The 1,102,512-nt window shown below is 46.5% G+C and overlaps 3 protein-coding genes and 2 long non-coding RNA genes across 5 annotated transcripts; 2 read left to right on the top strand and 3 right to left on the bottom strand.

Annotated features, from left to right (window-relative positions):
• Window positions 1-233,077: 233,077 nt before the first annotated feature.
• On the bottom strand, window positions 233,078-258,432 carry LOC144799047 (uncharacterized). Its single transcript, XR_013603738.1, has 2 exons — window positions 258,240-258,432; window positions 233,078-233,300 (listed from the first exon to the last, which is right to left on the bottom strand). It is a non-coding gene; the product is annotated as an uncharacterized LOC144799047 (long non-coding RNA).
• Window positions 258,433-299,822: 41,390 nt separating this feature from the next.
• On the top strand, window positions 299,823-302,074 carry LOC144798344 (leukotriene B4 receptor 1-like). The gene has a single exon (XM_078669180.1). It carries the CDS (start codon window positions 300,107-300,109, stop codon window positions 301,205-301,207), a length of 1,101 nt encoding a protein of 366 aa, XP_078525306.1. The 5' UTR covers window positions 299,823-300,106; the 3' UTR covers window positions 301,208-302,074.
• A 115,318-nt stretch (window positions 302,075-417,392) lies between these two features.
• LOC144799823 (uncharacterized) lies at window positions 417,393-881,204 on the top strand. Its single transcript, XR_013603881.1, has 4 exons — window positions 417,393-417,502; window positions 709,856-709,891; window positions 875,904-876,001; window positions 880,886-881,204. It is a non-coding gene; the product is annotated as an uncharacterized LOC144799823 (long non-coding RNA).
• Window positions 520,771-975,965, bottom strand: LCAT (lecithin-cholesterol acyltransferase). The gene is made up of 6 exons (XM_078671393.1): window positions 975,784-975,965; window positions 776,480-776,636; window positions 750,115-750,230; window positions 701,871-701,966; window positions 560,810-561,034; window positions 520,771-521,834 (listed from the first exon to the last, which is right to left on the bottom strand). The coding sequence occupies exons 1-6, from the start codon at window positions 975,935-975,937 to the stop codon at window positions 521,293-521,295; spliced, it is 1,290 nt and encodes a 429-aa protein (XP_078527519.1). The 5' UTR covers window positions 975,938-975,965; the 3' UTR covers window positions 520,771-521,292.
• On the bottom strand, window positions 616,781-629,354 carry LOC144799269 (uncharacterized). The gene is made up of 3 exons (XM_078670515.1): window positions 629,142-629,354; window positions 628,051-629,078; window positions 616,781-616,790 (listed from the first exon to the last, which is right to left on the bottom strand). Exons 1-3 carry the CDS (start codon window positions 629,352-629,354, stop codon window positions 616,781-616,783), a joined length of 1,251 nt encoding a protein of 416 aa, XP_078526641.1.
• Window positions 975,966-1,102,512: the final 126,547 nt, after the last annotated feature.

The following is a 1,102,512-nucleotide window of genomic DNA, read 5'->3' as shown; positions in this document are numbered from 1 at the left end:
TCAGTCTGGATCCGGAAACTTTTGCGTAGCAGTACCCCTGCGCGTCGGTAGGCGTCGTCTGCAGGCGTCCCCTGCGGCTCCGCGTCGTCGGCGTCGTGCGCCGTGATGACGTCGCTGGAGTATATAGACGCCGCCTCCGCGCGCTGACGTCAGTTCTTCTTTTTTCCGCGCCAGTTAGCGCAGATCCGAAGAGCAGTACTCCGGTCTTTTGACCAAGTTTTTTGTTACCTAACTCTTTCTTCAGGTGCCGGTAGGATGCCCGGTTTTAAGAGTTGCGACGGGTGCGACCGCATGATGTCGGTCACCGACCACCATCGACTCTGCCTCCGGTGTCTGGGCGCGGACCACGACGTGGAGTCCTGCGTCGACTGCCGGGCCTTGACAAGTAAAGCTAGGCGGGAGCGGTCCCGCAAGCTGCTCGAGCTCCGAGTGTCGGCACCGCGTCGAGAGCGGTCCCGGTCCGGTCGGAGGTCGAGGGAGCGGTCGACAGAATGATCGCGGAGCCGCCATGGGCGCTCCGGGAGTCGCCACCATTCCTCCGGTTCATCAGGTAAGCGACATAAGAAGTCGGGGCGTCGTCATCGTACCCCCGACTCCCCCCGACGCCCGCGTGATGCGGCCGGGGGTTCGGGTGGCCCCACCCCCGCGGCCCCGCGTGGGTCGCTGACGCCGTCTGCCCCATACCCGTCGGTCCCTGGGGAAGGCGCGTCGCGCGAGGAGATTGAGGAGTTCCTCATGGCTATGAGGGCGATGTCTCCTCCGGCGGGGCCTACGGCGCCTGCGGGCCCGTCGGTCCCGTCTGGGGGCCCGAGCGGTTCGGGGGCACCTGCCCCGACGCCGCCGGGTGCTCCGGCCCCGACGCCGCCGGCGGCTCCGGCCCCGGCGCCGCTGGGCCCTTCAGGGTCGTCGCCGGCTGGTCCACCGGCCTCTCCGGCGCCGATTCCATTGGGGCAACCCGTCGTGCCGCCTCCGCGCGGCGCCGTGACTCCGCCGTCGGTTCCGGCCGGCGTCGGGGCTCCGGCGCCGGCGCCGCGCGGCGCCACCCCCGTTCCCTCTCTGACTCCTGACGCGGAGTCGGACCGGCATCGTCCGACGCCGAGTCCGGCGCCGTTGGGGCCCATTGGCTCCGAGGAGCCGGTCTATATCGTCGACTCGAACTATGGCGATGAGGACGATTATGGAGAGGGTTGGGAGGGGTCTGAGGACCCTTTGTCACGTGCATGCCAGTACGACGTGGACTGGGTAGGTGACTTAGGTGATGCCAGTGGTCTGGATGATTTACAACAAGGGGTGGTGATGGACAGAGTCTCTGAATTAAGCAGAGTACTCTCACCCAGTCAAGAGATCAGGGCTAGATCCAACACCGTTTTTTGGCTCATTGCACCATCCCAGTTTCAGAACCTGGCTGTATGCAAATTAGTCTGTCCCTGGCCCAGTGCATCATGGGAACAGGGCAGACCAGACTACAAAAGCCAATTCTTACACTGGGAAGGAAACAAGCTTCCGGGGACCGGTTTCTGCCATTTCAGGCGTCTTCGGCCCGGCTTGCTTGAATCCTGATGGTGCAATGAGCAAGGGACTCACATCTGAGTATACCCTTCCACGCTTAGGGTGGACAAAATAATTTACAACAAGGGGTGGTGATGGACAGAGTCTCTGAATTAAGCAGAGTACTCTCACCCAGTGAAGAGATCAGGGCTAGATCCAACACCGTTTTTTGGCTCATTGCACCATCCCAGTTTCAGAACCTGGCTGTATGCAAATTAGTCTGTCCCTGGCCCAGTGCATCATGGGAACAGGGCAGACCAGACTGTTTAATTCAGACACTCTGTTCATCACCACCCCCTTTTCTGTATCGTTTTTGGCCACTATAGGTGTGGCAGGGTATACTCAGACATGAGTCCCTTTCTCATTGCTCCATCAGGATTCAAGCAAGCCGGGCCGAAGAGGCTGAAATGCCAGAAACCGGTCCCCGGTAGCTTGTCTCCTTTCTGGTGAAGAATTGGCTTGGTAGTTTGGTCTGCCCTGTTCCCATGATGCACTGGGCCAGGGACAGACTAATTTGCATATAGCCAGGTTCTGAGCTGGGATGGGGCAGTGAGATAAATAACGGTGATGGATCAAGCCCTGATCTTTGGACTGGGTAAGAGTGGTCTGCTTAATTCAGACACTCTGTTCATCACCACCCCCTTTTCTGTATCGTTTTTGGCCACTATAGGTGTGGCAGGGTATACTCAGACATGAGTCCCTTTCTCATTGCTCCATCAGGATTCAAGCAAGCCGGGCCGAAGAGGCTGAAATGCCAGAAACCGGTCCCCGGTAGCTTGTCTCCTTTCTGGTGAAGAATTGGCTTGGTAGTTTGGTCTGCCCTGTTCCCATGATGCACTGGGCCAGGGACAGACTAATTTGCATATAGCCAGGTTCTGAGCTGGGATGGGGCAGTGAGATAAATAACGGTGATGGATCAAGCCCTGATCTTTGGACTGGGTAAGAGTGGTCTGCTTAATTCAGACACTCTGTTCATCACCACCCCCTTTTCTGTATCGTTTTTGGCCACTATAGGTGTGGCAGGGTATACTCAGACATGAGTCCCTTTCTCATTGCTCCATCAGGATTCAAGCAAGCCGGGCCGAAGAGGCTGAAATGCCAGAAACCGGTCCCCGGTAGCTTGTCTCCTTTCTGGTGAAGAATTGGCTTGGTAGTTTGGTCTGCCCTGTTCCCATGATGCACTGGGCCAGGGACAGACTAATTTGCATATAGCCAGGTTCTGAGCTGGGATGGGGCAGTGAGATAAATAACGGTGATGGATCAAGCCCTGATCTTTGGACTGGGTAAGAGTGGTCTGCTTAATTCAGACACTCTGTTCATCACCACCCCCTTTTCTGTATCGTTTTTGGCCACTATAGGTGTGGCAGGGTATACTCAGACATGAGTCCCTTTCTCATTGCTCCATCAGGATTCAAGCAAGCCGGGCCGAAGAGGCTGAAATGCCAGAAACCGGTTCCCGGTAGCTTGTCTCCTTTCTGGTGAAGAATTGGCTTGGTAGTTTGGTCTGCCCTGTTCCCATGATGCACTGGGCCAGGGACAGACTAATTTGCATATAGCCAGGTTCTGAGCTGGGATGGGGCAGTGAGATAAATAACGGTGATGGATCAAGCCCTGATCTTTGGACTGGGTAAGAGTGGTCTGCTTAATTCAGACACTCTGTTCATCACCACCCCCTTTTCTGTATCGTTTTTGGCCACTATAGGTGTGGCAGGGTATACTCAGACATGAGTCCCTTTCTCATTGCTCCATCAGGATTCAAGCAAGCCGGGCCGAAGAGGCTGAAATGCCAGAAACCGGTCCCCGGTAGCTTGTCTCCTTTCTGGTGAAGAATTGGCTTGGTAGTTTGGTCTGCCCTGTTCCCATGATGCACTGGGCCAGGGACAGACTAATTTGCATATAGCCAGGTTCTGAGCTGGGATGGGGCAGTGAGATAAATAACGGTGATGGATCAAGCCCTGATCTTTGGACTGGGTAAGAGTGGTCTGCTTAATTCAGACACTCTGTTCATCACCACCCCCTTTTCTGTATCGTTTTTGGCCACTATAGGTGTGGCAGGGTATACTCAGACATGAGTCCCTTTCTCATTGCTCCATCAGGATTCAAGCAAGCCGGGCCGAAGAGGCTGAAATGCCAGAAACCGGTCCCCGGTAGCTTGTCTCCTTTCTGGTGAAGAATTGGCTTGGTAGTTTGGTCTGCCCTGTTCCCATGATGCACTGGGCCAGGGACAGACTAATTTGCATATAGCCAGGTTCTGAGCTGGGATGGGGCAGTGAGATAAATAACGGTGATGGATCAAGCCCTGATCTTTGGACTGGGTAAGAGTGGTCTGCTTAATTCAGACACTCTGTTCATCACCACCCCCTTTTCTGTATCGTTTTTGGCCACTATAGGTGTGGCAGGGTATACTCAGACATGAGTCCCTTTCTCATTGCTCCATCAGGATTCAAGCAAGCCGGGCCGAAGAGGCTGAAATGCCAGAAACCGGTCCCCGGTAGCTTGTCTCCTTTCTGGTGAAGAATTGGCTTGGTAGTTTGGTCTGCCCTGTTCCCATGATGCACTGGGCCAGGGACAGACTAATTTGCATATAGCCAGGTTCTGAGCTGGGATGGGGCAGTGAGATAAATAACGGTGATGGATCAAGCCCTGATCTTTGGACTGGGTAAGAGTGGTCTGCTTAATTCAGACACTCTGTTCATCACCACCCCCTTTTCTGTATCGTTTTTGGCCACTATAGGTGTGGCAGGGTATACTCAGACATGAGTCCCTTTCTCATTGCTCCATCAGGATTCAAGCAAGCCGGGCCGAAGAGGCTGAAATGCCAGAAACCGGTCCCCGGTAGCTTGTCTCCTTTCTGGTGAAGAATTGGCTTGGTAGTTTGGTCTGCCCTGTTCCCATGATGCACTGGGCCAGGGACAGACTAATTTGCATATAGCCAGGTTCTGAGCTGGGATGGGGCAGTGAGATAAATAACGGTGATGGATCAAGCCCTGATCTTTGGACTGGGTAAGAGTGGTCTGCTTAATTCAGACACTCTGTTCATCACCACCCCCTTTTCTGTATCGTTTTTGGCCACTATAGGTGTGGCAGGGTATACTCAGACATGAGTCCCTTTCTCATTGCTCCATCAGGATTCAAGCAAGCCGGGCCGAAGAGGCTGAAATGCCAGAAACCGGTCCCCGGTAGCTTGTCTCCTTTCTGGTGAAGAATTGGCTTGGTAGTTTGGTCTGCCCTGTTCCCATGATGCACTGGGCCAGGGACAGACTAATTTGCATATAGCCAGGTTCTGAGCTGGGATGGGGCAGTGAGATAAATAACGGTGATGGATCAAGCCCTGATCTTTGGACTGGGTAAGAGTGGTCTGCTTAATTCAGACACTCTGTTCATCACCACCCCCTTTTCTGTATCGTTTTTGGCCACTATAGGTGTGGCAGGGTATACTCAGACATGAGTCCCTTTCTCATTGCTCCATCAGGATTCAAGCAAGCCGGGCCGAAGAGGCTGAAATGCCAGAAACCGGTCCCCGGTAGCTTGTCTCCTTTCTGGTGAAGAATTGGCTTGGTAGTTTGGTCTGCCCTGTTCCCATGATGCACTGGGCCAGGGACAGACTAATTTGCATATAGCCAGGTTCTGAGCTGGGATGGGGCAGTGAGATAAATAACGGTGATGGATCAAGCCCTGATCTTTGGACTGGGTAAGAGTGGTCTGCTTAATTCAGACACTCTGTTCATCACCACCCCCTTTTCTGTATAGTGGTCTGGATGAGTCGCCCAACCCTGGGTTTGTCTCGCCTTCCCCTGTGGCGTCGGAGGCTGGGGCTGCCTATTCGGTGGTACTGATGAGGGCTGCCAAGGCCTTGAGCCTTGAGCTCCCCGTCGCTAAGGTGAAGCCTAACATCCTCACCGAAGTATTTAAACCGCAGTCATGCCCACAGGAGCCTCTGCTGCCGTTTAATGAGGCCCTGACGGATGTCCTCTTGGGCACCTGGTCCAGGCCCGCTTCTGGTTCACCGGTTGACCGAAACGTTGCCAGGCGTCACCGTCCGTGTTCGGACGACCCTGCCTTCCTCTCCACCCATCCCTCCCCGGAGAGTCTGGTGATCCAAGCCTCCACTTCCCAGTCCGCATTCCCGTCGGCCCCGCCCGATCGGGAATCTAAGCGATATGACCAATTTGGCAAGAATGTCTTTTCGTCTTTGAGTGCAGGACTGCGGTCTTGCAATACCGCATGCCTCTTGGGCCGCTACACCCACTCTCTGTGGGATACGGTCGCGGAGTGCCTGCCGCAATGCCCGCAGGAGGTGCGGGACAAGCTCAACCAGGCCTTGGTTGAAGGCCGGGACGCGGCGAGGTACTCCATACGGTGTGGTCTTGACACGACCGACTCGCTGGGACGGGCTATGTCCACGACAGTGGCGATTCGTCGCCATGCTTGGCTGAGATCCGCCAACTACTCGCCGGATGTCCAGAATGCCCTCATGGACATGCCTTTCGATGGCAGTCGCCTGTTCGGTGACAAGGCGGACAACGCGCTTGAGCGCTGCAAGGACTCCAGGGTCACGGCCAAGTCCTTGGGTCTTTCGACCCAGCGCCAGCAGACGGGTTCGTTTCGCCCCTTTCGTGGCCACGGAAGGGGCGGTCCCACACGTGCTGCCAGCTACGCGCCGCAGAACGCTCCTCAGCGCGGTGGCGGCCGTGGATTCCGCCGGGGTGGCGGTAGGGGACAGCGGCGAGGTCAGTCCACACCTCCCCCCGCAGCAGCCTCCAAATCTTCCTAGTCCGAGCTTTCGGGCCCATGTGACGCCAGTGGGTGGCAGGGTTCGCCATCACCACTCCCGCTGGCGCACGATTACGTCGGACAGGTGGGTGCTGCAGCTCGTCCGAAGGGGCTACTCCCTCCCCTTCGAGTCCACTCCTCCAGCCATGCCACCGCAGAACCACCGTGTGTCCGGGGACCACTTGACACTTCTGCAGGAGGAAGTTACGGCCCTCTTGGCCAAGGGGGCCATCGAGCGCGTTCCTGGGCCAGAAGTAGGGTGTGGTTGCTACTCCCACTACTTTCTGGTACCCAAGAAGGACAAAGGGGGCCTGCGTCCTATCTTGGACCTACGGAACGTCAACGGCTTCCTCCGGAAGGAGAAGTTCAAGATGTTGACTTTGGCTCAGGTCTTGGCTGCTCTAGACCCACAAGACCGGATGGTGGCGTTGGACTTGCAGGATGCGTATTTTCACATCCCCGTCCTGCCGGCCCACCGGCGTTACCTGCGGTTCACGGTAGGCCACGAGCACTTTCAGTTTATCGTGCTCCCATTCGGCCTTACCAGCGCCCCACGGGTGTTCACGAAAGTGATGGCGGTGGTCGCAGCTCATCTGCGCCGGTTAGGGGTTTCAGTCTTCCCCTACCTCGACGACTGGTTGTTGAAGGCGGGCTCGCCCCAGACAGTCGTCCACCAGCTTCAGATGACGGCAGACCTCCTGCACGAGCTGGGGTTTTCCATCAATGTGCCGAAATCACACCTGTGTCCCTCTCAAAAGCTCCTTTTCATCGGAGCGGTTCTCGATTCGGCGCAGTTTCGGGTTTATCCTCCGGAACGGCGGGTCCGGGATATTCAGGCTCTGATTCCCATCTTTCAGCCGTTATCCCGGGTGTCGGTCAGGTTGACGCTGCAGCTTCTGGGGCTGATGGCCTCCTGCATCCTTCTGATGCATCACGCCAGGTGGCGGATGCGGGCTCTGCAGTGGGACCTGAAGTTTCAGTGGGCCCAGCATCAAGGCAACCTATCCGACCATGTCCTGATCTCGGAGGGCACTGCGAGACAGTTGCAGTGGTGGCTTACGGACCGCGATTGGGTCAGAGGCAGATCCCTCTCCCTTCCCCAACCGGAGCACGTAGTTGTGACGGACGCGTCCCTCCAGGGCTGGGGAGGCCACTTGGGAGAGGCGGAGATCAGAGGCATCTGGTCTCCGGCGGAGTCCCGGCTCCATATCAACATGTTGGAGCTGCGGGCGATTCGCCTAGCACTGAAGGCATTCCTCCCCTTTGTCAACGGGAGTGTAGAGAATTTCTCAGTATTGCTGCCACCCAAAACAAACACTCCTCAGCACTCTGCCCAAGTTCTAATAGACTAACAGTAGACATTTCCATCTGCAGAATGATCCGAATGACCAGAGGTGCCAGGTGCCAGTGTTGCTGAAGAGAATTTCTCCGCGTTGCTGAGACCCAAAAAAAGAACCCATTCCTCAGCACTCAGCCCAAGTTCTAATGGACTAACAGTGGCCTTTTCCATCTGCAGAAAATACAGAATGACCAGAGGTGGAAGTGTTTCAGAAGAGAATTTCTCTGCGTTGCTGAGACCAAAAAAAGGAACCCATTCCTCACCACTACGCCAAAGTTCTAATGGACTAACAGTGGACGTTTCCATCTGCAGAATGTCCCGAATGACCAGAGGTGCCAGTGTTGCAGAAGAGAATTTCTCTGCCTTGCAGAGACCCAAAAAAAAGAAAGAACCCATTCCTCAGCACTCGGACCAAGTTCTAATTGACTAACAGTGGATGTTTCCATCTGCAGAATATACCTAATTACCAGAGGTGCCAGTGTTGCAGAAGAGAACTTCTCTGCGTTGCTGCGCCCCAAAAAAATGAACCCATTCCTCAGCACTCTGCCCAAGTTCTAATGGACTAACAGTGGACGTTTCCATCTGCAGAATACCCCTATTGACCAGAGGTGCCAGTGTTGCAGAAGAGAATTTCTCTGGATTGCTGAGACCAAAAAAAAGAAAAGAGCCCATTCCTCAGCACTCGGCCTTCCTTTTTCCATTTACATGGTAAGTCACATTCACATTGAATACTTTTCCTTGTTATTAAATAAGTTCATAGCATCTGAGGGCCCTCAGTACCTTTTTAGTGGGGGCTTTGGCATATTTATAATTTGTCGAGACTGTAGCAATATTGATGCTATTACAGTGATCATGGTTTTTTATCAAAGACTTTGTCTCCAAGTCTGTCAAAGCCTGCTTTAGACGCATGTGCTAACAATATGTCATCAGAGGACATTACTGTCTTTAAGGCGGGACTGAGTTGCCTTAAGTGAGGGCGATTGAGTTACTTTCTCATGAAGGGAAACTCAATTAACCTGTTTCCCTGCACTCTATGGGGGTCATTAGGATGGCGGACGGAAGTGCCTCCGCAGCACCGGAGTATGCGGAACATGCCTATTCTCCGTCCGCCCGTCGCGGACACTCCGTCCGCCAGATCAGGATAGCAAATAGAGGTCAAAATCCGTCCGCTGCGGTAGATGACGGTCCGCCGCACAACCTCACCCAACCACGCAGCGGACGTAACCAATCCAGATACGCCGCCGTACGGACTGACGACTACGCCCGTCCACCAAATCAAGATAGCGGAAAATACACATAAAAGCGCCGCGGAAAAACAACCTGCCTGAACACAGCGGATTCACCACAGCGACCATACCCACCACGAGCCGCTCGCCGACATGGACCCTGCACTACACGCATACCCGATACTCTACGCGATCCACCACGTCCTAGTCTTGGCCCACCATCGAGGACGACGCAGGTAGGCTACAAACATTTCGCTGCCTGGTGAGGAGTACCTGCAAGGGACGTGCCGTAGAGAGGGGGGAGTGGCATGTAGCGGAAACGACTGATTCATGTGGAGGGCACCACCTGCAAGGCTCGTCACCCAGGTAGGGGGGAGTGGCATGTAGCAGAAACGACTGATTCTTGTGGAGGGCACCACCTGCAAGGGTCGTCACCCAGGTAGGGGGGAGTCACATGTACCGGAAACCACTCAGTCGTGTGGACGGCAGCACCTGCAAGAGTCGTGCCCTAGGTAGGGGGGAGAGACATATATCCGAACACACTGCCTTGAAGGAAAAACAAATACACACCAGCATCACACACGCAAGAATGACTCCGACAACCCACGACACATGAATGACAACTTTATTTACACATAATCGGGGTAACATCACAGTGTAGGCTCGAGCATGGGCAGTGTGGACACCAGAGCAGGTCCATCAGAGGCAGTACATCACAGGGCATAGAGCAGCATGAGAACAGCAACAGGGCAGTGTGGACACCAGAGCAGGTACATCACAGGGCATACAGCAGTATGAGAACAGCAACAGGGCAGTGTGGACACCAGAGCAGGTCCATCAGAGGCAGCACATGAGAGGGGCTAAGTGCACCAACAGTCCTTGGCAAGGCACAGGTCCATCAGAGGCAGCACATGAGAGGGGCTAAGTGCACCAACAGTCCTTGGCAAGGCACAGGTCCATCAGAGGCAGCACATGAAAAGGGCTAAGTGCACCAACAGTCCTTGGCAAGGCACCGGTCCATGAGAGGCAGCACATGAGAGGGGCTAAGTGCACCAACAGTCCTTGGCAAGGCACAGGTCCATCAGAGGCAGCACATGAGAGGGGCTAAGTGCACCAACAGTCCTTGGCAAGGCACAGGTCCATCAGAGGCAGTACATCAGAGGGCATAGAGCAGCATGAGAACAGCAACAGGGCAGTGTGGACACCAGAGCAGGTACATCAGAGGCAGTACATCACAGGGCATAGAGCAGCATGAGAACAGCAACAGGGCAGTGTGGACACCAGAGCAGGTACATCAGAGGCAGTACATCACAGGGCATAGAGCAGCATGAGAACAGCAACAGGGCAGTGTGGACATCAGAGCAGGTACATCAGAGGCAGTACATCACAGGGCATAGAGCAGCATGAGAACAGCAACAGGGCATTGTGGACACCAGAGCAGGTACATCAGAGGCAGTACATCACAGGGCATAGAGCAGCATGAGAACAGCAACAGGGCAGTGTGGACACCAGAGCAGGTACATCAGAGGCAGTACATCACAGGGCATACAGCAGCATGAGAACAGCAACAGGGCAGTGTGGACACCAGAGCAGGTACATCACAGGGCATACAGCAGTATGAGAACAGCAACAGTGCAATGTGGACACCAGAGCAGGTACATCACAGGGCATACAGCAGCATGAGAACAGCAACAGGGCAGTGTGGACACCAGAGCAGGTACATCAGAGGCAGCACATCACAGGGCATACAGCAGTATCTGAGGCACCACAAGTACGAATCACCAACAACCCGTAACAAGGTCCACAGCAGTGGAAGACTATGTACAATGGACAATTCACACACCATGTCCAATTACATGTGAGTGAAGACAACAGCACCTTACATCACACTATCAGGTGGATTGCGTGAAGTTCCCGCATCGGACAGACTGGCAGCACCAGAAACCGTAGTGTGACACACAGCCACAAATGTAGTGACTGACACGTGAGCCACAGACCCAGACAGAACTGCCAGCACCTGAAACAGGAGTGTGAGACACAGCCACAGCCCGAGTGACCGACACATGGGCCACAGACCCAGACAGACTGCCAGCACCTGAAACAGGAGTGTGGGACACAGCCACAGCCCGAGTGACCGACACATGGGCCACAGACCCAGACACACTGCCAGCACCTGAAACAGGAGTGTGAGACACAGCCACAGCCCGAGTGACCGACACATGGGCCACAGACCCAGACAGACTGCCAGCACCTGAAACAGGAGTGTGAGACACAGCCACAGCCCGAGTGACCGACACATGGGCCACAGACCCAGACACACTGCCAGCACCTGATACAGGATGAGGCACAACTGATACAGTGCCACTACATGATGCATGACAGCAAACAACAGACACAGTGCCACTACCTGACACATGCGAGTCAACTGCAGCGGCGCCACTGGGACCACAGAAATGATGAGCCACAGGGCTGTATGGGCCAGGAGGCAGGGTGGCTCTGGGAGCGGGGGATAGTTGCAATTGGCCGACATCGGGTTGGGCATGTGTCAATGGTGTGTGTTTCCGTTTCTTGGTGACATGTGACTGCACCCTGGACAGGACAGGACTGGCAAGTGGGCCTGACTGGGTAGAAATATCACCCACCATGGGAGGTGCATCTGCTGGCGGGGGAATGCTCTCTGGGGACGTGCTTGAGCCAGCTTGTCGTTTGCTGTGTGGCTGCCTTCTGGCCTCTGCAACATGTGGCATGGGGGATGCTACTACAGGGTCAACCTCCATGCGCTCCTGACGGGCCCTGATGGGAGTGGAGGTAAGGGGTGACTCCACTGCGGAGACATCTGTATTCCGTTTCCCAGAAAACAGCAACCGTAGTGCATCAAGGGGTGATGTATGCCTGTCCTTGACAGCACCACTGTCCATGGGAGATGCCTTTGCCCTTGGATGTCCTATTTCCGTAGGAGGAATGATGTCTGTGGATCTTCCCTGTTCCCTGGATGGTGCCCTGTCCCAGGCAGCAGACTTGTCTTTGGTGTACACATCCCCAGGACACACCTTCTCCCTGTGTGTGTCCCTGCCCCTGGGAGTGTCCGTGCTCTTCTTAGGTGCGTATGTCTTGTGACTGTCCTTGTCTCTGCCCTTGGGAGTGTCTCCTTCCTTCCTAGTCTCCCTGCCCATGGGAGTGGCTCCTTCCTTCCCAGTCTCCCTGCCCTTGGGAGTGTCTCCTTCCTTCCTAGTCTCCCTGCCCTTGGGAGTGTCTCCTTCCTTCCCAGTCTCCCTGCCCTTGGGAGTGTCTCCTTCCTTCCCAGTCTCCCTGCCCTTGGGAGTGGCTCCTTCCTTCCTAGTCTCCCTGCCCTTGGGAGTGTCTCCTTCCTTCCCAGTCTCCCTGCCCTTGGGAGTGGCTCCTTCCTTCCCAGTCTCCCTGCCCTTGGGAGTGTCTCCTTCCTTCCCAGTCTCCCTGCCCTTGGGAGTGTCTCCTTCCTTCCTAGTCTCCCTGCCCTTGGGAGTGGCTCCTTCCTTCCTAGTCTCCCTGCCCTTGGGAGTGGCTCCTTCCTTCCTAGTCTCCCTGCCCTTGGGAGTGGCTCCTTCCTTCCTAGTCTCCCTGCCCTTGGGAGTGGCTCCTTCCTTTCTAGTCTCCCTGCCCTTGGGAGTGGCTCCTTCCTTCCCAGTCTCCCTGCCCTTGGGAGTGTCTCCTTCCTTCCTAGTCTCCCTGCCCTTGGGAGTGGCTCCTTCCTTCCTAGTCTCCCTGCCCCTGGGAGTGTCCCTGCTCTCATGAGGTGCCTTCCTCTTCTCACTGTCCATGTCCAAGGTAGTGTCAATGGAACTGGGAGTAAGGTTTGCCTTGGGAGTACCTTGTGTGTGGGATGCCTGTGCAGCATGTGTTGCCATTGAACCCAAACCCTCTATTGGATCACGTGTCTGGACTCCACTGTCTCTGACGGTGTCTCTGTGAACAGATTTAGCTGACCTAGGGGATGGTGTCTGAGCCCTCCGAGACTTGACGTGCTGGCTGACGCTGCTTCTAGTGCAATGACCTGTGTTCGAGTCCTGGTCAGACAATTGACTCCCCCCTGAGACATCCAGTGTTGTAGATGGTGGAACAGAAGTTGCACCCAGTCCCTGCGACTGTACAATGGCAGACGACACACTGTTCCCCAATGACTGCACTGTCCTGTGTAGAGCAGCCAGATCGCCATGCATACCTTCCATGAAAGCTACCACCTGCCCCAACTTCCTATCGTGGTCTTGGAAAGCATTAATCATATTGGTCTGCCCCACACACAGCTGTCGCAGCAGATCAACAGCCTCAGCACAAAGAGCATTTTGGCTCACGGAGGCCGGGGCAGCGGTTCCGGCACCGAACGCTACTCTGCTCCCCCTACTCCTGCGTGCACGAACAGTACATGGTGCAGTTGGCGGCAGGGTGGGCCCTGTGTGCTGTGTCCCGACCAAAGGTGTTGATTGCCCACTCCCAGTCTGTGACAACAGTGCTGACTCACCAACACTGTCGGAAGATGTTGACGATGTTGTCTCCACATGCGAGTCCTCCGGGACGGTCCTGTCCCCCTCTCCGGCGCTGCCCCCTTCTGTGTCAGTCTGCGTGTGCCCGACGTCTGATTCGGATGCATTGTCTTCAAACATCTCCTCGGTCTGTGGCTGAGTGTCCTCTGCCAAAGCTGAAATTCACAGAAAAGAGGTGTAAGTCACGGCCACACTCACGTACAGTACTGGTACGGAATCCCTATTGCCATTGCTGACGATGTACTTCGATCCCCCAACCTGCACACGGGCCACCCCTACCAGTCATCCTCACACGAAATAAGTGGCGTTGTCCGTGCGACATGTACAGCATGCGGACAGGGCATGAGCAACTACATCTGCACACCAGTCTTGCCATGGGGTGACGGAGCACTACAGCATGTGCATCAACACTCAACTGCTTAGCGAGTGCCGTCTCAACATGCCGCACCGGAAAGTGACTTTTAACTGCGCCAATGTCACCAACATGGCATTGCAACGAGACGCACGATTCATGGAAGTCACTAATGTGTCTGGCCAACATAACATGCATTGCACTCACAAGCAACATTCACTGACAGTATGCTTACCGCCACGTTGCTGGTCATCCACACGCAACCGCTCGGACAGGGCAGGATGCGTCACAGCTATGATACGGTGCATGAGAGGGGTCATTGAGCGTCGGGCCAGTCGTGCCGTTCTTGGAATCATCCCTAGTGTCACTTCCACTACGTTCCTGCTCAGCCTGGAAATGTCGTCTCAGCGTTTGTGGCAGTGTGTATGTCGTCTATTGGACACCCCCACTGCTCGTACATCACGTGCAATGCTCCTCCACACGTTCTTGCGAAGGTGCAGCTTGACCTACCATGATGGGAGACAAAAGGGTGCAAGTTAGTGGACAGTTGGCCAGTCACACAGATTGGGGCAACACGTTACTCTCAGCAGCCATGCACATTGCGAATCATGTGTTGGTCCCACATCACACCGCCAAGATCCCAGAGCCCAGGTGTCATGGTACACCTCATGCACACCAACTTGTCCCCCACTGCACTTACCACCTGTCCGGGTGCGCCGTACAGGCGTCCGTAGTTGCGGAGCACACCGTCCACGAGGACATCCAGCTCCGCGGCGGTGAAGGGACGAGACCGGATCTCTTTGCCTCTCGACATGGCAAGGTCACGGAGTAGGGCACTAGAGCGGCAGTCGGTGGTCAGCTCCGCAGCAGCAGTTGGAGGTGATGGTCACAGGCAGCAGTCGGTGGTCAGCTCCGCAGCAGCAGTTGGAGGTGATGGTCACAGGCAGCAGTCGGTGGTCATCGTGGAATGTGTGGTATTGCACATGACACATTTATAGGGCCCTGTGGCCATGTCAGTGGCATACGGCGACAGCCATTGGTCAGCCCTAGAAGCGTGTTTGGAAATGGGCCAATGACTGGCCCTGGTGTTGCGCTGCACAGCATACGGTACATTCTATTGGGCACACGCCGCCCTTGTTCGCACCTCCCATTCCTGCACGTGCACAGACCGTCACGCTCACACACCGGCAAGTGCATGTGCAAGGTTCCGGGACGGATGGTCGATTTGCAACAATGTTGTATCACTGGCCCCAACATGGCGGGGCACGTGTTCGGCGGGGGACGTGCAGGCCAACACATCCATTAGCTGATGTCAATGCACATGGCAGGTCATGCACCCCCTTACAGTGACATTGCATCATCCAGCCTTCACCGGCCGGCCGGCCGGCCGGCCCTGCCCTGCCCAGGACCGCCGTGCCGGCCATGCCAACCACCGCCGTTGCACGGCCCTTCCACTACCGGCGTTCCCTGGCGGTCCGTGCAATGGCGGTGGTTGGCATGGCCGGCACGGCGGTCCTGGGCAGGGCCTGGCACGGCGGTAGTGGAAGGGCCGTGCAACGGCGGTGGTTGGCATGGCCGGCACGGCGGTCCTGGGCAGGGCCTGGCACGGCGGTATAGGGCATTATTTGAGACTTGTCCATTTGTTTGAAGGTGTGTTTAATCACAATGTTCTCGACTTCTCTATAGCTTAACTGATAGGGATGTACTAAGATGAGGATTGTCTGTTATTCATGGTTTTTATTATACCCACTAACTGTAGCGTAAACCGTCCTCCCTCAACTCATCAGATAATCTAATTGCTATTGGTGTATCATACCCTAAAAGAATTGCACTGAGAAGAGGACACTGTCACTTGGCTGGCAATCGCATTATTTTATCTGCGTCCTGATATAGCTGCTAGAGTTGTGTAGAGAGTGGTAGCAATTGAGGCATAGGATTAACAGTTGTATGCTAGGTTGAATATTAAAACGGAGATTTACATTTTGAGTAAGCTCTGGATTTTCAAAATATTACTATCTCCACAGTACTGATTACTAACTCGTATAAAACCTGTTTTTTATTGCATTGCATTAGTTTAAAAATATTCAAGTTATAATGGACTAACAGGGGACTTCTCCATCTGCAGAAAATACCGACTGACCAGAGGTGGCAGTTTTGCAGGAGATAATTTCTCTGCGTTGCTGAGACCAAAAAAACAAGGACCCATCTTCAGCACTCGGCCCTAGTTCTAATGGACTAACAGTGGTCTTTTCCATCTGCAGAAAATGTGGAATGACCAGAGGTGGAAGTGTTGCAGAAGAGAATGTCTCTGCGTTGCTGAGACCAAAAAGAAAGGAACCCATTACTCAGCACTGCTCCAAAGTTCTAATGGACTAACAGTGGACGTTTCCATCTGCAGAATATATCGAAAGACCAGAGGTGGCAGTATTGCAAAAGAGAATTTCTCAGTATTGCTGCCACCCAAAACAAACACTCCTCAGCACTCTGCCCAAGTTCTAATAGACTAACAGTAGACACTTCCATCTGCAGAATGATCCAAATGACCAGAGGTGCCAGTGTTGCTGAAGAGAATTTCTCTGCGTTGCTGAGACCCAAAAAAAGAACCCATTCCTCAGCACTCAGCCCAAGTTCTAATGGACTAACAGTGGCCTTTTCCATCTGCAGAAAATACAGAATGACCAGAGGTGGAAGTGTTGCAGAAGAGAATTTCTCTGCGTTGCTGAGACCAAAAAAAGGAACCCATTCCTCACCACTACGCCAAAGTTCTAATGGACTAACAGTGGACGTTTCCATCTGCAGAATGTCCCGAATGACCAGAGGTGCCAGTGTTGCAGAAGAGAATTTCTCTGCCTTGCAGAGACCCAAAAAAAAGAAAGAACCCATTCCTCAGCACTCGGACCAAGTTCTAATTGACTAACAGTGGATGTTTCCATCTGCAGAATATACCTAATTACCAGAGGTGCCAGTGTTGCAGAAGAGAACTTCTCTGCGTTGCTGCGCCCCAAAAAAATGAACCCATTCCTCAGCACTCTGCCCAAGTTCTAATGGACTAACAGTGGACGTTTCCATCTGCAGAATACCCCTATTGACCAGAGGTGCCAGTGTTGCAGAAGAGAATTTCTCTGGATTGCTGAGACCAAAAAAAAGAAAAGAGCCCATTCCTCAGCACTCGGCCTTCCTTTTTCCATTTACATGGTAAGTCACATTCACAATGAATACTTTTCCTTGTTATTAAATAAGTTCATAGCATCTGAGGGCCCTCAGTACCTTTTTAGTGGGGGCTTTGGCATATTTATAATTTGTCGAGACTGTGGCAATATGGATGCTATTACAGTGATCATGGTTTTTTATCAAAGACTTTGTCTCCAAGTCTGTCAAAGCCTGCTTTAGACGCATGTGCTAACAATATGTCATCAGAGGACATTACTGTCTTTAAGGCGGGACTGAGTTGCCTTAAGTGAGGGCGATTGAGTTACTTTCTCATGAAGGGAAACTCAATTAACCTGTTTCCCTGCACTCTATATGTGCAACTCTGATACTCCAGATGGATTGCTGTTTAAGATACTCTGCCGTCCTGTAGCTCCATCCCACTTCCAAAAGGAGGACAATGCTTTCAGTGGTTCAGAATACTTTCCCATTACACCTCCTACTTGCCTTACTGCCATTATTACAGATAGTTACCGTTTTCATAATAGTGCATATTTGCTGTGCTGATGTGTCCTCGTCCTGTGTGTCCTCGTCACCCCGGGCGATTGGTCAAGTGGTGTCCTGACATGATAAAGCTACAGCAGGATGTCATCTGATATGAGGGACAATCCATTACCTAGAAAGCGCTAGGATACATTTATCATGGGATTGAAATGGGTAGCGGGGTAAACAGTTTGCCCACCTGCAGACATAGATGGTTAGATGAAAGAAGCTAGGGCATTATTTGAGACGTGTCCATTTGTTTGACGGTGTGTTTAATCACAATGTTCTCAACTTCTCTATAGCTTAACTGATAGGGATGTACTGAGATGAGGATTGTCTGTTATTCATGGTTATTTTTATTCCCACTAACTGTAGCGTAAGCCTTCCTCCCTCACCTCATCAGATAATCTAATTGCTATTGATGTATCATATGTTAAAAGAATTGCACTGACAAAGGGACACCGTCACTTAGCTGGCAATCACATCCTTTTATCTGCGTCCTGATACAGCTGCTAGAGTTGTGTAGAGAGTGGTAGCAATTGAGGCATAGGATTAAGAGTTGTATGCTAGGTTGTTCATTAAAACTGAGATTTTCATTTTGAGTAAGCTGTGGATTTTCAAAATATTACTATATCCACAGTACTTATTACTAACTCTTAGAAAACCTTTTTTTATTGCATTGCATTAGTTTGAAAATATTCAAGTTCTAATTTACCGACTGACCAGAGGTGGCAGTGTTGCAGAAGAGAATTTCACCGAGTTGTTGAGACCCCCCCCCCCCAAAAAAGAACCCATTCCTCAGCACTCAGCCCAAGTTCTAATGAACTAACAGTGGCCTTTTCCATCTGTTGAAAATACGGAATGACCAGAGGTGGAAGTGTTGCAGAAAAGAATTTCTATGCGTTGCTGAGACCAAAAAAAAAGGAACCCATTCCTCAGCACTACGCCCAAGTTCTAATGGACTAACAGTGGACGTTTCCATCTGCAGAATATACTGAATGACCTGAGGTGGCAGTGTTACAAAAGAGAAATTCTCTGTGTTGCTGAGACCCCCCAAAAAAATTCATTCCTCAGCAGTCTGCCAAAGTTCTAATGGACTAACAGTGGACGCTTCCATCTGCAGAATGTCCCGAATTACCAGAGGTGCCATTGTTGCAAGAGAGAATTTTTCTGCGTTACTGAGACCAAAAGAAAAAAAAGGAACCCATTCCTCAGCACTCGCCCAAGTTCTAATGGACTAACAGTGGACGTTTCCATCTGCAAAATATACCTAATGACCAGAGGTGCCATTGTTGCAAAAGAGAATTTCTCTGCATTGCTGAGACCAAAAAAAAATGAACCCATTCCTCAGCACTCTGCCTTCCTTTATCCATTTACATGGTAAGTCAAACTCACATTGAATACTTTTGCTTGTCATTAAATAAGTTCATAGGATCTGAGGGCCCTCTGTACCTTTTTAGTGGGGTCTTTGGCATAATTATAATTGGTCGTGCTGTAGCAATATGGATGTTATTATAGTGATCATGGTATTTGATCAAAGACTTTGTCTCCAAGGCTGACAAAGCCTGCTTTGGACGCATGTGCTAACAATATGTCATCAAAGGACATTACTGTCTTTAAGGCTGCACTGAGTTGCCTTAAGTGAGGGCGATTGAGTTACTTTCTCATGGAGCGAAACTCATTTAACACCTTAAGTGCTCATATCTGAAAGAGACACGTTAGTGATAGATTCCTTACCTTAGAATATCCCCAGGCGTCAGACTGGATCTGGAAATTTTTTGCGTAGCAGTACCCTTGCGCATCGGTAGGCGTGATCTGCGGCTCCGCGTCCGTCGTCTGCGCCGTGATGACGTCGTCGGAGTACTTAGACGCCGCCTCCGTGTGCTGACGTCAGTTCTTCTTTTTTCCGCGCCAGCAGCGCAGATCCGGAAAAAGTGGTAGCTTAATCACTTTTTGACTAAACTTTTTTGATCTTTTGATCATCCTTTTTCGAAGTCTTCGACTCGGAACGGTGCCGGTAGGGATGCCAGGTTTGAAGCCCTGTGAAGATTGCGACCGGCTGATGTCAGTCACCGACCCTCACCGTCGGTGTCTCCACTGCCTCTGCGTCGATCACGACGACAAGACCTGTTCCGACTGTCGGGCCTTGACTTCGAAGGCTAGGCGGGAGCGGTCCCGTAAGCGGCTCGAACTCCCACAGTCGGCCCCGCGCCGTGAGAGGTCCCAGTCCGGACGGAGGTCGAGGGACCGGTCGCGCTCAAGGGACAGGTCGCGGGAGTGGAGCCATCATAGTCAACATCACTCCTCTGTGTCGAAATCGTCAGGTAAGCACAAGAAGTTGAAGAGACGTCATCGATCTTCCGACGCCCCCGACGCTCGCTCGACACGGCCGGGGGTTCGGGTGACACCACCCACGCGGCTCCGTCGGAGTCGCAGGCGCCGCGTCCGGCCCCATACCCTTCGGTCCCTGGGCCTAACGCGACGCCGGAGGAGATCGAGCGGTTCCTCATGGCCATGAGGTCCCTCTCTTCTCCGACGGGCTCCGCGGCGCCTTCGGGCCCAGCAGTCCCGTCTGGGGGTCCTAGCGGGTCGGGGGCTTCGGCCCCGATGCCGTCGGGTGCTTCGGCTCCGACGCCGCCGGCGCCTTCGGGCCCGGTGCCGCAGGGGCCCACCGGATCTGGTTCCGGATCCGGGTCGTCGCCGGTGGACTTGACAACCTCCCCGGCGCCGACCCCTCAGGTGTCACCCCCGGCGCCGTCCTCGGGTGGCGCCGTCCCCGATGCCTCCCTCGACCCGGTTCCGGCACCGGAGCGGTGCCGCTGGGCGCTGCTTCAGACGCCGTTCGGAGAGTTCACTTTCCATGAACCGGCCCCATCATTTGCTGACCCTGAGTACCAGGAGATGGGTGATGAGGAGGATTGGGTGGGGTCTGAGGACCCTCTGACATGTGAATGTCAGTCCCAGGAGGACTGGACAGCTGAACTTGGGGATGCCAGTGGTCTGGACACTTCGCTGGACACTGGCTTTGTCTCACCTCCTACCGTGGCTACGGAGGAGGGGGCAACCTACAGTGTGGTGTTGATGAGGGCGGCCAAGGCCTTGGGCCTTGAGCTCCCCGTCTCGGCCGTGAGGACTAACCTCCTCACTGAGGTCCTTAAACTGCAGACATGCTCGGCCGAGCCTCTGCTGCCGTTTAACAAGGCCTTGACCGACGTTCTTTTGGGCACTTGGTCCAAGCCCGCTACAGGTTCGCCTGTAGATAGGAATATGGCCAGACGCCACCGCCTGGCACCAGGCGACCCTTGTTTCCTGTCCACCCACCCCACCCCTGAGAGCCTGGTGATCCAGGCCTCTAACTCCCAGACCGCATTCCCGTCTGCGCCGCCTGACAGGGAATCCAAGAGGTACGAGCAATACGGCAAGAAGGTATTCTCTTCCCTGAGTCTGGGACTGCGGTCTTCCAACACCGCGTTCCTCTTGGGCCGTTACACCCACTCTCTGTGGGATATGGTCGCGCACGTGCTGCCAGAATGCCCGTTGGAGGTACAGGCTAAACTCGGCCAAGCCCTTGTGGAAGGCCGAGATGCGGCACGTTATTCGATCCGGTGTGGACTGGATACCACTGACTCTCTGGGCAGAGCGATGGCCACGACGGTGGCGATTCGTGGCCATGCCTGGTTGAGGTCCGCCAACTTCTCGGCTGATGTCCAGAATACACTCATGGACATGCCGTTAGATGGCCGTCGCCTTTTTGGCGACAAGGCAGACCATGCGCTTGAGCGCTTTAAGGACTCCAGGGCTACGGCCAAGTCCTTGGGCCTCTCGGCCTCGCGCCAGCAATCGGCTGCCTTTCACTCCTTTCGTGGCCACGGAAGGGGTGTACCCACACGTGCTGCCAGCCATGCTCCGCAGGGTAATATCCAATGCGGGGGCGGCCGTGGAAACCGCCGTGGCGGCGGTCGGGGACAACGGCGAGGTCAGTCCACACCTTCCCCCGCAGCATCCGCCTCGAAACCCTCCTAGTCCGTGCTTTCAGGCCCATGTGACGCCAGTGGGGGGCAGGGTTCGCCATCACCTCCTCCACTGGCGCACTGTCACGTCGGACAGGTGGGTGCTGCAAATCGTCCGAAGGGGCTACTCCCTCCCCTTCGAGGCGACCCCTCCAGCCATGCCACCGCAGTACCACCGAGTCTCGGGGGATCATTTGCGGCTTCTGCAGGAGGAAGTTACGGCCCTCTTGGCCAAGGGGGCCATCGAGCGCGTTCCTGGGCCAGAAGTAGGGTGTGGTTGCTACTCCCACTACTTTCTGGTACCCAAGAAGGGCAAAGGGGGCCTACGCCCTATATTGGACCTAAGGAACGTCAACGGCTTCCTCCGGAAGGAGAAGTTTAAAAATGCTGACACTGGCTCAGGTCTTAGCTGCCCTGGACCCGGGAGACTGGATGGTAGCGTTGGACTTGCAGGATGCTTATTTCCACATCCCCGTCCTGCCGGCCCACCAGAGCTACCTGCGGTTCACGGTTGGCCACGAGCACTTTCAGTTTACCGTGCTCCCCTTCGGCCTTACCAGCGCCCCACGGATGTTCACAAAGGTGATGGTGGTGGTCGCAGCTCATCTGCGCAGGTTAGGGGTTTCAGTCTTCCCCTACCTCGACGACTGGTTGTTGAAGGCGGGCTCGCCCCAAACAGTCGTCAGCCACCTCCAGACAACGGCAGACCTCCTGCACCAGCTGGGGTTCTCCCTCAATGTGCCGAAGTCACACCTGTGTGAAGCTCCTTTTCATCGGAGCGGTTCTGGACTCAGCGCAGTTTCGGGTTTATCCTCCCGAACAGCGGGTCCGGGATATTCAGGCTCTAATCCCACTCTTTCAGCCTTTATCCCGGGTCTCGGTCAGGTTGACGCTGCAGCTTCTGGGGCAGATGGCCTCCTGCATCCTACTGGTGCATCACGCCAGGTGGCGGATGCGGGCTCTGCAGTGGGACCTGAAGTTTCAGTGGGCCCAGCATCAGGGCAACCTGTCCGACCACGTCCTGATCTCGGAGGGCACTGCGAGACAACTGCAGTGGTGGCTCACGGACCGCGATTGGGTCAGCGGAAGATCCCTCTTCCTTCCCCAACCGGAGCACGTAGTCGTGACGGATGCATCCCTCCAGGGCTGGGGAGGCCACATGGGAGAGGCGGAGATCAGAGGCCTCTGGTCTCTGGCGGAGACCCGGCTCCACATCAACCTTTTGGAGTTGCGGGCAATTCGTCTAGCACTGAAAGCGTTCCTCCCCTCTGTCCGGGGGAGTGTAGTGCAGGTGTTCACGGACAACACCACCGCCATGTGGTACTGCAACAAACAGGGCGGGGTGGGTGGGGTCGTAGACCCTTTGCCAGGAGGCTCTGCACCTCTGGCAGTGGCTGGAACGCCAGGGCGTGACCCTGGTGGCTCAACACCTGGCAGGTTCTCTGAACGCCAGGGCGGATGAGCTCAGCTGTCGGTGCATGATGGATCACGAATGGCGTCTGAACTCGGACGTGGCGCAAGGCCTCTTTCAGCGATGGGGAGAGCCTTGGTTAGATCTATTCGCCACCGACGAGAACGCGCAATGTCATCGGTTCTGCGCGTTGGAATTTCCAAGGCGGCACTCGCTTGGAGACGCTTTTCGTCGCGAGTGGAGTTGCGGTCTATTGTACGCCTTTCCGCCTATACCACTTCTGCCCAGAGTGCTGAAGAAGATCAAGCGCGACCGAGCACAAGTCATCCTTGTGGCTCCGGACTGGGCACGAAGGTACTGGTATCCAGACCTACTCAGTATGTCAGTCGATCCCTCGGTTCGTCTGCCTCTTCAGGAGGACCTTCTGTCGCAGCAGCAGGGGACGGTCCTCCACCTGAACCTGTCCAGTCTCCACCTCCATGCTTGGAGATTGAGCGGCGACAGTTGAGGCCATTTGAATTGCCTCCTGAAGTCTGTAACGTCATTCTGGCAGCCAGGCTTCCTTCCACAAAGTCGGTATACGCCTGCAGGTGGAACAGATTTGTGGCATGGTGCACAGCAAAGGCTGTGGATCCTCTTGCTGCCCCTCTCTCTGAGGTTCTTCTCTTCCTTCTTTCTCTTGCACCCAGCAGGGCTCTGCTCTGGGCACTATCAAGGGCTACCTTTCTGCCCTTTCAGCCTTTCTAAGGCTGCCTGATCAACCTTCTTTGTTCAAGTCCCCTATTGTTAATCGTTTTCTAAAGGGCATCACACACACGTTTCCTCCTGTTCCGTTTGTGATGCCTCAGTGGGACTTGAACCTTGTTCTTACGTTTCTGATGTGCGCTCTCTTTGAGCCACTTCACAACTGTCCTCTCCGCCTTCTTACTTTGAAGACTGCTTTCCTGGTTGCAATCACCTCTGCCAGGAGAGTGAGTGAGCTCCAGGCCCTTTCTTGTACTCCTCCTTTCCTTTCTGTCCATCCGGACAAGGTAGTGTTGCGTACTAAGCCATCTTTCCTGCCCAAGGTTGTCACGGCCTTCCACATCGGGCAGTCTATCACCTTGCCAACCTTCTTCCCGCCACCGCACCCCTCTAAAGAGGAAGAGCGGCTCCACCGTCTGGACCCAAAACGTGCGCTCTCATTCTATTTGGATCGCACACGCCATTTTCGGGTGGATGACCAACTCTTTGTTGGTTACGTGGGCGCTAAGAAGGGGAAAGCGGTGCACAAGAGGACCATCTCCCGGTGGATCATCTTGTGTATCCAGGCATGTTACTCCTTGGCTAAGAAGGAGCCCCCTGTTGGATTGCGGGCTCATTCCACCCGAGCCACGGCGACTACAACTGCCCTGGGCCGGGGAGTGCCCTTACAAGACATCTGTCAGGCAGTTACGTGGGCCTCGCTGCACACGTTTGCAAGACACTGCTGCCTGGACAGCCAAGTCCGGAGGGATGGCTTCTTTGCCCGTTCTGTACTCCAGGACTTTCTGGTGTGATTTTTGGTTCGCAGACCCACCACCGGGGTTGGTATTGCTGGGGTATCTATTCTAAGGTAAGGAATCTATCACTAACGTGTCTCTTTCAGATGCACAAGTTACTACTTGTGTAACGATATATCTGTAAGAGACATTAGTTAGTGATAGATTCCTTACCGACCCACCCATCCTCCCCGTTCTGCGAACCGATATCTAGGGTTAAGGTCTTCCCCTTTCAGGGCCCTAGTTTCAATGGCACCAGTGTTGGTTTTTAGCATGGCTCAGCGCTTCTGGCGCGGAAAAGCTGTGTCTAAGAACTGACGTCAGCACGCAGAGGCGGCGTCTAAGTACTCCGACGACGTCATCACGGCACCCACTACGCCGCCGACGGATGCGGAGCCGCAGATGACGCCTACCGACGCACAAGGGTACTGTTACGCAAAAAATTTCCGGATCCAGTCTGACGCCTGGGGATATTCTAAGGTAAGGAATCTATCACTAACTAATGTCTCTTACAGATATATCGTTACACAAGTAGTAACTTGTGCGACGAGCTCAGCTCTTCTTGAGGCATGGTTCTTAGGTGCTCATGACGAGTTCAGCTCGTCATGAGCTGTGGAATGCTCACACGCTGGGATAATTCCCCTGCTGTGCTGAACGTTCAATGGAAACGGGTGTGGTCATGATGAGCTCAGCTCGTCATGAGCACACAAGTACCGTGCCTCATGACGAGCTGAGCTTGTCATGAGCATGGAGGCGCTGTGCGCGCCCCACCGCCCCCAGCACAGCGGAGGAATTACCCCTGCTGCGAAGGGGTTAACCTGTTTCCCTGCACTCTGTATGTGCGACTCTGTTACTCCAGATGGATTGCTGTTTGGGATACTCTGCCGTCCTGTAGCTCCATCCCACTCACAAAAGGAGGAAAAGGCTTTCAGTGGTTCAGAGTACTTTCCCATTACACCTCCTACTTGCCTTTGATGGAGCGCTACTCCGGAAATAATTTCTAAACCCTCGTCACCTCTCCGTAAAGTATTAAATCACACTTTACTCATCAGTGGGGCCCATAACACTGTGAGTCACTTTCACACTTTCTCACTACTTCATGGATTGGTGAGACTCAAAGGAGAGCTGCTGGATCATAGCGGACTGACAATGCACATCCTTTTCGCTCACTGCAATACAGCTCAAACTCTGTTTCATAGTCTGGCATCCCTAAAGCTGGAGCTTCACAAAAGCTTGTTTTCAGCTGTTCAAATTCTTCCATTTTAGTTTTATTCAGTACAATAGAGTCTGTCATGTCTGCTTTTGTTAATTTCTGCAAGGGTTTTGCTATTAGTGAGAATCCACTAATCCACTGTCTACAGTAACCCACCATTCCTACAAACATTCTAACTTGCCTTTGTGTTTTTGGTGGTTGCATTCCCTGTATTATTTTGATTCTCTCTGCGGTGACTTGTCTAGTTCCTTTAGCTATCTTATGACCTAAGTATTGCACTTCTTTCTGACAGAATTGTAATTTTGATGGAGACACTTTATGTCCCTCCTCTGCTAAATGGTTCAACAATGCAACAGTATCTGAAATGCACTCATCCTTTGTCTTTGATGCCACTAGCAGGTCATCAATATATTGAACCAATACAGATTCTCCAGGCATGCTCAAACCTTCTAATGTTTTCTTCAACAGCTGATTGAAAATGGATGGATTTTCAGTATACCCTGAGGAATTCGGCACCATGCCAAAATGCGATCTCTGAACCGGAACGTAAATATGGGCTGGCTTTCTCGGTGTAATGGAATCTTAAAGAATGCATTGCACATGTCAATCACGGTATACAATTCTGATTCATGTGGAATCTGATATAGAATCACAATCAAAAAGAGATTCCTTTCTGTGTGTTACAAATCATATATTAACATTTACTTCCCAAAACACCATTTGTTTAGACCAATTTCAAAACTACATGTATAGCCCCATGTAAGATATTATAATTACAACAACATTTTTTTGCATGTATTTAAGTGCTTTTTATAAAAAAAAAATATGAAATCGATGTATTAACAATTCATTAAAAACAATCATACATATTCCTCATAACAACATTATGCTCAGTTTTGGTGAATTTTACAGTAAATCAATACATATTTCACAATACATCATTTCAGTAAAACAATATTTATACATAAAAAAAATCTGTATGTCAACGCGTTTCGGTGCTTCGTTTGTATAGAACACCTTCCTCAGGACGGTATAGTTTAAAAACATCAAATCTCCTTTATTATTGGTAAATTCAATCTTTCGGGTACCGGATATATCCCTGGGGTCACAATGAATGCTGAACCTCCACTTCAACTCTGTATTTCATCAGAGAATTTAGTTATTGCCTGGCAGCGACATGCTTCGTTAAGAATATTGTATGTCTTTTGATTTTTAAGTTTAATATATTCTTGTCCTTGCTTGCACGAGGGTATTTCTTTCTTTATCTCCTCTTGGCGTGTCTCAAGGTTCCTTCCTCTTTATGCTTTGAGGGGATAGTCAGCGTTTCTTGTGAACATAGTAGCGGTCCGCCTTCCCGGTCTCCCTGGTATCCCGAGTCTGAATCTAATATAGAATCACAGCTGGATTTGGTACCACCGGACAACAAGGGACAACAATTTTATTAATTTTTTTAAGGTCTTGTGCAATTCTAAATGTTCCGTTTGGCTTTTTCAATCCAATTATCAGTGAATTACAAGGATTGCTTTCTATTTCTCTCAAAATGCCTTGTTCAATAATTTTGTCAATCACTGGTGTTATTCCTTCAATTACTTCTGCTGTCATTTTATATTGGGGAATGTTTGGGTAACTGACTCCTTCTTTTACGGAAACTTTCACAGGATCTACATCTTTTATCTATTCAATATCTTCTCCTGTAAAATCCCACACTTGCTCTCTTACTGTTTCTTTTAGTTCTGCAGGTATCTTTTCTCGATCAAACACTGGAAATAATTCACTCTTTTCTGATTCTATCATTGACATAGTCATTTTATACAGGCTATCTTCATCTGGGGTTTGGAGCTTGATGCCATCTGGTGATTAATGTATGGCACAGTTCATCTTACATAAAATGTCTCTGCCTAACAAATTTACAGGACTACTATCACACACCACAAACCGATGCATGTCTTTGAAATTTTCAATTTCTACTTCAACTGGTTTTGTTAAGGAGGTTTTAATCTGTCTATTAGCTACGCCTACAACTTGGATCTGCTCTCCCGAGAGAGGAAGATTTTGAACTTCCACTGATCTAACAGTAGAACCAGTAGCACCAGTGTCCACTAGGAAAGTTACTTTTACATCATTCACTTTTCAATTCACAAACGGACCAGACTGATCTACCTCAAGAGTGGCTCCAAGCACACACTCTTCTTCCTGTCTCAGTCACCATCAGAAGCTGTCCTCCGACTCACTCCCGCCTTCCTCTTGTAACCAATACTGAGCACTCACATTCACTCTGGGCGATCGGTTTACATGCTCACCTCCGCTGAATCCTGTCTCTGCACTGTATCTATTCAGATTTACACTGTGTGGAAGTGGCGGTTTTGGCACCTGACTCTGTTGAGTAACTACCTGCTGCTGTTGCAGTGGTTGCTGAATTATCTCATTCTTCACCTGTGGATTTAAGGATGTATTTTCGGGATTAACTCTTGGTGGACATTTACACTCTTTCTTACAATGCCCTATCCTGCAGCAATTATGACAAGGGTACTTTTTCTTAATCTCCTCTATGTTCCCTGCTAATTTAGTTCCTTTCGATTTTCCTTGACTCACATCTGTATTTTTATTTTGCAATTGTGCCTCTTGATGTTCTGCTACTTTCTCATGTGCCCACATTGCTTTCTCTGTTAGCTTTCTTTGTTTGACTTCAATTTCATCACTGCAATATTTGGCATGTCTCAGTACTTCGTCGAATGAGCATGACTGCCATCCTATTAAATTAAGCTTAATCATGTCCCCTATTTCGAGTCTTAATCCGAACACAAATCGATACACAAAATGACTCATATCTTTTTCGCTCAACTCTTCATAACCACTGTATTGTTTAAACACTAACAACAGTCTCTCATAAAATGCATGTACAGATTCTTTCGGTTCTTGTAGAGTTCTATCTATTTTAACCCAATCTGTCTCTTTTGGTGGAATTTTATTCTTCAAAAACACTATTACTTGTTCATATTTGTGCATCACTTCATGCGAAGGAGCACCTGTCACTTTGTCTCGAGGATATTCAGTTTTCGGCCAATTCACTGTTACTTTACATTCAGTCCACAAATCTGCTGGTACTACTATGTCAAATAATCCATCTAAATCCTCCCATAGTAGCTTTGAAACCTTTACGAATCGATCCACCTGTCGATACCATTCTACTGGTTTTTCTTTCAATCTGGGGAAATCATTAGTAACTGATATGTCCTGCCTAGACCAAGGTACATGTACATATCCTCCTCCCTGTATTTCTCTCATAGGAAATGCATTTACTACTGCCTCTTTTTCTCTCATTGGTAACTCTAATGTAGATTTATCACTGGTTTCTTCTTTTTTCTTTGCCCATTTTACTCTCCATTTAGTAACATCGCCCCATTTCCTTAATAAAACAATTAGTTATTTTATTTGGGTTAATCTTCCTACAGTGTGCATATTTTCAATGTCCTTTTTCTGAAAAATCTACTCTGTGGGTTTCTGTAATGTTTTATTCTTTGTAAAATCTACATCTAATTCACTAGCTAATCATTCCAGCTGGTCATGTACAGATTTGACTTTCCAAGTAATACTTTTGCACATGAATATTAATTCATCGTCCTGATATGTTTTTAGTCAATCAGTTCCAATTGTTCCAATAATTAATTCTTCCATGTCAACTTTTAGTCTAGCCACATCTAATACTTTAGGTTCATGATCTTTTACTTTCAGAGTTTTAAGCCAATCACTTAATTCTTGCTCCGATGGTCCTACTGGGGTTTGTGTTGAATCTATTTTCTCTACACTTCTTTCAGGTGTCGCAGAATCAGATTCTGCTCCGGTCGGGAACTTATATGGTAAGCTCTGATTAAAATTCAAATCGGGTGGTATTATGTTGCTTGTTCGCCTAATTTCAGACAAATCTGGATAAATCTTTTCTCTTACTTTTTGCAAACTCTGGTTTAAAGGAATCGTCAAAGTTGGTTCTTTTATTTTCTGATTTTCAAACACTAGGATTACAGGACCTTTTGTTACTGGAACTGTTACAGCTTCTATATTTTTAGTAAGTTGCTGTATCTTCTCAGTTAATTCATTTGTGGAATGTATATATTCAGAAGTATTCGGTTGGTCTTCAATTTGCCTATCTATTCCTGCTGTACTTTTTCGAATTTCATTATTTTGTTTAGGAGTAACAGTAAGTCTAGTTTCTATCACGGGTGTGTTTGAATCATATTTCATTTCTACTCTTTCTGGAAAGTCTCTAAAATTTGAAAATTGCTTTGGGGTTTCATTAAATCTGTCCTCTACTGGTGGAGCATTTGGAGTGGTCCATATAGAAACCGGTTGATATGGTGGTGGTCTCCTATTTAATATCTCTTCTAGCATCGTATCCTCTGATTCACTTTCTCCATAATTTTTTCTTCCTGTCTAAACATTATTCCTTTTCTCAGTGCATTTACGCCCTTCTATTTCACCCGCTAATCTAACCGGATACATTCCAGAACACATATCAGCGTTTCTCCATCTTCGTAATCTACTCTCATGTGTTTCTCCCCACAACCCACATAATCTACCTCTTGTTCCTCTAGAATTGCCAAACCTTTCTCATTCTAATTCATGCATGTCGTCTTCCCACTCAACTAGTGCTTCAAATTGAGTTGGTCTGGGTATCGGTTCAAGTTTCATAATTTTTTCTCTCAAATTTCATAAAACTGCCGAATTAAAAGATCCAACTTCTAGAAATGCTGGTGCACCATCATTTCTGGTATATCTAGCCCAATTCTCCAGCCAAATACTTGTGTGATAGCCATATTTCGTCATCAAATTAGAAGCAGGCGTCTTTGGCGGAGGAAGCAATTTTCCCTCTCTTGTTACTATCGCCTTGTCTTTTGCGAATACATATTTCAATCTCTTAAACCATGAAGGTTTCTCCTTTTCTTCTCCGTAATAAAACTCCATATTTCTGATAATTTCCTGTCTTTCAAAAGATTGAGCACTCTTCCGTATACTCCTTCGTAACACCAGCCTATCACAGCGCGGTTTACACTATCGTACCAATTAGAACAAGATACGTTTCACTAGTGCTTAACCAATTACTTCGCTTCCTCTGTCTTGGTCACGTGGACCAATCCCTACGCGATACTTTTGACGTCAGCAGTGCTCCGGCTTCTGCAGCGCCGACTGACCCCTCCTTTACAAGGCTTATCGAGAAGCGGTATTTACACTTTTATACAATTAAATCAGTTAGTAACTCCATAAAACAACTCCATTCGTCTGTTTCGCTAAACCAAAGTGATAGTTTTCTCAATCGCACAAGTATTCTGTATTTCCAGTAGACAGCACTTACCTCTTCTCTACCACAGAATTTTAGACTCGCCCATAAAGTAGCACATCCCTCTACCTTACCCTTCTCTCAATCTCAGGTTAAGCTCTATTACTCTCTCAGCAGTAAGTTTTAAACCAGGATACACAATGATCCCTGTACTTGAAGGCTAAGGTTTTATAGACTGTCCTCGCTATGCATTTTTCCTTCCACATGTAAAGTCCCTAAATTTGTGATGTGCGACGATACAACTGTGATATATTACAATACCACTACCTTTTGAAACAGACTATGAGATGGGCAACTTCACTTCCTCTGCCTGCAGACAGAGTAACTAGCTTCCCACACTTTCCGGTAGCCTTTTCAGGACTACATATAACATAATACGAACTCAACAGATGTTAGTCATAATTCTGTACATCAAATCCTGTATACATCGCTCTATACATCATCCTAGCTAATTGTATAGCAACCGATGCTCTGCTACCAAGCTAATTACTGATGCAGCGCTACTCCGGAAATAATTTCTAAACCCTCGTCACCTCTCCTTAAAGCACTCCAGTGTTCCACCTTCCTTGTCTGACCGGTGTCCAGCAGAGAGCTGCAGAGAGCCACGGAGAATTGCAGAGTCGCAGAGCGACGGAAGGAACCTGAGCAGCAGCCACTGCGGCTGCAGTGTTGTGCCGCAAGGGGTTACCGAAAGAGTCCGCGACGCGCCGGTAACCCGCCGGTAACTTTAAACAAGCCCTTGAGAGCGGTTGGAGTGGCTCTGGCAAGGTGACCTGCAGAGCGGAGCGGCAGGGGGGCTAGCAGTGAGACTCGCCCCGCCCCGCCTGTGTGTTCGCCTGAGTACGCCTGAGTCTGCGAACCCACCTGGCCCTTGGGGGGTGCTCATCTAGCTTGGTCGCCTCCACCAGCGGGCCAGAGTGAGGCTGGCTTGTGCTCAGAGAACGCCCGCAAGGGATAACAAGCGTTGCCGTCAGCCGTTAAACCTCAGGGGTTGCTGAGACTCGTGGCTCGTGTCTCGCCCCCTCTTGTTCTTGCTCTTGCTCTTCATCTCTTCGCCTGAGGACTGCCTATGGACAGCCGAGCACCGGAAACATGCACTGAGTGCCAGCATACATCAGACGGAACGGGAGGCAAGAGGTAAAAGAGGCAGGGGAGTGCAACAATAAGGACAGGCCGGCCGAGAACGGTTGCACACTTGCCCTTTAGCCCTAGCCTTCTGCCCTTGCCCTCTCAAACAATTCTGTTATCATTCTGTTACCATTAGCTGCCACACTGTTGCTGTTTTCCTTCTAGTGCCCCCCTACTCCCCTCCATTGCTCACAGAGCCTTCTAAGCTTGCCAAGGGCATCCTTGCGCCTTCTAGTGCCCCGGATTGGGATTGGGGATGTGACTGCGTCTTAGGCTAGCCAGACTGATCAGTTAAGATTCCTACCTCGGTCTGTTAACCTCTTCAATCATTTCCTCACGCCTCAGTAACCTTAGTAATCTCTCGGGGAGAGCCGAGGAGGATGTGGTCAGGATAAGCCAAGGACCTTAACATATTCAAAACTTTAACCCTAATTGTAACCAAAGTACCGTGTTAAAGCTCAAGGCTCCAACGACAACTACACCCCAGCATCGAAATCAGTTACATTATTGACATTTCAGGCCCAATACTAAAGACCGAGGATTTGGTTTAAGTGAGAACCCCCGTGGTAGATTTTGCCAAAGGGGAGGCACCACGCGCCACAACCAACAAACTCAACATAACTAATTAAACAGTACATAGGAGCAATGAGATCCAGCAGAGTTAGGCAACCTCTACTCAAACCAAAATCAAACTCTAAGCCTAAGTCGAGGAAAAGGAAACTGGAGCCAATAATGTCATCACACCCAGTCAATCCTCAGGAAGCAAACCCCAATGTTCATAATATAGACAAAGAAGCACCAATTATGGCAACTTCAATGCCAACTGCAACCTTAACATTAACCTCAATTGTAACCTCAAAGGAAAATGTAAACTAAAGGGATATTGCACCACCGATGGCCAACGCCTCTACCACTTGTTCAATTATGACTCATCAGCAACCATTGAGATCATCGACCCCGCCAAAGATATTACAGCAACTCCCACAACTCTCATCGCTCCCAGTATCAAAGTCATCATCAAAGGACCTAAACAACCTCATAACTATGGAAGGAATGCCAGTGAGGAAAAAGATATGCACTCATCAACCAAAGAAATATACTAAGTTTTCCTTTCTAAAAGATCCTGGAACAGTCATTTACTCCAAGATTCGGAACATAAAAGGACTGCATACACCGCTCCCATCAAGCAAACCTGACTGCAGTCCTACCCACAGCAACCTAGCTGATTCACCCTGGCTCGCCGGGGGTCTCAACCACCCCATCACTGAGGTAACATCAGTAGCATTAACATCGCCCGCAACCAGAAGAGAGGCTGTACCCACCTGCTCAGCAGGCCAAGGAGCCAACAACTATATCAACCATAACAGCCAAAGCAGTGATAACTTGGACACGGCATGCTCTAGGAAAAAGACCGCTAAGGACTGCTCATGGAGTCCATTGAAGACAGCCGAGCTTGCCGAGACAGCGATCCATTCATATCCAGCCAGTCAAGCTGAGACACACTCTAGACAAGTAAGTACATCGCATTTAGAAAATCAAAACTCATTAATCAAAATCAAGGCTCAGATCCATAATGGCGAAAAAGGACAAGATTCACTTCCTTCCCAACTGTTTAGTAGCTCACCAAACTTAATGAAGACAACCCGAGAAATACAGACAGAACAACCAACAACGACTAAAGAGCAGGAATGCAGGGAAGAAAAAATGCAATTCTTCCAATCTACTAACAGTCTACCTATTCAAACTAAGACATCTCAAACATTCTCAAATGGCACCTGGGAACAAACAGTGACAAATAGTAGACCAGCAGCACAAATGTCATCTGCACGCCGTACTTTATTACCATATAATGACTCCCAATCCATGAACAACTCCTTAAACAATGACATGACTTTCATAGCAACGCAGGAATGGGAAGAACTAGTTGCTTCTTACAATTTTAAACCAGCCCACGTTAACTCACCCAACGAAGCAAATAATTTCCCAAGATCGGATAAAAGCAACAATATTGGAAATTCGTTTCCCGAATCCGTATGGACAACAATTTTAAACATCTTGCAAAACTCAGCTACAGCCCTAGAATTTCAATCACATAAAATGGACTTGCAGCTCTCAGTCTTACAGACAATGGCCGGCTCTATTTCTTGAATTGACTGGAAAATATCAGAATTAAATGGTCTCATAAAGAAGGGCCAAGACGCGGTTTACACGGCTCAAACGATACCACCACCATGTCCCTGCAATCCGATCTTAGACAAACTATCATCTCTACCATCTATGCTAGGGGACCTGGTATGTGATCTAAAATCAGCAGTCCCACAAATTTCAGTGCCACAAATTTCAGATCTTAGCTCAGAACACCCTGCAACACAAGCAGCGTTAGCGAATGAGCCGCCATCCGAACAGACAGCAGCAATCAATCCGTCCTGAGGTGGTAGAATAGCTTTACTATCATTGTAAGGAGTCACGGAAATTGAACCCATGAACTACACCGCAACTCTAGTTGAATCGGCACCAGTCAATGCTCAGGCTCTCAACAAGAAAGATAAAAAGGAAAGGAAGTAACCGGTTCATAAATGACGCAGGATCCAGCACAGAAATACAACTAAACTCATCTCATGTAGTAACGACTTGTGATCGGAAATCCAAAGACATGGAACAACTTCTACTCTTATCCTTGCACAAGAACCCAGAGAGTCTTCCTCCATCGCCTCCAGCAGTTTTGATAAAATCAACAGGCAGTGCCATTCTGGAATCTCGACCGAGTAAAAGCAAGCAGAAGCTTCTTCAACCAAAAACAACCCAACCAGCACACAATATTGACCTAACAACGCTTGAACACATTCCAACAACTGAAACTCAAGACAACATTAGGACTAACAACACAGAGCTAACCCAGCAACCAATACGAAGATCGAAGAGCAACACAAGAGCACAGAGGACAGATAACCATCAAAGTGAGCAACCAAATTACCCATATACTGGCAGCCCAAGCCGTCCCCCCCCAGTCCGCTCAACATGGCCATGAGGGACCATCAATAAACCTAACAACTGACCACCATCAGGACAGTCCGACAATCATCCTTTTCACTCCTGAATATATATCCCGAGGTAGGGACGACATATTGAACAGGGGAAACATATTAAGACTTCTACACTCGGTTACAAGCCTAGAAAACATCAGCTCCTCTGACCTCATTCAAATAGAGTTTCTGTCAAGCAACGACTCACAACGCTCAGAAACAACAAAAGCAACCTTGAACTCCTTTGAGACAGCTAAGAAAATCTTGGAAGAAGAAGCAACATTCCAACAGCAACCTCGCTATCCGACGCCCTTTTACCCCTCAGTAGGCCACCGGCACGAAAAAATACCAACTCAGTACTAAAGGGAGCTAGGAGTAATTCTCCAAGGGCGTACTCCCAAGATACAAAAACATTTTTATCTGAACAAGAACAAAGGCACTGTGGTCACATTTCGCCAGTCACTCTCCTTAATTGGAAGTCAATCCAACGAACAATCAATATAACGAATGATACAAATTGACAAAGGGGAAAAAGACTTTGATAATACCTCAGCAAAGAGCAGGGAAATCAGCGTGTGCACCTGGAACATCAATGGCCTAGCCAGTAAAAGCAACGATCCAGAGTTCTTACAATATCTGAACTCATTTGACCTGCTACTGCTCCAAGAAACCTGGGAGGAAAAGGCACCCAAGCTTCAAGGGTTTACATCCTGTTGCCTTCCAGCAAACAAAAACTCCACCTTCGGTCGCAGATCGGGAGGCCCGATGATTTTTGCCTCAATAGCAACAATAGGCGACAATATAGCAACAGCAACAATTATGACAATAGAATCTCATATACCTCCTCCTAGTGCAATACAGGTGGTAAAGATTTCGCTTTGGTTACATAAACAGCCTCAAGAAGTAATGATAATCAATACGTATATCCACCCCAAACAGAAACAAAAAGCGGCCAATGATCTGATGAAAGCGTTGGAAAAAATAATGGAAGAAGAGGACTCCGATATAATCATCTTGGCAGGAGACTTCAACATGTTCCTCGTTAGCTCAGACCCAAAAAACGACCTTATCCAAGAATTGAATGCTGCATGGGGCGTGCCAAGACAAGGCTCCGTAAAAATTAACAAATCAACGAAGCACTCAAAAAACTTACTTCGACAACTAGAACACCTTAATCTAAGAGCCCTGAACAGGCGTTATGTCGAAGCTGACCCACCAGTCGTTACTTTTCATTCCAACAAACAATCCTCCCACCATGACTATACGTTTACATCCTTAAATATGCTTGGCTGGGTAACAGCGTTCAAAATAGGGACGAGCGACCTTAGTGACCACCTGCCCCAAGAAGTCACAATAAAAGTCAACTTACTACCGGAAACTGATCCACATGTAGGCATTGACATTGATGTTACCTCAAATCTAAGGCGGCTATGGTGTAACGCCGATAACATCGACTCCATAATCCTTGCAGCGAAAACTCTTTTCACTCAAACTGCCAACTTTCCAACTAAGTTGTCAGAAGTTTGGCAAAACTTTATTCAAAACATCAGTGAAAAATTGCTAAAAACTCCGCCAAATTGCTTACGTCAAGGGAAGGGAACTTCAAACAAACTACAATTTACCTAAGAAATGAAAATGCAAAAACGGTTAATAAACCAAACATTGAGGCAGATGCGAAAGGACCCAACAAATCGCGACTTGCAAACAGTTAAGGAAAGCAAAAAAACTGTTAAAACGGAAGAAATGGGAAAAACAGAAACAAAGAAATGCGGACCTGTGGGCGAAACTTCTTTATGAAGGAAAACAGAAAAATAGCTCAAGGTTCTGGCAAATGATTAAAAGAATAAAGAACCAAGAACATCGCGGCCTGAATTCAAACATATCGGAGAAGGTATGGACAAAGTGTCTACTTAAGCACTTTAACAATTAGGATAGCCTTGAAGAGGTGGCGACAAAAACCCCAGTAAAGAAGTTCTGAGGGAGAAAACAGAAAAAACACACAATTGCTACACGGCGACAAGGACCCAAGAAACATTTGAGAATGGGGTCATGCTTATACCTAGATCTGACAAACTAGTGCCGGAAGCAAGTTCTTCTCACTACATCGAGTCTGGACGACTGATGACTGTGCCAGCCGACCTCAAAAGGCAAATAGCAAGGGGTAGATCTACAGGAGCCCCCGGGCCAAATGGCATTCCACCAATGTTGTATAAATCAGACGCGGAATTCTGGAGCGCAGCACTAACACCAATATTTAATAGCATAAAGAACACCCAGACTCTTCCTGAGTCCTAGCATGGGTCAGTTATCAGCCCAATTTTCAAGCATGGCAGCAAGAAACACCCAAACAGTTATCGGCTTATTGTCCTCATAGATGTGGAGGGCAAGTATTTTGCAGGAACCATTCTGGAGGAGTTAACGTTATGAGCATCTGAAAATTAAGTAATCCCGATCAACCAAACGGGGTTTTGCAGGGGCCAAGGGACCACAACTAACATCATGGCACTGACCCTGCTGATGGAAGCAGCAAAAGAGATAAAAAACCCTATATCTTTCCTTCATTGACTATACCGCTGTATTCGACCATGTGGATCGCAACAAAATTGGATAACTGGGGAATACCTAAACACCTCCTAGACGTGCTGATACTACTCCAGTCAAACACTTGGATTAAAGTCAAACTAGGAGCGGGCACACACCTCTCTAAGCCCATCCGGAGAACAAAAGGGTTAAAGCAGGGGTGTGTGCTAGCGCCAATTTTGTTCAATATTTTCCTTGCTGATCTACCAGGGGAACTCGATAAATGCATTAGTCATGCACCAAAACTAGGGAAAATTACCCTGTCCAATCTGCTATATGCGGACGACTTGGTGCTGATAAGCCGGACACCTATGGGCCTCCAGCATCTCTTGGATGTAGCCCACACCTTTTCAGTAAAGAATGCCCTGCAAATAAATTTCAACAAATCAAAGGTCATGGCTGTGAATTACAAGAAAAAAAGGAAAATTAATTGGCACTTAAACGGAGAAAAACTGGACCTGATTACTACTTGCAAGTACTTGGGTGTAATCCTGGACTCCAAAAATACATTTAAACCACAATTAGACTCCTTACGAGGAAAGGGAACCATGACCTACCTGGCTATAAAATCCTGAAAGGGCAAACTCCCTGACCTAACGCTCAACCCTCTCCTCCAGATCCTGCGTGCAAAGTTACAGCCGACTCTCACATACGGGAGTGAATCCCTTCACGGGAAGGACGCCGCACTACTGGACATAGTCATAGCCAACTCATACAGGGCCATCTTTAACCTGCCAAGATACCTCTCACCTGCACAGATCCGGCTAGAATTCGGTATTCTTAAACAAACACTTGAAAGACGGAGTGCGTATGTAACCAGCTGGCATAAGATTCACACTGCTGAGGTTGGCTCTTTAAGTTCCAACGTTTGGGAAGAGCTGCTTCGACATCATAAATCTTCAGCCAGAGACTACTTACTTGATTCACTTCAAGTCCTAGGTCTGTCTGACGTCTGGGATACCCCAATAGACCTCTTGTCCTTCAAAAAAGATGTGAAAAAATCAGCACGCATTATTTCAGCTATTGAGGACAAGGAGGCACTAGCAAACAGAGCGCATGGCTGGATCACGCTCAGTAACTACGGAATAACGCAACAACAAGCATACCTCAACATTGGTATGAAGCTAAAAACCAAAGAAAAGTTTTTAAAACTACGCCTTTGCGTAATTCCAGGAATCCCACATCTACCACCCTCGGTGAGAAAAAACGTTTCACAGCAGTGCCGCCTGTGCAAAGCTGGCAAGGAAGACATTGTCCACGCGAATTGTATTTGTCCCAAGCTAAAGGATTTGAGGTACAATTTATTATGGTCCTCTTTCAAATTATACGACGTTCGGACATGCAAGCAGGCTGTTAAACTGTGTTTAAACCCCACCAACAAGAAATTGCACTGCAAGTCACTTTCACACTTTCTCACTACTTCATGGATTGGTGAGACTCAAAGGAGGCCTGCTGGATCATAGCGTAGTGTCTAAATCTAACTAACTATTTATAATATATACATCTGCAGATTAAAGTTTTATTTACCATGGTTTTATCAACGAGACAAATTTATTCAGCCACACCACCATTGTTTGTCGACGGATCTGCTAGTAAAAAATTAGGATAAGGATGAACAAGACCAGCTTAATTCTTCATTTATCTAATTTTTATTTAAAGAAATTCTCCTAGCATGATCTCTATTTCTTCACTCATTTATTTTATTAAAGGCAGACTGATTTATTAATACAGATTGTTACCTAGTGCATAATTGCTGATGACTCCTCCTCCTGTGTGTCCTCGTCACCCCGGGTGATTACTCAAGTGGTGTCCTGACATCATAAAGCTAGAGCAGGATGCCATATGACATGAGGGACAATCCATTCCCTCGAAAGCGCTAGGATACATTTGTCATGGGATTGAAATGGGTAGCGGGGTAAACAGGTCGCCCAGCTGAAGACATAGATGGTTAGATGAAAGAAGCTAGGGCATTATTTGAGACTTGTCCATTTGTTTGATGGTGTGTTTAATCACAATGTTCTCAACTTCTCTATAGCTTAACTGATAGGGATGTATTAAGATGAGAATTGTCTGTTATTTATGGTTATTATTATTCCCACTAACTGTAGCGTAAACCTTCCTCCCTCAGCTCATCAGATAATCTAATTGGTATTGGTGTAGCATACCTTAAAAGAATTGCACTGAGAAGGGGACACCGTCACTTGGCTGGCAATCCCATCCTTTTACCTGCGTCCTGATATAGCTGCTAGAGTTGTGTAGAGAGTGGTAGCAATTGAGGAATATGATTAAGAGTTGTATGCTAGGATGAACATTAAAACTGAGATTTACATTTTGAATAACCTGTGGATTTTCAAAATATTACTATATCCACAGTACTGATTACTAACTCTTAGAAAACCTGTTTTTGATTGCATTACATTAGTTTGAAATTATTCTAGTTCTAATGGACTAACAGTGGACTTTTCCATCTGCAGATTTAGCGACTGACCAGAGGTGGCAGTGTTGCAGAAGAGAATTTCTCTGCGTTGCTGAGACACAAAAAAGAAAAAGAACCCATTCCTCAGCACTCTGCCCAAGTTCTAATGGACTAAGAGTCGCCTTTTCCATCTGCAGAAAATACGGAATGACCAGAGGTGGAAGTGTTGCAAAAGAGAATTTCTCTGAGTTGCTGAGACCAAAAAAAAAGGAACCCATTCCTCAGCACTACGCCAAAGTTCTAATGGACTAACAGTGGACGTTTCCATCTGCAGAATATACCAAATGACCTGAGGTGGCAGTGTTGCAAAAGAGAATTTCTCTGCATTGCTGAAACCCCCCCCCAAAAAATAACCCGTTCCTGAGCACTCGGCCCAAGTTCTAATGGACTAACAGTGGACGTTTCCATCTGCAGAATATACCTAATGACCAGAGGTGCCAGTGTTGCAGAAGAGAATTTCTCTGCGTTGCTGTGACCAAAAACAAAAAGAACCCATTCCTAAGTTCTCTGCCTTCCTTTATCCATTTACATGGTAAGTGAAACTCACATTGAATACTTTTGCTTGTCATTAAATAAGTTCATAGCATCTGAGGGCCCTCTGTACCTTTTTAGTGGGTTCTTTAGCATAATTATAGTTTGTCAAGACTATAGCAATATGGATGTTATTACAGTGATCATGGTATTTCATCAAAATCTTTGTCTCCAAGGCTGTCAAAGCCTGCTTTAGACGAATGTGCTAACAATATGTCATCAGAGGACATTACTGTCTTTAAGGTTGGACTGAGTTACCTTAAGTGAGGGCGATTGAGTTACTTTCTCATGGAGTGAAACTCATTTAACCTGTTTTACTTTCTCATGGAGTGAAACTTATTTAACCTGTTTCCCTGCACTCTGTATGTGCGGCTCTGATACTCCAGATGGATTGCTGTTTAGGATACTATGCCGTCCTGTAGCTCCATCCCACTTCCAAAAGGAGGACAAGGCTTTCAGTGTTTCAGAGTACTTTCCCATTACACCTCCTACTTGCCTTGATTTCATTATGACAGATAGTTACCTAGTGTATAATAGTGCATAATTGCTGATGTCTCCTCGTCCTGTGTGTCCTGGTCAGCCCGGGCGATTGGTCAAGTGGTGTCCTGACATCGTAAAGCTAGAGCAGGATGTCATCTGACAAGAGGGACAATCCATTCCCTAGAAAGCGCTAGGATACAATTATCATGGGATTGACATTGGTAGCGGGGTAAACAGATCGCCCAGCTGAAGACATACATGGTTAGATGAAAGAAGCTAGGGCATTATGTGAGACTTGTTCATATGTTTGAAGGTGAGTTTAATCACAATGTTCTCGACTTCTCTATAGCTTAACTGATAGTGATGTACTAGGATGAGGATTATCTGTTATTCATGATTTTTATTATTCCCACTAACTGTAGCGTAAACCTTCCTCCCTCAACTCATCAGATAATCTAATTGCTATTGCTGTATCATACCCTAAAAGAATTGCACTGAGAAGGGGACACCATCACTTGCCTGGCAATTGCATCCTTTTATCTACGTCCTGATATAGCTGCTAGAGTTGTGTAGAGAGTGGTGGTGGTGAGTGGGCAGTGGTAGTGCCCTTGAGCTGCAGCATACGGCGCCTTCATTTTAACTACGCTATTGACTTTTAAATAATTGTTTGTCGCGTGTTGCTGCAATCTTGTGCGACAGCGGTATTTTAAGATTTTAATTATGCTAATAAACTTCTGGAACTTACCTGAGTGGGGGCTGCACACTTGGACCTGAAGGCTGATCTCGATTTCCTCCTTCCCGCCCCGGCCCGACGCAGTGATTAGCACCGTTGCGCGGAGGGCGAGGAAGGATAGAGTCAGTCACTTCCGGTGGGCTGGGGGGCCGGTTAGCGGTCTGGTGCTCTCGAGCTGTAGAGGCTTTGAGGGATAAAAGGCACTTGCAGATCGGCCGCGCTGTGGTGAGTGGGCAGTGGCAGTGCCCTTGAGCTGCTGCGTACGGCGCCTTCATTTTAACTACGCTAATGACTTTTAAATAATTGTTTGTCGCGTGTTGCTGCAATCTTGTGGGACAGCGGTATTTTAAGATATTAATTCTGCTAATAAACTTCTGGAACTTACCTGAGTGGGGGCTGCACACTTGGACCTGAAGGCTGATCTCGATTTCCTTCTTCCCGCCCCGGTCCGACGCTGTGATTAGCACCGTTGCGCGGAGGGCAAGTAAGGGTAGAGACAGTCACTTCCTGTGGGCTGGGGGGCCGGTTAGCGGTCTAGTGCTCTCGAGCTGTTGAGGCTTTGAGGGATAAAAGGCGGATGCTTAAACGACCGTGCAGCGGACGCGCGCAGCAGGTGCGCCGGCGGCGCGCCAAAGGCAAGCCCTCTGCTCCCGTCTGCTCCCGTCTGCTCCCGTCCGCGGTCGGACGGGGGCAGGGGCCAGTACCCCTGGTCGGTTAATAGTAGCTAGACTGAAATATAATACGGCAGAACTGAGAGGTCTATGCCCGCCCAAAGTCAGTGACTGCAGGCACAGTGTGGTGGTTATCAAAGATAGAGCCTGCAGACATTGTGCGTTTAGGTGGAACGTGGAACACTTAAAGCAGCCAGAGAGTAGGGAACTCTGTGGGGGGCTACTAAACTGTAGATCCCTTAGCAAACACAGAACTGAAATCTTTGACATGCTCCTGGATAGAAAGTTGGATCTACTGCTTCTTACGGAGACCTGGCTTGATGCTGATTCTGAGCCCGATATCCTGGAAGCACTCCCCCCAGGCTATATGATAGCCAGAATAGATAGAGTCACAGGGGGAGGAGGAGGGATAGCGGTTATTTCTAAAACCCCCCTTGAATGTTCACTTGAAACCATTGCGGTATGTGAAAGTGAGGCAGGCCTTTTTTTTGATTAAAGTTAACCCTACTTTCACCGTAAAAGGGTTCTTGGTATGTAGACCCCCGGGGCCCCCTACATGTTTTTTACCCAGTCTGGTTGAGGGTATTGCCCCTCTAGCTTTAAGACATGACAAGCTACTAGTACTGGGTGATCTTAATCTCCATTTGGAGGATCCCATGGAAATAAAGGCCTCGGAGCTATGCCAGGATCTTAAGGCGTTTCAATTGAGCCTTAAATCTAATGCCCCTACTCACCAACATGGGCATTTACTCGACCCTGTGTTTGCCAGCTGGGAGAGCATAGAAGTAACTACTCCCATCCCTATCTCTTGGTCTGATCACTTTTTGGTCCCTTTTGTAGTAAGAGTACCTGAGATGGGAATGCAGGAAAAAGTTACCTGCAAACACCAACACAGGAAATGGAAACAGTTTGTGCGAGCGGACTTTAACAAGGCACTGACTCTGGGAGGGCCCCCAGGTGGCGCAGATAGCGAAACCGCCTGCCTTAATTTAGAAAGGCGGATAGCGAATGCTCTTGATAAGGTCGCCCCGCAACTCCCTAATAAATCGATGGAGAGGGCGCATAAATCGGCACCCTGGTTTACCTCCGCTTTACATGATGCAAGAGCTGAATGTAAGCGGTTGGAAAGGCAGTGGAGAAAGGAACTCCTATGTCAATATAGATCAAAGTATAAGGTGGCACAGAAAAAATACTATGGTCTGATTAGACGGGCTAAAGCCATTTATTACCAGGCAAGAATTGGGACAGCAGAGAACTCGACTAAAGAGCTCTTTCAAGTCTATAAGGAGATTTCCTCCATTTCAACTAGGGCCACCTCAACAGAAGGCTCGGTGGAGTCTTGTAACCGGGTTGCGAGCTATTTTTCGGGAAAAGTGGAGAAAATGTACTCCTCTTTTTCAGGGACGGTAAGGAGGGGTCTGGAATTCGAGGAGATAGTGGATGTAGCCGTAACGGGTCAGACACTGAGCAATTGTACCATCCCTCCCGCGGAGATGCTTATCAAAATATGTCTCAGCATTAAGTCTGGCTCTCCGAGAGACCCTGCCTCACCTAAATTGTTGAGTGAGAGTATGGAGATACTTGAACCACACATTAGGCATGTTCTGGAAGTCTCGCTTACATCATATACAGTCGCAGCAAGCTGGAAAAGAGCTGTTGTTTTGCCACTCCAGATAAAGCCTAACATCAGCCAGGACATACTGGAGAACCTCAGGCCTATCTCGCTTTTGCCATATCTAGCTAAGGTAGCTGAGAAAGTGGTAAACCAACAGCTCATGACTTATATCGAAGACTCTAACCTCCTTCATCCATCTCAATCGGGCCGGTTACTCCACGGAGACCGCACTACTACTTGCCACGGAGTCCATCAGGAAGGGGGTTGACGCAGGACATACTATTGCCCTGATTATGCTAGATCTGAGTGCCGCCTTCGACACTGTAGCTCATTACACCTTGCTACAGTGCCTGAATAAGGGCGGTGTCTCAGGCCTGGCTCTGAAGTGGCTGAAGTCCTTCCTGACTGAACGCAGCTTTCAGGTTAGACAGGGAGCACACTACTCCAAGGATTTCAAACTAGAGCAGGGCGTGCCTCAGGGCTCTGCTTTGAGCCCTACCCTGTTCAACCTGTACGTAACACCGCTGGCGGAAATAGCGCAGGGTTTTGGTGTGGAGGTAGTCTCTTACGCCGACAACACCCAGCTGGTGATCTCCCTGTCGTGGGCACCTGATGTGGATGCCTCTAACTTCAGTGCATGCATGCAGGAGCTTGCCTCCTGGATGGCTAAGAACTGCCTGAAGTTGAATGGTGACAAGACGGAGGTGCTTGTGGTAGGGGGTGATCCGGCGGGTTGGACGTCGGCGTGGTGGCTTTGTAGTCTGGGCCCGACACCTATACCATGTACCCAGGCAAAAAACCTAGGGGTGCGGCTCGATCCCACTCTTTCCTATGAAGTGCACACCAGGCGCGTAGTAGGGAAATGTTTTGGAGTCCTCAAAAGCCTCCGCAAAACAATGGATCTCCTGCTGATAGAGGCACGAAAGACGCTGGTACATGCCCTTATTACATCTCGTATGGATTATGGCAATATACTCTATTTGGGTGCCACTGCTAAATGTTTTAGTAGACTGCAGGTCATGCAGAATGCTGCTGCACGACTTGTTCTCAGGCAGCCAAGGAGGGCTGCCTCTAAAAGAGCCCTCAATATCCTACACCGGCTCCCAATAAGTCAAAGAGTATTGTTTAAAGCACTCTGCACCTGCCACCGCATCACCAAGGGATCTGGTCCCGCCTACTTGAGGGATCTTGTTACTAGCTATGTACCAGGGAGATCCCTGAGATCAAGTGGGACCGGTCTGTTAACAGTTACGAGGGTAAAGAAAGTCAGAATGGGGGGCAGATCCTTCCAGGTTCTGGCAGCCCAGAATTGGAATAAACTCCCGCTAAAACTCCAGATGAAGACCTCTGAAGATAAGTGCAGAAAGGGACTTAAAACCCACTTATTCGCTATCTAATCACGCAGCCGCCGTGCAATGCAGGCTGGGTTGCGTCCTCCTCTCTCACTTCAGCGCGGGGATACGCCGAGATGGCGTAACCAGGGGCTTTACAAAATTCATTATTATTATTATTATAGAGTGGTAGCAATTGAGGCATAGGATTAAGAGTTGTATGCTAGGTTGAACATTAAAACGGAGATTTACATTTTGAGTAAGCTGTGGATTTTCAAAATATGACTAGCTCCACAATACTGATTACTAACTCTTAGAAAACCTGTTTTTATTGCATTGCATTAGTTTGAAAATATTAAATTTCTAATGGACTAAAAGTGGACTATTCCATGTGATAAAAATACCGACTGACCAGAGGTGGTAGTGTGGCAGAACAGAATTTCTCTGTGTTGCTTAGACCAAAAAAAAAGAAAAAAAACCCATTCCTCAGCACTCGGCCCAAGTTCTAATGGACTAACAGTGGCCTTTTCCATCTGCAGAAAATACGGAATGACCAGTGGTGGAAGTGTTGCAGAAGAGAATTTCTCTGCGTTGCTGAGACCAAAAAAAAAAGGAACCCATTCCTCAGCACTCGGCCCAAGTTCTAATGGGCTAACAGTGATCTTGCCCATCTGCAGAAAATATGGAATGACCAGAGGTGGAAGTGTTGCAGAAGAAAATTTCTCTGGGTGCCTGAGACCAAAAAAAAAGGAACCCATTCCTCAGCACTACGCCCAAGTTCTAATGGACTAACATTGGACGTTTCCATCTGCAGAATATACTGAATGACCAGAGGTGGCAGTGTTGCAAAAGAGAATTTCTCTGTGTTGCTGCGACCCAAAAAAAACCTATTCCTCAGCAGTCTGCCGAAGTTCTAATGGACTAACAGTGGACGCTTCCATCTGCAGAATGTCCCGAATTACCAGAGGTGCCATTGTTGCAAAAGAGAATTTCTCTGCGTTGCTGAGACCAAAAGAAAAAAAAGAACCCATTCCTCAGCACTCGCCCAAGTTCTAATGGACTAACAGTGAACGTTTTCATCTGCAGAATATACCTAATGACCAGAGGTACCATTGTTGCAAAAGAGAATTTCTCTGTGTTGCTGAGACCAAAAAAAAAGAACCCATTCTTAGGCACTCAGCCTTCCTTTATCCATTTACATGGTAAGTCAAACTCTCATTGAATACTTTTGCTTGTCATTAAATAGGTTCATAGGATCCTTTTTAGTGGGGTCTTTGGCATAATTATAATTTGTTGAGACTGTAGCAATATGGATGTTATTACAGTGATCATGGTATTTGATCAAAGACTTTATCTCCAAGGCTGTCAAAGCTTGCTTTAGACAAATGTGCGAACAATATGTCAACAGAGGACATTACTGTCTTTAAGGCTGGACTGAGTTTCCTTAAGTGAGGGCGATTGAGTTACTTTCTCATGGAGTGAAACTCATTTAACCTATTTCCCTGCACTCTGTATGTGCGACTCTGTTACTCCAGATGGATTGCTGTTTCGGATGCTCTGCCGTCCTGTAGCTCCATCCCACTTCCAAAAGGAGGACAAGGCTTTCAGTGGTTCAGAGTACTTACCCATTACACCTCATACTTGCCTTTGATGCAGCGCTACTCCGGAAATAATTTCTAAACCCTTGTCACCTCTCCGTAAAGTATTAAATCACACATTTACTCATCAGTGGGGCCCATAACACTGCGAGTCACTTTCACACTTTCTCACTACTTCATGGATCTGAAAGAGATACGTTAGTGATAGATTCCTCACCTTAGAATAACCCCCAGGCGTCAGACTGGATCCGGAAACTTTTGCGTAGCAGTACCCTTGCGCCTCGGTAGGCGTTGTCTGCAGCTCCGCGTCCGTCGTCGGCGTCGTGGGCGCCGTGATGACGTCGTCGGAGTACTTAGACGCCGCCTCCGCGTGCTGACGTCAGTTTTTTCCGCTTTAGCAAGCGCAGATCTGGAAAAAGCAGTAACCCTTAGTCATTTTTTCACTAACTTTTTTGGATCTTTTTGATCATTTCTCGAAGTCTTAGCTACTCCGATCGGTGCCGTAGGGATGCCTGGCTTTAAGCACTGCGAGGATTGCGACCGCACGATTTCGGTCACGGATCCTCACTGTGAGAAGTTGGCCTGATATATAGTGCTCACTATTCTAGTGATCACTTTGTATCATACCAAACAACCCTTATTGATTATTGGTTGTAAGTCAACCTGATAGACCAGCTATCCTAGTAGCATGGACAAGAGCAGTCTTTAGGCTAAACTCTAGAGGGCACGTTAAGCAAGCTGTTTTACCATCACATATACCTCTTGAACACCAAGTGAAAGGACACCACACAAGTTGTTATGAAAATAAAGTATATTTATTTATAACAAGACTACCCTGAACTCTTTATGAGTCAGGGAGCTAAGCACAACACAAAACTCTTACGAAAATACTGCAAGTCGCACAATTTACACAAATGCCCGAGGGGCACGAAAAACCATATATTCTAAAAGTGGAATGCGAAATACTAGCAGGTAAGTAACACGATCCAGAGGCTTCAGGACCGCTAGGACTACCTTACTGAACCCTTAGGTTAGAAGCAGGAGGCCTAGGGAACCCGGGTGCAGAGTGGGAACTCTTACGCGGGATGCGGGCCAAAGTCTATGGATGCTAGCAATTCTAAAGTTACTGTTTCCGGACGAATCCGACTAGGTAGACTTAAAACGAAAAAGGATCTGGACACTAGGATAGTGAACCTGTGCTGGAGCACCGAAATGCTCAAGTTACCTAGCCCAGGGGCTGTGGCTGCATAGGGTTCAAATGACGTCGGGAATCCTCGTTGTAGTCTATGGAGCCTGAAAGAAGAAGTTGCGGGCAGGCGACCAGTGAAGAAGTTCGGTGTGATCCAAGGCTGGATCGGTGAAGAGGACGACCTGAAAGCAGAGGGGACTCAGTTCTTAATCACTAGCCAGTGATTGTGTGGGCACCAGGATGGCACCGGATGAAGTCGCCGCGATCAGGTGAGTGGGTGACGCTGGACTCTGCAGGCACACGGGCCAGGAAGCGTTGTCGGCGACCAGGCTGGATGTGCGAGCTGTCCCACGATGGTGTCTGCTGTCGGTGATGCTGGATCCAGGATAGGAGCAACAAACCTTGGCAAAGGCAAGCCCACGCGGTGGAATCAAGATGGCATCTGGAGTGGACCAGGAGGATCCAGGGCACTCCTCGTTGAACAAGGAGCAAGGGCCAGTCTAGGGGACCTAGACCAGCGTTGAAATTGTCGTGGTACGTTGTCAGGAGGGCCACTAGCCAACGGGCAAGTGACTGGACAACGTGGTAAGCAGCGAGGAAGCAGAAGGGCCCCACGCAGATCTGGTGGATGCTTGGGGGCTGGACTTCGGTGCTGGAGCTGCTCAGGGTTGGGGCTTCTCAAACCCCAGTGCACTCACTCGAGGGTCCCTCGGTGGTCGTGCTGGTGAAGCGTCGTGCAGGTCTTGAAGATGGCCGGTCCCTCGGGTCTCGTCACACCCACGAATCTCAGCTGGGCTGATGATGCAGGTAGAGGTCAGAGATGGCAGGGAATCCGGGTCTCGTCGAGCTGGTCAGTCTTGATCCGGAGGATGGACGTTCATCAAACCGCAAGCGCTTCGATGGTGCCTGCTGGTGCAGGGTGGCTACTCCTTAGCCACAAGGGAGAGTCTTCAGAGAATGTCAAGAGTTCCTTTCGTGGAAAGTAGTTCAAGTTTCAAGATTATCCAATTTGGGAAGGGGGCCTGCTCCTACCTTTATTCTAAAAAAAGGGGCTGGCACGCGACTAGGTCCTGCCCATGGGTGGGACCAGGAGGGGGGTGGTTACACCCCTCTCCTTTGTCCGGTCTCTCCCCAGCTCAGGGGCTGGTGTGCCTCTGGAACTGGTTTGAGCCGGCATATGCACAGTGAGCACCGGGGTGCCACTTGCAGTCACCTTCCTTTCAGCCCTGCCTACCTGGGATACACAAAATCCTGTCTGGGATGGTGCTGGCACCGCCCCTGACAGGAAACCCTTTGTCCAGGCCTCCCTCGCTGGAAGGACTCCCAGCAGCAGGAGGGCAGACTTGTGTCTCGGTGGCAGCATCCATTTTGTGGAGCTGAGGCTGTGTTCAACTTTAACCGGGGTTACAGCTACCAACATGTCTTCTCCCTCTAGAGGGGTGGAATGCTACCCCCGTCACCAGAACTGGCGAGGGGGTAGTATTCCAAAGCGTATGACACCTTACACGACATGTTTAGATAATGTCAGACCAAAGTTACCATAACCGCGAGGATTATAAGGCACTTAAAAGTATATGGTCTGACGCTATCATGGAAACGGCTAAGGGATAGATCCCGAAGGCCGCAGACAGGCTCAGCTCATGCCAGAGCACTATCTCACACGATTCCAAGCACTCTGCCTCCAGGATTGTTAAGGCCTGCCATAGGAGTGACTGATAGGAGATCTGTGTGCCCATTTTAGGTTTAGATATAGGTATACTATCTCTAAAGCAAAGGGTGATTACACCACCTTGCTCCGAGCTGTCAAGCAGCCAGTTGTGTCTGTTTAGTTAGTCAGTCCAGGGGTGGCACAATACATGCTGCAGCCCCTGGGAGACCTCTGGGTGCACCTCTGCCCTTGGTACAGGGACTCAAGAGAGGGCCCAGTGCCAATTCAGTACCTGGGTACAATTTGGAATAGAGAGAACAGCTAGGCTGTGGGTCTGATTAGCAGGCCCACAGCCAGGGAAAGTCGTAAACCAGTGAATCAAAAAGCAAAAATCTGGGTGATCATAGGATTGCAGACCCTACTCTCCTACATGACCCCCCCACAAACTTTGGGACAATAAGCTAACCTTGACCAGGTGAGTCTTCTTGCTCTAAGTGGAAATACCTGGAGAGCCCATCTGCATTGCCATGATCAGTGCCAGGTCTATGTTTCCACTGTAAAATCCATCCCCTGTAGGGAAATGGACCACCTAAGTAGTTTGGGGTTTTCACCCTTCATCTGATTTAGCCACAAGAGGGGCTTATGGTCGGTCTGAATCTTGAAGTGAGTGCCAAACAAGTATGACCTCAACTTCTTCAGGGCCCAAACCAGAGCAAAGGCCTCCCTCTCAATAGCTGACCAATTCTTCTCTCTGGGGGTCAGCCTTCTGCTAATAAAATCAATGGGCTGGTCATGACCATCAAAATTCAGCTGAGATAGAACAGCTCCTACACCCAACTCAGAAGCATCTGTCTGGACAATGAATGTTTTGGAGTCGTCTGGACTCTTTAGGATAGGTGCTGTGCACATGGCCTGCTTTAGGTCATCGAATGCTTTTTGACAGCTTGCTGTCCACTGAACTTTCTTTGGCATCTTTTTACTTGTCAGGTCATTAAGTGGAGTCACAATGGATCCATAATTTCTGACAAATGTCCTGTAATATCCAGTCAGGCCCAAGAAAGCTCGAACCTGAGTCTGGGTGGTTGGAGGAGCCCAGTCCTTGATGGCCTGTATCTTGCTCTCCAATGGCTGAACCTGGCCTCCACCTACAAGGTGGCCCAGGTATACAACCTGTCTCTGCCCTATCTGGCACTTAGTGGCCTTGATAGTGAGACCTGCCTTCTGCAGTGCCTCTAACACTTTCCTCAGGTGGACCAGGTGATCCTCCCAGGTGGAGCTAAAGACAGCTATATCATCAAGATATGCTGCACAGAAGTCATCCAACCCAGTGAGAACTTGATTCACCAGCCTTTGGAAGGTGGCAGGTGCATTTTTCAAACCAAAGGGCATTACCACAAACTGATAATGCCCACCAGGGGTAGAAAATGCTGTTTTGGGCTTGGCCTCCTCAGCTAACCTGATTTGCCAATACCCAGCTGTCAGGTCAAATGTACTTAAGTAGTTGGCAGAAGCCAATCTATCTATAAGTTCATCTGCTCTTGGTATTGGTTGGGCATCAGTCTTAGTGACTGCATTGAGACCCATGTAGTCTACGGAAAACCTCATCTCTTTCTTACCACCCTGGGTGTGAGGCTTTGGCACTAGAACCACTGGGCTAGCCCAAGGGCTATCTGAGGGCTCAATGACTCCCAGCTCCAACATTTTCTGCACTTCTGTCTTGATGCAGTCTCTGACATGATCAGGCTGTCTGTAGATTTTACTCTTGACAGGCAGACTGTCTCCAGTGTCAACCTCATGGGCACACCAATTGGTTTGACTGGGTGTCAGAGAGAACATATGTCTAAAGGATTGAAGAACCTGTTTACAATCCTTTTGTTGATGTTCAGAGAGGCTGCCACAAAAGACAACACCATCTACTGACCCATCATCAGGGTTCTGAGTGAGCAGGTCTGGGAGAGGGTCACTCTCCTCCTCCTGTCCCTCATCTGTGGCCATGAGCAAGCCCATGTCCTCCCTGTTGACATATGCTTTGAGCCTGTTTACATGGAGCACCCTGAGGGGGCTCCTGGGAGTTCCAAGGTCCACCGGGTAGGTGACCTCTCCCTTTTGCTCAATGATTGTGTGGGGCCCAGACCATTTGTCTTTGAGTGCTGCTGGGGCCACTGGCTCCAGCACCCACACCTTCTGTCCAGGCTGGTAAACAGTCAGGACAGCCGTTTGGTCATGCCAAGCTTTTTGTAACTCTTGGCTTGCCTCAAGGTATTTAGATGCCTTTTCCATGTACTCAGCCATCCTGGAGCGGAGACCAAGTACATAGTCCACAATGTTTGTTGCAGGCTTTTTGAGAGGTCTCTCCCATCCTTCCTTTACCAAACAAAGGGGTCCCCTTACAGGATGCCCATACAGAAGTTCAAAAGGGCTGTAGCCAACCCCCTTCTGTGGGACTTCTCTGTAAGCAAACAAGAGGCAGGGTATCAGGACATCCCATCTACGCCTGAGCTTTTCAGGTAGTCCATGAATCATCCCTTTGAGGGTCCTGTTGAATCTCTCAACAAGCCCATTGCACTGTGGGTGATAGGGTGTGGTGAACTTGTAGTTGACACCACACTCCTTCCACATTGCAATCAGATATCCTGACATGAAGTTTGCACCTCTGTCAGAGACGACCTCCTTAGGGAAGCCCACTCTGGAGAACACTCCAAGTAGGGCCCTTGCCACAACAGGTGCTGTAGTGGTCCTAAGGGGAATAGCTTCAGGATACCTGGTGGCATGGTCCACCACCACCAGTATAAACTTGTGCCCTGATGCTGTCTGGGGTTCCATTGGACCAACAATGTCAATCCCCACTCTCTCAAAGGGTACCCCCACCACAGGTAGTGGTATGAGGGGGGCCTTTGTTGTGCCACCTGACTTACCACTGGCTTGGCAAGTGACACAGGAGCGACAAAACTCCTTGGTATCTTCATTCATGTGAGGCCAGTGAAAGTGTGTGACAAGCCTGCCCCACGTCTTGTTCTGGCCTAAGTGTCCTGCAAGGGGAATCTCATGGGACAAGGTAAGAAGGAAACCTCTCTGAGACAAAGGGATGACCAGCCTCCTGGTTGTACCAGGCTTGGGGTCTCTTGACTCAGAGTACAGGAGTCCATCATCCCAGTATACCTTGTGGGTACCTGTGGTGTTCCCTGCAGCCTCAGCAGCAGCCTGCTGTCTGAGGGGTTCAAGTGAGGGGCAGTCTAACTGTGCCTTCCCCAGGTCTTCCCTGGAGGGTCCCCCTGAGCCCAGAAACTCAACCTGATCAGGTTCAAGCTCTTTAGGCTCAGTTTCCCTCATCTCTCTCAGATCAGCCTCCTCAGAGACTTGATCCACCACCGGGGGCAAGGGGGAAGGCGATGCCTTAACCCTACTGCTCCTTCGCTTGGGTGGTGTCTGGTCCATTGTTCCAGGATCCAGCACCTGTTCAGTGGGGCATCTTTTGGCCTGTGACCTAGTCACAGCAAGGACATGTGCTGGCAAGCCTAACATTTCCATGTGAGTCCTCTGCTCCACTTCTGACCATAGGGATGTTTCCAAATCATTGCCCAACAGACATTCTACTGGGAGGTCTGAACTAACCACAACTTTCTTTGGGCCACTTACCCCTCCCCAGGAGAAATCAACAACTGCCATAATATGATGGGTAGTGACATTGCTGGCATTGCTAACCAGGTAATCTGTACCTGGCATGATCTGTCCAGGGATCACAAAGTTAGGTGTCACCATTGTGACACTGGCACAAGTGTCCCTGTAGGCCTGAGCCATCTTTCCATTAATTAAAGGTGTCTGCCTGTATTTGCCCAAAGTATTGGGACTGGTACCAGGGGATATATCCACATCCCCTGTACAGACAAGGACAGCCTGAGTGAGTGTGCCAACTAAGTTGTCATACCCCTCAGTTCCCAAGGTTAACCCAACTATTCCCTTGGGAGGTGCACTACCACTACTGGCTGTACTAGGGGGTGCAGGTGCCTTAGGGGCTGTAGTGGTAGGAGTTTGCCCTCCTTTCTTGGTGCACTCACTAAACCAGTGAGTCTTACTTTTACAGTATTGGCACCACCTTTTTGACTGGCCTTCTTGAGTCTTCTTTTTCTGCTGTAGAGCCTGACCCCCACCCTCTTTGGATTGTTGGGGACCTGTTGAAGACTTCTGGTCATTTTGTTCACTCTTGTTACTACCCTTTTGGTCTGCTTTCTTCTGACCACCCTGGTTCTGAGTCTGGTTCTGCTTGACCCTTGTTCTGACCCATCTGTCTGCCTTCTTTGCCAATTATTGGGGAGAGGTCAGATCTGAATCAACAAGGTGCTGGTGCAACAACTGGTTCTGACAGTTATTTAAAATCTGTTCTCTCATGATAAGATTATACAACCCTGTGTAATCAGTAACCTTGCTACCCAGTAACCAGCCTTCCAAAGCCTTAGTGGCACAATCAACAAAGTCAGCCCAATCCTGAGACTGAATTTTCTGGGTGTCTCTGAACAGCAACCTGTACTGCCCAGTTGTTAAGCCAAACCCATCAATCAGTGTATTCTTCAGGACTTGGTAATTGTTAGCATCCTCAACTCTAGTAGTGAGCAGCTTATCTCTACCCTTGCCTTCAAAGGAGAGCCACAATATAGCTGCCCACTGACTCTGGGGGGTGCACTGGACAGTGCAGGCCCTCTCCAGAGCAGTCATCCATTTGTGGATGTCATCCCCTTGTCTAAAGGGGGGCACTATTTTACTCAGGTGCTTAGTGTCTAAACTCCTGTCTTTATCTCTAGGGATAATGCTGCCACCAGTGGGGACTACCCCACTCAACTGTTGCTCTCTAGCAAAGGCAAGCTTTTCTTTGGCAAGGGCAAGTTCTTCCCTCTGGATCCTCAGATTAGCCTGTTTCATCCTTGCTTCATGTTCTCTTCTCTGAGGGGAAGTCATTCTCATCTGGGGAGAAGTCATTCTCCTCTGGGAAGAGGCATGAGAGTGCACAGATCTATTGGAGTCCCTAGAATGAGATCTATCTCTTCTAACTCCAAAAGTTAGGCCTGCTTAGGGTCAGTACTGGGGGTCCCCCAGATCCTTCCCTATGTAGGTCTAAGTTGGCCCTAGTAAGTCTGCTGACTAGCTCAGGCCTGTTGTCTGCCTCATCCCCAGAAGGATCCTCTTCATCCTCCTCCTCAGGTAAATTTTCAGTGTCAAGGAGGTCTGGATCACCATGGGTACCCTCTAAGACTGGCATGTTCCCATCTGTATGAGAAGCTTTCCTAGCATCATATGTCTCTAAGAGACCTAACAGAAAGGGAGTGGTAGGGTTAGAACCCTGTTTCAATTTCCTGGAGGTACACAATTGTCTCATCTCCTGGAAACTGAGAGCTGCATATCTGGAAAGGACCTGTGGAGGGTCACTAACCACTAGGGGAGTCTCTGAAGACTCTCCATGGGTAGACATGCTTCTAGTGTGGTGTAAGTGATGCACCTACCTACACTATGGGTTTACCTACTGATCCCTTGCTAGAGTTGTAGTTAGGGTGTGCTAAGCCCTGTTACACTACAACAGCTGGTTCAGTAGAACTCAGAGTATTCTAAGCTAAGTTATATGTACCTAGGTACTTATGTGATCTTTCAAATGATATTCTTAGGATACGTGTGTGGTAAAACAACAGCAAGCTCAAATCCCAACCCGCTGCTCACCAATGTGAGAAGTTGGCCTGATATATAGTGCTCACTATTCTAGTGATCACTTTGTATCATACCAAACAACCCTTATTGATGATTGGTTGTAAGTCAACCTGATAGACCAGCTATCCTAGTAGCATGGACAAGAGCAGTCTTTAGGCTAAACTCTAGAGGGCGCGTTAAGCAAGCTGTTTTACCATCACATATACCCCTTGAACACCAAGTGAAAGGACACCCTACAAGTTGTTATGAAAATAAAGTATATTTATTTATAACAAGACTACCCTGAACTCTTTATGAGTCAGGGAGCTAAGCACAACACAAAACTCTTACGAAAATACTGCAAGTCGAACAATTTACACAAATGCCCGAGGGGCACGAAAAACCATATACTCTAAAAGTGGAATGCGAAATACTAGCAGGTAAGTAACACGATCCAGAGACTTCAGGACCGCTAGGACTACCTTACTGAACCCTTAGGTTAGGAGCAGGAGGCCTAGGGAACCCGGGTGCAGAGTGGGAACTCTTACGCGGGATGCGGGACAAAGTCTATGGATGCTAGCAATTCTAAAGTTACTGTTTCCGGACGAATCCGACTAGGTAGACTTAAAACGAAAAAGGATCTGGACACTAGGATAGTGAACCTGTGCTGGAGCACCGAAATGCTCGAGTTACCTCGCCCAGGGGCTGCGGCTGCATAGGGTTCAAATGACGTCGGGAATCCTCGTTGTAGTCTATGGAGCCTGAAAGAAGAAGTTGCTGGCAGGCGACCAGTGAAGAAGTTCGGTGTGATCCAAGGCTGGATCGGTGAAGAGGACGACCTGAAAGCAGAGGGGACTCAGTTCTTAATCACTAGCCAGTGATTGTGTGGGCACCAGGATGGCACCGGATGAAGTCGCCGCGATCAGGTGAGTGGGTGACGCTGGACTCTGCAGGCACACGGGCCAGGAAGCGTTGTCGGCGACCAGGCAGGAGGTGCGAGCTGTCCCACGATGGTGTCTGCTGTCGGCGATGCTGGATCCAGGATAGGAGCAACAAACCTTGGCAAAGGCAAGCCCACTTGGTGGAATCAAGATGGCGTCTGGAGTGGACCAGGAGGGTCCAGGGCACTCCTCGTTGAACAAGGAGCAAGGGCCAGTCTAGGGGACCTAGACCAGCGGTGAAATCGTCGTGGTACGTCGTCAGGAGGGCCACTAGCCAACGGGCAAGTGACCGGACAACGTGGTAAGCAGCGAGGAAGCAGAAGGGCCCCACGCAGATCTCGTGGATGCTGGGGGGCTGGACTTCGGTGCTGGAGCTGCTCAGGGTTGGGGCTTCTCAAACCCCAGTGCACTCACTCGAGGGTCCCTCAGTGGTCGTGCTGGTGAAGCGTCGTGCAGGTCTTGAAGATGGCCGGTCCCTCGGGTCTCGTCACACCCACGAATCTCAGCTGGGCTGATGATGCAGGTAGAGGTCAGAGATGGCAGGGAATCCGGGTCTCGTCGAGCTGGTCAGTCTTGATCCGGAGGATAGACGTTCAGCAAACCGCAAGCGCTTCGATGGTGCCTGCTGGTGCAGGGTGGCTACTCCTTAGCCACAAGGGAGAGTCTTCAGAGAATGTCAAGAGTTCCTTTCGTGGAAAATAGTTCAAGTTTCAAGATTATACAATTTGGGAAGGGGGCCTGCTCCTACCTTTATTCTAAAAAAAGGGGCTGGCACGCGACTAGGTCCTGCCCATGGGTGGGACCAGGAGGGGGGTGGTTACACCCCTCTCCTTTGTCCGGTCTCTCCCCAGCTCAGGGGCTGGTGTGCCTCTGGAACTGGTTTGAGCCGGCATATGCACAGTGAGCACCGGGGTGCCACTTGCAGTCACCTTCCTTTCAGCCCTGCCTACCTGGGATACACAAAATCCTGTCTGGGATGGTGCTGGCACCGCCCCTGACAGGAAACCCTTTGTCCAGGCCTCCCTCGCTGGAAGGACTACCAGCAGCAGGAGGGCAGACTTGTGTCTCGGTGGCAGCATCCATTTTGTGGAGCTGAGGCTGTGTTCAACTTTAACCGGGGTTACAGCTACCAACATGTCTTCCCCCTCTAGAGGGGTGGAATGTTACCCCCATCGCCAGAACTGGCGAGGGGGTAGTATTCCAAAGCGTATGACACCTTACACGACATGTTTAGATAATGTCAGACCAAAGTTACCATAACCGCAAGGATTATAAGGCACTTAAAAGTATATGGTCTGACGCTATCATGGAAACGGCTAAGGGATAGATCCCGAAGGCCGCAGACAGGCTCAGCTCATGCCAGAGCACTATCTCACACGATTCCAAGCACTCTGCCTCCAGGATTGTTAAGGCCTGCCATAGGAGTGACTGATAGGAGATCTGTGTGCCCATTTTAGGTTTAGATATAGGTATACTATCTCTAAAGCAAAGGGTGATTACACCACCTTGCTCCCAGCTGTCAAGCAGCCAGTTGTGTCTGTTTTTAGTTAGTCAGTCCAGGGGTGGCACAATACATGCTGCAGCCCCTGGGAGACCTCTGGGTGCACCTCTGCCCTGGGTACAGGGACTCAAGAGAGGGCCCAGTGCCAATTCAGTACCTGGGTACAATTTGGAATAGAGAGAACAGCTAGGCTGTGGGTCTGATTAGCAGGCCCACAGCCAGGGAAAGTCGTAAACCAGTGAAGCAAAAAGCAAAAATCTGGGTGATCATAGGATTGCAGACCCTACTCTCCTACACTCACCACCTGTGCCTAACTTGTCTAGGCGTCGACCACGACGACAAGGCCTGCTCCGACTGCCGGGCCCTCTCTTCGAAAGCCAGGCGGGAGCGGTCCCGCAGGTGACTCGAACTCCGGCAGTCGGTCCCGCGCCACGAGAGGTCTCGGTCCCACGGGAGGTCGAGGGACAGGTCATGGGCTCGGAGCCACCACAGTTCCGAGAGTAGGCCGCACTCCTCCAGGTCGAAGTCGTCGTCAGGTAAGTAACACAAGAAGTCCAAGAGGCGTCATCGTTCTTCGGACTCCCCCCCGACGCTCCTTCGATGCGGCCGGGGGTTCGGGTGTGTCGTGTATTTCTATAGGTTCTGAATCGATCCCCCTATTCCTGACCCTATTCTGGTTAAACTACCTAGCTAGTTAACTAACAGTCAGCCCATGAGGCAAGAAATTCCCCATGATGCAGATACCGTTATCTGACGCAGTCACACTACGGCACAGGAACGTGTTATCTGATTAGGTCATAACGCTTGAGATCTAATTAGACAAGCGATATTCCTCCAGCCCCTGATAAGGCATACGACGTTCTCATAACAAATCAAACCTATGACAACCTGGATAATCCGTGCGGCCATTGTTTTGATTTCACAGAGAACTTTAGTAAAGAATGTGCTAACGAGCAAGTCGTATGACATCTTTATTGACGTACCTATGTCCATCCTTACGTCAATCCCGGCACCTTTAAGGTATAAATATTGCCGATCTTGCCCTATGCAAAACACACGCGTGGTGACAAGACGGAGCAGCCACACTTGCCGAAGCCGAGAGCAGAAGCAGACCCCGCAGGCAGCAGCCCCGCCTTCCTGACGCGCTGAGAGACGCGCTGCTATCTCAAGCCGAGAGACCCAGCACCGGCGCTTCCGGGTAGCCCTCGCAGGCAGCCTGGAATATCGAGAGCAGAGAAAGAGATACCATTCCTCATTCATCCTAAATTCCAGGTACAGAACTGAATAACCCCTCCTAGAGAATTCTTTAGTTATTCACTTGGCAAAAACAAACTTAACTTAAACTGTAACTTTCTATTCCCGCCCACGCATTAGACTTAGGTCAGGTACACGGGGTAGGCGTATTTAGAAACACCAGTTGAGTACGTTTAGTCAAATGTATATGTGTATGTAAATATATTTTAATCATTTTAAACATCATATGGCTCAGAAACCATATCAATGTTTTTACAGTATTATTTTATACTATTGCTTCTAATGTATGCACTTTACTTAACTATAAGTATCGCAATAATATCGATCCATTTCTCTTGTACGAGAAAAGAGACTGATCAATAAATAACACCTTTTATTGAACACGCCCGTCTCTTCCTTTTCTCTACATTCTGATGAGACTAAGAATGCACGTACTGACTGAGTAAAATAATTGCCTTGTGCTCACACGACTCTTGAGATTGACTCTTGATTAGGGGAGAGCAAAGTTGTCATGTTCTATGGTTGTCAGAAACTAAATCCCTTCTTGTCTAATCAGGGAAGTTAATCCTTCCTTGAACATTCGAGAAAGTTTCTAGCGAACTCTGAGCTTAGCTGGCAAACCCAAAAACTAAGTCTAGTATCGACAGTAGTAGACCTAGTTAACGTCTGGCCTAGGCCTTTACTGCTGTAGGTACTATTCCAATGCGCAGAGCCTATTGGGAAAATAGGAACCCAAGTGTCACAGTCCTCAATGTGTGGTGCGATTCCCATTGGGAGACATATAGTCAGAATCCTGTGTTTTTCTAGCGGGGTGGTGTCAGGAAACACCGCCTCTATTTGGGTGATTTTCTGTGCCAACCAGAATGGTATCTGTTCCCTTTTAGCTGGAACCTTACCTAGGCAGGATTGGATGTTCTGTGGTGTAATTTTATTTGTGTTCCCCTGGTGAGAGGTCAGCTGTGGTAGTTTAATCGCTGGCTGAATTGTAGAAGTCCGCATTACATACTGAACTAATTGTCTGTGAATTTTTAGTAGTTGTTTTAGCTGTATTAATAGCTCTGGTGCAGTCATCTCGTCGATGTCTGGATGTGGTGTGTATCCGGCTAAGACCGGCCACGTTGCTCCTGGTCTTCCTAAAGGACCGAGCCTTGTAATGTGATTATTATGTTTTAGGGCGCCATCAAATAAGAGCAAATGCTCTTGGAATTTGAGTGGTACTTCCACCTCCTCGAAAGGAGTGTACGTTTCAGGAGGTTCCTCTACTTTGTAATAGTGGAAGTACTTTGTTACAGCATTTGCTGCTGGAAAATGTATCCATGTATAGTATACCTCTGTCTGCCGATATTCGTGTGCCTCAATTACGAATATGACTGTGCCACCTCTAGGTGTCAGTCCATTTTCTATAAGTTTTAAGGTTATATATCTCCTTTTGGCGACCTGGATGAGTATTATATCCGGGTCTGCTGTTTGCATGGTAGCATCAGCATCTGCTATTTCAGTAGCTAATCTAATTGCCTCTCTTTCTCCATCACTGTCTCCCATTTTACTGACAGGATGGTATTATTTTTATTTGCAGATCAGGTTTCTTTATGGAAACAGAGATTAGATGCACAATATTCTGGAACTGTTTTATCCTTCAACGTTGACTAGACCAAGAACCATACATAGGAGTTCCCTCCTGCGAGGTTTTGGAGGATATAATAACCTTTCACCCACTCCAGACGTCTTTGGAGTATTTTGGAAAAAGGGGTCTGAGTGAGAAAGCACGACTGAGTTACTCTAAATGTCTTACGTTAGTTTTATCGCCCTTTCCAAACACGTTGGGCGCCATGTAGTGTAGTTCCTATTTTCCCAATAGGCTCTGCGCATTGGAATAGTACCTACAGCAGTAAAGGCCTAGGCTAGACGTTAACTAGGTCTACTACTGTCGATACTAGACCTAATTTTTGGGTTTGCCAGCTAAGCTCAGAGTTCGCTAGAAACTTTCTCGAATGTTCAAGGAAGGATTAACTTCCCTGATTAGACAAGAAGGGATTTAGTTTCTGACAACCATAGAACATGACAACTTTGCTCTCCCCTAATCAAGAGTCAATCTCAAGAGTCGTGTGAGCACAAGGCAATTATTTTACTCAGTCAGTACGTGCATTCTTAGTCTCATCAGAATGTAGAGAAAAGGAAGAGACGGGCGTGTTCAATAAAAGGTGTTATTTATTGATCAGTCTCTTTTCTCGTACAAGAGAAATGGATCGATATTATTGCGATACTTATAGTTAAGTAAAGTGCATACATTAGAAGCAATAGTATAAAATAATACTGTAAAAACATTGATATGGTTTCTGAGCCATATGATGTTTAAAATGATTAAAATATATTTACATACACATATACATTTGACTAAACGTACTCAACTGGTGTTTCTAAATACGCCTACCCCGTGTACCTGACCTAAGTCTAATGCGTGGGCGGGAATAGAAAGTTACAGTTTAAGTTAAGTTTGTTTTTGCCAAGTGAATAACTAAAGAATTCTCTAGGAGGGGTTATTCAGTTCTGTACCTGGAATTTAGGATGAATGAGGAATGGTATCTCTTTCTCTGCTCTCGATATTCCAGGCTGCCTGCGAGGGCTACCCGGAAGCGCCGGTGCTGGGTCTCTCGGCTTGAGATAGCAGCGCGTCTCTCAGCGCGTCAGGAAGGCGGGGCTGCTGCCTGCGGGGTCTGCTTCTGCTCTCGGCTTCGGCAAGTGTGGCTGCTCCGTCTTGTCACCACGCGTGTGTTTTGCATAGGGCAAGATCGGCAATATTTATACCTTAAAGGTGCCGGGATTGACGTAAGGATGGACATAGGTACGTCAATAAAGATGTCATACGACTTGCTCGTTAGCACATTCTTTACTAAAGTTCTCTGTGAAATCAAAACAATGGCCGCACGGATTATCCAGGTTGTCATAGGTTTGATTTGTTATGAGAACGTCGTATGCCTTATCAGGGGCTGGAGGAATATCGCTTGTCTAATTAGATCTCAAGCGTTATGACCTAATCAGATAACACGTTCCTGTGCCGTAGTGTGACTGCGTCAGATAACGGTATCTGCATCATGGGGAATTTCTTGCCTCATGGGCTGACTGTTAGTTAACTAGCTAGGTAGTTTAACCAGAATAGGGTCAGGAATAGGGGGATCGATTCAGAACCTATAGAAATACACGACAGGTGACACCGCCCACGCGGCTCCGTCGGAGTCGCGGGTGCCGTGTCAAGCTCCACACCCTCCGGTCCCTGGGCAAGACGCGACGCCGGAGGAGATCGAGCGCTTCCTCATGGCCATGAGGAAACTCTCTCCTCCGACGGGCTCCGCGGCGCCTTCAGGCCCAGCGGACCCGTCTGGGGCCTCTAGCGGGTCGGGGGCTTCGGCCCCGATGCTGCCGACACCTTCGGGCCCGGCGCCGCAGGGCCCCGCAGTCCCGATGCTGCCGACACCTTCGGGCCCGGCGCCGCAGGGTCCAGCGGTCCCGGCGCCGCCGGCGCCTTCGGGCCCGGCGCCGCGGGACCCCTCTAGACCTTCTTCGGGATCTGGGTCGTCGCCGGTGGACCTTACGACCTCCCCGGCGTCAGGCCCTCAGGTGTCGCCTCCGGCGCCGTCCTCGGGCAGCGCCGTCCCCGATGCCTCCTTCCTTCCTGTTCCGACGTCAGAACGGCCCCGCTGGGCGCCGCTCCAGACATCGCTTGGGGAGTTTCACTTCTATGAACAGGCCCCATTGATTGAGAACCCTGAATATCAGGAGATGGGTGATGAGGAGCGTTGGGAGGGGTCCGAGGACCCTCTGACCCGAGAGTGTCAGTCTCAAGAGGACTGGACAGGGGACCTTGGGGAGGCTAGTGGCCTGGACACCTCTCCAGACACTGGTTTTGTCTCCCCTCCTACCGTGGCTTCGGAGGAGGGGACAACCTATAGTGTGGTGTTGATGAGGGCTGCCAAGGCCTTGGGCCTTGAGCTCCCCGTCGCGGCCGTGAGGACGAATCTTCTCACTGAGGTCCTTAAACCGCAGTCAAGCTCGGCCGAGCCTCTGCTGCCCTTTAATGAGGCCTTGACCGATGTTCTTTTGGGCACTTGGTCCAAGCCCGCTACGGGTTCGCCCGTAGATAGGAACGTGGCCAGACGCCAACGCCCAGCCCCGGGCAACCCATGTTTCCTGTCCACCCACCCCACCCCCGAGAGTCTGGTCTTCCAGGCCTCTAATTCCCAGACCGCATTCCCGTCCGCCCCGCCGGACAGGGAATCCAAGAGGTATGAGAAGTATGGAAAGAAGATATTCTCATCCCTTAGTCTGGGTCTGCGGTCTTCCAACACCGCATCCCTCTTGGGCCGCTACACCCACTCTTTGTGGGATACGGTCGTGGATGTGCTGCCAGAGTGCCCGTTGGAGGTACGGGCCAAACTCGGCCAAGCCCTTGTGGAGGGCCGGGACGCAGCCAAGTATTCCATTAGGTGTGGGCTGGATACCACCGACTCACTAGGCAGAGCGATGGCAACGACGGTGGCGGTCAGACGCCACGCCTGGCTGAGGTCCGCCAACTTTTCGGCAGATGTCCAGAACACACTCATGGACATGCCGTTCGATGGCCGTCGCCTCTTTGGCGACAAAGCAGACCATGCGCTCGAGCGCTTTAAGGACTCCAGGGCTACGGCCAAGTCCTTGGGCCTCTCGGCCCCGCGCCAGCAATCGGCTGCTTATCACTCCTTTCGTGGCCAAGGAAGGGGTGCACCCACACGTGCCGCTAGCCACGCTCCGCAGGGCAATACCCAACGCGGTGGCGGCCGTGGTAACCGCCGTCCGGGCGGTAGGGGTCAAAGGCGAGGTCAGTCCACACCTTCCCCCGCAGCATCCGCCTCAAAACCCTCCTAGTCCGTGCTTTCAGGCCCATGTGACACCAGTGGGGGGCAGAGTTCGCCATCACCACCTCCACTGGCGCACTATCACTTCGGACAGGTGGGTGCTGCAGATCGTCCGAAGGGGCTACTCCCTCCCCTTCGAGGCGACTCCTCCAGCCATGCCACTGCAGAACCACCGTGTATCGGGGGATCAAATGCGACTTCTGCAGGAGGAAGTTACGGCCCTCTTGGCCAAGGGGGCCATGGAGCGCATTCCTGGGCCAGAAGTAGGGTGTGGTTGCTACTCCCACTACTTTCTGGTACCCAAGAAGGGCAAGGGGGGCCTACGCCCTATCTTGGATCTACGGAACGTCAACGGCTTCCTCCGGAAGGAGAAGTTCAAAATGCTGACACTGGCTCAGGTCTTGGCTGCCCTGGACCCAGGAGACTGGATGGTAGCGTTGGACTTGCAGGACGCTTATTTCCACATCCCCGTCCTGCTGGCCCACCGGCGCTACCTGCGGTTCATGGTTGGCCACGAGCACTTTCAGTTTACCGTGCTCCCCTTCGGCCTTACCAGCGCCCCACGGGTGTTCACAAAGGTGATGGCGGTGGTCGCAGCTCACCTGCGCAGGTTAGGGGTTTCAGTCTTCCACTACCTCGACGACTGGCTGTTGAAGGCGGGCTCGCCCCAGACAGTCGTCAGCCACCTCCAGACTACGGCAGATCTCCTGCACCAGCTGGGGTTCTCCATCAATGTGCCAAAGTCACACCTGTGCCCCTCTCAGAAGCTCCTCTTCATCGGAGCAGTTCTAGACTCGGCGCAGTTTCGGGTTTATCCACCCGAACAGCGGGTCCGGGATATTCAGGCTCTGATTCCCATCTTTCAGCCGTAATCCCGGGTCTCGGTCAGGTTGATGCTGCGGCTTCTGGGGCTGATGGCCTCCTGCATCCTACTGGTGCATCACGCCAGGTGGCGGATGCGGGCTCTGCAGTGGGACCTGAAGTTTCAGTGGGCCCAGCATCAGGGCAACCTGTCCGACCACGTCCTGATCTCGGAGGGCACTGCAAGACAGCTGCAGTGGTGGCTCACGGACCGCGATTGGGTCAGCGGCAGATCCCTCTCCCTTCCCCAACCGGAGCACGTAGTTGTGACGGACGCGTCCCTCCAGGGCTGGGGAGGCCACATGGGAGAGGCGGAGATCAGAGGCCTCTGGTCTCCGGCGGAGGCCCGGCTCCACATCAACCTGTTGGAGTTACGGGCGATTCGTCTAGCACTGAAGGCATTCCTCCCCTCTGTCCGGGGGAGTGTAGTGCAGGTGTTCACGGACAACACCACCGCCATGTGGTACTGCAACAAACAGGGCGGGTGGGGTCGTGGACCCTTTGCCAGGAGGCTCTGCGCCTCTGGCAATGGCTGGAACGCCAGGGCGTGACCCTGGTGGCTCAACACCTGGCAGGTTCTCTGAACGCCAGGGCGGACGAGCTCAGCCGTCGGTGCATGATGGATCACGAATGGCGTCTGAACTCGGACGTGGCGCAAGGCCTCTTTCAGCAATGGGGAGAGCCTTGGTTAGATCTATTCGCCACCGAAGAGAACGCGCAATGTCATCTGTTCTGCGCGTTGGAATTTCCAAGGCGGCACTCGCTCGGAGACGCTTTTCGTCGCGAGTGGAGTTGCGGTCTGTTGTACGCCTTTCCGCCTATACCACTTCTGCCCAGAGTGCTGAAGAAGATCAAGCGCGACCGGGCCCAAGTCATCCTTGTGGCTCCGGACTGGGCGAGAAGGTACTGGTATCCAGAGCTACTCAGTTTGTCAGTCGATCCCCCGGTTCGTCTGCCTCTTCGGGAGGACCTTCTGTCGCAGCAGCAGGGGACGGTCCTCCACCCAAACCTGTCCAGTCTCCACCTCCATGCTTGGAGATTGAGCGGCGACAGTTGAGGCCATTTGACTTGCCTCCTGAAGTCTGTAACGTCATTCTGGCAGCCAGGCGTCCCTCCACAAAGTCGGTATACGCCTGCAGGTGGAACAGATTTGTGGCATGGTGCACAGCAAAGCCTGTGGATCCTCTTGCTGCCCCTCTTTCTGAGGTTCTTCTCTTCCTCCTTTCTCTTGCCCAGCAGGGCTCTGCTCTGGGCACTATCAAAGGCTACCTTTCTGCCCTTTCAGCCTTTCTCAGGCTACCTGATCAGCCTTCTTTGTTCAAGTCCCCTATTGTGAATAGATTTCTTAAGGGCATCACACACACGTTTCCTCCTGTTCCGTTTGTGATGCCTCAGTGGGACTTGAACCTGGTTCTTACATTTCTGATGTGCGCTCCCTTTGAGCCACTTCACAACTGTCCTCTTCGCCTTCTAACTTTGAAGACTGCTTTCCTGGTTGCCATCACCTCTGCCAGGAGAGTGAGTGAGCTCCAGGCCCTTTCTTGTACTCCACCTTTCCTTTCTGTCCATCCGGACAAAGTGGTGCTACGTACCAAACCTTCTTTCCTGCCCAAGGTTGTCACGGCCTTCCACATCAGGCAGTCTATCACCTTGCCAACCTTCTTTCCGCCGCCGCATCCCTCTAAAGAGGAAGAGCGGCTCCACCGTCTGGACCCAAAACGTGCGCACTCGTTTTATTTGGATCGCACACGCCAGTTCCGGGTGGATGACCAACTCTTTGTTGGTTACGTGGGCGCTAAGAAGGGGAAAGCGGTACACAAGAGGACCATCTCCCGGTGGATCATCTTGTGTATCCAGGCATGCTACTCCTTGGCTAGGAAGGAGCCCCCTGCTGGATTGCGGGCTCATTCTATCCGAGCCACGGCGACTACCACTGCTCTGGGCAGGGGTGTGCCCTTACAAGACATCTGTCAGGCAGCTACATGGGCATCGCTGCACACGTTTGCAAGACACTACTGCCTGGACAGCCAAGTCCGGAGGGATGGCTTCTATGGCCGTTCCGTCCTCCAGGATTTTCTGGTGTGATTATTGGTTCGCAGACCCACCACCGGGGTTGGTATTGCTTGGGTATCTATTCTAAGGTAAGGAATCTAATACTAACGTGTCTCTTTCAGATGCACAAGTTACTACTTGTGTAACGATATATCTGTAAGAGACATTAGTTAGTATTAGATTCCTTACCGACCCACCCATCCTCCCCGTTCTGCGAACCAATATCTAGGGTTAGGGTTATCCCCTTTCAGGGCCCTAGTTTCAATGGCACCAGTGTTGGTTTTTTAACATGGCTCTGCGTTTCTGGCGCGGAAAAGCTGTGTCTAAGAACTGACGTCAGCACGCGGAGGCGGCGTCTAAGTACTCCGACGACGTCATCACGGCGCCCACCACGCCGACGACGGACGCGGAGCCGCAGACGACGCCTACCGACGCGCAAGGGTACTGCTACGCAAAAATTTCCGGATCCAGTCTGACGCCTGGGGATATTCTAAGGTAAGGAATCTAATACTAACTAATGTCTCCTACAGATATATCGTTACACAAGTAGTAACTTGTGCTTCCGGCACTGTTCTTGATTTAAGTTGTTCTTGTAGGTTGCGGCTTCTGGTATAGGCAAAAATGGGTTTAGTCTGAAAAATATTGTTAAAATCTTCATCATTTTGCAATAATTCCCATCTTTTTAAAATAATTTTTCTGATGTTAATGGCTCTGGTGGAAAACTTAGATACAAATACATTGCGTGTAGTTGTTGTCAGTTTCTTTTTGCTTTTCAATAGAGTTTCACGATTGATGGTTTTGACACGGGCCTCTGCTTTATCAATGCAACTAGGGGGATATCCCCTTTCTTAAAATTTTTTTTTTAGCCTGCATAGATCTTCCTCATGGGCCTCTGGTGTAGAACAAATTCTTTTGCTTCTCAGCATCTGTGAAAAAGGTACATTTTCAATCAATTTAGGGGAGTGAAAACTCTGGTATAGTAATGTGTTGTTACGATCTGTGGTTTTCACAAACGTTTGGGTTTGAATCTCTGATTCCCTTTTGGTTATCTTCACATCCAGAAACGATATTTCCTTGTTGCTGATCAGGTGCTTGAATTTTATTCGAGAATTTTTTTCATTCAACTCATTGATGTTCTGTTCTAAAGTGGTTCTCAAACCCTTCCAGATTAGGAAGATATCATCCTTAAATCTTCGGTACAATATGAGATCCGCTTGCCATTTGATGTCAGAAAGTATGTGTAGTTCGTCGAACTGCGCCATAAAGATGTTGGCGTAGGTTGGCGCTCCCCCAAATCCCATACTGGTTCCACTGATTTGCAAGAAAAAATCTTCTTCGAATCTAAAATAACTATGTTGAAGACAAAATGTGAGAAGTTTAATTATCAGGATTTTGTTGGCACCCAGGTTTTCTAATTGTAGTAAGGCCCATTCTGTGGCTTCAATGCCTTCCTTTAAGGGAATATACGTGTATAAGGCGGTGACGTCGATGGTACACATCATCCACTGTTGACTCTGGGTCATGTCGAGCTTGTTCATGTGATTCAAGAAATCTGTAGTGTCTTTAATGTTGGTTTTCCACTGATTGACAAATTTTTGTAAAAATAGATCAATATATTTTCCCAAAGGTTCGAATAACGATCCTACCCCCGAGACTATGGGTCTGAAGGGTGGATCATACAAGTTTTTATGTACCTTAGGTAACATATATATGTGTGGCTTTTTGGGATTCTGTTTGATTAGAAATTGCTCAGTTTTGCTAGATATCCAGTCCATTGTTCGTGCATGATGTAGAATTTTTTCAAGAGTGTCGAGTATTTCTTGTGTGGGATCCTTTTCCAATAGTAAGTAGGTGGTTTCATCAGCTAAATGTTCTTTGACTTTTTTGCTATAGTAATCCGTATCCATTATGATAAGGGCTGCCCCTTTGTCTGCTTGTTGAAATGTTAATTCCTTTTTGTTGGCCAATTGTTGTAGTGTTTTTCTCTCCAGTTTAGAAAAATTAGGTTTCTTTTTAGTTGAAAAATCCAATTTCTGTATGTCTAGTAAAACAAGTTTTTCAAATAGATCAATGGTTTTGTGAGATGTTGGAACGATGAAGGTGCTCTTGGGTTTAAATTCAATATATTCTTTTGGTTCTGGTTGATCAGAGTCAATAATCACGTTGGTAAAAAAATATTTCAATCTGATGGTTCTCACGAATTTGTAAAACGCAATTTCTGTTTCTGCCAAACTAGAATAGTATGTGGGTACAAATGACGATCCTTTGTTAAGCACTTTCATTTGTTGATTGGTAAGTTGTGTAGATGAGATGTTAATAACTATGTTCTCGTGCTCCGTAAGTTGGGTTTGGTCTTTTCTTTTTGTTTTTCCTCTCCTGGTTTTTGTTGGTTTCCGCTTGGTTTTGTTGTTGGATCTGGTGGTTGTGTGGGTTGTTGGCCCTGTACTAAAAAAGACTCTGCTGATGTTGTGGCTTGTTGTGTTGTGGTTGTCGTTGTCGAATCACTGGATGCTCCAGTCGCTTCCTTACTTTGGATGGGTACTCTTGAGGTTGATATGTCTCCGTCCGAGACTATGCTTTCTTCTGATGAAGTGAATTGTTTTTTAGGTGTTGAGTAACTACCTGCTGATGTTGCGGTGGTTGCTGAATTATCTCATTCTTCACCTGTGGATTTAATGATGTATTTTCGGGATTAACTCTTGGTGGACATTTACACTCTTTCTTCCAATGCCCTATCCTGCAGCAATTATGACAAAGGTACTTTTTCTTAAGCTCCTCTATGTTCCCTACTAATTTAGTTTTATTGGGACTTCCTTTCGATTTTCCTTGACTCGCATCTGTATTTTTATTTTCCAATTGTGCCACTTGATGTTCTGCTACTTTCACTTGGGCCCACAGTGCTTTCTCTTTTAGCTTTCTTTGTTTGACTTCAATTTCATTACTGCAATATTTGGCATGGCTCAGTACTTCGTCGAATGAGCATGAGGGCCATCCCATTAAATTAAGCTTAATCATGTCCCCTATTTCGAGTCTTAATCCGAACACAAATCGATACACAAAATGACTCATATCTTTTTCGCTCAACTCTTCATATCCACTGTATTGTTTAAACACTAACAACAGTCTTTCATAAAATGCATGTACAGATTGTTTCGGTTCTTGTAGAGTTCTATCTATTTTAACCCAATCTGTCTCTTTTGGTGGAATTTTATTCTTCAAAAACACTATTACTGGTTCATATTTGCGCATCACTTCAGGCGAAGGAGCACCTGTCACTTTGTCTCTAGGATATTCAGTTTTCGGCCAATTCACTGTTACTTTACATTCAGTCCACAAATCTGCTGGTACTACTATGTCAAATAATCCATCTAAATCCTCCCATAGTACCTTTGAAACCTTTACGAATCGATCCACCTGTCGATACATTCTACTGGTTTTTCTCTCAATCTGGGGAAATCATTAGTAAATGATATGTCCTGCCTAGACCAAGCAACATGTACATATCATCCTCTCGGTATTTCTCTCATAGGAGTTCATTTACTACTGCCTCTTTTTCTCTCATTGGGAACGCTAATGTAGATTTATCACTGGCTTCTTATTTTTTCTTTGCCCATTTTACTCTCCATTTGTTTACATCTCCCCATATCCTTAATAAAACAATTAGTTATTTTATTTGGGTTAATCTTCCTGCAGTATTCATATTTTCAATGTCCTTTTCTGAAAAATCTACTCTGTAGGACTTCTGTAATATTTTATTCTTTGTAAAATCTACATCTAATTCACTAGCTAATCCTTCCAGCTGGTCATGTACAGATTTGGCTTTCCAAGTAATACTTTTGCACATGAACATTAATTCATCGTCCTGATATGTTTTTAGTCTATCAGTTCCAATTGTTCCAATAATTAATTCTTCCATGTCAACTTTTAGTCTAGCCACATCTAATACTTTAGGTTCATGATCTTTTGCTTTCAGAGTTTTAAGCCAATCACTTAATTCTTGCTCCAATGGTCCTACTGGGGTTTGTGTTAAATCTATTTTCTCTACACTTCTTTCAGGTGTCGCAGAATCAGATTCTGCTCCGGTCGGGAAATTATATGGTACGCTCCAATTAAAAGTCAAATCGGGTGGTATTATGTTGCTTGTTCGCCTAATTTCAGACAAATCTGGATAAATCTTTTCTCTTACTTTTTGCAAACTCTGGTTTAAAGGAATCGTCAAAGTTGATTCTTTTATTTTTTGATTTTCGAACACTGGGATTACAGGACCTATTGTTAATGGAACAGTTACAGAATCTATATTTTTAGTACCGTATTTTCCGGCGTATAAGACGACCCGGCGTATAAGACGACCCCCTACTTTTCTTGATAAAATGTAGGTTTCGTGCTGTACTCGCCGTATAAGACTACCCCCACTTCCAGCGCAGTCCAACGCAGTCCTGCATAGTCATTTTGAGAGTTTATTTTGGGCTTATTAGTGATTCTAGTCCTCCGTGTGGGTGAGCAGTAAGGCTTTATCAGAGGACAGTGTTAAGCGTTTATTGTACACACTGAAAGACTGAACTCAAACAAATTGGTTGTATAAACATATTGCTTTAGTCACGATATTTTTATTTAGAACCATATGAAAAACAGTCACTTGTAAACATAAGGCTGTTTGTCATCAAAAATGTACGGTAAACATAAAACAGTGCAAGTGGATTAAACTTTTCATAACTCCAAGCGATTTTTACAGGATTTGCCAACGTTCCCTTTAGAAGCCTTCAAAATCCTCCTCTTCATCATCTGATCTCATAAGTAAATCAATGAGATCTTGTGGTACATCTGTAAAGCAGTCATCGTATGGATCTGGTAATTCCGTATCAGATGGTGTGGTCTCGGCTTCGCCTTCCTCTTCATCTTGCCACAAGTAGTCGTCCTCCATACCATCTAATGAATTTGATATGCCACACTTCTTGAAAGACTTTATGACTGTTTCTACATCGATATCATTCCAGGCTTTTATGACAAACTTGCACAAAACATTCAACTGTGGAGCACGCATATTTCCTCCTTTTGTGAATGTTTTTTCACCGCTAACCATCCACTCATTCCACTGTTCTCGGATGCGATCTTTAAATGGCTTGTTTAGGCACACATCCAGTGGCTGTACCAACGATGTCAATCCTCCAGGAATAACTGCAGCATCTGTTTTTATTCTTGCCAGCCTTTGCTTGGTGCTTGGAGTTAAATGAGCCCTGAACATATCCCACACCAGTAGACTACGTTTTTGAAGAAGTCCACCTGGTCGCCTGCTCCATACATTATCAAGCCATAGCTTTACCCCTTCTTCATCCATCCAGCCTTTTTCATTCACATGTACAAAACAACCAACAGGAAACTTGAGTTTCGGCATTGTTTTTCTTTTAAAAATAACCATTGGTCTCAGTTTGGCGCCATCAGCTGTGCATGCTAGTACCACTGTAAAACTGGACTTCTCATGTCCTGTTGTTTTTATTAAAATTGTTTTTTCACCTTTTGGATGGACAGTTTTGTTTGCAACCATATCAAAATTCATTGGAGTTTCATCCATATTTCCAATACTACTTAGCGCATAGCCATGTTCATTGCGCAGCTTAATAACGTAGCGATGGAAACTATGTATTTTGGCATCAAGATCTGCAGGTAATTTTTGTGCAATTTTCGTCTTTTGCCTCAATACCAGATTATGCCTTCCCAAGAATCTAGTACACCAGGATACCGTGGCCTTAAATCTGTTGCTGAGATCTGGGTTAGATTTGGCCCACTGAAGTGCAAACAAACGTATTTTATTTCGTGTCACTATATAACCGCTTTGGCGATGCTCATTCACCATGTCTGCTACATGTTTTTCGAGTTCTGGCCAATGTGGGGTGCCTCTTCTTAATGCACACTTACCCCTTGGCATACTCCTTAATGCTTTCTCATTTGCTTTCCAGGCCCGAACCATCTTTTCTGTGACTCCATATTGTCTTGCAGCAGCACAGTTATTATGTTCCATGGCAAAATTTACAACTTTAAGTTTGTAACTGGCTTCATATTTCTTTCTTCTTGCTGCTGCTGGAGCCATGATGGGTTCTTGACTGTCAGCCATTTGCATACTGTACTGTATGTACTGGTGCTGTACAGTATGAACAGGTACAGAGGCTGGTGCTGTACTGTCTTCACCACCACATGTAAATATCTGCTCACCAGACTGCCTTTCCTGTTTGCAACAACCAACCAATCACAGCAAGTGCTCTACTGGTACTGGTACCGGTACTTCCTGTGCACACTGCATACAAACTCACACTACAGGCCCTCTCCAAGCATCTCCTTTCTTTATTCAAAAGAAGGTGGGTACCTACATTATGTAAGAATTAAACATAATAATGAAGGTTGTATAGTCATATAGTCATATAAAAACCTTTAAAAGAAATGTAGTAGTGTGTTTTTGTAATTCATTACATGTACCATGCTGAAAGAACTGCTGCAAAAACTGCCATCGGGAACATTCTACAGTCCCCTTTCTATGCCCATGGACTGAGGAGATCATGTGGTTCCGATGAGCGTGGAAGGAGAGCACATGTGGAGGAGCGCCATCTTAGGTGCTTCAGCGCTGGCTGCCCGTCCTGCTGTCTCGTGCTGCTGCCTCGTCTGCCTGGGGATGTGAAAGCGGTTGGAGCGGCAGTCTAGGTAGGACTCACGGCGCCATTTGGCCTCTGGCTGATGAGAGGCTGTTATCGTGTTGTTGTTTATTGTGTTCGGGGCCTGGGTGTGGACGGACAGTGCTGGGGTCGCGCTCTTCATTTTCTCGCATTCTGTCTGATTTAGAATGCGACTACAGCGCATTACATTACGTCAGATCGTGCTGCCGAGGCCTAATTGTGTGTGTCCTGGCTCTCGGGCTGTGGTTGCCCTCCGATACCTGGGCTGTGGTGCTACCGTTGTAGGAGCTGGGGGTCGCGCCCCAGAACATAAAATGACCGTGCGGTGCGGATTCTGCAGCCTAGGACGGGCTTTGTGGTGGGTGGCGCCCGGCAAAGCACGGCAGAGACGATCGAGGACATTTGAGGCTGTCCGGTGCGCTTCCTGGCTTGCAGGGCTGCAATTGTTCCCCAAGGCTTTCCGCAACACGGACGGTGGCGCTCCTGCCTTCGGTGAAGTCTCGCTAAAACGCATGGAAAAAATAGCATCAAATTTGGCACCCGGCGTATAAGACGACCCCCGACTTTGCAGAACATTTTAAGGGGTTAAAAAGTCGTCTTACACGCCGGAAAATACGGTAAGTGCCTGTATCTTCTCGGTTAATTCATTTGTGGAATATATATATTCAGAAGAATTTGGTTGGTCTTCCATTTGCCTATCTATTCATGCTGTACATTTTCGAATTTCATTATTTTGTTTAGGTGTACCAGTAAGTCTAGTTTCTTTCACGGGTGTGTTAGAATCATATTTCTCCTCTTTCTGGAAGGTCTCTAAAATTTGAAAATTGCTTTGGGGTTTCATTAAATCTGTCCTCTACTGGTGGAGCATTTGGAGTGGTCCATCCAGAAACCGGTTGATATGGTGGTGGTCTCCTATTTAATATCTCTTTTAGCATCGTATCCTCTGATTCACTTTCTCCATAATTTTTTCTTCCTGTCTCCACATTATTCCTTTTCTCAGTGCATTTCCGCCATTCTATTTCACCCGCTAATCTAACCGGATACATTCCATCACACATATCAGCGTTTCTCCATCTTCGTAATATACTGTCATGTGTTTCTCCCCACAATCCACATAATCTACCTCTTGTTCCTTTAGAATTGTCCACCCTTTCTCGTTCTAATTCATGCATCTCATCTTCCCACTCAACTAGTGCTTCAAATTGAGTTGGTCTGGGTCTCGGTTCAAGCTTCATAATTTTTTCTCTCAAATTTCGTAAAACTGACGAATTAAAAGATCCTACTTCTGGAAATGCTAGTGCACCATCATTTCTGGTATATCTAGCCCAATTCTCCAGCCAAATGCATGTGTGATAGCCATATTTCGTCATCATATAAGAAGCAGGCCTCTTTGGCGGAGGAAGCAATTTTCCCTCTCTTGTTACTATCGCCTTGTCTTTAGTGAATACATTTTTCAATCTCTTAAACCATGAAGGTTTCTCCGTTTCTTCTCCGTAATAAAACTCCATATTTCTGATAATTTCCTGTCTTTCAAAAGATTGCGCACTCTTCCGTATACTGCTTCGTAACACCAGCCTATCACAGCGCGGTTTACACTATCGTACCAATTAGAACAAGATACGTTTCACTAGTTCTTAACCAATTACTTCGCTGATTTTGCTGATGCACCAATCAGCTCTTACTCTGTCTTAATCACGAGGACCAATCCCTGCAGGATACTTTTGACATCAGCAGTGCTCCGGCTTCTGCAGCGCCGACTGACCCCTTGTAGGAAGGTGGATACCTGACTATGGTTACCCCAGATTTTTTGCCTTGTGTTTAGCTGGTTTTCGACTTAGCCTGGGGCCCTGATTAGCAGGATCCCAGGCCAACTATTTGCTCTCTCTCTAAAATTGACTCAATGTACCCTAGGTGCATAACTAATTGGTTTGGGTCACCTTATGAGCCCCTGTACAGTGTACTATAGGTACCCAGGGCATAGGTGCATCCAAGGCCTACCAGGGGCTGCAGCATATCTTTTGCCAACCCTGGCTGGCCATCCAAACTGACACAACTGGCTGATCACTCAGCTGGGGCAAGGTCGTGTAATCACCCCTTGCTTAGGTATAGTATACCTATATCTAAACCTATATCTGGACTTTACTTAAGCACGGTTAAATCTAACCAGAGCCTCAGCATCACAAAATGGATGCTGCTGCCACAGACACAAGTCTGGCCTCCTGCTGCTGACTGACACTTGGCAGGGGAGGCTTGGACAAAGGGTTTCCTGTCACAGGGAGGTGCTACACCACCCCAGACAGGAGATAGTGGATTGGGACAGGGAGGGCTGAAAGAAACTAGACACTGCCTGGGGCACACAAGGTGTCCCATGCAAAATCCAGTCAAACTAGTTCTGGGGCACTCCAGCCCCAGCTCTGGCGCAAAACTGGACAAAGGGAAAGGGGTGTAACCACCCCCATCCTGGGTCCCACCCATAGGAGGGACCAAGCAGGTAATCCAGCCCCTTGATTTGGAATAAAGGCAGGAGCTGTGCCAGTGCACATCAGATTATCCTGACTGAAACGTTGATACAGAACTCTGGACCCTTCGACATCCCACTCGACGTGGAAGACTGAAGAATCTCCCTTGTGGTCAAGGAGTGACCACCCTGTGCAAACAGGCACCATCCAGCGCCCAATGGTTTGTTTTGTTGCAGTTCCCCCCGGAACTCGAGCAACAGAGATCAACGAGACCCAGCTTCCCTGACTTCGAGCAGCCCGATTCACAGTCCCAGCAAATCTGAGACCCATGGATGCGACTTGAAGCGTGGAGCTGGCCATCTTGGAAAAACTATGAAGTGCTGACCGTGCAGCTACCGAGGCTCCCTCAAAGCTGTGCATTGGGGTTTGAGAAGCCCCAGCCCCAAGCACATTTTGCACTGAAGATCTCCCCTCCACACTCACCGAGTGCTGCGTGGGGCCCTTTTGCATTTTCCTGCGTGATGCATTGGTCTGGTCACTTGCTTATTGGCTAGTGGCCCCAGTACTGACGAATCTTTGAATTTACTCTGCTAGAGTGGTTGTTCCAGACTGGCCCTCACTCCCCTGAAAAGGAGCAATCTATCTGACCTTGCTGGTCCGAGTAGGAAGCGATCTTCAAATCCTGCGTTGGTTGCCTTTGCCAAGGCTTGTTGACTCCAATCTGAAAGCTGACACCGCCTACAGCGAGAGGCTTAGTGGGACAGCTCGTGATCCACTTCTGGACACCCTCGATGCCCCAGAGTCTACGTGGCTGCGGAGACAAGCTTCTCAACAACCACCTGATTGCGCCCTACATTGCTTGGTTCCTTCCTGGTTCCATCCTGGTCACTGGCTAGTGACCCAGACTCTGTCCCCTCTGCTTTCAGGTACTCTACATCTTCGATCCACCCTTGGATCCAACCGGACTCTTCTCTCCTGGCCGCCTGCAGCATCGTCATCTCCTAGGCTCCATAGATCTCCACAACGAAACCCGACACACTTTGGCACCTTGCACCCGCTTCCTGTGGGTGAGGTAACGATCAAACACCGGTGCTCCTGTAGTGGTTTAAACCTCTAGTGTCCTAGTTTAAAGTGGGGTAATTCTATTCCAGCCCTACCATTGTTCGAGAGGTGGTACTTATACCACTATTTTAGTATATGGTTAGAGTGACCACCGGGTTTATCCAAAATTGTGCAACTTGTGTATGTTTAACTGTGCTTTTGTTTAAACGCTTGTGCCTCTGCACTCATAAAGAGTACAGAGGATTATTCTAGTAATAAATACATATATTTTTATAATATATAACTTGTGTGGTGTCCTTTCATTTGATATTACAGGACTGCATATGGTAAAACAGCTGGCTTCACATGCCCTCTTGAGTTTAGCCTAAGACTGCTTAGTCCATGCTACCATTAGGATAGCTTGTCTACAAGGTTGACTTACAACCACCACCATAAGGGTTTGTTTGGACTGATACAAGGTGCCCCCAGAATTGGAGACATCATACATCAGGCCAACTTCTCACATTGGTGTGCAGCGGTTGGGATTTGAGCTTGCTGTTGTTTTACCATTGCAATCTTTATATCATTTGAAAGATCACATTAAGTACTATAGGTACATATAAAACAAAGCTAACATACTTAAGTTCTACTGAACTTAGTAGTTGTAGACAAAAGAGAGTAGCACACCCTGACTACAACTCACTAGCAAGGTTCCACTAGGAAAACACTTAGTGTAGGTAAGTGCACCACTTACACCTGACTAGCCATGTCTGGCACAGGTGAACCTTCCAGTTCTCTACCTGTGACAGGTGACCTGCCCAAGGCACCTTCCAGATATGGAAAACTCAGCTTCAAGGACTTGAGTGGCTTATGCGCCTCAAGGGGGCTGAAAAAGGGTCACAACCCTACTATCTCAATCCTGATAGGTGTCCTAGAGGCAGATGATCTTGTTAAGGGTACAGCAGTCCCCACAGGTAATCCAGGAGATGAGGTAAACCCCCCAGAAACTGACCCCATCACTCCAGAGGTGGAAGATGAGGAGGTGGAGCAAGAGTCAGATGTAAATGAGTCAGATACTCAGGGGGATATACAGGTCCAAGTTAGGAGGCTTATCCATGCTAACTTGAGCCTACATGGAGATGGGGAGACACATCACCTCCCCAGACCAAATAGCAGAATACTCCCAGGCAATAGAAGAGAGAGATCCCTTTCCAGGGAATCTAAACTTTCTAATGTCTCAAGGGGTTCTCAAAGGGGAGTGACTTCCCCCCAGAGAAAAGAGCATAAGGCCAGGATGAGAGCTGTCAAACTCCAGAAAGAGAGGGAAGAGATACCCTGGCCCAAGCTAAACTTGCTTTAGCAAGGGAACAAAAATTGTGTGGGGAAATACCCACTGGTGGCAGCATTATTCCCAAAGAGAAAGACAGGTCCTATGATACTAGAAACCTGACAAAGATTGTGCCCCCCTATAGGGAAGGGGATGACATCCACAAATGGATAACTGCTCTGGAGAGGGCCTGCATGGTACAGCAGGTTCCCCAAGATCAGTGGGCAGCAATCTTATGGTACTCCTTTTCTGAGAAAGGGAGAGATAAGCTCCTCACTGTTAGACCTGAGGATGCTAAAAACTACACTGTCCTGAAGAGTGCTCTTATTGATGGGTTTGGCCTAACCACTGAGCAATACAGGTTGTTGTTCAGAGATACCCAAAAAGCTCAGACTCAGGGCTGGACTGATTTTGTAGATTGTGCTACTAAGGCTCTAGAAGGTTGTTTACTTGGCAGCAAAGTATATGACTATACAGGATTGTATAATTTGATTATGAGGGAGCAGATCCTTAGTAATTGTCAAACCCAGCTTTTGCACCAGCACCTGGTGGACTCAGATCTGGCCTCTCCACAAGAATTGGGTAAGAGGGCAGACAAATGGGTCAGAACCAGGATTAGGCCTAAGAATCAGGGTAATGACCAAAAGAAGGATACTTCCAAGGCTCAAGAGAAAGGTGGGGATAAATCAAAAGAAAAGTCTCCCATAGGGCACCAAAACTCCAAGGATGGGGGTGGGTCCCAAAACACTTCCTCTATCCCAAAGAAACCTTATTTCCATGCCTGTAAACAGACTGGCCACTGGAAAACAGATAGCTGTTGTCCAAAGAATAGCAATAAAGAAAATATTCCTCCAAGTAAAGCTCCAACACCTCCTGTTACTATTAGTAGTAATCCCCCAGGTGGTGGGAGCACCCCCAAGAATTTGGCTGGGTTTACTTTTGGAACTCACGTGGACTCTGGCCCAACCAGGTCCCCAACTACAGCTACTCTTGTCTGTGAAAATGGCATGGGGTTCGCCAACTTCACTGATTGCCTAAACACTTTGAGCAAGTACAGACAGGAGCCCCTCATCAATGGTCAAAAAGTTGAGGCCTATAGAGACACCGGGGCTAGTATCACTATGGTGACTGAAAATCTAGTACCCTCAAGGCAACTTTTACCTGGTGCCACATATCAGGTGACTAATATTGATGGAGTGCAAAAAAATCATCCCATGGCAGTAGTAAATCTCAGCTGGGGAGGTGTCACTGGCCCCAAGAGAGTGGCAGTGTCAACAAACTTGCTTGTAGATTGTCTACTTGGGAATGCTTTAGAAATCTCAGCATGGGCTGAGGTGGAACAAGAAACCTATTCTAAAATGGTAAATCTCCATGGAAAGGTTAGTGGGGCTGTGATGGCCACAGCCCCAATCCAAGATGCCCTTCCTGAAAAGATTGGTAGGACTGTGCTAGACTCAGCCCCATCTAAAGCAGATTCCTTCCCCGAACAAGTTAGCAGGGTTGTGATGGTAACAGCCCATACCCAAACTGAGTCCCTTCCTGAAAAGGTTGGTGGGGCTGTGATGGCCACAGCCCAAACTCAAACTGATTCCTGTGTTGTGAAGCCTGAAACTATGGATCACTCCACACAAACAGAGAGCATTGAGGAGGAATAGAAATCTCCCTCCCACCAGACTTTAGGAAAGGATCAGCCTCCTCAGGAAACTGATCTTACCCCTTGTGAAGAAACTGCCCTAGAGGTAGTCAGGCCTAGCCTGGCAGAGCCCCTGATGTCAGTGAACCCTTCCAAGGTGGGACCCAGTCTGGAGCAGGTAACCTGCCCCTCTCTACCTTGCCTCAGTCAGCCCAGGGCTACAGAGGTCAAGGAGGTCAGTGAGCCCCAAAGGGCCCCCTGTCCAATAAAACACCCCCATCAGCAGATTAGGGGCACCAAAGCTAGCAGCCCTAGCAAGGTAAAAACTTTAAAAATTCCTGAGGGATCCCCCTCACAACTAGTTAGGGACGTCCCCCAGATGAACACTGTTGGGCACAGCCAAACCTGGGGCCCCAAGGCCCCAAACCTGACCTGTCCCTCCAGTAAGCCAACCAAAGGGACCCTGCCTCTAGCTGTAGGCAGCCAGAGCTTGACCCTGAGAGCACAGTGCAACTCAGTCATGGAAAGAAAGGCATCCATGGTGGACAGTGATTGGAGGAAGTTGAGCCCTACATTAGTGGAGCCTCACTTCAGTACTCCATCTCAACACCAGCCTTTTGCTTTGCCAAAACACACCACAGGTAGTGATTCCCTATGGTGGAGACCCTCTGATACCCTTAGGGTGAGGGATTGCTTAGTGGACCATGAGACAGGGGGTAACCATGCTAGTGCAGGTACTTCCTTATATGGCCACTTAGGCAATATAGGCTTACCTGGTCAAGGATAGCCTTATCTCCTTTCGTTTGGGGGGTTATGTAGGAAGGTGGATACCTGACTATGGTTACCCCAGATTTTTTGCCTTGTGTTTAGCTGGTTTTCGACTTAGTTGGCCTGGGATCCTGCTTATCAGGGCCCCAGGCTATCTGCTCTCTCTTTAAAATGGACTCCATGTACCCTAGGTGCATAACTAATTGGATTGGGTCACCTTATGAGCCCCTGTACAGTGTACTATAGGTACCCAGGGCATAGGTGCATCCAAGGCCTGCCAGGGGCTGCAGCATATATTTTGCCACCCCTGGCTGGCCATCCAAACTGACACAACTGGCTGATCACTCAGCTGGGGCAAGGTCGTGTAATCACCCCTTGCTTAGGTATAGTATACCTATATCTAAACCTATATCTGGACACATATATACCTATAAGTCACTCCTATGGCAGGCCTTAACAATCCTGGAGGCAGAGTGCTTGGTTTTATGTGAGAGGGTGCTCTAGCATGAGCTGAGCCTGTCTGCAGCTTTCGGAACCATATCCTTATAGCTGATCCAGGATATTGCCATACCATATACTCTTAAGTGCATTATAATCCTCGCGGTTATTGCTAACTTTGGTTTGGCTTTATCAAAACATGTTGTGTAAGGTGTCATACACTTTGGAATACTACCCCCTCACCAGTTCTGGCGACGGGGGTAGCATTCCACCCTTCTAGAGGGAAAACACATGTTACTTTACTTAAACGCGGTTAAATCTAACCAGAGCCTCAGCATCACAAAATGGATGCTGCTGCCACAGACACAAGTCTGGCCTCCTGCTGCTGACCGAAACTTGGCAGGGGAGGCTTGGACAAAGGGTTTCCTATCACAGGGAGGTGCTTCACCACCCCAGACAGGAGATAGTGGATTGGGGCAGGGAGGGCTGAAAGAAACTAGACACTGCCTGGGGCACACAAGGTGTTCCATGCAAAATCCAGTCAAACCGGTTCTGGGGCGCTCCAGCCTCAGCTCTGGCATGAAACTGGACAAAGGAAAAGGGGTGTAACCACCCCCATCCTGGGTCCCACCCATAGGAGGGACCAAGCAGGTAATCTAGCCCCTTGATTTGGAATAAAGGCAGGAGCTGTGCCAGTGCACATCAGATTATCCTGACTGAAACTTTGATACAGAACTCTGGACCCTTCGACATCCCACTCGACGTGGAAGACTGAAGAATCTCCCTTGTGGTCAAGGAGTGACCACCCAGTGCAAACAGGCACCATCCAGCACCCAATGGTTTGCTTTGTTGCAGTTCCCGCCAAGACTCGAGCAACAGAGATCGACGAGACCCAGCTTCCCTGACTTCTAGCAGCCCGATCCACAGTCCCAGCGAATCTGAGACCCGTGGACGTGACGTGAAGTGTGGAGCCGGCCATCTTGGAAAAACTACGAAGTGCTGACCGTGCAGCTCCCGAGGATCCCTCGAAGCTGTGCATTGGGGTTTTAGAAGCCTCAGCCCGAGCAGCTTTTGCACCGAAGATCTCCCCTCCACACTCACCGAGTGCTGTTTGGAGCCTTTTTGCATTTTCCTGTTCAACTCGTTGGTCCGGTCACTTGCCCGTTGGCTAGTGGCCCCAGTACCAACAAATCTTTGAATTTACTCTGCTAGTCTGGTTGCTCCAGACTGGCCCTCACTCCCCTGAAAAGGAGCAATCTATCTGACCTTGTTGGTCCGGGTAAAACGCGATCTTCAAATCCTGCATGGGTTGCCTTTGCCAAGGCTTGTTGACTCCGATCCGGAAGCCAACACCGCCGACAGCGAGAGCCTTTGTGGGACAGCTCGTGATCCACCCCTGGACGCCCTCGATAACCCAGAGTCCACGTGGCAGTGGAGACAAGCTTCTTGACAACCACCTGATTGCGCCCAACATTGCTTGGTTCCTTCCTGGTTCCATCCTAGTCACTGGCTAGTGACCCAGACTCTGTCCCCTCTGCTTTCAGGTACTCTACATCTCCGATCCACCCTTGGATCCAACCTGACTCTTCTCTCCTGGCCGCCTGCAGCATCTTCATCTCCAGGCTCCATAGATCTCCATGACGAAACCCGACACACTTTGGCACCTATGCACCTGCTTCCTGTGGGTGAGGTAACGATCAAACACCAGTGTTCCTGTAGTGGTTTACACCTCTAGTGTTCTAGTTTAAAGTGGGGTAATTCTATTCCAGTCGGAAGACTTCCAAAACAGTAACTTTCTAACTTTTACGCACCATTGACTTTGCATTGGTGCATGCGTGTGCTGTTAGCGCTGCACCCGAACCCCGCGGGCCTCTCCCGACTTCATCACTGTTAGTCCGGAGTAGTCCCAGCGATTCACAAGGCCCTAGGCCCTACCATTGTTCGAGAGGTGGTACTTATACCACTATTTTAGTATATGGTTAGAGTGGCCACCGGGCTTATCCAAAATTGTGCAACTTGTGTATGTTTAACTGTGCTTTTGTTTAAACGCTTGTGCCTCTGCACTCATAAAGAGTACAGAGGATTATTCTAGTAATAAATACATATATTTTTATAATATATAACTTGTGTGGTGTCCTTTCATTTGATATTACAGGACTGCATATGGTAAAACAGCTGGCTTCACATGCCCTCTTGAGTTTAGCCTAAGACTGCTTAGTCCATGCTACCATTAGGATAGCTTGTCTACAAGGTTGACTTACAACCACCACCATAAGGGATTGTTTGGACTGATACAAGGTGCCCCCAGAATTGGAGACATCATACATCAGGCCAACTTCTCACACCACTCCTTTACAAGGATTATCGAGAAGCCATATTTACACTTTTATACAAATAAAACAGTTAGTAACTCCATAAAACAACTCCATTCATCTGTTTTCGCTAAACCAAAGCGATAGTTTTCTTAATCGCACTAGTATTCTGTATTTCCAGTAGACAGCACTTACCTCTTCTCTACCACAGAATTTTAGACTCGCTGATAAAGTAGCACATCCCTCTACCTTACCCTTCTCTCAATCTCGGGTTAAGCTCTATTATTCTCTCAGCAGTAAGTTTTAAACCAGGATACACAATGATCCCTGTACTTGAAGGCTAAGATTTTATAGACTGTCCTCGCTATGCATTTTTCCTTTCACGCGTAAAGTCCCTAAATTTGTGATATGCGACAATACAACTGTGATATATGACAATACCACTACCTTTTGAAACAGACTATGCGATATGCGACTTCACTTGCCACACTTCCTCTGCCTGCAGACAGAGTAACTAGCTTCCCACACGTTCCGGAAACCTTTTCAGGACTACATATAACATAATACCAGCTCAACAGATGTTAGTCATAATTCTGTACATCAAATCCTGTATACATCGCTCTATACATCATCCTAGCTAATTCTATAGCAACCAATGCTCTGCTACCAAGCTAATTACTGATGCAGCGCTACTTCGGAAATAATTTCTAAACCCTCGTCACCTCTCCGTAAAGTATTAAATCACACATTTACTCATCAGTGGGGCCCATAACACTGCAAGTCACTTTCACACTTTCTCACTACTTCATGGATTGGTGAGAGGCAAAGGAGAGCTGCTGGATCATAGCGCAGTGTCTAAATTTAACTAACTATTTATAATATATACATCTGCAGATTAAAGTTTTATTTACCATGGTTTTATCAACAAGACAAATTTATTCAGACACACCACCATTGTTTGTTGACGGATCTGCTAGTAAAAAATTAGGATAAGGAGGAACAAGACCAGCTTAATTCTTCATTTATCTAATTTTTATTTAAAGAAATTCTCCTAGCCTGATCTATATTTCTTCACTCATTTATTTTATTAAAGGCAGACTGATTTAAGGAAAATAAGAATTTTAACTCATACCTTTAGATTTTTCATTTAATTCAAAGCTCAGAAAGTAAGCACATTATCATTGAGATTATAGGACACAAATATTAGCAAAAGACTTAATAGATTCCAAAGTTCATCTCTCTGTTCTCTCAAACTATTAAGCTCATCTAAGGACTCTGTTCTCATTCAGATAGAGTAAAGGTTCAGGAAAAATCTTAATGTTCTTATGCCTCAGGATTCAATCAGCATTCCGGCAGCATGTCAAGATAGAAAATGGAAATCAGAAAAGAGAGTTTTTTTATTAAGTCGGAACGTCCTCTTTTATACCCTTTTTCACTAACTAAACTATCTAAATTCTGGAACATTTGGGGTCTTCAACAATTCTGATTGGTCAGTCCAAGGGGTGGATGAGCATAACCTCATCATCTTATTGTCCAACTTCCGCAAAGTCAGCTCAATGAAGTTTATCATTGTCCTTATTATTTATGTTTCATTTGTGTCCTTTAACCGGCAATATCAGGCTTATTTCTCACAGTTTACAATACAGATGTCCATTTTGGTTGGCAGTCAGTCAGGTCTTCAGAGCACGCTGTCCTTGACCCATTCTGTTCAGCTAGAGGTTTTGCGAGCTCGCCTACAGCTTCTTTCAGTCTCATGCATGCGTACTGCACTTTAGACTCAAAGCCACATAAATGTCCATTTTGACATAGGCCATAGTGGCCTAATTGGGAACTATTATAGAAACAAACACAATCAAATGTTAATTATTTAATTATAGCCTTTCTGTTTACCTCCCCCCTTACTAAGGTAACCCTGTTAGTTATTACCTAGCAAATAAAGCACACATTTATGCTTGATTTGCTCACCTGTCTTCATGGTTTTGCAACAAATAGACAAACAGTAAGCACATTCATGCCGCTTTTGGTTAATTTATAGCTTCTGCACTAATTTCAGATGTCACATTATCACTCAGTTAGTTGATTATGATTGCAACACGAGCAAATTAGTATCCCACGTGTATTTGTGTGTGTACATTCTATTCTACGTTGATTAGTTTTTCCAAACCACACGATTAGTTCATGTTACTGTTATGAGAAAATGACTTCACGAGGGGTATACAAAATGTTGCTTTTCACCTCGCTCCATCAACTCGCTTTCATTATTACAGATTATTACCTAGTGCATAATAGTGCATATTAGTTGATGTCTCCTCGTCCTGTGTGTCCTCGTCACCCCGGGCGATTGGTCAACTGGTGTCCTGACATCGTAAAGCTAGAGCAGGATGTCATCTGACAAGAGGGACAATCTATTCCCTAGAAAGCGCTGGGATACATTTTTCATGGGATTGAAGTGGGTAGCGGGGTAAACAGGTCACCAAGCTTATGACATAGATGATTAGATGAACGAAGCTAGGGCATTATTTGAGACTTGTCCATTTGGTTGAAGGTGTGTTTAATCACAATGTTCTCGACTTCTCTATAGCTTAACTGATAGTTAGGTACTAAGATGAGGATTGTGTAATGGTTGCAAGTAGGTTCCGCAGGAGCGTCAGGAATCCGAAGAATATTCCACAGCCTTCCCCTGCGGTCTTCCGACTCTATCAAACACTAGAGTACGAGAGACTCGCCAGGGGAAAACAGGGAGACAAAACAAGGAAAGGTTGGGGGGGGGAAAGTGCTTGAAGGTGGTCTTCAGAATGGATGCGTGGCAACTCCAATCGGGTACTGGACAACAGGTGGGCTGCAACAAAAGGTAAGTAACATCCTTATCTAAAGGAAACACTATACCTATAAACTCTCTGATATCTTTATATACAGAAACATTACATACCAAAGGGTTTTCTGATATGTCGCAGAACTGTTATGTAGGCTAATCTTAGGAAACTCCTCTTGAGCTGTGGCAAAGATGACATAACACAACAGTAAGCACTTCTTCTTCTCCGATACAAGTGAGAGTAGTACAATCTACTTGTTAAACTCCTCACTCTGACTGTTGTAGAAGACTCGAGGAAAAACATCCAATAGTCTGGTGGACATGTAGGAAAACTGTTGCCAACACCATTGACCGAAGCAGGAAAATCTATGAAAACAAGACATACATTCAAGTTTCTGTCATAGACATAAACCTACTCAATATAACGTGTAGCGCAAAGAGCGCTGTTACCGTGATTCTATGTCGAGATGATGAATTCTGCACCCCACTCAGGTCCACGCAAGAACTCCAAAATAGATGATTGAAAGGATTTCCAAAAAGGGGATCAGCAGCAACAAAGAATGGGAAGCTAGAATTAGGAGGCTAGGGAAACCCAGTGGAAGGGAAAAGCAACAGGAGAGAGATATGGGGGAAGGAAAATACCTAACTTACTAAGGGGATTGGAGAGAAAACCCAGCCGGACAGCGGAGACAAAGCCCGGCCACCGGGCGGAGCAACTCAAAAAGAGGGAATACGAAGAATATGCCCGGCCGAGCAGCGGAGACCAAGCCCGGCTGCCAGGCGGAGCAAAACAATGGAGGTGGAAGTAGTAAGGCAGAGCCCAGCCGGATGGCGGGGAAGAACCCGGCCGCCGGGCGGAACTCCAGGTAGGGGAGAAATGCTCACTGAGATATCCGCTAACTGATGACACCAGAAAGCAGACGACAAAAAATGGAAACGCCCGCTAAATGCTGGCCGCTGGAAGGAGAGAGTGAATACCGGGGCCCGCACAGCAACGCGGGGGGCCGGGAACACTCCCACAGAGATGACAAACAGGAAGTAAACAGGATCGGAAGTCAGGCAAACAGGACCTGGACGGAACTGCACCAGGTGGAGCTAAACACAAGAACGTGAAGCGTCGCTCCATAGGTCTTGGTGTCCTAAATAGCGAGAAATTTAAAGGGACAGTGTTGCAGGAGGCTCGAGGCATGACAGATTGTCTGTTATTCATGGTTTTTATTATTCCCACTAACTGTAGCGTAAAACTTCCTCCCTAAACTCATCAGATAATCTAATTGCTATTGCTGTATCATACCCTAAAAGAATTGCACTGAGAAGGGGACACCGTCACTTGGCTGGCAATCGCATCCTTTTATCTGCGTCCTGATATAGCTGCTAGAGTTGTGTAGAGTGGTAGCAATTGAGGCATAGGATTAAGAGTTGTATGGTAGGTTGAACATTAAAACGGAGATTTACATTTTGAGTAAGCTGTGGATTTTCAAAATATTACTATCTCAACAGTACTGATTACTAACTCTTAGAAAACACTGTTTTTAATTGCATTGCATTAGTTTAAAAAATTCTAGTTCTAATGGACTAACAGCGGACTTTTCCATCTGCAGAAAATACCGACTGATCAAAGGTGGCAGTGTTGCAGAAGATAATTTCTCTGCGTTGCTGAGACCAAAAAAAAAAAAAACATTCCTCAGCACTCATCCCAAGTTCTAATGGACTCATTCGCCTTTTCCATCTGCAAAAAATACGGAATGACCAGAGGTGGCAGTGATGCAAAAGAGAATTTCTCTGTATTGCTGCGACCCCCCCCCCCAAAAAAAAACATTCCTCAGCACTCTGCCCAAGTTCTAATGGACTAACAGTAGCCTTTTCCATCTGCAGAAAATACGGAATGACCAGAGATGGACGTGTTGCAGAAGACAATTTCTCTGCGTTGCTGAGACAAAAGAAAAGGAACCCATTCCTCAGCACTCGGCCCATGTTCCAATGGACTAACAGTGGACGTTTCCATCTGCAGAATTTACCTAATGACCAGTAGTGCCAGTGTTGCAGAAGAGAATTTCTCTGCGTTGCTGAGACCCAAAAAAAAAGAACCCATTCCTGAGCACTCGGCCTTCCTTTATCCATTTAAGTGGTAAGTCAAACTCACATTAAATACTTTTTTTTATAACTCTTTTTATTGAAAGAATCATCAGTAAAATCACATTACAGAGGGTCAAATAAAGCAGCCGAGCATACATCAGGGGGCAACAGATTAAACAACGCTCATAATTGGATGGGACCCTCACAGAGAGGGGGGATCATCCAGAGCAGCATTCAGGGGTGGTGTACAGATTTCCCCTCTGTAACTATTCCAAGGCCCTCATACCAATGACCACTTTCGAGGGCATCCCCTGGCCACATGTGCAGTTTTCTCCCTAAACATGCACCAATCTAAATTGTTTTCCCACACTTCTAGAGTGGGAGGTTGCTCAGCTCCCCACAATTGGGCTATATTTCGTTTGGCAATCATGAATCCCAAAGTAGCCCATTGCGTCTGTGAGGTATTCAAATCAGTAGGCTCCCAGATGTTAAGTAAGCACCTCCTCGCCTCCAGTGAAAGGGAGACCCGAGGACTTTATGTATGGTGTCATGTATGTTGCGCCAGTATGTAGTGATGTGTTCACACTCCCAGAGGATATGTATAAAGGTGCCCACATGACCACATTGTTGTTTGCATAGCCCCCTGTTTGAGAGTCCAATATGCACCAATCGGGGTCCCGTGAGGTAACTCCTGTGGATAATTTTAAGCTGAACTAGTCGCAGGCAGGCCGGAATTGTGACTTCCCTTGGGGGGGACACTGCTGTCTGCCAATATTCCTCATCCAGCTTTATTCCGTCCTACATCCATTTGTCTCTTAGCACCTCAAGGGGGTCAGGTCTGTGATTGATCAGTTTTTTATATATCAAGGAGATCGTTTTGTCAGGAAGGTGTCCGTCCAGTATCCAATCTTCCAGAGGGGAAGCCTCTGGGGGCTCTGTCCCTTCAGGTAGTGCAGAGAGAAGGGAGTGATGAATCTGCCCATAATGAAAGTATTCAGACTTCGCCAGATTATATTCCACCTGCATGTCCTCAAATTATTTAATTCTCCCCTTCCCCCAAATATCCTTGATCGTGGAGATTCCTATGAGATCCCATTTATCGAAACCTTTCATCTTCCAGAGCATGCCCAACTGCTTCGAGTCCCACAGCGGGGTAGCCATGATCAGCTTATTTTTCCAGCCCAGTGAACCCGTGGCCACATGCCAGACCTTGACCGAGTGTTTAGTCGGCCCCGTCAATGCCAGTCTATTAGGTCGAGAATATAGGGCTATACCTACCCCCTGGAAGAATCCATTTATCCATACCATATCCAGGGTCATCAACCCGGCCATACGTGCCATGGTTAATCACTGCCAGCTGGGACGCCCAGTAATATCTCTTGATATCTGGGAGGTAAATGCCTTTGTCATACCAGGAAAGTGTTAACTTGTGTAGAGCAATGCGGGGCCTACCTTCACACAACAGACTCCACTGTAGGCTCTCGATCTCACGGAAGTATCTAGATGGTACCACATCCAAGGTGTTTTGCAGGGCATAGAGAAAACGGGGGAGGGCCATCATTTTAAAGAGGGCTGCCCTACCCAACAATGAAAGAGGAAGCTTCTTCCAGTTGGAAACATCACTCTCGAGTCTTTGGAGAGGGGGAAGAAGGTTTCGGGTATACCTAATCGAGGGGTCTAGTGAAACAAAGACTCCCAAATATTTGAATCCTTCTGTGCTAAACTGTATAGGACAGTTTCGCAAAGGGACAGGGGGGTCTCCCTTCACTACAAACAACAAGGATTTCTCCCAGTTGATGGAAAGCGCAGAGTTTCTTCCGAAGGAGGCCAGGACTTCATAGATCACGATAAGGGACTCCCGAGGAGAGGTCAGATAAAGTAGTATATCATCTGCATACAAAGATATGCGGTCCTCCTATTCAGGGGACCACCACAGACCTCTGATCGAAGGCTCCCAACGTATCCAAGCAGCCAGAGGCTCCAAATCCAAAGAAAATAGAAGGGGGGACAATGGGCAACCCTGGCGGGCACCCCGTCCCAGCAAGAAGGGAGCTGAAGCTCTATTATTTACTACTACTTGAGCAAGCGGCTCCGAGTACAGCAGACGTACCCATCCGATAATCCCGGGGCGGAACGCAAACTTTGCCAAAACTGCCCACAAATAAGGCCATTCAATTGTGTCAAATGCCATTGTTGCTTCGAGTGATGTAAATATAGCTGGCTACTGTGAGCTCTGGCTAATACCCCATGCATTCTACGCAGATTTAAGGCAGTGTTCCTATGGGGCATAAAGCCTGACTGATCGGGGTGCACCAGATCGCTGATGACTTTTACCAGTGTATTTGCCAGGAGCTTGGCCAAAATCTTTGGCTCGGCGTTTAGGAGAGAAATAGGCCTGTAGGAGGCATAGTTTGTTTTGATCTTGCCCTCCTTATGGATCACGACTATCGAAGAAATTCTCTGACCTCTAGGGAGAATCCCTGCATCCCTGGTTTCCAAAAACATTTCCTCAAATAAGGCGCAAGTTTATCCGGTTTAAAGTTTATAAAGTTCAATGGGGAGCCCGTTGGGGCCCAGTGCCTTACCGGAATTTAATGAGCGGATGGCCAGGGCAATCTCTTCTGCGGTCAGCGCGCTATCCATAAACTGTCGGTCATCGAGGGAAAGACACGGGAGTTGCATGTCACGGAGCAACAGAAGGGAGTCAGCTTCCGAGCAGGAAGAGACCGATGATTAAACGGCCTGGAAGTGGTCGGCAAATTTATCTACTATATCCTGTGGTTCAGTGAGTCGTGTCCCATCCTACGTTAGGAGCTCAGGGACCAGCCAGCAAGCCCAGTCTCTCTTATCCAGCCATGCAATAAGCTTCCCTGATGCTTCAGGCTCAGCTGGTGAAGTTTAGCCCGCGTCACTCCCTTCTCCAATTCCCCTTCCAGTCTACAGATTTCAGTCTCCAACTCCACCACTTCCCTCTGCTTCTCCTTCTTAGAACCCGCTATCACAGACAGGGCGTGGCCCCTGATAACTGCCTTAAAGGCCTCCCATAAGGACCCAGATGAAGACACGGATCCCACATTATTGGCAAAGTAGTCATCTAGTTTAGCAATGAGGTCTTTGCGGGTCTTGGGATTACGCAAATACCACATATTTATTGGAGCCACCCTTCCCGCCGTGCCCCGGGTTATGACTATGTGAATCCAAAGTGGAGAATGGTCTGAAATGCCTCTAGCTAAGTGCGTAACTTCTGTTATATTTGAAGCTTGTGCAGCAGGGACCAAACAGTAGTCCAGTCGTGAGAGACTATCATGTACCCCAGAGTGAAAAGTGTATTGTTTTTGATCTGGGTGGAGTAACCTCCAACTATCAACTAGGCCCATTGCGTCTATAAAGTCTGGCAGCTGCCACATTGCCCTCGCCGTTTCCCATCGGGGATACCAGTCTACCAGGTGGAAGTGTTGCAGAAGAGAATTTCTCTGTGTTGCTGCGACCCCAAAAATATAACACTCCTCAGCACTCTGCCCAAGTTCTAATAGACTAACAGTAGACACTTCCATCTGCAGAATGATCCGAATGACCAGAGGTGCCAGTGTTGCTGAAGAGAATTTCTCTGCGTTGCTGAGACCCAAAAAAAGAACTCATTCCTCAGCACTCAGCCCAAGTTCTAATGGACTAACAGTGGCCTTTTCCATCTGCAGAAAATACAGAATGACCAGAGGTGGAAGTGTTGCAGAAGACAATTTCTCTGCATTGCTGAGACCAAAAAAAAGGAACCCATTCCTCAGCACTACGCCCAAGTTCTAATAGACTAACAGTGGACGTTTCCTTCTGCAGAATATACCGAATGACCAGAGGTGGCAGTATTGCAAAAGAGAATTTCTCAGTATTGCTGCGACCCAAAAAAAAAAACCATTCCTCAGCACTCTGCCCAAGTTCCAATGGACTAACAGTGAACGCTTCCATCTGCAGAAACTACAGAATGACCAGAGGTGGAAGTGTGGCAGAAGACAATTTCTCTGCGTTACTTAGACCACAAAAAAAAGGAACCTATTCCTCAGCACTAGGCCCAAGTTCTAATGGACTAACAGTGGTCTTTTCCATCTGCAGAAAATATGGAATGACCAGAGGTGGAAGTTGCAGAAGAGAATTTGTCTGCGTTGCTGAGACCAAAAAAAAGGAACCCATTCCTCAGAACTCATTCCAAGTTCTAATGGACTAATAGTGGACATTTCCTTCTGCAGAATATACTGAATGACCAGATGTGACAGTGTTGCAGCAGAGAATTTCTCTGCGTTGCAGAGACCAAGAAAAAAAAGAACCCGTTCCTAAGCACTCAGTCCAAGTTCTAATGGACTAACAGTGGTCTTTTCCATCTGCAGAAAATATGGAATGACCATAGGTGGAAGTTGCAGAAGAGAATTTGTCTGCATTGCTGAGACCGAAAAAAAGGAACCCATTCCTCAGCACTACGCCCAAGTTCTAATAGACTAACAGTGGACGTTTCCATCTGCAGAATATACCTAATGACCGGAGGTGCCAGTGTTGCAGAAGAGCATTTTTCTGCGTTGCTGAGACAAAAAAAAAGAACCCATTCCTCAGCACTCAGCCTTCTTTTATCCATTTACATGGTAAGTCAAACTCACATTGAATACTTTTGCTTGTCATTAAATAAGTTCATAGGGTCTGAGGGCCCTCTGTACCTTTTTAGTGGGGTCTTTGGCATAATTATAATTTGTCGAGACTGTAGCAATATGGATGTTATTACAGTGATCATGGTATTTTATCAAAGACTTTGTCTCCAAGGCTGTCAAAGCCTGCTTTAGACAAATGTGCTAACAATATGTCATCAGAGGACATTACTGTCTTTAAGGCTGGACTGAGTTGCCTTAAGTGACGGCAATTGAGTTACTTTCTCATCGAGTGAAACTCATTTAACCTGTTTCCCTGCACTCTGTATGTGCGCCTCTGATACTCCAGATGGATTGCTGTTTAGGATACTCTGCCGTCCTGTAGCTCCATCCCACTTCTAAAAGGAGGACAAGGCTTTCAGTGGTTCAGGGTACGTTCCCATTACACCTCCTACTTGCCTTGCTTTCCTTATTACAGATAGTTACCTAGTGCATAGTAGTGCATAATTGCTGATGTCTCCTCCTCCTGTGTGTCCTCGTCACCCTTGGTGATTGGTAAAGTGGTGTCCTGACATCATAAAGCTAGAGCAGGATGTCATCTGACATGAGGGACAATCCATTCCCTAGAAAGCACTAGGATACATTTTTCATGGGATTGAAGTTGGTAGCGGGGTAAACAGGTCACCCAGCTGAAGACATAGATGGTTAGATGAAAGAAGCTAGGGCATTATTCGAGACTTGTCCATTTATTTGAAGGTGTGTTTAATAACAGTGTTCTCGACTTCTCTATAGCTTAACTGATAGGGATGTACTAAGATGAGGGTTGTCTGTTATTCATGGCTTTTATTATACCCACTAACTGTAGCGTAAACCTTCCTCCCTTAACTCATCAGATAACCTAATTGCAATTGGTGTATCATACCCTAAAAGAATTGCACTGAGAAGGGGACACCGTCACTTGGCTGGCAATCGCATTCTTTTATCTGCGTCCTGATATAGCTGCTAGAGTTGTGTAGAGATGGGTAGCAATTAAGGCATAGGATTAACAGTGGTATGCTAGGTTGAACATTAAAACGGAGATTTACATTTTGAGTAAGCTGTAAATTTTCAAAATATTACTATCTCCACAGTACTGATTACTAACTCTTAGAAAACCGTTTTTTTGATTGCATTGCATTAGTTTGAAAATATTCTAGTTCTAATGGACTAACATTGGACTTTTCCAACTTCAGAAAATACTGACTGACCAGAGGTGGCTGTTTTGCTGAAGAGAATTTCTCTGTGTTGCTGAGACCAAAAAAACAAGGACCCATTCCACAGCACTCGGCCCTACTTCTGATGGACTAACAGTGGTCTTTTCCATCTGCAGACAATATGGAATGACCAGAGGTGGAAGTGCTGCAGAAGTGAATTTCTCTGCGTTGCTGAAACCAAAAAAAAAGGAGCCCATTCCTCAGCACTGTGCCAAAGTTCTAATGGACTAACAGTGGATGCTTCCATCTGCAGAATGTCCCGAATGACCAGAGGTGCCAGTGTTGCAGCAGAGAATTTCTCTGCATTGCTGAGACCAAAAAAAAGAACCCATTCCTTAGCACTCAGTCCAAGTTCTAATGGACTAACAGTGGACGTTTCCATCTGCAGAATATACCTAATGACCGGAGGTGCCAGTGTTGCAGAAGAGCATTTCTCTGCGTTGCTGAGACCAAAAAAAAGAACCCATTACTCAGCACTCAGCCTGCCTTTATCCATTTACATGGTAAGTCAAACTCACATTGAATACTTTTCCTTGTAATTAAATAGCTTCATAGGATCTGAGGGCCCTCTGTACCTTTTTAGTTGGGTCTTTGGCCCAATTATAATTTGTCGAGACTGTAGCAATATGGATGTTATTACAGTGATCATGGTATTTTATCAAAGACTTTGTCTCCAAGGCTGTCAAAGCCTGCTTTAGACGAATGTGCTAACAATTTGTCATCAGAGGACATTGCTGTCTTTAAGGCTGGACTGAGTTGCCTTAAGTGAGGGCGATTGAGTTACTTTCTCATGGAGTGAAACTCATTTAACCTGTTTCCCTGCACTCTGTATGTGCGCCTCTGATACTCCAGATGGATTGCTGTTTAGGATACTCTGCCGTCCTGTAGCTCCATCCCACTTCCAAAAGGAGGACAAGGCTTTCAGTAGTTCAGAGTACTTTCCCATTACACCTCCTACTTGCCTTACTTTCATTATTACAGATAGTTACCTAGTGCATAGTAGTGCATAATTGCTGATGTCCCCTCCTCCTGTGTGCCCTCGTCACCCCTGGTGATTGGTCAAGTGATGTTCTGACATCATAAAGCTAGAGCAGGATGTCATCTGACATGAGGGACAATCCATTCCCTAGAAAGCGCTAGGATACATTTTTCATGGGATTGAAGTGGGTAGCGGGGTAAACAGGTCACCCAGCTGAAGACATAGATGGTTACATGAAAGAAGCTAGGGCATTATTTGAGACTTGTCCATTTATTTGAAGGTGTGTTTAATCACAGTGTTCTCGACTTCTCTATAGCTTAACTGATAGGGATGTACTATGTTGAGGAATGTCTGTTATTTATGGTTTTTATTATTCCCACTAACTGTAGCGTAAACCTTCCTCTCTTAATTCATCAGATAATGTAATTGCTATTGGTGTATCATACCCTAAAAGAATTGCACTGATAGGGGGACACCGTCACTTGGCTGGCAATCGAATCCTTTTATCTGTGTACTGATATAGCTGCTTGAGTTGTGTAGAGAGTGTTAGCAAATGAGGCATAGGATTAAGAGTTGTATGCTAGGTTGAACATTAAAACGGAGATTTATATTTTGAGTAAGCTCTAGATTTTCAAAATATTACTATCTCCACAGTACTGATTACTAACTCTTAGCAAACCTATTTTTGATTGCATTGCATTAGTTTGAAAATATTCTAGTTCTAATGGACTAACATTGGACTTTTCCAACTGCAGAAAATACCGACTGACCAGAGGTGCAGTGTTGCAGAAGAGAATTTCTCTGCGTTGCTGAGACCAAAAAAAAAGTACCATTCCTCAGCACTCTGCCCTAGTCTAATCGACTAACAGTGGACTTTTCAATCTGCAGAATATACCGAATGATCAAAGGTGGCATTGTTGCCGAAGAGCATTTCTCTGTGTTGCTGAGACCAAAAAAAAAAAGAACCCATTCCTCAGCACTCTGCCCCAGTTTTAATGGACAAAGAGTGGACTTTTCAATCTGCAGAATATACCGAATGACCAGAGATAGCAGTGTTGCCGAAGAGAATGTCTCTGCATTGCTGAGACAAAAAAAAAGAACCCATTCCTCAGCACTCGGCCCAAATTCTCATGGACTAACAGTGGACGTTTCTATCTGCAGAATATACCGTATGACCAGAGGTGCCAGTGTTGCAGAAGAGGATTTCTCTGCGTTGCTGAGACCAAAAATATAAAAGAAAAGAACCCATTCTTCAGTACTCGCCCCAAATTCTAATGGACTAACAGTGGACTTTTTAATCTGCAGAATATACCGAATTACCAGAGATAGCAGTGTTGCAGAAGAGAATTTCTCTGCTTTGCTGAGACCAAAAAAAAAAAAAAATCTCATTCCTCAGCTCTTGGACTTTCTTTATCCATTTACATGGTAAGTCAAACTCATATTGAATACTTTTGCTTGTCATTAAATAGGTTCATAGAATCTGAGGGCCCTCAGTACCTTTTTAGTGCGGTCCTTGGCATAATTATAGTTTCTGTCGAGACTATAGTAATATGGATGAAGTTACAGTGATCATGATCTTTTATCAAAGACGTTGTCTCCAAGGCTGACAAAGCCTGCTTTAGACGCATGTGCTAACAATATGTCATCAGAGGACATTACTGTCTTTAAGGCGGGACTGAGTTTCCTTAATTGAGGGCGATTGAGTTACTTTCTCATGGAGTGAAACTCATTTAACCTGTTTCCCTGCACTCTGTATGTAGGACTCTGATACTCCAGCTAGGTTGCTGTTTAGGATACTCTGCTGTCCTGTAGCTCCATCCCACTTCCAAAAGGAGGACATTGCTTTCAGTGGTTAAGATTACTTTCCCGTTACACCTCCTACATGCCTTGCTGACATTATTACAGAGAGTTACCTAGGCCATAATTGCGGGTGTCTCCTCCTCCTATGTGTGCTTGTCACACAGGGTGATTGGTCAAGTGGTGTCCTGACATCATAAACCTAGAGCAGAATGTCATCTGACATGAGGGACAATCAGTTGCCTAGTAAGCGCTAGGAAACATTTATCATGCTATTGAAATGGGTAGCAGGGTAAACAGGGCGCCCAGCTGAAGACATAGATGGTCAGTTGAAAGATGCTAGTGCATTATTTGAGACTTGTCCTTTTGTTTGAAGGTGTGGTTAGTCACGATGTTCTTGACTGGTCTATAGCTTAAATGATAGTGGGAATAATAAAAGCCATGAACAACAGATTAACATCCTCATCTTAGTACATCACTAACTGTAGCATAAACCTTCCTCCCTCAACTCATCATATCATTTAATTGATATTGGTGTATCATACCCTAAAAGAATTACACTGAGAATAGGAAGCCATCACTTGGCTGGCAATAGCATCTTTTTTATCTGTGTCCTGATATAGCTGCTAGAGTTGTGTAGCGAGTGGTAGCAAATGAGGCATAGGATTGAGAAATGTATGCTAGGTTGGATATTAAAACTGAGATTTACATTTTGAGTAAGCTGTGGATTTTCACAATATTACGGTCTCCATGGTACTGATTACTAACACTTATAAAACCTGGTTTTTATTGCATTGCATTTGTTTGAAAATATTCAAGTTCTGATGGACTAACAGTGGACTTTTCCATCTGCAGAATATACCGAATGACCAGAGGTGGCAGTGTTGCTGAAAAGAATTTCTCTGCGTTGCTGAGACCAAAAAAAAAAAGAACGCATTCCTCAGCACTCTGCCCAAGTTCTAATGACTAACAGTGGACTTTTAATCTGCAGAATATACTGAATGATGAGGTGCAAGTGTTGCAGAAGAGATTTTCTCTGCGTTGCTGAGACCCAAAAAAAATAACCCACTCCTCAGCACTCGGCCCAAGTTATAATGGACTAACAGTGGACGTTTCTATCTGCAGAATATACCGTATGACCACAGGTGCCAGTGTTGCTTAGGAGGATTTCTCTGCGTTGCTGAGACCAAAAAAAAAAAAAACCCATTCCTCGGCCCAAGTTCTAATGGACTAACAGTGGACTTTTTAATCTACAGAATATACTGAATGATAAGAGGTGCAAGTGTTGTAGAAGGGAATTTCTCTGCGTTGCTGAGACCAATAAAAAACAACTCATTCCTCAGCACGGGGCCTTTCTTTATCTATTTACATGATAAGTCAACCTCACATTGAATACTTTTGCTTGTCATTAAATAAGTTCATAGAATCTGAGGGCCCTCAGTTCATTTTTAGTGGCATAATTATAATTTCTCCAGTATTAGGGTTGTCTTTCATAGATTCACATGCCTGAATCATTCCCCGTCATGGTACATAAAAAATCAATAAAATGCCATAATAACATAGGAAAAAACCAGTTATTCCCAACCAGGAAGTAAAGTAGCCCAAGCTACAGGATAAAAAAACTTCCACACTCATGACTATCTTAGTCATTTTGTATAGCCCAAACTACAGCCAATCAGGCGACAGCACCCACCAGAACGTTCCCCCCAGAGGCTCAGGCTCTCAGATTTTTTACCGCACGTCATGTGAAGGGAGTCTCCCTGAGCTCTGTTCAGTACTTCTCTATTTTCCTTCTGGAATCTGGTTTTGAAGATGTCTTCTTCCAAGAAATCTTTATTCAGGCCTTGTGACTCTTGTGGTAAGCTCCGGCTGTTTAAAGAAGATCCCCACAAGAAGTGCATTTACTGCCTGTATCCTGAACATCAAGTGAAGGACTGCAAGATCTGTAGGACCTTCCCTCAGGAGACCCTCAGGGACAGAGAGGGCCGCCTGCTTTTGTGGCTACAAAAGCTCAAGGATACTGATTATCCTGCTTCTGAGGTGGGCTGTATTGCCTCTGGGTCTACTTCAGCCTCTAGGAAGAGAGCTGCTGAGGAGGCATTATCTTCTCCTGGGGCAAAGGTTGTAAGGAAGGAACAACCTACTAAGGGGTCTGAGAGGCCTTCCACATCTAAGGCTACTCCCCCTGTTAAGGAGAAAAGTGATTCATCTACGCCCCCGACAAGATCTACCAAGAAATTGCCTCAAACATCTTCTGAGAAGACTTTACCTCAGAAACAGACCCTGTCGTCGACGATGCCGTCGTCGACGAAGATCTCCGTCGACGCTACGTCCACGTCTACGGTACCCTTTTCTTCTCCTAAGCCTGAGATGATTATGTCAACAGCGTCTTCATCGCCGACGATGGTCTATGTTATTGTTGGACCTATCTCGTCGACGGCAGAGTCTTCTTCTTCTGTCTTCGTCGGAGCCTCATCGACGGCAAAGCTAAAGAAGATTCCGTGGACGATACCTTTGTCGACGTCATCGTCGACGCTTGCTCTTCCATCGACGAAGACAAAATCTTCAACGAAGACACCATCGTTGACGAAGACGCTGTCGTCGACGGAGACTCCACCGTCGACAATCATAACTCTACCGTCAACGAAGACTGCGTCGGCGTCTGCCACCAAACCCAGGTTGACGAGCCCTTTGGTGGGGCCCCCATGGACACCACAACTATCTTCTTGTACCACTCTGCAAGTTTGGTCGCCGTCTACGGATTTTTTGTCGACACCAAAGCCGTCTTTACTTCAAAGGCGTGGTTCTAGTTTAGAACCTTTGTCTCCTCTACACATCTCACCACAAAGGGTACCTCTACAGGTTCCAGACAAGTTACTGGATTCTGAGGACAGCGAGGAGGATTCTGTTATTGAGGAAACTTTTGGAACGGCGACAAGTCCTTCCGAATTAAACATTAAATATCAGGAGGACGATCAAGAAGATCAGCATTCATCTGAGCAACTGCATTCGCCTGTGACCAATGTCCCCTCAGCTCAGGTACCAATGGCAATGCTTACCAACCTTCAATGCATGCTGGATGACTATTACAAAATAAACAACAAAAATGGCCAGATTAATTAATTCAATCTGTTTCCACCACCCCTAGCCAAAAATCCTAGGCGGGTAAAATTTTCATTTTGATCATTTTTTACTTATTTACAAGTATTTTTGCAATTCAATATGTGCGAAAACAAGACACTTTTGTCAAAAAGACATTATACACCACTAATACAAATACATGTTACAAATAAATGCAAAAATGAAAAACATTCATATAGACACCATATAAACATAGTGGGTGGGGGGATGCCTCCAAATATAACATACATGGGGCACGAGTCCTACTATTGATATACATAAACAAGCGGCCAATAAATAGTTTCAAAAAGGCCTGTCTGTTGACTACACTGGAAACTATTTTTAAGGGGTCTAATGGCAGGGAAAAATTGATTTAGACTGTGTTCCTGCAACACCCATTATAATTCTAGTTCCAACGTAGAGTCAACGCGTTTCGAACCCTTAGCTGTTCAGGGGTTCTCCTCAGGACCTGGACTGGAGATAGCATACAACAATAAAGATTGGTGTAAATTGGGATTCTTTTAATTATACTCAGATGTACTCAGACTCAACCTGCAATACCTAGAAATACCTGTGTATTTTCTTTGTAAGTACTGCTTGTCTACCATTCGTGGTAGGGCGGAGGATATCTAAAACTAAATGTAGAATAAAGACACACATCAGTTCATGTAATTGTGGGCATTCCCTCGTATAATTCTTTATCAAGATAAAAGCGGGCATGTACCTTGGACCCTCGTTTCTTTATTGTGTGCCTGGACCCTTATTTTTGTTAATAAGTCGCAATGTGGTGAACAGGGAGCCGAGCAGCGCTGTAAACGAAAATGACAGACTTGTGGGTTCAGGTTCGCTCTGTATTGACAATACTGAGTAAATAACGTGCAGAGAAAGATACCTCTGAACTTCTTATAAGTGCCAGTTCAGATGCGACGTGGCTGCCTCAATTCCTGATGGACGTATCTTGTCATTACTTGATTCTGCAGAAACAATGCGGACGCTAAGTTTCTGAAAAGATTTTCAATGTTGTTGGGGAGATTTTTAAACACTTAAAAGGAAAGGGAGGTACCTCTACACGTCTCAAGGCCACATGTTTCTATCCGACGTGGCTGCCGTCATGTTTAATGCGCGAATCCTTTTCTTCAATTGATTCTGTGGAGTCAAGCGGGACAGGCTGTCATTTTATTTTCCAACAAAAGTGTTGCCACACTGAATGCTACGGCCGGGACGTGCACGCGAACTTACTTCAAATCGGCGGTCTCGGCTCCACACTTCCGGGTCTGCTGGTGCTCATTACCGACGTTAGAGCAAGTAACGTAATTAACGTGAGCGTGGCGGCTTGGATTTAAAGATACAATTATCATTCGCATGCACCGTTGTTGCTAGGGCTCTCGGTACTTGAAGTCCGATCTAAAAAGGGCCATTTGTTCAAAAAGTGCATATCACGGGCAATGTCATGTAGTTGCAGCACACCCTTTTTCCGATTCTTGCACATAGTATATTGCAGGGGTCCACCTCTTGTCGGCTTTGGTGTGGTCCACATAATTGATAGGATGACTGCTGTAATTGCTGTCCATGAATCACTATCGTAAATTGCTCAGTTTTGATAGTTCATTCAATCTATTCAATCTGGGTCTCCAGCCGCGCCTGCATTTACTTCGATAATTGCAAGGATCGTCCTCTTGAAATCCTTTGGACCATGATTCATCTGTATGAAGTGGGAAACTAATGGAGCTGTTAGAACTTTGTTCTTAATCCTTTAGCGGTGCTGGATAATTTGTGGTTCAGATTACTTTCCCGTTACACCTCCTACATGCCTGGCTGTCATTATTACAGAGTTCTCTTCCAGGGGATCCTCATCAAAGTCATAAGCACTAAAATATTCCCGCCACGCGCGGGACCCCGGAACACAATCATATATGTGCCCCACATATTTGTGTGTATATATATATGTATATATATATATATATATATATATATATATATATATATATTACCTACTGGCGATAGCCAGTAGGTATATATAGTTAGGATTGATTTCCATAGGGAAATCGCAACATTCTATTGGGAATAACTTTGGCGCCGGTTGAGGAATCTGCCTGAATTTTTCAGCAACTTTGCCTCGCGGCGTTCCGGTCCTTCCCTAAGAGTTTGGGGGGGATCCGTCAAGCGGGGGCAGAGATAAAAGGGGGGTCCCAAAACGTGTTTTCCCCATGTTCATTTCCATAGGGCGGTCGGTCGCACTTTTAGCTCGAACGGCTGAATGGATTTTCACCAAACTTTGCAAAATTGTAGGGACTGGTAGCCCAATGTGCCTTTGCTATGTCTCAAGATATGTGCTCCAGTGGATTTTGAGTAATTTAGGTTAAAAAAAATGTATATATCTATAGCAGCTTACGTGTAAGCTTACTGTAAGCTTACTGTAAGCTTACCTTTTGAGCTCGAGATGCATTCTGATTGGCTGCCAATGTCTGTCAACACTCCAAAACAGAAACTGTTGGCAGCCATCTTGTGCCTCGGTAGACTGAGGCACAGGAAAGCAGAAAAACAAACGTGTAGAACTAAAAAAAGGGGCAGGGTAGAAGCACCCCGACCCCCTAGACCTGCTCAGGGGGTCCCACAAGGACCCCCAAGGCAAAAAAATATATATATTTTTTAAAAAATCGCGGGGTACGCGCACGGTACGCGTACCCCGACATTTACTACAATTTTTTTATTTTTATTTTTTTATTTTTTTTGCCTTTGGGGTCTTTGTGGGACCACCCGAGCAGGCCTAGGGGGTCGGGGTGATTCTACTCTGGCCCCTTTGCGAGTTTCACACCTTTGTTTCACTGCTAATAGAATTAGCATTTAAAAAACCTTTGAAATTCACTGAAAAAACCATAGGTTTCAGGCCATATATAGTTAGGAATTAGCATTTAAAAAACCTTTGAAATTCACTGAAAAAACCATAGGTTTCAGGCCTTATATAGTTAGGAATTAGCATTTAAAAAACCTTGCAAATTCACTGAAAAAACGATAGGTTTCAGGCCTTATATAGTTAGGAATTAGGCACAAGAAAGCAGAAAAACAAACGTGTAGAACACAAAAAGGGGGCAGGGTAGAAACACCCTGACCCCTTAGGGCTGCTCAGGTGGTCCCACTAGGATATTAATATATTTAAACGTTATCCGCTAATAGAATTAGCATTTAAAAAACCTTTGAAATTCACTGAAAAAACCATAGGTTTCAGGTCATATATAGTTAGGTATTAGCATTTAAAAAAACATTGAAATTCACTCAAAAAACTATACGTTTTAGTGGTGTTATAGTTAGCTGGACATTTTACTCATACAAAACCATTGAAATTGCTCCTATATAGTTAGTTGGACTAACTATATTTCGCGCACCCGCAATCCACTGCTGATGATGTCACATATTACATCATTCATGACATGGTCAGTGACATCACTGATGACATCACTTTTGACATCTCAAATTACATCACTGATGACATCACTGATGACATCATCCAGTGACTGTGTGTTTCTGTAAAGTTTAAATATGTTTTACATATTGAAGAATGAGTAGATGTATAAGTGTCTGGATGAAGGATTTATTAGGTGCGTGACTGACTGTATGAGTGAGTGAGTGATTAAATGTGTCTTACTGAATGCATGGGTTAGTGACTAAACTGTCTGAATGTGTGCATCAGTATGTCTGCTGTTGTGTAAGATGCTGTATGTGTTGATCAGTAGCTATATGAGTGGCTATATGGGTCATTGATTGGTTGCCCAAGTATTTGTATATGAGACTGTGTCTGTGTGTGGGTGACTGGAAGGTGTGGAAACAGCTGTATGGGCGGTTTACTGTGTGCATTGGTGTGTTGGTGAGTGAATGTATATCTCAGTGCTACATGTCCAAGTAAGTACATATGTAAAACACAGTGCATGTGAGAGTTGGTATATATAAATGCCTATACATGAGAGCCAGTGATTATGCAAGTGGCTGTATGGATCAATGTGTACTTGTATCAGTGATTGTTTAAGAGAGTAAGTATGTGTTAGTATATGTTTGAATAAGTAAGGTGTTGTGTGTATAACTGTATAGATGAGGAAATGGGAGTGTGATTGATTCTTTGCATGACTGACTAGGTGTGTGAGAAACTCCATGGATGAGTGAAAGTGTCTGAGTGTCTCTATAGGTGTATAAGTGCATATGATAGTATTGTATTGATGAGTGACTGTATGTATGAGTGACTGTATGGGTGAATGAGTGGATGTGTGTGTAGACCTAGGTTATATTAAGGTTATATTAGAGTGTGAGGAGGTGCATCGTATCATCACATGAATGATATCATCAGTGATATGATCAGTGATGTCAAATGAGATGTCATCAGTGATGTCATCAGTGATGTCATTTGAGATGTCATCAGTGATGTAATCAGTGATGTCACTGACCATGTCATGAACGATGTAATATGTGACATCATCAGCAGTGGATTGCGGGTACGCGAAATATAGTTAGTCCAACTAACTATATAGGAGCAATTTCAATGGTTTTGTATGAGTAAAATGTCCAGCTAACTATAACACCACTAAAACTTATAGTTTTTTGAGTGAATTTCAATGGTTTTTTAAATGCTAATACCTAACTATATATGACCTGAAACCTATAGTTTTTTCAGTGAATATATATATAAATAAATATATATATCCATACTAATATAATAAAGAGAGAGCCCAAACCTTTGAGGTGGGTAATCTCTGGAACCACAGCACCAATCACAACACCCAATACAGCTTTGGGAAGGGCAGTTGCAGCAGAAGGACATAGGCTATGCAGACGCCCACCATATACATTTAAAAGGTAAAAGAACCGTGCCAGCAAAGTAGTCCCTTGTGGGCGTGTCTGCGTTGTGCTGTGGGCGTATGCTGGGGGCGTGACAAACACTGGGGGCGTGTGGTACATTCCGCCCTTCATGCCATGTCTCATATCGTGTGCTGTGGGCATGTGCTGGGGGCGTGGGCGTGTGCGGGGGGCAAGATTACGGGAAAAAAAGCGAGCGTTGTGCCCAATATTTCATTGTTTTTTCTTCCCAGGTTCTGTACATTCCAGCTCCGGGTGTCCACCCTGCTCACTTTAAATACCCCTGCACCCCATAATCATAACCCACCCTTACTCCTTAAAATACCCCAACACCCTTAAACACTAACCCATCTTAACCCTATAGATATACCCTGTACCCCAAAACCCAAACCTATCCCTAAACCCTAAAAATACCCCTGTACCTCAAAACCCAAACCTAGCCCTGAACCCTAAAAATACCCCTGTACCCCAAAACCCAAACCTAGCCATGAACCCTAAAAATACCCCTGTACCCCAAAACCCAAACCTACTCCTGAACCCTAAAATACCCCTGTACCCCAAAACCCAAACCTAGCCCTGAACCCTTAAAATACCCCTGTACCCCAACTATATCTGAACCCTTAAACTACCCAAACACCCCAAAACATATACCTCAGTACCCCAAAACATATACCCCTATACCCATACTTACCTTATCCAAACATTTTTAAAAAACATGCTTTTACCATTCATGCATTTACAACGAATTTCGTTGTAAATGTGTGCGTGGTAAAAGCATTTAAAATGTAATGCCATGCGTTATAATGGCACTGCGGAGTCATGGTACTTTCGTAATGAAAGTATGCGGAGTGATTGTATGCGGAAAGAAAGTTGCGGAATAATGGGTGTTTACCCTCCCCGGTAAGTACATTGGTGGCACGGCGGCCCACATCTCCAGCAACATACTCATATTTTTTCACCACCGATTTGAAAAATGCACAGGTCTCTCTCATTGATGGCCAGCACCAACATACACTTTTAGACACACCTCCCGCCACAAGTTCTAGAATTGCGAACTTTAGAGCTGGGGAGCTACGTTCGAATCTCTGCATCAGCTCAACATCCTGTGATTCCAGGCAAATCGCTTTGTCTCCCTGTGCCTACCACAAATGAATGTGTTCTTCTGTAATGGAAATTGTGCTCATGCCATGTTGTCGAGTTCGCGCTATATAATATTGCAAGGAAAAATAAAGTAGGGAAACTCGAGTTCACACACTACTGAACGCGTATATATATATATATATATATATATATATATATATATATATATTCACTGAAAAAACCATAGGTTATAGACCATATATAGTTAGGAATTAGCATTTAAAAAACCTTATTTTACTCACACAAAACCATTGAAATTCCATATATAGTTAGTTGCACTAACTATATATCGCGCACCCGCAATCCACTGCTGATCATGTCACATATTACATCATTCATGACATGGTCAGTGACATCACTGATGACATCACTGATGACATCTCAAATGACATCACTGATGACATCACTGATGACATCTCAAATGACATCACTGATGACATCACTGATGACATCTCAAATGACATCACTGATGACTACATCCAGTGACTGTATAATTCTGTAAAGTTAAAATATGTCTTACATATTGAAGAATGAGTGGATGTATAAGTGTCTTGATGAAGGATTTAGTAGGGGCATGGCTGACTGTATGAGTGACTGATTAAATGTGTCTCACTGAGTGCATGGGTTAGTGACTAAACTGTCTTAATTTGTGCATCATTATGTCTGTTGTTCTGTAAACTGCTGCATGTGTTGATCATTAGCTATATGATTAACTGTATGGGTTATTGATTGGTTGCCCAAGCATTTGTATGGGAGACTGAGTGTGTGTGTGGGTGGCTGGGAGGTGTATGACTCTCTGCATAGATGTGTGAGCAGTTGATTGACTAGATGTATGGGTTCAAAAGTGCATGTGGAAACAGCTGTATGGGCGGTTGACTGTGTGCATGAGTGTATTGGTGAGTGAATGGATATCTCAGTGCTACATGTCAAAGTAAGTACATATGTAAAACACAGTACATGTGAGAGTTGACATATATAAATAACTGTGCATAAGAGCCAGTGAATGTGTGAGTGGCTGTATGGATCATTGTGAACTTGTATCCAGGATTGTATAAGTGAGTAAATATGTTTTAGTATATGTTTGAATAAGTAAGGTGTGTATAACTGTATAGTTGAGGAAATGGAGGTGTGATTGATTCTTTGCATGACTGACTAAGTGTCTGAGTAACTCCATGGATGAGTGACAGTCTATGAGTGTCTGTTTACACTGAGTGTATCTAAGGTTATATTAGAGTCTGAAGAGGTTCATCGTATTATCACATGAATGATGTCATCAGTGATGTGATCAGTAATGTCAAATGAGATGTCATCAGTGATGTCATCAGTGATGTCATTTGAGATGTCATCAGTGATGTCATCAGTGATGTCATTTGAGATGTCATCAGTGATGTCATCAGTGATGTCATTTGAGATGTCATCAGTGATGTCATCAGTGATGTCACTGACCATGTCATGAATGATGTAATATGTGACATGATCAGCAGTGGATTGCGGGTGCGCGATATATAGTTAGTGCAACTAACTATATATGGAATTTCAATGGTTTTGTGTGAGTAAAATAAGGTTTTTTAAATGCTAATTCCTAACTATATATGGTCTATAACCTATGGTTTTTTCAGTGAATTTTCAAGGTTTTGTAAATGCTAATTCCTAACTATATATGGTCTATAACCTATGGTTTTTTCAGTGAATTTCAATGGTTTTTTAATAGCAAATATCATAAGCTGTCGAATGTCAAGTACGTGGTAAGTGAAAACATTTTCGTGTTTATGCACACTGATCTGCTTTGAATGGTGCCCCCCCCCTCATTTCTATTAGGAGTACTCTCTCTTTGCAGATAGTGAAAGGTAGTTAACGCAGGCCTTTGCCCCCGTTGTAATCCGTCGTGCCTGCTTCTCTCTCCATTTGATTGATTGTTATCCAAGTATTTACTGTTTTAGAATTAGTTCTCTTTGGTTCATTCTCTATTTACAAACAAACACAGAGTCGCAATACTCTGTTTAGTCTTTGCAGATAACGAAAAATCGTGTAAAAAAAAAGAAAAGGAATCGAGCAAAATCAGTAGGCCACTAATGGGATCTCTTTTTGACCTCGCTAAAATAGAAACATTAGGAACAACCCCTCATGACAAATACAAAACTAGTGAGATGAACTGAACTCCACACAATGATGGCTGCAAAACAGCTCGGCTCCGCCACCCACCCCGCCCAAAATAACGATAAAGAGCGGCTGCCATGATTGGTTGCGGAATGGCCACGACGGAGCTACGAAATGATGCTGCTCTCATGCTAACCCCAGCTTCAGTCTGAAACATCCAGAAACACTGTAGACTACCAATTCGATCAGTTCCGGTAGCGCCCCAATGTAACCCGGTAGAGAAGAACTAGCCCTCCCCTCTTTGACTGATGGTTCTTGTTGCCTGTCCCTTCTGTTGTCATTTAACAGAACTATTTAGCCTGCTGAAAGGGGTTGTGTTCCGACCGCTGGTTGGTGGAGACATTTTGACTATATTCTGGACCTGCGTTGTCGCGTAATGCGTCATATGACGCGCCGCGTTAGCGCATCCGGAAGTCATCCGGGGCGCGCAGCGCGTAACGTAAGCATAACAAGTCATGTGACTTGTTAATAAAACTTTTCATTGGTTCATTTTACTTTTCTTATTGTAATGATGAAAGGCTTGGTCATATGACCTAAAAATTACGCTTTTCATTACTTCCGAACATTATTTTTTCTTAAATATATGTTATAATGTTCCAGGCTAATGTACTTTCCCGGAAATTTTACAACTGTCCTGCAAGTAAAATATATTCTTTTTTCGAGAAAAAGAGCGTTTCTTCGTCCCATGACGGAGCCGTTGAGCAAAAGAGGGTCGACCTGCTGTCTTAGTCGCCGATACGCCTGAATATGAGATTCTTATCGATCACTTTATGTTGCAGGAATAGAAAACACAACAGCCCTTGACCATTTATCTTTACTGCGTTCCTTCGTATTATACCTTTTACCCTTCATGTAATTGGTCTGCTTTATTTCACTTGCCTTTTAATGATTCTAAAACAGTGACTATTATTAAAAACTTTACCAATGTATATACTACTACCATGTTTTCTTTTAAAAACCTTTATTGTGAAAATTTCATTATACAAATACGAGCCTATAACCACGTGGGCCTGCCACGGAGCAAACTGTAATCGTATATGATGAATAGACATTTACACTGTAGAGGAACGTAACGGGCGGGCCATTAGGTTGCAAGAACTAAGGTGTCTAACAGTTACGGAATCGGTGGACGTACATTTTATAATTAAAATACGACAGGGCCAGTTACAATAAAATTATCTAGATATACATTTGCGGGCAAGTACCATGGGTGACGTTAATTCGAACTTTCAACAGTACAGTAATCAATAACACATCAGAACTTAATATCAATAGGGATGTCGAAATATTCAATCAATTCTCGTCCCCGCCCGCCATGTGCTTCAAAACTGCATACGTATCTCGTGATTTCAAGGTTCTGCAACCAGTACACAACAAGGAGTTACGAGTCCCATTTATTCCGGCGCCATTTTGGGCGAGGACGGGCAGGTCCAGGATATAGTCAAAATGTCTCTACCAACCATCGACTATGATGATGTTCATATGCTGTATTTATTAGAGTAACACTCATCTGTCCACATGAAATTAATTTGCCACAATCTAAACATGTCATTTTAATCTTTCCAAAGTTCTTCTAAATATTTGGGACCGTTTCCCTTGCCTCTGAAGCTCTCAGTGCCACTTCTTTGATGAATGTACTAGCAGGTCAGGGGTTCTCCTCCAAATCTCTCTTTTATGCAGCACTATAATTAATTGGTGCCACCTCTCCATATGACGATGCATGGTATAGTTACCACAACTATATTTTTTTTCGGTTCCTCTGGAGAGTTCATCGTGGCAGATGAAGCGTGTAACGTACCGGGCATTTACCTTTTTTTGCATGTACAGGAAAGGAAAAAAAAATTGAGCGTCCGAGTTCTAAGGTGTCCCAGGGCCATTTTAGTGGACCAGGCCCAAATCCAAAGAACAGGCCGCCATTTTGAGAGTCCTCTTGCAGCCGCCTGTCGCTGTAGCATCAAGAGCAGCCGAAACTCAGCTGAATGGCAACTGAAACGGTAAAGGGGCGCCCCACTACAGCAAACGAGCCTCCACCTAGGAAGGCCCATTCACGCCGCCTCCCCCCCCCCTTCGGGCACCCCACGCCGTTATTCGGAGCAGTATTGTAGGATGGCCACACCAGTGCGGCAACTTGCTAGACATCACCTCGGTGGTAACCGAATCTCAACGCCTTGTGGTGTCTTCTATTCAGAAAACATTGTTATGCTGCCTTCGACCTATTCGCCGCAAGTGCGCACACAACTCAACTGCATAGCTTGCTAGACACCACCTCGGTGCCATCCGGATCTTGGAATGTCAGCGCCTTTTGGTGTCTTCTCTTCAGAAAATATTGTTGCGCTGCCTTTGGCCCCATTCGCACATCAGTCCGCTACTGACGCCATCTCACAGGCTAATGGGGCGCCCCACGCCGACTTTCAGCATTGTAGGATGACCACACCAGTACAGCAACTTGCTAGACATCACCTCGGTGCCATCCGGATCTCGGCGCCCCACTGCAGATGAAGTGCCTCTCAACTATGAAACCACCACGGTGACATCCGGATCTTGGCGCGTTGTGCTGCCTTCGGCCTATTCGCACATCGGTCCGCTACTGACGCCATCTCACAGGCTAATGGGGCGACCCACGCCGAGTTTCAGCATTGTAGGATGACCACACCAGTACAGCAACTTGCTAGACATCACCTCGGTGCCATCCGAATCTTGGCATCTCAACGCCTAGTGGTATCTTCCATACAGAAAATATTGTTACGCTGCCTTTGGCCCCATTCGCACATCAGTCCGCAACTTAGACATCACCTCGGTGCCATCCGGATCTTGGCATCTCAGCGCCTTGTGGTGTCAGTCAGAAAATATTGTTGCGCTGCCTTTGGCCCCATTCGCACATCAGTCCGCTACTGACACCATCTCACAGGCCAACAGGGCGCCCCACGCCGACTTTTACCATTGTACGATGGCCACACCAGTGCCACAACTTGCTAGACACCACCTCGGTGCCATCCGGATCTTGGCATCTCAGCGCCTTGTGGTGTCTTCAAATCAGAAAATATTGTTGCGCTGCCTTTGGCCCCATTCGCACATCGGTCCGCTACTGACGCCATCTCACAGGCCAACGGGGCGCCCCACGCCGACTTTCAACATTGTAGGATGGCCACAGAAGTGCGACAACTTACTAGACACCACCTCGGTGCCATCCGGATCTTGGCGCGTTGTGCTGCCTTCGGCCTATTCGCACATCGGTCCGCTACTGACGCAAACTCACAGGCCAACGGGGCGCCCCACGCCGACTTTCAGCATTGTAGGATGGCCACACCAGTGCGGCAACTTGCTACACACCACCTCGGTGCCATCCGGATCTTGACATCTCAGCGCCTAGTGGTGTCTTCTATTCCGAAAATATTGTTGCGCTGCCTTCGGCCCCATTCACACATCGGTACGCTACTGACGCCATCTCACAGGCCAACGGGGCGCCCCACGCCGACTTTCAGCATTGTAGGATGGCCACACCAGTGCGGCAACTTACTAGACACCACCTCTGTGCCATCCGGATCTTGGCGCGTTGTGCTGCCTTCGGCCTATTCGCACATCGGTCCGCTACTGACGCAAACTCACAGGCCAACGGGGCGCCCCACGCCGACTTTCAGCATTGTAGGATGGCCACACCAGTGCTGCAACTTGCTGGACACCACCTCGGTGCCATCCGGATCTTGGCGCGTTGTGTTGCCTTCGGCCTATTCGCACATCGGTCCGCTACTGACGCCGCCTCACGTGCCAACGTATTTTCTCCGCATTTTATACCCTATGCCGCATAACAGGTCATGTGACTTGTTTATAAAACTTTTCATTGGTTCATTTTACTTTTGGTTTCCTAATGATGGAAGGCTTGATCATATGACCTAAAAACAACACTTTTCATTGGATGAAAACTTTTTTTTTTCCCAAACGATGAAAGCCCCACCTTGTTTCTGGATGTTTCAGACTGAAGCTGGCGTCAGCATGAGAGCACCACCATCTCGTAGCTCCGTCGTGGTCATTCCGCGAGCAATCATGGCAGCCGCTCCCCACCAGAAGCCTGCAGGAGTCGGGGCCCCCAAAACTTTTGATGAATTCTCAAGGCGGAGGGGACGCTTTCGAGAATGGGGTCCAAGACCTAGCAGACAAGCGTCCGATTTCCAAGGTGTCCCAGGGCCATTTCAGTGGACCAGGCCCAAAAAGGAAAGAGCCTGCCGCCATTTTGAGAGTCCTGTGACAGCCGCCTATCGCTGCACCACAAGAGTGGGCGCAACTCAGCTGAATTGCGGCTTTTGACACAGTGGACCAAAAACGGACGGAATGGCAACTGAAACGGTAAAGGGGCGCCCCACTACAACAGATGACACTCCACCTGGAGAGGCCCGTTCACGCCGCCTCCCCCGGGGCGCCCCACGCCGTTATTCGGAGCAGCATTGTAGGATACCAAAACCAGTGCGGCAACTTACTGGACATCACCTTGGTGCCTTGGAACTATTCGCACAACAGTTTGCTACTGATGACCCACCCCCCGCGACGCCCCACGCCGTTATTTGCTGGGTGGCAACTTACTAGACATCACTTTCGTGTCATCTAGATTTCAGCGCGTTCTGCTGCCTTGGAACTATTCGCACAACAGTTTGCTATTGATGATCCACCCCCCGCGACACCCCACGCCGGAAATCTGGACGTTGTGCTGCGTTGGGACTATTCGCACAGCCGACCGCTACTTCGTTGTTTTTCCCTAAAAATGTTTATATGTTATTACTATTTTTGTTTTCTTGTATATATTTATAAATTATTAAAGTTTTATAATCTTACTACTTTGTCGGAGTGCTATATATTTTTAATGTGCCACATAATTGTAAAAACTTTGATGTACAAAGAGTCATCCCTGGAATCTTCCGCTTCAGGCTCGGTCCCCTCCCCAATCACAATACAGGATGGTTTTCAGATAATAGCAACGCTTCTGCTGTGACGGATCTCATCGAGTGTGAGCCTTGATCTACTATAACTCCTTTGAAGAGGGGTGATTCTTTACAGCTGTGGCCATAAACTACATCTGCAGGGCTAGCTGATACCCTAGGACCAGCCTGGACAATCGGACACAGAGGAAAAGGAGTGTCAGAGGGTGCGGTAATGAATAGGGCGAAAGGGAGGTGTCGGGCAGGCACAGGGTGTGATTCTCAGGGAAGAGCAGCGCAGATGGGGGAGGTTTATTACCCATGCATAAGACAGAGAGCGGGGGTGACCACTGCCTGGGGGAGATGCTTGCGAGGGTGGGGAGCCATGCTAAGGATCGACAGCGTGCACAGAGTGGGTCTGGTCAAGGCATCTAAAATGGCTGCCGTGCACGACAAAAGTGTGGCATTTGAAAAAAGACAAGATGGCGCAGACAATGTTTTTCAACACTTCCTGATTTCCTTCGAATCGAACGTTAACAGACGTTGGGGCATATTACCAAAGTTAAGCGATATTTATCCCTAACGATGCTTAGCAACGATTTTTTTACCGTCAGAAATTATCGCAGATAAACCTTGCTATTATCAAGGTTTATCGCAAATACGATAAAAAACGACCGCAATGCATTAATATCGCTGAAAACTCAGCGATATTCATGCATTACCGAGCTAATGCTCTTAGCCATGTTATCCACCTCCCATTGGATAACATGGCTAAGAACTGCTCAGGGCAGCTGTTACTTTTTGGAGATATTCGCGCTTATCTCGAATATTTCCAAAAGTTGATAATAGGAGATAGCGATGTTAGCGACTGTTTCCAGTCGCTAACATCTTGGCATGCCCACTTTGCATGTCATTAGTGATAAATATCACTCACATGCAAAGTGGGGCCCAAGATGGTCGCTATCTCCTACTAGCCGTCGCTAACTGGTGTTAGCAACAGCTAGGTAATACAGATATAATTTTATCTCGGCGAAGCGGAGCGCTGTTACAGATATATATCTTGTTTTTGAATGTTAATTTCTCAAAATGCACTGAAGCACATATATTGAGACCTAGCAAAGGCACATCGGGCTACCAGTCCCTAATATTTTACCAAGTTTCGTGCAAATCCATTCAGCCGTTCGATTATTATTATTATTATTTTTTTTTGCCCCGCGGGGCCCTTTTAAAACCTCCACATCAAACCTAGGGGGTCAGCGAGGATCTACTATGCCCCCTTATGGTCATTTGCCCCTTCGCTTTGGCCTCCTCTTGTCTCTCGATCCTACCGAGAGACAAGATGGCGGCCGCTACGGACTGTTTGGAATGTTTACAGACACCGGAGAGCCAATCAGCTTCGCTTCGCAAAGCTCCGTAACGCGAAAAGTACGCGAAGCGGTGCGCTGTTACAGATATATATCTTTTTTTGAACGTTAATTTCTCAAAACCCACTGGAGCACATATATTGAGATCTAGCAAAGGCACATCGGGCTACCAGTCCCTACAATTTTGCCAAGTTTCGTGCAAATCCATTCAGCTGTTCGATTATTATTATTTTTTATTTTTTTTGCCCCGCGGGGCCCTTTTAAAACCTCCACATCAAACCTAAACGGTCAGGGAGGATCTACTATGCCCCCTTATGGTCATTTGCCCCTTCGGTTTGGCCTCCGCTTGTCTCTCGATCCTACCGAAAGACAAGATGGCGGCCGCTACGGACTGTTTGGAATGTTTACAGACGCCGGAGAACCAATCAGCTTCGCTTCACAAAGCTCCGTTGCGCGAAAAGTACGCGAACTGGAGCGCTGCCCGGTCCGCTGTTACAGATATATATCTTTTTTTAAACGTTAATTTCTCAAAATCCACTGGAGCACATATATTGAGACCTACAAAAGGCACATCGGGCTACCAGTCTCTACAATTTTGCCAAGTTTCGTGCAAATCCATTCAGCCGTTCGGGCTAAAAGTGAGGCCAACCGCCCTATGGAAAATCAATGTTAAAAACACGTTTTGGGACCCCCCTTTTTTCTCGACCCCCCCTGGACGAACCCCCCCCCAATTTTCAGGGGCTGCTCAGAAACAAAATGTGCCATTTTCCTGAAAATTTCAGCCAATTCCGTCCACAAACGCCAAAGTTATTAGACATAGAATTTTCAAAAAACCCATAGAGAAAAAATCCTAACTATATATACCTACTGGCGACCGCCAGTAGGTAATATATATATAGATATATATAGATATATATATATATATATATATACATACACATTTCAATGGCCCAAGAGCTTTCAAGGAAGCACACAACAGCAAGTGAAAACCGAAGGTTTATTTCAACAAGGAACCAGCATCTGCTTTCCAGAGAATTCATAGCGCCTTATGCATTTCAAGGCTCCTGCCTTTTCTTCAGAGGCGACTTACAGACTATGGGTGTTGCCAGAGTTACTTTTAAGCCCAGCTGCATATTATTAGTCAATTGCATTGCTCAGTGCGTTTTTAGTGCATGCTGGAACCAGTAGTCAAGTACAATCCCAATTAATCCCTTTAGTAGGTTTCTGTTTGAACATCCACGTTTTTTAAAAGTCAATTATTTTCCTTAGTAGGACAGAGTGCAGGGCTGATTAAATTACCTCACTTGCTGTGCTGAATCCGGCATGGACATAGTTCCCACCAGCAGCCTCTCTCTTTCGTGATGGTGCATTCCTTCACGACATATACACAATACACATATACACAAGCAACTGCAGCCTTATACACACCAGAACTGAATAATGCTGTAAGGACTCCCCATTATATCATAAAATCATACATTAGAAACAGGGAAAAAACAACAGCCAAACATGTTTTGAATCTGTTTTAATTCTTAGCAGTCAGAAGGAAACTCTTACATAGGACTGAAAGCATATACAGCTCCCAGGCTGCATTGCAAAAAAAAACAGTCCAAAAAGACTGAAAAGCTAACTCATAGCAACATAGAGATAAACTGGCACCGTACCTTCAAGGCAGTCATGACCCCCAGTTTCCCATCATGCCTTAGGGGTGTCAGTTAGGTCAGTTGTTCTTTCCGGCTCCTTCAGGAAGGATCCTGGTTACACAGCTCCACTTCTTTCTGATTTTAGTCAGAAATATTCTTCTTTTTTTTCCAAACTTTGGACTTAATTCGACGTCTTTCACCTTCTGTATTAAGGTTCTGTCTTTTTTGACAGTTTTGAGCATTTTTTTCTACTCAGAATGCCTTCACTTTTTGACCCCTGCCCTTCTTGCGGTAAAAAGAAGGCCAGGTCAGACTCTCATGCAGTCTGTATCCTTTGTTTCCCTAAGGACCATGACCCTAAGGCTTGTCCTCATTGTCAGACCCTGTCCAAAAGGACTTTAAAGGACAGAGAAAGAATTTGTCTACATGAGCTGGCAGAAAAGTCTTCAAGAGGCAGGTCACCGGTGAAGAAGGGTTCCAAGAGGTCTAGATCTCCATCCAGAAGCAAGATCCCTCACCCTTCTACCTCAGCGTCTGGCTCGGCTCTGAAAAATCTACCACCGGTAGGTCATTTGTCCAAGAAAAGACGAGATGACATCAACATTCAGGTATGTCGTCGACGTCGAAGACTCGTGATCCTCTGCCGTTGTCAACCCGGCGATGATCAGCGTCAGCATCAAGGAACAGAAGCCCTCCGCTATCGTCAACTTTTCGACGATCGGCTTCGAGGAGTATCAGCCCTCCGCCGCCGTCAACCTGGCGACGATCGGCGTCGAGCAGTTTATTTATTTATTTATTTTATTTATGCATTTTTATATAGCGCGGACTTTACCCGAAGGCGTCAGAGCGCTTCACAATAGGAACAGGACTGATACATGAGGAGAACATTACACGTGAACAGATTACAAAAGCAGACGTTAAGTTACATAAGGTAAAGTGACAATTGTGAGCAAACAAAATACATGAGGTAGCAAAAAGTGCACAGGAGGACAAAGTGACAAGTGTGCAGGTTACAAGAGAAAACAAAGTACAATTAGAGGTATAATACTGCAATATATGCTAGACACTCAGGCACAAGAACAAACGTTACGTAGGCAATGGTGGCACTTGTGCAAGTATCAAAGGCAAACAAAATGTGAGAGGTAGCAAACCGTGTGTTACAGGGGAAAAGTGGTGTGTGCATGTTACAAAAGAGTACCAAACACAAGTACACGGATAATACTGCAATAAATGGCAAACACTCCAACCACAAGAACACACTGGGAAGGCACTTCCATAGTCATGGAGAGTAGAATTTTCAGTAATGGGAGGTCTTCCTTCAGATAATAGAGAGGACGTGAATTACTTTTGGAGGTGTCTTTGGAGGAGGAGAACTTTGAGGTCCCTTTTGAAGGCCTGGGAGGAGGCGGTGGTCCGGAGCTGAGGCGGAAAGGAGTTCCAGATTCTCACTGCGTTGCCTGAAAAGGATTGGGCCATCGTTCTTTCCTTCTTGAAAGTGGGAGGTTCAAGCAGTAGATTTTCCGCATTACGTGATGTTCTAGAGCCTCCAGAGAGTTTCAGTTTATTCGCCAGGTAGGGAAGAGAGGAGGAGTGCAAGGCTTTGTGGGTGATACAAGCAATCTTGTAGATAGCTCTAGCCTCTATTGGAATCCAGCGGAGGGTGGATAACATCGGTGTGATGTGGTCGCTTCTTTTAGCCCCATAAATGAAATGAGCTGCTGAATGGAGAATAGATTTAAGGGGGGACAAGTGGGATTTGGGGAGGCCAGTAAGAAGAGAATTGCAGTAGTCTAGTCTGGAGAGGACCAGCGATTGCACCAGGGTTATAAGGTCCTGCTCCGGGAAAAAGCGACGGATTCCCCAAAGAAGGCGCAGTTGGTATCGAGCAGACTTTGCAATGGAATTGATGTGGGAGATTAGATTGAGTTTTTTGTCGAGTATGACACCAAGGGATTTTGCGCTGTCGACAATGATGGGTTTATTGTTAAGTAGATTCATCTGATCCATCCATGATTGCACCGGAGGAGGAGAGAGTGAGGAGGAATTCAGTTTTGGAGGGATTCTTTGGAGTTTTGCAGTTTTGGAGTAGTCCCCTGCCGTCGTCAGTACGACGTTCGGCATCGAGGGCAGGCTCCCCTCCGTTGTCCCCAGTCCATCGGCGATCGATGTCGAGGGGCAGGAGTCCTCTGCCGTTGTCAACCCGGCAACGATCGGCATCGAGGATGGCAACTCCTCCGCCGTCTTCTCGACGACGATCGGCGTCGAGGAAAAAGAGCCCTCCACCGTCATCAACAAGGTGACGTTTGGCGTCGAGGAGCAGAGCCCCTTCATCTGGATCCGCACAGCGCCGTTCGCCGTTGAGTCAACGTTCGACGTCGAGAGGAAGGCATGTCCAGACGTCATTTGCAAGGGATCCAACATCGAGGAGTAGAGAAGCATCGAGACCGGTTCCAACATCAGACCGGAGATCGAAGTCGAGGAGGAGGTCCGGTTCGACGTCGAGAGGCACACGCCTGACGTCAAGGCCTACCTCAGTGAGGTCTAGAGAAGGATTGGTGGTTCTGGTGACAGCATCCGCATCACTCTATTTTTCCACTTATTCCTCCAGACATCCTTCCACGAGATCAGCCTCTCCAGAAGGACGTTCCAGCAGAACTGCTCATAAGTCTCCATCACAGCACAGGGAGGCTTCCCCTGCCGGGCACTTGTCTCCAAGATGGCTTCTCCCCCTGCATCACTGGAATAAGGATACAGGGGCGACACAGCGGATGCAAGAATATGCCAGTCCCATCCATAGGTCACCTTTACAAAGGTTGGTGCAGGAGGTGGACAGATCGCGTTCCCCCAGACATTAGGAACACATGGGCAGGTCTAGGGAATGAAGGCATAGTTCCCATCGCAGAAGGAGAAGGACACCGTTGTGGTCTTCTTCTTCCACCCAATCATCAAAGAGGGATTATTCCCCTACCCTATCGAGAGTGTCTCCGATAGATGACATCAACATCTATCATGATGTGCTTCAGAGAGGGGCTCAGAAGCTGAACATTGAGATGTCTGCCCCTCAGGTGGCAGCAACAGTGACCTTTCAGACACTGTATCAGAGGGCAGCGCCTCGTCCATTACTTCCCTTGGTTCCTGGGCTTCTGAAACCCGTGATGGACATCTTTCTGATGCCAGCTACGATCAAGGCCGCACCGGCTCGAATTCAGAAAAAATACAAGCCGGCTTCCTCAGACCCTGTCTTGTTGAAGACGGATCCGCCTGCAGACTCCGTGATCATTGCGGCAGCGAGGAAAACTCATGCTGTGGCTGCGTCTTCATCGGTTCCCTCCGATGAGGAAAGTAGGTCCCAGAACTCTTGGGGATGTAAGGTTTGCAGCTCGGCAGCTTCATCATTAGAGGTCTCCATTGCAGCAGCCTTGTTAGGTCGCTATTATAGGGCCTTGTGGACTCCTTGGACTGCTTCAAAGAGAAGCTGCCAAAAGAGGATCAGAAGGACTTTGAAGAGATCATCACCGAGGGGTCACTTGTTGCCAAACAAGTGATCAGCACAGCAGCGGACGGCGCTACTCTATTGGCGCATTCATATGCCCATGGAGTTTGCGCCAGGAGATTCTCCTGGTTTAGGCTGACAGCACTCAAGCCGGATGCACAGCAGAGAATCCTAAATCTCCAGTTTTATGGCTCATCTCTATTTGGCACCCATACAGATGAGGAAATGGGCAGGATGAAGGCAGAACTCGACACCCTCAAAGCCGTGGGCTTGGAGAAGAAGAAGGAGTACAAACGTCGATACAGGCCCAACCAGCGCAAGGGACACCAGCAGAGGGTTCAAACCCCTCAATGGTCCCAAGGAAAAAACCAAGGCAAGTGGCAGTATCAGGGCCGTAAATCAAACAGAGGTAGAGGTGGTCACCAGCAGCAGTCCTCTACCAAGGCCAGATCGGCAGGGAAACCATGAGCAGTGGCTTCCTCTGGTGCCGTTGCCCACTCCAGTGGGAGGAAGGGCTTCACATCATCTGGCAGAGTTGTGCCGCATGACAAAAGATCGTTGGGTGCTCAATATACTGTGCAATGGATACGCACTACGTTTTTGTGTGCTTCCACAGGACATTCCTCCAAAAAGATCTCATCCTCACCAACTAAAGCTGCTCCGGCAGGAAGTCGCAATCCTTCTACAAAAAAAGGCCATCGAAGAGGTTCCTTCCGCGCAGCCGCGAGAGTCCGCGAGACTCCTGAGGCAGAAAGCCGTGAGTTTAGGAATCTTAACTGCACAGAAATTGTTTTAAATTGTATCGCTTGTTGGGCACTTGATCTGGTGTATTTTTAAATTGCATTTACCAATCCCGAACAGGACTCCAGGTGCTCCGCCGAATAGGCGCGGAGAACCGCACTTTACCCCGAGCTGCTGACACACTCCACGCCCAGCTGGTAGGTGGGGCGGTGGGGGCGGTGTACAGTCAGCTGACGCGATCGGCGTCTTTACAAAAGCAGCCTCTAACAACAGGTCGGCTACTTAGAGACTCCTGAGGCGGAAAGCCGGGAGTTTAGGAATCTTAACTGCACAGAAATTGTTTTAAATTGTATCGCTTGTTGGGCACTTGACCTGGTGTATTTTTAAATTGCATTTACCAATCCCGAACAGGACTCCAGGTGCTCCGCCGAATAGGCACGGAGAACTGCACTTTACCCCGAGCTGCTGACACACTCCATGCCCAGCTGGTAGGTGGGGCGGTGGGGGCGGTCTACAGTCACCTGACGCGATCGGCGTCTTTACAAAAGCAGCCTCTAACAACAGCTCAGCTAATTAGAGACTCCTGAGGTGGAAAGCCGGGAGTTTAGGAATCTTAACTGCACAGAAATTGTTATAAATTGTATCGCTTGTTGGGCACTTGATCTGGTGTATTTTTAAATTCATTTACCAATCCCGAACAGGACTCCAGGTGCTCCGCCGAATAGGCGTGGAGAACCGCACTTTACCCCGAGCTGCTGACACACTCCACGCCCAGCTGGTAGGTGGGGCGGTGGGGGCGGTGTACAGTCAGCTGACACGATCGGCGTCTTTACAAAAGCAGCCTCTACCAACAGCTCGGCTACTTAGAGACTCCTGAGGCGGAAAGCCGGGAGTTTAGGAATCGTAACTGCACAGAAATTGTTTTACATTGTATCGCTTGTTGGGCACTTGATCTGGTGTATTTTTAAATTGCATTTGCCAATCCCGAACAGGACTCCAGGTGCTCCGCCGAATAGGCGCGGAGAACCACACTTTACCCCGAGCTGCTGACACACTCCACGCCCAGCTGGTAGGTGGGGCGGTGGGGGCGGTGTACAGTCAGCTGACGCGATCGGCGTCTTTACAAAAGCAAACGGCAATGCCTTCGCGCAGCGGACGCGGGCAGCGGGCGCACCTAGGGTGCGCCAAGGGTAAGCCCGTCTGCGGCAGGCCGGGGCTGGGGGCTGGGACCCTTATGCCACCCTTGATAGTCCCGAGCCCTGAGAGCAGATGAGTTTACTCTGCAGCGGAATTCCACGATATTGGGAGAACAACTGCTAGCTCACATGGGGCGATATTTAATTGTCCTAACAAGCTACCGATACGATTGGAAGGCCCGTTGGCTTGTAGAACATGTACTTTTCAGAGTGATATTTCTGCTAGACATGTTTTACCAGGCCAACCCTTGAGGGCCAGCACAGGGGAAGAAGATCTTACCTACCTTCTTTGCAATGTTAGGTCCCTAGCAAAACATCAGTTAGAAATTTGGGATATGTTAAATTCCCACTCTCCTGAAATTTGTTTTATGACTGAAACTTGGCTGACCCCCACCAACTACCCAACAATAAATATTGCTATCCCGGAAAATTATAAACTCATTCATCTGGATAGGATAGGAAAAATGGGCGGTGGGATTGCAATCGCCTGTAAACAGCATATCAAAATCTCCTGGCCGAACTCTATTTTAGAGGAGGACTTGGAAATCGGTATTTTCAAAGTGTTATTTTCAGCTTCTGAGAGCTGGTCAGGAGCCTTAGTTTATCGGCCGCCTGGCCCAAAAACCGATTTCACAGACAGACTAGTAGATCTGATAGCCACCCATGCTCTGGCAGCAAATAAGCTCCTGGTTCTAGGGGACTTTAACTTTCACGGGGAGATGGGCTCCATACCAGAGGTGAACAAACTGCTTACGGATATGGAGCAGCTTGGGCTTCGACAAAGAATACAAGGCCCCACCCATAATGGGGGCCACACACTAGACTTAATTTTTACTAACATTAATGCACTGGAGTATGACCCACCCTGGCCCCTTACATGGACTGATCACTCTTTGATTAAGTTCACATCCATGCGGCCCTGGCAAGGGCTGAACTGCCGGGCGATTGGTAGTCGTACAACGGTCCAGAGACCATAGAATAAACTTACCCACCAAGCCTTTGAGGTAGTTTTTCAGTCAGCTCCTCAGTCAGACGAACAGGGTGTAGATAAAATGTTGGCAGGGCTCAATGAAGGGATAAAGAAGGCTCTGGATGCTATCATTCCATGTAAATCTAAAGCCTGCTCCAATCGAAATCGGCCGTCAGCTAAGTGGTTTACCTCCGAATTAAGCCAGGAAAAGTCTTCCTGTAAGAGACTGGAAAGACAGTGGAGACTTCATAAGACGGCTCAGTCCAAACTATTTTTTAAAGCAGCCTTGATAACCTATCACCATAATTTAAAGGCTGCACGATGCCTATTCATTGCAAGTCAAATCAAGAACTCAAACAACTCTGCCAAAGCACTATTTGACATTGTCAAAGGCTTTGTTGAACCAGAGGTGTGTAAGCAACCCGCCATCGAATCCAAAGACCTGTGTGACTCGCTGGCACGTTTCTTTTAGGAGAAAATCGAGAAAATCTATGCTAATTTTCCTACAGAGGACCTGGCAGCTCCACTAGGCACTTCAAACCTACCCTTTGCTACGGCAAGGACTAACTGCTCGTTGGAAAGTTTCGGACCCATCTCCGTAGAAGAGACCCAAAAGGCCTTAGAGTCCGCTAAATCGGGCTCACCAACAGATCTTTGCCCTCCTAAGATCATGGCACTTCTTTCTCAAAGTCTGGCCCTTATGGTGCAAAACATTTTCAACTGCTCCATTATGGAAGGGGCTATCCCCTTGCCCTGGAAGGAAGCATTAGTCCGTCCCATCTTGAAAAAACCTACGGCAAACCCCTCAGAACTGGGCAACTACCGCCCTATATCCTTGCTTCCTCTCTTAGGAAAAATACTTGAAGGGTGGATCAATAAGCAGCTAAACTGCTACCTGGAGGCAAATGGTATTCTGGACCCCTCACAGTCCGGGTTTCGGCGGGGGTATAGTACGGAAACTGCCCTTCTTGCAGTGACAGATTCTTTGAGAACAACTGTGGATGCGGGCGGATCAGCCGTTCTGATTTTGCTTGACCACTCCGCGGCCTTTGACACCATCTCTCATACAAGGCTTGCGGAGAGGCTAAGCTCCATTGGCATTGGTGGTCTAGCCCTTAAATGGTTGAGACACTTTCTGACTGACCGTTCACAAACGGTCATCATGGGCCTTCATCAAGCAGTAAAAACATCATTAGATAAAGGCGTTCCCCAGGGCTCCTGCCTTAGCCCCACTTTGTTTAATATCTATATGGCCCCTTTGGCTAAGGCAGGGAAAGCTCTGGGGTTCGAAGTCATTTCGTACACGGATGACACCCAGCTGCTATTTAACATCGGCCAGAACCTGGAAGTAGATAGACTCCATTTTGTCTCAGGGATTACCGCTATATCAAACTGGATGACCGACAATCGTCTCCAGTTAAATCCGGGAAAAACGGAAGTCATGCTTCTAGGGAAAGCCACAGCAGTTTGGTCGGAAGACTGGTGGCCATCCCATCTAGGCCCGCCACCAAGGCCCAAACAGTGTGTTAACAACTTGGGCATTAAATTAAACCACACCCTATCTATGCAAGACCATGTAGCGTCAGTCTCTGGGTCCTGTTACTACAGGCTTAGGCTATTACGGAAAATTCTACCTTTTGTTCCTACGGAGCATCGCACGGAGCATCGCAAAACCTTGACCCAAGCCTTAGTCCTTAGCCGCATGGATTACGGGAACGCCCTACTGGCAGAGGTCGGAAGCAGCTCTTTGAAGAAATTACAGGTTGTCCAGAATATGCCGGCTGGCTCCTCATCATGCCCTATCCTGAGAAAACTACACTGGTTGCCGATAAAACAGAGAGCTTTCTTTAAAGTTTGCTGCCTGACGTTCTGTGCTCTCCAAGGACAGGGCCCCCTATATCTTCAAAGGAAATTAAAAAAGTACACCCCTAGTCGCCCTCTAAGATCAAGCGCGCTCCAGCTGCTTCAGGTGCCCCGTATTAGGCTCCAGAGATCTGGAGGTATGGCTTTTTCCTATCTTGCCCCTAAGTACTGGAATAGCCTCCCAGCTCATTTACGAGAATTACCCTCATATTTGAAATTCATGAAACAGTTAAAGGCATTCTTTTTCTAGATTTCCTTCTCCCTCCCTGCGCTGTTCACCCTACTGGAGTACTCTGAGTTAAGCGCCGAGAATCCCCCCGGTGATTCGAGCGCTATATAAAAGAGTATAACATAACATAACAGCAGCGAGGGAAGGGAGTCTACTCCAGGTACATTCTTGTGCCCAAAAGAGACCAGGAGCGCAAGTTCAGACCTATCCTGGACCTTCGTCTTCTGAACAGAGTCATCGTGAAGGAGAAGTTTTGCATGTTGGCCCTTCATCAAATATGTCCACTTCTACAAGCAGGAGATTGGATGTGTTCGGTGGACCTCCAAGATGCATACTTCCATATATCCATTGCTCCACGTCATCGCAAGTATCTGCGGTTTGTGGTCGGAGACAAGCACTATCAGTGCAAGGTTTTACCCTTCGGGCTGAAATCTGCCTCACGAGTCTTTACCAAGTTCATGGCAGTGGTGGCGGCCGCCCTACACAGAAAAGGTCTGTTTGTCTCTCCTTACTTGGACGATTGGCTCCTCAAAGGGTTATCTCCTCAACAAGACAGGAGCGATTTCCAAGTCTGTCTACTGCATCTACACAAACTGGGTCTTCATGTCAACATGGAGAAGTCTGTACAACAGCCCACCCAGACGATCCACTATCTGGGATCGATTCTGGATACAAACAGAGGAAAAGCGTTTCCTTCGGAGGAGAGACTTTCTTCAATGCAGCAGAAGTGCAAGGCTCTGCATCAGACAGAGCGCCCAGCAGTCCGACAAGTGGCATCTCTGCTTGGGTCGATGGCCTCCTGCATATTTCTCATCCACAGCGCCAGGCTGAGAATGCGACCGTTGCAGCAAGATCTAGAAGACAAGTGGTACCAAGCAACGGGTCGCTGGGAAGATCGGATCGTGCTCTCCCAAGCAGCAAAATCCTCCATCAAGTGGTGGACTCAGCCACAGAATCTGTTGGTGGGAGTCCCTTTCCATCAACCAGTTCCAGTGCAATCATTGATAACGGATGCATCTCTGCAAGGATGGGGGGCACCCATGGGGTGCCTTCAAATGCAGGGCCGGTGGTCCACAAAAGAGCAGTCGTACCACATAAACATGTTGGAGCTACGAGCTGTCCATCTTGCTCTGAAAGCTTTCTTGCCTTTGATCACGTCCAACTCGGTCCTGATACAGACAGACAAAATGACCACCATGTATTATCTAAACAAACAGGGTGGTACACGCTCTCGCCCTCTCTCCCTGGAGGCTCAAGCGATTTGGCACTGTGTAGCGGGTTGCATAGAAAAGGGCAAAATACGGGTTTTTGGGATCACCGGGTTTATTATGGCAAACAGGTAGTCAGTGCAAGATTTTCGTAAGGGGGTCCGTCGCGGAGACCGACTCCGATCCCGTCGACTTCTCCTTCGGGTGCTGTCTTCCTTCCTCGGGAGGCGTCCGGGACTTCTCCGGGGGATGGGCTCGTCCGGTTCCGTGGTGATGTCTGGTAGCCTCGAGCCGTGTAGGAGAAAGGCAAGAGAGGAAATAGGTCAGTCCTTGCGAGTCTCTTTCCAAACATGCAAGGGGAGGGAGTGAGGGATTACACGCGTGCACAAGTTATCACGTCGGGTGAGGGGGGGCCTGTGAGGGAATTAGGGAGTACTGGGGATAACCAGGGGTAGGAGGTCACGTCACGGACCCACCCTTTTTCCCAACCCAGCCCGCTATATGGCTCCGTACCTCGGTGAGCCACACACCTCCTGGCGTGCGGCTGGGCGGCTCGTGTTGCCGATGGCCTCCTGGCTCCCGCGCCGCCAACGGGTCTTCTCTCGTCCTCGTCTCCTCCATCGATGGTGTTCCGGGTCTTCCTCGCTCCTCTGCCACTCCGTCCTCTGTTCTCTCCGTCAACTCTTCACTCGCCTCTGTTCCGCTCTCTCCTACCACGCCTCCGGTGAACAAGCACACCTGTTCGGTTTCTCTCTCATGAGTGATGTAATATGTGACGTCATCAGCAGTGCATTGCGGTCGCGGGAGTTATAGTTAGCTGAACTAACTATAATGGGGGAATTTCAAAGGTTTTGTATGAGTGAAATGTCCATCTAACTATAACATGTGTGAAACCTATGGTTTTTTCAGTGAATTTCTAAGGTTTTTTAAATGCTAATTCCTAACTATAACGTGTGTGAAACCTATGGTTTTTTCAGTGAATTTCAAAGTTTTTTTCAAAGCTAATTCCTAACTATAACGTGTGTCAAACCTATGGTTTTTACTGTGAATTTCAAAGGTTTTTTCAAAGCTAATTCCTAACTATAACGTGTGTTAAACCTATGGTGAATTTCAAAGGTTTTTGAAATGCTAATTTCTAACTATGATGTGTGTGAAACCTATGGTTTTTTCAGTGAATCTCCATGGTTTTTTAAATGTTAATTCTTAACTATAACGTGTGCGAAACCTATGGTTTTTTCAGTGAATTTCCAAGGTTTTTAAAATGCTAATTTCTGTTTCAATTTTTATATTTTTTATATATTTATTTTTCCCAAAACTGCCTTTGTATATTGTAATACATTGACTGTATCCTGTAATATGCTACGGCACAGCTAGTTTTACGATTTGGATAAAGTTGAACAGTATAGTCTACATCTTCAATCAAAATATAAACAGTCAAATTTGTCAATTATTTATTAAAAAAAAAATTACAACGTGCGCACAACTTGCGCGCACCTCATGATTTTTTCCCTTTTCACATTCTCCACTATTGTTTTTGACTCACTTCTGCCTCGAGGGTGCGTGCAAGGTGCGTGCACCTCGCAGTTTTTCTTTTAAAAAAAAGTGTTTTTTTGCTCTTTGGGGTCCTTCAGGGACCCCATGAGAAGGCCTAGGGGGTCAGGGAGTCTCTACCCTGCCCCCTTTTCACATTCTCCATTTTTGATTTTGACTCTCTTCTGCCTCGAGGGTGCGTGCAACATGCGCGCACCCCGTGATTTTTTCAACAAAAAAAAATATTTTTTGTTTGGCCTTCGGGGTCCATCAGGGACCCCCTGAGAAGACCTAGGGGGTCAGGGAGTCTCTACCCTGCCCCCTTTTCATTTTCTCCACTTTTGTTTTTCACTCACTTTTGCCTAAGTTTGCGTGCAACGTGCGCGCACCCCGCGATTTAAAAAAAATATTAATAATTTTTGGGGCCTTCGGGTTCCCTCAGGGACCCCCTGAGAAGGCCTAGGGGGTCAGGGAGTCTCTACCGTGCCCCCTTTTCACGTTTTCCACTTTTGTTTTCCGCTCTCTTCTATCTCGGACACAAAAGGGCTGCCAACACTTCCTGATTTCGACCGATTGGAATGTTGACAGACGTCTAACAGCAAATCAGAATTCCGCTCGCGCACACCCGATTCGTGCACCGTGATCGCACGGTGCGCGCTTATAGATATATATTTTTTTCTTTTAATTTTCTCCAAAACTACTGGAGGGATTTACACCATTTCAGCAAAAGCGTGATCTGCGAATCAGACTCCACCATTTTGCCAAATTTCTTGTAATTCCGTTCAGCCGTTCGGGCTGTAGCCGTGTCTAATCGTCCTATGGAAAATAACATGGGGAAAACACGTTTTGGGACCCCCCTTTTTTCTCAGCCCCCACTTGACGAATCCCCCCAAAACTTTCAGGGAAGGAGCGAAGCGGGCCATCTTCTTTAAAAAATTCGCGAAGATTCATCAACCGGCGCCAAAGTTATTACCAATAGAATGTTGCGGATTTCCTATGGAAACTAGGTCCTAACTATAACTACCTACTGGGGACCGCCAGTAGGATATATATATATATATATATATATATATATATAAATATATATATATATATATATATTTCTTTCACCAACTTTGCCTCGCGGCTCTCCGCTCCATCCCTGAAAGTTTGGGGGGGATTCGTCAAGCGGGGGCTGAGATAAAAGGGGGGTCCCAAAACGTGTTTTCCCCATGTTAATTTCCATAGGGCGGTCTGTCACAGTTTTAGCTCGAACGGCTGAATGGATTTGCACCAAACTTGGCAAAATTGTAGGGACTGGTAGCACGATGTGCCTTTGCTATGTCTCAAGATATGTGCTCCAGTGGATTTTGAGTAATTTAGGTTTAAAAAAATGTATATATCTGTAAGCGCGCCCCGGTACGCGTACCGGGGAGCGCTCCGGGCGCGCCACGCGACTTGCGCACGGCAAGCTGATTGGTTCTCGGGTGTCTGTAAACATTCTAAACAGTCAGCAGCGGCCGCCATCTTGTGTCTCGGTAGGATTGAGATACAAGAGGTGGCAAAAATCAAAGGGGGAAATGAGCAAAAGGGGGCAGGGTACACCCCCCCTGACCCCCTAGGTTTGATGTGGGGGCCATAAAAGGGTCCCGTGGGACAAAAAAAATGTAATTTTTTTTCGATTTTCGCGGGGGGGAGCGCCCAGTACGCGCACCGGGGAGCGTACCAGGGAGCGTACTTAGGTGAAAAATAGTGAAAATAATAGTGTAAAATAATCATTTTGAGTAATTACAGGTAGGGTAGCACTGAAAAGAGCTTTTGGGTTCTGTGGTTGTTTTAGGTACCTACAAGTGTGTCCCACACACACCCACACACCCACACACTCCCCACACACACTTCACACATGCACACTTCCACCCACAGTCAAACACCCCACACCCCCACATCGACACCTTACATATCCACACCCACACCCACATCCCACACACCCACACTCAAACACACACCTCACCCCCCTTCCACCACACACACACACACACATGCACATACACACAAATATCTCACAGACACACCCCACACATCCCACACACACATCTCCCCCCCCAAACTCACAGAGACAAATCACAGACACATCTACACAGCTCACACATACATACACATCCTACACATATACCTCCCACACACACCCCGCACACACCTCACACACCCACACTCCCACTTACACTCAAACACCCCACACAGTCACACCCACACACACCTTACATACCCATATCCCCACCCACATCCATATACCCCACACACCTATACACCTCATCCCGCCTAGACACACACACACACACATACACACCTCACAGACACCCCCCGTACATCCCCCACACACACCTCCCCCATGTCTACACATGGGGAAAACTAAGTGAAACACTAAAATAATAATTTAAAGTTCTTAGAGGTAGGGTATCTCTGAATAGATTTGTTGTGTTGTTTGCGTGTTTTAAGTACCAACATGTAGGTACCAATGCTGAGTCTTAAAGTCAATGTACACCGTCTCCTCTGTAGATAATTTGCATGTTGTTACAGAAGTTATTGTGGTATATGGAATCTATACCATAGTCTGTCAGGGAAGCAGAAACAACATGGAGGCAGGAGATGAAAAAGAGATGTCAAATACACATTGGAGATAATATAGTGGGAGAAAGGAAGTAACTATGAGCAAAATTATTATGTAACAGAAATACGTTTCACAGTATACTATAAGTCTGAGTTTATATTATAATCAATTTGGTACTAGTTTATGAATTACATATAATAATGAATAATGTCTCGAACAATTTTTGATTATTAAATATACATTTATTTTTCTGATTCTTTTTCAAAATTTAATAGAACGTCTAACATTTGACTGTCCGAAATGTCTTCTTTTTGACTGAACATAACTTCCAACATTTGACTGTCAGAAACGTCCTCATATTGAATTAACAAATCCACAGATTGTACACATTGTGGAAGTTCATGGTCCCGTGATTCATCCATGAATTCCAAGTCAATGGGTTCAATGATTTCCTCATTTTGTTCATCTCTAGGACAATTTCAAAGGAAATGTTCTGTTCTCCTTCCATTTTTGTGCTGAAATTTGCATTAAAAAAAATCTGTAGAAATATGGCACTGTTGGGTTTAAGTTCAGACAGGTAGTTTTGATTTTTTAATAGTGAAATTAACTTTGGGCAATGTATGGTAACAGGCAGGAAGTAGAAATATTAAAAAGTGCCTGTGAAGAAGCGTAAGTAAATTCATAATTATAGCAGAGAAGCCTAAGTCAATCTAGAAATATAACAGAGGAGCCTATCTCTATCTATAACTATAGCAGAGGGACAGTAAATACCTATCAGAAAATGTTTTAAAAAAATAACTTAAAGTGCCCCTTACAAATTATCAACTTACTTTACCGAGAGGTGAAGAAGACAAAATGCGAAAATCCTTTCAAGATGTACCTCAGGTAGTTGTAGTCAAAATGGCAGTGTTTCCCTCTCATTTTTCATTTATATTCATGTACATAACCAATCAAATGTCAGGAAAAAAAAATAGAAAATGAAAGTAACATTTTAATTGGTTGTCAATTCTAACACTTCAGATGTGTTTTTGTTATGTAATTTACCTCAGGATATTTAGACAGGGCTACAGGCCAAATGGCTCAATGGAATTCCACTTTATTTGGGAAAATGGTAGGGACTGGTATGTAGTATGAGCTATTCTATATTTGGTGAAAGTGTCTCCAGTGGTTTTTATGTAAATTAACTTTTAAAATTTTTAGGGAGCGCTTCTTAGTGCGTGCCCCGGTACGCGTACCGGCAGCACTACGGGAGTCCTCCATTTTGTGTTTCGGTAGATTTAAGACAGAAAATGGCGGACAAACAACGTTGGGAATGGGTATAAGGGGGCATTGTAGGCACTCCTTGACCCTCTAGGTTTTCTGAGGGGGTCTTAGGAGGCCCAAATAGGCAAACAAAAAAAAAATGTTTTTATTTTTCGCGGGGGAGCGCCCGGTACGCGCACCGGGAAGCGTACTATAGTGAAAAATAGTGAAAAAAGTTAGAAAAAGATAATCATTGGAGTGATCAGAGATAGGGTAGCCCTGAAAAGGGCTTTTGGGTTCTGTGGCTGATTTAGGTACCTACAAGTAGGTACCAATGCACAGTCTTAAATTCAGGAGGAATATTCTATTCCCTTCATCTGAGAAGTGCACACCATCTTCTCTGTAAATAGCTTGCATGTTGTAACGCAAGTTGTTGTTGTATATTGAACCCATTCCATAGTCTCTCATGTAAGCAGAAACAGATTTATTCACATGTTTCCGTGCTTTCTCAAATTGTGGACAAAATTGATTGGACCACTTCCATTTCTGTCTTTGGCATATATTGGAATATACCAAGGCAGTTTGTGGAAAAAGTGCCATCAAATGATCAAAGGTGTCCTTTAAAAGCATTTCCAGACCTACCCCAGTCAAAGTGCCCAAGTCAAACCATTGAAATTCGCATATATAGTTAGTTGCACTAACTATATATTTCGCGCACCCGCAATCCACTGCTGATGATGTCACATATTACATCATTCATGACATGGTCAGTGACATCACTGATGACATCACTGATGACATCTCAAATGACGAAATGAAACAACATTAACTACTACATTAGCATAGCAGTTGACACCAGAACTGTTTTCAAACTGCAATCCAACAACATCTTCAACAGAATCCTTTTTGTTTCTCTTTACAATTACACTTTTATCTACTTTATGCCTTTTTGCTGATACCTCACTGCAATTACTCTCATTTCTTCTTTTTCGGCCTACCACACGTTTTTCAATCAGAGGATATTGAGGCAAATGTGGAGCATACTCTCTTCTTAACCTATTGTATTCTTTTACACAATCTAAATCTGCACAAATCTTTGTTTCATCACACTCAATCAAGTACAATCCTGCTAAAGTTCTGACTCGTGATAATGCCACATATGCCATACCCTCTTTAAACACAGAACTTCCAATGTTCACCAAAGCGCTATCTACACTTAAACCTTGAGACTTATGAATTGTCACCGCATATGCCAAACAAATAGGAAACTGTTTTCGGCGAACATATAAGTCTTTCACAAGCAAAAATCTAGCTGAACAACGACAAATTTGTTCTATTTCATCAATGTCATCAAATTTAATTTTTAAAATTTCAATTACATCTCTATTTTTGTAATTCACAAAACCAACAACATAACCCATTGCTCCATTTACCAGACCTATTTCAACATTTAAATTCCTTCTTAAAATGACACGACAATTCAAACACACATTCAGAGTCTTTTCAAAACCAGCAGTTTTAGATATAGTCTTCTCTAATGAATCCAATTTTGATTTCAAATTTTCAGACAAAATAAGTGTTGCTCCCATGTGCTCTATTTTATCAATAGCTTCCAGTTTCACTATCTCTTCATTTTCTAACTGTAACATTTTGTTGTTGAACATGGAACATTCTTTCAGAGTTGGCAACAAACATATGCCAGATTTCTTCTCGTTAATTTTCTTAAATATGTTCTCTGGAAGAATGTTTTCATTTGGGTACAAATTTGAAATTAATCGTGCATGTAAAGCTTCTTTCCCTTGCTGACTTACTTTTCCGATCCTTACATCTTGTAGAATATTTTTATAATCTTCATCCTTTGCCTGCCGCATATTTTGAAGCAGTTCTGCATATTTAAAGTTTAACCATATATTAACGTTTCCGATGCTCCCTAAGCACTTCCTGGTATCTTCATGAGTGAGTATTTTGAACACAGGTTGTCCTTTTACTGGAGTCAACTGCAGAAGATCTCCAAAAACAATAATATGTTTTCCTACAAATAAGACATCATAGTCTGTTCTAAGAATTTCTTGCATCCTCAAATGCACAAAAGCAAGCATTATATTTGACACCATGCTTACTTCATCAATGATAAGAAGTTTCATTTTCTTCAGGACTCTTGAAACTTCGGAACACGCATCTCCAGATAGCTTGTGATACTCCAATTTGTTATCATGCTCCACTGGCAGCACCAGTAAACGATGTAAAGTAATCCCTTTAATGTTATGTGCTGCCAGCCCAGTTGGAGCGGTAACAACACAAGACAGCGGTGATTCAGTCCTTTTCTGCAGATAAGTTGCAATGGCTTTAATCAGAAAACTTTTTCCAGTTCCCGCTTCTCCACTCACGTACAGTTGGACAGGCTTAAATGATGTACATGAGCACTCTTTTTTCTCATGACTGAATCCATGTTCAATCTGTTCTGTTACTTCGTCATATATCTGTTTCTGCTCAAGGTTTAGTTGTTTCACCAAATCTTCTAAGTTAACTTCATCATCTTGAGCTTGTTCCATAGCTCTTTCCACCTCATCCATGGCAGTAGCAGCTTCATTTTGGATAATTGGTCCTCCTAGTGGATCCTGACTCAATGAAGCAGAACTCTGACTGCCTTGAGAACTGTCTCTCGCAATCTCTGCAGCAATTGTGGCTTCTTGCTCTATTTCTTCATTCAACATTTGCAGATAATTTGGAAAAACAGGACATTTGAGATGTCATCAGTGATGTCATCAGTGATGTCACTGACCATGTCATGAATGATGTAATATGTGACATGATCAGCAGTGGATTGCGGGTGCGCGATATATAGTTAGTGCAACTAACTATATATGCGAATTTCAATGGTTTTGTGTGAGTAAAATAAGGTTTTGTAAATGCTAATTCCTAACTATATATGGTGTATAACCTATGGTTTTTTCAGTGAATTTTCAAGGTTTTGTAAATGCTAATTCCTAACTATATATGGTCTATAACCTATGGTTTTTTCAGTGAATATATATATATATATATATATATATCCAACAAAAACAGGATACCCATTTGATTAAGGCCACTGGAAAAATATTTCTTCTCACGTAATTTTTAATGGCAGCCTGCAGACAAGTCATTCAACAGGAACCACATCACAAAGTTCTTAATGCCAGACGCGTTTCGGGATTCAAACTTCCCTTCCTCTGTGGCAAGTTGTTGTGGAGAAATGAAAGCGCTACTGCATGACGCACACTTCATTTTAAACACCTGCCGTGTTGGGCGTCGCCCCCCACAGCCTTCTGGATGTCGTAGTTTGCTGCTTTCTCTTCCCAAGTCTGGCATTAAGAACTTTGTGATGTGGTTCCTGTTGAATGGCTTGTCTGCAGGCTGCCATTAAAAATTACGTGAGAAGAAATATTTTTCCAGTGGCCTTAATCAAATGGGTATCCTGTTTTTGTTGGATTGATAACGGCCGTCCCGGTCGTGATTAAGGCTCACCGCTGCTGTGCGGGTCCGGACAGACACCACACTCGGTGTTTGCGCATGAGGATGGATGGAGGGTTGGCGCCATTGCAGGGTGGTGCCCGCCTGCTCGTAGTGACAGCCGGAAAGCAGGGCAAGTAATCTACAGTACCCACACCCACCCCACTTGGGAAAGAACTTTGTTTTATTTTGAAATGAATAGCGCGCCCACTTGGGAAGAGAAAGCAGCAAACTACGACATCCAGAAGGCTGTGGGGGGCGACGCCCAACACGGCAGGTGTTTAAAATGAAGTGTGCGTCATGCAGTAGCGCTTTCATTTCTCCACAACAACTTGCCACAGAGGAAGGGAAGTTTGAATCCCGAAACGCGTCTGGCATTAAGAACTTTGTGATGTGGTTCCTGTTGAATGACTTGTCTGCAGGCTGCAATTAAAAATTACGTGAGAAGAAATATTTTTCCTGTGGCCTTAATCAAATGGGTATCCTGTTTTTGTTGGATTGATAACGGCCGTCCCGGTCGTGATTAAGGCTCACCGCTGCTGTGCGGGTCCGGACAGACACCACACTCGGTGTTTGCGCATGAGGATGGATGGAGGGTTGGCGCCATTGCAGGGTGGTGCCCGCCTGCTCGTAGTGACAGCCGGAAAGCAGGGCAAGTAATCTACAGTACCCACACCCACCCCACTTGGGAAAGAACTTTGTTTTATTTTGAAATGAATAGCGCGCCCACTTGGGAAGAGAAAGCAGCAAACTACGACATCCAGAAGGCTGTGGGGGGCGACGCCCAACACGGCAGGTGTTTAAAATGAAGTGTGCGTCATGCAGTAGCGCTTTCATTTCTCCACAACAACTTGCCACAGAGGAAGGGAAGTTTGAATCCCGAAACGTGCCTGGCATTAAGAACTTTGTGATGTGGTTCCTGTTGAATGACTTGTCTGCAGGCTGCCATTAAAAATTACGTGAGAAGAAATATTTTTCCAGTGGCCTTAATCAAATGGGTATCCTGTTTTTGTTGAATATATATATATATGTATATATATGTGTATATATATATGTGTATATATATATGTATATATATATATATGTATATATATATATATATATATATATATATTACGAACGCCCAGTTCCTCATTCCTTGGAAATGGATATAAAAGAGCACTCAGAGCCGCTCCAGCGTGGTTCTAGCCAAGTTATTTATTTCAGACTTCGCATTGCAGATTACAAACGCGTTTCGGCGTTACCGCCTTCGTCAGTGTAAACTGGCATTTTTTTGGGTGACAAATTAAATAAAGTTTGTGGTGACATCCTGCCACGTGATTTTAAAAAACAGTAAACATAAAAAACGGCACAATTCATTTCATTTGAACATTTTCTGTGGCGGCCATCTTATCCTGGTTATATTACCTAGCTGTGTAATTTCACTATGCAGCTCTTTAAACATTATATTTCAATCCATATCGTTTGACAATCAATCATATATTCAAATCATATATTTAATCATGATCAAACTGAAAGTGATATTAACGTTTATACGGGGTATTGTCAAATATATCCCTGATCGCCATTTGTTGTTTGTGCCGTTCATTGACAAAGCTCTCAACATTCTTGTTTAGTGCCTTAGTGAATGGTTCACGGATCTGTGAAATAGCGGTATCTAGGCTCAATTTATTTAGCAAATCAAATTATTCTTTGAATTGTAATTATTAACATTTTTTACATTTTCTACATTTTTTGCAGTCAATCCCTGAATGGGCATGTTTCTCCTCCTATATACATCATTGCATGGTATTGCTTTTCTTTGGAGATAAGGGCAGACACCATATTCATCTCATCAGTTTCTTATCTACACATACCTTTGAGGAATAAACTTATTTCAGTTTCTTTCAGTTAAATTATTCCTTCCTTTTTAACCAGGGTATTGCATAGAACAACATTTAGATATGTGTCCACATCTCTTCCTCGTTGTTCATCCCTTCTGGAATTTTCGTGCGCAGCTGGATGATAAATCTAGACTCCAGAGTTCGCAAAAAAAAAAAAAAAAAAATAATATATATATATATATATGTCCAAGCTTCAACAATTTCCTTTTTCTCCTTCAGGAAATAAATAGCACTCACGAGTATTCTGTAGCTCAGCAGCAGTTTATTCAGGACAAACGCGTTTCGGATTTACATCCTTCGTCAGTGTCTTAATCTCTAAACAACATACTGGCGGCCATATTTTATTATATCGCGGGACACCACCGCGTTTTTTGCACCCGACCACGAAGTGCCCCGACTATGGCGTTTGGAGGAGCTGGATATATATATATGTATATATATATATATATTACCTACTGGCGGTCGCCAGTAGGTAGTTATAGTTAGGATCGTTTTCCATAGGAAATCCGCAACATTCTATTGAGAATAACTTTGGCGCCGAATGAGGGATCTGCCTGTAATTTTCCTTAACTTTGCCTCGCTGCGCTCCGCTCCTTCCCTGAAAGTTTGGGGGGGATTCGTCAAGCAGGGGCCGAGATAAAAGGGGGGTCCCAAAACGTGTTTTCCCCATGTTAATTTCCATAGGGCGGTTGGACTCACTTTTAGCCCGAACGGCTGAATGAATTTCCACCAAACTTGGCAAAATTGTAGGGACTGGTACCCCGATGTGCCTTTGCTATGTCTCAAGATATATGCTCCAGTGGTTTTTACGAAAATTAACTTTGAAAAAATATATATTGGGCTACATTGGGCTATATATATGTTAGAGCCCAAATGTAGCCCAATGTAGCCCAAGGTAGCCCAATGTAGCCCAAAGATGGCCACCAGAGACAAAAAAACACAAATGTAGCCCAAATATCAGCCAGATGTAGCCCAACTATAGCCCAATGACAGAATGTCCCAGAGTGTTCTAAAGAACAACTAGAGCGCTAACAGTCTTACTTATGACAAAAGTATGGCACACCTGAAGTCATCTTGATTGGAATAAAGTGTTAACACTTAAAACATTTAATTTGCAAAGGAACAAAATGAGGGGGTTCATTTTGCCATAGAAATTATGATTAGTGCTGAAGAAAGAAAAATTAGGGCACATTTTGAGCGACTTCTCAAATCCTCTTATATTTCATTAAAAAAAATTCTGATATGCAGTCTCCCAAGATGGCCACCAGAGACAAAAGAGCCCAAATGTAGCCCAAATATCAGCCAGATGATTGGTCATTCTGTCACTGGGCTATAGTTGGGCTACATCTGACTGATATTTGGGCTACATTTGTTTTTTTGTGTGTCTGGCGGCCATCTTTGGGCTACATTGGGCTACATTGGGCTTCATTGGGCTACATTCGGCTATTTAGCAAATAGCTCATCGCAAACTAGGAATGGTAAAGAATCGCTATTTATTCCTTAAAGTTCGCTATTTAGGAAATGCAAAAAACTTTGATGATACATATGGCGGTTCATCTCTAACAAGATAAGAAGCATAGGGATACATTTATGATGACTGGCGCATCACCAGGGATGTGTTAGTCATTCTGTGCCGCTGCTCCGTCACCTATGGTGTGCTGCATTTACAATGCGGCGCATCATGGGGCAAAAACAGCACAGATGCGTGATGTATCTGTGCCGTAAAGGTGGCGCATTGCTGGAGTTGTATCGCAAGTGTGATGAAGCTCCAGCAAGGGTCGGGGGTGCCCCTGTCGCAGGGTTTCTGTTCTCACACAGAACTGTGGACAGAGGATTGGAACCTCGGCGAATTAGGGTGTCCCAAAACTCACGTTAGTAATCAAAAACTCCTTAGCAAGCTAGGTACAGTGTCACATTGGATATAACAAACTCTCAATGTTTAGACAATCCAGAATATGAACTTATAGTACCTCAGGATACGTGGAACTCATGAACAGTCGGTCGTTATAGATTTCTTAGAAACCAGAACATGGAGTTAAGAAGAACAGATGTGTATTTGAAATGTTTATTTACTAATGCCGTCTTCTCAGGCGTAGTACCTTAGATAATAAAAGTACACATATTATCAGTAGCAAAATTACCAGCATAGTTACTAGTACATAAAAAGTGAATGGTGATAGTATGTTAACATGCTGTAAATGAATAAGAGTTAGCAACACTTATAAGCAGCCGCGGGCCGTGGAGGGAGTTACGGTGAGGCAGGGAGGCGGGGAGGGGGAGAAGCAGGGTGGAGAATACAAGTACACATATTATCAGTAGCAAAATTACCAGCATAGTTACTAGTACATAAAAAGCGAATGGTGACAGTATGTTAACATGCTGTAAATGAATAAGAGTTAGCAACACTTATAAGCAGCCGCGGGCCGTGGAGGGAGTTACGGTGGGGCAGGGAGGCGGGGAGGGGGAGGGGCAAGGTAGAGAGGGCTCCACCCTGCTTCTCCCCCTCCCCGCCTCCCTGCCCCATCGTAACTCCCTCCACGGCCCGCGGCTGCTTATATCTCACCCTCCCTAATACACATATTATATTATTTGCTAAGAAGGTCTCCTTGTGTTGGTTTAGGGCGTGCCCATACTTTAGTGTCTTAGATTTGAAGGAATCACATCAGCATACACCAGCTCTCTCTTCATGTGAACCGCATCAACTGTTGTGTATGTGTGTTCGGCAAAGCAATATAAAACCCGCCTCATGCCCAGAATTGGCAGAAGTTGCACTTATGTTATGAGTATGAAGTCGTGGAGATCAGACCTCATAACAATTCTGTATCGTGTTGTTCTTGAAACTTTAGCACTCGCTGTACAGATATAGTTTAACAAGTAAAGCAGATAGTAGACCAATAACATATTATTCTCATGTAAACCACGATGAACTACTAGGTGGAAAGCTAAAGCAACAACTAAGTGTCGTGTGCAGAAGTTGCAAAAAAGGAAAAATGGCGTTTAAACCGGTAATGAGCCCATGCTAACTTAACACGGTGTAAAGATATCCAGGACCTAGATGACACCTCCTCATGATCCGGAAACGAACTGAATAAGATAATAGAAGTGCCATCTCATGAGAGCAGATTGCAAGTTTATATGTGGACGGTCCGCAAGGTAAAGCATTAAAAACTAGGAAAATTTAATGCTAAAGAAAAATAAAACAGCCAAGTACTTTATCGAGTCTTAAGCCAATAGGCAAGGTAAATAATAAAAACTTGACAAATAAGTCAATGAATTGTCAATGAAATGCTAGTACTCAGCATATCAAACATGAAAAAGGTCTATGACATAACTGTGTATGCAAAATAAGCTGCAACAGCCTCCAATAGGAAGTCACCGTCTTCATCCGAAAACAGTTCAGCCATCCAATTTAAAAGCGGAAAAGAACATACGTGCTCTCCCAGCACCGGATCCTCTATCACCATCAGAAGACAGCTCGGTGGGTTTTCAAGAAAGCTCTGTTCCAAGAAAGACTGTGCTGCCGCCAGTAAATTCCAGGGACCAAGTAGTCCATGCATCAATGCCACAGCCATAATCCTTTCGCCAGGACAAACCAACTCGTGAGTAATGATAGGAGTCATCAGCTGATTAAAGTCGACGTCAGGAGAAACCGGTCCGCAGAGACACAAATCAATGGCCCAATCGAAATCACAGGTCAGGCAGTGAAATACAGGCTGGACACAGGTGAAGTAGGAGAATCGAAAAGATAATCCATATGCCGTGCTTAATATCGCCAACGGCATTGTGCCATAATATTCTAGCATGCGATTGCGGAACAGTGTCAGCAGCTGCAGGGTGGGAGGTTGCATAGGAGGGACATCCATATTTAAAAATGTAAAAAAGCACAAGAGCGTCCGCTGGTAATGCAAGTAAAAATGCCAATCCACGAACCAGAGTGCAGAAAATAGAATGAAAGGAAGCAGGGATGACTCCAAAGATTTTCTCAAATGAAGTCACGAGACCACTGGTAACAACTTTAAAAAAGTGCGCCAGGGACTTTGTGGAGGATGCGTTAAAGATAGTCGGAAACATGTTGCTGAAATTGAAAGGCAAATCTTAATTAAAAAGGGTGTGCACCTCTGTACGGGTGTTCGCTATGTGAAGTACGAAAGTTTCACGGGCCGAACTCAAGGCCACCTCTCTCTGAGACAAAAGAGCTCTTATTCTTGCCATGCCGTTGAAACGTGTCCCAAGGTTGGTATTTGTGGCCAGATTGAAAACTCCCTATGTTCATGTGTGGGAGGAAATAGAACATTTCTGCAGCAAATAACCCGTTCACTTACTGTTACGATAAAAGGAATACTTTTAATTAACTCAGAACAATCTTCATTATTGAGCATCAAATAACTACCATTTTCCAACAACTTGAACGTGGGGATGATAGCAGGAACTGGCGTGCCTTGCAACACGCAAGCCATATTTGGTCGGTGTTTGTTGCATGAACCGTGTAACTGTATGTGCCTACACATTAGTGAATGATCTGGCGTCTCAGTGCATTCCTCTCCATTCAGATAAACTTCTTGATCATCTTTGAAACATCTGTATGTGTATGGAAGCGACCAGACCTCATGAAGAAAAGCACTACCTAAAGGTTCATAACGACCTATTGGTATATATTTCATACAATTTGAAAACTTATATAAAGCAAAAGGCAGCGTTATTAAACCGTGGATAAGGCATGTTGCCAAAAAACCCGCAATCCTCTGCGGATGATGTCACTGAGCTTGTCATGAATGATGTAATATGTGACATCATCAGCAGTGGATTACGGGTAATGGTATCTCTAGTTTACTCCCTTATAGCTGTCTTTCTTTTAACATAAGTGTCTGTTTCCTTCCCTTATACTTACTGTTTTTGGTTCGCTTCCGGTTCGCGTACCGGCGAGCGAACTGGGAAGCGAACTAAGAGAAATAGAGGTTGGCACAGTTCCAAATATTGTACCAATTTTTTAATAACGGGGAGGTAGTTCTGAAAAGAACTTTTTTTTTTATTTTTCTGAACATTTTTTTACTGTTTTTGAATTTTTCGGAACAGTTTTATATTTTTTTGGGTTTTTCTTGGAGGGGGCAATGAAAACGATTCATTGTAAAGGGCTCAACAGGAGCAACAAAACAAAAAAAAGAAGTATTTATTATTTTGGGCGTTTCGGACAAACTTGCATATGATAGTCAATAGCTCTGTTGATCAGAGTGATGCTTTTTTCTCCGTAGGAAATGAATCCATCGCAAAATGCGCAGATGTGTTTTACATCACCAAATCTCATTTGTATATTTGGCACCATCTCCCTGCCCTCTGGTCCCGTTACTTCCGGTACAACAGATCTTCTGGCCATAATAGGGAGATTATCTAGGTCGTTCCGAAACTGTGCAGCACTGTAGTTGTTAGGATGCCACCTAGTCATATGGCGATGCATTGTGTAGTTTCCGAAACTGTATTTTTTGTCGGTCCCTCTGGACAGTCTATCTTGACATATAAGGCAAGTTACGTATCTTGCATTTACTTTTTTCTGACCTTTGGGAATTTAAAAAAATTGCCAAATGAAGTTTTCTTTCCGGTGAGACGTCCTGGGCTGCTCAGGCAAAAACTGCCTCTCTTCGTGCTCGTCCTCCTGTTCCTCTTCTTCTTCTTCTTGTTGAATTATAACTTGAGCAGGTGGTCCACTCTTCCTTGGATGTGGTGGAGGTGGTGGGGAAGCACCAGCTGAAGCTACTAAAGAAGCCATTGCTCAGTGATCACAAAGGGTCTTTCTCTCACAATGATGAAAGTCAGAGTGAGGAAAGAAGGAGGGATTTTCATCATTTGGGAAAAACAAGAGTTCTCAACCAATCAAAAGTGTTCATTTTAGATTATATGACCTAGTCTTACATCATTAGGAAACCAAAAGTGAAATGAACCAATGAAAAGTGTTATTACCAAGTCACATGACTTGCTGTGTTTACGTTAAGCGCTTTGCAGGGCCTCCCGGTTTGCTTCCAGAAACCTGCGCTTTGCGACTCGCTTCGCGTACCAGTTCGCTAACGTAGCACGTCATATGACGTATCACGCGACAACGTGAAACGTCATGCGGACGGGAGGCGTCACGATGTTGTTTTCAAACGCGCCACTTGCGGTAAAGAAACGTTTACCGGCTCGCGGTCTATTTCGCGGCATCAAGGTCAGCTAACGGGAAGCTTCCCGATTTGCGAAGCGGGAACGAAGAAAAAAAAATATTAAAAAAAAAAATTATTCATAAACATATAAAATATATTTTTGGATTTAAAGAAGAATACATTTTACAGCTACAGATATTAGCTGTTAAAAAACCAATGAAATTCACAGAAAAAACCATAGGTTATGGACCATATATAGTTAGGAATTAGCATTTACAAAACCTTGAAAATTCACTGAAAAAACCATAGGTTATAGACCATATATAGTTAGGAATTAGCATTTACAAAACCTTGAAAATTCACTGAAAAAACCATAGGTTATAGACCATATATAGTTAGGAATTAGCATTTAAAAAACCTTATTTTACTCACACAAAACCATTGAAATTCCATATATAGTTAGTTGCACTAACTATATATCGCGCACCCGCAATCCACTGCTGATCATGTCACATATTACATCATTCATGACATGGTCAGTGACATCACTGATGACATCACTGATGACATCTCAAATGACATCACTGATGACATCACTGATGACATCTCATTTGACATCATTCTTGTGCTAATACGATAAACCTCTTCAGACTCTAATATAACCTTAGATACACTCAGTGTATACAGACACTCACACACTGCCACTCATCCATGGAGTTACTCACACACCCAGTCAGTCATGCAAAGAAACAATCTCACCTCCATTTCTTCAACTATACAGTTAAACACACCTTACTTATTGAAACATATACTAACACATATTTACTCTCTTATACAATCCCTGATACAAGTTCACAATGATCGATACAACCACTCACTCATTCAGTGGCTCTCATGCACAGTTATTTATATATGCCAACTCTCACATGTACTGTGTTTTACATATGTACTTACTATGACATGTAGCATTGAGATATCCATTCACTCATCAATACACTCATGCACACAGTCAACTGCCCATGTAGCTGTTTCCACATGCACTCTTGAACTCATACACCTAGTGAATAAACTGCTCACACATCTATGCATAGAGTCACACACCTTCCAGCCACCCCCACACAAACTCAATCTCCCATAGAAATACTTGGGCAACCAATTAATAACACATATAGCCTCTCGTATAGCTAATGATCAACACATGCAGCAGTTTACAGAACAACAGACATAATGATGCACAAATTAAGACAGTTTAGTCACTAACCCATGCATTCAGTGAGACACATTTAATCACTCACTCATACAGTCAGTCATGCACCTACTAAATCCTTCATCCAGACACTTATACATCCACTCAAGACATATTTTAACTTTACAGAAAAATACAGTCACTGGATGTTGTCATCAGTGATGTCATTTGAGATGTCATCAGTGATGTCATCAGTGATGTCACTGACCATGTCATGAATGATGTAATATGTGACATGATCAGCAGTGGATTGCGGGTGCGCGATATATAGTTAGTGCAACTAACTATATATGGAATTTCAATGGTTTTGTGTGAGTAAAATAAGGTTTTTTAAATGCTAATTCCTAACTATATATGGTCTATAACCTATGGTTTTTTCAGTGAATATATATATATATATACATATATATATATATATGGGGCACATATATGATTGTGTTTCTGGGATCCCACGCATGAGCGGGAATGTTCTAGTGCTTATGACTTTGATGAGGATACCCCTGGAGGGGAACTAGGATTACAGGTAAGTAACTAATCCTTACCTAGTCCATAATTGCTGATGTCTCCTCCTCCTGTGTGTCCTCGTCACCTAGGGTGATGGGTCAAGTGGTGTCCTGACATCATAAAGCTAGAGCAGAATGTCATCTGACATAAGGGACTATCAGTTGCCTAGCAAGCGCTAGTAGACATTTATCATGCAGGGTAAACAGGGCACCCAGCTGAAGACATAGATGGTCAGATGAAAGAAGCTAGGGCATTATTTGAGACTTGTCCATTTGTTTGAAGGTGTGGTTAGTCACAATGTTCTCGACTTCTCTATAGATTAACTGATAGTGATGTACTAAGATGAGGATGTTAATCTGTTGTTCATGGCTTTTATTATTTCCACTAACTGTAGCGTAAACCTTCCTCCCTCAACTCATCAGATAATTTAATTGATATTGGTTTATCATACTCTAAAAGAATTGCACTGAGAAGGGGGGGGCATCACTTGTCTGGCAATCGCATCTTTTTATCTGTGTCCTGATATATCTGCTAGAGTTGTGTAGCGAGTGGTAGCAAATGAGGCACAGGAATGACAGATGTATGCTAGGTTAGACATAAAAACTGAGATTTACATTTTGAGTAAGCTGTGGATTTTCACAATATTACAGTCTCCATGATACTAATTACTAACGCTTATAAAACCTGTTTTTTATTGCATTGCATTAGTTTGAAAATATTCAAGTTCTAATGGACTAACGTGGACTTTTCAATCTGCAGAATATACCGAATGACCAGAGATAGCAGTGTTGCCGAAGAGAATTTCTCTGCGTTGCTGAGACCAAAAAAGAAAAAAAAGAACCCATTCCTCACCACTCTGTCCAAGTTCTAATGGACTAACAATGGACTTTTCCATCTTCAGAATATACCGAATGACTAGAGTTGGCAGTGTTGCCGAATAGAATTTCTCTGTGTTGCCGAGACCAAAAAAAAAGAACCAATTCCTCAGCACTCTGCCCTAGTTCTAATGGACTAACAGTGGACGTTTCAATCTGCAAACTATACTGAATGACCAGACGTGGCAATGTTGCTGAACAGAATTTCTCTGCATTGCTGAGACCAAAAAAGAACCTATTCCTCAGCACTCTGCCCAAGTTCTAATGGATTAACAGTGGACTTTTCAATCTGCAGAATATACCGAATGACCAGACATAGCAGTTTTGCAGAAGATAATTTCTCTGCTTTGCTGAGACCAAAAAAAAAAGAACCCATTCCTCGGCACTCGGCCCTAGTTCTAATGGACTAACAGTGGACTTTTTAATCTGCAGAATATACCGAATGATAAGAGGTGCAAGTGTTGCAGAAGAGAATTTCACTGTGTTGCTGAGACCAAAAAAAAAGAAACGATTCTTCGGCACGCGGCCCAAGTTCTAATGGACTAACAGTGGACTTTTTGATCTGCAGAATATACCGAATGATAAGAGGTGCAAGTGTTGCAGAAAATAACTTTACTGCGTTGCTGAGACCCCAAAAAAATGAACTCATTCCTCAGCACTGGGCCTTTCTTTATCCATTCACATGGTAAGTCAACCTCACATTGAATACTTTTGCTTGTCATTAAATAAGAATCTGAGGGCCCTCAGTACCTTTTTAGTGGGGTCCTTGGCATAATAATAATTTCTGTCGAGACTGTAGCAATATGAATGAAGTTACAGTGATCATGATATTTTATCAAAGACTTTGTCTCCAAGGATGACAAAGCCTGCTTTAGATTCCTGTGCTAACAATATGTCATCAGAGGACATTACTGTCTTTAAGGCTGGACTGAGTTGCCTTAAGTGAGGGCGATTAAATGAGTTTTACTCCATGAGAAAATCAATCAATCTGTTTCCCTGCACTCTGTATGAAGGGCTCTGATACTCCAGATGGGTTGCTGTTTAGGATACTCTGCCTTCCTGTAGCTCCATCCCACTTCCAAAAGGAGGATAATGCTTTCAGTGGTTCAGATTGCTTTCCCGTTACACCTCCTATAGGCCTTGCTGTCATTATTACAGAGAGTTACCTAGTCCATAATTGCTGATGTCTCCTCTTCCTTTGTGTCCTCGTCACCCAGTGTGATTGGTCAAGTGGTGTCCTGGCATTATAAAGCTGGAGCAGAATGTCATTTGACATGAGGGACAATCAGTTGCCTAGCAAGCGCTAGAAGACATGTATCATGCTATTGAAATGGGTAGCAGGGTAAACCGGGCACCCAGCTATAGACATAGATGGTCAGATGAAAGAAGCTAGGGCATTATTTGAGACTTGTACATTTGTTTGAAGGTGTGGTTAGTCACAATGTTCTCGACTTCTCTATAGCTTAACTGATAGGGATATACTAAGATGAAGATGTATGTTATTTATGGTTTTTATTATTCCCACTAACAGTAGTGTAAAACTTCCTCCCTCAACTCATCAGATTATTAAATTGCTATTGGTGTATCATACCCTAAAAGAATTGCACTGAGAAGGGGATGCCATCACTGGGCTGGCAAACGCATCTTTTTATCTGCGTCCTGATATTGCTGCTAGAGTTGTGTAGAGAGTGGTAGCAAATTTATGCTAGATTGAACATTAAAACTGAGATTAACATTTTGAATAAGCTGTGGATTTTCTAAATATTACGGTCTCCACAGTACTGATTGCTAACGCTTAGAAAAACGGTTTTTTATAGCATTGCATTTGTTTGAAAATATTCAAGGACTAACAGAACAGTGGAGTTTTCCATCTGCAGAATATACCGAATGATCAGAAGTGCCACTGATCACATCATGTTGCCCTGTGTATCGTTGATTTTATCGGGGTTTTTCATTAAAATCCATGTCTGGTATTAATATAACATTTGATGTTTATTCTTTATTAATGTTTCAAAGATGTTTGGTTGTAGAAACAGTGTGCCAAAAAAAGATCAGTTTCTGTAGTGGTTCCGTGTTCTGGCGCAGAAGGTTTCACAGAAGAAACTGACATCCGTGCGCCAAAGAGGACTTGTAAGACTCCACTGATGTCATATCCATTGACTACATCACCGCGGAGCTGTACGACGACAACGCCAGCGTGCGGAGGTACTGCTGAAACTTTTCTGGATCCAGGCTGGTACCAGCGGAGAATTCAAAGTTAAGGTATCTGCGGCTAGACTGTGTCTCTGCCAGATATAGCATTGCAGAAGGCAGATAACTTCTACAATTATCTTACATCTGATTGCCACATTTAATTTACTTGTAAGTTCCTAATAAAGTGGTACTCCGTATACCCAAGACCTGTAAATTAAATGCCTCCAGCACTGATTTTGCCACTCACGTAAATAGTTGCAACGGCAGGTCTGAGACATGTTTAAAAAGGCTGTAATTTCAACCTAGAAAAATAAAGCTTTTTCCCGGTTTAGACCTTCCTTTATAAGATATGTATGTTAATCCTAAGGTAGGCCCTAAAGACTCATCATATACCCACACAATAGTTAATAAGTGGGACAAGTGTTTTTAAGTTTTACATGTCCTGGTAATGAAACTTAAGAATTTTTTTTTTACTTCTCTGAGGCCTAATTCTACAATGTTTTACCTTATTACATTTAATAAGTGCTAACTTTTGATTAGGAATTGGTGGAAAGGTTGTGTTTGGACTCGAATGAATTGTAATTTAAAGTACGCTTTAATGGGACAGTTGGATTTTTTATTCTGATTTTTAAAAAGGCACTTTTAGAAAGATACCATTTTCCTGCCCAGATGTTTCTAAGGGCTATAGGAGTTTCTAGCTGCCTGTGCCTATGACTGGGCCAAATATTGTTATTGGTAGAGCCAGACAGTGAACAGTAGGGAAGAAGGTGTTGGCAGAATGGCTGTAGGTGAGGATGTAAGAGCTGTTTCCTGCCCTAATTCATTTTTAAGGCGTGCCACCAACACGCACAAATGAACTAAACACTAGTCTTTTGTCACCACATACTTCTTGAAGAATTGATAAGGGAATGGAAGAGCATTCCTGAACCAGATGTAAGGGTTATAGGGGATCCCTCCAATTTAAAGGCTGGCATGAGGTTTAAACATTGCAGTCCTTCTGTAATGTCCGCAGGTGCAGGAATGTACTGAAGAGTGGCTCAGGAGGTTCATTGTTCTCCAGAGGACTGCCTGTAGCTTCAGGCCTGCTTTGCTCTCTGAGAAGGAAGACTGGGTCTGCTCTCTTCACCTCAAGCAGGGTAACTCCAAGGATCAGTTGGCTGACCTCCTGTTCCGAGCTACAGGCACACAACAAGCTCCAGAGGCCTCCCTGCAACTGCCCAGCTGACTTGCTCTAGCTGGGCCTGCCTGAACCCTGCTCTCCTTATCTAAAGTTATTCCCTGCTCTCCAAGAGATGCCTCCCCAGATCCTGGACCCTTGGCAGACATTAGAGGACACTCCTCTACAAGAAAAGGAGAAACCTTGAAGTTATGGACTCTTTTTCGCCAGACTTTGAGAAGAAAGCTTTTTCAGTGGGACTAACCTGGCTCCTATATCTGGAACGTGGTTCCCCATGGTCTGCCTGAACTTGCAGTCATTTGATGCGAAAGTCATAAGTGGTACTTTGTTCTTTTAGGGACTAAACATGCCTAAAACTTTAAAGTTACATATCCCCGGTTCTATTGATTGGGTTTTTGTCGTCTTAGAGTACATTTTAATAAATAAAATTAGACCATTTTCAAAATTGGTTTGGGATTTTTCTTGTGTTGTGCTTTTACTTTATTACTGTTTGTGCAAAGTATTCCTGCAGCACACAGTGCTTCGAAGTTAAGCTGGACTGCTTTTGTGCCAAGCTACCAGAGAGTTGAGCACAGGGTAATTTTAGTGACTTTCATGGTTCACCCTGACAAGGACGGTGGTTTGTGCTTGAGAAGGACTTACTCATTAACCCAGTTTCTTGCAAGTCAAGTCAAGTCAGAAAATTTATATAGCGCGCTACATACCCAGAGGGTCTCAAGGCGCTTGAAGAAGGAAGGGGAATTATTTGTCAAATATCCACGTTTTAAGTTGCTTTCTGAATGCTAGGTGGTTCTGAGTAAGGCGAAGGTGAGTGGGAAGTGAGTTCCAGGTTTTAGCTGCTAGGTAGGAGAAGGATCTACCTCCCATGGTGGTTTTGTTGATGCGAGGTACAGTGGCAAGGGCTTGGTTGGAGGATCGTAGCTGGCGGGAGGGGGTGTAGAAGGACAGTCGTGTGTTGAGGCATTCGGGTCCGGTTTCGTAGAGTGCTTTGTGTGCGTGGGTAAGGAGCCGGAAGGTAATCCTCTTATTGACGGGGAGCCAGTGGAGGTTTTTCAGGTGATCAGAGATGTGTTCATTGCGCGGGATGTCTAATATGAGCCTGGCTGAAGCGTTCTGGATGCGTTGGAGTTTTTTCTGGAGTTTAGTGGTGGTGCCGGCGTAGAGGGTGTTTCCGTAGTCCAGTCGGCTCGTGACCAGAGCGTGGGTGACTGTTTTTCTAGTTTCGGTGGGGATCCAGCGAAATGTTTTTTTGAGCATGCGAAGAATGTTGAAGCAAGATGAGGAAACGGCGTTGACTTGTCTGTTCATCGAGAGTGAAGAGTCCAGGATGACGCCCAGGTTCCGTGCGTGGTCCGTCGGGATGGGTGCTTTTCCAAGGGCCTCTGGCCACCAAGAGTCGTCCCAGGCGGAGGGGGAGGTGCCTAGGATGAGGACTTCAGTTTTGTCTGAGTTCAGTTTCAGACGGCTGTGCTTCATCCATTCTGCTACTTCTTTCATTCCTTCATGCAGGTTGGTTTTGGCAGTGTTAGGGTCTCTGGTGAGTGATAGGATCAGTTGAGTGTCGTCGGCGTAGGAGATGATGTTGAAGTTGTGTTGGCGAGCGATGACCGCGAGGGGGCTCATGTATACGTTGAAGAGGGTGGGGCTGAGTGAAGATCCTTGAGGTACACCGCAGATGACTTCAGTGACCTCTGACTTGAATGGTGGAAGGCGGACTCTCTGGGTTCTTCCGGTGAGGAACGAGGTGATCCATTCCAGTGCTTTTCCTTGGATTCCGACGTTTCTGAGGCGTTGTAAAAGGGTGCTGTGACAGACCGTGTCGAAGGCTGCTTAGAGGTCGAGGAGGATGAGGGCGACTGTGTCTCCATTGTCCAGTAGAGTTCGAATATTGTCTGTTGCTGCGATGAGGGCGGTTTCAGTGCTGTGTTTGGCTCGGAAGCCGGACTGTGAGGAGTCGAGGGCTTTGTTGGTTTCGAGGAATGCGGCGAGCTGGATGTTGACCGCTTTCTCGATGATTTTGGCCGGGAAAGGAAGGAGTGAGATAGGGCGGTAGTTTTTGAGTTCGGTGGGGTCAGCTGTGGTTTTTTTTAGGAGGGCGCTGAGTTCGGCATGCTTCCAGCTTTCCGGGAAGGTTGCGGAGTTGAAGGAGCAGTTGATGACGTCTCGGAGGTGCGGTGCTATGATGGAGTTTGCTTTGTTAAAGATGTGGTGAGGGCATGGGTCTGTGGGGGATCCTGAGTGGATGGAGTTCATCAGACGGATGGTGTCCTCAGTGAAGATTGGCTTCCAGTCATTGAGGATGTTCAGGGGGGGTGGGGGTCCTGCAGGGGGTAGGGTGGGTTGGTCTTTGGGTTGGTTGTCGAAGCTGTTGTGGATGTCTGCAATTTTGTTGTGGAAGAATAGGGCTAGGGAGTCGCAGAGGGCTTGGGAGGGGGTGATGTCATTGGAGTTGGCTGAGGGGTTGGTAAATTCCTTGACGATGTTGAATAATTCTTTGCTGTTGTGGGCGTTGGTATCTAGTCGGTCCTTGAAAGCGGCTTTTTTGGCATTCCGGATCAGTTGGTGGTGTATGCGGGTGGCGTTTTTGAAGGCGTCCTTGGTGCTGGTGGTTGGGTCTTTTTTCCAGGCTTTCTCAAGGGATCGACAGAGTTTCTTGGATTTCTTAAGATCCTCATTGAACCAGGGAGCCTTCTTGCTGCCTAGTTTGATTTGTCGTTTTTTCAGTGGTGCTAGGATGTTTGCGCTGTTGGATAGCCATTGGGTGAGGTTGGTGGCTGCTTGGTCTGGGTTTGAGGAGTGGACTGGGGGGTTTTGAAGAAGAGAAGAGGAGATCTGGTCGATGGTGATTTTATTCCAGTTTCTTTGCAGAGTGGGTTGGGGGTGGTTGTTGGATGTGGGCTTGTTGTAGGTAAAGTGAACGCAGCTGTGGTCAGTCCAGAGGAGAGCTGTGGTGTGGCTGAAGGAGACATGTTTGCTGGAGGTGAAGATAGGGTCGAGTGTGTGACCTGCGATGTGGGTGGGGGTAGTGACGAGTTGTTTAAGTCCGAGGTTGGCGAGGTTGTCTAAAAGGGTGATGGTGTTGCGGTCGTTGTTCTTTTCAAGGTGAAAGTTGAGGTCTCCCAAAAGGATGTAATCTTCGGAGGGGAGCGCGTGTGGAGTGATGAAGTCCATGATGTCTTCACTGAATTGTGCGCGGGGTCCTGGTGGCCTGTAAAGGAGGGTGCCTCTGAGTGTGGTCTTGGGGTCGATGTGGATCTGGAAGTGAAGGTGTTCAGTGTTGGCGAGATTGATGTCTGAGCTGGTTGAGATGCGGATGGATTTCTTATGGACGATAGCGATGCCTCCTCCTGTGTGGCCGGTACGGTCCTTGCGAATGATCTTATAGCCTTCCGGGATGGCGATGGTGATGTCTGGGGCTGAAGAGGCATTCATCCATGTTTCTGTTAGGAAGGCGACGTCCGGAGAAATGCTGTCTAGTAGATTCCAGAGGTCAATGGCGTGCCTGTGGACCGAGCGGGTGTTGAGCAGGATGCATTTTAGGTGGTTGGGGTCGGATGTCTGTTGTGTGTTCGTGGATGAGGTGTTGTTCTTGGTGCTGTCGAACTTGCAGGAGTTGCAGGAGAAGGGTCCATGGGTGTGTCCAGGAGCGGCTTGGACGCAGTTGGGGGAACGGCAGGGGTTGAGGGCAAGGAGGGTGGTGGCATCGTAAGTAATGCGGGAGGGGTGGGCATTACGAGGACCAGGGGGTCTGGCGCTGGGCGCGGTCCAGGCGCGGACGGGCATAGACGGGCTTACTTTTGGCGCACCTTCGGCGCGACCGTAGCGCGTGGACGCTGCGCGTGGGGGCATTGGCCATAAATGGAAGATGGAGGGGGCGGAGTGTGGGAGGGTGAGCTGGGAGGCGTTAGCGAAGGGGGAGGGACGGGCTGCAGGCACAACAAAATGGAGGGCTCCCAAACAACAACACGACGCTATGCGAGGGCAAAGTAAATGCACCAAAACAAATGCGATCAGTCAAAACAGCGGCGCTATGCACACAGGTAGCAAATAATATTAAAATTCCTGAGATGGACAACAGCAGTAACAGCACAATACGCCTGAGACAATATCTGCACTAAACTGCTATCAACTACGCTAATGCGGAGCGCTACGCTGGGGAATGGGCGCTTAATCACGAGAGAGTAAAATGCCAAATGAAAGATATTGCCAGTGAATGAATAGTCAGCGCTACGATACCGCAGTGGCGCTTGTAGGTCGGGAGGTGAGCAAGGAGCAACCGCTTCGCAGGGAGTTCAGCTGGTCACAGGGGCTTCTCAGCCGAGTGCTTCCAGATGCTTCGTGGGTGGGAGGGTGAGCTGGGAGGCGTTAGCGAAGGGGGAGGGACGGGCTGCAGGCACAACAAAATGGAGGGCTCCCAAACAACAACACGACGCTATGTGAGGGCAAAGTAAATGCACCAAAACAAATGCGATCAGTCAAAACAGCGGCGCTATGCACACAGGTAGCAAATAATATTAAAATTCCTGAGATGGACAACAGCAGTAACAGCACAATACGCCTGAGACAATATCTGCACTAAACTGCTATCAACTACGCTAATGCGGAGCGCTACGCTGGGGAATGGGCGCTTAATCACGAGAGAGTAAAATGCCAAATGAAAGATATTGCCAGTGAATGAATAGTCAGCGCTACGATACCGCAGTGGCGCTTGTAGGTCGGGAGGTGAGCAAGGAGCAACCGCTTCGCAGGGAGTTCAGCTGGTCACAGGGGCTTCTCAGCCGAGTGCTTCCAGATGCTTCGTGGGTGGGAGGGTGAGCTGGGAGGCGTTAGCGAAGGGGGAGGGACGGGCTGCAGGCACAACAAAATGGAGGGCTCCCAAACAACAACACGACGCTATGCGAGGGCAAAGTAAATGCACCAAAACAAATGCGATCAGTCAAAACAGCGGCGCTATGCACACAGGTAGCAAATAATATTAAAATTCCTGAGATGGACAACAGCAGTAACAGCACAATACGCCTGAGACAATATCTGCACTAAACTGCTATCAACTACGCTAATGCGGAGCGCTACGCTGGGGAATGGGCGCTTAATCACGAGAGAGTAAAATGCCAAATGAAAGATATTGCCAGTGAATGAATAGTCAGCGCTACGATACCGCAGTGGCGCTTGTAGGTCGGGAGGTAAGCAAGGAGCAACCGCTTCGCAGGGAGTTCAGCTGGTCACAGGGGCTTCTCAGCCGAGTGCTTCCAGATGCTTCGTGGGTGGGAGGGTGAGCTGGGAGGCGTTAGCGAAGGGGGAGGGACGGGCTGCAGGCACAACAAAATGGAGGGCTCCCAAACAACAACACGACGCTATGCGAGGGCAAAGTAAATGCACCAAAACAAATGCGATCAGTCAAAACAGCGGCGCTATGCACACAGGTAGCAAATAATATTAAAATTCCTGAGATGGACAACAGCAGTAACAGCACAATACGCCTGAGACAATATCTGCACTAAACTGCTATCAACTACGCTAATGCGGAGCGCTACGCTGGGGAATGGGCGCTTAATCACGAGAGAGTAAAATGCCAAATGAAAGATATTGCCAGGACTGACTATGCTGATGTTTTACATTGATGGACTGGTAATACACCTAGAGGTTGCTCAACTCGATGCAACACTGCAATCTCCCCTTTGCATGCTGAAAATGTACATGCACAGGCGTAACAAAAGTTAAAGGGGCCCCCCTTCAAGGTACATGAAGGGGCCCCCACTCTGTCTTTAATATGGAGCTCTACAGCCTGAGTACTGTGCTGAGGGGACCCCCTGCAGCTCGGGGGCCTGTGTTACGCCAGTGTGTACATGTACGAGGTCCATCGGAGGTAGGGGCTGCTCTGTGGCAGTCCGGTACTAATCGCTACATAAAAGTAATGATAGCACACATTCAAATGGAATTGTAGTTTTTGGCACGTGGTGGGTGTTCTGGGAAAACAAAGCTTCAGAAGAACCCCCTGCTGCTGTCCTTCTCTACTCCACACCTCCCTGTGACCTTTCTTTTAACCAAGCAATGGAGTCCTGCATAGGAGCCGGTATCTGTTTTCCTTTCTTTCGCACACATGGCATACCATGGGCTGAGAGGAATGATCCAGCAATTGAGTTCCAACTTGAACTCCCTGAATCACTTTAATCTTTGGGAAACAGAGGAGATATGGGCTTTGGCCCTGGGGAGCCAGTTTCGAGTCCCGGCGTTGGCTCATCTTCCTGTGATACTCGGGGATCACTTAATCAAAACACTGTAATAATCTGACTCTTGAACCAAGGGTATTAGAACGCTTTACAGAGCACCAGTTAACATTGCACACATTTCCTTTGAATACAATTGGTAAATGCCGGCTGCTTGACTGTATTTTGTGCAGTCTCCATAAGCAATTCCCAGGTAGGGTGCACTAGCTCTGACTGCGCACTGCAGGCGGGTCTGAAATGCCAGGAATGGTAGAGCACAGAGCAGTGCAAGTGTAGGGAGCTGGGCCCAAGGAGCTGGAATGAGAGGTCTTTCCCCACGCAGTACCTTCCCTCCAGGATCTTACAGACCGTTACGTACGCAGATGTCTTGTCCTTTCTTTACTGCGACTTTATTCGGTTATCTGGGGCTCTCTAGGAACAGTGTGTGAGTTGTCCTTGGGGAAAGATAAACGGGGAGTTCACTGCCTCCAGCAGCTAATATTCTCATAGTGCCCTACCAGAGAGGAATGTTTTATTTGGAGGTGACCACAAAACTCCCCCTTCCCTTCTCCCTCCAAAATCAAAAACAGTCTTGGCCCCAGTTGTGGACTTCTAGCCCATAAGACCATTCAAAAATCCATGTTGAGATGATTGCTTTCAAATTTTGCAGCTCACAGCCAATATACCGTGCTGCTACTAAATAAAAAGTCGACAGATAAACACGTAGGCACTTTTGTTTGTACTCTTCATACATTAATAGGGAGCTGGAAAAACAGCAGTATTTTCACATTAAAACAAGCCATCTTACAAAAGCTAAGCGCAGTAAAACGAACATATGTATACATACATTTTTGATTGCTTTGTGGCAATGAAATTGTGTCCTAAGCATGATTTAGAAAAAATCTAAATCATGCTTAGGACACAATTTCATTGCCACATAGCAGTCTGTTCACAGCTTGATTTTTAACATTTGTTTTTATAAATTCTTTTTAAACTGTATTTATTATTGCGTCGAAATGTTATATACCTTTTATACTGAATGTGCTTTTATGGTTTTTGAACATGAAAAAAAAACGAATAAAGAAACTTTTGATTTGATTTGATTGCTTTAAGAAAAAGAAATAAAATAAGTATAAGTTTTCATTTAGAAATGCCAGTCTTGTTATTACATGTAACAATACCATTTATTTTTAAAGTAGGCAGATTAACAATTTGTTTTTCACGTTAGCTTGTGAAGACCTATTATGATTTAGGACTTACTAAGCAGTTTCCATTAGCAAATAGAAAAAACACATCTGGGTCTTTCTCTCACCAAAGCTTTGATGTCAAATTACACAGTATGTGTTTGTTTTGGGTAACATCCAAACCAAAGTCTACAAAGCACCCCACATACAAACATACTTCTCATATTAAGCTGCCACTTTGATGTTACAGCTTTAGGGTACAGCTAGAACTGTTGGCTCAATAGATTGAAATCTAATATCTGTTACATTTTTCAAGCTCCTATAAACACTAGGCAAACATGATTTTTGCCAGATACTTACCCTTTAAAAAGAAGTGTTAAGATGATGACCACAGAGTTTATATTTTTGTTTCCTTACAAGTGATGACTTTTTGCATCAAGATTTACCTGCCAAATATTTTTAGTTTCAGTATGTATTTAAACTAAACATTACTATTTCTAATTTCACAAAAAAATCTATAAAGAATTGCTACTTCTGGTTGACAAAACCAGTTTGGTTTTTGCACACAGACAAGACTGATTGGCTTTGCCAGTACCAATGCTTGTGTTTTTTTTAATCATATGTCTGTAACAATTCAGGAATGTGGCCATGTGGTCAGGAGCTGTAGCAAAACATGCAAAGAAACAATGGCAGCTTGAGGAGTTGTTAATGGTCTTCACAGAAGGCATCAGACAGAGGGATACATAAATGTAACATTGCATGCTGGCTCTCAAGGTCAGCCTGTACAATGGAACAATATGGTGTTGGGGCTAAAGCTCTCTCAGCCAAATAATCATTGAAATGCTCCATTCAGGGGCGCAAAGGTAACATTGACTAATGGAGAAAGACAACAGAGGCCTTGTTAAAAAAAAAATATAGATTGAAGGACAGTGCCCATCTTTGTTGCATCCCCTTTGACGCTGTGGAAAGGTATGCTAGACAAAATGCTTGTCTTACACAGGTTCATCCACTTACCAATAAAAACAAACATGGTAAAAGTTGAATTTGTTGATTCACAGTTACTATGCCAAGCGACGCGCTTCACGAGGCGCGCCCTTAGGGCACGTCCCCTCCGGCCCCCGCCTCCAGTGGTAGCAGGGGGGGCGGCCGGGCGGCCAATGACAGTCGGCCGCCTCCCCCTCTCTCAAGGATGGATCCCTTCCGGGTCGCGGGTGACGCACATCCGGTTTGGGCGAGGGGCAGAGACCCCGGCCCTATGTAAGGTCAAGATCCCTTGACCGGGGTCTCTTTTCCCTTCGCCCCTGCTGGACTGTGTGGACCCCGCTGCTGACTCGTGGACTCCAGGCCTAGTCTTCTTTTAACTTTTCCCGCGTCTCCCGTTGGATTGTCGAGGGAGAGCGGCAACGAGAGAGGAGCTTGGTCGGAGGACTTCGGCTATCGAGGGAGTGCAGCGGTCGTTGGATCCGGCGTCGGGCGCGGAGCAGAGAGAGAAGGGTGCCGTGCACGTGGCCAGGTAAGGAGTCGGGTGCCTCTGGGGACCTCGCGGGCAGCCGTGGTTCACGGGCGGGGGGTGTGTGGAGGGTCGCTAACTTGAATTTTCGGCTCCGCTCTCGGGGTTGCGGCTGCACGTGGGGTTCCACACGGGGTGCGGGCTCCTGCCGGGCGGTGTGGACGGCGACTCAGGGGCACGGGGAGCGCAGGCGTTGGGGCTCCAGGCGCGCAGGTCGCTCAGCGGCATAAGTTAGGAGGGGTGAGAGTCAGGGAACGCCTGCAGCACAGACGACGCGGCCAGATTAGTTAAGCGAGATGGCCCCCAAGAAAGGAGGGCATAAGAGGAAGGGCACCGATCCGGAGCTGGCCCAGATTATGAAATTACTGTTGCGCAAACTGAGCAAAGACACCCCGGATAGCGGGTCGGGGAGCGAGGACGAACAGCCTGAGCCTGTGGTGGAGAGGCCACGCAGGGAAGGGGTAGCGCCGAGAGCGGCATTCCCCCCGCTGCGGAAGAAGGGGGGAACACCTAAGAGTAACAGGGCAGAGAAGGCCAGGAAGCGGGGGCAGACCCGCGTAGTGGAGGAGCAGGACGTGGGATCAGCAGGTCCCGTCCTCTGCCCCACCCCTATGAGCCCTGAAGTAGTCGTGGTCCCCACCTCAGTAACAGGGGCACCACAGTCCATTGTCCCCCCAGATCCGGTTGGGGCGCTGTTGACTGAAATCAGGTCGACACTGCAGACACTAGCCCCGGGTGGGGGCGCGCCGGTTCCGCCCCCGCCGCAGCCGATGGCCGCAGGGGCAGGAGTGCAAGACCCCGTTGAAAGTCTGCTAGCATCAGTGGCTACCCTGGTAGGGCAATTGTCGTCCGCTAGTAAAGGGGTGGATCCAGCAAGTGCAGGGGCGACAGCGCCATGGGCCCCGCAACAGGCAATAGATCAGGGGGCGCTGCAGACCATTCAGAAGCAGCTGGCGCAGGTAGCAGAATTGCGCAAGGCGACTCCAAGTGGAGCGAGTGGACCCTTATCCCAGGCAGCCACTCAGACGGCTGGATCCGTAGGAGGTAAGCTAGGTAACGGGGTTGGGGGGGCCAGCGAGGTTGGGGGATCCCTGGGAGGAATACAAGGGAACGTACTGTACCAATCGGGAATGCTGGCCACTCATGTGTCCCCAGAAATGCGGGAAAAAATCTGGAAGGGCGCTTACATTGATATCTTCTCCCTGATCAGGCCCAATAGGAGGGATATAGACCTCAGGGAGAGAGAAGGCAAGGAGGGGTCCTTTAAAGAGAGGAGGCCCCGGGTGGAAGAGACTCTGACCAACTGGCTTTTTGGGTTCCATGTTTTCGTTTCAGTACTGTTGGAAAAGAGACAGGAGTTAGCTATCCCACTGGTATTTTATATGAATAAGATTGTGAAAGTGCATGCTACTCAAGGTAACTTAGTTTGGTTGAACTATGACAGGGATTTCCGCTGGGCCAAGGAGCAAAACCCAGGTATTGGATGGGACCAGGTGGAGGTGAATGCCTGGTTGGAAAGTACTAGCTGCAGGGAGCAGCCTGCCAGGCAGCCCTTTCGGACATCCCAGGGGGGCCCAGGGGAGAAAAGAGGAGTTTGTTGGACCTTTAATAGTAAAGCGTGCACCTACCCCCCCGGACAATGCAAGTTTAAACATGCCTGTTCCTTCTGCGGCCATCCTTCCCATCCTGAGTTCAAGTGCAACAAAAAAGCGAGAGAGCGGGGAGGCGGGGCAGCGACAAGAGATGTTAAACCCCCACAGGCCTGAGCTGCCTACCCCCGTAGACATTGTACGTTTGACTTATTGGCTCGACCGGTACCCCGATAGGGGGGCGGCCTTGGTTCTGTTTCAGGGTTTTTCAGCTGGGTTCCGGATTCCTGCGGTGAATGTCCCCCCCGTTAGTCGGTGCAACAATCTGTTGTCAGCCAGGACTCTCCCGTCAGTAGTGATTACTAAAGTAGAGAAAGAGTGTGCGCTGGGCCGGGGAGCTGGACCTTTCCCTTCCCCCCCCCTTGAAAATTATGTGTGTTCACCTCTGGGAGTAGTGCCAAAAAAGGAGCCTGGGCAGTTCAGGATGATCCACAACTTGTCGGCGCCTAGGGGCTCCTCAGTGAACGACTCTATTGACCCGGCACTGTGTACAGTGACATACTCCTCATTTGATTCCGCTATTCAGAAGGTCAGGGAGCTAGGGCGAGGTGCCTTGTTGGCTAAAACGGACATAGAATCGGCCTTCCGCCTGCTGCCGGTGCACCCGGACGATTACCACTTGCTAGGCTTTCAGGTTCAACACCAGTTTTACTATGACAAATGCATGCCTATGGGATGCGCGGTATCTTGTAAATATTTCGAGACCTTCAGCTCCATGCTGCAGTGGGTTTTTTCGTACAGGTCGGGGTGCACTGATGTGGTGCACTACTTGGATGATTTCATGGTGATGGGCCCAGCTGGGTCTGGTAAGTGCGCGCAGGCGCTGGAGGAATTGGTGAACATGTTCCAGGAATTCGGGGTCCCCTTGGCTCCCAACAAGACGGTGGGCCCTGAGACTTGTATGTCCCTCTTGGGGATTGAAATTGATACTGTAGCTGGGGAGTGCAGACTACCCCGGGACAAGGTGGTGTCATTTTCCCGGGCAATTGAAGCTGCTTTAGCGGGCCCAAAGGTGTCACTACATCAGCATGTTAATAGCTAAAACGTCAGTCTAGTTACTCTGAGACAGTGTCCTAGAAGCAAATCACATAAAAAACTCCGTTGAGTACCAGAAAATTAAAATCATCAATTTATTTTTTTAAAAGATATATGCATGATACAGTCTACACAATACATGAAATTAATACAAAATACAGTTAAAAAACCAAAAAGTCGACGCGGCGTTTCGGTGTCTTGAGTGGATATGTACACCTTCTTCAGGACGGTTTTTTTTATAACATAAAATTCACTAAAAAGAAAAAATCACAATTAAAATTCACTTCTGGCAGAGTCCTATAAGTACTGACGTTTACATTTGTAGTTAAACTTTATTACACCTATATCATTACTTTTGCTAGGCTATCAATTATATCACCCTCCTAGGGTAATAGTCATTATTTTCAAGGAATGTCTCCAGTGGGCCCTATCTAAGGGCCTCTGGTTCTTAACATCACTTGGACCGTGATTGTTTCACCACATCTATCAAATCAGGATTTATCCACTTTATTATATTTATACAAATCGTAATATCACACCATACCTCGTGATTTGAGGAATTTTAGGTAACAAGTTTTCCCTTTGAGGATATGGCTTCTTATTCCTTTAGCAGCATATCTTGCATAGTTTGGCAAAGAATGTATAACAATTTTTTCTTTACCTAAAGAGTAAATTTCATTCCATGATTAACTCCACTTTATTATTTATACACAATCTCTTCAGAATATTCTATAAATTATAAGCTCATACCTGAGTTCAAATATTGCAACACTCGTAAATAAACGTTGTATCAGGGGTGACCACCGTATGGAATATGTAGAAATTTTTTAAAAACAGGTACAAGTTTCCTGAAAATAGACAGAAATGCACAATGTTTTGTCTAGAATATTCTCTTAAATCACGAATAAACCTGAGTCTTGTTGTTAAATCCAAAATCTCTGTACCTTATTAAATAAAGTGCTTACTGCGGTTCCCTCTTATATATGGGAAAAAGTGTAAAGTGTAAAGGAGGACCTGAGGGTTTGGCGTGGTTTCCTGGCGGATTTCAATGGGCGGGTGGTGTGGCCCGCCCCTCCGGTGACCAGCGCGGAGCTGGGCCTTTTTACAGACTCGGCAGGTAGCATTGGCTTTGGCGCGTTCTTGGGCACCGCTTGGTGCGGGGCGGTCTGGCCTCCCGCCTGGCACAAAAGTGGCCTGACAAGGAACATTGCCTTCCTGGAGCTCTTCCCCATTTGGGTGGCGGTGACTATCTGGGCTGAGCACTTCAGGGATAGGGCGGTGACCTTCTGGTCAGACAACATGGCTGTGGTAGAGGTCATCAACAGGCAGGGAGCTACCTGCCCCCATGTGCTACGCTTGTTGAAATTGTTGGTCCTGGCGTGCTTGAAATTAAACTTAACCTTCAAGGCGGCACATATACCAGGTATTGATAACCATGCAGCTGATGCTTTGTCTCGTTCCAAGTTGCAGGATTTCCGGAGGTTCCACCCACAGGCAGAGGAGCGAATGACGATATTCCCTACGTCACTGTGGACAATTGGAGCCCCGCTTTAGCGGGGCTGGTAGGTGCCTCCCTGAGTGATCGCACAAAACAGTCGTACCAACAGCAATTTAATGTGTAATTGGGTTTCGCCAAACAGTCAGGCTTTCCAAATGTTTTTTCTACAGAAGCAGTACATGGTTTCCTTCAAAGGCTAAGGGATCAGGGGAAGGCGGTGGCCTACGCAAGGGCAAATTTGTCGGCCATCGCCTTCTTTGCCAAGGTAGCAGGGGTGCGGGACCCTGGGTCTTCCTTCCTCATCAGAAAAGCACTGACCGGGTGGGCCAGACTGGAGGGACCAAGGCGGGACTGTCGTAGGCCACTGGATCTCCCTACCTTGTCGGAAATATTAAGGGTCTTACCTGCTGTGTGCGATTCTCCGTTCGAGGAGGTCTTACTGGGAACAGCCTTCTGCTTAGCCTTCTATGGGGCCTTCCGCCTGAGCGAATTGGTAGGGTCCTCTAGATCTGACCATGGGGGGGGGCTTGCAGTTCCGGGACCTGGCCCTTTCCCCGGGGGGGTTAGTAGTGCTGCTCAGGCGTTCAAAAACGGACCAAGGGGGGAAGGGTGCCCCCATACATCTCCGGCCCGCCCCGGGTGTGGCAGCATGCCCGGTAGCCCGGATGCTGGCTTACCTACCTCTGCGTCCCGAGGGTGGGGGCTCGGCCCTGTTCATACATGAGAATGGCCACTGTTTGTCACAGTTCCAATTTAAAGCGGCTTGCCCTGGGGGTACTGGGTCTGGGGTCTGCGGGGTTTTCTTCTCATTCCTTCAGGATAGGCGCCGCTACCTTAGCGGCAGGGCCGGGCCTTTCTCCCAGCGCTGTCAAGGGTGTTGGGCGCTGGGCATCGGGATGCTACAAAAGATACGTGAGGCCGGACTTGTTATGACCAGCCTTAGTCATCCCTTGTTTGTTGATGTCTAACGGTGTCCTCTTTCTCCTTCTGATTAGTATGCCCGAGTCGGTGGTCTGGGTCTTGGGGCACTCGTTCGTGCGCCGGGCGGCAGTACGTGTGCAGCAACGAAGGGTGGTGAAGCCGGCAAGCTTGGGCGAGGTCGAATTCGTGTGGCATGGCATCGGGGGGATGCGGATCCGACACTTAAGGCGGACGGTGGATGAACTCAGAGCACAGAGGGGGAACAAGCCCCCAACTTGGATTGTGATACATGTAGGGGGCAACGACATGGTGGACAGGGGACGCTTGGCGGTCAAGGAGGCCCTCCTGGCCGAATTCGCCTGGCTGGGACACGTGTTCCCGGCAGCCACAATTGTTTGGTCGGGCATGCTCTCACGCAGGACATGGGGACCAGGAGTCCGCGTCAGGTCTTTGAATGTTTCAGTGAGAAAGCTGAATGGCGAACTGGCGAGGTTGTGCTCAGCCAAGGGCCGCTTGCGCTACATTCAGCACCGGTTGATCTCAGGAGAAGCAATGTACCACCAGGATGGGGTACACCTGTCGGACTTAGGCACGGACACATTCATAAGTGAACTTTGGGCATTTATTGCGAACGCAGGTGGGGAGGGTGTCAGACCTGAGGGCCTTGGCCACCCTTGTGGCGGAGTACAGACCTGCGAGCAATAAACAGTGATTCAGGGGAGGCCGCCTGGCGGACTCCATAGGCCAGCTCTGAGGGGGGATATGGGGAGCTCTCCGCGGGGAGGAAGTCACCACCGGCTGGGGAGGCTAGGGCGACAGATTTCGAGCCTCCCGGGCGTCCCAGGGCAGCCGGGTGGTAGAGAGGTGGGCCCTGGTAAGGACGGACAAGGAACGGCGGGCCTACCACTCCAAGGGGCAGGTGCACGGCACCTGGCGTAGGATACCCCAGCGCGAGATGTGAACCAGATGGTGCTCCTCCCTTAAGGCTGGGGGGAACAGGAAAAGTACAGGTGTTGTTGGAAAATGATTTTATGAATATCAATATGCATTGTGTATGCTTGTCATGTTTATTCAAATGTGGAGAATTAAACATGGCCTTTTTTACCCCACTCCAATCTCTTGGTTATTAAATTAAAAGATGTGGGGTTCTGCATGTTGGTTCAGGTTGAGGGTGGCGGGGGCAGAGCTGGAGGGTACGGGTCCTATGCCAAGCGACGCGCTTCACGAGGCGCGCCCTTAGGGCACGTCCCCTCCGGCCCCCGCCCCCAGTGGTAGCAGGGGGGGCGGCCGGGCGGCCAATGACAGTCGGCCATCTCCCCCTCTCTCAAGGATGGATCCCTTCCGGGTCGCGGGTGACGCACATCCGGTTTGGGCGAGGGGCGGAGACCCCGGCCCTATGTAAGGTCAAGATCCCTTGACCGGGGTCTCTTTTCCCTTCGCCCCTGCTGGACTGTGTGGACCCCGCTGCTGACTCGTGGACTCCAGGCCTAGTCTTCTTTTAACTCCCACCCACCCGTCCCTGATTTTAGTGGTGTAGGGGAATGTTGTTGCGGAGTACAGACCTGCGAGCAATAAACAGTGATTCAGGGGAGGCCGCCTGGCGGACTCCATAGGCCAGCTCTGAGGGGGGATATGGGGAGCTCTCCGCGGGGAGGAAGTCACCACCGGCTGGGGAGGCTAGGGCGACAGATTTCGAGCCTCCCGGGCGTCCCAGGGCAGCCGGGTGGTAGAGAGGTGGGCCCTGGTAAGGACGGACAAGGAACGGCGGGCCTACCACTCCAAGGGGCAGGTGCACGGCACCTGGCGTAGGATACCCCAGCGCGAGATGCGAACCAGATGGTGCTCCTCCCTTAAGGCTGGGGGGAACAGGAAAAGTACAGGTGTTGTTGGAAAATGATTTTATGAATATCAATATGCATTGTGTATGCTTGTCATGTTTATTCAAATGTGGAGAATTAAACATGGCCTTTTTTACCCCACTCCAATCTCTTGGTTATTAAATTAAAAGATGTGGGGTTCTGCATGTTGGTTCAGGTTGAGGGTGGCGGGGGCAAAGCTGGAGGGTACGGGTCCTATGCCAAGCGACGCGCTTCACGAGGTGCGCCCTTAGGGCACGTCCCCTCCGGCCCCCGCCCCCAGTGGTAGCAGGGGGGGCGGCCGGGCGGCCAATGACAGTCGGCCGCCTCCCCCTCTCTCAAGGATGGATCCCTTCCGGGTCGCGGGTGACGCACATCCGGTTTGGGCGAGGGGCGGAGACCCCGGCCCTATGTAAGGTCAAGATCCCTTGACCGGGGTCTCTTTTCCCTTCGCCCCTGCTGGACTGTGTGGACCCCGCTGCTGACTCGTGGACTCCAGGCCTAGTCTTCTTTTAACTCCCACCCACCCGTCCCTGATTTTAGTGGTGTTGGGGAATGTTGTTGCGGAGTACAGACCTGCGAGCAATAAACAGTGATTCAGGGGAGGCCGCCTGGCGGACTCCATAGGCCAGCTCTGAGGGGGGATATGGGGAGCTCTCCGCGGGGAGGAAGTCACCACCGGCTGGGGAGGCTAGGGCGACAGATTTCGAGCCTCCCGGGCGTCCCAGGGCAGCCGGGTGGTAGAGAGGTGGGCCCTGGTAAGGACGGACAAGGAACGGCGGGCCTACCACTCCAAGGGGCAGGTGCACGGCACCTGGCGTAGGATACCCCAGCGCGAGATGCGAACCAGATGGTGCTCCTCCCTTAAGGCTGGGGGGAACAGGAAAAGTACAGGTGTTGTTGGAAAATGATTTTATGAATATCAATATGCATTGTGTATGCTTGTCATGTTTATTCAAATGTGGAGAATTAAACATGGCCTTTTTTACCCCACTCCAATCTCTTGGTTATTAAATTAAAAGATGTGGGGTTCTGCATGTTGGTTCAGGTTGAGGGTGGCGGGGGCAGAGCTGGAGGGTACGGATCCTATAGAACAGGAAACTTTCCAGCAAACATTTGATAATAAAATAAAGTCAGAACTGAAAGCTACATCACTACGTACATAAACATGTACAAAATGCACATATAATAACGCTGGTCAATATACTTCCTAATATCATCTTTATTTTAACACACCTAGGCATCCTTAATAGTTGGTTATATCAACAAGGTGTTAATCTCCTTATTTTTTTAATTTACTAACATTGTGTCTCCAACAAACTATACATCACTAACAAACTATACTGACTTTAAGAGTCAGTTGGTAAACAAGTTAGTAAGTGGGTTAAAAAGCACTAAGGGGCAGATTTATGAAGCCCTTGCGCCACGTTTACGCCGCTGTTGCGTCACGCAAGGCGGCGTAAATGTGGCGCATCCCTACGAACGATTTACAACGTGACGCATCTAGGCAGATGCGTCACGTTGTAAAGCCCTGCGCCGCTTGTGGGCGTTCCGGCGCAGGGGGGGGCGTTCCGGGGCAGGTGCGCCTTGCAAAAGTGGCTGAGTGAAATCTATGAGATTTCACTCAGTCACTTTCAGGCCAATGCTGCGTCAAAAGCCTGCGCCTGCTTGAAGCAGGCGTAAGGCTTGACGCAGCATTGTTAAGATGGGCACCCCCGAGCCTTGCTGGAGCTGCGTCGCGCTTGCGACGCAACTCCAGCATTGCGCCACCTTTACGGCACAGATGCGTCACGCATCTGTGCCGTTTTTGCCCCATGGTGCGCCGCATCATAAATGCGGCGCACCATGGGTGGCGAAGCAGTGGCGCACTGTGGCGCATGTTAACTGGCGCATCCCTGGGGATGCGCCAGTTAACATAAATCTGCCCCTAAGAACTTATCAGAACACTGCACATTTTTCAGGCTTTCCCGTATAGATGTAGTCGGTGAAAAACGTTTATAGCAATCAATTCTGGTGAATAGTTTAAATCGTCCTTTAACTTTTTTTGTAACTTCTTATTTAAATATTGAGAATTGTCTTCTTTGAGGACAGATTGTTGGCAGTGGGAATTGTATGTTTTACATTTCATAATTGTGTTTATAATGTGAATAAAATGCTGTTGAAGAATTGCCATCATTTTGTGTAATATGCAGTTTAAGTCCAAAATGCCATTTGAAAAGTGACAAAACCAAAAAGAATAGCTGATGGATAGAATGCGAAACAAATCAAACATCCACCTCCAGTCACAGATCTGGGTTTAACCCATTGTTTTTTTGCTGACCACATCACCCCAGAAGTGGACCCAGCCATATGCAAATCAGTCTTGACCCTGCTCCCAATGGGAGCAGGCCAGCCTGAACTGCCAGGCTGTCCTTGGACCAGAAACAGGCATCCAGGGAACGGTTTTGGGGTATTGTGCTGATCTGTAGTACAGCGGACCGACAACTGGCAGTACAACAGATAGGAGTTGCTCGAGTGGACCAAACAGGTGAAGGAAATCACCAAAGAAGTGGGCTCAAATTTGCTAGACAATTATGCATAAATCAAGGACTGAGGTGCAGGGTTAGGCTCCTGTAAATTAAAAATATGGAAGCTATTTGGGTTTGAAACTCCTTGATAGCTGTGCATCCGCTCACCATTAATCACAGTGCAGACGCACAACTATCGAGGATTTGTATTTTTCAAATGTCTTACTTTGAAAGGAAAACAGTGGCGCAGACTTGCCAGGGCGAGCATCAAGCGAGCGAGTGGTTCAGCCATACACGGAAAGACAGATGGAGGCTGTGCGGGAAGGAACCGGTGTTTGAAATGCCCTGGAAGTGATCATACGGGTGAAGGCGCGGATGCATTCGGTTCACCGAGGAGTGTATAAAGAAACAAACAATTTTTTTTGAATATTAACACCAGTGATAAACAATTGCATGCAAGAAGGTGCATTTTCTTCAAGTCTTACAAGTTGCTTTCTATGACTTATATCACCAGCTGGTGAATAAGGAGATTGAAGTCCGTTTAACAGAAAATTGAGCTTGAAGTTCTACGTCCTGAGGAGAACCCGACATTAATGTCCTAAGGGTTCAAAACGTGTTGACAGTCTGTTTTTCACAGTGCTCACTAGGCGTGTATATATATATTACCTACTGGCGATAGCCAGTAGGTATATATAGTTAGGATTTTTTTCCTATGGGATTTTTGAAAATTCTATGTCGAATAACTTTGGCGTTTGAAGACAGAATTGGCTGAAATTTTCAGGAAAATGGAACATTTTGTTTCTGAGCAGCCCCTGAAAATTTGGGGGGGTTTCGTTAAGGGGGGGGCCGAGAAAATAGGGGGGTCCCAAAACGTGTTTTTCCCATGCAATTTTCCATAGGGCGGTTGGCCTCACTTTTAGCCTGAACGGCTGAATGGATTTACACCAAACTTGGCAAAATTGTAGGGACTCGTAGCCCGATGTGCCTTTGCTATGTCTCAAGATATAGGCTCCAGTGGTTTTTACGAAAATTAACTTTGAAAAATATATATTGGGCTACATTGGGCTATATATATGTTGGAGCCCAATGTAGCCCAAAGATGGCCACCAGAGACAAAAAAAAACAAATGTAGCCCAAATATCAGCCAGATGTAGCCCAACTATAGCCCAATGACAGAATGTCCCAGAGTGTTCTAAAGAACAACTAGAGTGCTAACAGTCCTACTTATTACAAAGGTATGGCACACCTGAAGCCATCTTGATTGGAATAAAGTGGTAACTCTTAAAACATTTAATTTAAAAAGGAACAAAATGAGGGGGTTCATTTTGCCATAGAAAGTATGATTAGCGAATATATGACGAAATCCCGCATACCATCAGTCCGCAAAAAAAATCCCGCATGTACTATTAGGCCGCAAATTAAAATAACGAAAACTTTTAGAACGAATATGCCTTTAGCATACACTAAACAACTAAACTACCCTAAACCCTAAAACACTACCCCCAGCATGACCCTACACTACACAAACAGTACAACACTACCCTAAACCCTAAAACACTACCCCCAGCATGACCCTACACTACACAAACACTACAACACTACCCTAAACCCTAAAACACTACCCCCAGCATGACCCTACACTACGCAAACACTACAATACTACCCAAAACCCTAAAACACTACACCCCAGCATGACCCTACACTACGCAAACACTAAAACACTACCCTAAACCCTAAAACACTACCCCCAGCATGACCCTACACTACACAAACACTACAACACAACCCTAAACCCTAAAACACTACCCCCAGCATGACCCTACACTACACAAACACGACAACACTACCCTAAACCCTAAAACACTACCCCCAGCATGACCCTACACTACGCAAACACTACAACACTACCCTAAACCCTAAAACACTACCCCCAGCATGACCCTACACTACGCAAACACTACAACACTACCCTAAACCCTAAAACACTACCCCCAGCATGACCCTACACTACGCAAACACTACAACACTACCGAAAACCCTAAAACACTACACCCCAGCATGACCCTACGCAAACACTACAACACTACCCTAAACCCTAAAACACTACCCCCAGCATGACCCTACACTACGCAAACACTACAACACTACCCTAAACCCTAAAACACTACCCCCAGCATGACCCTACACTACACAAACACTACAACACTACCCTAAACCCTAAAACACTACCCCCAGCATGACCCTACACTACGCAAACACTACAACACTACTCTAAACCCTAAAACACTACCCCCAGCATGACCCTACACTACGCAAACACTACAACACTACCCAAAACCCTAAAACACTACACCCCAGCATGACCCTACACTACGCAAACACTACAACACTACCCTAAACCCTAAAACACTACCCCCAGCATGACCCTACACTACGCAAACACTACAACACTACCCAAAACCCTAAAACACTACACCCCAGCATGACCCTACACTACGCAAACACTATAACACTACCCTAAACCCTAAAACACTACCCCCAGCATGACCCTACACTACGCAAACACTACAACACTACCCTAAACCCTAAAACACTACCCCCAGCATGACCCTACACTACGCAAACACTACAACACTACCCTAAACCCTAAAACACTACCCCCAGCATGACCCTACACTACGCAAACACTACAACACTACCCTAAACCCTAAAACACTACCCCCAGCATGACCCTACACTACGCAAACACTACAACACTACCCAAAACCCTAAAACACTACCCCCAGCATGACCCTACACTACGCAAACACTACAACACTACCCAAAACCCTAAAACACTACCCCCCAGCATGACCCTACACTACGCAAACACTACAACACTACCCAAAACCCTAAAACACTACCCCCAGCATGACCCTACACTACGCAAACACTACAACACTACCCAAAACCCTAAAACACTACACCCCAGCATGACCCTACACTACGCAAACACTACAACACTACCCAAAACCCTAAAACACTACACCCCAGCATGACCCTACACTACGCAAACACTACAACACTACCCAAAACCCTAAAACACTACCCCCAGCATGACCCTACACTACGCAAACACTACAACACTACCCTAAACCCTAAAATACTACACCCCAGCATGACTCTACACTACGCAAACACTACAACACTACCCAAAACCCTAAAACACTACCCCCAGCATGACCCTACACTACGCAAACACTACAACACTACCCTAAACCCTAAAACACTAGCCCCAGCATGACCCTACACTACGCAAACACTACAACACAACCCTAAACCCTAAAACACTACCCCCAGCATGACCCTACACTACGCAAACACTACAACACTACCCTAAACCCTAAAACACTACCCCCAGCATGACCCTACACTACGCAAACACTACAACACAACCCTAAACCCTAAAACACTACCCCCAGCATGACCCTACACTAAACAACCACCACAACTCTACACTACACTAACACTACACTACACTACACAACACTACACTACACTACACAATCACTAACCCACGAAAAAATTAACACAAACCCACTTACCTCTCTCGTCATCGTGGTTTTCACAACGCAAATGCATTTACCATACATGCCTTTAAAACGTAATTCTTTGTAAAGGCATGCGCGATAAATGCACATGCGTTTTGAAAAAATGCGGGATAATGGTATGCGAGGTCAATGACCTTGCGGGATAATGGTATGCGGACTGAAAGTCTGCGGGATAAAAAATGCGGGAAAATGGCTGCAAACCATGATTAGCAGCAGACTGCCCTGGTGAGCACTAGCTTTACTACAGTGATCTAATGAGCAACTAGAGTGCTAACATTCAGAATTTATGGCAAATGTGTGACACATCTGAATGCCTTCTTGAGAGAACCAAAGTAAACAAGCATTGAAAATGCAATAGATCTCGCCCTCGTTTAAGTTAAAGCCATTCTGTTTGTAATGAGGTGGCTTTTTAGCTTTGCTTTTATTAGTGTTTTTAAAACTTTCATGTAAATAACATGCATATGTATGCATATATGTATATGTATGCATGCATTTATATTTATATAGATATGCAGATTATATATGTTTATATATGTATATTACCTACTGGCGATAGCCAGTGGGTATATATAGTTTGGATTTTTTCTCTATGGGATTTCTGAAAATTCTATGTCTAATAACTTTGGCGTTTGTGGACGGAATTAGCTGACATTTTCAGGAAAATGGCACATGTTGTTTCTGAGCAGCCCCTGAAAATTTGGGGGGGTTTTATCAAGGGGGGGCCGAGAAAAAAGGGGGGTCCCAAAACGCGTTTTTCCCATTCATTTTTCCATAGGGCGGTTGGACTCACTTTTAGCTCGAACGGCTGAATAGATTTACATGAAACTTGGCAAAATTGTAGATATGGTTTGCCCGACGTGCCTTTGCTATGTCTCAATATATGTGCTCCAGTGGATTTTGAGAAATTAACGTTTAAAAAAATATATATATCTGTGACAGCGCTCCGGTTAGCGCCCCGGTTCGCGTACCTGACGCGTAACGGAACTTCGCGAAGCGAAGCTGATTGGCTCTCCGGTGTCTGTCAACATTCTAAACAGTCCGGAGCGGCCGCCATCTTGTCTCTCGGTACGATCGAGAGACAAGATGTGGTGAAAAACGAAGGGGGAAATGAAGGAAAGGGGGCAAGGTAGACCACTCCTGACCCCCTAGGATTGATGAGTGGGATATTAAAGTGCCCCGCGGGGCAAAAAATAAAAAAACATTTTTTTTTGCGATTTTACGCCGTAGAGGCGCGTCCCAGTACGCGAACCGGGCAGCTCACCGGGCAGCTCACCGGGCAGCTAACCGGGCAGCTAACCAGCAGCGTAGCTGTCAACATTGTAAACAGTCCGGAGCGGCCACCATCTTGTCTCTCGGTAGGTTCGAGAGACAAGATGTGGTGAAAAAAGAAGGGGGAAATGAAGGAAAGGGGGCAAGGTAAAACCCTCCTGACCCCCTAGGATTGATGAGGGGGATATTAAAGTCCCCCGCGGGGCAAAAAATAAAAAAACATTTTTTTTGCGATTTTACGCCGTAGAGGCGCGTCCCAGTACGCGAACCGGGCAGCTCACCGGGCAGCTAACCGGGCAGCTAACCAGCAGCGTAGCTGTCAACATTGTAAACAGTCCGGAGCGGCCACCATCTTGTCTCTCGGTAGGATCGAGAGACAAGATGTGGTGAAAAACGAAGGGGGAAATGAAGGAAAGGGGGCAAGGTAGACCACTCCTGACCCCCTAGGATTGATGAGTGGGATATTAAAGTGCCCCGCGGGGCAAAAAATAAAAAAACATTTTTTTTTGCGAATTTACGCCGTAGAGGCGCGTCCCAGTACGCGAACCGGGCAGCTCACCGGGCAGCTCACCGGGCAGCTAACCGGGCAGCTAACCAGCAGCGTAGCTGTCAACATTGTAAACAGTCCGGAGCAGCCACCATCTTGTCTCTCGGTAGGTTCGAGAGACAAGATGTGGTGAAAAAAGAAGGGGGAAATGAAGGAAAGGGGGCAAGGTAAACCCCTCCTGACCCCCTAGGATTGATGAGGGGGATATTAAAGTCCCCCGCGATTTTTCGCGGTAGAGGCGCTTCCCGGTACGCGAACCGGGCAGCTAACCGGCAGCGTAACGGGAGTCCGCCATCTTGTGTTTTTGGAGCGTCCGGTTCGCGTACCGGGTAGCGTCCTGGTAAGCGTAACAAGGGGAAAACCAAGAGAAACAGTAAAAAAAAATTAAGGGAATAGATTTCCAGCAAACTTGGCAAAATTGTAGGGACTGTTTGTTTGATGTGCCTTTGCAAGGCCTCAAGATATGTGCACGTGTGGATTTTGTCTAATTAAGGTTAAAAAAAATATATATATCTGTAAGCGTGCTCCGGCACGCTTACGTTATGGGTTTTGTTTGCGCTGCAGAGCCGATACGTCACGGTTATGCGACGCGTCATGAGGCGTCTCACATGGCTACGTGATGCGTCACGTAATAAAGAATATATTTTACAGCTATAGATATTAGCTTTTAAAAAACCAATGAAATTCACTGAAAAAACCATAGGTTATAGACCATATATAGTTAGGAATTTGCATTTACAAAACCTTGAAAATTCACTAAAAAAACCATAGGTTAGAGACCATATATAGTTAGCTGGACATTTTATTGACATAAAACCAATGAAATTCCATATATAGTTAGTTGCACTAACTATATATCGCGCACCCGCAATCCACTGCTGATGATGTCACATATTACATCATTCATGACATGGTCAGTGACATCACTGATGACATCACTGATGACATCTCAAATTACATCACTGATGACATCACTGATGACATCTCAAATGACATCACTGATGACATCATGACACACCAATACCAGTTACTACATACGCACTCACTGATTCCTACGTCTACACACACATTCACTCATTCACCCATACAATCACTCATACATACTGTCACTCATTAGTACAACACTATCATATGCACTCATACACCTATACAGACACTCACACAATGCCACTCATCCATGGAGTTACTCACACACCTAGTCAGTCCTGTAAAGAATCAATCACACTTCCATTTCCTCATCTATACAGTTAAACACAGAACACCATACTTCAGTGCCATCACTGATGACATCACTGATGACATCTCAAATGACATCACTGATGACATCTCAAATGACATCACTGATGACATCATGACACACCAATACCAGTTACTACATACGCACTCACTGATTCCTACGTCTACACACACATTCACTCATTCACCCATACAATCACTCATACATACAGTCACTCATTATTACAACACTATCATATGCACTCATACACCTAGTCAGTCCTGTGAAGAATCAATCACACTTCGATTTCCTCATCTATACAGTTAAACACAGAACACCATACTTTTCACACATATACTAACACATACTTACTCTCTTATACAATCACTGATACAAGTACACATTGATATGCACAGAGTCACACACCTCCCAGCCAGCCACACACACACTCAGTCTTCCATACATCCACTCATTCTTCAATATGTAAAACATATTTAAACTTTACAAAAACACACAGACACTAGATGATGTCATCAGTGATGTCATTTGAGATGTCATCAGTGATGTCATCAGTGATGTCATTTGAGATGTCATCAGTGATGTCATCAGTGATGTCACTGACCATGTCATGAATGATGTAATATGTGACATCATCAGCAGTGGATTGCGGGTGCGCGATATATAGTTAGTGCAACTAACTATATATGGAATTTCATTGGTTTTATGTCAATAAAATGTCCAGCTAACTATATATGGTCTCTAACCTATGGTTTTTTCAGTGAATTTTCAAGGTTTTGTAAATGCAAATTCCTAACTATATATGGTCTATAACCTATGGTTTTTTCAGTGAATATATATATATATATATATATATATATAACCTACTGGCGGTCGCCAGTAGGTATATATAGTTAGGATTGATTTCCATAGGGAAATCGCAACATTCTATTGGGAATAACTTTGGCGCCGGTTGAGGAATCTGCCTGAATCTTTCAGCAACTCTGCCTCGCGGCGCTCCGGTCCTTCCCTGAAAGTTTGGGGGGGATTCGTCAAGCGGGGGCCGAGATAAAAGGGGAGTCCCAAAACGTGTTTTCCCCATGTTAATTTCCATAGGGCGGTCTGTCGCACTTTTAGCTCGAACGGCTGAATGGATTTTCACCAAACTTGGCAAAATTGTAGGGACTGGTACCCCGATGTGCCTTTGCTATGTCTCAAGATATATGCTCCAGTGGTTTTTACGAAAATTAACTTTGAAAAAAATATATATTGGGCTACATTGGGCTATATATATGTTAGAGCCCAAATGTAGCCCAATGTAGCCCAATGTAGCCCAAAGATGGCCACCAGAGACAAAAAAAAACAAATGTAGCCCAAATATCAGCCAGATGTAGCCCAACTATAGCCCAATGACAGAATGTCCCAGAGTGTTCTAAAGAACAACTAGAGCGCTAACAGTCTTACTTATGACAAAAGTATGGCACACCTGAAGTCATCTTGATTGGAATAAAGTGTTAACACTTAAAACATTTAATTTGCAAAGGAACAAAATGAGGGAGTTAATTTTGCCATAGAAATTATGATTAGTGCTGAAGAAAGAAAAATTAGGGCACATTTTGAGTAACTTCTCAAATCCTCTTATATTTCATTAAAAAAATTCTGATATGCAGTCTCCCAAGATGGCCACCAGAGACAAAAGAGGCCAAATGTAGCCCAAATATCAGCCAGATGTAGCCCAACTATAGCCCAATGTCAGAATGTCCCAGAGTGTTCTAAAGAACAACTAGAACGCTAACAGTCTTACTTATGACAAAAGTATGGCACACCTGAAGTCATCTTGATTGGAATAAAGTGGTAACACTTAATACATTTAATTTGAAAAGGAACAAAATGAGGGGTTTCATTTTGCCATAGAAATTTTATATATATATATATATATATATATATATATATCCTACTGGCGGTCGCCAGTAGGTATATATAGTTAGGATTTATTTCCATAGGGAAATCGCAACTAAGCATGGGCGTAAAATCCGCTCCGATCGCGGATTTTTCGGATTTTCGGCAAATTCGCAATCCGCGAACTCTCGCGAATTTGTCGAAAATCCGTGAATCCGCTCGCGGCGGATTTTTTGCTTGGTTGCGGCGCGCGGCGTGGTGCACGGCGTTCACTTTCCGTCATTTTAGCGTTTGCCGAGTTGTTTTTCTTTGCGAGTGACGCGCCATTTTAGATCTTGCTGCGTGTTCCCGCGGGAGTTTGTCGCCCGCGAATACGTACTCGCGGCTTGCCACCTTGCACAGCACACCTCGCGAGAGTTCGCAATTGCGAACACGTAGTTGCGGCGGAAAGGAACAATCTCGCACTTGCGAAATAGAGATTTTGCAATTTCGCACAAGAAAATCACCAGCAAACAGGATAAACCTTCAGAAAATTATGATTTTTATCAGAATCACTCCTCAGGTTGACATTTGCATGGCCTTTTTTTTTGCAAGGAGTCCATTTTGGGGGGGGGGAGGAAGGAAGTGCCCCACAGTCTCCAACTTCCTGTTCCTGTCCAGCAGGCTCCTCCCAGTGCTTTGTCCATCTCCTGGTCACTTTCATTTGGATCTGGAGCTGGAAGGATTACTTTTTGTGGGTGCTGCTGGATATTTGGATTTGAGGCCTTTTTGACTGTCTTTGGATCACTTTTGGATTAGAAATCAACTTTCACAAGTAAGTTTGTTTGGGGCATTACAGTTGCTGCAAGTACAATTTTGGAACTTTTTCAGAAAATTAAATAAATTATATTGTGGGTAGCCACAGTATCCAGTAGGACCAGGGTTGGTTATGGGTGCATGATACAACTGTTTTGTTGAATTTAAACACCATTGAGGCCATGGATGGGCTGGGATTGTGCAGATTTTATTGTTTTTTGTCGTTTTTTTGGGCCTGCTGGTGTGGCCCTTTGCCCAGGGGTGGTGAGTGTTGCATGGGCCTAGTCTTTCTGTGGGGTGTCTTCTTGAATTTAAACATAATTGAGGCCATGGATGGGCTGGGATTGTGCTTATTTTATTGTTTTTTGTCGTTTTTGGGGGGCTGCTGTTGTGGCCTTTTGCTTGCCCAGGGGTGGTGGTGGTGCATGGACTGAGTGTGCCTGTGGTGTGGTCTCACTCTCTTTGATGTAAACATCATGGATGGCATTGGATTGTGGTGATTTCTGGCTGTTTTTCTGTTTTTTGGGGGTGTACTGTTGATGTGGTCTGGCCATGTGGGTGGTGGTGGTGGCCATCTTGAGTGCTGGCTGGTACAGGCAACATGTGCTTGGGGTGTAAGGGGGCCATTTTGAGGAGAGGCAGTGTCTGAGGCCTGCACTTATTTTGCCTACTTTTCATCCCTTATGCCCAGGGGTAGTGAGTGTTGCATGGGCCTAGTGTTTCTGAGGGGTGTCTTCTTGAATTTAAACACCATTGAGGCCATGGATGGGCTGGGATTGTGCAGATTTTATTGTTTTTTGTCGTTTTTTTGGGCCTGCTGGTGTGGCCCTTTGCCCAGGGGTGGTGAGTGTTGCATGGGCCTAGTCTTTCTGTGGGGTGTCTTCTTGAATTTAAACACCATTGAGGCCATGGATGGGCTGGGATTGTGCAGATTTTATTGGTTTTTGTCGTTTTTTTGGGCCTGCTGGTGTGGCCCTTTGCCCAGGGGTGGTGAGTGTTGCATGGGCCTAGTCTTTCTGTGGGGTGTCTTCTTGAATTTAAACATAATTGAGGCCATGGATGGGCTGGGATTGTGCTTATTTTATTGTTTTTTGTCGTTTTTGGGGGGCTGCTGGTGTGGCCTTTTGCTTGCCCAGGGGTGGTGGTGGTGCATGGACTGAGTGTGCCTGTGGTGTGGTCTCACTCTCTTTGATGTAAACATCATGGATGGCATTGGATTGTGGTGATTTCTGGCTGTTTTTCTGTTTTTTGGGGGTGTACTGTTGATGTGGACTGGCCATGTGGGTGGTGGTGGTGGCCATCTTGAGTGCTGGCTGGTACAGGCAACATGTGCTTGGGGTGTAAGGGGGCCATTTTGAGGAGAGGCAGTGTCTGAGGCCTGCACTTATTTTGCCTACTTTTCATCCCTTATGCCCAGGGGTAGTGAGTGTTGCATGGGCCTAGTGTTTCTGAGGGGTGTCTTCTTGAATTTAAACACCATTGAGGCCATGGATGGGCTGGGATTGTGCAGATTTTATTGTTTTTAGTCGTTTTTCTGGGCCTGTTGGTGTGGCCCTTTGCCCAGGGGTGGTGAGTGTTGCATGGGCCTAGTCTTTCTGTGGGGTGTCTTCTTGAATTTAAACATAATTGAGGCCATGGATGGGTTGGGATTGTGCTTATTTTATTGTTTTTTGTCGTTTTTGGGGGGCTGCTGGTGTGGCCTTTTGCTTGCCCAGGGGTGGGGTGCATGGACTGAGTGTGCCTGTGGTGTGGTCTCACTCTCTTTGATGTAAACATCATGGATGGCATTGGATTGTGGTGATTTCTGGCTGTTTTTCTGTTTTTTGGGGGTGTACTGTTGATGTGGACTGGCCATGTGGGTGGTGGTGGTGGCCATCTTGAGTGCTGGCTGGTACAGGCAACATGTGCTTGGGGTGTAAGGGGGCCATTTTGAGGAGAGGCAGTGTCTGAGGCCTGCACTTATTTTGCCTACTTTTCATCCCTTATGCCCAGGGGTAGTGAGTGTTGCATGGGCCTAGTGTTTCTGAGGGGTGTCTTCTTGAATTTAAACACCATTGAGGCCATGGATGGGCTGGGATTGTGCAGATTTTATTGTTTTTTGTCGTTTTTTTGGGCCTGCTGGTGTGGCCCTTTGCCCAGGGGTGGTGAGTGTTGCATGGGCCTAGTCTTTCTGTGGGGTGTCTTCTTGAATTTAAACACCATTGAGGCCATGGATGGGCTGGGATTGTGCAGATTTTATTGGTTTTTGTCGTTTTTTTGGGCCTGCTGGTGTGGCCCTTTGCCCAGGGGTGGTGAGTGTTGCATGGGCCTAGTCTTTCTGTGGGGTGTCTTCTTGAATTTAAACATAATTGAGGCCATGGATGGGCTGGGATTGTGCTTATTTTATTGTTTTTTGTCGTTTTTGGGGGGCTGCTGGTGTGGCCTTTTGCTTGCCCAGGGGTGGTGGTGGTGCATGGACTGAGTGTGCCTGTGGTGTTGTCTCACTCTCTTTGATGTAAACATCATGGATGGCATTGGATTGTGGTGATTTCTAGCTGTTTTTCTGTTTTTTGGGGGTGTACTGTTGATGTGGACTGGCCATGTGGGTGGTGGTGGTGGCCATCTTGAGTGCTGGCTGGTACAGGCAACATGTGCTTGGGGTGTAAGGGGGCCATTTTGAGGAGAGGCAGTGTCTGAGGCCTGCACTTATTTTGCCTACTTTTCATCCCTTATGCCCAGGGGTAGTGAGTGTTGCATACTTGCATGTCCCTAGTCTTTCTGTGGGGTGTCTTCAATGTAAACATCATGGATGGCATGGGATTGTGCTCATTTTTCTGTGTTTTGTCGATTTTTTGGGGTGTATAACTGAACTGATGTTCCTCTGTCTTCCATTGCTTTTAGGTGCACAAGAAGACTCAATAGAACCACCAGTGCCAGGAAGAAGTCCTGCAGCGGTGTGTGCAGCATAACGTCACGCGACGTCACGTCTGGACACAGAACCCTCTGCAACTCGTGCAACTGCTGCCTGCTGACCTGCTCTGAAGAAGATGGCCCCAAAAAAAGTAACCCGTAGCTCCTCTAGCAAGAAAGGTGCCAGTAAGGAGCAGAAGAAGCAAGTTACCAAGGACACTGGTGTGCCGCCCGCCCCTTTTTTTGGGAGTAAAAAAAAAAGTATGCCTGCAGCAGCTGCAGCGGGATCTGCTGGGGACCAAGCTGGCAGCAGCACCCCCGCTCCATTGGGCTCAGTGCCACCACCACCACCACGCCAACTTAAGTCCAAGCCCTTGAGTGCTGCAGAGGCAGCCAGTATACTTCTTCAATCACCATCGACCAGTGATGTTGGCTCATCGCAAGAAAGCAGCAGCAATGTCCCTCAATCAACACAGGTTGTTGTAGCTCATCTGACGAGTGTTGAACAACCACAGCGGCAACAACAATCACATGTGCAAGTACAAGCCCAAGTACATGTGGAAGGAGAGGCAGCGCAAGGAGATGCGCAAGCAGAGGTGCATGGAGGGTCACAACAAGTGCCCACAATAGTTGTTCCTCCCGAAGTAGGGGCACATCAGGAAATCGACAATCAAGGCGAGGTATCATTTGAGGAAGCCACTCCTCCTGATGATCCTTCATTGTCTTCCACACCCCTAGCAAGGAAGAGATCAAGGGTGGTGTCTACATCCTCTTCAAGCACACCTCCTTCTGATGATACGGATCAAACTTGGGAACAAACAAAGGTAGTTAAGCGTAAAAGGAAGCTCGTCCAAAGTCTCAGAGTTATGGAGTGTGATGAGTCTCAACAAGAAGTGGCGGATACTGCTGCTGATGAAGACTCTGCCAACGACGACCCAGTCATCATAAAGGTCACTGCAGCCCCAGCGGGCATGCAGCAAACAGACATTTTGACCCTAGCCCGAAGAGCTGCTGAGCGTGATGATGATGTTGTCGATGAGGAGGCAGTGGAAACACCACAATCATTGGAGTTAAGTAGTACACCAACTCGTCCCGCTTCCATATTTCTTTCTGGCAAGAAGAGACCTCCGTCAATCTCGACCTTAATTAGTGGCGGTGAAAGTGCAAAACGTACAAAAGTTGGGCAATCCACATCCTCCACTTCATCTGGCATTAGCTTCATGACCACCACCACCAGTATCGCCGCCTCCTCCATGTCCCACAGACACTTCAAGTCCCCAGTTTGGGACTTCTTTACTGTTTGTCCAAAAAATCCAAAGTTTGCCATTTGTACCATTTGTAAGCAAGCAGTTAGTCGTGGTAAGCCAGGTACCAACTATGGTACCGGAGGCCAGAGAGGTCATCTTAGGAGACAGCACACTGTCAAATGGTTTGCGCACCTAGATGCGATCAAGAAAGGCCAAATTCAAGGAAACGTTGATGTTTCATCTGATGATGACGAGCAGGAAGAAGACGTGTCAAACACTTCCCTTACACCCAGTACCCCTGTCAGCAGCACACCCAATGTGAGGCACACTAAGAGTGTTGGAGCGAGTGAGACACCAACGCACAAAAGTTCACCAGCGAGCAAAATTGGGTCAACGAAGTCATTATCAGCCCGTAAATGCTTGGTCCAGGGCAACATTAGAACAATGCTTACTTCAGACGTGCCATATGAACGCAACCACCCACTGACGCGTCTGTATAACACTAAGCTGGCTAAAATGCTAGCTGTGGACCTTCTACCTTTTTCTTTTGTAGAAGCGGTAGGTTTTCTTGAATTAGTGGCAACGCTCTGCCCTAAATGGAAGGTTCCGAGCCGGTTCTATTTTGCCAGAGTTGCGGTTCCAGCACTACATGAAGATGTGCTGCAGGTGATTGGGGCAGCTTTGCAGAAGAGTGCTGTTCACACAATACATCTGACAACAGACATGTGGACCAGTGGCCCAGGCGATGATTACATGTGCATCACTGCACACTGGGTCTCTTTTTCAGGTGTTATAGCAAAGCTAAACGCAGGTGTTGACCCGGACCAAGTTTTCAAAGCTGCTCGGAAACATGCAACACTAGCCATGTTTGGCTTGGAGAAAAGTCACACAGCAGAAAACCTTTTGGAAGAGTTTGACAAAAAGGTCTTGACAATGCTATCCCCCCTAAAACGCAAGATTGGTTATGTTTCCACGGATAATGGCGCCAATGTAGTTAAGGCCATGTTGAAGGGTGACCATGTTAGAGTGCCGTGTTTGGCGCACTGTATCAACCTGGTAGTTCAAAAATTCTTGAGTGATAAAGAGAGTCCAGCGTTCGAGGTAATGGCCACCTGCCGCAAAATGTGCAACCATTTCAGCCATTCTTTTAAGGCCCGGAAGCATCTGCGGAGACTGCTACTTGAACGTGGAATGCCAGTGAAAGCACTCATCCAGGAGGTGGCAACACGTTGGAACTCAACCTTCTACATGCTTGAGCGTCTGTATGAGCAGTATACGGTACTCGATCACTATTTCTTGACAGAGGCTACATCTCAGAAGGAGGACCTGCGGATGAGTAAGGCGCAATGGGCCATAGTTAAAAGCCTGACAGACATGCTTCGTCCTTTTGAGTTCTTCACGCGTGCAGTCAGCCAGGAGGACTGTAATTTGGGAAAAGCTATCCCATTGTTGTGCATACTGGAGCACCAACTGATGGCGGTTTCTTCTGAGTTTCAAAAAGATGAAAAAAAAAAAACCCATTTCATTTTGTCTGAGAAATTATTACATCGCCTACGTGGTGATGAACGTCTTAAAAACATCAACTCAGATCAGCATTACATTTGTGCTACTATTCTGGATCCACGCTACAAAAAGGCGCTGGCAGACAACGCATTCTTTCCTTTCGCTGATGCAGATGTTCAAAAGTACAAACATTGGTTAGCCTGGTCAGCCAAGAGGTTTGAAAAAGAACGGCAGGTTATTGAAGGAGAAGCCAGTACATCAGCATCAGCATCAGCAGGCCATCCGCAGTCACAAGAATCCACTTCTGCACCTGTGGCTGGGGCACAAGTGACCTCTCAGCCGTTAAAGACACCGGCAACTGGATCATCTGCACCACACACAATGACAACACTAACAGTGGCTGGGGAGGAGGATTGGCTAAGTTTGATGGGGTATGGTTCTCGAAAAAATGTCACAGCCAGCACAGCAAAAAGTAAGCAAAGTGGAGGAACAGTTGATGACCTTGAGTCGATGGTGCAGGACTATCTGAATGACTCAACAGTGGTCTTTCTTAATGAGGAGCCATTGCAGTATTGGCATGGCAAAAAACAATTGTGGCCACAGCTCTACAACCTGGCTATAAACTATTTGTCTTGCCCACTCGCAAGTGTGTCTTCTGAACGTGTTTTCAGTGCTGCTGGTGGCATTGTAACTCCCAAACGGAGCCGCCTCTCGCCCAAAAATGTGGAGCGGCTGACAATGATCAAGATGAATCAGCACCTCATACCACCAGATTACAAAGTACGAGAAAGCACGCCGCATGAAGACGAGGAGGACAGCAACGTAGATGAGGGGATTTTTTCTCTGTTCGGTGCCACTGACCTCATCCAGCCTGAATTCGCAGAGTATGATGACGAAATCTTGTTCTTATTCCCTGACACCGAGCCCTGAAAATGAGACAATCAATCAAGAACTTTCTTTTTCGTCCTTATTCACTTTTATTCCTGTGTGCTTTGTGTCTCTCTTTCTTTGTTTTGCACAGTTAATTTAATTCAAACTTTAATCACCTAATCCCAAAAACAAGACCATCATCAGAGCTGTCTTCACTTGTTTGCTTATTGATTTGAAGGTGCCGCAGTCTACATTCCTCAGGTTCACAAGTTCTGAAGAACATGCTCCTCTATCCTCCTCCTCCAGACTGCGATTTCCCTCCAAGCAGAGTGCTGGATTACGCACAATGAAGAAAGACTCAGCACTTGTGGGGGTGTTGTACTTCTTTGCGGGTGAGTTGACGGTTTTGGGCCCATTGCTGTGAAGCTCTAATAATGGACAAAAGTGTTTTGGACCAAATATGAGGTGGAAATTTCTTGCCGTTTTTGCTGACTTGCTTGCCTTTGAGGTGCTCTTTGGCGGGGTTCCGGGGGTTTGTGTGTAATTTTTGGTGTCTGTCGAAGCACTGCTGCGACAGTCTAATCTTGATTGCATTTGCTTTTCAGGAAATCCGTGGTGGAAAACAGGAGTTATGATGATTGATGATGATGACGACCTAGCTGCACAGCGCCGCGTTTGGACCGAAGGCCGAGAGACATTGTAAGTATGAGATTTAGCTTTTCCGCTGTTTGGGGGTGTTGTGTCGGGTGTTTTTTTGCGGGTGGGTTGGCGGGTCTTGGCTGGGGCATTCCTGGGAAGGTCTAATACCGGATACAAGTGTTTTGGACAAAATCCATAAGGAACAGCCTTTTTTTTGCCATTTCTTCAGACATCTTGCTCAATGTAGCGTTTTGGGGGGCTTCCTGCTGTTCGTGGGTGGGTTGCGGCCGGGGTCTCTGTCGAAGCACTGCTGCGACAGTCTAATCTTGATTGCATTTGCTTTTCAAGAAATCCGTGGTGGAAAACAGGAGTTATGATGATTGATGATGACCTAGCTGCACAGCGCGTTACTTTGGACCGAAGGCCGAGAGATATTGTAAGTATGAGATTTAGCTTTTTCGCTGTTTGGGGGTGTTGTCGCGTGTTTTTTTGCGGGTGGGTTGGCGGGTCTTGGCTGGGGCATTCCTGGGAAGGTCTAATGCCGGATAGAAGTGTTTTGGACAAAATCCTTAAGGAAAAGCCTTTTTTTTGCCATTTCTTCAGACATCTTGCTCAATGTAGCGTTTTGGGGGGCTTCCTGCTGTTCGTGGGTGGGTTGCGGCCGGGGTCTCTGTCGAAGCACTGCTGCGACAGTCTAATCTTGATTGCATTTGCTTTTCAGGAAATCCGTGGTGGAAAACAGGAGTTATGATGATTGATGATGACCTAGCTGCACAGCGCGTTACTTTGGACCGAAGGCCGAGAGATATTGTAAGTATGAGATTTAGCTTTTTCGCTGTTTGGGGGTGTTGTCGTGTGTTTTTTTGCGGGTGGGTTGGCGGGTCTTGGCTGGGGCATTCCTGGGAAGGTCTAATGCCGGATAGAAGTGTTTTGGACAAAATCCTTAAGGAAAAGCATTTTTTTTGCCATTTCTTCAGACATCTTGCTCAATGTAGCGTTTTGGGGGGCTTCCTGCTGTTCGTGGGTGGGTTGCGGCCGGGGTCTCTGTCGAAGCACTGCTGCGACAGTCTAATCTTGATTGCATTTGCTTTTCAGGAACTCTGTGGTGGAAAACAGGAGTTATGATGATTGATGATGATGACGACCTAGCTGCACAGCGCCGCGTTTGGACCGAAGGCCGAGAGACATTGTAAGTATGAGATTTAGCTTTTTCGCTGTTTGGTGGTGTTGTGTCGGGTGTTTTTTTGCGGGTGGGTTGGCGGGTCTTGCCTGGGGCATTCCTGGGAAGGTCTAATACCGGCTAGAAGTTTGTTGGACAAAATCCATAAGGAAACACCAGTTTTGGCACTTTTTGTAAGTTAGGGTTCGTTAGGGTTAGCCCTAGCAGCAGGATTGCATGTGTTTAGGGGGGTTCTATTGCAACGCGGTTCTGTTGTTGTAGAGCACTGTTGGAGCGATGCTGGCTATGGATACTTTTGCTTGCAGGCAAGTGGTTTGAATACAATCCACGGTCTGTATTTGGGTCTACTGTTACTTTCAAAGTACGTTTTGTAACCATTTTTCTGCTAGGCATCGTTTTTGGAGATATGATTGGGTTCTTCTACATTTTTGCGACTGGCTTTAGTAAGGGTCTTGGTGGGAGCATTGCTGGGAAGGTCAAATTTTGTTCTAAAACACAGTAGTACACCCACCTTGAGGGGAAAGATCCGCTATAATATTTTGGCCATACTTATTGATCCTTAAAAAGGTGACTCAGACAGAGCACGCAATTTCAAAAATATTGTACTGTCTATTAGGGAAATCAAAGTGTCACTTTTTGAACCACACAGCGTACATACCTTTTATTTATTTATCAGTGGTATTGTAATAGCACTTCCTGTTTTCCGTGCAATAATTACAGGCCGGGTTTCAGTCAACATCCGCCAGGCAGGCAGTGGACAGGGTGTCTCTTCTGTCAGTGGTCACCACCACATTGATGGACGAAGCGTCAGCTGGAATGGAGGAGTGCCGCCAATAAGAGGAATTGTTTGCTGCATGCAACTTACTTACCAATTTCAACAGGACAACTCCAACAACATACGCAATACAGATACAGTATCCATTGTTGTCTTTTATTCTATGAGTGTGACTGCATGTGCTTACCTTTAGTTTGTAACCAAAGATTGTCTGTAAACTCTGTATCTTCAATTATTGTTTGTCCATGCTCTGCTTTTTTTTTCTTCTCTCAACAAAACCTACCCAAAAAGAAACCCCCATTCCCATCCATTTTACAAACCCTAACCCTCTTCCCCCGGGCTGTGTTGTTTTGCTTGATGTCTGACTAAAATGACATCAATAATTCCACACACTTGCTGGGGAGGATAAGGTGATAGCAGCAACAGGCTGGTGAAGGAATACGAGGATATCTTCTAGACTTACTCAGCTTCAGTACTATATCTTCTAGTAGTAGTAGCCAATGTCAAATAAATTCAACGCAAGTACTAGTTATACTTGCAATACTTTACCATTTGTTAGGCTACATTATGGCACTGTTCTAGTGTACTGTCACCTGCTATTTTCTCGATCGTACCGTAACCGTTGTAATGCTACAGTAAGGAGTACAAACAAGGTTTCGTTTTCTTTTTTTCCATAGGCATGCAACTGCCACTGTGTCACACCACTAGTACCACCGCAATGAGGAAATGTCACCCGCCCAGGAATGACAACGTTAATCCCCATTTCCCCTGGAGCCAGCCCTGGGCCTAGCCCTAATTTCTAACACAAATTACAGGTAAGATAAGCGTTTGGTGGGAGGTAGTATAATGGAGTATTATTTCGGAGTAGACAAGAGATTGACGGTTGTACTACTAAAGTCCTACGACTGTTCAGGAAAACAAAGTTACTGTTACACCCCCGCCCCCCACCCACCAGACTGAAAAGCAGTAAAAAACAGGTATGGTCAGATAAAGTTGAAAAATATATTTATTTATCCCTAACAAAATAATCTCCCTCACCCACCCTAACCCCAACGATTGTCTCTGAAACGTCCCAAAACAATCCCAACTCCCAAATCCCACCCCCCAAAAGTCTATAAAAAAAGGGCAAGGGACACTCCACTACTGGAGGGTGCTGGTGCTGGTGCATGATGCGGCATGGGCATCATACTCCTTGCGGAGGGTGGCAAGCTCGGAGCGGAGGCCCTTAACCAAGGTCTTATACCTCAGGACCTCCTGCTCCAGGTTGGACATGCGGACTCGTAGGCGGCGTTGGCGTTCCTTGCAGCTCCTGTGGGGGGCAGCTGGTATTTCGGTTGCTTGGCGGTGGCGGTCGGCTTTCTTAGCCCGGCTCGGTCCCGCTGGCTTAGTCACAGAGGAGGATGCAGTGGTCACAGTCGAAGATGTTGCCCCGCTCGACTGCGTGTCCTCCTCCTCCTCCAGGGCCACCAGCCGCCGATACTCGGCGACTGTGGCCTCCAGCCTCCGTTGCCGGGCCAATCTAGCCTGCTCCCTCCTTGTTGTTGATTTGGAAGGAGCAACTATATGAAGAAAGAAAGACATAGTCTGTAACCAATGCTCCTTATTAATAACACAAAGTGATTGAGCCGAAAGTTGGGTCACAGAGTACAAGTAGCAAATTGAAAGCACAGTACATAACTATTGAGGACAGTATCTATGTAACCTCCCACTTCTGCATCCTTGCTCTAACAGTAGTGGTAGTTTAATGAACTAATTCTACGACCACTATGGACTTCCATTACAGTCGACTATGACAGTACACCAGTCTTATTCTTCTTCTTCTCTCTTGTTTAGGGAAATGGGTACGTTATCTTATGCAAGCCGGCAGAATGACATGGACACAGCACAGTGAAGTTGCACCCGAGAAAAAAAGTTGCACACCATGATGATGGAGACAGACTTGCGTTACTGTACCGGTCCAGTACATGCAGGTGGTGAAGCTATTACTTTTCTATTACGGGTGGCACTGAGAATACTCTGTTACAAGGGCTACTGCTTAATTAATTTACCTTTCACCCTACAGTGCAAATGAGTACTAGAAAAGGAAACTGAAGAAGCTAACTAATTTGATTATCTATCACTTCACATGGGACGTATTTAATGACAGATGAGATGACTTTAGGTGCTTTGCTTAATATTGAGTGAACAGTGATACACCCACACATGAATGACGTACTACAAGTAAACTAAAGTTATTAAGAGAGGTACGGAGTGTCCACCGTAATAACCAGATATATGCTGTGAATGCAAACGCAATACAAAGTACTGCTACTATTCATGGTAGTATTGGACACATTTACAATTTCTTTTCCTTGCCTTCCCTGCACTGGGACGGACGTGCGGGTGCGGTGGTACATGCTCTTCAAGGTAACACTTACTTCACCTGGCGACCATCTACTCTCTCTAGATACACATGTGCTATGTAAGAGTCAGAGAATACCATGCTCCAGGCATCCATTCAGTCAAAGTATACGCACACATACAGTTTCTGTTTCACCCACCCAGGCTGCTGTCCTTCCACCCATCCTTGCTTCATCATTGACCCAGCCATGCACCATACCATATTCTTTCCTTCCCAGCCACCTCTGGGTCCAAGCAAACACATATCGTTCTTCTTTGCCAGCCATCATACAAGTTCGCGTCCCACTTACTTACACCCTTCTTTCGCTTTTCGTTCATCCCATCCATCACGTTCGTCTAAGAACTTATTGGGATTCTTCTCACCAAAAACTTCACAGCTAAGTCGAAGTACATTTCGAGGAGGCTACTACCTGGTTGATTTGTAATTGTAATACACCCGTGCAGAAAGCACACTATGCAGTCTTCAATCTCAATAAGTAAGGAATATATAGCTTACCTGTTTCCGCCACCACCGTTTGATCCCCCACAGGAACGGCCACCAGCTCTTCTACCGCCGCCTCCTCCCCAGAGGCCTCCGAGTCCAAGTCCAACACAGCCACCTCCGCGCTGGCCCCGTCACCAGATGTTACACCTACAAAGTACATTTAAGAATGTTAGAATACACCACTCACTACTATATAATATTTGGTCTAGGAGAAATGTTAAAAAAACAGAATACAATGTAATAATTTGTGACTGTCTACTCCATAGTAAAAATGTCCCATTTTCCAGGGAAGGCTGTTGTCTTGCTGCACTTTTATGCACAACTGATGAATGCTTGCTTTTGATTTTTAACACGCACCACTTTTTCTCCTAACAGACAGAAGCTTGACTCCTGAGTCCTAAGAACACGACCAGGATCAAGTTCAAACTAGGTGAGAGTTCGGCTCGACCACAAGAAATGTGTCCAATTAATCGTCAGCACTAACCACTTTTCCGTTTACAGTTAAATAGTTTTATGGCAAAGTAGATTTTAATAAATGTGTTTACTTTTAATAAAGCTTTTACACTTAAATAGACTCTGTGGTTTTTGTTCCTCTAGACTAGAGTGGATGAGCTAAAGGTTTTGGAATTTTTGCAAGCATGAGTGCCTCTGACACTTCTTGACTGTGCTGTGACTCCGTACTACTCTCTTGTCCTGCGTACGATAATCTAGAGATCATTGGGGATCTATAATCGGTGACTTCGGGAGCTGAATGACTCTGCCACACTATCTAGTCAGTAAGGAGACAGTGCATAGAGGTATTGCTGAATATAATGGGAGTCCAATGGAATTGCCAAATGTCCAATCTTAGTTAGCTACACAGACAGACTAATAAGAATAGTCTAGTAATACCACAGGGAGTCATATTCGAGGCAGGATAAGAATTTATATCCAGTCTACAAGAAGATCAAAGACGATTTAGAAAAAATCGAATGAGGAACGCTAGGAAAAAATATGTACTGTTTATTAAAATGTAAACTTACTGGGGCCAGCAAAGGAGCCCTCGCCTGCCCGATCCTGGCCTGCATCCTCAGCACCCTCCTCCTGTGTCCTCTTGCCCTTGGGGGGAGCTGATGTACAACATGAAAGAAAGAAAAACCAGAAAACATGGATGAGATTTTTCAACCAAATCAAACATTTCAAAAGAACAATAACAACATATTTTGGAAAAATAGCAAATAGATAGACAACTATTCCACGGGATCTATCTCATGTGGTATACTACGTTATTCGTATTGCCTGATTTGCAGAACGTTGACTTAGAAAGTTCCTATGTAACTCAATAAACAGACTACTAAAGAGGTTTGCCTAGGCCTGGCACTGCAGGCAGCAGTGCGCAACACGTGACAGACAAAGTCCATCCTGCTTGCAGATCAGTGAATACTCAAACTATCAATCCACCCGCCACCACCGCCACTATTTCTTCTGATAGCCATGTGACTGTCTAAAGGAAGGACTGGACTTCAGTCTGTTGGGGCTGATTTATAAGTCCCTTGCGGAAGTTGCGGCTGATTTTCCTCCATTGTTGCGTGCCTTTTCTGACGCAGCGGCAGAACAAAAGACTCGCCATGGTGTTGGTGCGGCGTATATATTAAAAAAAAAAACACATATGGGCATATGGGCGATGCATCACGTTGTAAAGCCCTGCGCCATCAGGGGGCGTTCCGGCGCAAGGGAGGGCGTACCTGCGCAGGAACGAATCCTAAAAGTGGCTGAGGGAAATCTACAAGATGTCAATCAGTCATTTTTAGGACAATGATGCATGACTCAAACCCTGCGCGCTTGAAGCCGACGTACGGCTTGATGCAGCATTGGGGAGATAGGGTACCCCAGAGCATTGCTGGAGCTGCGCCATCGTTGGCACGCAACTCCAGCAATGCGCTGCCTTTACGGCACAGATGCGTAAGGCTTCTGTGACGTTTTGGGCCAATGGGTGGTGGTGGCATGGCACACAATTACTGCCGCATCCCTGCTACTTTGCAGGGATGCGCCGGTAATTGAAAATATGACCCTTACTGTCTAGCATTACGCAGTTCTTTTCTTTACAGTACACTCATACATAATTTCTCAGGCCAATGAAATGCTTCTGAACACAACATACAAAACAAAGAAGCATAGTAGCAAGCAAGGCTACTGAGAAGGAGAGCAGTGCACCTGAAAATGAAATGCATAGAAGATTTTGAAATATAATTTACCTCAATGTAATCGGCAGCATTATTGCTCTTGGTAAAGAACAAAGATTTGCAAATAACAGAGCAGGATAAAACAGAGTAGTAAATGTACTACTACTACTACTCACCAAGCCCGGGGACCTCTACGCCGAGCGCGTCCAGCAAGTCCCGCTCCCGGTCCATGACATCGGTCCAGCGGTGGGTGGCCTGGTTATATGTGCGCGGGACCCCAGAGATCTTGTACATGGCCCGGCACACCTTCTCCCACCGCTGGCGGCGCTCCCGGATGCCATAGCCGGTCGCGATCTTGCCGCCTCCCAGGATCGTCTTGGGGAGGCGGCGCTGGACGTGGAAGATCAGTGCCGCCACTTCCTCCGCGCTGAAGATCTCCCTCGGGACCACTTGCTCCCCCCTTAAACGCCCGCACGGGAGCCGGGCACGGGGTGCGGGACCCTTCCCCTTCTCAGGGTGCTTCCCGGCTCCCTTTACCATGGTCTGGGCAGAAATAAACTTAAATGATAAAGAAGAAATAGAATAGTGAAGAAGAAAAGAAAAGAGTTTAAAAAAGTAGTTTAAAAGTAAATAAAAGCTGCAGAAAACACAAAAATATAGAGCTAGAAAAATAGAGGGTTAGATAAGTAAAATTAGATCAAAAAAACTTCAAACAAGCAAAGGATGGCAGAGATTGAGAGAGGATACAGAAAGCATGCCCAGAACCATAGCAATGAATGAGAAACAAGATGGCCGCGCCCGTTCACGACCGCGTGGGTAAGTTCGCGCGAGATTTTCCTTGCGAGTACGCGCGAAATTGTACTAGCGAGCAGCACACTTTGCGAGATTACACATAGCGGGCGGAAACGGAATTACGTCACGCCAACAAGATGGCCGCGCCCGTGTACGACCGATAGGGTAACTTGGCAAACGAATAGCTAGAAGCGCCTCGCGAACACGCGCAAGATCACGCGAACATACACGTCGCAACAAAAACAATTTTGTATTCGCACGTATTCGCGGCTTCCGAAATCGATCTCGCACGGATTCGCGCCCCAAAAAACGCGCGAAATTGCAAAAAAAACGATTTTAGCTAAAATGAAAGCAATGAGCAGGTGCAAAAGTTCAAACTTAACATTAGTAACATTCAAGGTAGTGCTTCCTGATGGGCCCCTCCAGAGTTTGCAACAATTCTATGACCCTGCTATGACCCAAACAGCAGGCTCATAGAATAGCACCATAAAGGTCCTGTAAAAAAAAAATTTCACTGCAACAAAAAGCAAATTACAGATAAGGAAGGAAGCAGGTGCCAGCCAGACTGGAACTTTCAAAATTACTGACACATTAATGAAACACAAATTAATTGATGGCAGTTGAAGAAGGGCAGGTGTGCTTGCTTTTTTCAACCACCATAATCTACAGTGATAAATAAACCTAATAGGTGCCAGTGAGGATGTACTAGAGGGTGGCATGGGTGTCCCAGAGGGTGGCAGTGGTGAAACAGAGGGTGCTGTGAACCTGTGATGATAAACCAGACGTAGAAACAACATAGTCGCGGCCGTTGCAAGCCGAAAAGTAAGTTCGCAATTGCGAACTTGTCCCAAAATCGGCGCGAACACGCGCCAACACAAAAAACGGAAAAATCCGCAAATCCGCGGATCTTCGCGGATTGCGAATCCGTAAATCCGCAATTTCGCGTACGCGAGATCCGCTAGATCCGCCCATGCTTAATCGCAACATTCTATTGGGAATAACTTTGGCGCCGGTTGAGGAATCTGCCTGAATTTTTCAGCAACTTTGCCTCGCGGCGCTCCGGTCCTTCCCTGAAAGTTTGGGGGGGGATACATCAAGCGGGGGCCGAGATAAAAGGGGGGTCCCAAAACGTGTTTTCCCCATGTTAATTTCCATAGGGCGGTCTGTCGCACTTTTAGCTCGAACGGCTGAATGGATTTTCACCAAACTTGGCAAAATTGTAGGGACTGGTAGCCCGATGTGCCTTTGCTATGTCTCAAGATATGTGCTCCAGAGGATTTTGAGTAATTTAGGTTAAAGAAAATGTATATATCTATGGCCGCGCCCCGGTACGCGCACCGGGGAGCGCTCCGGGCGCGCCACGCGACTTGCGCACGGGAAGCTGATTGGTTCTCGGGTGTCTGTAAACATTCGAAACAGTCCGCAGCGGCCGCCATCTTGTGTCTCGGTAGGATTGAGACACAAGAGGTGGCAAAAATCAAAGGGGGAAATGACCAAAAGGGGGCAGGGTAGACCCCCCCTGACCTCCTAGGTTTGATGTGGGGGCCATTAAAGGGTTTTTCATTTTTCGCGGGGGGAGCGCCCGGTACGCACACCGGGGAGCGTACCATGGGGAAAAATAGTGAAAAAAATTATATAATCATAATAATAAATAATAAAATAATCATTTTGAGTGATTACAGGTAGGGTAGCTCTGAAAAGAGCTTTTGGTTCTGTGGCTGTTTTAGGTACCTACAAGTACGTCCCACACACACCCACACACACATAACCCCACACCTCCACACCCACACACTCCCCACACACACCTCACACACGCACACCTCCACCCACACCCAAATACCCCACACCGACACCTTACACATCCACACCTCCCACACACACACACTCACTCACACACACACCTCACCCCCCCAACACACACACACGCACACACAGATACCTCACAGACACACCTCACACATCCCACACACACCTCCCCCCCCCCACACACACACACACACGCACACCTCACAGACACACCCACACATCCCATACATACACACACATCCTACACACATACCCCCCACACACCCACACCCCCACCTACACCCAAACACCCCACACACCCACACCTTACACATCCACATCCCCACCCACACCCGCATACCCCACACACCTACACACACCTATACACCTCATCCCCCCTCAGACACACACACACACCTCACAGACACACCCCACACATCCCCCACACACACCACACCCCTTCCCCACACACACACACCTCTGACACACACCTCACACACACACACACACACACACACACACACACCCACACACACACCTCACACACACACACACACACACACACACACTCCTCTCACACACCCACCACACACACACACCACACACACACCCCACACACACCCACACATCCTACACACACACCCCACACACAAACCCCCCCCCACACACATAACAACACCCACCCCCCACACACACACACCACACACACACACTCATTATTTTTTTATTTTTTTGAGGGGGTGCCCCACACACATACCCCGACACACACACCCCCCCCACACACACCCCCCACCATACCTCATACACCCACACCTCCACCCACACCCCCCCCACACACACACCATACACCCCCACACCCCCACCTACACCCACACACCCCACACACCCCCACCTACACCCACACACCCCACACACCCCCACCCACACACTCCTCACTCCCCCCCACACACACACCTCACAGACACACCCCACACATCCCCCCCCACACCTCACCCCCCCACACACACACCTCTGACACCCCCCCCCACACATACACACACACCCCACACCCACACCTCACACACACACCTCACACACACACCCACACCCACACACACACACACACACACACACACACCCCACACACACACACACACCCCACACACCTACCCCCCCCACACACACACCCCACACCCACCCCCCCCACACACACACACACCACTCACACACACACACTCATTCTTTTTTTTTCTTTTTTTGAGGGGGTGCGCGCCCCGGTACACGTACCGGTACGCGTACCCTGGAGAAAAAAAGGACAGAGTTTTTTTAAAATGTAGCATTTTTATATAAATTGAAGGTAGTTCTGAAAAGAACTGTTTTTTTATTCTTATTGTTGTTTTATTTTTTTTTTATTTTTTTTTGTACCCCGCGGCTTTAAAAAAAAAATTTTGCCTTGGGGGTCCTTGTGGGACCCCCTGAGCAGGCCTAGGGGGTCAGGGTGTTTCTACTCTGGCCCCTTTGCGAGTTTCACACCTTTGTTTCACTGCTTTCTTGTACCTTGGTTCGAACAAGGCACAAGATGGCTGCCAGGGACACCCAGTATGCAAGGGGAATTAGTTCCCCCTCTTCAAACATGCATGGGGGCTGCGTTGCAGAGAGGTGTAAAAAAGGGTGTGGCCTCATTACACCTCTATGCAATGCAGCCATCTGGTGCATACTGGAGGCTCCTGGTGGGCTAGTTGGCCCCCAGGGTCCCCCATTATGCAAGGGGAATTAGTTCCCCCTCTGCAAATGCGCCAGGCGGCTGCGTTGCAGAGAGGTGTAACAAGGGGCATAGCCTCATTACACCTCTGCAATGCAGCCCCCTGGCGCATACTGGAGGTTCCAGGTGGGCTAGTTGGCCCCCAGGGGCCCCCAGTATGCAGGGGGAATGAGTTCCCCCTCTTCAAACGGGGGCTGCGTTGCAGAGAGGTGTAAAAAGGGCCGTGGCTTAATTACACCTCTCTGCAATGCAGTCCCCTGGTGATTCCTGGTGGGCTTTCAGGTCTTATATAGTTAGGAATTAGCATTAAAAAAAACTTTGAAATTCACTGAAAAAAACATAGGTTTCAGGCCTTATATAGTTAGGAATTAGCATTTAAAAAACCTTTGAAATTCACTGAAAAAAACCATAGGTTTCAGGCCTTATATAGTTAGGAATTAGCATTTAAAAAACCTTTGAAATTCACTGAAAAAACCATAGGTTTCAGGCCTTATATAGTTAGGAATTAGAATTTAAAAAACCTTGCAAATTCAATGAAAAAACCATAGGTTTCAGGTCTTATATAGTTAGGAACTAGCATTTAAAAAACCTTGCAAATTCACTGAAAAAAACATAGGTTTCAGGCCTTATATAGTTAGGAATTAGGCACAAGAAAGCAAAAAAACAAACATGTAGAACACAAAAAGGGGGCAGGGTAGGAACACCCTGACCCCCTAGGGCTGCTCAGGTGGTCCCACTAGGATATTAATATATTTAAATGTTATCCGCTAATAGAATTAGCATTTAAAAAAACGTTTGAAATTCACTGAAAAAACCATAGGTTTCAGGCCTTATATAGTTAGGAATTAGCATTTAAAAAACCTTTGAAATTCACTGAAAAAAACATAGGTTTCAGACCTTATATAGTTAGGAATTATCATTTAAAAAAACCTTTGAAATTCACTGAAAAAACCATAGGTTTCAGGCCTTATATAGTTAGGAATTAGCATTTAAAAAAAACTTTGAAATTCACTGAAAAAATCATAGGTTTCAGGAGTTATATAGTTAGGAATTAGCTTTTACAAAACCTTTGAAATTCACTCAGAAAACTATAAGTTTTAGTGGTGTTATAGTTAGCTGGACATTTTACTCATACAAAACCATTGAAATTGCTCCTATATAGTTAGTTGTACTAAGTATATATCGCGCACCCGCAATCCACTGCTGATGATGTCACATATTACATCATTCATGACATGGTCAGTGACATCACTGATGACATCTCAAATGACATCACTGATGACATCATCCACGTGACAATCACATACACCTTTTCATACACTTTTACAATTTTTCATCACTCTTTGTAAAATACAGAGTATCATATTTTAATCCATTGTCACAGCAATACAAGTATCTAAAAATCCACTCAGTGATTCATACATGTATACACACATCTAATCCCTTACCTATGGATTCACTCATACATGCTGTCAATGAACAATAGAACACTATCAAAAATACTTATACATCTATATCGACATTAAACAACATCACGCATCCTATTCACATATGAAGTCATCCTACTCACTTATGCAAACAATGGATCATACTTACATATTTACTTAGCAAAACACTTATACAAACACCACTTCTTCTATTCATTTAGATAGTAAGTCATACTTAGTGAATTATAAAATCATTATTGCAAGTATACAGTTATCCATACAGTCACTCACACAATCATTGTGTCTTATGTATACTTATTTATATACAACAACTGACACATACACTGCCTTTTATTTTTCTAGTTTGTTGGACCTGTACCTTAGAGAAATATATTTGCTCATCACCACACCCATAAAGAGATTCCCTCACCCAAACTGTTAGAACATGTAGTTTTAACTTCATATATCTACTGACTAAACTATTCACACATCTTTGGACAGTCACACACCCTCCACCGAACCACACACACTTTCACACTCCCATACAAATACTCAGTTAACTAATCAATAACGAATATAGACTTTCACATAGCTAGTAACCAACTGTAGAATCAGTTTACACAACAACTGACAAAGTGATACAGATATTCACACAGTTTAGTCACTATCCACTATATTTAGTGAGACATTATAAATTGGTCAAGTAAACAGTCAATTACACTGCTACTAAATCCTCCATCCAAATATTTATTTATATATCCACTCATTCTTCAATGCAAATTGCTATATATATAATGCATATTTAAATAACGAAGCAAACCACATTCACTGGATGATGTCATCAGTGATGTCATCAGTGATGTCATTTGGATGTCATCAGTGATGTCACTGACCATGTCATGAATGATGTAATATGTGACATCATCAGCAGTGGATTGCGGGTGCGCGATATATACTTAGTACAACTAACTATATAGGAGCAATTTCAATGGTTTTGTATGAGTAAAATGTCCAGCTAACTATAACACCACTAAAACTTATAGTTTTTTTAGTGAATTTCAAAGGTTTTGTAAAAGCTAATTCCTAACTATATAACTCCTGAAACCTATGGTTTTTTCAGTGAATTTCAAAGTTTTTTTTAAATGCTAATTCCTAACTATATAAGGCCTGAAACCTATGGTTTTTTCAGTGAATATATATATATATATATATATATATATATATATCATATGAAAATTAAGAGAGTCAAGTTGGTCCACCTTTTGGATCTGGCCTCTGAAATTATAAAACAAAAAATGCTAAGTTTGTAATCAAAAAGAATCAGAGGTATTGCTTATTCAAGAATGTGAAGGTCAAAATTTGTATAGAACAAGAGCTGTATATAATATTATTGTATTGTATTAAGATTCGTAATGTATTTGAATTTCATTTATGTGTAAAGTGTTGTTGTGTCTTCAGTGTATGTCTATAAATGTATTGGATTTGTATTGTAAAATTGTTTAAACAAATTATTGGTTTTCAAAACAAAGATAACAAATGAGAAAAAATATTTGATAAAGAAAAATAAAATTCAACTTTTTTCCAACTAGAGTGTTTAGGTCGTTTGGTTGTTGGTGTAATTGGGAAGTATGAATGGCTATCAGTATTGGCAGTTTTTTGTTAGTTATTGGTGTTTTAAATGTGGCATATAGGGGCTGGTGGGCCACGGCATTGCTGACTGCCGTCTCCAGAAGCACAATGACCCGGAAGGGCCCTACGACTGTCGGTGGGCATCCAACCCATCTCCGCCCTCAGCCGGACGAGAGCCTGCTGCTCTAACCTGCCATTCCCCCTGCATCAATTCCACCGAAACAACAGTGGCTGCTACCCCCCCTCCCACAGCCATTGGACGAGAGATGGTGGGATAGGCGTGTGGGCAACAGGCAGCAAGCTGAGTGAGGTACGGCCTATGGCCACATCCCACAGTAAGCAGGCGCAAAGGCGGCCAACATTAGGCCGTGCAACTTGTGCCTTGCAGATTTTGGGCCGCACACCCGCTCTTTCCTGCTCTGCCTACATTTGCACTACATTCGTAATTGCTGCACAAGCTTTGAAACCACACTCCATCTTGCCTTACAGAAGCTCAAAAAAGCAACACAAGCACTTTTTTCTGCCCCATAGTTGATCTGCATTGACTCAAACCTACTAATACCGCAGTGGGTGCTTGGTAGAGTCCAGTTATGTAGATGCGCTCCTGCCAGGTCTGGTGCGGCTTGCATGACCGGTGTATGCTCCCCCACCTACCCTCACATCCACATCTGTGTTTTCTGATTGCTGGTGCTAATGTTTGAGAACCGGGTGGCAAGCATGCAGTTTGGCTTGTGTCCTGAAATCTGCTGCCTGTAACTCATCTAATTCTACCTGAGATCTGCAGCCTGCACTTTGTTTAAAATTTCTTGCCACTTCCATCCCTGTGTGTTCTAGCGCCCCTTCTCTGGCCACGTAGGAGCGTCAACAAACTGCTGAGGACCAGAGTGGATGAGGCAGCACAGTCGCAGTTCCCGGGAGATTCCGGGAGTTTTAATTATCAATATGTGTGAAACAAGGGCCAAAGCATGGGCTGCAGCCAATTTAAGGATGTGCGCAGGAGAGGAGCACAAAGCGGATACTATAGCCTAAACAATTGTGTCGGACCATCTGGGGGGGGTGTATGAGATAGTATTTAGACTAGGGTTAGTGACTAATATAGACCAGGCACCCATTGCTGTGGGTGTTGCTACACTAGATAAACATGATAGCATTACCCTAAAACACAGGGCCTTTAGTACCAGCAAAGGCAAGAAATTGACTGCTGAGGGAATTGCGGTATCATCATCCATCTCAACCAAAAAAATTCTACACAAGTTTCCAGCGGCCAACTCCAATACTATTACAAACTATTTTGGAGGAAAAGTAGAAAAACCGTCTATGGATGTCTCCCCCGCAATTGCTATGCCCTCGATGGTACAATATGAGCCAACAGAATCAATTCAGTTTCTATCTGATCCTGTACGGATTAAACAAGTGTCACAGCCCACAAACAGCCCAATCTGTTTAATTTAAATGGTTCTCTGAATCCTAACAATCTGATAAATCTAATTGCAGATTCCTCCCCTTTAAACTTCCAGGCGTCAGGTTGGATCCAGGAGATTTTTCAAAGCAGAACCCCTGCGCACCGGTAGGTAGCTTCGGTTGACTCTGCGTGATGTCGCCGTGTTTGTTGTTGTGATATGCGGCAGGCTGACGTCAGTTCTTTTCTTTCTGCAACAGCCAGCGCAGATCCTTTGAAGAGAGCTTACCCCTTGTCATTTGTGACAGACTTTTTTTTATTTTTACTTTTTGTTGATTCCTTTTGGTGTGCTAGGGATGTCTAGCGAGAAGACCTCTGGTTTCAAGCCGTGTGGTGCCCGTCACCGCGCCATGTCAAACACAGACCTCCACTTAGTGTGTCTCAGCTACCTGGAGCACAATCCCGACATGAAATCATGCTCCAATTGCCCGAGCCATGGCGCTGAAAGCTTTGAGGGAGCGGTCCCTAAAGCTAATCACGGCCTGGCATCCGGCACCTTGGAGGTCGCCCCATCGATCTCGATTTTGTCAAGAGGAAGGCCTGAGCATCGCTTTGGAGAATTGAAGTCCTCTTCTTCAAAGTCATCCAGTAAGCGGCATCACAAGAAACACAAGAGGTTAATGCATGTCTGGACTTCACCACACCGGTTGCCTGACAACACGGAGGAACCTCGGTGATCAAGGCTCTGATCCGTGGCGCAGGTGCCTGGGTCGGCTCAGCAATTCACTCCCTTCCTGAGTGCGGACGTGAGCCCTACGCCCAACTGAAGGAGTTCTATGATGCAATATTCACCATAGTTGGACTGCTTGACCCTGCCGGTGCGCCTTTGGGCTACACAGGCTTGGATTATGGTGTTCCTGTGGGTTCCACGCCTTCAGCTCCAGCATCACGGCCTCCTACTGGACCTGTTCCTGGGTCCAGACCAGCCTTGGTTGCACCTCCACAGCGACCTTCCCCGGCACCACATCTGCAGCCAAGGTCCTCTGCATTGCCGCAGTGCTTCCCAAATCCTCATTCCCGATGACATGGAGCCGGTTGGGCATCCACTGACACTGCGACTGGCCCCGATGGAGCCATCCGGCTCCATGCCGTTAAACATATACTATTCTGAAGGGTTAGGGTTGGATGAGGAGGATTGGGAGGTTGAACAGGACCACTTAGAAATTCCACAACCCCAGGGCATTGACTGGTATGAGGAACTGGGTGGTGCTATAATCTGGGGAAGTTTCCAGGCCACTGGCATGCTGCCTCCCCCTAACCTGGTTACAGAGGAGGGGGCATCATTTGCTATGGGGGTGCATAGGGCTGCTGAGGTCTTTGTCAAGACGTTGGACCTGCAGCTCGATACGGTGGCAGTCAAGACTGAGGTCCTGTAGCCTGGTGTCTCCAGCTCAGAACCATTGCTGCCTTTCAATGAGACCTTGACAGATGTTCTTCTGGGCACCTGGTGCAGCCGAGTACAGTGGCTCCTGTGAATAGAACGATTCCATATGGGACACGTTTGCACAACTGCTGCCCAGGGTCTCATGGGGGACCGGATTCTACTATCACAGGCCATTTCAGACAGGAGAGATGCAGAAAAGTTTGCCATCCTATGTGGCATGGACGCAACAGACTCGCTGGGCAGAGCAATTTGCACAAAGGTGGCCATACGTCGCTATGCCTGGCTGAGGACATCTGGCTTTTTGGGGGATGTCCAACCTAGCCTGAGGGACATGCCCTTTGATGGCTCCTGTCTCTTTGGAGACAAAGCAGATGCCGCCCTTGAGAGTTTCAAGGACTCGCGGGCTACGGCCAAGTCCTTGGGCCTCAGCACCACATCACGGCCTGTGTCTGCTTTTTGCTCCCTTCATGGCTACGGAAGGGCCAACCAACCATGCCAACCCTATTCCGGCCGAGGGCTCCGCAAGTTCAGGAACCTCTGTGTGGCCGTGGCGTGGTTCACCCAGACCCTGTGTTCCTGGAAGCTGGAATAGAGCCAAGATCTCTCCTCCACCGCAAAAACCCTCCTAGTCCGATCCCTCAGGATCATTCACTGCTAGTTGGTGGCAGAATATGCCATCATCTCCACCACTGGCAAAACATCACCTTGGAAAGGTGGGTGTTGCAAATAGTCTGAAGGGGTTACTCACTCCCCTTAGAGACTACCCATCCATCTATGCCCCCAGTGTATGATCGGTTGATGGAGGATCACCTTGCCTTACACTATGAGGACTCAAGACTCTCTTGGCCAAGGGAGCTATAGGGAGGGTTCCCGGGCCAGAAATAGGACAAAGGACTTCATCCTTCTTTGGGACCAGAAAATAGAGGGATTAACAACCACAGCCTATCTTTTTGAGGAATTAGTTAAGATGCTCACCCTAGCTCAGGTCCTGCCTGCCCTGGACCATGGAGACTGGATAGTAACGCTGGACTTGCAGGATGCATATTTTCATATCCCCGTCCTGCCTGGCTATTGTTGCTACCTGCGATTCACAGTGGGCCATGAGCACTTTGTTTGCAGTGCTCCCCTTCGGCCTCACCAATGTCCCTTGGGTGTTCACGAAGGTGATGGCGGTGGTCGCTGCCCATCTGCAGAGATTAGGGGTTCCAGTCTTCTCCTATCACAACGACTGGTTGTTGAAGGAGGGCTTGTTCCAAGCAGTCGACTCCCACCTCCAAACTATGGTGAACCTCCGGCACGTTGATAGTGAACCCCGGGGAATGCAGAAGTCACAACTGACTCCCTCTCAGACGCTCCTTTACACTTTGTCCAGAACCACTCCAATGAAGTTTCGGGCCTATCCTCTGGAACGGTGAGTACATGATATTCAGGCTCTTATACTGATGTTTCTGCCTCTTAACCTGGATTTTCGGTGAGAATGACTCTGAGGCTTTGTGGCCTCCTGCATCCTGCTGGTGGACCAAGCAAGCTGGTGCATGCAGACTGTGCAGTGGGACCCCAAGTTCCAATGGGCGCAATATCGAGAAAATCTCACTGACCTGATTCATATATCTGAGGGCACTGCGAAAGACTTGCAGTGCTGGCTGACAAATCGTGATTGGGTCAGAAGTAGACCCCTCTCCCTTCCCCACCCAGATCTCACAGTATGGATGAGTGGCCATTTGGGGGGAGGTGGACATTAGAGGACTGTGGTCTCTGGCAGAAGCCAAGCTCCATATCAAACTTTTGAAGCTTTGTGCAATCCGATTGGCACTGAAAGCCTTCAAAGGTAGGCTAGTTCAGGTGTTCATGTTCAACACTACTGCCTTGTTGTACTGCAACAAATAGTGTCCATGAGCTCATTCAGCCCTGTCAGGAGCTCCTGCGGCTCTGGACTTGACTCGAACAACAGTGCATTTCCTTGGTAGTTTATCATCTGGTTGGTTCTCTGAATGCCAGAGCAGACAAACTCAGCTGAAAGTGCCTTGCAGATCATGAGTGGTGTCTCCATCCAGAGGAGGTACAAGGTCTCTTTCAGTGGTTGGGAGAGCCTTGCTTAGGTCTGTTCGCCTCGTAAGAGAACGCGCAATGTCAGCAGTTTTGCGCGTTGGAGTGTCCAAGGCAACGCTTCCCGAGTGAAGCTCAGGCATCCTGTCTGGGCAGGAGTGGTGTGGGCTGAAAGGCAGAGTGCTCAAGAAGAACAGGAGCGACCGGGCACATGTTATTCTTGTGACTCTGGATTGGGCATGGAGAGTTTGGTATCCCGAGCTTCTGGATAGGAGCATCGATCCTCCATTCAGGCTGCCTCTTCAGGAGGATCTTCTGTCGCAGTTTGTAGGGGAGGGTCCTCCACCTGAACCTGTCCACACACTGCTTCCTTGCATGGAGATTGAATGGCAACAGTTGGCAACTTTTGACCTTTCCCCTGAAATCTTAATCTGCGAAGTTATTTTGGCTGCCAGGTGTCCCTCCACGACATTGGTATAGTCTGTTGATGGAACGAAGTTTGTAAACATTGTACAGAATGGTCTATTGACCCCTTATCTGCATCTCTGGTAGATATTCTCTTGTTTATCTTTTCCATGGCCCAGCTGTCAGACCCTGCTCAAAGACGATATCCTTGGTTTGTAAGAGTTTGGGTCAACAAGCTGCTCCCACTGTTTTGGCCCTTTGGAGCTGGCGGCAGCGTCTGGCTAAATCCTGGTCATTCTAGGATGGTTGGTTCCTGGTTGTCCCATCAGCACTGTCAGTTAGCGTTCTAGCGGTAATCTGTAGACCGCCATTTCGGGTGCACGAGAATTCTTCTCTGCGCACTTCAACTGTTTTTTCCCGGCGGCAGGACGTGCTTCTTTTGCGCGCCTTTAAGCCCGCAGTCTGACAGGGTTTCTGTAAGCCCTTTTTGTTTCCTTGTATTCAGAAACAATTTGGGAGTTCAACTTCTGAATTAGAGCATATTCAGGTGATTTAAGAGCTCCGCTCAATTCCGAAAATTCCGCTTAGTGTTCGTAAGCGGCTCCCGGGTTGAGTCTCATCAGCAGCTCCCTCGTAGTTTCCAGCTTCGTTTCTAAGGAGTTGGAAGAAGATTAATTCTACAGTTGCCAGTATCCAGAGTTCTAAGAGGCATGCGGTAGGAGAAATTTCCGTTCTGACTGAGTTCCAGTATTCTGAAGACAGCTGGGAGGAGAGTCTAGTTGTTATTCAGTGTGAAATATCGTCAACCAATTTCTGGTACCAACCTGCCAGATACAGTTTTATCTGAGCTAGTATTTACTCAGGAACTGTGATAGACATTTTGGAACATGACTGTGTCCTGAATAGACAGCCTACAGACAGAACTTTCAATGAACTTACTGAATGTTCCATACACCATTTGGATAGTGAAATCTCCAAGTTAAGTTGCAATCCAGAGAGAGTCAATGCTGCAGAATCCACATCCAGATTTCTAGTCTGCAAGTATACAAGGGTATCTAATGATATGCATATAATTGTTACCAATGTATACCATCTTTAATTAATCATCTGGAGGCGACATAGACTGATTCCCTTTGGCTTGTCGAGTTTGGGTCATACAGCACACTCTTTCTCATTGGATCATTTCACAGAGAGCAGCTAAGTCCACACAGTTTACAGGTAGGACTCTAGTTAGGAGGAAATGAGTTCAGTTCCATAGTATTATAAGAACTGTATTAATGATGTGCTAAATCTTGCAGGTGAGACCAGACCAGAAATACTGAAGAGTCTTGGTGACACCCGTGTGGCAGTCTCTCTTTTCACTCCACTTCCCCTTTCCCTTACTCTTCTGGACTTAGAGAAATCTGGGTCTAGGGGAGTGGGGGAGTTGGGAAATATTCGGCTGGGAGCCTCACCTTCACGCCATCAGCTTCCACGGAAATTCATGGAATTCAGGTACACTTTGTGACAGATTGAAGTGCCCTGTATTTCTTCCGTCTGAGCAAGATGGCTGAAGGCTTAGATGTGAAGGCGTTAGCGTCCGTTCTAGAGGGATTACAGAAGCAATTGAGTGAAACCAGGGAAGAGGTTAGGAAATCCAATTTAGAGGCAGGTTACCTTCGTCAGAGATTAGATCAACTGTCTGTGAGTCCCAGTCCCAACTTCGGGGGGTTAAGAGCTCCAACGTTTGATCCTTCCCCTACCTCATCCTCAAGTTTAACTACGCAGGTAGTACATGCCATGTCTCCGACCATTCCTTTGGCGGCCCCAGAGAGGTTTCAGGGAGATCCACATAAAGCTCAGATATTTATGACCCAGTGCTCTTTGCATTTCCTTTGCAAGCCAATTCTATTTAAGGAGGACCAGTCCAAGGTGGCTTTCGTGCTTTCTTACCTGAGTGGTGACGCAGCTGCGTGGTCCATGCCCTTGGTAACTTCGAATAATCCAGTCTTGTATAAATTCTAAGACTTTAAAGCGGAATTTTTACGAATCTTTGATAGAAGAACCATTTCTCAGACCACCGACAATGAACTCTTAGATTTGAAACAGGGGAATAAAGAATTGGTGGCTTATCTGGCGCAGTTTAATAAACTAATTGTAGAGACTAATTGGCCAGCAGAAAAAAGGGCAGCAATTTTCTACAGAGGACTCAAGGATGAGTTGAAGGATGGTCTCGCTCAGATTCCCAAGAGACCTACTGATGTTTCTGAACTCATTGATTTAGTGCTCCAAATCGACCAAAGGCAATCTGAGCGGCGGAGTGAGAAGCGTAAGGATTTTAAACCGTTTCCTCCTCGTCTGGATCGTGTGCGGTCGGAACCTGTCAAGAATGTGGAAGGCAGCATTGGAGAAGAGCCCATGCAAATTGGTACAGTGAGAGGCCCTCTCACTTTGGAAGAAAGGGAGAAACGTCGGATAGGAAAACTTTGCATGTACTGTGGCCAGCCTGGTCATTTTGTCAGAGAATGTCCCAAGAGATCGAAGTCTAAGCAATAGGTAAAATACAAATCCCACCAGTAGATGGAGTTGCTCTGGTGGGAGTTTCGCAAGAGACAACTCCCAAATCTCAATCATTAGCAAACACACTACAGTCGGCGGCACCTCATTTGATTTTGTCCTGCAAGATTCAATTTGGGAAATCCAGTGAGGAAGAGGTTGCAATTATGTTGGACTCTGGGGCAACCGGAAACTTTTGCGATATCCAGTTTGCGAGATCACTGGGAATCCAATTTGAGAAAAAATCTCGCCCAGAGCCGGTGCGGGCAGTCGATGGAACCAACCTATCATCCGGACCCATCGTTTTTGACACCGAGATGATCACCGTTTTGGGACCCGGAGAGCATCGAAGTTATACTCATTTCAATCTGATTGACGCTCCACAATTTCAGATCATTTTGGGATTACCGTGGCTTACTGAACACAATCCTCACATTGATTGGGCAAGTCGTACTGTGGAAATGAATTCCCTCTTTTGTTTGGAGCATTGTTTTCATACACCATCTGAAAAGATACAGGCCTCCATGCCACAGGGATTGGCTGATCATGCTCAGATGATTTGTGCGGTGGAGATGCCCGAGATTCCCACTGAATATCAAGACTTAAGAGAGGTGTTTAACGAAAAGGAGGCGAATAAATTGCCACCCCATAGAGAGTACGACTGTCGGATCGAGTTGGAGCCGGGAGCCTCATTACCTTGTAGTCGGATTTATGCTTTATCTGAACCTGAAAATCTCCATTTGAAAGAGTACATTGAGCAGAATTTGGCATGTGGCTTCATTAGACCGTCCCAGTCACCAGTGTCTTCCCCTCTCTTCTTCATTCCAAAGAAGGATGGCTCTCTGAGGACTTGCATTGATTATAGAGCCTTGAATCAGGTAACCAAGAAGAACCTCTATCCGCTGTCCCTCATCTCAGAACTTCTAGATCAAGTGAAGGATGCTCGCATCTACACCAAGCTGGATTTGAGGGGGGCTTATCACCTGGTTCGAATGGCGGAAGGAGAGGAGTGGAAGACGGCCTTCCGAACTCGGCTGGGGTTATTCGAATACCAAGTAATGCCATTTGGTTTATGCAATGCCCCCGCAGCCTTTCAACATTTTGTAAATGATATTCTGCGAGAGTTTTGGACCGTTTTGCTGTGGTATACATTGACGATATACTCATATTTTCCGACAATCAAGAAGATCATGTAGGCCATGTTCGAGCAATTTTGGAACGGCTACTGGAACACCATCTGTTCGTGAAACTGGAGAAATGTGTTTTTCATTCAACCAAGGTGGAATTTCTGGGGTTTATTCTTTCTCCGGAAGGAGTATTCATGGATGACTCTAAGCTACAAGCAATTCGTTCCTGGCCAGCTCCTAAGTCAGTGAAAGAAATTCAAAGCTTTTTGGGATTTGCAAATTTTTATCGCAGGTTCATCCAAAATTTTTCTGAAAAGGTTAGTCCCATTACCAGGTTGTTAAAGAAGAATGTCCGTTTTGACTGGAAGGAGGATTCGGAAGAAGCTTTTCAATCTTTGAAAGCAGCCTTTGTTTCGGCCCCCATTTTGCAACATCCAGACATTAAGGAACCCTTTTTCATCGAGGCAGATGCTTCAAATCTGGCCATTGGGGGGATTTTATCTCAACGCCATAGACAGACGGGTCAGCTGCATCCAGTGGCATATCACTCAAGAAAATTATCTCCCGCAGAAATTAATTATTCAATAGCTGACAAGGAGCTGTTGGCAGTAAAGGATGCATTTCAGGTTTGGAGACATTATCTATTGGGAGCGAGGCATGTGGTGACAGTTTTCACGGATCATCGAAATCTGCAATTTTCGAAATCAGCACGAACCCTTACCCCTCGTCAGTTACGTTGGTCGCTTTTCTTTGCAGATTTCAATTTTGTCTTGACTTATAAACCTGGATCTGCCAATGGAAAGGCTGACGCCCTTTCTCGTCTCAGTACTGAAGGAGAAGCGGAGAAGATCACTGAGGGTTATATCATTCCTCAAGAAAGAGTGGTGGCCACGTTGGAAATTGGAGATTTAATCAGAGAAGAATTTTGCAAAGATGAATTTTCCAATTGGATCACGGAAGGTCAGGATCGGGAAGTAAGGGATGGAAAGCCATATGTACAAGGAAAAATGTTTGTTCCTAGTGAGACCTTGCGAAAGAAAGTAATTCAACAGCTCCATGATCATCCTCTGGCTGGACATAAAGGAGCAGACAAGACTTTGGAACTTGTAAAGAGGATTTTTTTTTGGCCAGGGATGGACGCTCAGGTGAGACAGCACGTAGCCACTTGTGAGCAGTGTGTTAAGGGAAAAAGTTCTAGACAGTCTCCTCAGGGTTTGCTTCTACCTTTACCTACGGCCCTTTCTCCTTGGCATACCATTCTAATGGATTTTATTGTGGAATTGCCTTCCAGCCAGGGTTACTCAGTCATTTGGGTAGTTGTAGACCAATTCACCAAGATGAGTCACTTTATTCCCTTGAAAGCCTTACCCACTGCCCCGCAATTGGCCTTGTTGTTTGTCCAACATATAGTGAGGCTACACGGTGTCCCAAGGGTAGTGATTTCCGACAGGGGCCCACAATTTGTTTCCCGATTCTGGAGATCATTTTTGAAAGGGTTGGGGGTGGATTCCCGTCAGTTTCCACCCAGAGACTAATGGCCAGACTGAAAGAGTGAATCAAGATTTGGAGCAGTATCTTCGCTTGTACTTAATGGATCAGGAGGGAGAGTGGCCTGATTTGTTGAGCACTGCGGAGTTTGCGTATAACAATTCAGTTCATTCAGCTACAGGTTTCTCCCCATTCTTTTTAAACTCTGGTCGACATCCAAATATGTTCCTGGGTAGGGTGGAGGCAGAGGTCCCAGCAGCTGAGGAAGTGATTCAGAACCTACAGAAGACATTTCAGTTGGCTTCTCAGAATCTCTCCAAGGCAAAACTCGGATATAAGAAGCAGGAAGACAAACGAAGAAGAGAGAGTCCAATTTTTAATGCTGGGGATTTGGTTTGGATCTCTACTCGGCATATGAGACTAGTTGGAAATAGGAAGTTTCAAACTAGGTTTGTAGGTCCATTCCCAGTTGAGCGCATGATCAATCCAGTTTGTGTTAAGGTCACTTTACCTAAGTCCATGAAAATTCACCCCACATTCCATGTCTCCTTAATCAAACAGAGCCCCCCAATGCTGAGACAAACTCGCCCACCCACTCCTGTGCAAGTTCATTCAGCTGAAGAATTTGAGGTGAAGAGAATTTTGGACTCTAAGAAGAAAAGAGGCAGTCTTTTCTATTTAGTGGATTGGAAAGGATTTGGCCCAGAAGAGCGATCTTGGGAGCCCAGTTCTAATGTCCATGCTTCAAAGTTGGTTGCGGAATTTCACAAGACTTATCCACAGAAACCCAGGGAGGGGTCTTCAGGGGGGGGTACTGTCAGACCCTGCTCAAAGACGATATCCTTGGTTTGTAAGAGTTTGGGTCAACAAGCTGCTCCCACTGTTTTGGCCCTTTGGAGCTGGTGGCAGCGTCTGGCTAAATCCTGGTCATTCTAGGATGGTTGGTTCCTGGTTGTCCCATCAGCACTGTCAGTTAGCGTTCTAGCGGTAATCTGTAGACCGCCATTTCGGGTGAGCGAGAATTCTTCTCTGCGCACTTCAACTGTTTTTTCCCGGCGGCAGGACGTGCTTCTTTTGCGCGCCTTTAAGCCCGCAGTCTGACAGGGTTTCTGTAAGCCCTTTTTGTTTCCTTGTATTCAGAAACAATTTGGGAGTTCAACTTCTGAATTAGAGCATATTCAGGTGATTTAAGAGCTCCGCTCAATTCCGAAAATTCCGCTTAGTGTTCGTAAGCGGCTCCCGGGTTGAGTCTCATCAGCAGCTCCCTCGTAGTTTCCAGCTTCGTTTCTAAGGAGTTGGAAGAAGATTAATTCTACAGTTGCCAGTATCCAGAGTTCTAAGAGGCATGCGGTAGGAGAAATTTCCGTTCTGACTGAGTTCCAGTATTCTGAAGACAGCTGGGAGGAGAGTCTAGTTGTTATTCAGTGTGAAATATCGTCAACCAATTTCTGGTACCAACCTGCCAGATACAGTTTTTTCTCAGCTAGTATTTACTCAGGAACTGTGATAGACATTTTGGAACATGACTGTGTCCTGAATAGACAGCCTACAGATAGAACTTTCAATGAACTTACTGAATGTTCCATACACCATTTGGATAGTGAAATCTCCAAGTTAAGTTGCAATCCAGAGAGAGTCAATGCTGCAGAATCCACATCCAGATTTCTAGTCTGCAAGTATATAAGGGTATCTAATGATATGCATATAATTGTTACCAATGTATACCATCTTTAATTAATCATCTGGAGGCGACATAGACTGATTCCCTTTGGCTTGTCGAGTTTGGGTCATACAGCACACTCTTTCTCATTGGATCATTTCACAGAGAGCAGCTAAGTCCACACAGTTTACAGGTAGGACTCTAGTTAGGAGGAAATGAGTTCCGTTCCATAGTATTATAAGAACTGTATTAATGATGTGCTAAATCTTGCAGGTGAGACCAGACCAGAAATACTGAAGAGTCTTGGTGACACCCGTGTGGCAGTCTCTCTTTTCACTCCACTTCCCCTTTCCCGTACTCTTCTGGGCTTAGAGAAATCTGGGTCTAGGGGAGTGGGGGAGTTGGGAAATATTCGGCTGGGAGCCTCACCTTCACGCCATCAGCTTCCACGGAAATTCATGGAATTCAGGTACACTTTGTGACACCAGCAGGGCTCTGCTTTGGGCACTTTGAAGGGCTACCATTTGGCCCTCTTGGCTTTTCTCCGGCTGCCAGATCACCCTTCACTTTTTAAGTCCCCTCTGGTGCAGGGGTGAAGGGGTTAACCCTCTTGTTTCCCCTTGCTCCCTTTCTTATGCCACAATGGGACCTTAATTTGGTCCTTACTTTCTTGATGTGCACACCGTTTGTGCCACTGTACAACTGCCCTCGACGGTTGCCACCAAAAAAGCTGTTTTGAAAGTGAGCAATTACCTCAGCCAGGAGGATAAGCAAACTGCTTGCACTGTCATCCCAGCCTCCTTACCTGACAGTCTTTGTGGACAAAGTGGTACTAAGAACTAAGGCATCCTTTTTGCCCAAGGTTGTAACTCCCTTCCATCTGAGACAGTCATTTACTCTACCCACTTAATATGCACCTCCACACCTTTATAAAGAAGAGATCATTCCCCCTACTGAAGAAACCCTCCGCCGACCTGAAGGACCTCAAGAAGTTCAGCCCCATCTCTCTGCTCCCCTTCCCTTCGAGAAGATCATCAATACCCAACTTTCCGTATTCATTGAGCAAACCGCATCGTGGACCTCTCCCAATCTGCCTTCCGAAGCAACCACAGTATTGAGACTGCCCTCTTCACTGGCTGAACACAGTCAACCTACCACCGTTCCATTCTGAACCCACAGAGATCAGCTGCAGGGTGCCTCTGGGCTCTCCCTGAGCCCCATTCTCTTCCATTATCTACATGACCCCAATCGCAGCCATTGTCAGGAACCACAGACTCGGCATCATCTATGTCGATAACACCCAGCTAATCCTCTCTCACCAACAAACCCACTGTTGCAAGAACATTTTCCACGACTGGATGATGGCTGTCGCCACCTGGATGAAGGACAGATGCCTCAAGCTAAACTAGGAGAAGACCAAAGTGCTCATCCTGGGTTCCACCCCTTCTACCTGGGATGACTCTTGGTAGGCCGCAGATCTTTGATTCCCCCCACAGACCACGCACAAAATCTCGGCAGCCTCTTGGACTCCTCGATCATCATGAACCACCAGATCAACACTATCTCATCATCCTGCTTCCACAATGCCTGCTTAGAAAGATCTCCAAGTGGATTCCACTGAGTCCAGAAAGACGGTCAACCATGCACTTGTGAGCAGCAGACTCGACTAAGGCGACGCATTCTCTGCTTGCATCACCTAGAAACTCCTCAAGAAACTGCAGAGCATCCAGAACGCCTCCACAAGACTTGTCCTCAAAATCCCAGCTGCAGCCACATTACCAGCCACCTAAGAGACCTCCACTGGCTCCCAGTCAAATGAAGAATCACCTTCAAGTTCCTCAGACGCCTACAAAGCCCTAGATGACGCAGGACCTACATACCTCAACCACCACCTCGCATTCCACACACCCACCAGAGACCATTGCTCCTCCCAACTGACCTTGGCCGCCATCCCACATATCCGCAAGGCTACAGCCGGGGGAAGATCCTTCTACCTCGCAACAAAAATCTGGAACACCCTGTCTCTCCACCCAAGCCAATTACTGTCACTGGCCAAATTCAGTAAGGACCTAAAGACTAGGCTCTTCGACTGAACCACAATGCCTGCAACAGATCAGCAGTCTCCCACTCCCCACGCCCTTACGGATGAGTAGTCACGCTTTACAAGTCACTTGAATGATGTATTGATAGAGGATCCTGTAGGTTGCCCTGTCCAGCTGGCTTACGACTGACACATAAGGAGAAGGGACACAGCTTGATGCCTGTCCTCAGAATGGGCTTTGCACCAATTTTAGCAGTCTGGAAAGCAAGATGGCATAGGAAAGCAGCAGACACATCTAGTAGAACCAAGGCGCTGGACTAGCCTTATCAGCTAGCATCCTTAGATTATCTAAAAACGAATACAGTTTCAATGCTATGTCCTGAGCACAAACCAGACTGAAAGGGGTCCAAAAGCTGGTTCTGTTCTAGAAAATTGGACATCTAACATATTTCTCTATGATTTTAACTGCAAAAGGCAATAGAGAAATAGGCAGAGGTATCTTTGGCATTGGCCAAACTGCTGCCAAATAAGGCACCAGGGCTGGACAGGATCCTTGGAGACCTGTTTAGAAATTACCTTGTTGTATGGGCACCCTACTTATGGACCATATTCAACGCCATCTTTCAAGGCATGGTGCTTCCTCCGACTTGGGCTGGTGCAGAAATTATTCCTATTTATAAAAAAGGTTCCCCGCATAACCCAGCAAACTATCGGCCAAAAAGTCTAATTGATGTTTTCCAAAAGATATTTGCCTGTGTACTCCTGGGTCGATTGCAATCATGGATGGATGAGACGTATGTATTAACCCCCCTACAAGCTGGCTTTAGGTCTAAAACCTCAACCATCGATCAGTTATTCAGATTGCAACTGATCCATTGGAAAACTGTAATCTTGGAGAGTGGCAGTCTTTATCTAACCTTTGTGGATCTCAAATCTGCCTTCGACATGATGCGACGCGATCAGCTATGGGGCTTACTCTACGATATGGGAGCACCAGCATACCTTTGCCATCAGCTGAAGTGTCTTCACAAAGGCACCTACGCAAGGATAAGACATGGCAAGAATGGGGAACTGACAGCTCCATTTCCCGTTGAGAAAGGGGTGAGGCAGGGTTGCGTGTTAGCACCGACTCTGTTCTCCCTCTTTCTAAACGGCTTAATCGACACTTCGCTTGCAGTCAAGGATATAGATTCCCCAAGATTAGCAAACCGTAAAATGCCAGCTTTAATGTTTGCTGACGACGCCCTCCTCCTATCTAAGTCACCCTTGGGTATGCAGCGGGTACTGGAAGAATTTAGTTTATTTTGTAAGAAAAGGGATTTGGAGATAAATCTCCAGAAAACTAAATATATGGTCTTCCATGCCAATACTCCCAATTGTCCACACCCCCGAATGGAAGGCAGGCCTCTAGCGAGGGTGTCCACTTTCGATTACTTGAACCTTACCCGAACTAACAAGATGGATTGGGGGACTCAAGTAAAGAAAGCTAACCTAAGATTAACACAGTCCATAGGGGGAATCTTAAAAGTTCATAAAAATTGTACCCAAAATCTTTAAGACCCAAGCGAGGGTAGCCTCACTATATGGCGCTGAACTCTGGGGCTACTGCCCGTCTAACACCCTAACAGTGAAAGAGAACACCTTTATTAGGCAGCTGTGGGGGCTCCCAAAAAGTACCCCTCTAACCCCATTAAGGATGGACGTGGGAATTGGCCCTATCGCTGACCTAATTGCTGCCTGCCCACTCTTATACTGGCGTCGCCTATGGAGCACGCCGGAAATAGCTCCCTACAGTGAGGAACTAAAGGATGTCCTCAGTACTACTCTGGGTCCTTGATGTAGAACTTAATGGAAATACAAATTGGGACAATTTGGAGAGGATTAGAGGTACACCTCTGTACACTAAACAGATCCTAAATGTGTTTTTGTTGAAACTGCTAAGAAAGACATACATCGGAATCTAACACTACTATTCCTTTTGTTTTCTAACTGTAACTCATGTAACTGTGAAGCGCTCTGATACCCTTGGGTCACGTTCACGCTATACAAAACTCTATAAATAAATAAATAAATGTCATGTCCACTCTGGGCGCAAGGAACTTACCTTGGTTATCTTATATTAGGAATATATGCCATGCATTGGGGAGGGGAAATATGTGGCTAACAACATAGGAGACTTGCCCCTCAATTTTTAAAAAGCCTCTAACCATCGCTTTTAAACAATATAAATTGGCCCATATCTCTCAGAGCATAGAGTCATCTTGCTTGACCTCCAGGTTTTTGGACATCAAACACCAATATAAGTTAGAGCCGGCCCTGGATAGCATCCAACATTTCATGGCAAAGAAACTATTCTTACAATTTAGGCACGGGACGCTCCCGTTGCTTGCATTCACAAATAAATGGAAGGGAGCTACTAAGCAAGACTGTCCCGGGTGTACCTTAACAGAAGAAACAGAACTTCATGTCATACTCTTTTTCCTGCCTATAAAAGGTCCAAGTCTAAGTGGGTCCTTCAGCTCTGTAGGAACTTGGGGATTAGAAATTACACAGAGGTCTTTAGGTTACTCAAATATGAGACGTAACCATTATTTGTAGCTGCCACCTCTAGATTTGTATTTGCGATGTGGTGTATTCGCAGAGGTATCATAAAGGAAAAAGAGTTGGGTAACAATGTAACTCTGTCCTCTCATTAGATATACTACAGACTCAAAACTGCATGTATATCCCCTATGGGGGAAATTCCTCTGAAATGTTAGTTTAGTTAATTGATCTTAATGTTTTCACTTTTAAATTATTTTTTTAACTGTACAGATCTCAATTGTGCTTTTATGGCTGCAAAGCCAAAATAAAGTTTTTTGACTCACTGACTGAATAGAGACATAGGGTGAAAGTTAGAGAGAAAGAATTGGTCAACAGTGACAATAAGAGCCTTTTTCCACTAGCTGGGAACAAAAGCATCAATAAGTGAGCTTTTGCTACCTCAAGCAAAGGTTGTAGGAGTGCAGATTTTGTAAGTTTCCAGCATTTAGGAGGTACCGGATCAAGAGAAGAACCAGTTTTGATGGACCCACAGATTTTTATCTCTGTTGGAGTTTGCCAGGCTATATTGGGCTGTCAAGAAATTTATCTTGCCTACTTAAAGTTCCCACAGTAATATATCAATGGTTTACATCTCAGAGCTGAAAGCCTAAAGCAACTGAGGGGCATATTATCAAGGGGGTTTATCTCCGCTTTTTTTGCTTTAAAAGCCAAGAAAGCGGAGATAAAATTATCTCCCTATTACCTAGCTGTCGCTAACACCAGTTAGCGACAGTTAGTAGGAGATAGCGACCATCTTGGGCCCCACTTTGCATGTCAGAGAAATTTATCACTAATGACATGCAAAGTGGGCGTGCCAGGATGTTAGCGACTGGAAACAGTCGCTAACATCGCTATCTCCTATTACCAACTTTTGGAGATATTAGCGCTAAGCACGAATATCTCCAAAAGCTAACACCTGCCCTGAGCAGTTCTTAGCCATGTTATCCAATGGGAGGTGGATAACATGGCTAAGAGCATTAGCTCGGTAATGCCTGAATATCGCTGACTTTTCAGCGATATTCATGCATTGCGGCCGATTTTTATCGCATTTGCGATAAACCTTGGTAATACCAAGGTCTATCTGCGATAAAAATCGCCGCAGGTCGGTGATACATTTTTGTCTCTAACCAAGCAATAGCGATAATTATCGCTATTGCTTGGTAATATGCCCCTCAGTGCGTCCAAACACGCAACAAACTGATTTTCACATTTTTAACAAACATGCTCGCTGAGATTTTGTCCCTTTACATCTAATCTCACAAGATTATCGGCCATATTGAATTTGGGTTATATGTAAAAACTATACACAATGATGGGGAGTAGGTCATTTGCAACCCATTCTTAAATTGTAAAGAGTTCAGAAACTTAACTTGTTTTGGTCTTCCGCTTTAATGCTTTTGCTTACTGTCCATTGTATTTGCTTTTGTGCATGCAAAGGCTATGTGTGATGGTAAATTTAAATCCGAGGACGCAGTCCTGCTGCTTCTTTGACTACTGACAGCTTAGTTCCCACAGAAACGGCATCGAAATTACAGCCATAGAACCACACTTACAGCAGAACACTGCTCAGTTTCATCGCCCCCAAGATAACATCCAAAACCCGCAGCCACGAATAACTGACCCGACAAACTAGCTATCTCATCCGGTAAACTAGAGCCTGCCTTTGAACCCGATTTACAGAGTACAAGGCGAGTGTGACCAACGCAGTACAGAGCATCAGCTTGCAAATTAGCGAGTCTATACTGCATAAAACCCTGATTGACACAACACTCGCTCTGCCTTGCAGGAATCAAATTCACTCTACTTTGGTTTATTTTTAGTTTTTCACTTATGCAATGCGCAAGCTCCATTGCAACTTAGTTCTTCACAAATTTTGGTAGTGCACAGATAAAAGTCACCTGAAGTGGACACAGCCAGGTCCACAATTTACAGGTGAAGCCTGAGTCTCATGTCCAACAAGCATTGGAAATGCAATAGGTCTCGCATTCGAAAATTTGGAGCTTTGGTTTTGTAAATTACAACTTTTTTTATGTGTTGGTCTTGAAAATAGCAAAATTAATTGCTTTGTCATTTACAATGCCAATACTTTTAACTTTTTCAAATGTGACACCTATAGCATTTGTAATGCCACATGTTTTGTATGTACGTGACTTACATGTATTCATATAACAAATACAAATGGCTTTAAATTTTTTTAAATAATTAATAGTTAAATAAAAGTTCTTGTAATTTACACATGATATTGGCATTGTAAATGACAATGCCTTTTATTTATGTTTTAAAAACCAATACATAAATAAAAGGCACTGGCATTTAGCTCAAACTCTCACAACTGCGAGACCTATTGCATTGCAAATGCTTGTTTATTTTTAAAGCCGACATACAGGTTTCCTCGAAAGTCAGCTCAGGTCTAAAGGAGTTGGTGATGATCAGGGGGCCAGGCCTGCCCAGGCTCGCAGCAGGGTTTGCCACACACAAGTGGAGGAGAAGACATCCCATGCATGCTGCAAGGACTAAGTGAACGAGGCCTTTGGATGAGACTAACAGGCCAAAGCAACAACTTATCTTGAGATTCTGGTACTGAGCAAACATCCGAAACTACAAAACAAATCATTAAAATGTGTCTGAGAATGAAAGCATAACCACTGTTACCTGGAAAAAGGCATGCATGTAAGATGACAACGTAGACAAAATGTAGAAGGCAAAGAGCACGACTGGGCATAGTGAAGAGAATAAGAAAGTGCAGAAAGGAGGTAGAGAGAGAGAAGTGAGGAAAAAGAGAGAATAAAAAAGTCAAATGAGGATAGATGAGAAGTGCAGTGCAGAAATATAGAAGTGAGAGCGCAAAGGCAGAGAGAATGTAAGTGGGATGAGAGTGTAGAGTTCAATGGAGGGAGATGGAAGGGCAGAGAGAAGAGCGATGGGCAGAGAATAGAGGCAGAAGGTCAGGGGTTGCAAACAGAAGGATGGGAGATTGAAAGTAATGTCAGAGGTGAACTGCTGAACAGAGGTGCCTGCGCAGTGAATGTTTGCCAGGAAGCCACCCGCTGGCGTTTCCTTCCACCCAGAAGGGTGTGAAGCACTTGTGTGCTTCCGAGCACAAAAACACACGAACGTTACATGAGACAAGGAATGGGAGGGTTGCAAAGGGCATAGGTCATAGGCTCCTGCATTAAACTAGAAAGAGAGTGACAAACGCGTGTGACACGGAAAGATATTTAAATTAAAGAGCATGAAGTTGTAGCTAAGACATGCATGTTAGGGGCAGAAACCCTACATGTAACAAACAGCTCTTTTTATTTTATTTTAGTTTTTTAGTTTTATATAGCGCGAGCTGGACCGGAGACGTCGGGTATCAGAGCGCTTTACATGAGCACCAGTTTCGTCACAGAAGATAAGCTTTCGAGTGATTCAGGAACTTTGAAACATCTAACACAGTGAGTGCGGTCAGTGAAGGGTATATTCAACGTCCGTGTGAACGGTAGATTAAACAATTGCGCACGTAGTGCGATACCCAAAGTTAAGTGGGTATGGAGCGCTTACCGTAAGCGTGATACGGTGACCGAGCTCATTTCCAACAATATCATCGCAAAGTGATGTTGAATAACCCGGGTAGGCGTGACAGACCGTAATAAAGTGATCATAGAAGAAAGACTATGGGTGCTTTGTGTCCAAAGAAAAACACATGCATAAAGTTACGTTAAAGTCAATCCTAAAAACTGAAAAACGGGGCTGATCATGTAAAGGTACCAGATAGAAAGTGTCCGATAAGCAAACAACTATGAAGTGTACCAAAATAAATGGAGTGTTATAGCAAACAAGGCAGCGCTGGAAGGAAGGAGAAATGCGAGTCACGGCCGGAGGACGGCCGTGAAAACAATGCAGCGCTCCTGAAACTGAAAGCACGGCCGGCCGGCCGTGAAAGCCTTTGATGCCGCAGGGGGTGGAGCGGCACCAAGCTGGGCAACAGATGGCTGACGATTTGATGCTGTGCACGCGCATTTTAGGTCAATGCGCTTGCGCATTGACCTAAAAGCGCACGGGCACAGCACCAAATCGCCAGCTAGTTAAACCTCTGTTTAAGCCCCTTTATATCTCGCTCCCGCTCAATGCGCATGCGCATTGAGATAGGTCGCTCGACCTAAAAAACAAGTTAGGAGAGCAGCAAGTAAAAAGAGGCACAGGCTCAAAAGAAACGATGTTGGTGTAGTTTTTCTTTCCTAACAGCCGGTGCCTATTTTTATAAAAGCACTGCAGCCGCCGTTTAAAAAAAAAAAAAAGCACCGGCTCTGAGAAAATAAATCTGCCACCGCCATTGTTGCTAATCAGGGGCTGCATGCCCGTGGTGCTTTATAAAAGCGGGCCCCTGCTGTGAAAAAAAAAGCTGTTCATATGGAAGAGGATGCGGTGCTGAAATATTAAGCGAGGCACCAGGGCGATGTGGAGAAAGTCATTTAAAAAAAAAAGCAAATCTCCCTGATGCAGCAAGCAGTAATGGGCAGAGAGGGGGCAGGGGGAAAGGGGGAGTGGGAGGCGGGGTGAAGAAAATGTTCCAGAATCGCAGCGGATGGCGATTAATCAAGGGAAATTAATGCATGGTTGAGCAGTGCTGCATAGCAAGATAATGGAAGTGACGTATCGGGTCAGGAGCCAATTAGAAGGCAGTAAAGTAGAGAAACTGTGGAATCAACCTATGAGAAGCAGCAGCTTGGACTTCACTCCTTTTAGTAAATACTTTAGTCTTGCAGACAGCGCATGCGCTCTACCAGGCGCGACCTAAAAAGAAAGTCCCTCAGCAGAAAGCAATTCTGGTATCTTACTGACCTCTGCTGGTCGTTTTCTATCCGGTAAATGGAGGCAGTTGCACAGAAAAAAATTCCATGAACGGAAACAGACAAGTCCTAGGGCTGATCTCCAGAGCCCACAAAGTACATACACATATAAGTATATAATAAGGCCTCTAATACTCAACCTAAAAACAACAAGGAACAATAATAAAACAACTTCTTTAGTTCAAAACTGTACTGTCAAGGATAATCCCATAAGAAAAATCAGTTCTTTAATCATATATGTAATCATTCAATCTGGAAGGTTTCATCACCATTCTTCCCAACTTTTCAGTTTTAACCTCGTAATTCTTATCACATACGGAGGGAGAAGCTGCATTTCCGTCATCATACACTTTAGGTGAATTTGCAACCCCACCACTGTGAGCAAATGGCGTACACAAATTCTCTTTCCTTCCTCTTCTTCACACAACAAATCGAAGTTTTCCCCACCTTCCAAGACTTTCCCCTTATTACACACTGATGAAGAATTTGTGTGTCTTACTTTTCCACTGCTTAAAAGTGCAGCATTACAAAATACTTTCTCCACTCTGTGTTCTTCAATATCTGCTCTGTCCACTTCTTAAAAGTCGCGTTTTTTTTACTTTCTCCACATCACCCACATTTAGTTCCACCTGCTTACACTCATGTTTCCTGTCATAATACCTTATATACACTTGTTTCACCTTGTTCGCTTTGTCCCTCACAACCTCAGGAACCCATGCTACCCTTTGGATCGTAGGTATCCAATCAATGTTGTCCTCTGAAAACGCGGTCCTACCCCTCATCAACTTGAAAGGTGAATGTCCTGTGGTGATGCACGGTGCTATCCTGAATGCCAAATATTGCAAAACAGTTCTACCTCCCAATTCAGGTGTTCTTACTTTCTAACACACCATTCCCTGCAGGATGATATAATGAAGTGGTACAGTGTTTAAATACATTTTGCTTCAAGAATTTTCTAAAAGCTTCTGTAATGAACTGTGCTCCATTGTGAGTAACAATTGACTTTGGCAGACCCTTTTTTAGAAATATTGTATCTAACATTCTGATAACAGAAGAGGTGAATAGTATTGACACTGGGACTACATCTGTCCATTTGGGAAAATGATCAACAATTACAATAATGTATTTCTGCACCTCACCATCATAAATCAGTCCCATTATGTCCACTCCTGCTTCCTCCCAAGGCATTCCAGGGACACCAATGGGACTCAATTGAGGTCTCGGGGTGACTTGACTCTTGTTAGAATTTATACAGACTATACAATCTCTTACATTTTTTTCTATCGCCAATCCCATTCATGTCCACCAATACAACTCTTTAATACGGTTTTTAGTTTTAGCAATACCTAAATGCCCATTGTGGCACAAATCCACAACTCTGGTTCGCAATTTTTAGTGGGATAGTTCTGCCGTTCTTCAGTAAAAATTATCCTCCATAGATAGTGTGACAAACAATTTTAAAGCATTTTGGGACTTAAGGAATTAGCTATTTTTCGTTGGCCACCCATCTGAAATTCTGATCCTCGCCTCTCTCAAAACAGGATCCTCCTCATATGCTTCTCGCCACTCCTCAGGTGGAATAACATTGACACCTTCTCCTACAGCTGCTACACTATACTGCTCAATGTTATCCCCGGGTATGTTGGTCACAGGAAGAGAGAACCTACTTTAAAAAACAGCAACTTTGTTCCTGGCTCCCAGTAAATACTTTATACTGAGCTTGTTATCCAGAGATTTTACTGATAGCCTTGCCAACCTCGGAGAAGCATCATACAACCCTTTCGTGGAAAGAACCTTTGTAAGTTGCTTGTGATCTCTTCTCAACACCGAATAGATTGCCAATGGTCTATAGTATTCCAACCCCCACGCACAAGTTAAAGCTTCCTGTTCAATCACCAACTACCTTTCCTCACTGGGTGTTAACGATTGTGATCCAAGCGCCAATACACATTCTTCCCCTTGATCATTTAATTGCGTGAGGACAGCAATTATACCTTTACAACTAGCTTCATGGTTTTGACCCCACATTGAACTCTGTGATTAAAACTGATAAGGCATAGATGAACTCATTTCTTGCTTACTGGAATCAAACTCTTGTTGACTTTCAGTACCCCATATAAACGTATTCTTGTTCTTAAGAAGTTGTCTGATATTATAGGTTTTACTTGAGAAACTTGGTATAAACTTTGAGTAAAACTCAACTAAACCTAAAACTCCATGACTTCATCTTTACTATATGGTATAGGTGACTTTTCTATTGCTTCTAACAACTCTTTCTTCAGTTTAATGCCATCTACTGTCACTTCTTGCCCCAGATATGTTACACTTTACCTAGCGAATTTGCATTAAGTCCGTAGTCAATCCCCTGGAGCTCAAAATGCCCATCACCTCCCTGACTGTTCTATCATGGTCATCTTTGGTCCTCCCCATAATGAGGTTGTTGTCCTGAAAGAAGGTTACATTCTTAATGCTCTTAAACAGTTTGTACATTAAACTCTGAAACATTGTCACTGCTGTAGCCAAACCAAAAGGTACCCTCACATACCTAAAACAACCAAACGGGGTAATGAAGGTTGTTAAACAATGACTTTCCTTGTGCAATGGAACTTGGTGGTAGGCTGTGGTGAGGTCAATGGTCGTGAACCATTCCATACCCTTGGTGACAGAAAGCATTTGTCTTATTTTTGTCAATGGAAATTGGTTGACAATAATGTTCTTGTTCAGGTCTCTCATAGCTACACATGGACTGAGTATTCCATTCGCCCTCCGAGCCACCATCAATGGAGACACTCATTCTAATACACCCTCAGTGCATAGTTTTTGCAATTCTTGTTTGACTTCCTCTTTCAAAGCTAGAGGTATACTCCTCACTTTATGTACCTGGGGTACAGCGTTTGTTTTAGAATAATAATATGCTGGAACACTTTCAACTTTCTTATGGAACCTGAAAATACCCCAGGGTATTCCTTCAAGATTTCCTGTTCCAGCGTATCATATTGTTGCACCCCCAACACTGGACCTGGACTATTGGGTTCAAGAATGATCTTCAACTCTCTTTGATCACCCCGACCCAAGGCTAAAGGCCCTGTAACAATGACATACAACTTACATATTGCACCCCTGTGTCTAAACTCAAATAATAAAATACTCATTCTCACCATTTGTATCTCCTCACCAGTAAATGTTTCTGGACAAGTATCAGCAGGTTCAATCACATTTCCTAAAACAGGAACACATTTTTCTTGTCAAACGTTTTCATTTATAATGGTGACAGCTGATTCCAACTCACCCTACACTGTTATGATCACAACTTAATATGATCACAACTTAATACTAACGTCACATTTAGGTTTTTCTTGTGGTGTCCCCCTACCTCTAAGACTCTGTCATCATCTATGTGTTGGTGATGACTTAAACATGGGCATTCTGAGTCTTCCGAGTCTATATTTAAATCTTACATGAGAAGGTTCACCCCTCTATCTTTCTGCCTCCTACACACCTTCTGGTAATGCCCTATCATACCACAGCCTGAACAGTTTTGATTCATTGCAGTACATCTGTTATCATTTGCTAAATGCCCCTTGTGCCCACATAACAAAACAACTGACACTTCTCTCCCTATACTTGGATTGGCTAGTGCAAACTCCACCACTTTCATCCTTTGTATTGCTCTTGAAACTCTGCTAAGTTGCACTCTTATGCACATTCTTAGTACGTATTTTCACAACCACATTTTTATCACTCCCATCCTCACCTGGAATGACAGCCCTTGCATACCTCCCTGTCAACTCTGCCTATTTACTACTTCAATCACATCCTGCAGTGTGGATTCAACCATGGTCCACAACTTGTTTTTAATATTTGAATTTGCAGCGTGCATGACTATCTAGTCCCGTATAAACTCGGCATGTATATTAGCGAACCTACAAGTTAACGCTGAAGTCTTTAAGGCTGTCACATTATCCTCCACAGGTTCATTCGCCTCCTGCTTCCTGTGGATAAACTTGTATCTATCCACTGACACACAAAAGGGTTGAAATATGTATCTAAATCCTCTTACACCTTATTATACACGTCATTTTGCTCGGTAGGTCTGACTGTCTTTTGTATTTGGTTGTAGATGTTTATCCCCTTGCATGCTCGTGAAGGCTGGGAGCCGGCAGGCGTCATGGTGGGCGTGTGCGGAGGACAACCCCCGGCCGTCCGAATCCCGCCCACTAGTTAAAATGCCCGCACAGCACAAAAATTTGCGCCGCATGCAAGGGGTTAAACCCCCAGCACCTAAGCAGTGCAGCAATATTTTCTTTTTTTTATCTGATGTTAAATTGTCATCATCCTCGAAGGTTGAAACATGCTCCTTCCATTCTTTACACTTTAATATTGGCTCCTCTTTTGCAGATACAAAAGGTTGAGGAGGCGAGGGTTTCCACATTACCAGAAGCCATGCTTACCACAATTAATTTATGTACTCCAATTTAAACGTTACCTGGGAAAAGTATAAACACTGAGAAATTATATTAAATGTGGTCAGTGGAGGACCTCGTTGTCAATTGTCTTGCAAGCTTGAAGGATAAATTATAATCTCCATATAGATTGAAGCGTGCCAGTCACTGTGATGTTAAAAAAAACTTAACTTCCAGCGTGTCTTTTGCTGCAGACGTAAAAGAAATTCGATCTCCGTAATCCAACAGGCTGGCCAGTTGATCTCAAGTGTGCCTGTCACTGAAGATGCATAATTGAAACGGATACCCTTTGTGAGATCTCCTAGCCCCAAAGTATGGCCAACTGACATCATTGTACGTTATTTTCCAATGGCGGTGGGGCACAAACTGCAGTCTAATCCAGCAAGCACGCCTGCGCCTCCCTTGACGTGAGCTGCTCCTTGCCCCCACTGTAACAGCTTGTGAGGTGCGCAAGCGTGGCACGAGCTTCATCTTGAAGCGGTCACCATAGGATCCGCGTGCTAACCGCCAATTAATTAATGAGCCCAAAAAAGCACCTTAAGTACTATTTTGTGAAGAATCTGTTTCCGATGAACACGGAAGTTGGCTTAACAGTTGCTGGTGTTTACCCACGGCCATTCTTGAAATGCGTCATGATGCAGTAGTTCCACTGTATAAAGCCTTCTATGCACGGATTCCTTGTACCATGATCGTGTGACCTCTCGTCGCCAATCCCATAAAGACGAACACTCAGTATTGATTTAATTAAAAGCTTTAATGTAAGGATCCTAGTACAGCATATGGAGATACCTGCGACAATGCCTATCTCGGTGCACCGCTTCTCCTAACCATCTCCCAGCTGACCTCCTGCATCATTCCAAATGACATCCTGATCATTCTATGTGACTTGGCTAATAAATTCTCTTCACAACATACCCAAATAAAAGCTTTTCAGGCAATATTCTTGTGAATGTTTTCTACCATTCCGCCGGGAGGCCCTATTGCCCAGGTGTTGCGGGGTTAGAAGACTCACGGACACAGGGGGGGAAGGTAATGCCGGTTTTATTGGTTTTAACAACTGTTGCCGCCGTATCACACTCCGGTAATACGGGAGGGTAGGCTCAGCGTCTATTCCAGAGGGAGAGAGTCTCTCTTTCCTGTGTTCCAGTCCAATTCTTCTCCACACCCGAGGGCTTCTGGGAGATGAGTGTTGCTGGCTCGTCCGTCGTTGCTGTCACCGTAGTACCAAAAGGAAAGAAAAAAGGCAGACTTGTCTCAATCGGGTGCGTTTTATATACAGTGCTTCGGGAAAAGGGGGTGAGGTTCACACGCGTGCACAAGGTTCTCAAAAAGCAGTGCTCTACGAAGTACCGGTGGTGTAAGGAACAGGGTAGTGCACGGGACTTTCGTGTGAAGTTTAAGGGAGGTTTAAATCCCTTGATACCCGTCCAGCCCGCGAGTCGGGAACGTACATGGGAGAGCCACACTTCTCTTGAAGTGTGGCTGGGCTAAGCGCTTTTTCCTTGGCCTCCTGGCTTGTCTGTGTCTCGATCCGCCTCCGTTCTCCTCCAATCTTCTCATTTTCCACGCTGCCTTCGAACCTTCCTCCTTCGCTCTGGTCCTCGCCTCTTCTCACGCCTTCTCTTCCTCCAGGTGATGAACACACCGGTATGGGGTTGCTTCCAGTATTCACTTCCTCGACTACGTCACTACTGGGGGCGTGTTCTTGCTCGAGCTCCGCCCAATTAAAGAAACAGTGTTCCTCCTTCTGTTCAAGCTCGGGTAAGGTTGCGTCCGTATCTGTCAGTTTCCAGTTCTCCATTTGCTGCATAGAAAGAGGGGAGAATGTTTTGTTCATATGTCCGTGGGGTGTATCATGACATAAGGGGTCGTCCCGTTCCCCCCTGTCACACCAGGGGTTTTAGATGTATTCAGATCAGCTATTGCTGCTTTAATTGCTGCCTGTGTGATGGGTATTTCCAATGACCCATGCTGTTCACGTGATGATTTATGTATCGACTGTGTGTACGCAGCACGAGGTAACATCCTTCTCCCTGATCAATAAGGCCTTTTGCAAGTATTACAAAATACTTTACAGCCAGCTGACTGTTTATTTGTAGCTGTCTATTTACTGTGTCTCCCTATTTGTTTCAAAGTGCAGTCACCGGGTCCCTTTCACAATGAAGGGACCATGCTAATAACTTCCCAGGGCTATCCCCCTTGCTGTGTAACAAATGATGATATAGAACATTATGCAGCACCTCTTTTTCTGCTTGTTTTTGCAAAATGTTGGCTGTCCGTTCTTGCTCTTCGTTGGCCACTGCATCCCCTGGTGTTGGTCGGAGTTGTAGAGTTTCGAGCCTCTGTTCTAGTGTTTAACCTCATTTTACAGCAACCGGGGCTTTGTTACACACACTGTCCATTAAGCATGGGTAGAGCTCCGGGACAGACTGATCACACAAGACACATGTAAAATTGCCATCTGAAAGAAACAGGTTAGTATTAGATTCCTTACCTTAGAATATCCCCAGGCGTCAGTCTGGATCCGGAAACTTTTGCGTAGCAGTACCCCTGCGCGTCGGTAGGCGTCGTCTGCAGGCGTCCCCTGCGGCTCCGCGTCGTCGGCGTCGTGCGCCGTGATGACGTCGCTGGAGTATATAGACCCCGCCTCCGCGCGCTGACGTCAGTTCTTCTTTTTTCCGCGCCAGTTTGCGCAGATCCGAAGAGCAGTACTCCGGTCTTTTGACCAAGTTTTTGTTACATCTAACTCTTTCAGGTGCCGGTAGGATGCCCGGTTTTAAAAGTTGCGACGGGTGCGACCGCATGATGTCGGTCACCGACCACCATCGACTCTGCCTCCGGTGTCTGGGCGCGGACCACGACGTGGAGTCCTGCGTCGACTGCCGGGCCTTGACGAGTAAGGCTAGGCGGGAGCGGTCCCGCAAGCTGCTCGAGCTCCGGGTGTCGGCCCCGCGTCGAGAGCGGTCCCGGTCCGGCCGGAGGTCGAGGGAGCGGTCGAGAAGGCGATCGCGGAGCCGCCATGAGCGCTCCCGGAGTCGTCACCATTCCTCCGGTTCCTCAGGTAAGCGACACAAGAAGTCGGGGCGTCGTCACCGTACCCCCGACTCCCCCCGACGCCCGCGTGATGCGGCCGGGGGTTCGGGTGGCTCCACCCCCGCGTGGGTCGCCGACGCCGTCTGCCCCATACCCGTCGGTCCCAGGGGAAGGCGCGTCGCGCGAGGAGATTGAGGAGTTCCTCATGGCTATGAGGGCGATGTCTCCTCCGGCGGGGCCTACGGCGCCTGCGGGCCCGTCGGTCCCGTCTGGGGGCCCGGGCGGTTCGGGTGCACCTGCCCCGACGCCGCCGGGTGCTCCGGCCCGACGGCACCGGCGGCTCCGGCCCCGGCACCGCTGGGCCCTTCAGGGTCGTCGCCGGCTGGTCAACCGGCCTCTCCGGCGCCGATTCCATCGGGGCAGCCCGTGGTACCGCCTCCGCGAGGCGCCGTGTCTCCGCCGTCGGTTCCGGCCGGCGTCGGGGCTCCGGCGCCGGCGCCGCACGGTGCCACCCCCATTCCCTCTTTGACTCCTGACGCGGAGTCGGACCGGCGTCGTCCGACGCCGAGTCCGGCGCTGTTGGGGCCCCTCGGCTCCGAGGAGCCGGTCTATATCGTTGACTCTAACTATGGCGATGAGGACGATTATGGAGAGGGTTGGGAGGGGTCTGAGGACCCTTTGTCACGAGCATGCCAGTACGATGTGGACTGGGTCGGTGATTTAGGTGATGCCAGTGGTCTGGACGAATCGCCTAACCCTGGGTTTGTCTCGCCTCCCACTGTGGCGTCGGAGGCTGGGGCTGCCTATTCGGTGGTACTGATGAGGGCTGCCAAGGCCTTGAGCCTTGAGCTCCCCGTCGCTAAGGTGAAGCCTAACATCCTCACCGAGGTATTCAAACCGCAGTCATGCCCACAGGAGCCTCTGCTGCCGTTTAATGACGCCTTGACGGATGTCCTTTTGGGCACCTGGTCTAGGCCCGCTTCCGGTCCACCTGTTGACCGAAACGTTGCCAGGCGTCACCGTCCGTGTTCGGACGACCCTGCCTTCCTCTCCACCCATCCCTCCCCTGAGAGTCTGGTGATCCAGGCCTCCACTTCCCAGTCCGCATTCCCGACGGCTCCGCCCGATCGGGAATCTAAGCGATATGACCAGTTTGGCAAAAAGGTCTTCTCGTCTCTGAGTGCAGGACTGCGGTCTTGCAATACCGCATGCCTCTTAGGCCGCTACACCCACTCTTTGTGGGATACGGTCGCGGAGTGTCTGCCGCAATGCCCGCAGGAGGTGCGGGACAAGCTCAACCAGGCCTTGGTTGAAGGCCGGGACGCGGCGAGGTACTCCATACGGTGTGGTCTTGACACGACCGACTCGCTGGGAAGGGCGATGTCCACGACGGTGGCGATTCGTTGCCATGCTTGGCTGCGATCCGCCAACTTCTCGCCGGATGTCCAGAATGCCCTGATGGACATGCCATTCGATGGCAGTCGCCTGTTCGGCGACAAAGCGGACAACGCGCTTGAGCGCTTCAAGGACTCCAGGGTCACGGCCAAGTCCTTGGGTCTCTCGACCCAGCGCCAGCAGACGGGTTCGTTTCGCTCCTTTCGTGGCCACGGAAGGGGCGGTCCCACACGTGCTGCCAGCCACGCACCACAGAACGCTCTTCAGCGCGGTGGCGGCCGTGGATTCCGCCGTGGTGGCGGTCGGGGACAGCGGCGAGGTCAGTCCACACCTCCCCCCGCAGCAGCCTCCAAATCCTCCTAGTCCGAGTTTTCAGGCCCATGTGACGCCAGTGGGTGGCAGGGTTCGCCATCACCACTCCCGCTGGCGCACTATCACATCGGACAGGTGGGTGCTGCAGCTCGTCCGAAGGGGCTACTCCCTCCCCTTCGAGACCTCTCCTCCAGCCATGCCACCGCAGAACCACCGTGTGTCGGGGGACCACTTGACACTTCTGCAGGAGGAAGTTACGGCCCTCTTGGCCAAGGGGGCCATCGAGCGCGTTTCTGGGCCAGAAGTAAGGTGTGGTTGCTACTCCCACTACTTTCTGGTGCCCAAGAAGGACAAAGGGGGCCTACGTCCTATCTTGGACCTACGGAACGTCAACGGCTTCCTCCGGAAGGAGAAGTTCAAGATGTTGACTTTGGCTCAGGTCTTGGCTGCTCTAGACCCGCAAGACTGGATGGTAGCGTTGGACTTGCAGGATGCGTATTTTCACATCCCCGTCCTGCCGGCCCACCGGCGTTACCTGCGGTTCACGGTAGGCCACGAGCACTTTCAGTTTATCGTGCTCCCATTCGGCCTTACCAGCGCCCCACGGGTGTTCACGAAGGTGATGGCGGTGGTCGCAGCTCATCTGCGCCGGTTAGGGGTTTCAGTCTTCCCCTACCTCGACGACTGGTTGTTGAAGGCGGGCTCGCCCCACACAGTCGTCCACCACCTCCAGATGACGGCAGACCTCCTGCACGAGCTGGGGTTTTCCATCAATGTGCCGAAATCACACCTGTGTCCCTCTCAAAAGCTCCTTTTCATCGGAGCGGTTCTCGACTCGGCGCAGTTTCGGGTTTATCCTCTGGAACGGCGGGTCCGGGATATCCAGGCCTTGATTCCCATCTTTCAGCCGTTATCCCGGGTTTCGGTCAGGTTGACGCTGCGGCTTCTGGGGCTGATGGCCTCCTGCATCCTTCTGGTGCATCACGCCAGATGGCGGATGCGGGCTCTGCAGTGGGACCTGAAGTTTCAGTGGGCCCAGCATCAGGGCAACCTTTCCGACCATGTCCTGATCTCGGAGGGCACTGCGAGACAGTTGCAGTGGTGGCTTACGGACCGCGATTGGGTCAGAAGCAGATCCCTCTCCCTTCCCCAACCGGAGCACGTGGTTGTGACGGACGCGTCCCTCCAGGGCTGGGGTGGCCATTTGGGAGAGGCGGAGATCAGAGGCATCTGGTCTCCGGCGGAGTCCCGGCTCCATATAAACATGTTGAAGCTGCGGGCGATTCGCCTAGCACTGAAGGCATTCCTCCCCTTTGTCAACGGGAGTGTAGTGCAGGTGTTCACGGACAACACCACCGCCATGTGGTACTGCAACAAACAGGGCGGTGTGGGGTCGTGGACCCTTTGCCAGGAGGCCCTGCGTCTCTGGCAATGGCTGGAACGTCAGGGCGTGACTCTGACGGTTCAACACCTGGCGGGTTCTCTGAACGCCAGGGCGGACGAACTCAGCCGTCGGTGCTCGGTGGATCACGAATGGCGTCTGAACTCGGACGTGGCGAGAGGCCTCTTTCTGCAATGGGGAGAGCCTTGGTTAGATCTATTCGCCACAGAAGAGAACGCGCAATGTCATCAGTTCTGCGCGTTGGAGTTTCCAAGACGGCACTCGCTCGGCGACGCCTTTCGGCGCGAGTGGAGTTGCGGTCTGTTGTACGCCTTTCCGCCTATACTACTTCTGCCCAGAGTGCTGAAGAAGATCAGGCGCGACCGGGCCCAAGTTATCCTTGTGGCTCCGGACTGGGCTCGAAGGTACTGGTATCCCGAGCTACTCAGCATGTCAGTCGGTCCCTCGATCCGCTTGCCCCTTCAGGAGGACCTTCTGTCGCAGCAGCAGGGGACGGTCCTCCACCCGAACCTGTCCAATCTCCACCTCCATGCGTGGAGATTGAGCGGCGACAGTTGAGGCCATTTGACTTGCCTCCTGAAGTCTGTGATGTGATTCTGGCAGCCAGGCGTCCCTCCACAAAGTCGGTATACGCCTGCCGGTGGAACAGATTTGTGGCATGGTGCACAGCAAAGGCTGTGGATCCCCTTTCTGCCCCTCTTTCCGAGGTTCTCCTCTTCCTTCTTTCCCTTGCCCAGCAGGGCTCTGCTCTGGGCACTATCAAGGGCTATCTTTCTGCCCTTTCCGCCTTCTTAAGGCTACCTGATCAGCCATCTTTATTCAATTCCCCTATTGTACTGAGATTCTTGAAAGGCATCACGCACATGTATCCACCTGCTCCGTTCGTGATGCCTCAGTGGGACTTGAACCTGGTTCTGACATTCTTGATGTGTGCTCCCTTTGAGCCGCTTCATTCCTGTCCTCTCCGTCTTCTCACTTTAAAGACGGCCTTCCTGGTTGCCATCACCTCTGCCAGTAGAGTGAGTGAGCTCCAGGCTCTTTCTGTTAAACCTCCTTTCTTGTCCGTTCATCCTGACAAGGTGGTTCTTAGGACTAGACCTTCTTTCCTGCCCAAAGTGGTTTCTGCTTTTCACATTGGGCAGTCCATCACCTTACCCTCCTTCTTCCCGCCTCCGCATCCTTCGAAAGATGAAGAGCGGCTCCATCGTCTGGACCCAAAATGTGCGCTTTCATTTTATATGGATCGCACACGCCAGTTCCGGGTGGATGACCAACTGTTTGTTGGCTACGTGGGTGAGAAGAAGGGAAGGGCGGTACAGAAACGAACCATCTCTCGGTGGGTCGTCCTGTGCATCAAAGCATGCTACTCTTTGGCTCGGAAGGAGCCTCCTGTTGGGCTGAGGGCCCATTCCACTCGGGCCACGGCGGCTACTACTGCCCTGGGCCGGGGAGTCCCTTTGCAGGACATTTGCCAGGCGGCTACGTGGGCCTCGCTGCACACCTTTGCGAGGCATTACTGCCTGGACAGTCAAGTCCGGAGGGACGGCTTCTTTGGCCGTTCGGTCCTCCAGGATTTTCTGGTGTAGGATTGTATTGGTTCGCAGACCCACCACCGGGGTTGGTATTGCTGGGGTATCTATTCTAAGGTAAGGAATCTAATACTAACCTGTTTCTTTCAGATGAACAAGTTACTTACCTTCGGTAACGATATATCTGTAAGAAACAGTAGTTAGTATTAGATTCCTTACCGCCCCGCCCATCCTCCCCGTTCTGCGAACTGATACCTAGGGTTAAGGACATCCCTTTCAGGGCCCTAGTTTCACATGGCACCAGTGTTGGTTCTCACATGGCTCTGCATGTTCTGGCGCGGAAAAGCTGTGTGCAAAGAACTGACGTCAGCGCGCGGAGGCGGCGTCTATATACTCCAGCGACGTCATCACGGCGCACGACGCCGACGACGCGGAGCCGCAGGGGACGCCTGCAGACGACGCCTACCGACGCGCAGGGGTACTGCTAAGCAAAAGTTTCCGGATCCAGACTGACGCCTGGGGATATTCTAAGGTAAGGAATCTAATACTAACTACTGTTTCTTACAGATATATCGTTACCGAAGGTAAGTAACTTGTTCGATGGGCTGAGACCAGCTAGCTGCCTTCGAAACTAATGAACTATCCTTCGCTTCCCTAACCTGGAAAGCAGCCCTGAAGACGTATCACACAGTTTCTTCTCAGCAATGACAAGATTCACTACTGCAATCTTGAAATATATTGCAAGAGCTCCTGCTGTGAGCTGCCCTCAAAATTCTATGGATCTTAGGTCATTTCAAGGCCCTTGATATCTGCAGTTTTAGGACCTATACAAATGGGTTTATTTAGGAAATTAATCTGTAAAATAGGAAATGTGGTACAATGTGCATAAGCAAATGGCCAAACATTGGGGACTTACCCTGGGGGGGGCCCTACATGCTTATTTAATACACTAATTAGGAATCTCAAATCTGTCTTTAGCAATATTTTAATGACAGCTAAGTCTTCCATCAAGGCATGGTTAACCCTAGAACTGGCGCATGCCCGCAATACTGCAAGTTTGTTTGCATTCAAACTTAACTGTGACCCTTTTCAATGTTGGTGGTAGAATGAAAATTTGCCTAGCTCTAGTATAGGTAAGTTTCAATTCCATGAAGGACACGGAGGCGAGGATTATGCCTTCTCCCTTCGCTTTATTTTCTTCAGCAGCCATTTTTAAAACATAAAGAAACTACTACTCCCATGAACACTAGGGAGTAGGAGACACATTTCTAAAGGAGTCCTTCATCACTCTTCACAGTCCCGCCTCCACTTGGTCCCTCCTCAGTGTTTCCTCTTCCTTCGCGCAAACAGCCTCTTTACGAACTTCACGCATCCTGTTCGGACCCAACATTTCCTGCAACAACAGAGAACGTCAGACCCAAGTCCAAAAACATCAGTTATCAGAGCAAACACAAAAGAGACATTGTTGAGCCATAGAATGTCATAAGCAATAAATAAACATGACCCAAACGTTTACATTGATCAACATTCCAATGGACCCAAAAAAAGCAAGTACTTACTCCAGAATGGGGAGGGTCCGCGTGTTCATCAATCGCCAGGTGGGATACTCCTTGCCTCCGGTCCTTATTAGAATTGAAACTTACCTGTACTAGAGCTAGGCTCATTTTCATTCTATGTCAGGACCGGCGGCTCAGATTATGCCCGTTCAAAGCTTGTCCACCACCAGTTAAGCGACCTTCAACACTGGCTTGAAGTAGAACCTCTTATAGGTTGAGTCTGAGGACCAGTCGGCCGCGCACATAAGATCTTCCAAATGGGCCCTAAGCGTAAATGCTTCAGAGGCCATAGCACCTCTCGTTGAGTGGGCACCAAACTTCCTGGTGTCAATCCCCAACTTCTGCATTACCCACCACACCCATCTGGTTATGGTTGGTGAAGAAACCAATTTGTATGGTTTCCGTAGAGCGATAAGCAGCTGTCTTTCACCGGGAGCGTAGACCTCTTCTGTCAATTCTTCATATGCTCAGGGGCACTGCACCACGCACAATTTAGGGGATTCTTGAAATGCTGTGTAAGAGATTACCCTGGTATGACATTTTGTCCTACTACTGACTGTAAAAGAGACCCCATCCAGGGAAAACATTCTGTCCGAGATGTCTTTGGTTCACGCAAGTCAGACACACGCCTGCAAGAAACCAGGTACAAGAGAGTCACCAATTTTGCAGAGAATTCTTTGTGTGACAGAAATCTGATCGGTTGCCAGCATAGGAAAAGGTTCAAAACTATATTCACGTCCCACAAGGCAGAATAGTGTGGTTCCGGTGGGAGGGATAGGCGGATGCCCCTCAGGAGTCTACACACAAACAGGTGTTCCCCCACCGGGTATCCTTGGATAGGGGTATGACCCGCTGAGATCGCAGAGTGGAAGGTATTGATAGACCAGTAGGACAACCCTTCCTCCGCGAGGCACGCCAGAAAATTGACAATATGGACTACATCTGCAATTCTGCACCCACGGGATCAACACCCCATCGCAAACACCAACAGCGCCAACTGTTCCAGGCGGAACGGTATTTTTTGGTTGGGCTATCCACCCATGCTTTGAATAATAAGGACTCAGCCTGTCCCAAAAGGCATAGGAGTTACCAACAACGCCTGAGATCCACCAGGCCATCAACTGCAGCGACCCTTGCAACACCAGGCGGCGGAGATTGAGAGCAGAATGTGACAAAAGTGAACGAGTCGGATTGGAAAATCCAAGGAAAGTTCCAAAAGAGCTGGAAACCACACTTGAGACCTCAAAAGAGGGTGATCCACACCACCTCTGCCTGTTGGCGGTGAGCGTGAGCTGACACTTGCGTGTTCATGGAGAAAGGGTGAAACGCGTAACCCTGTTCCCTCTACCAGTCCTGAAGGAACGCATCTGTCGCCTCTGCCAGAGGATCTGGTCTCCAACTGAAGAACCTTGGTAACTGATGATCCAGAGGCAATGCAAATAGGTTGACTGAACAAGGCCCCCACCTCTCCATCAGCTGGGAGAAAAACTGGGGGTCCAGCTTCCGTACACTCGCATCCAGAAGATGACAAGCGTGCCAATCCGCTACCTCATTCACTTGTCCCAGGAGATATTCCGCCGTGACTTACACCTGATTGTCCAGGCAGAATTCCAAACTCCTTGGCGAGATTCGTCAGTGCACAGGACCTGGTGCCGCCCAGGTGGTTGATATACCTGACTGCAGAAATGTTGTCCATTTTGAGAACACAGGACTGCACTCTGTCCTTTGTCCAACACTGTACCGCCAACAAGCCCACCAGTAACACCAGACAATTGATGTGCAGTGAGTGTTCTTGTACTGACCAGGTTCTACCAGTGGAAAATTCTCCACATTTGGCCCCCCAGATGGTTCGACTGGCATTTGATTCTATTACAATGTCGGGGCGTACCTGAAGATCGCTTGCTCATTCCACGCCTCCATGTGGGGAAGCCATCAAACCATCTCCTCCTTCATCTCTGCATAAGAGGGACGGATTGCGAGTAAGTCAGCCCCTTCCTGAGGTGATGTGTCTTGAGCTGCTGCAATGCACAGTAGTACAGACGGCCGGGAACGATGGCCTGGATCGAGGAGGAGAGAAGGCCTACAAGGCAAGCCAGTTGATGCAGGCAGTTGAGCAACTTGGCCAACATTTGGCAGAGTTCTTGCCTGATCTTTCCATCTTTCTGGCCGGCACGCTCAGTAAAGGAGGTTGAATCTATTATGAACCCCAGAAAGGTTGTATCTTGTACAGGGGAAAGGAGAGATTTCCTACCGTGGATGACAAACCCTAACCCCTGCAGCAAGTTGACTGCTATTTGCAGGTGACTAGTCAGAGTCCTGGGGCATTCGTCCATAAGCAGCATGTCATCAAGATACCCAATCATCCCAATGCCCTGAGCCCTGAGGAACTCCACAGCCAGTCGGGTGACCTAGGTGAAGCACCAGGGCGCTGAGGATAGCCCAAAAGGCAGAGTGGTAAACTCAAAAACCTGACCATACCACATGAACTGCAGAAACCGGCGGTGAGGGAGAAACACTGGGACGGTGAGGTGCGTGTCCTTCAGATCCAGTTGGACCATCTAGTCGAGAGGCTTCAACACATCCCTGAGAAGGTAAATACCCTCCATTTTGAAATGACGATAAACCACCCTCCCGTAGAACTCTTAAGTTGATCACCGGTCAGCGCCCCCAGCTGCCTTGTTGACCAGGAAGACATTGCTGACAAACCCATGGGGGATGCTCTGTCAAACAACAAATTGCCCCCTTCTGGAGAAGGGCAGAGATCTCCTCGCTTATCGACTGAGAGAAAGAAATGGGTTGGGAAACTTGGTAAGGACGGCCATGAAACTCTACCTGGAAGCCCTGAACCATCTGCAGTACCCAAGTGTCACTCGTGAGAGAGGCCCAAGCCGGGAGGAAATGTGGCCAGCCACTGCCCCCCCTCGCAGGCACGTTGAAGGCAGCACACTCACCTTTGCCAGAGGTTTTGGCTTGTCCTTTGAAGCCTCCGTGACCTCGGAACCTCTGTCCTCTGGTGGGGTAGAATATGTTGAAACGTGAGCTGTCCTGGTATGGGCCACACCCGAAGCCTTGCCCCTGTCAGGTTTAAAGTAGTTGGGGCAGCCGGTTTAGCAGCCCCTACCACGACAGGCTCCTTGGAAAACCTTGTGGGGAAAACTCTGCGAATATTGGACTAGGCCTTATCCAATGACGTAAAGGTGGCACGAACTTACTCAGTTCCTTCACAAATGAATATCCAAAGAGCCCTCCCTGGGCATCAGCGTCAGCCTTTGAAGAAGCGAGGTCTCTCAACTTAGGGTCCAACTTTACACAGTTGGTGTTCCCCAGGAATACAATGGCACGCTGAGCCCAATCTGACAGGACCTCAGGTGAGAACAGGGAACCTGTTGCTTTAATTATCTCGGCCATGTCTAGGACTTTAGTAACTGGCTCTATGGCATCGAGGAGCTTGTCCTGGCAAGAAGGCCAATACCCTTTTTAGGGTCCTTGACGAACTTGGCCGGGAATGTCGCCATTTTGGGGTCAATGTCTGGGATGACAGCAACTTTGTCCTCTAGACAGGGGTGGGGGCACTCTGCCCATAGGTAGTTACAAGCGTCTTTCTCCATGGGTTTCCGAAGACGGCTCGCTACGTATTTAGCCACCTTGTCTGCTGGGACCCAGTCTGTAGACCGAGGGTGGACAATATCGTCCGGGTCCAGCATATCCAAGATGGGGCGGAAGGGGGAGGGGAGCCATGGCCTCAAGGGGCCTGCATCGTCGTCTGTGTCTCCCGGTGAGTCTAGGGTAACAGTGTGGGTGGAGGGGCCTGGGGACCATCCAGGGGGCAGCTGGCACCAGGGTGGGGACCGATGCTAGGAAGGCCTGCTTTAGTCATGCAAAAGCATTGGCGTCCACCCCTGGGTTGCACTGCTTATTTGCGGGAGGGGGCCCCTGTTCCTGCGGTGTCTTGTGGACCTCTGAAGGGTTTGGTGAGGGTTTTAACCATTTGGCGCAATCTGCGATGAGAGGCGCTGTTCCAAGGGCTCCATGGCCTGATTCACAGCTCTTTAGATGGAGTCGTCAACTGCCTGGTAAAAATCATCCCATAGCAGGAAGGACAGATCGTCCGCTTACTGGTCCGGGTCTTGCATGACGGCTAAATAACCCCTGTGACCAGCAGGCAGGGTGGGCCTGATACACACAAATTTGCGGGCAGAGCCCTGGGGGGACATGCGCCCTGAAGGATAGCAAGGGCTTCTGCCTCCCGAGAAAGTGCCCCACGCGTACTGCAGCCACCACTGCTACCCTGTAGGATGTCAAATCCAGAACAGTACAGACCCCAGCGGGGCATAGAATCAAAAGGCGGGTGTTACAGACTCTTAAACGGGTGTCACTCAGGAGGCTCGGGACAGGCTATGCTCTCTACCAGGCCACCCTCGTCAGCACTCTAACGTTAGTGCTGACTCGCGTTGTCAGGAGACAGGACACAGCTCCCCCAAGTGGCAGGAGGACACCCCAGCAGTTTTGGAGTATGGTCACGTAAGGCACACAAACCCGTCCCACGACCCCAGAGAATCTGTTAAAACAGAAATATGCCAAAAACAGAACACCAATAGCCCGCAAATCATGCACAAAAACCTCCCCTCAAGGAGAGATAATGGGAAAACGACTTAACTTGCTGCTGAGTGAAGGGCGTGGCTTGAGAGCCGACAATGGCGGACGCGTGATATCAGAGCTCCATGCTAGCCTCGCCAGTTTTCCATTCAAAAGTGGGAATCCAGCCCAAGCCCTGGGACCCGTGAGAGGGGGCTGGTCCCTGTGAGCGCTGGGGACTTTTGATTCCCCTCTGGTTGCCTATGAATGATCGCTGCTCGGCGGCTCCAGAAGACGAAGCAGGACGGCCGCGATGGCCTCGAGATGGCCGCATGTGCTGGAGCGTAGCTCCGTGGGGTGACTGAAGGCAGTGTTGCAGCACAGTAGCTGCTCCCTGTAAGGCAATCGCGGTGTCGCGTGTGTGTGGACACCTCCTGGGGACCCCCGTGCGGCTGACTTGGGGGCCGGACAGAGACAGCGCTGACCCGGGTGAGTGAGAGTGAAGGGTGTGTGATGTCAGCCCCGGACCAGCGGAGCCTGCCACGCTGTGAGACCAGCGAAGTCTGTGAGGGGCTGTGTGGAGGGTGGATCGTAAACGGCCTGGCGGAAGGGCAGTGACAGCACCTGGCAAGTTGCAGCGAGCATGACGACCCCAGGCAGCGCTTGAGCTTGCTGTCCTGACTGGAGATTTCGCACCCTGTTGCCTTGTGATGCCATGGACTCACTATGAGCTGGACGGAGTGGCCCACACGACGACCGCGTGATTGGGGAGTACACATCGAAGGGCAGTTTAGAAAAGGAGCCTGAGACCTGCTGGTTCCCTCCTTGCATCAGTTGGCGCTGGTACCGGACAGTATTGTAATAGCGTTGGGGTGCAACTTGTAGTGCTCCCGCCATGCCTGGGGTGGTCGGGACGGCCTGGTCCATCGCAGATGCCGGAGAGTAAGCAGGAGATACCTGCAGGAGGGGGCTTGTCGGGGCCTACCAGACTCTGGAGTGGTGGGTACCGGAGAAACTGGCTGAAGCACCGTGCCTGCCCATGGAGAGATGGACCTGGTCGAGGGTGGCTGATCCGGAGTTCTCCGTCACGGGAAAGCCGAAGGGGAGGCAAGCCAGACCCCCACCGGTCCAACAACAACTAGCCAAAATGCTGGAAGTCATAGTCGACACTAAGGCGATGCTGCACCAGGACATTAGCATTGTGGGCCTGCTGCAAGCCGAACATGCCAAGCTTGCAGACAGAGTGAAAAAGTCGGAGGCAGACCTAGCGGTACTGGCCCCAGCCCATCACAAGTTATCAGCTCAAGTTGGCAAACTAGCAAGTAAGGTCTCTACTCTAGAAAAGAGGGCTGAAGATGCGATAGGTCGTAATAGATGGAACAATGTGTGGGTAATAGGCTTTCCGGAAGGAGTGGAGGGGCAGGATATGGTCACCTACCTAGAGTCATGGCTGAGAGATGTTGCGGCACCCCAGGGCCTTTCTCCATTTTACACCTTGGAGAGGGCCCACCCCGTGCCTTCCCGCCTGCCGGTGCACGGGCGTCCTCCATGTGTGGTGGTGGCTAGGCTGCTTTATTTTTGAGATCTGGACATGTTATTAAGGAAAGCCCGCTCCGATGGTTCCTTTACAGTAGAAAACAGTAAAGTCTCCCTCTTTTCCGACTATACAATGGAGGCGCAACGTCGACGCTCTTTATTTTTGGAGGTAAAATAGGCATTGCACGAGGAAGGGATCCAGTACTCTTCGATGATTTCTGCCTGGCTCAAGATCATGCTGGACGGGAAAATGTTCTTCTGTGAGGACTCGCAACATGCCTGGGACTGGATTGAATTGTATAAAATGGAAGGTGCCCCCAAGCCGCATACGGTGTGACAGGTGTCCGGATCAGAACGTCCGGGAAAGAGACTGAGATGCTGGAAGAATCGAAGGGAGTCCAAAAGACTGAGCCCGTCTCAGATGGCGACGGAGAGGGTAGAAACACTGACAGCCGTGGCACACCTGATGCGGAACAGGGGCTCATCCTCGGAGAAGGACTCGGAGGCCAAATATGGGGAGGAAGAAACTGACTCTGATGCGTCACAGGCCACGAATGATGCTATGCCGACAGTGACTCCACAGATGGCGGACGAGCTTGTGGACTAAGTGACAGGTGGGGGATCTCTGTCTCGCTTTTTCTATCCTTCTTCCTCTCCCCTACCTAACTTGATACTTTGCTCAGTCTTCTCAGGTTCTATGGGTTGGATTGTCTGATGTTGTTTTCCTTATTGTGGGTGGTTGAAGGGGGGAAGAGGGGGGGGTCCTGGGTTGGTACGCCAGGGGGAGGGCTGGAGCGGCCATTCAAGGCTGCAATGGTGCGAAAACTGACCTCTTGTATACCTGTTTTTTCATGCACGCTGCGCCCCTCTGCAGGTCCTAGAGTCGTTTGCGTTGGACATTTCCGATTTGGTGTAGGGTACCGCCAGGCACGTGGCTATTGACATGGTGCGTAAGTTTGGGCAGCTGACCGGTGTCAGGCCGCTCTCGGGATGGGGAGTTCATTTGGTGGGATTGTTAGTATATGCCGGGGGGACCAGGGCAGTTCCGAGTTTGGTGTTGGAATTGGGGGTTTGGGGGGGACGCGCTTTGACTTCTCATGGCAGGGTCTGATGGTCACCTTGGGGAGTATAAATTCATGACTTGGAACATCAGGGGGATGGGATTGCCCTCTAAGAGATACAATATATTGAATTACATTAAACGACGGGGGTACATGTAGTTTTGTTCCAAGAAACCCACCTTGCTGAGGTTGCTCGCTTGAGGCTTAGATGGAGGGGTCAACTCTTTGCAACCGAATGCTCGGCCTTCTCCCGGGGAGCCTTGGTGTGGGTTAGACCGGGGTTACCCTTCCAGCTCATCCAAAAGATGATTGACACAGAGAGGAGGTGTGTGGTCAATAATGGCGTTTTGAAGGGCAAGGAGGTTACAATAGGTAGCATATATGCCCCGAATCGGGACCAGGTATCATTTCTAGACCGGCTTTCTGGAGTATTGACGAGCTTCCTCCATGAAAATCTAATCTTGGGAGGTGACTTCAATTGTATGTATGATGTACAGTGGGAGATGTCAACACTTCCGCTGCGGGGAACCACGGCTGCCTCCATGGCTAGGGGGCTTCGGGGATGGGCCTCTGGTTGGGATATTCATGATGTATGGTCCCTCCACTATGCCGACAGTAAAGATGAGAGTAATCAGAGTACTCTCTACTATCTACACACACGCATTGACATGTTCTTCTGTTCGCCTACACTGTTCCCCCTGTTATCCAGAGCTGAATACCTCAACAGAGCTATTTCAGACCACGGTCCCCTGCTCCTGGGTTTTACCCCGGTCCCTGAGAAGGCCCCGATACCGTGGTGGTGACTGGACCCTTCTCTGTTAGAAGATGATGGGCTCTGTCAAGTGCTCTCTGCAGCTTCAAGTGACCACTTCTTAAATAATCAGGGCACCGCCACTTCACCTCTGGTGGAACGGGAGGCATTTAAGGTGGTGGCTAGGGGACACTGCCTGGGTCAGACTGTGGGCACTTGGCGTTTGGTGACCTGAGTGTTGGAGGATTTGGAATCACAAATTTTGGCCTTAGACGGGGAGATTGCTGAGGGGTTTGGAGACGATGGGCAGTTAGCTGAGGTGAAAAGCTTATACAACACCACTTGGGACAGACTGAGAGTACTAGATCTTAAAACGTACCAGGCCACACAACACAAAGAGGGAGGTAGGGCTAGGAGACTTTTGGCTTGGTTAATTAAATCCGATAGCAGAGGCGCGTCAATTATGAGCGTTAAGGATTTTCATGGTCACACGCTTTTCTCCCCGAAGGCTATCAATGGCACATTTAGGGAATATTACGAAATGCGTTATGATTCCCCGTGCTGCCCCAAGAGGAAGCATTGAGGGTATATTTGGCTGACCAACCCTTGACACAACTAGATCGGGACTCCAGGGACCCGCTAGGCCTTCCAATTCGCACAGGTGAAATTAGAGCAGCGTTCCGGGAAATGGCCCGTGGGAAGATGCCAGGGCCCGACGGTCTACCAGCCTAGTTTTATAGCACCTATATAGATATATTAGCTCCACAGCTTGAACGAGTCTATGCCTCTGCGTTTCAGGCTAAGCAGTTACCGCCCATGCTGCGTGAGGCATTGGTTATTCCTTTACCAAAGATTAAGACTGTCCACGCCCCTTTAACTGAATTCCAACCTCTCTCCATGTTAAACATGGATTTCAAAATATTGAGTAAGGCACTGGCCCTGAGACTCCTCCCCACATGAGTCGGCTGGTCCACGTTGATCAAAGAGGTTTTATTCCCTTGTGCTCAATGTCCAATAACCTCAGGAGGCTGTACCATGTCATGTTTCACCCGGACTTGCGGGGTTATCCTGAGGCAGTGGTGGCGATTGATTTTGAAAAAGCATTTAACACCCTACGCTGTGACTTTTTATTGGCTGTTATGGGTGCGATGCAACTGGGGAGGACTGGTTGCAGTGGGTCCGTCTCCTTTATGGGAAGCCCACCGCCAGAGTGCTCACAGGAATAGTGGTTTCGGCTTCCTACCCCATTTATAGAGGGACCAGGCAGGGGTGTCCCCTGTCACCATTGCTCTTTGCTCTTGCAATGAAGCCTCTGGCTGCGCAGGTCCGGAGAGAGGGAGCAGATTTGGCAGTATCCCTAGACGGGGCCCACCACATTATCTCTCTATATGTGGATGATGTATTGATCTATCTCTGAGGTGGAACGCAGGGGGTTTGCCCTATCTTAGCTATACTCGACGAGTTTGCCACCTATTCGGGCCTGCGAGTAAATGGGAACGAAACCTTTGTGTTCCCGCTATACCCCGCTATGGACAGACCCTTGTCCTTGCCGACCACCATAGAATGTGCGCGGGTGTCGGTTAAATATCTGGGGGTACAGGTCTACCATACACAGGCCGATTTGTTCAAGGGGAATCTCGGAGGTACCTTGCGGGCGATTCGGGCGCAAGTGGCCCTTTGGCGCACCCCTAAATTGCCAATTATGGTGAGAGTGGCATTATCCAAAATGGTGGTCCTGCCCCGCCTATTGTATTATTTCATCAACATCCCAGTGCTGATACCGCAATTGTGGTTTTAAACACTGGACGGACTCTTGAGAGACTTGGTATGATATGGCGGCCGCAATAGGGTGTCATTGCAGACATTGCAGCTTCCGCTTGTGGGTGGAGGACTGGGGGCTCCCGACTTTGAAGCCTACTACCTAGCGGTGCAGCTACAGTGGTTAGCCAAATGGCTTGATGGCAGGGACCTGGTTACGTTACCACTTCCTGTGGGTGCTATACAGACTAAGCTCTTTCCCAGGCTTATAAACAGGCACCAGAAACTTCAATAAATAGGTGCGCTGCTCTTGGTGGCAGTGAAGTGCTGGGATAGGTGCACAGTGCACTCCAGAAATTGATTGCTCTATGCCCCTAGCCTCCCGCTCATATGTATCCCCAAGGCAGGGATGGGCCCACCGCAATTGGTAGGTTGGGAGGGGGCTGGTGTACTGATGATTGGTGATTGTTACAGGGATAAGGAACTGCTCCCCCTGGACGACATTTCTAGAATATCATGAGCTCCCAGCGGTGCAATTCTTAAATTACCACAAACTAAGAGGGACAGTGCGGGAACTGTGGGGGGATGGCACAGAGGAACCTGAGACCCACCCAGCTTTGGAGGCGGTAGTGACATTGGGTTCAGCGGCACCTGGTGCGATGGCTTTATCTCGCAATACTGGAGTTAAGCTTGGGTTCATTATCGAGCCTGCGGGTGCGATGGGAGGAGACATTACATAGGATCCTGGCAGACAAGGAGTGGCAGAAAGTCCTGAAAGGTCCCAAGACGTTCTTGAGCAATACGGCCTTTAAAGTCATTCAATTTAATGTACTCCATCAAACATATCTTACCCCGCATCGGCTGAATGTGGTCTATAATAGAGTGGATTTGTCTTGCGCTAGGTGCCTCCTAGAGGATGTGGACTTCGACCATGTGGTTTGGTTCTGGCCTCGGCTCTCTGATTTTTGGGTTAGGATAGTGGATATGGTCAATAAGCTGTTGTGTACTCCCAGGGTCTTTCTATTGGGCCTCTTTCCGAGACCTAAAGCCCGTAAGCTGGGATATAGGTTTACTGACCTGGCCTTCCTCTTGTAAGTAAGAGTTCAGAGTACTCTTGGGATAACCAAAAGGTTCTCAACATTCATTTAATTCATATGAATATCTAGCTTAAATGGGACAAATATACACCAACTTCACATACACACTCATCAAACGGACCCTTCTAGGCAATTATAGTACAAATATTGGTAACTACCAAGGTGTATACAAAATATATATGGATTTCTTAAAAGCAGTATTGTTTTTTTCATAAACACAAGACAAAAAAAGTCATAGCTTCATAAAAATCATAACAATACAGAAGAAAACACAATACCATTCATATATAGTTTATTAGAGACCAAAAAAGAGAAGTGCAATACAATAGTCACATCATGTTTGGATTGTTCCACATGGAATTAATTTCATTTGTCTGTTCACATGTCCATCAATACAATCATCTATTGGACATGAACATGTTCCTTGGATACAATCTGACGAATACACAAATGCGTTGACGCGTTTCAGTGGTATTCCTCTGATAGTTGCCACCTTCTTCAAGACAAAGCTAATAATAGTCTCCATTATTTATTAAAAACACATTAAAAACCTCATCAAATCAAGAGGTGGGTGAGGTAATCTTATCCTTAATTGTCTGTGCGCGGGGCTCCTTATGGCTCCACACGATGATCAAGAAACTATATTTCTAGTAAGTGATCAAAAACTGCATCTCAAATGTCTAAGTTCCAATAGCCCTTCCAGTCCTTCTATTGTATATGGTTCCCGGAAGTTAATGCCTATAAGCCATTTATCCTTCCATACCAACAGGAAACGTAGCGCAAATCTGCCTGTTAAATCCTGAGTATGCCCCTATAGAAGTGGAGGACCTCTTGTTTCGCCAAGGTATGAATACACCTTCGAGTTCAAATAACGAAGCCTCAGTCCTGGACGACGCTTGTACTTTGCATAAAATCAAGTGGCCTTCCTCTTGGCCAAAAGAAGAATAGCGCTTGGTTGGAAGTCCAAAAATCCCACCACTGGTAACGTCATGGGAGGCGGATATCTCATGTTGGGCTAGAGCGGAGGAAAGGGCCCTGATTGCTGGATTACCAAACGGCGCCAGCCATATGCAGAAATGTGGGGAGACATTCTTTGGGCTTAGGAGACTCGACATGTGGCGGATCACGCCGTTGAGGATGATTCAGTGGAGTCTGAGGATTAGAGCGTCATGAATGTTTGGGAATGAGAGACCTGCCCCCCCACCTGATGAGTAGTGTTCCCCTTCCCTCGTTGCTCCCCCCGTCCCCTACCCACCCCCCTGTTCCTACCTAGAGAAAATACACATCAATTCTCATTATTGTAGGAGCTCGAGAACCCCTGGCAGTTACATTTTAGTTGTTTAAGTAAGTTTCCTTTAAATGGCACTTTTGGCATGAGTCGTTTCAGAGCTTTGTCTGCTTTTCCTTTCTTTCATCTTTTTCTGTTTTTAATTATGTGTATATTATGGCTTTTTACATGTAGATCGTAGTGAGTAAAGGATTGTGCCATGTGTAGACATGTAGACTCAGTGGAGAATAATCCTGAACGTATAGCATAGGTCATATGCATGCTCTGTTTTCCTATTCACAGGAACAACATACCATATTGTTTAAGTTAGTGTGAATTGCCTGCGAAACTGGTGGTTTTCCTATATTACAGAGAATGTAATGATGTAAATTCTATGGCAAACTATATGTTTATAGCAAAAAGTCAACAAAAATATATATTTTGTTTAACTTGCTGCTGAGCAGCGAAGAAAGAGGAAACACTGAGGAGGGACCAAGTGGAGGCTGGACTGTGTACAGTGATGGACTCCTGTTGAACTATTTCTCCTACTTCCTAGTGTTCATGGGAGTAGTAGTTTGTTAATGTTTTAAAAATGGCTGCTGAAGAAAATAAAGCGAAGAAAGAAGGCATAATCTGAGCCTCTGGTCCGACATAGAATTGCGCCTTTCAGGGTGAAAGGTGGAGCGGAACACCCTCATACTTCGTGGGGGGTTTCAGGGAAGGGCCTTCCCGCTGGGGTTTATCAGAGAATGGCTGTCCGAGGTAGGGTGGAATTGAGAAGATGCTGGGAGTTTTCCTCTGGAGTAAAAATCTACCACTGCAATTTGGGGCTCCATCCCTCATATACTGAATTGTGCAATTCCTCATTGGACAAACAGCAAGACTACATAATGTTACAAGACCTTCCCTGTAGGATGCCTGAAAAGTTGCAACTGAGGATTTCCAGGAGATCTACTAGAAATGTTTGTGAATATAGGGGCAAATTGTAAATCTACATGCGCGTGCAGGGATTATTTTTAAATCTACCATCACAATGATGAGGCTGGCTATGTCACCAGTTAATTTAAGCACCGGGTTCAAGCATATTTAGTGATGTGGTGACAAATCAGAATCCCAAGTCACACACATGCAGTATACACTGCCTTCAGCATACAGGAGTTGCCCATCATTGCCCCTCTGTCGCACCGAACATTGCATGCACCACCTCTGTGGCTCAAACTATAAGTCTTGCCGCACTGTCCTGGCCATGCTAGTGTCGGATAGACCCGTCCCTGGCAAACAGGTGGCAGATGCCTGACCAGCGACAGCTGCTGGAGACTGCAGAGAAGCATGCCTGGTAAATACATGACGCACATCAAAGCAGACTTTTCTGCAAGAGCGAGTATTTTTCTTTCTTATTCAAATAATCCTTTGTCCTTCTGGGCTTTAAAGTGCTGTGTACAGAGAGCTGGCAAAAGTCTCTGGTGTTAGTTTAGGACTTCAAAGCCTGACAGATAATTATCCTGTTTGTTTTCACAATCCTCCTTTTTGTAAGGACACCTGTGCAGGACGAGGGTGCTGATTCAGAAACTGGGGCGAGGGACAGTCGCAAGAGACAGGGATGTGCAGTGACTGCTGATAATGAGTGACTAGGCTACAAGTCAGTGTGAAATTAAGAAAAAAAACACTACAGTAACATGTTACCCCTGCGGTTCTCGGCTTCGGTCTCGTTCCTTGTTTGAAGGTGTTCCCAGACCCTGCCATGGGACTTGGCCACTATCCGCGAGTGTTTCTTGCAATGGTCGTTAAATGTAGAGTGGTAGAGGGGGATGTTCACCTACTCGCAGAAGACACTTTAATACGAAAGAAGATACTTTAATATGAAAGAAATGAAGGACAGACTTGCAACTCTACAGCTGCACTTGCGCTGTGTAAGAGAACAGCTACCCCTGATGGTGGTGTATGTACCAGCTCTATGCTCACCTCTGAAGCTGCTGTGGACAAAATGTAAATTATGGTGGTGTAATTTGCGTAATTCTAGGAAAGATGGCATAATTCCGGGAATTTCATGCAATGCAATCACCTAGTTATAAAATATATAGGGGCATATTTACAATAAGTGGCGCATCTCTGCATATCAGCAGGGATGCGCCACTTATTGTGTGTCACGGCTCCGCCAGCATGGATGCGCCGCATTTACAATGGGGCAAAAACGGCACCGATGCGTCACGCATCTGTGCCGTGAAAGTGACGCATTGCTGGAGTTTCATCGCAAGCGTGACGCAGCTCCAGCAATGCTCTGGGGGGGCCCTATCTTGTTAATGCTGCGTCAATCCTTAAGCCTGCTTCAAGCAGGCGCAGGGTTTTGACGCAGCATTGGCCTAAAAGTGACTGAGTGAAATCTTGTAGATTTCACTCAGCCACTTTTAGGAGGCGTTCCCGCGCAGGAACGCTCCCCCTGCGCAGGAACGCCTCCTTATGGCGCAGGGCTTTACAACGTGACGCATCTCCCAGATGCGTCACGTTGTTAATACCCTGCACCATGGCACATCTTTTGCGTCGCCGCTGCGTCACAAAAGTGACGCAACGACGGCGCAAAAGAGGCTCAAGGGGCTTGTAAATCTGCCCCATAGAGCAGGAAAGTGGGGCCAAAGTTAACAGCCAGCACATGAGCGACTGTTCGTAGCACTTGGACCCTTGCATAAACAATTGATGCTTGGACACAATTATAGCACTAAATGACGCCTTTGCATATTGCATAATTATGTGTAAAGAAATGTTGTGTATTTAGCAAATTTCACACAACCCTAGTTTGAAACCCTTCTCATTCGTTCCGATTTCATATTTAACTAGCAACAAATTGTCAAGTGTTCAAATACTGACATTTTCTCAACACACGTTTGAGGCTTAATCTTGCTATCAAGCAGTGTCATTGTTTTTACACTACAAATAGTGATAGAAAAGTGAAATGATAAAATCATAAGGCATGAGCAGTGCTGAAATATAGAGTCAAAAACAATGTAGCCACCCTAACATTCACAGGCTCCAGGCTTCACTTATCTTAATCAATCAATCATAGCATTTATATAGCGCGCTACTCACCCGGAGGGGTCTCAAGGCGCTGGGGGGGTGGGGGGGGGGGAGTCCGCTACTGCTGGAGAGTAGAGAAAGAACATTCTATAAAACATCACCCATTTTTCACAAGTATCTTTACTCAAGCCTCATAGGCTAACAAGATGACTTTTGTGCTTAAATAAATAAATATGCCTCAGCCTTACGAAGGCCAGATAGTAAGGACTACAGTCTGCATCTAAAATAAATTGATGCAGCAGACCATTTACTTATTGCTGCACATTCATTCACTTTTTAGAACATGAAACTGTTGGGAGCTCCATTGAGAACAATAGAGTGCTCCGGACTTCCAATGGCTGTAAAAAGACCCGAGCTCCAACATTGCAATGTGTCTCGTTCACAGCTTTTGCTGTTAACAAAGGCCTCAGGGAGCCCAAGTGAAGTAAATCCCCTCAGACTCCCTAAGGCCTTTCTTTATATATTAGAGAATTCTGCCACTAGAGGGCAGAATGTTCTTTTAGATGTATAGCACGCCATAGCTGGCTATACCGGCTATTAAAGGCCCGCTCCCTTGTTGAAGGCCTGCGCCTTCAGATCAGGCCTTTAACATTTGAGCGGGCCTTTAATGGCTGGTATAGCCCACTATGGCGGGAGTTATAAGGCTATATTAATGCCCGAAACAAATAAATCTGTCTCTTCTGAAATTATTCATAACATTTCTGAAGTGAAGCATCAATAAAGTTTGAATGTATCATAAAGGGGGAAGCAAGATGGCACCAATTTGGGAGCCCTTCACGTTTTGTCAATCCTCAGCAATACTAAGTTGCAAGATCTTTTTATTAGTTTGAGCCTTGCTCTTTCTCTTTCCCTGATTTACAGAGTAGCCAGCCCAAATCTCGCAGGTTAAAGCTGTTTAAAAATAAATGTCAGGTTTTGTACCTATTTCCACTAGTTGTCCTTTAAAGTTTCATTTCGGGGAGAGAGCAAATGAAGAACCCCACTAATCAGGCTAAGGAAATTCTACTTAGTAGGAATCGGATGACGGAATGAGAAGTGCAACTTTTAAATTACTTTTGCATTTCATTACTTACTAGTAATTCAGATTTTTGTCAGTGATTTTTCACAAAATGTTTGTCAAACACATGTACAGGAAACGGTGCCCAGGCAGCCTTAAATTTACTAATCTCATATCCTGATCTTGAATAATGATTGCTCCTGAAACTGCCAAGTGAATTTTAGTAAATTTTCCTAAACAATCATAGTCATTTACCTTACCATTGCTGGTGCCATTTAAAGACCAAAAAAAACGTACATCAGCCCTTCGGGAATACCATAATCTTGATTTTGCTTATTTCCTCAGTTAACCAACGTAGCTCCTTGTATGTGGGAAGGATAGCTGAAAGCTTCAGAAAACAACAGGGATTGTATCTAATTCGACCAAATCATCCGGATACAGAGTCCTCAGTTAACCAACGTAGCTCCTTGTATTTGGGAAGGATAGCTGAAAGCTTCAGAAAACAACAGGGATTGTATCTAATTCGACCAAATCATCCGGATACAGAGACAAACGTGCACTCCTTGTTTGCGAAGAAAACAATTTGCAGTCCTGAGGAAGCCTGTTAGGTCGGCTGTGTTTAAGTACTACAGACAGTGTTAACTGTCTTCCAGAACTATTGTTTTTATTTATGTAGAAAAGGGGCTTGGGAGGATTGCTTTTCTCTCAACATGTGGTATTAGTGTTGGGTGTATGGCTCTACCTGAATGCTTCCATTGAAATGCAAGAGGCCTAAGCAAGGATTGCATCCTAAACCTGCAATGAATCATCCCACTTCTTGCCACATTCAATCCACCACACTATTGCTGCATGCCAAAGAGTTACCAAACCCACATTGTCACTGCCACACCCTCACTACCTTCCTATCATCATATTACCACCTGAGCACTAGTGCCTTCATCCTCCCAGAGTGCCACATCACTATCCCACCAAAGCATGGCGATCATGCTTCATTACAAAATACAAGATGTATCAATGAACTACGAATGCACAGATAACACTATGAAATGCATCATGTCAGTTTCACCTCACCACTAGACAACATGCCAACAAAGCAACACTTGCCCTCCCACCACTGCGCCTCACACCAAACTCATAGCAGCACACTACCAAACACACTGTGCTTTAACCCCCGCCATAAACCCACCACACAAGTTAAGTTCACCCATCACAACCACACATCACTTAACTCTGATCCCACCACTGTACTACTGCTGGAGTTAGCAGTGTGCTGCTGGGGGGTGGTAGTGTGCTACCACCCTCTAGCAGCACACTGCTAACTCCTGCTAGTATTCTACCACCCACTACGGGGCAATATGTTTTTACAATTCCTACTTTTCTATGATGCACTCCTTGTTGTTGCATATCAAAATCTTTGAATAGACCACAGTGAAGATTTAAACAATATCAAATACAAATAATGGTGGGTAACTTAGCTCTGATTTTCACAATTCCCACTGAGCATTACCGGGTTACAGCTGCAAGTAGGACTAATTCTACACTAGATACTTGTATACCCATTAACTTGCACAAACGAAGATGGCCGCCAGCTAGAGAGGCTCGTAACATCAGCCTGGCCCAGCGGCGATTTTCCCCCGACCCAGCGACGTAATCGGCACCGAAACCACTGCTGCTGACAGCGGAGGCAGCGCTGGCACTGTGGTCCTGATTATGGCGCTCCAGCCCCAGCCTACCCAGAATAACTTCGAGGGACGTGTGGACCGGGCCTGCCGGCGCGGCAGCATCGGCACCTGGGCGGGCCCGCACTGCGCAGCAGCCCGAGGGCGATTGGCGGGCCTGAGGCCGACACCAGTGAGACGCCAGGTGAGTCGAGCGGCGCTCCTGCGTCCGGTCCGGCTGCCCCGTCCGCGACTAAAGAGATCTGAATTCCAGCGCTGTGGGGGGCAGGGCCCACGCGCTGGTGACATCGTGGGCTGGGGCGCTGGTGTGGTGCTTCGGGCAGGCCCGGTGTGGGGGGGGGTGGAGTGTCTGCCTGCTGCCTAGGGCGACACCGTTTCCGCGGACCTGCCAGGGCCCTGCTGGGGTTTACATCGACGCCTTGTCCAGCGAGCTGGGCGGGAGCCGCGTTTCAGGGGACTTCAAGACTACCCATGCCATAGGCTGGAGACCGGCGCCGCCTGGGCCACGAGGCATATCCGCACCTCAATCCGGACATGGGTTTGGGAGCAGCTTCCGGCCTTGTAGCCTAGAAATCTGCATTGTCTGACCATTGAACCTCCTTCACTGCTGGGAACATTGCTCACGCTGCTTCTGCTGTACTGTACAAGAGCAAACTATCGTCCCGATGGGTCCATGCAATTCATAGGAGCGCAAACTGGTCTCCCTGGCTCACGCAACGCTTAGAGCCCACTGCAGCATCAGATCCCTCTTCACTCCAGGCACTACCTCGGAGGCATGGGTCATAAGGACCCGAAACAGAGCACTCTGCCATTTGGGAAAACGACCGAGGGAACTGCGTCACTCCCTCCTGCGATGGCGGAGAAGGCGGCCACCGGGGAGGCGCCGTAACCTCCTGATGCCTCGGCCGCGTCACTATTAATGGAAATGCAGGTGGGCTTTAAGGCGCTGGACTCCCGTTTCGACACCCTGGATCAAACCATCGCGTCCCTGGGTGCCAAAGTCCAGGCACATGACCCTCAGCTGGACGTGGTGGAAGCACGAGTATAGGATTTGGAGGATGGAACGGCCCAATCTCTGAAAAGGTTAGAACGGACTGAACGTCTGCTAAAGGAGGTAGCCATTAAGAACGAGGATTTGGAGGCTCTTGGACGACGCAACAACGATTGCATAATGGGAATCCCGGAGACAACTTCTACAGGCCGCATGGACCTCTTTGTGGAGAAACTACTCACGACCTGTTTGGCATTGAATCTTTCACTCCTGGCTTTGTGGTAGAGAGACTGCACCGGTCATTTGGCCCCAGACCAAACCCTGGCCTCCCTCTGAGACTTATCATAGCGAGGCTATTGAACTTCCGAGATCGTGACACACCACTGAGGATGGCTAGAGAACGTGGCGTGATTGAGTGGCAGGGTTCCAAGCTGTCCTTCTATCCTGATTTCACTCCAATGGTTCAGGAGGCGAGACGGAAATTCCAGGGGGTGAAGGCCACACTGCGCAATCTTGGGCTTAAATATGGGATGCTGTATCCAGCGAGACTGAAAGTTGAATTTGGTGGTAGGTCCAGAATCTTTGACACTCCTGCAGAAGCCCAGGAATTTTGCCACACACATAAGGCGCAGAATACGCAGAACACTGCGGGGGGGCACGCTCGCCTCCCCGCCACACAGCAGATCGGATGCTAGTGCGGACCTTTTTTCAAATTCCGGCCATGGTTGATGGTCTGAATATGTTGGATTGCATTAATAGTTTGTGCTGGGGGTTTCGTACTGTTTAATATCTTTATCTGATACAACAGTTGGCCTGGCTGATTGCGAGCTGCCCCCCCCTGGGTATATCCCTTGTATTTGGGTTGACTGCATTTTTGGGGTCCACTCCTTGGTCCTCGATGGTTGGCCTGACGCTCCCTAGGACGTTCGGGCAGGGAAACTTAGTAGGTGTTGAGCACCTTTGGGATGTTCTTTTGGGTATTGTTCACACTTTATGCTCACATTGCTTATCTCATCGACATGGCGCATACGTCCTGATAGACGGCGTACTATACATTGGTTGAATGGCAGTTAGGTAACATACAGATGCCCTCGTCTGTCACCTTCATGTCCTGGAATGTCAGAGGTATTAATAACACTCGAAAGAGGAGACAGGTGAGCCACTACCTTATCAGGCGTACGGTCGATATAGCGTACCTGCAGGAAACCCACCTCCCCACCACAGACTCAGCTCATTTTTGCACTAGCTGGGGCGTGCACAGATTCTTTGCTAATTACAGTAATTACGCTAGGGGCACAGCCATTTTGATCCACAAGAGAATCCATTTTACGCTCAGAGACACAGCCCAGGATCCTGCGGGCAGATATTTAATAGTCACGGGGAATCTCTAAGGCCGCAGAGTTACCTTGGTATATGTTTATGCCCCAATGTAGATGACCCGGAATTCTTCTGCAGCTTGAATACATGAATCATGACCCACGACCCCCATGCCCTTCTCCTGGGAGGGGACCTTAATTTGTTAATACACCCTGTCCTGGTCAGCGCGCCTTGAGGGACCTCTGTGAGCAACACACATTAATCGATATTGGGCGCCGGCAGGTCCCCACCCTCACCAAATACACCCATCACTCTGGCCCACACGGAACCTGGTCCAGGATAGATTACTGGCTGATCTCTCCCATGGTTGCGGACTGGTTTCACTCCCACAGCATGCTCCCGTGCACATACTCTGACCCCTCGCCAATAGTTCTGCATTTACTATTTCCACGACCGAAGGGGTACGAGAGGCAGTGGCGTTTCTCCGGTAGAGCTCTCCAAGACGAACTGTTTAAGGCTGAAATTCGGGAAGCGATAGAAGAATATTTTGAACTCAACACTGGCTCAGTGGATACCGTGGCAGTATTGTGGGAGGGATTCAAGGCAGTCATAAGGGGAATGTGCATTTCCAAACAAGGTGGGTACTGAGAGATCTCAGACAAACGTAGAGCCGCATCGAGCGTGAAATAGCTGCATTAGACTCCCAACTGGCAAGACTTCATGACAAACGGCGCAAACTTTGCACCTTGCACTGCTAACGGAATATAGGGATACAGCCGACTGGAAGGTTCTGCTCATGGGGAAATACCACACGGCAAGGAGGTATGGCGAGGGTGAGCGCCCAGTCAGAGTATTGGCGCACATGCTTAGACCACCTTACAGTAAGAATTACATTACCGAATTGCAATCGGCCTCCGGCACCCTCTCACTTCCACAGCGGCCATTCGGGACAAATTCTTAGAGTATTACACTACACTTTACACATCTAGGGCAGACCCCGACGGTACGGCACAGACCGCATATCTGTACGAGATCGCGTTGGTATTTTTGGCGAAATATATGTTAGACTTCATGGCAGAGCCAATATCCGTCGACGACGTCATACTGGCAATAGACACTCTGCGGGAATCCACTTCCCCGGGATTGGATGGTTTTACCGGGGACTTCTACAAAGAGTTCAAGGACATTTTGGCCCCCCAGTTAATTGAAGTATAAGTGGAGGCGCTGGAAAAGCAGAGTCTCCCCCCCACAATGCAGGAAGCGGTGATCATCCTGCTTCCAAAGCCGGGCAAGGACCCCAAACAGTGTGGCTCTTACCGGTCGCTGTCCTTCCTGAATTTAGACTACAACATTTTGGCGAAAGTGCTCACCAACAAGCTTTCACAACTGACGGAGTACATCATCTCTCCAGTAAGGTCTGGCTTTCTCCCCAAACGCTCGACATCCTTGAACCTCCGGACGCTGTTTACGGTGCTGCATAGGATACAACCTGAAGTACCGGCTGCGGCAATGCTACTCGACGCAGAAAAAGCATTTTATTCCCTAGAATGACCATTTTTAGTGGAGGTAAAGCAGCGGATGGGTTTGCCCCATGGCTTCATTGCAATGGTCTCCTTACTATACAGCGGCCCATCGGCACGGCTCCGCCTAAACTGCATACTGTTCACGCCGTTTTGCTTATACCGAGGGACTAGACAGGGTTGCCATCTGTCTCCCCTACTGTTTATTCTGGCAATGGACCCACTAATCAGACACTTCCAAGAGCGTCATCTGCATAGAGGCTTGCAGTTCAACACAGGCCCACTGTTGGCCTCCCTGTATGTGGACGGTGCCATCCTATATATCCGGGAGCCCCACTTAAATCTGGCTCCCCTGATTTGGGAAATTATCAGTTTTGGCAGGTTTTCGGGTTTGGGCATCAAATGGCACAAATCGATCATATTCCCGCTAACGGAGAGCACAGTTCAATGGGAGTGCAAATTCCCGCTTGAATGGTGCCACGACTCGGTGAAATATCTGGGGGGTTCACATCCACTTGGACACTGCTCAGATGATACGCTTAAATTATGGTCAACCCTTTCCAAAGTTGCAGGCACAAGTGGACAGCTCGCTGAAATTACCATTGTCAATGGCGGGCAGGGTGGCAATTCTAAAAATGGTGGTTCTCCCCAAATTTTTATATCTTTTTAATAACATCCATGTGCCCCTGTCAGACGCTTTTTTCGGACTCTCCATTCACTCATGATCCGACTGTTGTGGGGTGGAAAACGGCCGCGCGTTCGCTGGTCCATTCTGACCCTGCCATACGATGGGGGGGCTTTAATGTTCCAGAATTTCAATTGTACTACTTGGTGGCGCAGTGGCGCTATGCGCACGCTTGGTTTCACCCTGACGCCTGTATCCTTTTTCTGAGACCAGAAGCTGACCTTGTTCTCCCGGACAAACTGTGTGAGGTGCTGCCGGGTGGTTTTCCACAGGATAGGCATGACATTCAGACGGTATCCACGACTACTTGGGCGTGGGACAAACTGAGGAAGCGTACTGGGGCTCCTATTTTATATTCCTCTGCATTACCTTTACCGAACGCTAGATGGTTCCCGATAATGGGAGAGCACACAGTACAGCGTACGCTGACAGCATTAGACATAGAGAAGGTGGGCGACCTATTCCCTCGGGGTCACGTTCTCTCCATAGATGAGGACGACAGATTCTCAGACTGCAATTTTATGTCCCGTTTCAATATGTGCAGGGTGAAGTCCGCGTTTCGCGTGACATTTTCCAGGTACCCTGTAGAACCAGATTCATTCCCCCCACTTACTTTGGAAATCAGGCGTGCCCCACCCATGCTTTCCAGGACCAAACTGTACAAGGCCTGTGCTCAGATGCTCCCTGTAGATGACTCCAAGCTTAGACGGGAATGGGAGACAGACACTGGAGGGGAAATTTTGGACGAACAATGGGCGAAGTGTTGCGAGGCCACCAGAGACATCTCACTTAACAGTCGACATGTTATTACCTTTCAAATTCCGCCTATTTCACACCTGCCATGGCCCACAAGATTGACGCTACCAAACCACACAATTGTTTCAAATGCGCTTCCCCACATGCTGACTTTTTACATCTGGCTTGGTCATGTCCCCGGTTGCAGACCTACTGGACTGCAGTGCATAAGACACTGGGGAAAATAATTGAGATCCCTCTTGTCCCCCTACCCGAAATTGCCCTCTTGGGTTATACAGTCCAGATTTCCAAGAAAGTAAGGAAGTTGGCGTCCCTAGGGCTGCTACTGGCGAAGAGGGAAGTGGCTATTCACTGGGGCAGGAAGACGGCCCCCAAACTACAGGTTTGGCTGACTAGCCTGACATACTGCAACACTAATGCAGAGGTATATGCCAGCCTCATGCCATCGACATCACGCCCCAAAGACATTTGGGGACCGCTGAGGGCACATCTAGACACAACCAAGCAGTTTTCCAGCTCACAGGCAGGTAGTGGCATTGTGCCTGAGGGAGTGGGCTGAGGAGGGGTGCAAAGCCACACGGCTGCGTGACGAGGTGCGATGAGAACACAGTAGCAGGCAGATCCTCAGAACGATTGCCATACATGAACAGCTTACAGCGAGACAACTTGGATGGGGGTCACGGGAGAGGGTGGCGGGTAGGGGCAGGGGTCCTGTGTTTGCTGAAATGTTACCATTCTACTGATTGATATTCTATCCACGATTGTGCTACAACTGTCATGAACAATATGTTTTGAGTGGGACGAAGCTATATACAATGCAATGTGAATTCTCTACTTTATTTGAAAACTAGCAGCCCGTCTCGACTTTGTCCGGGGGTCCCCCTTTGCGCACCCGCCACCTTCAGGGCCCCTAATTAGCTGCACACAGTTCACCGCTCCTCCCCACGCTGGATGGGGTATTTGTTTAGAATCAAGTGTCCACTTTTTAACATACACGCTAGATGCCAACCTTTCACCTCAGCCTAAGTATTCCCATGTTGGCACACATGACGATACTGCAACTGAGTTATGAATTAATTTGCCCAGGATTACTTATGTATGAAGCTAGAATACTGTGATTTGGACTCTTGTCTTCTCTGCCTCTGAAATCGAAACTGCCATTTGAGTGGGGAGGTATAAGCTTTGGCAAAAAAGGGGCACAACTTCACTGGTGTCACCAACGGGCCTTTGCCCACCCAGTTTCTTCTCATGTGCCTGTTTGCTGGCCCATTCTTTTGCTAAAGATGTGAGGAGAAAGACGGTCTTTAGAACCATTGGGGCAGACATTCTTTATCAGGAATGCAAGGGGCTGGTAGTGATTGACAGGGACCAGTTGCTGGTAGCCTGCCTGCACATGGACAGGGGAGCAGCTGTCTCCGGGGTCTCTTTCTGCTTCAAGAACACACACTTTGCTCTTCGGTAAGGTAAAATTAAACATTTAGCAAAGCTTCATGTCTGTTGTTAGGCCTCATTGTTGTTAAAACAGCAGCGGGTTTTTATGCATGCGGTACTTGAGTGTAAGCTTGTGTTTTTTTGTTTTTGGGCATATCGGTTTTCTCCGGGAGAGCAAGATACTTTAAAAAAAAAACTCGACGTTTTTTGTATTTCTTATTTTGCTGTAAGCACTCGCTTGTCTGCAGGATTTTAGGACGGACGATGCTCCCTTCGCTTCACCTACCTCAGCCTGAGTTCCTCGCGCCTGTCCGCTGCTCCTCGACCTCCTCGCGCTCCTGTCCACGTTTTTTGTATTTCTTATTTAGCTGTAAGCCCTCTCTTGTCTGCAGGTTTTTAAGACGGACGATCCTCCCCTCGCTTCACCTACCTCAGCCTGAGTTCCTCGCTCCTGTCTGCTGCTCCTCGACCTCCTCGCGCTCCTGTCCGCCGCTCCTCCCCCCCCCCCCCCCATGATGTCAGCACGCACGTTCACGTCGTTAGCACACACGGCCGGCGCTACTTCCAAGGGACTACTTTTTTATGAATGTATATTTTTTATAGAACGTATATTTTTTGGGTATATATAGCCTATGTCACTCTGCAGACCCTGACAATTCTAATGATGTATCGTGTGTTTGGATTGGCGCTGTGGTTCCCGAGTTTACCCGCCTCAAAGGTTCAAAGTTCTTACTTTATAATAGTAGTATAGATAAAGTGTTTAAAAAAAACTTGCACATTCACAAATGTATTCTAAGTAAACTATGATTTACCCAAGAATTATCAGTTGCCAAGTGAAAATTAATAAAACGCAGAACATGCCTGAAGAGAAACCTATGCTTCTACAAAGAAAGCAACATGTACAACAGTCATCAGAGAGTGCAATCAATTCATTAGATGCATACGAATTATTGCTCAATTAGGATCAATGACTCGCCCAGCCCTACTCAGACTGACACTGCCTGTGCGAGTAATCGTCATGAGGAATCCGCTTTTGGCAACTGTTGCTAATGTTTTCCAGGATAAAATGTCCAATCTTAGGGGCCGATTATGATGGAGGATTTTCCGCATCCTCCGGGCCGGGGGAAGCCACCGCCGGCCCGGAGGATGCGGAAAATCCTCTGCGGACCCACCGCCACATTAGGATGGCTGGTGGGTCCTGGTTTCCGTCCGCAGCTTTTCCGCCGCGGTTGGCTTACAACCGCGGTGGAAAAGCTCTAATATGGTGACGGTGTCTCTCAGATGGGCTGTGCAAAATGCTTTTCCGCGGCGGGTTTTCCGCCGTGGAAAAGCATGTGTAACTTCACTGCGGGGGCCCGTTGCGGGCCCCCTGGGTGAAGGGGGGGTGGGGGTGCACATGGGGGGTACCTATGGTACCCCCCTGCATTTGTATGCAGAAATCGGCCGGCACCGCACGGTGCCTGCCGCTTTATGCATACAAATGCAATGTATGCATTTTTACCATTGCAGCGGATGCAGCTTGAAGCTGCACCCGCCGCAATGGTAAAAATAGAGGATGTGACCGCCAGGGTGGCAGTCACATCCTAATTGCACAGGAGGGAACTCCGCAGGCCAAGCGGAGGTTCCCTCCTACTCTATAGTGGCAGACGGACTCAGGTCCGTCCGCCATCATAATCGGCCCCTTAGTTCTGCTCTACAGGCAAAATTAAATGAGTTGCAATTTTGTCAGACCGCCATGAAAACGAGGCATAACATTACTTCTCGACCCTTGGTACTCGTTAAGTATGGGCGAAATTTGCGAATTCCCGGTACGCAAATTCGTGCGAAAGCAAATTTGCAGTCTGCAAAATCCGCGAATTTGTGCGAACTTGCGGATTTTTAAATTTTTGCGTGTTCACGGGTTTTTTTTCAGCGCCGCTACTGTGAACTTACCCATGCGGTCGTTTTTGGGCGCGGCCATCTTGTTCGCAGGAGGAAAACAACTCGGCAAACTCAGAATCAAGGTAAGGTAAGTCAACACAGCGCGCGAGATTGTATTTTTGAAGCGCGAACAAGCAAAAAAAATTCGCGAACTTGCGAATTGCGGATTGTTTGGCAATTTTGCGCGATTTCCGGACTGCGAAATTGCTAAAAATCCGCAAATTCCGCGAGCCCGCAGAGGGACGAATTTTCAGCCCATGCTTAGTACTCGTATTAAGAGATTCCCATCTCTTAATATTGTCACAGTGGACCCTCTTTACGAAAAATGCATATGATCTCTCATGGATTCATCTCCGGACTTCTGTCCACCTCTTTAGCTCCACAGTTCACTGTTTTGTGCAAACCTTCTTTGAGCCAGCACTAGTTCTGTCCCCCTGGAAGTGGACAGGTCTCACTGCCCTGCTGAAAAAGCCCAACCTAAACCCAGATATTCCTGCCAAGTATCACCAAATTTTTGTATTGCCCTTTCTTCCTAAAATCGCAGAAAGCCTTATTAGCTGTCACAGTTCATCATAGTTAATAACACCCTTTCCGGCGATCAGTCTGGATTTTGGAAATCATAGGAGCTTCAGGATCTGTCGGCGGCCTTTGACACAGTATCCTACCCAACTCTTAGCCCTTGATAGAGGTCCCTCTAGCCTCGGGGGTCTGTTAGCTGGCTGCCTCCTTTCTAGCATACGTTCTCAAGTTGTATTCATGAAGCATTCTCACTCAGACTTCAAAAACGTAGTGCTTTGACCCCTATTTTATTTAATGTTTATGTACCCCAACTGGCACGACTGATTGTCTTTTGGATTTTATTTCTTCTGGTATGCTGTTGATCACAGCTTATAGTGAGCTTGAATTGCTCAGCTGTCCTGGAATGTAACATGCTGTGACCACTAACTTTCTGTGTCTAAACAAAGGAATCTGCAGAATGCCTCAACTTCGTATTTATCTAATATTGGGCAAACAACTGGTGGACAAATGCACTTGGCCTGTGCCCCCTGATTCTGCTAAGAACCTGGGGATTATTTTTAATTCCACGCTATCATTTAAAATGCACATCACAAAACTTACTGGTTCTTTATTTTTATTTTGCAAACACTGGGAAAGATAACACACTGATTACCACGGAATGATAAAAACAATAGTTGCAGTGATCATTATGTGATAGTAGAAGATCTTCAATTCTCTTTTCTTGCAAAGTTATGCTTATTTGCTGGTGAAACTAAAACACATCCAAAATGCTGCTGCATGTTGCTTACTAGGACTCAGTTAAAAAACCCACAAATTTCAGTGCATTTTAGTTCACTACAATGCCTGCCAATAAGGGAGAAGTTTCTTTTAAAGGACTTGATCTTGTGCTACAAGGCTATTTACTAACCACGTTCCGAAATACATTATAAACTTGTACTTTATCCCCATGTTATGTTATGTTATGTTATGTTAGCAGTTTGTGTGAGCGTGACAGCTGCCCCAGCAAAGAGGCGTCCCGGTGCTAAAGATCAACAGGTGCAGTACCGATAGAGGTGGAGGAAACTGGGACAGGCAGTCCTAAGGAGGGGGAAACAGATGGGTCTTGACGGCTTTCCGGAAAGCAGACAATTTTTCATAGAGCGAATGTTCATTGGCAAGGAGTTCCAAAGCTTAGCTACCAGCACCCGGAAGGAGCGACCTCCAATGCAGCAGAGTTTCGTGCGAGGTACGATCACTAGGTGTTGACCTAATGAGCGCAAACTGCGTTGGGGCACATAAGGCGTCAGAAGCGGGCACAGGAGATCTGGGCACCTGATCGAAGCTCATAATCTACCAACCTTGCAGCCATCCAACATTTTTCTAAAGCAGTTGTGGCAGGCATGCTTTGTCTACCTGCACCAAAAAAGGCTGGAATTTCCTACCTCAAGGACTGAGATCAATTACTTATTTTTTACAACATACGAAACCCTAGTTTAGTAACCCTTAATCTGTTCTTTTCTTAATTTTGATGAGTTGCAAATATATAGCACCAGGATAACCTCTGGGCAATTGCCACACTCTACAAATATAAATTATCTTCATCACGCCAGTTGCTGTTATCCAGGAACCTCCAGTCACTTCCAAAAGGTTAATTTACACCTAAACGACTGCTTGAAGTGATATAATATTGGGAAGGATAGATGGTCAACATTACTCACTACAATAGAATTTCAAAGAACAAGAGATGCAACATGATTTTGGTAACAAAAATGAGAAGTGAAAGAGACCTTTAGATGTGAGTGGCAAGGCTGAATTTTACAACGCAGCCCTGTCTGAACTTGGCAAGCAGCTAAACGACTGGAAAGTTTACATTACTGAGTTGCTAAATATTTTGACACTTGATGTGGTCCAGTTGAAACCCACTTGATGTTTGGGATTTACAAGCTGTACAATTAAAACTAACCCTGTGACAAGTTTCCAGATAAAGTCCTCTGGCTTCCTAGCCCAAATTGCCTTGCAATCTAAAAAATCATCTTTTTTTTGCTTTGTTTGAAGGGTTTTCCCTATATTTAATGATATATTATAGGGAGGGCGCATGTTGGGGTCATGACAAGGGATTACACTACTACTGGTAGTCAAGGAAAGGCAAATCCAATGGGTTTTCCTCTTTTGAAAGTGGAATTTTTTCTTCATCAATATAACACATTTGTGTGAGTTTAATGGGTTATATGAAAGTTACTGGATGAGCCTACATGTATTGCTAATCCAATGTACATCTCTGTTTGTCTAGAATTTTTCGAGGGCATTTTCATGGAACCAGTATCCAAGATGGTTAGAAATTGGATCACTGGATCTGGGTCACTGGGAGCCCTGGTGAAACAGAAACCACAATCCTAGTCATGATCAGGCACAAGCAGCCTCCAAATGAACCTGTACTCAACATCCCCCATAACCCCACCCACCGGTAATTGGCAGAGAGCAGTCAGGCCTAATTTCAAGGCAATGTGTAAAGTATTTATGTAACACTTCAAACAATAAAACTGTGAAAACACTGCATTAAAAGATCACATACCAGGTAAGAAAAATATAGCGAACTTCACAAATAAAACAAGACCAGAATGACAAAAATCTAATCAGTAGAACAGGAGTTATTAATTTTTGAAGAATAAACTGCAATAGAGCCCCTAAAAGCATACAGCGCCAACTGCGGCTATCTGGTCTGGACTAAGTCAAAGTTAAAAGTTCAGGCAAACTACAATGGAGCGTGGGGTGGATACAGTCCTAGATTAGTCATGCCTAAGGTTTGCCGTCTCAAGTTTTGTGCCAAGAGTCCCGTTTGCATTGGAGAGGGTTACCAGGAGCAAGGAGTGTGTTGCGGGCAGCAGTCACTGTGGTGTAAGAGCTGGCATGGCAACACAGATGGGTGGACTGAAGCTTTCTGTTAGCAACATCATCAACCCAAGGGGGAACTGCCGTGTGAAGAGACGGTCTTACGACGGTTGCTGATTTTCAGTGTGAGCGGTATGTTTTCAATACAAACAGGCCTGTTCACGGTCGTTAAGAGCCCAAAAGCTTGAATTTAAGTGCTCAAGAGTCACACACATGGTCCAGGACCCTTGGGTCACCTCTTGGAAGTCAGGTACTCGCTGAAGACAGGTCCAGGAGCTGTTGGGGAATCTGTTATGTCCCTGAGGCTCCTATCCGGAGGCCAGCCCTTTACATTGCCTGGGGGAAATGATCTTGGCCTACAACTCCATGTTGAACACAGGACCCCAGAGCTAAGGGCAGTAGGTCAAGATCCTTTTCCCCAGGCAAAGGGCAGTAGGTCAACACAGTAGGGGCACCAGGTCCTTGTGGAGTAGCAGTCCAATAGAGTGGCTACCCCTGTAGCATCACAGCAGTCCGTCTTCCTGGCAGAGTATCCACATCCAGAAGTATACTCAAGAGTTGGTGTCTGAGGTCCTTCTTTTATACACTGATGCCCTTGTTCTGGAAGGTGGGAGAAACTTCTACGCAATGGCTTTGACGTTCATGGAATTCTCTGATTCCCCTGCCATGGCTCCAAGCTGGCTGAAGTGGCAATGCCGGGTCATTATGCCCTTTGTGGGGTGACAGGGCACAGCCTATACAGGTGTAAGTGAGGCTGGGCCCAGCTCTTCCCTCCCATCCTTCCAGTGATGGCCTGTCCAGTCAGACCTAAGCTCACATTGTGTGTGGCTGTCTAGGAGGATTACACAAAGCCCAACTACCAACTACACCCAGTCATGTGACCAGAGGGAGAGATAGTCATTGCAGTAGTGAAAAACATATTTAAGAGTTATTCAATGCTAGGACATGTCAAACTTAAAAGGACATGTCCAGCCTTTTAAGTATATTCCATCCTTCCCTGTGAGCTGTCCAGGGCCTATCTTGGTGGTGACTTATATGTATTCAAAAGGAAGGTTTGGGCTTAGAAAAAGGTTTATTTTGTCAGGTCGAAATGGCAGGTTAAACATGTCTCAGGCCTGCCATTGCAATGCCCGTTTTAAAGGGCTGCTTAAGTGGGTGGCACAACTAGCACTGCAGAACCACTAGAAGCATTTAATTTACAGGCCTGTGTACTTATAGCATCACTTTACTAGGGATAAGCCAACATTACCAAGTTTTAAAGAGTGACCCCATGTATTTTAGCACTTGTTAGCAGTGGTAAAGTGTACAGAGGCCTAATGTCAGCAAAGCAAGATCAGAAAAAATGGAGGAGGAAGGCAATAGTTGGAAGGAATCTGACCAATCCAACAAACACTTTTCCAGTACTTTCTCAAAGGCTCGTCCAGTACATCTTGGGATCTAGCCTATACCAAATCTAAATCAAGTTTACCGCACCGCTCTGTCAATGCTGTTTGATTTTCTCTTGTTTTCTTTAGACAGTTCATTTTTGGATCAATTGGAGCTTGTTAATTAGAGACAGAACAGAGTTGTACAAGTTAGGAGTGGTAAACATACATAATTGTGGAAAATGACCAATAGATAAATTATTAAGTTGGAAAGACCCTAACTAAAGGTGCCATTGCAGCCTTCCAATGACAGTTGAGTAATAAGGGTGGAATGAACAAACACAAAGTGAGGCACTAGCAGCTGATCACCCAGTCATGTACTTCTCCTATTAGCCCTAGTAACATGGTTCTGTGCAGTTGTAATAAAGTATTCTTAATGCCACCCCAAAACCTGCACAACCCTTTCACTGCCCATATTGCTCAACTTCCCCCTGCCCCCATCTCCACCCGGATGCACCATCTTATTATCTATCTGAGTGCAGAGCAGGCTTGTCAGGAGATGCTCAGCCTATTCAAAGCATTCACGTGTATGCTCAAAAGAGACAGATCATAAACTGTAATCGGGGCTGAATCAGCTAATCTAGAGATTGGGATAATCCCCGGGGTGGCTGAAGACCTCGTAATGAGGTACTGGGTTTTTAAGAACCGGCACAGAACCGGTAACCCAGCGGTGCCAGGGAATCAACACCCAGAGACCTCGGGTTCTTCCTGATCCAGACCTACAGAAACTTCAGAGTCTTCTAGGTGAAGTCAAAGATTAGTTTATTGGCTGCAACCAAGGTAACAGGTGTCCTAGAAGTACAATACGGGTATGTTCTCAGGAGACTGCACACCTTTACAAAGTCAGGCTTCTCTTCTTATACACAATTTTGGGCCTCGGGCAAAACATTCTTGGTTGTAAAGTAAATCGTTAACATATTTTGGTACAAAGAAAAAAAGCAGAGTCATGATGACATGTCCATATTTCACTTCGCGCTGCCTTCAACAAATCATTTGGCAAGGCCCAACATTTCATCAGATATCACTGGACCCCTAATAAAAACGGGCACCTCCCCACCATAAAGTAAGTGAAGCAAAGGAGCGGAGATAGATGTGAGCGAGATATGGCAGGTGTGCGCGCTGAAATGGTTTTATGGTTTGTTGAGCCTAGATGCTATCTTGCTCGGCCACTGGGAGGGAACTGACCTAACGAGTTCGGCCTGGGGCAATGGTTCCAACTTATACTGAGGTCAGGCAAAAGTCGATTAAGGAGTACGTGTCCTTGTGGAATCAAATTCAACTGGATTAAGGCCTATGTAAAGGGCAACACATAAATGGGAATGAAGGGGTCAGAATGTAAGTGACGATTTCGAGGTGAAATCGTCACTCGAATAGGCTGAAAATACATGTACATGATGTACTCGTCATTCTCGGTCTTTTGATACCAAATTCGTCATGTTTCGACGAAGTTTTAATTCTCGAGTCCAGAACTATTATATGAATCCAGATTTTCAGAACCACAAACCCTCCTTTTGCCCTTACATAGGCAATTAATCTATCCTCATGTTAGTCTGAGTCCAGATCGATATTCGTAAAGTCATTGAGATGTTGCTGTAACATCATTCTAGTGCTTAGTTCATCTCTTGACACAGGCTTCCTTACACATGATGTAACACAGAGGCCACATATTGCAGGAGCACACTGTATGCATAGACAGAACAGGAAAAGAATGGCTAAGACCATCCCAATGACCATCAGAATTTTCCATCCCCAGGCAGATATCAGTTCCCAGAACCATCCCATTAACAACCAATCTCCTTTATCCACATGAATGGATTCAGAATTCTTATGTAGTTTGGAGATGGCCCTGTACACGGTTGGAGCATTATCTGGGATGAAAATGCAACAACTAGACTGGATCAATTTGCATACTCCACCTCGGTCCGCAAGTATTACATCCAAAGCGACCCGGTTCTGAAGGGTCATAAGTCGATCCGACTGGAGCTCAGCAGTCAGGTTACTAAGGGCACCAGCAGTTTCAATCACGGTGGATTCAACTACCCTTGTTAATTGCCTTATGTTTCTACTGTTAGCCATGGATCCCCAGAACGGCAGAAAACCCTTTGCAAAGTCCCCAAATTCTTGACCTGCAGTGTCTTCTTTAATCAAAACACCTCTAACTACCCTTGTCCGATGGTAATCCGCCGCTGCTGTGTAGGTGGGAGGCAACAGGAATGAAACAAAACATGAGCCCGAGAAGTCAGGGGGCAACCATGTATAGGCTCTATCATGGCATATGAAATAAGTACCCTTAGCGGCTAAAAGCGCAGGGGAAGTCTGAGATCCAAAAACATACGTTTCTGTACAGATACTCTTCCCTAGCTGAGCTCTGGGATTCTTGCCAATACCTTGCAGACACAGGTGACCTTGATGGGGTACGATCCAGATAGGGGACGATCTTTTGGCTTGCTGTTTCCCACTTAAAGTAGTGCCATATCCGGTCACGTTCCAACCTACATATGCAAGTATCTCATCATCCGGAGTATCTTCATAAGAAGTTACTTCCTTGATCATGTCAACTATACCTTTGACTAGGGTGCTAGTCTTGAGGTTGTCCTTCACAGAACGTAGGGGTTGGATTTCTCGTGCATATATGAACATTGTCCTATATGCCCATACTGAACCATTGTGACTAAATGGCAGGACCAAATAGGGGATACCTTTATCCGTTGTGTGAGGCATGAGACCACACACCCAACAGTTAGTTGTGTTCATTACAAGTTGGTGTTGGTGTAATAACTGAACGAAGGAGTTATTAATGAATTCTAACCTTCTATTGGATTTGTGGTCAGGCAGAGGGTGGAAAGAATGAGAGGAAACAGTAGGAGGAGGTATGGGTGATGCAGTGGGCGCAAATGTTACATGGAAAGAGAACAAAACATAACTTATCAAAAAGATCATTACGCTGGATAGCATAAAAATACACAATATTATAAAACTTTTCTTTGTCATCGTGTTACATAGTCTCTGCTTAAAGTTCATTTGTTTGGCAGGTCTCTCCACATGAGGAAACTCCATCCTCTCTAAGGTGCTGCCCGCGACGAGGAGGTTGATTCTGCTAAGGAGTGCTTCTGTCAGTCTAGGGCAACTCCCTTGGACCGACCAGAACCACCGACCTAACGTCGTTGGCTGCACTTCCGAAGACTTTAACCAATCGCGGCCCTAGCAGTGGAACCCGGATGGCGGTTCGAAAAACAAAAAATAAGCAAGTTACCTAGATGGGAGATCTGCACTTTCAAAAATAGGATTTGGGGAAAAAAAGATAAGTTTATTAGTCCATAGGTCTTTGGTCTCAGATCATAAGAAGGAATCACTTGTGATTGTTCGTTTTTCTAGGCCGCAAATTGTAGCGTCTTTTTCCTGGTGTTGTCTGGTCCTGAAACAGCAGTTCAGGCTCCAAAGAGTTCAATAGTTCTGGTGGTGGCACAGTTTCTTGAAAAAGGTTCTTGCTTTCACAATCAGGGTTAGTTTCTTTTACACGGTCATCGCTGACAGGTATGACACGTGGCACAGTTGTAAGCTCTGAGTCAGTGCCACCTTTCTGGACCCACTGGTCATGTGGCGGAGGTGAAGGGATTCTCTTGCAATGGACCCCGTGGATCCAGTTGGCCTTCCCCTCCACTCAAACTGCTGACCTCGTGGAAAGAAGGACGAGGTGCGGCCCGGTCCACCTGGGCTGGTCGTTCTTTGTCCTCTGAAAGTTTTTTATGAGAATCCAGGATCCAGGGACAATGGAGTGACCTGGAGTCTCAGAGACCGGAGGCAGGGTGTTGTGGACCTGTTGATGCAAAACACGCAATTTAGCCGTCAATTCATACAAGTAATCAAGCAAAATAGGTTGCAGCTCGCTGAACTTCGTGGGCCTAGGCACTCCCCATATGTTGGCTGGCCGGCCAAAGACAATTTCGTAAGGGCTGAGTTTCACTCGCGAATGCACAGTCATTCTGGTGGATAGGAGTGCTAAGGGTAGAGCGTCAGGCCATTTAAGACCTGTGCTCGCTTGGATTTTGGCCAATTTAAGTTTTAGCGTGCCATTGTAACATTCTACTAATCCAGCTGATTGGGGGTGATTTGCAGCGTGGAACTTCTGCCTAATGCCTAGCCCTTCACACACTCTCTTCATCACACGACCCACAAATTCACTTCTGTTGTCAGACCAGACCATTCTAGGCATTCCGAACCTGGGGAAGTACTCTTTTACAAGGGCTTTTGCTGTGGACAAGGCAATATTGTCTTTTAGGGGATAGGCTTCTACCCATCTTGAGAAGGCACAAACAACAACGAGCACGTATTTTAAGTTGTTGCACCTCTCCATATGTATGAAGTCTAGCTGCAAAACCTCGAACGGATACGTAGGAGGTGCAAAATGACCAGCTGGAGTTGGGGTTCCCCTACCAGGATTGTGCTTCAGACATACCATGCAATTCTTGACAACATTCTCTGCACACTTGGGAATCCCTGAATTCTTCCACACTGGGGCCAACAACTCGCAAATCCCTTTCACGCTGATATGAGCCATTCCATGAGCCATTGTAACCACTGCAAGCACATATGCATCGGGTAACAACCATCTCTGATGCTCTGTCAATTCAACCCAACAACCATTTGAATCCATTCTCCCTGTACTTTCTCTCCACGTGCTCAACTCTTTCTCTGTGGCCTCAGCTTGGATGGACTTCACACTCTCTATCGTGTCCTCACATATTCCAACCTCACCAGTCCATCTTTCAGGGCCTGCAACATACATTCGGCTTATCACATTCTTTGCAGTTTCCCTAGCGGTCTCATCAGCAAATGCATTTCCACGACCAACATCATCAGTCACCTTCTTGTGAGCACTACATTTCACAATCGCCATTTGCAGGGGCAAGGTCAGTGATTCAAGAAGCTCATTCACCAACTGACCATGCTGAATCTTAGCTCCATGCGAAGTCAGGAATCCACGTTCTCTCCACAATCGTCCAAAACTGTGAGCCACTCCAAACGCATACTGACTATCAGTGTAGACAGTCACTCTCATTCCTCTAGACAATACACATGCTCTCGTAAGTGCGACTAATTCTGCGGCCTGAGCTGAACCATGTGGTATTCGCGCAGTTTCAAAGACTGTGTGCAAAGTTGTGACAGCATATGCTGCAGTCACATTCCCATTTGGGAGCTTAAAGCATGAACCATCTACCCATAATGTACCATCACATTCAGCAAGAGGAGTGTCAAATAAATCCACTCTCCCTTTTGTCTCTTCCTCTGTTGTGAGGAAACAATCGTGCTGTTCTAAAGCATCCGATTCCTCTGCAATTGGTAACAACGTGGCTAGATTCAAGGTACTGTACCTTTTTATATGCACATGGCTCGCTAGCAGCGTCAATTCATAACTGGACAGTCGAGCACTAGTTAAGTGCTGTGTCTTGGTCCTATTTAACAATGTGTCTACTGCATGCGGGACCATCACGATTAGTGTATTATTCATTACTAGACCTGCAGACTGTCGAATAGAAACAGCTGCTGCTGCTGTGACCCTTAAACAACTCGGCAATGCTTGTGCTACCAGATCCAAAGTGGATGAAAAATAGGCGCATGGCCGCTGTCTATCTCCGAATAACTGAGTCAACACAGATAATGCACAACCCTCCTTCTCGTGGACATACAATGTGAAAGGCTTACTGTAGTTGGGGGTACCTAACACAGGAGCCGAACATAATGCTGTGCGTAATTCGAGAAAACTTTTCTGACACTCTTCAGACCAAGGAATGGGATTGGGTGTATTTTTACACGTTAATGCCACCAAGGGTTTGGCCAATAACGAAAAATTTGGAATCCACTGTCTACAGTACGATGTAATGCCCAAGAAAGCACGCACTTCTCTCTGTGTTCTTGGCACACTTAATTTCGCTATTGCCTGAATTCTTTCTGGGGTCAGTTTCCTTCCCTCCTTCGATAAGAGGTGACCTAAGTAGGTCGCTTCTTGTCGGCAATATTGAAGCTTGGAAAGTGACACCTTGTGATGCAGATCACACAGATGACGCAATAATGTCAACGTGGCCTTTTTACAAATTTTCTCAGTATCCGCAGCAATGAGCAAATCGTCCAAATACTGTACAAGAGTGGCACCTTTAGGCAAAACAATCGTGTCCAGCTGTGTTTTCAGAGCTTGACTGTATATTGAGGGGCTTTCACAGTAGCCTTGAGGAGCGCGTTTAAAGCGGAAGCTTCGACCTCCTAAACTGAAGGAAAAAATATCCCTGCTCTCCTCAGCAATTGGGATGCTGAAGAAAGCATTCTTTAGGTCAATCACTGAAAACCATGAAGCAGAAGCTGGAATCATAGTCAATAATGTGGTAATGTCGGGCACAACTGGGAATTGTGGCACGACTATTTTATTTACTTCTCGAAGATCAATCACGAATCTGTACACAGGTGGCTGAGAAGGGTCGGTTCGTTTTAAAACAGGCAGAACAGGACTATTGCAAACATTGCCTCGTGTTTCTTCAATCACATCCTTTTCAATCAATTCGTAAACAATCGCTAGCAAAGCTTTTTCACCCTCATTAGATATTCTGTATTGGGGAATTCGTGGCATTTTGACATTCGACTTCAATGTTACAACATATGGTGGAATTTCTAAAAGACCTACATCATTAGGACCAGTAGCCCAAAGAATATCTGGGAGAAATGACAATTCTGCTGGAAGTGCATCTCTCGACAAATACATGGGAGAAACCACTTTCTTACCTAAAGTAAGTTGCACTCCTGAAGGAGAACAGTACAAAGTTGCATACAATCTTTTTAACAAATCCAATCCTAGCAAATTTTCACCACAACCTGTTGTCAGAATAAGGGGTGCTTCGAATTCACAAGGACCAACAGAAAGAGATAAAGGGTCAGAAATCGGATTTCTAACTGGGGCGCCAGAAAAACCTACAGAAACGTTTACTTCGCCAGACAAAGGTGCGCCAGGGAGTTTGGAGTGCATAATAGAACTCTTTGTAGCACCAGTATCCAACAGAAAAGGTTCTGACACACCTGATGTAATCACCTCAACGTAAGGTCCACTCTGATCTACTGGAACTGAAACAACTCCCTCTCTTTGTCTATGGCTGTCCTAGCAATCATCATTCTCCCACTGTTCATTTTCTGTGTAATAATCATCAACATAGTATTGAGCTGTCCTGTCAGATACGTTATTTTGCTGATCAAACCTGTTCATAGAGTTTTGTGGTGGAAGGGGACGTGCGTCCTGTGGGGCGTTTCCACGCCCTCTACCTCTAGGTGCTTGCTGACTGCCACGACCTCTTACACCAGAAACTCCATTTGTACGTTGTGATAGGGCAGGACAATTATACTTGTAATGACCCTCTTGTTTGCAATATAAACACTGGTTGGGGCCTACAAATACACGGGGTTGAGTATACTCGAATTTTTGTGAGTTTCTCTGATACTGTTGAGGCTGCTGAAAAGTATTTTGGTAGTGATTCTGACCATTATTATTTTGATTACCACCACCACGTGGCGGATAGGCTTTCTGTAGCAAAACCTTAGTTTTTAGTTCTCTAGTTTTCTTTTCTACTTTATCTTTCTCATCTTTGTCTCTATTTTCGTAATATTGTGCAGTAGCCAATATCTGGGCTGAAGATGAGACTGCCCAAGAACTTTCTGAATCTTTTAATTTTTTACACAATTCTGGAAGCAGATTGTGCACGAATTTATCGACAAATAATCTCTGACCAACTTTTGTGGTCATATCTTGACCGCTGTGGTCAATGAAGGTTTCTTCAAATCTGGTGAAGAAATCTGAAACAGTTTCTTCTTTCTTTTGCTTGCATGCAGACAACTTATCCCAATGTACGCGTATTGCAGGCATTATCGGTTTCATGTAATCTACTATTTTACCAGGGAGTTCTGCTATCAGAGGCTCAGGCTTGGCACCACCAACTTGTCGGGCATCTTCAGCAGTAATATTAGCCCATGTGTCACCTAATTCCTGGTCATGATCTACATGACGAATTTTACCCCATAAAGGCTGTGGAACGACATTTCCAAATAACATATCGATATCGGCTAGATTCATTATACATGACCCAGCAGTTTGTGACAACTCTTTATAGTACCCTGCAGGATTTTTACGCGGATCTGGTAATGTTTGTTTGAGTGCTAAAACTTCAGCTCGCTTCCATGGGACATGTACCCATACACGCTGAAAATGTGGCAAAATAGGTGGGTTAGCGGTTGTGTCACCCTCTCTCCATTGTGGGGGAACTTCTCTCATAAGGTATTGTCGCGCCTTTTTCCTACTGGATGTATTAGATTCAGATGGCGACCCTGAACTGCTTCCCTTACTCCGATATGATAACAACATTTCAACTGCTTTTTCCACGTCTGGACCTACAATCATACCCTCTCCAAACTTAAACCGCACACGACACATCTCTTGTGGGATGCAGTCTTGATCATTGTCTTCTAAATCCTCGCCAAGAAAAACACACATCTGTTCGAAAACATATCTCTGTGTCGCTGCTTCCCATTGATGGAAGACTTCCATGACTGACTGTACATCATATTTTGCAGTGTCCATGACCCATTTCCGAGCTAAACTATTCAGTGAATCTCTCTCTTGATAATCAGGCAGTTGACTTCGCAACTGTCTTCTTCCTATGTTAGGGGTCGCAGCAGGCGACCCGAAAAGAGGTAAAAGAAGATTAGTAACAGTGCTGGCCATTTTCTGCCGAATGGAAGGTGAAACTGAAGGACAAACAGATGGAAAAACGGGGTGAGATAAGGCGGGGGTAGAGATAGCAGAAGCGGTATCAGGGGAAATAGAGGGGGCACTAGGCAAAATCGTAGAGGGAGCATTAGGAGACGTAAAAAGTACAGTAGGCAAAATCGTAGAAAACACAGGTGAAACAGAAGTGGTCGGTGGGCCTGGAGGAGGCTGCACCGAAGAAGTAGGAGCCAGCTGAAGAACAGCTGGTGGGTGCTGTTGAGGAGCAGGAGGCGTAGTTTGCGCAACTAAAGGTTGCGGGGGTGCTGTGGCATTGTGCGCATAGGGGGGTGGTGAATTTAGCAAATGTGACATTAATGGGTCTTTGTCACGCTCTTTTGCTGCCTCTTGCTGAAGAGACGGCAAAACTGGATAACACTTATCTATTGCCATTTTACGTTGCCTGTGCAACTGCTCTTTCATCTGCTCTTCTTCATTATCTTTAAACTGCACAGCAGCTTGCATTACTGAAAGTCCCCCTTCTCTCTTATTTTTCTTAGCTAATTTAATTTCTTTTTGTTTGGCTTCTTTACGCCATAAGCGGAAAGAGTCAAACATCGCCGGCCGGGCTTTCTTTTTAAAGAGTTTAACTTCAAGGTTGTCTAAGATTTCAGAATCAAAACTACCATATTGGGGCCATTTTAGAACACCATCTTTCCTAGTGTATTTAATCCATACTTCGTTGTAGGTGATGGGGCCTGCCCCATGTTTTACATACAGTTCGTAAGTCGGAGTTCCAACTGGAGGAACCGGACATGAGTCCTCCAATCGGGAGTCCCTATTATTACCACCAAGACAAAACAAATTCCCAAGTCTAAGACTAGGCATCTTCGCTCTCTAGTCTAGTTCCAAACTTCAAAGGATTATCGATTACGATATTTCTCGTGAATACACGAGTCCTTCGGTTATGGTGCTTGCAAGTACCAATACAAAACTTTGTATCCCAAAGATACCACAAAGTAAGTCCAACTAAGGACTGGGAGACGCTCCACTTATACTTAACTGAAATATCGATGACGTCACCAGAAGACTCGTCTCAGTGTTTCGCTCTACCAAAAACTTCAAGGGTCCAAATCAGGGCGATAGCCAGGGCAGCAGTCCTTGTAGCCGTCGGGAAGCGGGGAACCTCGCAGCAAAGACCTTCGGACCACGTCGACATGCAGGGGTCGATGAGGTGGTTGGCCATCCTCCGGAATTTCCACACGAAGCTCCTCACGATCTTCAGGCTGACTGGTACCACTGGAATCGCCCCAAACGTTGGGCGCCAACTGAGGTACTGGGTTTTTAAGAACCGGCACAGAACCGGTAACCCAGCGGTGCCAGGGAATCAACACCCAGAGACCTCGGGTTCTTCCTGATCCAGACCTACAGAAACTTCAGAGTCTTCTAGGTGAAGTCAAAGATTAGTTTATTGGCTGCAACCAAGGTAACAGGTGTCCTAGAAGTACAATACGGGTATGTTCTCAGGAGAATGCACACCTTTACAAAGTCAGGCTTCTCTTCTTATACACAATTTTGGGCCTCGGGCAAAACATTCTTGGTTGTAAAGTAAATCGTTAACATATTTTGGTACAAAGAAAAAAAAGCAGAGTCATGATGACATGTCCATATTTCACTTCGCGCTGCCTTCAACAAATCATTTGGCAAGGCCCAACATTTCATCAGATATCACTGGACCCCTAATAAAAACGGGCACCTCCCCACCATAAAGTAAGTGAAGCAAAGGAGCGGAGATAGATGTGAGCGAGGTATGGCAGGTGTGCGCGCTGAAATGGTTTTATGGTTTGTTGAGCCTAGATGCTATCTTGCTCGGCCACTGGGAGGGAACTGACCTAACGAGTTTGGCCTGGGGCAATGGTTCCAACTTATGCTGAGGTCAGGGAAAAGTCGATTAAGGAGTACGTGTCCTTGTGGAATTAAATTCAACTGGATTAAGGCCTATGTAAAGGGCAACACATAAATGGGAATGAAGGGGTCAGAATGTAAGTGACGATTTCGAGGTGAAATCGTCACTCGAATAGGCTGAAAATACATGTACATGATGTACTCGTCATTCTCGGTCTTTTGATACCAAATTCGTCATGTTTCGACGAAGTTTTAATTCTCGAGTCCAGAACTATTATATGAATCCAGATTTTCAGAACCACAGTAACCGATTTACTAGCAATTAAAACGGCCTCGGCCTGGGAGGATGTGTACTTAAGGGTGGTGGGCATCCTAGCTTCCTGAATTCCCCATCTCAGCTGAATTTACAGGCAAATGTGGGGTTTAGTAGATCACTGGCCACTTGACCATGCATGGGGGGGTTGTGCGTTCAGCAGCTTCATGCTGTCTTTATATGTGATGGTTAGTTAAACGCAGCACGTTGTGGGGAGCAAGTACTTTGGTATCAACATTGGTCCAATTTGGAGAGTGACCATTAGTGGAGAAGCAATTAGAACCAGTAGTGTAAGCCTGGGTATCAGAAAGTGAATTTTGCTTGCATGCATTTCTTCACTCCGCTTGATTATTCAGACAGCATGGACCCTCCACTCTACTGAATTGCAAGGGTTTCTCTCTACTGAAGTCACTTGGCCACCACTGACATAGTCAGTCACAGTGATCATCCAGTGACTTTCAAAAGGAGGATTGGGATCAATCTAACTAAAATAGAAATCAAAATAAAGAGACAATCTGGTGTGAGTTTATAGACTGTGGATAGAATGAACCAGGAGTTTTCCAGTCTTCTCATGAAACAACTTTTCAAGCAAAATTACAGAAATCTACAATACCACATACCTGCAGGTGCTCCCTGAAGTCTTTACTGTCTTGTCTTTGGAGAGTGAGTTTTGGTACATTCCTCACGGTGCTATTGGAGCTAAGGAATCTGTTGTATAGCAAAACAGACATACTCAGGGATTTCCAATATAAATGGTGCTTTAATCATGCAATGTTGCCTGACCATTAATAACACGCCCGCTAGCCTGCTTGGCCTTTTTTCTATATTGACCGACACCTCAGGGCTGCGATGAGATAACAAGTACTTCTGTTTCCCCTCTAAAAATGTTCCCAGACACAACAAAGCATATCATTTTCATTAAGAGCGCCTTTTAGGAAGCACTTGTACTATTATATTACTTTTGTTTCAAGAATGTATCCTCCGCATTTGGGGAATGGTATAGTTTTTTCAAATTCTTTTATTTTTGTGCCTTATGCTTGTAATAAATACATTTAAAAAAAGCACCAATGTGCTAGCTTGGGAAGACCAATCCTATTGGATTTGTTATTGCTTGTTTATTTATCTTGTTCAGTATAAAATCGTATCGTGAATGGTTTATGTAGCCAAAAGTAGTGTTGACTTAATTTAAAGTGCTGTGGAGCAAGACTCTATAAGTGGCTCGGCAGTTATTAAGAGCAGTGAATATACAATTCCTCTAGTGCTCCTCCCAGGCAGCTCCCTCTGCAAGCTGTATTGCAGCTTCAGTGCATACTGTAGATTGTGCCTGGTTTGTGGTAGACGGCAGGTCCAGATACATGGCAGTATATAGTATTTGTTCTAGCTTTTGAATCGTGCCAAGCCTCCTCTCTGAGTGTACTTCGCATTGCGGTGGATGGCAGACCAGTAAGGAAATGGGATACATTAGGTAAGCTACCACACCTCCCTCCATGGAAGAACTTGCTGCTGTAAGGGTCCGGCACAAGCTGATATCTGCCAGCCCCCCACAAGTCGACACACAGCTAATTAGAGTGAAAAACAAGAACGGCCATAGATGAAGAAATGTGACTATGGACAGGTGCGTAACGCCCATAGGGCTAAAAGGGTTTTAGCCACTTGCAGCCATTCCATTGCACCCCCCCCCCCAACTCCCCATCATGTGCCAGAACACATTTCTTTTCTTAAGAGAGACTCGTTCAGCTTCTCATGCTGCTGGAAAGTGTCTTCAAAGGAGGGGTCAATATTTCACTGTGCCTTGCCAATGGCTGCTGGGTGCTGACCTGCCTCAGTCCACTTCACAGAACTCTTTGTGTGCCTGTTGCCCTGGGTGAACATTTAGTAGACTGGCAGAGTGGATCAGCATGGCACCCTGCATGAGCTGCACCTGGCAATGGGCCCACTAAAGCTTTCTGCCGCAGTAGCATGGTCTACCCCAGACCGCTCTGCCCTTTTGCAGTTTACCTTTTGCGCCTTCTTACCATCTCTGCGAGTGGCAGTAGGTGGTTGGAAAACATGGAGAAAAGGGTACTCTGTTCCAACTCAAAGACACAGACAAGACAGACACATTTCAAAGGCTCCTTTGAAATGCATCTTGGCTGTGCAAACTCTGCAACATTGGGTCAGGTTGGGGGACAGCAAGGTCCAATCAGTTGGAGCCCACCCTGTCTTCTACTGCCATATGCCAACCTCAAACTGGCAACTGCAGTCCTGTGCGGTAATGCACCTTCTACTGAGACACAGCCCCGATGCCCCACTTCTTTTTAATGTCTTCCTAAAGAGTGAATTTTAAAACTCAAGCTTGATGCCGGATACAAGAGTTCACATTTTACATAGTTGAGGGACCCACTGAGGTTAAGTGTTGATGACATCTGTGTAAATACTGTAACCCAGACCTATTCCCCACCCCAGCATCAAAGCAATGAAGTCACTTGAGACTACCAAACTTGGTTTTGAGAATTAATCATTTTCAGGCTGTATTTATTTTTCAAAAGACACAGGAAGTGCAATTTCTTGATATTAATGCACCTAAAATAGTTATATCATGGACCTTGAACATCCATATCAATACAATGCTAGATATAAACATTTCTGTATGACATTTTTCAAAATCATGGTCACTCATCGGGCTGGCCCGTTAAGGACGATCACCATGAAAATGTGATTTGGTCTCTCAAGATTTCCACTAGGGCTTCTATTTAGTACTTGGCAAGGTGAACTCAGCCACTCCCTCATACCACGGGAGCCTTCTTTGGCACACCAGTAGGTTATGCCATAAACAATACCAGGACAACCCAAAATATGTTCTGCTTAATTGGTTGAAAAGTCTGCATTTTAAAATTTCCTATGTGGTTGAGTCACCTGATGCAGAGATTTTTGTGTTAGAGGTGGGTGAGCCACTAAAACCCGAGCCAGGCTCGAGCCTGAAGCGTGGCTCTGGCTCAGCCCAAAGTCCTACTGGAAGTGCGGCTTGTTTTGAGATCGAGATTCCATGTGGCTTCTGCTTGCCACCCTCCCTCCACCCAAGATGTGGCATTCTGGCCAGGGCTGCCGACTTAAGAGCTAAGAAACCAGGTTCGAGTCTCGGCATCGCTCTACATCCCTTGATTCTCGGCAAATCACTTATTCTCCTCCTGCCTATAAATAATGAATAGGACCTTGTGTGATGTAAATGGTGCTCATGTAAAGCAATTCAATACCGCAGAGTCAAGTTCAAGCTATATAAAAACTACAGAAAGATGCGCACAGAGGAAAATACGAAGTGTGAACATAAGGAAAGACCAATATGTACCCATCTACTAGCGGATTCCTTCAAAGCCTGGATAAATTGTGGCTTCCCCGCTTAAATTGTGTGATCTTAGGCAATTTTTTTATTCTATCAAAGCTCCATTTTCTGCATTATTTGGTATGAAATCCCTTTCAAATATGTGATTTCAGATTACCAGTTGTACAAAAAAACTTGTGTGTGATTTATTAGACTATAATGTTGCTCTATAATAATCAGGGCCATGTACAGGGTCTACATTAATTTTAGTAAGTGCTTCTTGTGCAGTGCCATAATAATCCCAAAGCTACCACTATATAAAGAAATATGCGTTTTTATTTTATTTTGAAGAGATGGTCTCATAGTCTCATATTTTAAGTGATGTTTGTTGTTTGATTTACATAGTGTACATTTTCAGGGCTCGGCTCATGCACTGGCTCATAGAGCCGAGCGAGACCCTTGTCTTACCTCTGGCTCAGCTCTCCCTGTTAGTTTCTGGCCTTGCCCACCTCTACTTTATGTGCCCACTAAATCTCAAGGATTAATAATAACGGTAAGATAACTCTGGAGGTTGGAGGCTAAACCAGAGCACTGCCTCTTGGGGCTGATCCCAAAGCCTAAGTGTTGCGGTTCAGAAGGAGGGACACGGAGACCAGAGCGAGGTAACTGGGGTTTTATTTTAATGAAAGGCTTTTTCTTTCTTTGTGACCGTCTCTCTCGTGCTAGGGTGGCCGGGTCCAAAGTAGCAGCTAGCTCTCGGGATCTGCATGGACTCGTCCGTCCTTCTTCCTCTGGAGAGTCTCTTTCTCTGGTCGGATTCCAACCCCACATGCGGAAGAGAAAGAGACAGCCTCTTAGGGGGTTTGTCCAAGTTTTACGTTTTCCCTAGGAAACCCTGGGCAGTGAGGACACCAGTGAGTGTGCACAGCTATATACAGTGTAGCACGAGTGAGGGTTATGTGGGAGGTAGAGCAGGTCAGGGAAGGAAGGGTAAACACAAAGGGGTTTTGATAGGCTTGAGACGCTACATACACGTTTACATTGCGGCTCCCCGCCTTTCCCACCAGCCTGACACACGGTCACGCACCTGTGATAGCCACACTCCTCCTCCTCCTGGGGTGTGGCTGGGCGCAGCGCGGTATCGCGGGCCTCCAGGTGCCGCTCCTCTCCTCCGCTCCTACGTCCGTTCTCGATCCTCTTCCGTCCTCCTCGCTCTTTCCTCGCTCTCCACTCTTCTCCGCGTTCGAGGTGCCGGGACACGCCGTTCTCTCTTCTACCGGATTTTTGTCTACTCCCCTCGGCCACACGTCACAGGGGGGCGTTGATACCTGTTCCATAGTGATTCCGCTGAGGCAAACCAGCGAGTCACAGGGGGGCGTGTCTTCTCTGGCTTCTTCTTCCGAATTAAAGGAATAGTCCTCCTTTCTGCTGTCCTGCCGGTTCCACCATTCTTCGGACTCCGCTTCCCAGGAGTTCTGAAGCAGAGAAGGGGCGGAATGAATATCAGGGGTCCACCAGTCTGTACCGTACGTGATCCCCTCCACCCTGCTACACTAAGAAATGGCAAATGGCCTAAAAATTGCTACCATTAACTTTGGTACTGGCCAAACGGAGGGTAGCTATATGCTAGGTGACCGCATGAGCCCCATCATTGGAGAACTGGATAAGGGATGTAAGTGAATCTGGGCAGATTTATGAAAGGAGATTCTAAACCCAATCGGAAATGGAAATGGTCAGAATAATACATCTGATAGCAACAGCGAAACGTATGGTTGAGATTAGGGTGATGCAATTATTATGTATGATGTTACTCTCACATTATGTTGTAGATAAACATGCATTATTGATGTGTCTATGGATTCCGCCACTAAATGTAAACAAATGGTTGGGGATATGTTTAAGATTGAGTACAACCGCATTGTATTTGTTGGAAGAACTGAATAAAGTTATTTTTTTTTTAAGTTAACTCTGGAGGTTATCGTGTTTGCTGGAGACATCTGTGTTTTGTTTAGTCTCAGTTTTGAATCAAAGTAGCATAGAGGGTTAATGTGTCTCCTGTAAATCACATCATGTAACATGCAGATTGCAGAATTTTATTTTAGTTAGATAGGTATGTAGGTTTCTGCTTTTAACACAAAGATCCGTTTGTTACTTGCAGGTCATAAATTGTATTCCTTCTGCTATAGCACAGTGAGCTATGAAGGACATGCAACTCTGACACCTTGCAACCATCATGGTCTTATGTACTGTACATTGATTTACACATTTGCATGATTTATTGTCAATGTATTGTGTACATGTTATGTTAAGCGCTCTGGCACACTGCATTAAAATGAGTAGCGCAATAAAAGAAATTAAACAAAATAGTGATATTTATGGAACAATTCTGTTTATTACAGCCAGATACAGAAAGTACACAGCTCGTTGCCTACAACCCAGAGGGCTGGCCTTATTTGGAAAAACCTATAAGTTACTGAGCATGGCTTTGCACCTACAATCCTAGGGCCGACTGCGTTGTTTAGGCAAATTTAATTATAAACCAGAAATAAACATTCAAAACAACCCCCAAATCCAAATTTTCCTTCAGTACAGTAGCTAAACGGTCAGTAATGTTGGTGTTGTGAAACATCGTGATATGGGTAGTGGAAGATGTAAGAACCTCAACAAAAAAATGGTGGCAATGAAATTATTTGTGTAAATACTGGGACAGACCAACACACTTGACATTCCTACAGGGCATGCATATCGCTTATATACAGGGACTGAACAAAGTCAAAACCTTTCCTCTCTTAAGTACCCATGAAGTGACAAGCTATGTGGCTTTGTTTCCCCTCCGTTGCATTTGCATCTAGGTGTGAGGCTCCAGATAGCTCTCAGCCAGGATACTCAAATGAAAGGAGGCCTCATAGCCCCTTAAATTCAAAGTTTGTTATCTTAAATTCCAGTGGGGCCAAAAACAATATTCCCTCGCCGCAGACAACATGCAGGCGCCGCTGAATATGTCCCAGTGTCTGAAACTTAGACTGGGACCAGTTCAGTATGTATTAGTGGGGCCCAGCTTCTTGGCAGGGTGGATGTTGCCCACCCTGTGAAAATAGTGGATAGACTCTGTCTACCCACATATACCGCTGACTTTTACCCTGCCCTCTGTGGAATAATAATTAGAGCTAAATCTAGATTTCACCTGACTTTATAGGGTTGCGTTTTTGCAGGCTTCGACGCCTGGTCTCCGGCTCTTGCTGAAAGTTTAAATATTCACACATAATGTCAAGAATTGTCATTGGGCACCGCCTTCCTCCCCCACTGACCCCTATCTAATAAAGGGGGATCCATGTTCGGGCCCCAGCATTCAATCTTAGTTCTTTGGCTTTTGCTTTTTTGCTCATTGGTATATTGGTGAAAGTGGGAGGGCTGCTGCCACTCATTTCGTTTTTTGATAAAGGGTTTCCTGGCCACCAATTTCTGTACTGCTAATTAATTACGCAGACTCCAAATACAATGCCATGAGTCATTGTACTATGCTTTCATGATTGTATTGATTTAACTTAATTTGAAATAACAGTTCATCATTCTAAGAGCATCAGAGGAATACACATTTCATTCAATGTAATATGCATTTCAAAACATTTTGAAGAATATTATAAAAAAACATATTTTCATGAATTCATTATACCAAGAACATTATCGAAAAACATTATAATCACATCATGTAATTACACCAGTCGAAAATTCAATGGATGCCTGGCAGCGACAAGACTATTCTCTCATTACAATTTTGTGTGACGCTATGACAAGCAGACTGCGGGGAAAATAGTTTTTTGAAATAAAGTTTGCTCTCGGGGTATATTTTGTGCATCAACACCCTCACTAGAGTCCCATTCGATGTTGATCCCTCGCAGACAATTATGTACGTGCCGACGCGTTTCCAATCCCCCTGTATTTTAAGGGATTATCATCAGGGCTTTGGACCACAGTGTAATCCCAATAATTAACAAAATAATAATACATAATGAGTTGCACACGTTTTACCTCCTTCTCTCTCTAATTTTCAATGGGCAAACTCAACAAAGTTTATGGGTACCTTATATATTTTGTAGTGTGGTTCTCTTGTTAGTCCGTCTTCTGTACCTGGACACAATCAAATTGATTGTATGAGTGTGAGTATTATAAGTCTGACAATACAGACTGATATTAGCTCAGTCATGTTTATTATTTGAAAAAACTTACTGGAGTCTTCGCAGTTGTATTCAGATGACTCCCCACTTGTATTGGTGTTTTCAAACACAGTCGGCAAACAATAATTTTAGGCGCTTTCAATTCACCCAAAAAACAGATTATTTTAATTGTTTTTGCCAAACGAACTCACTCACTGTTTGTAACATAGGACGTGTTCTCTGTGACATTTCTCTTAGTTTTTGGAAATATTCCTCTTCAGCCAAGAAAATTACGTCCTCATTGACGTTTGGAGCATCATAATTTCCTAGTGAAACCAAACGGGGACATTTTTTAGTTGCCGCTCTGCATTTCCATCCTTTAATACTTAATTGTTCATGTTTGTTGAATATAGTCTTTTTCTCATATTTGCGACTGCAGCCTATTTATTGTGCCATTGCGCATATTTATAAAGTTCGGTTTGTCAACGCGGGTCGAGCATTTCAGCTGCTCCGCATTCCTGTGTTTCTATAAAGTTAAACAGTCCGCGCGTATCTGGCCATCCCCCTTCATCATAATATTACTGTTTAGCCCGAACAAATCGTGTTAAATAAGCGTAGGACCTCACTTACTTTTCAGCAATGTTCCTGTAGTCTTGATACAAACGTGACGTCTCTCAGCAAGCACCCAACATGCGGTGCTTGTGCTGTCCCTGCTTATGTTAGTATCTACTTCCTGTTTCATGCTCCTTTGGATTATGGGACATGTAGTTGCAAGGCTTCATCGCCATAACTTTGTTTGATAACCTATGGCATTTTGGAACTTGTGTGAATTTTAATAGCCAATCTGTGTGCGATTAATTTCACGGTCCCATACGCCAATACTCAAGTTAGTGCTTGATTTAACTCGGTTAGGTCATTCAGACCTTTTGTTGTGCAGTGAAACTTTAAAATTAAATATGCTTCTTTTTGACCAACATATTTTCCATATTTCCTCCACGAGGGGGGCGGTTTAATGCTGGATAAAAGGGTCCATAGAAAGTCTCTTTCTGAATGGTTGTGGCTGACAAAATGTACCATCGGGGAGGTCAGAACGCGATTCTTTATGCGCGATCTATGTTGTACAATTCGCTGATTCACCTGTTGTGTTGTTTTCCCGATATATATTTGGGAACAGGGGCATTTAATTGCGTAAATGATGTTTTTCGTTTTGCAGTTGGTAAACTCATTGTGAATCCATTTAATGCCATCATGTGTAAACTTGTGGCCTTCAATCGTCATACTGCAGACTGAACTGTTCCCACACTTTCTGTGTCCTTGAATGGGTGGTAAATTCCACTGTGTATGCAGATCACTCACTTGAATTGGTGTTCGTCCCAAATCGGCTCTAATTATCTTTTGGACAATATTTTAGTTTTTGCGCATGTTAGGAGGTGCCAGTTTGTTAAAATGATTTTCTTGTATTTGTTTGTATGAGGGACAAACGTGGATACACATACAAGTTTTTCCATTGGAGGTTTCACTCTTTTGGTTAGCAACGTGTCTCCCTGAGTGTACCAAGCTCTTTTGACAGCGTGTTCCAGCAACTTGCGGGCATAACCTGGATCCCTAAGTTGGTTACTAAAGATGGATGCATTAGCCATGAAGTCTTCTTTGCGTGCACAGTTGCGCCTTATTCTTAATAGCTGTCCATATGGTAGATTATTTTTTAGATTTTTATGGTGAGAACTCTGATAGTGTGAAATGGTATTCCTATCAGTAGATTTCCGATGTAATGTTGTTGTTAGTTTCTGGTTTTCTTCAAACACTTCTACATCGAGAAATGTCAATGCTGAGCGGCTTTTTGTCATGGTGAACTTGATATCTGGGTGTCTTGTATTTAGCCATTCATGGAATTGTATTAGTCTTTTCTCGAGACCACTCCACACACACCAGATGTCATTGATATACCTATACCACTGTGTGATACATTCACTGAAAGGATTGTTATTATTAATAAATCTTTTTTCAAACAAGGCCATAAACAATATAGCCATTTCAGGTGCGAATGGACACCCCATTGCTGAGCCCTTCACCTGCATATAGAATGTGTTCTCAAATCTGAAGTAGTTCCGTTTCAGTGCAATGCGGGCCAGATCTAAGATGAGCGCTGTAGGGACTCTGTGTGGTCTTGTACGTATTTCAAGGTAGACCTCCATTGCTTCAAGGGCCTCATCCTGAGGAATTTGTGTGTAAAGCGATGTTACGTCAAACGACACTAGCCACTGCGATTTGCTGTTGAATGATTGACCTTCGATTTTGTTCAAGAAGTCAGTCGTATCCCGTAGATAAGAAGGTACTTGGTTAATGAACTGCTTCAAGAAGATGTCAACGTATTTGGCAAATGGCTCTAGTACTGATTCGCACCCAGAGACGATCGGTCTCCCGGGAGGATCCATCCTATTTTTATGGATTTTTGGTAAAAAATATATTACCGGAGTGCGCGTATTTGTTTTATTCAAGTACTCATACTCCTTTGGTCCCAATATTCCTGCATCCAATCCCCATTTAAGTTTTTATTTTTATTTCCCCGATACTGCGGATGGGATCATCACTTAATGATCTGTACCATTCTTTTTTTTTTTAAACATTTTTATTGGCATTTTTCATCAACAAATCAAACATAAAGCATGTCATTGTCGAGCAACACACCCATCCCCCCGCCCCCCAATCCGCTCTTGTTGGTTCCTGTTCCAGTCTAATTGTCACATTGTCCAATAGTTCAGTGAAACATTCCATTCTAGGCCCTCCATGAAACGACCCCATCCCCTCTATTTCATTTTGTTCCATGGCGGTAGAGAGTCCATCCTCAGCATGCGACTCACAACCCTCAATCCAGCCCATGATAGCTCCTCCACTTACCCCACACCCTGCTAAATTTCTTAGGGCATCCCCTCACCTTATACGTAGTTCTCTCAGCAGCCATATAGAGGTCCATCCCCCTTCTCCATTCATCAAGTTGTGGCGTGTCTGGCGCCCCCCACTTCCTGGCAACATCCCTCTTAGCCACCACCAAGGCCAATACAAGAAAGATCAACAATGGTCTTGCCAGATCCACATCGTTCGTCATTCCTAGTAGCACTAGTTTGGGATCTAAGGGTATGATGATCCCTAACACTTCCCCTAAGCTCTGCCAGAACCGCCCCCCAAAAGAGTTGTATATGTGGACATGCCCATAGGGTATGATAGAAGTCACCTATCCCCGTGTTACATCTCAAACAACTCGGGTCCGGTATTCTCCCAATCCTATATAGTCGTGCCCTTTCAAAGTAGGTCCTATGGAGGACTTTAAATTGAATCAACTGCAGTCGAGATTTAACCGCTACCTCCCTGGGATGCATCAAGACCATCCCCCAGTCCACTTCATCCATATCCCCCAGTTCTCGCTCCCACGTGGCACGTAGGTTCCCTAGTTTGTCTGGCCCATTATTCATTATTGTTTTATAGGTAAGGGACACTGCCTTGCTAGGAATGCTTTCTTGTAGTAGGCGGCCCTATAGAGGGGCATATTCTGGAAGCGCCTCCACCAAAGCTCCCTCCGCCATCCAAGCGTTTCTGAATTGCATATATTTGAAGTATTGGGTGCGGTGGAGCCCATATTCTTTGCGTAATGCAGGGAAGGCTTGCAACACCCCATTTTTCATCACGTCTCCCAGGGTCGACATGCCAATAGCATCCCAACTCCGGAACCCTTTCAATTTGCTAATCTCCTTGAGCCAGGCACACTTCCATAGTGGAGTCTGCTTGGTTAACCTACGATCCCACCCTATTGCTCGTGTCGCCCTTGTCCATATCCCAAGTGTAAGTCTCGTGGCTGGCAACAGTCTGGCCCTCCCTTTACCCCCATATAAGTAATGCAGGCAAGTATGTGCTTCCATGGTGTGTCTCTCTAATGCATATGTGGGGTGGGTGGCCGGTGCATGCATCCATCCATTCATTGATGGCGACCAGATGTTCCGCCCAGTAGTAGGCCTCCAGGTCTGGCAAGGAGATACCCCCATTATATTGGTGTCGTTGCAGGGTCGAGAGTGCCACTCTAGATTGTGTCCCTAACCATAGAAAGGTCCTGAGCTCCCCCTGGATAACCTTGAACACCCTGCCCTGTAGTGGAAAAAAATATATTTTTGGAAGGCATATAGAAACCGGGGGAGCGTGATCATCTTAAACATTGCCGCCCGGCCCAAGAGCGTCAGGGGCAGCAGCTTCCATCGTGCTGCATCCTCAACAAAGTTGTGTAGCACGCGTCGAATATTCCTCTCATAGGAGAGCTCCCTATTGGTCGTGATGAACACCCCAAGATATTTGAACCCCTCCGAAGCCTTTTCCAACCTCTCCGGGAGTATGTATCTTCCCTCGCGTCCCTGGGGGTCGTAGAGAATGGATTTATGCCAGTTGATCTGATACCCGGAATGTGACCCGTAACGATCAAGCTCGAGGAACAGTTCCAGTATAGTGACCTCTGGTTCTGTGATATACAACAGAACATCATCCGCATATAGCGAGAGTTTTTCGGTTGTGATGTCTGTCTTTTGTATGCTAAAGCCCCTGATATCCATGTTCTGTCGAACCGCACAGGCCATTACCTCTATGGAGAGTGCGAACAACAATGGGGACAGGGGACAGCCTTGTCATGTGCCCCGTCATATGGGGAAGTCCTCCGAGAGTGTGCCATTTACCCGGACTCTCTCCCTAGGGTCGGTGTAGAGCAGTCCTATCTTTTTTCTGAATTTTGGGCCAAAGCCAAATCTATCTAGCACCCCTTCCAGGAATGGCCAGTGGACCGCGTCAAATGCCTTTTCGGCATCGAGGGAAAGGAACCAGTTGGGGTCGTCTCTATTACACACTTCCATGAGCCAATTATGTGTTCTTCTCAAGTTGTACCTAGTCACCCTCTCAGGGAGGAACCCCGTTTGGTCAAGATGCACGAGGCCAGAGATCACCCTCCGGATGCGAAGGGCTAGGATCGTAGCGAAAAGTTTCGCCTCCACATTAAGGAAGGAAATCGGGCGATAAGAGGAGCAATCATCAGGTGGCGTGCCTTCTTTAAAGATTGGAATAATCGTCGCCTGACGAAGGTCCAATGGGAATATCCCATCCGATTCCGCGTCCACAAACAGTCCTAATAAATGGCGGGTCAGGAGATCCGCCCTTTTCTTAAAGAATTCCGCTGGGAAGCCATTTGGACCCGACGCCTTCCCCGCCCTGATTTTAGCCATTGCCACTCTAATCTCCTCTACTGTAATGTCAGCTTCCAGGTCCTGTTGATCCGCATCATCCAGGGCCGGTAAATCTATACCCGCCATATAATGCAGGGCCTCTTCCGTTGTCCCCAACGCCCTTGCCTCATAGAAGGTCTCATAGTAACCCGCAAAGCCAGCGGCTATCTGGTCATCCGTTCTAACCCAGTTCCCTAGTCCGTCTCTCACCTTCTCCACCCACCTCGCATCCTTCTCCTTCCTGCTCAGCCACGCAAGGAGCCGACCGTACTTATCGCCTACATCGTAAAGTCGGTGCAGGGTCGCCAGGGCCTGCATCCTTGCCTCTCCTGTTAGGAGATGTTTATAGTGGACTCGTATGTCCGCCAGTCGTCTGAGTGTTCCTGGGTCTTTGGTGGATAAATGTTCCTGCTCTAGAGCAAGCATCTGCGTTTCCATGGCTACCACTTCTGCTTGGGTCTTTCTTTTACCTTCGGCTAGGCGCGCATGAGCCCTGTCTCGCATTACCACTTTCAGTGCTTCCCACAGCGTCACCCTGGAGGCCACCGACCCTTCGTTTTCGGCTATACAGACCTTCAGATCTGCCCGTAGGCCTTTCAGTACATCTGCATTTTGGAGGACCCAAGCCGTCAGTCGTAGCACCGTGGGTCGGCGATCTTTTCGGCCTCCCACCCTGAGCAACAAAGGCGAGTGGTCTGAGATACCCCGCGCCTGGTACTCCGCGACATCTACGTGACACAATTCGTGTCTAGCCATGAATATATAGTCAAGGCGGGAGTACACCTTGTGTGCCCCAGAGTAAAAGGAGTATTCTCTGCGGACTGGATGAAGCCATCTCCAGGCATCGACCAATCCCACCGTTTCCATAGTGGTATACAACGGGGTTGGGGCATTAGGCCTATCCCTCTCTCCCGTTCTGTCCGCCCTGGGGTCCATCACATCATAGTCCCCTCCCAGGACCTGGATCGTATCAGACGTGTTGAGAAGTATGTCTAGAATCCCCCTAAGCGTGGCTGTCTGGAGTTTGGGTGGGGCATATGCAGATATGAACGTGTATTCCTTCCTCTTGCAGTGGCCCCGCACCCCAACGTAAGTCCCTTGTGGATCAATCCAGGTTTGTGTTATGTGCATGAGTGGGTACTGTTTAATCAGGATTGCTACCCCCCGTGAGCCAGACATGAAGCCTGCATGGGCCAATACTTTGTATCGGCCTCTCGCCAAGAAGGCGCAATTCGTGCCTTTCAGATGCGTTTCCTGAAGGAGCAAGACCTCTGCCCCAGACCTCTTCACATAGCTGCTCACTAACCCTCGCTTGACTTTACATCCCAGGCCATTACCATTCCAAGTGAGGACCCGTAGTCCGTCTAAGGACCCTTCCATCCTCTTAGGGTTATCGGGGCACATGTTGTGTAGTAATGGTGTTGTGTAGCCAGTGTCCTGCAGACTGGGTTATCAGGTCTCGTGAGCATGCGTTTGACATGACAAGCTTAAACAAACTCCCTCCCCACCATCCCCCCCAACCCCATCCCATTCCTGCCACTCCCCTCCCCAAACCAACAATGAAATAACTGCAAACATTCCCCGCTTCCCCCAACCACCCCACCTCCCCCTCCCATCTGCCCCATCTCTGCTGCCATCATTGTTAGGGACTTCCGGGTAGAGAAGGTCTGTCGCCCACACTCAAGAAACCTCTAACCCCTATCTCCCGGACAGTAGTCCAAGAGCTAACAAAACTCCCTTCCACCTTAAAATCAGGGAAAGCAACAAAATACATCCAACAATTGTGAAAAGAAAGTTTGTAGGGGGTGTATCAACTTGCATGCACTCCAGCCGAGCCAATGTGTTCTTGTCCATAGTACCCCGCAATCATGGTTAACATCCCGGGAGGCCCCACTCTCTCGAGCTGCATCTCGCTCCATCTCTCGGATCTCAGCCACCAGCGGATGCACTGACTGCGTTTCAGTGTCCTCTTCTCCAGAAGCATTTCCGGTCGCATCTTCTTCTCCCTCCGATCTAGCACTCCGTTCTAGGTAGCGGTATCTGGACCCTGCCGCGCCTCCAGGTTCAGGGGAGGTCGAGTGTCACCTTATGCGGGCGTTCTGCGTCAATTTTGGATATGGGGTCGCCGTCAGCCTCCCTCGGCCTCCGCAGTTCCCACGAGGTCTCCATGTTCCGGGGCCTGTCGGGCGCCTCTCGCCTCTCCCTCAGCCGTCCTTTCCGCGGAGCCCGCTCCTCCAGCCACTGCCATGCATCATCAGGGTGCGTGAAGAAATACGTTTTCTCCTGATAAATGACTTTTAACTTTGCTGGGAAGAGCAACATGTACTGTAGTTTTAAATCCTGCAACCTCGCCTTCACCGAGTCAAAGGAGCGTCGTTGCTTCTGGACTTCCTGGCTGTAATCCGGGAAGATCATGATCACTGCATTCTCAAACCGTATGTCACCTTGTTTCTGGGCCTCCCTCAGAATAAGATCACAGTCTGCAAAGTTCAGGAAGCGAGCAATAATCGGTCGGGGCCTAGACCCCTCCGGAGGTTTTGCAAGTAGAGCCCTATGCGCCCTCTCTATGATGAAACAGGTGGAAAAGTGCGCCGCCGGGAGGGTCTTCCGCAGCCACGCGTGAAGGAAGGCCGCCGTATTGTTCCCCTCAATCCCTTCTCTAAATCCCACAAAGCAAAGGTTGTTGCGGCGTGCCCTGTTTTCGGCATCATCCACCTTCCATTGGAGTTGTTTATGCGACGCCTGAAGGTCCGCCATGCCTCTCTTCAGTGTGGTGAGCACGTCCTCCGCTTCACCCAGCCGGGTCTCTGCCATGGTCACCCTCTCCGTTAGTTTGCGGAAATCTTGTCGTAGCAGGGTAACTTCTGATCCCACTTCGCCTATCTTGACCTCGAGGGCGGCCCTTGACGCCTGTATATCATCTTGTGACGCCTGGATGACATCCATCAGGAGCGCCGTGTCCGAGCGCGGCCCCTGGGCATCTGACCCCGGAGGCGGTGGCTCCGACGCATAGCGATCCAAGGTACCTTGTCTCGGAGTTCGGGCGGTAACCTCCTTCTTCCCCATGTCGGATCCGCCTATCCCCTGCTGGGCGCGAGTCTTCCACTGGGCACTGGTATGTTTCCCACCTTCGGGCATCTGTCGTCAGAAGAGCAGGCCGCTATTGCGTGGCAAAGTAGTTCTCACCGGCCACCCACCATCCTGGCATGGGGCCTCGGCCCTGGGACACTCACATCGAGAAGAGGGGAAATGTAGGGGGGGGGTGGGTCTCTCAGATCATAGTCACCCTCACTGTGAGGCAGGCTTGTCGCCGGCGATGGGACCAGGAGAGGTCTGAGGTGTGTCAACAGCGTCCCAGGAGTCCGCAGCTGGTTCTCTTTAGCCAAACCAGTGTCTGCATGTGATGGGGGCCACTGAGGCCACCAGGGTGATTCGTTTGACCACCGGCCCCTGCTGTGATGGATCACCGTCCTGCCCACCCGTTGACTGGGTCCTCGGGTTAGTTGTTGGCGGATTCCGCCGGTAGGCAGGTCGCCCCCCGGTGCCAAAGTGACAGAGGCAGTATAATGGGGGTCCTCCTGTCGTGCAGCCAAGGTCCCACTGCAGTGATTGCACTCCGGGTACGTGTCCACCCCAGTGTTTCTCTGTAGTTTGTGCCGTCTTGCCACCCAGCTGGGCCTTTGTGAGGGGAGAACACCGAGTCCCCTAGCCTCCTGTGGTGCCCCGTGATACCCAGAGGGCGGGGGCAGCACACCCAGGCTCCAAAGGCTCCACGGCCAGATTGTACAGCCGAGCCGCGCCCCCACCAGCCTCACCTCTGGGAACCCTCCTTGCCACGGCTAGGAATCTTCAGCTCGGCTCGGCGGGGCTGGCAGGTCCTCAGGGCCAGGCACTCCTGAAGGCGGGTTATTCCTCATCACAGGTCGCGTGTCTCCCCCTCCGGTTGCGGCGCGCCGCGCCATCTGCCACTTCAGCCCCCAGGTCCCGTCGCCAGAGCCCACGGCGTTGGGGATCACTGTGCAGTCAGGCGGATGTCGGGGAGGGGCAAATACAGCGCTCCAGGCACCCACGGTGTCCCGCCGGTCCTTACCCCCGGCTATCTTTCCGTGCCGATCAGAGCCCCAGGAACTCCGTCTCAGGGCGCCGCCATTTTGCGAGCCCGGCCTCCAAGGCACAGCGTGGCGCTCCAGGCGAGAAAAACAGCTCCTGATCCCGGCCCAATTTCTCGCTCAGGAGGCGCTCTCTGCCTCCTCAGACCCAGGAGACCTCCCGGTGTAATAAATCAGGGTTCATAGACAGTATATATCGGCGGATCAGGGTTGGCTCGGTGGAGCTCACCGGAGGCTCAACCTAGTCGGCCATGTTGCTGGCCACGCCCCCTGATCTGTACAATTCTTTGTTCAAGATTTGTTTATTTGCTTCTGCTACATACAGATTTGCTTCTCAAGGTGATTGATGGAGGACATGACTGCTTGTTCAAATGCAATCACTTGTTTGGGCATCAGGTGTGGTGGAGAGGTGAAAGTCGATCTGTTGGCTAAACCAGAGGCTTCTTTATTTCCTTGGTATTCCTTTCCTGCGAAGAACACCTTCAATCGAATCTTTCGGAAAAGATCAAGCGTCTCTATTTTTAAGTTTGCAAAGTCGGTCCGTGTGGAAGGGACAAATTTTATACCCAGCTCAAGAACAGATTTCTCAGCTTGAGTAAGTACTCTCGGTGATAAATTGACTATGGAAGTGGTATTCAACTCTTGTAATAGTTCTTGCGAGTAGTCATCTCCCATTGCGGTTGTGGTGGCTTGAAGCGTACTCTGTTTCTCGGGTCGCCTTGCTCTAAAAAAGCACCCTGTCTTTTTGATGGCCCTTCTCATGGATTGGTGTCACCTGAAGAGTCCAAAGAAGATGACTCAGAGAAGGTTGTGAACCGATTCTTAGATCTTCCTTGATATTGTGTTAGCGCTCTGCGTGCTTCCACCTGGGAGTAATAATCTTCCTTAAGATAGGGGTATACACTTTCAATGTTGAAGTTTTTAGTGGCTTTTTCTAATTTATTGGTCTTAAAGTTAATTGTATTATCTTTGAATGTCTGTACCTCCTTTTCAATTTTTTCCAGCAATGCTTTAGCTTCGGAATCAGTATGATTATTCCTAATGGCTGTAGTTATGATGTTGAGTTCTTCAAGTTCTTTCTGACAGATGCGGGCTGCAGTCTCAATGGTATGAACCATTAGGTCACGGCTGCACTTTGCGCTGATGAAGCTGAATCCCTTTTTGTATTCGGGATCTTCAGTAAAAACCACCGGAATATTTTTAACTTGTAATCCCCACGGGATAGTCCCTGCTCTTAGATGGGAAAGGAGGAAATGTCCGTGTAGTTCAGTCCTGATGTGTTTTTTACTCAACCGTATTAGTTTCTCAGACTTGTTTTGTTGTTTCGCTGCGAACTGTTTTCTAGGGTTCAGGTAATCCCTTTCAGGGCCCTAGTTTCAATGAACCAGTGGTCAGTATCTTGCATGGCTCTGCGTTACTGGCGCGGAAAGTCGTGTACAGAACTGACGTCAGCGCCCGCGGGCGCGTCTAAGTAGCTCCAGCGATGTAATCTCGGCGACTACGACGCAGCGACGAACGTGGAGCTGTACGACGACGCCTACCCACGCGCAGGGGAACTGCTGACGAAAACTTTACGGATCCAGTCAGATTCCTTAGCTTGGAATATCCCCAGGCATCAATCACTAACTGTCTCTTACAGATATATCGTTACACAAGTAAGTACCTTGTGCCTCATGTTGCATTCCATAGCAGGATACCACATATCACATGTGTCTAACCTTGCAGGGCTGCAGGAGCATTCATATTGTTATAACTTCGAGCATCCTGCTGGAGTACCTGCTCCCGTCGTCTTGTTCTCTCCCACCCCCCAGTGTACGGCCAAGCACTGTTGTGGAAAATGAATTTGTCCTGTATTACCTTGAAGCCTGACTAACGGAAGGAATGTTCATTTTTTACTCTTTTGTCTCTGGCTGCTATTATATTATGAATGTAACTTGACACATCTTTATTGTCCCATTTCATGCTAGGTTGTGACTACATCTTCAGTCTAAACCCCTTATCGCATTGTAGCCAAGCCTCACCTGGGATAAGCACTGTGCCATATCCTAGCCTTGTAAAACCATATGTCCGCAGCACATTTCAGACCTTATCTACAGTAATGCATGTCACAATCCTAAATGCATCGAATCCGTTGTCGATGTCCTTCTCCTTCCTATCTCTATTCTTTCTTTTTTCTTCCTCTTTCTTGTCACTAGTCTTTAGGTCCTTGCCCTCTGATTGTATTTCCAACAGTGAGTACATATCTATGAATTCTTTCCCCAAAACATGTTCTTTTACTGTCAAAAAGATGAGGTTCTCTGGGTCTGTTGATTTTGCCTCCATGGGCGGCTGTCCTGGGGAATGACTAAAGTACCAGCTAGCCTGGACATTCAGTGACTGACTTCCCTCCATTTCACTCATCTTTACATTGGCTCCCCACATCCCCAATGGGTCACTTTCATTACCTTGTGATGTGGATTCCGTGGCTGTGTATGCGCGTCTGTGTTATGTGGGGCTGTTGTACACGCACCGCCTGCATGCCACCCGTTTGTTTTAACATAATGCTGGGATGAATGGCTGTGTTTGGAGTCTGCCCCATATCCTGTCCTGTTGACCCTGTATTCGTTTTATAAAATGAATGTGAAAGGGTGGATGGTTGGCCCTGTTCCCATAATCCCCCGTCCCCCCCACCCATCTAGGAGTACCCTTCCGTGTTAGCTCTTGACTTTGACTGCAGTATAATTACTGACAGCCCAGTCTGTCTGTGCCTGCATTATGTCTGAACTGGGGTGGCGGAATGAGATAAAGAACGGTGATGGATTAAACCCAGATCAGTTGACTGGGGGTGAGTGTTTGTATTGTCAACGCTCCGTCCATCATCCCCTTTGGTTTTTCTTTGTGCCTGCTCTACTCCCGCTGATAGCACCGCGCTAACTCCTGCAGGATTGAATTTGTACTTTACAAGTATATTCCACACAAACATCACCTTGACAATTTTGGGAATGACCGAATGGTAAAATATCTTGGAGGACACACTCGATTCCTTTTCCATTTAGGTCCAATAAGAGGCACAAGTGGCCCTACTCTCACGAGTGATCCTAGGCCCTCAACAGCAAAAAGCAAATACACAAACACGGGCATTGGCTAGAGGGCCCGAGTGTGTCGGGTCTTTAACAATTGTCTGTAATTATAAAGAACCTCAAATCATAAAATGTCTCTAATTGGGGTCAAGCAAAGCAGAGTTTGTCACTCACGGAGTGATGCGTTTTGGGTTCATGTAAGCGCAGTTGTTCAGATCTTAAGTAGTTTGTTGCCTTAAAGGTGAATGCTGTTATTCGCAACAACTGTAGGTTCACTGTGTTATCCTTTGCCCAGAGTTTGCTTTCGGCTCCCAAAATGTGTTTACTGTTTGTTCTTTTGACGCTGCCTCCTCTGTCTTCCTCTTTCGAGTAATGCTAGGTCCTGTACCCTGCACTGTTTATGTTCTCGGTTGGGAAGGGGGATTGGTGGGCATGCCCTGCCAGTCTCTGGGCCCGACTGCTGATCTCTGCTCCTAGCGCATCTCAACAGCCTACCTGCTGGCTTCAATGGCATTGCTGGCGGCTTCCCTTGTACCTCAGCAGCTCTCCCCACCCAGCATTGCAGCAGACAGCTGGCATGGTTCCTTCAACATGGCCCAACAGCTGCTGATGGTCCCTACCTTTGTCGCTGCTTCTTCTGGTCTCCTACGCTGGTGTCGAAGCCTTAGCTGACACAGCATCTTGCGCCTCGGATGGTTTATGTGGTGGTCTTTCATGAGACCCAGATACAGCAAGAAGCAGCATCATCTGCTCCAAGGCTGGCCCACAGCAGGTTGCCCTCTGGGCCCTCAACGCTGTCTATTCTTGCCTGATACAGTGCCAGGGTCCTGTAACCAGCAGAGCCACCTACTTTCCCTGGTGCCTTTCTCCTGTCCTCTCTTCTCATATTGACTGCAGTGGATTCAGGTCGGGTTGTGTCACCAGCAGGAACCAGCCAGATGTTCCCTGGACTTCTGAGTCTTCAAAAGCTCCACCACTGTTTCCTATTCCACCGCAATTCTGCTCCTCGCCTTCCATGATCCTTCTCCGCCATCGATGACAGCACCTGGCTGCCTACTTTCAGATGCCCCAGATCCTCTGAAATGCACCTTCCCTGAGGCCCATTCATTAGGCACTATTATTCGCCATTGTCTGGCATTGCACGTTACTTATTCAAAATCCACGCTTCCACTTTGTGCCCATTCAGCCTCATTGGCCCTGGTTGATGGAAGGAGGGATGGCATGCTCTCACCATTTTCTCCATTATCGCCCACCATTTTTGTGAGTACCCACATCTGTGGCTTGGCCGAGTCATACCTCCAGCCTCGCTTTGCCAAATTTGCAGACCTGTGTGGTCTGCTTCTGGTCGGAGCAGCAATCTAGAGGCGGTTAGGGCGGTTTCTTGTTTTCACTTCCATCCAGGCTCCACACAAGAGCTCCAGATACCTCCAAGCCAAGATGACTGCAAAAAGGGAGGTCTGGTGGCCCTTTAATTGAGGTCTAACACCTTTATGAAAGTGCAATGGAGGGAAAGAAATGGCCCAAAGCTTGTTATTGCTTCACAAATTCTTAAGTGAAACTATTGGTTTGGCAACAGGTTTTTGACAGTTGAACCTGCCACTGTATGTACCTGATATGCATGTACTGAAGAATGCCAGATGTATCTGCTTGTATGAATGTATGGATGATTAGAGTAATACCCATTTACATAGCACTTAATTTAAATGCTTTTGTAGTGCAGCTCATGCCAGTGTAAGGTATCAGACTGTTTTACGTCACACACACATTGTACAGTGACAATGCATCATATTAACGCGTAAATCAATTTACAGGAAATGTTACATGAGACAATGCACATTACCAGATGTAGAATCACATATCATTCATGTTAGGCATTGTGTTTCTCCTGACCAAGCACTCTACATACAATGTCAGGATTTAAAACGTAAAACAGTGTTTGCTGCTATCTCTACCAAGAACACTTCATGGGTACCAAATAAAAAACCCTTTTTTAGCAACCATGCAATGATGAGAAGTTGAGAAAAAGAAACAATAAGGTTATAAACCTATGCCTTTCAGTTTACATGTAGCTTCTTGATGATGGTTCAGAGTTCACTGTTCTACATCAGGGTTATGAATTATGAACTGCAAGTAAAGAAGGGATGGCTGACAAAATTAGTAACCTACTGGGCTATCTACTTAAAATCTGTGATCCGTATTTTACTTGTAGTGCTTTGCTGCAAGCACATTAACCCTCTATGCCTCTTTATGATGAGAGAAACCTGGGATTAGAGAAAACGCAAATCTCTCAAGCAAGTGCATTAACCACCAGAGTTATCCTACTGTTATTATTATTATTCCCTGAAAGTTGCTGAGCATATTAAGATCTCTGCAGCAGGTACCTTAACCCTATAAGATATTTTGAAAGACTACCTCTTAGTTAATCGGTTCTGGCGTGTTGGTTACAATCACATTTGGATTTGCTGCCAATTCCTTTGCAGCAGATTTTTTAAATAAATGTTTCCTTACATGTAAGATTCTCCATTTCAAGACTCGGTCCCTGGTGCCTCTACACTCTTACCGGTGCCACTTGTTGAGCCCCAATTTATAGTAGGCTCTGGGTGTATCTTTTTCACATTACCAGCACTGGTAGAATGCTTACTTAAGAGCTTTTGGTTGCATAGGTAAAACAAGCAATGTGTCTAGTACATTCAGAGTTAGGTGAGGCACTTGAACAAAGCTGCTCTTTATTTCCCCTCCTGACTACAGCAGAGTCCTTGCCTCAGAAGTGTTGAATTATAGAACCAGAAACATGACTACAGCAGAGTCCTTGCCTCAGAAGTGTTGAATTATAGAACCAGAAACATGACTACAGCAGAGTCCTTGCCTCAGAAGTGTTGAATTATAGAACCAGAAACATGACTACAGCAGAGTCCTTGCCTCAGAAGTGTTGAATTATAGAACCAGAAACATGACTACAGCAGAGTCCTTGCCTCAGAAGTGTTGAATTATAGAACCAGAAACATGAGTTGCTTCACCTCCCATCTGGAGTGAGGTGAGGCGAATGAAGGACAACACCTCAATACCCGATTCCAGCACACCGGAATTAATAACAGTGAGCTTTGGGGGCTCTGGTGATGTCATTTCAAAGATAGATAGAGCCCTTTCTGCAAATGATTGGGGCGAAGGTGGGCCTCTCAACATTGGGACACACATTCATACGCGCGCACGGTTCAAGATGGCGGTGCTTCTAAGAGCCCCTCAGAAGTCCCAGTTCCAAGAACCGCGAGAATCCCTAGATGTCGGTCTGTAAATGTCCGTGACCGGGGCGTGCTAATGCAGGATGCAGGGTGGGATGGGGGTGCACGGTGCGCAGCCGGAATAGGATCTCTGTGCGGTGCATTGTGGGAACCCTCTTCCAAGCTGCGCATATTGCATCGGATGCGACACTGCTTTTGGTGTAATACTCATACAATTGCCCGCTGTGCGCCCTGTATTTCTCATAGGCACCTGCATCGCTTACTGCTGTTGAAAAGTAAAGCTCTGAGTAATGTCAGATCACGTATGATTGGAGGAGTTTATATACATCTAAAGAGTAGTTTAAAACAAATAAACATTTTTAATCTCTATTTCTGAAAGCATGTGGTGTAAAATCCTCGGTTTGGCTTTAATTTACCAGAGGTTTTTTTTTATTTAAGGCCATCAAGAGTGACATGCATGTTATGTTCCCTTGGTGAATTCTGGACCGTAAAGATTGTTTTCTTCCGAAAACAACTTTTGATTTCAAATGTGGCCCTGGCCATAAAGGCATGGGCGCACCTGCAGCTCATCCCGTGTCCCGGCAGAGGGAAGGATTGGATATGTGCCGCGCCTTTCACTCTGTTTGCTTTTCCATTGGTAGAAAGCTGGCTCTCGCAGCAGGTGCATTCGGGAATCTATTCCTCCAGCATCAGCCGTATACAGGGCTTGGCGAAAGCTCCGTAGCCCCTTCAGGCTGAGAAAGGGGGTTTGTCCATCGGGGTATCCAGGCTGGGGGTCGGGAAGCACTGAATCTTCCCGCCACCTCCCTCTGCGGTCAGACCACAGCTCCAGGCACATTCCATTCCAGCGTTCCGGAGCTTCCCCACGCCGTGTGTCACCGCCCTCAGGTGCCGCTCTGCCAGAGGTAACTGCTCGACTCAAAGCCTCTCATTGTGCCCCTTTGTTGTTTCTGCTGTGGCATCTCAGCTCCTCCCAAGTTCGGTTCATCTATGTGATGGTCGGAGAAACCCTTTGTGTATTGCAGTCTCGCCTTTGGATTCTTCTGATTAAGCATTTTATAGACATTAGACATCGAAAGGGTTAATTCCTCTGACTCCACAACACGGAAGCCGTGCCTGTGAGCATCCTTTAAAGTGGGAGGAATGTTTGGAGCACCTCTCCTCAGTCACCCACCATGCAAAGATGAGACATGTCCACCCATCGCCTAGACTTTACCAGCTCGAAAAGTTGGTTATTTCTGGAAGCTGGTTGGGAGTCAGACCATCTGTCCCTCCTTCAACAGAGGGAGTAAGGGCAAACAGCAGCAGAGTCTTTCGTGTTTGCCTCTGAGAAGCACGGATTCCAACACTATTCCAATGGGGCTTGAGCCGAACACCATGCTTGGATATGACACCACTGCTACGACGGGCTACAGTCTGACTGCTACCACTGGGTCCAATCTGTATACCACCGTTTGGAATGACTCCGCCAAGGCTACCTCTGCCACCCCCAGCCCTGTGGCTGTGCCGCTGCTGTATGTCCTGGTCCCCAGCCTGTTCCTCGGAGCCTGCTTTCTTCTGGGCATCCTTGGGAATGGGTTGGTCATCCACACAATCCTGTTCCAGATTGGACAGCGCTCCTTCACAGTGGTGCTCCTGCTGAACATGGCCGCCGCAGACTTCATCGCCCTGGTCACGCTGCCCATGTGGATCCACTCGCTGTGTGACCAGTGGGTCTACGGGCTGCTCTTCTGTAAGTTCTTGACCTACGTCATCTACCTCTCCATGTACGCTAGTGTGTTCTTCATCACGCTGGTCAGCGTCCACCGCTTCCTAGCTGTGCTTTTCCCATTTTTCCTCCTCCGCTGGCAGAGGAGGACTATCATCCACGGGGTCATACTGGCGACATGGGCGATGGCGCTGGCGTTTGCGTCTCCTGTTTTTGTGTTCCGTTCAACAGTGGAGAGGAACGGCACCGTTCAGTGCTCAGGCCGGATCTACAGCTCCACCCAGCAGAAACTTGCAATCCTGCTGCTGGAGACCCTGGTGGGGTTTGTCCTCCCCTTCTGCGTGCTCTCAGTGTGCTATATCAGCATCCTGAGGAGGATCCAGCATCTGAGATCCCGAAAGAAGATCAAGACCGAGAAACTCATTGGGAGCGTGGTCATCTCCTTCTTCCTCTGCTGGTTTCCATACCATATCTTTAATCTGATGCAGGTCTCCTCATTGCTGATGGAAACGTCCAACCCACAGGCAGCTGCTGCTGTGGATAAAGTGGTCAAAGCAGGGAATAATATTCCTGGAACCTTTGCGTTTATCAGCAGCTGCCTCAATCCCATCCTATATGCCTTCGCTGCACAGAGTTTCCGCGGGGGTCTAAAGGCAACCAACTTTGCAAAGCTTTTTGGCCAAATAACCGATGACATGTTGGAAAAGAAATCCACTAAACACTGCCGCATCTCTGATGGCTCTCAGTGACTGCAGTTCCCCTAGTCTACATGTCTTACTGGTTGTGTTTTTTGGGGAGGTGAAATGTGGCTTGCCTTTGCTCTTTTGTTGATGTGTATGTCCCTTTGTAGCTGGTGTGCAGGTTTTGATTATAAGAGGAGAGATGCAGCTTCGAGTTGGGTCCTGTTTTCAAGATAAGACTTGGGAACATATCGTAGCCTAATAGTAGTGAACACTATTTTCACTAATATTTTAGGATGTCCTTATTTAGTTAGAGGTTACAGAGCTAAATGTTACATTATTAAAACAGTGTTTCTTAACTGTTGGTCAGAAGTCAATTTGTGGTGGATCGGAAAGTCCAAGCAATAAATAAAGATGCCTTCAAATTCTGTATTTATATTGTCACATTTGCTGCTATGCTCTCTATCAAATTGCTGCTTTTTAACATGGGGATTGGTGTTTACTTTTCTTTCTATTCACTGCACAGTGAGAGGAGGTTGCAAAGTGAATTAAGTGACAATCTTGCTGGAGTAAAGTGAGTGCAAAAGGAGAGGCTGTAGGATGTCATTTGTTTTGTTACAAAGCAAAATGTAAAATACTTGTAGTTGAACCATACACTTTCAGCAGTTAAAGCAAACATGAATTACTTTGTTGTAAATCCTAAAGTGCTGGAAACAAAGATTTTAATAGGATCAAAACAAATCGAGACACTTTACTTAGAGTTTTACTGATAGTGATGTGCAAATGATAAATATTCACTGTCTGTGCAAATTTAGTGCCCATTTGAATGGAAAATGTGCTATTTGTAAATGACATTTCACTACTGCTCAATGCTTTATTACATTACAGGATCGCCTGGCTCATGTCCTTTACGTGGGTTGCGAAATGTATTTGTAATAAAAATAGGGTAATTGTTCCAAAAGGTTTGGGAAGCACTGTATTAGAATGTTGTCCTTAGAATGTCCATCTGCAAATCGAATTAGACCTAAACATGGTCTTCTCGTTTGCATCTATGTCTTCCAATAATGAAACAGTTACATTTTGTTGGGAGCTGAGGCTCTGGTAGGAGCCTAGGCTGTGTGGTGAATGGTCATGTTGAGGTCGGCGGGGAGGACAACTTTAAAAAGGTTTGGGAGAAGAGATGGTTACAAAGATATGCTGCACTATTATGCAAAATGCAATAGGGCAGAGGTGACAGTGTGGCATACCTGTTCGGAATTGGGGAGAGGATGCGACAGCGTCAAAATGAAAACCCAGGATGTTCCTGCCTTCTGTAAATCTGGCTAGTGGTAGGTGAGAGGTTACAGGGCTGTTAGTGACACGTACGGGTACTTCCTATCGGGGCACGGGTGCCTGGTGCACTGTGGGCCTCTGGAGCCTGTTATATCTGGGGCATCAACTGGTTGCTTTTCACAACCCCCTTTCCATCATGCTGTCTGGGTTGCAAATACAACGATGCTAAGTCGAAGCTTGATTTCATTCAGATAACTAGTCTTGGTGTGTTTAACTGGACAGTGGTGTAGAGTGTTCAGATGGGCACTGGGTGACTGCTCATTCCTGACTGGACTGAGTGTTTAAAGGCTGATCCTTCAAATTACAGAACGGTAAGAGACTGGTGGGATAGATGGCTGTGCTTTGCCTTGGTGGGATTGATGACTGTGCTTTGCCTTGTTGGGATTGATGGCTGTGCTTTGCCTTGGTGGGATTGATGGCTGTGCCTTGCCTTGTTGGGATTGATGGCTGTGCTTTGCCTTGGTGGGATTGATGGCTGTGCTTTGCCTTGTTGGGATTGATGGCTGTGCTTTGCCTTGTTGGGATTGATGGCTGTGCTTTGCCTTGGTGGGATTGATGGCTGTGCTTTGCCTTTAATTGTCTTATTCCACAGCTTGTAAAATGTCACTTTTGGGGATTTCATGGAACTAAGTTGCTCTTGTGATGTATCAAGACCCATGTGCCCTTCTGTAGGCTAGCATAGCTAGAAGTGTTTTCTTGCATTCAGTTGGCTCAAATTCATATTATTCTTTGTGTGTCTGTGTTAGGCTTATTAAGTGCTGTATTGCACCTTTAAAGCCTGCGTACATACAACCTCAGCATATCATTTGTTAGTTCAATAAAGTATCAAATCCTGTAGTTTGTGTATGAAAGAACAATTACTTATGAAACATACTTAGAACGATTTAATGCAGTTTCATCACTTTTTGTGGCTTTATACTTGCTTTTCTCCGGTATCTTTACAGATTTCCCAAATGAGTCTTGTTTGTGTTTTTAGGACGCCAGATGACATCGGTTCTGGATTTAGGTGTGTTTCTATAGGGGTGCCCTTTTCATTATTGGTGTTTAGGAAGCCAGGTGGAATCGAATCATAGTTTTAGGCACATTGCCAAAGGCATGCAGAAGTCTTAGCTGTTTTTGGGGGAGCCCTGCGATATTCGTTTGGGATGCTAGGCTGTTTCTTCAGTGGTGTATAATTCATATCTGGTGTTTGGGGATCCAAGCCACATCGATTTAGGACATTAGGCATATAATCTAGAAGGACCATGATTCTTGAAACGTTTTTAGGGAGCTAGGCAACATTGGATTGGTTTTAGCACTGTTTCTATAAGTGTACACAATTTGTATTTGTTTTTGGGGGAGCCATGCGACAACGTTAGGCATTTAAGCACGTTTCTATGGATGGAATGGGGGTACTTGATAGGTTAAGTAGAGGTTTATGTGGAACATTTAAGTTTCTTGTATCCGTCCATTAAGTGACTATTCTTGACAAATCGAACACTATGAAGAGTGCCCCTTTATCCTGGGACAGTTTGTGTTTGGTGGCCATATGGAATTAATCTCGACGATGGTTTACAGTATTTGTGGGAATTTCACTGGAGTAATAATTTACCGAATTGGCAAAAACTCTGAATCAATTCAGTGGAAATATTTAATGTCAACAAAGTAAAAGAAAAATCATCTTTTTCTGACCAGTATCTATGAAAAATATGTGATTTAAACTTAAAACATGATTATTTTCTGTTGAAAGACCAACACATTAACGAGAATTTTTTCTACACAGATAATGTTTCCATACTCTAATATTGCCAAAAAAGGATCTAGAGTAGGTGTCTGCAACCTTTTGTGTTATAAGAGCGACTTATGTTCAATCATAATCATCTAGAGCTACTAATATTATTAGTGTTGTAATAATGACCACATCAGACAAGATTACATTACTAGCAATCCTACGCATGTGTACAAGCAGTGATCACCTCTGTGCATCCGGCAGGGTTGCCAGTGGTAATGTAAAAAAAGGTTTTGTAGATAGTAAACCACAGTTTCAATGTCATGGCACCAAGGTAATTGTAATAATATTAACACATCCCACACATTCCACATCATTTATCAGTGAAATATCAGGTTTAAAACATATTTTGTAAATTCAGCTATTTTTCTCTAAACCTCAGTTAATGAGTTCTGAAAATACACACACTTTTCTCTCAAATAAACACTTTCCAATTTTAGTTAATGCAGCTAAGCAAGAACTTCTAATTTAGTGGGCTGGGCTGTACATAAAAGAGCAACTTACATGTAGTGGGAGAGCCACCAGTAGCCGTATTGAAAGTGGACAATACTTTACATATTACATGCCTTGACATTTTTTGTCTGTCTACACTTGACATAAGTTACAGATCAAAAGAGTTGATCTATGGCTGAACCTGCGCGTTTATAAGGTTTTCAATTATGCACTTGTCCTTGGGGACCTGATATGTTGTCCATTTGCCAGAGTTTCTGACCTTGGAACCTGGAGACCGATGTTTTGATGTTGCTCATGACCTTGACAAAAAAATTTCAATTAGTCTTATTTAGCGCTTTGTGTCCTTGTGCCACAAATTGGAAATGTGTTTAACGTGTTGTCTAGTACTGTCACAAATCCATGCTCCAACTTCCCCTCCCCATTTCACCCTAGTCCCAGTAAACTGATTTCAACATGAGCCCCACTACATTGTTTTCTAACAGCGTTTCTCATTTGAGATGTTTTTGTCACAATAACATTGTTTGCCAGTGCCCTACTCCTCCCTCAAACTACATATGTGCTACATGAAAGAATGGCAGTAATATAGAAGTCGTTTCCAGACACTGGAGTCCTTTAAGGAAGTGTTTTGAGGAATTGAATTTGAAGCCCTTTAACTCGAACAATAGCAATAACCATTATGAAGTACCTAAGGTGTGAGTGTTTGCTCAAGTGGCGCGCCACCGCTGCCAGGCACGCAGTGAGGCAAGGGCGGCAGCTTTGTGATTTGTGAATCGGTAAATGGTTTTGAAGTTGATCCAAGCAGCTGCAGATTGCCATTGTAAGGAATTTACTGCTGAGGTGGTAAAATAAGCTCATTATCAGGCAAGTGGTTGAGTTATCACTTTCTGGACGGATTATAATGAGGTCTTATGTAAATTCCATGTACTTTGGCATTCCTGAAAACCGAGTGGGAGATCAGAAGTGTTCAGACTCCTGTGTTGCACAAATGTAGGCATTTTAGGTTTAAAGCATTTTATTGCATTTTTATGAACAAGGAAAACAATACATACAATGTATACAGTCGTCAGAAGGTTGCTATGCAAAGTCTCTGCTCCATGAGCGCCGTCAGTATTCCAGACAGTACAATTAGAACATGTTGTAGAGCCACAGGCTAGGTGTGAGGGCAGTGACGACAAATTCCAAAACCAACAACCCCCCCCCAACTCCCCTCTCCCCGCCCTCTCTCCAAACCCCCCTCCCCCTCCCCCTGTGCTGAGCGAATGTCTCACACCTTCTTCACCCCTGCGGTGGAACCGCACCTCTCATCACGTTCTCCATTTAAGCTAACTAGGCAAGCGGGCTAGTCAGGGATGTCAGTCGCATTAGCCTGAGATATCGGGGACATGTAATTTCTTTGAATTCCGACTGTAGTAAGGTAAGGAAAGGCTGCCACATTTTCTCAAACTTATCCACCTCGCCCGCCACTGTGAGGGACAGTTTCTCCATACCCAGAACGTGCCATAACATGTGCAACCAGCCTATAGTGGTGGGAAGGGTGGTGGTGCGCCAATATATGAGTATGTTCTGTATCGCTGAGCCTAATGCAATCGCTATCTGTCTACCCCTTCTGGACCTTAGAGGATACATCAACCCGTTAGGTAACCCTAGCAGGACATAGGCTGGAAAGCGAGGCAATTCAATGTCAAAGCACTGGTCTATCTCATCTAAGACCTCCTTCCAGTAGAGACCCAACAACGGACAATCCCACAAGACGTGCGTAAGCGTGCCAGTCTGTCCGCATTTGCGCCAACAAGTGCCTGGGATGTTATGGTTCATTTCATGCAGTCGTTGGGGTGTGTAGTACCAGTATGTGGTTATCTTAGTGAAGGTTTCGGTGAGCCCAGTATGATAAGCCGAATGACGCGCACAGTAGGAGATGTCGTCCCAGTCTTTGTGGCTCAGTTCCCTCCCCAATTCCCGCTCCCAGCGATCTCGTCCGGGGTTGTGGATGTGGAAAGGGGGGGCTGTAAGAGTCGGTACAGGTCTGAGATGAGCTTGGCGTCTGAAGAGCGCGTCGCCAACCACATCTCGTAAGGAGTAAGTTTCCGGTCGGCCAGGTCCCGCACTTGCGGCTGAAGCGCCCAATGGCGTACCTGTAGATACCGCATACGTTCAGTCTCGGGCAGGTGGTAATCTCGTCTGAGGTCTTGGAATGACACGATCCCTTCCAGACCGTATATGTGAAACAAAGCGCAGCATCTGGCAGCCCGCCAGAGCGAGAATGCGCCAGGTTCCATCCCGGGTTGAAAGTCGGGGTTCCCAATCAATGGTGTAAGTGGCGACGGGAAGGTGGTAAGCTCATGCGCAGCCTTCACGGCGTCCCACACTCTGAGCGGAACTTGCGTGATAAAGGACGCGTAAAGATTGGGGGGGGCGGTGAGTTCTGCGCATGAAGGGTATCTCCTGTAGGGTCCTGCCCGCCACCGCCTGGTCCTGAAACAGCCAGCGGTGTGAGGTCAAGGCAAAAACAGCAGTAAAACATGATAGCACAGCACAGACCCCGAATCCCCCCCCCAAACGTCCCTCAACCAGCCCAACTCTCGGCCTCCCCTCACCCAAACTTGAGGCTCACCCTCCCCCAATCCTTCCCTCCCAGGCCCAACCGCCCTCCTCCCGCATCCCACCCGTTTCCCCAACGTCCCCACCCCCCCAACATCCCTTGAAAGAAGATCATTGTCCCAGTCTGGCCCATATCGGACAAGTCTGTGGTAAGTTATTCGAGTGGACGTCCAGCCACCTCCTGCACTCCCCCGCCGCCCCCTCCCCCCCCGGAACCCTCGCACCTGCTGTGAAGATGAGGCCATCAAGATCTCCCCCCGGAGTATGCTCAGGCCGTCAAGGCCACATCACTAGACGACGTGTCTCTGGATACCTCCCGTATCGCGCTGTCCATTTCTGCTCTGACCGTGGGCGAGTCGGGTCGCGAAGGCAGGTTAGTGGGTCGGCGCCTTCGGATAGTCTGCCACCCTTCCCTGGTGGAGCGTCGGCGGGAAGGCGTGTGGGTGTCGTCATCCGTTGCTGTGATCCCCAGCACCCCGCAAATGTCCTGAAGGGACCGAAGCTGATGTAAAGTCCCATTCCAACGGAAAATGAGCCGGAAGGGGTGGCCCCAGGAATACTGCGTGCCATGTTCTCTCAAAAAGTCTGTGGCGATTTTGAAGGATTTGCATTTTTGTAGGGTAATCGTAGACAAGTCCTGAAACAGCGCCACCTGATGTCCCCGGAAACTCACCGGTTTCCGTCGCCGAGCCTCGCGTAGAATCCGCTCCTTCAAAGGGAAGTCCGGCAGGAAAGCTAAGATGTCCGGGGGCGGCGCTGAAGCCCGTCGTGGCAAGCCAACTCTGTGAGCTCTGTCAATCCTCACCGGGAAATCTCCGGGTTCACCCAAAATGTCACGAAACATATCTCCCAGGTAAGCGGCCGCGTCTTCCCCTTCTTCTCCAGATGGGAAGCCCCGGACTCTGATGTTGTTGCGCCTGGACCTGTTCTCGAGATCTTCGGCGTGGGCCTGGAGGTCAATCTGTTGGTCTCTGAGCCGCAGAACCTCCTGCTGCAGGTGCGCGATCTCCTCGTCTCGGGTGTGGCCAGTTTCCTCCATAGTGGACACCCTCTCTCCAAGGGAGTCGACCTCTCTTCTCACCTCATGGACCTCCCCAGCCACTTCCTGCTTCAGCGTTTGGAAGTCCTCCCTGAGGGTGCTGAACAGCGACTCTAGAAACGATCGGGTCACCGGAGGTTCCCCTCCCTCTGCCCCTCGAGAGCTGGTCGGGGGGCTCGGGGCTGGCTGGCTCCTGTCCTGTCTTGGGGCATTCCTGCTCAGCATCTCTGGTAAGGTGCGTTCACCCTTCTTACCCCCTCGGTTGCTTGACATCGTAGGGGCGGAAGCGTGCCGCGATAGGGAGGGCACCGATAAGGTTCCAAGCAGCGGGGGGGCCGAGATTCGCATACAAGCACCCCCCGGAGTGCCACTCCGCGGTGCAATCCCAGCCGGAGGGTGTCCCAGGCCTCTGTAGCGTCACCCCAGGGGTGGGCGCAGCAGTCCGCTTCCGGCAGCAGGGCACCCCCTCTGCACCACCACGTGGAGGAAAATGACCAGAGGCAATGGTAGTAGAGTCCACCCCGTCGCACCCAGGCCAAAGCGCAGCGTTGTCAGGGCTTCCTCTGTACCCCCGGGCCAGCTTCAGCGTTATAGTCCAGCTGTAGGAGTCGGGGTCGCCCCCCTCCGCGTCCCAGTAAAGATGGCGCAGGCCGATCCCCCTTGTGGCCGGTGCACACCACCGCAGTTCACGCGCCACTCAATGCGTGGACCAGGCAAGTCTCGTGTCACCAGTAAGGCTCCCGTCGGAGGGTCCCCGCGCAGCGGCCGGGCTCCGAAGCTGTGGGTGGATAAGGAGGTAGGCCCCTGTTGAAGTCGGTGGCTGAAGTTCGAATGTGGGTTTGGCGTCGCTGGATCGTCCTGGGAAGATTGCTGTTGGTGTATGACGTGTCAGACAGGGCCACTATTAGGAGGGTACAGGCTCTCGGGCATGGAGTTGTGGGCAACTTGGGTCGTGGAGCCAAGAGGAACCCTCGAGGATGTCCAGTTGTGGTGCTTTCTTCGGGCAGGGTAGAGTTGCTTCAATACAATTACCACCTCTATATCACTGCAGTCTTTCAGAGTTCTTTTGTAGCAGGGCGTCCTGTAGACAAGTGTCAGTCCTCCCTGTGACGGTTCTTGGAGTCTGTTTCTTCATGGACAGGTCCACTGTCCACAGTAGTTTGGAGTCTTTGTCGAAGGCTGTAGTCCTTTCAGCATTTTACAGATCACTGCGAGGTTGCAGTGATCTGGTTGCAGGTTGCAGGTTTGCAGAAGCTGGAGACAGGCCGCTAGGGCTGGGGCCAAGGCAGTCCTCATCTTCAGTCTTCTCAGCAGGGTTGTCTTCTTGCTTCTTAGATCCTTGCGGATCTGAGGACCAAGTCTAGGGGAGCCACCTAAATACTAAATTTAGAAGGCCTATTAGGGGGTAGTAGGTAGGGCCAATGGGCACCTTACCTGGGGTTACTACACCCTCTAGTATGCCACCCTCCTGTTGGAGGGGCATAGACCTAGCCCTGATTCAAGGGGTCCCTCCATCCTCAAGATGGCGGGGAGTGAAAGTAGTGCTTCACCTCGCTTTCCTTGACATTGGGTGTGGGGGTAGCAGAGGTGGGTACACCCCTTATCCTTTTTAATTTTCCTGCTGGTTTTCCCACCCAAGTTGGGGTGTAAACCAGGGGCTGCCATGTGCTTCTAGCAGCAGAGGCTGGGGGTCGCATTACAAAGGTGGCAGGCCTTTGGAGCATCTCTCTTTGAGAACTGGCCCATATTGGGGGAGAAGGCATAACACCTCTGCCCAGGATGTGCATTGTTTCCAGTCCCAGAGAGCAGGGGCTCTCTACGCAGGAGTCCAGAAACATGTCTGTTGGTGGCTGGCTGCCTACAGCCGGTCAGAGACCACACCAGGGTAAGTAGGGATTCAGAGGGCACCTCTGAGGGGCCCTCTGGGAAAAATGTACAATGAACCCCACACTGGCATCTGTGTGGGTTCATTGCAAGTAGTTGTTTGGTACCAAACACTTCTGCATGCATTCAGTGGAGACCTCATGCTGCCTTGGAACTCAAGTTGTCGAGTTCCCAGCCCAAGAAGTCTTTGTGGCTATACCTGCACTTACAATATTAGGAAATGGGTCCAATATTGTAGGGGCACATCTGCTTATGCAGATAAGTACTAAACTGGAGAATAGTGCACCCTGCATTAGGGCTGTGAGGCCTGCTACAGAGGTGACTTACCTGTACTGTCAGGCAGTGTTAGCTGGCATGTCACCAAGGCAGAGTGCCATGTCGACTTTGTTGTTTTCTCCCTCCCAGGGGCATGCAGGCTGCAAGGGCCCAGGGAGGGAGTGAAGTGATGTCCCAAGGGAACCTCTTGCGCTTCAAGGCCCTAGGTACCTAGGGTACCATTTAATAGGGGCTTACAGGAGGCAGAAATACTGATTGGGGGTTTATTTTAGGTACCTGGTTGGTAGAGACCCTGTGCACTAGGTTTGAAACAACATCAAAACCAGGCAAAAAAGTGGGGGGGCTAATCATGCAAAATATGCACTTTCTCACAGTCCCTGAGTCCTGCAACATGAAATAAAAAAATATATAAGAGGGTAGGTGGTTATCCTGAACCCCTGGGCCATGTGGGGGGCGGTCACTAAGGAACCCCCCCAGGCAAATTTAATATAAATTACTACAAATGGGAAAGGAGCGCTCTCAAAATTGCAACAACTAGTTCAGTCAAAAATTTGACTATTAATCCACAAAAAGGGTTGGCAGGTCAAGTCTTCGTTGTGATGATCTATTCAGTTTTCATTCCACAAATATAAATGACAGCACCATCTGTTCAATATCAAATCATTCTTATCAGCCTACTCGTTTCGTCCTTTGGTTGATGTCATCAGGGCTGCAAAGAAAATGTATATACACACCAGTCAGTGTTGTAAATTGATAATCATCACACAAAGAACATTGCATTTCAAACTCAAACCCCCCCCAAATTTATTTTTTCAATAGTCACGATCGAGTGATCTCCTGTCTATCTCCATTCTAAATACAATATCTCAGAACACACTAATTCTGGAAAGTGTCTATACATTAGTTTCCTGCGTTCAATGCGCTTATAAAATAAATAAATTACAAGTTCACTCCCAATACACTATTCAAAGAGAAGAAAAGAAAGATTAAAGGGACATACCTATATTTATCAATCCGTCAATCATTCATTTATTAGCCATTGCTTTGCTATCAACGATTATCAGTCTGAAGAATCAATTTCTTAACAGAAAAATATTATCGGTGTTCACATTATGTTCTGAATATGAATTCCCCAGTCACCCTATCACCAACTCCGTAGTCAGCAAGACATACCTTTTAAAATCAGTAAGAAACTCTTGTGTTGTCAATTATTATGCTGGATTCACAGAAGGCTATTCTTAATTCTCTCCCCACTGCGTTATATGTCTAAAAAGATTAATGGAAGAAAACCTCGCATTAGTAAACCTGTGTGTCACTCTATTTGCTACTACAAAAACTCAAATGCCTATGGTGCGTACCTTGAATGTTGAGCTAATTCGGATAATTCGTTCCTCCTCAATCTAGTTAACTTTTCGCATTACTCATAACTGTTATCCATATCTGCAAAAAGACAACAACTCGGTATTCTAATACCTATTTATTAAATACACACAATCATATTGGTCTCTCCTATTAATTACTCAGTCTTCCATTGTCGAAGTTCCTAATCTCCATGCTTTGTCTAGCATTTTACACAATTAATGTATACCATTTCAGCGCTTTCTTCTAAGTCTACTGCAGTTCCAAATTCCATGTTGACTAATATTACAAATCTCCTATATCGCCAAGTCAACCAAAAAAGCTTAATTTTCAAATACAATTGTTGTCTCAGCATTTACAATACACTATGATTCTATCTCCACCTGAGGGAAACTCAATAGTTCTACAAGTCTTCTAACCACGAATCCACATTCATCCGTCTCTTACCAGCATTTTCCTCCACGAACCCGTAACCTTGTCAGCCAGTCCGATAAATCCCGCTGACCCCATACCTTTCGCTTACTCCCCATTTTAAAACACCATTGCTCCAATCAAATTACGGTGATCATTAGCATCAATCACCTCTCATGGTTTGTACGCTCCTAGTTCGCATGTTTTGATTATGTTTCCTTCGTGGTCCGCAAATATTTTACCAATCCAAATGTGTTTCATCTAATTGAAAATCAACCCATCCGCGCCAATCGTTTGGTACGTGGAAGCAAGCTACTAATTCAGCGTCTATGTCTTATCCAAATTCGAAACATCCTGCCAAAGCCCATAGTAGTGAGTGTAAGCAGGTTTACTATTCGGCGTCTTATTCGACCTATCAGATCTTCCCACTTCTATTCACCTATAAGGAATATGCCTGTCCTGCTTGCTCACTGGTCCGAGAGTATAAATCGTCAATCGGCTGAGTTGTGTAAATATCGTGAAAGTTAAGTATACCATCACACTTGCACCGTAATTTTGATAGAGTCAACCAGCACAGGGCTATTTTCCCTTCCCATTCTTAACTTATTACCTTCTAACTTCTAATTCTACGTCTGTTCATCCAAATTGGGGAAATTCTACCAGAGCCTGTCTAGTATTACGCGGAAACTAAATTCCTATTCGACATCTGTTAGGTGAATAGAAATGGGAAGACCTGATTGGCCTATTTGGAACACTCATGTCCTGCTCTCTCTCTCTAGTCCGAGAGCATACATAGCCAATCGGCTTGGTTATGTCAATATCGTTAAAAAAAAGTGTGGTATCGCACTTGTATCGTAATTGTAATGAAATCAAGCAACGCTGGGCTTATTTCCCTTCCTATTTTTAACTTATAACTTATCGTTACTCCCTAAAGCCAAAAATTGGCAATCACCATGTTTTTAGTTCCATATGAAGGAAACAGTGATCATTTTCAACTCAACTCATAAACACTATATTCGCGCCAGCATTTACCAAGAATCTTGATCTATATATCCTATGCACCAGTCTGATCTTGAAAATGTAAATAATTAAAATATAATTAGTATTTAATTCTCCAGTGATATTCGTTTTACAGCAATACTCTATGTATCAGTGTGTATACAGGCCATATACACAAAAATATCAAATGGTGGCATCAAGGCGTACTCTGCAATTCATAATCAGAGATGAAAGCCACTCTGGTACAGAAAGAGAAAAGAAAAGGAAAAGACAGAGTTGCCTCCCTACTGCCCTTACTAATTCTTGTTTTGGCATAATTTAGACCTGTCTTTGAATATCCTCTATTTGATAATCTGTTTTGTAACTGATTTACTTCTATTACAAAATCCAAATCTAGACTACAGTTGCGTCTTATGCGTGTCATTTCGCCATATGGAATACCTTTTATGACCGCTGGGGGGTGGTCACTATATGCTCAGAGAATGGAATTTGTGGCTGTTTTCTTTCTAAACAACTTACTTTGAACTCTGGTCCCTCCTATAAATAGTTCCACATCTAAAAATTCAATGTTGGTCCTATGGATGCACATAGTAAAGGTGACATTGAAGTCATTAGTATTTAAAAATTCAAAATACTCTATTAGGTTACTCCCTGATCCTCTCCATATAACAAGAAAATCGTCTATGACTCGTCCCCAAAATAAAATTGAATCCATCCAAACAATCCCATGAAAAGGTTGACATAAGAGGGAGCAAACTTGGAGCCCATTGCTGTGCCTCTTACTTGATGGTACCATTCACCTTTAAACATAAAAAAGTTATTATTTAATATCAGCATGCTCATTTCTGCTATCATATTGGAGTGTTCCCATAGACTTGCACTTCTTTTTCCCAAAAAGTAATGCAGGGTCTCTGCACCTTTATCATTACCTATGCAAGTATATAAACCTACTACGTCTAAAGTGACAAAACGCATCTCAACCCCCCCAGACAAAGTCCTGTAATTGATTCAACACATCCATAGTGTCTCTAATATAAGACAGCAAGTTAATGACCAAAGGTTTTAAAAATAAATCTGCAAATTCAGAAAGGTGTTCGGTCAAACTCCCAATACTAGACACTATTGGCCTGCCTGGCGGTTTTGACACAGATTTATGTATCTTGGGCAATATATAAATAAAAGGAAAAGTAGGATTCATGACATTTAAGTACTTATACTCTTTTTCATCCAATAAACCTAGTTCTTTCCAGTTAAACAATATCTCTATTACTCTTCCTGCTTCACTAGTGGGATTATTACTTAGTTACCTGTAACAGCGTATATCACCCAAATGTCTCTGAATCTCATTGCAATAATAGTCTCTGCCCATAACCACAATGTTTCTGCCATTATCGGCTTCGCGTAACACTATTGATGAATCATTTTTAAGAGTAACTATTGCTTTGCGTTCCTCCTTAGACAAATTATCATGAAGACACAGGTTTTTTTTTTGCCACTTTTGACCAAATCCTCAAGTTTGTGTGTATCCTCTACAGTCTTTTTTTACAAATAAATCAATTGCTTCAAATTGGGGGCCTTGCGGAATGAACTTTGAGGCCGGTCTTAAACCACTTGTACAATCATAATCCGTTGGAATCCAAATCCAACATTGTTGCCACATCTCTTATTGTAAAATTATCCCCCTCAGTCAAAGAAACCAAAGTATGTACATTTCTAAGATGTTCAATAGAACATTCTGAAGCACCCAACCTCACATTAGACTCCACAGATTTATAGATTGTTGAAAAAAACCTTTTTTATTTCAATGTTCTTGCAAATCTGAATAAATCAGTCTCTACATCAGTGAAATTATAATATTTCATCATACAAAATGATAAACCTCTTTGTGGAACTGCAAGCTCGTATTCATTCAATACCCTGTCAGATAAATTGATCACTTACAAATCCCCAACCGAAGCAGCTGATTCATTATCAACAGGAACTGTGCTTATTTCCTGAATTTGTCCTGGCTGCGAGTGCCTATCCTTATATTTTCTGTGCTTCCGCTTGCCCCACCTAAAAATGTAATATAAAGTGTTTTTGGGGGATTTCCCAAAGCCACAGTCCAGCCTCCTGGAGGATCGCTTTTGATCCACAGATCTATTGCGCAGCAAAATAAAAAGGGGGTTGGGTGCAGAGCCTGGCCAAGGACAATTCCTTAGGCCCAAGCAAATGCTACACATGGCCAAAGGCCAGCACGGCAGGGGTTGTGCGTCAATGGGTGCTTGGGAGCAGGGTATGGCCACAGGGCAGGCCCTGTGGCCATCCTCATGCCACACAGGGCGATGGACATCGTACTTTACATTTTTTTTTAAACATAGAAATCCTCTGAAAAAAACAAAGGTTAACGTTATGTTATAGTTTGGAATTGTAATACACACATTTTGCAGGGCTATTAATTATAGTTAAGTGAAACTATTAGTAAAAACATAATGTTTTAAACTAACAAAACCACTGAAAATCCCCAGTTATAGTTCTTTAAAGTAACTATAACTCATGCCCTTGCCATGCACTGTTAGTACACTCATATATTATATCACTCATGACATGTTCAATGACTTCTAAAGTGACATCATTGACATCAACAATCTGCATGTTGAAGGCCCTAGTAATTGTTACTTTAGGGCATGTGTTATAGTTATTCGAGACCGCTATTCTTAGTGTTTATGCATGTGTATATATATATATATATATATATATATATATATATATATATATATATATATATATATATATACACATATATATATATGCATTATCTGTGGACCAATGTGTACTCTTCTCAGCATACACTTTTAGCAATGCTACTAGGTAGAAGAGAGAGAGAGATTGTTACAGTGGAAAAAGAGCTGATTGAAAGAGGTCAAATGAATGATGCAGTGAAATGTATGTAATGAAAGGGATCTGTGAGTTTAACATGTGGAAAGCTGAAGAGAAATTATCACATGCAAATTTTACACCTACCTTTCAAATAATCTTATACAATTTTTAGATACATTCCCTCTACTCACTGATACTATAGACCCTTCATTGAGGCCTCACAGTCTTGTTTCCCCGCCTGAGTCAACCACAAAATGTGAGAGATGTAGCAGGTATGCTGCTAGAGCAAAAGTACAGCCGGATGCCTCAGTCGAGGTAAAGGAGCAAATATTGTTGAGCGTGGGACATACTGATATTGAGACGATATTCCAGGTGTTAGTGAGAATTGTAGATGCCCAATTTAGCCCAATTGTAGTGCGTCTGTGTAGGAGAGTAGGGTCTGCTTTCCTATGGTCACCCCATTTTTTGCTTTTTGCTTCACTGGTTTTCGACTTAATGTGGCTGTGGGCCTGCTAATCAGACCCACAGCCCTGCTGTTCTCTCTCTAAATTTCACACCATGTACTTTAGGTACATCACCATTTGAGATTTGGGTCACTCTTATGAGTCCCTGTACAGTGTACTGTAGGTACCCAGGGCATAGGTGCATTCAAGGCCTACCAGGGGCTGCAGCATATCTTTTGCCACCCCTGGCTGGCCACCCAAACTGACACAACTGGCTGATCACTCAGCTGGGGCAAGGTCGTGTAATCACCCCTTGCTTAGATATAGTATTCCTATGTCTAACCTTATATCTGGACACATATACACCTATAAGTCACTCCTATGGCAGGCCTTAACAATCCTGAAGGCAGAGTGCTTGGTTTTATGTGAGATGGTGCTCTAGCATGAGCTGAGCCTGTCCGCAGCTTTCGGAACCATGTCCTTATAGCTGTTCTAGGATATTGCCATACCATATACTCTTAAGTGCATTATGTACCTCGCGGTCAGATGCTAACTTTGGTTTAGCTTTATCAAAACATGTCGTGTAAGGTGTCATACGCTTTGGAATACTACCCCCTCGCCTGTCCTCACGACGGGGGTAGTATTCCATTAATCCCAGTTAAAGTTAACCAGAACCTCAGCATCACAAAATGGATGCTGCTGCCACAGACACAAGTCTGACCTTGTGTTTCTGGGAGTCCTTCCAGCAAGGGAGGCTTGGTCAATAGGTTTCCTGTCACATGGAGGTGCTAGCACCACCCCAGACAGGCTATAGTGTATTGGGGCAGGGAGGGCTGAATGAAATGAGACACTGCTTGGGGCACTCAAGGTGTCCCATGCATAGTCCAGTTCAACCCGGTGCCGGGGCACTCCAGCCCCAACTCTGGCGCGAAACTGGACAAAGGGAAAGGGGGGTAACCACCCCCTTCCTGGGTCCCACCCATAGGAGGGACCTAGCAGGTAATCCTGCCCCTAGATTTGGTATATAGGTAAGAGCTGCATCCTTAGACTTTAGATATATCCTGATTGAAACTCTGATACGAAATTCTGGACCTTCGACATCCTACTCGACGTAGAAGACTGAAGAATCTCCCTTGTGGTCAAGGAGTGACCACCCTGTGCAAGCAGGCACCATCAAGCGCTCATTGGTTTGCGTTGTTGTTGCTCCCGCCGGAGCTTGAACACAGAGCCTGACAAGACCCGGACTTCCAGACATCCAACAGCCCGATCCACAGCCACAGCAAAGCTGAGACCCGTGGAGGCGACGAGAGACGTGGGACCGGCCATCTTGGAAAGCCAGCGAATTGCTTTCCGTGCTACTTCGTAGGCACCCTCGAAGTTGTGCATTGGGGATTGAGTAGACCCAGCCCTGAGCACCAACTGAACCGAAGATCACCTCTCCACACTCACCGAGTGCTGCGTGGGGCCCTTTTGCATTTTCCTGCTCGGTGCGTCTGTCTGGTCACTTGCCCGTTGGCTAGTGGCCAATGTGACGATGAAACCCGAAATCTACACTGCTGGTCTGGTTGCTCCAGACTGGCCCTTGCTTCTGTGCGAAGGAGAAGCCCCTCAGTCCTTGCTGGCCTGAGTAAGAATACTACTGCCGTGTGCATGTCACACGTTTGTGTTCCTTACGAGCCTTAACCTCTGTCTGTCTACGAGTCCACTAAGGAGTACAATATATATCACATATCGTCGTGCACATGTTGCACGTTCCTCCTTTACAATATTAGATGTCCATATGTTTAAGATTTTACAAAGCACTTCTATATATACGTGCATTATCAAGACTCTAGAACGTGACCTGGCTGTGTTTATTATAAACACCCCTCTGCCTCCTAAGGAGGTCTTTTGTGTAAGAAATGCCTAAACTTTCCTTCCTTTGATTATAGAACTAATACGATCCAGTATCATCATTTTTTCTAAGGCCAAAGACAACCATTCAGTCAGTCAGTCAAATACTTTATTGCGATAACTTAATATCATACAAAGACAATGACAAATGTATAAAACAATAACACATACATTAAAAACATTTAAGAAGCAGTTTAAAAATGACAAGTTTAAAAAGAACCAGCAACGAATTAATGAGACCAACATACACAATATTACATATTAAGATCAGCCTCGCTGGTAGAAAGTGCATGGTGCAAAAGTGCAAAAGTGCAAAAATACTAAGAAATATTAAAAAATATGCTAAGGGTGTCCCAAGAAAAATAGTTAAAACAGGCAACTACTAACCATGTTACATCGGTTCTAAGAATGCTGACCCAAAAGGTCAACATACTAGCTAAAATGTTAATCTGTACTACAAGGGCAAGTAGGCACATTTTTAAGTCTAATATTCCTGCTTCTAATAGCTCTCACCAGGAAACTAGCCACATAAAACATGATCCTGGGAGTTTGTAGCATTTGTAAGTAAATAAGAGCAGGTCTAACCAAAATAAATCCTGCCTCCTTGAGTATAGGTACAAGAAACATTTTCCGAGCTTCATTATAGTGGCTACAAAACATTATAAAATGCATGGTACTTTGCTCGGAAAAATGATCACAAGAACATGGTGGTGCCTTTTCAGGGCTGCTCCAAACAGGATAAAACCCCAAGCTAAAATGAATCAAATTAAATCGAAAACGAGTTAAGATAAACCTGTGGTAAGGATGGGTCACCACATTAAGATAATTGTCAGGACCATTGGGTATAGCCAACAATATACTGGCCCTGACACAGTGTTTCCTCAACTCAATTTCTTCCCTCTCCAAGGATAGGAGCTCCTTCATTCCAGTTTTAATGTAAACTATATCTTTTAGCGTTAGAGAATCAGTGGCAGTATAAAATTCAGGCCTCCCTAGCTTCAAAGAGTTTTCCTTGATGTACATCAACCACCTAATCCTATGTGCGTTATCTAGTTTCATACAGTCCCTCAGTATGGTATGATTAAGAGGAATTTCTGGGTTCAGCCACAACCTCATCCAGGCAACTAAAGGAGCTGTTCTGATGAGATCTGAAATGTAGCCTTCCCCCAATTCCATGTGAACTGAATAGGTCGGGGTTGACTGGGGGACGCCCAAAACAGATCGGAAAAATTTATTTTCCATTGTCTGTATGGGTTCCGTACCCCTATACCCCCACACTGAGCCACCATATGATGCAACTGAAATGCATTTAGCTTTATATATTTTGCTGATAGCTGCAAATGGCCTACCCCCCAGTTTTTTAGAAAACCCTTGGAGGGCAGCAGATGTCCTAGCCAACATTGATGCTCTATTTATAACTTGAGGGCCCCAGCTACCATTGACATCAAAGGTGAGACCCAGGTAGGGAAAGGAGGAAACACGTACTAGCTTTTCCTGCCCACAAAGGAAAATTTTATGGAAGGGTCTCCTGGAGGCCCTCCCCATAAGCATAACCTGTGATTTTTTTGCGTTTATTTTCAGGTCAAGTGAGGCCATAAAAGATTCAAAGGCATCCAGGAGTCGTTGAAGCCCCACCCCAGTACGAGCAAGAAGAACGGCGTCATCCGCATAAAGGAGGACTGGTATCCCCTGCTCTCCTGCTCGTGGGATGTCGTTAGTGACGCCCCTAAGGGCTGGCTCCAGCGAGTTCACGTAAAGCGAAAATAACAGTGGTGCCAGGATACATCCCTGTCTTACTCCTTTTTCAGACGCAAAGACGTCTGTACACCTTCCGTTCATTGTGACTCTAACTTTAGCAGTAAGGCCAGTGTGTAAATCAGCTAGTAAATTAACTATGGATCTATCCAGACCCATATCGAGTAACTTCAACCAGAGCTTGGATCTGTTGACCATATCGAACGCCGAGGAAAGGTCCATGAACCCAAGGTACATGGACCCGTCCATAGCCCTGGTGTATTTCTCGATCAAAAGGTGAAGATTAAGACACTGATCCAGGGTACTTCTTTTAGATCTGAACCCATATTGCACGTTGCTCAAGATGTCATTCTCAGTAGCCCATTCATTCAATTTCACCAATATGACTCTCCCAAGAATTTTAACTGAAGAATCAATCAGCGAAATCGGTCTGTAACATGCAGGATCCTGCCTGTTTCCTTTTTTAAAAACAGGAATAATTATTGATGTTTTCCATGACTTGGGAATATTATCACGGTTTAAGGCATTAAAGACCCTGCAGAGCAATCTTGACCAGAAGTTAGGGAAGCATTTAAAGGCATCAGCAGGAACGCCATCTGGTCCTGGTGCCTTTTTCTTTAAGGTACGTTCTATTGCAGATAATACTTCACAGACTTCGAAGTGCAAATAGTTCCCTAGTGAAATAGTATTATCTTCCTGTTCCCTAGTAACAGCGATATTATGAGCTGAATAGATGTCTCTAAAATGCTTAATCCAACCCTCATCAGGAATATTGGTTTCTAAGGGGGAGTTATCCTCCCCTGTGAATAAAGGTTGGTTGACAATCCTCCAGAATTCTCCACTATTTTTTAAAATGGCTTGGTCAGTGAGTTGAGTCCAAGCTTCATCTTTAAGCTGTTTTTTCCTTAATGCAATGGCCTTTTTATAAAGTGCTCTACTGTTGCTAATGAGGTCGCGATCTTTTGGAATAGTTTTCAATGCTTTAAGCAATGCAGAATGTGCTTTCGAGCAACTATGGTCAAACCATCTTTTAGGAGGTTTCGGCTTGGGATTGCTAGTCACAGAAAGCCTGCCATTTATCTTATTACATATGCTACTAAATGCAAAGATCACTTCCCCATCGTTAGAGTCGCTAGATAGACACACTCCTACCTCCTCCTCAGCTTCTAAAAGAATTTCTTGAATGAAGGGTTCTGGGATTATACTATCCCATTTCAATTTCCTTCCCTGATCCTTAACTTTAAGCTTTTTTATCCCATAGCAAGAACCATGGTTGCGCCCCAAAAGATCAGACACTACGAGGTCCAAGGAGACTGGGTTATGGTCGCTAAAAATAGAAATCACAGTTCTATACATTAAAACCTTAGATAAAAAGCATGCAGAAATAAAAATATAATCAATAACAGAGTCATTGTCTGAGCCCTTAAAGGTAGGGGCCCTATTCCCACCCTCCCCACAGCTTGATTCATAAAGGTTCCATCTAGCGAGAAAGTTTTCTAAACAGCCCCCCTGTCTGTTATGTTCAAGATGGACCAATACGCCATATGGAGGGGATTCTGAGTCATCGCAAACACACATGAGTGAGCAGGGGTGTATATTAAAATCCCCCCAAAAAATGATTTCAAATGCTGTAACATCCTCACTATAGACTGACAACCATTCACCATTTAGCGCTTGTGATGATGTCGATCGTTTGAGCACCTCTATCAGTTACCGGAATTTGTACAATCCGGCCCCTAATCATAATACGAATCGTTTTTTTATAAACAGAAACAGAAGCCAATCATCTATACCTCTGAAATACAACCGAATAACTATTGATCCCTACTAGTCTAACATTCTGTCTATTGTTTTTTCTGTCCAGTCTGTTGTGCGAATGACGGTCACCTGATGAAGGCAACCTGCCGAAACGCGCGTAGTCAAAACCAACCGCTTTGCCGACTACTATAAAATATTGACCGGTCCAGTGTGATTTGTTGTAATTATGTTTTGGATTTTATGTTTTGTGTTGTGAACTGTTTATGATAAATGTATTTTCACCCAAATTGTTACTAAAAGTGTAAAGATATGTATCCAATGAAATAAGAATATTTGATGTAACTATTTAACTCAACAAATGAATAAATAATATAAAATAAGAATTTGTGGTACATTAATACTAAAATGTGTTGTCACATCCAAAATAGTACATTCAAGGTCGCAGGAGATTTTTAGTCAACATGATTTACATTTGTTTTCTTGAGAGAGATGGCATCTATTAATTGATTGTTTGCTATATTGATTTTTCAAAAGTGGCCTGAGTAAGAAGCCATTCCTGCATGGGTTGCCTTTGCCAAGGCGTCTTGACTCTGAATCAAGATCTGACACCGCCAACAGCGAGAACCTTCGTGGGACAGTCCGTATCCAGCTCCTGGTTGTCGTCGACACCTCCTGGTCCACGTGGCTGCAGAGACAAGCTTCACAACATCACCTGATTGCTTCCCGACATCGCCTGGTTACTTCCTGGTTCCTTCCTGGTCACTGGCTAGTGACCCAGACTCTGTCCCCTCTGCTTTCAGGTACTCTTCATCCTTGATCCACCCTTGGATCCAACGGACTCTTCTCTCCTGGTCGCCTGCAGCATCTTTTCTCCAAGGCTCCATAGAACTCCACGACGAAACCCGACACACTTTGACACATATGCACCCGCTTCCTGTGGGTGAGGTAAAGCAAGTACTGCGGTGCTCCTGTAAAGATTAACTCTCCTAGTGTCCTAGTTTCAAGTGGTTAGCTTCAAGTCCAGTCGGAAGACTCCCAATTCTTTAACTTTCTAACTTTACGCACCCATTGATTTCTATGTGTGCACGCGTGTGAATTTAGACACTGCACCCGCATCCCGTGGGCCTCCTGCTCCCTACCTACTGTTAGTCCAGTGTAGCCCCAGCGATTCCCAAGGCCCTAGGCCTTACCATTGTTCGTGACGTGGTTCTTATACCACTATTTTAGTATATGGTTTAGCGGGCCACCAGGGCATATCCATATTTGTGCAACTTTTGCATGTTATATTAAGTAACTTGTTATGCGCTTGTGCTTCTGTTCTCATAAAGAGTACAGAGGATTGTTTTAGAAATAAATACATATATATTTTGAACATATAACCTGTGTAGTGTCCTTTCATTTGGTATTAAAGGGATTGCATATGGTAAAGCAGCTGGCTTCTTGAGTTTAGCCTAAGACTGCTTTTGTCCATGCTACCACTAGGATAGCTGGTCTATAAGTTTGACTTTACAACCATCACCATAAGGGTTGTTTGGACTGGTGCAAGGTGCTCACTAGAATAGTGAACATCATATACCAGGCCAACTTCTCACATTGGTGTGCAGCGGTTGGGATTTGAGCTTGCTGTTGTTTTTACCAATTGTAATCTTTGAGATATCATTTGAAAGATCACATTAGGTACCATAGGTAAATATAACAAGACTTAGAATACATAAGTTCTACTGAACTTAGTTGTTGTAGACCAAAGGGCTTAGCACACCCTGACTACAACTCCTAGAGAGGTTCTAGTAGGAAAACACATAGTGTAGGTAGGTGCACACACCACACCTCACTAAAGTAAAGTCCACATTTGTAAAGCGCACAATCACCCGTAAGGGTCTCTAGGCGCTGGGGGCCGTCGGGAAGATTAAGCGAGCTATTGCCCAGAGTCACATGGTGCTGGGCTAACCTGCCGTCGGAGCCGGGGATCGAACCGTGGTCCCCAGATTCCAGCGTCAGTCGCCCTGGCCGCGGCACCACACCTCTTCCACTAGAATCATGTCTACCACAGGTGAGCCAAGTATGACTCTCCCTGTGGGAGGTGACCCTCCCAGGGCACCATCTAGATATGAAATGCTCAATTTCCAAGAGATGAGACACTTGTGTACCTCAAGGAGATTGAAACAAGGTTCCAACCCTACCATTTCCCATCTGATAGAAGTCCTAGAGAGGGCTGATGCTGAGAAGGCCTGTAGACAAGGTCCCTCAGTTCATGCAGAAGAGGTCTTGCCATCTACAGATGATGCATCAGACCCCACTACCATAGGTGAGAATGAGGATGAACCAGAGGAAGAATCTGAAGAAGAGGTTTTCCAAGATAGCCAGGTCCAAGTGGGAGACTTAGCCAGGCTACCCTAAGCCTACATGGGACTGAACATGGGCAAGCCCCATACAGACCTATTAGTAGATTTAACCAGGGGTATGAGAGGAGGAGGTCTCACTCAGGTGACTCCCACCACTCTAATGCCTCTAGGGGATCCAATACCCTTGCTCAGAGAAGGATGTCCTCTCCTGAAAGGAGAGAGCATCAGACTAGGATGAGGGAAGCTAATCTGAGGATTGAGAGGCAAGAACTAGAAGTTGCCCTTGCCAAAGAGAAGCTTGCCCTAGCTAGAGAGCAGAAATTGAGTGGGTCATAACCCACTGGTGGCAGCAATATCCCTAAGGATAAAGCCAGGTCCCATGAGAATTCTAGGCACCTGAGTAAGATAGTGCCCCCCTACAACGTTGGGGGTGACATCCACAAGTGGATAACTGCTTTGGAAAGGGCCTGCAAAGTCCAGCAGGTCCCCCAGAGTCAGTGGGCAGCTATCTTGTGGCTCTCCTTTGAAGAAAAAGGCAGAGATAAGCTCCTCACAGTTAGTGATGCCGATGCTAATAACTACCCTGTCCTGGAGAGTGCTCTAATTGATGGGTTTGGCCTAACCACTGAACAGTACAGGTTGATGTTCAAAGATACCCAGAAGACACAGACTCAGGACTGGACTGATTTTGTTGATTGTGCCAGTAAGGCTCTGGAAGGTTGGTTACTGGGAAGTAAAGTTAAGGACTATACAGGATTGTATAATTTGATCATGAGACAGCAAATCCTTAATAATTGTCAGAACCAGTTGTTGCACCAACACCTGATTGACTCAGATCTGACTTCTCCCCAAGAATTGGGAAAGAAGGCAGACAAATGGGTCAGAACCAGGGTTAAGCAGAAGCCCCAGAACCAAGGTGGTGATCAGAAGAAGGCAGACCAAAAGGATGGGGATCAGAAACAAAAAGACCAGAAGTCTTCTTCAGGCCCCCTAAATACTTCTAATGAGGGGTGGTCCCAAAATTCCAAGAAAAAGAAGGTCCAAAGAAACCTTGGTGTAACTATTGTAAAACTGCCTCCCACTTTTTTAGTGAGTGCACCAAGAAAGGTACAGCCCCTACCACTGCAGCCCCTAAGGCAACTGCACCCCCTAGTACAGTCAGCAGTGGTAGTGGCCAACCCAAGGCTATAGTGGGGTTAACCATGGGTACTGAGGTGGATCCTGGCCTAGTCAGGATTCCAACTCAGGCTGTCCTGATCTGTGATGTGGACATGGCTATGTCCACTACTGTGAGTCCCAATATGTTGGGCAAGTACAGACAGACACCTTTGATTAATGATAAAGTGGCTCAAGCCTACAGGGACACATGTGCCAGTGTCACTATGGAGAGACCTAACTTTGTCGACCCTGGACAGATTGTACTGGGTGATAATTACCTGGTGACCAATGCTAGCAATGTCACTACTACACATAGTGTGGCAGTTGTTAATTTCTCCTGGGGAGGGGTAACTGGCCTCAAAAGAGTCATGGTAAGTGGAGACCTCCCAGTTGAATGTCTTTTGGGCAATGATCTAGAAAACTCAGTATGGTCAGAAGTAGAGTATAGGACTCATGCAGAGATGTTAGGTATTTCAGCACATGTCCTTGCTGTGACCAGGTCACAGGCCAAAAAGTGTTTACCTGAACCAGTGCTGGATCTTGAAGCTATAGACCAGACACTAACCAAGAGAAAGAGCAAGAGGGTTAAGGCAGTGCCTTCCCCCCTGCCTCAGGTTGAGGATCAGCCCTCCCAGGAGGATGATTCTGTGATCCAAGAGGGAACTGTCCTAGAAGAGCTTGAGCCTGAACAGGTTGAGTTTCTTGGGACAGGGGGACCCTCAAGGGCAGATCTCAGGCAAGCTCAATTAGATTGTTCCTCTCTTGAACCCCTCAGACAGCAGGCTGCTGCTGAGGCTGTTGGGAATGCTCAAGGTACCCATAAAGTGTATTGGGATGATGGGCTCCTTTATTCAGAGGCTAGAGACCCCACGCCTGGTGCTTCCAGGAGGTTGGTTGTACCTCTGCAATTTAGGGGCTTCCTTCTTACCTTGGCCCATGATATTCCCTTAGCAGGACATCTAGGCCAGAACAAGACTTGGGACAGGCTTGTCCCTCACTTTCACTGGCCCCATATGTCAGAAGATACCAAGGAGTTTTGTCGCTCCTGTGTTACCTGCCAAGCCAGTGGCAAATCAGGTGGCACAACAAAAGCCCCCCTCATACCACTACCTGTGGTGGGGGTACCCTTTGAGAGAGTGGGGATAGACATTGTAGGACCAATGGACCCCCAAACAGCATCTGTGCACAGATTTATACTGGTGGTAGTGGATCATGCCACCAAGTATCCAGAAGCTATTCCCCTGAGGACCACAACAGCTTCTGTTGTGGCAAGGGCCCTACTGGGAGTTTTCTCCAGAGTGGGGTTTCCAAAGGAGGTTGTCTCTGACAGAGATGCAAACTTCATGTGATATTTGACTGCAATGTGGAAGGAGTGGGGTGTCAACTATGAGTTCACCACCCCCTATCGCCCACAGTGCAATGGGCTTGTAGAGAGATTGAACAAGACCCTCAAAGGGATGATAAAAGGGTTACCTGAAAAGCTGAGGCGAAGATGGGACATCCTTTTACCCTGCCTTCTGTTTGCTTACAGAGAGGTCCCACAAAAGGGGCTTGGCTACAGCCCTTTTGAGCTTTTGTTTGGGCATCCTGTAAGGGGACCCCTATGTCTTGTGAATGAAGGATGGGAGTTACCTCTCAAAAAGCCTAAGCAAGACATAGTGGACTATGTACTTGGTCTCTGCTCCAGGATGGCTGAGTATATGGAGAAGGCTTCTAAAAACCTTAAGGCTAGCCAAGAACCTCAAAAATCTTGGCATGACCAAAAGGCTGTGCTGACTGAGTACCAGCCAGGACAGAAGGTGTGGGTGTTGGAGCCAGTGGCCCCAGCAGCACTCCAGGACAAATGGTCTGGACCCCACACCATTGTTAAGAAAAAGGGAGAGGTCACCTACTTGGTGGACCTTGGCAACCCTAGGAGCCCCCACAGGGTGCTCCATGTCAACAGACTCAAAGCATATGTTGACAGGGCAGACATGGGCTTGCTCATGGCTACAGACGAGGGACAGGAGGAAGAGAGTGACCCTCTCCCAGACCTGTTGACTCAGAACCCTGATGATGGTTCAGTTGATGGTGTGACCTTAGCTGGCAGCCTCACTGACCAGCAGCAATGGCACTGCAGACAAGTTCTACAGGCCTATAGACATATGTTTTCATTGACACCTAATCAGACTAACTGGTGCACCCATGAGGTGGGCACTGGTGACAGTCTGCCTGTGAAGAGTACGATCTACAGGCAACCTGACCATGTCAGGGACTGTATAAAGACTGAGGTACAGAAAATGCTTGAGTTGGGAGTAATTGAGCCATCAGAGAGCTCCTGGGCCAGCCCAGTAGTCCTTGTACCAAAACCTCACACCCAAGATGGTAAGAGAGAGATGAGGTTCCTTGTGGACTATAGAGGTCTCAATGCTGTCACTAGGACAGATGCTCACCCAATTCCAAGAGCAGATGAGCTCATTGATAGATTGGCTTCTGCCAAGTTTCTGAGCACATTTGATTTGACAGCTGGCTATTGGCAAATCAGGTTAGGTGAGGATGCCAAGGCCAAAACTGCTTTCTCAACCCCAGGAGTGCATTATCAATTTTCGGTAATGCCCTTTGGCTTGAAGAATGCACCTGCCACTTTCCAAAGGTTGGTGAACCAAGTCCTCACTGGGTTGGATGACTTTTGTGCAGCTTATCTTGATGATATTGCTGTCTTCAGCTCCACCTGGGAGGATCACCTGATCCACCTGAAGAAGGTTTTAGAGGCCCTGCAAAAGGCAGGCCTAACTATCAAGGCCACAAAGTGCCAGATAGGGCAGAGTAAGGTTGTGCACCTTGGCCACCTTGTAGGTGGGGGTCAGGTTCAACCAGTGGAGAGTAAGATCCAGACCATCAAGGACTGGGCTCCTCCAACCACCCAGACACAGGTGAGAGCTTTCTTGGGCCTGTCTGGTTACTACAGAAAGTTTGTTAGGAACTATGGGTCCATTGTGATACCACTTAATGACTTGGCTTCTAAGAAGATGCCAAAAAAGGTTCAGTGGACAGTTAGCTGTCAAAAGGCATTTGATGACCCGAATAAGGCCATGTGCTCTGCACCTATCTTAAAGAGTCCTGACTACTCCAAAGAGTTTATTGTCCAAACAGATGCTTTTGAGTTGGTGGTGGGAGCTGTGCTTTCACAACTTAATGTAGATGGTCAAGACCCGCCCATTGCTTTCATTAGCAGAAGGCTGACCCCTAGAGAGAAACGTTGGTCAACTATTGAGAGGGAGGCCTTTGCTGTGGTTTGGGCCCTGCAGAAGTTGAGACCATACTTGTTTAGCACTCACTTCAAAATTCAGACAGACCATAAGCCCCTCTTGTGGCTAAATCAGACGAAGGGTGAACATCCCAAACTGCTCAGGTGGTCCATTTCCCTACAGGGGATGGACTTTACAGTGGAGCACAGACCAGGGACTGACCATGGCAATGCAGATGGTCTCTCCAGGTACTTCCACTTAGAACATGAAGACACAACTGGGCAAGACAAGGTTAGTCTAATGTCTCTGTGTTTGGGGGGGGGGGGGGGTTATGTAGGAGAGTAGGGTCTGCTTTCCTATGGTCGCCCCATTTTTTGCTTTTTTGCTTCACTGGTTTTCGACTTAATGTGGCTGTGGGCCTGCTAATTAGACCCACAGCCATGCTGTTCTCTCTCTAAATTTCACACCATGTACTTTAGGTACATCACCAATTGGGATTTGGGTCACTCTTATGAGTCCCTATACAGTGTACTATAGGTACCCAGGGCATAGGTGCATTCAAGGCCTACCAGGGGCTGCAGCATATCTTTTGCCACCCCTGGCTGGCCATCCAAACTGACACAACTGGATGATCACTCAGCTGGGGCAAGGTCGTGTAATCACCCCTTGCTTGGATATAGTATTCCTATGTCTAACCTTATATCTGGACACATATACACCTATAAGTCACTCCTATGGCAGGCCTTAACAATCCTGAAGGCAGAGTGCTTGGTTTTATGTGAGATGGTGCTCTAGCATGAGCTGAGCCTGTCTGCAGCTTTCGAACCATGTCCTTATAGCTGTTCTAGGATATTGCCATACCATATACTCTTAAGTGCATTATGTACCTCGCGGTCAGATGCTAACTTTGGTTTGGCTTTATCAAAACATGTCGTGTAAGGTGTCATACACTTTGGAATACTACCCCCTTTCCAGTCCTGGTGACGGGGGTAGCATTCCACCCTTCTAGAGGGAGAAGACATGTTACTTCCATTAATCCCGGTTAAAGTTAACCAGAGCCTCAGCATCACAAAATGGATGCTGCTGCCACAGACACAAGTTTCACTTCCTGCTGCTGGGATTCCTTCCAGCGAGGGAGGCTTGGACAATAGGTTTCCTGTCACAGGGAGGTGCTAGCACCACCTCAGACAGGCTATAGTGTATTGGGGCAGGGAGGGCTGAATGAAATGAGACACTGCCTGGGGCACACAAGGTGTCCCATGCATAGTTCAGTTCAAACCGGAGCCGGGGCACTCCAGCCCCAGCTCTGGCGCGAAACTGGACAAAGGGAAAGGGGTGTGACCACCCCCTTCCTGGGTCCCACCCGTAGGAGGGACCTAGCAGGTAATCCAGCCCCTAGATTTGGTATATAGGTAGGAGCTGTGTCCTTAGAATTTAGATATATCCTGACTGAAACTCTGATACGAAACTCTGGACCTTCGACGTCCTACTCGACGTAGAAGACTGAAGAATCTCCCATGCGGTCAAGGAGTGACTACCCTGTGCAAGCAGGCACCATCAAGCGCTCAACAGTTTGCTTTGTCGTTGCTCCCGCCGGAGCTTGAACACAGAGCCTGACAAGACCCGTACTTCCAGACATCCAACAGCCCGATCCACAGCCACAGCAAAGCTGAGACCCGTGGAGGCCCCGAGAGACGTGGGACCTGCCATCTTGGAAAGCCAGTGAATTGCTTTCCGTGCAACTTCTGAGGCACCCTCAGAGTTGTGCATTGGGGATTGAGAAGCCCCAGACCCGAGTACCAACTGCAACGAAGATCACCTCTCCACACTCACCGAGTGCTGCGTGGGGCCCTTTTGCATTTTCCTGCTCGACGTGTCTGTCCGGTCACTTGCCCGTTGGCTAGTGGCCTCTGTGACGATGAAACCCGAAATCTAAACTGCTGGTCAGGTTGCTCCCGACTGGCCCTTGCTTCCCTGCGAAGGAGAAGCCCCTCAGTCCTTGCTGGCCTGAGCAAGAAGCCATTCTTTGATTCCTGCATGGGTTGCCTTTGCCAAGGCCTGTTGAATCGAGATCCGACACCGCCAACAGTGAGAACCTTTGTGGCACAGTCCTTATCCAGCTCCTGGTCGTCATCGACACCTCTTGGTCCACGTGGCTGCAGAGACAAGCTTCACGACATCACCTGATTACTTCCCGACATCGCCTGGTTCCTTCCTGGTTCCTTCCTGGTCACTGGCTAGTGACCCAGACTCTGTCCCCTCTGCTTTCAGGTACTCTTCATCCTCGATCCACCCTTGGATCCAACCAAACTCTTCTCTTCTGATCGCCTGCAGCATCTTTTCTCCAAGGCTCCATAGAACTCCACGACGAAACCCGACACACTTTGACACCTATGCACCCGCTTCCTGTGGGTGAGGTAACGCGAGTACTGCGGTGCTCCTGTAAAGATTAACTCTCCTAGTGTCCTAGTTTCAAATGGTTAGCTTCTAGTCCAGTCGGAAGACTCCCAATTCTTTAACTTTCTAACTTTACGCACCCATTGACTTCTATGTGTGCACACGTGTGCATTTAGAGACTGCACCCACATCCCGTAGGCCTCCTGCTCCCTAACTACTGTTAATCCAGTGTAGCCCCAGCGATTCCCAAGGCCCTAGGCCTTACCATTGTTCGTGACGTGGTTCTTATACCACTATTTTAGTATATGGTTTAGCGGGCCACCTGTGCCTATCCATATTTGTGCAACTTTTGTATGTTATATTAAGTAACTTGTTATGCGCTTGTGCTTCTGTTCTCATAAAGAGTACAGAGGATTTTTTTTAGAAATAAATACATATATATTTTGAATATATAACCTGTGTGGTGTCCTTTCATTTGGTATTAAAGGGATTGCACATGGTAAAACAGCTGGCTTCACATACCCTCTTGAGTTTAGCCTAAGACTGCTTTGTCCATGCTACCACTAGGATAGCTGGTCTATAAGGTTGACTTTACAACCATCACCATAAGGGTTGTTTGGACTGGTGCAAGGTGCTCACTAGAATAGTGAACATCATATACCAGGCCAACTTCTCACAGTCTGTAGTCAGTTGAGTCACATTTAGCCTTCTTATTTAATACAATGTCATTCACCCAATGGGAGATCAATTACCTGACTTCCCCAATACTGGGAAGAGCCATTGTATGGGTGCAGGATCTAGTAGCGTAGAAAACCAAGCGCAGTTGCTGCCTTTAGTAAAACATTCTGTCCGGGTGCAAGGAGCCAATGTCAATTTAAGATATTTATAAAGCGCACTGTTACCGTTTGGTGTCCTGGCGCTGGCTTAACTGATCTGCGCAGAAGGCAGATATCTTAACACAGATCTGAGTTGCTGAAAAGCCATGTTTTCAACAACCCTCTAAATTTAAGCAACGAAGTGGCCGATCGGATCGATAACAGAACCTTGTTTCAAATGGCTGCAGTTCCTAGATAAAAACTTCTAGCAGCTCAGTTTTTTCTCTCAAATTTTGGTACCACCATGGTCCTGGGATTGCTGGATCTGAATGGTCTGTTAGGAGAGTACCATCTACATTTCTGGCCAAGATATTGTGGTCCTTCATTGTGCAAGGCTTTATACACAAAGCACAGAGCCTTAAATTGTATCCTTTCCTTTCTGGCAGCCAATCCAGCTGCTTGATGATTTTCCTCACTGAGACATGTTTGGGAGTGCGTGAGAGAACTCTAGCTGCTGTGTTTTATAGTACCTGAAGTGTTTTTAGGTGTTGTATCTGAAGATTCGGGTAAAAACCTTTACAATAGTTTAATCTGGCCAACATCAAGGCCCAATTAACCAACTTTTGGGAATTTGCTGGAATGAATGCTAAGATCTTTTTGATTTTTCTGCGAATGAAAAATGTAGAGGATGTCAGGGCGTTGATCTGATAGGCAAAGGAGAGCTTACTATCTTTAATGATTACCAGACTTTTTTCTTTTTCAACCGGCTTTGGCAAGGCACCCAAGTTAGCTGGCCACCAACGCGGGGACCAAAATGAAGGATCGTTGCCAAACAGCACCACCTCTGTCTTATTAGAGTTCATCTTTAAGCCGGGGGCTTACAAGTGTAAAATGGATAGTGTCAGCCAAAAACTGAACGCACCTGCCCAGCAACTACCCGCTGTGGCATCCCTCCTCCCCACAGGTTATTGCAAACAAAGGCATTCGGACCGCCCGAACCAAACTTACATGCAGTCTCGTCCTTGAACCCAAAGACTGCATCTTCCACCCATATCTACCCCTTTAATGGCTATTTTGAGAAGGCTTCCATCTTTACCCAGGGAGAAGTTGAATCAACAAACACTCTCATCTGGAAAACAAGGCACAGGTGTTACTCTAAATGGGGAGCAAGTAACTTCGACTGTGATAGTATAATCATGGCTAGACAAGTAGACTGGCTGGGTTTTAGTAAAAAAACTATTGATGGGGACTGCTTTGTGCTAACCTTTACGCGACCAGAAATGGCAAGGCTATTGATTTAGTGCTATTCCCATAGGGCAGATCAAGACATAGGCATGCAGGTGTATCCATTAGGTTTTTTCTATCCAAACCCTTTAAAGCATGGGATAGGGAACCTCAGAAATATGTGTACAAATTATAATGACCAGGTAGATCCACTCAACAGATGCATTGTTTCACCAGTGGAGTTGAGAAACAGATTCCTGTCATTAGGGTGAAAATGATTGACTTGTGTCTGTACCTGTGTTCCCTGCTCAGAACATGGTTTAGCTCCCAGTTGGTGGTGTGATTATGAGGACAGATGAACCTGAAAAACAACATGCCCTTTTAAAAGTTTGTGGCTGGAATATCACTGGTTTGGGTAACAATAGAGAGAATGTGCTCTGATTTAACCCTTTGGGTGCTGGTGACGGAACCACTCCGTCACCAGCCATGGACGGTCTGTGCAAATGACGGAGTGGTTCCGTCACGGCCCTGCCACCACGCCTGCGCGGCAGCGATTTCGCGCCTGCGCTGAGCGTTCTATTGAGTGGGCAGGGCCGTGACGGAACCACTCCGTCATGATGGCGGCGCCGCGCGGCCCCCCTAGCGCTGCGGCGGAATTACCGCCGCAGCCAAGGGGTTAATGTTATTCAAAAATACCAGATTGTGGGATTACAAGAAACCTGGGGCCTAGAAATTTGTTTTACTTAGATGGGTACACCTCCTTTTTCTCGCTGGAGTAACTGTCATCTGCGGGCAGGTTGAAGGGTGCTCTCCTCACATTGACATCCCTGAGTTTAATGTGTACCCCTCCTCAAATTGCTACAGGTCATAGTAATCTATTGGCAGTTCATTTAGATTTTCAGGGCTTAACAATCATATTGCTGATCTATTTTTATAATGCTTTCATCAGGTATTCACTAAAGAGCATCTATGCACCTTGAAGTCGTTTTTAAAAGCTATTGAGGAAAAGCACACATCATCCTATTTGGTTATTGTAACTGGTGATTTCAACTTACATTTCTGTTTGCTAGTTTGTTATGAATATGAAAGCCACCCAGATTTAGTCCCCATTTGGGGTGATCACTTCGAACACTCGACCGAAGGAAGTACCCTCGATGAGGTTTTAGCTGATTTTAATCTGGTTTCAACAAGAGAGGGTCTAGAAGGCTGCATTATTCCTACATTAAAGTGAGTGGGGCAAATACAGTTATGGATTATATGTTTGTGTCAGCCTATTTAGCTGAGTTTATACATAGTTTAATTGTACAGTGGTCCGAGTTTAGTGACCACAATCCCCCAACCCTCTCTTTGGAATATGGGAGGCCACTTACTCCATTTAAAAATCTTGATCTAAGCAACAGTGATAACGCACCACAGGATCATGGGCGGCAGTTAAGATGGAACAAGGTTTTGCATGACTCCTTTTTGAATACCCTTCATTCCACTTTGGACGTTGAGTTTCAATGTTGTCTGAGCATCACTGGGAACTACAAGCCTTTTTTAAATGCTGTCCCGGTTCAGGGGAACTCTCTAGGTCTACTTCGGATCCTGTGGGACTACCCTGGGAGGTAGAATGAACGATAGAGCCAGAGTCTTTGATTAGAGCTCTTAAAGATGGTTTTATTTTTATATAGCAACGTCTCTGTCTACTTGTTATTCTCTCCCGGGCAAAGGCTGCAGTGTCAAAGGGTGGCTTTCGCGGAGGCTCCAGTTTGCTTCACCGGGTCCACAGGGCTCTCTTCGCCACGTCTTCTTCCAGCACTCCCGGGGAGCCCAAAAACAAAAGAGAAACGGGTGTCAGGCAGCCACACGCTGTCTTGCAGTTCATAGGGCCGGGGGTGAGGAGGCAAAACAACCAGTGCTAGTGCTCAGATTCTACACGCTGTGTGGGAGTGCTCGTGTAGGGAAGGGTCTTGGAGGGGCTATAATACAGGGGGCTGTACAACTATACAGGCGGAGGTACGTGCTGAGACACCCAGACACCCAACCCGCTACCCGGCCCCGTACCTGTTGCAGCCACGCCCCTCCCTTGGGTGCGTGGCGGGGCGACCCGAGGGTACGTTGGCCTCCGGGCTTGTTCTCCGCTTCTCCGCTCCGCTGTTCTCGTCTCGGGGGGTATTCACAGGATTCTCCTCTGCTCTCTGCTCTCCGCTCTCGATCCGCCTAACTCCTCCAGGGATACGCCGTCCGTCTTCTCCGGGGCCGGGCTCCTTTTTCCTGTTTCCGGCTTGTTGATGGGCGGGGCCTCGTCCGTCCATGCCGAGGAATTAAAGGGACCGCCGACCTCCGTCTCCTCCGGCCAACCTGTTTCTAGCTCTTCCCTCCATGTCGGGACAGGCCGCTGTTGGGAACGAAAGGCAGTGGGTGAAAGGGGGGTGGCTTCCCACCAATTGCGGTTCAGTTCAGTGTCTGGAGGAGGGACCCCGTCACATACCTCCCCCCCTGGCATCTCCCGATCGGGGAGAGGAAAGACACGGGAAAAAAAGTCAGCGTTTCCATTCTCGCTACCCTTGCGATGAACCACTGTGAAGGTGTAGGGTTGCAACAACAGGATCCACCTTAGCACCCTCTCATTCCTGCTACTGTTTTGGTACATCCACCTTAGAGGGGCGTGATCGGTATGCAGGATGAATGGTTTCCCCTCTAGGTAATACCGTAACTTGTCTATCGCCCACTTAATGGCCAGGCCCTCCCTCTCAATGGTGGAATACCGACATTCCCTGGGGAACAACTTCCTGCTTATGTATAGGAGGGGATGTTCCTGTCCATCAACACCTGTTTGTGACAGCACTGCCCCGATGCCGATTTTAGAGGCATCCGTAGCCAGAGTAAAGGTCTTATTGAAGTCGGGGGACATAATCACCGGGGCTGAGGTCATACTTTCCTTTAGCTGATGGAATGCCCCTAGCGCGGCTGCTGATGGATGTGTCAGGTCTCGGGGTTTGGTCTCTTTACCTAGGAGATCCGTTAAAGGGGCAGCCCTCTCTGCAAAGTTGTTAATGAAGCGACGATAATAACCTATTAGGCCTAGAAAGGCACGTAGATCCCGTTTGCTGCTAGGGAAGGGGACGTTGGCTATAGGGGGGCTATGGTACCCTTCCCCAGTACGTACCCCAGATAACGGACGCTAGTAAAGGCTAATCTGGATTTTTTTGAATTGATGTGCAGTCCGGCTTGACGTAAGGCCTCAAAAATGAGGGACAGATGTTCCAGGTGTGTTGTCCAGTCTTTGCTGTAGACCACTATGTCATCCAAATAGGCTGAGCTGAAGGCCGCGTAGGGCTGTAGGATTGAGTTCATGAGCCTTTGGAATGTCGCAGGAGCTCCATGAAGGCCAAAGGGTAGCACAGTAAACTCATATAATCCGCTGTCCGTGACAAAGGCCGTTTTCTTGCGGTCCTCCTCACGAAGAGGCACCTGCCAATACCCCTTCGTGAGGTCGATGGTCGTGATGTACTGCGCCTCTCCAATCTGTTCGATCATCTCATCCACCCTTGGAATGGGATATGTGTCGAAATTAGAGATGGCGTTCAAGGCCCTGAAATCCATACAAAACCGTTTGGATCCATCCGGTTTGGGTATCATTACTATCGGGGATGACCAGGGACTGGTAGAGGGGCGTATCACTCCTAAACTGAGCATTTCCTGAACCTCTTTTTGCACCGCTTCCCTGCAGGCGGCCGGGATTCGGTACGGACGTTGTCTTACCGTTTTCCCCGCGGGTGTATCTATGCAGTGTTCTATTCTATCGGTCCTTCCGGGAAGGTCTGAGAAGATGTCGTTGTACGACTGGAGAACAGCCTGCAGATCCGACGTCATCGAAGGGGTTAGCTCTGGATTCAGGACCAGCTGGTCTACAGTGGATACTGCCCGAGGGGGGGCAGCTTCCGTCCAATGTGCTTCCTACGGCACAGGCCCGATCCACTCCTTCAGTAAGTTGATATGGTACGTCTGCGTTCTATTGGCGGAGAGTCGTAACCGGTAGGTGGTATTCCCTATGGTCTCTATGACCTGAAATGGACCCTTCCACTCGTTCTTTGCACTGCTGCTGATGGAGGGAAGAAGTACCAGTGCCCATTTCCCAATGGCAATGGTTCTTAATTTTTTTCCTTTGTCGTAGTTCTTCCTGTAACGGTTTTGTTGGTGTTCCAAGCTGGTGTGGGCCAGGTTCTGTAGCTTCCCCAATCTGGACCGGAGTTGAGTGGTAAACTCCAACATGGATTTCTGTGCTTGGAGTTCCTCGTTTTCCCACAAATCTCGGGTCATTTCTAGGAGGGATCTTGGCATCCGTCCGTATAACAGTTCGAATGAGGAACACCCCAGACTGCTTTGTTTCTGTGCTCTTAGCACATAAAGAGCCAAAGGAAGCAAACGGTCCCAGTTCGTGCCTTCTGAATTTAACATTTTCTTCAAAGTTGCTTTCAAAGACTGATTATACCGCTCCACGAGACCATCGGTCTGCGGATGGTACACCGACGTTTTCAGGTGTTTAATATCTAATGATTTACAAACTTCCCTCATCAGTTTGGAGGTGAACGGGGTGCCTTGATCCGTCAAGACTTCTTTCGGGAAGCCGACGCGGGCGAACAGTTCCACAAACCGTTCGGCTATAGCTGCCGTGGTAGTGGTTTTCAATGGGAACGCCTCTACGAATCTAGTGGCGTAATCCACTATAACGAGGGCATACACGTTTCCTTTTGTTGACCGGGGTAAGGGTCCAATAAGGTCCATGCCTACGCGTTCAAACGGAACCCCTATAATAGGCATGGGTTGCAAGGGAGCTGCTATGGGACGATGTGTGTTTTTTCTTTGACACACCTCACATTTAGCACAATACTCCTGCACCTCCTTATAGACTCCAGGCCAGAAGAAATGTCGGATTATGCTATCTGTAGTTTTCTCCTTCCCCGCATGTCCTGCTGTGAGATGGGAGTGTGCGAAAAACAGCACTTGGTCTCTGAAGGAAGTGGGTACCAACAGTTGGCAACAGCTGGTTTCGGTGGCCTGTCTGTACAGTAGGTCATTTTTAATCAGGAATCGGGGGTACGCCGGGGATGGGGTATCTTGAGTCTGGTGAGCACTGTCCCATGCATTAACCAGAGTTCTATCTTCGCTCTGGGCGAACCGGAAACTCCTATCGATTTCCCTGGGATCTGGCGTTAGGTATGCGGGGTAGGGGTTGTCCTTCCTAGAGGGACTCGGGTTTAACTTCTCTTTGAAGAGGAATAAGAACTCCGGGTTATCTGTGCCCACAATCATCTCTTCCGGTAGGCTGTCCACCACTCCCACCCGGACTCTACAGGTACTCCTATTTGGTAGTTCCACTGAGATGGAAGCCAAAGGGTAAGGCTTCACGTCTCCGTGGACACATCTTATGAACACTTGGGTCTCTTGTAGGTACTGTTCGGGCCTGACAAAGCGCACCTGTACTACGGATTGTTTGCACCCTGAATCAAGAAGGGCTTTTACTATGAAACCATTCATCCGCATACTCACGTGGAAGGAACTTCCCAACTCTGCAGAATACATCACTGTCTTTGGGAGGTATCCCACCTCCATAGGTTCCTCCGGCTGTCTTTTGCGGGGGCACATCCTTGCTATGTGTCCCCACTCCCCACACTCATAGCACTGAGGTCCTTTGAACATCGGGGATAGCATTCCGCTAGGCCGGGGCCTCGGGGCTTCTATCGGGGATCTGGGTTTCTTCTCACTCTTTGGGGGAGGGAGGTTTTTGCCAAATTTATCAGAGTCCCCGATACCCAGTCGGGGCTGTGCCCGGGCATACTGGGCAGCCATCTCAATGGCTTGCTCTACTTCCAGCCCAACGTGTTGTCGAAGCCACCTTTGAGTAGCATACGGCAAAGCGTCCATAAATTGTTCCAGATAAATTTTGTTGAGGATTTCCTCCTTGCTACAGGTCTCCGGTTTAAGCCACTTATTGGCGGACATCCTCAAACGGAAGAACAGTGTCTTGGGATTTTCTCCTGGTAGGCCTCGTTCTTTCCGGAACTTCACTCGGTATGCTTCCGGGTCTAAACCCAGATGGTCAAGGATAACCTCCTTCACTACCCCATACGGGGTGTTGCCTAAGGCATTCGCAGCTTGGTACGCTGATTGCGCTTCCCCGGTTAGGAGGGGGGCCAGAAAGAACGGCCATTTGTCCTCGGGCCATCCCAAGGCCCTAGCTGCTCGCTCAAAGTTAAGCAGGAAAGCATCCGGGTCTTCTCCTGGAATGTACTTTTGCAGAGAAATACCGGTTGGATGCGGGGAATGCTGCTGTGCCTCGCCGGTAAGTAGAGGCACTGGATGGGGGGCGCTCTTCAACCCTTCTATCTGGGCCGTTAAGGAGGACTTGAACAACTCCCTGTCCGCTTGAGCGGCTGACAACTGGCGTTCCACCGCCCACTCCAGTTTCTGCTGTCTCTTGATGAGATGCTCAATTAGGGTGTCCATCTTGTTTTCGCAGATGGGGGATGACACAGATCCCACTTCTGACACCACTTGTCCCGGTTCAGGGGAACTCTCTAGGTCTACTTCGGATCCGGTGGGACTACCCTGGGAGGTAGAATGAACGATAGAGCCAGAGTCTTTGATTAGAGCTCTTAAAGATGGTTTTATTTTTATATAGCAACGTCTCTGTCTACTTGTTATTCTCTCCCGGGCAAAGGCTGCAGTGTCAAAGGGTGGCTTTCGCGGAGGCTCCAGTTTGCTTCACCGGGTCCACAGGGCTCTCTTCGCTACGTCTTCTTCCAGCACTCCCGGGGAGCCCAAAAACAAAAGAGAAACGGGTGTCAGGCAGCCACACGCTGTCTTGCAGTTCATAGGGCCGGGGGTGAGGAGGCAAAACAACCAGTGCTAGTGCTCAGATTCTACACGCCGTGTGGGAGTGCTCGTGTAGGGAAGGGTCTTGGAGGGGCTATAATACAGGGGGCTGTACAACTATACAGGCGGAGGTACGTGCTGAGACACCCAACCCGCTACCCGGCCCCGTACCTGTTGCAGCCACGCCCCTCCCTTGGGTGCGTGGCGGGGCGACCCGAGGGTACGTTGGCCTCCGGGCTTGTTCTCCGCTTCTCCGCTCCGCTGTTCTCGTCTCGGGGGGTATTCACAGGATTCTCCTCTGCTCTCCGCTCTCGATCCGCCTAACTCCTCCAGGGATACGCCGTCCGTCTTCTCCGGGGCCGGGCTCCTTTTTCCTGTTTCCGGCTTGTTGTTGGGCGGGGCCTCGTCCGTCCATGCCGAGGAATTAAAGGGACCGCCGACCTCCGTCTCCTCCGGCCAACCTGTTTCTAGCTCTTCCCTCCATGTCGGGACAGGCAGCTGTTGGGAACGAAAGGCAGTGGGTGAAAGGGGGGTGGCTTCCCACCAATTGCGGTTCAGTTCAGTGTCTGGAGGAGGGACCCCGTCACAAATGCATACAGAAGGATTAAAGAACATATAGGGTTTAATCTTATGGCCACTAGCAGACAGAAGGCAAATACTTGGAATAGGTGGTTTAACTCAAACTACTCAAAGGCCCATCAGAACCTGATTACGGCTCTAAAGAAAGTGCCTAGAGATAGGGTGGAGATAGCTAAGTGCTGGAAATATTGTAGACATACTATTGCGTCCCATAAGAGGAAGATCAAGGAAAAAGTTGGGAGGATCTTTTGAACCCTGATACCCTTAGTAACCGCGTCATTTTGGGAAATCCTTAACCGCCCCTTTTTTTCAGGAGTAGCAAACAGTGTAGTACATTGCATATTCCCCTCAAACACTTAGGTAAAACACTTTTCTGAGATCTATGGAAGCTCAGCAGAGGATCTCCCAACGTACCACTGGATCCACAGAGGGAGGTTTCTAACCCTTGTTTTAGTGTGGAGGAGGTAGGGAGCTCCATAAAAGCTAAGACTGAGAACAAGTCCCCTGGGCCGGACAGGGTCCCTGTCAACATTTTTAAACATTGCCCACTGGTTTTGGTAAAAATATTAACACATGTCTTTAACATGGCATGGAGAAGGGGTCCTCACTCTTCTTGGGGATCAGCTATCATTATCCCAGTGTTTAAAAAGGGGGATAGGTAGGATCCCAGGTGATATAGGCCGATTTACCTCATTGAATCATCACTTAAGGTCCTGGATAGGGAGATCTTGTCTAGATTATCAAATTGGCTGGGGCTAAAAAAGTTGATTTCCTATTTGTAATACGGGTTTAGGAAGGGTAAAGGCACTCTTGATCAGTGCCTTAATGTACATCTATTTATCAGTACATATACAGTAGCTCAAAGAGGACAGATGCATCTGGCGTTTATGGACCTGGCGTCGGCCTTCGAATGGGTCAACAGAACGAAGCTATAGTCATTATTAATTAACCTAGGGCAGGATCATAACCTTATAAACTTTTTACATGATCTGCATCATGACCTTACAGCTTCAGTTGGGTATAATCACAATGGGTCCTTAACAGCACAAATAAAAATAAATAAAGGGGTGATACAAGGATGTATTTTGGCCCTGTTATTAATCACACCGTATATTAACAACCTAGGCCCAATCTTATGCTCGACCACAAGGATATTCCCCAGGTAGGGCCCCAGTTTATTCCAGCACTTATATAAGCTGATGACACAGTTTTGTTAGCGAGAACAGCAGTAGGCCTTCAGCATTTCCTTAATTCCTTCATCAAGTTTATGGCTTCCCTTGACATGGACGTAAACCACTCTAAATCTCATAAGATTGTTATTGGCCGGAAGAAGAAAGCTGAGAGGAAAATTATGGGAGGCAATAAGGAAGTAACCAGAGTTTCTTTGTTCCCGTATTTGGGGGTCTTTTTTGACGAGAGGAGGTCATGGGTCCTACAAAGAAAGGTTAAGAGAAAACAGCTGATGAGACCAGCAGCCTCAGCATTTGAATTTGTAAAAAGGTTGGGGGCTAGACCCATACAAGCCATGGTTGAAGTTTACTGAGCTAAATGTTTATGCATGGGTAGTTCTGGTAGTGATGTATGGGGATATAAGGATTGTGGTGATTTACTGAAAGCTAACAAAGATTTTATTACAAAATTACTATTAATCCCACAATCAGTTGCCGCTTTTATAGCGCATGAGGAACTGGGGTTTGAGTATTTTGCAGACAGATTGGCTCTTTCACTGTAACTTTTTGTCCACATAAGGTATCCACACCAAATTTGCATCCTTTTCTGCTAACATCCTGAGAATTCTAAAGGTACCCAGGGATTGTGGATTCTCTTGGAGGAGACCAAGGCATTTGACAATATACAGCAAAAGTTTGTTTTTTGGGAGGAATAATTGCTGCAGAAGAAAGCATCTGTTTTTTTCCAACTGCAAATGGTATCAACGAAGGGTTTGTGATGCTAAACTCACCATGTTCCCAGCTTTCAGGAGCTGGCAGACCTTTGCCAGAAAACCAACATTTTCCACACAGTTTTGGCATTTAGTGGGACATAGCCTATTTCTTGTGCTCTCAACCTCCTTACAGTTAGTGATGGAAATGGGTGTGAAACCAATAATGGATTCTGGACAGCTGTGCATTTCTGAAAGTAGACAAAATTCGGAATTAAGCAAGGGGTCATTTGTGTAGATTATTTAAGGTTTTCCTATAGAAACTAACAGTTGAAATAACAAAAAATTGATCTGAAAAAACAGCAATTTGTAGCTACGATTTCACCTGTATTTTTTTCTAAGTATTGCAAATCGTTTCAAGCAATATATATGGTTACGTCCATTGGACCCCTCTGGTTGCGGGGATATATAGAACTTGTAGGTTCACCAAGAAACCAAGGTACCCAGAGCCAATAACAGCTGCGCCTTGCAATTTAGTTCTCATTGTGTACCGGGTATACAGCAATTCATTTGGTAAAATATAGAGAGTGAAAAATAAGTATCAAGGAAGCCTATGTATTTCCAAAATGGGAACAAGATATGGAGTTTAGAACCAGTGGGTATTTACACATCTCCGAATTTGTGAGTTCCCATACTAGCATGTAAATTAGAGGGCATTTTTCAAAATGACTTATTTTTTACACATTGTATTACATTTGAAGGGTCGAAATGCATAGAAGTCAATTGGTATTAACACTTGCTCTACTATTCTGTGTTCCCCTAAGTCTCCCAATAAAATTGGTACCTCACTTGTGTGGATAATACTAGTGCCTGCGACACGAAACGGTCCAAAACGCAACGTGGACACATCACATTTTTCCAGTGAAAACTGACCCTTTTTTCAATGTGCCTAGCTGTGGATTTTGGACCTAGCTCAACCGGCACCTAGGGAAACCTAGTAAATAAGTAACATTTTGAAAATTGAATTCCCTGGGGAACCCGAGATTGGGTACATTTTGTGGCTCTCACCAGGTTCTGTTAACCAGAATCCCTTGGCAACTACAAACTTTGTGAAAACAAAAACACATTTTCCTCGTATTTCTGTGATGGAAGGATCTGGAATCTGCAGCGAGCCACAAACTTTCACCCACCCAGCATTCCACCATGTCTCCTGATAAAAATGGTACCTCACTTGTGTGGGTAGGCCTAATGCCCGTGACAGGAAACGGCCCAAAAAGCAGCATGGACACATCACATTTATCCAGTGAGAATGGACCCTTTTTTTGTTGCAAAATGTCTAGCTGTAATTTTGGGACCCAAGCTCAGCCGACACCTAGGGAAATGTTAGATTTGGGGGTCTCTAGTTGGCACAGGTGGGTACCTGTGACAAATAGGGACCCTTGCCTCTAGTCAGGGTAAGGGGGTACCCTCCTAAAATACCCCCTGCTCACCCCCTTGTTAGCTTGGCATGAACAGATAGGCTTATCTCAGAGGCAGTGTGTAAAGCATTTGTGAACCCATACAGTAATCAAGTGACAACACTACAGATGGACGCCACACCAGTTTTATATCAAAAATAACGATTCTTTATATAGATGTAACACAAGACCACAAACGCCAAAAATCCACAATGCTGTGCTTCAAATGGTAGAATTAGCTTAGTTCTCTTTAGATCTTAAAATACGACACTTTGAGTCAATGTACCTTACGATGCGTCACGGTTCTACAACGAAAGTGTTGCCGAGATGGAGATGCGGCAAAGATCCGGTGCAAAGAAATAAAGACGTCAAGTTCTTCCTGATGCGGCACGCTTCTCCGGTGTTGCGAGAAGTCTTGACTCGATGCGTCAGCTACTGCGGTGACACCCTTGTTCCGTGATGCAACGACAGTGGCTTTGGCGGCAACACTCTTCTCCGACGATGTGAGACGCTTTTACTCGATGCAACAACTTCAGCGGTGACACGTTGTTCCGTGATGCTCTGACAGCAGCTCCGACGGCGGCACGCTTCTCCGAGGATGCGAGGCGCTTCTCTTGATGCGGTGCAATGCGACAGCTACAGCGGCGTCATCCACGATGCGACGGCAGTGGCTGCGATGGTGACCCACTTCTTCGGGGTTGCGGGACTTTTCTTGAGATGCGGTGCAATGCGACAGCTACAGCGGCAACATCTCCGTGATGCGACTGCAGCGGCAGCAACACGCTTCTCCCTCTTGAGTTGCACTTCCAGCTCCTTGCAACACACAGTCCCTCAGAAGGCCCAAAACAGCAGCAGGCACATCCAAAGAACTCTTGGGGAGCTCGTGGTTGAAGTTTGTTGTCCCTGAGACTTCAGCAGGAGGCAACCTCTTCTCTCAAGCCCTGACAAAATACAGGAGGAAGGCAAAAAGTTCAGGGATGACCCTGTAAAAAGGGCCAAGTCTCCAACAGGAAACCTAGCAAACATGTACATTTTTAAAAACTTGACACCCAGGGAATTCCAGGATGGGGTGACTTGTGAGGCTCTTACCAGGTTCTGTTACCCACAATCCATTGCAACACTCAAACTTTGTAACAAAAAACTTCCACTCACCCAGCATTTCACCAAGTTTCCCGATAAAAATGGTACCTCACTTGTATGGGTAGACCTGGTTCCACTACAGGAAATGGTATAAAATGTATCATTTCATGATCACAAAAAGAGACTTGGTTTTGCGAGAGAGTCAGCTGTGTTTTTGGTCCCGCACTCAACAGGTATTTAGGGAATCCTACCAAACCCAGACATTTTTTAAAACTAGACACCCTAGGAGTCCAAGGAGGTGCGGCTTGCGTGGATCCCCCAATGTTTTCCTACCCATAATCCCCTGCAAATGTCAAATTTATCTAACAAATATCACATTTTCCATACATTTCTGTCTAGGATCACTGAGCCGGCACAAATTTCCTACCATCCTGCGCTCCCCTTGGTCTCCCAATAAGAATGATATCTCACTTGTGTGGGTGTCCCATGCAGAGTCAGCCTAAAAATGTATATAAAAATGATTTCAATCATGGAGCTTGTTGTGCTATCCCTCAACCTCTACGTTTTGGCCATTCCCAGTCGCAGACCCTTGGTCTCCAGAGTAAAATGATATCTCACTTGTGTGTGTGGGCCGAGGGGCACGCTTGGTGGTAGGAAATTCGGGCCAGTGCAATGATCCCACACAGAAATGTGAGTAAGGTGTCATTTTTGGGGGCAAAAGTTGAGGTTTCCAGGGGATTCTGGGTAAAAACACATTGGGGGATCCACGCTAGCCACACATCCTTGGACTCCCCCGGGAGTCTATTTTTTCAGATTGTCTGGGTTGATAGGTTTTCCTAGGAGGCTGCCAAGCCCGGGACTAAAATGCAGGAGCATCCTTTACAAAAACAGGTTGTTTTGTGATAGATAGAGGGGGCATCTGTTTGTTTCACCAGACTTGACGGCCATCTAGGGAATTGAAAAATGGATGTGGTACACTTCTTGGTCCCATTGATGTGGTTTCCTTTGCAAGTAGTTTCTGGGCTACTATTTCCAGAAACCAGAGGTGGTCTTTGCTGAAGCCATAGTGGTGGGGCAAAATTTTGAAGGGTGAGCTTTGGAGCTTGAGGCAGCAGCCCTGTACTATCACCACAAGCACCCCATGATCAGATGTTACAGTCTCCACCCAACAGGTGTTAGGTTATCGAGGCGGCCGATGTCTAGTCCTTGTTTAGAGGTGATGGCACCCCTGTTGGGGCTTCCTTTACCTTTGCCCCATTTGTGGCTCCACTATCCACCTCTAATATAACTCCTGTGTGTCTGGGAGTACTGAAATGAGTGCTCTCACGACTCCTGTACAGCACCAAAGATAGCCAAGTTACCTCTGCACCCGGACTCCCTGGGCAAGGAAAAATTGTTCTGACTGTTGAGGCTTGGTATGTGGACCAGCAAGACCTTGACTCCAAGTGGGTTCCATTGAACTCACCTGGTAAGTGACCGAGTGTAGGAATAAGTAGGACCTGCTTTCCTGGTCATCCCCACTTTTTGCTGGTGTCCTTATGTTTTTCTGACTAGTCTGACTGGGATCCTGCTAACCCAGGAAACCAGTCTCTGTGCTTCCTCCCTGTATTGGACATGATGACTACTTGGGTACACTCCAGATTGGCTACTAGTGTACCCTTGTAAATCCATAGAATATGGTACTAAGTTACCCAGGGTATAGGTACACAGGGGTTCCTCATGGGCTGCAGCATGTATCATGCCACCCATTGGAGACCACCCAAATGTCATGGCAGTATCTCCCCTATTGCCCAGACCCTCCTCTGGGAGGGACTCCTGTATCATCCCAACCCTTTCCTAAGGGTACTTTAGGGCTTACCTGAGGGTGGGTCCCTAGATTGGTTGTGGGATTCGATTCATAACCAAGTCTGTGTCATCTTCCACCGTCTGGAAATTCTGACCGTGTCAGACTGACCATGTCAAACTTCACTTTGGGACCCGAGACTGGAACCAGGAAGACTCCGTCTGCCCCAGACCTCATCATCCTGCAAGTCCGCCACACTGTCAGAGCCTCTGTGGTCCATACAGGTACCACACAAGGCCTGTGGACATCCAAGACACCCGAAGAAATCTCCCTTGGAGTGAAGGAGTCACTCCCCTGCATCCGCAGACACCCAAACATAGCCGACCGGTTTGCTGATCCTGGGCTCTTACAGACTCCGACAGGCTCAGTAACACAGGTGGCAGTTCAGCAACTTCCTCGAGGCCTGATCTGTCTCCAGACTGAGTCTGTGGCCAGTATCCCTCGCCAGTACTGCCAGAACGGAGACCTTGTGCACCACGTCGGCTGGCCTTTACTAAGGCTGGGCGACTCTTGTCTCCCGAGATCTTCGGGTCCTTTTGAGGGTCTTCTTCTTTTATTCCAATGGGCTCCCCTGCTTGTTGGGGCCTGCTCTGACTTACCTGGTCGTGGTGAGTCACTTGGATCTTACTGGTCCTGAATCTGCACCGTCTTCGATTTCTATGCCTGTTGCTGTTGCCAAGTAGTGTTGGTGCCCCTGTGGGACATTGACCCTCGGGCTCTCAACCTCCGATGTGGGACAGTTCAAGGGCTCCGTCAACCATCCTGCATCTATCGACATCGGTGGACACTCGTCTTGCGTGCCAGCTGGTCACTCCTGAGTGGCATAGAATCTGTCCCCTCTGCTTTCAGGCTTTATACACCTTGAATCCACCTTTGAGTTCCACCGGACTTCTTCGTCTTTTTCTCCAGTGACATCTTTCCTGAAGTCCCCCATTGTGGTCTACGGCTGTTTCCGACGTTTCTTGACACCTATGCACCCAGCTTCCCTGGCGTAGGTATCCTGGCTGCTGGGGAATCCACGGGTGGGGTGGCTTCCAACCTTCCATCTTCTATGGGGCTTCTTCAGGGTCCGCTGGGAAGGGTTATTTTTCCTAAAAACTGCAACCACAACTTACCTATTGACTTGTGTTGATAATGTGGTCGTGTTCACGCCCTGCACAGGGCCTCCACGGGGTTCCTGGGTACTTACATCAGGTGGTTCCTTTGGTCTCCAGCACTTCTACGTCTTCTGGGTCCAGTCTCAACTTGAGTTTTGGTTCGCATCCCGCTATTTTAGTATATGGTAGTCTCCCACTGGAGACCACTGTGCATTCGAGCTAATTACCGCTCTATTTCCTAAGTATTGTGTGTATTGTGTTTTTATCTCCAGGTAGGAAATAGTACAAATGTGTTAGTGAGTGTTAGTAATATAATGCATATTTTTTATTAACAAACTGTGGGATTTCTTTTTTTTCACTTAACCGATGCCATAAGATTAAGTACTGGTTAAACAAGCTGCTTTACACTCCTTCTGGACTAAGCCTGCTGCTCTCCACAGCTACCACTTAGAGAGCTTTCGAAGTCTAAAACCACTGAAATCACCATAAGGGTTGCCTGTATTAGGGCAGGGTGCTATACTTACATAAGTGAGCACCATATACTAAGCCAGCCTCTCACACAGAGTGTCACCTGAGATTTTCTCAATTTACCGCAACAGTAAAGTTTGACAGCTCTGTAAAGTATTTATTTCTTGAACACTCTAAAATTGATAACACAAGTTATCCACCTTGTATTGACTTCGTTTTGGTGTCTAAACTTATATAAACATAAGCTCAATTTGTATAAGTTTGTGTTAGATCTCTTTCGAGTCGTATCAATTACTGTAAAATACTTTACTAATCACAATTTATATACGAAAGGTTTTATTTATTGGTTAGTTTGTGTGTCTTGAGATAGATTCATGAATAAATTCATTCAATCTTACATTAAAGTATGGATGAGTGAGTGCAAGGATGGCTGGAAGGATAACTCAGTTAATCAACCACAAAATAGTAAATTGACCCACATTGAATAATTAAAGGCTATATATTTTGCTAATATTTATGAAATCAAGACGTGAATGGTTGCAGACTCCATCATTGCTCGTCATATGGATGTGCATTCATCATAATAATGTGTTCAATATTTGCCTCTTGTCACCAAGCCCATGTCGATGTGTCACTGTATAGTGTGCAACTTTAGCTTGGTGCATAAATGCAGGCACTATGCAGTCCTCAAACTATTGGAATTGCCTACGCATGTTTAATTTTGTGAAGTCCCAGCAGACATTGCTCCATCAAGAAAAAGCCTGCACTCGAATCTCTGGAATAATCCATTTAAAACAGTTTTAAGTATACATTTCTACAGGTGTTTGCCAAATGACATTATTGAGAGATTTTTTAAACACGAAAGATATTAGTAATTCGTTTATGTTTATGTAATCATCAACACCTGTGGGGAGGATTTAAATGAAACTAACGCATCAATGCACAAGGCTGACAAAGGCTGAGTTAACAGCTGAAACGCGTTCCAAGTTAAAATGGATTATTCCAGAGATTCAAGTGCAGGCCTTTTCCTGACGGAGCGACAGCCGGCTTTGTATTGAAAGAGGCGTTTGTGGTGCCGCCTCCATCCTGCATCACCGGCTATTTGGCTACACTCCAGCAATCCCACAAAACCCAGAATGCAGTTGTATGCACCGGAGAGCCCCCGAGCAGTCCATGGGAAAAACCAAGGATGGATGAGTTGTTGTAATAGCACATGTTCGGCGCTAGGAGTCTCCCTTGGCAGGGACTCGTGCTTTACGGGAAGCACTTTGCATTTCATTTATGGCAATGTTCGGAGCCGGGACAAGCTACAGGCACGTGCCTAGCAGTGAATCTCTGGGACCTCTTTATTATTTGACAGCCCATGTATTAGAAATGCAAGTTCCAGTAGTGGAAACAGCGAATAAAAGGTGAGTGCTGATGTATAACTTCGTGGACTAAGGAACTGAAAAATGTGTATACATCCTAAAGTCAAATGAAAGTGGCAGAACATGAAGTATGAACTCTATTTAAATACTTACCCGCACGCTGGAAAATAGATTTGTGGAAGGATGCCAGCACGTTTGAAATGGACATGTTGATTAAGGACATTGATGTTTTCACAGATTCCATGAAGAATACGCAGCAAGCACGATGCCAACATGAAATTCAGGCAAATGTTTTTTTATATCCTGCTGGAACCGAAAGGAAAATGTTGTAAGTATATATTTCTACAAATGTTTGCCAAATGACATTATTTTGAGATTTTTTAAACACGAAAGATATTAGTATCTCTTTTATGTTTATGTAATCATCAACACCTGTGGAAAGGATTTAAATGAAACTAACACAATGATGCACTTTATGGTTGACAAAGGCTGAGTTAACAGCCGAAAAGCGTTCCACGTTTTTACAAGTGCTGCCTTTGAAATAACATGGATTATTCCAGAGATTCGAATGCAGGCCTTTTCTTGATGGAGAGATGCCAGTCTTTGTATTGGAAGAGGCGTGTTTGGTGGTGTCGCCTCTATCCTGCACCATCAGCAATTTGCCTGCACTCCAGTAATTCCACAAAACCCAGAATGTATATATATATACATATATATTCACTGAAGAAACCAAAGGTTAAAGGGACATTATAGTTGGGCTCAGTTATAGTTACATGAGCTAACTATAACTTACGCCCCGCAGTGCACTGCTTACGTCCTCCATATTACATTGCTCTTGATGTGGTCAGTGACATCACGATGACATCACTAATGACATCTCGAATTACATCACTGATGAGATCTCAAATGAGATCACTGATGACATCATCCAGTGTTTGTGAGTGTTTTCTAAAAGTTTGACTATTAACCATATATACTAAAGTACCACAAACGTAAAATTAGTTTTCTGTACAACTAATGAATGATTCAATACTTTATACAAAATAAGGGTACGGAGTTCCTAGGTGATATAATAATCACTCACAAAAAGCGTTAGCTTTTTATATAAAACGAGTGTACTACAGGTGAAGAGGAGGGGAAATCCTCCATTCGGAACTAGGGCTCTCACACACCCAGCAAGCTAGGTGTCATGCTTCATCATATGAGCCTGCACCTTGTCGGGCCGGTGCTGCAATGCCCAACGGGCACCCTTAAAGGGGCTCTTTATCAGAGATCTTTTGTTCCTTGCTGTAAGGGTGTTGTGGGTGTGAGGGGCCTAGGTGAGTGTAGATGTGTGAAGTGGTGTTTAGAACAGGTAAGGGAGTCCTCTGTGCTACAATTTTATTCTACGAGGGACCCAGCCTGATTAAAAAGGAAATAGGGAGGGATAACTCTTCTGTTATAATGTGACAAAACGAGTACTCAACTCCCAGACGGTGAACATGTTTCTCGCCCTATACTGTCAAGGAGTGATCATTTGAGATTCTTCAGGACCGTGTGTAAAAGAAAAACTATCTACATGTGGGTGGCGAGGTGCATTGCTACCTACCACTGGTTGTCCCCTTGGGTCATTACCCTTGGAGAAGTGAGGCAACCTTGTTAGATATAGGGAGCAGTGGAGCCGGGTAGGTTGGCCGACGGGTTGCAAATAGGAACAGAGACACCACTATCTGGGTCTTATACACTCCGCTACACCTGATGAGGTTAAGCTATATATCCAACATTTGGGAGTGGCTGTGTGAGTGGCTGAATAGGTCAGTGAGTGGTTGCATTGGTCTGTGAGTGGATGTGTGAGTGGCTGTATGGGTCTTGAGTGTGTGTGTGTGCCTGTGTGGTTCTTAGAGTGGATGTGTGAGTGCCTGTTTGGGTCTGTGACTGGGTCTGTGAGTGGCACTATCGGTCTGTGAGTGGATGTGTGAATGTCTGTATGGGTCTATAAGTGCGTTTGAGTGGCACTATGGGTCTGTGAGTGGGTGTTGAGTTGGGCTATGGGTTTGTTAGTTTGTGTGTGAGTGCCTGTGTGGGTCTGTGACTGTTTTTGTGAGTAGCACAATGGGTCTTTGAGTGGATGTGTAAGTGGCTGTGTAGGTCTGTGAATGGGTATGTGAGTGCCGGTGTGTGTCTGTAAGTGGGTGTGTGAATGGTGCTATGTATTTTGAGCATTAGCATACTTTGGGTATTTAAAAGAGAGAACCATGGACTCTGCTCTCACCAGGAGAATACAAGAAATAAACCACTCATCACAGTCGATAAAGCTCAGATTGTGCACCATTAGATCAGAGACGCCTTCACCTCCATTTAAGTTTTCAGATTGTTTTACATTGTCAAATACAAGAGGAAACACATTTGATTTGCCTTTATCAAGCCCAAGAAGATATGAATGTTTGTGATTTATGGAAGTGGAGCTTCAACTGGGGCACCTGCTATGTTTATATTTGTACGTTTTTTCAGTTGAGGTTTACTTTCTGAGAAATGCGCACCTGTCCAGACTGGAAACTAATTTTTCCCCAGAAGAGTGCCCAGTTTTGCCAAAAATGTCTACCCAACTGGAGTACTTTCATCTGGTTATTAGTACGTGCTACCTTTTTGCGTAAATGTCTTGTGCACATTCTGCACTACAGCTGTGTAAAGGATCACAAGGTAATGTTTCCAGTGATCTTGTGTGCATGCAAATTTGGCAATAAGACTGTTCCTTGAGCATCTTCATCCACGTATCTGTGTTAATGTGACTCTCTTCAAGAAAAGTTGACAAGACTACAAAGAGGTTAATCTCCACCAGACAGGGGTACTTCCTCTTGACTAAATGAAGTAAGTACTTATTTGTTTGCTGGAGATGTCCTTGTATTCCTCTGCCTCAATAATACATCACATACTCGAGGCCCTTAAGTATATCTGTTCATCAACATGGGGAAAGGGGGAATAACTTTGCATACTATTAGTAAAAACGGGGAAGGGGGCCACGTGCCCACCCCAGGCAGATTGTAGCACTAGGGACCCCTTCCACCAGCCACAATTGAATGGGGGAGGCCACGTCTCACTGGGTGCCCTAGTCCCACCCAGCGGTACAAAAGGGGGTGGTGATGGACGGGGCATCTGAACCAATCAAACACTCACACCCAGTCAAAAGATCTGGGTTTAATCCATCACCGTTCTTTAGCCCACTCTGCCACCCCAGTTCAGACATGGCCATATGCAAATCAGTCTGACCCTGTGCCTCATGGGAACAGTCCAGCCAGAACTGCCAAGCCATGCCTTCCCTGGACTGGAAACAAGCTTCCTAGGACCGGTTTCTGGCATTTCAGCCGTCTTCAGCCAGGCTTGCTTGAATCCAGTGGCAAAGTGAGCAAGGGACTCACGTCTAAGCATACCCTGCCAACTTATGGCGAACAAAGCGGTACAAAAGGGGGTGGTGATGGGCGGGGCATCTGAACCAATCAAACACTCACACCCAGTCAACAGATCTGGGTTTAATCCATCACCGTTCTTTAGCCCACTCTGCCACCCCAGTTCAGCCATGGCCATATGCAAATCAGTCTGACCCTGTGCCTCATGGGAACAGTCCAGCCCGAACTGCCAAGCCATGCCTTCCCTGGACCGGAAACAAGCTTGCAATTTTTGGTGACATTTAAAAAAATATGCTTTCTAGCCCTGTTGGGGTCCAAGAGGGATTCCAGGACCCGAGGTAGAGGTGTAAAGGTATCCTTTCATGTCCCCTTTTCTTTTTTAAAACATTTTGTCTGGTGCCAAGATGGTTGGTAAGACTTCCTGATTGAAGTGTTGGCAGAAGATGAGATCTCTGCACAAATTTGGGAGGATTCAGGGAGTCTTCACGTCCCTAAATGTACAAATGTGGATCTCTCCTAATATCTAAAAAACTACTGAACTGATTTACAACAAAATACAAAAAGTAAGATCTGCGAACCAAAAGCTACCTTTCTGCCACATTCAGTGTAATTCTGTCCAGGGGTTCGGGCTGCAGGCGTGTCTAAAGGCGCTACGAGAATTAACATGGGAAACACACATTTTTGGACACCCCCTTTTTCTCAGCCCTCACTTGACCGATCCCGCAGAAACTTTCAATGCACAGTTAGAATCTCCGGGGCCCTTTTTCGAACAATTTCATGAAGATTCGTGAACTGGTGCCAAAGATGTAGGCAAGCCTAAAAATGCTTTTCCGATTAAAACATGGTCCTATCCATAACTACCTATTGGCAACCGCCAGTAGGATGTATATGTGTATAAGCATCTGTCCGTAGTGTGAAATGCTGTAGAGACTCCTCCCTTTGTTGCCAATTCACATGGGCACCAACTCCATGTTAGATTGTTTTCTCACAGCAGATGAGAGCAGTATGGAGTGGTGAGTAAATGCAGTATGATACTCATATGTACTGCGAAAGGAAGCTCATTCATTAAGGAGCTCAGTGGACAGAGCCACATCTGGACAAGAAGTTGTTCAAATGTGACTCTTCAGCACTAGAGGCTACAAACATATGCTTACAGGGTAAGTAACATTTTCTATTCATAGCCTGTGTTACTGTCGACACACATGCTCCTAATAGACTGTAAAGTAGTACCACTCTATAAGCAGTGGATACCAAGTGAATGATGCAGGTGTCTGAAATAGTGTCTTAAAGACCATTTGACCAACCATTGCCTGGTGCTGGCTAAGATATCCACACATTAATGTTTAGTAAATGTGTGTGGGGTGGACCAAGCAGTTGTTTTGCACTAGTCAGCTAATAGTGTAATTCACAGAAAAGCCATGGCTGGTGACTGTAGGAGAGTAGGGTCTGCTTCCTATGGTCACCCCCACTTTTTGCTTTTGCTTCTCTGGTTTTCGACTTAGATGTGGCTGTGGGCTTGCTGATCAGACCCACAGCCCAGATGCACTCTCTCTAAATTTACTCCATGTACTCTAGGTACATCCACAATTGGGAATTGGCTCACCTTATCAGCCCCTGTACAAGTGTACCATAGGTACCCAGGGCATAGGTGCAACCAAGGCCTACCAGGGGCTGCAGCATGTATTATGCCACCCCTGGCTGGCCATCCAAACTGACACAACTGGCTGATCACTCAGCTGGGGCAAGGTTGTGTAATCACCCCTCGCTTGGGTATAGTATTCCTATATCTACCCTTATATATAGACACACAGTAACCTATAAGTCACTCCTATGGCAGGCCTTAACAATCCTGGAGGCAGAGTGCTTGGTTATGTGTGAGATGGTGCTCTAGCATGAGCTGAGCCTGTCTGCAGCTTTCGGAACCATGTCCTTATAGCTGTTCTATGATATCGCCATACCATATACTCTTAAGTGCATTATAATCCTTGCGGTTAAATGCTAACTTTGGTTTGGCTTTATCCAAACATATCGGGAAAGGTGTCATACGCTTTGGAATACTACCCCCTCACCAATTCTGGTGGCGGGGGGTAGCATTCCACCCTTCTAGAGGGAGAAGACACGTTGTTGCTGACAATCCCGGTTAAAGTTAACCAGAGCCCCAGCGTCACAAAATGGACGCTGCTGCCACCGACACAAGTCTGACCTCCTGCTGCTGGGAGTCCTTCCAGTCACTGAGGTTAGGACAATAGGTTTCCTGCCTGGGGAGGTGCGAGCACCACCCCTGACAGGACTTTGTGTATTGGGACAGGGAGGGCTAAATAGAATGAGACACTGCCAGGAGCACACAAGGGGCTCCATGCATACCCAGTTCAAACGGGTTGCTGGGGCACTCCAGCCCCATCTCTGGCGCGAAACTGGACAAAGGAGAGTGGGTGTAACCACCCCCCTTCCTGGTCCCACCCATAGGAGGGACCTAGAAAGTAATCCAGCCCATTTTAGTTGTATAAAGGTAGGAGCTGAGTCCTGAGACTTTAGATTAATCCTGAATCGAAACTTGACACAAAACTCTGGACCTTTGACATTCTGCTGAAGCTGAAGACTGAAGAATCTCCCTTGTGGCCAAGGAGTGACCACCCTGGGCAACCAGGCACCATCCAGCAAATCAACGGCTTGCTTTGTCGACGTTCCCGCTGGAACCCGAGCACAGAGCCTGACAAGACCCAGAGTTCCAGACCTCTCTGACCCTCTCTTCATGACTGCAGCATAGCTGAGAACTGTGGAGGTGACGAGACACGTGGGACCGGACATCTTGGAAAGCCTGCAACTTGCTAACTGTGCAGCTCCTGAGACATCCTCGAATCTGTGCACTGGGGATTGAGAAACCCTGAACCCGAGCTCCAGCTGCACCGAAGACCAGCCCTCCACACTCCACGAGTTCTGCGTGGGGCCCTTCTGCTTGTGTTCTGCTCGACGCGTTGTCCGGTTGCTGGCCGTTGGCTAGTAGCCTCTGTGACGACAATCCTTTTCATCCACCTCACTGGCGTGGTTGTTCCAGACTGCCCATTGCTTCCCTGCAAAGGTGAAGCCCCTCAGACCTTGCTGGTCTGCACCAGAAGCCTTTGTTGTATTCTGCGTGGATTGCCTTTGCCAAGGCTTGTTGACTCCAATCCGGCAGTCTACCCCTCCATCTGCGAGAACCTTTGTGGGACTGCTCCTCTCCAGCACCTGGTCATCATCGACGCCTCCTGGTCCGCGTGGCTGCAAAGACAAGCTTCTAGACAGCACCTGATTGCTCCTCGACGTCGTCTGGTTCCTTCCTGGTTCCACCCGGTCACTGGTTAGTGACCCAGACTCTGTCCCCTCTGCTTTCAGGTCCTCTTCATCTTCGATCCACCTTGGATCCACTCGGACATCTTCCTCCTGGTCGCCTGCAGCATCTTTCTTCAAAGGCTTCAACGGCAAAACCCGACACATCTTCACACCTATGCACCCGCCGTCCGTGGGTGAGGTAACGCGAGTACTTCGGTGCTCCCAAGGGTATTGACTTTCCAAGTGTCTAGGTTTTTAGTTGTTTCCTCCTAGCTAAACCGGAAGTGTCCAAAATCCTTCTAAACCTAACTTCTAAGTTGCCATTGACTATATATTGACTCACGCGTGTGTGTAAAGACACTGCACGCGCCGCCTGTGGGCCTCCTACTTCTAAACTAAGGTTCAGATAGTGTAGCCCCAGCAATTCCCTAGGCCTTCCCTTTTCTCGTGATGTGGTACTTATACCACTTTCTTAGTATATGGTTTGCCTCGCCCCTAGGGCCTAACCGTACATTGTGCAACTTAACGTATTCTGACTAAGTATCTTGTTATGTGCTTTGGCCTCTGATCTCATAAAGAGTTCAGTGGAGTGTGTTATTAAATAAATACATATATATTTTATATATATCCTGTGTGGTGTCCTTTCATTTGATATTCAAGGGGTTACATATGGCAAAACAGCTGGCTTTACACGCCCTCAAGAGTCTTTTAGCCTAAGACTGTTCTGTCCACGCTACCACTAGGATAGGTGGTCTATAAGGTTGACTTACAACCATCACCATAAGGGTTGTTTGGACTGGTGCAAGGTGTTCACTAGAATAGTGAACATCATATACCAGGCCAACTTCTCACAGTGACTTTTTGCATGTAGAGTGCACCCAGGGGAACAGGGAGGGCTTTATGATAGCAAGTTTGGATGCACTTCACTTATAATCTAGCAATGCCAACTTTAGAGATGGGTAGGCCCTTTTGGAGTTTAGCAAAGGCTATAAACAAGTGATCAGCTTTGTGAAAGGACTGACTCCTGTCAGTGTAGTACGTGGGAGCCCATTTGACTTTGAGTGTGAGGGTTCCTTTAAACCACTGAGTCTGTCTGAGGGTAAAGGACTGTGAGCTCTATTGTTTGCTTGAGGTGAAAAAAGGGAAACCTCCTTAGAAAGTAACTTTTGATTAGTCCTGAGTACCACTCTATCGTTATGAATGTGAATGAAGGGTTCTTGTAATGTGAGGGCTTGCAGCTCACTAAGTCTAGAGATGTTATGTCCTCAAGAGATGCTACCTTCCAGGAAATGTACTGGAGAGTGCAGGAGTGGAAGGGCTCAAAAGGGGGTCCCCAGGAGCCTAGTGAGGACAATATTGAGATTCCTGGCTGGTGCAGGGTGAACCCAGTGAGGGATGAATATTTTTATGGCCCTCCATGAAGGCTTTAACTACTAGTATGTGGAAAAAAGAAGAATATTACCTGTTTTGCATGTAAGTAATGCAAGTCTTTGAGGGAGAGATGTATAGCAAAAACCTTGAGGTTGTTGATGTGATGCCCCTGATGATAAGTGGCCCTCATTGCTTGTATACTCAAGTGGTTGAGAGGTGTCTGTGGTGTTGTTGACTTACAGAATCTGATCTAGGAAGGGCCTGCCCTGCAACAGCTTGTTGCTGTTCCACCACTGCAGAGGGCGCTTGGTACTGGAGTTTACCAACACTAGATCGTCCCCTTGACCTTCCACTTTGTGACCATTGAGTTGAAAGACATTTTTGTAATGAACCTATGTGGAGCTGGGGTCCGTGATGCCATGTGGATGCAGGAAGACATCATACCCAGGAGGCACATAAAGGTTCTGACTGAGTGTTGAGGATTTGGCTAAAAAAAAGAGAAGATTTGCTGGAAAGCCTAAACCCTTGGGACTGGGGTAGGCTTTTGCTATAACAGAGTTTAGTACCACCCTTGAAAGGGTTCCGCTTGAAGAAGGTGTAGATGATATTTTGGTTGCTTTTATTCTGAACACAAGGGTGTGTAGGAGTGAGGTGGTAGCCTGGGTATTTGCTATGAACTGGTGCTTGCCTGTCCTGTGCACTTGATCAGACAATAGTCGAGGTAGCGGAAAACATTTATCCCCGCCCCCCCCCCCTTCCTCAAGTGGGCAGCTACTCTGATAGGCACTTTGTGAAGACGCTTGGAAGCAATGTGGTCCAGTGGTGTCAAGTAATTGCATTGGTGAAGCAGAAGGGTGACATCCTGCTTTGTTACCATATTGAAATGTTCAGTGAGAATATAGTGATTAAGGACCCTTAGGTCCCGAATGGAACGGAGTAATCCTTCTTGGGAATGAAAAAGTAAAGATGGTAAACTCACTAGCCCGGATGGTAATGGTGCAATGGTTCAATGGCCCCTTTTTGAAGGAGTGCCCATACCTCTTCCAGCACAAAAGTGCGATAATCACTGCTTGCGTGTGGTGGAATGAAAGGCATGAACACTTCTAACCTGTAGCAGTGGTGAACCACCGCTACTACTCATTTCACTAATGTGATTTCCTGCCAGCGAGGAAGGAAATCCTGTAGTCTTCTCCCAACGACTGGTGTGGTGTGATCCGGGTGTAGGCAAGGAGAGTCAGTATTGAGTCTTCCTTGCGTCCAACTCTTGCAGTCTCTGTAAGTTTGGGTTGCTCTTAGTCATCCAAAGCTCTTGCCAATGGAGACTTCAGAGTTGACGGTGTCTTCGAAAATGAGGTTGTCCACAGCACTGGTGTCAAAGGTGTTTTAGGCTCCAAAGAGCCTCAGAGCTTTTGGTGGATCCGAGGGCTCGATGACTGAGGAGGGTCCGTGCGTGGTGTCAGGAGCAACACCCCGATTCCAAAGGAGATGAAGGTGCCTAAAGGCTGAGAGTTGGTCAGAGGACTGAATACCCAACCCCCTTTGGGTGTGATGTGCTGCCTCGTCATGAGGCCTCCTCAGAGCCTCAGTGCGTTGGTCGGTGCTGAGCATATTCATCACAACCCTTGTGGAGGTTGGTGTCAATGTTAGAGGAACCTCTTGCTCTTTGGTACTTGCGGTGACTCTGCGGACAGTATTGAAAAGGTATATATAACATCACCCTGAGTGCATTACAGCAAAGAAATTGTCAAAGATGAAGAGTGCATGGCCAATGAAAAGGCTCCGTCCGAGGCCCTAATGGTTGGGAGTTGTTCATTAAGTCTGTCTCCAGAGGTTGGCGCCAAGAAAAACATGAACGTCAAAGGCTTTTCTCCAAGTATTGGGGCTGAATTTCACTGTCTGGGACTGATGAAAGAGTAAATAACACATAGAAACTTGGTGAGCTGGCAGTACATGTCTGATCCAGATGGCAGAAAAAACAATCTAACAAGGAGTCGGTGCCCATGCAGTAATTGTAACATTATCCAGTAATGTGTGCCTTCCAAATATAGCAGATACCCTTATACAGAAGGCTCTTAAATTACAGGAGCAGAGTAGTGCCTATGTGCTGGTCAACCAAATGTCAGGCCAATCTGTATGCAGACCAAACCGGCTCTGCTATCTGCACCCAGTCACTGTCAGCACAGGTATATATTTAAAGTCAAACACTGCACATAGCGTGCAGGTAAATACAGGAGCAACATCTGTTCTGACAACCTCTTTACTTCATGCCCCACAGCATGGCTGAAGGAAAGTCCGTGCACCCATTGTGGTGCTTGCTGGGTTAGGGACTAGGTGTTGCCTTATTTACAGTGTGATGTAGTGTCCTTGAATTGAATGAGTAACTTCATTGCTGCCATTAGTAATGTTATAGATACTGTCATCTCTGATGTCATGAGCTGTTCAAGGTGGGGATGGAACTATAGCCAACTTAAAAGGGGGACATCATTGGTTTGTCCCATAGATATTCCAGCATATAAACTGCTGCTGACTTCAAAGACAACGTTGATAAGTCCTGGACTAAGATTTTTTCTGTGATTGATATATTTCCAACAGAGTTTCTTCTGTTGGTGGTGATCGAAAAATGTAAAAACAGTTCTTCATGGACACAATATACAGGTTTATATTAATATTCAAAAACATATCCACAATTTGAGTGGAAAAGCAGATTCTAGTTGGTTGCTCAAGTTGCTGCAGACTAACCCTGGGCAAAGTACTACGCTACGCTCGCGTAGTTTCCGAAGTTTGCGCTACTTCGCATTATGGGAATTGCACGTAGCACAGTGCAAACATGCATAGCGTAGCGGTAATTTTTTGCTTGCTCGCGGTCCTCAACGTCAAGTTGGCGACCGCGAGCGATCAAAATGACATCCCGTGAGACTTTTTCCTCGTTCTCGATCAGCAACATCAAGTTGCCGATCACGAGCGAGGAAAATAAACCTTCGGGCGAGATTCTCAACGCGGGGAGGTCAGGTTTCTCATTGCGAGTGGTCGCATATGCTCGCGGTGAGAAACTTCCAGTCCGTGTTGAGAAAGCTGCAGCTCAAGTAGAAATCTACTCAAGCGGCAGAAAATGACCGCTTGCACTGTGCAAGATGCGGTTTGCACTGATTGCACAGTGCCGGATGCTTGTCCGCACTGTGCAATCAGTGCAAACAGCATTTTGCACAGTGCACTACGCAGTTCGCATAGCTACGCATAGCTCGCGTAGTGCGAAGTGCACTTTGCATAGCTACGCATAGCGCTACTACGCAAACTATGCCCAGGGTTACTGCAGACCATTGAGATTTACTCTCAGTAAAGGGTACAGTACATCTACAAGTGCACCGTAAATCCTAAATTATAAATCCAACTATGAAACCCTTCATTTTCTAGTGGAGAAAAAACTCACAAATCCTCTGGCATCTATAAGTGAATGTTTTGATACCCATTCTACCAAAAAGGAGTGTTAACTTAAAACTTGTTTATAATGAAAGGAAACAAGGCTTTGCCAATCCTATCTTATGAGCAGGATTTTTAGAGTGAAGGAAGTGACCCGCTCAGGGCCACCCGGGTCACTGTAGACCACCTCTCTGCCTTTCATACCAAATGAAGATTCGGAGAGACAGTGGAGAATACACACCAATAGCTGTTTATTCATATACACTCAGAGCGGAGCCCTGTCTGCACAGTCTCTGGTAGTGGTACAGAAGGAACTAAAGATCAGCAAGCACAGAGATACATTATGTACATTTCATATCTGAAAGAGACACGTTAGTATTAGATTCCTTACCTTAGAATATCCCCAGGCGTCAGACTGGATCCGGAAATTTTTGCGTAGCAGTACCCTTGCGCGTCGGTAGGTGTCGTCTGCGGCTCCGCGTCCGTCGTCGGCGCCGTGATTTCGTCGTCGGAGTACTTAGACGCCGCCTCCGCGTGCTGACGTCAGTTCTTCTTTTTTCCGCGCCAGCAAGCGCAGATCTGGAAAAAGCAGTAACCCTAGTCACTTTTTGACTAACTTTTTGATCCTTTTTGATTTCGAGTCTCTCGACTCCGATACGGTGCCTTTAGGGATGCCCGGCTTCAAGCATTGTGACGATTGCGACCGGCTGATGTCGGTCACGGATCCTCACCGCGTCTGTTTGTCGTGTTTGGGCGTCGACCACGACGACAAGGCCTGCTCCGACTGCCGGGCCCTCTCTTCGAAAGCCAGGCGGGAGCGGTCCCGTAGGCGCCTCGAACTCCGGCAGTCGGCCCCGCGCCGTGAGAGGTCCCAATCCCATGGGAGGTCGAGGGACAGGTCGCGGGCTCGGAGCCACCACAGGTCCGAGAGTAGGCCGCACTCCTCCGGGTCGAAGTCGTCGTCAGGTAAGAGGCACAAGAAGTCCAAGCGGCGTCATCGCTCCTCGGACTCCCCCCGACGCTCGCGCGATGCGGCCGGGGGTTCGGGTGACACCGCCCACGCGGCTCAGTCGGAGTCGCGGGCGCCGCGTCCAGCTCCACACCCTCCGGTCCCTGGGCTGAACGCGTCGCCGGAGGAGATCGAGCGCTTCCTCATGGCCATGAGGAAACTCTCTCCTCCGACGGGCTCCGCGGCGCCTTCGGGCCCAGCGGACCCGTCTGGGAGCCCTAGCGGGTTGGCGGCTCCGGCCCGACGCCGTCGGGTGCTTCGGCCCCGACGCCGCCGACGCCTTCGGGCCCGGCGCCGCAGGTCCCCGTTATCCCGACGCCGCCGGTGCCTTCGGGCCCGGCGCCGAGGGGTCCAGTTGTTCCGCCGACGCCTTCGAGCCCGGCTCCGCAGGATGCCGCTGGTCCTCCTTCGGGATCTGGTACGTCGCCGGTGGATCTGACGACCTTCCCGGCGTCGGACCCTCAGGTGTCACCTCCGGCGCCGGCCTCAGGCGACGCCGTCCCCGGTTCCACCTGCATTCCTGTTCCGGCATCGGGACGGCCCCGATGGGCGCCGCTCCAGACGCCGGTTGGAGAGTTCCATCTCTACGAACAGGCCCCATTAGATGAGAACCCTGAATTTCAGGAGATTGGTGATGAAGAGGACTGGGAGGGGTCTGAGGACCCTCTGACCAGGGAGTGTCGGTCTCATGAGGACTGGGCAGGAGACCTTGGGGACGCCAGTGGCCTGGACACCTCTCCAGACACTGGTTTTGTCTCCCCTCCTTCCGTGGCATCGGAGGAGGGGGCAACTTATAGTGTGGTGCTGATGAGGGCTGCCAAGGCCTTGAGCTTCCCGTCCCGGCCGTGAGGACTAACCTCCTCACTGAGGTCCTTAAACCGCAGTCAAGCTCGGCCGAGCCTCTGCTGCCCTTTAATGAGGCCTTGACCGACGTTCTGCTGGGCACTTGGTCCAAGCCCGCTACGGGTTCGCCCGTAGATAGGAACGTGGCCAGACGCCACCGCCCAGCCCCGGGCGACCCATGTTTCCTGTCCTCCCACCCTACCTCCGAGAGCCTGGTCATCCAGGCCTCCAATTCCCAGACCGCATTCCCGTCCGCCCCCCCGGACCGGGAATCCAAGAGGTATGACCAGTATGGGAAGAAGATCTTCTCATCCCTTAGCCTAGGCCTGCGGTCTTCTAACACCGCCTGCCTCTTGGGACGTTACACCCACTCTGTGTGGGATAAGGTCACGGAAGTGCTGCCAGAGTTTCCGTTGGAGGTACGGGCCAAACTCGGCCAAGCCCTGGTGGAGGGCCGGGATGCAGCCAAGTATTCCATCCGGTGTGGGCTGGATACCACTGACTCGCTGGGTAGAGCGATGGCAACGACGGTGGCGGTCAGACGCCACGCCTGGCTGAGGTCCGCCAACTTCTCGGCAGATGTCCAGAACACGCTTATGGACATGCCGTTCGATGGCCGTCGCCTCTTTGGCGACAAGGCAGACCATGCGCTTGAGCGTTTTAAGGACTCCAGGGCTACGGACAAGTCCTTAGGCCTCTTGGGCCAGCGCCAGCAATCGGCTGCCTATGACTACTTTCGTGGCCACGGAAGGGGTGCGCCCACACGTGCCGCCAGCCACGCGCCGCAGGGCAATACCCAACGCGGTGGCGGCCGTGGGAACCGCCGTCCAGGTGGTCGGGGGCAGCGGCGAGGTCAGTCCACACCTTCCCCCCCAGCATCCGCCTCCAAACCCTCCTAGTCCGTGCTTTCAGGCCCATGTGACGCCAGTGGGAGGCAGGGTTCGCCATCACCACCTCCACTGGCGCACTGTCACGTCGGACAGGTGGGTGCTGCAAATCGTCCGAAGGGGCTACTCCCTCCCCTTCGAGGCGACTCCTCCAGCCATGCCACCGCAGAACCACCGTGTATCGGGGGATCACTTGCCACTTCTGCAGGAGGAAGTTACGGCCCTCTTGGCCAAGGGGGCCATCGAGCGCGTTCCTGGGCCAGAAGTAGGGTGTGGTTGCTACTCCCACTACTTTCTGGTACCCAAGAAGGGCAAAGGGGGCCTACGCCCTATCTTGGACCTACGGAACGTCAACGGCTTCCTCCGGAAGGAGAAGTTCAAGATGCTGACACTGGCTCAGGTCCTGGCTGCCCTGGACCCAGGAGACTGGATGGTAGCGTTGGACTTGCAGGACGCTTACTTTCATATCCCCGTCCTGCCTGCCCACCGGCGCTACCTGCGGTTCTTGGTGGGCCACGAGCACTTTCAGTTTACCGTGCTCCCCTTCGGCCTTACCAGCGCCCCACGGGTGTTCACGAAGGTGATGGCGGTGGTCGCAGCTCATCTGCGCAGGTTAGGGGTTTCAGTCTTCCCCTACCTCGACGACTGGTTGTTGAAGGCGGGCTCGCCCCAGACAGTCGTCAGCCACCTCCAGACGACGGCAGACCTCCTGCACCTGCTGGGGTTCTCCATCAATGTGCCGAAGTCACACCTGTGTCCCTCTCAGAAGCTCCTCTTCATCGGAGCGGTTCTGGACTCGGCGCAGTTTCGGGTTTATCCGCCCGAACAGCGGGTCCGGGATAGTCAGGCTCTGATTCCCATCTTTCAGCCGTTATCCCGGGTTTCGGTCAGGTTGACGCTGCGGCTTCTGGGGCTGATGGCCTCCTGCATCCTACTGGTGCATCACGCCAGGTGGCGGATGCGGGCTCTGCAGTGGGATCTGAAGTTTCAGTGGGCCCAGCATCAGGGCAACCTATCCGACCACGTCCTGATCTCGGAGGGCACTGCGAGACAGCTGCAGTGGTGGCTTACGGACCGCGATTGGGTCAGCGGCAGATCCCTCTCCCTTCCCCAACCGGAGCATGTAGTTGTGACGGACGCGTCCCTCCAGGGCTGGGGAGGCCACTTGGGAGAGGCGGAGATCAGAGGCCTCTGGTCTCCGGCGGAGACCCGGCTCCACATCAACCTGTTGGAGCTCAGGGCGATTTGTCTGGCACTGAAGGCATTCCTCCCCTCTGTCCGGGGGAGTGTAGTGCAGGTGTTCACGGACAACACCACCGCCATGTGGTACTGCAACAAACAAGGCGGGGTGGGGTCGTGGATCCTTTGTCAAGAGGCTCTTCGCCTTTGGCAATGGCTGGAACGCCAGGGCGTGACTCTGGTGGCTCAACACCTGGCAGGTTCTCTGAACGCCAGGGCGGACGAGCTCAGCCGTCGGTGCATAATGGATCACGAATGGCGTCTGAACTCGGACGTGGCGCAAGGCCTCTTTCAGCGATGGGGAGAGCCTTGGTTAGATCTATTTGCCACCGAAGAGAACGCGCAATGTCATCAGTTCTGCGCGTTGGAATTTCCAAGGCGGCACTCGCTCGGAGACGCTTTTCGTCGCGAGTGGAGTTGCGGTCTGTTGTACGCCTTTCCGCCTATACCACTTATGCCCAGAGTGCTGAAGAAGATCAAGCGCGACCGGGCCCAAGTCATCCTTGTGGCTCCGGACTGGGCTCGAAGGTACTGGTATCCAGAGCTACTCAGTCTGTCAGTCGATCCCCCGGTTCGTCTGCCTCTTCAGAAGGACCTTCTGTCGCAGCAGCAGGACACGGTCCTCCACCCGAACCTGTCCAGTCTCCACCTTCATGCTTGGAGATTGAGCGGCGACAGTTGAGGCCATTTGACTTGCCTCCTGAAGTCTGTAACATCATTCTGGCAGCCAGGCGTCCCTCCACAAAGTCGGTATACGCCTGCAGGTGGAACAGATTTGTGGCATGGTGCACAGCAAAGGCTGTGGATCCTCTTTCTGCCCCTCTTTCCGAGGTTCTTCTCTTCCTTCTTTCTCTTGCCCAGCAGGGCTCTGCTCTGGGCACTATCAAGGGCTACCTTTCTGCCCTTTCAGCCTTTCTCAGGCTACCTGATCAGCCTTCTTTGTTCAAGTCCCCTATTGTAAACAGATTTCTTAAGGGCATCACTCACACGTTTCCTCCTGTTCCGTTTGTGATGCCTCAGTGGGACTTGAACCTGGTTTTAACATTCCTGATGTGCGCTCCCTTTGAGCCACTTCACAACTGTCCTCTTCGCCTTCTGACTTTGAAGACTGCTTTCCTGGTTGCCATCACCTCTGCCAGGAGAGTGAGTGAGCTCCAGGCTCTTTCTTGTACTCCACCTTTCCTTTCCGTCCATCCGGACAAAGTGGTGCTTCGTACCAAACCTTCTTTCCTACCCAAGGTTGTCACGGCCTTTCACATCGGGCAGTCTATCACCTTGCCAACCTTCTTCCCGCCACCGCATCCCTCTAAAGAGGAAGAGCGGCTCCACCGTCTGGACCCAAAATGTGCGCTCTCATTCTACTTGGATCGCACACGCCAGTTCCGGGTGGATGACCATCTCTTTGTTGGTTACGTGGGCGCTAAGAAGGGGAAAGCGGTGCACAAGAGGACCATCTCCCGGTGGATCATCCTGTGTATCCAGGCATGCTACTCCTTGGCTAGGAAGGAGCCCCCGGTTGGACTGCGGGCTCATTCTACCCGAGCGACGGCGACTACCACTGCCCTGGGCAGGGGTGTGCCCTTACAAGACATCTGTCAGGCAGCTACGTGGGCATCACTGCACACGTTTGCAAGACACTACTGCCTGGACAGCCAAGTCCGGAGGGATGGCTTCTTTGGCCGTTCCGTCCTCCAGGACTTTCTGGTGTGATTATTGGTTCGCAGACCCACCACTGGGGTTGGTATTGCTGGGGTATCTATTCTAAGGTAAGGAATCTAATACTAACGTGTCTCTTTCAGATGCACAAGTTACTACTTGTGTAACGATATATCTGTAAGAGACATTAGTTAGTATTAGATTCCTTACCGACCCACCCATCCTCCCCGTTCTGCGAACCAATATCTAGGGTTAGGGTTGTCCCCTTCAGGGCCCTAGTTTCAATGGCACCAGTGTTGGATTTTAACATGGCTCTGCGTTTTTGGCGCGGAAAAGCTGTGTCTAAGAACTGACGTCAGCACGCGGAGGCGGTGTCTAAGTACTCCGACGACGTCATCACGGCGCCCACGACGCCGACGACGGACGCGGAGCCGCAGACGACGCCTACCGACGCGCAAGGGTACTGCTACGCAAAAATTTCCGGATCCAGTCTGACGCCTGGGGATATTCTAAGGTAAAGAATCTAATACTAACTAATGTCTCTTACAGATATATCGTTACACAAGTAGTAACTTGTGCGATTGGTTAAAAACACTCCCAGAGTGGAATTTCCCACGCAGATGCAGCTGGACAGTGGAATACAAAAAAAAAGATATCTGATAGAGACGTCTAGCCACAGATTCCTTAACTTAGAATATCCCCAGGCGTCAAACTGGATCCGGAGGAAAATATTCTGCAGCAGCACCTCTGCGTGCCAGGGGGCGGCGCCACCTGGCTCCACCCTGACGTTGTCCACGGACATGACGTCAGTGGAGCCATATATGCCCCTCCCGGCATGCTGACGTCAGATTTCTTTTCCACGTCCAAGCGCGGATCCTGGAAAACCAGCAGTTCCTTTGCGTGGTTTTTTGGACCTTCTCAACACCCTCGGTGTCGTGGGAACAGTGTGCAATGCCTTCCGGCTTTAAGGCTTGTGAAGCCTGTGCGCGTCAAATGTCTGGCACTGACCCACACCTCATCTGTATGTGGTGCCTCGGCGTACACCACAACTCCAAGGAGTGCGACGCCTGTCAGAAGATGAAGCCCAAGTCCCTGAGAGAGCGTCATATGAAACTACTGGTCGCGCGTCTGTCGGTCCAGGCCCTTCACGTCGCTGCTCTCTCTCTCTGGATCGGGCTCATTCCAGAGGTCGTTCCCATGAACGTCGTTTGAAGGCAGGTAAGCGTAAGCACAAACGTCAAGCACGGAGGTCTTCCTCCCATATGCGTACTGCTGGCGCCTGCTCCTCTCGCTCTATGCCAGATAAGGGCGCCCGGCAATCGCTTCCTCCATACCCGCCTTTGCGGGAGTTAGAGCGACGCTTGCTCAAATGGAGGCTTATTCTGAAGCACCCCAGTCTTACTTTAGGTCACCCCCTCTCCCTGGAGCGCTTCGGGCCCCAAAGAGATGGAAGGCACTCATGTTGGGTCAACGCCGGCGGATTCTTCCACAGCACTGGCTGTGTGCATCGACTCCGGGTCCGGAGCCGATACAGCGCCGACGGGACACGGCCCAGTGGGTCCTTCCAGCTCCAGCTGCCCATCCGGCCCACTCCATCAGTCTTCACATAGCTCTGAGCGGCTTTCTGCGTCAACGTCGGAGGTGACACCGGCCCCGACGCCCAGCTTGTCCACACATGCACATTTTGCCGTGATATCGACGGCGGACGGGGTCCAGGTCGAGTCCCCTCTGGAGGTCGCTGACATCCAGGCGACCCCATGCGGAGTCGATCAACTCCGGTACCGACGTTGATTCCTCTTCCCTTGGTTGATGTTGATGCTCCTACCGACTCTTCGGGTGGCGATAGGTCTCCTACACGCATCAGTCAACACCAGTACTAGCAATTACGCCTCCTTTACAACATGATGCTTCCCTGGACTCCCCAGATCAAGGGCCTATGGTGCAAGTACCCAGTGTTGCCTGTCCTTCGGGTCAGTCTCCGGCTCCTCCACTCCTTATGTCTACTGGCAGGATTAGTCTCCAACCGTCTCCTACCGACGGTTTACCACCTACACCGATGGCTACTGAATCTAGTGCTGCCTTCGCGTGCGCTATTCTTGGGGCGGCTGCTGTACTCTTCTTTCAGCCGCCTATGATGCCTCTACTTTCCGATCCTTTATTAGATCTGCTCCATTTGGAGTCTATTGAGGTATTAACTTTGCTACCCTTTGAGGACTCTTTATATGACAACCTGTGTGGCACTTGGTCCAGACCCTCTTCTGGTGACCCTGTTGATCGGACTATTGCTCACAGGCACCGCCTTGCTCCGCATGATCCTCTTTGCCTGTCTCTTTACCCAACAGCTCAGAGCCTAGTTGTTCAGGCAGCTTTTAATTTACAGTCTTCACTCACATTTCCATTGTTACCTCCCACCAGGGAGTCTAGGTGGCTAGATGATTGTGGTTGCTGGCTTTTCGCCTCTGCTAGCGCAGGCTTATGGGCTTTAAATATGGCCTGTGTGTTTGCAGGCGCATCCTCAGATTTTTGGGACTCAGTTGCAAACATTCTCCCTTCTGTTCCAGAGGGGCCACGGACAGAATTGCTTCGCCTTCCGCTGCATGGCAGGAGCATGGCACAATTCTCCCATAGGTCTTCCCTTGATGCGACTGACTCTATGGGACGGGTCCTTGCTCGCGCTGTGGCTTTACGCCGCCATGCTTGGCTGCACGACATTCACTAACCTGATTAAGTCAACTCAAGGAAAGCTTTATTCGACTGTTTGTAGGACAATCATAAAAGCACATAAAACACACAGTTAAAATTCATTATAAGCTCTAAACATTACGATCTGATCATATTCGGGATGCCCTCAGAGATCTTCGGCGGTCTCCCGTCTCTTGTCTGGACTGCAGTAAATCTTGGTGCCATATTATATGCCTCCTTTTACGGCACCCAACCTAATGTGCTGATTAGTATCTGAAAGAGACACGTTAGTGATAGATTCCTTACCTTAGAATATCTCCAGGCGTCAGACTGGATCCGGAAAGTTTTTTCGTCAGCAGTACCCCTGCGCGTCGGTAGGCGTCGTTGTACGGCTCCGCGTACATTGCTGGCATCGTAGTTGCTGAGATGATGTCTCTGGAGCTACTTTTCCATGCCAGCAAGCACAGATCCGGAGAGAGCGATACCCCCAGTCATTTTTTGACTGAGTTTTTTGGGACTTTTGTCTCTGTTTTCAAGTAATCTATACAATCTACAGGTGCATAGGGATGCCCGGTTTTAAGTCTTGCGCGGCCTGTCCATGCACGATGTCGGTGATGGACCCGCACCGTGAGTGTCTCTACTGCCTGGTGCGCGACCATAACTACGAGTCGTGCCCCCACTGCCGGGCCATGGCTCCAAAAACTTTGCGGGAGCCGTCCCGAAAGTGATTGGATGCCCGGGAGTCGGTCCCACTCCGTTCACGGTCCTGGTCCAGAGGGAGGTCGAGGGACTGAGCACAGAGCCATCACTAACACTCGAAGCCTACGTGCTCGGAGTCAGGTAAGGCGAAGCATAAAAAGTCGACGAAGCCTCGTAGCTCTTCACCTAGCTGGTCGTGCGACGCGGCTAAGGGGGCAGGTGGCGCCGCCCCTGCGGCTCCGGCAGAGCCTACACAGTTGCTGATGGCCTACCTGCCTCTCCGATTCCATCGGTGACTCCGGCCCATCTGCAAGAGTTCCTGTCAGCCATTGCACGTGTCTTTGGACCATCCGGCTCTGCCGGTGCGCCTTTGGGCCCGGCGGGCCCAGCTGGGGGTCCTCGCCTTTTGACGTCGCAGGCTCCGCCCCGATGCCGTTGACGACTCCGGTGTCGACAGACCTCCGTGGATCCAGGCCTGGATCCCCGTCCATACCGGTTGGTCCTGTCCGATCTCCACTGGTATCGACGTCGCCGGCCGTGACTCTGGCCGACATCGTCCCCGGCTACGGCCAAGTCCTTGGGCCTTTCTGTCACTCACTCCTTCCGCTTCTGCTTTGCCCAAGCACGTTCATTTCAAAGCCACAGGCCTGCGCAGCAACAGTCTCAGCACAGTGGCGGGCATGGGACCCACAGAGGCGGGTTACGGGGCCAGCGTGCAGGTCAGTCCACCACCCCCCTGCAGCCTCTGCCTCCAAACCTTCCTAGTCCGGTGTTTCAGGCTCATCAGACACCAGTGGGTGGCAGGATTCACCATCACCTCCACCACTGGCGCACCATCACATCAGACAGGTGGGTTCTGCAACTGGTCCGAAGGGGCTACTTCCTCCCGTTCGAGACTACCCCTCCAGTAATGCCACTACAGTACCACTGCAAGTCATCGGATCACTTGACACTTCTCCAGCAGGAAGTTACGGCCCTCTTGGCCAAGGGGGCCATCGAGCGCGTTCCGACACCAGAAGTAGGTCGTGGTTGTTACTCCCACTACTTCTTGGTTCCAAAGAAGGACAAAGGCCTGCGTCCTATCGTGGACCTCCGGAATGTCAATGGCTTCCTCCGTAAGGAGAAGTTCAAGATGCTCACCTTGCTCAGGTCTTGTCTGCCCTCGACACGCAAGACTGGTCGGTCACGTTGGACCTACAAATTCCCGTCCTGCCCGGCCCACCGGCGTTACCTGTGATTCATGGTAGGGCAGGAGCATTTTCAGTTCACTGTGCTCCCCTTTGGCCTTACAAGCGCCCCTCGGGTGTTCACAAAGGTGATGGCGGTGGTCGCAGCTCATTTGCGCAGATCAGGGGTTTCAGCTTTCCCCTATCTCGACAACTGGTTGTTGAAGGCGGACTCGCCCCAAACAGTCGTCTCCCACCTCCAGACTACAGCCGACCTCCTGCATTTGCTGGGGTTCTCCATCAATATGCCGAAGTCGCACCTGATTCGCTCTCAGAAGCTCCTCTTCATCGGAGCATTTCTGGACACGGCGCAGTTTCGGGTCTATCCTCCCGAACAGCAAGTCCGGGACATTCGGGCTATGATTCCAATCTTTCAGCCCTCGTCCGGGGTTTCGGTCAGGTCGACCTTGAGGCTGCTTGGCCAACCGTGCCAGATGGCATCTGTGGGCTCTGCAGTGGGACCTGAAGTTCAAGTGGGCCCAGCATCAGGGGAACCTGTCCGACTACGTCCAGATCTCGGAAGGCACTGCACAACAGTTGTAGTGGTGGCTCACGAATCATCATTTGGTCAGCAGCAGATCCCTCTCCCTTCCCCAACCGGAGCACACAGTGGTGATATATGCGTCCCTCCTGGGATGGGGCGGCCACATGGGAGAGGCGGAGATCAGAGGCTCTGGTCTCCGGCTGAGTCCCAGTTACATATAAACCTTCTGGAGCTTCGGGCGATCCTTCTTGCACTGAAGGCATTCCTTCCCTCTGTCAAGGGGAAGATAGTGCAAGTGTTCACACGCAACACAACCGCCACGTGGTATTGCAACAAACAGGGTGGGGTGGGGTCGTGGACCCTATGTCAGGAGGCTCTGCGCCTCTGGACATGGCTGGAACAACAAGGCATTTCCTTGATGGTTCAACTCCTGGCAGGTTCTTTGAATGCCAGGATGGACGAACTCAGCCGCTGGTGCCTAATGGATCACGAATGGTGTCTTCACTCGGAGGTGGCGCAAGGTCTCTTTCGACAGTGGGGAGAGCCTTGGTTAGATCTATCCGCCACCGAAGAGAACTGTTCTGCGCATTGGAATTTCCAAGGCGGCACTCGCTCGGCGACGCTATTCGTCACGAGTAGAGCTGCGGTCTATTGTAAGCCTTTCTGCCTATACCACTTCTAAGTCTTTCTTGTAGCCCCGGACTGGTATCCCGAGCTACTCAGTATGAGCATGGATCCCCCGATCCGACTGCCTCTTCGGGAGGATCTTCTGTCGCAGGAGCAGGAGACGGTCCTCCACTCAAACCTCTCCAGCCTCCACCTATATGCGTGGAGATTGAGCAGCGACAGTTGATTCCATTTGACTTGCCTCCTGAAGTTTGTGATGTCATTCTAGCATCCAGGCGTCCCTCCACTAAATTGGTATACGCCTGCTGGTGGAACAAATTTTTGGCATGGTGCACAGCAAAGGCTGTGGATCCCCTTTCTGTCCCTCTTTCAGAGGTCTTTTAGTTCCTTCTTTCTTTGGCCGGCAGGGCTCTGCTCTGGGCACTTTTAAGGGCTACCTTTCTGCTATCTTGGCCTTTCTCGGGCTCCCTTATCAGCCCTCTTTTTTCAAGTCCCCTGTTGTTAATAGATAGAAGGCATTACTCACCTTTTCCCTCCTGTTCCGTTTGTGATGCCACAGTGGGACTTGAATCTTGTTTGATGTGCGCTCCCTTTGTGCCGCTTCACAACTGTCCTCTTCGTTTGTTGTCTTTGAAGACTGCCTTCCTGGTTGCTATCACCTCCTCTAGGTGTGTGAGGGAGCTCCAGGCTCTTTCTTGTAAGCCTCCTTTTCTGTCAGTCCATCCGGACAAGGTTGTGCTTCGCACTCGTCCTTTCTTCTTGCCAAAAGTGGTCACTGCTTTTCACATTGGGCAGACTATCACCTTGCCCACTTTTTTCCGCCTCTGCACCCTTCCAGAGAGGAAGCGAGGCTCCACCGCCTGGACCCAAAATGTTTTATTTTATTTTAGTTTTATTTTATTGTTTTATAGAGCGCAAACATGACCCATTAGGGTATCAGAGCGCTTTACAGGTGATAACATTAGGCAAGGAATCTGAAAAGATGATTGTCTGACGCTGAAGAGATGTCAGTTCAAGGTAGTTTATTACAGGATACAGAGAGCCGCCCCCAGCTGGCACAGCCCAGGCACATCAGCAGTAACTGAACTCCTAAGAACTTATCAAGACGAACACCATATATGACATCACAGACTGATGTCACAAGCTACTAAAGACAACACATCACCTCACCTCCCCCCTTAATAACTAAAAAAAAACTAACCAGGAAAGGACAGAGAGGAGAATACAGGATAAACTTTGTAGGAGAGTAGGGTCTGCAAGAAAGGCTTCTCTAACACTGTCCAGTGAAAATCTGATTCACCGTGATGATTCTCAAGAAAATGTCTGGTGAGGCCTGTTATGGCTTTTCTGCAGCGAATAGAGCTCTTGTGTTCGAGCATACGTATCCGCACCTTGCGGGTGGTCATTCCTACATATTGATAGGAGCAAGGACAGGTCAGCAGGTATATGAGATTCTCACTATTACATTTACTGAAGTGAGTTTGTGACCATGGTTTATCCGTGCCTATACTGATCACTGTAGAATGGCTAGTTTGGGGGCATACGGAGCAGTTGCCACATGGGTGGTGCCCGACTACAGGTGGTAAGTCCCACAGAGTACCAAGCAGTCTCTTCGGTGTCTCTTTCGGGTGCGTATGTACAAGGCGATCCCGAATGCTATTTGATCTCTTAAAGGCAAATAAAGGTAATGCAATTTTCTCGTTGCCATGATTCAGGATGCGCCAATGTTTCTTAATGATTTTCTGTAGTGTGTTACTCCTAGTGTTAAAAGTACTAACCAGAGCTAATCTGTCAGTGGGAGTTTTTGGTGTCGGCGGTTCTAAGAGTGCCTCTCGATTGTTATTAAATGCACGCTTAAGAGAACGTTTGATCAAAGGTCATGGATATTGTTGATCCAGTAGTTGCGAAGAGAGGTTCTTCGCATGAATCTTAAAATCAACTGCCCTGGAGCAATTACTCCGAACCCGGAGGAACTGGCCGTATGGTAAGTTATCCCATAGAGCAGTAATGAATTTCTTGCCATTGGCTTCTTGTACAGTTCACTATGCCCCCAAACTAGCCATTCTACAGTGATCAGTATATGCACGGATAAACCATGGTCAAAAACTCACTTCAGTAATTGTAATAGTGAGATTCTCATATACCTGCTGACCTGTCCTTGCTCCTATCAATATGTAGGAATGACCACCCGCAAGGTGCGGATACGTATGCTCGAACACAAGAGCTCTATTCGCTGCAGAAAAGCCATAACATGCCTCACCAGACATTTTCTTTAGAATCATCACGGTGAATCAGATTTTCACTGGACAGTGTTTGAGAAGCCTGTTATACCATCCCATGTGAGCAACATCTCCACATAGCTTTTTTTGAGGGAACAAAAATGGATTTTTAAACTTTCCTCTGACATAAGAGGGCTTAACGACCAGATTCCTTGGCATGCCTTGTAGTCACCTTTTTTGGAAAGTTCTGTTAATGATCTGTGTTGGTAGTCGATTGTAAGGGTCACTGTTTTATAACCTTTCATCTCCCTGCAATTGTTGTTGTCTCTCTCTATTATGTACATTCAGAGCACGAGACTCCATCTTATTATTAGTTGAAACTACGGGAGTTTTTGTAATAAACCATCTGTCCACTCCGTAATAAACCATGTGTCCACTCTGTAACCGTGCTACGAATGGGGCTTCTCTCTTTTTCACTATTGAGCACTGGACTCTTTTTCATATATTGAGCACTAGACTCCTCCCTAACATCTCTTTAAAAGCATGAGAGCCTTCTGTAATTAGCCATTACTTTACATTGTATATTTAAAATTACAGAGTCAATACTTGAATTAGGGCTCCATGATTATTCAGGGCATAGATGACTTGGAGTTACACTGTGTTATCTTGACACAGTTGATGAACTACTAAAATGGCTACCTACTTGCTGTTTCGTAGTTCTATACCTTTAGTCTAGACCATTGAGGATTGCCTATAATATTGCACAACCAATAATCTAATAGCGGCTCACGCCAGTCAATACCCTTAGTTTAACTAGGGTCTGACTAAATTGGATAGTGCAGTTCGATGGCTCCGTTTTTATGTGTCTAATAGTTATTATCACACTACTAATTATTATCTTAAAGATCAGTGATCAACAATCAATCCTCCGTTGAGGTCAGTCATTATGATTGTCTTTAATGTCCTCGTGTTGACAGCATCCACTAACACTGGGACGCCGTCGGAACTACAAGCATGGCTGCGGTGACGTCATGCTGTAGTTCCGCGGATTGATTCGGACGCCCGGATCTCGTTTTTTTAACTGTTCACGGTGCTTTCCCTCTTCCATGGGTATTCATTTACTAAAACTGTAAGTGATACACAGAATGGAGATCTCCTAGACCAAAGAGATAGCTTACACGAACAAACAGAGAGCGGTTTATTATACTTGTGGGCATAAGGGGATTCGAAAGCAAAGTAGTCCCCTTTGGTGTTTTTGCATATAGACGTTTGTCTTTCACCACACTAACGCCTCCCCCAAGCCTCAGGATAAGTTTGTGGCACCGACGGACAGGTGAGATAGGACGTACAGCGCCTACTTTAGGGCTTTATAGCGATGAATGCTTCCTTTCTGCTTTTAATTTACTTTTCAACTTGTTTAGAGGCTAGATCAGGCTTGATTTACCCTAAAAAGATCGAGTTTGATAGTAATGTTTGATGAATTTCATGCGTGATAACACTGATATCACTCGTTTTTATGCTTAAGGAGTACTATATGGGTGTTTCTTAATGCCTGTATAAATGGTAGCAGCCAGTGTCAGGGGGTCGTGTGTGCCATTGAATGAAGTTGTGGAACAGTTGATATTTTTGAGCAGGATAGATAGGCATCGTTTGACTCTGTAGATAGAATGGAGCTGGGATGCATTTGCCTGTTTACATACCTTTTGTTCCACAGCACGGGGCCTCGTATACCTGAGCACGGTCCAGGTGAGGTGAGGTCCAGTCCCCTGTCACTTTGGGTGACCAATCAATTTGAAATATTTTGAAACTTATGTATGAGATAGTGTGAGCATATGTGTTTGCGAAGCGGTGAACGCTCAGTATTTATGTGAGTAACAGTTATGTATCTCCCCTTAGATCACGTTGAGTATCCTGGTGACCAGGAGGATGTGTACATATATGTAGGTACAGGTTGTATCGTTCCTACTTTCACTTGCTTTTTTGAGTTCCATTTTCACTGATTAATTTAAAGTGAAATGATTGTTTTACTTTTCACAGATTTGATACAGTAGCAACACGTTAGAGCAGTGGCCCTGATGAAAGCCAAGGGACGTTTAGCCCACTAGGCAAAAACATGTCGCCCTATTAGTGACAGTCATTCTTTCCATACTGTCTTTTGCAATGTTCCTGTTGTTTTAGTTAGGGGATGTGCCTTGTTTCCAATAAAGAGTAGTTTTGACACATCACCCTATTTTAGATTCACCACGTTTGTTATGTTGCACTGTTTTTTTACCACTTTCAACCATCACTAACTGGCCAACAACTGATGGCTCACAACACACTGTGGACCTGATCCATTACTAACATCTTACTGTGTGGCATGGGGTCTAGATGATCTAAAGACCGGCCTGGTCACAGTGTGGACGACCAAATGATATGACTGATCACTTGGTTTGTTTGATGGTTATCCACAACAAGTTGTTCTGTATTTTGTTGACCAGTCCGTGATTACACTTGCTTCTCACACATGTGGCTCACACTCTGTTACCCTGTTTAGTGGCAATTATAGCACTCACTGACATAGTGTACTTCATGCCAGTGTGGCCAATTTATTTGGCCTTCAGACCTTACTAGTTTGTTTTGTTTTTCATAGTATTTAGCTGGGGAAGTGAACTGGTAGTAGGTCTTAAAACCCTTTTCCCTTTGACCCCCCCTCTCCCTGTTTTGTGCAATAGCTAAATTTATGTTCCCAAACACTGGGTATATGGGGATTGGACATTAAGTTGACGTTCTTCATGGAAAAAATCGAATTCTGGTTTTTGTCTAGGTCAATCACAACTGGATTAGCTTGACCAGGTTTGATGGTCAAGCGAAATTCAGCTTGATGCAAAAGACCAAGAACATTTATACCCTTTTTTGCTACATATACCTTGCCTTTGATAGTTACTCCTAATACGGTAATGTTGGTCCAAAAATAACCCAACAATTCAATTTTACTGCCTTCAAAAGCCACAGTAAGAACATCTGGTGGTAATAAACTTTCATCTTTCCAAAGCTTAAAAAACTTTTTCTGAGAAACAATAGTGATACGTGCTCCGGTATCAACAAGGAGCTGAATATGACTAGTTTCAATAAGAACATCAACTTCAGGATCAGGAACATGCAATGTTTCTTCTTTGTCGGTATATTGTTTGACTACAATAACATATTCCTGATTAGTAACATCTTGTTCACTATCATTAAGTTCACCACTTTCATTGATAACACATCTAACATTTTTCCTTCTACTGCTCATACATATCTTTGCAAAATGACCCATTTTGCCACATTGGCCACATTGCTGATTAAAGGCTGGACAGTTCTTGAAAGAAGAAACATGTTGAGATGAGCCACACCTATAGCAAAACATTCTTGAGTTGAATTGTTGTCTATTTTGCACAAAGTTTCTTCCACCTCTAAACATATACGGTCTTCTGACATAACCTTGAGTGGTGTAATCATTTAAGGGAGTAGGAAGTTTAGTATTTGAAACTGGTTGCTTAGAAGAAACAGCACCAGAAATAGTAGAATTAGATAAAGCAGTTTTGAGTTATTTGACATCATCCATCGAAGTTGCGATGCTTTTCGCAATATCAACAGCCTTATCTAATGTAGGATCTTTACAGGTAAGTAGCCTCTGTTGTATTTTCTTACAATGACATCGTGCAACAAGTTGATCTCTTATGAGTTGAGATGTAAAATTCTCGAACTCACACTTTGAAGCTAGAACTTTTAAAGCTGTGATAAAACTATCAATGCTCTCATCAGATTTTTACATTCTTGTAAAGAATTTGTACCTATGAACTATCAAGTTCTTAGTTTTAGTAAAGTACTTATCTAACTGTGCGACAGCTTGATAAAACTCATCCGGATCTTTACCTTCAGGTGGTTCATATGGAGGTAGATGATCAAAAACATTTTGTCCCTCAACACCAAGATGATAGTACATGAGATTTTTCCTCCTTTCGGGTCTATATCTTAGACCATCAATAGCACCTAAATATGCATTAAAGGATCTGAACCACAATTTCCACTCCAGAGGTGGATCACCTGGTTCTTGTAGAAAAGGTGCTGGAGGAACGACACTCTGCATGTTAAATAAACACCTGTAGAATTAAAAATGCTTTAAAAGATGATAAAATATGTAAAAGAAAAAAGAAAAGATTTTAGATAAGGAAGAGAAAGAAATTGAAAATAGAACACTTATTTATTGAAAATATGGAGAAGAAAAAAAAATTGGGTTAATATAAAAATTGTTTGTGTATCACAGAAGTAATACACTGTAAAAATTGTGTGTGTATCACAGAAATAATACACTGCAAAAATTGTGTGTGTATCACAGAAGTAAAGGACTGTAAAGAGAAATCTTTCATTCAGGCTTAGTTCAAACTTCTGTCACTAGATGGCAGTGTGAGATAGCAAATCCTGTCTTTTCTATGTAGAAAAATGCACGAAATCACGTAACACGTGAACTGTTCAAAGAAACAAACTCTGCACATTAACGCTGCGAAATGAAGAAGTGCTTGACACACATGTAGATGCTGTGTGTGTCAGCGCGGTGTTGAAGAAATCACCACGGTTAGTGACAAACACTCATAACCACAGTGTGTGTCAGCGCGGCATCACAGGAATCATCCGGTGTTATGAGCGATCTGTTCACGGGAAGAATTCCTATCCCAGTGCGCAGTCCGATGCGTTGTCAGGTCAACCAGCGCGACAAATGACTCAGCGCGTGTGGCTTTATCGCTGTCCAGCACGAGGGGAGCGCGTGGGAGTCAGTTATATATCAGATGTGCAAGAACATTAATTTCGCCAATAAACTGGTAATTTCATGCAGCAGGATGCAGGTAACGGCCCAGATATCGCAATCAAAACAGGATGTTGAAAATAGTTAAAGCCGAAATGAAGCAGAAGGTCGACTTTAGTGTAAGTTCATGAATAAATGTAGAGGGGTACGGCGCTTTGTCTGTAAAATATAAAGTAGGTGCCTGGGACTAGTAAAGAAGACAATTTACTCACGTTTGGAGAGAAGATAAAAAAAACGCTTGGCTCACGATGAAGTTGAACTTCAGACTCCAAAGTCCTTGTTTGATCTAGGATGAGCAAGAAAGTATCCCATCTTCTGTCGCCATTGAAAAGATGATTGACGCTGAAGAGATGTCAGTTCAAGGTAGTTTATTACAGGATACAGAGAGCCGCCCCCAGCTGGCACAGCCCAGGCACATCAGCAGTAACTGAACTCCTAAGAACTTATTAAGACAAACACTCTATATGACATCACTGACTGATGTCACAAGCTACTAAAGACAGCACATCACCACAGAATCACATTAAGGGTAGAGGACATGTATATACAGTTTACATTTAAATAACAAACAAACTTAGAGGTCTAAATCAGAAACCTGATCTGAATATCTTTCAAAATACCTTCATGTCTAAAAAGTACATCAAGATAAAGAAGTGGCTAACAGTTATGAACAACAGACCAGATCGCCAAGAAAAGGGCCACCTGTAATTGCTAATCAAAACCCATTATGGTTTCCCATCAATAACTTGTATGGATGAGCCTCCCCCTGACTCAGTCATCGTTTGGGACAACGACGGACAGAGCGGGGTCTCACATTTACCTGAGCCAGGTCCAGGAAAAGGTGAGGTCCTTTCCCCGGGCACACTGGATCACACCAGGTGCCAAGGAGGAATTGAAACAGATGTAGGAGAAATATATCCCTTACTGTTATTAATTCACTTGTGTGTTTTTTATTATAATTTTTTCACACGTTTCTCACTAATTTGGCAGTAGCATTCTTTGAGAACAGAGACCCTGACGAAAGCCTTGGGTTTCCTCCCATAATAGGCTGAAACATGTTGGTCCTCTCGCAGCTATTTGTTTAAACTGCGTTTATGTTGTTGCACTGTTCTTGTTTTTAACAAGGAAGGGGCGTATGCCCAATAAAGTAATTTTTGTTAAAGCTCCCTATCCTGTTTTAACCATCACATTCATCTTCATTTTTTTGCACTGCACTTTCCCATCAGATCATCATCATTTGGTCTAATCTAGTAATTGTAGGTCATTACCCCATGCCAAAGATGGGGGTATGCCATATGTCTCAATGATCAAGAGACAGAATACCCTGGCAGGATTACCAAATGAAAACATTGATCCATACAAGTTATTGATGGGAATCCATAATGGGTTTTGATTAGCAATTACAGGTGGCCCTTTTCTTGGCGATCTGGTCTGTTGTTCATAACTGTTAGCCACTTCTTTATCTTGATGTACTTTTTAGACATAAAGGTATTTTGAAAGATATTCAGATCAGGTTTCTGATTTAGACCTCTAAGTTTGTTTGTTGTTCATGTTGTTCCTTCAAGGGGATAGAACTTAGACGGGTCTTTAAATGTCCCTTTAGCCCTCCGATACCGTTTTGTTAGTTATACATTTAAATAACTCCAGATAAGGCCCCAGATTTCTCGATGAGGTAGCGCAGGATTGCAAATGGAGTCGCTAGTCTGTAGTTGGTCAAGGTCTATGTGTTGGTAGGAGGCAGCATTTAGGAGAGGAATTTACCCATAAGGAAGGTTTTGGCCTCCTTTTTGAAATGTGCCAAAGAGGGGATTCTTCTGATGGCTGGTGGAAGAGAGTTCTATTTTCTGGGAGCAGATCCAGAGAAAGCCTGGTTAAAAGTTTTTTTCCGGAACCGTGCAGGTTGGAGTAAGAGGTCTTCGGCGGACCGGGAGTTTCTGATTCTGCCAGATACCACCAGTTTCTGTGCGAGATAAGCAGGGGAGTTTGAGTATAAGGCCTTGTGTGTAATGCAGGCCAGTTTGAGTTATATTCTGGCCTCGAGGGGAAGCCAGTTCAATGATTTCAGGTGTGGAGTTACATGGTCAAATTTTTTTGAGCTTGTAAGAACTCTGGCGGCAGCATTAAGGCAGGCTTTTAAGGGTGCCAGGGAGATCTTGGGTAAGCCAGAGAGGGCGGAGCAGCCATATTCCAGTCTAAAGATTACTAGCGCTTGGACTGCACTTTTTAGGTCAGTAGTTTCAAGGAAGGATTTCAGTTTCCAGAAGTAGCTCAAGTGGAATCTGGCTGATTTGGCCATCGAGTTGACGTGGTCTCGCATGTTCAACTTGCAGTCAAGGGTTATTCCCAGAGATTTCGCTGAGTCCACGATGGTCGGGGGGCAATCTAGGGCTGTGATAGCCTTGATCCATATCTGGGTCTCGGGATTGGTTTTTGGAAGGGAAATTAAGAGCAATTCTGTTTTCTTAGCGTTGAGCTTGAGTTGATTGGAGGTGAGCCAATGGACGGTTGATTTCTGGCCCTCTTTCAGGGAGAGAATATCCTCGAGAGAGAGGAGGCTTTGATGTAGAGCTGGATGTCGTCAGCATACATATGGTAGGAGATATTTGCTGAGCGTAATACTTTGGCAAGTGGTTCGAGGTAGAGGTTGAAGAGGGTAGGGGACAGGGTTGATCCTTGGGGGACTCCGACTTTGACCGGAGAGGGAGCAGAGAGGTTGCCATTGATTAGGAATCACTGCGATCGGTTTTGGAGGAAGGATCTAAACCGTTTTAGAACAGAGTCATTCAAACCCATCCTGAGTTTGAGGCGTTCGATTAGTTTTTCGTGGTTGACCGTGTCGAAGGCCGAGGAAAGATCTAGGAGGATTAGAAGGCATGTTTTCCCTTGGTCCAAAGCAAGGAGGGCATCGTCAACTATGTGGAGCATGGTTGTTTCAGTACTGTACCCAGGTCTGAATCCAGATTGGACGTCATCGAGAAGGTGGAAGTTGTTGATGTTATGTTATGTTAGGCTAAACTTATAAAGCGCACTGACACCATAAGTTTCCTGGCGCTGAGTGATGATTGTAAGAGATGCAGCGGAGAGACTAATTGGACTTAGAGAAGAGCCAGGTTTTTAAAATCTTTCTAAAGCTCATTAGGGTGTCACTGATCTTAATCGCCAGGGGGAGAGAGTTCCATAGCTTGGGTGCCAAATAACCAAATCTGCGGCCTCCCAATTTTTTTAGTTTAACCGTGGGGTTGACCAGAAGATGAAGATGGGCTGAACGGAGATTGCGGGCCGGGCAGTGCATGGCAATGAGGGATTTCAGGAAATCGGGGCTATTGCAATGAAGGGGCTTGAATATTAAGCAGCCAATCTTGAACGCGGCCCTTTGATCTATTGGTAACCAGTGTAATTTACGCAGTAAAGGTCTCTCTGATTGCCATTTCGGGGTTTTATGAATGAGTCTTGCTGCCTGATTTTGCACAATCTGTAGGCGATGAAGCAAAGACTGAGGTAGACCAAAGTAAAGGGAGTTGGAGAAGTCGAGTCGGAAAAGTACAAGAGATATTACAACTTGTACCAGTGCAGTGTGCGAGAGCAAATGGGAGATCTTACGAATTTTCCGCAGCTGGAACATACTGGACGAGATAACAGCCCCCACATGGGTTTTGAGAGAAAGGTCCGAGTCAATAATCACCCCTAGGCTCTTAACCGAGCCTGAGGGGCTGGGGGAGGAGCCCAGCTCAGTTGGCCAGAACTGTGGGCCCCAGTATGCTGCACTGTTGCCAGGCAGGATGAGTTCCGTTTTCCCCGGGTTCAATTTAAGTTGGTTATGAATCATCCACTGCTGGATGTGGAGCATCACTGCTTGGAAATCTGATACGGCATCGGGGGAGTCCAGAGGGAAGATAATCTGCATATCATAAGCATAATTGAGAACAGTAACTTTCCACTTTTTTTTAATGAGTAGATCAGTGGCCGGAGGTATAAATTACATAATAAGATCCCTGAGGGACACCGCATGTCGTGGGTACCTGTGTTGCCGAGAAAGGGCCTAGATAGACCGTTTGCACTCTGCCCGAGAGGAAGGACTTAATCCACTCGAAGGCAGGGCCCTGGATGCCAGCCTGTCCGACACGGTGAAGAAGGATGTCATGGTCCACCGTGTCGAATGCGGCCGACAAATCCAGGAGTACTAGTGCCTGTGGAGACCCCCCTATCTGCGTTCCCCCTTAGGACATCTAGGACTTTCAAGATAACAGTCTCAGTGGAGTGTGCCGGCCTGAAACCTGCTTGATTAGGTTCCAGAAAGCCAGAGCTCTCGATGAATTTTGATAGGCACATAGTTACGTGGGCCTCAAGGAGTTTAGACATATAGGGTAGGAGAGAGATAGGGCGGTAATTGGAGGGATTGGCGGGGTCGGCTCCCGATTTCTTCAGAAGAGGAACTAATATGGCCTCCTTAAAAGCACTGGGGACCGTACCAGAACTAAGGGAGGCATTCAGGAGAGGGAGAATGCTGTCTGGTAGGGAGGAAAAGAGGTCCCTAAGAACAGAGGGAGGGCAGCAATCGTTAGGGGACCCCGATTTGATACGGGTAGTGAGCTCTGAGAGGATACTGGGGGTTATGGTGGTGAGATGGGTAAGAGAGAAAGAATTGAAAGGGAGAGAATCCGACAACCTAGCAAAGGTAGGGGGTGGGGATGGAATTCTTAATATCCGCAATTTTGTGGATGAAGAAGGTGTTGAGCGCGTTACAGGTTTCTTGAGTAGGAGCCTGGGTAGGGAGAATCCTATCATCCGAGGAGAAGTCTTTCATGATTTTGAAGACTTCTTTGGATTTATTATGGGCTAGAAGGATTCTTTCAGAGACATGCGAGGCCTTAGCGCTAGAGATCGCATTTTTATATTCTTTGCGGGCCGTGACAAAGAGCAGTCGATCAGAGTCGGAGTAACCACGCCTCCAGTTACGTTCTAGTTGGCGTAGCTTCAACTTCAATGCCTTAAGGTCTCCAGAAAACCATCTATGGGAGTTACCGTGTTGACTTAGTTCCTGTTGTACATACTTCTCCAACACTTTGGCTAAGAGGGGGGTGTTGGAGATAGGTCTGAAATTGTCTGGAATGGCTGGGTCTAGCGACGGCTTTTTCAAAGTGGGCAGGACTTGGCCAGCTTTCAGAGAGTCAGGAATGGAACCCTGCTGGAGCGAGGCGTTAATTATTGCAGTCCACCTAGGAATAATGGATCGGGCGACGGCCACTAGGCAGTTGGAGGGGAGCGGGTCGTTGAAATGGTTATTCAGTTTTAGGGACGATAGGATTTTAGATACGGAGTCTTCGTCATAGAGGTTGAAGTCAGTCCAAAGTGCTTGATTCTTAGGTGAAGTCTGTGGGGGCATCTCAGGAGGAGGGTGCATGCCTGGAAGGGATAGAGAGTATGTGGCGGTACTAAGTTCATTTTCTAAGGCTGTGACTTTGTCAGCGAAATAGGAGGAGAATTCCTCCGATGATATTAAAGACGTGGGTGTTTCTTTCGAGGTTTTGACCAGTTATTGGATTGGTGTCTGACCAGATCGAAGAGCTTGCGAGGTCTGTTCTTGGCGTGCTCTAGTTCAGATCTGAAAATTTCTTTTTGGGAGTTAAGGATGGTCTTGTTGTAGGCATTTCTGGCCTGGCGGAGAAGTTTAAGATGTGCGGCGGATTGATGCTGTCTCTTGATTCTTTCGGATTGCCGGAGGCATCTTCTCTCATTGTTAAGGGGTCCAGTGAACCAGGGGTTCTTATCTTTTGTTTGGGTTCTTTTTAGCTTTAGTGAGGTTAGTTCATCCATGATGTTCGAGATAGTTGCAGAGTAATGATTATTGAGATCATTTACCGTTGAGAAATGTGAGGGGGGTTCAGATGTGCAGCGAGCCTTCAGTTCATTGTGGTCTAGGTTTCTAGGTTTCTAGGTACCAAATCTGCGCTCTCTTTCTATTTGAACCACACACAACAGTTCCGGGTGGATGACCAGCTCTTTGTTGGCTACGTGGGCGCCAAGAAAAGCGGGACCGTACACAAGAGGACTATTCCCGCTGGGTCGTCTTGTGTTCCCCACTTTTTCCCCACTTGTCCCCACTTTTTCCACTGTCGTAACTAGTTCTTTCCCCCTGCTCTGTCTTACAGGGGACTGTTGTTCTTCTCGGGCAAGGAGAGTGGGTTACTTTCTGCTTTGGACATTCTCCTACTCAGTTTCCACGTGACTGACAGTAATTTCAGCATACTCTAACCTCTTGTTGGGTCACGTTCTCATGGTATTTAATGTTTTTCCTCCTGCTCTATATATGCTCTGTGGTCTTACCAGGCAGATCTGTGCAGGCTCCTTCTTTGTGCGGGTTCTGTGGCTCTTGGCCCGGTTTGCTTTTCCGCCAGCTGTAGAGTCCGGCTTGTTAGGTGCCCCTTTTTGTGGCCGTTGCCTACTTGCTGTTGTGCGCTTCTGGGTTGCTCAAGTTCCACTTCAGGAGGTCCTGGCTTACTTTGTGTGGTTCCAGCATCCACACTGTGTGCTTAACTACCATCTGGTAGGCTTAGGTGCCTTTCGGGCTTCGCTCTTGTTCGTTAAGGCTTGACTGCTTGTCATCTGGCCTTTTTACAGGTTGTGCCACACTGCCTAAGTCCTGGCGTGTCTTGGGCCTTCGTACTACTGGCACCTGCTGGCTGCGGTTTGGCATCCTGCCACTGCTGTCACTTATGTCTTGCTGGTGCAGGTTTCAACAGGGCTCCTTTTCGCGGTTCTACATATTAGACCGGTGTGCGATGTCTCTGTCATACCAGTTACTGTCATGACGCTTGCTGCAGGCGACACGTTGCTTCGGCAGCTCTCTCTCAAACCCTTGCTTCAGCTCCACTTCTTGCAAAGTCATGGCCTTCCTTTTTACTCCAGCATATATAGTATATGTTTTCTTCCGTGCTGGCACTTGTTGGATAAGGGTCAGGCTCATGCCACTGCTGCCCCTCGTGTCTTGCAGTTGCAGGTTCTACAGTGCCCTTTTTTCCACTGTTCTACTTTGTCGACCGGAAATTGCTTTTGCTTTCTGTCGCCACATCGGGTCCTGTGGATCCCTCAAACCCTGGGTTGGTATTCCCCTTTTTCAAAGTTACAACCTCTCACCTCACCACGGGCATCCCCGCTTTGTGCTTTCCTTCTCTCAACCCAGGAATGCACAAAGGGGTTTGTGTGCTATTCTTAACGGCTTCTGGTGCCTTTGCCTCCCAGTATTTTTCTCTCTCTTTAGTGCTTTATGGTCTGGTGGTTAACTGTGCTATATTACTGTCCTCACTATAGTTCATCCAAAAGGTTGATAGTCATCCATAAGGTGAGTAAAACAGCACCAAGTTCTCTCGGGAACTTGTTGGCGTTCAGCCGCAGACCCACCTCCTCCATGGGTATGGCTTTGGTATCTATTCTAAGTTAAGGAATCTGCGGCTAGACGTCTCTATCAGATGAACGAGTTACTTACCTTCGGTAACGATTTATCTGTTAAAGACATAGTCTAGCCGCTGTTTCCTTAATGCCCGCCTGTCCTCCCCGTTCTGCGAGGACCTTTTCAGGTGAGGCTTTCTTACTTGCCTCCCTTGGGGTGGCTTGCCCTTTCTAGGGTGATATACTCTCACTCCAACACAGACTGATTCTTTCTGTTTCTCTGCTACTTCCCGCTCCTTCTCTACAATTTGGCGGTATGTTAATATATCATGTGTTCCTTCCAGCCCTCGGCCTGGATTGTAGGTGTGAAATCTATTCACACTGTTTCCCACCATCCCTCTTTCCCCTTCTACATGGCTTTGCGGTCTTTGCCACCTCTGCTGTCTTTTTCCTTCAGGTCTATTGGCTATGTAAATTTATGGATCTTTAATTGGGATTGTGTCATCTCTTTCTGGTGATGTCTTGTGGTGAACTCTTCTTAATCTAGTGTTCCGGACCTGTTCTCCTTCACGGTATTACTTTCAGGATGTGGACTTCCTATCCTTTGCTAGGCTGTTTTTCCATATCCTTGTCTTCCTTTAACGTTGATTAAGCCTTCGCTCTTGCGGGGTGGCTTTTCAGAGCACTGCTCTGTCTCACCTGTCGATTTCTTCTATTTTTCTATCATTTTAGCACACTGTTCCCATATTCTCAGTTTTTTGGTGATGGCTCAGCGTTCTGATGTGGAAAAGTTTCTCAGACGAAAACTGACATCAGCGCAGGAGGTGCTGCGGAAAACTTTCTTCCGGATCCAGTTTGACGCCTGGGGATATTCTAACTTAAGGAATCTGCGGCTAGACTATGGCTCTACCAGATGCATTGTTACCGAAGGTATCTAACTTGTTCTTCTGTATTCATATTTTCGCAGCACAGCCCAAGGCCGATGCCCTCTGAGCCGTGATCAAGCTACATGGCAGGTGGGAGAGGGCCTTTATCTAGAGGGAAAGCTATGCACTAGCACTAACAGTTCTTCATTGCAGAAACAAAACTCAGCGAAGGGCATTTCTCAGAAACAAAGATTAGTTTCGATCAACATATAAATTCTAGTCTAAACAGAAAATGTTGCAGCGAATGCTAAAATACAAGGCACTTGTGTAAGCATTTACGGGCCTGTTCTAGCAGACCCTACTTTTAGCATGAGCTAAAACATTTTCTATGATTGCAAAAAGGAAGAAAAATAGAAAATGTTAATAGAGCATTAGATTAGGGTACACCCATGAGCACTCCATACAATCAACATCAGAAAGTGATACAGCAAGGAGGGATGAATCCTCAAATTTTCCCTCATCAATGTTCATTAAAGCATCAATATCCTTCTGCAGCATCATAGCGGCATTGGTATCATGGGCTGATATTGTGCCTCAGTTTTCATGCCCAAAAAGAAAATAAGAACAATAAAAGGGAAGACACTGAATGAGGACACAACAGAGCACCAATACCACAATAAGATAAATCACTTTTACAAGGATCCAACCTCAGCTGCCGAAAAGGGACCAACTCCAGTTCCCACTTTCCATTCCCTTAACATTTTCAATTATGTTTTTATCCAAATACTTTATGTCTACTACACACTGGTCGCCAACAACTGCGCATACACCACCACTTTTTGCCAAAATGAAATCTACTGCATATCGAGTCTGTTCCCAATACACTTGCATGCTTTCTTGCTGAGTAATGTTTCACAGCGGTCACGAGAGCAGAGCAGCAGAGTAACAGCAATGGAGTGAGACACCGTACACTGCGAGTATTGTGGGGGTCGGCGACCATCGACACGCAGACACGCAGAGAAAGGGCGGCACGCTGGTAAGTGGTGGCGCAAGGCTTTGTAACGCAAGCAGCCCGCACCATCACTGCAGGGTACTGCGGGCGCCGGTAGCCAGCCCCTACAACTATCCAGCAATCAGCAACCCGCAGAGAAAGGAGGGCAGCGGCATGCTGGGAAGCCACGGTGCAAGGCTGTGTAACAAAAAGCAGCCCACTTCTGTGAAAGCACGCAAGGCAACAACAGCACGAGAAAGCAGAGTAGCGAGCGCGGCCGCCATTAGGTGCGGTCGCGGAGTGTGAGCCCGCAGTGGTGGCCCTACTAGGTTGGGTGCAGCTTGCTGCTCACCAGTGTGCCCTGCTCACTCTTACACCATCAGCCCTCCTTGCCTGTATCTTGCCCTCCTCAGGAAGCTTACCCGCCCGATTCGCTTACAGTCCTGTTTACAGCTCCACAGCCCTTCAGCACTAAAGCCCACAGCATAGGGCCCAGGGCAGCAGCAGCAGGCAGAGGCTTCTCAACACGCAAGGTAGGCTGTGGTAGCGCAGGGGGGAGTCCACCCCGTGCCTCTTGTCCCGTGCCCTGAGCTTGTTGTTCTGCCACTCCCTGCCATCCTTTTAAACACTTCCTCAGAGGCCACCTTCATTAGAAGATGAGGCCACCCACACAATGCCACACAATGCTAACTGCTTGTCAAAATGCCTCAATCTGCTCCTAGTCTACACCGAGACTACACCTACTACAAACTGTTGCCGGAGCAGCCCGAGCAGCTTGAGAAAGCACAAGAAAGCATCAGAAGGATGGATACAGGACCTAGGACATAGCAGCAAAGACCACAAGAGACACAAAAGCGTCCTACAGCAGTATTAAATCTCTTCAAACTCCTGAACAGCATTTAGCCAGTCCGCTACTTGTCCTCTGCTTGCAGGCTAGCCTCCAGGACCTGCGAGCAGCTGGTATATCTTCAAAACCTTATTAAAACACGCTGCTGGCCAAGCAAAACGGTAAAACTTGCAACAGGCTCAGCAAAATGCTCTCCGTGATGTGATCTCTTCCAATACTTGAAACTTGCGGACAGAGCTTGTGAACTCCTTTTTAACCCAACCTTAACTCCCTCTATCTCCATCATCTCCCAAATTGCAAGAACGCTAACTGCATCTGAGGCTTCTGAGACTCAAAGGGACAAAGGGGCACCTGGGTCCCTTAGGGAGCTGGATTATCAAGGGCACCCAAACATCAGAGTGTGCTACATGCAATCAAAGTTCAGGGCAGGGAGGCACCCAGAGAGTGAAGGAGTCATAGGAGTCCGCAACACACAAGGAAGAACTAGGAGTCAAAGAGGCAAAAGGCAACAAACAGGGGAGCTTCGTCCGAGGAGAAATGAGATCATGCAGGGTGAGAGGGTGCTTGCACCAAGACAAAAACAAACAAACGCATAAGAGGGTCCTTGTCGCCAATGGGGCTGCATGGCTGAGCCCCACCCTAAAACCAGAGCAGGCGATATTATTACAGGTATGGGGCCGCCACGGCGGCAAACAACATGAGGCGAGACCCATCCAGAGTTGCCCCCCCTACTGATACAGCCCAAGATTTACACAAAATTTCAGTTTCTAAAAAACGAGGGTGACGCTCTCCTATCGAACACAATTGCAGCCCAATGTCTAAGCACACCGCTCACACCTCTCAAGTCGTTAGATTGTGGGAATGGCAATAGCCAGGCCTCTAACCCATGTGCAACATCCGGCACAGAAATCAATATTGGGCCTGGCGTTTCACTATCCTCACTACCTAATGCGATTGCTTTAACATCAGATTCGCAAAGCAATGCCATACCTCTGTCACAAGACCCCCATTGTCTTGCTGAGCTGCATATGACTGAAGCAAAAGCAGAAAATGAACAAGAAGTAGGAACGAGGTTGGCAAAGCCTCCTGGTCGAGCTAGAAGAGGATACAGAGTCTCGGAACAAGGAGTGTTGAAATGGGAAAATGAGGAACAACTTCCCTATAGTTCAGGACTTGTCTATAATAGGGTAAATTTAGGCTTTGCTTCGTTGATGGAATTAGACGATGCGCTTAGCGCTAACGCTTGATCTTTGCTTGCCGTTGACATCAACGCCACCTAGGATAGAGCCAGCATTAGGACAAGAGAATGGCGACTCGGAGCAGTAATCCACTATTGATGCTGGGGAATGGGAGGAAGTACTGACAACAAACACACAACAATCATCAGTGAAGCTCATGAGGGACTCTCAAAATCTCTCCCCACTAAAGCACCCGGAGCGAACAGGAACCAGGACATGTCACCAAGGACTGAGTAGGAAAACTCAAACAAGCATCAGCAAAAATTGGACTCTGAAAGCGCCTGGGCCAGTTTACTCAAAACAGCGCAACTCCTGGTGGAAGCCCTCGGTATCAATCAGATCAAATGGATATTCAGCTGACCTTACTACCCTGGCATTGTTTGTGGTAGCAATGGATGGGAAACTTGGAGCCCTAAACACTCTCTTCCAGAACACATGGGGCAAACGACAAGACAGGGAGCCAAGCTGTGTGTGCGGTCCAGTAGTTGACAAACTAGCCTCCCTCCCTTCAGTGTTGAGCAATCTGTGTGCACATATAAAGGACTCCGCACAGAGATCCACCAACCTCAATTCAAAGGGATCTCCCTCTAGTGGGACCAAACCGGAACAAGGGCATACGGCGTGGAAAGATCGGCTCATAGGCCCCTCATCTTCAAACAATCAAGAAGAGGCAAAGCTGATAATGACGGATGCAATAAGACTCAGGCACCAGCAACCGAACCTGCCCGTGGGGTCCTTGTCAGAGTCAGTTGACCAAGGAACAAAATTAAATGACACCCTGAATGCAAAACAACGACGTGCTCAAAGGAGAAGGGTCAGAACCAAAAGTCCCTTTCTAAACAGGAAGATTTTGCCCACCTCTTCAGACTGATACCGCCTGAAATGTCTGATTTCCCAAATCAACCACCTCCAGTGGAAATGGGCATACATCACGCAACTCCCACATCTGTTGAAAAGGGGGCAGCCCCCAAATCCAACCAACAACCGACTACCATAGGGTCTTCATGGCAACTAACGCAGGCTGAAGACGAAGAGAAAAACACCCTCAACCATAACAACCCTGGAATGAAGGCAGGCGTACATCATCAATCACCATGCAGCATGAAGTCTGAAGCAATTATATCATATTGTCGCCCTTCCACTCCAACAACAGCATTGCTAGCCGATAATGGTGCTAAGATTCCCTAGGCTGTCTTGGTCACTTCTACCAGCCAGCCCAAATTCCAATCAGTAAGGGAACTTCAATGCCCGTCCAATTCAGTTTCAGCTACCACAGAGGACGAGCAACCAGTAAACTTTAATGCATCAAAACATGGCTGGTCAAGCACTAAGGCTGCTCCTGCGGAAGATATGGAGCACCTGCGCGGCACTGGCCAGTCGCAAATCAAATTCATAGCGACTCGTGCAGGGCTGAAGGATCATCAACATTAGTCAAATCAGGAACCAATAAATACCAGCCCATTAACAGCCATCAGTTAGCCAACCAAGCGGATAACCCTAACAAGGTCCACACGATATACTAAATCGAGGGAACATTCTCTGCCTATTGTCACACATACCATCACTAATAGAGGTAACCACTACAGACTTGGACTCAGTAGAGTTTGTTAACCATGATGACCCCAGGGTGGTGAGTTCACACTGACCACTTGGAGACAGGCAACTTTCGTACAAAAAATATTGCTGGAAGTTCAATCTTCAAAAGCTGGGGCATAGAGATAAAACTCATCAGCATACCTGGCTATCCAGTTCCGTGGGTCCAGCTGTATGCAGAAAGGACACCAACAGCCCGGAAAAACACCCCAAGGACTGTACTGAGAGAAGCAAGAGGGCGTTCTCCACCGACAAAGAGGCAGACATGGAAAACACTGACAAATATTCCATAACCTATACAGCAAGGAACTCACCTTGATGAACTAAGATGGCCCACGAGGACAATTCTCAATCAAACAAGAAATAATTGACAAATAATCAAGCAACAATCACCAGCAGGTGAAATCAACCTGCTGTGGATATGCTCATGGAATTTCAACGGGCTGTCCAGCAAGATGACCGATTTGGGTTTTATCAACTATCAAAGGTCATTCCATATCATTGCATTACAGGAGACTTGACTGATTGACCCATCACACTTTCAAGGATATTTACGTTTCTTCGCACCAGCAGTCAAAGGGGCAAGAGACGGGCATCTGCAGGGAGGCCTCGTAATCTATGTGAATAACATAAGCACAACTTCAGCTCACCCAGTTGGCTTGATAACAACGGAATCCATTGCAGTTAAAATATCTACTCTGAGGGGGCCACCAGGGAACGGGTGTAAGGACATTGTAATAATAAATACCTACATACATTCGAATAGGAAAATCAAGGCTGCAAAACAATTGACTGATTTCGTAGAGCTATGTATAAGTGAGGTCAATACACCAGACATGATACTCGCAGGGGACTTTAATTTATATCTAATTGGCTCATCGATTGCGGAGGAAGCATCTACACAAAACCGGTTATGGAACATCCCACCCCCGGGTAAGAGCTTTTCAGAACAGCCTACAAAAACTAGCCAGCGTCTCATAAAGGATCTCAAACACCTCAATTTTAGAGCGGTGAATGGCAGAAGTATAGGTGACAACCTCCTGGCATTCACTCACTACTCATCAACTAAAAACTTGACGCTAGACTATACCTTTGTGTCCCTAACCCTGCTCAATGAAATTAGCACATTCAGTATGGGCGACAAAGCTGACAGTGATCACCGACCCCAGGAACTCACACTTCGTACAAACATGCCAAAGCTTTGGAAATGGAATGGCCAACCAGGAACGACTGCTACAATCAATTACAGGAAAATAAAATTTGTGCAATCATCACAAGGGAACTTTCTACAAACTGCAACACTCTTATTCGAAACACGGGAAGGGGGCAATGAAAAAGAGAAATGGGTGAACTACACGACCACATTGGCAAAATCCTTCGCTGTCCCAATTAAATCAAGAGCACAGCAGAGCTACAGTGGTACAACCAACTTTACTAATCAGCAAAAAAAAATAAGATCTATAAAAAATACAATTTACCTCACCCTGTGGCGGAAACCAACCAATATCATAAACATAGCAGCACTACGACAGCAGAAAACTCAGCTGCAGCAAGTTTTATGGACGGCCATGAGAGACTCGGAGGATTCTTTATGGGCAAAATTGCATGCCGATATTAATAAGAATGACGGTGCAAGGTTTTGGGAGAGAATAAACTGACTTATTCGCCCCACACACGAGGGCCAGCTATCTAACATATCTGAGGAAGCCTGGGCATCCTTTTTTTTTCTCCTTTTTTTTTTGTCCTCTTCTCACCACAGACTCCGGCAGATCTTAACAAGTCGATATGTATGTACTGGGCACCCCTCGACTCACTGCCTTTGCCTAGCCAACCGTGGCATTCCTCTTTCTACCGAGGACAGGTGTAATCATTGGACAAACAATACCAATTGCTCAATCTTAGTTGTTAACGATATGCAGGCTTCGTGCCCATGTGTTCAAGGGACACCAAATGTTTACAGAGGCTTCTTCTTGGTCTAAGTTTGCCATTCTTAGGGCAGCTTTAATCCAACCTTCTCTAGCGGGGGGCAGGGTCCTTCCATCTAAAGCATATCTCCCTTCTAGCCAAGATCATAAGAAATAGAAGGAGACCTATCTGCGGGGATGAAAGTACCCAAAGATCCTGGTTGTTTATACCAAATATCACTAGAGAAAGATCAACCTCAATATGTGTTTGAAAAATCTCTACTAAGGTGTCCCCCACTTCTTTCCAGAATACCACTAATTCTGCGCATTCAAAGAACATATGAATATCATCTGCCCTACAAGTAGAACACCTCGGGCAGACCGGTATAGCGACAGCCGAAGAGACAAATTTTGTAATTTTGGCTGGAGTATAATAAAGCCTGTTCAGCACAATAAAATGATTTTTCTTTATATTCGCAGGTTTTCTATATTTATACATTAATTTAATTGATAATTCAAAAAGGCTTTCAGTGTCTTGAAGAAAGGGAATATAGCTCCATACTGCTGACTGTGGGGATACCTCATTATATAATGCATTTAAAAGACTTGTGAGCTGATGAGTTAAAAAAGAGGTTGGTAGCTCAGTATCGCCTACCAATACCTGATACCGATATCAGGTATTGGTAGGCGATACTGAGCTACCAACCTCTTTTTTAACTCATCAGCTCACACTGAAACGAAGAATAAAGTAATTGAGTGGGTGTGGCTGATGATTTTATGTCACTCTGTCCGTTATGAGTTAATGTTGTGATACTCTTTATTTTGCACCTTTACACGCATTTCAGTTTATGTGTTGTACCTATTTTGTTTTCTTTTCGGATTGGAAGGCAACCGATGATGAGAAAGGGGCATTGAGTTGGTAACATCTGCCAACATCCCCGAGGGTTGTTCGCCCGTGAGGTGCCTTCCTCTCCACCACACATTTTTTCCTCTTAAGGTTTGTGCACATGTGGTTAAGTGTGGATAGATGTACTGCCAGTAAAGAAGGCAGACATTTGTTGGACATCACCCTGGACACTGTTTGAATTGAGACCTCAGTAATTAATTTTCTTGGAACAATAGATTAAGTGGGGACAACTAGACATTAGAGGATCTATACCTCACTGCGATAGTTAGCAGGGGTTTACTTCGGTATGTTAATAAAAAATACAACCTGAGTGATGTGTACTCATGTCTTTGAAATGTATTAATCGCCCCAGGTATAGGGATCTTGTTGTTTATTGCCTGTAGGAACTAGGTCAGAGACCATCTCGAGGACCACCACTATCGTGTACCTACCCAGCAAGGATAGTGTAATAGCACCGGAAGGGGACGAAGGGGAATTGCTGGGAGTTATACTCCCAAGTGACCACCTCAAAGTGATTAAATGCCATATAAAGAAGTGAAGAAGAGAAGGGGCACCGGGACCTAATGGAATCCCGCCTGTGCTCTATAAATAAGACGCAGATTACAGGGCAAAAACACTCAGCCCTCTTTTCACTGAAATAAGGCAAACAGACCTACTTCCTCCATCCTGGCGGGCTTCGATAATCTCGCCAATCTTTAAATCAGGAGACAAGACTCTGCCTCGTCGTCTAGAAGAGCAACTAAGCGGTAATTCTTTGGCAAACATTTTTGCAGGAACACTTCTGGACAAATTACAACCATGGACCGAAGACCACTCGATAATACCTCTGAATCAAACTGGCTTCTCCAAATCCATTGGAATGGTAACAAATATAACAACGATAGCTCTGCTCATTGATAAGGCTGAGAATACAAAAATGCTATTATATTTGTGCTTCATTGATTACAGGGCTGCCCTTGATCATGTAAATCGCAATAGACTATGGACAAAATTGGCCAGCTGGGGCATACCCCAGGCGTTGTTCAATCTGCTAATCAATCTGCACACCGAGACCTGGATTCAAGTAGAACTGAGGGATGGGTCAACCCTTTCGAGACGGATACCAGCAATGAAAGGACTCAAGCAAGGCTATATGCTGGCCCGACCCTATTTAACCTGTTCCTTGCAGACCTTACCCGCTACTAAATGCTAGCAACTCACACTTTCCAAGGCTAGGGAACCTAGCGTTACCATGTCTACTCTATGGAGATGACTTAGTTGTAATTAGTCAAATGAAGGTGGGTTTACAGAATCTTCTTAACACCAAATTCGAATACTCTGAGTCAAATAATCTGAACATTGACTTGGAGAAAACCAAAACCATGACACTCAAAAAGAACTCCAAGAAACATCTGCCTGGTTTTGGGGTCATACCCGAATAGACTCTGCACCAGAATATAAATATTTAGGAGTGATCATTGATAAAGGTGGGCATTTCTCAGCTCAGAGGGACTCAATAAGGAGGAAGGGAATAGCCCTTGCAGTCTCGATAAGAAATCTCAACTCTATGCTGAGCGGCCTTTCACTTGCCCCACTAGTCGAAGTAATACGGGCAAAACTCCTACCCAAAACAGCTTACAGAAGTGAGGCACAAAGGGGCAGGGACTCCAAGCTTCTAGATGGCACAGTTGCAAAAGCATATAGAATAATCTTTGGCTAACCAAAAAGAGTCTCTCCAGCACAGATCAGGCTCGAGTTAGGTGTCTAAAAACAGACCTCTGCAAGACAAGGCGCGATTGCCATTTTTTGGGACATATGCAAAAAGAACAATTGATGGACAGAATGCAGAACAATGTCATAGTTTCACCCCAGTACAGATATCTGGGCCTACATCCATCCTTTTTTTGCTTCCCATGCCATTACAGTTTGGACCCAGCCATATGCAAATCAGTCTTGACCCTGCGCCCAATGGGAACAGTTCAGCCCAAACTGCCAGGCCAGGTCCTCCCTGACTGGAAACAAGCATCCTAGGACCGGTTTTGGGTTTTCAGCCCTCATTAGCCAGGATAGCTTGACTCCAGTGGCATGGAGAGCACGGGACCCACGTCTGGTCATACCAGTCCCCCTCAGGGTGACAAATGCAAAAAAAACAATTGATGGACAGAATGCAGAACAATGTCATACATTCACCCCAGTACAGAGATCTGAGCCTAAATCCATCGTTTTTTTGCTCCCCATGCCATTCCAGTTTGGATCCAGCCATATGCAAATCAGTCTTGACCCTGCACCCAATGGGAACAGTCCAGCCCGAACTGCCAGGCCAGGTCCTCCCTGGACTGGAAACAAGCATCATAGGACTGGTTTCGGTCTTTCAGCCCTCATCAGTCAGTGTAGTTTGACTCCAGTGGCATGAAGAGCACAGGACCCACATCTGTTACCCAGAAACCGGTCCCAGGATTCTTGTTTCCAGTTCAGGGAAGACCTGGCTTGGCAGTTCAGGCTGGACTGTTCCCATGAGGCACAGGGTCAAGACTGATTTGCATATAGCTGGGTCTGAACTGAGGTGGTGAAGTGAGCTAAAGAACGATGATGGATTCAACCCAGATCTGTGACTGGGGGTGAGTGCCTGAAAAGTTTCAGTGCTCAGTCCATCATCTCCTTGTGTTTTCTTTGTTCACCCTAAGATGGCAGGGTATGCCCAGACGTGGGTATCTTGCTCGCTATGCCACTGGTTTCAAGCTAGCCTGGCTGATGAAAAGTGTTACCCAGAAACCAGTCCCAGGATGCTTGTTTCCGGTTCAGGGAAGACCTGGCTTGGCAGTTCAGGCTGGACTGTTCCCATGAGCGACCTCTGACCCTGCTCGGAGGCAGGTCGCTCCCCACGCTGCTGCATTGCTTGCCAGACTTTGCCTTGATTCTTATTTGTCTTGCCTTGCCTTGATTTTTATTTCTCTTGCCTTGCCTTGATTCTTAATTGTCTTGCTTTGCCTTGAGTTTTCTTTGTCTTGCCTTGCCTCGATCTTTATTTGTCTTGCATTGCCTTGAGTTGTATTTGTCTTGCCTAACTTACTTGCTTGGCTTATTCTGTTTTTCCCTTTGTGCCCGGTTCTCCCTTTGCTTCCCCGCCGTCCCTCACCCTTTTTCCTGCCGCTGCGTCCCTGCGGCCCCGCCCCCCTGGTCTCCCATTCGCCACCCCGCTCCTACCTACCAGCTACTCCTCTCTCCCACCTCCCCTCATATAGAGGCCACGCAGCGGCCGTGCAGCAGATGCGCCAAAGGCAAGCCTCTCTGCGCCCGTCCGGGGCTGGACGGCGCCCAGCGCCAGACCCCCTGGCCCCCGCGGACGCCACAACACCCGACACCGCTACGATGCCAGCACCCTCCACGCGCTCAACACCGGACGATCACACACCTGCTTCCTGGCCGCCCGAAGCACACCCTTCACCTGCCGGAACTGCAGCTTCGCCAGCATCTGGCCCACCAAGCTGCCGACCAGGAAAGAACCCACTACCTCAGATGCATCCTCCTCAACACCCGCTCCACCGCAAGCATGCCGTTGAACTCTGGGACCTACTCGACTCAACCTCCCCAGACGTCACCTTCCTGACGGAGACCAGGCTGAACCCCGCCCCGGCACCCACGATCGCCATAGCCATCCCGGAAGGCTACAAGATCACCCGCAGGGACCGCACCAACGGAGTAGGAGGAGGAATTGCCATCGTCCACCGGAACACTCTCAGAGTCTCGACCAACACCGACGACACCCTCAGCACCGCCGAACACCTGCACTTCCATATCCACACCGACCCCAACACCACTCTCAGAGGAACCCTCATCTACAGACCCCCCCCCCCCGACCACAGTTCAGCGACTCCATCGCTGACTTCGTCAGCACACAAGCCCTCGCCTCCACGGACTACATCCTCCTCGGGGACCTGAACTTCCACCTCGAGAACAACAACTACACCAACTCCACCACCCTGATCGACAACCTAGCCAACCTCGGACTCAGACAACTCGTCACAACACCCACCCACTCCGCCGGCCACATGCTTGACCCCATCTTCTCCTCAAGCCCCCACGTCTCCTTCAATCACACCACCGAACTCCACTGGACCGACCATCGATACATCCACTTCACCTTCAAGAAACCCACCACGCACCACCAAACCCAACAGATGCCTCGCTGCTGCTGGAACAAAGTCACTGAAGACCAGCTAACCACCACCCTCGCCCAGAGCCCACCCGCCGACCCTGACACCGCCGCCCGCAACCTCAGACAGTGGATCAACGACTGCGCCAACACCCTCCCCCCGTTCAAGAAACCCTCCAACTGTCACCCCAGCAAGAAAGCCAGCTGGTTCACTGAAGACCTCCAGGCCTCCAAGCAAACCTGCTGAAAACTGAAGAACTGGCTCCCTGAACAAACACCGTACAGCTACGCAGCCCACAAGAACGCCACTCGCAGACACCATAAAGTCATCAGATCTGCCAAAAGGCCCTCCTTCAAAGACCGCCTAGACAACAACGCACACAACAGCAAAGAGCTCTTCAGCATCGTGAAGGAACTCTCCAACCCCAGCTCCAACACCAACAACATCCCACCTTCGCAAGACCTGTGCGACTCGCTGGCCACCTTCTTCCACCACAAGATCGCAGACATCCACGATAGCTTCAATACCACGATTGCCCCGACAACCACTGAGACCTCCGCCCCCACGAACACCATCCGCACCAGCCGCCTGCTCTCATGGACCAACATCAACGACAACGACACCATTAGGATCATGAACACCATCCACTCCGGATCTCCGTCAGACCCATGCCCACACCACATCTTCAACAAAGCCAGCACTGCCATCGCACCCCATCTCCGGAAAGTCATCAACATCTCTTTCGAGACAGCAACTTTCCCGGAGAGCTGGAAGCACGCTGAGATCAACGCCTTACTCAAGAAACCCAAGGCGGACCCCAAGGACCTCAAGAACTTCCGGCCCATCTCCCTGCTCCCGTTCCTGGCGAAGGTCATCGAGAAGACAGTCAACAAACAACTGACCCGCTACATCGAGGAGAACAGCATCCTGGACCCTTCCCAGTCCGAGTTCCACAGCAACCACAGCACCGATACTGCTGTCATCGACGCCACCAATGACACCAGGACCCTGCTAGACAACAGGAAAACAGAGGCCCTCATCCTCGTGGACCTGTCTGCCGCCTTCGACGCGGTCTGCCACCGCACACTACGAACACAGCTCCACGACGTCGGGATCCGAGAGAAGGCCTTGGACAGGACCACTCCCTTCCTCTCCGGCAGAACACAGAGCGTCCGCCTTCCCCCCTTCCACTCCTAAGCCACTGAGATCATCTGCGGCGTACCCCAAGGTTCATCCCTCAGCCCAACGATATTTGACATCTACATGGCACCACTCGCCCACGTCGCCCGACTGCACGACCTCAACATCATCTCCTATGCCGATGACACCCAGCTGATCCTCTCCCTCACCAAAGACCCCCACACTGCCAAAACCAACCTCCATGAAGGAATGAAGGCCGTTGCCGAATGGATGAGGAACAGCCGACTGAAGTTGAACTTGGACAAGATGGAGGTCCTCATCCTCGGATCCAACCCTTCGGCCTAGGACGACTCCTGGTGGCCGACTGCACTGGGAACAGCTCCAACAACCACCAACCACGCACGCAACCTAGGGGTCATCCTCGACTCCACCCTCTCCGTGACGAAGCAGGTCAATGCTGTCTCTTCCTCCTGATTCAACACCCTCCGCATGCTCCACAGGATCTACAAGTGGATCCCCACCGAAACGAGAAGAACGGTCACCCAGGCCCCCATCAGCAGCAGGTTGTACTATGGAAACGCCCTTTAGGCAGGAGCCTCCGCCAAACTCCTGAGACGGCTGCAACGCATCCAGAACGCCTCTGCATGCCTGATCGTCGACATCCCTCACTGCAGCCACACCACACCCCACCTGAGAGACCTGCACTGGCTCCCCGTCAACAAGAGTATAACCTTCAAGCTCCTCACTCACGCACACAAGGCACTCCACAACACCGGACCAGCGTACCTTAACAGACGACTCAGCTTCTACACCCCCACCCGCCAGCTCTGCTCTGCCGACCTTGCTCTTGCCACAGTCCCCCACATCCGAAGAGCGACCTCCGGCAGCAGATCGTTCTCCCACCTCACCGCCAAGACCTGGAACAACCTCCCCACCCACCTACGGCAGACCCAAGACCTGCTGACATTCAGAAGACTCCTCAAGACCTGGCTCTTCGAGCAGTAGCAGAATTTCCTTCTCCTCCCAGCGCCTTGAGACCTCACGGGTAAGTAGTGCGCTTTACAAATGATATGATTGATTGATTGATTGATTGATTGATGAGGCACAGGGTCAAGACTGATTTGCTTATAGCTTGGTCTGAACTGAGGTGGCGAAGTGAGCTAAAGAACGATGATGGATTCAACCCAGATCTGTGACTGGGGGTGAGTGTCTGAAAAGTTTCAGCGCTAGGTCCATCATCTCCTTGTGTTTGCTTTGTTTGCCGTAAGTTGGCAGAGTATGCCCAGACATGGGTTCCTTACTCATTTTGTCACTGGATTAAAGGTAGCCTGGCTGATGAGGGTGTAACCCAGAAACCGGTTCACTGGATGCTTGTTTCCAGTTCAGGGAAGACCTGGCTTGGCAGTTCGGGCTGGACTGTTCCCATGAGGCACAGGGTCAAGGCTGATTTGCATATAGCTGGGTCTGAACTGAGGTGGCGAAGTGAGCTAAAGAACGATGATGGATTCAACCCTGATCTGTGACTGGGGGTGAGTGTCTGAAAAGTTTCAGTGCTCCGTCCATCATCTCCTTGTGTTTGCATTTTTTGGGACAATGCACGGAAACCAAAACTAGGAACTCTCAATTGGTGCTTGTGATTAGAATTACAATGTACAATGTCATCACCTGCTGCAAAATATCTACAAGCAAGTCTGAACACCCTGGGGCTTATCGAGCTCCGGGAAACACCTACCAGGTTGCTTCAAAAAAATAGCAAGGAAAATAGTAAAGCGCCTAGCCTGGATTGAAGACAAAGCAGCTTTATCTAAGAGGACACATGGCTGGATGACTTTGAGCACCTATTCCATCCCCGCTGCTCAAAAATACCTAGCACTGGGGTTTGCTAGATCTACTAAAATCCAATTTCTAAAGTACTGACTCGGCTTGCTACCATGCAGAAAGCACTTTCCACACTGTTTGTACAGTCAATTTGCCTCCCCCTGCCGCATGTACGGCACAGCACAGGAATACATGATGCACCTTCTCTGCATTTGTAAAGAACTGTCACAAGAATGAAAACAGCTTTTAAAACCACTTTTTAATCATAGAGGCATCCACACACAAAGACAAATGGTGCTGGCGTGTTTTGCACCGCGGACATGCAGCCGGACTGTCGTCTGGTACATGAACATCTCAGCACTAACATCGAGCAGAGCAATATTACTGCCTAAATGTAAAAAGGTTAAAAGCTGCTAAGTCAACGAATTGATTACTACAACTCGCATTTGAAAATGACAGATTAACTGATTTGAACTGATTTTTATTAAACCCCTTTTTACCTTTTTCTTAAAATTGCAACGGACAATGAATTTCTTTTAGAATATATTCTGTAGCAATGGTTTTAAGTAACTACGCTAATAAAATAAACTTGTAAACTTGAGTAGTGATATCAAGCAAAGCTGACACTGTAGTATTGGATAGTATTTGTAACTTACAACCAAAATATTCCCTAGCTTTCTCACCCGTAGCCATGGCAGTACCACCCAGTGTAACAATGGAGGAGAGAATGTATCCAAACGTAAATCCGTTACTATAACTATTCACTTCTAAGTCTGCTCCCTTCACAGAATTCTTTTGTCAGTGTCCTTTTCACCCATCTAGTTTTTGGTCGAGCATATTTACATGGAACACCAAAGGGCAGTACTATCCCAAAGGATACATCATCAGTGCCAATATGGACATTGGAATAGGTCCCATTAGTCTAAAAGAAATACCCTGGGTGCGCCTATATTGGTCCCTCATAATCCACAACAGCATATCTAGAGTTCATTCCCAAAGTGTCCAGGTCCTTTTTATTCACCAAAGGACTGTATTTTTGGACCAAATTATCCCAGAACAATTAAGTTACAGAGAAGTGTCTGTACTGTTCACTATAGAGCAGCAAGCAGGGTAGTAACAGCCTCCCGGGTACAGTTAATTCCTTGAAATGCCAACCCACTAACGTTATATTCTGTTCTTCCATATAAACGTTGTCACAATAGGTATTGTCACAACCTGGGTAACCCATTCCTCATGGATTCTTTTGATACAGATATGGCCCAGGATAACCAAATACAAACATTCCCTTTATTTCTGTAAACTGGGGTGGCCGAGTGTACGTATAATTCACAAATGACAAGAGGTACGCTGTCCAAAGGCTGGTGATAGACCGGGTGGGATAACATCCAGTTCCTTTCCCAAAGAACCTTTAATGGGTCTCCACAAACACATTACTCAGTACAGCTCTTTTATTACATCTTGGAAAAATAGCTTTACCCTCACTACGTGTAGGTACACTATATGCATTCCCCAGAAACCACGAGACCCCACATAGTATTATCACCACTGTTAGGAGAGCAACACATGCAATTTTACTTCTCTTTGACCAACCCATGTTATGTTGTACAGTAACAATTTGCTACTCCTCCTCAGTAACTCATTTCCAAAAAGGATGCATAGTGAATTGAAAGAGGGAAATACAAGAGAAATATAAATGTTTCCAGTGTTTGTCAGAGCCTCACTGGCACAGGCTCCTATTGTCCGTCAATTCGTTGGTGCTCTTGAGCTCCGGCAGTGGAGCTTGCTCTTTCCTAAGCTCACTTGACCTAACCTATCCCATGCTGATAAAGGTGGTATACTTTCAGAGTATACTTTTTTCCTAACTAACGTTCAAGCAGCAAAAGCAAAGCAAATAAAGCTTACCCTACACAGTCCATCCCTAATCTTTTTTCTCCTTGGATTCAATGGTCTTCCTCCGAGAATGTAAATTGTACCTGGCCGCCCCAGGCACTGTGTGATCACTGAACAGAGGCTCCTGGATAGCTCATATTTCTGGTGAGACACCCTCATTCAAAACATTGTTGTTCTTGTCTGTTTGTGTCAAGGTTAATTGGGCATCACTTAATGGAACAAACTTGGGCACTTGTTCATATTCAACGTCTCTGACTCCTTCCTTGACCCATTGGTCATAAGGCAACAGTAAATGTATCCTTTTTCAGTGAATTCCGTGCACCCAGTTCTTTTGACCAGCAACCTTTACAGCCATGTGCGTCACCAGCAGGACTTGCTCGGGACCTTTCAACCTGGGTTCCAAACATTTCTTCCTCTGAAAATGGGATAAAATCCCCAGGCTGCATATTGGGGCCGGGTCCCTCTGGCTTGGGAGGCAAGGAGTCCTGCACCTGTTGGTGAATAGAACACAAACTTTCTGTCAGTTGTCCAAGAAAATTAAGCAGTACAGGATATTCAATATCAAAGTATTTACAGGGACGTGGAACACCCAAGACATTTGCCAGGTGTCCAGACACGACACCGCAGGGTGATAAACCAGTTCTAGAATGGGCTGTAATTCTAGTTGACCAGGGAGCCAACAGTAGAGCATCTGCCCATTTCAACCCTGTTGTCTCCTGTATTTTTGCCAATTTCAGTTTGACAGTACCATTGTACTTCTCAACCAAACAAGCTGACTACAGGTGATTGGCACCATGAAATTTCTGTTTGATGTGCAAACCTTCACTCATTAATCTAATCACTTTCCCATTAAAATGAGATCCGTTATCAATCCAGATAATTCAGGGCATACTGAAATGAGAAAAATGCTCTTTAAGGCATGCCTTCGCCGTTGTGGTAGCTGTATTGTCTTTAGTAGGGTACGCCTCAACCCATTTACTGACTGTGCATATAACCAATAGGACATACTTGAGATTATTGCAACGTTCCAACTCAATAAAGTCCATTTGGTAGACTTCAAATGGGAATGTAGGTGTTGCAAAATTGCCAGATGGTGTCAGGATACCTTTCCTGGATTATGTCTCATGCAAATCATACAATATTTCACTAAATGTGCAGCTGTTCGAGAAATATTATCATTGCACCAAACCGGAGCCAATAATTTAGAAGTGACTTTCGCACTGATGTGAGCTTGACCATGAGCCATGGTAACCACAGGGAGCACATATGCATCAGGTAACACCCATTTCTGTTCTCCAGACTTTACAAGCAAACACCCTGCTTCATTTAATTGTGCTGCACTCTTCTGCCATATCGCTAATTCTTCCACCCACTGCTCACTTTGTATTTTTTTCACACTCTCAACCATGTTTTTAAACATAGTGTTCTCAGAAACCCATCTAGCTGGACCTGCCACAAACATTCTCTTCGCCTACTTCAAGCAGTTTCCTTGGCTGTCTGATCTGCAAACGCATTTCCTCTACCTACATCACATATCACCGTTTTGCGGGTGCTGCACTAAATAATTGCCATCTTCCTGGGGAGTGTTGAAGCAGATAATAACCACAGTATAAGGTGTCCGTGTTGTATTTTGGTGCCATGGAAAGTAAGCAACCCTCTCTATGCCCACAGTCGCCTGAAATTATAGGCGACCCCCAATACATATTGGCTGTCTTTTTAGACATTGACAACCAACCCTTTACTCAGTTCACAAGCCCATATAAGGGCAACGAGTTCCGCTGCCTGTGTGGACTGATAAGGGACCCTTGATGTTTCCACCACTGTGCGCAAAGTACTAATAGCGTAAGCTGCAGTAGTTGTGCCAGCCGGTAATTTAAAACAAGAGCCATCGACATATAGTTCTTCTTGGGGATCAGATAAGGGAACATCAGTCAAGTCTACCCGTCCTTTAGTTTCTTCCTCTGTTCGGAAGATACAGTCATATTTGTCGACTGCATCACTTTCAGAAGGGAGGGGTAGTACCGTGGCTGGATTCAGAGTGGTACATCTTTTAATCGTAATATGTTTAGCAAATAATGTCAATTCATAACCAGTAAGACATGCACTGGTGAGGTGCTGTGTCCTCGTTTTGTTAAAAAAAAATTCACAGCATGGGGTACCATAACTGAGAGATCATTATCAAGTACGAGTCCAGCCAATTGTCTGATTGAGGTGGCCAGAGCTGCTACCACTCGCAGACAGTGTGGGAGGGCTCTGGCGACGGGGTCCAGTACAGCAGAAAAATAAGCGCACAGTCTCTGTCTATCTCCAAATCTCTGAGTCAGGACAGATAGTGCACAACCACCCATCTTGTGAACATAAAGCACAAAGGGTTTCTTATAGTTTGGCGTACCCAATACTGGAGCAGAGCAAAGCGCAGTTTGTCAGCATTCTTTTGAGCAACTAAAATCAGGCATCCAGAGCAAAGGCTCGTGCACTTATTTCATTGTTAATGCAAGCAAAGGTTTAATTAAGAGTCGTTCGGGATGCACTGGCGACAGTAAGAAGTAATGCCTATGAAAGCACGCACATCTTTTTGAGTTTTTGGAAGGGGCGTTTTAAAAATGGTACTAATGCATTAAGGCGTTAATCTTCTACCCTCCTTCGACAGTTGGTGACCTAAATAGGTGACCTTCTGTCGACAATACTGAAACTTTGAACAAGATACTTTGTGTCCATGATGTACCAAATGTAACAATAATTTCACCGTACTATCCTTACAACCCTGTTCTGTGTCAGAAGCAATTCACAAATCATCGACATATTGGACCAATACATTACCTGGAGAAAGTGAGAGTGAATTCAACTGACCCTTCAATGCCTGACTATAAATACTAGGACTTTTTTCAGTATAGTCTTGAGGAGCGCGACAGAAGCGAAAGCTTTTACCAACTAGTGTCAATCCAAACAAATACCTGCTATCTGGATGAACAGGCATACTAAAGAATGCATTCTTCAAATCAATAACAGAGAAAAACTTAGTAGTGTAGATGGAATGACTTCTCGCAAATCAGTCACAAAACGATATACCTCACCATCTTTATCACGGATTAGGAATCTGAAAGCATCCGTTTTTAGGACAGGAAGAATAAGACTATAACATATATTACCTGCAGTTTCCTCGACAACTCCTTTATGTATAAGATCCTGAACTATTTGAAGAAAGGCTCGTTCTCCTGCCTGTGTTATTTTATACTGAGGAATGCGGGGCAATAAGGCATTGTCCTTAACATGTATAGAAAATGGAGAGATATGCAATAGACCTACATCCGTATCACCAGTGGCCCATAACGTAGGGGGCACTGGTGGAAGGGGGCATCTTTAGCAAGGCACTATCTAGTACCTATATCTGGACCCACTGTAATATATACACCATCTGGGGAACAATAAATTGTAGCATGCAATTTCTTTAGTAAATCCAAACCCATCAAATTCTCACCGCAATTAGGTGTTAGAAGAAATAGGGAATTGACAGTAAAAGGACCAATGTTAAAAGCAAGGGGGGCATGAAATTGGACTTACTGAAACATTATTATGGCCAGATAGGGGCACCCCCGGGACCAGTTGCCGGGCAACAGAACTTTTCGTGGCACCTGTATCAACTAGGATCTCCTTAGGAGATCCTTGCAGATCTATCTTGACATAAGGGCCATGTTGGTCTACAGGTATCTGAACTGGTCTCGTACCCTGTCCCAGGCTGTCCTAGCTGTAAGACATGCCAGGCACATCATCGAAGTCATAGTCGTCATTGTAGTACTGCCTGTCCCTAGTGTCATCAAAATAGTTATCAGAATGGTCAACAGGGGCAGAAGTATGTTGCTGCCTATTGATCACACGGCCCGTGTTGCCAGGACACCTTTTGCAAAAGTATAGGGCACAGGCTATGCCTTCCACCTTACAATACGCACACTGATTCTGCCCCAAAACAATAGCTGGAGGCTGCCTAGTACGAGGAAGCTGTTGTTGGGGTCACCGTCCCCTGGTGTTACCTCGAAATGCTTGTTGCAGTAATACCTTAGTCTTCAGATATTTGTCATTTTTGTATTTTTCTTCACTATATCAATACTCCTAATGTTGGGCCACATTTAAAATTACAGAGAGGGAGGATGTTGACCAAGTGCTCTCAGAAAACTGGGGGTCTAGACATTATTTCGGTAAGAAGATTAATGACAAACCTTTCGACAAACAGACCGACTCCCTCTGTAGACACGTCTAAAAACATCAGAAACAGCCTAACGGCTAGGGCGCTCGACCTCGGACCTGGGGAAGTGGGTTCGAGTCTCGGGAATGAAGCTAAACTTCCTGTCATTCTGAGCAAATCACTTAATCTCCCCGTGCCTAACAAAAATGAATGTGTGTCCTCATGTAACATAACTGGTGCTATGTAAAGTGCTCTGATACCAGATTCGGGTCAAGTTCGTGCTACATAAAACTCTGCAAAAAAAAAAAAATCTTCTGCCGACAGGCAGTCAGTCTATCCCAAATAACTTTTTGGGGAGGAATGAGTGTATGCATATAAGTAATAATACGACGGGGCAGAGTGAGCAACTCAGCCCATGGTTTGTGGGGCTCCTATCATGCAATCTTTCTCTATAAGCTAACAGTTTGGAAATATTTCTATATAAGGAAGTTGGTTCCAAATTATGTACATAAGCACATTCATTAATATCAAATAATATCTGGGGTGCTTCCATTTCAATGTGTTTGTGCCAGAGGTCAATCAGGGTGGAAGACAAGTGTTTAAGGGCATGTTGTTGCAGAAAGGGATCAAAGTCTCGCAGTACCTGCCAAATATCTGTAAGACCGTAAATTGGGTTGTAAGCCTACCTTATTGCCTGGTCCGCTACTTCATTCTTCTCTCTATTTCCCACCACGGACCGCATCAACGGACCTGACCATTCTCTAAGTCCAGTGAGATCTCCATCTCTCAAACCACGTACTGGTGTGTCAGTAATTAAAGACAATGGAGAAGGAATTACTGGAACAGGAGTAGTAGATATTGGAGCTGTTAGAGTTTGTGACTGAAGAGGAGGAGCAGGGGGTACATTAACTCGGAGCAGTGGGTGTAACAACTGTAGGGGAAGATGCACCTTGTACCTGTTGTTGCTGATAGGGAATAACTGGATAGACCCTTTCTGGGACATACAGAGGCGGGGGTCGAGTATCTAGCTAAGCATCCCCATCCTCCTTAGCCACATAAGATTTATGAATGTGCAACTGAAATCTCCTGTCATCACATTCTATTCCCGTCTCAGATTTTTCTTTATTATAAGCTACAGCTTTTTGTATGAGAGTTTGCATCTTCCCTTTTCTACCATCTCTCTCCATTTTCAATTGTGTTTGCTAGGCCTCTTTTTGCCAAGTATGAAGAGAATCAAACATAGATTGTCTACTGTGTCTTCTAAACAATTGTTCCTGTAAAACCCCATCTTTTACTCATCAAAAGAGCCTGTCAAAGGCCACTGTAACTCAACATTGTCCCTCGTATATTCGTGACATAATGTACTAAACATAATAGGGCCAAGGCCATGTTTCACATACATATCATACTTAGGACTGCCCTCAGGAGGTGCAGGTTACTATTCGGCCAACCCGTCGTCATTAGAACAACAACCACAAAACAAACTCTGAATTTTACTAAAACCAGGCATTGCAAAAGAATAAGAAATACATCAGTATTATACCTGGCAAAGTATTTGCAAACACTTTTTCTTGTCCCAAAACAATCCAAGTACTTAAACAAAACCAAATCACAGTGATACAGATGATCACCTGATGTCCAAAGTACAAAGAAACCGGTTCTCCACTGCTGACTCTTCAGACCAAACAGTCAGATCAGGGTTCGCCATTCAGGACCCCAGTCTGGATGACCGCTGGGCGAAGCACCCTACGGTGGGACAGAGGCAGCAGCTGCGAGTAATGAAACTCTTCATGTAGGGATACCTGAGCCATTAGTCCGACCTCATGATGTCCTCGTCCTCCCGTCCGTCTGTGGAAAGGGTGTTGTGTATCGATTTAGATTCTGTATGAATTTCCAGATTCGTCCCCTTATATAGGTACAATTCACATTGCCCTTATTTAGGCATAGAAATCCAGCCCTTATTTAGGCATAGTCCATGCTACCCAAATACAGGCATGGCTACTTACATCAGTTATTGTACGTCACAGCAAGTTCCTGGAAAACCAGACTCTTAAGCCTTTAGGACTTCCCCTAGCTTGAGTATTGATTTCTCCAAGAACTAATTTATTATGCATAAACATCTATTCTTTAGGGGTTCATTCATGACCTTCCTTTGCCTGACTTTTACGTCAATACTGGCATTCCTAAACACCTTCAAGGTATAAATATACCTTCACTTGCTATGGCAAGGCACGGTGACGTTCGGCTACCTACTTGCACAATGCAGCTTGCCACAGCAAGTCCCGAAGGAAGTCAACTCTCCAACTGACGCACTGACCAGACGCTGTCATCCTCATTGCCGAGAACCCAGCTCCAGTGCTTCTGCCTCCCCTTGCGGGGTGTTAGAGATCGAGTCCCGGGAAAGAGATACCAACCTCTCTCATTCTAAAGGTATGGAGTTGATTAGAACCTAGAGAAACCTTTGGCAATTCTTGGCACAACTAAACTAAACTATAGCTAAAACAGCAACTACTTCTTCCCTCGTACTAGACTTAGGTTAGGTACACTGGGGTAAGATTATTTTAGAAGCAGCAGTTGAGTATTTTAGCCTGTGTTCTTTATGTATGTATTTTTATGTATGTCATAGCTACAGACCATGCTATTACAGTACTTTATATTACTGTTAACACTGTACTCATTATACTTCGCATTCTGTCTTACGATTGTAGCAGTTCATATGTCTTGCATGAGAAATAAGACTGTTCAATAAACCCTTTTTTTAAACGCCCTGTCTATCTATTTCTATGCAACTCTGTAGAAACGAAGCAAGCACGATTGACTGGGTGAAACGGTTATCTATTGTTTCCACGACTCTGAAGATATTATTCCGACTCTAAGGGAAACAAAGTTGTCATGTTTATGCAGTTGTAAGAAACTAATCCCTTCTTGTTCCTTCGAGAAAGTTTCTAGTGACCTCTAAGTTAGCTGGCACACACAAGTAATTAAGTTTAATGTACTCGATAGAGACAGACTGACCTCAGTCCTATGTCAAAATCATAGTGTATATTATTCCAATGCGCAGAGCCTATCAGGGATATAGGAACTACACTATAAGGGAATGGGTTAATAACCCGAAGGAGGCCTTGGTCGGGCAGCAACTGAAGGAAGTGACCCACTTGGGGCCACCCGGGTCACAGTAGACCACCGCTCAGCCTTCCATACCAAATAAAGAGCTCATAGAAAGACAGTGGAGAATACACACCAATAGCTGTTTATTTGTATACACTCAGAGCGGAGCCACGTCTGCACATTCTCTGGGAGTGGTACAGGGGGAACTAAAGATCAGCAAGCATAGAGATACATTATGTACATTTCATGATAGGTTAAAAACATGCCCACAGTGGAATTTTTCAGCTAGATGCAGCTGGATAGTAGAATACAAAAAAAGGTTTCTTTTCTCATATCTTCGCAACTCAGCACAGTCCAAGGCCATTACACCCTGAGCCGTGATCAAACTACCAGGCAGGTGGGAGAGGGCCTTTATCTAGTGGGAAAGCTATGCACTGGCACTAACAGTTATTTATTGCAGAAACGAAACTCAGCGAAGGGCATTTCTCAAAAACAAAATAAGATTAGTTTCGATCACCATATAAAATGGAGTGTAAACAGAAAATGGTGCAGCGAATTCTAACCTAGACAGGACGCTTGTGTAAGCATTTACAGGCCTATTCTAGCTAGAGAGTAGCTTATCACTCGGGGGAGGGGGATCCAGGTGCTGCGGATGAGCCATTTAGTCAAACAGCCATGTTTTGAGTGCTTTCCTGAAGTCGGCAAGGGTGGTGTAGGTCTGGCGGTGGCGGGTTAGGTCGTTCCAGGACTTTGCAGCGAGTTACAAGAAGGTTTGCCTCCTCCGTGGATCCGAAGAATGTGTGGGACTTGGGTGAGGTGGGATGGGCGGAGTTGTCTGGTGGGATGGTAGAAGTTCAGGCAGTGATTGATATTGGCCGATCCAGTGTTGTTGAGGTCCTTCTAAGCATGAGTGAGTAGTTTGAACTAGCATATCTTCTTGATTAGGAGTCAGTGGAGGTTTCCGAGATGGGGGGTGAAGCTGTATCATCTTGGGAGATCAAGTATAAGTCTGGCTCCCGCATATTGGATAGTCTGGAGTCATTTCAGGAGCTGGGTAAGGATTCCAATATGGAGTGTGTTTCTGTAGTCCTGTTGGCTGGTGAGGAGGGGGTCTGGTCTGTTACTGTCCTCTTGGTGCTGGGTGGGATACACCTGAAGATCTTGTGGATAATTTAGAGCATGTGGTAGCTTGTGGAGGTTACCGTGTTAACCTGGCGCTTCATGGAGAGCTTGCTGTCCAAGATAATGCGGGGGTTCCTGGTATGGGTTATGGAGGTCGGTGCAGATCCGAGAGCCAGGTCAGAGAGCGCCGGGCCACCAGGAGCCTTCCCAAGGGGAGAGGCTTCTTCAAAAGACGAGACTTCCTTCTTGTCCGTGTTCAGTTTAAGGCAGTTTGTCTTCATCCAGTCGGCGAAGTTGGTCATAGTGTTCCGGAAGTTGGCTCTGATGGCTGTGTCATCTTCAGTGAGAGAGAGGATGAATTGGATGTTGTCTGCATATGAGATGATGTTGAGTCCATGGCAGCGGACAATGTTGGCCAGTAGAGTCATGTAGATGTTGCAGAGGTTGGGGCTGAGCGAGGAGCCCTAGGGGATGCTGCAGATGGTGTCCTTGTGTTCAAGGTGTAGGGTGGTAGGCAGATTCTTTGTATGTGTCCTGTGAGAAACAAGATGATAAGCTTGAGCGCATTGCCACTGATGCCAATGTGGTGAAGTCTGTTGACCAGGATGTGATGGGACACAGTGTTGAAGGGTGTGGAGAGGTCAGGAGGATAAGAGCAGTGGTATTTTCTGAGAGCAGACTTTAGCGCGTTGTGGTCTGTAGGGTCTCTGCTGGAGCACCATCGTCTCTCCATTCGTTTGCATTCTCTTTTCGAGGTCCAGAGTAAGGAGGTGAACCACATAGCATGTTTGTTGTACCTGTTGGTGTTAGGTGGTTTGATGCGGGCGATGCTGCTTGCGCTGGCGGTGATCTAGACTCTGAAATTATGGACAGTCTGGTTCACATTGTCTGTCCTTAGCTCCAAAACCCTCCACACCACAGTCATCCAAATGGATTGCATGATTTTGTTCCAGCTGTGTTGTGTGAGAGTGTATGGTGTGCCGGTGGGCTGGGGTGTGTCTACCATGGTGGAATGGACAATGCTGTGGTCTGTCCAGGTGACTTCAGAGGTGTGCCTGAATTGGATTCTATCGCTGGTGGTAAAGATGGGGTAAAAAGTGTGTTTGGCACTGTTTGTGAGGCTGGTAACGATTTTTGTCAGGCTGATGTTGTCCATGTTCTCCAGGAGGTTGACGGATTTGGTGTTGGAGGGGTCATGGGTTGGAAGTTGAGGTCTCCTAATAAGAAGCATTAATTTGATTCAATGGCATGGGGTGATAATTTCGGTGATGGCGTTTCAGAAAGTGAGGTGCGGCCTAGGAGTCTGTAGGCAAGGGTACCCCTAATGGTTGTGTTGGGGTTCATGTGCATTTGGAAGTTGAGATGTTCCATGATGGGAGCCGAGTCGTCCTCTGTGGTGGAGAGTCTGATGGAGTCTTTGTGAATGATTGCTTTCCCTCCTCCAAAGTTTGAGTGGGCGGTCTTTGTGGATCATTTTGTAGCCGTTGGGAGTTGGGGTCGCTATGTCAGGGGCTGAGGCTTGCTTGGGGCAGGTTTCGGTGATGAAGACTGCATCTGGGGGGCAATAGAGCCCAGAATTCCATGGCGTGCTTGCCGAGAAATTTGATTAGCATACAGTTGAGCTGGTTCTGGGTTTTGGTGGTGGGAAGGGTTGTCCATGTGAGTATGGCAGTGTGGCAGGTGAAACTGAAGAGTCGGCAGGCAAATTGACCTTCCCAGTTCCTTGGTGCTTGGGAGCAGCATTTGACGCTGGGTTGTCTGATGTTTACGTATTTGAGTGCGGTCCTGGAGTAGCTGAGTCTCTCACGAGGTCCATGGGTCCTGCCACTGGGCGCAGTCCATGCGCGGACAGCTGAAGATGGGTTTGCCTTTGCACCTCTTTGGCACACAGAGCACTCTATTAAATGGTGAATGGAGGCTAGATGGACGGGGTGGTGGCCAGGACCTGGTGGGAGACCGGGAAGGCAGAGTACATCCAGACAATGCTGTCCGCTCCAGAGGGATTGCTAGGCAACAAATATGGCATGGTGTTGTCTGGCGATCACAAAGCTGTAGGAGGCAGTGGCGTGCAAGCTGCTGCTGGTCTGCCCAGAGTGAGGAGTGCTTCCAAAGGACCTTAAAAACTGATCATGAGGTGCTCTGCATAAGTATAGGTGAAATTTTATATTGGGTACTAAAAATCTGGCTAGTCACAGACAGGTTTTGTAGTGCAACCCCATTATTCCACTACATAAAATGTCCTACTGAACTTTAGGAAGATTAATGGTGTTGAAGAGTTGGGTTCAAAGGTTTAGTGAACCAATTAGCTAAAAAAAAAGGAATTTGTCGATCAATAAATCAATCATTTGTAAAGCGCACTACGTTACCCGCAAGGGTCTTAAGGCGCTGGGGGGGCGCTACTGATCGAACAGCCAGGTCTTGAGTATCCTCCTGAAGGTCAGCAGGTCTTGGGTCTGTCGAAGGCTCAGTGGGAGGGTGTTCCATGTCTTGATGGCGAGGTGGGGGAAGGCTCTCCCACTGGTGGTTGTTCTTCCAATGCGTGGGACGGTGGCGAGTGAGAGGTCGGCGGAGCGGAGCTGGCGGTTGGGGATGTAGAAGGAGAGCCGTCTGTTGAGGTAGGCTGGGCCAGTCTTGTGGAGTGCCTTGTGTGCGTGGGTGAGGAGCTTGAAGGATATCCTCTTGTTGACGGGGAGCCAGTGCAGGTTTATCAGGTAGGGGGTGATGTGGCCGTGGCGTGGTACATTGAGGATCAGTTATGCCGAGGTGTTTTGGATGAGTTGTAGTCGTTTGATGAGCTTGGTCTGGGCTCCCGCGTAGAGGGCGTTTCCGTAGTCGAGTCTGCTGCTTACGAGGGCCTGGGTGGCTGTCTTTCTTGTATCTGTCGGGATCCATCTGTAGATCTTGCAGAGCATGCGGAGGGTGTTGAAGCAGGAGGAGGAGAAGGCGTTGACTTGCATGGTCATTGAGAGTGTTGAGTCGAGGATGATTCCCAGGTTGCGTGTGTGGTCGGTGGGTGTCGGGGCTGCCCCCAGTGCCGTCGGCCACCAGGAGTCGTCCCAGGCTGAAGGGTTGGAGCTGAGGATGAGGACCTCCATATTAACTTTTACGTTTACTTTTCTTACAAGTATTTATTGGAAATTGTCACCTACCAAATTCCTTTGCCACACTTTCATTCCGAGATCATTAATGATTGGCCTAACATTAACGTTAATCACCTACGAAAGGTCCTAATAATCGCCCTGTCGTGAAATATGGAGCATTTTGGATTCACGGAAATCTATTTAGAGAATTGTAGTGGGAAATCGTTTGTTTATGGCCACACAAAGTGACTTGAGGCATTCCCAACTATGCGCTATTTGCCTGCCGTGATGGTAGGCACCTGATGGTGTAACTTTAGCAAAACCCCTGAGTAATCAGATCTCTTCAAGTCATAACCATGGGAATGTCTACTAATTAGATATTAGTTTTAACCATCACAATGCAGAGGTGGAGTGGTTTTGATTCGATTTCGGAAACCCATTTCCTTGCATCACCTTCAGGAATCAACAAGCAATAGATAAATCAATAGGCATTGATCCATTGTGCTAAATTCATGCAGTGTAAGCACATTAAAGCCAGTCAAGAAACGAAATGTGGACTGTTTGAAGTCTCGCTTGTCTTTGATAGATTTTGTTAGTTTCTATTTCAGGTAATGGTCAGAAGGCAAGGATACCTACATTACTTCTTGGTCCACTTCTCTGCTCCATCATTACTCACTGAGGACATCATATCTTCGCACTTCCCGTTCATGAACAAAGAAACCAAGCCTCAAGAAGTTAAGTCACCACCTGCCATGGTGGGAAAAAGGAACCATGGAAGAGATAAATACAGATCCATAATGGAATGAGCAGTGTGCTTGTCGGCTCCACACCAAGTTGGCAACAGCTAGGAATTTTAAACTTCAATCAGGCACTGCGGGCAGGCTGGTATGTTCTACTCTACGTGGATGTGGGAGGCTTTCTCGTCTGAGGATTAGAGAGGCTGGTGGGTACATGTGATCTCAAAGAAAAAGAGTTACTCAGAAAGAGAGGAGGTGGCATACGCGGGCAGATTCCTGTCCCAAACATAGGCAGTTTATCCAGTTCTTTTCTGCTGGTAGTGGAACAAAGGAGCAAAGCAAAAGTTGAATGCAAACATTTGGAACATCAGGCTAGATCTTTCTAGTCTACAGCATAGCTCATCGCCGCCTCACTCAGCCTTAGCAGTTGGGGGTACCATTTTGGCAGGATGGCAAATCTGGCTTAAAGACTGAAAAGCTAAGCATTCCGAGAAATCAGCATTAATGAAGATTGCAGGAGAAAGCGTTTTCAGCCAAGCCGTTCATAAAGGCGTCGACATCAGCTCAGCAGTCATCAACTCAAACCTTTCCTGGAGAGTGTTGAATGAGGAGGGAACAGATGGAGGTCATTTTGAAAAATGTATGCGTGCTTTAAAGGCAGATGTTCCAGATCTTTGGGTGCTGAATATCGTTCGGCACAGCAGCACTATAATCATCTCTGCCATTCTTCCAGAATCAGCACTCATTCTTATTCCTGTACCCGAACCAGAGTGAAAGAAGAAGCTTTATGGGGAGGAGTAAAGACTTAACTGAAATCAGAAGAGTGGTTTGGTACATCTAGAAAACCAAGATCAAGGAATTAGTTCCATGTACTTTCTGATGAAAAAGGCATAAAGAAGGTTCCAACCAGTCCAGGCTCTGGAGAAAGTGAGTACCTGGGAGTCAACAATTTATTTAAAAATGTATTATTTACAGGATAATTCCATTGTTATAGCCAGCGAAACCCAATGGGACTCTTTAGGATGTCTCTCTTTACATGCCTATTTGTAGAGAATGTTTACAATTTATCTTGTAAGAAAATGCCTGTTTATCCCATATTTTGGGACTGGTGCTACAGGTTTTTTGAATCCGTTGGGGGGATTTGCTGAGATTTTACACAGTGTTTGCGACGCAAAAGTGACGCAAATCGGTGCAAAATCTTATTTTTCTGATTGATTTTCCAGCACTAAACTTGTATATCGCTGGAAATAATGTGAAAGTAACACAAAGCTGCGTATAGCGTTGCTTTGCATTACTTAGCGCCAAGGGTATGTACCATGGGTGGAACATGGGCATTACCATGCAACCACCCAAAGTTTCTGACGCCAAACCCAATGTACTAAATAAAGTAGACAGGGTTTAGCATCAGAAAATGACGTCCTTTTGAAGTAGGCGCAAGGAAGGAGAAATGTTTTAATTTCTCCTTCCTTTTCCGACTTTGCACATGCGCTGCACTGTACAGCACACATACAAAGAGGGGAAATGGTTTAAGTCAGCCTATGAATATTAATTTGTACTGTAAGGGTTCCCTACCAGTACAAAACATATACTAGACTCACAGAGACACATTTGCACCATGGCCCAAAGGTGTCTCCGTGGAGCATGGCAGCTGATTTCAGCATCAGCGCTAGGGAAAGGGGAGGAGAGTCCCATATTCCAGTAAATTTGGCGGCTGCTGCACTGCACTGCGTGAAAAGGTGGTACATTTTCCCCTAGGAGTGCACTAAGACCTGCTAACCAGACCTCTGTGCCAGTGTTAATGTTAATGTTAAGAATGTTTTTGTATAGCGCTCGGCTACTCCGAGGAGTGTCCCGGCACTTTGACCTAACACGAACAAAGGACAAAAGTAAAAAGGGGAAAAGAGAACTACTGCACAAACAACCAAGATTTCAAGTCCTTCCTGAAGGCCAACAGGTTAGGATTCCTGCGCAGGGAGACCGGCAGTGTATTCCACAGCTGAGGGGCTAGGCGCCGAAATGACCGGCCGCCAATCCGAGCTCTTCCTACGGCCGGGACCGAGGCCAGAGCCAAAGACTCTGATCTCAGTGAGCTGGCAGGTTGGTAGAAAGCCAGCCTTTTTTTAATGTATTTAGCTCCGGTCATGTGAAGGGCCTTAAAGGCCAGAGTAAGGGCTTTAAAAGCGATATGCTTCCGGATGGGCAGCCAGTGCAAGGTCTGCAAGAGGTCAGAAGCTCTGGCGCGCCGATGAAGTCCGAAGATGACACGCGCCGCTGAGTTCTGCACTACCTGCAGACGTTGGAGAAGATACTCTGGAAGACCCAAATACAGGATGTTGGCGTAGTCAAGATGCGACCCAATAAGCGCCTGCACAGTGATCTTTCTATGTGCAGGTGTCAAGAGTGGAAGGAATTTGCGCAGCATCTTGAGCAGACCAAAACACCTCCCGGTAAGGCCAAGAATCTGGGGTTTCATCGTTAGATCCTTGTCAATTTTTATCCCAAGATTCTTGGCCGTAGTAGAGGCAGCCGAAGGTGGAAACATCTTCTCAGGTTTTGGAAAAGGAAGGGGACCCCTACTAATGATAGAATCACTACTGGTAGGGAATAACAGTAATTATTTTTGAAAAAGGACAGTAGTGAAGAACATTAAATCTGGTGCCCGAGCCTAGGGAGACAACACAATTAACATGTACAGTGACATTGGACTATGATTCCATGTGATTAAACAAGACCAAACATGATATATATTCAAAAATATTTTTTTATATATATAAAGATTTGTTTATCTTTTTTTCTTCATTTTGATTTAGTTTACATTAAAAGTTACAATTCAAAAATTTAATCAGTGCAACATATACAGTTATTGTAATACAAAAAAGAATGAACAGACACAACAGTGAAAAGATTATAAAGAAAAGACTTATAATAAATCAGAAATGATTAATGAACAGATGAAGTTAGCAAAGCGGTAGATGAAATCTCAACGCGCGTTTCGGCTATTGCCTTCTTCAGGAGTCCGTCATATGCAAGTAGAATAGTGAACATTTGGTCATTATAAAAACCTAAAGAATAGAAAAATCCATGTCACGTTACAATTATTAGATAGTATTTTATAATAGTCATTTCAATACTGTGATATCCTAGGCCTAGGTCAAATTCATTGAGAATGTTGCTATACATTGATATGATATAAGATAAAACAGCTGGAAATCAAATGTAACTCAGGTTAGAGCGGTTCAAATTTATAGAGTAATCTTATATGATGGAGATTATCTTTTTTATAGTCGGTAGAGACTCTTTTTATTGAAAGCATTATATATTTAAAATGTTCCTCAGTATAGAGAGCAGAAAAAGTGCTTATCCCAACAATTCATTTCTCATTCAGACCTTTATAGGAGTCAGACAGGGAGTATCATAATTACCTTGAGAGAAATATATATCAAGACAAAAATGATAATATGGGTTGGTTGTCGATTTTAGACAGGGACAGCTGTTTTGGAATAATTTGAGAGCCCGGCTTGATGGCAGATGAAGTTGTTTGAAACAATGATCTACATGGGCGAGAGATTATATAATTGTCTCATCAGAATTGCGTGAGATATATGCTCCTTTTTTAGCGGGACACAGAATGGAAGACTAATAAATTCTTACTTACTTAAAGACTGGCCACTGTATGTGATGACAGCTCTGTGTTTAAAAGCTAAAACAAATGACGCAACTGATTAGGGTGCTCTCAGTCTTCGTTAAGAATGCTTGCTTCTATTTTAATGTTTGATAAAAAACATGCTAAGATTGCCACGGTAATTGCTATTACTTACATAGATAGAGAATGGAGTTCCAATTAAGATAAAAAAAGAAGAACAGGTTCGGAATATGCGAGCTGGTAACAGATAGCGGATTGTCAGTCGGCTGTCAAAAAAGTATATAGATATAGTTTACTTTGGATACTTGAGCTAAATGATTTAAAGTAGTGTGCCGAATATAATCATTTCTGTTGTTTAAAGAGAGCGTATGTACCGTGGAGCTCACTTGCATTGGGTCCTGTTCGTCTTTTCATAGTGGACCCATAGTATACGATATTTATTCTGGCAGTCCACCCCTGAGTTCTAGCTGTATAGAGGGAAAGCTGGCCGATACTCTAGAGGGGGAAAAGGGAAAAACGGAATAGGATGTATGTCTAACAAGCTAGATATCGATACAGCTAGTGAGTAGGTCGAAGATGTAGAGAGTTCGGTCGAATCACTCCTTACCTGATATGACACAATACTTCTACAGAAACGGGGGGTCTGCAGAACCGGAGCCGCTCGCCGCAACACTGGTTTGACCTGAATGCGGTAACCGGTCTGCTTAAATACAGAGTTTGCAGATTTATATAATGCAGGTGTGGGTAATGGTGACGTAACCCTGTGCATGCAAAAGGCGTGTCACCGGGGAGCCAATCAGTTTACCGACGGGCGTGTAGAGTCCGATGGGAGATAGGCGCATACTAAGAACGTATTATAATGCGCTCATGGTTTTACATCCGAATACTTAGTGATTGTGGAGTTGCATAAAGTTAACGGTCATCTATATTGAAACTCCATAGTTATCTGAATTGTGAATATATTACAGAGTACTATCGTCAGGGTACCATGACCATGAACACTTTGACACGATTAATTATTTCAAAACGTGAAATGGAGATAAAGGTAGGACACCTACAAGTTGGACTAGCTGCCATTTTGGGTGTAGTGATCTCGTAAAGACACCCATAATAAGGATCGTTTTAGAGGTATATATTTCCATAGGTATTTCATTATTGTCTTAAATTATTGCCTGTTCCCAAGGAATTTCGAGGTTCAATCCGTTTCTGACCGTGTTAAGTAAAAAAATCCAGTAAACTTCTCCTTTTTTGCGGATTTTTTCAGGACATAGTGCTGGTCTTGTGGATATGTTTTCTAGGATGAACCAACGCAAATCCTCAGGTGAGTGTTCACACTCTAAGCAGTGCGATACCAGTGGGGCATTCATTTTTCTGGTACGCACTGCAGATTTGTGTTCCGTTACTCTTTTGTTTATTGTTCTGCAGGTTTCACCTACATATCCTTTTTGGCAAGGGCATATCAATAGATATACCACATTGCTAGTTTTGCAATTGGTCATAGTTTTAGATGTAATCTTGACATTATTGAATGTCAATTCTGGCCCTTCTATAGTCTGAGGACATATTTTACAGGTTCCACATTTAAAATTCCCTATAACAGGGTTGTCACCCAAGATGCTTCGCTGTATAAATTTTTCCTTTGTTTGCATTCTGGACCTTACAACCAGATCTTTTAGATTTTTATTTCTTTTGTATGCGAAAAGAGGTTTAGGAAATGACTTTTCTTTGGTCTTGTTGATATTGAGTAGATGCCAGTTAGAGTATATGATCTGACGTATTTTGTTATTGAGGAGAGAGTGTCTGGTGACAAAAACTAATGCATCCTTTTGTTTCGTTTGGCCACCCTGTAAAATGGTTTGCCGGTCAAAAAATCTGGCCCTTTTATAGGATTCACGAATCAGTCTATGAGGATAGCCTCGCTCTTCAAATTTCTTTTTCATGGCTTTGGATCTTTCGTCATAGTCAAAAAGTTTCGTGCAATTGCGCCGCAATCTTAAAAATTGGCTGAAAGGGATACTGTTTTTTTGTGATGTAGGGTGGAAACTTTGGTAATGTAGTAATGTATTGCGGGCAGTGGGTTTGACATATAAGTCTGTAAATAATTGACCTTGGTCATGTTTGACGGTTATGTCAAGAAATTCCATTTCTTTATTGCTTATGTGGGATGTAAATTTGAGATTGTTGTCGCACAGATTTAACCAGGATATGAATTCATGCAAACTGTCCTCGTTGTCATCCCATATAAAGATGACATCGTCAATATACCTTGACCAGTAGAAAATTGTTTAAAAAAAAGGGGCTATCTCATTGAATATATGGATATGTTCGAAATATGCTACATAAATATTCGCAATTGTGGGGGCGCAAGAAGCGCCCATGCTAACTCCCTTTATTTGTTTGTACATGTTCCCTTGGAACTTAAAGATGTTGTGTTCTAAAACTATTCTCAAGCAGTCAAGAATGAATGTAGCGTTGCATTCAACATCATAAGTATTAATGAACCATTCAGTGGCCGAGATAGCACCTTCTGTGGGAATATTTGAGTATAAACTCTCCACATCTAGTGTTACTAGTAATTGTCTGTTTTCATTGAATGCGGTCCCTTCTAATAAGTTGATGATGTGGCTAGTATCCTTCACGTATCCTGGTATACTGGAGATGTATGGCCTTAGGATTGCATCTAGATATTTCGATAGAGGTTCAGTAATACTGCCTATGGTGGTGACAATAGGGCGAAAAGGGGGGTCTGTCTCATTTTTGTGGACCTTGGGTATGCCATAAAGGCTGGCCATTCTTGGATTGTCTACATTAAGGTAATCATATTCCTGGTTACAAATGTCACCATCCGTCAGTGCTTTAGATGTTAATTTCTGTATTTTTCGTTTAATGGTGACAGTTGGGTCTTTAGTGATTTTGTTGTAGAAGGTGGTGTCACTAAGCATAACCTCAATCTTTTCTACATAATTAGAGGTGTCAAGTATTGCGATACTACCTCCTTTGTCACAACCCTTTATGGTGGTACTAGAGGAATTTTTGAGTGTTTGTAATGCTCCATATTCTGCTGTAGTGAGATTAAATGGAGTGTTAGGTATATATTTTGTTACCGCTGTAAGTTTGTTCAAAACTACGCGTTCAAAAATTTGAATCTCTGGCGTTAGTTGGTCTAGCGCGGGGGTAAAAACCGATTTGGGCGCTAGGCCTGATTTATTTGTTTCTCTCAGATCGGTATCGATATTAGAAAAAAATGCTTTGAGGCGGATTTTTCTAAAAAATGTCATTAGGTCATTGAAGAGTTCGAATTTGTTTAAGCCAGAGTGTGGTACATAGCTTAAACCTTTGGATAATAACGAATAGACGGATTGGTCAGGTACTTGGCTACTTAGGTTGAAAATGGGGATCGTTTTCAATCCCGCCAGTATCGGGCGTTGCGTGTTTCCAAATATCTGTTCGGATTGGGTGGCTGATGTTCCTGATATTGAGGCTGTTGTTCCTGGTATTGTGGTTGGTATTGTGGTTGGTATTGTGGTGGATATTGGGGTTGATACTGCCCTTGCGGTTGATGGAATTGGCGCGATTGATATTGGCCCCTGTATTGGGATCGATACCGTGGTCGCCAATTGCCCCTGCCCTGGGGGCGTTGTCCTAAAAAAGGCGGCCTAGATCTTTGGTTTGGTTGATATGCCTGGTTTCGATAGGAGAAAGAACTACCTACACTGTGAGAATCCGAAGAGTTCGAAAATGTGGTTACCTTGCGAACCATGTTTTCATTTTGCGCATTTGGTGGGTCTGATGGATTTGGGTTCACCGATGTATAGAACCCATCTGCTAGATATGGGTAGACATTTTCTTTGTTATAGTATCTAAGATCTTCTTGGAATTTATCTAGCTTGCGTTTCAGAAGATAATCAGTATAGGAATTTAATTCAGTTTCTAATTCTTCTAATTTCTTTTTTATGTCGGGTATTGTATCTGTGGCTTTTATCTTGCTCTCTAGATCTAGTATTTCTTGTAGGAGTTCTAAAAGAACTGTTTTAGCTGTTTCAACTATCAGCATCATCATGTCTCTAGAACATCTATTCGCAATAAGCGACCATTTTTCTAAAAATTGTTTGACATGTATAAACAAACCTGGAATATTTTTTATTTGGAGTCCTTGAGGGATAACCCCAGCTTTAAGGTAGTCAAGGATATATTTACCATGAAGTTCAATACGTCTAGATTTTTTCTTAAGGTCTAACAACTTTTTTAGGTCATCGTTGTTGTTTATATTACATGTATCTATGTTGTCAAAATTGATGGCTGAGCCTACCATAGACATAAAGTCTTCATCTGAGAATCCAAAGGATTTCAAAGTGGACATGATTATTTGTGATTAAGAAAATGAGTCTAAAAAAAGGGGGATATATTAAAGGGAGGACCTGAACGTGTTAGACAAATGGGTAAGCAGGAAGGGAACATCTTCTCAGGCCACCAAGGTTGCCAGATGGGATCCGAGCGACAACCAAAGAAAAGCACCTCTGACTTATCAGAGTTACACTTGAGGCTGTGTAGATGGAACCAGTTAAACACAGCCCCAAGGCAACCTCTGATACTCTCCTCATCGAACTCAGCACCTATCCCACAAGTGAAAAGGAGCTGCGTGTCATCGGCGTATGACAGGATCTGGGCTCCAAAGGACTTCGCCAATGCCGCCAGACGGGTCATAAAGATGTTAAACAGGGTCGGGCTCAATATCGACCCCTGCGGGACCCCGACCTCCAGTGGCGGCACCGCTGCAGAAAAAAGAGGAGCCCATACCGTCTGACTCCGGCCAGCCAAGAAGGAGCGGAACCAACTGAGCACCGTCCCTCGTACACCGGTCTCCCTGAGTCTTACTAGGAGACTTACTAGGAGACCCTCGTGGGGGACGGTGTCAAATGCCGCTGATAGATCTAACATAACCAACATGGCTTTACCTCCAGAGTCCAACACTTCCTTGATGATTTCAGTAACTTCCAGCAACGCCGTCTCGGTACTCAAGTTAGCCCGAAAACCAGACTGCGAGCTGTGGAGAAGATTATTAGTCTCCAAGAAGTTAGAGAGAGAAGTCTGTACATGTTTCTCCACTACTTTAGCAAGAGCGGGTAGAAGAGAAATCGGCCTATAGTTGGCATACCCCTCCGGGTCCAGATTGAGCTTCTTAAGCAGTGGGATGACAAATGCCTGCTTCCTGACTGAAGGAACCACCCCCGTGCTGAGAGACAAATTCAGCACCGGGTTGATGACAGGATTCAGCACTGCCGCCATTCTGGGCAACAATTTAGCTGGGCAAGGGTCCATAGGGGAGCCGGACTTTAGTTTGGACAAAATGTCCAGAGAAACCACAGTGTAGAGTAAAGGGAATTCAGAGAAGGTATGGGCCAAATCTCTTGGCGAATCCAGTGCCGTACTGAAGCAGGGGGGTGCCACTGCCCCACACGCCAGAAAGGAGGCCTGGATGGACTTGATTTTATTCGTAAAGAAGTTAGCCAAGGAAGTTACCCAAGACTCAGAATGAAGACAGGATGGAATACTGGATTTAGGAGAAGTGAAATCCCTAACTATTGAAAAAAATCTCCTTACTGGTATTGGCAGCAGCCTCAATTCTTTTAGAGAAGTAGGCTTTGCCCCAGTATTGGAACTTTCATAGATTCCCATGCTTTTGTATCATTCCCCGTCGTCGGAATGGGAGCCTCGGTAATAACAAAATACCATAGTAGTAGGTACAAAAGAGAGAAAAGGCCTAGGCCTCATTCCCTTTTGTAGCATATCAGCCTCTTTTTGTAAAAGAGACCAAACATTAGGCATCAGCCAATCAGAAGAGCCTCACCCCTGGAACCTTCCTGAAGGAATCTCAGAGCCTCAGATTTTCTACCGCACGTTGTGCTAGGGAGTCTCCATTGAGGTCTGCTCTATTTTCAACTCTTTCAAGTAGATTTCTACAGTTTTTTCTTCAGGATTTCTTCAGTTCTACTTCAGAAGTCTTTCCTTTTCATCAGGATGTCTGAAGTTGAGAAAAAGAAGGCTCTTTTCAAGCCCTGTTCCACCTGTGGGAAGAAGAGGCTGTTTGTGGAGGACAAACACAAGGATTGCATTTACTGCCTTTATCCAGATCACAAGGCAGAAGACTGCAAAATTTGCCGCACTCTCTCCACCAAGACCTTGAGAGATCGTGCTGGAAGACTGCTTACATGACTACAGAGGCAGAAGGAGAGGAAGCATGGAGTTTCCAGTGATGAGGAGGAATCGTCTTCTTTTACTTCCTCAAAAAGGTCAGTGAAAAGGGGTAGAGGTTCCCCATCTTCCTCTGTTGAGCGCCCCTCAAAGGCTTCAAAAAAGACCCCCAGAGAGTCTGATAGCCGGGGTTCAGGAAGCTCTCCCCACCGCAGTGGGAAGGATAAGGCAGAACTGGTTTCGCCTCCTAAGGGTGAGAAGACAGACCCAGCCTTCAAGAAACCCTCCTCACATTCTTCAGAGAGGAGTTCTAAGTCCTCTACGACAAAGACATCGTCGACGGTGGCTCCGTCGACAAAGAAAACGAAACCCAAACTTCAATTGGTCCCGTCGACGTGCTCGGCGGCGGGAGAATCGTCGACGAAAGCTTCGTCGTCGTCGATGAAGGTAGCGCCGACGGCAGCGTCGACGAGAGGTACGACGACGACATCGTCGACGAAGACGTCGTTGACGGCTTCATTAACGTCGTCGACGAAGAAACCATCATCGTCGACGGTATCGACGACGGTGGTGTCGTCGACAAGTGCATCGACGACAACAACAATTTCTACAACGTCGGCGGGCTCGCCGACGGCGGTGTCGACGACGACGACATCTGTGATTCCAATATCGTCGACGAGAATATCTCCGGCGTCGACGGAACCATCAACGATACTGGCTACGGAGAGACGAGTGACGATTTCTTTAACGAGGATCACTCCGGAAATGAAATCCCCGGGAAAGATGGCCACTTTACCGCCAACTTTGTTGTTGGATCAAGAAGAATCTGAGGAAGACGGGCAGGATGCTTATGACTATGCCAGTAGCCCGTCTCAGCTCCTAATCAAGAGTCAAGAGACTGATTCGGATGGGGCATATGACCAGGGAGAAGGAGAATATCACCAAGTGGCCCATTCTAGGGGCTGTGTGCCACAGGACATGGTTTCGGTACCTACAACATTCCTGCATGACCTCCACAAGATGCTGCAGGACTATAAGTCGAAAGCGCAAAGACCAACACCACGTAGGTCTGCTCCTTCGACACCAGTCAGAAACCCTTCATCTGTAGTCCCTTTGGTGCTTCCGGCACGGACGCCGCCTCAACCTCAGCGGCCGACACCTCAGGCTCCGTCAGAGCCAGCCGATGACCCGGAAGGGGATGATGTTGATGAATCATCTGATGGTAACCAAGACTCGGATCATGATAGAGATGAATATGATGACTACATCATCCCAGACCAAGCTTCACCTCATCAGGAATTTGTAGATTCACCTCCTGCTGACATCGGCAGTTTTCACCAGCTGATGGAACGGGCAGCTGGAAGATTTAAGCTGGCAATGCCCGCGGAAACCACGGAATGTTTCTTATATGACTTCAAAGAAACACACCGCAAAACAACAAGATCGATTCCAATTGTGGATCATTTGTGGGATGAAGGTTTGAAGGCGATGAAAAACCCTGCGACGGTGGTCCCTGTGCTAACGCGTCTGGATAAAAAGTATAAAGCACCAGATGATGGACCGGCAGCGCTGACGGGCCATCCAAAACCTGCCTCTGTCATCTCACAGGCAGCACAGAGGAAATCGCTGAACCCTTCTGCTCCATTAACGGCCCCTCCTGATAAGGATGGGCGACGTCTGGATAACACTGGCAAACGGTTTTCATCGATGGCTAGTATACTGATACGTGCCTCCAATGCTTTGGCGATATTAGGACGATATGATCGCCAATTATGGTGCGATGTAGCCCCATATCTGGAACTCCTTCCACCGGAGTCACGGGTGGAAGCGAAGAAGGCTTTACAGGAGGGTGAGGCGGTCTCCATGGAAATTATAGACTGTGCCATGGACATCGCGACAACGTCCTTTCGGACGTTTGCAGGAGAGGCAGTGTTAAGACGCCAAGGGTGGCTGAATGCGACTTGGTTTAGACCGGAAATTCAGAACAAGGTCCTTGATCTGCCCTTCGATGGCGAAGCCCTATTTGGGAAATTAATAGACGATACTCTGCAAGAGATCAAAAAAGACACGGAAACAGCCAGGTCTCTAGGTACCCTCCAGTATCGCAAATCTCCTTTCAGAGGTTCGAGAGGCAGAGGAGGTGGTTATAGAGGTTCATACCAACAACAACAACAACAACAACGCTATTCTTCGAACAGCTCTGGATACCAGCAGAATCGTCAGTCATTCCAGCAAAGGCAAGGCCAATCTTCGGGTTATTCGAGGCCTTACAATAAGGGCAAGCAGGCTGCCCGTGGACGGGACACGTCCAAGCGCCAATAGCGGCCTCCTGGCTCTGCCTACTGTTCCCTCCTCCAAGAAATCTCCAGTTGGAGGCAGGGTGTCAAAATTCCTTCAAAATTGGTCCAAAATAACATCGGACCGTTGGGTGATCAACATCATAAGGCGAGGACATACTTTGGAATTTATGGAAGTCTCTCCACCCAGGCCCCCGGCAGCCGTTCCATCAAAACATCTGCGTCTCCTAAGGCTCGAAGTACAACACATGCTCCGCAAAGGGGCGATAGAGCCGGTCCCCTCCAATCAACAGGGCCAAGGTTTCTATTCCAGGTTCTTCCTGGTGAGAAAGACACTGGAGAAATGGCGCCCCATCTTAGACCTCAGGGAGCTAAATACCTATCTCGTCTCCCTATCCTTCTGGATGGTATCCCTACAGGATATATTGAAGATGATCAGCCCGGGGGATTTCATGGCCACGCTCGATCTAGAGGACGCGTACTTCCATGTCCCGATTCACCCAGCACACAAAAGGTTCCTACGCTTCACAGTAGCCAAGAGCCATTTTCAGTTCAGGGTTCTGCCGTTCGGACTTCGCTCTGCCCCAAGGATTTTCACGAAGGTGCTGGCACCGGTGGCGGCATTTCTGCGAAGGAGCCACTTCCTGGTCTTCCCTTATCTGGACGATTGGTTACTGAAGGTCCCGTCCAGAAGGTTAGCGCAGGACGCTGTGCAGGCTTGCACCAATCTGTTCCAGAATCTGGGGCTCACTTTGAACAGAGAAAAATCCACGCTGATGCCCTCAAGAAGAGCACGGTTCCTAGGAGCAGTGTTAGATTCAAAGCTCTCGAGGGAGTTTCCTACTCAAGAGAGGGTAGAGAAACTGCAACGATTAGCACGAAACCTTCGGGTAAAAAGGTGTCTTTCTGTACGTAGTTAGAAGTCGCTGATAGGGGTGATGTCATCATGTATCCCCTTAATTCCACACTGCAGACTTTGGATGCGTCCCCTGCAGGAACAACTGGACCTCCAATGGAAACAAGTGCACGGATCGTTCGACGACAAGGTGGTTGTCACTCGGGAGATGAAGGAGGCAGTGATTTGGTGGTCACATCAAGACAATTTGTGCCAAGGTCTATCCTTCGCAGGCATACCATCGCCTCAAATACTAACGACGGATGCGTCATTGGAGGGATGGGGCGCAGTGATGCAGGACCTGCAGGTCAGCGGCCATTGGTCTCCTTGCGAGCAAAGACTGCATATCAATCTATTGGAGCTGAGAGCGATCAGGCTAGCTCTTCAAGCTTTTCTTCCGCGGCTCCAGGGTTCACAAGTGCTCATCAGAACGGTCAACACCACAGCTATGCATTATGTGAACAAGGAGGGAGGAACGAGATCACTCCTCCTGTTGCGGGAAGCTCAACAGATATGGGAATGGTCAATTCTTCAGAGAATTTCACTAAAGGCGGAGCACTTACCAGGAGTGCTGAACGAAAGCGCCGACAGACTGAGCAGATTATCCTCAGTCAGTCACGAGTGGGAACTAAAACAGCAGGTTCTGGATCTACTATTTCGAACATGGGGCACACCGGATGTGGACCTGTTTGCAACCCCAACCAACAAGAAGTGCGGGTCATACGCCAGCAGGTTCCACCATCACGGCTCATTGGGCAATGCCCTGTCGTTAGCCTGGACAGGTCAGTTTCTCTATGAAGTTCCGCCCATTCCCCTGATTCCACGCCTCATCAGGAAGATGAAAACAGAACCATGCAAAATGATCCTGATAGCTCCAGCATGGCGGCGACAATTTTGGTACACGGAACTATATCTGCTGTCGCTAGTCCCTCCATTGCGGCTGGAGGAGTTTCCGGATCTTCTGACCATGTCCGGAGGACAGGTTTGGCATCCAGACCCAAGATCATTACACCTGACTGCATGGCTCCTGACCAGCGAGAATTCATGAATGTCCCTCTTTCTAAGGAGATCAAGGACATCCTTTCCCAGGCAAGAGCACCTTCAACACACAAGACATACAGATTAAAATGGAAAAGGTTTTGCATTTGGTGTAAGAAGGAAAAGGTTGATCCTTTTACGTCAAAACCTCATCAGATCTTGCCTTACCTACTCTCGCTAGCAAAGTCTAATCTGACCCATTCTACGATCAAGGTCCATTTGGCGGCACTTTCCAGATTCAGGAGAGCTGACTCTGGTCCTTCATTGTGGTCTTCAAGAATTGTCAAGCAATTCCTCAAAGGCCTGTTCAGGGTCTATCCACCAGTGAGGCCTCCTCCTCCAACTTGGCATTTGAACTTGGTCCTGACTCAACTGATGAAGAAACCATTTGAGCCAATTCACCGCTCAGACCTGAAATATTTGTCATGGAAATTAGCCCTAATTTTAGCCCTGACATCTGCTAGGCGAGTGGGAGAGTTGCAGGCCCTTACTATCCAGGAGCCGTTTTTACGGTTCAAGAAGAACACGGTCATCTTGCAGACGAACCCAAGATTCATTCCTAAAGTTCCTACAGACTTTCACTTGAACGAACCAGTGATTCTAAAGACATTTTTTCCAAACCCAGTCACTCCAGCGGAGAAGTCACTACACACTCTGGATTTACAACGATTTCTTAAATTCTACTTGGACAGGACCAAGGAATTTAGAAAGACTTCGCAATTGTTCATCGCCTTTGGTGGTCCAAGCAAAGGTCTCCCTCTGTCCAAACAGGGGATCTCCAGATGGATTTCAAGTGCTATTCTGCAGTGCCACAACATAGCAGGAAAACCTCTGGTGGTCAGGATACGTGCTCACTCAACGAGATCAGTGGCATCCTCAACGGCCCTCTTCGCGGGGGTGCCTATAAAAGACATTTGCAGGGCTGCTACCTGGAGCAGCGTGCACACTTTCACTAAGCATTACTGCTTAGAGTCATTGCAGCAGGATGATGCAGCAGTGGGCCAGGCTGTCCTGAGGAACCTCTTCCAGTGATTGGTGAGCTTTCCTTTCTATCCCACCTTCCAGTGGTAACACATTTTGTGATTTCTTTTGTGATGATTTACAGTACTTATTCACAAAATGTGTTTATGATGGTTTACTGCTTGCTATTCTGATACAAAAGCATGGGAATCTATGAAAGTTCCAATACTGGGGCAAGAAAACAAGTTACTTACCTGTAACTTTGGTTCCCCAGTATTGGTAACTTTCATAGATTATACAACAAATTCGTGAGGGAGGGTCCGAGGGAAAGTTTAACGACCTCACAGGTAAATACCCCCCGTGTGACAACCTAAAGAACAAATGTACCTGTCAGTCGGGTGACGCCGAGGTGCTCAGAAATCGCGCTGGAAACAGACATGCACAGAAAAATACATACAACAACCAGATAAATCAAAAGATGCATTGACTATCAACAATTGCTGGTTTGAGTCCTATCAGACCACCCCGTTGGCGGAGCCTCATCAAGTAGGACACTCAGGCCATGGTTAGTCTGCAAACGCCCAGGTGTAAATTGGCAATGCATGACTGAGTCATGGTCCGAACACCGCAACAGTTAATACAAAAGGTGGTACTGATAAGTGCAGTGCAAAAAAATATAAATATAGTGCAGTGACTAAAATGGCTATCAAGGCAAACAAAGACCTTTATTAGTGCTTGCCTGGACGTCAGATTTAAAAATAGTGTAATGACAGCGTAAAATAATCACTGTTCAGCTTGCTTGGTGGAAAACAAAAATCAGGCCAACATGTTTCTGCCGTACTGTGTAAGTTCACTGGCATTCATCAGGGCCAAGCTCTCATATGCTACTGCAGATTACACTACCAGATGTGTAGAAATAAGGTAAAAAATTGGATCAAATAACCAAATTATAAGTAAACTAAGAGTGGTCGGCCCAGAGACCACCGCCTGGACGACCTATTATCTCGGGGATAGGCTCACTACTCGAGCCTTTATCTACCTTCGTAGATTTCTTTCTCAAGCCGATAGTGAAAGAGACACCAACCTACCTACAGGACACTGGGGACGTGCTGAGACTACTTGCAGCTGCGGAGTTCGACGCGGAGACTGACCTTTTGGTCAGCTTCGACGTCGAGTCTCTGTATACGTCGATTCCTCAACAGGAAACTCTTGACTGCATCAGAACCATCTTGGAGGCCAAACAGTTAGATACAATAACACCTGTTTCCTTCATAATGGAATGTGCAAGGATCGCCATGATGGAGAACTTCTTCCAATACCAGAATGAGCTCTATCTCCAGGTGTCAGGGACCTCAATGGGGAGTGTCTACGCACCCAGTCTGGCAAATCTATATATGCACCAATTCGAGCAAGATCACGTGCTGAACCACAGTAACCCCTTTCTCCACCAGGTGGTACTGTGGAAACGTTATATTGAGGACATCCTCGTGATTTGGAGGGGGTCGGCCGCTGAGGTGTCATCTTTCCACGCCTGGTTAAACACAAGGAATCAGTTCCTTAAGTTCACTATGGAGAGCAGCAAAGACAGACTGGCTTACCTTGACCTCCATATTTTTCCAGCAGAGGGAGGCCTACGAAGTGAACTCTTCAAGAAACCTATGGCACGGAACTCGTTATTGTCATTCCAGAGTTTCCATCCGCAATCATTGCGTGAGAATCTGCCTGTCGGCCAATTCCTCAGGGTCAGAAGGAATTGTTCTTCGAACTCTCTATATGAACACCATGCTGCGGAGTTAGCATCCAATCTGAGAGATCGGCACTACCCGAATCATCTTGTTCGCAGAGCTCACAAGAGAGCTTTCAACAATAACCGTGAGGCTCTTCTACAACATAGGAGGTCTGAGGGTACCAAAGACCGAATGACCATTGTACAAACTTTTACCACATCCTCCAATACGGTTAAGAAAACGATACTCAGACACTGGAAGATTCTGAACACCGGGGCTGGTACTATACCCCGACCGCTGTTTGCATTTAAGAGAGGACCCTCAATCCGGGATAGGTTGGTCCATACTAGACCACGGAGGGAACTGAAACAAGGAACCCACACCCTCTGGAATACCATCCCAGTACAAGGACATTATCCATGTGGCAACTGTGCGGCCTGTCCGCAGACACGTAAGACCTTAACAGTTGACATCGGGACTACGAGACCCTGGAGGCTCACAAAACACACGAACTGTAACTCAGACAAACTCATCTACTTGATCACATGTCCATGTAAGAAGCAATATGTGGGTCATACAACAAGAGCCATCAAGGCTCGAATCAGCGAACACAAAAGTACGATCCGCTGCAAGAAACAATCTACGGGCCTCACCAACCATTTCCTAGAGGCAAAACACAAAGCAGAGGATTTGACTTGGGTGGTTCTTGAACAGCCTTACATTCCACCGCACATCGCTGATGTCTCGCACTTTTTATTCGTTAAAGAGCAGCGTTGGATTTTCAAATTGAAAACTGATGTGATTGGATTGAATGACAACATTCCGTGGCTCTCTATCTGAAAGCACTCTCCGTGCTCTACAACCGGTGTGTGCACCATTTGCCATTGCGATACTCCTCCATCACCGTGCTGGGGACTGAGCGGGTACCTCCAGGTGCTGGGATCTAGGAGGCTATGGTAGTCCTTTAAAGTGGCAGTTGCCATATGCAGCCTTCCCCATTAGCAGGGTGCACCCATAGATGAGGGTTTACCGCCTGGGGGAGATGTATAATTACTTTCATCTTCCAGGCTTGTACAGACTCCAATTTGATACCGGGCACTTTCTGACTCAATTGGCCATGTAAATTTTCCCAGGTAGGCTTCTGCAAAGCAGTCTGCAGCCACCAAGGAAGTACATCTTTGAACCTCTGGGGAGGTTGTATGTCTGTATTGGTTTGCCTGTGATAGGTCCTTGTTACACTTACCCCCAGCGGGGGGCATTTATCGGCTATAAGGTATATTTATTTGCCAAAAAGATAGACAGTGTACATTAAGCAACTTACATTTATAAGGGCGTACATTACAAGCGCTGTCACATAGTAGCGCCCGACAATCACAGGCGACTTACTTAGGATGCATGGGCCTCTTAATGGAGATTGCTTCTTGTGATCGATACCCCCTGATCCGGCATGACCTTGTTGGCCTGTTGAGTGTGGAGTGTATTAGGGTGTATTGACTGCTGACGAGTTACAGGTTCAAAGGGTTTGTCAAGTCGTTTAGCAGAGTGAGGTCGCGTTTGAGAGGTTGTGTTAGTGCCTCCAGGACGCGCATGCGCCTAGCCGATACTAGGTGTTGACAGTAGATGCGGCAGGCATAGCTTGAATGGGTGACGCGGGAGAGCCCGACGAGTTCATCCGGTATGCGCATGCGCCTACCTCGGACACGATGCGTGTGGGGTAGCGTTCTCATCTGCGGTGGGGACATTGAGTTTCACGCATGCGCCCTTTGCCTTTTGCCTTTGGATACGCATGCGCGGGATAGTGTCTCAATATCGCACAGGCGTGGTTGCAGCGAGACGCGGACCAGCTGCAATTCATCTTGCCATTAGCGCTACTATATAACTGGCCCTGACCAGTTGGCCTGATTTTTGTTTTCCACCAAGCAAGCTGAACAGTGATTATTTTACGCTGTCATTACACTATTTTTAAATCTGACGTCCAGGCAAGCACTAATAAAGGTCTTTGTTTGCCTTGATAGCCATTTTAGCCACTGCACTATATTTATATTTTTTTGCACTGCACTTATCAGTACCACCTTTTGTATTAACTGTTGCGGTGTTCGGACCATGACTCAGTCATGCATTGCCAATTTACACCTGGGCGTTTGCAGACTAACCATGGCCTGAGTGTCCTACTTGATGAGGCTCCGCCAACGGGGTGGTCTGATAGGACTCAAACCAGCAATTGTTGATAGTCAATGCATCTTTTGATTTATCTGGTTGTTGTATGTATTTTTCTGTGCATGTCTGTTTCCAGCGCGATTTCTGAGCACCTCGGCGTCACCCGACTGACAGGTACATTTGTTCTTTAACTTTCATAGATTCCCATGCGCCCACCCACCTCCCCGGGGAAAGCTCAGCCTTCAGCAAGTAGGGTGTCTAGCACACAACGGCTACGAAAATCTGAGGCTCTGAGATTCCTTCAGGAAGGTTCCAGGGGTGAGGCTCTTCTGATTAGCTGATGCCTAATGTTTGGTCTCTTTTACAAAAAGAGGCTGATATGCTACAAAAGGGAATGAGGCCTAGGCCTTTTCTCTCTTTTGTACCTACTACTATGGTATTTTGTTATTACCTAGACTCCCATTCCGACGACGGGGAATGATACAAAAGCATGGGACTCTATGAAAGTTACCAATACTGGGGAACCAAAGTTACAGGTAAGTAACTTGTTTTCTTCTTAACAGACAAAATGTCACGATGATAGCTTTTAATGGCCGCCCTATATGTCTCCTTAGCCAAGGAATCATACTGGCGCCGCCAGGCTCTCTCTGCCACCTTACATTGCCGCCGCGCCAATGCCAACGAGTCGGAGAACCAGGGGGCCGAGGATCGGCTAACAGATTTACGTGGAGGCATTATGGGAGCCAATTCATCTAATCTATCCGTGAGCCACGTCTGCAGAGAGTCCAAGTCCATCTCCAGATTGCCAGACAACGCACACGGGTAGCGTACACAAGCCTCGGCCATCATCTTAACGGAGACACGATGGAAGGCACACGGGGCCTGGCAGAACCGACCAGAGATGCTACTCCCTGGCTTGCTGCTGCCCCAGATATAAAAGTTGATTAAAAAATGATCAGACCAGAGCACAGGTGTAGGGGAGACAATATCGGCCGGCATGGTGGGGAACACTTGGTCGAGTGTATGACCTTTATTATGCGTGGAAACAGAGAGGTAAGGAACAAGTCCAAGGGGGAGAGTGACATCCCGGACCTTGATAGAATCCACATCCGTCCCAACATCCATATGGATATTAAAATCCCCTGGTACTATGCAATGTTCGGCCTTCAGACACAGTGACGACCCCACGGCCTGCAGCTCTCCAAAGAAAGAGCCAGAAGGCCCTGGAGGTCTGTAAATCAAAAGGCCAGTGCACGACTGGTGAGGGGACAAGGCTATAGAGAAAGCAAGGGACTCACAGCCCGAAATGACATCGATGGACAGGATGGAACAAGTGACAGTTCTCTTTACCACAATCGCGACTCCCCCACCCCTGCCTGTGACCCTATCCTGCCTGAAAATCACATAGTTGGGCGGGATCGCAGTAGCAATATCAGGGTTAGAGCCTTCCCGAGCCATGTCTCGGTTAGAAAAAGGCCCAGCGGTTCCTTAGTCACCAGAAGCTCATGAATATCCAGGGCATGTTTATACAGCAATCTGGTGTTTAGCAGAAAGAAGGAATACCTAATGGGCGGGGGACAAAGAGCCGAAACAGGGGTTTTCCCCGGAAGCCATCCACAGCCTTTTTCCTCAAGGAGAGCAGCGCGACTGCTGAATATGTCAGCATCATGCAGCCGGCATATATGGCCAAAATGCCAAGCCCTGCTCGGCCGCTCCCGTCCGCCTCCGGGACATTGACGGGAGTAGACGGGCTTTCCTTCGGCGCTCCTTAGGCGCGCCCGCAGGCGCGCACCGCTGCACGGAGGTAAGAGGCTCTAATTTTAAGCCGTCTCCTCCCAGATCAAGCGCACCACTGGTCCGCCGACCAGCGTGCCTGGCTCCCTCCCAAGATGGCCACTCCCCAAACACTCCTCCTACGTGGACCACAAGCCCCCATGGCACCCACTCGGCCGAGAGAAAGAGGGACCACGATGATTTTCCCTGCACGGCCCCACACGTTTAAGCCGGCAGCAGAGGGGAACTGCTGAGGGTTAGGGGAGGCGAGGAGAAAGCTAGAAAAAGGAGTTACCCGGCACAGCCTCAGGTAACGAAACAGAAAAGGAGATGAGGCCAAAGTACACAGCAAAAATGCACGTAAAATACAATGCAGCTAAAAAGCGGCGCACTAGCAATCAGCGCGACACACACACAGGTTTAAAAGGCACTTTACAAATGAAGGCTGGTAATCAGCAGCGCTGTTCCCACTCACTCGCTCACGCCCAATGTTCGCATTAGGCAGAGCGGAGTAGGTCAAAGGTCTTGTGTTGTAACCCTTACAAAGGGTATGTTGAATTGGCTATCCCCAATTGGCACAGACTGACGTTCATGTAACTCCCTAGTATATGGTCCCCTGGTTATGTAAGGTCGAGTGTCCACCCTGGGCTGCAGCACTGATAGTGCCACCCTGTACGTGACAAGGTACAAGATGGCTGCCAGCCTGCCACTGTAGACTGAAAGGGCAGTGGTAGCCCTGCTATTTCGACTTTTGTTTTGGGTTGTGGGGCATATGCCATTGGTTTGAATGGCAGTCACTCCAAAGGAAGGCCTATCGAGCTCTAAGGCTGGGAGTAGTTTATAATTAAGTATGACATGTATTTCATATATATGTCCTGAACGCAACACTTCTAAATTGTCATTTTGCGTTGATAGAGTTGATATCCCCATAGGAAGAGTTACCAGCTGACCCCTAGGCCCTGCTAACTTCTGAATGGGACTACTGAAATAGATACTGTAATGTTTCAAATCAATTGTGGCATTAAACGTCACTATTATAGAAATGCAACTTTTAGAAAGTTTTCACTCCACGTCCCAGTTTGCAGTTTGTCCAGTGGCCTCACATGGTCTCTTACCACCAGACACATTTCTGCCTGGCAGGGGGGGGGGGGGCTAGGGGGTGTGTGAATGACTTTAAGACTTAGGAAAAGTTTCAGCCTGCTACAGGGAGAAGTGTTACCTTCCATTCACAGGAAGCCACTTATCGTGTTAGCCCAAAAGGCGGGCGTCAAAGGCAAACCCGCCTTTGGTGGGCAAATGGCGATCACACTCTTGAGGAGCTGCCCTGTGTTTTGGTAGAAAGGCTGGCAGTGGGAACAGGGAGGGAAGCCTAGGGCCCAAACTGGTTTTCCTGTGGGCATGTATCTCCCAGGTAACCATACTCCTAGGGTGGGCTGCCAAGCTCCTAACATCTGACGAAGGGTTCAGACATATTGACATTGGGCAGAATAGTGCACTCTGGGATTGTCAAATGCCATACATAGCCGGAAAGTCGTCACTAAGAGAGAGGGGCCCTGGTAGCCCATTGGCTAGTGACCACATCATTCCCCCAGGGCACTTTCTGGGCATAAATAAGGCACTCCAGCACCCTGGACCTCAGATCACGCCGGAACTGGAGGAAGGACCGAAAAAGACTGCCCTGCTGGCCCTTTGACTTGGCTTAATGAGGATGCACCATATGCTGGACTGCACCTGCTGCACCATGGACTAGCGAAGATAGGACTGTGCCTCCGACTCCTGACTTGGAGAAAGTGGGTCTCAAGCCTGAAACCAAAGCTGTGACTCCAAGGGTCAGTCAACTGATACCCAGGAACCAGCACCAGGGCCATTAAAGCTTAAGTACCCTAACTTGGCAGCAAACAATCACCCCATTTCCCAACTCCCTTACTTGGCCAAGGTCTTGGAAGCCCACGTTGCAAATTACCTCTGTTCTTTTATCGAACAATCCCATTTTCCTGATCCTCATTAGGCAGGCTTCCGACCCTCCCATTCTACAGAGGCTGTAATTTTGATGATTCTAGATGAACTTAAGAAGCAGGGCCTGCGTGGTGCCCTTGTCTGCCCCTTTCCTATCGATCTCTCCGCAGCATTCGACACGGTCGACCATGAACTCTTGGTGGACCATGTCAGTAACGCAGGGATACATGGACCTGGCTCTTAAGTGGCTTATGTCTTTTCTAGAGTATCGCACTCAAGCCGTTTGCCTCGCCCAATTCTCTACCTTTGAAGTTAAATTGACATGTGGGGTGCCGCAGGGCTCCTCCATGTCACCGCACCTTTTTAATTTGTACCTATATCCTCTTGTGCATTCATTAGGCGAAAGGAAGGTATGCATTTTTAACTACGCTGACGATCTTCAACTGATCTTTGACATTAAAAACTGGTGACGGAGGAGGACAACTTGTCAAACTACCATGCGACACATTAGTATCTGGATGAACAGTACCCATCTGAAATTAAATCAGATAAAACTTAAGTGAGCCTAATTGGTGGGTCCTTACACCCCTGGAATTCCAACTTTTGGCTGACTGAGCTGGGAAATCCACCCCTACCATCTAGATCGGCTAAAAGCCTTGGCATCACAATCAATTGTGATCTATCTGTGAAATCCCAGATTGGGACAGTGGTCTTTGCTGATCGTTCTGATTTTTCAGAGTTGAAAGAACCAGGTAGAGTTCTCAGTACCGAAGCTTTGACCCAAGTAGTTCTAGCCCTAGTCATCTCCCATATTGAGTACCCCAACTCTCTCTACTTTGGTATACCGGCATACCAATCTAAAAAACTACAACTAGTGCAAAACCAGGCTGCTAGATTAATCTATCGCCAGCCAAGATGGCAGCACGTCACCCCTTTTATGAAAAAGTTACATTGGCTCCCGATAGTCGAAAGCAGCGCGTTTAAATTGGGATGCCTCATTTTTAAAGCACTTCATGGCAGCTGCCCAGTGTTTCTTTCTACTCTGGTTCAGAGATACACCCCCTTGTGGGACCTTAGGTTTTCCCATCTGAACCTTCTAGCCACTTCATCCTTTAAACGCAAAACATTGGGTGGACTAAGATTTGCGGTCTTGGCCCCTCAATTTTGGAACTCTCTTCCTCAGGACATTAGATCTACAACATCATACCCTCAGTTCAGGAAACTCTTCAAAACCTGGCTCTTTCGCCAGGCCCCTCCTGACCCGTAGACTAAGGAATAACCACAAAGGCACCCCCTTCGACTGCACAGCAACCAGAGCATCCTTGAGCATCTTAAGGTTGTCATGCTGTAAAGTTTGAAAGTGGACTGGAAAAGGCTTTGGTGGCCAGGTAATTGTCCAAATACTCCTTATTACACCCCCTCAGCCCTTCTCTCTGTCAAATTTGGTCACCCAAGTCGAGCTGGAGTAGCTGAACTTAACTCTTAAAAACTTTTCAAGAGTTTGCAAACTTTATAGATACCAATGTTTGTTTGCGGTTAAGCTGAGATTTAAGTTTGCTTTAGAAATCTGCAGCTCCAGAATCCTCCAGTGAATTTTGCTCATCTTAGACTCTAAACAGTCCTAAAACTATAATCTATTTTCTAATCTTTTGTGTCGTTTGGCTTTATTATTTCCTTGTTTGGTACTGTTAAATGCTACACTAGTTTATTTGTTTAAATCTTGCTGCTCAAAGCCATAGCTACCCAGGGTTGAGTTTAATGGTCTGCACACAAGCCTGACTGAACCCAAAACAGTTTTTGCAAGTGTATTACATTGCAAGGGCACACAACCATGCCATGTAATACACCCAAATCCTCCCATTTGTGCCTAGCAGAGAGATGTTGAGCTGCACCAGACAGTTAATAAGTTTGCAACAACCAAAAAGATCCACCAAGTCGAAACAGAGAAGTTAAAAAAAAAGTTGCCAAGTTCTGTATATCAAAGGCACTGTTTTCCAGAAGTTAAAAATCGACAAACAGTCTTCACAAAGAGGCAAAACGTTTTGCAAAATCTTCAAAGGTGCAAAACATTGAAATCGACTTGACCAGCCTCTCCACAATGAGGATCAACATTTTAAGTGTGCTGTGCATAGATAGAATAATCTGCCTAGGGATCACTGGCAAAAAAGGACCTCTAGGAGGACCTCAGGGCCTGGGGGGAAGCAAGGAGGCTCAGGAACAACTAGCAGAAGAGATCACCCTTCATAGTGGGGATGGAAAGATGGCAGAGACCTTGTTGACACAGAGTGGACAATGAGAATGTGGCCCCCACATTTCGATCTAGGAATGACTCCACATCTGGAATGGAAAAGAGCTCCAATTCAGTGAGAAGTCCCAAGGACCTAGAAGCCCAGCTCATCCTCTTACAGATCCAGGGGAGGAAGCTGGCTCTGGAAGAAAGAAAATTGGCCCTAGAGGGGAAGAGGGTCAAGCTGGGGCTGAAAACCCAATAACATGGTGGCAGCAACAAGGAAACAGATGTGAATGCAAGGGGTGCCTATGATCCCAGGTTTCCCATGTGTATTGTTCCTAAATATATAGAGGGGGATGACATAGATAAATGGCTGGCATCCCATGAAAGCGCTCCAAGGATGAAAAAGGTGAGTACCCAACATTGGGGGTCCTTATTATGGGATCTCATTCCAGCAGTAGGGTGAGGTCAGCTACTGAAATTAGAAGATGAGGCGGCAGACTCATTCACCCACTTGAGTGAGGCATTCATCAAGCTATTTGGTCTGACCCCAGATGAATACAGACAGAAGACACACACAAGGGGTCAACACAGACATGGGTGGATCTTTTATATGCTTCTGTGAAGTCCCTGGGGGGCAGGATAATGGGTAACGCGGTGGATACCTATGAGGGACTCTACAATTTGGTGGTTAAAGAATGCCTGCTTGTACCTCAGAGAAGTTACACCAGCATTTGGTAAATTCTAAGCTATCTAGCTCTAGAGAGCTAGATAGCTTAGAATTGGGAATGCACTAGGGTAAACACATACTTTTAAATGGTACCTTGGAGAAATTACACCAGTATCTGGTAGATTCTAAGCTATCTAGCCCTAGACAGCTTGGCAAGATAGCTGATGAATGAGTACGCACTAGGGTGCCAAAAATGTTCGAAGGTGGTTGTTGGACTTAGCCCTTTTTGCAGGGTCATCCCTGAGCTTTTTGCCTTCCGCCTATATTTGTTCTGACCTGTTGTTGGCTATTTTATGACTATGGGCACTTTACCACTGCTGATCAGTGTTACATTGCATATGCTCTCCCTACTGTAAATGAATGTATCAATTGGTGATTCCATGATTGACTGTTTGGTTTACTTGTCAGACCCTAGTACAGTGCACTGAGTGTGCCCAGGGAGCGTAATTCCAAATGCTGCTAGTGGGCTGGCAGCACTGGTTCTGCCACCCACAGAAGCGGCCTTGTAAAACGTGTCTAAGGTCTGCCACTGCAGAGCCTGCGTGCAGTCTGGTACTGTCATGCTGACTGGGCAACCACTTGCCAGTCCCTAAACCTTCCCTTTTCTTCATATTACTCACCCCTATGACAGGCCCACTGGCAGGGTGCATTGTAAGTATAAGGTAGGACAAGCCCTGATGTGTGTGGCATGTCCTAATAGTGAATTACAGCCATTTTCGTTTTTCACTATTGCAAGGCTACCTGTTCTCCATAGGCCAGAATGGGCTGCTAGATTATTACATGTTTTTAATCCTAACAGACTCAGAGAACATGGTAGAAATTCAAGTTTAGTATGCCTGGACTCAGAATAATAAAATTCATCTTTTAGTGAAGTTTATTTTAATATTCTGTGATTGCAAATACCACTTTTAGAAAGTGGGTATTTGCTTGCCTATCCATTTGAGCCTGCCTCTGCGAGGTTATGTATTCCTTTGTCTGGAGTTTGAGTGACAGGGCTGGGGGATTCCAGGAGACAGAATGAGTCAGCCCAGTGGTGAATAGGGAGATCTGCATCTAGATGGGAGGGAGGAGTTGCACCTGGGACCTGCATAGGACTGTGCCCGCCCCCCCACCCCCCACAGTGCTGACTCCAACCCCTGTGGTGCTTCTGATGTCTCTGCCCTGCACACTGAATGAAGAGTAGGAAGACTGTCAACAAAGTGCTCCAGGACTGTACTTACCTTCCACAATGCTGGCTCCACCTCCTGTGGGGCGTCTGATGTTTCTTTCCTGCACTGTGAAAGGAGAGGAGAAGTCTGGTAAACAGAGTGCTTCAGAACTGGTTTGTACTGGGCAATGGCCCCTCTTCCCTCAGAGAACAAAGGGTTTTCTCCTGTGGGGTGTCTGATCTTTCTTCCCTGCACTGTGAAAGGAAAGGAGAAGTCTGGTAAACAGAGTGCTTCAGAACTGGTTTGGACTGGGCAAAGGCCCATCTCCCCTCAGAGAACAAAGGGTTTTGGGGTATAAGTATTGGGAACCGGATCCCATGAAATTCGATCACTTCTGGACTTACAAGACGAAACCTCTGCTGAGGAGAGGAACCTGAAGAAACTGAGGAGAGACTATTCCCAAGCTGAAGTGCTGCTTGGGGGATTGGCCTGCAGTGGTTGCCTGACTGCCAAAGAGAGGAGAAAGAACTTTGTGGACTTTACTTTCAACTTGTGCAAAAGATCTCCAAGGGCTTAGAAGAGAGCTTGCCCCCTGACCGAAATCCCAGGACCAGTGGACTTCACCAGCCTTTGTGAATTGCTGCTGGAAACGCTGTTTCAGTGGCTACAGAGGCAGGAAGCTGTGACCGACTCTCACAACCGGCCCGGTGTCCTGTGGCACCGCATCAAGCAGCGTCCTCCTCGAACAACACAAGCTCTGCGCTCACCGGCTCCGTCCTGACGCCGTCACCGAGCCGTAGCCTGCACCGGGACTAGAAGGACACCGCGACGTTCAACGCCTCGCTACACTGACTTGTACTGGTCTGACTGATGCGGTCACCGCTGCTGACTTCGAGTCCTGTGATCGCACCGGAGTTGGGCACCGCCTCGCATGCTTTGCGACGCACCGCGCGACTCACACCGCTGTCCGGACTGATCTACGCCAGATCCCGAACTCCGGCTCGGTCACCGCACCGCAAGCTGCAAGCACCGCATCGAAGCAACGTCTCGCCCTGCAACGCAAGCCTTGGATCCACCAACTCTGTCAACGGGCCACTGCCTGCACCGCATCGAGGGACAACGCGTCCTACAATGCTTCCTTTCTGCACCGCGACGATCACCGGAACCGGCTCGCACATCCGTGCCGCCCGCCCCAAGTAAAAGGTACTGTGTCTGTCGACATTTGAGTGGGCCCGGACCGCCACGGTCCGCTGGATTTGTTAGACTCTGTGTTCTTTCAGCAACGCTGTAGCCGGACAAGGCTATCGACTCGCACAGAACTTTGATTTAAGCCTTTTAACCAGAACTCTTGAAATCTAATAGTACTGTGGATTCTTTTTGTCGTTTATTGGTCTTGTACCTCCAATTCTAACAGTGATGAACATAAGACAGGAGGACAGGCATCCCTTCAGTGGAAAGATGGGGCCAAACATAAAAAGCCAGAGAATCCCAAAGGGTCCCCAAAAGATGCCCAAGGGGGGGAACCAAAGCCACATCCCATTCAAAGGGGAGAGGATACATGAAAAAGAACTTTGACCCTGCAAAGGGTGGGGTATGCTATGACCATAGACAGCCCCGGCACAAGAAGTGGAATGTTGCGTGCACCAAGAACTCACCTTCTGGTGATCATCCCAAGGACTTTGTCATTGTTGGGATGGGGTGGAAGGTGCCCCTGGAAATTGAAAGGGGTACACTGAAGACACTTTAGTCTCCATGGGTGGGGACCCTTGGCCCACTGGCCTGCCAGTATGGTAAAATACAGGCTGTGGCCAAGAATCAATTGAAGTCCAGGCTCTGAGGGATACAGGTGCCAGCATCACCATGGTTATGGCTAAGCTGTGTTCTTCAGGTCAAATCATTCCTGATGAGGCGCACCAGTTAATAAACTCTGGCAATGTTACAAAGTCACATCCCATAGCTGCGGTAGACTTTGGTTTCCCTGGGGTACTTGCCCTATGAAGTGTGGCAAGGCCATTTCCCCAAGTCTACAGACCCACAAGAAGCCTAACCCTCAGGGGGAGGGCTTGGTGTCTGAACAGGAGACTTCTTCCTTGAGAGACTTCCCTGACCTGGCAGAGGTCCAATGAGGAAGTGGACCCTCTGGCGAGGACCTGAGCCAGGGGCAAAAGACTTGTCCCATTCTTGAAGGTCTGCAAGAGCTGGTTTCTTTAAGAAGAGGAAAGTGATATCACTGGAACCCTTAAGGAGTAATGAGAGGAGGGAATCCTGTACAGTGAGGCAAGAAACACCAAACCAGGAGCAACCAGGAAATTGTTGGTCTCCCAAAAGTACAGAAAATTCCTCTTTAACCTGGCCCTTGACATCACCTTAGTTGGGCGTCTGGTGCAGACCAAGACCTGGGAAAGGCTGATCAATCACTTCTACTGGCCTCAACACTCACTCAGCATCTGTGAAGGAACATCGAAGATCCCCCTCCCAACTCTGCCACAAGGGTGACAGTGCTGTCGCTGTGTGTTGCCTGAGGGATGCGACAAACTATTTTGTGAGGTGCTGGCCTATCACCATGACTTGTAAGTATTGTATTGTTAAGTGCATTGGGGGTTCCTGTGTCATGTCGCCCCAGTGTTTGCTCAGCATTGCAATAATTGCAAAATGTAAGAGGAACTGACCGGACTGGAGTCCATCCCCCTCAACCAGCAAAGCAAAAGGTATCAGGGCACCTTCACAATATAAGTCTCCGATATCATGAATCCCCCCTCCTCCCATTGGCATACCTCCAGTGACGTGATGGTTGTGTGGCCTTTTGGGGTGCCCGGCAGCGCGGGCATATACTGTTGTGTGCCTCGTGTGATGTAAGCACCTGCGGTAGCAGTGGTATGCTGGGTTGAGCAGCAGCTGGGTTGCCGCCTTTTCCTTATTGCCTAGGTGAAACAAAGTGAGGAGGGCACGAAGGGACCAGGGTGGGCCGATGGCTGCTGCGTCAAGTAGTTGACACCCAGAGAGCCACCGGGCCACCCATTGGAGCTGTACAACAAGATAATACTGTTCTAGATTGGTAGTGCCAGTCCTCCTTGATTTGTCGGTAGGTAGAGCATCCGAAGACCCACTCGGTGACAGTAGCCTCCCCAGATGAAATCCCTTATCACTCCCTCAAGGCTCAAAAGAAGGGTGGTGGTATATACAAGGGCAAGTTTGGGAAGTAGTATAGAAGCCGCTGTAAAACTACCATTTTAATCAGGGCCACACAGCTCATAACCGTGAGAGGAAGCGTGCCCCAGAATGACATCTGGGGAAGAATAGATGTCGGCGCTTTACCCAAGTTTCCATCAAACAGGTTCATTTGCTGATGGAAGATTCTGATCCCTAGGTACTGAAAAGTGCCTCTCTGCCATTCTATGTAAACATTGATAAAACATGACCCAACCCAGGCTACACGCTTAACAAACAGGTATAGACACAATTTGACGTGTTCACTTTCAGCCCTAACAGAGCAGCAAACTCTTGCAGAACATGTGTCAGTGATGATGGAATTGACTGTACATCCCTAATGTATACAAGGAGGTCATCTATGTACAATGATTGTGCCTGTATGTCGTCTCCCAATGGAATTCCCCAGTCCTCACCTTGCTTTTGAATGGCGGCAGCCAAGGGCTCAATAGCCAGTGAGAACAGCAAAGGGGATGACGAGCATCCATGTCAGGTCCCTCGCATCGCTCTTACCATCGGCTCCTTATATAACAGTTTGATCATACTGAGAAAGGCATCCGCAACTCCATAATGTGGTAGCACAGCAAACAGATATCCGCACTCTAGGGTGTCAGAGGCCTTCTCTAGGTCTATGTCAGGGGGTCCCCTGCTCGGCCCCGGCTCAGCTAACAGCTTCTTCGTCTCCCCTACAGGCCGACTGCTATGGGCACTTTAAGAACAGCCTTGGCTTTCGTGTGGAGGGCCTCGCCCCCGGACCACCTGACTTTGTGGGCCTATCAGGTTCCACCTCGCGTCATATGGGGGAAGACCCAGAAGACGCCATCGCTCGTGTGGCTCCGAAGGACTCGTCTTGGGAGGAGGACGTGAAGCGCAGGAGGACGACGCAAGCAGGAACGAGGACGGCGAGAACGACCCGACAGGACCGGGAGTCGAGTACAACGAGACGGAGCCCTTCGCGAGAGCCGACACCGGGTGCGGAGAAGGCGCCAGGGAGAACCCGACGACGGAGACAGTGGTAGCTGCAAAGCCAGGAGGCCAACGTTACCTTGTTCCGCCCAGCCACGCGAAGGAGGACGCGTGGCTTCTCCAGGTGCGTGCTCGCTTAAGTTCATTGTTGCGCTTCAAGAGGGGAGGGACAGGGTAGGCAGCCGGAGGAACCGTCTGGGCACCGTGTTGTTTTCTCTGCACTAAACACGGGTCTCTGTTCCTAGTGGCCGTATTAATAATGGTGGTGGTTCTGCCTATTCCCTCACTCCCCGTCCTGGCATATTGCTTACAACGTGACCCGCCCACTAAAAGCCTCGTTGTTTTCTTTTCCTTTTCATGCACTGGAACCCGGCCACCCATTACAAGGGACAGAACCTGAAGACCAAAGGATCTTGGACCCTTACTGCTTTGTGTTCGACACTGTACTTTGGTTTTGGAAACGCTCAATAAAAGAGTTGAACTGTCGCCCTCCAGTATTGGCTCCTTCCTTCTTGTGACCCAAAGGTGACAGTCTAGTATTAGACAACCGGAGTAGGGCCATTGTTCCACTGAGTTCTAGGCCCCCCTAAGGCCCCCCTAAAGAAGTGTTGCATGTTCAATGAAGTACTGCGGGCTGGCACGAACCAGTTTTGGTCAGTGTGAAGTAGGGTTGGGACCAGAGGTGCCAACTTGTCAGCCAGTAATGTCTCTAACACTTTGTAATCTGTATTTAATAGTGCTAAGGGGCTATATGAACCCAGCTCTGCTGGATCCCTATCAGGTTTGGGGAGTGAGATCAGGCGGGCCTCGTTTAGCTACGTGGGGAGAGCGGATTCCTCCAAAGCAGCGGTGTATAGGGTGTGCAGGTCAATGGGCCAGAGACACTGATATGCACAGACAGGCTTTGTAGTTTTCTGCAGGTAGTCCATTGGTCTGGCGGTGTTACCCATCATCAGTGCCATGATGGCTTCTCGGACCTCATCAGGGGCAAACGGGGCATCCAGTGCTTCGTGCCGCTATGGTGTTATGACGGGTAGGCGCACTGAGTCTAGGAGAGGTGTCCACATGCGCTTGGGCATGTTGGACAATAGATTCATAAAGTGCAGTATAGTGTTTTGTCGTTTCCACGTGTATCTCATTTTGCGTATATACTGTGTTCCCCGTTGCTGTGCATATTGCATGTATGGGGTGTTGGGGCTGTTACTGGCATAGTAGCCACTCCAACAGTCTCCCCAGTCTATCTGACACCGCATGTATGCGTGCTGAGTGCACAGTGTAATTTAGGCATCTCAACCGTTCTAGCAATTCCACGTGTACGCTATGCACTGCGCCCAATTGCCACATGTCACCCATTCGGACGCCACCCTTGTTTCATGTTGCAATAACTCACGCTCTACTTTACCTATGTCTACAGTTAACTGTTTGCATATATTCCATGCACGTCCTATACGGTGTCCCCCAATAGTCACCTTAAATGCATCCCATTCATGAAGCGTGTTACTTTTGGGGGCAGTACAAAAGGGGGTGGTGATGGACGGAGCATCTGAATCAATCAAACACTCACACCCAGTCAAAAGATCTGGGTTTAATCCACCACCGTTCTTTATCCCACTCTGCCACCCCAGTTCAGACATGGCTATATGCAAATCAGTCTGACCCTGTGCCTCATGGGAACAGTCCAGCCCGAACTGCCAAGCCATGTCTTCCCCGGACCGGAAACAAGCCTCCGAGGACCAGTTTCTGGCATTCCAGCCGTCTTCAGCCCGGCTTGCTTGAATCCAGTGGCAAAGTGAGCAAGGGACTCACGTCTGAGCATGTGAAGCAAGCTGTTTTACCATAAACAATCCCCTTGAATACCAAATGAAAGGACACCACACAGATATATATTGAAAATATATATATTTATTTACTACAAAATATCCCCTATACTCTTGAGCACAAAAGCAAATGCGTTAAAACAAAACACAGTTTAAATACACAAAAGTTGCGCAATATGGATGAGCCCTAGGGGCCACCTAAACCATATACTAAAATAGTGGTATAAGAACCACCAATGGGAAAGGAAAGAGGCCTAGGGCCTGGGGAATCGCTGGTGCTGTTCGGGACTAACAGTGATGAAGTCGGGAAAGGCCCGCGGGACTCGGGTGCAGCGCTTAAAGCGCACGCATGCACCAATGCAATGTCAATGGTGCGTAAAAGTTACAGAGTTAGTGTTTAAGGAACCTTCCGATGGACCTACAAGGACAAAAACTTAGACCTAGGCACTAGAGGTGTGTACCTGTGTAGGAACACCGGCGTTGCTGAGTTACCTCACCCACAGGAAGCGGGTGCACAGGTGCGAAGTAGTGTCAGGTTTCGTCACGCAGGTCGATGGTGCCTGGATATGAAGATGCTGCAGGCGGGTCGTCGAGGAGGGTTCCGGTGGATCCAAGGGTGGATCTGAAGAGGTGAAGACCTGAAAGCAGAGGGGACAATGTTCAAAGTCACTAGCCAGTGACTACCGTGGAACCAGGATGGAACCAGGCAATGTCGGGCGCAAACAGGTGAAGAAGTGAAGATTGTCTCTGCAGCCACGTGGACACGAAGAGGTCAAGGATGTCCAGGCGTTGGTCACGAGCTGTCCCACGAAAGCTCTAGCTGATGGCGGTGTCGGCTTCTTGATCGGAGCAAACAAGCCTTGGCTAATGCAAACCACGCAGGAATCGATGCAAGCTTCTCACTCGGACCAGCAAGGTCAGAGCGGGTGCTCCTTTTCAGGGGAGCGAGGGCCAGTCTGGAGCAACCAGACCAGCGGTGTTGTTTGTAGTTTTCGTCACCATGATGGCCGCTATCCACGTGGCAAGTGGCCGGGATGGCGTGTCAAGTGGCAAAGTGCAAAAGGGCCCCACGCAGATCGTGGAGATGCTGGGGGGCTGATCTTCAGTGCAAATGCTGCTCGGTGTCGGGGCTTCTCAAAGCCCAAAGCACCGCATCGAGGGTGCCTCGGGGGCTGCGCAGTCAGCTTCTCGGGGGTCTTTCAAGGGGTCCGGTCCCACGTCTCTCGGTGCCTCCACGGGTCTCTTCTTTTCAGGGACTGTGGATCGGGCTCTGAGATGTCTGGGAATCCAGGTCTTGTCGGGCTCTGGGCTCGGGCTCCGGGGGAGGCGGGAGGCGGCGGCAAAGCAGACATCGAGTTGCTGGTTGGTGCCTGTATTCACAGGGTGGTCACTCCTTGGCCACAAGGGAGATTCTCTTCAGTCTTCTGTGCAGCAGAATGTCGAAGTCCAGTTTTCTTCTTAGTTTCAAGTCGAGTTCAGGATGATCTGAAGTCTTGGGACACAGCTCCTACTCTTATTCCGAATCTAGGGGCCGGATTACCTGCTAGGTCCCTCCTCTGGGTGGGACCAGGAAGGGGGGTGGTTACACCCCCTTTCCTTTGTCCAGCTTCGCGCCAAGACTGGGGCTGGAGAGCCCCAGCACCGGTTTGAACTGGCCTATGCACAGGGACACCTTGTGTGCCCCAGGCATGTCTGATTCTATTCAGCCCTGTCCTACCCAATACACAAAATCCTGTCTGGGGTGGTGCTAGCACCTCTCAAGGCAGGAAACCCTTTGTCCAAGCCTCCCTCGCTGGAAGGACTCCCAGCAGCAGGAGGTCAGACTTGTGTCTGTGGTGGCAGCATCCATTTTGTGATGCTAAGGCGCACGTTTAACTTTAACCGGGGTTCAGGTTAGGTACATGTCGTGTCCCTCTAGAAGGGTGGAATGCTACCCCTGTCGCCAGAACTGGCGAGGGGGTAGTATTCCAATTCATATGACACCTTACTCGACATGTTTCGATAAAGCCAAACCAAAGATAGCATTTAACCGCGAGGATTATAATGCACTTAAGAGTATATGGTATGGCAGTATCATGGAACAGCTATAAGGACATGGTTCCGAAAGCTGCAGACAGGCTCAGCTCATGCCAGAGCACCATCTCACATATTTCCAAGCACTCTGCCTCCAGGATTGATGAGGCCTTCCATAGGAGTGATTCAGAAAAGGGGGTGGTGATGAACAGAGTGTCTGAATTAAGCAGACCACTCTTACCCAGTCCAAAGATCAGGGCTTTATCCATCACCGTTATTTAGCTCACTGCCCCATCCCAGCTCAGAACCTGGCTATATGCAAATTAGTCTGTCCCTGGCCCAGTGCATCATGGGAACAGGGCAGACCAAACTACCAAGCCAATTCTTCACCAGAAAGGAGACAAGCTACCGGGGACCGGTTTCTGGCATTTCAGCCTCGTCGGCCCGGCTTGCTTGAATCCTGATGGAGCAGTGAGCAAGGGACTCATGTCTGAGTATACCCTGCCACACCTATAGTGGCCAAAAACGATTCAGAAAAGGGGGTGGTGATGAACAGAGTGTCTGAATTAAGCAGACCACTCTTACCCAGTCCAAAGATCAGGGCTTTATCCATCACCGTTATTTAGCTCACTGCCCCATCCCAGCTCAGAACCTGGCTATATGCAAATTAGTCTGTCCCTGGCCCAGTGCATCATGGGAACAGGGCAGACCAAACTACCAAGCCAATTCTTCACCAGAAAGGAGACAAGCTACCGGGGACCGGTTTCTGGCATTTCAGCCTCGTCGGCCCGGCTTGCTTGAATCCTGATGGAGCAGTGAGCAAGGGACTCATGTCTGAGTATACCCTGCCACACCTATAGTGGCCAAAAACGATTCAGAAAAGGGGGTGGTGATGAACAGAGTGTCTGAATTAAGCAGACCAATCTTACCCAGTCCAAAGATCAGGGCTTTATCCATCACCGTTATTTAGCTCACTGCCCCATCCCAGCTCAGAACCTTGCTATATGAAAATTAGTCTGTCCCTGGCCCAGTGCATCATGGGAACAGGGCAGACCAAACTACCAAGCCAATTCTTCACCAGAAAGGAGACAAGCTACCGGGGACCGGTTTCTGGCATTTCAGCCTCATCGGCCCGGCTTGCTTGAATCCTGATGGAGCAGTGAGCAAGGGACTCATGTCTGAGTATACCCTGCCACACCTATAGTGGCCAAAAACGATTCAGAAAAGGGGGTGGTGATGAACAGAGTGTCTGAATTAAGCAGACCACTCTTACCCAGTCCAAAGATCAGGGCTTTATCCATCACCGTTATTTAGCTCACTGCCCCATCCCTGCTCAGAACCTGGCTATATGCAAATTAGTCTGTCCCTGGCCCAGTGCATCATGGGAACAGGGCAGACCAAACTACCAAGCCAATTCTTCACCAGAAAGGAGACAAGCTACCGGGGACCGGTTTCTGGCATTTCAGCCTCGTCGGCCCGGCTTGCTTGAATCCTGATGGAGCAGTGAGCAAGGGACTCATGTCTGAGTATACCCTGCCACACTTATAGTGGCCAAAAACGATTCAGAAAAGGGGGTGGTGATGAACAGAGTGTCTGAATTAAGCAGACCACTCTTACCCAGTCCAAAGATCAGGGCTTTATCCATCACCGTTATTTAGCTCACTGCCCCATCCCAGCTCAGAACCTGGCTATATGCAAATTAGTCTGTCCCTGGCCCAGTGCATCATGGGAACAGGGCAGACCAAACTACCAAGCCAATTCTTCACCAGAAAGGAGACAAGCTACCGGGGACCGGTTTCTGGCATTTCAGCCTCGTCGGCCCGGCTTGCTTGAATCCTGATGGAGCAGTGAGCAAGGGACTCATGTCTGAGTATACCCTGCCACACCTATAGTGGCCAAAAACGATTCAGAAAAGGGGGTGGTGATGAACAGAGTGTCTGAATTAAGCAGACCACTCTTACCCAGTCCAAAGATCAGGGCTTTATCCATCACCGTTATTTAGCTCACTGCCCCATCCCAGCTCAGAACCTGGCTATATGCAAATTAGTCTGTCCCTGGCCCAGTGCATCATGGGAACAGGGCAGACCAAACTACCAAGCCAATTCTTCACCAGAAAGGAGACAAGCTACCGGTGACCGGTTTCTGGCATTTCAGCCTCGTCGGCCCGGCTTGCTTGAATCCTGATGGAGCAGTGAGCAAGGGACTCATGTCTGAGTATACCCTGCCACACCTATAGTGGCCAAAAACGATTCAGAAAATGGGGTGGTGATGAACAGAGTGTCTGAATTAAGCAGACCACTCTTACCCAGTCCAAAGATCAGGGCTTTATCCATCACCGTTATTTAGCTCACTGCCCCATCCCAGCTCAGAACCTGGCTATATGCAAATTAGTCTGTCCCTGGCCCAGTGCATCATGGGAACAGGGCAGACCAAACTACCAAGCCAATTCTTCACCAGAAAGGAGACAAGCTACCGGGGACCGGTTTCTGGCATTTCAGCCTCGTCGGCCCGGCTTGCTTGAATCCTGATGGAGCAGTGAGCAAGGGACTCATGTCTGAGTATACCCTGCCACACCTATAGTGGCAGCCGAAGACGGCTGAAATGCCAGAAACCGGTCCCCGGAAGCTTGTTTCCTTCCCAGTGTAAGAATTGGCTTTTGTAGTCTGGTCTGCCCTGTTCCCATGATGCACTGGGCCAGGGACAGACTAATTTGCATACAGCCAGGTTCTGAAACTGGGATGGTGCAATGAGCTAAAAAACGGTGTTGGATCTAGCCCTGATCTCTTGACTGGGTGAGAGTATTCTGCTTAATTCAGAGACTCTGTCCATCACCACCCCTTGTTGTAAATATTTTTGTCCACCCTAAGCGTGGAAGGGTATACTCAGATGTGAGTCCCTTGCTCATTGCACCATCAGGATTCAAGCAAGCCGGGCCGAAGACGGCTGAAATGCCAGAAACCGGTCCCCGGAAGCTTGTTTCCTTCCCAGTGTAAGATTTGGCTTTTGTAGTCTGGTCTGCCCTGTTCCCATGATGCACTGGGCCAGGGACAGACTAATTTGCATACAGCCAGGTTCTGAAACTGGGATGGTGCAATGAGCTAAAAAACGGTGTTGGATCTAGCCCTGATCTCTTGACTGGGTGAGAGTATTCTGCTTAATTCAGAGACTCTGTCCATCACCACCCCTTGTTGTAAATACTTCCATAGGAGTGGCTGATAGGAACATATGTGTCCATTTTAGGTTAGATATAGGCATACTATACCTCAGTAAGGGGTGATTACACCGACTTACCCCAGCTGAGTGATCAGCCAGTTGTGTCAAATATGGAGGAAAGGCCAGGGGTGGCACAATACGTGCTGCAGCCCCTGGTAGGACTTGGAAGCACCTATGCCCTGGGTAACTGGGGTACACTGTTACAGGGCCAATAAGGTGAACCAGTGCCAATTTCGTAATGCACCTAATGTGCATTGGCATTATTTAGAGAGAGAACAGCAGGGTGTGGGTCTGATTAGATGGCCCACAGTCACATTAAGTCATAAACCAGTGAAGCAAAAAGCAAAAATTTGGGGTGACCATAGGATAGCAGACCCTACTCTCCTACACACCCCCCCCCCCAAACGCAGGGACATTAGACTAACCTTGACCAGTTGTGTCTTCATGTTCTAAGTGGAAGTACCTGGAGAGACCATCTGCATTACCATGGTCAGTCCCTGGGCGGTGCTCCACTGTAAAGTCCATCCCCTGTAGGGAAATGGACCACCTGAGCAGTTTGGGGTTTTCACCCTTCATCTGATTAAGCCATAAGAGGGGCTTATGGTCGGTCTGAATATTGAAGTGAGTGCCAAACAAGTATGGTCTCAACTTCTTCAGGGCCCACACCACAGCAAAGGCCTCCCTCTCAATGGCTGACCAACGTTTCTCTCTGGGGGTCATCCTTCTGCTAATAAAAGCAATGGGCTGGTCTTGACAATCTACATTAAGTTGTGAAAGCACAGCTCCCACTCCCAACTCAGAAGCATCTGTTTGGACAATGAACTCTCTTGAGTAGTCAGGACTCTTCATGATAGGTGCAGAGCACATGACCTTCTTCAGGTCATCAAATGCCTTTTGACAGTTTACTGTCCACTGAACCTTTTTGGGCATCTTCTTAGATGTCAGATCATTAAGAGGAGTCACAATGGACCCATAGTTCTTAACAAACTTCCTGTAGTACCCAGTCAGGCCCAAGAAAGCTCTGACCTGAGTCTGGGTAGTTGGAGAGGACCAGTCCTTTATGGTCTGGATCTTACTCTCCAGGGGTTGAACTTGGCCTCCACCTACAAGGTGGCCCAAGTATACAACTTTGCTCTGCCCTATCTGGCACTTTGTTGCCTTGATAGTGAGGCCTGCCTTTTGCAGAGCCTCTAGCACTTCCTTCTGGTGGACCAGGTGATCCTCCCAGGTGGAGCTAAAGACAGCAATATCATCCAGATATGCTGCGCATAAGTCATCCAACCCAGTAAGGACTTGATTCACCAACCTTTGGAAGGTGGCAGGTGCATTTTTCAAACCAAAGGGCATCACCACAAATTGGTAATGCCCACCTGGGGTAGAAAATGCAGTCTTGGCTTTAGACTCCTCAGCTAACCTGATTTGCCAGTAGCCAGCTGTCAAGTCAAATGTGCTCAAATACTTGGCAGAAGCCAATTTATCTATGAGCTCATCTGCCCTTGGAATAGGGTGTGCATCTGTCCTGGTGACAGCATTGAGTCCTCTGTAATCCACACAGAACCTCATCTCTCTCTTTCCATCTTTGGTGTGAGGTTTGGGGACCAGAACCACTGGGCTAGCCCAGGGGCTCTCTGAAGGCTCAATAACACCTAATTCCAGCATCTTTTGCACCTCAGTCTTGATACAATCTCTGACATGGTCAGGTACCCTGTAAATCTTGTTCTTCACAGGAAGACTGTCACCAGTGTCCACCACATGGGTACACCAGTTAGTCTGACTGGGTGTCAGGGAGAACATATGTCGATATGACTGCAAAACTTGTCTACAGTCATTTTGCTGATGTTCAGTGAGGCTGCCATCTAAGGCCACACCATCAACTGAGCCATCCTCAGGGTTCTGAGTCAGCAGGTCTGGGAGAGGGTCACTCTCTTCCTCCTGCCCCTCATCTGTAGCCATGAGCAAGCCCATGTCTGCCCTGTCAACATATGCTTTCAGCCTGTTAACATGGAGCACCCTGTGGGGGCTCCTGGGAGTTCCTAGGTCCACCAAGTAGGTAACCTCTCCCTTCTTTTCAATGATAGTATGGGGTCCAGACCATTTGTCTTGGAGTGCTGCTGGGGCCACTGGCTCCAACACCCATACTTTCTGTACAGGCTGGTACTCAGTCAAGACAGCCTTTTGGTCATGCCAAGCTTTCTGTAATTCTTGGCTAGCCTCAAGGTTTTTTGATGCCTTCTCCATGTACTCAGCCATCCTGGAGCGGAGACCAAGTACATAGTCCACTATGTCTTGCTTGGGCTTTTTGAGAGGTAACTCCCATCCTTCCCTCACCAAACACAGGGGTCCTCTTACAGGGTGCCCAAACAACAATTCAAAGGGGCTGAAGCCAACCCCCTTTTGTGGGACCTCTCTGTATGCAAACAGAAGGCGGGGTAGAAGGATGTGCCATCTTCGCCTTAGCTTTTCTAGTAATCCTTTGATCATACCCTTTAGGGTCTTGTTGAACCTTTCAACAAGTCCATTGCATTGTGGATGATAGGGAGTGGTGAACTTGTAGTTTACACCACATTCCTTCCACATAGCTGTTAAGTATCCTGACATGAATTTGGCACCTCTATCAGATACTACCTCCTTAGGAAACCCCACTCTGGAGAAAACTCCAAGTAAGGCCCTGGCCACAACAGGAGCTGTTGTGGTCCTAAGTGGAATTGCCTCTGGGTACCTGGTGGCATGGTCCACCACCACCAGTATGAATCTGTGCCCAGATGCTGTAGGGGGATCCATTGGACCTACAATGTCAATCCCCACTCTTTCAGAGGGGACCCCCACCACAGGTAGTGGTATCAGGGGGGGCCTTTGTTGTACCACCTGCTTTGCCACTGGCTTGGCAGGTCACACAGGAGCGACAAAACTCCTTGGTATCTTCAGACATGTGAGGCCAGTGAAAGTAAGAGACAAGCCTGTCCCACGTCTTATTCTGGCCTAGGTGTCCTGCTAAGGGAATATCATGGGCTAAGGTAAGAAGGATGCCCCTACATTGCAGAGGTATGACCAACCTCTTGGTTGTACCAGGCTTGGGGTCTCTACCCTCTGAATAAAGGAGCCCATCATCCCAATATACTTTATGGGTACCTTGAGCATTCCCAGCAGCCTCAGCAGCAGCCTGCTGTCTGAGGAGTTCAAGAGAAGGACAGGTTAACTGAGCCTGCCCCAAGTCTGCCCTAGAAGGTCCCCCTGTCCCCAGAAACTCAACCTGATCAGGTTCAAGCTCTTAAGGGACAGTTCCTTCAGGGGTCTCAAGATCATCTTCCTGTGAAGGCTGATCCTCACTTGTAGGCAGTTGGGAAGGCACAGCCTTTATCCTCCTGTTCCTTGTCTTGGGAGGTGCTTGGTCCATTGTTCCAGGATCCAAGACCTGAGGTTCAGAGAGGCACTTTTTGGCCTGTGACCTGGTCACAGCAAGGACATGTGATGATACCCCTAACATCTCTGCATGAGTCCTGTACTCAACTTCTGACCATAGAGAGCTCTCCAGGTCATTGCCCAACAAACATTCAACTGGGAGATCAGCACTAACCACAACTCTTTTTAGGCCAGTTACCCCTCCCCAGGAAAAGTTAACAATTGCCACACTATGTGTAGTAGTGACATTGCTGGCATTGGTCACCAGGTAATTATCACCTGGGATGTACTGTCCAGGGTCCACAAAGCTGGGTGTCACCATAGTGACACTGGCACATGTGTCCCTGTATGCTTGAGCCACGTTTTCATTAATCAAAGGCGTCTGCCTGTACTTGCCCAGATTACTGGGACTGACAGTAGTGGACAAATCAATTTCCACATCACAAATCAGAACAGCCTGTGTAGGGGTTCTGACTAGGCCAGAATCTCCCTCAGTTCCCAAGGTGATACCCACTACCCCCTTAGTTTGTGGACCAACACTGCTAACTGTACTAGTGGGTGCAGGTGCCTTAGGGGCTGCAGTGTTGGGGGCTCCACCCTTTTTACAATCACTTGTACAGTGAGAGGTGTTTTTACAAATACTACACCAGGGTTTTCTTTGACCTTCTTTCTTTTTCTTCTTGGAAGTTTGGGACCCACCCTCAGTATTAGTTTGGGGCCCTGTTGAAGACTTCTGGTCTTTAGCTTTCTGCTCCCCACCCTTCTGGTCTGTTTTATTTTGGTCACCACCCTGGTTCTGGTTCTGGTTCTTTTGCTTAACTCTGGTTCTAACCCATTTGTCTGCCCTCTTTCCCAATTCTTGGGGAGAGGTTGGATCTGAGTCAACCAAATGTTGATGCAACTGCTGGTTCTGACAGTTATTTAAAATCTGTTCTCTCATAAGCAAATTGTACAATCCTTCATAGTCTGTAACCTTACTTCCCAGCAACCAGCCCTCCAGAGCCTTAGTGGCACATTCAACAAATTCAGACCAGTCCTGAGTCTGTGTCTTCTGGGTGTCTCTGAACATTAACCTGTACTGTTCAGTGGTTAAGCCTAACCCATCAATCAGAGCACTCTTCAGGACCAGGTAGTTTCTAGAATCCCCATCACTAACTGTGAGGAGTCTGTCTCGGCCTCTACCTTCAAAGGAGAGCCACAAGATTGCTGCCCACTGCTCCTGAGGGATTTGCTGTACTCTGCAGGCTCTCTCAAGTGCAGTCATCCATTTGTGTATATCATCCCAAGCTTTGTAGGGGGGCACAATCTTACTCAGGTTTCTATTGTCATAGGACCTGTCTTTATCCTTAGGTATAGTGCTGCCACCAGTGGATCCTAATCCACTCTCTCTAGGCTGTCTTGCTCTTGCAAGCTGCTCTTTGGCCAGGACAACTTCTAATTCTTGCTTCTGGATCCTAAGTTCAGCCTCTCTCATTTTGGCCTCATGTTCCCTTCTTTGAGGGCTAGACATCACTCTTCTGGAGTGACCATGAGAGCCTCTAGAAGCTTGGGAGGTATTGGACTCACCTGAGTGATTCCTCCTCCTCCTTTGCTCCTGGTTAAGTCCACTTGGGGGTCGGAATGGGTTGGACCCATGTTCAGTCCCAAATAGGCTTAAGTTAGCCTGGTCAAGCCTGCTGACTAACACCTGGCTATGTCTACCATCATCAGAATCACTTCCTTCCTCCTCCTCTTCCTCTTCTTCCTCATCCTCAGGCTGAGTATCTTCAGTGTTCTGGTTTTCCTCATCTATCTGGATGACAGGGACAGGGGCATCAGTGTTATCATCTTCAGAAGGAGAGCCTCCATCTCCATTCCCTGAGGGGCCTGGTTTGGAGGTCTTTAGAGCTTCAGACTTTTCTAAAAGCTCTCTGAGGTGGTCTGCTGTAGGGGTAGGACCCGTTTTGATTCCTCTTAAGGAACACAGCTGCCTCAGTTCTTTAAAGTTGAATATAGCAAATTTGGATGGTGCCCTTGGAGGGTCACTCTCAACAGAGATAGGTCCAGTGGATCCCTCTGCTCCAGACATTGCTCTAGTGTGGGTGGATATGTTGCAATCTACCTACACTGGTGTTTACCTACTAAACCTATCTGAAAGTTGTAGTCAGGGTGTGCTACTCCCTATCCTCTACAACAACTAAGTTCAGTAGAACTTAAGTATACTAGTCTTGTTTTTAATGTACCTAACAGGTACCTGTATGATCTTTCAAATGATACTCTCAAAGATTGTAATGGTAAAACAACAGCAAGCTCAAATCCCAATCCGCTGCTCACCAATGTGAGAAGTTGGCCTGGTATATGCTGCTCACTAGTTCTAGTGATCACCTTGTACCATGCCAAGCAACCCTTATGTTGATTGGTTGTAAGTCAACCTGATAGACCAGCTATCCTAGTGGTAGCATGGACAAAGCAGTCTTAGGCTAAACTCTGTAAAGGCATGTGAAGCAAGCTGTTTTACCATACACAATCCCCTTGAATACCAAATGAAAGGACACCACACAGATATATATTGAAAATATATATATTGATTTACTACAAAATATCCCCTATACTCTTTATGAGCACAGAAGCAAATGCGTTAAAACAAAACATAGTTTAAATACACAAAAGTTGCACAATATGGATGAGCCCTAGGGGCCACCTAAACCATATACTAAAATAGTGGTATAAGAACCACCAATGGGAAAGGAAAGAGGCCTAGGGCCTGGGGAATCGCTGGAGCTGTTCGGGACTAACAGTAATGAAGTCGGGAAAGGCCCGCGGGACTCGGGTGCAGCGCTTAAAGCGCAGGCATGCACCAATGCAATGTCAATGGTGCGTAAAAGTTACAGAGTTAGTGTTTAAGGAACCTTCCGATGGACCTACAAGGACAAAACTTTAGACCTAGGCACTAGAGGTGTGTACCAGTGTGGGAACACCGGCGTTGCTGAGTTACCTCACCCACAGGAAGCGGGTGCACAGGTGCAAAGTAGTGTCGGGTTTCGTCACGCAGGTCGATGGTGCCTGGAGATGAAGATGCTGCAGGCAGGTCGTCGAGGAGGGTTCCGGTGGATCCAAGGGTGGATCTGAAGAGGTGAAGACCTGAAAGCAGAGGGGACAATGTTCAAAGTCACTAGCCAGTGACTACCGTGGAACTAGGATGGAACCAGGAGATGTCGGGTGCAAACAGGTGAAGAAGTGAAGATTGTCTCTGCAGCCACGTGGACACGAAGAGGTCAAGGACGTCCAGGCGTTGGTCACGAGCTGTCCCACAAAGGCTCTAGCTGATGGTGGTGTCGGATTCTTGATTGGAGCAAACAGGCCTTGGCTAATGCAAGCCACGCAGGAATCGATGCAAGCTTCTCACTCGGACCAGCAAGGTCAGAGCGGGTGCTCCTTTTCAGGGGAGCGAGGGCCAGTCTGGAGCAACCAAACCAGCAGTGTTGTTCATAGTTTTCGTCGTCAAGATGGCCGCTAGCCACGTGGCAAGTGGCCGGGATGGCGCGTCAAGTGGCAAAGTGCAAAAGGGCCCCACGCAGATCGTGGAGATGCTGGGGGGCTGATCTTCGGTGCAAATGCTGCTCGGTGTCGGGGCTTCTCAAACCCCAAAGCACAGCATCGAGGGTGCCTCGGGTGCTGCACAGTCAGCTTCTCAGGGGTCTTTCAAGGGGTCCGGTCCCACGTCTCTCGGTGCCTCCACGGGTCTCTTCTTTTCAGGGACTGTGGATCGGGCTCTAAGATGTCTGGGAATCCAGGTCTTGTTGGGCTCTGGGCTCAGGCTCCGGCGGGAGGCGGCGGCAAAGCAGACGTCGAGTTGCTGGTTGGTGCCTGTATTCACAGGGTGGTCACTCCTTGGCCACAAGGGAGATTCTCTTCAGTCTTCTGTGCAGCAGAATGTCGAAGTCCAGTTTTCTTCTTAGTTTCAAGTCGAGTTCAGGATGATCTGAAGTCTTGGGACACAGCTCCTACTCTTATTCCGAATCTAGGGGCCGGATTACCTGCTAGGTCCCTCCTCTGGGTGGGACCAGGAAGGGGGGTGGTTACACCCCCTTTCCTTTGTCCAGCTTCGCGCCAAGACTGGGGCTGGAGAGCCCCAGCACCGGTTTGAACTGGCCTATGCACAGGGACACCTTGTGTGCCCCAGGCATGTCTGATTCTATTCAGCCCTGTCCTACCCAATACACAAAATCCTGTCTGGGGTGGTGCTAGCACCTCCCAAGGCAGGAAACCCTTTGTCCAAGCCTCCCTCGCTGGAAGGACTCCCAGCAGCAGGAGGTCAGACTTGTGTCTGTGGTGGCAGCATCCATTTTGTGATGCTAAGGCGCACGTTTAACTTTAACCGGGGTTCAGGTTAGGTACATGTCGTGTCCCTCTAGAAGGGTGGAATGCTACCCCCGACGCCAGAACTAGCAAGGGGGTAGTATTCCAATACGTATGACACCTTACTCGACATGTTTTGATAAAGCCAAACCAAAGATAGCATTTAACCGCTAGGATTATAATGCACTTAAGAGTATATGGTATGGCAGTATCATGGAGCAGCTATAAGGACATGGTTCCGAAAGCTGCAGACAGGCTCAGCTCATGCCAGAGCACCATCTCACATATTTCCAAGCACTCTGCCTCCAGGATTGATGAGGCCTTCCATAGGAGTGGCTGATAGGAACATATGTGTCCATTTTAGGTTAGATATAGGCATACTATACCTAAGTAAGGGGTGATTACACCGACTTACCCCAGCTGAGTGATCAGCCAGTTGTGTCAAATATGGAGGCCAGGCCAGGGGTGGCACAATACGTGCTGCAGCCCCTGGTAGGTCTTGGAAGCACCTATGCCCTGGGTACCTGGGGTACACTGTTACAGGGGCCAATAAGGTGAACCAGTTCCAATTTCATAATGCACCTAATGTGCATTGGCATTAATTTAGAGAGAGAACAGCAGGCTGTGGGTCTGATTAGCAGGCCCACAGCCCCATTAAGTCATAAACCAGTGAAGCAAAAAGCAAAAATTTGGGGTGACCATAGGATAGCAGACCCTACTCTCCTACACAGCTCACATGCCCATAAAAAGCCCCATGTGTACACGTAACCAAGCATGCTATTTCCTGATGCACTGTACCTTCTAGCAGGCACACATGTATCCCAGAATTCATATGCCACTGAGTGCTGTTTTCTAATGTTCTGTTTTCTAATGTTCTGTACCTTTCAAAAGGCACATTTATATTCCAACAGGCACACACAACCATGCATGATATTTTTTTATGCACTGTCCCTTCTGCCAGGCACACATATATCCCAGTGAACACACTCAAACATGTGCTCTATTTTCTCATACACTGTACCTTTTCACTTCCACATACACATGCCAGTGCTGCACACAATCCAATGCATGCCAAGGGGGAGATAAGCAATCAGCAGCTAAAGTATGAACATCAATGCCTTCCTCCCTCAACCACCCACAAATTAAGCACTGGCAGGGGAATGCTGTACAAACTTTTACGTAGGAGCATCAATCTCAAACACAAGGAGTTATACTTCGAGCAACCTGTGGGGCTCAAGGACGCTTAAGGCACCAGGCCATAAAGTGATTTGTCCTGAGTCACAAAATATATATATATTGATCATTCTCAAAAATTAAATTTGGTTTCAGTGCCTATAGAGTAAAAACTCTGCAATGCAGCCAACAGTACCCTGTTCTGTGGTGCTGCAGGCATGGTGGTCGGTCTGCTTGTGACTATTCTGCCTACAGAGGACTCAAGTACAATTTTCACAGAGCATATTCTGAATTCAGACACTTGAAAGCGCTCTCATATGTGATAATGAAGGTAAAGGAGGCTCAGTAAAGTAAAATATAGTCCTAGGATCACAGAATTTGGTGTAGCAGGGATGTCAGGATTGATCCCAGGTTTCTGGCTTCATTCAGCTACTGGATGGGTACTGCCTATTTATTATATTAAACATCACTACTGTTTCTTTAATTCTTTGTCAAACACAAAATTTAAATCAAGCTCACAAAATGTGATGGACGGAATGCTTGCAATTTGTTTAACCACTGGCAGTTGCTCGGGTTAGCATCGTTACCCACCGTTCTTTTGGAGACCAGCCATCCCAGTTCAGACCCAGCCATATGCAAATCAGTCCTGACCCTGCTCCTCATGGGAACAGGTCAGTCCGAACTGACAGGCCAGGTCTTACCTGAACTGGTACACATGCAACCCAGGACCGGTTTCCCCTGTTTTATTTTTTATTTTAATTTCTTTATTGTATTTGCATTGAGAACATCAATACAAAACAACAATCCCGCTCAGAATCCCCCCCGATCTGACATTGCTGACTCCCTCTGCATGCGCAGTATCCTTGCATCCTTCTGATAAGTGTATACACAGCCATTTAGCCAACAACCCGTAGTAGGGCAGGCGGCGCTTTACCATATTTGCAAATTGTACTTCTGTTAAGGGACATTCTGCACAGTTCGCAACAGCAATACAAAGGCAACACTTTGAGTTCCAGCCCAGTCACATCTGCCTTTATAACACACCATACACTATCACTGTGCGGCCCCGTCGGTTCCCTCTCTGTTCGCCAAGTAAGTTTGGTACAGGCCCCAGAAGTTCTTACCTCTGCTAGCGGGGGGCTGTAGCTCACTATAATTTTCAGATTGAGTGCAGCAGTAGAGCATGTCATGCGCCCAGCGCTTAGGAGTTGGCAACGGGCCTCTCATCCAGCAACAAGCCAGCACCCGGCAGGCCACAAGCAAGCCCTTGTCTACCAGACGTCTGATCGCCCTCGGCAGCTTCTTAGTGTATCCTAATAGGGCCACCAGGGGGTCAGGTGTGATGGCAACCTCCGTTAGCTCACTAATATCAGCAAATATGTTTTCCCAAAAGTCCCAGACGCCAGGCGAGGTGTAGGAAGTCTGCATCTGGGGTGCTGCACCTCTCACACCAAGCAGAATCCCTCAAGCCATACCTGCAGAGTCTAGCTGGGGTGTAGTACACCCGATTTAGGAATTTGAAGTGAACCAGTCGATGTCGGCCATTGAGTGATACTTTCTTAGTGTTAGTGCAACAATATCGCCACGTGTCATCGTCCAGTACAGTGTCTAAGTCAGTCTGCAATGCTAATCGCGCCTTAGTGTATGTTTGTCGCGTGCTCGCTTGTGTTAGTTTGTATAGATTGGACAGCAGTTTCCGGGGAGAAGCAGTTTTAAGGACATATGTGAGCTCAGGAACCTCAGGGGGCTCTGCCATGTCCCCGCCCAGCAGGTCACCGAGAGCGCGGCGCACCCTGTGGAACTGGAATCGTGTCAGGAGTGGGGGCGTGTCACAGGTTCCCAGTGCTTGTTCCCATGTCTTTGCAACCCCATCAAAGAATAGATCCCCCGCCATTTTTATATTCAGTTTCTGTAAGGCAGTAACTACTCCCTTCTCCTCAAGCGGGGGCAACAATCTGGCCCAGTCTATTGGCATCTCCGGTGAATATAGCAGCACGCCGTTTTGCATCTGCAAGAGGCTATGCCATGCATGATTCGTAGCTGTTACAGAGTCCAATAGGCCTGTTCTGCGATCAAGCGGTTGGAAGATCGTGTGGTGGAGTGAGTTAGGGCTCCAGTTAGGAGTTAGGAGAGAGAGTCTCCATGCGGACATGTGGTATGTTCCGGTCCCCATGTAGCCAAGTGTGTAGATGTGACGCCTGAGCTACGCGGTAGTATGCCTCCAGATCCGGGGCTCCAATCCCCCCCATTGAATATGGCATAGTGAGTATCGTCCGCCGGACACGTGGTTGTCCGCCCGCTCAAGCTAGCTAGGTCATCTGCTGCTGCAGCCGTGCAAAGAACGATTTGGGGAGAACCATTGGGATGGTCATGAACAGAAACAAAAATCTGGGGAGCACTACCATTTTCATTATTGATATGCGTCCCATTAAGGACAAAGGAAGTTTACTCCAGTTAATCACGCCGTCTTCTAGCTTGCTAACGGCAGTACCATAATCTGAAAGAGACACGTTAGTATTAGATTCCTTACCTTAGAATACCCCAGGCGTCAGACTGGATCCAGAAATTTTTGTGTAGCAGTACCCTTGCGCGTCGGTAGGCGTCGTCTGCGGCTCCGCATCCGTCGTCAGCGTCGTAGGCGCCGTGATGACGTCGTCGGAGTACTTAGACGCCGCCTCCGCGTGCTGACGTCAGTTCTTCTTTTTTCCGCGCCAGCAAGCGCAGATCTGGAAAAAGCAGTAACCCTAGTCACTTTTTGACTAACTTTTTGATCCTTTTTGATTTCGAGTCTCTCGACTCCGATACGGTGCCTTTAGGGATGCCCGGCTTCAAGCATTGTGACGATTGCGACCGGCTGATGTCGGTCACGGATCCTCACCGCGTCTGTTTGTCGTGTTTGGGCGTCGACCACGACGACAAGGCCTTCTCCGACTGCCGGGCCCTCTCTTCAAAAGCCAGGCGGGAGCGGTCCCGTAGGCGCCTCGAACTCCGGCAGTCGGCCCCGCGCCGTGAGAGGTCCCGATCCCATGGGAGGTCGAGGGACAGGTCCCGGGCTCGGAGCCACCACAGCTCCGAGAGTAAGCCGCACTCCTCCGGGTCGAAGTCGTCGTCAGGTAAGAGGCACAAGAAGTCCAAGCGGCGTCATCGCTCCTCGGACTCCCCCCGACGCTCACGCGATGCGGCCGGGGGTTTGGGTGACACCGCCCACGCGGCTCCGTCGGAGTCGCGGGCGCCGCGTCCAGCTCCACAACCTCTGGTCCCTGGGCTGAACGCGTCGCCGGAGGAGATCGAGCGCTTCCTCATGGCCATGAGGAAACTCTCTCCTCCGACGGGCTCCGCGGCGCCTTCGGGCCCAGCGGACCCGTCTGGGAGCCCTAGCGGGTCGGCGGCTCCGGCCCCGACGCCGTCGGCTGCTTCGGCGCCGACGCCTTCGGGCCCGGCGCCGCAGGTCCCCGTTATCCCGCCGCCGCCGGTGCCTTCGGGCCCGGCGCCGAGGGGTCCAGTTGTTCCGACGCCGCCGACGCCTTCGGGCCCGGCGCCGCAGGATGCCGCTGGTCCTCCTTCGGGATCTGGTTCGTCGCCGGTGTATCTGACGACCTCCCTGGCGTCGGACCCTCAGGTGTCCCCTCCGGCGCCGGCCTCAGGCGACGCCGTCCCCGGTTCCACCTTCGTTCCTGTTCCGGCGTCGGGACGGCCCCGATGGGCGCCGCTCCAGACGCCGGTTGGAGAGTTCCATCTCTAAGAACAGGCCCCATTAGATGAGAACCCTGAATTTCAGGAGATGGGTGATGAAGAGGACTGGGAGGGGTCTGAGGACCCTCTGACCAGGGAGTGTCAGTCTCATGAGGACTGGGCAGGAGACCTTGGGGACGCCAGTGGCCTGGACACCTCTCCAGACACTGGTTTTGTCTCCCCTCCTTCCGTGGCATCGGAGAAGGGGGCAACTTATAGTGTGGTGCTGATGAGGGCTGCCAAGGCCTTGGGCCTTGAGCTCCCCGTCGCGGCCGTGAGGACTAACCTCCTCACTGAGGTACTTAAACCGCAGTCAAGCTCGGCCGAGCCTCTGCTGCCCTTTAATGAGGCCTTGACCGACGTTCTGCTGGGCACTTGGTCCAAGCCCGCTACGGGTTCGCACATAGATAGGAACGTGGCCAGACGCTACCGCCCAGCCCCGGACGACCCATGTTTCCTGTCCTCCCACCCTACCCCCGAGAGCCTGGTCATCCAGGCCTCCAATTCCCAGACCGCATTCCCGTCCGCCCCCCCGGACCGGGAATCCAAGAGGAATGACCAGTATGGGAAGAAGATCTTCTCATCCCTTAGCCTAGGCCTGCGGTCTTCTAACACCGCCTGCCTCTTGGGACGTTACACCCACTCTGTGTGGGATAAGGTCGCGGAAGTGCTGCCAGAGTGTCCGTTGGAGGTACGGGCCAAACTCGGCTAAGCCCTGGTGGAGGGCCGGGATGCAGCCAAGTATTCCATCTGGTGTGGGCTGGATACCACTGACTCGCTGGGTAGAGCGATGGCAACGACGGTGGCGGTCAGACGCCACGCCTGGCTGAGGTCCGCCAACTTCTCGGCAGATGTCCAGAACACGCTTATGGACATGCCGTTCGATGGCCGTCGCCTCTTTGGCGACAAGGCAGACCATGCGCTTGAGCGTTTTAAGGACTTCAGGGCTGGCTACGGCCAAGTCCTTAGGCCTCTCGGGCCAGCGCCAGCAATCGGCTGCCTATCACTCCTTTCGTGGCCACGGAAGGGGTGCGCCCACACGTGCCACCAGCCACGCGCCGCAGGGCAATACCCAACGCGGTGGCGGCCGTGGGAACCGCCGTCCAGGTGGTCGGGGGCAGCGGCGAGGTCAGTCCACACCTTCCCCCGCAGCATCCGCCTCCAAACCCTCCTAGTCCGTGCTTTCAGGCCCATGTGACGCCAGTGGGAGACAGGGTTCACCATCTCCACCTCCACTGGCGCACTGTCACGTCGGACAGGTGGGTGCTGCAAATCGTCCGAAGAGGCTACTCCCTCCCCTTCGAGGCGACTCCTCCAGACATGCCACCGCAGAACCACCGTGTATCGGGGGATCACTTGCGACTTCTGCAGGAGGAAGTTACGGCCCTCTTGGCCAAGGGGGCCATCGAGCGCGTTCCTGGGCCAGAAGTAGGGTGTGGTTGCTACTCCCACTACTTTCTGGTACCCAAGAAGGGCAAAGGGGGCCTACGCCCTATCTTGGACCTACGGAACGTCAACGGCTTCCTCCGGAAGGAGAAGTTCAAGATGCTGACACTGGCTCAGGTCCTGGCTGCCCTGGACCCAGGAGACTGAATGGTAGCATTGGACTTGCAGGACGCTTACTTTCATATCCCCGTCCTGCCTGCCCACCGGCGCTACCTGCGGTTCATGGTGGGCCACGAGCACTTTCAGTTTACCGTGCTCCCCTTCGGCCTTACCAGCGCCCCACGGGTGTTCACAAAGGTGATGGCGGTGGTCGCAGCTCATCTGCGCAGGTTAGGGGTTTCAGTCTTCCCCTACCTCGACGACTGGTTGTTGAAGGCGGGCTCGCCCCAGACAGTCGTCAGCCACCTCCAGACGACGGCAGACCTCCTGCACCTGCTGGGGTTCTCCATCAATGTGCCGAAGTCACACCTGTGTCCCTCTCAGAAGCTCCTCTTCATCGGAGCGGTTCTGGACTCGGCGCGGTTTCGGGTTTATCCGCCCGAACAGCGGGTCCGGGATATTCAGGCTCTGATTCCCATCTTTCAGCCGTTATCCCGGGTTTCAGTCAGGTTGACGCTGCGGCTTCTGGGGCTGATGGCCTCCTGCATCCTACTGGTGCATCACGCCAGGTGGCGGATGTGGGCTCTGCAGTGGGACCTGAAGTTTCAGTGGGCCCAGCATCAGGGCAACCTATCCGACCACGTCCTGATCTCGGAGGGCACTGCGAGACAGCTGCAGTGGTGGCTTACGGACCGCGACTGGGTCAGCGGCAGATCCCTCTCCCTTCCCCAACCGGAGCACGTAGTTATGACGAACGCGTCCCTCCAGGGCTGGGGAGGCCACTTGGGAGAGGCGGAGATTAGAGGCCTCTGGTCTCCGGCGGAGACCCGGCTCCATATCAACCTGTTGGAGCTCAGGGCGATTCGTCTGGCACTGAAGGCATTCCTCCCCTCTGTCCGGGGGAGTGTAGTGCAGGTGTTCACGGACAACACCACCGCCATGTGGTACTGCAACAAACAAGGCGGGGTGGGGTCGTGGATCCTTTGTCAAGAGGCTCTTCGCCTTTGGCAATGGCTGGAACGCCAGGGCGTGACTCTGGTGGCCCAACACCTGGCAGGTTCCCTGAACGCCAGGGCGGACGAGCTCAGCCGTCGGTGCATGATGGATCACGAATGGCGTCTGAACTCGGACGTGGCGCAAGGCCTCTTTCAGCGATGGGGAGAGCCTTGGTTAGATCTATTCGCCACCGAAGAGAACGCGCAATGTCATCAGTTCTGCTCGTTGGAATTTCCAAGGCGGCACTCGCTCGGAGACGCTTTTGGTCGCGAGTGGAGTTGCGGTCTGTTGTACGCTTTTCCGCCTATACCACTTCTGCCCAGAGTGCTGAAGAAGATCAAGCGCGACCGGGCCCAAGTCATCCTTGTGGCTCCGGACTGGGCTCGAAGGTACTGGTATCCAGAGCTACTCAGTCTGTCAGTCGATCCCCCGGTTCGTCTGCCTCTTCAGGAGGACCTTCTGTCGCAGCAGCAGGGGACGGTCCTCCACCCGAACCTGTCCAGTCTCCACCTCCATGCTTGGAGATTGAGCGGCGACAGTTGAGGCCATTTGACTAGCCTCCTGAAGTCTGTAACATCATTCTGGCAGCCAGGCGTCCCTCCACAAAGTCGGTATACGCCTGCAGGTGGAACAGATTTGTGGCATGGTGCACAGCAAAGGCTGTGGATCCTCTTTCTGCCCCTCTTTCTGAGGTTCTTCTCTTCCTTCTTTCTCTTGCCCAGCAGGGCTCTGCTCTGGGCACTATCAAGGGCTACCTTTCTGCCCTTTCAGCCTTTCTCAGGCTACCTGATCAGCCTTCTTTGTTCAAGTCCCCTATTGTAAACAGATTTCTTAAGGGCATCACTCACACGTTTCCTCCTGTTCCGTTTGTGATGCCTCAGTGGGACTTGAACCTGGTTTTAACATTCCTGATGTGCGCTCCCATTGAGCCACTTCACAACTGTCCTCTTCGCCTTCTGACTTTGAAGACTGCTTTCCTGGTTGCCATCACCTCTGCCAGGAGAGTGAGTGAGCTCCAGGCTCTTTCTTGTACTCCACCTTTCCTTTCCGTCCATCCGGACAAAGTGGTGCTTAGTACCAAACCTTCTTTCCTGCCCAAGGTTGTCACGGCCTTTCACATCGGGCAGTCTATCACCTTGCCAACCTTCTTCCCGCCACCGCATCCCTCTAAAGAGGAAGAGCGGCTCCACCGTCTGGACCCAAAACGTGCGCTCTCATTCTACTTGGATCGCACACGCCAGTTCCGGGTGGATGACCAACTCTTTGTTGGTTACGTGGGCGCTAAGAAGGGGAAAGCGGTGCACAAGAGGACCATCTCCCGGTGGATCATCCTGTGTATCCAGGCATGCTACTCCTTGGCTAGGAAGGAGCCCCCGGTTGGACTGCGGGCTCATTCTACCCGAGCGACGGCGACTACCACTGCCCTGGGCAGGGGTGTGCCCTTACAAGACATCTGTCAGGCAGCTACGTGGGCATCGCTGCACACGTTTGCAAGACACTACTGCCTGGACAGCCAAGTCCGGAGGGATGGCCTCTTTGGCCGTTCCGTCCTCCAGGACTTTCTGGTGTGATTATTGGTTCGCAGACCCACCACCGGGGTTGGTATTGCTGGGGTATCTATTCTAAGGTAAGGAATCTAATACTAACGTGTCTCTTTCAGATGCACAAGTTACTACCTGTGTAACGATATTTCTGTAAGAGACATTAGTTAGTATTAGATTCCTTACCGACCCACCCATCCTTCCCGTTCTGCGAGCCAATATCTAGGGTTAGGGTTGTCCCCTTCAGGGCCCTAGTTTCAATGGCACCAGTGTTGGTTTTTAACATGGCTCTGCGTTTCTGGCACGGAAAAGCTGTGTCTAAGAACTGACGTCAGCATGCGGAGGCGGCGTCTAAGTACTCCGACGACGTCATCACGGCGCCCACGACGCCGACGACGGACGCGGAGCCGCAGACGACGCCTACCGACGCGCAAGGGTACTGCTACGCAAAAATTTCCGGATCCAGTCCGACGCCTGGGGATATTCTAAGGTAAGGAATCTAATACTAACTAATGTCTCTTACAGATATATCGTTACACAAGTAGTAACTTGTGCGTTAGCTCTAAAGAGGATTCCCGCATCCGTGTGTAACTGAATCCCCAGATAACGGACCGAGTCTGTGGTCCACTGGAGCGGGTATTCCATTGGTGTTGGCTGCGTGATCGGTGTTAGTGGAAAGGCAGCGATTTGGTCCAGTTGACCCTCAAGCCAGAAAGTGCCCCAAAACTAACCACCTCCCTGAGCACCGATGATAGGTTGTTATCAGGGTAACGTACGTACAACAGGGTGTTGTCTGCATACATCGACACTATGATCTTATAGCCCGGGAATCCTATGCCCTCATTTCCGTGGTATTCTCGCAGAGCGCACACTAGTGGTTCAGCCACAGGGAATATAAGAGGGGCAAGAGAGGGCACCCTTGCCTAGTACCTCTGCTGATGGGAAAAGAGTCTGTGACCAGGTCTCCCATGCGGAGCCGAGCCCGCGTATCGTGATATAGCGCCCCTTTCATCTGTAGGAACGGCTGCCCTAGACCCATGCACTGCAGTACCATACGCATGAAAGGCCACTCCACCGAGTCAAAGGCCTTTTACATATGTAGAAATACAGCCAGTGCCTTCCTATCTTGTCTCACATGTTGAATCGCGCCCAGGATCGTACGTATATTGTAGACTAGGTTTCTACCAGGGATAAATCCAGCCTGCTCCGGGGCTACCAGCTTATCAGCAAGGAGCACTAAACGGGTGGCCAAGACCTTGGCGAACAGTTTGGTATCGACATTCAGCAGCGACAAAGGTCTATATGAGCTGCACTCATCATGGGGCTTTGTAAATGTACAGGAATTTATATAGCGCAAATCACCAAGCGGTTTCTAAGCGCTTGCTTAGGGAACCCGTCCTGGTATTCCCCTGTGAGATAACCCCGGCAGGGTATCCGCAAGGTGAAAGCCAGGCATCCCACCGCGAGGGGCCGTTGTGGAGATTAAGCAAGCTATTGCCCAGAGTCGCAGAGTGTGAACCCGTGAATCGAGTAGGCACCGGAGCAAGAATTGTCGAGTCCATGGACATTATAGGACTCAAGACCCCGCCGAGCCAGGAATTGAACCCTGGTCCCGGGCTGACCTCTGCTTCCAGGTCTGCCTCCTCTAACCAGTGAGCCACACTTCTCACACTTCACGCTTTCCCGGCTTCAGTATTGTAACCAGGAGTGCCTCCCTCATAGAATGTGGCATGCTGCCCTCCACGCATACGTCATCGAAAAGAGTTGACAGGTGCGGGAGTAGTTGATCCTTAAAAGCTTTGTAGAAGCCCGCCGTAAGTCCGTCCGCTCCCGGTGCACTGCCCGACCTCATGCTGGCCAGCGCTTCAAGGATTTCATCCTTTTCAATAGGATGCATGAGGAATTCCCTGTCTGAGTTGGTCAATGTGGGGATGTCAATGTGGCCTAGGTAGTTAATCTCATCTTCCAGATCGCCGCACTGAGAGGAGTACAGATCTGAGTAGTATCCTTTAAAGACGTCAGCTATGTCCCTCTCGTCTGTGATCGGTTCTCCCGCGACAGAATTCACCACCGTGACGTGCTGTCGCCGTCTTGCCCCCTTCATGAGATTGGCCAGAACCGCACTCGGCCGCTCCCTCTCGCCGTACACCCTGGCAGTGGCATATTTGCCCATGTGTCTAACCTCACTATCTGCTTCTTCATGATATTCCGCAATCAAGGTCTTAATCTCTTCTCCCACTGTGTTATCTGCCAGGTTGCATTGTCTGTGTTCCAGCCTACCTAGTTGTTCCTCAAGGCCCGCCAGTCTCCGCAGAATGGTCTTGAGTATGCCCGAGTGCTTCGACATCGCAACTCCTCGGATATAGACCTTGAAGGCCTCCCAGACCACCTGGAATCTATCAACCGATCCTATTTTAGTTTCGAAGAATACATCTATGGCCTCAGCCAGCTCTTCCCTAAACACCGGGTCCAGTAGAGAATTAGGCGGGAACCTCCATGTGAATGGCTGTATGGATTTGCCTGGAATGCGTAATTCCAGCAGTACCGGCGAGTGATCGGATAGTGTTCTGGGCAGCACTCTGCAGTCTCTTATTCGGTCAAAGTGGGAGGAGGTAGCGAGCCAGTAATCTATCCTGGTGTGGACATTGTGATATGCTGAGTAGTGCGTGTACCCACCCTGCTGAGGATTTCGTGAGCGCCATACGTCCCCCCAATACCAGGCAGATCATTGCACTCTGCAGCTCCAGTGCAGCAGCGGTAGGTCTGCGAGTAGGACCGGACGACCTATCAAGAGTCGGGTTCATATTAAGGTTGAAGTCTCCCCCCATAGTAGCAAGTTTGGCCTTGGCAGCAAGAGCCTTATAGCATTCTGGTGAATCAAAGTTGGGGCCATAGGTATTGACTACAGTGAAGTCTATGGCAGGGCCGTAGCATCTAGATATTACAAATCTGCCTTCAGCATCTGTCTCCAGTGTTTGTATCTGCAATTTGGACTTAGGGTTCACCCATGTCAAAACCCCTCTGGAGCTGGAGGTAAACCCCGCTACTGAGATATTTCCCTCAAGCCCTCTGCATCTGAGCACGTGACTGTGTGTGGGGAGATGCGTCTCCTGGAGCAGGGCAACGTCTACATGTTGGCGCTGTAAATAACTGAGGACCTTCCTGACTTTGCGGTGGTCATTTAGGCCACGAACATTCCAGGTGATTGCCTTTAGTCTAGGTGTGAGCAACGTCTCGCTATCTGAGGTGGTGTCAGCCATAGCACAATACCATTGGGCATAAATGGAGCAAGCTTATGTCAGTGCGTGTCACATTCACAGAGTGGAAATTCAGATTGATCAGATTCCCAAGAATAACATAACAAGCGTCCCTCAAACAGGTCAAAACCAACTGTTGTTGAGTGTAGCTCAGCTTATCTGTCCTAGAACAGCCAGGTTTTCCCCTCCCCATGAACTCTCCCCCCCCACCCACAGCAGACCAACCCCAACACGGCCTAGCATGTAAAGACAGCCCCCCAAAATCAACCCCAAACAACCCAAGTAAGCCCCCGTGGGGACCATTAGTGCATACAGCGCTAGGGCCGAGGTAGCCAGTGATACTGGTAACTCTTTAGGCTAAAGCCAACGTCTATATCGCCCCTACCGCCATCACCACCTGTGTATCATACAACGAGAGCTATAAGTATACCATTGTGCCACTCAGGCGTCATTGCACTGCGATGTGTCCACTCCACAACCCACGCCAGGGCAGGCCCCATGACCATGCTGTGCAAAAAGGAGTGTGCCAACACAGCACACTCTAAATCTTATCACTAGAGGGCAAGCGAGAGATGTTTAAATGGAAAGTTCTCACCAGTTCTCAAGTCGTAATATCGCTTATAGTCGCCCTGGATCTTCTTGCCCACTCAATACCCAGGTGTGAGGTGGTCACGACGGTCCGGACTAAGGCTCCAAGTTCAAATCGAGGACTCGCCTCAGTCCGATCAGGGGCATGACCCCCAAGATGAGCAGTGCTCCTAGTCTTGTTCCTCCAATTGGCTGTTATGTTCCTCTGCACCGTCTTGACTCCTGGGTCTGCTCCTCTGTTCCTTAGTCCACGCTTTTAGGGCTTTTTAAAGGTCTTTAGTATCGGTGAAGAAGTGGGAATGGCCTTGCCGATTGATTCGTACCTTAGCCGGATATAGCATGGCGTAATCAAGCCCAAGGTCACGCAGTTGCCTTTTGTAGGGAGCAAAGTGCCTACGTTCCTCTTGCACCTCTTGCACTTTTGCCGTGAAATCCGGGTATAAGGAGATGTCTGAACCTTCAAATTGTAGCTTTCCTTTCTCTCGGGCAATCCGCAACGCCGTGTCCCTGTCTCTAGTTCAACAACTTGGCGATGATCGGTCTAGGGGGAGCACCCGGGCATGGACGAGGACCCAGCGTGCGATGCGCCCTTTCTACTATGAACATGGGCGAGAAGGAATCATCTCCCAGTAGTGTAGTTAGTAGTTTCTCCACAAAAAGCTACATTTTTCCAGTGTGCGTCGTCTCCGAAATTCCCGTGATCCATATATTCGAGCACCTAGAGCGGGCTTCCAAATCTTCTGACTTGTCCTGTATGACCTGAAGAAGTTTACCAAGTTGTTTGCAGTCCTTATCCAGTTCCGACTGCGCCTCCTCGACCTCAGTCAGTCGTCTCTCCGTCATATCCAGGCGTTCCGCATGTTTGTCCACTCTCTCCGACATGTGGTCCATGCGATATGTAAGGGCATTGATCTTAGCCCCTATCGACGCCATGCTGTCCTGTAGGCCCTTCTCAATCGTCACCAGCAGTTCTTTTATATCCGAGTAAATCGAGCCCTCCGCACCCCTGTTCTGCTGCGTAGGCTCAGGTTTCTTGGTTTCCGGCGTCTTGGTTCGGCGCTGTTCAAAAGGCAGCTTGGTTTGGGTTTTGTCTCCCTTACCCATGGTGCAATGTAAGACTGGAAGGTCACAGGACCGTGCTCCCTTCAGTGTGGAGTGGGTCCCACTCCGGGAAGATTTCCACACGCCGCTTGCCTGATCTCACCGACCGCTCGAGTAGAGTCACACAATAATAGCTCCCCAGGGCCACGTGGCAGACGCAACGCTAAAAAGCAGTAGGTAGCGTTCCACTATATAGCTGGGCTCCCTCTCCACAGTTACTCTGTGATGGCAGGGGGTAACCCCTATGAGCGGTGTGCCAAAAGTGTGGTCGCAGCAGACCGGTGTGTCATCCCCCAGGGCTCTCTGTGCTCACAAACAGTGGTCAGCAGCAGGTTGACTGATATCTGGGGGTCCAGGGGCCCACTCCCTCCGCGTGTCTCACCTCCGTGCCCACAAGCGTGTGTCAAGGAGGTATCTGGGCCTGCACCGACACAGTGCCCGCAGCCAACCAGCTCTCCTCTGTGAGCCTAGGTAGTCCGCCTAGCGCTGATCCTGCCCAGGGGAGGGGGCATTGTGCCGACAGTCTCAGGCCCCGCTAAAGTCCCCCGCGCGCTCACCAGCGCCGGCAGACCCAGCGTCAGGAGTGAGGGTCCCAGGAAGCGGCCGGCCGAGTCTCGGCGCGCAGGAGCTGAGTTCCTCGCTTGGGGTGGCTGTGTCCCAGGGAGAGGCAGACTTATCCGCAGCGGGCTGAGAGTAGGATCCCCGTCAGGGGTCCGATCGCTCACCCGGGCCTGCTATGATGATCCGTCCCCCACCGGGTCAAAGGCCGGCGAGACAGCCGCACGTCGGGTGACGCACACCGGGCAGCGAGCAAATTGAGTCCGTGGAGTTGCGGCCCAGTGTGCCGGAGAGTCCGCCCTCACTCCCGCCCGTGCCGGGCGGTTAGGGTGTAGCGAAATCACCCGTCTCAGGTGTCGGTGGCCTCCAGAAGTTGTACGCCACAGCGTCAGTCGGTTAGGCTCTGTGTATGCAGGATAAGTAGCGGATATTGCAGGTGATGGCGCGGAGCTCCTTTATCGAGCGTCTGCCATCGGCGCTGGCTAGCTCCGCCCCCCCGGTTTCCCCTAGTTATGGGCTCATCTGCTGGGTATAGCTTGGTTTCTGTGACAGTGAGCATGGAACCCACGTCTGAGCAGAACCGTGGCACTTAGGGCGGTACATGAAACACACAAAAGGTGATGGGAGGAATGCTTACAATTTGCAATCGCTCAGGGTAGCACTCTAACCCATTATTTTTTTTCTCACCATGCCACCTCCGTTTGGACCCAGCCATGTGCAAATCACCTCATTGTACATAGAGTTAGAGCATGGCTGCAGGCAGGAGCCACATTAAATCTTAGAAGCCACATTAAATCTCGGCTTGTTTTGGGTTCCAGGGTCTAAGAGGGCCTCAAATTAAGCTTGAGCCAGGTATCCTACTGGAGCCTGGTTCGAATAGTAGCGCAACAATAATCCCCGCAGCCCCAAGGATACAAAGGGCCCGAGCTCCAGGGGATCCTCTGCGGCACTGTGAAAGGGTGGGCCTGAGAGCTCCTTACTGGATCCGTAGCGTGGGTGGCCCCCTCCATTCACCCTGCAGGGGGCCCCCCGCAAGTTTTGTTACACCACTAGCGAGACTTGTTGGATTTTGTTAACCCTTTCGCTGCAGGGCGGTCAAATGGGTTTGGGCGTGGAGCTGCAGTGCACCACGGAACCCAGACTTGGGGGCCTTTGGCACAGCGGCAGGACGAGGGATGAAGCCCAAGGCCGGAGCACCCGACCCTGCACCCAGCCGGGCCACGAGGTGCAGGGGAAGCCTCCCAGGACACGTGGGACACAGTCCCGGGCACCCTGCCACGCTGCAGGCCCAAGGATGGAGCCCGGGATCGGGAGGCCGCCCTCCCCTGGGCCCAGCTCGGACCTCCTAAACCCAGCCAAGCGGGGGGGTGCTCCCCGGGCCCGGCAGAACCCTGTCTTGGGCCAGTGGTGGAGAAGCAGGCCAGGAGACTAAGCCTGGGGCCTCTGGACCTGTCCCTAGTAATCCGGAGGAAGGCTACCCCTCGTTTTGGGAACCCGTGCACACCACCAGGCTCAGGTGGACCCTAGGCGCAAATGTGCCCGTCCTCCTTGAGCCCTGGCTAGGATCCGAGAGGCGAATGAGCCCTCATCAGGACATCCAATGTAGCCACCGGAGCACTCTGGGCCCAGACGCCTGGGGGGAGGGCTGCCCGGGACCCCTGGAGCCCGTCCCAGGGCATTTTGCCATGCCACAGGCCAGAGTCCCTGGATGGAAGAGAGGTGTTGTCCGAGCATAGCCCATCTGGTCGCCCGCAGAGAAGCACCAGCCCGGGAAGGGTGTCCCGGCATACCCTGACACTAGTAATCCGGAGGAAGGCTACCCCTCTTTCTGGGAACCGCACACACCGATTGACAGAGGGGACCCAGGGCGCGGAGGCACCCCACCTCCTGGAGCCCTTGCTGGGATTGGGGAGGCGCATGGCACCTCATCGGGACTTCCAGGTAAGACCGGCACTCTGGTCGCCCCATTGGAAAGCACTGCGTGCAACCAGATGGCTGAGGGGAAAATTGCGACCAGATGGCTGGGATCGAAAGGACTCTCAGCTACCCACTCTGAGCCTTCGCGATAGGGCTCCTGCCTGCCCAAGCAGGGCAGGACTCGGTGACCCCGACTGGGCCTCAGGCACGGGGAGGACCACCGGAGCTCTCGGGCCCAGACGCCCGGGAGAGGACTGCCCGGGACCCATGGAGCCTGTCCCGGGCACTTGGCCATGCTGTTGGCCTGAAGGAGGGAGCCCTGGATGCCCGGGGGAGGACTGCCCGGGACCCATGGAGCCCGTCCTGGGCACTTGGCCATGCCTTTGGCCTGGAGGAGGGAGCCCCAGACGCCCAGAGGAGGATTGCCCAGGAACCATGGAGCCCGTCCTGGGCATTTGGCCATGCCGTTGGCCTGGATGAGGGAGCCCCTTACTCCCAGGGGAGGAATTCCCAGGGACCCATGGAGCCCGTCCTGGGCACTTGGCCATGCCGTTGGCCTGGAGGAGGGAGGCCCGAATGCCCGGGCACTAGGGAGGCCCGAATGCCCGGGCACTAGGAAGGCCCGAATGCCCGGGCACTATGGAGCCCGTCCTGGGCACTGGGCCATGCCGTTGGCCTGGAGGAGGGAGCCCCGGGTGCCCGGGGAGGACTGCCCGGGACCCATGGAGCCCGTCCCGGGTACTTGGCCATGCCGTTGGCCTGGAGGAGAGACCCCCGGACTCCCGGGAACCATGGACGCCATCCTGAGCACTTTGCCATGTGGTTGGCCTGGAGGAGGGAGCCCCGGACACCCGGGGGAGGACTGCCGGTGAACCATGGAGCCCATCCTGGTCACTTGGCCATGCTGTTGGCCTGGAGGAGGGAGCCCCGGACGCCAAGGCAGGTGTTGCACAAGCATAGCCCATCTGGTCCCCGGCAGATAACCGCCAGTCAGGGAGGAGTGTTTGGGCATACCCTGCCCCTAGTAATCCGGAGGAAGGCTACTCCTCTTTCTTGTAACCCGCGTGCATCGAGTGAGAGAGGGTACCCAGGGCGCGGAGGCACATGATCTCCTGGAGCCCTTGCTGGGATCGGGGAGGCAAATGGCACCTCATCGGGACTTCCAGGGGAAGCCCGGCTATCTGGTCGCCCCATTGGAAAGCATTGGGTGCGACCAGATGGCCGAGGGGATAGGTGCGACCAGATGGCCGAGGGGATAGGTGCCACCAGATGGCCAAGGGGATAGGTGCGACCAGATGGCCGAGGGGGAAAAGGTGCGACCAGATGGCCGGGCACAAATGGGAAGCCATCTGGTTGCTCTGTGCCCCAACGAAGGAGCGAGAGGGCGCCGGGGCATGGGGGACCGGAGGCCCAGGGCTCCGCAGACACCCTGACAAGCATGGGAGGCATGCACGGGACCGACGGACACCTGTCCTGGGCCCCTGGTGGAGCAGCAGCCCAGGAGACAGGGCCCAGGGCCGGAGCACCCGACCCGGGGCCCGACGGGGCCCCTGGACCCAGACGGGGCTCCCAGGCCCGGAGGCGCAGGGGAAGCCTCCCCGGGCCCGCCGGACACCATCCCGTGCACCCTGCCACGCGGCAGGACCGAGGATGGATCCCGGGGCAGGGAGGCCGCCCTCCCCAGGGCCCTCAGGGGTCATGGCCGGAGCTCCTGAACCCAGCGAAGCAAGGGGAGGCTCCCCGGACACAACGGAACCCCATCCTGGGCCCTTGGCAGTGCGGCAGGCTGGGAGACAGGGCAGGGGCGTTCACCAATGAGAGTCCAAAACATCTTGGTGGAATGCTTCACAAAGTTTTATTTCTCTTTATAACGATAAAGAAAATGTCTGAATGTAGCCCGAGGTTCGGGAAAATTTCCGGTGGCTGCCGCCCTCTCTTGGTCTGCTCCTGGCGCAGGACGTCCCCGGATTGCGCAAAGAAAAAAAACAAAGACAAGCACTACTATCAGTGCGGAGTTTATTGTCCGTGACAAAAGGGAAAGGGTGTGTGGGAAGAATCATCGTCGTCAGAAAGACTGTGTGGAGTGGGGAACTCTGTCACCAGGGCAGGGGAGAGGAATACGACAGAATACATGCCCAGCTGGTCTCCAGAACTCACGGACTCAGCGTGGTGCGATGCATGTCAGTTATGGCGGACACCTGTGCACCCAACCCACACCCAGGTCCCCACAACCGGTCACACACCTGTTGCAGGCACGACCCTCCTGGGCCGTGGCGGGGTGCCGCGCCCTCCTCCTCACAACCGGTGGCCTTCTTCGGCAGGTAACGGTCCTCCTCGCCCCCATTTCTAACATGTTTTTCAGTTCCGTGGCGACAGCCTCTCTTCGCCCGGTGGGTATACAGTAAGGTCTCAACCGTACTGTACAGCAAGGGAAGGTATCTATATGATGTTCGACCAAAGATGTGCGCCCCGGGAGGTCTGAAAAGAGAGGGGAAAAGGGTTCTAGAACTGATAACAGGGAATCTTGTTGTTCCTTTGTCAGGGCCTCATTTACTGCCAGAAATCATGGCTCTGCTTTCTCCTTGTTGTGTGCGGGACATTGCTGATATTTTTAACTGCTCAGTTCAATCGGGCATTATTCCCTCAGAATGGAAAGAAGCCTATGTCCCTCCAATTTTGAAGAAAGCGACAGCGGACCGCTTAGCAACTATAGACCCATATCTTTGCTGCCCTTGCTTGGTAAGCTACTGGAAACATTAGTGAACAGGCATCTAAACTCCTATCTGGAGGCAAATAAGGTTCTTCATCCATCCCAATCGGGCTTTCGCCCAGTATTTAGCACCGAGACAGCTATCCTGGCAGTCACGGACTCTGTGAGACAGACTTTGGACTCAGGAGGATCTATGATATTGATCCTCCTGGATCTCTCCGCAGCATTCGACACTATCTCGCATCGACTGCTTGTGGAGAGACTATATGCATGTGGCATATGAGGGCTAGCCCTAAAATGGCTCACTGATTTTCTGACGGATAGATGGCAAACCATAATGCTTGGTCCCTATCTGTCACAAAAATCTTGTTTAGATAAGGGTTTGCTTCAGGACTCCTGCTTAAGCCCTACACTCTTCAATGTTTATATGGCCCCTTTGGCCACAATTGTTGACCACTTGGGTTTGAAATCATCTCCTAAGCTGATGATACTCAGCTTATGTTCCCAATTGGTTTGAATCCTGAAGAGAAAAAAATACGATTCTCAGCAGGCATGCAGGCCATTTCAAAATGGATGACGGAAAACTGCCTCCAATTAAAACCCGGAAACACAGAGCTGATGCTTTTGGGTAAAGCATCGGCCTTTTGGGCGGATGACTGGTGGCCTGACCACCTTGGATTGGCTCCCACTACAACCTCCTTGGTAAAAAACTTGGGACTAAAATTAGACCAATCTCTCACTATGAAGGACCACATTGCAGCTACGGTGAGCTTCTGCTACTACAGCCTTCGTCTTCTGCGCAGGATAATTCCTTTTCTGCCGGAGAACCATCGTAGACCCGTGGTCCAAGCATTGGTTATTAGCCGGCTAGACTACGGAAACGCCTTGTTGGCGGAAGTGGGTGAGACATTATTATCCACGCTGCAAGTGATCCAAAACACTGCAGCAAGGATGACATTAAATCATCCCACTCCCTTCCGCATCTAAAGGAACTTCACTGGTTGCCAGCAAAAAAGAGATCCTTCTTTAAGATTTGCTGTCTCACTTTCAAGGCCTTGCAGGGCAAGGGGCCCATGTACCTGCAAAAGAAGCTTCTTGAACAGAACTAAGATTACAATCCGAAGACTAACTCACTAGCTCTGCTAAAGATCCCTCGTATACGTCTTGCGCGCACCGGGCGTAGAGCCTTCTCATATGTCGCCCCAAAGTACTGGAACCCGCTCCCACTGGCCCTACGCAAAAGCAGTTCCTATTTGAACTTCAGGAAACATCTGAAAACTTTTCTATTTTAACTGACCCTCACCAATCTTCCTCCTCTCCTTCCGAATTCATGGTTTTGCTTAGAGAACGTGCCGAGATGCCCCCTGGGTGAGTCGAGCGCTATAGAAGAACCCCCTAACATGCTCTAGAGTGGAGGGATTCGGGGTGTGGGGTAGAATCAGATGGGTAGATGTTGGGGAGGCCCAATCCACTTCTTCAGAAGGTTTATGTGATAGGATTGGGTGCGAGTTGGGGTGACCTGTAGTCGGTAGGTAGTGTTTCCTATGGTCGCTACTATCCGGTAGGGCCCTTTCCACTCGTTTTTGGCCTTACTGATAGCCATTTGCAACAACACCAGGGCCCAGTCACCAATCTGTAGGGACCTCCATTTTTTTCCCTTATCATATTGTTGTTTTTGTTGGTGTTGGGCCCTCTCTAGGTTCGTCATGGCCAGTTCTCTTAGTTTACTCAACCTTGTTTTTAGATGCTGAGCATATTCAAGGAGTTCGCTGGTATCATTTGCCTCTCTCTCCCAGGCCTCCTTTGTCATTTCTAACAGTGTCCTCAGCTGTCTCCTGTACAACATTTCAAAGGAGGAACACCCCAAGCTACTTTGAACCTGTCCCCGAATGACAAAGAGAGCTAAGGGCAAGAGCCGATCCCACTGTCTCCCTTCGTCTGTCAACATCTTTTTTAACGGTTAACTTTAATGTCCTGTTATATCTCTCGACCAATCCATCCGTCTGAGGATGATAGACGGCTGTACGCAAATGCTGTACGTCTAACATCCTACAGACCTGAGCCATTAATTTTGAGACAAACGGGGTCCCCTGATCAGTTAATATCTGTTGGGGAAATCCTACACGGGAGAAGTACTCCACAAGTTTGTCAGAAATACTGGCTGCTGTGGGAGATATTAGGGGAAAAGCTTCTGGGACCCGGGTATGATAATCAACTAGAACAGGACATACTGACTGATATCCCTTGCTGGACTTGGGCATGGGACCGATTAGGTTCCCTACAATGGGCATGGGTTGTAGATGAACACCCGGGGGCTTGTAGGGATTTTCCTATGGCATATAGGGCATCCCTGGCAATAGGTGTTTATGTGAGCATATATCCCGGGCCAATAAAAATGTCTTAGTAATGTCTGGGTGGTTGTAAGTGCAACTACATGGCCAGCTAGGAGGTGGGAATGTGCAAATAAATAGATTTGTTTGCAGAATTTCTTAAGTACTAATAGCTGGGGTTCCTCTTGGGGGCCTCCTATTCGATATAACAGCCCATTGGTGATTCGAAAGTGAGGGTACACTACTTTATTCGGATCCAGGGGCAATTGAGCTTGTTGCCAGGCCTGGGTCAAAGTGGGGTCGTTGACTTGTGCCCATCGGAACTCTTTGTCACCTTGCCAGGGTTCTTGGGTCAAGAGAGCAGCGGGAGCGCTTTCCTCTCCCTTATGGTGTACATGGGGATACTCTTTTATTTGGGCCAGAAATAAGGAGAGAAAGTGGGGCTTGTCAATGCCTAAAATAAGCTCTTCAGGAAGGGAGGGAAGAACCCCAACTATTACCCAGTTGATTGTCCCCCCTGGGCATTCCAGTGATAAAAGGGCAGTGGGATAGGCCTTGACATCCCCGTGAACACACCTTATGTGAACCTGTTTTTCATGAAGTAACTCTCCTGGCTGTACTAAATCCCCTCGAGCTACAGATTGCCTACAGCCGGAGTCAAGGAGAGCATTGACAGGAACATTGTTTAAGTGAAGACTTATATTGAAGCATGCTCCCATCTCTTCGGTATACAGCAGAGAACGGGGTGCATTGCTCACATCTATGGGCTCTTCTGTCCGCTTTCGAGGACAATTACGGGAAATGTGCCCCCATTCACCGCACTCAAAACACTGGGGACCTCGGTTTAAGGGTGCTTCTGGTCTGGGATACCTGGCTTTTTCTGGTTCTCTAATAGGCCGAAGGGGTTTCCTCTGTGCTAGGATGGACCTAGATGGCTTCTCGGGCTCCCAGGAGGGGCTTCTGTTCTGTGCCTGTGAAAAGGAAGCAGCCATTTCAACAGCCTGTTCTGGAGTTAAGTTAGAATGCTGCCGAAGCCAACGTTGAGTGGGATAGGGCAGAGCTTCGATGAATTGCTCCAGGTATATAGCATGCATAACCTGTTCTTTGGTGTTAATTTCAGGTTTCAGACATTTATCTGCCGCTATTTTTAGCTTAAAGTATAAGGTTTTCGCAGTATCCCCAGGAGCCCCCTTCTCCTTACGGAACCTCATCCTATAGGTCTCGGCATCAAGACCAAGATGATCAAGAATTATCGCTTTGACCTCTTCATAAGGGGTAACTCCAGCCGGATTAGCAACCTGGTAGGCTGCCAGTGCATCACCAGTTAATAAGGGCGCAAGGAAGAATGTTCATTTGGCCACCGGTCAACTGGAAGCCCTCGCCGCTCTTTCGAAGTTTAACAGGAAGGCGTCAGGGTCCTCTCCTACTACGTGTTTCTGAAGTGCCACAGTGGGGACAGAGGTCATGGGGTTTTACTTGATTTCTGTCCAGTAGCAGAATGGGCTGCTTCCTCACATGCGCCTAATATGGCATCCATTTGCCCCATCATGAGGTCTTTAAACATCTCTCAGTCCGCCTGGGCCGAGGTGAGCTGCCTTTCAACAACCCATTCCAGTTTCTTCTGGCCCTCGACCATGTGCTGTATTAGATTCTCCATTTTTGGCACCCAATGGAGTTGGACCAGGCAGAAACACCACTTGTGGGCGTTTGCCAATGAGAGTCCAAAACAACTTGGTGGAATGCTTCACAAAGTTTTATTTCTCTTTATAACGATAAAGAAAATGTCTGAATGTAACCCGAGGTTCGGGAAGATTTCCGGTGGCTGCCGCCCTCTCTTGGGCTGCTCCTGTCGCAGGACGTCCCCAGATTTCTCAAAGAAATAAAACAAAGACAAGTACTACTATCAGTGCGGAGTTCATTGTCCGTGACAAAAGGGAAAGGGTGTGTGGGAAGAATCACCGTCGTCGGAAAGACTGTGTGGAGTGGGGCAAACCGTCACCAGGGGAGGGGAGATGAATACGACAGAACACGCACCCAGCCGGTCTCCAGAACTCACGGACTCGGCGAGGTGCGATGCATGTCAGTTATGGCGGACGCCTGTGCACCCACCCCACACCCGGGTCCCCACAACCGGTCACGCACCTGTTGCAGCCACGACCCTCCTGGGCCGTGGCGGGGCACCGCGTCTTCCTCCTCACAACCGGTGGCCTTCTTCGGCAGGCAACGGTCCTCCTCGTCTCCACTCCTTCTATCGGGCAGGCTTCTCTCAGCGTCCTCGCGGGCTGGGCTGGAAGCGGCTTCTCCCTTCCGGTAGTGGACGCCTCCTTGCGCGGCATCCGGGCAGATATCCGTCTAATCGAAGGGTTCGCCCAGCCTCCAGGGGGCGGGTCCGGGATCCTCCGGCTGTTCCTTAAAGGGCCAGCTGTAGCTTTGCTCCGGCTCTTCTCGCTCCATAGCTATCGGTGGCTGCAGGGGAAAAAAGAGGGTACTCGATGGAAGAGCCTCATGTTTTGGGTCTGGGGACTTTGGCTTCCGACAAGGATCAAAGACAGAGCCCGGGGTGGGGAGGCCACCCTCCCCGGGGCCCTGGCCGGAGCTCCTGAACCCAGCCAAGCAAGGGGAGGCTTCCCAGGCACAACGGAACCCTGTCCCAAGCCTTTGGCAGAGCGGCAGGCTGGGGGACAGGGCCCAGGGCCGGAGCACCCGAGCCAGGGCCTGGCGGGGCCCCTGGACCCAGCCAGGGCTCCCAGGCCCAGAAGCGCAGGGGAAGCCTCCCCAGGCCCTCCAGACCCCGTCTCGGGCACCCTGCCATGCAGCAGGACCGAGGACAGAGCCCGGGATGGGGAGGCCACCCTCCCCGGGGCCGCAGGGGGCCCCTGAACCCAGCCAAACAAAGGGAAACTCCCCGGGAATGATGGAACTCCGTCCTGGGCCTTTGGCGGGGCAGCAGGCTGGGAGACGAGGACCAGGGCTAGAGTACCCGAGCCGGGGCCTGGCAGGGCCCCTGGACCCAGGCCAAGCAACCTGGGCCCAGAGGCGCAGGGGAAGCCGCCCCAGGCCATCGGGACCTCGTTCGGGCACCCTGCTATGCAGGAGGACGGAGCCTGGGGTGGGGAGGCCACCCTCCCCAGGGCCCCTGGACCCATCCCATCAGGGGGAGGCTCCCCGGGCCCGCCGTACCCCATCCAGGGCAGTCTGCCACACAGCAGGCCCAGTGACTGACCAAGGGCTGGGGCGGCATCCTGGCCCGTCCAGCTGCCGGCTGAGGACCGCTAGGCCAAGAGGGGTCCCAGAGTACCTTGTCCCTATTAATCCGGAAGAAGGCTACCCCTCTTTCTGGGAACCCGCGCGCACCGAGTGATGGAGGGGACCCAGGGTGCGGATGTGCCCAACCTCCTGGAACCCTCGCTGGGATCAGGGAGGCGATTGGCCCCTCATCAGGACTTCCAGGGAAGCCCGGTCATCTAGTCGCCTCATTGAAAAGCATTTGGTGCGACCAGTTGGCCGTGGGGAAAGGTGCGACCAGATGGCCAGGAAGGAAAGTACACCCATCTGCCAGCCCGAGCCTTCACGGTAGGGCTTCCGCCTACCCACGTAGGGCAGGGACCGGGGCTCTGCTCCCCGGGGGCTTGGGGACCTTGGCTGGGTCTCAGGCACGTGGAGGACCACCGGAGCTCTCTTGCCCGGACGCCTGGGGGGAGGGTATCCCGGGACCCATAGAGCCCGTCACGGGCACTTTGCAACGCCATGGGCCAGAGCCCCCGCACGGAGGAGAGGTGTTGTCTGTGCATAGTCCATCTGGTCCCCGGCAGAGAACCCCCAGCCCAAGAGGGGTGTCCCGGCAAACCCTGCCTCTAGTAATCCGGAGGAAGTCTACCCCTCTTTCTGGGAACCTGCACGCACCGAGTGACAGTGGGGACCCAGGGCACGGAGGCCCCCGACCTCCTGGAGCCCTCGCTGGGATCGAGGAGGCGAATGGCCCCTCGTCGGACTTCCAGGTAAGTCCGGCAATCTGGTCGCCCCATTGAAAAGCATTGCGCGCTACTATTCCAACACATTCTCTACTGGACTTGTTCTAGATGGCGCTCCAACATAAGAATATACCAACACTTTCCCTACTGGACTCGTGTCGGCCTGGAGCCGTCATGAGCACTGAAGGGGTTAGTGCTTGATTTTTTTGTTTTATGTACCACATTTTACTATTTCATAAAATTAAGGTTAGCAATTAGCCATTCCATAAACTTTGATGATGTAAGGGGAATGCCATGTGCATAAACATAAGTTTCTTTTAATTGACTGCAAGTGTAATATGTCATATAATAAGATTTATCATGAGTAAATCATGTCCTAGGCAAATCTGCTGTTTTTTAACGTTTGCATTATGATGCAAACCAACATAAAATAAGCAGTGTGGGGCAAATGACAGAACATGTTTTGTGTTTGCAGAATCTGTGTTTTGGGTAACCAAAGTTTTCCCGTTAGCAGAGCACCCTATTAAAATGTACTAAATGTACTCTGCATACTAGAAATGGCGACTTTAGGGAAGCATGCCATGATCTTGGACATAGCAGTGTTAAACAAATGGCATTCTGTGGGAGGAGGCCTGCTGCCCCCCAGAGACCTTCCTACCTGCAAGGATTTTCTTAAAGAATCCTGCTTACTTAATATCAAAGGAGCAGGAGTCTGAGTAAGCTCACATGGGTCTTTTAATTTATGATTTATTTGCACATCTATCATAACTCTTTTTTTAACCAGTTTTATGTGCATTTTATAACATCACCATTATACTTGTCACATCAGTTTCAAGCTACATTTACATTGACAATGTACCCACCACATAACTATTATTGGCAATACACCGCACAGAGATCAGTGGGAGTCTTTGGGGGATATTCTCAGGAACATGTGATAATTATCGCAAAGTTGAGTGCATAACCTTGATCACCTGTGACTGTGCAGTGAGACATGAGTAAATACTTCATACTTCATGAGGTGTTGGCAGGCTCACTGGTTCATTGGTGTGTGATATGTGTGACTTAGTGATTCCTGTATGACATGTACTGCTTGTTGCAAATGAGCGGCATAGATGTGTATTCCGTAGCCTCACTGCTGCTCTTACCTCCCCCAAGCTTATTTAGTATTGTGCGCAGCGCGGTTGCATCACTTGCACCCCTACGGCACACCATTGTCATGCCTGTCTGCGCATGTCCACAAGCCTGACTACAACACAATGATGTTGTGTGCTCTTGGTGGGCGGCCACTTGTGTGTAGGCCTATGGTAAGGACAGGGCGAACAAAGATGTAGTGTTCATGCATGGCTGGACTCGCCATGCAGTTGAGGGTAGACCTTTGGCATATGCTGCGGTAGTAGAGACACGCACAACAGTTGGCATGTGTGATCCCTGACCCCGAGCGGGCTTGCACTCCCTCATTTTCCCCTGCGGCCGAGACCAGACTCTGGGGGCATACTACATTGTTGTAGTGTCGGGGCCACCCGTCCCGCAATGGACAATGTTGCAGAGACACACGCATTAGTTACTTCCTTGGCAAGGCCTAAACTTAACCACGACCAGAGCCACGTGATGAAGAACCACACCCCTACGCTGTACTGATGTATGCCGATCCACTCCACTTACGCTCACAGGGGGTATGGCACAGCTACATTTCCCAGGTCTACCCCACTACCTGAGGTGACAAGGTTGTGCCCGCTGTACACAACACAATGTAATGTGGTATAGCCCGGGGGCCCGCATGCATAAATAATGACCACACGGACACAGTGAGATAGTTTGTGGAACTGGCTACGGGCACATGCGCCCGGCACCTTTTATTGCCAGGGTCACATGTCCAGTGATGCCTGTGCTGGTTGGGTGTTGGGTAGTGTAAGCCACCCCTCAGGGGTTGGTTGGTGCAAGCAACAACTACAAACGTGATCAGACAATCAGAAGTTCAAATTTCAAACAGCAAGGGTCCATGACTTGAGCTGCACAGAGTTAGTGGCCCCGGATGCACTGCGGCCGGCACAGGCACACTGCCATGGGACTGTGACTTGCGGTGCACTGAAGTAGGGCCACAAGAGCTGAGCGGGTCCTCATTGATGTCCAAGGAGAATGTTGCGGAGTGGTATGGGGGACAGCGGAAGGTGTCCTTCCAGGGCATGATTGTCGGGATTGTCAGCAGCTCAATGCAAGAAGTACGCCACCAACCTTTCTGTAACAGCCAGCAGGAACGATGTCGTGAAGAGTATCCCCTCTCTTACCTTAGACACTACTAACCCCACAATGCAATCACACACCGCGGGAATGAGGAGTACCCAGAGGAAAAGGGAAGTAGATAAAATAACAAAGATTGCCCTGTTGCCTCACAGGTCTGGTCAAGAGTGCTTGCTTCAATCTGGTAATCTGTATGTACAAGATAAGGTAGAAAGATTTAAAGAGCACAGTACACATGCACACAATAAATCTCCTTGTCTGTTAACTACTTCTCTGTTAACTAAAGCATACACACTTACATCGAAGTTTTGGCTTCTGTAGTTGTAAAGGAATCAACATATGACATCAGGGAGAAGTCACCGGTATTCCCTACATCAGGTAAACATCCAAGGTAAGTAAAGAATTGTCTCACATGAAAATAATGAAAGCTTCTGTGCTCTATTTCGTCATAGACCACAACGTCTGCATAGGTCTGCAGGATTGAATGAGACTGAAAAGGTGCCTAGAATTACAAAGGCAGCCGTTTCCTCGGTGCTCTGTGTGCCCCGCTATGGTAAGGAGATGAAAGGCAAAGAAAATACCGCTGCTTGCAGAAAGACGGGGAAGCCCAGATACTGTGGAATGATACGCGTGAATAACGCTAAAAAGTAATGCGGCTCCCTTCAGAAGTTGCTCACATTGCAGTTATTAAACGGCAGTCTGGAAAACGCGGAAGCCCGTATCACACGGCTTCTCCGCAGTTTTCTCGTGTTTTGGTAAAAGTAACCCCCACGTGGCTTCCGAGAGGAGAGCTCCTCCAGGAGCGGTCTTCCACTCTCGGAACAGCGTAAATGAATACCTGTCACGGCGAGGACGGTCAACGGCTCCCTCCGTACAGGAAAACGGCACAGTCCAGGTGACTCGAGACACGGAAACAAGCTGAGTACTCCTCCAGCGGGGAAGCACCATCCGCTTGTCAGCATAAGACAAAGTTTGTCGAGCACCATGTTTACTCGAGGGTGGAGTTTTATAGACAGAGGCCTCAGAGGTTCAATTGGTGTTTACTTTCTGTTTGCAGTGCCTCTAAGCCTTCTGGGAGTGGTAGTGCGATAGGTGTTTTTGTGGTATTTAAGGGGCGCATTCGAAACATAGAAGGGTGTAGCGTGTGTCATGTTGGCTCTAACCCCTCTACCTCTATGTAAGCTGGCAATCATGACAGTACCACCTCGTAATGACCGCCGACTCGGCGGTTGTCCCGGCTTCCCAGGGTGACGAATGTGGAACTGTTCTACCAAGTCAGGACAGTTAAGGTTCTGTACTGGTTCCCATGTTCTGTCCTCAACCCCATAGCCCTTCCACTCAACTAGATATTGCACTGTCCCTCTTACTATTCTAGAATCGAGTAGCTCATGTACCTCATATTATTCTTGGCCATCTATCTCCACAGGGAAGGGACGTTCTGGGATTCTCATACTGGGTGGACAGGGTTGCAACAGGGAAACATGAAATACCAGATGGATGTGCCAGGATTCCGGTAAAGACAACCTTATCGCTACAGGGTTAATTACTTCTACTATGCCATAGGGACCGATGTATCTGGGTTTAAGTTTATTCACCCCTTTAAGTCGTATGTTTTTGGTAGCTAACCACACCTTATCTCCTACTTGATAAATAGGTTCTGAAGATCTCTTTTTGTCTGCGTATGTTTTCTGTGTTTGTTGGGCCGTGAGAAGTTGCTTTTTGGCATCTATTAAGATGGCCTTGAGGGGTGAGCATGATGTTCTTGCATCCTCGGGAGCTTGGTCGAAAAAGCCACTCAAAGGGGTGAATGTTAGGATGGAAGCCGTGTACACAAAAGAAGGGCGAGCAACCCAGCGTCGAGTGTTCAGAGTTGTTGTAGGTAAATTCAGCTGCCCATAACAGGGGATACCAGTCAGAAGAGGTCTGAAGAGTGAAACAACTGAGGTATTGTTCTAACTTTTGGTTCAAACGCTCTGTTTTCCCATCAGTTTGTGGATGGTAGCTACTTGATAGTCTGGCATCAATGTGCATCGTTTCACATAAGGCTTTCCAGAAACGTGATATGAACTGGGATCCGCGGTCCGTGATGAGAACGTTCGGTATTCCATGTAACCTGATTATATTCTGTAAGAACACCAAAGCCAGCTCAGCGGACGTAGGCAGTCGTTTGAGGGGTATAAAGTGTCCCATCTTGGATATATGGTCTATGACCTCTAAAATAGTCGTATACCCTTCGCATGGTGGCATCTCCACAATGAAATCCAATGATAAGGTGTGCCAAGGTTTAGGCCGTATCGGTAGTGGGTGTAGGAGGCCTGAGGGTTTATTGTGGTTGGCTTTTCCTTGAGCACACACTGCACAGTTTTGTAGGTATGTGGAAGTATCCTTTCTCAACGTGGGCCACCAGAAGGAACGTTCGATGTTAGCTATGGTTTTGTATCTGCCCAGGTGTCCTCCCAAGGTAGAGTCGTGCACCCATGCTATCACCTGGTTTTGGAGGTTGTTGTTGGGGAGATATAATGCATGGTAATGATACAGTAAGTCCTCATTTTCTGTACGACAGTCCGGTAGCTCCTGTATCCTAGCGTTGGCGTCAATCTCTGCTACTGATACTTTTAAGTCATCGATAAAATCTTGGGAAGTGATCAAGGCCATTAAAGAAGTGGGAATACATGTTTGAGGAAGGATAGACGGGGTTCAGGATTTTCTGGTAATGACAGGTTTTTGAAATCATGAAAGCGAGACAATGCATCGGCCTTGCCGTTCAGTGATCCTGGTTTATACTTTATGACAAAGTCGTAGTCAGAGAAGAAAAAAGTCCATCTTAACTGACGAGGAGTTAAAGCCTTTGCAGTTTTCAAAAACAGCAGGTTTCGATGATCTGTGTAAATCTCGATGACATGTTGTGCTCCTAGAAGATAGTGCCTCCATTCCTCGCATCCGCGTTTTATTGCGAGGAGTTCTTTGTCAGTGATTGAGTAGTTTACTTCACTTGGGGTGATTTTTTTTCGAATAATAAGCCACCGGGTGTATCTGTCCAGTGGTAGGATGACGTTGTGACAACACTCCTCCAAGAGTGTGTTGCGAGGCATCGGTTTCCATGATGAACGGAAGGTGTGGATCCGGGTGTTGGAGAATTGGGGCTTTTGTGAATCTGTCCTTGAGTGTATTGAATGACTCCTCCGCCTCAATCCCCCACTGGAAAGGAGTGTTCTTTCGTAACAGGCTGGAGATAGGGTGAATGATCTTCGAGAAATCCTTGATAAAACGCCTGTAATAATTGGCGAACCCCAAGAAGCTTTGGATGGATTTCACGTTGTGAGGTTTTTTGCATTGGGTGATAGCCTCCACCTTGCCTGTTTACACTTTGAATCCCTGTGCATTGATAACGTATCCCAAGAAAGCCACTTCTTGGACATGGAACTAACACTTTTCCAGTTTGGCATATAGGGAATTCTGTCGGAGTCTTTCCAGGATGGTTTTTACGTGGAGAATATGCTCCTGAAGACTGGATGAATAGACAGGAATATCATCTATGTAGACAATACAGATTGTGTCCAGCAAGCCCCGGAGTACTTCATCCATGAAGTATTGAAACGCCGCCGGGGCATTGCATAGCCCGAAAGGCATTACTCTGTACTCGAAGAGGCCAAACTTTGTTCGAAAAGCGGTCTTTCACTCATCGCCTTGTTTAACTCGTACCAAATGGTAGGCTCCTCGTAGGTCTAGTTTGGTAAAGTAACGAGCCCCTTTTAGCTGATCCAGTAAAACAGGTATCAAAGGCAATGGGTAGCGATTCTTTATGGTAATTCGGTTAATCGCTCTATAATCAATACATGGGCGTAATTCGTCGCAATCCTTCTTTGAAATAAAGAAGAGGGGCGAGGATGCCGGCGAGGAGGAATGGCGTATGAAGCCAGAAGCCAGGTTCTCATCCAGGTAATTCTGTAGGTAGTGTGTCTCTGGTTCCGTTAAGGCGTAAACCCGACTGCATGGGATTTCCGCTCCGGGAAGTAAATCAATGCGGCAGTCATAGACTCGATGAGGCGGTAGTTGGGTGGCCTTTTGTTTATCAAAAATGTTCTGGTACTCCTCGTATTCACTGGGTAATGCCGTTATGCAACAATAATCAGGAGTGGTACATGCTGCCGCCAATAGGAAGGCCTGAGAATCCTCTCTGGTATTCGTGGTAACAACCTCATGTTTGGTGCAGTGATCCCTGCAATACTTGGAATCCAATACCACAGTACGAGCTGCCCATCCCACCACAGGATCATGCAAGGTAAGCCAAGGCATTCCTAATATGAGGCGAAATTGGGGGGCGTCTATGATTTCAAATTGTATCTGTTCATAGTGGTTTTCTCCGAATCGCATACAAAGGGGGACCGTATGATACGAAACCGGCCCAGAGGTCAGCGCAGTTCCATCCACAGCACGTACGTTCGTTGGGGCCTTTTTCTTCTCCCATGCAATACCGATGGTTTTGGAGTAGTGAAGATCGATAAAGTTACCTGTCACCCCAGAGTCCAGCGAGGCTGCCACAGTGATGATCCGGTTGTCACTCGTTTGTAAGTGCACGCTTACTGTTATATGTGCCACTGCGGTTTGTAGAGTATTGGCAATCATCGATGAGATCGTAGATTTGTAGCCTATTGAACCAGTGATCCCTCTCTGACTCAGTCCTATTAGTTTTCCGACGGCTCTGTGGTTCCAATGGACGCTTGTCCTCGTGAAGCGATACCTTTGTCTGGCTGCTGAGCACGAACACGGCATTCTCGGAGGAAATGGCCCCCCTTTCCACAATAAAGGCATAACTTAATTTTCTTCCGTTTGTCTCTTTCCTCGGGGGTAATAGGTCCTCTAATGCCTCCTTTTTGCATGGGTTCAGGTTTGTCGGGTTGTTGAGATAAATCTTCTGTCTGAGGCTTGGGTCTTGGAAGGAAGTAGCGATTTTCTCCCTTGGACCGGTCTCCTTTTCTTTCTTGAATCCTATGGTCAAGTTGGACTGTTAAATCAATCAGTTCTTCACTTGTTTGAGGCAACTGAACCACTTGAGAAAGGATGTCTTTTAATTCGCCCCGCAACCCTTGGTAAAAAAGAGAAGCCCTTTTTTCCTGTGGCCAGTCTGTTTCTACAATCAAACGGTTGAAAGTAGTAATGTAGGTGAGCAGGTCTTGTGAGCCCTGTCTCAGAGTCATTAATTCCTGATCCAAGGTCAGCATGTGAGATTTACGATCAAACAGCTTTTTCATTTCTAGACAAAAATCAGTGAAATTGTGCAACACCGGGTCGTTGCGGTCCATTAAGAGGATAGTCCAACTGGCAGCATTACCTCCCATATAGGACATCATAAACGCTGTTTTGGCTGCATTATCCTGAAATACTGCGGGTTTGCAGAGAAAGTATAAACAACATTGATTTAGGAATGTCTCAAATTTTCTAGGTTCACCATAGAAGCGCTCAGGCGGGGCCAGGGGTATTCCTGTATTCTGGATGACATGCACCGTGGGAACTGTTTCGTTCGGTAAAGGAGGGGTAGAAGCAGTTGCAAAAAAGCCCCCCCATTGGTGTGGGAGTTAGGGGTTGTGTAGGAGGGGGCAAAGTTGCTTCTCTAATAAACGATCCCCTACCCTGCCAAGATATACCTGCCACTTCTCTTCTTAAGGTGCCCATTTCTTTCCTGAATTCCTGGTTTTCTAAGCGTGAGGTCTGTACCTCCTGCTGCAGGGCGGTCAGGCTCTCCAACAACGAAGTCAAGACCACATTGGTGTCCATCGCTCAGGCTGGATGTCTTACTTGGGCTCGATAAACTGTCGGGATTGTCAGCAGCTCAATGCAAGAAGTACGCCACTAACCTTTCTGTAACAGCCAGCAAGAACGATGTTGTGAAGAGTAGCCCCCCCTCTTACCCTAGACACTACTAACCCCACAATGCAATCACACACCGCGGGAATGAGGAGTACCCAGGGGAAAAGGGAAGTGGATAAAATAACAAAGATTGCCCTGTTGCCTCACAGGTCTGGTCAAGAGTTCTTGCTACAATCTGGTAATCTGTATGTACAAGATTAGGTAGAAAGATAGTAAAGAGCACAGTACGACTGCACACAATAAATCTCCTTCTCTGTTAACTACTTCTCTGTTAACTAAAGCATACACACTTACATCGAAGGTTTGGCTTCTGTAGTTGTAAAGGAATCAACATATGACATCAGGGAGAAATCACTGGTATTCCCTACATCAGGTAAACATCCAAGGTAAATAAAGAATGGTCTCACATGAAAATAATGAAAGCTTCTGTGCTCTATTTCGTCATAGACCACAACGTCTGCATAGGTCTGCAGGATTGAGTGAGACTGAAAAGGTGCCTAGAATTACAAAGGCAGCCGTTTCCTCGGTGCTCTGTGTGCCCCGCTATGGTAAGGAGATAAAAGGCAAAGAAAATACGTTTGCTTGCAGAAAGACGCGGAAGCCCAGATACTGCAGGCTGATCCGTGTGAATAACACTAAAAAGTAATGTGGCTCCCTTCAGAAGTCGCTCACATTGGAGTTATTAAACGGCAGTCTTGAAAACGCGGAAGTCCGTATCATACGGCTTCTCTGCAGTTTTCTCGTGTTTTGGTAAAAGCAACCCCCACGCGGCTTCTGAGAGGAGAGCTCCTCCAGGAGCGGTCTTCCACTCTCGGAACAGCGTAAATGAATACCTGTCATGGCGAGGACGGTCAACGGCTCCCTCCGTACAGGAAAACGGCACAGTCCAGGTGACTCGAGAAACGGAAACAAGCTGAGTACTCCTCCAGCGGGGAAGCACCATCCGCTTGTCAGCATAAGACGAAGTTTGTCGAGCACCATGTTTACTCGAGGGCGGAGTTTTATAGATAAAGGCCTCGGGGGTTCAATTGGTGTTTACTTTCTGTTTGCAGTGCCTCTAAGCCTCCTGGGAGTGGTAGTCCGATAGGTGTTTTTTGTGGTATTTAAGGGGCGCATTCGAAACATAGAAGGGTGTAGTGTGTGTCCTGTTGGCTCTAACCCCTCTACCTCTATGTAAGCTGGCAATCGCGACCGTGATGCACAGGGCAGAAGCAAGCCGAAACAGGCAAATGGAGGAGTAGACGGCTACAGACTCCTTTTTAACCACCATGTCAGTATCAACTACATGATGATGAAGACAACCCTCCAAGCCATATACTCAGACGGCACCAAAGTTCAACCAGAGAGTGTCCATGGATTCCGGGGCACAGAGTCAGTGGCACCAGAGCTGGAAGGGGATACAGCCTGCGATGAGGCCTGTACAATGATATGAACTCTGCCATGAAGAGATCAAGACTCAGTTCCATTTGACCATTAGACCTACTCGACTGCAGTGTGTGTCGGCGGCAGAGGTCAGCATTGGCCCACAGCCATGTGTCGTTGGCTTGCGATGCACAGAGTTAGTGGCACCAGTGCAGTGGTTGGTAGTGTTGGATCACCTCTGTAACGGAGATCCTTTTTTCCTCCGGACTGAACCGCGTCTTCCTCTTACTCCTCACCCTTGCATACTGTGACATGAACTCTGCCATGAACAAATCAAGACTCAGTTCCAAATGTGTGACCTACTTGACCGCAGTGTAGGCCGAAGGCCGAAGTCAGCAAGAGCCCACAGACACATGTGGTTGGAATGCTATGCACAGAGTTGGTAGCACCAAATCAAAGGGAGTATGGTGATATAAACTCTGCCATAAAATGTGTACTCTGCCATCGTGTAATCAAGATTTGGTTCCAAATGTGTGACCTACTTGTCTGCTGGCGGAGTACGTCAACGAGAAAGGAGTACTGCGGGCCTTGCTTGCTGCGTTCGTGATGGTCTGAGGAGGCTGCCAAGGTCGCGGGCCTCGGGCTTGGAGCTTGCACCGGCATGTCGTGGGCCCTCCGTGACACACGCCGGTTTCGACAGGTCAGCAGTGATTCCTGGGTGCGCAGGGGCGGGCAAGACTGGTTTGGGGACCAGCGGCACGGGCTGTGGCAGGCGCACAGGATCACAGGCACTGCCGCTTACAGCGTCTGCCTCGTGGCAGGGTGAAAGGTGCCGGCCTGGCAGAGACGTTGGCCATTCCAGAAGAGAACCACGCCCAGGGCTACGTGCTTTTTATTCACACCCCTAAGCTAGCCTGGCGTATGCCGGGCCAGCCCACTCTGCACACGCTTACAAGGGGGATGTAACAAGCTACATTTCCGTGGTCTACTCCGCTGGCCGGGGTGACATGGTTGTGTTCGCTGTCCACTACACTACCACCACCAGCAGTGTATCTTGACATGGATATGTCTGTGGTCTGCATACTGCAGTCTGTCCAGCACATCCACGCCTCACTTGGCATTGTGTATATTCTCATTCATGGGTCACTTGCCTTCTTCGCAAAGGCCTGGTTACCACCTCTCCACACATTCTGCTATTGTGTGGCTGATGTGCCATACCATTGTTGGCTTGCGTACATGGCTAGCTCAGGTTACCGCAGTAAGCTGTGCTGTCATGTCTGTAGGTGGGCATGTTGTTTGTCATGTTGTATGTGAGTTTGTAACATGTGCATTCCCAGAGTTGTGAGTTGCATGATTGTGGAGTTGAGTTGTGTGATGTGTTCATTTGGTACTTACCAACGAGCAGTGCATTTCCGTAGGTGCCATCCTAGAAGCGCTGGTTGATGATGGACTGTCGAAGATGTAGGAATCATGCACACTGCCTGGGTAGTTGGCGACACCATTGGTAAAGAGTCCCCGGTGGTCCACTATTGCCTGCACATTGATGGAATGTGTGTGCTTTTTGTTGCGGTAATTGTGTGCAGTTTCGGCAGGGGGCACAAGTAGGACATGTGTGCAGTCAATTGCCCCAATTCGTGTGGGAAGTCAGCTATGGCGTAGAAGCCTTGCTTGGTCTCCAGCTGTTCCTGCACAGTGTGGAGGAAGTATAGGTACTGGGATACCAAGCAGATGATGGCATCCAGGACAGGTAGTAGGAACTTTGATAGGGCTGACTGTGAGACTCCTCCGACTCTGGCAGTTGTTGGTTGGAAGGTGTCCATGTAGACAGGACTGAGCCAATCACGGGAGCAACAGAACAACCTCACTGGGATGTTAAGGAAGGCCCTCACTCACCACCTAGTGATGACATGCTTCATCATCGGGCCCCACCAAAGAGACCGAGTGTCTCTTTGGTGTGCTGCAACGCCAGAATTACTGCGGAGCGGGATGGTGAGTAGAGGGCGTGTTGCGTGCAAAATTAAACTAGTGAGTGATGGAGGATTAAAAAACGTCAGTAGTGTATCAAAGAAAAAACTTTATTAAATGATCACTAAAGACAATGGAGTTAAAAGTATGTGAGGGACCAGTCCACTTTAATTGAGTGGTGGGTTCCTACAATGTTGTCGACATGTTTCTTGCCATTGAAACGGTGTGAATTTACCCGGCAATTCTTCAGGACTGGGTGTGCAATAAACCCCGGCGGTATGGGCACGCTAAGGCCCACCCTAACCTAGGGACGTGAATGTGAAAAAAATTAAATTAAGTGGTGTCAAAAAGTGCAAAAAAATTAGGAATAGAGGCTTATCCCTAATTACTCCTGGTTTAGGAGGCTTCTACTGATCGTTTCTGCACTTTCTGGGTGTTATAAATAAACACCATGGGTCTCAGGAGGGGGGTGGAAGCGTATTCGGCACACCGCCCTCGACGCTCGGCACCCGTGGTCCACCTACGTCGCCCTCAGACTGGGTCCAGTCTGAGGGCGACGTAGGTGGACCACGGGTGCCGAGCGTCGAGGGCGGTGTGCCGAATACGCTTCCACCCCCCTCCTGAGACCCATGGTGTTTATTTATAACACCCAGAAAGTGCAGAAACGATCAGTAGAAGCCTCCTAAACCAGGAGTAATTAGGGATAAGCCTCTATTCCTAATTTTTTTGCACTTTTTGACACCACTTAATTTAATTTTTTTCACATTCACGTCCCTAGGTTAGGGTGGGCCTTAGCGTGCCCATACCGCCGGGGTTTATTGCACACCCAGTCCTGAAGAATTGCCGGGTAAATTCACACCGTTTCAATGGCAAGAAACATGTCGACAACATTGTAGGAACCCACCACTCAATTAAAGTGGACTGGTCCCTCACATACTTTTAACTCCATTGTCTTTAGTGATCATTTAATAAAGTTTTTTCTTTGATACACTACTGACGTTTTTTAATCCTCCATCACTCACTAGTTTAATTTTGCACGCAACACGCCCTCTACTCACCATCCCGCTCCGCAGTAATTCTGGCGTTGCAGCACACCAAAGAGACACTCGGTCTCTTTGGTGGGGCCCGATGATGAAGCATGTCATCACTAGGTGGTGAGTGAGGGCCTTCCTTAACATCCCAGTGAGGTTGTTCTGTTGCTCCCGTGATTGGCTCAGTCCTGTCTACATGGACACTCTTCTTTTGTTTATGAAATACTGACCGGGGAACAAGAGTGTCTCCCTACTCTCCCTGACTCTCTTTTTGTAATACGTTGGTTGGAAGGTACCAGAGGCCAACAGGTGCAGCACAGCCAGCAGATGTTTGTTGTCCGCTGTGTTGGTACCTTCAGCCTGTAGACAATGATGGTCAGGATGAGGAAGATGGTTGTCCTTTTGAGCCTGTAGTGGGCAATGCATTCTCTGGTGTTAAGTCTGTGAGGCTGGTGCATTTCCTGAAGGTACGCTCTCTTGTTCTGTGCTGCCTCTGTGGTGGTCTGGGAGGCAGAGGGGGGCCGGGGGTGGCAGTGGGTGTTGTGGCCATGTTGGGGCTCCGAGATGCATGATCAGTAGCTCCATGGCAACTGTTGATCTTCAGGTGTGGCTCTGGGCTGGGCTCCCTTTTATGTTGCAGGTTGTTGTCCGACTTTACACCAGGTCAGAGCAGGTGTTAATTTCCTGCTGCTAACGCACCTTATCGCCTGTTTTGTGATCTTATCGCCGATCTGGCTGGTTGTTGAGAATGTTGCGTTGTGGTGTTGTTGCAGCTTTTTGCACAGGAATGCCTACTCTGCATCTCATTAGCGATAGATGCCGGGGTCATTTGTGGCGATGTTTTTGGCGGCTGCTTTCGCCGGTAAACTGGTGATATGGGTTGTTAGCACCAGCTTGTGAATAGAGCGATACATTTATCGGCACTTTGGCTGCAATAAAGTGCTGATAACTCGGAGATAAATCCTTGAGAATATGCCCCTTTGTTCCTTGCTATAAACATGCAAGAACAAAGGAGCATATGAGGTCATGCGGTGGCAGCAAACCCCTTCAGTATCAGCACAATCGCTGACGTGAGTCCTTTCCATCCTGGAACTTCATTGTTTCCTTGGAGTTAAGTATCATATTTGGAGGGCCAGCAGAAACCACTGCAGCCTCCCACAGGAGCATCATGGCAGGCAATGGGAAGCGGGGTCATGCATAAAGGAGAAGGCAGAGGATGATATCGGTATGAGGAAACAAGGAAGGGCAAACATGTACCAGTTAGTAGGCAAAAAGAGGCGAGACTAGAGGGCCACAGCATCCTAGACCCACAAGGGATGGCATGTGTTTAGGAGCATGAACGCAGTGCTCGTCAACCTGGTCCTCACATAGGATTGGATGTTGGTTAAGAGTGCCTCCCAATCCACCACTATGGGATTTCTACGCAGTCCACAAACTTCCTCTCATCTGAATACCACCTCTGCCTGCCATCATTTGAGTGTCACCTTGCACCAATGAGCTTTACTTGGTAGAGTCCAGGCTTTCCAATGCATGGCTATGAGCCTACATGCGACCGGCAACCCCAAATCAATGACTCTGTGTGCAGCTTTTGTGTGCTTACATAGTCCCAGCAAAGAGCTCTCCAGCGTGCACACATCTGTCCACCTCTGTTAGTGCAGCAGAAACTGCTTTCCACAGTATCACAGCCTCCTGCTGCTGCAGAGCATATGCATCATGTCAGCTCCTATTTGTTGACATTTAGGACAATTAGAGGCGGACCCAAACATTTGGTGGCGTGTCGCTGATGTACGGTAGGCACTGTGGAGGATATTATGCTGGATGTTACTTAAACTTTGCGACCTGCGATACTTCCCATTCTTTCTGCGTTACTTCTCTTCCCACATCCCCCTTCCGGTATCTGTGGATCACAGCTAATGTGTCATGTGTTGTGTATGCTAAAGCACAAACAAACCATGTGATAAGTCTACGACCACCGCCTATTATGTAAAGTGCATGTATCAGAGGGTGTTGGTCAGGGCCAGTGTTTGTGATGTCCCAAAATCTCTCCAACGCAGCCAACAAGTTGCTATGAGCTAGAAAATGATCCACTGGAATTCATGCTCTGCCTGTAATCAATCTATCATAGGGCAGACGTGCCCCATCCTGGAACAATGCACTTAGCGCGTCCACTCCCGCTGCCTTTCAGGCCTCCATACCACCCTGCTAACATGTCACTAAATTGGATCTCACTGGAGTATGGAGGGTTACGCGGCATGAGTCGCAAACTACATTAAAGGCTTGCAAATGCTATCAGTAAGTACCCATTAGAGTTTGGTGGGAGTCAGGCATGGGGCAGAAAGGTCTGCTGGGCCACCCGCTGTGTGCAGGCAGTTACGAGGAGACCTGGTTCCTCTGTGACTCATCCCGCTGGCCAGCATGTGGGCCACTGTAGCTGTGCTGCCAAATATCAATGTTCAAAGTTCGAGGCTCCCAACCCACCTGTGTCTACGGGCAATTGCACTTACAAAGCTTGGCGCGCTGCCTCCTCTTATTCTAGATTAAGCTCCCCACCGCTGAATGTAATGTATGGCATGTGCATTTGGGAATATGGACTGGGAGATTATGAAAGTAGTACAGCAAGAGAGGAAGCATCACCATCTTGGATAAAGACACTCTATCCTGTACTGTAAGTGGCAAAGTGCTCCAGAAAGTTATTTGAGGACTTAGATGGTAATCTTACCGGAGCCATAGCGCCACTATTAGGTCCCTCTTTTCATGATAGGTGTTTACTTCCTAAATAACAAAATGTGCAGGGTTTCCACCATAGGGGGTGAGAATCTACATCTATTGCAACTCAAAATGACTGGTGGGTCACAAATCAGTCAGTGTGCAAAAAGATGACTGTATAGTGCCAAAAATCACTCAGTCCGCTTGTTAGAGGTCATGGTGTATATAAAAGAGTGCGATGAAGCTAAACCATGCCTGAGAATACAGAGGGTTAATTTGTGATTATTTTAAGCAGTTGGTCCTCATATGTACACAATGCAAAACCTAGGAGTCCTTTCAGACAGGACATGAACACTAAGCAAGGTAAAAGTGACGTATCCAAAACACATCTGGTAGTGGCAGGTAGTGCTGTAGATTCACGTGCTTGTCATAATCCTGCAGTCTAGTGTTGGGCTCGGATGTGTACAAGTTGTTTTTCTTCGACAAAGATCTTTCGATTCACGAGGTAGTGACTCCTTCTCTTGCTGGTAATGCGCATGGTCACCTACTCCACTGTTAGATTGTTTTCCCACATGGCGGGTGAGGATGAAACATGAAGAAAAGCGTAGTTTATTGAGATGTTCATACGAAAGGAGTTTGTGAAGGTAACTGTAACAGACATAGGTGTCCAGGGAGTAGGGTGGGGCATGTGAATCTACAGCACTACATGCCACAAACAGATGCTTATTGGGTAAGTAACATTTTCTGTTTGAGGCACATGTGGCTGTAGGTACACATGCTTAGCATAGTCTGTAAAGCAGCCCTCCTCCATAAGTGGTGGCTAGCCTGTGAGCGTTAAAGCTGTTTGAAATAGGGTACATAGAACTGCTTGACCCACATTGGCTTGCTGATGGGCCAGTACACCTACACAGAAATGTCTTCTAAATGTATGTGATGTGGACCATGTAGCTTCTTTACATGTGCCAGCTAAAGGTATATTTCCTAGGAAGGCTATAGAACTCCTATTTTAAGAGTAAAGTGAGCTCTAGGAGGAATGTGTAAAGTTCTTTTAGATTCAGCATAGCATGCTTGAATGCATTTAGAAATCCATCATGCAATGCAGGCTTTAGAAATGGCCTTTCCTTTGTGGGGTTTTGAGAAAGCAACATATAGTTGTGTCTTCCTAAATGATTTAGTCTTGTGAATGTAGTACATGAGAGCTCTTTTTACATCTAATGTGTGCAAAGCACTTTCAGCAACTGAGTCAGGTTGGGGGAAAAAGACAGGAAGTTCAATAAATTGATTAAGGTGGAACTGTGAGACCACCTTTGGAAGAAATTTAGGGATGGTGTGATGTACAACCCTGTCCCTATGTAATTAGAAGAAAGGTTCTTCTAAAGTTAGTGCCTGAAGCTCACTGACACGTCTAAGCCAAGTGATAGCGACCAAGAATGTTATGTTCCAAGATAAAAATTGGAGGGGGCAGGAGTGATAGGGCTCACATGGTGGGCTCATTAATCTTGTTAATGCAATCTTGAGAATACATATGGGGGCTGATGGTACCCTAGGAGGACTGACTCTTTTAAAACCTTCCAGGAAGGCTTTGCTGACTGGAATTCTGAATAGCGAAGTGTGTTGCCTATTCTGTATGTATACCGCTACTGCAGCTAAATGTATCCTAAAGGATGTGAATGCTAAACCAAAGGTGTAGAAATGAAATACGTAGCAGGCAATTACTGAGGGTTCAATATTTTGGAGTGGCACCATTGAATTATGTATCAGAGAGCCCAACTCCAAATGGTTTGGGCTAAATGAGAAATCTGATAGGAGCGCTCAGACTAACCCTGGGCAGAGTGCTTTGCTCCGCCCACGGAGTGCACGTAGTGTTGCCTACTTCGCGATTCGCCATGTAGGCGTAGTAGGCAACACTACGCACACCCGTGGACGAAGAGAAGTTGCCCGCCACCCGCCTCCCTCCCGCCCTCTTCTACACCCCTAATTTGGATTTAAAATAGTGTAAAAATAAAGGAAAATCACTTACCTTTTAAGCGGCGTTCCGGGGCTCCCTCTTCTTCTTCGCGCCGACTTCTTCCAGCCAAATGCGCATGCGCGGGCGCATTTGGTTTGGAAGAAGTCGGCGTGAAGAAGAAGAGGGAGCCCCGGGACATCGCATAAAAGGTAAGTGATTTTCCTTTATTTTTACACTATTTTAAATCCAAATTAGGGGTGTAGAAGAGGGAGGGAGGGAGGCGGGCGGCGCGTAGTGGGGCTACCCGAAGCGTGTGGGTGGGGGTAGATTCCTGCCCACTTCACGAAGCTTCGGATAGCCCCACTACGCCCACCCTTAGCTGAGACTCGTAACCGCCATGGTGGAGGCATTTACACCAGTGGAGTCTGCGCCCAATTATCAGAGTACCATGTTAACCATGTATGCAAGGAGTTGCTGCCGGTACCTAAGTTGCCAAGATGTATAGGCCGTCGTCACCTGAGGGAAAGGCTGAGGATGCATTTGATTGATCAAGCCTGCATAGTGAGAGAACTGCACGTGACTGGCTATGGATGACACCGCACCCTCGCTAGTCTACAGTCAGGAGTTGGCAAGGATGTATCCATCCCTATCTCCCACTAGGGAAGGCGAACTTAAAAAATCTTTGCAAGCTTGGAGCTGCTCTGGTAACTAGAGAAGCTGACAGGGTCTCCTAAGAGGGAGAGCCTGTGCTGCTGCATGGGCCAGGAGCAGCCTGATTTTCTCCAAGTAGGATCAGTACTTGTGTGTTCCCGCATTGAGGACACCCTCTGCTCAGCAATGCTGAACGTTTCCATCATTCAAAGGTGGGTAAGATGTGAACTGGGCCTATTGGGCCCCGGGGGACTCACTACTAAAGGTGCAACAGCACCATAGACACTTTTGACTTATTCCTGAAGTGTCAAAGGGGAATTCTTAAGTGCGACCTAATAGTGAGCATTACCTGGATGTGTCCACCAGTGAATGTGGAATAACCCTGTGGGGTGGCGGAGAAGCAGACCAGGACAAGGGAGTGGTTTATAACGGGGTTGAGGCTTTATTAGCACCAGTTTTTGAAGACCGGGATGTAAGGGAGGGGCAGTTCTGTTCTGAACAAGCTATTCAGGACAAAGGGAGAAAGGAAAGATGGGCGTTCGGTTCACCAAACAAGTGGTCAAGGGAGGGTAGTTCAGTCCTTCAGGCAAGGGGTTATGGGAGATGTAGTCTGCTTTCTTCTTCCTCTTTGTCCCGGTGGTGTGGGCTCAGTTAGGCAGTTGTATTCCCCCTTCTATGGTTGGGTTGCCAGGTAGTTGCCTCGTGGGTGGACAGGACCGTAAAAGAAAATAAAGAACAAAAAGTGTGAAAGGAAGGGGTTCTCCTTCCTACAAGTGTCGCGGGTAGCAGAGGGAGTGTAGGGGAAGATACACCACTACCATTACCAGTGTTTGCAAGCGCTTTCACACAAGGGCAGGTTTAGCCGGTTGCTTTAGGAGTTCTCTCCCTTTACACATCCACCCTTAGATATGGTAACGCTGTGCCCCGCCAGCCCAAGGTGTTCCCGTACCTTGTTAAGCCACGACCCTCCGGGACCGTGGCGGTAGTCTCCGAGTTGCCAGGTAGGGTCTGGCTGCCCGTCTGTTTCTCATTCCGGTTTCGCTTCCTGGAACGGCTACTCGACGTCGGATGATTCCTCCTTCCTTGTGCGGGATGGTCCTGAGACGTTCCACGGTGGCACTGCGAAGGTCCTCACGAGTGTCTCTTCCTCCCTGGCGTCACGAGACGGTCCTAATGAACGCCTTCCAGCTTCGGCGTCTTCCGTCTTGAAGGGTTGGAAGTCATGTGACTCCGTCACATGACCGGACAAGTTGAGGGATTTAAAGGTATAGCAGTCCTCAGGCTGAAAACACAGAAGGGAAGAGGGAGATATATGAGGAAGAAAATGTTCCGTCGGAGCCTCCAGTGACTGCGCGTCCTCACAAACCCCAAGCAAATTACAAGGAAGGAGGTGTCACCGGGATTTGCCTGACAACTACTAGAGCCCCGACCTCCAAGGGATATGTTATTGCTTGTGCATATCATTATTCCTTTGCAAGTGTATAGTTTGAATTATAAGGAACAGAAGTATTTTATTTCTATGTGTAAACAGTACGAACAATAAACCATTCCCCATAGAAAGATTTGCTTTTATGAGTCATGTTCACTTACCTGTATCTTCACCCGCCCCCTCAGAGAGCCTTTGCCTGCTCTTCTACAGTTAACACAGAGATTCAAGTGCTGAAGGGTACTTGACCTAGTTGCTCCGGATCCATAGCAGTTTGGGCACTGGAACATTAGGAGCAAAAGGCCTCAACCACGACGGTTGGGCCAGTTGCCCCTGAGTGTGCCGTGGCCAACTGAAAGTGGTTCTGACAACCTTAAATGCTGAGTATGCACTTTAACTGGTACCAGAACTCCCCCAATTGAAGTTGAATTATTCTTCTGACTTTAAGCATATCAGTGGCAGTCTCCAGTCGCGGCCGGCATGTCTTGTGGATGTCGGGATGGGTGGGTCATGCTGCAGGGGGTGAAAGGATCACACATTCTATTAAAAAAAAAAAAATTACCGTTGGGCTTATTGTGTTTTTATCGAGGAGCCTAAACCGATATTCCTATGTTATGCCCTTGTCCGGTTATAATCAATAATATCCATACAACGGCATAGTAATCATATCCATATTCAGTCGTAGCACATGCTGTCACATTAAGCAAGGCTACTTCCCCGGCCTCCTAGAAAGCACAACGAGTTCTCTAAACAAACCAAACCTCCAGCAACCTGGGAAATCCCCCTTGCTTTTGTTTTGATTTCATCCTAGAACTCCTGTAAAGCACTGTAAGAAGTGACATCTTTATTGACGTCTTATGTCCAACCTTACGTCAAACCCGGCACCTTTCAGGTATAAATATACCAACGTTGCCTTAAGCAAAGACACGGTGGTGGTTTTGGAGCAGAGCAGCTATCTACTTGCCCGAGAGCACAGCTGATGCGAGAGACCACGGACGCTGCCCCTCCTCTTTTGACGCACTAAGAGAGACGCTGTCTTTTCTCCTGCCGAGAAATCCAACTCCGGTGTTTCCAGATACCTTCGCGGGTTACTGGGATATCGAGTCCTGAGAGAGAGATACAAGACCTCCTGCTTTCTATTACCCAGGTACGGAGCTGACTAAAACCTTGGAGAGAATTCTTGAGTCAGATTCTTGGCAGAACAAACTTAACTTAAACTGCTACTTACTTACTCCTTCCCACGTATTAGGCTTAGGTCAGGTACCCCGGGGTAGGCGTATTTAGAAGCACCAGTTGAGTACGTTAGTCAATGTATATAAGTATGTATATATTTGATCTATTTTAAAGTATCATATGGCTAAGAAACCATATCAATGCTTTTACAGTATTATTTTATAATCCTCCTTTTACTGTACGCACTTTACTTTACTATGAGTATTGCAATTGTGGCAATTCATTTCTCTTGTATGAGGAAGAAGACTGCTCAATAAATTACACCTTTTATTGAAAACGCCCGTCTCTCTTTTCTCTAAACTCTGGTGAAACTAAGTACGCACATTTGACTGAGTGAAATAGCTGTCTATTGTTTTCACACGACTCTAGAGATACACTCTTATTCTGAGGGAGCAAAGTTGTCATGTTTTATGGTTGTCGGAAGCTAATCCCTTCTTGTCTATCCAGGGAGGTTAAACTCCTCCTCGTTTATTCGAGAAAGTTTCTAGTGACCTCTGAGCTAGCTGGCAAATCTTAAGTCTAATATAGTCAGTAGAGACCTAGTCGACCTTAGTCCTACCTCTACACTGCTGAATATATTATTCCAATGCGCAGAGCCTATTGGGAATATAGGAACTACACTACATGGCGCCCAACGTTTGGTAAGACGATAAATCTAACGCAAGACGTTAGAGTAACTCAGTCGTGCTTTTTCACACAGACCCTTTTCCCGTAAATACTCCAAAAGACGTCTGGAGTGGGTAAAAGGTTAAAATCTGCCAGAACTTAGTAGGAAGAGATTTCTATGTATAGTTTTTGGTTTAATCAACGTTGAAGGATACAGTGTTCCGAAATATTGTGCACCTAATCTTTGTTTCCTTGAAACTTGATCTACAACGAAAACCTTTCTGTCAGTAAGATGTCAGAAAGTGAAGACGAAAGGGAGGCAGCTAGAATAGCAGCTCAACTCCTAGCGGATGACACATGTCTCCGACACAATGACCCGAATGTTATACTCATTCCGGTCAACATAAGGAAAACTATAACTCTTAAACTTATAGAAAATGGACTAACACCAAGAGGTGGAATAGTCGTATTCGTAATTGAGGCCCATGAATATCGGCAGACAGAGGTATTCTATTCATGGATAAACTTTCCAGCAGCAAATGCTGTCACACAGGACTTCCACTATTACAAAATAGAGGAACCTCCAGATGAATACACTCCTTTCGAGGAGGTTGAAATCCCATTAAAATAACAAGAGCACCTGCTCTGGTTTAAAGGCGCCCTAAAACATAATAATCACATCACCAGGCTCGGTCCACTAGGTAGACCAGGAGCAACGTGGCCGGTTCTAGCCAGCTACACACCACATCCAGACATTGAAAAAATTTCAGTACCAGAACTTTTAGCACAGCTAAAACAACTAATTAAAATTCATAGACAATTAGTCCAATATGTAATGCGGACTTCAACAGTCCAACCAGCTATTAACATTCCACAGCTGACCCCTCATCAGGGGAACACAAACAAAATTACACCACAGAACATACAATCATGTCTGGGTAAAGTACCGGCAAAACGGGAACGAATTCCATTTTGGTTAGCACAAAAAATTGCTCAAATAGAGGCAGTATTTCCGGATACTACCCCTACTGAGAAACACAGAATTCTGACTATCTGCCTTCCAATGGGGATCGCACCACATGTGGAGGACTGTGACACTTGGGGCACAGTCTTTGCTTCAATTTACACGAAAACACATGGTGTTCCGTCTATGGCGATAATACCAGATGGGCTAAGACAGATTAAAAATGAATACGGTCCAGAACCTGCTCTAACTCTAGGTATGAAATTACTGAAAGACTTCAAGCAGGTCTCGGCTATATTATTAGCCAACATAAAAGGAGAAGCAGCATCTGTGGCAATCCGCCAGAAATTGAAAGAAACAGATATAGCAGACCAACCAATTGAACTTGCCAGAATCATAGAAACATCCTATGCAGAACTAGGAAGAGGTAGTTTGGGTGGGAAACCAGTAAAACCCTAACTAACTGAAAATCCTGAAAAGATATTTATTAAAAATAATCTAAACACTCCAAAGAAGAGCTGGGATGGAAATGAACAATCCACTCCCAAAGAAAAAAGATTCCAGTCCAGAGGAAGGTCTCCTCGGCGGAGAGAAAGATCTCCAGACCAAGGACACAAGTCTCCCCAGAGGGAGCCCTCTGAGAAAAGATACAACCTTAGAAATAGGGATACTCGAAAGAAACCTGATAGATATCAAGATATTGATACACGTCCCTCTCGATCTTTTCAGACTTCCTCTCAGAAATTGGAAAGAAGAGGACGGTCAGAACACAGGGAAGAGCACGTCAAGTCCAAAGACAAGGAACCTGCTCATCAAAGTAAAAAATTACAATTTCCAAAAAAGAAGGTAGCCAGTATTAAAATAATCAAACATGCCGAGGATACTGAGGACACAGCTGAAAAACGGAGAGTGGGCCCAGACAATGCTAGACAGCGCAGCAGAAGTGACATTAGCTTGCAAGATCCTGATGAATCATCTGGAGACAGTGGACACGAATGAATACATTCAGGTGGAAACTGCAGATACCAGAGTTAGCAAACCTCATAAAATATATGAAATAATATTACGTATAGAGGGAGATAAGACTAGGAAAGTAAGGGGTCTATTTTGGGATAACCTTTCCAAAGGCGATGACATCCTTTTAGCTGGGAAAGACTGGCCACCAGAGTTTGTCAGGGAGTGCCCACATGGCGAAGAAATGATTATGCCTGCCTTCTCAAATCATATTCCAATTCATAAAAAATATACATATGCAAGAAAATGGGCAGTAGCCCAAGCTCCTGCATTATATAAAAATCATGTAGGATGGGATGAGGACTCTCCTCCTCACAAAATCCAGTTAAAATGTCAACCAACTGCACAGAGGCAGTACCCAATTAAGCAAGAAGCTAAAAAACAAGTCAGGGAGATCTTGGATCAACTTGAATACCAAGGGGTGATTGAAACATGCACCTCACAAATGAATAATCCTTTGTTTCCTGTCTCCAAGCCAGACGATTCATATCGTCTAGTTTTGGACTACAGACACCTTAACTCATGTTGCAAGACATTTGCAGTACAAAACTCACACAGTGCAGCACTAATGAATACCATCGTGCGCAAAAAATACAAAACGACATTAGATATCTCCAATGGATTCTTTTGTCAAAACATAGCACCTGAAAGCAGGTATTTGACCGCTTTCTCAATAATGGGGTCGCAGCAAAATTTCTGTCGACTCCCACAGGGATTCAAGAACAGCCCAGGATTATTCTCAGCAAGAGTAATAGAGTTACTACAAATATATGATGATGAGGCATTATCTTATGTCGATGACATCTATCTCACAGATGATGACCTTGAGACTCACTTGAAAAGAGTGAACACCATAATACTTGGTTTCGCAGCAGAGGGTTACAAATTCAACTTTAAAAAGTCACGAATTGCCCATCTAACAGTCCTATTTTTAGGTTATGAATTATCAAGTGAAGGCAAGAGCCTAGCAGACAATTTCTTATAGAAATGCGCTGTACTCCAAGCTCCTAAAACGCTGAGGAACTTACAATCAATACTAGGTTTCCTGAATTTCGGAAGAACTTACATTCTAAATTATGCAGAGAGGGTTAAACGTCTCTATGAATTAATAAAACTTGATTTTAAACCAATCAATTGGACTCAAAAACACACAGAAATTTTGAGATCACTGCAAACAGACATGTTAGCTAAAACAAAATTGCAAACTCTCGATAACACACGCAACCTTGTAATCCGAGTCATCCCAGGAAGATGCGGATTCACGTACCTGATCTCTAATGAGGGAGAAACGGTACCAATAGCTTACAAATCACATTTGTACACACAAGCTGAAAAATCATTCAGTCTTGCGGAAAACATTGTAAATACGGTTCAAACCGCTGTAGCAAAAGAAAAAGCCCAAGCCGAAGGCAAAAGGATAACTGTTTTAACAGCAGAATCAGCCTTTGAGTCATTAACAAGCCCACGCAATTTAACTACCGTGGCATTAGATCCAAAATGGATACAATGGGAAAATTCTCTTGCTACAGAAAAAGTGAAATACTATTTGGACCCGAACATGAAAAAACTGAAAGAGCTAACATATGAAAAAGAATATTCTCTGCCAATCGAAATTCTGACCCTACAACAGTACGCCTGTGTAATATATACAGACGGATATGCACAACCCTCAGTTTGGGGAAAGCAAGCTTACAATGCTACGTGCGAGGTTGTTAAATGACAGTGGCACGGAGGTAAATTGAGACCACTGGTAACAATGTCTCAATCTGTAAAAGACAATTCAGGTCAACAAACTGAATTATTAGCTTTAAAAATGGCGCTCGATATTGCCGATCGTGAATTCCCGACACTAATAGTGTGCGATTCGCATTCCTGCGTCAAGACTTACAATAATGACTTGCAGAACTGGGTTCAAAACGGTTACAAAGATGAAACAGGTGCCACAATCAAGCATAAAACGCTTTGGGAACAAGTAGTTCTTTTACAGAAAGAACTACAAAAGACTCACGTGATACATACACTGAGTCATCAACGTGATGCCGTTCACGTTGCAGGGAATTCATTGGCTGACACAGCCACAGCGGAAGCAACTAATCCGGCTTCCGTAGCCACAAAAAAGCGTTCAGATAAATACATAGACGGGGAAACCATGCTGGTGGTAAAAACGTCTTCAAAAGGCGACTGTGCAGCACTACCCGTGAACTATCCACTCAATTATACATACATAATAGATGCAAACTCCGTTCCTTTTGCTCAAATCCCTGGAGTGGGGGATAGAGTAATTCCAAACACGTACAGGAGAATCTTCTTGATTCAAGAAGAACACATGGGTGAGGGTCTAAGACACCAGACTATCAAGGAATCTCTGAAAGAATTACAATCAGAATACTGGTAGCCAGGAATGAGCTTGCAACAACACAAATTTGCAATGAGCTGTCCAAACTGCAACAGAGATCGCAGTGGCGAACCGGCCGGAGTAGTGCCAGGACCCCTATTAGAAAGCATAAGGCGATCAATACGCATAATCAAACAGGAAAAATGCGTCCCAATGTATATTATTTAAGACTAGATTCACTTAAAATGTGGCCCCAGCGCTCGGCTGACGCCAGAACTGTTATAAAAGATTTGCGAGTCTATATCGGCACATACGCAATTGGCATGCTACATTCTGACCAGGGTCCTGCTTTTAGCTCTCGAGCTTATAGGGAGGCCATGACCAGCATGGGCATTGCATTGCGGTACTCTTGTCCCTTCCATCCTGAGGGAAATGGGATTGTGGAAAGAAAAAACCGAGACATAAAGCAATCTATAACGGCGAGGGTATTAGGTTCGGGTGATGGGTGGGTCCAACATTTAACAAGTGTCCAACGTAGTCTTAACAATCTGCCAAGAAATTCTCTGAAAGGTTTCAGTCCGTACGAACTATTGTTCAGGACTAGAATGCATATTCAGGACTTAGATAGTCAGACTTCAGTGGTAGAAGAAAAATGCTTTGATATCAAAGATCGTTTGGCTATTTTACAGGACTTAAATGAAACAAGAAAAGACCTGAGCAACGTAAAGCTAAAACAGCAGCCAACAGCCACTGAAGATAAACCACCTGTCCCAGCAAGGCCTGTCTGGATTCCAAAAATTGGGGATCTGGTCAGAGAGAAGATCGCGGTGAAGAAGGAATTTGGGCCTTCTTACAGAAAAGCAGTACCTGTCTTAGCTGTCAGCGGAACAAGATCAGTTGTACTACCGCCCCTTGCTGGTAAAAAGGAGAACCGAGTTGTATCCATCGACCTGGTAAAACCACAATCATGTGGCCAATAATAAGTAGTAGGCCCAGTGGACTCCCAAGAAGTAGCAGAACACCAAAACTTGCTACAATACAAGAGGTTCAAACTGAGAGACTAATCACATTTGATAAAGCTACAGTGAATCAAAAAGGACTATGCAACGATGCCATGGAACTTATGCCTCTTAAAACCCAAATTGCAACAGTTCGTCAAGAAACACCAGTCTACAACGATGTAGCCTCAGACTATGCTAATGAAACAAAGAAAATTCCAAAAGCAAATGAAAATCCAGAAGCTATTCCAACAATTGACAGAACTGCATCAGGCTACTTCATCAATTTCGATGACTTTTCTGAGGATCCAAGCGAGCCTGAAGAACAGCCAACAACAAAAACTTTTAAAGACAAAGTAACTGAACTCTGTCATCAACTCAAAGAAACCTATCTGATTTCTCCATGGATTGAATTTTGAATTGTGTTAGGTGTACTTTTCCTCCTGCTTTGGCCCATCATGGTTCTTTGTTTGGGAAAATTAATTGAGGGAAAATACAGTACAATGGACACAGCAAGTCAGAACATCAACTTGGCCCTAAAGCCACACAAGTCATCTCACATCGAGAAAAGAGAACTATCATCAGTGAATGTGACAGCCAATCCGATACCGGTGGGGTAGCTTGGGACAAAACACATTACGAAATCTATGGCCCGGTCGAACTCTTGAAATATCCACACCAGTTTAAGGTTTCATTGAGTGACTTTGTAAAACCGAGCACATTCTCTGATGATTGGGACTTTGAAAGTATTAATGATATGATGTCAGATTTAGTAATGCCAGCAAAATTTACAGAACATGATTACTTACAGGGTTCATCTAATTATGAAGAAATGTACTGCTACAATCACTTTGCACATCATTACATGCATAAATCTGCTCAACCTAGAAATGTTTTTAATTATAATCAATGGGAACATTGTGCAACTCCACCAAAAGGCAGTTTGAAAACATTTTACGAGAAATTCCCATACTTCTCAGGGTTTAACATTAGTGATGCAGAAACGTTTTATTTCAAAATGTTAAATAAGACAGGAATGAAAACAATGCTGACAAACACTAAATTAATCTATTCGGAAACATTTTATGGAAAAATGACTACATTTGGTTTCGATTTTTGGAAAAACAACATTGAAACAAAAACCATCTGGGGTACCAAAGATTGGCAGGCCCGAGGTATAGAATCATTATTTAGAGCCTGCATGATCCCAGAACAAATTATATTCTTGAATGACACCATTCAACAGACAACCTGTCTTGCCTAGCCAAAATTAAAGACTTAAACAAACCGTCTATTCCAAAGCCAACACCTGACAGTAATAGCACTACAGATGTTGAGATAGACGTATCCCATATTTTTAACCAAAACAGAACACACCCTGATTGAAAAAAATGGTTGATCTGGCCCACAGTCACAAATAACTGTCAAGATAGATTCCTGAACAAAATACAGGGGTTCAAATTGACCAGGCCAGACCCTAGATACTCCCAGAGACAACATACAGGGATAGTTACAACATACAGTGTAGGAAAACTCTGCCTCGAATGGCTACAGAAATCCACACTGGCAGAAATTAAGCAACACTTGACTTTACTTAAAGACGGTGCTGACTTGCGTAAATTCATAATGGGACCACGCAAACAGCGTCAAAAACGTTTCATAGCGGCCGGTATATACGCAGCTTACAATGAAGCTTGGAAAGAAACGCAAATTGAAACAGCAGAAAAAATACGGGAAATTGACCGTATTAATTTGGAAAAATCACTTTCTGTCGTGGACAATGGGTTAATGACTCTGTCCTCCAGAATATATTCACTGGACAGTATTGTATCATCTGCTATTGATATAATAGAGCAGGACTTACTAATGTTACAACACGGTCAGTCCCAATTACGTTCTATTGTACAGCTTGGCTGGACGTTGCAAAATCTGCGTTCAGGCTACGTGCCCTGGCGTTTAATAAACACAACGTCATTATTCTCTATCTTTAACCTTACTGATACACAAATCAGTTTGGCACAAAAAGGAGCAGAGTATACAATTCTGAGCATTGAAAAACTTGAGAGATTACCATTGACAATGTCAGAAAGACCTGTCATTGAATGGATAATACACGGAATCATTACCATTCCGATAACAACTTTCCAATTTAAATACTGCCAAGAGTATATACCAGCAGGTCAGTATGAAAGGTTGGGTGAAGGGTACATTAAGTCATCATGGAAATTGCCTTACACACACACATGTTATAGTGAAAAGAAACAGAATGTATTTCTTAGTGGTAACAATTGTAAACAATCACTAAGCGGTATACTTCTGTGTCAAGGTATTAACCTGCATGGGGCCTGTGAAGGGAATTCAAATAACCTTTCATGTCACCAGCATGGCACACCTGCAACACGAATAGAGCCATTCTTTAGACGGCTTTCTAACGGGAGCTATATTCTAATAGTGGACCACAGCTGTTGTGGCATGGTGCCAGGAAAAGCTTATCTTGTGAGCGTTAGTTCCATGGTCACTTGCTGTATGCAAGTATTGTATCAAAACAGCACTCCAGATACGGAGGCAATAATTTGGCCTTTTTTGAATATCTCTTCTATTCGATACTTTAAGCAGAATGAAGTCTGTTCTTTTACAGACAACTGTGCCCTTGCCGTCATCAAAAGAAACGTATGATCTGCAAGTTGCAAGGACAACGGCAGAGATACATACCCTTTTATCAACAAATTGCCCCCTGCATTTCGCAGAAATGCTATGCCAAATCCTAAATATGTCTGATACCAGTGGTATCCCACATGTATTTAAGACAATTTTTTCGGGACTGTTAACACCCTTCAAAACAGTTCTGGGTATTTTTCCTAATTTTGTCAATTCTGTCTTTGGCGGCCTACCACTTCTGTTGGGACTCGTAGCAGGCATTTTATATTTGATACTTCTGCTTCGGAATGGCAAGCCTAATCGCAGACAAGACTCCAGCAACGATGGAAGAAACGATCCTGGCTATACGCTATTGGGACCGCATAACTAAAGTCTTTGGATTAGCCCGGCTAAGAGATCTGAATATGACCTGGTTTCTTTCATTCAGACCCATCTGGCAGAACTGCATCTTACCTGTGCTACGATGTATGCTGTGCGGAGAAGAATGCGTGTTGGACGTCTGTCTTACACTACCATCAGCAGTACCATTGGATACAGATACTTTGCTAAGTCCTGTAACGGCTCATGCATCGTGTTGTCCCCAGCGGTTACCCATCCTGATGACGGCATTCGTTGAAACTTCTACACTACGATTATGTGGTAGTGAAGTACGAGATGAGAGCAACATCACCCAGGTACGACCTTCTGTGAGCATTGCTGATCCTGACATCGACGATAGCAATCATGCTCGAGACTGCTCAGTTGCGGCATTTTCAAACTTGATCGAACTTTCACCTGAAGCCGTAGACAACTTTTTTGTGAGTCTGTCTGAAATGATGTTCTCCCCTGAACAAAAAGAATAACTTTTAAGCAAACGAGCACACAGCGTTCCCTGAACTCTGAATTCGGCCTTCGGCTTTGTTAAACAAAAGCTACTGAAAATATTTGGAACTATTTTTTCTCACTGAAAGCTAAATAATTTTTTTCTCTATCCAAAATGTTTACCTTTTTTCTGGCACTTGTACTCTGCTTAAAGTAGAACTATTCTTAAAGAACAGAGCTTCTATTTTTAGGAACTCAAGAGACAATATATTACCTCAGCCTCTAGCACATTTACAGCGACAGTATTTATATGTGATGGAATGGTCTCGCCCTTCTTTTCTGTATTAAGAGCAATTTCATGTGTAAATTTCGCTAATCATTCAGCTAATCATATATATGCATCATTTTTACTGAATGATTACACTGCTTGAAAAGCGTACAGTACCAATATCATTTTCATGTATTTCACATGCACCATTTCAATTGCAAAAAAATGTCTTTTGGGGTGGGTTGGAATACACATGCACCTATAAATGTTTACTATTGCCTAGTTTTAGTAATGATGGACATTAGATCGTGGAGTGGGTATTGTATTTTTATCCAGGAGCCTAAACCGATATTCCTATTTTATGCCCTTGTCCGGTTATAATCAATAATATTCATACAACGGCATAGTAATCATATCCATATTCAGTCATAGCACATGCTGTCACATTAAGCAAGGCTACTTCCCCGGCCTCCTAGAAAGCACAACGAGTTCTCTAAACAAACCAAACCTCCAGCAACCTGGGAAATCCCCCTTGCTTTTGTTTTGATTTCATCCTAGAACTCCTGTAAAGCACTGTAAGAACGGCCAGTTCTTAGAGACATCTTTATTGACGTCTTATGTCCAACCTTACGTCAAACCCGGCACCTTTCAGGTATAAATATACCAACGTTGCCGTAAGCAAAGAAACAGTGGTGGTTTTGGAGCAGAGCAGCTATCTACTTGCCCGAGAGCCCAGCTGATGCGAGAGCCCACGGACGCTGCCCCTCCTCTTTTGACGCACTGAGAGAGACGCTGTCTTTTCTCCTGCCGAGAAATCCAGCTCCGGTGTTTCCAGATACCTTCGCGGGTTACTGGGATATCGAGTCCTGAGAGAGAGATACAAGACCTCCTGCTTTCTATTACCCAGGTACGGAGCTGACTAAAACCTTGGAGAGAATTCTTGAGTCAGATTCTTGGCAGAACAAACTTAACTTAAACTGCAACTTACTTACTCCTTCCCACGTATTAGGCCTAGGTCAGGTACACCGGGGTAGGCGTATTTAGAAGCACCAGTTGAGTACGTTAGTCAATGTATATAAGTATGTATATATTTGATCTATTTTAAAGTATCATATGGCTAAGAAACCATATCAATGCTTTTACAGTATTATTTTATAATCCTCCTTTTACTGTACGCACTTTACTTTACTATGAGTATTGCAATTGTGGCAATTCATTTCTCTTGTATGAGGAAGAAGACTGCTCAGTAAATTACACCTTTTATTGAAAACGCCCGTCTCTCTTTTCTCTGCACTCTGGTGAAACTAAGTACGCACATTTGACTGAGTGAAATAGCTGTCTATTGTTTTCACACGACTCTAGAGATACACTCTTATTCTGAGGGAGCAAAGTTGTCATGTTTTATGGTTGTCGGAAGCTAATCCCTTCTTGTCTATCCAGGGAGGTTAAACTCCTCGTTTATTCGAGAAAGTTTCTAGTGACCTCTGAGCTAGCTGGCAAACCTTAAGTCTAATATAGTCAGTAGAGACCTAGTCGACCTCAGTCCTACGTCTACACTGCTGAATATATTATTCCAATGCGCAGAGCCTATTGGGAATATAGGAACTACACTACAGGCTGGGCCCGTGTCTTCACTGCTGCTCTTCTCCGGACGGAAGCACCGCCAGGCCCCACTAACCAATCACAACGCTGCTATGTAGCTTTGTGATTGGTAGGCACCCTCGCTCCCCTGACCAATTACTACGCTGCAAAGCAGCGTTGTGATTGTTTGTGAGCGTCCTGGTTGGACGCTTAACCAGGAAGTGGAAGCCTAGGCTTGTTCTTCATGCAGGCTGTAATGCAACCTGCATGGAGAAAGGGGAAAGTTCGCATGACTGGTTTGGACAGCCCGAGAGGGCGGACCAAACAGTCACTGCGCTGCCTGAGGAGTGGGTAAACCACTCCTCCCCTGTCCTGCTCCTTGAGCAGAGCAGCCCCCAAACCTGCCCACCGCAAAGCAGCAGAACACACCACGAAGCATAAAATGATAATAAATTCAAGTTATTATCATTTTATGCTTCTTTGCACTGCTTAACAGCAGTGTGTGGGGGGGGGGGGGGGGCGAAACTCCTGTGCCATAGTGGAGGAGCTGCCCTGGCAGTCTCTGCAATCGGCTTCTAGTGAGGTCTATATCCAATTCAGAATGCCAATTTTAAATGCTCTAGATAGAGCTGGGGGTTGGAACCTGACACTAACTGCCCATGTAAATTAACTTTATACCCCTCAGTCCCTCTTAATTCTTCTAAAAGTACTTTTATCTAAACCTGTCATTTGCACCAACTTGGGCCCTGATTGCGAGTGGGTCAGTAAGTTCCGACCCGTGCATAAACCCCTGTTTGCGCACGGGATGGAATTACGAGTTGGGCTGCGTTAAATATCTCAGCTGCCATTTAATTTTGACATATTAAGCCTGTTTACATTTTACAGGGGACATTTATTGGTATTAACTATACCATGCTGATTTTGGTGCATTAAACATCAAATCTGCATGTTATTTCCTTCAAACTGATTATATATGTTATTTATCGCACACAATACATAACCTACCCTGTGTTATTGTTATTTATCTTGTGCGATAAATAACACCCAAACTCATAATAAGGGCCTTTAGTTTAACACTCAGTGTGATACTGCCCTTCCCTCAGATTACTGGCGTCTCAAGTGATCATTTGCTTAGGATGTTCTAAAAGGCGGAAGTTATGGACTTTTTCACCAAGTCCTTTGACTCATATGACAGTGAAACTTTTTCTGTAATTTAATATACTGTAAGCACTGAAGTTGTGTTGTCCTACCGAGGAAATAACTGAATAGTCAGTTTCTGTATTAAATGATTATACTGACCTCATGGCCACTGGGTGTGACAGTATTGGGTATGGTTCCTTGAAATTCATACTTTTTGCTCTTCTTGAAAACATCTATAGATCTGTGAAATGATCGTACACACAAAAATGATCATAGGCATATTAATAGAATAATATTTATGGTGAACACTGTGTGGCTCTGATGTTGGGCACAGTGATGCAGAGCTCATAGTCTCTAAGAAGGCCACTTACAATCAAAGCAGGGAAACCAATGTATATGCTTAATGCACCCACCTAACACTGCGGTCCTATAAATATTACTACACATTTTCATGTGATATCTTTAATTTGAGGAGCTTTACAGACCAAACGCAGGGGAACATCCCACAGAGCACAGATGTTGTGCATTAGCAAGGAGGTGTGTTCAAAGCTTGTTCCATTACTGTTAATAAACACAGCACTTCTGTTTACCTAGCTGTCTGTTGGTTGCATACACTATAGAAGCAACTGCTAAAGAACAAGTACCTACATTTAGTAAGAGCAACCTTTATATAATCTATGTGCAGAAGTCTAAAGATACAAGAGAATGTCCCAAAGTCATCTGTCATCTAGGTAAATAGAATATTCAGCCTGCTGCTGTCAGTCAGTTTTCTCCCTCCTCCACACCCATGCTTTCCCATGTCACTAATCTAGGCCATCACTGTTACCATAGTCTCCCTGCAGTATCTCATTGATGATGCTCAATGATCTATTATTGAAAACAATGTTCAGATGGTCAACCTCTTCTAGCTCAATGACATGGACCTTTTCCTTTTGTTGTTTGGTCCAGCGCTTGCACAGGCTCATACTCCGCGTGTGCACTGTATCATCCCCATCAGCGTATGTAATATTTATAGGCTCTCCTGGTGGGAAGTCCTCACCATATGTATAAGTCTCTGGTGTTGGGATCCCAGTGCCATAGATGCAAAAGACTTCGACACCAGGAGGCGGTAGGCCTTCGAGTATGTTTTTGGTGTCCTCCCACATGTACCAGCCATCTTCAAAATCAATATCTTGGAAAAAACGCTTGTAGTCAGCATAGGTGTAGTTGTAGGAAGGCATAGACACAAACACATGGGTCTCTGGCCAGGCTAGGTTGCTTGGAATCATCCAGGGGTTGGTTGTGGTCATGCGCTGCTCTTCCCGAATCTTGATGTTGGAGACCATTGGAATCCCTTGGTTATCTCCTAAAAGACAAAAGTTTGTATTATTTGAAACAGTCTTCTTTAGGTGCTAAAACATGATTTTTTTTATTGTCAATCTTGAAGTTTTCAGGAACATGCAATGCCAGATTTTCAGAATGCCTTCTATGTAATTCAATTCACTTTAATTGACTATTGAGATTAGGTTCATATGGATATTTTGAAAATCTAGAGTGGACGTGGAGAACAGGAACCTATATTAGTGACCCATAATCTAACACAGTGTGTTTCAAAAGGGTGTTAAACATAGCCTTTCAAAACATAGATATGTGATGTTCTTGATCATTAACTAAGTTAGAGCAAGGAATGAGCTCCCTTAAAGTTAATGTGTTAATTTGATAAGAAGGGAATACAAGGTTTTAAGGCAGAACCCGAAGCTCAACCCTCTGAGCTGAGGTGCTAAGCAGTAGACTTTTCTCAGAGAAAATGTTAGCAAAATATTTAAGCAGCAGCAAAACATTAAGTCAAGAAGGTAGAAAAATAAAATGATAAACAAACGTTAAGTGGGATCCACAGGTATACATTTTTAATGAAAAACCTAAAGAGGGCCCATAAGAAACAATTGGGATTGAAAATGTCAATGTTAATCTGTGAGGTTTGTGTGACTGGAATTTAGGCACATTTTCAGGCAAACCTTGATAAAGCACGGGTCAGCTAAAGCATAATGGTTGAGCTTGGTTTTGGGTGGCAAGGGGTTGGTACATGAGGCGGCGTATGCTAAATTTGTGGTTTCTTTTGCATCCTCCTGTTTAGTACCAAATGGTCAAGTGGGACCCACTTTAAATTTATATCTGCAAAGGTAATTTCACTGAAAGAATCCCTTTGCTGTCTTTTCCTACTGCCTTCCTGTATGTTCATACTTACGGCCTTATTTAGAGTTTGGAAGGTGACTCGTCATCCGTCAAGGGGGTGGAGGTCATTGAGTTGTACTACCATTCACCATATTTAGAGATCTCCACCATCCCTGTGACATTTCTGTTTTGGCAGAAGCTCCTTTGAAGGCACTAACAGTGTTCAAAGCAGGAGTTAATTTAAAAAAATCAAAATATGAATGATCCAGACTTCATGGGAATCTTCTCCCAGACTTTGGAGGTGGAGTAGAGCAATGTAGACCTTATGCACTTATATGTGACACTATATTCACTGTGTCATAACTTTATGAACATGTGAACATTTAAACGCAATAATGAAGTATATTAGCTGTGAAAACTAGAGTTTTTATAAACGTGTGCCCTAATGTTGAGTTTAACATGAAGACGTATTCTGTATTCACGTTTGTACTTATACTTTGTCCCATTGCATATGTTCTGATAGTTAGCTTTAAAAGAGTATTCAAGTTCAAGTTTGCTTTATTCGATAAAACTATTATCATAAAAGCATACTACATCTAAAAATCTCATTATTAAATCTTAAAATACAAGGGAGGAAGTAAATTCATCCTATATGTCGAAATTTCTTGCAATTTTGCAAAAGTAAACATTTGATTAAAACCATATATAGCAACTATAAAAACAAATCAAACAGCAGCGCGAAATACTTAAAGTGCTAAAATAGCTAAGATTGGAGCTTGTGTCTTATAATCCAAGCACGGCCCAGGTACTTGGCCACTCCACAAACCATAGTAAGGGAAGAAGTATCAGTTATTATAATACGTAATGCGACATGATAATTCGTAAAACTAAGTTCTTTACATACTGGTTTGAGCCATTTGGCTCTTGCCGTCCTATACGCAGGAAACGCAAAGAGAAAATGAGCAATGGACTCTTTAGGAGCAGCACAGCCTGGGCAAGATTCAGATGTTATGTTACGCCTGTTCCATGCTACAGTTGTGCTGTTGAGTGGAAGTGTCCCTAATCTCAACTTCATGAAAAGGGCCCTATCCCGAGGTATTTGTATAAAATCTAGATAGGGTTCTAATCTTTGAATGGTTTTATGCTCAAGGAACTCCTCAGTAAGTTTCCCTAGTTTAGGATTGCGTATCTCTCTAGTCTGTACCCATTTCCAGTAGGCATTTTTAAGCTCCTGCTTAGTCGGCGGAATCTGACTAACCCAAGCCTCCCCAAAACCAATATCAGCTAACAGCTGTCTAAGGTTGGTCTAATCCTATTCCCTGTATCAGCTAATATTAGTTCGCTAAGTGCTGCTGCATAATTGGAGAGCTCTGGAACCCTTCTAATGCGAGCCCAAAAAAATCATGGGCGAAGACGTGCAATATCCTGGATAGAACGCCTTCCCATATCATAATATGGGGGTTTTAACGGAGTGGAAATCGGAAGGGAAGTAAGATCTCTAAGAAATTTGTTCTCCGATCTAACAAGTTCACTCGTTTCCACTGCATTGCATGGTTAAAGGAACTCCGGAGAACATTGGTGAAATTGGGCCTGGACCACCTGTGGGGTAATAAGGATGTTGCCCTATTTCCTTCAAAAAAACAATTGAAGGATATCTATTGGGAGACAGTATATGCATCACTGTATCGTAAAGGTTTACAATCTTTCCTGTCATCACGTTTTTTGGACATTAAACAATTACCATTATATGAAAAATATTGGGATATAGTTGAACGTCCATTTGACAGGAAACTACATTTCCAATTTCGCGTGGGAACACTACCAGTGAATGCTTTTACACAACACTGGTCCCTATCACAGGACGCTTATTGTGACCATTGTAAAAATCAAATAGAGGACATTGCACACCTGTTCTTTTCCTGCCCCCTGTATGTCATTCCACGTCGAAAGTGACTAAAACCAATTTGCAAGAACATGGGCACCCGCTGTTGCTCACAGGCTCTAAGAATTTTAACATCTGATTCTTCAACACCATTGGTAATAGCCGTAGCAAAATTCCTTGCCTGGGCGTGGGCAATAAGATTACGTGCTTTAAAGTCTATTGATTAATATGAATTATTAATTGTTTGCATAAATCTGTTTGTCTCTTTTTACCATTTTAAATGAATTTTTATAAAATTGTATGTATACATCTTTTAGAATCAATAGCATTTCGACTGTCGTTGTTTAATATGTTTTTAATGAATTATTCTTATGTTTAGTATTTATTGAATGATGGTTAGGAGGTATGCTTTTATGACTAAAAGTCGAATAAAGCTTTGAAATTGAATTATTTATTTTATTTATTTATTTAAAACATTTGTAGAGCGCGACTGTCACCTGGCAGGTATCCTGGCGCTGAAGAAGCATACTCCTAGAGTTGAAAGCAGGGGAGTTGAATAAGGGGGGTGGCAGTGGAGGGGGAGCTAGGGGAAGAGCCATGTTTTTATTCGTCTCCTGAAAGGTAGGAGCTGTGTGATTTGGCGTATATCGGCAGGAAGACTGTTCCAGAGCTTAGCAGCAGCTACTCTGAACGATCTTCCCCCGATCCTGGCCTTCTTGAATCTAGGTACTATTACAAGACAGGCGGTCGTGGATCGTAGAGTTCTAGTTGGGATGTACCAAGAAAACATGTGTTGTAGGGGTCTTGGTCCTGATCCGTGTACTGCCTTAAAGACCAGGCAGAGGGCTTTGAAGGCTATGCGTTGCTTCAAGGGGAGCCAGTGTAGCTCGGCTAACGCAGCAGTGGCCGAGGATCTCCTAGTCCATCCAAGGGCCAGTTTAGCTGCTGCCGACTGGACTCGTTGGAGTCTATCCAACAGTACCATGGGAGATTCGAGCAGGAGGGCATTGCAGTAATCGATGCGACTGAGAATAGTGCACCTGACTATCAAAGCTCGGGCCGGAGGTGGTAATAGTGGCAAGATTTTGCGTAATGATCGCATAAGGGCCGAGCAGGTGGCGACTGTTCTTGTTACCTGTGTTTCCATGCTAAGTTTGGTGTTTAGCATGACGCCCAGATTGCGAACACTGGCGATAGGTGGCGGGTTATCTGGATTTTCCGGGGGCCAGAACTCCACAGGCAGGAGGCGAGGTATTCGGCTCGCAGGACAGAACAAAACCTCGGTTTTGGAGGAGTTGAATTGAAGGGAGTTGCGGTGTAACCAGCCTACGTAGTTTACTGTGGTCAAATTATGGGATTTGATTAAAGTGACCAGTGGCTTTAAATAAACATTGAAAAGGATAGGGCTGATGGAAGAACCCTGGGGTACACCGTGAGGGACTGGGGAGAAGGCGGATAGGTAGGGGGGAAGGGATACAGCCTGTTTCCTGTCTCTGACATAAGAGTGGAAATTGAGTTCACTAACGTTTTCAAAGCCCCATAATAAAGAGTATTCATGTATGCTTTTACTCACATATTGCATTTGTTCTTGAGTTATATGTGTACAAGTATAACCATGTTTTTGAAGTGCACGTTTAAATGGTTAAAGTGAGTCTGATTAAAGGCCTTAATTTTGAAATTCGTTTGCTCTGCCAGTTTTCCTTTGCATGTGCATTCTCAAGGTTTTATTTGCTAGTGAAAAGGAGTATTTTTGTCTGTACTAGTTTCTTGATAGTAAGGGCTGAGAAGAGAAATCTTGACAAGAAATGTGAAGACCTAATGAGCAGATGAAGCCTCCTTGTCATCGCATATCAGGAAAAGGAGAATGTTCAAGGTTGCAGTTACTGTCCAAGTTCTGTGGAATGGGAACATCTGATAATGTTGCAAATGCAAACCCCAAGAAGAGAATTGATTGGGTCTGGGTGATGTGGGAAGAGATATGATTGCTGTTGGAGCAGTACTGATTTGAATTAGTGCTCAAACTGTTAAGGCAGATTATTTTAGACTTTGAGGGGTACATACCTGCCTGCTTCCTTTATTCTTGCAAGTGTGAAGCTTCATGCTAGACACTTATTCCAATTCTGGAAGACTACTACTGGAGTCTTTATTGTGCTGACAACTTCTCACGCGTCTGAATTTCTTTGAGACCCTATTTTTCAGACCATCCTTATTCTAGACAGAGAGCCCTAATTAGATGACTTTAGAATGTATTCATGTTTCGGAGAGAGAATCGGAGGTTGTTTAAGGAACACCTATTCCTATTTCTTAGTTTTTGTATTGCTGCAGCTGTGATTATTACATATCTTATTACAGAGACTGAACCTGTTGTGATAGTTCAGAGAGTCAGATGTAATTCTGTATATTTGTAATATTCTCTTGATATGCAGATATACTGGTCTGATTATTAATTAGTAAGAAAACTACTTAACTTGAATTTCCGATTTTTGGCCAAATGGGCTTCACGAAAGTTGAATTGTTTATTATTGCTAACTTCCTTTGCTTCTCAGTCAACTTCAAAAGATCCATCAGATGAGAGATTGTAGATCACGCACCTGAGTGCTCTCAGAGGCTATTTTTATTGTTTCTGTTCAGAGCAACCATGATTTCCCTGGTGACCCCAAACTGAAAAAAAGCATAAGGCAATCCACTCTCAATAAGGCGGACGGTCTGATGTACACCAACAGCCCTAAATCCACCAGTCTATCAGTGCAGGTTTTCCCCTGTAGAAACATCATGGTTCATCTGGCTCTAAATCAAAGTGGTGCATCGTCAGTTTGTTGGACAGGGTACTCCATGGTTGTCATGAAGTACCTACTCACCAAACTCTAAATTAGCGTCTTAGCCACTTTTATGTAGGCCAAAATCCTCCGATGGGGCAATGGAAGTCACTGTGGCCAAGAAGGGCCGCTTCAGGATGGCACTGTCGGATTTGGAGTCCAGCTTAAGCATCAAAAGTTGTTAAAATGTCTGAGAAGAGCCAACTTAAATATCATAGATGCTGAAGTTGTCTGGTCACTGGGGTTACTTAACCACTTATGAACCCTCTCTGTCTTTCTGCCTTTGCACTTAGTTCTGTGTTTTTTTAGAGCTCCCAAATTCTCCAGCAGGGCAAGGCTGCAGTCGTGTAAGGATCTTCTGTATGCCAACTCATTAAAGCCTTGTTTCTTGTGACAAACAGGTCTTAGTCAGACAAACCAAGGAATCTTGCCCACTAAAGTTGTGTCCTTTTTGGGTACCCTCAGCACCTTGTCCTATTACTGTGGACGTCTCCAAACTTCCAAAAGTATCTGTTGTAATATTCCCCTCCTTCTTCCCCTTGGTATCTTCCTCCCACCCCTCCTCCTCCACACCAGTTAGTACGCCTGGGAGTTCATGTTAGAATGTTGGCAATGCTTGTATTCTGAGAGTGGATGACCAGAATAAACAGCACGTACCTGTTACTCCAGTCTATGAGTGAATAATTTATGGACTTAAAACACTGGCGACGATCCTTCGCAGGGGGCAGCTCCGGTCATCTCCCCTTTCTATGCTCTCTCATTCAAGGATGAAAATGACGCGCTTCGACCTTCCATGAAATGGTACTCCTGTGTATTGCTCTACCAGAGATACCTTCATAGACTCTTTTTTCTACTTCATTGTGTCAATCTGTGGACATCGTTGGTCAGTTTCAACTGTTCCACTTCAAGGAATTCCATGGTTGCTACCTCAAGGGATCCTGGCAGCCGATTATCTTCGTTGTTTTGCCTCTTACCTGAGGAAGATCCTGTCTTCTACTGGTGTTGGAGTTGGCGTGTTGAGCAGTGCTTCCTTCTTTTGTTCCGTAGGAGCTGTCATCTCTGCTTCGTGTGGTGATGGCCGATTCCTGATTCCTGCGGGGCTGAACCGGTGCTCCAGATCTTTTTTGTCTGCTCCAGTGTGTGTTGCAGAGCCAGGCACTGGGGTCCTCGGAGCGTGGTTCCCTGCTGTTCCCTGTTGTCCTGATGGTCCTCGGAGCACCCTGCAGCTATCCGGCACACCAGCTACCTTTTGGCCGCTCCAGTGAGTTTGATGATCTAATCAACGGGGTCCTCGGAGCGTACCTCCGCTCAAGTGACGAGGATCCCCGGAGCGCCCTGCAACCTGCAGCACTGCCTTTCGCTGCTCCCTGGGTGCTATTGGACAGCGTTTCCTGAGGTACTTCACCCCACACCGGAGTCTTTCATCGGTGATCTGCAGCCTCCACCACAAGCCCTGCCCTCAGTATCAGCTGCCTCCTTCCGGCGCCCCAGCCTTCCCCCGCCCTGACGTGTATCCTGGGCGTCCTTTTCCACGCCTTCCGCTGCCAGAACCTCCCCTCTGAGCTTCTCCGATCCTGTTCGGGATAAAGTAGCCTCTTCTCCTCCTCAGAATGCTACACGGTGGAGCGCCCTGCACTGCAGCTGATACACGGTGAAGTGCTTTTGTGCTGTGACATTCTCCTCAGTATGCTACAAGGTGAGGCGCCCTGCACTGCAGCTGATACACAGTGAGGTGCTTTTGTGCTGTGATATTCTCCTCAGTATGCTACACGGTGAGGCGCCCTACGCTACAGTTGTGGTTTCACCGATTCAGCTCACCTTCTACTTGTGACTGATTTACTACCTTCATTATAGCAGTCACATCTTCGGTGCCTCTGCTTTTAATTGATCTGCTACTTTGGGCAATTATTCTAACGTAACTGTGACTCACGCTATTTTTTTTGTGGTTTCACCGATTCAGCTCACCTTCTACATGTGACTGATTTACTACCTTCACTATAGCAGTTAAATCTTCGGTGTCCTGTTTTCATTTTATCTGCTACTGCGAGCAATTATTTCTAACGTAACTGTGACTCACGCTATATTTTTTCTCCACGAGACTGAGTGGGCTTGGGTTTTAAGTTTTTACAGTGATCACACTAAAAAAAACGGTTTCCTTTCTCAAGACTGTGCCACCTAAATCAATAACTGCACAGGTTCCTAGCTTTTGGTCACATGGTCGCAAGATAATCTCTATCCACTGTTGTCGTCATCTCGTGAAGAGCACTCTCTCGGCTTTCCTCAGCCTGAGTCACCCTACTTCTACCACTCTTTCAGTTTTGGATGTTATCAGCCTTCCCATGGGGGAGAGACCAACTTACAACTTTTGCCATCTCCAAGGTCAAGCACACCATTAATCCCTTCTGGGACATCTTTGAGTGGTGTTACATCTTCCTACAATTTTCCGTGGGTGATTTTCATTTGTGAAGTATCCTTGGTCTTCCTTGTGGGGTTCTCCCACCACCCCTGTGTTCCCAAGACCCAAGCATGGGTACGCTGGGGATCTGTCAACCTCCCTCATTTTTAAACGAATGTGGGGAACCTGATATCCACTGGAAAGAATGGACTAAATTATTTGAATCTTATTTAATTGCCATGGGGGGAGAAAGATTCTCAGCAGTCGCAAACAGCACATTCTCTCACATAATCTGGGGGTCTATGGTCGTAAAGTGTATGAGACTCTGCCAGAACCGGAATTAGAAGAGGATGAGGAACTGGATGCATATGAAATGACTCTGGTAAAGTTAGGAAACCATTTTGGCGATAAAATTAAGGTTGTCTTAGAGTGCCACAAATTTTTCAACCGTGTTCAGGGCAAGAACAAATTTGTTAAAAGTTACATAGCAGTGTTAAGAGGCCTCACCCAATGGTGTGACTTTGGGGAACTCAATGACTCCCTCATACGAGATCAGTTAGTCAGATGCATGAGTAACAGTAGGATAAAAGAAAAGTCATTGGCCAAAAATCCCACATTGGAAGAAGCTATCCCCATAGTCAATCGATTAAACACACTGCTAAATGCATGAAAGAGATAAAGGTAACTGAGGAAGTGGTGGTTTTGGTACAGGTAGAAGAGCCTATCACTAATGTATTGAAAGTCAAAAATAAAGGGGAATCACTCAACAAACCTATAAAGGAACATCCTGGCCTCAAATGCTACACATTTGGGAGCAATAACCATTTGGCCAACCGTCCATTCTGTACCGCACGTAATGCTAATTACAAGAGGTGCAATAGAAGAGGACATTTAGCCAGAGTTTGTCGGGACGGAGACATCTGCCAAGTCAAAGCAGTTAAAGTCGAGAGCAATGAACAACAGAAGTTCATTTTTTCAAGTGAAAAGTACATGTGATGGTTCTGTTTCAGATTACCCTAAATGTAAAATATTACTCAACAACAAATCTATCGAAATGTTTGCTGGCTCTTGTTCCCCCTTTACCTTGCTGAACTTGGAAGATTATAAGAAAATCTTGGGAGATCAAAGCACAGTAATAAATAAACCAGATATTACACCACAAGGTTACACCAAATATCCTATTCCCCTGGTTGGCACGCTGGAAGCACAAATAAACTTTAAAGGAAGGTCCACAGTAGGAAAAGCGTATCTGGTGAGTGAAGAATCTAACCTTTTGGGGTGGAAACACCAGAAGGAGCTTGGCATCATACTTGACCCCAATAATAAGGAACAGGTCATCCTAGTTGAAGATTCTGACCTGGGGAAGACTCTTTGTGACGAATTCCGTGTCTATTTTCTGATGAACTGGGACTTTTGAGAAAATACCAACATAAAATAAAGGTCAAACATGGTGCCAAACCTGTTGTCCATAAAACCCGCCAAGTTCCCCTCCTTTTGAGACAGCCTCTGAAAGTTGAACTAGACAAACTGTGCCAATTATAGCTCATACAACCCATTGATTCATCTGAGTGGCTAGCACCCATCGTTATTGCTTCGAACGCTAATTGGGAAGGCATCCGCCTTTGCATTGACTTACGCAGACTTAACGAGAATATTTGGGTTGAGAGATTCCCACTCCCCAATATCAATGAAATGCTGAGCACAATGGGAAAAGCCAAATTCTTCTCTGTTGTTGATCTATCCATGGCTTACTATCAGGTTGAACTCCACCCGGAGTCCAGACCCTTGACCGCATTCTCGTCCCCATTCGGCACGTATATGTTCAGGAGGATGCCATTGGACCTTGCTTCAGCTGCGGCTGTTTTCCAAAAAATGATGCAGAAAGTGCTTGATGGCATTCTGAACAGTATGTGTTTCCAAGACGATGTTTTAGTCTATGGAGCTACTGAAGAAGAGCACGACACTGTGTTCTGGAAAGTATGTGCTAGACCAGGGGTACTCGCAAACATTTCCTCTGGGGCCGAAACGCACAGTCTGGGGTATCACCGGGGGCCGCACAAAAGACCGTAAAGGCGTGGGGGCGGGTGATTCAGGATCAGGGGTGAGGCTAAGCTGAGGCGGGACATGGCATGTTGGGAGTTTGGTGGACAAATTTGGCCATGTGGAGTAAAACCAGGCATGGCATTCACAAAGTTCTTCTTCATTGCGCAATTAGCACAGGGGACTAGCTACAGGAGGACTGAGGATGCTATGAACATCTGCTAAGTAACCATGTGAAGAGACAAGGACTGACATGGGCCCAGAGGCAGTTGTATGTTACTAAATTTAAAGAAAATTAAGTAATCCGTTTAGCCAGGCTAAAACAAAGATCACCATATCAAACCACTCACATCTAAACATAGGACCAGCTAACACACTCAGTCGTTTAGCAAGCTGCTAACTTAAAACCTGCAACCGCGCTTTGAGCCGCTGCAGTTCACCATTTAATTTACAATGTGTGACATAGCATCTTAGTGCGCTGATGTGGACACCAGCACTAAAATGTGCTGTGCTACTGCTAACCCAAGAGGCATACTTCTTAGAGGGCATGCTGTATTCAGTTGCAGATGTATAGCAATCTATTTTGTTACTTTCAAACGGAGTTGTGTGTGTGCTTTGTGTGTTTGTGAGGTAGGCGTCTGGCAGTGCACAAGGCAGAGTGAAAAGTCTGACAGTCATCTAGGGAATTCAACTCCCCATGTACAGATCATAGGTTATGGACAAGATGCACAGAGGCTTTCAAAAATTCATATGCTTGATAATATGTATGTTGGGTGGCAATAATAGACAATATTTAAGTACAAAGAAACAGTAAATATTGCAGTCTGTGCTTTGCTAACACGCACTTGGATTTAACCGCATGCGTGCGGTAGGATTTCCGCCCGTACGCTGGGTTTTAGGGATTCGCACTTTACGTGACGAGCTGGGCTCGTCATGAGCGTGCGAGGAGGCTACCTCATGACGAGCCCAGCTCGTCATCAGCGTCGAAGGGGTTAAGAAGTACAACTAAAATCTGTACTTGTCAGATACAGCCAAACTTCACCATTAAATGTCCATAGGGCACCACATTTTGCATCCCCCATGCTATGGTCCGGCAAAGCTACTAGAAAATTGCTCCTGCTGGGAACCTAACCACACATGCTGTGTGTGTTTAGTGTCAGTACTGCCAAAGCAGATACCGTCATGACATTTTGGCACAGTTTTTACAAATTAATGGTGTGCTCCTTGGCTTAGATCTAGACGGCCTAACGGAAACCAGATTAAGTCAGTCATCAGACAGTATCAGATTCTCAGCCCTTCACTCTCTCTCGTGCAAGGTATCCCTTTGTAGTTGTCTGTCTCTCCCCTATTCTCACTCTTTCTCATACTGTTTACCCCGCCCACATGGGATAGGGACAACAGCCAGTCTCATATGCACAGGTAGTAATGCACCTCATGCACTGTGCTCTGGGCACTCAAACTGAGAGTTTGTCCCAAAGTGGGCCAATAGAGACAGATGTTCACTGTGGAATGCCATAGCCTCCCCAAGTATGTATGGGCCTTCTTCCAACAGATATCATTTTTCAAAGTGCTACCAAGGGGTAGGGGATGTTAGCTTCCAGTTATTTAAAGCTTCCATAATCGTACCCAGAGTAGAGATAAAGAAAGGAATATGCAATTGGAAAGAAAAGTTTGTTTAAAAAACTAGGTACTTTGAAACAAGCACATTGCTTCCACCCAAGCTTCATCAATATCTCCCCCCACCCTCACGGCCCTGGCCTTGCTGTGATCTGGGCACCTCCCTTCTCCTGCAATCTGGCTGACTTTTAAAAATGAAACTCGGGCTGCAGCACCTCAGTGAGATGCCCGAGTTGCCCTTCTATACGTAGCTTGGCGTCAGAGGAGCTCAGGGTGGATAATGCTGATTCGGCGAGAGGAAATGCTGTGTGCAGCCCACAGGCTGAGGAGCGGTCATTCCAAATTGAGGATATTTCCATAGGTGAGGCAGGTTGGCAATGAAGCTAAACACAGGTGACAAGGAATGGGCTGAGGGGATGTCTATGCAGGGCTGGAAAGGAAAGCCAGTAACCTGCATCCATTTCAAAATACTCCTTTGCGCTGCAAGCTCATGTCATCACTGAGCAAGAAATGGGGAGGGGGCCGCATGTAAGCAGGCGAGACATTCATTTTCGGAGCTTGCGCCTTTGATGCTGTTTTTCCACTGTAAAGGCGAGTATGCGACCCCCAAGGAACGAACTGGCAGAATAATGGCTGCGATCTGTGTTTGCTGTTTTCTACACGGGGGCCGCATGGAAAGGTCTGGCGGGCCGTACTATGAGTACCAGGGTGCTAGACTATCTGAGGCAGGGTTGACTGTGAAGTGGGACAAGTGCAAGGTAAAAGTAACAAAGGTAGATTACCTTGGACATAAAATCTCACAGGAAGGGACAGGGCCGGACTGGGAACCAAAACCGGCCCTGGCAAAGTGCTCGGCCGGCCTCCCCCTGGGGGATGGGGGGATGCCACCAAGCACTTTACCAGGGCCGCTTTTCCGCCGAATTTGTTACAGGGCCGTTTTTGCAGCTTTGCTGCAAAAACGGCCCCCAGGGGCCCAAAAACGGCCTGCACCCTTGCGGCCGACCGGGGAAATGCCCGGTGCCCGCAACGGCCAGTCCGGGCCTGGGAAGGGATCAGGCCTAAACACAGCTTAATTCAAGCACTGAAAGATGCACCATTCCCCTCAAAATAAAGAAGAACTCCAGTCCTTTTTAGGCCTGATTGAGTATATGGCAAAGTTCATTCCATTGTTTTCTGAGAAATGTGAGAGTTTACGAGAACTTCTGAAGGCTAAACAAGAATTTAAGTGGGAAGAAAAACACTGTGAGACAGTAAACAGATTAAAACATGAAATCATTGTGTCACCTGCTCTTGGCCCCTTTGACCATAAAAAGAAAACTATTTTAAGCACTGATGCCTCAAACAAAGGTCTTGGAGCAACTCTATCACAGAAAGGGGAAGAGGGTGAGACCATCATAGCGTTTGCTTCCCATGCCTTGAGTCAATCAGAACGGAATTATTCCGTAATCGAGAGAGAAGCCCTAGCATGCTACTGGGCCAGTAATCATTTTACATTTTTTCTTTAGGGGACAAAATTCACGGTACAAACAGACCATAAACCATTAACGTACATTTTTTTCAGCTAAACAAGTTCATTGCGAATCACCTAGAATAGCAAAATGGCTTCTGGGGTTAGAGAATTTTTGCTTTAAAATTGAATATCTGCCGGGACAAGAAAACGTGGTGGCAGATTACTTATCTAGGTTATGTTATGTTATGTTATTGATTTTTATTATGCGCACAGCTGCTCCAGCGAAGGAGCGTCCTGGCGCAGTGACAAGGTAGGACACAACATAACAGAAACTAAACATTAAGACCACTGGAGAACAGTTTAAAACAAAAAAGTCTTGATAGCTTTCCGAAAAAGCATAAGGTCCTCCAACAGGCGGATTTCAACCGGGAGGGAATTCCAGAGGGTTGCAGCTTTAACACTAAAAGAGCGTCCGCCCGCCCGACAGAGCCTGAATCTGGGGACTACAGCAAGAGCCTGACCTTGAGAACGAAGGGTACGTGTAGGTACATAAAAAGACAGGAAACTAGACATGATTTGAGGGCCTATGCCTTTCAGAATTTTAAAGGCCAGACACAAGACCTTAAAATAAATTCGCTTCCTCACTGGAAGCCAGTGCAGGGAGCGGAGGACGTTTGACACAGGGCAAAATCTGGGCAGGCCTACAATTGCTCTGGCCGCGGCATTTTGTACCCGTTGTAAGCGGGTAATTTCTGCCAGGTTAGCCCCTACCAGGAGAGAGCTGGCATAGTCCAGGCGCGAGATGACAGTAGCCTGGATTACCAGCTGCCTGGTTGGGGCATCAAAAAACTTAAGGACAGGTCTTAAACCCCTAAGAAGTCCGAAACAGCATGCTGCTGTTTTCTTAGTGTGGCCCACAAAGGTAAGACCGGCATCCAGCCAAACTCCCAGATTTTTCCATTCCGATACCGGAGTTGGAGCTGGTCCCAACTCAGCCGGCCACCATTGATCGCCCCATAATTCCACTCTCTTTCCGATGATCATCACCTCAGTCTTGGTGGCATTAAGCTGGAGACAGTTCCCTGTCAACCAGGTGGCCACCGCCTTCAGTCCATTCTGAAACCTGGGGGCATCATAATCCGCGTCCCCGCTGAGAGTAACCGCCAGCTGAGTGTCGTCGGCATATGAGACCAGGGTTAGGCCCCACTGCCTAACGACTTCAGCCAGCGGTCTCACGTATAGGTTGAATAACGTGGGGCTCAGCGAGGATCCCTGCGGAACCCCCATGGCCAGCGGCTGAAAATTGGACTTGAAGGGAGGGATGGCCACACAGAAGGAACGACCATCAAGGAAGGAGCGGAACCACTGCAGAGCCTGGCCCCCGACACCAATCTCCGCGAGCCGGTGCAATAGGATGCTGTGGGACACCGTGTCAAAGGCGGCGCTGAGGTCTAATAATATCAGCGCCGCCGTCTGACCAGCATCCAACACCGCTCGCAGATGCTCTACCATCACGAGGAGGGCGGTTTCCGTGCTGTGCCCAGCACGGAAGCCATTCTGTGTGGGGTCAAGGGCATTAGACCGGACAAGATGTTCCGACAGGGCCAGATTGACATGAGCCTCCATTATCTTCGCCGGCCAGGGTAACAAAGAGATCGGGCGGTAACTTTCGGGCTTCGAGGGGTCTAGGGTGGGCTTCTTAACGATTGGGGAAACCACCGCCTGCTTCCATTTCGTTGGAACCACACCTGACTCCAGTGAGAGGTTGACTAAAGAACACACAACAGAGCGTCCCAAGAAGGCCTGATCTCTAAAAAGAGCAGATCTTACTGGATCCAACGGAGAGCCAGATTTGACCTTCGACGCAAGTTTGTCAAACCCTTCCGGGAGTAGGGGAGGGAAAGAATGCAAGGTAAGGTGGCTTAAAGCCCCATCTGAGACTCCCAGGTCAGTCCCTGTGCTGGGGAATGTCCGATAGATAGCCTGGACCTTTCCCAAAAAGTAAGAGGCCAGAGACTCACAGTGGGAGGTAGACTCCGAATCCACAGAGGGAGTCCGCTTCGCCAAAAGATCTTTCACGGCCTTGAATATAGTCTTTGACGGATTTAAGCTGTTACGAAATTCCGCGGCATAAAATGCCGCACGGGCCTTACAAATAGCCCGGTGATAGATCTTGACGGAGGCAACATATGTGGCTTTTAAATCAGCCTCATAAGTCTTCCGCCATGCTCTTTCCATCCGTCTGCAGATTCCCTTCAAGGCACGCAAGGCACCGTCATACCAAGGGCTCGACTCTCTGGTACTGATTTTACTCGAGGTCACCCCTCATGACTAACTACCAAGAGGATCCGTTGGATGCTCCCATCCTAACCATCCAACTTCCTTCTATCACTAAGGCGGAATGGGAAGAAGGGATGAAGAAAGACTCTAAAATGAATTCTCTAAAAAACGTAATAATTAATGGCTGGCCAGAGAAATGCAGTAATGTCATGGATGACATGAAGGGCAGTAAAACGTGAACTAACCATCATTGACGACAAGGTTTATCGCAGCAAGAAAATAGTCCCACCTGCCGCCCTCAGAGATAAAATAATAGACCTTGCCCATGAGGGACACTTGGGCAGAAGTATTACCAAAACAAAAGTCAGGAATAGCTTTTGGTTCCCGAAACTGCACTCAATGGTGGAAGTGAAAGTCAAGGAGTGTATTAGTTGCGCTTGAAGCGACAAAACTAAAATCTTGCGCAAAGTTCTCTTGTCTCCAATAGAAGTACCGGAAGTACCATGGACAAAACTCGCTATGGACATAATTGGTCCTATGGAGGCTTTAGGGCCCCCAAAAAGATTTATGTTTGTTCTAGTAGATTAGACCTCACACTGGGTAAATGTCAGATTCACATCTACCACTACAACCAACAATCTCATCACGTTTCTAAAATCTGTCTTCTCATTTGAAGGGATAACAGCGGTTCTAGTAACCGACAATGGAGTGCAGTTTACCTCTGTAGAAATGAAGAAATTTCTTAGGGACTTAAACATCAAGCACGAAAAAACTTCCCTCTACTGTCCAAAAGCCAACGGCTTAGTGGAAAGGATAAACTGCATGATCCAACTGGCTTTAACATAGATGATTCCATTAGAGATTGCTTATGGGCCTATCACACAGCACCTAACCTCGTCATCGGAATCTCCCCTTTTGTTGCCCTAAGAGGAAGAGAGCCTGGCACCAAATTGAACCCCCTCTGGCTAGATGGGGGAAAAGCTGTGGCAAACAACAGTAGGGAGAGGCATCAGAAAGTCCAGCGACATCAAACCAGCAGGCGTGGTGCGTCCATTGGGCGCGGGCGTAGCCCCACCGCCCGCAGCTCCCTCGGCGTCTTTGAACTTAAGTAAACTGATTCAGTTTACTTAAGTTCAAAGGCGCCGAGGGAGAACTGACAATCATGTCAGTCAGCATGACGTCGGACCGCCCACCCCCTTCAGAGTCTGAAGGGGGTGGGCGGTCTGGCATCATGTTGACTGACATGATTGTCAGACCAGTGGGGGGCAACAGGCAGCAGCACAACACAAGTGCGCATGAGTGGGGACGGAGGGTGAATTTTCGCACTGTGCCCACTCATGCGCACTTGTGTTTTGAGTTGTTTGCGCATGCCCATTAGGAGCCCTTCGGGCTCCTAATGGGCGTGCTGCTATTTCAATACCCCCACACGACACCCCCCTCCACCCCCCAAACCCCCTCCCCCCTCCCCCCGCGAGCCGCGACTGCAAGGATCCCGTAAATGGTTAAGATGACATTTCCAGGGCCCCTGACACCCGTGCCACGCTTCTGAATGAGACGTGCAGTGCAGTTAGCAGCAAAACACGAATGAAATTTCCTTCGAAAAGCTCCACTTAAGTGACTTAGGCCACCAGGCAAATTCTTACCTGATTAGAGTGTGCAGGTGCTGTGGCTGCGTATTATTGCGGCGTGTCAGCTTACAAGGTCTGTCTGTGCACTTTCTGTTTTAAATAATACACTGTGGCTTTCACTGCAAACTTATTTGCAGAGCAGCCGAGACTATGATAATATAATTGCTTTGCTGTTGTGGTGCAATGCCGACGTCTGTGCTCCGACCATTACAGGTCCCTATTAGAACCGTCCACGACTAATTGTGAGTATTTTGCCACCAGACAGTTGCCGTAGATTGAAAAACTAGAGAATGATTGCATAAAGAATCATTATGTAAGTCTGGTTCCCGCCTGCAGTATATGGATGCCTTTGGCAGTGACACAGGAGTGGGCTCACAGCTTTGTCTGCTTGTCTTACAGTGTATACTAGGACACACTCTACCTTATGAAAAACAATCCTACTACCTAGGCTGAGCATGATGAGTGTGAGATGGGGGGGGGGGGGTTTGGGGGGCTGAGCCTGATTTGAATTCAACGCTCTCTGGGTACACACACTGACATTAGGCCGATAATGGATGCATTTCTTCAGAGAGCCCCATTTTCCACGGTGGACGATGCTCTGTTTTCAGTAATGTGTGTTTAACAGTGGAGTGTTTTTTTGTAAGTGCTTGTTTGGGCTCTGTGTGTCCTCTCCAGACAGCATAGTCTGTTCACCTCACACAGAAGTGAGCTCCGAATGCTAATTGCTGGGGGCAATTTTAATAGTAGTACCACTTCAGTCAGTCAGTCTGTAATACAACTGGTGCTCAACTCATGTAAGTAAAGCGCCCTGATACCTTCGGGTCGAGTTCGCGCTATTAATTATAACTGCAAAAAAACAACTTAAGAGCGGTAGGGTAGGGTCAGCCCAGGCGTGTGTCAGACTAGCAGGAGGGCGGAGGGACTTCACAAAAGGGCATGTGGGGAGGAGGGAGGTTTACAAGCAGCATGGACCTCGCGGGCAAGGGGTTGGTAACTAAAGTGCAGCAACAGGAAAGCACTGAAGTAAGGCCCTATAGTGTTACTGTTTTCAAAGCTTGCCGGGTGCATTGAGGGGTACCGGTATACACGTGCTGTCAAAGAACGGTGGTTTCCAAAAGAAGCTTCATTTTGTTTTATGTAGCACACATATCGTTTCTGGGCGCTTTATATAAGAGAAGTTGCTATTTCTGTAGGTTCGTGTGTGTCCTAATACATTTGTGACAGGAGGACCCCCTTTCGTCCTAGGTTGAAGTATTGCTAATTTATTATACATTAATTTATTTACGTCACTGACACCTCAATGCATGTGTGGATGAGGAAGGCATGAAATTGTATGTAGCTTCTTGCTTCTCAAATTTGCTTGAAGATACACGATTTGCCCACTCATTTTTCTAAATGTTCTCGGGGTAGAACCGAACCCCCCCCCCCCCCCCCAAACCTTTAATTGTTCGGGCTTGTGATCATACACGGAAACGTTATGCCTCACCACTTTAAAATCTCACCAGCCACCACTGCAAACCAGTTACAAAAATTGGTATAACCGAAAACATGGGGTACAAGAACTTAACCTCAAAGTTAACAACTCAGTCGTGGTAAGGAAACTCACTCATGTACAGGTTGGGCAGAGCAAATTTTTTTCCTCCTCAGAATGTAAGGAGCACTGGGAAAAACGTGGTGCAGCTGGAGGATGGACATACTTGGAGCAGGGATAGACTTGCTACGACTAACTAGCTGTTTATAGATAACTCTCAATTTTCTGTTGCCTTGTTATATTTCATGGGTAAGGAGATGTGTTATAATCTTCCCCTCCTTCTTCCCCTTGGCATCTTCCTCCCACCCCTCCTCCTCCACACCAGTTAGTACGCCCGGGTGTTCATGTTAGAATGGTGGCAATGCTTGTATTCTGAGAGTGGATGACCAGAATAAACAGCACTTACCTGTTACTCCAGTCTATGAGTGAACAATTTATGGACTTACAACAGTATCTTCCTTCTGGCCGCTCCTAATATACCCTGATTGTTACAGACAATTCCTAAGTTACCAGAGTACATGTGGCAAAGGGAGACAAGCTTGATCACTTCCCCAGTCAGGGCAAAGTCAAAGTGCAGCATCACCTGCTCATCTAGTTCTTCTGTAGAAATGTCTTTCTTTGACCTTTACCTCCCTGATACACTAGGAGGCAGCTGATCTCACTCTAGAAACACACTTTGAAAGCTTGGGTGCAAGAGAGATCAGGATCCTTAGATCTTTCACTCAAGCAGGAGGAGGCATCTAGTTTTTGTCATTTTTCAAGCCCAATTGTGTTCCAAAGTCTCTAAAGTGGGAGCTTTTCTCATACTAGTTGCAAGCTAGTGATTTTTTAAAGGCTGTAAGAAAGTCCAAAACACAATTTACCCTTCTTTTACAGCATGTCCTCTAAATTTACTACAAGACAATCATAAAATTCTATAATCTGAGGCGGTTTCAAAGATGGCATAAGGCAAGCTCAGCTGTCTTCGAGCTCTGTCTGACAATTCTTGAGATGCAAACAGAAGAAGATGATGGATGGAGCGTTGACATTTTTAAGACACTCTCCCCCAGTAATAGATCTGGGTTGAATCCATCATTGTTCTTTGGCTCACTTCGCCACCCCAGTTCAGACCCAGCTATATGCAAATTAGTCTTGACCCTGTGCCTCATGGGAACAGGCCATCCCGAACTGCAAAACCAGGTCTTCTCTGGGCAAGAAACAAGCATCCTGGGCCTTTTTCGGGGTAACACCCCTCATCAGCCAGGATAGCTTGAATCCAGTAGCAAAGTGAGCAAGGGACCCAAGTCTGGGCATACCCTGCCAGCTTAGGGCGAACAAAGCAAACACAAGGAGATGATGGACGGAGCGCCAAAACTTTTCAGACACACCCAATCCGTGAGATGCTCCATTGAAATGAGGCTTTCCATTTTCCTACTAGTGGAAAACGTATGCAGATTGATTCTGGGTCGAGGGCGCCTCTTGGGGTGACAGTAGATACTATGGTTAGAAGGTCAGCATCAAAAGCCGATTTACATTAGAGCCATGCTTTATTATAAAATTTATACTGTTACATAAAAACAGAGCAGTTCATATTCTAGGAATGTTCTTAACATCCTTTATATACTTCAGTTCTCTGAAATGTCTCTATTTACTGCCAAGCAGTAATACAACAAAAATAAGTGTGTTCAACATTGTGACAACCAGTGAACTTGTGCGTAGTTTTAACCGTGCACCCAAGCACTCTTAAGGAACTTGGACGCTGATCGCAATGGTGTAATCTGGACATGACAACTCTACTACAGCAAAAAGGCCCAGATTCACAAAGGTTTAGTGATGAGTTAGTGTTTCTTTTGTAACACTAACCTGACACTAAACCTATCTAGGGATTAATAAACCAGTGCTAATTGGAATTAGGTTTGGTTTGTATGGAAAAGTAACAGTGCGAAACACTGCTTTGTATGTCTTTGCAGTAAGTGGGGTGTTACATCGGTGTTCCCATGCAACCACCCATGCTTTTTGACACTAAACCCTATCTACTAATAGTAGTCCCTAGGGTTTAGCAACAAAAATGAACACCACTGTAAAGCAGGGGTTAAAAGGTGGAATATTTGTATTTTTCCTTTCTTTACGAACTTTCCAGGAGTGCTGCACTGCGCAGCACACATACACAAAAGGAAAAGGTTTTAAACTTGTCCTGCTTTTGTATTTTGCACAGGAAGGGTACCCTTACTGTACAAAACCTATGGTAGACTCGGGTACGCATCCTAGCACTATGGCGCTAAGGTGTGTGCCTGGCGCAAGGCAGATGAAATTAGCACCAACACCAGGGAGAGGGGAGGGGAGTGCCATCTCTCTGTGAACATGGCGTTCTCCTGCTCTCTCCCTTTCACACAGCGCAGCCTCTTTGGCTGCTGTGCTGCGTTTTGACACCTTTCAGAAACTGGGCCAAAGGGTATGTGCAACCCTTTTTAACAGGACAACGGGAGTGGTTCCCCCCCCCCAGAATCTTTAATGTTGACATTTACCAGCAGAGTTCAAATGTAGACAAATACTAATTGCCTGAACTAAATTTTGAAATAATTCCTTGAGTTTTTGGCATACTGTTGTAGCATGTTCCTTATTTTGCTCTGCACTGTAAAAATGCGTAAATGTTTACTAACTATCAAAAAGGTGGACTGTACTACGACATCAGCACTGTGTTTAATGCAAATACATCCTGGCCATATTTCTAGATATGTGTCAGTATGATTATGTTAATAAATAAGATATATGCTGCAAGGCATAATCATGTTTTTTTCTGAATAGTTTTAACACTATAGAGTTACATACGGCCACATGCATCATTGTTGGTATTTGCGATTCCTAAATTGCGAAAATTAAGGAATCGCAATTTAGAAATTGCAAATACCTATGCATTAAAAATTCGCATTTCTTTTTGCGATTCCTTATTTTTCCTTATTTGCGATTCCCAATTTTGCGAATCGCAAATAAGGAATCCCTTTACATTGATTCCTATGGGCCTAGAGGCCCATAGGAATCAATTGGAAGGCATTTTCATTTTGCGATTCGCAATTAAGGAATCGCACAATGAGAATGCAATTTCAAGGGTGCAGGGGGAGTCCAAAGGACCCCCCCTGCACCCCTGAAATGTACCTGAAAGTGCTTTTTTCACACACACATGCCCAAAGGGCATGTGTGTGTTTAAAATGAAACTTTCAAAAATGCACTTTAGTGCATTTTTGAAAGTTTTTTAAAATTACCATGAAGGTTAACTTCATGGTAATTTACCACTTCTAATTTGCGAATTCCGCAATTTTTTTAAAATCATGCATTGCATTTAAGAAATCGCAAACTTGCGATTTCTTAAATGCTATCGCAATTTGAGAAATCGCAAAAAAATTGCGATTTCTTAAATTGCGAAAATGGCAAAAAGCTTCATGCATCCCAAAAACGGGATTTGCATTCGCAAACGGCCGAATTTTGCGATTCGCACTGTTTGCGAATGCAAAAACCCTTGATGCACGTGGGCCATAATCCAGTAAATCTAGATGAAAAACATGGGGGAACCAAATACAAAGATTCAACCACCTACATCATGATGTAGATATGGCCAGAGGTTGCAGTGTCCTACTCCTATTATTGTGCTTGCAACCTAAGCAGACTGTTGTAGAATCCCTCTAATTTACTCAATGTAACTACTTTCCTTGTGAGTTAAAACAGGCCTTTTCCAGATTTGAATATATTGTTACAGATGATCAGTTCTATTCACAAACAGTCCCTACATAAGTGGAGCACAAGCATGAGAGTTTCTGAATTTCTGCATGCAAACTTGGCAGTTGGTTTACCAGCCAGTTTTGTTTGCAGGAGTATTATTTGCACGTGCATACATTCTGCTTTGTGTGCTGATTTTTTGCATTCTTAAGCAGCACCTAGTATAGTATTCGTAGGGCGTAGCCAGGGTATTTTAATTATGTGATAGGACTGTGCAATGCAAACGAGGTGAACACTTGCGCAGTCACATATTTCTTACATTCTCAAATATTTGGAATACCATTGCTGCAATTATATGCACTAGCATCTGGATGATCCAGCTTTAGGTGGTGGTGCTGTAAGCTTGAGAAAGTATAACACAATTCCCCAACTTCACGTGGGATTTGAGGAATGAGGAGCTATTTCTCGTAAACTAATTTTCAGTAAAAATGTATTTGCAATTTATTTTTAAATATCACATGCTTATACATGACGATTTTCCAATCAATCAGGGATTTTTAGATGCAGGGGATTTCGGCCAAGGCTAAGTCAGCGGAGCGGAGGTTTCTCTTGGGGGAGTAGAAGGAGATTCATTTGTTGAGGTATTAGGGCCTGGTGTTGTGGAGGGCTTTGTAGGCGTGTGTGAGCTGCTTGAAAGTCACTCTTTTTTCGACAGGGAGCCAGTGGAGGTCTCGTAGGTGCTGGGTGATGTGGTCTTGTCGTGGGATGCTGAGGACTAGTCAGGCTGTGGCATTCTGGGCGGTCTGTAGTTTGTGGAGTAGAGATTTGTTGATTCCGGCATAGAGGGCGTTCCCGTAGTCCAGTCTGCTGGTGATGAGTGTGTGGGTGACGGTCTTCCTGGAATCGGGAGGGGGATCCATTTGAAGGTCTTGCGGAGTTTGCAGAGGGTGTTGAAGCATGTGGAGGATACAGCTTTGATCTGTCGGTTCATGGTGAGGGAGGAGCAGAGTATGACGGCGAGGTTGCGGGTGTGGTCCGTGGGAGTGGGAGCGATGTTGAGGATGTGGACTTACAGTTTCTCAGAGTTGAGCTTTAGGCAGCTGCTGCTCATCCAGGTTGCGAGATCCTTCAATCCTTCCTGGATTTTGTGCCTGGCAATGTCGGGTTCCTTGGTGAGGGAGAGGATGAGCTGGGTGTCGTCGGAGTAGAATACTATGCTGCGTCCATGTTTTCTGACAGTTTTTGCAAGGGGGGTCATGTAGATGTTGAAGAGCATGGGCTGAGGGAGGATCCTTGGGGTACGCTGCATCTGATCTCTGTTGGTTTTGGGAGAAAGGGCGGTAGTCTAATTCTTTGAGTTCAGCCGGCGAGGAAGGAGCGGATCCAGTTTAGGGTAGTTTCCTGTATGCTGTCGTCGTGGAGTCTGGCAGCTAGTGTGCGGTGGGAGACAGTGCCGAAGGCTGCTGAGAGGTCTAGTAGAATGAGGGCTGCAGTGTGGCCTTGGTCGAGGAGTGTGTGGATGTCATCCATGGCGACTAGGAGGACGGTCTCTGTGCTGTGGTTGCTGCAGAAGCTGGAATGAGATGTTGAGGATGTTGGATTCTATAAAGTTTGTTAGCTAGATGTTGATGATCTTCTCTGTGACTTTGGTGGCGAAGAGGAGGAGGGAGATGGTCCTGTAGTTCTTGAAGTCTGTCAGGTCTTTGGAGGTCTTCTTGAGGAGAGGTTTGACTTCTGCACGTTTCCAGTCTTCATGAGCCTGTTTCGAGGGTGCAGTTGATTGTCTGAAGTACTTCTGGTGCGATGGCAGAGGCGACCCTGTGGAAGATGTGTGGCGGGCAGGGGTCAGTGGGTGCTCTGGAGTGTATGCTCCTCATGGTCTTTGCGGTGTCTTCTGTGGTGACAGGGGAGTTGCTAGTGGAAGGTGTTGGGTCGGTCCCTTAGTTAAGTATGTCAAAGTTTCCACAATGTTAAGGCTTCGCATATACAGCGTTTAAGAAACTATGCCTATGTTAGAAGTGAATATGAACCGTCAGGTTGAGGCTACTGTGCAACCAGAGCCTCAACTGTCAACCATGAAACAAGCATTGGCATAGCCAATTGACCTCGCCTTTGTGAACTTCTAAGTGTTTAGCCAGAGCTGTTGGCTTTGCCGATGTCTTTAAGCTATGTTGTAGAGCAACATGGCTGCTGTGCAGCATGTTGAAAAGTTATAATTAAAAAGTGCTTTAAGCATTTTTGTTACCTTATATATAACCAAGAAGATATTATGTACAACTGAACAACCTGATTAAAAAACATATTATCATCATAAAAAATGTCTCTAGTTTTTTTTGTCCTTGAAATCCTGGCAACTTTTTCCTGCTTGTTCTAATGCCTGTTTGTTAATGCTATTTTTTATTACTGTGGGGGGAGAAATAAACAGCGCTTGTAGTGTGGTGGTGCTGTATTGGTGAAGAGCTGGTGCTGCGCTAATGCAGAGCTGGTGCTGCATTGGTGCTCAGACGGTGCAGCGCTGGTGCAGTGCTGGTTATGAGGTGGTGCTGTTCTGAGACTGTGATGCTGAGGTGGTACTGTGTTGGTGGTTAGATGGCGGTGCACAGGTGCGGCTGAGTGATGCAGAAGGCAGTGCTGAGTTGGTGCTGAGGTGGTGTTGAACTGATGTAATGGTGCTGTCGTGGTGCTGCGCTGATGCTGTAGTGGTGCTATGCTGGTGCTGAGTGATGCTGAGGTCATTACAGGTTGAACTGCATCCTCAGCCAGGAATGAAAGGGACAAATGTAGCATTTCTGAAACCTGCCTCAGCCTTTAGGCCTCTGTGTCGGCCTTTTAAGATGCAGTGTTTTTTCCAGTTATTTGCATTTTATATTCTTTGTAGAGTTGTGTTCCTCCTGAGAAACGATATCAAGCTATCTGAATGTATAGCTGAGAGTTAGCATACAGCTGAAAGTCTATGTCGGAAGGGGTGTGGAGGTGAGGGTCTGAAGCACCTACGACCACCTCCGTCCCAGGGGACAGAGGTGCTGCTCAGGAACCCCAAACAACTGTAACTTGGAAAACGAGGACTATGATTGATGCATGGTGTCATAGAGGTGAGATGTCGGTGCCGAGGTTGCCACGGGAGAAGCGAGGCATTGAGTCCATGAGGGGCGGAGGCATTGAATCCGGGACAGGGGAAGTTAGGTGGCATCTGTGGTGAGGTGTTGGTTCCAGTGAGGCGGTGTGAAGTCGAAAATTTCGTTAAGATACGCTTGTCAGTTATCATCTCCGCGATAACGTGATGCTGGCACTGGCAGTGACGGCGTAGCTGCAAGCGCTGGAGTCGAAAATGCCAATAACTGCAAGTGTCAGCAGGCGTCGAAGGGCATCAGAGTGCAGTGCAGATGGGGTGGTGCATTGTGCACTTCACTAGTGGTGCCTCTGGCCTCGGTGCAGGTTGCAGCATCACTGTCTGCATCTCCAACGGCATCTGAGTTGCTTTTCTTGCTTAGCACCACCCACGCAATTCTCAAGGCCTAGGTACTGGAATTGGCACCCTTTTGAATGCAGGATGCCACACAGGAATCCAGGTGCTAGTCAGTGGGTTGCAGGTGAAGTTTTTGTGTCCCCGAGACTTAAGAACAGGAGGCCAGCACATACAAACCCTTGGAGAGTCTTTTTAGGCAGGTTCACAGCAAAGTTCCAGTCTTTGCCCTTTCCTTGGCAGAAGCAGCAATTGCAGACCAAGTCAGCAAAACGCAAAGTGACAGTACTCCTCCTCACAGATCTCCAGCTCTCCTACTTAGCAAAGGTTACTAATAGTTCCAGAGTGAGCATCAGGGATGTAGCTTGGTTGTATGTAGTGCTTAGAGAGCAATATGTTCCTTGAAATGGAAAGATACGTTCCTCATAATGGCATCATACATTCCTTGTAGCGGCATCGCCTCCTTTCTTTTGCAATATCATTGTCCCAGGAACAGCACTGACTTTCCATGGGTCGCTCTCGAATGGCAAACGGAACTTACTACCCAGATGCCAATTCCGGACAAGAACTGAGTCCTCAACTTGTATATGCCTCTGTCTGGCTCTTCTCCTCCTTGACCTTTAGTCGTTCTTCATTTTGTGTTGGCGTGAAGCCTCTGCTGCTACATTTCTGACTGATGACAGCTTCCCAATATGAGGAATGTTGTCACCCACCACCATATTCATAAACAGAGTGCTGAGGCTTACCCTAGTCAAAGCGTGTGAAGTGAACCGGTATTCTTGAAGGAAAGCATAGAGGGCACATTCCATATTCTGATTTTTGGCCAGTGCAATCCTCAGAACATTATTCAAGGTTTGCATGAAGTATTTGGCCTCCCCATTTGACTCCTCAAGACCTGGCTCTTCGAACAGTAGCAGCATATCCCCCACCCCATAGTGCCTTGAGACCCTCACGGGTATGTAGTGCGCTTTACAAATGCTTGATTGGTTGATTGGGGCCATCGGGGAGTTATCCTCCGGTGACGAATACCCCTGGATGTCATGTAGTCAGCAAACCCCTGACTGCAGAATGGGGCACTGTTATCTGTCCGGAGCTCACTCAGCAAGCCACAAGTAGACATGACCTTCTATACTCTTGGTATGGTCTGGTTGGCAGTTATGGACTCAAGAATCTCGACTTCAGGATATTTCGAGTCAACGATTATTACCAGCATGTGCCTGCCATTTGGTAGGCTTCCAAAATCAGCACTTGCACAGTGCCATGAAAATGGAGGAGTGCGTTCTGTGATCAGAGGTGCAGGCAGGTCTGCGGGACCAGCAGTTTGTCATAGGGGGAATTGTAGCACTCTACGTTCCACCTAGTCACCAAGCCCCAGAAACAGATTTTGCATCTGAGCCTGGATTTTGTGGGCAGTTTGAGCTACATCTACTACTTATTGTTATAGTTGTGCAGGTGTCACCAACCTGGGACCCCTCACTAGGAACCCTTTGGGAGAAACAGTAGGTTCATGATGGGCATTATGTTATATTTTGAGGCACTTATTGAGCACACGTACACCAAAAAATGTCTCTTGTCGCAAATGTAATAGAGGCTATTGCAGCAAGAAGAGCTTAGCCGTAGGCTTGTCTAAACAGCCAGGTTTTAAAAGTTTCCTAAACCCCACAAAGTTGGCTGCAGATCTTACATCAGAGGGGAGTTTGTTCCAAATGTGGGGAGCAATCCCTGAAAATCTAGCCCCACCTAGATTTTTTTCTTTCAGTTCTTGGAACAGTCAATAGATCCAGGTAGGCTGATCTGAGCTGACGATTTGGGGTGTAATGCGGAATTCCAGAGACATAAAAGCCAGACATTAGCCATGAAGAGATTTAAAAATAATACATCCTGTTTTAAAAATAGTCCTCTGGGCTACCGGGAGCCAATGTAGTTTTTCCATCAGGGGTTGGTGTGGCAATTGTTAAGCTTACGATAGACCAGCCAGGTTGCCTGGGTTTGTGCTATTTGCAGTCTGTGATTTAGGCCAATAGGGAGTCCCAGGAAGCGACATTTGCATAGTCTATTCGGGATACTACTAAATGTAATGATAACTTGGGTGACTGCTTCAAGGAGAAGTATCCAGAAGTTGGAGAAAGCATGAGGATGTCACTGCTCCTACCTGGGGTTTCATAGCAAGATCCTCATCTATGAGGATTCCAAAGCTTTTAACCACTTTCTTGGACGTAGGGGTCAATCCCATCTCAGAAAGTCAAAAGGAGGGATTCCATTGGTGGAGTTTATTTTTTGCTAACAACAATCTGTTTTATCGGAGTTCTACTTTGATGATGGCAGTTCATCCAATCCTGAATATATAGCATAGTATCTTGAAAAAGTTCCTTGGATTCCATGGTATTCTCAGTGGTAAAACTCAGCTGCATATCATCAACATAGTTGTATATTCGCACGTTCCGCTGCTGGGAGAGTGGACGCATATAAAGATTAAAAGAAGGAGGTGATAGGGAGGAGTCCAGAGTCACTCCGCAGTTTAATTGAACCTTTGATGAACATACAGGAAAAAGACAGACCAATTGGGAGCGGTGTTTAAGGAAATATTCCATCCAGTCAAGGGCAGTACTTTGCAGGTCTATGGTCCTGACAAGGTCGATCAGAATAGTGTGATCTATCATGTCAAAAACCGCTGATAGATTTAACAGGACCCGGGCCTATGTGGTACCTCTATCAGCTTCTTTCCTCATGTCATCCATAACAAGAAGGACTGTCTAAGTGGAATGAGCTGGATGGAAGCCAGCCTATTGAATATAAACATAACACAATGTATAGTTGTAAAGCGCAGAGTCACCCAAGGGTATCTTGCCGCTGAATAACAGATGTTTACTGTTACCCAACTCAATGGTACTCATTTCATCAACCTCAGAAAGATGAAAGGCTGAGTTGACCCACTGGGATTTGAACCTGTGACCATTAGGTCAAACACAGGCCCATACAATGGACACATTAGTTCACTAAGCCACCAGACCCGGGCAAGTTAGACTCCTCCAGAAAGGAGCATAGATGCTGAGCAACATGAGTCTCTAATAATTTTGCCTAATAGGGGAGTAGTGAGATTGACCTAAACTTTTTCAAATTAGCAGGGTCCTCTCCAGGTTTTTTTTAAGGAAAGTATGACATCCTCCTTAAAGAAGTGTGGGACCTTACCCTGACCCAGGAATTGATTAAGAAGGGAGATGGCTATGTTGGGAAAGAAGGAGAAAAGGATTTTTAAAATCCGAGGGAGGCAGATATTGTTAGAAGAACCTGATTTAACTTTGGCCATCAAGTCAATAAAACAATCTTTACTAATGTATGGAAAATGTGAGAGTCCCATGGGGTTACTGTCTTCTAATGGATTTGCAGTGTTTAAGGAGCTGGAGGGAATGCTGTCTTTTATCACCTTTTTTTTTTTTTTTTTATGAATTTAAGGCATTGCATTACTTTTGAGTCGGAACAACCGGTAGAGTTACTGCATCCAGATTGGATAATTCTCTAACAGTCTCAAATATGACCTTAGTTTAATTATCTGAGTTATACACTTTATTTGAAAAGAAAGTAGATTTTGCCTGTAAAATGAGTCTTTGATAAGTATTTAATCATTGAACAAAAACTTCCTAATTTTCAGGCAGATAGGAATTTCACCATATCCATTCTGCTTGTCGAAGTTCAAGTTTTGCAGACTTTAACTCATCCAAGAATCATTTAGATGGTTCACGAAGTTGAGATTTTTTTGTTTTCTGAGCAGGGGCATGAACGTTACTGGTTACTGTTAGCCAGTCTGTTATTACCTACTCAGGAACGTCCAGGTTCTCAGTATGAGTAGGTAGGGAGTGTGCCAATGTATCACAAAGCGAGTTAAGATTTGTTCGATTCCAATTTCTAGAAGAGGTCCCTGGACATGAAGGGGGTTTCAGCCAGGAAAGGTCTTTCAAAATAAACTTAATACAGTGATGGTCAGACTATATGCAAGGGGAGACAGTAAGATTCAAAATAGTTAAATTGTAAGACCAGACCTGGTCTAAGTTATGATGCCGATGTTGCTCATGCTTTCCAGGAGGTTGGTAGAGTTGCCGGGGTCACCAAGGTGGAATTTTAAGTCCCCTATGAAGATGTAGTGCTCTAAGTTGATTGCGAGCAGGGCGATGAGTTCTGGGATGGAGTTGCAGAAGCTAGAGTGTGTTCCTGGCAGTCTGTAGGCAAGGGTTCCTCTGATGGTGCTTTTTCATTCTGTGTGGAGTTGGAAATTGAGGTGTTTCATTACCGATTTTGGGTCATCAGGGGATGTCATGCAGCGGACTGTGTCCCTGTAGATGATGGCTATATTGCCTCTGTGCTTGTTGGTTGAGTCCCAGTGTGTTATCCTGTAACCTTCGGGGTGGTGGGGGTGATATCTGGTGAACAGGTGGGGTTTAGCCAAGTTTCTATGAGGAAGATGTCGTCCGGGGTGAGGGAGGAGTTTGTGTCTCAGACCTTCGTGGCATGTTTCCTGAGTGAACGTACATTGAGTAGGATTCACTGGAGTTGTGACGTGGTGGTCTCAGTTGATGTCACAGGTGCGGCCATGTTTGTGGTGTCACTGGTGTCATTGACTGCTTCGTTCTGAAGGGGAAGTGGCAGTGTCTGTAGGAGAACGGTCCTCTGGTGGTGCATAGAGATGTGTGGGGGCAGGGTTTGTTGGTGCGTCCTGGGTCCATGGCTCGGAGGTCAGCGGCGCTGAATCACTGTGGGGTGGAAGGGCCAGGGGTTCTGGTGCTAAGCACGGTCCAGACTAGCTTGCCTTTGGTGCATCAGCTCCACAACCAAGCTGCAGCCTCCATTAAGTAGGTCCCGGGAGGAAGCAGGGGCGCTGGGAGACAGTGGGCGGGGCTAGGCAAGAGGTGGAAAAACGAGACAAGCTGGAGCAGCAAATGGGAAAGAAGTGAAAAAACGAGGCAAAAAGCAGGAGGAAGCACATAAAAAAACAAGGAAAAAGCAGTGAAACAATGAGGCAGAAAGCAGGGGTAAGCACTTAGAAAAACAAGGAGAAAGCAGTAAAAAACACGAGGCAGAAAGCAGGAAGGACCACTTAGAAACACACAGGGAAAGGAGGGAGAAAGCAATAAAAATGAGACAGAAAGCAGGAGGATGCACTTTGAAAAATGGGGAGACAGGAAGGAAAAAGCAGTAAAACAAGGCAAAAGCAGGATAGAGCAATGCAGAAGCACGGGAGAGCTGGACCTGGGACCTGAGATTAATTTCCATGCCTCACTAAGGATTTGGGAGGGAGCTGACCTCGAATGTAGAGCATGTCTGAAGGAGAGGAACTGTGGGGCATATGTACAAGCCTCTATCGCCACCATAGCATCACTTTCAGTGACGTTGTTGTGGCGATAGGGGCTGCGCCTTAAGTACAAGGCAGGGTTAAGCCACTTAACTTGGCTTAACGCTGCCTTGTACATAAGGCCCCCTTTCACTCTAGGGTTAGCGTGAAAGGGGCGAGGGTGTTGTGGTGGGGCGTTCCACCGCAACACCCATTGTATTTGACTTTGCCCCCTATGTACAAGGGTGGCATATATAGGAGGCAGCGCCAAAATTAAGACCAGGAAAACCCTGGTCTTAAGTTAGCAAAACGAGGAGAAATTTATTATTTCTCCTTGTTTCTTTCTTTTTCCATGTGTGCTGTCCTGTGCAGCATACATGGAAAAAGCAAAATGCCATGGTTTGTTTAGGTACAGGAAGGTGTCCCTTCCTGTTCATAAACAAACCTTTACAAAACATGCCATTGTGTCACTTTCAAGTGTGCTGCATGAAGCAGCACACATGAAAGTGACACAATAGCATTTTAGGATTGTTTATGTGCAGGAAGGGACACCTTCTTACAAAAACAATCTTCCTCTGCAAGCAGCCACCCTTGCACTCTGGTGCAAGGGTGCCTGCCTTAGTGCTAAGTTGCTAAAATAAGCGCCATCGCAGAGGGAAACGCAAGGCTGCACCACATTCTTGTAAATATGGTGCAGCCTTGTGCTTCAGAAGTGGCGGAATGTGTCGTTAAGCCAAGGAGGCTAACGACACACTCTGCCACTTCCTTGTACATATCCCCCTGTATGTCTTGGCTACCTTAACCGGTTTGAGCATGCCTTTTAGCATTAGGAGGTAGTGTATTGAACGTGAAGAGTACAACGTTTGCAGCAGTAAATCCTCTTCTTTGGCATCTCTGTGCATGTTGACCATATGGAATGAGGCAGCCCTACCAAGGACCACTTGTTAGGAGGTAGTGTCATCTGGTGGTAAGGGACAGGCGGGGTCCGTGTACCCTTGTGGGTCCACAACATGAGAATCCCATGTGTCTACATATGGAGGCAAGTCATAAGGATCGTCATGTGTTGATCCCCAAAACCAGAGTGTGATGACCCCTGTGGTGTTAAGAGAACGGGTAGAGTTGGGAGGGTGGGGTTTGAGGCCAGGGAGAAGATAAGGAGTGGAGAAGTGGCTGAGGCTGTGAAAGACGGCTGGTAGCCTTGCTGTGCAGCTTTCCCTGTTTGATGGTGGTAGAGCTTCTAGAGCCTCCTCAAATTGAGCTATCCTTTATATGCCTGCATTTAGTGTGTTGATGATGGGGTGACGATGAGCCCCATGTGCGTTTGGATCATGATGTGTGTAGGAAGGTGGATACCTGACTATGGTTACCCCAGATTTTTTGCCTTGTGTTTAGCTGCTTTTCAACTTAGTTGGCCTGGGATCCTGCTAACCAGGGTCCCAGGCTATCTGCTCTCTCTTTAAAATGGACTCCATGTACCCTAGGTGCATAACTAAATTGGTATTGGACACCTTATCAGCCCCTGTACAGTGTACTATAGGTACCCAGGGCATAGGTGCATCCAAGGCTTACCAGGGGCTGCAGCATATCTTTTGCCACCCCTGGCTGGCCATCCAAACTGACACAACTGGCTGATCACTCAGCTGGGGCAAGGTTGTGTAATCACCCCTTGCTTAGGTATAGTATACCTATATCTAAACCTATATCTGGACACATATGCACCTATAAGTCACTCCTATGGCAGGCCTTAACAATTCTGGAGGCAGAGTGCTTGGTTTTATGTGAGATGGTGCTCTAGCATGAGCTGAGCCGGTCTGCAGCGTTCGGAGCCATTTCCTTACTGCTGTTCCAGGGTATTGCCATACCATATACTCTTAAGTGCATTATAATCCTCGCGGTTATTGCTAACTTTGGTTTGGCTTTATCAAAACATGTCGTGTAAGGTGTCATACACTTTGGAATACTACCCCCTCGCCAGTTCTGGCGACGGGGGTAGCATTCCACCCTTCTAGAGGGAGAGGACGTTACTTTACATAAAACGCGGTTAATCCTAACCAGAGCCTCAGCATCACAAAATGGATGCTGCTGCCCCGACACAAGTCTGACCTCCTGCTGCTGACCGAAACCTGGCAGGGGAGGCCTGGTCGCTTGCCCGTTGGCTAGTGGCCCCAGTACCGACGAACCTTTGAAACTACACTGCTAGTCTGGGTGCTCCAGACTGGCCCTCGCTCCCCTGAAAAGGAGCAACCCCTCTGACCTTGCTGGTTCGAGAAAGAAGCGATCTTCCAATCCTGCGTGGGTTGCCTTTGCCAAGGCCTGTTGACTCCAATCCGGAAACCGACACCGCCAACAGCGAGAGCCTTTGTGGGACAGCTCGTGATTTGACCCTGGTCATCCTCGATGCCCCCGAGTCCATGTGGCAGCGGAGACAAGCTTCCCGTCAACCACCTGATTGCGCCCGACATCGCCTGGTTCCTTCCTGGTCACTGGCTAGTGACCCAGACTCTGTCCCCTCTGCTTTCAGGTACTTTACAGCTTCGATCCACTCTTGGATCCAACCGGACTCTTCTCTCCTGGCCGCCTGCAGCATCTTCATCTCCAGGCTCCATAGAACTGCACAACGAAACCCGACACACTTTGGCACCTATGCACCCGCTTCCTGTGGGTAAGGTTACTCATGAACGCAGGTGCTCCTGTAGTGGTTTACACCTCTAGTGTCCTAGTTTAAAGTGTGGTAATTCTATTCCAGTCGGAAGACTTCTAAAACAGTAACTTTGTAACTTTTACGCACCATTGACTTTGCATCGGTGCATGCGTGTGCTTTTAGCGCTGCAACCGATTCCCGCGGGCTACTCCCGTCCTAACTGCTGTTAGTCCAGTGTAGTCCCAGGGATTCCCAAGGCCCCAGGCCTTACCACAATTCGAAAGGTGATACTTATACCACTTTTTTTGATATATGGTTTGAGTGGCCACCGGCCCTATCCATAATTGTGCAACTTTCATATGTTAAACTGTGCTTTTGTTTAAACGCTTGTGCTTCTATACTCATAAAGAGTACATGGGATTATTCTAGTAATAAATACGTATATTTTTATAATATATAACGTGTGTGGTGTCCTTTCATTTGATATTACAGGATTGCGTATGGTAAAACAGCTGGCTTCACATGCCCTCTTGAGTTTCGCCTGAAGGCTGCTTAGTCCATGCTACCTCTAGGATAGCTTGTCTATAGGTTGACTTACAACCACCACCATAAGGGATTGTTTGGACTGATACAAGGTGCCCACAGAATTGTGGACATCATGCATCAGTCCAACTTCTCACAATGTGTCGCTGACAGGCGCCAAGTTCATCCTGCAGCTCCTGAAGGACAGGTTCCACAGAGCAGACGGAACATGTCGGTTTCAGAGCAAAAAGATTTAGTGCGGGCCCATGGGTCATTGACACCAAGCAGATTTTCAACGTAGAAGGCTTCAACTCAGAAGGGGGTTTTGATGCTGAGGTGGAAGCAGTCAGCATTGAGTGTGTCAGCTTCATGAATTTCTTTGGCGCAGGGCCGTGGATCAGCACGGGGTACGAAGCATAAGTCCGTGCCAACCAGGGCCTGAATGCAGTGGCAGCTCTGAAGCATGTCTCCAAGCCTCAAGTGCAGCTGTCTGGCTTTTGGGTGGGGCCTTACTCAGAGAGCAATGGAGTAGGGGAGGAGGGACTTTACATATGAACAGTTGAGAAGGTGGGAGGTCTTCAATCTCGAATCGGCGCAACAATATTCTTTGGGGAAGAAGGTCTCCTTGTCGGTTGCCAAAAGCTCCGGCTGATGTTCCCCCTCAGGGTCCTCAGTGTCAAAGGGGTCTGGGGTGTCGTCTCAACCTTTGTGCGACATTTCCATTCTACAAGCCCAACGGTATCGAAGAGTCTTCTTCGACCGGAAGGAGTGGCATGCATCGCAGGAGGCCTCGTTATGCTTGGACGAGAGACAGAGGTTACAGACCTGATGTAGATCGGCTCAGGGGTATTTCAGGTGTGTTTTTCATCACAGGGGAGGCATGGTTTGACAGAATAAAACAGAGGGGGGAGGCGAAGAACTAGACCCTTTGATGTTTGAAGTTGGCCACATGCCCATTCAATCGAGCTGGGTGAGTCAAGATGATGCAAGAAAGGAAAACCATGATAGCAAAACAATACCGACAGAAGGGAGAGGAACCAAACAGAACATTGTGACGGCGTCGATCAAGAGCTCGGTAACACATATACAAATCCGCTGATGGTAAAAAAAAAAACCTTAATAATGGGGCTAATGACCATGCATATTACCAGGAAGAGGTGTAGTGACACTACCTCGTGACTCGAAGAATTCTTCAAAATATAACAACTGGCAAATTTTCAAACCCAATGCTAGATGTCAGGAGTATGCACAGCATGTGTATCTACAATCACACATGCCTCGAACAATATGGAATATGTTACTTACCCTGTAAGCATTCAAGTATAGTGCTTCAGATTTATATTTTTAGCATACTCCTGCCATATAGTGTTGGGCTGAGAAGTTTGCAACTTGTTTTTCTTTGAAGAAGTCTTTCAAGTCATGAGGTATTGTGACTCCTCCAACAGACTGTATTACGCATGTTCATCGGCTCCTTTGTTAGATTGTTTTTCGGGTCATCAAGTGGGGCGCAATAAAGGTCTCAGAAAATGATTCCCATGTTCAACCGTTGGTAGCTTGGCTGCGAGCAGGCAGGCTTAACTTCAAAGAAAGGTATGTAAAGCATTTTAAAAACCCGTGCAGTAAATAAGACACCACACACAATCAAAATCCAACACCAATTTATACAAATAGTAAATATTTTTATCTTTAAAATGACACAAAACTAAAATAATCCAATGTAGGGAACCAGAGATATACATTTTTAAATTTTAAGCACTATATAGCACATAGAAACCGATAAAGCCTATTGGGATATCTGGTCGTGCTAGACCAGGACAAAGTCAAAGTTTCAGAACAACCACCCTTAGCAGTAGGTCTTGGTCAAAGTTTTTGCCTTTGGACTTAGAAACTTTAAACTTTTCTGGAGCTTTTTTTCCTGGGTCCCTCCGAGCTCTCACCCAGTCCGGATTCGGTGAGGGTTCGCCGGCTTGCCTTGCGACGAGCTCCCGTTCAAATTTATGGAAGTCAAACCTCTGGAGCTTTCCAGCGGGACGAACCAGGGATCCAGGCCTGCTCACGGTTGATGGTGGGCAGCTTGACTCTCGCGGTTGGTCCCGGTTACCTCTTCTACATATGAACGTAGAAACTTTTACTGATATTTTCTTCAGGGGTCCCTCACTGCTCTTCACCAGGCCGCTTCAGTGAGGGTTTCCGGGTTAGGGTTTCAGCCAACTCCCGGTCTATCTCTGGAAGTCGGACTTTCTGAGCTTTTCAGCATGACAAACCTGGACGGCAGGCTGGCTAGCGGTTGAGGGAAGTCAGCTTGGTTGGCCAGGTCAAGTAGGTCCACTTATAGAGCTTTTTTCCAAAGTTGCTCTAAGTTTCTCCAGACTTCTGGAATTTCTTTCTGAAGTTCCTTTGAGGGCCCCAAAGAGTCCACATTTTACTCCAAGGATCTGGAAGTTCCAAGATGGTGCTTGAAACTTTGGGACTTCAGTTCCCACAATCCACTTGGACAAAACCCTTACAAATCCAATGATAGTACTCTAGGCTGGGAATTCTTGGTGGTGATGGTCCAGGTGAGCTCTGTTAATCTGTAGCTTGCAGGAAGTCTACTCTTTTGTCCTTTTGAAGCAAGGTAGGTCCACATGGATGTAGTTTCAAATTGTGCATCAGGCGCAGTCAGTTAGAGTACAGGGCCTGGTTGGTGTAAATCAAACTCCTTAGCATGGACCCTTATTCTATTTCTTCTTTCAGGCAGCAGATCTGAGAGGCTCTGCCCCACTCAGATACTTATTCTAAGTTCTATTGGTTGGTCAAGCAGGGCGGCACTCCTGTCCAATGAGGCCCAAGGCAACACTCCAGGGTCTGACCACTTTCTCCAAAGTGTGGCACTATATTCTGCTAAAGAGCACCATTTCTCCAAAATTCATCATGGCTGATTTTCTTTCAAGCAGAGAGAGAAAAGCTAACTAACCCATCCTACAGGATGACTCATCTACATATGCCCCCCCCTTGCATCTGGAAATTCCGGCCTTAAGCCTACCATCTGTCTGGGTTCAGAGGGTAAGGCTGTAACTGGATCTGACTTACACTGCCTGTCCCCTCCTCTCTTTGAAGAAGATGCTTTACAACCCCACCACCTGCCATAGCATTCCTATGTGCCAGACCCAGTATGGCTCCCTGACCCCTGGGCTATTTATCACCTTATCAAAGCAGCAGGTTGGCTAATCCACTTAACTTTTGCCAATCAGATCAGACTACTAGAGGGCTGGATTTTGGCTTACAGACAAGAATGTCTTATAACTTCTTGTCAATACATTTAAGAATACATTCAACAATACCATATTGTTGGATTTATCAAAACGAATTTAGGAAGCCCTTGAATTATATTTTATTTACCTGCTTGATATTGGTTATTATTTACTAACTTTTTGCCATGTTAACCTATGTGGCTTGGGTTTTGCAATGGGAAAATGACTTGGACCATTATTCTAACACCAGGTCTTATAAAATATATTTTATAAGGACCTTGCCTATATCTACAGGACCCCACACCCATGGAACACCTAGGGGAAACTTTAGGGCTTCCGAATATGTAAAAAATATTGCAGATCCTGACTCCACAGTGCTCCTACTTTCTGTTCCCTCATCAACCAGCATCTCTCCCCTTATCCTACTTCATTAGTTTAACCTCCCTAACTTTTCACAAACCCCTCCTTCATAACGTCCTGGTGATCTTTAAAAAATCAAACTTGTTGTTCTGGGTACATTATCATGAATGCAGATTCATACCTGTTGAAATGTAAAATGAGCGTCCTCCCAGCATATTCACCACCAAACCAACCTTTACTATCTGTTCACTCTCTGCTTTTAACATCACATGTCTCCACCCCTTCGCTCCACCTGTTCTCAATCAAGTACCCTCCCATACTTCGACTTGCTCAATTTACTCTCTGCCTTCAAATCCCACAGTGCACTACGTTTAACAACCCGTGCTAACTGAATCAGCAATTCACATCATCTATCCCATCCCTCTTCATCCATTCTCATCCAGGCTATCCAGAAAAAATACACCGCCCACCCTCAGATTTTATAAAGTTGATTGTTCTGGGTTATTATGAACAAAAAATGTAAATGCTAAATTTCATGCAGCATCACGCTCAGTATGCTTGAAGCGTTGAGATAACCTCCTTGTGTGACCCCAAAGTCAAACCACAATCGTCCCTAATATATTTGAAGGCAGAGAGTAAATTGAGCAATGGGTGGTGTAAGCTGTACTGGCCACCTGACAAGGGCCCTGACACTTATTTTGCCTGTGCTGTAACATTCTCTCGATAACTGTTAACTTTTTGGCTTTCTATACTTTTTTGTTGTTGCAACATATTGAGTTGTTGAATCTCAGATACTTAAATTCAACCAGCATACCCATTTCTATATTGTGGTTATATTTCTGTATGCCAGTTCTTTCCAAAGTGCACTCTATCTTCCAGCTCTTATGGCTTGAAGATCCCAACTGCTAACTGCCTGGTCCTACCACCACAACTCCCAACTACCAAGCCACTTCCACTCAACGTACTCTGGGTATGTATACCCAGGGTGCTTGACTTGAGTCAAGCACCCTGGGTGTACATACCCAGGGTGTACATATTTAGCCATCACCTGTGGCTCAATATGTACTTAATTGATTTTTGCATCTTTGTTACATGTGAGTACCTACCATTAAGTGACTATTGAAATATGCACAGGAAGAAGGCTCCAAGACTTATTACAAGTATAATTGATGCAAATTTCCTTTTTATGAGGGTATGTTTTGTGCATGTGAATACATCTTATTTAAGCAGGGCCTTAACCATCCACATCTTATGTCAACAACAACATGAGTAATCTACACAATTAACAGATACCTCACCTGACATCAGCACCAATAATGGCTTGACAGCTCCACCCCAGGGCGCCCCTAAAGAGATGAAGCCATTAATATGCTGGTCCTTCCATTCCTGGGGTTGCTTAGTTAAAAAATGAAGGAGATATAGGCAGCCAAGGCTATGACCAATAAGATACACTGGCTTCTGGTAAGCTTCATACATCTCCTCAATCAAGTCCTTCATCTTGTGGAAGTATTCCTCCTGTACATCTGTGGGGGTCACAGGAAAAACAGACGTTTGAATTACAACTTGTGTAGGTCATTGTACGCATAAACAGCATTATTTGCCATATACAATGCTCTTTAGCAATAAGCCACTGGCTGTTTACAAACGTAAGCATTCATTAACATAGATTTTGAAGAACTCTTGGTCTGTGTCACTCTTAGAGGATATAAACAGAGCACAGGACTGGGAGAAAAGTGAAGCATTCTTTTAAAGATCTATGTGTCAGCGATAATGAGTTACCAAAGTAACGTGTACCATGAAGTTCCTTGGCTTGCACATACTTGAGACTGTCAGACAGATTTACAAAGATGTCATGTAATTCGGTGGCTTTTTCTTGAAAACTGGAGCTAGGCCCAGCCTTCCGAATAACTCCATACATGCTCAATCACCAAATATACTATGATCTGCTCTGAACCAGCAATTACCCAAAGAGGAACCTGCTACATGCGGGTTCTTGTCAATTCTCACGTGGACTTCAGCCACCTGACTATATTGCTAGCCCCCTCGGGCTTCCTATTGTAAGCCGAATACAATGTGCCTTCACTTGATTTGCATCCACCACACAGCTGGTCCAGCCATGCTCTAAATATTAGGGGCTCACACACCTGTTCTGATGAAGATCTCAAATATAACGTCGTCGACCATAGAACAACCTATCTCCTTATTTTATTAAATTATTATAAAGGAGTCTCTTCTTGTTGCTTAACTCGAAGCATGTTTTAATGTCTTCTAAATCACTACAGCACGTTATTTCACATATTTGTGAGCACTAGGTCAAAAAGTTAAAACAATTAAAAAATGAAATAATACTTTTCAATGAATAAATTAATTCCATGACAATGTCAAAATGTGTCTTGCCCTATACTTACCAATGATACACTGTAAAATGCTGGGTCCTATAAACATATAGGAATTATTGTGTTTTTCCTAAAACATTTCAGAGACCTATTGCCTTACTGAACCATTGTTTCTTTGAAACTACATTACCACAAAAATGGCTTGCTTTTTAAGATATCATTATCCAGAGTAAATTATAGGAAAATTTAATTTTTGAATATAATGCATTGCTGTCATATTGTCTGTTCATATTAGTACTGCTTCTTGGTGTAGGTGATTGTGAAAAGCTTTGAGGACTAGCTGAATTGCTGGTACCTGTAGATGATTGATATGAAGATGTGTTTGAGCTATTATCCAGCTACTGTGAGATCTTCCATACGTGCTCCCCATCCCTGAAGGGATGCATCTTTGGTAATGGTGATTTGAAGAATTGGGGCTTTGAAGGGCTAGCCTTGCAACAAGTTGCTATTATTCCCAGTGGCGGCTGGCAGGGAACGGGGGGGGAACAAAAATATTTTTTTTAAACCATTTACCTCCTGGCGGCTGTCTCCATATCTCCTCCGTCATTGCTGATGAGTCTCGGAAGCACACAGGCTCCCTTAAGCCAATCACAATGCTGGGCAGTGGGAGCCTGTGCATGTTCCTCACCAGGCTGTGTTTTAAAGCTTAGCGGGGAATATGCAAAGTGCGCATGACTGGACGGCCAAAAACGGCTGGCCAAGCAATCACGCGCACTTGGTGTGCATGAGTTACTCTTCATCCCGGTGCCACTAGCCCCGCCCTACTCTAACCCAGCCCTGCAACAATGAACCCTGTTGTTATAATTTTATTTTTTCCCTTTTCCACTGCTCTGAGAGCAGTGGGCTACACTCTGCCTTAGCGGAGGAGCCGCCCCTGGCTGTTCCACCACTGCAAAGAACAATGAATTGGTGGCCCTACCCACGCTCAATTTTGGAGATGCCCTATTCTTAAATCCATTGAGATTGTAGAGTGTGCTGAAGGGTACACATATGTAGGCGAACGTGTTGTAATATGGCTATGCAGGATGACATCATGTCTAAAAACGCCATTGCTACTTTTACTGTGAGTTGAGCTTGTGGTTGAAAAAGAGGTATGGTTTCTGTGAACTTTTGCACTCTTTCTGTACTGGGATATGCTTTAGCAGTAACCAAATTGCAAGTTGCACTTAGGAAAGGCTGAATTTCCAATGGCTGCAGATGAGACTTTTGTGTGTTTAGGGTAAACCCTAGTTTGTGTTGAAGGTTGATCCCCTTCTGAGTGTCTTGAAGACACTGTTGGTAGTTTGGGCTTTTGATGAGCAAATCGTCTAGATAGGGGAAACTATGTACTCCTTTCCTTCTAAGATGAGCTGTCACTACTGCAATGCATTTGGTGAAACCCTCTGAGCTGTAGTGACCCTGAAGAGTAGCACCTTGAACTGATAGTGTTGCCTGTAGAGTTGAAAACGTAGATAGCAGTGTGGTGGATGAATGGGAATATGGAAGTATGCACCCTTGAGCTCTAATGCGGTAATGAAATCTCCTTGCTGTAGCAGTGGTATCACTTCTTGCAGAGTTAACAAGTAAAAGTGTTCTGAGGAGATGTAACTGTTGAGTGGCCGGAGATCTAGGATAGGTTTTAGGATGTTGTCTTTTTTGTGGATGAGAAAATAAAGGGAGAATATTCCATGTCCCTGATGTGGTAAGGGTACAATTTCTATTGCCTCTTTTTAAAGGAGAGATAGAACGACGTCCAGTAAAAGGGTAAGATGTTCTTGTGGCATATTTTGTGTTCCTGGTGGTATTGTCGGTGGTGTTTGAGTTCTAAACAATACCCATTTTTGATTATGGATAGAAATTATTGGTCTGTGGTGATGTCCTGCCAGTGGGGATAAAAAAAATTCAACTTTTCCTCGACTGTTGATATATGTGGTTGGGGAATTGTAGCTGGTCACTGTTTTGGAGGGGTGGGAGTTTTGGTAGTTGTTGCCTGGCCTCTACCTCTATTTCTATACATTTTTTACACAAAGATCCCCTTTTAAATTGACTCTGATAGGAGCCCTGTTGTTTAGGTCCAGTGTGGGAATCAGAGGAGGACCCCCCTCTAGCTCCACCCCTGTACTGACCACTACATAAGGAACCACGTTGTTATGTTTTTATGGCCTCCGTTGCTTCAGCTGTTTCAGTGTCTTTTTTTAACTTCTCAAGCATGTAATCCACCTGTGGCCCAAATAAATTTTGTCCATCAAATAATAAATTGAGCATGCGTTGTTGTTCATCCGGAACTAAGCCAGAGACTCTGAGTCATGCGTGACGTCTGATAAGCACACTGGTGTTAACTTCGTGTGTGCTTTTGTCTGCAGAGTCTAGGGCACATTGTATACTGGCATTAGATATATCCCTACCTTCTTCCACCAATTGTGTACCACGTTGTTGGTATTGATGTAGTGATCAGGGAGGTGTTGCATTAGTTTCTGCATTTCATCCCATGTGGCACGATTATATCTGGAGAGTAGTCCAATACAATTTGCAATAACATGTGGCTGGCTGCTTGTGCTGCAATGCATTTATCTGATAGAGACATCTAGCCGCAGATTCCTTAACTTAGAATAGCCCCAGGCATCAGACTGGATCCGGAAAACTTTCCGCAGCAGCACTACTGCGCGCAGGGGACGGCGCTGCACAGCTCCGCCTTGACGTCGTCCACGGATGTGACATCAGCGGAGCCATATATGCCCCTCCCGGCGCGCTGACGTCAGTTTTCTTCTTTTCCCCGTCCCAACACGGATCCTGGAAAACCAGCGGTTCCTTTGCCTGTTTTTCGGGTCTTCTCGGTGCCTTCGGCGTCACGGAACTGTGTGCAATGCCTTCGGGCTTTAAGGCGTGTGAGACCTGTGCACGTCAGATGTCTGTAACGGACCCGCACGACAACTGTATGTGGTGCCTAGGAGTACACCATGACTCTAAAGAGTGCGACTCCTCTGCTGCTACTTGGGCTGTCTTGTCTGTCTTGGAGATGGTCCTCATGTTCCATGCCGCAATGGAGATGGTCTTGCTCAAAAGCAGATGCATCAGCTTTGTGGCTTCCAATGATCTTTGGCTTTCACCAAAAGGCGGCATAGCTCTCTGTGAAGGCAATTCCTCTCTTCCCAAGACCGGGATGTCTTTTGTTTGACGTTTCTGTACCTAGGATTTTTCTTACATTTGTATGCAGTCTTTCCGTAATTGTATTGGAATCCAAGGAGGAGGAAAAGTTAATAGGCAATACTAAAGAATCCAACCTTTGGGATCATATTTGGAAAGGAGGTTGAAGGTGCCTTAACATGGAGCTTTTGACTTGTCAGATGAATATATGCAGAGCCAGAACCCCAAAGTATGGTGCTCCTAGTGTTACATACATGCAAAGCTCAATATGCCTCTGCCAAGAAGCTTGACAGCTCCAAAGAGCCAGGTACCTTGCAAGCACCCCGCACAAGAATGCTGGCAGAGAGAATGATTTATATTTAGCTGTGCCAGAGCTAACAGCAACCAGCCGTGTATGACCCCATAGCCCATGTGTGGCTGAGCCCCTGATGATTACTGGTGAATCTGGGGCTGGGCAACTGGTAGCTCATGAGCCGAGAAGATGAAAGTCAGAAATTGGGGTGCTACACTCACATCGCAGAAGGTACATTGGGAATCTTTCCATCACAGATAGGTTTTCATCACTTCACATGTAAGTTCATTTTTATTGTTTTTGTAACTTAATTGTAATAGAAGGTCTACTGCATGTAAGTAGGGTATGTATTTCATAAGTTTTAGGTGTTTTGAATTTCGGTATATCTGTGTCTGTGGTACTCCCGAGGTATATAGTGATAAGTCATTAGCTGATTAGCCAATGACTGCTTTTACAAAAGCGATAGGCAGCCATCTTCTTTTCAGCTTGAGTTTCCCTGTGTTCTGCGTTACGCCACTCAATGTAGGTAAATATTAGGCATGGTATTTTTCCCATACCCATTACAACTTTAGTGAGTGGTAGTAGGCAGGAAAAATTGTTATAAGTTTATATATATTTTAAAAAATAAAGTCGGAAGTACTGCAGGAGTACCGTTGTACTGGAAAAAATAAAAAAAATGAAAATCACTATAAGACAATGTATTTTAATATTATAATGTGCTACGGTGTTTTTCAATTATTTGGATATTTAAATATGTACATACAAGTGTACAAAGTAGTGCTGTAATTACAAAAATGCCCCCAAAAAATGTGTTACTCTGAAAAACAAAAAACACACTTCACTGTACGGTAGTTTAAACGTAGATAAATGTATAAACAAAAATGTTAACCTTCGAAAAAATATTTGGAATACAGCAGTACTCCTGCTTTACTCCATAGTTTTTTTATAAATATATAGAAAGTTATAACTAATTTGCTCTACTATTCGCACTTTACTAAAGTGGTAATAGTTAGGGCAAAAATACCAAACCGAATACTTACCTACTTCGGAAGGTGTAACGCACAACACAGTGAAAGTGTACCAAAAACAACATGTCTGCCTTTAACTTTTGTAAAGCCAATGAGGGCTGGCCTGCAGTTTTCTGTTTCTGCTGAGGGAGAGGACTAAGGGACTTTGCTGTGTGTTGTGTCCCCCCTGCTTGAAGACGAACTGTGCTGTGTGCTTTGTTTTTCTGAAGACAAGAGTCTCCGAAGGTCTGAGTGAGCTGGCCTCCTGTTAGGGAGTTCTAGCTGGTGAGAGTTGTGTTCTGAGGTTGCCTCTCCAAGGAGGAGGGTACGGAACCCCAGAAGAAGAGGTGGGGGGAGGAGAGCCTCCCCCGTGACTTCTGGTCAGCCTGAGGGTGCGAACCCTAGGTTGGAGGATCAGTGGCAGTTTTGAACTGCACTTAAGATGGGTAGAGTGGAGAATGGGTACTATGTGCCTGGGGCTACTGCACCCCACTGTGTGGATTGGCAAGGACCAGTGACATCTGGGTGGCCTAGGGCCTTGTCCTGGCCGTGGAGAGCTAGAGGGTACCAGTGGGGAAGCCTAGTTGGTCCTGCAAGCTTTGACAGAGGGAACCACGTGTGTTCAGAGTGGCGTAGAACTGGAGGGTGTCCCTGCAGTTGCGGGCCCTGGTCCGTGTTCTATCGACCAAGGCAGGGAAGCCCATCAAGGTGGTGATTGGTCTACCCTGCGTTTAGGCTGAAAGGGGGTTGTGTTGGACTTGGCCCTTTTTGCAGGGTCATCCCTAAACTTTTTGCCTTTCTCCTAGCCTTTTTTATGACATGGTGTTGGTGGTTTTAGGACTCTGGGCACTTTAGCACTGCTGTCCAGTGTAAAGTGTGTGCACTCTCTGTGTTAAATATGGTAAGATTGGTCTACACCTGTTTAGCCTATTTAATGTACCTGTCGGTCCTTTGTAAAGTGGTATCCCATATACCCATGGCTGGTAAATTAAATGCTACTGGTGGACTTGCAGCGCTGATTGCGCCACCCACCAAAGAAGCCTTTCAAACTTATCTCAGGCCTCTGCGGGCAGTGTTACTGCTGCTGTGACGTGGCACCTAAAGTGTGTGTCATGTCCGTGACTCCCCTTTTACTACATGTCAGTCACCCCTAAGGTAGGCCCTAGCTAGCCCTATGGGCAGGGTAGGTAAAAGATAGGACATGTACCTTAAGTGTGTGACTTGTCCTGGTAGTGACAAACAGCCATTTTGTCTTCTCACTACTGTGGGGTTGCCCTCCCATAGGAATGCATTGGGGATTCCCTGAAAAGTGTTTCAGAGGTAATTCCTGATATAAGAGGAGCAGCGGGGTCAAGTTTGATATATTTGGAGTAGTGATAATAAATGCTACGCAATGGTGTACGCAGATTTATTATAACTATTTTAAAAATGCCACTTTTAGAAGTTGGCATTTTTGTGTGCTATGTGTCTGCCTGCCTGATGTGAATTGCATGTCTGACTTTTGAATGACAGGGGCAGGGAGGTGTGTTGATCCAGGAGGGGCAGGGTGAGTCAGCGCTAGGCTAAATGGGACATCTACATTTTGAGTAGTGGGAGGGGAAGTCCCTGGTCCCTAAATATGATTGTGCCTGCCCTAGTGAATGCTGGCTCCACCCCCCTGTGGTGTGTTTGATGACGAGCCCCCACCTAACAAAGGGGAAGAGGAGCTTGGAAAACAAAGTGCTCCAAATCCCCCATGAATCAGTTGCATCTGGTTCCCCCATGCCCTGCACTGCAGACAAAGAAATGCTGAGTATAAATATAGGGGCTGTGACCCAATGATGTGTGCTGTTCTTGGACTTAGTTGGGGCTTGCTGCTGCTAGGGGCCTAGGAGGAACCGCCACGAGGGCTTGCCTCCCTGCTGGAGGACCTTGTGTGCTGGCCTCCCTGGGCCCAGCTGTGACCCTAGAAACTTTGCTTTTGGACCTTTTTCCTCATGTTGCAGTCCAGGCTCCTAGCGCCTTGTGACCGCTATATTCTAATTTGCCCAGGAGAGAGGAGCAGGTTTGCCTGCATCTGCAGCACCAAGCTGCAATCTCTTCCGAGGGAATCTAGACGTGGGGATTCCCCCGCAGTGCGTGGGAAGCAGGAGCCCACCCGCTGTTTTGATGCCTCTGGAAAGGCCTTTATGCTGTTGCGGGAGCCTATCCCGCTGATGTATCCATTAGAAGCCGAGCAGGAGCCCACCCCGCATTGGTGCCTTTACCTCGGGTGCCCACCTTGCGTTGTGGTGCTGAAGATGCGGGTACCCACCCCGCGTCTTCCTTGAGTTTGGCGGGTGCCCACCCCGCATGGCAACGAGAGGAGGAAGAGAAACGTCTGTCGCGATTGCGCAGCGTCCCGGAAGTCAGACAGGACGAGCCTGACGGTGGGCAGGGCCTTGCGCCCTCAGGAAGCGGAAGTAGTGGCTGGGGTGGAGCGTGGCTCCTGTGAGGAGGGAGAGCCCCGTGTGTGCTGCCCCAGCGAGAGTGATGACAAGTGGCTGCTGGCCCGAGCGTGGCTCCCCTGTTGTTGGGAGGAGCCCCGAGGGCAGCCCAGGACGTCCCGAGACTTGCAGGCTCCTTGCCGAAGTCCCGGTCCCAGGAGAGGGACCGGGTGAAGAACGGAGTCCTGCACAGAACAGAGGAGAAAGACGCCAATGTAGGGCAGACCTGCTGAGGCACATTGTCGCTGCCTGGGGACCGCCAGGTGGTCCACGGAGCCTGCGGAGTCACCCACAGAGAGCCTGGTGAGTGAGGCTCAGTGTTGGGGGGGTGTCGGGCACATTTCCGGTGCCCGCCCCCTGTGGTAGTGCTTAGGGCACCGTGAGTGCCCGTGCTGATTTCCCAGCTGCCCCGACTGGCAGTGGGCAGCTGCAACATGGGGCCACATTTGTTTTGAAGTCACAGAGAGGCCTAAGGGGCACGGTTGTGCCAGGCCTCATTTTCACAGTTGCCTCACCTGACAGTGGGCAGCTGCAACATTTGGGGGCATTTTTGTTGATGATAAAAGGGGTGAGAAGCACCACAGGCCCCAGCACATTACGCACTTTGTGTTTGCTGCGGAGGCAGCCAGGGGGCCCTTGGCGAGGTCCCCCTTAAAGCCCTGACTTTGCGGGACATAGGGCATTTGAGCCCAGAGAAGGCCAGTTGGCTAGGGGGACAGGTTTGCTGTTGGTAGGGCTCAAAGCCCTAATATAATGCCCCTTTCATCATGTGTTTATGCCTACAGATATGACTATGAGGTCTAGGCGTAATGTGATTCATGAGTGATGTTATCACTACAATGATGTATGTATAATGTGATTTATGCACCACGGGTTATGCCTCTAATGATGTCTATGCTTCTTAGGAGGTTATTGCATAATGTGTTTATGCTGGTGAGGCCTATTGCGTAATGTGTTTATGCTTAGGATGGTGTCTAAGGCTAATGTGATAATGCTTAGGTCATTATTGTACCAGTAGTTACTGGTTGTGGTTTATACTTACCTGTTCTGATGGTTCTGACCGTGGCCCGATTGGCCTGGTCCTGTATATAATGCCCCTGTGAATATTGCCTAGTGCCAGTTGGCACAGTGTAAATGTGTGATTATGTTTCTAATGTGTTTATGATAATACAAAGGCTATTTTTTTTGTCAAAGAAGTTTTTATTAAATTTGTTAACATAGACTTAAGGCACAATCCGCCCAATTAGCCCTCGCAGGGGAAAGCTGGTCATTAGTCAAAGCAATGGAACATAAAAGAAAAACCCTGGTATATATGACAATGTACCCCAATCACAACTTGCAGCTTAACTGAGGGGTACAGATGCTAAAGCTTATGGGTACACAGCAGAAACATTCCGAGAGGGAGTGTCAGTGGGAGCTTATGGCAGCTCCGTCGCCGTCTCTGCAAAAGGTAGAGTCCTTTACAGGTCCATCATCGAACATAGTTCCAGTGCGTGTGAATATAGAGGGTTTCTTTCCCTAGGGTCAACAGTTAAGCCAAAGCCAGAAATCGCACCAAAAGCCAAACAGTAGAACAAAACCCCCCTCTCCGAACCCTCCCCCCACCATCTACCCTGGTGGTGGTTTCTATATCCTGGCATAGATTCGCCGAAGTGGAGCCTCCTTAGAGTTGAAAGAGATGCAGGGCCCGAACTGTAGAGGGACAGACTGCTGATGGAAGACCCCTTGAGAGAAAGGAGACCAACGGCCCCCATCTGAACTCGAAGTTCTTGAAGTCTTCCTTAAAAATATCCGACATACGTTCCAGGCTGAGCAATGCCACAGGGACATCGCTGGCGCCTCTCTCTTCTTCCATGCTGCCGGAATAGTGAGCTTGGCTGACCCAATACATAGCCACATGATTCTCTTATCCGCCCTAGTTTGATGTTCTAACATAGGATCCCGGATGCCCAGAAGTATTTCAGCCATGGATGTCGGGATGGGGTACCCCAGTAAGTCTTTCACCTGCGCTAATATTTCCTCCCAGAAAGGTCTGATGGTTGGGCAGTCCCACCAAATGTATTGGAAATCTCCGAGCCGTCCGCACTCTCGCCAGCATCTATCTGACGTGCCCGGAAAGATTCGAGCTAACTTGGATGGATATCAGTACCAGTCCATCATTGTCTTCAAGTGTGCCTCTCGTAGGTCTGTGGATTGATTGAATTTAAAAATGTCAGACCACAAATGAGCCCATTCTTCGTCAGTAATGTCCCGTTGGGCCAGCCCTTCCCACATAGACATGTATCTCGGCTGGGGAGAAAGTGTAGTGGACAACAGAAGTTTATACAGAGATGAAATTGGCCCCTTCATGGATGAGAATTTAACAAGGAATGCCTCAAATTTAGTAAGGGAGCGGGTAGCCCTTTCTCGGATCTGGGGACTTAAGGCCCAGTGCAGCAATTGGGTATACTGATAGCGCTCGGAATCTCCAACCCCGTAGTCTCTCTTAGAGTTGGCAAATGTAAGGGGGTCATAGTTATGGAACAAGTGGGTCAGTGCCAGGCATCCAGCCTCCCGCCAGGCGTCAAAGGGTCCCTCTTGAAGAGCTGGAGGAAACGCTGTGTTGAAGTGTATTGGCGTAAAGGGTGAAGGGAATGAAGACCAGCTTTCATCTTTCATTACAGAATCCCAGACTCTTAAGGTGGTACGTGTAGGGGTGCTAAGGTAGGAATTTTTGGGTCTGTCTTGTCTCGCTCGCCAGATTAGGTCCCAGATCGTCCTCCCAACTACGCTGCGGTCCATATGGAGCTAGTGTTTCTCTGACTCCTTCTGCGACCGTTCGACCAGAATCCTAAGTTGCGCAGCCTTATAATAGAGCTGGATGTCAGGGAGGCCTACTCCCCCCTCCCGTTGGGGGCGGTGCAGCAGGGAGAACGAGAAGCGAGCACGCCCTCCTTGCCAGATAAAGCGTAGGATCATTGCTCTGACGCGCCTAAAGAAACCCCTGTCCAGGTCTATTGGAAGCGCCTGAAATAGATACAGTAATTTAGGGAGAAGGGTCATCTTTATTGCATGGACGCGACATAGCCAAGTGTGAGAAGTTGGCCTGATATATAATGTTTCCAATTCTGGAACCACTTTGTATCAGTCCAAACAACCCTTATGGTGTCTGGTTGTAAGTCAACCTTATTAGACAAGCTATCCTAGGGGTAGCATGGACTAAGCAGCCTTAAAGGCTTAACTTAAGAGGTCGTGTTAAGCGAGCTGTTTTACCACATACAATCCTGTAATATCAAATGAAAGGACACCACACAAGTATATATTATAAAAATATATGTATTTATTACTAAAAACAATCCCCAGTATTCTTTATGAATAAAGGGGCACAAGCGTTAAATCAAAAGCACAGTATAACATACAAAGTTGCACAAATTTTGGATGAGGCCAAGGGGCCACTCAAACCATATACTAAAAAAATGGTATAAGAGATACCAATCGATCAGTGGTTAGGCCTAGGGCCTAGGGAATCGCTGGGAGCAGTCGGGACAAGCAATGCTGAAGTCGGGAAAAGCCCGCGGGATTCGGGTGCAGTGCAGAAAGTGCACGCATGCATCAATGTTAACCAATGGTGCGTAAAAGTTACAAAGTTAGAGTTTAAGGACACTTCCGCTGAACTTAGAGGAACAAAACTTAAGACACAGACCCTAGAGGTGTGTACCAGTGTGGGAACACCGACGTTGCAATGTTACCTCACCCACAGGAAGTGGGTGCACAGGGTCGAAGTTGAGTCGGGTTTCGTCACGCAGGTTCTTGGTGCTTGGAGCTGAAAGGGCTGCAGGCGAGGTGAAGGAGAAGTGTCCGGTGGAGTCCAAGGGTGGACTCGAGTCGAAAAGTACCTGAAAGCAGAGGGGACAGAGTCTGGGTCACTCAGCAGTGACCAGGGTGGAACCAGGACGGAACCAGGCAATGTCGGGCGCAATCAGGTGGTTGTCGAGGAGCTTCTCTCCGCTGTCACGTGGGCTCTGGGGCATCTACGAAGTCCAGGAGCAGGTCACGATCTGTCCCACGCAGGCTCTCGCCGTCGGCGCTGTCGGCTTCAAGATTGGAGCAAACAACACTTGGCAAAAGCAATCCACGCGGAACTGGAAGATTGCTTCTCACTCGGACCAGGAGGGTCAGAGTGGGGGCTCCTTTTCAGGGGAGCTGGTGCAAATCTGGAGCAACCAGAATCACAAGTCGTATTTCAAGTTTCGTTGGCACAGGGGCCACAAGCCAGCTGGCAAGGGACTGGCCAACGCGGTGAGCCAAAAGAAGCAGAAGGGCCCCACGCAGCACTCGTCGAGTGTAGGGGGCTGAACTTCGGTGCAAGAGTGGCTCAGGGTTGGGGCTTCTCAAACCCCGTTGTACAGCTTCGAGGGTCACTCGTGGGCTGCACGGTCAGCGTCTCGTGGTCTTTCCAAGATGGCGTGCCCCACGCTTCCGGTCGCCTCCACGGGTCTCAGCTCTGCAGGGACTGTGGATCGGGCTGTTAGAAGGCAGGCAAGCTTGATCTCGTCGATCTCTGTCGCTCGAGCTCCGGCAGGAACTGCAACAAAGTAGACGTCGAGGGCTGGATGGTGCCTGTTTGCACAGGGTGGTCACTCCTTGACCACAAGGGAGATTCTTCAGTCTTCTACGTTGAGTAGGATGTCGAAGGGTCCAGAGTTTTGTTTCTTATGTTTCATCAGGCTAATCTGAAGTGCATTGGCACTGCTCCCACTCTTATTCGAATCTGGGGGGCTGGATTACCTGCTAGGTCCCCTCCTATGGGTGGGACCCAGGAAGTGAGTGGATACACCCCCTTCCTTTGATCCTGGCAGCGCTGGGGCGGGGGCTGGAGTGCCCCAGAACCGGTTTGGCCGGATTATGCAAGGGGCAGCCTTGTGCTCCCCAGGCACTGTCTGGTTTCTTTCAAACCTCCCTGCTACAATCCACTATCTCCTGTCTGGGGGGTTGTAACACCGCCCTGCGACAGGAAACCCTTTGTCCAGGCCCCTTGGGCTGAGTTTCGGTCAGCTTCAGGGGGTCAGACTCGTGTCTGTGGCAGAAGCATCCATTTTGTGGATCTGAGGCCCTTTTAGAAATTAACCGCATTTAAGTAAAGTAACATGTCTTACCCCTCTAGAGGGGTGGAATGCTATCCCCGTCGCCAGAACTGGCGAGGGGATAGTATTCCAAATCGTATGACACCTTACACGACATGTTTTGATAAAGCCAAACCAGAGTTGCTATATAACCGCGAGGATTATAATGCACTTAAGAGTATATGGTATGGCATTATCCTGAAACAGCTTAGGGATTTGTTCCCGACGGCTGCAGACAGGCTCAGCTCATGCTAGAGCTCCATCTCACATTAAACCACGCACTCTGCCTCCAGGATTGCTAAGGCCTGCCATAGGAGTGGCTCACAGGTTTATATGTGTCCAGATATAGGTTCAGATATAGGTATACTATATCTAAGCAAGGGGTGATTACACCACCTTGCCCCAGCTGAGTGATCAGCCAGTTGTGTCAATTTAAGAACCAGCCAGGGGTGGCAAAAGATATGCTGCAGCCCCTGGTAGGCCTTGGTGGCACCTATGCCCTGGGCACCTATAGTGCATACTACAGGGGCTGACAAGGAGTCCATTTCCAATTGTGGTATGTACCTATAGCACATGTATCAGTAATTTAGAGAGAGAACAGCAGGCTGGGGGTCTGATTAGCAGGCCCACAGCCTCAGTAGTCTAAAACCAGTGAAGCAAAAAGCAAAAATTTGGGGTGACCATAGGATAGCAGACCCTACTCTCCTACACCAAGATAGAAAGAGCGGTTTCCATCTTGTCAGCTCTGCCTGAATTCGGGTGATAGTGGATGGAAAGTTGGCTGCGTATAGTTTCTCTACTGTCGGAGTCAGTTGCACACCCAGATATTGGATAGAGGAGGAAGCCCACGCTAATGGCATAAGCGATTGAAGATGACGGACCTCCTTCTGTGAAAGGGTGAGATTAGGTATATAAGATTTATCCGGATTAACTTTAAAGCCAGCAGTCCTCTCGAAGCGTTCCAGTTCTTGCTGTAGGTGCGGGAGAGACACAGTCGGGTTTGACCGGGACAAGAGGACGTCGTCGGCAAATAGAGAAATCTTATGGGATTCTCCTGTGAAGGGGAGACCCTCAATCCCAGGGTGTTCTCTGACAGCAATTGCTAGTGGCTCTATACTAAGGGCGAACAACAGAGGGGACAGGGGGCATCCCTGCCTAGTCCCCCTGGAGTGCGAAAAGGGGGAGGACTGCACGCCGTTAACCGATACTTTAGACCGTGGGTTTCTATAGTTGGCCTGGATCATGTTTATAAATTGGGGGGAGAAGCCAAACGCCGAGAGTGTGGTGAATAGGAACCTCCAATCAACGCGGTCAAACGCCTTTTCGACATCCAACCCGATCAGGACGAGAGTGTTAGACCTGGCACCTTGGCGTGAGTTTCCCTTCCACTTTTTGCTGTTGTGCCTCAAATGTTTTGCTGGTGTCTGCTACTCAGGGCACTGCGCCCCGGCCAACCCGTGCCGCAGTGCAAGTGCTCCCTACTGTAAAGTGTACATGTGATTGATGTCCATGATTGGTTCATTGGATTTACTGTTAGTCCCTAGTAAAGTGCACCAGGAGTGCCAGGGCTTGTGAATGCCAATACTGCTAGTGGGCCTGCAGCGCTGGTTGCGCCACCCACAGAAGCAGCCTTAAAATGTGTCTAGGGTCTGCCATTGCAGAACCTGCGTGCAGTCTGGTACTGTCACCCTGGCTGGGCAAGTGCACACACTTGCCAGCCCCTAAACCTTCCCTTAAACTTCATATTAGTCACCCCTATGGTAGGCCTGAGGGCAGGGTGCATTGTAAGTGTAAGGTAGAACATGCCCTGATGTGTGTGGCATGTTCTAATAGTGAATTACTACCAAATTCGTTTTTCACTATTGTAAGGCTACCTGTTCCCTTCTAGGCCAGATGGGCTGCTGGAATTATTACACTCTATAATCCCAGCAGGCTCAGGGAACATGGTAGAAATTCATGTTTAGTATGCCTGAACTCAGAATAATAAAATACTTCTTTTAGTAAAGTTTATTTTAATATCCTGTGTTTGCAAATGCTACTTTTAGAAAGTTAGCATTTGCTTGCCTAACCATTTCAGCCCGCCTCTGCTTGGATGTGGATCTGACTGTCTGGTGTGTGTGAGTGACAGGGCTGGGAGTTGACAGGTAGTGATTAGCAGGAGGACCCCTTAATGGGTGGTGGGAGTTTCCCCTGAATGTTGCATCAGGCTGTGCCCCTGCCACCACAATGCTGGCTCCGCCCTCCTGGGGAGCGACTGATGACTCAGCCTGCACCTGGCCCAGGAAGGACCGAAGCTTGTCAACAAAGTACTCAGGCCACTCCTGCCCTCTCAATGCCGGCTCCGCCCCCCTGGGGAGCGGCTGATGTGCCTGCCCTCACACTGAATGCAGAAGTCACAAGTACCCACAACAAGTACTCAGAGACTGGAGCAGTTATGCAGAGGCCCCCCTGGCTTGCTAGAACAAAAGAAACTGGGTATAAAAGTAGGAGCCCTGCTCCTTGTAAATTAGATCCTGTTTGTGCTACAAGAGAAACTCTGCCCGAAGAGAAGGACCTGGAAGGACAAGGAGGAGTGCTGTCTCTGGCCTGTGTCTGGTGCCTTGCTGCCAAAGGAGAGGAAAAAGAAGAGACTTCAAAGAGACTTTTGCTTTATTTTTACTTTGTGCCAAACTCTGCTAAAGATCTCCAAGGGCTTGCCTGTGAACTTGCCCCCTGACCAGCGCCCCAGGAACAGTGGGCGCTACCCTTCCTGGAAAGAGAAGCTGCTGTGAGCCTTGCATCTGTCCTCTCAAGGAAGGCTCTGGGCACACTCGTCCCGCCAAGCACCGCAAATCGCTAACTGGCAGGCCCCAGCTGACATCGCCGAAGACCAGCCTCGCTGGCCCCAGCACCGTCCCTGTCGCCTGCCTATCTGCCGTCTGCCCCGCAAGACCGGACCCTGCCTTGTGCCTGCCTGCTTCCTGACGAGAGAAGCGCTCCTGAAACCCCAGCCGCCGCCGATCGTGACCTGCAGCGGCGTGGGGGGAGAAGAGTTACCCGCTGTGTAACTGAGACGCTTTGCTCGCGCCTCACAGTGCTGCCCGGGGCCCCGCCCCCTCTTTCTGCGACCTAAGACGCTGTGCCCGACAGATCCGGCCCGGGCCGCAACGTCAACCCCCTGAATCGCCCCGAGCCGTGGCTCGCAACCCAGGAGGAAGACACCGCGACGAGGGACATCGAGCTGACACCGGCACGGCGTCGAGAAACTCTCCAGCGAACACTCCAGGTACTGTGCGCCCTTGCGACACGAGCCGCCTTGACAGCCCGGCTCGCATCCCCCTCTGAGCAGCCCTAGTCCGTTTCCCCAGCCTGCCGTCCCCGATCCGCCTCCCAGCGCGCACTCCCTGCAGTGCGAGCCGCACGCCTAGTTAGACCCGGCCGAGCCGAGCGCGAGAAGCGTGAGCTTGGGCGGACCGGGCCCGATCCTCCTACGCAAAGGATCCCATAGGCGCAGGGAGGCACACGGGACGTCAGGGGAACCCTTGCTGAACAGGGATTTTGGCCTGCAGAACTGGAACAGTACGTTGGAGAACCCGTAACCCCCTTTCTTTGAAGTAAAGAACTATTTTAAAGAGCTGAATAAGAACTGTGGCATATTAAGAGTAACTGGAGCCGTGCAATTGCAAAAGTAACCAAGACTGTATTTACAAGCCTGCGTTTTACAAAATATAAAGAACATATATTTTTACAGAATACAGTTTGGTGTCATTGTGTGGTGGGTTGGTGGTGATGGTGTAATATTGCAAATGTTTAACCCTACATGCCCCAGAGATTAGCCTAAGACTGCTTAAGCCACACTACCTAGAGGGTAAGCAGAGGTTGTCTTGGAGGTAACCCTCAGCCCTGACGAGGAAGAGAGAGGCCCTGCTTGTCGCCAGTGTTGCACTGCGCCAACCAGAGACTCCCCCTTCCTACGTTGGACGCAGCGGTGAGGATTCGCGAACTTACATTTGCAGTGTTTTACCTTAGCTACTGACCATTGCATAGTGATTACAGTCCAGTAACTTAGCCACAAACTTTTTGTTTTTCAATTCTGCAAAAAAAGAAGATCCCTAGTGTTGCAAGCATGCCTGGCACAAACAGCGTTGATGGGGCGGAATCCCTGACCTCTGAGGTGTTGGAGGTAGAATGGGATCCATCAAAGTTGGATGACTACAAGAGGAAAGAACTGTGGAGCTTTATAAAGAAGTTCAAGGTTCCCCATGCAGGGTGCAGGAACAAGGATGATTTCTACAGGGCCCTGAAAGCCTGGAGTGAATCAAGGGATGCGCCTGTGGATCCTGTGATACCTGAGCGACCAGACAGCGTCCACAGCTTTGGCAGAGGCCTGTCGCCAGAGGAGCTGGCAGACAGACAAGCAACCAGGGATCATGAGATAAAGTTGGCAGAGTTGAAGTTGAAGGGCCAAATGGAGCTTGAAAGCAAAAAAATGGCTCTGGAAGAGAGAAAACTCCAATTGGAGTATGATGTGAAAATGAGGGAGATGAGTCTAAAAGAGAAAACCTTGGATCATCCTCCCTCTGGTGGCAGCACAACGCCGGTGCAGGTAGAGTCAAGAGTGCACATCCCCAAAGATGTAGTTAAAGAGTTCTTTAAGGGGGATGACATAGGACAGTGGTTTAGGGCATATGAGGTAGCCATGCTTTCCCACCGGGTCCCTGAGAAGGATTGGGGAGCGGGGTTATGGGGAAGGTTCCTTAGCGAAGGGCGGGACACCCTGCTAGATTTGCCCTCTGAAGACCAGAGATCCTATCCCCATATGAAAGAAGCTTTAATGACCAGGTATGGGCTTACCCCTGAAATGTATAGACAGAAGTTTAGGGGGTGTAATAAGCGGCCTGGGAATACGTATGTGGAGTTTGTGACTTTTTTTTGCAGAGCACTGGATGGTTGGGTGAAGGGTAACAAAGTGAATGATTTTCAAGGTCTCTTTGATTTAATTGCATGGGAGCACTTGTCTGATCAATGTTTTCCTGAGTTACGCCAGCACCTGATTGATAGCAAGTTGTCCAACCCGAGGAAACTTGCTGAGGAGGCGGACCGCTGGCTCAGCACCAGGGTCCACAAGGGTCCAGTGGGAGACTCCGCCAAGGGTGGGCAGGGTCCCCAGCAGAAGAGTGGGGGGGACAAGGGAAAACAGAAAGGGTTCCAAAAAGGCCCCCAAAGTAATCCCCAAGGGGACCAGCAGAAAGGTTCTCAGCCTCCCCCACCCCCTAAGCAGAATGGGGCCCCGACAGGTCGTCCTGTTCCAAAGGGGCCCTTCAATTGTTACAAATGTGGTGACCCGGGGCACATAGCCAGTGACCCCAAGTGTCGCCTGTTTGGAAAACCAGCACCCACTGGTGCTCCGCCCCGACAAGTGACCAGTGTTCACTTAGGAGAAGAAGTGATGGTCCCGGGGGGTGGAGATCCTGTTCAGATGACCCTAGTCTCACTAGGAGACAGTGAGATGGTCCCTGCAAGCTACCTGCCCTCTAACACTAAAAAATATGGGCAGGTGGTTACCATCAATGGTAAGAAAGCTGAGGCTCTTAGAGACACAGGAGCCAGTGTGACTGCAGTGAGGCATCACCTGGTGTCTCAAGAGCAGGTTGTACCCCATGCCTACTGTAGGGTTGTCAACGCTGACAATTCAGAGAGTCAGTGTCCGATGGCTCAAGTTCCCTTCGAGTGGGGGGGGGTCTCTGGTACTCTGCAGGTCTGTGTGAGGAAAGCCATGCCTGTTGACTGTTTGCTAGGGAATGACTTGGAGGACTCCCCTTGGGAAAAGGTGGAGAAAACGACTCACCTGAAGATGGTGGGTCTACCTGACTGGGCGTGCGTGACCACCCGGTCAATGGCAGCCAGTAGGGGTGATCAAGAGGTCCTGGGGCCTGAAGGAGAGGCCCAGGAACCGGCCTTAGGGAGAAGGCGCAGGGGGCGCGGGAAACCGGCCCCTGAAGTTCCCACGGTCCAGGAGGAAGCAGACCTTGAGGGGGATGCCCTGGAGCCTACTGGGGAACAGATTGCCGAACTGGGGGACCTGCCTGAGCTGACCCATTGGCAGCAAGAAGGAGGCCCCTCCAGGGAGGAATTCTGCAGGGAGCAGAAAGAATGCCCTTCTCTCGTGGGTATGCGGCAGCAGGCTGCAGACCAGGCCAATGGTGTTCAGGCCAAAACACATTATGTGTACTGGGAGAATGACCTCCTGTACTCAGAGCCTAAGGCTGCTGAACCTGGGTCAGCCCGTGTGCTGGTGGTACCCCAGAAGTTCAGAGCCTTCCTACTGGGACTGGCTCATGATGTGCCTTTAGCAGGACATTTGGGGATGGACAAGACCTATGACAGGCTTGTCACCCACTTCTACTGGCCCCAAATGCACAAGAGCTCAGATGCTCATTGTAGGACCTGTCCAACTTGCCAGGCAAGTGGGAAGAGCGGAGGGAAGAACAAGGCTCCCCTCCAACCCTTCCCTGTGGTCAGTACGCCATTCCAACGAGTGGGTATTGATATTGTTGGGCCTCTGGACCCCAAGACAGCCATGGGCAACAGGTTCATCCTGGTCTTGGTGGATCATGCCACCCGGTACCCTGAAGCCATCCCTCTGAGGACAGTGACGGCCCCCGTGGTGGGGCGTGCACTAATGGGAATTTTCTCCAGAGTGGGGTTCCCTCTAGAGGTGGTGAGCGACAGGGGTACCAACTTCATATCCAAGTATATGAAGTCCCTTTGGCAAGAGTGTGGTGTAACCTACAAGTTCACCACCCCTTACCATCCCCAAGGAAATGGGTTGGTTGAAAGATTCAACCGAACCCTGAAGGGCATGATCATGGGCCTGGAAGGTCCAATGAGGCGTAAGTGGGACGTCCTCTTACCATGCCTACTCTTTGCATACCGCGAGGTGCCACAGAAGTCTCTAGGGTTCAGCCCCTTTGAACTGCTGTATGGCCACCCCGTGAGAGGACCACTGAGTTTGGTAAAGGAAGGCTGGGAGCAATCTCCCAGGAAACCTCCCCAGAATGTATATAGCTACATGCTGGCCTTCAGAAACCAAACCAGGCGCTTCAGACAACTTGCTGAGGCAAATCTGGAAGCTAGCCAGGAGGAGATGAAGCGGTGGTACGACCAGAATGCCACTCTGGTAGAGCTTCAGCCTGGTCAAGAGGTGTATGTCTTGGCCCCAGTGGAACCCTGTGCACTTCAGGATAAGTGGACAGGCCCATTTGAGGTTGTGGAGCGCAAGAGCTCAGTGACATACTTGGTGGACATGAAGACGCCCAGGAATCCTTTAAGGGTCTTACATGTCAACCGCCTCAAGCCCCACTTGAAAAGGTCCGAAGTGGGCATGCTGTTGGCCACTGATGATGGAATGGAAGAGGAGTCTGAGCCTCTTCCTGACCTCTTAGTGGCCTGTGAGAAGGATGGGTCAGTGGATGGAGTTAACCTCTCACCCACCCTGACCCCTGAGCAACAGGAAGACTGCCGCCAGTTACTGGGGCAGTTTCCAGACCTGTTCTCCCTGGTTCCTAGTGTCACAGATTGGTGCGTCCATGATGTGGACACAGGAGACAGCTTACCTGTGAAGCATAAGGCTTACAGGGTAACTGACAGGGTCCGGGCCTGCATCAAGGAGGAGGTCTCCAAGATGCTTGCTCTTAGGGTGGTTGAGTCTTCCAGCAGTCCTTGGTCCAGCCCCGTGGTCTTGGTCCCAAAGGCTGCTGCGCCGGGAGCCACACCTGAACTCCGGTTCTGTGTGGACTACAGAGGACTCAATTCAGTCACCAAGACTGACGCGCACCCTATCCCCAGAGCTGATGAGCTCATTGATCGGCTAGGGGCTGCCCGGTTCCTCAGCACGTTTGATTTAACGTCTGGGTACTGGCAGATCGCCTTGACCGATGGGGCAAAGGAGAGGTCAGCATTCTCCACACCAGATGGGCATTTCCAGTTCCGGGTTATGCCATTTGGGATGAAGAATGCCCCTGCCACCTTTCAGAGGTTGGTCAACCAGGTGTTGGTTGGGCTGGATGAGTTCAGTGCCGCCTACCTGGATGACATCGCAGTGTTCAGTGGCACCTGGCCAGAACACCTGCGGCACCTCTGGGAAGTGTTGATGGCGCTGCGCAAGGCAGGCCTCACAATCAAGGCAAGCAAGTGCCAGATTGGGCAGGGCTCCGTGGTGTACTTGGGACACCAAGTGGGGAGTGGCAAGGTGGCACCCTTGCAACCCAAAATTGAGACCATCCTGGCTTGGGAACCCCCCAAGACCCAGACTGCAGTGAGAGCCTTCCTGGGGCTCACTGGGTATTACAGGAGGTTTGTCAAGGGCTATGGCACTATTGTGACCCCCTTGACAGAGCTGACTTCTAAGAAGCAGCCCAGGAATGTGATTTGGACTGACACCTGTCAGAAGGCTTTTGACACCCTGAAGACTGCCATGTGCACGGCACCCGTGCTCTTGGCTCCTGATTTCTCCAAGGAATTCATAGTGCAAACAGACGCTTCAGAGCATGGTGTAGGGGCTGTTCTCTCACAGATGACTGAGGAGGGCTGGGACCAACCCGTAGCCTTCATCAGTAGGAGGTTACTTCCACGGGAAAGTAGGTGGAGTGCAATAGAGCGAGAAGCATTTGCTGTGGTCTGGGCGCTGAAGAAGCTAAGACCCTACTTGTTTGGGTCTCACTTCCGGGTTCAGACGGACCACAGGCCCCTCAGATGGTTGATGCAAATGAGGGGTGAGAACCCAAAACTGTTGAGGTGGTCCATCTCCCTACAGGGTATGGACTTCACGGTGGAACACCGCCCTGGCACAGATCACGCCAACGCTGATGGTCTGTCCAGATTTTTCCGCCTTAGTGATGAGGAACTCCCTGGGGAAGGGTAGTTCTCCCCACATTTCAGCTGGAGGGGACACGTGTTAGACCTGGCACCTTGGCGTGAGTTTCCCTTCCACTTTTTGCTGTTGTGCCTCAAATGTTTTGCTGGTGTCTGCTACTCAGGGCACTGCGCCCCGGCCAACCCGTGCCGCAGTGCAAGTGCTCCCTACTGTAAAGTGTACATGTGATTGATGTCCATGATTGGTTCATTGGATTTACTGTTAGTCCCTAGTAAAGTGCACCAGGAGTGCCAGGGCTTGTGAATGCCAATACTGCTAGTGGGCCTGCAGCGCTGGTTGCGCCACCCACAGAAGCAGCCTTAAAATGTGTCTAGGGTCTGCCATTGCAGAACCTGCGTGCAGTCTGGTACTGTCACCCTGGCTGGGCAAGTGCACACACTTGCCAGCCCCTAAACCTTCCCTTAAACTTCATATTAGTCACCCCTATGGTAGGCCTGAGGGCAGGGTGCATTGTAAGTGTAAGGTAGAACATGCCCTGATGTGTGTGGCATGTTCTAATAGTGAATTACTACCAAATTCGTTTTTCACTATTGTAAGGCTACCTGTTCCCTTCTAGGCCAGATGGGCTGCTGGAATTATTACACTCTATAATCCCAGCAGGCTCAGGGAACATGGTAGAAATTCATGTTTAGTATGCCTGAACTCAGAATAATAAAATACTTCTTTTAGTAAAGTTTATTTTAATATCCTGTGTTTGCAAATGCTACTTTTAGAAAGTTAGCATTTGCTTGCCTAACCATTTCAGCCCGCCTCTGCTTGGATGTGGATCTGACTGTCTGGTGTGTGTGAGTGACAGGGCTGGGAGTTGACAGGTAGTGATTAGCAGGAGGACCCCTTAATGGGTGGTGGGAGTTTCCCCTGAATGTTGCATCAGGCTGTGCCCCTGCCACCACAATGCTGGCTCCGCCCTCCTGGGGAGCGACTGATGACTCAGCCTGCACCTGGCCCAGGAAGGACCGAAGCTTGTCAACAAAGTACTCAGGCCACTCCTGCCCTCTCAATGCCGGCTCCGCCCCCCTGGGGAGCGGCTGATGTGCCTGCCCTCACACTGAATGCAGAAGTCACAAGTACCCACAACAAGTACTCAGAGACTGGAGCAGTTATGCAGAGGCCCCCCTGGCTTGCTAGAACAAAAGAAACTGGGTATAAAAGTAGGAGCCCTGCTCCTTGTAAATTAGATCCTGTTTGTGCTACAAGAGAAACTCTGCCCGAAGAGAAGGACCTGGAAGGACAAGGAGGAGTGCTGTCTCTGGCCTGTGTCTGGTGCCTTGCTGCCAAAGGAGAGGAAAAAGAAGAGACTTCAAAGAGACTTTTGCTTTATTTTTACTTTGTGCCAAACTCTGCTAAAGATCTCCAAGGGCTTGCCTGTGAACTTGCCCCCTGACCAGCGCCCCAGGAACAGTGGGCGCTACCCTTCCTGGAAAGAGAAGCTGCTGTGAGCCTTGCATCTGTCCTCTCAAGGAAGGCTCTGGGCACACTCGTCCCGCCAAGCACCGCAAATCGCTAACTGGCAGGCCCCAGCTGACATCGCCGAAGACCAGCCTCGCTGGCCCCAGCACCGTCCCTGTCGCCTGCCTATCTGCCGTCTGCCCCGCAAGACCGGACCCTGCCTTGTGCCTGCCTGCTTCCTGACGAGAGAAGCGCTCCTGAAACCCCAGCCGCCGCCGATCGTGACCTGCAGCGGCGTGGGGGGAGAAGAGTTACCCGCTGTGTAACTGAGACGCTTTGCTCGCGCCTCACAGTGCTGCCCGGGGCCCCGCCCCCTCTTTCTGCGACCTAAGACGCTGTGCCCGACAGATCCGGCCCGGGCCGCAACGTCAACCCCCTGAATCGCCCCGAGCCGTGGCTCGCAACCCAGGAGGAAGACACCGCGACGAGGGACATCGAGCTGACACCGGCACGGCGTCGAGAAACTCTCCAGCGAACACTCCAGGTACTGTGCGCCCTTGCGACACGAGCCGCCTTGACAGCCCGGCTCGCATCCCCCTCTGAGCAGCCCTAGTCCGTTTCCCCAGCCTGCCGTCCCCGATCCGCCTCCCAGCGCGCACTCCCTGCAGTGCGAGCCGCACGCCTAGTTAGACCCGGCCGAGCCGAGCGCGAGAAGCGTGAGCTTGGGCGGACCGGGCCCGATCCTCCTACGCAAAGGATCCCATAGGCGCAGGGAGGCACACGGGACGTCAGGGGAACCCTTGCTGAACAGGGATTTTGGCCTGCAGAACTGGAACAGTACGTTGGAGAACCCGTAACCCCCTTTCTTTGAAGTAAAGAACTATTTTAAAGAGCTGAATAAGAACTGTGGCATATTAAGAGTAACTGGAGCCGTGCAATTGCAAAAGTAACCAAGACTGTATTTACAAGCCTGCGTTTTACAAAATATAAAGAACATATATTTTTACAGAATACAGTTTGGTGTCATTGTGTGGTGGGTTGGTGGTGATGGTGTAATATTGCAAATGTTTAACCCTACATGCCCCAGAGATTAGCCTAAGACTGCTTAAGCCACACTACCTAGAGGGTAAGCAGAGGTTGTCTTGGAGGTAACCCTCAGCCCTGACGAGGAAGAGAGAGGCCCTGCTTGTCGCCAGAAAATTTGGGGTGACCATAGGATAGCAGACCCTACTCTCCTACACCAAGATAGAAAGAGCGGTTTCCATCTTGTCAGCTCTGCCTGAATTCGGGTGATAGTGGATGGAAAGTTGGCTGCGTATAGTTTCTCTACTGTCGGAGTCAGTTGCACACCCAGATATTGGATAGAGGAGGAAGCCCACGCTAATGGCATAAGCGATTGAAGATGACGGACCTCCTTCTGTGAAAGGGTGAGATTAGGTATATAAGATTTATCCGGATTAACTTTAAAGCCAGCAGTCCTCTCGAAGCGTTCCAGTTCTTGCTGTAGGTGCGGGAGAGACACAGTCGGGTTTGACCGGGACAAGAGGACGTCGTCGGCAAATAGAGAAATCTTATGGGATTCTCCTGTGAAGGGGAGACCCTCAATCCCAGGGTGTTCTCTGACAGCAATTGCTAGTGGCTCTATACTAAGGGCGAACAACAGAGGGGACAGGGGGCATCCCTGCCTAGTCCCCCTGGAGTGCGAAAAGGGGGAGGACTGCACGCCGTTAACCGATACTTTAGACCGTGGGTTTCTATAGTTGGCCTGGATCATGTTTATAAATTGGGGGGAGAAGCCAAACGCCGAGAGTGTGGTGAATAGGAACCTCCAATCAACGCGGTCAAACGCCTTTTCGACATCCAACCCGATCAGGACGAGAGGAATCTTAAATTTGGTGGCCTTTTCGATCAAATGGACAATGCGGCGGGTGTTGTCATGAGTTTGGCGTCCTGCAATGAAGCCAGACTGATCTGGGTGGATAAGGAGCGGCATGAGGTCATTCAGTCTCTTAGCCAGAATAGACGAGTATAGTTTTGCGTCAATATTCAAGAGGGCAATAGGCCTGTAGGAGGCGCCACGTGATGGATCTTTCACTGGCTTAGGAATCACCGAGATTACCTCCTCGGACATGGAATTAGTCGTGTCCCCATCCGCGGCCATTCTATTAAAAAGCCTAACTAGGTGGGGACTGATATCAGATGCGAAAGTCTTGTAGAAAATTGCGGTGCAACCGTCAGTGCCCGGCGCTTTATGGGGTTTCAGTGCCTTAATGGCCGAGGTAACCTCGTCAAGTGTGATCGGAGCTATAAGCTCTTCATTCCAAGCGGGAGAGACCTGAGGGATAAGCAGGTTCTTAAGGAAGTCCTGTTGTCTGTCACCGTCCAAAGTGTCCGCAGTGTATAGGGTCTTGTAGAACTCCCCAAAGAGGTTCGCCTTGTACTTGTCTCTATGGATAATGTCTCCTGAGGGGCCCTGGATACCCCTGTATACTCCCGTTCCCTTTTATCTTTTAGTTGCCTAGCGAGGTGATTCCCTATTTTATTGCCTTGGGTATAAAACAGATTACGCAGCTTAAGAAGAGTGAACTCTGCTCTATTATTATAGATAGCTCGAAGTTTGCCCCTGATCGCCGTGAGTTTGCGTAGTGTCTGTCTAGTGGGTGTGTGCTTGTGAATTTGTTCAACAGTCGCTAGTTCCGCCTCTAATAGTTCCCTGTCCTTGGCCCGTTGTTTATTCAGGGCTGAGTTAAGTCCGATGCATTTGCCCCGCAGTACAGCCTTAAAGGATTCCCATGTGTTATAATCAGACGTGTCTTCCGGTCTATTAAGGGTAAAGAATTCTTTGATGGTCTCTCGTAGTTGGGCACACGATTCCTTATCCCTCGCTAACGATGCCGGGAAATACCACCGAGTAGGCGACGGAGCCTTACCAAACCAGGAAAGACATACAGAGTATAGACCATGCTCCGAGACGGATATGAGGAATAACTTGGCCTCCCTGAGGCTGCCCTGTAGGGACTGGCTGGCGAAGATGTAGTCCAGCCGGGAGTAGGAGTGGTGAACGTGGGAAAAGAAGGTATAGTCCCGGGTTGGGGATAGCGAGCGTGCCATGTGTCCAATAGGCCTAGGTCTTGAATATGTCTCTGAGTGTCAATGGAAAAGGAGCCCATGTCAGAGCGTCGAGTGTGTGTGTGCTATCAAAGTCTGGGTGCCACACTAAGTTAAAGTCCCCCTTAAGAAACAGAGGTCCTTCAGCAAAGTCCGTCACCTTATCCAGGAGAGTCTGGAGAAATCCCTTCTGCCCAGTGTTGGACTTGGGCCTTGTGGCAGGTTCACCCCTGAACTTTTTGCCTTAAATTATAGTGATTTCTGTCCTTTGCGCACTTTGACACTGTGGCGCAGTGTAAAGTGCGTGCTCTCCCTGAGTGCGTGTGTGAGATTGGCCTGCCCTCCCATAGGAATGTATGGGGAATGTCTGTGTCCCTGGTAGTTCCTGGTGCGTGAGGTGTGCATGGTCAAGTTTGGTATGTGTGAACTCGGGGGAGTGAATGCTGCGAGATGGTGTATGCCGCATGTATGTGTCTAGTAGGGAAGCGCCATTTCTAGACATGGCTGTACGTGTGCTGTGAGGGTGCTGGCGTGTGATTGGCTGGAGCTGGCTGGGATGCCAGGCTCCAGGAAGTCTGTGTGGGTCTGCCCCGGTGGTGAGTGGGAGATTAGCATGAGTGATGTGTGGGAGGAGTGTACCTGTGTCCTGGATGGGCTGGGTTTTCCCCACACAATGCTGGCTCCGCCCCCCTGTGGTGTGACTGATGACCCTAGCCCTGCCTGTGAATAGAATGGGTGGTTGGGCCATCAACAGTACTCCCAGACCAGCTGCGACTGGTTCTGCCCCCACCCTGCACCTAAAGACAAAGAGAAAGGTGTATAAAAGAGGGGCTGTGACCCCATGAAAATGTTCTTGTTTGCTGCTTGAATCTTGCCAGGGGCGTGCTGCTGCTTGGGCTCAGGGATGGCTTGCCTCCCTGAGCCCTGCCCAGCCCCTGGACTTCTGATGACCACCTCCTGAAGGACTTTGTGGCTGTTTGTGCCTTCATAGCGCTGGGAGCGCTATATTTTCCTTCCTAGCGCTTGGGAGCGCTGTATCCTGCATATAGCGCTGGAGGCGCTGTATTCATGCCCACAGCGCTTGGGAGCGCTGTTTATTCAAGCCGGTGCCCACCCGACATTTTCCCCGTTCTGAGAAGGGCCCCTGGGCCCCAGCGAGTGCCTACCTCGCTTGATTGCTGTTTATTTAATCTCTGGAGGGTGCCACCCCTCTTTAATGCCCCCGAGATTCACCGCCGCGGCCCGAGCGCCACAAAACAGGAAGCCAGGCACTACTGTGCCTGACGCGGGGCGGGACTTCCGGTTTGCCGGAGGAAGTCCCGCCCGCCGCCGCGCTGCGATTGGCCAGCGCCACCAGGATGAGGAGTTTGACCCGGAGCCTTGCAGCTCCCCCTTGTGCCCCGGTCCCGAGATGGGGGACCGGGTGAAGATGAGAGAGCGAGCGGGCGGGGCTCCCATGAGGTGAGGGAGAGCCCTGCTCGCTACCAGAGGATGTCCGCCGAGGCCCCCGTGAGCGAGGGAGAGCCCCGGCAGACTGCTGCCAGAGACCCGGTGAGTGTGTGCTAAAGGGGGAGGAGGGCGTCGGGGCACATTGCCGGTGCCCGCCCCTCCCCTCCATAGAGAGACCCTGTGTGTCCCGAGGCCCGTGAGGCCTCCAGCAATGCCGAGTCCCCCGAGAGGGACTCCGCCTACCCCCCCCCACCTTGCTAGTGAGCCCCGAGAGGCTCTGAGATGCTGAGCCCTGCGAGGCTCCCCCGCTGTTGCCCGGAGCCCCGAGAGGCTCCCAGATGTTGAGCCCCAAGAGGCTCCTTTGTTCTCTTGAGCCCGAGAGGCTCCCCAGTTGTCCTCGAGTCCCCCGAGAGGGACTCCAACGTGGAAGGGGCTGCATTGCTTCATTGTGAGCCCGGAAAGGCTCAAAGGGGCATTCTGATCTACTGAGAGCCCACGAGGGCCCGGGGGCATTGTTATGGTGATGTCTTAAGCCCGTGAGGCTCCTGAGGGCCCCCCCCCTTGATATCGAGTCCCCAGAGGGGGGACTCCAGCAAAGGCCCCCACCCTATTCCTGAGCCCTAGAGAGGCTCCAACGACAGGGGCATGTTTGTTGTCAGAGCCACAGAGGCTCAAGGGGGCAATATTGCTGAAGCCCCGAGGCCACCGAGGGCCGGTTGCGATCCAGAGTCCCCAGAGGGGGGACTCCAACGCTCAGGGGGCATCCTTGTTTTACGAGCCCAGAGAGGCTCGAGTGCCAGTTATTCTGAGAGCCAGATGGCTCAATGTGGCGCAGTGTTCCTGAGGGGCTAGTGAGGGCCCCTGGCGCAGATTTGTTTCCAGCTGCCCAGCAATTAGTGGGCAGCTGCACCGTTTAGGTATTTTGCTTTTAGGAGGGACATGTACTCTGGACTTAGGAGTGAGGCGCACTCCTTCATCCCTGGCCTTTTCCCAGCTGCGCAGCACTTAGTGCCAGCTGCAGCGTTTAGGCCCCCCTGTTCTGTCCCTCAGCTGCCCAGCAAGTAGTGGGCAGCTGCTACGTTTAGGTTCTGGCGCAGTGGCGCAACCTGGACTTTGTGAGTTCTGCGCTAAAGGTTTAGATGCTGTTATGATCTATGTCCTATTGCTTTTGGGTGTTAGGAAATGTACAATGTGTAGTATGTTTTGCGCACCCTGTGTTCTGCACCTCTGAATGTGTTGTTGATACATTATGTGCCCTGTTCCTTACACCGCTGAACGTGTGTTGATGCGTCATGTGTTTTGTCCCCAGGTCTATGCCCCTACTTGTATTGTGATACTGAGGGGGTTGTTCTTGCTAGTGCAGGTGGTGCTAGTAAGGTCCTGGTTCCCTGCGTGACCTGTTCCTAGGGTGGTTAGGATTGTGTAGGGGGGACTTACCAGTTACCAGTGGGTACTGGTTTTGTGCTTTATGTCCTATTTTGTGTTACAGTGATCTTCTGTTATAAGTGATCCCAAGGGCTTGATACTAAGCTTGCCCCCTGACCAGAGTCCCAGGACCAGTGGACTCTATGGTGCCTTCCCTGCCAAATTGATGGGACTTGTCTGATCTCCCTGGGCCCTCGCTGAAGTGTGCCTCGCTCGTTCCCCTCGGCAGCTCGTGCCGGCAGCCCGTCCAAGCCTCGAGCAGCGCCGCTCTCCCCTGAGCCGCGCCGCTTCGCTGGGTCGCCCGCATCCTGCCTCCCCCTCCTCTTCTGAGCCGCACACATTGGTCGCCCCAGAGAAACGCTTGTACCGTGCCGGCAGCCCGTCCAAGCCTCGAGCAGCGCCGCTCTCCCCTGAGCCGCGCCGCTTCGCTGGGTCGCCCGCTCAAGCTTACTAAGGAGGTCACTCGCATTATCCCGTGCAACCAGGACGGAAGGTACTGTTTGATAGGCTATGTTCTAAGTTCTAGGCCTACAAGTATTGTATTGTTACTTCTAAAAGTGCTGATTCCTGACAGTGGTCCAGGTGGCCCTGTCTTGTAAATAATCCCTTGTAAATTCTGCCCGTGCCTCTGGCACATTGTAAAGAGTGTGTTTTATCTAATGTGTTTTGGTGTAATACAAAGGCTATTTTTATATAAACCTTGTGTGGAGTTTCCTTTGTGGTGGGCCTTTGGTTGTTGTTGCTGGGGTGCGTGCGCAAATACTTAGCCTACATCGCCTCCAAGTTTAGCCTTGCTGCTCGCGCCACGTTACCTAGAGGGTGAGTAGGGGTTATCTTGGCGTGTAACTCCCTTGCCCTGACTTGGGGGTGGTGGTCTCTGACTGACTTTGGCGAAAGCCCTGGCCAGCCGGGGATCCCATTTCCAACATTGGCGGCAAGCGGTGGGATAAGGATTTGTGTTTGCGTTGTACCTTAGTGGCAGCTGGCTGCACCACAAAACTCTGCATTTTAGATAAAAACATTGTGGGGATTATTGTTTGTTTGCTGAAAATGTCATTTCTGTGGAAATGTGTTTCTTGTGCACTTTGAGTTAGGTGTCCCTAGCTCGGGAGGGTAGATCATCCCCCTAAGTGCCGTGTGTTTTCTGGATTCACCAGAAGGGTGGGATCCAGTGGTGGCAGCATAAGGGTGTCCAGTGCATGTGTCCCCCGTCCCTGCCCTAGAGTAATGGTACCTGTGTCAAGTGTGGTCAGGTTGAGAAATCAGGGGTGGTAGAAACTGCCTTACCAGCCTGGGGAGGGGTGTGTGTGGATGAATGGTGTGTGGCACTGGATGTGTTTGTGAGTTCTCTGGATGGGGAGCTTGCTGAATGCTAGTTTTGTTCAGATACCTAAGTCCTGTGTGTTGAACTTTTCCCAAGAACGTCTGCAGATAGTGGAGCCTGCTTTTTGATTTCTGTGGTCTGTTGAGAGACAGAATTTTAGAGTTGGTAATGTTCTGGGAGGAGAGAGGCATAGGGGATGGAGTGATTCCAAAAGGAGTGTCTGAGGTGTCTTCCAGCCCAGCGTGGTGGAAGAGGTTCAGTGTAGCCCAGCTAGGTCTCGGTGTAGGGGCTCACGTCCTGTCTCAAGAGGAGAAGGAGTGGGTGGGACTGCATGTCTCCAGGTGCCCGAAACCCAGTGTCAGGGCCTGGAGTGTTTCTGAAGGGAACATCAGGTCGGGGGCCTAGGCTGTACCAATAGGTCATTTGAGGAGGATCTTCCAGAGTGTCTGGAGAACATGGAACCTCTGTAACCAGGGTTCCAGTAGTTCTGGTGTCTGGCAGTACCGCTCCAGTTGGGAGGGTGCAGAAGTCCAGATGGAGGGGTGCGAGGGGGATAGGTTCCCCAGTGGAAGAACCAGTGGGTCAGGGGCCAACCAGAAGGGTTGTGTCGCCAGTGAGTGACCATGGTGATGCCACTTCTGTCCTGAGTGTCAGGCAGACTTGTACACAACACATTAGTTGTGTCACCCTCAAGGAAGTCCTGGTGCGCCAGGCATCTGACCAAAGAGGTACGTCCCTTGGTTGGGGAGCCAGTAGCCGGTGTTTCCGGATCTGGACGTAAGGGCAACTGTATGTAGTGTCCTGAAGTTACAAGAGGGAACTCCTGCCTGATGAGAAGGAACCGGGTAAGCTGTATGGGGTATTGACCTGCAGTGGTTGCCTTGCTGCTGAAGGAGGAGAGAAAGTCTTAGATTTTTGTTTCCAACTTGTAGAAGTCCTGGTGCGCCAGGCATCTAACCAAAGGGTAGCGTCCCTAGGTTGGGGAGCCAGGGTCAGGTGTTGCCTGTCCTGGACGGCAGGGCGACTGTAGCCAGTGTCCTGGCCGGTTTGTCTTCTAGGGGTACCCCTGTGAACACAGGTGGGGCTCATCTTAAGTGAAGAGACCCTGTGTTTCCCAGAAGGGGTGGTACAGGCCTAGCAGGGATCTTTAGGGTTCTTGGCTGAGTGTTGTGGTACTACCCTGAGAGCAGGTGGGGCCTACCTTAAGTGGAGGGACCCTGTTCTACAGTGGGAGGGTGCGGAACTCTGGAAGGGGGTCAGATGGAGTCTGACCCCTGTGCATCCGGTGAATTTGAATCCCAGGTGGTAGACCAGTTAAGGGAGCGGTGACCTATCTGTCATGACCAGCCTGGTGTCCTGTAGGCACCGCACTAAGCCGCGTCTGCCTTCGGCCGCGCAGTCTATGCCGCTCGCCGTCCCCGTCTCGACGCGGTCCGCGAGCCGCCGCCTGTGCCGCATCTGGCAACCCGCAAAGTGCAACGCCTTACTACACCGATCTTGTGCTGGTCTGACTGTGGTCACTGCTGCTGAGGAAGTCAGGTCCTAAACTGGTGGGAGAGTTGTGTTCTGGAGTGTGCTTCAGAAATAGAGGTAGGGTGGGGCATTCCTGCCCGTGACCTCTGGTCAGCCTGAGGGTGCGGACCCTAGGTTGAAGGATCAGTGGTAGTTTGGAACTACACTGAGAGGGAGTGGAGAATGGCTAGTGCAGGCCAGGGGTTACTACCCCCCACTCTGTGTATTGGCAAGGACCAGTGGTATCTAGGTGGCCTAGGGCCTGGTCCTAGCCGTGGACAGCTAAGGAGTACCAATGGGGTAGCCTAGTTGGGCCTGTGTTTTTTTTAAAGATGTGCTTGTCTTATGGATTAACTTGGCGTAGAACCGGAGGGTGTCCCTGCAGTGCGGGCCCGCGTCCGTGTTCTATCGCCCCAAGCAGGGAAGTCCATCACGGTGGTGATTGGTCTCCCCTGCGTTTTGGCTGGAAGGGGGTTGTGTTGGACTTGGGCCTTGTGGCAGGTTCACCCCTGAACTTTTTGCCTTAAATTATAGTGATTTCTGTCCTTTGCGCACTTTGACACTGTGGCGCAGTGTAAAGTGCGTGCTCTCCCTGAGTGCGTGTGTGAGATTGGCCTGCCCTCCCATAGGAATGTATGGGGAATGTCTGTGTCCCTGATAGTTCCTGGTGCGTGAGGTGTGCATGGTCAAGTTTGGTATGTGTGAACTCGGGGGAGTGAATGCTGCGAGATGGTGTATGCCGCATGTATGTGTCTAGTAGGGAAGCGCCATTTCTAGACATGGCTGTACGTGTGCTGTGAGGGTGCTGGCGTGTGATTGGCTGGAGCTGGCTGGGATGCCAGGCTCCAGGAAGTCTGTGTGGGTCTGCCCCGGTGGTGAGTGGGAGATTAGCATGAGTGATGTGTGGGAGGAGTGTACCTGTGTCCTGGATGGGCTGGGTTTTCCCCACACAATGCTGGCTCCGCCCCCCTGTGGTGTGACTGATGACCCTAGCCCTGCCTGTGAATAGAATGGGTGGTTGGGCCATCAACAGTACTCCCAGACCAGCTGCGACTGGTTCTGCCCCCACCCTGCACCTAAAGACAAAGAGAAAGGTGTATAAAAGAGGGGCTGTGACCCCATGAAAATGTTCTTGTTTGCTGCTTGAATCTTGCCAGGGGCGTGCTGCTGCTTGGGCTCAGGGATGGCTTGCCTCCCTGAGCCCTGCCCAGCCCCTGGACTTCTGATGACCACCTCCTGAAGGACTTTGTGGCTGTTTGTGCCTTCATAGCGCTGGGAGCGCTATATTTTCCTTCCTAGCGCTTGGGAGCGCTGTATCCTGCATATAGCGCTGGAGGCGCTGTATTCATGCCCACAGCGCTTGGGAGCGCTGTTTATTCAAGCCGGTGCCCACCCGACATTTTCCCCGTTCTGAGAAGGGCCCCTGGGCCCCAGCGAGTGCCTACCTCGCTTGATTGCTGTTTATTTAATCTCTGGAGGGTGCCACCCCTCTTTAATGCCCCCGAGATTCACCGCCGCGGCCCGAGCGCCACAAAACAGGAAGCCAGGCACTACTGTGCCTGACGCGGGGCGGGACTTCCGGTTTGCCGGAGGAAGTCCCGCCCGCCGCCGCGCTGCGATTGGCCAGCGCCACCAGGATGAGGAGTTTGACCCGGAGCCTTGCAGCTCCCCCTTGTGCCCCGGTCCCGAGATGGGGGACCGGGTGAAGATGAGAGAGCGAGCGGGCGGGGCTCCCATGAGGTGAGGGAGAGCCCTGCTCGCTACCAGAGGATGTCCGCCGAGGCCCCCGTGAGCGAGGGAGAGCCCCGGCAGACTGCTGCCAGAGACCCGGTGAGTGTGTGCTAAAGGGGGAGGAGGGCGTCGGGGCACATTGCCGGTGCCCGCCCCTCCCCTCCATAGAGAGACCCTGTGTGTCCCGAGGCCCGTGAGGCCTCCAGCAATGCCGAGTCCCCCGAGAGGGACTCCGCCTACCCCCCCCACCTTGCTAGTGAGCCCCGAGAGGCTCTGAGATGCTGAGCCCTGCGAGGCTCCCCCGCTGTTGCCCGGAGCCCCGAGAGGCTCCCAGATGTTGAGCCCCAAGAGGCTCCTTTGTTCTCTTGAGCCCGAGAGGCTCCCCAGTTGTCCTCGAGTCCCCCGAGAGGGACTCCAACGTGGAAGGGGCTGCATTGCTTCATTGTGAGCCCGGAAAGGCTCAAAGGGGCATTCTGATCTACTGAGAGCCCAGGAGGGCCCGGGGGCATTGTTATGGTGATGTCTTAAGCCCGTGAGGCTCCTGAGGGCCCCCCCCCCTTGATATCGAGTCCCCAGAGGGGGGACTCCAGCAAAGGCCCCCACCCTATTCCTGAGCCCTAGAGAGGCTCCAACGACAGGGGCATGTTTGTTGTCAGAGCCACAGAGGCTCAAGGGGGCAATATTGCTGAAGCCCCGAGGCCACCGAGGGCCGGTTGCGATCCAGAGTCCCCAGAGGGGGGACTCCAACGCTCAGGGGGCATCCTTGTTTTACGAGCCCAGAGAGGCTCGAGTGCCAGTTATTCTGAGAGCCAGATGGCTCAATGTGGCGCAGTGTTCCTGAGGGGCTAGTGAGGGCCCCTGGCGCAGATTTGTTTCCAGCTGCCCAGCAATTAGTGGGCAGCTGCACCGTTTAGGTATTTTGCTTTTAGGAGGGACATGTACTCTGGACTTAGGAGTGAGGCGCACTCCTTCATCCCTGGCCTTTTCCCAGCTGCGCAGCACTTAGTGCCAGCTGCAGCGTTTAGGCCCCCCTGTTCTGTCCCTCAGCTGCCCAGCAAGTAGTGGGCAGCTGCTACGTTTAGGTTCTGGCGCAGTGGCGCAACCTGGACTTTGTGAGTTCTGCGCTAAAGGTTTAGATGCTGTTATGATCTATGTCCTATTGCTTTTGGGTGTTAGGAAATGTACAATGTGTAGTATGTTTTGCGCACCCTGTGTTCTGCACCTCTGAATGTGTTGTTGATACATTATGTGCCCTGTTCCTTACACCGCTGAACGTGTGTTGATGCGTCATGTGTTTTGTCCCCAGGTCTATGCCCCTACTTGTATTGTGATACTGAGGGGGTTGTTCTTGCTAGTGCAGGTGGTGCTAGTAAGGTCCTGGTTCCCTGCGTGACCTGTTCCTAGGGTGGTTAGGATTGCGTAGGGGGGACTTACCAGTTACCAGTGGGTACTGGTTTTGTGCTTTATGTCCTATTTTGTGTTACAGTGATCTTCTGTTATAAGTGATCCCAAGGGCTTGATACTAAGCTTGCCCCCTGACCAGAGTCCCAGGACCAGTGGACTCTATGGTGCCTTCCCTGCCAAATTGATGGGACTTGTCTGATCTCCCTGGGCCCCTGGGGCCTCGCTGAAGTGTGCCTCGCTCGTTCCCCTCAGCAGCTCGTGCCGGCAGCCCGTCCAAGCCTCGAGCAGCGCCGCTCTCCCCTGAGCCGCGCCGCTTCGCTGGGTCGCCCGCATCCTGCCTCCCCCTCCTCTTCTGAGCCGCACACATTGGTCGCCCCAGAGAAACGCTTGTACCGTGCCGGCAGCCCGTCCAAGCCTCGAGCAGCGCCGCTCTCCCCTGAGCCGCGCCGCTTCGCTGGGTCGCCCGCTCAAGCTTACTAAGGAGGTCACTCGCATTATCCCGTGCAACCAGGACGGAAGGTACTGTTTGATAGGCTATGTTCTAAGTTCTAGGCCTACAAGTATTGTATTGTTACTTCTAAAAGTGCTGATTCCTGACAGTGGTCCAGGTGGCCCTGTCTTGTAAATAATCCCTTGTAAATTCTGCCCGTGCCTCTGGCACATTGTAAAGAGTGTGTTTTATCTAATGTGTTTTGGTGTAATACAAAGGCTATTTTTATATAAACCTTGTGTGGAGTTTCCTTTGTGGTGGGCCTTTGGTTGTTGTTGCTGGGGTGCGTGCGCAAATACTTAGCCTACATCGCCTCCAAGTTTAGCCTTGCTGCTCGCGCCACGTTACCTAGAGGGTGAGTAGGGGTTATCTTGGCGTGTAACTCCCTTGCCCTGACTTGGGGGTGGTGGTCTCTGACTGACTTTGGCGAAAGCCCTGGCCAGCCGGGGATCCCATTTCCAACACCCAGTGTTAGGGGCGTAAAGCGCCACAAAGGTGCACAATTTCCCTTTCAGGCACCCCTTGACCATAAGCCAATGTCCGTCCTTGTCGCTCTGTACTCCTAGGGGCTGGAACTGAGTGGTAGACCGAAATAAGAGTGCCACCCCCCGTATGCTTGGTAGAGCCTGAGGACTTGTAAATAAGTGGGTATTGCTTGTGTTTTAGACTGGAATCCTCAGATTTAAGTAAGTGTGTTTCTTGGAGAGCTACTATATCAAGGTGGTGATCCAATATATAATTCCAGACTTTCTGTCGTTTCTGAGGAGAGTTGAGCCCTTTGACATTCCAGGCCAGGGGTTACTACCCCCCACTCTGTGTATTGGCAAGGACCAGTGGTATCTAGGTGGCCTAGGGCCTGGTCCTAGCCGTGGACAGCTAAGGAGTACCAGTGGGGTAGCCTAGTTGGGCCTGTGTTTTTTTTAAGGATGTGCTTGTCTTATGGATTAACTTGGCGTAGAACCGGAGGGTGTCCCTGCAGTGCGGGCCCGCGTCCGTGTTCTATCGCCCCAAGCAGGGAAGTCCATCACGGTGGTGATTGGTCTCCCCTGCGTTTTGGCTGGAAGAGGGTTGTGTTGGACTTGGGCCTTGTGGCAGGTTCACCCCTGAACTTTTTGCCTTAAATTATAGTGATTTCTGTCCTTTGCGCACTTTGACACTGTGGCGCAGTGTAAAGTGCGTGCTCTCCCTGAGTGCGTGTGTGAGATTGGCCTGCCCTCCCATAGGAATGTATGGGGAATGTCTGTGTCCCTGGTAGTTCCTGGTGCGTGAGGTGTGCATGGTCAAGTTTGGTATGTGTGAACTCGGGGGAGTGAATGCTGCGAGATGGTGTATGCCGCATGTATGTGTCTAGTAGGGAAGCGCCATTTCTAGACATGGCTGTACGTGTGCTGTGAGGGTGCTGGCGTGTGATTGGCTGGAGCTGGCTGGGATGCCAGGCTCCAGGAAGTCTGTGTGGGTCTGCCCCGGTGGTGAGTGGGAGATTAGCATGAGTGATGTGTGGGAGGAGTGTACCTGTGTCCTGGATGGGCTGGGTTTTCCCCACACAATGCTGGCTCCGCCCCCCTGTGGTGTGACTGATGACCCTAGCCCTGCCTGTGAATAGAATGGGTGGTTGGGCCATCAACAGTACTCCCAGACCAGCTGCGACTGGTTCTGCCCCCACCCTGCACCTAAAGACAAAGAGAAAGGTGTATAAAAGAGGGGCTGTGACCCCATGAAAATGTTCTTGTTTGCTGCTTGAATCTTGCCAGGGGCGTGCTGCTGCTTGGGCTCAGGGATGGCTTGCCTCCCTGAGCCCTGCCCAGCCCCTGGACTTCTGATGACCACCTCCTGAAGGACTTTGTGGCTGTTTGTGCCTTCATAGCGCTGGGAGCGCTATATTTTCCTTCCTAGCGCTTGGGAGCGCTGTATCCTGCATATAGCGCTGGAGGCGCTGTATTCATGCCCACAGCGCTTGGGAGCGCTGTTTATTCAAGCCGGTGCCCACCCGACATTTTCCCCGTTCTGAGAAGGGCCCCTGGGCCCCAGCGAGTGCCTACCTCGCTTGATTGCTGTTTATTTAATCTCTGGAGGGTGCCACCCCTCTTTAATGCCCCCGAGATTCACCGCCGCGGCCCGAGCGCCACAAAACAGGAAGCCAGGCACTACTGTGCCTGACGCGGGGCGGGACTTCCGGTTTGCCGGAGGAAGTCCCGCCCGCCGCCGCGCTGCGATTGGCCAGCGCCACCAGGATGAGGAGTTTGACCCGGAGCCTTGCAGCTCCCCCTTGTGCCCCGGTCCCGAGATGGGGGACCGGGTGAAGATGAGAGAGCGAGCGGGCGGGGCTCCCATGAGGTGAGGGAGAGCCCTGCTCGCTACCAGAGGATGTCCGCCGAGGCCCCCGTGAGCGAGGGAGAGCCCCGGCAGACTGCTGCCAGAGACCCGGTGAGTGTGTGCTAAAGGGGGAGGAGGGCGTCGGGGCACATTGCCGGTGCCCGCCCCTCCCCTCCATAGAGAGACCCTGTGTGTCCCGAGGCCCGTGAGGCCTCCAGCAATGCCGAGTCCCCCGAGAGGGACTCCGCCTACCCCCCCCACCTTGCTAGTGAGCCCCGAGAGGCTCTGAGATGCTGAGCCCTGCGAGGCTCCCCCGCTGTTGCCCGGAGCCCCGAGAGGCTCCCAGATGTTGAGCCCCAAGAGGCTCCTTTGTTCTCTTGAGCCCGAGAGGCTCCCCAGTTGTCCTCGAGTCCCCCGAGAGGGACTCCAACGTGGAAGGGGCTGCATTGCTTCATTGTGAGCCCGGAAAGGCTCAAAGGGGCATTCTGATCTACTGAGAGCCCACGAGGGCCCGGGGGCATTGTTATGGTGATGTCTTAAGCCCGTGAGGCTCCTGAGGCCCCCCCCCCTTGATATCGAGTCCCCAGAGGGGGGACTCCAGCAAAGGCCCCCACCCTATTCCTGAGCCCTAGAGAGGCTCCAACGACAGGGGCATGTTTGTTGTCAGAGCCACAGAGGCTCAAGGGGGCAATATTGCTGAAGCCACCGAGGGCCGGTTGCGATCCAGAGTCCCCAGAGGGGGGACTCCAACGCTCAGGGGGCATCCTTGTTTTACGAGCCCAGAGAGGCTCGAGTGCCAGTTATTCTGAGAGCCAGATGGCTCAATGTGGCGCAGTGTTCCTGAGGGGCTAGTGAGGGCCCCTGGCGCAGATTTGTTTCCAGCTGCCCAGCAATTAGTGGGCAGCTGCACCGTTTAGGTATTTTGCTTTTAGGAGGGACATGTACTCTGGACTTAGGAGTGAGGCGCACTCCTTCATCCCTGGCCTTTTCCCAGCTGCGCAGCACTTAGTGCCAGCTGCAGCGTTTAGGCCCCCCTGTTCTGTCCCTCAGCTGCCCAGCAAGTAGTGGGCAGCTGCTACGTTTAGGTTCTGGCGCAGTGGCGCAACCTGGACTTTGTGAGTTCTGCGCTAAAGGTTTAGATGCTGTTATGATCTATGTCCTATTGCTTTTGGGTGTTAGGAAATGTACAATGTGTAGTATGTTTTGCGCACCCTGTGTTCTGCACCTCTGAATGTGTTGTTGATACATTATGTGCCCTGTTCCTTACACCGCTGAACGTGTGTTGATGCGTCATGTGTTTTGTCCCCAGGTCTATGCCCCTACTTGTATTGTGATACTGAGGGGGTTGTTCTTGCTAGTGCAGGTGGTGCTAGTAAGGTCCTGGTTCCCTGCGTGACCTGTTCCTAGGGTGGTTAGGATTGCGTAGGGGGGACTTACCAGTTACCAGTGGGTACTGGTTTTGTGCTTTATGTCCTATTTTGTGTTACAGTGATCTTCTGTTATAAGTGATCCCAAGGGCTTGATACTAAGCTTGCCCCCTGACCAGAGTCCCAGGACCAGTGGACTCTATGGTGCCTTCCCTGCCAAATTGATGGGACTTGTCTGATCTCCCTGGGCCCCTGGGGCCTCGCTGAAGTGTGCCTCGCTCGTTCCCCTCAGCAGCTCGTGCCGGCAGCCCGTCCAAGCCTCGAGCAGCGCCGCTCTCCCCTGAGCCGCGCCGCTTCGCTGGGTCGCCCGCATCCTGCCTCCCCCTCCTCTTCTGAGCCGCACACATTGGTCGCCCCAGAGAAACGCTTGTACCGTGCCGGCAGCCCGTCCAAGCCTCGAGCAGCGCCGCTCTCCCCTGAGCCGCGCCGCTTCGCTGGGTCGCCCGCTCAAGCTTACTAAGGAGGTCACTCGCATTATCCCGTGCAACCAGGACGGAAGGTACTGTTTGATAGGCTATGTTCTAAGTTCTAGGCCTACAAGTATTGTATTGTTACTTCTAAAAGTGCTGATTCCTGACAGTGGTCCAGGTGGCCCTGTCTTGTAAATAATCCCTTGTAAATTCTGCCCGTGCCTCTGGCACATTGTAAAGAGTGTGTTTTATCTAATGTGTTTTGGTGTAATACAAAGGCTATTTTTATATAAACCTTGTGTGGAGTTTCCTTTGTGGTGGGCCTTTGGTTGTTGTTGCTGGGGTGCGTGCGCAAATACTTAGCCTACATCGCCTCCAAGTTTAGCCTTGCTGCTCGCGCCACGTTACCTAGAGGGTGAGTAGGGGTTATCTTGGCGTGTAACTCCCTTGCCCTGACTTGGGGGTGGTGGTCTCTGACTGACTTTGGCGAAAGCCCTGGCCAGCCGGGGATCCCATTTCCAACACCCAGTGTTAGGGGCGTAAAGCGCCACAAAGGTGCACAATTTCCCTTTCAGGCACCCCTTGACCATAAGCCAATGTCCGTCCTTGTCGCTCTGTACTCCTAGGGGCTGGAACTGAGTGGTAGACCGAAATAAGAGTGCCACCCCCCGTATGCTTGGTAGAGCCTGAGGACTTGTAAATAAGTGGGTATTGCTTGTGTTTTAGACTGGAATCCTCAGATTTAAGTAAGTGTGTTTCCTGGAGAGCTACTATATCAAGGTGGTGATCCAATATATAATTCCAGACTTTCTGTCGTTTCTGAGGAGAGTTGAGCCCTTTGACATTCCATGTCCCTACGGTAATCGGCATTGCAGTGCAGGTCCTATGTATCTCCTTACTGACATTCCAACCAGCATACCCCGAACAACCACCATGTTATTACCCCTTTCTCTCGCCCATAGGCGCCGGTAGGGTCCCGAGTGAGTTAAAGTGCTGGAATTCTCCCAATTGTCACCGTTGTGGTCACCACCGCCCCACTCCTCCCCCGTTCTCAACCCCATGATTCCATGTAAAAATCCTGCCAGGAAAGAACAAAACAGGACAGCCTCCACCATCCCTCCCACCCCACCCCCCAACCCTCGTAGAACTCAACAGAACAAGAAACCAAAACAGTAATCGAAAACCATTATTCAGTCGTAGCGTGGGGCAGATCAGTCCCCGCATGGACCGGTGGGGACTACAGGCCCTGGGGCCCAGTCCGCACAGCACTGTAGCGATACCACAATAAGGAATCTGTGGAACAGAAGTCACTCACAGTTTTTCCCAGACACTGCAGCTTTAGGCACCCATCCCAGTTTTTAAGCCCGTGGTCACCATGGCATAAACCAAACTGGGGTCAGGGGCAGGCCAGCCCACTCCCTCTACGAGAGAGTACTACACAGAGCTACGGCACCATCACCCGCGTAGTAGATCATCTCTGCAACAGCCGCTGTCTTCAATGTTTCCCCCTTCTCGAGGTCTGCGACCAGGCCAAGGTAGAGGCTGCACACCCCGGAGGATCTCCGGAAGCACTAGATGAGGAGTCCCCCTCCTCTGCTGGTAGGCCCAGGAGGTGTAAGCCATCTTTCAAGTCGGTGATATGGCGCCTTTTGTTGTGAAGTTCGAAGCTGAGGCCGAAAGGATATGTCCATCGATATTTGATCCCGTCTTCCTGGAGTTTGGTGGTAATAGGCCGCAGTGTCTGTCTGCGAGCCAGTGTAGAAGGAGCAACATCCTGGAAGATGGCACAAGAGAAATTCTGGAAGGAGATGGAGTCCTTTACCCTGGCCGCTTGTAAGACCGCCTCCTTGGTTTTGTAAGAATGGAATTTCGCCAGGATATCACGAGGCTTCCTCCGTTCACCCCTCTGGGGGGGGGCCCACACTGTGTACCCTGTCCAACTTTATCTTGAGCACTGTGGGGCTCAGGATCTCCGCAAAGAGGCCCTCCATAAAAGCCTCCAGGTCCGGCCCCTCTGCGCCCTCTGCCAGGTCCATCACGCGGATGTTCTCCCGCCTCGCGCGATTTTCCAGATCTTCAGTCTTCAGCTGCGTTTGCTGGAGTTGTTCCTTGAGAGAGCGAACGGCTTCCTGACACTTACCCACCCCTTGTTTGTGTTCTTGGTGGTGTGTCTCTAAATCGAGAACTCTGGTGCCACGGAGTCTACATCACCTTGGAGAGAGGCCAAGCGTTCTGACAGATCTGAGCGCAGTTGTTCAATAGAAGATTTAATGTCCTGGGCAAGTTCGTTGCGCAGCTCAGACTTGAAGTCCTTAAACATGGACTGGAGATCTGCCTTGCAAAGGGCCATGGCTGTCTTTTCCAAGTTGCCCCTGAGAGCCGGCCTATTATCAGCAGCAGTAAAAAAATCAGACACATTGCCAGTTCCTTTGTTAGTTAGTGCCTTTCTTAGGAGGCATAAGGAAGTGGGCCCACACCGTTTGGTCGCCTCTGAGCTCTCCGGGGGTACTCTCTCTGTATCCAATTTTGGGTCAAGAGGAGGCCTGTGTCATGGCAGGGAGCAGCTATGCGCAGCCTCTCAGCAGCTTACGAATCGCGTCAGCAGTACCAACCTTCCCTGGTGTCTGCAGTCACTTCTCCACTCCTCCGTAATGACATGGGGAGGAGATCTTGCTAGGTGCTGCCGCCCAGTTTGAGCATCAGTAGCCTTTTCCATCCGTCCCCCGTCGCAGAAGCTGCTGGGCAGTGTCTTGGACCTCATACACGCTGCCCCTCACATCTTTTGCCGTTCGCAGGTCACATGTGACACTGCCCCACCGCTGGTGCTCTGCCAGGCCATGTCCGGGTCTGCAGGAGTAAGCTAGAGCCACACGAGGCCCGCCGCCATCTCAGGGTGTCCTACCGCCCGCCATTTTGAAGTCAGGCAGCCGGTGTTGTCGCCTCCCGAATGTGCAGAGTAAGTGCAGGCTTCTGCAGACGGCCGGGGCACACCCCCTAGATCTCCACCGTCTCTGCAGTGTTAGCGCTCCCCACAGCCGCCTCAGTAATCGTCGGCGCTGTCTCCGGCTGCCTTACCGGGTTATGCGATGGCCGCCATCTTGCGCCCGGAGCTATGCGCCGCTCCAGAATGCAGTTAAGCAGAGCTCCCTGGGCCTCGAATGCTTCTCAGGATGCCACCGCGCTGTGCCTCAGGGGTTCTGCCACTCGGGGATGGTCCGCGGGTGTGATTCCATCCAGGTTCGCCGCTAATAGGGCTCACCAAGCGCTGCACGGACCGGGAGCCGAAGCAGGTCACGTCTGCTCGGCCACCCCCCCCCCCCCCCACCCCCCACAAAGGCTATTTTTGATATACCCTTGTGTGGAGTTTCTTTTGTAGTGTCCCTTTTTTTTTTTATTAAAAGGTTTTTCACATTCCCCCCCCCCCCCATATTATCCATTCCATATTACAGCACAGGAAGAGAAAGACATACCACAAGAATAGAAAACCAAAAAAGGGAAGTATTTTCAGCATCAAAATAATGCTGATAACAATATAAAAAAGAAAAAAAAAAAACACACAAGAGCATAAACCTTACATAGCTGAGGTTGTATAGTCCCAATTGACACATGTGTTCACAAACTACTCTCTAATTGATTGATCTATTTTTCCATTGGTCAATTGGTAGCCAAATCCTTGCCCCCAATTCTCTTGCTCTTCTTCCCTTCCTTTCATATATAGCTTTCTCCAAATTATATGTTGAGAGTAGCCTTGCAATCCAGGTTTGAAAAGTCGGTGGCCCCCTGTCAAGCCACGCCCTAGCAATTTCAATTCGGAATATCGCAGTTACCAAAAATAGAAATTCTCTAAAGTCTACCGCCTCACCCGTCAAGACACCTAAGATTATTAGTTCGTCTGTTAATTTAATCTTAATTCCTAGTGGATTCTCCAAAAATTCCTCGATTGCCCCTTTTAGTGTGTGTAATTGTGGACATTGCGCAAACATATGTACAATATCTGCCTCTCTCACATCGCATCGAGGGCAGGTAGTCCCAGTGTCTCCCCCCCACTTTGCAATTCTGGCCGGGGTGTGATACAGTGAATACACCGTCTTATAATGCTGCGATTGCAATGTCGCAGAGCATAACACTGTTCGTCCGAGGTCTATAGATGTCTGTAACCCCTCCATTGTGGAGCCCACCTTATCTATCCATTTACTGCCATATTTTACTCTATCATCGTTTTTCAAACAATACATCTCTGCATATAACTTAGGAATTGTGCTATGTTCACTCTTTTCAAGGTAATCTAATATTCTACATTGGTTAAATCCTAACGATCCTCCCCTTTTATTTGCCAGGTAGCTTCTTATCTGCAGATACTTAAAGAAGCTATTACCCGATATCCCGTGCTTCCTTTGCAAATCCTGGAATTGCATGACCACACTCGCTGTATCCAATAGATCCCCTATCTTCCTAATACCCTTGTTATCCCAGTCCTTCATGGTTAAATCCCGGAAGATTTCCACAGGGAGTGAGCGGTTTGTGTACAACCTGGTATAAAAGCTGTATCTACCTATACCCAGTTTTAGTTTTTTAGACACCATATTCCATACATTATACACTGCTCGTAGCGTCTTAAATCTGGTACGTTTAAAGTAATTGTAATCGATCGTGTTTAACAAACCATTCACAGCCTCCCCCCCACCAATACCCTATATATGTTTGTAAGTCCTGTGTCACCATCTTGTTGCTCGAGGTCTCCACCACCCAAGAGCCCCTGTGCGTACTGTAGAACAGCTGCAAAATAATAGAGTCTGAAGTCCGGGGCCCCCCAACCCCCTTTCTCCCTAGGTAATACCATATATCTGTACGCTCTTCTAGTTTTCCCTTGAGACCATATCAGTCTATTAAGAACTACTTCTAATTTCCTAAACCATATTTGATCAAAAAATAAAGGTATCGCTCTAAAAATATACAAAAACTTTGGAAACGTAATCATTTTAATGACATTTATCCTACCCATTAATGTCAAGTGGAGATTGTGAATTCTTTCTGTATTTCTTTTTACCTTGGCTAATAGTGGTGTCATGTTTAGACCTACGAGCTTATCTAATTCTGTAGACACTTTTATCCCAAGATATGTGGCTTCAGGTACCACTCTAATATCACGATATGATGTATACCTATTCTGCACAATCTGTGTCTTACTTTTATTGATTGAATATCCAGCTATCTCCCCAAAACTCAGTGCCTCTTGCTCAATTTCCAAAATCGCTCCCGCAGGACTAGGTGTTATGATAGCCACATCGTCTGCGTACGCAAAAAGCTTATAGTCCGCCCCTTGTAGCCTAACTGGGTGGATATTATTATTGCTCGTAAGTTTCCTCAAGAAGGGGTCTAAATATAATGCGAACAACAATGGGGAGGCTGGGCAGCCCTGTCTAGTCCCGCGTCTTATCTGAACTGTTTTCGTATAGCTCCTATTTATTCTCACTCTAGCTGTTGGTTGAGCATAAAGAGCCTGGATTGCCATAATATAGCTCTCCCCTATCCCAAACCAGTCCATAACCCTCCACAGATAGTCCCAGGAAACCCTGTCAAAAGCCTTCTCGGCATCCAGAAATATGGCTGCGACAGGGTCTCCTGCGACATCCGCGGCATCCAGGATGGTAATCATCTGCCTAGTGTGTTGGGTAGTTCCTTTCCCAGGAATAAAGCCATGTTGAGAGGCAATGACTAGTCCCTCAATCACCTTACTCAATCTTTGTGCGAGTGCTTTAGAGAATATTTTGGCATCAGCATTTAGCAAGGTGATTGGTCTATATGACCCTGGCTCTAATGGTGACTTGTCCTTCTTTAAAATCACTATATTATCCCCTTCTGCCCATGAATGCGGTGTTGATCTACCACTCTGTGCCTGCATAAAGGTTTCCAGCATGTTTCCTCCCAATACGTCCCAGAATGTCCTGTAGAATTCCGCTGGTATCTGATCAGGCCCTGTAGCCTTCCCTGCTGGAAGAGAAATTACCGCATCCCTTATTTCTTGTATTGTCAAGGGAAGATCTAATTTCTCTTTATCCTCTGTGCTTAATGTGGCGTGCGGAATATCTGCTAAATAATTTGAGATCTCCATATCTGTATTACATAGATTCTGTTCGTAGAGATTCCCATAAAACCCCCGAAAAACCTCCTGTATTTCCTCTGGTTTGTTGACTATATTTCCTGAACAATCTCTGATTTCCTTTATCTCCCCTGCAGCCAAGTTTTGCCGGTTCCGAATGGCTAGGAGATGGCCTACTCTTTCATTAAATTCGTAGCACTTCTCCTTTTTAGATAGGAAATTACCTGCCGCCTTCTGAGCCAAACTCTCCCCTGCCTGTGCTTTGTTCAATTCTATCTCCAGCAGTATGCCCTCTATTGGTTCTTCTTTTGTTATGGCCATAACTAGCCGCTCCTCTAGTCCCTCCAGGTATCTCATTCTATTATCCATGCTGATTTGTTCCTTCTTACTCCGCAAAAGCGTATAGCTTAAGGTTTCCCCCCGAACCCAAGCCTTAAAAGCATCCCAAACCATATTAGTAGAAGCTGAGTTCCTGTTAGACTCCCAAAATTGAGGGACCCATTCCTGCATATGCCTAATATAGCCTGGATCCTTCGATAATCCTCTCTCAAATGTCCAAATGGTGGTTTTTCTAGCTCCCCTATTTATCAAAGGAAGCCTTAAGATCAAAGGATTATGATCTGAAACTAGCCTAGGCAATCTCTCTATCTGTGAGCCGCTTAAACTTGAGCTTGAAATAAAAAAATAGTCTAATCTTGCTACCTTTCTGTGTGGGGCTGAATAAAATGTACTCCCTGTCCCTATTGGATTCTTTTTTGCCCATACATCCTCCAGAGCGTTGTGTGACACCATGTTATTGATAGCCTTACACACTTTCTTCTTACGGCCAACCCGCTCTCCTCTTTTCAGAAATCCTGTCCCATCCAACCCGTTAACATTGAAATCCCCGCAACATATTATCGGCTCTGGCCATAATGCCAGTTCTGTGTCTAGATATTCAAACATTTCAGGCTCATCATCATTAGAACCGTATACAGAAGCAATTGTGAAGCAGCCAGCCCCAGTCTGTGCCTCCACAACAACCCATCTTCCCTCCTGATCCTCCTTTTTTCTTTTCATTTGCACAGAGCCTTTCTTTGCTAGTATGGCAACCCCGCGTGTTCTAGTTTCCTGTTTTGTATTCGCGATCACTTCAAACCCCATCTGATCAAGCAGAAATTTTTCTTTTCCTGCAATGTGTGTCTCCTGTAAACATATTATTTCTGCCTTAACCCATCTCAGCATCGCAGCTACTTTCTGCCTTTTTACTATGTTATTCAACCCACATGTATTCAGAGAGATAATCCTTAATGCCGATCACGGCTAGAAGGGTTTCTTAGAAATTTCAGAAAAAGGCGCTCTACCTGAAGTGTACGCTGAACAGTGTGTGGAAATGAGTTTTTTTGAGTGTGGCGCGTGAAGAGCGAACGGATTAACCCAAAACCGTTCTAAGACAATCAGAGATTACCCAAACTGTAACACAGCAACGCTCTCGCAGCCACAAAAAACAGTGTACAGTTTAGACAAACAACAATTGGTATTGATACAATTGAAAGAAAGCAGCAGATCTGTTTGTTCAAATTCCTTTTCAATGATGTTTTAATTGGATCCAAGCTCAGCCGACACGTGTTTCATCGTGTTAAAGTGGAGTCAACACGACTCTTTATTCGATCAACCCTGGTTCCGGGTTCAGGAGTGTCTCTAACACCGCTAATTTATATTTGAGCACACAACGGTCCGTTCTTGGAACACGGCGACCGGGAATCAACGGAGGAGGGACTTCGACTAACAGATTGAACCTAACGCTACCCGTGAAGAGTTCTATACCTACACACAGAACGCGCTACTCCTGCAGTCGGGTCCCCTCCCGGTACAGCTATTCACGCACTCGTGTATAGTCATCGTCGAATACAGACATGCAACATTTTGTGTGCTCAAATATAAATTAGCGGTGTTAGAGACACTCCTGAACCCGGAACCAGGGTTGATCGAATAAATATATTGGCAGACTCGCCAATATCTTACCAGGACAAGCCATTTCTTCGCGCAGAGTATTCACGCATCTAACCGTGGATGCCCGAATGCTATCCACTAGCCCTGAAGAGTCGTGTTGACTCCACTTTAACACGATGAAACACGTGTCGGCTGAGCTTGGATCCAATTAAAACATCATTGAAAAGGAATTTGAACAAACAGATCTGCTGCTTTCTTTCAATTGTATCAATACCAATTGTTGTTTGTCTAAACTGTACACTGTTTTTTGTGGCTGCGAGAGCGTTGCTGTGTTATAATCCTTAATGCCATTTGTGTTTTCTAGCGTTTCCTATTTTCCTCATGCCTAAGATCCTGCTGCTCCTATTTCGTGGTCTATTAGATATATCTTCTCCTCTCTTCCAATTTAAATAATTTCGGCTCCCTTGTGCTGTATCTTTCCAACATCCCATCACCCCCCCAGTGCCCTCCCCTCCGCCCTCCTTGCCCCTTCTCCCCGCACCCGCTGCTCCCACCCCCCTCCCGCTTGTACAGGCAAATAGGTCACTCATGACCTATGTGTGGCTGCTGTTTGCTGTAAGGTCGCCTCTCTCTCCTCTCCTCCCTCCAACTCGTCCATACACCCGCTATGCTGAAGCCTAACTGCTACTTCATACCTTGTGCTTTAGGCCCTTTACCCCTTCTATTTCTTTCCTCTCCCCTTACTCAACTCAGTGAGCTCTGAGAGGTATTCCCCAGCCTTTATCTCTGAGAAGAACATCCTCGTGACACCACCTATATTGATTTTTAACTTGGCCGGGAACATCAGATAAGCCTCTGCCCCTTGTCGCTGGAATGGGGCGATTAACTGCCTTAGTCTCCAGCGTCTCTCCACAGTAACGTGGCAGAAATCAGGTCTGGCAAAGAAAGTGACTCCCTGTGAGGTTTTCTTTGAATCCGGTCTGGCTTTTTCAATAATTACTTGCCTTGCCAAGAAATTCCCAAAAAATACCAGCATAGCTCTGGGCAAGTTCTCCTGCCTCCCATCCCTTCTCTTTTTAACAAACAGTGGATATCTGTGCGCTCTTTGCACCTCTAACTCCCATTGCCATTGAGCTTCCGGGAAGGCATCTTTCAATAACTTAATGACGAATCCTCTTGGGTCCTGCCCCTCCACTCCCTCCTCTAGTCCCAATAGTCTCGCATTATTACTCCTCTGGCGATTTTCAAAGTCCTCGACTTTCCACTGCAGGTCTTCTGTTTTTTTCGTTTGGTCCAATTTAAATGCCTGCCAGTCTGTCACCTCGTCCTCCAGTCTGCCTGTTCTTTCTTCCACTTGAACCACTCGCTCTTCAACCCCCTCATACTTTTTGTTCATTCTTCTTATTGCAGCCTGCAGTTTCTTGGTGTCATGTCTTGCTCTCCGACTCTCAATTCTAGCTTCAGACTGCATTTGTTTCAATGTGTCATACATCATGCCCATTGTAACCTGCTGTGCCTTTTCGCTTTCCCCTCCTCCTGCTGCTCCCAGCTCCCCTTGCACGCCCTCCTGATACATGGTGGAGGTAGCCGAGTAATCCCATGATAGTTTCTTGCTGGTCTTGTCTGGGAAGCCTCCACCTCCACCTCCTCCTCCTTGTCCTGCCATAGTTCTCCTTCTTTTCTGTATGATTTTAATCTTTGACTCTTGATTCTCTTCCAAACCGGAGCTGGACTCCCCAGAAATACCGCTCTCCTCCTCACTCGAGGTGGTGTCAGTACCTTCCACCACAGAATAAAATTCCCCATCTCGGTCTCCCTGAGAGTCGAGGCTCACGAGACTCCCCCATTCAGAGTCCTGAGCCCGAGAAGTTTTATTATTTAATCCTTCCTCCACCAAGAGCAGCGCCTCCATCATCTGGGCGTTATTGGAGCTCCCTGCCTCGCTCATTACACCGCTCGCTACACCGCTTGCAGGCATCTCTGTCCCTCCTCTCACCTGTAGCGGCTGGTCGGTGCTCGCGTCCACCGTCTCATCCGGCGCTGCCGGCTCTGCTGGTTCTGCTGACTCTGCGCCTGCAGCGGCAATGGGTAGAATCCGTGGTTGCTCCGCCAACGTCCTCGAGGACGGCACCGGCTCCCGCTGTGTTTACGTCCCTGCCGGCATCTTCAGTCATGTCAGCGTTTTCACCTGGGGAATCTTTTGCCGGGTTCCGCGCCAGTAAGGACCTTCCACCGAACGATTCGGATAAGGTGGTCTGCCTATAGCTGTAGTCTTTCTGCTCCTTAGCCGTGACTGATCTGCTGCTTCTTGGAAATGAATTATTGCTGTCTTTGTTCTGCGCTTGAGTTGTCAGCGATGCATCGCTCTTTACCGCAATTGTATGCCCTGGTTTGCTTTCGTTCTTCTTTTCTTTTTCTGCTTTCCTTTGGTAGACTCTCTGCGGGGCGCTTGATACATGGTTTGCACGTTTAGCAGCTGGCAAAATCATCGGTGTGGTGCCCGTTCCTGGCAGTTTGGATGCACTCCCTGCTGTGCTGCACGCTGTGGGCGCTAATCTGTCCTTTTCTTTCTCGCCTCTACTTCTTTGTGACATTCTTATAAATTTACACCAGGCAGCCTTCCAGAGTGTTTTTATCGTTTTAAACACTGTTAAGGCTTGTGTCCTGAGGCTTCGTCCGGTTGGGGTATCTTCTCCGCGATCAGCAATCTGCAGAAGTAACCGCATCCCCAGCCCTACAGCGGCCTCGCACTCTACTTAGCGGGTATTCTTTTCCCTCCTTCCAGTCCGGAGAGAGAGTATCGTGCGACCGCTCTCTACAGCGCACTGGCGGCCATCTTGCCCCCCCAGGCTCTTTTGTAGTGAGCCTAGCGTGTTGCTGCTGTGTGTGTGTGTGTGTTGCGCAAACGCTTTACACATTGCCTCTGGGATAATCCTGACTGCTTGTGCCAAGTCACCAAGGGGGTGAGCAGGGGTTATCTTCAGCATGTAACTCCCTTGTCTTGACTAGAGTGGTGGTTTCTGCCTGGCTTTGGCGCAAGCCTTAGCCAACCAGAAATTCCTTTTCTAACAAAATGCATCTACACAGTAATGTTTTGTGAATGTGTGTGGAATGACCATGTTGTTGCTTTGCAAATATCAGTAATTGGAATGTACCCTAAAAATGCCGTAGAAGCTACTATTAGAGTGAGCTTTAGGGGAATAGGTAGAAGCCTTTTAGCTTTAGCAAGTTTGGATGCATTTAAATATCCATCAAGAAATCCCAGATTTAGAAATTGTATTTCCCATGTGGGGAGGTGCGAAAGCAATAAAAAGTTTAAGTTTTTCATATAGTTTTAGTCCTGTCAATATAGTACATTTAAGCTCTTTTAAAATCTATGGTATGCAAAGCTCTCTGCAATTGAATCAGGTTGTGGAAACAAAACAGGTAATTCTATTGATTGATTAATATGAAAATTGGACACAACCTTTGGAAGGACTTTTGGGTTTGTTCTTTGCACCATCTTGTCTCTATGAAGCTGAAAGAATTGTTCGTCTTAGGTTAATTACTGAATCTCACTGGCCCTTACAGTGAAATGATAGCAATTAAAAAGGTAATTGGCAAGAGTGCAGTGGCTCAAATGGAGCCCCCATAAGTCTATTTAGTACAGTGATTATGTTCCATGCTGTAGGCTGCTTTGGGGGTATTATTTTTTTAAGTTCCGCCATAAAAGCTTTAATAACAGGTATTTTAAATAATGATAAGTTCTGTCTATTCTGGAAATAGGCTGCAATAGCCTTCACGTGTAATCGTATTGAAGTATGAGCTAACCCTATGATTTGTAAAAGCAATTAGTAAGTAAGTATTGTCTGTACCTCTGGGCCAGTCACCCCACCGTGCACACTCCCCGTGAGTGAGCCCGTTCCCAAGTGCCGCCACTGCTTTCAGCTGTGCCCCCGACCGCCGGAACCGCTTCTGCTCCACCTGGATTGCGGTTCTCCTGTGCCTCCTTGTTACCCGCTTGCTCTCCCCTGCCTTTCACCGCTTTTTTGCTCCTTGGAAACTGCTTTGCCTCTTTGTTTCATTTGCCGCTTTTTGCCTCATTGTAACCTGCTTGCTCTCCCCTGTTAGTGTGCAGCGTTTACTGTGCAGCGTTTACCGCCGTATTTTCTCTTGCCCCCTGTGTTTCTTTCCTCGGCCGCTGGTCCCCTCATTAGGACGCCCAGCCCCTGCCGCGTTTCCCGCCACCTCCCCGCCGCTGCCCCCCTGCGGCCCCGCCCCCTTCCCTCGCTCGCCCTTCCCATTCGCCACCCCGCTCCCGCCTCCCAGCTGACCCTCCCTCGCTCCGCCCCCCCCCACTCTCCACATATGGCAGAGTGGCGTACGCGCAGCGTTGACGCGCAGCGGGCGCGGCGATTGTGAGCCAAAGGCGCGCCAAAGGCAAGCCCGTCTGCGCCCGTCCGCGCCTGGACCACGCCCAGCGCCAGGACCCCTGGCCCCCGCAGACCCCAGCCCGCCCGCCGGACGTACAACGCCGCCACCCTCAACGCACTCAACGCCGGCCGATTCCCGGGCTGCTACCGAGCCACCCCGAGACGCACCCACGGACCCTTCTGCTGCACCTCCTGCAAGTTCACCTGCATCCGGACCTGCACCACGCCAGCAGTGCCCAAGACCTCGACGAGCAACAGCAGCAGCCACCTGAAGTGCATCCTGCTCAACACCCGCTCCGTCCACAGACACGCCGTCGAGCTCTGGAACCTGCTCGACACCACAGCCCCAGACGTCGCCTTCCTCACAGAAACCTGGATGAACGCCTCTTCAGCGCCCGACATCGCCATCGCCATCCCAGACGGCTACAAGATCATCCGAAGGGACCGCATCAACCACACCGGAGGAGGCATCGCCATCATCCACAGGAACACCATCCGCATCACGACCAACACCGACGACACCCTCGCACCCGCCGAGCACCTGCACTTCCAGATCCACATCAACCCCAAGACCACCCTCAGAGGTACCCTCATCTACAGACCCCCGGGACAACGCACACAATTCAGCGAAGACATCGCCGACTTCATCAGCCCGCACGCCCTCCCCTCCGCTGACTACATCCTCCTCGGGGACCTCAACTACCACCTGGAGAACAACAACGACCGCAACACCATCACCCTGCTGGACAACCTCGCAAACCTGGGACTCAAGCAGCTGGTCACCACCCCCACCCACTACGCCGGTCACACACTCGACCCCATCTTCTCATCCAGCAAGGACATCACCTTCAGCCACGCCACCAGACTCCACTGGACGGACCACAGCTGCGTCCACTTCAGCTTCGGAAGGACCACGATCCACCACCACCAGCAACAGGTTGCACGCAGAAGCTGGAACAAGATCACAGCCGACCAGCTCGCGACCTCCCTGAGCATGAACCCTCCCACCAGCTCAACGAACCCAAGCCAGGCGGCCTCCAACCTCACGAAGTGGATCAGCGACTGCGCAGACGACCTCGCCCCCCTGAGGACCCCGCCTAGCAGACCCGGTAGCAAGAAAGCCCCATGGTTCACCGACGAACTCAAGAACTCCAAGAAGAACTGCCGAGCACTCGAGAGAACCTGGCGCAGAGACCCAACTCCGGACAACATGGCTGCCCTCAAACTCGCCACCCGAAAGCACCACCAACTCATCCACGCCACCAAGGAACGACTGGACAACAACGCACACAACAGCAAGGAACTCTTCAACATCGTCAAAGAGCTCTCCAACCCCAACGCCGGAAACAACGACATCACCCCATTGCAAGACCTCTACAACTCCCTCGCCTCCTACTTCCACAACAAGATTGCGGACATACACAACAGCTTCAGCACTCAACCGACGCACGCCACGACCGAACCACCGCCCCCCACCACCACCCTCCACGCCTGGACCTCGATCAGCACCGAAGACACCGTCCGCACGATGAACTCCATCCACTCCGGATCTCTGACCGACCCATGCCCTCACCACGTCTTCAACAAGGCCGACGCTGTCATCGCACCCCACCTGCGGGACATCATCAACACCTCCTTCGACACCGCTACCTTCCCGGAGAGCTGGAAGCACGCCAAACTCAGCGCCCTACTCAAGAAGCCATCAGCCGACCCCACCGCCCTCAAGAACTACCGCCCCATCTCGCTGCTCCCGTTTCCTGCAAAAGTCATGGAGAAGACCGTCAACAAGCAGCTGGCCGCCTTCCTCGAGACGAACGGATCCCTCGACCCCTCGCAGTCTGGCTTCCGGGCCAACCACAGCACCGAGACCGCCCTGATCGCAGCCACCGATGACATCCGTACTCTGCTCGACAACGGAGAAACAGCGGCCCTCATCCTCCTAGACCTCTCCGCGGCCTTTGACACTGTCTGCCACCGTACCCTAGTACAGCGCCTCAGCAATGTCGGAATCCAGGAGAAGGCACTGGAGTGGATCATCTCCTTCCTCGCCGGAAGGAGACAGAGAGTCCGCCTCCCTCCGTTCAGATCTGAAGCCACCGAAGTCATCTGCGGCGTTCCTCAAGGCTCCTCGCTCAGCCCAACCCTCTTCAACGTCTACATGAGCCCCCTCGCGGACATCGCACGCCATCACAACCTCAACATCATCTCCTACGCCGACGACACACAGCTGATCCTCTCCCTCACCAACGACCCCGCCACCGCCAGAGCCAACCTTCACGAAGGGATGAAAGAGGTAGCCGAATGGATGAAGAACAGCCGCCTGAAACTGAACTCGGACAAGACGGAAGTCCTCATCCTGGGATCCTCACCCTCCACCTGGGACGACTCCTGGTGGCCCCCCGCCCTAGGCAGCGCACCCAAACCAACAGACCACGCACGCAACTTGGGCTTCATCCTGGACTCCTCCCTCTCCATGACCAGACAAGTCAACGCCGTCTCCTCATCGTGCTTCAACATCCTGCGCATGCTCCGCAAGATCTTCCGGTGGATCCCCACCGAGACCAGGAAGACGGTCACCCAGGCCGTCGTCACCAGCCGTCTGGACTACGGCAACTCCCTCTACGCCGGAACAACCGCCAAACTCCAGAAGAGACTCCAGCGGATCCAGAACGCCTCAGCACGACTCATCCTGGACATCCCCCGTCGCAGCCACATCTCCGGACACCTGAGAGACCTGCACTGGCTCCCGGTCAACAAGAGAATCACCTTCCGACTCCTCACCCACGCACACAAAGCCCTACACAACCAAGGCCCAGGATACCTCAACAGCCGCCTCAACTTCTACGCTCCCAAACGCCAGCTCCGATCGACCAGCCACGCCCTTGCCGCCGTCCCCCGCATCCGAAGAGCCACCACAGGGGGACGGTCCTTCTCCTACCTTGCTGCCAAGACATGGAACTCCCTACCGACCCACCTCCGCCTGATCCAGGACCACCTCGCCTTCAGGAAGCAACTCAAGACCTGGCTGTTCGAGCAGTAGCGGACCCCCCTCCCCTAGCGCCTTGAGACCCTCTGGGTGAGTAGTGCGCTATATAAATTATATGATTGATTGATTGATTGTACATGTGTATTCAGGGGGTTAACTTTTTGTTGTTGGCATTATATAACAAATCTTTCCATTTAGCTGCATAACACTGTCTTGTGGTAGTATTGCAAGCTTCTTTCAGAATATTCATGCATTGTTGTTGTGAGAAAGTGATTTCCGAAGTGGGTGACCCAATAAACCCTTGTGAGCTTGGGCTGTAAACTGTTTTAAATATTTGGCAACAAGGGAATTCGTTAATGTATAAGTTACAGGTAATTGATCAGTCTAAATCTTTAAATTTGAAATCAATTTGAATAAATCACAACCTGCTGTAAACTTATTTTGCCACTTAAATTTTTGGCGCAATGGTAAATACTCTCCAGAACAGATAATACTACCCGGGGGAATAGGTTCAAAGAAATTGAACTTTATGTAAAAGTTATCATCATTCAGGGTACATCATTCATATCTTCAAAAGAAGAAAAAAGAATAAATCAACAATATACAATTGGACAAGAAGTAAATTAATTGTTCTTAAAATCCAGTTGCGTTGAACTCCACTCTTTAGAGATATATGGCAGCAGATCTTGTCAGATAAACAAAGACCACGTTGTCCAGAACAAAACTGTCTAAAAAGATGTGGATTTTTTAAGTCGACGTTTCGGCCTTATTTTTGTCAAATCCTTAAGGCCATCTTCAGGACTTTCAATCTTTAAAATAATTAAGAAACCCTGTGGAGGATACAATAACCATATTGTTACCTCTGATCAGAAACAATCTGTGTACATTTTATTACTCGTGTGCAGAAAAATATTGTTACAATTATTGTTGCCTACATGACTTCATAGCTACATAGCCTTAATCTTATACTATGTTAACAATTTACTTCCTTGTGTCACTTTCCAGAAAGTGAACTACAGAATATAGACTTCCTTATATCACATTTGAATCAGTCTATTTCCAGAAAGCTATGATTTTATACTTGAACATTTGAACCATTCATCTGAGATGTTCATTTGTAACTGAATGAATTTTGTCGCTTCATGTTTCATTAAAAAATCGAACCCACTGGCTAGCACATGTTTGATTAAAAACCTAACCACATGGATGTTACGTATACTTGTGAATAGATGGTAACTTTGTCTTTGAAAATTTATCAAGGAAACATAAGATACCTGATTACAAACTTAGTCGTATCAAAATGTCGAGGTAATTGTCAGTTCTGCGTCTTTCAAATCTCCTAACAGGAAAAAAGACTGTATTGTAATTTACTTCGATATCTATATGCTTTGGCATTATACTACAATATAAGATTGTAAGGAGAGTTATTTAACTATAAATAAGACGTGACTGATAGAGCGTAAGTTTAAAATATCCCCTAGATATGCAGTTCGGCTAAATGGATAAGTTCCCATTGAAAACGACAGTAAGACAACGATACCCTAAAATATGTTTGGGTTTGAATAACATTCTTTAGTACAGAGGTCTAATGAAAGGACTATTTGAAAAGATAACCCCTGTAATAGAGAGGCTGCTGTAAATAATGGTTGACGAATAAGAGCACCGACCATTGTGTCATATAAGTCTCAATATCTAGCATAGTATTGAAGATCTAACACGTCGTATTACAACTGAATAAATACAACTAAACATATGTTTCCCTAGATAATACATTGGTGAAGCGGATTAAAGACGCAGCAACTATTTCCATCTTTTGTACGAGAGTTCTAATAAAACAAGGTAAATAATGTTCACGAAAACAAAAAGTTTGAATGATTAGTCAAATCATCCATCCTAACTATATAGATATCGAAGTAAATTACAATACAGTCTTTTTTCCTGTTAGGAGATTTGAAAGACGCAGAACTGACATTTACCTCGACATTTTGATACGACTAAGTTTGTAATCAGTTATCTTATGTTTTCTTGATAAATTTTCAAAGACAAAGTTACCATCTATTCACAAGTATACGTAACATCCATGTGGTTAGGTTTTTAATCAAACATGTGCTAGCCAGTGGGTTAGATTTTTTAATGAAACATGAAGCGACAAAATTCATTCAGTTACAAATGAACATCTCAGATGAATGGTTCAAATGTTCAAGTATAAAATCATAGCTTTCTGGAAATTGACTGATTCAAATGTGATATAAGGAAGTCTATATTCTGTAGTTCACTTTCTGGAAAGTGACATAAGGAAGTAAATTGTTAACATAGTATAAGATTAAGGCTATGTAGCTATGAAGTCATGTAGGCAACAATAATAGTAACAATATTTTTCTGCACACGGGTAATAAAATGTACACAGATTGTTTCTGATCAGAGGTAACAATATGGTTATTGTATCCTCCACAGGGTTTCTTAATTATTTTTAAGATTGAAAGTCCTGAAGATGGCCTTAAGGATTTGACAAAAATAAGGCCGAAACGTCGACTTAAAAAATCCACATCTTTTAGACAGTTTTGTTCTGGACAACGTGGTCTTTGTTTATCTGACAAGATCTGCTGCTGTAGTGTAGCTCCTATTTTCCCAATAGGCTCTGCGCATTGGAATAGTACCTACAGTAGTAAAGGCCTAGGCCAGACGTTAACTAGGTCTACTACTGTCGATGCTAGACTTAATTTTTGGGTTTGCCAGCTAAGCTCAGAGTTCGCTAGAAACTTTCTCGAATGTTCAAGGAAGGAATTAATTCCCCTGATTAGACAAGAAGGGATTTAGTTTCTGACAACCATAGAACATGACAACTTTGCTCTCCCCTAATCAAGAGTCAATCTCAAGAGTCGTGTGAGCACAAGGCAATTATTTTACTCAGTCAGTACGTGCATTCTTAGTCTCATCAGAATGTAGAGAAAAGGAAGAGACGGGCGTGTTCAATAAAAGATGTTATTTATTGATCAGTCTCTTTTCTCGTACAAGAGAAATGGATCGATATTATTGCAATACTTATAGTTAAGTAAAGTGCATACATTAAAAGCAATAGTATAAAATAATACTGTAAAAACATTGATATGGTTTCTGAGCCATATGATGTTTAAAATGATTAAAATATATTTACATACACATATACATTTGACTAAACGTACTCAACTGGTGTTTCTAAATACGCCTACCCCGTGTACCTGACCTAAGTCTAATGCGTGGGCGGGAATAGAAAGTTACAGTTTAAGTTAAGTTTGTTTTTGCCAAGTGAATAACTAAAGAATTCTCTGTGAGGGGTTATTCAGTTCTGTACCTGGAATTTAGGATGAATGAGGAATGGTATCTCTTTCTCTGCTCTCGATATTCCAGGCTGCCTGCGAGGGCTGCCCAGAAGCGCCGGTGCTGGGTCTCTCGGCTTGAGATAGCAGCGCGTCTCTCAGCGCGTCAGGAAGGCGGGGCTGCTGCCAGCGGGGTCTGCTTCTGCTCTCGGCTTCGGCAAGTATGGCTGCTCCGTCTTGTCACCACGCGTGTGTTTGCATAGGGCAAGGTCGGCAATATTTATACCTTAAAGGTGCCGAGATTGACGTAAGGATGGACATAGATACGTCAATAAAGATGTCATACGACTTGCTCGTTAGCACATTCTTTACTAAAGTTCTCTGTGAAATCAAAACAATGGCCGCACGGATTATCCAGGTTGTCATAGGTTTGATTTGTTATGAGAACGTCGTATGCCTTATCAGGGGCTGGAGGAATGTCGCTTGTCTAATTAGATCTCAAGCGTTATGACCTAATCAGATATCACGTTCCTGTGCCGTAGTGTGACTGCGTCAGATAACGGTATCTGCATCATGGGGGTTTTCTTGCCTCATGGGCTGACTGTTAGTTAACTTGATAGTTAGTTTAACCAGAATAGGGTCAGGAATAGGGGGACTGATTCAGAACCTATAGAAATACACGACACCCACTCCACGCTAACTATGGTCATATCTACTAATCTATGCATAGTATAACATAGTACAACATACTATAGAGTATAGTGTATACCTTACCACCCCAAAATACATAAATGCATTTTGAAATTTTTCAAATATACTGAAAAATTGCAGTCATATAAATTGTATGCACATAAGCTATGAATTAAATGCAAAAGTAAACACGCATTTTATGCATTATTGCTTATTGGTATATGAGAAATACACATGAAATGGCTCTTAATATGGCTATACAGAAAGGAAGTCCGAGACCATTTCATCACATAATAAAATATTAGTGAACCTACCAGCGGGCAGCTAAAGTCTATAAAGCATCTAAAAATAGAAATTTTAGTTCTCTAGGAATAGTTTCTTACTTTAAGCAGAAGATCAGTGTCCCGGGAAAAAAATATGTAGAAAAATATTTTAAGGGGCTTGCTGAAAAAAATTGCTGTCCGTGAACTGGAGTGAAATTGTTCATGTGACTTTATTTTTAAAGTTGAAGGCCGAATTCAGGGAACGCCGTGTGCGAGTTTACTCAAAAGTCTCTATTTCTGTTCTGGAGAGAACATCATATCATTCAGGCTTTCGAAAAAACTGTCAACAGCTTCATGGGAAAGTTCCACTAAGTCGGAAATAGGGGTAACCATGCATTCGTGCGCATGATTGTCTCCATTGACATTCTGATTCGCATTGCTGACAGAAGGTCGTACCTGTTCGATGTTGCTTTCATCTTGAACTTCACTACTCTTCAATCGTAGTGGTGAAGATTCCAGGAATGCCGTCATCAGGATTGGCAGCCTTTGAGGGCAGCACAAAGCGTGAACCTTGGTAGGAACCAACAGTGTATCTGCATCCACTGGCGCATCCGATTGTAGCGTCAGACAGGTGTCTAACACGCATTCTTCTCCGCATAGCAGACACCTTAGTACAGGTAAAACACACCTTTGCCACATTGGTCGAAATGATAGAAACCAAGTCATGTTCAGGTCTCTAAGCCGGGAGAGTCCCAGGATTTTTGATATCCGGTCCCGGTATCCAATGGCTAGGATCGTATCTTCCATTGTCGCGAGAGTTTGATCTGTGACATGGGTTGCCATAACGAAAAATAAGGACTAGGAATAGGATTCCGGCAATTAGTCCCAGGATCAGGGGAAGTCCGCCAAAAATCGAATGGACGAAATCTGGAAAAATACCCAGTATGGCTTTGAATGGTGTTAATGCCATCGAAAATACTGTCTTAAATACCTTTGAAACCCCAGTGATATCAGAAATATTTAAGATTTCGCTTAGGATTTCCGCGAAATGTACGGGGGAATTAGTCGATAATAATGTATGTATCTCTGCAGTCGTCCTTGCGACTTGTAGATCATACGTTTCTTTTGATGACGTGAGCCTTGTAGGCGTCTGAAGAAGCACTGTTTTCATTCTGCTTAAAGTATCTATTCGAATAGAAGTAATTTTCAAACTGGGCCATGCCCTTGCCTCCCTGTCTGGAAAGGAGCTGGGGAACAAAGAACGTCCACAGCACTTGACCTTCGCCGTTGTAGTGACTAGATAAGGAGTCCCGGGCATAAGACTGCAACATCTGCGGTCTACAATAAGAATGTAACTCCCATTATAGAGTCTTTGAAAGAATGGTTCTATTTCAGTTGCAGGTGCGCCTTGCTGGTGACATGAAAGGTTGTATGAATTCCCTTCACAGGCTCCATGCAAACTAATTCCGTTACACAGAAGCGTGCCGCTTAGTGACATAGCACAATTGTTGCCACTAAGAAACACTTTCTGTCCTTTATTACTGACACATGCATGTGAATAGGGCAGGTTCCAAGTTGTTTTAAGGTACCCCTTTCCCAATTTCTCGTACATGCCAGCCTGTATATATTTTTGGCAGTATTGAAACCTGAAGGTTGAGATTGGAATATTTATGATTCCGTGGATTATCCATTCACTGACAGGTCGTTCTGACATTGTCATTGGTAATCTTTCTAGTTTTTCAATGCTCAAGATTGTATAATCAGCACCCTTTTGCGCCATACCGATTTGTCTATCAGTAAGGTTAAAGATTTGGAATAGTGACGTTGTGTTGATTAAACGCCAAGGCACGTAGCCTGAACGCAGATTTTGTAACGTCCAGCCAAGCTGTACAATGGAACGCAATTGTGACTGACCATGTTGTAATAACAGTAAGTCTTGCGATAGTATATCGATTGCTGAAGACACAATGCTGTCCAATGAAAAAATTCTGGAGGACAGAGTCATTAACCCATTGTCCACTACAGAAAGTGATTTTTCCAAATTAATACGGTCAATTTCCCGTATTCTTTCTGCTGTCTCAATTTGAGTAACCTTCCAGGCCTCATTGTATGCTGCATATACAGAGGCTGCTATGAAACGCTTTTGACGCTGTTTGCGTGGTCCCAGTATGAAATCACGCAAGTCAGCACCATCAGTAAGTAAAGTTAGGTGTTGCTTAATTTCAGGCAGTGTGGAAGTCTGTAGCCATTGAAGGCATAATTTGCCCACACTGTAGGTTGTTATTATCCCTGGGTGATGTCTTTGGGGATATCTAGGGTCTGGCCTGGTCATTTTAAAACCCTGTGTTTTATTCAGGAATCTATCTTGACAGTTATTTGTATCTGTGGGCCAGATCAACCATTGTTTCCAATCAGGATGTGTTCTGTTTTGGTTTAATATATGGTTTACGTCTATCTCGTCATCTGTATCAGAGTTATTGCTAAACATTGTTGGCTTTGGAATAGACGGATTATTTAAATCTTTGATTTTGGCTAAGCCAAGACAGGTGGTTTGTTGAACAGTGTCATTTAAAAATATCATTTGTTCTGGGATCATGCAGGCTCTAAACAAAGCTTCTAAACCCTGTACTTGCCATTCTTTTGTACCCCAAACACTTTTCAAATCAACATTTTTGTCCCAATAATCAAATCCAAAAGTATTCATTTTTTCAAAGAATGAATCTGAATATATCAATTTTGTGTTGGTTATCATGGTTTTCATCCCTGTCTTGTTTGACAATTTAAAATAAAATGTTTCAGCATTACTTATGTTAAAACCTGAAAAATATGAATATTTGTCATAAACGGTTCTAGAGCTCCCTTTTGGAGGCGTAGCACAATGTTCCCATTGATTGTAATTTAAAACATTTCTAGGTTGTGCAGATTTATGCAAAAAATGGTTACCATAATGGTTATAGCAATACATACTATCATAATTTGTAGAACCTTGCAAATAATCATGTTTTGTAAATTTAGCAGACATTACTAAGTCCGACATCATATTGTTGATGCTTTCGAAGTCCCAATCATCAGCAAATGAGTTTGGTTTTGCAAAATCACTCAAGGAGATCTTGATTTGGTGTGGATATTTCAGGATCTCGACCGGACCATAAATTTCATAGTCAGTGTTGTCCCAGGCTACCCCACCAGGTATAGGATTGGCTGTGAAGTTGGCTGAAGAAAGTTCTGAAGAGAGTTCTCTTTTCTCGACGTGTGAAGATGTGTGTGGTTTGAGGATCAAGTTGATGTTCTGACTTGCTGTGTCCATTTTAGCATATTTTCCCTCAATGAAGCGTCCCAAAGTAAATACCATGATGAGCCAAAGTATGAGGATAAATACACCAAAACCCACCCAAAATTCAATCCATGGAGAAACCAGATATGTTTCTTTCATTTGTTTCAAAAGTTCCTTCGTTTTGTCTTTAAAGGATTTTGATGATGGCTGTGTCTTTGATTCACTGAGGCTTTCAGAGGAATCATCGAAGTTGATGAAGTACCCGGATGCAGTTCTGTCAATTGTTCCAATTGCTTCAGGATTTTTGTTTCTTGCATTGTCACTTGGTACTTCATTGTAGATTGGTGTGTCTCTGCTAAATGTTTTTATTTGGGTTTTCAGAGGTCTTAGTTCTATTGCATTGTTGCATAGTCCTTGTTGTTCTTCTGTAGGCGTTTCGAATGTGATGAGCCTCTTTGTTAGGACCTCTGTACTGGTAGCAAACCTTGGTGTTCTGCTACTTATTGGGAGTCCACTTGGCCTACTGTTTGTTATCGGCCACATGTTGTGGTTTTACCAGGTCGATGGATACAACTCGGTTCTCCTTTTTTCCAGCAAGTGGCGGTAGTACAACTGATCTTGTCCCGTTGACAGACAAGACAGGAACTGCTTTTCTGTAAGAAGGCCCAAATTCCTTCTTTACCGCGATCTTCTCCCTGACTAGATCCCCGACTTTTGGAATCCAGACAGGTCTTGCTGGGACAGGTGGTGATTCTTCAGTGGTTGTTGGCTGTTGTTTCAACTGTATGTTGCTCAGGTCTTTTCTTGTTTTGTTTAAGTCCTGCAAAATAGCCAAACGGTCTTTGACATCAAAGGTTTTTTCTATTACCACTGAAGTCTGACTATCAAGGTCAGAGATCAACATCCTAGTTCCGAATAATAATTCGTACGGACTGAATCCCTTCAGAGAATTTCTTGGCAAGTTATTTAGACTACGTTGGACACTTATTAGATGTTTGACCCACCCAGCTCCCGAACCTAATACCTTTGCCGTTATAGATTGCTTTATGTCACGGTTTTTTCTTTCAACAATTCCGTTCCCCTCAGGGTGAAATGGACAAGAGTACCGCAATTGCACGCCCATGCTGACCATGGCCTCCTTATAAGCCCTAGAGCTAAAAGCAGGACCATTGTCCGAATGCAGAATGCCAATTGCGTATGTGCCGATGAAGACCCGCAAATCTTTTATAACAGTTCTGGCGTCAGCCGTTCGCTGGGGCCACATCCATATGAATCTCGTGCATGAGTCCACTGCGACCAAGATATATTTATAGTTACCATCCCTTTGTAAGGGACCGCAGTGGTCTAGATAAACACAGGCTAATGGTCTATCCGAGATTAGAAGGGGCGTCTGTGCTGGACGTCTCACCGTTGATACTTTCATTTTTTGACATATTTCACATGCTAGAACATAGTTCCTTGTTTGTCTTCTCATTTGTGGCCACCAGTATCTCTGTTTTAATAATGATACTGTGGCTGAGACGCCAGCATGAATAGAAGCAAGCCCTTCGTGTGCCGCTATTATTAGTCCTAACCTATGTTCCATGTTTGGAATTGCCCTATCCCCCACTCCAGGGATTCGAGCAAAAAGAACATTGTTTGCATCAGTTATGTATGAGTATTTTACTGGAAAGCCTTTAGGGAGTGGTTCTATCGAATCCTTTTCTGAAGCGCTGACAGCTTGTAATATTTCGCTGTCTATTTTTGTTTTTGACCGGGTGACGGCAGCTACGGAAGCCGTTTGCACAGCTGCCTTCGCGGCCTCATCGGCCAATGAATTCCCTGCAACGTGAACGCCATCACGTTGATGACTCAGTGTATGTATCACGTGAGTCTTTGGTAGTTCTTTTTGTAAAAGAGCTACTTGTTCCCAGAGCATTTTATGCTTGATTGTGCCACCTTTCGCATCCTTGAAACCGATCTGAAGCCAGATCTGCAAGTATTCATTATAAGACTGAACGCAATAATACGAATCGCACACTATGAGTGTGGGGAATTCTCGATCGGTATTTTCAAGCGCCATCTTGAATGCTAGTAGTTCAGCTCGCTGAGCTGTACAATCTCCTAGGGATTGTGTTTTAGTGAGGGTTGGTTTAAATTTCCCTTCGTGCCAACGACCTTTAACAATCGCGCACGCAGCACTGTAAGCTTGTTTACCCCCTACTGCGGGTTGTGCTGATCTGTCTGTATATATTATACAGCCGTAGTGATCTAGAGGCAGAATTTCGGTTGGCGGAGGACATTCAAATTCATATTGGAGAAATTCTTGTGTTTTTAAATAAGGATCAAATTCGTACACCACGTCTGTTGCAGCAAGAGAGTTAGCCCATTGTATCCATCTCGGATGGAGTGCTTTAGCATTTGGAATGCTTGCCTTTGTTACCGCCTCTAAGGCTGGTATTGGTGTCACGATTACTATTCGTTTACCTTGTGCCAGGGCTCGTTCTTTTGCTATAGCTGTCTGTGTTGCTGTAAGAATTTTTTCCGTTGGGCTAAATTTCATTTCAGCCTTAGTGTACAAGTGTGATTTGAATGCAATTGGTACCTTTTCTCCCTCATTAGAGGTCAGGTACGTGAATCCGCATCTCCCTTGGATGACTCGGATCACAAGGTTGCGTGTGTTATCACGTGTTTCTAATTTTGTTTTAATTAGCATGTCTGTTTGTAAGGATCTCAAAATTTCTGTGTGTGTTTGAGTCCAACTGGATCTTTTAAAGTCTGGTTTAATTAGATCATAAAGGGGTTTGACCCTTTCTGCGTAATTTGCAATGTATGTTCTTCCGAAATTTAGGAAGCCTAGAATTGACTGTAGGTTTTTTAGTGTTTTCGGAGCTTGGATTACGGCACATTTCTCTAGGAAATTGTCTGCCAGGCTTTTACCTTCACTTGATAACTCATATCCTAAGAATAGGACCGTCAGATGGGCAATTCTGGACTTTTTGAAGTTGAATTTGTAACCCTCTGCAGCGAACCCAAGTATTATGGTGTTCACTCTTTTCAAGTGAGTATCCAAGTCATCATCTGTTAAGTAAATGTCATCGACATAAGATAATGCTTCATCATCATATAGTTGTAGTAATTCTGTTACTCTCGCTGAGAATACCCCCGGGCTGTTCTTGTACCCCTGGGCTAACCGACAGAATTGTTTTTGAGTGCCATTTACTGAGAATGCAGTTAAATATCTGCTCTCTGGTGCTATGTTTTGACAAAAGAATCCATTGGAGATGTCCAAGGTTGTTTTGTATTTTTTGCGCACTATGTTATTCATTAGTGCAGCACTGTGTGAGTTTTGCACTGCAAAGCTTTTGCAACATGTGTTAAGGTGTCGGTAATCCAAAACTAGACGATATGAATTGTCTGGTTTGGAGACCGGAAACAAAGGATTGTTCATTTGTGAGGTGCAAGTTTCAATCACCCCCTGGTATTCTAGCTGATCTAGTATTTCGTTTACTTGTTTTTTAGCTTCTTGCTTAATTGGGTACTGCCTTTGTGCAGTAGGTTGTGATTTTAACTGGATTTTGTGAGGAGGAGAATCCTCATCCCATCCTACATGATTTTTATATAAAGCAGGTGCTAAGGCCACTGCCCACTTTCTAGCAAGTGTGTATTTTTTATGAATCGGGATTTGATTCGAGAAGGCAGGCATAATTACTTCTTCGCCATGAGGGCACTCCCTGACAAACTCTGGTGGCCAGTCTTTTTCAGCTAGTAGGATATCATAGCCCTTGGAGAGATTATCCCAAAATAGTCCCCTTATTTTCCTAGTCTTATCTCCCTCTATACGTAATGTTATCTCGTATATCTTGTGGGGCTTGCTAACTCTGGTGTCTGCAGTTTCCACTTGAAGGTATTCATTCGTGTCCACTGTCTCCAGATGATTCATAAGGACTTTGCGAGCTATGCTCACCTCTGCTGCGCTGTCTAGCATTGTCTGAGCCCATTCTCCGTTTTTCAGTTGTGTCCTCAGTATTCTCGGCATTTTTAACTACCTTGATACTGGCTACCTTCTTTTTTGGAAATTGTAATTTCTTTTTTAGCTGAGCAGGTTCCTTGTCTTTGGACTTGGCGTGCTCTTCTGATCGTCCTCTTCTTTCCGATTTCTGCGAGGAATTCTGAAAAGATTGAGAGGGACGTGTATCAATGTCTTGATATCTATCAGGTTTTTTAATATTATCCCTATTTCTAAGGTTATATCTATTCCCGGAGGGGTCACTCTGCGGTGACCTTTGTCTTTGGTTTGGAGATTTCTCTCTTCGCCTGGGAGACCTTCCTCGGGACTGGAATTTCTTTTCTTTAGGATTGGATTGTTTGTTTCCATCCCAGTTCTTTTTTGGTGAATTATTATTAAAAAACATTTTTTCTGGACTTGTAGTCAGTTGCGGTTTTACTGGTATTCCACCTAGACTATCTCTGCCTAGTTCTTCATAGGATTTTTCTATGATTCTGGCAATTTCAGCTGGTTGGTCTGCTATATCTGTCTCTTTTAACCTCTGGCGGATCGCCACGTTTGCTGCTTCACCTTTTATGTTGGCTAATAATATAGCCGAGACCTGCTTGAAGTCTTTTAGTAATTTCATACCAAGAGTTAAAGCAGGTTCTGGACCGTATTCATCTTGAATTTGTTTTAGCACATCTGGTATTACCGAAATGGATGGAACACCGTGCGTTTTTGTGTAGATGGAAGCAAAGACTGTACCCCAAGTGTCACAGTCCTCAATGTGTGGTGCGATTCCCATTGGGAGACATATAGTCAGAATCCTGTGTTTTTCCAGCGGGGTGGTGTCAGGAAACACCGCCTCTATTTGGGTGATTTTCTGTGCCAACCAGAATGGTATTTGTTCCCGTTTAGCTGGAACTTTACCTAGGCAGGATTGGATGTTCTGTGGTGTAATTTTATTTGTGTTCCCCTGGTGAGGGGTCAGCTGTGGAAGTTTAATCGCTGGCTGAATTGTTGAAGTCCGCATTACATACTGAACTAATTGTCTATGAATTTTTAGTAGTTGTTTTAGCTGTATTAATAGCTCTGCTGCAGGCATTCTTTCGATGTCTGGATGTGGTGTGTATCCGGCTAAGACCGGCCACGTTGCTCCTGGTCTTCCTAAAGGACCGAGCCTTGTAATGTGATTGTTATGTTTTAGGGCGCCATCAAATAAGAGCAAATGCTCTTGGAATTTGAGTGGTACTTCCACCTCCTCGAAAGGAGTGTACGTTTCAGGAGGTTCCTCTACTTTGTAATAGTGGAAGTACTTTGTTACAGCATTTGCTGCTGGAAAATGTATCCATGAATAGTATACCTCATAGTGGAAGTACTTTGTTACAGCATTTGCTGCTGGAAAATGTATCCATGAATAGTATACCTCTGTCTGCCGATATTCGTGTGCCTCGATTACGAATATGACTGTGCCACCTCTAGGTGTCAGTCCATTTTCTATAAGTTTTAGAGTTATAGATCTTCTTTTGATGACCGGAATGAGTATTATATCCGCGTCTGCTGCTTGCATGGTAGCATCAGCATCTGCGAGTTCAGTTGCTAATCTAACTGCCTCTCTTTCATCATCACTCTCTGCCATTTTACAGACAGGATGGTATTATGTTTGTTTGCAGATCAGGTTTCTTTATGGAAACAGAGATTAGATGCACAATATTTTGGAACTGTTTATCCTTCAACGTTGACTATACCAAGAACCATACATAGGAGTTCCCTCCTGCGAGGTTTTGGAGGATATAACCTTTCACCCACTCCAGACGTCTTTGGAGTATTTGGGAAAAGGGGTCTGAGTGAGAAAGCACGACTGAGTTACTCTAAATGTCTTACGTTAGTTTTATCACCCTTTCCAAACGCGTTGGGCGCCATGTAGTGTAGCTCCTATTTTCCCAATAGGCTCTGCGCATTGGAATAGTACCTACAGTAGTAAAGGCCTAGGCCAGACGTTAACTAGGTCTACTACTGTCGATGCTAGACTTAATTTTTGGGTTTGCCAGCTAAGCTCAGAGTTCGCTAGAAACTTTCTCGAATGTTCAAGGAAGGAATTAATTCCCCTGATTAGACAAGAAGGGATTTAGTTTCTGACAACCATAGAACATGACAACTTTGCTCTCCCCTAATCAAGAGTCAATCTCAAGAGTCGTGTGAGCACAAGGCAATTATTTTACTCAGTCAGTACGTGCATTCTTAGTCTCATCAGAATGTAGAGAAAAGGAAGAGACGGGCGTGTTCAATAAAAGATGTTATTTATTGATCAGTCTCTTTTCTCGTACAAGAGAAATGGATCGATATTATTGCAATACTTATAGTTAAGTAAAGTGCATACATTAAAAGCAATAGTATAAAATAATACTGTAAAAACATTGATATGGTTTCTGAGCCATATGATGTTTAAAATGATTAAAATATATTTACATACTCATATACATTTGACTAAACGTACTCAACTGGTGTTTCTAAATACGCCTACCCCGTGTACCTGACCTAAGTCTAATGCGTGGGCGGGAATAGAAAGTTACAGTTTAAGTTAAGTTTGTTTTTGCCAAGTGAATAACTAAAGAATTCTCTGTGAGGGGTTATTCAGTTCTGTACCTGGAATTTAGGATGAATGAGGAATGGTATCTCTTTCTCTGCTCTCGATATTCCAGGCTGCCTGCGAGGGCTGCCCAGAAGCGCCGGTGCTGGGTCTCTCGGCTTGAGATAGCAGCGCGTCTCTCAGCGCGTCAGGAAGGCGGGGCTGCTGCCAGCGGGGTCTGCTTCTGCTCTCGGCTTCGGCAAGTATGGCTGCTCCGTCTTGTCACCACGCGTGTGTTTGCATAGGGCAAGGTCGGCAATATTTATACCTTAAAGGTGCCGAGATTGACGTAAGGATGGACATAGATACGTCAATAAAGATGTCATACGACTTGCTCGTTAGCACATTCTTTACTAAAGTTCTCTGTGAAATCAAAACAATGGCCGCACGGATTATCCAGGTTGTCATAGGTTTGATTTGTTATGAGAACGTCGTATGCCTTATCAGGGGCTGGAGGAATGTCGCTTGTCTAATTAGATCTCAAGTGTTATGACCTAATCAGATAACACGTTCCTGTGCCGTAGTGTGACTGCGTCAGATAACGGTATCTGCATCATGGGGGTTTTCTTGCCTCATGGGCTGACTGTTAGTTAACTTGATAGTTAGTTTAACCAGAATAGGGTCAGGAATAGGGGGACTGATTCAGAACCTATAGAAATACACGACACTGCCATAGATCTCTAAAGAGTGGAGTTCAACGCAACTGGATTTTAAGAACAATTAATTTACTTCTTGTCCAATTGTATATTGTTGATTTATTCTTTTTTCTTCTTTTTAAGATATGAATGATGTACCCTGAAAGATGATAACTTTTACATAAAGTTCAATTTCTTTGAACCTATTCCCCGTGTAGTATTATCTGTTCTGAAGAGTATTTACCATTGCGCCAAAAATTGAAGTGGCAAAATAAGTTTACAGCAGGTTGTGATTTATTCAAATTGATTTCAAATTTAAAGATTTAGACTGATCAATTACCTGTAACTTATACATTAACGAATTCCCTCGTTGGCAAATATTTAAAACAGTTGTGAGAAAGTGGCTCTATATATACTGGACTAGAAGGAAGTACAGTGTGTATAGAGTCCACCAACCCCAGAGGTATAACAGAGGTTAAAGTCAGAACTGACCTTACTCTCCAAAGTGGTAGCTTGGTCGAGCAATAAGGCAGTACTAGAGGACAGTGTAAAGCATTTGATGTACACACTCAGTCAGCATAAGGTTTCACACACTCGAGGACTGAACTCCAGGCCAATTGTTTGTATATCCAGGGATATGGTTGTTTTATTTTTAGAACCAACAGATATAAAAATATACTTTTCACTTTACGAGTACTCTCTTGTAAATACTTTGCAGAGGAGCAATACGTTTGTATACACATTAATCACAGGTTAGTTAATAAGCAATACAGTTCTACAACACACTCTAGCATTGAGCTCAATGGGTTTTCATAGGAAAGAACAGTTGATTACTTTAGGGATTACTTTGGTAATCCCTGAAACCAAATTAGCAAAAACGTTTTAGTCACAGTGATGATTTTTCCTGAATATAAAGCTATTTTAAAAGTTCACACTTAGAAACTTTTCGAGGTGATTCTCACAATGTTATTCAATGGGAGGAAATTCAGGTTACAGGTAAAGTACGATTGCGTTACTTTTTAAACCCAGCACTAGTCTCCTAGGGACAGCACTGGGGGCTTAACTCAAAAAGGCAGGTAATTGCGTTTCAGTATTTCGTACGATTTTTAAAGAATATTTACAGTTTTCAAAAGTAGACAGAAGAATTTTCATAGAAAAGCAGACAATGGGTTCCTATGGATAAAATACAGGTTACTAGTAAACCCGCTAGGGATTACTTTTGCGGTTCAGTACTGGGCTGAAAGGTACAGTACTGGCTTCTCTCCTGATCACAGGTGAGCATTTTCGAATTCAGACTTTGGCTGATTTTATAGGAATATTTTCAGTTTTAAAAACTTCACACTTAGAACATTTTCGAGTCAAAAATGGGTCAATGTTATCCAATGGCAGGTAAGTGGATTACCGGTTTCCAGGCGAGTACTTGTTTGGTGAAGTTAGGGTTCTGGGCATAGACTCAGGGGTCCCCCAGGGTCAGGTGAGTACAGTTGGTTCAGTCCCAGCGGCGCAGGGCGGCCGGGTGCAGAGGTAGGTAGGCCCAATGTTATTCAATGAGGGAAAGGGGGGCCTTTGGCTGGTGGCTGCTGGCTAGCAGGCCACGTGGCTCTGGGAGCTGGACTCCTGGTCACTTGCTCTGGGCAAGGGGGGAAGTAGGATAGGGCAAAGAGGTCACAGCCAGCGGCACTCGGGCGGCTGGGTGCAGGGTGCTTTTGAGCTGTTGGGCGCTCAATGTTATCCAATGAGGTTCTTGAAAAAGGAACAAATGTTGCAGGCTCGGGGACGGAGACTCTCCAAGGGCGACTAGCACTTCGAGAGGTAAGTTGGGATGTTGGAGCACAGGTAGGTACCCCAAAGGGAGGCACAGGGGGCTGTAGGGCGCCGGGTGCAGGGGCGTCTTTGGGTGTTGGAAAAGCTTACCCTCGGCTGGTCGCGGTTGGGGTGGCCCCTGGTTCTGAGTCTGCAGGCGTCGGCTGGTTCGTCGAGGAATGTCTTTGGGCACTGGACTTCAGGTCCCAGTCACCGGAGGACGTCCTCGTGGTCTTGGTTCGGGTTGGCCCAGCCCGGGCTCGGCTGGTGCAGAGTGGGCTGGTCCGGAGCTTCCTGGTGGGCACCAGGTGGGTTGTTGCAGGGGAGCCTCTGTTGATGGGAGTCCCAATCGTCGAGAGGGTCAAGGCAGGCTGGTCCTCTGGGTGTCCCAAGGTTGCTGTCCGTGGAGGTCGCCGGGTTTAGGCAGGAGCAGGTTCCAGGATCAACAGGCCGGTAGGGCTGGGGCCAAGCAAGTTGTTGTTGTCCTGTTGTTAGCAGCTGCTTGGCGGGTCGTCTTCTTCTTGATCTTCTTTCTTCTTGATCTTCTTTCTTCTTTTTTGATATTGGGATCTGAGGAAGGAAGGTTCAGGGAGCCCCTAAATATTAAATGTAGGGGTGTTACATGTAGGGCAAGGGCAGGGACCAATGGGTCCCTGTCCTGGGGTGAGTACACCTCCTAACCTGCTCCTCTCCTGTGGGAGGGGGGCAGGAGCCTAGCTGGGATTGGGCAGGACTCCCTATCTACAAGATGGCCGGAGCCCGGGGTCGTGCTTCACCTCACCTCCTCTACCTGAGGGGCGGAGTTGGCACAGGTTGGCACCCCCCCCTTCCTGACGTAGTTTTTCCCGCCAGTCTTCCCGCCAGAGTGGGGGTAGGACTGGTGGGGGGCTGGTTGTTGAGTACAGCAAATGGTCTGGGGAAGCTCTCAGAGGCGGTATGCCTTTGAAGCTTCCCCCTGTCCATCCTGGGGGAGGAGACATAGCACCTCGCCCAGGATGTGCTTTGTTGCAGACCCAGGAGAGCAGGGGGCTCTCCACCCAGGGGTCCAGCAACATGTCTGCTGGGTGGCAGCCTCTGCAGCCCCTCAGCCCAGACATGGATTGTAGGTTCGGGTTTTTGGAGGGCATTTCTAAGATGCCCTCTCGTGCATGTTACATTAAATCCCACACTGGCATCAGTGCGGGTTTAATGTGCTGAGAAGTTTGGTACCAAACTTGTCAGTCTTCAGTGAAACCATTATGGTGCTGTGGAGTTCGTGAATGACAACCTCCCAGCACCATATACTCTTACATGGCAACACTGCACTTACAGTGCCCAGGAATGACCCTGGGTACTGTAGGGGCACAGGGCTCATGCACCTGGGCCCTCACCTCTGGCACAGGGCACCCAGCTAGAGGGGTGACTGAAGTATGCCAGGGCAGTGGGTTCTGTGGGCATGGCACTCAGGGATGTGTGCCATGTCGATTCTTGCTTTAGTTCTGTACTTAGGCACTCAGCCTGCAAAGGCAGTGTGTGGGAGCCAGGGTACAGTGCCCCTGAGGGTGGCACAATAAGTGCTGCAGCCCTCAGGGGTCTTCTCTGGTCACAATGCCCTGGGTACCTAGGGTACCATTTACTAGGAGCTGACAGGGGCCAGAGATGCCAATTGGGTATTCTGTTTCAGCATAGCTTTTCTTTGTAGGTCCTGGGTACCTGGTTGGCAGGGACCCAGGGCACACTCAGTCAAAGTACATCAGCAGTTCAGAAAAAAGTGGGGGCATACCAAGGCAAGAAAGATGGCACTTTCTCACAGAATTTGGGTACTTAAACTTACCACAACTAAGACTTCAGGAGACATATTCAAAGTTAATTTCCTTGGGATTTGGGTGTCCTAGTGTACCTTTCTTCTGTATGAGAAGGTCTGGGTTGAGGTGAAGCTTCTCGTGTGGGACAAGGGAGAGCTCCAGTAGTGTTGAGAGCCATTGTTGGTGAGTCCCTGTTGGTGCTATGAATATCATTGTAAGGGATGTACGAGCTTTCTGACCACTAATGGAAGTAATGGTAGAGAAGGAAGGGCGTAGGCAAATATCCCTGACCCGATCATCCACAGAGAATTGCCCTGGGATTGGTTGTGTGGGCACCTACTTGCAAAGTTTGGGCTTTTTGCATTTTCTGCGGTTGCGAACAGATGTATTTGTGGAATCACATACCTTTGAAAGTATGGTACATGTCTAATGGGGTTGTGGTTCTGAAAATTCTGGATTCATGTAATCGTTCTGGACTCGAGAATTAAAACTTCGTCGAAACATGACGAATTTGGTATCAAAAGACCGAGAATGACGAGCACACCATGTACCTATATTTTCAGCGTATTCGAGTAACGATTTCTCCTCGAAATCGTCATTATCGTCCAGAACCCTTGGCTTCCATTTTATATACTGCAGCCATCTTGTGTGTTGCCCTTTACATAGGCCTTAATTCAGCCAAATTCATTTCAGCAAGGACACGTACTCTTTAATCGACTTTCCTATGACCTGTGCAAGTTGGAACCATTGCCCCAGGCCGAACTCGTTAGGTCAGTTCCCCTCCCAGTGGCCGAACAAGATAGCATCAAGGCTCAACAAGCCATAAAACCATTTCAGCGCACACACCTGCCGTATCTTGCTCACATCTACCTCTGCTCCTTTGCTTCACTTGCTTTATGGTGGGGAGGTGCCCGTTTCTATTGGGGGTCCACCGATATCTGATGAAATGTTGGGCCTTGCCGGATGATTTGTTGTAAGCAGCACAAAGTGAAATATGGACATGTCATCATAACTCTGCTTTTTCTTTGTATTGGAAATATGTTAACGATTTACTTTACAACCAAGAATGTTTTGCCTGAAGCTTAAAATTGTGTATAAGAAGAGAAGCCTGACTTTGTAAATTCGAGCAGTCTCCTGAGAATATACTTCCCCGTGTGTTGTACTTCTAGGACACTTGTTACCTTGGTTGCAGCCAATAAATCGATCGTTGACTTCACCTAGAAGACTCTGAGTTTCTGTGGTCTGGATCAGGAAGAACCCAAGGTCTCTGGGTGTACCCTGACACCGCTGGGTTACCGGTTCTGTGCCGGTTCTTAAAAACCCAGTACCTCAGCTGGCGCCCAACGTTTGGGGCGATTCCAGTGGTACCAGTCAGCCAGAGGTTCGTGAGGAGCTTCGTGTGAAAATTCCGGAGGACGGCCAACCACCTCATCGACCCCTGCATGTCGACGTGGTCCGAAGGTCTTTGCTGCGAGGTTCCCCACTTCCCGACGGCTACAAGGACTGCTGCCCTGGCTATCGCCCTGATTTGGACCCTTGAAGTTTGTTAGAGCGAAACACTGAGACGAGTCTTCTGGTGACGTCATCGATATTTCAGTTAAGTATAAGTGGAGCGTCTCCCAGTCCTTAGTTGGTCTTAGTCTTGGGTATCCTTTGGGATAATTGTTGGTACTTGCAAGCACCAAAACCGAAGGACTCGTGTATTCCCGAGAAATATCGTAATCGATAATCCTTTGAAGTTTGGAACTAGACTAGAGAGCAAAGATGCCTAGTCTTAGACTTGGAAATTTGTTTTGTCTTGGTTGTAATAATAGGGACTCCCGATTGGAGGACTCATGTCCGGTTCCTCCGGTTGGAACTCCAACTTACGAGTTATATGTGAAACATGGGGTAGGCCCCATCACATACAACGAAGTATGGATCAAATACACCAGAAAGGATGGTGTTTTAAAATGGCCCCAATATGGTAGCTTTGATACCGAAATCTTAGATAACCTTGAAGTTAAACTCTTCAAAAAGAAAGCCCGGCCGGAGATGTTCGACTCTTTTCGCCTATGGCGTAAGGAGGCCAAACAGAAGGAAATCAAATTAGCTAAGAAAAATAAGAGAGAAGGAGGAATTTCAGTGATGCAAGCTGCTATGCAGTTTAAAGACAATGAAGAAGAACAGATGAGTGAGCAGTTGCACAGGCAACGTAAAATGGCGATAGATAAGTGTTATCCAGTATTTGCCGTCTCTTCAGCAAGAGGCAGCAAAGGAGCGTGAAAAAGATCCATTAATGTCGCATTTATTAAGTTCACCACCCCCCTATGCACAAAATGCCACGGCACCTCCACAACCCACAGTTGCACAACCTGTGGTTGTTATGCCTCCTATTCCTCTGCAGCAACCACCAGCTACTCTTCAGCTGGCTCCTACTCCTTTGGTGCAGCCTCCTCAAGGCCCACCGATCACACCTGTTTCTACGATTTTGCCCACTGTACTTTCTACTTCTCCTAATGCTCCCCCTACGATTGTGCCTAGTGCTCCTTCTATTTCTCCAGATGCCTCCTCTGCTGGTATCTCTGCTCCTGCCTTATCTTACCCCGTTCTTCCTTCAGTTTCACCTTCAATTCGGCAGAATATGGCCAGCACTGTCACTAACCTTCTTTCACCTCTTTTTGGGTCGCCTACCACGACCCCTAAAATGGAACGAAGACAGTTGCGAAGTCGACTGCCTGACTATCAAGAGAGAGACTCATTGAATCGTTTAGCACGAAAATGGGTTATGGACACCGTAAAATATGATGTAGAGTCGGTCATGGAAGTCTTCCATCAATGGGAAGCACCGACACAGAGATATGTTTTCGAACAGATGTGTGTTTTCCTTTGCGAGGATTTGGAAGACAATGATCTGGAATGCATCCCGCAAGAGATGTGTCGTGTACGGTTTAAGTTTGGAGAGGGCATGATTGTAGGTCCAGATGTGGAGGAAGCAGTTGAAATGTTGCTATCATATCGGAGTAAGGGAAGCAGTTCTGGGTCACAATCTGAGCCTAGTGCATCTAGTAGGAAAAAGGCGTGACAATACCCGATGAGAGAAGTTCCCCCACAATGGAGAGAGGGCGACACAACTGTTAACCCACCTATTTTGCCACACTTTCAGCATGTATGGGTACATGTCCCATGGAAGCGAGCTGAAGTTTTAGCCCTTAAACAGACATTACCTGATCCGCGTAAAAATCCTGCAGGGTATTACAAAGAGTTGTCACAGACTGCTGGGTCATGCATAATGAATTTAGCTGATATTGATATGCTGTTTGGGAATGTTGTTCCACAGCCTTTATGGGGTAAAATTTGTCATACAGATCATGATCAAGAGTTAGGTGACTCATGGGCTAATATTGCCGCTGCAGACGCCCGACAAGTTGGTGGTGCTAAGCCTGAGCCTTTGATAGCAGAACTTCCTGGTAGAATAGTTGATTACATGAAAACCATAATGCCTGCGATACGTGTAAATTGGGATAAGTTATCTGCATGCAAGCAGAAGAAAGAAGAAACAGTCTCAGATTTCTTCACCAGATTTGAAGAAACATTTGTTGACCACAGTGGTCAAGATATGACCACAGAAGGTGGTCAGAGGTTGTTCGTCGATAAATTTGTGCACAATCTGCTTCCAGAATTGTGTAAAAAGTTAAAGGATTCAGAAAGTTCTTGGGCAGTCTCCTCTTCAGCGCAGATATTAGCTACTGCCCAATATTACGAAAATAGAGACAAAGACGAGAAAGATAGAGTAGAAAAGAAAACTAAAGAATTGAAAACGAAGGTTTTACTACAGCAAGCATATCCGCCACGTGGTGGTGGTAATCAAAATAATAATGGTCAGAATAATTATCAGAGTAATTTTCAGCAGCCTCAACAGTATCAGAGGAACTCGCAAAGAGTCGAGTATACTCAACCCCGTGTACCTGTAGGCCCCAACCAGTGTTCATATTGCAGAGAAGAGGGTCATTTCAAGTATAATTGTCCTATTCTATTACAACGTGCAAATGGAGTTTCTGGTGTGAGAGGTCGTGGCAGTCAGCAAGCACCAAGAGGTAGAGGGCGTGGAAACGCCCCTCAGAACGCACGTCCCCTTCCACCACAAAACTCTATGAATAGGTTTGATCAGCAGAATAACGTATCTGACAGGACAGCTCAATACTACGTTGATGATTACTATACAGAAGATGAGTATTTGGAGAATAATGATTGCTAGGACAGCCATAGACAAAGAGAGGGAGTTGTTTCAGTTCCAGTAGATCAGAGTGGACCTTACGTCGAGGTGATTACATCAGGTGTGTCAGAGCCTTTTCTGTTGGATACTGGTGCTACAAAGAGTTCTATTATGCACTCCAAACTCCCTGGCGCACCTTTGTCTGGCAAAATGAAAGTTTCTGTAGGTTTTTCTGGCGCCCCAGTTAGAAATCCGATTTCTGACGCTTTGTCTCTTTCTGTTGGTCCTTGCGAATTCGAAGCACCCCTCATTCTGACAACAGGTTGTGGTGAAAACGTGCTAGGATTGGATTTGTTAAAAAGGTTGCATGCGACTTTGTACTGTTCTCCTTCGGGAGTACACCTTACTTTAGGTAAGAAAGTAGTTTCTCCCATGTATTTGTCGAGGGACAAACTTCCAGCAGAATTGTCGTTTCTTCCAGATATTCTTTGGGCCACTGGTCCTAATGATGTGGGCCTTTTCGAAATTCCACCATATGTTGTAACATTGAAAGCCAACGTTAAAATGCCACGAATTCCCCAATACAAAATCTCGAGTGAAGGTGAAAAAGCTTTGCTAGCGATCGTTTACGAATTGATTGAAAAGGATGTGATTGAAGAAACACGAGGCAATGTTTGCAATAGTCCTGTTCTGCCTGTCTTAAAACGAACTGACCCTTCTCAGCCACCTGTGTACAGATTCGTGATTGATCTGAGAGAGGTGAATAAAATAGTTGTGCCACAATTCCCAGTTGTCCCCGACATTACCACGTTATTGACTATGATTCCAGCATCTGCATCTTGGTTTTCGGTGATTGACCTGAAGAATGCCTTCTTCAGCATCCCGATTGCTGAGGAGAGCAGGGATATTTTTTCCTTCAGTTTAGGAGGTCGCAGCTTCCGCTTTAAACGCGCTCCTCAGGGCTACTGTGAAAGTCCATCAATATACAGTCAAGTTCTAAAAACACAGGTTGATACGATTGTTTTACCTGAAGGTGCTACTCTTGTACAGTATGTGGATGATTTACTCATCGCCGCAGACACTGAGGAAATTTGTAAAAAGGCCACAATGTCATTATTGCGTCATCTGTGTGATCTTCATCACAAGGTGTCACTTTCCAAACTGCAGTATTGCCGACAAGAAGTGACCTACTTAGGTCACCTCTTATCGAAGGAGGGAAGGAAACTAACCCCAGAAAGAATTCAGGCAATAGCGAAATTGAATGTGCCAAGAACACAGAGAGAAGTGCGTGCTTTCTTGGGCATTACATCGTACTGTAGACAGTGGATTCCAAATTTTTCGTTATTAGCCAAACCCTTGGTGGCATTAACGTGTAAGAATACACCCAATCCCATTCCTTGGTCTGAAGAGTGTCAGCAAAGTTTTATTGAATTACGCACAGCATTGTGTTCGGCCCCTGTGTTAGGTACCCCCGAATACAGTAAGCCTTTCACATTATATGTTCACGAGAAACAGGGCTGTGCATTGTCTGTGTTGACTCAGTTGTTTGGAGGTAGGCAGCGTCCATGCGCCTATTTTTCGTCGACCTTGGATCTGGTAGCATAAGCATTACCGAGTTGTTTAAGAGCCACAGCAGCAGCAGCTGTCTCTATTCGACAGTCTGCTGGTCTAGTAATGAATAATACACTAATCGTGATGGTCCCGCATGCAGTAGACACATTGTTAAATAGAACCAAGACACAGCACTTAACTAGTGCTCGACTGTCCAGTTACGAATTGACACTGCTAGCAAGCCATGTGCACATAAAGAGATGCAGTACCTTAAATCTAGCTACGTTGTTGCCAATTGCAGAGGAATCAGATGTTTCAGAACAGCACGATTGTTTTCTTAGAACAGAGGAAGAGACGAAAGGGAGAATAGATTTATTCGATACTCCTCTTGCTGAATGTGATGGTACATTATGGGTGGATGGTTCATGCTTCAAGCTTCCGAGTGGTGACACGACTGCAGCATATGCTGTTACGACTTTGCATACAGTTGTTGAAGCTGTACGTGTGCCGCATAATTCAGCTCAGGCAGCAGAATTGATTGCACTAACGAGAGCATGTGTGTTGTCTAAAGGGATGAAAGTGACTATCTACACTGATAGTCAGTATGCATTTGGAGTGGCTCACAGTTTTGGGCGATTGTGGAGAGAATGTGGATTCCTGACTTCGCATGGAGCTAAGATTCAGCATGGTCAGTTGGTGAATGAGCTTCTTGAATCACTGACCTTGCCCCTGCAAATGGCGATTGTGAAATGTAGTGCTCACAGGAAGGTGACTGATGATGTTGGTCGTGGAAACGCATTTGCTGATGAAATCGCGAAAGAAACGGCAAAGAATGTAATGAGCCGAATGTACGTTGCAGGCCCTGCAAGATCGACTGGTGATGTTGGAATGTGTGAAGACACAGTAGAGAGTGTGAAGTCCATTCAAGCTGAGGCCACAGAGATAGAGTTGAGCACGTGGAGAGAAAGTACGGGTAGAATGGATGCAAATGGTTGCTGGATTGAATCATCAGAACATCAAAGATGGTTGTTACCCGATGCATATGTGCTTGCAGTGGTTACAATGGCTCATGGAATGGCTCATATCAGCGTCAAGGGGATTTGCGAATTGTTGGCCCCAGTATGGAAGAATTCAGGGATTCCCAAGTGTGCAGAGAATGTTGTCAAGAATTGCATGGTATGTTTGAAACACAATCCTGGTAGGGGAACCCCAACTCCAGCTGGTCATTTTGCGCCTCCTACGTATCGGTTCGAGGTTTTGCAGCTAGATTTCATTCACATGGAGAGGTGCAACAATTTAAAATACGTACTCGTTGTTGTTTGTGCCTTCTCAAGATGGGTAGAAGCCTATCCCCTAAAAGACAATACTGCCTTGTCCACAGCAAAAGCCCTTGTGAAAGAGTACTTCCCCAGGTTTGGAATGCCTAGAATGGTCTGGTCTGACAATGGGAGTGAATTTGTGGGTCGTGTGATGACGAGAGTGTGTGAAGGGCTAGGTATCCGGCAGAAGTTCCACGCTGCAAATCACCCCCAATCAGCTGGATTAGTAGAATGTTACAATGGCACTTTACAACTTAAACTGACCAAAATCCAAGTGAGCACAGGTCTTAAATGGCCTGACGCTCTACCCTTAGCACTCCTGTCCACTAGGATGACTGTACATTCACGAGTGAAACTTAGTCCATATGAAATAGTTTTTGGCCGGCCAGCCAACATATGGGGAGTGCCTAGACCCACCAAGTTCAGCGAGCTTGAGCACCCTATTTTGCTTATGAGTTGACGGCTAAATTGCGTGTTTTGCATCAACAGGTCCACAACACCCTGCCTCCGGTCTCTGAGACTCCGGGTCACGCCATTGACCCTGGTTCCTGGATCCTTGTAAGGAACTTCCAAAGAACGAAGAACGACCAGCCCAGGTGGACCGGGCCTCATCTCGTCCTTCTTTCTACAAGATCAGCCGTTCGGGTGGAGGGGAAGGCCAACTGGGTCCACGGGATCCATTGTAAGAAACTCCCTTTCCCTCTATCCTATGACCAGTGGGTCCAGAAGGGTGTCGCTGACCCTGAACCTGATACCGTGTCACATACCGTCCCTTTTCATGACTTGCACGTAAAGAGAACTGACTCTGAACAAGAAAATTAGAACATTTTGCAGAAGGCTGTGACACCATCCGAGCGATTGAACATTACAGAGCCTGACCTTCTGTTCCAGGATCAGACAATACCTGGGAAACAACGATACAATTTGAGACCGAGAAAAACAAACTAGTAAAACACTTTCTTTTTGCAATTTGAGACTAAGATCCATGGACTAATAAAAACCGATATTTTCCTTTTCCCCCAAGTACTATTTTTGAAAGTGCAGCTCTCCCATCTAAGAAACTTGCTTATTTTTGTTTTTTCGAACCGCCATCCGGGTTCCGCTGCTAGGGCCGCGGTTGATTAAAAGTCTTTGGGGTGCAGCTGACGACGTTAGGTCGGTAGTTCTGGTTGGTCCAAGGGAGTTGCCCTAGACTGACAGAAGCATCCCTTAGCAGAGGCAACCTACCACCGCGGGCAGCACTTTAGAGAGGATGGAGTTTCCCGATGTGGAGAGACCTGCCAAACAAACGACCTTCAAGCATAGACTGTGCAACGTGATGACAAGGAAAAACTTTATAATATTGTGTATTTCCATGCTATTCAGTGTCATGGTATTTTTAATAAGTTATGTTTTATTCTCTTTTCGTGTAACATTTGCACCCACTGCATCCCCCATACCTCCTCCCACTGTTTCTTCTCATTCTTTCCACCCTTTTCCAGACCACGAATCAAATAGGAGATTGGAGTTCATTAATAACTCCTTTGTTCAGTTGTTACACCAACACCAACTTGTAATGAACACAACTAACTGTTGGGTGTGCGGTCTTATGCCTCACACAACGGATAAAGGTATCCCCTATTTGGTCCTGCCATTTAGTCACAATGGTTCTGTATGGGCATATAGGACAATGTTCATATATGCACACGAAATCTACCCCCTACGTTCTGTGACAGACAATCCTAGAAAAAGTGCTCTAGTCAAGGGTATAGTAGACATGATTAAGGAAAGTATTTCTTATGAGACTATCCCTAGAGATGAGACACTATTATACATAGGATGGAACATGACTGGGTATGGAACTACTCTGAGTGAGAAACAGCAAGTTAAGAGATCGTCCCTGATTTGGATTGTACCCATCAGGGTCATCTGTGTCTGCAAGGTAATGACACGAATCCCAGGGCTCAGTTAGGGAAGAGTGTCTGTACTGAAACGTATGTTTTTGGATCTCAGACTTCCCCTGCGTTTTTAGCAGCTAAGGGTACTTATTCCATCTGCCACGATTGAGCCTATACATGGTTGCCCCCTGACTTTTCGGGCTCATGTTTTGTTGCCTTCCTGTTGCCTCCCACCTACACAGCAGCGGCAGACTACCACAGGACAAGGATAGTTAGAGGTGTTTTGAGTGAAGAAGACACTGCAGGTCAAGAATTTGGGGACTTTGCAAAGGGTTTTCTGCCGTTCTGGGGATCCATGGCTAACAGCAGGAACATAAGGCAATTGACAAGGGTAGTTGAGTCCACCGTGATAGAAACTACTGGTGCCCTTAGTAACTTGACTGCTGAGCTCCAGTCGGATCGACTTATGACCCTTCAGAACAGGGTCGCTTTAGATGTCATACTTGCAGACCGAGGTGGGGTATGCAGATTGATCCAATCTAGTTGCTGCATCTTCATCCCTGATAACGCTCCAACAGTATACCAGGGCATCTCCAAACTACATAAGATTTCCGAATCTATTCATGTGGATAAAGGAGATTGGTCATTAATGGGATGGCTCTGGGAACTGATATCCGCCTGGGGATGGAAAATTCTAATGGTCATTGGGATGGTCTTAGCCATTCTTTTTCTGTTCTGTCTGTGCATACAGTGTGCTCCTGCAATATGTGGCCTCTGTGTTACATCATGTGTAAGGAAGCCTGTATCAAGAGATGAACTGAGTACTACAATGATGTTACAGCAACATCTCAATGACTTTAGGAATATAGATCTGGACTCAGATTAACATGAGGATAGATTAATTGCCTATGTAAGGGCAAAAGGAGGGTTTGTTGTTCTGAAAATTCTGGATTCATGTAATTGTTCTGGACTCGAGAATTAAAACTTCGTCGAAACATGACGAATTTGGTATCAAAAGACCGAGAATGACGAGCACACCATGTACCTATATTTTCAGCGTATTCGAGTAACGATTTCTCCTCGAAATCGTCATTATCGTCCAGAACCCTTGGCTTCCATTTTATATACTGCAGCCATCTTGTGTGTTGCCCTTTACATAGGCCTTAATCCAGCCAAATTCATTTCAGCAAGGACACGTACTCCTTAATCGACTTTCCTATGACCTGTGTAAGTTGGAACCATTGCCCCAGGCCGAACTCGTTAGGTCAGTTCCCCTCCCAGTGGCCGAACAAGATAGCATCAAGGCTCAACAAGCCATAAAACCATTTCAGCGCACACACCTGCCGTATCTTGCTCACATCTACCTCTGCTCCTTTGCTTCACTTGCTTTATGGTGGGGAGGTGCCCGTTTCTATTGGGGGTCCACCGATATCTGATGAAATGTTGGGCCTTGCCGGATGATTTGTTGTAAGCAGCACGAAGTGAAATATGGACATGTCATCATGACTCTGCTTTTTCTTTGTATTGGAAATATGTTAACGATTTACTTTACAACCAAGAATGTTTTGCCTGAAGCTTAAAATTGTGTATAAGAAGAGAAGCCTGACTTTGTAAATTCGAGCAGTCTCCTGAGAATATACTTCCCCGTGTGTTGTACTTCTAGGACACTTGTTACCTTGGTTGCAGCCAATAAATCGATCGTTGACTTCACCTAGAAGACTCTGAGTTTCTGTGGTCTGGATCAGGAAGAACCCGAGGTCTCTGGGTGTACCCTGACACCGCTGGGTTACCGGTTCTGTGCCGGTTCTTAAAAACCCAGTACCTCAGGGTGGAGTTCCCATTCGAGGACTTCTTGCTTTGGCCTGCTTAGAAGGTCTGCAACTTGATTGCTTGTTCCTGGAACATTTATTGCAAGGAGATTAATGTTATGATTTACTGCTAAACTCCATACTTTCTGAGCTAAACATGGTAATTGGAAAGAGTGCATACCGCCCTGTTTTTGTATATAATACAAAGTTGTCATATTGTCTGTTGGAATTAGGACAACTTTGTTTTATAAATGAGGTAGGAACGCTTTCACTGCTATGTGAACAGCTTGCAGCTCTAGTTCACAGATGTGGAGGCCCTTGTGTTTGGAGTCCCATATTCCAAGAATTGTCAGGTTTTGGAGATGAGCCTCCCAACCCATAAGGAAAGCGTTCACTGTTGGAATTATTTGGGGAAATGGGTCTTGAAATGGCCTCCCTTTGGATAAGTTCTGTGGAATCCACCACTGCAGAGAGTGATGTGTTCGGCTATCTGCCAATACTAGATCCTGAAGGTGACCCTGTGATTATGTCCATTGATGTGTGAAACATTCTTAGAGAGGTCTTATGTCTAGTCTGGCATTTGTAGCTATTGATATACAAGATGCCATCATGCCTAAAATTTGCTTATGTATTTTCGACTGAGATTTGAGTCCCAGTTTGGAATGGTTGGATTAATGTTACAATGTTGTTTATTCTGTATGCATTTGACATGTCAGTACCAATTTTGAGCATGGCTCCTACATATGGTTGTATTATAGCTGATTGTAGATGTGACTTTTGTAGGTTGATGGTGCACCCCAATTGATAAAGTAAAGTTAGGGTTGTTTGTGTGCTGTTTGCAAAGACTAAGTCTGTTTGCTTTTATCTGGCAATTGACTAGATATGGAAAGACATGGACGGAGAGGTGCTGCAACTACGGCAAGACATTTTGTAAATACTTGTGGCACAGTGGTATACCCAAAGGGAAGAACCTTGAATTGATAATGGTTTCCTTGGAATAGAAAGCTTAGACATTTTCTGTGTGCGGGAAGGATGGGTATATACAAGTAGGTGTCTCAGGCAGCTATGAAGTCACACTTTTGTAATAAAGGAATGAGTTCTTGAAGGGTGACCACATGGAAGTGTTCTGATAGGATATAATGATTGAGTGGTATGAGGTCAAGAGTGGGCAAAGTGTTCCATCTTTTTTGGACATGAGGAAGTATAATGAATATACCCCTGTTGCTTGATACTGTTTTTGGACTTGTTCTATTGCTCCCTCTAGTAATAGAGCTGATATTTCCTGTTGTAGGAGATTTTGATGTTCTATTGACAATTTGTGTTTGCGAGATAGAATATTTGGAGGAGTTGCATTGAGCTCCAGACAGTAACCATGTTGGATAGTATCCAAAACCCATTGATCTATTGTGATTGATCTCTATGTTGAGAGAAACGTTCTAATATGTCCGCCCACAGGTGTCAAACTGATGGGGAATGGTAAGGAAGTCATTGGTTGGTATTTGTGTTTGAGTTACGGGTATTTCAGCAGCCTCTTCCTTTAAAATTGTTTCCTCTGTATTAAGCCCCTATAAAAATTTTTAGCAGTAGAGGTTTGTCCTTGATTTTAATATGCTGACCCTGTGTTGTCTGAGGAGGCAGATCTTGAACCCTGTTTATAGTTGGGTCTACGAAACGAACCGTGATCAGTATTTGTCTGAAGAGCACCCATTGATTTGGTGACCCCTGCGTCTTTTTTCATTTTCTCAAGGGTTGTGTCCACTTGAGGACCGAAAAGATGTTCTTTATCAAATGGGAGAATAAGAAAGGCCTGTTGCACTTCAGGATTAAACAGTGAGACACAGAGCCATGCATGTCTGCATAATAGGAGACTGGTATTTATACCTCTAGCCACAGTGTCTGCTGCATCTAGTGCACATTTTATTGTATTATTTGTAATGAGCTTACTCTCATTGACAATTTCCTGCCCCCTTTTTCTGTGTTCTTCTGGGAGATGTTGGAAAAGCCCCTCCATCCCCAGTGAGCTCTAATGTAGCAAGCTAATACAGCCTGGCTGTTGGCTATAAACCAGTGATTAGCTGACTGTGCAGCTACACATTTTCCGGAGGCATCAATTATTTTAGACTCATTTTCTGGGGGCAGTGCAGCCCCTGTTTTTTGGGAATTTTCCCTTTTCCTTGCATTAGATACCATTAGGGAGTAAGGAGTTAACCGACCTCTACTGTGTATGGGATGAGAGGGTGCAGCTTTATATTTTTTGACATGGTGGCATTATCCTAGCTTTGATACCGTCCTTAGAAATGTCCTCTGCATGACGTACCATACCTTTAAGGAGTGGTAGATATTGTGCCCCACTTTGAGCATTAGATAGGGCTTCAAAAAAGGAAATCTTCCTCTATTGTGTCTTATATAAAAGTACTTGAAGTAAAGCTGCTGCCCTTGCTATTAAATCTTGATATGCAAGAGCATTGTCAGGTGGTAATGGCCATGTGGGATAGAGATCGGGGTCTTTATCCCCCTGTGGCTCAATATCATAGTCATCCCAAACATCCCCAGGGTGTCTATCTTGTGGTATGCCATCATCATCTTCCATGATGGGTGAGGGGATATGTTACCTGCCTCAGATAGTTGTGGTGAGTGAGCTGGTAGAGTGGATGCTGCGGGTGGTGTTGGTGGGTTAGGTGAAAGTGAAATAGGAATGTATACAGGGATAGTGGCACCATCCTTCTTTTTATTCTTTGGGGGCAGTAGAGGAACATCTAAATCCTCTTGAAACAATAACTGTTTTTAGAAGAGGGAGGCTTTTCTCGTTGAAGAATTAGTTTTTTTGTTCCTGGCTAAATTTAGATAGATTTTTTTGCCAGAGATCGAGCTGTTCCTGCATTACATTGATGATCCGTTCCAGTGGAGATTTCCTTCCAATATTGAAACATTTTAGAGCTGAAGGATGCTTTGGTTTCAGTGCTGTTGAGTTTGGTTCCAAAATACTGGGCTTTTCTTTCAGTGCCAAAAATGATGATCGAGGGGTCGTGGACCCCGACTTGGAGGAGGTGAAGGCCCCTGCTGTAGGCCGAACCATAGGAGCCAAGCCCAAGGGTGGGGCTTCTGAGTCCGTTTTTTGGTGTGCGCCATAGCTCTTTTCCAGTGACGGACCGTAAGCAGGTTTTCGGATGGGGCCGATGTTTTGGGCTTCAGGAGGCAAGTCAAATGGCCTCAACTGTCGCCGCTCAATCTCCAAACATGGAGGTGGAGACTGGACAGGTTCGGGTGGAGGATCGTCCCCTGCTGCTGCGACAGAAGGTCCTCCTGAAGAGGCAGACGAACCGGGGGATCGACTGACATACTGAGTAGCTCTGGATACCAGTACCTTCGTGCCCAGTCTGGAGCCACAAGGATGACCTGGGCCCGGTCGCGCTTGATCTTCTTCAGCACTCTGGGCAGAAGTGGTATAGGCGGAAAGGCGTACAACAGACTGCAACTCCACTCTCGACGAAAAGCGTCGCCGAGTGAGTGCCAACGCGCAGAACTGATGACATTGTGCGTTCTCTTCGGTGGCGAATAGATCTAACCAAGGCTCTCCCCATCGCTGAAAGAGGTCTTGCGCCACGTCCCAGTACAGACGCCATTCGTGATCCATCATGCACCGACGACTGAGCGCGTTCAGAGAACCTGCCAGGTGTTGAGCCACCAGGGTCACGCCCTGGCGTTCCAGCCATTGCCAGAGGCGCAGAGCCTCCTGGCAAAGGGTCCACGACCACACCCCGCCCTGTTTGTTGCAGTACCACATGGCGGTGGTGTTGTCCGTGAACACCTGCACTACACTCCCTCGGACAGAGTGGAGGAATTCCTTCAGTGCTAGACGAATCGCCCGTAGCTCCAACAGGTTGATGTGGAGCCGGGCCTCCGCCGGAGACCAGAGGCCTCTGATCTCCGCCTCTCCCATGTGGCCTCCCCAGCCCTGGAGGGGCGCGTCCGTCACAACTACGTGCTCCGGTTGGGGAAGGGAGAGGGATCTGCCGCTGACCCAATCGCGGTCCGTGAGCCACCACTGCAGCTGTCTCGCAGTGCCGTCCGAGATCAGGACGTGGTCGGACAGGTTGCCCTGATGCTGGGCCCACTGAAACTTCAGGTCCCACTGCAGAGCCCGCATCCGCCACCTGGCGTGATGCACCAGTAGGATGCAGGAGGCCATCAGCCCCAGATGCCGCAGCATCAACCTGACCGAGACCCGGGATAACGGCTGAAAGATGGGAATCAGAGCCTGAATATCCCGGACCCGCTGTTCGGGCGGATAAACCCGAAACCGCGCCGAGTCGAGAACCGCTCTGATGAAGATGAGCTTCTGAGAGGGGCACAGGTGTGACTTTGGCACATTGATGGAGAACCCCAGATGGTGTAGGAGATCTGCCGTAGTCTGGAGTTGGCTGGCGACTGTCTGGGGCGAGCCCGCCTTCAACAACCAGTCGTCAAGGTAGGGGAAGACTGAAACCCCTAACCTGCGCAGATGAGCTGCGACCACCGCCATCACCTTTGTGAACACCCGTGGGGCGCTGGTAAGGCCGAAGGGGAGCACGGTAAACTGAAAGTGCTCGTGGCCAACCGTGAACCGCAGGTAGCGCCGGTGGGCCGGCAGGACAGGGATGTGGAAATATGCGTCCTGCAAGTCCAACGCTACCATCCAGTCTCCTGGGTCCAGGGCAACTAAGATCTGAGCCATTGTCAGCATTTTGAACTTCTCCTTCCGGAGGAAGCCGTTGACATTCCTGAGGTCCAAGATAGGGCGTAGGCCCCCTTTGCCCTTCTTGGGTACCAGAAAGTAGTGGGAATAGCAACCACACCCTACTTCTGGCCCAGGAACGTGCTCGATGGCCCCCTTGGCCAAGAGGGCCGTAACTTCCTCCTGCAGAAGTCGCAAATGATCCCCCGATACACGGTGGTTCTGCGGTGGCATTGCTGGAGGAGTCGCCTCGAAGGGGAGGGAGTAGCCCCTTCGGACGATCTGCAGCACCCACCTGTCCGATGTGACAGTGCGCCAGTGGAGGAGGGGATGGCGAACCCTGCCCCCCACTGGCGTCACATGGGCCTGAAAGCACAGACTAGGAGGGTTTTGAGGCGGATGCTGCGGGGGAAGGTGTGGACTGACCTCGCCGTTGACCCCTACCACCAGGACGGCGGTTCCCACGGCCGCCACCGCGTTGGGTATTGCCCTGCGGAGCGTGGCTGGCAGCACGTGTGGGTACACCCCTTCCGTGGCCACGAAAGGAGTGAAAAGCAGCCGATTGCTGCCGCGGGGCCGAGAGGCCCAAGGACTAGGCCGTAGCCTGGAGTCCTTAAAGCGCTCAAGCGCATGGTCTGCTTTGTCGCCAAAGAGGCGACGGCCATCAAACGGCATCTCCATCAATGTGTTCTGGACATCGGCCGAAAAGTTGGCGGACCTCAGCCAGGCGTGGCGTCTGACCGCCACTGTCGTTGCCATCGCTCTACCTAGCGAGTCGGTGGTATCCAGCCCACACCGGATAGAGTATTTGGCTGCATCCCGGCCCTCCACTAGGGCTTGGCCGAGTTTGGCCCGTACCTCCAACGGACACTCTGGCAGCACTTCTGCAACCGTATCCCACAGAGAGTGGGTGTAACTGCCCAAGAGGCACGCGGTGTTGGAAGACCGCAGTCCCAGACTAAGGGATGAGAAGATCTTTTTACCATACTGCTCATACCTCTTGGATTCCCTGTCCAGCGGAGCCGACGGGAATGCGTTCTGGGAATTGGAGGCCTGGATGACCAGGCTCTCGGGAGTGGGGTGGGTGGACAGGAAACATGGGTCGCCCGGGCCGGGCGATGGCGTCTGGCCACGTTCCTATCTACGGGCGAACCCGTAGCGGGCCTGGACCAAGTGCCCAAAAGAACATCGGTTAAGGCCTCATTAAACGGCAGCAGAGGCTCGGCCGAGCATGACTGCGGCTTAAGGACCTAGGTGAGGAGGTTAGTCCTCACGGCCGCGACGGGGAGCTCAAGGCCCAAGGCCTTGGCTGCCCTCATCAACACCACGCTAAAGGTTGCCCCCTCCTCCGTAGCCACGGTAGGAGGTGAGACAAAGCCAGTGTCAGGCGAAGTGTCAATATCACTGGCCTCCCCAAGTTCACCTGCCCAGTCCTCTTGAGACTGGCATACGCGTGCCAGAGGGTCCTCAGACCACTCCCAATCCTCCTCATCACCCATCTCCTGGTACTCAGGGTTGGGAAAAGATGGGACTGGTTCATGGAAAACGAATTCTCCGAACGGCGTCTGAAGCGGCGCCTAGCTGCGCCGGAACCGGGTCGAGGGAGGCGTCGGGGACGGCGCCGCCCGAGGACGGTGGTAACACCTGAGGGACCGGCGCCGGGGAGGTCGTTAAATCCACCGGCGACGACCCGGATCCGGAACCGGATCCAGTGGGGTCCTGCCGCGCCGGGCCCGAAGGCGCCAGCGGCAACGGAGCCAAAGCACCCGTCGGCGTCGGGCCGAAGCCCCCGACCCGCTAGGACCCCCAGACAGGGCCGTAGGGGCCCGAAGGCGCTGCGGAACCCGTCGGAGGAGAGAGGGACCTCATGGCCATGAGAAACAGCTCGATCTCCTCCGGCGTCGCGTGAGGCCCAGGGACCGCAGGGTATGGTGCCGGACGCGGCGCCTGCGACTCCGACGGAGCCGCATGGGTGGTGCCACCCGAACCCCTGGCCGCGTCGTGCGAGCGCCGGGGGGGGAGTCGGAAGAGCGATGACGTCTCTTCGACTTCTTATGCTTACCTGATGACTTCGACCCTGAGGAGTGATGTCGACTCCCGGAGCTTTGATGGCTCCGCCCCCGCGACCGGTCCCTCGACCTCCGTCCGGATCGGGACCTCTCCTGGCGCGGGGCCGACTGCCGGAGTTCGAGTCGCTTACGGGACCGCTCCCGTCTAGCTTTCGAAGTCAGAGCCCGGCAGTCGGAACAGGCCTTGTCATCGTGATCGACGCTGAGACAGTGAAGACACCGACGGTGAGGATCCGTTACCGACATCAGTCGGTCGTAATCCTCACAGGGCTTGAAACCAGGCATCCCTACCGGCACCGATGAGGAGTCAAAGACTCGAGAAAGGAGATCAAAAAGAGTTAGTCAAAAAGTGACTAAAGGTACCACTTTTTCCGGACCTGCGCTGCTGGCGCGGAAAAAAGAAGAACTGACGTGAGCACGCGGAGGCGGCGTCTAAGTACTCCGACGACATCATCACGGCGCCCACGACGCCGACGACGGACACGGAGTAGCAGACGACGCGCAAGGGTACTGCTACGCAAAAAATTGCCGGATCCAGTCTGACGCCTGGGGATATTCTAAGGTAAGGAATCTAATACTAACGTGTCTCTTTCAGATCTTGAATCCACTCCCCTCATGAGGCATGAGACCTCATGAATTCTTAGTGAACAGACAAAAGGGTGTCAGAGGTCTGCTCAAGGATATGGCGGATAAGTAGGAGCAGCAGATTAGCAGGACAAAAAACCTGCACCCTGCTCACCAGAAGAGCTGGGAGAAGGTGGTTAGGGAGGCAAAAACTTCACATTGAGATCACTGCCAGTAGTTATGCTACAAATGGACTGAGTGGGGGAGCTCGTGGAGAGGCGCAAGATGCAAAAGGAGCATAGCCTGTTCACTTACGTACCTCTCTGGATCTACCCATGGGATACGGCTCTAATGCCGCGGCCCGCTCGCCTCCGATTCTTGCAAGGCTCCACCGCCTCATCGGGTAGCCCTGGTCAGCCTCAGTGCTGCACCCCTGCTATTCTCTGAGCCGGCGGCTCATGAGCCTGCCCCTGTGCAAAGCTTTAGGGGGGGGGGAGACGTCAAGGACCACAGCACCTCTCCTCCAGCCAGCTGATATATCCAACTCCGATCTCCAATCTAGGGATTCAGCAGTTTGTTGGCTCCATCGGATTGTCGAGGCAGCAGCCAACAGATAAGCAGCAAGCACCGGCAGGCGTAGTGTGAATAATGTAAGTAGTGTCAAAGTTATACGTTTTAAAATTCTTAGTTATATATTCTGCTGTGGTATACTGTGGTAAGTTAGCGGCATACCACGGTACATGTGCATGCAACGGCAGCATGTGATCGGCTAATGACTGTGCATACCAAATGTAAAATGCAGCCATGTTGTATTTAGCACAGCTTGGCTGCATTTTGCATTCTACGTTTCGTTGCATTATAGGCTAGGGTATTAGATATAGGTAATTAGAAGGTTTTATTTTTGTTTCCGACCTATTGCACTTAATTAAAGTGCTAATAGGTAGAAAAATTAATTTCTACTTCTCTATATATTGATAGAGATGTTTATAGAGAAGTGCGCATTTAAAAACTTTCAAAGAAGGGCAATAATTGATAGATATTACTGTGGTTCTGCGTAGACTTTTTTGTGGAGATCTAAATATGGTAAAAATAGAAAATACACTGTACTGCACTATTGGCCGCATGCATCAACCTAATGTCACTGACCATGTCATGAATGATGTAATATGTGACATCATCAGCAGTGGATTGTGGGCGCTAGATATAGTTAGTACCTCTAACTATATCAGAGGAATTTGAATGGTTTTGTACGAGTGAAATTTCCAGCTAACTATAACACCACTAAAACCTATGTTTTTTTCAGTGAATTTCAAAGGTTTTTTAAATGCTAATTCGTAACTATAACATGTCTGAAACCTATGTTTTATTCAGTGAATTTCAAAGGTTTTGTAAATGACAATTTTTAAAAGTTTTAATTGTTATATTTTTTTATACTGATTTGCTATATTTTTTTCACTATTTATTTTTAGATATTTTTTAAATTACATTATACATTACATTACAAAATATACTTTCTCAGAATGAATTACTTTAGTTTAAATACTTTGCAAATAGGCAATAGACTTTTACGTACAGTAGCTACAGTTGTTGCAATGGGCAACACAATTCCAAACACAATGCAACATTAAGCTCAATGTGAATTTCTAGTTAAATTCAGTTAGTTACTTTATGGATTACTTTTCTAACCACAGGACTGGATCCTAGATTCAGTCCTTGGACATCTCATGTAAACAGTTGAGTAAAAGCATTTTGGTTACAGTAGTGTTTTTTAAGGAATATTATTGTATTTTAAAAGTTGACACATTTTTTCACATAGAATCACCAATGTTATCCTATGGCAGGAAATTCACTTAGCAGGTAAGTAGTGTTATCATCACTTTTTCTTACTCAGTGGTGGATCCTGGATCCAGCACTGGTGCATCTTCTGTAAACAGTTGAAATAATGTGTTTAAGTCATACAGGAATTTTTTAGGAATATTTTTAGTTTCTGAAAATAGACACTTGGAAACCTTTCTGGTGAAAACCAGAAAATGGATTCCTATGGAAGGAAATACAAGTTACTGGTAAGTACGGTTAGAATTACTTTTCAGAGTCAGTGCTGAGCTAAAAGATGCAGCACTGGGTTCTCTCCTGATAACAGGTGAGTAAATCGGAATTTGTTGTTCGGATGATTTTAGGTGAATATTTAAAAGTTCCAAAACTCCACCCTAAGAAGAATTTCCAACTGGAACCAGTCAATGTTAGCCTATGGAAGGAAATTCAAGTTCCTGGTAAGTATGATTCGAATAACTTTTCAGGATCAGTACTGGGCTCAAAGATGCAGCACTGAGGTCTCTCCTGATAAAAGGTGAGTAAATCTGAATTCGTAGTACATCCAGTAAGCGCCACAGAGCTGCGTAGCAGAGAGATGTAAAAAGGGGCACGGCCTGCTCCACCTCTCTGCAATGCAGTGCAGTGGCGCTTCCTGGAAGCACCTGGTGGGCTACTTGGCCCCCATGATCCCTCAGGTTTGCAGTGGAATTTTTTCCCCAACTTAAAACGCGCCACAGAGCATGTTTGCACACATCACATCAGGCCCCGTCCCCTCCCTTCACCACTGTGTAAACGCGCCCTGTCACCGTTCTAAGTTGAGAGATTAAGTCCCCTTCAATCCTAAGGGTCCCTAGGGTCAAACTAGCCCACTAGGTACCTCCAGTAAGCGCCACAGAGCGGCGTTGCACAGAGGTGTAAAAAGGGACGTGGCCTCTGAACACCTGTATGCAACACAGCTTCCTGGCGCATACTGGAGATACCTGTTGGGCTATTTGGCCCTCAGGGACCCTCAGTATTGAAAGAGAATTAATTCCCCAACTTAAAACTCGCCACGGGGCTCGTTTGCACAGTGGTGAATGAAGGGGGCGTGTCCTGAAGTGACTTGTCTGCAAACATCCGCTGTGGCGCGATTTAAGTTAGAGAATTAATTCCTCCTCAATCTGTGGGTCCCTGGGGGCCAACTAGCCCACCAGATACCTCCAGTATGCGCCAGGGGTTGCGTTGCAGAGAGGTGTTCAGAAGCCACGCCACTTTTTACAACACTCTGCAACGCAGCTCCGTGGTGCTTACTGGATGTACCTGGTGGGCTAGTTGGCCCCCAGGGACCCTCACAGCATATATATGTAAAAAGAACACAACACTACCCCAAGCGACATAGGGCATACACTTCCTCCAAAAGAGACAAGGGACAAGGAAGGCCGCTTCCTGTTTCTCGAACTACTCCGAGGACAGCGGCCGCTCACTCTGCTGAATATTTACGCTCCCAACACCGCCCAGGAGACATTCATTAGGCACATTTTGCGTGAGCAGCTTGAGGGGGTAGAAGGAGACGCCATAGTATGTGGAGATTTCAACTTGGTCTGGGACCCCTCATTAGACAGGAGCTCCGCGACATACCAGAACACAGGCGCGATGTCTGCTAACCTTAAAAGGGATATTGAGGGCTATGAGTTGACTGATGCATGGCGATGTAGAGAACCCCGGCGTGAGGGATTACTCCTTCTACTCACAAGTTCAGACTTCCTATTATGCCTTTGTCACTTCCTCCATTCTGCGCCTCCTTCACATAGTTGATGTCTCAGATATCTCTATATCCGATCACGCGCATCTAGCTCTCACCTGGGATGTCGGTTTTTGACATGAGCATGCCCATTGCTGGCGCCTAACCCAGCACTTGCTGCGCGACCCAGTAGATGTAGTAGAGATACGCAAGGGTATTGAAGAAGAACACTTCCACTTCAACGCTAGAACTGCAAGACACCCTCCCAGAGGTATCATTGAAAACAACCTCAAGAGAATACCCATCACTCAGACCCACAACGCTATTCCCATCAAGGCGCAGCTTAAATGTATACTATTAAACTGTCGATCGGCAGCACGCGACGCGGCCGACATACCTGACCTTATAATAACCAACGAGCCAGACCTCATAATCCTAACGGAAACGTGGCTAACTATATCATCCGGACCCATCCTAGACATACTAGTGCCTCCACACTATCACATCACACGATTAGATAGACGGGAGGGGGCATTGCATGCATTCATAGGAACAACCTCACGGTGTCCCGCTCCAACTCACCAGTGCTCTCCTCCTGTGAATACCTGAGCCTAGACATTACTAACAATATCAAACCAGTATGCTCTCTACACGCTTTCTACCACCCTCCGGGAAATAACCATATCTTCATCGAACAGATCATGGATATACTAAACACGAATGTCGAACAACAGAATACCCAGATCTTCCTGGGGGATTTCAATCTACACTGGAATAATTGTGATGATCCAGAGGTTAACAGTCTCAAAACCTTCCTGTCCGACCTCAACCTATTGCAAATCTGCAACAGCGCCACCCATGATAAGGGTGCAATCCTCAACCTTGTATTCTCCAAAGCAGACACTACCCAGCTTGAGTCCATCCTCCCCTGCGACTGGTCCGACCATCACATAATCACATTCCACATCCAGGTAGAAGCCAAACCACTCTCTGTCCAACCCAGGAGAACAAAAATTTGGAAGAGGAACCTAGATAACATTAACCAAGATTCTCTCGACACCGTCAGTCATCTCTTCACACCCCCAACCGAGGCATTAAATGACGTTCATGCTCTGACTAATCAGTACTTCCACTCTATGCTGAGTGCACTAGACAGCTTAGCTCCCCTTCAATTAAAAAGAGTCTCCACAAAAGTTACGAACCCCTGGTATGATGGGAGATTAAACGAAGATAGGAGAGCACTGAGAGCAATTGAAAGACAATGGAGAGCCGCACCATCTGCTAGCCGCCTCAGACTGTTAAGAAGCACGAGAAACGCCTACTTCAAGAAGATCAGACAATCAAAAGATGATTTCATACGCAATCAACTAGATCAGGCCAAAAACCGACCGAAAAGATTGTTTGAAATAATTAAAGCTCAATCTATGGGCGTCTCACATTCCCCCCAAACTAATCCAGAAGCATTACCCAACTGTGAGGCTTCCTTCTTCACAACAAAGACAGAAAGACTAAAGACATACCTGCTCGAGGATCTAGCATCTCTTAAAATCTCACCCATGAATTCCCCAGTGACCACTCACATGACCTGCTTAGCTAAACCAGACCCCAAGAACAACGCCGGTTGGACCGCCTTCAACTTCTACAATGAAGAAGATATCTTGAACACGCTAGTCTCTCTCAATCCCTCCAACCACTTCACGGACTCTCTACCAGCTTCCCACTTAAAAGCCTTCACTCAATTGCTGGTGCCCCTGTGGACTAGGATCATAAATAGCTCCCTTCTGCTCAGAACTATTCCAGACATCCTCAAAGAGGGCCAGGTATCCCCCATCCTGAAGAAACCTATGGCGGACCCGTCAGACCTGAACAATTATCGCCCAATCTCCAACATCTCGACCTTGGCAAAACTACTTGAAAAATGCGTTAACATGCAACTCAGTAATCACATCGATCACTTCAACCTGCTCGATCAGTTCCAGTCAGGCTTCAGATCAGGGCATATGACTGAATCAGCCATGCATGACACACATAATCAACGACGCACTTCAACTACTGGACCAAAACAAGGCCTGTTTGTTAATCCTGCTTGATTTATCATCAGCCTTCGACACGGTCAAGCACCAGAACCTACTCGACCTCCTCGAACACAGAATGGGCCTATCAGAAACGGTGTTAAACTGGTTCTCTTCCTTTCTCCAAAACAGAACCCAAAGATTCAAGATCAACTAAACCCGCTCCAGTCACCCTAGGAGTCCCACAGGGATCCTGCCTCTCCCCGACACTCTTCAATCTGTTTATGGAACCTCTCACGGAGCTACTCAATTCTTCAAATATCCAATACCACATGTACGCCGACGATACACAACTTTACATTAAGGTCCAATCACCTGAAGACATCATGGCCTTGAACTTAACACTTCAAAATACACAGACATGGCTGGCGAGGAACCATTTGAAACTAAACACCCTAAAAACAGAATTCCTACTAATCCCCCCCCCAAACAAACAGCTAGCATCGGCGAGTGGATGAAGCACCTCACAGCACTCGAAGGCCAACCGCTCATCATAGATTCCGCTAAATCCCTAGGAATAACACTTGACAATAAGCTAAATATGAAGAAGCACATCAGTGCGGCAACTAAAGGAGCCAACTTCCAAATGAATACTCTTAGAAAACTGAAACACTTCATCCCGCCTAATGACTTCAAACAAGCAGTTCAATCTCTAGTTATCCCGAGAGTGGTCTATGGAAGCGTTGCCCTCTGCGGACTGGCCAGATCTACCACCGCTCCCCTTAGAGCATCAATCGACTCAGCCGCCAGACTCATCACTGGCACCAAAAGAAACTGCCACATTTCTCCTGACCTCAGCGCCCTCAAATGGCTCCTTTTTGAGGCCAGAATCTACTTGAAAATCGCTGTGATGACACATAAAGCGTTTATTAAAAAAACCTGAGAAACCTAGCAGAGAAACTAGTACTATCTGGTGGTAACAGATCCACCAGGAGCTCTAACAATTTACTTCTCAAGCCACAGCGGTTCTCCAAGAAGAAGACATACATCCGTACCTTCTCAGGAATGGCACTCAGGATTTGGAATGCCCTACCCCCAGAAACAAGGCTCAACCCATCCGTAGCCTTTTTCAAAAAAGAAGTGAAAGCGATTCTATTAGCCAAATTCACTTAAATCTTGTCATTCACTCTTTTATATATGTGTTAACTGCGACTTTGCAGCATATTTGTACTAGCTGATTGTACTTCTTAGTTATATGACGATCCGCCTGCCTGTGAAGTGCTCTGACACCCGCAAGGGTCTTGTTAGCGCTATAGAAAACTTGAAAAATAAATAAAATAAATAAAACGCCTTGCCTGAAACCTCTTTGTGCCTCGAATGGCTGCCTTAAATATGTCCCCAAGTGTGTGCAATCACTACACTAGCGATTGTCCGTGTGTGTGGGAAGCACAGTTGGTTGAAACTAAATTTACTGCGGAGATCAAGCAGCTGGAGCACTTGGATAAGGCGGCCCCCACCCGACGATCCAAGAGACAGCTGGCTATACTACGCAGCAAACTGTGTGCCTAGGGCACGGGCAGGCAGGACGCGCCCTTCTGTCTCTACGTCAAAGATACTATGAGGGGGATGACAGAACAAGGAAACTCTTGGCGTGGAAATTACAGCACCAGTGCGCTAAGTCCCATATCACCAAACTGCAAATAGGCAACGCAAAATGGGTGACTGCAGACAGGGATAAACTAGAGGCCTTTCGATCCTATTATCAGCACTGTTACTCTCATGAAGACTCCTCCCCTACGCGGCTCCACACATACCTTACAGACTGTGATTGGGAACCGATACCCTCACACCATGCAGCCCTCCTGGACAACCCCATCACTGCAGATGAGTTGTGCATTGCCGTCCGAGCCCTTCCCCAAAGCAAGGCCCCTCGGCCCAATGGGCTGCCGGTACTCTTTTATCGCCTGTTCTTTCCACAGCTAAAGGACCACCTCCTGCATCTATTTAACTTCTTTTTGCAAGACACGGGATCACCCCCACAATGGCAATGGTGGCGATCTCACTCATCCCCAAGGTAGGGAAAGATCCTGTGCAATGCTCATCGTACCGTCTTATAGCCCTTCTGAATACGCATGCTAAGCTTTACACCAAAATTCTTGCAAAACGTCTAGATCCGTATCTACCCGGCCTTGTTAATTACAACCAAGTGGGGTTCATTTGCCAGCGATAGGGGGCAGATAACGTGTGGGGCATTGCCCATTTAATAGAGAAAGTCCGCAGACTCGACATACCCGCTTGCCTTCTCTCGCTAGATCTGGAGAAGGCATTTGGTATGGTGGACTGGACTTACATTCAAGGAGTGCTCCATAAGATGGGTCTTGGGCAGGCCTTTATCTCCAAAATCATGGCGTCGTATGTGGCCCCGACCCCCTGTATTCGAGTGAACGGGAAGACTACGGCCTTGATCACGGCAAGGTTGCCCGCTCTCACCCCTGCTATTTGCCTTGGCAGTGGAGCCGCTGGCTATTCGCATCAGGGCATCAGCAGGGGTCAGGGGCATCCTCTTTGGAGGGCAGGAGCATAAGCTCAACTTAATTGCAGACAATCTCCTCCTTACCCTTGCCCAACCAGCTGTCTCGCTCCCCAATGTCATGGAGGACTTGCAGACCTTTACAGACATCTCTGGCTTCTAGATCAATATGACCAAGTCATTCGTCCTGAATTTTACACTTACGACCACGGAGGCAAAGGCAATAACCCCTTTGTTGCTTCTGACGGCCAACGGCCGTCGTGCGCACTACCTCCGTAGTGCTGCACACGTCGGTTGGCTGTCGTGGCCTGCCCATTGCGCTAAACCGCCTCACCGCGGTGGCATTGCCGCCACCGCGTTACAGGACGTCACCCCCTTCCAATGGTCCTCAGATTCCATTAAGTACTTGGGCCTCCGTATCGCCACTACTCTCTCAACGTGGTCCCAAGCTAATTGAGCTCCCCTTCGCCACTCTATTCTGGCAAACCTGCAGAGGTGCAAATCCCTTCATACTCCTGGCTGGGCGTATTAACACTATAAAAATTAACATTCTCCCACTGGTTCTTTACGTCTTTCAAACATTGCCCACATCGATCCCCCAGGTAGATATTTAACACCTCCAGAAAGACCTACGTACTTTTGTATGGAATGGGAAGTCCCTCCACATAGCCCACTTTTTACTGATGCTGCCGCAGGATAGAGGGGGGGGCTAGCATGCCCTAACCTGTTGGAATATTATTGGGCAGCGCACCTTAAATATATCTCCGAGTGAATGGTGCGCAAAAGTGAGAAGCACTGGTGCCAGATTGGCCAGGCAGTGGTATGCCGGTCCTTGTGGGACCTTGCCTGGCTGCCCAAACGAGCCTGCCCGCCCAGTGCCTATGTGGGACAGTACTAGAGATCTGGGATAGAATTGCCTTGAAAAGGGGTCTCACCTCATTCCCATCCCACAATACACCCCTTACACGTAATCCGGTCTTTTCCCCAGGCCAGCCAATGCTCGCTTTCCACCACTGGGCGGAGGGGGATTGTCGGACTCTAAGCGACCTGTTTGTTCGGGCACCATGAAAACTTTCGAGGACTGTAGGACAGAATTTGCTCTCCCGATCACCACCTGACACCAATACCTCCAGCTATGGCACTGGGCAATGGAATCTGGGCTATACACAACGGCAACGCGCCCTCTCACCCCTTTTGAGAAACTAGTACATGCCTTTGATGGCTCCAAAGGGTTGATCTCCAGAACCTATCAGATACTCCAACACTCAGCTCCAGACCTGCGCATATTTACCAGACTGCATGGCATGATGTTACCCTTGGGTGGATAACCGCCAAGCAATGGGAAACATTATGGAGGAATATCCCCAAAACTTATCGCAGTCTCGCCACGCGTGAAACCACATATAAATTGCTGTTCTGATGGTACCATACTCCTGCACGTCTGGTGACTATCTACCATGCAGTCCCCAATAAATGCTGGCGCTGCAGACAGAGGGGAGGCACCCTCTGCTATATCTGGTGGTCCTCTAAAGTGATTACAACTTTTTGAAAAGAGGTTCTGGGACATATCAAGGGCATCTTGGGTTTCTCGCTCCCCCCGCGTCCCACACAATCGTCTTAGGCATATGCCCCTCCTCCTGCATTGCTGCCATGATGCACACTGACTGGACCCTGGCGAGCCACTCTCTGCTGGCCGCAAGGGAACTTATAGCCTGCACCTGGAAGCAAACATCGCCCCCAATCGGTGGCACAGTGGTTCGCTAGGATTTGGCACCTTCAGGCGATGGAACGGCTGTCCCACAGCTTAGTTAACACCGATAAAAAGTTTCAACTGATATGGCAGCCACGTATACACTATCTTAAATTCATAGAATTCACATGCTTTAACCCCTCCAAAGCTCTGGGCACTCCAGCTTTTTGGCCCTGAGTGATTTGTGGTCCTGCTCAGCCGGCCTGCGAACCCAATACCCCCCACCCCCACCCCACGTGTACAGCTCATACTGAAATACTGCCCTCTCTCTTCATGCTGCGCGACCTTGCTCCCCGCTGCCATCTGGGAACTAGGAAGTTTTCCAACTTGTGGGATATTTGTTTGTTGGATGTTTTTAGTTTGTTATCAAGCGCTACCCTGCTCTAGAGTCATGGCCATGCCAGGAAACCTAACAATCCTCGGCTTCACCCCATTAACATCCTCAGGACTGGGGGACAGGATAAGAAATGTCCCCTGGGGCCTATATCCCGGATTGCCAAGATACCCACCACTGTATGCGCGGGGAGACATGCTATTGTTATTCATTTTATTTCTGATATGGCAGACGAGAATCGGATTTACCATATGTGCGGACTTTTCCTAGGGGATTGCCTTTAATGCTGTATCCAACATAATAACCTGGCCGGCCCAACATGGTTGTAGGCTTCTTGCTGTGTATCACTTGTATTGTTACCTTTTTTCTATTCATTATGGATATGTAGCCAACCCGAGCAGGGTTGTAGTTGCCACAATCTATTTCACTCTGCTGTTCTTTATGAAAATAATAAAAAGATTGTTGAAAAAAGACACACCACCCCACTGTAAGACATACCACTGTAGTCTATGGAATGGCATTCCACTCTCCAACACAACTCTCTATGACAATCCACTATTCTCTACGTCCCTCTGCTCTAAGACACTCTACTACACACCACTCTTCTCTATAACATTCCACTCCACTCTCTGACATGACACTCCACTCTACAACACAGCACTCTATGGCACATCACTCCACTCTATAACATGTCACTCCACTCTCAGCCCCTCCACTTTACACCCCTTCACTGTAAGACACTCTATGATTTGCCACTCTATGACATGTCACTTCACTCCATGCTACTCCACTCCATGCAATGTTACTCTACTCGGCACAACACCACTCTACTCTATGCCATGCCACTCCAGCCTCCACCACTCCACTCTTTGCGCCTAACCTGTAAGACATTCTACAACATGACATGCCACTCTATGACACACCACTCCACTGTACGACACACCACTCCACTATATGCTACTGCACTCTACAAAACCTCTTCTCCACCCTATGCCCCTCTACACAAATCCACTTCACTGTATGATATGCCACTCCACTGTATGGCAAGCCACTCCACTTTATGACATGCCTTTCTACTCAACGGCACTCCACTCTACGATGCGCTATGCTACTATACTCTACAACACTCCAGTAGATGGCACCCCACTCCAATGTACAACATTCCACTACACTCTACAACATGCCACTACATTCTAAATTATTTTATACTATGCCCCTCCACTCTAAGACATTCAACGACACGCCACTCTATGACATGTCACTCCACTGTACTCTACTCTACAGTGGCGGCTCCACTCTATGCCACTGGACTCTACTCTATGACACAACACTGCACTGTACAGCACTCAACTCTATGGCACTGTACTCTACACCATTACTGTCTACATCACTTGATTGTATGCTACTATACAACACCACACTGTATGCCACAACACATGATGCCAGAACACTGTGTGCAACTCCATTATACACTCAATTTTACCCCACACCACTCAATGCCACTTCACTCACTGAACTCTACAATAGTAGTCTCCGTTCTATGACACTGAACACCCCTCCATTCCACTCTATGCAACTCCACTCTATAATGCTCAACTACACTATATGCGCCTCTACCACACTGTTCTTCACTCTATGCCATTCTCCCAACAATCTACTTGACTGTACAACTCTCTACGTGACTGCCTCCATGCCACTCTATGACACTTTACTCTACTCTATAAAACACTACTCCACTCTACTCCACGCCACTGTATGCCATTCCACTCTATCACACTCTACTCCACTGTACGCCACTCAACTGTAAAACACTATACTCTACTCAATGCCACTCCACGACACTCTACTTCTATAACACTCCACTCTACGACACTCTCCTCCACTCTCTCTTTGACACTCCACTCAACACTCCACTAAACTGTATGCCACTCCAGTCCACTCTATTCTGTGCCACTGCACTCTGCACCACTCGACCCCACAGCACTTTACTCTGCAACCTTCTGCTCTACTCCACTGCACTCTTAGCCACTGCATCGTGGTCATCGACTGCATCGTGGTCATCGACTGCATTGCCAGATTGTGCTTTTCTGCAGACGGGTAAAGATGTAATCTCTCGTGCTCCGGTTCGGGCATCTTTTGTGATTTCTTTGGTTCGCTAGTAGACCTTCACCCGATGATATTGTCTTGATGGTGTAGTTATATTTGTGTTCCTGAGCAATTAACCTTCTGTGTTGCGGGTCTTCGACTTGCCTCCTTGGCCTACGGGACATGCCCAACTCAGTCTCTTTCAATTTGATGACTTTATCGGAGAATGACCTTCTAATGGAACGCACTCCATTCCATTTCTGTCCGAAATGTCACTCTAGTTGTAAGTTTGTAATATCATTCTGGCAGCCAGGCATCCCTCCACAAAAACGGTATACGCCTGCAGGTGGAACAGATTTGTGGCATGGTGCACAGCAAAGGCTGTGGATCCTCTTGCTGCCCCCCTCTCTGAGGATCTTCTCTTCCTTCTTTCTCTTGCCCAGCAGGGCTCTGCTCTGGGCACTATCAAGGGCTACCTTTCTGCCCTTTCAGCCTTTCTGAGGCTGCCTGATCAACCTTCCTTGTTCAAGTTCCCCATTGTAAATAGATTTCTTAAGGGCATCACACACACGTTCCCTCCTGTTCCGTTTGTGATGCCTCAGTGGGACTTGAACCTTGTTCTTACTTTTCTGATGTGCGCTCCCTTTGAGCCACTTCACAACTGTCCTCTTCGTCTTCTTACTCTAAAGACTGCTTTCCTGGTTGCCATCACCTCTGCCAGGAGGGTGAGTGAGCTCCAGGCTCTTTCTTGTACTCCACCTTTCCTTTCTGTCCATCCGGACAAAGTGGTGTTGCGTACTAAGCCTTCTTTCCTGCCCAAGGTTGTCACGGCCTTCCACATCGGTCAGTCCATCACCTTGCCAGCCTTCTTCCCGCCTCCGCACCCCTCTAAAGAGGAAGAGCGGCTCCACCGTCTGGACCCAAAACGTGCGCTCTCATTCTATTTGGATCGCACACGCCAGTTCCGGGTGGATGACCAACTCTTTGTTGGTTACGTGGGCGCAAAGAAGGGGAAAGCGGTGCACAAGAGGACCATCTCCCGGTGGATCATCTTGTGTATCCAGGCATGTTACTCCTTGGCTAAGAAGGAGCCCCCTGTTGGATTGCGGGCTCATTCCACCCGAGCCACGGTGACTACAACTGCCCTTGGCCGGGGAGTGCCCTTACAAGACATGTCAGGCAGCTACGTGGGCATCGCTGCACACGTTTGCAAGACACTACTGCCTGGACAGCCAAGTCCGGAGGGATGGCTTCTTTGGCCGTTCTGTCCTCCAGGACTTTCTGGTGTGATTATTGGTTCGCAGACCCACCTCCGGGGTTGGTATTGCTGGGGTATCTATTCTAAGGTAAGGAATCTAATACTAACGTGTTTCTTTCAGATGCACAAGTTACTACTTGTGTAACGATATATCTGTAAGAGACATTAGTTAGTATTAGATTCCTTACCGACCCACCCATCCTCCCCGTTCTGCGAACCGATATCTAGGGTTAGGGTTATCCCTTTCAGGGCCCTAGTTTCAATGGCACCAGTGTTGGTTTTTAACATGGCTCAGCGCTTCTGGCGTGGAAAAGCTGTGTCTAAGAACTGACGTCAGCATGCGGAGGCGGCGTCTAAGTACTCCGACGACGTCATCACGGCGCCCACGACGGACGCGGAGCCGCCGACGATGCCTACCGACGCGCAAGGGTACTGCTACGCAAAAAAATTCCGGATCCAGTCTGACGCCTGGGGATATTCTAAGGTAAGGAATCTAATACTAACTAATGTCTCTTACAGATATATAGTTACACAAGTAGTAACTTGTGCAACTGATCCTTGAGCAGACAGCGAAGTAGTTAAGTGGTCTGAGCAGTGAGTTGTTGGGATCCTACTCAAAAGGGGGCAGCTCGCACCACAGCGACTCATGAGCTTTGATCCACCAAGTAATTTGCTGCAATTAGGCCACATTGGCCATACCTACTTTCACCAAGTCTGCAATGCGGTTTAGTGATGGACATTTGTAAGTTAAGCACTTTGCCCATTGCAAGACAGCTCAAACTCTCTCTTCAGTCGATTGAACTGATTGGACTAAACCTCTCAAGGCCTCTTTTAACCACTTATCCACTCTTAATCAAATTTAAGCGGTACTTAGGCCATCTTCAGCAAAGAATTGTCAAGTAATATACTGAAAATTAGAGTCATTTGGATAATAGTTATTAGATACTAGATATCTGGTGTTGCTCGAAATAGGAAATAAAATACAGCCAAACATTGCAGCTTCATTGTCACATTTCATCACAAAAATCACCAAAATGAGGTCAGGCAAAATCTGGGTAGAGGCTACAATATTCCAACATAAAAGAAAGGGTAGAAATTACTCTGGCACGGTCCCGCCAACCACCTAATTAAAGCAAAGTGCTGTGGCCAAGTAGGCTGTTGGTGTTATTTCGCCACTTCCAAACATTTTTTACCTTTCGCCTAAATGCCCCAAAATGCCATCAACATTTTTTTTTATGAAAGATGGTGAGGCAGTTTTGTATCTGACTGCAGAGGGAGCTGGTGGAGTACTGCCCGCTTCACCGGCTCCTCTCACTCCTCTTTCAGCACCACACACCATGGGACACTCTATAGACACAGTAGATCGGCTGATTTACATGCTTTCCAGGCAAGCTACTACACACGTAACTATCATAAACCTAAATCCTCTTTCAAATCAGAAAACAGATTTAACCATGTAGCCCATACTTAGAAATATTTGAGCAATCAGCAAAATTTTGTTTTATTTCCTCAGAGATTAACACTATCAAATTTGAACTTCTCGGATGATGCAATTATCAGGACAAATAACGCTGCACCAGATGAAGACTCCTTAACTCAGCAAGAAGCACTGCCAAGGACACAACAATCACAGTCAAATATTTCTTCTTCCATCCCAATATGTGAGACGAGAAGTAGCAAGTATGAACTTCCCTACCTGATCAAATAAATGCAAGTGACCATCCTTGGTTGGGAGATATTGTACAGGAGGTAAAAAGATCAATGTAGTGCAACTTCTTGATATGAGCTCGCAAGTGACCCTCCCTCTGCAGCATCTGACCTTCCGTACACACTTGAACTTAAAAATGGCACTGAAACAACACTAAAAAAAGCTCCCAGTCCCACAGCATACATTACTGCAGAAAACATAGCTAAAACCCCGTAAAACAAACCAGCTTTAACCGACACTCCTCCCAATCAATTATAGCGACTTTAAAGAAAGCCACTAAGAAAGCAAAATAAAAAACAGGGCAAGATCTTAAGAGCTGCAAGACAGGGCAGTGTAATAGAAAAATTATTTCTGATGTTTAAAAAAGCCTTTCCACTGGTAACGGACACTGTACTTAGTATATAATAGGTATCTAAGGAATCCAGACAATTAACAAAATATCCAAGTGTCTCTTTTATTGCTCCACAGAATGTAATTAGTGATCCAGCCTTATCCACTGGTCCTGGAAAACCAAAAGAACTCATTAACTCCCAGCTAGTTACAATGGGAAGATATCCTCATGTAGAACCCATGTACTCGCTTTTGGGTAAAGTAATAGAAGCAAATTTTCAAGCACCAGGATTACCATCACCATCAAGACAGCCACCCAGAGGCTAAGCTACACCACCTAATTATCTGAATCAAATGGCCCATGAAGTTACGACAATGAACCAGTTGAGTGCAGAAAAAAAATCACATACAAATGCTTGGAACACCAGGCTCTTTAGTACAACAGGTGTCAGATTTATAGATAATTATACAATTTACGATGCTTCCACCTTGATAACAATCTGGCATGCGTAATTTACATCTAAAGGCAGCAAAGATGTATTAAAACAAGTTGGAACATTTCTTAACTTAACTTCTTTCTTCCCACCCAAATCTTTGTCATCTAAATGCTAGTATTATTGCCTTTATATAATTCAAATATATTCTCTCATATGGAAGCAAGCATAGTAACGTAGACATCTCAATCCGCAGCTAACTCTATATGTCAAATCAGAGAATCCTAGAAGACTTGGGACTATAGATCACTTACCAACCAAAAGTTAATTATACAGCTGTCTTTTTAAAGAAGGAGCTGAAAGCCGACTTCAACCAGATTCGGCAAGGTTTCCGTAATATGTGCATGGCCCAGCGTCTTTGCAGTAGGCCCCCTTCGATCAACTGATACTCTCAAAGCTCAGTCCTTAACCATCTCTTGTCATAACCTGGTCAGAAGATGGTGCAAGCATGCTAATCCCACTACAGCGAATAGCAAGGAGGATAGGAGATGGCTTGTAACAACCTTGATCGGGCCTCAATTAAATTGACCAGCTCCCAACAACCGTTCAATGTTAAGCCCAAACATCATTTAAAAACACACAATTAGTTCCCTTGTTCCCTGGAATGTATCAGTAGATAAACTTTGCATGAACAAAGATGCTATGTTTTTTTCACTCTCCGATGACAGCATATGTAAAGAATCCTGGCGAGACTGCGAAACCCCCATTGAAGGATATTATGAGTCCTTTCCTCCGGCCATCAGATCCCATCCTAAAGGCCATGCAAAGGGAGGTCTTTCCACCTGCTTATCCACTGATTTGTCGCACCCTCGAGAAAGCCTGGTGAAAAAACCCAACCACTGACAACCTGACCACTTTCAAGAACGCCACCCGCAAACACCACCAATTGATCCGATCCACCAAGAAATCAGCATTCAAGGACCGACTCGACAACAACGCCCACAACAGCAAGGAACTATTCAACATCGTCAAAGAGTTTACCAACCCCACCGCCGGCTCCGACGACATTACTCCATCCCAAGACCTCTGCGACTCTCTGGCCTCGTTCTTCCACAACAAAATCGCTGACATACATAACAGCTTTGGAGACCAGTCCTCCCAATCTACCTCCGTACTAAAAACCCCCTCCAACAACCTTTACGCCTGGAACACGATCACCACTGATGACACCATCCGCCTGATGAACACCATCCACTCAGGATCACCAACCGACCCATGCCCCCACTTCATTTTCAACAAAGCAGACTCCATCATTGCACCCCATCTTCGAGACATCATCAACTGCTCCCTCAACTCCGCCACCTTCCCGGAAAGCTGGAAACACGCCGAACTCAGCACCCTCTTGAAGAAACCTACAGCAGACCCCTCTGAACTTAAGAACTACCGCCCCATCTCGCTCCTCCCATTCCCTGCCAAAGTCATTGAGAAAGCCGTCAACAATCAACTCGCCGCCTTCCTCGAATCCAACAAATCCCTCCACCCTTCACAGTCCGGCTTCCGAGCAAAACACAGCACCGAGACCGCTCTCATCGCTGCAACAGACGACATTCGAACTCTACTGGACAGCGGAGAAACTGCTGCCCTCATCCTACTCGACCTCTCCGCAGCCTTCGACACAGTCTGTCATAACACCCTTATACAACGCCTCAGCAACGTCGGAATACAAGGAAAAGCATTGGACTGGATCATCTCGTTCCTCGCCGGAAGGACCCAAAGAGTCCGCCTCCCCCCTTTTACATCAGAGGCCACCGAAGTCATCTGCGGCGTACCCCAAGGATCTTCACTCAGTCCCACCCTCTTCAATGTATACATGAGTCCCCTTGCACCCATTGCGCTCCAACACAACCTCAACATTATCTCCTAAGCAGACGACACCCAGCTGATCCTATCCCTCACCAAAGACCCAAACACCGCCAAAACCAACCTACACGAAGGGATGAAAGAAGTAGCCGAGTGGATGAAGAACAGCCGCCTAAAACTTAACTCGGACAAAACGGAAGTCCTCATCTTAGGATCATCCCCCTCCGCCTGGGACGACTCATGGTGGCCACCGTCACTGGGCAGCGCACCCATACCCACGGACCACGCTCGTAACCTGGGCTTCATCCTGGACTCCTCCCTCTCGATGACCAGACAAGTCAACGCCGTCTCATCATCTTGCTTCAACATTCTACGTATGCTCAACAAAATTTTCTGTTGGATCCCCACCGAAATTAGAAAGACGGTCACCCACGCACTGGTCACAAGCCGACTAGACTACGGAAACACCCTTTACGCCGGAACCACATCCAAACTCCTGAAAAAACTCCAACGCATCCAAAACGCATCAGCCAGACTCATCCTAGACATCCCCCGACAAGCTCACATTTCCGGTCACCTGAAAGACCTCCATTGGCTCCCCGTCAACAAAAGAATAACGTTCCGCCTCCTCACCCACGCACACAAAGCCCTCTACGACCTAGGACCCGAATACTTCAATACGCGCCTGTCCTTCTACTCCCCCACCCGCCATCTTCGTTCGTCCAATCAAGCCCTTGCCGCAATTCCACGCATCCAAAGATCCACCATGGGAGTAAGATCCTTCTCCTACTTAGCGGCTAAGACTTGGAACTCCCTCCCCACCCACCTCCGCCTCACACAGAACCACCTCTCCTTCAGAAAACAACTAAAAACTTGGTTATTTGATAAGTAAACTCCCTTCCTCCCTCAAGCGCCTTGAGACCCTCTGGGTGAGTAGTGCGCTATACAAATTTAAACTTGACTTGACTTGACTTGACTGGACTGATTGGGATTTTTCAGCTATTGAGTATTCACCAGACACAAGGCTCTTCTTTGTATTGAGATCAAAAATTGGTAACACAACTCATTGATAGAGCAGGTTTTTTTTCTAAATGTGTACATACATCCAGCAACATTAGGGAAACGCCAACAGGCAAATGACTTAGTACAACTCATTTAAGATATTAAGCTCAAACACCCTAGTGCACACTTTCTCCTGACTGGAGACTTCAACTTAAACCTATTACAAAATCCTTTTCGTAACACTGCAGAAAAAAATAGCAGACTTGCAATGGATGATCCTGTCACAAGTCACAAGGCCTCAAAGACCGGAATCCATAGGCACAACCCTCTTGCCTGATCTGGAAAGCATGTCTATGCTGGCCTTGACTGGTCACTTTTCGGATGATCAACTGCTGTGCCCTACACATACCTCAGAGAAAAGATTGGCTGTTTTAGACTATACCTTTATTTTGATTCTGCTCTTCAGTGCTCTCGTTTGCTCTTCTTTTAATCCCACGCTAAGAAAGAAACCGCATGCCCCAGAGTCTGCTTATAAAGAATTCCTTTAGAGTGCACCCACTCAGAGTCCATGTGATCACAAGAAGCCCAAAACAGCTGGAAACTGGTCAAATAAAGCACCAAAGTAGCCACAAAATATGCATACTGGAAATCAGTGTTACTCGATCCGTTTAGTGCTCTGCTTTACACAATTGGTGACTGGGAAACATTTGATCAGCAGCTATTGCATTCTTTGGGCAGCAGTTGGCAGTCTGTTTTCTCATCAAGAACTTACAGCGCCCCTAGTTTACAAAAGAATTTATGGCCCAGAAAAAACGACTTAACAAGAAAGCAAGATTACTCAAATCCTTGGTTACAAACCCATCTTTGTTAATGGAAACACATGCCTTACGTAGCTCTTACAGAAACAGATTTGGCAAGCCAGAAAAAAGCACGAGGAACTGGTACAAGCTCAACTCTTTCTTGCGTGCCAAAATAGAAACCCGAAAGACTTCATGATCGTAATGAATCACCTGCACAGGGGCTCTTGGAATTTAAATGGGAATAATGTTGCCTCTGAAGACTGGATCACCCAGATTAGCTCCCATTATGGTGACTTAATTAAACCTTCTAAATAAACATTCAGTAGCAGCATGAAAAAGAACCAGGATATGAGCTTTGAAGGAGGTCTCAATCAAATTCATCTTTTTGGCTTAACCTTCACGGCCTCAAGGATCAGCAAACCGGTTCAGAAAAATAGAGCAGATAGGGCCCCGGCCCTAACAGCAACCCGGCCTCAATTTATAAACAGGATGTCAGCTTCTGGTCTAAATTGCTAGAAATGCTTTTCATCACATGCATGGTTACGGATTCTATTCCGTCATCTTGGCAAGCTTCTGTTCTACACCCAACTTATAAGAAAGGTCCAGTGGCAGCCCCCGACAGCTACATCTTGGATGTAGAGGCCAAGTACTTTGCCTATCTTCTGTTCGAAGATCTCCACGCCTGGGCTAAGTCTAGAATTCTAATTCCATTCAATCAAACCACCTTCAGACCTTTCTCTGGCGTCACTGACAATCTGGTGGCTATTATGAGGCTTGTAGCAGAACAACTAAGCAAGGGTGAGGGACTCGACTGCTGTTTTATAGACTACAGCAACGTTTTTGACCACATAAATCGCCAGCTGCTTTGGTCCAAACTTGCTGCCTGACAAATTACACCACTGTTATTGCATGGTATTCAATTGCTTTATTCTAACACCGGCGGCCAGAGTAAAATTGGGAAATAATAACACAATTTCCATCAAAATCAAGACCCACCACCGTGTTAAACAAGGGTGCATGCTCGCCCCTGCACTTTTTAATCTGCATATCTGCAATATACTGCTTGAACGGGACTCGTATGTGAGCCTAACTCCAAAACATGCGATCCGCCTCAAAACTGTGCTGTTCTATGTGGACAATGTAGTCCTTAATCAAACAACGATGGCACTACAAAGATTGATTAAGGCACTGTAAAGACATAGCAGCTCAAACGCAATGACCATAAATTTAGAAAATACTAACATTATAGGGTTTGGAAGAAAATTAAAGCTAACAGGGGCCTGGTTCACGGACAAACACAGTATGACTAAATCCAACAAATATAAATACAGCAGATGCTGACTGGATGATAAAGGAGCTAATTTAACACATCTCAGTGCGTGGAAACCAAAAACCGCATCTCTTCAATTTGCCTTTCAAACCATGTTAAAAGCAACAGATCGGCCAACTTTTAAAACCAACTTGAATATAGTCAGCACATAATGAATTCCAACGCTGGCGTATGACACAGAGGCTTTTCCAGGCAGATTTGGTGTCTTGTTAAACAAAGTACAGAGCACCATCTTCAGGTCTTTGTTTCAGCTGTTGCACTATACATCACCTGCCCAGATTAGGTTGGAAGTCAAACCAAGTGACCAACATTTTTCTGAATATGTGCACTCAGCACGAGCTGCCAACATAGAATCCTTAAAGTATTTAATCTGGACTGAAGCAAAAATGTGCAACCTCCATGGTCATAATCATTGGTCTAATGCCCTTACAGATCGTCTAGAAATGAAAGGTGAATTCTGTCCTATGGAACCATCTTCTGCCCCATCATCAGTTCAAAACAGCATTAAACATATTGGTACATACAACAGCTTCTTTCATGATGGACCAACATAGTTTAAATAGTTGTCTCTGAGGAGGGGGGCAGGCTTTCTTCTATGAGCAAAGAGGGATTCAAAGTTACCTTACTGAACCATTTGTAGTCCATTATAAACAGGTTTTGCCAGATACGGATGCCATAGTTTTTATCACTAGACCTTTTGCCATCTTCGGTGAACCAACCAGCCTCCAACAAATGTCACCTATGTTGTTTGCATTAAGAAACATTAGCACATTTCCTTTGCATTTTTCTATATCTAATGAGCAAACAAAGAAAATACATTTGATGGCCCCTGATTCATCATGGGATGCAGTTGGTTCAGGCCGCCGTTGACTGTGTTCTGAAAGGAGAGCACCCGCTAAGTCATAGTAAGCCATATACGATTTTTTTATACAGCATTAAGGAATGCAGGTTCACCAACTTCATCTGCAGGAACTTAGGGGCATATTACCAAGGGCCTTATCGCCGCTTTAGCGGGAATTATTCCCGCTAAAGCGGCGATAATTTTATCGCCCTATTACCTAGCTGTCGCTAACACCAGTTAGCGACAGCTAGTAGGAGATAGCGATCATCTTGGGGCCCACTTTGCATGTCAGCGATATTTATCGCTAATGACATGCAAAGTGGGCGTGCCAAGATGTTAGCGACTGGAAACAGTCGCTAACATCGCTATCTCCTATTACCTACTTTTGGAAATAATCGCGCTAAGCGTGATTATCTCCAAAAGCTAACGCCTGCCCAGAGCAGTTCTTAGCCATGTTATTCAATGGTAGGTGGATAACATGGCTAAGAGCATTAGCTCGGTAATGCATGAATATCGCTGACTTTACAGCGATATTCATGCATTTCGGCCGATTTTTACCGCTTTTGAGATAAACCTTGATAATATCAAGGTATCTCAGCGGTAAAAATCGTCGGAGTGCGGCAATATTATTTTAGCCGCTAACCATGCATAGCGATAATTATCGCTATTGCTTGGTAATATGCCCTTTAGTCGACTCCCTGCTTGGATGACCTTCACTGAATTAATGAGCACATGTGGTCACAGCAGTTAGGCTGCTAGTGAAGGGTTGTCATCCTACTCCGATTTTACTTTACTAACAATTTCCTTGGTGACAGTCTCAAGTTCATAACCCTACCTATCCTGCCGCTATGAGGAACACAAATCACAGCTGTTACTTTAGTGCCACATGAGTGATTACTGTCCTTTGAGTGCACATGGTTTCAGTGCACCAAGCTTTACAATCCTTGGTGTCAATTTGCAAAGACCTCTTTTTAGCCATTAGTCAATCCCATACCTTTGCCCTGACCAAGGAGAGTTTGTAGCACATGGCACTTTGTAATCTCATATATGTTCAAACGATGATAACATTGATGAGCAGGCATTGATATATACTTGGATGTGCGGACCTTTTTATTTAATTTTCAACCTTTTAGCCACCACTTAGCTAGGGCAGTCAACTGGCGTTTGAAACATGTCCTTGTATCCCATGATTTGCACTGGGCTTAGCACTTTACTCTCCACAGAGCATAGTACTTCAAAAATTAATGCAGTACTGTAAACAAAAATGTTACCTTATGCAGTTTTGCAGGTGTCGCTAGACTTAGTTAACTTTATTCAACCAATCAACTGTAGCAATTCCTCGCCAAAATTGCAGACCTGCTGAGGTTTCTTTGGTAAATAATTCCATGATCATTAAGTTACTGTTATTCTGCACATCCACATTTTATATTGGAAATCAGTCTTTTATGTGTTTTTAGTAGATTGTAATGAGGATTATGTGTTTGATTTGTGTAATTCTTTTTTTAAAACATTTGTTTGCACTTTAACAGACTTGATTGTCTAAATAAAGTAAAGTAAATTGTCTATTTGCACATACTAACAAAATCATTTATAAATAATAGGAGTATGTTAGTTACCCTGTAAGCATCTGTTCATGGCATGTAGTGCCTTAGATTCACATGCTCTGCAAACTCCTTCCATCTAGTGTTGGGTCGGGATGTGTGCAAGTTGTTTTTCTTCAAAGAAGTCTCTTGAGTCACAAGTTAAAGTGACTCCTCCTCTTGATGCTAATGTGCATGGGCATCGACTCCAGATTGTTTTCCCGCAGTCGGGTGAGAATGGAATGTAAGTAACAGTTATTAACAAGCATTTGCAATGCAATAGGTCTCGCATTTACGCGAGTTAGAGATATTGACATTGCAAATAACAGTGCCTTTTATTTTGTTTTCGTTTTTTTAAACCTATATAAAAGGCAGTCATTTACAAAGCTAATTGCTTAAATTCGTGTAAATGCGGGACCAATTGCATTGCAAATGCTTGTTAAAATATTTCATCGAAATAGTTGCATATATAAAGTCACACGTAATAGAAATTACATATTTGTGCCTAGAGGATCTATTTTTAGATAGATAAAGTACGCTCTTCCTTAATCTAGGGCAGTCCACTCCCACCAACAGATGGCAGGTAGATTTGAGGGTCATTCGTGCAGCAGGTGCAGTGACACCGGGAATCGGTGACTGGAGAGTTTTTTTACTACCAGATAGGAGGACAGGATACATATTCCTTATTTGCAGTACTGGCTGTTTACCCGCCCGCCCCTTGCTAACCCTATGCATCCGTTAGCTCATTCCTTCACCTGCTTAAAGTAGTTCTGTGCGCAATCATGTCTTGCTTACACCTAAAAGTCTAGCCCTCAAAATGCTGATTGGCTGCTCGATCGCCTTCATAACGAAATACTGTGCATTGGTCATTGCTGCTGCGCGTGCACGGCATGCCCCGTTCAGTTCCTTTGCACAGATAAGCACAGAACACAAAATGCCCATACTCTTCACCTCTTCGTAAAAAAGGTACTTGTGTTGCTCCTAAACACGCTCCCTCTGGACCCCAATATTATATATGTATTAACTATGTTACTCTCTGCTAGGGGCTACTACCTAATTACACAAGGAAACAAATTGAAAACGTGCCTCCCTGTGTTCAGTCCAGCCCAGGAGGTAGGCAGCTAAATGTACTTATATTTTGTCGGCGCATTTGGTGAAAAATACGGGATTGTCTCGACAAATACAGGGTACCACGTCACGTTGGCGTTGCCCAACATGCACACACTTGACCCCAATACGGTGCGGCTCCCAGGAGCACCCCTACCCTCCTCCAAACAAACACATCGACTACAAAGTTCTTTAAAAAAAAATATATATATATATTACCTACTGGCGGTCGCCAGTAGGTATATATAGTTAGGATTTTATCTCTATGGGATTTTTGAAAATTCTACGTCTAATAACTTTGGCGTTTGTGGACGGAATTGGCTGAAATTTTCAGGAAAATGGAACATTTTGTTTCTGAGCAGCCCCTAAAAATTTGGGGGGGTTCGTCAAGAGGGGGCCGAGAAAAAAGGGGGGGTCCCAAAACATGTTTTTCCCATGTTAATTTCCATAGGGCGGTTGGCCTCACTTTTAGCCCGAACGGCTGAATGGATTTGCACGAAACTTGGCAAAATTGTAGGGACTGGTAGCCCGATGTGCCTTTGCTAGGTCTCAATATATGTGCTCCAGTGGATTTTGAGAAATTAACGTTCAAAAAAAGATATATATCTGTAAGCTCGCTCCGGGCAGCGCTCCGGTTCGCGTACTTGACGCGTAACGGAACTTCGCGTAGCGAAGCTGATTGGCTCTCCGGTGTCTGTAAACATTCCAAACAGTCCGTAGCGGCCGCCATCTTGTCTCTCGGTAGGATCGAGAGACAAGAGGAGGCCAAAGCGAAGGGGCAAATGACCATAAGGGGGCATAGTAGATCCTCCCTGACCCCCTAGGTTTGATGTAGAGGCTTTAAAAGGGCCCCGCAGGGGAGCGCCCGGTCCGCGAACCGGGAAGCGTTCTGGGAAGCGTACTAAAAGGAAAAAAGAATGATAGACTTTTCTAATATTGTATGTTAATTGATTGTTTGTTTTGTTGATTATTTTTTAATTTCTTTATTTTTTAAGCAATTATTTATTATTGTGATTGTGTTTCAAAATGTAATAACATTTCTAACATTTCACTGTCTGAAATGTCGTCATTTTCATTGAACATAGCTTGTAATCTCTGAGTGTGTAAAATGTCCTCATTTTGAAGGAGGTCATCTACTGCTTGCACACATTGCAGTAGTTCTTGGTCCCAAGTTTCATCCATAAATTCTATATAATTTGGATCAATTAATTCTTGGCTGCTCTCTTGCAGGACAATTTGAAATGAAACTTTCTGTTCGCCTTCCATGTTGCCTGAAATTTGGATAAAAAAATATATATTAGTAGAGATAGGGCACTGTTGGGATTAATTTTAGATAGGCAGTTTTTATCAGTGAATTTATCTTTGGGCAGTGTATAGTATCAGAGTGGAAGTAGGAATATAAAAAAGTGTATGTGATTTAACGTAAGTAAATTCATAATTATACAAGAGAAACCTAACTCCATCCATAACTATAACTGAGAAGTCTATCTAAATCTATAACTACTACAGAGGGATAGTATATAACTATCAGAAAAAGTTTACCATATTAACTGATAGTGCACAATATACTTCAGTTTTTAAAATAACAACTTACCTTTACAAAGAAGTTGAAGTGATTAGTGAAAATCCAATTGAAATGTACACCAGGAAGTAGTAGTCAAAATGGCTGTGTTTCCTTCTCTTCCTTTATATATATTCAGGTATATAACCAATCAAATGTCAGGTAAAAAAAGTAGAAAATGAAAGTAACATTTTCATTGGTTGTCAATTCCAACACTTCAGATGTGTTTTGTGAAGTAATTTACCTCACGGTATTTAGAGAGGTCTACAGGCTAAATGGCTAAATGGAATTTCAATCAAATTTGTGAAAATGATAGGGATTGATATGTAGTATGAGCTAATCTATATTTGGTGAAAGTGTCTCCAGTCGTTTTTCTGTAAATTACTTTCCCACCTTTTTTGATGGAGCGCTTCCCGGGGAGCGCACCGGTACGCGAACCTGAAGCGTTACGGGAGTCCACCATTTTGTGTTTCGGTCGAATTAAGATACAAGATGGAGGGCAACTAATGTTCAGAATGGGTAGAAGGGGGCACAGTAGACTTATCTTGACCCCCTAGGTTTTCTGAGGGTGGCTGAGGAGGCCCATATGTGCGAGAAAAAAAACATTTTTAAAAAAAATTTCACGAGGTTAGCTTCCGGTCCGCGTACCGGGTAGCGCCCCGGGGAGCATACTTTGTTGAAAATTAGTGAAAAAAGTTAGAGTAAAATAATAATTGTGAGTGATCAGATGTAGGGTAGCTCTGAGAAGAGCTTTTGGGTTTATGGTACATTTAGGTACTTATAAGTAGGTACCAATGCACAGTCTTAAATTCAGAATGAAAATTCTGTTGCCCTCATCTGAGAAGTGAACTCCATCTCCTCTGTAGATATCTTGCATGTAGTAACGCAAGTTATTGTTGTACACGGAGCCCATTCCATGGTCTCTCATGTAAGCTGAAACAGATTTGTTTACATGCTTCCTCGACTTCTCAATTTGTGGACAAAATTGGTTCGACCACCTCCATTTCTGTCTTTGGCATATATTTGAATATACCAAGGCAGTCTGAGGAAAAAGTGCCATTAATTGCTCAAAGGTGTCCTTTAAAAGCATTTCCAGACCTACCCCAGTCAAAGTGCCCAAGTCATTACCTCCACAGTGCACAATTAACAGGTCAGGTTTTGGCAAATGCATAAAGGTTTTCACCAATGGTATCAATTGGTGACATTTTAATCCTCTGTGGCCAAACCACTTAATTTCCACATCTTGTAAATTGAGGTTAGGTAAATTTCTGTTATCAGCATACCTCTGAGCCCAGTAGATGTAACTATGTCCAACAATCCAGACAGAAAACATGGTGAGAGAAGGTTCTGCTGCAGTCAGATGAAGTGTGGCAATGAAATGGCAGTTGAAAAAATAAGAGTTTAAAATGAAAAAAACTGTGGAGTTTCTGTGTTAATGAAGCAGTAACAGTGATTGGTGGATTTTGATTGCTGAAAACAGAAAGTTAGGGTGCATGGATGAGTTCTTTGAAAGATGTATTTTGAATGGTCAAGAAAAAATCATTAAATGAAAGATTGCACTGGATATGCAGGTGCACTGAGAGTTCAGAGTTCAATTGAAACATTGTTGTGTGAACTTGCAAACACCAGAGGCCTTCCAAGAGGTGGTTGCTATGCAAAAAAGGCAGAGAGGGCAGAGGGGGGAAGGGTTTTGATTTGAAAAAAGTGAGGGAAGAGTTTTGATTGGGTGACATGAGAGATATGTGTGAAGAATTACAGCATTTCTGTGCTTTTGATAGCTGCAGACTCTGGAGTGCATACCTTTTGCTCTGCTAAAGACAAAGTGGTGTGTTTCTGAGACTGTTTTGAAACTCATAAAGTATTTGCTAAGGTGAGAAAAGATTTATTTAATTTAGATAGAGAATAGTGTGCTTTAAGGAGAAAATTATGAAGAAAGTTGTGTTTTTAAAATGTTGCTTTGCCTCAAGTGTTTTACAAATAGATTTTGTTTCTTTGAGAAATTGTAATTGGAGAAAATGTGAAGTATTAGTACTGACAGGGTGTTTTTGTGCATAGGAGCTGTGCAGTGTTTTCAAATTATGACTTGAAAATCGTTTTTGAGGAAAAGGAATGCTTTTAACATTTATGACAAGGACATAATGGTGTATGCTTCTTTATAAGGCATTTGAGTGTCTCTGATGTTATTTTTCCCATTTTAATGTAAGACCTTTCCCCGTGGTGCAAATTCCTTGTAAATATGCTCCCACCTGTGCTTGGCAAATTTAGATTTTGAATGAGTTACATAGCCATGTTAAAAGTGACCCTAAAATGCTGCAAAGGCAATCAAAAAACGCTTCCATGTGTCTTAAGGACATTTTCAGTCATTTCCCCATGTGCAGTGTTTTCAAATTATGACATGAAAATCGTTTTTGAGGTAAAGGAATGCTTTTAACATTTATGACAAGGACATAATGGTGTCTGCTTCTTTATAAGGCATTGGAGTGTCTCTGATGTTATTTTTCCCATTTTAATGTAAGACCTTTCCCCGTGGTGCAAATTCCTTGTAAATATGCTCCCACCTGTGCTTGGCAAATTTACATTTTGATAGTTTGAATTACATAGCCATGTTAAAAGTGACCCAAAAATGCTGCAAAGGCAATCAAAAAACGCTTTCATGTGTCTTAAGGACATTTTAAGTCATTTCCCCATGTGCAGTGTTTTCAAATTAAGACTTGAAAATCGTTTTTGAGGAAAAGGAATGCTTTTAACATTTATGACAAGGACATAATGGTGTATGCTTCTTTATAAGGCATTTGAGTGTCTCTGATGTCATTTTTCCATTTTAATGTAAGACCTTTCCCCGTGGTGCAAATTCCTTGTAAATATGCTCCCACCTGTGCTTGGCAAATTTAGATTTTGATTGTTTAAGTTACATAGCCATGTTAAAAGTGACCCAAAAATGCTGCAAAGGCTTTAAAAAAACGCTTTCATGTATCTTAAGGACATTTTAATTCATTTCCCCATGAATGTAGGTAGGCCTCACCTTAAACAAACCTCTGGATAGGCCACACCTTATCGTCATCCTGAATTAATCATTTAAAATGCTAGGGACAGATTTATGATAGGTGTATGCCTCTTTTGCGCCACTGTGCGTCACTTTTGTGACGCAGTGGCGGTGCAAAAGATTTGCTATGTGGCGACAAAATTACAAATTGATGCATCTAGGCAGATGTGTCATGCTGTAAAAAAATTGTGCCACATGAAAACGATGCAGCAGTGATGCAAAAGATGCACCATGTTGCAAGACAGGCCTCACTTCATCTCCAACAAGATAAGAAGCTTAGGGATAGATTTATGATGACTGGTGCATCCCCAGGGATGTGCCAGTCATCCTGTGCCGCTGTTCCGCCACCCATGGTGCGCTGCATTTACAATGCGGCGCACCATGGGGCAAAAACAGCACAGATGCGTAACGCATCTGTGCCGTAAAGGTGGCACATTGCTGGAGCTGCATCGCAAGTGCCATGCAGCTCCAGCAAGGCTCAGGGGTGCCCCATCTCCATTTAATCTGCAACCCTGAGTAGGCATCACCTTAAACAAACCTCTGGATAGGCCACACCTTATCGTCATCCTGAATCAATCATTTAACATGTTAGGGACAGATTTATGATAGCCGTGTGCCTCTTTTGTGCCGCTGTGCGTCACTTTTGTGACGCAGCGGCGGTGCAAAAGATTTGCTATGTGGCGACATATTTAAAAATTAATGCATCTAGGCAGATGTGTCATGCTGTAAAGTGCTGTGCCACATGAAACCTGCGTCAGTTTTCATATAGGTGTTTTGTTGCAAGGTATGCATTAATTTGCAAGAAAGCCCTGTAAAACTAACACAGTGAAATTTAGAAGATTTCACTGACTCAGCTTTATAGCATTGCTGAATCAAATCATTACGCCTGTTTGAAACAGGCATAAGGAGTGATGCACCATGCAATGTGTGGCTTGCTCCTGTGCATTGCAGTAGACATGTTGCGCTTACGACGTGATTCCTGCAATGTGCTGCTTTTGCGGCACAGATGCGTGACGCATCTGTGCTGTTTTCACTCAATGGTGCTCCACATTGTAAATGCGGCACACCATGGGTGGCAGAGCAGCGGTGCACATTAACTGGTGCATCCCTGGGAATGCGTCAGTTAACATAAATCTGCCACTTTACATTTAAGTATGAGCAGGGGACACAGAGTTGGTGAGGCTTATCCAAGGTTAAGAAGAGATGAGTCCTGTTCACTGAAAACTTGGACATAGGCCTTACCTCCTCAGCATCGCTGGTCATGGCTAAATAATAGCTGCAAAATGTTACTTTTGTTAAACAATTTTACTATTATAGTCTCTGAGATTTGTGCCTTACTCTGCAACATCTCATTGTTGTTCTCTTTCTTTAAAGATAACGACAAAATCAACATGAGCGACAATCAGCAATCAGTTGATCTCGACCTCATAATTGAACTCGTAATTGAAACATCAGTGGAAGTAGATCCCTTGGATGATTTAAATCCTGAGGATGAAGAAAAACATGATGAGGATGCAGATTTGTCAGAATTGTATGACATAGGGTGGGAAGCTGACGTGCTTGAGCCTATGGAACTATAAACATTTATTTTTAAAAATTTATAATAAATGAAAAGTAAAAATGTAAACCGTTTCATTTAAAAATAAAGACACCTTCAAAAACAGGTTATGTGTAGTGTCTTCAATAAAATATTAAAATATGCTCATAAAATTAGATCAGATTCACATATAAAACAGCACAGGTAAAATGAATATGAATTCCATTTCTTTTCTGCTATTTCTGTATTCTAAATTTGCCAATCACTAAACATGTCAAGTAGTGTGTTAAGTTTTTGATGACTGTTATTGATTTACTGTTTGGTAATAGTGGTTAATAAAATTTTTTATTATATTTTACCACAGATTCAACTGCAGATCATTTCAAGATTTCAGCATGCCAACTAAAGAAAGACTTAGAAAGGCTGCAAAACGTCAAAGACAGCAGGTACATGATATAATGCAGCAGTCCTCTAACAAAAAAACTTGTCAAGTCACCAAGAAAGCACCGGGTAAGAGCACAAAAACATTTATAAGAAATATTTGTAGTAAAAAAAATATTACTACAGAAAATGTTTCAGTCCAGAAAAAGAGAAGCATTTTAAACTGAAAGGAAAGGCCAATCAAAAATGTTACTGCTAGAGCAAGAGATAACTCTGTGCATGATAGTAGAAGGAAACAACAGTTTAGGGACATTCGTAAACGAATGTTCCGCAACAGGATAATTGGCAATTTGTTAAAAAATATTAAGAAAGGTCAACAGAAAGTGGTTTTTTATAAGAGAAAAAAAAATTGAGAAAGTTATTGATCAGGCATTTGAAATTAAACGTAAGTTATTTATTTTGATAATCAATAGAATTAGGAAGCTAAACAAGGCAATTTATGATTTCAAAAGAAATAGTAGATGGAAGAGAATAGTTAATCGTAGTAATTTTTGTGAAGTTTTTTCCGGAGAATGGATGCATAGTTCAAGTTGTGAGGCATTTTTTAATGAGGAGAGTTATTTCCAGGATAATGATTTGGTGCATGCAGTTGACACCAGTGGTCGAGCTTATGAAGTGAAAGATGGTTGTCCAGTTGAAAAAGAAAAACTTGTGACAACAGAGACAGAAGAGGTGTTAGGTAATGAGGTTTTAGGAAGACGTCCTAAGGGTCCTGTGTACACCTGGAAGTGTAGTAGTATTTGCAGTGTGCGACAGGATTCCATCAATTTGCTTTGTGATTTTGTACGGACATTTAATAAGAAAAGTTTGAAGCAGAAAATGAAGTTGTTGCAAGAATTAGATCCTTGCCGAGGTTTGCATGGTTATTCACTGGCTTGTCTTTCCAGGAGAGTATGCCAGAGTGTTTTTCATCATTTCAGGATGCTAGCAGTGCATCATAATAAAGTGAGGAAATTAGTTAGAATGTTGTATTATGCTAAGAGTCCAGCAATTATGCTTAAACAATTATGCGCTGCTCTTTTGCATGGTTCTGAAATAGATGTGAAGAATATTTGTGCAGAAATTGAGTTTTGTTACTTTGGAAGTAAAGAGGAGAATGTTGAAATTGACCAAGAAGAAGAGGGTAATGTGGAAGATAGTGTACAGGTTTCCAGTACAGATAATTTTCAGAGGGAAATTGCGACGTTTCAGGTGAAATCAAGTGAGAGGCCTAATTTCACTTGTGTGTGTTGTCGACGCACTTATTATAAGAATCAGACTAAGTTAGTGGATTTATATGCAAAAAGTGAAAGGGAAAATAATAGTGAATGGAAGGATTTCACAACATATTTGATGGTAGAAAATTGTTTTGATTTGGGATCGGATCAACGTGTGTGTACTTATTGTTGTAGCAAATTAAATCAAAACCAGATGCCTGCTAGAGCAGTTCATAATAATCTGGAATTGGTTGAGATTCCTTCTGAATTGAAGGATTTAAATACTTATGAATCTATTTTGATTCAAAGTAGCCATCCCTTTCAGGCTATTGTAAGAATGGAGCCAAAGACAGGGAAATTGCCTCCATCAGATTTACAGAGAGGATTAAAGGGAAGAGTTGTTTATTTGCCTCTAGATTTTAAGAAAAACATTAACACAATTGGAGTAGAAAAAGTGGAAGAGGACCCTCTGGTTATCTTAGTTAATGGGGTTCCGACAAAGAATAAGAAAATATGGCAAGATTTAGTGAATGTTAGGAAAGTCAAAAAGGCAACATTGTACTTGAAAAAAAATAATAAGTACTATAAGAATATATATGTTGCAGAAGAGGAAGTAAGTGAGGAAGAGGATAGCGATTTGTGTGCTGGTCAAATTGAGAAAGTAGAACCCTCTACTAGTGAAGAAATATATGAACATTATAGTGTTCATCCTTTGCATTCCAAGGAAGTCATGGGGAATGCTATTGAGTTGTTTCAAATGAAACAAGCCAAAGGGAGTCCCATTAGTGTTTGGGAGGAAAGTTTGGAAGCTCGGTGTTTCCCACAGCTTTTTCCAACAGGTCAGGGAGGAAGATATGATGAGCGACCTCATCAAATTCCTGCTTCTGAATACCGGACTTTGCGATTGTATGCAGGAGATGCTAGGTTTCGACAATGTATTCCCTACTTGTTTCATCTCCTGTTTGAAAGCGATCTGTCTGGACTGTCATATGCAGTGAACCACATCTTGAAAAGTGGTATACACATGCAAAACATCTCGGCAAGTGACTTTATGGATAAAGTCAATGTCCCAGACAGTATTTTGGATTCTCACCTGATTAATCTCATGGCGTGTCAGCGTGGTACTAATGAGTACTGGTACCGTCGTCATGGTCATTTAAAATGTATGCTGAGGAACTTAGGAACTCCCACATGGTTCCTCACTCTGAGCTGTGCCGAGTATGGCTGGGAAGACTTACTTGAATTTCTACGAGAGGCAAATGGAAACATCGAAAACATCGAATTCAAGACACCTGGAGAACTGTGCTCTTTGGATCCAGTCAATGTATGCCGGTACTTCAATCATAGATTTGAAGCTATGATGTCTTTCATCATGAATAAGAAGAATCCACCTCTTGGAGAGGTGTTGGATTTCTTCTGGAGAAAGGAGTACCAAGCAAGAGGTGCTCCTCACATACATATGCTGTTGTGGATCAAGGATGCACCTAAATTTGGAACAGATCCAGAAGACTCAGTGATGAGTTTCATACAACAGTATTCTATGTGTGCTGTTCCAAACGCAAAGGAGAAGAAAAGCCTAAGAGAAAAAGTTCTACGTTTCCAAAGCCATCGTTGTGGAAAGTACTGTCGTCGTAAATTCCGAAACAAGGACAAGTTCTACACCAAATGTCGTTTCGGCTTTTCACGACCGGTGATTTCAAAAGGAAGAGTAAACAGTTTGATGTCTTCGCTGCGACATAATGTGATGAAGAAATCACCTAAAAACACATACAATTTGAAGAGGAACGAAGAGTCCAAGTACATCAACGACTACAACCCGGGGATTTTGTCCATGTGGAATGCTAACATGGATATACAGTTTGTGGCTGATAACTGTATGGCTGTGGCTCGGTATGTGACATCTTACATCACCAAAAAAGAGAAGACAGAATTGAAGGATATGTGGGAGGACATTTCCCATGAAAAGAGCCTCAGTAAGAAGTTGTACAGTTTCAGTCTGAAGATGTTGTCGCATCGAGAAATCGGAGCTTACGAATGTTCTGACCGGTTGTCTTCAGCAAGTCTCTATGCCAAATCTAGGAGTATCGTTTGGGCGAGTCTTGGTCTTGCTGCAACGCGTAATCGAGTTCTGAAACCTGTGCGGGAAATTGAGTATTTGGCGGAAAAGGAGCCAAACAGTACCGACATTTTGAAGAGCAACATGTTGGATACATATTATCCAAATCGAAGCAGTCACCTCGAGAATGTTTGTCTGTATGAGGTTCTTCAAAATTACATATTCAAGAGGAACATCAAAGAAGATACTGAGAAAGGAGTGTATGCTGTAATTGGAAGTGAGGGATGTCTGGTCAAGCAAAGAAAATGCCACTTGGTAAACCATCGAAAATTGAGTGGCGAATCTCCTGAAAAAAAGGAGTTTTTCTATTTAGCACTTTTGCAACTTTTCAAGCCTTGGCGTGCAGAAGAGGAACTGCTTGGAGATTTCCTCTGTTACGAAGACTCTTTCACTGCCGCCAAGGAGACCATAGAATGTCCTGCTTTTCCCAAATATGTAGAAATGTTGAATGTGGAAATCGAGCAGGAAGCAACGATTGCAGCCGAGATTGCCAGAGACAGTTCTCAGGACAGTCAGAGTTCTGCTTCATTGAGTCAGGATCCACTAGGAGGACCTGTTATCGAAAATGAAGCTGCCACTGCTATGAATGAAGTGGAAAGAGCCATGGCACATGCTCAGGAGGATGCGGTTAACTTAGAAGAGTTGGAAAGACAACTCAACGTTGAGCAGAGGAAAATATATGACGAAGTTACCATGCAAATTGATCATGGATTAAGTCATGAGAAGAAAGAGTGCTCATGTACGTCGTTGAAGCCTGTCCGACTCTACGTGAGTGGAGAAGCGGGAACTGGAAAAAGTTTCCTTATTAAAGCAATTTCATGTTATTTGCAGGAAAGGACTGAGTCATCGCTGTCTTGTGTTGTCACCGCTCCAACTGGACTGGCAGCACATAACATTAAAGGGATTACTTTACATTGTTTACTGATGCTGCCAGTGGAGCATGACAACAAATTACAATATCACAAGCTATCTGGAGATGCTTGTTGTGAAGTTTCAAGAATCTTGAGGAAAATGAAACTTCTTATCATTGACGAAGTAAGCATGGTTTCCAATGTCATGCTTGCCTTTGTGCATTTGAGAATGCAAGAAGTTCTCAAAACAGAGTATGATGTGTTATTTGGTGGCAAACACATCATTGTTTTCGGAGATCTTCTGCAGCTGACACCAGTGAAAGGGCAACCTGTGTTCAAAATGCTCACGCATGAAGATACCAGGAAGTGCCTAGGGAGCATTGGCAACGTCAATATATGGTTAAACTTCAATTATGCTGAACTGCATGAAAATATGCGTCAGGCGCAGGATGAAGTTTACAAGAATATTCTACAAGATGTTAGAATAGGAAAAGTGACCGAGCATGGGAAAGAAGCTTTACATGCACGATTACTGTCAAATTTATATCCAGAACAAGATGTTGTGCCTGAGAATATTTTTCAGAAAATTACTGAGAAGAAATCTGGAATATGTTTGATGCCAACTCTTGCAGAATGTGCCATCTTCAACAACAAAATGTTGAATTTAGAAAAGCAAGAGATTGTGAAACTGGAAGCCATTGACAGAGTAGAGCATATGGGATCAACAATTATTTTGTCTGAGAATTTGAAATCAAATTTGGATTCATTAGAGAAGACTATATCTAAAACTGCAGGTTTTGAAAAGAGTCTGAATGTGTGCTTGAACTGCCGTATAATTTTAAGAAGGAATTTACATGTTGAAAGAGGTCTGGTAAATGGATCAATGGGTAATGTTGTTGATTTTGTGAAATACAGAAATAGAGATGGAATTGAATTTTTAAAAATTAAATTTGATGGCATTGAGGAAGTACAGCTAATTGGTCGTTGTTCTGCTAGATTTTTGCTTGTAAAAGACTTACATGTTCGCCGTAAGCAGTTTCCTGTTTGCTTGGCATATGCGGTGACAATCCATAAATCGCAAGGTTTAAGTGTAGACAGTGCATTGGTGAATATTGGCAGTTCTGTGTTCAAGGAGGGTATGGCATATGTGGCATTGTCAAGAGTTAGAACTTTATCGGGATTGTACTTGATTGAGTGTGATGTCACAAACATTTGTGCTGATCTAGATTGTGTTAAGGAATACAATAGGTTGAGAAGAGAGTATGCGCCACATTTGCCTCAATATCCTTTGTTTGAGAAACGTGTGGTAGGCCGGAAATGAAGAAATGTGACCAATACTGGGGAGGTTGTAGCAAAAAGACGAAAAGTCGATGAACCTGAAATTATAAGCAGAAACAAAAAGGATTCTGTTGAAGATGTTGTTGGTTTTCAATTTGAAAACACTTCTGGTGTCAACTGCTATGCTAATGTAGTGGTTAATGTTTTGTTTTCTCTAGAAAATGTAAAAGAAGAGATTGTGGTCAATTCTGATCAAAGATTATGCAGTTTGTTAAATTCTGTGTTAGAGAAATGTAGCACTGATAGAACAAAAATAGAAAGTGTGTCTGAAATTCGAAATCTGTTAGACAGATGTTCAGGCAAAACACAATTCTCTCAAAATATTCAGCAAGATTGTCAGGAGTTTTTAATGTATATGCTTGATGTATTGCATGCTGAAGGTGTAGATGTAGATCACCTGTTTGGGCTTTCTTATCAATGGCAGCATGACTGCGAGAACTGTAGGGTATCAAGTACTACTCGTGTAGACTCAGAAAGATTTATATATTTAACTTTGCCAGACAGTAAAACAGTCTCCTTTAATAAGCTAGTAAAAGCAGCTGATCACAACATGGAATGTAGCCAATGTAAATCTGAAATGATGTCAACATTATTTATACGAACATATGGCCAGTATGTCATTTTAATGTTCCAACGATGTAGGCCTGATGGAACAAAATTGACAACTTTAATTAAAAATGTTGTGGCTTCACAGTTGTCAATATCAGGAAGGACTTTTGTAACTGTAGCAATTATATATCATGACGGTCCTTCAATAACATCAGGACATTACACAGCTTATTTAAAGTCTAGAAATGGCTGGTCATTCTGCAACGATTCTGTTTTAATTTTCAAAAAAAAATTGCCGTATGACCTTAAAAATTCTTACCTGGTGTTTTTAAAACCAAAATTTTAGGGAAAGAATCTCGGGATGTGCTCTGAGGAATTTCAAGAAGTTCTAATGGCTCCTACACGATTTGGCCTTGAGGATAAGTTTAGTACAGAGACATAACTTCTTACCATAACACTGGACGTCATGGGAAAATAAGTGCACTTTGAATGAGTTCAGAAAAACTATTTCTTTTTATAAGCTAATTCAAGCAGCCAATCAAAACATGGAGTAGAGGGAATGTAAGTCTGCAATGCTGTCTACTGTTTTATATTGCTTTGTGATTAAAAGTGATGTAGAGAATTAAATAATTGTAGTAGTCATAGAGGTAGTGTAAGTCTGCTTCATAGTAAGCAGTATCAGTGTCATAGGAAATGTAGAACATGAGTGAGCAAGAAGGGTAAGATATTAGTAGTCCAGGATTGTGAAAATGATCTTCAACATTTTAATTCTGAAAGTTGCGGAAATACAACATGACGGGATTGGCTTACAAGAATTCCAAGAGTTATAAATGGCTCTGACATGATTTGGCCTTGTGGAAACGTGTGGTAGAGAGCGAGAAGTCATTTATTGTATGTAACATATTTTTCAAAACGATGGAGGTTTTCTTTCAGAAAGTGGCGGGCTGAAAGTAATAACAGCACAACAGAGTGTAAGCTGTTCATAGGACATCCTTCGACGTCATGGAAAGTAAGCTAACTTTAAGGAGTTCTGAATTCTGATTTGTTATGTTGTATGGGTTTTTTAAACACAATCATTTTGATTGTGGTTTTTTTTCCCCGCTGTTATATGATGAATACCTTCAAGTCACTGTTTTTAGTGAAATTTGATACATTCTGAGAACAGCAAAAATAAACCATTTAACATGTATAATTAATTCTGTACTGTTTGCATTTATGATGTACATGTAGAACTGTGTAGGAGGCATGGAGAAGGTGAGGCTTCTGTAAGTGTCAAAGTTGTTGCATACAGTGCTCATATTCTACGTAGTCTTTCATATGATAGACTACATTTCCACAATGAGATACCTAAGCAAAGGAAACACAGGTGATATGATTGTGGAATGAGCAAAAAAAATTGCACGTTTTTCAATTATATTACCTGTGTTTCCTAACATTACACATCACATTGTGTAGATGAGGTTTAGGCCTGTTCCTGGAGACAGAGGAGGTCTGACATTTGTTCAAGAGTGCAGTGGACATTACTCACTTCGTTGGTAGGCCTGCACATGTATTATCTCCTCTGTATTCTTCAACAAACCTAAATTTCATCTGCAACTCTGAGTAGGACTTACCTGAAACAAATCTGTGGATAGGTTACACCTTATCGGCATCTTGAAACAATCATTTAAAATGTTAGGGTCAGATTTATGATGGCCGTGCGCCTCTTTTGCTCCGCTGTGGGTCACTTTTGTGTAAAAGATGCACCATGTTGCAAGATAGGTTTCAGTTCATCTCCAGCAAGATACCATCAGTTTAAAATGTATATAATTAGCACTGTGTAGGGGGCATGCAGAAGCTGAAGCTTTTGTAAGTGTCAAAGTTGTTGCATGCAGTGCTGCACTTCTGGGTACTGTTTCATATGCTGGACTACATCTGCACTATGAGATACCTAAGCAAAGGCAACACAGGTGATGTGATTGTGAAATGAGGAAAAGAAACTCCACATTTTTCAATTACATCACCTGTGTTTCCTAAGTTTACGAATGACATTGTGCAGATGAAGTTTAGGTCTGTCCACGGACACAGAAGAGGTCTGGCCTTTGTTCAAGAGTGAAGTGGACATGACTTACTTCATTGGTAGGCCTTCACATGTATTATCTCCTCTGTATTCTTCAACAAGCAGAAATTTGATATGCAATCCTGAGTAGGCCTCACCTTAAACAAACCTCTGGAGAGGCCACACCTTATCGTCATCCTGAATCAATCATTTCAAATGTTAGGGACAGATTTATGATAGGTGTATGCCTCTTTTGCGCCACTGTGCGTCACTTTTGTGATGCAGCGGCGGTGCAAAAGATTTGCTATGAGGCGACAAAATTACAAATTGATGCATCTAGGCAGATGTGTCATGCTGTAAAAAACCCGTGCCACATGAAACCGATGCAGCAGTGATGCAAAAGATGCACCATGTTGCAAGACAGGCCTGACTTCATCTCCAACAAGATAAGAAGCTAAGTCTTCTGTAAATGTCAAAATTGTTGTATATACTGCTCAACTTCTATGTACTCTTTGATATGCTAGACTCCATCTGCACTATGAGATACCTAACCAAAGGCAACACAGGTGATGTGATTGTGAAATGAGGAAAAGAAACTCCACATTTTTCAATTACATCACCAGTGTTTCCTAAGTTTACGAATGACATTGTGCAGATGAAGTTTAGGTCTGTCCACGGACACAGAAGAGGTCTGGCCTTTGTTCAAGAGTGAAGTGGACATGACTTACTTCATTGGTAGGCCTTCACATGTATTATGTCCTCTGTTCTCTTCAACAACTCGAAATTTCATTTGGAACCCTGAGTAGGCCTCACCTCAAACAAACCTCTGGATAGGATACATCTTATTGGCATCCTGAAACAATCATTTAAAATGTTAGTGTCTTGCGACACTTTTGTGAGACAACAGCAGTGCAAAAGATGCACCATGTTTTAAGATAGGCCTCACTTCATCTGCATCAAGATACTGTTAGTTTAAAATGTATATCTTTAGGACTGTGTAGGGGGCCTGGAGAAGCAGAAGCTTCTGTAAGTGTCAAAGTTGTTGAAAAACTGTTTGTCCTTCAATCTTTTCCCTTGTCTTTTCTAATTTTTAAATACATGTTTTAATATTTTTCAAATGTTTGTTCTCTCTTTCACAGATTGAAAGTATAAAAATAAAAAGTGAGTAAGTTAACGACAATTATAAGGTAAATGTTTTGTACTCTTTTCGTTACATTTCTATCACATTCACCTACTATTAGTTCCACAGCTTCATTTCTTTAACCCTCAGTTTCCTGCCTTTGCTACTTTCCTCATTCCTTTCTCTATTACCTACTTACTCAACTCCTTCCACTCTTTTTCTCAGTCCCTCTCTTCTCATAGTTCCTCACTCTTGTTCACTCACTCCGTCTCTATTACTCTTAGTGTCTTTGACTGATCACTCTTTCACTACTTGTTCATAATGCTTTCTCTGTGTAGTTGAAGCACACTAAGGGGCATATTATGAACACAGCCAATAAAATTATTGCTGTTTTTATTGGCAGAAAACTGCTGCAAAAGTGGTTTTAGCGGCGGTTTTCTGCCGCAAAAGCGGCTTTAGCGACACATTTCTGCCGATAAAAGCTGCAAAACTTTTATTGGCTATGTTGATGATATGGCTCTATGTTATTTACATTTCTTTGCTGTTTCAATGAATCTTTTTCTGTTATTTTTTCTTTTCTGTTTTCTGTTTTTTCTCTCTGTTATTCCACATGTTTTAATCTTATTTTGAACATTCACTCACATTCTCCAAGAAACTCTTCTTTGTTATTGTTCTACTCTCTTTTTTTTCTTTCACTTCCTTTTTTATTTTGTTTTTCACAATTATACCCTCTTCCATCTTTTCTTCGGTAAATAGATCTATTAAACAGTATCTCTGGTTTACTCCCTATAGCTGTCTTTCTTTTAACATTACTCTATGTTTACTTCCCTTATACTAACTCTTCCTTTTTAAAAAAAAAAAAATGTTTGGTTCGCTCCCGGTTCGCGACCTGGGAAGCTAACGGGGAAGCGAACCAAAAGAAATAGAGCTTGCCAGAGTGCTAAACATTCTAGCAATTTTTTTTGAAAGGGGAGGTAGTTCTGAAAAGAACTTTTTTTTTAATGTTTTTGTTGTTTTATATATTTTTTTTATTTTTCTGAACATTTTTTGTTTTTTTTGTATTTTTTGAACAGTTTTATGTTTTTTTTTTGTTTTTGATGGAGGGGAAACAACAAAAAACAGGCATTGGAAACGGCTCAACAGGAGCAAAAAAAAAATTACTGTCTGGGGCGTTTAGGGCAATTGTGATTTTCATAAGCTCGGTTGATTAAGGTAATACTCATATTACCACAAGACAGTAATGCACCACAATACAAGCAGGTAAACTTCATATGGACAAAGTTGTCCTGAATGTTTGGCACGGTTTCCCGTGCCTCTGCTGCTGTCAAAGATATCTGTGATGATGACCTGGCCACAGGAGTTGTTGGGTTGTCCTGCTGGTCACGCATCTCTGCCCGGCTGTAGTTTAATGGATGCCACCTGCTCATATGACGATGCATGGTGTAGTTACCGAAGCTGTATTTTTTTAAGGTGCCTCTAGATAACTTCTCCTTACATATGAGGCAGGTGACATATCTGGCATTTACTTTCTTCTGCCCTTCAGGGATCGAAAAAAACTGCCAAATAAAACTGGTTTTCCGATGAGAAACGCGGGGCTGCTCTTTTAAAAACTGTGGTCCTTCTGTCTCCTCTTCCTCTTGCTCATCCTCTTCCTCCTCTGTGTTGCTGATGAACTGGGGAGGTGGTCCTCTCTTCCCATGAGGAGGTGGTGGTGGTGGTGGGGGTCCACCAGCTGAAGCTACCAATGAAGCCATTGCTGAACTATCAAAAAAGGTCTTCCTCTCACAAAGATGAAAGTCAGAGTGAGGAAAGAAGGAGGGGTTTTCATCATTTGGGAAAAACAATAGTTCTAAACCAATGAAAAGTGTTATTTTTAGGTCACCTGACCTAGCCGTACATCATTATGAAACCAAAAGTGAAATGAACCAATGAAAAGTTTTATTAACAAGTCACATGACCTGTTACGCTTATGTTACGCGCTGCGGAACGCGCCCCGGATCGCTTCCGGGTCGCTGCGCTTCGCGCCTCGGTTCGCGCTCCGGAGCACTTCCGGGTGCGCTAACGCGGCACGTCATAAGACGCATTACGCGGCAACGGGATACGTCGCGCTTTCGCGACGCGCCCCTGATCGCTTCCGGGGAGCTGTGCTTCGCGTCTCAGTTCGCATACCGGAGCACTTCCGGGTGCGCTAACGCGGCGCGTCATAAGACGCATTACGCGACAACGTGATACGTCGCGCTTCCGCGACGCGTCACGATGTTGATTTCTAACGCGGCAGTTGCGCAAGCGGAACGTTTACCGGTTCGCGGACCGGGTCGCGGCATCAAATTGAGCTAACGGGAAGCTTCCCGGTTCGCGAACCGGGAGCGAAGAAAAAAAAATATTTAAAAAAAAATTATTAATAAACATATAACATATATTTTTGGATTTAAAGAAGAATACATTTTACAGCTACAGATATTAGCTTTTAAAAAACCAATGAAATTCACTGAAAAAACCATAGGTTATAGACCATATATAGTTAGGAATTAGCATTTACAAAACCTTGAAAATTCACTGAAAAAACCATAGGTTATAGACCATATATAGTTAGGAATTAGCATTTAAAAAACCTTATTTTACTCACACAAAACCATTGAAATTCCATATATAGTTAGTTGTACTAACTATATATCGCGCACCCGCAATCCACTGCTGATCATGTCACATATTACATCATTCATGACATGGTCAGTGACATCACTGATGACATCACTGATGACATCTCAAATGACATCACTGATGACATCACTGATGTCATCTCAAATGACATCACTGATGACATCACTGATGACATCACTGATGTCATCTCAAATGACATCACTGATGACATCACTGATGACATCACTGATGTCATCTCAAATGACATCACTAATGACATCACTGATGACATCACTGATGACATCTCAAATGACATCTCAAATGACATCACTGATGACATCTCATTTGACATCACTGATGACATCACTGATGACATCTCAAATGACATCACTGATGACATCTCATTTGACATTACTGATCACATCACTGATGACATCATTCATGTGATATTATGATGAACCTCTTCAGACTCTTATATAATCTTAGATACACTCAGTATAAACATACACTCACAGACTGTCACTCATCCATGGAGTTACTCACACACCTAGTCAGTCATGCAAAGAATCAATCACACCTCCATTTCCTCAACTATACAGTTATACACACCTTACTTATTCAAACATATACTAAAACATATTTACTCACTTATACAATCCTGGATACAAGTTCACAATGATCCATACAGCCACTCACACATTCACTGGCTCTTATGCACAGTTATTTATATATGTCAACTCTCACATGTACTGTATTTTACATATGTACTTACTTTGACATGTAGCACTGAGATATCCATTCACTCACCAATACACTCATGCACACAGTCAACCGCCCATACAGCTGTTTCCACATGCACTTTTGAACCCATACATCTAGTGAATCAACTGCTCACACATCTATGCAGAGAGTCATACACCTCCCAGCCACCCACACACACACTCAGTCTCCCATACAAATGCTTGGGCAACCAATCAATAACCCATATAGTTAATCATATAGCTACTGATCAACACATGCAGCAGTTTACAGAACAACAGACATAATGATGCACAAATTAAGACAGTTTAGTCACTAACCCATGCACTCAGTGAGACACATTTAATCAGTCACTCATACAGTCAGTCATGCCCCTACTAAATCCTTCATCAAGACACTTATACATCCACTCATTCTTCAATATGTAAGACATATTTTAACTTTACAGAAAAATACAGTCACTGGATGTTGTCATCAGTGATGTCATCAGTGATGTCATTTGAGATGTCATCAGTGGTGTCATCAGTGATGTCATTTGAGATGTCATCAGTGATGTCATCAGTGATGTCACTGACCATGTCATGAATGATGTAATATGTGACATGATCAGCAGTGGATTGCGGGTGCGCGATATATAGTTAGTACAACTAACTATATATGGAATTTCAATGGTTTTGTGTGAGTAAAATAAGGTTTTTTAAATGCTAATTCCTAACTATATATGGTCTATAACCTATGGTTTTTTCAGTGAATTTTCAAGGTTTTGTAAATGCTAATTCCTAACTATATATGGTCTATAACCTATGGTTTTTTCAGTGAATATATATATATATACAGGTCCTACGCAAACTGGGGGATGCTCACATTCCACCTGCACGTAGACATGATGGGGGAGAATGTGGCCCAACGGCTAGGGTCAACCTCGGAGTCGGGGAACCGGGTTCCAGTCACGACAACAATGCTAAACATTCTGTGATTCTGGGCAAATCACTTAATCTCCAAGTGCCTAACAAAAATGAACTTGTCAGTCTGTAACGTAACTGGTTCTCATGTAAAGCGCTCTGATACCTCTGGGTCTAGTTCGCGCTATCTAAAACTCTACAAAAATAAAAAAGACACCCCCTCTTCTGGATATTCTATGTGTACATACAGTGCTGTTCCCCCAGCTCTTCGTGTACACACAGTGCAATGTTTCACCCCAGCTCTGCGCATGTGCCCACAGTGCAATGTTTCACCCTCAGCTCTGCACGTGTACATACAGTGCAATGTTTCACCCCAGCTCTGTGCGTCTACCCACAGTGCAATGTTTAACCCCGGCTCTGCTTGTGCACACAGTGCAATGTTTTATCCCTCAGCTCTGTGCGTGTACATACAGTGCAATGTTTCACCCCAGCTCTGCGTGTGCACACAGTACAATGTTTTACCCTCAGCTCTGTGCGTGTACATACAGTGCAATGTTTCACCCCAGCTCTGCATGTGTACACACCGCCATGCTTTAAATATCATTAGCTCCCTAATCCTATCTTGTGTGTGCTCCAGACAGCATCACTCCCATAGTACTCCTCCAGTGCGCATGCGCTCCTAGAGCCAGCCTGCTTCCCAATGTGCACATTAGAAACTGCAGCATCACAGCCCCGGCTCCTAAAGTGACCTCCTCTCTGTTCCTCGGCGTACACACCGAGCAGCAATATAAAGCCCACTTCTCCCTTTCCTGCCCCCCTCTCAGTCCGTCAGAACTCAGTGAATAAATGGATGAAAACTGCGGAGCAGTCGGCCTCTCGGCGCTCAGTGCGGACGGGGTGATGGGGGAGGGAAGAGTTTATTTAATCAGAAATCATAGGGGACTGTCGGAGTCTTTTTTTGCTTCCCATTGGATGCTCTTTAGCGCCTCTGGGAGGACTTCACGTGTGCGGAGCTAATGGAACTGGTGCAGACATGCTGGTTGTTTTTTTAGCCTAATTTAATCTACGCTTTAGGTGATTGGATTGGCTACACCGCAGAAGTCACAAGTTTCACTTTAAATCCAGTGAGGAGCGAAGCAGCCCCTCCCGCCCGGCGTCGACGAGTCTTCCGTTTCCATGCAACGGCCCCACCGGCACCAATCCCAGCGCGGCTCCTCGTCTGACGTCAGAGGAGCTGCGCTCGGGATAAGGATTTCTGAGGCTCCCGAAGTTCCCGGGCTGCGGCGGTGTTTACGGGGAGGCAACTTTGAATTTCCCTACAATGCCGCTGTGGGAGTCTATACCACGCTGCCTTCCTCAATATGTGCTGCCACAGAGCTCCACAGTGCCTTCCTATGCGTAAGGGGAGAGGAGCCCGGTGAGTGAGGTTGAGGGTGGGGGTGTACGCGCGTGTGTCTGTTTGAGTGTGTCGGTGCGTGCGTGCGTGCGTGCGTGCGTCTGTCTGTGTGCGCGTGTGTCTGTTTAAGGGGGGGTGCGTGTGTGTATGCAGTGTGTGTCTGTGTATGTGCGCATGCGTGAGTGTGGCTTTGTTTGCGAATGGGAATATGAGGCACGGCGACGTGCGCGCTCCCGAGGTTAAATCTCGGCCAGAAAAAGCGCGTGGAACTCTGCTGTCCACATTCCCCCAAAAGTAACTACATAAGTTGTCTCGCCCTAGACAGCAAAGCTTCGCTTTGCTTTAGTCTAGGCGAGACCTAAAAAGATGACCATGCATATGATATTGCAAGTAGGTACTGCAACGGCCACAGGTGTCCAGGGAGGAGGGCAGGCACATGTGAGTCTGCAGCACTACATGCCACGAACAGTTGCTTACAGGGTAACAGAATCGGTTCTATAGCATGTGTGGATGTAGATACACATGCTCTGCATAAACTATAAAGCAGTGCCCTCCTGAAACCGGTGGCATCCTGTGGGTATTGTAGTTGTTTGGAAAAGGGTGCGTAGCACTGCCTGTCCTACATTTGCTTGTTGGTATGCTAATACATCCACACAGTAATGTTTAGTTAAAGTGTGTATGGTTGACCATGTAGTTGCTTTACAAGTCTCAGCTAATGGTATATTGCTGAGAAAAGTTACAGGTGCTCTTATTTTGCAGGTAGAGTGTGCTCTAAGAGGTGTGGGCAAAGCTATTTTAGCTTTGATATAACATGTCTCAATGCATTTAATTATCCATCTAGAAATACCAGATTTTGATATGACCTTTCACATGTGAGGGGGCAAAAAAGCCATAAAGAGTTGCTTAGTTTTACGAAACTCTGTAGTTCTGTCAATATAGCACTTTATAGCACTTTAAAGCTCTTTTAACATCTAGTGTATGAAGGGATCTTTCTACAACTGAATCAGGTTGCAGAAAGAAGACAAGTTATTCAACCGACTGATTGAGGTGAAAAGTAAAAACTACTTTTGGAAGGAATTTTGGGTTAGTCGAAGGACTACCCTGTCTCTGTGTAGTTGGAAGAAAGGGTTTTCGAGGTTAGTGACTGAAGCTCACTGGCATGTCTAAGAGAAGTGATGGCTACTAAAAAGGCCATCTTCCATGGTAGAAACTGGAGAGGGCAATAATGCAAGAGATCAAATGGCAGACCCATAAGTCTGGTGGGTACAATGTTGAGATTTCAAGCAAGTGCAGTTGGAACCCTGGGTGGAATTACTCTATTAAGGCCTTCCATGAATACCTTAATAACTGGCCTCGCAAATAGTGATAAATCATGTCTGTTTTGCAGGTAAGCAGCTACTTCAGCTAAATGCAAGCATATTGAAGTGTACTCTAGTCCAGAAGTCTGCAAAAGCAGTAGATAGCAGACAGTGTTTTGCACAGTTGCATCAAACGGGCCGATGTGTTTACCACGGCAGAAGAAACAAATATTTTCCACTTCGCAGCATAACACGCCCTGGATGTGGGTTTATGAGCCTCTATGAGAATGGTTGAATGGTCATACATTCTGGTGGGAGATTTAGGTATCTGAATTCTATGACCTCAGGAGCCAAATCGCGAGGTACATTTCCTTTGGATTTGGGTGCCTGACTTCTCAATGATTCTGAGTGAGAAGATCTGGATTGAGGGGAAGCTTCTCGTCTGGCACAACTGAAAGCTCAAGTAGTGTGGTGAACGATGGTTGTTGAGCCCAAGCGGGAGCTACCAGAATGAGGGTGAGAGATGTTTGCCTGAGCCTCCGAACCACTAACGGAAGAAGAGGGAGAGGTGGAAAAGTATAGCAAATATCCCTGATTAGTACATCCATAGGCCATTGCCTGTCTGTGGAAACCCCCACCTGTGGAAGTATGGGAAGAGGACTGTGGAGTGGAGTTCCCACACATGAACCTGTTGCCGCATCCTGCTGAGGAGGTCGGCGAAGTTGTTGTCCATCCCTGGGAGGTGTTCCTGTAACAGGTGAATGTTGTGACTCATTACCCAATGCCAAATCATCTGAGATAGGCGTGATAACCATAGAGTGTCCCCCCCTTGTTTTTGTAGATAGAACATGGCTGTGGTGTTGTCCATTAGGTCCAATACATCTTTGCCTTTCAGGTGAACTAGAAATGCTTTCAATGCTAGGTAAACTGCTTGAAGCTCTAGGTAGTTGATGTGGAGTCTTTGGCGTCCCAGAGACTTTGAACTTTGAGATCCTGTAGGTGTGCACCTCATCTTGTAAGGGATACATCCACTGTGAGAATGTTCTGGGGAACAGGGGTGAGGAACGGCCACCATTTTGATAAGGTTTGGTGTTGTTTGGAAAGTATTTACCTACAAGGTGGGATGTTTGGAGATGTTTTGATGAACTCTAGAAAATAGCCATGTTGGAAATATATTAGGCCACAGTACCAAAGTACTCAGTAAGTACCAGACAGAGACAATTTAAAGCCTTATAAAGCTTGATGTTCGATTAATTGAAGACAGATGATTGTGGTCTGTAAACATGTATTTGAAAACAGGAAAAGACAGACAACAGTTGTATAGTTACAAGGTGACTTCTTCAAGGCTACAAACTAGTTTCTTGGTCAAAAGTTGCACAATTGAAATGATATATTAACTTGGTGGACTGAAAAGTGATTAGTCAAGAAGATAATCAAAATTCCTGGAGTTCGCTGGGTATCATGTAACTCGTTAGCGTGGAGGAGTCTCGCTTGTTATCGTAATTAACCAGACAAATCGCTTCACCAACTAAGAACGGCCATGCCCCATCACCCACAGAATTGAGCCAGGTGAGGTTTCGGGAATATGTCACAAAAGTGCTCTTAAACTTCTTCAAATACTAATGGCTGTAGCTATTCTTGATTATTTAGCAGTTGAAAAAAGCAAAGATAGTACTTGCTCCTCACGTCACTTGTTCATGGTCTTTATTTGTAGTAAATGTAGGTGTTTGAGTATGTACATTTAGATGTACAAGATGAAGATAGACAGAAAAACACACTCCTTGATGCACATGGAGGCCCTATCTTGCAGACAGTTGGGTGATATGTCTAAATGAATGATGTGGTACCAATCTGGCATACTTCAAGGCTCTACACCCATACCTAGGCTTTTTCATGTTAAATAGAAAACATGCTGATTTTGAGTCTTACTTGGAGCTAGCCGCCAGTCATACGGTGCAGCACGAACGGTCTCATCTCGCACATACCCGTTATTCACCAGGTTCTGTACCAGTGTGTGCAAATAACCTGTAAAGAGAAATGTATTGTTACATGGATCAGTAGTTTACAGCCTCCTCTTTTTTCTTTAGCCAGAATTACCAATCAACCTTTCATTAATTATGTGAAAACAGTGCAAAAAAGTTGGCTTTTAGATTTGCAGAGAACTGATTTGTTAAGGATTTCTTTTCAAATTATTTATTATGCTCAATACAAAGTAAATCTACACTGTATTTCAGTGATACATGAGTATTTATCATGACATATAACCAACATAAGCATAGCTGAATAGCATTACATGTAAAGTATCATTAGAAACTGGTGCTACATAAGCGCCCACATCAAACCACCTCATCTTCAGAGGGGTAAATTATATGAGACATATTAATATGCACCTGTGTGATTTTAACTGTAGATATTAACTAAGCATGGGCGGATTTTGCGAATTGGCAATCCGCGAAATTGCGTATTTACGGATTCGCAATCCGCAAAATCCGCGAACTCTCGCGAATTTTGCAGATTCCTTTTTTTTTGTGTGTTCGCAAGTGTTTCTGTCATTTCGCAAAGGTTTTTTACCAGTTCGCAAACGCGAACTTACTTGTCGGGTAGCAACGGTCACGACCATGTTGTTTCTACGTCTGGTTCATCACAGCACCCTCTGTTTCACCACTGCCACCCTCTGTTTCACCACTGCCACCCTCTGGCTCACAGATGCCATTCTCTAGTTCATCACTGTAGATTATGGGGGGAAAAGCACACCTGCCCTGCCTCAACTGACATGAATTAATTAGGGGCTGATTAATGTGTCACTGAATTTGAACTTCCAGGCTGGCACCTGCTTCCTTATCTGTAATTGCTTTCTGTTGCAGTGTAATTTTTTTAACAGGACCTTTGTTGTATACTTGTAGCTATTCTCTGAGCCTGCTGTGAGGGTCAGAGCAGGGTCATAGAATAGTTGCAAGTAGGCAACTGAACTCTGAAGGGGCCCCTCAGGAAGCACTACATGGAATGGTTACTAATGATAAGATTGAACTTTTGCACCTGCTGAGTGCTTTCAGTTTTGCAAAAATCCAAATATCCAGCAGCATCCACAAAAAGTAATCCTTCCAGGTTAAGATCCAAATCAAAGTGACCAGCACATGAAGAAAGCACTGGGAGAAGCCTGCTGGACAGGAACAGGAAGTTGGAGACTGTGGGGCACTTCCTTCCCCCCCCCCCCAAAATGGACTCCTTGCAAAAAAAAGTGCAGGCAAATGTCAACCTGAGGAGTTATTCTGATAAAAATCATAATTTTCAAGGTTTATGCTGCCTGCTGGTGGATTTCTTGTGCGAAATTGCAAATTTTGCAATCTCGCAATTGCGAGATTGTCACTGCCCGCCGCATCTACGTGTTCGCAAGTGTTTACTCCCGCGAAATTGTATAGTATTCTAGTTGACAAGTGCGACCAAGCAAAAAATCCGCTTCGCACGGATTTACGAATTTTCTGCAAATTCGCGAGAGTTCGCGGATTGCGAATTTGCCGAAAATCCGCGAGCGGAACGGATTTTACGCCCATGCTTAATATTAACGTAGGGGTTCCATAACCTGGGTTGGGAAGAAGCAAGGAGCAATGTTGCATTCGCCACTGAAGCATTGTTGCCGAATATAAAATAACTAATCTATGGTGCAGATTGAGAGGATAGACCTCGCCACCACCCATTTGTGAGCCAGAAGAAGGGATAAAGCTATAAAACGCCTCACGAGGAGGAGGGACTTTGATGTACCTTAATAATGACATGAAGGAGTCTCATCTGGATCCGTACTATTTTTCCCAGTTCCTCATTGACATTCACCCCAGTATTTGGTCACCTTGGGACGTTCCCAGGTCAGGTGGATAAAGTACACATTTTTCACGGTGAGATATATATTATGTTAACAATTTTGTAAAGATCCTGGTTACTCCTTACAGAGTATCCCAGAGTTAGAAATCCTTCCCTAAGATGGTCCAAAACATAATGCACTTAACGTCCACTGGCAGGCCAATTACACTCATTTTTGCAGGTTAGAATCGTTAAATAAACTTGAAATGATATAGCCAGTGCCTGCAGTTCTGAGAGATTTATTGTGTTTTTAAACAGCAATCTCTCTATTGGTCATCTCAGAGTGCTTGTCCTTGGTTAGAATCCTTGATGTGTTAGGAGCTACAGAATGGTCCATTGGTCTGCATCTGTGCCCTTTTATGGATCTGTGATATAATGTGTTCTGTTCTTCGATTGCTGATCATTTTCTTCAGTTCTTTCAACTGGGTCTCCAGCCTCATATGGCAGCATCACAATGTCCCATCTCACCCAGGGTTGCTTTCTTGCCCATATCAGCCTTGTTCTGAGAATTTTACATTAGTCAAAGGTAACATCAATCAATCAATCAATAAAACTATACATATAAAGCATGGAGTATCACCCGTGAGAGTATCCAGTCGCTGGGCTGAGGGTCTCAGTCGAAGAGCCAGGTCTGGAGTCTCTTCTTGAAGTCTGCCAAGGAGTGTGGTGTTCGAAGGGGGAGGGGAAAAGCGTTCCAGGATTTGGCGGCAAGTTGGGATAAGGATCGACATCCTGTGTGGCAGCAGCAGATGCGCGATGTCTGTGTAAGAGAGAGGTGAGTGGAGTAGAACTTTCTGAATGGTTGATGGAAGTTCAGGCAGTGGTTCATTTATGCCAGTCCTTGGTCGTGGAGGGATTTGTAGGGGTGGGTCAGGAGCTTGAAGTGACATCTCTTCTAGATGGGAAGCCAATGGAGGTCTCTCAGGTGCTGGGAGATGTGGGTCCTTTTGGGCAGGTTGAGGATCAGTCTGGTTGTTGCATTCTGGATTGTATGGAGTTTTCTCATGAGTTCTCTGGTGGTGCCTCCATGGAGTGCTTTGCCGTAGTCCAGACAGTTGGTGATGAGGGGCTGCAACACTGTTTTCATGGTGATGGTGGGTAGCCACTTGAAGATTCTGCAGAGCACGCAAAGCATGTGGATGCAGGCTGAGGGTATGGCAATGACCTGCTGTTTCATAGAGTGTTTGCTGCCAAGGATGATGCCAAGATTAGGGTGGTGATCTTTTGGAGTGGGAGTTGGTCCGAGTTCCGAGAGGCCCCAGGAGTCATTCCAGTGGGATGTGTGGTTGCCAAAAATCAGCGTTTTTTTCTGTGTTGAGCTTCAGGCAGTAGTCTCTCAACCAGGCTGAGATGTTCTTCATGCAGTTGGGAAAGTTGTTTTTTATCATAGTGGGGTCAGCTGAAAGCGAAAGTGTGTCATCGGCGTAGGAGATAATGTTGATGTTGTGCGTTCTGACGATGTCTGCTAGCAACATCATTTATATGTTGAAGAGGGTGGGACTGATGGATGTGCCTTGCAGGATGCCGCAGGTGGTAAGCTTGGGCTGTGAGGTAAAGGGAGAGACACTAATCCTCTGTGTGCGCCGCGTGATAAAAGGATGCCATACATCTAAGAGCATCGTCCTTGATGCTGATCTAGGGCATACGGTTGATATGTGTGTGATTGGAGACAGCATTGAAGGCAGTGGAGAGGTGGAGAATGATCAGGGCGGCTGCTTCTCCTCTGCTGAGTAGGGTACAGATGTTGTCTGTCACGGCAATCAGGGCTTTCTCTGTGCTCTGGTTGGCTCTGAATCCAGATTAGAAAGGGTTTAGATGGTTGTTTCACTTCAGGTGTTTGGTGGGTCAGAGGTTGATGGCCTTCTCCAGGACTTTGGCGGGGAATTGGATCAGCGAGATGGGGGCGACAGTTCTGGAGGAAGTTGGGTTCTGCAGAGGGTTTCTTGAGGAGGGGTTGGACCTCTGAATTTTTCCATCCATCGGGAAAGGTGTCTGTTGAAATGGAGGAGTTGAGGATGGTGGTGAGCTGGTGGCTGATCTTGTCACTTTACAAGGTTGAAGAGTAGACAGGGGCACAGTTAGGTGGGTGCACATGAGTGGATGAAGTTCATTAAGGCCTTGGTGTTCACTGTGGTGAGTTGTTCCCTTGAGGTGAGTGGGTGATCAGCGTCTGTCTTCGCAGGAGCGGGGAAGCTGAGGATTTTGGTGGCTTAAGGCTTGTTGTGGATGTGGTCTGCAAGGGCATCACAGAGCTCCTGTGAGGGTGGAGTTGAGTGTTCTGTAGCTGAGAAGCAGGTGAACTCTGTGATGATGGTGAAAAGTTCCTTGGTCTGCTTGGTGCTCGCCACAATGCTGTATGTAAGGGCACTCTTTTTAGTTTTAAGTAGGTGGTGGTAGTTGTTGAGGGCAGATTTGAAGATGGCTCGATCACTGTTAAATTTTGCTGGAGCGCCATTTTCTTTCCAGTTGTTTGCATCTGCATTTTACCGCTCTGAGTTCTGGGGTGTACCAGCTGGCTCATTTGGTGGTTCCATGCATTTTTGCTGGTTTGATCGGGGTGACTTGGTTGGCGGCGCAGGTGATCTGAGGGTTGAAGTTTTCTACTGCTTGGTTCTGGTTGGTATAGGCGCCGGGCTGGGAGAGGCTGAAGGCGCCGGTCCATTAGTGGAGAGTGACCTTAGTCCAACTGCGGAAGGGGGTGATGTGGCAGTTGCGGATGGTGTGGGGGGGTTGGGCGATGATAAAGTGCATGATGGAATCGGACCAGGTGGGTTCCATGGTGTGGCTGTATCTGGATCTGTTTCTGGATGTGAAGATGGTGTCCAGTGTGTGCCCAGCTCTGTGCATGGGGTCTGAGACCAGCTAAGTGAGACCAATGTTGTCCATTGGTTCCAGGGTGTCAGTGGAGTTGGTTTCTGTGGGAAGAGGTGTTGTGAGATGGACTGAAATGTATATTCACCGAGAGTTAGAGTAGCTTTGGACAGATTAAGATTTTTATGTAGCTTAACAGCCAGCCAGAGACAGTACCATTTTTTCCATTGGTTCCCGAGCACCATCAACCAATCCATCCATAATTGTCTGTAAAACCACAGAAGCTTCTTGATGCACATTAAAGCCCAGTTAATGCACTGAGCCCTCTGTCCACTATAAGGAGAACTTCAGTGAGCAATGGTTTGTGCAGTCCATAAGAGGAAGTATCAGTGATTTGCTCCTATTAATTTTGAGACTCTATAGGCCCTTGAACCAGATAATTCCTCTCACTACCCATGGGAGGTTAGTCTTAGGTTTTCTTACACAGTACAAGATATTGTCCATGTATAGCGAAATTATCATATTTGTATTGTTTACCTGAAAACATTAAGCCTCGCTGAGAGTGATATTCCCACATTACACATGCCAGTTGTCCAGTTGCCAAGAAGTGTGGAGCGGCGATAATAGGCAGCCCTGGTGGGTGCTCAGTCTAATTTTTGAAGAAATGGGATGAGATGCCATTCACCCAGCATCAGGGAATCAGTGATATCCAGGATAACGGGAGGCCCATTTCTATCTAAACAGCCTGCATGTGTTCCTACTGAAGGGAATTAAAAACCCTTTCTACGTCAAGAAAGACAACAGTGTCCATTTTAACTGGGTCTATGTGGTTGGCATTAGCAAAGGATGTATGAAGACTGCAGATTGTCAATTGGCCTGGAATAAATCCAGTTGGGTCTTATAACATCAGACCAAGATCATATGGCATTAACCTATTAGTGATAACCTGATCCAAGATTTTAGTGTCAGTCTTGAGGAATGCAGCTGGTCTATAGGAGGCACATAGCGACTTTATTTAGCCAGGCCTCAACATCATTACAATAATTGCTTCCTTCTAGGATGGGAAAAGGCTGCCCTGTCCATAGGATTCTGCTAATATCTCTAGAAGGAGAGGCAAATTTGCATATATATATATATATATATATATATATATATATATATATATATATATATCAATTGATAAATATATATCAAAATTAAGAATTGAGGGTATATATTTGACATGAAAGTGTGTTTTTTCATCAGAACTCATCAACTGATATTTGGAGAAAAATGCTTAGTTTCCAAAATATACTTAAAGCTGATATTTGAGTGACAAATCATGTGGCGCTGAGGAAATATTTTACAAGTAGGATTACCTTAGTGCCAGGGGCATCAGAGCTATGACTGTTATGTATTACTAACAGTGAAAAGGTATTTTTTACATTACTGCTGGCAACCTTGCCTGATACACTGAGGTGATGGCTCATAGTAATCTGGCACATTGTTATCCATAATGTCATTTTGTCTGATTTGGTCACTGATATACCACTAATAGTATTATCAGCTTTGGATTATCTTCATTGAACATAAGTAGATCTTATTACTGAAAAGGTTGCCACTAATCGATCTAAAACGTTTACTATGGCGTGTGTGCCCACGCATCCTAACATGCCTGGTGTGCATTTACAAGGATATCCTGTTGAAACTACACAGATATTTTCATACTTGGGTGTTTGTTTGATGCATGGGGTAATTGGGGACCCTGTACTGCTAAAGTGCATCAGAGATTTGTAAACTCAATTGGATATATTTTCAATCTAACCTCCTGTATCAGGAAAAAAAACATGTGAGGTGTGCAGGAGTAATTGTCTCCCTATTCTTACCTATGGGTCTGGTATAAGGGCTATTCCAATATTGATTCCCTTCAGATTGAACACAATAGGGTGCTTAGGCGGTTCTTGGGTGTCTTTCCTGAATGCCCAACCTACAACACGCACCAGGAGTTTGGGGTTGAATATGTGGCTGATAATATTTAAATGGCCCCCTCTGGTCCTGTGCTGCTCTATCTGGGATAACCCACATGGATCATTTAACAGGGAGATTATTACTGATTGCCTATCATGCATTAGAGGACTGAAAATCCCCTGGCTCAAATATATTACGGCAGAATTGATGAACCTGGGGAGGCCGGCCCTCTTTTCTAATCCCACTGCCATGACTGAACACGTAACAGTCTGGGTTAAAAAAAAGTTTTAAGGCATTGAGCCACTGCCAAAGGGAGAAAATCTCAAAAATTACTATAAGGGGGTACGTCATGCTCCAAACTACACCAGCCTTGGAGCAGTACCTAGACTGGGATACACTACTTTTAACTCGAGTTAGGCTACCTTTAGTAAGATGGCACCTCATTTTCCCTCTTGGCCCATTTGATCCAACTAAGGGCCATATTATCAAGAATGGCGATAACATTATCGCCACTTTAGCGGCAGGAAACTGCCTCTAAAGCGGCAATAAGGGGCTTGATAATATGCCCTTGTGAATTCCCATAGAAGCCCAGGTTCTGGTGTGAACTTGGACGTCTATGGGAATTCACAAGGGCATATTATCAAGCCCCTTATCGCCGCTTTAGCGGCAGTTTCCTGCTGCTAAAGCGGCGATAATGTTATCGCCGCTCTTGATAATATGGCCCTAACATTTTATTATGCCCTTGTGATAAATCCTCCAACCAGAGCCTACTTCATTGTTTTTTTGGGTACATTTTATTCCGTTTTCACTAAAAGGTTTTGAAATCCATTTATTAGGTAACGGGGGAATCAGAAGATGTGTTGCTACCTTTGTATACCTACAACAACTTAACTCCCCCATCTAATTATGTTAGCATTTGTTCTTTTTTTTAATGTGCTATTAACAGAAGAAAATCTATGTTGTTCTAATAGTGAGGACCTTTTTTGCCAGGCAGGCACCAGCAAGTAAGTACTCTTTTGGGATATTTCGTGGCTGCTTTTTATCTATGAAATGATTTTGTGTAAGTTTTATGGATTTTGAGGTTGCTGTTTAACATATACCCTCAATTGCTCTTTGGGTTTTTTGTAATTTTCTATTACTCTTTACATGCAGATTTTAAACTGTTATTATATTAGTTAGTAGCAGGAAGAAGGAAGGTCTTAATAAGGCCTGGCTCGGCCTCAGCCAGTTATGATGTTGAACATATGAGGACTGACATAATTTCTTTGCTTCTGAGCCCATATTTTGTATTTCTTTTCCAGGATTTTTATATACTTCATCATGCACCATGGAATATTGTGAGTATTTTATTGATGTGATTTCGATATACATTTATGATTACATGCGTAACCGAAATAACGTTTTTGACTGATTGACTGACTAACACCAAGGTTAAAGGGGCATGAGCTTAAAGAGTGCAGGGAAAATGTCTACACTCATGAACCTAAGGAATAACATCTAGCATGGTCAGCCCTACCAGAAAGTGCATATCGTGCACTGATGAGCAGAAGGTGAATTCTGCCAGTGGCAGTTGTCTGTTCCATCAAACATCCACCAAGCTACCCTGACTCAGCCAACAGCTTCCTAGGTGACCTTCTGATTCTTTTAAGTTTTGGATGTAAGAAACAGGGCTTTGTGCAGATGTCACCCCACGTTTTGCCCCGCTTTGGACTACTAGATGCTGGTTTTCAACTCTGACAGTGCCCTGGAGCCTGCTAACCAGGCTACAGTGCCACTGCTCTTTAACCTAAAACAGATATGTGTAATTGGCAACCCTAATTGACAAGGCCTTACCCCCTTTATAAGTCCCTAGTATATGGTAAAAGTGGTACCCAGGGCATAGGCAGTAAAGAGGTCCCCAGGGCTTGCAGCACTGTTTGTGCCACCCTGAGTGACCCAGATAAACTACTGGCAGCAGGCCTGCCACTGCAGACTGCAGGAACAGTATGAACAGCTCCATTTCGACTTTGCCTTCACCATGTGTGGCAGAATCAATGCACTGCCTTTAATATATATCGGTCAATCCTAAGGAAGGCCTTCTAAAGCCTAGGAGGCTGGGTGCAGTATATAAAAAGGTGTGGAAGCGTAAGTGCAAGCTTATATGTCCCTATAGTGCCTTTATACCATTAAATTATACTATAAGTTGTGGACGGTCCATAGGATAACATGAGCTTGCACCCTGGCAAACCTGAGATTGGCAGCTCTGTTATGGTACCACCTAAATATGTCATGTTTGGTATCAAACAACGTGTCTTCTCATTTATGACCTCCTGTCGATGTCGATCTGGTACGCGCCCAGATGGATACCTTAGATGTTGCCCACCAGCTTGCCCTAGCTTCTCTGTGCTGTGGCCTGCGCTTGCTGCCACCAAGACAGGATTCTGACCTCCTGCCAGGCAGTGTGAACACTCTCAGGAGTCAGGAACAAAGACCTGGGTAGGAAGGAGGTCACTCCTCCACCCTCCCAGGAAGGCTAGTTAAGTGGCACATCAAGGTGGTGAGCTTCAAACACTGCACCGCCTCTGATATACATCATGGGTGACTTCCAGAAGAGGAAACAGTACTCCCCCTGCCCCAGGCAAATTTGCACCCGGGAGCACAGGAAATAAAATATTCAAGGAGGTGTACACCCTAGAAGGCTAGCCAAACCTTCAGGGTGGGCAACCTGGTCTGTACACTGAAAGAAAGGTTCTGCCATTTTTAGAAGTGGCAGAATAAAATGTTAGAGGCAGAATAGAGTGTTCTGGGTAGAAAAGGCGACTTACACCCCTGGATCTGGTCACCTCAGGGATGGACTAGCCATGGGCCATTTGCACCCACCTGCCTAACTCCCCAGAATCTAGGATTTAAGGGCGACCCCTGACACCAGAACCTCATTTCTGAACAACCTGCATTGAAGTGGACAAAAGAAGAGACCCGTGTCTGTGACAGCAGGACTTGCACAAAGCAAATAAGGGACACGCTGCACCTGTAAATGGTTGATCGAAACTCGTCCTAATATAACTCTCAGAGGGACCCCCATGGAAGCCTGAACCACTCTAAGACTCTCCCAGACTAGTGGCACTACTCCCCTGAAAACTGCAGGTAAACTAACGATCTGGATCCAAAGAACTGCTGGCCACCGGGCCCTCCATGGGATTGTCCAAATCCAGATGGTCTAGTGTATTGTGAGAACTGTAGTCCTGCTTTCCACAAAGTTACATGCAGTTACCATGTTCAACCAGACGTCAAAGTACCTTTTTCAAAGGATTGTCACTGCAAAGGCAAGTTGGTTGCAAGTCCGGCAACCGACCCCTTGATTTAAACTGCATCTAGAGAGAACTCCATCTGACCTTTGACCGACGTCAGCAACCACCCTGATGTGCTTTTGCATCTTGTTCCCCGCAGCACAGTGTAAGCGGTAAAAGCAGCTCCTCCCTCAGCTCCTTTTCAGCACCAGGGACAGCCAGGACAACTCTGCACCTGGGATCCATGAACCAGGAAAAATGTAACTGACTATTGTAGCCTGGTCCTGGAACCCGCTTCACCTTTACCTTGCAAGGGTAACATGAAACTTGTACACAACAGAAAGAGGAGTACCTCCTGAAGGCGTGACAGAGAAAGTCTCTGTGCCTAAAGCTTAAGGCTTAACCCCTTCCATGCTGGCCCGTTTCCGCCGCTGTGCGGTAAACAAAAGAACAGGGCGGGCCGTGATGAACCCCAGCCGTCATCAGCACACGAGCGCCGCAGAGCGTGACGGCTGGGGTTTGTCACCAGCATGGAAGGGGTTAATTAAGCACTTGTGCCCAACCTTTACGCAGGACAAAGCATGTCCTTTTAGAAGACCCCTCACTCACCAACCTGGTTGGTGACATGCTTCATCATCGGGGTCCCAACCCGAAGGTCGAGTGCCAACAGGGTGTGCTTCGACACCTGATTACAGCGGAGCGGGTATTTATTTTCTTTTATATGTGCAGTGGTAACAAAAGTGATACGTGGTTTAAAAGGGGGCCAATTCTACTCACTACAAGACTTTATTCCTGAGTGACTGGACACCCTGATAAAAGAACTGTGACACCTATGCCTAATTAGGTAGACTCCGGTGTTCAAGACGTGTAAGGCACTGTACCATGCATATTGCACTGACTAAAACACTCAATGCTTACTTATCATCTAGCGCAGTCTGGCCTCAACTAAACACGGGCACTACTATACAATCGTAAAACCTTCAAACCACGGCGGATACTCTGAGTGTTCAGGCTTTCCATAGATACTGTGTTCCAAGCCTCCTCTTGGAACAGCGGTTCGGTGATTGGTCTCCCGACCCACGTGACCCGCCCCACCACGCCCTTTCCAGGAAGCCGAGTGCTCGATTATAACTTCGATGCCTCAATGTGTTCCAGGGATTCCCACGGGGCGTACTGTCCATGGAACCAAGTAGGTTTCTAGTTTGAGGAGCAGAAGCTGCAAGTAAGTCGCAACACACACGATCCGCCTGGATTTTGTTTTTATGCTCGAGATGACATTCCGTCACTCGCCGCGTTCTTGCGCCCGCTTTTACTCTCGCTCCCTAGGTAACGCGAGCATCGCCCTTGGAACCAGGATGCCCATGAAGCGGATCCATACCGCTCTATGAGTAAGCCGAATGTTTTACAAATATCCAGGCGTCTTTGGGCTACATTTATAGAACTGTGAAATCCTTAATCAGGGATGATTAGATGTAGCGTTCCCTGGTTTATTGTGAGACATCTTCACTTTCCGTAGTGCTATTTTCACAATTTGCATATTTTTTACCACCTATGAAAATCTCCCGTTTGTAATACCCTCAATACGATGAGCCAGGCCCCTGGTTCTTTGTCTGAGTACATATTTCACAGTCACACAGCCTATTGAGAGTAGCACCATTACTGCGGCCACGCACCAACCCCGGTGGCCGGGTACGCTCATAGTGTGGCCGTTAGTACTGATATATTTGATTTAGTATGTCTGCCATCCACACTGTGGGGCACTCTCTCTCTATATGTTATATGTACAACAATTGTTTGTCTTTTGTATTGTGATCCCAACCACCCATTGTACTGGAATCTTTCTTCACAGGTTTTTCTTCCAGACTGGGGAGAAGACAACATTTTGAAAAGGAACACAAGTTTGTGTTTCCATCTTTCATTGATCTAGGGCAGGGCACGCCTTAGTGTGTGCGCACCACCCAGGTCTTTTTTCACTGGTCCTGACGAAAACCCACAATCGTAAGATGGTTGAAACATGTAGACCTATATTTTAAATCACATAGCACACGTCTCTATTTTATAACACTACACGTCTTGAACACCGGAGTCTACCTAATTAGGCATAGGTGTCACAGTTCTTTTATCAGGGTGTCCAGTGACTCAGGAATAAAGTCTTGTAGTGAGTAGAATTGGCCCCCTTTTAAACCACGTATCACTTTTGTTACCACTGCACATATAAAAGAAAATAAATACCCGCTCCACTGTAATCAGGTGTCGAAGCACACCCTGTTGGCACTCGGCCTTCGGGGTGGGACCCCGATGATGAAGCATGTCACCAACCAGGTTGGTGAGTGAGGGGTCTTCTAAAAGGACATGCTTTGTCCTGCGTAAAGGTTGGGCACAAGTGCTTGATTGAGCCTTAAGCTTTAGGCACAGAGACTTTCTCTGTCACGCCTTCAGTGGGTACTCCTCTTTCTGTTGTGTATACATTCTCAAGCAGGGGACTGGGAGTTCCCACCTTACATTGCTGTTAAACACCCTCACTCTCTCTTATTGTTTTGCAATAACATGAAACTTGACCTGCAAGTGCCCGTTGTCACTAGTAGTTTTTTCTATTGACCGCAATGGTACATTTTCAATGTATTATTTTGCACTGATTTTGTATTGCTTCTAAAATCTGTAACTCTGGGTAGATGTATGCTACTCTGTTCATTTTGATGTCTAAATTCCCTCGAGGTGTGTCAATTACTTATCGTCCATGTTGGTACTCTGAAATGCTTAACACATGTTGCTCTAGTAAAACCTAAATGCTCTTTACCACACTACCAGGGCTGACAGGATTTATTAGTGTGAATCCAAGGACTATCTTTAGGGTTTGGGAAAGTATTACATGGTGAAGCCTAATAACCATCACCACATAATACTCCACCTTCTACACTGTTTCTATTTGTTTTAAAATTGCCTACTCATACCATTATGTGGGACCCTAGATTATGACAAGTCGAGTCTGCACTGAATTGCAGGCAGTCCATGTCTGGGCCATAAACGTTGATGAGTGTTATATGTAAGCACACCAAAACGCCCTGTACTAAGAGGTACCTCCCTTCAAGCTCTCCCACTTCCTTCACTGTCCAAAATGACCCTCCCTTTTTCACTCATATATCCACTCTCTTGGGACATGTGTCATATGAGCCAAAGACCACCATCCTCCAATTCTGCTAGTCTTAGCTATTTTAACCTGTGTGGTCAAGTGTGTCTCTTGTACAAATGCCATGTCTACAGCATGTCTGTGCAACTATGTTGTAAACTTTCTTATCATATGTGCATTGTTCAGTCCTTTCATATTCCAGTTTAGCATGTTCAGAGTAGAGAATGCTGCCTACTATCCAATTTGTGCTGGGAGTCACAATGCAGGTGCCTGATCATATGTGGTGTTGTCCCATTCTTTGCGGATCAGTTGGCAGATGTGGGGGTCTATGTGTCACATATAGCACTGTGAACTGTTAATCTCTTGAGCCTACCCACACTTCCCGTACCAACTGGCAGCAGTACTCATCCGCCCTACCCATCTTGAACTATCATAATCAACCTTGAAAATCTGTCAATAACAAGTGTGGGACGAGTTAAGGGTGAAAGGTCCACAACACAACAACCGCTGCATTTTCATGATGGCGTCTGATTAAGCATAGATACAAGTGAAATCACGATAGGCAAAGCCCATACCAGCATTGGCATCACAAATATTTATAGGGTCCTATAAAATGATTAAAGCAAATATAGCATAGATCTGTAGTGTAGGCCAGGCCACCAAGGCCAGATCTATATTAGAACTCAAAATTATGTTGCTAAGGGGCATAGCCACACTCATCAACCAGGTTACCAGAGTTCTCATCTCAATATTAAAATAAAGTGGGAAAGAACTCCTAAAGATAATTTAATTTAATTTTAAACACAACTCATGTAAAATTAAAATATATTTGATCAAGTAAAGGGAGGAGAGCTGAGGAAGCCTAGTGTTCGTAGTTATTCCCTGTTGAAGACGGTGCAGTTTATCGAGCCCTATCTGTTATGGCTCAAAAGTGCCCATGACCAGTTTTTTATTGTCTCAATTCCGTTTGGACCTCTTTTATTATCTTCTAGCCCATCCACGTGGTGTACATAGAGGGCAGTGTCTCTTACACTGTGGCTGCGACGGAAAGTCTCCACAAGATATGATTAACTTTGTAATGTTTTGTAGCTTTTATGAGGTTCCAAGAAAGTCTTTTATCATTCCTATTCTTATGAAAGCTAGTTTTAGACAGGTTAGGCTTGCTTTTATCTTTTTATAATTGCTTTCTAACAATTAGATATTACACACTCTCAGCTTTTTTAAGGGCTGCAATTCGGCTTAGGTCCTGTTGCGTGTAACCTTTATGGTTAACTCTGGGTAACCGTGGTAACATGAAATTGTTTTTACTATGGATTTATCAAAAGTGTCTGCTATTTATCTTTGTATCATTTATTGGTTTTGTTAAAATATTTGATGGAGTCTTTTTAATGGTGTTTGTTTGTATTTTATGGTTTTCATGTAAAAACCAAATAAAGTTAAAGTTGATGATGATGAAGATCAAGTAACCAAAACCACATTACATAATTTAAATTAGAGAATCTCATCATTCCTATGAGGGACATTTTGAGACCACCATTGTGGAAATTGAATGAAATAATTCATAAACTCAATTTGTTGGACTCCATGGAATGTTATTGTGCAATGTAATCTTGTACTGCAGATTACGTGATACTAAAAAGTACATATTCCTCATGTTGTAAATTACAGTAAATGTTTTTTCTGTTGTATTGAAATCATTTTCCGACCCAATGGATGATCAGCACAAAACTACAGCTCATGTTTCTTTCCCTGAGGATGGTCTTCGATGTTATAAGAGAGTAAACCAATAGTTACACACAAGGAATTGTTAAGTGTCAACTCCTTCAGGGCAAAACATAAGAACTGTCTATGGTATGCAGAGTTACCCTAGTCTGTGAACTTGCAGAGAAAGGAAGGAAAGGAAAGGGTGTGCCCGAGTTAGTTGTGCAAAGTCATCAGATGTAGAGAAAGATACACACTAGGTATGCTGCCGAAACATTATTTGTGCAACTTCTAGACTAAGGCCCTCATTACGATGTCGGTCAGAGTTGCCTCTGACCGACAACGTTTGGTGAGGGAACTGCCCGATCATCGGTCAGTAGTTCAAAACACCTAATTACGACGCAACCGTACATAGTTTGGTTGGAAACTTCCATTTCTATATGGGAGCTTGTGGGCGGCCAGAAACTGCCTGCAGCACAAGCCCCCGTTGAGAAATGGAAGTTTGTGAACATCCCTGCACCGTGTGGCAGGCCCCCTACCCTCCGCAGCCTCCGCACCATCCCTGCCACACAGTGCAGGGATGTTCAGGGGGCACTACAAGTGCCCCCCAGGCCCAATTGTGGAGGACATGGAGAAAGGGGGCCCTGCTAGGGGCCCCCAATGTTGCTTTCCGACAGCTTTTCATGTTCGAAGAGCCAACATGTAATGGCTGCCTGAAACCAACCTCATAATCCAGACAGCCGAAACACCGTCCTTAAGGGATTATGGTGAGATTCTGACCAACGGAAAGCGTTGGTAGGTCCCTCCGACTGCTGTTTCTGACTGCACGCATCATAATGCGTTAGTCGGACTGCAGCAGTAGATGCCGGTCAGACCGCAACCGACGAGCTGTCAGTTGCGGTCCAACCTGCATTGTAATTAGGCTTTTAGTGTAAAGAGAAGTATATAAAAAATTAAAGTATTGTCAAATGCAAAATGAAAGTTGAAAAACATTGTTTAGTACCTATAGTAAAGGAAATAAGTATAGACTCCAATAATAACATTTGGTGTAAGTTAGTAAGGTCTCTTATGAAAATATGTAGTAATGAGATCAAATCTGAGTTATGACCTTAAACATCTTTACTATAATCTAAAGGATGTTAAAATGATCAAGTATGATTCCACGGGGAGGAGAAAAGTAGAAACCACTAAACAGTAAAAATTATAAAAACTGCTTTTTCCTGGGAATTACACATAAGCTAACTGCATCTGATGCTCATGAACAGATCAATTACCAATAGAAAGAAATATGTGTATGTCTTTAAATTAATGTTGATGTGCAAAGGAGCACGTCGGTCCCAACACATTGGTCCCCACGGTTCAGGAGAATTAGTGTATATACAGCAGCTGGCATTAACATACCATTTGAAATCAAAAGGATATTTTAAAGCCAGACATAATAGGCTGTAATATCAATTGGTGAAATAAATGAATATGTAAAAGAGAAACCTTAGTCACACCGAACTTTGGGATCATGAAGTTACATTGAAGTTATAATTAACTTTGTGCTGGGAGAGCATATATCTATCCATAAATATACTTTAAAAGTAATTAAATTCTGTCATTTAATTTGGTGGGATTAAAAACGTGGTGGTGCAGCAATTGAAAGTCAATGCTGGTAAACAAAAAACATCATTGTAAATTCAGGTGCTAAAAGTAACCTTACAAAGCATAGTGGCACACAAGAGTGACTTGTTGAAGTAGTGAAAGAGAATGCAGACGCCACATTTAAGATGGGCAAACTAGGAGAGAAATATGTGCTCCATAAAAGGAAGAGAGGATAGTGATAAAAAAGGAGAAATATTAAGACATCCGAGAGTGGCTACAGTAGAAGAAGTATTGAATAACCGTACTAAGAACAGATACAAGTTTGAAAAGCAATGTTACCACAAAGGATCATTTAGTTTGCATGGGAGCGTAGTATCCAAAAGGAACAGTGAATAGGAATGAAATAAACAGAAATAGAGGTATGTGGCACTGGCCATCCAAAGGATAGGGTTGTACATGTTTTTATTGAGACTGAGACATGTGAGTTCAACACACTGGCCCAAAGTTGGATGAACATGGAGAATGTAACAAAAAAATTCTTTATCGGAGGGACTCCCATAATGAAAATATCTAATTTCAGCTATTTGGGTATTTTACCTTCTGCCAATATGAGCTGAGAGCGATTAATAATCCAGAGATCGAAAGCAATGGAAGCGGAATGTGAAACAGTTTCTAGATTCGCCAAGTAATTAGGCCACAAACCACCAAAAGAAATGGTCATGTTGTTCAAAAGCAAATGTTTGCCAGTGGCTACTTATGGAGTGGGAGTATGGGGGTACACTTTGGTGAAGACCTTTCAGTCGGTAGAGAATAGATTCTTGAAAAGAGTTTTAGGACTCCCTAGATCTACAACTAGCCTGATTACCTACAACAAATTGGGGGTTAGGATTTCTAGAAGACTTGGTAGGTGTAGCTCCCATCCTGTTATGGACCAAAATGTGGTCTGCCCCTGAGTTAAAGTTTACCCGTAGTATCATGGACACTGCCTAAAAGCAAGTAACGCACAAATCATCCCTTGGTTAAATTATGTTACAATCACTCTCCAAGATTTTGGGTTGATTCATTAATGGACAATCACAGACAACATTAACCCCCACCTTAAGGCGCAGATCAAGGCAAAGTTTCTAGAGCATTAGGAAAAACTGAGACTTGAGAAAGCAACTGACATGGAAACAGCCCAATATTTCATATCGGTTTCCACTAGTATGGCATAGAGCCCTTTATACTTTGGGTCAAAGTCTCTGAACAGAGACTTTATCTCTCTCGGTTCAGACTTAATACGATTCACTATCTAGGGTTTTTCCCCATCACAGGAACATAGTTGATTTCTCTCCCGAGCTGTCCCTGTGACGGGGTGTCCTGCCAAACCACTAACAGCCAGATTCATGATTGTCCCGTTTTGCGAGTCCTTAATAGCGATTATTAAGGAATCGCTATTAAGGACTAGCAAAACGGGATTCAGGTAGTGAATTGCTAAATAAATTGCGATTCCTACACATTCCTTATTTGCGAGTAGCAAATTGCTAATCGCAAATAAGGAATAACTCCCCATTCATTCCTATGGGCCTAAAGGCCCATAGGAATGAATGGGGAGTTATTCCTTATTTGCGATTAGCAATTTGCTACTCGCAAATAAGGATGCCATTTCAAGGGTGCCAGGGGTGTCCAAAGGACACCCTGTAGCACCCCTGAAATGTAATCTACATTGGTGTTGCGCACACACATGTCCAAAGGACATGTGTGTGTGTAACATGCAACTTAGAAAAATGTATTTAAATGCATTTTTCTAAGTTTTCGCTATTTACCACGAGGTTTGACCTCGCGGTAAATAGCGGCCCAAAATTGCGATTTCGCAATTTTAAAATGGTTCATGAACTGCATTTAAGGAATCTCAAATAGAGATTCCTTAAATGCAATTCCTCGCAAATGTGCGAATTCTTTATTAGCGATTTTTGCATTTGGGATGATGAATCCCAAATGCAAAAATTGCACTCGCAAAGGGCCAGATTCTCAGAATCTGGCCCTTTGCGAGCGCAATTAAGCTTGATGAATCTGGCAGTAAGCACTTTACTGTATTCTGCCCTTGGTATGCATTCCTGAGTTCACGGTTTTTATGCCCATTTTTAGTGTGAGATATTTTAAGTCACACCAAGAAGGTCAGAATTGCTTATAAGTCCATAAGTCTTCAACGATTTGCTTCGCTGTTCTTAATTTTATTATCCCAGGGCTGATTTTAAGAAAAGAAATAGGCATCATGAACTTATGTCTGATTGTCGAGATTTAAGAACTGCTACTTAATATTTTATTTTTGATCTTAATGTTTTTATTATTATTTTACTGACATATTTTTACTTGTTTTTAACATGTACTTTTTTGGTCTTGTTTGACCGAATAAAGGTGTTTATTGATTGATTGAACAAGACAAAAACAAGAGTTAAAGGATGAACTACATAAATATCGCAGAGAAAATTAATCTGTGTTAGCTCCATAATATTTGTCCATCAAGTGTTTCACATTAATTGATGTGACCAACAAGGTATGTAGTTCCTAATGAGACCTGCAGGTAGAGGTCAGTGATAAAGTCAGTGTACCCTAGTGTGTGGGTAAACGCAAGGCCAGGAGAAGGGATTCCTCCTTATCGAAAAAAGGCCCTCACACACCCAGCAAGCAGGTGTCTTGCTTCGTCATTGGGCCTGCTCCTACTCGGGTCGGCGCTGCAATACCCGATCAGGCGCCCGTGTTGGGACCTACTTAGCGGAGATCTTTATTCCTTAAGCCGTTGGGTGCAGTGTGTGTGAGGGCCCTAATGTGTAATACGAGTGTCGGTGATATTATGGTGTATGCGTGAGCTAAAACAGGGAATAGTGGTCCACTCAGAACAATTTTAATGAGATGTGGTCACTACCCTGCTTAAAAATGAAAGACGCACCCTCCCACTCTAAGGTGTGCGGGAATATGTGCTAGTATAATAGGTCGACATGTTTCTTGCCTGTTATCTAATTATGGCAATTCTTCAGGACCAAACAAAAGGGATCTACCTACACCTTTTGGTGGTGGTCAGGACCTCATTGAGGTGTAAGTATGACCACCCGAACAGCACCCTAAAAAGTGGTACTGGTAGATCTAACACCAACCTGCAAGAGATAAAAACATAATATGACAATTAGATATCATAAACACTGGGTAATAGTCTGTGTTATGCACCAACCAAAGTACGTGGTGCTGAACACGTGAAGAACACAGATGAGCTGAAGCATGCGTCCTCTGTGACCCGTGTATATTTCTTATCACATGAACAATAGTTAAAAACCATTTAAAAAGCAGAAAAGAAAGCTTCACTAGTCGTTTGTGGGATCAAGGCAGAATTGCTACCCAGGTAAACTCACCCTAGTCGAGTCAAGAGTGTATGGCATCCAGTTCTGGTAGAGGCAGACACTAGATTTGAGTGTCCTGTGGGATGGGGATAAAGTGAACAACATGACACAACAACTGAGAGGCTAGAAATTTCAAGATGTTTACTCAGGTAGTGTCCGTGAATGACACCACACTCCCTGTTGGCGCCTGGGACTCCCCCAGCACAGGAAACAGTGCGAGTGGGTGCAGAAAACTGCCTGTTATAATTAAAATAAAGTGTGGTCACATGCCGCAAGATCTGCCGCCTCAGTGTTGCGAGGTCTAGTTTCCAACAACCTCGATTGTCGATTATAGTGAAAGCGACAACCCAGCACTGAACGCACACAGCCTCGCTTTGATTAGTAACCAAACACGGTGCTCGAACACAACAACAAGCCAATGTCAAAATCAACGGGACCTCTCCATAACAAGCAACCAACACATCGTTAAAAATGCAATCAAGCTGTGACTCGGCAACCATGCCAGGGCTGAAGGGCTGAAGGTGCCATGTCCCTAGGACACCAAAGCCTGTGTTGACCGCAGGATAGGAGCGGAAACCGGTAACCTGTAGCTGTCACGGTGGACTCAAAGCCACTCCCATCCCACTTACCCCGCTGTGGAGTCCTGGAGAACTGAGGTGGGGAGGGGGGCCGCCGGAACATGCGCGCTCCGAAATACTCACGGTTGATGGCAACGATGACCTTCCGTATCCTACCCCAGCGCTGCTACCAGACTGGGTCGCTCTGTTCTCACTGAAGATGGAGCAATTATACCCAGAAAGAGTCGGCAACGCGTTATAGAACTTCCGGTAATGCCGACAGCTGCGTGCATGGAGGGCTAGACCTCTAACCCACATAGCAGGCGCCATGTTTGAGTGTCTCGGGTTCCAGAACGTACAACAAACAAAGCAATGGAATGGTAGAGATTAGCAGAGCCCCCCGCCTAGCTATGGAGGCTGTCGCACTTATCCAGGTGAGTGCAAACCAAGTCGGACGGTGGCTCACCAATATGGAGTACCGATGGAAGGATTGGCATTCTATGGCTGGTGCAGGTAATTACTGGCCCGGGCTGGTGTAGGTGTCAGTAACGCGCTAGGAGTATGTTCTCTGCATAGTGTGGTATAGCACATAACAAATAGTTTTCTTACCTGTCGGTGTAGTTTTGCAGCTTGAAGATCTTTCTGGATTCACTATGCTGTGCATTATTCCGCGGTCTTGTGGTTGGGTCCGGATTCGTAGTCTTTTCTTTTTTTTTTGTAGCCCAGGTGGCCGTCGGCGTCCCACCTCCTTGGGTGTATTTCCGGTGACGTCGGCATGCTTCCTGCGGAAGCTCCCACTCTTGGGCGCCATCTTCGGGTTCTTTTTTTCCGTGTTTCTTTCGTTTCCGAAGTAATGGCAATGTTCTATTTAGGTGATATTTTACCGCTTTGTACTCTTAAAGTCCTTTCTTTTTTAACCACGTCTTCTCTCTCCAGCCTCATCTTTCTGGCAGAGGTGGGTGGGTTCGCTAGTGAATCCAGAAAGATCTTCAAGCTGCAAAACTACACCGACAGGTAAGAAAACTATTCGTTTTGCAGCGTGAATCTTTCTGGATTCACTATGCTGTGCATAGATTTTGTAGCGGTTTCTCATCTCTGTGGCGGCTGGGTGGAAGATGAGCGTTGGTTATTGAATATGTGCTGGAGCACCTTTTGTCCGACTTGTGCTTCCTTGTTCATCTGTATATCCACACAGTAGTGCTTCGTAAACGTGTGCACCGAAGCCCATGTTGCCGCCAGGCATATGTCCTCTATGGGTGTGTTAGCCAGGAAAGCTATTGTAGCACCCTTTTTCCTAGTGGAGTGGGCACGTGTCCCCTCTGCTAGCTCTAGTCCTGCACGTTTGTGGCAGAGTTGAATTGTCTGTGCGATCCATCGTGCAATAGTCTTTTTGGTTACTGCCTTTCCCATGAAACTGTTGGCGAATATCTGAAAGAGACACGTTAGTATTAGATTCCTTACCTTAGAATATCCCCAGGCGTCAGACTGGATCCGGAAAATTTTGCGTAGCAGTACCCTTGCGCGTCGGTAGGCGTCGTCTGCGGCTCCGCGTCCGTCGTCGGCGTCGTGGGCGCCGTGATGACGTCGTCGAGGGAACTTAGACGCCGCCTCCGCGTGCTGACGTCAGTTCTTCTTTTTTCCGTGCCAACAAGCGCAGATCTGGAAAAAGCAGTAACCCTAGTCACTTTTTGACTAACCTTTTTGATCTTTTTGATCCTATTTCGAGTCTCTCGACTCCGACACGGTGCCTTAGGGATGCCCGGCTTCAAACCTTGTGACGATTGCGGCCGGCTGATGTCGGTCACGGATCCTCACCGCGTCTGTTTGTCGTGTTTGGGCGTCGACTACGACGACAAGGCCTGCTCCGACTGCCGGGCCCTCTCTTCGAAAGCCAGGCGGGAGCGGTCCCGTAGGCGCCTCGAACTCCGGCAGTCGGTCCCGCGCCGTGAGAGGTCCCGATCCCATGGGAGGTCGAGGGACAGGTCGCGGGCTCGGAGCCATCACAGCTCCGGGAGTAGGCCGCACTCCTCCGGGTCGAAGTCGTCGTCAGGTAAGAGGCACAAGAAGTCCAAGCGGCGTCATCGCTCCTCGGACTCCCCCCGACGCTCGCACGATGCGGCCGGGGGTTCGGGCGACACCGCCCACGCGGCTCCGTCGGAGTCGCGGGCGCCGCGTGCAGCCCCATACCCTACGGTCCCTGGGCTCAACGCGACGCCGGAGGAGATCGAGCGCTTCCTCATGGCCATGAGGAAACTCTCTCCTCCGACGGGCTCCGCGGCGCCTTCGGGCCCAGCGGACCCGTCTGGGGGCCCTAGCGGGTCGGCGGCTCCGGCCCCGATGCCGTCGGGTGCTTTGGCCCCGACGCCGCCGGCGCCTTCGGGCCCGGCGCCGCAGGTCCCCGTTATCCCGACGCCGCCGGTGCCTTCGGGCCCGGCGCCGAGGGGTCCAGTTGTTCCGACGCCGACGTTCTGCTGGGCACTTGGTCCAAGCCCGCTACGGGTTCGCCCGTAGATAGGAACGTGGCCAGACGCCACTGCCCAGCCCCGGGCGACCCATGTTTCCTGTCCTCCCATCCTACCCCCGAGAGCCTGGTCATCCAGGCCTCCAATTCCCAGACCGCATTCCCGTCCGCCCCCCCGGACCGGGAATCCAAGAGGTATGACCAGTATGGGAAGAAGATCTTCTCATCAATTAGCCTCGGCCTGCGGTCTTCTAACACCGCCTGCCTCTTGGGACGTTACACCCACTCTGTGTGGGATAAGGTCACGGAAGTGTCCGTTGGAGGTACGGGCCAAACTCGGCCAAGCCCTTGTGGAGGGCCGGGATGCAGCAAAATACTCTATTAGGTGTGGGCTGGATACCACCGACTCGCTAGGCAGAGCGATGGCTACGACGGTGGCGGCCAGACGCCACGCCTGGCTGAGGTCCGCCAACTTCTCGGCAGATGTCCAGAACACACTTATGGACATGCCGTTCGATGGCCGTCGCCTCTTTGGCGACAAGGCAGACCATGCGCTTGAGCGTTTTAAGGACTTCAGGGCTACGGCCAAGTCCTTAGGCCTTTCGGGCCAGCGCCAGCAACCGGCTGCCTATCACTCCTTTCGTGGCCACGGAAGGGGTGCGCCCACACGCGCCGCCAGCCACGCGCCGCAGGGCAATACCCAACGCGGTGGCGGCCGTGGGAACCGCCGTCCGGGCGGTCGGGGGCAACGGCGAGGTCAGTCCACACCTTCCCCCGCAGCATCCGCCTCGAAACCCTCCTAGTCCGTGCTTCCAGGCCCATGTGACGCCAGTGGGGGGCAGGGTTCGCCATCACCACCTCCACTGGCGCACCGTCACTTCGGACAGGTGGGTGCTGCAAATCGTCCGAAGGGGCTACTCCCTCCCCTTCGAGGCGACTCCTCCAGCCATGCCACCGCAGAACCACTGTGTATCAGGGGATCACTTGCGACTTCTGCAGGAGGAAGTTACGGCCCTCTTGGCCAAGGGGGCCATTGAGCGCGTTCCTGGGCCAGAAGTAGGGTGTGGTTGCTACTCCCACTACTTCCTGGTACCCAAGAAGGGCAAAGGGGGCCTACGCCCTATCTTGGACCTACAGAACGTCAACGGCTTCCTCCGGAAGGAGAAGTTCAAGATGCTGACACTGGCTCAGGTCCTTGCTGCCCTGGACCCAGGAGACTGGATGGTAGCGTTGGACTTGCAGGACGCTTATTTTCATATCCCCGTCCTGCCTGCCCACCGGCGCTACCTGCGGTTCATGGTGGGCCACGAGCACTTTCAGTTTACCGTGCTCCCCTTCGGCCTTACCAGCGCCCCACGGGTGTTCACGAAAGTGATGGCGGTGGTCGCAGCTCATCTGCGTCGGTTAGGGGTTTCAGTCTTCCCCTACCTCGACGACTGGTTGTTGAAGGCGGGCTCGCCCCAGACAGTCGTCAGCCACCTCCAGACGACGGCAGACCTCCTGCACCAGCTGGGGTTTTCCATCAATGTGCCAAAGTCGCACCTGTGTCCCTCTCAAAAGCTCCTCTTCATCGGAGCGGTTCTGGACTCGGCGCGGTTTTGGGTTTATCCACCCGAACAGCGGGTCCGGGATATTCAGGCTCTGATTCCCATCTTTCAGCCGTTATCCCGGGTCTCGGTCAGGTTGACGCTGCGGCTTTTGGGGCTGATGGCCTCCTGCATCCTACTGGTGCATCACGCCAGGTGGCGGATGCGGGCTCTGCAGTGGGACCTGAAGTTTCAGTGGGCCCAGCATCAGGGCAACCTATCCGACCACGTCCTGATCTCGGAGGGCACTGCGAGACAGCTGTAGTGGTGGCTTACGGGCCGCGATTGGGTCAGCGGCAGATCCCTCTCCCTACCCCAACCGGAGCACGTAGTTGTGACGGACGCGTCCCTCCAGGGCTGGGGAGGCCACATGGGAGAGGCGGAGATCAGAGGCCTCTGGTCTCCGGCGGAGGCCCGGCTCCACATCAACCTGTTGGAGCTCAGGGCGATTCGTCTGGCACTGAAGGCATTCCTCCCCTCTGTCCGGGGGAGTGTAGTGCAGGTGTTCACGGACAACACCACCGCCATGTGGTACTGCAACAAACAGGGCGGTGTGGGGTCGTGGATCCTTTGTCAAGAGGCTCTCCGCCTTTGGCAATGGCTGGAACGCCAGGGCGTGACCCTGGTGGCTCAACACCTGGCAGGTTCTCTGAACGCCAGGGCGGACGAGCTCAGCCGTCGGTGCATGATGGATCACGAATGGCGTCTGAACTCGGACGTGGCGCAAGGCCTCTTTCAGCGATGGGGAGAGCCTTGGTTAGATCTATTCGCCACCGAAGAGAACGCGCAATGTCATCAGTTCTGCGCGTTGGAATTTCCAAGGCGGCACTCGCTCGGAGACGCTTTTCGTCGCGAGTGGAGTTGCGGTCTGTTGTACGCCTTTCCGCCTATACCACTTCTGCCCAGAGTGCTGAAGAAGATCAAGCGCGACCGGGCCCAAGTCATCCTTGTGGCTCCGGACTGGGCTCGAAGGTACTGGTATCCAGAGCTACTCAGTCTGTCAGTCGATCCCCCGGTTCGTCTGCCTCTTCAGGAGGACCTTCTGTCGCAGCAGCAGGGGACGGTCCTCCACCCGAACCTGTCCAGTCTCCACCTCCTTGCTTGGAGATTGAGCGGCGACAGTTGAGGCCATTTGACTTGCCTCCTGAAGTCTGTAACATCATTCTGGCAGCCAGGCGTCCCTCCACAAAGTCGGTATACGCCTGCAGGTGGAACAGATTTGTGGCATGGTGCAGAACAAAGGCTGTGGATCCTCTTTCTGCCCCTCTTTCTGAGGTTCTTCTCTTCCTTCTTTCTCTTGCCCAGCAGGGCTCTGCTCTGGGCACTCTCAAGGGCTACCTTTCTGCCCTTTCAGCCTTTCTCAGGCTACCTGATCAGCCTTCTTTGTTCAAGTCCCCTATTGTGAATAGATTTCTTAAGGGCATCACTCACACGTTTCCTCCTGTTCCGTTTGTGATGCCTCAGTGGGACTTGAACCTGGTTTTAACATTCCTGATGTGCGCTCCCTTTGAGCCACTTCACAACTGTCCTCTTCACCTTCTGACTTTGAAGACTGCTTTCCTGGTTGCCATCACCTCTGCCAGGAGAGTGAGTGAGCTCCAGGCTCTATCTTCTAAACCTCCTTTCCTCTCTGTCCATCCGGACAAGGTTGTTCTGAGGACTCGTCCTTCCTTCCTGCCCAAGATTGTCACGGCCTTTCACATCGGACAGTCTATCACTTTGCCAACCTTCTTTCCGCCACCGCATCCCTCTAAAGAGGAAGAGCGGCTCCATCGTCTGGACCCAAAACGTGCGCTCTCATTCTATTTGGATCGCACACGCCAGTTCCGGGTGGATGACCAACTCTTTGTTGGTTACGTGGGCGCTAAGAAGGGGAAAGCGGTACACAAGAGGACCATCTCCCGGTGGATCATCTTGTGTATCCAGGCATGCTACTCCTTGGCTAGGAAGGAGCACCCTGCTGGATTGCGGGCTCATTCCACCCGAGCCACGGCTACTACCACTGCCCTGGGCAGGGGTGTGCCCTTACAAGACATCTGTCAGGCAGCTACGTGGGCATCGCTGCACACGTTTGCAAGACACTACTGCCTGGACAGCCAAGTCCGGAGGGATGGCTTTTTTGGCCGTTCCGTCCTCCAGGACTTTCTGGTGTGAGTATTGGTTCTCAGACCCACCACCGGGGTTGGTATTGCTGGGGTATCTATTCTAAGGTAAGGAATCTAATACTAACGTGTCTCTTTCAGATGCACAAGTTACTACTTGTGTAACGATATATCTATAAGAGACATTTGTTAGTATTAGATTCCTTACCGACCCACCCATCCTCCCCGTTCTGCGAACCAGTACCTAGGGTTAGGGTTGTCCCCTTCAGGGCCCTAGTTTCACTGGCACCATTGTTGGTTTTTGGCATAGCTCTGCGTTTCTGGCGCGGAAAAGCTGTGTCTAAGAACTGACGTCAGCACGCGGAGGCGGCGTCTAAGTACTCCGACGACGTCATCACGGCGCCCACGACGCCGACGACGGACGCGGAGCCGCAGACGACGCCTACCGACGCGCAAGGGTACTGCTACGCAAAATTTTCCGGATCCAGTCTGACGCCTGGGGATATTCTAAGGTAAGGAATCTAATACTAACTAATGTCTCTTACAGATATATCGTTACACAAGTAGTAACTTGTGCGACACGAAGAACTGTTTTGTTTTCCTGTGTCCCTTCGTCCTCTCAATGTAGTGCATGACTGCCCTTCTGGCGTCCAGGGTGTGCAGAGCCCGCTCTGCGCTAGTTGTTGGTTTTTGGAAAAAACTCGGTATCTGTATAGACTGGTTCATGTGGAATTTGGATACCACCTTGGGCATGAAGTGTGGGTCAGTCCTCATCACGACCCTATCATTGTGTATTTGTATGTAGGGTTCTTGTAGCGTTAGCGCCTGAAGCTCGCTTACTCTGTGTAAGGACGTAATTGTAACCAGGAAAGCTGTTTTCATAGTTAGCATCTTTAGGGAGGCCTTGTGAAGTGGTTCAAAGGGCTCTTTCATGAGTTCCGTTAGGACTATGTTCAAGTTCCATGCAGGTGGCGGCACCCGCTTGGGTTGTGCGATCCTTTTTGCTCCTTCCAGGAATCTCTTCACCACCTGTGATGTGAAGAAACTCCTGCACGTCTCTCCCCTTGTGTAGGCGACTATCGCTGCCAAGTGAACTCTCAACGAGGATGAGCTAAGGTTCTTCTCCAGCAAGTGTGTCAGGTACTTTAGCACTGTGGAGTCCTTCTTCATTTTATTGTGAAGTCTTTCTTTCCTGCACCACATTGTGAATCTTTTCCATTTCGCAATGTAGCACTTCCGAGTGCTGGGCCTCCGTGCCTCCCGAAGGACCCTCAGGGTGCTTTCAGGCAGTCTCAAATGTGTGAACTCTATGTCCTCAGGAGCCACGCTACTAGGCTCAGGCTCTCGGGCTCTGGGTGTAGCACCTCTCCGTTCTGCATGGAGAGTAGGTCTTTCCTCCTGCCGAATCTGTGGGGTGCACACTGTGTCATCTCCATGATCTGCGAGAACCATGTCTGTCTGGCCCACTGTGGCGCGACCAGTATCAGGGTCATGTTGCTCGCTCTGCACTTGCTCAGCACTCTGTGCATCAGTGGTATCGGGGGGAAAGGCGTAAGCAAATGTCCCGGACCAATCTATCCATAGGGCATTCCCCAGTGACCCCTCCTCGGGCTGTCTGGATGCGAAGTTTTGGCATTTTGCATTCCGGTGTGTGGCAAACAAGTCCACTGATGGTGTTCCCCATCTGTCGAACAGCCACCTCGTCTCTTGAGCATTGAGCTCCCACTCGTGGGATGCCGATGTCTGTCTGCTGAGCCAATCTGCTTGTATGTTGTCCTTCCCTGGAAGGTGTATGGCTAGCAGGTCTATCTTGAGAGGGATGGCCCATTTCCATATCTCCTGCGCCAGCGTTGAAAGCGGGGCTGACTGTGTGCCCCCCTGCTTGTTGATGTAGAACATCGCGGTGGTGTTGTCCGTTTGTAGCAACACCTTGTGCTTGTATAGTCTTGTTTGGAAAGCTTTCAGTGCAAGGAAGATTGTCTTCAATTCTAGGTAATTGATGTGCTTTGTCGCATCTGCTGGCGTCCACAGTCCCCTCACCTTGAGCTCCTCCATGTGAGCGCCCCATCCCTTCAGGGATGCGTCTGTGGTGATGGTCACTGTTGGCGTTGGGGGCGTTAGAGGCTTTCCCCTTGTTATGTTCTCCATGGTCCACCATCTCATCTCCTTCTGCACTGCATGCGTTACAACCACTAGATCCTCCCAACTGCCTGTAGCTTGTGACCATTGCTCCTGTAGCCATTCTTGAATGGGTCTCATGTGGAGACGTACCAGGTGGATGCATGATGCCATCATCCCCATGATCTTGCTCGCAGTCCTCACTGTCCGAGCTTGTCCCTTCCGGTAGAGGCGAGTTTCCTTCACCAGCGCCCTCTTCTCGCTGGGGAGCACCTTGCCTTGTAAGGTATTGATCTGTGCTCCCAGGAAGATCTTCACCTGTTCCGGCTCCATTGATGATTTCTTCCAATGGATGGAGATCCCCAGGCTTATGAGCGTGCTCGTCACTGTGTGTGCGTGCAGCTTGCATTTCTGGTATGAGTTTGCTTTCACCAGCCAGTCGTCCAGGTAGGGGTATACGTGTATTCCCTGCCTTCGTAGGTGCACTGCGACTGCTGCGAGGCACTTTGTGGAGACCCTTGGTGCTGATTTTAGCCCGAAGGCTAGTGTCGTGAACTGGTAGTGGCTTTCTCCGATGGTGAACCTGAGCATATGCTTGTGCTTTCTGTTCATTGGGATGTGCAGGTAGGCGTCCTTGAGGTCTATCGTGACCATGAAGTCGCCGATCTGCAATTGCGGGAGCACCTCTTGCAGGGAGGTCATTTTGAATTTTTGCGTTCTTATGAATTTGTTCAGGAACCTTAGGTCCAGAATGGGTCTCATTGTCTCGTCTACTTTTGGTACCAGGAAGTACGTTGAGTATATTCCCTTGTTTCTTTCCTTGAAGGGTACCCGTTCTATGGCCTGCTTCCGCAGGAGTTCCTTTGCTTCTTCCTGAAGACACTCTAGCTGCTTGCCTGCTAGTGGTTTTCTTTTGGTTTTCTGCTTGTTGGCCTCCCCTCCAACTCTATGCAGTATCCGAATTGGATGATGTTGAGGATCCATTTGTCTGATGTGATTTCTCTCCATTCATGGCGGTAAAATCTTAATCTTCCTCCCACTGGTGTTATGTGGTCGTAGATGTGTAGCTTGTCTTGACCCCTCTGTACGTGCTGCCCCCTGGGATCTTTTCTGTGGGTGGGCACACGGAGTTTTTCAAAGTCACTTAGAGGCGGGCTGCTGTCCCCCTCTTCTATTCTGCCCACGTCCATTTCCTCTCCCTCGAAATGACTGGCCTCTTTGTTGGTATTGCCAGGACTGCTTCTGCTGACCCTGCTGAGCATGCGAGTCTGCCTGGTGCGTTTGTTGGAAAGCCTGGGGTGATGTACCTGGCTGGTTTCCACCTCTCCCGCCAGGCCTCCGTGACGGAGTGCCTCTTTTGTTGCCTCTGAACTGCAATGCTCCCATGGACCTTGCTGTTTCGTTATCCTTTTTTAGTTGACTGAGCTTCTCATCAACTGTTGTCCCGAAAAGCATGTCGCCGTTGAACGGTGTGTTCAGGATGCTGTGTTGCACCTCTGGTTTGAAACCTGAAATCCTGAGCCAGGCGTGTCTTCTTTCAGTGACACCCATCATCATGAGCCTGCTGGAGGTGTCTGCTCCATCCAGGGCCGTCTTAAGGCAAGAATTTGCCGCGTTCTTCCCTTCTTCAACCAGCTTTTCGGTCTTCTGTCTGGCATCCTGGGGCAAGTCCTTCACCAACTGCCCCAGCTCCTCCATGATCTGGTACATGTGCCTGTTTATCAGGGCGTTGGAATTAGCCATGCGCCAGTGGGTCGCGGTGTTCCGTTCGATCCTTCTGCCCACCAGATCCATCCTTTTGCTCTCCTTATCCGGTGGTGGTCCAGAGGTAGTGGGTACGTTAGCCCTCTTCCTTGCTGTGGCCGTGATAATGGAGTCTGCCGAGACCGTCCCCTGAATGTAGGGTGGGTCTTTTGAGGAATGTTTGTATTTCTTCTCTGTTCTGGGAGTTACTGCCTTGCATGTTGCGGGCTCCCTGAATGCTTCCTTCCCTTGAACCAAGACGCTGTCGAGCATTGGCAGGTATTGGCTCCTTGTTTGTATGGGGAGCAATGTCTCTAGAAGGAAGTCTGCTTTCTGCTTCTCTTCGTCGAGCTTGAGTTTGAATGCCGCTGCGGCAGACCTTATCACCGAGTTGTAGGCCCCGATGTCGTCTGGCGGCGAGGGCCTCGAGGGATATGTGCCGACCGCCTCCTCCGGGCTATCGGTGTCGACATCTAGGTAATCCACCTCCTGTAAGTCAGAGGGGGCCGACTCTGCGTCCGTCCTGCTGTCCTCTTCATCCCCATAGTTGTAACTATCGTAGGGATTCTCGTCCTCTTCCTGGTCGTCGACCACCTCGACGTCCGGGTCTTGTTCCTCGGCGACCTCGTCTTCTTCCTCGACCACCTCCACCACTGGTGGTTTGGTCTTGTGTGGGACCGTGAAGGTTTTCATCTTTGCGTCGAAATCTTTCTTCCGCTGCAAGATGTTTTCCATTTCGGCCTCGAGGCGCCTTCTCTTTTTCTCCATCTCGGCCGCGTGTTCCGCGTCGGATGGTTCGGCCGCTCTTTTCGGCGGTTGGCTCAGCGCCGTGATTTTCGGTGCCGAAGTTGTCGACGTCGATCCGGATTTTGGGTCTCTGGTCGGCGTCGGTAGTTTAGGGTCCTTCTTCCTCGGCGTCGATCGATGCTTTTCGGGGATGATTTTCGACGACTTCTGCTGCTCAGCAGCTCTCGGCGCCAGGGACTCCTTCTCAGAGGATCCGCTGGGCCTGTGGGTACTCGCGGACGCCAGGTGTTTTGGCGTCGGTGCTTTCGGGGCCTTGCCCTTGTTTTTTCGAGACTCAGAGTCTCTCGGGTTCTTGGGGGCCGGAGAGTCTCTTACCTTATCAGAAGTCTTCGTGTAATCGGTCTCTACGATCGTGTAGCTGTCGTCTTCGGCGGCAGCGTTGTCCTCTTCCTCGGAAGACATCCCCAGATCATAGAGGGACGGAGTCGGGACCTTCCCCTGCAGGGCGGCGTGCGCTACTCTCTGTCTCTCTCTCACACGAAGGGTCTTCGGGGTGAAGGCGGAGCAGGCGTTGCAGTACTCACTTTCGTGATTTACCGGTAGACAAAGGTTGCATACCGGGTGCTGGTCCTTCTGCGCGTACTTGTGGTCGCAGTTACGGCAGAACTTGAACGGCGTGTTGTCCATCATCGAGCGCTCAGGGCCTCCCTGGTCGCGTGTTCGTCGACGTTCGTCGAAGATCTCGATGAATTCTCCTTCTCCTTTGCTGACACCTCGTCGATGAAGTCTCCTGGAGTCTTCAGATGCCTTTTCTTTGCAATTTCTGTCTTTTTCTTCTTCTTTCTCCAAAAATGTCTGGAGCCCAAACGGGAACAATCCAGACCCGACCGTGGAAAAAAGAATCTGAAGATGGCGCCCAAGAGTGGGAGCTTCCGCAGGAAGCATGCCGACGTCACCGGAAATACACCCAAGGAGGTGTGACGCCGACGCCCACCTGGGCTACAAAATAAAAAAATTAAAAAAGACTACGAATCCGGACCCAACCACAAGACCGCGGAATAATGCACAGCATAGTGAATCCAGAAAGATTCACGCTGCAAAACTGGTGCAGGCAACTACTGATCCAGGCTAGTGTGGATGGCAGAAAGCCGCTAATGGTGTGTTCTCAGAATCGTGTAGTGTAGCATAGGGCAAAGTCTTGCAAGAAGCAATGCTGGTAAGGTCCCAGAAGTTATGTTGGTGCAGATCATTGTCACAAACCCTAATCTGGGGGAATCGTGGTACAGAGGGGTGCACATGGGGAGCACATTTAGTGACACTCAAAGGTGGTCTGGACGATCAAACCGCGACCATAGTGTTGATGCAATGTACTAATACCTTAGTTGTTGTGTGAAGGTGGTATTAGTTACTGGTGCTGACCCTATGTTGGATTTGATTAAGTCAGTAGGCTCCAAGGAATGTCTTCGTTAAGACCATCATTGTCAGTAGAAAGGCAAAGAACCCATCGCTGTTCCAGCCGGAACAGTGTCTTCTTAGACATGCCTGGGTGTGATTCAAGTACAGCCCATTCAAATGAATCGTGGGTGTGGTGTTTCTCAAGGTAGTGTGCAGTCAGGTTTCAGGTTTCAAAGTCTTTATTTCGATTTTTACATCATAAAAGACAATTATTAAAAAAAAGGATACAGTTCTGAATTTAAGAACATCATTATTACATGATACAAATCATCATTAAAAAGGAATTAAACAATGTAATAAAGACCACTTATACAAAAACCCATTAGGAATCAAGATGCCTGTAGCTGTTTTGCTCTAATAACCCATGCCCACCCCAGGAATTTAGCAACACCTACAACCACCGCCTCGGAGGTGGTGGTACGTAGCGCCCACAGCGCCTCAACACTCCCTCGTACTTTGAGAAGGAGGGAGATGGCCTAATCCATTTGTTTCTAGGTGCATAATAGGCGGGGCAAGCAAATAGAAAGTGACCAATACTCTCATTATGGTTGGTACACCAAGGGCAACGGTCGTTCGAATGGGCAGACCATTTCTTAGTGAAAGACCTTAAAGGCAGGGACCCGACTCGAAACTGATGATACAGTTTTTTGTCTAATGGCTTGGTTATGAGGTCCCAGTAGTTCTCAAAGGAAGGGTCTAATTTATGGGACAGGAATCTCTCAGTTAAACTGGTGGCATCTGAGCTTATAACAGACTCCTGTCGAACACAGGCCCAGTATAGTGCTTTGTAGTCTTGCTTGGAGGGAAAGGAGGTAGACTGCGGAGAGACCCACAGCTGATTGCAGCCCATGTCTTCTAAGATTGTTTTAACTTCACGCAGCCAGGGTATGTTATTCGACCCCCGAATCGATCTCACTTCCTCTAATTCCCTAGCAAAGAGACTTAAATCTGGAGATGTCCAAATGCGTCTCCACAGGGCTACTAACCGATATCGGGCCATCTCGTTGATTGGTGCGCAGCCCATATCCAAACAAAGTGGTTTTGTCGGAGTAGATTGGGGAAGTCCAACCAACTTTCGCAAGAATTTATTTTGAGCCCTAACCAGAGTTGATAGGTCCATAAACCCCCAAAGATCAGCCCCGTATAGAATTGCGGAGCTGATCTTAGCTTCATAGATCCTGAGGGCGGGCTTAACCCGTTTGGTTAGGGACCTTTTTCGCTCCTGCAAAAGACAGCCAGTAAGACGTGCAAATCTTAGAAAAAGTGTGTCAACCTGTGGTTTCCAGCTGAGGCGGTGATCCAAGGTTACTCCAAGAGACACTTAGAATTACTCTGCTTTCAACTAAGCAATCTGTCCAACATGCAAATATGGTACAGCTCACTCTACAAATTCAGCCCTATCTCACACTGGAAATCAGCACATATGATAAGATGCTCCTGACTAGATTCAGACTCAACCTTTTTCATAGACTAGTGGCCTTCCCAAAAAAGAACACTTGGGATCCAATCCTGACTTGTTGTCCGTGCGACGATACCTCTTCACAGACGTGTATGCACACGATATTGTTCTGTAAATACTTTCAGCCCCACAGAAAAATGTGGTTATTTCCACTGCTAAAGCCTTGGGGTTTCAGACAATGTCGCCCGGCTATGCTATCCCTACAGATGTTAGACTCTGAGCGTACTTGTTACCATGTACTACATTTTTTAAAATGTATTATCAGGCATAGGAAAAATCTTTAAATACTGAGTGAATTTTATTAATGTACTGTGTTACGTTCTTATTGTTGCTTTTATGGTTTTATAATGATAAAACACCGAATAAAGATTTATATTATACTCCTAGATAGGTCATGACCTCTACTTGTTCTAGATTTACTCCGTTCATGCTCACATGACTTTTAATTGGACGACTTTTATTTAGGACCATGAATTTGGTCTTACTAACATTGATTTTCAAGTCGTTAGCCAAGCAGAACTCCTCAAATCTATTTAATGCAGTTTGCAGGCCACTGCGGGTCTTTGAGAGAAGCAGGGTGTCATCTGCAAAGATGAGCATGGGGAACTTACTCCCACCCAGAGAGGAGGCATCAGTGGGGGTATCGGTAAAGAACTTCACTACTTGATCGATGAACAACAAAAAGAGCGTGGGTGCCAATACACACCCCTGGCGGACGCCTCATGTTACGGGGAAGCAATCCGTCACCTGCCCTTGACCTCCCCACCTCACCCTAGCGAAGTTGCCCTCATGTAATCTTACTACCAGGTCAAGCAATTCCATCGGCAGTCCCAGATTTTTTAGGACAGCCCACAGTTTAGCCCTAGGCACGAGGTCGAAGGACGACTTCAGATCTACAAAGGCGACATAGATGGATCCGCCGCCTAGCAGCACCACCTTCCAGTATATCAGAATAAATCTGAATACTTGGTCGATGGTGCTGGTGCCTGATCTGAAACCGGCCTGCATGGGAGAGAGAATGATTTGCATCTCCATCCAGCCCTGGACCCTAGCTAGGACCATCCTAGCGATAATTTTTTTAAGGGAGTCAATTAAGCTTATGGGGCGATAATTACCAGGGACCGATCGGTCCCCTTTCTTAAAAATGGGAAGGATTTCCACCCCCTTCCAAGAAGCTGGAATCCGTGCCCCCTTAGAGATGGCATTCGCTACTGATGTTATGTAAGGGACCCAGAGTTGGAGATTGATTTTAAATAAATCGGCCGGGATGGAATCCATCCCTGGCGCTTTCCCACGCTGGACCAGGCGGATTGCTGACTCAGTATCTAGGGCCGAAAACATTAACACTTGGTTATGAGTGTGGGGGGGCTTTCCCACGTGGCTTGTCCGATGTTAGATTCTAAGTCAGGATCCAAAAACTGGCTGGAATAGAATTCAACCCATGCTTCCACAGGCACATGGTTAGCAGGAATTTGTGAATCGGGGTTCCTACCCCAGTTCACTAGTTCCCAGAATTTGACCTGATTGGAGGAACTGCAAGCCTCTAGGAGATCTAGCCAGTGGCGCTCATCCCACTCTTTTTTCGCCTCCCACTGAACTTTTTTATGCCTTAGACGTTCCTCTTTTATGTCGGTAATGATCCTAGATTTAACAGCTTTGATTAAGTCACTATGCGCGACCCTGCAATACTTATTATACCATTTTCCTTGACAACCCTGTGCCCTCACCTTGCCTCGTGTTAATGGGAGGGTTAAGAGGGCCTTAAGTTTGTCAAAGCACTGTTCGTGTAGGTCGCAGATCCGATCTAAGGCTGCCACAGCAGGCGATACTTTCAAGATTTCACCCAGAGTCGATGATACTACCTCAGTTATGCCATCTAGGAGGGAGGGATTCTCTACAACCCTTGTCCATTTAAGCCTTCTTCTGTCGTTGGTCAGGATGCCATCACCCGTTATATATACAGCAGAGGTAGGCCTGCCGGGGACACCAGGAAGTCTTAGACTAAGTGACAGGGGGTTATGATCACTTTCGGGGCGAACCATGACTTCCATGTCGTCCAGAAATGACCAATATTCTATTTTTAAGAGAATATAATCTATTCTGCTTTTACTAACCCCGTTGTCAAAGGTGGGTTTGCCGGATTTATCAGAGGCTGTCCGACCATTGACCGCTCTCAGACCCCAGTCCAGGCACAATCCCGCCCAATGTAGTGCCGCCTCAGTACCCCTTTTGATATTGTTCAGGGACAACATCGGGATATTCCACACGGTGTCGTCCTCCAACCCCAGGTCCTCCCCCGCAGGGGTTCAAAAGTACAGTTGAGGTCACCCGCTAAAATAAGAAACTTATCTCTCCCAATCCCCTCAAGGTACGAATCAAGTATATTTAATATGATGGGACTACGCCCTCATGGGCGGCCTCGAGCATAGATGTTAATAACTACAACATTGTGGCAGTTTTCTTTACGTAGTTTAATTCCCAGCATGTCCGGGTTATCCACAACAATTTCCACTGGCCGATAGCCAGTAGACTGTTTGACCCAGATAACTAGGCCCCCTGAGGCTCTGCCTCTGTGTCCCTTCACTGCTGGTTTGAAAAAGTTCAGAAACCCAACCCTATGGATTGGACCAAGTGCCCAGCTCTCTTGGAACAATAGGATGTCATAGGTGTCGATGAACTCTACCCAATCCTCTGAGCCCAAACGCCCCTTTAACCCCGCTATATTCCATGAAGCTATTTTTAGCGACGCCTCTTGACTAGGAGGCGTCGTGGCGTTCTGAACGCAATGGGCCACTCCCAAGTTCTCACACTTAGAGGTGAGGGCCCCCCTCCAGATTAGCATCCATGTTATATATTGGGGTTGTCCTATTCTCTATCTCCAAGGTGCCTCCCCCCGGACTCGATGCCATAGTACAGACTACTTCTGGCCCACCTACATAGTTGCTGGTATCATTCCTGCATCCAGTAGCAGAATGAAGTCAATCGATACCCTCTAGGCCAGAAAGGGATTCAAAGCGATTCAACAAAGTGGGAAGATACGGAGTGGGGGGGATTCTATCTGCATGATATCTCCTAATGGGTCTTCATGGGATCATGCAATTGGGGGGGAGCTCACAAGATTGACGGGGAAAAAAATACCCAAGGCCCAATGTCTGCACGTCACACAGTCTGCCAAACCTAGCTTCCCTGCGTATGAAGTCCACCACCCAAGGGTCCTTGAAGGATATGATAATACAATCCCCTTCTAAGTCTTTAATACAGTGACCCACCCAATCAACTCTTCGCACGTTCAGTATGTCTGTGGATGAGGAAGGGGGGAGAGGACGATGTTTATTTAACCAAAATACAACTTTGTTTTTGAGATCCCCAAAGTATTCAGTTTGGTCCTCCCTAAGGGGTGCAACTCCTGTTAGGACGATCGTATATGGGGTGGCTTCAACAGGAAGGTCTATACTCGGGGGACCCCGGTTTTTTACCTTTAGGGAGGGAATGGGAAGATTGGAGGATCTACTCCCCAGTACTCCATTAACTCTATTGGGCTGTGTAGGTAAGTTAGAATCACCCCTCGCAAGGGCTTGGGCCTGCATAGCCACAGCGGGCTTCAGGGTACTTGGCTGACCCAGGGGATTGGGTTTGGAGCTAGCCTTCTTTAAGACCTGTGTAGTTTTGGCCAATGAGGGTGGGTTTACGCTGTTCGCGATTCGACCCCCTACCCTCGTCCCCTCGGGTTTATTTGAAGCGGGTCTTACGGATGCTGGCTTAGTGGGTACTTTGGAAGAAAATTTACCCGCGGGCACTACTCCCTGTAAATTAGAATTACTAGGGGGAATGGAATTCGCCATAGCACTTGAGGATAAACTAGTTTTTTTTTAAAAGACCAGTGTTGGTGTTGACAAAATTCTCAAGTGCATCCATTTTTGCGGTCATCAATCTTGTTCTTTCCAAAACGGGCAGTAAAAGAGTTTTGAATAAAGCTTCCATTTTACCCAACATGCCATCGTCGCTACTATAACACGTAGGACAAGGATCTGAAAGCCCAAAGGGATGCTTTGGGGGGTACGGGGGATCATCTAAGACCAAGGCAGGGGGTGCAGTTGGGATCGCTTCGGATGTGGTGGTTAGGTGAGATAGGCCTTTAGTTTTTAAAATCTTAGTTACACCTCCCCTCTGACGGCCCTTGCGTCTCTTCCTCTTACGAGATAGGTTTCTCGTAAAGTCCTCGTCCGAGGAAGAGTCCGGCTGGGATTGACTAGCCAGAAGCACACTACCCTCAGCCCCACTGACTTGTAAATTACCAGTGTTGATCTCACTGTCAGAGGAGATCAGAGACGAAACCTCACCCTCCGCCTCTCGATGCACGTCCACCGGTGCGACAACCCGAAAAAGGCTAGCACTCGGTACCGGTGCATCTGGGTTAGGTATTGTAGCAATTTTGCCCAGCGAGGAGCGTTTCCCACTGACTAAATCAATTGAGAGCCATTTTTCGGCCATAGCTATCTCTTTTTCCAAGATACCTGTTGCCCTAGTGATGAAGGCGTCCAAGGGGCCTGAAACCACCCCCTTAGATGTCTGCAACTGAACCGATCGTTCTTTACCAGAGCGTAAAGGCATGATTTATACCAGTAACAATAGATGGGGGTATAATATGTTAATTGATAGACCAGATCAAAGGAGATGGCCCAACCCAACCTCGTCCGACCACGGACGGCCACAGACGGTCCCGTCCTTGTCCCGGGCTTCTCCCGGCACTCTCCCACATGCTCCCGCGCAGCGGGTATAAGTCCAGTTCTTATTGGGTAAGGACCGCACAGGGGGCGGGGCTAGCAGGGAGAGCGGGCCAGGTGGATCAAATTGGCCAAGCAGGGACCCCTGGGAGATGGAGTCCCCGCACTGACGCTCGCAGCCCTGCCCTGCCCCTAGGCTCCCCAGTGATAGCAGCTATTTCCAGCAGCAGCCCTCCTCCACGAAGCGGGACCCGCGAAGCGGGTTCCGCGAGCAGTTGTCCGAAAACACAGCAGACAGCCCAGCAGGATCGTCCAATAATGCAGCAACCTTCCAAGGGCACAAACGCGGTAAGAGTCCCGCCGGTCAGCAGCTAAAGAGAGTTTTTTAAAGACCTGTGTGCAGGGGGCGGGGCTAGCAGGGAGAGCGGGCCAGGTGGTTCAAATTGGCCAAGCAGGGACTCCTGGGAGATGGAGTCCCCGCACTCACGCTCGCAGCCCTGCCCTGCCCCTTGGTTCCCCAGTGACAGCAGCTATTTCCAGCAGCAGCCCTCCTCCACGAAGCGGGACCCGCGAAGCGGGTTCCGCGAGCAGTTGTCCGAAAACACAGCAGACAGCCCAGCAGGATCGTCCAATAATGCAGCAACCTTCCAAGGGCACAAACGCGGTAAGAGTCCCGCCGGTCAGCAGCTAAAGAAAGTTTTTTAAAGACCTGTGTGCAGGGGGCGGGGCTAGCAGGGAGAGCGGGCCAAGCAGGGACTCCTGGGAGATGGAGTTCCCGCACTCACGCTCGCAGCCCTGCCCTGTCCTGTCCCTAGGCTCCCCAGTGACAGCAGCTATTTCCAGCAGCAGCCCTCCTCCACGAAGCGGGACCCGCGATGCGGGTTCCGCAAGCAGTTGTCCGAAAAACACAGCAGACAGCCCAGCAGGATCGTCCAATAATGCAGCAACCTTCCAAGGGCACAAACGCGGTAAGAGTCATTTTAGTGTTGCTTCTGTGGCACCGAAAGTTGCTTTTATGTTCCATCATGCGTACCTTCACCTGTCTTGTTGGCATACCTATATAGAGGAGACCGCAGGGACAGGTCAGCATGTAGATGCAGTTGGATGAATTACAGTTTGTGTGTCTCGTGATCAACCAGGTGTGACCCCATTTGGGAAGGTCAGATCTTTGGTGATTTTGGTTTGAGGGCACACAGAACATGAGCCACATTATTTGATGCCAAGAAAAAGGACAGAAAAAAATGAAAATATGAATGACCCACAAATGAAAGGTAATGATTATCCCAGTGGCTTTGGATACAAATGATAGAGTGAAAGAGACTTTGTGTTTAGAAGTCAGAGCAGTACTAATTTGAAATGAGTCGGCCTATTAGTGGAGAGTAGAAAGTTTAAGGGCCTTATGTGGGTGGCTTATCAAATTATTATCCAAAATAGTTTCATGTTGTGTCAAATACAAAAATATAATTGTGTTAAATACTGTTATCATTGAGAGTCTATTCATATGTGTTGTTCGTTATATGCGCACTCATTCACTGAATGTTAGAATCTTGGATTAATTATAGAGCACTTCATAACTTAATTTAGCTCCTTAACTTAAGCACATTAAAAGAAGCAGATAACACAATATCATGACAATTGTGTCTGGTTTGAATATGCTAACATGTACATGCATTAATAACTATAATCCGGAAGACTGAAAATACACTAATTTTACTAAATATGGTAATCTTTTACAAAAAAAAGTTATTTGTCTTTGTTAAACATATAATCTACACAGCACAATTGAGCCAATCATTTGGCCTCAATTTTTTTAAGTAGCAAATCTGTATCTCCCCCCTCCTGGTAAGTGGTATAGCAATTTGTATACCATTAAATTGAACCTTTGATGTATCTGTATTGATCTTTAAAGTGCATGTTCAATGGGTATCTTGTGTTATAAGCCCTAATAAATTGTATATCTTCTTCTATTCTTTCCTTCAATGGATGAATCATACTTCCCAGAGATGAGTCGACAAAGGAATATGATGCAATATTTGGTGTTAAAGGTGATGAAATTGAGTTTTTAGTGTTTGTGGTCAATATTGGACAGCAATTCATAGCAGCTGCTGATTGAATATTTGCATACACTACACTTATCACATTTGAGGAAACCTATGGTTTAGAGTGTTACCAATCTTCTTTTTTGCCTTACAGACAGTGCAGGAAACTGGGGCAGAGTAGAGTACCTTACTCAAGTGTTGTCCCCTTTTGCATATCATCATTGGTTTTTCCACTAACTCTTGTCCGTCGTAGAAACATCAGTTTTATACAAGACTATGGTAGATATCCTTTCTGTTATTTCTCTGAGGTGTTACGCCTGTGTTCATTTTCTGAGTACCACCGTGTGTGTGGTTCTTTAACAGGGATTTCCTTTCAGTTTGCGTGGTTTGGGTAACCCCATTTTGTATTACAGGGATAACCCCAATCAGAAAGTATTTTTAGTTCATGTACTGAATCCCATGCTTAAAGTCAGATTCTGAGCTTCAATTGTTGTTTAATTTTGTAATTTCACCAAAGGTATAGTGTTGATTTGGGATTTTGGAGGTGAGCTTCAATGCAGTAATGCATTATACGTGGTTGGTTTCGGGCACAATTTTCTTTCAATTATATCATCTTGCAATGTATAATTCCAAATCGAAGAAATCTATTTTAGAAGATCTATATTTCATTGTGAATTGTACATTACATTGATTGCTATTTAAAAATGCGACAACATTTGTAGCTGTTTCTATTAACCCTTCCAAAAAAGCAGAATGTCAACCTGTACCTCAGAAAAAACACACTCTAAAAATGCACATGCTTCTTTGCCTCTGACATATATTGCCTCAAACCAGCCCATAGACAGGTTTGCCTATAATGGGGAAAATGCTGATTCATAGTCACCCCTTATTTCACTTTGAACCAATGGTTCTTCTGAATGAAGGCATTCTTTTCCATGATTAACATGATCTTGAATAACCATGTATGTGAAGTGGAAAAGGCTGGCCTCTTGTTTGTCTAAAAAGTACTTGATTTGATTTGATTTGATTTCATTATTTGTATAGCGCTTGAATCACCCTGAGGGTATATCTCAGCGCTTGAAAGCGCAGCATTGGTAGTGGAGAGGAGATTAGAACAGGGCAGTTTTCAGGAGTCTTCTGAATTTAAGATGATCCGGGCACTGTCTTAGGGCAAGAGGAAGTTGATTCCATATGAGGGGGGCTTGATACGAGAAGGACCTGCCTCCGGATCTAGCCGTTCTTATGTTGGGGGTTTTGAGGAGAGATTGGGAGCTGGAGCGCAAAGTCCAGGCCGGGTAATAGCGGTGAAGTCTCTAGACTAGATAGGGAGGGCCATTGCCCCAGATGGCTTTGTGTGTAAGGCAGCATATCTTGAATTTCACATGTTTTCGTATGGGCAGCCAATGCAGCTGGTGAAGGAGGGGAGCGGAAGCTGATCTGGGGGGGCATTCAGTACCGTGCGGGCGGCTGTGTTCTGTATCATTTGTAGTCTGTTTAGGGAGGACTCATTTGCTGCGATCAACAGGGCGTTGCAATAGTCCAGCTTGCTTAGTATCAGGGCCTGTGTGAGGGTTTTCCTTATAGTATGAGGGAGATAAGGAAAAGCTTTCCTTAGTAAGCCAAGGGTGTGGAAGCAGGATCCCACTGTGTGATTGACGTGTTTTTTCATGTTTAGGGACTGTTCAAGGTGTACACCGAGGTTTTTGACTGTGGTTGCCGGGGTTGGGGTGTGCCTACTTCAGGGGGCCACCAGGAAGGTGAGCATAGGAGGGGGCATCTCCAAAGAGTAGAACCTCTGTTTTCCCGACATTCAGCTGGAGGAAATTGCTTTCCATCCAGCGTGAGATTGCCAGCATTCCTAGAGAGAAGGTATTTTGGGCAGATTGAGAAGTTCTATTCAAAGAGAAGGTAAGCTGGGTGTCGTCTGCGTAGGATATCGGGACAAACCCATGCTTTCTCAGGAGGGTTGCCAGCGGGGCTATGTATATGTTGAACATCGATGGGCTCAGGGATGAGCCTTGTGGCACCCCCTTACTGCGTTCCTGGGGAGTGGATCTGAAGGGGCCTAAATTGATGGTTTGGGAACGGTTGGAGAGAAAGCTGGTTATCCATTTCAGGGCCCGTCCCTACGACTCCTGCTTCCCTGATTCTAGAGAGCAGAGTCTGGTGGTCCACCGTATCAAAAGCGGCGGATAGGTCCAATAACACTAGAAGGGTAGCTGGATTCTGGTCTAGGGAAAGTCTGATGGTGTTGGTGATGGCCACAAGGGCTGTCTCAGTCCTATATTTAGGGAGAAAACCAGATAGGGAGGGGTCGAGGTAGCCAGTCCGTTCAATGTGGTTGGCGAGATGATGATTGACATGTTTTTCCAAAACTTTGCTCAGATAAGGGTGTAGGGAGATGGGGCGGAGGTTAGAGAGATTTTCTGTGGGGAGCTTGGGATTTTTCTGGATTGGGATGACTTGGGCAGCCTTCCATGAGGAGGGTAAGTGGCCTTCTTCCAGGGACTGGTTTAGTACCGAACAGATGGGTTCCGATAGTTGTTCGGTTAGGGAAGCCATGATTTTGGCAGGTATGGTATCAAGTGGGGGGCCTGATTTTATGGCCGTCATGGCAGTTTTGATTTCTTCGTGGGTTAAAGGGGGGAAATTTAGAAGGGCGTCAGGGTTGGGAATGGGTCCAGTGGGGGTGTCAGGAGTGAAACTAGGGGGGGAGGGAAGTTTGCTAGTAGCAATATTATTGTAGATGTTGTCAATTTTTTGTATGAAGTGATTACTGATTTTATCACATAGCGTTTGGGATGGAGTGTCTTCTGATTCACAGGCTTTGGGGTTAGTGAAGGTTTTCAGGATTTGGTACATAACTTTGGGCGAATTGTCGGCCTGGCTGAGTAGGAGGACTATGTGTGTGTTGCGTGCGAGTTTAATGTTTTTGTGATATAGGGTAAGGGCGGCCTTGAATTCTACTTTGTTGCCTGGGAGGTTGGTGCGGCGCTATTTCCTTTCGAGATTTTTACACCTATTTTTTTCTTTCTGGAGTTCTATGGAGAACCACGCCGCCTGAAGGGCTTTGGTTTTGGGGTGTCCCACTTTTACCGGAGCGATACGGTCAATGGCATCTGGGATGGATTCATTAAAAAGGGAGAGGCTATCTTCGGTGTTATTACATGGCCAGCTTTTGGTAATCGCGAAGGTGGAAGCGAAGGAAGCTGGGTTGACTTTATGCCATTGTCTAAACTGCGATTGTTTGCGTGGGATAGCGGTAGGCTTGTCTTGGGATCCTCCAGTTGGAGGTTGATGATAGCATGGTCTGTCCAGCTGACTGGCTTCGGGGCTTCGCATGTGAGGAAGGTAGAGTTGGTAAAAACCGCATCTAGAGCATGACCAGCTGAGTGAGTCGGACCATTGCTAATTTTAGTGAGGTTGAGTGTGGCAAGGTCAGAAAGAAAGGATACAATGTCTGCCTTGTCAGGGCTCTCGCTATGGATGTTGAAGTCCCCCAAGAGTATGAAGTTGTTGGAAGAGTTAACGTGAGGGGCTATAAGTTCCATGAGGGCGAGGGAGAAGTCTGCTATGGGTCCTGGGGGGCGATAAACCAGGGCCCCTTTCCAGTTGGATTGGGGGAGAGGTCGAGCCTGAAGATCATAATCTCTATTAGTCCATTAGAGTGACATTCCAGGATGGAGGGTTTTACCCTGTGATTATGAACAATTGCGATCCCTCCTTCTCTTTTGACCTGTCTATCGAGTCTAAGAATTGTATACCCTTCTGGGAGGGCGATAATGATGGCTGGGGTGTTGGAGGGTTTGAGCCAGGTCTCAGTTATGAAACCCACATCTGGGGAATCCGTATCCAGCAAGTCCCATATCTCGATAGCGTGTTTGGGTAGGGATCTAACGTTTCTTAGAAAGCCTTTCAGAGTGAGCTTAGGGGGGGAGCCAGGGTCGGGTTTCCTTATGTTGGTCTCTCTGGGGTCTGCTTTGGGCGGGGGTCTGGGGTGATGAGTTTCTTTTTGTGTGGGGTTGTGATTCGAGCTCTGGTATCTACAGAGTGGGCATGAGAGGAACCCTTCAAGGCCTTGGAGTTGGGAAGTGACCTTGATGTTGCGATGTTGAGAGGAGAGGTGGCAGCATTCTCCAATAAGTGTGAGCTCTGACCTGGAGTATGATAGTTTGGGGAGTGCAGTTAAGTCTGGGCGTAGTTGGGCAGCATCGTTGGCGGCTGGCGGCGGTCTGGCGCAGACGGGCTTGCCTTTGGCGCGCCATCGGCGCGTCCGCTTCGCGCTCTGGTGCCCAGGAGTTTATGTTGTAGTGTGGGGGGTGGCGTCTAGGGCGCTGACCTCCGTTTGCCGGAAGTACCTCCCTCCACGCAAACGGGATATCCCGCGGTGGACCGGGGAGAGCGGCTCAGGAAAGTCAGCGAGTGCAGGTAGGTGTTGCTTTAAAATATTCAAAATGCACAAAGAAATCAATGTCAGGCTAAGTAAAATAAAAGTTCAAAGCAGTTTTAAAAAAAGTTACATATCGGTCTTAGTCACCGTAATGTGGGTCAGGGAGTCAACAGCTAGCGCTTGTGCTAAGCCTTTGCTACCAACAAAGCACGTCTGCTGTGCCCTCGGGTGCCCAGGAGTTTATGTAGTAGTGTGGGGGGTGGTGTCTAGAGCGCTGACCTCAGTTTGCCAGAGGATTTGATTCTAAACACCATTGGAATTCATGAGTAAAGTGAAAAAACATGTAGAGCCACTAGCAATGTGTTCAGTTCCCATGTAAAGTTAGTGATTTTATTCAGAATATCCTTGGTACCAAATGTGTACGATGGCAAGTTTTGAACTAATGAGAGTAAGAAGTAGTTCACAAACCTGGGGATATTTTCAACATGGGCCCCACTACCTGAGATAATAGGTCGCCCAGAGGGAAAATTACCATGTTTGTGAATTTTTGTAAGAACATTAGTGCAAGGTGAAGAAGTAAGAACATTTAGCAGAGATATGTATTCTAATTCTGAAATCAGTACCTCCTTGAGAGCTCTAGACAAAAAGGTCTGAATTTTCCCAATTATTAAGAGACCGTTATTGGACAGAGATTCATGTGATCTGTCATCTCTTAACTGTCCATACATTTCTTTTTTACCCTTAGTGAAAGAAATGACTTTGCCCTGTATAAGCTTCTCTGGGTATTACTGGGGAGGAAAAGGAGCCTTTGTTGAACTCAAAATGTTCTGAGAGCAGTTTCTAGGATAATCAATGAAGGAATCATCCAGGAATCCCCATGCATTTTTCCGGTAGGCCCCTCTCCTTTTACACAGTGCGACATGTTGTCACTTCCCTGGTGGAGTGATCTAATATACCTCCTGGGAATATACATGTACGTGTGATCGTATAGACTTCTGTGCTGGGGACAAAGAGGTAGTCAATACGCAATAATGTGCAGGGAGTAGTTTGTACACTATATTCCACCCTAAGATGTAAGCGCCAGATGTCCATAAGGCCAATCGTGTCAGCCCACTCAGAAAGGCGTGGGGATCGGTTTGGGCTGAGAGTGAATTAGCGATGATGTGAACGTTCGTTATAGCATTAAAGTCTCCCCCAATGACTTTCTCAGCAGGGATTTCGTTGACAGCTGTGTCATTGCTTTTAGATTAGAATCCAATAAAGAGGGAGAAGCATAAGCAATAAGAAGTGCCCCGGAACAACCCTCCATGAGCCTGGTTACCATTTTGATTCTGCCCAGAGTGTCAGGAGACATTTAATGTAATCTAAGTGGAAAGGATATCTGTAGTAAGATGGCAACCCCTCCAGGAGCCCTGAGTGGAACTTGTGTGATATAATAGGTGATTTCCCAATGTAGTTCTTAAGTGCAAGATATGTGTGTCTATCAACAGCCTGATCCTGAGGTTTGCACTCAGACTATTCCCCTTCACAATCCTAGTCCTGCACCGTCCGCTGTGATAATTTATCTCAAATCACCATGTTTTGCCATCATTCTTTGTCTCTTAATGTGTATTGCCTCCTCGTTCTCATCAGGCAGGAATCCATCCATCAAGAATGCTTTCATGAGGCACTATTAGAGGACCACATCTTTGAGTTCCAGAGCCTGAATGCACAACAGTCACCTTCAACTTACCCAGGAGAGGACTCCTGCTCCTCTTTGCATTGGTTGGTTTGATATAAAGAATATAATATACTCCTGGCTATCCAGGTCTCAGTGTGTGTGCACTAATTTGTATGCAGAATTAGTTATACACTGTGTTGATCCTTGTTTTAATAAAGTTACATTGCCTACGTCTTCTGCCATGATTTGATGGTCTGTAATAATTACCTCTGGGAACAAATGTAGAGTAATAATGCTCTGAGTAATGGCACTTAGGGCTTGATAAATATCTTGGCAGTATGGATACTCCATCACAATGGTGTAGCCATACTGCCAAGACAGTGGTCTGCATGCCCAGCTTAAATGCAGGCAGAACTGTGGTTTAATCACAGCTGAGACTGCGCTGTCTCTACCATAACTAAACCTCTCCGTCAGCCTGATGGCGTAAGGGCCGCTGGAGGCAGACCTCTAATTCCTCCCAACTAATTTAGATGGGTGTTATTAGACGTCAGTTTTTACTGCTCATCACCGCAAGGAAAACCTTGGTGGTAAGGGGCAGTGAAAACTACAAAATTCTTCCCTCACCTACGGAGAGGTCTTCCATGGCAAGGGGAGCATTTTCTATTTTCATTTCAAAAAGGAAATTCCGCTTCAGGATTTTCTTTTAGAAAATTAAAAGGAAAACAGTTTACCCTATTGCTCCATCATTCTTAATGAAGCAGTACTGCAAACTGCATAAAGAACTGACAGGAACCGCTGTGGCTGTGGTTCCTGGCGATGCTTTAAGAAATGACCACCAGGTTGACGGTCAATTCAGAATTTGCCAGAAGTAGGCGTGGTCAAAGCGACGGAGTAAATTACTCCTTCGCACTGACTGTCAAACCTCCATCTACCAACTTAAAAATCTGCCCTTTAGTAAATGATGTGATAAAGTCTTGAAAGATAACTGCTTGAATGATGCCAAGATGTTTTTGTTTGGGAAAATTAGGCATTACAGGTGGGAAATTTCCCTAGAGATTCTCAATGATACTATATGTGAGCTGTGGCAGTGACATTTCATAACAATGAAAGATTCTTAGGGATTGTGTAGTTCCAGAGATTTTCCAAACCTGAGATCAAGAGTGGAAGGAATGGTTTTTGGCAGGTGCGACTGAGAGGTAAAGCTTGCGGGAAAGGTTTCCTACTTTTTGTGTAAAATGACAGTGGCAAAAGAAGCAGGAGTGTGCTGGAGGAGGCGCTGTTCATTAGGCCACACAATAGGCAAGAAGACCGGTATACCTTAGTGTTGTTGTGTCTGAATTAAACGATTTTGACTATTCCCAGTGAAACCTTTTTTCTTCTGTTAACCTATCCATTGTCTTAAGTTATTTTAGAGAAAAAAACAAAATAGCAGATGTTCTAAGTAAAAAATTAATAGAAATGTACCTGCTAGTTTGGCTTTGTCCAGGTATTCTACAGTATGCGTCTTCCCAAACCCAGGTACTCTTATGTCAACCCCTGGGGCATTGGATGTTGTTCGTGTTGTTTTGTTGTAGACCACTCTGCAATAAAAGAAAAAACATATCATGCCAATATTGGAAATTCATAAACCACAGTCAAAACACTCTCCCTTTATACTTAAGCCTTCATTGTGAGTGGCCTGAATAATTCTGGTATGTGCAGAAACTACTGTTAGTCAACCAAACTCCTAATTTCAATAAGTACATTAACACCCACCACATTCCAGCAGTTTTACCTGGATACATTTTGACAGATTTGACCTGCTGAAATGTATTTAGAGAAGAATGGCCAGTGATTATCCAGACATGCAAACTGTGTGGTGATGGTGGTAAGCACCATAATCTACATTTTATTTTCAGTTATTGGGAACAAGATGGTTGGTATTTATTACACCCAATCAATCTTATTTATTTATTTTATTGATTTATCAAGTGTGCGATTACCCATTGGGTGTTCTGGTGCTAGCCAAATAATACCTTCTGCACACGAACATGCGGCTGCCCATCTGATCCAGACTGGCAGGAATGGTGGCCTGTTAATATGTTCCCTCCAGCGTGCTCATCCCAGCTAGCAAAGAATCTGGGGATCAAGATTGATAATGGTCTGACGTTAAGATCTCAGATCCTTGGTCTAACGGGAACATGCTTTGGCCTCCTCCGGATGCTTCGCAAGTTTCTTCTCTTACTCTCAGAAGATCATAGGAAAACTACGGTGCAGGCCTTAATCGGCTCAAGATTGGACTATTCCAACGTTCTATATCTGGGCCTGCCAGAGTATCTCCTGCAACGGCTGCAGGTGGTCCAGAACTCGGCCGCGCGGGCCATTTTTGGCCTTTACAGACGTGCCAGAGTCTCTGGCCTTTTGCAGTCGCTTCACTGGCTGCCTATCCGGAAGCGGATAGTTTTTAAGGCCTTGACCTTGGCCCATAAGGCTCTTCATGCCTCGGGAGCAATGTATCTCCAAAGGAGGCTTGCCTTTTACCATCCGGCCCGATCTCTGAGATCTGAATCAATGTTTCTTGCAGTGGTCCCTCGAGTAAAAAGGGCCCGCATCGGAGGTCGTTCTTTTAGGCTGTTGGCGCCACAGCTATGGAACACTCTGCCTTTGGCATTACGCAGCACCCCCAATCTGTTGTCCTTTAGGAAGGGCCTTAAGACTTGGCTTTTTGCCAGTTAGTACGCTTTTATTCCTTAAGCTGGGTCTGTTTTATTTTACTGTGTTGTGTATTTCTGCTACAGGTTTTTTTCTCCCAATAAAAGCGCCGGGACACTCTATGGAGTAGCCGCGCGCTATAAAAGACCAAATTTAACATAACATAACATAACATAACATAATCTAGAAGCCTACGTTAAATAGGGTTTCAGTGCTCTGCGAAATTTAAGGTTTAAATTCTTACCCAGTCGAGTCAGATTTTATAGGGTCTGATAAATAATTGTCCAGACACTGCTCACTTGTGATGCCGGCCTTGGCCTCTGACTAATGATAGTTATGCCCCACTCCAGGTGAACTTTGTTACATATTTCAGTATGCCTCACTTATTCCATTCCCCTGGATGGCACCATTTGGTAACTAAATGGATAGAGAAGGAGAGGCTGGCAAAGACCGAAGACATTCTGCATGGCAATGTGACCAGGAATCCTTTTATGCTCTGTGCACCATGTGATCATCCGTCCTTGTCATCTACCAGGATATCATGGAGTTTGATAGCTTTGGAGAGACATTCATTTCAATATTCCTATTCTTTCCTACTTAACGCACCACTGGTGATGACAGCTGAATACTGTGTCATCTAAAGTATCTGCCAGTCACCAACAACTCAGCCGTAAACCTACCCTTCGGTAGGACGGGCCCTCCAAAGGCTTAGATCTTGAGTGTTGAGAAGACTGTTTGGGGCAGGACTTTAGTTTTCCTAACTGGCTAAAACGCCAGGGTCAATCTCAGTCTCTATTCAGAGATCACCAATCTCAAAGTTACAGAGAACGAGATCCAATCAATGCTCGTAGGCTGGCATAACGTCCTTCATTAAGATCAGCTTATCACTTTCACATAAACCAGATTTACCATTCCTGTGGGTCACTGTGCTCATCACCTGGCATGCAGTGTGTGTCACCTTGTGCCCCTAGACTGACAACCAGATCTCCATTCCATCACAAAGTGATTGAATTGTCTGTTCTTGAAATATAATGCGTCCTCTGTCGATCACAGTACTGTATGTGGCACTCTGCTTCACAGTTATCACACTTGCCACGGATCAAGTGTAAATAAGTGATTGTGACCCACAAAATGACGTTTTTCACTTTTAATAAGATATACTCTGACATTTTCCTCTTCTTACAGTGGAAGCAAGTTAGAATTCCAAGAAAATTAGGAAAAACCCAGAAAGTCACTTGTTTGTGGGGAGTCAAAAATCTTTACACAGTCTATCATGGACATAAGTAAATCAATTTCCAGGCTAGGAATAAGGAACTAACAGCCCTAAAATTGGTGGTAGAGTAGGTGAAGGGGTTTCTCCACAGTGAGAAAAGAAAGTTTCAAAATGACGTTTTACAAATATAATATCGTTTTGCATGGGTAAATATAAACTAAATACAATTATGTACAAATCCTCTGCACACGTTTAGAAGTAAATACATAAAGTTGCATAAATATATCACAATGATACTTGTCTTTGTATTTTCAGATGTCTTTAATTCAAGATCTTAAGACTTCTTAGCCAACACGTGTTTCGTCGCTGTTACAGGGGATTACCCCGTGACTCCTTGAGGGCTGAGGTCAGTTTAATTCCAACCCGGAAGGGTCACTATATACATCTGGCACCAAAAAAGCTATAGCAGCATCAAAGAAATGGCCCTACGACGCCAATAGCTCCTTGTAAATATGGCCCATTATTCTCTGCTAGAACATATCTGTTCATCAATCAAGGAGATCCATTCTTCTATTTCCTCTAACATCCATCACTCTCAATACACAAACTTCTCTGTCACCATGCACCAGTGTATCTCTCTCTACCAAATGGCAGTATCAAGGACTATGGAGCCCAAGCAATGTGTCTCTCTCTATGAGCAGTCATCAACTCCAAAGCATAGAAGGTTAGTTTGGTATGCAGGCTTTGTGCCATTTTTTTGCCAACAGACATTGCGTCACCTGCATTTCAACACCTAATTAAACAGCGCTGACGTTGAAGAAGGGAGAATGCCTGTGGGTACAGTGGGGAGGGGAGCGTGGGCATGTGACGGCTCCCCTGTTAAAAGAAAACAGCAATCACTGGTGTCAAGAATGTTTGCACTGCAATAAGTATCCACAAATCAGTTAATTTTTCCCTTGGTAAATCCAGATCTCCCAAAACACTCAGAATAGTACATAGTACTTTAGCTCCCACATTCAGATGGGAAATGGGATTACAGCAGGAATTATATCAGGTGGGCATATCCCACCTAAGGGATCAAGATAATAAGCATGTTCTCAAATCTTCAGGTAGCTTACTCTCCGTTCTAATGCCCAAGAATGAACTTGAAAGTTAGGACTAAGAAAGTCAGAGAAATGCTTAAATATCTCAGTCAAGAGACCATTATGGCTGTCCTATTGCCCAACTGCAAATCGCCAATTGCGCTATAGATCTCTTTCAGTCTAGAGCTCTCATCCAGCTGAGTCGCAAGAATTTGCAAAGCTTTTTTCCTTTCCGAGGTCCATTGTTTCCAAATCCACAAGACCTATTTTTTTGTTTTGCCTCTACACCATCCTCCTACAAGGCAACCTGTGACTATGATGATCCCCTCATTCTTTTTTAAAACAACGTAGGTAGAGGTAACGTCCAAATGGTCAGCGATCTCTTAATTCAGCAGCACTCACTCATGCAGTCACCAATCTCAGTCCTTGCCTAAAGTCCTCATCCCACATAAATGAGAAGGGGAGAGTGATCAGAAAATCCTCAGAGCAAGAAAGAGATGGTTTGACCTTCAAGCAACAAACCCCAAATCCCTTAATATTAGACTTGTCACTTTTTGGCATGGAATATAATGCATCATCTAAAGTGCCATGTTCCCCAGAATAGTAAATGTCTGCATCCTCCAAACATCTTTCAGTCCCAGTGCACTAGCAAACATCACCAGACACATGGCCCCAGGCCTGACATGTACACACATACCTGGCCTAAGATAGTATTTATGCCAACATTGAAATCCCTATGTCGACTGTGTCTGGATTCTCTGCCAATAAAGAAAGTTTAGTCAGCACTTCACTCTGTAGGTTTGATAGAGAATAGAGGCACAAGCGCGCTGTCATTCCCAACCACCCCACACCTCTGCTAAACACACTTTTGCATAGTATATTTAACAATATCGATCTCTCAAATGCACAATGCCACTTTCTGATGTGCCTGTTAGAGTAAGAGCAAACAAATCTGGGAGACCCTGACTATGGAAAAAGTCATTGTGTCCATAGAGAATAAGAGGAAATCCTTTGACAAAGGCTTGCACAAAAAATCACGTCCCACAATTTATTTATTTAGCAAAAAAGGCAAGCTTTTTAAGACACGTGCATATCATACTTTAAGTAAATCAGCATTAACAGTTTGATCATAAATCGATCCCCAAATTAGCTTAACATAGCTTCAAAAACATAACCCCCATGGTGATCGAGCATCCTCAGAAAGAACAGTAATCATGTTAAAGAAAGCCCCATCATTTTCCTTCCCTTTCCCTGTGTCCTGTACTCCCCCACTCCCCCCTTGAGGGATAGAGAAGGCCGCTCAAGACTGTCCACCCCCCCATAGACCCCGCCACATAATCTACTTGAAAAACCTATACCTGTCTTATAGTGGCGGAAATTCGAACTGTAGTTCCTGCACAAAATATACTTGCCAATAAAACAAAATAAAAAAGGGGGGGGGGGAGGGACAATGTGGGGATTCAATCAGGGACAGACTCTCAAATGCATTTAGAAGACTTATTTATTCAATCTTCTATGTGATACTTTCCAAACCAAGGTAAATCAGTCCAAATAAAATAGGTCCGGTTCAGGTATAGGACGTCCTAAATCCCAGGCGTCTGTACTTTTGGCAGTGGTTTTGTCGTTCCTTTCCGGTAGGTCACGGTCAGAACACCGAGCACAAAAAAAAAAAAACAAGGTTACTCAGGACTCTTGTTATCTTTGATTGAGTGCGGGGGTAGGGAGTGAGGGGAGAACACCAAAGCCCATCACCAGCGTCGTACATAAGCTTGTGAGTGAAAACAAAACAAACAAACTAAAAACGATACGGGCTCCCCGGGAGGCTTAGGACTGAGGGTTTCCTCCCTCCCCTAGGTTGCGGGCATTTGCGGGCGACCCCCTCTTAAACCAACCTTTCACCCGGGAACGTACCTCTGGGAGCCAAGCTCCTCCGTGGGCGTGGCTGGCTGCTTCGTTGTACTGGATCGGGTCCGGCTCCCGCTCTTGGCTCCTTGGGGAAAGGCGGCTCTGAACTCGAGACGTGTCCGGTCCTTCAGGATGCGACAAGGCTTGGCTGGCTTCTGCTTCTGGATCCGTGACTCCTCTTCAGTTCTCTCGGATTTCCCACCGTCCGTGGTCCCAGTGTGTGACGACCGCCACTCTTTCCTCACTGACTAAAAGGGCTACCTCTTCATCTTACAGGTTCCCGATAGGTGCATGTGATCCAGTCGTCAGAGAGGACCACGCTTCCCGGAAGGGAAAGGACGAGGAATTAAAGGTACCGCTATAACTCGTGCTGGAGGTGTCCCAAGGCGACTGTAAGAAAAGTATAGGAGATACATAAGGAGGTAGTGGGTCATCCTCCCCTTCTTGCAACACACCCTGAGGTATCGTCGTCTGACATATCCCCTTGGACAGTTACCGTTCGGGTAACTGAGGAACACGGGACAAAAAGTCTCCATTGTTATTACAATTACCCTTTCGATGGTAGATTGTAAAGGAGTAGGGCTGAAGGGAGAGGAACCACCTTAGAACTCTGGTGTTGTTTCCCTTATTACGACACAACCACTGGAGGGGGGCATGGTCTGTATATAGGCGAAACGTAGCTCCTTCCAGATAGTACTTCAGCTTATCAATCTCCCATTTAACCGCCAAACACTCCTTTTCAATAGTTGGATAGTTCTTTTCACGTGGGAACAGTTTCCGGCTAATAAAAGTGACTGGACGTTCTATGACATCCTCGGTTTCCTGTGAAAGTATGCACCCAAGCCGGTCTCGGAGGCATCGGTTTGAAGAATGAATGGGCGATTGAAGTTAGGGGACATCAGTACCGGATGAGAAGTGATGGTAGTTTTTAGTTCAGAGAAGGCTTGGATGGCCTGTGAGGGAGGTGATAGAAGTTCCTTTTCCCTGGTTCCCTTTCTGAGCAGATCGGTTAATGGGGCAGCTATGTGGGAATAGCGTGGAATGAACCTATGATAGTAGCCAAGTAATCCTAAGAACGCTCAGAGTTCTTTCTTTGTTGTGGGAAAAGGAGTATTAGTGATGGCCTGTATTTTCTCTTGTTGGGGTTCTATCTGTCCATTCCTGTTTTCAGGTTCTATTTTTGGTAAATTCTGGTGGGGTTTTTTCAGTGTTTTCAATATCTTAAAAAACAGTTGTTATCAGTGGTTACACATTTTCACGCCACTAAAAACAACAGAAAAAGTGTTTTTCCGGTGTTTATGTAACGTTTTGCTTTTATCATTGCTTGCTTTCTGCACTGAAAGAACATGGTATATAGACAGTGTACGTATAGTGTATATGGGGTCCAAAGAGATTTTTGCAAATTAATCTTATTGTTGTACACCATACAATACTTCTTCAGTGAGTCTTTGGTCATGTGCGCTTGCGCTATCCTTCCCATGTAAACCTCTATGAAAAGGCCCTCTCAGCATTCATAGCCCCTTGGGCTGAGAACCGTCAGCTAAGGGGCACAGTTGAGATGACTCTTTCTTTGATGCCACATAAAGCACGAAATTATAAATATTTGCGTTTTAGTTCCTGGGCATAAGAAACCAGTGCACCAGAATGGACTAAAAAGGCAATAGCATCCCTCATTAACTCTGAAGATTGTAAAGATGCTTTCAGCATACCATCTAACAAGTGGCGAGGATCTCCTACAGGGAATCACTTCAACTCGGGTATCAATTTTGACAGGTCATCACACATATTTTTTAAATACGTAGCTGAATCACTACAAATACAAACAATATCACTCCAATCTTTGTTGAACTTGGAAAGAACCTTTTTTTGCAGAGCATAACAAGTGACACTGCGTTCCATGTTATCCAAAAGTCTGGTGTCACGTTTTCACCACTATCCCAGATGCTTGGTGCCATATATATTTGTCACTATACCTTGCATTTAATGTTTAAAGCATGAGGTGTTGGCAATTCACCTACTATCAATACTGACCTACTAGAAACTATGGTCTGATGTATTAAGGGGTTTTACCCATTCTCTGTGGGGAAAATGTGATGACATATATTAGGAAAGATTTTTATGAAACTAGCCATTTTACCTATCAGTGAAAGAATATAATGCAGCCAAAATATCAAATGTGAGTTTGATATGTCCTGATTCCCTACAGTTTATAAAATAACTAAAACTAAACCTAAAACGTGAAACTAAACCCTGCACCTTTAGACCAAAGGCCATAAAACTGAAAAAAGTAAAAGGAAGAAGAAACAATATTTTAGTGGCATCCCTAAAGAACAAAACTCAAGCAGAATAATGTTAGCCAGTCTTTCTTACTGCTAGCTTGTATAACAAAGTTACATTTTATTGACCCCTTCAGTAAGAACAAAATGACTCTTTCACTTTCTTTTTCCTTTCTTTGAATGGCATTTAGTTTGTGGTTGTGCAGGTGTTTTTTCAGTGTTTAAATGTTTTCACCGGTGAGGGCTATTTTTCTTTCAGTGGGGTTTATCAGTTATTATTGGTTTAAACCTAAAACCCCACAGCCTTCTATCTTAGATACCCTAGGTATCGTACCTTCGGATATGCAACTCTAGCCTTTTTTTAATTAATGCATAGTCCTGCTGTTTGGAGGGCTTGAAAGACATTTCGACAATGTGACAGGCGTTGTTTCCAGTCAGAGCTGACTACAATGATATCATCGAGGTAGGCTGATGCATACCCCTGATGTTCTCTTGGGACAATATCCATGAGGCGCTGAAAGGTGGCAGGCGCCCCATGTAGACCGAAGGGCAATACATGAAACTCATAGAGGCCAGATGGTGTGGAGAAAGCTGTTTTATGTTGGTCTTGTGGAGAAAGGGGGACCTGCCAATAACCTTTAGTCAGGTCTAAGGTTGTGATATATCGGGCTTCCCCCAATCGTTCAATTAGTTCGTCCACTCGGGGTAAAGGGTGAGAATCAAACTGGGTGATTGCATTTATCACCCTAAAGTCTATACAGAATCTTTTTGTACCATCGGGTTTTGGGACCAAGACTATAGGCGAGGACCATGTACTTTTAGAGGGTTTTATGATACCGGCCTTGAGCATGCTCTGGAACTCGTTTTCAACGGCAGCTCGACGAGCAGCGGGAATTCTGTACGGTCGTTGTCGAATGACCTTCCCGGATATGAAGGGAATGGAGTGCTCGACCAGAGAGGTCTATCCGGGCCTATCAGAAAATGTCTCTGAGAAGGATGACAGTAAAGAATCCAGGGACTCTCTCTCTTCTTTTTGTAAGTCTTTGTTTATGTCAAGAAGGGGCAGCGTGGTTTCTGTGGTTGTTGTTATCAAGTTGGTTTTTGGGGGAGGACCCAACCATTTTTTTAAAAGGTTTATATGAAATATCTGCGTTTTGGTTTTAGAAAGGCGAAGTTTGTATGTAGTGAGGCCCAGCTTCTCAATTATCTCATAGGGTCCTTTTCACTCGGATTGGCCCTTAGGAAGCACCAAGGGTAACAAAACCAAAACTCAATCATGGACTTGGAGATGCTGCCATTTCTTACCCTTTCATAGAACACCTGCTGCTTCTGTTGAGCTTTTTCCAGGTTGCTCTGTGCAAACTGCCGTAATTTAGACAGCCTCGTCCTCAATCCCCTTGAATAATCCAACAAAGTCTGGGTTTCTTCTGGTTTTTCTTTTTCCCAGGCTTCCTTGGTCATCTCGAGGAGAGTGCGGGGTTGACGTCCGTACAAGAGTTCAAACGGTGAGCAACCCAGACTGCTCTGTTTCTGACAGCGGATGACAAACAAAGCTAGGGTTAAAAAAGCATCCCAATCTGCGCCTTCCGCCGTCATCATCTTTTTCAGGGTCAGTTTTATCGTACCGCTATATCGTTCACATAAACCGTCTGTCTGGGGATGATAAACTGATGTCCTTATTTGGGTTATATCTAGGCTCTTACACGCCTGACCCATCAGACGTGAGACGAAGGGTGGGCCCTGATCCGTAAGGATCTCCAGAGGGAGCCCCACCCGTGAAAATAAACTCACCAGCTTCTCACAGATGGTGACCGTGTTGGGGGATCGTAAAAGAAAAGTCTCAGGATATCAGGTGGCATAATCGATGATGACTAGGGCATATTGATGGCCTTTTCCGGATTTAGGGAGGGGACCGATAAGGTCCATGCCAATGCGGTCAAATGGTTTCCCGATAATGGGTAAAGGTTGTAATGGGGCGGCGTGGGGTCGATAGGGGTTTTTATGTTGGCATACCTCGCACTCTCTGCAATATTTAGTTATTTTTGCATGTATGCCAGGCCAGTAAAAATGTTCTAAGATGGTTTGGTTGGTTTTCTGTGCTCCTGTATGACCGGCGAGGAGGTGAGCATGTGCAAAGAACATGACCTGTTCCCTAAAACTCTGGGGAACTAGAAGTTGGGAAGGACCGGTTGGCTACTTTTTCTATACAAGAGATCGTTTTCTTTTATAAAGGCTGGATAAGTTGTGATGGGAAGGGTTGATTGTTGCCATGCCATTTGTAATGTAGGGTAGTTTTTCTGTGCATAATGGAAGTTTTTATCTCCCTGCCAAGGGGCCTGAGTGAGACAAACAGAGTTTTTTTTGTGATAGGCTTTAATCTTTATACTGAGGTAGTTCATAAATTCTGGATGGTCAATCCCTAATATGAGCTTTTCTGGAAGATTAGGGAGGACCCCTACGATAGCGGGAAGCTCTCTGCCTTCTGGCGTTCTGACTTTGATGGATGCGGCTGGGTAGATTTAAACATCACCATGAACGCACCTAATAGGGATTTGACAGTGTATCAAAATGTTCTCGGGTTTGACTAAGGAACTCTGGATGACTGATTGTCTGCAGCCGGAATCTAGAAGCGCTCAAACATGTACCCCGTCAATCACCAGACTTACATAAAATCCTGTACCCATCTCTTCAGTATACATGACGTGCTGTGGAAGATAGCTGACATCCATGGGTTCATCAGTGTTTCGTTTCTGGGGACAGAAGCGGGCAATATCGCCCTAGGTGCCACAATCGAAGCACTGAGGTCCTTTTATGGTGGGTGCTACTGCTTTTGAGGGACGGGCTTCCACCAGGGCTTTGGCCATGTTTCTCTTCTCTGGTTTATTCGTTGGGTTACGAGGTTTGTTTTCCCCTTCCCAAACAGGGGTTCTTGGTTGGGCCCTAGAGTAAGTGGTGGCCATTTCTACTGTCTGTTCTAGGGAAAGGCCAGTGTGTTGTTTTAGCCATCTCTGGGTGGGATAAGGTAGCGCTTCCAGAAATTGCTCTAGGTAGATTAATGACATAATCTCTTCCTTTGTGTGTTCTTGCGGCTTAAGCCATTTGTCTGTGGCTGTTTTCAGTCTATGAAAGAGGGTCTTGGGCGTATCTCTGGGGTTGCCCTTCTCTTTTCTAAATCTTACCAGGTACGCCTCGGCGTCTAGTCCTAGGTGGTCTAGGATGACCTCCTTTATTTAGTTCTAACTGGCGGTGCCGTTTGGATTGGCTGCTTGGTAAGTGGCCTGTGCTTCCCCTGTTAGCAGGGGAGCCAAAAAGAAAGGCCACTTGCTTTCCGGCCATCCTGATGCTCGAGCAGCTCGTTCAAAATTAATGAGGAAGGAATCCGGGTCTCCCTCTGCAACATATTTTTGAAGGACAATATTGGGAAAAGATGACGAGGACCCCTGGCGTGGTGTCATGTCCTTGGAGACGTCCTCTTGTCGATCAGAGAGCTTATCCAGACCCTCCATTTGTTGGCTCATTGTGGTGCTAAACAGTTCTCTGGCCGCTTGGGCTGACGTCATGTGTCTCTCTAGAGCCCATTTTAGTTTATTCTGCCCAGCAATAAGTTGATGGAGTAGGTTCTCCATTTTGTCTACAATGGATAGAATCCCACTTCTGACACCATGTGTGGGGATTCAATCAGGGACAGACTCTCATATGACTTATTTATTCAATCTTCTATGTGATACTTTCCAAACCAAGGTAAATCAGTCTAAACAAAATCGGTCCGGTTCAGGTAAGGACGTCCTAAATCCCAGGCGTCTGTACTTTTGGCAGTGGCTTTGTCGTTCCTTTCCCGTAGGTCACGGTCAGAACCCCGAGAAAAGAACAAAAAAAGAAAACCAAGGTTACTCAGGACTCTTGTTATCCTTGATTGAGTGCGGGGGTAGGGAGTGAGGGGAGAACACCAAAGCCCATCACCAGTCCCGTACGTAAGCTTGTGAGTGAAAACAAAACAAACAAACTAAAAACGATACGGGCTCCCCGGGAGGCTTAGGACTGAGGGTTTCCTCCCTCCCCTAGGTTGCGGGCATTTGCGGGCGACCCCCTCTTAAACCAGCCTTTCACCCGGGAACCTACCTCTGGGAGCCATGCTCCTCCGTGGGCGTGGCTGACTGCTTCATTGTACCGGATCGGGTCCGGCTCCCGCTCTTGGCTCCTTGGGGAAAGGCGGCTCTGCACTCCCGACGTGTCCGGTCCTTCAGGATGCGGCGAGGCTTGGCTGGCTTCTGCTTCGGGATCCGTGACTCCTCTTCGGTTCCCTCAGATTTCCCACCCTCCGTTGTCCCAGTGTGTGACGACCTCCTCTCTTTCCTCACTGGCTAAAAGGGCTACCTCGTCATCCTCAAGGTACCCGATAGGTGCATGTGATCCAGTCGTCAGAGAGGACCACGCCTCTCTGAAAGGAAAGGATGAGGAATTAAAGGTACTGCTATAACTCATGCTGGAGGTGTCCCAAGGCGACTGTAAGAAAAGTATAGGAGATACATAAGGAGGTAGCGGGTCATCCTTCTCTTCTTGCAACACACCCTGAGGTATCGTCGTCTGACAGACAATGAATAAATGATTACCGTCCCGACGCCATCCGTGTTTTCTCGCCCGACCAAGCCCTATTTATAGCCTCCCTCAGAAGCTCGCGCTTACCTAACAGCTCCCTATCTGCACCTGTGGCCCGTTCCACTGTCCGAAAATACCCAGGGGAAAACCGGCTCACACCAAGCTCCCCCTGGGTCCCCCCTGTCCCCCTTCTTAGGGTAGTTACTGGGGGAACATAGTGCCCTCATGTGCTTATGCTATCTCCACATGCTTTGCACTGTATGCTCAGAGATCTCCCAGTTTATACCAGGTAGATACCTTTGTCAAGGTATTGTACGTTTCAGATTGCACATATTAAAATGCCTTGAGCCCGGCACATCCATGTTTGTGAACATAATCTTCAAACCACTTAATATATTGGCACTTTTGGAGTGGGTGGAAAGGGGGTGTTTTTTTTATTGAGAAACTGTTTGATTCCTCGCCGACTGTTTGGTTATAGATAGTGTCTGTCATTTTTTATTTTTTTTACAATATCTTTATTGATTTTCAGTTAATTTTCTCCATAATTGCAATAGAAAACATATGTTCAATAAAGGATAACATGGTCCCTCAAATATACATGGAATTGTCGATGAAACTGTAATAAAGAAAAGAAAGAAGAAACATAAAATACAGAAAGAACAAGCAAACTAAAACCAAGTGTGCAGGCAAGATAAAACAAACAAGATTCGATTCCTAATGGATCATTCAACTCACATTTCATGGATGTGTGAAAAAGTTAATTTTGATGCTCTTCATATGGCTAAACCAGGATAACTCCAGTGCTGGAACATTGCTCAGATATATATATATATAAAGCAATTGGATATATGTACACCATGGTATGGTAGCGGCCCTTCCAAATACTGAAAACCATCCCTTATTAAATAGGGGCATGTTGGGTGAGTAAAATCAACTACAACTATCCCTGTATGATATAGAGTAATAATTCTTAAATTCCTACACTTCGCTCTGACTCCACGACTAAGGGCAGTACTAAGGTAGCTGGATGCCCTTTACAAATTTTACTGAGCCTCTTGTGTTGTCAATGATTTGGGTCTCTTTTTTCATAATCCTGAGGAGCATTCAACAGTTCTACCAGCGCAAAAGACTCTGGTCTTTCTCATACCTCGTCCAGCATATTCATAGTTTTTGACAAAACAGAAAGAGGTCCCTGCACAAACAGCCACCTCAAAGATGTGCTCTGCAACTGTCTCCTCACCCTCTGTTATAATGCCTTGTAAAAGGTGCCTTGATGCTGAGAGAGAGTCTTGAAGGGCTGGTTTCTAGAGGGGTTCCTCCTAGTGAATACATTAAATTCAGGGGGAGACTGAGTGGAGGAGGGGGCACAGCAGGATGTCTGGAGCTTGCTGAAATAAGAGAGGTTTCTATTGTCAAACAAGAATTCCCGTTGCAGCCATTCTCTAGTCTAGAGCTAGGGGGTGAGGCAAGCCCAGGAAAAAAACACGAGCCGTAGTCTCCTCTGCCCCCCAAAGATGAATCCTTCTGCTTTTAATCCTCCTTCCACGTCAGGACATCCCACTTCCCTTCTTCCTCCTACTTCAAGGATTCAGTTCATATTGCTGCTAGTAATGTTACACAGCATGGTCAGGATGGAAACCAGACACAAGCAGATTTTGGTAGAAAGAGACAGTTGGACAGGGGAGCTCCCAGTTCTTTGATAGAGGTAAAGGTGGAAGTTGAATCCCAGAAGGGTCAGATGAAGGTAGGTCAGTGGAAAGCCTTCTAATTAAGCTGATTTAGGAAACCGTGCTCCTAGATCCAGCTGACACTAATAGAGCTTATAGATTCTCTAACCAATAGCCCTGTAATAGTGGCCGTCGGTAAAATATTAGATTGATAATTGCTGATTTTAAGACAGTCAGTATATAAGGGCAGATTGTTCTGCACTTCAAACTCATGGAAGTGGGAAGCTGGCTTTCAAGTTTTTGAGCAAGTCACAAATGTTATGACATTTATGCAAAAAGTGTGATACTAATGGAGTAGACAGAAGGTTTAAAAAAAATAAATGGGGCCATTGTTAAGACCTTTGTAATTTTTCAAACTTAATTAAATAGTCATTAGGTATAGGTGCTAGTGGGTATAAATGGAGTGTCACATTGAGAATAGACTAAATTATATTGTTAGAACTGTCAACCTTAGGGTGGTCTTCTTCCAAACATTTTGCCTGTTTTGCCTCACTTTTTGCTGATCTGATTTCGTTGGCCTGAGGACTCTGGGCACTTTACCACTGCTAACCAGTGCTAAAGGTCACATATCACTATCCCAAAACATGGTAACATTGGTTCATCCACAATTAGCCTATTTAATTTACCTATAAGTCCCTTGTAAAGTGCACTATATGTGCCCAGGGCCTATAAATTAAATGCTACTAGTGGGCCTGCAGCACTGATTGTGCCACCCACTTAAGTAGCTCCTTTAACTTGTCTCAGGTCTGTCACTGCAAGGGAGTGTACGTGCAGTTTTACTGCCAAGTCGACTTGCCATTTAAAACAAATTCCCAAGTCTTAAACTCTCCTTTTATTACATACAAGTCAGTCCTAGGGTAGGCACTAGGTAGCCAATAGGGCTGGGTGCCATGTATTTAAAAGGCAAGACATATATGTTTAATTTTAGTTTTACATGTCCTGGTAGTGAAAAACTCCAAAATTAATTTTTCACTACTGCGAGTCCTACCCCTCTCATGGGTTAACATTGGAATTTCTTATTACATTGAATATATTTAGTTTCTGATTGAGAAGGAGTAGGACTCTCATGCTTGGTATCTATGGGCTTGTAATAATAAACCCGCTTTAATGATGAAGTTGGATTTATATTACAACTTTAAAAATGCCACTTTTATAAAGTTGGTAATCCAAGGGGTTGGGCCCTACGTCACACAGCTAGATAGGGCTAGTAAATACAAAAGGTTCAAAACATCTAGCTAACCGTTTGTTGGGCTGCCTACTTTTTATGAAGACTCAGACTAAAGTTTCGAATAAGTTGGTCATATAATTTAATTATTCATTTTCTTACATTTCAATTGTTTGCAATTTCACAAAGACAGATATCAGATACACTTGACGATTCAAATAACATTACAATACAGGTCACAAAATAAATAAGGATTAGAACAGAAAATCCAAATAACAATTCACATTCATTTTAGTGAAGTTTCCAGTCCAAGAAAAAACAACCGGTAACCTACGAGAACAATTTAAACATGCTAAGGTTACCAACCAGTGGGGGTAAATACATTTATGGCGGGGGAGGATTTGTGTATTCAATACATTCTTTTGTTATTGCAGAACAACCCCTGATGATGAAATTGTGCCTTGTGCCAAAGCGTTTCTCAGTTTCTGGGGACTCTCTTCAGGGCTAAGATTGGAGTCTGTAAAACCAACAAATAAAACAAAACATACAAATTGTTTTAACCAAATCTCCTCTTTCTCATTCTTTTCTATGACCTTAGAAACATTTAAACAGGTACCTACCCCGCGGAGGTCTTGATTATTCCTTCCAAGTCAAGGAGATTGTTGTGGATGTGTTTTCCTAAGAAAGAGGGGGCGGGGCAGAGATACTTTGTAACTGCTGGTTTCTGAAGGTTAATGTATCTGTCAAATATTAGCTATCATACTAGCAGATTCCACTTACTTAGGAAAAGTGTCCTTTATTCCTGACACTGTCGCCACTGACTCATCTATGGAGATGGAAATGATGCTGAGATTTTCGCTTTTTGACTCCCTATGGACATAATAACATTCATTTGTATACGCCGCAAGGTTTGCACTGTTTATGATTGCAAGCGGCAACAATGTTTATTCGATGCAGCACTCACTTTTGCGGGTTGGATACCATTGCCAATTTCTTAGTTGTTAAAGGCATTTAGGAGATTTATAGCAGGCGTTCTCCTACAGGCTCAAAGCTTCCGTGTGGTTCAGTTGTTAAGTTGAAGGCACGAGCAGGGGCATTAGATAGGGCCATTCTTTTTTTCGGCACACTTTAAAAACACATTTAGTTATTGTTTCCAAGTACTCACACGCATTTGTATCCCGATTCTATTGACATTCTTCCTCCGGTCAATTTGCTTGTACACTGTCATTTCGTACGATCTTCTGCCACTTTAATTCAACTTCCTGTTCCTTCTCCCTTGTGGCTTCAGCTGCTGCCCAAGGGGTTCTGGTTCATATAGTGTTTGGTAACGCAGTGATTTTTAGTTGTTGCAACGGGCCCTTATGCGTGTGCCTTATTCTGGACGCTGATTTGTGAATTCACATAACGTTTCACAGAAGATGAACCTTATTATATTTAGGATCGTGTTATCTCAGCAGTGACTGGGGTAGATTTTTATCGTTGAAAGTTTTTACAATGCATTATCTTCTCGAGATTTCAGCCATTTCATTTAGGCCCAAGATTGTGCTATTAAACTTCAGGATAAGATACACCTCTTTCTGTAGCAGCATCCTTTCGGTGTCTCCACCTCTTGGTGTTTGTTTTGCAACCCATAGGACTGTCCATTTATTGTCTCTTTCACTATGGCTCACTTCGATGAAGTGGCTTACCATGGGAACATTTATCACTTTTGTACGAATCAGAGGATTTGTCGCGTTCATTCAATCCCTGCTGGACTAAAAAGAATTAACTAAAAAGCCCAGGTATAAGTGCTAGAGTCTTGATTTAATGTGATTTGAAAATACCTGTGTTCCCTTGTAATGGAGTGTCATCATTTTCCATATAAATGACCACAGTGACATCTGCTCCAGTGGGGTGGGGCGGCGGAGTTAAAAAACATAGAAAATTAGAAAAGAAAATATTACTTACTCGCTGGCTAATACCTAACCTCGGTCCTCTTCTGTTAACCGGAAGCACACAGGCTCCCAGACTCTCCTAGTTAATCACGATGCTGCTGTCACCAGCATGACGTCCGCATGGTCCTGCTTGATCTGAGCGGCCTGGTTCGGAGCTTAGACAGGCAGCAGGAGTCTGTGCATGGTGTCCACCCAGGGTGTGCAATACAGCCGGTGGGAGAACATACAAAGTGCGCATGACCTGACCGGGAATTGCTAGCCCCGCCCCCAGCAATGGTGGTTCGCTTCTGTCGTCTTGCAGACTGGCGTTCTCGGTAAACCCTGCCGAGTGATTGCGGTTCTCTTTATCGGGACTTAATAGCAGTTCTGGGCCGGATATGGAGCGTTTTCTACCCCAAGGATGCTTTTACTCCTGCTTGATGCCTCGGCGTTCATGACGGCAAGGCTCCCCAGGCAGCTGCGGCGGATTACCCGCTATGGGTTCAGACAACGTCTGTACAGTTGAGGAGGAAAGAGGTTTTCTTGAGCAGGGGCGGCCGCTTTGATCTACGAGTGCCGGGAGCAAGTAGCAAGCTGTGAGACCCCCGCTGATGGCGAAATTCCCCTTAGTCTGTGAAGAGACAAGGGGAGGGAAAATAGAAACCAACCTGTTTGCAGTACCCTGGATGAACTAGTGGAATGTTTTTTAGCAGCACCAGAAAGCTCTGCTGTGAGTGTTCCTGTTTTGGAATCCCCGCCTAACCCCCAAGCGCAAGGAAGCGATGAGGACAGTGGTATTCCATCTCCTTCATTAAGCGCATAGCCGTGCTGGCATCGAGTGTATTTTTTCCAGATTCACGTTTTGAGCACTAGCGCAAGGACGTGCTGAATTCAAGTGAAGTTCTTTGTTATCAGCAAGCACCCAGATGCGCTGTGTTCTTTTGATTTCCTTCGGACCCCCAAGCACGAGGTAGTGCTCCTGTTTGTGTTAATTGTTTTAACCTGCAAGGATGAGGACGCGCTGTTTACTAGAGATGTCGTTCCACCAGTACGAGCGAGAGAGTGCTACTTCTTAATCCATTGTCCCTCAAGCATGAGGAATCGCTGTCTTCATTTTTTTGCCACAATCCTCACGAAAGCGAGATTGCTTACACGCTGCTGTCTTCAATTATCTAAAGACGTTAGAGGTATAGCCTGAAGCAGTGAGGAGCTCTTGATTGTATTCTCGGGGAGCCGCCAAGTTAGTGCTTTGAAGGACGAATTCACCAGAGGGACTGCCAGTCCCAGGGGCCCCGTGTGTTGACCGCACCCGACCGCACCTGAGACTGCTTTTGTCTGCAGAGGACGTCTACATAACTCTTTACCGCTCCCGGCCCGTTTGAGCCCGTTGGAGACCGGGGGAGGCTGGGCTGGTCCCCCCTCTGACTCCTTCGGCAGCACAAAAACTTGGCACTCTGCGAAGTAAGTGGCCATCTATTGTAATTTGCATCTGGGAACTTTGTATTAACTCTGCGCGAGATGCCTGCACAGGAAGGAAAGGGGAAGAAGGTTGCTGGGGCTGGTTACGTAGCTGGTACACTAGACCAATTTATAACAAGGGCCTCGTCCGTTCTGGCTCATGAAATTGCCATCACAGAACGGCGCCTCTCTATGGACCCTGCTTTCAATAAACGTTCATCCCTGGGGGGTCTAATGAGTGCACGAACCCCAGATAGAAACCTACAACTAGCCTCTATCCCGAGTGTATTAATTGAAAACATTTGCCATTTGTAAACCATGGGTATTGAACTCCCCAACTCAGGCAGAAACCCTGTGCAGACAACCTCTATGTTGGGTGGCTCAGCACCGCAGCGAACCAGTGGCCCCGCTACGTGTGCTATGGATGGCAATAAAAATACAACGCAACCCCCGATCAGACGCAGGGTAAAATTCCTAAGAGGAAGCAAGGGGATACACAACAGAAGGGAAGAAACCCCAAAATCTCCAAACCAAATAAGTGTAGCACTGCGGTAACTGTGGAATCCTCTGTTACTGAGACAGTCCAGGATAGACGCCGTGTTGCTAGAAGTATGAACGAGGTGGATATTCTTCATGGATTGCCACAGACAGAGGATATAAACTGGCAAAGAATTAGCCGTCTTATTGTATCGTCCCTACAGCCTCTTATGGAAAGACTTGTGCTAATTGAAAACAAACTAGTAAAACTTGAGGAATTGTCGGCGTACAGCGCGGGTGGTATTAAGAACATTATTGCGAGCTGTGGCAAGACTAATGACATAGCTAAAGAGGGACCAAGGGGTACTGTGGCATCTGTTAATTTTAAGTTAAATAAGGGTGCGCAATCAACGGTTCCCATTGAAGGGAGGGATCAAGCACAGGTTATGGATGGTTTACTAGATCCAGATGTACTATGCGATAGGCACCACCGGCTGAAACTGCAAAGGCCCAGGAAGTGGCTACTGCCCCTAAGGGAAGCCATATAGGGTCAGCTTTAAAGAACTCCCTTTCACATCTAGACTTACCCCCTGACTGTGCCCCATATGTTGCAGTCCTGACTGGCGTCCCAGAATTAGAACAAGGAAGAGCTGAATCATATGCACAACTAAAAAATAAAACGATTCACTGGCTAAACAATAATAGACCCCTCCCTAGAGAGGTCCAATGCCAGATTCTATTTGCAAAAAGAGTGAGTTGGGTGGGATGTATACCAAAAAAATGTGTAGGAGACTGCATTGTTATTCATTTTAAGGACCCCAAAGTAGTGGGCCATGTTTGTGTGGTCTCAACAAAATATTCAGGTTCCTCCATCCAGGTTCACAATCTAAGCTATTTTTACTCCCCAGCAGACCACACGCTCAACTGTGGCCAGCACGAATGAATTAGGCGTAGGTACAGTGGACAACAGTTATCAGTACCTCTTAACAATAGATTTAGCGTACTGGATCTGGTGGACTGTCTAATACCCAAGCCTACCTGTGTGGGTATAACGGATAAGCAAAGTTCAATCACTAGGGAGGTAGGGGGTGGGGACCTAACCACTTACATTTGCACCCACCATGAGGAGGAGGAGATCTTAGACAGAATACCATCAACGTCTAATACAGTGGGTGAGGGGTGACCCCCACTGTTATAAACGCACCTAATTGCGACAGTGGTGGTGTGGACCAATGCTCTGATGGACTAGTGTTAGACACCAATGGAATTGGTATACAGGGACTGGCTAATAAACATGAGGGAAAAATCGGCAAGGCTAAATCATTGGCTACCGGCGGCTCAAGAATTCTATTGTGGAATATCGCCGGCCTCGTGGCCAAAATGGACCAACCAGATTGGGGGGGCTATGTTGACCGCCACGAGATCTGCCTATTCCAGGAAACATAGGCTGTAGACCCCAAGCATAGAGTGGGTATTGTGGCATACTGCGAGGCGGCCGTCAAGGGATCCATGGGGAGACCATCGGGGGGACTATGTCTATCTGTGGGTTCCCACCTAGGATGTAAGATAAAGCGAGTAGACGCACTCCCCAGACATTACGTGTATTCTACTGTCACATAGTAATCTCCCAAAACTAGCGATAATCAATGTTTACTCAAGGCCAGTCCAATATGCTGCAACCTCCCCGACGCTAGACTAATTGGCAAATTTTCTAAGTACATTTGAGGGGGGACTTTAATTGCCATTTCGAACCCCTCAACGGCCTCACACAATTTATTTATTTATTTATTTATTTATTTATTTATTTCGCATACTTTTAGAGCGCAGACCTGTCACCCAGAGGGCATCCTGGCGCTTTGATCAGAAAACCCCCACACAAGACCAGAGCAAACGCGCAGCCATTACTTGGGAAAAAGATAAGTCTTTAAGGCCTTCCTGAATGGAAGATAGTCCTTGCAGCTCCTGAGAGTGAGTGGGAGAGAATTCCACAATTTAGCTGCCGCCACTCTAAATGAGCGGCCGCCCATCCTCACTCTTTGAAACCTAGGCACCACCAGAAGGTGAGCCGATGACGACCGCAGAAGCCGTGGGGCAGAATACCATGCAAACATGTTTTGTAGCGGGATGGGGCCCAAGAGGTGTACCGCTCTAAATACCAAACAGGCCGCTTTAAATTGGACCCGTAGTTCTACCGGGAGCCAATGCAAGTCACGAAGCGCAAGAGTAGAAGAGCTAGATCTGGGTCGTGAAAGGGCCAGTTTAGCAGCCAAATTCTGCACCCTCTGCAGTTTCCCTATCAGATTTTTTGGGGCCCCCAAAAGGAGACCATTACAGTAATCCAGCCGACTTAAAATAGTCCCACGGACTACCTCCGGCCTGGACTGAGCAGGAAGCAGAGGCAGAACTCTGCGGAGCATACGGAGCAGCATCATACATGTTCCCGTGGTTTTATTAACATGTAGGTCAAGTTGTAAATTAGGGCCGAACATGACCCCTAAATTACGGGCTGACTCCGATGCCGACACTGGTTCGGAAAAAGTGCTAGGCCAAAAGTCGGTAGGTAGAGCCCGCGGGATCCGGTCGGTGGAGCAGTGGAGCACCTCCGTCTTCGAGCTATTAAATTGCAAAGAATTTGCTCTAAGCCAATCCGCTGTAGCTGCCATGCAGCGATGGAAGGTGTTCAGCGAGATTGCATTGCTCCCTTCCAAGGAAAACACCAGCTGAGTGTCATCGGCATAATTAAATGCCGAGACCCCAAAAGATTTTATTAGCTGGACAAGCGGACGGAGGTACAGGTTAAACAATAACGGGCTGATGGCCGAGCCCTGTGGCACCCCCTGTCCGATTTTCCTTGGCTCCGAACTAAAAGGCGGAAGTGACACCAACTGTTGCCTGCCCTCGAGATATGACATCAGCCAGTCTCTGGCCCCCTCGCAAATCCCGCACTCTTCCAGCCTCTGAACCAGGGTCCGATGGCAGACCGTGTCGAACGCGGCCGACATGTCGAGCAGCACCAAAAAGGCTGCCCGACCACTGTCGACACGCGAACGCAGATTATCCAGCACGGTCACAAGTGCGGTCTCCGTCCCGTGACCAGGTCGGAAGCCAAACTGGGCCTCATCGAACCACCCAATATGTTCCAGGTAGCCGGAAAGAGAGCGAGTTACCCATTTCTCCAGGATATTGATTGGAAAGGGAAGCAAGGAGATCGGCCTGTAGTTGGAAAAGACAGCTGGATCCAGGGTTGGCTTTTTTAGCAGAGGCGACACCACTGCTAGTTTCCAGCAACCCGGGACAGAAGCCGATTCCAGAGATTGGCGACAGATTGAAAACAAAGGCGGGAAAAGTTCTTCCTGAAAAGTTTTCCAAAATTTGGGGGGCAGTGGATCGAGCGGAGATCCAGATGACACCGAGCAAGCCGTTTTACAAAGCTATAACACAAGCTATAACTAGTGATGAGTATGCCGCATGGTCAATCCCTCCCTCTAATATTTATCCAACTAGGGGGTGGACACCCTTAGTCCTCCAGTTAACAACACTAACCCTGCCTTACTACCTAAGGGCCTGTAATGGACGCTTCCCGGGAGATAACCCGGGGCAACCCACTTTTGGGACAGCTGGCCCAGCATCAACAATTGACTATTTAATGCTTAGTGTGGAGATCTGGCACAATGTGGTTGATTTCAGCGTAGAAGCATGCTGTGAAAGTGACCACAATCCCTTGATTACTGTGTTGGACTTCCAGATGGGGGGTATAGGTAATGCCAGAGATACCTTACAGGAAAATAATTTGGTTGTTGTACAAGGAGGGAGACGGATCCGGTGGGCTAAAATTAACCAATCACCGGAAACCATGTCAGAATTTTATACAAGCATTATACCGTTGCTGGAGAAAGCTAGTCTTATAATTTCTGATATATCGAGTATGGGCCCTAACAGCGAGCTAGGAAAAATCCACCTGGAAATGGTCCAGACCTTGGGAGGTTTCTTTTTTAAGAGCGGGCCCAATAATTTCAAACAAGGCAGTGATAGAAATTCCTGGTATAACAGGGATTGTAGTGAAGCTAAACAAGCTTTGTTGCTCTCACTTAAGGGAGGTGACAAGGACTGTATTCGGGAAGCCAGAGCAGTATTTAAGAGGACAATCACAAATGCTAACACAGATTGGGAAGTAGATAGATGGCAGGCTATCAAGAATGCCCTAGACCAGAAGGACAGCGGAACATTTTGGAATTTGGTCCACTCAGGGAAAACTGAGGGTAGGACCACTGTTGACCCAAACATAGACGAAGAATCCTGGCATCTATATTTTAAAGAATTATATTCAAGTCCGTGTACTAGCTTAAGCGCCAGTAAGGCTCCGCCATGTGATTTTAATCTTGACCCCTCATGGGATATACCGCTGTGTACAATGGGTGAGGTAGCACTAGCTTTAGCGAAGCTACAACCTAACAAAGCACCAGGATTGGACAAAATTCCTGGGGATTTGTTAAAAAATGAGCGGTCAGTGTGGGTCCCATATCTATTGTCACTTTTTAAAGCAATTCCTCATGGCCTTGCAGCGCCGCCCACTTGGGCAAGTGCTGGGATTGTCCCTATTTTCAAAAAAGGCCAATCAGCCTTATTGACGTCACGCAGAAAATTTATGGGAGGGTATTAGTAGGTAGGCTCCAAGAATGGATGGAAGACCGAGAGGTATTAACCCCACTGCAAGCAGGATTTAGAGCTAAAATCTCAACCGTAGACCAATTGTTTAGGCTCCAGCTAATTTACTGGAAGCATGTGGTCTTGGAGGGTGAGAGCCTCTATCTCACTTTTGTGGACCTGAAGTCCGCGTTTGATATGGTGGAACGTGACCAGCTGTGGAGTATTTTGCTGGACATGGGAGCTCCACCATATCTGTGTTTCCAACTCAAACGCCTCCACGAGGGCATATATGCCAGAGTGAGATGCGGCAAGAATGGTCAATTAACAGCGCCCTTCCCCGTTGGAAAGAGGGTAAGGCAAGGGTGTGTCCTTACCCCAACCCTCTTTTCACTATTCTTAAATGGTCTTATTGAAGATCTGCTTGCCGCAAAGGATCTGGACTCCCCAAGAATAGCATGATGTAAATTCCCCCACACTAATGTTTGCGGATGACACCCTGCTCCTCTCGAAGTCATCAATGGGGATGCAGCGAGTGTCAAAGGAGGTCAACCAGGTCTGCAAAAAAAGGAACCTCATAGTTAACATTATTAAAACAAAATACATGGTCTTCAATGCTAACTCCACCAATTGCCCTCACCCGTTGATGGATGATAGGCCACTTGAGCTGGTTCATATCTTTGATCATCTGGGCCTTTCTTTAAATGATAAGATGGGATGGGGACCCCAAATGGACAAGGCCAATTTGAAATTAGCCCAGGCAATAGGGGGAATTATGAAAGTCCAAAAGACCTGTGCTACGAGGGCTATAAGCCCACCGCTTGACATCTATAAAATACAAGCCAGGTTTGCTTTCCAATATGGGGCCGAACTTTGGGGACATTGTTCATCTAATGCCCTGACGCTTACAGAAAATAAATTCATCAGACAAATCTTGGCTCTGCCAACAAATACACCCCTAGTGCCGTTACGGATGGACTTAGACATCCTCCCTATGGTGGATCTAATCTCGACACGACCGCTGCTATATTGGCGACGGTTGTGGAGTACACCCGAGCTGAGACATTATAGGGACGAATTAAAAGTGGTAATGTCGGTATTGGGGGCTGTACGCAGTATACCTTAGTTGTCTTTTGTCAGGGACACCTTTCGTGCCATGGGTAGGGAAGATCTATGGGCTACCCCTGAGGAATCGTGCGTAGCCGCCTCTAAAAAACAACTTGCTAAAGCAGTGAAAGATTATAAATAGACTAGTAGTTTTAACTGCCTGAATCATACTTATATAACGTATGGGTTCTTGGACTTTAAGTCTTATTATCGATTTGAGCAGGTGCTAGACTCAATACAGCCTCCCTTAGCAAGGAAGTTGTATCTGCAATTCAGATATGGGTCGCTCCCGCTCTTTGCAGTAACTAATAAGTGGGCGGGCGTTACAAAGTCCCTCTGCCCTGGATGCATGGTGGAGGAGGAAACAGTGACCCATGTAATGCTTTTCTGCTCTGCATATAAGCAGTCCAGGTTCAAATGGATCATTCAACTGTGCAGAAACTTGGGTATTAGGAACCACTGTGAATTTTTCAGGATCCTAAAATCTGACACAAACCCAGTTTATGTTGTTGCAAGTTCTAAATTTCTCCTTGCTATGTGGTTAAAACGAAGGTATCTGCTAAAGAACGGCACTTAGTTACTTGCGGCTGTTTTTACGAAAGTCTAATTAATGTGACAGCAATATTGTGGAAATTGCCTCTGTGTGAGAGACAGAGCGCTTGTAAGTTGGTAGCCTCACCGAATACGGACGTTTAACTTTTAAGGTTTTTTAAATATTTCTTAAATGTTTTTATCTCTAAATTATTGTTTTTTAAAATTAATGTTTTTACATGAAATTGCCTCCCATGTCTTTCTGCCCTGACCTTCACTCAACCTGTAAATGCCAGTTTAATAATGAAAATGTACTTTCTATTCCTGCTACTGATATATTTTTATGTATTTTATTGTATTTGAAATGCTTTTATGGCTGAAATAGCCGCAATAAAGTCTTTTGATGATGAAGTGCGCATGACTGTTTAGCCGGCTGAAGGCTGCCGGCCAAACCGTCATGCGCACTTAAGTGCACCAACCACTCCTTATGTGGGTTGTAACACCAGCCAAGCCTGTCCTGCCCCAAAACTGACTTAAACACAGAAAAATGAAATGATAATAACATTGTGTTATCATTTTATTTCTCTTTTTTGCACAGCTGAAAAGCAGTGGGGCAACGTTCCCCCTCCTCAGCGGAGGAGGCGTCGCTGAATGTACACTACATTTTATACCATACCAGACTTTACTTTAACTCTTGCTTCGGAGAACTTCACACAAATGCCTCATGCAGCACGACGGCAGGTTTGTAAATAATAAATATTATTGCTATCTAATATCATGTTACTCAAATAACAGCCCCAGCAGGGTGTGAGTCAGTGCTGCTGCAGTTCAAGCCACTGGCATCCAGGTGTCACAAACACCTCCCTCTCAGTGCCTCAAGCTATTTCACTCATCGTAGAATCAAGCTCAGACCACATAATTGGCAATTTACTGATCTTAGGACTCAATATCACATCGCTGACCAGCTCCACGTTAGTGCGAGCCTTCCACTTTTCAGTGTCTCTCGTCCCATACACTGTTTATCACCCGGGTACCAGATATTACCTGATGTTATCAATCCAGCAGTCAACACCGAGAGGTAGAAACATGTTCAGATTGAGCCAAATCGTGAAGTAGTCATCCGTCTGGCGATAGCACATCCAGTTCACAACCTCCTCCTTGTCAAGTTTGGCCTCCAGCTGGTTCCCAAGACATCCTGGGGCTGAATGTAACAGCCGCAGACAGCAATGAATAAGATAGATAAAATAGAAAGAGAAATAAATAGTCAGATGGCATGCATGAGTGAGAGAAACAGGGAGAGAAAGAAACAGAGTGAGGTGAACACAAGGGGACAGAGAGGGAAACAGAGAGGACGAGAGAAAAACAGAGAGAATGAGAGAGAAAAGTAGTGAGAAGGAAGAAGAACGAAAGTGAGCAAAAGGGTGGTCCAGGTGACAGATAATACAAATTATTGCAAATGTGTAATGTAACAGAAATACATGCATGGAAGATCGAGGCAAGTCGAACGGGTGCACAAAGAAGATGAGAGCGAGAAAAAGATTGTGCATGTAAAAAAAAAAAAGGAAAAAAGAAAGAAGAAAATACAAATGGGATAGAAACAAAATACAATAAAGTTAGAGGGAACAATGCTCGTCTTAGTCTGTTCCTGCATCCTTGCGCAGCATAAGCACACTGTTTAGTTAACCCAGCATTGATTATGACAGCCTGAAAACTAAGAACACTTTTCGTCCCCCTTTTTTTCAGAATGTACACCACACAAAAATAGCTGTTGATAAGAGGAGTTGCTATTTTTAAATATACTTACCAGTACCTATTACTCTGAGTTCAGTCTTACTCGTTTGTCATTACAAATTAAATGTGTCCGCTTCAACAGACAGGCCATTCAATCTCCAATCATAACAAAATATATATGAATGGCCACTTGTGCCAGGCACAAGAAACACAGCCCACGGCCAGCGCATGCAGCATATACCAGGTTGTATAAAATAGTTCTTCTCGTCACACCCATATTTGGCCTGTCTGACCACCCAAGGGAGAGGAAAGAAGGAAGCTATAAATGAAACGAGGATTATTGGACGCAATCGAAGTACCAGTATTTTAAATCACTTCGTTGTCCCCTTCCTCATTTTAATCATCACTAATGGGACATACCCAAGTCAACAGCTGGGACAAGTTTTGCAAAGGCACGGAATGACATACTGAAACAAACAGAACCAAAAGGTTTTACTATTATTTCACAGTAAAAGTTACCTTTGAGACAAAATATCATTACTTTAGGTATGCAAAAGTTTATACTGCTTTGTAAAACTTTAGGGAGAGGGCCAAAGAGTTGCTTTACATAGCTCTTGGAAAGGCAAACCCTAAGGTTCCACTATACCCCTCACGGATCTTCCCTGCACACAAAGTGGACAGGGAACCTCCTGAATCTGATAGGCACAAGCAATGATAGCTTTTACCCACCGAGTATACGCCTCTCGTCTCCTTAACTGGACCAAAATCTACAAATAGGAAATCTGACGGAAAGAAGCCACTATCAGGTATACGTCAAAAACGAATCTTTTAACATCCAGAATATGCTATTGAAACTCTTCTTGCAAGGATGGAGAAGTACAAAACTCTGGTAAAAAAAAATCCTGTTGCACACTGAAATTAAAAGCAACTTTATAAATAAAAGAATGACATAGCCTCTAAGCAAGTCATACAAAGCAAATCCTTGAAAAAGAATGTCTGCAAGAAAGAACGACCAACTCACTCAACCTACTAGCTGATGAGCTGGCCTCTACAAAAATTGTCTTGATAGTCAGTGTCATAAGATCAGTGGATTGTAAGGGCTCAAAGGGTGACATGTTCAGCAATGTAAATAGTTATTTTAAATACTAGAGTGGATCTTTGGCGCAACCTTTATTAACCATTGGAAATGCCTAGAATAGCAGCAAAACGTCTTAGGGTTACTGTGGATGGCAGCCTTTATATGAGACCACAGATTGGAGCTGTTGCCTCCAAATGTATATTGCTCCTACAAATTATTAAAAGATAATTAATTTTCTTCTAGTCGAAGCTTTAAAAATGGCTATGGTGACCATTACCTCAAGACTGACATTTTTCCTAACAATGCCATTCATAGACTACAAGTCCTGCAAAATGTAGCTGCTCGTCTTACTTATAAACTCCCTAACAAAAAACACATATAATACTTGTTTTAAAGTAACTCCATTGGCTACCATTAAGACAAAAACAAACAATGCAGTTTAAGACATGTTGTCCCACTTTTAAAACACTGTATGTATGCCCTCCCCCCATTTTCTGACTAAAACGATTAAGAAATGTATTCTAAGTGGATTAAGATCCTCTACATCAAGTCAATAATCTTTATTTCGGATATAAAAGCCATAAAAGATATACATACAATGTAAAGTAAAAAAAAACAATCCAATTTCTTGTTCCGCACTAATCTTTCCCATAATTCAATGATGCCAATTGAGGGCCAATCAAAGGGACTTGCGAGTGATAAGACAATAAGTATATTTTAACATCTAAAATCTAGAAGCTAGATTTAAAGCATTCATCAAAAGTATTATAATCACAACATAACGGTTGCCAGTTCATTTAGACAAACTTTATATAAATTATGTTGCTTAATTTTAAAAAAGACTAAGTGTAAGAATTATAGGCAATAAAGACACTAACTCGAAATAACACATCCCCCCTCTAGTACTAATGTTGACTCAGCTAAAAATCAAGCCGGGATCTCTAAAACTTGAGACTACTTCTCCTCCTTACTATCTCCACAGAAAAGATGTATCTGCTTATACTAAAGACAATGGGTTGAGTTGTTTCTGTTCTCAAAATTCTTTCCACTTCACTGAAACATCTAAAACCTAGGAGGCGACAAATAGGTTTTATCCATTTCCTTCTAGAATATGTGTAAACTGGTCAAAAGAATAATACATGAGCTTCGTCCTCCATGGCACCGGTATTACAAAGTTCACAGCTAACCTGTTTATCCTTCCCTGCATTCCCTTCATTACATGGCCATCTCGCAGTGTTTGCTTTGATTTGTAATATACCTTAGCGAAACTTTAGGTACAGGGATTTAGCTAGACCTGGTAAGATTTCATACAGAAAAGGTTCAAATCTACTCTCTGTCTTCATGGCAAGATACCTCAAGGTAAGGGTGCCTAATTTAGAATTGTGTAGTTGTGATCCTCTACATCAAACTACATGACCATTCCAAGATTGCAACGAAATGCATGGGCGGTTCAGCTTCTCTGTCCAAGTACCTGCTTTGTGGAACTTCCTTCCAGATCATTTGCGCTATGAAAATGACTACCACTTTTTAAAAAAGCTTCTAAAAATCTGGATTTTTAGACAAGATTTTTTGTTTAACCAATTTCTTTTTTCATTCCTCTGATCTCTTTATGCCCCTTAGACTACTTAGCGCCAAGTAACCAGAAAGAGATTTATTAATTTAGAAATCCATTTTTATTACATAACTAGGGCACAAAATGAATTTATTAGGCCTTAGTCTGTTTGCACTGACAACTGAAGAAAACATCTTTTTAACAGTTTCACGGGCCAGTTTCTTAAGTGCATGTTTTTCCTTCTGTGTTTTTCCATTTCATAAAATTGTCAAAATGGAATTCATTTCATAGGGTTGATTTCTTACACTGTATCTATTTGTGTGCTTTTGGAGGAAGCCATGTCAGGGATATTCTCTTATCTTGTAATAATTAAGGCTGTTTCTGCCTGCAGCTACAACTGTAGTGCCTAAACATTTTAAATTGCTTATTGTTTACTTTGCCTCATTAGTGTAATGTAATTTTCCTTGTTTATAGGCTTAAGGGAATCATTATTTATTACGAATTTAGGCGGTACGTAAAGTAGTCTACTTTATGTAGCACAATTTCTGAAACATTGATTGGTTTATGTCTTGTAAATGTATTAGTTCAGCTCTATGATACCTGCTATGTAAAGAATGTTTTGTCCATTTTTCTAAAACCATGAAATGTGCCTTTTCTGGGTTATGTGCCAGACTCTTCTTAGTTTTGTGGCAAACATTTCCTTGTTTCCATTCGGAGCAATGCACATGTCAGACGGTTAACTAACTTTAAAATCAGACTTTCCCTTAACTTACGAACTGAGTAAATTTATACTAGTTCATTAATTAATTTCATTTTGATTTGATTTTGACTATGGCTAATATGCCTATGTCATGACCTCTCACAGTTGAGTTTATTTTTATGCATTATTAATGCTGATTTTAATTTGACTAACTACTTTTTGTCTTCTGTAATAATTCTTAATTTGAATATACCTTCACGGTTTTACCTTTTAATAATGTCCTGCAAATGTTTTTTTATTGCACTAGAGGCCAGGTCCTTGGTGACTCACATGGCACCAATTCAGGGCATTATCCCATTGAATTCATTGGTGCGAAGTGCTAATAAACCGTTGGTGGTCAAGTATCATAACATAACATAGCTTCTAACACTGAGGCCTTTTCACAAGTGGGACCCAGAAACCTAATGACAGGACGGGCTAAAGAAATACCTTTAAGAAGGTGTGAAGAACAGAAAACTAACAATCCTCCACTCCAACCCATTATTCTCTAAAAGTGTTAACAGCAGCCCACTGAACCTTAAGGGCAGACAATCTTAAACCCAAAGGTAAAGAAAAGGATGTGAATATTTTCTCCTCTCAAAAATCTGTACCCCCTGCCAATACTAACTCCTTAGAGAATCCTCTTCTCTGCAAGCCAACCAACTTAAACCTTTAGGCTGTTGCCTTTCTCTTTCTCACTTTTGAATCAGGGACGGCTGGTATCCAGGGGCAACATGGTATTTGCCCTGCTACCCTGCAGGGTAGAAAATGTGAAATAGAAAACAGAACAGCTAGTAATAAATTGTGCTGGCAGCTCAGTGAACAAGCATGTGTAAATCTGGGTTTTTCTTTGAGGGGGTGGGGGAGAATGTCCCTTAGCTCCCATAGCTCTATGCATGCCTTAGCCAGACGAAGATTTATTTGATCTAGAGCCAGAAAGCAGGGCAGTGACAACACACTGATGGGCGCGGCCTGTGTATCACTGGCAGAATAAAGTTTGAGTTTGGGCATTATTTGCATGGCCCAGGGAGGAGTCGGAAACCCTTCATTAATTTCAATGGCTGGGGGCAGGGCAGTCCGGCTGAGACCCACGGCAGCAACAGTTATTTATTTTCAAATGATTGGTGGGCTGGGGTCTGGGGAGGAGTCGAAATCCAGCAGTTTTCAATTCCTTCCAGTCTTAGACTTGTTCCACACGGCTTTTTCCACGCATCACTGTCTGCAGTCCAGTCACAAGGAGCCTGGCGCGAGAACGTTCCATTGGTGAGTTACTAGTAGTACTAGTTATTAAAAATCAATTGCGACCCTGTGTTGCTTCCCTAGCTGTACCCACTGTTTTGCTTCAGCCCACACCTGCCTTGGGCAGCCTGCCTTGTTGATGCTTGATCAAATAATACTCTAGGGAGACATTGACTCGCACCAGAATCAGAAGCCCCCAAAATAAACCCGTTAGGCAAGCAGGGATGGCTCTAGGGTGGACAGATGCTGAAGTGTGAGAGGAAGGGCCTCGGACTTGGTTTATGGGAGTGAAGAAATCGCCTGAAAAGCAAAATGGGGCGCGATGACAGTGTAGGTGAGGAGAGATCCAAGGGATCAAGGGACAAGAGAAAGGGGGGAAAAGGAATGTGAACAGGAGAAAGAATGCTCCACGTTTCCCAGTCAGTGCACTGTGAATTAAGCACTGGTTGCTGAGTCCGTGTGGAACTTCATGGGAAAAGGCTCGCCCCACCCCCTTCCAGCCAGCCAGCCCCCAAAACAGGCTGTCTCGGACTTTCATCCTTCCTAAGATAAAATGAGTATTCTGAGTTTAGTAATACAAATGCGTTTTATCGATAGCATTGTAAAAGTGAGATGGCACGCCCTATAAAAGAGCTATGTATTATTAGGATGACTTTTCCCACACCCAAACTTTCAAAATGGCCCACTTGTCTAACACTCCGAACCTCCACTTCTCTAACACCCAGAACCACAGCACTTTCCACATTGACATCGTCCACACCTCGACTGCCACCAGATACTCCTTGCCTCCTCCGTTCACAATTTTCTCTCACACCCTGCTGGTGCTGGGCTGGCAAGAGGATACCCGCCCGCAAATACAGAGCAGGGAACCAGAGCGCCGGAGGGGGAGATGGCAGGCAGGCGTTGAATTGGGCAGGCAGGGAACCAGTGCAGCACAGGCAGAAGGATCACACAGTACAGGCAGCTACAGGCACTGAACAGAGAGACGGTCCGCTGAGCAGGCAGGTAACAGGCACTGAGCAATCCTGCAGTTGGTGGATACAAGCACATTGTAGCATATCGCTGGCATGAGCACAAGCAGCTTCGGAGCAGGCAGATACAGTGACCATGTTCTTCCTGGAGTGAGATCAGAGTTTTGTCTAGTGGAAGTTTTGACTCAAAGTAGAGCAGAAGGTTAATATGCCTATTGCAAAAGATGTGTACCTTGCAGGTTTTGGCATGTTTTCCCTGGTGCATTCCCCAAAGTGGTGTCGGTGGGCCCTTTGAAATGCTCTATTCTTTCCTGGATAATCCCCTCCAGTAGTACTGCAGGGGAGGGGAGGCTTAAATCCCTTGGGTTTTACCCAAAAATTAACTTTCGGGCAGATAGTTGTATTGCAAAGAGAGGGTGTGCAGCGAGGAGCTGGCCTAGAGGGCTGCAATCATGAGTCTACTAAACTTTATCAATGTTTTCCTCTGTAAACGATTTTCATTATTGTTTTTGTGTCTATTAATTGCTTTTCTGATTTGGAAACTCTGTAATAATATATGACCAGGCATTTTTTTTATGTCTTAGAACGAAGATTATTTTTCTTTCTCTGGTCATTGGTTGTTGCACTGACGCGTGTGCTGTTTACTTATTCCTGCTGATCTGTGCTTGAGGAGTTACTCACATAAGAACGGGGACAAATGTAACCTTTTCATCAGTTTTAAGGCTGAAAGTACTTGCTTACTATTTACTTTGGAAACCATGTTCTTGACTCCCTGACAGTTTTGTTTGATTGCAGGAGGTGGTGTGGGTTGCAGCATTAGTTGTCTCACCAGCTCATATAATAACATCAAATATATAAAAAATACATATGTATAGAGGGGCTTTGAGACAACCTTGTTCATCCATTGGTCTTGTTCAGCTTCCATTCACATTTTGCTTCTGCCCACTATAGCGTACACCATGAGCAATGGCTTTTTTCAACTGTGAAATAAGGCATTTTTCCTGGTTACACATGGGCTTGTGGTCAAATTCTTTACTTCTCACATGCTTTTTACTTTTCATTCTTTATCATTTTTTATTTTTATTTTTTTTGTTATCGGTGTATGTTTAAAATGGGCCTTCTGTTACTAAAGGTTGGCAAGACACTGAAAGTTCAAGCCAGGCTTGAACTTGAAGTTTGACTCTGGATTAGCTCGAGCTTCTGTTGGAATCTAGAGCCCATAATGAGCTGAGCTTTCATGTGGCTTTTGCCTGTCTGCATCCCTTCCTTTGCCCAGGATCTGGCCTTATGGTCAGAGCTGCTGACTAGGGAACTTACAGCCTGATTCATCAAGCTAAATTGCACTCGCAAAGGGCAAGATTCTCAGAATCTTGCCTTTTGCGAGTGCAATTTTTGCATTTGGGATTCATCATCCCAAATGCAAAATTCGCTATTTAAGAATTTGCACATTTGCGAAGAATTGAATTTAAGGAATCTCTATTTGAGATTCCTTAAATGCAATTCATGAAGCATTTTAAAATTGCGAAATTGCAATTTTGGGACGCTATTTACCGAGAGGTCAGACCTCTCGGTAAATAGCAAAAACTTAGAAAAATGCATTTAAATGCATTTTTCTAAGTAGCATGTTACACACACACATGTCCTTTGGACATGTGTGTGCGCAACACCAATGTAGATTACATTTCAGGGGTGCTACAGGGTGTCCTTTGGACACCCCTGCACCCTTGAAATCGCATCCTTATTTGCGATTAGCTAATTGCTAATCGCAAATAAGGAATAACTCCCCATGCATTCCTATGGGCCTGTAGGCCCATAGGAATGCATGGGGAGTTATTCCTTATTAGCGATTAGCAATTAGCTAATCGCAAATAAGGAACATGTAGGAATCGCAATATTTATTGCAATTCCTACATGAATCCCGTTTTGCAAGTCCTTAATAGCGATTCGTTATGAATCGCTATTAGGGGCTCGCAAAAGGGGAGAATGATGAATCAGGCTGTAGGTTTGAGTCTCGGCTCAAAATACTGTGATTCTGGGCAAGTCACTTAATCTCCCCATACCTATAACCAATGTGTACAAGTGTTATCTTGTGTAATGTAGCAGGTGCTCACGTAAAGAGCTCAGCCTACAGGTCGAGTTTGTGCTATGTATAACAACTGCAGAATCATGCACTTAAAGGTAAAAACAAAGCCTTAACATAAGGAAAGACAAATAGATGCCCATTCCATGGCTGATTTGTGCGAAATGAAACAAGAAAACTCAGATAAATCACTGCTTCCTCATGTAAATTCCATCATCTCCGGCAAATATTTTATTATACTAAAACTATGTTTTCTTCACACTTGTGCTTTAAAATGCTATATTTGGATCCTCTTTTTTCAACAATTTGCAGTAAATATGTGGCGCAAAAGCCACCATTTGACTCAATTGTTTCCAAATGTTTCCTGCGTGGGAGAAGCCCCCCCCCCCCCCGCGCACGCTCCTTTTATACTTCAGACTCACTTGCTCTTTATATTTGGGTACAAAAATTTCACCTCACCACTTTAAAAATCCACCAGACACCACTGCTTACAATATCTTGGAGGAAGTACATTTCCAAAAAGATCCTTACCTGTGGTGCTCCATTTGTGACAGAAATTGTAAGAAATCTGAGGATTGAGTCAGAACTCTTGGGAAGAAGAAAATGTGCTACTGAGATTAGTTACTACTAGATTTTGCACTTCCTATATGTGAATTGCTGAAAGACTTATGAGGAACTTCTCTACCCACACTAAAATGGCTGTTGTGATTTTGTTCAAAGATAGTGATTGAGGGGAGAGGGCGTGGTTAAGGAACATGGTTGAGCATACCCATTTATCTGAGCTCCGCTGGCTCCTGACTTGGAATCCAACAGGATCCTGGTCCTGGACCGCCCCGTGGCCTGTGAGCAATATGCAGCCCAGACTGCCTAAACACACTCTGCCTGATTGGCTTGGGAACAATGAGCACTGCCGGAAATTGCCATGACAATGAAGGGCTTAGCTGACTGAGGCAAGATAGCAGCTCCATTGAGCCCGATCCACCTCTGACTCTGTACGGACGTGAATGGCACTTCCCTGGGACTACCAATGCCACTGGCCTTTGGGGATGGGTGGAGTAAAGAATAGAGGAAGCCTCTGGTGGCACATGGACTGGCAACCACAGAGGGGGAGACAGACATACAGTACACGCCTCCACCCAGACCATCCCTAGTGACTGAGTGCCACTGCTGGGCCTTGCCAGTGCAGGGGGGGGTGCAGCTACATCTCCCGCCTAAACAAGATCCCTTCCCACAGACTACAGCATCCCAGAGGCTACAGGAGAGCCGGAGGAATACTGTGGATGGGCGTAGGTGGTGAGTTGATTCCAGACCCCACAAGCTGTGCACAGAAAGTGACCAGAGCTGAGGCTGGGTGGAAGCCTCAGTTACAAGGACTGAGCCGGAGTACTCCTGCTCTCCTATTACTGGCGAGAGGTGCGCTGTTCCCCTCCTCTTAGAACTAGAGAGTGAGGGCCACGTTTGGGGCACAAGCTGGTTTGGCCTAAAGAAACCAAGGTGCTTCCACAATCTCTGAGGCATCTGAAACAATCTCTGAGGCAGGTTGCTGCTGTGGGGTGACCCCGGGACGACTGTAGCATGGACTGATGGGAGCCGCGGCAAACTAGGGCCCTGGCCATTCTTTGGCTTGGTGGGGGCCTGCGAACAGAGCCCCCCACCCTCATGTGTGGGAGATTGATTCCTAGGAGAGGCACTGAGAGGGGATAGGTGAGGAACTGTCTACCTAGTGCCCACATGCTGCTTCTCACGAAGAAACTGGTGATGTTAGGGGACTGAGTGCTAGAATCTGCTGCACGTGATGAAGACCGCCGCATGCAGCTGATATCACTGAGACAAGTAGACGGGCCCTGGGGAGAGTGAGGTTGAGAATCCCCCAGTCTCCTTGTCCCCCTTCATTACTGTTTCTTGTAGCATGTGGCTATGCCTGAGGGAGAATACCATGGATCAACACCATCACCCCTGGGCATTACAACAGACCTGAATCGATCAATAAACAGGGGATACCTGCACCACTGAAAGAACTGATGCAGAGATTGGCAGAGATGCAACCTGGACTCTGGTGCCTTCTGGGGCCCAGATCATTGCTACAATAGTACAGTCTAACTGCACAATGGAGACCAAGATTGACCCACTTAGGCTCGAAACTAACCTGCCCAAAGACAACAACTGCTCACTGACTATGAAGAAAGAGATTCAGGGACTCCCCATGGAGATGGTGGAGCTACGGCTACTGGGCAGACAACAGCTGCCCATGCCCAATGCCTGGAAGACAAGCTTGAAGACCTGAAGGGCTGGTCTTGGAGTAACAATGTCCGTTTTGTGAGATTCCAGGAATGAGCAGAGGGAACCACCCCGGAGTTATTCCTGGAGCATTGGCTATGAGGGGTGCCACAGTCACAGGGACTATCATCTTCATGATCGAGCGGTTGCACAAAGCTCTCGCACCGGTGCCACCACCAGGCACCCCCCAAGGACAATCATAGTGAAAATATTGAACTATAGAGACAGAGATGCGATCCTGAGAGCAGTATGCATCGGAGAAGACCCACAACATGACAATAGATCGATCTGTATCTTTCCAGAAAATACACAAAAGGTACAACGACAGTTCAATACTTTTGTAGCAGTCAAACAAAAACTGAAAGCTATAAGTAAATGCTGCTGATTCCCACAACGGCTAAAATAATCTTCAAGGGTAGATTGCATCTCTGCGCCTTTCCGGGCGAGGTGTAGGAGTGGCTGGAAAGGAATTGCAGACTGGGAGCAGTGTCCATGATGGGAAAGTCGGGCCCACGGTTGGGGGGAGCCGTGGACATGGCCCATGCTGAGTGATGCAAAGCAAGTTGGAGAATGACAGCATACAGGTGGAGCACTTCGTGGTCCAGGCAGACACCACATTGGACTTGGTAGAGGGGAATTTTGTTTTCGAGATGAATCAACATTGGGTACGCCTCTCCACAATGAGAAAAGGAGCAAACAGTGAACTCTTAACATGAGGATCCCTGAACTAGAAGTTCTAGTGCGGTGATGCTGGAATGGAGTGCTTGCGAGCCACTTGAGGCGCGGTGCTTGGAGACCCGGCTCCTTGGGACATTGAAGATGTGAAAGACTCAGTAGGGAACTGTGAGTGGGGATGCCTGAGAAGGCAAGGATCCTGATGGGGGAGAAATGGCCATGGGGTTGGGAAAGACCTGAATATGGAAAACAGACAAAACTGGAGCCAGTAATGCAGCTAATTATCCAAGTACCACCACACCGCTTGGTGGCAGGCCACAAAGGACCTTCCTGAGAGACCTGCTCTCCTGGGAGGTGCCGAGACCAGTTGGTTCTGGTGGCCCCTGGGCAGCTGTATCTCTCCACACACTATGTTAAGTTTAACGTTAGTACTATGGAAACCTGAGGCCCCCAACGCCTTGGGCACTGGTACATTTAATGTGCTCCACTGTTGGTAGTGCATTGAGAAAGCATCAGAACATTTGTTACAAAAGGTGTTTAGCTGTGGGAAGGGGGAGGAAGTAGGACAACAGAAAGACTGCACAAACCTGATGTATGACACATTGCCTTAAAGAGAACTCTAGCCCACAGCAACATGACACCCCAGACCAACGGAGGCCATGGAGATACATGCAAGATGACAATGCAACTTCATCTCCCTGATGCCAATACTGAGATTAGCAATAGACTGGCATGTATACTGACACCCTGACGATAGCCACGTAGAATATGAGTAGCCTAAATGTATACACAAAACGATACAGAACACACACTTAACTGAGACATCAGGGCATGAAAGTAGACATGATACAGGAGAGACATTTGAAGGAGGGAACAGCAAAAAACATAGGAAGAAGTGGCGGGAACAAATGTACTCTCTGCCATGTACTCCTCCTATGCCAGGTGTGTCACAATCTGGATTTGTTCTGGATTCTCTTTCCAACATCGATACTCCACAACTGGCATGGACGGCTGCTATATTATGGTCTCTGGACTGTTGGATGGGATGGAAGCATGCTTTGTGAACGCTTATGTCCCAAACAGGGACGACAAGCTTTTCTTTAAAAAAATGTAATCAAAGCATGCTCCCATACATTGACATACCACTATTTTGGCTGGAGATTTCAATTGCATCCTGGACGGTAACCTGAATCCCCACCCACCAAAACTCCTCATGATTCCGGGCATTACAGTTGCATTGGAGAACACTATGAAACTGCTGAACTGTGTTGACATATGGACAGTCTTGCACCCCATGGAAGATCCGTACTGTCACTCCTGCACATACAACATGTACAGCCGCCTGGACTGTTTCCTTGTAACTGAGGGTGTGGGAGCCAGGTTTCGAGGGGCCTGCTATCCAAATAGATTTCTCTCATCATTCCCCCTAGGCCTGGAGTATGAAGGTGGTCCCAGATAGGACCACCTTCATGGTGCATGAGGCCCTTGAGGATATAGTCTTCCAAAATGCCATCAAAGATTGCCTGGAATGATATATTGACACTAACTGGGGCACCATGGGGACAAGGGTGACTGAAAGGGAAGCCTTGAAAGCGTGGCCCAAGGCAAATGTATGTCTATGATATGCAGGATTATGCAACAGGAGGCATAATTAGCACAATTGCAAAACGGAGGGGGTTACTCAACTGATTGGGAGCTGCAACAATAAGGTTAGAGAGAGATGGCGGAAACATAGCACGCGTTAGACATGCACATCACACAAGATTAAAGGCAAGTGTAGTACCTCGAAGGGGTAGGGGTAGGCAGGCTACTTGCTTGGCTCCTCAAGTGAGAAGGCCACTGTTCATTACTATTGACCATAAACAGGTCGGGCAGGACAGCAGCTATAACACTGGACAGTATCAATAATACTTTAGCTGATTACTTGACAGGTCCAATCCCTGCGCCCAATCCTTCTTTGGAAAGCCAGACACTGCTGTGTAAGGCGTTCATTTACTTGTTTTATTTTGTTCTCTTACACAGCACTGGCTGCAACAACAAGTGTTAACAAGCATTTGCAATGCAATAGGTCTCGCAGCATTAAAGTTTGAGTTACTGGCATTGTAAATGACAATGCTTTGCATACATTTTTTTTCTTGAATTTGCAATTGGTATAAAAACCTCCCGAGTTTGGGAGGGGTGAAGGAGTGGAGACCATCTGTGCAGGCATTACTTGAGGAAAGAAAGAAAGCACCATAGTCCATTAAAAAAAGTTCAGCAGGTGATCTAGAAAGCGTCAGTAGAGGCACGCACTGTAAACATCTGAGGGGGCCATGGGGGTGCGGGGGTCAGTCATCCGCACAAAAAGGACAAAAAATAGAAACTTCTACATCTCGAAAACGCTCACCCCTTAGAAATGGGTGTGGAAATAAGACACTCGCCTAGGCCATGGGTGCAATTTAGGAAATTGTGACAAAAAATAAAAACATATCAAAATAGATTTTATGTAGTGCTTGACTCCCCGTCTTGTGGACTCAGCACTGTCTGTAAATGAACATTTTTATTTTTATTGAACCTTATGATTGTTACTCATTGGTTTCACTTGCTTTTGGTTTCCAGCTCGTGGCTAGTTACAGGTTGCAAACAAGTTTCTGCAGCATGTACATTAACTCATTGAGCTATCCTACACACTAAATATAAAATGCAAAACAGGCAAAAGCGTGACTTGTCCCCGTAGTGTTAGTGCTATATGAGCTCTAACACCCAAGGAACACGGAGATGGGGGTAATAAGGGGGCTGACAAGGAGTCAAAGCCACACGAGAAAAAATATACTAGAGCGACAACTCTTGTATGTCCTCGACATAAATTAATATCGGAAAGGGATATGGAATTCGAAAAAAAACCATTACATGTAAAAGGTGAACAGCAACTGGGAGATTCACGGAGGCGTAAAAAATGGTTTTGGGTCATTTTGGTGTTGCTGAGACTCTGATATGAAGGAAACCACAATATATGCAATGCCGTTTTTTTAACAGATAGTATATATTGACCTGTGAAAGACGTGTGGATAAAGTTTGCAGGCAGGACAGCTCAGCTCAGCACAGCTGTTCCGAGACAGAACTCACGACTGTAGGGGAGTACTCAGAGTTACCACCTGTTCCCAAAGTCTTCCCAAAGTCCTCTCATTTACACAATAAACAAGCATTTATAAGACGGCACCAAGGATGTCCTCTGCGTGTAGCCGCACTATGCCCTCTGCCAGCAGCCCTTGCTATACCCCTCCGACCCCTTGAGACTGCACTCACCGTCTAGCCGTAGAGCCTTCGAGCCTTTTTCTCCTGTAAGTGCACACCCGCCACCCCCTCCCCCCGTGCACCCCTTACCGCCTAATGCACTTTTGGCCGCTCACAATTTTTACTACCTCACGTATTCCGTCCGCCCACAATTGTCACCATTACCTTTACTACCTCATGTATTTATTGCTTGCTCACAATTTTTACCACCTCATGTATTTTGCTTGCTCACAATTGTCACCACTACCTTATGTAACGTAACGTATGCCTTCGCAATCTGCTCTTTTGCAATGTTTCTCATTATATTTCACCCCTGCCCCATTTCGTGAAGCGCCCTGACACCCGGGCAAAGTCCGCGCCACACAAAAATGCACAAACAAATAACCCCCTGACTTTCGTCCACGCTCCGTCAGCCCATCAGCCCTCCCGAATATCTTTCTTTTGACCCCCGCAGTCCGGGACCCTGCCGCCGCCCGCCCTGCGCCCATACACCTACGCACATCTCGGACCCTCTCCTGGCGACATTTGTAATTTTGCAATATCTGCGCGCGCATTCAAAACAAAACTTACCGTGGGGGCGGGACTTCCGTCTTGTGCGCGAAGCCCGCGCCCACGGAGTTCCTGGTCAAGAGCAGTGCGTGATGCGGGGCTCCCATGCCGGAGAGCCCCGCGGAGGCGACAGAACACACTGGATTAGCGGTAAGTGGGCCTTGGGGGGCGCTCGTGTGTGTGAGTGTGTGTGCGCGCGTGTGTGCGTGTATGTTCGCTCCTGTGTGTGTGTCTCTGTACAGCGGGGGGAGGGGGGAGTGTGCGCTTCACAGGAGACAGCCAGGCCGAGCGCGGCGCGTGCCAGTCGGCGCGTGCCACTTTCAAATCGCCTCCAAGGCGATGCGCGCGGCCAGGATTGTCTCCTGGGAAGCTCACATGCCGACAATAGGGGCTCGGCGGAGACGCGCTTCGCGCGGCTAGCCGAGACCTAAAAACTAAAGCCTGACACCGAAGTAAGTGTTATCATGCACTGCACTTACTAAAATGCATCGGGGCAAACTGAGTTCTGGGATGTGAGGCAGTGTGCGCCCACCCTCCTCCTGTTTGAAAAGGCTCCTTTGAGCTTTTGAGCTGACGAGTTCTGGTTGGTGCACCTGCGCCCAGCGAGTGGTACAGAGCCCTGAGAAGACTTTGGGTTGTATTTCCCCCAAAAAGAATATGTGCTCTCTACTGAAGGACAACTATCCTGAAACACGTATCTAGAGATACACAGCACTGGCTGCACCAACAAGGGTGAAAAACTAAAGCCTGACACCGAAGTAAGTGTTATCATGCACTGCATTTACTAAGATGCATCTAGGCAAACTGAATGCTAGGATGTGAGGCAGTGTGCACCCACCCTCCTCCTATTATAGTTAAATGTTGAAATAAGATAAAATCCAAATTTTCAAACCATAAAAACTCACTGAAATTTACCAGTAATAGTTTACTTAGCTAACTATAACTTGCACATCCACCATGCACTAATAATGATCTCACATGTTACATTACTCATGACATGTTAAATGACATATTTTTTGGCATCACTCATCACATACATCTAAGATGGCACTACTATAGTCATACACATAGTAGAGTTTGAGTGTTCATACATGTGTTCATAGCATGGAACCAGCGTAGGCCCTGGAGCCAATTAGTGCATAGATGACATTGCTGGCAGACTGTCACCACCAAAAATGAGCAGGATCCAGCCTCCTCCCAATCAAGCCCACGAAGGTCCCGCTCAATGAGACAGTGTAAGTGCCTTATAAAAAAATAAATACAAAAATAGACTAACAACTACCTCAAAGTGCAACAGCAACCTGCAAAATCATGCGCACTTTAATTACCTTAAAGAGAAGACAGGGATGTACTATTCTCAAGAACAGGAAACACAACCAAGCTCATCATTAAACCTGATTTTTCGGTCCAAGGAGGGCCATCTTAAGGTATCTGAGCCACTTGGGGCTCCAATCGGCAGCCAAACGCCTACTTTACAAGACCCAGAAACACCCAAATCCCAAGATACTCCACAGATTATGTCCATAAATAAAGCAACCTCACCAACCCCTCCTCGGAATGCAGATGTCGCAACCTTATCATCATCAGCCAGAGCATTAATCTTACGAGGTATACGCTGCTTTGACTTTACGCATCTACCTTGCCCAACTGATCATCGATGCATGAAGTCATCACCCCCTCTTGCAACCAACAACATCTGCATGATGGCCCTATAATCTACCATTCACCCAAACAAAAGGCCCACTCGGGCATGACACTCGCTACATCAGCTTCTCCCCGGCAGGCAAAGAAGGACCCTCTGACATCACAAATGTACACGGATAAGGACCATCCACGAGGGGCACGCGTCAATTTACAAGACACGGTGAGTCAGCATGATATTCTTAACAGGAGTGCAATATTAAAGCTGATTGGCACAACAAGGCCTGAACAACATAAGATCCAACAACTTAGTAGAATTTGAATTCAAGCCTAACCCATAGACACTAGGGAACTAAATAACTACTATCACCTGGTTAGACACACGCATCACAATCCAGGTTTGGTAGTACAGGGAGCAATTTTCCCTATGGGGCATTGACATGAGGAAATTTGAACCCACACGTTATCAAATCCCTTTGCTTCTAGCACTGCCTGTGCCACCAGAAATATCCAGCGCAAACCATGGGGTGTAAAGTGGGGCAACGGACCCTGATTATTCACCAGTAGCCCAGGAGGGCCTACAAATAACAAAAAATCAATAATCAGGTTGCCTAGGTGTACATCAAATGGTAAGGTGTGGAGCCCAGCATCCAGAGTCACATCCCAGCGCCTGGGCCTCAAGGGATGCATGAGATCACCAGCATTGTGCCCCTATCTCTGCCCGGCCACTAACATTTTGCTCATGGAATGTGACTGGTCTCAGCAGTAAGTTGGGGAAGAATGAATTCACATCCTTCTTACTTGACTTTGACTACCCCAGCTGTAGAAAAATTGGATGCAGATACCAACACCTTTGGTTAGCTTCGAAGAATACCACAATAAAGCCAGAAAAGCCTGCAGGTCCGGACGAGTGAAAGGGAGGCTCTTGCTTTATATCGCCACAGGCCTTCTGTGGGACCAAGAACATTTAGGCCTGGGCGTACCCTGGATCCAATGCGTCAAAATCTCTGCGCCTTCTTTTGCAGAGCAGCACCTCACATAAGTTATTTCAAACCTACACATACATCCAAGAAAGAAAAGCAAATCAGAAGAAAAGTGCTACCTTGATTGGCTTGCTTAAAACCCTCCAATGCATCCCCCCACAAACTCTCATTGCATTTACTGCAAGGTCCACATGAGAAGTATCTCCCTCAAACCCTGCAGGTCTGGCAAGAACCTCCTAAGACAATTTGTAGTTACATTAGAATAGACCAGCAAGGCAAGGCAAGGCGTGTAGCAGGATGCTTGAAGCATTGGGTTTATATACTTTGCATAGGCGCTTTCCCCAGGACCAACCAGCAGCATTCACCAAACTATCACATGGAGCAAACTCCAATCTTGACTACACCCTAGTAGACGCCAAGTTATTACTGAGGATCAGCATCTTCAATATAAACCCCAGAGTGGAGAGTGATCACCTTGCCCAAACTTTTGCATGAAAGATTACCCCCCAAGAGCCCTGTGGCACCTACTAAACCCTCTCTCAAGCAAGGCCACATACCAGCTAGGCATACCTGCTAGGGCAGAATGGTTCTCGCCGCAACTGCTGCTAATAAAAAGTCTCAACAGGGATATCATACTTATACTTATGTTGGACCCATCATCCAACAAAGAAACTAAATTGAAAATCATTGCAACGAGAAAAGTGTAATATTCGTTGCTGTCATTCTGGTCCTGGTTAGCTTATGTGCAGTGCCAGAATGACAGTAAGGAACCTAGAATGTTGCGGGGTGATTATGACGTTGGGAGTTTTGGCAGTTGGAGTTGACTTTCATTGCGGAGTCTGTGTTTTGTTACTGAGAGCTCTGCTCTACGTTGAGACTTAAAATAAATGCAACTTTACCTCAATGTTTCATGTGTGGCCGTTCTTCGAGGCACCACAGAAAGTCTACTAAAAAGCCATTTGCATGGCAAACCCCAACAACTAGATGTTTGTTTGGACTAAATTGCTCCATGTGACCAAACAAAAAAACTTCGAAATTAACAAATTAGAAAACGGAACCCATGAACATCACAATGCCGATATCACTGAGGCTGCCCGGTCTACATACATAGTCACAGTTTAAGCCTCAGATGTACCTGGTCAGCCTTTGAGGCTACAAATGGAATCTCACCGGCCCAATTTCCCTGAGTAGAACACCTTCAAAGCTAGCTTTTTATGTATTAATGTCACTGTAAGGGCACACTATGCAACATGTCCAGCTACAGAGCTTACATTAATAATTCCATGTGCTTACATAAATAATTCCAAGTACTCTATTGGTGGTAGTGTGGACAAGCAGAGTAGGCTTATCAGAGAGGAGTGTTAAGGATGTGTTGCACACACACGGTCAGTAAATGGCTCAAACACTTAATATGACATCCAAGAGCAATTTACAACAATACAGTAGATTTTTATAAGAATGTAGGCACCAAAATCATTAGAATAACTTAAGTACAAACCGAGAAATCGAATTTAAAGCAAAAATTGGAAAATACTTGAATAACGGTTTTGAGGCATGAACCTGAAATGCTACAATACTATCCTATGGGGGAAAAGCAGAGCTACCAAGAAGCACTTGCAAGCAGTGTTTAGAGGTGCCCTTTGGGAATTAGGGTGCTAGGGGGCCACGGTCCAAAGAACCACCAGCAGTTTTAGTTTACCTGCCCTGGGTGTCCAGGTGAAGAGGTGCTTAGCTGGCTGGCCACTAGAGTGTGAGGCTCTCATGGTTGTCAATATTCCTGCAGAAGGGAGGAAAACAAAACAACAGGGCCACTCTGGTCACGTGTCTCATCTGTTCTAATGTCCTTCATCGTGCAGGAAGTCTTCCATGGTGGTGCTGTCTGGGCTGAACGCAAAACAAGCCTTGACTGGTTCAAGTCCCCCGATACTCTGGGTGTTGTTGCAGGGGTGCTACTGGAAGGTCTAGTGTCTCTAAACTTGGCTGAGAGATGGTGCTGGCCTCCTAGAGCCACTAAGATCTTCTCCTAAAGTGATGGCAAGCAACATGGTGACCAGACAGATGCGGTAGGTGCCTGAGGATGCATTGGGATGGCTCCTCCACCCCAATGGAGGTGATATCTGGTTTTTGAAGTGCTGGGCAGCCCTCCAAGTGTTGGGGAGGGTGTACAGCTGCAGAATGAGCTGGGTCTTTGCAATTGGTAAGGAGCAAGCAGAGGGCAGGGATTGGCACCAAACTCTGTGCAGGTCCTTGGTTCTCACTGTGTCTCTTCTTTGTCCTACTTCAGTTCCCAGGAAGTCGAATTTAGGGTTCTGGTGTAGGGGGGACCCCTAAATACTCAATTTAGGGGCATTTAGGTGAGAGTGAAGTAGTAGTCAAATGGCTACCTATCCCTAGTGTGACTAAACCCCCTATACGACCACTTCCTGTGAGGAGTAGGCAAAGTCCTGACTCAGAAGTCCCTATTTCACTCAAAACAAGATGGTGAAACCTGTCTTTGGTTGTACACTTCAGGTAGACCACCTTAGGGGTGTGGCTAGCCTGTGGGTGCAACACAACTCCAGAATAACTCATTTCCTGCCTGCTCTGGTGCCAAATGGGCCCCAGAGTAGAGGGTGGTGTTGCTCAAGTCTGGGGGAAGCTGGGGTTGCTTTTCAAAGGAGGCAGAGGCTTCGAAGCCTCTGGCCTTGATAAACTAAATTGCTAGCCACTCTGCTGGAGGAGGTGAAAACACCTTCTGCTAAGCAGGCATTGTTGTAGGCCTCTGAGAGTGTAGGCTCTCCCTTGCAGGGGGCCAGAAATCCATCTGTGGTGGCAGGCTGGAAGATACCAGTCAATCAACACACAAATAGACTAGTAGGGCTACAGGGGGCACCTCTAAGGTGCCTCTGGGTGCATGTTCCAATAAATCTGATACTGGCACCAGTACAGATTTATTAAGACAAGGTGTTTGATACCAAAACTGGGTAACTCGTAATGACCAGTGCCCAACGCATGTCCTCAAAATCGCTTCCTGCACACTTGCAATGACAAGCAACAGAACTAGGCATCACAGGGGCATATCTGCTCATGCAGATGTGCCCTCACATGTAATATAATGCACCCTGACTTAGGGCTCTCAAGGCCTGCTATGGGGGTGACTTACATATAGTACATGTAGTGTGGGCATTGCACACAGGGGGCAGATTTCCAAGAAACTGACACATCTGTACGGATGCGTCAATTTCCCTGCGCCTCCAGAGGAACCCCTTGCGCCACCATGGATGCGCCGTATTTACAATACTGTATCAAAAGGAGTGGGAAAACACAATGTACCCTTGGAGGCTTGGGTGATAAAACTTTAAATAAGTGAAGGTTTGACTACAAGGGATTTTATTTGTAGATACATTTCAGAGATAATGTCTCAAAAGGATGTATTGCTGTTCAACCCTGATTGGTGGTGAACTGATGATCAATCTAGCATTGAAAGAGTGATTTTACTTAGCAGACATCTGTCATAAAATCATGGAGTGTAACACATGGGGCAGACTTTACTTCAAACAAAACATATATTTAATATGTGAACAAATAAGGACCAGGGAAAATAAAGTTGAAATAAACCAAACATAGTTCTAGAGGTGACATAAATTTGCCTGCAAAGAAACTATGTGTACATCTATTCTGTGGGTTGGTCAAGGAAAACAGTCTGATACAACAGAAAAAAATGTCCTTCAAATTAACAAATTAACAAAGAAATAGATGTTGCAGTCGACGTTTCGGTATATGTTGACGATGAGACCATCAGACCATCTTCAGGACGTGGGGTTGATTGTGAAACCAATTAGTATCCTTATATAATTCCTTTTTAAGAGCCAAGGAATTGAACTTGTGCACCGTCCAGTTAAAAAAATATCACCGAATTAGTGAGGGCACGATGCGTAGGAGCACAAATAAATCGGCACCTTGGCACGTCAAAAATACTTGGGTCACTATCGAGGGATCTGGTTAATTTAGAAAGCTCACGCACATGCTCCGGTTCCCGTCAGTATGGAACTGAGAGTTCTCAGTATGGAACTGAGCTTACTTTGTCTATCTGCAGTCGGCCTCACAAGAGGATGACTGTGACAAAAAATGGCTGTTGGAAGGCACTGCTCAAACGACTAAATTTGATCATCAACTTATACTCTCACACCAGGGTACAAACCAAGGTTGGAGATGTCCGGAGACCTACACGTAAGATCAGCAGCAACATAGGTCTGAAACAGGGGTGCATTCTGTCTCCCTGCATATTTAACATCGAAATGGCCGACCTTGACAGTCATCTGGCCCAAGTGGTGAGCAATCCTCCCAAGCTGGCCCAGGAATCCTATGATGTCTACAATATGCTTACGACATAGTCTTGTTTAGCCAAACTTTGATTGACCTGCAGCTCCTAATCTATTGTGCGAATACATCCATAATCTGTGCTTGGAACTCAACCACAACTAGACAAAAGTGGTCTGCTTTTCAAGCTCCTCTTCCAAAATGAAGCCCTTGTTCACTTGGCAGGCAAATAGCCGAGTGTTAGATCTGGCTAAATCTTATAAATATCTTGGCGTCTGCATGGACTCTCATCTGACCTTTAAAGAGCACCTCTCATCTAGAAGAATAATGGCATACTCTTGCTTGCATTTAAAACATTACATGGAAAGACAAGCAACACATCGACTCACCACCTATTGCAGATTATCAGCTCAAAGTTTATGCCACTGATCACTTATGTGGTCTAGATCCCACAGCCATATCTGACTTCCCATTTCTCCCCTGCCAGGAAACACACTTTGCTGCTCACCCGCTGTTTTTCCATCAAAGGACTGGGTCCCCATTTGGAAGCAGTCCTGGTCCAACAATCACTGCCACTTATGTGGAGACCATCAAGAACGTTTGATGCATCTAATCTCTGTGTGCCTGGCATTTTTCCTGCTCTTAGGAGGAAGCTCTTATGGTCAGCTTTTAGAGCTCTTCAAGTTAGGTCCTGCCATCTGTCTGTGATCGCACTTTTAAATGGGAACTCAGTACGGTTTCTTGCTCCGAATCCAAGCAGCTGGAACAGTGATGAAATGATCACGATGGCGCTTCAAACATTTCTCATATTGATTGTACCATTAACCAACCAGGGACATTTGGCAACCATTAACATGCCCGAGGACAGTCAAATGATCCTCCCAATGTGGAGTCTATGTCAGCAGGGCCATTTCCCACTTAGGACATCCAGTGGGCAGGCCCAGCTTTTCACCAGGGAGTAACTTGATGCCCAGGACTTTAGGCACGGCTTACCAAATATGCACTATTACCTCAGGTTTTGTCTTGAAGTGTCTATTTTACACCACTTTGCAGACACAGAGATGTTATTGTTTGGTTTTAAAAGAAAATTCATAAATGCACAATGTAAATAGCAGCATCACCACTTTAATCTTTGACTCAGTCTGCCTATTTTCCACAATTTTTCAGACTGATGGATTTTATCGTCTGGTTTCAATATTTCCTTTAAATATACACATTGTGATGACCTGGTTACAAACATGCCCGGGGACTTCTCATAGCCTCAATTAATGCAGGGTAAGCGGCAAGAAGGGCTGCTCCCCAGCTGGGATGCCTAGTAAGTGGATCCGGCCCCCCAATAGGGAGCAATACTCTTAATCCATTGAATTTCACTTCCCTAGTTTACCACCGGCTAAGTGAGTCAAATTTCTAATACTTTAATCTTTCACCAAATCCAAAATGTGGGACAATCGTTTTTTCTGATGCTGCTCATACAATATGCACCAGCACTTTATGTTTTGGATTGAATAGGTATTCCTCCAGTTCTTCGTTCATTGACTTTCGCTCATTGACTTTGTAGAACCATCTACAAAGAAGGAGTTAGCGCATTAATTCCCCATGAGTCAATATGGATTCATCGTTTGTTCTGAACATTGTTTTCATGCATACGCACATTGTAACGATTTTAATTAATCAACAAAATAACGATTTACCAATCCAATCCAATCCAAAAAAGCTTTATTCGACTTATTAGGTCATCAAAGCACACAATATACATATAAAACAATTCATCATCATCAAATTCCTTTATTTCGGCAATGCATGCCATAAAAGACAAACATACAGTCATAAAAACAACATATATAAATGGTTAAAAACATTAAAAACAGTATTCATTACGGCTGTCAAGAATCTAAAAGACAAGGATTATCCAACAGTCCATTGTGTTAGCAGACATCAATTATTTAAATCTTCAGTAAAGTGCCTATGCATTAACAATTACGAATGGCATTCAGTGCTACCCTACGCTTTAACCAGACCGCCGCCAAATATTTAGCAACGGCAAATACAACTACAGGTGACAAGTCTGTTTTTAATATGCGTAAGGCTTGCATACAGTGTGTGATTCGCATGTTTTTGCATAAGGAGATCAAGCAATACCTTCTCGCTCTCCTATATGCCGGACAGAAAAACATAATATGTACTTCACTCTAAAACAATTACACATGATTTCCAGATTGAATTCCTAAAAATCATTATAAAATCAATGTACGCTTTCTAGGATGGAATTATAAAATCTTTTAAAAAACACTATATACAATATCAAATATTATATAAAATGAGTTAATTAAACTTTCATAGTTACTTTAAGACAGGCTATCCAGTTAAGTGGGAGGCAAATGGCTACTCAAACATGTGATACAGCGAGACAGATGTATTTAGTGGGCTATTTTCTCCTTGAGGGACCGTGCTCTAATTGCCCATACCCACCACAAGAATTTCACCATGGCAACAACTATCCCTTCAGCTGTGTCGCTTCTTAGGATTCTTTCTGCCTCCTGTGCCCTTCTTGTTCCTAGAAGTTTGCATATTGGGGACAACCAGATACGCCGTGGAGCTCTGTAGCCGTTGCATTCAAATAGTATATGGGATAAAGATTAATTTCCAGACTGGCACACCATGCAATAATCATCGCAAGATGTGGACCAATTGCTAGTGAAGGCTCTTATAGGCAGTGTACCAATCCTGAACTGTAAATATAATTTCCGCTCGAAGGGCTTTGTGATAATGTCCCAATAACGATCTAACTCAGGTACCGATTTGCCTCATAAGAAACGGCCAGTAAGAGAGGCTGACTCCCAATTCCTCACCAGATCCTTGTGGGTATTTCCCAGTATTTAGCTTTCAGTATCTGCTTTGGCGGTGAGATAGCGTTCTCTGGGTCGTCCCACAGCGAGCTCATACCCATACAAAATAATATGGCTCTAAGCTGTCTTAGCCATCTTATTTTATGTGAACCATCCACCCTGATTACATCTAGGAAACCAGCCGCATACTGTGCTAGCTCTAGGGTAGACCATAGTCTCCCCCAGTACAACAAAGGACGCAATTTTGCAATTTCTGCGATTGGCTTCCGCCCAAAGTCAATCATCAATGGGCACATCGAGGTGCTCTGGGGCAATCTCACTATATTTCTAAGGAACTTATTTTCCGAGATGGTTAATTTGGCTAGGTTCTCGTCACCCCAAAGTTCAGCACCATATAAGGCAGAACTGATTACCTTCATACTATATATCTCCTTGGCGGGGCTGATTATCTTAGTAAAAGAGGTGTTATATTCTTTTAACAATACCCCTGCCAGTTGCCTATGTCTCAATGATGCTAGATCAACTTGCTGTGACCATCTTAGCCACTCCTGGATATGAACCCCCAGGTATGTGAACTTCTTGACCTGGTCAAACTTGATGTTAGTTAGTCTAATGCCTCCTTTAAACACCCTATGTGGGTTAAAGTTCATCAGTTTTGTTTTGGACACGTTGACCTCCAATCTCCGTTGAGCACAAAACGCTTCAAAGATTGAGAGGGCCCTCTGAAGCCCACTCGGTGTTTTAGTGTGGATTAACGTGGGGACCTTTTTGCCTGCCAGTGTCGGTGCATCAGTGTTAGTTAATTTCATGCAGTTCATTATCCCATTTATATACAATGAAAATAGAGTCGAGCCAGAAGACATCCCTGGCGTACTCCTTTATCCACTGGAAAAAATTCTGTTACTTCTCCTTGTTTGCCCCAACGAATCCTGGCATTATTGCTTTCATGAAGTCTGATGATTAGGGTCAACAAGTCAAGTGGTAGCCCCATATCTTTTAGTATCAACCGAAGTTCCCACGCGGCACAAGATCAAATGCTGCCCAAAGGTCAACAAAAACTGCATATAAACTCCCCTTACCCAGGGTCACTATTTTCCAATGCAAAAGAGTGAACCTGAATACTTGATCTATAGTGCTAGTAAAAGCACGAAATCCTGCTTGGAGGGGAGATAAGATACCGTCTTCATCGATCCAATCCTGCACTTTATTTAAAACCAACCTGCCCATTACCTTTTGAAGCGAGTCAATGAGGCTAATGGGCCTATAGTTCCCTGGGCACGCTTTGTCTCCTTTTTTAAAGACGGGGATGATATCCGCGCCTTTCCAGGAATCTGGAATCGGCGACCCCTGAGCTATGGCATTTGACAATAGGAAAATATATAAGCTCCACCTTGCCTTATGGGCAAGAAATAAATCCCCCGGTATTCCATCCAAACCCGGGGCTTTTTCTGCCATGATAGATTTTAAGGCCACCTCAACATCCGCCCTACTAAATGCTTCCTCAATAAAAAAATTGCTTAGCAATATTGACTTCACTATCATGCTCACTAGCCGCATATTGCGGTTTAAAGTGGTTAACACACTCTAATTGTGAGACATGGTTATGGGGCTCAACAGCCTGCCCTCGTCTGTTCCATTTATAGATATTCCAAAAATGCTTTGGATTTCTATTATTACAGGCCTCCTTCAAGCCATACCACCTTTTGCTGTCCCATTTCCTTTTCGCTTTAAGTATTGCCCCCCGATAGGTTGCCCTTGCTAATCGTACCTGTGCTGGATCCCCTAATTTTATAGCATCTCCTAACTCTGCACGTGACCTTTTACAGTCGGCGCTATACCATTCCTGTACTTTAGGTATAAATACCTTTTTGGGTTTACTATTTGCTACAAAGTGCATATGCAAGTGCCCAAATGTATGATGGTTGGTAATTTGCGATCGGGCGAATTGGGCAAATTGGATATACTAGCATTTAGATCGTTAATCGCCCTGTTTAGCTCATTGTCAATACTAGACAGCACTAGCGATAATTCTTTTAATTTGGTCCATTTTAGTCGTCTTTGGTCAGTCAGTCAAATACACTTTATTCGATTTGTTAAAATCATAAAAGGCATAAAAAATTTACATACATACATAAAAACAAACAATTCATATATTTACAAGCTCAGTGCAAGGCCCTTATAAACGGATACACTGCAGTTAGTCAAGTTAGAATCAGCATGGATAATACAGTTAATTAAGATAATACATTAGGTGGCACATTATTTATCTTAGTTCTAATTGCCGCCACTAGAAAACTGGCAATGCAAAATATGATGCGGGTGCTACTCAACAACTTGAGGTAGGTTAGTCCAGGCCTGACTTGAATAAAGCCGGTCTCTCTCAGGATTGGTAACAAATATTTTTTCCTTATGACCGAATAAAACCCGCAAAACATGATAAAATGCATAGTATCTTGTTGGGAAAATTTATCACAGTTACAAGGTGGACCCCCTTCTGGTTTGGCCCATGATTGGTAGCTACCCAGGGAAAGATGAATCAGGTTGAATCTAAATTTGGTCAATAAGAATCTATGAAAAGGTTTGGTTACGATTTTAAGATATGGCTTAAGTGAGGGGGAAATTGATAACATATAGTGCGATCTAACTGTAGGTTTCACCAATTCCTGCTCCTCACAAGCCAATCTAGCCCTATCTATAAAGTGCTTCTTAATCCAATTAACGTCCTCCCTCCTAATGCTAGATGGTGACAGAAAGAGTTCCAGGCGTCCTAGCTGTGTGAAAGCATTTGTCAGGTATTCCAGCCAGGGTATTTTTTTTACATGATCTAATGCCATGACATCAGTCAAGATAGCGTGATTCAGGGTTAATTCTTGATTGACAGCTCTGTAAGGACCTGGTTTAACCGGGTCTAACTGGGAGCTCAACCTAAGTCCATTCAAGGTTTCACAATTATATAATCAAATTAGTACATCACTTGTCCCAATTTAAACATGATATGCTGTGCAAAGGTTCTGGTTCAAAATATTCGTTTTTTACTGAGCATAAAAAACCACGTTCATAAAGTTTAAACAAATCTAGAAATTGTGCATTCAAAAACAATAAGCTTTAGCTTAATACATTGTTATTTCACATATGTATATGTCATCCTTTGCGTTTTTTCAAAAATACATGAATAAATAATACACATCAAAACATATCCCAATGCATTTCGGGTCACTAATGGACCCTTCTTCAGGGGTTGATCCTTTCCAATCGGTATTGATCCTTGATATTCAATTAATGTTCTATTTGTAAGCACTTCAATGCTATATTTCAGACACTGTGAAAATAATAATCACCATAATGGGAATGTAAGTATTTGGTAAAAAACCTAATGAAATAATAAAGTAATGGAATAATGTAACAAAATTGTAAAGGTGCTGTGGAACTAACAGGTCATGATGAGAATGTAAGTGGAAACTACTTTAAAAGGTTAACCGTGACTGCACTGAGGTACCGAAGTGTTAGAAAAAACCTGCTGCCAAATGTGAATTTTTCACCCCCTCCAACATAAAGTAAAACATACTGTTCACCAGACACCAAGTGGTAGAGAAACTACGAACCAAGTGCAACTCGTATACACCTATGTAAAAAATGCCGGCTTACCCAACAAGCAGAAACAATAGTAGGTAGTCTCAAGGATTCAACGAAAACGTCCGGTTCTGAAAATTACATGTATACATGTGTCAATCATCCTATGTAATGAAGAAAGGAACGTCTCAAGTCCACAATCTATGTATGCTGGCTTACCAAAAGACGAGTGTTGTGAGTCAAAAATCAATACTTCCCGCAGACTGCGGTGCATCAGAAACAAGGTGGCCAAAACTTCCTGTAATGTAAAGAGGCGAGTGCATAAGTTACCCGCCTTAGTTTTGCCCGTGTGATGAGAAATCACGAAAAGCGGAAAGCGCTTAAACGGTTCCTACCTTCGTTATCACAGCGTGCTCTAACCCTCGACCTCGTAACTTCTTCCGGTAACAACATCCGGTCCAACGCAACCTCCATTATATGGTATTACGCCCTGTCCTTTGACTAATTACCAGTTCTCTATTCATATGATCTTAAAGGGCTCGATACTGGTTCGAGACTGAGACGCTAGCGGGGAAGTGTTAAAGGGAATGGTTGCCTATAATATGTGTCTTTAAATGAACCCGGCGGTTTTCTGATGTGGCGGTTTAATAAAGAAAACTCGGCGCTTAGTCTGAGCCGTAAACGGTGTAAAGAGGTGCCAATTCTGCTAGATCCCGTGATGAAAAATAAAAAGTGTGCACTCATAACATTTTAAAATGAGAAAACATTGTGGAAAATGCTAAACAATAAAATATGCAACTTAAGTGAACACTATAGAGATTGTTGTGTTGCTCTTAACCATAAAATTGAAAAGTATACACTCATGGCATTTTTGAAAAGAGGAACATAGAAGAAAATGCTAAACAATAAAGTATACAACTTGAGTGGACGCAATCAAAATTGTTGTCGTGCTCTTAACCATAACGTGCAAATAACACATATGAGGTCCCAGTGACTTCGTATAAACAATGACATAAACAGTTGTCAATGAAATATAGGCGATCTAAGCTATTAAGGACATATTTACCAGTGTCCGCGAGGCTACTGGATCATATTATAACAGTACATGTTGAATCAACTAAGTATATGCGGTCTCTCTCATAATTCATCCCAATATGACAGGATAATCGGGCATACGTTACCACAAAAACAGTATAAACATTACAGAACATATTTACATTGTATACAGAACATGTATGGATCTAATCATGTCATGAGGCCTCATGTTGGCATTATAACGGTGCTAATTCTTTCAAGTCATTTACATAAAACCACATTCATATTGAATCTGTTCATAAAAAACACAACATCTCATATTGATCATTAAGCCCCCCCGGTGTGAGGGTGCCTAATTTCCTAATCCAAAAAGTTTCTCTACGAGACAAGGCCACATTATGGTCTATTCCTGAGTGTTTTTCTACCACTTCTAGTACTGTGTATCTCAATTGTGGTATGGTGTGTGATGCACTGATCCAATGTGTCGCTAAACTGGAAGTAGTGGATGTATTGCGTATTGTGCTTTTATGCTCTATAATTCGAGTCTTAATTTTTCTCGATGTGCGACCCACGTATGTGAGTCCACATGGACACTGTATGGCATAAATAACTCCTGTGGAGTTGCAATCAGCATTGAATTTCAAAACAATGTCTTTACCAGTTTGTGGATGTGAGAAGGTCTTGCTCACTATTGTGTTGTTGCACTGTCCACAATTGTAACACTTTCTCATCCCTTTGAAAGTGACCGTCTGGTTTCTTTGAGGTTTTTTGAGTATCTCCCTTATGTTCTTGGCACGGGTGTGTGCTATAATTGGAAAGTTTTTGAATATGTGGGTGAAATCAGGTTCATTCGCGATCATTTCCCACCGCTTTTTCAATATTTGTCTGATCCTGTGCGATTGAGTGGAGTGTTTCATAACGAAAACTATGCGTTCATTTGGTGACTTTTCAGTTTTTTTCAACAAATTCTCACGATCGATTTGTCGTACTCGTAGTTCTGCGTCTTCTAGTACCTTTTTAGGGTAGCCTCTATCGGTGTACCTCTTTAGTTGCTCTTTGATTGAACATTCACATTCACCTGCATCCGATGAAATTCTTTTAATGCGCATCAGTTGTGATGTGGGCAAATGGTTCTTCAAGTTTCTTGGATGTGCACTGGTGTAGTGCAACGCATTGTTGACATCCGTGGCTTTTCGGTAGACAGTGGTTGAAATACCTTGTGACGTTTTTTGTATTTCTATATCCAAGAAATGTATCCTTAGATCTTGAATATCATAGGTGAATTTGATTCGTGGGTTGCATTCGTTGAGTTCTTGAATTCTTTCAACTAGTTCCTGTTTGGTACCCCGCCAGAGGACCAAAATGTCATCAATGTACCTTAAAAAAAGTATCAAATTGTTCATCCATCTATGGTCTGTGAGTATATGCTGTTGTTCGAAATGTGCCATGAACGTGTTAGCATAAGATGGCGCTCCTGAAAAGCCCATTGATGTGCCTGTTTTCTGCAGAAAGTAGTGCGATTTCCAATTGCAATTGAAATATTTATGCCATACAGTGTCCATGTGGACTCACATACGTGGGTCGCACATCGAGAAAAATTAAGACTCGAATTATAGAGCATAAAAGCACAATACGCAATAAATCCACTACTTCCAGTTTAGCGACACATTGGATCAGTGCATCACACACCATACCACAATTGAGATACACAGTACTAGAAGTGGTAGAAAAACACTCAGGAATAGACCATAATGTGGCCTTGTCTCGTAGAGAAACTTTTTGGATTAGGAAATTAGGCACCCTCACACCGGGGGGGCTTAATGATCAATATGAGATGTTGTGTTTTTTATGAACAGATTCAATATGAATGTGGTTTTATGTAAATGACTTGAAAGAATTAGCACCGTTATAATGCCAACATGAGGCCTCATGACATGATTAGATCCATACATGTTCTGTATACAATGTAAATATGTTCTGTAATGTTTATACTGTTTTTGTGGTAACGTATGCCCGATTATCCTGTCATATTGGGATGAATTATGAGAGAGACCGCATATACTTAGTTGATTCAACATGTACTGTTATAATATGATCCAGTAGCCTCACGGACACTGGTAAATATGTCCTTAATAGCTTAGATCGCCTATATTTCATTGACAACTGTTTATGTCATTGTTTATACGAAGTCACTGGGACCTCATATGTGTTATTTGCACGTTATGGTTAAGAGCACGACAACAATTTTGATTGCGTCCACTCAAGTTGTATACTTTATTGTTTAGCATTTTCTACTATGTTCCTCTTTTCAAAAATGCCATGAGTGTATACTTTTCAATTTTATGGTTAAGAGCAACACAACAATCTCTATAGTGTTCACTTAAGTTGCATATTTTATTGTTTAGCATTTTCCACAATGTTTTCTCATTTTAAAATGTTATGAGTGCACACTTTTTATTTTTCATCACGGGATCTAGCAGAATTGGCACCTCTTTACACCGTTTACGGCTCAGACTAAGCGCCGAGTTTTCTTTATTAAACCGCCACATCAGAAAACCGCCGGGTTCATTTAAAGACACATATTATAGGCAACCATTCCCTTTAACACTTCCCCGCTAGCGTCTCAGTCTCGAACCAGTATCGAGCCCTTTAAGATCATATGAATAGAGAACTGGTAATTAGTCAAAGGACAGGGCGTAATACCATATAATGGAGGTTGCGTTGGACCGGATGTTGTTACCGGAAGAAGTTACGAGGTCGAGGGTTAGAGCACGCTGTGATAACGAAGGTAGGAACCGTTTAAGCGCTTTCCGCTTTTCGGGATTTCTCATCACACGGGCAAAACTAAGGCGGGTAACTTATGCACTCGCCTCTTTACATTACAGGAAGTTTTGGCCACCTTGTTTCTGATGCACCGCAGTCTGCGGGAAGTATTGATTTTTGACTCACAACACTCGTCTTTTGGTAAGCCAGCATACATAGATTGTGGACTTGAGACGTTCCTTTCTTCATTACATAGGATGATTGACACATGTATACATGTAATTTTCAGAACCGGACGTTTTCGTTGAATCCTTGAGACTACCTACTATTGTTTCTGCTTGTTGGGTAAGCCGGCATTTTTTACATAGGTGTATACGAGTTGCACTTGGTTCGTAGTTTCTCTACCACTTGGTGTCTGGTGAACAGTATGTTTTACTTTATGTTGGAGGGGGTGAAAAATTCACATTTGGCAGCAGGTTTTTTCTAACACTTCGGTACCTCAGTGCAGTCACGGTTAACCTTTTAAAGTAGTTTCCACTTACATTCTCATCATGACCTGTTAGTTCCACAGCACCTTTACAATTTTGTTACATTATTCCATTACTTTATTATTTCATTAGGTTTTTTACCAAATACTTACATTCCCATTATGGTGATTATTATTTTCACAGTGTCTGAAATATAGCATTGAAGTGCTTACAAATAGAACATTAATTGAATATCAAGGATCAATACCGATTGGAAAGGATCAACCCCTGAAGAAGGGTCCATTAGTGACCCGAAATGCATTGGGATATGTTTTGATGTGTATTATTTATTCATGTATTTTTGAAAAAACGCAAAGGATGACATATACATATGTGAAATAACAATGTATTAAGCTAAAGCTTATTGTTTTTGAATGCACAATTTCTAGATTTGTTTAAACTTTATGAACGTGGTTTTTTATGCTCAGTAAAAAACGAATATTTTGAACCAGAACCTTTGCACAGCATATCATGTTTAAATTGGGACAAGTGATGTACTAATTTGATTATATAATTGTGAAACCTTGAATGGACTTAGGTTGAGCTCCCAGTTAGACCCGGTTAAACCAGGTCCTTACAGAGCTGTTGCACAAGGGATTGTGGGCACAATTCATACTGGGACAGCTCCCACACACACGTAACCTTGATTTACACTTTGAAGAATTGGTTGAAACTAGGTAGGTGTGCAGGCTAGTTAGTTACATTGTAATTCTTGATTGAGCCATGTTTTTGCCCAGAATGTTAATGGGGCCAATTTCAGCCTATCTGTAACGTAGTCCAGGCCCACCTCAGAGTGGATCAAAAAGGTAGGGGTGGACTGGGGAACAGACAAAAGGTATCTCAAAAACCCATTTTCCACTCTTTGGATATTTTCGTGAGATACATAGCCCCATAAAGGTGAGCCATAAGTGGCAATTGGAATGCATTTGGTGTTTTAAACTTTTAAGAGGACCTCCAGGGGCCTAGCCCCTTACCTTTTTGAGAAACCCATAAGGGCTGACGTGGATCTAGCCACGGATATGCTCTTGGCCTTGATTTGAGGGGCCCACGACCCCTTCTCATCAAAGAGAACCCCTAAATAAGGGAAAACGGCAACCCTGGAGACCACCTCACCCTTGCACACAAAGGTTTTGGATTTGCGCTTATTTCTATGGTGGCCAACCACCATCGAGTGGGATTTTTTCGCATTTATCTTTAGATCCAGCCGATCCATAAAAGCCCCGAATAGGTCCAACAGTCTCTGGAGTCCAATGCCAGTACGGGCTAATAAGACTGCGTCGTCCGCGTAGAAAAGAGCCGGTATTGTTGCATCTCCTATGCGCGGAACGTCCACCCCCGCTGCCTCTAGATACTTTCCCAAACCATTAATATAAATGGTGAAGAGAAGGGGGCCAAAATGCAGCCCTGGCACACACCTTTCTCTGATTTAAAACGACTCGTGCACCTGCCCTCCCTGGTGACCCTAACCGTAGCAAACAGCTCCTGGTGAAGGGACGTCATGAAATTTACAAGTGACGGGTTAATCCTGATCTCCAATAGGATTGTCCACAACTTAGCCCTATTTACTAAATCGAAAGCCGAGGAGAGGTCCATAAAGACCAGAAATAACGACCCCTCCTTAGCCACTGTATATTTAGAAATTAAAAGATGCAGGTTTGAACATTGATTCAGGGTGCCTCTCTTCTCTAAACCCATATTGTATGTTTGAAAGACCCCCACTTCTCTCTATGTTGTCCCTTAGCTTAAACAATAAGACTCTGCCTAGTATCTTAATCGCAGAGTCTAGGAGGGAGATGGGTCTATAGCACGCCGGATCATCTCGCTGCCCCTTTTTAAAGATCGGCACAATGATTGAGGTGGCCCAGGTGGTAGGAAAAGTGTTACCATTAGCAGCGCGAAAGACGTTTGTTAACACCTTTGCCCAAAGTTTCGGTGAGTGTCTGTAAAGGTCTGCCGGTACGCCGTCCAGCCCCGGCGCCTTGTTTTTCGAGGTCTCTAAGATTGCTCTCTCCACTTCATCATAATTGAAGAGTAGGGGGGCAGACTCGGGAGCCACCGGTGGACAACATTGGGCGCCAGAATCTGAGTCACCATAAACTTCCTTAAAATGAAGAAGCCATTTATCATCAGGGATAACACAGTCCATGACCGTGTTATCTAAGTCTGAGAAGAAGGGCTGATTAATTGTGGCCCAGAACTGACTGCTGTCGCGCAGTACGTCAATTGAAAGTAGTTTTTCCCATGCTGCCTTTTTTATGTCGTTTTTCCTACCACTAATTGTTAGCTTATAAACCTTCCTCAAATTGGCGATAACTGCCTTATCTCTCGGGGTAGATATCAGTGCTTGTTTTAGTGCCCTATGGGTTCTTGAACAGTTCGAGTCAAACCATCTATAGGGCTTGTTACCTCCCTGGCTTGATTTAGTCATCAAATCATTTGAGATTTGTACGCATATTAACTCAAAGGCCCCCATGATTTCTAAATTGGTAGCTTTTTGATCCTGACAGATCGCCATGTTACCCTCGATTTTGGGGAGTAATTTTTCAGTGAAATTTTCGGGGACCACCTTTGCCCATTTAAGCCTTCTCCCTTGGTCCGTGGGAAGTAGGGCTGACCCCAATTGAGGGGTGCAAGACTTAATACCCATGGGGTTGCCCCAATACAACTCAAGCAACACCGGGTTGTGATTGCTATATATCGAGACAATTACTTTATAGGTCACAACCCTATGTAAGATACCAGGGGTCAAAAAAATATAGTCTATTACTGAACCAAGGTCGGTACCCTTATAGGTAATTGTTCTTGCCCCCCTCAGTATTAATCGGTTCAAATATATTAAAATTGGCCAGCAACTCTTCGAGGGCCTCTCCTGACTTGGTGTGCTCGAAATGAGGGGCCACCGCGCCTATTGGTCCCTCATGCTCTCCTGTGTAGCATAAATCGCTACAGGGGTGAATATTAAAATCGCCCATTAAGATGAGCTCGAAATTAGTGTGATTATTTTGACTGAAGTTGGATAAAAAGTTTTCCAAGGAGACAATGTGTTCATTACCATCGTCCCTATCCCAGGAATTATCAAAATGAATTAGAATAATTTTGCGGGTAGGGGAAACTACCCATTCCACAATTAAAAGGTTTGGTGAGCCGACCTCAACCAGGTTTAGTGTCCCCATGAGTTTTAACGAAAAGAGGGAAATGAGGCCACCCTTTGCTCTGCCCGCAATACTTGGGATAGCCGGGACAGCGAAGCTGGTAAAGCCATCCAGCCAGAAGCTAGAGGAAGGATCCCAAGATTTCTGAATGGCTATGTCGTCATGGCTGGCGACATAATCAACCCAAGCTGTGTCTGCCCTTTTTGCTCTGATGCCAACTACATTCCAACTGATGATTTTACAGGCCGCTATCACATCAGGGTTAGAAACCCCGTGCGTGCCAAGCGGCGTCGAGACTAGCTGTCAGTCATTTTCCTCTATATCTGAAAGAGGGGAAAATAGGTTGCTCAGGACCGGCCCAAGCCCCTCAACAGATGTGTGAACTATCTGAGGGTGGAATGCCATCGGGACACTCTGGCCCCCCTTTGAGGGATGTGGGCGTGAATTCCCACCTGATCTTGCATCTCCTGATACTGAACTTCAACCCCCCCTGCCATGGCTCGACGGCGTGCCCCGTAGTGTGTATCTGGGGGCGGGTAGAAAAAACCCAAGGGAACCGGTCTCATTTGGCCTGTTTCTAAAATCTCCAAGCCATCCCAGAACAATCTGTCAGCCAAATCAGAGCTGTCGAAATTTCTATGACACAGTCCCCCTCTACGATCTTTGTGCGATTTCCAATCCAGCCCACCCTTCTCGCCATGATAATCCTATTAGAAATGTTCATCCCACCACTACAAGAGTCAGCACACCATAGTCTAGCCTTATGTATTAGGTCAGTGTGAGAAGTTGGCCTGATGTATGATGTCTCCAATTCTGGGGGCACCTTATATCAGTCCAAACAATCCCTTATGGTGGTGGTTGTAAGTCAACCTTATAGACAAGCTATCCTAGGGGTAGCATGGACTAAGCAGTCTAAAGGCTTTAACTTCAGAGGGCGAGTGAAGCCAGCTGTTTTACCATATGCAATCCTGTAATACCAAATGAAAGGACAACACACAAGTTATATACTATCAAAATATATGTATTTATTCTTAGAATAATCCCCACTACTCTTAATGAGCAATGAAGCACAAGCGTTTAAATAAAAGCACAGTATAACATACACAAGTTGCACAGTTATGGATGAGGCCGGTGGCCACTCAAACCATATATCAAAAAAGTGGTATAACAATCACTAATCGATCAGGGGTAAGGCCTAGGGCCTTGTGAATCGCTTGGACTACACTGGACTAACAGCAGTTAGGACGGGAGTAGCCCGCGGGATTCGGGTGCAGTGCCAAAAGCACATGCATGCACCAATGCAAAGTCAATGGTGCGTAAAAGTTATAGAGTAACAGTTTTAAGAGTCTTCCGACTGGACTAGAAGGACAAAACTTACACTAGAGGTGTAAACCACTACAGGAGCACCGGCGTTCAAGAGTTACCTCACCCACAGGAAGCGGGTGCACAGGTGCAAAGATGTGTCGGGTTTCGTCACGAAGATCTAGGGTGCCTGGAGATGAAGATGCTGCAGGCATCCAGAAGAGAAGTGTACGGTGCGATCCAAGGGTGGATCGAAGTTGTAGAGTACCTGAAAGCAGAGGGGACAGAGTCTGGGTCACTAACCAGTGACCAGGAAGGAACCAGGAAGGAACCACGCAATGTCGGGCGCAATCAGGGCGATGTCGTGAAGCTTGTCTCCGCTGCCATGTGGTCTCTGGGGCACCGAGGATGTCCTGGAGTGAATCACGAGCTGTCCCACAAAGGCTCTCGCTGTCGGCTGTGTCGGCTTCAAGATCGGAGTCAACAGGCCTTGGTAAATGCAACCCACGCAGGATTCGAAGATGGCTTAATACTCAGACCAGCAAGGTCTGAGCGGGTCCTCCTTTTCAGGGGAGCGAGGGCCAGTCTGGAGCAACCAGACTAGCTGAGCAAATTCAAAGGTTTGTCAGTACTGGGGCCACTAGCCAACAGGCAAGCGACTGGACCAACGCATCAAGCAGGAAAATGCAAAAGGGCCCCACGCAGCACTCGTCAAGTGTGGAGGGGTGAGCTTTGGTTCACAAGCTGCTCGGGGCTGGAGCTTCTCAGACTCCAATGCACAACTTCGAGAGAGCCTCGGATGCTGCACGGTCAGCGCTTCGTAGTTTTTCCAAGATGGCCGGCCCCATGCTTCAGGTCGCCTCCACGGATCTCAGCTCTGCAGGGATTGTGGATCAGGCTGTTAGAAGGCAGGCACGCTGGGTCTTGTCGATCTCTATCGCTCGAGTACCGGCGGGAACTGCAACAAAGCAAACGTCGAGGTGCTGGATGGTGCCTGTTTGCACAGGGTGGTCACTCCTTGACCACAAGGGAGATTCTTCAGTCTTCCACGTCGAGTGGGATGTCGAAGGGTCCAGAGTTTCGTTTCATAAGTTTCAGTCAGGATAATCTGATGTGCATCTGCACAGCTCCTACTTTTAAGTCAAATCAAGGGGCTGGATTACCTGCTAGGTCCCTCCTATGGGTGGGACCCAGGAAGGGGGCAGTTACACCTCTTTTCCTTTGTCCAGTTTTGTGCCAGGACTGGGGCTGGATGGCCCCAGAACCGGTTTGACTGGAATCTGCCCAAGGACACCTTGTGCGCCCCAGACAGTATCTAGTTTCTTTCAACCCTCCCTGCTACAATCCACTATCTCCTGTCTGGGGTGGTGTGACACCTCCCTGTGACAGGAAACCCTTTGTCCAGGCGTCCTCTGCCAAGTTTCGGTCAGCAGCAGGAGGCCAGACATGTGTCTGTGGCAGCAGCGTCCATTTTGTGATGCTGGGGCTCTGGTTAGGATTAACCGCGTTTTCAGTAAAGTAACATGTCTTCACCCTCTAGAAGGGTGGGATGCTATCCCCATCACCAGGACTGGCGAGGGGATAGTATTCCAAAGTGTATGACACCAAACACGACATGTTTTGATAAAGCCAAACCAAAGTTAGCATTAACCGCAAGGATTATAATGCACTTAAGAGTATATGGTATGGCAGTATCACTGGAACAGCATTAAGGAATTGGTCCCAACACTGCAGACAGGCTCAGCTCATGCTAGAGCACCATCTCACATAAAACCAAGCACTCTGCCTCCAGGACTGTAAAAGCCTGCCATAGGAGTGACTTATAGGTATAGATGTGTCCAGATATAGGTTTAGACATAGGTATACTACATCTAAGCAAGGGGTGAGTACACCACCTTGCCCCAGCTGTGGGAACAGCCAGTTGTGTCGATTTAAGTACCAGCCAGGGGTGGCAAAAAGATATGCTGCAGCCCCTGGTAGGCCTTGGATGCACCTATGCCCTTGGCACCTAGTGTGCACTGGATAGGGGCTGACAAGGTGTCCAGTACCAAATTGGTTATGTACCTATAGTAAATGGCTGTGAATTTAGAGAGAGAACAGCAGGCTGTGGGTCTGATTAGCAGGCCCACAGCCACATCACTTTGCCACTGGATTCAAGCAAGCCGGGCTGAAGACGGCTGGAATGCCAGAAACCGGTCCTCGGAAGCTTGTTTCCGGTCCAGGGAAGGCATGGCTTGGCAGTTCAGGCTGGACTGTTACCATGAGGCACAGGGTCAGACTGATTTGCATATAGCCATGTCTGAACTGGGGTGGCAGAGTGGGCTAAAGAACGGTGATGGATCAAACCCAGATCTTTTGACTGGGTGTGAGTGTTTGATTGGTTCAGATGCTCCGTCCATCACCACCCCCTTTTGTACCGCTTTGGCTGCCATAAGTGTGGCAGGGTATGCTCAGACGTGAGTCCCTTGCTCACTTTGCCACTGGATTCAAGCAAGCCGGGTTGAAGACGGCTGGAATGCCAGAAACCGGTCCTCGGAAGCTTGTTTCCGGTCCAGGGAAGGCATGGCTTGGCAGTTCGGGCTGGACTGTTCCCATGAGGCACAGGGTCAGACTGATTTGCATATAGCCATGTCTGAACTGGGGTGGCAGAGTGGGCTAAAGAACGGTGATTGATCAAACCCAGATCTTTTGACTGGGTGTGAGTGTTTGATTGGTTCAGATGCTCCGTCCATCACCACCCCCTTTTGTACCACATTAAGTCGAAAACCAGTGAAGCAAAAAGCAAAAATTGGGGTGACCATAGGATAGCAGACCCCACTCTCCTACAGTCAGACACAGGTTCAGACTCTCCCTCTTTAAGTGGAGCAACTCCAATGAATGTGGCAACTAAGGGGGCGGCCTCCGGGGGCAGGTCTAATTTTACTTGGCAGCCCCTTACCCGCGTGCTGGTAACTGGACATCGTAACTGTGCAAGGCTATCTAGGGGGCCTAGTTTTGGATGGATAACATCTGAACTAGTAGGAGCTGTATGGAAATCCTGGATCCTGGAGTTATCTAGGGCCACCCCATTACTGGTCAGCATGGGTCCAGGAGGTCTAACTACGTCATTTGCTCGTTTACCTAAGGGATCCACACCCGCCTTGTGGGGTTCCTGATCTGGGGCATGTTTGTTAACAAATGTATCAATGAGGGCACATTTCTTTAATAGGCCAGCGAGGCAAGTGTTCAGAGTTTCCACAATGTCTTTCGCTATACCCAGTAACAGAGGCTCAATGCGGGCAATGAACAGGGTCTCCAACTGTTCGCCAAGATTATCATTAGTCACAGTTGCTATGTTTGGGACGCGTTCTGCTTTTTTTCTCCTTTTTGTGTTCATCTTTGGCTCGTGACCGATCACCTGGGTACGCTGTAACGAAGGCAGAGCAGGGGATTTGCCAGGGGAGTGACAAGCAGTAGGAGCAACAATAGAATTAGAATTCAGCACAACCACCTCAGGCTCTAATGGAATGCGAGGTGCTTGGACGGTATCAGTAGCGTGTGTTCAGTTTGTGAGGGGAGGGGGTGCCAAGCTCAGCTCCTGTTCGGCAATTGCAATTTCCTTTGTGAGGGCCCCCACAGCTGATGAAAGGTAGGAAATAATTGTCTCCGAATATCTCGGCACTTTGGCCTTCTTCCCCCCCTCCTCTGCATTTGTTGCTTTCTTATGCTTACCCATAGTTATTTGTCAGAGGGCTGGCCCAGCCCTGCCTCCTCCTGCCCCGGACGGCCCACCCTTTGCCCGGGCTTAGCCCGGAAGCCGCCTGTGCGCGTCCCGCGAGGCGGGAGACGTTCTGTGATCTTATGGCGCCAGCAGGCGCAGCGGGAGCATCATGGGTGTGCCGGGGCAGCTGGGGGATGTGGTCCCTGAGCCCCTTGAGCCGTTTCCCTCACGGCAGGATTTGCGAGTTGTAATGGCCGTTTCCCTCACGGCTAACTGCTGGATGAAGGCTGGATGCAGGTATGTGGCAATGGTCATTTGATGGTACCACATCCATAGACATATAACTGTCTTCTATTTCGCTGCTAGACTTGTAACTAAACAGGTCCATATCCACACATAGAGGATTACGATCACTTTCCAATCTATCATGTATTGTATCCCTCACTGTATGCCACAATGCTAGGCTAACCAGAACATAATCAATCCTGCTTGTGCTATAACTATTAATAAATGTAACAGCCCCCAATTTGTCGGACTTTGTACGGCCATTAAGTGCCAGTAAATTATTTTCCATACATATGGAATTGATATGGATTACCACATCAGTCCATCTTTTTATTGGCTCTATCTCCAGTTTTGGGACACCCCACCTTAGATCTTCCTCGTCTGATGTGCTGCCCTCCTCATTCAAGAGTGGCGCAAAGGTTGTGTTAAAATCTCCCGCAATAAATAAAGGTAGGCATGGCTGTTTACTCTCCAGAAGATCGTCAAGTTCCACTAAAACACCCGACATTTTCCCTCTTGAGCCACGCACATACACATTGTATATTACTGCGATCCCCTTGGAGCCCCTAGACAGTCTGACTGCCTGGATGTCACGATTGTGGGTTGGGATAGTTTAAATATTCAGCCCCCTATTTTGCCTCACCCACATTGTCAGACCTCCTGGTGGTCTCCCTCATAATCCTTTAATAGCTTGAATATAAAAATTCAAATAGCCAGCACAAAAAATGGGGGCCTCCGACCAGGTCTCTTGGAACAGACAGACGTCAAACCTCTCAATGAAAGCATGCCACTCTGGGGATCCCACATTAGAACCTAATCCTGCAATGTTCCATGTCATGAGGGTATTCATTACTGATGCCCCTTTAACCGCTAATTTGGTGTTTGCTACTGGTATGCTTAGGCTTAGGGTACTTTCTTGCATAGTCCCTACTTTTGGTTGATTATCAAGGGTTCCACTCCTACGACTTGTTCCAGCTATACTAATTGGGAATCAAACCCAAATGAAACAGTTTTGGGAGCCACTTCCATAGCCAGTTTGCCGTGCTGCCCCTTAACCAGATTACCCGCAAGTCAATCAATAGTTTCCAATGTTGATTCCCCCCTAAGCCTGGGGGGGTCAAGCCCATGTTGGCGAACATTATCTCCTCCCCTCGATGGACATCTGAACTGTATATTTGATAGTCCTGGTGCACTAGTGCGAAATTCTAGGGCAAAAAGATTTTCTGCTATATGTGCCCTAGCCATCGTAAGCTCGATGCTATCCAGGGAATTTGCTGTTGCTACTAGTCTACAGGCTCTAACTATGTCTTCCCTAATCACCGACCAGCACACTCTCACATGCCTTATCCAGTGGATTGATTTATTTATTAGGAAATCCTCACTCTCCGGCCTATTGGTCATGGCAAGTTTGGGAACATTCACCATGACAATTTTTGATGGACTTTGCGTTTCCCTAGAACTGCATGCCAAATGCATACTTTCCTTCCTAGGCCTTAACTGGGTGAGATGTAGTGCCTTAGTGCCATTCTGATGTACTTGAGCCCTAACAAAGTTTGTTGGTAAATGGTTTCCGCTATTATTATTAATAGGGTTACTACGGATAGGACTTGGGGCTGCTCGCAGGCGTGTTAAAGATGACGGTTTAGTCCCATCCCTGGGCCTACCTGAGCTAAATATGGCACCAGAAGCCTGTGTTTGATTTGAATGTGGGTGGATGAGTGTGCCTTCCCTTGTGACCCTTGGTTGCAATTGGCCCGAGGTCAAAGTTTTAACTAGCATAATTAGTTCCTCAATCTGGCCTCTCATTACACCCATTTCTTTCCTCATAGCACCAACCTCTAAGGTTAGATCTTGGTGGCTCTTACATAGTTTTGACCCACCCTGGTGTGGAATATTCGGGGATAGCTGATGTACTTGCCTCCCCCCCTCGCCTCCTAATTCACTTTTATCAATATCTTGTAGTGGGAAGTACCTATTTGTGCACTGCACCGCTGTAGCAAATTGATCTATATTAGCTATATCCTCATTGGGCAATTCCCCCTCCTTAGGACTTTTATCTGCCTTTTTTCCAATTGTTCTCTGGAACACAGACGGAATGGTAGTAATGGGCGTTTTGTCCGCATGTACCAACTTGTTAGTAGGTGAGTCACTAGATGCTTTACTCGATGGCTCTAGCTCAAGGATACCCTCACACTCATCTATCAGGGTGTCTATCCTATCTAATACACAGTTATTGCTTGCATGTGCTTGGAGATTCCTTGCCCGTTTGCTTTTACCTCCCCTGCTCCGATTTGAGCTAGTGCTTCCAGTCTCCCCCCCCCTCCTCACCTACACCCAGCAACTTTCTTTTACCCACTTTTAATGTTGTCGTCTTGAACAGGCAGGGTTCGATATACAACACTTTAGCACAGCTTGCTATAATATGACACTTATTAGCTAGGCAGTACGGTGGTGAAATAGGTCCAGACTTTACAGTTTTCTGCGAGGGATCAGAGTCTCCAAATAGAACAGTCACCGCAAAAATATCAACAACAGTACCTGTGGGCAGTGTCAATCACAACTAGATCACCAGTTCCATGCTCTGACCAGCAAGGCAAAACAGACATTGGAGGGGTGGCCCAGCCCAACCTCTTCCTGCCACTGAGGGGCACAGACGGGCCCGCCCTTGGCATGGCAGCGCCCGGGCATACCAGCGCGCGTCCAGCGCTGCGGGAGAGCCTCTGTGGTTTTGAGGGCCTTTGGCGCCCTCAGGTGACGTGCTTCACCTGTGCCGAGCAGGGCCTTCTGGGGTTGTAGTTTCTTGGCTTACGCCTGGCTGTTCCCCTCACGGCGGTAAGGCAGTGAAAGCGGCAGGACTCCGAAGGCCGTTCCCCTCACGGTGAAAAGGAGCTGAGAAAACCAGCAGGGAGCCGTTCCCCTCATGGCAGCTGAAGAAAGAGTGGCGTGTCCCCAACGATTTACTCACCCTGGAGTTAGGTGTGATTTCGCATGTTGAAAGTCATATGGTGCATTGTTTTATAAATCACAAAAGTTTGGTGTCAAAGTAAACCTTCATGTTACACAAGGTAAAAGGCTGAGTGCAGCTAATGTAGGTTTAGAGGTATGTTTCAAAGCAGCTTGTGGCTTAAAGCCAGACACTGTCCAAAAAATCTGTGAGAAAGGCCAAACCTTCTGTCATCAATGGACTACCCATATATCCCATTGGACTTTTTCCCATTGGGCTGGACGTATTGGAGGCTGTTTTTTTTTTTAGGCAGAGCCACTGGTAGTACCTCAAAATCCATCATCTCCCTCGAGTTAATTGCAGCTGGCAAAGTGAGTGCTTGTGGCAAGATAGAGGAAAGAAAGACAGAAAAGACAAAAGTAGAGACAGAAAAATGGGAGTGTAGTGTTTTTGACTGAACTAAGAATGTTGTCCATAGGGCCTGGCAGGAGGTGTCTTTTCAGTGGCAAATTCAATCCTGTTAACCTCTTTTCTTAATACTGCCAGTCTTGTGAAGTCTTTAAGAGAGTAATCCCATTAAGGTGAGAGGAAAATTGGCCACAGGTGAAAAATATTGAAATTCTTAAAATCCACAAAATCCCTAGGATGGTGTTGCGTTGACTGTATTCTGTCATCAGTGATGTCATAAATGATGTAATTTGCCAAGTCATGAGTGATTTCATCAGTGATGTAATTTACAGTGTTATAAATCCTGTAATATGAGAGGTCAGGCCACAGGATCTGAATTCCGACGTTTCCCAAGGAAGCTTGCACAGTTCCACAGTAACCATGGGGTGGAAGCTTGAGTGGAGTCTCCGGTGGGAGTACTGGGGAAACTCATAATAGATCTGTGCGGCCCTCAATTTCTTTTTATTTTGCATACTGGTGGATCCTTCTGGGTCCCCCCAGACATGCTAGGGGTTGAGCGTGTCCCAACACTGTCCCTGTATACCTTTTTTTTAAAAAAACATTTTCAGGGCACAGGGACGGAGTCTCCAAGTCCTGAATGGCGGCCACAACATTTTTCTCTGGGTTGCAGCCAATCAGATCACTGAGCACTGGTGCTGATACTGCAGTACCTAAAAGGCCAATGGGCTAAAAAGCACCCTTGGCTAATCAGAGGCCCTATTTTTTTAATTTATGGTACCATAGGACCATGTGTCGAGATATACCTATATTTGTAACCCTTTCATGCCCAACAGATGCAATTTTCTCAAAATTCTGAACGGATTTACACCAAATTACAAAAAGTGTGCTTTGCTGTGTAAAGTTCTAACTTTTTTCCAAATTTAGTGCAACTCCGTTCAGTCGTTTGTTTTGCTGTACAGGGGAGTAAAGTTAACACTGGGAATTAACATGTGAAATCGACGTTATGTGACCCTTCTTTTTCTTGTCTACCACTTGACAGATCAGTGCAAAATGTTTCAAGAAGGAGCTGGGTCGATTAATAATTGTTTTGAAAAGTTTTGTGTAGACTTTTCAAGCTGCACCAAAGTAATGAGCAAAACAAAAAACGCTCTTCCTATGGAAACCCTGACTTTACTATAACTATACAGTGGCTACTGCCACTGTGTGAAATAAATGAAAATGTATACATGCATATAGTAGTTTTATATAATATAACGATCTTACATAAAATGATTCCCAGCCCTTCCATGTAGCAAGCTAAGTGTCTCCTCACACAAGGGCCACTAACTTCAAGCATAGTCGTCTAACGACCGTCTCAGATTTGGCCAAGCATGGCATATTCTCACTTAGCCTATAGGGTTATGATAGTAAATCTAGGTCACATCTAGTAATGTGTCAATATCTGCTGAGACAAAAGACCTGCTGGCCAAGCTAAGATGGACAAATACAGAGCACAGATAGGAGGACTAAAAGGGGCTTCGGAAAATGGCCCCCGGACCGAGAGTCCATTACAGGGCAATAATACCTCTCTCATCTTATAAGCCATTCACAACTTCAGGACCCTACTGGAAACAAAAATAGGCATAGTAAAGGTTAACGTGAACTTACTTCACCGAGACCTTTGCCAAACTGTCAAGAGGGTCTCGGAGGCGGAAGAAAGGATCTCAACCCTGGAGGATACTGCAACGCATTTACCCTTGGAACTATTCCGGCTAACTTGAGACACGAAATCTCTCCAAGTCTGTGCTGAAGAAAACAGGGCTTGCTAAAACAGCCTACGGTTCATTGGCTTTCCCGAGGGCTCAGAAGGCCTGGCTCCTAAAGAATTTCTTGAACAATGGATTAGATCCTGGGTAGTCCCTAAACACCTTTCTTCTTGCTTCATCATCGAGTGTGCACACCGCTCCCTGGCCCAGAAACCCATCCTTGGAGCACCACCCTGACCGATGATAGCAAGGTACTTCAAATATAAAGACTGAGATGCGGTTCTCTGCTTTGCCTGAACCACAAAAGTTCTTCTATTCCAATCCAGACGTGTTTTCATCTTACCGGATTATACCCACTGAGTACAAATGCAGCGAAAATCCTTCAAACAAGTCAGATTCAAACTACGTGCCAAGTATGTACCCTATATGCTTCTATATCCTGCCAATCGGCAGATAGATCACCAGGATACATCCATGTTCTTCAAATTTCCAAAGAAGGCATGGACGTAGCTTACAGAGCAACATCCACTAACAGCGAATCCGCCACCACTGTGGTGGTCCTCTGAGGCCTCCAATAAATCAGATCGTGTCCCTGGTTGGTCAAGTGGCGAGGCGGGTGCCAGTGGAAACGGTCATGCTGCAGACGACTGGGAGGACAGGAACCAGACTTAACCACAGACTCCGAGGGAAAAAGGAGCCAACAGTCAGTGCATGCAGCTCAAGCAACTCTCAGACCCTCCTATGGACCAGGGTGCAGGCTGAAGCAGTTTTGACATTATTTACATGCCAACCCCACTATATCCTGTAATGATATTGTTAACTGCGATTTGGAGAATAGGGGGGGTCTCTCAGTTCCAGAGGCAAACCTCCCAATTCTTTTGTTACCTCAATCTCTGTCATGCTATCTCCCCTTATTAAGTAGATTTAGAGAACATCCCTGAGTACAGCTCCCTAGAGTGCTAGATACTTATGGGACATCTGAGAGCGGGCGGGTTATCTCAAATATACAAGTCGTTGGTCATTCATTCCCCAACAACGATAGACGACTTGAAGTTTAAATGGGAGGGTTGTGTTGAAAAGCTGAATGTAGCCGATTGGATAGATGCTTCTATGTCCCCTCGGATCCTGGCGATATCATCTAGACTCCGTCTCATACTATGATGATATCTTCATCAATCCTATCTATCACCATATTGCCTATGGAAGTCCGGTATTCGTAGTTCTTCCGCCTGCCCTAGGTGCCACGACCCGAGGGGTGACTTCTTCCACATGGTTTAGAACTTCCCAGTGATTCTTAACTATCAGACCAGCAGCTCAACAGCCTCTCTGCGGTGGTGGGGATCCCCATCAAGTCAAATCCACGTATTGCATTGTTGGGAATCCTGGAGGATGTTGGGCGACCCATGGGGACTAGGGGCCAGATGTAGGTAATTCTATTTTACCGACTCATAAATACCGAATTTTACCGATTCGGTATTTATGAATCGGTAAAATAGAAGTACCGAGATGTAGGTAAATCCAGATGTGGATTTACCGAATCTTTAAAAGTCGGTATTTACCGATTCGGTAAATACCGACCGGTAATGCCCCATTCATTCCTATGGGCTTTGAAGCCCATAGGAATGAATGGGGCATTACCGGTCGGTATTTACCGAATCGGTAAATACCGATTTTGACAAGGGTGCAGGGGGTGTCACTTTGACACCCCCAAAAAAGGTTCGGGGGCCATGTGGCATACATACCTGCCCTAAGGGCAGGTCTGCCTGTCATATGGCACAGGTGTGCATGCACACATGTGCATGCACACCTGAATCGGTATTTTACCATCAAATTGAATTTGATGGTAAAATACCGATTTTGTAGGGCTTGTGGGACTCAGAAGAGTCCCACCTACATCTCAATTTTACCGATTCTGTAAAAATACCGGTCGGTAAATTTACCGACCGGTATATTTACCGAATCGGTAAAATTACCGAAATGGCCTGTTTCCTGCCCCCTACATCTCAAAAGCCAAATACCGGTCGGTAACGGCCGAATTCGGCCGTTACCGACCGGTATTTGGCTACCTACATCTGGGCCTAGATCTCTGATTGGTCTTGGCACAATCATAGCAAAACGTGGCATAGCCTGCCATTGGACATCTCTCACAGACCCCGCTGTGGAAGCCTGAACGAGAGGCATGGACTGGTGTGGCGAGTTGGAAGAAGCAAGGTGTGAGGAGAGGAGCTGTCCCCAGAAGTATAATGAAATATAGAGGAAATGGTGGGACAGTCATGGACTGGTTGGCTAATGTGACGCCTGAGTTCCTCAATGTTTATCCGGGGAATTGTGGGGTTGCACGGCGATGGGGGCCTGATAATACACTGGATCATTATATACCTATATGTAAGCTGAACAGAGCCATTGCCAATGATTCATTTGTAAAAAAAAATATAAGTGCTAGGGCTCTCGCCAGGAAGGCCACTGCAGCTTTCACCACACATTGCCCCTGCTATGCTGCCAATGATAGTAACAACACAGCTACTAACCATCACGCGCTTACAACTGTGACAGTTCAGACTATTTCAGGCCCCCAAAGACATAAGAGTGGCTTGGTCAGCACATAATAGTAATTTTTAATGTATATTGAAATAATATTTAACTGTTGTTGTGGTAATCTCTAAATTAGCCAGACAGTGTTACCCTGTGGTAGACTGTCAAGCTCCAGTGTTGACGATTAAGCGTCGGTGCTGAGCACCAGATACCACCAGCTCAAATTAAGCACTCACTGCTAATAATAACCTGTTTTTGAAAACAATAAAATCTTTCTGTAAAAAAGATTAAAAGGGAAATTAATTCTGGTTGGTGCAGTGGAGAATTAGTAATAACAATAATAAATCTTTATTCGGGAGCGATCCCAACCATAAAAGATACAATCATGCAGTAGAAAAATCATACTGATTTGTGCATTTTTAGTGCTATGAGGTCCCAGTCTGTGATAGAAAGCACTGTGAATATATGTCTTGAGTTGAAAGCTGCATTACACACTGTATAAGACAGGCTGCTACAAAATGCTACCAAATATTTCAAGATAAAAAAGTGCTTACAAAATATAAATATGACTCTAAGTACTGCATTTTTTGTAACTGTCTTTTATTATGTTATGTTATGTTATTAAATTATTTATTGAGCGCACTATCACTGATTAGTTTCTTGGCGCTAAGATCAACAGTAACAAGATCAGGGTGAGAGGTGGAGAGTTAATTAAAATGCTTGTCTAAATAGCCAGGTCTTCAACGCTTTCCGGAAAGATAAAAGATCTTGGCAATACCGGATCTCCAGGGGAAAGGTATTCCATAAGCAAGGGGCAAGTGTTGCAAACCTACGTCCACCAGCACGATTAAGTTTGAAGGGGAGAGTCTGGAGGAGGCCTTGGTGGAGTGAGCGAAGGTTGCGAGAGGGAACGTATCTGGTGATTAGTTGGTTGATGAATTTAGGGCTTTTGCCATGCAGCGACTTAAAGATCATGCAACCTGCTTTGAAGGCACAGCGTTGCGTGACCGGAAGCCAGTGCAATTTGATGAGTAGGGGAGTAGCTGCATGCCACCTTGGTTGCTTTAAGATCAGCCTAGCGGCATAGTTCTGCACCATCTGGAGACGCTTGAGTAGATAGTTTGGAAGACCCAGGTAGATGGCATTCGCGTAGTCCAGATGGGACAGAACAGTGGCGATCACAACCTGGGTGATTGCTTCTGACGTTAATAGTCGCCGGACCTTCCTAATTTTTTTTAGCTGAAAGAAGCATTTGGAAACCACCTGGCCCACTTGTGCTTTTAATGTGAGGTCACTGTCCACGACGACTCCAAGCGTTTTGGCCGATGGTGATGGTAGCGGAGCTTGACCCAGATCTGATGGCCAGTAGTGGGGGCCCCAATGCTTGGCGCTGTCCCCAGTCAATACCAGTTCGGTTTTACCTGGATTTAATTTCAGCTGGTTTTGGTCCATCCAGGATTTAATAAACCTCATGGTTGACTGGAAATGCCTAATGGATTTTACAGAGTTTTCGATGGTAAAGAGTAGCTGCAAGTCGTCAGCATAATTGAAGACTCTCACCTGTTTGTCTCTGAGGGTTTGTATGAGAGGGAGTATATATATATTAAAAAGGTGAGGTGACAGGGAGGAGCCCTGTGGCACTCCACATAAGATGGTCTGTTTAACACCGGTTAGGTCTCCCAGGCGCACCGCTTGAGAGAGGTCCTCCAAGAAGGACCTCAGCCAGCATGCCGCCGTGTCCCGTATGCCGGCTTGTCCGACACGGTCGATCAAGATGTTGTGGTCGACCGTATCGAACGCGGCCGACAGATCTAGGAGCACCAGGGCCTGGGGGGAGCGTCTATCTGCGCAGTCTCGAAGTGTGTCCAGAACTGTGGTGACCACTGCCTCTGTTGAGTGTGCTGGCCGGAATCCAGCCTGATGGGGGTCAAAACAGGAGGACTCCTCCAGAAAATTAGAGAGGCTTTTCGGCTTTTAGAAGCACAGACTTCGTAGATCAGCTGGTACCTCTCTTGCAATACAAACTGAAAAAGAATAATTGTCTCATCAGGTAGATTCAAGTGATTCCATCAATTAAAGCCAACACCGCTTCCAAGTACCCCTTATATTTGCATATTGACCAGTTGCGCACCTTTACATTTCATTCGGGCAAGAAGAGGCCCTGGCAAGAAGGCATGTTTAGCTGTCTGCCCTCCCTCTGTTTGTTTCACAGCACAAGAGTCTCCCTACCTTACACTGCAGCTGAAGCATTACATCTCTCGGAATGAACCGTCCCACTCCAGGGCGGTTGTCCTTTCAGAAAAAGTAGGCAAACAGTTTTTCTTAAATTTAAAAAGTATGAGCACATTGTGCCCCTCTGATCCCGCCCACTTCGACCACTGGGGCAGAATGACTTATAAGACAGTGCTCACCATCACCACCGAGGCACTAGGGGAAATCAATGAAATACATCATTCACACAGGCTATCATAAGTGCTATTTAACTTGATTCCTGAAAAAGCTGGTACTTAATTGTACATTGGAACACTTAAAAGCTTGTTGAATCGATCCTCCCTAAAAAACTGGGACAGTGATAAATTTAGTGAAAGCTGCAGGGCAGATTATCAAAACCAGGACTATCCCGGCAAACGCGGAAGGAATGGTCACCATAACCATGCAGCCTGGTGGTTTGGTGGTCTGTTTATTTGTTGCCTAGTTCAGTATGTGAATCTAGAAAGGGTTTTATGATTGTGACAACCGACAGACAGACTCTTAGATAATATTAGTAAAGAAAGGTGGCCACAGATGCGCTAAAGAACCACACAACACTCACTGTTCGATGTTATTTTAGTCAAGAAATGCTCAGTATATTAGAAGGTGCAAACCTAGACAGACATTCTGCTGCAGTAGGAAGTAATATTGTGGAAGACACTTGTGGACTGATAAAGGCTAAGGGCCTCATTTACAAACAAGCATTGGCATAGCCAATAGGTCTCACTTTTGGGACCTTCTAAGTAATTAGGTATGCAGCACAATATCCTTGGTGCAACCACATCAACTGTTGCGTGGCTAAACACTTATAAGGTCCCAAAGGCGAGACCTATTGGCTATGCCAATGCTTGGTGGTGTTGTGTCAACCCTCAACCCCTCCAGACCATGGGGCTCATTTCAGCCTTAACAAAAGTATGTGGCTTTATACGTAAATATGTATATGTATTAGGTATTGTAAGTCACGTGGTGTATTTGTTCACTTTTGTTTTAAATAGCACTTAACCACTTTCTCCACCTTAGATGTGTGCTAAGTGATTCCCCGCAACGTACGACGAAACACAAGGTAGTTGATAACTACACGCACCATAGAGGAGCATTTTAATAAGGATAGGACGCCGCCTGCATTTAATGCCTACCAGTTTGCCTGGTAGGCTGGCCTTTCTCTAATTGGTCTCTGCTTTATTCCCTAAAGATACTACCTACCATTGTGTAAAAGTATTTATGTAACCACTAGTGCACACACAATAGGTGGGCACTTTTCCATTTTCAGTTGCCTTATTTACAGGTTACTAAAGGAATGGTGGGCATGGGACTGGTCCCTGTGTGGTCCTGAAGAAGAGCTTTAGGGGAAGCTCGAAACATATTGACCATATACTAGGGACACTTGACTCATTAAGGTTAGGGTGTTTTCCCATTAACCCCTGTTTTTAAACATACCAACTAGGAGCAGGAATAAAGTATCAGCCCACTAGTTAGGTATTCTTAACCCACTTTCTTTTCCACTCCACATCATTGAACTACACATTTTTCAAAATAAAGTGCTCCTACGTATTTTTGCAAGTCGCAGCACGCCTCAATCCGCAGTGGATTGAGAGGACCCCTATAATGAAGCATGCCATCAAGGGGAAACCCTGGTGGGTGAGGGGACTCTAGAAAGAAAGATTTATTTCTGGATAAAAGGGTTTTCTACTCTAATATAGTACAAGCCCTGCTTTCTCCCATGGTTAGGTTCTTTATTCCTGCATTCCGGGTTCTGTGTTTCTGCATTTAGCAAGGAGGATGAACCTAACCATTGCCTCTACTTCCCCCTAATTTTGATTGTGCTTTCATTCTGGCCTGCTCGTCTAAAACTTTTCTTATAAGATGTTCACAGCCCACAGGTCATTCTGATGTAGATTATAGTAATCTCTTCACGGTGGTGTTAACTATGTTCTACCCATACGCCCTTTTACCATCATAAAAGTAGTTACCCCAGTAGTATAATGGGGAGTGTTGTGATACGCCCACAACTTTTACCTTACCAAAGCATAAACATCTTGACCATTAGGGCCCTTCAACAATCTATTTACACTCTCCACCAGTCTACCCAAATAGGGTCTGTGTAAGGATGCAGTATGATACTTAATTCCATTTTCTTTCACAAGAGCTTCCATTTTCTCAGAGAGTAAGAAAACCCAAACTCACATTTTATTAGCAACATCGATAGCCACTGAAGTGACACATGCATAATGTGCACACTTTGAAAACAGGCACCTCTAAATAATTCTTAGCACTTGGCAGAGGTCCTCCAAAATCCATTGATAACTTACTCCAAAAGTGTTTTACTTGTTTGCGAAGGTTTTAATTAATCATGTAATAAAGTCATTACCTTAGTATCTTAGTACCTTAGTACTCCAAAAGTGTTCTGGTAATTACACTGCAGTGAAGTACCTTTCACTTTCCCATACTTATTGGAAAGTAAACTTTCCTTACAGTTGTTCACAAAATCCTCATCTTGCCTATCCATGTGTAGCCATCTTCTTTGTAACAACATGTTAGAGATGGCCCCTCTGTGCCAACTTGATTACCACTGGTCTTAAACCAGCAGGCGGTAAAAACTTACCATGTCTAAATAATATACCTGATTCTATGCAAAGCTAGGATGACCCTTGTGCAACACTAAGTAATTGTCCCTTTGACTGTCTCAAATTAGGCCAACCATCCACCACATATTTAGATGTTTTCATCAAGGTGTGTTACACTTTTGTTCCCCAGTCCACTCTTTCAGTATTAACCTCCTTCCACCATTCAGCTATAGCAACTGTAGCGACCACACATTCGTCCTTACAGCCCTCATTCATTCAAGCCTCACCCATAATAGATAGCCTGGTTAGACAACCTGCATGCACATGAGCGGTGGCAGATGTGAAGGTCAGAACAAAATTTTATTTTGGGAACTTGGACAGCATTCTAATGAACCTAGTGGAGGCGTTACCAAGTGCCTTTTTCACCAGGCATATGAGAGATTAGTGGGCAGTACATAAGGTGAAATGAGTGCTGCAAATATATATATTTTTTGAAGACAGATTTTATTTGTCATAGATCACATATATTGCATAGCTCCGGGATCCGGAGTCTGCTGCACACATTAATGGAAACACAATAGCATCTTAGACTTTTATAGAAAAACAAACACCATCCCCCCCACCCCTCCCCCGTTTGCACTGTGACTGCCACTGATTTACAATATAATATTTTAAAGAGACATGCCAAGTCCATCGAAACACTCTATTCTCTTCACCAATGATCCATCTGTCATATCATCTGGAGGGCGGCCCTCTCTGGCGGCGGGTCTAAGTCCAGCCCACGGTAATCGGCCCACCTCTTCCAGATCTTAAAATGCTTTCGGGGGCACCCCCCTAGCCATGAACATTGGTTGCTCAAGTCCCATACAAAAGTCCATGCCATTCTTCCAGGCAGTCAATGGCGGAGCTTGAGGCGCCTTCCAAGCTTTGGCAATGTCCCTTTTGGCCAGTGTAAGGCCCAGCAATAACAGGTGACGCTTGTAAGCGTTCTCGGGTAAAGTAGGTGCGATGTAAATATTTAAACTGTATCAGTCGTAGGCGAGTAGAAATTGCCGCCCCCCTCAGGCTTGCATCCCTCCTCCACGCGGTCCTGAGTCTGTGTAAATCGGTGGAACAGTGGTGGACCAATGTCTGGTAGATACGTTAGATTTTCTTATCAGGTAATTCGCCCATTAACAATTTGGCCTCCAGCGGACTAAACTCGGGAAGGGGTCCTAGGTCCGTCAAGTATGGCGTCAGTGCGTGCCTAAACTGAAGGTATTTAAAAAACTGGGAGCGAGGCATCCCAAATTTATCTTGCATATTCTAAAGGACTTCAGGGGACAGCCCGACATCACATCCCCCTGCAAAGCATCCACGCGGGGCAGACGACCATTGCGCCAGAGAGGAGTCTCTTGTGTAAGCATGTTCCACCAACCCATTATGCCCAGCGTTTGCCTCCAGACATAAAATACCACCTGCGTGGCAGAGGGAAGACACCTCCGAAGCGAGGCGGAGTACAGCAGCGTATGCACGGACGCTGAGCCCATTAGGTGCCACTCGACCGCGTAGGCCAGATCGCCCCTATCGCCATACCACCACTCGTTGAGAACCAGCAAGTGCGCCACCTGGTAGTAAGAGAGAACATCCGATGTGGCTAGCCCCCCAGTATAGGAGGATAAAAAGCACGTTCGCAACGCCACCCGCGCGGTCCCCCCCTCCCACAGAAACCCACCCAGCACCAAATTGACCTGCTGAAACCAACGGGGCGGAATCTGGTGTGGATGATTTTGTAGTTGGTACAATAGACGAGGGAGCGCCACCATTTTAAAAATGGCCGATCTGGCATATATTGTTAGCGGCATACGGGACCAAACTTTCAAGTCCTCACGCGTGCGGTCCCACACCGGAGTAAGGTTGTGATCCCGGGAGGCGGCCGCCTCCTCCGACAGATACACTCCCAGGTATTTCATCCCTCCAGAACCCAGCTGAAGGCCCGAAGCCCATGCTCCCATCCGCCGCTGTCCACCTAGTACCCACAACGTCGACTTACCCAGGTTCACATAGAGGCCAAAGGTTTCACCAAAAATCTGCAGAATACGGAGCAGCCACGGCCCGACCGATCCAGATCAGTGAGAAAGAACAAGACGCCGTCAGCATAGAGTGCTATTTTATCAGCAAGGCCCAGCGACCACCGAAAACCCCTAAGCTGTGCATCTATATGCACCCACGCCGCCAGGGGCTCCATGGCGAGCGCGAATAGGTAGGGGGAGAGGGGACAGCCCTGTCATGTGCCCCGCTGGACCCGAAAGGATCGAGAGACTGCGCCCCCCACTCGTACGGACGCCATGAGGTCAGTGTACAGCAGCTGTAAATAAGCCATGAAGCGCGGGCCAAAATTGAGGCGTCGCAGCAGGGCGAACAGATATACCCAGCTCAGGGAATCGAAGGCTCTGTCCATGTCCGCCAGAAACAGCGCTGCCTGTTCCCCCAAACTCCTCCAAGCCGATATCGCGAAGTGAGCGCGCCTAATATTGTGTCGAGTCGCCCTCCGAGGCATAAACCTCGCCTGATCGGGGTGGACCAAATCTGCTATTTGAGGCTTGAGTCTATTGGCCAAGGCCTTAGCTAGGACCTTGGCCTCGGTATTGAGTAGGGAGATAGGGCGGTAGGATGCGTGGCTCTCTGGGGGTCTGCCCGGCTTCAAGAAGACCACCACCTCCGAATGTCGCCAATCTGGGCGGAGCATGCCTTCTCCACAAGCCTCCTCCACGACCGGACGGAGGTGCGGACCCAGCTGTACGTAGGACCGCCTGAAAAATTCGCACGGAAAGCCGTTGGGGCCCGGAGCCTTACCGGGATTCAGCTCTCCCAGAGTGGCGCCCAATTCGTCATCGGACAGGGGCCTATCTAATTGTTCTCGTACCTCATCCGAGACCGACCGTGGGGGAAGATCATCAATGAACCGCTGGATGACATCGTCTGCCAGGCATTCCTGGGGCGCGTATAGCTCCTCATAGTATGCCGCGAAGCTCTCCGGGATGGCCGGGGGCTCAAGTATAGGCACCCCTTCCGGATCTAATATTTGGGGTAATGGCTGGGCATGGAGTGTGCCCTGACACAAGCGGTATAGCATCTTGCTGGATTTGTCCCCCCACTGATACACCCGACTACGAGTGGCTAACCAGGCCTGCCGTGCCTCCTCCATCAACACCGCAGTGTACTGCTGCTGAGCCAGCACGAGCTGTTGTCTGGCAGGTCCACCGCCCGCCTCACGACCTCTTCGCTCCAGTGCTTCCAGATCCACCTCAAGTTGCACCAAGTCTCTCTGCCGCTCCCTACGTGCCGCCGCACACCAGGAAATATCGACGCCCCGCAACGTGGGTTTTAAAGCTTCCCAGAGGGTAGTTGGGGATTCTATGGAGCATAAGTTAGAAACCAGGTAATGATCTATTTCTTTGGTCATGTGCTCCCTGTACTCGTCCTTCAGCAGGTGCCACCCGACATATGCCACCGAAATGGCTGCCTGCCCGGGCCTATTCTAAATGTGAGGGCCACTGGCGAATGGTCGGACAAGGCTCTCGGCAGAATAGCCGCCGATAGTATCCTGTGTGTCAGCCCCCTGGGAACAAAGATATAGTCTAATCTGGAGAAAGAGTCGTGAACCGTGGAAAAGTAGGTGTATTCCCTATGTGGGCTATGCATGTATCTCCAGACATCAGTCCAATCGAGTCCCGTGGCTAGGGCATGTAGTTTGGTGTTAGGGCCCCCCACTCCGTCAGTCACCCCACTCCTCCATTTATCGCTACCCAGTTCCATCACATCGTTCCAGTCCCCTCCAACCACAGAGAGGGTATTCGGCATGTCGCTCCAAAGGGACATCAGTTTCTCAACCAAAGTCCACTGTAGCGGTGGTGGAGCATAAACGCTACCTAGGGTCACCCTATCCCCCCCACCCTGCCCTGTACAATAACATATCTGCCTTGTGTATCTGTCCAGAGTTTTTCGTGTGCATATGAGACCCTGCGGTGTATAAGGATCGCAACCCCCCTAGAGCCCCTTGTGAATCCCGAGTGGAATACCTGATGGAACCCAAACCGTTGCAGGCATAGTGCCTTCGTGCCGAGCAAATGAGTCTCCTGAAGCAGGAGTACATCCGCCCCAGCTCTTTTGGCAAATTGGAGTACCGCCCCCCGTTTCACCTTATCCAACACCCCACGCACGTTCCAACTAAGTATGTGCAGGGAACCGGGGACTACCCCCCCCCTCAGCAGTAGACATGATAGAATGATTTTATGCAAACTACAGGTGTCTCTGTGGCTCAGCATGTAAACAATGTGGCAGACATATAGCGGCAAAACCTGTGCAAACACTTCCCCCAACCTCAGACCCCAACCCCCCCCTCCACCCCCAACCACGTACCTCACTAACATGGAAGCACCTGTCGCGGTCGGATCGTAGCCAAGTCCCCAACGGGGGAACAAGACCCACCCCCTCCAATGGATACCCAATTGACAACCCACAACTAGAGGACTTCACTCCCACCCACCCACTCCTGCTGGGCCAGGCTCCCAGCCCTAAAAAGACTGGCCCACCTAGACATCCATAATTACCATACATTTGGATCTGTTCGGGAGTCCCATACAACATTTCACCCCTGGTTGCTGCTCCGGTGGACGGATCTCGCTGCCGAATCGCGGAGCCAGAGCGCGAGCTGCGTCCAGACCTCGACTTCCTGTTACGTCGCTGCTGACTCCTGGGGCCCTCGCGGGCCATTCCACTCGAGGAAGAGTCCGATTCTCTACCCGGGGGCGTGTTGACGCGAATTTTCACCGTTTCATCCGTCCATTTGAACACTCCCTCTGGAGAATCAAAAAACAGTGTGCGGGACTTGAAGATGACTCGCAGCCGCGCTGGATAAAGCAGGGCATACTGAAGCTTGAGGCCTCGAAGACGGCCCTTTGCCGCAAGAAAGGATTGTCGCTGCTGCTGCACCAAGCGCGTATAGTCCAGGAAGATGAGGATGGTCGCGTTGCCACACGTGAGGGAGGCCTTAACCCTCGCCTGTCGCAGGATGGTGTCGCGATCTGAGTAATTTAGGAATTTGGCGATGATCGGCCGCGGGCGTGCCCCAGGAGGGGGCTTCTGCATCAGGGCCCTGTGGGCCCGCTCCACCACAAAGCAGCGAGAGAGCACGTCCGGGGGGATCCAGCCCTCCGGCCACTGAGTAAGAAATCGCTCCACATTGTCCTCTCCGCAGCCCTCCGGAAATCCCACAAAATGTAGGTTGTTCCGCCGAGCCCGCCCTTCGGCGTCCTCGACTCGCATGGCCAGGCCCTTTTGTATTTTCTCCATGTCTGCAACCTTCTTTTTGAGAATAGACACATCGTCTTCCACCTCCGATATGCGGGTCTCCGTGCCAGTGATGCACTCCACTGCATTCCTCAGGTCCTGGCGGAGCAACATGACGTCCGATCCCACCGCCCGATCTTAGCGTCCAGCATGTCTCTAGATTGGGTTATCGCCGCCAACAGCACCGCATTGTCAGGTGCCTGGGTTTGCGACCCCGCGGCCCCGGTCGCATGGCTCGCCTCCGTGAATTTATCAATGGTCCCCTGCTCGGTGTGGCCGCCACCAGCATGATCCAGCGTCATTGTGGTGCGGTCGGTTCTCCCTGGCGATAGTGCTCCCTACCCAAGAGATCGTCACCACCAGCAACTCGGGAGTCAGGCAAAATGACAGGTGCACCAGCTGGCTCCCTCCAACAGTCTCCAGGCAGACCGTACGCAGCGCGGCGGGTCACAGGGGCAGACTCTCGGTCTCCACCGTGTTGGGGCCGTGCGCCCACGCCCCACTCCGTCAATGACAACCAGAGGAGGATATGGCCCCAGCCCCAGGCCACAGGGGTCCCCCGCAAGAGGAACGCGGCCGACAGGCCCAAAGCGAAGCCCCAATGCACCTCCGCTCGGACACCTCTCCGTCGGCCCGCGGAGCTCCTCCGTCCTCAGCCACCACCACCGAGGCCCGATCTGGCCTCCGATCCTCCCAACCGCAGTAGACAGCAGCCGCCCAGACAGTGCAATCCAGGGGGGGAGGGAAGGTCGAAGAACCTCGCCACCCTACACAGGTCCTATCGGCTCACCACGCTGCTCCCGGGTCCGAGCGGGCTCGTCCACCTCACGGGCCCCCCCCAGCAGGCCACCGCTGCTCCAGAGCTCGCCGGGCAGAATCAGCCAGTCCGACCAATCCGCCACCTCCAAAGTCCACAGGAGGGTCTCCGGCACCACGCCACTATCAATGGGCACACTCCGCTGGGCGAGGGTGCAGCGGGCCCCCTCCTCCAACACCTCTTCAGGATGGTTGGGGTGCCTCAAAATGGGCCTGGGGGGGACCACTTAGCCCCAGGGTGGTTGGATTGAGCCGTGCCTCCTCCGTGCTGGCCTCACCTTCTCACATGCGCCGATAGCCGAGCGCGCCTCGCCGGATCGGCAAGGAAATCTAGGTCCCAGCTCGCACTCCGCCGACTCCCAGTAGGCCGCTCCACTTCGCTGGGCTGCAGCGCGCCTCTCCGGAGCCGGTATCTCGCCTCAGCCAGCACCGGAGGGTCCCCCGGGACAGGCGACCCCGAGAGGAGAAGCAGCGTCTCTTTGGATGCCTAGGGCCAGGATAGGTGCTCAGGATAGTGGTCGGCTGGTCGGAGCTCTCGCTCTACACGACCGCCATCGTTGCCGGCTAAGCCACGCCCCCCTGCTGCAAATATATTTGAAATGTTTTTCCTGCCGGGCATGCTGAAGCTTCGCGATCAATGGTGCTATACCGCCTTTCTGCCGCTTTCAGCTTGAATGATGAAAATGCTATGGAATTTCTGCTACCTGGACTTGCTGACATAAGACTACTCCAATTCACACAGCGCTTGCATCAACAATTACAATACATTTAGGCATTCCTGTTTTCAGTTTCTATTTTATTTGTTGAGATTTTTGATGAGGGGTATTCAGTATTTTCTATTGGCATGCCATACGGTGAAGGAGCATAGAGTGGAGTGTCGTAGAGTAGAGTGGCATATAGTGTAATAGCACAGAGTGAAGTGGCGTAGAGGGGAATAGCATATGTGGAGTCACATACAGCACAATCTATCAATAGGGGACAAATATGGCATTTTATTGCCTTACCCTTACATTCCGCATAGTGTTGCTAGGGTAACATAATACTTGTGTAAGACATACCAAACAACACAAAACCACCGAGCACCGCCCTGCTTTGAATGGTACATCTATAGAATACAATGAAGTTCAAGTCCCTGCCTTGCATTACTCTGCACACCACAATCTACAGTCCTCCAAAATTTCTACCTGAACCATACCCCACTGCATTGTACAGCACTACACTATACACCACTCCACTCTACAGTATTCCACTGTACACAACGCCACGGTACGCAACTCCACTATATGCTTTTCCACTGTATGCAACTCCACTCTGCGCTACTCCTTAAAAAGGAGCTGGGGATCACATCCCCTGGTGCTGTGATTCCTTGCCCCCTCCCTGAGCCTGGAGTGCCCCGGGGTCCCCATCGTCCAGGGCTGGCATACCTAATGTGTCCCAAGGAGCCAGCCCCGGTAAACAGTAGCTTAAAAAAAATTCCCTGTTGGCCTGGAGCAGACTTCTGTTCTGTTTCCCTGACCGCACTGAAACAGAATGCATATTGCTCCTAGCCACAGGGAGCAAGCATAATTAGCTGCTCTCTCCGTGCAGGAGTAGTGCCCGCTCAAGCACTATGCAGGATACACGCTGGGGCTGTGGTGGCGCTGGGGCTTCCACAGCAGTCCCCAGTGTGCTGTTTGTGGGTGCCCAAGGTGGGCACCAGGGCACCCAACTATACTGAAGGAAGGCCCCGGGAATGGAGTCCCCAGGGCCATAAGAGGCTTGGGGAGGAGGGTGCCCTAAGGTAACTATATCTTGCACCCATTCCATGCACTGCTGATTACCACACATATTACATCTTCATGACATCTTCTAGGACATCATTGATAATATCACTGCAACATTTGAAATAAAATTATTGATGAGAAAACTGTGCATGGCGAGGGGGTGAGTGATAGTTACCTTAGGGCATGAGTTATTGTTACTCCAGATAACTATAGCTGGTGAATTTCTGTGTTTTTTTAGTTTACAATGTTTAAAACTTTGTTTTTTTCAGTGAATATAAGGGCTTTCGCATTATCATTGTTCAGCATTGATTACATCTATGTCCCAGGGTTCTACTGTTCTGCTTAATGTAATTGCCCAGGCGGAGTTGGATTATCCAACTGCCACTTCTACATTTTTTCATTCCAACGGTTCAGTCATAACTAAATGCGCTCCAGGCCATTCTTGCCCACTAACAATCTTGAGCTGGAAGGTTGGTGCTGGTATTCGTTCAAAGATTCTACTTCCAGAATGGCAGTTGTTCATAAGTATTTTTACATTCTGCTATTTAAAGAAACATGGGACGTTAATCCTTTAACATATGAACTTTTTTGTGTTTCTAAGTATGGGGGCCCATCTGGTAGGCTTTCTATGGATTCATTAGTTGCTTGAGGGTCAAGCAGAGTCATTCAAAATAAAGGGAGATCATTTTTAAGTAGTAGTCAATGAGGGGGCCCTGGAATTATATCTTGTTAACTTCTATAATAATGATTTTCATAATGTCCCCAACAAAAGATTTCCTATTGTGTTCGATTACTTTTCTTCTACCTTGAAGAGGAAAGTAAATACGGGGCACCATTTGTATGTTTGTCTAGCAGGGAATTGTAATGCTAAAATCCCAACTAGAAGTGAATGTCACATTACTAATGGCGATGTTGGAGTGGACACATGGGGTAAGGCGCTGGAGTCACACTTAGATTTACTTGATTTGTTTAACGTAGTGGAGATAGTTGGTACAATTAACTCAGGGGTGCCTACTTTTAGAGAGAGAAATTGTTCTTCTGTAATTGATTACATTTTTGAGTCTTGAAATTGGAATAATTATCTGCTGTACCGTCGTAGCTACTCATTTTGGTGACCATAATCCTATTGTAGCAACTTCAGATATTTAATCCCTCGTGACTTTTGAAGTTGACCCTGTTAAGGGCAGGTCGCTCTCCACGCCTCACAGCTCCACCTAACTGTGACTGTGTTCCCGCCCTCGCTGCTGCCGCGAGTTCGAGCCATCAGTCTTGCTCTATCTGTTTTTCCTGATTGCTGTTTTTTGTTTGTCTGCTGTATCTCTAATCTATCTCCCAATTTCTGCCTATTTCTGCTCTTTTTCTCTCCGTAGCTTTTCTTTCCTTTTTGGCCTTCTGCCACTTCACCTTCCTGCCGCTGCGTCACCGGCGGCACCGCCCCCCTCGCTCGGCCATTTGCTCTAGTACCTGCTTCCCAGCTGCTCCTCCCTCCCACCTCCCCTTCTTAATGGCGGTGGCGTCGCTGGTAAGCCTAAGGCAAACCCGTCTGCGTCCGTCGGCACCTGGACCCACTGGTCCCCCCGAGCGCCACGACGCCCGACACCGCTACGGTGTCAACTTCCTCCACAAACTCAACGCCGGCTATTTATCCACCTGCATCTAGTTCCACCCGGAGCACACCCACGGACCATTCTGCTGCCGAAGATGCAGCTTCACTAGCCACCGAACACCTGCACACCCTGCCCCTCCCACCAGGGCAGGTCACAACCATCTCAGATGCATACTACTCAACACCCGCTCCGTCCACAAGCACGCCATCGAACTCTGGAACCTACTCGACTCATCCTCCACGGGCGTCGCCTTCCTGATGGAGACCTGGTTGAACCCCTCCTCGGTGCCTGACATTGCCATAGCCATCCCGGACGACTACAAGATCACCCGCAGGGACCGCACCAACAGACCAGGAGGAGGAATCGCCATCGTCCACAGGTATACCCTCAGAATTTTGACCAGCACCGAAAACACCCTCCGTGCTGCCATACACCTTCACTTCCACATCCTCATCGATCCCAACACCACCCTCAGAGGAACCCTCGTCTAAAGACCCCCTAGACCCCGGCCACAGTTCAGCGACTCCATTACCGACGTCCTCAGCATGCATGCCCTCGCATCCACAGACTACATCCACCTCGGAAACCTGAACTTCCACCTCGAGAATGCCAATAACAGCAACTCCACCACCCTGCTCGACAACCTCGACAACCTCAGACTCAACCAGCTCGTCACGACACCCACCCACTCCGCCGGACACACGCTGGAACCCATTTTTTCCGCCAGCCACGACACCCACCGAACTCAACTAGACCGACCACCGCCGCATTCACTTCTCCTTCGAGAAACACACCACACACAACCTCCGGCAATGAATCCCCCACTGCAGCTGGAACAAGGTCACCGAAGACCAGCTTATCACCACCCTCGCCCGAGATCCACTACCTGACCCCACCGACACCAACACAGCCACCCGCAATCTCAGGCAAAGGATCAACGACTGTGCCAACACTCTCACCCTGATCAAGAAACCCTCAAACAGATGCAGCGACAGAAGGGTCATCTGGTTCACCACCGACCTCCAGGCATCCAAGCAGAATTGCCGAAGACTCGAGAAGAAGTGGGGCCACGAACAGACGCTGGACAACCACGCAGCCCTCGAGAACACCAGCCGCAAGCACCACCAACTCATTCAAACTGCCAAAAGGACCTCCTTCAAGGAATGCATCAACAACAACACGCACACCAGCAAAGAGCTCTTCAACATCGTGAAGGAACTGGCCAGCCCCAGCTCCAGCTCTAACGACATCCCGCCGTCACAAGACCTCTGCAACTCACTAGCCACCTTCTTCCACCACAAGATCGCAGACATTCATGACAGCATCAACACCCAGACCCCACCGACAGCCGTCGACACCTCACACTCGCCGCCCTCCAGCCACACCGGCCTCCTATTCTCCTGGAACCACATCAACGACGACGACACCATAAAAATCATAAACACCATCCACTCCGACTTGCCATCGACCCCTGCCCTCACCAGATCTTCAACAAAGTGAGCTCCATCATCGCACCCCAACTCTGGAAGATCCTCATCAACTCCTTCGAGACCGCCACCTTCCCGGAGAGCTGGAAACATGCCGAGATCAACGCCCTACTCTAGAAACCCAAGGTGGACCCAAAGGACCTCAAGAACTTCCGGCCCATCTCCCTGCTCCCTGTCCCGGTGAAAGTCATCGAGAAGATGGTCACCAGGCAACTGACCCGCTTCCTCAAGGAGAACAACACCATGGACTCATCCCAATCCGGATTCCGCAGCAACCACAGAAAAGAAACCACCCTCATCTCACCACCAACGACATCAGGACCCTGCTTGACAACAGCAAAACCGCGGCCCTCATCCTCCTGGACTTCTCAGCCACCTTCAACACCATCTGCCACCACACCCTACGCACACGCCTCCACGAAGCAGGAATCCACAACAAAGCACTGGACTGGATCACCTCCTTCCTCACCGGCAGAACCCATAGAGTCCGCCTCCCTCCATTCCGATCCGAAGCCACCAAGATCGCTTGCGGCGTACCCCAAGGATCAGCCCAAACCTTTTTAATGTCCACATGGCACCACTCGCTAAAATCGTCCGACCGCATGGCCTCAACGTCGTATCATACGTCGACGACACCCAGCTGATCCTCTTCCTGACCAAGGACCCTGCCACCGCCAAAACCAACCTCCACAAAAGAATGAAGGCAGTCACTGAATGGATGAAGAACAACCGCCTGAAACTGAACTCTTACAATGCGGAGGTCCTCATCCTCGGCTCCACCCCATCCACCTGGGATGACTCCTGGTAGCCGGCTTCGCTGGAAGCTACACCGACACCCACCGACCACGCACGCAACCTGGGGTTCATCCTGGACTTATCACTATCAATGACCCAGCAAGTCAACGCCGTCTCCTCCTCCTGCTTCAACACCCTCTGCATGCTTCGCAAGATCTACAAATGGATCCCCACCGGAACCAGAAGAATGGTCACCAAGGCCCTCGTCAGCGGCAGGCTGGACTACGGCAAAGCCCTCTATGTGGGAACCACGGCCAAACTCCAGAAAATACTTCAACGCATCCTCGACATCCCCTGCCACAGCCACATCACAGCCCACCTGAGAGACCTGCACTGGCTCCCCGTCAACAAGAGGATTACCTTCAAGCTCCTCACCACGCTCACAAAGCACTCCACAACGCCGAACTAACATGCCTCTACAAACAACTCACCTTCTACACTCCGAACCACCAGCTTCGGTCCGCTGACTTAGCCCTCGCCTCCGTTCCACGCATCCACTGAACAACCACCGGCGACAGATCATTGTCCCATTTCGTCGCCAAGACATGGAACACCCTCCCCCTCCACCTGCGACAGACCCAGGACCTGCTGACCTTAAGGAGACTTCTCAAGACCTGGCTGTTCGCGCAGTAGCAGCCACCCCCCCACCTCCACCCCCCTTAGCGCCTTCAGACCCTCACAGGTGAGTAGTGCGCTCTACAGATGATTGATTGAAGAAGATGGTAGCAGATAATACTTAACTGATAATAGGGTGCTTAGCAGAGTCTGGGGACCAAGGGGCAATAGTAAGCTCCTTTGTAGGCCTTTGTAATGAGATTAGAAAGTCACACTCTAAGCCCCATAGACCACCGCTGCAGAATCTACGGTGGTTCGACAATGAGTGTTCCCTGTTTAACCATACATTTCGCTGAGCCTTAGCTAAAAATCCAAGAGATCACACCACGTTGTCTGTACTGCAGAAGCAGTATAAACTTGTCATGTCTTGTAGACGGATTTAAGTCATTACTCAGAAGTGGGACATCTTAACACACACAGCTCATTCTAAGAACGGCAAATCCTTTTGGAAAGCCGGATCTAGCTGGCGTTTCTTGGATCAGAAATCTAGCACTATCTGTTGTCATATAGATAGTGAGGCTTGGGTTAAGTATTTTTCTGATATTTACTCAGAGAATGACCCTAATCTCGCATCTTCACTAGACCTAGTTCCTTCAGAAACTTTAAGGGTTTCCCGTCATGTAGTTGTCTTAGCTGTTCAACAGAGTGCAGGTGGTACATTTTCAGGACCCGACAGAGTCCCCATTGACTTATTAAAAACTAATCTGGATATATGGACTCCTTTGTTAACAAATGTCTTGAACAGTTTGAGCCACTCCACAATACCAAGTTCATGGGCAAGCTCCACTATTGTCCCAATCTTTAAAAAAGGTGATTGATCAAAGCCTAATTGCTATTGTCCTATTTCTTTGATTGACCTCCTGGCAAAGATATTCGCACGGGTTCTTTACAGTAGGATTCAAGTTTGGGTGAAAGAAAAAAAAGTTTGAACCCATGCCAGTATGGCTTCTGGGCTGGTATTGGGACATTGGGCAGTGTCTAAACTTGAAGTTGGGGGCGTGGCTTAGGAGCCGGAGGGAATGGCCGCCGCTCTGAGGAGCTCCGTGAGAGCGTAGAGTGACGGGACTCCTCCGGGATTTCTTCGTAGATATGAAGTCTTCAGAGCCACTTTTCCATTCACCGGAACATCTCCTGCCTCAACCAGGATCAGCGCGGAACAACAGGGTGAGCGCGAAAGATACTTTTTGATGTTTCAAATACCGACTGTAGCTCGCTATTAAGTCGCAGCCGCCATTTTACGTATGTCGCTCCCCTTGCATCCCGCTGCATAATATGCCCTGAAACATGCTCAATGTAACATTTTGTGTCAAACAATGGAATTTTAAACAATATTCTCTTCTTGTTTTTTCTTGTCACCGAAGTATTATGGACAACTTGTCTGTTTTTGGCACACATTGATTGAATTTTCATATCTCCTCAGCAGTGCACTCCTGGATGCCATTTTAGAATTTTTGATCCTGCCTGCCAGTTCTTTTATAATATGCTCACTGGATTCTAAATAGCAATTTCTTTTTGGCTCTCTATTTCATTGAATTCATATGGATAGTATGTTGGTTACTGGCATGTAATAATCGGTTTTTCACCTCTTCTCAGCAGCTTCCAGTATACGCTTGGATGCCATTTTAGGTTCTTGAGCCTACCTGCCAGTTTCTTTTATTCATACATATTTTTCTGTGATAATGGCTCGCTCAAATCGTAGTAATGCACAGCAAATTAACACTAACTGCCCATCGTTAGAGGACAATAATCCATTTAGTGTTTTACAGGATAATATGGATGAAACAACTACTGACTATGTTGGAATAAAAAGCTCCTCTCCTAATACTTCTCGTCCAAGTTCTATACCTAGCTCCAAAATACCTTCCACATCAGGAAAAATGAGTGAAGACAAATCCTCCTTCTCCAACTAACTCTTCCTCTTCCATTTCTTTGGAGCTTTTACTACGTTCACTCATACCATACATGGCAGAAACAAATGCTCGTCTTCAAAGCCTTGAAGATAATTGGTCTTATACCGAGCAAAAAGTTGTGGATCTTGACAGGAGAGTGGCTTCAGTGCAGGTAGTCTCAGATCAAGTTCCAGGTATGCACAGAGAAATACAATATCTTAAGCAACAGGTAAAAAATATGGAAAACCGCAATAGACGCAATAACGTACGTATTTACGGTCTTGCGGAAGGTCTCGAAGGTCCTAATCCTATATCCTTCTTCCAATCCTTCCTGCCAACACTCCTTGGTCTTCCAAACTCTCCTCCATCGAATATTCAGCGAGCTCATCGCTTAGGTCAACTTTCTCGCTCATCCAACTTTTTATCCTCTTCAGCGAAACCTAGAGGTGTCATCTTATACTTTTAAGAATACACGGATCTGATTAAAGTTATACAAGCTGCCAAACAGAAGGGGAAACTTACTTGGAACAGTTCCAATCGCTTTTTTGCTCAAGACTATGGCAAAGCTACTGCAGATCATTGCAAACAGATTTTAGACATGAGACCTGCTCTCCGCACCCTGAATGCCCTCTATGGATTGTTTCATTCTTACCTCTTCAAAGTGACTTAGAACAATAAAACCACAAATTATGAAGACCCTGCGCTTCTTCCACACTTCCTGAACACCTGCAGAGATGACTCCATGGACACTCCCCAATTATAATTGTCTTGACTGTCCCATTAATGTTTGCCGTTATTTGTATACATCCCTTTTCCTGCTGTATTATGTTATGTTGTGAGACACCCTCCTAATGTTTTCTTTTTCTTTTTATCAGGTGCGGTTTTGTGATCCTTTGATTTATGACCTCTTCGTCTTATTTCTGGAGGCTGTTTTTCCCTTTGCTATGCCCTCTTGGAGTATACCGTCCGGTGTGCTACCTCCCTTATGTGGCTCCTCCATCCCCATTCTCATTGTCTCTTTGTGGTATGTCTTTTTGACATTCTTTTTGCATCATCAAATCAAATATCTGACTTGTTTTGTATTCCTGTTCCGTGTTCTCTCCTTGCCTGTCCTTCTCTCTCCCTTCCTTTTTCTTTTCTTATCCTTTTCCTTTTCTTTTCCTTGTTTTGGTGATAAATTTTTCATTCTAATCCAGATTTTCTATTTCATTCTTTGTCGTTCTACTTTCTATCAGTCTCCCAGTAATGAATGCAGTTTCTTTATTGTTCGTATAATAACTGTTCAAGTTAAATTTGATTGGTTACATTTAGAGTTGTTACATGGAATGTTAAGGGAATAAACAATCCTATAAAAAGACAACCCATTCGGCTAAATTAAATAGTGACATAGCATTAATTCAAGAGATGCATTTATCTGTTACTGTGGCGTCTAAATTAAAAAGATATTGGGTAGGTAATGGAGTCTCTATTCTATGTCATAAAAAATACCAGGTATCTATTACTCATCAAGAATGTGATTCGGAAGGTCGTTGGATAATAGTCAAGCTTCTCTTAAATCAAATACCTTTAGTCCTTTTTAACATTTATGCACCAGTTACTGTTGGTAAAGTTTTTTGGACACATGTATCTGAGAAACTCCTTTTGTTTGACGATGAATATATTATTTTTGGTGGTGATTGTAATCAAGTCTTTGATCCCATATTGGATAGACACTCTTCTGTGCGATTTTCTAACACTAAGATGCATTCCCAATTTACTTCTACCATACGACGTAAATCCTTAGTTGATATCTGGAGACTTTGTAACCCTGATACTCGAGAATATAGTTTTGACTCTGCCTCCCATCACTCACAATCCTGAATAGATTACCTCATTTTTAGTAAATCCCTATCTCACCAGGTTTCCTATTCCGAAACTGGCTTCATTTTACTATCATATCACGCTCCAGTTTATGTTGATTTTGATTTGTTACCCTTTACTCCTCATGCACGTAGCTGGCGTTTCAATAATATTTTATTATCTGATCCTAATTTTACAAGCCAATTCACCTCCTTTGCTTCTGAATTCTTTTCCCTCAATTCTACTCCAAACTTTTCTCCCGTTATGATCTGGGACGCCTTTAAAGCTGCGGCCAGAGGCTTTATTATAAAATTTGTTTCTCAGAAGAAGAAATCTTTTGAAGCTAAAAATGCCCAAATGCTTGCTGAAATCAAACATCCTGAGTATATTTACTATCACTCAAACTCTGAATCTACATTAAAAAAACGTTTTGACGCAAAACTTAAGTTTAATAAAACATCTACGGGAGCTGCCTCTTCATATCTTTTAAAAGACAGTGCTCGCTATTATGGAGGTCTAAATAAAATGAGAAAATTATTAGCAAATTACTTGAAAATACAATGTGAACGGACTAAAATAGAATCTATACGGTACAATGCCGGTATTTCCTTATTTAAAGATAACGATATTGTAAACAAGTTTGTTTCCTTTTACAAAAATCTATATACTCCCAAACAACAACCAACTTCAATTAATCTTTCTAATTATTTTCAGTCTATTGATCACCCTCCACCCCATAATACTGACTTTACATCTTTAGAAACTGAAATCACTCTCTCTAAAATTACTCATGCAGTTTCAGCCTTAAATAGGGGGTAAGCTCCAGGTCTGGACGGATTTACTATTGAATTTTATGCGCAGTTTCCTAATCTACTCCTCCCACGTCTTTTATTACTTTTTAATTCTTTTATTACGGCAGGCGTGTCTTCTGGAACTTGTCAGGAAGCCATGATCTGTTTAATACCCAAGGACAACAAAGGCCCGTCTCTTTGCAAAAATTACCATCCAATTTCCTTAGTTAATCTTGATTATAAGATATTTGCAAAAATTCTTGCTCTTCGTATTGATCCTATTTTACCTAATCTCATTGGCCCCGAACAATCGGGATTTGTAAAAGGTTGTTTATCATCTGATAATTCCAGAGTCTTTGTGAAGCTTCCTCTCTTGATTACCCTATTGCAGCTATTGCGTTGGACGCAGAGAAAGCATTTGATAAGATTGGATGGGATTTTATGTTTCATGCGCTAAAATGGATAGGATTTCCTCCTAAATTAATATCCCTTATTTCGTTATTGTACTCAGGTCCCAAAGCTTCTATTTTTGTTAATGGGAAAATCTTGAATTACTTTCCTCTTCTTAGGGGAGTACGTCAAGATCCCCACCCCCCCTCCTCTTTTATTCATAATAGCATAAGAACCCTTTCTAACTAAAATCAGGATTCTCAGATTACCGGATTCCAACTTGATACTTCTCATGTCAAAATGACTGTTTATGCAGAGGACATTCTTTTATATTGTTCTAATCCCTCTACGTCCATTCCGTCTTTTATGAAACAGGTTTATACATTTTCTCAATTATCCGGTTATCGTCTCAATTCAGACAAGTGTGACGTCCTTCCCCTTAATGTGCTTTGCCTTAAACAAGATTTCATTTCTACCGGTTTTTCTTAGCAAACTTCTAAGGTAAAATATCTAGGCCTGTGGCTTTCTTCAAACATTCCGGAAACGTTAAAACTAAATTTTTACCATATTATTAAAACTTTATCTGACTCTATTGATCAATGGCACCCTCTTTTTCTCTCTTGGTGGGGACGATTAGATTCCATTAAAATTATGCTTTCTCCTTTGGTTCTATTTATTCTTTCTATGATTCCTGTACATATTTCTGGTTTTTACTTTAAGAAAATGGATTCTCTTTTAATAAAATTTCTTTGGAAGAACAAATCTCCCCAAATAGCCCTATCCACTTCGAAGGCGGATAAAACTTCTGGCGGTCTTAATTTTCCTAATTCCAAAAACTATCATTATGCCTTCTCTTTAAAACAATCTTCCTGTTGGCTCTCTCATGATCTGTATATACATCCTCCTATCTGGTTGTCTATAGAAAACTATTTTATGTTTCCTTTCAAATTTATAGAATCTCTTGCTTTTACCAACAATATTTCTTCCTTTCGAACTCCAGTTTTTTTTCTCACATTTGCAAAATTCTTGCTCCTCTATTACCCTCCTCATACCCTTCGTATTCTTCGTTAGATCAACAGCCCATTTGGCATAATAATTTATTACGCATTCAAAATCGCACCATTTATTGGAAGTCTTGGAGAAATAAGGGTCCACTCTGGATTTCACAACTATTACTTAATAATATCCCTTTATCCTTTTCGGATCTTCAAAAACAATTTTCCCTACCATCTTCATGTAGATCTCAATATGATCTTTTATATCCTTCCCTTTCCCAGTACCTTAGATCCTTACCATCCACGCCTTCTATTCCCTCTAGATGCTCCATGCTATTTCCCTTACTATCTATCCCCTCCTCAGCTTCATCTTTATATAAATGCGTATCTCTTTTTTCTGCCTTCTCTTAAAATTCTACTTCTACTTGCTGGTCTTGCCCCTGCACAAATGCTGATTTCAAACACATGCTTTTTGATTGTGCTTCCGTGCATCGCTTTTGGCAATTAGTTTGGTCTCAAATTAACAAACTGTTTAAAACAAAGGTCCCTTTCTCCCATTCTAACGTTTTTCTAGGTTCCCTATCTCCTTCCTGGCCCCAATCTCCATCTAATTTTAAACTAGTGGATCTGTTATTGGCAATAGCTCTTCACTTAATAACTTGTAACTGGAAACAGCTCGACAAAATCACGTTTAGAGCGTGGTGGAATGCCATTTGTTTTCATCATAGACTTGGCACCAATTAGATTACCCCTATTTCTGTGTCTATTAAAAGAGATCTTTTATGGCTCCGAATATCCACATATTTAACTTATATTGCCTCACACAGTGATCCATCAGTCAAAACTTCTGATGAAGTTCAGAAACCTTCATGATGCACTTGTTGTCTTTTGTTCATTTATATAAGTTCTCATCAATTTTCCCTTTGATGTTCTTTCTTATTACAATGTGTTGTTTTTACTTTTTGAATTGTCATTTATGCATACAGGAATTAACTCCATGTGTTATTTTTTCTTGTAAGAAGATAATAGTGCTAGGATTATAATAATATATATATATTTTCCTTTCCCTTGCTTCTCTCCTTCCCTGCCTTGCCCCCCCATCTTTTCCTTCTTAAATGTTTCATAGAATGTTTTATTGATAAATTATTATCTTAATGTAACATACTTTATTGTACATGCTGTTATTCCTTGAAATGTATTCTTTCTTTCTGAATAAACTGAAAAAAAAACAAAAAACTTGAACTTGGTTGTTAGTACATATACAATTGCTAAGCAGTCCCTGATATATCGGGGATTTATGGATTTGTGAATGGCTTTTGACTGTGTTAATTGACAAAAGCTATGGCAACTACTTCGTGAGATGAGACCTGACAAGGTCCTCATACACATGCTGGCCACACTCCATAGAAACACGAAGCAAGGGTACAATAAGGCCAAAGCGGTGAAGTGTCAGATACTATTCAGATTAGGTAGGGAGTATGCGATGGATACATATTGGCTCCTTTATTATTCTTTTTTTATATTAATAACCTTAGTACCCAATTGATATTTAATACTCCTGATATTCCAAAAATGAATGGTACCCCTATATAAGTGTTGCTGTATGCAGATGATGCGGTCTTAATGGCTAGTACACCCAAAGCTCAGTGTACGTTAGTACACACTTTTGTGAATTTTATGGCTCGCCTTGATTTAGTGACCAATTTCTCAAAGTCATTAATAATGACATGTGGCACACAGCGATCCCAGGTCCCTAAATGTGTAGTTGGATCTGGCACTTTATCAAGCACAAAATCTTTCTCTTATTTAGGAGTCACTTTCAGCTCGACAGGTTCCTGGGCACCACATATCCCCCAAAGCAGAGCAAAATTGCCCAGGCCAATGGGCTCTCTTCTTAGTCTACTGCATCCTTGGAGGGTGGTCGCTGGCACCGTTGTTGCAAATTTATGCTGCACAATGCGCACCAATAGCTTCATATGGGGCGGGTGTTTGGGGAATAACTGATTGTACATCAATTCAGAGGGAGGAAAATCACCTTTTCAGGAGAATTTTTATTTGTTCCTGTATCTTCATCACATTTTGTCTATCATAATGAGTTGGGCCTTAATTATTTAAGTGATTTTATGCGAATTAGACCCGCTCTGCTGTGGCTTTTTATCTGGCAGACCGAGGAGGCATCATTAACAAGGGCTATAATTACTGATTGTTTTGCATGTGATAAGGGCCTTTCTATTCCTTGGTCTGTGTATGTGAAGGGATCACTTGATGGGATAGGCCTTACGCATGCATTTTCAGATACAACCTCATGCGACGCTACTGTAAAAAAAACATGTGTCTGCATCGCTGTTAGTACACCTTCATGCAAAGAGGGTCAGTAAGGAATACCAGAAAAGAGCATTTGTAAATATTTGTCTATACACACAGGGGTTAATTCAGATAGTTACCTCAGGAAGAAACTGGGACGGCTCTGTTTTATTTTGGTTCAGAGCTGATACAGTAAAATATCTTCTTTTTATTCCCATGGGGTACCAGCCGAATTTAGCCACAAGAGTTTGCCTATGTAATAATGATTCCAAACAAACACTGATACATTTTCTTTTCTTCTATAATGTTTGTAAACTATACACTAAGAGCTGTTTGGTTTTTCTTTTTAAGATTAAGGAATCAAAAAGTTTGTATACTATCCTATCATTTTCTCCAGCAACTTTCAGATGCAGAGATATGCACAGCTGTAAGTCGATTTCTCTGCGCTCCTGTACGTTCATGGGGCACTATGCATAACTTGTGATAACTGTGATCAATTAGGATTTTAAGAGCTAATATTGGACTTTGATTTTAGTGTGGTGTAGCAAATGGAGAGCTTGTGTGATGTATGTGACAACCAAAAGCCCTCACTTATCTAAGAAGAGTATACTTTGGTGGATAAGAGCTGAAGAAATGGGTTAAATAAATAAGTAAGGCCTGTGTTTGGAGTCCATATGGTTTTAGAGTGAGTCTAAACTAAAGAGATGTGAAATGTTTTTGTTCTCTGGGGGGGACAGCACAGAAATTGTTTATTTTACATATATTAGCATTGAAAGAGAATAGCTAAGTAGTTCGCTATTGAGAAAAATTGGAACATTGGCATGGGTAAAGGGCAGACGTGCAAAACATTAAAAAAAACTTCCCCCCAAAATTGTATGAACACAGTACTTGGGCCCTGGGAAACTGATAAGAGCAGACATACGAGGAACAGCACTATAATCAATAGAAGTAGAGGGAAAGTAAATGGCAATCACAGGAACCAATTAAAGGCAAGAGGGCGGATGTAAGCCTTTTAAGATTTATATGGCGTATAATAAATTTCAGAAGCAGAGTGTGAGTGCTTGGCAGGTGAAACTTAAAAAGGGAGACCTTTGCTATATTCGTGGCTTAAGTCGTTGGTCAAGCGTTATCCAAAGCACACAAGGTCCTCTCCAACCATTGTACTAGAACTGTGTGTTCTCTCTCCTTGTATTCATTATTATCAAAGGCACAAAACAACCCACATAGGTACACACAAGTTTTGTGTTCATGTTCACCATCAATCTTAATAATATATTGATGCACCTGTTTCATCCTCGACATTTGGCCACATCTCACACACATTTAGAAAAATGTGCCTTTTAAGTGTTGTTTTGAGGCTGAACAGTTCACGTAGAGCAGTTTAGGGCCCTGGCTGGCAGGAAGGTATTTTCCATTTCAAAAGGTGTGTCTCATTGATCCTCCTCTGGCGGCTGCTCAACATAAGTGTTTATATATCTGTGTTTACTGTGTGGGGGCTACTAAAATATATAGCTCCAAAGAACTGTTTGTGCTACAGATTACAAACACTTAACAGTTTGGGAGTTATTTACTGTAGAACTACGGGTGGGCGAGAAACAAGTAATGTAGTCTGTATCTGTTGTGGACCGCGCCCAAAATGAAATTTGGCTTCTGCCTGTGACTCAAAGTCTAATCTCATACTCCAAGAACTAATCACAAAACAGTAATCTTTGGAAGCAGAGATTCCAATCTATTGATTGAATTATATAAAGTGGGGAAATGGGATCAATCCCTGCCGACTTGAGTGATCCTAGGCAAATGCTTTTCATGGTGTACCCTGTACAAAAAAAACAGTTGTGTGTTTGATTTATTAGCCCAAAAAGGTGATTCATTCATACATGACAACTGTCTTTCCTCTTACCACAGGAATAGCATGGTCACCTGGGTGGGGGTAGGAATATTTCTCACTTCATGTTTAAAAACTACCACTTTTGATAAATACTTTTCAAATATTTGATATATTAAGGTATGATCACATACAAAATGGGTATGAAGAGTTCATCAACATAAGCAAAGGAAAATTCCCAATTTAGAAAGAACTGCCCTCACTCACATACCGAAGTATGTGACATGCTTCATCATAGGGCCTGCTACAAAGGCCCTGGTGTAGCCACATCCAGGGCGGAGCATTAGGGAGGGGGGAAAAATAATAAATGTCCACGTTACAAGACGTACAACATAATACGTGCAACGAGTAACATACATAAGTGATACCGTGTGTAGAGGCACATCTCGTGGATCAAATGTGCGACAAAGATTAGTGCAGTAAGGACGTATGTTAAAACTGATTAGGGGTGCCAAAAGAAAAAATACTTTATTAGAACCAATTATGGTACCCTTATCAGGATTAAAAGAGAAGAAAGGATGGGAAAATGTCTTATGAGAAAATGAGGTTTCTTAAGACTTCCCTCCTACCACTGCTCGAGTCAACATGTTTCGACCATTGATTTGTGCCCCGAAAGGTCACCCCGGTCTTCTTCAGGACTGTCGCAGTCAAATCCACCGGTTACCCATGTCTTAATCAGATCCTTGGGTTGCCCAGCAAGATGTAGGTCACGAGGATCCGTACTCTGCTGGGTATGTCTCGAAGGCGTAGAACCACCGCGTAGTTGGTTCTACGCCTGAGTAGGTGCTTGCGGGTCTAGCCGGACTGAACGATTGTGTTCATGGGCAGCACCCCCCGGGCGGCCATCAGTTCGAGTTTTTGAAACCTATAAACTCGTGAATGTTTTCCCATGATTTGTTGGGGACATTTCCTCCACTGATTTAGAGACATACCCAGCAGAGTACGGATCCTCGTGACCTACATCTAGCTGGGCAACCCAAGGACTTATGTATGTTACTCGTTGCACGTATTTACGTATTATGTTGTACGTCTTGTAACGTGGAAATTTATTATTTTTCCCCCTCCCTAATGCTCCGCCCTGGATGTGGCTACACCAGGGCGTTTGTGTGTTTAACATATATTAAGGTATAACACTTTGCATTCTATATCTTACACTAGGTGAGTTCTAAACCCCAGTATATAAGATTATACCTGGTCCAAACATGAGCACCAAAATCCTTGTTTCCGGTCCAAGGAATGCTTGTTTCAGGTCCAGGGAGGACCTGGCCTGGCAGTTAGGGGATGCTTGTTTCTGATCCAGAGAGGACCTGGCTTGGCAGTTCGGGCTGGACTGTTCCCATGAGGCACAGGGTCAAGACTGATTTGCATATGGCTGGGTCCACACTGGGGTGGCAAAGTGAGCTAAAGAACGATGATGGATTCAATCCAGATCTGTGACTGGGGGTGAGTGTCTGAAAAGTTTTAGCACTCTGTCCATCATCTCCTTGTGTTTTCTTTGCTTGCCCTAAGTTTGCATGGTATGCCAGTCGTGGGTCCCTTGCTCACTTTGCCACTGGATTCAAGGTAGCCTGGCTGATGAGGGGTGTTACCCTGAAACCGGTCCCAGGATGCTTGTTTATGGTCCAGGGAGGATCTGACTTGGCAGTTCGGGCAGAACTGTTCCCATGAGGCACTGGGTCAAGACTGATTTGCATATGGTTGGGTCCAAACTGGGGTGGTGAAGTGAGCTAAAGAACAATGATGGATTCAACCCAGATTTGTGACTGGGGGTGAGTGTCTGAAAAGTTTCAGTACTCCGTCCATCATCTCCTTGTGTTTCCAAAACCCTTCAGGGCACTAATAATTGAGTCCTTAGCATTCCTAGAATCCACGGTTAGCTTTGACACAGTTCCAAATCCATATTTACAAATTCATACTTGCCTACTCAGAGGGGGGTTTCTAGAGTTATAAGTTCTAATGGTAGCAATGTCATTCTAATGGGTTACATGACAGAAGCACAAATTGTTTTACCACACGTGTCCCTACTACTGAGTCCAACCACGAATGCGTCTTAACCACGCATACCTTTACCATGCATGCCTTAACCACATAATTTTGTGGTATAGGCATGAATAGTAAAGGTGTATGTGTGGCTAAGGGTGCCACTACCCCGCCTTCCCCCAACCACTCCTCTACCCCTGCTCCTGTGCTGTCCCTTATACTACCTCAACTCCTTCCACTGCCCTAAACCCTACCACGACCACGACCCTCAACACTAAACATTAACCCATCTACTCTTTTCCATCCCACAGCTCTAAGGCCTAAAACCCTGCACCCTAACTAACACTACCTGACACACGCTTCCCGTACTGTCCCTTAAACTACCAAAACCCCTTCCACTGCCCTAAAACCTACCCTGATCCCCAACACTAAAATCTACACCAGCTACCCATTCCCCTCCAATTGCCCTAAGGCCAAAAACCCTACACTAATCCTCTCCGTCCTTTAAACTACCCCAACCCCTTCAACTTCTCTAAAACCTACCCAACCACCCTGTCCTAAAAATGAACCCACCTACCAATTCCCCTCCGACAGTCCTGAGGCCTAAAACACTGCACTCTAACTTACACTACCCCGCCCCCCTGCACTGTCCCTTACACTACCCCAATCCCTTCCACTGCCCTAAAACCTACCCCAACCCCCAGCCCTAAAAACTACCCAAACTACCCATTACACCCCCACTGCCCTAAGGCCTAAAATCCTACACTACCCTGCCCGCATGCTGTCCCTTAAACTATCCCAACCCCTTCCACTGCCTTAAAACCTACCCTACCCCTGCCCAAAAAACTAACCCACCTACCCATTCCCCTCCCACTTCCCTAAGGCCTACAAAATGCACCCTAACTTAGACTACCTCCACCCACCACCCCCCTGCGCTGTCCCTTAAACTACCCTAACCTCTTCCACTGTCCTAAAACTGACTCCAACCCCCTCTCAACACTAGAAAGAAAAACCCCAGCCCCACTGACTTCACAGCAAGGTGTCTTTCTGCTTCCCTCTTCCAGCAACTAGACCGCAAACTGCCTTAACCACACAGATGCAAGGTTGAGGTATATGCGTGGTTAAGGCAAGCGTGGTAGAGCTTGCGTAATTGGAAAACACGTGGTTCAGACTGTGGTGTTCTGACTGTTTCCCATTCAAATGACAGAGCGAATGGATGTGAATATGAATTTTATTTATTAGGGGTTCAAGCTCAATGAGCGATAGAGACATCAAACGTACAATATTATTTTATGATTTCCTTTTTCACCATGGGGTTTGATCAAATTACTCAAGGGCATGCATGCGCCTGTAAATCCTAGAGATTCTTCATAGGGCACCCAAGACCATCCTGGTTGATGCTACATGCCTAGGCACACTGCCCGCCAGAGAAGCTGGCAGAATGGGATGGGAGTTTGCTTTCCATGTCTTGGTGTGACAGGTAAGTGACCCTTCTTAGACCCTGAACAGCTACAATTCCTGAAAGAATGTTATGATAGTTAATCAAAAACATGTATGTCTGCATAAATCTTAGGTGTGCGTGAAATACTGGAGGGTAAGTTGATTTTGAGGGAGTAGCTTTTAGTCAGAGTTTTGGATCAATTTAGTGTGAGTGATGTTCTTGACAGATATCATAAGCGATCAGGTGGTGAACCTTCCTCACTCTGAGAGTCAGAAGAAAAGAGGGTTATTTATTTATTTTACACCCAATCAAGAGCCAGACAAGAGGGAAGGGTGGCTGCCTTTCTCCATGTCATCATGGGCACCTTGTCCCATCTAGGCTCCCATGAAAATCTAATGTATACTGGATGATGTAGCCTCATTTGGCTTTTTGGGAACAAATACGACTAACACATACGATAGCACACAATTTGTAGATAAAAAGATCTACGCTGGAAACTGTTTGTGATCGCCACCTTAACAGCGGAGGAGAATGCACCTTTTTTTCTTATGAACTTTTGAAGGGTCTTTGTTACTTCCTTCGCCAGTAGGTTCATCTGACCTGTGGTCTGCTCAGTGGGTTGACGTTTTTGCTTTTTCCACACTTGGCAAGACGTTAGTGGCACCCCCAGCATGTATGCATGCCCTATCCACTGAACAAGTGTAGGATTCTATTTGTTCTTCCCCTACTTATAACATGGGGTGCATAGTCTGAAGTATGGTTAGGCTGCCGCTTCTATTACTTGCCCACATGGGTTGAAGTTCTTTATTTATTTTAATCAACTACTTTGTATGTGTGACAACCATTGGCTCAAAATGCTCACCTCAGTCCAAACAATGGGTGGGTGCAAAGGTTAACAGCACCATCTTGCCTATTCACAGGCTAAAGTGCTCCTGCTTGTAACAGTAAATCAAACACAAATCGTACAGAGCTCAGTGTGCCTATTTCTGGAAGAAGGGACCCTGCCCTCTCTCCAACCCACATAAGGGAAATATCCAAAGCAAGGAGGCTGACGTTCCATTCTATTCTCCAGGATTTGTAGGGCACGTGCCTACCTGAAATCGGGCTTCTCAGCACTACTGCATTGGTTGGAGTAAGTGAGTTAAAAACGCTAAAAGATTTAAGATTTAGGGGAAGAGATAGGTTTTAAAGTTTTTTTCTGAAACTCATGAAGTTGTCCTCCATTCTGAGACTGGTAGGCAGAGAGTTCCAAAGCTTTGGTGCAAGGTCTATAAAATACCTACCCCTACTTCTAGCTCTCTTCATTCTGGGGGCAAAAAGCAGTTCAATATTGTTTGATCTCATGTCCCTATTGGCATGGTAGTGTTTGGCCAGTTGCTGTAGGACAGTTGGGTCCTGTTGTGTTTTGCCCCGGGTAGAAAACATAGTGCCTTGTATTCTATTCTGCAACTCATGGGCAGCCAGGGAAAGGTTTGGAGCTCAGCGCCAGAAGATGGGATGCAAGCTTTACGAATCCCAGAATCCAAATATCAGTGTAAAAAAAGAAAAAGTATGATCCTGTGCAAGTTTAGAAGATTTCAGTCTCGTTTTATTTTTAATTTTTGAGAATTCCAGCTATATTAGCTGTAAAAATGCCTCCCTTTTTTTGGTTAAGCTACTAGACATTAGTAATTGAAATTAGCCCCACCAATTATCATGCAGACTGTCAACTGACAAAGAGACTTCTTCATCAGACACGAGCATGTCACCTGACTGCACATCATTTGCTACATCTGACACTTACAAATTCATGCATAAATATGTATTAAGAGTGAATAATATGAGCCCTTCAAAGTATCCATTGTGGTGAGTCTGCTTCAAAACCCCATGAGCACGCAGTGACCATAAAGCATTATTATGACACACATGATTTTCTGCGCATTGTCGGCACTTGAAGGTCCACAGATATTTACTGGGATTTCATATGCAGGGAGTTTTGGGCTATATGCACTGATGTATGTGTTAAAGATAATATAGAATTGTAAATTGGCTTAAATGGACGGCCGTGAAATTTTGATGTGTTCGTGCGAAGAACCTTTTCCAATTTTCACTATGTTTACTATTTATACAATGTATGTGTATATATACATGTGATCAAGGTCCGAGGAGGACCGAAACGTGTCAAGGCGGAGGTGCTGAGTGAAATATAATAAAAGATATTGCAGCACGACTTAGGGTCCGCGTCGTCTCTTTGGAGATCGTATTCCTGTGGGTGAGACGACTTTCACAATATATATATATATATATATATATATATATATATATATATATATATATATATATATGTGTATTTATATATATATATATATATATATATATATATATATATATATATATATATATATATATATATATGCAAAAAAGAAGGAGAGAACTCTGGGTAGGTCTCAGTTTAGGTGGAAAGCAGCTCCTTTTAGAGCACTCTCAACACCAGCGACACTCTAGATCTGCTCACCTCAAATGTCTGTTTTTCTATCAAAGTTTTTAAGCATAGGATTAGACAGTGCTATCCATGCCGAGCTCGGCAAGGACTGCACTGTACTAGTCCTATGCTTAAAGACTTTGCTGTTTAAATGGCGAAAGACTTTGTCATTTTCTATCTCGGCATGGATAGCACTGTCTAATCCTATGCTTAAAAACTTTGATAGAAAAACAGACATTTGAGGTGAGCAGATCTAGAGTGTCGCTGGTGTTGAGAGTGCTCTAAAAGGAGCTGCTTTCCACCTAAACTGAGACCTACCCAGAGTTCTCTCCTTCTTTTTTGCATAATTTATGCGTCACTCTATGCCTGAAAGGGTTTTGTTTTGACTTAATACTGGGTGCTCCCTTGTGTCTGGACAAAGCTATACCTCTCTGAAGAGCTCTAATTAGAGCGAAACACTGTGTCAGGGGTTGCTTTTATTCATTCCAGGTTGGCTTGAGTTGGTATTTTACCAATTCAAAGCTGTAATATTGTGCCTGGAGTGATAAATGGCTTTTGTTATTTGACAGCTCGGCAAGGACTGCACTGTACTAGTCCTATGCTTAAAGACTTTGCTGTTTAAATGGCGAAAGACTTTGTCATTTTCTATCTCGGCATGGATAGCACTGTCTAATCCTATGCTTAAAAACTTTGATAGAAAAACAGACATTTGAGGTGAGCAGATCTAGAGTGTCGCTGGTGTTGAGAGTGCTCTAAAAGGAGCTGCTTTCCACCTAAACTGAGACCTACCCAGAGTTCTCTCCTTCTTTTTTGCATAATTTATGCGTCACTCTATGCCTGAAAGGGTTTTGTTTTGATTTATATATATATATATATATATATATATATACCCCAACACTTTGCTTCTGCTACAACGCTGTGACCCATAGGAAAGTGGCGTACGCTCCGGTGAAGCATGCCGGTAATATTAAATCCAAAAAAGATAAACGATATCTTGTACGCTCTCAGGAACCACACAAACAATCCAATAGTAAAAAATCTTCGGTTTATTCACACAACGCGTTTCGGCGACTTGCCTTGATCACGTGTGATGAGTTTGTGTGAGTGAATGTGCTGTTTTGAATAAAGCTACACATACATAGAAATCAACGTAGGACATACAAGAACATATCTTCGTGTGTCGGCCATCTTGTAACATTTCTATTCATTCAAACGTGTGTTTTACGTTCATTGACCAAGTGTTCAAAATGCCAGCATAAATGACTGTGGCCACAAATATATTACGGATAATGCTAATACATAGTCCACTTCTTATAACACAATAAATATAGGAAATAAGGTCTATACAACTTCACAGCGCATTGTATTCAAATCATATTTACAAAAAGTAAATGAACTGCACTATTGACAAAATGCCATATGTCATTGTTCGATCAACGATACTAAGTACTGTGTGCCTTGTACAATAAATGATCTACAAGACCTGTGCTGTGTTAGAATATCAGCCATAAACAACATGTTCAGAACATGAGCGTTATATACCACAAAAGAGTCATATTTTTTCTCCTTGATTTCATGCAAAAGGATTATTGACCAGTGTCAGAAAGTACTGTAAACTCATCTTCTAGTTCCATATATGCTCACAGCATTAGTAATAGGACGCTAGGAGTGTGTATTAGACACCCCTTTCCCGGTCCTGATCTTGTGTTTAGACCCATCATGATATGGCCCCCTGGAAAAACTTCAATAAAGTTATAGACTTGCCGACAATCTTGTATGTCTACTATTCAATTCGTGTAACTTCCTTTGTGCTTAAAGTGAAATATACAAAAAATATAGCTGACCGTGACCCTATGTGTCTACGAATGGATGAACAGGATGGGGGGCCCGTGATGGTGAATCAATTCATGCTTGGAAACCCTGCCTGTTCTCCTGTAAAAGAAAAATACACAAAAGACCAAATTACAATTCGATAAAATATTGTTCTAGCACAGATTTTAACATGTTCATAAAGGCTATTCATAAAGGCATAATTAACCAATTACTCAATCTAAGGCGTACATTGTGTTACACTGCGGATGTCATTGCTTCATACCTAAAGTAAGAGGTTAACACGGAAAAAACTCGGTATGGAACTAGGGCTTAAACTACGTGTTGTCTTCATGTGCCCTCCTTAAGATGTATTGCTAATTCCTCATCCCAATTGAGACCACCCGGATATTTACTTTGAAAATTAATTATATGTTTAGATTCATGCTGTCTGAGGGATAGCAATCTGTCTCCTCCTCTCGGACTAGCATTGATTTGTTCAATCAGCATGTAACTCAAAAGATTCGCATCAGAATAGTGCTTGTCTTTGAAGTGTCGTGCCACAGGGTACTTGGGGTCCTGGTTGGTAATCGCCCTTCGATGTTCTAGTACTCGTTTTCTGGCACTGCACTTAGTACTGCCAATATACCATAATTGACAAGGGCATTCTATGATATATACGACATAGCAGGTACTGTAGGTAAGGAATTGTGTAATCTTTCTCCTCACTCCATTGTATGACAGTTCACTTTTATATGTGCTGTTACTGCAAGCTTTGCAGTGACTGTACGGGTAGAAACCCTGTAGACCATGCTCCGTATTGTCAGAATACTGGGTGACATCATTTCTAGCAACCAGATCCCTGATATTGAGGTTACGTCTATACGTGATACTGGGTCTTTTCTGTAGTTGACCGCCTATGATATTGTCTTGTTTTAAGATATCCCAATGTTTAGCAATTACTCGTTTAACCCCTTCAGATTCACCGTTATACGTCAGTATCATTCTTGTAGTGTCATCCACCTCTTCATTTTTTGTCTCTTGATTCTCCAAAGTTTGTTTTCTGTCTACTTTTTCTACTCTTTCAATTGCACGTTTGATAACCCAGTAAGGATATCCTCTTTCCTTAAATCTCTTTGCTATAACGTCCCTCTCTGAGTTATAGACTTCGGTTGTGTTGCAGTTTCTTTTAGCCCTCAGCAGCTCCCCATAAGGTATGCTCCATTTGAGCACCTCTGGGTGACTGCTGAGGGCGTGCAACACACTGTTACCTGCTGTCTCTTTCCGAAACAGTGAAGTGCAGATTTGGTTGTTTTTAATCTCCAGGCTGACATCAAGGTACTCAACTTTTTTGTTACTGATGGTACCAGATAGTTTGATGTTATATTTGTTGATATTGAGATTATCAACAAATATTTCCGCCTGTTCCTTGCTTCCCCTATAGACAATAAATAAATCTTCTATGTAACGGAGCCATACCACCACCCTTTTGAAATCTTCTTTGAGGGTGTGACTGCCATGGTTCTCCTGCTCCCAGTATCCCATAAATAAATTAGCGAAACTGGGAGCAAAGCAAGAACCCATGGCAGTCCCATTGATCTGCCTGTAGAGGGCGCCATTGAATGAGAAAATTTTGTTTTTTAGACAGAAATCTATCATGGACATGATCATTACATTGTGTTCATAAAACCTCATGGGTCTGTTACATAGATAGAATTCGCATGCTTCTAGTCCCTGTTGGTGGTCAATAATAGTATACAGAGAATGTACATCAAGCACCATAAAGTTCAAATCGGTTTCCCATTTCAATTTTTCAATCTTGCTGAGAAAGTCCTTGGTATCCCGTAAGTAGCTCGGTAATTGAACTACATATTCTCTAAGGAAGTGGTCCACATACTTAGAAATGTGTTCACACACACTGCCTATAGAGGAGACTATTGGGCGGCCTGGAGGTAGGGTTTTGTGTTTATGCAGTTTAGGTATCAAGTACAGTATTGGTAGGATAGGATGATCTTTTTTTAGGTAACAAAATTCCTCCCATGTGAGAAGTCCCTTGTCTCTCCACATGACGAGTTTGTCCCATATTTCCGTTACACTGTTACTGTAGGTAGATCGCATTATTTCCACATAAAACTTTTTATCCTACAATTGACGCATAGCTTCAGTGATATAATCCTCCCTGTTAAGGATCACAATATTGCCCCCCTTATCTGCAGGGCGTATGATAATGGAGGGATCTTCCTGCATAGATTTGAGGGCCTGTCTTTGTTTTAATGTCAAATTATTGGGAGAACTTGCCTTCGAGTTAGTTCTACTTCCTTGTTTCATTCTCAGTTTGATCAAGTCTTTGACTGTACACTCATGGAAAGTATCGATATTGTCATGGGGGAGTGCAGGCATAAAAGTGGATCGTATTTTGAAATCGGTTTTGGCTGCCGCTCCCACCTCAAAGCCTGCATCCCTGTTCATGTTTGGTCAAACGTTCTTTCATTTGTTCCATACGTTTTTTAAGCTTTTTCATGAAAAAACTTATGGAACAAATGAAAGAACGTTTGACCAAACATGAAGAGGACATCAAATTGAGAAAACAACGAAAAATGAACAGGGATTACGCTGACTACGAAAGCGAAAGCGGAAGAATTTTAACTTTCAGTAAAAAATATGACCACCTATACAGAGCTGAAAGAAATGAACAAGTCGGAGCGTCTGCCTCGAATATATCAATGGAGATCCCGATAATAAGCGACACGGACTCAGATGCCTCACTAGACCAAACATCAGGTCTAGATCAAATACCTAAACAGGTGAATTTTTTAGACGAGTTCAGAGTCATGCAAAAAGATCGACAAAAAACAAGAGTGGATACCCCACAGAAACCCAGGGGAAGAGGTCGGGGACGAGGCAGAGGACAAACATCACAACAACAACAACAAAGAAAAGAAGAAACCGCAAAAAAAGACTACAACAACGCTGGGAACACAGACAGAGGAAAGGGAGCCATGGCAAAACGTGTAACCCGCTCCAACAAATCAAATTGATGGATATGGAAATGGTAAATCTTTCTAATAGACCTTTTAGCGAACTAGAAAAACGCACTTTATGCATAGGTCTCTCTTTTTGCCCTACTGCTAATTTTAACTTTACTGAGACACGTATAGATCTTTTTAAGTTTGTGCGTAAAGTTAAGTTGAAAAAATGGCATAAACTTAAAAGATTAGGACATGGACCTAATACGGATCAATCTCAAAGAGATCACAATCATGATTTCAATGTAGGAGACGTTGACAGCTTCTTAGCCATTGCTGAATTAGATGCACCATTAGAGCAAAATGGCACACAGCCAACATCTGCTGACATTCTTAGGGATGCAGGCTTTGAGGTGGGAGCGGCAGCCAAAACCGATTTCAAAATACAATCCACTTTTATGCCTGCACTCCCCCATGACAATATCGATACTTTCTATGAGTGTACAGTCAAAGACTTGATCAAACTGAGAATGAAACAAGGAAGTAGAACTAACTCGAAGGCGAGTTCTCCCAATAATTTGACATTAAAACAAAGACAGGCCCTCAAATCTATGCAGGAAGATCCCTCCATTATCATACGCCCTGCAGATAAGGGGGGCAATATTGTGATCCTTAACAGGGAGGATTATATAACTGAAGCTATGCGTCAATTGGGGGATAAAAAGTTTTATGTGGAAATAATGCGATCTACCTACAGTAACAGTATAACGGAAATATGGGACAAACTCGTCATGTGGAGAGACAAGGGACTTCTCACATGGGAGGAATTTTGTTACCTAAAAAAAGATCATCCTATCCTACCAATACTGTACTTGATACCTAAACTGCATAAACACATAACCCTACCTCCAGGCCACCCAATAGTCTCCTCTATAGGCAGTGTGTGTGAACACATTTCTAAGTATGTGGACCACTTCCTTAGAGAATATGTAGTTCAATTACCGAGCTACTTACGGGATACCAAGGACTTTCTCAGCAAGATTGAAAAATTGAAATGGGAAACCGATTTGAACTTTATGGTGCTTGATGTACATTCTCTGTATACTATTATTGACCACCAACAGGGACTAGAAGCATGCGATTTCTATTTATGTAACAGACCCATGAGGTTTTATGAACACAATGTAATGATCATGTCCATGATAGATTTCTGTCTAAAAAACAACATTTTCTCATTCAATGGCGCCCTCTACAGGCAGATCAATGGGACTGCCATGGGTTCTTGCTTTGCTCCCAGTTTCGCTAATTTATTTATGGGATACTGGGAGCAGGAGATCCATGGCAGTCACACCCTCAAAGAAGATTTCAAAAGGGTGGTGGTATGGCTCCGTTACATAGACGATTTATTTATTGTCTATAGGGGAAGCAAGGAACAGGCGGAAATATTTGTTGATAATCTCAATATCAACAAATATAACATCAAATTATCTGGTACCATCAGTAACAAAAAAGTTGAGTACCTTGATGTCAGCCTGGAGATTAAAAACAACCAAATCTGCACTTCACTGTTTCGGAAAGAGACAGCAGGTAACAGTGTGTTGCACGCCCTCAGCAGTCACCCAGAGGTGCTCAAATGGAGCATACCTTATGGGGAGCTGCTGAGGGCTAGAAGAAACTGCAACACAACCGAAGCCTATAACTCAGAGAGGGACGTTATAGCAAAGAGATTTAAGGAAAGAGGATATCCTTACTGGGTTATCAAATGTGCAATTGAAAGAGTAGAAAAAGTAGACAGAAAACAAACTTTGGAGAATCAAGAGACAAAAAATGAAGAGGTGGATTACACTACAAGAATGATACTGACGTATAACGGTGAATCTGAAGGGGTTAAACGAGTAATTGCTAAACATTGGGATATCTTAAAACAAGACAATATCATAGGCGGTCAACTACAGAAAAGACCCAGTATCACGTATAGACGTAACCTCAATATCAGGGATCTGGTTGCTAGAAATTATGTCACTCAGTATTCTGACAATACGGAGCATGGTCTACAGGGTTTCTACCCGTGCAGTCACTGCAAAGCTTGCAGTAACAGCACATATAAAAGGGAACTGTTATACAATGGAGTGAGGAGAAAGATTACACAATTCCTTACCTGCAGTACCTTCTATGTCGTATATATCATAGAATGCCCTTGTCAATTATGGTATATTGGCAGTACTAAGTGCAGTGCCAAACAAAACGAGTACTAGAACATCGAAGGGCGATTACCAACCAGAACCCCAAGTACCCTGTGGCACGACACTTCAAAGACAAGCACTATTCTGATGCGAATCTTTTGAGTTACATGCTGATTGAACAAATCGATGCTAGTCCGAGAGGAGGAGACAGATTGCTATCCCTCAGACAGCATGAATCTAAACATATAATTCATTTTCAAAGTAAATATCCGGGTGGTCTCAATTGGGATGAGGAATTAGCAATACATCTTAAGGAGGGCACATGAAGACAACACGTAGTTTAAGCCCTAGTTCCTTACCGAGTTTTTTCCGTGTTAACCTCTTACTTTAGGTATGAAGCAATGACATCCGCAGTGTAACACAATGTATGCCTTAGATTGAGTAATTGGTTAATCATGCCTTTATGAATAGCCTTTATGAACATGTTAAAATCTGTGCTAGAACAATATTTTATCGAATTGTAATTTGGTCTTTTGTGTATTTTTCTTTTACAGGAGAACAGGCAGGGTTTCCCAGCATGAATTGATTCACCATCACGGGCCCCCCATCCTGTTCATCCATTCGTAGACACATAGGGTCACGGTCAGCTATATTTTTTGTATATTTCACTTTAAGCACAAAGGAAGTTACACGAATTGAATAGTAGACATACAAGATTGTCGGCAAGTCTATAACTTTATTAAAGTTTTTCCAGGGGGCCATATCATGATGGGTCTAAACACAAGATCAGGACCGGGAAAGGGGTGTCTAATACACACTCCTAGCGTCCTTTTACTAATGCTGTGAGCATATATGGAACTAGAAGATGAGTTTACAGTACTTTCTGACACTGGTCAATAATCCTTTTGCATGAAATCAAGGAGAAAAAATATGACTCTTTTGTGGTATATAACGCTCATGTTCTGAACATGTTGTTTATGGCTGATATTCTAACACAGTACAGGTCTTGTAGATCATTTATTGTACAAGGCACACAGTACTTAGTATCGTTGATCGAACAATGACATATGGCATTTTGTCAATAGTGCAGTTCATTTACTTTTTGTAAATATGATTTGAATACAATGCGCTGTGAAGTTGTATAGACCTTATTTCCTATATTTATTGTGGTATAAGAAGTGGACTATGTATTAGCATTATCCGTAATATATTTGTGGCCACAATAATTTATGCTGGCATTTTGAACACTTGGTCAATGAACGTAAAACACACGTTTGAATGAATAGAAACGTTACAAGATGGCCGACACACGAAGATATGTTCTTGTATGTCCTATGTTGATTTCTATGTATGTGTAACTTTATTCAAAACAGCACATTCACTCACACAAACTCATCACACGTGATCAAGGCAAGTCGCCGAAACGCGTTGTGTGAATAAACCGAAGATTTAATACTATTGGATTGTTTGTGTGGTTCCTGAGAGCGTACAAGATATCGTTTATCTTTTTTGGATATATATATAGATATATATATATATATATGTATATTCACTGAAAAAACCATAGGTTTTAGACATGTTATAGTTAGGAATTAGCATTTAAAAAACCTTAGAAATTCACTGGGAAAAAACATAGGTTTCAGGGTTGTTATAGTTAGCTGGACATTTCACTCTTATAAAACCATTGAAATTCCTCCGTTATAGTTAGTTCTGCTAACTATAACTTGCGCGCCCACAATCCACTGCTGATGATGTCAAATATTACATCATTCATGACATGGTCAGTGACATCACTGATGACATCTCAAATGACATCACTGATGACATCACCCAGTGAATGTGGTTTGGTTCGATATTTAAATAAGTATTATATATATATATAGGAATCTGCATTGAGAACTGAGTGGATGTATAAGAGTCTGGATGGAGGATTTAGTAGCACTGTGATTGACTGTCTAAGTGACTAATTTAAAGTGTCCCACTAAATATATGGGATATTGATTATACTGTGTGAATATCTGTATCACTCTGTCTCTTGTTGTGTAAACTACTGCATAAGTTGGTTACTACCTATGTGAAACTCTATATTAGTTTTTAATTAGTTTAGTGAGTATTTGTATGGGAGAGTGAATGTGTGTGTGGTTTGGTGGGAGGTGTGTGACTGTCCAAAGATGTGTAAATAGTTGATTTAGTAGGTATATGAGGTTAAGACTGCATGTGGAAACAGTTGTTTGGTTGAGTGAATCTCTTTATGGGTGTGTTGATGAGTAAATATATTTCTTAATGATGCATGCCCGAACAAAGTAGAAATATAAAAGGCAGTGTATGTGACAGTAGTTGTATATAAATAGGTATACATAAGAGTCAGTGATTGTCTGAGTGACTGTATGGAAAACTGTATACTCGTAATAGTGATTTTATAACTTACTAAATATGAGTTACTATCTATATGAATAAATAAAGTGATGTTTGTATAAGTATGTAGCTGAGTAAATATAAGTATAATCAATTATTTTCATAAGTGAGTAGGATGACTGCATAAGTGAATAGGATGTGTGCTGGTGTGTAATGGCGATATAGGTGTATAAGTATACTTAATAGTGTTCTATTGATCTTTGTCAGCATGTATGAGTGAATCTATAGGTAAGTGTTTAGATGTGCGTGTAGATCTACAAATCACTGAGTGGGTTTTTAGAAACTTGTATTGGTGTGTCAATTGTTTAAGAATGGTACTCTATATTTTATAGTGAGTGATGAAAGGTTATACTAGTTTATGATGAGGTGTATCTGATTGTTACGTGGATGATGTCATCAGTGATGTCATCAGTGATGTCATTTGAGATGCATCAGTAATGTCACTGACCATGTCATGAATGATGTAATATGTGACATCATCAGCAGTGGATTGCGGGCGTGCGAGTTATAGTTAGCAGAACTAACTATAAGGGAGGAATTTCAATGGTTTCTCAGCAACTACTGAACGGATTTACACCATTTAACAAAAAGGCACGACTCTGAACCAAGGGCTACCTTTTTGCCAACTTTGGTGTAATTCCATTAAGCAGTTCGGGCTGTAGCTGCGATTAAAGGTTCCTATAGGAAATTGCATGGGGAAAACACATTTTGGGACCCCCCCTTTTTTCTCGGCCCCAGCTTGATGAATCACTGTGAAACTTTCAGGATAGGAGCCGACCGGAGCTGGCCATAGGTTTTGAAAATGTCGCGAAGATTCGTCAATCGGCGCCAAAGTTATTGGGAATAGAATGTTGCGGATTTCCTATGGAAAATAGGTCCTAACTATAACTACCTACTGGTGACCGCCAGTAGGTAATGTATGTGTGTGTGTATATATATATATATATATATATATATATATATATATATATATATATATATATATATATATATATATATATATATAGTATATTAGATGACATTTTTTATATTCTCAGAATTTCTAAATGACAGAATATATGAGTCCATATAACACTCTATGTGGAAAATAGACTGCATGTTTCATTGATTTGAATGCACCACCGTGGTATTTTACCAGAGGTCCTGCTTGTGGAAAATGTTGACGTACAAGCCATGGGATGCATTATTTATGTTGGGTGGCATGCTTGTAATAACATCAAAAATTGATTTATTTAGCCATTTGGTTAATGTATTTCATGTGTAGGGAAGTGACAATGTTATATTTCTTTTATGTTTATACATCATATGCTTTGCTTTTGCATAAAAGAAGCGTTGAAAATGGCACCCACTAAGTTTGAAAAAGGCCAGTGTTATGGCTGAAACACGTTACTCAGCAAACTATATTCAGCAAACTGTGCTGTTTGAATAAACATGTGCCACAGGATTCTTCGCTCCATCAGTCCTGTTCTTTTATTTCTGGAGCAGAAATGGGAGGAATATATAATGAGGAACATCACCATAATGCATTCTGGTTTTTTGAACACTGGTTACACCACAGACTCAAAGCAACAAAATCTTGTATGTTATTTATTGAAGAATTTCTGTAGATACTACATATATATATTTTATATCTACAGGTACCACAAAAGTGTTATATGTGGCATCTTCTGACAAAGGCACTCCCGTGCCGAAACGCGCATAGAGCAGGAATTTGGTTTACAGCCACTGACTGCTACCTGATTGCATCATATTTTATGTAGATAAATCAGCTTTCTGGATGAAACACGTATTATACATGAGAGTATACAAAATATTATCAGTTGATCAGAACTTTTCTGTTCATGTCATTGATATGACCATGTATTTTTGACTTCATTGTATAGAATGATTTCAGAGTGAATGCCTTTATGATTGAAGTATGTACGTAAAGTTTTGTTATTATCAACATGTATTGTAACTGCTTAATAAATTAACATTTGTACTTGTTTATAATATGGTGTTTTTGTCCCTACATGTCTAGTTATGTTACATTGGGACACATGCATCATTGAAAATACCGGTTGCAAAAGGGCAGATTCGCAGAATCTGACCCTTTGCGACTAGTATTTTTGCATTTGGGATGCATCAACCCAAATGCAATTTCACAATTTAAGTAATCACAAATTTTGCGATTACCTAAATTGTGTATGCATTTAGGGAATCGCACATTGCGATTCCCTAAATATAATGCATGATGCACTTCAAACTTGCGATTTTGCAATTTGGAATCGCAAATTACCATAAATTTCAAGTTGATAGTAATTTGCGAAAACTTTGAAAAATGCACAAAGGTGCATTTTTCAAAGTGCCATGTTGCGCACACACATGCTCTTGGGGCATGTGTTGTGCGCAACATGTGCTCAGATGCGAATTTCAAGGATGCATCAGGGTGGCCTTTTGGCCCTCTTGCACCCTTGAAAGAGCATGCGCAATTTGCAAGTACCTATTTGGTACTCGCAAATTGCACATGTAATTCAAATTCATTCCTATGGGCCTCTAGGCCTATAGGAATTAATGGCAAGCTATTCCTTATTGTGAATCGCAATTTGCAATTCACAATTAAGGAATATGTAGGAATCGCTAATATTTTAGCGAAACCTACATACATAGGCAATTACAATTCCACAATTGCGATTCCTTAGTAATTGCAATTATGGAATCTCATTTGCTTACATTTATGCATGTACCCCTCAGTCTTAGAATATATTTGAGTTGCCCTAGGTATTTGCACTTAGAGGTAACCCTACCTAGAGGAACTCAGACCCATTAGCAGGGTGCCCTTGCTATTTACATAATATTAAGTAGAGTGTGGTACAGTAGAGTGGAGGGGAGTGTTATAAAGTGTACTGTTGTAGAGTATATTGTAGTGGAGTACAGTGGAATGTGTACAGTGGAATATGGTACAGTGGAGTGTTGTACAGTGGAGTGGTGTACAGTGGAGTGGCAAAGAGTGTAGTGGCGTAGAGTGGAGCAGTATACAGTAGAATAGCATAGGGTGTAGTGGAAATGACTGTAGTACTGTGGAGTAGAGTGGCATCCAGTGAAGTGAGTTACAGTGTAGTGGCATACAGTAAAAAGGCATAGAATGGAGTGTCATACAGTACAGCTGCATCATGTGGAATAGTGTATAATGGAGTGCCGTACAGTTGAGTGTCACAGAGTGTACATGCGTAGAGTGGAATAACATGTAATGGAGTGGTGTACAAGGAGTGATGTAGAGTGGAATAAAGTAGACTGTAGTGGAGAGAGTGGAGTTGCGTACAGTGGAATGGGGTGAAGAGGAGTAGTGTAGTTTGTCGTAGACTGGAAAGACAGAATAAAGTAGCGTAGACTGGCATGGAGTGGCATGAAGTGGGGTAGACTAGTGTGGCATAGATTGCAGTGGTGTGCAGTGGGGTCATTCACGGTAGAATACCTATATTACAGAAGCGTACAGTGGAGAGGATTACAGGGAAGTTGCATAGAGTGAAATAGCATAGAGTGTAGTGCCATACAGTGGAATAGTGTAGAGTGGATTGGCGTACAGTATAGTGGTGTACAGGGCAGTGGCATGCAGTGGAGTTTGTTAAGTGTAGTGCTGTACAGTTGAGTTGTGAACTGCGGAATAGTATAAAGTGCATTTTATACAGTGGAGTGGCATACAGTGGAGTGGCACAGACTGAAGTGTCATACAGTGGAGGGGCATACAGTGGAGTGGCATACAGTGGAGTGGTGTAGAGTGGACTGCTGTACAGCATAATAGTGTAGAGTAGAGTGGAGTATAGTGGAGTGGTGCAGAGTGGAGGGGCGTACAGTGGAGTGAAGTACAGTATAGTGGCGAAAGTTGAATAGCGTAGAGTAGAGTGGTGTAGGGTGCAGTGGAGTGGCGTAGAGTGGAATAGCATAGAGTGAAGTGGCATACAGTGGAGTAGCGTGCAAGTCAGTGGTGTACAGTGAAGTGAGGTACAGTGTAGTGACGTACAGTGGAATAGGGTAGACTGGAGTGGCTAAAGTGGAATGGCATAGAGTGGAGTGTTGTAGATTGGATTATGGTAGAGTGGAGTATTGTGGAGTTGAGTGGGGTAGAGTGCAATCAGGACCAGACTGGGAATGCAAACCGGCCCTGGCAATTGAGTCGGACAGGCCATGCACGTAGGGGAGAGGTGTGGAAAAAACTGCAGCTGATTTTGTTACAGGGGCTGGAATTGCAGCCGTGCTGCAAAACTGGCCCCCGGTAACAAAACTGCCCCGCCCCCCTCCTGGCGGCCCACCGGGGAAACGCCCCATGACTGCTACAGCCAGTCCAGCCCTGAATGTAATGTAGTAGACTGTAGTGGTGTATAGTGTAATAGTATACTGTGGAGTGGCTTAGAGTGGAGGTTTTGGAGTGTGCTGGCATACAGTGTAATCGCGTAGGATGTAGTGATGCAGAGAGGAGGTATGTAGAGTGGAGTGGCATATAATGGAGTAGACTACACTGGAGTGGTGTAGAGTGAAATAACATTGAGTTTAGTCTCATACAGTGTAGTGGCGTAGGGTCGAGAGGCATGGAATGTACTGTTGTACAGTGCAATAGCGTACACTGGTTTGTTGCAGTGTCATACACTGGAGAAGCATACGGTGGAATAGCATGTGGTGCAGTGGTGTACAGTGAAGCGATGTACAGTAGAGTGGCATTAAGTACAATAGCGAAGAGTGGAGTTGCATACAGTGACATAGCGTACAGTGGAGTAGACCCCACCGACCTCATCTCACTGCTCCTATTCCCATCGAAAGTCTTAGAGAAAGCCATCAACAGCCAACTCGCCACATTCATCGAAGAGCACAACATCCTGGACTCCTCCCAAACTGGCATCAGAAAAAAACACAGTACAGAAACCGCCATCCTCGCCGCAACAGATGACATCTGCACCCTACTGGAAAAAGAAGAAACAGTAACCCTCATCCTCCTCGACCTCTCAGCGGACTTCGACACAGTCTCTCACTGCACCCTAATATGCAGACTCCGCGACGCAGGAATCTGGGACAAGGCCCCCGACTGGATCCACTCCTTCCTCTCCGGCAGAACGCAGTAGGTCAAACTCCCCCCTTTCCTCTCAGACCCTACACCTATCACCTGGGAGTCCCCCAGGGTCCTCCCTCAGCCCGGCGCTCTTCAACGTCTACATGGTTTCACTCGCTCCCATCGTCAGAATCTACGGACTCAACATTGTGTCATACGCAGACGACGGCCAACTCATCCTCTCCTTGTCCAACAAATCCAACACCGCCAGACACAACTTTCAAGAAGGCATGGAAGCCATTGCCAAATGGATGAAAAACAGCTGCCTACAACTAAACAGCAACAAAACAGAAGTACTCCTCACAGGCCCAAAACCCGATGCATGGAGTGACACCTGGTAGCCCCCGGCCTTGGAAGCCCGCTAACCCCCATGGACCACGCACGCAACCTGGGAATCATCCTGGACACCGAGCTCAAAATGGACAGCCAGATCAACTTTGTCTCGTCTTCCTACTTTCACACCCTTCACTTCCTACGTAAGACCTTCAAATGGAACCCCCTCGAACACAGAAAGACCGTCATTCACGCCCTGGTCACCAGCAAACTCGACTACGGCAACGCACTCTACGCCAGAATAAACAAAAACCTCACCCGCAAGCTACAGACCATCCAGAAGGCCGCCGCAAGACTGGTCCTGCCAAAACACTGCCACATCTCCCAGCACCTGCGCACGCTCCACTGGCTCCCCGTCGAGGCTAGACTCACGTTCAAGATATTCACCCACGCTCACAAGGCCCTCCACGACACCGGACCAGCATACCTGAACAGCCGACTCAAATTCCACGCACCCCAAAGGACCCTACGATCAGCCCAGCTCTCCTACGCCGTGGTCCCCGCACCAGGAAGACAAGATCGGGTGGCCGCTCCTTCTCCTTCCTCGCGGCCAGAGCCTAGAACGCCCTTCCACTCCACCTCAGACAGACAACATCGCTCCCCATCTTCACAAGAAACCTCAAAACCTGGCTATTTGACAGGCCCCCTCCTTTATGGACTGGAACCTGCACCCCCCTCCCCTAGCGCCTTGATACCCTTACGGGTGAGTAGTCGCGCTCAATGAACGCCTGATTGATTGATTGATAGCATACAGTGGAAGGATGTACAATGGAGGGGCATAGACTGAGTGTCATAGAATGGAGTGGCATAAAGTATAATAGCGTAGAGTGGTGTAGAGTTGAGTGGAGTACAGTGGAGTATCGTAGAGTCCAGTGGCGTGCAGTGGAGTGACATAGATTGGAGTGGCATATAGGGTAATAACATAGAGTGGAGTGGCATAGAGTATAGTGGTGTAGACCGGAGTATGTTAATTGAAACAGATGTAGCGTAAAATTGAGTGAACTAATGTAGATGTGTTGTGGCAGGAATATACATTAAACAGTAATTCTTGGTAGTATGAATGAGTAGTGTTAAAGTAATATGTTTTAAAAACAGTAGCTATATATTGTGCTGTGGTACACCACGGTAAATACAGATGAGAAGTTAGTATGTGATTGGCTAAAGCCTGTGTTTATCAAAGGTAAAAGGCAGCCATGTCATTTTTATCACAGTGTTGATGTGTTCCCGTGATCTGCGTTTTGCTGAGTTCTAAGATAGGGCCTTAAATATGTGCAGGCATTAGGTTTTCAGTGTTGTTCACTGCCTATTACCACAGAGGAGAGTCACCGCACTGGCTCAGAGCCAGCAGCTGAAAAATTAAAAAAGATGTCATTATTGTTTTATTTATCAGCTGCTGGCTGAGCCAGCATGTGTAGGAAGTGGCGGGCTGTGCCATGGGAGGGAGGTGGAATGAGGTGGTATGTGCACTTCTAAGTGCACATGTCTGTTTGGCTGGCCAAACAGACATGCACAGTTAGGTTTCTCAAACCCAGCTGTATTGCACAGCCAGTTTGGAGAAACAGCAGACACTCCTGTGTTAAACCAGCCCACACACGCCAATCCATGTGAAGCTCTCATGCTTGGTAATAATAGCATGAGAGCAGCACAAGGATTTCACAGGGAGTCTCTGGTGGTGTCCCAGTGTCTGCTGGGACCAGGAAGCAGAAGAACACTGAAGCACGAGGAGGCTGGTAGCTTCAGGTAAATCTTATTTTTTTTATTATTAACACCCTGCACTCCTCTTCCCATGTTCCCCTTGTGCTCCCTCCCCCGCCTCACAACTTTTTGTTTGCATTGCTGCCACTGCTAGAGGCATCACTATGCTTTTTTTGTAGCACAACAATTTAATACATATCCTAACTGCAGCCAAACAAGAGGTTCCTTTCCAATGGTCTGGTCACAAGATCCATTTCTCGCATGATGTTTCCAATGCAACGGCTACAAGAAGAAAACTTTTTCTTGAAATCGGTCAACTACTAAAATCCATGAACATCAGATATGGCCTTTTTCAGGGAAACAGCGTTTACAATGCTACTTTTAAAATGATGTACCATTACAACGCGGTCGTTACAACGACTGCGTTGTTAGTACGCAATACCTTTACATCGTAAGTCTTTAGAACGACTTGCTGTAGGGGGCGCTAAGGTATTGGATATAAAATCCAACACCTTCCCTACTGTTGCGCAAACTGGAGTAGGAATAGTAAATAATACTGTTCCTAAGTCCAGCACACCCCACTATAGCAAGTCGTGGTTGTGATAGCATGCGATGTAACATGCTATATTCCTTGTTCATCCTTGTTTTTTCAAAATCATTTATAAAGAGAACTCTTATGCTTTTGAGGATTCAGCTAAACTGCAGGACATTCTTCAACAACTTCACCTTGAAGATATGGAAGTTGGCACCGCAGGAAAGACTTGATTGTTATATCTGCCTTGTCGGTTTTACTTCTTTTTTTACAAAATGTTCTTTTTTATTTAGGTATTGTTCATTCCTGGATTATTTACTTCGTATAACCCACTTATATCTCATTGTTTTTTTTAGCCCCAATGTATTCTACGGCATTTGTTTCCTGTCTTAGTGCATACCACCCCTTTATGGTGCGTGCTGTGCCCACTGCATCCCACCTCTCGTAGTCCATGGTAAGTTTATTGTCATGTTTTTTTATCCTCTTGTATTTTACCATCCTAAAAATTGTTTAGCTTTATACAACCCTCACATGCCTCTGTTCCTCTCTCCAATGGTTATTCCTGATATATTTTCTTTTAATGTTCACTGTGTTTCCTTTCCTGTTCACTAGAGTTGAGTCTGGTCCCATCTTCTTTAGGAGCTTCGTACCATCCTCATCCCTTGCGATGTACTTATGTATTTTCATGTAAGGTTATTATTGCAACTAAGGTTTTTTCTTCCTGTATTTTCTTCATTTTTCTCACCCCCTTTTCATCTTTTTTTTTCTCGTATCCTCTCATTCTGTCCTCTTTTTCTTTCTTTCTTTGATTTCACAATTGAAACTTCCTTCGTACAATTTTATTATATTTACATATCCCCTTGATATTCAAATATGAGCTCTTCTCGTATGCTGCTTAGAATAACAACTTGGAATGTTAAAGGTTTGAAAAGCTCCATTAAATGGCAACATGTTCTATCACACTTATTTAGAATACATTGTCATTTCCTAATACTTCAAGACACTCACCTTACTGAAGCAGATATTAACAAGTTTAAAAGACAATGGGTGGGTGATACAAACGAGGTAACCATTCTATGTCTTAAAAGCCTAAATATTTATTTTACTTCCCAGGAAAATTAAGAAGAGGGTAGATGGCTTTTGGTGCACCTTACAATCAATGTTATCCACTTTACGATTCTTAATGTTTACAACTCTAGTCATCCCGAAGAATATTTCTCAAAAGTTCACTCAAAACTTTACTGAAAACCTTATCTTGGGGGCGATTGTAATCAAATTATCGACCCCTTCTAGACTGTTATTCATCTATGAGATTTCTCCCTCATGAAGCCCACAAAGCATTTAAGCATGCTGTCATACACAAATGCATTTTTGGATTCAAGGAGAATGGCAGACCCATCCCTCCAAGTATTTCCCTTCTATTCTGCCCCTCATAATTCACAGAGTAGAATAGACTATGTCTTCCTTAGCCCAAACCTCACCGAACACCTAGCTCATACAAAGAAAGACTCAATTTTAATTTCGGACCATGCCATGTAAGCATGGATTAAGACTTTCTTTGTGACCCTCTGCCTAGATCCCGCTGGAGATTTAATAACCACCTATTCTACAAAAAAGCTTTTATCATTTCAAATGCAGCATTTGCTCATGAATATTTTGAGATGAATGATATAGGCGAGACCTCTTTTCACTTAGTGTGGGACGTATTTAAAACTACATTCAGAGGTTTCATCACTGATTACGTTTCTAACAAACAAAAAGCTATGGAGAAGGAATCGGCTTCTATTCTCAGTAGAATTAGGAGATTAGAACACAAATACTTTATGTCAATGAATAACAAAACTGACCTTGACTTGTGGGTGGCAGCTAAGATTCAATTCAATAAATCAAGTACGGAAAAGGCATGTGCTACTCTCCTTAAAATCAATGCTAGATATTATGGTGGAAGAAATAAAACTGAATCTGTGTTAGCTAATTACCTAAAATGTAGGAGAGAAAAATCCTCCATAGGATCTATCACCAATCAATTTGGCTGTAGGTTCTGGCATTGCTCGATGTTTTGTTGATTATAATCTAACCTCATATACCCCTCAATCGCTCCTTCGAAGGATTCTCTCTTCTCCTTTTTTTCTCATTCTTCAATACGCAAGTCCTCACCAATCGATCTGGCTTCTCTTGGGAACCCATCATTAGTGGAATAATTGTTTTCAGCAGTCAAACAACTTCCAGTAGGTAAAGCACCTGGACCAGACGGGTTCAGGGTTTATTTTTACCTTCAGATTTCTAAATTACTTTTCTCTAAATTATTTAAATTAATTGCTCATTTTCTCCCATTAAACACATCTTCCCTATCTTTTACAGAAGAAATGATCTGTATTATCCCCAAAAAAGAGGGCGACCCCTCCCAATGAAAGAGTTATAGTCCCATATCACTGATAAATACACACTGTATATGTTTAGCTAAAGCACTGACCCACCGCCTTAATGACTTTATGACTGATCTAGTAGATGTCAAGCAGTCTGGTTTTGTTAACAATAGGAACATTGTGGATAACTCGCAGGTCTTTTTAAATATTCTCAGTAAAACAGCTCAACTTATAACTACCTACTGACAGTAGCTTTGTATGTTGAAAAGGCATTTGATCGGGTGGACTGGCAATTGCTAATTTATGCCCTTCACTAGCTGAGGTTTGGCCTCAATTGCTTCAATTCATTTCTTTACTATATTCCTCCTTATGCTCTTCTGTCCTGGTGAACGGTGTACAAACTCACTTGAGCCTTTTTTATATAGGCTGAAACAGATTTCTGGTTTTCATTTAAATAATGTTTACATCAAATTTATGGCTTACACAGACATCCTCCTCTATATCTCCAAACCAGAAAAATCTCTCCCTCACTTCTTTGAAGTGCTTAGTGCATACTCTGAGATGTCTGGTTATAAACTTAACATAGAAAAGTCAGAAGTGATGCCTTTGAATAAGTTTTGTTTTAAAATACCTTTTGCTGGGATGGGTCTCTCTTTAAACCTTGATAAGATCAAATGCCTAGGAATTCTGTGTCGTAAAAATCTCAGAGACCGACTTCAATCTAATATGGATGTTGTTAGTGCAAAAATCACGAAACTAACGTAAGATCGGTCTCCTCTATTTTTGGAATGGTGGAACTGCCTTGACACTATCAAAATGATGGTACTTCCAATTATTAATTTCTATCTTGTGATGATGCCTATTAAAATCCAGGTAAATACTTTATAGCTAGCAATAAACTCTTATCTTAATTTACATGGAATGGGAAACCTTCTTGCCCTCTTTCGCCCTCCTCCCTCTCTCTGTCTCCCTCCTTCTGTCACCTTCTTCCCTCTATCTGTCTCCCTCCCTCCCTCTGTCTGTCTCTTTCTGTCTCCCTCCCTCTGTCTGTCTCCTTCTGTCTCCCTCTGTCTGTCTCTTTCTGTCTCCCTCTGTCTACCTCCCTCTGTCTGTCTCCCTCTCCCTCCCTCTGTCTCCCAACCTCTATAACCCTCCTCCCTCTCTCTGTCTCCCGCCCTCTGTCCCCTTCCTCCCTCTGTCTGTCTCCCTCCGACTGTCTTCCTCCCTCTGACTGTCTCCCTCTGTCTCCCTCCCTCTGTCTCCCTCCCTCTGTCTCCCTCCCTCTGTCTCCCTCCCTCTGTCTCCCTCCTCCCTCCCTCTGTTTCCTTCCTCCCTCCCTCTGTCTCCCCCTGACTCCCTCCCTCTGTGTTCCTCTCCCTTCCTCTGTCTCCCCATGACTCCCTCCCTCTGTCTCCCCCCGACTCCCTCCCTCTGTCTCCCTCCCTCTGACTCCCTCTATCTGTCTCCCTCCCTCTGTCTCCCACTTTCTGTCACCCTCCTCCCTCTGTCGCCCTCCTCCCTCTGTCCGTCTCCCCTCCTCTGTCGCCCTCCTCCCTCTGTCTGTCTCCCTCCCTCTGTCTGTCTCCCTCCCTCCCTCTGTCGGTCTTCTTCTGTCTCCCTCTGTCTCCCTCCCTCTGTCTCCCTCCCTCTGCCTCCCTCCCGCTGTCTGTCTCCCTCCTCCCTTCCTCTGTCTCCCCCTGACTCCCTCCCTCTGTCTCCTTCTCCCTTCCTCTGCCTCCCTCTGTCTTCCTCTCTCTGTCTCCCTCCTCCCTCTTTCTCCCTCCTCCCTCTGTCTCCCTCCTCCCTGTCTCCCTCCTCCCTGTCTCCCTCCTTCCTCTGTCTCCCTCTGTCTCCCTCGCTCTGTCTCCCTCCTCCCTCTGTCGCCCTGCTCCCTCTGTCACCCTCCTCCCTCTGTCACCCCTCCCTCTGTTGCCTCTCTCCCTGTCTGTCTCCCTCCCTCCCTCTGTCTGTCTCCCTCCCCCTGTCTGTCTCCTTCTGTCTCCCTCCCTCTGTCTCCGTCCCTCTGTCTCCGTCCCTCTGTCTCCGTCCCTCTGTATCCCTCCTCCCTTCCTCTGTTCCCCCTGACTCCCTCCCTCTGTCTCACTCTCCCTCCCTCAGTCTCCCTCCCTCAGTCTTCCTCCCTCAGTCTTCCTCCCTCAGTCTTCCTCCCTCAGTCTTCCTCCCTCAGTCTCCCTCCCTCTGTCTCCCTCTGTCTGTCTCCCTCTCTCTGTCTCCCTCCTCCCTCTGTCTTCCTCCTCCCTCTGTCTTCCCCCTCCCTCTGTCTCCCTCTCTCTATATCCCTCCTCCATCTCCCTCCTCCATCTGTCTGTCTCCCTCCATCTCTCTGTCTCCCTCCTCCCTCTCACATTCTCACTCCCTCTGTCTCCATCCTCCCTCCCTCTGTTTCCATCCTCCCTCTCTCTGTCTCCCTCCTCCCTCTCTCTGTCTCCCTCCTCCCTCTCTCTGTCTATCTCTCCCTATCTCCCTCCTCCCTCTGTCTGTCTCCCTCCCTCTGTCTGTCTCCCTCCCTCTGTCTGTCACCCTCCCTCTGTCTGTCACCCTCCCTCTGTCTGTCACCCTCCCTCTGTCTGTCTCCGTCCCTCTCCCTTTCTGCCAGAAATTATGGGAGAAGATTCATTCCTTTGCACATCCTGCCAACCTCACTCAAACGCTATATTATTTCTACAATATACTGCATCATACACCAGAACACCTATTTAAACTCAAATTGCTCACAAAGGATACTTGCTGGCGCTGTAATACCAATGCGGGTACCTATCTTTATAAGTTTTTTTCTGTGCCCTAAGCTGTCTCTGTTCTGGGAGCAGTTATGGACAAGAATAAGGGACATCACTGACGTTCATACTCCATTTCCCATTGTTGTTTTATATCTTGGTTGGTTAAGTAATATATGGCCTCAAAATAAACGTATCTGCAAACTTCTTGATCTGTTGATTGCGCTTGGCTTCCAGGTAATTGGAAATCTACGAACAATATCACACATTACAACAGTTGTGGAACTTGGTTTCTCATAACCACCATCTGGATCTCTATCATTTACATTTACATTTGTCGCCAAAACGTGAAACACTTCTGGAACCATTGGCTCGATATCTGACTTTGCATGCATGCAATACAAGATAACTACCCAAACCATTTCAATGCATTGATTATAGGTTAGTGTTTGTGTTTTCCTTATTGATTATATTGTTATCACGTAATGTGTTTATGTATAGTTTTTTGGAAGTTCTCTATATAATATTCCATAATTTACAGTTTTCTTCCCTTCTCTTCTTCTTTGTCTATTCTCTTTTTCATTTCTTTCTTTCTCTTTACTTTACTATACTTTCCCCTTTTACTCTCTCCTTACAACTTTTCCTTAGATGACACTGTGTTGAATTCAGTTATAAGCTCAATATGGTTAGATGTACTCTTGATGTTAGCATGCATCTCATTACTTTGGGGCACATTAGGATGGCGGACGGATCGCCCCCGCCGGGCCAGCGGTAGCCACCGCCGGCCCGGCGGGGGTGATCCACCCGCCATCCTCACATTAACTCCTTCCGTGCTCATGACGAGCTCAGCTCGTCATGAGGCACGGTGGGGCTGTGCTCATGACGAGCTGAGCTTGTGGGGTTATGATGTGGGGTTTGTAATGCCTTTCCGTGGCAGCATTGCCACCAAGGAAAGGCAGGCAGAGTCTGCTTAGGGGGCCCGTTGCGGGCCCCCAGGGACTCCTGGGGAGTGGGGGGTGCACATGGGGGGTACCTATGGTACCCCCTGAACTTCCATACACAACATGGCAGGCACCGCGCGGTGCCTGCCATGTTGTGCATGGAAGTGCACAGCATGACTTCCTGCCAAGTGCACCGCCCGTCACAATGTCAGGAATACTGGATGCGCCCGCCACAGTGGCGGGCGCATCCTAATGGCAGCCATGGGACCCCCGCCCTTATGGCGGGTGGTCCCTTTGTACGACACCATCCTAATGTGCCCCTTAGTCTCTTTAGTGTATCTCCTTTTTGTTAACGTTCTGGTTTGTTAGAATTTATGTATATTTTCTATTACTTCAATGAAAATACAAAACTTAAGCAAAATACCTTAATATGCCTTTTTCGCACTGGGTCCAAAACAAAGGTCTATGGGAAAATGCATGGGTGGCAAAACTATTTCTTGTACTCCCCTTTTATCTTTCCACTCCTTTCACTAATCACTATCAAGCATGGCATCATCCACCAATGTAAAAGAAAGAATAGGTCTGCAAGGTTTGGTGGAGATTCCTCAAACGGTTCGGTGACTAAATATCGAGGGACAGAATATAGACTGCCCAAAATATTGACTTCAAAATATCGAGGGACAGAATGTAGAATCCCTTTCTACAAACAGGTAAGTACTAAAATATCGAGTACAAAATATCGATTGTTAAAATATAGTTAACAAAAATATTGAATATTTTACATGTATTAAAACTAATATAAAAGTAATTAAATAATAAACACAATTAAATAAAACATAGTTAAAATAATGTAAAAAAGCTTAAAATGTAAAAATAATAAAGTTAATGTAAAAAGATTTTTTTAACAAATATATATTTACTTAACAATATTAACTAATTATTCATCTTAATTATAAAATATTTAAAACATTATTACAAATATATATATTATATATAAATAAACCTATTATCTAAATATAAAAATAAATAATATATAACAATTTAAATAATTAAAGTAATACTTTTTATGTTAATTATTAATTTACACTACATTAAATATAACAACATTAAAAACATTACATAGCTAAGGGAATACAATTAGTATACACACTCCAACAATTGCAAAAGTGAAGAATTTGTTGGATAGTGGGAGGGTAAAAATTACTATTCCCACTCCAGTGAGAGCAACAGTAGAGAAAGCGTTGGATAGATTTGGGGTAAAAATTACTATTCCCACTCCAGTGAGTGCAACAGTAGGGAAAGCGTTTGATAGCAATACAAATAAATTAAAATAAATATTTATTTAATTACAATTAAATTACTTCCCACCCTATTCCCCTATAAACCCACGACCCGCTCCAAATAATACATTAATACAATTAACATAATTATCAATTAATCAATTAATAAAAATTAATTAGCAATTAATAAAAAATCATTACTAATTAATAATTAACCATCAATTAATTATCAATACATATAAATCAAAATAAATATTTACTTAATTACAATTAAATTACTTTCCACCCTATTCCCTAATAAACCCACAACCCGCTACAGTGCTAAAACACAAAATTAAATTACAAATAATTAATAAGTCATAAAAATTAATATTTAATTTACTATAAATAAATGACTTCCCACCCTATTCCCCTATAAACCCACAACCCGCTACGGAATTAAATTACACGAAAATTAAATAACACAACATTCATTACTTTAAAGAAATTAAACATACATTACAAAAATAATATATAATTTTAACACATATACTAGCATACATAACACACAAAAAAAATTGATATTATGGAAAACGATGTTTTAAATTCGATATTATGGAAATCGATAGTTCTTACCTCAATTTTGATATTCTATCCAACTATATTTTGGTAATTCGATATTCTGGCCTCTCTATATTTTTTATTCGATATTCTGGCTAGTCGATATTTCAAATTCGATATTTTGGGTGTTCACCTCCTCAAACTTGTGCAAAGGTATTCATAGTGATAAAAAATCTAAGGAATTCTTATCTTTGGTAACCCTAACAATAACTACAGATTGGCTACTGCCACTCTGTAATATATATAGGATGAAGTACCCCCTGCCATACATTATTAGTATATTGCAAGTCACCAAGGAGTTCCATGGTCATATAGAGGAATGAAGCAGAAGACGGAGTTCCTTTATAAGGCTATGGAACTCCAAGGTGACTTTCAATAACCTTATCATGTACAGCAAGGGGCAATTTATTCCTTATAATACATGGTCACACCATTACCTTTCCCATAAACAACCTAAATCCTTGGTGCGTAGTTCTTGCATATGAAAGAGAGGCTATGTTTGCAAACATGAAGAATAAAAATAGGATCATTAGTCCAAAATTAAGCAAATTAAAAAGTGTTGTTAGCTAGTTGTTCACAAAAGATACTAGAAGCAATAGAAGTGAGTTAAAAAAAGGTGCAGCAGAAACATGCAGAAAGATTCTAACTTTTCTATAATTTCCAAAGGACAGCAAAAAATAAACGTGTTGCCATAAATATCTATTTTCTGCTTGGCGCCGTAGAGTTGAAAAAAAAAGCAGAAATAAAGCAATATTTCATTTTCTTTGCTTTAAAAACTGCTCCGTGATCTAATCTGCCTTTCAGCTGGATACTGAATGGCAGCAGGCATTGAGACGTCAGAACTCAACTGTAATAAGGTATTACAGTTGGCTTCTAATGTCTTTTCTTTTAATCGGCACGAGAGTGTGTCAGAAGTTTATATAGATATTAGAGAAATGTGTTTTTTACAGGGATTGCAGAATCCCATGTATTGTATGCACTCTGTAGTTATAGTTAGGATTACAAGGTATAGGAATTTGCCCGAATTTCGGATGCTAATAACTTTGGTCCAGTTTGACGAATCTTCATGAAACGTTTTAGACCTACTGCTTTTTCTACATTGGAGGATGATGGAAAGTTTTGCAGAGATTAGTCAAGAGGGACGGTGCAAAGATAAAATGGGATCCCAAAATATATTTTTTCACCAATACACTTTCCATCGACTTTTATATTTATATGTTTCTATATATTTAAAAAAAATGGACGGAGTGCCACAGTACTGCCTCAAGAGTACCAAAGTACCAATAATAAATAAAATAAAAATATATATACCAGAAATTTTTTAAATAGAGGGTACTACAATGTATTTTCTATTTTGAAAATATGTATATCTACACAAAAAAGTCTAAAGAGTACCGTGGTAATATCTACAAATGACCCTACTACTTAATTGCACAGTTCTCCCTAAACAGCTGTAAAAATATATAAAATTTTTTAAATACATTTATCTAGCTACTAACATTTTATTTAAGGGGTAATAGGTAGGAGACAACAATAAAACGTACTACTAACCTAGATCCAAGGGGGTCATTATGATGGCAGGCGGACAAAGTCCACCCGCCATCGTTGCTGCAAAAGGAACCGCCCGCCATAGGTGCGGCGGTCCTGCAAAATGAATTATGATGCATCTGCCAAACTGGCGGGCGCATCCTGTATGTTTACATTGCGGCGGGTGTCAACACGCGCCACAATGTAAAAATACAAGTTTTGCATGTGTATGTACAACGGGGTAGGCCCCGTGCGGTGCCTGCCACCTTGTACATGCAGGGGGGTACCATAGGTACCCCCACGTGCAGCATCCCCCCCCACCTTCCCGGGGCATTCACCGCCTGTCTTTTTTCGAAAAAGAAAGGCATCCTAATGCCCACGGGGGTGCCTGCATGGCACCGCCACCATTACCCCATTGTACCTGGTCCCGCAAGGCGGGCGGAAAATGCCCGCCTTGCGGGACCCCGTCCGCCGTGGTACCTTTCCCATTACCACCACCATCCTAATTTGGCAGTGGGAATATTCAGGGTGCTGGCGGAAAGTCCGCCACCGCCGGGCCGGCGGTCCTCACTGCTGGCCCAGCGGTGGCGGACTTCCCGCAATCGCAATGACCCCCTCAGACCCTAACCCAGAATGCAGCAAAACGCAGAACGCAGCCAAAAGGTGCTGAAAACAACATAGCTGCTTTTACATTTGGATAAACACAGCCATTAGTTAGTCATATACAACCTTATCTTGTGCACGTACCGTGAACTTACTGGAGCACACCACAATACAATATATAACTAAGAATTAAAAAAATGTATAACTTTAACACTATTTACACTGTTCACACATACTACTAAACATTACCACTTATTCCAAATAATCTATTTTCCTGCCACATTACATCAACATCAGTTAACACACTTTCACTCTACTTCAGTTTCAATTACCACACTCCACTGTATGCCACTCCACACCACTCCACTCTACACTATTGCAATCTACGACGCTCAACACTACGTTACTGCACTATACACCACTCCACTCTATGCTAATCCACTGTACACCACTCCACTCCACACCACTATACTGTACGCTATTACACGCTAATCCGCTCCATTTAATGCCACCCCAGTGTACGCCAATACACTGTACAATACTACACTGTATGGTAGAGTGGAGTGTTGTGGAGTGGAGTGGAGTAGTCTAATCAGGGCCGAACTGGGAATGCAAACCGGCCCTGGCAATTGAGTGGGATCGGTCACGCACGGGCGGAGGGGTGTATGTGTGTGGAAAACGCTGCAGGTGATTTTGTTACGGGGGCGGAATTGCCGCTATGCTGCAAAACTGGCCCCCAGTAACTAAAACGCAACCCATGGGGTTCAAAACCAACCCTCACAGTGGCGGCCCACCGGGAAACATCCGGTGACCGCTACGGCCAGTTCGGCCCTGAATGTAATGTGGTAGACTGTAGTGGCGTATAGTGTAATAGTGTTCTGTGGAGTAGCGTAAAGTGGAATGTTGTAGAGTGTGCTGGCATACAGTGTAATCGTGTAGAATGTAGTGATGTAGAGAGAAGGGATGTAGAGTGGAGTGGCATATAGTGGAGTTGTGTACACTGGAGTGAAATGCAAAACGAACTGGACAGTGGATCAATCCTTTTTACGGCACCAAAACTCAGAATATTTTCCAATTTTATCTAGAGGTTGGAAGTAATTTAGTGTGCAAAACTTTAACAACGCCCTCTGTCCAAAAAAGCACCACCCTTACCGCAGGGTCCAACAAATGTTTTACAAGATATTTTAAAGTTGCACCACCATCTAAACTAAATTTACACAATCTAAACAATATATTTTGTTCAATAAATACAGATTCTTTCTCCTGTGTATTTTTCTTCTCTTTATTTGTTCAATTGCAGCCAACGAGTTTCGTTCTGAAACCAGAACTTCTTCAGGGCGTATAATGTTGTTTCTCGCGAGTTGCGGCTGATCAGTAAAGTTATTTTCTCTCCGTCGGTATTCAAAGGACAGACAAAGAAGATCCCCATAATTTATGTGGTCCCTTCCATGTTGTTCTGGCAGGATATAGTGGCATATAGTGGAATAGTGTACAGTGGAGTGATGTAGAGTGGAGGGTCATAGAATGAAATAGAGTAGAGTGGAGTGGCACACAGTGGAGTAGAGTGGAGGGAGATACAGTGTAATGATATACAGTGGAATAGTATACAATAGAGTGGCCTAGAGTGGCCTAGAGTACAGTGGTGTAAGGTGTAGTGGCATATAGTGAAGTGTTGTAGGGTGGAATACCTTAGACTGGATGAAGCAGGGTAGATTGTAGTGGAGTAGACTGTAGTGGCATACAGTGTAATAGCATACCGTGGAGTGGTGTAGAGTGTAGTGGTGTAGAGTGTAGTGGCTGAGAACGAAGTGGCAGAGAGTGGAACAGTGTGAGTGGAGTGGCATAGGGTGTAGTGGCATAGAGTGAAGGGACATACAGGTGAGTGGCATACAGTGTAGTGGAGTAGAGTGGAATAACAATTAGTGTTACTGGCGTACAGTGTAGTGACATAGAATAGAGTGGCATATAGTGGAATAGTGTACAGTAGAGTGCTATAAAATAGAGTGCTGTTTAGTGGAATAGACTAGAGGGTAGAGTGGATTGGTATAAAGTGGAGTGGCATACAGTGGAGTGGCATAGAACGGAGCGATGTACAATGTAATAGCGTACTGTAGAGTGCCATAAAATAGAGTGCTTTTTAGTGGAATAGAATAGAGGGTAGAGTGAATTGGTGTAAAGTGGAGTGGCATAGAATGGAGCAATGTACAATGTAATAGCGTACAGTGTATTCTCATAGAGTGGAGTGGTATACAGTGCAGTTTCATAGATTGGAGAGGCATAGAGTGGAGTGGCGTAGAGTTCAGGGGCGTAGAGTGGCGTAGAGTGGAGTTTGATAGACTAGAGTGGCATAGAGAGGAGTGGTATATAGTGGACTAGTGCATATTAGAGTGGAGTGGCATACAGTGGAGTAGCATACAATGGAATAGCATAGAGTAGAGTGTCATAGAGTGCACTTGCTTAAATAGAATAGTGTAGAGTGTATTAGCGTGCAGTTTAGTAAGTGTACAGTAGAGTGGCGTAGACAAGAGTTGTACAGCTTAGCAGAGTACAGTGGAATAGCATACAATAGAGTGGTGTACAGTGCAGTGACATACAGTGGAGTGGCATATAGTGTAGTGGCATAGAGTGTAGTGGCGTTGAGTGGAGTGTTGCAGAGTGAACTGGAGTAAAGTGGAGTGAGGTACAGTGTAGTGGTGCACATTTGAACAGCGTAGAGTGAACTGGTATATACTGGAGTGGCATACAGTGGAATAGTGTACACTGGAGTGGGGAAAGTGGAGTGGCATAGATTTTTGGAGGCATAGAGTGGCGTAGCATAGAGTGTAGTGGTATACAGTGGGCTACATTAAGTAATTTGTGTAGGGGTGAGTGAGATACAATGTGGTGACCTACAGTGGACTGGAGTGACGTACAGTGGAGTGGCGTATGGTGTAGTGGCATAGAGCAGAGTGCTGTAGAATGGAGTGGGCAGAGTGTAGTGGGTTAAACTGTAGTGGTGTACAGTGTAATAGCATACTATGGAGTGGCGTAGAGTGGAGTGTTGTGGAGTGGCGACAGTGGAATAGCGTAGAGTGTAGAGGCTTAGATTGGAGTAGAATACAGTGGAGTAGAGTGCAGTGGAGTGGTGTAGCGTGGAATAAAGTTGAGTGTTACTGGCACACAATGTAGTGATATAGATTGGAGTGCCATATAGTAGAATAGCATCGAGTAGAGTGGTGTATAGTGGAGTGTCATATAGTGGAATAAAGTAGAGTGAAGTAAAATAGAGTGGATTGTTGTATAGTAGGTGGCATGCAGTGCAGTGGCGTCTAGAGGAATAGGGTAGGTGGCATGCAGTGCAGTGGTGTACAGAGGAATAGGGTAAAGTGCAGCTGTTTGCGCTGAAGTGGTATACAGTGGAGTGGCATTGTTTTTCATGGAATTACAATGGTTTTTATGTTTCTAATGAAAATGTGTTTCAAATCATAATATTGGTTTCTTTTATTAAGGTATTGTTAATTGGAGTGACGTACAGGAATATGAAGGAGAGTGTTGTACAGTTGAGTGTCGTGGAGTATTGTATAGTGGAATTGAGTACAGTGTAGTAGAATGTAGTGGGGTAGAGTGGGAAACAGTGTAGTAGAGTGGAGTAGAATAGAGTACAGTAGTCTAGTACAGTGGATGATTGGACAGTGGATTACAGTGAGATAAAGGTTCATACAGTGGAGTAGACTGTGATAGAGTTCAGTGGAGTTGCGCAATGTAGTGTGTGGTAAAGTATAGTACAATGTATTGGTGTGGAGTGGACAATATTGTGGTTTAGTAGTGTATAGTTGTATAAAGTCTTATAAATTAGAGTGGCATCTCGTACTGTAAAGTGGAATGTTTCATCATAGAGGATTGAAAAGTTTTTTCAACAGAATACAGTACTTTACAATGGAGTGTATGAGCATAGATTGGACTGTGGCGTTAGATAGGGGAGTGTACATGGATAGAGTTAAGTAGAGTCTCAAAGAGTGCCATAAAGTACAGCATAATTTTATAAAGTGCAGTTCTAGAGAGTGGAGTAAAGTGTTTGTACATTGGAACTGCGTAAAGTGCAGTGGCATGAAGTGGAGTGCCATACAGTGGGGTAGCATATGGTGGACTAGCGTACAATGGAATACAGAACAATTTAAAAGAATGTTTAATGTTTGCGTATTTTAAGTTTGACTTCATATATAGAAAATATAAATAACGTTTTCCTAACTATATAAAAGGTTTAATGATTTTTTTGTCATTGAATTTCAATGTTTTTTTTTTTTTAAGGAAAATTTGTTTTAAATCGTAGAGTTTACTGTCGACAAGTGAAGTTTCATTAAGAGGAGTGTAGTACAGTAGAGTGGAGGAGAGTGCCATTCAGTGTCATGTCATAGAGTATACTGTCGTAGAGTGGAGTAAAGTGGAGTGTAGTACAGTCGAGTGGTGTACAGCAGAATAGTGTACAATGGAGTGGTGTACAGTGGAGTAGCACAGAGTGGAGTGTTGCAGAATGAAGTGGGGTAGAGTGGAGTGACTTTGGGGAGAGTAAAGTGGAGTAGAGTAGAGTAGAGTGGAGTGGCATGGCATACAGTGGAGGGAATTGTTACATAGTGTAGTGGCATCTTGTATAGCACAGTGGTGTGCAATGCACGAGAATGGACAGGTGTAGTGTAAAGTTATGTGTTCGAAAATGGAGTGGTGAGTTGTACACTACAGTAGAGTGGTGTATCATAGAGTGTTGGAAAGTGTTGTGGAGTAGAGTGTTGTACACTGGGTGTAGGGGCCTTGAACGGAGTTGAGAGTTGTACTGTCAATTGCGGGGGCATAGGGTGGAGTACAGTGTTGTAAAGTGGCAGAGATTGTAGTACAGTCTTGTATAGCAGAGTTGCATAGAGTGGAGGAGAGTGTGGTACAGTACTGCAGTGTAGAGTGGAGTGTTCTACAGTGCCACAGAGTGGGGTAAAATGTTGTGAAGTGGACTAGAGTATAATGGTGTCCAGTGGAGTGGCATAGCATGGAGTGTAGTAGTCTGTTCTAGAGTACAGTGGTGTGGAGTCAAGTAGAATGGAGTGGCTTAGTATACCATGGAGTAAAGTGTTGTAGAGTGGAGTGGTGTGTGACTGTGGTAACGTGTAGAGTGTTGGCAAGTGTTGTAGAGTGGAGTAGCGTAGCATGTTATAGAGTGAACTAAAGTGTTGTACAGTGGAGTAGAGTAGAATGTGGAATAGTATGGTAGAGTGGATGGGATAGAATGTCGTACAGTTAGGTTGCACTGAGTAGCATACAGTGGAGTGGTGTAGAGTGCAGTAGTGGAGTACTGTGGAGTTGTATCTCACAGAATAGAGTATATTAACTGGGGAGCAACGGCATCGAGGGAGTTGCTTATAGTTTTAGGGAATAGAGTGTTGTAAGTGATATAAAATACAGTGCTATACAGTGCCATTGGCAGGAGTACATTGGTGTACAGTTTCAGGGAGTAGAGTGTTGTAAGTGCTATTAAATACAGTGCCATTGACAGGAGTACATTGTTGTGAAGTGTAGTGCTATACAGTGGAGTATAGTGTGGTACAGTGGAGGGGTGTAAACTGTTGTTGAGTGGAGTATAGTGTTGTTGGGCGGAGCACAGTGGAATGGAGTTTAGTAGAGTAGAGTAGTGCAGAATGGAGTAGTGTACACTGGAGTATTGTGGAGTGACGTACAGTGGATTGGCATACAGTGAATTATAGCATACAATGGAGCGGGCTGGAGTGGAGGTATGTACAGAGAAATAGCATAGAGTACAGTGTTGTGTAGTGGCGTACAGTGCAATGTCCTTTACTTGCAGTGTTGCAGAGTAGAAGGTGGGCAGTGGAATAGAGTACAGTGGAGTGTTGTAAAGTGGAATGAAGCACAGTGGAGTGGGATATAGTGGACCGCCATACAGTGGAATAGCATACAGTGGAGGAGCATACAGGGCAGTGATGTAGAGCGGGGTGGCGTAAAGTGGAATGAAGGACAGTATATTGCTGTACATTTGAATTGCATAGAGTGGAGTCGTGGCGTAGAGTGGAGTGGCATCCAGTGGAATAACTTACAGTATAGTAGCATAAACTGAAATAGCATACAGTGGAGTAGTGTTACGGCATAGAGTGGAGTTGTAAAAATTGGAATAGTGTACAGTGGAATGGCGTACCGTGGAATGGCATACAGTGGAGTGGAGCAGAGTGGAGTGGTGTACAGTGGAGTAGGGTACAGTAGAATAACGTACTGTGGAGTGGTGTACAGTGGTGTAGAGTTGAGTGGCATAGAGTCAAATAACATAGAGTTCAGTGGCGTAGAGTGTAATTGTGTACAGTGTGGCAATTGAAACAGATGTAGAGTGAAAGTGGGTGAACAGATTTAAAATATTGTCTGGGTCAGTCTAATATTTCTATGAATATAACATGAGCTGCCCTTTTAACATGTTTGGTGTAAACTGTATAGTGATGATTTATAGTAATGATTATGTAACTATCTTGGTAACATTTTTAAATCTTTTTTTATTGTGCTTTTATGGTTTTTAATCAAAATCGAATAAAGCAGTCTTTCAAACTTTGGGTGAACAGATGTAGATGTAATGTTGCAGGAATATACATTATGAGGTGTAAATGTTCATGTTTGGTAGTATGTGTAAATAGTGTTAAAGTTATACAGTTTAAAATACTTAGTTATGTATTGTGGTGCGGTATACTGCAATAGGTTTGTGGTAGACCACCATACATGAGGATGGGAAGGCAGTGTGTGATTGGCTAATGACTGTTTAAAACACAGTTTGGCTGCGTTCTATGTTCTGCCTTTCATTGTGTTCTGGGTTAAGGCCTTAGATATAGGTAAGTAGTAGGTTTTATTGTTGTTACCTAACTGTTATCACTGTACTAAAGTGGTAAAAGAGAATTTATTTTAAAAGTTTTATGTATTTTTAGAGCAGTTTAGGGAAAACTGCGCATTTAAAAAAAGACCCTTTAGTAGCGCAATCATTTTTTGATTTTATTTTGGTACCCCGTACACTTTTTTGTGAAGATTTAAATATGCTGAAAATAGAAAAACACAGCTGTACACTATTCCCCATTAATTTTCCCAAATAAACTTTGACACAGCTAAAGGGGAAATGGCTAGACAGATTTACCCCAAATTTGGCAGAAAGCTAGATCTTGTAATTTGGTGTAAATCCATTCATTAGTTTTGAACAATTAATACTCAAAAACAGTGTATATATCATGCCATGGAAGGCTGACAGATCTCAAGGATGTGACAGCAGTCATCTTAGGACTCCGTTCCGAGTCCTAAAACAAATGTAGCCATAAGGCAAGGTAGGGAATACCCTAATCCCCCAGTCCTGGAGATGGGGCCATAAACGATTTTCTTTTCAATGTTGCTGCAAATTCATGAAAGATTTGTGAATTGGTGGCAATTAAAAAAATACAATAAAAAATAATCACAGACTCCTGCTCTACTCTTAGAAAAAACAAGCATTGGCAAAGCCAATAGGTCTCGCTTTTGGGACCTTATAAGTATTTAGTTATGTAGCACAATATCCTTGGTGCAATAACATCAACTGTTGCATGGCTAAAAACTTATAAGGTCCCAAAGGCGAGACCTATTGGCTATACCAATGCTTGTTTTTTTAAGCCTGGCATGCAGTTTTAATTGTAGTCTGGTAAGAAAGGTGCCAACCCGAGGCGCAAGGTTAGAGAGAAATAAGATAGGAAGAGAGGCGAGTTATAATGAGATAGCACAAATAGAAAGGTGTTTCGCCTGGTTTTGTCTAACATTTTGCTCGCTCCTGCTGACCCCATGATCCCACAAGGAGGCACTAAAACTGCTACAATGCAAATTGTCGATTATGCCTTTAGGATCATGAAGAGTGATGATGCTTAGCTCCTGACTGGTCAACGGCATTCTATCGTGTGACAATCTTGCAGCATTGGAAGACCCCTTCCCCCTGTATGGGGAAATGCAAAAAAAGTTCTGAAACTGCTCACTTCCCAACCCTTTCACAAGAACCAACTAGTTCAAACGAACTTAGCGTGCTCAACACTACGACCTATTCTCTGTGGTGCCCCACATAAACTGACTCACGCAAATAATATGGATTTGTGTAGCCTCTACGAGTGCCTTAATCAATAGAATATTGCTCTTCATAATTATGCTGAAGAAAAAAAGCCTTCACCCCAAGTTTTTTGTTAGGTAGTGCCATCCAAACATTTAGATAAAGCTTACAGAGCATCTGAACTTTGAAGTCCATTGTTTCCCTTAAAGCTTAACCGAACCAAGACTTGTTACATAAAAATGTACATTGATAAATTCCTTTGCGAATCCAGGACTGGCTTATTATTATGATTCTAGATGGTGTCTTTCCATGCTGCATGACCTGCATAAAATCTCTGCACTTTTCCACTGACTCACTCTGTTTCAAGGTTCGACGGACGAGCTCACAGTCTAGTTCCAACTCAGCCTGCTGTGTACAATCAAATTGCTCCTCACAAAAAACCTTTGCTTCACAGTCCAATGCCTTTTTTTATTTCATACTAGTGGAAGCAATACCTTCTTATACAAGCCTCTCAAAAAACACATGCTGCCTCCAGAAAAGATACGGTTAAGTGGCATGGGGGAACATCCTTTACAACGCAACTTTTACCACGCAGTGATGTTACAACGCAAGTATTACAACGAAAACCATTACAACGCATTACACTGGGGGGCGCTCTAGGATAAGGAATAGTTTAATTTACTCTCCAACACCTTCCCTAGTGTCCACGGGGACTGGAGTTGGAATAGTAAATTAAACTATTCCCTATCCAGCACCCCCAAGTGTAATGCGTTGTAATGGTTTGCGTTGTAATACTTGCGTTGGAACAGCATGCGTGGTAAAAGCATGTGTTGTAACGTCATACATCCGTGGCATGCCACCTCAACAAGAACAAAAGGAAGTCTGATTATATCAGTCCAACTCTAAAGAAACGACCCCCTCACACTTTCAGCTTGCATCTACTTCACGCCTGTTGTGCTATTTGCAAGGGCATCTATTCAAAGAAACCATACTACAGAGCAAATAAACCCAAAATCGGAGGAGGCAACTATCAACTCATAACTATACAGAGGCCAGACATTAAATCCAAATAGCTCACAAAAACACATACATAGGAATAACCTTCATATGCTTTCAGGTTATTGAATTATTTCTCCTCCACCTAATAGCTATTATATTTTGACAGGGCCTAGGTAAGGCTTACGGTACCAACCTTCTCTCACTCATAAACATATTTCCATTTACATCCACGCCAACCCGACTCCTTCAATATAATAGTGTGCATCCACTTTGCAAACATCCCCAGGTGCTTGTTCAACCCTGCATTTGGAGCACATATTCACATTAGTGTGTGTGTATATACACATGCACACACACTCTCTCTCTCTCTCTCTCGCTCTCGCTCTCTCTCGCTCTCTCTCCCCCCCCCCCCCCGCTGCCTCCTGAGGGCCAGGTACGCATTACATAAATAACTTTACAATAAAAAGATATGATGGATAAACGCATTGAAGGTGCAATGATATAAAATACCAAGCCATTCCTATATTTTACATTTACATATTTACTTCATCGAAGAGAATAACTAAATTAATGAAGACTTATCATCTGTTATTCGAATATACTGGGTTCTGTCGATGTAGCGACACATTTAATGCGGTCTATTCAAAGACACAGTTTTTGATGTTGTCATGAACACTCACGGCAAGAATTAAAATTAGAAACCATCTGCTGATTGAAAGGTGTGGTGTAGTCAACCTATAGATCTTCAAAATATAACCAAAACAATAAGTATAGCTTAGCACTGACGAACGTAATCAACAACAGATTAATCTAGTAAATCCGTAGTCTATTACTATATCCATCCGATGCTATCAGTCCAGGCAGGGCAATATTCATTGTATTCAGTTTATTTATAAATTAGCAGTCACTTGTATTAATCTGGATGCGTACAGCTCATTCTCGCTTTTTCAATAACATTTTTAAAAATGTTGCGCGGTAGGTCATGGTGGCGTCAGTGCCCTGCCGGACCTGGCAGCCCTATCTGGCTGAGACTGCAGGACGCCCGGGTCCGACAAGACAGAGAAGCCAAACGTAAAGAGCGGCCAGTATAACGCCTATGGGAGACTGAGCCTCAGACAGGCCCTAGCCCATCCTCGCCAACCTCAGGTTTGATTGTGTGAAAAGTACACAAAGCAATTGCACCGCACCAAAATACAAAGGTTCTATTTTCTCCCAACAGCGTTAGCTGCGACCATGCATCTCCACCCGGCCTCTGGCCCTCTGGAGACTACGCGGAGGCAGGAGGCACATTGGGTAAAAACACATTTACATCCTAACCTCTGAGAATTTTCAAACAATCCCTCACTCCGACCACCATGCATCAGGACAGGAAATGACATGCGTGACTGGGACCCATCACAGGAAACAGCCGTGCCTCGTCGATCGAGTCACGTGGGATGCACATCATCTCCACCGGGTGCACATGCGCACTTTTCTCCAGCTTAATACAGCCCACGGTTAATATGCGTGGCTGTCCGTGGCGGTATGCAGACAGATCTTTGGAAGTTTCTGTTTAGCTCTAGTTGGAATGGAGAGAGAACATTAGTGGAAGGGGGCAGAGAAGGCCAAGGGGTAGGGGCTTTATCATGTATAATGCAGCGGCGTAACGCATAGCTTGCGGAGTAGGGTGGTATTCGTCTCAACACCAGAGCATTTCTGTGAGACATGGTTTATTAAAGGCTTTTCTTCACATTTTGCAGGTGGGCCCACCATTTTGCTTTACCGAACATGCCAACAGACCCGATTCACGTGGAAGTTGTCCGCTTAAGCCAAAAAAGGTGTTATTTTAGTTCTCGCTCCCCTGAAACGACCTCTGCTTCAGTAGAAGCAAATGAGAACAAGTGCGCGCCTCGATCGGCAGCAGGGGGGGGGGGCCTGCGCGATTCCCTTGCAGGAGCGTGCAGCAAGGCGCGATGATTTATTTATTTATTTATTTATTTTTGACATTTGTACAGCGCTCTGTTACCCGTAGGTGTCCTGGCACCTAAGTATCACTCCTTAGGGAAAGTTGAGTCGGAATTAATTGGTGAACAGCCAGGTCTTCAGCGCCCTTCTAAAGGCCATAAGGTCAGTCATCTTTCTAAGAGCAAGGGGCAGGACATTCCAGGCCATATAGTTGCGACCATATGGCGCAACCATATGGCGCCACGCGCTCCCGCAAGGGAATCGCCAGACGTGCACGCGTTGCCATTGCAAGCAATGCAACGCGTGCACGTTTTTGTCCCAAAGCTGTGCCGATGGCTAAAGGTCTCTCTCCTATGCAGCACATGCGCGCTGCTCAGGCGACACCTAAAAATGGCAGGGGGGTGTGGAAAAGTAAATTTTGCCATGTTCTGTGTCCCTACGTGTTCCCCATCTTATGTTATGTGTGCATGATTGATATGCATATGTATTCCCCATGATCGATTAAAGACGCAATTATAGTTGTGTCCATCTCTAGTATGCCAGTTTCCAGTTCTCGTGAAAGCTACGAGTATTAGGCCTATGTAAAGCTACGTTGCCACGTTTCTCAGTGTGCACGTTATTTCATTGTAAAGTCCCCGTTTCTATGCCTCAAAAGGGCCCGGACACCAGATTCAGCTCCTGTCTCCTGAACCCTCGCTGAGGAGCGATACAGCCCCCACCTGTATCCTCGACCCTTCACTTACTTCCTGCCTCGCAGTGCCTGGCTCGGCCTGGCTCTGCCTACGAATCTGCCAAGAGTATGTTATGATTCTAGTTATCAGTCCAGCCCTCCTTCTCTGCATTCCTAAGCTACTGAATCGCATCAATAGTTTCCGTCATTGTCTAGCCTTTACGTCTCCATGCAAGAGAAATACTGTATTTATGGTCATTTAATATTCTTCATCACGCACTATATGTAGAATAATGTATGCTCCAGTCTTAGAGTCTGTTAGCCTTTACCCCGATAACTTTTAGTTTATATCAACATGTTCTCTAAACATCAGATACTAGATAGTGTTAGGTACATGTCGCCCTGACTCTCCAGACTTCAGTCTCTGCTCCTAGCGCAGAAGTCATAGCCCCCAGCTTCTCCTAGTAACACGTCATTGTCAGTTTGTGCGCACCATTAGGTTAGAGGTCCCGGCTCCTTAGGTAGCCCCCTCCATGTTTCCGCCCCATTTATGACATATTCTGTTACGTTTACATCACATGTCTATGTATACGCCTCCTGTTACACCTACTTTCACCCTTATCTTTCGCGACTGTTATTGACCACACCCACTGCTCCGCCTACTGTATTCACTGTAATGCAATTGTTTTAGTATATATGCTTGTGCACTGTTATTAAATTTTACCCATTCCCTTACGCCGATCCTGATCCTGCCCCCGGCAGCGCTGCCATCCCATTCCTGTGCAGGTTGTCCTGTTCCTGTCCTTATGCTGTATTAAACCTGCAAACTCCTACTACCTCGAATCTTGACTCTTATTTATTGAGCTATCTGTTATTGCTATGTCCAGTAAAACCTAGATCCGGTATTATTTATTTATATACCACATAATGGCGCCCGAATAGGGACTTGCCCTTTCCCCACGCGCCGGTGAAGCCACGCCGGCCCCCTGACCCTCTGCAGCCGTGACGGAACCATACCGTGCACGTGCAGATATTTCTGCTTCAAGTATCCCTCAGGCCCACGGAGGAGACGGAGGTGGCGGTCCAGCATCCAGACGAGGCGGTGGAGGAACGCGGCGAGTCCCGACCAGAGCCCAAGCCGAGAGTCCAAGGTCCGAGGTATCCGGAGGCCCACCCGTAACTGAAGTCCGAAGTTCGTCCGTCCGGCGTCGAAGCAGTCCAGTCCAGTCCGAGGCCTTCCGTTCTTGCTGCCCGGTGAGTACCGTTGCTGGGGTAGTATCTAGACAGGGTCAATCTAATTGTCTCTGGTCCGTGGGGTTTGGTGGTACACAGATCCCAAAACGAAGTGCCCACTTCGGTGGATGCGGGTCCTGACGTGTCTCTTTATGAGACCGGTAAGTTTCGTACTGTTTTAGCAGTGCATCTAGTTTCTGTTCTAGTCAGTTCTGTTCTCGAGAAATTCATGTATTCTGTTTTCAGTATTCCAGGTAGTATTCTGTCCGAACTGTTATTTTAAATGTTCTTCATGTATTTTAATGTCGTGGTATGAGAGTGGTGTAATTATCGTGTTCATTGTGTATTGTATTGTGTCTAGATTACAGTTCAGTCATGCCGTTATTTTCCAGACTACGTCAGTTAAGAACTAGAAAAGGTCTGTTAGAAGAAGCAGTTCCTGTCCCGCCTAGGGACAGTCCAGGTCACTTTATGTATCAGAAGCATGGCATAAGTGCCATATTATATCTAGATTTATGGGTAGAGTACACCAAAGAGTTAGAAGAAAAGTATAGATGGCCCGTATCGGGTACATGGGATGCCGAGTGCATCATGCGAGTAGAAGAAGCATTATGGAAAAAGAAGGCCAGACAGTCACAGAAAGATGCCATCGAGTTATGGCGCAAAGAATCTCATAAAAGAACCGAAAAAGAAATCAGAAAGTCAGAATTAAGTAGAGAATCCTTAGAACGAGCCCAAGAAAGGGAATTAATCGAGATAGGTGAACGAGTTAAAACCGAACAGTCAGACAGACAGAGAAATGCCCTCATTAAGGGTATGTATCCTCTTCTTGCCGAGGGCTTGCCAAAAGCAACCCCGGAGGCATCTAGTAATTTTCCGCCACCATTAGTTCCGACCAAGCTACGTCACAAACCGACCGCAGCTGATATTTTCATCTCGTCCTACTTGGACGACACAGTCCCAGAATATGCAAATCCTGTTCCGCCAGTCCCTGTAAATCATGCCATTCCTGCTCCTCCAGACACCGGAGTACCTGCTACGGTACCCCCGGTCCAGCCTACATTATAATTTCCCACTCTGCCAGCACGAAGAGTATCAGTCGACGATTCCAGTATAGGGGCCGCAGGAGGAGGTCCTCCTGGTACCCCGCCACCACACCAACGAGTAACATTAGTCGAGTTACATGAATGTGCGTTACAGCGTACGCCCAAATATAAGTCCGTTGCAGATATCCGACGAGCTCTTACTGAATGCCGCTATGATCCAGTCGCAGGTGATGATAGTACAGTTATATATTCCATCCGTGTAAGACGGGTGACCGGGTATTTGGACACCCTACCGAATATGAAAGAAGATCTAGACAGAATATATCGTTTCATCCGTACAGGGGATGATCCAGAAAGTATTGGCGAAGCCATGTCCCAAAGGAAAGCTGAGATCCAGCTCATGCTATTAAAGTTTCTGATTAATTGTTTAATAAGGGAACAAGATTACCCGTCAAAAGATCCGAGCGAAATGAGAATCCTGACAAGGTGGAGTGATAATATAGCCGAGGGTAAGCACAGAACTATCAGTAGTATAGAGAGTATGTACAAGAGAATCCGTAAAGAAATAATAAAGTTACATGAACAACGTAAAGCAGCACAAGTAAGCGAGAAAGAGAATGACTCTTCTACTGAAGAGGTAGAGGACGAGAATCCCGCCAGAATAGCGTATGTAGGAAATCTAGATTTCCAGACCGCCATTTACGCCTAGAACACAAGTCAGTTTTTCATCATCCAGCACCAGAACAAGGTTCTCTAGAACAAGTATTTCAAGCTACCGATCATATTCTGAAATCACGAATCGGTTATAGTGAATTAAGTACTATGCATGAACAAGAACTAGCCCGATCAGCAGTCCGATGGATTACTGATTCTACCACTTTTCCAGACGAAATAGTGGCACATATGTTTCTGAAATTGCCCCCAGCCGAGCAGCGACTGGTGGGTATGTATATGATCCAGCACCTCATCACATTGTATGAGGGTCAACATTCTGATCCAGGTCCGTTACATGATGTCCTGAACGAGTTACTCCAGTATAGATGGAAAGGTTTAGGTACCGATTTAATTAGTGTCATTCTAGAACAACGCCACAAATATAGAACGTTCCTGAACCCGCATTTTGTTCATGTCTCACCTCCAGAAAGTAAACCGTTTTACATAGACAGACAGAATCCGTTACGAGAAGTACACCCAGTCAGGACAACAGATGGTGAAATGCAACGAGTGTTTGTTTACACTCCGATTACAAAGATGGAACTCTTAGAGATGAAGAAATTAATTCCCTGTCATGACAAAGATCCAGCAGGGTTCCACCGAGAATTAAAAGACATGCTCCGTATGGGAGAATACACGTATCCAGATATAATTAAAATGCTAAAAGTCCTGTTGCCCGCAGGGGTATACGAAAAACTCAAGGAAAAAGAATGGGAGGTGGGAGAGAAAAAGATCGATTGGGCAGTTCTAGAAGCTGAAGATAAGATACGAGTACCAGGTACCGGTCTTGGAGAGAAATGTAAAGAATTACCTGAATTGTTAATACAAGTTTTGCCCAGATTATTAGCCACTAAAAAGGAAGACTGGGATGCAATCTCAGCCTGTAAACAGAAACAAGACGAAGACACTAGTGATTTTTATTCTAGATTTGAGAAATGCTTTAGTATTAACAGTGGCCTCAAGACAAGTAGCGAGTCATACCCTCATCTTTTTGTTACTAAATTAGTCGAGAATTCAAGTCCACAAGTTAAGAATCGAGTTTTGAAAGTCGAAAGTACCTGGCAAGCTAATACCCCGTCCCAGATGTTACAGATGCTTCAGTACCACCAGAATAGAATCAGAGAAGAGCAAGATCATGAAAGAAAACGTATGAAAGACACGAAAATGAAAGTACTAGTTGCACAATCTGTTCCTCAAGACAGTCAGAAGAGGGGTACGAATCAGGCCAGTCATCCTGCAGCTCCCGTTAAAGGGACATGCAATTATTGTAAACAGCCAGGTCATTTTATAAACGAGTGTGCAGTTCTGAAACATAATATAGCCACTGGTAAAACTAAAGAAAGACCACGTCCGCCTAGACAAGAACAAGTTTCACAGACTTCTCAGCCACAGAATGCACAACAGACAGTTCCAGCACCGCAGCCTATTGCTGCAACACAGCATGTTACACAGCAGATGTACCAGTATGCACAGTCCGAGTATCCAGAGTATCAACAGTACTCATGAAACAGCCTAGAGAGGGAGGTAGGCTTGCCTCTCATCGAGATTCCTGTAGATCAAGAGGGTCCCTATGTTCATAGTCAGGTACTAGGGAAAGACAGAAAGTTTCTGATTGATACAGGGGCAAGTAGGACCACCATTAGTCACGCCGAAGTTCCAGGGGCTCCGCTCTCAGGCTCTAGAAATGTTTCCCTTGGATTTTCAGGAAAGCCTATTGTAAACGAGATATCTAAGCCAGTTACTCTAGAAGTAGGTCCATTGTCCCGCACTACTGATCTGTTACTTACGAAGTCATGTCCAGAAAATCTGTTAGGTATTAAAACACTGAAAGAATTAGGTGCAGTTATTTGCTGCTCCCCAGAGGGAATACGCCTGTTTCTACGTGACTTCAAGGGTCACTATGTATTACGAGATTTTGATCCGAGATTGTCCAATGTTCCACAGCATTTATGGGCGCAAGGTCCAACTGATGTAGGTTATATGCAAATCACACCCCATCGTGTGACTCTCAAACCAGGTGTAGTGTTACCACGAATCAGACAGTACAGATTGCCACCTGAGGCTGTAACAGCCTTATCCAAAATTATTGACGAGCTCATGGCTCAAGGAGTAGTTGTAGAAACTGACTCCAATGTATGTAATTCTCCGATCATTCCAGTCATGAAACGTACTGATCCAAATGCACCCCCAGTATATCGATTAGTGATTGACCTTCGAGAACTCAATAAATGTATTATTCCCCAGTACCCAGTTGTCCCAGACATCTCTTCCCTATTGACAGCCATTGATTCTGAAGCCTCATTTTTTACAGTCATAGACCTCAAGAACGCGTTTTTCAGTGTCCCCATTCATCCAGACAGCCAGTTTCTTTTCGGATTTTGTTTAAATGGAAGGAGCTATATGTTCACACGAGCTCCTCAAGGTTTCACAGAAAGTCCTAGTATTTACAGTCAAGCACTTAAGAGACAACTAGACAATATTCACATGCCAACTGACACTGCCCAGCTCCAGTATGTCGATGATCTACTGATCACAGCCCGTTCTGAACGTGCTTGCGAGCGAGCATCACTTACAGTCTTGTATTTCCTTGCCGAGATGGGGCACAAGGTGTCCCCTTCGAAGCTTCAATTCTGTGTCCAGCAAGTGATCTATTTAGGCCACTTACTGTCCAAGAGGGGTAGGCAGTTGACACCAGACCGTATCCAGTTAATAGCGAGTCTTCCTCAGCCCAAGACCCAGAAGGAGGTACGTGCTTTTATCGGCCTTACTTCTTATTGCAGACAATGGATTCCTCAGTATGCATTTCTAGCTAAACCACTGATACAGTTAACGACACAGGAGGCAGCCGTATCGACTGTCCTCCCTTGGACATCTGAACATACACTTAGTTTCAATGAGTTAAAGAAAGCTTTATGCCAAGCTCCAGTTCTAGCTACACCGAACTACAGTAAGCCTTTTACACTTTTCGTCACTGAACGCGAAGGTACAGCATTATCTGTTCTCACACAAGATCAAGCAGGACAATACAAGCCCTGTGCTTATTTTTCAAGCACATTAGATCCGGTAGCCCAGGCTCTGCCTGCGTGCCTCAAGTCAGTTGCAGCCACAGCACTAGCTATCAGACAAAGTGATTCCATAGTATTAGGACATTCCTTGACAGTACAAGTTCCACACTCCGTGGAAGTTCTTTTAAACCGAACCCAGACTCAGCACTTGACAATTGCACGTTTAACAGGTTATGAATTGACACTGTTCCAGCCACACATAGAAATCAGACGCTGCAACGTTCTAAATCCTGCTACACTGTTACCGTCAGTTAATTCGAATCCTGCCACACACGACTGTGTGGAAGTAGTTAACACAATGACTAAGCCAAGACAAGATCTGACAGATATTCCATTACCAGATCCCGACCTGACACTTTATGTGGATGGTTCATGTATGAGAACAAGTACAGGAGAACTAGTAGCCGCGTATGCAGTGACTACTGACACTGAAGTTATAGAAACACACCGCATTGACACCCTGTCTGCTCAAGCAGCAGAGCTAGTTGCTCTGACACAAGCCTGCATACACGCTAAGAACCTGAAAGTTAATGTTTATACAGATTCACGCTACGCATTCGGAGTTGTACACGACTTCGGAGTGCTCTGGCAGGAGAGAGGTTTCATGACTTCTCATGGAACCAAGATTCAGCATGGTCTCCTTATTCAAGCTCTGTTAGATGCCATACATTTACCGACATCTATTGCTATCATGAAGTGCAAGGCACATACGAAAGTTACTGACATTATTTCACAAGGTAATGATCTAGCAGATCGCACAGCCAAGCTTACAGCACAGACACCTACTCCAGATCCGACTACCTGTATGACAGTTAAGGACCCTACTCAAGATGTCATAGATATCCAGTTACATGCTACTCCCGATGAAATCAAGAAATGGTCCGAACAAGGAGGGGTCCAGACAGATCAGGGATGGGTAACGAAGGGAAAAGCCACATGGTTTCTCCCCGACTCAATGGTTCAAGTCATTATCAATACCGCACATAGTCCAGCACATTTAGGAGAAAAAGCTATGTTAGACAGTATCCAGAACATTTGGTTCAACAAGCATTTACGAGCTGCAGCCAAGCAGAAAGTCCGTACCTGCATGATATGTTGCCAGTTTAATCCAGGTAAAAGTGTCCCGGTGGAACAAGGTGGATTCCAGCCCCCTGACCACCCTTTTGAAGTCCTCCAAATGGATTATATTCAGATGGAGCGATGTCGAGGTTTCAAGTATGTCCTTGTAGTTGTATGCGCTCTGTCCAGATGGACAGAAGCATATCCAGTCCCAGATTACACAGCCGCGACCACTGCCAAGCAGTTGGTTCGTGAATTCTTCCCCCGCTACGGACTCCCTAGAGTCGTATATTCTGATAACGGCCAGCCATTCTCATCTGAGCTCATGAAACATGTTTCCCTTTTGTTAGGGTACCAGTGGAAGTTCCATTGTGTACGCCATCCTGAAGCAGCCGGTCTCGTAGAGAGACATAACCAGACCCTGAAAATCCGCATCGCCAAAATATGTAAAGAGAAAGGTGTGGACTGGCTAGTAGCTCTGCCAGTCGCTTTGTTTTATATGCGCATGGTCGCACATTCCAGATCAGGTCTGTCCCCGTATGAGGTTGTATTCGGCCGCCCCCCTAATATGTGGGGTACACCTAGACCCCGAAGTATTACCGATGTTTCAAGTAATATGCTGACAGATTACCTAGCTTCCTTGATGTCTGCCCTACACTCTTGTCGTTCACAGGTTGCCGCCGCATTTCCAGACAATACCGAGGTGGCACCGCATGAAATCGTTCCCGGATGCATGGTTCTTGTCCGGAATTTTGATCGTTCAAGTCCGCTGGAGCCCCGCTGGAAGGAGCCCAAGCAGGTCCTCCTGGCCACCCGTACTGCCGCCAAGCTGGAAGGCAGGAAGGGCTGGGTCCACCTGTCTCATGTGAAAAGATTTTACGGACTAAAGCCTGTTTTAAAGAACATTTCCGAGGATTTTAAGGATTGCCAAATTACTATTCTCAAGGACTGTCCCGCAAAAGACAATGATACTAAACCCTCCCTGTTAGAGAAAACTCCGCAACAGGAGTATAAGCAAAAATTAAGGTCTAGTAAAATAAGTCAGCCAGTTTGATTGTCTAAGTCCTCCCCTAGGTGAAACGGTTAGACCGGTTTCTGACATGTATAAAATAGACCCCCATAGTGAGAGAGTTAGTCAAAACTCAATCCGATGTATCGTTTTTCTAAGTTTCATATTGTTTTTCAGCCTTATGACTACCTGCACAGGTTATGCATTTTATTTGTGTTTTTCAGTTTCTCATGTAAATAAGTCTGCTAATGCTACAGTAGAGCACACGTTTAGTGATCTGCCTCCTCATGAACTATCTTATCGTCTTGCTATGCGTAATAATTCCTTTATCCGCATGTTACATTATTCACACCAGACCAGCAATACCACTAATTGTTGGGTGTGTGGTCGACTCCCCCCTTTCCAGACACCGAAGGGAGTTCTGCCACTCTTTCCTTATCCATTTTCACATAATGGTTCGTGTGGAGCATGGTCCACGTTAACGTCATCCTCAACAGATATGTCTTTTCTTAACAGTACATGTTTTCCAGACAAGCAAGGTCTTCCCCACAGAACAGGGTTAGATCTAGAAAATGAAGTTTACAACTTGGGTAATTATTCTTCGAATTTCATGGTCCTGAATGTTCAGTCCGATACTACTCCAGACTTACCTGCTATGTCAGTACTACCAGTAAAAGGTGAATTATGTGTCCGAAAGAATGGTTTCGTACATGTAGGACATAGTGATTGTACTACTATTGTCAAGTATAGTGACAGTAGGAAATCTATTTTCAAAGCTTCACGTCATTCTTATTTTGTTTGTGGTCAGACCGCATATGTTCGTCTGCCCCTCGATTGGGAGGGAACCTGTTACATTGCCTTCCTACTGCCACCAGTTTTTCTAGCCCCACCCGACTACCATAGGAATTCCCACCTAGTACATACTAGACACAAGAGAGACCTCCCGATTGTCGATTATACTGAAACTGCTCTAGAACAATACATAGATATCAATAAAGGTGTCTTCCCTTATTTAGGTACTGCCGTGAATAGTAAACTGATACGTAGATTAACGAGAACCCTTGAAGCAGTAGTGATTGAGACTACTTCTGCTCTAGGTAACTTAACCGAGGAGCAATCCTTTATGAGAATTGTCGTGCTCCAGAATCGTCTCGTCCTTGACGTCATACTGGCCGATAGGGGCGGGGCATGTAGAGTCATCGGATCTAGTTGCTGCATTTTCATTCCTAATAACGCGCCGTCTGTTTATTCAGCTATAACCAGACTCCATAAAATAGCCCATATGTTACACCAAGATCCAGGCACCTGGACATGGTCCGGTTGGTTCTGGAATATAATTTCCGCCTGGGGATGGAAAGTATTGTCATTTCTAGGTATTGCAGTAGCGATCATATTCAGCTGCTGCCTATGTATACAATGTGGCCCTGCGATTTGTGGCATTTGTGCTACCTCTTGTATTCCTAGTCCTAAGTCCCGTTCTAAATCCAGTTCCAAGAAAATTCGAGACGAGCAAATGATACTGTATGAAATGATAGATGGTATCATGAATATTGATGTTTCCTGATGGAAACGTAGTGACAAGGAGGGAATGTGGAAAAGTAAATTTTGCCATGTTCTGTGTCCCTACGTGTTCCCCATCTTATGTTATGTGTGCATGATTGATATGCATATGTATTCCCCATGATCGATTAAAGACGCAATTATAGTTGTGTCCATCTCTAGTATGCCAGTTTCCAGTTCTCGTGAAAGCTACGAGTATTAGGCCTATGTAAAGCTACGTTGCCACGTTTCTCAGTGTGCACGTTATTTCATTGTAAAGTCCCCGTTTCTAGGCCTCAAAAGGGCCCGGACACCAGATTCAGCTCCTGTCTCCTGAACCCTCGCTGAGGAGCGATACAGCCCCCACCTGTATCCTCGACCCTTCACTTACTTCCTGCCTCGCAGTGCCCGGCTCGGCCTGGCTCTGCCTACGAGTCTGCCAAGAGTATGTTATGATTCTAGTTATCAGTCCAGCCCTCCTTATCTGCATTCCTAAGCTACTGAATCGCATCAATAGTTTCCGTCATTGTCTAGCCTTTACGTCTCCATGCAAGAGAAATACTGTATTTATGGTCATTTAATATTCTTCATCACGCACTACATGTAGAATAATGTATGCTCCAGTCTTGGAGTCTGTTAGCCTTTACCCCGATAACTTTTAGTTTATATCAACATGTTCTCTAAACATCAGATACTAGATAGTGTTAGGTACATGTCGCCCTGACTCTCCAGACTTCAGTCTCTGCTCCTAGCGCAGAAGTCATAGCCCCCAGCTTCTCCTAGTAACACGTCATTGTCAGTTTGTGCGCACCATTAGGTTAGAGGTCCCGACTCCTTAGGTAGCCCCCTCCATGTTTCCGCCCCATTTATGACATATTCTGTTACGTTTACATCACATGTCTATGTATACGCCTCCTGTTACACCTACTTTCACCCTTATCTTTCGCGACTGTTATTGACCACACCCACTGCTCCGCCTACTGTATTCACTGTAATGCAATTGTTTTAGTATATATGCTTGTGCACTGTTATTAAATTTTACCCATTCCCTTACGCCGATCCTGATCCTGCCCCCGGCAGCGCTGCCATCCCATTCCTGTGCAGGTTGTCCTGTTCCTGTCCTTATGCTGTATTAAACCTGCAAACTCCTACTACCTCGAATCTTGACTCTTATTTATTGAGCTATCTGTTATTGCTATGTCCAGTAAAACCTAGATCCGGTATTATTTATTTATATACCACAGGGGGCACAAAATATTTATTTTGGAGAGGGGGGCATGTGGCCCCCTTCCCAAGCTTCAGTGAGGCAGAGGAACCCCAATCTCTGGTGCCGATGTGTAAATGAGTCAAACAGGTAAGGGTGCCTACAAGGGATTGCTTCAAAAAGAGTACTTTCTATGTATAACTTAATCTTAAATGTAGTGCCAGCATATGACACCAAAGAAATTAATTAATTTCGAATTTGCGCAAATTAATCAGTATATAAATTGCAATAACCGGGTATATCAAAGATAATTTGATTTATATTAAAAGTACAAAAAACACAAAGACGGGGGTTCAAACAAACAATTCATTGGATTTTTCTGGCTATACAAAAAATGATTCAAAATGTCAATTGTATCACGCCTCATGTTGAATAACCACTTTAAAAGGCCTCCCAGTAACCAAAATTGGCTTTTTATAGACTTTCCTCCAACGTAGAAGCTTGTATTTTACAAACAATTCTCACAAACATTGAGAACAGAAAACACAATCCAAACAAATATAAAAAGGTATCCTAGTCATCAATGTATAGCTGCCCATCTCCATACAATCAATCATGAGTCGATTCTATACATAGAAGTCAAGACTCAAAATAAATCAATTAGAAATAACTAAAGCGAAGAATGGACTCTATACTGATGTTTCAGCCTCCATCGCAATATATCAATGAGACCATCTTTAGGACAAAAGTTGATCTTGTGAGATTCTTCAAACCCTTGGTCAATAATTTCAAGGTTGACACAGTATATCTCAATGAGGTCTCTTCAGTAATATATACAAGTAAACGGAATTTACAAATCAATCGACCGCACATGAAGAAAATGCATTTCTTCACGAAGTCGCAAAGCATGAATCAAATGGACCTACTCTGCACTCCACTGAAGTTGGATGTGTAAATGAGGGCATCAACACCTCTGGGGGCAGCAGCAATGCCAACTTACCGTTTGGTGGATACCTCCTGTTGTCGGACCGGTTGCATCGGGATGAAGAGTTGGTCGATGGTCTGAATTTCACATTGGTGGAAAACATGAGTCAGTTGTTGACATGAAGGCCTTTGATTGGTGAAGTCCAGGGTCTGCATCCAAGAAAGTCTTGTTGGCAGTTGATGCAGGTCTTGCGTTTTCTTCTATGAGGAGACTGGAGATGGGGTTTTTTCAACATGAAGAACTAAGAGCCTCTGTTTTTTCACCAGGAGTCATGTTCTTGAAGTATTATGGTTGGAGGAGTCCACTCTAAAACTAGCCAAGAGTGAAGTTCCTGGGGGGCACCCCGTGTAGGTTAGGACTCAATCCAGCAGAGGCCAGTAGCAGGGTTCAGGCACATCCTGTTGGTACCAGTCAGCTGGGCAGCTGCAGGGAAAGACCTCCTAGCTACAAAGCCACAAACAAGCTTCCAAAAAATGTCAGCCAACTTACTTGTTGAGTCACTTTTGGGGTTCTGCGTTAAAGACAAATAGGTCCAGTTTTTCTTCTGGCTTTAGACAGCAGGGCAGCACTTCTTCTGAGTTTCCATGAGTCTCCAGAAGTGTTCTGATTTCAGGTTTTGACTGTGCCACTTTTATACCTAGTACCAGCCTGTGTGTGAGGGACACACCCTTTGCCTAGCCCTAAACTGGTTCATCTCTGTTGTTCCCTTTTCCCTCGGTCTGGCTCCAACTTGGCTAGTAAAAAAAAAGGGCAGGCAGGCCCAGGTGTAAGTTGCATTAACCAGTTGCAGGGCAAGCATCCTCTGAAGTTCAGAAGGGGGCAGAGTGCAGCCCTCAGGCTACGCTTTGAAGCTCAGGAAGGAGCAGAGTACAACTACCAGGCCATCCTGCTAGGCAGAGGAACACCCTTTCCCATACTCAAGGCTCCTTTGTGGAGAGGTGTGGCTCACTGGTTAGAGGCGGCAGACCTGTAAGCAGAGAACGGCCCGGGACCAGGGTTCAATTCCCGACGCGGCAGGTTCTTGGACCAGGGTCAACGGACTCGATAATTCTCGCCTCAGTGCCTACTCTAACCAGGGAACACACTCAGTAACTCTGGGCATTAAGCTTGCCTCATCTCTACAACGGCCCCCCACAGACGCCGGGGATGCCTGGTTTCACCCTGAAGATACCCAGAAAGGGACCATCTCACAGGGAAAACCAGGACGGGTTCCCCAGCGGTCTACAGCGCCAGGACACTCGGGTAGAGTAACAGTGCGCTTTACAAGTATCCCACATTTACATTTACATTTGTCCTGTCTGGAAGAAATGCACCTCACACTGCAGGAGAGCCATTAACAGTCATGTGACCATGGGCACTGGTTGATAGACACATTTGGTTTAGGCTGACTAATGCCAACTTTCTAAAAGTGCCATTTTCAAGATTGTCTTTTTTAATCTGACTTTCCATTAAAGAGGATTTTAAATTACAATTTAAATGAGTGGAACAAGTTTTTCTCTAGCTGTTTCCAAGCTGAATTTATCACTTAATAAATGAAATAAGGTAACCCACTATTAGTCTATGGAAAGTGTTAGCCTTGCTGCAGTTAAAAACAACATAGGGGGGTTTTCGCTGTCAGAGCATATAAAACATAAGTATATATGGCCTACTTTGTAACTAGCCTGCACCCAGCCCTATTAGCCTTCAAGGCCTGCCTTACAGTGACTTATTAGTATTAAAAAGGAAGGTTTAGGCCTGGCAAAAAGTTTCATTTTCAAAGTAAAAAGGTCCGTTTTAAAATTGCATTACAGGCTGCAGTGACAGGCCTGAAACATATTTTACAGTGCTACTTTAGAGGGAGGGACAACGAGTGCTGCAGCCTTTTTGTATCATTTAATTTACAGGCCCTGAGTACATCTAGTACCATTTACTAGGGACTTATACTTAAATTAAATGTACCAATAAGGTGTATTTCAATGTTACCATGTTTGGAAGGGAAATCACAAGCACTTTACCACTGGTTAGCATGATGAAGTGTGCAGAATCCTAATATAAACAAAACAAGTTCAGCAAAAATAAGGCAGTAAAGGCAAAAATCTGGTGAATACCACGCAAAACATGGCCATTTCCAACACAACTCTTTCTGAGCAGTCTCCCTATGACTTAGGTCCAAAGAAAAGTGTTTTTGAAAAAAGATTCTGAAGGCTGCTGGTGCCCTGACTGGTATTATTTTTTGTTTTTTTCATGCCGCTCCTTAATCTGGTCTCCCTCACCTTCCTCCTACTCTTCCCAATTTTTCAATAAATAGGCAATCAAAGAAAATGTGTGGGAGGGCGCACCAAATTTGGTTTTGCCACGTCGCTCTTTGGGCAAAGGCCAGCTCTGCTTCTGAGTCCATCCTGTTTACTTTTTTCATCCAGTCTTTTGTTCCACCTTGCATTGTTCTTTAGCACTTTCATTGCTTCTGCCTCTCGCTTATTTTTTCTTTACAGTTATCATTTCTCGTACTCTCTGTAACCTTGTCTGGTTCCTTGCCGTCCCTTAATTACCACCCATGCTGTCTTTATTTTCAGTATGATTTACAAGGTCCTTCTTCTGTCTGGTGACCTTCATAAAAAGGTCCATAAAAGATAACTTAATCCGTCTATCAGTCTCCCTGCTGAAGCTGGTAGAGCCGGGCTTCTCTGCGCTCTCGAGTCCCACCGCCCAATTCAAGAAACAGCTTTTATTTCGAAACATACTCATCATGTAGCTGCACTCTGTGTTCGCTCTCCCAGAATGCTTCGAATGTTTATCCCGCTACTTCTTGCCACTTCACACAAAACAGTAATTCAAGGTTTGATGGGCACTAGACTTGATTATGCCAATTAACTTGATCTATGAGCTCTTCAATGCATGCTCCACTGTCTTCAAATCGTACAAACTTCCGCAGCTCGGGGCAGATTTACTACCTCTGGCGCATCTCTGCTAATCAGCAGAGATGCGCCAGAAGAGTTGCGACGCATCTGCCCACCCGTGCGCCACCACTGATGCGCCGCAATTACAATGCGGCGCACCGTGGCGCACGGATGGACAGATGCATGTCGCATCCCCCGGCGGAAAGGCGGCGCATTGCTAGAGTCGCGTCGCAAGCGCGACCCAGCTCCAGCAAGGCTTGGGGTGCCCCTATTCCCAACAGGCTGCGTCAATCCTTACGCCTGCTTCAAGCAGGCGCAGGGTTTTGACTCAGCATGGCCATAAAAGTGACTGAGTGAAATCTTGTAGATTTCACTCAGCCACTTTTCTGAGGCGTTGCTGCGCCGGAACGCCCATCCGCTCATCTGCCGGAACGGCCACATGTAGCGCAGGGCTTTATAACGTGATGCATCTCCTTAGATGCGCCACGTTGTAAATACCCCTCAGCATGGCGCTGTCTTTGCGCCGCCACAAGTGACGCAATGGCGGCGCAAATGTGGCCTCTAAATCTGCCCCCTCGTCTTTTGTTGTCCTTACGTACAGGGCCTCTCTGTAGCCAATGGAGAGCGAGCGGCGCTGCGCACTCGGGCCTAGTGGTAGTAGTAGTTCTGATCGAGAGCTGCAGAGAATGCTGAAGGCCCGTCGATCATCTGGGTTACGTTGGCGCAAGCCTGAACATGCAGGCAGGGGCGAAAGGCAGCCTAGGATGCAGGTGTAGGATGATGAGCCTAGTAGCCTATGGTGACCAACCGTCCGTAAATTTCACGGACTGCTTGTAATTTGGGCCTCTTGTCCGTTGTCGGTGAAGAATTCTTCCAGTGTCTTCCACGGATGCCTTTTGTCCTTAATTTCGGACTTTAGAGCGAGCTGCTCCCTGCAAGCAGCCTGAGAGTTCTGTAACTCTCACTGCAGGGGCAGCTCGCGCTCCTGCTGTGATCGAAGGCCTGCAGCAGCCCCTCCCCGACCTGGCACAGGCTACTATTGGCCCATTATCATTCTGTATGTCGGCCTAATTATCACATACATAATGATAATGGGCCAGTGAGAGCATTTGCTGGGACTCCACTCAGTCACACAGCAGATGCAGTGCAAGGTTCACTCAGCCTAATATGAACTTATTTTGACTTCTGCTTATGTTGGTTGTCTATTTACTTATGTAATATTGCGCAACCTCCTCTGACGTGTCTGTAAAATGTACCTGTTGCCCTCATTTTCGTCCTGAATTCTGGCCATCTGACCTGAATTTTTGTCCTGAATTTTGACCCTTTGTCCTGAATGTTTACACTCACTGTCCTGAATTTGCACCCATGCCAGTTGGTCACCCTAAGCCTAGCTCGTTATATAACGGCAATGAAATATTGTTGGAGTGAAACAATGTCTTACCGAAAGTCAAAAAGAGATATAAAAAAAGAGTGAGGCTGTACTCTAATGATCGTTTCTGAGGGGCGCGATAGCGTCCGATTGACACATGATAAATGTGCGCACCCCTTGTGTTGTAGCGCACTAAAAGGCCACTACGCAAATGAAAATATTTGTTTCCTGTGTTTTAGGGATAAACTCTCAATGCCAGAGATGGTGCTTGGCACGGGCTCTCTGTCAACACGGTCTTATCTGCAGGAATTAGGCAAGAGACACATTTCTAAGCTGAGAAGTAAGTGGCTAATTATTAATGTCTATGCAAATAAGTCTGTGGAGTCATTCCCAGTGTTTGCAATCTGCACACAGGGGACATTGTTCTAGGCTCAGCTGATTTCCAGGCGGGGTCTGCGCTGAGCCCGCGCCGCGCTCCCATCCCTAAGGCCTCTGCCTTGCAAGAAGGGCGGTGGCACGTACATGAGGGGGCGTGCAGGCCAATGCTTCAAGATCCGAGCACACATGACATGACAAGACAAGGGGTCAGTTTGCAACAAATGCCACGGGGAAAGGGTGCACCTGAACTGTATTTTTTTCCAGAGGCTCAAACATCCTTAAACAAGCCTTTATTGGGGGGGTCCCATCCTTCGGGAGACCCCCTAAGTGGTAACTGTTCCCCAGGGCATCAGATACAGGCGATACATCAGATCATTTTTTGCTTTAAAAAATAAGAACCTCGGCCATTGGTTTCAAACAATAAGCCCACTGCCATTAACACCTAACAGGGTAATTTTGCCCCCGGTGGGCAGTCTGCTGAGGCTTCCAGGGTGGTAGAAGCTCCATCTCCAGCCGCCCCACAGCAGAACGCCCAGGAAGTTTAAAGAGGAGAGTCTCTAGTTCAAGTTTGAAAGGCCAAGCAAGGAGCCACAGCTGAGTGCTGCTTGGGAATCCTCTTGTGCCTTAACCATGCCTAATTCAATGTAGGGACCAGGGGAATCAAATGTCCACTCATAGGAAAGGGCCCATTCGTGGAGGATGCACCAGACCAATGGATGCCCAGGAGCTGACTATTCTAACACGCGGCCAGGTCTGAGCCACATGCGGGCTAATTTCTCTTGGCTATTTAGGTCAAAGCCCACCATCTCCAAGCATGATGCACAGAGGATGGTGAAGAGCCGCCAAGAGAGCCTCATTCAAGGACCACCTAGACAACAACGCACACAATAGCAAGGAGCTCTTCAACATCGTGAAGGAACTCTCCAACCCCAGCTCCAACGCCAACGACATCCCGCCTTCGCAAGACCTATGCGACTCACTGACTACCTTCTTCCACCGCAAGATCACCGTCATCCACGACAGCTTCAAAGCCACGACCGCCCCGACGACCACCGCCCCATCACCACCACACGCACCAACCACCTACTCTCCTGGACAAGCGTCAACGACAAGGACACCAGCGAGATCATGAAGACTATCCACTCCAGCTCACCACTAGACCCATGCCCCCACCACATCTTCAACAAAGCCAGCGCATCCATCGCACCCAATCTCAGCAAAGCCATCAACGTCTCCTTCGAGACAGCAACCTCCCTGGAACGCTTGTAACACGCCGAGATCAACTCCTTACTCAAGAAACCAAAGGCGGCCCCCAAGGACCGCAAGAACTTTCGGCCCATCTTCCTGCTCCCATTTCCGGCTAAGGTCACCGAGAAAATCATCAACAAACAGCTGACCCACTAACTCGAAGACAACAACATCCTGGACCCACCCCAGTCCGGTTTCCGCAGCAACCACAGCACTGAAACCGCCCTCGTCGCCACCACAGATGACATTAGGACCCTGCTAGACAACAGAGAAACAGCAGCCCTCATCCTCCTGGACTTGTCAGCCGCCTTCGGCACTGTCTGCCCCCACCCTCTACGCACACGCCTACACGACGCCGGAATCCAAGGGAAGGCCCTGAACTGGACCACATCCTTCCTCTCCGGCAGAACTCTGAGCGTCCGCCTCCCCCCTCTTCCACTCCAATGCCACCGAGATCATCTGCGGCATACCCCAGGGCTCGTCCCTCAGCCCGAGGCTGTTTAATATCTACATGGTACCCCTCGCCCATGTCGCCCGTCAACACGACCTCAACATCATCCCCTATGCCGACGACACCCAGCTGATCATCTCCCTCACCAAAGACCCTCACACAGCCAAAACCAACCTCCAAGAAGGAATGAAGGCCGTCGCCGACTGGATGAGGAACAGCCGACTGAAGCTGAACTCGGACAAGACGGAGGTCCTCATCCTTGGGTCCACCCCTTTGGCCTGGGACGACTCCTGGTGGCCGGCCACACTAGGAACTGCTCCGACACCCACAGACCACGCACGCAACCTAGGGGTCATCCTCGACTCCTCCCTCACCATGACTAAGCAGGTCAACGCCGTCTCCTCCTCCTGCTTCAACACCCTCCGAATGCTACGTAGGATCTTCAAGTGGATCCCCACTGAAACAAGAAGAACAGTCATCCAGGCCCTCGTCACCAGCAGGTTGGACTACGGCAACGCCCTCTACGCAGGAGCATTGGCCAAGCTCCTGAGACGGCTGCAACGCATCCAGAACACCTTGGCACATCTGATCCTCGACATCCCACGCCTTCAGGATAACCTTCAGGCTCCTCATCCACACACACAAAGCCCTCCACGACACCCGCCCAGCGTACCTCTACAAACGACTCAGCTTCTACACCCCCACCCGCAAGCTCCGCTCTGCCGACCTCGCCCACGCCGCTGTCCCCCGCATCCGAAGAACGACAGCCGGAGGCAGATCCTTCTCCCACCTCGCCGTCAAGACCTGGAACACCATCCCCACCAACCTACGGCAGACCCAAGAGTATTCGCAGGGAGAGAGGTGGTGCCCTAGCCCATGATGACCTTAATATGTCAATACTGAAGTCCCCCGGCCTTATTACCTACTGCATCCTCGCCTGGGATTGACATCAATGCATCTCCTTCGCACCTGGGATTCCATTGTTCCTCGTTCTACAGTAGTAGTGTTTCGATATATATATATAAGATGTGTGACATTCTTTGAATTTAACTTCTACTCGGCAAGTAGACTCAATGTAGATAACTGAGAAGGCAACTAGGGGTCCCTCTGTCAGACCCCCCCTCTCTTTTTTCCAGAGATATCAGGTGCTTACTCATTTGTCCTGATGATGATGTCAACTGAATGAGCTCAAAACGCCATCGACCTACCTAACTCCTTATTTCATTATATAAAATTATCAAGAGGAGCTTAGTGTTATGTTTTTAATATGTATGTTGTATTTTTTTTCCACCCACTCGAGCACTTTTTTATCACTGTTTTGTGCGCACTGGATCGTGATAATCACTTTAAAAAAGAGACAAAAAAACAAGATAACATAATTGCAATAGAATCATTATTTGTTGTCCTGCATCATACCTGCCTATCAAATTTAATTGTTGCATTCAGGCTCTAAATGTAAATATACAAATAAGTAATTCCTTGTGTAGGAAGGTGGATACTTGGCTATGGTTACCCCACTTGTGTTTAGCTGGTTTTCGACTTAGTTGGCCTGGGATCCTGCTAATCAGGGCCCCAGGCTATCTGCTCTCTCTATAAAATGGACTCCATGTACCTTAGGTTCATACCTAATTGGATATTGGGTCACCTTATGAGCCCCTGTACAGTGTACTATAGGTACCCAGGGCATAGGTGCATCCAAGGCCTACCAGGGGCTGCAGCATATCTTTTGCCACCCCTGGCTGGCCATCCAAACTGACACAACTGTCTGATCACTCAGCTGGGGCAAGGTCGTGTAATCACCCCTTGCTTAGATATAGTATAACTATGTCTAACCTTATATCTGGACACATATACACCTATAAGTCACTCCTATGGCAGGCCTTAACAATCCTGAAGGCAGAGTGCTTGGTTTTATGTGAAATGGTACTCTAGCATGAGCTGAGCCTGTCTGCAGCTTTCGGAACCATGTCCTTATAGCTGTTCCAGGATATTGCCTTACCATATACTCTTAAGTGCATTATGTACCTCGCGGTCAGATACTAACTTTGGTTTGGCTTTATCAAAACATGTCGTGTAAGGTGTCATACGCTTTGGAATACTACCCCCTCGACAATTCTGGTGACAGGGGTAGCATTCCACCCTTCTAGAGGGAGAAGACATGTTACTAACATTAATCCCGGTTAAAGTTAACCAGAGCCTCAGCATCACAAAATGGATGTTGTTGCCACAGACACAAGTCTGGTCTCCTGCTGCTGGCCGAAAGTCCGGCAGGGGAGGCCTGGACAATAGGTTTCCTGTCACAGGGAGGTGCTAGCACCACCCCAGACAGGAGATAGTGGATTGGGGCAGGGAGGGCTGAATGCAACTAGACACTGCCTGGGGCAACAAGGTGTCCCATGCATAGACCAGTTCAAACCGGTGCTGGGGCACTCCAGCCCCAGCTCTGGTGCGAAACTGGACAAAGGGAAAGGGGTGTAACCACCCCCTTCCTGGGTCCCACCCATAGGAGGGACCTAGCAGGTAATCCAGCCCCTTGATTTGGAATAAAAGTAGGAGCTGTGTCCTTAGACTTCAGATAATCCTGACTGAAACTCTGATACGAAACTCTGGACCCTTCGACATCCTACTCGACGTAGAAGACTAAAGAACCTCCCTTGTGGTCAAGGAGTGACCACCCTGTGCAAGCAGGCACCATCAAGCGCTCAAAGGTTTGCATTGATGTTGCTCCTGCCGGAGCTCGAATGACAGAGACTGACAAGAACAAGACTTCCAGACATCCAACAGCCCGATCCACAGCCACAGCAAAGCTGAGACCCGTGGAGGCGACTTGAGACGTGGGACCGGCCATCTTGGAAAGCCAGCGAAGTGCTTTCTGTGCAGCTCCTGAGGCACCCTCGAAGCTGTGCATTGGAGATTGAGAAGCCCCAGCCCGAGCATCCTTTGCACCAAAGATCACCTCTCCACACTCACCGAGAGCTGCGTGGGGCCCTTTTGCATTTTCCTGTTTGACGCGTCTGTCCGGTCACTTGCCCGTTGGCTAGTGGCCTCTGTGACGATGAACCTTCAAATTTTCAATGCTGGTCTGGTTGCTCCAGACTGGCCCTTGCTTCCCTGAAAAGGAGCAGCCCATCAGACCTTGCTGGTCTGATCCAGAAGCCATGTTCGATTCCTGCATGGGTTGCATTTGCCAAGGCCTGTTGACTCCGAATCGAGATCCGACACCGCCGACAGCGAGAGCCTTTGTGGGACAGTCCGTGTCCAGCACCTGGTCGTCGTCGACACCTCCTGGTCCACGTGGCAGCGGAGACAAGCTTCTCGACATCACCTGATCGCAACCCGACATCGCCTGGTTCCTTCCTGGTTCCTTCCTGGTCACTGGCTAGTGACCCAGACTCTGTTCCCTCTGCTTTCAGGTACTCTACATCTTCGATCCACCCTTGGATCCAACCGGACTCTTCTCTCCTGGTCGCCTACAGCATCTATTCTCCAAGGCTCCATAGAACTCCACGACGAAACCCGACACACTTTGACACCTATGCACCCGCTTCGTGTGGGTGAGGTAACGCAAGTACTGCGGTGCTCCTGTAGAGATTTACATCCCTAGTGTCCTAGTTTTAAGTGGTTAAGTTCTAGTCCAGTCGGAAGACTTCCAAATCTGCAGTTTTCTAACTTTACGCACCCATTTACTCCCACGTCCTAACTGCTGTTAGTCCAGTGTAGCCCCAGCGATTCCCAAGGCCCTAGGCCTTACTATTGTTCGTGACGTGGTTCTTATACCACTATTTTAGTATATGGTTTTAAGGGCCACCAGGGTCTATCCATATTTGTGCAACTTTTGTATGCTTTATTAAGTTTCTTGTTATACGCTTGTGCTCCTGTGCTCATAAAGAGTTAAGGGGATTTATTTAGTAATAAATACATATATATTTTGAATATATAACCTGTGTGGTGTCCTTTCATTTGGTATTAAAAGGTTTGCATATGGTAAAACAGCTGGCTTCACATGCCCTCTTGAGTTTAGCCTAAGACTGCTTTTGTCCATGCTACCCCTAGGATAGCTGGTCTATAAGGTTGACTTTACAACCATCACCATAAGGGTTGTTTGGACTGGTGCAAGGTGCTCACTAGAATAGTGAACATCATATACCAGGCCAACTTCTCACATTGGTGTGCAGCGGTTGAGATTTGAGCTTGCTGTTGTTTTACCAATTGTAATCTTTGATATCATTTGAAAGATCACATTAGGTACCATAGGTACATATAACAAAGCTTAAAATACTTAAGTTCTACTGAACTTAGTTGTTGTAGAGGAAAGGGCCTAGCACACCCTGACTACAACTCCTAGAGCGGTTCTAGTAGGTAAACACTCAGTGTAGGTAGGTGCGCACACCACACCTCACTAGTCATGTCTGGCTCAGGTGAACCCTCTAATTCTCTACCTGTGGAAAGTGACCTTCCCAAGGCTCCCTCCAGATATGAGATGCTCAACTTCAGAGAGATGAGGTCACTGTATACCTCAAGGAGGTTGAAACAGGGTTCCAACCCTACCATCCAGCACCTGATAGAAGTCCTAGAGGCAGGTGATCTTGTGAAGGCCTCTAAACCAGGCCCCCCAGATCATACAGGTGATGGTGTCCCCTCCACAGAAGATGACCCCTTAACCCCAGAAGTAGAGGAGGAGGAGGAGGAGGAAGAGGAATAATCAGATAGAGATGATAGCCAGGCCCAAGTCAGGAGGCTTAGCCAGGCTAACCTAAGTTTACATGGGAATGGAGAGGAGTTCCACCTTTCCAGATCTAATAGTAGACTTCTCTCAGGCAATAGAAGGGAAAGGTCTCCTTCCAGGGAGTCTCTCCTCTCTAATGCCTCAAGGGGTTCTCAAAGGGGAATGACTTCCCCCCAGAGAAGAGAACATGTGGCTAGGATGAGAGCTGTCCAACTTCAGATAGAAAAGGAGGTAACAGCCTTGGCCCAAGCTAAACTTGCTTTAGCAAGGGAGCAAAAGTTAAGTGGATTAGATTCCACTCGTGGCAGCAATATCCCCAAGGATAAAGACAGGTCCTATGATCATAGAAACCTGAGTAAGATTGTGCCCCCCACATCCACAATTGGATAACTGCTTTGGAGAGGGCCTGCATGTTATGTTGTCTTGTAAAGCGCATGGCTACCCCAGCAATGGGGCGTCCCAGCGCTGTAGACCACTGGGGAACCCGTCCTGGCTTTCCCTGTGAGATGATCCCTGCTGGGTATCTCCAAGGTGAAACCAGGCATCCCCGGTGTATGTGGGGGGCCGTTGTGGAGATGAGGCAAGCTAATGCCCAGAGTTGCCGAGAGTGATCCCTGGTTAGAGTAGGCACCGAAGAGAGAATTATCGAGTCCGCTGACCCTGGTCCACGACCCTGCCGCGTCGGGAATTGAACCCTGGTCCCAGGCCGTCCTCTGCTTCCGGGTCTGCCGCCTCTAACCAGTGAGCCACACCACTCCACATGCATGGTACAGCAGGTTCCCCAAAGTCAGTGGGAAGCAATCTCATGGCTTTCCTTTTCAGAAAAAGGAAGAGACCAGCTCCTCACAGTTAGACATGAGGATGCTAAAAACTACACTGTCCTGAAGAGTGCTCTGATTGATGGGTTTGGCTTAACCACTGAGCAATACAGGTTGTTGTTCAGGGATACCCAAAAGGCTCAGACTCAGGACTGGACTGATTTTGTAGATTGTGCTACTAAGGCTCTGGAAGGTTGGTTACTGGGCAGCAAAGTACATGACTATACAGGATTGTATAATTTGATTATGAGGGAGCAGATCCTTAGTAATTGTCAAAACCAGCTTTTACACCAGCACCTGGTGGACTCAGATCTGACCTCTCCACAAGAATTGGGTAAGAGGGCAGACAAATGGGTCAAAACCAGGATTAGGCCTAAAAATCAGGGTGGTGACCAGAAGAAAGATTTTTACCAAGCCTCAAGAGAAAGGTGGGGATAAATCAAAAGACAAGTCCTCCACAGGGCCCCAAAACTCCAATGGTGGGGGTGGGTCCCAAAACATTTCCTCTAACCAAAAGAAACCTTACTGCCATGTCTGTAAACAGCCTGGCCACTGGAAAACTGACAGCAGTTGCCCAAGGGCCAACAATAAGGAAAACATTCCCCCAAGTAATACTCCCAGAACTCCTGTTACTGTTAGCAGTAATCCCCCAGGTGGTGGGAGTGCCCCCAAGAATTTGTCTGGGTTTACTTTGGGAACTCAGGTGGACTCTGGCCTAACCAGGTCCCCCAACATAGCTACTCTTGTCTGTGAAGATGGCATGGGGTTTGCCAACTTCACTGCTTGTCCCAACACTTTGAGCAAGTACAGACAGGAGCCCCTCATCAATGGTCAGAAAGTTGAGGCCTATAGAGACACAGGGGCTAGCATCACTATGGTGACTGAGAGTCTAGTCCCCTCAAGGCAACTTTTACCTGGAGCCACATACCAGGTGACCAACATTGATGGAGTACAGAAAGATCATCCCATGGCAGTAGTTAATCTCAGCTGGGAAAGTGTCACTGGCCCCAAGAGAGTGGCAGTGTCTACAAACTTGCCTGTAGATTGTCTACTCGGAAATGATCTGGAAATCTCAGCCTGGGCAGAGGTAGAACAAGAAACCCATTCTAAAATGGTAAATCTCCATGGAAAGGTTAGTGGGGCTGTGATGGCCACAGCCCCAGCTCAGGATATCCTCCCTGAAAGGGTTGGTAGGGCTGTGCTAGTCTCAGCCTAATCTCAAGCAGACTCCTTCCCTAGACAGATTGACAGGGCTGTGATGGCAACAGCCCAGACCCAAACTGAGTCCCTTCTCGAAAAGGTTGGTGGGGCTGTGATGGCCACAGCCCAAACTCAGACAGATTTCAGTGTTGTGAAGCCTGAAACTATGGATCACTCCCCTCAGACAGAGAGTATTGGGGAGGAAGAAAAGTCTCCCTCCCACCAGACATTAGGTGAGTGTCAGCCTCCTCAGGGAACTGACCCTACCCCTTGTGAAGAAACTGCCCCAGAGGTAGCCAGGCCTGGCCTGACAGAGCCTCTGATGTCAGTGGACCCTTCCAAGGTGGGACCCAGTCTGGAGCAGGTAACCTGCCCCTCTCTACCCTGCCTCAGTCAGCCCAGGGCTGTAGGGGTCAGGAAGGCCAGTGGACCCCAAAGGGTCCCCTGTCCACCAGAACACCCCCATCAGCAGATTAGGGGCACCAAAGCTAGCAGCCCTAGCAAGGTGAACATTTCAAAAACCCCTGAGGGATCTCCCTTACTCCTAGTTAGGAACCTCCCCCAGATGAACACTGTTGGGCACAGCCAAATACTGGACCCAAAGGCCCCAAAGCCGACCTGTCCCTCCAGTAAGACAACAAAAGGGACCCAGCCTCCAGCTGTAGGCAGCCAGAGGTTGACCCTGAGAGCACAGTGCAACTCAGTTGTGGAAAGAAAGGCACACATGGTGGATAGTGATTGGAGGAAGTTCAGCCCTACATTAGTGGAGCCTCACTTCAGTACCCCATCTCAACACAAGCCTTTTACTTTGCCAAAACACACCACCGATACAGATTCCCTATGGTGGAGACCCTCTGATGCCCCTAGGGTGAGGGATTGCTTAGTGGACCATGGGCAGGGGGTAACCATGCTAGTGCAGGTACTTCCTTATATGGCCACTTAGGCAATATAGGCTTACCTGGTCAAGGATAGCCTTATCTCCTTTCGTTTGGGTGGTGGCGGGAAGGGGGGGTTGTGTAGGAAGGTGGATACCTGACTATGGTTATCCCAGATGTTTTGCCTTCTGTTTAGCTGGTTTTCGACTTAGTTGGACTGGGATCCTGCTAATCAGGGCCCCAGGCTATCTGCTCTCTCTATAAAATGGACTCCATGAACCTTAGGTACATACCTAATTGGATATTGGGTCACCTTATGAGCCCCTGTACAGTGTACTATAGGTACCCAGGGCATAGGTGCATCCAAGGCCTACCAGGGGCTGCAGCATATCTTTTGCCACCCCTGGCTGGCCATCCAAACTGACACAACTGGCTGATCACTCAGCTGGGGCAAGGTCGTGTAATCACCCCTTGCTTAGATATAGTATACCTATGTCTAACCTTATATCTGGACACATATACACCTATAAGTCACTCCTATGGCAGGCCTTAACAATCCTGAAGGCAGAGTACTTGGTTTTATGTGAAATGGTGCTCTAGCATGAGCTGAGCCTGTCTGCAGCTTTCGGAACCATGTCCTTATAGCTGTTCCAGGATATTGCCATACCATATACTCTTAACTGCATTATGTACATCGCGGTCCGATGCTAACTTTGGTTTGGCTTTATCAAAACATGTCGTGTAAGGTGTCATACGCTTTGGAATACTACCCCCTCGCCAATTCTGGCAACGGGGGTAGCATTCCACCCTTCTAGAGGGAGAAGACATGTTACTAACATTAATCCCGGTTAAAGTTAACCAGAGCCTCAGCATCACAAAATGGATGCTGCTGCCACGGACACAAGTCTGTCCTCCTGCTGCTGGCCTAAACTCCGGCAGGGGAGGCCTGGACAATAGGTTTCCTGTCACAAGGAGGTGGTAGCACCACCCCAGACAGGAGATAGTGGATTGGGGCAGGGAGGGCTGAATTTAACTAGACACTGCCTGGGGCACACAAGGTGTTCCATGCATAGGCCAGTTCAAACCGGTGCTGGGGCACTCCAGCCCTAGCTCTGGCGCGAAACTGGACTAAGGGAAAGGGGTGTAACCACCCCCTTCCTGGGTCCCACCCATAGGAGGGACCTAGCAGGTAATCCAGCCCCTTGATTCGGAATAAAGGTAGGAGCTGTGTCCTTAGACTTTAGATAATCCTGACTGAAACTCTGATACAAAACTCTGGACCCTTCGACATCCTATTCGACGTAGAAGACTGAAGAATCTCCCTTGTGGCCAAGGAGTGACCACCCTGTGCAAGCAGGCACCATCAAGCGCTCAAAGGTTTGCTTTGTTGTTGCTCCCACTGGAGCTCGAACGACAGAGACCAACAAAAACCAGACTTCCAGACATCCAACAGCCCGATCTACAGCCACAGCAAAGCTGAGACCCGTGGAGGCGACGTGAGACGTGGGACCGGCCATCTTGGAAAGCCAGCGAAGTGCTTTCTGTGCAGCTCCTGAGGCACCCTAGAAGGTGTGCATTGGAGATTGAGAAGCCCCAGCCCCGAGCATCCTTTGCACCAAAGATCACTTCTTCACACTCACCGAGTGCTGCGTGGGGCCCTTTTGCCTTTACCTGTTCGACGCGTCTGTCCGGTCACTTGCCCGTTGGCTAGTGGCCTCTGTGACGATGAACCTTCAAATTTTCAATGCTGGTCTGGTTGCTCCAGACTGGCCCTTGCTCCCCTGAAAAGGAGCAGCCCATCAGACCTTGCTGGTCTGATCCGGAAGCCATCTTCGATTCCTGCGTGGGTTGCATTTGCCAAGGCCTGTTGACTCCAAATCAAGATCCGACACCACCGACAGCGAGAGCCTTTGTGGGACAGTCCGTGTCCAGCACCTGGTCATCGTCGACACCACCTGGTCCACGTGGCAGTGGAGACAAGCTTCTCCACATCACCTGATCGCAACCCGACATCGCCTGGTTCCTTCCTGGTCACTGGCTAGTGACCCAGACTCTGTCCCATCTGCTTTCAGGTACTCTACATCTTCGATCCACCCTTGGATCCAACCGGACTCTTCTCTCTTGGTCGCCTGCCTGATCTTTTCTCCAAGGCTCATAGAACTCCACGACGAAACCCGACACACTTTGACACCTATGCACCCGCTTCCTGTGGGTGAGGTAACGCGAGTACTGCGGTGCTCCTGTAGAGATTTACATCCCTAGTGTCCTAGTTTTAAGTGGTTAAGTTCTAGTCCAGTCGGAAGACTTCCAAATCTGCAACTTTCTAACTTTACGCACCCATTGACTTCTATTGGTGCACGCGTGTGCATTTAGACACTGCACCCGCATCCTGTGGGCCTCCCACGTCCTAACTGCTGTTAGTCCAGTGTAGCCCCAGCGATTCCCAAGGCCCTCGGCCTTACCATTGTTCGTGACGTGGTTCTTATACCACTATTTTAGTATATGGTTTTAAGGGCCACCAGGGCCTATCCATATTTGTGCAACTTTTGTATGCTATATTAAGTTTCTTGTTATACGCTTGTGCTCCTGTGCCCATAAAGAGATAAGGGGATTTATCTATACTACTATAATAAAGGAAGAACTTTCAGCCTTTGAGGCGGGTAAACTCCCGAACCACAGCGCCAATCCACACACCTGATACACCGTTGGAATCGTCAGGGTGTGTAGATGGTTATAGGCTATATAAATTTTAAAAAAAACTTTATTGAAAAAATTTTAAGTAAAAAAAAAAGTAGTCCCTCCATAGTAGCGCCGGCCGCGGCGTGCGCGCTCACGTCAGGAGGGCGGGGAGGAGCGGCGTCCAGGAGCGCGACGAGGAGCGGTGACGTGAGGAGCAGTGGACAGGCCAGCGGCGGTGCGAGCAGCGGACAGGCGGGAGGAGCGGTGGCTCAGGTAAGGGGACCCATGTCGTGGGGGTCGGGGCAGGCGGGGGTCGGGGCAGGCGGGGGTTGGGGCAGGCGGGGGACAGGCCGGGCGGGGTCCCGGTCTGCTGCACAATGTCGGGGCGGGCGGGGGTCGGGGAAGCCGGTTGCACCCGGACAAGGTCGGGACGGGCTTCTAGTTTAGTAATAAATACATATATATTTTGAATATATAACCTATGTGGTGTCCTTTCATTTGGTATTAAAAGGTTTGCATATGGTAAAACAGCTGGCTTCACGTGCCCTCTTGAGTTTAGCCTAAGACTGCTTTTGTCCATGCTACCCCTAGGATAGCTGGTCTATAAGGTTGACTTTACAACCATCACCATAAGGGTTGTTTGGACTGGTGCAAGGTGCTCACTAGAATAGTGAACATCATATACCAGGCCAACTTCTCACACCTTGTGAAAAGCCCCGCTTTTTAAAATACGTATATAGGACTAACTGCCTCAATAAACCATTGTTTCTCTATTATTCAGACCTCTAGTAGGGCATACCTTTCATGTTACCAATAATGAATGGGGAAAAACCACTTTCGCTAACGCGATGGGGTGAGGGGGGGGGGGCAGGGAATCACCATAGAAACACTAAAGCCCCAACCCCGAGTGGAACTGTGTAGTTGTGGATGTCACTTTTTTTCTTTGTGTTGGTTAGTGGTAGAAATAAAATACTCACTTTTATGAAAAAGGGAAGTATTTGTCTGGACAATGATTTATTGCTGTTTTGCTCATTTTCAGTTGTGAGTCTATGTTCATTATCCTGTACCCCCTCTTCCCCAGTGGGAGCCTGGGACTGCTTTGAAAACACTATCCTGAGAGTCAAGTGCAGAAGGAATACTTGGCCCTGTTACTCAGAACCCATAGTAAGTCGGGCCCGGGACATTAGGAGTAAAAGGCCTCAATCTCCAAGGTTAGGTCCAGTAACCGCTAGGTGCGCCGTGGCCCTCTGAAAGGGGTTCTGAAACTGTGATGTCTGAAACATAAGCAGTATATCTGCTAAATATAAGAGGTTGTGCCTGCGTGAGGGATTGTAGTGGAACTATGCCCCACAGACATGCACAATCTAGACATCCAGCAACAATGAGCCGCCATTTTAAACAGCACTCTGTAGCTGGATCATGTTGCAGCACTCTCAGCCCCCCTTCTCCTCCTCTCATCAACAGCATGAAGATGAGACCAAGATGACTGACCTGCACACTGGCAGTGTTCCTGAAAACACAAAGTCATGTTTTACTGAACACTGTTCGGTTAAATAATTAATAGTTGTGGTAAGGGGCAGTGAGTGGCACCTCACAGGAGGCATGGCTGTGCCCTCAAGGCCCCAATAAGGAGCCACCACTGAAGGGGGCACCTTAACCAAGCTAGAATCTTTTGCTATAGAAAGCGACTGTCTCAGGTGTGTGCAAGCTCCCAGGCGATAAGGTCAGACTCTTAAGCAGATGCCCAGACAGCATGTGCCGCACAAAAAAGGCAACACTGAACAAAATACAGGAGCTACTAGTAAAATGTGACTTGGTGGCTTGGGTCTTCCCTGTACCTTAATATGGCAACAACCATGTGTCACCTAATTCCAAATGTAATGGTAGAAAACATCTCAAGGAGCAAGGGCTTTGGAATACTTCTTAGTACAGCTTGGTGTGTCAAAAGGTGGCCAACAAGATGGAGGACAAGGGGGTCTGACAATGAACATCATTATGTTTTCTTTCCCATTATGGTTGAATTTCCCATTTGGCTTTCAAAGCTAAAAAAAAATTAACTGATTCTATGATCAGACAAGTGTATGGTGGTGGAATTGATAAATAGTAATGTCTTTTATGACTTGTGTCGAAATAAAGACTAAATAAATGAAAAATGATAAACAGTATCACAGCAAACTGACCATGGGCGGTGCAACTGATGAATAACCTGATTAGAATACAGCTAAGGTCAAACATTGAAATGAAAGACAGATATGCGTCAGGCACCACTAACTCAATAAGCCATCCCTCAGATTCAGTGGATGAAGATGACCCAGTTGCCCACAGAACTCAGAAACTTAAGAGAGCAAGATTGTATGTGCTAGTGGAGGATGTACCGACCCCAAAGAAGGCACTACATTTGTTTAAGTACTTATCCAAACTTCATGCAGGTGACACAAGAGGACAGACCAACGGCGGCCAATGAACGCCGCACTTCACTGCTAAGTTCCTTCTGTAACAATTAATCAAAGAGTCTGTAGATGTGTGCACATGCAACTCCTGCACCTGCCGTTGTTGGGTGAAAACTGCGAAGCAGATGAAGGAGTGAATGGTTGTGGAGAGGTGCACCACTGTGTAGTCTTGTTCCAAATGATATAAATGGACAAAAGTTCCTTTGTGTTAAAATTTTTTATTTCAATGTTATCATAAAATAGGCTCCACCCAACGCGTTTCGTTCAATCAGAATTGAACTTCATCAGGGCTGAAAGTGACAATAAAAAAGACATAACTATGCATGCATGTTAAAATAGGCCTAGTGTGTACCACGTAATCCTTCATTAGTTACGGATGAGAATGGGGCACCAAAAATGATGGAAAAAATGGAGGCCAATAGAACTATTGAGCCAATAGTATGGTCAAAATGTACAGCTCAATTATTATTTATTTATTTATTTTTATTTATTATATTTCTAAAGTGCACTGTCACCTTACAGGCATCCTGGCGCTACCCACTTTCAGAGAAACGCACATTATATGGCAACGCAATAGCAGAAACTAAATTGTCGGGAAGAGCCAGGTTTTAAGCCTCTTTCTGAACGTCATAAGATCATTAACCTGTCTAAGTTCCAGGGGCAGGGTATTCCACAGCTTTGCAGCTGCCACCCCAAAGGATCTGCCCCCTGACCTCACCTTCCTGAAACTGGGTACCTTCACTAGCTTTGCCCCTGAAGAACGCAGGGTTCTCGTGGGCACATACCAAGAGAATTTCTTTTGAAAATAGACCGGCCCCATCCCATTCAGTGCTTTAAACACTAAGCAAAGGGATTTAAATTAAACCCTTTGTCTCAGCGGCAGCCAGTGTAATTCCGCTAATGCCCGAGAAGAAGAGGACCTTCTAGGCCAGCCCAGAACTAGTTTGGCTGCCATAGATTGGATCCTCTGCAATCTGTCTAAAAGGAAGTTAGGAGCCTCTAGCAACAGGGCATTACAGTAGTCTAACCTAGTGAGAATAATGCTACGTGCTATCACAGTACGGGCCAGAGGGGGGAGCAGGGGAAAGATCTTCCTCAATGATCTAATGATAGCAAGCAGCAACCCCCTGTTTTTGTCACCTGTGCTTCCAAGGTAAGTTGACTATCAAAAATCACTCCCAGGTTACGGACTGTCTTTACTGGCTGCACTGGGGTCGTGGTATGCAAGGGCCAAAAATTACTGGGCAGCCTAGGGGGAGGCGTTTCCAAGGTACAGTAGAGCACCTCCGTTTTGTCAGCATTAAATTGCAGCGAATTTTCCCTAAGCCACAATGCTATGTCATGCAAACAACTATGAAACCCTTCCAAAAAAGTAGACTGGTCCCCCTTCAGAGAGATAATCAACTGCGAGTGTTCAGCATAGTTTATGATGTTTATCTTATGTTTTCTGATGACCGACATTAGCGGTTTCATGTAGATGTTGAATAATATAGAACTGATGGAACACCATGCATAATATTGGTAAAAGAAGATTGAAAAGGGGAAAGAGACACCGCTTGCTGTCTATCCAATAAAAAAGACTGGAACCATTTCATGGCACACCCCGTTACCCCCACCTCTCTCAGCCTTTTCAACAAAATCCCATGGCTGACCGTGTCGAAAGCGGCCGACAGGTCAAGCAGAATAAGTACTGCCGACTGACCCCTGTCTGACCGCCTTCTGAGTTCGTCCATCACGGTCACCAAGGCCGTCTCGGTGCCATAAGACGGCCGAAAGCCAAATTGGACTTCCTCCAATAGGTCATGTTGTTCAAGGAACTTGGAGAGAGTGCTGCTAACTACCCGTTCCACAATTTTTACAGGAAAGGGGACGAGGGATATAGGCCTATAGCTCTTAGGACAGTTTGGATCCAATGACGGCTTTTTTAGCAAGGGTGTCACCACCACTTGCTTCCATTGAATTGGGACTGTGCCAGTAGTAAGGGACTGATTACAAATCTGGAGTAATGTAGGAAATAGCTCATCTTTAAACTCCTTCCAGATTCTACAAGGTAGCGGATCTAAGGGAGAGCCAGACGGAATCCCCTCCGCAACTCCATAGAAATCCACTGCTTCAAGGGGCGGGAATTCAGAAAGATAATGAGCCGGGCCCCCCTCCAGAGAGGTCCCTGCCGTCTCTAAAGGAGTTCCGAGTATATCTCCCTTCAAAGCCTCTCTAGTCTCAGGTAGAGGAGAGACCCCACCAAAGTCATCAGGTTGAGAAAAGGTCCCACCCAAGTCGTCAACAATCTTTTTGATTTTATTATGGAAGCACTTCGCTAGGTCCTCAGAGTTCTTGGGGGGTCACATTTTTAACACATTCTGGGTTAGTCAGACTATTCAAAATGTGAAAAATGCTTCTGGAGCTATTGGGAGCATTAAGAATCAGAGAGGAAAAATGTTCTGCCTTGGCCTTATTGGTAGCTTTTTTATATTCCCCCATCAAACTTTTCCAAGTACATCTGTCCTCGTCATTATACCCATATCTCCATTTCCTCTCTGCATGTTTACAATCACGTTTCATGATTTTCAAACTTTCATTGAACCAGGTGGCCGAAGGTCTACCCCTCTTACGATGTTTCCTTAAAGGAGCTGAAGAATTCAGGGCAGATATGATTCTCGAGCAGAGCGCAGAGTAATTCTCTTCAACTCGCAAGGCGGAGGAGAAGCAGTCCTCAACCGAGAACAGTGGATCCAGGCCTCTTTTGCATGACAGAGTCTTCCAGTCTCTGCTCAAAAATTCACCCCTAGGATCAGCTATACGAGGTTCTTGCCCAACGTTATTCACATAGAATTTGACCAAGAAATGGTCAGTCCAGACCAAGGGTAGAATTTCCCCAATGAGCAGCTGATTGTCCTCCGAAAAAATTAAGTCCAAAATATGCCCACCACTGTGGGTGGCCTTGGATACTTGCTGGAGGAGACCAAGGCCTTCACAAGACTGAAGGATGTTGGCACAGCCCCTATCCAAAGGGCCATTAAGCCACAAATTAAAATCCCCTAAAATCACCAATCTGCGATGAGTCGCAGCCATGTTAGTGAAGGTCTCCAGCAGCGCTTGCTGCTGCTGTATGCTCACGGCCCCCAGGGTCTATAACATATAATCCCAGTTAGTACCTGTTCGGACGCGTCCTTAATTGCAAAGCCTAGGAGTTCAAATCCCGGAACCATATCAATCTCTATAGTGGCCACTCTTAAAGTGTCCTTATGAATTAGCCCAACCCCCCCCCTTCCCTTGGCTCTTGGTTTATGATGAATCTTATACCCGGGGGGGCATGCTAGACCAAGGTCAACATCACAATCCGAACAAGTCCAGGTCTCTGTCATAACCAACACTTCTAATTCATGAGTTTCAATCAGCGATTAAATTTCCGCCTCGTGTTTAGGCAGTGACGTAACATTAAGGAGCCTGCAGGAGAGGAGGCCCTTGGCCAGGAAGTCGGACAGAAGCAGAGCCGACTCCTCGGACAGAAGCAGAGCCGACTCCTCAAAACAGACCGTCCCCCTACCTTTGCCAATTACCTCCAGGTGACAGAGTTCAGTCCAAGAGTAGCCGAGCAACTGGTGCCTGCCATCAGTATCCACTTCCCTAGGGCCACGGGCAGCGTGGCTGGCACTAGGCACGTCCTTGGCGCGGACGGGCACAGACGGGCTTGCCTTTTGCGTGCCTTTGGCGCGTCCGCTGCGCGCTCGTGCCAGCATCTGCTTTAAGGTCCTTCTGGCCCCAACAACTAGAGCGCTAACTCCATGAAGGCGGGACCGCTCACACGGACGACCCGACCAATCAGGGAGAGTGAGGCACACAAGTGAGAGGCAAGCATGAACAGATCCCCCCACACCCGAGGTGAGAGTTAATTTCTTTTAAGAACTCAGTAAAAACCCAGTAGAATGGTAAAAATACAGGTAGCCACTGCCAGTAGCCACTGTCAAGCCGCCCACCAGCCCGTTTCTAAACAGCAGGTCAAACGCTTGGCGCTCTTTTCTTTCCCTTCCAGTTGTCTAATGCATTGTTGTTATATTGTGTTGTGTTGTGTCCTTGGTTATACCATATGGTTCTTGAAGTCATGTGTATTGTCATATTTTGTTTAGTTTGCATACATGTATATTTATGTATTTATATTGTCACTTTCCGCCCTGATGAAGTTCAATTCTCATTGAACGAAACGCGTTGGCTGGAGCCTGTTTTATGATACCATTGAAATAAAAGAATTTAACACAAAATAACTTTTGTCTGTTTATATAATTAGGAACAAGACTACACAGTGGTGAACCTCTCCACAACCAATCACTTCATGCAGATGCCGTATTGCAGAGCTTGGATTCTGCACACAATGACTGGAGGCAGTGAAGGATTACCTTCTTAGTCACAAGAAGGGCATAAAAGCAGCCCCTGGGTATAAGAGCTCTCGTCAGCCCTTGCAAGTTACCACCAGAGAGCAGCTATGAAACGGTGGGGTTCCTAGAGGCACCAAACATTTAACGATTAACAGCTCTATTGAAATTCACCATGTGCCACACAACTTTCAAGATAATCCAGTTTGAAGCTGCCCTTGCCATAGCATATTCCGGATCCCACAGAGTAAGCAAGCTTGGGGCCCAGGCGACAACGATGGAGGGAACGTTAGGCCTGAGGGTTTTAGATATACAATTGGGTGACAACAATGTGATGATATAGCTCCGAAAATTAAAAACTAACTGTGAAGGGTAGGCAAGTATGCCTGTGTAGAATGTCTGACCACACACTGTTGTGCCTGTTAGAGGCATGCATGGCCCTCAGATGAATAAAGGCCCACACCTGCCCCTTTAGAAGGATGGCACATTTTTCAGTAGGTTTTAGTTCACCGAAGTCATGAGCAAGAATTTCCGAAAAGTGGATCATTCAGCTGCTTAATTTGGCAAACGCTTCTTTAGGATAGCTTCCATCACTACATCAATGCAGCACAGCATGTCCAAGGAAGTATTTATAAAGTAGTCAGGAGGGAGCCCTATGTATTTAAACCCTACATAAGAAGCAGAATTTTTAAGGGTAAGAGGCATTAGCTTATACCTTTTCATTTTTACTTTGATAGGTGACAAAGGCTCTGAGAAAGGGATGGTCTCGTTTGTTGATCACTCTTACTTGGCAAGGGCACAGAAGAGGCGTAAACAGACGGGCTTTCCGCTATATGACACAAAAATAGACAGTTTTGGTACACCTGGCATGAAGTTGAGGGAACTAGTCCCTGCTGTGGAAGGGCAAGCAAGGAAGGGGACAGACCATACTGCAGTGTCATACACTTAGAGGACAACAACCTAACAACCCTAGTCAGAGGACAGTCACTGACTGAAGTGAAGGATGGATAGACAGAGGTGGAAAGGTTCTTAGATTTCAAATTTGACTAGAAGGGGCAGTATCAGAGTGCATTAGAGAGCTCTAGAGAAAGCTGAACATCACCATGTGTAAGTTCTGTAAAAGCATGAGGATCGGTTTCATCAGACATGGCCTAAACAATTTGAAAGTCTCGGTGGACTGAGGGTCACATGTCAGTAGTGGGCATGCATATGTTCTTATACAATGTAGAATGTGCTCTGGAACTAACAAGATGCATACTGTCAAGAAATAGGAGCAATGAGTAGGGCCATAAAGAGGTGATAATTCATTAGTGCTGTGGCAGAAAAAGAGAATCAGATGCTACAGAAGACGACCACCCTTGTCACAAAATAGTCTGAATGAGGGGAGAATTCTGCTGAGCAGTCTCTGAGTTATCAAAAAGAAGGGCTAACTGCAGAGGAAAAGACCAAGGGGCATGTTATCAAGAACAGGCGATACAATTATCACCGTTTTATCGGCAGGAAACTGCCGCTAAAGCGGCGATACTGGGCTTGATAATATGCCCTTGTGAATTCCCATAGCAGCCCAGGTTAACACCAGAACCTGGGCTGCTAAGGGAATTCACAAGGACATATCATCAAGGCCATTATCGCCGCTTTAGCGGCAATTTCCTGCCGATAAAGCGGAGATAACTTTATCGCCTGTTCTTGATAATATGGCCCTAAGTTACCTCCCAAAGCAGGAACAACAGTTGCAACCCAAGCCTGGCTAGAGGCCAGTGACCATGGACGGGCTGATGGTTAGTAAGTTAAGCTAAGAATCCTTAGAGAAGGAATTTCCCTAAGAAAAACCAGGATGAAGGGCTCAACGACAACCGAGCAAATAAGCCAAAAAGGCCATTGGGTTGACTAATGTAAAGTTTTGTTCTGCATTATGACAATGTAAAGAAAATCAATAGGGGGCTTGACCAAGATGGTGCCGGAGTGACATCGTCTTCTTGGGGCTCTGCTCGCCGAGGCCGGTATACGGCATCTATCGGCGGTATCCCGACCCTAGGGAGGGCTCATCAGGATCCTCGGGGTGCGCTGAATGGCTAGGACAGAGATTGATGACCGGAGACCCCCGGTGGCAGTGGTAATCGGCCAAGGAGGCCGGGAGCCTTGAGCGGTAGTTGTGATCGGCCGCTGGGTCCCCATGGTGGTGAGCGGTAGCGGCACCGAGGATATCAGGAGGGCTGTCCCGAGGAGCCCGGGAGATGCAGACGGACCTCGAGACTGGGTCGCCCGTGGTGGTGGAGGCTGAGGAAGACGTGGCGAAATGGCCGAGAGTCTGCCGAGAGCGTGGCCGCACCCGGAGCTGAGGAGCAGCCTCGGCGGGGCCGGGCCCGGTGCGGCAGCGGCCGCGGGAGCTACCAGAGGCGGTGGAACGGTGGCAGCGGTACAGCCCTCACCTGAGCTCCAGTTGGGAGGTGAGCTGCGGCATCTGCCCAGTTCCAGGAGGGTGTCTTGAAGGGTGGGCTCCCACGCTCAGAGATCGCTGTGGAGCGGCTGCCACGAGACAGGGCCTAACGGCTGAACGCACAGGTCCTCCTGTGACAAGAGGAGCAACGGTGGGCGGCCTGGACACATAGCACTAAGGCTGTGGTTCCCAAAGTGTGCGCCGCGGCGCCCTGGTGCGCCGTGATTAGAAGCCAGGGGCGCCGCACAGCGGCGCAGGATGTGGGTCATTGACATTGCAGCCGAAATTCCTCCCCCTCCTTTGTGCTGCCAGGTCACGTGATCTTGAAGTGTTTGCTTGACCAGCTGACGGCCCTCGCATATGACACGCAGGGCTTCCACCGCTCTGTTACTGAGGGAACAGCACTCAGCTGCAGCTCAACCAAGCATGGGCGTGCACGCTTTCTGGCTGACTGAGCCGATATTTAAGCAGAATTCCGATCACAATCCTGTGAAACGGTCCCGCATCAGTAAGAAAGGTATGTCTATTGTCTCCCATCCCGAGGGACCTTTGTCTAAGAGACCTGTTTAAGTCTATTTCGCAGTGCTGGGGGTTATTACTAATTCGTCTCCTCGTATTCATTTTTAGATCTCTGGAGCCTTTGATTTTTGCGAGCCCAAGTTTATGAAAATAGGACATTTAATGTAGGATTCCTTTCTCGTATCATATAGCGCAACCTCGACCCGAAGGTATTGGAGCACTTTACGTCAGCACCAATTTCAGTACACAAGGGCACATTATTTTGTGTATGTTTTTACAAGTGTCCTGAGTTTTGACTCATTGTACAGGGGCACTGGCACAGGTGGAGGAGCGGGTGGAGAGCCTACTAGTGACATGAGATTTGGCATATTGTACCAAGACACTGACACACTGATGAATGGGTGGAGCGCTACAAGTGGCACGTGTTGTGGCACATGGTACCGGACACTGCACGTGTGGAGGAATGGGTAGAGAGCCTACTAATGGCCTGGGTTTTGGCATATTGTACACAACAGGGGCACTAGCACTTGTGAATGAATGGTTGGAGTGCCAAGTCGTGACCTGGACTTTGGCACTTTGTATGCGAGTACTGCTCCTGTGCAGGGATAGGTGAAATGCTTTCAAGTGGCCTGAGTTTTGGCACTCTGTTCATTGGCACTGGCCCATGTGGAGGATGTTTCATATGAACGACTGCATAAGTAAGTGCTCCTTGTTGGGTGGGTACAGGGTCAGAGGCCTGGTGGAGAGCGTTGCGAAGGAGGGGGCCGGGTCAGGGTCCTGGTGGAGAGCGTTGGGTGGGTGCAGGGTCAGGGGCCTGGTGGAGAGCGTTGGGTGGGTGCAGGGTCAGGGGTCTGGTGGAGAGCGTTGGGTGGGTGCAGGGTCAGGGGCCTGGTGGAGAGCGTTGGGTGGGTGCAGGGTCAGGGGCCTGGTGGAGAGCGTTGGGTGGGTGCAGGGTCAGGGGTCTGGTGGAGAGCGTTTGGTGGGTGCAGGGTCAGGGGCCTGGTGGAGCACGTTGGGTGGGTGAGTGGTGGGTCAGGGGCATGGTGGAGAGCGTTGGGCGGGTGCAGGGTCAGGGGCCTGGTGGAGAGCGTTGGGTGGGTGCAGGGTAAGGGGCCTGGTGGAGAGCGTTGGGTGGGTGCAGGGTCAATGGCCTGGTGGAGAGCGTTGGGTGGGTGCAGGGTCAGGGGTCTGGTGGAGAGCGTTGGGCGGGTGGGTGCGGGGTCAGGGGCCTGGTGGAGCGCGTTGGGTGGGTGAGTGGTGGGTCAGGGGCCTGATGGAGAGCGTTGGGTGGGTGAGTGGTGGGTCAGGGGCATGGTGGAGAGCGTTGGGCGGGTGCAGGGTCAGGGGCCTGGTGGAGAGCGTTGGGTGGGTGCAGGGTCAGGGGCCTGGTGGAGAGTGTTGGGTGGGTGCAGGGTCAGGGGCCTGGTGGAGAGCGTTGGGTGGGTGCAGGGTCAGGGGTCTGGTGGAGAGCGTTTGGTGGGTGCAGGGTCAGGGGCCCTTTGGGCGAGCACGTTGGGTGGGTGAGTGGTGGGTCAGGGGCATGGTGGAGAGCGTTGGGCGGGTGCAGGGTCAGGGGCCTGGTGGAGAGCGTTGGGTGGGTGCAGGGTCAGGGGCCTGGTGGAGAGCGTTGGGTGGGTGCAGGGTCAATGGCCTGGTGGAGAGCGTTGGGTGGGTGCAGGGTCAGGGGTCTGGTGGAGAGCGTTGGGCGGGTGGGTGCGGGGTCAGGGGCCTGGTGGAGCGCATTGGGTGGGTGAGTGGTGGGTCAGGGGCCTGATGGAGAGCGTTGGGTGGGTGAGTGGTGGGTCAGGGGCATGGTGGAGAGCGTTGGGCGGGTGCAGGGTCAGGGGCCTGGTGGAGAGCGTTGGGTGGGTGCAGGGTCAGGGGCCTGGTGGAGAGCGTTGGGTGGGTGCAGGATCAGAGGCCTGGTGGAGAGCGTTGGGTGGGCACCTTATGCTCTGTAGTGATGGCTACTCTCTGAATCCTTCATCAGGTCTAGGCTTGATTCTTCATGTAGACCAGTGGTTCCCTTAAGGGAGCGCCGCGGTACCCGGTCCGCGGGTAAAACAAATTGGTGGGGAGCCACGGTCAACTGCCAATTAGGTCAAGGGAGCCACGGGTCAAAAAAGTTTGGGAACCACTGCACTAAGGGGTTACTGCCTTTGGCGGCCCCTGAATTGACGGAGGTCTTTGGGAGCTGAGGGGGGACCCAGCACTGATATTGGCCTGGGTATAGGGAGTGCGCCGGCCCCGAGCGAGCTTACTGGTCACCAAGGCTCCGGAAGACGGCCTCCCGCTTGCCAGTTTGTGGTGCCCAGATTGTGCCTTGACTCCCCCAGCTAGTCGGACTGCCTGAGCCGAGCGCTGAGGCCTGGAGGTGTAGCATCAACAGATCTGAGGGTCTGCCGCCCCGGGGCAGGTGAAGCTAAGGGCCTTGGGTGACTCCACCTTGGGTCTCACTCCTTTCCAGTGGTGTGTTGCGACTGCGCCTGCTCCTGGCGCACCTTTGGTGGTGTGGAGGAGGCTGAGCAGAGGGCCCTGGTGCCTATTGCCTCATTGGTCTGCTGAAGAGCCCCTAACCCCTTACTTGGAAGCCTGTGTGGGGGCAACATCGTAATCTGGTGCCCTGTGAGCTGCGGCCATGGCTACGCAACGGTCCAAGAAGGAAACCGTGAATAAAGACCCATCCATGAAAGACCTGCTCCAGAAAACAAGTGGGAAGAAGGTCGGCGACATGGGGATGGACCCGGAGGTGGGACATGCTGCCGAACCGATTACAAAGGAATTCATAGAACAGCTCTTCGGCTCACTCCGGGAAGACTTTGCAGGCCTGCGGCAGGAGGTGGCCTCCGATGTCAAGCAGCTCCGGACGGAGCTCAGCAAGGTGGGGGACAGAGTGGACACTCTAGAATGCAACAGGGACCGTCGAGAGGAGGAGCTCACTACCCAAGCCCAGGAACTCATGGACCTTTGTGAGCGGAATGAGGAACTATACCTCAAGCTAGAAGATCTGGAGAATCGCTCAAGGGAGTGCCATTTCGGGCAGACGGTGGCAAGCTGGAAGACTGGTTCCTTTGTTTCTTTAAACACCTAGTTCCTGAGCTGCAGGACAAGGAAGTCACGTTAGCCCATACACATCAGGCCGGGCGGCCTGCCTCTGGCCCAGGCCAACCACAAGATATCTTGACCTACCTACACTCCTATTGACAGAAGGAGATTATCATAGCCACTGCACGTGATCGGGCAACGGCTGAATTTGAGGGTCTCCAGGTGGAGGTCTTCCAAGATCTCTCGCCCCTCACCCTGCAGCGGCGCAAAGATCTACGACCTGTTAATTCCTTCCATCGCGAGCAATGTGTTAGATACAGATGAGGACACCCGTTTCGCCTATCATTCGTCTGGAATAATTAAATACACAGGAAGCGAAGGCCGTACTCGGTGTTGCCTGGACGGTGGCGGAGGAATCGGATGCAACGGAAGGAGGCTCCACTGCCGGGAGGCCCTGGAGGGCGGGTGGACACCATGGCCCTAGGAGGAATGCCCAGACGAAACCGTTGGAGGAGAAACGCCAACAAGAAAGAGAGGCCATCCTGAGACAACTACAGAGCCAGGAGGGCTCGTAAGACGGCAGCCATTGAAGGCCTGAAGCCTGCGAACTGTTAGCAGTATGTTTGGTCCGATCCTACTAGGATACAACATCGGTCTTGGTGGGGGCAGCCCCACCCCATGAGAGGCGATGGTGGACCTTCGGATCCATGGACCCCTGCACATCAGTGCCTACTTCTCCTGTTGGAAGAAGATGTTGACTTTTCTTATACTCTACATTTCTCTCTCACTCTCTCTTTTTTTCTCTCCTTTCATGCTGCCATTCCACGGACAGGAACGATTATGCATGGACCCTGGTGGCATGGGGCGGCGGGAGGGGGCGCAGTGGTGGGTACACCTGTGGGGACAGAGACGGACCTGCTGTGCTCTCCGGTAGTGTGTTGCCTGTGGTCTTATTTGCATTTCTAGTCTGGGGGTGCGCTGGTTGCCTGGTTCATAGCCTGGGGCCCATCTTCACACATACATGCCATACCTGCGTCATCCTGCTAGAGGGACACTGTGAAAAGATGCTGTGGGAGGGGGGAGGCTGGGGTGGGGGTCCACTGGCAGGCTGAGGGTGGGGGGTGCTCTACAACTGATGGTATCCCCTGCGAAAGGCAAAGTTGGCACACATTCATGCCTCCCCACATCATCACATGACACGACTTAAGGTAGCGATTATGAACTTCGTTGTGTGGGGACTTAACTCACCAGCAAAGTGGCATGCCCTCCTTGCCTTGTTGAGAGATGCTAGGTGCGACATTTGCCTTTTACAGGAGACCCACCTCGTCCGGGCGGATTAGAAATGGCTAAGATCTAAATGGTTCGACAGACAATATTTCTCACCGGGGCCGGGAAGAGGGCTGGTGTGGCAATTCTTTTTGCTATGCACTTTCAGGGGAAGGTAGTGGGTACTCATGTGGAGGTCGCCGGGTGCCTCCTGGCCTTGCGGGTGCTGCTGGGAGATCGGATACATACAGTAGCCTAGGGTTACAGCCCCAATGAACAGCAAGAGGCCTTCTTACGTGACACAGTAAGCTCTATCCTGGAGTCTACGGATGAGGATCTCGTAATTGGGGGCGATTTTAACCTGGTCCCTGCGGCAGAACTGGACAGATCGACTCTTGGGGCGGGATACTCAGGCTCGATCTCCAACACGATGCTTCAGAGACTGGGGGAGGCAGGCCCAACGGATGCCTGGCGACATCGCTTTCCAACTGCACAGGACTACACCTTTTTCTGCGGCCCATCAAACATACGCCCGCATTGATCTTTTTTGGACCTCACCTAGGGTCACGGCATCCACCGTGGATGTCTCTATTGGAGTAGCAGGGCTCTCGGATCACTCCCCGGTAGTCTTGATGCTGCTACTCCAGATGGCCACTCCAAGTAGAACTCCTGGCGTTTAAACCGCAAACTGCTCACTTATGATGGTAATATTATTGAGTTACGCAGTGCTATTTAATCCTACCTGGAAGTGAATGACGTCGGCGCCATTGGGGTCGACATTCTATGGGACGCCTTGAAGGCTGTTCTCCGCGGACGCTGTATAGCCATCGCGGCAGGCCTGAGTAGGGACTGTAGGGCGAAGATGGGGGAACTGGAGGACCAAATTAGGGAGTTGGAGGGGTGGCATCGCCGTACAGGGGCAGTCCAAACCTGGCGACTGCTTACGCAGGCGGGGAAACAACTGCGGGCGCTGGATCTCGATAGTGCGAAGCAAGGCATATTTGCCACGAAGCAGTGCTACTACGAAGGTGGCAACAAGGCGGGGAGGCTCCTGGCACATGCTCTGCGGGCTGAGATGGCAGCACGTTGGGTCGTGAAACTTACGAGTGGGAGGGGGTGATCCTGCGAACTGATGAGGACATAGCGTCTAAATTTGAGGCCTTCTACAAGGCTCTCTATTCGGCTGAGCGCCTGGACCCTGCCGCGGCCGAAGAATATACGGGGGCAGCTCTGTTGACCCCACTTACAGCCTCTGGTGCAACTGATCTAGACATGGATATCAGTCCAGTTTCGGTTCTGTGGGCCATCAAAGGACTTCCGATTGAGAAGGCCCTGGGTGAGGACGGACTCTCTGTCAACTTTTGCAAAATTTTCACACCGGACCTCGCCCCCCTCCTGGCGCACCTGTTCAATTCCTTTAGATCCACTGGGAGCTTGAACCCTTCGATGTCCATGGCAGAGGTAGTGGTCCTTCCCAAGCCTGGAAAGGATCCCTGTGAGTGCGCTTCATACAATCCGATTTCCCTGCTCAACGTGGACCTGAAGATTTTTACAAGTATTTTGGCATCCCGCCCCGCTCCCCACATGCAGGGCATGGTGGACCCCAACCAATCTGGATTTATCCCGGACCGCAACTGCAACTATGTCACTTACTGAACAAGACGCAACGGACCCAGAGACAGGCGATACTCCTCTTGGTGGATGCTGAAAAGGCATTTGACAGGGTCCATTGGCCCTACCTGCTGCAGGTCCTCTGCCGATTTGGACTTGGGGAGGAGTTCCGGAATTGGGTTAACTGCGGATATCATAATCCGAAGGCCCGTATTCGGGTCAATAATGTCGTCTCCTCTGCCTTTTGGATCGGACGCGGCACGAGACAGGGGTGTCCTCTTCCCCCCTCCTCTTCGCGCTCTATATGGAGCTGTTCGTGAGAGGGTCCGCCAACTCCCTACAGTCACTGGGATCCGGATGGACGAAAGGGAGCATAAGATCTCCTTGTATGCAGACGACGTGCTCCTTTTCTTAACGCACCCGTTGCTCTCTCTTCCCCCTCTGCTGGCAGAAGTTGAGGCTTTCAGCGTGGCATCGGGATTCAAGGTTAATCTGGCAAAGACTCAGGCCCTAAGCCTTGCACTACCAGCGGCGGATCGACATCAACTATCACTGCATTTCCCATTCACTTGGGCCGCTACTGATATAACCTACTTGGGGCTACAGGTCTTTTCTACCACAGCGAAGTCCACTCAGGTGAACTGTTTGAAGGAATTGAACAAGGTCCGCCACAAAATAAACGGCTGGAAGAAACATGCTCTTTCCTGGCTGGGTAAGATAGCGGCCGTCAAGATGTCGATTCTGCCCGTCTGTTTATATTATGCAGATGCTCCCCCTATGTCCACTACCCATGACCCTGGCTCAAATTTAGCAACTTATTAACAGCTTAATTTGGGGGGGGGGGGGAAAGAAACTGCGTACCTGAGACAGGATGAGGGGGGCCTCGGTATTTCGCATCTCGGGCACTACTATGAAGCGACGCAACTGCGATGGATGATTGAAAGGTACCAACGTGAACCGGCAAAGCATTGGTGCTTTATGGATAGGGATATGGCAGGGATCCACATCTGGAAGGTTCCCTGGCTCCATAGATGCCATCAGCCGCTGGGTGCGTATTTCTCTCCGGTCCTGCGTGCCACTATGCAGGTGTGGGACAGGGTCCAGGAGAAGTGTCAGCTGTCCTCGACTATCTCACCCTTGACGCCTTTTATTGGGAACCCAGATTTTCCCCTGGCTCTCATGCGGAACGCCTACTGTAAATGGCAAGAAGCACACTGTAAATGTATCGGGGACCTATTTGACGATGTGGTGTTGTGTCATTGGGTCACGCAGACTCAAATCCGTCCACATGCAGGTCAGCTCCTCACAAAATATGAGGTCTGGTATATTGCTTGCACCTCCAACAAGCGTCACCTGTCAGATATTTATGGCTTCCTCAACAAGGCAAAAACCCAGACCAAATCACCAGCGCAGCGTCGATGGGAGGCGGAACTGAGTCAAGAGTTCTCACCCAAAGAGTGGGCAAATATCGTCCACAGGGCCCGGGTGTCATCGTGCAGTACCTTGGGGAAAGAGATGCTCCTAAAAATTGCACTTTATTAGAACTACAACCCAGTGAGGGTTGCCCAGTGGAAACCCCGCAGCAGCAATCTCTGTTGGCGCCACTGTGGACAGGCGGGTACACTGTCCCATATCCTCTGGCATTGCCCTAAGATTCAGGCATTTTGGGAAACTATACTGCCCGTGATTGATCAGATGTATCAGACAGAACTCCCCAGACTTCCTGGCTATATACTCCTGGTGCTCCCCAGTACTCTCACATATCCGCTCCGGTCCTGTAGGGGCAGGGCGATCACTTTAGCACTAAGGGGCAGCCAAGTAGGTTCTCCTGGCGAAGTGGGGCACAACCGACATTCCGACTGAATTAGATTGGCTACACAAACTGTGGGGGGTTGTTAGGATGGAAAGGATTACGGTGGGGGTCAATCACACTTTACCCCAATTCGATAAGACCTGGGGGTCTACGTGGCATACTTCTCTTCGGAGTTTATGGAGCTTACCTGCCCTCGTTATCTCCTAGTCCTGCGATTCCCCAAGGCACCCCAAAGGACCCACCACCCCCTGGAAATCAACCCTAGTTCTCTACTGTGTCATACCGTATGCTGTGGGTGGATATCTGGCCTCTATCTTCCCTGTTTCTCTCTGTTTGAATAAGCCTTTCCACGTCGGTCAGTGGTTGTAGATGGGTGTAGGTGGGTGTAATGTCACCAATTGCAATATATTCTATAAAAACAATTTAAACCATAAAGAAAATCAATAATGGATTTACTACTTGTGACCGGCATCTGAACTGTGTTTTGTATTAATAAAGTCTCTGGCCATTTTACTCAATAAGCTGTCTGAACAACTCTTTGTTGCTAGAGGAAAGAGTTAATGGCTGAGTGACCTGACTGCATGCGTTGTGTGTATGAGATTGCTAGTCAACAAAGAATAAATTTGGTTATATCATGTTACTTGTATAATAGTTTCCCAGAGTGATGCCATTTAATTTGAGTTCCAAGTGGGATAAATCCAACTTTTTATGTTTGCAGTAATTTGATTCAGATCACCTTATAGTGGTTAACCTGCAGTCACCTTTCTGCCATTAGCTGCAGGAGAATATCCTCAGGGTACTATGGCTTCATTTCTCTGACTATTCGTGGAAAGGGAAGGGGGCAGTGATGTGTGTTTGACTTCTCAATGGTAGGAAGTGAACAAGACAGCTGCAGCTTAAAGTTTCATCTCACTTAAACTAACAGTAACATTCAAGGGGAGGGATGTCAGGTGGTGGGTAACAGTCAAATAACACCAACAATGTATCACAATACCTTCTTTTAATGATTCCCAATGCTGAGTGGATCAAAATCAACTTCAGCCTCCGAGAGAGGTCAAATAATGAAAGACCAGCTTGGCCGTCATAGCCATGAATCCTCCCTTGTTGAGGTACAGAGTACACAAAGCACCAGAGCACATCTACGAGACAGTCCTAGATTGCAGCCTGTTTGAGACTGATCTTCCAGATCCTCAAATATAGTCAGAGTAAAACTTGACATTTCCCTAAGAAATATATTACAGAACATGTAGTGGAGTAACATAGTAATACCAGACAGGAGGAAATGTAAACTCCAGTCTCCTTCCTGTTCCGCCCTGATAACCCAATTTAAAATGGATACTTAGTCTTAGCACTAACATGCTGAATTTCTAGCTATGAGGAATGTAGGCACATAGATCTTTTAAGGAAGGTAATTCAACTGTGCTGCAAGATTCATGATAACCAGTGCGCATCTACTACAGAACTCCAATTTTCAACTGGTTTTCTAGCGTTCATGAAGTCTTCAGAACTATTTCCAACTCCTTCCTGTCCCTCCACATATGGAACCCCACTGATTTGTCCTTTTGCAATGCTCAAACACCTATTAATACTGTGAGAATAGAAACAGCTGGAACATGGAATGGACACAACACAGTAAACGTGTTGCTGCCAAGATGCCCTGAGTTGGATGGAGGGTATCCTCCCTCTCTGCTCGGGACACTTGGGAATGTGAGAGTGAGGACAATGGGACCCAAAGCATAAAAACAGTGGCAGAGACTGAAAGAAAGAGGAGGAGGTAAGGACCTTGCTGAAGATCCTGTGCTAAAAAGTAGGAAAAGTGCCAGTTGACCAATGGGTTCATGGTCAACAACAAGCAGATAAAACAGAGGAGGATTCAAAAGCCAATGCTGTATAATGCAGGAGGCATCAGTCGAGCCAGAGTCGGTAAGGGAAAAGCATGTAGTTGGAGGTGTACAACACATGGTACATAGAGGGGAAAGCATAGAATTCTGGACTCGGGGTGGAACAAGATGGCTAAGGCACCTTCTGCCAGCTAAGGAATAGGTAAGATGACACACACACACACTTCAGGTTTGAAGATTAAGGCAGTAGGGCTTCAAGTGAATGAAGAGAAGGGTGAGGTGTTGAGAAGCCATATAAAAACAGGGCACAGGGGCCATATTCATCAGCAACAGATTATTGATACATGTGATGGATGGCGCCTTGGGAGACAGGGAGACGAGGGAGGTGGTGTGGCATGTATCGGGGCAAACACAAAAATACTGAGTGTGATAACATTGTTACTATTGTATGAAGATAATAATGGTACATTACAAATGGTTCCGTGATAGAATATTGTGGAAAACAATACTGGCTCAACCAAATATCTTCAAAATTATATTGATTACAAATATATTGCTATAATACATTTTTTTAACAAGTTTTTATTATTTTTATTACTTCACTACAACAATAGAAGTGAAGCCAGTAAAAGTATGCAGATTACATTTCCATTTATATACTGTACACAGTCATAGCGTTGATTACTTCCAAATATCACAGAAGGCAGTATATAAACAAAGCCTATGAGAACCCCAATATGGGGGCAGTGTTGATAGGGAGGAGTGAAAAAGCTGTAACTCTGGGATATCATTTGGCCCGTGGCATGTCAGATCTTAACAAATCGTGGACATTGGTTCGATTTAATAGCAGCACAGAGTTTACGGACCCGCCTGGGTGTCAGGTAACCAACCATCATAGTGTTCCCACAGTGAGTGGGTTTGGTGGCGCCGTCGTGTGTCGCCTTAGTGTTGTGGTGGTCTCGTGATTGCAGAGGATATTCTTCAGGGTGGGCTTGTGCCACCTGTGGCCTTGTGATATAGTGTTCTCAGTTTTCCCCAGGCGCATAGCATTCTCAACACACTGGGCTCAGCACTTGCCCAATGTAGAAGTGTGTCCAACCATTTATCAGTGCCAGGGGTTAAGGCTGCTTTCCATTGCATCACAATTTGCCTCTTAAAGAGAACAAATGCAAGGTCAATTAATCAGCATAAATGTTTATCTACCTTGGCTTTTAGTGCGCAGGCTAAAGAGGGCGGATTCAGGGATATAGATTAGTGCGTGGCCTACTGTGGTGGCTATGCTTTCTATCCATGCCAATTGTAATGGTGGGCATTCCCACACCATATGATAAAAACAAGCCTCCTCTAACTTCTTGGGCATTCCGGTGTGGAGCTATGGAACATGTGCTTAATACGTTGGGGGAGGGGGTTAGGCACGGTGAGTGTAGTTTAATTGTGTGAAGCAGAATCTGGGATTTCTGGACACCTCCTTCACATGTTGCAGTGCCCGCACACAGGTCTTGTCTGTCAATAGCTAAAGGAGAACTTTGTTCCACCAGGTCATTGCTTTCCCCACATCTGCCAAAGCTTCAGTCAACAGTTCTACATAAAGTGCTGAAATGGCCCGACCAGTCCCACCGTGCACAAGAAGCAGGTGCGGGATGGGTGATTGGGGCTGTTCTGTCTCTCCAGTTCCCCATGTAGTTCTTACAGTGTGCTGGGCAGCGTGATAGGTTAGAAAGTGGCCTGCACCCAGGGTGTATCTATCCATGACGTCTGTGAAGGACATGAGGGCTCCCACATGAAATAAATCACCCAAAACTTCAAGTCCTGCTTCTTTTCGTGACACTAGTTCATGTTGAGTAACCAACTTTCACAAATCCAGCAGTTGGTCCAAAATAATTAATGGTAAGTAGGTTATGGGGGGCTGAACTCATGTACAAACTGGTGGCAACATGCTCATGCTGTCGTCATCAAGCTTGATCATTTATATGGAGGGCAAGTGCGGTCAATCAGCCAGGTGTCGACAATCATGTCACTATGTCTAGCTCGGACGGCAATTCCCTTAGCGCTCTGTTTCACGCCCAACTAGCACAGTGGCTATTGCAGCTGTGTCGCTGCTTAGGCTCAAAATTGGGTCCACCCAATCCCCCTTCAAGGAGTGGTCACTGTGCGCTGGCTAGACCCACCCGCTGGCGACCGGCACCCCATATCAAGAGGAGGTTGTTCCATTTACCCCAAAAACATTTGGGAAGCTCGGTAGGCAGTGTTGCCAAAACATGCAGGAATCTGGGGAGCACCAGCATCTTGGTGATTGGCACCCCTCCAAGCAGGGCCGGACTGGCCATAGTGGGCACCGGCATTTCCCCAGTGGGCAGCAAGGGTGTGGGCCGTTTTTATTACCGGAGTCGGAAAAATTGGCGCCCTGTAACAAAATCGGCTGAAACCGGCCCTAGCAAACAGCTCGGCAGCACACACACCCCCCCGGGCACCCAAGGGGGGCTGGCCGAGCAGTTTGCCAGGGCCAGTTTTGGTTCCCAGTCCGGCCCTGCCTCCCAGTGCAGAAAGGGGCAGAAAGCACCGGAAAGGGAGTGATACACACATCGCACGGCACGGTCCACGTTGTCCTCCCTGAGAGCCCTACCAGTGTGGTATATTTTGACTCCCATATATTTGAATGTGTCGGAACACCATTTGAGACGATGTTCCCGTTGGGTTCAGGGGTCGGAGAGATGGGGAATAAATAAGACTTGGGGCAATTGACTCTTAGGCCTGACACCGTTCTGAAGTCGTTTATTAGCCGCATCAAGTGTGGCAATGAGGGTTCAGGTCACACAGGAACACCAATGCATTGTTTGTGTAGAGGGACACAATGTGGTAAGTGTACAGTTCCGTAACTCCCCCATTCGTTCACCCGCAGTCCTAGGCGTCAGACAAGTGGCGCCATCATACACTTAACCACAGATAACACAAATATCGATTAAAAAAAATATCACCATCATAAATATATACATTTTACAATATCAAACACACAAATGTCGAAACACAAAATAATAACTACAATATAAATATATGAAAAATATCAAAACACACAATACCAAATACAATAATATCGCTACAAATAAGGAAAGTAATATTTTACATACAAGGCTGTTTTAAATAAATTATAAATATAAAAAATAACAGCAAATAAACAAACTACACAAAAAAGAACAAGTTATTCACATATATAACTATATCTATTAATCATACGTTTACTATTAAAAATAAACACATTTAAAAAACATTATTTCAAAAATACACTATTACAAAAAATAAACATTACAAAACATATTTAAAATAAATTACATGTATGTAATTGTTAAAATAATGTAATAATACAAAAATTCAACAAATGCACATATTGAGAAATAAATCAAAAACTCTAATTTGTGTCCACATAAAAAGGAAATAACTGGAAAAACCTTAATCCCACACACAAAGTAGCCAATAAAATTGACCATAAAACAATCTAGCAAATATAAATATAAACATAATTAATTGAACAAATAAAAAGGGCACAAAGGCTTATTTTTCACAGGAAAATATTAATAACTACAAGAAAACAACACTCTGTTGGACAGTATGTAGGGAAACCAGAAGGAGGACTTGAAGAAATTAGCAAGACACCTTCACAAGTAAGTTTAAAAAATAAATGAACTGCAATGTAACCTGACATAGTTTTAAAATTGAAAACTTTAAAATCTATAATCAGATTATTAAATTATCTCTTTTATAAAGTATATATGGTATACTAATCTTTAGATACTAAAGGAGCACTTCAGCAAAAATTAAGCACTTCGCACCGAAAACTCCAACTCCACACTTGTAACCCTGTACAAAGACATTTTCAAAGTAAGTGAAATAAACACAGTTATAAAAAATAACCCCTATAGGTTAAACTTAAAACTGAAGCCCCACCACCCCTAAACATACCAAACCTGTATTTTTAACATATAACTAAAACAATACATTTCTCACCAAGGGCCAAAGGAAAGCTCACGTGACCCAAATCTTGACGGCATCAACGAGAAATGGAACAAAACCAAGTGAAACTTAAAACAGCGCATATGTAAGTATAACATGTAAAACTTTTGAAAGCATGTTTAAATTATATCACAAACAAAAAAAAGTTTTTAACACAACAATTAATTTAAAAATTATGCTATGTTCAGACAGATTGGCAGAAAGAGATACATATTTCACATCACAGAAAAGCCAACAATTGCTTTCGAACGTGGATACACCTACAGCCAGGAAAGCACAAGTGCCAAGAACATGAATTGGAAATGTACTATATATTATGCAAATGCTTATTATGGGAGGGCTACAATGAAAAACGATATTGTAATTAACGTAAGAGAACATAACCATATCCTAAATGTAACAGAGATAGAAGAAGTAACACATGTACTTCAATATTTTAAAGAGACAATCACTAGTTCCTAAGAACCTACTAAAAACATTTCAAAAGACATAGGGGGTTATTTATGAGAGCCCTGCATCACTTTGCATGACACAGGGCTCTCATAAAGATATATGAAGCCACACAAAGCCACCCTGTGTGGTTTTGAGTGGCCTCATAAATCATGAGTATGACGATGCAGTGCAAATCGCTGCGTCACCTTACCCTGCGCCCGGGAGGCATTCCATTGACGTTACAGTGAGTTTTCCCATGCAACACCGATGGAATTTGACACTGCCCCAGATTTACAAAGTGATGTAAACCTGGGGAAGCGTCAAATCCGTACACGTCCTGAGGTGAAGCAGGAAGAGGAAAAACCTGTTAATTTCTCCTTGTTTATTCCTCTTTCAATGTGTACTGCATTCTGCCAGCACAGGCAGAAAGTACAGGAATGCACCATACTGCTTAAACAGTGCATTCCTTCCCTTTCACTTTGATATAGGGCAGAGCAGCAAGGTCCCTTGCTGCGCTGCCCTATTCCGAAATGCCATAAATGAGGACCCTTCTCTCTAACGTACCTGAGCACATTACAGGTCAGCTTCCAACAGTTCCTGCTTTAAAAAGACTAACATTACATACTAAAAAGCCACAAGTCAAATTCCTACTGCCCCTAGAAATTACCACGACAGACAGATTGCAGAACACCTAGTGAATAACTCTTCCTCCTACATGACATAAGCAATCATGTCAGTAGAGCAATCATATTTAAAACTGAAAAGAACCTCCTAAGACAAACGTAAAATGTGGATGATGGATACAACTTTTAAAATGTGCCATCCACCATTCACACAGATATACACTATGGGGCAGATTTATCCTGACTAGCACCAATGCAGGCACCCTTGCGACGTGTGCAAGAGTTCCTGTGTTGCAAATAGGATAGTTTTTGTGCAGGAAAGGGCAACTTCATGCACAAAAACAATCCTCTGAGGCATGTTCCTCTTTCTATGTGTGCTGCATTCTGCAGCACACATAGAAAGAGGAAAGTATGAGGAGAAATAAAGATATTTTTCCTCATTACTCCTCCCCTTGACATGCATAGCATATTGGTGCATTCCCAGGTATACAAGTAATGGTAAATCTGTGAATATACCAAAATCCATGGGTGGATGCATGCGAACACCCACGCTTCACCCATGAAACGCCTTCTTGTGGGAGAGGAGTGCAGCACAACTATTTGCATTGCGTTGCACTACTCTAGATTTATCAAGCCATTAAGGGCCATGCAAGGTGGCTTTGCATGGCTTGATGAATCTAATTTTAGTGTTTCTTGCCCATGCAACCTGTTGCATGGCGCAAAGGAGACACAGCAATATGATAAATTTGCCCCTACATATGGTGAATATCCCAATACTAACATACCCCTTGTTGTGTAGCGTTTTAGGACCCTAGTGTAATTTTCCCGATTCATGCCCTTATATAGGTATAATTCACATTACCCTTATATAGGCATAGAAATCATACCCATATTTAGACATAGCCCATGCAGTCCTAATACAGGCATGGCTACTTCCACTAGTTCCAAAAAGCCACAACGATTTCTTGGAAAACTCGGCTTCAGCAGTCAGGGACATCCCCTTTCTTGAATATTGATTTGTCCAAGAAATAATGGGGTTTTCAAAGAACTACCGTTCTTTGGTGACGTTATTATGTCCGACTTTACGTCAAACCAGGCACTTTCAAGGTATAAATATGCCCACACTTGCCCTAGAAAACACACAGTGGTTTGGAGCAGTTCGACTATCTACTTGCCTGACGCATCTCGCTACAGCAAGTGCCGAAGGAAGCCGACTCTCCAGCTGACGCACTGACAGAGAGGCTGCCTTTCTCTAGCTGAGAATCCAGCTCCAGTGTTTCCACGCTCCCCTCAAGGGGTGTTGGGAAATCGAGTTCCAAGACAGAGATACCAGACCTCCTTCATTCTAAACCAAGGTACGGAGCTGATTAGACCCTAAGAGAAATCTTGGATAGATTCTTGGCAAAGAAACTAAACCCATACTTTCTTCTTCCCTCGAACTAGACTTAGTTTAGGTACATCGGAGTAGGCGTATTTTAGAAGCACCAGTTGAGTACTTTTAGTCTTTGTTATTTATGTATGTATTTTATGGCTTAGAACCATACCATGCTTTTACAGTATTATTTTATAATACTCTTCTTGCTGTACGCATTATATTTTACAGCCAGTATTACGATTGTAGCAGTTTATTTCTTTTGCATGAGAAAGAAGACTGTTCAATAAATACTTTTATTGAAAACGCCTGTCTCTCTATTTCTCTGCACCTCTGATGAAACGAAGCATGCACGATTGACTGAGTGAAATATCTATCTATTGTTTCCACGACTCTGAAGATCAGTTCTATCTTGGGGGAAAAAAGTTGTCATATTTATGCGGTTGCCAGAAACAAATCCCTTCTTGTGTATTCGAGAAAGTTTCTAGTGACCTCTGAGCTAGCTGGCACTCACAATTAAGTCTAATATATTCGATAGAGACCTAGTCGACCTAAGATCCATGTCACATCTATAGGATATATTATTCCAATGCGCAGAACCTATTGGGAATATAGGAACTACACTACACCCTTACTTGTACACAGCTGCCTAACAAATAAAGCGCAATTTACTACAATGTTTCAAACACATCAAAGTAAAAGCTAACAACTACTCTCCACATAAAATTATAATAGACTTTGAACAGGCAATGATACAAACAATACTTAAACTATTCCCATACACAGCCATACAAGGCTGCTATTACCACTTAAACCAAAGTATTTAGAAACATTTGCAAAATCTCCACTAAATGTAGAATAGGCCACACACAGCCAGTTTTTCTATGAAATTAAAAAGTTAATAGCTGTGACACATGTACCTGTAACAGGCATAGCTAAACACTACAACAGCCTAAAAGACTCTCCATTTTACCAAAGAAATGCATAAAAACTAAGTTCACTAATAGACTACTTCGAAGTCATGTGGGTTGGCAGACAATACTCCTCTGGACACATATACCAACCTAAATTCTAACTACCATGGTAGAATGTCTATAGCAGCCCAATGGTTCAACAAGCCAAAACCAACAACACCGTGAAAGGATTGCATAGTGCCTTCCAAACCACACTATGAAAAACCCAAACAACACAAATTCATAGAAGCCCTCCAAAAAGAACAAAGCTAACAACAACTAAGGATAGAACATTCATAAACTAAATCTAATCTAAAATAACTAAACCGGGCAAATGTCTAGAAGCTACAATTCTAAGTCAGAGTCTTTGTAGCTAACAAGGGAAGATACTACCTAGAAAAGCTAGCTAAATCACTATCATAATCCTCCTACCTATCAATATGCCCAGAGCTAAAATATAACAACACCTAACACCACTATAACATAAACAATTTTAAATAAATATTGGAATATTTATTTTATAAACCAGTCTAGAAAAAAACATATTAATAAAGTTCAAAATAAGACTGATAAATAAAAGTATTAATTGTAATATGTAATTAGAAATATAAATAGGAAAACCAAAAGATGCAATATAAAACATTTAGTTATGTCTAATCAATCCCTCAACTGCTTCATTACGAAGGTGGCTGCAGTATGCGTCAGCCTATTGAGAATGCTCAGAAAAATCCTCCCCTCAGAACTGACTAACACATGTAAAATCATCATCCAAGTGTTAATTACATTATTATTCCCCTTAGCTCGGTCTCTCAAAGCATCTTATACAACAACTACAGCTTGTTGAGAATGCCACTGCATCACTCTAATATTTCCTGTCCCTAATTGGTTGCAGCCCAATTTAAGGATATATACTGAATGCCTCTTGCCAAGCGCACTACATTCAAAGCCCTTTGGATCACTCATAGAGCTCTCCACAACAGAGGTCAAATGTGCCTGTATGAGTCCATTCACTCGTGCCTTTCTACTTGTAGTGTGCACTATAATGAACTACACCTTGCTCGAGTTTCCCTTATCAGATTATTCAGGCGGACACGTTTTTCCACTATTGGAACCCTAAAGTCTTTAATAATGGGGAACTATGATTGGTAGCAATTTTGTGAATCCCTACTGATTCCAGAAATTTATGTGCCAGAAAATCAAAGAAAACTTGTAGTTTAGGCAAAGTTGAAGGTTTGCAGTGCATTGCAGGTAGGAAACCATCATAGGATACACACATGGTATGCCACCATGGACTCTCCTGGGTATCTAGTTTTCATAAACAACTGGGTTTGGTAGGCCTCCCCAGGTGGTAGCCAAGCCAACTCTGAAAAGTGCAGCCATTCAGCATGGCAAGTGAGACGATATTGGGATTTAGCCCCGTGTTGCTGGCCCAATTGAGAAAACAACCCCAAAATGTAATGCAATGTCCTCTCTCTTGCCATAGGGATGGAAATGTGCTAGTTCTGTGCTAGTTCCCGCAAGAGCAGAAAGACTGTTGAGGCTCTAGGGGTGGGACCTGCAATCAGGATGGGCCAGATCCCACTCTATTATTTTATAAAAAAATATTTCTGATATCCAGCGAGCTCTCTCTCCCCCTACCTGCCACACCGCCCTATAGGCTAACTGAGGCAAACACTGTGCCATCCCCTGCAGGGGCAGAAAGACTGGTTTGCCCCTCTTGGGGTGTGAGTATGGCCTAATGCCGCCAGTGGGAGATACCTAACCCCTTTTTGGGGGGGGGGGTATATCTCCCCTGGTGTCTACTGGGCTTTTTTCAGCTAGGGGTTCAGACTGTGGGTACACATCCTCAATCTGCCCCCAAGGGGAGGGGGTAGAAAGATTCTTACATCCATCCTGGGGTAGGGGCATGATGCAATGCCGGGATACGCCCACATTTTATTTTAAAGAGGGGCCTTATTTATCCCATTGTGTCTAATGAGCTTTCTGCTCCCTAGGGGCAGATTGGAGGTAACATTCCCAAATTGGCCCCCAGAAGTACAGAAAGGTGTTTTGGCCTTTTTATGGTGGAGGCTTAGCCTAGTGCCTTTGTGGACCACTCACCATCCCCTCCTTATGTGGCACATAAGCATTTTCCCTGGTTCTTGTGCGCTTCGCTTCCACCTGGTGGTGTCAGATTGGGGGGAAATAGACAAAATTCCCTCCTGATGGGAGGCAGAAAGAATGTCTTTGCAACATTTGGGCTGGGGCTTGGCCCGCAGACTGGGCGGGCTACCTCTTCCGCTTCTGCCAAAATATCTCCCTGGAATCTACTGGACTTTCTGACCACTTGGGACAGTATTGGAATAAAAGGCATCCCTTCTCCCCCCATCCCCAGTTGGTTTGTGGTAAGTGTCTGCATGTAATAGTCTGTACCTGGGGTATATCTGCAAGTCTAGTAAGGGCAATTTGCTATTGCTAATAGTGTGCCTACACCTAAGGTATTGATTACATGTATTGAACTATTAGTGAATCGTAATGCCTGTGTCTGACTTTCTCTCCAGGTGATAAGCACTTCATCAGTAAATCTGTACCTTAAACATATGTGGTATTTAAAGGAATTTATCTCTGAAAAATATATGTATATACAAACGGACTAGGCTTGGGACAAAAGTACTGCCCATAGATGTCACATGCATCTGAAAATATATAAGTCCTTCAAACCCCAAAACTTTCCAGTTAAAGCAAAACGTGTATTAGTGTTATATAACTCAAGCTAGAATCACTGAGAAGTTCTTCATTGGCCTGCAAGAGTACTTCCTGGGGGATACTATTATATAATGACTCAAAATCAACCCTCTCTAGCAATTTGCTGAAAGGATGAAATGGGTCACCATCCGTAAGGCATATTTTGTGTCCATGAGAGAGGAAGGCATGGCCTGAACTAGACGGCATAAGAAACAGTCACAACATTTAGACAAAGGTCCAAGGACAGAACCTATGCTTGAAACCATTGGACATCCAGGTGGTGGTCTTGTGAGTTTTGGGCAATGTTTAAAGGCATGATGTCCTGGGATTTTTTGTGACCCAATTATTCGTCCTCATTCTTCGTAACCAATTGCTCACCTTAGGTTCCCTCAACCAAAATTTAGTTTTCTGTTAAAAGTTCATTAGTAGGATCAGAATGCGATATTTTATAATTAGTAGTGTTGCCCAGGAGTGTTAGGCATTTCTCCAAAGGTAGATGCTGATTGTAAGACAATGACTCAGTCTTTACCATTTTGGTGTTGTTGCCTTATTAATCCAGCACCTCTTTTTCTGCTATTGTTAGATTGTGAAAAAATCCAAATCTTGTTGATGTCAATGGAATTAACTTCCTTGGTGACTAGTTCAAATACTACGACTTCCGGTGCAATGCTACAAGGAAGAGGCAGGAAGGAGGGCTTATTACATAACTGTGTGTTGGTTATATCTTGGAAGTCACAATCTTTGTCGTTAAAATGAGAACTAAGCCTTATTTTTCAAGAGCATTCAGCCAATTCGCATTTGGGGCCAAATTGACCCTGGGAATTGGAACAAATCCCATACCTTTATTAAGGATCCTGGGTTGGGTAGCGGTAAGAGGAATTTCAGTGAGATTTATGACTAAGTTGTTGTTTTTCTTGGACCGGTTACGGCTCTTCTGTCATGCTCCTCGTCACCCTCTGAGTGATATCTTCCCACTGGACATTGGGATCCTTTCTCTTTCCTCTTCTTTCCTCTTCTACAGCCTGTACCTCTCCCTAGAAAAGGATATGTGTTGCATTGGAAAGGCATTCTTAGTGATTGAGGGCTGTCCAAGTTAGGCCAATCATGACAGGACCTGCAGGTGGTGGAGAAAAAGCCGGAAATGGTATCTTGTAATGTGCTGGGCCTTTAGGTGAGGACTCATTTCCACTGCTTCAAGCTTCAAAACCTAAAGACCAGTAATGTGGGTACCTTCTATGATTTTTATTTCTAGGAAAAGATTATTATGCTGAATGACTAATATATTTGTCGGTGGCAAACGTGGACATTTCTTAATTTATTTTGTAACTTGGAAAGTTTCTACTGTGTCAAGAATTCTTTGAATTTGGTCATTTATTTGTTGGTCTCTTCGAGTATTTTGTTAAGAGTCATTTGAAAAGCGGGTTTCAAATTGTTTTCACTGGTTTGTCTCTTGACCAACACGGCTTCAGAAAGTCTCTTTGCAGTTCTGATAATAAGGATTAAATCTCTGGTGCATTTCCATGCTAAGAGTGACCAGTCTTACTGAAAAGTGACATTTTCAGGAAATATTGGTGGTTTATTTGTGACATTCAAGCCATGTGGGACTGTTTTGGTCCATAAATATTCAGTCATAATTACCCTATGAAAGACTGTTTTAATTTGATTCTTTTTGAGATCTGACAAGGAGTCCATCCACAACATACGAAAGGGCTAACTACTCGACCACTGTATCTATATCTCCACCAAAGTACTGATAGTACTGGAGTTGTCTTATTAATCAATCCAGAGGCAAAGGGCTAAATGGATGAAACTATTTCGAATTTTGCAACAGGCCGAATCGCTATTTCGGCCCGTTAAAAATGATTTGGTATTACCTAAATAGAGATTTCCAAATAGCCATTCCTACTCTGTAGGAATCAATATTAGGGAATGTCTATTTTTGTACATAACAATTTGTATTTCCTAAATAGCGATTTCTAAGGAGTCTCTATTTAGGAAATGCAAATAAGTATTTTGTACATCTGGACCAAAGTGACTTAAACCAATTAGAATGTGCTACAAAACACAATAAAGATTAGAAATCCTGTTGCTGTTCGTTGCACTCAACCTAGCTTACTTTGTCTTTCGCCTTCCTGACCGCCCTTGTCTTGACACTTTCCCTTGCTGCTTTATCTTAATATTGTGACATTTATACTAACTCTTTTGGATTTACAAAAATGCACAAGTGTGTCATCCAGAAGCATAGGTTTTTTGACTGGAAAATCAAGTGAAGCACACAAGTACCTCTTATGGCATGGAAGTTTAGCTGTTGCACCATGCTAGTTTGACGTCTGTTGTTTTCATTAGTTACGATGTTAAAAACAAGCATTGGAAACGCAATAGGTCTCGCATTTACACAATTTTGAGCTATTGGCATTGTAAGTGACAATGCCTTCTATTTATGTTTTGGGTTTTAAAACATAAATAATAATAATAATAATAATAAAGGAGTTTATAAAGCGCCTGGTTACGCCTTCCGGTGTGTCCCCGCGCTGTGGAGAAGAGGCTAGTTCAAAACAGTATAAAGAAGCCACAGGCCCGAGCTCATCCTAGAGGACTATTCAGAAAACAGGTGAGTTTTTAAAAGACTTCTAAATCTGGTTTCTGATTGTTCCATCTTCAGACACAGCGGGAGTTTATTCCAATTTTGCGCAGCTAAGAGGCGAAATGAGCGGCCACCCATTCTCGCTTTCTTTATCCTAGGGATTACCAGCTGTACTGTCCCGCCTGATCTCAATGTTCTGCCAGGTACAAACCTAGTAATCAGGTTTACCAGGTACATTGGAGCCTTGTGCCAGAGGATGCGATGACAAATGAGAAGGGATTTGAACAATACCCTTTTCTTGACTGGAAGCCAATGAAGAGCTTCAAGGGCTGATTTAGACGCTGCCCTTCTGGGTAGTCTCAAGATCAGGCGAGCTGCCGCATTCTGCAGAACTTGAAGCCACCTGACGTTCTTTTCCGGAGCACCCAGAAAAAGTAAAGTAATATATTCTATGATGACTGAAGAGTGATGGCAATAACATGACCAGGTCGTACATATAATTGTAGACTTTATTTAAAAGAAATGAGGGATGCGGCTCTCGGGTAATGTTTTATCAGATGTTATGTTGTAGGAGTGCTACAGGGCTGCTCTTTAGGTGGTAATGTGAGAGAGCTCAAGATAACGTCACAAAGCTGATAGGCATGCTCACTCGGGATTTGGAAGGCGCTGGGCATAACTGGAGCAACCAGTGGTAGCCAGGGAAGCAGAAAAAAAAATAGAGCCTGAGGAAATAGAAAAGATCACGCAGTAACTGGGGCCACCATCTGCAACAGGTCGACAACTTCGAATGCGTGCAGCCCTTCCACAACATAAGTACCTTTATAAGCCCCAAAAAAACAGGAGCATAGCTCAAAGGGTTCAGGGGCTGTTGCCGAGATCTGCCTGCTGCCGGAAGGTTCTTTAATAATAGCATTTTTGTTGTTTTTAACAAAAAGCAAGATCAATGCAAGTTCTGGAGGCAAGACAAGAGAAATGGATTCTGTGCATGTGGTGGTTTCCAGCTGTATGCCGTAGTACAGCACCTGCTTTCATATTATCAACAAGCATGCCATGCTTTAGTAAAGCATGGCGCCTGTGTTGATAACATGAAAGCGAGCACCGTGCTGAAGTATAAACGTATGAAATTTTATGCTACAGCATGGCGCCTGCTTTTATGTTATCAACAAGCGTGCCGCGCTTTGTTAAAGAGTGGTGCCTGTGTTGATAATATGCAAGCGGGCGCTGTGCTGAAGACTAAACTTTATTCTACAGCGCGGCGCACGCTTTCATATTATCAACAAGGGTGCTGTGCTTTATTAAAGCGTGGCACCCATGTTCATAATATTAAAGTGAGAGCCATGCTGCAGGATAAAGAGCGGCCCGTAGTGATATCAATTTTTAATTCTCATCCACCGAACTGTCAGCTGGCCTCATCCCCCTCCTCCTACCCAGGTGAGGGAGGGCCGGTTGCTATATGGGTGCCCTGACACCATACCCTGTACCAGGCAGCGGATGCACACACATAGGACTCCACCAGCCCCACAAGAGCCTTGCAGCTTGCGGCAGCTCCCAACCCAAACACGCGGGGTGTGCGATGGAATAGGGCCCCTCCTTCCAGTGGGGTGTGCTGTCAACGGGCAAGGCAAGGGATAACGCGGAAAGAGGCCACAAGCTCGCTCACCTTGGGGTTGGACACTGGGATGCAGCTTGCCTCTTTCTCATACTCCTCTATACCGCTGTCAGCCATATAGGTGTGAAAACCCTGCTGAAAATAATTAGGGCGTAGGAAAACAAGTGGTCGCGAGTGTCCCAAACAGTCCGAAAGTGAAAGCGTGGTGTGCGTGCGCTGAATCTAAACAAAGCACGTTGTCCTGCTTCAAGTAGGACAAACGCAATACAGAACAAAGTGCTTCTCGTGAATAGGTAAAGCCTGCTGAAAATAATTAGGGGGTAGGAAAACAAGCGGTTACGAGTGTCCCAAACAGTCCGAAAGTGAATTACATAAAAGGTAGAGATGGGCTGATGGTGGTGGGGGAGGGCATCGCGATCGGAGGCAAAACAAGCGCGGCCACTTGTTATTGCAACACATTACACAAATGGGGAAAAAAGTGCTTAACTAATAATTAAAAGAGTCTGTGTACTGCCACCAGTAAAATATCTGGTCCTTGTTGGCCGGCCAAAAGTGAACATGCCGGCAACAAGGAGGGACTAAAAAGCCTCCTAAACAATAGAATGCCCGTGTTTAGCCTAAGCTATGACTCAAGCCAATGGGAAGAGGGGGCGGGGCTTCAAGTACCCTTCCCAAACGTATTGATTACAAGAAGCCCTCACATGGCGAGAGCAGCGCATGCGCGATGCTAACGCCAGGCGAGACATAATAAAAAGAGATCCTGTCTTCAAAGAAACCTTTCTGGAAGCTGGGCATATGTTATAATGGCCCACATGTATTGTATGAATTCTATATATTTTGGGTCACTGTTGTTGTATGATCTCACAAATGAAAATTTGAACTCTTAGGGCCATGTTTATGGCAAACTGACGCAGCGCAGCCCAGCAAGTCACCTTGCTGCTCGGAGTTACAGTGAAAGGGCAGGAATCAATCAATCAATCATAGCATTTATATAGCGCGCTACTCACCCGGAGGGTCTCAAGGCGCTTGGGGAGGGGGGGTCCGCTACTGCTCGAACAGCCAGGTCTTGAGCTGCTTCCTGAAGGCGAGGTGGTCTTGAGTCAGGCGGAGGTGGGTCGGGAGGGAGTTCCACGTCTTGGCGGCGAGGTAGGAGAAGGATCTTCCTCCTGTGGTGGCTCTTCGGATGCGGGGGACGGCGGCGAATGCGTGGTTGGTAGATCGAAGCTGGCGTGTGGGAGTGTAGAAGTTGAGGCGGCTGTTGAGGTATCTTGGTCCTTGGTTGTGTAGGGCTTTGTGTGCGTGGGTGAGTAGTCGGAATGTGATTCTCTTGTTGACCGGGAGCCAGTGCAGGTCTCTCAGGTGTCTGGAGATGTGGCTGTGACGGGGGATGTCCAGGATGAGTCTTGCAGAGGCGTTCTGGATTCGCTGGAGTCTCTTCTGGAGTCTGGCAGTGGTTCCGGCGTAGAGGGAGTTGCCGTAGTCCAGTCGACTGGTGACGAGGGCCTGGGTGACCATCTTCCTGGTCTCGGTGGGGATCCACCGGAAGATCTTACGTAGCATGCGCAGGATGTTGAAGCATGACGAGGAGACGGCATTGGCTTGTCTGGTCATGGAGAGGGAGGAGTCCAGGATGAAGCCCAGGTTGCGAGCGTGGTCTGTTGGTTTGGGTGCGCTGCCCAGGGCGGGGGGCCACCAGGAGTCGTCCCAGGCGGAGGGCGAAGATCCCAGGATGAGGACTTCCGTCTTGTCTGAGTTCAGTTTCAGGCGGCTGGTCTTCATCCACTCGGCTACGTCTTTCATCCCTTCGTGTAGGCTGGCTCTGGCGGTGGCAGGGTCGTTGGTGAGGGAGAGGATCAGCTGGGTGTCGTCGGCGTAAGAGATGATGTTGAGGTTGTGCTGGCGTGCGATGGCCGCGAGGGGGCTCATGTAGACATTGAAGAGGGTGGGGCTGAGCGAGGAGCCTTGAGGAACGCCGCAGATGACCACGGTGGCTTCTGATCTGAAGGGGGGAGGCGGACTCTCTGAGTCCTTCCGGCGAGGAAGGAGATGATCCAGTCTAGTGCCTTCTCTTCGATTCCGACGTTGCTGAGGCGCTGCTCTAGGGTGCGGTGGCAGACAGTGTCGAAAGCCGCGGAAAGGTCCAGGAGGATGAGGGCCGCTGTTTCCCCGTTGTCGAGCAGGGCTCGGATGTCGTCGGTGGCTGCGATGAGGGCGGTCTCGGTGCTGTGGTTGGCCCGGAAGCCGGACTGCGAGTGGTCGAGGGATCCATTCGTCTCGAGGAAGGCGGCCAGCTGCTTGTTGACGGTCTTCTCGATGACTTTGGCTGGAAACGGGAGGAGCGAGATGGGGCGGTAGTTTTTGAGTTCGGTGGGGTCCGCTGATGGTTTTTTCAGTAGAGCGCTGAGTTCGGCAGGCTTCCAGCTCTCCGGGAAGGTCGCTGTGTCGAAGGAGGTGTTGAAGATGTCTCGCAGGTGGGGTGCGATGACGGAGTCGGCCTTGTTGAAGACGTGGTGAGGGCAGGGGTCGGTTGGAGATCCGGAGTGGATGGAGTTCATCGTGCGTAGGGTTTCCTCGGTGTTGATCGGGGTCCAGGCGCGGAGGGTGGTGGTGGGGGGTGCAGGTGCTGTCGTGGGGTGCGTCGGCTCTGTGCTGAAGCGGTTGTGTATGTCCGCGATCTTGTTGTGGAAGTAGGAGGCGAGGGAGTTGCAGAGGTCTTGTGATGGGGTGATGTTGTTGTTTCCGGCGCTGGGGTTGGAGAGCTCTTTGACGATGTTGAAGAGTTCCTTGCTGTTGTGGGCGTTGTTGTCCAGTCGTTCCTTGAATGCGGTTTTCTTGGTGGTGTGGATCAGTTGGTGGTGTTTTCGAGTGGCGAGCTTGAGGGTGGACATGTTGTCTGGTGTTGGGTCTCTGCGCCAGGCTCTCTCGAGGGCTCGGCAGTTTCTCTTGGAGCTCTTGAGTTCGTCGGTGAACCATGGTGCTTTCTTGCTTCCGGGTCTGCTGGGCGGGGTCCTCAGTGGGGCGAGGTCGTCTGCGCAGTTGCTGATCCACTTCGTGAGGTTGTTGGCGGCCTGGCTGGGGTTCGCTGAGCTTGCGGGGGGGTCCTGGCTCAGGGAGGCGGCGAGCCGATCGGCTGTGACCTTGTTCCAGCTTCTGCGTGCAACCTGTTGCTGGTGGTGGTGTATCGTGTTCTTTTTGTAGCTGAAGTGGACGCAGCTGTGGTCCGTCCATTGGAGTCCGGTGGCGTGGCTGAAGGAGACGTCTTTGCTGGAGGAGAAGACGGGGTCGAGGGTGTGTCCGGCGTAGTGGGTGGGGGTGGTCACCAGCTGCTTGAGACCGAGGGTGGCGAGGTTGTCCAGCAGGGTGGTGGTGTTGCGGTCGTTGTTGTTCTCCAGGTGGAAGTTGAGGTCCCCGAGGAGGATGTAGTCAGCGGAGGGGAGAGCGTGCGGGCTGATGAAGTCGGCGATGTCTTCGCTGAATTGTGTGCGTGGTCCCGGGGGTCTGTAGATGAGGGTGCCTCTGAGGGTGGTTTTGGGGTCGGTGTGGATCTGGAAGTGCAGATGTTCGGCGGCTGTGAGGGTGTCGTCGGAGTTGCTCGTGATGCGGATGGTGTTCCTGTGAATGATGGCGATGCCTCCTCCGGTCTGGTTGCTGCGGTCCCTTCGGATGATCTTGTAACCGTCTGGGATGGCGATGGCGATGTCGGGCGCTGAGGAGGCGTTCATCCAGGTTTCCGTGATGAAGGCGACGTCTGGTGATGTTGTGTCGAGGAGGTTCCAAAGCTCGACGGCGTGTCTGTGGACGGAGCGGGTGTTGATCAGGATGCACTTCAGGTGGTTGCTGTTGGTTCACGGCTTGGTGGGTGCGGGTGCTGTGCTGGTCCGGAAGCAGGAGAACTTGCAGGAGTGGCAGCTGAAGGGTCCGTGGGTGCACCTCGGGGCGGCTTGGTAGCAGCCAGGGATCCCGCCGGTGTTGAGTGCGAAGAGTTCGGTGGCGTCGTAGGTCAGTCGGGTCATCTTCGTCGGTGGGGGCCAGGGGTCCTGGCCCTGGGCGCGGTCCAGGCACGGACGGGCGCAGATGGGCTTACCTTTGGCGCGCCTTCGGCGCACAATCGGCGCGCCCGCTGAGCCTACGCACGGTCGACATTTATGGCGAAGTGGGAGGGAGGGAGGAGCAGCTGGGAGGCGGGCGCGGGGAGGGTACAGAAGGAAAAGGGGGTGTGGCCGCACGCAGGTGGCGGGAAGCGGGGCAGGGGGCACAGGGGGAGAGAGGGAAACGGCAAGAGCAACAGAATGGGAGACAATATGGGAACAGGCACTCTAACAACGATATGGGGGACAGTACAGAAAGATGCACAGAACGAGCAAAAAACAGACAGAGTCAATTACTATCACGTTATGACGGCGGAGGGCGGGGTTGTCAGGGCGGGCTCAGCGAGGCTGAGATCAGCAGCGGGGGGAACGCACACGCTACAGCTGGTGGCCGTGCGGCGCGGGGGTGTCCTGAGGGCAGGTCACCCCCTGCCCTCATTTATCCCAATATGACGCATTTCTGTCCTTTCCCCAATGCTGGCGCACACTAGGCTCCCTAGCGCCAACGGAGGCACCCTTGCACCATGGCGCAAGGACGGCTACATTGCATGCAGGATTGTTTTTGTGCAGGAAGGGACACCTTCCTGCACAAAAACAGTCCCCTAAGGTATATTCCCCTTTCCATGTGTGCTGCATGTAGCACACAAAGGAAGAGGGAGAAATAAAAATATTTCTTCTCATAATTTCTCCCCTAGGAAGGCGTTGCATTTTGGCGCATTCCCAGGTTTGGTAGTCCAGGTAAAATTGGGAATGCATCAAAATCCATGGATGTTGCATGGGAACACCCACACAATGCCCATGGAATGCATGCCCTGGGAAGAGTAATGCAGCGATTTGCGCTGCATTGCGTTACTCCAGATTTATGGAGCCACTCAGGGCCATGCAAAGTGGCCTTGCGTGGTGTCACAAATCTCATTTTTGAGTTGCATTGTGCCTGCACTATGTTAAGTGGTGCAAGTGCAACGCAACTGGTCTCAACAATATGGCCCCTAAGATTTACGGTTCATCCATCTGAATAAATAACTAACTTTAACCCAGTAATACAAGTATAGACAGTAGTTTTTGTCAACCATAACTAAAAGCTCAATTACGTTTTAAAGAAACCTTTGGACCCACTTGCAACTTCTAATCATTTGCACGAGATAAAGTCATCACACTATAAATACATATCTATTCATTAACATAAATGTATTCACTGTTAAAAAAAATAAAGTCATTAACTATTCATTTGTCAGTGCTGTAAGCAAAGTCCATTAACAAAAAGCAAATACGGGGGAGAATACTAAAGTTCCCTTGTGAAACAATATGCCTAAAGAATATTATGGCTACACCAATTAAAACAGTTAATATAAATGCAACCCTAAAATGCACACATTAACCATCCCATCAAGAAAACACAGCTGTCAATACATAGCCCTTAAACATGAATATATCACAGAGCAGTGATATAACAATTCATCAGTCATAATATATTTGCATTTGTCTATTTGCGAATATGGCTATATACAATGAAAGTGATGGCCAGTGGAAAGGCTCTTGCTACTGAATCATACTTACATTTAGCATCTATATTCTAAGCATAATTCAACTATAGTAATTTGATCACCTACATTGAGAATATTAGAAACATAAGTGTTTGTACCAAACTCAAACCTTAACCACGCAGTTTCTCACTCTACTACACACTGATAATTTCCTAACTACAAGATAAACAGCAGTCAAGTCACAGCCCACATATTTCCAGACAGTGGTGTAACACAGGCCACCGCAGCCCCTTGCTGTGGGGTGGGTGGCAGAGCAGCAGGGGGCCCCCTCAGCACAGTACCCTGGCCTGAGAGCTCCTGATTAAATCCGGAGCAGGTGCCCCTCCATGTATCTTGCAGGGGGCACCCCTCAAGTTTCGTTACACCACTGTTTCCATAAATGCTCCATGTGATTTCAGTGTGAGCTGAACTAGAATACTTATTTTTTTTTTTTTTTTTAAACCTTTATTGAAACTTGCAAAGTATTACATGCGCAGGCCCACAACCACAGGGGCCGGCCGCAAGCGTATCAAATGAATCAGGATGTAGAAACAAGAACACGACCGAGAAAAGCAATATCATAGATACGTCATGTGTGAGTGCGCACTGCAAAGCATAAGGATATATGAGGTTTTCGTTTTTTTTTAAGTTATGTAGAGTAGGAACGGCTGCAGGAGCAATGGCGTCACACCACATAATAAAATAAGAAGAGGTAAGGGGGGGACGTACCCCGCAGAGCAAACAGAATCAGTTGATGAACCACACAGTTGTCAAAACAATACAGTCGCCGAGGCGGACCTAGAGCAAAAACAATACGACAGCAAACAATAAAGCAGAGCACCATTCTGAAAACTCGCCCCCCAGTAACCTAAAGGCATAATTGAGTGTAGAAGCCTTATAAGAAAGAAAAAAGGGAAAGAAAGACAGCCAACCCTACTAAAGAGGTAAAGAACCCTCCCAGAGACAGACGGAAAAAGAAGAAAGGGACCATAGAAACAAACTAAAATAACAAACCCCCCCCACACCCGCCACCCTACACCACTGTAATGGCTACGGCCTACCCCACTAACAGCGTGCCTGTCGCCCAGGAACTGCCCCAAAGGAGAGGGAAAGAAAAGAGAAAGCGGAGGAGGAGAAAGCAGACACACTCCCGGACTCCCATGCCCACCGCCAACAGCAACCACCCGGAGACACAATAAAACCAATATTCAGCAATTATACAAACCAGTCACGGTAGGATAAATAACAGCCACCCAATTCCCATCACAATATAGGCACAACCCCGGCATTAAGAAAAGCTATTATATCGGAACCCAGCGATAAAGTTCAGCCCTGGCCAGTACGGTCCGTCCTAAGAGTCCTTGCCACTCGAGCCGCCATTTTGATGGAAAAGGCAGAGCGTCCATAAAAGTTCTTTGCAGCATAAGAGGATCGAAAACAGGATAAAAGTACATGGCTCGAACTAGGAAAGATGTCCAAGAACAGCGAGCATCCGAAACCATCAGCAAGTAACTCGTGGCCACATGGAAGTTTGTCCATAGAAGTGATGGGTGGCAGCAGGGTCAGGCAAAAGACACTAGTGAGAAGCACGGGCTGGCTAGCCGGCAATAGGGGACCGTCGAGAATCATAAAGTCCGGGCGATGCACAGGGACCCCGACCTCTGAGATGCCATGCATCGCTGGTACCATCTCCAGCTGGAGACCAAACGAGGCGTTGTCCTCAGGATACAAAACACAAAAGAGCAGATCAAGTCTAGGAGAAATGTGCCTCTGCAATAGCAACCGTGCGGCACTAATGGTGAGTCGCGAAACAAAGGGTGCCAAACATGAAACCTCTTGGCGGCAGGGGGCTGATAAGATTCCCATCAGACCACCCATGTGGTGGAGTTTGCGTCATGTGGAAATTGATAATCATGCCATCCCAAGTCCAACCAAATAGTGTCGGTACAGAAAAAGATACCACAAAGATGTGATCATTATGGGCATCCTAAACGTGATGTAAACTCAAAAAGTGCAGTGCTCAAAATTAATCTAAAATTGGCTACCCAGACTCCAGGGAATATTCTTTATACTGGAAGTCCGAGTGTCAAGGATTAAAAACACGCTAGGTAGTGAGACTACCTTATGGCGCTAGATAGTGTGGTCAACATGTTTCAGCCTTCAGGGCATCTAACCCGGCTTTCTTCAGGACCTTGTATAACAGATCTCGCTACTGCGACTACAAATAAGATGTCATAGTGAAACATTGACAACCATGTACTTAAAAAGTTACATATATATCAAAAACTTGGAATACTTAAATGTCCACTCAAGGGGAAGTTATAAATCTTCTTCCTATCAAAAAAAACAAAGAGGAAAAATGTTGAAGCAACACCAAGTACCACATAGACACCATAGCGCACACACGTGAAGATAACACAGACACACCTGCATGAATAATTTACATTCTGCATTCAAGAAAAGCATAATAGCTTAATCACATTGAGGAATTGCCTCGCCAGTGATACTCACCCAGCTTTGTGTGGGTGATGGCCTCACCTCACCCGGCAACCGCTCGGGAGTATGAGGCCCCGCTCTAAAGTGTAGAAAAAGACACAGTAAGCACACAACTTTACCGTGTCTGACCAATTACTCTACACTTATAATCCAACAAACATATGGTAGTTACTCTTCTGCCAAAACCAAACCTCAACCTACATCAGAGCCTACAGGAAGGGTATTAAGTCATATTAGCAAGGCACAAATCCACAACCTGCTGTATATCTCTAGGAAAAACTACCTGACGTAATGCATTTACAGTCATGGTCTGTTAGTCGACCGTAGTGTCTCAATATTGGATGGACTATCTGCCACCCACCCTCGGTAGTTATCTGAGCCATTTTTAAGAATAAAATGATCGATTAACAACGAGATATACATATACAAAGAAAGAAAATATAAGGGAAACAGGCCACCATCTCAACGAAAAAGTGACAGGGACAAGGGGCCACATTGGCTCCCTTATCTATAACAAACTCGATTATCTACAGCTGACTAGATAGTATGGTAAACTGAGACGGGCTAAATTGCAGGTAAACATAGCCCCAAACGTCCTACCTCTCCGTCGGTGCCTCGAAATGGTGGCGAGCGGAAGTGGAGGTAAGCTCCAGCTGAAGCCTTCCTCCTTAAAATAAACATCCCGAGTAGGTCAGCCAGTACCCCAACAATGTCTCACACCCGCAACGAATCTTCCCAATCAGAATGAAAACGCACGGTCACACAGGAGAGACCGCTGGCTTCTAGCGCATGCGCGGGTAGGTAAAAAGCACTACTCATTCGCGCATGCGCAAACGGAATTAACGTGTAAACCTCCAATACTCCCGGGGATAATAGTCATGTAATATCGCGACGTTTTGCTCGCAGTAACTAGACCGCCCACCAAACAATTTGCTTATAAAGCGGATCAGTTTAAAAAATTGAAGAAAAGCCAATGCTTTCCTACAAGTAAACGTCACTAAGGACAGATATATCCTACTAAGGGAGATATTACTCTACTTCTATGGGTTTGGTGGATCCCAAAGGATCCATTTCGACAGTGTAATAACACTGTGAATAAAAATAAAATAGCGAGGCCATATCACTCATGGTGGAAATAACCAATATCATAAGAAATGGAGCCTTTTACCTCATCACTAATATTATGCATTGGGAAATGGTATACACATTTATCGAAGAAGGGACTTGATATTAAAAGCCCACGCCGTTCAGGGAGACATTTAGAAAGGGTAGTCAACTGGCTATTCATGTGGAGGAAAAAATTACTTGACTGAAGCCAAGAGTGCTAATAGTGGCACATAAAACACCCTTTTCTTCGTGTTATATAGAAAAAAGGATGACGGAATATCTTTAATAGATTTATTTAAGTGTAATGATGAGGAATAGGCAAAGGTAGACAGAGGGGCAACACACACAGTTAAGTTGGATGAGCTTAGAAGGTGCAAATTGTACTGTATTTGCTACCTAGTTTGATAGACCCGCAGCCAAAGACTGCACTAAATACTGTGAAACAACAAGGGTGTGTGGAGGGTCAGGGGGACAGTTTAATGACCTGTCTGCTCGCTCCCCAGTCTTAAAGATACAAAACACAAAAGAGCAGATCAAGTCTAGGAGAAATGTGCGTCTGCAATAGCAACCGTGCGGCACTAATGGTGAGTCGCGAAACAAAGGGTGCCAAACATTAAACCTCTTGGCGGCAGGGGGCTGATAAGATTCCCATCAGACCACCCATGTGGTGGAGTTTGCGTCATGTGGGAATTGATAATCATGCCATCCCAAGTCCAACCAAATAGTGTCGGTACAGAAAAAGATACCACAAAGATGTGATCATTATGGGCATCCTAAACGTGATGTAAACTCAAAAAGTGCAGTGCTCAAAATTAATCTAAAATTGGCTACCCAGACTCCAGGGAATATTCTTTATACTGGAAGTCCGAGTGTCAAGGATTAAAAACACGCTAGGTAGTGAGACTACCTTATGGCGCTAGATAGTGTGGTCAACATGTTTCAGCCTTCAGGGCATCTAACCCGGCTTTCTTCAGGACCTTGTATAACAGATCTCGCTACTGCGACTACAAATAAGATGTCATAGATAACTCGTGGCCACATGGAAGTTTGTCCATAGAAGTGATGGGTGGCAGCAGGGTCAGGCAAAAGACACTAGTGAGAAGCACGGGCTGGCTAGCCGGCAATAGGGGACCGTCGAGAATCATAAAGTCCGGGCGATGCACAGGGACCCCGACCTCTGAGATGCCATGCATCGCTGGTACCATCTCCAGCTGGAGACCAAACGAGGCGTTGTCCTCAGGAGCCAAGATACCGTCTACTTTCACCATCAGTGTCCGGAACACAGCGACTGTGTGCGAATGGAGCGCCCCAATGGCGGCCACAACGGCCCGTAGTGATGGCGTGCCCTCCGTCCGCTCCATCTCCTCTCAGTAGGCGACAGAGCCGGGTTCGGACCCCGGAGGCCAGCTGCTCCGGAGTCACAGGCCACGTAAATCTGATCACAAATAATGGGCGCTCCTCGTCTTATAGAACACACCTTCGCCGTCAGGGAGGACCCAGCCCGTCGACCCCACGGGGCAGAAAGGCCTCCGGGCGCCGGGCCTCCACCACAGCAGCCGGCGTGGCACGCTGGCGTGTCCCGGGTGTGGATCGTTCAAAGGATCGTCAGAAAAATCAACAATTCAGACACTCTTCGGGAGACCGGGCTCAGTCCAGGTCTCACAGCCGATGTTGTTCAACTCCGACTCGGGTAGTCTAGAAATCGAGGCCCCGGCTTCAACACGATGTTAGGCCGAGAATAGAAACACGGCGTATCTTCGTCAGCCGATAAGGTAGAAATCTCGGGATTGCACCTCTGGAAGCAGTAGACCTTCATAGACAAGAAAATCAGGTGTGCAGACAGGATGAAAGACAGGATAATCGAGCTGTTGGTGGAGGTCGACGGAGCCGGGAGCTTATGCGGCCATCTTGATTCGTAGCGTAGCTCCTCCTCCAACTAGAATACTTTAAGGTGGCTACATCCCTACTGAATGTATCACAGTGCCTCATGAAGTTACTCGTCAGTTAACAGCATTGATTCAGAAGAATGCCTTTATTTCTGGGTGTTTCTGTGCATGACTGTATTTAGGTACATACTTCCTAAGCATTGTGGCAAGTAGGTGTGTTATCTCAGAAAGTACATTGGTCTTTCTATCCCTCTGCCAATCCATCTGTCTATGCATCCATGTATGCTGCGTTTTTGTGACTGGGTGTTATTATGCAATATTATTGAGAATTCTTATTGCATGCTTACTACACCCATGGACCCACTCCCGCTTATGGCCTGATTTTGAGGCCTGATTTAGAGTTTGGTGGATGAGATGCTTCATCACAGCCGTACTGATATCCCATCTGCCGTTTTAAAAGTACATTTTGTCCTATAGCACAGTGGTTCTTAACATATGTCCGGGGACCCCTAATGGTCTGCAAAGCCTACTCTGGGGATCCACGGCTGCTTACAAAATTAAATAACATTAACAGATTAATAAAGTGTGCATCACATTCTGTAAATGTGAAGGAATTTGAAATTGGAGGGTAAAAATGTAATTTGTATCTTTTGACTGATTCAGGGGAGCAGTGAAAGTTTATCCTTAAAGTATGGATGATAAGTGACCTCAATTGAATTTAGAAAAGCTCTGGCCTTCCCATTAAAATTAAAATGGTGATTTTTTAAAAATATTTTGTTTGTGAATTAAATAAACAAGTTCATCATTTTTGTATTGATTTCATGAATCCTTGTTTATGTATTTTTGTGTATATTTTTTGTGGTTCAAATCATCAAAATGACTCAGTCAGAGTCCCTGGATTCTAATAATGATTCAATGGGCGTCCTTGGGTTCCAGTAATGATGAAGTGGGAGTCCACATATATCAAAACGTTAAGAATGACTGCTAAAACACTTGCAATATACCATACTGGATATCTGTCACATTTGTGAAAGAGTAGCCCGGCCACCACACTTTAAATCAGGCCCTTAATCCTTAGTTGAGAAGTTGTTGGGCATGTTGATCAAAGAGAAGAGTTTAAATTCGTTTCTAAAAGCCAGAAGATGGGATATTTTTCTTAAATCAACGGAAGCATGTTCCACAAAGTCAGTGCAAGTAAGAAATTCCTGGTTTTTTGTCTTTTGACTTTTTTAGGTGAATTCGTTTTGGGAATTAAGAGTGATTGAACTTGTGCCTTATCAACCGTGAAAGAAGAGATCTGAGCCAGTATCATTGATGAGCTAAGCAGAGGGTCTTTGAAGAAACTCAATGTAAAAGAAGCTAATGAATTGGCTTCAAAATAGGAGAGGCTCTGAGAACAGAAACCATCACATTAGTTGCCTGGTTTGCAGGGTTTCCTGACAGTGGAGGTGAGATTTACTAATGCCCAAATAAAGGTCACTGTATGAAGGTGGACACCACTGACTGATGACCTTCAACTGTAAGAACATGTAGTATCTATCAATGCTTCTATATTAGGAAAGAAGTTAGACAGTCATCTTCTGACATAAGAGCATATGCCTGAATGTTAGGGTTAGAGTATATTTGATGCATATAGTTTTGACAACTTTAGAGGGAGTGGAGGTAGACCCATTTAAGTGAGACAAAATAAGATATCCCTGTATAGCCCTGACGAAAGGTTTATTTTTCCCTACAGGCTGCAATGACAGGCCTGAAACATGTTTAAAAGGGGTACTTAAGTGTGTGGCACAATGAGTGCCACAGACCTACTAATAGAATTTAACTTACAGGCCCTGGGCACATGTAGTACCGATTTACTAGGGACTTGCAAGCAAATGAAGTGTGCCAGTTGGGTGTAAGCCAATATTACCATGTTTCAGGGCGAAAGCACAAGCACTTTAGCATTGGCTAGCAGGGGTAAAGTGCATGGAGTCCTAAGGCCAACAAAAATGAGATCAGCAAAAATGGAGGAGTAAGGCAAAAGATTTGGGGAAGACCATCCTATGGCTGACAGGTTCAAACAGCTCTAAACAGGCATACAAGTGGTAACCTCTTCAAAAGAGGTTTGAATGCATGCGCTCCAGGAACTGTGTAATCCCAGAATTTGTGCTGCACCCGTTCACAATTTTGAGGTCAAACAGTGGTGTGCACAACTTGAGGTACGTTCAATAACATGTTCCAGGCTGGACTTAACCCTTCAGTTAAAACAGGCTTCGTGTTTATGGAAAATGAAAGGGTGAATAAAACGCTGGCCACTGCCTCATATGATCACAAGTATAAAACATAGTCATTCCGGCTCAGTCTTGCATTCATCTGTGGTTGGTAAATTGAGTACTAATAAATTAGATAAGTGTAATATTTGTTACTTACAGTTAATGCTGGATTTGAAAATAATTTACTTTGGAAACCCAAAAATTGTTTACTTTGGAAACCCAAAAATTGGGGGTAAAAGTGTAGGGTAGGAAAGGGGGTGCAGTCACCAAGGGCAGAGACATGAAAAACAGGGTTGGACAGTGAACTTATTCATTATATTAAACATGCCACACATAAATTGACAGGAAGTGCAAATGTAACAGTAAATGTGTTCTGCTTAACAGTCACAAAGAGGCTATGTTTTAAAATATCTTATAGGTTGAGGCAGTGGTTCTTAGCCTGTGGGCCAGGGAGACATCTGCAAAGCCTGCTTAGGGGGTCTATGACTGCTCAGAAAATTAAATAATTTTAGCAGATTAATAAAGTATATATAAATAAAGGAGGAAAAGGTAAAACTGAACATTTTGAAATGTTCTGTAAATGTGAAGGAATTTGAAATTGGTGGCTAAAAATCAAGTTAGTATTCTGAGATTGATTTGAGGCAGCAGTGCATGTATATCAAGCAGAATACAGCATGGACGATGAATGGCCTCATTGAATTAAGACAAGCTTCAGCCTTCTGATTAGAATTAAACGTTACATTTTTAAAGTATTTTGTGAATTAAAAAAAATATTTCGGCAGTTTTGCATTTGTTTGATAAATGCTTGTTCAAGCATTTTATGTGGGGTGTTTTTTTGCAGCTCAAATCATTGAAACTTCTTCGACAGATTCCAATAATGATTAAGTCGGGATCTCCGGGTTCTAATAATGATTAAAGTGAGGTCAACATTTCAGGAACCACTGGTTTAAGGCATCTGCTGAAGAGATCTTTGTCTGCCTAGTAAATTTCAGGGGTTAATAATAATGGTACGATAACTTTGGTGACTATTGCACTTGTTGGTGATATCTGTCTTTTGTCTAGTCACAGTGTTGACTCAGAGTTGCATATATGGTTAATCTGCCTACAAAAAGCACATTATGTAACATGCAGATCACAGATTGTATTTTCTGAAGATAGGTAAGTGGGTTACTGCTTCTTCTGACACAGGTATTCTCTTCTTTCTTCCAGTTCATAAACTGCAGTTATTCTCACATAGCACAGTGTGCTATAAACCAGCATCAATGAGCTGCAGGCAAACTGCAAGTCATGGGTTTAGAGTCTTATTGTTTTTCTTCTCAATCTGTTATTATTCTAAGTTTGCAAAGCAGGATTCCTGTTGTTAGTAATAAAGTCTTGTTGGTATAGACAAGCCCAACCACAGAGTTAGATCTTAAATCATGACTTTGTATTTCTCCCGACCATGCACAATATATAATGTCTACAAGTATGGGCGATATGTGACTTCTACACCCTCTAACCTTTGTCTTATGTAACATTTCCTGTACATTGATTTACACACCTGTATGATTTATTGCCTCTATGTGGCTGATGTAAAGCACCATGATCCCCTACACTGATTTGAGTAGTGCTACAAAAGAATTAGAAAATACATTAGTAAGTGCTATTTTAATCGTGTAATTACTCATACTCACAGATACATCTAGCATTCTTATAGTGCAAGCAAATCTCTTAAATGGGGCGGGGTGGATGAAAGTTACAAACCTGCCTCCAAATTGTAGTTCCTCTTAAGTACCTATGAAGGGATAACAAGTGTGTGTGTGTCATTGTTTCCTACCATTGCATTGGCATTTAGGTGTTAGGCCACAGACAGCTCCCAACCAGGATGATAGTGAAAAAAGGAGGGCTAGCGGAAACGGTATCCGCTCATTACCTGCACTGCACAGTGCTTAGAAACTACTGAAGTGCCGCATGAAGCTAGCGGTGGCTGGTGAAAGAAAAAAAAATACACTTACTTAACCGCGTATCTCCTCCGGCATCTCTACCAGCCGGAACGGAAGCAGGAAACACACAGGCTCCCCTAAGCCAATCACAATGCTGTAACAATGCAGTGTTGTGATCAGGTCTGAGCGCCATGGTTCGGCGCTCAGACAGGCGGTGGGAGAATGTGCATGTTCTCCACCCAGGCTGTAATATAGCCTGGGTGGAGAACATGAAAAGTGTGCATGACAGTTTGGCCGTCCCAAGACGTCCGGCCAAACCATCATGTGCACTTACTATGTGCCCACCACTCCTCCCCCTGTTTCTCTGGGACCAGAGCAGCCCCGACCTGCAAATCTGCCTCAGCAGGGAAAAATGAAATGATGATAACATCATGTTGTTATCATTTTATTTTTCCGTTTTTACACTGCTGAAAAGTAGTGGGGCGACGCTCCTCCGCCTTAATAAAGGAGCCACCACTGCAGTGATAAAGCACTATTTAAAAACAATGATTGGGTGTCAGTTACTTCACACGTCATGTCTTTTGGGGCCTGTTCTTTCCCGCCCCATCGCCCAAAATAATCTTCCACTGCGCAATCCGAGATCTCACATGATCCTTTCATGTCACTCTGTGCACTATCTCCAGTCAAAGATTGAGTGTCAATTCACAACGTTGAACGTGTGGCGTTTGCGTAAGTAGTTATTATTGGCACTGTAGCTTGTAGAACATGCAGCAAAAAAAGACTATGTAGCCGAATATTGTGAAGAAACTGGCAGCTAATAAATAGGTCGCAATCCTGGATGAACCAAAACCCCTAAGCCATTACTTCAAGTACATTCGAATGGAGCGCACGAGCCTCGTTTATCTTTCTCTACTAGTGAAAACGACAACTTGTGCTAAATTCCACTTTCGTGCACGTGCAACAGAACCTGCAGACCGGCAGATGATCCGACGATGCTGAGGTGCGTAGGACGCCTTGGATCCCATTGGGCCTGAAAGGATACGTCGAGGTGGCGCGAGGAAGCAGCGCAGCTAACACCGTTACTGTAATTTAGAATCTTACCGATGAGCACGGGCGGGGTGTTGTTCTTCATGTCGATCTCTGGCGTCGCTTGGGGAGGGAAAAGGACGTTAAGCAGCCAGAAGGCCGGGGCGGGCTGGGCCCCCAGCAGCAGGAGCAGGGCGAGCAGCCGAGCAGTGCGTCCGTGTCCCTCCATGGCTGCGCGGGTTGTGAGGGAGTGCGGCTCTCCTCAACAAACAGATGTTTTTTATCAGAGCTCAGCGAGGTCAGGGCTAAAAGGCGGGGAGGGGTGTGTGGAGAGAGGAGCTGTGAGCACATCATTCGCATGACCACGGACTTTAGAAACGCTTTAGAGAGGGCACGCCTCGGCCAGGGACGACACCATCGGCCAGAACTGAGGAGCTGAAAGGAATTCTGCAGGTTTCATACTCAAAGCCAGAACTGGTGGGTGGCCCAGCTCCAGGTCAAATGACCAGCTGCACTGAGGTCGGATGCCAGCCTCGGCCCACGGGATGCCAGGCCTCATGTGCCATGTCTAGCAGGCCCAACCCTTTATTAACACTATCTGCTCGGAGAGACACGTGGACATATCACAAGACGTTTCTTGGGGAGCACCAGGAATTGCTCTTTTACACAATGTGTGATTCAGAGGAGGGGATTATGGAATTAAAAAACAAAAAAAGATATAACAAAACAAGATATAACTCAGCTAGATGTTGAGCGCATTGATTCTGATAACTTTTTAGGTCTTATCTAGACAGCACGCAGGCGTTGCTCTAGGAGGGCCTTTAGCCATCGGTCTTCACTTTTCAAGCACTCGCACTCGTGCTTGTGGAGGCATCCACCTTGTGGGAGCGAGCAGCAGCGCCGCCACGCTAATTACAAACAAATGGCCGCTGCTCGCTCCCGCAAAGTGGATGCCGCCACAAGCACAAGTGCAAGTGCTTGAAAAGTGAAGACCTCTTATTTACGTCGTGAAGCACTTTCATCTGTCACTGCCTCACTTCCGTCACTGTTTTTTAAGGTTTATTAAACCAGCACGACAGCTGCACTTGCTAAGCCGAATAGTGAACAATGGCAGCCGTGCGCTTTTCTTTTCTTCAGCGCTTGTTTGTTTCCAATATTCGGCCTCTTTCTGCTCTCCCATGTGCCCCCTTTGAGATCCTCCTCTCCTTCTGTATTCTGCCAGCACCCTCCTAACTAATAGTCGTCCACCACCACCACGTCCATCACCACCACCACGTCCACCACCACCAGCATGTCCACCACCACGTCCACCACCACCACCACCACGTCCACCACCACGTCCACCACCACCACGTCGACCACCATGTCCACCACCACCATGTCCACCACCACGTCTACCACCATGTCCACCATCACCACGTCCACCACCAGGTCCACCATCACCACGTCCACCACCATGTCCACCACCACCACGTCCACCACGTCCACCATCACCACCACGTCCACCACATCCACCATCACCACCACGTCACCACCACCAGGTCCACCACCATTACATACACCACCACATACACCACCACCATGTCCACCACCCCCACATCCACCACGTCCACCACCACCACGTCCACCACCACCACATCCACCACCACCACCTGTGACGGGTAAAGTGTCACTGGAGGGCAGGGGTAATAGGAGTGTCAACCTCGGCTGTACATGGGACATGTAAGGCTGCATTGGGTGCGGGAATAGGGGCTAGAAGTATTACACCAGACCCAAGATACATTTTGAAGAGGCACAATGTCACAGGGGCTCCTGTAAAAGCACTCGCAGCATCTCTACCTCACAGTGGCATACCTGCACGAGCCACTCACTCAAAACAAGCATTGGCATTGCCTATAGGTCTCGACTTTGGGACCTTATAAGTGTTTTGCCATGCAACACTTGATGTTGCACCAAGAATATTGCTCTGGATAACTAAACACTTATAAGGTCCCAAAGGCGAGATATTTTGGCTATGCCAATTCTTGTTCATACTTATTTGATTTCCAGTACCGTTACCACCTTCTAGAGGAAGCCTTGACTGCTAGCAATTGGGAGATAAGTTTACAAAATGAACAACGGTGTCATCTATATTGAATGAAATAGACTCAAGATCTGAAAAACCAATGGTAAGCAACAGCATCCACCACAGATACTTCCCAATAATCACCTCCTAAAACAGGACTTAAAGATGAGGGCTCACAAGCTACTTCTGCCTTTTCCCTATTATGTGAAAATATTGGATATGTTGGGGGAGTGGCGGGGGCTTAGAAGTAGGCACAATACAGGTAGTGGGTGCTATAAAAAGGACTCGCAAGGACCCCTAACAAGGCAAGCAAATTACGGGAGTTAGCAGACACCACAACTAGAAGTAACATCTAATCCTGGCTTTGCCACTTTACCTAAATATGATAGAAATAAACTCTGAATAATAAATAAGGGCAGGGCCCACAATACAGTGACATTTCCCTGGGAAGGGTAGTCCCTTGGACCTTTCACCATCATCACTGCCACCCCAGTTGTGGTCTAGTGTTTTAGTTGAAACTGTGCAACCAGGATATATTGTTTTTATCCCAGACTCAACATTGAGCAATCATGGTTTTAATGTATTTCTCTACTCCTATTTGTTGTCTAAGATTCTGAGGGCCTCAGTTATAAGGACCCATGCGCCATCGGAATGTCACTTTTTAAGCCACTTTATTTGGCTTAATGCTGCCTAATAAATATCAGTCCCTTTAACGCAGTGTTCTGCGTTAAAGGGGTGTGCAATGGGTGTTGCTGGGGGCGTTCCCTGCAAGATCCATGGCCCTGTGACACTGCCCCAGATTTACGAGGAATAGTAAAACTGAGGCAGTGCCAAAAGCTTACGCCTCCCCAGGGGAGGCGTATGGGAGGCACAACCGGGAGAAATATCTTTCTTTCTCCTCGTTTTTCCTTTTTCTATGTGTGCTGCATTCTGCAGCACACATAGAAAGAGGAAAAGCCTCTTGTGATTATTTTTGTACAGAAAGGTTTCCCTTCCTGTACAAACATAATCATCCCCACAATGCAGGCACCCTTGCACCATTGTGCAAAGGTGCCTGCGTTGGCGCAGGAAGCCCATTGTGCGCTGGCGCAGGGGAAAAGGACAGGAATGCACCGTATATTTAAGATACGGCGCATGCCTGCCCTTTTCTTTTGCCATAGGGAAGCGCAGCGATTCCACATGGAGAGAGGGTAGACAATTCCTCAACCTGGCAAAATTCGCATAATAGGATCGGCATAAAAACACTTTTGGTTCAATATTATAAAATATATAAAAAATGCTTCCCCTCTAACATGGATTTTTCTGCATGATTCATAGAGATCGCAGCACATCACATAAACATACCTTTAAATTATAATCAGCAGAGACCAGGGGGAAAAGTAGTGAAGAATTCACCAACGCAGCAAGACATCTTGCTGCACTGCGTAAAAGGGCACAAATCCTTCGTTTTTAACATTATACAGCGTATTCCTACTCTCTGCCTGTACTGGCGCACAAGCTGCTGCCTAGCGCCAATGCTGGTACCATTACACCATTCTGCAAGGGGGCCTGCATTGTAGGCAGGATTGTTTTTGTGTAGGAAGTGGCACCTTCCTGCACAAAAGCAATACTCAGAGGTATTTTCCTCTTGCAATGTGTACGGCAGAATGAAGCATACATTGAAAGAGGAAACAACGAGGAGAGATAACCATATTACTCCTCGTTGCACCTCATCTGGGAAGGCATAGAACTGTGACATATTCCCAGGTCTACCACTAATGGTAAATCTGGGAATATGCCAAAATCTGTGGGTGGAAGCGTGGGAACACCCACACTCTATCCATAGAATGCCTCCCTGGGGTAGAGTAGCAGCACGCAGTGATTTGTGCTGCGTTTCGTTACTCCAGATTTATTAAGCCACTCAGAGCCACAAAAGGTGGGCTTGCGTGGCTTGATAAATCTGACTTTGTTGTTGCGTGGCCCTGCACCCCCTTGCGTGGCACAGGAGTTATGCAACAATGATACATATGCCCCTGAGTTATAGCTTTATCTTTATCTGACAAAATCAATCACACATGGCGATACTAAATTCCTAAGGAGAGGTTCAGTATCCAAGAAATTCAAATTTCAAGGCTGCGTTCTTTGATCAGTTTCTTTCCAAGCTGTTGTGTACGTGAAATCGTCCATTAACTTTTTCAAGTTCTCTAACCACTAAATCAGAGTATTTGACAAGTCTGCAAATTAGTTGAATGTCATTGCTTAGGACACAGGCTGCACTAGTGTCTTTTATTGTGCAAAGTCTTAGTCCTAAAAAACAAGGCGCTAGAATCTTTTTACAGAGATCTATTAACTATGGGCATACATAAATAATATGTGGCACATATTTAATCCTATAGCCGCATCCTCTACAGCTATTACATCACCAAAGGATTTGTGATTTACAACCTGCTGGTACAATTAATAAAGGAAGTTGTTGGAACATAAACCTAAAATATACTGATGCCTTCCAAATAAGATGGGCATTACCTCAACACAATCCCAAGGGGATTCCAATCATTAACTTCAAGAAAGTAAACTATGGCTCAAGAAAGCAACCTAATCTGATTGTCGATTAGGCCTGAATGGTTGGCTAGAAACTGACCATTGGAAACAATGGAAGCTCCGATCCCAGTTCTAGGGCTTCTGTTCCCAATGCTAATCCTTTACATTTTATTGACTTCCTAACCAACAGCAAAAGGAATTACGTTTGTTTTCTGCCTGCTTTGATAAGGAAAAAATCCAACCAAATTGATATATTGGATCTAATTGAAGCAAGGTTAGGGGTTTTGTTAATAATAGGTAATCTCTTGCTCCTATTTAAAGGTTCCCCCCCTTCTTTTACCAAAATACTTTGGGCACATATACAACACAGGATCAACAGGGGGTAAAAACTCTGCAGAATTAGGGGGTGGGTGAGTTGCTGGAATTACATTCTTACCAAAAGCAGAGTTACAAAATTTTGTATCTTTAATGATCTTTTGAGGATGCCCGGATCTAACTGTTGTCACTGAACACAAATTAGAATTGTGTTCAGGTTGGTTTGTTGAATTGTGCTCTTTTAAGTGTACACAGACAGACTCTTTAATTAAATTCTGCCCTCTGGTTGGGACAAGCAGGATAAAAACAGTTCTTTAGAAATCTTTACCTTACCTGCAGTAATGAAAGACTTTGAGGAACATTCCATTGGGGGCATAGAACTAGCGGATGAGGTCTGAATAGTAGGGGATTTCGTTCTTCTGGTGCACAGAATAGTGTTTAGGTCTATTATGCTTTTGACGGGAAACAACCTTTACAACACAACTTTTACAACGCACTACCATTACAACGAAACTTTTACAGCGCAACATCCATTACAATGCATGCAATTACAACGCAACCATTTCAACGCATGACACTACAACGCACACCACTACAACGCATGTCATTACAACGCAGTCATTACAACGCATACCATTACAACGCATAACATTACCATCCAACACTTACCCTACTGTTGCACCCCCTGGAGTTAGAATAGTAATTTTTACCCCTACACTATCCAACACTTACCCTACTGTTGCACCCCCTGGAGTTAGAATAGTAATTTTTACCCCTACACTATCCAATACTTACCAAACATGCAATGTAATGTTATGCGTTGTAATGGTATGCGTTGTAAAGGTATTATGCGTGGTAATGGAATGCGTTGTAAATGTAGTTTTTAAAATTTCGTTGTAATGGCATGCGTTGTAATGGAATTCGTTGTAATGGATGTTGCATTGTAGAAAATGCGTTGTAAAGGTATGTGTTGTAAAAGTGTGTGTTGTAACGTCATACATCCGCTTTTGACAATGATAGAGTTTATATAATGAGCTGGAACATTCCATTGGGGGCATAGAACTAGCGGATGACGTCTGAATAGTAGGGGATTTTTTTCTTCTGGTGCACAGAACAGTGTTTATCTCTATTATGCTTTTGACTATAATATAGTTTATGTAATGAGCGAGAACTCTTCCCATACATTTTACCCTTCTTCACAACTAATACTTGATATTGTAAATCTGTTTGGGATTATTCTGCCTAGGGTGAACTAGATTTGGTTCTTGAGAGATATGATACAATTGGTAGAGTCCACAGTGAATCTCTCCATCTTTGAATTAGTGATGCCTTACGAGCATATCACATGGGGGTCCTGCTTTATAGACTGAAGATAATCTATCTGTAGGAATTGTTTTTTACTCACTGCAACCAATGTCTCTAAAATACCTTGAAACTACTTTGTTTTTACCAGGATTAGAATATCTAACATTGATGCAGTTGGAGTTGGAGCCGCAACAAAAGAACAGTTGAAGTATTAAAAGCTGTGGACATAATTACATTTCCTCCAGCCACTTTCTTGAAGTCCTTGGTCCATCAGACCTTCTAAATATAAATCAGTCACAACATCATACTGAGACAACCTGGGAAAATATGATAAATGAGGAGGTCCTATTACATGTTCTGTTTCAGAGGGAAATATGGTCTTTCTGTTATGTCCCCAGTGTAAGATACTAAACTGATCTTTTGGGGAAGAATGACAGTTCTTCTGCCAAAGTAAGGATTCCTGCAATAAAATGTTTTTCCACAAACAGTTTCATTGTGTGAATGTGTGACAAAATTGGTTAATGAACCGCAGGGGTTAGGTCCTTTGCCTAAAGATCATGCTGTGGATATTCGGAATCGGTCACGTAAGGTAGAAATGCTAGAACCTATTATTGGCCAGTGTCAACCCCAGTACAATTATTTCCTGAATCTATTGTATCTAAAGAAATTAACTCAGGTTTACTAAGCCCCCTATGTGGCAGACAGGAGCATAGTAGCAATAATGGGGACACCAAACTTGTAATGCACCCGTTGTATGAATCTCTGGGAACCTATGATAGCCTTAACCGAGGTTTAATATTGAAAATCATTTCAACTATGCCTGATTTAGCATTTATTAAATCCTCTGATTTGGTGTCAGTCCAATTTAGACAGGTTCAGCCCAATAATCCTTCTGAGTCCACTATTACCACTTGGTCATCAAGTGATATTGTTACTAAGATTCTGGGATCCAGGTTGAATTTTATGGACTGTGTAATCAAGATCGAGATTTGGAACTGTGTCCAATATTTTCCGATCTTGAAGATATTGGCCCTTAAGATGGATATGGGTTGTAAAATTACTGAAGGTACTAAGGTAAATCCGGTGCTTAGAGGTGCAGTAGGTTTAACAAATAACCAATCTTGCAGTTCTGGTTTGTTGATCACCAATCCTCAGTCAGGGGGTCGTCTTTGCGAGTGGTTACCCAAAAACAATATGCGATTGGAAGATTGGTCCTGGTTGCCAGCATCACTGGCAAAGGTGCCCGTTATCGACAGTAATTGAGCAACTGGTGTTACTGAAGATAATATAAATGAAATCAGTCTATGCTCCTGGAATGTCCATGGTTTGCATAATTTATTGTCTGATCCAGATTCAATATCTTTTTTAAACTCATTTCAATTTTTATTACTCCAAGAAACATGGTGTGACCAAATGACCCTTTTGTCTGGATTTAATGAATATAGTATTCCAGCAGTAAATCCAATAAATTCAGCAGTGCAAAATGTGGACTGTCATGTTATATCGCGGCTAATTTAAATCTAACTGTGGAAGTGGTAGATTTTAGTATGGGTTGGTTGCAATGCCCTGTGGTAAATACCTCTGATCTAAGGTTTGTTTTTCTTAACGTATATCTGAGTGCAAGTAAAAATAAGTCTGCTCAGCTGTATATCCTTCGGAATATACTGAGTGTTTTAATACTCCAATACCCGGATGCTGGCCTAATAGTATCCGGTGATTTTAATTTGCAATTATTTCAGTACTCAGAATCAATCTTTAAAACAGGAGGTTTAGCTAAGGATTGCTGTGATAATATGTCTGAGGCTGGAACCAGCCAGTTAAAAGAAAAATCTGAATCAATTCCCACATTAAAAAACTTTAAGCAATGTTCAATCATCGATTATACATTTATTTCGGACAATATGAGATCTCATGTGTCTGAATATAAGGTAATTGGCCGGCCAGAAAGTGATCACAATCCCCAGGTTGTAAAATTTAATTTTTTGGTAGAAAGTCTTCTAAAATCTAAGGATCTTCCAAACTCTGCATGTTCGGCATACAACCTGAGGAGGCTGGTTTGGAATCTAGCCAAAAAGGAGGATATTATGCAAATGGCTGAGGCATTGATTAAGGAAAGTGATCAGGGGACCCAGGGTGACATGAATATGATTATTAAATGGAATTTTATCATAGAGTGCATCATGGGGAAATTTTCTACTGGTAAGATCGGGAAAATTAATACCAATTTGAATATACATAAAATATGGTTTTCCCCCAAATTATTAAGGTTAAAGAAAGCACTCAATAGAGCTGTTCGTGAGGCATACGCCCGTAGATTTTGTCAGACCTACTCGGTGTATAAAGATAACCTGAAGGAATTTAAGAAGATCTATAAACAAGAAATATGGAAAGCAAAACTTTAATATCAAACGGGGATTTGGAATAGCTTATTATCCGCCACTAAGCAACATAACGCAAAAAAAAACTTTGGGGGTTATTAATAACCTCGAAAGGGGTGGCTGTAGAGCTTTTTCTGTAAATATACCCGAACCCAGTTGGGTAATGTTTATAACCAATTTGTATGGTGTATCGGCTGGGGTGGGAAAACAGTCAGATAGGTTGGCCTCAGGTGAGTTAAATAATATATCATTAATTTATGCGGGGAATGAAGATTGTCTCGATCGAAACTCTAATGATCATGCTATTGATTCTAGTCCTGATCCAAATCTTGATTTAGAAATTCCAAGCTGTACTCAAGTGTTGACCATGCTAAGAGGGCTGGGAGCAAGTGGTGCCCCAGGACTGAATGGGTTACCGAATGCCCTGTTTCGTGTTAATAGCAATCTGTGGCAGGCTTTTTGCATAATCTATTTAGGGATGTTCTGAAATTGGGGGTTGTTCCAGAGTCGTGGCAAGGTAGCATAGTGCAACCAATTTATAAAAGCAGTACGGTTTCAAACCCCGCTAATTATCGTTTAATTGCATTGACTGATGTCAATCCAAAGGTGTTTGCTTCCTGTCTTCTAATAGATCTGGAAGACTGGGCTACAAAGGAGAATATTATTCCATTTAATCAGACTAGTTTCTAGAAAGGTCAATCCACTATCACCAATTTATTGGCTCTAACATTGCTTGCGGAGAAGGCTGTCTTGAATAAGCAAAATCTATATATTGCTTTTATAGATCTTAAGGCAGCCTTCAACTCTGTGCCTCGAAACCTATCATGGAAAAAACTGTCAGATCTGGGAATTCCAATGAAATTGTTGAAAGCCATTATGCTTCTGTATACTAACACTTGGGTTCAAGTTAAGATTGGGGAGGGTACCTGCTTATCAAGGAGGATCAGAACATATAATGGCGTAAAGTAGGGCTGTGTTCTTGCCCCCTGCTTATTTAATTTATTCCTATCAGACCTTTCACAGCACTTGGGGGTTGTTAATGGGCATGTTCCTAGGATTGGGGGAGTGCCAATAAGCTACCTCCGGTATGCTGATGATACGATTCTTGTGAGCCATACACCCATCGGCCTACAAAGACTTATTACTGCCTTTGATGATTATATGCAGCAGAATGGCCTTGAACTGAACGTCAAAAAAACGAAAGTGATGAAAATTGGGGTAGTTAAACAGAAGTTTAATTCCTGGAAAGCCAGATCAGGCACAATTGATATGGTTAAGATGTATAGAAACCTAGGGGTAATATTTGATAATCATATGTCTTTTAAATTTCATCTTAAAGATCTGAGGGCTAAGACTGTGACGTTGATCCATGCTTTTAAATGTTTAAAGAAATCACTGAACTGTCAATCGTATGAGTTTATTCTAAAAGTAATTAAAGACAAGTTACAACCAAGCTTATGGTTCTCCAATTACTAGAGGAAAAGATGTGAAGTTGCTTGACTTACTGATTGTTAAGGTTTTTAAAGCAATCTTTGGAATTGCCAGGTCAGTGTGTCAAGCAGCAATTAGATTGGAATTTGGTCTCCAAAGACAGTGCCTGGTAACAAAAGGATCCTTCCTAAAATGTATGGCTGTATTATCAACATCAGCCCCGGCATCTTTAGGGAATATCTATTGGCAAGAAATTGATAAATCTTCTTACACTGCAAAATGGAGAGCTTATATTTTAGCATCCTTACGAGATATCGGCCTGGAAATTGAACTGTTAGCTCTGAAAATGCCCAACTATAAATTAATTTTAAAAAAGCATATCAAAGCGGAATCGTTCAAATTGGATAAACTTGCTTTAGCTGAGAAAAACTATGCATGGTACGTGATCAATTCATTCCAATCCCGGTGTGTCCAGCCATATTTAAATGTCTTCTTTTCTGTAAAGTTAAAAAAAATGTTTCTAAGGCTGCATATGGGAATAAACTCAACAAAGGAGGGCACTCGTTCGTGGATCAAACAGCGGCCGGACTCTAATTGCAGACTCTGCGGATGGCCACAGGAAACTCTTTTACATATAATATGTGTATGCCCGAAGTTGACAAATCTTAGACGTTTGTTTCTAAGACCTTATTTTCTGATGAGTGGTGTGAGATCTGCACGACAGGCGTTGATCATGTCATTGTCTGGTGAATCGGTTCCACTACTATGTCAACTGGTAACATTGTTATTGGCAGTTGAAAAATGTTTATTATAGGGCAGATCCCCTCCAATTTTATGACCTTGGTGCTATTGATTTTAAGGGTTTATAATTGTGACAAATTAAATATTTTTGTTACGATGGTATTATTTGAAATGTAATAACAGCAGGGTTGGCATCGCGGCAAACTGATGCACTTTTTGCACATTAGCACTTTCGAAAGGATGGGAATTGAATGTTTATCGATCGATAATATTTCATTGTGATATCCATGAAAAAGTACGTAAAGCACACCATTACTTTAAACTGTATTATGTAATTAAAGATGTAAGGTGGCTAGATTTGGGCTTATTAATAAGGTTTTAAATTGTATTTATGGGATTGTTTTTTGTATTATGTGAAAAGAAGTACTCTTGTTTTAAATGTAATTGTATTTTTCTTGGTGAATTAAGAAGATGTGATTGCAATGATTTTAATTAATCAAGCAATAAAGATTATAAATAAATTCTGCCAAAGTAAGGATTCCTGCAATAAAATGTTTTTCCACAAACAGTTTCATTGACATTGCAAGAGGTTTGCCTTTGTCATGTTTTACTTTCAACAAAAGGCATTCAAGGGCATCTGATCTAGTCATCATTCTTTTGTTTCCTGACATTGACGTGGCAGTGTTGGACAGTTGTAGCACCTTTAATAACTGCATAAGTTATTACAGTCTATTACAGGAAGGATATATGCCCTTACTCCAGGGACCAACAGCTGTAGGTGCTGCTGCTGCATCTTGTTAGGAATACGTCTTTTTCTGACTCCAGAAGCTTATAGTAATAGCCTAAGATACTGCAGTCTGCTGTAAAAACATTAGTGTGTGTCTCGAAGGGGTTGTTTTCTTTTCTCTTACTACAAACTAGTGTTGATTTTATTTTCACCAGATATCAATACATATTTTTCTTCCTCTCTACCTCCCTGTGTTTTCTTCTCTCTCATTTGCTCACATTATAACTTTCCTGTGTCCCCCCACAATGGCCTGAAAGTAAGTTTTCTCTAACGTGTAAAAATGCATTTTGTTTCATGATTACAATACTTATCACAACACAGTATTAGCATATTTATTTAGGACACGAAAGGCAAGCAAAAGAACAGTCGACTTGCAAAAGGTTTACCTGTCTGTTGCAGACCTTTTATTTCCAAAACTGTATCCTATCCTTCCAGAGAGCTTTAGACCAGCACCTTGCTTGTAATTGGATAGCGTTGCTGTTGATTTTATTTTTGTTGGCCTTTTCTTGTGTTTGTCTCACTGAGGAGTGGTACAGACTCAAGATTCAACCTTTTACTGCTTGACAATGGGGAACTACTTGCTGGACTTGAGTCATTAGCTTTTGCTTGACCATTGTTATTTCAGACCTGCCACCACAAAGCAATAGACTCAAAAGCATCATCTACAATATGTCGTTAAGAATATCTCCTATAGTAGATATAGAAAGATGAAAATTCATAATTACAATTGCTTGTATTTTGGGAATGTTGGGGTGACTTTTCAAAAAATATATAGGATTATATTTAGAGCCAGTATACTCGAAAACAAGCATTAGATAATGTATTTAAAAGTTATGCCTCCCTGTCATTTCGCCCGTTGAAAACAAAAAGCAAAGTCAACCTTTTGCCTTTGTTTCTTTCCACTTCCATAAAAATACATTATTAAAGGAGCTGCACGTGAATAATTCTCTGGTATCTTGGGACTGAAGGGGTAGTGGTGGACACCTATGGTTCCTCGAATAATTGCATAAGATACTGAAACTGGGTTATAGGAATTGTAGGAAGCACCTATGTCTGACGCCAGGAGCCGCCAGTGGCAGCTAACAGTATTGCAGCCTGATTTCAGAAAGGACCTATGCATGAATCCACGGACCCCTCGCAAGAACCTAGTGCTCTTTGCTATGAAAACAGATGTGTATGTGTAACTCAAGAGGCAGTGTTTTCACTAAATAACGATATCCTTTTACTGCTGACATCAGAGACTTATGTTTAATCTCCCCAATTATGTATCCATTTTACTTTTTACTTTTAAAATTTGGTAAATGATGTATTTGTTCTCTCTACTGCTGACGTTAAAAAATACTCTCAATTAAACTAACTCCCCTAACTTTTAGAAGAGGGCAATACATGTCCTTGTACATGTTTTTTTCGTTGTGTGTCAAAAAGCTTTATTTGCAAACTGCCTAGGATTACATGTCAACCAATCCATATTTTAGATGGTGCGAAATTTACCTTGTGACAACTGCACAGAGCTAGGTTATTCCTGATGTGTACAATTTTACCTTTCTGAGGGTGGCTGTGGCCCGGCAAACTAATGGTCTCTTTCCCAAAACCGTTTTCTACATTCATCATCTAGCTTGCCCAAACGTGTTGGCATTCAGTGATAGTCATAGGTTTATTTAACAAAAATAAAATTACAAAAAAATTACATTTTCAGGATTCTCATCGTTGTGTTCTTGTGGTTGGGGAGCTTTAAGAGTAGAATATACTTGAGGAGGTCAATGTGGAGCTAAAGGGAAATCAGTTGTGCTGTGGCACTGTGGGGTTTAGTTGTAGGTGACTTATCCTGTAACAATATATCCTAACATGTACACCAACTTGTTGTGGATGTATTCCTTCACTGGCGACAAGTACTAGGAGAGTGTTTGCAGTTGGACACTAGGAACAGATTACAATGGAAGGACGAATTGAGTAATATGTTGTGGAACTATAAGTCCATACCACATTGGGCAACAGGGCAATCTCCTTTCATGGTCCTTAGAGGGAGGAAACCTGCAACAATAGCTTGTTCTATATGGATGAGAGGTGAGATGGATAAGGGCTATGACGTAGAAGAGGTAGCAAGAAGAGTAATTGAAAAGCAATATGAGTATTGCCACAGATATAATAGTAAATTGAAGGCAATCCCCATAAGTTTGTGACAGGACGGTGTGTGCAATTGAGGACCAGGGTAAGGAAGGAAGATTCTGAATATTCGCATGCTAAGAAAATTGAGTAAGGACTTGGAAATACTATATTTCTCAAGGGTAGTGAGAAGTGGAACATTAGGAGACTGGTGCAGGAAAGAAAACTGGGAAAATTGATGACAGTACAAATTATCTTGCAGGTGGAAAAAAAGTGGAGAAATTGAGTACACTGCTTGGGATGTCCTGCCCCCGAGGTAGTCATCTCACTAGGCCTGGGCGGAGTTCGCATAATCACGCTACGCAGAATTCTGTGAAGTGACAAAAAACTCCACTATGTGGAGATCTGTGAGCAGGCGGAGCGGCTCACTGCGCCCGTTTGCGTGATGTTTTACATCGTATGCAGCATAACATGCTTTCTCGTGCCGGAAATCGCACACGGATGGCGCCACACGGTTTACATGGATGCAGCCATCTTGTTTTTGCTCCGTTTATGGTGCTGGGACCTACATTTCAACCCTTCCTTAATCTCTCTATTTCTCCCCCATCAAAGTTATCTACCCCTCATTTTTATTTATAGCATTACGGTGTGTCTTTTTGTTTGTGTATTTTATGTTTTCTGTACTTTTTTTGTGTTTTTTCATGACTTGTGTACTTTTTTATTTTTTGCTTTACTTTCTCATTTTTTTTACTTTTCTTTGCTTTTCCTGCTTCTATTCGTATCAACTCTTCCCCCCACCCAGCACCATGCAAGAGCAGGGGTGCGGCATCACCAGCCTCCCTGAACCACCAGTAGTAACAGCCGCCTACCTTGCCGTCAGCCGCACTGCGAAGCAGTGCAACCCTTCACCATTTTTTTAGAGCCTCCCCTCTACCCTGGCAGCAGGCGTCAGACCTGGCAGTGGGTACGGTCTCCAAGACCATTGGCAGCGCTGGGAGAGGGTGCGCCGGGATGTTCCATGCAGCTCTGGGGTCCAGGGCACCCAAAAACAGCTTACACATCTGTGGGTCGAAATCCTAGACAGGGAACAGGACCTGCTGGGCATTAAGGTTGGGGTGCTTGGTGAGTAATAATTATTTGTTTGTTGTGTTCTAATATTTTTCCCCAAATAGCAAGCTTTCTGCTCACACTCAGAGGTGAGTTAAGTTTATGTTACAAATATTATATGATCAGTCAGTCAGTCAATACCACTTTATTCGATTAATAAAAATCATAAAAGTATACTTTAAAACACATCCATGAATAAAAAATGTTTTATTTTTTTTAAAAACTCCTATATACAATACAAAATTTCTCAAAGGGAGACAAATTCATTTTAATTTAATACAAAACCAATAAAATTCATAATTCTATCATTCCTGTGTTTCTTAGTTTCTTGATCCGAGAGGCAGATACTAAAAAATGTGCAATAAAAAAGATGTTCCGTGGGTTATCTAGTAATTTCTAGATACAGTAAGGCCGGTTTACCCTGAAAAAAACCTTTATCTTTTAACAGTGGGATTATGTACTTCTTTCTGATATCTGCATAAAATGTACAAAAAAAAGTAAAATGCACAGTATCCTGAATTGAATAACAATCACAGGTACAGAGAGCAGCGTTCTCTAGTTTGCACCACTCTACATAATGTCCCAAAATTAGATGGATCTGGTTAAAACGAAATGTTGTTAATAACCAACGATGGAATTGTTTTGGGACAATTTTTAAGTAAGGCTGAATTGTTAAAGTTGTTACTAACAAATAGTGTGCCCCAACCAGAGTTTTTTTTAATTCCACTGCCTCACGTTCCTGTTCCCTAAAATTCAGGAAGTTGGTTTTAACCCATTTTACATCTGCTTTTACTATTCCCTCCGGTACAAAAAAGATCTCAGGTCGTCCCAGTATCGTAAACATTGTTTTAATATAGCACAGCCACTGTATTATTTCATTAGCTCTCTCTAGACTCACACAATCCTTTAAAATCTTATGGTTAAGTGATAGCTCCGGATTCAGCCGTGTTTTGATCCAACAGAGTAGGGGGGCCATACTCATTAAATCCGAAACATATGCCATCCCTAACTCCTGATGGATTGCAAAAGTTGCAGAGGATTGGGGAAGGGATAGGAGTGAACGGAAAAATTTGTTTTCTGCCTTCTGAATACAATCCATTTGTTTATGGCCCCAGATTGCAGCACCATATGTCGCAATTGCCAGGCATTAAGCCTTATAGATAGAAAGAATAGCTTCACATGGTTTACCCTAAGCGCTGAGCAAAACTAAGTAAGGCTGACGAAGATCTCCTTACGGCATTTACTTTTGCCGTAGATTGGGGAGCCCAGGAACCTTTATCATCAAACAGGACCCCCAAATATGTTAATACCTTCACTCTTGTGACCTCTGCCCCATTACAGTAAAGAGATCTAATATTATTCTTGTGCAGACCCAAGGACATAACATGTGACTTATCGTTGTTCACCACAAAGTCCAGAGAATTCATAAATTCCCCGAACGAGTTCAATAGTTTTTGGAGTCCTAACGGGGTGCGTGCCAGTAACACTGCATCATCCGCGTACAGGAGTACCGGGATAGAGATATTTCCTATACGCGGGATGTCCGGGGTAGCTTTAGCCTGGATTTTGTCTATAGAGTTTATATAAAGGGTAAAAAGCAGAGGGGCCAGGATAAACCCTTGGCGGACCCCTCTTCCAGATTTAAACCTTCTCGTACAATTACCCTCCTGCGTCATCCTAATAGATGCGAACAACTCCCTGTGCAGATCAGCCAGATAATAAACCAGACAAGGATCAATACCCAAATCAAGCAAGATATTCCACAGCCTTGACCTGTTCACCAGTTCAAAGGCTGTGGATAGATCCATAACACCAAGGTAGATTGACCCTTTAGTTGCTACAGTGTATTTATTTATTAGCAGCTGTAAATTAAGACACTGGTCCACATTGCGTCTGCCTGATCTAAATCCGTATTGCACATTCGTCAATATCTCTTTTTCCGCAACCCAATCCGAGATCTTGGCTAGAATTACTTTACCTAGGATTTTGACAGAGGAATCTATTAGGGATATGGGCCTATAGCACCTAGGGTCCCCTCTTTGCCCTTTTTTGAACACAGGAATAATAATAGAGCGCGACCAGGAGACGGGAAACCCCTCGACCGCTGTTGAATTAAATACATTTGTTAAAATTTTTGCCCACAATGTAGGATTACTTTTATATAGGTCCGCAGGGACCCCATCAGGGCCTGGAGCCTTATTACTGCCCGTATCAACTATTGCCAACTCCACATCCTCCTCAGTAAATACCAGAGGGGGCAGGGAGATACTACTATGAGGGACCAGGAAGGGTTTGGACACCTCATTACTCCCATACATTTTTTCAAAGTGAGTCAGCCAATCATCTTCTGGGATATTTACTTCTAATACACAGTTCTCATCGCCCGAGAACAGAGGGGAATTAACAATGGACCAGAACTTTGAGCTGTCCCTTAGAACTTCATTGGACATCAAAGCTTCCCATGCCTCTCTTTTTATTTCATTTTTGCGGGTCTGCACCGCTGACTTATATTCTTTCCTAATCCTAACTATAAGAGCTCTATCCCTAAGTTTATTTTTAAGTGCCTTTAATAGGTCTTTGTGAGCTCTAGCACATTTGGAGTCAAACCATCTTTTACCTTCTCTTGGCTTAGGCCTGGCTGTAATTGTAAGGTCTCTAGCCACCTGTGTGCAGATTGTTTCAAAGGCTATAATAACTGAATCCCCTGTAGTAGAGGGGTTAGCACAATTTTCTATGTCATCAGCCACCTCTAAACATAAATTTTCATAAAAGTGCTCGGGGATTACGTTAGCCCACTTTAGCCTCCTTCCATGCTCCTTTATTTTCACACTAGTGAGGCCTTCTCTAATGTCTGGAGCATCTAAATAGGCAAAACCTTTATTCAGTTCTAATAGAACCGGGTTATGATCACTGAAGGTTGAACACAAAGCATTATAAAAAAGTACATGGCCTAAAAGTGCTGAAGAAATAAAGACATAATCAATTATTGTCTCTCTTTCCCTTGCCTTAAAGGTAGCAACCCTCTCATTATTATAAAAAAAACGGCTCATAAAGGTCAGCATTTAGAAGAAGTTCTTCTAAGGCTTCCCTCCTGGCGGTGTGTTCAAAGTGTGGGAGGGATGAACAGGCGGGGCCATGAATTTCAGAAATAGAACAACTTGACTTACACAGATGTATATTACAATCTCCCATCAGGATGGTATAAATATAAGTGGATTGCTGTTCCTTATATAAATCTAAAATTTTCATCAGAGTGCAAAGGTGCTCATTATTATACTCACATTCCCTAGAATTATAAAAATTGATTAACAATATTTTAGGGCTATTTGGAGCAGTGAGTTCTGCTATTAAGCAGTTAGGCGAGGGTGACTCTAACAACTGTATAGAGCCTTTAACTCTTACTGAGAAGAGGAACATAAGGCCTCCTCTATCTCTATAAGACACAGATATACGTGCAGGCATAAAAAACGATTTATACCCGTCAATCCAAAAATTACACTCCCTATCCCAGGTCTCTTGCAGGGCAATGATATAATTTTCCTTTATTACTTTTAACCAAATCTGGTCATCCCTTTTTGTGCGTAACCCTGCAATGTTCCAGCCTAATAGCCTAGCAGTCCATGTCCCCCCTTTAAAAACAACATTAGGAGTGTCCCGGACCACATGTCAGAGCTTGACAGCAGGAGACGTCAGTCAATCGATCTCCTCTAGCTGTGAGAGGGAGGAGAACCTATTGGACAACGGTAATAACTCCTTTCTTTCAATTGTCTCAATACTAGTTGCTTTAGCTACTGCCCCTGGTCTAGGTTTACTCCAACCGTTTTGACAATCTGGAGCATTGGAATTGGAGGGGCCAAAAGGGGTCTGAGTTAGACTCCTAACCATCTGTAATGGGGGGCTCTTTTATCTATGATCGAGTTTCTAAAGGGTGGATAAAAATACCCCAACGGAAGAGCCCTGATTTTTTTTTTGTAAAACAATTTTTATTGCAGATCCACACAATAGATGCATAAACAGTTTGCACATCCTAGGCGTAATGACAGTTCCTAGCACAGTTTGATACACAGCCATTTAGCCCTCATCCCGGAGGTCGGGTGGCAATTTCTGTGGACCAGGTACGTTCATGGGTGCTTTGGGTTATGACTTAGGAGGATAAGCCAGTCAGTTTCTGCTTTATGTTTACTGTCCCTTCCCCCCACTCCGCTTCCAGCCTTGTTCGTAGGATACTGGCAATGTTTATGGTGGTCTGCGCATTCCCCCCCCCCCCACCCCCCTTGTGAGTCTGTGCCTATGTCCGGTGCTGGTGTCCATGTCCATGGGTAATGCTGAAGGAGTTTCATGTGGTTACTAGTGTGTGTGTGCCTGGCGTCGGTGCTGGGAGGGCGATGGGTGTCAGAGGGGCTGGGGGGCCCGTTACCTCCTCGTCCTCTAGTCCCTCCAGTGTAGTGTCCCTTAGAGCTTGGGTCAACAATTCCCATGCTCTCGCTGCGTCCTGCGCTTTCTCGTCTGAGCTGCGGCGTGCTAATTGGTATCTAATCGTGCTCTCGGCTGTCGCCCATTTCAGGAATTCGGAGAGCCATTTCCTGTGTGTCGGGCCCTTCTGTGCCTTCCAGCCCTTGGTCAGCTCCCGTTTGGCTAAAATCAGTCCCATATCTATGAACTTGCTGGTTAGCTTGTTCTTGCGTGTGTGTGGGAACCAGTGGAGTATAGCGACCCCATTGTCGAACTGTAGGTCCCTGTCCGTGACTGTGTTCAATGTGTCGCCTATCTCATTCCAATATTCCTGTACCTGAGGGCAACCCCTGAGCATGTGTAGTAGGTCTGCCTGCACCAAGCCGCATCTGGGGCACGCTGCATCTGTAACTCCGAAATATGTTGCCACTTTGTTTGGGGTTAAGTAGGCTCTGTGGAGGATGTATAGATGTATAAGTTGAAAGCGCGCATTTCTCGTACTTTTCCTAGCCCTGCGTACCAGTTGGGACCATGTTGTGTCGGGAATGTCTTTCTGCAAGTCAGCCTCCCATTTCGTTTTGAGTGAAGTGAGGGGTTGAATGTTGTCTGACGATAGTCGGGAATAAAGGCACGTGACCGCTTTGAATGTCCCTGCCGCCATCATTGTGTATTGGCACACCAGTGTTGTCTGTGGCTCGGTCAGCCCTTCTCCCCAGTGTGTTTGTATGGCCCTCACTACCGCTGCGTGTGTTAGATAGTTGCCCCTTCGGAGATCGTAGCGCTCCTGAAGAGTCTGAAATGGCACCAAAACGCCGTCGTCATAAAGGTCCCCTATCATTTGTAGGCCTGCTTCCTCCCAATCCTGCAGTCTCGACCAATCCCCCCCATGTGGCAGCGCTGTCACCATGCCCAGAGGAATTTCGGGCGCGTATGGGTGCTTCCGCCCCGTTCGCTTCTGCGATTTGTTCCAGCATAGCCGCAGCGTGCGTTCCTCCAGGGATAGTCCTCTAAGGACTAGTTTTTGTTGCATGGTAATGTACGCTAAAACATGGCGGGGTGTGCCGGCGTCTCTTTCCTGCTCCGGGCCACGGTAGGCCCTTGCAACCTCTTGCGTAAAGTGCTGTAATTGGGCTGCCAGGTAATATAATTCAAAATCTGGGACCGCCAGGCCACCCTCGTCTTTCGAGCGGGCCAGCGTCGATAGGGCGATTTTGCGCCTGCCCGATCCCCATAAAAAGGAGATTACTAATGACCTCAGCCGTTTAAAAGTTGTCCCCGGAATCCATATCGGGAGGGTCCGGAAAAAGTATAGCAGTCTCGGAAGGGCTACCATTTTCAGCAGGGACACTCGACCTGACATAGATAGGGGCAAGGTCGCCCAGAAGGAGATATTGCCCTGCAGGGTCCTGATACAGCGCCCGATATTACCATCCAATAAGTCCGCCGGGTCATGGTAAATGTGCACACCCAGGTAAGACAGGCAGTTGGGCTCCCATCTCACCAACGAGTGGGATGAGGGATGCGCCCCCTCCCTCCGCAGTGGAAGGAGACAGGTCTTCGACCAGTTTACCCGTAAACCAGAGACGTCGCCAAAGCAGTCCAGCAGCCTCTCGGCACCTTCCACTGCCTTCTCCGCATTCTCTAAGAAGAGGAGCAGGTCATCTGCATATAGGGAGATAAAATGGCGGGCGTCTCCGGAGTCCAGGCCACAATAGTGGACACCCTGTCTGGCAGTTGCCGCCAGGGGTTCTATTGCTAGTGCGAATAGTAGGGGGGAGAGTGCACACCCCTGTCTGGTTCCCCGGTTCACCTCATATCTCTCCGATATCAAGGCTCCGACTTTCACTCTGGCTTTCGCCGACGCGTACAGCACTTTTGTCCACGCAATGTACCCCTCGCCCAGTCCAAAGATTCTCATCACTCTATAAAGGTAATCCCACTCCAGGCTATCGAATGCTTTCTCTATATCTACCGCAAGCACCAGGGGGGATTGTGCTCCGGGAGGAGGGTTATCTATCAATCTAAGGAGCCTGCGTATGTTGTGTGTCGTGTTTCTCGTGGGTATGAATCCTGACTGATCCCTGTGGATTAAATGTTGCATGTGGGATATTAGGTGAAAGTAACAAGGACCCCCTGTTTTTGCAACAGAATATGTTATACAGGGAAATTAGACAGTGTGAAAAAAGGCATCAAAATTGATATCACCAGGGAGAAAACGACATATAGAAGGCACACCAATCAATTAAAAAGTACAAAATTTTGTTTTTTTATTAAGTATATATACTCAGAATAAAAACATTTAAATTCAAATACAAGAACAGATAATACATTCGACCTATTCTAATTATAAAAAACAATAATTGGCATACAAAGTAAAATAATCAATAACACAATTAATTGTAAGTTCATAACACAGTGGCAAACAAATGTAATCTTCGACGCGCGTTTCGGTGTTTTAACAAGAACGCCTTCTTCAGGAGCCACATATAAAATCTGAAAGACATATATAAAGCAAATTAAAATCATCATTAGGAGAGACACACTCGCCTCTCAACAAAGTCTTATTACATGTACATCACAATATTATAAGCTGCCTTACATATCGAAGACGCCCTACTTGTGTAGCCGGACTGTAGAGCTACAAAAGGTACAAACTATAGTTTATTATATTTGAGCAGTGGTGTAATTATACATATAAAGGTCCTGAAAGATGGTCAGACCTTTAACTCAATTATATTGCCTTAAGAACGTACCCGGTAAGTGGGAAGCATGGTATTCCAAACCGGATATCTGTAACAATATCTAAGCAATAAACGGGTAATTAGAATTAGGTAACTGAGGTGTCATTCTTGCAATTAAAAATATATATCTTATGGGACACTACTTGCAAAACGCACCGATGGATGTTGTTAAGTACTATCTTACCAAATGGAATCATTTGGAACTACGTAGTACATTTCACTTCTTGGTAAGGACATTGTGCCAACAATCATGCTTAAATCAGCAACATCCCTGATAAAACCTAGCAAACATTGAGAACATTGAACGATTAGAATAAAGATAGTACTTAACAACATCCATCGGTGCGTTTTGCAAGTAGTGTCCCATAAGATATATATTTTTAATTGCAAGAATGACACCTCAGTTACCTAATTCTAATTACCCGTTTATTGCTTAGATATTGTTACAGATATCCGGTTTGGAATACCATGCTTCCCACTTACCGGGTACGTTCTTAAGGCAATATAATTGAGTTAAAGGTCTGACCATCTTTCAGGACCTTTATATGTATAATTACACCACTGCTCAAATATAATAAACTATAGTTTGTACCTTTTGTAGCTCTACAGTCCGGCTACACAAGTAGGGAGTCTTCGATATGTAAGGCAGCTTATAATATTGTGATGTACATGTAATAAGACTTTGTTGAGAGGCGAGTGTGTCTCTCCTAATGATGATTTTAATTTGCTTTATATATGTCTTTCAGATTTTATATGTGGCTCCTGAAGAAGGCGTTCTTGTTAAAACGCCGAAACGCGCGTCGAAGATTACATTTGTTTGCCACTGTTTTATGAACTTACAATTAATTGTGTTATTGATTATTTTACTTTGTATGCCAATTATTGTTTTTTATAATTAGAATAGGTCGAATGTATTATCTGTTCTTGTATTTGAATTTAAATGTTTTTATTCTGAGTATATATACTTAATAAAAAAACAAAATGTTGTACTTTTTAATTGATTGGTGTGCCTTCTATATGTCGTTTTCTCCCTGGTGATATCAATTTTGATGCCTTTTTTCACACCGGCATGTGGGATATTAACCTGGTGGCCAGAATGGTACTGAGGATTTTGTAATCCGTTGTCAGCATAGAGAGCGGTCGATAGGACGCCGGGTCCGTGCCGTCTCTACGAGGCTTCAAGAGGGGAATCATTATGGCCTCGCGCATCGAGCAAGGGAGGCAGCCTGTCTCCTTAGCTTCATTATAGATTATTCGGAGGCGCGGGGCCAGCTGGTCAAGATATTTGACGTAGAATTCAACGGGCAGGCCGTCCTGTCCCGGCGTTTTGTTGTGCGCCATATGTTTGACCGCACCCCTTATTTCCGTTAAGTCTATCGGGCTGCCCAGGGACTCGGCGTCTTCCCGGGTTAATTGGGGTAGATGCAAGTCCGCCAGAAAGGCGTCCGTTGCCGCGCTCCGATCCACCAGCCTGCTCCGATACAACCGTTCGTAATAGGAGCGGAAGCAGGCCAGGATCTCTGGTTGCGTTTGGAGCAAACTGTCTCCGCTCCCCTTAAGAGACAGAATCGGCTTACTGTTTCGGCTGGGGTGCGCTAGCCAAGCCAGGAGCGCGCCGGGTTTATCCCCTTCCGCGAGGGTTCTCGTCAGGTACAGTTTATAATCAAAGCTGCGCAGGCGTTCCACTTCCACTGCCACCGCCTCCCGCGCATTACTGACCCTATCCTGGAGTTCAGGACGGTTGGGGCGCTCCCGCTCCGCTTTTCTCAGTGTCGATTCCGCCTTATCCATATCCTCTATCAGCGTTCTCCGCGCCCCCGCAAATTTTCCTATGCAGTGTCCCCTCACCACTATTTTAAATGCATCCCATTCCACAGCTCTAGAGGAGGCAGTGTCCTCGTTCTCCGTGAAATATTGGTCTATCCTTTCCCCTAACGCTTCGCGGAAGGGTGGGTCATCGAGCGTGTCCGGCCGTAGCCGCCAAGTCGGGATACGCGTGGGTTCGTTCATCCAGTTCAGTGTAAGGAGTAGGGGGTTATGGTCGGATATTGTTCGCGCTAAGTATTCAGTTCGGGTCACCGATGGGAGCACCGTTTGCGAGCACAGGAAGGCATCGAGACGGACATGGAGATCATGGATGTCGGAGTAGAATGAATAGTCTCTGTCCCCCGGGTGTTGTACCCACCAAGCGTCCGATAGGTCCCACTTTCCCTGCCAGTCTGCTCGGTGCTTAGCTAGTCTATGTACTGGGGATGTCTGTAATGGTGGGTGTGATCTATCCAGGGAGACATCTACTATCGAGTTGAAATCGCCTCCAATTAGCAGAGGGCTAGTAAAGTAGCTAGCCAGAGCTCGAGAGAGTTTCGTGAAGTATGCTGCTTGATCTACATTCGGGGCATACACGCTAGTAAGTGCTATGTGTCGGCCTCTAAGCAGGCCCTCAACTGCTACGAACCGCCCTTCCGGGTCTACAGTGTGTCCGGTGACTTGGAAAGGGACACCCGCTCTGATCCGGATCAATACCCCTCTAGCGAAGGCCGAGTATGTGGTGTAGTAAAGGTGGCCCCTCCACCTGCGCTGTAGTGCCACCCCCTCCTTACGTGTCAGGTGAGTTTCTTGCAGGAATGCTATGTGCACCCCCCTGCGGACTAGATAAGAGCGGATCTTGTGTCTTCTCGACATCGTATTCAACCCCCGCACATTCCAGGACACACAGTTCAGTGAACCCATGTTAGCCATAGTCCCATTGGGTACGAGTCAATTCAAACTTGTTTAGCAACCAGACAATAGGTTCGACAACATTTCCCACCCTCTCAACAATCCCCACAATCCCCCCCCTCAAACTGCGCCCGAGTGTCCCCAACTACTCCAGGCTCCCACCCCCCCCAGAACAGGACCTAACTGCGACAGAGTAGTTCCCGTCCAAACAGGCGAGCAAACGTGCTCAAAACCTCTAAGTAGTCGTGATTAGTATCACGAAGCCTTATGGGCTCTAGGGAGCGTGAACTAGTTCCTGGTAGTTTCCAATACCGTCTCCACATAACCCTCCCGCCATACATTGTGCAACTTACGAAACTGCAGACTAACATTGTCCTGCTCAGGTGCGCGTCTTAGCCAATCAGCTCGTCATCGCCAAGCTTCCAGTGGGCATGGTCGGGAGGTTAGCTGCCAATGATGACTTCCGAAGTTTGTGGAGTTAGTCTTGGGCCACCAGATTTGCTCATTTCTGACAACTCAGTCTCGGATCTCGAGCCCCGGTTCTCTGATCCCGATTCCCCCTCTAATTGAAGCAGAGTCGATCCCGAAACGTCCTTCACCGCCTGGAGCGCCGCCTGCCGTTCGCTTTCCGTTTGGGATTGCGTCGGCTTCCCGGTGCGTCGTCGCAGTCTCCGGAGCCTCCGTGATTTCCTTATGGGTTGATGTTGGCGCTCCTCCTCAGCTCTGAAAAGCGCCCCATCCGTGCCCGCTTTGTAGGTGTCCCACCAGGCCCAGGCCTCCTCCGCAGTCGCAAAGAACTGAGCTTTTCCATCCAGTTCTATTCTGAGCCTGGCGGGAAACAGCAGAGAGTATTGGATTCCTTCCGTGCGGAGTTCCTTTTTGATGGAGAGGAAAGAGGCACGCTGTTTTTGCGTTTCAAATGTATAGTCCGGAAACAGGGTCACCTTGCTGTTGTCCACTTGGAAGGGTCCCGCTTCCCTGGCTCGTTGCAGCAGCCAGTCCCTGTCCTTGTAGTGCAGTAGTTTGATAACCACAGGGCGAGGGGGCAGGCCCGGCTTCGGGGGCCTGGACGGGACACGGTGCGCCCTCTCCAACGTGAAGAAGGGGGAAAGACCCTCAGGGGCCACTACAGTCCTGAGCCAGTCATCAAGGTAGCCCACCATGTCCGTACCTTCTTTTTTCTCCGGAAGGCCCACCAGGCGCACGTTGTTCCTGCGGCTGCGGTTTTTGGCATCCTCAGCCCGCCTCTCTAGCGCCTGAATGCGGTCTAGCGCCTCGGTGAGTCGCCCCTCCATTGAGGACTGCGCCGGTGTCAGGATTGCGATGGCTTCCTCCGTCCCCTTGACCCTATCCGCCAATTTCGCATGGTCCGCACGAAGGAGGCCCAGGCCCGTTGATACTTGTGCAATGTCACGATGTAGGGCGTCTCTCGTGTCCGTGATAGCCTGGAGGATTGTGTCTTGCAGGTGCTGTAGGTCTGTGGGCTGCGGAGGAGCGTCTTCCGGATGGTCCGTGGTGGGGCTGGCATCCCCCTTTGGTCCTTTCGGTTTCCCCATAGTGGCGTGTTAATGGGAGAGCCGGGCCGCGGCGAGTGAGGGGGATGATCGGCGGGCGTTATGCGGCGCAGCCGTGGGAGTCCGCCGCAGGAGTATTCGGGGGGGCCCGTCACAGTCGCCGCCGTCACCGGCGTCCCTGGTCTGGAGCGTGCGTCGCGGGCAATGGGCTCGCTGCGCGGCGTTGTACGGCCACGTCGTTGTCCGCCAAGGAGGGCGACCCACCTCTCATCACAGGGTGTCTCCACTATCCGGTCGGTAGGCTCCCGGAGCTCGTGGTGGCCTCCAAAGCCCCCCGCAAACCGAGGGCTACCTCTTCAGCGGGGCCCGCCCGGCCCAGACACCGGGGGCCCCCCCGCTCCGGTCAAGCGACACCGCTCCACGAGGTCCCCACTAGGGGCGAGGCCCACCGGAGCCAGGGCAGCCCGGGACCCCGCCGCAGGATCTCCACAGTCGGGCCGGTGGTTGCTCTCTTGGTAGTGGCAGCTCACCCGGTCAGCCGAGGCGCGGCCTCGTTACCCCACCGGCCAGGCAGCAGCGGCGTCTTGCAGGTCCTCTCCGGCCCCCCTGATCACTCTCTGTGCCCACCAGCGCAGGCCGGGCACTGCAGTTCAGGACGACCCCAATGACGGGGGCAGGGCCGTCACCCTCCCGGGCCTCCCGAAATCGCACCTCGGGCCCACGTCACGGGCGCCAGGTCAGGGGCCTCAAGGTCTCGGGGCCGGGGACGCACACATCTAGGGTGGGGCGCCACCCGCTCCGGAGTAGCAGCCGCGGGCCTCCGCTCCGGTCAGGAGCGTTCGTCGGCCCCGGGGGCGGCAGGCCTCACCGGCGCCGGGGTCTCAATTTCGGCCTCCCGGGGTGCGGGGAGTCACTCCAGGATCACAGGAGCGCCCAGCTCCGCTCCGCAGCGGCTCCTCCCCTCAGCCGCAGAAGGCACCGGAGCCCGTCGCCGGGCGGTCTTCTCCGCTCTCTCTCCGAGGCCGCCCTTCGGCTCGCACAGCCAGGCTTCGGGGACGCACCGGAGGTCTCGGCTTCCTGGGACTACAGGGTCGCCGCCATCTTGCGTCACAGGGCCGCCTATCGTTCGCCGGGCAGCACGTCTCTCCTGGTGCCAGAAGCGGCGCCTCCGCAGCACCGGAGCAGGCAGCAGTGAACCACCGAGGGCCCCCTGAGTTTCCACGGGGCTCTCGGGCTTTAAAACAGGATGATATCGCGGATTACTGGCGGTGGGTGCGGGAGCCTCGTTAGGCTGCCACCATCTCCGCTGGCTGATAGCCACGCCCCCCTCAACGGAAGAGCCCTGATATCATCAACCACACTTTTTATAGCTGAGGCATCCCAAAACAAAAGGTCTGCAACATCTGGTTTATTAAAATTAACAATGATGCAGTCCCCATTTACATTTTCCGTGTATTGCCTAGCCACCCAACCCGTCTGGCCATGATAATACTAGAGGATATTTCCTTATCTCCAGAACAGTTATTATCACACCAGTTTTTAGTGATTGCAATTAGGGCTTCTGTTGTTTCTACTTCACTTGGCTTCAAAGGGGGAACCCCTACGAGTATCGCGACCAACGGGGCCGCCTCAGGAGAGAGATTCATAAAGGGTTGGATAACTGTGTTAGACCCATTTGTTGGTTCCCTAGAGTTCTTAATCGCCCCTACATAAACAGGGAGATATTGTGGCTCATTATTTCCATCAGAGCACCCTTGTGCTAACTTCACCCCACTATGCTTATGTGAATCTTTAGGGCTAGTGGGCCCAAGTGCACGTTTAATTTCCATTGGAGAGTTTGGGAGCAAACTCCCATTGCCCTCCTTAGCTAAGTTACCCAAACAATGTTTAGGGTTTGCCAACTGAGGAGCATGCTTCAAATCTGGAGCACTGTCATACACAGCTAAGATGGAATTCAACCGCTCACATTTTTTCAGTAAGCCTGCAACACAAATGTTCATAGTGTCTATAATGTCTTTGGCTATACTGGTTAATGCTTTCTCCAATCTCGATGTAAAAATATCCTCCACCATTTCTCGCATTGTTTCCTTCATCAGCTTAATCGTTACGGGGCCTTGTTTTGCCGGAGTATCATTGGTAGCTCTATCCCTCTTTTAAGTCCTCTTTACCACTTTCTTTGGCTTATGTGTCTGCCCCCTGTTTCCTGGGGCCTGAGTGGGGGAATTTCTTAATAGTTCTTGATCATTCGCCTTGATATCGTCATATTTTGGCCCCTGGTTATCTGGTGGAGGCTCAATTATTATCAACGGCTCCAGTGGGATTTGGTTTGCCGCAGACGTGTTCAAAGAGAAAATCTCCGTTGCCTGTAAAATATTTGGGTCCAGCCCCAGTTCCCTTTCTGCATTGGCTATTTCAGTATTCAAAGCCCCAACTGCAGATGTCAAATATGAAATAATGCTGGCCGATTTTCTGGGGACTTTAGCCTTAACCCCCCCCTTGCTCTTGAGTAGACTGGTGTTTCCGCTTGTTACGAACGCCACTCGCCGGTTATCACTGACTGCCGTGCAGCAGCACAGAGTGCGGAAGAAGAACGTCTGGTTCAGAACTACATATCCCAGAGGCATTGCGGGCCACGTTTCACATGGGCTGCGTCAACCCCGAAGCCCAGATTTAATGGCGGCGGACGGATGAGGCAGCTCCGATAATTCTGGATCTTGTTCCTGGGAGTAGCGGTTATTCGTGGCAGATCTCCTTCTATGCTAACTATCAAGGCGGTAAGGGTGCACCTGCACCACATTACCAACCGCCTATTTTTCGTAATCGCTCTAAGCCCGTGTCCGTTTCCTAGTTGCTCAGTGCCTTACAAGAGCGGGTTACGCTCTGAAACTGAGGTCAGTGAATCTTGTCAGTGTCTCTGTTGGAAGAGACCCGATTTCGGTGGTCTCGTGCAGAGGACACCTTTTCTAGGAACTATACTTGTTGTTTGTTCGATATTGCTTCTCTGTTGGCTGTGATCGCTACCCGTGATCACTTGCAGAGGGGCTCCTTTGTTTTGTTTGCATACGAGGTGGGGAATTACCAGTTTGGATTCAAAGAGGTCATGGTGCCTTGATTACCAACTAACTCATTTGCCTTACCAACTACCTAGTGAATTCAACTAGGAGCCTTACAGTTGGGTTTTGAACATTACTTTCATTATTCTAGTGGATCTGTACTTTAGCCTTTTCCTTGCTTATTTTACAGGAGAGTTTAGAGGGCAAGTACCCACGGAGACCTTTGAATGAATGCTTCACAGCTCTATATTGGTATGCTCCATCATCAAAACATAGGAAATGTGATGTGCGTCTGACATTCATTTATGTATAGGAATAACATTGTGTTCATTAGTCTTTTGACTTGAAATAGAGTGAAAAGCGACCTTACCCCTGCCCTCTTCTCTGGCCTGGGCTCTCCTTTTTTGCTTTTCAGATGAGGGGAAGTGTAGGTTGGGTAGGACGGGTCATTTCTATATGCCAGGTGTTTATAGTATTGCAAACCTTACTCTGTGTTTCATATTTTGTCTCCGTCAGATCTCCCTCCCCACAGTCCCCTCCCTTTCCTGCCCCTCGCTTGATCCCCTCTAAGTCTGTGTTGTTTATACCAAGCCAGATTTGGGGAGATCCGGAGGTGGGCCCCTTATACTACATCAACACTATTCTGAGGATCGAACCGTGGAGTCTGACACCGCTTACCCATTTTTGTAGATCAGACGTACGAGGGGCGGCCCAGCCCGGCCGCCTTTGGCCCCGGATGGCCATAGATGACCCGCCCTTTGTCCGCCCTTTGCCCGGGCTTCGCCCGCGTGCGTCCCGCGTGGCGGAAATGACCTGCTGGTTATATAACCCCCGGTGTCAAGGGGGAGGGCCTCTGGTTCCGCCGGTTGCTTCTGGGGCCTGGAGTCCTGTGTCAGCTTGCCCCCGCTGGTCCCCACACTCCGAGACCAAAACGAAGCGTCTCCCGCAAAATGGGAGGCTCAAGCCGTGATAAATGCCCCCGGTGTCAAGGGGGAGGGGCTCTGGTTCCGCCGGTTGCTTCTGGGGCCTGGAGTCCTGTGTAAGCTTGCCCCCGCTGGTCCCCACACTCCGAGACCAAAACGAAGCGTCTCCCGCGAAACGGGAGGCGCAAGCCATGATAAATGCTCCCGGTGTCAAGGGGGAGGGGCTCTGGTTCCGCCGGTTGCTTCTGGGGCCTGGAGTCGTCCTGTGTCAGCTTGCCCCCGCTGGTCCCCACACTCCGAGACCAAAACGAAGCGTTATATGATCATCATCTAGCCAGGTGCTCGCCGCTACCTAATCCTACTCATTGGCGCTCGCTTGGGCTGATTATTTAAGAAATTATGCAGAGACTCCTCTGTCCTCTTACTAAGATAGTTGTAGTTTTTAGTTTTAGTGAGTTAGCATTCCCTTCTGTGTGCCTTTCTGAATTTTTTTTTGTAGCTCTTACAGTCCCAACCTCAAGCCATTTCCCAGTGAAATGCAGACTGAGTTGGCCTGTCAAAGGGGGTTGAGAGATTGAGAAAGGGCTGAGAAGCGAAAGATTATTTGTTGCAATTTATTAGTAGTTCCAAAATGTTGTTTAGGAAATTTGGAATAGGGTTAGGTTTAGAAAATTAGGAATTGGTCCACAATACTAGTACTATGGGTGATCTGATTTAGAAAAGTTCAATGTTACTGCGTACGCCTTTCTCTGTCAAAATAGTATCGGCGACATTATTAACAGTACCAATTATCTTTTTTCTTTTCTTTTCTTTATTTCTTACATCATCATCCAGGGGCAAGAAGAGGGCTGGGCCTGGAACCACCACAGTGGGTGATGGAGCCTGAGGTACCTCCACAAGCGCCTCATCTGATGGCTCTGCTGGCCCCAGAAAGTCCTCTTGTTGTTAATATTAATATTATGTCCCTAACCTTTACTGCTCCACATTTAGAATTATTTTTCTTTTTTACTGTGCCTGTCTCTTAATTGTTTCCAACTCCTTTTTTGTTCTGTTTCCTAAATTCTTCTTATCCCTGCATTATCCTATTTACTTATTTTCTATATAACAAGTTTCTGTACTTGAATTCATACTGTCAGAACTAGTCTACTTCCTTCTGCTTTGTCAGTAAGCGTTCCCTCTCCACTTATATATCTTGTGGAATGGTGGCCTGTAAAACCCAGAAAATTCCTTTTAGGTCAGGTACTCTACTGTGAAAATTGCATGCCCAAATAAGGTATTCTGCGCATGTTTGTTGTGAAGACTTTCTTTTTCTTGCTCATGCTCAAACAGTAAAACGAGAGAGTGGCCATGGTCATGGTGGACCCCCCAATGTTGTGTATGTATTATTATCATAGCATATCAGCAGTTGATGACTGTGCAACATGGCTGGAAGTATGAGGAGGACGGCTCCATTAATTTGCCAACTGAGACCATATGTCCTTCAATGACCAATTATTGCACCCCCTCATTGCACTTCAAAAAGTCAGATTCATCATGGCTCTGCCCCTCCATTAAAAACAGTTGTGGGTTGCCTTGACTACCCAGCTTTTCAAACATTGCTAACCAACAAAATGCCCAATGTGATATTTTGATAGAAGACACTATAACAGAACTGTAATGGTGCATTGTAGTTGGGTTTTGCTGGAAAAAAAACAGTGGAGGAGCATCTGGCATCTAAAATGTGTAATGTTTATTCTGCTCGCACAGACCACCAGTGCTGAGGCTGGCAGCGAGAGCACCAGCGACCTGACGCGACAGTTGAAAAAGGGGATCGCAGCAGTGGCAGCAACGGCCGGTGGTAAGTCACATTGCTTGCTTATTGACAATTATTAATACACTCCCTGCAAGGGTGTTGACTTGTGGCCATCCTGTGTTAGATACAGCAGGAGTTGAGTAGTTAATGGCCTCTTCTATCTGCATCTCAGCAGACAAAGCTTCATAATGAACTTTAACAATGATGAATTGATGGAAAAGGGAAAAAAGGGTGGAAGGAGAAAGGATGGGTGAAATGTAATATGATTGAAAGGATGCGTGTGTGAAAGGATGCATGTAGGTGGGTGATAGGATGCATGGGTGGGCGAAGAATGGATGAAAGGGTATATGGGTGAAAGGATTCATGTCTGGGTGGATAAAAGGGTATGGGTGAAAGGATGCCTGCCTGGGTGGGTGAAAGCAAGATGGGTGAAAGGATGTGTAGATGGGTAAATTGATGTTAGTGAAAGGTTAGTTGAGAACCATGTTTGGATGGTTGGATATATATGGATGGATGATTTTCAATGGTCAAAGACTGGATGAGAGAATGTAAAGTTTAAATTGTGTGAATCAAAGCTAAGGGTGAAGGTGAAGAATACTAGAATCACAATGCTGTAAGAAAAAACCTCTTTTGCATGGTTAGCCGCCCACTCATTGCCTTGTTGTGATGTGGTTTCAGATGTTATGCAAAGGGTTCCTGACATCTAGGCCCCCTGTGCCCATGCTCCTTCCCTTAAACAAACCCCTATTTGGTACTTCTGCCTCCTGTAAGTTCCTCGTAAAGGGTACCCCGGGTACCTAGGGCCTAGGATCTGAAGAGGGTCTCTTGGGACCACCCTAACTGGGACCATAACACTCCCCTTGCAGCCTGCATGCCCCGGTGAGGGAGAAAATGACAATGTGGACATGGCACCCTTCCTCAGTGCCATGCCAGCTAGCGCTGTCTGATAGTCTAGGTAAGTCACCCCTCCAGCAGGCCTCACAACCCTAAGGCAGGGTGCACTATACTGCAGGTGAATGTATAAGTGCATGAGCAGATAGGCCCCTACAATATTGGGCACCATCTCCTAATTTTTTAAGTGCCAGTGAAACCATAGAGAGTACATGGACTGGGAGTTCAACAACTCGAGTTCCACAGCATCATGATGACTTCACTGAATACAGGAGTGTTTGGTACCAAACTGCTCTTCTCAGTAAATCCACACTGATGCCAGTGTGGGAATTACATTGTACCATATATCCGAAGGCCACCTCAGAGGTGCCTCCTTAATCCCTACCAACCCTGGTGTGGTCTCTGACTGGCTGTAGGCAGCCAACCACCACCAGACATGTTTTTGGACCCCTGGTTAGAGTGGCCCTGCTTTCTGGAACCAGAAACAATGCCCAGCCTTGGCAGAGGTGTCATGTGTCCTTCCCCATGATGGGCCACTGCTCGAAAAGGGAAGCTTCAAAGGCCTGCCACCTTTGTAATGCAACCCCCAGCCTCTGCTGCTAGCAGCAAATAGCAACCCCTGGATTACAACCCTACTTTGGGCAGGAAAACCGGTGGGAACATTTGAAAAGATAGCAGGTGTGATCACCTCTGCCAACCCCACCCCTAAGGGGAGGGGAAGTGAGATGAAGCACAGCTTTCAGTCCTGCCCTCTTGCAGATGGGGGCCCCTCCAATCAAGGCTATATTTATGCCCCTTTCCAGTGGAGGGGGGCATAATAGAGGGTGTAGTCACCCCAGGTGAGGTGCCCATTGGCCCTACCTGCTACTCACCTAAAACGCCCCCTAAATTTAGAATTTAGGTGGCTCCTCCAGACCTGGCTCTCAGATTCGATGGACTAAAGAAGAAGACCGACGACGACCACTCCCAGGCCAGGAATTGAACTGATGCAGACAAAACCCAGCAACCTGCCACTGGTATGACCACTGGACCTGCAGTTCTTCCAGATACTCTGCAAGGCCTCCAAGAATCCCCGGAGACCTCTCAACCTTCACCAAAGTGCCAAGAACCTCCCTTTGAACTAGAGGCTCTAGTCCCCGGCATCTGCCGGTACCAGAACCGCAGTGGTGAGAACCGACCCTTGGGCCGACGCATCACTGCTACCAGAAAACTCAAGAACCGCAATGGTGATGTCCAACCTTTGTGTTGACGCAACTCACCTCTACCAAGGAACTCCCCAAAATTCACTGGTAGTGGATTAGCACTTGTGTTGACCAAACTCTATATGGTCAGAAGAACACTTTGTAGCAGGACGGCTTCCACGACCTTGAGGGATCCTCTCGGCCCCACGACCTAAGCTATGCCCAGCACCATGCCCAAGAGCCTGTACCCTCTTGCAAGTGGCCCTGCCAGCCTCCTCCTGCCCCTCTTGCACTGCCTTTCTGACCGTTAACTCCCTGTGATGGTCCGAATATGGCAGAACTTCGCCAGCCGATCTTCAGCAGGCTGGCTGGCGACTGCGACAGTAACTGTGTTGGCAGTCTGCTGTAAACCAACTCCCTACATTACTCTCTGCAGACCGCAAGTGTAAATATTGTTGCTGGTATCTGCAGCCTCGGCTTAGATACTGAATCCCGGACCTCTGGTTAGCTCCAGCCCTTCACGACCAACATTGCCCATAATGTGGGTCTGGGACATCCGAAGACTGGACTAGAATTGGCGGAACGTCGCCATCCGATCTACAGCAGTGTGCGGCTGGCGACCGAGATAGTAAGTGTGAACAAAACTCCTGTGCACACGTTTCTATCTAATGGGTTTTGTTGTCAAAACCAATTTCAAACACTTGAGCTCATGCAAATAATGAAGGTTGAGATCTTTGAAATGTCAGCAAAAAGGATTCATAAGTCAATGCAGATCAGTACAAAGTACATTCTACCAGCCGACACGTGTTGTAGCGGATACAACTGATACGAGCCACAAGACGTGCTGCAGCCAGCACAGCTCCTGCCAAGTGAGGGACAGACCCGTCCTTCATTATCGCTCTTCTGATTAACTCATATTCAATTGTGATGTTTATCGCACATCACTCTCTTTACAATTAGACCGCCTTTGATCACAGCTCGATCCGATAATACATTTTGCCCCAACACTACTTACAGCCCTGAAGAGTCACAATTGTAACACGTTGCGATGAAACACATGTCGGCTGGTAGAATGTACTTTGTACTGATCTGGATTGACTTATAAATCCTTTTTGCTGAAATGTCCAAGATCTCAACCTTCAATATTTGCATGAGCTCATGTGTTTGAAATTGGTTTTGACAACAAAACCCATTAGATAGAAACGTGTACACAGGACTTTTGTTCATTTGTACGTGTGGACTCACATCCACACAATTGCAGGGGTTGTTTTATTTGGGTTTGTTCTCCCCTGACCTGTTTGCACCGTATACTCAACAATTACAAGTATATCTCACACACGCACAAGCAAGAGCGCCATCACTTCTTGTGTATAAATCTAAATCCAACACCGACATATTGCGATAGTAACTGTGTGGGTGGTCTGCTGAAAACCAAATGGCCACATTACTTTCTGCAGACCGTTAGGTTAAAAATCATTGCCTCTCACAACCAACATTGCCTTCAGTGTTGGCCTGAGACACCAGAGGGCTAGACAAGAACTGTAAGTGGTATACGTACCTGTTACTCCACCCGATTGTTTCCTCCACAAGATAATATTGAACTGCTCTGAGATTTGCATTGCCAAACTTCTGAAACCTGAAAAGTATAATTAAAGAGAATCGTACTTAACATAAGGTGAAGACCCTGGTCTTAAAATAATATATAAACAAATTATAATTTTCTTAAATTGTTCTGGATCACCTTCTTGAGTCATGTTCTCATATTGATCACTGTTGTGCAATAAATGTCTTACACTTTTCTGTGTTAGGCCTAAGGTTGCTCGACCACATTTCTACAAATAGAGCACTTTGGTTTTTTTTTATTGAGCCCTTTGCACTTTTGGGGAACCCCTGGACTCTGGGCATGATATTACCCCCTAGTAGCAATATCATATACAGAGCTAGCTTCCTACATTGGTGGTGCAGCGGTGGGGTACAAGATTTTGTTGTACCACTTGATTGATAAATGATTTCACTGACAAAATCCATAAATTGTCTTTAGAATAAAAAATATTTTACATTTTCAATTTTTTTTACAAATTGTTAAAAAATAGTGCTTGGGCCTTGGTTAATCCCCCTACTGTTTTAGAAGCTTAAAATACTTTTTAAAGTAGCTAGGCCTCAAAAATACTTAGAGTTGTGTTAATTCTCGAATAAGACCTAATTTACTTAAGACACCATGACTGAGACTGCAGGTACCTGCCAGGCACTCAGCCTCGGTCCCAATGCACATCTTAAAGTTTCCCAACTTAAATATTTTTGCAAAGCATGGAAAATTGCCATGGGTCCTAAACCCAATAAAGTCCATCTCAAGCAGTTGCTGGCAGAGAATGACTAGGCCCTGGCTAACAGAACTCAACCCACAGGGTAGGAAGTAGTAGAAGAAGAGGAGGAGGTAGACGGTGAAGACACTGACTCCGTAACTGCCCCCTCACATAACAACACCACTGGTGGCAGTGACCCCAGAACTATCCCAGAGGAGGTAGATACTGACTGAAGATGCAGATTTTTCAGAAAGTGGCTAAGAGGATAGCTCTAGAAGCCAAACCCCTAGCCACATAGAAAGAGCTGAGAAGGGCCCAGGACCCATCTCTGGTGGCAGCAAAATAATAAATAGGGAGGTAGACTTTGTTGACTCCAAAATCCCCAAAGGGGCAGTGCCAAAATTGAGACCAGGGAAAACCTGGTCTTACCCTGGCGCAACAAGGATAAATGTTTAATGCCTCCTCGTTTTTGCTGTTTCAATGTGTGCTGCATGTGTGCAGCACACATATAACAGCAAAACACCCATGACTGTTCATGTGCAGGAAGGTATCCCTTCCTGCACATAAACAATCATTAAATAAATTACGTTTTGCAACTTATATGTGTGCTGCTTTAAGCCACACACATAGAAGTTACAAAACACCATTTCAGATTGTTCATGTGCAGGAAGGGACACCTTCCTGCACATGAACAATCACTCCCCTCAATGCAGGCACCTTGCACTATGGTGCAAGGGTGCCTTTGTTGGCGCTAGGCAGCTGCATTTAGTGCCAGTGCAAGGGGAAACTCAGGGCTGCACCATATTGTTGTAAATATGGTGCAGCCCTGCATTTTTAAAGTGACTGAGCGTGGCGTTCGCCTTCTTGGCTTAACACCACGCTTCGACACTTTATTTGTAAATATTCCCCTTTGTCTGTTGTGCCAGGCCAGATAAAATGAAAAAATACAGGCAGTTTGCAAAGATTAATGGGTCCAGGATAGAGGCCTTGAGGGATACTGGGGCTTGTGTCACAATGGTGACCCAGCAGCTCGTTTACTCAGATCAGTACCTGATTGGAAAGTCCTATCCAGTCACCAATGCTAACAAAGTCACCACAGTCCATCTCATGGCTATGGTCACTTTGAACAGGTGGGGGGGGAGTAGTTGGACAGAAAGAGGGGTTTGTGCCCCATGATGTTCCTGCAGATTGTCTGCTCGGAATTGCTTTGGAGACTTCTCCTTGGACTGAAGTCGAACTGAGGACCCATGCCAGCATGGCTGGTCTCTCAGGATAGGGTTGTATTACAACCAGAGCATAGAGCAGAGCTCTGAGTGAAAAAAGAGGTGCTGAATCCTGGAAGAATGGACCAGCCCTCCAAGAGAAAGGGCAAGAAAAATGGGTTACCAGTTTCTAAACAAATCTCAAGTCTGCTTTTTGCCTACAGGGAAGAGCCACAGAAGGGAGTAGGGAATTCACCCTTTGAACCTTTGTTTGGGCACCCTGTTCGAGGTCCTGCAAGTCTGCTAAAAGAAGGTTGGGAAAAACCTCTCAAAGAACCAAAACATGACATAGTGGACTTTGTGCTTAGCCTTTGTTCCAAGATGGCTGAGTACATGGAGAGAGCAAGCCAAAACCTTCAGGCCAACCAAGAGCTGCAAATGCAGTGGTATGACCAAAAGGCTGCTTTGGTACAATTGTGACCAGGACAGAAGGTATGGGTATTGGAGCCTGTGACCCCTAGGGTCCTCCAAGACATGTGGAATGGGCCCTACCTTGTTCTTAAAAGAAATGGGGAGGTCACCTATCTGGTGGACCTAGGCAGTTGCAAATACACCAAGAGGGTAATACATATTAACCGCCTGAAGCTCTATTATGACAGAGCTGACAAATGCCATGCTCATGGTCATGGTCACAGACGAGGGTCAGGAAAATGAGAGTAAACCTCTCCCTAATCTCCTATCCAGAAATCCCCAACATGGGTCTGTTGATGAAGTGGTCTTTTCAGACATCCTCACTGACCAACAGCAAGCTACTGCTGGCTGGTCCTAAGTCAGTATGCTGAGCTCTTCTCTCTGACTCCTGGTCAGACTAGCTGGTGTACCCATGATGTGGACACTGGTGACAGCATACCTGTCAAAACAGTATTTACAGGCAGTCTGATAATGTCAGAGACAGCATCCAAGCTGAAGTCAGCAAAATGCTTGAATTGGGTGTCCTTCAACCCTCATAGAGCCCCAGGGCCAGACCGGTAGTCTTAGTCCCCAAACCTCACTCCCAGGGTGAAAAGAAAGAAATTAGGTTTTGTGTGGAGTATAGGGACCTCGATGCTGTGACAAAAACTGATGCTCACCCAATACCTAGGACCCTGCTTGACAGTTCGGGCTGGAATGTCCCCATGAGGCACAGGGTCAAGACTGATTTGCATTTGGCCAGGTCTAAACTGGGGTGGCATGGTGAGAAAAAGAATGATGGAGTTAACCCAAATCTCTTGACTGGGGGTGAATGTTTTGATTTGTTCTGAATTCCGTCCATCAATTGTGTGTCTTTTGCTTCCTCGCCCTAAGCGCGCCGGGTATGCCCAGATGTGGGTCCCGGGCTCACTGCGCCACTGGATTGAAGCTATCCAGGCTGATGAGGGGTGAAACACCGAAACCGGTCCTAGGATGCTTTTTTACGGTCCATGGAGGACCTGGCTTGGCAGTTCGGGCTGGACTATTCCCATGAGGCACAGGGTCAAGACTGATTTGTATATGGCCAGGTCTAAACTGAGGGGCATGGTGAGCAAAAGAATGATGGATTTAATCCAGATCTCTTGACTGGGGTGAATGTTTTGCTTTGTTCTGCATTCCGTCCATTAATTGTGTGTCTTTTGCACCCAATTTCTAGAGCAGATGAACTAATTGACTGGTTAGGGGTAGCCAAATATCTCAGTACCTTTGACCTCGCATCTGGGTACTGGCAAATAAGTCTGACCCCTGGAGCAAAAGAATAATCAGCGTTCTCCACCTCAAATGTGCACTTCCAGTTCACTGTGGTGCCCTTTGGACTTAAGAATGCCCCTCCTACCGTCCAACAATTGGTGAATAAAGTCCTTGCTGGGCTGGAGTCCTTTAGTACAGCTTATCTTGATGATATTGCTGTCTGGAGCTTCACCTGGTAGAATCACCTGATCCACCTTGGCAAGGTGGATCAGGTGCCTCTATCAAGGCAAACGAGTGCCAGATAGGACAGGGAAATGTTGTGTACATGGGTCACCTGGTAGGTGAAGGCCAAGTTCAGCCACTCCAATCCAAGATCCAAACCATTCTGGACTGGGTAGCTCCAACACCCCAGACCCAAGTTAGGGTATTCCTTGGCTTGACCAGGTACTATAGGAGATTTGTGAAGGACTATGGATCAACAAAGACTCTCATCACAGAACCTACCTCCAAAGGGATGCCAAAGAAAGTAAACTGGACAGTGGGCTGTCAAAAGGCTTTTGATACTTTCAAGGATACAATGTGCTATGCTCCAGTCCTTAAAGCCCCAGACTATACCAAGCAGTTCATTGTGCAGACAGCTGCCTCTCAACATGGGATAGGTGCTCCCTAGAGAACAGCATTGGAGCACCATAGAGATGGAAGCCTTTGCTGTGGTCTGGGCCCGGAAGAAGTTGAGGCCATACCTGTATAGCAATCACTTCCTAGTTCAGACAGACCGCAGGCCTCTCCTGTGGTTACAACAGATGAAAGGTGATAACCCCCAAACTTCTAAGGTGGTCCATATCCCTACAGGGAATGGACTCCACATTGGAACACAGACCTGGGACTGTCTATGCCAATGCAGGTGGTCTTTCTAGGTTTGTCCACTTAGAAGATGAAGACTCTCCAGGGGAGGGTTAGTTTCCTCTTTTGTTTGTGGTCATGTGAGAAAGTACCTCTTTTGCATAGTTAGCCCCCCACTTTTTGCATGGTTTTTATGTGGTTTCATGTGTAGTGCACAGTGTCCCTGTCATCCTGGTCCCATGTGCCCATGCTTCTTCCCTAAAATGACCCCCCAATTGTTACTTCTGCCTCCTAAAAGTCCCTAGTAAAGGGTACCTAGGGCCCGGGATCTGAAGATTGTCTCCCAGGACTCCCCCTCACTGGGACTATGCCACTACCCTTGCAGCCTGCATGCCCCTGTGAGGGAGAAAACGACAAAGTCGCCATGGATCCCCTCCTGGGTGCCATGCCAGCTCGCGCTGCCTGACAGTCTAGGTAAGTCCCCCTCTAGCAGACTTCACAGCTCTAAGGCAGGGTACACTATACTACAACTTAGGGCATATCTGCATGAACAGATAGGCCCCTACAACATTGGGCACCATCTCTTAATATTATACATGCCATTGAAACCATAGAGATTTTATGGGCTGGCAGCTCGACAACTTGAGTTCCACAGCATCATTATGGCTTTACTGACACAGGGGTGCTTGGTACCAAACTACTCCTCTCAATAAATCCAAACTGATGCCATTGTGGGGTTTATTGTACCATGTACCCAGAGGGCATCTCAGAAGTGCCCCTGAATCATCACTACCAACCTGGTGTGGTCTCTACATGGTGTAGGCAGACAGCCAACACCAGACATGTTTCTGGTCCCCTGAGTAGAGAGTCCCTGCTTTCTGGGACCAGAAACAATGCACATCCTGGGCAAAGGTGTCATGCCTCCTCCCCAGGATTGGCCACTGCCGGAAGAGGGAAGCTTCAAAGGCCTGCCATCTTTGTAATGCAACCCCCAGCCTCTGCTGCTAGCAGTAGATGGCAGCCCCTGGTTTACACCCCCACTTTGGGTGGGCAAACTGGCGGAAATATTAGATAAGATAAGACGTGTGCCCACCTCTGTGAACCCCCCCCCTAAGGTGAGGGGAAGCGATATGAAGCACAACTTTCAGACCCGCCATCTTGCAGATATTGGAAAGCCTCTAATCAGGGCTAGGTTTATGCCCCCTTCCATAGGAGGGGGCATAATAAAGGGTGTAGTCACCCCAGGTGAGGTGCCCATTGGCCCTACCTGCTACTCCCATTAAATGCCTACTAAAATTTGTATTTAGGTGGCTCCCCCAGACCTGGTCCTCAGATTCGATGAGCCAAAGAAGAAGATTTAAGATGACCGCTGCCAGACGAGGAACTGAACCACTGCAGACAAAACCCGGCAAGAACTCCGCCACCTGCAACTGGCTGAACCACTGGACCCACTGGTCTTCCAGAAACTCTGCAAGGCATCCAAGAATCACTGGAGACCTTTCATCCTTCAGCAAAGTGCCAAGAACCTCCCTTTGAACTAGAGGCTCTAGTCCCCGGCATCCAGCAGTACCAGAACCGCAGTGGTCAGGTCGGACCCTTGGGTCGACGCTACTCACTGCTACCAAAGAACTCCAGAACCGCAGTGGTGAGGACCAACCCATGTGCTTACGCGACTCACTGCTACCAAGGAACTCCATGACTGCAGTGGTAGAGGACCGGCACTTGTTTTGACGCAACTCTACCCGGTCAGAAGAACACCTCGTAGCAGGATGCCCTCCATGACCTTGAGGGATCCTCTCGGCCAACAACCCAAGCTGTTCCCAGCCCTGTGCCTGAGAGCTCGCACCCTCCTGCAAGTAGCCCTGCCAGTCCCCTCCTGGCCCTCTTGCACTGCCTGCCCGACCACGACCTCCTCGGGATGGTCCAATGACAGCAGAACTGCGCTATCCGATCTACTCCAGCCTACTGCCGGCGACAGTGACTGTAACTGTGCTGGTAGTCTGCTGAAAACCAACTCGCTACATTACTCTCAGCAGACCGTGAGGGTAAATATCATTGCAGGTATTGACTGCCTCAGTGTAGTTACTGAATCCTGGACCTCTGGGTGCCCCAACATGACCAACTGTAAGTGGTATACGTACCTGTTACAACGCCCAATTGTTTTCCTCCATAATAATATTGAACTGCTTTGAGATTTCGACTGTCAAACTTCTGAAACCTGAAAAGAATTATTAATGAGAATCATACTTACCGTAAGACGAAGACCGTGGTCTTAAAAGAATATGTATAATTTTCTTGAATTAATATGGATCTCCTTGAATCGTGTGTCCATTATTGATCACTGTTGTGTAATAAATGTCTTACACTCCTCTGTGTTAGGCCTAAGGTTGGGAGACCACACTACCACAAATAGAGCATTTTGAGTTTTTCATTGAGCCCTGTACGCTGTTGCTGTCTTGCTCGATTCCCTGCTCCGGCTCCCGCTTCAGCCAGTTGCCCGCCCGCCCGTCTGCCTGCCGTCTGTACCGGGTGGAGTACGACCTCCAGAGAGCGGAGGGTGGCCACAGCGGCAAGCAGGTGAGGACCCCCAGAGCATAGCTCATGCCACGGAGGTCTTTGGAGAGGGTGAGCAACGTGGAGCTGGTTCCTCCCTTTGTTTTGTCCTTGTTTCGTGCTGCAGGGCCAGGGACTAACAGCGTCCCAGGGTGCAAGTGCAGGCTCAGCAGCCCCGGCGGTCTATCCAACCCCCACACAGCTCCCACTCAGCTCTCATCTAGGATTGCAATCTATGCAGTGGTAGTGGCAGCCTGGCTCTAGAAGAATATATGGTGGCCAAGTGTGGTCGAGCCGACTCTCTGGGCTTTCCTGTCCTCCCGCTCAGCCCACTCAGCCCCCCCTTAGGATTGCTCTAAGGATTGCTCTTAGAATTGTTCCTGCACAGAGGCAGACTGGCAGTGGCAGGCCGACTCCGGTGCTTAGCAGCAGCAGGGGATAAGCGGCGGGGGCGATCAGGGAGGGCCCGTGCTGTCAGCTGCAGGAGTGTGAGCCAGGCGCTGCAGAAGTTGCCCACCTAGGCCTGGGTGCGGATTGCGGTTGCACTGAAGCTTCTGCTCGGGGCCTCCCCTTCTCCCCTTCCCTGTTGTCTCTGGGAGGGTCTTGTGGGCTCCTCTCTCCCCATCCCTACGCCGTGTTTCCTCGTGCTCCAGGAGTTCCTGGCACCTTGTGTGCTGATTAAGACTGGAGGGCCATTTGTACAACACAGACCGTTACAAAACACGAAACACTCAGTGGAAGTACCTGACACTAGCAAGATTACTGTTCTAAAGCAGCACAGCCACCATACGACCCAGGGACAACATTCCCTCGCACCAGAGGTAGTCGGGTGGACGGGCCTACCGGCGGACTCTGCGGACTGCTTACAACCCTGCAACCTTGTCACCTTGCAGCCTCCCTGCCACAGCTCTTTAGGGAAAAGGTGCAGGTTTGAGAAGACTGTGTCTCCCCTTGCAACATCTTAGGCAGAGGATGAGGTCAGGAAGAGAAAGGTAGTTAGTTACCACTGTAGTCAACAACAGGAAAAGGAAGAACAAAATGTTGGGCGAATCTAACAAGGGCCTGGCCACGGCAGGATTCCATGACTTCACAGAGCATACCACATTGGTGGCGATAGAAGTTGCCTCATCAGCAAAGACAATAAAAACTGGCTATCAACCTAAAATATATTCAAAATTTTTATTTGTGAAAAATGCAGGGGCTGTCTTAAAAACCAGTAATCCCAGTAACTGCAGCAATGTCCATAACATCGTCAAACTCTAAGGATCAAACCACGAAGCAAGATGAGGCCAGGAAAGTAGGAGGCAGAAAGGGCAATGCCACTGATACATGGCAAGAGGATGCTCGGTAAGAGGGGGAGAGGCAGGATCGGGCTATTGGCACAGCAGACAAATGCATGAAAACGGAATATGGCAGCAAGTATACTGACAACTGACACAGATTATGAAGGCGCCACACCTCCATATGTGCAAGACCCCCCAAAAATCCAAAGTCTCGAGGATTTATGGACGCTGAAGATTTCGCTGGAGAGACAAATTATAATCCTCCCAAATACGCACTTGAAGCTTCATCAGCCTGAAGAGTTGAATCCTTTCAGAGGAGAACAATGCACAGACAATATTCTGAACAATAAACTGGAAAGTTAGGGAGAAGGACCCTGTCTGCTCACTCGCACTGCCCCTCTACACCAAGATCATAACAACATTAAAGAGAAGCATCAAGAGGGCATAAAAGAAGGGAAGATGAAAACAATCACCACGGCCATGGTGCCATATTTAACCAATCTACCGTTAACAAACGCCCAAGACGAAATGGATTGTGGCCAAGAGACAAGAGAGAACAAGCAACTAGAAAATTCTAAAGATGAAACAAGCAATGTATCACATCTCACCACAGAGGAGTGGGAAAAGCTGGAGGCCTCATACTTACCTGAGGCACCCTCGAACAAAGATAATAAAAGACAGCGAGACACTGAAACTGAGGACTCCCCAACTAATCCCAAAAACGTATGGGCATCCCTCCTTAATACTATACAGCTCTCAACTAAGGCAATGCAGTACCACTCAGATAAAATGGATATTCAATTATCCCTCCTCAACTTTCTAGCGATCCACGTGTGAAACATCGACAGCAGACTGACAGAGATGAGCAACCTCATCAAGGAAGCACAAACCGACACTCAAATAATCCAACCGAACTGTACTTGCTTCACATCATAGACAAACTCTCAACCTTACCATTACTGATGGGGCAGCTCTTTGCAGACGTAAAAAAGACAAGAAACACAGCAGGAATGGCAAATACCACCAGCCAAGATAAAAATACCGGAAAATCAAAGCCCAGTAGCAAGGAAACAGCGGTACCTGGTACAAGAACCCTCCGACGCGCCCCATAAGAGGAAAGGGTCCCTGGTTAAACCCAACTTTTATGAGATCGCAGGAGGCACTCAAGGAGAAGCGGGACCCATTGGGGCAGAATATCTTCAGGTAACTGGGGAACGAATTACCTGCAAGGTGTGTCCAGGTTTGGGTTCTGATTATGGAGAGTGTATCAATAACTCTCAACAACACAGACTCGACCAAGCAGCCAGCGACTGCCATGGCTCAATAGGGCAGACTCAAGGAGATGAAGCATCAGACAACAAAAGGCCAGGACGGAAAAATTGCCGGAAACAGAGGAGAAAAGAGGAACAAGAACACAACCATAAAGACATACTTACTGGTCGAGGCCAAGCCCCCAATAGGAGAACTAACATCACAGAGGGCAAGCAGGGCATTGATATTCCTGCAGTCCTCGCAGATCATGAAGATTCCTCTCAACTGCTTCAGAGTCGGGACGGGCAGAAGGCGGAACAGCCGGTGGAGGCGGAGGTCATTTCGAGAAGGAGAATGCCCCGAGCGAAGCCTTCGTTTCAGTTTCAGAGGGAGTAGAGTGGTCAGAGGATGATGAGGAGAGCAGCTCATATTTGGACTCAGACAGTGACCCTGAGCTTGATCAGCCGGCAACCGCGTTAAAATTCTTAGCGGCAGCTAGGGGACAAGTACATACACAACGCAAACTGAGTTGGGACCATTCATCTGTCCTACCTCCACAGGGTAGCCCGCGGGTGGAACATGCACAAATGTCCCTCTTGGAAACAATACACCAAGAAATAATAGCACATAGCGAGGAGACGCGCCAAGATAACCGCAAATCGCAGGCTGCTATGAGGAAAATGCAGGGCATGGTGCGGAAACTCTCTAAGGCCTACGCTAACACGGGGGACAGAGTGTCAAATTTGGAAGAGCGGGTGGTATCTACGGAAGCTGAGGTGGCCGAAGCTGTCTCTAAGGTCGATGCCCACTGCTCCCAGGTAGTGGACATACAGTGGAAGCTGGAGGAGATGGAAAATAGGCTTCGACGGAATAACCTGAGGGTCCTGGGAATCCCGGAGGGGGTCGAGGGCTCGGACATTAGGGCATATATTATTAAGCTCTTCCAGCAAGCTTTTACTGAACTGTCCAGCGGGACTGGTCGAACGAGTTACAGAGAGTGCACCGTACCCCCTTTAAAGTACAAAGGAATGCCTAAGAAGGAGATAAACCCAGGGCAGTTCTGATTTTCCTTGGAAACTTTATTCTGCGACAGGCAATTGCAGAAAGGGCTAGACCAGATGCCAGGAGAAGTAGTGACGGGGTGTCATTCTTCGTTCGCCCGGACTTCTGCCACGCGACCGTGGAGAGGCGTTGGCGCCTCAGGGGCATGATCAAGCCTTTTCAGGACAGAAAACTTCAAGCCTTTTTGATAAATCCGGCGCAGCTAAAAATTATTAATGACGGGAAAACGGTGTATTTTTCTTCAGAAATTAAGGCCAAAGAGTATCTGGATAGCCTGAGCAAATAGCCTTATTCAATGGTGTAAGCTGATGTATGAAAAGAATTATAGCCGGGTTTATGGTTCCTGGGTGTGAAGCTGGGTTTGATGTTTGATGTTTGGGCTCTTTTCGTTAGTAGCAAGTGGGTTTTAGCATTGTCCTCACCGCAAACACTGCATGTCCACCACATGCATAGACTAGGTCTGTGCGCCTCACAGAGTGGGGGGGGGGGGGCTCAGGAGGCGATGGGTAGAAGGGGGTGGGGTGGGGGCTCAGTGGGGGGGGAGGGGAGGAGAGGGGGGTGGGTTTGGCTGGGTAAAACAAGAAAATGGGAGGAAAAGGTGCAGTGTTGTTTTTGATGGTCAATTCGGACTAAGGGTGTGTTTAAGAAAAGTCAGGGGGAAGAAGGCTCAGGACGCTACGGTCGGTCAAGCTAATTGCCAGGATGGCAGACGTTAGAATATGTACACTGAATGTGGGAGGATTAAATGATTGGAGGAAACGCCAAAGGCTGGCTTATTTTGTGAAATTTAATAGAATTGATGTTCTATGTCTTCAAGAGACTCACCTTCCTTGGGCAAAGAGGAATCTTTTGTTCCTTAATGGGTTTGAGTTGGTCGCCTGCTCGTCACAATCCTCGACAATTAGGGGGGTCGCAATCTTAGTCAGGAAGTCTCTGGGAGGGGTTAAAAGGGCTAAGGTAGATAGCTGCGGCAGATCGGTAATTGCTGAACTGGAAATGAGCTATACTACGTTTGTAGTCTATGGATCTAACGAAGATGACCCAGAGATTTACGATTTTTTGGAAGTTGAACTAGTTAGCTGGCCTACACCTTTAATAGTGTGCGGAGATTTAAATATCTCAGCCAACTGGGTCGATAGGACAAACTATGCAGGGCGGAAACTGAGAGTCTTTAGGGCAATAAAGGCCCTTATGGGGTCACTTGGATTAACGGATGTATGGTGGTCTAAGAAGCCCCACAATCCTGGATTTACTTACTTCTCAAAACCTTTTCAGAAGCACACTAAATTGGATTATTTTTTAATCTCCTCCTCAGAAATTAATAATGTAGGCATATCTAAATTACCGAGATTGATCTCGGACCATAATCCGCTGGTAATTACATATGAAAGGGTTTTGGTTGAAAGGCAAAGGACATCTTGGTCATTTGAAAGGAGATTATTGGAGGATAAAAGATTTGTAGCTCATATTACGAAGTGGACTGGTGAGTTCTTTGCAGCCAATAGATATAGCTCATCCCGTAACATTGTTTGGGAGACGTTTAAAGCAGCTTTAAGGGGCGAATCAATTAGTTTTTCAGCCAAGTTGAGAAAAGAAGATAGGAAGGAGGTAGAACAACTATCGGAGAAGTTAGCTTCCGTTGAAGAAGAACATATTAAGGTAATTGCCCTTGGAAGGGATGGTAGCAATAGCCAAACGACGCTCCTGGCTATTAAGGCAGAACTGCAGAAAGTGGTCACCCAGAAGGCAATCGGGGAGTTTCAAGCAACCAGAGCTAAACAATATGAAACCGGAGAACATGCAGGTAGAGCCCTAGCACTTCGTCTAAGGCAGGAAAAGTCTAAAAATGTAATTACAAAGATAGTAGAGAGCGGTCCGGTGCACACAGAGGCCAAGGAGATCTTACAGGTCTTTAGAACTTTTTACCAGAGATTGTATGACGAGGATGAACGGGATGGAGGTCAGGGGGAAGATTGTGGGGATACTGGCCCGCGCTTAGATGACTCAGCAAGAGAAGTATTGGATAAGGGTATTACTGAGATGGAGGTCAAATTTGTGTTACAGGAGTTAGCCTCGGGGAAGGCAGCCAGACCCGATGGTATACCCTTGGAGGTGTACAAACGTATTGAATCAGAGATTGGTGTGCTTCTTGTGGATCTCTTTAGCAGGGTACTGTGCTCAGGGCTGATTCCGGATTTGTGGAAAGAAACGAATATTATAGTATTCCACAAAAAGGGGATACCAAGCGAGAATCCGGGATCGTATCGACCAATCTCGCTGATTAATGAGACACTAAGTTGTACACTAAGATCTGGCCTATAAGGTTGGGCAGGATCATTGGCGGTCTTTTCTCCCCCTGGCAGCATGGGTTTGTTCCTGGGCGTGGTACGACGGACCATACTAGCAGGGCTATAGCTCTTTTTGACGCCCATGCTGCCACGGGGGGGGGGAGATGGCCATGATTCTGCTCGACGCAGAGAAGGCTTTCGACCGTGTGGTCTGGAGCTTTCTCTGGGGTATCCTGGCAGGGAGAGGTTTCGGGGATAAAATTATCAGAGCGCTCAAGGCAATGTATTCAGATCCTGTTGCGAGAGTGACGGTCATGGGTGAAAAGTCTGAATTAATTGCTATAAAGAGAGGAACATGCCAAGGGTGCCCTTGTTCCCCGATTCTATTCTCTCTTTATATCGACCCTCTCATCCAGGGAATATTAGGTTGCACCAGGATTAGGCCAGTGGTCTTTAATGGCTATGAAAATAAAATCCTGGCCTACGCGGATGACCTCGCGGTTTTTATGACTGATCCTCAGCAGGCAATGTTGGTTCTGGCCGAACTCGCAAAGCGATTTGGTGGTCGATCTGGATATTTATTAACTGAATCAAAGACGCAGATAATATGTACCAATAATATAGTTAAGTCAGAATCTAGATTTGTGGACACCTCTAGTTATTTAGGTTTGAAAATGAACGCATCAGTCGATAAAATAGTAGAAGAAAATTATATCCCGCTTTTTAGATCTATAGAGGTTGACTTGAGAAGAATAGATGTGCTACACCTTTCTTTGATAGGGAGGGTGAACGCGGTTAAAATGACAATGTTTCCAAAGGTGCGGTACCTCTTTCGGGCCATACCACTATTTCTTGAGGAGAAAATAATACAAAATCTGGAATCTGTTTTCATTAGATTTATCTGGCAATTTGGGAAGGTCAGGCGTTCTACTAATTTGATGTCACTTCCAAGGGAAAAGGGTGGACTGGCCTTACCTAATTTAAGACTATATCATTGGACCTGTCTTTTGACACAAATGTCGGTGCTCTTCCAGTCAGAGACGAGCCCCGGTGAAGCAAGCATTGAAGTCCAGACGCCCCCATCTATTTTTGAGTTGTTGTTAGAAAGGAAGGCTCTGGGCTTAATGCTGTGCGAAGTGGACCGGAGATTTTATAAGAAGGCCAGATTTAAGATTTTGGACGGGGCTTGGCGCGTCTGGAAAGCTAGTGTAAAGGCTTTTAACATACCCAAGGTCAATTTTTATCTACATATATGCAATTCTAGCCTCTTCTCACAGATGGGGGTAGATAGGACCTTGAAGGTTTGGAGGGGGATGGGTATCAAGACATTTCGGGATATTATGGAGGGAGAAGGCGTAGGGAGCTTCGATGTCTTGCAAAGTAGGTTTGGAATTCCAGCTAATCATTGGTTTGTGTACGGCCAAATTATACGATCCCTGAAGGCATTAAGACCTAAACCGCCACCCCCAGTAAATATCCCACTGCTGGATGTATTGACCAGGGCTGCAAGAAGATCAAGACTATATATAATATTTTTCTTGTGGGAATTCAAGATGATTTGGATAGGACAGAAGTAGCCTGGGCTAGGAAATTGGGAAATCCTGATGCGGATGTCGACCTGGCCCTACTCTTGAATAAAAAAATCTTCCGGGGCTCAAACCTGCGGGCCCAGCACTATAAAACGGTGTTTAATCTGTATTACATGCTGGCTAAATTATTTGCCTGGGGGGCCAGGGAAGAGGACAGATGTCCCAGATGTAGGGCTGGGCAAGCAGATCTATTGCATATGTTTTTTAACTGTAGCCTGCTGATCCCAGTTAGGATGGAGATAGAGAAATTCTGGGAGGGTTGCTAGGTCACAAGATCGATCTATCCCCTACCCTGATGATACTGGGCACAGATTCAAACCTGAAGTTGGGAAAAGAAGAGGAAGCCCTGGTTTTTATTTCTGTGGCTGTGCTCGGGATTTTAATTTCAGCGGGGTGGAAAGATACTGTGGCCCGTCCTTTCAAAAGTGGCTTTCTAGATTTCTTGGAATACACAATATTGAATCCTGTCTTTATGAACAAAAGGGTGTGAAAACTCGGGATTTCGGAAGAGGATTCTGGGCTCCGATTACAAAATGGAGGGAGGCCAAGTTGTAATCGCCCGATTCGGTATGCTGCCTTTATCTGCCTCTTTATCTAACAATGGGTTTTTAAAAAGTGTCTCTTGATATTATGTATTGATGATTAAGATGATCTGAATCTTCCCTAATTCCTATTTATGTATTTACCGTTGATTGTATGAATTTATTGTGCCTGATTCCCCAGATTTGTTATAATGTCCGGATTAAATGAATTTAATGTTTCTCTGTAATGCACTGATAAATCCCAGTAAAAATATATAAAAAAAAAAAAGATTCCTCCCAACCAACTAAGTCACACAAATGACGAGTACACAGGGAGACCAAACTGGGATGACTGGGGGGGGGGGAACCAGTCCTCGCAGATCATGAAGACTCTGAGGTTCTGTAATTCTCGAGTCTGACTCCATTTTGTTCTGTGCCACCATTTTGTGTTGCCCTCACATAGGCCTGTAAAGGTAACCTGGCGAACGAAGTGGCCTGGCCTTCTTAGTTCATGTATACATTAACTAGGTTTCTTTTTGACTCTGAAATGAACTGTAAGAAACTGACCTCTTCACCTGAAACTGACCTCGCAAAGCCAATTTCCCTGATCGATCTTTATCTGAGATTGCCAATCAAATGTTCAGGACATCGTTAACTTTTTAGTTTCCTTGCACATGCTTTATCTTGTTCAGCATCTGTTACTGTTTCTTTTTTTATGTTTCTTCATTACATGGGTTATGCTTTGAATTATAGGTTTGTCCGGCTTGTGGAGATTGAATTTGGGACATTCCTAATAATTAACTTTTGGGTTGGGATATTGTAAATTGAGTTTTTTGCTATGTGATACTTTGTTTGAAAATGTATCTTATTGGTTAGAATTTTGTGCAGTGGGTGTACATTTATAATGTGAATATTCGCTATAAAAGGAGACGTCTCGCCTTAGTAAAATGAGCAGTCTCCTGAGAATTTACACCGTGATGTATTTCTAGGATCACTGTTACTAGCTGCAGCTAATAAACTTGGTCTGTGACGCCATCCAGAAGTATTCCGTGTCTTTGAATACCAAGACAGGTGAACTCGAAGATCTTAGGCGTGCCCCTGACGCCGCTGGGTTAAACCCCGGTTCTCCAACTGGCGCCCAACGTGGGGCGACTTCAGCGGTACTGGTCCAAGCTCGAAGATTGAGAGGAGCCCCATGAGGAAAAACGGAGGACGGCCGCCACTTCATTGACCCCTGCATGTCGACGTGGACTGAAGGTTTTTTTTCTGCGAGGCTTCCCCTTTCCGACGGCTGCGAAGGACTGCTGCCCTGACTGTCGCCCTGTCTTGGACCTTCTTGTGATGATTTGTAAGGCGAGACTTTAGACGGTCTTCTGGTGGCGTGACAGACATTTTGGTTAAGTATAAGTGGGTCGCTCCCACGACTTTGTTTTGTTTCTTGGTTTTGATTCGGCCATTGCAATAGTCGAAGCCGAGGGGTTCGTATATTTACGAGTGTATCATTTTTGATAACCCCTTGAAGTTTGAAGCAAGACTAGTGAGCTAAAGATGCCTGGTTTTGGCAAAATTAGGAAATGGTTTTGTTGTAGTTGTAATAAGGATTCCCGATTGGAGGACTCGTGTCCGATACCTCCGGTTGGAACTCCAACTTATGAGCTCTATTCAAAGCATGGTGTGGGTCCCATTACCTTTAATGAAGTATGGGTCCGTTATACAGGGAAAGATGGTGTTTTACGATGGCCCCAACATGGTAGTTTTGAATCAGATGTTGTAGATAACCTAGAAGTTGCGCTAATTAAGAAGAAAGCCCGGCCGGTGATGTTTGACTCTTTCCGCCTTTGGCGTAAGGAAGCCAAACAGCGAGAAATTAAGCAAGCTAAGAGAGATAGGAAGGAAAGGAATATGTCGGTAATGCAAGCTGCTAGGCAGTTTAAGGAAGATGAAGAAGATTGTGCGATTGAAGAGTTAGATAGACAACATTGTATGGCTATTGACAAATGTTACCCGGCTTTGCCACCTCCCCTTTCAGATGTGACTGAAGACCCTGAAAAGGATACTTTGATGTCACATTTACTGAGATTACCATCCCCTTATGTGCAGGGTGCTACTGCACCTCCGTTACCTCCAGTTGTTGCACCCCTTGTTGTCGTTCAACCCCCTGTTGTTGTTCCGCCACCTGTTGCTTCACAGGTGGTTCTTCCTTCCGCGGCGCAGCCCCCTCCAGGGCCGCCAGCTTTGCCACCAGCTTTGCCTCAAACTCCTTTGCCTTACACTCCTTTATCTTCGACTTCTCTCATTTCTGTCCCTACGTCTCTCGTGCCTCAAAACACTTTGTCTCCTGTCCTCATGTCAACTTCTTCTTCTTCTGCTCGGCAACGAATGACTGAGACTGTCACTAGTCTTTTGTCTCCTTTCTTTGGGTCACTGAATATGACCCCTGTTTCTGAACGTAAGCAGAGACGTAGTCAGCTTCCTGGTCCCGAAGAGCGGGCAGTGTTAGATCTTCTTGCTCGTAGATGGGTTTAGAATGTCTCCAAGTACGGTCCACAAGTGGTTATGGATATCTTCCTACAGTGGGAGGCACCAAAACAAAGGTATGTTTTTGATGTCATGTGTACCTTCCTTCGTCAGGAGTGGGAAGATAATGAGTTGGGTTCAATTACACTGGAATTGATTAATGTTCAGTCTGAATTTGCTAAAGGAACGATAGTGGGTTCCGATGTTGAGGAAGCGGTAGAGACACTACTCACTTTTAGGTCTAGACTTCCACCTCAGTCATTGTTCAAATCTGACCCTTCTGTTAGGAGAAAAGTGAAGCAGTATCCTATGAGAGAGGTTCCCCCCGTATGGAGAGATGCAGTTGTGGCTGATGCCGCTCATGGTATTGCGGCTGCACCGGCTCATTTTCAGCGAGTGTGGGTGCATGTCCCTTGGAAGAGAGCTGAGGTCTTGGCTCTTAAGCAGACCTTGCCTGACCCCCGTAAAAATCCTGTTGGTTATTACAAGGAGTTGTCTCAGACAGTTGATGCGTGTGTTATGAATTTAGCTGACATAGATATGTTGATGGGTAATGTAGTTCCTCAACCCTTGTGGGCGAAGATCCGTCACGAGGATCACGCGCCAGAGTTAGGAGATACGTGGGTTAATATTACTGCTGCAGATGGTCGGCAGGTAGGAGGTGCCAAACCTGAACCCTTAGTTGCTGAACTACCTGGTAGGATTATTAATGTAATGAAAACTATGATGCCTCCTTTGCAGGTGAATTGGGACAAGTTAGCAGCATGCAAACAAAAGAAAGATGAGAGTGTGTCTGATTTCTTCACTAGGTTTGAGGAAACATTCATTGATCATAGTGGTCAGGACATGAGTACAGAAGGTGGTCAGAGGTTGTTTGTAGATAAGTTTGTTTTTAATTTACTTCCTGAACTTTCTAATAAGTTTAAGGACTCTGAGAGTTCATGAGCTGTTTCTTTTTCGGCCCAGATATTGGCTACTGCACAATACTATGAGAATAGAGATAAAGATGAGAAGGATAAAGTAGAGAAGAAGACTAGAGAATTAAAAACGAAAGTTCTTCTGCAGCAGGCTTATCCGCCTCGCCCTAATCAGCGTCAGTTTCAGCAACCCCCACAGTTTCAGAAACTGTTGCAGAAGCCTGAGTCTTTTGCTTCGCGACTTCCGCTAGGCCCTAATCAGTGTGCTTATTGTAAAGAGGAAGGTCACTTCAAGAATAGTTGCCCGATCTTGCTACAGCGTGCGAATGGTATGTCTGGTCTGAGAGGTCGTGGTGGTTTCCAACAAGTACCTAGGGGTAGGGAACGTGGTACGTTTCCCCAGAATGAACGTTCCTTTTCCCCTCAGAATTCTATAAATTATTTTGACCAACAGAATGCTCCGACCGTCCAGTCCACTCAGTACTACACTGATGATTATTATGTTGGAAGTGAGAGTGCTGGTTTTAATGATAGTTAGGACAGCCATGGACAAAGGGAGGGAGTAGTGTCAGTTCCAGTAGACCAGAGTGGACCTTATATTGAAGTGATTACATCAGGTGTGGCAGAACCTTTTCTTTTGGATACTGGTGCAGCAAAGAGTTCTATCATGCACTCTAAACTCCCTGGCGCACCCTTGTATGGCTTCACTAATGTTTCGGTAGGATTTTCTGGCGCCCCAGTTCGTAACCCGGTTTCTTGTCCTTTGCCCCTTTCTATTGGTCCTTGTGAATTGAAGGCTCCCCTTGTTCTAACGACTGGCTGTGGCGAGAATTTGTTGGGTTTGGACTTGTTGAAAAGATTGCATGCGACATTACATTGTTCTCCTTTGAGAGTACATCTTACGGTTGGTAAGAAAGTGATTTCCCCGATGTATATGTCTATGGATTGCCTTCCACTGGAACTGCGTTCTCTCCCTGATACACTTTGGGCTACAGGTCCTAATGATGTTGGTCTTTTGTAGATTCCACCCTACGTTGTTACCCTTAAGTCGAATGCTAAATTACCTTGCATTCCTCTGTACAAAATTTCCAGTGATGGCGAAAGAGCGCTTTTAGCGATTATCTATGATTTGGTTGAGAAAGGTGTGGTTGAAGAAACGAGAGGCAATGTGTGTAATAGTCCTGTTCTGCCTGTCCTTAGGCGTACTGACTCTTCTCAGCCACCTGTGTATCGGTTTGTGATCGACCTTCGAGAGGTCAATAAGATTGTTGTGCCACAGTTTCCTGTTGTCCCAGACATTACTGCTTTATTGACTTTAATCCCTGCCTCAGCTGCTTGGTTTTCTGTTATTGATCTGAAGAACGCTTTCTTCAGTATTCCGATTGCTGAGGAAAGTAGGGATATTTTTGGCTTCTCTTTAGGTGGCTGCAGTTTCCGGTTTAAACGCGCTCCTCAAGGTTATTGTGAGAGTCCCTCCATTTATAGTCAGGCTTTGAAAACTCAGCTTGATACTTTTGCATTGCCTTCTGGTGCTACTCTTATCTAGTATGTTGATGATCTGTTGATTGCTGCTGATGATGAAGAGATTTGTAAAGAAGTTACTCTTTCTTTGTTGCGACACCTGTCTGACCTTCATCATAAAGTGTCACCTTCGAAGTTGCAATATTGCCGACAAGAAGTGACCTACTTAGGTCATCTCTTGTCGAAGGAGGGAAGACGATTGACCCCAGAACGTATTCAAGCGATTGCTCAAATGACTGTGCCATGCACACAGGTGCGTGCCTTCTTAGGTATCACCTCGTATTGTAGACAGTGGATTGCGAATTTTTCTTTGCTAGCGAAACCTTTGTTGGCACTTACTCTTAAGGACGCACCACACCCTCTTCCTTGGTCTGACGAATATCAGAAGAGTTTTTCTGAATTGCGTGATGCATTGTGTTCTGCTCCAGTGTTGGGTACCCCTGACTATAGTAAACCTTTTACACTTTATGTACACGTGAGAGAAGGTTGTGCGTTGTCAGTATTGACGCAACAATTTGGAGACAAGCAGCGCCCATGTGCGTATTTTTCAGCCACTTTAGATCCGGTAGCTAGGGCATTGCCTAGTTGTCTAAGAGCTACAGCGGCAGCAGCTGTTTCTATCCGACAGTCTGCTGGTTTGGTATTGGATAATACATTGATTGTGATGTTCCCACATGCAGTGGATACCCTATTGAATAGAACAAAGACTCAACATCTTACCAGTGCACGTTTGTCAGGTTATGACTTGACGTTTTTGGCTAGCCATGTGCACATCATGCGGTGCAACACATTGAATCCAGCTACATTGTTGCCAATTTTTGTAGAGACAGATGCTCAGGAACAGTGTGACTGTTTTCTCCGGACAGAGGAGGAAACGAAGGGTAGAGTTGATCTGAAACATACTCCTCTTTCGAATCCTGATGGTACCCCATGGGTAGATGGTTCGTGCTTTAAGCTTCCGAATGGAGAGACGACTGCAGCATATGCTGTCACAACTTTGCACACGATTGTTGAAACAGCACATATTGCACAGAATTCAGCGCAGGCAGCGGAGTTGATAGCATTGACTAGAGCGTGTGTGTTGTCAAAAGGAAAGAGAGTGAATGTTTTTACGGATAGCCAATAAACATTTGGCGTGGCTCACAGCCTTGGTCGTTTGTGGAAAGAGAGAGGATTTCTTACTTCACATGGTATGAAAATTCAGCATGGACAATTGGTGAGTGAACTTCTTGAATCACTTACTTTGCCGACCCAAATTGCGATAGTAAAGTATAGTGCGCATAAGAAGGTTACGGATGATGTGGGTCGAGGGAATGCGTTTGCAGACGAAGTAGCGAGAGAAACAGCGAAAGATGTGACGAGTCGGATGTATGTTGCAGGTCCTGCCAGATGGGTTGTGGAAGGAGGAATGTGTGAAGATACAACAGAAAGTGTGAAGATGATTCAGACAGAAGCTACTGAGAAAGAATTGAGTATGTGGAGAGAGAGTACGGGAATGTTGGATTCGACAGGCTGTTGGGTTGAGTTGTCAGAGCACCGGCGATGGTTATTGCCGGATGCATATGTGCTTCCGGTGGTTACTATGGTTCATGGGCTGGCTCACATTAGTTCAAAAGGGATATGTAAGTTGTTGGTTCCGGTATGGCAGAATGGTGGAATTCCTAAATGTGCTGAGAATTTGGTTAAACATTGCATGATTTGCTTGATGCATAATCCTGGAAAGGGAACCCCAACTCCAGCAGGTCATTTTTCTCCCCCAACGTATCCGTTCGAGGTGTTGCAGATAGACTACATTCATATGGAAAGATGCAATAACTTGAAGTATGTTCTTGTGGTTGTTTGTGCCTTTTCCAGATGGATAGAGGCTTACCCCCTAAAGGATAATACTGCCTTGTCTACAGCCAAGGTTTTGCTCAAAGAATTCTTTCCCAGATATGGTTTGCCGAGGATGGTATGGAGTGATAATGGAAGTGAATTTGTGGGTCAGATTATGAAGAAAGTATGTGCGGGTCTGGGTATCAAACAGAAACTTCACGCTGCGAATCACCCCCAGTCAGCAGGCCTGGTCGAGTGCTATAATGGCACTCTGAAGCTGAAGTTGGCCATGGTGCAAGCGAGCTCTGGTCTTACATAGCCCGATGCCTTACCATTGGCACTTTTGTCCACGAGAACGACAGTACATTCTCGCGTGGGACTTAGCCCATACGAGATTGTTTTTAGACGCCCAGCGAATGTCTGGGGTGTGCCGAGGCCTAAGAAATTTAGTGATATCGAGTACCCTATGTTGGTTAACTACTTACATGATTTGACTGCTGAATTGCGTGTTCTTCACCAACAGGTCCATGACACTTTGCCTTCAGTTTCTATAGACGCAGGCCACACGATTCAACCTGGCGACTGGATTCTAACCAGGAATTTCCAGAGGTCAAAGAACTTGGAACCAAGATGGACCAGTCCATACCAAGTCCTGTTATCAACTCGGACTGCTATTAAGGTGTTCGGCAAGAAAAACTGGGTACATGGTACCCATTGCAAGAAGATACATTTGCCCTTACCGTACGATAAGTGGGTCCGGGAAGGTGTTGCCGATTCCGAGAGTGAAAGGGTTCCAAGATTTGTACCTTTTAGCGATGCACATCTGGAATGGACTCAGTCAGAACGTGCGGCTAATGAAGTCTTGCAAGAAGCTGTGCCCCGTGTTTGAGATTTGATACTACGTATCCAGAGACACTCTTTCCGGATCAAACTGTGCCTGGTAAAGAACGCTACAACTTAAGGTCTAAAAAGGACAAATAAAATCTGAATTTTTTTGTGAATTACACTCTTTTAGACAAGAGACTATTTTTCTTTTTCAAACCACCATCCGGGTTCAGCTGCAGGGTCGCGGTATAAGACTTAAGGGGTGGCCCGCGTATTGACGAAAGGTCTGCGGTTCTAGGGACGTCTAGGACGCCTGGACGCACACTTGAGTGAAGAAGGAAAATTGCCGCGAGCAGCACGTTAGAGGATGGAGTCTGTTGTAACTGAAAGAGATGTTGCGAGAATAGATCTTAAGACGAGATTTTGTACATTGATATATAGCAAATGTTTTATAACATTGTTCTTTTTGATGTTTTTAAGTATCACATTAGCCTGTGTGGGTTGGATTGTCTATGTTACACAACAGACATCTGCACCCACGTCCCAACCTATGCTTTCTTTCACTACTGTTTCTTTGCACCAGTTTTATATGTTGCCTGAACATGAACAAACAAGGAGATCAGAATTTGTCAACAACTCGTTCATACAGTTGTTGCATCAGCATCAGTTAGTAGTAAATACCACTAATTGTTGGGTTTGGGGTCTTATGCCTCATACGACAGATAAAGGTATGCCATATTTGGTTTTGCCTTTTTCTTTTAATGGGTCTGTGTGGGCTTTTCAGACCATGTTTATCTATGCAAATGAGGTACGCCCCTTACGTTCCCTTAAAGATAACTCCAGCAATAGTGCCTTGATAAGGGGAATAGTAGCTATGATCCAAGATATTGATGCATATAAGGCTATCCCTAAGGATGAGGTGCAGACTTATGTTGGTTGGAACGTGACTGGATATAGTACCAGCTTGACAGAGAAGGAGAGACAAAAAAGGTCTCCCCCTATTTGGATTGTACCCCACTGAGGCCATTTTTGTCTGCAAGGTACTGGTCGGAATCCGAAAGCTCAGCTAGGTAAGAGTGTGTGTGCTCAAACCTATGTCTATTCATTCCGGACTTCTCCACAGTTTGTGCCAGTTAAAGGCACATATTTTGTTTGTCATGACAGAGCCTACACATGGTTGCCACCTGATTTTTCAGGAACATGTTATGTGGCGTTTTTGCTTCCCCCTACATACACTACTGCTTCAGACTATCATAGAACGAGATATGGTAGAGGTGTCTTCAATCAGGAAGATACTGCAGCACACGAAGTAGGAGATTTCTTCAAGGGCTTCCTGCCCTTTTGGGGTCCTATGATCAATAGTAGGCATATTCGACAGCTTGTCCGCGTTCTTAAAGCTACTATTAATGAGACAGCAGGTGCTCTTAGTAATGTTACAGCTGAGCTTCAAGCGGACCGCCTTATGACTTTGCAGAACCGTATGGTATTAGACATCATAATTGCAGATCGAGGAGGAGTATGTAAATTGATTGGATCTAGTTGCTGTGTTTACATACCAGATAATGCCCCTACAGTGTACCAAGCCATCTCTAGGTTGCATAAGATCTCTGAGTCTATCCATGTAGACGAAGGAGACTGGTCATTGACGGGATGGTTTTGGGGACTGCTGTCCAAATGGGGTTGGAAGATTCTGACATTCCTTGGTATGGTTTTAGCCATCCTTTTCTCTTGTTGTTTTTGCATCCAGTGTGGTCTCGCCATTTGTAGTCTTTGTGCTACTATGTGTGTTCGGAGACCTGTCCCGAGAGAAGTAGAGAATAATAAAATGATGCCACAGCAACACTTTGATGACCTAATGAATATTGATATAGACCTAGATTCATATTAACATGAGTCTTAGGTTATTGCCTACGTAATGGCAAAAGGAGGGTCTGAGGTTCTGTAATTCTCGAGTCTGACTCTATTTTGTTCTGTGCCACCATTTTGTGTTGCCCTCACGTAGGCCTGTAAAGGTAACCTGGCGAACGAAGTGGCCTGGCCTTCTTAGTTCATGTATACATTAACTAGGTTTCTTTTTGACTCTGAAAGGAACTGTAAGAAACTGACCTCTTCACCTGAAACTGACCTCGCAAAGCCAATTTCCCTGATCGATCTTTATCTGAGATTGCCAATCAATGTTCAGGACATCGTTAACTTTTTAGTTTCCTTGCACATGCTTTATCTTGTTCAGCATCTGTTACTGTTTCTTTTTTTATGTTTCTTCATTACATGGGTTATGCTTTCAATTATAGGTTTGTCCAGCTTGTGGAGATTGAATTTGGGACATTCCTAATAATTAACTTTTGGGTTGGGATACTGTAAATTGAGTTTTTGCTATGTGATATTTGTTTGAAAATGTTTCTTATTGGTTAGAATTTTGTGCACTGGGTGTACATTTGTAATGTGAATATTGGATATTAAAGGAGACGTCTCGCTTTAGTAAAATGAGCAGATTCCTTCCACACTTGGCTGCATATCGGGAAAGGACGGATTGCTGTTGCCTGTTAGCGGGAGCCCTCTGAGCCAGCTGTTACCTTCACGCCTCGCCGGACCCGCTTCGCGGGTCCCGCTTCGAGGTTAGCAGCGGCAGGATTGACTGCACAAGGGGCAAATCTGGTTCCTGCCTTCAGGGTCGACCAGCAGGGCTGCGAGCGAGTGGCGTGGGGACTCCAAGGTCCAGGAGCCCACGCGCGCCCGCCTCCATCTGGGCTGCTCTCCCTGCCGGCCCCACCCCCACCTGAGCACTTTAAAGCTCCAACGCGCTTTTCATCTCGTTGGATTCCTTCCACACTTGGCTGCATATCGGGAAAGGACGGATTGCTGTTGCCTGTTAGCGGGAGCCCTCTGAGCCAGCTGTTACCTTCACGCCTCGCCGGACCCGCTTCGCGGGTCCCGCTTCGAGGTTAGCAGCGGCAGGATTGACTGCACAAGGGGCAAATCTGGTTCCTGCCTTCAGGGTCGACCGGCAGGGCTGCGAGCGAGTGGCGTGGGGACTCCAAGGTCCAGGAGCCCACGCGTGCCCGCCTCCATCTGGGCTGCTCTCCCTGCCGGCCCCACCCCCACCTGAGCACTTTAAAGCTCCAACGCGCTTTTCATCTCGTTGGATTCCTTCCACACTTGGCTGCATATCGGGAAAGGACGGATTGCTGTTGCCTGTTAGCGGGAGCCCTCTGAGCCAGCTGTTACCTTCACGCCTCGCCGGACCCGCTTCGCGGGTCCCGCTTCGAGGTTAGCAGCGGCAGGATTGACTGCACAAGGGGCAAATCTGGTTCCTGCCTTCAGGGTCGACCGGCAGGGCTGCGAGCGAGTGGCGTGGGGACTCCAAGGTCCAGGAGCCCACGCGCGCCCGCCTCCATCTGGGCTGCTCTCCCTGCCGGCCCCACCCCCTCGGCCTTCTCCAATCTAAGTAACTATAAAAGTCGGACAGCCTCCCCGCTGCGCGGGAGCGCGCGGGAGAAGCCCGGGACAAGGGCGGGACCGTCTGTGGCCGTCCGTGGTCGGACAAGGTTGGGTTGGGCCAGGGGTCCTGGTTTGTCTTATATCCTGTATATCCTTTCCCCACCTAGTTTTACCTAGAGGTTCATTCATTAGTATTAACTTCATCCCTTTGTAAAAAAAAATGCCTTTAAGATCGGGGAAACAGCGCCTTGTGCACATACAAACTTCTAAGGGTGTTGTCTCAGGTCCCCTCGATGCATTTATTTCTAGAGCGACGGGAATTTTAGAAAAGGAAATTGAACAGGTAGAACACAGACTGTCCTTGGACTTAGTTACAGGGAAACGCTCCTCTATAGGCGCACTGGCCCATGTAAAAAGTCCCATAACGAACGCAGCGTTCAACTGTATTACAACTTTAGAAACAGAAGCAATTGTACATGCAGACGGGGATGGTGTCAGAACACATACGGCCAATGTAACTGTGGACTCGAACATTGATTCTATCCTGTCTAGCCTTGAAGTTGATAGTAATGACTCCGAGGACGACGTGAGTAGCACGGGCGGTTCTCCTCCACCAAAGGCCCCTATTTCAATCATTGTGCCAGCCCCGCAACCAGTCACTATTAAACAGACCTCTCGGAAAAGAAAACACGCCTCAAGCCCACAGAGTGTCAAGGAACAAAAACATCTTAAAATAGATCTTGCGAACAGCGCTAGTCATTCCCCCTTACAGATCACCCCCGAACCACCCGTAGTATACTGCCCCTCACTGGTTCACCCCGGGTCCTCTAATTCATGTCCTACATGCCTTAGCAGTGACGAGGTCCTGCTAGCCAAACTGGAAACAATGTTTCAATCTTTATTGCTCCCGGTCCTAGATTTAACAAGGATATTGTCCGCTAAAATTGATGTCCTGGAAGCGGCAGCAAACATTAATATGGACCTTCTGAATAAACTTACATCTTCTAGTTCTAGGATGGGGGGTCCCAATACCGGAGGGAGGGCAAACCAAAAAGGTGGGACAGACACTATACCAACCGTAGGGTCACCAAATAATCATAACAACAAGAAGTCAAACTCGGGGGCAAAGCCTGCAGCTTCGACATCGCTTACTACAAGTAGAGCTAGCGGTCAAGCAATGTCGAAAGCCAACCACCTTCTGGTACCCAACAACGCGCCGGTAAAACAACATATAGCGAATGGTCAGTTACAACAAACCAATAACATCACAGCGCCAACCCCTTTATTAGGTAAAGAGAAGAAAACCCCCGACCCTAACAGACATTATAGGCCAGTTAACAAGAAAACATTACATCCTCCGAGAGCTAATTTACCCCCAGAAGCGGCACAATACACCATCGTCCTAACCGGGGTAACACCCCTAAGAGAGGGCACTAAAGAGTCACATGAGGAACTACGGAACAAGGTCACCTTTTGGCTAAATAAACATCGCCCACTCCCCCCATCCTCTCCCACCGAAATCCTCTACGTAAGGAGAGTTGATTGGGTAGGAAAGGGGGATAAAGATCTAGAAGGGGATTGTATTCTGATCTCTTTTAGAGACCCATGGGTGGTGGAAAAAATCCAGAGGAAAGTTAGATTTGCCCGTGTAGGTGACATTCAGACCCTGCATTTAGATTATTTCTACCCTCACTCACGTCATAATTATCCAATGGATTCCAATCATTGGAACCTTCGTGGGGGGAGGCCACGAGAGCACCTAATCCCTCACCGCCCGTATTACCCCGCACTCTCTAACCATTTCGAGGCACTGTCAGACTTGGAATGGGTTGACTGACTACATACACCGCCATTGTCGCCAACCGTAGCTAGAAGGAACGGGGAAGTAATGCCCATTACACCTAGCCCCACCCTGGACATCTTAAGAGAGCAGGAGTCTTCGCCCCATAACAGATTTAGATCACAGGGGGAACAAATGGGGGAGAAGATCCCCGCTCCTATCAAAGAAGAAACTAGGCTAGAAAGGGATATTCCATCGAGTCCCCTTCCCACCCCGACAGTTAGTGATGTCCCAGAGGTCCGGGACATGTTAACTTCTCGTATGGTGTCCTGGAATGTAGCTGGAGTCAAGACACGTCTGGTATCCGAGGACTGGTTGGAGTTCATAGGCAACTATCAGGTCGTCCTCCTGCAAGAAACATGGGCTACTGCCCCGTTTTTTAAGGTTGGTTACGTAAACTTTTTTAAACCTGCTATCAAAGGTCCTAAAGGACGGGCGTCAGGGGGGTTATCAATATGGGTTAAACAGGCCTGGTCATATTCCGTCTCTGAAATTTCAGTGGACAATCCAGATATACTGGCCATACGGTTGAGCAAAGCAGGGGGGCAGGATATGCTGATTATCAATATGTATTCTAGAGGCCTTCCAGGAGGCCGTCGTCCCAAGCTGATAGGGGCTTTAGATACTCTACTTTCGGGTTGGAACAAAGGGTCTTTTATAATGTTAGCAGGAGACATTAATTGTACCTTTGAGCCACTGTATCTGCCTGAGGATAACTGGGGGTCCGCAGAAGATGCGACCTGGAAAATTCCGGATCTTTCAAATAAAAATCTAGCCAAAGCAACGGAGGCCGCCTTGAATTGGTCCGCTTTTTGCCTCTCTTGGGGTTTAAGGGCGGTAAATGGTCGCACCAAATCAGACCAAGGAGCCAATTTCACCTTTGATAATGGCGTTAGAAAGAGTCGTATCGACTATATTTTCCTAAATTTGGAACACTGGTGTCTAATCCTTGATTTGGAAATTGTTACGCGTCCTGAAAGTGACCACAACCCACTGTCCCTAACAATTAAAATGCAGGACTTATTAAGCCCAGCGGAACTTGTTCCAAGGGGCCAGGGGGTCGTAACCATTTCAAATGACCGGAGGAGACTGAAATGGACATCTATAACCAATGATGTATTATTACAGGCTAAATTAGAAAAGGTGGTGTTGAACGCACTTAACAACCTGAGGTCCCTTGATGGTGACATGGGTAACACTCACTTAGATATGACTATGGACATACACGATAAATGCTTCGTAGAGCTCAACACTCTCCTCTCCAAACCTTGTAAGCCAAACGCTGGGATCCAACCTGCTCCTAGAGCCAAGTGGTATAATAGAGAGTGTAGAGAGGCCCACGGCCATTTAATTAAGACAGTCAAATCTAGAGATCTGAGTGCAGTAAAGGCGGCCAGGCAAAGGTACAAAAGAGTCCAATGGGAAGCGAAGAGAGAATGGGAGGATGATTTCTGGGCGGACCTCTTGGCCGCCAGCAAATCAAACAACCAGACCAAATTCTGGGACATCATTAGATGTGGAAAGGATGGTGACTTCCGCATACCATCTAATCATGTACCCCCTGAAGTTTGGATAAATCACTACTCCACTCAATTTTGCCAAGATGTGGCTGATCCAACGGATTCATTTAACCTGCAACAAACCATTTTCTCTAGCAATCTGATTATGACCTTTTCCGAAAGGGAAACTGAGATTGCACTAGGGTTAACGAAGCGGGGGAAGGCCCCAGGACTGGATGAAATTCCAGCAGACCTTTTTAAAGCAAATACAGGCCTTTGGGTACCTTACTTAACCCGCATTGCAAATGCTATAGCCAGAGGTGCACGCATCCCACAGACTTGGAAGGGGGCGGAGATTCTCCCAATACATAAAAAGGGTGATAAATCTAACCCAGGGAACTACCGCCCGATCAGCTTAATTGATTGTTTCCAGAAGGTATTTGCTCGCATTCTCTTGGCAAGGGTACATGGGTGGATGGAATCGGAGGGAATACTGTCTCCACTACAGGCGGGATTCAGATATGGCACAAGTACTATTGACCAGGTTTTACGGCTTTGCATGATTTTCTGGAAAGTCGTCTTACTTGGTGGGGGCACCATCTATGCCGCTTTCATAGATTTGAAATCGGCTTTTGATCTAGTGCCGAGGGGGAAACTATGGCAGGTATTGAGGGACCTTGGTATGCCGGGGGACTTGGTCGAAATGATCATCAGACTACACCAAGACAATTTTGCGAGGGTGAGATGGGGGGCCAAGGGGCAAACCACAGACGCATTTCCGGTTTCACGAGGAGTGCGCCAGGGGTGTGTTCTTGCCCCTACCCTTTTCCTACTCTATATAGACCAGGTAGTCAAATTTTTTAAGTTGATCAACACCGATGCACCATCCCTGGCGGGAACGAAATTCCCAATGTTGATTTTCGCCGATGATACCCTCCTCTTGTCTAAGACCAGGGGAGGGTTACAGCAGGCTTTAAATCATTTTGAGGAATTCTGTAATAAAAATGGTCTCCAAATCAATGTGGGGAAAACCAAGTTCATGGTTTTTTCCAGGAAAAAACCTATACGTAGTAGTGTTGAACTAAACGGGGCCAACCTGGAACAAGTCGACAAAATGACGTACTTGGGGGTCACCTTGGATTCTCGCCTGTCTTGGGATCCACAAATAGAGACCCAACAATTAAAACTCGCCCAAATGACTGGCTGCCTTTTGCGCGAGCAAAAGAAAACCATCACAAAAAGGGTAGCCCCTGCCCTTCAAATTTATGATGTCAAAATCAACACAGCTACACTTTACGGGGCAGAGCTCTGGGGCTACAAGGACCTCACTAGTCTATATAGAATACAGTGTAGGTTCTTACGTAATCTGGTGGGGCTGCCCCAATCAACCCCACTGATCCCACTCTGTCACGACATGGGCTGTCCACCAATAACTGACACGGCCAGATTCAGAGTAGTGTCACTGTGGAGGCGCCTATGGACATCCGAGGATTTGGAGTTTTTCGCAAAGGAGCTAGCCGAGGTGAAAGCTATGGGGGGCTCGGAACGCATTCCTTGGCTTCGCTCAGTGAAAACTAGCCTGTGTGAAATGGGGCTTAGTCATTTATGGGTTTCCCCAGGCATCAGCAACTTTCCATCGAAAAAGGAATTTAAGTGTTTATTTTGGGCCTCAATCCGTATGTCCCTGGTCCAAGCTTCCAGTTTGGTGAACTTGACGGGTCGTTTTCTAAGTTTTAAACAGGACTCTGCCCGTGAAACATACTGGGACCTTATCACCAGACCAATGGACAAAAAGCTTTATCATCAATTTCGGGTGGGGTCCTTACCCCTGAATTCCTTTACCTCATCCTGGGATAAATCCTTTTCTAACCTATGTACATTTTGTCCAGGTTGTAGGGAAACTGAGGGTCATTTTTTGTTTGCTTGTCCCCAATATCGTGTACCCCGCTCAAAATGGTTAAAACCCATCTTTAAACATCTGTCCTGTAGGAAAGCCTCGGAAGCTATATGGGCCCTAAAAACAAACACTTCCAACTTGATTGTGATATGTCTTGCCAAGTTTTTAGGGTGGGCTTGGGCAATAAGAGCTAGAAGGATCGCAACTGTCCCCCGTCTATAATATATTATGTGTAAATTGTTTTCCCAATGTATTAGTTGTTTCTACTTTGCTGATGAATTCTTAATGAATGTCTGGTTTTTCGAAAACATAGTTTAATAATGTCTTAACCGAGGGATATCTTGCTCCATTTTAACATATTCTTTTTAATATATAGATTCACCCCGTTCTTAATGATTTTGTAAAACTGTGGAGATTTTCTTGAATTGTTTTTGTTATTGTGTTTAATTTGTCTTTTATGATTTTATTATCGAAATAAAGACATTAAAATCTGAAATCTGAGCAGTCTCCTGAGAATTTACACCGTGATGTATTTCTGGGATCACTGTTACTAGCTGCAGCTAATAAACTTGGTCTCTGACGCCATCCAGAAGTATTCTGTGTCTTTGAATACCAAGACAGGTGAACTCGAAGATCTTAGGCGTGCCCCTGACGCCGCTGGGTTAAACCCTGGTTCTTCAACTCCTGCAAACCAACTGAGTCACTTGAGTGAAGATCACCCAGGGAGTCCAAACTCGAATAACTGCAGGGAAAACCAGGCTATTGTTACCAGAGAAGGTCCCAAGCACAGAAACAAAGAGGACCCACCAAACACAGTAGGGACTGACAAACACATAATATTGTTGACGACAAATTTCCGGACCAATGAAGAACTGCAAGCCACAGGGGCTAATCACAGCAGCGATCGACAGGAGGATTCTAAGATAATTCTGTTCATTCCAGAGTATAAATCAAAAGGCAGAGGTGACATCCTGAACAGAGGCAACATCCTGCGACTATTAACTTTCATCAGCAACCTGGCAGAAGTGGACTCATGTGATCTGGAGTCCATAAAATTCGAAGTCCTTAAGTATCTGTCACAGCAAGAGATAACAAAAACAACCTGGGCCACATAGGAAATAACTGAGAAAATAACGAAGGAGGAAAGACAACTGAATACCTGGGGGATCCGACTAAAACGCCAGCAAAAAATTGGCTATGGCTATGGCTATAGCAAGAACCATTAACACGTGGGCCAAGAATACTTGACTGGGTAAAAAACAACATAATAATAAATATTAATAATAAGGCATTTATTAACCCCTTCGCTGCGGGGATTATTTACCTGCTGTGCTGGAGGGAGGGGGGCGCGCACAGCGCCCGCATGCTCATGACGAGCTCAGCTAGTCATGAAGCACGGCGCTCCTGTGCTCATGACGAGCTCAGCTCGTCACAGGTGCATTGGCTCCCGTGGAACGTTCAGCACAGGAGGGGAATTCTCCCCGCACCTGAGCGTTCCACGGGCCATGACGAGCTGAGCTCGTCATGAGCACCGGAGCGCCGTGGCTCATGACGAGCTCAGCTCGTCATGAGCATGGGAGGGGTTAAGCGCACAGCTACCCCAACGGGGTGTCCTGGCGCTATAGCAGGCAGAAAGCAAGGCAAAAGCAGGTGCAACATCTAACCATGGCGGCTAAATAGCCAGGTTTTTTTTTGAGAGACTTGCGGAACTCAAGTTCTGACTGCATCATGCGTAAATGAAGGGGTAGTTTGTTCCAGTATTGAGTTGCGCCCACCTCAAAGGTTTTACCTCCTGATCTGGCTTTTGAGAACCGGGGGTAACAAGCAGAAGTTTATTGCTGGACCGTAGAGATCTGGATTGACAATAAGGACTGAGTCTCCTCCTGAGGTAGACCGTCCCTAGACCTTTGCCTGCCCGAAAGGCAAAAGTCAGGGCCTTGAATTCTAACCGCTTTGCAATAGGTAGCCAGTGTAGTAGTTGTAGATACGGGGAGATATGGTGTCGCAGTGGAGGACCGCAGATTAATCAGTCTGCAGCGTTTTGTACGGTCTGAAGTCTGCAGAGCAAGCCTACTGAAAGATCCACATATAAGCCATTCGTGTAATCTAGATGAGAAGTTATCAGGGCATGGACCACAATTTTTTGGGTTGCGTTGGGCAGATAGTTAATTAATTTCCTGATGATTTTAATTTTTCCAAAGCAGGCAGCAGCCACCGTTTGACCCTGCGTGGAAAGGGACAGATGTTTGTCCCATCTGACGCCCAGATTTTTAACCGAGTCCTTGGGTACTAGAGCGATGCCGAGTTCCTCAGGGGGCCTGAGAGGGGAGAGGGTTGGTTGAAAAATAAGATCTCGGTCTTATCTGAGTTTCAAGGAATTGCGGTCCATCCAGGTCGAAATATTCTTGAGACACTCTTTTAGTGGATCAAAAGTGACAGCAGATGCAGCTTTAAAGGTGAACAGTAGCTGGGTGTCATCAGCATATGATATAATTTTGATCCCAGATGTAGAGATCAATTCTGCCAGCGTGGTTAAGTAAACGTTGAAAAGAAGCGGGCTCATGGGGGGAGCAAGACGGAATCTCCGTGAGCTCTCGTCACTCGGCCAAACCACGCCGGAAGCGTTACGCTCGACCTGCCGCCCTGCGCAGACCTGTCAGATGTCAGAGCAAGTGCGTGAAGGATGCAGAGGCTGACTCTGGAACGGCGAGGCTGGAGAGTAACAGGGGCATTAAAGACGGTGAAGACTTCTAATACTCTTTCTTTCTCTCGAGCGGACTCACAAGCTAAACTCGACGAGTAAAAGCTTCAAAGCAGTGTGTTGGGGTCACTTTTTTTATTCATCGCTACTGTTTCCAGCCCGCAGACTCGGTGGATTTATTTGTATTTAGCGGCCTCAAGCCTTCTTCAAACCGGCCTCTCTTTCATTACTTCCCCAGCTAAGGGCAGAGGTTATCTCCATACAACATTTCACTGCAGACGGTGCATCATGAACTCCCGGACAGCGCGGAAAGGCGCCAAAACAAAGACTCCGGTTTCTGCGAGTGAAATAAAAACTTCCAGAGACCCAGTGACAGCGGCTGATGGAATGGCCACATCAGGAGGAGCACTGGCAGGATCTGCCATCCTAAAACCAGAGGTTAGTGCTGGGCTGAAACAAGTGGGGAAATCGACTGCTAAATCAGGGGTGGGGGGCCGATTAAAGATGCTAAAATGTCAGATGCAGCATGCCCTCCCCCAGCAAAAATATTTTTGGGGATTAAAAAGACTCACCATAATCTCTAATTGTCTCCAACAAGAGGGGAATGCCGAAAGAGAGAGCCTTGGAGGGGGGCCCACACCCAATGTAGAAGAGAATGCGCTTATTATATCGGTGCACCTTCCCGCACCAGTCAAGGATGCAGTAACTCTTCCCCCAGCTTCCCTGATGGACCAGCCGTCCAGCAACCTCTCTCCACCTGATGCACCTGACATTTCTAGCCAATAACCCTGCCCTAAGATTGCATCTCTCACTAACAACCCACAGTCAGACGAGATTGATAAGGTTATCCAGAACTTACAGACACCTTCCATTCCTCAGAACCCCTGGACACCCGAGGCCGGAATAGAGCACTTCTACTCAGTCTCAGACGGTACTCTCTCGTCCTCTAGTAATGAAGCGTCGGACGGCGCCAGCGAAGGTGATAGTGAAATCTCACATAAGGAAGTCAGTACTGTTCAGCGTTCCAAGAAGCCCAGTAATATGAGTAATCGGCACAGTCACTTAAAGTGGGACTATTCTGACTCCCAAATGTCGTACCCACCTGACGAGGATGATCATTGCTCTACTCAGGGGGGGAGCTCAAAGAACCCTCTGATTGACTCCTCTGAACCCTCTCTAGGGTCCATTCTAGCCTCAATTAAAGAATTTCAGGAGGAAGTTCGGGCTGACAACCGAACAGCCAAAAATACCGCAAAAAAATTACAAAGTGGACTAAGACGCCTGAACAAAACCTGCTCCGACATCAGCGACCGTATTACTATGGTAGAGGCACGAACCGAACATCTAAAGGTAGAAAGCTTGGCCGTCAAGCAACAGGGGGAGTCCAACACAGCCTGTATGATCGATCTAATGACAAAGATGGAGGATCAGGAAAATCGCCAGCGTCGAAACAACTTACGCTTGCTGGGTATTCCTGAAGGGAAAGAGGGGGAAGACCCAAGGCGCTTCATTGTCAAACTACTGCAAGAGTCTTTCCCTGATGAGACCGGTTGGGACTGGGATCATGAGGTGCAGAGGGCCCATCGCTTCCCCTTTCATCTAAAGCGACAACACAACCCTGGAGGACATCCTAGAGTATTCTTGGTATATTTCGGAAACTTTCTTCTTAGGGAAATGATCTACGACAAAGCCCGCTTTAACTCCAAGAAAGGTGCCAATGGAATAACTTTCTTCGCTAAGCCGGACTTCTGCCACCAGACAGTGGAGCGCAGATGGCGCCTCAGACAATGAATTCTACCTTTTCAACAACTAGGGGCGGATGTGTACCTTTTGAATCCAGCCAGGCTCAAAATCATCTATAAAGGACCCACCAAGATATTCCTATCTGAAATTAAAGCGGGGGAATTTCTGACCGAATTGAAGAACAAAAGCAGCAACAGATGAACCGAGCTATAAATTGACAATTCTCTCTCTCTACACATGCCGCTATGCTCTTTTAGTTCTTTCTTCTCTTCTTTACCTCCTATCCCGCTCTTCTTTCATTCCATCATAATATTACCACACATATATTTCACATATAGACATTTGCAGGGGGGTGTTAATGACTATTGCCTACTTCAGAGCAAGAAATCTCTTTGTTTCGGCTTTCTTTCTTTTTTTTTCTGTTGTTTTTTTTGTTTTGGTTTTTGTCTCTCTTTCCTTTCCCAGTCCGGCGTGACGGATGGCTGGGGCTCATGTAGATTGCCATCATTCAGGGCTTTCCTGATTGCTGTGAAAAGGGGGGGGTTGGGGGATGGGGGGGAAGCACAATCTCTAATTCATGTTGGAAAAACGGGCTCGGGAATCTGATGTAAGGTATTTCATAAATTGTATCTATTTATACATGCTAAACAGAATGTACAGAATGTACTCTATTTTTTCTATTTCACTCAAAACTAAGATTTTTGATATCGTATGCTACTACAGATCTCTCTAGATGGCTAACTCAGATTCTTTAAGCATCGTAAGTGTGAATATCTGTGGACCTAATGATCGCTCCAAACGTCAAAATGTGTCTTAGTGTCTTAGAACTCTGAGGGGCGACCTTTTTTGTTTACAAGAGACACACATCGAAGGCTCAAAGAAATCACTGCTAGATTCTTTAGGGTTCAAAGTCCTGGCGGCAACAACCCAAAGCTATAAAACCAGAGAGATAAGCATACTGGTAGATAAAAAACTCCCACTTAATACTCCACGAGTCAAAGTGGTCCCGCTAGGTAGGTGGGCTATAACCGAATGCATTCTTCCTGGTAGTCCTCCCTTTACATTATGCTCACTCTATGGCAGTAATATGGACGATCGCGGAGTTATTAACCATGTATCGGGGGAATTAGCCCACTGGTCGACTCCCATAATTCTCTGTGGAGACCTCAACCTACATCTGCCCAGTAACTGGGCAAGTGATAATACCTGGAGGTATAAGGGCAGAAAGCCACTGGTTTTTCAAGCCCTGATTAATATGGTAGAGACACATGGCTTGAAAGATGCATGGGCTTCTTTAAATCCTTCACTTCCCGGCTTCACCTTTTTTTCTGCCCCTCACCGCACTCTTGTCAGATTAGACTACTTTTTTATTTCATCCTCTCTAATGAATAACTGCACTATTAAGACCGCCCGCGTATTTTGTCTGACCACAACCCTCTTATCCTTAATATCAAGGGACTGGGAAAACTTAAAATGCCCTCTTCTTGGAGTTTTGAGAAAGCTTTACTTCAGGATTTAGCATATCAAACACACATGCGGGGTTGGATTCAGGACTTCCTAGATATAAACCTGGGGTCAGCTTCTCTGGCAGTGGTCTGGGACACGCTTAAAGCAGGCATCCGGGGCGAGACGCTGTGCTTCTCAGCGGGAGAAACAGAAAGGAGAGGCTTATGTTAAACGATCTACAGGAACAGCTTAAGGAGGCCGAAACTAAGCTGACCCAAGCCATCCAAACAGGGCTAAACACTGAGAGTATCCAAGAAGAGGTTATTTTGGTTAAGTCTAGAATCTGAGCAATTTTTTCAGAAAAAGCTGCAGCAAAATGGGCGAGCACACGGCAAGAAAATTACGAATGTAGTGATCGCATAGGGCACTACTTGGCAGTCAGGACCCGACAGCAGGCTTCGAGTAATGAAATAGATACAATTAAACTCCCATCAGGGGAAGAGACTAAAGACTTTGATCTGATAAGAAAGGGCTTTCAGGATTATTATGCTAAACTTTACACAGAAGAGAATAAAGATCCGGCTGACATACTTGAAAATGACATCACTAGGTATCTTAATGGGATTGACTTACAAACACTCTCCACTGGTTCCAGTGAAATATTAGACCTAACCCCCACTTGGGAAGAGATACTGGAATCCCTTAAATCCCTCCCTGACGGGAAAGCGGCCGGGTTGGATTGCATCCCCGCAGAATTTTATAAGATCTTTGCGCCACAACTCCAAAAAATTCTTACAGAATTAGTTGCATGTATTTTTAGCGGGACTGACCCTCCATCTTCATGGTCTAACGCTAAGATAGTAATCTTCCCTAAAAAAGATAAATCCCCTTTGGATATGAGTTCATATAGGCCAATAACACTTATTATTGCGACTCCAAGATTTTCTCTAAAATACTTGCAAATCGAATTTCCTCGGTAGTGGAATCCCTTGTATCAAAGTGGCAGCACGGTTTTATCCCCAAAAAGGGCACAACAGAGCACGTTAGGAGAGCCATAACATTATTCGACGCCGCACAGATCGTCGGGGACCCCATGTCTCTAATATTATTGGATGCCGAAAAGGCCTTCGACAGGGTCTCCTGGAGATATCTGTGGGCAGTCATGAAAAGGATGGGCTTTGGGTCCAAACTGATACAAGCCATACAAACGCTCTATTTAAAACCCTCTGCTTGTGTTTCTGTTAATGGCCAACTAACTGGACAACTTGAGATCTCCCGTGGCACTAGACAGGGGCGTCCCTGCTCTCCTCTGCTTTTTGCCTTGTATTTAGACCCCTTCATCAAGCAGATTGAAAATAATCAGAACATTTTACCCGTTAACTACCAAGGCTGTTTTACTAAAATCCTAGCTTACGCGGATGACCTGGCCATTACCTCGCCAGACCCCGTAAGTGCTATAGCTGGGTTGGAAAGGGAGGCAAACAAATTTGGGAAAATATCTGGGTATGCTCTTAACAAAAACAAGACCCAGATAATAACAAACTCCCAAATCTCCTGGGTCGACCATAGGGTAGTTCCTAAAGCTAAATATCTAGGAGCCTCAAAATCCTCTAACCTAGACGAAGTTGTCTCCAATAACCTACTACCGCTCGCCTCACAGACTAGAAAAGTGCTGAAACAAATAAACAATTTGCATCTCACTCTAGTTGGCAGGTGCAACGCTATAAAAATGACCTACTTCCCCAAACTTTTATATTTTTTTCGCTCAATTCCTTTAGAATTTAACAAAACCAGCCTCATGAAATTTCAGCAGATTTACACACAATTTATATGGGCTTATTCACAACCAAGGAGGGCACTTAGACAACTGTGCTTGCCAAAAGATCGAGGAGGCTGGGCCTTCCCTAACATTACCTTGTATTATTGGGCTGCTGTTATGCAATATAGCTCTGAATTAATTAAAGAACTACCCGACTCCTATCCCACAGGGTTGCCCTCTCCCTTTCAACTGCTGGTTGGGGAGAATACCTGGGGATATCTGCTACGAGAAACGACCTTTGGCTTCTTCAAACGGGCTAGATTTAAGACCCTACTTAGCTAATTTAAGGTCTTCCGAAGCATCCGTAGATGCTTTAGTATAGGCAGGTATAACCACTACTCTCCCATTCTAAATAATACCAATCTCCCCGATATTTTTGGAAGGGCATATTTTTCAGACTGGTATAGGGCAGGTATCAGAAAACTAGGCGACGTAATTACTAGCGAAGGCGTTATCCCTTTTTCTGACCTTTTGACGAAATTCAACCTCAAGAGAGATGATGCCTTTAAATACCTATCTATCTATGACTATCTCTCCAGAAAGGTTGGGGGAGCCTCAGGATTCATGGAGGTGGAATTTCTTAATGTCTTACGGAAACCACTGACTCCTCGAATCGGCCTCCTATACGCTATGATAAATAGACAGACTCCAGATGACCTACAAACCTTTGCAGATAAATGGCACTCCAAACTTGACACCTCTGGAAATGTATTCTTTAACTCACTTACCCTGTCACAAAATATTTTACTCTCTGCTAAATTACAGGCTCAACACTTTAAAACGATTTTTTTTGTATATTACTCCTAATAAAATAGCAAAATTGGGGGCCGGGCAAGGCACTCTCTGTCCTAGATGCGCTGAATATGGGGCTGACTCCGTACATATTTTTGCTTCTTGTTTAAAGCTTTCACCCACCTTGAACCGAATACAGGGGTTTTTAAGGGAAGTCTCCTCTCAGTTGATCACTCTGAACCCCACAGTTATTATGCTTGGAACACAAGCAGAAACACCACATTTGAAAAGGGAGGGCCTAACCTTCATAGCAATGGCTGTTTGGAGAATCTGTGTTGCGACAGCTTGGCTCGATCCAGAGCCTCCCTCTTTCTCTCAATGGTTGGCTAGATATGTAGCAACATACCACCTGGAAAAAGCAGTTTACTCCAAAAAGGGACGCAGGAGCAGGAAGAAGGGCTTGGAGGTGTTGGATAAACTCACTGATTGGCTTACTCCATCAGAGTAGATTGGATACTGTGGTTTTCTTTGTGCCTGTCTGATTGAGCCAGAGTTTACTTTTTCTATTTTTCTTATTTTTTGCTTCTTTTGATTGCGATACATAGGAATGTACATTCATTCACTGTATTTTTCTTCATGTAGTTTTCTTTTTTTTCACTTCTTCGCTTGTATTATTTAATGCATGCCTGCGCCCCTTATTCCAATCACATACGTACCGTTTCTTGAAATGGGGGGGAGAGAGGAGGGTTGGTGGGGTGTCGCCGGATTTATGATGTGAATTTCATTTGTACGTACTTTGCAATTTGAAAAAAAAAAAGGAAAAAAAAAAAAAGAAAAGAAGCGGGCTCAGGGCAGAGCCCTGCGGCACACCCCATTTAAGTGGTTTTACAGGAGAAATGAACGGGTAGGTCGGGACCTGTTGTTTGCGGTCAAATAGAAAAGATGATAGCCAGTTCAGCACTGTACCCTGCACGCCAATGGTCTTTAGACAATTCAAAAGGATGGGATGGGCGACGGTGTCAAATGGTGCAGACAAATCTAACAGCACTAGCACCGCCTTAGAACCTCCATCGACCGCCCAGAGTATTGAGTCCGCCATTTCTATTAAGGCTGATTTCGTACTATAACCGGCACAAAAGCAGGATTGAGAATCATGGAGGAGGTGCTTTTTCTCAATGAAAGCGGCCAGTTGCTGATAGACCAATTTCCCCAAGATCTTTGCAGGAGCGGGTAAAAGAGAAATTGGTCTATAGTTGCAAGGGGATTCTGAGTCTGCATTGTTTTTTTTAGAATGTGCAAGAGAAAGGCGTGTTTCCACGCAGCCGGGTAAATGCCCAGTCTAAGCAAAAGGTTCCAAATGGAATTTAAGTGGGGATTGAGGAGTTCGGCATGAGCGTTATATCATTTGGCTGGCCAAGGGTCACTCGGGGAACCAGATTTGCACTTCTGCAATTCGAGGAGTGAGGCTTCCTCCGAGATTTCAACTACCTAGGTTTCCAGTTAAAACCCTGTTCCTGGAACATAAGTGGACTAGGATCTAAAGTCCGGGATAAAGAGCTCCTGCTGTACTTCCAAAAATGTGATCTCATTCTATTACAAGAAACCTGGTCAGTTGAACTGTTTCAATTACAAGGATACAGGTCTAATCATCTTTCGGCATGTAGCAGCGCCAAATTTGGGCATCCAAAAGGAGGTCTAACAATCTATACCTCTATCAAGAGCAGTAATAGAGCTAAGGAACTGGCCATCAAAACAACAGCAACAAATGGCTTAAAAGCAATTAAGCTGGATATAGTAGGCATTGACGACAATCGACAATTAATACTGGTAAATACTTATCTCCACCCATGCGACAAAAAAGCTGGGGCAAAACTGCTGGTCACCAAGCTGACGAGGCTACTGACAGAAGAGGTAACTCCGAACCTCATTGTCTCAGGTGACTTCAACATGCACCTATCAGAGCCTTATGAAAGAGACAAATTAGTGGTAGAGCCATTTTTGGCCTGGGGGATTCCACACCAGGAAGCCAATAAGTGGGGAAGGCAAATCAGTCCTGCAAAAGAGCTACTTAAGGACTTGGAAAATTTGAGCTTGGTCACTTTAAATGGTTGCTTCCCGGGAGATCGCCATCCAGCTGCAACTTTCCACAATGCCTTAACAAACACAACAATAGATTACACCTTTACGTCAATATCTCTGTTCAGCAAAGTAGCAGACTTCGGGATAGGCAGTTCAGACTACAGCAACTACTTAACACAAGAGCTCATATTGGATGCACACGGGACACCACCTACCCAGCATATAGGGGGCCCAGGCACGGTGTATACGGCCAACTGCAGAAAAATCAAATGTAAAACACGCAATCTGGAAAAATACTTGGCTGAAGCAAAAACCTTGTGGGAGGTAAAGAGGCTTCCGAACAAAAACAGCTTGAAAAGCTGGGTAAAATTCACTGAAAGTCTCAGTCACTTCATTCAAAAGTAGGCGGCACAGGTGCATCTGCAGGATTAATCGCTCAACAGTGGTCTCATACCAGACCATCCAGCATGCAAAGAAACCATCACTCAACATCCCAAATGATCCAACTAAGGCAAAAAAATAAAAATAAATGAAGCAGTACAAAACCTTCGTCAGACAGGGCCAGATGCTAACGTTCAAAAAGAGTAAAGATCGCTAAAAACGTTTACGAAGAAATTAATCTGGTTAGCAAGTCGAGAGAATGCAGAAACCGCATGGGCCAAACTCCTACGTGATGGAAAAGCCTATAATAGCACTAGATTTGACAAACAGTGAATAGCTTACAGAAACCAAGGGCCCTCAGAATAAACTCTCACCTCACTGAAGAAGATTGGGCTAAGTACCAATGGCACCACTCCAACAGCGGCCAAAAAAACAACATAAATGTAGCAAAGGAGACCAGTAGTTCCAGACCAGGTCAAGTAAAGCAAGATGAAGTGATCAATTATTCCTTTTCGACTAAACAGATTGTGAGCAGAATCTCGAAGGATAGAGCGGAGGGCCCGCCAGGCCCCAATGGTATCCCACCCATCTTCTACAAGCGAGACCCAGATTACTGAGCAGCTGCATTCCTGCCGCTTTTCACACATATAATGGAAGCAGAAAGAATACCAGACTCCTGGAAGTGATCAATCATCTCCCCGATACACAAGAAAGGCAGTAAAAATGAAGCGGAAAATGATAGACTAGTTGCATTAATAGATAATGATGCCAAATACTATGCTGGACTTTTACTGGAAAAACTTACATAATGGGCATCTGAAACAGCATCAATTCCGAATAACCGAACTGGCTTTCAGAAACTTATGGGGACTTCGGCAAACATATTGGCCCTATCGCTTCTAATAGATGCCGTTAAAAACATCAACAAACCGCTTTACATTTGCTTCATAGACTAAACATCTGCCTTTGACAACATCGACAGGAAGAAACTCTGGTCAAAACTATCTAAAATGAAAATCAATACAAGACTGCGGTCTCAGCTGATTTGACTCCAGACGGACACATGGGTACAAATAAAGTTGGGTGCCGGCGATTGCTTATTGAGGAGAATAATAACAACCAAGAGGCTCAAGCAAAGTTGTATTTTGACCCTGACTCTGTTTAATCTATGTATGGCAGATCTCTTGCCTGAACTAGATAATTGCAACCACCTAATCTTGGAGGCTTCACCCTCTCGAATCTGCTCTTCGTTGATGACCTCGTACTAATCAGCCAGACGCCGATTGGCCTGCAACAGCTGATAAACACCATGAGCAACTTTTCCACCAAGAATGGAATAAGTATAAACAGGCAAAACCAAAGTGATGGTAAGAAACCAGAAAAAGAAATCACACCGGTTTTGATGGGAGTTAGAAGGTCTGAGACTCGACATTGTAGAAGAATTCAAATACTTGGGCATAATACTGGACAGCAAAAGGGTGTTCCTCTAACAAAAAGCAGCCATAAGAGGTAGAGGAGCTGCATTTGCTGTCGCTTTAAAAAACATCAAACAAAAAATAACTGGCCCAAGGCTCACCCCCTTATTACAGGTGATTCGAGCAAGACTCCTCCCCACTATCACCTACGGAAGTGAGTCCCTAAGAGGAAGAGATGCCGGTGTCCTGAACAGGGCGGTGTCAAGGTCAATGAGGATGATATTCAATCTACCGCAGTACACTACGCCGGCTCAAATAAGATTAGAGTTTAGACTACAAAAGCAACAAATAGCAGGCAAGGGAGCTTATGTCAAATGCTGGCACAAAATAAAGGGAACATATTCAGGAACACTAAATGCGTACTCATGGAATGAGCTAAACCGGAAAAAAGAAAGTGCAGTCATGACATACCTTCAAGGTTCAATTTACCGCTTGGCCTTAGAGGACTCTTAGGTTACCATTGGGTCCCAGAAAAGCTTTATAGAGCTGGTAAAAATGCTGTCCCTTGTGGAGAACAAAAACTGCGCTAACAGAAAGGGCACATGGTTGTTTCGTTATTCAGAGCAAAAAAGAAAAATACCTGCATCTGAGTCTGGGCATTTTACCATCAATGCTGCTCTGCCCCCATGGAAAAGGACACAGCCAACAACACTGTGCAGATTATGTGACAAGGCAAAAGAAGACGTTCTACACCCACTGTGTGTATGCAAGAGCTTAGAAAGGGAACGAAGAATCTTGCTGAAGCCTGCCCTAATAAGAAAACAGATAAGAACATGCAGGCAGGCAGTGAAAGCTTAATTTGAAGGACGGGACATCCAGCTAGCTTGCTGCCTGGTTCGATTCATGGATGTAGCAGGAACAAAGTTAAATAACAGCACTTAGCCGCAGTATCATTTATAGAAAATTAGGTAATTGCAGGTTCATATAATTAATGATTTCAGTGATCTGTAACCTCGGGCTCACGTCTAAGTATCTTAGATAAGTCATATTTTCCTGTATTGATACAATAAGGCTTCATTTGATGTCAATTTATTGTTTTATCCATTTGAAGAGGCTTTAATATGGTTGTTTTACAGTGCAATTGGTTTTAAGCAATCATGCTAATGAGGAAAGACGATCTGACTATCAATTCATCTAGATGAACTTAAAAACATTAATTGGAGCACTCTCCGGATGTATTCGCACAGGCCATCACGGAATCATGGACACCGTGTCCCATTTGCATGTGTCATTGATGATTCAATTTTATTGTTTTCTATATGTCCGTTTTTTCTATTAGTGTATTTTATGCAATGATTTTTATTAACTAAGCATATAATAAAATGTACTTACTTACTGTACACTTTTGGCGACACCCTGGACTCTGGGCACGATATTACCCCCCCCCCCAGCCCGTGGCAATATCATATACAGAGCCAGCTTCCTACAAATGCAATGATGAATGGATAATTGCTTGGATAAAGAAGCAAGGGAGCTCTTCTAGATAGGGGTGTGCTAACCTATTTCACTTATTTGGAATGGTTTTATCAAAGCTTTGATTCATAGGATTGGGGTGGTATTTCTATCTGCTCACTTGACTCACATAATTTTTTAAGCAAGGCAGATAATATGTATCCCATCTATCATCTATCATCGATCATCACCTCCCTCCCTACCTACCCATGACATTCCACCCATGATGACCTAATTGCTACATGGTTCAATTCGGCACTGCAGTGTTGGCCGTGCAATGTGCGTCTGCTTGAGTAAATGTGGCATTTACAAAGTTTTCAATGCATGGCTACGCGAAAACAATGTGTGTTTCCCTTCCCTCCCAGTGCCCACTCAATCACTTCCTCGTACTTCACTCTTTTATTCTTTCCTAAGTTCTGTCCCCGCCTTCCCAAAAATTTGAATAATCCATCCTTTGCATGCACCACATTTTTCTGGCAAAGTGATATATTTAATAATGGCTTTCATAACAGATTTACGCCTGTTCAGATTTTTCCCTTTCAACATTTGTCAAACACAGTATCAACATTTGTCAACCACAGTGTCTCACTAGCCAAAGCTTAGGCACATGATGATCAGTAAACATCTACATACCCAGCATAATCCCTCTCATTTTCCCTGCAGTAGAGTAAGTAAAGTTCCCTTTCCTTATTGCCAAGCAAATGTATTTGTTGGAAAAAATAATTATAAAGTGTGGTGGAGGGTAAGGCCAGGGAGTAAAGTGTGACTAAGTGTGTACTGAGTTTTGCTGATGGGATAGTCGGTGACGAACGTGCCAAATACAATGTATATCCCCCTCCTTAATCCTTTCCCTGTACTTCAGTGCATCGCTTTTCCCACTGTCTACTTATGGCAGACAGGATGTCCACATGATTGATTATATACGTGACATGTATCGTTCATATTATTTATCTGCCTTGTAAACAGGGAAACATTGAAAAGCATTTTGGAGAAGAGCATGGCCACTGGAATAGGATAATTGTCAATTACAGCTGGCCTAGCTGCCGACTGCATATAGTAGCAAATTACGACTAACGAGTATGACTAGGGCGCCAGCTGTGCTAGTATGCCTCCGTTAATTTATCACAAGAGAGAGAATACTTGTACTCCATAGTGCATAATGCCTTACTCAATAATGAGAGGTAATTTATTAATTTTTTCCCACAAAAAGAGCCTGTTTACGATGGTGGTGGGTTGGACCGCTATCGTATTGGGCAGGTGACCACCCGACAATGAGTCTGCAGTCCCACCTACCCTATTACGATAGGACCACTGTACAGCCCTTCAAATACCTTGTTGTTAAAATTATACAAGATGTTTGCAGCTGTGTAGGATTTCTCCATGGTGAACATGTCTACTGTTCCATGCTTCCGAGTGCCATTAAAACTTTCAACAGAGTCAACACCTACAGATATTGTTTCTATAACCCCCAAGAAAGAGATCTAGTGTGCAGAGATGCACATGTAATCAGTGGCTTGGCCTATGGTCCACATGTTTGTCGTCAGGTGGATAGTGTGAACAGCACTCCGCTGCAAAGCTTGTCCAACCAATTCCAGCACATCGTGATATAGCCCTTGATCAGCAACTCTGGCAAAATGGGTCCGGCTGGGAATCTGCCATTTCGGGCAGATGGCCACCACAAATTCTAGAAAACCCACTTCTCCCACAAAAGTAAAAGACACGAGGTTTAGCCAGCTTCCAATAGTACAAAGTTTCCATTGTGTGGTTGCTTTCTTACTCCCCCTCCTGCCTAAACATGGCAGGAATAGTAGCCTGGATTTTTTTTTCTGTTGCAGGCGACTTCTTGAGAGCAGAAGGTAATAGGTTCAAGGTGCATCTCAGCGGGGCAGTCACTGTATGCTCTTGGCTTGGGGTCTCGACGTGACTCTGATTCTTGTGCCATTGCAATATTGCGGTACTACTGCACTGCTGGAGGCAGGACTGATTTTCGTAACAAAAATGTCACCTTCTCCTTCACCTTCTACCGTGATTGGATCAGATTCCCCGATCTCACCAAGTTTATGGCTAAGGTGCGCCTCTCAGCCGATTATGTGGTGTTTTTGCAAATGAATTGTTTGGCTTCCTGTATCATAGTTTTACCAACCTCACCACGGCTAACACTTGCTTTGCAAATAGAGCATATGGCAATGTTCGAGTCCTTATCGCTAACCGTAAAGAAGTCACAAACTGGGGAGTTCAACTTTCTGACACTGGTGCCACTGCCAATGTCGGGAGAAGTGGAGGTAGGTGGGTGTTTTGAAATTTGCCTCTCTGCAATGCCCACTTCTACTGAGGTGGCTCTAGATGTAGATCTCAGCCGGGGCCTTGCAAGTATGGAAGTTGACGGTGGTGGTATCTGTGCCACATCCTTCAAAGCAGGTTGAGATGGGGTAACATCGGTTTCCACTGGAGCTGGGCTAACATCCATGATGACTGTCGTCATCATCCTCCTCTTCTTCATCCATAACTCTAACGCTTTCTGTAACCTTCCTTTTCAGTAGCCTCTTCTGGAGTGTCTCAGCCTGAGGTGGCATCCAACTGAAGCCTTGATCATCAGAAGGGAGGCTTGGAGAAGAAGATGGTGGAGTACCATTCCTTTTTCTGGGAGATCGGGAAGACAATTTATCTTCTGGAAGAGGGGCTTCTTCTACTTCCACAGCATGTAGCTTAGTATCCTGAAGTGCTCCTACTTTGGGGAGGAACTACTAATGGCCTCTGTGACTGTTGTTTTCCACTTAGCTGAGTTTTTGGCAAAGATTGGATACTACTTTGCAAAAGAGATTACTCCAATTCAATGCCACTGGTCATTAGCGTTGCTGTAATTAGAGTGGCTGCCTCTGTGCCAGACACGGGCTTGGGCCTAGGTCGGGGTGGGGTTGCTGATGCAAGCTTGCTCCCAGCTTGCTCTTTAGAGGCCAATGAAGCAGACACACGTTTTTGCCCAAAAAGGTCTGGGGTGACATACCAGTGGTGGTAAGGTCCTTCTTATCACTGGCCACTTTCTTAGAAGAACCTTTCTTTGGGGCCATCCCGAAGCTGTCGGTTGGCAGTATCACTTATGTCACAAGCTGAAGAGATGTCTGTTTAGTGTGGTTACGCCTCACGTCATACACAGGCCTTCAGTCTGGCATAACTGTGGATGATGTCTCTTTTCTTGTGTACCTAAAAGCAAACAAGCAAGAACATCAGTGAAACGTGGCATTGTTGCAGTTAGATTAGTAGTACAAACAATATAGTGTGGTTACTCAAGTTATAAATAATGAACAACAATGCAGTGTATCCATTCGTAAAACCACACCTTCAAAAACTTTCATGTACACTCAGGAAGGATAAGAAAGAGCAACAATGTACAGATGTAACTGTTTGCTTTATGTGCATCAAGTTGGGATGTGGCGCTCAGGGAGGTGCAGGTGACAATGGAATAATCCTTAGAAAGTAAATGCTGCTGAGCGGCTGTGCACCTATACAGACATGGGGTTGATGGATTTTAGGAAAATGTGAATATATATATATATATATATATATATATATATATATATATACATTTATTTAAAAAAATTAAATACTAACAATTGTTTGAAAAATTGAAATTCCATTAAAAATGGTTGTGAAAAAATTATCAAAAAAAGAACATTTAAAAAATGTAATTGCTGATTAACTAGGAGATTACCATGAGAAATGATTAGGGAAACAAGGAGTGGTGCAGGTGAAAAATGCTAAAACGTATAAAATAAAATAAAACACTTCATACAGTACATTTAGTATGATAATTGAGCTATTAGGCCTCAGGGATATTAATTTATTAAACTGATATCAGGGAAAAGTAAACAAAAAACTGATGGTTGCTCAAAATGGCCACATTGTCAAAGAACATGCAGGGAGGCCACAACAAAGAACACATACAGGCCTATGGCAAACCACACTGGCTAGCTACACAAAATGTCCTTCAGCAACATGGTTAAACAACAACAACCAGCAAGGAGGCATGGCCACAACAAAGAACACATTCAGGCGTATGGCAAATGCACACTGGCTGGCTAGACATAATGGCCGCCTGTTACATAGTCAAACAACAAGAAGGAGGCAAGGAAAACAAAGAACACATGAAGGCCTATGGCAAAAGCAAAATAGGTTTATAGGAGGAAGTATATCTCCATTACCCCATCTGCCTGTACCAACATGTTTCAGCCACTTACTAATGCCCTAATGGGTCACTGGCCTTCCTCAGGATACTGACCCCTCGTTGTAAACCTCAGTCCTTTTAAGTTTATTTAACTTGAAAATCAGGACCGGTATGTGGCTTTACTTGCACTGTCTGGATACACAAAATGACCGCCAGCCACATGGTCAAACAACAAGCAGGAGACATGGGAAGCAAATAACACATGCAGTCCTGTTGCAAAAGCACACTGGCTGCCTACACAAAATGGCCATGTTGCCAAACAACAAGCAAGAGGCATGGAAAACAAATAACATATACAGGCCTATGGACACTGACTTAACATAATGGCCCGTGGCCACATGGCAGGAGGAACAAAGACAACAAAGAACACATGCAGGCCTATGGCAAAAGCATATTGGCTGGCTACACAAAATGGCTGCCAGCCACATGGTCAAACAACAAGCAGGAGGCATGGAAAACAATGCAGAATGCAGGCCTATGGACACTGACTATACAAAATGGCCCCTGGCCATCTGACATGAGGAGCAAAGTCAAATAGTGGCCTATGGCAAACGCAATCACACTACCCAGAAATAGGAGGCATGGTAACACAGAAGAAAACAACATTAATTAAGCAATGCCAAAAACTAAAATTAACTGGCTAAAAATGTTTACAACAACACACAGCCTCCAAAGGCATTAAATATATTACACAAACACAAGGAGATGATGGACGGAGCGCTGAGCTTTTCAGACACTCACCCCCAGTCACAGATCTGGGTTGAATCCATCATCGTTCTTTAGCTAACTTTGCCACACCAGTTCAGACCCAGCTATATGCAAATCACTCTTGACCCTGTGCCTCATGGGAACAGTCCAGACTGAACTGCCAAGCCAGGTCTTCCCTGGACCCGAAACAAGCATTCTGGGACCGGTTTCGGGGTAACACCCCTCATCAGCCACGCTAGCTTGAATCCAGTGGCAAAGTGAGCAAGGGACCCATGTCTGGGCATACCCTGCCAACTTAGAGCGAACAAAGCAAACACAAGGAGATGATGGACGGAGTGCTGAGCTTTTCAGACACTCACCCCCAGTCACAGATCCGGGTTGAATCCATCATTGTTCTTTAGCTCACTTCGCCACTCCAGTTCAGACCCATCCATATGCAAATCAGTCTTGAACCGGTGCCTCATGGGAACAGTCCAGGCCAAACTTTAATATAATGAATAATGCTGGTCTGGCACCTGTGGGGGAGGAGGCGTCTATTAAAGAAGATGCATCTCATACCAATATTTGGGCCAGGGGTAGGGGGAGCAAGCACAGGCTCCTGTGGTATTACCAGCAAATGACTCATTTGAGAATCAAGAAACCCTGGAAGCTTTTTTCTCTTTATCAGACTTCTCTGAGACTGGCATTCTGTCCATGTCAGGTTCTGACTGAGAGAGTAACTTGTTGAAAGAGAAACGTTTTTGAGCCTAAGGCAGCAGGTGAGAGTAAAGAGCCCACCCAGGGGGTCCTCCAGAATCCACAGCTCACCGTGAAAGTCACTATAATCCTGAAGCTATTCCTGAGATCAGTGATCACTGAGATCAGTGATGATGAGCTGTCATGTGATCCAGAGGGAGTGGAATTAACCCCCACAATGAGACAATGCTAGAGGCACAATCTATCAAAGAATCAAAAAAGGGTCTTGACTCCTACCTCAGCAAGGCTGAGTCCAACCAAGTTTATGTAACAAAACAAAGGCCAATGCTGAGAAACCTAACTATAAAATGACAATTGACCACAACCGCTGTTAATGAATCAAACAAAAACAGCCTGCTCAACGTATAGCATCATGTGAGATTTATTCTCTTTCGTAGAATTTTTACTTTTTTTAGCACAAAACTTTTTAGTGCATGGGAATACAAAGAATTTTTTATATACAGTATATACAAACATAAGCATAAAATACAAAAAACATTTTATACATTACATACACACTTGGCCAGTCAATCATACAACAAGCATTCAAACAAATGGCGCAAAAACAATATATCCACGTATTGGTGAAAAGTAAATCGAGAAAAGTCCTTTCGTGATTGTCAATTTACAGAGTCTGTCTAATTCACAGCTTTGTCAGAAAATGTCTTGTATCAAATAAAAGAACTGGTGTCACAACAGTAATACACCAAATACGGGACAGGGCTGGTCGACGCGTTTCGAACCCCTGTTTGTTGTCGGGGTTCTCCTCAGGACCGGGTGGGTTCTGAAAGAATGACAAAAGCTTACTTAGGATTGTATACTACAGAATGAAAAGAGAGACCAGCTCAAGAATAACCATAGCTGCTCCCTACCTTAAGGTGATTGTCGATACTTCATATTCAATCGTGTGAAATTTGGTATCCAAACTGCGGATTTATATTTGTATCCCAAAAGGAAGTGTTCACGGGGACTGTGAGACAAAAAATGCAGACATGTACTATGTTTACTCATACATTCCAACCCGCACTCACTCTACTAGTTCTAACTAGGGGGTGCCGTGCTTACCCGCTGCTGAGACGGCTTCTAGCTCGCCGGCATCTCCACGTAATTGATGCGCGGTCGCTCCTTAGCTGTGAAACAAACGGGGCAGAGTCTTAGATGCTTGGCGTCTTAGAGCGTGTAAAGCTTGCGGAGTGTCAAGCGGACCTATGGCAAAACATACCGTTTGGAGGCAAAGGGGTCCGTCCTTAGCTCAGGCTCGATCGAATGGTTCGTCTGGACTGGTTGTGCCTCTGGGAACAGTACTTCCTGGTAACCAGGTGGAATCTTAGTGCTCATGGGACTTGTAGTTTTAGTGTCTGTGGACCCATGAGAAGACGGGTTTACAAAAGCCGGACTGGATTTCAATGAAAGGGCCAGGACAAAGTTTGGGCAAATTAAACAGTCGGTTTATATATTTCCGAGATCTCATTTAACCCCCTAATTGCTGTGTTGAACTTCATTATTAGCATTGCTTCACGTTGTGACAGCTTTGCTTCCAAATCGCCACCCCTGGGGTCTTTCTCAATTTTGGATAGTACTGTCCATTTTAAATCACTTTTCACATGTTTATACTTTGCCCAGTGATTCACCAATGGGGCATTTTCAACTCCTCTATGTATTCGTGACTTATGCTGCGTTATTCGATTCCTTACTTCTTGTGTCGTCTTCCCGATGTATACTAAAGGGCAAGGGCAGATGATCGCGTACACGACATTTTTTGTTTTGCAATTTGTAAAAACGTCGTGCTTCCAAAAGATGTTTTCAAACGTAAATACAGAGTCTTCAATGGTCTCGTTGCAACAAGTACATGTTCCACATTTGTGGTGCCCTTTCGGTGGCGGGAAACCAAATATACTTTGTAGTGTTGGTGCTTTCAAAACTGGTAAAGCTGCCCTTACGACATGGTTGGCTACGCTCTTCTCTTTTTTATATGCGAAGAGCGGAGGTGCAGAAAAATCCTCATGAAGGTTTTTGAGTAAATGCCAATTGGACATTATGAGTTTCTTATGTTGATTGGCCGCTGGGCAAAACGTAGTTACGCACACCATCCGTTTGAGGTCCTGTTTGGTTTTCTTCTCCAATAAAGTCTCTCGTGGAGTCCACCAGGCTCGTTTCAGGGAGTTTTTAAGTAATTTTTTGGGGTACCCTCTTTGGATAAGGCGATTTTTCAAATGGTCAGCGTGTTTGAAGTACTCTTCCTTCCCCGAACAATTACGTCGGATCCTTAGGAATTGTCCATAGGGTAGGTTTTGTCTGAGACTTCGTGGGTGGTTACTGTTAAAATGCAAAGATTTGTTCCTGTCTGAGGGCTTGCGAAATAAAGTAGTATTCAGGCCTTCTCCATTTGGGTCCACTTTAACGTCCAGGAAGGTGATAGATTCCTTGGATGCTGTCATAGAGAACTTGATGTCGCATGTTCTCGAGTTTAGCCAACAGACAAATTGGTTCAGGTCCTCGTGTCCTCCTGTCCAAATAAGGAACACGTCATCTATATACCGCATATAGTTGGAAATGCAGTTGCCAAATGGATTGTCATTGTATATGAATTTGTCTTCGAAAAGTCCCATGAACATTATAGCTAGCTCTGGAGCAAAGGGGCAACCCATCGCCACCCCTTTTATCTGGTAAAAAAACTCTGCATCAAAGGTAAAAAAGTTTTTTTGTAATGCAAAGCGAGCTAGATCGAGAATAAAATCAGTGGGCACTCTTACTGGTCTTTCTCTTTTCTCCAAAAATACCGTAAGCGTTTCCAGTGCTTGTTCTTGCGGTATTTGGGTGTATAAAGACACCACATCAAGTGTCACAAGGAGCTGTTTGTTTTGGTCGAAACTGATGGTAGATATTCGATTTAAAAATGCAGTGGTGTCTTGAAGGTGAGCAGGAATGGTCTGAATGAAGGGTTTCAAAAAGAAATCGATATATTTCGCTATAGGTTCAAAGAGTGAATCGCATCCAGAAATTATTGGGCGGCCCGGGGGGTTGTTTTCATCCTTGTGCAGTTTCGGGAGCACATAGAACACTGGTGTTCTGGGATTTTTGTTTTGTAGGAACAACAGTTCTTTAGGTCCTACAAATCCATCATCAAAGCCTCTTTGAATCACATCAAATAGCTGGTTTTTTATTTCTAATGTTGGATCTTTCCCAATGCGCCTATAGCAATTCTGGTCATCAAGTTGGCGGTGTACTTCTTGTTTGTATTTGGTGACATCCCAAATAACGACGGCTCCGCCTTTGTCCGCCTGCTTGACTACAATGGTGGTATCATTTTTTACAGTCATCAATGCTTCTTTCTCGGCTTTAGATAAATTGTACTTCACAAATGTCTTTTTCTTTTCAATTGAAGATATTCCGGACAGAACAGTTCTTTCAAACGTTGCAACCTCCTTAGGGATTTTGGGTCCTTTTGGACAAAATGTTGATTTTTTCCTCAGGCCTGTTGCTTCCTCTTGAGAGTTGTCAATGGCATCATGAAAAAATGTTTTAAGGCATATCTTTCGGCAGAATTCTAATGTCTCTAGTTTAATTTTGACATAATCCGTTGGTCTGGATGGCACGAAATTAAGTCCTTTAGTCAGGACAAATCTTTCAGCTGCTGTGAGCATCCTTTGAGGCACAATCTATGGCATCCCCAACCATTTGAGTTGTAACAGTGCCAGCCTTCATGGGGGCCCGGTCACTAGATTCCCCCTCAGCTGTTACACCTGGGCAGTCTGTTTTAGAAGCCTGGTGTTATCGCAGACCCCTCTCTTGCCTCAATTTATAATCTGCGCCAACTTCACAGGGAAAAATATAAAAAAACACAATGGCCCTTAACACTTCCCATCTTAAAACACAGGTGATATTGTGCAAAATGTTGAAAAATATGGATGTACTGTATGGTCCCCTGAATGACACTGAGTCTCTGTCTGTCAGTCTGTTGGAATCAACACAAGCTATTAAAAACCAAATCAACCGACTTGAAGTTAGACTGCAAGTCATATATTTAAAGCTGAAAGACGTTGAAAATCGGATGTGAAGCAATAACCTATGCTTTTTGGGGATTCCTGAGGGGAATGAGGAGGATGACCCCAGAAGGTACATTATCCATTTACTCCAGCAGTAATTTCCTCAACTTAACAACTGGGGCATTGACTGCCTGGTAGAGCAGGCACACTAATTGGGACGTGCACCTGATTGCTGAGGGAATGCTCTTCCCAGGAGTCTGCACTGCTCTGTGAGGAGGGGGCATGACCAGAGAACCGGAACCAGAGTTTTTTCTGGTTCAGGTTCAAGGTCCGTTGGTGCGATCGCTCGTTGGAGTTGGGGTTGCTGCCTGCCTGCCTGTGAGGTCTGAGCGGCCAAAGCCAAAGCCGTAGCTGAAAGCAGGTTGAACGGCAGATCGAGCAGGTCGAGCGGCCGAGCGGTGTTGAGAGGCATTGCGTGAGAAAAGCGAGAAGTCGTAGCGGGAGCCGCCCAGAGTTTTTCGTGACTCTCTCGTGGGCTGTGCGCTGAACTCCAGACCCGCCAACAGCAGGTTTGAGTGGCGTTTGTGTTGAGCGGGCAGGCGAGAAGCGGGAGCCGCCCAGAGTCTCTCCCGACTCGTGCCCTAAACTCTGTGCCTGCATCCCTCTGCCTATGCTTGTGCCCATGCTGCACCTGCACCCGGATTAACTGTGTGACCTCTACGCCCCTCCCCCCACACCTGCAGCCGGAGGTAGCAGGAGGCAGTGGAGGCAGTAGAGTTGGCGGACGGTTGAGGTCAACGGCTGCCGAGGTTTTGGAGCGTTGGAGCACTGGAGCAAGATGCGTTATGTCCTGCTTCATGACCCGTCTGTGGGCGAGGTGGTGGGAGCTGGTGAAAGCGGAATAATTGTAGAGTAGCGGAGAACTGGACTTCTTATTCTTCATACTTCCTGCTCAGTGAGATTTCAGTGGTTTTTCATCAGACTATAATAAAATCAAATTAAGTATTGTGTAATGCCTTCAAGGTGCTTGCGCTCAATCGTATCAGAAAAAAACAAACAGCAAAAGGCCAGTTAGGGCCATCAGCCAGTTCAGTAAGTTGTTATACGAGCCATAGTAGTCCCCTTAAACTCCAAAAAACCATCCGGCGCAGGAGAAATATTGATCACCTCTCTCATCCGAAAACGTATCCATCGGTGATATCCTTGTTTACAAAAGATGTAAGGTGCTCTAAGCGTGGTAATGGCGCAAAGAAAGAGAAGAAGGAGGTCCAGGAAGAAGTGGAAGAAGTGGCGATGGACACTCACGTAACACCAGAGAACGAGGAGGGCATTAAGTCTACTATTTTAGAAGTCAAAACAGACCTTTACCCCGCCGTAATTATTCAACAGAACAATAATGGTGAAAATACTCAGTTGTTGTCATCCGCACAGCCATCAGGTGAAATTGTTGTTTTACAAACAGGAGAGGAGGATAATAGGATGGAAATGGATCTGGCAGTGGGCAAAGCAGAAGGCCCCTCGAAAGAGAACTTGAAAAGAAAGGGAATCACACCATTATCACCATTGGCAGGGTTGGTATCTCTGTTCTACAATTCTCAAGTCAATCCATGAAGTATGAACTGATTTAAATCAGGTCACTCTGCGCCTAAATTGGATGATCGGTTGTTAAAGGTGCCACAGTGTACAAACCTTAGCTCTAGCTCTGAACTGGTGAAAATGGAGGACTTCACTCTACCGGATATTGCTAAACAAATGGAAAAGAATGAAGAACTGATGGCGCATATGAAAAAAACAGGCGCCATGGAAATGGATCCGAATTGGGAGTGTCTCCGGTACTATTAGCTGGTCAGTCTCATATTCCTGCTCTATATAGTAGTACTCCAACCAGTTAATCACATGTTCATTTATTGGAATTTTCTGCTGAAGGGACATCAAGACTATTACTGGAAAAGGGGGCAGAGAACATCATAAACTCATTTGAGAATGTACGGAGGGGGGAACGTGGAGATTTTGTATGCATTGGAGAGAATTCTCTCCTCAATTTGATCTTTGTTAGAAAAAAGTATGGTAAATTCTGATCACATATTGGGAGGCCTCTCTCTCTCATACTAATAGGGGACCAAGAGCTCAATTAGATCAATCAAGCCATAAACAAATTGGTAAAGGTCCCTGAGGTACCCAGTCGCTCATGTCAGATATGTAACGGGATGCCAAAATGTGGTAATAAATTAGTGGATGGGGAAACAAAGGAAACGAACGAGGGCTCTAAAAGTGTCCAGCTCAGAGGTAGCCCAATTGTAAGTTTATCCTCAGTTAAGCAACATACTGAGAGTGCCCAGCATACTAACCAAGGGGGGAATTTAAATTTAAAAGTATCCCCGTTAACGCCCCCATTACGGATCTACCCTATTTTAAAATAAAGAAGCCCAAACAATCCATGTCTACAATTAATTGAAGAATCAGCAAATACTTTAGATATTGCACCCTTAGGGGAGACCTCCGTATTGAGAGAAAGTAACATCAGACTTGGTCGAAGGGGTAAGAAGAAGAACAGGATTCAACAATCCAAAACAGAAACAGAAAAAATTGTGGTTCCCTCCTGTAAGTGAGGAATTAAATAGTACAAAATCTCCTCCAAGCAGAAAGGTCACAGGGACTTTGGGGCAACACAAATTGAAAACGGGTCAAAATACTGGGCAAGATAATGATAATCAGTCGATCTGTTCGAACTTGGTGCTGACTTACCCACAGGGGCAAGAGGTACAGGAAGAAAGTGGGATAAATTATGAGATAAATAGAGACCCCACAACTGGAAATGTATTGGAAAACTCACATGAGCCCGTTATAGATCCAGATTTAGCTACTGGATACTTTCCCAGTACGGTTTGATTCCAGCCAGGGGATAGTTGGGGAGGGGGACCTGATCACAGTTTGTAATAGCAACAGGGGTATGTTAGAGAGGGGTCCGGTCTTAGGGCAGCCTGGTAATAGGTCAATAAGGAATATAGGGCCAGTAATCAGGGCAGGTGAGCAGGACCTTGTTTTTTGTCTCTCTGTTCGAAACTGAACCTATGCTACTGAATAGAAGTGCTCTTCTACAGCTGTTAACAGAGATAATGGACTTGGGTCCGATAGCAAGTAAAGACCTTGAGATGGTCTATTTAGATTGGAGGAGCACACCCCCAAGTACTAGAGTTACATTTATGTCAGGGGTAGTTTCAACGTTAGTAATAGCCAATGTAGATTGCTTCAGGAAAAGAGGTATAGATGTGATTTCTAGTGCACCCCCTTGCCCAGCCCCATTTGAAAGTTCAGGAATGATAAATCAGATGCAAGGGTATGGGTTTTCTAATAACGGGCGCAAAAATCCCTATAAACTTTAAAGACATTGAAATAACTGTAGGGAGAAATCCAGGAAACAGAGAAATTAACATTTTAGGTCCCGAAGCCAAAAGGCTAAGTAGTCCCAATGTGGGGAATGAGGTAGCTAAGTATAGCTGGATAGCTGGTACCCTGAATGGGTCAAAAATATCCACTACAAAGCCCAAAGTGCGGGGGTAGCCATTTGGGAATAATCCTATCCTGGAATGTAGCGGGGGTAGGAAAAAGGAGTTGCAAGCTTTAATCATTATTAGAATATGACCCCAAAATAATTTGCCTTCAGGAAACATGGATGGGGGAGGATTTTCAGATTGAGAATTTTTTTGTGTATTGTTGTTCAGCAAACAAAATCTGTAAAAGGGCATGCAAGTGGTGGTTTAGCTATTTTACTCAGCTGTTCCATAAGATGGGATCCTGTGATCTACAAGCACCCCTCAAAATGCTGTATTGGAGTGAAGTTGAGGATGGGTGAAGATAACTTGGGGCAAGCAGTTCTCTTTTACTGGTAAACGTGTATATTCCTCCAGGGAGAGCGTCAAATGCATTGGTCAATTCAATCTGTACTTTTGCGTGAACGTTAAGTAACAACGAAGAATGCTCATGTATAATGATGGTGGGTGACTTTAACGCTAAATTATCCAACAGTGCAGTTATGTCTTTTTCAAACCCTGACCAGAGAACCCCAGTGCTATATAGTGTGCTCGGATCCACCGCTGCATGGGATCCTAATGGTTGAGGGACTACATGTCCAAGGAGTCTGCACTGCTCTGTGAAAAGAGGGCATGACCAGAGATCCCCGGCGCTATATAACATGCTCGGAACCACCACTGTGTGGGCCATGTGCTGACCATACCCCGGCAAAGCCTGGGGCAAAGACGGGCCCATTCTGTGCCAAGCAGCAACAGAAAGAGACAAGGCAGGGCCACCCCTTGGCCCTACGCTTGAACACGGACTGGCCCTCCTCTAATCTGGAAAGCCTTTCGTGGAGGAGCTAGGGGCTTCTTAGAGAAACAGTTTCTTTATCACCTGCTGCTCTAATTATATAGAGTGTCATCCTGTAACAGTATCCACTTTCCCTCTCACAATGGGTAAAAGACAGGCAGCTGACAACTTCTTATATGCTGGAAAGGAGCCTAAGTCAGTCTGGCATCATGCAGCAAAGAACTGCACACTACAGGTCATAGAAGGTCTGATAGTTGAAGTGAAAGACATTCTTAATAATGCAAGTAATCCCTCTGTAGTGCAGACCCCAAGGCTCTAAAATCTAAAGGGTTAATTACGACTTCGGTGGACCTATAGACTGCGTAGCCATGGTGGCCGCTCACCCGCTGTACGGTTGCCCTATTTCAAGTTTGGCGTTCCGACAGCCAGAGGACCACTAAAACCAGCAAAACTGCTGGGGATCTGTGATCCATCTGTGGTGTTGCAGTGGTGTGAGGCAACAATATGCTGGTGGTGCCTCTGTGGCACTGCCAAGCATATTACGACTTTCCTCACTGCCTTCCTTTTCATGGCGGTGAGCCCCCCATGAAAAGGGTGGTGGTGAGGAAAGGCCCCCTGTTGCCTCTGGGTCAGGGGATGCATGCAGGAGGGCACATGTTGTGAACCCTGTATACATGCACCCTCAGTTCCTGCATGGCATGGACTGCACAACATGGTGCAGTCCATGCCGTGCAGGAAACTGCCTTGGTGGTCCAATGGCATTGCCTTTCTAAGGCTCACATATGAGCCTTAGAACGGCACCTTGGAGGACCGCCTAAGCACCACACACCAGACCAGGCATGTACTCCTAATCTGGCGGGTAGTGTGAGGATGAGTTTGGTGGTCTCCCAGCGGGGCACCTGTTTGGCAGCGCGCTTTGAGACCGCCAAACTTGTACTCAGGCCCTAAGTCTAAAATCACCACTTTTTTAAGGAGAAGACAGAAAGCTTTCTCCCTAGTCCTGGAACCCTCCCGGTTACCAATTCACAAGATGTAGCATAGGCAAGGACTATGGATCCCAATATATCGCTTGCCACCCAGACAGCCTCACTCATCGCTTTGTTTGCTATCCACATGCCAAACCCCTTCAACTGCTGTGGACAGAGCAAATGTCTGGTGCATTAGTGGTCCAATTCCTAATGTCTCAAATGGTGTACGCCTAGACGATTTTAAAGCTATTGTAGAGAATTTGAGGAGTGGCTTTAACATTGTTAGAAATGCTGTTTTCGCTCTGAACAGAAGAGTTATGGCCTTTCTTTAAACCAATTACTGACTTATGGAGAAACACTTGGTTAATCAGTCTTGTACCCACTCAGCATGTTTAAAGAATCAGCCTAAGAGTCCCCCAAGCCCCGCAAATCATGGGAGGTTATCGGTGGGTAGTAACGCCAGAAGGCAACTCACCCTCCCTTAATTCTCTGGTGCCTTTATCAAGCTCTGCTGTTTCTAACTTTTCAGGACAGGGGGTACTTCAGGTACAAAGAGTGTCTCCCCATATAATCTAATCATTGTGGTGATAACAGCAAAGCCCCTTGGACCTGCGCCCTGGATTCCGAAAATAAAATACTTTTGATCCACCCATTTCAATAAGGGCCCAAACGTCGATTTTCTCAGGGGTAGGCCTGAGTGGGCATCAGCCTCAAACTGACCTGCAAGATCTTCCCCCTGACTGTACACCATACGTGGTGGTTTTAGTAGACGTATCCCCGCTCAAATCCAGTGCTATTGAACGGTTCTAACAGTAAAAAAAATAAAGGGTCACATGTATTAACCAATTTTGCATTCGTTAATCGCTAATTCTGGCCGTTTTATGCAAAATTGCCTTAGCGAATGAATCAAATGCATTTGCAGGCCCAAAATAGCAATTTCTAAAAATTGTGACACCCAAGTGCCAATCGCAAAATATAATTCGCAATTAGGTAATCGCAAATGACATGTAGCGACCATTCACAATTTGGGAATGGTCGAAAATATGCAATTTTGCATGTGCAAAATACCTCCAACTCAAATCATCTGGTAACCAGGTGAAATCTATTTAAACAGGCCAGAGTGCCTCAGCATGTTCCAGAATGGGTGCGCTCTACATCGTTAAGAGGTTGATAAGGAACCAGGCTAGTGTGCAGGGAGGTCGGAGACTAGAGCGCATTTCCAGAACGTGCACCACGTTGTTTGGCCAGACAGAGGAGGAAATCTTTGACAAGTATAGGTTGAATTCTGCCATTATATCAGACCTAATAGCCGACCTGCAACCACAACTGCAGCGTCAAATTCGCAGGACCAATGCAATTCCCACCCATATGCAGGTCCTATGTTCCCTGCCCTTCCTTACCTCTTGGAGCTACCGGCGGGGATAGCAGCAGCAGGAGGAGTCTCCCAGAGTGCACTGTCATGCTTTTTCAATGCATTCCTGGATGTAATGTTACAGAAAATCCATCAATACATCATATATTTCAAAACACCATGTCTTTCATCTAACTAAATTGCAATTCTACCCAATAGCACAATTTCCACTCATCATTGGCTGTTTTGATGGTACACATGTAGAAATATATCCCCCCTCTGTCTATGAATAGATAGCATATTCGGGAATAGGAAATGCTACCATTCACTAAAATATACAAGCACTATGCGATGGCGTACATATCATCATGGATATAGTGGCCAGATTTCCAGGTAGTACACATGATTAATTAATATTCCGCTATAGTGGAATCTACACACTTCTACTTGGTGATGAATTTGGAGAAGGATACCTACTAGGTAAATCCATGTAACACATTTTAGCACTCACTATGAATGCATTAACACATGACAGTGATTGACCTCTTGCCTTTTCCCCTGTAGGTGATAGTGCATATGTTGTGCTCTCATTCATCCTCATCCCATATCTCAATCCATCTACTCCAAGTAAGCACTGTTACAATGCCATGCAGGAAAGCACACACAACATAACTAAGAGGACCTTTGGATTGCTCAAGTCACTTCCACAGTCTCCATAAAAGTGGTGGGGCACAAAAGTACAGTCCTGAAACTAGCTGTAAAATGGTGGCCATGTTGCACAACATTGCTACAACAAGAGAAAAACCCTTGGAACTGAATCAGATGAAGACGATGTGCCATGTCGACACCGCCAACCTGCAGACGGTTCAAGGGCAGCAGAAGGCAGACAAAGACGTGCAGTAATAATGCATAATTATTTATGATGTAAGTAATGATGAGACAATGCACTACATGAACCTGCTGCTAGTGTTAAATTTATTACCTTGGCTTCAGGTAAAAATATGCACTCAGGCCAAAAAAACAAAACAATTGTGTGACAAAAAACAACACTTGCGTGAAAACAAATCTGTCAACACTGAGAACACAAGCATTAGCTTAATCCAGCAACTGCCATACCATGGCTCAAGAATATATTATTTTCTGTGGCCACGCACTCCACTGGACTGTTCAGCGGGCTCTGTACTCTCCCTTGGAGAGGCCACTGATAATGCACTATGCCTTGAACTGCGCCGTCCGCATTCCAACATAGAGGCTGTGTAGCTACTAAGGCTGGAGGCCTTCTCACTCTCTTCCACATCTAGGTCACTGTTCCCAGCAATTGTAACAGTCTGCATCAGCTCCACTATGTTGGTAAATTGCACCAAACCCCTAGCTACATCCCACTACAATCAATCAATGGCCATGTATAAAGCATGCAGCTACCTCGCCCGAGATGTCCCAGGGCTAGCAATCAGACTAGGGAGACTGAACAGCCAATGATATTACTATCCCTGCCTAAAGAGCCAGGTTTTAAAGGCCTTTCTAAACTCATGTTCTGTTTATAACAAGCTGGGGTGGCTAGGCAGTGTGTTCCATAATTTGGCTGTCCTTACCGTGAAGGACCTGCCACCTTATCGCGTCTTTGCATAATGTGGGGCACAGAGGAGACGCAGTTGATTTGATCTCAAGACCTGTTCCTGTTGATATGGGCTAAGTCTCTGCCTGAGATAGCCAATAGTGGCTCGAAAGGCTAGGGTGAATGCCTTAAATCCTATCCTCCTGGTCACTGGAGGCCAGTGTATCTGGCTCAAGTGTGGGGAAATATGATGGCGAAAAGGGATGCGGCGGATTAGCCTCTGCGCTAATCCTATGTCAGGATCCATCGGACTGCCCACCGCCTTTCGCACTCCAGCAGTAGTGGGGGAACTAATCAAGGTGAACCTGAGGGCACTAGGTGCATTTCACTCACTTACATCCTACCTAGGGAGACTGCCTGTCAGGTAGGGGCTCCTAGCAGGTTCTCCACACATGCCTCTCGCCCTCGGTTCATCGCCTCTTTCACTTCCTGTGTTCCCTGAGGAAGAAAAGTTAACTTATATTTCTTTAATTCTCTGCTCCGGTATGTGGTGGTGTTTTCCTTATTTTTGTTTCCCAGGCCACACCAGAGCTCGATTCAGCAACCTCCATGACTCAGCAGTCTCCGTGACTCAACAAGCCTCCGTGACTCAGCAACCTCCATGACTAAGCAGCCTCCATGACTCAGCAACCTCCATGACTCAGCAGCCTCCATGACTCAATGAACCTCCATGACTCAGCAGCCTCCGTGACTCAGCAACCTCCATGACTCAGCAACCTCTGTGACTCAACGAGTCTCCATGACTCAGCAGCCTACATGACTCATCAACCTGGCGAAAGGTATTTAACCCTCTCCAGGCTCGTCTTCAGTGCTTCGCATTGAGTTTCCTGTTGATAGTCTCCATGACTCAGCAGCCTACATGACTCATCAACCTGGCGAAAGGTATTTAACCCTCTCCAGGCTCGTCTTCAGTGCTTCGCATTGAGTTTCCTGTTGATGAGCCTGTGGTGTGACGGCTCTTCTCTGCAGGTGCCAGTCGGACTAGTCCTGTTCCATTCTTGCTGCTGCTGCTACTTGCAGATAGGTCTAAATGCTTTTTAGGCTACATTTTACTCTTCTGCTCACTGGGATTCCATTGTTTTGACTACAGGCTCATTTCGGGTTATCAGGGAGATCTTGGGGAAGCTGCGCGTGAAACTCTTCGCAGTCAGAGACTTCCTGACTTAGTTTCCCATATCACAATTCCCTCTTGTTCCCGCTTAGCTTGCTTTTCGCTGCTTTACCTGGAATTTGGTCATTTCCTCTTATATCATTTATGTAATTCATGCATAGTTCTTGCTAATAGAAGTGTATATCATTATTGCAGTGTTTATAGTTACCTTGTTACGTCTGTTTTTTCTTGCGGAAAGAAGGTCTTGGTAATGCTCTCAAGCCTTGGTCATATTTCAGCTGAAGGATACAGATTATGTCTTATCTCATTGAAATAAGAATGTATGGTGTGCTTATGTGTAATCTTTGTTGGCACAATATTGTGTGAGTGTGTATTTATCTTTGGCGCAATATTGTGTGAGTGTGTATTTATTTTTGGCGCCATATGGTGTGAGTGCAGTTCTGATTTATTCTAATCATTCTAAAAGACCTCTTTTATTGTGACCCAATGCAGAAGTTTATGCATGATTTATGTCATTGATTATTTGTGTTCTTTTTGATGTCTTTTACTACCACTGCAGGAGCTGGTCTCCATACTCATTCCTAGCTTTAGAACAGATGTCCCAGATGGTTCTGTGACCCAGAGTTTCCTACTCCACCGGCACAAATGTGTACCAGTTGTTTCTTTCCTTATTTTAGCTTTTTATTTTAACTATTTATTTTAGTATATTGTTCGTTCCCAAACCCCCTTCCCTTGAGATTATCGGATGAGCACTGGTGTCTCTGTTTCAGTGTTCGTCAGATGATTTCTGGGGATTGTTGGGGTCCAGCTGCCTCTGCGTGTCCAGCAGAGAGAAGAACACGTTCCAACGTTCATCTTCCCAGATTGGTAGAATGCGAAGCCCCTAAAAACAAAAAAACAAACATTTCTTGTCCCGTCCAGGCAGCATGGCATCCGGTTCTTTTGGCGTTTCTGCTCTTAATGACAACTTGAGGGAGCTCCAACGACAGGCAGAGTTGGCGCAAGTGGAAAACCAAACCTTGTGGTCACATGTAATAGGGATGTCCCAAAGGTTAGATCGAGTACAGAATGGAGGAGCTGACTCTGGACCTCGCCTTCCTACGAGTGGAATTTATACCTCTCACCTAAAGGCATATCAACAAATAGCAGTTCCTTTGGCACCCCCTGAGCGCTATCAAGGGGATCCTCAGAAATTACATGTTTTACTTACACAATGTAAATTACATTTTTTATGTAGACCAGCTGCGTTTCCAACACCCAAGTCTAGAGTAGCCTTCATTCTCTCCTATCTATCAGGGGATGCGGAAGCCTGGTCCACAACCCTTGTGGCCAATAATGATCCTGTGTTATATTCCTTTGAGCGCTTTGAGCAGGATCTCGGGCTCATTTTCGACCGACAAACCTCCACACAGACAGTAGACAACAAACTACTGGATCTACGCCAAGGGAATAGAGATCTCCTTGCTTACCTCGCACAATTTAACAGACTGGTGGTAGAGGCCCACTGGCCAGATTACATAAGAGCATCATTATTTTACTGAGGATTGCGTGATGAACTCAAAGATATGCTGGCTCAGATGGACACCCGCCTTCGAGACTACGATGCGCTCAGAAACCTGGTTCTTCCATTTGACCATCGTTTGGCAGAACAACGAGCGGAGAAGAAATGTGCAGAGAACAGAGTACCCCCACCTTTTCCCTGTACTGACTCCCGACTATTTCACAATGCGATAATGGATAGCAGAGAACCCATGCAGATCAATGGTTGGTTCGACCTCCCCTTTCCAAGAATTAAAAGGAGAAAAGACGGCGGGACAACCTTTGCCTTTATTGTGGCCTAAGTAGTCACTTTGTAAAAGACTGCACCAAGGAACGTAAGAAAGATTGGAGAACACCAAACTTGCGGAAGGGTACTGTGGTCAACACCAACCAGATTGCCACCACCCATGTCAATTTAAATATATTCTTATCTGGTCCCAATTTTCACCTCCAGAGTGTGCTCGTCATGATTGATTCAGGGGCCACAGGAAACATCAGTGAGTGAGGATTTGCTCGCACTCACCGAATTCCTGTGACAAGAAAAAACATAATCGAACAAATCTGTGGTGTTGACGGTTCCCCGTTATCCTCTGGGCCCCTTTCTTATAGCACTATCTCCTTGGTCATGGAAACACTCACAGGGCATAAAGAACAGTGCCAACTGGATTTAATAGATTCCCCCAGTACAGTGTTATTTTAGGCATCCCAAGGCTGGTAAAACATAACCCTACCATAGACTGGTGTAAGCGGACTGTCCCCTTTCTGTCCGAGTACTGCTCTAAGTTTTGTCAAGGTCAAATTTCTGCACCCCGTACCACCACCTCTTTATCATCTCAAAAGCAAGTAATCGCCACAACCCTTACAGGTCTGCCAAATTAATATCATGACTTTGCCGATGTTTTCAAAGAACAAAAATCAGAAACTCTTCACCCTCATTGGGAATTTGACTGTCAAATTGATCTAGAACCAGGGGCGCGGGTTCCTGGTATCCGTATTTACTCCTTGACGGAAAAGAAAAATTTCTTAAAAATATACCTAGACAAATATCTCGCTAATGGATCTATCCGCCATTCTAAATCACAGGCCTCCTCTCCCCTTTTCTTCATCCCCAAGAAGGAATGGGACCTCCATGCCTGCATCGACTATTGAGCCTTAAACCAGGTGACCATTAAGAACCGATACCCCTTACCACTCATCGCCTCCATGATGGATCAAGTACAATCCGCCACCATGTTTACCAAACTGGATTTACGTGGAGCATGTCAACTGATACAGATGAGAAAAGGTGACGAGTGGAAGACGGCCTTTTGCACTAAGTTTGGTCTTTTTGAAAACCAGGTGATGCCATTTGGTCTATGCAACACCTCGGCCGCCTTCCAGCACTTGGTGAACAGCCTTCTGCAACTGCTTTTGGATATTTTTGTACTAGTGTACATTGATGACATTTTGATCTTTTCGCACTCCCTTTACGAACATATTGAACATGGGCGAAAAGTATTACAGGCATTACTCGAAAAGCAACTATTCATGTCCCTACAGTACACTTTTTGGGATTTGTTATTTCGCCTGAAGGTTTGGCTATGGATTCCGTCAAGGTACAAGACGTCCTCCAATGGCCAGCACCCAGTTGCGTGAAAGATATCCAACTCTTTCTTGGCTTCATCACAGACTTCTCAAAAATGGTTGCCCCCATTACCACTCTCCTTCGCAAAAGTAAAAAATTCTGGTGGAGCCCGGAAGCGGAGCAGGCTTTTCAACATCTCAAAGAGGCCTTTACGTCTGTACCTGTTCTTTTGCACCCTGACTCAAACCAACCCTTCTATCTAGGAGCCGATGCCTCGAATATTGCTCTAGATGCTATATTATCTCAAAGACACCCAGACAAAGGGCAGCTCCACCCAGTGGCTTTTTTCTCCCAAAAACTTGCCGAAGCTGTAAAGAATTGTATCATCTTCAATAAAGAACTATTGGCTGTCAAGGCCGCCTTTCAGGAGTGGAGACATTATCTTAAGGGCGCAAAACATCCGGTCACTGTGTACACTGATCACAGGAAATTACAGTTCTTGAAATCAGTCAAAGCGCTCCCGCCCCGGCAGTTACGCCGGTTGTTGTTTTTTGCAGATTTCTCCTTCGTGATCACATTTCAACCCAGGCGAAAGAAAGGAAAGGCTGACGCTCTTTTCCGATCCACTTTAGAGGTGGAACAACCAAATGAACCTCCTTTTTTATTGGATAAAACATACTTTTTGAACAACATCAACATCACAGATGTTTCATGGTCTGAACAAATACAATAAGCCTCTACTCAGTTTGTTCAAGAAAAATGGATAAAGGAACACCCCGACAGAGAAGTGGTAGAGGGTATATTATACCATCAGAAACACTTGTTTCTACCCACACCAGCTCTTCACACGAAGACTTGGGGTGGTGTCATGACTCTCCACTTTCTGGTCATCATGAAATCACGAAAACACTCAAATTACTGCAAAGGGATTATTGGTGGCCGAACATGCATTTGATTGCCATCAGTACGTGAAAACATGTGACACTTGTGCTTGAACTAAATCAGAACGACGAAAACCCGCGGGGTTACTCAATCCTCTTCCAACACCACCATCATCTGGGCATTCAGAATCTATAGATTTAATAGTTGATCTACCTCAAGACCAGGATTTACATCGATCGTGGTGGTAGTCGACCTGTTAAATAAAATGTGTTGTTGCTTCCCAACTAAATGGATACCTGATGCCCCCGATCTAGCTAATCTGCTTTTACAACACATAGTACAGCTCCATGGTGTACCATCACATATCACTTCCGACCGTGAGACGCAATTCTTTTCGTACTTCTGGGGAGCAATTTGCAAATTACTTAACATTTTGGTGGACCTCTCTTCCGCCTATTACCAGAGTCTGATGGGCAAACAGAAAGAACCAACCAGTTGATCAAACAATTATTCCGAAATTATGTTACCGAACAAGAGTAATGGGCCGATCACTTTTGGTTAGCAGAATTCGCCCATAACAATGTAGTAAATACATCTAGCAGATTCTTACCTTTCGGCGCTCTGTATGGGTATCACCACAGATATTCCCCGTTACTAAGACAGCATGCCCTCTCTCCCAAACCTTTAGCTCGAAAATACGCCTTACAACATCAGGTTCTTGAAGAATTAAAATGGAACGTGACAGGTGCAAAACTATTGTACAAACAGTACGCAGACAGAAAGCGATGTTTAGCTCCTCCTTTTCGAGTGGGCCAGCAAGTGTGGTTATCCACCAAACACCTATGCTTAAAAGGACCTCGTAAATTCCAACCACGATACATCGGTCCATTCCCCATTCTAAAACGATATCAGAAATCAGCAGTGCGCCTGGATTTACCGGCTCACTTAAAAATGTATCCTTCCTTTCATGTGTCCCTTTTAAAACCCACTGATCCAAACACTCATCACCTCACTGCACCACCTCCAGTAAGTGTGTAGGGTCACTTAGAACATGAAGTAAGTTCTATTTTAAATTCTCGCTGAACCAGGGGCACTTTATATTACCTGGTAGCTTGGAAAGGGTATGGCCCACAGGAACGCACCTGGGAGCCATTATCTAATGTCCATGCTCCCCGACTGTTGCGTATATTCATCAGCGTAACCCCCACAAACTCGGCCCTGTCACCGGGCCTTTGAAGGAGGGTACTGTCAGGATCCATTGGACTACCCACTGCCTTCCCCACTCCAGCAGTAGTGGGGGGAACTAATCGGGGTAAACCCCAGGGCGCTAGGTGCATTTCACTCACTTACATCCTACCTAGGAAGACTGCTTGTCGGGTGGGGGCTTCTAGTAGGTTCTCAACACATGCCTCTCACCCTCGACTCTTCCCCTCTTTCACTCCCCGTTTTCCCTGAGGAAGAAAAGTTAACTTATATTTCTTTAATTCTCTGCCCCAGTATGTGGTGGTGTTTTCCTTATCTTTGTTTCCCAGGCCACGTCAGAGCTCGACTCAGCAACCTCCATGACTCAGTAGTCTCCGTGACTCAACAAGCCTCAGTGACTCAGCAATCTCCATGACTCAGCATCCTCCATGACTCAGCAGCCTCCATGACTCAACAAACCTCCATGACTCAGCAGCCTCCGTGACTCAGCAGTCTCCGTGACTCAGCAGAGCTCGACTCAGCAACCTCCATGACTCAGTAGTCTCCGTGACTCAACAAGCCTCAGTGACTCAGCAATCTCCATGACTCAGCATCCTCCATGACTCAGCAGCCTCCATGACTCAACAAACCTCCATGACTCAGCAGTCTCCGTGACTCAGCAGTCTCCGTGACTCAGCAGTCTCCGTGACTCAGCAGTCTCCGTGACTCAGCAGTCTCCGTGACTCAGCAGTCTCCGTGACTCAGCAGTCTCCGTGACTCAGCAGTCTCCGTGACTCAGCAGTCTCCGTGACTCAGCAGTCTCCGTGACTCAGCAGTCTCCGTGACTCAGCAGTCTCCGTGACTCAGCAGTCTCCGTGACTCAGCAGTCTCCGTGACTCAGCAACCTCCATGACTCAGCAACCTCCGTGACTCAACAAGTCTCCGTGACTCAACAAACCTCCGTGACTCAGCAGTCTCCGTGACTCAGCAGTCTCCGTGACTCAGCAACCTCCGTGACTCAGCAGCCTCCATGACTCAGCAGCCTACATAACTCTGCAGCCTACATAACTCTGTAGCCTACATAACTCAGCAGCCTACATAACTCATCAGCCTGGAAAACGGTCTTAAAGGTGAAAGGTATTTAACCCTCACCCAGGCTCGTCTTCAGTGCTTCGCATTGAGTTTCCTGTTGAAGATCATGCGGCGTGATGGCTCGTCTCTGCAGGTGCCGGTTGGACGAGTCCTGTTCCAACCCTGCTGCTGCTGCTTCTCGCAGATAAGTCTAAATCCTTTTTAGGCTACGTTTCACTCTTGTGCTCAGTTGAATTTCATTGTTTTGAGTCTTGGCTCATTTCTGGTTATCGGCGAGATCTTGGGTAACTACTCATGAAACTCTTCGCAGTCAGAGACTTCCTGACTTTGTTTCCTATATCACAGTTCCCTCTTGTTCCCGCTCAGCTTGCTTCACGCTGCTTTACCTGGATTTTGGTCATTTCCTCCTTATATCATTTATGTAATTCATGCATAGTTCTTGCTGATAGAAGTGTATATTATTGCAGTGTTTATAGTTACCCTGTTACGTCTCTATTTTTTCTCGCTGAAAGAAGGTCTTGGTAATGCTCCCAAACATTGGACATATTTCAGCTGAAGGATACAGATTATGTCTTATCTCATTGAAATAAGAATGTATGTGTAATCTTCGTTGGCACAATATTTATTTATTTATTTATTTTTTTGCAGAGTTTTACATAGCGCGAACTAGACCCGAACCGAATCGGGTATCAGAGCGCTTTACATAGCACCAGTTACGTTACATGTTACGTTACATGATGACACACATTCATTTTTAGGCACGGGGAGATTAAGTGATTTGTCCAGAATCACAGGAGGTTTTGGCGTCGTTACCGAGACTCGAACCTAGTTCTCCAGGTCCGAGGTCTAGCGCCCTAGCCGTTAAGCTGTGTATTTATTTTTGTCGCAATATGGTGTGGCTGCAGTTCTGATTTATTCTAATCATTCTAAAATACCTCTTTTATTGTGACCCAGTGCAGCAGTTTATGCATGATTTATATCATGGATTATTTGTGTTCTTTTTGATGTCTTTTACTACTGCTTCAGGAGCTGGTCTCCATACTCATTCCTAGCTTTAGAACAGATGTCCCAGATGGTTCTGTGACCCAGAGTTTCCTTCTCCACCGGCATGAATGTGTACCAGTTGTTTCTTTCCTTATTTTAGCTTTTTATTTTAACTATTTATTTTAGTTTATTGTTTGTTCCCAAACCCCCTTCCCTTTAGATTATCAGATGAGCACTGGTGTCTCTGGTTCAGTGTTCGTCGGATAATTTCTGGGGATTGTTGGGGTCTAGCTGCCTCTGCGTTTCCAGCAGAGAGAAGAACATGCTCCAACGTTCATCTTCCCAGATTGATTCCTGATATCCTACGGCTCTCTTCCAGCTCAAAACATAAACATTTCCTGATGGATCTCATTTTCCCAAAAGAGGCAGCAGAAATTTGCTCTATTTGTGCCATAAAGGAGAGGTCCATCTCCCACCTAACTCCAAGATTTCTAACTAAGTCCTTAGGCACAGGTGGGAGGCCCAACTCTCTCAGCCAACAAAGGCATGGTGGAGGGGGTAGGGGGGGGCAGATGCTTGACTAAAATAGAAGACCTCCGTCTTGTCTCCATTTAGTTTCAGACAGTTTCCGTTCATCCATATTGCATTGTCTTTTAAGTATTCCTTAAATTTATGGAAGGCTGCAGCAGATTGGTATTTAAAAGAGAACACCAAGTCATCCACGTAGGAAACTACCTTCACCCCCCCCCCCCCATGTGGCAATAGGAGCAGCCAAAGGGGCATGGTAGATATTAAAGAGCAGCAGACTCAAGGCAGAACCCTGAGGTACGCTACATTGTAGTTGTTTGAGTGGGGAGGAAAACGGGCAAAGGAAAACCTGTAGGGCGCAGTCTTTAAGATATGACCAGATCCAGTCACGTACCCCCCCCTGCACACCAAAACGATTTAATCTTTCCAACAGAATTTAATGTGAGACCGTATCAAACGCAGCTGATAGGTCCAACATGGCATATGAGCTGCATCAACTGTCACTCTCACTGACTCAGCTACTTCTACCAAAGCTGAGTCCGTGCTATAGCCTGACCGGACGTCTGACTGAGAGTCATGTAGGAGGCCATTGGCTTCTACAAAATTGGCTAGTGGTCGCTGAGCCAATTTCTCCAAGATTTTAGCGGGTGCAGATAGCAGGGAGATCGTCCAAAAATTGCTAAGCACTTCAGGGTCGGCAATGGTAGACGGTACACCTGTTTCCAAGTGGCTGGAACATTTTCATTTTTAAATGAGGAGTTCCAGATTTGGGTTTAGTACGGGATTTAGCCAATGGGCCAGTGATCTAAACAACCGAGCTGGGCAGGGGTATCCCGGGAAACCCAATTTACATTTCATGAGTTCAGCCAATGACTCCTCTGCTCTTATAGGACGGAATTCCGGAAAAAGGTAAGGACGTTAGGGGGGGATTAGGGATTGCTTGTTTGCAGTGGTCTCTGTCACCGCTGTGAATGAAGAATACAGCTTTTGTATTTTTTTTATCAAACTTGGACAGGCTTGTGCACAGAGCGTGGGAAGGGTGAATAGTACTATCCACTGCTGTCGGTTTGGTAAAGCATTTTCCAATCTTAAAGATTTCCTTAGTGGAATTTTCAGTACTCTTTATACATCTCACCAGATGGTCCCTCCTCTTGCATCTCAGCAGTTTGTTAAATTTCTTCAAGGCCTCCATATAGGCACTTTTGCCTGTGGGATTGTAGGACTTTCTCCAGCAGTGCTCCGACCTTTTACAGCTGCTCTTTTCCCTTCTGAGTTTAACTGAGAACCAAGGAGCCGAAGGTGTGGCTCTAGAAGAAGTGTATGACCACAACAGTATTTAATGCAGACATCATCCAGGCGTTAAAGCAGGAGGCGTCGCTGCTATCCGGATTTCCTGACAGTTGTGGTGCAGTTGCATGTAGGACTGGCCCCAGGGTGTTTGTAGTGACCTTACTTCAATTCCTCTTTACTTTTGTTAGTTTTATACTTGAAGGATATTTAGCCTTAAAACTAAACGTAAAAGGGACAAGGAAATGGTCCATCCATATGATAAGAAGCGGCTTCTCCACTCTCAAATATTGAATATTTGAGAAAATTAAGTTTAACACACGGCCAGCTCTAGGGGTAGGTGTGGTGACCAACTGGGTGAGGTTAAAACCATTAAGTGTTGCTATTAAATGGGCAGCCTGGAGGCAAGTAGGATCATCAACATGTAGCCATTTTGAATTGCATGGTGACAGCGTTTCTTGACAGCACAGCTGTTGCATTGGTTAGGCGGGTAATGGAGCTAGTATATCCATTGAATCAGCCCAGTAGTTGGAGGTGCCACCTGCGATGGGTCACATTTTCATGCTGCATGACGCTGCAAAGGTCTCTTATAGTTTTAGTCTTTTTCCTCAAATGTTTACCTGTCACTCTCTGTCCTTCCTCCACTGATGTGTTCAGCTGTGCGATGCTGTCCTTGATGTCACACTTGTTGTGACTAAGTGACACCAACTGTGCATGCATTGATTGCATATGTTTGCTTTGTAGGCGCTGCACCTTGACCATTGCTGTCTCCAGTCCACCAAAGATAGAGGATGTCTCACCTTCCCCTGATGGACATCGTGCTCACATCCTGTGCGGTGGGCAAGTCTGGTTGGCTCACATCTGCATCTGACTCAAAAACGCATAGTGGTGCCACTGTGGGTCGGTGCCTTGTTGGTGCAGGTCGGCGGGGTCACTATGTTTTCCTCCACTGACTGTGCCTGGATCTCTGCAGGTTCAATGGGTTGTGTCAGCATCCTGTCGCACAGGTGTTTCTGTGAAATAAACAGAACTAGTTTAATACAATATTTTAACGTCTTGATTCCTGTATTCTTGACTACTACTCCCATAATGCATTGGTTGGTAGAAAGGAAATTGTTGACTGGAGTGGTTTTCAAAATTTAAACTGTGCCATTCTAAGTGGTCATTGTGTCACATGTAGCTTACACATGTTGTCAATCGTGCATCTTACCTTGGCTGGTACTGTGCATGGCTGAGGTCTCTATCTCGGTCACTCCAATAATCGCTTCAGTCTGTAGGGTGGACTCCACCATTTCCTCCAAGGGTGTAGATGCTGGGTGGGTAGGGGGTTCTCCCTAATCTTTTTCACCTCTACAGGTTGTATTAGCGCTTACGTATCTCCTTGATGGAGCGCTGCATCACCATGACTGTGCTGATTTTGAACTTGCTCTCCTGACAAGTCATGCGCTTTTCGGACTCTGGGACATCGAGTGAGCTTCTACCAAATAGCTTGTCATGTCTCTTCACCACTTCCTCATTGAGCACCTCCAATTCCTTCTCACTGAATTTGAGTTTCCTTTGGGGCACTCCTACCTCCTTCCCATTGTCCTCTGACCCCCTATGCTGTGTTTTTGGGATAGTTTCTGTGCTTCTAACTGCCTCTCTGGGGCTGTGTTCCTGCCGTCTGCCTCCTCCTCTGACTCAGGACCCTGCAAACAACATGGAATGCCTCGTTTTCTGGCTGTGTGTTCATCATGCTGCTCTGAAATGCGACCGTCACAATTTAGTGAGGACCTAATTCCAATTACCTATTTACCAAATCATTATTTGGTCATCGTAAACGGTGAATGCGATTTTTAAGAAATCGCAAAATCTTTAGTGATTCTTTACATACATTGCATTTTGCAGTTTACAAATAGCGATTTGGTAAAAATCGCAGTTTAATCATCGCAAAATGCAATTTTGATACATGTAGCCCAAAGTGCTACATTGGCTGGCAAGGAGAGCTGACGTTGACCTAAGTATTCATAGTTCAAATCAATATGGTTCGAAGAGTGGGATGGGTAGGGCGTGACACCAAATCCTTTCATGGTATCTGTATAGTAGTCAATTTTAGTAATAGCTGGACTGCGAGCAGAATCGTAATCTCCTTTGAGGGGAAGGTTGACCCTTCTATGCGTATAGGGCTGCGGCCACTGAGATTTGTTTATAGACCTGACACTGTGTTTAACGTGAGATCTGCCAGTCCCACTTTCACTTAGGTGATCCAGTGTCCTCACAAGGTACATCCCTGGCCCCCCAGGGTCCCTGCTTCCCACTTACTCTCTCTAACAGATTTGAGGCTCTTGATAAACTTGAGGAGGTGGACTGACAACCCCCCACTGATTGTGGTGTAGGTCCGATACTGAAGGGGGGCGGTTGCGACAGTCTCCCTTTAGGGACAGATTTAAAAGATAAGCTTAGATTTCTTTCACCGAATGTAGCAGGGCTTGAGGAGAAGGTCAATGACCCAAGTTGGTTAGATTTTAATAGGACACATCATATTTTGGCCTTTCAGGAAACCTGGTTCGTCAGATTTACCCCTTTTTAGAAAGCTTTGTTAATTGTTTTTTACCGAGCAATAACGTCCTCTTCGGGTCGAGCATCTTCGGTGCTGTGTACTTTAATATCTCTGTCCCTAAATTGCTCAATAGCTGAGGTGGAGATTAATTCTTCATATATAGGGGCGGTGTTACTCATCGTATCGATAAATCAAGCTTATTAAAAGGGAAACACACTTCACCCAGATGTTACCACCAACCTGGGCGTGCTCATAGAGAAATATAAGATTGTTTTAGATGCTTGGTCTAAGTCCCACCGCATACATACCAGTAGTGGTCCTGGGTGATTTTAACATCCACCCTTGTCAAAAAGATTGTCAGATTCTTTGGGAACTTTCCCTGGGAGATGACCTCTTAAATGCCTACTTTAAACACACTGCATAAGGGGACCAGGCACATTTATTAAATCAGTCTCTGAATCTGACCATTCCTAGTGTTCAAGTGGATCCTACCTATGTAAATAGGGTTGTAAATTAATTGTGGATTATATTTTGATCTCCCCGCTACTTATTAACTCTTTAGTGAATTACCAGACTTTGTGGTCTGGCTGGAGCGATCACATCCTCTTAGTGCTATCGCTAAAGTCTCGATGGCAGAGACTATTTATGCCAGCCCCTCCTACCAAACACCTTGTCTCTGTTAATCAGGGTAAGCACTTGAGGTTGCCAAAAATGTCTCAGTACTTCTGGAGGGAGCATTGGTTCAATGAGCCTTGTTCCAAAGCACATTATGATCTAATGAAAGCCCTTCAATGTCCTCCCAGAGATAGAGTAGAGGTGAAACATTTATGAGCATCATATTAAAGGGTCATTCAAGAAAGAAAAGAGTGTCTGAAGGATGATATTTGGGTTCAGCTATCGAGAAACAGCCTCCTTTACGATAGTGCCACCTTCCCGAGAGTTCTTGAACACCCCTTTCTATCAGCCGAGAATGCACCAACTTTGACCGTAGTAATTGACGAAGTTAAGTGGTATGATCATTTTTCTCATATTTATTCTTTTGAAGATGGGACTGGGTCTGTAACCCAATCTACCTAAGAGAAGGAGCTGGGTGATCCTAGCCTCTGTTTTTCTATTGAAATTGCGAGTGCACGTGGGTGCCTAGCAGTTAATAAGGCCACGATGAAGTCCCTGCAAATCTCTAGAGGAGCAATGTAGTTATTTGGGCCCCTTGCTAAGCAAATTGTTTAATGCAGCTGTGTTCTTGGGTCCCCCTTGCTCATCGTCTCACTCGATCATTGTACCAACTTGTAAAAAGGGTGATGGGGTGAGCCAAGATGTTACAGGCCCATCTCTTTGATTGATACAACTGTTAAGCTGCTGGGCCAGATGATCTTGGAAAGGCTGTCCCTGTGGGTAAAGGAGAAAAACATAATCTCCCATTTGCTGTAGGGGTTCAGGCTTCGATTAAGTAGTATCATCAAATCCTGAACTTGCTTTTGCTAATTCAGAAGTACACTGTGGCCAAAAAGGGCACTCTTTATTTGAGCTTTATGGACCTTACATCTGTGTTTGACTGGGTGAATCGCTCCAAGCTTTGGTCAATATTGTTGTCCCTAGGAGTGGACACAGTTCTGGTGCCTTTTCTGGGGGTCATCCATTGTGACATGTCTGCATCTGTGAAATTTGGGGTGGACTGCTCTTGAACCAATTAATTTTCTATAGCTCGGGGTGTCAGGCTGGGGTGCATCCTGGCCCCTTTTTAGGTCTGTGATGTATTCCTATAGGTTCTGTATTGATCCCCCTATTCCTGACCCTATTCTGGTTAACAAGTTAACTAGCAGCCATCCCATGATGCAGAAACCGTTATCTGATTACGCCAGACCACGGCACAGGAGCGCGTTATCTGATTAGGTCATAACGCTTGCCATCTAATTAGGCAAAGCAATATTCCTCCAGCCCCTGATAAGGCATACGGAGTTCTCAAAACAAATCAAACCTATGACAACCTGGGAAAAACCCTGCGGCCATTGTTTTGATTTCACCGAGAACTTCAGCAAAAGAATGTGCTAACGACCAGTTCGTATGACATCCTTATTGACGTATCTATGTCCATCCTTACGTCAATCTCGGCACCTTACAGGTATAAATATTACCGGTATTGTCTTAAGCAAACACACGCGGTGGTGACTAGATCGGAGCAGCCAGACTTGCCGAAGCCCAGAGCAGAGCAGACCCCGCTGGCGCAGCCCCGCCTTCCTGATGCGCTGAGAACGAGACGCTGCTTTCTCCTGCCGAGAAATCCAGCTCCGGCGCTTCTGGGCAGCCCTTGCAGGCAGCCTGGAATATCGAGACCAAAGACGAGAGATACCATCCCTCAACCATCCTAGATTCCAGGTACAGAACTGAATAACCCCTTGCAGAGAATTCTTGAGTCAGTCACTTGGCAAAACAAACTTAACTTAAACTGCTACTTTCTATTCCCGCCCACGTATTAGGCTTAGGTCAGGTACACCGGGGTAGGCGTAGTTAGAAACACCACTTGAGTACGATTAGTCAAATGTATATGTGTATGTATCTATTTTATCCATTTTAAACCACCTTATGGCTTAGAAACCATATAAATGTTTTTACAGTATTATTTTATACTTCTGCTTTTATTGTATGCACTTTACTTAACCATAAGTATTGCGATAATATCGATTCATTTCTCTTGTATGAGAAAAGAGACTGATCAATAAATACCATCTTTTATTGAACACGCCCGTCTCTTCCTTTTCTCTACAATCTGGTGAGACTAAGAATGCACGTACTGACTGAGTAAAATAAGTTGTCTTTTGTTTTCACACGACTCTAGAGATACACTCTTGATTAGGGGAGAGCAAAGTTGTCATGTTCTATGGTTGTCAGAAACTAAATCCCTTCTTGTCTATCCAGGGAGATTCAACTCCTCCTTGCCTATTCGAGAAAGTTTCTAGTGAACTCTGAGCTAGCTGGCAAACCCAAAACTTTAAGTCTAATATCGACAATAGAAGACCTAGTTAACGTCTGGTCTAGGCCTATACTATTGAAGGTATTATTCCAATGCGCAGAGCCTATTGGGATAATAGGAACTACACTACATGGCGCCCAAACGTTTGGAAAGGCGATAAAACTAATGCAAGACATTAGAGTAACTCAGTCGTGCTTTTTCACTCAGACCCCTTTTTTCCCATAATACTCCAAAGACGTCTGGAGTGGGTGAAAGGTCATATCCGCCAAACCTCGCAGGAGGGAACTCCTATGTATGGTTCTTGGTTCAATCAACGTTGAAGGATACACTGTTCCAAAATATTGTGCATCTAATCTTTGTTTCCATAAGAAACCTGATCTGCAAACAAACGGAATAACCTTCTGGACAGTACAATGTCAGACAGCGAAGGAGAAAGAGAGGCAGCTAGAATAGCAGCTGAACTCGTAGCAGCTGATAATACTATGCAAGAAGCAGACCCGGATATAATACTCATCCCGGTCAACATAAGAAAATCTATAACTTTAAAACTTATAGAAAATGGACTGACACCGAGAGGTGGCACAGTCATATTCGTAATTGAGGCACACGAATATCGGCAGACAGAGGTATTCTATTCATGGATACACTTTCCAGCAGCAAACGCTGTAACAAAGCACTTCCACTATTACAAAACCGAGGAACCTCCTGAAGAGTACACTCCTTTCGAGGAGGTGGAAGTACCACTTAAATTTCAAGAGCACCTGCTCTTGTTTAATGGCGCCCTAAAACATAATAATCACATCACCAGGCTCGGTCCATTAGGTAGACCAGGAGCAACATGGCCGGTCCTAGCCGGATACACACCACATCCAGACATCGAAAGAATGTCTGCAGCAGATCTTTTAATACAACTAAAACAATTAATAAAAGTACATAGACAATTAGTCCAATATGTAATGCGGACTTCAACAATCCAACCAGCAATTAAAATTCCACAGCTGACCCCTCATCAGGGGAACACAAATAAAATTACACCACAGAACATACAGTCCTGCCTAGGTAAAGTACCAGCTAAACGGGAACAAATACCATTCTGGTTAGCACAAAAAATCACCCAAATAGAGGCGGTGTTTCCAGACACCACCCCTGTGGATAAACACAGGATTCTGACTATCTGTCTTCCAATGGGAATCGCACCACACGTGGAGGACTGTGACACTTGGGGTACAGTCTTTGCTTCCATTTACACAAAAACGCATGGTGTTCCATCCATCTCGGTAATACCAGATGTGCTAAAACAAATTCAAGATGAATACGGTCCAGAACCCGCTTTAACTCTTGGTATGAAATTACTAAAAGACTTCAAGCAGGTCTCGGCAATATTACTAGCCAACATAAAAGGAGAAGCAGCGAATGTGGCGATCCGCCAGAGGTTAAAAGAGACAGATTTAGCAGACCAACCAGCTGAAATTGCCAGAATTATAGAAAAATCCTATGAGGAACTAGGTAGAGATAGTTTGGGTGGAATACCAGTGAAGCCCCAACTAATTGAAAGTCCTGAAAAAATATTTATTAAAAATAATCTAAAAAGTCAAAAAAAGAGCTGGGATGGAAACAAACAATCCAATCCTAAAGAAAAGAAATTCCAGTCCAGAGGAAGGTCTCCTCGGCGGAGAGAAATATCTCCGAACCAAGGACGCAAGTCTCCCCAAAGGGAGCCCTCTGTGAAAAGATACGACCTTAGAAATAGGGATAACGTAAAGAAACCGGATAGATATCAAGATTTTGATACACGTCCCTCTCAATCTTTTCAGACTTCCTTGCAGAAATCGGAAAGAAGGGGACGATCGGAACCCAGGGAAGGGCACGTCAAGTCCAAAGACAAGGAACCTGCTCATCCAAATAAAAAATCACAGTTTCCCAAGAAGAAGGTAGCCAGCATTAAAGTATTCAACAATGCCGAGAATACTGAGGACACAGCTGAAAAACGGAGAGTGGGCTCAGACAATGCTAGACAGCGCAGCAGAAGTGAGCATAGCACGCAAAGTCCTTATGAATCATCTGGAGACAGTGGACACGAATGAATACCTTCAGGTGGAAACTGCAGACACCAGAGTTAGCAAACCTCACAAAATATATGAAATAACTTTACGTATAGAAGGGGATAAGACTAGAAAAATAAGGGGACTATTTTGGGATAATCTCTCCAAGGGCTATGACATCCTTCTAGCTGAAAAAGACTGGCCACCAGAGTTTGTCAGGGACTGCCCTCATGGCGAAAGAAATAATTATGCCTGCCTTCTCAAATCATATCCCAATTCATAAAAAATATACACTTGCAAGAAAGTGGGCAGTAGCTCAAGCTCCTGCTTGATATAAAAATCATGTAGGATGGGATGAGGACTCTCCTCCTCACAAAATCCAGTTAAAATCACAACCTACTGCACAAAGGCAGTATCCAATCAAGCAAGAAGCTAAAAAACAGGTAAAAGAAATTCTAGATCAACTAGAATACCAGGGGGTGATTGAAACTTGCACCTCACAAATGAACAGCCCTTTGTTTCCTGTCTCCAAACCAGACAATTCATATCGTCTAGTTTTGGATTACAGACACCTTAACTCATGTTGCAAAACTTTTGCAGTGCAAAACTCGCATAGTGCAGCACTAATGAATAACATAGTGCGCAAAAAATACAAAACAACATTAGACATCTCTAATGGATTCTTTTGTCAAAATATAGCACCAGAGAGCAGATATTTGTCCGCGTTCTCAATAAATGGCGCTCAAAAACAATTCTGTCGGTTACCCCAGGGGTACAAGAACAGCCCAGGATTATTCTCAGCGAGAGTAACAGAGTTACTACAAACATATGATGACGAAGCATTATCGTATGTCGACGACATATACCTAACAGACGATGACTTGGATACTCACTTGAAGAGAGTGAACACCATAATACTTGGGTTCGCAGCAGAGGGTTACAAATTCAACTTTAAAAAATCTAGAATAGCCCATCTAACAGTCCTGTTCTTAGGATATGAATTATCAAGTGAAGGCAAAAGCCTGGCTGACAATTTCCTAGAGAAATGTGCCGTACTCCAAGCACCTAGAACACTAAAAAACTTACAGTCAATTCTAGGCTTCCTAAATTTCGGAAGAACATACATTGCAAATTACGCAGAAAGGGTCAAACCCCTTTATGATCTAATAAAACCAGATTTTAAAAGAACGAATTGGACTCAAATACACACAGAAATTCTGAGAACCTTACAAACAGACATGTTAATTAAAACAAAATTAGAAACACGTGATAACACACGCAATCTTGTGATTCGAGTCATCCCAGGAAGATGCGGATTCACATACCTGACCTCTAATGAGGGAGAAAAGGTACCAATTGCATTCAAATCACACTTGTACACAGAAGCTGAAAAGAAGTTCAGCATTAAAGAAAACATTGTTCATGCAGTTCAAACCGCAATAGCTAGAGAAAAAGATAAAGCTGACGGTAGACGTATCACAGTCAGAACAGCAGAATCAGCCTTTGAGGCATTAACAACACCGTGTAATTTACCAACAACAGCATTGAATCCGGAATGGATACACTGGGTGAATTCAATTACAACGGACAGAGTAAAATACTACCTTGATCCAGAATTAAAAGAATTAAAAAATCTAGAATATGAAAGAACATTCCCTCTGCCAATCGACATTCTGCCATTACGACAGTACGCGTGTGTAATCTATACAGACGGACATGCTCAACCCTCCGTTTGGGGAGAACAAGCATACAACCCCACATGTGAGATTACAAAAGAAGTGTGGCGCGGAGGTAAACTAAGACCTCTATTAACAAAAACACACTCAGTAGAAACTAATTCAGAACAACAGACTGAAATAATAGCATTGAAAATGGCGCTAGATAATGCAGATCGCGAATTCCCGACACTCATAGTGTCCGATTCGTATTACTGCGTCAAATCATATAACAGCGATTTACAGAAATGGATTCAAAACGGTTACAAAGATGACACAGGTGCAACAATAAAGCAAAAACTGCTTTGGGAACAAGTAGCTCTTTTACAAAAAGAACTACCAAAGACTCACGTGACACACTCACTGAGTCATCAGCGTGATGGCGTTCACGTTGCAGGGAATTCATTGGCTGAGACAGCCACAGCGGTAGCAACTAAATCGGCTTCCGTAGCTAGAAAAAAGCGTACAGTGAAATACATTGACGGTGAAACAGTGCTGGCGGTGAAAACGTCATCAAAAGGCGACTGCTCAGCGCTACCGATCAACTATCCACTCAATTATACATACATAATCGATGCAAACTCCGTCCCTTTTGCTCGAATCCCTGGAGTGGGGGATAGAGTAATTCCAAACATGGACAGGAGAACTTTGTTAATTGTAGACGCACATATAGGTGAGGGTCTTAGTCATCTCAAACTAAAAGATTCTCTGGAAGAACTACAATCAGTGTACTGGTGGCCAGGCATGAGCCTGCAGCATCACATTTTTGTAAATAAATGCCCGGACTGCAACAGAGATCGCAGTGGCGAGAGAAACGGTATACTACCGTGGCGTTTCACTCCAGAAAGGATCAACAGTAAAAAGCATAGCGTCCGATTAACATATACAGGCTAGTTTCCACTTATAATGTAGATCCCCAGCACTCGGCTGACGTCTGAACTGTTATAAAAAGATTTGCGAGTCTATAATGGCATATACGCTAGAAGCATGCTACGTTAGGCTAAAGTTTTTCCACGTGCCTTATTTGCGCATGGAAAAACAAGGTCAAATGAGCATAGCATGGCGGGACTCTTCTCACTTCCTACCTGAGGGAATGGGATGGTGTAAAGAAAAAACCAAGGCATAAAGCTATCTATAACGGAGAGGATATTAGGTTCGGGAGCTGGGTGGGTCAAACATCTAACGTAGTCTAAACAACCTGCCAAGAAATTCTCTGAGGGGATTCAGTCCGTACGAATTATTGTTTGGAACTAGGATGTTGGTCTTAGATCTTGACAGTCAGACTTCAGTGGTGAAGGAAAAAAGCTTTGATATCAAAGATCGTTTGGCTATTTTGCAGGACTTAAACGAAACAAGAAAAGACCTGAGCAACATAAAGTTGAAACAACAGCCAACAACCACTGAAGAACCACCACCTGTCCCAGCAAGACCTGTCTGGATTCCAAAAGTCGGGGATCTAGTCAGAGAAAAAATCGCGGTAAAGAAGGAATTTGGGCCTTCTTACAGAAAAGCAGTTCCTGTCTTGTCTATCAACGGGACAAGATCAGTTGTACTACCGCCGCTTGCTGGTAAAAAGGAGAACCGAGTTGTATCCATCGACCTGGTAAAACCACAATCATGTGGCCGATAACAAACAGTAGGCCAAGTGGACTCCCAATAAGTAGCAGAACACCAAGGTTTGCTACCAATACAGAGGTGCCAACTAAAAGGCTAATCACATTCGAAACGCCTACAGAACAACAACAAGGACTATGCAACAATGCAATGGAACTCACACCTCTGAAAACCCAAATAAAAACATTTAGTAGAGACACACCAACCTACAATGAAGTAACAAATGAATATGCTGAAGCTGCAAGAAACAGTAATCCTGAAGCAATTGGAACAATTGACAGAACAGCATCCGGCTACTTCATAAACTTCGATGATTCCTCTGAAGACCTCAGTGAATCAAAAACACAGCCATCAACAAAAACCTTTAAAGATAAAGCTAAAGAACTTTTGAAACAACTGAAAGAAACATATCTGATTTCTCCATGGATCGAATTTTGGGTGGCCTTTGGTGCATTTATCCTCATACTTTGGGTCATCATGATACTATGCTTGGGAGGCTTCATTGAGGGAAAATATGCTAAAATGGACACAGCAAGCCAGAAAATCAACTTGATCCTCAAGCCACACACACACATCTTCACACGTCGAGAAAAGAGAACTTTCTTCAGTCAACTTCACAGCCAATCCTATACCGGGTGGGGTAGCATGGGACAACACTGACTATGAAATTTATGGTCCGGTTGAAATCCTGAAATATCCACACCAAATCAAGATCTCGTTGAGTGACTTTGTAAAACCGAGCTCATTTGCTGATGATTGGGACTTTGAAAGTATAAATAATATGATGTCTGACCTAGTGATGTCTGCTAAATTTACCAAACATGATTATTTGCAGGGTTCGTCTAATTATGATAGTATGTACTGTTACAACCACTATGGTGACCATTTTTTACATAAATCTGCACAACCTAGAAATGTTTTAAATTATAATCAATGGGAACATTGTGCAACCCCTCCAAAAGGAAGCTCAAGAACCTTTTATGACAAATATTCATAATTTTCAGGGTTCAACACAAGTAATGCTGAAACATTTTATTTCAAATTGTCAAATAAGACAGGGACAAAGACCATGCTTACAAATACGAAATTGATATATTCAGACTCGTATTTTGAACAAATGAATACTTTTGGTTTTGATTATTGGGACAAAAATGTTGAAGTAAAAAGTGTTTGGGGTACAAAAGAATGGCAAGTACAAGGTATAGAATCATTGTTTAGAGCCTGCATGATCCCAGAACAAATTTTATTTTTGAATGACACTGTTCAACAAACTACCTGTCTTGGCCTAGCCAAAATCAAAGACTTAAATAAACCGTCTATTCCAAAGCCAACTATAAACAGCAATAGCTCTACAGATGAAGAGATAGACGTAAACTATGTATTAAACCAAAACAGAACACATCCTGATTGGAAACAATGGTTAATCTGGCCCACAGATACTAATAACTGTCAAGACAGATTCCTGAACAAAATACAGGGGTTCACATTGACCAGGCCAGATCCTAGATATTCCCAAAGACAACACCCAGGGATAATAACCACCTACAGTGTGGGCAAACTCTGCCTTCAATGGCTACAAACTTCCACACTGACAGAAATTAAGCAACACCTAACTTTACTTACTGATGGTGCTGACTTGCGTGATTTCATTATGGGACCACGCAAACAGCGTCAAAAACGCTTCATAGCAGCCTCTGTATATGCAGCTTACAACGAGGCCTGGAAGGTGACTCAAATTGAGACAGCAGAAAGTATACGGGAAATTGACCGTATTAATTTGGAAAAATCACTTTCTGTAGTGGACAATGGGTTAATGACTCTGTCCTCCAGAATTTTTTCTTTGAACAGCATTGTGTCTTCAGCAATCGACATAATATCGCAAGACTTACTGTTGTTACAACACGGTCAGTCTCAATTGCGTTCTATTGTACAGCTTGGCTGGACGTTACAAAATCTGCGTTCAGGCTACGTGCCTTGGCGTTTAATCAACACAACGTCACTATTCAATATCTTTAACCTTACTGATAAACAAATCAGTATGGCACAGAAGGGTCCTGATTATACAATCCTGAGCATTGAGAAACTCGAGAGATTACCAGTGACAATGTCAGAACGACCTGTCAGTGAATGGATAATACATGGGATAATTAATATTCCAATATCAACCTTCAGGTTTCAATACTGCCAAAAATATATACAGGCTGGCATGTACGAAAAATTGGGAAAAGGGTACATTAAGACAACATGGAACTTGCCCTATTCACATGCATGTGTCAGTAATAAAGGACAGAAAGTGTTTCTTAGTGGCAATAATTGTGCGATGTCACTAAGCGGTACACTTCTGTGTAATGGAATTAGTTTGCATGGAGCCTGTGAAGGGAACTCAAATAACCTTTCATGTCACCAGCTAGGCGCACCTGCAACAGAGATGGAACCATTCTTTAAAAGACTCTATAACGGGAGTTACATTCTAATTGTGGATCGCAGATGTTGTAGTTTACTGCCCGGGGTTCCTTATCTCATAAGTACGACTGCGAAGGTCCTGTGCTGTGGACGCTTATTGTTCCCCAGCTCCTTTCCAGACAGGGAGGCAAGGGCATGGCCTAATTTGAAAATTACTTCTATTCGAATAGATACTTTAAGCAGAATGAAAACAGTGCTTCTTCAGACACCGACCAGACTCACGTCATCAAAAGAAACGTATGATCTCCTAGTCGCAAGGACGATTGCAGAGATTCACTCATTGTTATCAACTAATTCCCCCATACATTTCGCAGAAATCCTGAATGAAATCTTAAATATTTCTGATACCAGTGGAGTCTCGAAAGTATTTAAGACAGTATTTTCAATGGCATTAACACCATTCAAAGCCATACTGGGTATTTTTCCAGACTTCGTCCATTCGATTTTTGGCGGACTTCCCCTCATTTTAGGACTAATTGCAGGAATCCTATTCTTGGTAATCATATTGCGTTATGGCAAACCATGTCACAGACAAAACACCTGCGACAAGGGAAGAAACAATCCGAGCCATTGGATACCGGGACCGGATATCAAAAATCCTGGGACTATCCCGGCTTAGAGACCTGAACATGACTTGGTTTCTTTCATTTCGACCAATGTGGCATCGATGTGTTTGACCTGTATTAAGGTGCTTGCTGTGCGGAGAAGAATGCGTGTTGGACACCTGTCTGACGCTACAATCGGATGCGCCAATGGATGCAGAAGCATTGTTGGGTCCGGTAACGGCCCATGCATTGTGCTGCCCTCAACGGCTGCCAATCCTGATGACGGCATTCGTGGAAACTTCACCACTACGATTAAGGGGTAGTGAAGTTCAAGATGAAAGCAGCATTGATCAGGTACGACCTTCTGTCAGCAATACTAATCAAAAAGTCAATGGAGACAATCATGCACACAAATGCATGGTTACACCTTTTTCCGAGTTAGTGGAACTTTCACAGGAAGCTGTTGACAGCTTTTTCGACAGTCTCAATGATATGATGTTCTCACCAGAGCAGAAATAACGACTTTTGAGCAAGCTAGCACACGGCGTTCCCAACACCCTGAATTTGGCCTTCAACTTTAATAATAAAGTAACATGAACAATTTTCCCTCCAGTTCACGGACAGCAATTTTTTCAGCAGCCCCAAAATATTTTTACGATTTTTCGGGACACTTATCTTCTGCTTAAAGTAAGAACTATTCTTAGAGAACAAAATTTCTACTTTTAGAAACTTTATAGACATTAGCTGCCCGCTGGTATGTTCATAATTATTTTATTCTGTGATGAAATGGTCTCGAACTTTTCTTCTGTATTAAGAGCCATTTCATGTGTAATTCTCATATTCAAATAATAATTATGTATACATATGCGTGATTATTTTAGGATTATTCTACAGCTTGAGTGCATATAGTATATATGACTGTTTTTCCGTATATTACATAATTTCGAAATGCATTATATGTATTTTGGGGTGGTAAGGTATACACGATACTCTACAGTATGTTTTACTATGCCTAGATTCGTAAATATGGCCATAATTAGCGTGGAGTGGGTGTGATGTATTCCTATAGGTTCTGTATCGATCCCCCTATTCCTGACCCTATTCTGGTTAACAAGTTAACTAGCAGCCATCCCATGATGCAGAAACCGTTATCTGATTACGCCAGACCACGGCACAGGAGCGCGTTATCTGATTAGGTCATAACGCTTGCCATCTAATTAGGCAAAGCAATATTCCTCCAGCCCCTGATAAGGCATACGGAGTTCTCAAAACAAATCAAACCTATGACAACCTGGGAAAAACCCTGCGGCCATTGTTTTGATTTCACCGAGAACTTCAGCAAAAGAATGTGCTAACGACCAGTTTGTATGACATCCTTATTGACGTATCTATGTCCATCCTTACGTCAATCTCGGCACCTTACAGGTATAAATATTGCCGGTATTGCCTTAAGCAAACACACGCGGTGGTGATGAGATCGGAGCAGCCAGACTTGCCGAAGCCCAGAGCAGAGCAGACCCCGCTGGCGCAGCCCCGTCTTCCTGACGCGCTGAGAACGAGACGCTGCTTTCTCCTGCCGAGAAATCCAGCTCCGGCGCTTCCGGGCAGCCCTTGCAGGCTGCCTGGAATATCGAGACCAAAGACGAGAGATACCATCCCTCAACCATCCTAGATTCCAGGTACAGAAATGAATAACCCCTTGCAGAGAATTCTTGAGTCAGTCACTTGGCAAAACAAACTTAACTTAAACTGCTACTTTCTATTCCTGCCCACGTATTAGGCTTAGGTCAGGTACACCGGGGTAGGCGTAGTTAGAAACACCAGTTGAGTACGATTAGTCAAATGTATATGTGTATGTATCTATTTTATCCATTTTAAACCACCATATGGCTTAGAAACCATATAAATGTTTTTACAGTATTATTTTATACTTCTGCTTTTATTGTATGCACTTTACTTAACCATAAGTATTGCGATAATATCGATTCATTTCTCTTGTATGAGAAAAGAGACTGATCAATAAATACCATCTTTTATTGAACACGCCCGTCTCTTCCTTTTCTCTACAATCTGGTGAGACTAAGAATGCACGTACTGACTGAGTAAAATAAGTTGTCTTTTGTTTTCACACGACTCTAGAGATACACTCTTGATTAGGGGAGAGCAAAGTTGTCATGTTCTATGGTTGTCAGAAACTAAATCCCTTCTTGTCTATCCAGGGAGGTTCAACTCCTCCTTGCCTATTCGAGAAAGTTTCTAGTGAACTCTGAGCTAGCTGGCAAACCCAAAACTTTAAGTCTAATATCGACAATAGAAGACCTAGTTAACGTCTGGTCTAGGCCTATACTATTGAAGGTATTATTCCAATGCGCAGAGCCTACTGGGATAATAGGAACTACACTACAGGTCGAGGACCATAGGCTTAGCTTGCTCAGTCTCGGTCAGAGATTTAATGTTTTCTAGTAGGGGGCTTGAACCCGCCTCTCTTTTCCATTGGCTGGCTTCCTAAACGGAGGCCAGCCTTTGGAGGAGAGGGGTGTCACTCGGTACAAGCCCCGTCTTTTTGCGATTCGGGGGCATGTTTTTTAGGTTCTTTCTATCTGTGACGTCATGTTATGTTATGTTATGTTATGTTACTTTATTTCTTTTATAGCGCACGGCGACTCCAGAGGAGCATCCCGTCACTCACCCAAAAACACGCCCCCGAATCGGAAAATGTTTGAGCTTTGCGGCAGCCATTTTTTATTTTTTCTTGTTTGTGTGTGTTTTCTGGTTACTTTGAACCAGAAAGGGAGGCACGCACTGAGTGTCGTTGTTGTCCCCGGGCCCCATTTTGGTGTTCTGCTCCATGTGTTTCACTTTTAGAGGTAAGGGGCTGCTGGTGGGCTCGGGAATGATCGGATGTTGATGTGCGCGAGAGTGTCTGCAAAGTTTCTACGTGTTTATGAGGAGCCTGTTGCTGGAATTTATTCCCTTTGCGTGAGACCTTTTCCGACCTTCTCGGCGTTTAGTTTAGGGAGCGACGGCACTTCAATTAGGTGAACATCAAGCAGGTAAACCGCCCTTGTGCACGTTTGGTGGTGAGCGGGAGTGGGGAGTGGGGAGTGGGGAGGTGAGACGCACTGAGTGTCGTCGTTGTACCCGGGCCCCATTTTGGTGTTCTGCTCAATGTGTTTCACTTTTAGAGGTAAGGGGCTACTGGTGGGCTCGGGAATGATCGGATGTTGATGTGCGCGAGAGTGTCTGCGAAGTTTCTACGTGTTTATGAGGAGCCTGTTGCTGGATTTTATTCCCTTTGCGTGAGACCTTTTCCGACCTTCTCGGCGTTTAGTTTAGGGAGTGACGGCACTTCAATTAGGCGAACATCAAGCAGGTAAACCGCCCTCGTGCACGTTTGGTGGTGAGCGGGAGTGGGGGGGGGTGCCTTTTTATAGACTATACATTCTAAAAGGATCGCACGCAGACAATTACAACTTGATTCTCTGAGTCGATCCTTAAATGGACCTCCATTATTAACCCTGAACACCCAGACCCTGTAGTAAAATAAATCACTTTCCTTTCACCGTTTCAGTTTGAGCGATTTATGCTCCGAGGATGGATAAGCTATAAAGGAGGAGGGAGGCGTGTGTGACGGCGTGCGCTTTCACAACACCGACATCGCCTGCAAAAGTTGCTGCCTTAGGCGTGCGCTAGGACCACAACCTGTTCTTTAAAGAGACAACACAGCTGGATTCTCACATTGCTCCTAATATAGCGCGTTTCTACTGAAATATGCAAAAAGGATTTTATTTCATCGACATGTTAAAATAAAAGCGTTGGTTGTGTCATTTAACATGCAGACATACAATGAGCGTTTGTGTGCTTGTGAGAGAAAGCGTGCCCGTGCATGTGTGCTTATGGATTACAAGGGGACTCCATCTGCAGGTGACCTCTTTCTGCCTCGGTCAGTGTCTGTTTAACTACATATGAGTCGCTAGTTCTACCACTCCATCCATACATATAACCACCCAGCAACCGGGGGCACAGAGGCGGCGAAAAAACGGGGGAACAGAGGCGCCGAAAAACCGGGGGAACAGAGGCAGAGAAAAACCGAGATGACAAGCAGGGGACAGAGGCACAGAAAAACCG

The sequence above is a fragment of the Lissotriton helveticus genome, chromosome 12 (assembly GCF_964261635.1).
Source record: "Lissotriton helveticus chromosome 12, aLisHel1.1, whole genome shotgun sequence".
Classification (NCBI taxonomy): Eukaryota; Metazoa; Chordata; class Amphibia; order Caudata; family Salamandridae; genus Lissotriton; species Lissotriton helveticus.
Note: the sequence above shows the minus strand (reverse complement) of the source record. Positions and strands in the feature narration are given on the sequence as shown.

Excerpts from the sequence above, each read along its gene's own strand:
- LOC144798344 (XM_078669180.1), top strand. The coding sequence starts at position 300,107 with ATGGGGCTTGAGCCGAACACCATGCTTGGATATGACACCACTGCTACG.
- LCAT (XM_078671393.1), bottom strand. The coding sequence starts at position 975,937 with ATGGAGGGACACGGACGCACTGCTCGGCTGCTCGCCCTGCTCCTGCTG. Across the intron at positions 776,637-975,783 it reads CACCCCGCCCGTGCTCATCG|CCCCAGGATGTCTTGGGAAC; the intron begins GTAAGATTCTAA and ends TGTTACATTCAG. Across the intron at positions 561,035-701,870 it reads TGACTGGCGGCTAGCTCCAA|ATGTACAGGAGGAATACTTC; the intron begins GTAAGACTCAAA and ends TGACCCCCACAG.
- LOC144799269 (XM_078670515.1), bottom strand. The coding sequence starts at position 629,354 with ATGGCAGAGAGTGATGATGAAAGAGAGGCAGTTAGATTAGCAACTGAA. Across the intron at positions 629,079-629,141 it reads ACGAATATCGGCAGACAGAG|GTATACTATTCATGGATACA; the intron begins GTATACTATTCA and ends TTCCACTATGAG.